Consider the following 994,397-nt stretch of genomic DNA (forward strand, 5'->3'; position numbering starts at 1 on the left):
CCTCCTAAAAGTCTTGGGAGGCAGGTCCAAGTATTACTGCCTTCATTTACAGATGAGGAAACTGAGATGTAGAGAAGTTGACTCACCTGGCTAGTCAGTAGCAGCCTGTAATGCCCCAACTTACCAAACTGCCCCTCTCTCTTTATAATATAGTATATCTTTATTTAAAAGCTTTTCAAGAAAAGTACTATATCTTTTCTGTTTTCCTTTTGCCAATACCTCATGTCCTTCTTTATGTACTTCAAGCAATCAAGAAGAGATATGATAAATATTTTAATCAATAGTAATCATGTCTCAGATAAATGAAAGACTGAAGTTGTGCTTTGAGCACAGTAAAAGTTCAATAAATATTTGTTGGCTCTTTCTAATAAAGTATATGGAGACTATGCCAATATTTCCTAAAAATAGTAAGTATTATTACTTCCTCATTCTTTAGTCTGATAAAATTCAATTAAAACTAAGCAATGCACTTCCCAAATAAAATTACTTAACTGCCACTTCAAGTACATGAGTACCAAAAATATATTCTGAGCCACATTTTTTTTTTTTTTTTTTTTTTGTGCGGTACGCGGGCCTCTCACTGTTGTGGCCTCTCCCGTTGCGGAGCACAGGCTCCGGATGCGCAGGCCCAGCAGCCATGGCTCACGGGCCCAGTCGCTCCGCGGCATGTGGGATCCTCCCGGACCGGGGCACGAACCCGTGTCCCCTGAATCGGCAGGCAGACTCTCAACCACTGCGCCACCAGGGAAGCCCAAGGGTCAGAATCTTTGAAATTTAATGCAAATTTTTAAAAATTGTTTTATTTTTTTATTTTACTCACAGCTAAAGGCAAACAAGGCGAGCAGGCTTTAGGCAAATCGATCTGCTCCCTCCTTCCTCCTTCTGCAGCCTCAAGGCAGCCAGCATTCTCTGGCTGTTCACCTAGCAGCATCCCAACCGCAAATCACCAGGATTCAGTGACACGCATTTAGTTACCTGAGATTTTGGAGGTGGATAACCTACTTCAACCAGACAGAACCCTGTACTAAACCACTCATTCCTCATTGAGGACTTGAAGCCTTCAAGTCCTCCTGTTCAGTTAAGAACATTTCAAATCTTAGTACGCTAGTTAGCAAAAAAAAAAAAAAAAAAAAAAAAAAAAAAAAAAAGAAGAAGAAGAAGAAGAAAACAAGGAGGAAAAGGAAAAAGAACAAGTGAGGATTACCTGGTATATAGTTCATTGAAGTTACAGCAACCTTGTGAGATGTTGGACCAGAAAGACTCTGAGAGACCCGGAGAAGGTTTCCAGTGCCTTCAGACACAGATGTCCCTGACCCGGGCTGTCCTGTGGTGTAACCAACCGGCAGAATGCAAAAGTCAAATGTGTACGTTCATGTCAAACTCAAGCGCATTTTCAAAGTGAGAAGCCAAGATTTCATTTTGCAGTCTCCTCGTGCGTGGCCCCAGGCGTAATTTGAAAATTATCGTTTTCAGGTTCAACACTGACGTTTCTTCCCTTTCTAAATGTACGCTATAGCTAATTGTCCTCCCAATTCAGTTTCATTCTTATTAAGCATGGTTTGTGCTCTTTAGCCCCCTTAGTAATTTTGTCTCACTTCAAAGAACCTATTGCTCCTGCTTTTGGAGGATGTCGTGGGGAGGATGTGATCTCTGTTTGACCCGGAAGCTGGACCCGGAAGTCGGCGGCTCCTCACCCGCTCCCAGTCCTTGCAAAGTACCTTCTGCCCGGCTTTCCCACACGAGGAGCTGTTTTCCAGGACGCAGCTTTGAGAAAGCAATGTGGTGTTGAGACCATCCGGACCGAAAACGTGACTGAACCCAGTTAAAGCCTCTGTATAAACTTTTAAGATTCTGGCCGTCGGGTGCGGAGATTGCTCATTTTGCGGCCGCCAGAGACAAGCCTCCAGTGTAAGTTTCCTTGCTCTTAAATTAAAGCTGCCACCTACCGATCTGGAGTGGCAGTCTTTCCCCACTCTCTGTGTACAGGGGCCAGTTTCAGATTTCACCCCGGGGTGGGGTGGGGGGATTCTCAGAATTGTGAACCAACACATGCTTTTCTCTCAGGATTAGCAATCTTTTTGATAGTTTTTGCAATCTAAACGCCAGTTTGGAGATTTAAATGTATTGACCTACGGCTAACTTAGCCGCGAAATTTGCATCAGGGTCACTGTTTTCCTCCAGGACTTGGAGAAGTTTCTGGTCTTGGCCTAAACAGACATTAGGCTGAACAGCACATGCTAGTGAATTAGATCTTCTGCCCAAGGTGTGAATTAAGAGCAGGACTGGCTGCCGGTGAGACAACCGCCATCTACCCACCCCCCAGCCCTTGCCCAAAATTACAGAAGTGAGAGCCTGAACGAAGTAGCCGTGTTGCCTGCCTTGTGACTTATTTCTTAGTATTCACTTGTATTTTGCATGATTTATATTTCTATACATATAGCATATTTTCCCATGTCTATAAAGCTTTAGGAAGTGCCCTGGTGAATATGTGAATAAACTCTCTTAGTCGGTTAGGTCCCCAGATGCCCTGGGACGCCTTGGGGGTGAGTGAATGGTGAGGAATTCAACCAGAACTGTTTGTGTGGCCATGCCCTTCCACTGAGACTGTTTGCACGCCTTTTTCTTTAGCTGGGATAATCGTCTCATTTTCCGTTATGTACTGTTGGTTTTCCATAAGGCAAATTCATAGAAGTGAAATATTCCTGGTTATTTTAATGTAAGGATGTGGATGGTACAGATCAACTTAGATCACTGCTCAGTTCTCTTTGGCCAGAACAACTGCTTAATTTATTCTTCTTCCTCCAAGCAGAGTGCCAACCAGAGTGTCTCAAATCATTGGAGATTAAAGAATTCATGCTGGTTTTTAGGCCTTTGGATATTTCACATATTGAAAGCTCTGATAAGACTTTCATCATTCATCATTCAAAGGAAAAAGATGATAAATTCAGGTTTAGCCTTCTGGCCTCCAAACTCAGAAATAGTTCAGGGTGTCCACGTCCTGTCTCTTTTTCAGTGAGTCTTAAATGTAGAGGGAGAGAAACTTAGGAGTTGAGTTTGTCAGATGAGGATTCAGTGATCGCAACCACAGCATGAAGTTTTCTGTTATTATTCCCATTTTGTGAGTGAGCAAATGGAGGCACACAAAGATCAAGAAATTTGTCTATCTTCAGAAAGCTAGAGAATGGTGCAGCCAGTGGTCAAATTCTTATCTGTCTCCTTGCCTGGTGGCAGGAAGAAGCATAGGCACCTGGTTATATTCTCCCAGAGTGTTTTAATTGTGATTTTCTCACCATTAGTGCATCATGATAGCAAGATACTGAGTCATGATCAACACTGCCATGAAATAAAATAAAGTAAGAGAGGCATGAGTTGTTTCTTGAAACTTTTGTTTCATTTATGTAATATAAACACACATATTCATGCACACTGTTTTGTGATATAAACTGTCTCTATTTCTTCCTGTGATCCTACTCAGAAATGAAACTAATTAAACTGCCAAACTACTCTCTTTTGGGGATTCTTTGTTATTCTATAAAGACCCCAGTTTATGGGTTTGAGAAACATTGTTTTGAGGCAAAGCAATTGCATTATGAGTTTTTTTCTCCAAGTGCAGAGATTAATAGAACTATTAACTCATGTAATTCCCCACTATAATATTCTGAAATTCCCCAGTGTGAATCTGCAAAAGACATCTCTACCTCACTATTACAGTATTTATAATTTACTTTAAAATACTTCCACATGGACAATGTGGTGAGTTTATATATGCGGACATGTGCATATGTACGGTGAGGGGAGGTTTGTTAACTTAAGAAGTTAACACTGGTGGTACACTAACTGAATGCTCATCTCAGAGGTGGTGGATCCGCCCTTGAAAGAATCTAAGCCAGTGACTTCCAACCCTGGCTGTACATTAGGCACTGAGACTTTTATAAAGAATTTAATAGGTATAATATTTTATTTTTAAAATTATCATACAATAAGATCGACCTTTTCCTTTGTTGTTGTTGTATAGTTCTATGAGTGTTAATACATGTACAGATTTGTATAAAACTCTCACAATCAGAAAATTGAAGAGTTTCTTCACCCAAAAAACTCCCTTGTGTATATTAAGACCCCTTCAGGGTCCAGTGCCAATCTTGATTTGTTGAGAGGTTTTAAAAAAATACCAATGCCTAGGCTCTGCCCTCAGAGTTTCTGATTAAATTAGAGTGGGGTTGGTATTGGGGTCTTTATTTAAAAGTTTCTTCGGTGGCTCTAATGTGCTTCCAGGGCTGAGAAGCTGGTGCCCTCATCAGTCCACACTCCCGAGGCTGCTATCACAAGATCTTCTATTTACTTCAGCTCAAATCTGCAGTATGTGTTTAGTTGGGATCATGGATATTAAAGACTTCTTTTTTTCATTGTAGAAATGAATGGTGCTATAAATATGTGAGTGACCTGGAAGAAGTCTTGCCCAGGCACCTCCCCCCACCCCCCGCAGAGAGGACTGGGCACCTGGTGAGCCCATCACCCGTTGCAGGAGGCCATGGGCCTCGTCAAGGAAGATTGTCAGGCGCAGGATCTGACCAGACGTTTAGCTGAATTCTGTCCCTAGAGTATTATAGGATGTGCATGAGCAAATCCTTTATGCCTCTTGGCTGTCTAGAGTGCCTAAAAGGATAGGTATCTGTGACTTCACTGAGACTTCAGAGAAGTTTGACGTCTGTCTCTTCTTACCTCTAAATGTTTGCTTTGCAAATTTGGTCTGAGACTTGATTTCTTTGTAATTTACCATCCGATAGAGAGATGTTGGGGGAAAACATTACGCTTTCCAACTTCTAACTTTTAAAGCAGTAGTTCTCAGTCTTAGCTGTACATTAGAGATGCCTGGGGAAATTTTAAATCCTGATACCCAGACTACAGCCTACTACAATTAATTCAGAGTCTCTGGGAGTGGGATCCAGGTATCACTATTGATACTTTTGAAATTCCTCAGATATGTAGCTAAGGCTGAGAACCACTGTATTAGAGGCCACTAATATCTAACAAAAATAATCTAATAATTTTGAACAAATAAATTGGCTTAAATTTATTCAACTCATTAATTTGAACTCCGTCTTCCCTCACCTGCACATATGGGCCTGGCTTCCAGCTGAGCAACTGGCTGGATGCTTATTTATACCACGCAGCTGCACATTGCCTTCACCAGTGGCCTCTCCGCTTGGAGCCGTAAACACCCTTAGAAGATGTATTAGTTGTCTACTACTGTGTAACCATTTACTCCAAAACCTAAAATGATAAACATTTATTATCTTGTAGTTTGTGTGAGCCAGGCATCTAGGAATGATTTATCTGGGTAGTTCTGGCTCAGGGTTTCTAATGAGGTTACAATCAAGTTGTAATCTGAAGGCTTGACAGGAACTGGAGGGTCCACTCTAAACTCACTCATGTGGCTGTTGCCAAGAGGCCTCAATTTCTTGCAACATGGGTGTAGGTCTCAACATAAGGCCGTCTGAATACCCTCATGACATGGTAGCTGGCTTCTAAGAGACGGCACAGAGGAAGCTGCGTTGTCTTTTTTGACCAAATTTCTGAGTCACACACCATCAACCCCCTTTAATTTTATTTGCTAGAAGCCAGTAACTACGTCTAGCCCACGCTCAAGGGAAGGGGAACTAGACTCCACCTTTTGAAGGAAAACTGTCAGATCTTGTGGACAAATCTTAAAACCACCACAGAAGATAATTGGATAGGGCTAAGGGAATATAAAATGTGTTTACATTGCCTTTATGAAAAAAAAAGTCTAATTCCACTAGGATGCATCAACTTAACAGTAATCAGACACCTACAGAATGCAAAAAACTCTCGGAGTTGAGATCACAAATTTCATGATTGTTAATGTATTAATGCGCAGCCATGGCAATCGGTTCCCATACCTTAAGTCTTAAGAAGGAGAAAGAACACACCAGACCAAAAGAAGTCATCTCATCTTGCTCAAACCCCTGTTTTACAGTGAATCAGTTCTTTAAGAGACATGTACTTTATGGGGAATGCTATGCATGTTGTTAACAGATAAACAGAAATGACGTTTAATTTCAAGCTTCATTAGTGAGAACAAGGGAATAGTGAGAATGGTGAGAACAAGGTCAGCCAAGATGGTAAAGGACAAAAGTACTTCATTTCCAATCACTTAAAATAGTGTACAAATGCAGCAGCTAGGATAATGTTGAGTGCTTGCCAACTTAAAATAGAAGGGATTATAGGAAAGAACTAGAAAGCCTTGATACCAGAAGATCTCAAAGTGCTCTATTTTCTATTGAAATAATTGTTTTTACAGCAAGCATTTGGATCATCTAGACTAGATATCTACAGTCTATAGGCTGAATCTGGCCTGCTGTTTACGTAAATAGAGTTTTACTGGAACACAGCCATGCTCATTCCTTTACACATTTACCCTGGTTGTTTTCACAGTACAGCAGCAAAGCTGAGTAGTTGCAAAAGAGGTTCTATGGCCCACAACACCAAAAGATTTACTATTTGGCCCTTTACAGAAAAAGTTTGCCAATCTTATAGACTCAAGATGGGGATACATGAGCATTATTAACTTCATTACAATAATCCCAAAGCTTTTATGATAGATTCTCTGGGCTTAAAGACAGATCTAAGAGAAAAAATGATGATCAAGAGACTGGCAAAAAGCATGCCATTATTTATTAAAACTTGCTACATTTAGGGCAATATGACTAAAAGTTAATGAGCATATTTCCTCTCATCCCATAAGTAAAAATGTAATCTGGAAGTAAGTCAGTACTCTTTAGTATGTAATTGATAGAAAAGAACCTTAAACTAGTTTCATGAAAAAGAAGAAGAGACATTTATTGGCAAATAAAATTAAAGGGAGTCAGAACCTGGGAATTTGAACACCATTCTTCTCTTTCTTTATGATTCTGTCTCTCTCCCTTTCCCACCTTTCCTGCGCTCCCCCCTACACCCCAATCCTGTTCCTCTTTCTCTGTTGGCTTCAGTTTTTCTGCTGCAACTGAGTTTTCTCCATGTCACAAGGAGTGTGACTCCTGGGAGCTCCAAATATATGATTCCTGTCATCACTAGAGTAGCCAAGAGAGCATTTCTCTTATCTAACCTCAGTATAGAAATCCCAGAAGATGAGGTACAATGATTGGTTTGGGGCCCACTCCATTGGTTACAGGGTTAAGCCTTTCTACAGATGAAGAACAGAAGAGGAAATGATGTGAAGACAAAACGACAAGCAATGAATGGATGGACACAGCCTACTCCATAGTACCAACTGGCCCTGCCATAATAGTTAGTGACAAGACCCAAGGAAATTCTAAGAGGATATTCCATCTCTTCATTGGCTTAGGCATGGCTTTTGTAAATCGTAATTATTTAATATATTCTGATTTGAAAACCTCTCTAGGTTTCACAACTCCATTCACTTGTTTCTCAAGAAATTCTTTATTCTTCATGCTATACTTTATGCTTCATAGAAGATAGACATACAATGCTACATTTTCCTTTGACCATATCTTTCTCAGGGCAAATAATTCTAATTTCTTGGTTCTTCCTCAAGACCCTATGGCTGAGAGTTCACTCGTTTTTGTTTGTTTGTTTGTTTGTTTGTTTTACTTCTGTAACATTTGTTTTTGCCAAATTTAAAACACACCTTCTTAATATATGAAACTCAGAATGTGACAATGGGTAATAATCCATAGAACCCTGGCTATATTTAGAATTAACATTGGAATCAGATTCGCCTGGGAAGAAATCCTAGCTCTGTGACTTACGTGTTGTATGATCTTTAAATAATACTCTCATTTCATAGATGAGGATTATAAGATTTCATTTAGTAAGTATTTACTGAAGTGCTTGGGATATCAACAATTAATAAGAGAAGTAAGTTCTCCACCCTCACAGAACATGTATGTCAAGGAGAGTATAGACATATTGATAGGCTATTTCCGTGTACTGTGGGAGGTACCGTGATATGAAACACAGGATGCTATAAGGGGACATAGAAAAGATATTCAGCCTAGACAGGGGTGGGGGTGAGAAGTAGACACTTCCCAGAATTGGTATTAAGGTGAGACCTAAAGCAATGAGCCAGGGGAAGGAGAGGAGAGTGAATAGTGATTGAACAGTGTTTGGGGGTAGCAAATTTATCATAATACAGGAGAGCATGGTGATTTAAAGGAACTGAACTTTAGTCAAGTATTCGTCAGGAATCTTCAGGTGGTGAGTGGCAGAAATGCATTTCCAACTGGCTCAACTGAAAAAGTAGAATTTACTGGCTCATTAATCAACCTGTGGGTCTACTTGGCTGGCATCAGGGATGGCAAGATATAAAGACTAAAAAAAGTCACAGTTCTCTTCATCTCTGCCCCTGCCTTTTGCTTGTCTTTGCAGGTGAGGTTTATTCTCTACTTCTGTAGATTATTTTCTCCACACAACTGAGAAAATAGATACCAAGTGATGTGAATTTACAAACGGTAGCTTTGCTATTGAAAAGGAAGGAGAGGCGCTGTTTTCCATTTGCTCCAGACTTCAAAAATGTCAGTAATTGTGCAGGGTCTGAGGTTTACCTTACAAGCTAACAAGTTAGCCTGCCACAGTTACATGGATGCTGGTAGAAGACTCTAGACTGCTGGCTCAAAGACATGTAATTCTCATGGCACAGCGGGGCAACGTGTGAGCTTACTGTTCACATCAGTTCCCCCTTGGTCCCCTAGCATCATGGGGATGATGTGGAGCATCCCAAGTAGATGTTGCACCCACAGTGGGCTTGTGTCACCCCTAAGAATCTCTGATCTTAAGAAACTTTCAATCTTAGAGAGGGACTGCTAGCAAACCTGCTCAAATTTCACCCTGTGGGGAGACATTATCTTTATTATTCTAGCCAGGGAACAAAAATGTCCTCTGACCCAGAGGGAGTTACTATCTCTAACGTCTGGCTGTTTGATAGGCAAATATCCTTGAAAAGATAGTCCAGGATAAAAGTTGTCGCAGGATGTGTAGAAACACCATGGAGAATTGCCCTCCAACCAAAATCCCAGGGAAGGAATTGAATTTGTGTGTCTTGGGTCACGTGCCCATCTTGGATCAAGCACTTTGTCCCAGGATATGGGGTAATATTATTGGCTCTGGTCAAAATCAACTTCCCACCCAAAGACAGGAGTCAAGGCCGGTTACTAAGACATTGGTGCTTGACAAAGATGAGTCATATTTATTATGATTCAGAATTAGAGTACAAATTATAAGGCTGAAGAAGTAAGATGGGTTATGAAGAACTATGTAGTCATATTAAGGAGTTTGGAACTTTTCCTATGTGCAATAGGGATTTATTAAATAATTTTATAATGGGATAGTGTTAGTGTTATCTTTAGAGATATCACACTAGCACAGATTTTAGGGATAGGAGAGGGTAAATGAGGAGACAAGTTAGGGGACTATTACAATAGTCCAGGTAATAGATAACAAGAACCTGAGCCAGGACAGTAGGGATGAAAAAAATGGGCAAATGTAAAGATATTTTGGTAGAATCGATAGGGAGAGAAGACAGAATCAAGGACAAACTTTGCTTCTGTTTTGGGAAACTTAAGTGAATTGAGATTCAGAACCTAGAAAGAGAAGTAAGTTTTAGGAAGGAAAGAAGGCAAATTCAACTTTGAAAATTATAAATTTAAGGTAGGACGGGTCATAGAGAGCTAGGTTGAGGAGATGGATTGGGAGACATGTCCAAGACATGAGAGAGAAGTAGGCTAGATAGAGAAAAGACTCCAGGACAAAAGCTGAAAAACACTGATATTTTAGGGGCAGGCAGAAGAAGAGATACCTGAAAAAAATAAAAAAGTCAGGATGGTTAGAAGAAAACTAAGAATAGATAATAGAAGGGAAGCCAAAAGAAGATAATTCAAGAGTAGAAATTGACCTTTTTTTTTTAAAATGCTGTGCAACATGCCATATGACAATGTACCACAAGGTAATGAGAATTAAAAACAAAACAAAGAACTCAAAGCTTCAGGAAATCAAAATTCTTTGGTTGTAAGATAAGAAAGGAATTCCATCAAACTTAAAGGAGCACTGAGGGGATAAAGTGGGTCCTTTTTTCACATTTCTCACACTATAAAGGCATTCAATAAGTGTCCATCATTTTCCTTTATAACAGTGAGTCACTGTGACCTCCACATGGCTCAGATTATACTCTTACTCCTAGGTCTTACTCAATCACTCATAAATATCCAGTCATTACATCTGTACTAATATAGCATTTTTGTGCTCCACTGTACTTGGCCTTAAAAAAATTATTTTTTTCCCTTCTGATTATATATCACTGGTACCAAATCCTTTGACATACGGGTTGCACCAAAAGTCATAGATTAATTGGCAAGGTAAATACAAGTGACATTTTATTTCTCCTCATCTCATTAATGTAGATCAGTTCTGGGTGATTAGTTCTCTTCCACACATTAGGTTAAACAGCCCTATAACTTGGTGCCATACAGAGTAGAATGGTTTGCGATTGTTCTGTTTGCTTTCCCAGGGAGGATTCAATAGTTTGTTTATTTTGTGTGTTTGCACATGACACTCTCTTACATTTCTCTTTTTTCTTCCTCCAGAACTAGCTCAAATAAAATAAAAATTCTTAGCTCTTCCTTTAGAAAAGGGGGGGAAAAACTCATGTGCCAATCCAAGTCGAGAAAGATTGGGAAAGGCATTTTATTTATTTTTATTTATTTTTTTTTGCGGTATGCGGGCCTCTCACTGTTGTGGCCTCTCCCGTTGCGGAGCACAGGCTCCGGACGCGCAGGCTCAGTGGCCATGGCTCACGGGCCTAGCCTCTCCGCGGCATGTGGGATCTCCCCGGATCGGGGCACGAACCCGTGTCCCCTGCATCGGCAGGTGGACTGTCAACCACTGCGCCACCAGGGAAGCCCGAAAGGCATTTTATAATTCATTAATATACATTGGTTCCCCTTAAAATTTTTCCTTTTATGAAAAAGAACTGAATAATGTTACAGGATCAGAAATGAATAAAAAATCACATACTTTCAAAGATTTATCACTTGCTTTTTATAGCTTTATTGACTATTACCAAGTTTCAAATAATTAAATACTGCAATTGGGACATTAAAAATACAAACTAATTTACCAAAATAATTGTATTCTGAATATTATGTACAATATTATACATTTTACATTACATAAAGGGTTTTTATACATAAAAGTAAGATTTGATTCATGATTATCGAAAACCCAAAATACATTTGAACAAAACATTCCTATGCATACATACATAATCACTCAACTGGGATAATCAAAACCATACATGAGTGTGGTTATTAAAAAGTAAAATTACATTCATATGATAATGGTAGAAACTGAAATCTGTTTTTATTGATTTGAAAGTACTATTATAAAACCACACACATAAGAATGATATAACCTAATTCTATTTAGTTAAAAATCTTTATACTGGAGACTGCAATATGTCTCTATCCCATGGGAAATTTTTGATTTTTAATATTTTTATTTTAAGGGACTTGTATAATTCATAATCATTAAAAGTCTATCCATGGGCATAAAGCAGACCCATTCTCAGAACAGAGAAAAGTCATGAGGGTCAACCATACCACCATGTGTATTTCACCATATAGTTTTTGAAAAATACCCTATTCAGTTGTACAATTTGATATGTCTTCATATTCATGCTTGTCATCAGTGATTACATACAGAGGCACAGAGCTCACAGGGGAAATATATATTACTGTAGAGAATTAGATACTAAAACAAAGCTATCACTGGGTGACTACAGAAAAAAAAGGGGTGCTCATGTGGAAAACGCCACCCATACACACTAAATTAGTTATTAAACAAGGTGTCAGTCCTTCAAAAAGGTTAATATGCTGATGTGTCATACCTTGTTTGAATCCTGAAATATCTAAGTCCAGAATACTGTCAAGTGAGTTTTAGTTCTATCTCGCATTTAAATTTAATTCCTCTCAAGAGGAAGAGCTGTGATTTTAAGTAAAGCCAAACATTTTTTCTAACTGATCTGAAAAGCCTGAAAAAAATGTCTTTATAACAAAAACGTCTTTCTAACTGTATGTCACTCTGTCCATGAATCTTATCCTAGAGATACACAGACTGGTGAAAATTCTATCAGAACTATGCATAAGAACCTTGGAAAGGCAGCAATTAGTAAACTGGCCATTCTCCTTAATGTCTGTACAGCATTTTTCAGTATTCTCTATCCTGCATTTCATCAAAGGCAAACAACAGAATGCTTGGAACGTAGAGGACAGAGAAGGAACAAGTTGAAACATACAAAATCCATGTCTTCTCCAACATCACATAATCTATGAAAAATGAGATTCAGAGCCTAAGGTCTGCTTTATTGTTTTTATTCTCGTTCATGTTTTGCTTGAATATAAAAAGAAGCTCTAACCTAGGTTAACAAAATATATTCATATAAATGTATGAGCATTTCTAATACAAAAGTTAAAAAGTCTAAATTCTTAATTTTTGTAGTTAAATATCCTAGAGTTCAGTAGGCAGATTTATTTTTGAGCAGCTTGAAAAGAATCCGTTGGCTGAGCTCTGTCTGTGAAATCGGACACAGCTACATTTCAGCTCTTTGCCGAGATTTCTCAGCAGCAGCGGCTCCGTCCTCCTCCTCCTCTTCTTCTTCCTCGTAGTGCTCCTCTCGGCCTTTGGGGTGGTTGTCATCTCGAACTTCTTGCTCTTCTCCATCATTGTTTTTCTCATCGGCCTTGAAGTTAAAAAGAAAAAAAAGGAAAACTAAGAGAGAGGGCACAGAGTTAGTGGTATAAAAAATTCCCTCTAAAAATACACCCCAAAAAACCAGTATGAAGTTATTCATTTTTGGAGAAAGAAAACAAGTGAAGAAAAATGTTCCAACAGGCGAGAGTGCTACAGTCTTTTCTAATCTTCAGGTTGTCACAAATTTTCCTAGTTCTAGGTTGGCCTGTTAAACTCTGCGGCACCTTAGATGTACCCACTGGTATCTTTCCAACTATACATACGTATCTCCCATACTTGCGCGCACAGGCACACAAGCACAATAGAAATAGGTAGATCCTATGCGTACATTTTCATCATTTTCACCATAGGTCTCTTCAGCATTATGCTCCAATTCCCTTTTTTTCTCCTCAGTCAAATCTTCCTGAACCTAAAACAAACCAGAGACATTAGGTGACACCTTGATCATTTCAACACTTGCAACATGTTTTGATTTCCCAAAAGTTCATTCAAAGCAGCAGAGACAAAATCAAACTAAAAATAAATGTGAAAAGAAAGTCAGAGATTTGACTAGTCTATTAGCCATAAGAAATGTATAATACACCTACTACAAAAAAATCAACGTGATTCAGAATCTAGGACCTTTGTGTTTTGAGTTTCTGATATAACACTCCAAGTATATACACCTGAAGAAATTCACCTTATCAAATTGAATGGGAGAACTGTTGGAAGTCTGAAGGCTCTGACAGAATGTAAGTTCTTGTGAAGAGAGGAACCATCTGTCTTACTCAACTAACTGCCTTCAATGCCTAGATGCATACTTGGCACACTGCAATTGCTTAATAAATACTGTTGAATGAAATGAGTCAATGAATGAATCAATGAATCAATGCAAAAAATAGCTGCTCTGTAAAGGCACAGAAATCAGGCACCACTACCTATATATAATGTAGTAGAAAACTGAGGAAAACCTGTGTATATACGTTTCTATAATTAAGAATAAACTTCTCTGGCTAAAATATCTAGAACACAGAATACAATCATTTCAATTTCTTCATAAAATAGTTATTAAGCTACCTCAAATCCCTACATCTCTTTAGTGTTCTAACACATTTCTGTTTTAAGTAGTTTTCTTCATGTATGCTACTACTGTTATGTGTCATTGATTCTGATTGTTTTTTATCAAAATGCAAATCAAAGAAAGCATCCAAATATTTTTGCTAAATAATCTCTATTTAATGATCACATTCCACACAAATAGAGGGTAAAATATTTTCTAACTTAACGATTCTGAAAACTATACATATGCCAAAAGGTTTAAGTCATTTGAATACATTTCAAAAAATCGCTGACTACCAATTAAGCATAATGCAGTGTCCTGGTACCAGAAAGAACCCTGATCTCTCTGAGGAGAGTGGCATAAAAGTAAGTCTTCTTGAATAACACACAAAATTACCTAATTTTGGGGGGGTGGGGTGTATGTGTGATAAATATCCCAGATATGGGCAAGGGGAGGAAAGTAGGCAGGTGTTATAATTAAGGAACGACTAATTAAGGGCTGCCTCAAGGTGTCCAGTCCAGGTTCAGCAGGATGAACTGCAACCCACCAGCCTCACTTTGGAGGGACCCTGGACTATTAGGAGCTTACAAAGATGACCCTTCAAAGATGCCCTAGCAGAGCCCAGCCTTCATGAACCTCTTCTAAGCAGTCAATTGTTGGCTGGACTCTCAGCCCCTACACCACGCTGGCACCAAATAAATACATGTGGGGACAGGTGTAGAGTATACTTTGTATTCATGTGTCTTGGTAGAGCGAGCTATAAACAAGACACCTCTATCTTACCTGCAGTTTCTATCAGCGGCCAATGACATCTCTTCTGCCCTTAGTCATGGAACCTCATCACAGCATTTCCCAGGACATTGTAACGAAAACAGTGAAGCACTTATTTCAGACTATATTAAGGTCTCACTAATTGAAAATTGCTGAAGTGTCCCCAGTCAATTTCCGTGAACAGACATGTCTTCTACAGCCTTAATAATGAAAATATACTAGTGAACACTAAACATGCTTTAGTTGGGGTTGGGAGGGAACTGCCTATAAATATGTCTATTTATAGTTGGTTTGTTCCAATCATGATCCAAACAAAGGCCACATCTAACACCAGTTCCACTCCCCTCTTTTTCCCTTAATGCTATCTTGAATTGTTGTCCAGTAAAATGACCCACATTCTGGATTTATTTGCTTCTTTAAGGTATCACTTAACTCATTTTTTTAGCCTCCACATTTTTTATAAAAGGAAGTTAGCTTAAAGGCTTGAATGAATTCAGATTCAATTTGCAAAGCAAGGACTTTTCAGAGGTGATGCTGTAGATTTCGTATTTTCATCACATCAGGAGGCATACAATGCTTGTCCCACTTTTAGTGAAGCTAAGGTTGGCCAGTGTGCTCAGATAGCTACAGCCTGATCCCTCCATGGTAAAATCCCCTGACCTCCATCCATCTGATGATATCATCCATTGATGACTGCTCTTAAATCAACTGTTTTAATTAGGGTTACAAAACTGGTGACTTTCTAATTCCATCATTCCTTCTGTATTGACTAACTTCTATAAAGAAAAACTTGCCCATATCAGCTATTTAGTTACTGTGCTTAGTATATTTAATCATGGTAGCTTTTAAAAGCAGACCTGGGTAGGGTCTAATCATGGTTCTAACAATAACAAGCTGTGTGACCTCTGAAAACTTACCTAACCTCTCTGAAGCTCAAATGTCTTATCTGTCAAAGAAAGGGTTAGATAAAAAGCAGTGATTTTTAATTTTCTGTGTGTGTGTGTGTGTGTGTGTGTGTGTGTGTGTGTGTGTGTGTATGTGTGTATGTGTGGGATGGGTAGGGTGAGTCATGGACCCTTTTTTTTTTTTTTTTTTTTCTGCGGTACGCGGGCCTCCCACTGCCGTGGCCTCCCCCGCTGCGGAGCACAGGCTCCGGACGCGCAGGCTCCGGACGCGCAGGCTCAGCGGCCATGGCTCACGGGCCCAGCCGCTCCGCGGCACATGGGATCCTCCCAGACCGGGGCACGAACCCGCATCCCCTGCATCGGCAGGCGGACTCCCAACCACTTGCGCCACCAGGGAGGCCCCCATGGACCCTTTTAACACTTTGGTTAGGAAGTCTTTAGTAAATGGGCATAGGTATACATAATTTTGCATGGAAGTTACAGGAGGTTCAGACTTCCCAAAGTCTAGCTACAGACCTGACCTGTCATAGGCCTGCTTCTCTAAAGCGTGCCCCTGAAACATCAGCATCAGCTGGGGGGCTTGTGAAAAACTCCAACTCCTACACCCCACACAGATAGTATCAAAATCTCCAAGGGTAAGGTCTGATGCAGGAATCTGTATTTTTTACACACTTTCCAAGGTGATTCTTAGCCACAGCAAAGCCTGAGAGCCATTCGCTTGAGTGACAATGAATGTCTCTGGCTAGAGAGATAAACACCTGTTTATGAGCTCTGTCTTCTCTTCCCTTGGGATCTACTGTAGGAAATGTAGGCTGTTGACCAGTTGTCAATATAATCTGAGGTGGGAACCACTGATTTAAATTACTTTTTAATTTAGGGATTGCACAAATGAAAATTTTGTAGATTTTCAAATTTATGAATGTACCTTTTCTATTCTAGTAATATATTCTTCATGTTTGGGGCAAAAGTAATTCAAATCCATCTTAAAGGCACTGCTGAAATGGGACAAAGTGATATGGAGTTTCTAATTTTAAAATATGCTGACACTAATAACCAGAAGCCAAATGTGACTCTTTTACAATGTAGACACGCCAATTATGTCTTCCACACTTGACCCTCTTTACTATCCTGCTAAAGCCGACGCAAACATTTTGTTAAATATCTCCCTACACTGCTCCTCATTACTCATTACTGAAATCTAATGTTTTAGGCATTTTAGAAATGGTCCCTATGTGGCATGGGTTAATAAATAGTGAAAACTAAACAAGATAAAACAGATCTTCCGAATCTGAAATGGGCTTTGGCTAGCTACCCAGTCCCCATACGTATTCGCGCCTTTCTCTGATGCATCAAAGATGTTACGGGATGAGCCAGGAACCAGAAGGCTGCACCTTAAGTAGTCAAGAATCATGGAATCCAAAGAAGTGGATGGGATGTGACAATGGAAGGGCCTTCCAACAATGTCCACTATGGTGGTGAACACCCCTGCTTGCCGGCGAATGTTTAATAGGAGAGTTTCTGCTATCTGGACAGCTTCTTGATGTGGTGATTCATAGGCTGACATACCACTAAAGGGAGCCAGGTAACCCTGTACCTGCTCTTATGTGAGTGTTCAGATCAACCTGTTTTCAGTTAGATGGGAGAAACTGAGCACTCGGGTTTTTCAAAGTGGTCATTTAGTCTCCATATATTTTTAAACATTTAAATAATTTTAAAGCACACATAGTACTTTTCAGCAATGTCACAGTTTGTCTCATTTGCTCGCAAGGATATAAAAAAATCTGTAAAGTAAGCAACATGAGGATGGGCTCACCATATGAATGTCTTTCATTCTTAAGGATCCCCAACAGTAAACAATGAATGCGTGTGAATAGCCGTCCGTCTTTATGTCTCAGAAGGATAACACTGTTGCACTCAGATTAGAGAAGGCAGGGAGAATGCACACTTGTTTGGGGTCCTCTACTCTCAGGGTTCAATCAGTCTGATGGGCTGTACCTCTGAACAGGTATAACCCTGGCAAGATGCAACACCTCCCTAGGAGCAAATGTGACAGAAGTCAGGCTGACTGTGGGCTGGAAGGGAGGGGACCCGATGGCAGCAATGGGCCTTACATTCCCAGGGGTCAGCTGGGGCAGTGGAAGGCTCTGAGGCTTAAGGAAGATAAGAATGATGGAAATCACACAGCGTTTTACGGTTTTCAGTGCTCACACACACAGCACTTGTAAACAACACGCTATGTGTTCTCACGTATTGCATCCCTCTTTGTTTTTCTTCTTTTGCTGCAGTCTGCTGAGAACTTCGTCTCTGTTACTAGTCCTTGCCTGGTATATGGAAGTGCTTCTTCCTCCTCAAGGGAAGAGCTGAGAACAATGGAAAGAGGTGGGAAAATCCAATAACTAATCACCACAGGAACTACCAGAAAAATATAACACAGCCTGAGCAAGGGGCGCTTAGGGGGCAGAGGGGAAAGGTCCCCGGGGAAGAAGAGAGGCACGCTGGGCTTCCGCTGAGAGCTCACGTGGCAATCACCCTAAGTGAGAGGGCGTGGCGACCTGGAGCCTCTGTCCGAGGGTTAGTTAGTGGGGATGGGGTGCCACAGCTAGGAGCTCTGGGCAGGAAACTAGGGGTCAGGCGCAGGGAGGGGGAAGGGCTCCAGTCAGTCAGCCCCCCTGAGGGAGGAGGGACAGTGGCCTGGGGAGCAGCTGCCCGGCGTCGGGCACCAGGCTCTGCCTCGTCACCATCCTCCTTCCCTCCCGCCTCTCTGCCTTTGATTTCTTTCTATCTTTGATCCCTCTTGGATCCCAGGATTTCTCTCTCCACCTTAACTGATAGAATATAGAAGTTAAAAAAAAAAATCAGTAAATACTGATTAACATTTTATGTGCACCCTTCTGAATTTTTAAAAAGGAGCCAAGGTGAATCTCTTCTCTTTTAATCTCCCAAAGATTCCTGGCTTCTGACATAATGAAACAAAGTAATATTCGTCTAGACATCCTGTTACAAGAGAGGTCCAGATGAATATCTTTCTCTTGCCAAACGTCTTAATATTCAAGGCTGCTAGGTTCTCTAATGCTCTCCTCTGATAACACAGCTCAGGGGCTTCATTAGGATGAACAGCAGGATGAGAAAAAGGAGAGAGAAGAAGAAGATCAAGCCAGGTAGACTGCATGTGACTAGAGGTGTATGTTGCCAATGACTGCAAAGAATGATGTTCTTTTCTGTTTTCCCGGTATAAACACACATTTCAGCATCAGCTCTGAAAAGCTGATAAATGCAATCTAAACGAGGCGGCAGACCTAGTCAAGGGAACCATGCCCGTGAGCGTAGCAGCTCGTGCCTTCTGAGCAGGCTCTCAGGGGTTGGGGGGGTTTGTTCAGGCTGCCATTTGTCCGTCCTCTCCTGCCATTCCCCTTAGGGTCAGAGCCACGCATCTGCAAGAGGCCTGGCTGAGGGGTGCCTCTGAACCAGGGCTTTAATCTGCTGGTCCATTTGCTGATCCAGAGAGACTGAACATGGGGCCTTGGCCTCATCCGTATCATATTCCCGAGAACTGAGCTTCAGCGGTCCATACAGTACCCCGCCGTGACTAACCAGCTACAACCAACAGCATTCATCAGTCAGTTACATGATTGTGTCACCAAGGTAGATGCTCTGTAAACCTGATTAACAATGATATGCCAAAGGTTTACAATAAGAAGCAAACTAAAATGAAATGTTAAGAAATTCCACCCAAGTGCATTTTACTCAACAGAGCTCCTTACATATTTTTCCTTTTCTTCTTTGTTAAACTTGATTAAGATACTAAATTCTTAGAAAGGCAGAGGCTATAAAATTTTTTAAGTGTCAGGCACTGTGGCCATGTCTACAGGGAAAGTCTCTGGGGTTAGTCCAGACCCTCAGTGTGCAGAGCTTTGCTCTTGTTTCTTGTGAGGGAAAGAGACAGGAGAAAGTATTCTTACAAAGATCACATAAACCTAAGTCCACCATTTCTGGAAGGCCAAGTGTCTTCTCAATTCCAAATTTCTAGGGAACACCAGAGAGGAGGATTTTATCACCCCCTTTTTGTTATCTTCTAACCAAATGTCTACACGGCCTTGGTCCGTTTCCCCTCGAAACCACCCTTCCTTACCCAGCCTACGGCTCTCTGAACCTTTCCACAGAAGCCCTCGCGGCCGAGGTCTGTTCCAGGTGAGCGTGAGGCCCCAACCAGTCTGGCCTCCTGCCCTCCCCCTTCCTACCTCCTCTTCCCCCTCTTCCTGGTACTGGTCATCCACATTGTCCTCCTGCTGGTCTGGATTTCCTGCCATCTGTTGAAACAAAAGGGGAGGCAGTGTTCAGGTTACAGAACACTGGAAATGGGCTGTCCAGTCCTCTGGGACAAAGAACAGGCCATGAACAGTACACTTTCAATGCATCAGTGGCCAGGAAATGATGACTAACCATTCTCAACACAAAGCCCAGGATGCTCATCACCCACTCTCTCTGAGGGTGGGCATTTCACATGATGACCCCCCAAAAAGCCCAAAGAGGTGAACCTCCTGTCCATGAGGTTATGGCTACCCTTTGGCATAAAAGCAGGCATTTGTTAAAATACCCGAGTTAAAACCACCCTCCATCGTGGCATCCGCTTACCACCAAATGCTCCTCCACTTCTGCGTTCCCTTGCTTTTGGTGACTTTGTTTCTGCTCTTCATTTTCATCTGGCAAGTTTTCTTCCCTCACTTGCCCGGCTTCCTCAAATTCATCCTCCCCTTGATTATTAGGGTCGTCTGCTGGGTTTATATCCTCTACAGCTGCCCTCTGTAAAATTTGAATGAAAAGCAACCACCACTTCAAATTCCAGGATCAAGTTTAATGTCATTTGAAAGGCCAGACACTGGCAGAAAATGAAATTGTCCTTCACCAGATTGTTCAGATCTATCCTTGCCAAGACTCACAAGTATTCATCCCACTGTCTAAAGATAAAGCCTCTGCTTTATTTGTCAGAGGCTGATGCATCAGAATTAAGTTCAAATAGCATTTCTTTCCTGCAAGCGATTCCAAAATAGTTCTCAAAACTCTAATATCACAAGTAATATGAACATAACTAGATGACAAGACAAACAGTTAATGAAAGCCAAAGGACCAAGTAGGAGAAATAATTCAAATGAGAGATTTAGACAGGCAAATGGTAACTTCTTTCACTGGTATGTTGATTTTTTGACAGATGAGTTATCCTTTGCAAAACCAGCTGTTACATGTAAATGAGTAAAAAGCAGCTGAGGAGAGAGGAAGCCCACACCAGAAAGGACCCAAGAAGAGGGCCCACGAGGAGACAAGAGGAGGCTAATTCACGAGTAGATGATCACGTTCTAGTGTGGCTCACATTTCTTTATAATGAACGCTACCGTGAAGCGGAGAGAGGCTGCACTGGCAAGAGACAGGAGAAAAGGGACTGGGCTAACCCAGCCTCCGGCAATATATTTTGAAAAATCCCTCCCCCTCCCCGCCCCACCTCTCAAGTAGTAGTTCTGTTATTGTGTTCAGTGAATGCCCTTCACATGATCAACTTTAGAATTATCTGGATGTCCCACTTATGCTCCCAAAGCACCTTTCAAAATAATACGTGCCCGGGCTTCCGTGATGGTGCAGTGGTTAAGAGTCCGCCTGCCGATGCAGGGGACACGGGTTCATGCCCCGGTCCGGGAAGATCCCACATGCCATGGAGCGGCTGGGCCCGTGAGCCATGGCCGCTGAGCCTGCGCGTCCGGAGCCTGTGCTCCGCAATGGGAGAGGCCACAACCGTGAGAGGCCCGCGTACCGCAAAAAAAAAAAAAAAAATACATGCCCTCATAAAGATTCAGATTTTAGAGCCTGAGCCGGACAGAAATGGCGATGCTTGTAAGAGCTTCCCTGATCACACCGGGGTCATCAATAGGGCACTTCACTGAAGCAGCAAATGCTTCCCAGAGACGGTGAAGCCTCAGAGTGAGATTTAGTCTCCAGACCACAAAATTCTACTTCAATTCACCTCAGAGCCTTGACCATGTACAAGAGCTCGCTGCAGTCTCAGCTGAGGTATTATCTGCACATCCCTGGCTATGTACATTGTTCAAGAGCAAAATGACACTTTTCTTGGGAATATAGAGTGACAAATCATAATCTTCACATTAAACTCCAGTTACTCCACAATCTTGTTATATGGATCACTTTTTGTATGTTATCAATAAACCGTGTGGAAATATAGGAAAAATGTAACACATTTTCTTCAGAAAAAAAGTACAAGATGTCTTTTGCAAAAGTACGTGAAAATGTACACATTAGTTCTAACTCTAACCAAGTAGTAAAAAAAGGTTTAATAGGCACGGTTGTTACATTCAAAAAATAGTTAGATGATCAATTAAATCTCAGTAAAGCTGGACAAAAATGTTTTTACTTTAAAAATAAATGGATAAAGTATAAGACAAAGAGAGGGACAAGCAGGCTAATAATTTCTAATTAAGAGAAGGTATGGTAGAAAGGCCAGCGTTTCCCAGCGTGTTATCTAGAGCAAGTCAACTGATGAAAGGAGAGTAAAGGATTATGCAGTCAGGTAAGCAATCGAAACACACAGCGTTTCCCAAAGTCAGTGACTGGAATACCCACCCTTCCTCCGTCCCCTCCATTGCTCTCAGGACGCTCTCAGGCGTTTGCACACTTGCTTTCTTGCTCTCTCATGGACACTCTCTTGCTCTTTCACATCCTCTGTCTCTCACACTCTCCTGCTATCTATAGCTCTTGCTCTTTCCTGAAAATATTTCAGGGCTAGGGTTCCCTGGAGCATACTCTGAGAAATGCCAGTTCAGGGGCTGGTGGGTAAATGTGTTCTGCCACCTCTCAGTGTAAGTTACGTGCAAAAGCTGTTTCCATCAGGGCAGCTTCAAGCATCTATCAGGAAGACCTTCTCAATGTTTATCAAGGAAGAATATGTACAGGGCCCATAGGATAGCACAGACTGAATTTTATTAACATGGTGGTGGATTTCCTAGATGACAGGAGAGCTAGGATTTTACACTGTGAAAATCATCTACACAGAAGCATAAGGACACACTCATTTGCAGGCAAGGCCAAGGCCCCAGACCACCCAACTGAATTGGGAGTCTTGGTCCTTTCTGAGTAAACAAAAAGAACATTTCTGGTTACTGTATCTCTACCTGCTAATATTCTAATTTTTCTATAGCATCATGGTGTCTGGGAAATTTTTTTCTTTCATTTCTCAAGCCTCACATTCTTATCTGTGTATTTATTAAAATAGTCACTGGGCTGTTGGGAGATTACAGAGAGTCACATGACACACATTCACACCCTAGTAGACTGCTCAACATGCTCCATAGTGGTTAATCTCCTTTCTCTGGTTCTCTCTCCAACTCCCACACTTGCTTTTTTTTTTTTTTTTTTTTTTCATCTTTCAGAACTACTACATATTTCAATGCCTCTTTTTTGCTTGTCTATTTTAATTTGACTAATCTAAAAGTCCCCAGAGGGAAATTCCTTGGATGTTTTCCCAGAGCAACCTTTAACCCATTCTCATCACACACACACCCCATGGTTTACAGTTAACAACATCGCTCATATCATATAGTTGTGTAAGCCACCTTCCTTCTGTGCTGATGAAATAACAGACATATCTGGAGCCACAGTCACAGTGTCAGGTAAACCTTCACGTTTCCTTTCTGCCTTGTGAGTTCCCAAGTGTCACGACCGGAAGAGAGGACACTTACATCTGCCTCGGATTCTGGGTCAGCTTCGTGGGGCCCTTGTTCTTGAAGCTCATGTCCATTTTCTGGGTCTTCTTCTGCCTCGTCTTGGTGCTGGTTGTCTCTCTCATAGGCTAGCAAATCAAAGGAAATGATATCAGCCCAAACAAACCAGACAGGATTCTCCCTTTCAAAGCAAAGCAACGTCACCAGCGGGCTTTCCTGCAGACCACTTCACCCACTCTCTCCTCCTGCTAGGTTAGCTCAACATAAGGTATATGTTTTAGCTTTTCTGGAAAAGTTATGCCCTTTCCCCAGGCCTTGTGTCTACAGAGATAGTGTGGAAAGGCCTTGTGTCTACAGAGACAGTGTGGGTTAAGTGACACCAGTCTAACTCTCCAAAAACAAATGTTTACAACAAAAGTGGCAATTTTCCCTCATTACGCCAAAAACAATGATCAAAACTTTCTTGATAAAATAAAGCCCAGTCAATTTGGACATCGCTAAAATTATCAACTAATTTTTGGTAATGTCAGAGAAAATGGCAAGGCACTGAAAGAAGAAACTGATGCTATTTCAGGAAAGGAAGGAAATAACAACCTCATTTGTGGAGCTAAAAAAACAAATTCAGCCCGTCGTCCTGTGTTCTCTGAGGTGGCGGTAATGATGATGCCACAAGCATTGCATGTTTATACTCACACACACATTTACTTGCTACGTTTTGAAAGAAATCATTTCAATTAAGAGAATTTATTGATAAGAGCACACAAAGAGAGGAACAAATAACTTCTTTCGGTAAGATGCAAGAGGAAAGTTTAAGTATAGGGAGAGTATTCAGCCTGCAGAAAATAAAGACGCAGGTGACTTTCCAACAGGTTTCAAGTGCACCAAGGGATCCATTAAATAAAAGAGAGAACAAATGGTTCTCTAGTCTTACTGATAATGGAACAAAAAAGCTTAAAGTGCTGCATGGGGGGACATAAGGAAAACAATTTCTTGACTATAAGGGCTATAAAATATCAGAACAGGCTGTAGAGGGAGTTTGGGTAATCACTTTCCTTTAGATTCTTTAGGAAAGGATACAAAGCTAAGTGTTAGTGTTGCCAGGGAAACGGTTACTGTCTAGTCCTATTATCACAGTAAGCGGTATTTGATAAATGACACATAGATGTGCCCTGCAAATGAAAGCTACTATTGACTTAATTTGAAAAACTTTCAAGGCAATAATCTAAATACCTCCAAGGTAAGAAGAAAATGTAGAAGTTTCCCAAAGTATAATAGTCCTATGACAATGTGTTAGAAATAAGTATTTAGCATACAAAAAGCTTAAACTACCATTTCCTCTCTAAAATGTCAGAGAACAAACATTATGTTGCGTGATTTAGGCTACCAATGTGAACTGTTTGGGAGGATTAAGAAAAGCATACCAACAATAACAAAAGACAGATGGTAGTACGTACAGGTATCCTCCACTTTTTGAAAGTTCGTTTTACATCACTTCACTTTTACTAAAGACCTACATTAGTACCTGTTTTGGGTAACGGAAAGAATTCGGAAGAGGATTTCCAATTTTATGGGAAAAGGTGAAAAGCAAAAATAGCGACTAGTGTTGGTTCTGCAGCGAGAGAGAGAGTCTCTGCTCTGCGCCCAGAGCAGGGCAGTGAGAGTGGCATCGTCCATCCAGCTCCTTCCCCAGGACCTACACTCAGCGGCTCAGCATCAGCCCCCAGAGCTCTGAACTGTGCCTGTGAGCATCTGTGCTTTACCTCGATTTGCTCTGTGTATCCCTTAGCAAGATGTGTCCTATGGTAATTGCTTCTTTGCTTTACACCACTTCAGTTTACAAAAGGTTTCACAGGAACGCTCTGCTTTCAGAGAGCGGGAGAAACATGTATGCAGATACACATTTAACTCTGAGTTGATATTATATATTACCAAGCAGTTTTATTACAACATCCATCATCTAAGAAGCTCACCACCTCCTTCCTCTTCCTGGATGCCCTGGTCCTCTGCTCCCTGAACAATATCATTATCTACAGCATCATAACGAGCTTGCTGCCTGCAAGGGAAACAAACAATCATCACCTCAGGGACACAAATTAAGTAGCACAGTTTGACATAAGCCATTTATCTTTAAAGAGAGCTATCAATGAATTTTTCGACACTTTTTGAAAAGCCATAAAAATATTTCTTAAACTTATCCAATTAGGTTTAATAAAGATTCTAGATACACTTTCAAAACATGCCTTATAAAAGATAAAATACCTTTCAAATGATAAAATAAAATGAAGTTAGCACAAAACCTGATAGGTTATTTTGAGACATACACTGTCATTTTTAAGCAGGGGGAAAAAATGTTGATTATTCTGAAAATTCAATGTTTGGAATGTAGTTTTCAGGTAGTGGTTCTGCCTCAGCTACATGAGCAACAGGAGCCCCTCAAGTTCACGGGTAACAAATATAGGAAGCCATCTCTATCCTGCTTGTGAACGCCAGAGGCGGGCTGCCTAGGCCCATCAGGAGGCTACCGTGTCTGCTCCAGGCGCTGCGGCCGGCCCTCGGCGAGCCCAGCCTGCCTCTGCTGGGCCGTCTCCCTGGCAAGGAGCTGCGGCTGGTGCTGGTGCAGCAAGGGCCCCTGCAGCCTCTGCTGGGGCGGGGCCTCATGGCGCTCCTTCAGCCGCTGGACCTCCTCCACCCGCCGCGCTGCCAGCCTCTGCTGCTCCTCATACGGCAACTGGAATTTGGCGACCGGCTTGCCCGAAGGATACACCTGCGGAACAGAGAGTCGCTGCAGAGCAAGAGCTCTCGGGTCCCCTGGGTCCTCCCTTCGTCCCTTTCGCACAACACGCGTAGAAGGCGGGGCTGGTTTGTGAACACCTGTCAGGTCAACTGTCATAATGGTCCAAAGCCACCCGTGGCTGGACTCCACTCCTGTCTCCCAACCTCTGAATCACCCTTGGCTTCTTTCAGCAACTGGTCTTCTCCACTTGTTGGCATTAAGGCAGATTTTTAATGTGCTCCCTCTCAAATGGAGGAGGACGCAACAGAAGAAATGTTTCAACCCTAAATAAATTTATGCTCAGAAGGCTCTGGTATATGTGGGCATGTAATAACCTCAGACTAAATGGGGCGATTTGTGAGCTGAGGCTGAGGCCAAGGCTTTTCCATGAAGCGCTGAAGACCTAGGAAAGCTAATTAACTCTCGCAACGCATATACTAATCTCCGGCTAAGCGGAGCCAAAAGAAGTCAAATTTCAGATTAGGGTGGAAAAGCAGAGAACCGTTTTTCTTCAAAGAAACCAAAAATGGATGAGAAGAGAGAACTTTCTGATTAAAGGAAAACCTGATACAGGAATTCTTAAACTCTGCTTCCATTAAGCTGTCTACCACTCCCTCCTCCACGCCCCCTCCGCCAACTAATACAAGTCCACACAGTTCTCACCAAAGGAAAGAGGGTGCATGGTTGAGGGAAATTAAATCTAGTGGGGAATTACCTTTGAGGAAAGCTATGAAGGACCCAAGACTGGGAGAGAGGCTTCTTCATGCCACCTTTGCAACAATTTAAGAGTGCACCCGCAAGGGCCTTCACACCTGCCCAGCCAAAGCCTCTAGCGGCTTGAAGTCTTGGAAAGTTTGAGGCCAAACAAAGCTTCAGAGCTATAAATAAAAGGTGATCAGCATCCATGTAAGGGCCAGGTAGCCTACCGTCAGGTATCACCTTTGAGGTTGCGTAAGGAAGGTACACCTGGCTGCATTCAGGGTTGCTTTCAGTTCTTTTAAAAGTATCATTTATAACAATAATGGATGTTTTTATGAGTCTTACTTATGTGAGAGGGGAGTGCTCAGTGGTGGAGCCTGAGCAGAGACTGGTTAAACACACTCACTCACCTAGTGGCACGTCCTTAAGTCAGCTTTCTGATGACTTGCTAACCACCCTGAAGGTGAGCGTGCAAAAGCCAACATAGGATTTGACAGTAAGTGAACAGGGAGAAAAGTACCCTTGATCACAGAAAATGAGTCACTTCTCGGCCTCAAGATCCCACGGGGCTCGAGCACAGACTGGAAGGTGCGGGATGAGGTGCCCATCTACTCTCCTACTCTGTTAAAGGGGTGTGGCTGAGTCTCTCTCACTGCGCACTCTTGACAAAGACAATACATACACACACGCACAGCACCTTCTCTTTTCCCCAACCATCTTTCTGGGATAAGGTAGCTAGGCTACTAACATCACAATAGAACATTTAAATAGGTACATGTAACATTTAGCAAGATCACCCCAATTTTATTTTATAGACTGTTATACATGAGGGCTTTTTCCCTAACACAGCTGACCCTTGAACAGCGTGGGAGGCTGGGGCGCTGACCCTCCGTGCAGTGGAGAATCTTCTTACAACTTTCAGTCGGCCCCCTGTATACAGGGTTCCTCCATAGCCTCCCTCCCTATAGGGGCTCCTCTGGGCAGTTCCCCACATGCAGGTTCTACTAACCACGGATCTTGTCGTGTTTACTACTGAAAAAATCCCGGTATGAGTGGACCCGTGAGGTTCAAACCTGCCCTGCTCAAGGGTCAACTGCACGTAGACACAAAGGCGCACCCCTTATCCCAGGCAACTGGCTGGACGACCTCATACCCCAGCGTGAGCCTGCGCTTCCAGAAGCCTGGCTTCCTTCCGCTCACGCCGCTCCGGCCACTCCCGACGCCGCTGCTCCTCCGGCGATGGGTCGTGCTCCTCCGCGAGGTGCTCAGCCTGCCCGACCTGCTCCATCGCCTCCTCCTCCAGGGCCCTCCTGTGCTCCTCCTCCGCCGGCCGCCCCTCGGGCTCCCTGCGGCCCGCTTCTCGCCGGGTCAGTTCTGCGGGCGCCTGGAATCCTGCCTCCTTCTGGGTGGGAGGGTAAGGTTCTGTTTCCTCCGTTCTTCCAGGGACTGCTTCATGGTTCTGCCACACTTCGCTATCTCGGGACACCTAGGCCAAGCACATCACTGGAAATGACACTCTTCTATTTCGAAAGCAGTGATAGAATCTCTTTATTACCATGTCTACGGGGTTACAACATAAGCAAAATCCTGGAGTCTAGAAATATAGAGTCCTGACTGAAAAGTATGGCTGTAGTGGAGTCACTTAACTCTTCTCACTGTGTGATCTCACCTACAAAATAGAGACAACGTAAGCAAAACTTCATCGTGGAAAGAGTACCGTAAATAACCTACAAGTAAAGCTTATAAGTGACCACATCTTAGTAGACCCTACCCTCAAAAGCAGTCTAACTCCTGTTCTCCCTTAGAATAAAAAGGGAAAAACCCTCATACTTCAAGTGATCAAATACTTACATAATTTTCTTCAAGGTAAATTTTGTTTTCAATAATTATTTGAAAAGAAAAGGATAAGATCAAATAGAGGATGAGCTAGCTTTGCTTTCTGTTAGCAAATATAAAAAAAAGAATGCCATTACTAATGGACACCCATGTTGGCTATAATAGTGCCCATTAAATCAGGTACAATTAAACATTTTTGACATATTAAAGTGGTATTTCTTTGTAAACCGGAGGAAGTCTTTTGTGAGTATTTTATATTATTAATAGAAAACTGAAGAAAAAAAAAAAAGATGTGTCTTTTCACAGAGAACTCCTCTTCTAAAACTGGTTGATTTAAATCAGTTTTCTCTGCAAGTTTCAGAGATTTCTATATGGTCTTCATTACTTAGAAAAGAGGGGCAAAAGAGAGATGGTATAATATCAATAGGAAAATGTGTCACTGTCCTTCCTCCCACCAACCTTCTTTAGCAGAAAGAATACTTTCTTTGGTCAGGTTGCTGTCCCATAATTGAAATAAATGTGAAGCCATGTTCTTAAATTAGCAGAAACATAACTTAGAAACTGAATTGTATGCATAAACAAATAAGCCAAGGAAAAAAGTCCTTTCTCAGACATCTGAGGATGGCTTTTGGAGGTGTACATTTTACCAAGTCCTTGCATACCTGGCAAGTTTGAATTGATACTGCCCTGGCTTTACAGGAAATATTTCTCTGAAGGGCCCTAAGTGCTTTCCAACACCTGTCACTTACCTCCACAACATCCCCGTGAGAAAGGTTAGAGCAGATGACTATTATCTCCACCTCCAGATGGAAGAACTAAAAAGTCTGAGTCTTTAAAAGATTAATCCAGTAAACTGGTAGTTAAACTTAGAGAATAGAACCAATTTCCACACCAGGGCTCTGGTTGTGTTTTCTTAAGTTAGGAGCAACATAAGACCCAGACAAAGAACAAGCATCCAGGAGGATACAGAATCTGTCTGTGAAGGAATGCTTTGCTCAGACTGAAGATTCAAACAAAGTCCACTCACTTCAACTTACTTATTCCCATAAGGTGATAAGAAGGTGAGTTGGGGAAAGTCTTCTCGAACATTCACTGTTTAAAACGACTTTGTTGGGGGAAAGATAATCATACTTGCCATTTTTATTACAGGTGTGATTGCATAAATAACTCTGTAAGAATTAATCATATGGGCAACACCACTTTTGATGTTTCACTTGGGAGATATTCTTAAGCAACAAGGCTTAATTTTATGAAGAACAGGAATACAAAATATGGATTCTGTGACTGGCACTTATACTCTTGTAGTTTTATGCAGGCTATATAATACAAACTTTGACATATTTTGTATGGACCAAGTGCAGCACCAAGTTCAAATATATTATCAGCTTTAATACTTAAGTGGGCTGATTGTCATATAATATCCTCATGGTCATTTAACCTTCTCACTCTACCCCCAACACCCCCCCCGCAAAAAGAACCCCTAAAATATTCAGACATGACAGCTCCTTTCAAACAAATATACCCACATGAAGAAAGACAAAACTAGTTCAGTCTTTTCCAGGAAACAGAACAGCAGTTCCCAAAGTGTGCGTCCCCAGACCAGCCAAATCACCTAGAAATGCAAATCCTCAGGCCTCACCCCAAATTAACTGAACTGTAAACTGTGGGCTGGGGCCCAGTTATTCCTGTTTTAACAGCCCTGCTAGGGACTCTGATATATGCTAAAATGTGAGAACCGGTGTTCTGCAGTTAGAGCTGGCAATATTTAGAGCAGTTCACCTGAGGACAGCTTGACAGGGAAAGCGACCTGACCACAGATGACCAGTTCATGCCTCTTACCTCCCGAGGCTCTCCGGGTAACCTGTCCCTTGTTGCGCTGTCACCTTGTGGAGAATGTGCCACCTGGGTAACATTTTGCTGCTCTGTTTGTTCTGGTTTTCGAAAGCTTGGAATCCTATTCAGAGTATCTTTCAGTTGTTTATATTCTGCAACTTGAGTCTGCATACAAATTGCACAATTGGATGCAAATTGCACAATTTGAGGAGGGAAAAGGATATCATTCATAGACGGTTCACTGGAAGACTAGACAAAAATATTATACCTAAATGCAAGAAAGGAAAAATATGCAGAGTGTTTCCATGCATTAGCTATACTTACTTGGACATGCTCAACCGTTTTTAAGCACATGCAAATTAGAGTTAAAGGGAACAGAGAAAAAGTATCTAAGACAGATGTTAGTTTCCCATGCTACATTAAACTAAGTCAGGATTTTTATATATAAATTTCTAGTCTAAATATCATTATTAAAAGTAAGACAGCTATGCAATCAGTTTTATGACATTAAACTCTATTTTAAAATTGCACAATTATATAAATATAAGTGCAGATTATCTTTTACCAATATGGTCTGAGTAACACTTTTCAGCAGAAAAGAACCATAGACTTCAAATAAGTAACTGAATATATATGTAAAATCACTCAGGCCACCCTCTTCTTCTAGTCAATACGTGCTCACACAGGGTCCCTTCCTCTCTAGAACGCTTCCTGTATTGTGCTCTGCAGTTTTGGAAAGCAATAGCATAGGCATGAAATGAGGCTGGATTTTTATTCTTCAATTCTGAATATCCTTTTCTTCTAGAGCAACAAAGGCACTAATGAAGGCATAGGTCTAGAATATACTCATATACTCATATGTGTGTACCTGTGTGTATATGTGATAGGGTGTGTGTGTGTGTGTGTGTGTGTGTGTGTATGATATTTTTAATACAAGAAGCTAGAAAGATGGAAAAAATCGAACACTTTAAGTAGGAAAACCAAGAGACTATACTTAGCTCATCATATGCACCAACACTGTAACCCTAAAACAGAAATACTGTGTGTGTAAACACACACTTACATGAACACAAAGAACCCAGAAATCTCTTCTGAAAGAAAGGGCCTGCTGGCCAGGGCCGCAGCCCTCAGTGTGCACAGCAGACGGGGAGTCGAGGCTGGTGAGTCGTGCTCCTGCGGCCACAGCTGTGCACCTGCACAGTGCTCTCCCACGCCCTTTCTGCCTTTTTCTAATTCACACAGAGGTGAAGAAGTCTGCTTGCTAAATCTGTCTCAGGGGAGTGCTTCTTTATCATTTGAACAAAGGCATGCCAAAGGGCTAACACTGGCCCTTAGCCCAGAAATCTACCAAAACATTTGCAAACCAACTTTGGAGGTCAAAGAAAAAAAGATGACATCCACACAATGATACTTTTAATAAGATAAATATTCTAGTCTTTTTTCTTTCTCCTCCTCCTAGATACATAACCTTTGAAGGCAGTAATGCTGTGGTTCTCAAATACTAGCATGCATTAAGAATCATGTTAAATTATGGAAGGATCATGTTAAAAATGCAGGCTCCTGGACCCCCCACCCTAGAAATGATGATTCAGTAGGTCTGGAGCAAGGTCCAGGTAACTGTGATACAGGGAGTCTCCACAAATTCCAGCTGAAGAGTTAAGTGTGACTTTGATGTCCAGATGACCTAAGCTTCCAGCTTGGTCAATGATTGGCAATGATTTGGGGCCAGCTACAGAACTCCTTTAACCTTACTTTATTTAGATATAAAAAGGATACACTTTTATATAACTCAGTAGGTTGTAAATAGTAAATAAAATTCTGTACATAAAGTTATTATGATGATCCCTGATAAACTGTAAACTCTCAAATTCTACTCTGTTCCTGCTTTCTCCCACCCTTAATTATTACATTTAAAAATCAGGTTGTCGGGCTTCCCTGGTGGCTCAGTGGTTGAGAGTCCACCTGCCGATGCAGGGGACACGGGTTCGTGCCCAGGTCTGGGAAGATCCCACATGCCGCTGAGTGGCTGGGCCCGTGAGCCATGGCCGCTGAGCCTGCGCGTCCGGGGCCTGTGCTCCACAATGGGAGAGGCCACAACAGTGAGAGGCCCGTATCGAAAAAAAAAAAAAAAAAAAAAAAAAAAATCATGTTGTCAAGACAGAATCTCATAAGATGATTTACACGAGAGACGTAGATGCCTGAAATAGCAGTTGTTTTCTGAGCAGATCTGGGGAAAGTTTTAATACGGGGGTAAAAGAGCAGGAGAAACTTGGAGGCCCCACCCAAAAGAACCAAAAAGCTATTGAAAAAAATAGAAAATTATATGTAAGTTAAATTTAAAATTTTTTTCTGTTGCAAAACCTTGTCGGCAGTACTCCCAGGATGCCTATGACAGAATCTGGTTTTGGTCATTAAATGAACTATTTTACTTATATTTTCCTGAATTTTCAAATTGTTGCTTAGTCTAATATTTATGGCTATTATAGTACATAGAGTATTCAAATTGGTTTGTCACATTTTTCAGTATGAAAAGCAGCCTCACAGAAAATAATAATACTTGGTAAAAATTTTATAAAGAAGGTTTTGAATGTAATAATATCCTCTACAGTCAATTTGATTTATACCCATGGAAAAAATTACCATACAGCTACAGTTTTGTAGGGAGATAATCAATGACCACCTTGAAAAAGGGTCCCAGAGACACAGATGCTACAGCCTCTGAGATGAATCAGGGCCCAGCATATGATTCTATTAATAATTTTATAAAGACAAAAGATAATACATGGTCTCCTGGTAAGCACAGATAGTTGGTTCTCCTTTGCCCTTTTCTTTTAATTCTTCCAAGAGAAGAAAAGTGAAGACCGGTGATTAAGAAGACATAGCAACTAAACTAGCCATTCTTATTTCTTTGCTTCGACTAGAAAGCTGTAAAACACTCAATGTGATATTACTTTAATAAGCTCTCCAACACTTGTATTTGTTCATTTGTTCATTCAGTAAGTGTCTACTGAGGGCCTGCCTTGTGCTGAGGACTGTTCTAGGCTTTGAACAAATGAAGCTTACGACTCTCATTTTCCTTCTCTATTGACTTGAGAGCTCTTATTTCCTGCAATTTGACCAAACAACACATAAGCCTAGTCCCAAAAGCAGTGTGTGCAGGCTGTAAAGCTGGGAGCAAGGGAGGGAGGAATAAAATATAGAGCTTGACAATTTATTTACGTAGCTAGCATCATAAAATCCTACAGATCATATAGCAAGCGTCAATACAGGTCATACGGTGGCAAAAGACCACATATGTGGGATAATTTCTGTGACTGAAACAAGTATTAGACTACTGCATGCAGGGGCTGGAGGAAGGTAGAAAAAGTAATATGCACCACACTGCCAGTGCAAAAAAAAAAAAATCAAAGTTTTATTTAATATTCTCTTGATCGAGTTTTGAAAGCATGCATGATCTTCAGGATCAGGAAAGCTCTGTCCTAAGGAACTCAGTGAAGCCTGGCCTTTAAGAGACTACACGCACAGAGGAATTCAGAAATGTTAAGCAGACTTAAAAAGAACCCAGAGAGGCCGCTACCCTTCTAACCTGTGCAGCAGCTAGTGCACTCTTGTGGTCTTCCAAAGTCACTACAAGTTGTTCATGCTCGGAGAGTAAATTCTTATGCTGTTGCTACACAGAAAAGAATTTTACAGGTTGAGTTTTAACATTCTAGGACAAACTCCTCTTGGGCAGACAGTGGCGTGAGCACCCAGATGCTGCTTGCTTGCTGGTTTGTTTGTTTTTGCAGTATTTGTTAAGTTCCAAAATCTTTGTAGAGTGAAGACTATGATTAATGTAGTATTCCACAATCTAAAATGCTACCCAAATATCACAATCACTTGCAGTGAAATCAACACACAAAGAAAAATACCTCTCATTATTAATAAACCTTTGTAAATAAAAAGCTTATTAATCTAACAAACCTGCAACATTACAGCCATACTGGAAATAAGTGAAAAATATTATTAATAATATTTGAATTAACATTTTTATTATTAAAATGTTATAACAATAGTGCAGAATATTTGAAAAATAGATGGGGAAATATATAATCCCACTATCCTTAAATAAGTTACAAACGATTTTATATGTTTCCTTTCGGTCTTCTCTACATAATTGTATATAGCTATCATAACAGCCTGCATTCTACTTCATGTACTTATTTTTCACTTAAGATATTAAAGGTATTTCTATATTGCCAAAAAAAAAAAGCTTATTAAGATTGAACCACGTAGCAAAAGAATCATTTCAGTACTAATGGAAATGTTGGGATTTCCAGATCATCGTTTAGCTTATGATACAGAAGTGGTAAAAGTATTGGGCCTGGTCCGGTTTATGCAAAGCCCAAAATAACAGTGTGCATTGTAAAGCATGTCAAATAGGGAACGACTTTTAAGGTCACTCTACAAAGTAAAGCAGGCAAACACTAAACAGTCAAATGCTGGGTTTTTTTTTTACCTTGACATCTTGCAGCTGTGTGTGCATGTCCTGATGCGCTCTCCTCAGCTGTCTGTTCTCTTCTCTCAAATTGTACACGGATTCTATTTTAGAAAAAGGGAAATCATGTGTAAAGCCCTGGGTCTTTTGGGCTCTTGATTCTATTATTTTCACATCTAAAGCCTCACATAACTTTTTCTAGGATTGTTTTGAACTTTGACAGTACAATATTCCAAATCAACAAAACCTATACCATTTTGGGATGTGGCATGGATTCAGCTGGACAACCCAGAACAATCTGGTTCAGTGGTTTAAATACATTTAAACAAGCTACACGTAGTAGAAGTTAAGGATTTTTAATTACTCCCATGCTAAAAATGAAATGTTTCTGTTAATAAGCAAACCCTTAGGAATGAAATGTAATGGGTAGGGGTCATCTAAGATTTTGATCTCTTCACAAATTAAAAACAGGGCTATCAAAAAGCAAAACCACATTTCTCATAGCATGAATAATTTCCACAGTCCCCAAAAGGTATTTCAGTTACAAAAACAACTCAAGAAATAAATAAGAGACAGAGAGACAAGACACCCCATCTGCTCAAAAATTCTAAATGTATTTTCTTTCTCCCACCATTGAGTTCTTGACTGATCCAAATCTCCCTCCAATAGCTATAGGACAGTTCTTTCCAGGGCTACCATGTGAGACTGTAGCAATCAGAGTGAAGTCTTAAAACCTCCTGAACCACAAGCTCCACTGTTCGGGGAACAGCCTCTTGCTAATTTTCCCACATTTTCAGTATCTGGATGTTGTGAACTGGCAGCGTTTGGGCCAAATCCAACACACAAACATTTTTTTCGGCCCCTGCAGTGTTGGCCTACACATAGTGTCTTCCACATGTGAAGAGCTGTCACCATTTAAAAATCAAGAATCTGGGTCTAATAAGAATCTGGCAACATCAGGCCAGTTCTCATGTGACAGCACTCAGCAGAAGTTAAATGGTGGCTGCGTGACCATAATGACTCATTTCCAATGGGAGATACTGTTGAGAGTGAAAGGGGTGCTGTTAAGAATTATCCTGGGACAGCAGCAGGTGTGGACCTGCACTATGCTGGGCAAACCGTCCCCAAAGTGGCAGCCACTCGCTGCAGGCAGAACTTTATGTCTCCAGGGTGGCCCTCAGCACATAAGGAAAGTTCCAGTCACCATCCCGCCTCACACTTTCTGTCCACTTTCACTCCACTAGAGTCCCTGCTTGATCCCTGGGCACTGGCTTCATGATTGGGTTTGGGGAGAGATCAAGAACAAGGTGGGAAATGTGGCCAGTGGTTGGGTTGTCCACCTACATGTCATACCGGATTTTCTCAAAGGTCAAAACAGGACACCGTGGGGGCTTCCCTGGTGGTGCAGTGGTTGAGAGTCCGCCTGCCGATGCAGGGGACACAGATTCGTGCCCCGGTCCGGGAAGATCCCACATGCCGCGGAGCGGCTGGGCCCGTGAGCCATGGCCGCTGAGCCTGCGCGTCCAGAGCCTGTGCTCCGCAACGGGAGAGGCCACAATAGTGAGAGACTCGCGTACCGCAAAAAAAAAAAAAAAAAAAAAACAGGACACTGGGGCAATTGAAGAGGACCACAAGTGTGTCATCGGCTGGATGGGCCCTCAGTCTACACACAGGCACACATGCACTTGAAATACCTGAACTTGGCTGATTTTAAAGGGATTCAGTTTATAACCTTAATGACGGTGTCTCCTGTGCCTTTGCTGTGTGACCCTGAGCAAGTTACCTAACTTTAGCAGGCCTCAATTTCTTCACTTGTTAAACTGACTAAATATAATGCCTACCTTGCAGGTTGTTATGAGACTTAAATAAGATACCTGTACAAAGAATTTCCCCCAGTACTGGCACCTGGAAAACATTTGTTAAGTGTCAGCTATTATGATAACGATAATGGGAAGAATCATCATCTAAGTTTATATGCTATCAGCTCATAGCTATCCATATTCTAAATTCTAAACTCCCTCCTCGTGTCACAGTAATCTGCCAAAGACTACTCGGACTACACACATCATAGGTTTGCCGCTACAAACCCGCGTCTATCACAATGCGTCTATCTTTAATTTACTATCAGGGACCATAATCAAACAAAAGTGCGGATGAGAAAATCATTTATCAAAGTGTCATCAAAGGCACTGTCACATTAAGTTGTTTGAAGTCTCTCTGAGAAACCTCTTCCAAAAATTAATTGATATCAAAAATACCGTTCTCTCTCTCTCTCTCGCCCTCTGTCTCCATCTCTGTCTCTCTCTATTGCTCCCTCACCCACCAAGGTATTGGTAGATTCTCTCTTCTGATGACAAGAGCCCTATCACTTACTGTATTTCTCCTTTTGTTCTGGGTTCCAGCAAGCTCAGACCAGGCCATCAGGCTTGAATTATCTGAGTATGCAGAACTCACAGACAAGTATCCTCCTATTTTCCATGGTTCTGATTTCTTGTTAAAATTTTACTATACATGGACTTGGTTTCAAAGAAAGGAGTAACTATAGAGTAGACACAAGATAATATGCCTTTTAGGGCTATTACTAAAATTGAATGAACTAAATTATGTAAAGCATGCCAAGGTCAGACATCTAGAAAATTTTACTTCTCTTTAATGGATCTCCTTCATATCAATATAATTAAATGTATTTCCTCAGCTTGGCTCAGGTCTGAAAATGCTAAACAGTGGATCCTAAAGGTCAAATGTCCTCCTTCACCACACAAAGGTGTAGCATCCCCAGGGTGGCAAGTACTGTCTGCGCACTGGAGTCTTCTGGTTCTCTCTTCCTTTTACCACCTTTGTAAGGGCTTTCAGTGTTTAGTCTCTTCCTTTCTCTATTTTGTTATCTTACTGACTCCTCACCACCTGGCTCACCACCAACAAGCCACGGCCCCTACATGTCTACATCTCTTGGGTATCATCCGCTGACATCTGGCTCCATCAAGACCACCTCAACCCTTTGTAAACTGCCTCAGTGGCTATTTAACTCCCAGGTGCCTTTTTGGAATACTTACAGACAAAGTATTCCCATTGTTTTGGAATACTGTTATTAGCCTATTATTTTGGAACACTTTGAGACAAAGCATTGCAAAAATAAAGTATAGAAAAGTCCAAAGGACCCTTCACACGGTTTCTTTCTATGATGACATTTTATATAAAACCAGGAAATTGTTCTTCACCCATGTTTTTGCAAAGCACCAGGATTTCACCCGTGTTTTTGCAAGAACCAGGATTTCACCCATGTTTTTGCAAGCACCACGATTTCACCCGTGTTTTTGCAAGCACCAGGATTTCACGCGTGTTTTTGCAAAGCACCAGGATTTGACCCGTGTTTCTGCAAGCACCATGTACGTTTTTAAACCAAATCTCACACTTCAGACTTATTTAGTACCTGGATAGGTGATTGTAGAATATGCTATTGCCCTTTTCCAGAACTCCCATGTACTTAGAAGTGATATATTTTGTTCCATATTACTATGAAATCAGGTATTACTACCTGATGCTGATGCTGATGGTGGTTAATACAGATTGAAGGTCTACCATGTACCAGTAACTGTTCTAGATGTTCTGCATAATGTAATCCTCATACCAACTCTACAAGGTTGATTTTTTTTATGAATATCCTGCTTTTACAGATGAGGACAGTTTACACTACACAACTTGCCTGTGGTCATATATAAACTAGTCATTGAAGAGGCCAAGATTCACCAGGGCAGTCTGACTCCAGAGCCTGAGCTTTTTGAAGCTACTATTAGCGATCAACAGGGAGTCTTTTTAAATTTATTTATTTATTTTTTGCGGTACGCGGGCCTCTCACTGATGTGGCCTCTCCCGTTGTGGAGCACAGGCTCCAGACGCTCAGGCTCAGCGGCCATGGCTTACGGGCCCAGCCGCTCCGTGGCATGTGGGATCTTCCCGGACTGGGGCACGAACCCGTGTTCCCTGCATCGGCAGGCGGACTCTCAACCACTGTGCCACCAGGGAAACCCAACAGGGAGTCTTTATGCCCCTGTGGAAATCTGGAAATGCATCACTGTAACTGGGGAGCACTGACGGCATTTTGTGGGTGGGGTCAGAGATGCTAAATGTCTCACAACACACTTAAAAAGAGAACTGTCTTGCCCAACATGGCCAATGTGCCCCGTTGAGAAACACTAAGTATTCTATTCTGTTTCCCTAAACAAACCCAAAGAGATAAGTGTGAAACTTCATAAAGAAGTAAGAAGTAACTGGTAAAGGACCACAGGTAAGGTAAATCAATCACCAAGCAACAAACAAAATAAAACAAAAGTCTATTGTTCTATTCAAACGTTAATATGAGTATTCATTTCCATGCACACTGACTAATTAGGTTCCCCAATACCTTTTAGCTTAGAAAGCTCTTGTTCTTTCTCTTGCTGCAGCTGCAGGTATCGCTGCTTGTGGTCATTAAATGTCCTACTGAAGTCTTCTCCTTGCCTGCGGTGTTCCTCTTCCAAGTCGCTGTGCTGTTTCTTTAGCTCCTCATGTTGACTCTGCAAAGATGAAAACTTTAGCAGGGATGTACATTCTCTAAATTATATCAGAATCTGTCTCTCGATAGTGTAGCCTTTCTCTTGCCAGAAAGTAAGCACAAATGAAGAAGTAGGCTTCGTTTTCCTCAGACTGCTTTGAATTTGTGCGGCTCCCTTCCATTTCCCTTCCATTCCAAATGAATAGTTTGGGATCATGGCCAAAAATAATTTTCTCCTGAATTTTTAACATTAACGGGAACAGCAAGAAGTTGGAAGTGTGAATGAGAGATGGAAAAGGAAGGGATTTGGGGAAATTCCCAGGGACTCAAGTTACTGTGGAAACAGGGTAAAGCTAACGAAAAAATTACCCCTCCGTGGATACTCTAGACTGCCTCTTTCAATCTGATGTTTTCCCAGCAACATTTTTTATTTCCTTTCTTTGATTTTCAGCCTGCCTGGTAACCCAGTTTAAAGTAGGGGGGAAAAAAAGACTTTTTTCCATTTGGGGGAAGTAATAAATCGATTGTTTATAGAATGATTCTTACTTATATTACTCCTGATTATAATACTGTAATCACAATCTAGATAAATTCTACAGTCTCCAAAAGCTTAATGTGAAAGGGTGGTCTGCTTTAATTCATGTATTGCTTTCTTGATAATAGGAAAGATGCTGGTTTCAATAAAAAGCATACGCCCTACTGATATAGGAGAAAAGACAACACCAAACAAAAAGCTGGGGGGTAGGGGCTGGAGACAGTGGCGTGGTGTTTTTCCCTGCTGTGCAGGGTGGCATAATGTCTGTCGCTCACCTCTCTGGCCTGAACAGAAATAATGCATATCCCTCTCTCTCTCTTTTTCAATTTTCCTGACACAATAATGAGTTTTATCCAAGAACCAAGGAAGGAGAATCTTTAAACATAAATTGTGCTCCTGCGGTAGGCAGAACACTTATTAACACATTAGTAACAGGAAGGCAGCATTTTAATACTTCTACTGCCTCCAGGGCGACTAAGATAAAAGAAAATGTCCAAGAAAAACCACTCTGAGAAATTAGATTTAAAAAACAAACAAAAATCCTTAAAGGATAGAGAACAAAATTAAAAATTAGGTGACCAGAGAGCCTGATTTATAAAAAATGTGTAATGAGCTAAATATATGTTCTTTGTAATCAGGTGATAAACATGATGGAGCATTACAATTATGTATCACTTTTAGCCAGAAATGACTTTAATATACCATATCACAATACAAATCAACTTTCTGTAAACTTTCCTTGATCACTTAAGTTACTTGGTTAATCCTTTGATTCACTCACGAAGAACAACTTCAAATTACTCACCTTTAACATCTGATGTTGGACATTCAACGCGCTGTACCTGCTATTAGAATCTTGCTGTAAATTGAAAAGCAAACAGTTAACACAAAAATAACAAATTTGGCTCTTTTGCTCACCAGAGCTTAAAGGTCTTAATGGAAGGATTTCACTCATTTCACTTGTGTTAAGTGAAAATGAACTCTAAGCTCGAAACAGGACAATTCTGAGGCCATCTCTTTACTTAATAGCAGAAATGAAGTTTTCACATTCCTCTAAGTTTGCTAGACTTTAATAATGAGAAATCAGGACATGGAATTATGAAACAGCAGCTTGACAGGGCCCTTGGAGGTGATTTACTTCCACTCTCATATTGAGAAGAAAAACTGAGGCCAGAGGCACAGGGGAACTTGTCCTGAGATGCAGCACAGCATATGGCTGATATATTGTGCCCGGTGCTCCTAAAAGGAGATAAACCCGGCCTCACAAGCTTCGCATGGCTTCCGGGAAGGGCGAGAAAAGGCCCTTTCCTGCCTTGAGCTTCAGCGGGTAAGAAATTCTACATACGTGACTTTACCTCAGTTAGACTCCAACTCACAGAGTGAGAAACAGAAAGGCTAAGGAACAGGCCAGGGCAAACATTTCCTTTCGTAGCAGAGCCAGGACCCAAACTTGAGCCTACGCCTATGGCTGAAGCACGCGATCCAGGAGTGTGTCTCTTTGTGCTAGTGGAGCCTCCCCAGGCTGCTGTGTTGTGCTATCTTATGTGCCCCACTTCTTGCTTTACCCGTCACTGGTATAAGCACAGCCTCAATTCTTTCTTTCTTTCATATCCTTGCAACTTCTAAAATGAACGGCATTTTTGCTTTATCATTTTATTTTATCACTTTACCATCTTAATTTGTAATAAATTACATTACAAAACGCACAACAGAACACACACAATTCTGGCTAGGGCTTTTAAAAGCAGGTAAGAGTTGAAAGCCGACAGCCTCCTAGCTATGCAAGGAACAGACTCTTCTCAGTTTTAATACCCCAAAACGCCAATGCTTTATTCAACCAATGCTTACATATTTTTCTTAGAGTAAGAGAAAAATTTGTTTTTCTCCAGTTAATTTGGACTTAAAAACTTTTTAAACTGCCAATATCATTTATGCATTCATTCGTTCCACAAATGTTTTTGAACATGGGAACTCTAGGCCAGGTACCATGTCAGACATTACACAGCAATGTCTATGCAAGTGACAGTAACGTCGTGAAAAGGCAAATTAAAATAAATATCACATTCTATACAAAAGAGAGACTACAAATGGATAAATAAGTGAATAAAAATAATCTCTTCATGGTTGAACATTAAGGCTATTTCCAATTTATCACTGTCACAGTTATGTGATAAACAAAGGAAGGTAGGTTTTAAAAGAACAGTTTTTAAGTCTTCCTCTGAGAATCTCTTGGAAAGGAGAGAGGAAGGGAGGGAGGGAAATGTATTTCAGCCCTTCAATCCTAATGATCAACAGAGTAAAAGGTTTTGCGACTATATTTCCCCCTCTTGCAAGTTTAGTGAAATAAAAAATTAAGGGAGAAAAAAAAACTCACCCTTCCCTTATTTAGTGTTTCTTGTGCTTCTAATTTATAAACCAGAAAATCTAGAAAATACAAAATGGAGAAAATAGAGTATAAGTGAATTCACTGTGGCATTTTTAGACATCTAAAAGAACATAGGCGTACTTTACTCAGACCTAAAAAATGTTTCAGGTTTAAGACAATCTACTTGGTGACTTATATACTTTGTCTTTTAATGCTTTAGAAAGAGTTGAAAAAATGTTACATAATTTTCCTCTTTACCTTTAAGTTGTGAATCTTGTATCAACAAAATACACACTATAACCAACTGATTAAAAGTGCATTTAGAATATGTACTCGGTGATGAACTGTCCTTGAAATTAAGGAGAAAAAAAACATGAAGTGCACCTAAGGACAGAGATGATTTATTGCCAGCCACTAGATGGCACACGAAAATCATTCAGGACCTGAAAAGGAAATCAAGCCGTGGAAACCATCTTTAATGCTCTTAAAGCTTTATTATCCACTAGATGGCTCTATAAAATCACTCTGCTTTTGAAGACAAGGGAAATCCAAATCCGATCAAAGCATTTTAATGATCTGAAACATCTCAGTAAAACATCCTAGCCCACACTGCCCTCCTCTGTTCTCCCTCTTTCTACCTCACACCAAGGCAATCAGACGGAACACCTCACTTCAATCTCAAGATTTACCAAAAAGATGAATAAATAAAAATAGAATGCAGGTAATTTCAAACCACAACCTGTATAAGCTCCATGCTTTATAGAAAAACTCTGATAAAAATCAACAGCATTGCCTAATACCTGTGCTAAATGTTCGTTTTTCAAACCTAACCAATCAGTTGTGCCAATAAAGCCTTTACCACAAGATGAAAACAGGTGTATGACCTAAAAGACATTGTACAATAAGATCAATTCATTACATTCTAAATGTACATGTATACGTATATGTTTATATAACGTTTGTCATATTCTGGACAATGCATGCTGTTACTTTCCTGGATGCCTGTGGACGGAAGTTTCAGGTGTTAGTAACGTATGCATTGATAATATTCAAAGAAAAACTGTGTGTTATTTCCGAAGCAATACATATAACCAATATATGAATGACCTCAAAGTGGCACCAACTGAATGAAAGATTCTAAACCTAGTCTTGAGCGGGAATTATTTTGTCGCACAATGTATAGCATATTGCTTGGTATCTCCTTCTCCATCCACTAAATATAACTGACTTTGGGTGATCTGAAAAATTTCTTAGCAAAAAAATAGTAAAACAAGTATGTGATGCTTCAAAGAAGAGTATGATAAAAACAGAACACAAATTACATTATTTATTTACCTTCCTTCGCTTTCTTATGTTCAAGTCTTTCCTTTTGCAAGGATTTCTCTAATCTTGATCTGTGTTCATACACAACTGGAAAAAAAAAGTTAAAACTTATCTTCAAAGACTTAGAAATTCTAAGGTAAAATTAACATCAATTTTCAAAACAGGAAGACAGTTTAGAGTCCTTTCACAATTAAAATTAAAACGTATGCATTTTAAGTTCCACATTCTTGGTAAAAGATGGAAACAATAACAGGCATAATTCTGGGCTGACTCCTATGCAGTCTGCCCCTCTGTAAAACCAACACTCTGGAAGAGGCTTCCACCTTCTTGTCCTCATGCTTCTGGAACATGAGTCTGTGTGAGGTTCCAGGTCTCTTCCCGGACAAGCGTGTCCACGCTCATGACTTCAGCCAACATCTACACAGCATTTACCCTCACATCTGTGTGTCCAGCTCCCACCTCTCTCTCAGGTGCTAGGAGAGGATTTCCACCCAGATATCCCATAAGTACTGCCAAGTCAACATGAGCTGAGTGAGTCTCAGTGAAAGATGCCTGGGTGGGTGAGGAAACCTCAGCAGCATACTAAGGTTTGCTGAAAGAAGAGGTGGATTCCGCCATGTCAGGAAAAACTTAGGTAAGATAGCTACAGAGGTGAAGGAGGGAGAGACTCTTCCCACTAAAGAACCTATACAAGTGCCCACAAAGGAACAAGTCAGGTTTACATCTGCCATGGCAGGAAACCCAAGGCAAACTGAGGTCCTGCTGTAGAACCTTCCTGTACTTTACCAACCCCACCTCCCCCATCTACTCTGAAGTAGTTTGAGTTGCCTGCTGAGTGCAGGAGAGAGAGCAGATGTGTTAGGCGGAAAATAGGCAGAAGCCAATCAGGACTCTCTCCCCCACTACAGGCTTCCCATCTACAGGAAACGGGAGCTGCAAGAGTGGGAAAAGCTTTACCTTTAAATGAAAAAAAACTTGTATTACTACACTGGACTAGACCAGACATGATCCTTACTAAACCAAGACTGTGTTTATGGATAAAAGTTACTGAAAGATTTTTTTCTTTTTTTGATCTGAGAGAAGCTGTAAAGTAGTGAAGTCTTAGATTTCATGCAGGGACAGAAAACCCAGCTCCGCAGAGTGGCTGGAATAGGGGAGGGGAGGAGAGAACAAAGTTACGTTTCTGACGCGCCCTTTAATCCTGTTTGTTCAGCATTACGGTCACAAATGATCTCATTCCCTGCAAGCTCAGCCAAGCCTGTCACTTGGTTCTTTTACCAACCCTAGCTCCCCATGACTACCTAAGATACAATTCAATCACCAGTCACTGACTTTCCGTCCAGTGCATACAACTGCCCGACACTGCTGGCCGCCTAAAGTTGCCATGGTCGCAGCAACTCCCCTCCCTGACATCGGCTTGTTGCTGCTGGACCCCCTGCCCCGTCCCTCCCACCGCCCCTTCCCCACTGCCACCCCTGCCAGTTACCAGCTATCTCTGTCCTCCTTCCAACACGCCCATCATCTCCAGGGTCCTTCCCCTTCTCCCAACACTGCATCCCTCATCTTGGTGTCCCATAGAAACCTGCCATTCTCAGGGCTCCATCTACGACTCCCGCAGCCCCCAGCTCTCCTCACACCTCTGCTAACATCTCAGTCCAGAACTCCTAGAAGGCCTGCCACCAGCCAAACTGGTATGGTGTCGTCCCCTGATGGTATGCCTGCTCCAAACTCATCTTTCCCCTCAATTCAGCCTCCCACTAGTCATCGAAATAATGACCTGCTCCATTCCCTTTCTCCACTTGGGTTCCTACTCTATTCACCAGATGATCCCTCCCCCTCCCCCAGTGCTATTATTACAAAGGGATCTAATCTAACTCCACAATTATTGAGCTGCTGTGATGTACCTGGCACCATATTATGAGTAGAAATGCAAAATGAATAGACATGGGCCTTGGCCTCAAGAAGCTCTAGTCCGACACAGGAGATAGATTAGGTAATTTTAAATAATTAGAGCTAAATGCATTTGGCATAATAAAAGCCCAGTGAAAGAGAGGGGTGAGCTCTGGATGGGAGAGGAGTGAGGGGAGATTCTCAGAGGCGACAATCTCTTGGCTGGCTTTGGGAGTGAAGAACAGTTTGGTAGATGGGAGCACCAAAGGAGAAAGGCACTGCTGGAAGACATCATAGGGACAAAGACACAGAGGTGTTGAAATTGTACTAAAGGCAGCTGTGCTCCAAAAAGCTTGGTTCCAAGTCCATTGTTGAGAAATTAGACTTTTTTCAACCATATAGGTGTACAGTATATAAGTCTATCGGCCAATTCCTGAAAGCCTATTAAAACCAAGAGGTTCCTTGGTACTAACACTACCATCTTGAATGACATTTGGAACGAGGGAGGGAAAACAAAGACTAGAGCTGGGGAACCTCACCAAGCCAGACCAGGAACTGCCTGCCCATAGTCTGAGAATTTCCGTCAGGTAGTGGAGGCTCGCAGGGGAATAGATAAATGACGGTGTTATCATGATATACACAGGCAAGAACAGGATGCCATGGGAACACCTAAGCTCCCCAGCTGGAAGGAAAAACACTCCCTCATCTCCAATCCACTGGCCACAGTTCCCACGGTCTGGGAAGAAGGCCACAGGAACATAAACATGCCGGGTAACAGGGAATCTGGGTGCACTCACTGGACATATTACAGACAATTTCGGCAAGCATGTACATCACTTTCAAAGAAGGGTCAACAGGCAAAGTCGTCAAGGTCTTGCTCTAATGGAGTCAAAAGTGGCAGCAGGGGTCCTGAGTCTAGGGGGCTCCTGAAGGGAGGTCAGGACCATTACGGGGAGACAATCCAGCCTAGCAACACCCAAGATAACAACAACAAAACCCAGCAGCAGCACAGCCAAGAAAACATATGTGGGGGACCACTCCCCACCATCCCCCACCACCTCAGACTCTAGAGGTTAACTCCTATCATGGAAGTGTAAGGATGGTGGCAAATGCTGTAGTTACAACTTATAATCCTGTGAAATTCTTCCTGACTTAATAAAATATGGCAGCAGTCACTCAACGTCACATGGCACTTGGTGACGGCGGAACGCTTACCTTTGGTTTAGGCAGCAGAAAACTCATTTGCAGGATTTCATCTTCGATAAGGGTGGAGGGTCCACTAGATTCCACCTAGCAGAGAGGGGGTGTGGGGACTGGGGTGAGGAGCGCTCTATGTGGGGGGCAGGGGAGACGGTGCTCCGTGCTTTACTCTCTTCCCTGCGATTCAGCCAGGAGGTTAATGTGCCACCGGCTGGTCCAAAGTCCCCACCGACCAAACCGTCTTTGAGAGTTGTATGTATAATGGGGATTTACACATTCGACATCTTAAGAGCAGCGTGTCTCAAGAGCTAGAAGATCCTAGGATACACAGTTAGGAACTTTCCTAAATCACCTAAAGAGATGCTATACAATGTCCACAAAGAGGAGAGCATGTTTATGGATTACAGTCCACATCCAAAGGTCTTGGGAAATCTGAGACTATTCACAAATCCATAAGATGGCATCACTCATAGCATGACCTAAGGCATGAATAATGTGCTTTTGCAAATGCAGCAGAAAAAAGATGTGGTAAACAGGAATAGAGCCTATATGTGAGGAACTGTGAGGTAACTGTACTATTAATGTTATCTTACTCAGAACTGGTCATTACGACAGCCACCAGCTTCTAGTCCTGATATATAACCTAAGAATTCAGAAATGGTTTGAGGGTTGAGAACATCACCGAGGAGGAAGATGAGAGAATGGAGCAGCAGTGGCTGATGGAAAGCTGGAGAAGTGCTCAGAAAAAGGAAAAAAAAAAAAAAAAAAAAAACCAAACCGAAAAGGAACCTTGAACTATAGGCTGAGGAAACCATGTTAGGTAAAGGAAAGTGAGAGTAAAAATTAACCCTTAGAATTGGAAACTCTAGAAGGAATGGGAGAAGGAAAGAGGCAGGCGGTACGTAAAGGTCGAGAGCACAGACTCTGGTGTCTGGGTCAAGTCCCAGATCCATTCCTTATGGGGAGAGTTGCTGAATTCTTTGTGCTTCAGTTTCCTTATATGGTACATGGGAATAAAAACAGTGCCCATCCCTTTGGGTGGATGTCAGGGCTAAATGAGTTAATTGACGTGAAGTGCTTCAAACACGGCAGGGCACAGAGTAAATGCCAGAAAAATACTAAAATATTTTTTCAGCTATCTGTGATGGCTTCCAAGTGCCAGAGGATGAATCAGGTGATTCCCTGAGCTCTTTCAACCCTACAATTAAAGTCTAATAATAACAAAGTAATACACATATATATTGAGAGAGAGACTTGAAACAACAATGAAATACTGATCTCAGTTTCCTGTTACTTAAAAAATTCCCTTAAAAGGGGGGGAGGGTTGTGAATAATCATTCTAATAGCTTATTAAAAATTATAAGCCTATTTTCTAATAAAAATTGAAGAACAGCAAAATGGACCAGATAGAATCTGTGTGTTCTTGTGGCTCTTGTAGAAAATTTCCCTATCAATTAAACACACACACACACACACACACACACACACACACACACACACACACACACACACACACACACACACACACACACTACCCTTAATTCTTTAGCATGCATTCTCCAGGCTTTGGGGCTGGTGATTTATCTAGATAGATTTACTGTTTTGCTTAGAAGGAGGATTGCTAATCAATCCCTGTCACCTATCTCTTTTTCTATTTATACTCTGAAGTCAAGGGCATCAGTCAAGGTGAAACCAAACTGCTAGAAGCTTTGCAACAAAAAAGATATATAATTAATATTCTCAAAGCACCCATCAGGTTCAAGAAAAAATAAGTATAAAAATAATGGTTCAATCTCGGCATTCAAGATCGTTAATGCAGACCAACACTACAACAGGGACAGGATGTGAATCATAAGAACTCGTGAGAGAAAGATGAAAACCCACAATACTCCTCATCTCCCCTGCTTACTGACAAGGAGTTTAATATTTTCCATGCAGTCAAGGGTGGAAAGAGTTTTTATTCCCCCTTAACTCACTCAAGAGTTTAAAAATATGCCAGCTTCCGACAGCAGTTTTCCACTTTAACTCTGACTTCCATCCGAAAGGCACAGAGAAATTAGGTGCATGAATCCACTAAGGGGTAAAATATATATCTATGACATTTCATCTATGACAAACTGCTCCAATTCAGAATTAGAAAACAACAGTTTAAAATGAGACAGAAAACACTGTTAAGTGTTTTAACACCTTAAGCCAAGAGAGGGCAAGGTTTCTTTGGCAGAAGCAACGGCCTGTGAAATTTTGCTTTCAGTCCCGACGACAACACAGGGTTTTATCTTTAGTTAAAAAAAACACACAACCGAGTCTTGGTATGAAAGGCACACAATTCAACTTGTGAAAACACTGATTTGCGAGTACTTTTATCATTTTACAGGTGATAAAAATTAAAATGAACAAATTTGTGTTTTGATAATTGTGGCTGAAGATACTTAAGTAGGAGAGCAAGAGCGATGACAAAAAAGTAAAATAAATTGAAATCACTGTAGTTCTCAGAAGATAATACTCTTGAGGTTTTGCTTTATTTTGGTTTTTTAGGCCTAAAATCGTAGATATTTATTATGTCTTTACGAACAGTTCTCAACTGTGGTTCGAACTGGCCAGAAGTGGGCTGGAGGCCAGCCACTTGCCCACCCACCTCCTCCGCTGCACATGAGCTGGTAATTAACATGAAGACAACATCATAGATACAGTTTTCCAATTATCTTTCCTTCCTTCTTTCATCATTTCACCTCATAAGAAGTCTGAGAAAGAAGACCAAAGATCTTCTTAGAAAACAACCCATATAAAACGAGTAAAAAGACAAAAGAAGGGGGACACCTATTGCCATTTTGAGGATCACACCGGATCCCCCCGCAGCCCCCGTGAGTGGGCAAAGGCGCCCCTAAGGCTCTTCTTTGGTGTCTCCACCCTGCTCTTTACACAAAGTCTGCCCCATCCTCCTGACTCATGGAGCGTTTTTCTCACAGGTGACTCCTAAACCATTAAGTCCAGCTTTGGCTTCTCACCCCATTCTGGTTTTACAACTTCCAGTACAATTCAACCTTTCCAGTCTGCTCGACCATTGATGGCTGAATTGAATTATGGTTAGTTCCCTTGGTCACACTGCAGGCCTGTGGGCAAAACCTCCCAATGGCTTCCCGTCACGCCTTGAGCAAAACCCACAGCCCTCACGAGGCTTCACCCCGTCGTCCATCCTGCGCCAGCCACAGCGGCCTCCTCAGTATTCCCCGAACATGCGAGGTGAGCTCTCACGTCAGCACCTCACACTGCCTCTTCCTGGCAGCCCCGCTGCTCCTCCTCCAGGCATCTGTGCGACTAGCTCCCTCACTTTCCTCAGATCTTGACTAGAAAGACACCTTCTCATCAGATCCTTTCCTGGACAACCTAAGACTGCCACCTGCTTCCCACCCTCAACACTTCCAGGCTCCCTCCCCACTTCATTTTTCTCCTTAGTCCTTAACTCTTTCTACTAAATGTTTTACTTTTGGGGGCCTTATTTATTGCCTTTCTATCTCACTAGAATATAAGCTCAGTCAGGGCAAGAATTTCTGGTTTGATTTATTTCAGTGTTGTATCCCTGGTACAGTGGGTTACAGGCATTCAACAGATAATGAATGCATGAATGGATGAATGAATGAACTATGTGTACCATGAAGGCTGGGATGGGCTAGCTCCTCTTTCCTTCTCTTCTATATTCCCAGCCCTCACCACCACTTCAGTTCCAATCCCCCAGCTCCTCATATCTAGTGGTATTCAATAATACTTGAGAAATAAATGAATGCATTTAGAAGATATTTCATTCTCTTCCTCATTTGCCAGCGTTTTTAACTGAATTTCCATATTTGTTGGCTCATTAGTACTCACATATCCCAGAGAATAGACAGATAACAGAATAGAGATTAAATATAAATTTATCTGTTGATGTATAGGCTCATAAGATTAGCATTAGTTAAATCACAGCCCTGAAATATAGAAGTTTTCAGAATGCTGAGAGAAAAAAAGGACAGTCTGATTAGCTATTTTTCTACTTCATGGCAATTGCTGTATTTTTTTTTTTTTTTTTTTTTTTTTTTTTTGCGGTACGCGGGCCTCTCACTGCTGTGGCCTCTCCCGTTGTGGAGCACAGGCTCCGGACGCGCAGGCTCAGCGGCCATGGCTCACGGGCCCAGCCGCTCCGCGGCATGTGGGATCTTCCCAGACTGGAGCATGAACCCGTGTCCCCTGCATCGGCAGGCAGACTCCCAACCACTGTGCCACCAGGGAAGCCCCTGCTGTATTTTTTTTTTTTTTTTTTTTTTACTGCACAATAAAGTTCCTATAATAGTTCACAAAGTGTCTATTTTTAAGTTTGCTAATGCATACAGTTTATGAAGTCATTTAAATGGATTTTACCCATGATTTGAATTGGTGCCTAACTGCCTTTCTTATTTTGGATAAAACTATACGAAGGCTTTCCCTCATGACACTGTCTAATTGAGATTTGGCTTTTTCAAGCATGTATTATATTAGCTGACTTAAGATACATGTCTTCACACAAGTCTTCTTCTTGGCATTCTTTCAAGTGGTGAGCTACTAATAATCCTTCTTGTCATTAGAGGAAATCTATTCACTCCTCATGAAATAATTCTACTCTTAGCTGCTCAGAGCTATCATAGCACCAGCAGTATTCCAGGCCCCTTGGGAGACACTCAGGTACAGGCATTACTCTTATAAAAAGCTTCTAATCAACAAATTTGGGTTGTGAGAGGAGGCTAAGACAGTTAAAACAGTAAGAAGACAATTAGAGATCACCAAAGGTTAGGTAAGCCAGGATGACAGAATGGCCTGCTGAGCCAGCAGATTTTTACATATAATCTCTTGGTAAGCTAAGAGAAAAATTATCCTCCTGTCCCATGAAAATACGGGACTCAACAAAGTAAAAGTTACATACTCAAAGGCATTAATAAGTACATATGCGTATATATAAGAAACTTACGAATTCACAATAATAGAAGTAAAAGTTATTCTAAAATCAGATGCATATAAGTAGACCCTCTAGAGTAATATGCTTATCTAGCAATCAGATTTCAGCTGGACTGCATCACAGCATTTCAAGAAATAATGCATGAGAGAGAGGATTAGGTTTCTGTTCACCCAAACCTGATGCAAGGGTATATAAGAATGCTCTTCAGATGGGCTAAAATAGGCAAAAGCACATTGGTTCTATAGTGGGACTAAGAATTTATGCATAAACTTTTCAAAATCGATGTGCTTGAACCAAACATAAACAGACATTTAATTTTCTTAAGTTATCTGATTTCTTCATGGAAACCTGCCTCTATGGACACTTCAAGTAATGCCAGCATCTTTGCTGGCATTTTTTAGAGAAAAACCTAAAATCCAGGACTCAAGTATCAACGCTGTTGTATAAACCTGTATCGCAGAGAATACACACAACTCAGGGAGCATGAGCTGGGCTGCAACTGGCTTCTCCTTCAAACCAATGAAGCAGTACACAAGCAACCCCATTTTCATCCAAACTGCCAGTGTCAAGTTTTCACTTCAAAATGTGAAGGTATGCAACATATCTTGGAAAAGGCTTCATAAAAAACCTGGCTTATAAAGAGATACTATGTAAGGCCTCTTCTCTATTGCATCCTGAATATTACATTCTACAAATCAAACAAATATTCACTGAGCATTTATTATATGCCAGGCATTGTTCTGATATTTGAGAATATGTTGTGAGCACAACAGTAGAAAATATTGCCTTTGGGGAACTCATATTCTGCAGTAAGATGTAAATGATAAACATAATTAAGAGTACACTAGAAGTTAGTGAATGCCATGGGGAGAAAAGAACGGAGTATAAGAGATTGGAGTTGTGGGAAGGATGGATCAGGTTTCACTTTTAAATAGGGTGGTCAAGACAGGATTCACTGAGAAGGAGACGTTTGAGCCAACACTTGAAAAACGTGGTGAAGGAGTTAGTACTACAGATGCCTCAGGGCAAGTGTTCCAGATAGAAAGAACAGAAAGTGCAAAAGCCCTACAGTGCAACCATACCTGGGATGTTCTAAGAAAAGCAGCGAGGCCAGAATAACTGAGGCAGAGTGAGCCTAGAAGGTCAAAGGGTGAAGGTGGGGAAGGGGGCAGATGGCGATGGGTCTTGTAGGACCTCATGAAGACTTGGCTTTTACTCTGAGAGAAATGGGGAGCCACTGGAGCGTTTTGAGCAGGAACATGTGATGTTAATTTAGATTTTAAAATAATGGTCACTCTGACCACATGGGTGCAAGATGCAAGCTGGAAAGCTAGCTAGTAGCAGGCATCTGCAGTCACGCAGGCCCGAGTGTAACGGGAGAATAGGACCGTGTGCAAGCTGCAGCTGATTCTGAATTTAAACTGAAGGTAAAATCAGTGCATGTAATCAGCTGCGATGGGGAAGGCCACCGTGGACTAGGTTTATGAGGAAGATCGGGAGTAAGACTTCATTGACTACAGAGTGATTTACTCAGCCTGCAGGAGGCAATCTGGATTCCATTTGTGTGGATTTTTCCTTCCAATGGAGAATAACCCAGACAGTGGACAGAGAACATGTAAGAGCACTGAGGCAAAAACAAAATCAACCTGTTTGTAGTATTCCTCAAACTTCCCTGAAAATAAGAGTAACCTGGAGTGCTTGTTCATCACACAGATTCCTGGGGCCCCACTGGAAGCTACTGAATCAGAATTTCCAGGGAAGAGCCTTGATAATCTGAATATTTAGCAAGTGTGCCTCGAACTCGCCCAACTCCTCCTCCCCATGACCTTTCAAAAGGGGGGTTCTGGAAACACTCTGTTTAGCACAGAGTCGACAGAAAGGTAGGTAATCAGGGAGGGGAGAGAATGAATGGGATAGGGCTACAAGTGACTTGATCAGATCTGCGTATAGAAAATAACTTTATGGGTAGTACGGAAGACAGAGTAGAGCATCTGAGAGACAGCAGAGGGCGATGGATCAGTTAAGAGGTCACCTCAGTGACTTCCATATTGCCCCAATATAAGATGATCTCCAGTTTTGCCAATAAGATAATCCAGTTTAAAAAAAGTTGATTTCTTTTCCAACAGGAATATACAAAATTTTAGAGAAGTGAAAATGAGTGCAGAGTGAAAAAGAATATGAACAGACACTTAAGGATATCCTAATGGTGGTTAACTATTTGAAAAAGTGGTCAGCTGGGTGGTCATCAGGGAAATCAAGTTAAAATCATAACGTAATACCACTATTCTCCCATCAAAATGACTAAAATAAAAAAGACAGAAAGTACCGAGCTGGCAAGAATATGGAGAAAGGCGCCCTCCTACCTTCTTGATGGGTGTGGAGCTTGGTACAACCACTTCAGAAACCTGTTTGCCAGCACCCGTTGGAGCTGATGAGGGGTATCCTGTGTGGTCTATAATCCCACTCCCACATAGGTACCCAAGCAAATGCTGGCATGCAGTCACCAGAAGTCACAGAGGAGACTCGGAAGAACGAGACTCTTCACAACCCTCCCCAACTGGAAACAACAGAAACATCTATCACCGGAGAATGGATAAGGTGTGGCTGTTCATAAAATGAAATACCACTCAGCAGTGTGGAGAAACCGAATGAAGCAACACGTGAGTTTCACAAACATAATGTTGAGACAAGAAGCCAGACAGCAAAGTGGCGTTTACTGAATGAGTCTACTTACAGAAATTTCAAAAATAAGCGAAACTAGTCCATGGCGAGAGGAGGAAGGACCTGTTCACACCGTGCCTATTGGCAGTGGGAGGTGGACAGGCAGTTCCTGGAAGAGCGCAGGAGGGCACGTTTTTGGGTGCTGGTAACTGTCTGATTCCTGGTCTGATTCCACACTGTCTGCTTTGTCAGAATTCACTGAGCTCCATACTTAAGGTTCATGTACTCTTCTGAATGTACAAGTGTTTACATAAGATCATGGTCCTTGTTATTTTCAGTTACGTAAGTGAAATTAATAGTGAAATATAAAACATTTAGATAGGTCACTTCTGCCCCTCCATCCGCGTCTCCCCAATTTGATTCAAACTCTTCACAGCCATGTCTGACATATGCGTCTGCATCACCTCAGGTCAGCATTTTAGTCCTCTGACAGTTTTCTGAAGCATACCCATCTTCACAGGAATACAGCAATAGTGGGATCTCTGTCTGATGCGGTCACTGGAAATGTCCTAAGTCACATATATTTGGTAAAAATTAGGAGAGCTGACATCTCCATTTGTCTTGGAGGTGCAGATTCATGCTTTCGGTAGCCCTAACTCCTGAATGTATTGGAGGTGTTTTTGTTTTGTTTGTTTTTGCTGGGGGGGTGGGTAGTGAAAAGGCTTATTTATAAAGATATTTTGCATTTACCATTGTGAGATCACATTCCTGGGAATAAATACCCACACTATCTTAAATGCTGTCACATCCTTTAAAACCAAAAAAGAAGATTTTTGTCAGGTGCCCTTCATAAATATCTAGTCGCATTAAACGAGGCCATTTTGGGCCAATGTGTCTCCCTCACACAGTGCTCTGTGGTTTAAAATGAAGCAATTGGGAGAGCTCCCAGAAATAGCAGAGGCTTTATGCTCACTCCAGTACAACGAGACCCCCTCTTTTCTGAGGAGTACTTTTGCAGGGGGAAGGGAATCTAGCTTTATAATATTCAAGTATATGCCGTAATCATTGATGGAGGGAGGGGAATGCACAGAAGCAAAATGTATTTAAGCAATAAATGCAAAATGCCTCAGTGACTGACTCAAAGTACATTACAGAAGTGGATCCGAGGATGGTGCAAAGATTTCCGGCTTATGAAAGGAGGGTCCAGGACCAAGGAGGACAGTGGGAGCTCTGTGGGCGGGGGCGGGGCATCACATACCCTGCATCCCACGTTGGACACATTTAATGCTTGAGAGGGATACCAAGATAGTGCAGGGAAGTAGCAAGAGTAATCTAAGAAACACTCAAGTTGCTAGTAGCTAGAAGGTCACTGCTGGGAAGGTCTATTTCATTATCACTTACAAGTCTAAGAAGACCCAACACAAGGACCCCTTTGAGGTAAACCCCAGCCTACCCTCCACAGCCACCTCGTGCGCTTCCTGACATTTTTTTTTTGTCCCACAACTAAACTGCTTAACTACTTACATACCAGTTACCACTGAGGGAACTTAAGAAGATAAGATACTGTGGGGACAAAGTCAACACCAAAGGTCTAAAACCTGCTTCACCAGTTTGATTAGAATTCTTAGTGATATCCTGCATTCTCTTTCTATTTTTGGACATTTTAAGCTCTCCTTTGAGATAGGAGTATAATTAGGTATGATTTCTTTTCTTTCCTTATATTTGCTACATAACAATGAATATTTTCAGTATGCTAAGATCATATGTGACTCTAAATAAGAATATCTCCTGCACTGAAATCCTGGGCACTGCCTGATTCGAGGCAAGGGTCATATTTTAATCTCCACTCACTGCATAGCCCGTCAAAGCCCTTAAGAGTAGAAGGCTGTCGGGCTTCCCTGGTGGCACAGTGGTTGGGAGTCCGCCTGCTGATGCAGGGGACATGGGTTCGTGCCCCGGTCCGGGAGGATCCCACATGCCGCGGAGAGGCTGGGCCCGTGAGCCATGGCCGCTGAGCCTGCGCGTCCGGGGCCTGTGCTCCGCAGTGGTAGAGGCCGCAACAGTGAGAGGCTCATGTACCGCAAAAAAAAAAAAAAAAAAAAAAAAAAGTAGAAGGCTGAGCTCACTGATTGAGACCCTCCAAGGTCAAATAAAAACATTATCTTTTCTTCATCCTTTAAGAAAGGGTGTATTACGTATCAGGACGTGTGGATTTTAGGGTGACAGCAGGAGACTTCTGATGATGATGTGACATGAGGAGGGCACAGAGGGTTTTGTGAAGCTCTGGTGAGTAGCCCTTGAGGTACTGCAATTGTATCGGCCTCCATCACGTAAACAGTCACCCACGATATGAAACCCGACATGTGAGATCAGTGTCCACCTTCACTGTGGTCTCCAGAGGCTTCTCCAGGCAGTAAGGATGCCCCACGTCTATTCTTCCATGGGGGCCTAAGCAAATCTCTATCCGTAGTCTTATTATAATACTTTACATACAGATTTGTCACTCCTATGACTTTGTGGAATCACTTATGAGAGAGTGAAATCTGTGCAAATTGTCACCTAGACTTGGGTCTGGTACAAAGTGGATACCTCTGCTGATGGTTTATTAAATGACTGAACCAAGATATCAGCACGTGACGTTAACGATGTACTCTTCATACCAATTATTTCACAAAATTTACATATAAAACTTGTAATTGGTTACATATCAAGATGGATTCCTAAGAGTCCAGCTTTAAGAAACTTTAAATTTGATACAGCTGACTTATACCAATATAAGCATAGGAATTCACTGGCAACCTCTAAAGGTTATGTATGAAAGGTAGAGACAATATATTTAATATCTATATTGTTTAAATTGACAAAGCACATGGGGATCTTTGAAAGCACAGTCAAATCAACAGACAGTCCAGATCTGTAGAAAGGTGCATACATAACTGGACGCTAAAAGAAAGAAAAAAATCTTTGATGATACCAGCATTCTAATTAGAGTTAAACTTACAGTTTTTCTTTTCAACCCATTCCATAGTTAGTATTCACACTAAATCCACTGAAAATGACTTATGAAGAACTGAGATGGATTAGCCTGGAAGAAGAAAAAAAGAGAGAGAAGGAAAAAAGAGACAGACTGACAGAGAAATAGACAGAAACAGATGGAGCCAAGAGACAATTTAATGAGAATTTTTCAAGTAATTTAGGGGAAATAACACTGGCCTGAGCCAAGATTCCTGAGCTCCATGCCACCAGACACTAACCAGTTCTGTGCTCACATTTAAGAAACTTCACCTTTCCAATTCTGTTTCCTCAGCAATAAAATGAGGTAGTTGGACATTTGAGTCATCAAGATCCTTCCAATGCTAAAATTCTGAATATGCATATTTAAAGCAAAGGAGAAGAGTAGGTGGCATCAGCAATACATTAATCATTTCAAAGTGGATTTGTATATTCTCAGTAAAATAAACTTGGGGACTTCCCTGGCCGTCCAGTGGTTATGACTTCACCTTCCAATGCAGGGGGCGTGGATTTGATCCCTGGTCGGGGAGCTAAGATCCCACATGTCTCATGGCCAAAAAACCAAAACATAAAACAGAATCAATATTGTAACAAAATTCAATAAAGACTTTAAAAATGGTCCATATCAAAAAAAATCTTTAAAAAATATAAATAAATTTGAATAAGAAAGATTCAATTTAGCAGAATGCTGGGAAAGGCTCTGATTTTTAGGAAAAAGTTTTTGACAAAAGAATACTATTTCAGATTTATCTGTCACCTATGATTTTCAATAAGTTGAAAACTATTATGTATAAACTAAGACCCTGTGTCATACTTAAGGTGTTCTATGGTGGGGCTCTCCTTTTCTACAGGTACAACTCTAAAAGGTATAGACACATTATCCTTCTTTGATACTGAATGAACTTTGATACTGAATGATTAATAAAAGCAGTAAAGTGCATACAATTACAATTGCTACTCCCATTGCAAACAGGTCTAAGGAGCATGCTTGCTCTTTTCCCTGCCCGATTCATGTTTCAATTTGCTCTTTCCCATACTAGGGCATAACCAAGCATATCTGGTGAACAGCCTGGACACAGAGGTGAGAGAATGCAAATATCAGGTATTCTTCAGAATAGGTAGATTTCTGCATGTGTCTACTTGCACATATCTGCAGGCAACATTTCCTGGTGGAACAGGCCAAAGGCTAGAAGTCCAGAGATTTGGGTTTAATTTTTAATCTGAAAGGTATTTATTTAATGTCATACGTTTCATCACTGGTAAAATAAAGGGGCTTAGCTACTGATTTCTGAGGCTTCCTCCAGCTCTAAGATTCTCTGATTCTCTGATGTGGTTTAACAAGCAAGGACACAGAATCAGAACTGTGGAATGACCTGGATAAATGTTTAAGATCTTACAGCATAATAGCAATGCTCAGAAAGAATGCTGGCCTGACTAGACTAGGGGGACCCAGCGGGGTTATAAAAGAAGACCACAAGAGGAGGGGCAACATCTTTTTTGGCTGAAGGGCTTAAGTCCCTTTTCTTCTGCAAAGTATCTGAAAATGATTAAAATTATTTTGACAGCTGCAAGTAACTGGGAGGTGGGTGAAAACAGGAAGTGCAGGCACAGAATAACCTCACTGGTTCCAGATTCCGACAATTCAATATTTATAGTAATTTAGACAAGAGTAGCTGACATTTATTATTATACTACATTTTGATTTTCAAGTAATATAAACATTATCTAAAAAACTAATAAAACTAATTATAACCATAACTTAAAACAAGATTCATTAGCATACTAGACACTTCACCTCTGATGCTATGCTATTTCCCCATTGACAAAGTGTAACTCAGAATTTCTCTGGAAGAGCAAACAGTTATTCCACTAAAGATCTCGGTTCTATTCTTTATCACCTTGTAGGTAAACCTGTCACTAAGAGGTTAAATACATTTTCAGATGAGTGTTCATATATTCAGGGGAAAAAAGTGTCCTTTAAAAACCACTTTTGGTAGCAAAACTATGCTTTTATAGTCCTTTACAGTTTATATACAAAGAGCTTTTTTACACCCAATTCACGTGTAATTTGTCGGGGAACAAGGTGCTAATTAGAAATTACTCCTATCTATTCATTAGACGATCCAGTGACCTTTCTTTAGCCATTAGCTCAGTACTGAAAAGGCATTTACTTAAGAAGCATTAAACTTTTTAGTGATTTAGTGTACTCCTGTTCCATTATTCTGAATTTCTGGGGAGATACTTCATAAGAAAAGGAATCCATTTATTACGGTAATTTTGTGACTGTCATTCAAGAGATTGTGAGAAAGAAATTATCTTTAAATTCACCTTTAAATCATTGATACAACATGCCCACCACCCCACCATAAAGCTGTATGAATTTAAGTATATAGATAAAAGAAAGGGTTTTTTTTCTGTAATTACTGCTAAATATGAATTATCATAGGAGAATTGGGACAGTTTTTAGTTAATATTCATACTTGGTTCTTTCATCTTTGCTTTAGAATCTTGGGAACTCACTAGGTAAATTTTTTAACATTTTAAAGAACGCACTTTTGAGTTCTACTTTTAATGAAGATAATTTTGTGCTACTTTGTTACTTACTCAATGACGAAATAAAAACTACAGTACTTACAAGTAGTCTATCTTACAAGTAGTCTATCCCTTCAACACCACAAATTCATGAATTAGGAATTGTAGCTCTTGATGCAAAACAATAAACCTAGAACTACACATCAGGCATAAATACATTTAGCAGTATATGTAGGCAAACAAAAAAATAGCACTAAACAGTTATTAAAGTTTTTCTTCTGAGGCTATCAAACACACACACACACACACACACACACACACACACACACAAGCACATGATATAAAAAACCAAAAACCAAAAAAACCCCAAAAAACAAAAAACCCCTCTGATCTAAACATTGTTGCCAATGTACTGTCAAAACTCAGTAAATCATCCCCATACTAAAAGCATGAGAGGAAACAACACATTTGAGGGGGGAAAAAACCACCCTTACCGATTCCTCTAAGGCAGAAAGGACAATTCTACATTATCAACATGCAAAATATACATGATATTTATCTGAGGTGCAAAAAGGGAGTATTTCCATCATTTTGTCTTTCAGAGTTCATGAATTTGAAAAGAACATAGATAAAAATCTAACAAGAGCACATTAATATTTTCTGGCCTGGTTTTTCACTAGGAATATATAAAAATAACTTTTTAATTCCTTAATTTCATAACTAAGAAATAAAAGATGTTATGAGCTTAATTTCTCACTCTGAATTTAAATGAGTTTATAAAGTACCACTATATATGATGAAAATATGTATCTGATAATACTATATTATAGAATTGAAAGAATTTTCACAAGATTTTCCTTACAAAGTCAATTATCAGAAATTAACCCATGTAAGATAAAGAAAATATTGATAATTCATGGCTGCATTTTTCTGTTAGGCTTACATTCCTTATTGTGATGGAAAAACCTGAAAGCAAGCCAACAAAAAATTACTGTGATTAAAACTTTTCTTTCAATAGTCCAAGTCAGAAAATAAGAGGAAAAAAACCTCTTAAAATTTGGCTTCTGAATGGTTCTATTTTTCAGAGAAACTTTTTTCTGGAATTCTGAAAGCAGGTACCTGATTTACTGTTTTACATATCAACTTCTTGCAGAATAAAAACCGTTTAAAAATAATCTGGTTTTTTTTTTTTCTGTTTCCCCAATGCAATATTGATTAAGGACAGATTTTTTAAGCCACAAAGGGAAGTTTCATTTCTGTTCTTTTCATCCATTTGTAAATTTCTCTAAAACTTAAAGTGGAAATATGACTAGATAAAGCAAAACATAAAGCTAAACAGATTTTTTTTTTTTTTTTTTTTTGGCGGTACGCGGGCCTCTCACTGTTATGGCCTCTCCCGTTGCGGAGCACAGGCTCCGGACACGCAGGCTCAGCAGCCATGGCTCACAGGCCCAGCCGCTCCACGGCATGTCGGATCTTCCTGGATGGGGGCACGAACCCGTGTCCCCTGCATCGGCAGGCGGACTCTCAACCACAGCACCACCAGGGAAGCCCAAGCTATACAGATTTTAAAAAGCGTTTAACTAGTCAAAGAAAACTGCACATCCATTTGCCTTTGATTCTATAAATAAAGACTAAACACTAAAACTTTAGAGATTGCGCTGGTTGTTAAGAATTATGAGTGACTTTTTGTCTCAAAATTTTTCTGCATTTTTCAAATTTCTACACAAACATAAACTACTCTTAAGTTTATATCATAATAATTAATTATGTTAATGCTCATTTTACCATAACTTAAGTGGAATTTTTTTTATTGTATTCATGTTCTAAAAGAAAGGGGAAGATCAAAATCTACTGATAAGTTCATTGCCATGTCCAAGGGACAATATACATTTAGTTGAATCTTCTTCATATCTGATCTACATTTTCATCCCTAGAGGAGAACTGTTGTTTTTAATGATGGCCATTCTTAACAATGAAGTAAAGCAACTGATACAGTTTGAAATGCTTTTCAATAATATAACATGAAACAAAAAGTATCTTCTTTAATTGATTTCTCTTTTACCAGAAAAAAAACTTGGTACAGAGCTTTCAATACAACCTCAAATTCAATGGAATGATTTAAATACAGACACCAGAAAACACATGGGTGGAGAAGGTAATATGTTTTTTATTTAACACTGACAACTGAATTCACCAGAATATTCTATTTCCTGACTATTCCACTTAATTGAATTTTATTGCTTTGATGTTCACAGTCTCTGAGTAAAATGAATTAACGATTGAAGCAGCAGCCTTTCAAAGATCGTTCCAAAATATGCTTCATGAGAGAAATAAAAATGCCTGTTAAAAGCATCATGTCTTTTAATACGCTAAAATTACTTTCCCTAATGGAGATCTTAAAAGGGTGTCATTAGAAAATAAAAATAGGACATAAAGCTCTAAGTTGGTGTTATATGAAAACTTTGATGTAATGTAGCTAGTTTTCAACTATGAAGCCTTTGTATAGAAAGATGAAGTTAGTAACTCACCAACAGTAAGGCGAGTATTTTAATTTGTTTTTCTAAAAGTCGTCATTTATCAACTAATTAAAGTGGGGTGGAGTTGACTACCTTTTTCAAAACGTCTACCGTGCGTGTACCAGGCACAGAATAGATGTTTTCATTAGACTCATAACTTCAGAGAGCAAGTATAATCTTTGTTCAAATAGGCAATGAAACAGGCTGAGTGGCTGGGTAACCTGTCAAAGATCATCCAAGTATTTAATTATGGAGTCCAGATTGGAACCCGGGTCCACACTCATTCCAGATTTTGGGAAAGTGCATAGTTTCTTCATCTTCTTGAGTTGGGTGTTCACACTGTAGCTTCATTAAAGTCTCTGATGTAATCGTCTGCCTCATCAAATACAGATTCAAAGGACCTCTAAAAACACATTATAAAACTCAAGATGAATTATTTTTAGTATTCTCTTCCAATGATAAAATTAATCAATAATGGCCTAATTTTCAACTCATGGAAACCACCTTCATTTTCATTAGGGTTATTAAAGAAGTAATTTTAAAAAAGGAAAACAGTTTCTGCGGCCTGCCTAGACAGAGGCACATGGCTTTATAACCTGAAAGGGAAAGCTTATTTATTCAATGTAACACCTTTCTGATTAAGGACGAAAACCATACTCTGAAAAAATTGAGGTCAGGGAGCTCCCCCGACTTCTTTACATTTAATAAGTTCGCTCCTCTTAGTGAGTGGAGGTTTTTCCACCCTAAATTGTTAAATCTACTTTTAAGACCAGTTCTTAAAAAAAAAAAAAAAAAAAAAAAAAAAATCAACACTGAAAACAGCAGCTTTCTCTTCATCCTACAGGCCAGGAGCTGGCATTACAGACTCAAGGTGGACCCAGAGAATGGTGCCCAGGGCACATCTGCCACACATGCTTACCGCAGCCTCCTGTGTCAGCAGAGGGATGATGGCCAGTGGCACAGACTTAAGCATGACCTAATGAAGCCTTCCAGCTCACATCATCAGAGTTTCTCAATGCCCTCGCACACCTAGAGAAAACAGGAGTTGTGCTAAATTGGAAAGAAAACTGAATTTAGAGTGGGCAGAATTTCATTCAAATTCCTTCTCTCAGATACGACCTTCGTCATTCTGAACACAAAACCTTTCTGAGCCTCACTCTTCTGTTCCATAATGTAAGTATTAGGGCCAATTTCTATGTATGGTACAAAATAGGTACTCAGTGAATTTCAGCTGAATTTAAAGCAAGGAAAGGGCAGAATCTTGGCAGGACTCTCAAGGCATGAATGATGAATAAATGCAAGAGATGCAACATTCAGAAGGGAGCAACCTGGAGTGAAGAAAACGGTCATGGTGAGAAGTTCCTGACGGTCAGGAAACCCCCCAAGAGGAAACAAGGAAATAGGACAGCAGGAAGAGGCCTAAACTGAAATGAGATTCTCTGGGGCACACCAGACAGTCCAGCAGGCCAGGGAGATGACCCATTTTGCTTGATGACTAGAAGAGAATGCTGAGTTCACTGATTTTGCTACTGAATGAGTCACAAGGGTGGATAAACTGAGAAAATATGGGAGGGAGTGGAAAAATGTAAGTAATTACATGGATGCTGTAGAACTTAATTAAAAAATTCCTTGCTCTGAATGTTTTGTTAACTCTGAGTATGTACAGGGACTGATACATCCCCCCATGAAAGCCCCACGGCCTTATACTTCTCAAGGGCTGAGCTGCCTCTGAATTCCACTGTTGTAAACCCCACGCAGGGAGTGAAATAACCATGTAGCAGCTGATACCTGCTTCAGGGTATCAAATCTCTAAAGGATACCTAGAGAGTGAGTTGAATTTTACAGTCAATCTTGTACTGTGAATTTTCCATAGGGCCAAGGTACTGGTACCAGTCTGCCATGAAACTCAATCTTGGATTGCTCCCCAAGTTGTGATGACAATCTTAGGAAAGAAAGCTGTCTGCAGGACTGGTCCTCTGGGTCTAGCTCTACACCACTGGGTATAAGCTAGGACATCCTTGTCAAAGTGGATGCATATGGATGCTGCTTACCAAGGCATTTGTTGCCAGGCACAGGTGGTAGAGTGTGAAGCCCATTCAACCTGGTGGGGATGACTGGGGAAGGAAGAGAGGACGGAAGAAAATCCATGCCAGTAACGTTCTAGGCCTTTAACATATGTACTCTTTACATCGACACTGTAAGATACAACTTTTAAAAAATCAGGCTCAGAAAGATACAACAATTTGTTTAAGGACGTAAAACTAAAATTTGGCAGACTTATGAGTCAGTCTGACTTCAAAGCCAACTGTGATATATATTGAACAGAGACAAAAAGTTCAACAGCAAACCTAAGTAAAACAGCATATTGTCTATTAAGAGAAGTTGTGAAAACACAGATGAGTACCAGAAAGATGAAAAAATGAGCCACAAAGAGCTAAACTAAAAAGCAAACCTCCCTTAAAACTTAATTACTTGAAAACTCTTTCATAGTCTCGTTTATTCTTATTATACATAATTCGATCAAGCGTGGTTACTGGGCTTTCAAGTCCACAGCAAAATTAGATGAAGCAACTTTTAAGGCGAGGGAGACAGAATGACTACCATAAGAAGCTGATAACAGTGAAGAATACTATCAATACAAGAATACAATTGTTACTCGGAGAACGAATTGCAAAGATACACTGATTGAAGGCCATTTAAAGTATGGGCAACTGCTCTATGTATGATGACAACCACACATTATGAAACATGATTTCCTTTATTTTTAGTCATTTCAGCAAGGTGATCTTTAAAAATACATAACTAAACAATTTACCATATCCATAATACTCTTGCCAGGCTTCCTGACTTTTTAGTTGTTCAGGAAATATGGTTTCTTTCCTTCTTACATTCTGAGAATGCTAAAAGAAACATAATATTACAGGACAAAATAACATACTGACCCTAAGACATCAAGAGGACCTTCTATTGGGAAGCCTCCTCCAATTCTCACCCTGCCTCTCGCACTGCAATTTTTTCCCTCTTCTTTATTTTACTCATTCTTTACTTTACTTGTTATTTAACTTGTTCTCATATGGCACATACCCTTCCTTACTTAAAGGACTCCTTGGGGGTAAAGACCATATGGGGGTAAGATTATTTCGTTTGTAACTTCAGAGTATCTAGCACAGTGCCTTCTACATAAGATAAACTCAGCAAATATTACTTAAACTAATGAAATTTATGTTCAGTACACTCAATTTTAGAATACAGGGATTCCTGTAGAAACAACTTCCATATGAAATGGTTGACAAGGTAACCTATGTGTTCATTCATCACAAAATGATCTACTACATTTCAGGCATTGTTCTAAGCCCAAGGATTAAAATAGTGGACATGAAATACCCATTTTCTGAAGTCAACGTCTCATACTCTCATAGAGGAAGACAAACAAGATACAATTACAAGGAGATACAATATGGGATTTCAGATAGTCAACAGTGCAAATAAGATAATAATGTAGGATAATGGGATAGAGAGTACTTAGGTGAATGAACTATCATCATTTCTCAGCTAATTCCCTTATATCAAGGAAGAGATACAGCTATGACTTCTAAAGATTGTTCAGAGGTAAAAAACATGAAAGATGCAGGCTTCTCAAAAGTAACCGGTGAAATTCCCATGGGCTGCTGTAGTAGCCAGCCTTCCAGATGGTTCCCTATGACCCCCACACCGCCTGGTACTTATACTCTTGTGCACTCCCCTCCTACACTGTACCAGGGTTGGTCTGCGTGATTGATAGCATCCAGCGCAGGTGGATTCAATTATAAAAGCCTGGCTTCTGTGTTGGGCTCTTCCTCTGTTAGATCCCTCACTCTGTGGGGAGTGCCACGTCATGAGGACACTCAGGCAATCTACGGAGGGGCGTTCTGTACCGGAAAACAGAGGTACCTGACCAACAGTGAGAAACTGAAGCTCGCCAGCAACCACGTGAACGAGTTTGGAAGTAGATCCTCCCCCAGCCCATCCTGAGTTGACTGTAGCCCAGCCAACAGCTTGAGTACAGCCTCATGAGAGACCCTGAGCCAGAACTGTCCAGCTAAGCTGCTCTTAATGACCCTCAGGAAACTATGTGAAACAGTTAATGGTTACATATGTTTGTTACTTGAAAGTGCTAAGTTCGGGGGTAATTTGTTACGCAGCAATAGACAGCTAACACTGCTGCCTTTGTAGGAGTTGGCATCTGAGCTGAGGCCTGAATAAAAGGGAGTCAGTCAATGATGAAGAGATCGTAGGGAAGAAGATTCCAGGTAGAGAGAATAGCAGGTTTAAAGACTCTGACAAGGCTGTGAGCTTGGGGTGTCACTGCAACAGCTAAAAGGCCCATGTGGTTGGAAACTTGTTGGTGAAGCACAACCAACTGGTAAGAGAAAAGTGAAATTTTCCTTAAAGAGAGATAGGAAATAACATTACCTACCCTATATTTTACAATGAATAATCTTTATAAACTACTGAGCTACTATGTGGGAGGTAAGGGTGGAAGCAAGAAAACCAGGTAGAAGCTTACTGCAACTAGCCCAGTCAAGAGATGACAGGTAATCAGACTAGGATGTTAGAAATAGAATATCACAGATTGGTAAGATTCAGGAAATGTATTTTCAAAGTGGAGGCAACACAACTATATAAAGAGCATCCACATAGTCTACACCATGCCAATAGGTTTTTGAGTCACCTGGATAACACCAGAACAGACCTAGAAAGAGAGGAAATTAGATATGATTGAATGAGACACAACTCAAAATTCAAGACATAATTATTGGTGTGATGGTTAAAAATTGTAATTTCTTGCAGTTAAAATGCTGTGGGGCCTGGTAAGACTCTTCCCTTTACAAAATAATTAAGCTGTCAGTAGAAATGTTCTCTTTGGCATCTGGTCCAATTGGTGCCAACCAGAGTGTTTTAAAAAAAAAAGTATTTAGGGCTTCCCTGGTGGCGCAGTGGTTGAGAGTCCACCTGCCGATGCAGGGGACACGGGTTCATGCCCCGGTCTGGGAAAATCACCCATGCTGCGGAGCAGCTGGGCCTGTGAGCCATGGCCGCTGGGCCTGCGTGTCCGGAGCCTTTGCTCTGCAACGGGAGAGGCCACAACAGTGAGAGGCCCGTGTACCGCAAAAAAACAAAACAAACAAAAACAAACAAACAAAAAAGTATTTAAGCAATCAACTAGCAGAGTTTTAAAAAAATTAATAAAACAGAGATAAGGAAAACCAAAAATAAAGTCAGATTTTCTTTCCACATCAACATATTACTAAAGGGACAAAGTTAAAAACAGGAAGTATTTCTTTAAGTTAAAGAACAAATACATGGTAACTGGCCAATTATTCACTGGTTTCATAGAGTATTAGAGTTTTACTTACTGGAGCTTAACAAGAATCTACATGTTCCTACTCTGAAAATTTTCTGAGAAGGCATTGTTCACAAAAAGTACAGAAGTGAATTTGTTGAAAAAACCTGCCTTTCTTACTGCTTCTTCCATTGTATGCACAAAAAGCATGTCAGGACGACTCACAGAAAATACTTATTTCCAAATGAAGGCCATTATTTTTGTACCTGGGGACCAGGCTTCGGCTCTCCTTTTTTGGTAAAAAAAAAAAAAGTTCTGATATTCTCAAGCTGAGACATGAAGAATCAAGCTTTAAAAAGTAAAAATATAAACAAATTGTTATTAGGATTATCTTACTATAGAAGACCAATATAATTCTTAACTTACTAGTCATACACACGCATATATACTATATATATATACATATATATACATCTCACATTAAATGGAAGGAATTAATAAATATGCAACTTGAAAAATAAGGGTGTTTTAAAGAAATGCTTAAAATTAGATAAATCTTTAAAAAGACAGAAAGACTGACAAAAAGACAGGGCACCCATCTCTCTAAATTTTCCATATTTTTTTCCCAAGACCTTGGGTATAAAAATATATAGCTGCTTTAGTAGGCGCTAGAACCTTGAAGTAAATACTAATGGCATAATTTTTAAAATTTATTTATTTTTGGCTGCCTTGGGTCTTCGTTGCTGCACGCGGGCTTTCTCTAGTTGTGGCGAGCAGGGGGCTACTCTTCATTGCGCTGGCTTCTCTTGTTGTGGAGCCCAGGCTCTAGGCACACGGGCTTCAGTAGTTGCAGCGCATGGGCTCAGTAGTTGTGGCTCGCAGGCTCTAGAGTGCAGGCCCAGCAGTTGTGGAGCACGGGCTTAGTTGCTCCATGGCATGTGGGATCTTCCTGAACCAGGGCTCGAACCCGTGTCCCCTGCATTGGAAGGTGGATTCTTAACCACTGCGCCACCAGGGAAGCCCTGGCATAATTTTTTCATTTAATTTTTTTAAAGAAAAGAATCCCAGTGAATATATAATGAATATTTTTATTTTTATTTTATTTTGGGGGGGCGGTTTGGTGGTACGCGGGCCTCTCACTGCTGTGGCCTCTCCCGCTGCAGAGCACAGGCTCCGGACACGCAGGCCCGGCGGCCATGGCCCACAGGCCCAGCCGCTCCGTGGCACGTGGGATCCTCCCGGACTGGGGCACGAACCCGCGTCCCCTGCATCGGCAGGCGCACTCCCAACCACTGCGCCACCAGGGAAGCCCCTAATTAATATTTTTAAAAAGCCAAGCATCAGTTGCATATCCATGAGAAGTCTACAAAAAAATTTAAATGTCCAAGCCTATCCATGGGTCCATGTTCTATATTGTTCTAGTTTTTAATTAACCCACATAAATCAGTGTATTAAATTAAATCCTGTATTTGATCACATCTGCTTTTGCTGCTAAAATCAGCATATTAAATGTTGAAATACTTCAGTGGAGAAGTTCTACTTATTCTATGTCACTGAAAGAGCAGTCATAAAAATCCGACAGAAAAGCCTTCAGCTTTAAAGGATACTTCATTTACGTTCTATCTCTTAATGGCAGCACCTGTAAAATTATTATAGTCCCCAAGAGAGCCTGTGAACAGCAGGTGCTTCAGAAAAAGTTTGTTGATTAAAAGAACATATATTACTCATTGCCTTTTGTTTATAATTTATGCTACGTGCCTTTTCATTATGAACTCATTCCTTTTGCCAAGAAAACTCACATATGACTAAAATTATGTTAACCTTTTAAAAAGTCTATGTCAAATCACTGTAAAATAATTCTTCAAATGAAGGAAGCTTTCTTCTTTTATCTCACACTGTACCAATTTTGAAATTGACTATAGTACATGGGGTCATCACTCCTAATTTTTCACCCCTCACTACTGTAATTATATACTCACACCCTGCCACCCAGGCAGTAGTGCCTAGCTGTGCACAGAGTGTTCTTCCACACCCCAATCCATCAATGTTGACATTGACCACGTGTCTTACCTGGTCAATGGGTTAACAGAAATGACAGTGAGCCAGTTCCAAGCTTGTCTAGGCCTAGATCCAGACAAATCAGTCTCAGGCAAGCCCAGTCCACAATGGTCAAATCACAAACAAACTACAGACCTGTGACCATGAATATGCTTGTTCTTTTAAGGAACTGAGATTTTGAAATTGTTACAAAACAAAAATATATCAATGCTCAGTGTGGCTACTCATGTAACATTAGTTGCATCAAACCACACCTCCTTGGATTACCTATCCTAAATTAATAATAGTAATTTTCTTTGACTATCTTCTATTCCAGAAAACAGAATCAGTAACCTTTTTAATAAAGGAATTTTTAAAGAAAAAGTTGTCATGGAAAGACATTCTATGAAGTCTAATTTTCAGAAATAAACTACGATATGCCAAATAAGCTATATTTTAACAAACTCAAGTTATAATTTTGTAACCTCAGATGTGTCTACAATTTACCAAGCAGTTCTCTAAGTGAACTGAAAGTAACCCATCTCCCTAACTATCTGAAATACTCCAGAACCGCTCATCTGGTTTTTTGAGCAGTTCCTGAATAGCTTCCCTTCAAAACCTCACAGGTGTGAACTAAGTAGTGTTAGGAGGGGGAACCAGTATAAATTAGTAAAAATCTTGGATTAAAGAAGAGTTTAGTAAGTACAGTTTTGTTAATTTTGAATACTAATACTTTTAGGGTCTGTCTGAATCACAAGATGGGAATCATCTGTTAATTCTGTGGCTAGGAGGATGTCTTTCCTTTTTATGCTAAGTGATTTAGAAATCTATTCTTTTAAAAAGTAGGGTAGATTTTTGTTTACACAAATATTTTATTAATTTTTTTCTGTCATAATTTGTATGAAGACAAACTGTAGCCTAACACAATTCAATTAAGACAAGTTATAAAAGTAATGAGATTTTCATGAATCAATTCCAAGAACATCATTGCCTTTTTAGCCATTTATATATAATAAAGCAAAACTAATATACAGTGTGAAACCTGTATATTAATAATTTGCTGATCATGAGTCACTACAAATAATTCTTATTTTCATTATTGTTCACTAAAGCTAGCATCACAGAGTATAAAAACAATATTTTAGCTTAGAAAGATTCTTAAGGCTAGTTCAACCACCCACCAGATATTTGAGTTAACTCTATAACATTGCTCCCAGATGCTCAGTTATCCTCTGGACCCTTCCAGTGAGAGGCAGTATTCCCAAATCAGGGGGACTGTGAACCTGTTTCAGTAAGTTAGCAAAAGGCGGTAATCAGGCCTATTGTAATTTCCACTTTTTAAATAAAATAATTACTTTAAAAATGACCCTTTTACACAACACAAATGGGAAAAGAATGTATCAAAAGAGCACAAATGATGGTGAATAGAGAACAGACAAGTCAGCTCACATCTGGACGGACTCTTGGGCAGCTTATCCTTATCCTTGGCTGAGCAATGACACCAATACTTGCATTTTGAATGTTAGGTTTTAGTTGTTTTTATTTTTGCTCATATTTTTAAATTTGCACTGATAATAGTCCAGTGCATACAGACAGGATGCATAAGGATATTAAATTAGCACTAGTAGAAGGGAAATAATAAAATAACAATTTTGCAAATGCACTCAGAATAGTCCTGAAGTTGCATTATCTTACTTAAAACAGTCATCAAGCACATCAAGAAGTCGCTAGCCCTTAAAAAAAAGAAGTCAAAAGGAACTAGAACATTCATAGCAGCAGATCTATGACTCAAATGCTTATCAATAGTAGAATGGATAAATTGTGATAGACATATAAGATGTCACACCAAAAGAAGTGAACAATCTATAACAACATGTAATAGCTTGGATGAATCTCACAAACAATGTTAAGAAAAAGAAGTCAGGGGACTTCCCTGGTGGCGCAGTGGTTAAGACTGCACGCTCCCAATGCAGGGGGCCCAGGTTCGATCCTTGGTCAGGGAACTAGATCCCACGTGCATGCTGCAACTAAGAGTTTGCATGCCACAACTAAGGAGCCCACATGCTGCAACTAAGGAGCCTGCGAGCCACAACTAAGGAGCCCGCCCACCTGCCGCAACTAAGACCCAGCACAACCAAATAAATAAATTAAATAAATAAATATTTTAAAAAATAGAAGTCAGAAACAAGATTATATATTGTTTGATTTCATTTATGTAAAGTAAAAAAACAGGCAAAATTCACAGCAATTATCCTTAGGGGGTGGAGGACAGTTAGTGACTGAAAGGAGCTCAAGGAAACTTCCGGGGTGCTGGTATTGTTATGTGTTTTGATCAGGTTGCTGATTATACAAAGGTGTTTGTGAAAATTCAGCAAACTGCCTTGCTTACAATTTGTACACTTTTATGTATGTATGTCACAATTCATAATAACTAAAACCTAAAAAAAGAAAGTAAACGTTAGACTTGATTGGGCTATTCACGTGCCCAGTGTTTTATTTGTGAAGTGTTTGATTTCTTTCTTCTCATGTCAAATATAGGAACTCAATATATTAAGTCTAAAAGTAATTTTGTCTAGTTTTAGAGCTACAATGTAACTAATTTTAGACATTTTAATATGCATCTGTGTCGAAAATCAAACACAATGTTATTTTGAATGTGTTGAAAATTATTTTCTTAGACAAATAATTCAGAGACAACTAAATGGTCAGTGTCACTTAAAATGAGAAAAATAATTTTAGTCTTTATATATCATGAATATTAATTATATTATCTTTAAAATTACCTTTATTATATGATCATTGATAATACACAAAGTTAAATTTTCATTTACATAAAATCATTTCTGTATCATGTGCCATGCAAAAATGAGGAAAAATAAACTCCTATAGGGGTTTATGAGATTGTCTGGTATAATGAAAAGGTTTTGAGAACTAGAAGGAAAGTTGGGCAAGAGTGTAGTAATAGAGAAAAAGAATGGTTAGAACCGTGGATATCAGCTGACAAATTCCAGACTTTCCACCAACAACCTGTGTGAGCTCTGTCAGGTCAACACTGTCCAACAGAAATACGCCATGAACCACATTTGTAATTGTTAGATTTCTAGCAGCCACATTTTAAAAGTAGGAAGTATATGTGCACTGCAATACACCAATAAGATCTAATGCGACCCAAGACTTCATCGAAATGTAGTGCCGCCAAGGCAATCAAGTTGTGTTTAACAGAAAAATATTTCACAATGCTTTGGCTAAAATATTTAAGTTTAAATTAGTTAAAATATGAAATTCCATTCCTCAGTCACACACTAACTGCACTTTAAGTGCTTCTGCCACACAGGACCAGTGGCTACCACACTGGACAGCATAGCTGTCAAGTCATTCGATCTCTCTGAGGTTCACTTTCTTCATTGATAAACCAAAGGAGGTATTCGAGAGGAAGAATTCCCAGCGGAAATGTCTGCCAACCGAAGCCCACATGCCCCACTCAAAACAAAAGCCACACAGGAATGCAGCGCAGTGTCGAGGGATCCTATGACTTTTCAGACAAAGTTGGAAATCCGGATGCTCACATAAAATATCTTTCTTTTTCCATGTAGACAACTACCGTGAAATTTTTCCGAGCACTGTGTGGGCCAAATGAAAACATATCCATATGCTGCTCTTTGCAACCTGGGTTCTACAAAGCTTCTTTCCTGTTTTTCCAATCTGTGATTTATTTAGGAGTGATTTGGCTTCTACATCTGGAAACTAAAAAACACAGCTGGAGAATCAGTTGAGTGGTGAGCTTCAAAGCACCCCTGTGAAGTCAAGGTGAAGCTACAGAGCCTGTGGTGAAAGTTAGCAGGATCTCGGTGTGGGCCTGTGCCATGTCTACACCCCAGGTTGCGTAGGAGTCTGAGAAAGAATCATCTGAAGGTTAGGGACAGCCCAAGCCCCTAATTTTGGATCAAGGACAACGTGCCGGAGAGAGATGGAAAGGGCGGTGAAGCCAAGTTCACCACACTGACTATCACTCTTATTACCCTGGGACCCAATCCTGTGGAGCCTGCCTCCATCCTTCAGGGCATGAGATGCAGAGAGGGACACGGTGAACATGCTGGTGACAGTAGAAAGCTGCAGAGGTGAAGCAGCAAGTGGTAGTGTGAGCAGTCAGCAGCACCTTCTGAGGACACAGAGATGGGAAGTGGTGGGGGATGGCAGTGGACCCCAAGGAGGCCAGTTCTCAAGTCTAGCTGAGTCACCATCTGGGAATATTCTTTTTTTTTTTTTTTTTTTTTTTTTTTGCGGTATGCGGGCCTCTCACTGTTGTGGCCTCCCCCGTTGCGGAGCACAGGCTCCGGACGCGCAGGCTCAGCGGCCATGGCTCACGGGCCCAGCCGCTCCGCGGCATATGGGATCCTCCCAGACCGGGGCACGAACCCGTATCCCCTGCATCGGCAGGCGGACTCTCAACCACTTGCGCCACTAGGGAGGCCCCTCTGGGAATATTCTTAACTCTGAGAAGGCAAAGTAAAAAACTCTGTTTTGAAATAGGTGCTGTCAAAACCTCCTTTTAGTTCCAGGGTGAGGGAGCCTTGGAAACTGAAGATTAGTAAGAGTCCTGAGTTAGGATTCAAGCAATTTGAACATTAATCCCAAGTGTGTCACTGTCTTGCTGTGTGACTTCTGTTTCCCCAAATTCAAAATGGTAATAATATTGCATATTGCTTTACTCAACATCACAGGTTTTCAGGACCAAATGATGTCATGAATACAAAGCAATTTGAAAAGCATAAATGTCTCATGTGATAGCAAGGAATTTTTATTTATTATTTACTAAGCAATTACTAGTGGATTCTAGGAATGCAATTTATTAGATGTCATTTAAATCTCTAATCAGGATTCTTACATTTGAGGGAGGTGGGGTGGGTTTGGGCTTTAGAGGAATAGCAGTCAGCACTGATGACTCCATTACAAACCTGGCCACTTTCTAGAGGGTTCATGGCGTGGAACCAGGGGAGGTCAAATTCCAAGATGTACTTAAAAAAACCTCAGAAGGGGGAATTTGCCCGAAAGCAGGGGTTCTTAACCTTCTTCAGGTCACTGATGCTTTGAGGATCTGACAAAAGCTATAGCGTCTGTCTTGGAAAAAGGCACTTATACAAAATTGACATAAATTTTCAGAAAATTCATAGACCCCACAGATCCTAAATTGAAAATGCCACCCTCAGGGAAGAGAGGGTCACAGACAAGACACACGACGTGGTCTCAGACTGAGCTGTTGCCAGGTAGGAGGCAGTTTTGAGAACAGCTGGAGGCCTGAAATAAAAACAAAGCAGTCTTTCTTTAAAGGCTCGGTCTCTGCTCAAAGTATTGCTACCGTGGGACCCTCAGATGAACACTTCTCGGGGGCTAAAAAAGGGGTCTCACATGTATTCACAAATACCATCATTCTAGCTAACTGGGTTAGAAGCTACTGCTTCCTTGGGCAGTTTCAACAGAAAAGAGCATCTGCTAGCTTAATCCATATGGACCCTGACCAACCCAGGGAGCAAAACGTAAATGAGAAAAAGACAATATGCAGCCTGTTAAGTGTCCCTAAGAACCACACTGCACATGTTAGAACTATACTGTAGAACACATAGGGAATTTTCCCATTTTGGTTTTTGGGACAGAGAACAGAGACCACATGTCCCAAGGGACTTACAATCACTGAGAGTATCACCAAGAGAAGTCCCCAGCAACCTAGCCTAACAGAGAGGATCACGGCAGCAATCTGGCACCCACATAGATAGCAGGAGAGCAGGAAGAGAATCACTGATTTCCTAGAAATTCAACAGCAACTTCTCACTGACAAGAACAGAACTCTCCCTGATTTGTGAATCAAGTATGGCCTCAAACATTTTGACAAAATATTCTCTATCCACTTCCTGATCTAATCTCTTACAGAAATATGTTTAGGAAAGTACAATGGAAGTCAAATGGAAAACAGAAATATTCATCTCATGTATCTCTAATTATTAAAGTATGTTTGGAAGAGTGAGGCCATACTGTGAATTTGAAATTACAATTGTTCATAAAACATTTAATGATTTTTTCATAATATGCTCATATGCTCTATTTTTTATTTTATCAACATCACAAAAGAATACCTCATGTATTGCAATATTTAAAACCTGACTTTCAAAATAGGGATGAATGAACAAGTTGAAATTAATAATGCTCTTTCTTTAAATCAAAGATATTTATCTTTCTAAGACCAGTTGAACTCCATTAAAAAATATATCTTCTGATTATCAAATAATGAGGTCTTCACCAAGGACTGCCGGCTATATGAAGTCAGAAGAAACATTCAGAAGCAAATGAAAATACTATATGAACAAACACACTGCACTGCATTCCTATCTACTTGCCAAAGAAATACAGTCATTTGTAAGAGTAGGAAATTTTCACAAATTGTCAATGGATTTTGAAACTCCCCAAGGACAGGATGGCTTCCACTTTGGAACTTCCCCTAACAGCCTCCTAGTTAGGTTTATACTTCAGAGAGATACCTGGAAATCTCTTTTAATTTTAATTCTTCCAGGTCAGATGGTTTAAACAGCAGATAATTTCCCTCTGTAGTTCCATGACTTCAAATGCCACTTCTTACTAATATATGTCAAATTAAATGGTAAATCACATTTTAATATATAGTAGAACATTTTTACAAAAGTATTATGTTGGATATTCCAAGAATATAATTTAGAACAGTGCCTGGCTCGGTCTCTGCTCAAAGTATTGCTACCGTGGGACCCTTTGAGCAAGTGCTCGAAGAATGCCAACAATGACCATGTCCTTCTCCCCTTGTGGGAGGCAGCTACTAAGATGGCCCCAGGTGATCCTTACTTTCTGTTATTCTTGCCCTTGAGCACAGGCTGGACTTGGTGATTAGATTCTAATGAACAGAATATGGCAGAAAGTGATGAGTTATCACCTTCAAGATTAGGTTATTAAAATACTTTCACTTTCATCTTGGATTCATACACACTCCCTCTCTCTAGCTTTCTCTTGGATCTCTTACCCTGAGGGAAGCCAGCTATTATGTTGTAAGTTCCAGGTTGGAGTCATGGGCCTTCAGAAAGGCCTGGATGAGTGAGATTGGAATTGGATCTTCTGAGGCCTGCCAACAACCACATCAGTGAATTCTGAAGCAGATCCTTCAGTTCCGGTCAAATTTTGAGATGACTACAACCCTGATCAGCAGTTTGACTGCAACATAGTGAGACAGAGATGTTCAGATAATCACCCAGCTAAGTCGATTCCTTTCCAGCAAAAACTGTGAGATAATATTTGTCATTCTAAGCCGATTCAGTTTGGGGGTAATTTGCTATGCAGCAGGATAACTAATCCAGATTTTAGAAGTGGGGTGCTGCCATGACAAAAACTTAAAAGGTCGTAGAGGCTTTGGAACCATGTAGTGGGCCTAAGAAGAGTGCCAGTGACAGTGTAAAGTGCCTTGGACACATTGTTCACAGAATTTTGAACTTTGAAGAGATTTCTATTAAGGACATGAATGAAGGTGAGGAAAATCTTATTGGAAACTAGAAATTACATAGTGGCAAAAGGTTTATGTGTTAGTAGTACACATAAACTACTTGTGTGTACTTACGTGACCTGCAGACCCATGCATTTATATGAGACGTTTAAAAAGTGCCAAATGAACTGGGTGATTTAGTTAAGGAGCTTTCCCAGCAAAGTACTGAAGATGCTACCTGGTTCCTTCTTGCTGTTTATAGCAAACTATGAGAATATAAATCGGGGGAGGGACTACCATACAAAAAAAGGAGGCAGGACCTGAAGGTTTTGAAAATCCTCAGTCTCTCTAGACAGCAAACAATGCTAAAGTTAAGAAACAGTTTCCAAGCAAAGATCATTTCTAGGGAACTGTCTGAGAAAACATGGTCTAAAATTAGATCAACGGTGTAGCTTCTGAAATCCTTTTGGTAAGCCCTGGGAAACGTGGCATCTCAGAGTACTATTCAATCAGACCACAGGATCTCCTACAACTTTAAGGGTGTGACTCACAGATACTCTCAACAGGCCTTTGGTAAGTTAAAGGGCATTGTCTCTCCCTTGCCTCTGCAGAAACTCAAGGTAGAGAAGGAATCATCTCCAAGATGGGTGTGGTTTTTTGTCTAACAGAGTAAACCTCAACAAGTTTCACAGGAGACCCACAAAAATTTTGAGAGGATTTTACCAGCAGATACACTGCCAGTTTGGACTGGAAGGAATGGAGATGGTCCTAAATGAAAAAAGGCCATAGATCCCCAAAATTCTACAGGCAGGAAGCAGACTGAGAAAACTCAGCTGCCAACACACGCTACCTTTCATGAAAAAAGGAAGGATGACTCAGTAGTCCATAGGGTAGAATCAAGAACCATGGAGAATTATTCCCAGGCCTGGACCTAGTTGAGGAACATTTGCCTAACTGGATTTCAGAATTTTCATGGACCGGCAACTCCTACACACCTTGCACTTTCTGCTATTTTGAATAGGAATATGTAGGTATCATATGCCTGCCCCACTGTTGTATGTTGCTTATGTTGAGGTTTAGTTTCACAGATCTACCGATGAAGAGGAACTAAACTTGAGAAGTTGTACCTGAGGAACTACATCCAAGGAGCCATACCCACACCCAGATAAAACTTAGATGATTTCTGGATTTTGAGCCGATACTCACCTATCTAGTAAAGAGGATATATTTTTCATCTTCTAATAAAAGTGATGTTTGACATCAGTACTAGTTAACATGTTTTACAGAATCAAACCTTTAAAAAGGATATAATGTCTTTTTAAAAATTACCTCTAAATGTTTGTTAATAGGTTGAGAGATTATTGCAGTAGGAAGCATAGATTTACAATATTAAATCTCACTAACGTAAAATTTGATAAACTTCTACACTAACCAATCAAGCAATTTATCAGCTGCCCAATATTAATCTACACTTAGAATACTTATTTTATAGTATCATAGCTATTGTCTAGAGCATACAAGCAATGTCAAAGTTCTCTTACATACCTTGATTTGTAGAATTTTTTTTTTACAAAAATTCCACTTAAAGAAGGGCTTTAAATGAGAGGTGAAATGGGAAATAGAATGTTTGACTCTCCTAAAATGATTATATATTTTTCTTAAGTTCACTTACTCTCAAAGGAAAGGACATGGTGTCATTCAAATGTTCTAAAATGCCTCATCCTTCAGAATGACAGCACATCTTTCACTTTTCTATTCACTACGTATCATATTGTGACATTTTATATGTGAAAAATAGCTAAAGCAATATTTTTTTAAATGTCATACTATTATAACGAGCAATTTATTTCATGCCCATGTCCCTCCAGGCTATGAGCCTATTTAGTGAGCCGTATTAGTGTAGGGCAATGGCTGGCATGTCCTCTGGAAAAGCACCCACAGGCCAATAAAAATAAAGAACACAAGTGTGCCATTCAGAAATACATAGCATTGTTTAAAAATAGCAACACCCATGCTGCTCAGACCAAGAGGAGGGTGCTGCCGGTCTGCAGACGCAGCCGAGCACAGTGAGGAGTGCTTCGCTGTTCTGGAAATCAGCGTATGTAGGCTCTGGGCTTAACTTGAGACATATGCTAAGTGATTCATCCTCTTCAGGATTGTTTTCTTAACTGTAAAATTCAGTGTCTGTATCACCAAGTGATGCGTTCCTGAACGTCAGACATGCAGGTACTCATAACACGAGTTCTTATTTTATACATGCAAAACCTGTATAGGTACAATGGGTGGCCAAATGCTCACTTTTTACCCTAACATAAACTTCTAAAAAGGAAACTACACTACTACTTTGTAAATGAAAAATCTGACTTAACTTGCCATTAATGGGTAGTAACCGTAAAATTTAAATACAATAAAACAACAAAACAATTATTAAAGTCTAGCTGTCAGGCTGTTGGCTGCCTGAAGTCTGCTCTCTGAAAACAAACGAGCAACTATATCTAGGAGAGAGGCTCTAGTATCAAACTGAGAGTTTCTCCTTGACTTGTCAAGGAAACACTGAAAGGGAATTCAAAAGGGCGTGTGATTTGATGTTATTTTATGCAGCATCTGCAGATCACCTAAAATCAACTCCAGTATCAACTAAAATCACCTTTTTCAACAGCACCAAATGTCCTACACTCTGGAAATGCTGCATCAAATAATCACACCTGTTACTTCTGATTCTAAATTTTATCTTGAATCCTCACATGACCCACCTAACCCACTTTCTCAAAACCTTTAATACTGTCACAGAGACACTAAAATAATTTTGAGGGCAATGGAGTACTGTGGAAAGGACACAGGCTAGGAAATCACATTGGGGTTCCAAGTGCAGATTCATTCACTAGATTCAACCTTGACACTGGCAACTTAATTTACCCCTCCGAGCCGCAGACTACTCCTTCACACCAAAGTGCTCAGTCAGGGTTAAGTGAGAAAATGCATGTAAGTGCTTAAGCCCAGCACCTGAATGTGGCAGACACTCAATAAATGGTATGTATTTGACATAATTTAATTCTTTCAAGGAAATTTTCAAATTTCTATCAAAATAAATTCGTTTCAAATAAGAGTGGCTCGAAAGAAAAAATACAGTTGGCCATTTTTATTTTACAGTAAAGTTATACGTACCTTTCACTTCCAAACAAAGCTACAAAACCCATAAACCACTGACTGGCAAAAGTAGCAAAAACATTTTGTCCTCAGTGATAAAATAAGAACACTTATTTGTCAAAATGAAACACAGCAACTCTTAGCTGCTACCGTGCAAGGCGTTCTCAAGTCCTTTCCTACCAAAAAAGGGTCAATATGGTAGAAAAGACAGAGTGAGAGTGTCTTTAATCAAGTAAAAGTTTCAGCCAAGGTGGGCATATGGCTCTGAAAAGAGCCACATTTAGACCACAGATAATGACTCTATTACCTACTAGATGTAATACACATTGGGCAAAATAAAAAGTAGCCCAATATTAATCCTGCAACAGCATTCCTGGTTACCTAGTAAACGTCATAGTGATGCGCTCTGGGATTTGTGCCAGTCACATTAGATGTATTATTTCTAGTGCATGCAAGTGTGCAAAATAGACATTGCTATCCCCGGCGAACTAGGAAGAAAGCGAAGTTCAGAGGGGTTACCTGCCTGCTCAAGGTCACTCCATTGGTAAACACCAGAGTTGCATTCAAACAGTATCTGATGCCAAACCCACTCCCCCTTCACTAGTCCCTGTTTCTTTCTTTTTAGGACATGCAGATGCAGGGAAGAATCATCCCCAATGCTTTGAAATGCCATAAACTGATGTTAGTCCCCTTCTCTCTCTCTCACGTCTTCTAGTTTCTCTCAAATCATTTGCATTTTGGTCCTCTCAGCTTCAGTCGTCATTCTCAAACTCCAATTCACTCATTCCTTAAGTCTCTAAAACCTGGTCTTGTGTCCCAGCTCTTGGTAAGGCAGGAGGGCATTTTAAAAGGTCAAGGTAAGTTTTCCAATCTACTTGGATGTAGTGAACTGTATAACATGCCTGGGTCTTCTACCTCAGACTTAAACAAAAGGCTCAGATACTGAGCAGTTCTCTTCCCTGGTGAACCAATATTGGCGAGTTCCAATTTACAGGGACGACTAAGGCAGGTACAATGTGTGGAATCACACATATTCGTGCATGTCACATATATTTAACAGAATGTTTAACTGAGTCATATTTTCAAAAGTTATCTAGAAGCTTTTATCTTTTATTCAGGAAATAAATCTTAAGGCAGGGTTTTACATAAAGAGTTTTTATGTCTGTTCCATTTTTAAAATAGAACAGAATTAAACAAAAACAGTTGATAAATTTCACCTTTTAACTGCACGATGTATGTACTTCAGTGAAAATGTCCATTTAATAGACAACATCTAATTGATGTTTGTATGTCCTAACTTTGCACTTGAAAACGAGTATACCTACTACGCATTGCCTATACCCGTGGGGCTAAATTCCTGAGGTCTGTGAACCACTCTGTTGTACATGAAGTTCCCCAGTACTCCAAAATGCAAGTATCACCCTTCTAAGTACTGTACACCCACTAACACTATTGATCCTATGACAAACTATTATAAACACCATTATCCTGATTATTACATATGATGAAAGCAAATCACAGAGATGTTAAGTAACCCAAGATCACCCAGCTGGTAAAATATATATATATATATATATACAGCAAGACATCAAATCCAAGAGCTCTGACTCCTCAGCCCACATCCACTACATTTCACTGCTCACCATATATAAGCACATTCATTGGCAGAGAGCCAATGAATATATAGGTATAGACCTATATATTTATTGATCACCTACTACAGTATATGCCAAGCACTTAGCACTGGAGATGAAAGAATTTTTTAAAAGCCTGGTCCTGAGCTGAAGGAGAACTTTTTTTTTTTTTTTTTTTAAAGCAAATTCAGGGTAGGTTGAAAACAAAGAAGAAAACAGATACAATATGTTTTCATGCTCAGGCAAATGGGCCATTCTATGTCTCAGGGGAACATAATGCAAAGGACAACTAACTTGAATAAACATGTCACCCTAGAAGCACCAAACGTGTTTGTTTTAAATAACTGTAATACACTTATCTGGAATAGGAGCATAGAAGACATCATATGAACCCTTTCTTGATGGTTTCTGGTCATCACTGGGAAGACCAAGAGCACTGCAATAATGCAATACAATGTTTTAAGAATGAGGGACTGTTTGCCTCCCCCCCCAAATTTAAATAGTTACATCCCTCTCCCAGATCTTATTGCACAAGGTTACTGCCTACCTCTGGCAATCACACCCTCTCCTAATCTGACATGATATAAAGAGAGTTAATTAGTAACCAGACTTGAATTCTAAATTTAAATTGTCAGGGAGGTCCCTTCTCCAGAGTAAAGTACTTGGATTTATTCCAGTCTGCCTATTTTCTTTGATGTTCATTTAGGTACAACTAAAAAGGAGCTAATTATAAAAACCAATTCTGCCAATTTCAAAATTTTACCCATGGCAACCCTGGAAGAGAAAATGATCAAATATCTCAAACAGGGACTGCTATGATAACAACAGCTAATGTTGAATGATTGGTGCCTACTATGTGCTAGGTATGTGCTAGGAGCTTCATAGGTATTAATTATTTTATCCTCACAGTATTTTATAAAATAGGTCACTCTAATCTCCATTATATAAATAAGAAAAATGAGGCCCAAGATCACACAAAAAGTTGCAGGGCTAGAATTTGAATCACATGCTTGGGGTAAAAGAAAAGGCCTCAAATGTCTTTGCAGCCAAGCCAGCGAAGTAAATGTGTGAATCAGCTCAGTCTTAAGATTACAGAGCTGTGGTTCTCGACCTCCGCTGCACATTGCAATCACCTGGGGAGATTGCCAGGTGGGTTCCACCCCACAGATTGAGACTTAATTGGACTGGGAGCTGCCCCCAGGTGATTCTAATGGGCAGTCAAAGCTGAGAACCACTGTTTATAGACACAGAAAATGGAGCATGGCCCCAAAAGCATTTTTGCTTTTTTGTTTGTTTGTTTGTTTGTTTGGCTGCTTGGCAAGGAACATGGGATCTTAGTTTCCTGACCAGGGATCTAACCCACGCCCCCTGCAGTGGAAGCTCCAAGACTTAACCACTGGATCTCCAGGGAAGTCCCAAAAGCAGTTTTTTTTAAAAAAAATTTTAAGTTAACTAAACACTGAGCTGGTCAAAGGTTGTTACTACTGCCTTTGCCACCAGAGGTAACCTCTGCCCCACTCCACAATAAAATTAAGGAACACTATGGATAGAAGATAGAGAGGCTGGAAGACACAGACATTTGTTTTTAGTGGACGGAGCATTGCCAAAGTCTGGAACTTTCCCCATGTAACCCCTGCCATTTCCTATTTATGGAACTGTTCTACTCCAAAATACACTTGGAGTTAGACATAACCTACTTTCAGAATAATGTCTGGTGACAACCCATTATTAAACTGAAGATGACCTAAATATGTTCATTTAACAAATGTATCCTTTCAGATTACATGGCCAAATTACTTAACATTTTTCAAGAGGCAGTTTTTAAAAAAGGAAGGCCACTCATAATTAACTCTGATTTTAATCCAAGGTCAAGAGATCTCACATAACGAAATAAGTCTTAAGAATGGAGAGTTTAATGTCCTAAAAACAAATCTATATGTGTACATAGCACCGCTGAGTAAAATGTCATTTGTCATTGGAAAAGGGAAGCAAAAGCTGCGTACCATCAGAAAATCTTCATTAAATGGCCTGCAGATGTGAAATCTAAAATAAATGCTACAGAACAGAATTGTGAAAAAAGAAGAATTGTAAAAAAAAAAAAAAAAAAAAGGAAGAAGAAGAAACCGTAGCCTGCTTGGGAAATAATTCTTCACACATAATCATACTGCAACTGTGCAGCACCACAATTCAAGAGGAAATGGCAAAAGACTAAATTAAGAAATGGACTGTAAGGCCACTCGTTCAAACTAGTTACAACATTTTTTTTCATCTCCTGCAGCAAAGCAAATGTTGTGTATTTTAATGGTCTTGTATTACCACTTACCACCCCTCTCCCCCATTACCACCACCAAAAGAAGGCAAATAAAAGGGCAAAAAAAAAACTGAGATGGATTTTCTAAATGGAATACTGCAAATAAAGGCCATGACTCAGAAATCAGGGCCTCCTCAGTCAGTGAGTTCCAACACTGGGAGTTTAGGCAAATGTGCTACTTGGGCAAAATATTTCAGTTATTACTTGGTTTTTTTTCAAAAAGCAGACAAGGAAGTGAAGTCTGAGAAAGCAGACAAAAGTGCTTGGGACTAGTTTTCTCACCACAGTTAAAATTTGTTTGTTGACTGAATAAATATATACATTGAACCCCTCCTGAGTGTCAGGCACTGTGCAGTGCTGAGGATGTATTGTTGAATGTGACAGCACCTGCTCTCATGAGTCTCCTGAACTAAGAGAACAAGGCACCAACCTTGCATAATCCACCATATACACCCTTCCAGTCACGTGTGTGAAAATCCAGTCCTGCCACTGTACTACTGGATGGCAAGTTTTTCCCTTGGTCTAACTGCCTCTGGTATCTTCTAAGTAAACAAGTAAATAAATAAATATCCATATTTTGCATACCAACAATGACTCATGGGTAAATTTCAACGTTTTAAAGAAAAAATTTTTTAAAGTAAGACTGAATCAAAAAACAGATTTTCCTTTTGAACAAAGCCCAGCTCACGTATTTTCATTGCCTGTGGCTATACAGCTTCAGTAAGCTAAAAATACTTCCTTTGTTTCTAAGTTGGGAAAAGCAAATAAGACCAAGAATCAGCTGTGTATCCTTTTCTCTCATCTTATTTTTTTTTACTAGAAAACATTCAAAATAGCTAAAGCAACGAAAAGGTATCTGTTTTATATTTGTATAAATATACAATGACAGAAACTATCCATGCAGCTTGTATCTTCCTAGTAATATGAAATAAGCTATATTTGCATGATCAGCAAGGACTGTCAACATTTCACTACTCAGAGCCCTTTACTATTTTTTTTTTTTTTTTGGTGGGGAGAGGACTGCATAAGTGTTGAAAACTAACCACAAGTACAAGAAAAAGCTTTCAAAAAATAAGTAAAAGATGACTCTGCTCTTAACAAGGCCACATGGTGCTTACTTTGCAGTCATGCATCATTTATGTTCCTGAAATTTACTTTAAATGGGATTCTAAAATAGAAGGATAGGAGCTTTCCGTCTTTCTGCAGGTGTTGCTCACGTTGTGTTTGCTGCGTGTCTGGCAAAGTGAAAAACCTGGTTTCTCCTCTTGCACCTCTCCGGGACAAACTGAAAGTTACTCAGTTTAATAAAACTTTTTTTTTCTTTTTCCAAAAACATACCTGCAGGATGGTGAACAGTAGCGTGGACTTTTCCAACACATCCAACATCTCTAAAGTCACACTACTGAGTTAACAGAGATCTGCAACTAGCAGGTCTGGGCTCCATTCGACTGGGCCATTAGTTTGGACCACAGGGTCATGGCTTAATTTCCCTTGAAGAAACAGCAGTTTGAGAAATCTCAGCCAAACTCCCCATTTCTTAGGCTACTGACAACGTCAACTGGAAAGCAAATGCCTAGAAACCAGGAAACCATGCCCCTCCGGATGGGCTGGCAGGAGCGGAGGCAGGGATCCTGGTTTGCCTGCCCGGACTGCAGCTGGGCCTTTGACAAGGGCTGGGGTAAAAGACTCAGTGTGTACCCGCCCTTCCATCGCCCAGTGGGACCTGGGCTGGCGCTGCCAATTTCAAATGTAACCACCGGAGGAAGCGGGAGGATGCGGATGTGTCATCTCTGACACTCCGGGGTCCGGCGGGGCTTGCCTCTGATGTCCCTGAAGGTCAGAGGTGGTGCCCGCGGTGCCAACAGCTCATCAGAACCACTTTTCCAGCCGGGGTGGGAGGCGCGGGGCAAAGTTGGCCACCGGCCGCGCGCGTCCCGTTAACCGTACCTTGTAACTGGGCGGAAAGGGACTCCTGGTGCTGCTGGTACTTGAGTGCCACCGCTTCGGCTTTCCGCAGCTGTGTCTGCAGCTCGTAGTAGAGCATCGCGCCATAGAGAAAGCCGAACACCACGGTCAGCAGCAGCAGCGTCTGGAAGATCCGCTTCTGCTTTCGGGAGCACATCCCGTTTCCCATAGTCCCGTCGGGACCCCGCGCCGCGGCCGTCCTCGCCGCCGCCGTCCCTTCCTCCCCTCGGCCCGAGCGGGCACCTCAGCAGCGGCCGCCGCAGGAGGTGGCCGGACGCAGCATGAGGAGGAGACGCGAGACACAAAAGCTGGGCCGGAGGGGAAGTGGCGCCCGCTCAGCCTCCGCGCGCCGCGGGGCGTGCAGCCATCGACGCCGCCGGGGCAGCCGCCGCCGCCAAACTTTGGCGAGGCTGGCTCTCCGCGAGTGCCTGGGCCCGGGAGGGGGCCCTCCGCATACTTCTGAGCGGGCTGTCCTCGCGCCGGTCCGCAGATGCCGCCTGCCTTGTTCCCTCCTCCCCACTTTTTGGCCCGGCTGCCCCCGGCGGCGCTCGGAGTCCCGCCTCTGCCGCTCCCCGCCCCCTCGCGGCGGCTCCCACTGCGCGACTTTGTTGCCACCAAAAGGAGGGGGTGCGCGCCCGACAAAGGGAGCCGGGCACCAGGCGGCGCCTCGGCGCGCGGCCCGCGGGGGTGAGTAGCTGGGTGGGGGCCGGCTGCCCCGGCCGGGTTTGGGGGACGGCGGGCCGGTGTCACTGACGGGGCTGCGGAGCCTCGGCCGCCGCCGCCTCCCACCTAACTTACGTGTCACCCACGGCCCCGCTATTCTGGCCAACGGGATTCCGGGAGGAAGTCCCACTCGGGCTCCCCGCTCATTGGGCCCGTCAGAGCCGCCGCTCCCTCCCTTCGGGGAGGCAGTGCCGGGCTCGATTGGACGCCCGCTTTGTCCGTCCGACCCCGGGGCCGCGCCTTCCCTCGAGCGCGGGGGCCGGCGAGGGGCTCCGTGGGCCGCGCGGTCGGCTGGCGCCGGGGTATGCCCACGTGGAGTGCTGGTGGCGGGGAGAGGCCGCGGAGCCAGCGGCTTGGAGGTCGGAGTGAGCGGGAGACGCGTCCCGGGTGACGGCTGGGAGAGATACGGGTGTGTGTGTGTGTGTGTGTGTGTGTGTGTAATCCTGCCCTTGGAACGCACGTGGGGAGAGGAGTACAGTGTATAAAGTGGGAGAGAGTGGATAGGAACAGATGTGTACACTCCACCAAGCACCCTTTCTTTCCCTGTCCAGTGGGCAGAAGCGGCAGGCACACGGGATAGCTACATGGTCAGCACAATTTTCTTGTGAACCGGAGATGCCTTGCATATCCAGTGTACTATCACGGATGCGTGTGTCCCCATAGATGGCAAGACACAGGTCCGGAGACTCGAGCGCGCTAGCATGCTAGACTTACTGCTCAACTGTACACGTGGGTTGGGGAAATCAGCTTCTCTTTGGCAGAGGGGAAAGAAATGATCTCATATGTTACCCCTGGCTGCAAATAAAATAATTTTAAAACAAATCTTACAGGCTGAAATGAGTATGCATTTATTTTGTCATATGTATTTGTTTTACTGTTGGCAAAAATACATCAGTTACACTGCTAAGTTACATTTTAAAGGCCAACAAAGGTTCCCTATGTAAAAACAAGTAAAACAAACATAATAACTACAAACCTCTTCAAAGAAAATCCATAGTACGTTTGTTCTTTCTATGTACTTGAGGGAAAAAAATTGAGGTTATGCATAAATTATAATTTTGCTTCTCTTGACCTAAATTCTAAAAAAGTAAATTATTTCTCAAATGCCTCAGTCATGTCATGGAATTTACCACATACTGCATACTTTTTAAGATACTTCAACCAGATTTTAGTTATCACTATCAATAATGGCCAGTGAGTACTCAAAATGAGGGTAGATCTGTTTAGCCACAAATACAACTTAAAGACAGCCCCTGGTGCAGAAATTTTTTCGTGTTAAAAGCCATAAAACTAACAAAATTTACAACCTAGCTAGCCTGTGACGTTTATTCTACCATAAAAACTAAGTGTGCCTGGCATGTGCTTTTCCCTAATAAATAACTTACGTTATATTTTTTAAATGCTTTCGTTTACTATTCATCACAGCCAGGTTAAGTATTTGGCCCACATATTGGTAAATAAAGAAAGCAAAGCTTATCAAAGTACTGTGATAGCTCTAGGACCTTCTAGAAAGCTAGGAGCGCAACAGGATTATAACCCAGATCAGAATCCTCTTTCGATCTCTTTCTCCTATAGAAGCCAGGTTCTCATGCTTTTTAAGCAAGTTACATAAACAAATTATATCTGGTCCATTAGCGTGAGAACCTAATTTAAAGAGAAAAAGGTCTGAAGTTTTAGTTTTTGTCCTGTCATGTAAATATTACGTAACGTTACTTGTTATTGAATTTACCACTGTTTAAATTTCACTCTTTCAATGTAACTAAAGACTGGAAACTGAGACTGGATAATTCCTGTGACCTTGTCAGAATTCCTCGTAACTAAAAATTCCTCACCGTTGTCAGTGTACAATTTGCTAAACAAACTCTTCCTCCAAAAAAAACTACCAAAACTGCTCTGGAAGAAATTAAGTTTTATAGCAACAATCCTTGCCCATACATGAATAGATAATTATCCTAGCCACAGAAGAAAAAGAAGTTGTCTAGAGGATTGGGAAATTATTGCTCATATATTACACAGTATGCAGTATTTGGTTGTTTTTCAAAATCTTTGGAAAATTCCTATGCTTCCAGAATGCATGGTTACTCATTTTAAATCTCTGATTTCTTCCCAAAGTCTGATTTCAGACTCCGAAGGTATTCTTTGCCTAAAGCTGCTGGCTGACTCTACAGAATATAATAAATGTAGGTCATAAAACACAACTCAATACTGAAGTCATAAAATTTGAAAGAGAACAAAAATTATTACCTGAACTTATCCATTATTTCAAATTCAAGAAGGGTATGTAGAAGTACATAAAATCACTAATGGCAGCGTCTTCATAGTATTACTTTTTCAGGTTGGAGTGTGCTGCTAGTTTCTTGAAAATATCAGTGTAGAGCTTTTCAAAGGCCAAGCTATTTAACGTCTATAAATTGAATTTACATAACATTGCCTTTGGGCAGAACTTGTAATAGATGAGCTATTCATTCTGGTCTTGCTAGCTCTGTTGTAAGTTCTATCTTATTTTTGTTTCTAGCATTTAAAAAATAGTATTATATAATTATATTTCTATATGCCATATATTTAACAATATAGTATGTAAAATTTAAAAATTGTAAATCTTGAGGAATTTCTCCAGTTTAATGTTTTATTCCTAAGACAGACAGGAAGAAATTAAAGAGATTCAAAATTTTACATTTGAGAAGGGCTAAGGCAACATTTGGGAACCTTAGTAGTCTCTCCAGTTTTAGTAAATTTGTCATTCTAACAAAATTTGTTCATTTTCCAAATAGGGGAAGGCAAGAAAATTATAGTCAAGAGATACAGCTAATTTATAAAATAAATGACTTTAAATTAATAATGTTCAGGATCCTAGAGCAAATTTTTCATTTAAATCTCTTTACAAATTGAATTCAATATTTTTTTAATTTGCAAGAGAAATCAACACTTAAGATGATGAATTTTAAATAATATTTTAAAAATATATAACTAGGTGTGGTGATGGATGTTAACTAGACATTGTAGTGCTCATTTCAAATAAATGCATATATAAAATCATTATATTGTACCTCTGAAACTAATATGATGCTGTATGTCAATTATACTCAATTAAAAATAAGTAAATAAAATTTTAAATGGCGTTTCGGTATTAATAAACGAGTTTTAACCTTTTCATGTGAAAATTGCTGAAATCAACTATCTTTTTTTCTCTATAGGAAACTTCACTCTTTATCTCTGCCTTTTGGCTATCACCTAATTAGCACACAGGCTTCCTGCATGCCATCTATACCTGCCTGTTTCCGAGGGGTAAAGGAAGCTACATTCAAGGTATTCTGTCTTTTTGAGGATTCTGTGAGAGATGTTTTTATAACTCCTTTTTACAAGATTTTGCTAATGACCTGGTGGTAATTGTTAGCAGATTAACAAGGTAACCCTGTCGCTAAACGCTTAACAAAGCAATTGAAACCCCACTCAATGTGTCTTGGTGCCTTGCTTTGGTCTGTCTCTAAGCTGCCACGTGGGTAACTTTGAACTATTTAAGGAGTTAGAGGAGAGTAAAGGGGAAAGTAGATGATTAGATGAAAAGTAAAATGCTTTTCAATAACAGAAACCACACCATCAGCACCACTGGTAAATACTTTCTGAACACACTCTGATAATGGAGGAAATGATTTAGAAGGTTCTACTTGCCACCGGATGTGTAGCTAAAGACACAGAAATTATCATTTCAAACTTCTTTAACCTTCTAAAGCAGGACCATCCAGGATACCCTAAAGTCTTCCAAATTCTAAGATGGCACAAGAAATTATTTTGAATTTGTTGCTTAATGTTTATTATAGCTAACATATTAATTTTAGAAAATAGTTTTGTTCCATAGAATGTTAGAATGAATGGAAAGGGACCGTAAGTGAGACTCAGAAGTGAAGCGAACTTCCCAAATCTTCTGCTCCCTGGTTCAGGCAGCTTTTCACTAGCTCACTGCCTTCAGTAACTCAGACACTTCAGATAAGCAGATGGACCACAGAAAAGATCAGTGGCCAATGAAACATACATCTTTAAATGTTCCCCTCTAAACGTATAGTTTGTTGGAGTCCTTTGTATTAAAGAGGTGTTTGGTTTATCCATGACCATTTTATAGAATTGGTATTTTAATTTTATATGTTATCTGTAGGTATTTATAGTAATTTCTTTCTTTCTTTTTTTTTTTTTTTTTTTTTTTGCGTTACGCGGGCCTCTCACTGTTGTGGCCTCTCCCGCTGCGGAGCACAGGCTCTGGACACACAGGCTCAACGGCCATGGCTAACGGGCCCAGCCGCTCTGTGGCATGTGGGATCTTCCCGGACCAGGGCACGAACCCGTGTCCCCTGCATCGGCAGACGGACTCTCAACCACTGTGCCACCAGGGAAGCCCTATAGTAATTTCTTAATCGTCATGAGACATGGCTGGTCATATTTATGATGTATCTAATGCTGAATCCTGGGTCAGATATTCTATATTCAGTTTCAGAACTGTTCCTAAAGGAAATCATAACCTGCCTCATAAACATTCTTTATGCTCTAGTTTCCAGGAACATTTTGAGTCAAAACAAAGGGACTATCAATGTTTTTACCTAGAAATAAAGTAGAGCAAATTTTCAAATAAATAAGAAGAATCAAGTTACCTCAGGATTAAGTTCAGCTCAAATTAAAATTGTGAAATAGAAATATTTGTCTCGTGTTATTCTGCTCCTTCTCATTCTATTCTCTAGTTCAACTCCAACTCCTGGCATCCAACATCCTAATGATTGCCTTTAGTTTCCCAGAATCCTTGCCTTTGACTGTGCTCTCCACTCTTCACCACCCACCCATGTACATATAATACATTGGACTTTCCTTCTTGAAGACAAGTATACTAATCTAAAATAATCCTTCCACAGTCTTGAGAGAAAGTTCAAGATGGCTGTGTAGAAGATCCTGAATTCACTTCCTCCCATGGACACACATATGGAACAAGTCCCTCTGAAAAAGACCTGAAAACTAGCTGAACAGCTCCTCCACAACGAAGGATAAAAGAGCCACATCGAGACAGGTAGGAGAGGGAGAGATACATTCTCACCAGAAACCCCACTCCCTGCACAGAGAGCCCCAATCTGTAGGGATCTCACAAATACAGAGCTTTTCCCTGAGAAATGAAGTGCTCATGCACCACATCAGGCACCCTAATCCCTGGGACCTGCACCAGAGAGAAGAGCCCCCCAAACGTCTGGCTGTGAAAACCAATGGGGCTTACATCCAGGAGACCCAAAGGGCTTTAGGGAACTGAGATTCTGCTCTTAAAGGGCTTGTGTGCAAACTAATGTTCCCAGGGACCCAATGCAAAAGCAGCAGCTTGAAAAGCTTGTAGGCTGAATGTGAAGGAGGTTCATTTGCTAATCTTAAAGCATTAGGGTCAGGGGCCTGACCCCCAGCTCTCTCTTTTTGCACTCTCCCTCTACCTTGCTAGCACCACAGGCATGTGCAATCACATCCCTCTCCAGCTTCCCCACTAAAGCCTGAGGGTGTGCCCCATGCCTGTGCTCTCCCACTCCCTTGCAAAAAACAGTGGATGCTCCCCAACCCTGTGCTCTCTCACTGCCTCGATAAAGCTGGTGGGCATGCCTTGACCCTGCACTCCCCTGCTGCCTCGCTAAAGCTGTAGGCAAACGTGATTCACACAGGAAACGATCCTTGATTGCCTGGCTCTGGTAGCTGGAGCTTGCATTTCTGAGCCCCACAGGACTGAAACAATTGGAGAGACAGTTCTTGGCAGGCCACGGGCACTGCACAGACATCAGACTGAAACACACCCCAAGTCTGCCTGTGAAAAAGGCCTGTTTACTTGTCCCAGAGCGTCAGCTTGTGGGTCAGGCTTCATGTTTGCCACACATCTGGAGGCTACAGAGGAGCTCTCAGGAATGAGTCTGGAGGAGCCATCTTTGCGTTCTCCCTTGGCCTCACTACAGCTCACTAGTACGTCCCAGAAAGGAACTTATACACTCATCTAGAGCCCCAGTTTTTGCAACTGTAACCCATGGGACACTTCCAGATCACCTGGTCTGGAGGCCAGCAGGGCTTACAAATGAGGTACCATTCATAAGACTGTATATGTTGGCATACTTTAAAAAATACTGCCTGAGTGTCTGGCTTCCAACAGGCTAACTGAGACTTCTCCTTTTCACACATGCTCAACAAATGGGACCTATCAAGAATAAATTAGGCTGCTCAGACAATCAAAATGTTTGAGAGAAAGCCAAGAGCTAGGACAAGGTTGAGCTAGAAAGGTTCATCTCCTATACAAGGCCAATCCTTAAGACTGGGAAAGGTAGTTGTTGCACCTAATACATAAAAACCAACACAGGGTCAAGCAAAATGAGGAAACAGAGGAATATGTTCCAAAAGAAAGAATAAGATAAAACCTCAGCAAAAGGACTGAAATGGAGATAAGTAATCTACCTGATAAAGAGTTCAAAGTACTGGTCATAAAAATGCTCACCAAACTGGGGGTTAGAATGGATGAACACAGTGAGAACTCAACAAGGAGACAGAAAATGTAAGGAAGTACCAAACAGAAGTCACAAAACTGAAGAAAACAACAACCAAACTGAAAAAATACACTAGAGGGCTTCAACAGCTGACTAGATGAAGCAAAGAACAGAACAGCAACCTGGAAGACAGGGCAGTGGAACTCACTTAAACAGAGCAGCACCCTCCCCCAAAAAGAAAGAAATTTAAAAATTGAAGATAGCCTAATGGACCTATGGGACAGCATCAAGTGGAATAACATTTGCATTATAGGGGTCGGAGAAGGAGAAGAGAGAGAGAGAAAAGGGGCAGAAAACTTATTTGAAAAAAATAATGGTTGAAAACTTCCTTAACCTGGGGAAGGAAAGAGGTATGCTGGTCTAGAAATCACAGAGAGTTCCAAATAAGATGAAACCAAAGAAATCCACACCAAGACACATTATAATTAAGATACCATAAGTTAATGATAAAGATAAAAATACTTACTATATCCAAGGAAACCCCCATAAGACTATCAGCAGATTTTTCAGCAGAAACTTTGCAGGCCAGAAGAGAGTAGCATGATATATTCAAAGTGCTGAAATAAAAAATCTTCCAAGCAGATACCTTACCCAGCAAATTTATCATCCAGAATTGAAGGAGAGACAAGAGTTTTTCAGACAAGCAAAGCTAAAGGAGTTAATCATCACTAAACTGACCTTATAAGAAATTTTAAAGGGGATTCTTTAAGCTGAAAAGAAAGGGCACTAATTCATAACAAGAAAACATGTGAAAGTAAAATTCTCACTGGTAAAGGTAAATATATAGTAAAGGCAGTAGATTAATCATATAAAGCTAGTATGAAGTTTAAAAGAGAAAAGTTGTAACAATAACAATAACTACAATAATTAGTTAAGGGATATACAGTGAAATGTGACATCAAAAACAAAATATGTTGGAAGAGAGGAAAAATGTGGAGTTTTAGAATATGTTCAAACTCGCTATCAACTTATGAAAGACTGATATATATATATATATATATATATATATATATATATATATAAGTATACACACACACACACACATACACACAAGCACAGGCTGTCATATGTGAGCCTCAAAGAAAAAAACCTGTACACAAAAAAGCAATTAGAAAGGAATCTTAGCATAACACTAAAGAAAGTCATCCAACTACAAAGGAACAGAGCAAAAGAAGAAGAGCAAAACAGAGAGGAGCTTCAAAATAGAAAACAGTTAACAAAATGGCAATAAGTACATAACTATCAATAATTACTTTAAATATAAATGGACCACATGCTCCAATCAAAGCACAAAGTGTCTGAATGATTAAAAAACAAAAAAAGATCCATCTAAATGCTGCCTACAAGAGACTCATTTCAGATATAAGGACACACAGACTCAAAGTGAACAGATGGAAAAAGATGTTTTATGCAAATGGAAACTAAAAGAAAGCTGGGGTAGCTATAATTACATCAGACAAAATAGAGTTTAAAAGAAAGGCTGTACTGAAAGACAAAGATGGGCAATTCATAATGATAAAGGGGTCAATTGAATAAGAAGATATAACATATGTAAATATTTATACACATAAAATCAGAGCACCTAAATATTCAAAGTAAATATTAACAAACCTAAAGGGCAAAATAGACAGCAATACAATAAGAATAGAGGACTTTAATACCCCCTTATATTGATGGATAGATCATCCAGGCTGAAAATCTATAAGGAAACATTTGCCTTAAATGACACATTAGACCAGATGAATTTAATAGATGTATAGAGAACATTTCATCCAAAAGCAGCAAAGTGCATATTCTTCTCAAATGTACATGGAATACTCTTTAGGATAGATTATATTTTAGGCCACAAAACAAGTCTCAATAGATTTAAGAAGATCATTTCAAGCATTTTTCCAACCATAATAATATGAAAGCAGAAACCAATTACAAGGAGAAAACTGCAAAAAATCATAAATATGTGGAGACTAAACAACATGCTACTGAACAACCAATAGGTCAATGAAGAAATCAAAGGAGAAATTTTAAAAAAATACCTTAAGACAAATGAATATGGAAATACAACATACTAAAATCTATGTAATGCAGCAAAAGCAGTTCTAAGAGGGAAGTTCATAGTGATACAGACCTACCTCAGCTAACAAAAATCTCAAATAAACGAACAACTTTATACCTAAAGGAACTAGAAAAAGAAAAACAAGTGAAGCCCAAAGTTAGTAGAAGGAAGGACATAATAAAGATTAGAGCAGAAATAAATTGAACAGAAACTAAAAAGACAATTTTAAAAAAATCAGTAAAACGAAAAGCTGGTTCTTCAAAAAGATAAACAAAATTGACAAACCTTTAGCTAGACTCACTAAGAAAAAAAATAGGACCAAAATAAATAAAATCAGAAATGAAAGAGGAGAAATTACAAATGATACCACAATAAACAAAGGATCATAAGAAACTACTACAAGCAACTATATGCCATTAAAATGGACAACCTAGAAGAAATGGATAAATTCCTAGAAACATACAATCTTCCAAGACTGAATCATGAAGAAATAGAAGATCTGAATAGATTGATTACTAGTATGGAGAATGAAAGAGTAATAAAAAACCTTTCAAAAAACAAAGTCCAGGACTAGGCAGTTTCACTGATGAATTCTACCAAACATTCAAAAAAGATTTAATACCTATCCTTCTCAAATTCTTTGAAAAAATTGAATAGGAGGAAATGTTTCCAAACTCATTTTACAAGGCCAGCATTACTCTGATACCTAAAATGGACAGGGACACCACAAAGAAGGAAAATTATAGGCCAATATGCCTGATGAACATAGATGTAAACATCTTCAACAAAATACTAGCAAACTGAATTCAACAATACATAAAAAGGATCATACATCATGATCAAGTGGGATTTATTCCAGGGATGCAAGGATGATTCAACATCTGCAAATCAATCAACATGATACAAAATGAAGGATAAAAATCATATGATCATCTCAATAGATGCAGAAAAAGCATTTGACAAAATTCAAAACCCATTTATGGTTAAAAAAATCACTCTCAATAAAGTAGGTATAGAGGGAACGTTCCTAAACATATACATGACAAGCCCACAGCTAACATCATACTGAAAGGTGAAAAGCTTTCAGCTCTAAAATCCAGAACAAGAGAAGTGTGCCCACTCTTTCCACTTTTACTCAACATAATATTGGAAGTCCTAGTCACAGCAATTAGGTTAGAAAAGGAAATAAAAGGCATCCATACTGGAAAGGAAGAGGTAAAACTGTCACTATTTTTGGATGACATGATTTTATATGTAGAAAACCCTGAAGACTCTACAAAAAAAAACTGTTAGAACTAATAAACAAATCCAGCTAAGTTATAGGGAACAAAATCAGTATACAAATATTGGTTGCATTTCTATACTCTAAAATGAGTTATCAGAAAGAGAAATTAAGAAAATAGTACCATTTACAGTTGCACTGAATTCCTACAAATAAATTTAACCAAAAAGATAAAAAGATAAAAGTAGATAAAAAATAAAGATAAAAGATAAAAATGTTAACGATGTTAACATTTAACATTGTTAAAATGTCCGTATTACCCAAAGCTATCTACAGATTCATTGCAGTCCCTATCAAAATTCCATGGCACTTTTTACAGAAATAGAGCAATTGTAAAATTTGTATAAACTACAAAAGATCCAAGATAGCCAAAGCAATCTTGAGAAACAAGAACAAAGCTGGAGGCACCATGATCCCTGATTTCAAACTATATTGCAAAGCTATAGTAATCAAAGCAGTATGGTATTGGCATATAAACAGATACATAGATCAATGGAACAGAATAGAGACCTCAGACATAAACCCATGCATATATGATCAATTAATTTGTGACAAAGGACTAAGGATACACAATGGGGAAAAACAGTTTCTTAAGTAATGGTGTTGGGAAAATTGGACAGCAACACACAAAAGTATGAAACTAGATCACTATCTTACACCATATACAGGAATTAGGTCAAAATGGATTAAAGATTCGCATGTAAGACCTGAAACCATAAACCTTCTAGAAGAAAACATAAGTGACATTGGTCTTGGCAGTGATTTTTTGGGTATGACTCCAAAAGCAAAGGCAACATAAGCAAAAATAAACAAGTGGAACTACATCAAACTAAAAAGTTTCTTCCCAGTAAAGGAGACCATCAACAAAAGAAAAAGGCAACCTATGAAATGGGAAAAAGTATTTGCCAATCACATATATGATAAGAGGTTAATATTGAAAATATATAAGGAACTCATACAAATCAAGAGCAGAAGAAAATCCAGTTAAAAAATGGGCAGAGGACCAGAACAGACACTTTTCCAAAGAAGACATACAGATGGGCAACAAGCACATGAAAAGATGCTGAACATCACTAATCATCAGGGAAGTGCACATCAAAATCACAATAAGATACCATCTTACACCTGTTAGAATGGCTTTATCAAAAAGACAACAAAGGAGGATGTGGAGAAAAGGGACACTTGTGTACTGTTGGTGGAATGTAAATTGGTGCAGCCACTATGGAAAACAGTTTGGAGGTTCCTCAAAAAGTTAAAAATAGAACTACCATATGATCCAGCAATTCTACTCATGGATATTTGTCCAAAGGAAATAAAAACATTAACTCAAAATATCTCTGCAACCCCACTATAATTGCAGTATTATTTATAATAGCCGAGATATGAAAATAATCTAAGTGTTCATTGATAGACGAATGGATAAAGAAGATGTGGTATAATATACAATGGAATACTAATAAGCCCTAACAAAGAATGAAATCTTGCCATTTGTGACAACATTGATGGACATTGAGGGTATTAGGCTAAGTGAAATAAACCAGACAGAGAAAGACAAATACCACGTGATTTCACTTACACGTGGACTCTAAGAAATAAAACAAATGAACAAACAAAACAGAAAAAACACCCAAACTCATGATATAGAGAACAGATTGGTAGCTGCCAGAGCAGAAGTGGGTGGCAGGTGGGGCAAATGAGTAAAGAGGATGAAGAGGTACAAACTTGCAGTTATAAAATAAATAAGTCATGGGGATATAATGTACAGTGTGATGACTGTAGTCAATATTGTTTTATTTATTTGAAAATCACAAAGGAAATAAATCTTAAACGTTCTCATCAAATGAAGAAAAAAAGTTTGTAACTTTGTATGGTGATGGATGATAATTAGACTTATTGCAGTGATCATTTCACAGTATATATAAATATAAAATCATGTTGTACACTTGAACCTAATATAATATTATATGTCAATTAAACCTCAATTATTTACATGAAATTAACATTGTTTATTAATTTAAAATATCAATAAAACTAAAAGTCAAGCAAACAGAAAACAAAGCGACAATAATAATTTCTGAAAAAAATTTTCACTAACAACTCCTTCATTTAGCACAGCAACTATTTCCACTTTTGCGTATTACCATCTATTTTTGATCGGCATAGTTATATTTTATTTAATTAAAATTATAAAACAGCATATTGTTTTATATAATGCTTTTTAATTACCACTACATTTATAATATTTTGGTTTCCTATATAGTCTTAATCATTATACTTTTAAATGTCTACCTATCTATCCTATTCAATGATGTAACGTACTTAGCTGGTCTCCTATATTTGGACATTTGGATAGCTTTTTTAAAAAATAATTAACAGTGAATATTTTATAAATGCTGTATTTGGTTTTTTGTTTGTTTTTACATCTGCTAATTATATTTTTTAAGGATAAATTCCCAGGAATGCTATTTCTGAGACAAAGTGTATAAACAACTTTGTAGTCTGAATAGTTATACTAATTTTTATGTGCGTTAGCAGAATTTTTCATTCAACATCACATAATTTCAGAAAATATGCTAATTAAGTTTTGGCTTGTGTGATGTATTTGTTATTCTAGCACAAGTGATAAGTAAATTTAGGCTTATGAGATGGGGAAGAGTTGGATTAAAGGAATGCCAGAAAAAAGGCGATGTGTGACTAGGAATTGTATTATGATGATGAGAGTTCCCTGTTGAAAGCATGAGAAAAACATTCATGGACTAGGGACAGAATGATAGTCACAAACAGGTATAGGCAAAATGTAAATGGCAAGAAAAAAATGAAACAAAAAACAGTTTCAATTAACATTAGGTTTCTTTTTAGTAAGCACATTGTGGATCTTAGATGGAGAATGATGCCTGGAAGCCAAAGATGGCTCCATCTTCAACAGAAGATCAGGATGAGGGTTTGAAAAGAAATGGGACAAGAAACCTCAAGTTTTAAAAATGAAAAAAAAAAGAAACAAATTCTTTCTCAAAATGCCCATTACTTTCCTTTCCTTTTCCTCAGGTAATTACTTAATCAAAGGAAAGCAAATTGGATATATTAATTAATAGAAAGATGTTAAAGAATGAATTATTAACTTATTATTCCTCCCAAGAATTTTGTGGGAAAATGTGTTAAAGGACTGAACTCTAAAGGCATAATCCTAGACAACCTGATAAAAAGAGGAGTGATAATTGTGGTTAGAAAAGTTTGGCTTTTCACTATTTAGTTCCTGATTTTCCTGCCCAATTATGAAGGAGCTTAGGAAAAATTAAAAGGTGACTCAAGATACCTAACGCCTGGATACAAATCCCATTTAAGTCACAAACTATCTATAAGGTCAAGGGTAAGTCAGGAACCATTAATTCTCTCATTTGTCAAATGGAAGAGATAATCATATCTGTCCTATCTAGCTTAGAGGAAATTGCTTCAGAGAGAATAAACCCACAGGATTCAAGAGATTAGCAAAACTTTAGCCTTCATTTAGATAAAATTGAAAGCTGTAGTGGTACTTGTCATTGTCCACCTAAATTTGTTTGTACATTTCTGGAAAACTATAGTTGATTTTTAAAATTAGCTTCAGCTACCCAGTTAAAACTGATAGTTTTCTGATTATAATTAGCGATTGAATTTCTTTCCTTTAACTGTTGAGAGGGGGTAAATTATGACTTCAAAACAGAGGAGTTTTCTTGTAATACACCAATTTCAACCAGATTTCTAATTCTTGGTTTGTAACTTATGGACTAACATTTTCATTATGCTTTAAATCTCAATAATTTTTGAAGTAGTTACTGTGTGCAAGGCACAATGCAGTGAGGGCAGCAGAAGGTGAAGATTTGATGATGAATGAATCTTGGACCCTTCTGTGAAGAGCTTGCAGATGTGGTGGTTATTTTTTTAAAGGCTAAACTGAAGCTCTGGTTGGAAATTAAATTTCTCAAGGAGACAGCAAAGCAAGGAAAGAAGAGGCCTCATGATGTAATCAAGATATTTCTAATGAATGCCTCTTAGACAAGGCAACTGGGACAGGTTAATCAGTAGAGTCAGTTACAGCTGGGAAAAATAGGTGATGCATAAACATCTTAAAACACATAAATCTACTTTCCTTTAATTCTCTCTTGATGCAGGGTCAAGGTTTTTGCTTTGTGTGTGGATCTGTTGTTGGTTGGAGCTCACCTTTGTCTGTTAAGCCATAGCGCATCATTCAGATTCCAGTTTTAGCTTTGTTGAGTGGTGCAAGAACTTAAAGACACGTGCATGGTAAGGTCACTCAATGTAAAATATGTCTAGATTTGAAAAATATTTTTCTTGGCCTTGTTTTTCACCTAATTTGACTGCAATTTTTCTTTAAGCTACCAACCATTATGAAGCTTTTCCAAACCACTCATTAATTTTCATAGAAACAACTCTTTTTTTACTCTCATATCTCATTAGTTTATATAACATTTGATTAAATTTCATAATAAAAACAGCAAGTGTAATTGCATAAACAATTTTTAGAATAAACTATTTGTCTCTACTGACTGAGCATATCGGTCAGTAAGTATACACAGATGGATTGGAGGTTCAATTTTTTGTGCCAGGAGCCTTCAGCCCTGAAGTGTGGTGGGGAAGGAACCCATTTACAGAGAGGAGAAGAGCCTCCTCTAATCCTGTGAATTAGTTACCTGGAGTTAAGGACTTCTACTGTACATTCAAAGGCTAGTGAGATAAAAGGAGGAATAGGTGATTAAGAACAAGGTATGTGAGAGAAGTAACAGTGAAAGCAAAGGTGTTGGGAAGAGGGTACTTTGAAGAGAGAGGGGAGTCTTTCTGATTGAGTTACAGAGAGGTCAAGTAAAGTTAACTGATTAGGGGTGGGGTGGAAGATTGCAGTACTTGGGGCATAAATGGGTGATAGATAATTAAGAGGAGAGAAGTAGTAAGAGTGGACTCTGCTTTTGTTATGTTTGGCTGAGAAGGAAGATAGATTGGGTGGAGTTTGAGGAAGAAACTAGGTTGAGAAGAAGTTTGGTTTTGGAGTTTGGGCTTTTGTTTTTGGATTAGCATACACTTAAAAGTTTTAGAAAGGAGCTAGTAGAGAGGAGTAGGTTAAGAATGTAAAGGGCTACATTTAAATATATTAGAATATATGGAACATGATTTCTTAAGGCAGTGCCCTATTATAGATCATTTTGCATTTTAGAGGCTCAATGAATTATGGAATGAATGGTCTTCAGAGTTACCAAAAAGAAGAAAATTGAAAACACTGCCTGGCTAATAGAAAAAGAAATTTGCTTGAGGACGTCAGGTAGTGTGTGCTTATATTAATTCACTTGGATTAAATGTGTACACCTGAAAAAGTGGGCATGGTTGTCTGATAATATCTCAAGTAGAGAATCTATAAAAATGTCTATTTATTTAAGAAAAGAGACTAACTCTGCTTTGAAAAGAGTAATTGGTCCATTGAAACCTGTTAGGTATCACTATCAGATATTATGTTTACTAAGAAGCTTATGGCATATGCAAATATTTTATAATGTTAAATGGAAAAGGTAGAATATAAAATTGTACAAACAATATGATTATAACCATGTTAAAATACTTATAGAAAAGGTAATTTGTTTTATCTTACTACTTTTAAGTGATTAAATGAAGCAGTGGGGTGGGAGGGGAGCAGATATTTTTACTTACTCCTGAAAACCTATTTATTCTTTTCAGGATAATTATGCTTTTGACTCATTTGCAGTTTTTAACATTATTGAGCATATCCCCGATCATAAGATCTGTTTCTCTACAAGGAGTGAGTTGATAGCACAACATGCAAAAAGAGGGCAAAATCCCTAGCACTAGGCTATGGGGCCACACATTTCCCCTCCCTCTTCTCTCTCCCAATGGCAATCAGTTAAGTGCACTCTCCCACTGAGTGACTTCAAATGTGACTTCAGTATCCCTCTCAACATTTGCCTCTAACAATGATGCCTAACACTGTGCCTGGTACATAGTAAACATTGAATATATTTTTATTGAGTGAGTGAATAAACTTGGCACACAAGATGGAATCTATTTTCGATCTCTGCCATGTGTCAAAGTAAATAACAGAGGGATTCACAAGATAAATGTTAAAGAGTGACATAGGAAAGAGAGAAAAAATTCGAGAAAAAAATGTAAGATAAAATTTATCTGATTTTAATTGCAGAACAATTTTCTGAGTAGGGAAGCATTAGAAGAAATCACAAAGGAAAACAAATAAATAGATTGGATTACTCAAAAATCAAAACTGTTGTATTTTAAACAATTTTTAAAAACTTAAAAGCAAACAGAATATTTGCATAGATTCAATAGATTGCGTAAATGACAGATTTAACAACTTTAAGTTATATAATTATATGTATATTGTTAAAAAACACTAGGATAATTTAAAATTGCAAAGTTTATAAATAGGAGGTAAACAACCAGTAGATATGTAAGAAAATATTTAATCTCAGTGATCAAAGAAATAAAAACAATGCTAATAATCTCATAACTAATCAAATAAGTTTTAAAAAATGTTTACATTAAGATTGGCTTATTGTGGTAAGAATATTTTTGAAAGCAATACAGATAGATCAAGCACTGTAGAATATGCCTTCATGCCTTTTGATTTAGTAATTTCCCTTCTAGGAATATATCCGTGGAAAGCAATCTAGAACACATGAGAACATTTCTGCATACAAAGATAATCATTACAAAGCTAGTTATTGTAGAGAAAAATAGAAACAATTTAAACACTGAACTATTTGTAATCATTACAAAGCTAGTTATTGTAGAGAAAAATGGAAACAATCTAAACACTGAACTATTGGGAAATAGTTAAATTCTGATATAAATGGTATATAAAAATATTAACCAGCCATTAAAACTTGTTCTAACTTGGAATCCTCAGAAAGGGACCTTGAAAAAAGGATTTGTGTGCAAGAGTGTTATTAGGAAGAATTCTATTGAAAAATCAATATAATTTCAGGAAGGATGGCAAACATGCAGCCCCATAGAAAGTAATTTTGCTCAATCTGCTTTATTCAGACTACCAATTTAAATTTTAACGTCATCCAGAAACACCCTCACAGGCACACCCAGAAATAATATTTAATCAAAATCTGTGCACCAATATCTGGTCCAATTGTGTTAACATATAAAATTAACCATCACATGGAAGATGAAGAAGAAAGGAATCAAAGACAGTTCTCTGTGTTCTACCTTAGATCCTTGTGTGAACAGTGGGTCCATAATTTCTGAAGAGAGTATGGAAAGAAGGACAGACTTGAGGTACCAGTGAGAAGTTTAGTGCTGGACATGTTTCGTGGAGCGTATATGGGGCATCCAATTGTAAATATACTGCTTTGGATTTGGATTGGAGATACAGAATTGACAGTGGTCAGTATATAAGCTTTAGAAGGAGAGGATGAAATTCCCCAGAGGAAGTGTGTATAAAAAGAAAGGGTAGAGGGTGAAGGATGGAACCCTGGAGGATTATAAATATGAAAGGACAGGAGAAAGTCAAAGTCACAGAGGCAAGATAACAGAATGAGACCAGGAACCCAAGGCAGGAGTTTCAAGAATGAAGAAGAGGAAAACTATCATCCACTGCCAAGAGGTCAAATATGGTAAATACTGAAAAAAGTCCAACAAAAATAACAAATAGGAGGTTTGTGTTATCTCTAGGGAGAAAACCTTACAGAGGTGGGATGGATTGAGAAGTGCCAATGCATGCAGAGGAGGTAGAGACATGAAACATACACTTACGCTGTCAGCAGCTTAGACTGATGGAAAGTGAAGAGATGACTCAGGATGGAAATAGGTTAAAGAATATTTTTCTAAAATGCTGAAGGGAAGATCAGGGATGGGAAGAGGAAAGACAGGGAACAAGGTCCCTGAAGAAGAATGAGATCAGAAAGAAATAAGATCCAGAGTACATGGAAAGTTTGGTTTCAGACATGCTGGTATTACTGCCCATTCTTTTCCGGTCCAAATAAACACATGGAAGTTTGTCATTACAATATTAAATTGCATTCTATCATAGATGATGAATAAAAATTTCTGTAGTTTAGATTTTACCTTTATATATAAGCTTAGGACTGTGCTTAGTTTCATGATTTCAAAAAATATCTTTATCCAAATGGAATAATGTATTTGAAATTACTGTGTAAACTCTAAAGAACTATATAACTGCCAGCAGTAAAGTCACTGGGAGTGATCTGAAAGAAATGTAATTTCTGTTCTTTATTCTCTACCTAAATAATAATAATATGTCCCAGGACATATGTTTCTTTTGTAAGAGGTTCACAAAATTCCACTTTCTTGCCTTTCTTTCTTTTAACCTTTTTTTTCTTTTTAAAATACCTCCCAAAGATCTCCTTTGCTTTCTATCTTATGGTCCAGTTTTTTCCTGCACTGCTCTAATGATCTTTTCATAGTTCTCTATTTTGCTAATTTCTGCCCCCTTGAATCAATCCTGGACCTGTAGCCTAAATTTAATTTTCCTCAAACACTGATTGCTACTTCACTATTCTAGTCAGAATCCTTCAATAGCTCCCCAATTTCCCTGCATTAAACGCAGAATAAAGTCTGTATTTCTTAGCCTGGAATTCAAGGCACTCCATAATCTGGTCTCCACTTTTCTCTTCAACCTTCTCTCTAACTTCTACCTAGTACCTACCTATCTTCCACCCCCTTCAAATTGATATGTTTTGTTTCTTGAAGTCATCTAGATGGACCATATATTTTTATAAGGGTTGTGTATTTCCCAACTTACAGAAGCACCGTTCACACTGCAACGTGGTTGGTGCCCACTAGCGTTGTACAGCTTACAACCTGCGTAAATGGAAGTGACGGCCCCTGTCTCAGAGAAGAAGTACTATTCCAGACTCTGAACTCCAATTATATCATGACCTGCAGCTGGATTTCCCTCTCTATTCTTCTGCAAACCTACATATAGAGAAATTATAACTAGTTCAAATTCAAACCCAGTATTCAAAATCTTCCATCAGCTAACTTCTCTGTAACCATCTTACCTTATCCTCAACATGAATTCTCCATTATGAATGGGCTGTTGTCTACCATCAGGTCTCTACATATAGAATGCCCACCTCTGAGACATTTCATTCTTTTTCCTTCAACCCTCACTCTTTCCCACCCTCTTCCAACAATTCAAAGACAATCCATCTTTCATGAAATAAAATAGTTTTCACCATCTCTGTAAACCTTCAATGATTGTTCTACTCCACAATCATCCTTGCTTTCCTGAATTAGTATTAAGGTTATAATATGTGCTGTAATATTTAGCACTTGGTTAAAATCACATCTTCCATTCATTCATTTGTCATGCATCAAATTTTGTCAACCACCAACTAGACTATGATTCTTCAGTGGTTGAAACTTTGGCTTTTATAACATTTATATCTCTTGAGCATAATATACAGTCATATAATATTTGCTTGTTGATTTGATATTTTCACTAAAATTTAAAAATGATAAAGCTAACCCTTATGTTAGTCTGTAAGATTCTTAAAAAGTTAATTTGTAATTTGCAGTGTAATTTCGTAGGTTTTTTTTTTTTTTTTTTTTTACTGTCCAGCATGCTTCTTTTGTCTTTGAGTTCCATTAGGAAATTATGCTTTTATTTCTGTATCTGGTATGACTTTATGAAACCCAAGAAGAGCCAATGGTTTTCTTTCCTGGAGTTTGTGACCTGAGGCTGCTGGTACCTTCCTTGACTGCCAAGGGGAAAATATCTCCTTAAATAATGAAGACAAAGAAATACAGAAAGAGTAGAGAGATGGAGAGAGAGAACTGTAATGAAATTCTTTGAGCCCGTAAATCCTTTTATATTTGAGGTCTGCTGCATCCCTGGATTGGCCGTTTATATGAGTCAATAAATTCCCTGTTTAGAAACTAAGCCACTTTGAATTGGGAGGGTTTCTGTTATTTTGCAACTGAGAGACCTGACTCTTACATTTGTAATATATAAACTTAAGAATGCTAAAATATGGGCTTCATTAGGAAAATGGGAGTCATGCCAGAATATTGAAGAGGATCAAAGTATTGTAAAATACACCTACTATTAAAAAAAATTGAAGCTAGTGTATAATGAAGAATCTTGGGGAAGGAAGTGTATGAATTATACTTGAACTATAACATTTATACATCTCTTTTTGGTCATAATGTTTTCTTAAGTATCTCTATCAACATCTGTCAACAAAACTTATTTCTAGCAAACTATATCCAAGTAGGTGAAGGGGTTTGAATTAGTATCTTTCTTATAGATATTTTAACCATTGGTATTTGTACCAAGAATACCAATTTGGCTATTGGTATTCTTCAGAGATTAACCCTTTGCCCAAAACATAGAAAAATCATTGCTATGACTGAGTTTGAATTATTTTACAACATGTTTATAACCTTTTATTATCCATTTAATTCAAGGGTAGTGATGATTACATTTATTTGAACAAGCCATAGGCTTGAAGGTAGAGTGCATTCTTTGGGTTGTATTACGCAAGGTATTTTTAGAGAATAGATGATCTTATTCCTTTGTCCTTTATCCAGTTATACTTGGCACTCAGAAGCCTAGCTTTTGCATTGCATGTACATGCTTAAAGAGGAGCTTAGAGAAGTTCTCTTTTCACCAAACTGTGGGCAGAAAATGACATACTGTGTAGCACGTGCCAAGTAAAGAAGCAAATTTCCCACAGAATAACGAGACAGCCCCATCTGTAACTCTGGGGTGGCTGTGGTCTCATGCCAAGTCTTTGCTCTGGAGGAGTTAAATAGGACTCTTTCCCAGAACTTCTGAGAATAGTCATGTCACTTGAAGGTTCCACTGGCCTAGACTCATAGGAGTCCTTTCTACCTAGCAGCTGCCTGGCTTGCTGCAGTTCACTTAGGAGAGGCCATGTTGCTCTTTGACAAAGCAGTTTCTTAATCTGGAAGACTAGGACCCACTTGGATAATCCTGAGATTAGTAACAATTTAAATTACGTTGTTTTTACCCTATTGGTAGAGTTGTGAAAACTTCTGATGCATTTTAGAAAGATTTCCACTTAAAATGTGTTGAAATAGAAAATTTTGTGTGGAAATTATAGTTGTCCGATATCTGAGAAAAAAATAGCTGGGCTAATTTTCTCTCCTTGGTGATTGATGAGATACAAATCACCAGATAGGCATTTCTATATTGAATTTGTATTGCAAGCTGAAAAACTAAACCAGTTTTAAATTTGATAATCTTCAGGGAGCAATTATGTCATTTTGTGGTGAGGCAGGAAATAACCTATTTTACATACTTCTAATTCTAGTCTTCTGTTGTGACTGACCAGAGACTGGCTAGTCCACCTAGGAATAAACTGGGGCACTGAGAAAAAGCAGTAGAATGTGTGAAATTTTAGAGACAAGGGCCTGAGAGAAAATGCTGTTTCTTAGGGTGGCCCTTGAGGGAATAGTGCTTTTATTGTTGCAAGCATGCCTAAAGGGCTTCTTCCTTTTGTTTATTTCTTTTAGCGCCTATGTACTCATCTGTGTTAGTATTAATAAATTACTCTTTGCTTAAGCACTTCATGTAAGAGCCTATTTTCCCCATAGCCTGGAACAATGCCACCACTATCACAAGCTGAAACAAGCATGAAAGATTGAGGAGTGCCTTGGTGAAGCAACATTCTGCTTTATTTTCTTTGCTCTTCAGATAATGACTCTGGGGAAGGAAGAGAAACTCCAGAACTACTTTGTTCTCTTCAAAGACTGAGCCTCAGGAGAAAAAGTAAGAAGACAAGACACCTTTCAGGCTGAAGGGCCACAAAACACGCCAGCCCTGTGCCTTTTTTTATTATATTGATGATACTGAGTTCAAAAATTACTTACTTTAAAAAAAAAACAGCTATGGGTAGTCGATAGAAGAAAACTAATGGTAGTGCTTAAATCAAACTTTAGTTTGTTCATATACATTCTCAGTTACGTTTCCCCTTGAAGAGTGCACAATTTTAATGCACAGGAGGAAAAAATAGCAAATGAAAAACCTCTAGACTCTCATCACGCAATCAAATAAATAAAAGAGCATGTCTTCATAATTGTTGGACATACACAGATGAGTAAAGAATTGCTGAGATTTACTGTTAGTTGATGTGCTAGTTTCCACTAAAAAAAAAAAAAACAAATATGAACCCTTGCACTGTCAGTAAGTACAATGTGGAGTGAAACTAAGTGGCTGGTGATGTAGTTTTAGAGGAGCACCTAGACCATGGAAGGGAGAAAAGGAAAGAGAAAGGGAGGATTTTCTTCAGGAGCATAATCTTTCCAGGTCAGTCCCTCTTCTCCAAGCTCAGTGAGGTCTAGGCTCCTGTCCTAACCATGGGCTATTCAGGTTTTGGCTTGCCCACCTCCAACCAACTGCATACTCTGTGACCTTGAACAAGCAATTTCACCTTTCCTGCTCTTGGTTACACACCCGTTGTTATGGACTGAATGTGTGTATCCCCTCAAATTCATAAGTTGCGCCCATAACCCCCCTCGTGACTGTATTTGGAGATAGGGACTATGAGGAGGCTCATTAAGGTCATCAGGTTGAGGTCCTAATCTGATAGTGTTGGTGCCCTTATAAGAAGAGGAAGAGACAACAGAGTCATCTCTCTCTGCCCTGCAAGGACATAGTGAGAAGGCAGCCTTTTGGAAATGAGACGTGGGCTCTCAACAGAACTGGATCTGTAGGTGCCTTGATCTTGGACTTCCCAGTCTCCAGGACTATGAGAAATGTTTGTTGTTTAAGCGACCAGTTTATGGTAGTTTGTTATAGCAGCCTGAAATGACTAAGACGACTGTAAAACGAGAAAAATGAGGTATATAGATCACCTCTTATACATTTTCAACCCTAACATTTTATAACTAAAGTTAGAGGTTTGAAACAGTAATTAGATATCATATTTTGCCTCTTAGCTGAATGTATATGTGTGTGTATGTGTATATACATATGTCTCTAGATCCTTCTAGATCCTGTTGTGATTCCTTGTGATTTCTCTAAATGTCCATATTCTCTTACACACACTTGCCATCTCTGCGTAGAATGTTCAGGCTCTCAAATTGTCTCTTGTTGTTCAATCATATCTTTCCCATATTCAAACCACATTTGCCCACTTCAGTTTCAGCTGGACCAGTCAACCCTATGAGAAGTGCCATGGAAGTGTTAAAGAAAAGGATCTAGAGGCCAGAATATATGATAGCAGAAAAGCTTCAGAAGTATGGATGATCTTAGGGTAAGTAATAAATATAATTGAGATATTTTAAGGTAGATATAATTATAACTAAAATGCTATTCATGCTGCTGTATTTTCCTCACAGTTTTTTGATGCCCGTTAGGCGTATGAGCCTCATTAACTAGAATTCCCTCAGAGTCCATGAAACAAATCTCTTCTTGCTGATTAGGTAGTTTATTTTGAATTATTGCTGGCAAGGCTTGGAGCTATGGTTACTCTTCTTTGAATCTTGAAGGGACGAAAGAAATCCAATATGAGTTTTTTTTGTTTGTTTGTTTGTTTGTTTGTTTTTTTGCGGTATGCGGGCCTCTCACTGTTGTGGCCTCCCCCGTTGCGGAGCACAGGCTCCGGACGCGCAGGCTCAGCGGCCATGGCTTACGGGCCCAGCCGCTCCGTGGCATATGGGATCCTCCCAGACCGGGGCACGAACCCGTATCCCCTGCATCGGCAGGCGGACTCTCAACCACTTGCGCCACCAGGGAGGCCCCAATATGAGTTTTTTAAAATGAAATTTATACCATGAATTAACATGAAAAAATGTTAGTTGTAATATTAAAGCTTTTATATGTGATATTAAAAACTTAATATTCTTAATAAAACCTATAATATATTATAGGACTTAATATAAGTCCTGTAATAGCAGAATTAAGTATTTTATTATCAAAAGTATTAAAAAAAACAGCTACAAAGCCTTTTTTGAAATAGGTAGGAATATAAACTTTTGTGTATTTATTTACACCAACACATATTATCATTGTTTTAGTATTTGTTCTTGTGTTCTTTTTTTAACTTTGGGGGGAAAAAGTGAAAGATACGTTATTGACCCTAGAGCTGGAAAGTCCGAGAGTTGGGCCAGTAGATTGAGGTGGTCAGTGTATGTATCCAGAGCCCCAGCTCTGTGACTCTTTCTGTACTCTGGTATCATCTTTATTTAGAGGATGAACCTTTGTGTTGGGAATTTTCATTTAGAGTAGCTACATGACTGGTTTCTGAAAGATGACTGTATGTCACTTCATAAAGTTTTAATAGGACAGTACTTGTGCTTGCATGGAAAACTCTTGGCTACTTACTTTATGAGAGTGGGAGAGTCATGTGTTCTGGATGCCAAGGGAGAAGTCTTTCCAGTGGCTGGCTGATTCCAAAAGAAATCAGATGACGATCCTTGACATATTTACTGAGGAGATTTTTGCACCATCATCATGCAGGTACCAGTGGTTTGAACTTTCAAATATTTAGCTGCCTAACTTCAGAGATGTTTGATATAAGACAGTTTATTCTGTTCTGTTCTATTACTCATTTTCCCAATGTAACACCAATAGCTACTTTACCTTCCTGTTATTGATATACTGATATTATTTCCTATATGTATACCACTTGATGAGTCAACATGAACATCCATTTTATCTCCTTTTGGAAGAAAAAAGGATCAATTATCAACCATCTCACTTAATTGCAATCCATGATTGGTGGGCTTTGGCTAAACTCCATGAGGAGCATGACCAGGTCTGTTTTGTTGAATGAGTGATGAATAAATTCACAAATCTCTCATATACTTTGATTCCCTCTTAGATCTCCAACAGTTTCTCCTACCAGTCCTCTGAAATCCCACCAACAAATTTTTTTTATTTAATATTTACCAGTTTGACCAGAGGGAACAGAGACAACACCCATTCTCTTTAATCCATCTGATCCTACTTATATTATTATATACTTATAATAATACCTTTGTTTATATTTAAAGTACAGATTATAAAGCACATTCACATACTTCTCATTGAATCCTCATAACCACCTCAAGGTTAGCTTATGTGGTCAAATTGTGCCCTCCCTTAGCATCTGATTTACCTTTGCAGAATTTAGTAATTGCCTATTTAATATCTATCTGTGTGCCTTGCACAGTGCTTGGCAGACAGTATCTGTTGAATCAGTACTTGCCAAAGGAATGGATGACTTGATGAATGAATGAAAGTTTCTATCCCTATTTCATAGTTGAGGAAACTGAGAATCGGAACATCTGAGTAACTTGCCTAAATTCAGAGTTCAAAATAGGTTGAGTCAGGGCTCAAACTCTTTTGGACTTCAAGCCCTTTCTTTTTCCCAATCCAGCCGCTAGACTGCAGAGAAAATACAAAGACAAATTTATCAAACAAACAGAGTTGATAGAAGCCAAATAGGAAGTATGATTGTATGTTAGTTTCCTGGAGCTGAGGAAACAAAGTACCACAGACTAGGTGGCTTAAAACAATAGAAATTTATTTACTCACAGTTCTGGGGGCCATAAGTACGAATCAAGGTGTCAGACGGCTTGGGTCTTTCTTGGGAGCTCAGAGGGAGGATCTGTTCTAGGGCTCTCCTCGCTTCTGGTGGTTGACAGCAGTCCTTGGCGTTCCTTGGTTTGCAGCTGTATCTCTCCAATTTCTGCCTTTGTCTTTACACAGCTTTCTATTCTATGCGTCTGGTATCCTTTGTTCTTCTTATAAGGACACCAGTGGTTGGATTTAGAGCCCACTCTAATCCAGTATCACCTCATCTTAACTTGTATCTTAATTACATCTCCAAAGACCCTATTTCCAAGTTAGATCACATACACAGGTACCAGGGGCTAGGACGTCAGCATGTCTTTCGGGAGAACAAAATTCAAACCACAACAGATGATTTTTTTAAAAAGGACCAATATGTGAATAATTTAAATATGGTTGAATTATTTCCACAAGTAACACTTGCTATAGGACTAAGGTTATAACTTTATTAAATCACTTAATACAACATTTCCTCAAGTGTGTTTTTTAAACTAGTCTGTGGGATAATAGGAGGTACTGCTTAGGGGGGGAAAAGGGTCTTATCATTAAATAGTTTTAAGAAACGGTAGGTCAAAGAAAGTTAAATGGCCTTACAGGCTATTTACAGTACTCCTCGGAGCCTTTAATATGCCAGAGTACATTGGGAAGATGTAGTACATTTCCCAAACTGATATAATGACAGACCATTTTTTAACTTGAGTGCTGTCCTAGGGAACACCCTTTATGAGACCCTGACTTCACAGGTAACATTATTTTGTAACTATCTGTTTACAAATTTGTCTCAGTAGGTTGTAAGCTGAAAGGCAGAATCCATATTTCACTAATTTTTGAATCCTCAGAACATGCTTAGCATCTGACAGCTATAGGACCATGTGGTTGTACAGGACAGCAGTCCCCAACGTTTTTGGTACCAGGGACTGGTTTCGTGGAAGACAATTTTTCCACGGACCTGGGGGTGAGGGGGATGGTTTCTGGATGATTCAAGCACATTACATTCATTGTGCACTTTATTTCTATTATTATTACATTGTAATATATAATGAAATAACTATACAACTCACCATAATGCAGAGTCAGTGGGAGCCCTGAACTTGTTTTCACTTGTCACTCACTGATAGGGTTTTTTTTTTTTTTTTTTTTTTTTTTTTGCTGTATGTGAGCCTCTCATTGTTGTGGTCTCTCCCGTTGCGAAGCACAGGCTCCGGACGCGCAGGCTCAGCAGCCATGGCTCACGGGCCCAGCCGCTCCGCGGCATGTGGGATCTTCCCGGACTGGGGCACGAACCCGTGTCCCCTGCATCGGCAGGCGGACTCTCAACCACTGCGCCACCAGGGAAGCCCACTGATAGGGTTTTGATATGAGTCTGCAAGCAATTGATTTATTATGGTCTCTGTGCAGTCAAACCTCTCTGCTAATGATAATCTGTATTTGCAGCCGCTCCCCAGCACTAGCATCACCGCCTCAGCTCTACCTCAGATCATCAGGCATTAGATTCTCATAAGGAGCGCGCAACCTAGATCCCTCGCATGCTCAGTTCACAGTAGGGTTCGCGCTCCTGTGAGAATGTGATGCTGCACTGATCTGACAGGAGGCTGAGCTCAGGCGGTAATGCGAGCGATGGGGAGCGACTGTAAATACAGGTGAAGCTTCGCTCACTCACCCGCCGCTCACCTCCTGCTGTGCGGCCTGGTTCCTAACAGGACCGGCACCGGTCTGTGGCCTGGGGCTTGGGGACCCCTGGTGTAGGATACAAATAGATGATGCTTACTGGACTTGTGTAACCCAACCACACTGGACACATAGAGTGGTATTTTACCAGTGAGGATTTCTTTTAGCTATGTCACAAATCCTGGCCACTCTTCCCTGACCATAAAGGGGTTACTTTTTCTCAGATAATAAGAAATTTGGGAGGAGGCAGTCCAGAAGTGATGTACAGCTGCTCAAAAGGAATCATCAAAGACACAGATCATCTTGTTTCAGTCTTCTGTAATAGGAGGTTTCCTTTCAGTGTTGCAGGATGGCTGCTTCATAGCCAGCCTCCACTTCTGGGCGCCAGGCAGGAAGGAAAAGTCTGTTTTCCTTCTCTCTCTCCTTCCCTCCCTCCTTCCTCCCTCCCTCCCTCCCTTCCTTCCTTCTTTCCTTCCTCCCTCCCTCCCTCCCTTCCTTCCTTCCTTCTTTCCTTCCTCCCTCCCTCCCTTCCTTCCTTCCTTCTTTCTTGCTCTTCCTCCATCTCCCTCCTTCCTCCCCCACCCCTCTCTTTCCCTTTTTGTTCTTTTAACATTTAAGAAAACAGTAGCTTTCCTAGAAACTGCACCAAGAATTTCAACCTATATTTTACTGTCCAGCCTATATTTTATTGTCCAGCATCTGGTCACACAGTCTCCCCCAGGTGCAAGGGAGTTTTAACTAGGTGTCCTTTTAGGCTCATTGGCCAGCCCCCCAAAATGGGATCCCATTGGCAAAGAAGAATGAGAGAAGGGCTTTTCAGTAGCAAGGTCTTGAATCCCGTGCAATATAGATTTGTTTGTCACTGTTGTTATTGTTAACAGTACTGGAGTTGTGACTGGTGCTGACCTATTTATAGAAAAGAAAAAGTTTTTTGAATTTAAATATTTTTATATTTTAAATTCCATAAAGAAGAAATTTGTTTCAATAATCACTTAAGCTGTTAGGTTATGTAACTGCTAGTAATAAACTATTTTGATGGGAGAGAAAAATGTGTTGGAGAGTGTCCCAGGAATTCTGGATGCAGAATAGTAGGCTAATTGAGTGCTTATGCAGTCATTGGATAAACTCACAATTGAACTGAACAAGAAATTAAATATATAACCTCAAAATATTTCATGATTCATTGCATTGGGAAACCAGTATTAACTTGTTGCATCCTATTGATTCAGCATGATAAATAGAGCATTTTAATGGGGACTTTGATTCCATAATGATTCAGTTTCCAACATCTGTAGAAATTTTATATCAGCCAGCAGAACAGCTAACAATCTTGAGCCATGCTGGTATGATGTTTGCTTTTCAAAGTTGGTGCCCTTTCCCTCTTAGATACAGCCATACTCAATTAAAATCATGCAACGTTGGCTAAGTAACAGGGCAGCAACCAAGATTGAAATTGTGGAGAAAAATTCCAAAGCATGTCTGAATAATAGGAAGCAGGAACTCAAAAATAGAAACTGCTTTCTGCTGTAATCACACCAGTGCAGCCGTTAGAGATTTTTCCATTGATTTTGGGAGTGTAGGAGACACAAATTAAAAATAAATAACTGTAGCAGCATTGCCATGACTTTTTCTGTCACATTTAATTAATTGGAAGTTTGGACAGCTTAGGACTTTGATATAGCTGCTTTATTTGTCTTTCATTCTATTCTTAGGCTTCCTGTTCCTATTTAGAAGGTAGCTCTCCTTCAGTTTGTTTTAATCTTAATATCAAGACAGTTAATCAAGGAATTGCTCATCAATGATTGCATCATTAAACATGATGTTCTAACACCTCTGACTTCTCAAACATGAAGCAAGTGGGACTGACCTCACTCTCCCTCAGATGTCCGCTCATAAAACCCTGTTTTTAGGGAAAGAATGCAGAAGATTTTAGCTCTGTCACATCTCCCAAAGATTATGGGATTGAAGAGAGTATAACCCCCCACCGCCACCGAAACTCATTAAGACCAGACCCAGAGGTTTAGTCAAACCTCAGCCTCAGACTCTGTGGCCAAATTCCCTGATAGGCACACGGTACGTTTTCACTGCGTTTCACTTCTTTAGGTTCTAAATGAAGCCCTGTGTATTGTGCTAGGCCTTAGGCTCCTAAGTAGCTTCTCAGGGCCCTTTCTTCCTGCCTGAGGGCCTTTGCACAGGCTGTTTTTTTTGCCTAGAACATTCCTCTCTCCCCTATTTCCTTTTGTCCTACATTCCCTTCAGGTCTTGTTTTAAATTTCACTGGCATACTAGGTGAGTTTTTCTCAGTTATGAACTCCCAAATACACTTCTACTTTACTTAGCATATTTATAATTATTAATAATTTCTCAATTATTTGGGTAGTATCTTACCTTCTTCCTTGGGTGCAATGTAATAGAAGCAGGTCTGAGATATATGAAAGGAATAGAGCACTGTGGAGCTGACCCAGCATTGGGCTTGCATTTCTATTTTAACCCTAATAACAATGTATTATAATAACCTCTGTACATGATGCTTTTTTCTATCAAACTGTTTGTGCCCCAGTACTGAATACTTGTTCTCCTATGCAAGTATTCCCATAACATAGGAGCTGACAATCTAGAGTCTAGTCATCTACTCATGAAAAGTAATTAACTTTTCAAGCCATCATACGCCAAATACCAAACAAATCAGCAAATGTGGTAGAGCTGTACTATCCATTCTGTTGGCCTCTAGCCACAAATGAGATGGAGAAGCAATTTATTTTGATAGTCATTTTAGTTCCTAGAGATGGCATAAAGTCTGTAAATATAAATTTAAATGCTACACAGTTTATAAAGCATGTCATAATGAAATTCTGCATATTGGCTAAAGCAGTGCCTCAAAATACTGAAGATACAGATGCAGAATTAAAACTAGAGGGCTGAAATATTATAACAGGATGTGGAAGAAAAGCAAGACATGATATTAGTGGAAGTTGACTATTTTTAGGACTTGCTTGGGGCATAGTCATGTCTCTCAACAATATATAGAAGTTTGTAAAATATTATTAACTTCTAAATCTTATACTATGTGAATGAATTGCTTATTCAAAAATAAAACTAAGAATGGGGGAAAATTGTAATATTAATATGCTTTATTTTTAACTTTTGGTTAACTAATAACTTTTTTTAACTAATAACTTTATTTTTAACTTTTGGTTAACACCTTTTTAAGTTGGTTATATAAACATTATTATATTCTTAGAAGATGATGTTTGAAATTATAAACATACTTTTAAATATATATATTTTGAAGATTGGCTTCAGGAAGCTAAGATAGAAATAAGTGGTGTAGATGACAATGGGGATGATGGAACCATAACCAGTACACATTTGTATAAATTGTGAAGACCTTGCTGAGAGCAGAGTTTTAGAACTACTTTCCAGAAAACTGGTTTCATGAAGTTCTTCCATGATTATGTAGCAATTCTGATTTTTGTTATCATTGTTCCATAATTCAGAGGCTGTGGTTTTCCAAGAGTTTTTCCCTTTGATCCATTTGATGTGCAGAATGTTTTTATTATTCTCCACCCTCAAAACAGCTTCCCACCCAATTATTTTTTATTACAAAGGCATTTAACATTTTAGAAATCTCCCTATGACTGAAATGTTAAGACTATGTCTGCTTTTATTGTGAAAATAATGGATGAGCATGTTCCAGTCAATATTTCTGTTTTAAAGTTTGGTGGATGTTTAATGCATTCAATGAATGCTACCGATTGCATTAATGCAGTCCATTTACAAAATAGCTGCACTTTATAGTCAATATATCAATATTAGTTACCAGATAAATCCTCCAAATCCTCCAAATGAGAAAGTTGAGGTTCCTTTTGTAATATTGCAAAAGCACATTTCTCTCAGGAGTCATAATGACTTAAAATAATTTAAAAAGTATACCTGTTTGTTTCCAGTTTCTATAGAAAAATTGGTTGATTCCTTACAAATTATAAGTTGAATGGGAAGTTTCCTCTTCTTAGGTTGAGAATTGATATATGAGAAATTGTTGAATCTCTTAGATTTGCATTTGTGTATTTGAAACGTGGCTCTTAACTGGTTTGGCTCTTCATGTCACATGGGTTTTATTAAGGAATAAGGAATATATTTGTCATGCCAAATCCTCCCGCTACCCCGCCGTTTTTATTTTGGCTGCACTACACGGCATGTGGGATCTTAGATCTCTGACCAGGGATCGAACCATGCCCCCTGAAGTGGAAGCATGGAATCTTAAACACTGTACCGCCAGGAAAGTCCCCAAATCCCCCTTTTGTAATGACAACATGCAGGGGGCAAGAAATCATATGCAATTGCATTTGATTAGTTCTAAAGTGTGGAGGTTCATGACCACTAAAATAGTTATTTCTTAATAATACAGTTTAAATGAAAATACAAAGAGTGGACACATCTTCCAAAATATTGTATGTTACAGTACAACATGGTTTATTGGCCACTATTAACCTGGCATTTCTCTTAATAATGACATTTGTGTTTTGGCAGTAATAGGTTAGAATGTGATCATTGGTATTTATTATTGTGACCCCAAAAATGTGTAAGATTTTTAAATACCCTCTGACTTATCAAAGAGAGATTAAATTATTTATATTTTCCAAGGCACTTCAGTGTCTAGCAAATTGTAATTCTTTGACAATATTTACTCTCTATATAATATAGACAATACTCCTCTATATATTAGAATACCTTATTCCTAGGATATGTTAAAAAAAGAAACCCTGCGGCTTCCCTGGTGGTGCAGTGGTTGAGAGTCTGCCTGTCGATGCAGGGGATGCGGGTTCATGCCCCAGTCCGGGGTGATCCTGCGTGCCGCGGAGTGGCTGGGCTCGTGAACCGTGGCCGCTGGGCCTGCGCGTCTGCAGGCTGTGCTCTATGACGGGAGAGGCCACAGCGGTGAGAGGCCCACGTACCGCAAAGAAAAGAATAAAAAAAAAAAAAAAAAAAAAAAAGAAACCCTGGAATTTGCAGTCATTTTCCATTTCAAGTACTTCTTTACAGCCTGTTGAAATTCCTGACATACTAATTATTATAGAATATGACTAACTTATTTTCCTTTTATTCATATATTCTGTGGGAAACAAAGTGAAAGTGAAAAGATTTGAATAGTTTTCTATTTAGGAGAACCCCAAAAGATGAAATATTGTTCAAGTTATTAGATCCCCTTAACAGTATCACTATTAGTGACTTTCTTCTAATCCAGGAGCTTATAATTGAATAAGAAATAATTGGACTTTTCTAAGCATGAAAAGTAGACTCTTTGAAAGTCTTAACTAGGGCTAAGTTTTTTTTTTTTCAATGTAGTGAAAACCAAAAGGAACATGTTAGGTTCAGCATTAAAAGCAGGTAATATAATCAGTGAATGTATATAAATCAGGATATAAAAAGGATCTTAACTCATAGTAAGATAGAGATCAAACCAATAGGGCAGGCTCTCTATTCTGTTTTGCTTAGAAATAAGTAAATAGGCTGAACTTTAGGTTAACTAAACTCTAGGTGTAAATCAGCCACCTTTCAAGCCCCTGAATTCATTTTCCCCACTGGGTTAACCTCTTCACTTAACAAGGGCTCAGAGGCCCCATGGAATTTACACTAATCAAAGCAGTGCCGGCAACCAAACAGCCTCTGTTTCAATACAAGAAGAAGCCAGGGGTAGAATACAAGTTACTGGTGAGTCTTGCACTTTGGACCACTCAGCAGGGCAGACATTCTTCTCCAAATATACCTTAAAGCAAAAGAAGGGACAGTGCATACCATTCTGCACCTGGCTGGAACCCAGGGGAAATGTAAACCAAGCTGACCCGACTGGTAACAAGTCTGACTAACTTGTTTGGGTCCCAGGACTTACTCTTGGTGAAAGCTATTAAAAGGTGGAATGTATCTTTGGCATAATTTCAGCTGTTTTATGTATTCATTCCTACTTCATTTTGTCCTAGCTTGTGATTTATTATGTGACCTTAAACTTGATTTAAACTTGAGAAAGCCCAGATCTGGAGATTCTTTCAAAGTTTGTTTCAGGAGATGGGACTCACTAGAGTCATAGAGTATCCACTAGCAGCAGTTTCAAATCTCAGCTCTGCCAAATCTAGGTCTGGCAGGTGTAACCCTCCTACACCAAGTCCCTCATCTCTAAAATGAGGTTCCTAACTAACATCTTCCACGGAGAGTGTTACTGGTTTTTTAAAACTCATATACTGAAGCACTTGGCACATAGTAAGGACTCAATAATGATTCTTCTGAACCTCTTTCTTCCTTTTCTCTTTCTCCCTTTTAAGGTGACAGAGGGCTACTAATAATGTCAGATTTTCTGTTTTTGTTGTTCTTTACTTTTCTCTCTCTGATTCTTCTTTCCTCCATCTCTGAAACTGAGCCCTATGCTTGCTATTAAATTATATCTTAGTGTCAGGAAACGAGCCTTGCCTCTTGCTATTAAAAGTGTCTTTGTGGGCTTCCCTGGTGGCACAGTGGTTGAGAGTCCACCTGCCGATGCAGGGGACACGGGTTCGTGCCCCGGTCCGGGAAGATCCCACATGCCGCGGAGCGGCTGGGCCCGTGAGCCATGGCCGCTGAGCCTGCGCGTCCGGAGCCTGCACTCCGCAATGGGAGAGGCCACAACAGTGAGAGGCCCGCGTACCGCAAAAAAAAGTGTGTGTGTGTGTGTGCGTGTGCTGATATTTATGCTGTACTGACTGTCAGTTCATATATCTGGCCAAAATTTCTTTTTATCATGGATCTTAATCCCTGCATTTTATCTTTTCTGAAATGGTAAAATGCCACAAGGTTTTCAATGCTGCAACCGGGCAGCGATGGAGTAAAAAGGCAGAGAATGATGTTACTGGAGAATGACAAGTTAAATTTTCTTCTCTCTTCTGATCCTTTCTGGGTGTGTGGATGTATTTACTTTCTCAATGTAAGGAAGGGAAAATATTTTCTCTCTACTGTTTTCAAGATTAAAAAATATCAGGGCTCCTGAGCCTATAGAACTGATCACTGCTGAAACAAGCAGACTGAAAAGGAGTGAAAATGTAGAGTTCACATGTGTTGTGTTTACTATGCATGAAGCACCATTATAAGGATTGCATGAATCATCTCATTATTTTCACAAAAACTCTATCATTGTCCCTGTGTTACAGATGAGGAAGTTGAGGTGCAAATATGCTAAGATGACTCCTTGTCTCACAGAAGTGTCAGGGCCAGGATCTGAACCCAGGGAATCTGGTGCTGAGGAGAACCTTATCTGCCTTCTAATGTATGATGTGAACACACCAGTAAGGGCTACGATCAGTCTCTATCTCCTAAAATTGTGCTACTCACCAGATGCCCCGACATCACCTGGGAGCTTATGAAAAATACAGCTTCTCAACCTCACCCCAGACCTACCAAATTTTAATTTGCATTTTAAGAAGATCCCCAGGTAAGTAGCATACATTTAAAATTTGGGAAACAGAAGCCTCAAGCATTATTTCTGGGATCATATATATACTTTTTGTGTGATATAGGGAGGAAAACAATCAGGATTTTTAGATCTCAAAGGGATTAAGATTTAGAGACAATGCAGTTCAATCTCTTTCTTTTATAATTGTTGAAAATGAGTTACATGGCGGTTAAATATGTATTTAAGAATAAATAAATTCTTAAGAATTCAATAAACATTTTTTGAGGGTCTGTCATGTGCCAGACTATATGCCAAATGGGCTGGGGATACAAAGACACATAAATCATATCCTCTGGGAGCCAAATGGAAGAGACAAATAAAGTGCATGAGATTTATAAGTGCTATGATACAACCATATATATATACTGTGTATAATAGAGCACAGAGGAACAAAGAGGTTGTGATGGGGATCAGGAAAGACATTATTACAGACATAGTATTGGAGCTGAGTCTTGAAAGATTAATAGGTATTAACCAAAGGCACTAGAATTTGAGCCTTTTCATTTGCAACCAGGCCAATGAACATCATGATTCAGGGCCACAAGTTATTCAGAGACAGGAGATATTTAGAGGAGTGAATCTCAAACTTGGCTTCACATAGAATTACCTGGAGAACTTTCAGAATGCCTATTCATGGCTCCACCTCCAGAGTTACTGAGTTAGTTAGTCTGGAAGGAGATCTGGACATTTGTTTCTTTGTTTGTTTATGTTCTGCAGATGACTCTAGTGTCCACACAAGGCTATTATAGTTCTTTTGTGCTTGGTTTCCCTCTTTACTCTCTGGATCTTCTGACCATTTCATCTGGTTCCTGACCCAGCTTTCGGCCCTGGACTTCAGACCCACTCTTGTCATGAATCACAACTTGTTACCTCTTGGATCTTAAACTAAGTCTGATGGTACATGCTGTATTCATGTGACCCGCCATGAGCATGGAGTGCTTTTTCTGTAAATCACCACGTGTTGGGGCCAGAGCCAGCCCACTCTCAGAGAAGTTAGCATTAGAGCTGCCTGAGAACAGACCCACTCAATCTCTATAACTAGTGTGCAGCCCCACCCACAGTATAAGATGTCATAATTTTCTCCCCCAAATAAATAGAAAATCAAAAGATTTTCTTTTACAGTTTTTTAAATTGAGGTAACATTGGTTTAAACGTTATATGTTTCATATGTACAATATGATATTTAGACTTCTGTATACACTAAAGTGTGCTCACCACCAAAAGCTTTGTTTCCATCTATCACAATATAGTTGACCCCCTTTACCCATTTCACCCTCCCCCACCATTCCCCTTCCCCTCTAGTAACCACTATATTCTCTCTGTATCTATGTATTTGGTTTTATTTTGTTTGTTCATTTATGTATTTATTTTTATATTCCTCATATAAATGAAATCATACCGCATTTGTCTTTCTCCATCTGACTTTAGCATAGTACCCTCAAGGTCCATCCCTGTTGCTGCAAAAGGCAAGATTTTATCTTTATTATGGCTAAGTAGCATTGTGTGTGTGTGTATATGTATATATAACACCTATCTATCTATATCCATTCAACTGTTGATGGGCACTTAGGTTGTTTCCATATCTTGGCTATTGTAAACAATGTTTCAATGAACATAGGGGTGCATATATCTTTTCAAGTTAGTGTTTTCATATTCTTTGAATAAATACCCAAAAGTGAACTAGCTGGGTCATATGGTAGTTGTATTATTAATTTTTGAGGAATCTCCATACTGTTTTCCATAGTGGCTGAACCAATTTACATTCCCATCAACAGTGTATGAGGGCACCCTTCTCTCCACATCCTTGCCAACACTTGTTATTTCTTGACTTTTTGATAATAGCCATTCTAACGTGTGTGAAGAAATATCTCATGGTGGTTTTGATGATCATTTCCCTAATAATTAGCGATGATTAACATCTTTTCATGTGCCTCTTGGCCATCTGTATGTCTTCTTTGGAAAAATGTCTAATCAGATCCTCTGCACATTTTTTAGTTGGGTTGTTTGAGTTCTTTATATATTTTGGATATCAACACCTTATCAGATATATGATTTGCAAAAATCTTCCATTCAGCAAGTTGTCTTTTTGTTTTGTTGATGGCTTCCTTTTTCCTGCAGAAGCTTTTTATTTTAATGTAGTCCCATTTGTTTATTTTTGCTTTTGTTTTCCTTGCCTGAGGAGACATATCTAGAAAGACATTGCTAAGACCAATGTCAGAGTATACTGCCTATGCTTTCCTCTAGGAGTTTTGTGGTTTCAGGTCTTACATTGAAGTCTTTAATCCATGTTGAGTTAATTTTTGTGTATTGTATAAGATTGTGGTCTAGTTTTGTTCTTGTGCATGTGGCTGTGTAGTTTTCCCAACACCATTTATGGAAGAGACTGTCCTTTCTCCTTGTATGTTCTTTGCTCCTTTGTCATAAATTAATTATCCATATATGTGTGGTTCATTTCTGGGCTTTCAGTTCTGTTCCACTGATCTGTGTGTCTGTTTTTCTTCCAATACCATGCTGTTTTTATTACTATAGCTTCATAGTATAATTTGAAAACAGGAAGTGTACTTTCAGCTTTGTTCTTTATTTTAAAGATTGCTTTGGCTATTCGGGGTCTTTTATCATTCCATACAAATTTTAGGATTTTTTGTTCTACTTCTGTGAAAAATGTTGTTGGGATTTTAATAGGGATTGCATTGAATCTGTAGATTGCTTCAGGTAATATGGACATTTTAACAGTGTTAATTATTCCAATCCATGAGCACAGAAAATCTTTCCATTTATTTGTGTCTTCTTCAGTTCCTTTCAACAGTGTGTTATAATTTTTGGTGTACAGTTTTTTCACCTCCTTGGCTAAATTTATTCTTGGTATTTTATTATTTTTGCTGTGACTGTAAATGGGATTGTTTTCTTTATTTATCTTTCAGCTAGTTCATTGTTATTGTATAGAAATGCAACAGATTTTTGCAGATTGACTTTGTACCCTGCAACTTTACTGTATTAGTTTATTATTTTTAATAGTTTATTGGTGGGGTCTTTAGGTTTTTTTCTATATGTAAAATCATGTCATCTGCTGATAGTGAGTTTTGCTTCTTCCTTTCCAATTTAGATGCATTTTATTTCTTTTTCTTGATTAATTTCTGTGGCTAGGACTTCCAATACTATGTTGAGTAAAAGTGGTGAGAGTGGGCATCCTTATCTTGTTTCTGATCTTGGAGAAATAGCTTTCAGTTTTTCATTTGAGTGTGATGTTAGCTGTGGGTTTGTCATATATGGCCTTTATTAGGTTGAGATATATTTCTTCTGTACCCACTTTATTGAGAGTTTTTATCATAAATGCATCAGTGCCTCTATTGAGATGATCATAAGATTTTTATTCTTTGTTTTGTTAATGTGGTGTATCACATTAACTGATTTGTGGATATTGAACCCTGGAATAAATCCCACTTGATCATGGTGTATGATCCTTTTAATATATTGTTGTATTTAGTTTTCTAATATTTTGTTGAGGTTTTTGCATCTATATTCATCAGAGATATTGGCCTGAATTTTCTTTTTTCATGTTCTCTTCGTTTGATTTTGTTATAAATCATAAAATGAGTTAGGAAGTGTTCTCTCCTCTTCAATTTTTTTGGAAGAGTTTGAAAAGAATAAGGTATTAAATCTTCTTTGAATGTTTGGTAGAATTCACCTGTGAAGGCATCTGGTTCTGAACTTCTGTTTTTTGGTAAGGTTTGGATTACTGTTTCAATCTCCTAATGATTGATCTATTCAGATTTTCTATTTCTTCATGAATCAGTCATCAAAGGTTGGTTGATTATAAGAATTCATCCATTCTTCTAGGTTGTCCAATTTGTGGGCATATAGCTGTTCATAGTATTCTCTTATAATCTTTTGTATTTCTGTGATATCCTTTGTAATTTCTCCTCTTTTTTTGATTTTATTATCTGGGTCCCTTCTTTTCTTAGTAAGTCTAGCTTAAGCTATGACAATTTTTTAATTTTTTTTAAAGAACCAGCTGTGAGTTTCATTGATGTTTTCTGTTGTCTTTTTAGTCTCTATTTCATCTATTTCCATTGTGATTTTTTTTCCCTTCCTTCTACTGACATTGGGCTTCATTTGTTCTTCTTTTTGTAGTTCCTCTAGTTTAAGGTTAGGTTGTTTATTTGAGATTTTTCTTATTTCTTGAGGTTGGCCTGTTGTTATAAACTTCCCTCTAAGTACTGCTTGCTGTATCCCATAGATTTTTGGTATATCATGTTTTCATTTTTATTTGTCTTCAGGTATTTTTTTTAATATCTCTTTTGGTTTCTTCATTGACCCAGTAGTTGTTCAATAGCATGTTGTTTAGTCTCCATGTACTTGTGTAATGTCCAGCTTTCTTCTTGTAGTTGATTTGTAGTTTCATATTATTGTGATCAGAAATGGTGCCTGATATGATATCAATCTTATTAAATTTGAGACTTGTTTTGTGTCCCAACATATAGTCTATTCTTGAGAAAGTTCCATGTGTGCTTGAGAAGTCTGTGTGTTTTGCTCCATTTGGATGGAGTGTTCTATATAAATCTATTAAGTTCATCTGGTATAATGTTTAATTTAAGGCTGCTACTTCCTTGTTGACTTTCTGTCTGGATGATCTATTCATTGATGTAAGTGGGGTGTTAAAGTCCTCTATTATTATTGTGTTGCTGTCAATTTCTCCCTTTAGGTCTATTAATAATTGCTTTATGTGTTTTGGTGCTCTCATGTTAGGTGCATATGTATTAATAAATGTTATGCCTTCTTGATGGGTTGTCCCCTTTATCATTGTGTAATGTCCATTTTTGTCTCATGTTACCTGTTTTGGCTTGACATGTATTTTGTCTGAGTATGGATATACTTGTTTTCTTTTGGCTGCTATTTGCTTGGCGTATCATCTTCTATCTCTTTACTTTGACCCTATGTTTGTCTTTAGAGCTGAGATGAGTCTCCTAGAAGCAGCATATAGGTAGGTGGGCCTTGTTTTTAATCCATACAGCCATTCTATGTCTTTTGATTGGTGACTTCAAGCCATTTACATTTAGGGTGATTACTGATAAATGAGGACTTAGTACTGTCATTTTATCTTTTGTCTTCTGGTTGCTCCCTATATCCATTGTTTCTTTTTCCTTGTGTTTCTGTCCACCTTTTTACTTTAGTGGTTCTCATGATGTTTTTCTCAGTTTCCTCTTTTTATGTTTTGTGTCTGTGCTCTAAATGCCTATTTTGTGGTTACCATGAGGTTTGTATAAAATATCTCATAGATAAAATAGTCCCTTTTCTGCAGATAGTATCATATTTTCATTTGGCAAATGGGCTCTGTCTTTTAACTCTTCCCCCTCTAAGTTTTTGTTTTCTCAAATTATCCCTTTTTATATTGTGTATTTGTTACCAAATTAAAGTATTTTTACTGCCTCTTTCCCTTTATCTTTTATGCTATAATTATGTGTTTAACAATCTATTCTGATATAGAATTGCAGCTTCCTGATTCTGTCTATTTATCAACTTACTAATAGTTTTGTGTACTTTTACCTTTTCATTTCCCATAGAAAATCTCCTTTCAACATTTCTTGTAAGACAGGTCTAGTGGGGATGAACTCAGCCTTTGTCTGTCTGAGAAAGCCTTTATTTCTCCTTCATATCTGAAGGATAACTGCTGGAGAGAGTATTCTTGTCTGATAGTTTTCATCTTTCAATATTTGGATATGTCATTCCACTCTCTCCTGGCATGTAGAGTCTCTGCTGAGAAATCTGCTAATGGCCTAATGGGGTTCCTTTGTAGGTTACTGCCTTCCCCCACCCAAAACTGAAAAGTCTTTATCAATAACTTTTAACCACTTTAATATAATATGTCTTGGAGAAGGTTATTTTTTGCATTTAGAAAATTAGATGATCTCTTAGCTTCATGGACTTGTAAACCTAGTTAATTCACGAGGTTTGGGAAGTTTTTAACTGTCATTTCTTTAAACTCTCTCCCTTCTCCCTTTCTTCTCCTTCAGGGATTCCCATTATCCTTCTGTTGCCTTTCGTTATGGAGTTGGATAGTTCTTGTAGAATTTCTTCACTTTTAAAAATCATAGTTCTCTCTCCTCTTTTACCTGAATCATTTCTATATTTCTATCTTTGAGCTCACTAATTCTCTCCCATATGGTCTCTATTTCCAATGCTTTTTATTTTGTTTTTTTATAACATCTTTATTGGAGTATAATTGCTTAACAGTGGTGTGTTAGTTTCTGCTATATCACAAAGTGAATCAGCTATACGTATACATATATCCCCATATGCCTTCCCTCTGGAACCTCCCTCCCACCCTCCCTATCCCACCCCTCTAGGTGGTCACAAAGCACCGAGCTGATTTCCCTGTGCTATGCAGCTGCTTCCCACTAGCTATTTATTTTACATTTGTTAGTGTATATATGTCCATGCCACTCTCTCACTTCGTCCCAGCTTACACTTCCCCTTGCCCGTGTCCTCAAGTCCATTCTCTATGTCTGCATCTTTATTCCTGTCCTGCCCCTAGGTTCTTCAAAACCTTTTTTTTTACATTCCATATATATGTGTTAGCATGTGGTATTTGTTTTTCTCTTTCTGACTTACTTCACTGAGTACGAAAGACTCTAGGTCCATCCAACTCACTACAAATAACTCAATTTCGTTTCTTTTTATGGCTGAGTAATATTCCATTGTATATATGTGCCACATCTTCTTTATCCATTCATCTGTCAATGGACACTTAGGTTGTTTCCATGTCCTGGCTATTGTAAATAGAGCTGCAATGAACATTGTGGTACATGACTCTTTGAATTATGGTTTTCTCAGGGTATATGCCCAGTGGTGAGATTGCTGGATCATATGGTAGTTGTATTTTTACTTTTTAAGGAACCTCCATACTGTTCTCCATAGTGGCTGTATCAATTTACATTCCCACCAACAGTGCAAGAGGGCTCCCTTTTCTCTATACCCTCGCCAGCATTTATGCTTTGTAGATTTTTTGATGATGGCCATTCTGACTGGTGTGAGGTGATACCTCATTGTAGTTTTGATTTGCATTTCTCTGATGATTAGTGATGTTGAGCATCCTTTCATGTATTTGTCGGCAATCTGTATATCTTCTGTGGAGAAATGTCTATTTAGGTCTTCTGCCCATTTTTGGATTGGGTTGTTCTTTTCTTGATATTGAGCCACATGAGTTCCTTGTATATTTTGAAGATTAATCCTTTGTCAGTTGCTTCGTTTGCAAATATTTTCTCCCATTCTGAGGGCTTTTTGTCTTGTTTATGGTTTCCTTTGCTGTGCAAAATCTTGTAAGTTTCATGCGGTCCCATTTGCTTATTTTTGTTTTTATTTCCATTTCTCTAGGAGGTGGGTATAAAAGGATCTTGCTGTGATTTATGTCATAGAGTGTTTGGCCTATGTTTTCCTCTAAGAGTTTTATAGTGTCTGGCCTAACATTTAGGTCTTTAATCCATTTTGAGTTTATTTTTCTGTATGGTGTTAGGAAGTGTTCTAATTTCATTCTTTTACATGTAGCTGTCCCGTTTTCCCAGCACCACTTATTGAAGAGGCTGTCTTTTCTCCATTGTACAGTCTTGCCTCCTTTATCAAAGATAAAGTGACCATATGTGTGTGGGTTTATCTCTGGGCTTTCTATCCTGTTCCACTGAGCTATAATTCTGTTTTTATGCCAGTACCATACTGTCTTGATTACTGTAGCTTTCTAGTTTAGTCTGGAGTCAGGGAGCCTGATTTCTCCAGCTCTGTTTTTCTTTCTCAAGATTGCTTTGGCTATTCAGGGTCTTTTGTGTATCCATACAAATTGTGAAATTTTTGTTCTGGTTCTGTGAAAAATTCCATTGGTAGTTTGATAGGAATTGCACTGAATCTGTAGATTGCTTTGGGTAGTACAGTCATTTTCACAATGTGGATTCTTCCAATCCAAGAACATGGTATATCTCTCCATCTATTTGTATCATCTTTAATTTCTTTCATCAGTGTCTTATAGTTTTGTGCATACAGGTCTTTTGTCTCCTTAGGTATGTTTATTCCTAGATATTTTATTCTTTTTGTTGCAATGGTAAATGTGAGTGTTTCCTTAATTTCTCTTTCAGATTCTTCATCATTAGTGTATAGGGATGCAAGAGATTTCTGTGCATTAATTTTGTATGCTGCAACTTTACCAAATTCATTGATTAGCTCTAGTAGTATTCTGGTAGCATCTTTAGGATTCTCTATGTATAGTATCATGTCATCTGCAAACAGTGACAGTTTTACTTCTTTTCCAATTTGGATTCCTTTTATTTCCTTTTCTTCTCTGATTTCTGTGGCTAAAACTTCCAAAACTATGTTGAATAATAGTGGTGAGAGTGGGCAACCTTGTCTTGTTCCTGATCTTCATGGAAATGGTTTCAGTTTTTCATCATTGAGGATGATGTTGGCTGTGGGTTTGTTATATACGGCCTTTATAATTTTGAGGTAAGATCCCTCTGTGCCTACTTTCTGGATGGTTTTTATCATAAATGGGTGTTGAATTTTGTTGAAAGCTTTTTCTGCATCTGTTGAGATGATCATATGGTTTTCATTCTTCAATTTGTTAATATGGTGTATCACATTGATTGATTTGAGTATTTTGAAGAATCCTTGCATTCCCAGAATAAAACCCACTTGATCATGGTGTATGATCCTTTTAATGTGCTGTTGGATTCTGTTTGCTAGTATTTTGTTCAGGATTTTTGCTTCTATGTTCATCAGTGATATCGGCCTGTAGTTTTCTTCTTTTGTGACATCTTTGTCTGGTTTTGGTATCAAGGTGATGGTGGCCTCTTAGAATGAGTTTGGGAGTGTTCCTCCTTCTGCTATATTTTGGAAGAGTTTGAGAAGGATAGGTGTTAACTATTCTCTAAATGTTTGATAGAATTCACCTGTGAAGCCATCTGGTCCTCGGTTTTTGTCTGTTGGAAGATTTTTAATCACAGTTTCAACTTCAGTGCTTGTGCTTGGTCTGTTATATTTTCTATTTCTTCCTGGTTCAGTCTCAGAAGGTTGTGCTTTTCTAAGAATTTGTCCATTTCTTCCAGGTTGTCCATTTTATTGTCATAGAGTTGCTTGTAGTAGTCTTTTATGATGCTTTGTATTTCTGTGGTGTCAGTTGTTACTTCTCCTTTTTCATTTCTAATTCTATTGATTTGAGTCTTTTCCCTTTTTTTCTTGATGAGTCTGGCTAATGGTTCATTGATTTTGTTTATCTTCTCAAAGAACCAGCTTTCAGTTTTATAGATCTTTGCTTTTTTTTGTTCTTCTTTCTCTAAGTGCTTTAGATGTAATATTAGGTTGTTTATTTGAGATGTTTCTCATTTCTTGAGGGAGGATTGTATTGCTATAATCTTCCCTCTTAGAACTGCTTTTGCTGCATCCCATAGGTTTGGGTCGTCGTGCTTTCATTGTCATTTGTTTCTAGGTATTCTTTGATTCCCTCTTTGTTTTCTTCTGTGATCTCTTGGTTATTTAGTAGTGTATTGTTTAGCCTCCATGTGTTTGTATTTTTTACATTTTTTCCCTGTAATTGATATCTTGTTTTATAACGTCATGGTCAGAAAAGGTACTTGATAAGGTTTCAATTTTCTTAAATTTACCAAGGCTTGATTTTTGACCCAAGATATGATCTATCCTGAACAATGTTCCATGAGCACGTGAGAAGAAAGTGTATTCTGTTGTGTTTGGATGGAATGTCCTATAAATATCAATTAAGTCCATCTTGTTTAATGTGTCATTTAAAGCTGGTTTTCCTTATTTATTTTTCATTTTAGATGATCTGTCCATTGGTGAAAGTGGGGTGTTCATGCTCCCTACTATTATTGTGTTACTGTCAGTTTCCCCTTTAATGGCTGTTAGCATTTGCCTTATGTACTGAGGTGCTCCTATGTTGCATGCATAAATATTTATAATTGTTATATCTTCTTGGATTGATCCCTTGATCATTATGTGGTGTCCTTCTTTTTCTCTTGTAATAGTCTTTATTTTAAAGTCTACTTTGTGTGATATGAGAATTGCTACTCCAGCTTTCTTTTGGTTTCCATATGCATGGAACATCTTTTTCCTCCCCTCACTTTCAGTCTGTATATGTCCCTAGGTCTGAAGTGGCTGTCTTGTAGACAGCATGTATATGGGTCTTGTTTTTGTATCCATTCAGCTAGTCTATGTCTTTTGGTTGGACCATTTAATCCATTTACATTTAAGGTAATTATCAATATGTATGTTCCTATTATGTGCTTCCTGGGCTTGATTGACTATTTCCTTTCCCATATTAGGGAAATTTTCAAATATAATTTCCTCCAATATTTTCTCAGTCCCTTTCTTTTTCTCTTCTTTTTCTGGGATCCCTATAGTTCAAATGTTGGTGCATTTAATGTTGTCCCAGAAGTCTCTGAGACTGTCCTCAGTTCTTTTCATTCTTTTTTCTTTATTCTGCTCTGCGGTCGTTATTTCCACTATTTTATCTTCCAGGTCACTTATCCGTTCTTCTGCCTCAGCTATTCTGCTATTGATTCCTTGTAGAGAATTTTTAATTTCATTTATTGTGTTGTTCATCATTGTTTGTCTGCTCTTTAGTTCTTCTAGGTCCTTGTTAAATGTTTCTTGTATTTTCTCCATTCTTTTTCCAAAATTTTGTATCATCTTTACTGTCATTACTCTGAATTCTTTTTCACGTAGTCTGCCTATTTCCTCTTCATCTGTTTGGTCTGTTGGATTTTTACCTTGCTCCTTCATCTGCTGTGTATTTCTCTGTCTTCTCATTTTCGTTAACTTACTGTGTTTGGGGTCTCCTTTTCAGAGGCTGCAAGTTCATAGTTCCGTTGTTTTTGCTGTCTGCCCCCATTGGGTAAGGTTGGTTCAGTGGCTTGTGTAGGCTTCCTGGTGGAGGGGACTCTTGCCTCTGTTCTTTTTTTTTTTTTAAATATCTTTATTAGAGTATAGTTGCTTTACAATGGTGTGTTAGTTTCTGCTTTATAACAAAGTTAATCAGCTATATGTATACATATATCCCCATATTTCCTCCATCTTGCTTCCCCCTCCCACCCTCCCTTGCCTGTGTTCTGATGGATGAGGCTGGTTCTTGTCTTACTGGTGGGCAGGACCGCATCTGGTGGTGGGTTTTGGGGTGTCTATGATCTTATTATGATTTTAGGCAGCCTCTCTGCTAATGGGTGGGGTTGTGTTCCTGTCTTGCTGGTTGTTTGGCATGGGGTGTCCAGCACTGGAGCTTGCTGGATGTTGAGTGGAGCTGGGTCTTAGCGTTGAGACAGAGATCTCTGGTAGGGCTCTCACCAACTGATATTACAAGGGGCTGGGAGGTCTCTGGTGGACCAATGTCCTGAACTTGGCTCTCCCTCCTCAGAGGCTCAGGCCTGACACCTGGCCAGAGCACCAAGACCCTGTCAGCCACACGGACCAGTACCTGGGGAATTTCTTGCCTTTTGGGAAATCTGAGGTCTTCTGCCAGCGTCCAGTAGGTATCCTGTAGGAGCTGTTCCACATGTAGATGTATTTTTGATGTATTTGTGGGGAGGAAGGTGATCTCCATGTCTTACTCCTCCACCATCTTTTTTTTTTTTTTTTTTTTTTTAATGTTACTCGGGCCTCTCACTGTTGTGGCCTCTCCCGTTGAGGAGCACAGGCTCCGGACGCGCAGGCTCAGCGGCCATGGCTCACGGGCCTAGCCGCTCCGCGGCATGTGGGATCTTCCCAGACCGGGGCACGAACCCGTGTCCCCTGCATTGGCAGGCAGACTCTCAACCACTGCGCCACCAGGGAAGCCCTCCTCCACCATCTTGAAGGTCCTCTCTCCAATGCTTTCTAATGCATTCTTCATCTCATTTATTGGGTTCTTCTGCTCCAGAAATTCTGGTGTTTTTTTTTTTAAGAGTTCATTCCGGTAAAGTGTTCCTTCTGTGCATTAATTTTACTCCTGGGCTCACTGAACTGCCTTTCTTAGTTTTCTTGTAGCTCACTGAGTTTCTTCATGACAGCTATTTTGAATTTTCTTTCAGTCAGATTGAAGTATTCTGTGACTTTAAGTTTGATTTCTGGAGAATTGTCATTTTCTTTCTGTGATAACTGTGTTACCATGGTTTTTCATGGTGCTTGATGAGTTGTTCCTCAATTGGTACATTTGAAACAGCAAACACCTCTCTTATTTAGATAAAGCTTTTAAAATTTTGATTCTAACAACTCAACTGGTTGGTAATTAAAATGTTTCTTTTGATTTTCAGCAGGTGGCATTATAGCACAAGGTTTTGATTTCTCTTACCTGAACTGCCTCTGGCCATATTAGAGAACTGACACTTTCCACTTTCCACTGCCTCTGCCAGAGGTGTCACTGGTATCATCATTATCATTGCCTGTACCTCTGGGTCACTGGAGCCTTGCAGCTGCTAGTGTCACTACTGTTGCTGGCTTTGCAGCTGGGGACACTGGGATGGCGGGAGCTTCCACTGCACCCAGGGTCACCTAGATTGAGGGCATTGATGTCATGGCAAGAGGAGGGGAAGGGTGGGGGAAGAGTCAGGGTCACCAGTACCTCTACCGCATCTGGGGTTGTTGGGTTTGTGGGTGCTGCCAGCAGTGGTGGTGGTGGGGTACTGGAGTTGAGAGTTGTACCCCAGCTGGAGGAACCAGGGTCATGGGCCCTGCTGCTTGCACTGCCCAGCTCACTGTGCTCACAGGTTCTGATGTAGCCAGGAGGCTGGAGTAGCATGTGCCTTCCTCTCCTGCTACTGGATTCTCTGGGGCTGCAGCTCAGCCACTGCAGTCAGGAGGCTGGGCTTCTGGGCACTGCCTGCAGTGCTTCCCCAGTCTGCCTCGTCCGTGCATTTCAGTCCACCCACCTTCAGGTGTACAGATGTGTGGATCTCTCTGGTGTCCTGGTGGGCTGGGCAGAGGAATCTCTGTTGAATTCTGGATCCTTCACATGTTGTAGATTGAAGAGGAGAGGGATAAAAGGAGCTTTTCATGCCACCATGGTGCTGACTGACATCAGTCTCTTTATGGTTTTGATGAGCCTGATTTCCAAACTAATGACACCTGGATTCAGTGAGGGAGGAGTCAAAAATCTTTGTAGATGAAGCAAAAGTTGGACCCCTTTTACTGATACACTATGAACCAAGTACAAAACAGAGAGTGCATGTTTCCCAAAGCATGGTCTATGGGCCACCCACATCAGAAGTACCTGGGGAAACTAAATACAATTCAGTTTCTGGCTCCTTCTCTAATCCTTTTGGATAAGAATCTCTAGAGACAGGCCCCAGAGTTTAACACTCACCAGATGTAATTCTGACAGGCATCAGGTGGGAGAGTAACTGAATAAGTGTGTTATTTTATATGAAATCATTTTAGTAATCTGGCAAGTTTCTGTTTTTCATTATTCTTCACTGATTCTTATTTCAATTATATCCAAAAGAAAATGTGTCATAAGCAGTCAACAGAACACTGTAAATAACCACAGAACAGGACGTGCATTTCAAATATTTGAACAGGCAAATATGTTGCTTATTTTTGTATTGGGACAATTAAAAAAGGCATGGTGTGGCAAGGCTCCTGAAGAGTTAAGGAGTATTCATCTTTTTAATGTCTGGAGCACGTATTTGTTGAAGTGATTTCATTTTAAAGAAGTGATTGTGCTGACCAAGTGTACCCAACCGAACTGGCAACAAGGAGAGAAAGTGGCACAGTGCCCAGGAATCATTAATGTTAAAAGGTTTGAAAGATGCTGCTAATGGGCAGTGCTGGTGAGAAGTTCTGCTTTAGATGCAGAGATTTGTAGAGAGTAGAAAAGATGTGCTCCCCTGCATGCTTGTAATGTTGGGGAGCAGCTAATGAAATTAGACAACTTGGTTGGAGTCAGGTGAAGTAGGGGAAAAGGTCTCCTACTACCATTACTATTTCTCTTACTTAATTTCCCCCTTTCTCTCATTCAGATTTTCACCACCACTCTTCATTTTTGCTGCTTAAATTTGGACTCTATTATACCTACTCTGGATTATTGCCCAAACCTCCTAACTGATCTCCTGGTCTTCATTCTCTTTCTTCTACTTGCTGCCAGAATCCCCTTCCTAAAATCAGATCTCTTTCACTTTTGAGCTTAAAATCTCGGCAATGAGTAGTTTCTCACTGCCTACAGAGTCAAGTCCAAAGTCATCTCCATCCCAGTGAAGACACCCTGGCTCCTGCCAACCATTCCCCTCCTTGACTTGAGTCATTCGCTTTATGCCATTTGCAGCCATGTTTTGTCACATTGATTGTAGTTCACTGAGCCATTTGTGAGAGTTCAGCTCTATTTCTTCCTCATAAACAAGAGATAAGCAATGAACAAATCAAACCTCTTGAAAGTATACATTTCTGGCCAAGGCCTTTAGAGGTCAAAAATGTAATATTTTTCCTCCCAACGTCAGCTTATGAGCTCCCAAATTACATGAGTGCTCTTGGGAGAGAGAACACATTATCTTGATCCCAAGGATTTTCACCTTAGTCCATGGAATTTCTCCTGGGAAGTTCCTCTTATCTTTATATGAGCTGGTGACACCTAATGACAGGGCTTTTAGCAATGGGGGATTTTCCCGGGACACTTTGGCGCTCAAATCCCTTCCCCATTATCCAGGATGCCCTATGCCCCACATATCAGCTGGAGGAAAGGTGAAGCTCCTGAGACAAAAGGAAAGGGCTCTTACATGGTGTGAGTTATAGATAAGGAACCAGGAAGAAGGGAATCTAACCTTATTTAATCTTGCAGGAGTTCTTACTCCAGGCTCCTCATTCTGCCTAGATTGGGAGTCTAGGGTACTTAGAATAGTCAATTAGAAGACAGGGGGAACTTTAATATTCTCTCTCCTGTTTGCTAAAGATATACCTGGTTTAAATATTAATGAGACACAAAGCTAATAATGCTGCTCAATTCCTTTTCTCCTTTTCTTCAAAAAATCCCCTGCTGTCTGCAAATGCTTAGATGCTTACTTTCCAAAAAGATTCTGAGATGCTTAAGGCAAAGTATTCTTTCTGTCTCTCAAACAGAAATTCTTTTATAAGGTTGCGTGACTTAAAAAATTATATGGTAAGCTTTAGGGGCTTCGTGTGTTTGTAAAACAGACAGAGTCAGGCCAAGACCAGAATATGATTTGAAAGTAAAATAGTGCCCTTATTTAAGGACAGCCTGTCTTTCCTTCCTCCCTCCCTCCCTACCTTCTTTCCTTCCTTCCTTCCTTCCTTCTTTCGTTCCCATCCTTCCTTCTTTCCTCCCTTTTCCCCTTCCTCCCTTCCTTTCTTCTCTTTTTCACTTCCTTTTTCTCTTTTTTATTTCTTCTGCACTTCCACCTTTTCTATTTCTCTCTCTCATTTTTTCCCCTTTTCTCTCTCTTTTGTTTTTGCTTCCATCCACTTATTGAACAGTACAACAGGCCAGGCTATGCATGAGAGAGAGAAATATGAAAAAAAAAAAAAAAAACCCACTACTGCCTTTAGTGACCACACAATCTAGTGTTGGGAGAAACATACAGGTATGCAATTAACAAGGATGTTTGGGGTTAAGCTGATGTTTTTTAAGGCAAAGAAGGCCTTTTCTCCAATTCAATGACTTATTTATTCATTCATGGTACTAGATTATTCTCATGGTACTGAGAACTGTAGCTTCTTTTTTTTTTTTTTTGTTTTGTTTTGTTTTGTTTTTTTGTTTTTTGTTTTTTTATTTATTTATTTTTTTATTTTACAAATTTAATCAGTTATACATATACATACGTTCCCATATCCCCTCCCTTTTGCGTCTCCCTCCCACCCTCCCTATCCCACCCCTCCAGGCGGTCACAAAGAACCGAGCTGATCTCCCTGTGCTATGCGGCTGCTTCCCACTAGCTATCTACCTTACATTTGGTAGTGTATATATGTCCATGCCGCTCTTTCACTTTGTCACAGCTTACCCTTCCCCCTCCCCATATCCTCAAGTCCATGCTCTAGTAGGTCTGTGTCTTTATTCCTGTCTTACCCCTATGTTCTTGATGACATTTTTTTCTTAAATTCCATATATATGTGTCAGCATACAGTATTTGTCTTTCTCTTTCTGACTTACTTCACTCTGTATGACAGACTCTAGGTCCATCCACCTCATTACAAATAGCTCAATTTCATTTCTTTTTATGGCTGAGTAATATTCCATTGTATATATGTGCCACATCTTCTTTATCCATTCATCCGATGATGGACACTTAGGTTGTTTCCATCTCCGGGCTATTGTAAATAGGGCTGCTATGAACATTTTGGTACATGTCTCTTTTTGAATTATGGTTTTCTCAGGGTATATGCCCAGTAGTGGGATTGCTGGGTCATATGGTAGTTCTATTTGTAGTTTTTTAAGGAACCTCCATACCGTTCTCCATAGTGGCTGTACCAATTCACATTCCCACCAGCAGTGCAAGAGTGTTCCCTTTTTTCCACACCCTCGCCAGCATTTATTGTTTCTAGATTTTTTGATGATGGCCATTCTGACTGGTGTGAGATGATATCTCATTGTAGTTTTTTTTTTTTTTTTTTTTTTTTTTTTTTTTTTTTTGCGGTATGCGGGCCTCCCACTGTTGTGGCCTCCCCCGTTGCGGAGCACAGGCTCCGGACGCGCAGGCTCCGGACGCGCAGGCTCAGCGGCCATGGCTCACGGGCCCAGCCGCTCCGCGGCACATGGGATCCTCCCAGACCGGGGCACGAACCCGTATCCCCTGCATCGGCAGGCGGACTCTCAACCACTTGCGCCACCAGGGAGGCCCTCTCATTGTAGTTTTGATTTGCATTTCTCTAATGAGTAAAGATGTTGAGCATCCTTTCATGTGTTTGTTGGCTGTCTGTATATCTTCTGTGGAGAAATGTCTATTTAGGTCTCCTGCCCATTTTTGGATAGGGTTGTTTGTTTTTTTGCTATTGAGCTGCATGAGCTGTTTATAAATTTTGGAGATTAATCCTTTGTCAGTTGCTTCATTTGCAAATATTTTCTCCCATTCTGAGGGTTGTCTTTTGGTCTTGTTTATGGTTTCCTTTGCTGTGCAAAAGCTTTGAAGTTTCATTAGGTCCCATGTGTTTATTTTTGTCTTTATTTCCATTTCTCTAGGAGGTGGGTCAAAAAGGATCTTGCTGTGATTTATGTCATAGAGTGTTCTGCCTATGTTTTCCTCTAGGAGTTTGATAGTGTCTGGCCTTACATTTAGGTCTTTAATCCATTTTGAGCTAATTTTTGTGTATGGTGTTAGGGAGTGATCTAATCTCATACTTTTACATGTCCCTGTCCAGTTTTCCCAGCACCACTTATTGAAGAGACTGTCCTTTCTCCACTGTACATTCCTGCCTCCTTTATCAAAGATAAGGTGACCATATGTCCGTGGGTTTATCTCTGGGCTTTCTATCCTGTTCCATTGATCTATCTTTCTGTTTTTGTGCCAGTACCATACTGTCTTGATTACTGTAGCTTTGTAGTATAGTCTGAAGTCAGGGAGCCTGATTCCTCCAGCTCCATTTTTCGTTCTCAAGATTGCTTTGGCTATTCGGGGTCTTTTGTGTTTCCATACAAATTGTGAAATTTTTTGTTCTAGTTCTGTGAAAAATGCCATTGGTAGTTTGATAGGTATTGCATTGAATCTGTAGATTGCTTTGGGTAGTAGAGTCATTTTCACAATGTTGATTCTTCCAATCCAAGAACATGGTACATCTCTCCATCTATTTGTATCATCTTTAATTTCTTTCATCAGTGTCTTATAATTTTCTGCATACAGGTCTTTTGTCTCCTTAGGTAGGTTTATTCCTAGATATTTTATTCTTTTTGTTGCAACGGTAAATGGGAGTGTTTCCTTGATTTCACTTTCAGATTTTTCATCATTAGTATATAGGAATGCCAGAGATTTCTGTGCATTAATTTTGTATCCTGCAACTTTACCAAATTCATTGATTAGCTCTAGTAGTTTTCTGGTAGCATCTTTAGGATTCTCTATGTATAGTATCATGTCATCTGCAAACAGTGACAGCTTTACTTCTTCTTTTCCCATTTGGATTCCTTTTATTTCCTTTTCTTCTCTGATTGCTGTGGCTAAAACTTCCAAAACTATGTTGAATAAGAGTGGTGAGAGTGGGCAACCTTGTCTTGTTCCTGATCTTAGTGGAAATGGTTTCAGTTTTTCACCATTGAGGACGATGCTGGCTGTGGGTTTGTCATATATGGCCTTTATTATGTTGAGGAAAGTTCCCTCTATGCCTACTTTCTGCAGGGTTTTTATCATAAATGGGTGTTGAATTTTGTCAAAAGCTTTCTCTGCATCTATTGAGATGATCATATGGTTTTTCTCCTTCAGTTTGTTAATATGGTGTATCACATTGATTGATTTGCGTATATTGAAGAATCCTTGCATTCCTGGAATAAACCCCACTTGATCATGGTGTATGATCCTTTTAATGTGCTGTTGGATTCTGTTTGCTAGTATTTTGTTGAGGATTTTTGCATCTATGTTCATCAGTGATATTGGCCTGTAGTTTTCTTTCTTTGTGACATCCTTGTCTGGTTTTGGTATCAAGGTGATGGTGGCCTCATAGAATGAGTTTGGGAGTGTTCCTCCCTCTGCTATATTTTGGAAGAGTTTGAGAAGGATAGGTGTTAGCTCTTCTCTAAATGCTTGAAGGAATTCGCCTGTGAAGCCATCTGGTCCTGGGCTTTTGTTTGTTGGAAGATTTTTAATCACAGTTTCAATTTCAGTGCTTGTGATTGGTCTGTTCATATTTTCTATTTCTTCCTGATTCAGTCTTGGCAGGTTGTGCATTTCTAAGAATTTGTCCATTTCTTCCAGGTTGTCCATTTTATTGGCATAGAGTTGCTTATAGTAATCTCTCATGATCTTTTGTATTTCTGCAGTGTCAGTTGTTACCTCTCCTTTTTCATTTCTAATTCTATTGATTTGAGTCTTCTCCCTTTTTTTCTTGATGAGTCTGGCTAATGGTTTATCAATTTTGTTTATCTTCTCAAAGAACCAGCTTTTAGTTTTATTGATCTTTGCTATCGTTTCCTTCATTTCTTTTTCATTTATTTCTGATCTGATTTTTATGATTTCTTTCCTTCTGCTAACTTTGGGATGTTTTTGTTCTTCTTTCTCTAATTGCTTTAGGTGCAAGGTTAGGTTGTTTATTCGAGATATTTCCTGTTTCTTAAGGTGGGATTGTATTGCCATAAACTTCCCTCTTAGAACTGCTTTTGCTGCATCCCATAGGTTTTGGGTCGTCGTGTCTCCATTGTCATTTGTTTCTAGGTATTTTTTAATTTCCTCTTTGATTTCTTCAGTGATCACTTCGTTATTAAGTAGTGTATTGTTTAGCCTCCATGTGTTTGTATGTTTTACAGCTCTTTTCCTGTAATTGATATCTAGTCTCATAGCATTGTGGTCAGAAAAGATACTTGATACAATTTCAATTTTCTTAAATTTACCAAGGCTTGATTTGTGACCCAAGATATGATCTATCCTGGAGAATGTTCCATGAGCACTTGAGAAAAATGTGTATTCTGTTGTTTTTGGATGGAATGTCCTATAAATATCAATTAAGTCCATCTTGTTTAATGTATCATTTAAAGCTTGTGTTTCCTTATTTATTTTCATTTTGGATGACCTGTCCATTGGTGAAAGTGGGGTGTTAAAGTCCCCTACTATGATTGTGTTACTGTCGATTTCTCCCTTTATGGCTGTTAATATTTCCCTTATGTATTGAGGTGCTCCTATGTTTGGTGCATAAATATTTACAATTGTTATATCTTCTTCTTGGATTGATCCCTTGATCATTATGTAGTGTCCTTCTTTGTCTCTTCTAGTAGTCTTTATTTTAATGTCTATTTTGTCTGATATGAGAATTGCTACTCCAGCTTTCTTTTGGTTTCCATTTGCATGGAATATCTTTTTCCATCCCCTTACTTTCAGTCTGTATGTGTCTCTAGGTCTGAAGTGGGTCTCTTGTAGACAGCATATATATGGGTCTTGTTTTTGTATCCATTCAGCCAGTCTGTGTCTTTTGGTGGGAGCATTTAGGCCATTTACATTTAAGGTAATTATTGATATGTATGTTCCTATTCCCATTTTCTTAATTGTTTTGGGTTCGTTATTGTAGGTCTTTTCCTTCTGTTGTGTTTCTTGCCTAGAGAAGTTCCTTTAGCATTTGTTGTAAAGCTGGTTTGGTGGTGCTGAACTCTCTCAGCTTTTGCTTGTCTGTAAACGTTTTAATTTCTCCATCAAATCTGAATGAGATCCTTGCTGGGTAGAGTAATCTTGGTTGCAGGTTTTTCTCCTTCATCACTTTAAGTATGTCCTGCCACTCCCTTCTGGCTTGTAGAGTTTCTGCTGAGAGATCAGCTGTTATCCTGATGGGGATTCCCTTGTGTGTTATTTGTTGTTTTTGCCTTGCTGCTTTTAATATGATTTCTTTGTGTTTAATTTTTGACAGTTTGATTAATATGTGTCTTGGTGTATTTCTCCTTGGATTTATTCTGTATGGGACTCTCTGTGCCTCCTGGACTTGATTAACTATTTCCTTTCCCATATTAGGGAAGTTTTCAACTATAATCTCTTCAAATATTTTCTCAGTCCCTTTCTTTTTCTCTTCTTCTTCTGGAACCCCTATAATTCGAATGTTGGTGCGTTTAATGTTGTCCCAGAGGTCTCTGAGACTGTCCTCTGTTCTTTTCATTCTTTTTTCTTTATTTTGCTGTGCAGCAGTTATTTCCACTATTTTATCTTCCACCTCACTTATCCGTTCTTCTGCCTCAGTTATTCTGCTATTGATCCCATCTAGAGTATTTTTTATTTCATGTATTGTGTTTTTAATCGATGCTTGATTCGTCTTTAGTTCTTCTAGGTCCTTGTTAACTGTTTCTTGCATTTTGTCTATTCTATTTCCAAGATTTTGGATCATCTTTACCATCATTATTCTGAATTCTTTTTCAGATAGACTGCCTATTACCTCTTCATTTGTTAGGTCTGGTGGGTTTTTATCTTGCTCCTTCTCCTGCTGTGTGTTTTTCTGTCTTCTCATTTTGCTTATGTTACTGTGTTTGGGGTCTCCTTTTTGCAGGCTGCAGGTTCGTAGTTCCCGTTGTTTTTGGTGTCTGTCCCCAGTGGCTAAGGTTGGTTTAGTGGGTTGTGTAGGCTTCTTGGTGGAGGGGAGTACTGCCTGTGTTCTGGTGGATGAGGCTGGATCTTGTCTTTCTGGTGGGCAGGTCCACGTCTGGTGGTGTGTTTTGGGGTGTTTGCGGACTTTTTATGATTTGAGGAAGCCTCTCTGCTAATGGGTGGCGTTGTGTTCCTGTCTTGCTAGTTGTTTGGCATAGGGTGTCCAGCACTGTAGCTTGCTGGTCGTTGAGTGAAGCTGGGTGCTGGTGTTGAGATGGAGATCTCTGGAAGATTTTCGCCGTTTGATATTATGTGGAGCTGGGAGGTCTCTTGTGGACCAGTGTCCTGAAGTTCGCTCTCCCACCTCAGAGGCACAGCACTGACTCCTGGCTCCTCAATTTGGGATGATTTGTTGTCTATTCATGTATTCCACAGATGCAGGGTACATGAAGTTGATTGTGGAGCTTTAATCCGCTGCTTCTGAGGCTGCTGGGAGAGGTTTCCCTTTCTCTTCTTTGTTCTCACAGCTCCTGGGTCTCAGCTTTGGATTTGGCCCCGCCTCTGCGTGTAGGTCACCGGAGGGCGTCTGTTCTTCGCTCAGACAGGACAGGGTTAAAGGAGCAGCCTCTTCGGGGACTCTGGCTCACTCAAGCCGGGCGGGAGGGAGGGGCACGGAGTGCGGGGCGAGCCTGCAGCGGCAGAGGTCGGCGTGACGTTGCACCAGCCCGAGGCGCGCCGTGCGTTCTCCCAGGGAAGCCGCCCCTGGATCCCGGGACCCCGGCAGTGGCAGGCTGCACAGGCTCCCGGAAGGGCGGCGTGGACAGTGACCTGCGCTCGCACACAGTCTTCTTGGCGGCGGCAGCAGCAGCCCCAGCGTCCCACGCCCGTCCCTGGGCTCCGCGCTTTCAGCCGCGACTCGCGCCCGTCTCTGGAGCTCCTTTACGCGGCGCTCTTAATCCCCTCTCCTCGCGCACCAGGAAACCAAGAGGGAAGAAAAAGTCTCCTGCCTCTTCGGCAGCTCCAGAGTTTTCCCGGACTCCCTCCCGGCCAGCCGCGGCACACCAGCCCCCTTCAGGCTGAGTTCTCGCCGCCAGTCCCAGTCCTCTCCCTGCGCTCTGACCGAAGCCCGAGCCTCAGCTCCAGCGCCTCCCGCCCCGGCGGGGGAGCAGACAAGCCTCTCGGGCTGGTGAGTGCCGCTCGGCACCGCTCCTCTCTGCGGGAATCTCTCTGCTTTGCCCTACCCAGGTATGTGGGGAGTTTCTTGCCTTTGGGGAGGTCTGGGGTCTTCTGCCAGCGTTCAGTAGGTGTTCTGTAGGAGTTGTTGCACGTGTAGCTGTATTTCTGGTGTATCTGTGGGGAGGAAGGTGATCTCCGCGTCTTACTCTTCCGCCATCTTACCCGGAAGTCTCTGTAGCTTCTTTTTGCTATAGCATGAGGACCGAGTTGGAGAGTGCTGATAAATAAATAGGCTGGAAAGGGAAGCAAGAGCAGTTGATAATAGCCTTACAGTTCATGATAAAGGATTTGGCATTTGTCTTGAAGTCTGTGAGAAGCCACTACTAAAGGACTTGAAGCAAGGGAATGAGATGATCATATCATTAGAAAAAATGTTATCTGGTAATAGTGAGAATAGCCAGGTAGTGGGGAGAGGGTAGGGCATTAGATAGAGGTAAGGAGACACTTTAGGAGTATGTCACCATCATCTAGACAGTGATAAAGGCATTAAACTCAGTCAGTGGAACTTGAACCTTTAGAGAAGACATGAGGTTTTAACCCACAGAAGAAATGTGGGTGAGTGGCAGAAACAGAGGAGTTCCAGAAGACACCCAGGTCTTGAGCACAATATCATTAACACAGGTTAAGATCACAGGAGGAGAAGGCCTAGGGCTGGGGTGGAGGGAGCATGATTTGGGGTTCAATTTGAAGCCTCTAACATATATTTAGGGGGGAAATGGCTTAGTAGCTCAGATGAGAGATTGATAAAAGATGTAGCTTTGGAAGTTGGTGGTCAGTAGGTGGTGGTTGAGACCATGGGGTTAGGTACAATCACTCAAGGATCGGGGGTAAGAGAGTAGGATAGAGGGAAAAGACCAGAGTCTCTGGAAACACTAATACGGAAATAAGAGATGGCAACTCAGGAGTCTGAGATTAAATGACCTGGGAGGTAGAAAGAGGGACTAAAGCAAGTGATTTCATGGGAGCCAAGGAAGAAAAGTTTCAAGATAAATAAAGCCAGCATTGAATATTGTAGAGAATTCAAGAATAAAGGCCCCAGACAACATTAACTGAATTAGGCAACAAGGTGGTCATCAGGGACCTCAGTGAGAAAGGTTTCCATAGATTGGGGCGGCGGTGGAACACAAAATTGGTTGAGGAGATAAGGGATGGGGGGCACTGGAAAACTGGGCACAAGCTAATGGGGGCTACAACATAGTGACACTGGAAAAACTAAGCTGATGGCAGAGAGGCTGTGAATCAGGGTCCTTGCTGGGGTGAGGGTGGCCTTCTGTGGAGGCCCAGGAGCAGGAACTAAAGGGAACAAAGATGTGTCAGTGCTGAGCCACCACAGGAACAGACAGAAGGGGCTGGCCAAGCTGGGATCGCTCAGCGCCCACCTGCCTGGGGGCACTCAGGCTCCGGAGACTGAGCTCACGTTCTCTTCTTCTGTGACCCAACTCCAGCATTGAAGAAGGAGGAGAAGCAGGAAAACGTACCCTGGGCCTCTCTCTCTGTTCACTTCACTGTACTCCTCACATCGAGCCCTCTGTCCTTCCCCCAACACCCCCTCCATCGAAAGACTGTCCCTACTTAGCCAATCCCACTAGCAATACTCAAAGAAGAAAGAAAGATGTGAGCTCATTTATGGAGGAGGATTCATATTAGATTCTACTCCAGGACACATTTTTATTTGTGCTACTGAGTCAAGAGATTTTTTTTTAATTTCTTGTTTTATTATTTCTGGAGGGGTTGGAAAGACTTGAGGATGTCTAGATACACAAAAAGAAAAAGTCCAGAGAGAGAAGATGAAGATTCTGGAGAGAAACAAGCTCTGAAGAGGTGAGAGGTGTCGCACACAGAGCAATGGTGAAGCCAGGGAGAGCCCTATCTGCTGAGGTGGGAGGCTCCAAGGTGCAGTCAGGAACTTGACTTCCTGTTCACTGGCCTCTAGTTGTCCAGGGCAGGAGATTCATCTTGGGCCTGGGTTGTGTTCATGGCTGGGTTGAGGCACGCCTAGGAACAATGGGTAAATTCGGGAACAGACTCTGGAGCAGTCAGTTATATGAGTCAGTTTCCAGAAGAGTTTTTTATTTGGTGAAATGATGAAGAAGAAGTTTTATTTGCCCCTGGTGGGTGTGAGGGAGGGGAGAGTGAAGGTGGGAATGGGAAAAGAGAAAAGGCATTCACTTCCAGCTCCTCTGTTTTTTAGCAGCAAGCTGAAGGAGCTCTTTTTCTTGAGATGTGGGGAGGCCAGCTGGCACCAGCTGACAGTGTTAGTTGGACACAGCCTTACTTGGCACCTAGAGGACCCCTGCCGGCACTTTGGTTCCTGGCCCTGCAATGGCAGAAGCCTTGGGACCAAAGGGGTTCGTGGAAGATGCCGGTTTGAGATGCTTATTGGCCTCTACAGGTCTCTGTATCTCTCAGTTTGGGGTGGACACTCCATGGGGTTGTCCAGGAAATCATGGGGCTGAAGTCCTGAGGGAGCCGATGAAAGCAAGGGCTATCTTAATGCAGGTTATGTTTTCATGAAGAGAGAGGCTAGGCCATCCCCGGGAGAGGTGAAGTGTGGATCTTGAGGAGAGGAGGGAAAATTAATGGGGAATAGGACACAGCTCTGTCTGGGGCTCATGAAAGATTGCTGAACAGTGCAGAGGGCCTGGCTGGGGATAGTGAGAAGAGTTCGTAGGGCTGTCATATATCTGATTTTCTTCAGCGTTTAGTAGCTTAAACATGAGAATGTAAAAAGCAGACAGCCAGATTAATCCAGGCTGTCCAAAAAGAAAGTAGAGGGACAAGTTTACAATAAGATTCTAAAATCTTCCCAGAAAGACTTGGTGGGGGGAGGGCATCTAGAATTCCCATGGGCCGAACAGGAGAACACAGGTGGTTGGAGAAGCAGAAAAGCCCTGTTCTATAAAAAGTTATTGGGGCTGGTGTGGCCTGAGGGAAATCTTTGTTACACTTCCAGTAAGGCAGGCTACAATCGAATTAGCATTTTTGGCAAACACATCACACCTTGGGCTTATATTGAGCTTACAGTCGACCAAAATCCCTAAATCTTTCACACGTGCTGCTCCTAAGTCATGTTTCTGCCATGTTGTACTTGTGAAATTAATTACCGTTTTGGGCTTAAAAGTAGGGCTTTACAATTATGGCTATTAAATTTAATCTTGTTAGATTTAGGCCATGGTATCAACTTTCAGAGAATATTTTACATACTGATTCAGGTTTTCACACATTTCCCCTATAACTTTCAATAAGACAGAACCCAGAGGAATTCCTTATGCACATTCAAAAGTGACAGATTTACCCTATGTGTTGTTTTTTAGTTCACATCTTCATTTTGTCTAAAAGGGACTTGGTCATATTTCTTCCTAACATCATAATTTGCCAAACTGCATCGGTTAGGATGTTTTTGCCTGCAAGGGTGAAACTCTGAATCAGCCTGGAATAAACAATAAGAACATTTATTAGTGCACAGAGGTAGGGAAGACTCCAGACACAGCACAACCAGGGCTGAGACTGTTCTGCTGTTTGTAGTTTACCTTCTCCCATGTGTTGTCCTCAGGCCAGTTTCCTTTGTGGATATACGCTGACTGCCAACAGCAGTGGGGAGAGTGTGCTTCCTTGTTTGTGTCCACAGGGAGGGTGGAAAGGGGAGAAAGTGTGAATAGAGGACTATTCTTTCAGTTTGACTAGGACAACCTCCTACATGACCTTTAGAGTGACCAGCAATCCTGATGTGCTTGGGAGTGAGGCTTTGGGCTTTTATTCTAGGGATAGAATAAAAAAAAGTCCCAGGATATGGGACTTTTGGTGCTAAAACCAGGAAGATCCTGGGCTAGCAGGGACAGCTGGTCACCCTAGCCCCTGCACGTAGACCGGTGACCATTACCAGGATAAAACCTGATTCTGATTGTCTTAACCCATTGGCAAAAGGATGGGCACTCATGGTTGGTTTGCGCACATGTTTCTGAAGTGTGGCTGTGGTCTATCAGATTCCACTGGGGGCAGATTTCTTGGCACCAAACCTACTGATTCAGAATCTCTAGGCATGGAAATGGGAAATTAATTTTTATCAAGCACTGCAGATGGTGGTCCTACACACCAGGGCTTAGAGAAACACTGGTTTAGACCTAATAGTGCTTATCCCTGAAGCTTCGGTCAACACCCAAAACGGCATGACTGCTATGCAGTGGGGCAGGGCTGAGGAGGATGCTGGGGAGTCATACCCCCACACACACCGACTCTAGTTCCCTGGTTTTCCTGTCAAGTAATCCTGTCTTCCAGAAGGGAAGGAAGTTGCTTTGGGATTACTTGTTCTTAGAGAAACCATCCTTCTTCCTGGTAATGCCCAAGGGCATTCGTAAGACTTCCCTCACGAAGTGTTCACAAACCATGCTTGAGAGTCACTCTTACTTTTTTCTTGGAATCAGTATAAAACTCTCAAGTGACTAGCTTGCATAATCCATGACTTTAAAAAATTTTTGACAGAATAGTATTTCCTGTGCTCAGTCCTTGGGGAAGAGGCCTACATTTGAGGTTAAGAGTTTGAGCTCTGGTCAGGAAACAAAGAATCTGAGCCCTTCCTTTGCATATATTGATTTTGCATATATTTTTTAACTTCCTAAAACTTATCATCAGCAAAATAGAATAATTATCGAACTTACCTCATCGGGCTGTAGAATTAAATGAGATAATGTTTATAAAGTTTGAGCACAGTGCTTGTCTCATTAAGCAGTCAGTAAATTATGATCATTAATATCCTGCCTCCTCATTCTTTCGTGGTTTGAGATATTCTGAGTAGGACCAGGCACAGTGCTTGTCACTAAAGGAGCAGTCCCTCCTATCAGGGAACTCACAGTATTGACATTATAATATAATGACACTGTAGTAGATTTATATGCCAGATACCATGATGGAACAGAGGAAGAAATGATCAATTGAGGGGATGTTGAAGAATGATCAGGAGTTTTCTAAATAAATATGGGAGAAGAAGGAAAGAGGACATTCTGGAGAAAGGATGTAACGTGAGCATTAATAAAAGCACAGGACATGAAAGAGTAGGACCCCTTTGTGAATGTAAGTTGTTTTGAAGGCTGGAATGCAAGGTTCAGGTCAGGAGAAGTGGTAGATGATATTATAGGGGGCAAGGGCTGACTCGGGGCTTTGGGCTTTTATTCTAGGGATAGAACAGGGTTTTAAGCAGAGGAGTTAGCTGCATGATCACACTTATGTTTTGGAAAGACCAATCTGGGGACAGTGGATGAGGAGTGGGAGGGTGGTGAGGCAGAGAAATGTAAGAGCTTGCAGCATTACTCCTAGTGAGAGTTGATGAATATTAAACCAAGAGAAAGATATTAGGAACAGAGTAGAAAGGATGCAAAGAAGAGATGTAGGGTAGATACAAATGACGGAACTGGCTGATTGACTAGGTACGAGGTGGGGAAAAGGAAGATTTGAGGGGAATTCCTAAGTTTCTGTCTTGCGTGGATGGTGATGCCATTGCCCAGACGGGACTACAGAGGGCGATGGTGGTGGAGTCAAGCTTTGAGCCTGTTGAATTTAGTTCCACGGGAGATATCCAGATGGAGATGTCCTAGGTTGTCTGTTTCTGGGGAGTAAGTTCTGGGATGGAGAGATGGCTCAAGTCAGCAGGGAATGACCTTCAGGCATTGGAATCTGTGGGTGACAAAAATCACCTGGGATGATGCCTCAGCAGAGTGTGTAGATTAGAATGAGGACAAGAATCCTCAGAAACTACAAGATTCCACAAAGCTCATTGACAATTAAGTGATATAACCTGTATGTTCTACCAGGGTCCAGGCCAGAAGAATTCAACATATTTAAGCTTTATTTTTTTCTCTCTACTCTTTCCAAGATTTTTCACTGATCTTTCTAGTCCTTCATTTATTCCCCTTCAAGTAACTGAGATTTTTCTCTCAGTTTTGTTTTCCAGAGGGTAAAAATATAATGTTCAAAAAATTTTAATTACATTTCAAGAAGCTTGTTTTCTAATTAGGATTGTCTAGTTTCTTTGGAATTTCTCATAACTGTTTTCTTATGTTCTTGTCCAAAGTTCAAACAGTTCTAAATAGAAAACTTAAAAAAAATTAAGTTAAAATAGAATATTACTTTTGATGAAGAAATAGGGATGAGGAGCTTAAAAGTGAGACAAACCTGATAAATACATGCAGAAGGGAGACTATACTACAAAATCTATGTACAAAGAACATTTTTTGAGAAAGTGAAATGGACGTGTTTACTGCATCTGCTCTGGTATTTAAACGAGCTGAAGCTAAATTCTTCAGTCTTTCCCCTCAGCAGTTAGAGAGGCAGCCTGGGAAAGATTAAAGGGAAAAAACCCACTAGTTTTGCAGAAGAAGAAAATGTACAAGTCTAGTGAAGTAAAAGACATTGGCCAACTGCAAACAAGAAACCGTGGGTTACTGGGGAGAAAGACCCCCATAGCAACCAGGAAAGAAAGAACTCCAGATAATGGACGCCACCTAGTGGGAAACTGGAGGATTCGGAGAAAATGAACCACAACAGGATTTCAGAACTTGGATGTGGCTTAACATAATTATTATGAGATTTATTCACTCTTTCAATAACATTCATTGAGGACCTGCTATGTACCAGGCACATTAATAAGTTCTAGGAATTACGTAGTAATGATTTTCAGTTAAGCCCACAAACTCAGATGTCCAAGAATTCCCACTTTATTTTTCTATAACTTAATCAATATCTACATTAAACCTCCATTTCATTTGGTGATGAGAACTTAACCTTCGTCACTTTAGTGCCCCTTTAGGTGGAATGTTCCCCCTTGCCCCTTTGCCCTGGTTGGGTCTGAGCTCTAGGGTTTAATTGCAGTGAGACCTCTGTATTTAGCGCTCTGCATTGCTGTCTTCTGCTGAGATGGTTTTGTTTGTCTGCTGTTTGGACATTGGCCCTCATAAGTCACTGCTGAAAAAAAAATCTGCTTGTTTCTGTACATAGGTTTCTTCGAGTCTGCCTCTTTCTCATCTACTTCCGTTACCTTCTCAGACATTCTGCTGCTCCTGTAGGGCTGTCTACTGCCCTATCTGCTTAGATACATGAACATACATTTTTATGCTGGCATCTTGAGGCCTCTTCCCTTGGTTTTATCTAGGAACTGGGTCACAGGTCCCTTTGACCTCAGATTCTCCAGATCTCCCCTGGGCTTCCTCTGCCCCATTTTCTTGAAGCACGGAAGAGCTCATTATGGTTAAATAGCCCTGTGTGACTAGGTCGTAGGCTGCATGTTGAACAGCAAAGGGAGATGAGGCCACTTTGCAAACTATTTTGTATGTTGTGCTAAATAATTTTGTATGTATGCATTGCAAATAGAAGGCTGTCTCAGTGGTCTGGGTAAGGGATGACATGATGCTGACTTGGAGCGTTAGAGAAGACTTGGTCAATTTAAGGGACACTGGGTGGTGGAGCTAACTTTATTTGGTAACCCCAATCTCCTCCAGCCCAAACAACACACGTGTGAAAATGAGACAAAGGCAGTTCCTACAGGAAGAGGCAACACCTGGGTACACAGCTTGAGGAATAGAGTGTAGTCTAGATTTCATCCCACCTCTTGGCTGAGTGCATTGGTGTAGGGAATAGTCTTGCCCAACCAAACATGTTGACCCTGAATGTGGAGGTGAAGAGTGGGAGGAATAACTAGGTTGGTGCCTTTAAGAAATATGTCTGGAAATAAACTTCTATTCACTTGTTTCTTGCCCTTAAGTATTTCAGAGAATGACTCTGTAGGGTGATAAGCTGCAGTCTGGTGTGCCATATGAGTTTCTTACCCCAGTTTTTACCCCATGAGAATATATTAATTGATCCAGCAATTCAACTCCTGGGTATGTATCCAAAATAAATCAGAAACACTAATTTGAAAAGATACATGCACTCTAATATTCATAGCAGCATTATTTACAATTGCCAAGGTATGGAAGCAACCTAAGTGTCCATCAACTGATGATTGGATAAATAAGATGTGGTTTATATATGCAATGGAATACTACTCAGCCATAAAAAAGAATGACATTTTGCCATTTGCAGCAACATGGATGGACTTGGAGCGCATTATGCTAAGTGAAATAAATCAGACAGAGACAAATACCTTATATTTACACATATAATATTTATATGTGTAAAGTGATATTTATATCACTTATATGTGGAATCTAAAAAATACAACAAACTAGTGAGTGTAACTAAAAAGAAGCAGACTCTCAGATACAGAGAACAAACTAGTCAAAAATCAGTTAAAAATATTTGTATGGGTCTATTTCTGGGCTCTCTGTTGTGCTCCACTGATCTATATGGCTACCTCTCCACCAATACCACATTGTCTTGATTATTGTAGCTATATGGTATACCTTAATATTGAATAGAGTGATTCCTTGTATTTTATTCTTCTTTGTCAAGATTGCTTTAGCAATTCTAGGCGTGTGCTTTTCCATATAAATTTTAGAATAATCTTGTCTAAGTCTACGGGAATATGTGCTAGGATCTTAGTAGGAATTGCATCAAATCTATAGGTCAATTTGAGTATAACTGACATCTATACTATACTGAATCTTCTAATTCATGAACACGGTATGTCGTTTGTTTAGGTCCTTGATTTCTTTCATCAGCATTTTGTAATTTTCAGCATATAGATTCTCTATATGTTTTAAGTATATACTTAAGTATTTCATTTTCTTTGGGGCAATTACAAATGGTATTGTGTTTTTAATTTTGTTTCTTGCATGTTCTTTTTTAGATGTGTAATTGATTTTTTTGTGTGTTTATCTTGTATCCTATGACCTTGCTAAACTCACTTATTAGCTCTAGACAATCATGTTATCTGCAAAAAGAGAGTTGGTTGCCAGAGGGGAGGGAGAGGGATGAGTGAAATAGGTGAGGGAAATTAAGAGGAGCAAACTTCCAGTTAAAAATAAATGAATCATGGGGCCAAAATGTACAGTATAGGGAATATAGTCAATAAGGTACAAACTTCCAATTATAAGATAAAGAAGTACTAGGGATGTAATGTACTATGTGATTAATATAATTAACACTGCTGTATGTCTATATAAAATTTGTTAAGAGAGTAAATCCTGAGTTCTCATCACAAGGGAAACATTTTTTTCTTTTTTTTTTAATGAACCCAGTGAAATATCTTTATTTTCCAGATGAATTACCTCAACATTTCACTTATTTATCAAGTATCCTTCATCTTTTTCTCACCCTCTTCTCTCTGACTGACATCATCAAAGCCATGAAAATTGACAACAACAACAATGAAAATATCTGTTGATCCAACATCCTGTCGAGTCCATGTCACAGGCCCCCAATAATCCATTTTTCCTTCATTTTTAAATTCTAACTCCCAGTTAGTCTCAGGACTATTTGTTTACTCTTCTAAGGAAGGTCTTGTTTTAATCTCACTTTGGAAGCCATAATGATTCTTACGGAGACATACTGACTCTGAATCTAACTCACGTATTGCCAACAAAACTTAGATAGGCGAACCTATCAATCCCAGCAAAATAAAAACATTTGGCATTTCTCAGCATCACACTGGATCTGAATAGATTGAATCTTTGAGATCTGGCAGGAAGTATGGTCAATATAAGACAAGTATCAATCAACATACAACAAATATTTTCATCATATATAGAATGCAGCTATTCTATTTTTTAGGGAAAGTGAAGAGTCACAGAAATTTTGTGGACAACTCTTTTTAATCCTGAAATGTTCACTGTCTTGATTAAATTAATAAATAGAATGTCTTTGGACTTATGTATAAGTTCAACTCGTTACTTATTTTTAGATTTTTTAATAGAATAAATTTTTCTAGTAGAAGAAATTTTGGTACCAGCAGAAGATTTTATTTCCAGCTCATTCTTAGTCCTACTGATTTCCTCAGCCATTTTAGCTTCCTGATATACAGCTTCTTCTTTTATGATCCGATCTTGAATGGATTTTGCAACAAGTTCCAAATAATTCCTGAATCCAACATTAGAGTGAAGAGCAATGTTCCAATATTCACAGTGCAGATGTTGCAAATTCATTGGATTATGAACGACCAACAGTAAAGAGTTATCTTGGGTGTGGTAATAAGAATCAATACACCTGTATTGCTGATTGGCTTCTTGAAGAACCTGAAGCAGAACTTCTGGCTTAAAATGTTCAGTAAAACTCCAGTCCATTAGATTGTGTTGCTGCATTTTCTTTATGTCCTGTAACTCTGCTTCCACAGTCATCTTCTTGGGTTTCTTTTCAAGAGGATCAGCATTTGTGACCGCTTTATCTTTGATCTCATTGTTCATGGTCTGCTTCAAAGGCTCAGGTTGGAGCTGCGACTTCAAGCTGTTCTCCTGCTCTGATGGTTCTCTGTAATCAGAGTCTAAGGATTTCCTATTATCCAGGTCAGAATACTTCATATTGTTAGTATCAGGCTGACTAGGATTAGAAGGTTCTTTGTTGATCTCATCATCTTGCATAGATGTTGACCAATTCTGATCCAGAAATAAAATTCTGTCTTTGATTCCACTATCTGTTTGCTGTCTGGTCTCTTGGGTATTCATTTTCATGATGTACTTTTGCCTTATCTGTTTAACAAATCTGGCAGGGTTGTCCCATGGTATGTTGAACATCTCAGAATCTGTCCCATACATCATTCTAGAATGCTTCGGTTTCCCTTCTTCATCAACCTCAGAGAGTTTCAGGCTCTCAAAAGTAAACACTTTGAAGGCTCGTTCTACTTCATTCCAGCTCACAACTTCACTTGTACAAAAGTGCATGAGCTCATGAATTGTAGCTAGACGTTTCGTGCTGTTCCATGGCGGCGGGCAGAGGGAATTCAAGGAATTCCCACAGTGGCAACTTAGACTGCATCTTCTGCTCAATTTGAACGAGGTCAAAATTCTTTGGGTCCTTTAGCACATATTTCTTGTGGGCGAGGACATCATGATAGTTCAGTAGGAGAGGGGCCCTGGGCACTGGTTTGCTTTCATTTTCCTCTTCAGATAAGAATATTTCATGGAGATTCTTTTTCTCCCTCTCTGTCAGAGAGAGGGCAGGATGGACATGATGTGAGCTGTGATTCTGTGGTCCAGCCCATCTGTTCTGGGAGGCGGCTCCGCCAGACTCGGTGGGACAAGGTCTTCTTCACTTGCCACAACCTGTTCCAGCATACAATGCAGTATCAAGGGCACAGAAATAAATTCTTCTGGAATTGGATTCAGCAAATCATTGTAATATCGCATGTCTACTTCATTTGTGATGATGGAAGCCACTGGTGGTAGTGGTGGAGCTGGAGCTTGCAGCTCTTCATACTGTTGTGTTTTCTTCTTTCCAGGGGTTACAGCAACAGTTTGTGGGGCCCTGCCTGGTAACATCTTCCTGACTCCCGTCTCTCCATCCTACTCGCACTTTTTTTTCTTTTATTTTGTATCTATATGAGAAAATGGACATTCACTAAATTTATTGTGGTGATCATTTCATAATGTGTGTAAGTAAAATCCTGCTGTTCACCTTAAAGTTATACAGCACTGTATGTCAACTGCATCTTAATAAAACTGGAAGAAAAAATAATATAAAAAGTAAAAGTTTTAAAAATTTTGATGAAGTTCAAATTATTGATTTTTTTTGGCTTTTGTGATTTATGCTTTTTGAGTCTTAAGTAGGAAATCTGTGCCTAAACCAGTGCCTCAAAGATTTTCTTTTATGTTTTCTTTTAGAAGTTTGATAGTTTTAGCTCTTATGTTTAGGTTATGATAAATTTTACTATAATTTTTGTATATGTTGTGAACTAACAACCAAGGTTGATTTTTGGCTTATGGCTATCTAGTTGTTCCAGCACCACTTGTTGAAAGTTTTATCCTTTACCTTTTGAGCTGCCTTCAAATATTTGTCAAAAATCAATTGTCCATATGTCTGTGGATCCATTTATGGACATTTTTTTCCTGTTCCATTGATCTATATTTCTATCTTTACATCAGTGAAAGTCCTACAACTTTGTTCTTCATTTTATTTTCACATTACTTATAAAATGAACTAGTCAATTTCAACAACAAAGAGCCTGCTACAATTTTGTTTAAGATTGTGCTAAATCTACAGATCAATTTAGGGGGAATTGACACCTTAACAAAATTGGTATCTCCCCAATTACTTAGGGATTCTTTTATTTCTACTAGCAATGTTTTGTAATTTTCAATGTATGTGTTTTGCACATTATAGTTAATATACCTCTAAGTATTTTATATTTATTTATTTATTTATTTATTTATTTATTTATTTATTTATTTTGGCGGTATGCGGGCCTCTCACTCTTGTGGCCTCTCCCTTTGCGGAGCACAGGCTCCAGATGCACAGGCTCAGCAGCCATGGCTCACGGGCCCAGCCGCTCCGTGGCATGTGGGATCTTTCCGGCTCGGGGCACGAACCCGTGTCCCCTGCATCGGCAGGTGGACTCTCAACCACTGCGCCACCAGGGAAGCCCTAAGTATTTTATATTTTTGATGCTACTGCAAAATTTTAAAATTTCTGTTTCCAATTGTTCTTTGTTAGTATATAGATTATAATTGATTTATTTACTGAGCTTGTGTCCTGCAACCTTGTCAAATTCATTTATTAGTTTTAGCAGTTTTTTTGTAGATGACTTAAGATTTCCTACATAGACAATCATGGTGCCTGTGAATAATGACAGTTTTACTTCTTCCTTTCCAGTTTATAGGCCATTTAGTTCTTTTTCTTGCCTTATAATACTACCAAGGACTCTGGGTATAATGCTGAATGTAAGGGTAGAGTGAATATGCTTGCCTTGTTCCCAATCTTTGAGAAAAAAATCTTCACTCTTTCACTATTGAATATTATGTTAGATTAAGAAATTTCCCTTTAGTTCTTAGTTTGGTGGGAATTTTAAATCAGAAATAGGCTTATATTTTATAAATGCTTTTTCTGTATCTATTAATATGATCATAAGATTTTCCATTTTTAGTTTGTTAATATTGTGCATTCCTGGGAAAGATGCCAGTTGTCAAGCTATATTATCTTTTTATATGTTGCTGAATTCCATTTGTTAATATTTTGTTGAAGATTTTTGCATCTATTTTCATGAAGGATATGGGTGCATAATTTTTTTATCATGCGTTCATTAAGTTTTAAGATTAGGGTAATGCAGACCTTATAAAATGAGTTGAGAAGTGTTTCCTCCTCTTTTATTTTCTGAGAGTTTGTGTAGAACTGGTATTATCTATTTCTTAAATATTAAGTAGAATTCATCTGTGAGGGATCTGAGACTGGAGGGTTTGTTTGCGGGGGGAGAGAAGATGGCGTGGGGAGAAGGATAGGGGAAGTAAGACAGACTCTTCTAAATTGTTACTTTAATATTTCTTATTATATATTCTATAGCAACTGTTGATGTTAATATCTTCAGGCCTATTAAATGCTTTCAAGTTGAGATCCTTAACAGTAGTACAGTAATTGCAGATTTTAAACAATTTACTTTGGTCAGCTCTTTTTTTTTTTTTTTTTGTAATGTCTCATATTTATAGTCTTCCAAATACTACCACACTCAGTTTTGTCTTCAAAGAGTCCAGTTTTCCGGTAGCTTACAAACCATTAAGATCCAAGAAGAAGTTACCCTCACCAGTTGACTTTTCTCTCCATGACAATAGAGGTAGCTAGGTTTCATCACTTTTCATTTTACCCAATGGTCAGTTGAAGTACAATATCTTATTGCAACAGCATGGTAAGAGCTTATGAGACTTTTATTATCTTACTCATAGACTCATCTATTCTGGAAAATGAATTTCTTGGTCAATTGAATGTTGCCCCTTTTCTTCTCACTCTTCCTTCACTTGCAATCTTGACCCCATCTTGCACCATTTTGCTTTTTTCTACCCTTTTCTTTTTTTTTTTTTTTTTTTTTTTTGCGATACGTGGGCCTCTCACTGTTGTGGCCTCTCCCGTTGCGGAGCACAGGCTCCAGACGTGCAGGCCCAGCGGCCATGGCTCACAGGCCCAGCCGCTCCATAGAATGTGGGATCTTCCTGGACCGGGGCACGAACCCGTGTCCCCTGCATCAGCAGGCGGACTCTCAACCACCGCGCCACCAGGGAAGCCCTACCCTTTTCTTTTTAAGTAAAAATTGGAGTAAAATTCTAGGCTGTTTCAAGATTTGGTCACCTTGGATAGGAAGCTCCTTAAAAAAATAAATGCCTTTGAGTCACAGAGACTTCTGTTCTCCACACTAATCTTGAGACTGGCTTTAGACAGTCTATCTTGAGACAAATAGAGCTGGAAACTATGGAACTAATGCCAGTGACAGAGAATCAAAGTAAAGCACGATCATTTGTTTAAAAGTGAAATTAAACACAGTGAAAAAAAATTTAAGACCTTAAGATTTTCTGGAAGTCTATATCAGAATCCTTACATAAAAATATCTGCCAAGTCATAATTCTTTAATTAAATATATCTTCCCCACCTACCAGCATTCAAGACACATAGAAAACAGTTTATTATTAAGATTTATTATTCTGGTTTTGTTTTATTACAAGTGTTGCAACAGCATTTCTTTCCTCCAGCTTGAATCATAAATCTGCAGTTTCTGCATTTTATGATGAACTAAATAAGTGCTGTAGGCTGACCTAGGAAATTAACCTCTAATGTAGCATTTTTTCCATGAGAAATTGCATTTGAAATAATAATCTCTCTTCATTCAAAACCAGATTTCTTAAGAATCTAGGCTACATTTATTACCACTAGTTATTCACTTTTCATTCCTCCCTCACTCACTGCAATCTAATTTCCACACCAATCCCTCCATAGAATCTACTCTTGCTGAAGCTACCAAAGACCTTGTATTTATCGAAGCTAATGACCTCTTTCCAATCCTTATTTTCCTTGACTCATCTTTACTCTTGATAGTATTGATTGCCTATTTCTCTTAAGAGTTTCTCTTTGTTTCTATGATTCTTTTTCTTCTAGTCCTCTTAATATTCTGACCATTTTCTATTTGTGTTTCTCACTACCTTTTTCCCTTTCTGTCTCTTTGGGGCAAGTTGTTGATTTTCTTATTCCTGAGTACATTCTTGCCCATCGTCTGTTTGGGTAGTCTCATTCACTCTCACAAATTCAACTCCCTAGACTTGCACACTTTACTTTTCTACTGAGTTCCAGTCTCACATTTCCAATGCTGAAGTGTAGTTTATCCTTTTCTTCCTTTCCCTCTCTGTTTCAGTTAGTGGAGTCGTTCAACATCAACCCAGTTTCTCTTCGTTACTCAAGTTAGCTAGGGCCATTCCAAGTTGGACTTAAAAGTGACTACAATCAGTCCTAGGGATGTTGAAGGTCTATGCAATGCCTTTTTGCAAATTAGGCAAAGTCACTCCCTTCTATGAGATATTGTACTTCTTAAAACAATATATAATAACTTCCATTGTGTAATGATTTATTTATAATGAAACATTTTATATAAATCTATAGTGACTAGGATGTAAATGATACTCCCTTAGATACTGTGCTGCTTCTGTCGAGCAGTGTACAACCTATACAACTGTACAGAGCAGAATAATATTTCATATCCTTATGGCTAAGAAAGAGAAGGTCAAGATGGTACTCATCATTCCTATGGGGCTCTACCAAAATTTAAAAGATGTTATTCCAGCTACTACTTTCCAATGGTTCATGGAAAAAATGATTAGTGATGTGAATTATTGGGAAGAACAAGCTTAAATAGATGATATAATTATCTTAGAAATATCTTGCAGGCAAATGAACAAATGTCTTGGTGATATAATCTCAACGCTGTTCCTTGACTGATGTCATGAAATACATGAGATGCTCAGTGTCCAAACAAGTGCTAAGCATAAATCCTGAGAAAATATAGGTCACAATCTTTGGCAAATATCTGAGAGTTCAAACGTTTTTGGGATTCAGTGATTTGCTAAGCCTTTCAATAGTTTGAACTGTAGGTTCCAGACAATCAGCAAACCATCATGAAAATAATACATGAAAACAGGCATCTAGAACATTTTGGGGAAGGTGAAACTTATTATACTTTGCGGCTGTTGGGAGTGTACAGCTTTTCTTTTTTTGAGCATTATTTAGTCATTTGTGAATAGTGTCTGATAAAAGGTAATTGTGGCAATTCCTGGCAGAAACTTCAGTTCTCAGTAGGGCAATCCCAAAGAAAACATTGTGAAGGAGTGCATAGTGGTAGTTAAAGTGAACATATTCATGTATACTTCCAGGTTACTCTCAGAAATACTCAGGGACAATTTTGTAGGGGACTAGGTAATACAAACTTGTGTGTATATATATATATGTATAAAATATATATTAGATCTACAAACTAATGAAGCATAGGAAAGTCTATTTATTTTTACACATACATATAATACCATTATTTATACATGTTAAATATACTTATAAAATTAGATTATACTATATGCATTTGCATCCTTATTTTTCATTTGTCTTATCATGAACATTTTGCCCATGTCCATATATATTTTTCAAAATCATTGTTTAAAAGTCTGTATAGAAGCTCATTTTGTGCTATAATGTAATTTATAATTCTATTTTTATGTTTGTTTTTTTAACCTTTATAAATAACACAGAACACAGAAATAGAAGAAATATAAAAGAATGGAAAATCCAGAAAAAGATTTATGCACATAATGTTGGATTATTTTCTTGGTATATATTCCTGAAGGGAGATTTTTAAGATGATTTTTGTGAGCCTTAGTATATACTTTTAAATTGGTTTCCAGAAAGGTTATACAACTTCTTTTTGGCAGATAATTTGATTGTTCTATCAAGGAAAAATAGCAGGTGTAATGTAACTGGATGTAAAGAAGGGTTTGGAAAAGAATTATTTCATCCTTATGGAAAAGTTTATGAAATGCAGAGTAAATAATATTTCAATAAATGGATTTAATGTACCCAGGGGTACTGATTAAAATAAAGACATCAGCTTTAGAAAGGGTTTCTAGAAGCTTGCCACTGGGCTCTATTCTATATAGTATTTTTTAATCAATGATATAAATGAATATATAGAAAATCTTCTTAGAAAACTTAACGATTAAGAAAAGTGACATCAAAAAAAAAAAAAAAAAGAAAAGTGACATCTAGGAAGCAATTGTTTGGCTAAACTTTGGAGGCACCAGAACATAGTAGTAGTTAGATGCATGGGATTTGGAGTCAGACTCGGTTTTAAAGATCAGCTTCACCACTTGCTGGCTCTGTAACTTTGGTCAAGTCACCTAACCTCTCTTAATCTCGTTACCTTTCTTTTTTTAATAAAAAGTACCTCATTCTTGGAGCATTTTTAGGGTCACAGCAAAACTGAGAGGAAAGTATAGTGATTTTTCGTATACTCCCTGTCCCCATACACACATAGCCACCCCCTTTATCTACATTACCCACCTGAGTCAAACATTTGTTACAACTGGTGAGCCTACACTGACACATCATAATCACCCGAAGTCTATAGTTTATCTTAGGGTTCACTCTTGGTGTTATACGCTCTACTAGTTTGGACAAATGTATAATGACATGTATCCATCATTATAGTATCATACAGAATATTTTCACTGCCCTAGAAGTCCTCTGTGGTCTGCCTATTCACCCTTCCCTCTCCCCAGTCCCTAGCAACTACTGATCTTTTTACTGTCTCCATAGTTTTACCTTTTTCAGAATGTCATGTAGTTGGAATCATACAGTATATATCCTTTTCATATTGGCTTCTTTCTCTTAGTAATATGACTAAAGTTCCCTCCATGTCTTTTCATGGTTTGATAGCTCTTTTCTTTTTAGCACTGAATAATATTCCATTGTCTGGATATATATATATACAGTTTATCCATTCACCGACTGAAGGGCATCTTGCTTGTTTCCATGTTTAGGTAATTATTAATCAAGCTGCTCTCAACATCTGTGTGCAGGTTTTTAAGTTTTCAGCTCCTTTGAGTAGATACCAAGGATCACAATTGTTGGATGATATGATAAAACTATATGTTTAGTTTTGTAAGAAAACACCAAACTATCTTCAAAGTGACCATACTATTTTGCATTCCAACCAGCAATGTGTGAGAGTTCCTGTTGCTCCGTATCCTTGTCAGCATTTGGTATTGTCAGTGCTCTGGATTTTTGCCATTCTAATAGGTGTGTAGTGGTATTCATACTTTTAATTTTCATTTCCTTGATGAGACATGATATGGATTTTTTCAAATGCTTATGTGTCATATGTAGATATTTGGTGAGGTGTCTGTTAAGGTTTTTGGTTCATTTTTTAATTAGGTTGTTTTCTCTATTGTTGAGTTCTTTGCATATTTTGGATAACAGCCCTTTATCAGATGTGTCTTTTGCAAATATTTTCTCCCAGTTTGTAGCTTGTCTAAGTTATCTTGACATTGTCTTTAGCAGCATAAAATTTTTAATTTTAATGAAGTCCAGCTTATCAGTTATTTCTTCTTCCTTTGGCATCTCATTATCTTTTTAGTTATGACCTTCCTACCTGTTCTTATCTATTTACATAGTATGGACATTTTTCATGAAGCTCATTTATTTATTTATTTATTTATTTATTTATTTATTTAATATACAGTTATTTATATAATTCCATTATGGTAAGATTGCTGTTCACCTCCACTCAGAAAATTAACTTCAATCAAAAGAGTTATGTTTTTCTTTCCAACGGTGAGGAGGTAGAGAGTGGTGGAAGCTGGGAACAAATAAACACATTTCTAGTAAGACTGTTGTGAAAAAATGCAATAATATAAAAGATATAAAATGCTTAACATGTTTTCTATCACACAGAAACTACATAATTAGTTATTACTAATCCAAAGTTGTCTTGGCAAACTGGAAAAATGAGTATATTAATAGGATCAAATATGCTAGGGATAAATACACATTTATATATTTGGATTTAAAAATAACAAAATTGAGTATCAGCTTTAATGATAAAAACATGTTTCATTTAGTTAAATGTAAGGTCAGTAGTATGATGTATCTATCAAAAAAAGTAAATATGACCTATGGCTGCATTAAGAAAAGTAAAGTGTTTAGATTAAGGGAGGTGATAGTCTTGTCCTACTCTTTGCTAATCACACAATGCCTGAAGCATTGTGTTCAGTTCTCCACACAAGATTTTAAAGAGGCTGGGGTCTGGATTTGGGATTAAAGTCATTTTTAAAAATTCATTTCTTTAGATGGTTGGGATTTTTCTCCCCCAGGAAAATAATTTTGAAGAAAAGATTAATTAAGTATGTTTTATGTGGAGAAGGGAAGTTTAGAGGGATATGATAAATATCCTTAAGTATTTGAAAATGTACCATCTGGGCAAGTTAAATAAAGTTCCTTTGGATACAAGTAATAGACATTAGGAAAGGATCAGGATCTAAGGAAGATCTGAACAACCAGGCTTTAGTGAGGCTGGCATCAGGGAAGTTTCAGTGTTTAAGCCTGAGGCTCCTTTTTCTGGATGCTGCCGCTGACGTGTCTCAGCGCCAGCATCCCAGTCTCTTCTCAATTATCTGGAGAGAGAATCTGACCATCCAGCCTATGTCAGGTCCACTCTTGGATCAGAAAAGTATGCTCAGGTAGTAAAGTGTGCTTCAAATTTAGTTTTCTAGAACTCAGAACTAAGAAGGGACACTTCACATATTCACAGTGAAGTCTTATTCACTTTACTTTCTCTTTCTGCCTTCTCTGAAGTCCAAGTAGATAGAAAGATTTTAAAAGAAGCTTTATTGACATTCTCATCCTTGTCTTCCAGTGTATTGCCCAAAATTCATCATATGACTGTTGATGTTGATCTGTCCTTAAGACTGAGCAGAAGGAAATGTCCTTCAATAAGCGATTTCCTTTCCTCTGAAATTAATGATTAATGTGATGCAGCTTAAAAGGTGGAAGACTGTATTTGAAAATCCTGTGTAAAGGATAACTGTTGGGTAACGGATTTGTTTTAGATCTGGGCCTGTGGAGGCAGTCCCTTTTAAGACTAATACTTTAAGAAGGTACTGAATATATACTATTTTATTTATACAAGAGATGAGCTTTGGGTAACTGAGATTTACAATGTAACAACTGCTAAGCCATTGGTATGGAAAAATAAACATAAATTTCATGGCAAAAATATCACATCAATTTTTTTAAACATTTTAATCAATATCAATGGCTTTTAATAATGAAAAACAGGTTTTTAAAAAATTCACTGAGCCAGGGAATTTTTAAAAAATGTCTTAGATACTGTAATATTGTAATTCAGGGGTTGGCAAACTTCTTCTTAAAGACCAGAGTTCAACTATTTTCATCTTTGCAGGCCGTACTGTCTCTGTTGCAGCTACTCAGTTCTGCCATTGTAACCCACGGAGAGCTATAGACAATACAGAAACAAATGAGCACAGCTGTGTTCCAGTGAAAGTTTATTTACAAAATCAGGTGGCAGATGGGATTTGGCCAAAGGGCCATAGTTTGCCACCCCTGCTGTAACTAATTATACAGTTGTATTTGTTTTGGCTGTTAGGAAGTTCAGACCCAACTTTGCAGTCCGCTTCCAGCATGGACCACACCGCATGCAAGCTGTACATCACCCCACTCATGTCATCTTTCCTTTATGCCAGTGTCCTCAGCCACCTTTTAAATATTCTGTTCTATTGTTTGTATCTCAAACCATCACATGAATTCATTTTTGAAATAAGATTAACATAATTGAATTAGATTAAACATAGTGTTTAATTGGGAATTGATTTTATATTACTGAAGATATAATTCTCAGTTCATAATGTGTAAATTTGTTAAGCAAATACCAATATATCAGTTTGGTAGATACAGATATCTATTTACCATGGTAGCTGTATCTACCATGTGCTATGGTAGCTGACTTCTATTATATCTCATTCTAGCTAATATTCAAAGGCATCAAGTTGTACTGATGTTTTCTGATACATCTTCATCCTGGATATTGGGAAAATGATACATTTTTCTGTTTATTATCTTTTGGGCTATATTCATAGGATATAAAAATTAAAATACACAAAGATAAAAATCACAATCAAGCTCCCCTCAAATCCAGTGGTTCTGACAGGTTTTTACCCCAGAATCTTGGAATGTCAGTTCACATGCCCAGTGCCTCTTAAGGTTAGACGTGCTTCAATTAAAAAAGATATCTGCTATTTAAGTTGAAATAAATGTCTCACAAACCAGTCATTCATATACAACCTTCATAATTTTTGTCATGTTTTATAAAACTTTTTTCACTTAACCTAGCAAATGTAAAACAAAATTATGTATCACCAATATAAACAGAAAATCAGCGTCATTTGTCATAGAGAGGTTAATTAAAATTATTAATGTACATGTATTATGTGATCTAATTTTATCTGTTTAATACCTGTAGTAAGTGCTATATTTTTAGAAATACTTGTTTAAATGATTTCTGTTTCCTGCTCCCCTGCTAATCCTAGCCTAATCAAGCAATCAATCAGTTAATCAATCAGAAACTAGGAATTTACTCCCTGCAGTTTTGCTCCTACCCCTGCCCAGTCAATAGCCATATAAATTTCTTGAGGTCGAAGATCTAACAGAAACTGGCTCACCTTAAGATCCCTACTTCTTAAAATTACTGGGTCCAAATCTGTCCTGTAGGTGCTACATCCGTCTTGTCAACATCCACCCAAGGACCACAGAAATCCCTAAAGAAAGGACTGCACATGACAAATCCATGGGTTTCCTTTTTTGAGAGAGAAATGACAGTTTCAGACCTGATTTTCTTTTCTTTGATATATTGATTTCTAGAAATCAGACGTTTTTCTCCTTAACTCACTATATGCAATTTCTGAAAAGGATGTTAGACTTTTATCATTAATGTACACAAAGCTAATCAGAAAATAGAATTTTAAGGAGTAAAAGATGGTCCTACCCTTCATTTCCACATTACACAGAGCACACTGCATTTTTCAAAAAAAAAAAAACATTACTTAAGATTATATAATAGTTGAGACTTGGTATCATGTCTTAAATCTCTTTCTTTATGATGCAAAATTGCTTTTAAATAGACCAAAATATTGTTTGTACTATGGACGTGTTGATTTAATTCTCTATTACCATTAAAATTTGAGATAATTGGGCTTCCCTGGTGGCGCAGTGGTTGAGAGTCTGCCTGCCGATGCAGGGGACATGGGTTCGTGCCCCAGTCCGGGAAGATCCCACATGCCGTGGAGCGGCTGGGCCCATGAGCCATGGCCGCTGAGCCTGCGCTCCACAACGGGAGAGGCCACAACAGTGAGAGGCCTGCATACCGCAAAAAAAAAAAAAAAAATTTGAGATAATTACTAAAGGAATTTGAAAAAGTTAAATCTAAATTTTGTCAAACCAACAAGTGCCCCTGCATCTTCACCTTCTGTTTGGCAGAGAGGACTTTATGGAAAAGGCACAAAAATTTGACCTACTTAGTCTGACACAAGAGTTGTCCTTCTAAATTTGAGATCTGTCCAGTTGGCAGTGTGACACTGACAGGCCTAATCCCTCCAACTAACTGCCATTTCCACAACTAAAAAGGATTACAGGAGGTCACACTGTCCATCTGTCATCCTTTCCAATGAGTAAAATTATTTTAGATTTAATTAAAAAACCCATGACCATTCCCCTGAACTAGTGGTAAAGTTGCTTCATATCCTTTTGTAAGATACATTTCTATCCTTATAATGAGGACCTACTAAACCCTTTGAGGAACTGCCTTACCTGTGTATGATGTTTCACCTGTGCACAGCAGGGAACAGAGAGGAAGTCCGAGAGCAAATGTCTATCCTAAAATTAGTGCTTTAAATTGTTCATCAATATCAGTCTCATTATTATAATAATTCATACCTACTGCCTTTCATTTTGTGCCATATATTGCATAGACAATATGTATCATTCTAACAGCAATCCAGCACAATGGGTAATTATGCTCATTTTTCTGTTGGAGAACCTGAGACTAAAATGTTAAGTATCAAAGCAAGGCTGTGCTTCACATTGAGTTCCAATTGGCATCATCCCTAACATTTCTATTTTACCCCATAATCTTCCCTTTTTATCCTGCATGCTTTTTAAGTCTGGAGTCTACATGATTGACAACCAGAGCTACTGATTGGCATGAGATGACCAGGTCGACAACCTTGAGATCATATAACGTGCTTAAAAACACCTGTTAAGGGCCTCCCTGGTGGCGCAAGTGGTTGAGAGTCCGCCTGCCAATGCAGGGGATACGGGTTCGTGCCCCGGTCTGGGAGGATCCCATATGCCGCGGAGCGGCTGGGCCCGTGGGCCATGGCCGCTGAGCCTGCGCGTCCGGAGCCTGTGCTCCGCAACGGGGGAGGCCACAACAGTGAGAGGCCCGCATACCGCAAAAAAAAAAAAAAAAAAAAAAAAAAAAAAAAAAAAAAACAACACCTGTTAAAAGCTTGTTTAACCTATGCATTCTGATTGAGGGGATTCACTGGCCTCAAACTTTGTCTCCCGCACCCCCCGACACACACACAAAGTTGTTGCAAATAAAGTTCCTGAATTCTCTACTTTCCAGGACTTTCTAGAACACTGGACTTGGCTTGGCTGTCTAAACCATGATTCTAACAGGCTCTCTCTACTGAATTCTGTGTCCTTGATTGTTCTTGACCGGATTTGTGAATTGTTGGTGACCTAGCTTAATAACTTGTCCCCCTAGAGAACATCTTTTCCAGGCTCCTTCTTCTTAATCAATGTCTAGCTATGGTCCCTTCTATCACTCTTTGCATCAGGGCAGAGGCTATTAACTAGCAGCAAGTGGGCCATACTCTCCCTCACACGTGTTTGGTTTATCTAACCCAGTGTTGTTGTTCATTGTTTTTTGGTATTGTGACCACATTTAAAATGGAGTAATTTTAGGAGCCAGACACAAAAGATCACATACTATATGATTCCATGTATATGAGATATCTGGCGTACATAAGTCTGTAGAAATAGAAAGCAGATTGGTGGTTTTTAGTGGCTGTAAGGAGGAGGAACAGGGAGTGATTGCTTAATGGGTATGGTGTTTTATTTTGGAGTGATGGAAATGTTTCAGAAATAGATAGAGGTAGTGGCTGCACAACATTGTGAAAGTACTAAAATCCACTGTTCACTTCAAAATGGTTAATTTTATGCTATGTGAATTTCACATAAATGAATGAATGGAGTGATTTCAGATTTTCTACCTTTCTTGGGAAAGTGCTCTCTGATTCTCACTATGTAACTGTCAGCTAGAGCTAAGCTTTAGATGAGAATATGTGCTTTAGGGACCACATTGCCAAACCCTGAATTGTTGACTTGAGTCTGAGAGTAAAAGTCAGGGCCAAGATTCTACATGCCCTAGCTTTTGACTCTGTTGTAGCAGAGAGCTATTTCTCTGCAAGCTCCATCAAAAGCAAGAAAATAAAATATTTGCTGAGAGAGCTAAACCATTCAAGAAGAAAGGAGGGGTTAGTGGAAAAGTGAGGAAACAAATTTCCTTTCTGGAAAAGAAGGATATTCTTTTGTGTTTAATATGTAAATGAAGTATATCAATGCTGAACCAATATCAAATGGGAGCTTCACTCCTTTACTCACCTCTGTGGGTATTTATACAGGTGATCGCTACCTCAGAGTGACTAATCGTAGTAATCAGAACTAACAGTAGTGGAAGTGGAGCAGGAGAGAAAGGGAATCAAATGAAACAGAGACCTATAATGACAAAGAGGAAAAGAATAAAACAAATAAATATGTTCTCCCCTACTATCCCTGATACTCTGTATGGTGGCAAGAAGACAGTTACTGGTTCTCTCCTTTAAGGGACATCATTAAATAACGTCTGAAATTAATTGAAAATAATCAGTTTGGATGCTTTGCTCCTCTAATTTTTTTATTTTTTCCACTAGGAAGCCTGTGTAGTAAAGAATTTAACCTTGCTCAAAAAGCATTCTGGCCTTTGACCTTGGCTTCTGGGAGGTGATCACTAAGCCCTTGGAATTACAGGCCTGAAAAAAGTGTCTTTATTTTCCTGGGCCTTGGTTCACCAGATAGTCTAGCACTATGCTACATAGTGAGCACTGGCTATGCCCAGATAGTCTTAGGGAGGAGCCAGCCACACTAGAAAACCCAGCAATGTTATTTAGAGTTATGCTGGGTCAGACAACCACATGGGCAGTGAACCCTTCAATCATATCTATGTATTGAAGCCCCAATAAAAACTCTGGACACTGTGGCCTGGCTGACTTTCCCTTTTTGGCAGCACTCCATGTGTTTTGTTGCATATTGATGCCCGGAAAGTAATGTGTCCTGACTCCATGGGGAGAGGACAGTGGGAGCCCCATGTTTGGTGTTCCCTGGACTCCGCCCTGTGTGCTTCCTCTGTTGACTGACTTTCATCTGTGTTCTTTCCCCGTAATAAACTGTAACTGTGAGTATAACATTTTCCAGTGAGTTCTGTGAGTCCATCTAGAAATTGTCAAAACTGAGGGTGGTTCTGGGGTCCCCACAAACTTGCAGTTGGTGTCAGAAATGAGGGTGGTTTGTGTATTCTGTGTGCCCTCTAATTTTACAGTTGGCTAAACTCTTCCCAGTCTCACTCTTGATTTTAATTTAATACACATACATATCATATCTTGATTACTTAATGGCAGTAGAATTCATGGGGACAGGGACAAATGTTACCTCCTACTTACCCACTTCCATACTGTTTTAAATTTTTATAAGTACCCATTACTTTATAATAAAAAACATTTTAAAAATTTAAGAGTCTCATCTTTTCAGCATTACCCCTTGATCAAGGAAAAATTATGCTGGAGAAGGAAGATGGTTTACAAAGATGATAAGAGAAATGTGAATCTGGAAACTAATCACAGGAATACATAATTAAGGTGAAATTATGCACCGTACATTATAATTTATTTTAATCCTTGGCAATATTTTAAAGAAGTATGTTGAATTGGGCATATAATGTGTCTAATTTTGAATAGCAATTAGGTCATTTAATCTATAATTAGAATTTTAAAATAAATCATCATAATTTCTCTAAATATGAACACTGAGTCATAATATTGCTTTATGGAAACCACATCAGAAAACTATTTAAATAAAGCTTGGAAACTTTCATGAGTTTATGTCTATGTATGCATTGGACAAAATAGAGTTTTTCAGTCTGAAAAAAAAAAATGAACTTCTCTCTAAATGCCAAAATTGGGACTAAAATAAAATAAATATTTGGAAATAGTATTGGGAGATAGTAGAGTTTAAGAAACACAGAGAATACTAAAATAAAATAAAATATAAAATAAAGTAAAATAAAAAAGCATCTTCTGATTTCTCTCTCCCCTCTTCCCTCTTCATCTTGGGAGGTGGGGTAAGATAGGACCCTGAACTTAGGCTCAAGGTGGAACTGTTTCATTATGTCAAAGACAAAACTGTGTCAGAGACAAAATGAGCAAAGGCTGTTGATTCATAAACTTGGCAAGGGAACCCATCTGTCATCGCTTTCATTTCAGCAGGAGTTCTAAGGTGGTAGAAAGGAGAATACGTTTACACAGGAAACACAATCTCTGACTGGAAACATTCTCTGGAGGTGGGATTTTTGCAAGTGAGGGGGACTTGCTGCTTGGACTCCAGGCACACTCATAATTCCTTGGTTGGCTTCAGGGGGCAAGTGAGCCACGCAGGGACATTTCTAAAGAGGAAGATGTGTTTAGTGTTAGGAGTAGGGGTGTTCTGGAGGTGGCTATTTCCTGGAACAAGTGGGGGACCATGGGATCCTCTTTTTGAGGTCCAACAATCATAATGGCACATAATGGGCAGGGATGGCTACCATGGTAGATAGTTTCTCATTGAAGACAGGGTTGGACAGCTATGCACTATTATTCTAGGGGGAATCATGTATTCTTCCTCCTTTTCTTCCTTTTCTTCTGCCACACCCTCCCTCATCCACTCTGCATCCATCACCATCATTTTGACCTTCCTCCTGATCCTTAGACACAAGACACCAATTTCTGTCCTGGAGCCTCTGGTCTCTCTCTCTCTTTTCTCTCCCTGGAATGTTCTCCTCTTCATCTGGCTCAATCTTCCTGCTATTCAGGCCATACCTAATTACCCCTTTTAAACCAAGCATTTAAAGGAAGGGAAGAAAAAGAAAGAATCTATATTCAGATATGTTTATGCATGCATAGTGATACTCTGGAAGTTACATGAGAATCCAACAACAGTGGTTCCGTCTGGGAAGGAGCAGTGAGAACACCTGAGAAAATGGAGGTAAGCATTGGGAGGGGAGATTTACCATATATCTTTTTATATATTCTGATTTTTTTAAAGCATGTGAATAAATCACCTATTCTAAATGTTTTTTTAAACTGAAAGTACATTAACATGAGCAGCAGCCACTTGGCCAGCCACCATCACTCTCCCTGTGCATGTGTTTGCCTGAAAATGACTTTCTTCCACCTTCACAGTTAGTTAATAATTTGTCTGAGTATAGAAGTTTAAGTTGAAAATAATTTTAACACAGAATTTTGAATATATTTTTTTCTTCATTATTTTCTAGTATCTGGTGTTCTGATGAGAAACTGAAGGTGCTTTTTTTTTTTTTTTTTTTTTCTGTAGGAGACCTGTCTTTTTTCCTCCTCCCCTTTTAGGACCATCTCTTTATCTCTAGTGTTTTTTTTTTCCCAATTAAAAAAATTGTGGTACAATACAAATAGCATAAAATTTACCATTTTAACTATTTTTAAATGTACAGTTCAGTGGTTTTAAGTACATTCATATTGTTGTACAGCCATCACCACCATCCATCTCCAGAACTCTTCATTTTGCAAAACTGAAACTCTCTATCCACTAAATATAAACTCCCCATTCCCACCTCCCCCCAGTCCCTGGCAACCACTATTCTCTTTCAGTCTCTCTGAATTTGACTATTCTAGATACCTCATGTAAGCGGAATCATACAGTATTTTATACCTTGTGTTTTTATAGCACTTTTCAGCCTTTTCTTATTTATTCATTTGTTTATTGTTTGTTGCCTCTATTGCATTTTAAGTTCCATGAAAACAGGGTCATTGCTTTTCTGATCATCCCTGTAGCCTCAGAATTCAGAGTAATGCCTGGAACAGAGTAGAAGGTGATTTGATGAATGTTAAATGGTTCCCATCATGGCAATTCTTCCTAGGGGAGGGATTCTCTACTCCACCTTCCCAGAAGAGATTTGAACCTGGCAGATATTTAACATGTCATCAGTTGCCTGGGATATGGGGCGGGCTTGGATTTGCTCTTTATTGCCTGAATTTCTGACTTGCTGTCTTTGTGATATTATGATGGAATAACCAAAGCAGGTCCCCATTTTGTATAATTAGGATCAAATTACCACTGTAAGAAAGACAGTTTGGGGAAAATTCTTATGATGCAAAATCAAGTGGAAGTTCTCAGTTGGCAAAGAACTGGTCCTCTTTTACCTTCTTTCTTGTCTTGAAGCAGATTATTCTACAGTCATCAGATAAATACCAGCTTATCCTCTACTTAGGAGAACCTTGGCTATGATCTTGTTAGAGTGCCAATCTTCCTTTCTTTCTGGGATAGATTTAGGCTAAACGGGGCGGGGGTGGGGGGGTGTCAGCAACATTTTCTTAAAGGGCCAGACACTAAATATTTTAGGCTTTGTGGCCATATGACTTCTGTCCCAACTACTCAACTCTGCTGTTGTAGCACAAAAGCACCCAAGACAATAGACAATATGTAAAGGAATAATAACACTTTTTTATGAATACTGAAATGGTAATTTTCATGTGTCATAAAACATTATTGTTTAGATTTTTTCCCCTACCCATTTAATAAAAATCATACTTAGTTTGTAGGCTATATAAAAATAGGCAGTGAGCTCGATTTGGTCCATGGTCAGGAGTTTACCCTCCTTGAAGGAACGATTACCTGTGAAATGTAACACGTAATTCTCAGAGAGTGCAGGGCACACAGAAGACAACGTATAAATGCTCACAGTTCTTTCAGTGTAGACGTTCTTGAAACCAACAGGAAGAAAGCAACTTTGTTAACTCACCTGCAGGAGCAAACACTGTGTATATAAACACCACTAAAACATGCTACCACATGGTAATGACTTTCACTTCTCTCCTAAAAGAAATTACTCTAGCTCTAATATTAGACACTAACTAAAAAAACCTACACTGAGCAAAGCTGAATAAGCTATTGCCTTCTTAGTGGAAAGGAAAAGTATCATGTCGAATTGGTTGCACAAAGAGTTCGTGCACGTGTATAAATTCTCACTGTTGCCCTTGGTGTTCTTTATCTTTAACCGCTCAGCTTAAGGATTAAGTCTATGACATGCTACAAGGGTTTGTGTATACATGCTACAAGAGTTTAAAGATGGGAGAGCCAAGGCACAGAGTGGTTCAGAAAGTCGCCTAAAGTCACACAGCTACTGCATGCAGAACCTGATTCAGACCCTGGCAGTGGGACCCTAGAATTTGCTCTTTTCACCACTGCTATTTTTAAATCATCACATCTTTTAATTTTCATGCTAATAATAGTCTTTCTCTCCAAGGAAAATTGTGCCCTCTATAAAACGAGAGTGAGAGTTTAAAAATATTTCACCTCCTTCAATAAATAAACTGTGATACAGAAACATTCAAGTTTTAAGTACAGTCTATAATATTCTCATCAGCCTGGCAAAGTGAATCCTAGTGAACACCTAGTCAGGGACCTAGCCCATCTGGGCTCTACACAGATACAAGATAGCCTTTTTAGAAGGAGGTTTAGTATTAGGTTTGTTTGTTTGTTTGTTTTAGGTAAAAACGTAAGATGAAAATGCATTCTTCTCTAGAACTGCTCACTTTGCCAGATTTCATTATATTGTAAAACATAATTAAATAAATAAAATGTCAAATTGGTGCTAGTAAAATACTCCTTTGACAGGAATTTTTTCATCAAAATATTAAAAGCTAAGCAAATGTCCATGTTATCTTTAAGTACTAATTGTAGAATGTAATTCAGGAGCTGTTGTCTCTTGGGGGAAGGATGTTGGTCAAAGGTCTATTCCAGAATGCTGATATAGGTGCTGGCAGGTGAGTGATTTTCTCTTCATCAAACATACCTGGGAAACTATATTATAAAGAAATGAGACCCTGTGGTGATAATTCTTCTTTCCCAGTGGTTAATATATTTTTAATATCATAATTTATCATTGCCATTGATAAGGTTTTTTTTTTTTAAAAAAGGTGATGTAGGTTAGCCTTGAGTTATTAATAAGGATAAACTTACACAGAAAATGCCACTTTTTGATGAGGCAGTTATTCAGTGTGCTTTGTTCTCATATTTAAAACCACGTCCTATATCTTCAGTCACTTCTATCCCAAATAATAAATAACTTATACTGTATCATGTAATTCATGAAGCATTTCTGCATATGTGAACTAAGTTTATCGATAAAACACTGATAGGTGTTCTTGCTTCTTTTTTTTTTTTTTGCGGTACACGGACCTCTCACAGTTGTGGCCTCTCCCGTTGTGGAGCACAGGCTCCAGACGTGCAGGCTCAGCGGCCATGGCTCACGGGCCCAGCCGCTCCGCGGCATGTGGGATCTTCCCGGACCGGGGCATGAACCCGTGTCCCCTGCATCGGCAGGCGGACTCTCAACCACTGCGCCATCAGGGAAGCCCGCTCCTTTTTATGGATAAGGAAATTGAGAAAGATTAAATGAGCTTGATAGGATAATTTTATTCCTATTGTCTTTGTTTTAAAAATAATTTTATTTATTATTTATTTTTGGCTGCATTGGGTCTTTGTTGTTGCGCAGCTTTCTCTAGTTGCGTCAAGCGGGGGCTACCCTTCATTGTGCAGCTCGGGCTCTAGGTGCACGGGCTTCAGTACTTGTGGCTCGTGGGCTCTAGAGCGCAGGCTCAGCAATTGTGGCCCACGGGCTTAGTTGCCGTGGCATGTGGGATCTTCCCGGACCAGGGCTCGAACCCATGTCCCCTGCATTGGCAGGTGGATTCTTAACTGCGCCACCAGGGAAGCCCTCATTGCTTTTTTGGAACAGATCATTTGATTACCCACGGTCTCATAGGAAGACATGTAGAGAAAGGAGACTATTATGAGTATTCTATAATTCTTCCTGGTAAGTGGGTAAAGATATTTAACTCTGGGAGGGATAAGAGAAGAAATATTGCTGTTTGTCCTTTGCTTATATCTCTTAGTAGTATTAGCCACCATCTATTGAGTTCTTACTTTAGTTCTTACTCTATTGATTTCTTACTAGTATAAATCTTACTCATAAGCTTTATAAAAAAACATTTAATTAGCACATTTGATCATCACAGTACCCTAAGTGGTGGGTATATAATACAGACGTGGAAACTGAAGCGTGGAGGTAGTAATTTACCCCAGAGTGTACATCTAGTAAATGGTTAAACAGGGTTCAATCCAGGCCATCTGACCCTAAAACTTGAGCTCTTCTATATTCTCCGCTAATTCTTTAGACTACTAGTACTATATCCTGTATTTTCCTTAGCTATATCCCTTTATGGCCCTTGTAGGGAACCACGTTTCCTGTATCTTATATAAAAACTAAATAATTTGAAAAAAGCTGAGGTTGGTTTTAGGCTGTGTATTTTTTAAACTTTTGTTTTGTTTTTGATAACATTATACGCTGTGGAGGTTAGAAAGATGAGGTTTTGAAAAGGCAAATATCAGAAGCTTCTACTTACTACTGTTCATTTTGGAATATAGGATGTGGCAACTGGCAGAGACACAGGAGAGATAAGATTAGGTAACTATGAGGGACAATCTTGAAAAAGTAGGTTGGGTTCTCATCAATAAAATCTTAGTGAAAGTTTCCATAAAAATGAGTCAGGCTTAAGATAAGGCTAGCCTACTCCCATGGCATCTTACATATTATGGGGCCATTTGCTCCCCTAAGACTGTTAAAAACAGGCCCAGACCTTAAAAAACATGACTCCCAAGTCATGTTTTCCAACATGTTCCAACATGTTCCAACAATAGGGACAGATTTGCCCTACTTTACCAACTTGCAATATGGCAGAGCTAGGTCTCAAGCCCAAGTCTTTTAAACATGTGTTTGAAAGTAGAACATTACTTTCACGCAAATAGGACCTAGGCAAATCACAGGAGGCACATTTACAGGTTCTCACCTCGTTTCCCTGGACCCCAAGCACTCAGGACCTGCAAACTTTCCTCAGGAGTAAGAGGGTTTTATTCTGCCACCCCTCCCTGAGCAAGGCAGTGCCCCCACGACCACACCTCCATCCTCTGCCCCTCAATGCACTTCCCTTTCATCTAGTTCAGCAAGAGGTGCAGGACCCGCTGATGACTCATGCACAGTAAGGTATGAAGGACTGACAGCTAGCATCCCTGGCCAATCAGTGTTGTTTTTTTTTTTTTTTCTTTTTTGTTTGTTTTGCGGTACGCGGGCCTCTCACTGTTGTGGACTCTCCTGTTGCGGAGCACAGGCTCCGGACGCACAGGCTCAGCGGCCATGGCTCACGGGCCCAACCGCTCCGTGGCATGTGGGATCCTCCCAGACCGGGACACAAACCCGTGTCCCCTGAATCGGCAGGCGAACTCTCAACCACTGTGCCACCAGGGAAGCCCCCAATCAGTGTTTTAATGGGAAGGAAGAATTCTGGTGTTTGATTAGCAATACCATTCCTCCCAGAAAGAATTCTGGATGGTGGAATTTCCACAGTGATATATGGCTCAGAGTGAGAAATGGGGTAGAGAGGAGGGAGAAATTATTTTTAGGAGGAAGTTCATCTTAAGGCTAGAGTCGGCAGAACTGGATTTGAGTACAAGCTGTACAGTTCCTTAGGCTGTGTGGGCATGTCCAAATTATTTAACTTGTCTAATTCCTAGCTTCTTTATCTGTCAAATGGGGCTAATGATGAAATCCACTTCCGAGGGTTGTGGAAATTATGTAATCTCATGTGTGTGAAGCATGAGATTTACATGAGAATGAGAATGAGAATTGCTCTATAGATACTGACCATTATTTTTGGCCTTAGCGCTAGGATTGGGGCTGGTTCAAATGCATAACCAAGCATAATCAAATATAAATGGATGGATAGAATGCAATGGTTAGTTAGCAAATGGTGTCTAATCAAAAATCGGCACGTCCAACTCTTCATATCTACGTGCACATGATTTTGTTCATGAGCTTTCCTTGTGTTCTCTTATGTTGCACACTGTTCCTTATGGGGGAGATTGTCATGTAATGATGACAGATAACTGTTCAGTGTTTTTCTGATATGTATATTTCAAAAATTGATTTTAACATGAGTTATCACCAACACTAATTTTTGCCATTTATCAATATATGGTTTGAGACAAGCCATTCTAGTCAATAAATCTTCTAAATATTCTCTATACCAGAGATTCTCAGAATTTACTGTGCATTAGAATCACTAGGGAGGTTCTGGTTAAGAATTTTGTTTCATGGGCCCCTCCCCCAGAGATCCGGATATAGAACATTGAAGATGGAGCTTAGGCAGCTGTATTTTTAATAAGCACTCCCAGGTGACCTGGTACAAGTGGTAAGAGATGCCTATTTCGAGAAATTCTTTTCTATTACTTTTTTTCAAGTCTGGGGAGAAACAACTGTTTATCTGGCCCAAAGTTTCCTGTTTTTCCCCAGCCTCATTCTCCTTTCAATCTCAGTTCAGGAAATCTGATGGCCCAACCTAGATTTGCATGTGAAAGAACAACCTACCTGCCATGTATCTCCAGAGACCACAGTCCAAACTTTGAAATACTTAAAGAACCTGCATTTGAATCTCAACCTAGACACTTTTCTCCCTATTCTGAGGCTTAAAGTATCCCTACACATACATAATTCTAAATCTCTTTTCTGAGTGAGACATTTTGTAACTGTTATTTTTAAAAATTTGGATCTCATTTTCTTTTCTTTTCTCTTCTCAGAAGACCTCAGTAATTCTTGTTTCTGAGTTAAGATAAAATGAAAGATGGTTCATGTATGCTAAAGTGTGTAATTAGGCGACACTAATTAAGTACTTTAAAATGATTAGACGAAAGCACCTAATGTGTACTTCCAGCCTCAGTCAAGGGCGTGGCTTCAGGCTAACATCGGGGGTAATTGGGTTGCCTTCCCTGACTCAAAGTGCTTTTTTGCCATGAATCCTACGGGTCTTGCATTTCAGATTTCATTTCTTCCTTCAAGCAAGTACAGGAACAAAGTATCTTCTTCCTATCCCTTAATCAAAAGCCAAAATGCCGGAACTCTTCTCTGTGCCTCCCTAGAGTGTTTTAAAGACTCCCATGGAGGCCTTGGGTTCAGGGATAACTATGTGAATTGGACCATGAGTTAAAAGCAGAGGAGATGCTTTTAACTCATAGTTCAATTACTGTGAGACTTGGAACAAGTCACTTTGCCTTTTTGAGCTTTGATCCCAGGAGTTGTTTTGAGACTTGATGAGATAATATTTAAAACACATGCAAAATATTTAGCACTTGATAGATAATCAATGAATGCCAGTTATTATTATTACCTACTACTGTATTTGCCAAACCCAGATGATAAGCCAGTACAACTACCATGGTAAAAACCTGGGCTTCCAAACAGCAAGTGAGATCTGAAAACATAATGGGTCTAGTATTTGTTCTTAAAGGCCACATATGATTTAATCCTTGAAGTATTTTTGTCCTGTGGAAAGAAGTAAAAAAGGAAGAAGGAAGGTGGTTTGGAGAGCTGGCAGTGTATTGCCCAGCTGAGCTAGACTCGTAGCAAAAGCCAGCATTAGGATTCTTGGAGAGGCAGCCTATAATCAACTATGAGGGCAATGGATCCTCTGAAACATCCTCATATTATAGAGCGCTCGTTGTTTTCGGCATTTCCTTGCTATCATTTTCTCTTTCTTGGGTCATATATGCATACATTGAATTATGTGGAAAATGTAACCAAAGACCAGAAGCCTTTCTTTTTTTTTTTCTTTTTTAGATCCCAAGAAAACAGGAGTTTACTGTGGTTTAGAAGTCAGAATGACGGTACATAATAATTAGGTTTAATTGACAACACTTTTTCTGAAATTTCTGAATTTTTGCTAAGTTTTATACATTATCACTAGCTTGAGTTTCCCCCCTCTCTCTAACTTTTATTACTCGAGTCACCAGAAGGAAAATTTAAAATATTTCAAAAATAGCTGTTTCTGGGCAAGTCACCCAGCACACACTCCTCATGTTTCCTCTGGTTTCAAACATGAAGGGAAAGCTAGCTCAGACAAGAACAATCCTTGCTGCACACCTGCCAGCTCACGCATCCCCCTTTTTATTCTGAGAGGCTTCAGCTCAAAACAAAAGTTACAAGGTTAAGCGCTACTCTGAGTTCCTGACACAGCTAACCCCTGCTTGGTCTTCAAAAAATAGAGGTCTGTAATTCCTTTTTTTTTTTTTGCGGTACGCGGGCCTCTTACTGTTGTGGCCTCTTCCATTGCAGAGCACAGGCTCCGGATGCGCAGGCTCAGTGGCCATGGCTCACGGGCCCAGCCGCTCCATGGCATGTGGGATCCTCCCGGACTGGGGCACGAACCCGTGTCCCCTGCATCGGCAGGCGGACTTTCAACCACTGTGCCACCAGGGAAGCCCTGTAATTCCTTTTTGAACATGGCTTCAAAGTGGAGGTCTTCAGCCACAAGCTCCTCTTTGACACCATCTAGTGCCCACTGGAGATCCGTCGGCTCCAAAGCTTCCCACTCTGTCTTAAAAGCTTTGTTGGTGTCTGCGGGCATGGCCATGGCTGCTCCAGTCATCTGTTCCTGCATCATCTGTGATTGCTCAGCAGCATTATCTTGGCCCCAAATCAGAGAGTAAATGCCCTGAAGCCCAAAGACATTGAGGAAATACCAGGATGCAGAACTCACCCAGGAGGCATCTAATGTGAGTAGTTTAATTCCTTGCTGAAGCATGGGCTTAAAAGGCAGGGTCAGTGGAAACGGGACCTTGGTTGGGACAAAGCCTGAAAACGTCATGTTGATCCATCCACCAATAAGAATCATAAGGAGGACACGTGTGACGTTGCCTTTCATCATGTCTGTGAGCATAGTGGGGTCAATCACAGGAGAAGGAGGCACATCCTCCCTTTTAGTTTTTTTTTGAAAAATCCATCCTCTGGGCTGTTGAAGTAATATGTTCGTGTCAGGAAAGACTGTTTGGGAATGTATTTTCCATTTCCCCTGAGGCCTCTGCTTCGAATTAGGACTTGACTGTTGGAGACTTGTTCCTGGGTGAGCTTCTTGTCGCTCTGCAGCAGGATGGACATGTAGTGGCGAATCATGCCCGCGAAGAAGGGGATGATAACAATGGGCAGGACCACCCAGAGGCGGATGTTGGAGTCGAGTAGCAGCTCGGGCCCTTCCATCTTCACAGAGAGCTGGCTCCCGGCTTGCTGTAGCCGGGTTGGTTTTCACTGGGGCACGGGCCTCCTCGTGGAGTTCGCCTCCAGGCCTTCTCACGCCCCTCAGCCAGGTGAGCCCGGGCCACCGGGCAGCCCGCAAGCCCTTATTTTATTGACAAGTCAGGAGCATCTTTATCCAGAGGAGATGCCAGGTTACTGAATTTACTCACAGAACCCTTCCGAATCCTTTGTTACTTTGTGTGGATTTGATCTGTATAGATGGCACATTAATAATGTTCTAGGGCCCAGAGAACTAATTATTTACCCACAGATCAAATCTGTCTTTCTCATTTGTATACCTTGCAACTGCAAGGGATGGGAGTTGGCAAACTTGTTAGCACTGTGTGAGTCTGGATACAGAGAACATTTATAGAACAAATTCTTGTCTGTGTTTAGGCATGGATGCTGATCTTAAATACTTTTGTACTAATCTACTGGGGCACTTGATTCAGTAAACATTTACTGAAGACCTACTTTGTATGCTGCCAAATGCTGAATATAGCCATTGAGTTTCACTGGGTGCAGGTGTGCATTTCATAAAGGAAACACAGCAGTACAAGAAGGAAAGTACATTTCCTTTACTAGGGAGAAGTAGCAGATAGATCAAATTTTGAGACTTTTTTCCCCTCTCTTGCCCTGAATCTTTTCTCCCTGTCATCCAGAAAGTGGGGTAGTTTATTCTGCTTCATCCCTTCCAAGGAGGATTATGACACTTTCCAAAGAAGTCACAGCAAACCTTCCTGGATTTTGTTTCCAAAAACCTAAGCCAAGATGAACAAATCCAAACACTTAGAAGGGTCTGGCAGATAAAGTGATGGGAGAAGTGAGCTGGATGGCTCTGTGGTGAGTGGAGGGCGTCTGGTTTGCATAAAGAAGGCAGCTGCTGCGCTGCCCCAGCTTTTGTTTCGTTTTGTGAGCCCAGAGAAGCCAGACATCCAAATTTTTAAAGGAAATCCAACTTTTGGTACAAAGAGCTACTGGCCCCAGCCTACTTGGGAGAAGAGAACTAGATGAAGAGATAGGTTCCCCGAGACTAAAAAGGGATTTTCCTGGGTTCAGAAAGGAAGATAATTTTGTGCGCTCTATAGAAATAGAGATCTTTACCCACAGCCTCATGGCAGCCTCTGGGTTGATTGAGAGGAGAGAGATGACTTCATGGTGCCCTAGGGAGGTGGGATCCCAGGCTCTGAGATTTCCAGGGAAGCCTCCAAAAATTTCAGTCAGCCAATAAGATGAACTTTGGTGTAGAATCCCGTTTTAAGGGAAGACAAGGAACTATGGATATAAAAAATAAACTTAAAATGCTTAATTCCTTGCATAAGATAGTATTTTATCGAGGAACCTATAGCAGAGTGGCTTAACATAACCTGGTTTCAATTACTGAGTTCAGACCATGAATTGCATATTTACTTGCTGTGAGTCTTGAGGAAACATGTAAACTCTCAATGCCTCAGTTTCTTCATGTTTAAAATGGGAATGGTACTTAATAATACTAAGCCTACTTCAGTATTATGAGAATTAAAGTAAATAATATGTGTATATCTGGTATGATGAACAAGCAAGACTCATGAGATACAATTAGAAATCATCCTTATTTTAACTTCCCACTATCCTTTTAAAATTTATTTAGAAGAGAAGTCCTTCTTCTGCTGCTGGCTGAAAACACAGGCTGATGGATGAATTTTCTACTTCATTTTAGATATTAAGACCTTTTTCAGATTTCAAGGTTGCAAACATAATCTTAATTCTGAAAATGGTCTGATCCCACATACCAGTAAAAACTCCAAATTTGATTTAAAGTTCAATCTTCCCCTCTCTTTCATCTGAAAGATGGGAAAGGAGGGAAGGAAAGCTCTCCCTTGTTTGCTACTGCTGTAAGATGGCATTGTACACACTGGGCCTGGCAGTTAAATATGGATGACTCCTTGGCCATTTTATATATCCTTCAGGGCCCCCATGAGAACTTACCAATACAAGCCGTGCCTTGTCTTCCAGTTGCCACTTTCTCCCTCACTCCCTCAGTCCCCGTTTTCTTTTCTTTTTCTTTCTTCTTCTGGAGGTCCACAGAGCAGACTCTATTTCCTTCTGTCCTATTACTTCCCCAGACAGTCCTCTGGGATAGGTTTTAAAACAGCTCCATGCTGGCACATGGTAAGTGTTTTTTAAAATGTCATTATTATCACTACAGTTGGAAATCACAGGTTTGAGAGGATTGTATGAAAAGACATATTTATCTAGTTCCAAATTAGGCACCTTATACTATAGATACATTTTAAGAATGTTTCTTTAAATGAAAATTTGACAATTTGATGCTTTTCCCACATACCTATTGTAAGTACCATACATGAGTTTACAAAGTATGAATGGGCCAACATAGGATTCATTAACTAAATATATGTGGATTTTTATGAAAGGGGCATTGAAGGCTTCCTGAAAGGAGGCAGCATTTGAATTAAGCCTTGGAATTTGAAGAGGGTTTTACCATGATAGGCCCAGATGGTGGGAAGGGGAAGGAGTGGGAAACCAGAGGCAAAAGAAATGTGTCTGGAGCTAATACTCATGAGTGACAGTGTGTTACAGCAGAGGTTGATTACAGGTAAAAGTTAAAGCTAGTATTGACTGAGGATTTCCTGAGTGCTTCATTTGGACTACTTCATTTATTCTTCTCAAGTTTGTGAGGTAGGTACTGTGAGTATCCCTCTGTTATGCATAAGGACAGTGAGCCTTAGAGAGGTGAGGGTAGTGGCCTGAGTTCTCCCAGCTGGAGAGGGCAGGATATGGGATTAGATCTGGCTGTCTGACCTGGGCAGGGCCATGCCTAGCTACTGCATTACACAGGGCCCTTAGTTGTTAGGGGTTGTAGGTGACATTCACAGTACACATTGGATCATAAAGAAGGTTCAGGATGGTCTGCATAAGAAAAAGTTTAATTTTATACATCAATCTTTGAAAAACTTACAGTTTTTCACTATATAATACTTTAAATAATTTCCTGCCATTCCTTTCTTCTTCTTCCCTTCCTCCCTCCCTTCTTTCTTTTTTTTTTTTTTTTTTTAGCAAGTTGTTATTAATCCAGGGACTGTGTTAGTCCCAGGATATATAATGGTGAACCAAAATATATGCAATCTCTGCCCTCATGGGAATTATATTCTCGGGGTGGGAGGGAGATAGATATTTAAATAATTTCTAAGATTAAACTTACAAGTGTGACTTTTACCTAAATGAATGGAAATTTGAGCTATTACAGCTTAAAGTGGGAGCTTTGATTTAAAAGGCCAGGGGAGAATTAGTGACTTTGAACCAAGTTCTGAAAGATAAATGAGAGTTACCTAGATGAAGCAGGAAGAGAGGAGTGCCCAGGCAATAGGAGCAGCATATGCAAAAGTCCTGTGGTAGGAAGAAGAATGGGCTGTAAAGGCCTGAGTGGCTAAATCTGAGCATACCGGAGTGGGACAGTGTACAGAGCAAGACTGGAAAGGTGTGGGGGCCTGGTCATGCAGAGTCTTGCTGTACATGTTAGAGCTTGATATATATCCTAAAGGCAAGGGGTTCTGACTTTTAAAATGAAGCATTTTAAGCAGGGGTGGCCCCATGCTCAGATTTCATTTTGAACATATAGCCCTAGCTGTCCTGCGGGGAGCAGACTGGAAGCTAGAGAAGTGGAAGGAGTTGGAAGAAGTAGATTATTCAGTCAACCAGGTGAGAGAGGCATTGCTTAAACCAGGGGGTGGCAGTGATGAAGGGAGATGGGGGGATTCAAGAGATGTTTAAGGGGTGAAATCAACAGGACTTTGGGATTGACTCCATATGAGGGGTGAGAAACAGGGGTGGCGTTAAGCAGACTCTATGTTTCTGACTTGGAAACTGGTTGGTTTGCAATCATTGAGAAAAGGAAGGCTAGCAATAGTTTTGTTTTGTTAAGGATTTGGTTGAGAGTAGCAGGGAAGACCATGAATTTTGAGTTAAAGCACCTTTCAGATCTCAAAGATTTTTGGTAATGGAGTTTTAGCTTTGACTTACAATTTATCCCACCAGTACCCTGCCTCTAATTTCCCCATTCCTGGCTCAGTTCTTATCCTGTGGGAAAACTGGGTCATCATAGACTGACAGTCAAGGGCTGCTGTCCAATCGTTCACTGGACATGCCCTATAGCCCCTCAGATTCAACCTCTCCCTCCTGCAGATCCCAGAGCCAGCCTGGCTGCCCAGAGGAGACCTCAGATAGCTCAGGTGCTCTAGGCTTGTTACCTCAACTCAGACTACAATGTGCGACCCCTCCTGATGCTGATAAGAGCTGTCCAGCTGCTCCTACCTCGCTTCACTCTTGCTGGTTTGGCTTTATCATCACTGGCTCCCCTCTGCCCATGTCTAGTCAGCCACCTCCTCTCCACCTCCTTCCCAGCAGTTCCCAGCATGTATTATGGAGGGCTCCACATTATATGACTGGCGGAGATTAATCATTCCTTCCTTCCTTCCTCTGGTCCTTCCCTCGGTCCTTCCTCAGAAACAATTCATCATTCTCAAGTGAAGCTGCTAATCTGAAAACTCTCCACCAGATGGCACCAAAGCATTATATTCCAAGTATTCGGTCCTCAGTACACCTTCAAGAAAGCCCAAAGGTTCCACTACTACGAGATGATAAAGCACAGCCCTAGGTGCCAGTTCAACAGAAATTAAAATTCCCACTCGAACCTCCCAGAATATTTGGTTTTGGATTTTGGAGAGAGAGAGAGAGAGAGAGAGAGAGAGAGAGAGAGAAAGGGAGAGGGAGAGGGAGGGAGAGAGAGAGAGAACCTTTCTCAGTAAATGATCTTTATTTTTTATTTTCTGCTCTTTAGAATCTGGATAAAAGACTATGATGGACATTACAAAATGAGGAACATGAATATTTTCAGGGACACTGTCATTTTCACTTGTGTTTGCTTCACTGTCCTTTTCTTAGTGCTAAAGCTTTGCTTGTTACAGAACAGCATGTCAGGAATAGAAATACAATAGCTCCCCCTTACCAAAGTAATAATTAAGATTAAGTGAAAACAAATGTATGCATCCAGCATCCTAGTTAAACAGAAGAGTAAAATTAACCATTTTCTCTAGTTTTAAAATGTAACTGTAATTTTTTTCCGTTTCAACATTTAGCTATCATTAATATAGCAAAAATAGTATGAGTGACCATTTAAATGATTAAAACAGTTAATGAAATTAACATATCTTCTTGGTATTATCTTCTAACTGTGGGATAGTTTTTTCTTCAATCAACATAATTAACAATTATGTTGTTGATGACAGTTTAAGAGACTTTGAGGGTTGTTTGTTGTTGTTAGTAATATTTCAGTGGCTTAAAAAATACCACACCCCTTATAAATTAACATTTTTAACTGGGTGATCAAATGTCTATCTGGCGAAATTTAGTCAAAACTTCATATGAGGGGCTTCCCTGGTGGCGCAGTGGTTGAGAGTCCGCCTGCCGATGCAGGGGACACGGGTTCGTGCCCCTATCCCGGAAGATCCCACATGCCGCGGAGCGGCTGGGCCCGCGAGCCATGGCCGCGGAGCCTGTGTGTCCGGAGCCTGTGCTCCGCAACGGGAGAGGCCACAGCAGTGAGAGGCCCGCGTACAGCAAAAAAAAACAAAACAAAACAAACCAAAACAAAAAAACCAAAAAACTTCATATGAGGAAATATCTTTAAGGATTTGTTCTTTCAAATTTGGAGATCTGGGTACTGAGTGATTAAAGACTTTGCCAGGGGATGGAAAATGGATAAAGAAACAATAGATGTTAAAATTTACTATTTTGATTCTTCTTTGGAGGCAAAAGAAATGATCTATGAATAAATGCACAGCATGAAGTGAATTTTAAAAATGAAGACATGTTAAGAAATAATTTGATGTTAACTCAGTCTTGTGTATATGTTTACAATATTTCGTATGTATATTCTTTTGTAAAATTCGGCTGGCCAGCAATTGTAACATGCACATACATATACGTAGAGTACATAAATATTCCTTGTTTTGCAAAGGTGTGTGTGCATGGGGGGTGGTGCTGTGTTTTTCCACTGCACAGAATAGAATGTGTCTTGCTCAAGAGCTTGGATGAATGTCTGGCTGCTTCCTTACCCTAGGGAGTCATCTAAACGTCCACAGTTCCCAAAGTGCTTTGGGATCACTTAGGCTAAAAGATGCTACTTATTGTGAAGCTATCTTGTTTTATTCCTAAAGGAATTTCGTCATTTTATATTTGTAAAAACTGTCAATGCATCTTTCTCAAAATGCAATTATCTGAAAGAAGCAAACCAACACAGAGTGGACCCCTTGTCTTCAAAGTCATTTTATTAAGAGTAAATTAGACTGAAAAAGTGATAGTCTGAAATGCATTTGCAATAGATTGCTGTCAGCCTTGCTACCTGTCAAACAGAGAGGCCTGAAGTTTCATAGTGACATATGGATTAGCCCAGTCTTCCCTGCAGCGTGAAAACAAAAGACAATTGGTGATGCATGGGGCAAACTCATCTTAAAACAGAGATATCAACAAAGGAATATGACAGCATGAAAAGACAGAGTGCAGCCTGCTGTCCACATTTACAAAGAGATTCTGTCTGAATCCATAACTTCAATACACTATGAGACAGAAAAAGAGAAAATACACATTAAGTGTAATTGTTCATCGGGTAGTTTGCTATAGCAAATGCTGAATTTCATTCTCAGAAGGGAGAAAGAAGTGGGAACAATGGATAAAATAGCTGCAGTTATAAAGAGTCATTAAGAAGAACCATATGGAATTAGAATTATTTGATTTTTTAAAATCATCCATCATAGGGACTTCAAATGAATGTTCAAAATTCTCGTCCATTAATCAATTGAAAAAATAAAGGCTGAAGTCACAAAAGAACCTCAAGAGGAAAAAACTCTTTTCCCAGTTAGAGCTTTAAACTAGACTGGCAAGGTCATTTAGTTCAGGGTTTGTGTGAAAAAGAAGTGCATATCAAAGTTAGAGAAAATCATACAGATCTGCTTAGGTCTGGGAAAATACAGTATGGATTTTTTTTTAACACCTCATGTGAACAATTACATAGGCCACTTGTATGACCAGTAACTTACAATTAAATAGAAATGAAAGTTCCTCTCATAGTCATTTTAATCCATACATCCTAAGGGACTCAGAAAACAAGTGTAATAACTAACACGATGCAAAAGTCAGTGAAGGAAAATGGTGCATTGAATTATAGAAAATGCTGATTTTATAAGCTTAGGATTAGATGCTAAAAGACCAAAGTAAGATAGTTTTGGAGTTATGCGGTGGCCACCAGAGACCCATGCAGAGCTCAGAAGGAAAAGTTCAGGAAAGGGCAACTTTGGGGTATCCTGAAGGAGTTTGCCTATGGGACAGGGGTCAGTGATGAATGCTATTTTGTCAAATCATCACCTGCGTGATGGCTTCCTTTGGCGACAGGGCTGGCTCTGCAGATAGGAATAGGCAGCTGCCTACAGAGGGTCACTTAAAATGGGAACTGGAAGCCTCGGTGGGGTGCCTTGAAACTCCTGTGATTAGTCATGTGTTAAGTGTTCATGGATATTTTACACAAGTGGAGGATGGGGGCATATTTTCTAATTAATGTATTAGGGAGCTTTAGGATATCCATGTCCTTCCTAGGAAAGTGCAGAGTCCTGAAGATAATAGTAAAATGGAACAAATGAGTTTTGGGTGTTTTCCTTGGCTGAGCCAGAGGACACACATATAAGATACTATTGATACATCAGAAGTCATGAGGTTTTGGAGGGGGTTGTGGTTATCAGAAATCGGTAGGGAAGTAGGAAATAAATTAAGGGCATCAGTGGAAGCATTTCCAAAATTCATAATTTTGCCTTTAAGCAGAGTTCTTCCCGGAGAATTTAGCTTATTGATATTTGCTTTAGTACTCTATGGCCTTAAACATGCATAGGAAAATTATGCAGGAATAAAATAGACATGTTTGTTGTACACTTTACATCATTTTTTAACACTTGTGTTTTCTTGTAATGTCCCTTTGTTTTCTCTATTCATTATATCTTCTGTCAATAAATGTTTCTTTTTGAGTAGCATCGACATATATACACTACCAAATGTAAAATAGATAGCTAGTGGGAAGCAGCCGCATAGCACAGGGAGATCAGCTCAGTGCTTTGTGACCACCTAGAGGTGTGGGATAGGGAGGGTGGGAGGGAGACGCAAGAGGGAAGAGATATGGGGATATATGTATACATATGGCTGATTCACTTTGGTGTACAACAGAAACTAACACAGTGTTGTGAAGCAATTATACTCCAATAAAGATCTATTAAATATAAATAAATAAATAAATAAATATCTCTTTTTCCCACATACCCTTAGGAATCAGCTTTGATTTCTCATTTTTGGAATCTAAACTCACACCCCCGAAACCACAGTGTGTACTCTTCTGACATAATTGCTGTTGATTTCGTTGCTATTAGATTTGTTCTTGTTGTTGTTGTACCAGTGTGGCTACACTATTATCTGAGCATTAACACACTGTGTCAGATAATTTTCAACTGCATAAAAGGGATCATAGTCGATTATCCAAATGAGGGTTTATTTTTCTCTCATAGAAAATAGACCAGGATCAGCCATCCAGGACTTTTACAGTGGCTCTTGTTGACATCAGAATCTAGATGCTTTCTCTCTTCCTGCTCCTCCATTTTTGGCTTATGACTTTTATCCACATGGTCACCTCATGAATCCCAGATGTTTGATCTCTAACCTTTCCTGAGCATTACAAGTGGAGGAGGAACAGAGCCACATGGAGAAAGGGTGGTGTCTTTATCAGGAAAGCAAAGCTCTTCCAGATATCTCCAGGCATCTGCTTACATTTTCTTCACCCAAACTGTGCCTGATGACCATCCCTATCTTGAGAATGCTTGGAAATACAGCTTTTAGCTGGTCACAAAACCAGTTCTCTATTTGTATGGAAGAAGGAAAGACTAGAGATATTGGTAGGTGACTGGCAGTCTCTACCTTACACTGACTTTTCTGCAGAGTATATGTAGAGTGGAATAGGAAAATGCATTTCTAAAAAGATCCCATATTTAACTGCTTAGGGTATAAAGAAAAGATCTTGGAGGGAAATGTAGAGCAATGGATGGATGGTTGAAAATTCTAGCCAGGAATGTTGAAGAGGTTGATGTTTGGCCCAAGTGCACCAAGAAAGCTATTTTTTTATTTTAAAAGGGTTAGACGTTGACTTGTTTGGAATAAAGGAAGAGGCACAGGAAAGAATACTAACATGAAGGAAAAGAAAAAGATAACCATGACTTGTTCCTTCATAATGTTTGAAAACCAAAGATAGGTAGGTGAATTTCACCTGTCTGCACCACACATGGGGCTGTAGTGATGAATAAAGGCAGACAGAACAGGCCACTTTTGGCTTCTTGACTCTTTGCTGCTTGGGTGACTCAGTTACTTAGCCTCTATCCCCATGTCTGTGAAATTGAGACATTGGCTATTCCTATCCCATTGCTTTGCAAGATTAAATGTTATAATGCCCAACCCATAACAATCCATCAAACCATGTTAAGTATCATCATCATTAATCTTATGACTGCAGGCCTGGAAATTATTTCACTGATTCTGGCTCTGTCTTCACACAGCTGTTCTGTGTGATCTTGGACAAGTCATTTAACTCTGGGCGCAGATTTTTTATTTCAGTAAAATGAATGTAGTAATATCAACCTCATGCATTAGTTGTAACAAACAAATAACAGGCTTATGTAAAAATGCTTTAAATGGAGAATCTTTATACCCAAGTGTGAGATATTATTAGTGTTACTATATTGCCTATACTTTTTTCCCCTTTCCTATTTGTTACTTTTTTTTTTCTCTACTCTCTGCTTACTTTCTCAAATGAAATTGGTACAGGGTAGAGTAGCTAATATTTGGAATCTTTCTAAAAATGAGAATTGACAAATATGGATGGTATTCCATCAATCTGTAGCCTCTAGTGCCCAAATATTTATCTGTGAGAAACTGAGCTGTGGTCTAAAATACTCCTTGTGAGTTTTAGCTCAGATGGAAAAATTGTGTTTTCAAGCTGTGTGTGCCAGAGACCAATGTACTCTTCTGACATGCTACACGTTCTAACTGCTTCCTTTCAGCTTTGAAAAGTATTAAAATTGTCTACCGTTATGATAAACAATTCCCATTTAAAACAATCTCAGCTTGGAGAGTCTGCAGAGGAGAACAGTGCAGATGATCTGCCTCTGCTGTTGGGAGTTGTCACTGATCTCCTCTGCCCCCTGCCTCAGCCCTGGGGCAATTCCACATGCATTCGGCCTTAACAGCCCCACAGTTCCCACAGATGTTGTCAGCTTTAGTCACTTTAAGTGGTCTCTGGTAGGCAGTAAAGAAATGGTTTCAGTAGGATATTCTTAATTTTTAGAGTTCAGGTAGATACTAACACATTCCTTTTATGCCTCCTACATAATTTTCTATTAGTGCAATATATTGAATTTCTATTCCAATTTTCCATAATTTTATTTAAGGGACATTTAGTACTTGATAACAGCTTTTTCCAGATTGATGCAACAGAACTTTTGTTTTTCACCATTAATTCTAAAACCTTAAAAATGAGGCTGAGTAATGGCTGGCATTTTTCTTTTTTATGTGTTAGGAAGAAGAGTTCTTTTTTTTTTTTTTTTTTTTTTTTTTTGCGGTATGCGGGCCTCTCACTGTTGTGGTCTCCCCCGTTGCGGAGCACAGGCTCCGGATGCGCAGGCTCCGGACGCGCAGGCTCAGCGGACATGGCCCACGGGCCCAGCCGCTCCGCGGCATATGGGATCCTCCCAGACCGGGGCACGAACCCGTATCCCCTGCATCGGCAGGCGGACTCTCAACCACTTGCGCCACCAGGGAGGCCCGGAAGAAGAGTTCTTTATATCTGGCTTCAGCTCTCCTTTAGTTTATCCCTCTTTTCTGCCCTTCTTTCTTACCCTACTTATAGACAAGATCAATGTTGTTCAAGATGTTAGCCAGCACTTAGGCAAAGCACATGGGTGCCATTGTCTTATATGATGCCTGTGGTTTGGATCTCATTCTCAAGGACACAGGACTAGGGGACTCAATTGACTGGATGCTGAGGACGTGGTTCACAATCCAGAGACCCACTAGGGATTTCTTTACAAATAAGAAGGCCAATATACTAATTTATAATAGAAGATATTTCTTATCACAAGAATATCTATGACTAACCATCCCAGGTATTAGCAGGCCCACCCCTAACTGTGTGGGGCTGAGACAAGGGTACTAATCGGGGCCCACATACCATGTAAATGTTTAGGAGTAATAAATTAATATATGATTGATCAAAATATGTTCTGTCTTCCTACCTTGACAAATGTACCTTCGTTATAATCTAGAAGGCCAGGTTAGGATTAGAATTCTTCACTTTCCTTGTGGGGAGGAGCCAGCTTCATGGCTCCCAGCCTCCACGCCTACGCTCGCCAGCCTCTGACCCATCTCTTTTCATCCCTGGATCTTTCCATGGCCTGCCAAGCATCTCACATGTAGGTTGTGAACACCTCAACTGACACAAGCACAAGTTAATCCATTCCACTAGCAAACAGCCACCCACTGGCCATTCCTCTGCCTGGCTTTGGGAGGTGAGACCCAGGGAAGAGACAGTACAGACTAGTGAGGCAAACTTGGAGCCATTTAGGTAGGAACTCTAGGGTCCTGGGCAATCAGAACATGATGCTAGAGCCAGCCCAGATGCCCAGAGTAGACTTAAGTTGTCTCAGGTGCTCTAGGCTGGTGACCTTGACTCAGACCACAATGGAGGGGCCCTCCTAACACTGATTAGTGCCGTTCAGCTCTTCTGTCCTTGCTTCAGCTCTTGCTAGTTTGGCTTCATCACCACTCACTTCTCCTCCACCCCCACCATCTGGACTACTGCTCTCCTCTGTCTCCTTACCAGTAATTCCCACCATCCCACACTCTCCCTGCCCCTCCACTCTGCCTAGAAAGCTATATGAACTCTCAGATCCTTGTTTCCAGAAAGGACAAACATCAATTACCTTTAATCAAATAAATTTTAAGTCTGCAATCTGGAAATTCCCCTGAGTCACCTTGCCTGGATTTGGGGTGGGTCCCTTAACTCCTCAGTTATCTGTTCTTAGGAATTTCCTGGGTTTACATACCTATTACTGATCTCATCTATTGCATGAGCTTCCTTAACTGTTATGAAAAATCATTAGAAGTATTTCACTGGTTATCAGGATGATCTTAATATAACTTTCACCCCCCATATTCTTTTTTAAAAAATTTTAATTGAAGTATAGTTGATTTACAATGTTGTGTTACTTTCTGGTGTACAACAAGGTGATTCAGTTATACATGTATATATATATATATATATATATATATATATATTCTTTTTCATATTCTTTTACATTGTGATTTATTACAGGATATTGAATATAGTTCCCTGTGCTATGCAGTAGGACCTTGCTGTTTACCTATTCTATATATAGTAGCTTGTATCTGCTAATCCCAAATTCTTAATGTATCCCCACCCCATATTCTTTTTTTTTTTTTTTTTTTTTTTTTTTTTTTTTGCTGTACACGGGCCTCTCACTGTTGTGGCCTCTCCCGTTGCGGAGCACAGGCTCCGGACACGCAGGCTCAGCGGCTGTAGCTCACAGGGCCAGCCGCTCCGCGGCATGTGGGATTCTCCCAGACTGGGGCATGAACCCATGTCCCCTGCATCGGCAGGCGGACTCCCAACCACTGCACCACCAGGGAAGCCCCACCCCATATTCTTAAGTAAAGACTTAGTATAAATTCCTCCTCACTATTATTAAATAACCACTTCAAGTTCCTCACAAGAATCAGTGGTTCTCAAACCCTAGGAAGTATCAGAGTCCTCTGGAGGGCTTGTGAACCCCAGATTACTGGCTGGGGAATATGTGTGTATGTGTGAGAATTTCCATTTGTAACAAGTTTCCAGGTGATAATGATGCTGCTGGTACAGGGGATGCACTTGGAGAACCACTGCTCTTCGTGTGCACTGTTCAGTCTCCTCTCATTCACTCTTCAGTACAGCACAATCTATCTTCCAACCTCGCCATCTACTGACATTGCTCTGACAAGAGTCACCAGTGCTCTCCTATGGCTAAATCCAGTGCTTAATGGCTAAGTCTAAAGGACACTTTTCATGTCCAATAGATTCTTAGGAATTTTCTGATGTGTTTGATGTGATTTACCCCTACTTCCATATTCCTTCTTTTGAGTTTTATTTCATACAACTTTCTGGTCCTTCTACTGGTCTGGATGCTATGCTTTTCTTGCTTCACTCTCCACCTGGAGGGCCTCTACCCACTCATCTTTCTAGACTGGGGCCCAGTGTCACTTCCTCAAAGAAGTGGTTCCTTTTCCTGTCCCAGAAACATGGATGACTCTTTCTTTTTCTTTCCCATTCTACTCTACTCATGCTTATATCATTCTCTCTGTAATGCCTATAATGGCATATATTTACTAGTCTCCTTACTCAGGGGAGTAAGGATTTTGATCAGATTTTCTTTTGTTCTTCCAAGTATTGCTAAACAGTAGGTGTAAAGGCTTCCTATGGTTCCTTATATCCCTGCTGGGTACCAGTGCCCACTCTCATTCTCTGGGATGTAGCAAAGGTATGTTTATGTGAAGCACATAGAAAGGGTAAAAGCTAAGTCTTTGGATTGGGACAGATGTCAACTGCTTTGTTTCCCCTTGACAAAGTGCTGGTTGCCCATGAAGTGAAATCCTCTACAGATGCAGTTTCCAGTGGCAGGAACTGTTAGCATTATCTTGAGAGTGTGGAATGTTTTGCAGACCTGGTAGTGTGAGGATGAAAATTCAGCTCCCATTCATCTCCCAGATGCCTGAACAATGCCATAGTTGCCCTTTGCTGAAAATATATTTCAGTTTGCATGGCTTTAGTGGATTTGGCCCTCTCTTCCCTTTCTCATTAAACTCTCTGCCCTCATCCTTTCCCCTTTCATCTCTCCTCCCTGAAAGAAAAGGAGAATCTTTATCTTTGAAGCAAATATTTTATCCATTATAGGAGCTCACTATGTCCTTTAGGCTTAAATCTTTGGAAGCAAAGTCAGAAAGAAGGAAGACTTTTTTTCTTCTTTGCTTTTTTCACCCAATTATGTCACTCTTCTGGGTAATATGCGCAGCACAGACTTGGTGCTTCTCTGTAGGATAATGTGAGGGTGAGAAGTACTCTGTCTGCAAAAAGAAAATATGCTGGTTATTATGCCAAAACATAGCCTATAATTCAATTCATCGTGCTGCCAGAAAACTTGACTATAACCTCTCTGTGGCCAGGAACTCTATGCTATTCATCTTTGTAGCTACCTTGCCTATTACACCTGTCATGCCTGTCATGTTTACTAGGGAATCAGGAGGTATCATCATTTCACAGAAAATGATAGCCTATTGCCACCATCTTTAGAAGAATTTCAAAGAATACACAGTTAACCCCTAATATTAATGCGCCCTTGGAGCTTTAGGTCAGTAGGTCTGAAAAGAGCCTCTTGAATAATCATCCTTTCTCTCCTCCAAAGCCCTGTTTCTCCATATAATCTGGGGTCAGTAACAGCAGTAAGAAAGCCAGCAGCAGTCACATATGTGTAAATCAAGATTCTCTCCATCTGCTTCCTCCTTAGGGAAAATCTAATGCTAAAATGACTTTCTAAGGGGAGGAAGCACAGCTGTTTTCACCACCATCTATGGCGTCACAGGATTAAAAAAAAAAACCCGCTTCCTTTCCCCTTAAGCTCTGGTTTCTTTTGGACACATTTTGGATGGCAGTGATAATTCATTTTGCTGCTGGGATGCTGGTTCCAACAGCACCTCCTTTGCTGCTCTGGCCTCCACCCCATTTATCTCTGGCCCTGGGAGCCAGGGAGACAGGGCTATTTCTACCATCTCAGGCATCTGTGTTTTTGATCAGCTCATGTGTTAGGCCAATCTAAGTGTGAGGAGGAACTGAAACTACTTCACACTTGTCTGAAGTACTGCCTTCATTTGGGTGAGGGGCAGAGGAGTGTGTGTTGATGCCGAGATGCCTGAGTCATAGGGCAGAGATTCTGGCAGGCACACCGTCACTGTCTTTGAGAGTCCTGGTGGAATCCAAGAAATGTAGAATGTGAGTTATAGAGGAAAACTTTGGACAAATCTGGCAAAGTCTTCATATTTCTTTCTCTAAGAATGAAACTATATCTAGATAGAATCACTTTTTATTTTTCCAGCCCCCAAAATAAGATTATAGCCTGGCCAAGTGACCTCAGGTTTTTTACTGTAGTTTGCTCACCTATGTGGAGGTCCTGATTTTCCAGAGGAGCTCTAACTTTAAAAATTAAAATTGTATATTAATAACTCTTAGATTCTTTTACTTCTTTCATGTAATATCATTCTTCTCAAGAAGGAACACTTAATTCTAGTTAGTTTGAAGGGCCTGACATCAGTATGATTTCCATGCTCCCCATATGATTGTTGTACAGCCAGGGCCGAGAACCACTGACTGAGAATCCATAAGAGCATCTCACTCTAAAGTGTAATTTGATGAGTCAAAGATTTACTAATAACTTACTGATATAATCTATCGAGTGGTTTCTTACTCCAGACTATAGCAGTATATAGTTGGCATCTTTAAATTTCATAATTTGTTTTCAGTACAGAAATATATTGGAATTGGGCTTCCCTGGTGGCACAGTGGTTGAGAGTCCGCCTGCCGATGCAGGAGACAAGGGTTCGTGCCCCGGTCTGGGAAGATCCCACATGCCGCGGAGCGGCTGGGCCCGTGAGCCATGGCCACTGAGCCTGCATGTCTGGAGCCTGTGCTCCACAACGGGAGAGGCCACAACAGTGAGAGGCCCGCGTACTGCAAAAAAAAAAAAAAAAAGAAATATATTGGAATTGGAATATAGGGCTAAGTGACTGTTTCCTTTGTGACTTAACAATGATACTATGACAGCTTACATTTTATGGTCCCTTACATTTTATCAACAGCATTTATACAACCTCATTTTATTTTGGAAACAATTCCACTTGGTCAGTATTTTGGCATTTGTAATGATATGAGGGAAATATTTTTAGAATGCTTCATGAGGAATATTATCAGAAAAGTAGCTTTTCTCTCTGCACACGGTCCACCCTGTGGTCCCAGCAAAGGTCAAAGTCGGGGATGTGAAATAGAAAAACACTTGACAAACCCAAAGATGTGTAAAGCCGGCCCCTTTCACCTCATGTAGGAAAGGGAAGGAGGAAAGGCTACAAAATGAGGGGAGGTGATTGGTCAGACATGGTTGCAATGCCTTTATTTCTCTGGGTTGAAAACCCCGGAGGACATCTGGGACAGTGGCAGCCATTTTGAGAGGAAATCTGAAAGCAGAGCTGTACTCTGGTCTCCCACTGAAAGATAGGAATAGAGTAAAAGTGAAAGCAGAACTTTTGTGTCCTGCTTGTAATAATTGTGTAAAGTTCCATGTGACTTGGAAAGGCTACATACGTTCTCTTGGCCCCTACAAGAAAGCAGAAGGTTGAGAGCCATTGGCTTACTCTGATGCTATGAAGTGGAGAATATAGACAGGACTCAGAGAACTCTGAATCAGTGAGAACCAAGGTTGGGTCAAGTCCTTAGGGGAGGGCAACTCCACAGCTATTTTAGTTCTCCCCTGAACTCATGGAAACTGCTCCAGACTCCTGGGTTATCTAACTGCTTCTTCCTTGTCAAAGTTACCTAACTATGTCTCTTCTGAATGCACACTGGTCTAGAGTAAGTGGCAGCTGAATGGTTTAATGTGGATGATTCACACTGAGAGGGGTGGACTAGAAAGACCATGTGGTCAGACAGACCTCATCCAGTTCCAACACTTTCTAGTTTGTTCTCCTTAAACAAGTCATTTAACATCTCTCAGCTGAGAATTCTTCTCTCAGCATCAGACACTTACATCTAGCCTTTAGAGCAATTTAAAAATTAACTACATAACTCTACTCATTAATTTTGGTCTCTTTGGGTCATTGCAGAACTGGGCCTGGTCTATAGTGAGTGCTTGTACTGGTCTATAAGCAATTGTTGAATGAATTGAATGAATGTCTCAGCCAAGAGGCTTTTAGCTACAAGTGGCAGACAACCCAACTCGGATGCTCTTCAAGATGAATAAAATTTTAATATATAGGATAACATAATTGAGAAAGTCCAGAAACTTGGCAATGATTAATTATGGTTGAATTGATAGCCCTGTTATTTTTTTTTCTTTTGTAATTCTCTAACTTTGACTTCCTGCCCATGCTGACTTCTTCATGGCTGTACTGATGGCTGCAAGAGTCCTAGACAAAGAAAATTCAGAGAAAAAGAGGACATTTTTGGTGATTCTATCTTCGGAGTGAGGAAATATCTTTCCCAGAACTCCCATCAAGTTTCTCTTCTTGTCTCATTTGACCAAATTGTAACACATGCTCATTTTTGAGTCAAACTCTCAATTAATGCAGTGCACTGACTGCTCAAGGCCTGGGTTCCTGTGCCCATCACTTCAGGGACAAAGGGACTATCCTTAGAATAATCAGTCTCTGAAGCTAGCAGAAGGGCCAGCTCTGCCTGAAGCACCTGGGTCATATGTGGGAGGGGTGGGTACTTGAACCCAAATTAAGGTACTTTTTGGAAGGAGAAAATGGTTGCTGGTGAGACAATCAACCACTAATATTTACCACAATATGTAAGCACCAGCCACTGTATTTGACATGTAGTGGGCTCTCAATTAATGCTGCCTTCGTTTCTCTTATAAGCAGGACTTGTATAAGAACTCAAAGAAAGTGAACAAGTTTTTTGGGGTGGACAGTAAGTAGATTAGTGGGATTGGAGGAGGATGGAGAGTATATCAGTCAGAATCCCAGGAGCAAACACATAATACACTCAGATGAGGCGACTGAGGAGAATTTTTATAAAAGGGCTAGTTACAAAAGCAAAGGGAACCAACCAGGGATAGAGAGGCACTGCAGTGTTGGCAATGAGGGGCGTGTTACTACCCCTAGGACTGAAGGGGCCATGGGAGGAAACTGTTAATAAACCTGGACAGAGTAGCTCTCAGTTGGTCTCAGTAGTAGGGGTCGGAGTGGGGGAAGGGAGGGGATTTTGCCTCTTGGGGTACATTTGGCAAAGTCTGGAAACATTTTAGATAGTCATGACTTATGAGATTCTATTGACGTCTAGTGGGTAAAGACCAGGGATGCTGTTACACAGATCCATACAATAAAGTATTATCCTGCCCAGAATGTCAATAGTGTCAAGGTTGAGAAACCCTATACCAGAGAAAGCACTGTGAAAACAGAGGGATGCTCAAAGTCTGGCCTTTGCATATAACTCCAAGCAGCCAGAGACGGAGAGAGCTCGAGCAAGAGATACCCTCCCTGCCTCCTGCTGGCCCATACCGCCGTGGCTCCCACTGAGTAGCAGGCTCATTTTTGTAGTTCAGCAATTGTTTAACTGGTTTTGGTGGCCTTCGAAAGCCTATCTATTGGATGGAGACCAAACCTATTATAGAAAGGTTCATCATATGACTATTACCTTCTTCAGTTTTGCATAGGGGTTAATAAGAAAATAGTCGTTTGAGCCTGTCCTATGTAAAGAAATGAAAGACTTAACTTACACTGATTTTTGCTACTCTGGCCTCTGACTGGCATGTTTGAGAATTAGACATATATACACTATTGATACACTATATGTACCCATATATACACTATTTATACTATATGTATAAAGTAGATAACTAACGAGAACCTACTGTATAGCACAGGGAACTCTACTCAGTGCTCTGTGGTGACCTAAATGGGAAGGAAATCCAAAAGAGAGGGGATATGTGTATATGCATAGCTGATTCACTTTCCTGTGCAGTAGAAACTAACACAACATTGTAAAGCAACTATACTCCAAGAAAAATTTTTAAAAAGAAAGAGAAGTAGATGTGGGTTTTTATTTTTTGCCTTATTATAGATTTTTTCCCCTTAAGTATGGAGCAAACTTTTGTGTAGTTTATTATCTGAACTTGTTATTTATCAATAATTAATTAGAAAAAGTATAAATGGCAAATATGGACGTTCACTCCTTTCTTACTTCATGCACTTTTGAAGGTGTTCACCCTGTTGTCTGAGACATTCCACTTCAGGGTGTTTCATTTGGAGGATAACCTGAAAGAAGACGCTCTGAAACTTAAACAAATTAAAGTAATTTAAGACCTTGCGCCCCTTGGCTAAGTAGTAGTAAAGTCATGCCAGATAGAATGATCACCAGGACTACAGCCATGTGAAGACATTCAAGGCTCTTTTCAGTGAGATTCAAGATAAAAGCAAACTTATGAGTGAAGTAAGAAGCCTAATTTTGTGCTACTGATAATTAGCTTCTTGTTTGCTTCTTTCTAGAATTTTTATTATTAGATTTATTTATTTACAGCTAAATGAATGAAGTCATCTAACATATTGTAAACAAATATGAGCATATTTATCAAATTGTATCTGTGGAATGTCTTGGAGATTTGTAATTATTTTATCTTAAAATTCAAACCCAAACAACTGCTTGGTTCATGCAGTTCTAATAAGTTGGTAGCGATGAACAGAAGGCACAGTCTGGGAGACTCTTATAACTCACTTGGGATGTGCCACCCCCCCCATACCTACAGTGATGGAAATGACACATGCAGCCCACGGGAGTAAAAAAATAAATGAGCTGACAGATGAATCCTGGACCTAGAAAAACCTGTGTAGAAATACAAATCTGGAATATTTGTAGTAAAAGTTTTTCGGTTACTCCACCTGAATTTCTGTGTGAAGCTATAGTAGTTTTGAGGGTTTTTTTTGTTTTTTTTTAAAGCAAGCTGAATAGCAAGCTATTAACTATAGACCACAAAAACTTCAAGGGAAGTATGTAGAGAAATTCATTTAGCCTGCTGCTTATTCCTCAGCTGAAAGAGCATGGTCTCTGTTTTGTTTTTGATAAGCCAATGAATTGAAATTAAGATTTGGATATCAAAAAGAAGTTAGAATTTCAGGAGATGAACCCAAACCACTAAAACCCTGAGAGATAAAAAGATGTTCTTTTTAAATTTCATTATTGCGTCTCCTTTTCCAGCCTCCCTGCTGTCCAACAAAATCCTTCAGAAAGTAGTTACGTGTAAAAATCAAACATAGTGAGCCACATTTTTTTTTCCTAAAGAGAATATACTCAGAATATTTTCAAAGCTTCTTTAAGAACGGAGGCAGATAGTGACAACCTCGAAAACCTTGAAGTGAGAGTCCAGGGAGGGGTTTAGCACAAAACCTCCTGCAGAAAGCTCACATGAGCCACCAGAGAGGTCTGGTGAGAGAACATTACTTTGTGGACATAGATGCCCAAACTTTACCTTCACTCCCCCAACCTTTGCAATGGAACCATTCCTTTGAACAACCAGGAAATAAACTCAATTTTAGCTTCAGTGTTTTCCAATGCAGCAGCGTACCAATTATACCTGAAGACACTCCCTCACTCCCCTGTCACTCCAGGCCAGCACCTCTTGTCACACTCTACATAACACTCCAATGCCTCCCATATGTGCCTATGTCTATGTACAAATCATCCATAATACACACTTTTTTTTTTGAGTGGAGACATTACTCTGTATTCCAAGTTGTCTAAGGCTATTCCGTATGATGAATGTATTGATAACTTTCCGCTATGATTCATCTATTTGGCCAATCACCTCTCAGCATGTCTTCTAGCTCCAATGGCACTCACAATCACAGCTTATCTCTCGGTCATACATTGTAGCTCAACACAATTTTATCTCTGAAACTACATACTGTAGTAGATGTATCTTCCATTATGCCTCTGCCCTTTTTACTCATCTTCCTGGACTGAGAATCCTAAAAGTGGCAATCTTGGAAAGCAAGGTAATGAATCACAGGTCCTACGACACGTCTGCTCTCCTTCCAGACCATATAAAAGTGCTTGCTATAAAAGTGATGGATTCCCTAAGCTTGTTGTTCATCTCCTGTGACACACTCCGCTCCATGTTCAGGTTCTATCTGACTCTCTGTATAGCCCTGTGGAATTTGGAGCTTAGGGAACCAGCACATACATACTGATATGTCTGCTATTGCTTTTGCTGTGAGTAATAAAGGCCTTTGTTTCTGATGGAGAGTCTGTGTCTAGCAACCACAGAACTGCAGAAGGCTACTTACTCACTTTGCATAGCTATTTCATTCAGTGTTCTACTGCTTCCAGCCTCCTTCCACTCTGTCAAACTCATTTAAGTAGGATAAAATCTCCACAGCTGTGAGCCCGTACATCTACCTAAATGCACGGGCATTCCCTTCTACCCTTCCTTCCCTCCTGACTTCCTACCAGTTTTATCTATCTATCTTCTATATCTATCTATCTATCTATCTATACATCCATCCATCTCCATCTACTTATCTGTCATCTACCATTTTTTTCATTTATTCAACAAATATTTACTGAGCATCTCCTTTCTTTCAGGCACTGTTCCAGAATATGAAAATTCAGCAGCAAGCACAACAAGCTAATATCTCTCATTGTTGTATCTTTATCTTCATCTTTATTTGAAAAATAAATATTAAAAACATTTCAAGGAATACATACAAATAGCACAATCCATACTAGATATAGGTAAAGAAGAGATGAAAAACAAAGAGAAAAAGGATAACAGTGCTTAGGGGTGAGATTAATACAAAAGATGAAACATACTTGTTTTTGCTGCAAATTTGGCTCTAAGGTTTATGCTGAAAATTTCTAAGTTCTCTGGGTATGGAAAAGCTTCCTAGAATGGGCACATCTTTCAAGAAGGCTCAATGGCCAGGCACGTAATTATCTTCCTTGTGAGATTCTTTCGAGTTGAAAGTGCTCTGCTATTCTGTAGGAGCATCTAATCATGGGGACCAGGATTAAACTGCAGAGTAAGAGCTCATCTAAGCCACGCCCACTTCCTGGGCTTAGGTTCTTCATTCATAAATTGGTCTATTGTACTCTATAGCTTGTGTGTCTTCACTACTGTGGTATTATCTGTGTTATAGTATACAAATGCAGAGACATATGAAGGTGAAGAGTGATTATGACTCTAATCTGAGAGAGAAAAAATGGCCCTTTGGATAGATTCCTGTATGTGTAGAAAATTCATATTAATTCCTTCACTTGTCCTTCATGGTACCCAAGTGCTAGCGTTTCAGCTCCTTAAGATGCTAACTTGTTCTTTAAGACATCCTTCTTATATTATACTCTTGCAATAAGGGTTGCTCAGCATGTTACTTGTTCATAAAGGACATCTGCATTTGTCTAAAGGCTTATTTAAAAAAGAAATTGGGATTTAGTGCTTGTCGGCACTAATGGAATCAATGGTACTTTAATATGTGTTAATGGTACTTCAGTTCACTTAACAGCAGAAAACAGTGTGGTTATTAACCAAACACACTGTTGTTCCAAATGAAAGAAAAAGTGTATGGAATCTAGAAAAGGCAAAGATGGCACATGATTGTGCTAGTGTGAGGTCATTTGAACCTAAACGAAATGTATGCATTTTTCTTCTTTGCTGTGTTTTAGTCCAAAGGGTAAACAAAATTGTAATGGCAGGTGTTGGTGAGGCTATCATGCATCTTATCAAAATTGAAGGTAAAAGAACTTGCTTAATGCTCTTCTGTGTGAAATTTCAGTGAGATGCTAACTGTCAGCTGCTAGCTCTAGGAAAGGGTTTTTCTTCCCCATTGATGTAAATATCTTTAAAAGACCAAGTGAATAAGAGGGCAATAAGAGGACATGTATTCTAGAAGAGCAGAGAAGGGCAGTGCATTTAGTTAGACCTTAGCTTATCATATTAAACTCAACAAAATAAGAAGGCAAATTAATGGTTGAGGCCTTGACTCATATACCTTGCTTTTGAACCTCCAAGACTCCCTTTACCTTGCACCTGTATAGAGTTTGTTCTTTTAGTGTTCATTTCTGGATGCATTCATTACATCTGGTGGCAGATTTTATAATTTAGACACTGCATGTTGTTAAGTCAAAGGCTAGAAATAATGTTATAAGAAAGTATGACATGATTACCTTCCAAAAGAAAGAACTACTTTTCCAATTGCTATCTATATCAAAATGATCCTAAATACTTCCTAATATGGCTGATCCTTAGCTTTTTTAAAGTCTGGTGAAAATTTTCTGCAGTTAAAAGGTTAGTCAAGCATTTTGAATTAGTAGAGAATGTGCTAAACTTTTGGAATATTTTGTGTAGTTATTGGAAAATATTTATTTTGTTCATCTTTCCTTAACATTTGTGTTACTCTTCTTTGGGATGGAATATAATAGACTTACATCCTTGGCTGAAAGAAAAAGTCACTTGAATTCTTACAATTGATTTTTAAACTTGTACTTACTGGTTTATGGACTCTAAAAGGATCGTCTCTGAAGTAAAACCTTTCTCAAGTCTTGTATAGCATGCATAATTTTTGGCATTGTTGGAAACTGAAAGGATGTCTAATGATTAAATGTTTGAAATACTAAATTAGAAATCAGAAAACTTAAGGTATTATCTCAGCTCAACATACCGTGGTCTCAAGTACTGTGCATTGCTGAGCTGTTACAAAACCCAATAAGGCAATTTTAAGAAAGTGCTTTGTACTTTTTGGAAGAAAGTTTTTATATCAATATAAAGCATCAATATGAGTCGCTTGAAGTGCCATTGCCTGAAATCTGGGAGTCAATACAGTATTCTCTATTGCTAGTGTCTAGTTACATAAAACACTCTAAGATTATACTGTCAATTTAATATCCATAGAGGGTTTTTGTTAATGCACACTCTAAAAGGGGATGCTAAACAATGAGATCAAAGAACTATTAGAAATCACTCTGTATGTGGGCAACATTTCTTCCTGTATCATCCCTCCTAGTTTCCTAAAGAAACATTTTCCTATCTTGAATTTCAACAGGTTATATTTACTTTCACATCACAGAGACAAACATAGTGTCTAATTTTTTTTCTCTTTTTAAGAACAATGGAAAACAAAAATCAGTGGTTTTGAATATTTCTCAAAGGGAACCAATAATTCCACTGTGAATACACCAGGCTGCTGGACATGAGTCAAACAGCAATGAATTAAATCAATAATGCCACAGCTTCCACCCAGAAAGATTAGGCTGCCTAGAAGGCGGGTAAATATGTAACACCATTTCTGCCATAAGACTGTAGCTATTTTCAAATTTTAAGAAAATGCATTTCAGGTAGCATTTTTAGCATTTTAACATGGGGCCATTTTCTTCAGTGTTCTCTTCAGGGTGAATATCTATCAGCCTACAAAATGAGAATTCAGGGCACATGTCAAACTTTCAAGGAGGGACACTGGGAGGTGATAATGCCCAAAAGATAAATTGGAAAGTTACCATAGGTATTAGCCTGTGTAAGTGCTGCTTTCAATTTGTGTAGCAGCCACTGTAGCACTTTCAGAACAAGATAATGAATTAAATGTAATTCGTGGCTGTCCCCTGAAGTCCTAATAAGGACCAAGCAGCTGAATCCAAACTGATTTGAAACCTATCCTGGAACCATGACATAGATGCCTCACTTTCATTCTATAATTGAGCCAAGACAAGCTTTAATATAGCTTAATTTCTATCCTTGAAGGCACTGACAAGAATGGCTCTTGAATTATAGCAAAATCTCGTGTTTTCTTGTTTTATGAAGGACTCAATGAATGCCAAGACTTGTCCTTGGTTCTCATTTCTTAAGTGGGATGGTGTTTATATTTTAGCCCAAAGAGGCATTGCTATTATCTTATGCTTCCTTTTTTTATCTGTTAACCAACATAATAATGACAGTATAAATCAGCTCATTTGTTAAATGGTTCTCTAGGCTGGCCTTAAGAAAATGTTAGTTTTAGCTAAAACACTTCAATCACTCAACATGACCTCACCTGCTACAGTCTGGTACTCTGAAAGATATAAATAAGATATTTCTCATCTTAAGGAGCTCACAATAAATTTAGATGGAGGAAGTGGACAGTAAAATTGAAACACTTGGATATTAATATGAAAAAAATCAACTCAGATTTTAGCATATGAAATTCATTTTTTTTTTTTTTTTTTTTTTTGCAGTACGGGGGCCTCTCACTGCTGTGGCCTCTCCCGTTGTGGAGCACAGGCTCCAGACGCGCAGGCTCAGCGGCCATGGCTCACGGGCCCAGCCACTCCGTGGCACGTGGGATCCTCCCGGGCCGGGGCACGAACCTGTGTCCCCTGCATCGGCAGGCTGACTCTCAACCACTGCGCCACCAGGGAAGCCTGCATGTGAAATTCATTTTAAGTGGACAGAAAATGTTGCAGATTTTGTTTGTTTGTTTGGCCTTCCAATATTAGCTATTGCTATGAGTGTATTGAGAAGGAGTTTGCAATGAGGAAAAATTGTGAGGTTGAGTTAAGAAGGGCTTATCTTCTTTGGAATATGCAAGTTGATATTTTCTAAATTCAATTTGTATTTTAATTCATGTTTTGCAGGGCTTTTCCAAAATTGGTTCAACCAACCAGTAAGTCAAAAAGGATTCATTAAAGCATTTCATTGCAAGGTACTGTTTATAAAAAAGTAAGAAGATAGCATCATTTAAGTTTGAATGATGTACAGAGAGCACCAGCTTATGGAGTCAAGATTTTCTAAAAGAAGAGGCAGAGTGACTCAGAGCTCCCTCGTCCACAACCAAGTCATCAGAGCAACTCCACTTCCATGAGGGCACCCAGGTTACTTCTTTACCTTTTTCGAAGCTCTTGCTGGCCCTGAGACCACAGTCTTATACTTCTCTATCTGATCTCTTGCCTCTAACTACTTTGCAATTTGCCCTCTTGAATGTCTCTGTAACCAGACTCCAAGTTCTACCCAACTCTGAGTGTCTCGTCATCCACTCTCCAGGGTCATTCCAGCCAGTGGCCCAGGCTCTTGTGGGATTTCCACTTTTTAAGTCTGTGTGGAAGTTTCCTTCCCATTATCCTCCAGATGTGTTGGGTTCAAACCCTCAGTGTATGATACTCTTCCTAGTACCATGTGGGCCTTTGAGACTTGCAGAATTCAGACCCAGGATGTGGCCTCTAGTTAGCAGGTGTATCTCCCTTTTGAGCACTGACACTGAGGGGGTGGCCCCAGTAAGTTGTGCTGGGCCTCCAGCGACCACAGCATAGAGGTCAGGGTCCCGTATCCTTCTGGAAGGAGAAGGAAAGCTGTGGCCTCTGCCTCATTTGCCAGGGGGCCTGGCATACCCTTGTTTATGTGACTTCTGTGGAATTAATATAAGTCAGAGAGCATTCTTTCTATTGAGGCTCTTACAACCAAATACTTAAGACAGTATAAAACCAGAGCTTTTCTGGATTTAAAGAAATAGAGTCATTTTAAGAAGAAAGAAAATTGTAGCTTCTGGAAAAACAAGGTAAAAAAGCAATGAGATCTGGGCTTCCCTGGTGGCGCAGTGGTTGAGAGTCTGCCTGCCGATGCAGGGGACATGGGTTCGTGCCCCAATCTGGGAAGATCCCACATGCCACGGAGCGGCTGGGCCCGTGAGCCATGGCCGCTGAGCCTGCGCGTCCGGAGCCTGTGCTCCGCAACGGGAGAGGCCACAACAGTGAGAGGCCCGCGTACCGCAAAAGCGATGAGATCTGAACAGTAGTAAATGTATTGTTTTATTCAATGAGAGAGAAGACAAAAAATTATTATATACTTAACGATTTCCTAAAAGCATAGCTTTATTTATTTATTTTTGTACTTAGTCTCTGCTTGTGGTTTGGGACATTCCATTAAAAAAATGTTGAATAAAATGTCCCCTATTTATAAAAAAACAAAAACAAAGCAAAATGTTTTTGTTAATGTTTTTCATTAACAAAAGGCATGATGTAGAAAATAACTTGGCAGAGATGGAGTCCAGACGACAGCAGAGTTGCTTGGGAGAACCTGGGGTCAAGCATCAGATTGGCATATAGTTTTGAGAGCAGGGCCACATCACACAGTAAACAGGAATTCACACAAGGAAGCACCGAGAGTCCCAGAGGGAGATTCAGGATACTAAAACCAGGGTCCTTCATTGATAATCAAATGGGAATTCATGTGTCATGAAAAAGAACAGGGCTATCAGGCAAGGTGGCTCTTAACAGATTTCTTCAGTATCAGCCAGCTTTCACTGGTCCAATCTAATTTGTAAACAGGTAAACCAGTGGTGTCTTCAGGGTAGCTGAGGCTTCTGACACAATCTCTGTGACAAAATTTCATTATGTGAGGATACGAAGAGAAATAGGCACAGAAAAACTAGTCAAATAAATCCATATATCTAAAAGACATTCTATGTTTCTTGTAATCTATTCATCACAGGTGTGAGAAAGAATCCCTTCAACAGGAAAAAAATTGTTTAAAATTGGATATTCATTCCAAAGTATGAAGATCCTATATCTTTTATGCTTCCCTCTTACATTATCCATCAAACAGCAAATAAAGTCATGTGCAGAGGTTTGGGGAGAGTCCCCAGTGAGGGCTACTGTGAAGACAAATGGTTAATGTCTGCTCTCCCAGCTGCTCAGTTAATTACTGTAATAGAAAACATCTTGAGGGAAAACACTGCATACAGTTATTAGCAATTAACCCACAACTCTAAAAATCACAATTCTTACTAATAATAGAACATTGCCCAGCCAGCCTCATTATAATCTCTACACAAGAGTCTTGTATTTTCAGAAAATGTGAAATCTTGTAGGTTACTACTATTTCAAATGCAAATAGGAACTTGGGATGATGAATATGACATTGAGAAATGCAAAATGGAGCAGAGTAGAGAAACAGAGAGGCTATGATTTATGTGGTAATAGACTAATTCCCAGACATGCAAACGATTCACATATATTAGTCAAAAGAACTTCCCTCTGGGGCCTCCCTGGTGGCGCAGTGTTGAGAGTCCGCCTGCCGATGCAGGGGACACGGGTTCGTGCCCCGATCCCGGAGGATCCCACATGCCGCGGAGCGGCTGGGCCCGCGAGCCATGGCCGCGGGGCCTGTGTGTCCGGAGCCTGTGCTCCGCAACGGGAGAGGCCACAGCAGTGAGAGGCCCGCGTACAGCAAAAAAAAAAAAAAAGAACTTCCCTCTGAGTGTTTACTACAATTACAGGGCCCGGTGGTGTTAATGGTTGATGGTACTAAAGTGGTAAAGAAGGTAGGATAGAAGAATGCAGGGCAGGAGAAATCCACGAGCTAAAATAAACAGATATGGTGTTGCTTTGTTTTTCTTTGAATCATGGAATCTTCTTAGACACAGCAGGTCATGAAGCGCCAATGCTTTTCCTCCCATTTGGATATGTTTCATCTACTGTTCCCCATATTGTTGACCTCATTCAATGCTTACCAGTCTTCTTGCCTTTCTAGAACACATTAAGTTTATTCTTGTCTCAAAATCTTAACGCTTGCTCTTACTTCTGTCTGTAATGTTGGTCCCTCAGGTTGGGTGTGACTGCGTCCTTCTAAGAATGCAGATATCTACATAGAAAAGGCCTAATCACACTACACAATAGCCTGCCTCTCCTATCTCTTTCTGTTCTATAACAGTCTCCTATTTTTCCATACATATACATCTATCTGATAGAGTAGCCTATTCTATTATTTCTTAATTTATCATATTAGGCAGTATTTATTGACTTCCTCCCTATTTTGGATCCATTATATCCCACTCCAAACCTTGCTTTCCACTATGCCTTCAGTAGTTGTTTCACAAATCTGTGTCAATATTTGCATTATTTTATAGATTGCATATTGTTTGCAACTACACCAAATAATGTCAGGATATTTACTTTCTCAATAAACTTTGTTTTTTCTTCAGTTAATAATTTTCATGTGTTTTTTTTTCTCATTGATCAGCAGTTTTCTCCCCAAGTGTTCTAATGCCTAGAAATAATTTCTGTAACTCCCAAACACATTAAATGACCCTCCTCCCCTTTTATCTTCCAGAAATTTTTCCTATATTCTCTACTTACTTGCTGGCTGTAGGATGCTTTTTTTTTTTTTTTTTTTTTTTTTCCCGGTATACGGGCCGCTCACTCTTGTGGCCTCTCCCGTTGCAGAGCACAGGCTCCGGACGCGCAGGCTCAGCGGCCATGACTCACGGGCCCAGCTGCTCCGCGGCATGTGGGATCTTCCCGGACCGGGGCATGAACCCGTGTCCCATGCATCGGCAGGCGGACTCTCAACCACTGCGCCACCAGGGGAGCCCTGTAGGATGCTTTTTAATTTTTGCTCACAGTTTGGGTTGTAAAACTTCCCTTTGTCACCTTCCTGAGAATACTCTTTTCCATATTTTCTGGTTTCCATATTTTCCTTTCTTAGCTCACTTCCTCATTTTGCTGGGATATATCCTCCACTAGCTTCCTATGAAAGTATATGTGAGTGGTCAGTTTTTTTGAGCTTTTGTATGTCTGAAATGTCTTTCTCTTAAACTTGATTGATAGTTCAGATTAGTATGGAATTCTAGGTTGAAAACCATTTCCCTCAAAATTTGAGGTTATTATTCCCCTATTTTATATCACTTGGTATTTGTTTTCAGAAGCCCAATGTTATTCTGAATGATGTCCTTCATATTGTACCATCTCTGTCCCTTTTAGAATTTTCTCTCTGTCTCTGCTGTTGTGGAATTTCAAGATGATGCATCACTGTGAGTTGTTGTCCCACAAACTCTGTGTACTCGGTCCATCTGGAGATTCACGTCTTCTGGTTCTTAAGCTTTTTTGTTTGATGATTTCTCACCTTTGTTTTCACTTCTCCTCTCTTTCTGCTTCTCCTGGATTAATCCACTCATTTTAGTTCCTTTTATTTCCTAGTTTCTCTCTCTTCCTCCCTGTCTCTGTCCGTCTGTCTCTCCTTTTACCTTCTGGGAGATTTCCTTGATTTTCTCTAACCTTTCTATGGAATGTTTTTTCACTGCAGTTACCCTATTTTTAATTTCAAAAAGATATTTCTCAGAGTGTTCCTTTTCCATAGCAAAACATTTTTTTGTGTATGTGAATGTAATATATCCTCTTTCTTAAGATAATACTTATAATTTGGGAGGCAGGGGATTTTTTTTCCTTTTCTTTCAGGTTTCTTTCATCTGTTATTTTCATGTGGTCTCTACATACCACATGGAAGCTTTCTTTATATCTGGTGATCCTTGGCTGATTATGTTTAAGAGTAAGCACTACAAAGATTATTAGAAAGAAGTTCTGCTTTTGTGGGTGGGTGTAGTCAAGTGGTAGACTTAACTGGAAGATTATCAATCACTGACCTTTTTATTGGAGTCTCAAGTAAACAGTCCTCCAACCTCTTGCATGGTGCAAGATATACAGTTGGATATAGGTTTTCTGGGACCACAAGTGAGAAGGGCCGTAAGAGGGCTTCAGTTTATCCTGTGGACTTTCCACCTAATGCTCTTGCGTTTAGCCCTCTGCCAACCTCTGTTTTCCACTGTGTCAAGGATAAACCCCTGTAATTCAATTTTTCCAGAGAATACATCACCTGTATCTTGAGGGGTATAAGGAGAGGGAACAGCAGGAAGTCAACTACCCTACATATTTTACAAAGCATACCCCTCATTTTAGGCATCACTCACTCCTTCCAGGTTTCTTCAAGCACCAGATTTCTCAGATGTTCTCTCTGGGGAACTAGCTCACTTCTCTTCTCCTAGGCATTGCCTTTTACAGGCACCTACCTTGTAACTTTTGTGACTTCTATCTACCAATGCAGTTAGTAATCCTGCATCAGGCTTCTATCTTCCAAACTCTTCTTGAAATAGTTGACTAGTTGTCTCCTCTCTCGTTCATATTGGAGGATAGTATCTAAAAACATTTCTTTACCCTTCATTTAGTAAAATTTGGGGAGGGAACAGATATAAAATATTATGATCAATTTGCTGTATTAAACTGAAACACTATTTTTGTTTCAGGACACAGCATCTATTTTTTAAACTAGTTGCTATGTTTATCTAAAACAGTGGTTTTCAAGCTTTAGTGTGCATCAGAATCATTTGAAGGGCTTGTTAAAACGAATTGCTATTGCTCACCTCCAGACTGGCTGATTCAGTAGTTCGGGGATGGGCCTGAGAACTATTTCCAGCAAGATCCCAAGCAATGCTGATGCTGCTGGCTCGGAAGCCACACTTTGACAAACACCAATTTATATGTATGGACTTTCGGTTTAATTGACTCTGGTTCTAGTCTTTTGTATTCAGAAGTATGTGCCTGCTGAGCTCCTAATCATCCTTTATCACCTACCCCATATACATCCTCTGGAAGGCTTTGCAGACCATCTAGAAAGCATATCCTCCCCCAAACTAACCCCTTTCTCCTCTATATTTTATTGCTACTTCTTATACTAATCAGATAGGACAAGTCACATGTCTGACTTCCATAGAAGAAAGTAAACTCGTCGTGCATGTAGCACCTGCCTTTTTTTTTTTTTTTTTTTTGTGGTACTCAGGCCTTTCACTGTTGTGGCCTCTCCCGTTATGGAGCACAGGCTCCGGACGCGCAGGCTCAGCGGCCATGGCTCATGGGCCCAGGCGCTCCACGGCATGTGGGATCTACCCGGACCGGGGCACGAACCCGTGTCCCCTGCATCGGCAGGCGGACTCTCAACCACTGCACCACCAGGGAAGCCCTGCCTTATTATTTATTTACATTCTTCTTCCTCCTCCTCCACCCTCCCTTCTCCCTCCAGTTTCCAACCTCCACTCTTTCCCCTGCTCCTCCTTCTTCAATTCTATTATGGGACTCATTGCCTCACATACAGAGGTATGATGAACGGAAGTTTTGTTACCACGTGTAATTGATACATAGGACACAGGTTTGGAACGGTTTCTCTCAGAAGTTGTGAATGTCTTCATTCATTCCTCAGTGTGTCATGTAACCGTTGGCAGGCACATTCTTGAAGTCAGGCATGCAGATTACAGCAGCTTTACTCAAAGTAGCTGATCTGTGAACTCTTCATTACCTGGTCCCAAGGATGATAAGGAGCTTACCTCAGAAGGAAATCAATGGACTGCTTACTTCACTGGGAAAGTCTTGCCATTAAAAAATATCAGCTGAACTAAATAGTGCACTTAGTGATGCAGTCTACTTTCATTCTGGCAAAAGCTTCTCATCTCGTCAGGGATGAGTATGAAACATGTTGCAGTTTGGCACTGGTCAGCACACAGCACTTAAAAATATATATAATTCACCTATCATAAAATTTACCCTTTGAATAAGTGTACAACTCAGTGCTTTTTCATATTTTCACAAAGTTATACAACCATCACCACTACCTAATTTCAGAGTGTTTTCATTACTCCAGAAAGAAACCCTGTACCCATGAACACTCTCCGTTTCCCACTGTCTCCCAGCTCCTGGTAACCACTAATTTACATTCTGTTTCTATGGATTTTTCTATTCTGTACTTTTCATATAAACGGAATCATAAATAAGTATGTGGCCTTTTGTATCTGGCTTCTTTCACTTATCATAAGGTTTTCAAGGTTCATCCATATTGTAGAATATATCAATACTCCATTCCTTTTTATGACTGAATAATATTATGATGTATGGATATGCCACATATTGTTTATCTGTTCATCAACTAATGGACATTTAGGTTCTTTCCATTTTTTGGCTTTTATAAGTAACACCGTTACAAATATCCTTGTACAAGTTTTTGTGTGGACATATGTTTTTCATCCTCGTACAGTGGAATTGCTGGGTCATATTGTAACTCTGTGTTTAATGTTTGGAGGAACTACCAAACTATTTCCAAAGTGGCTTCACGATTTTACATTCCCACCAGCAATGTGTGAGGGTTTAAATTTCTCCACATCATTGTCAATACTTGTTACTGTCTCTTTGATTATAACCATCCTAGTAGGAGTGAAGCTGTACCTCATTGTGGTTTTGAATTGCGTTTCCTTAGTGGCTAATGATATTGAGCATCTTTTCAATGTGCTTATTGGATATTTATGTATCTTCTTTGAGAAATGTCTATTCAAATCATTTCCCCATTTTTATTGTTGCGTGGTAAGCAATATTTATATATACTGGCTACCAGTTCCTTATCAGATATGTGATTTGCAAATATTTTGTCCCATTCTGTGGGTTGTCTTTTCACTTTCTTGATAGTGTGCTGACTGCACTTTGTATACCATAGTGCCATAGCTGAAGCTGTCTGTCTCATATGCTTCAGAAAACACACAGTCAAAACTACAGAAAATATTCCAGGAGCAAGTGTGTACTATGTTTGTATGAAAGTGGAGGATAATGAACTTTCAAATACACTAGCTTTGGGTTGGTGATTTAGAGCCTCAGCTATAACTTGGGCTTATCCTTCCAGAGAATAGCCGACAATGTTTCCTGTCTTCTTATGTGGGGTTTAAATGGATAGGCTCAAGACCATATTAGGTTTGATAATTTTTCCTTAGGTGGATATTTTTTCCTTATTTACACTGAGGTTCATTTGTCACTACTATGCTCAGTAATTCACTCTTGTGAAACCCTCCTCTGGTTTACCTATACTGAGTTGGAGAGGAATGGAAAATTCTATACTATCAATGATTGATTTTAACCTTTCCTGGATGTGAATGCTTAGTTTATAAAAGGTGAGCTAATGGCACAGTATGAGTAGCTTATTGCAGCCAGGGCCTAAATAACTGGACCCACTATGAAGCACGTATCAGGCTGTGTTGCTCCATCTGTGTGTTCTTTAGGATTAGATCTATTCAACATTAGCATGGTTAGTTGTAGAGTCATTGATAGTGGCTGTTAGGATTTGATCAGTTACCCAAGGCATTCAGACATTAAAAATTGGAATTCACAATAAAATCTTCCAGGGAAGGGATTTTTGTATTCCCTTTTTCTTCTTTGACAGAGAAAAAAAATGTTAGGAAAAGTGGGCTTTATGCAAATAATAGTAAAGAAGCTCTTTACATACAAAAATTAGCTTTAAGTCACCCCAGATAGTCAAAACAATCTTGAAAAAGAACAAAGTTGGAGTCCTCACATTTCCTGACTTCAAAATATACTACAAACCAACAGTAATGAAGCTGGTATGGTTCTGGCAAAAAGACAGATATATAGACCAATGGAATAGAATAGAAAACCCAGATATAAACCCTTGCATATATGGCCAAACAAGTTTGACAATGATGCCATAACTACACAACGGGGAAAGGGCAGTCTCTTCACCAAATGGTGCTAGGAAAACTGAATATCCACATGCAAGAGACTGAAGTTAAACCCTTATCTCACATCATATACAAAAATTCACTCAGAATCGATTAAAGACCTAAACATAAGACCTAAAACTATAAAAGTCCTAGAAGAAAACAAAGGGGAAAAACTTTAAGACATTGCGTTTGGCAATGATTTCTTGGGCATGATGCCAAAAGCACAGGCAACAAAAATAAAAATAGACAAAACGGGACTACATCAGGCTTAAGAATTTCTGTGCGTCATAGGAAACAATCAACAGAATGAAAGGCAACCTAAGGAATGGGAGGAAATCTTTGCAAGTCATATATCTGATAAGGGGTTAATATCTAAAATATATAAGGAACTTCTACAATTCAACAACAAAAACAAATTACTTGATAAAAAATGGGCAAAGGATTTAACAGACAGTTCTTTAAAGAAGATATACAAATGGCCAACAAACACATGAAAAAATGCTCAGCATCCCAAATTGTAAGAGAAATGCAATAAAAAGTACAATGAGATATCATCTCACACCCATTAGGATGGTGACTATCAAAAGAATAGAAGATAACAAGTGTTGGCGAGGATGTAGAGAAATTGGAACTCTTGTGCGCTGTTGGTGGAAGTATAAAAAGGTGCAACTTTTATGGATAACAGTATAGAGGTTTCCCCCAAAATCAAAAATAGAATTGCCATATGATCCAGCAATCCCACTTCTGAGTATATATCCGAAAGAATTTAAAGCAGTATCTTGCAGAGCTATTTGCACACCCACATTCATTGCAACATTATTCACAATAGCCAAGAGGTGGAAGTAACCCAAATGTCCATCAACAGATGAATGGATAAACAAAATGTGGCATATACATACAATGGAATATTATGCAACCTTAAAAAAGAAGGAAATCTGTCACATGTAACAACATGGATGAATCCTGAGGATATTATGCTAAGTGAAATAAGCCAGTCATAAAAGAACAAATAAGTATGATTCTACTCATGAAGTGTCTAAAGCAGTCAAAATCATAGAAACAAAGTAGAAAGTTGTTTGCCAAGGGCTGAGCAGAGAGGGGAAAGGGGAATTCCTGTTTAATGGGAATAGAGTTTAAGTTTTGCAAGGTGAAAAAGTTCTAGAAATCTATTGCACAACAATGTGAATATACTTAACACTGTTGAACTGTATATTTAAAAATGGTTAAGACAGTAAATTTAATGTTACATGTTTTTTTTTAACACACACACACACGAAATTAGCTGTGTAAAGTACAGTTTCCAAAAAAGTACAAGTCAAATGTTTATCTGGGCTGATCTTCTAATTATGTTCTAATAAATATACATAATTCTGGAGTTGGTAATTCTATTATAACTCACATCTGATTGGTCAAGTCTTTACAGCCAATGAGTAGCACAGTACTGAGAAATTATGTATTAATCACTAGACAGATATCATAGGAGTTTTATGCTAAATTTATCATTTTCCTTAAAAAGAGAGCTATTGGTTTGTAGGGACAAAATTTAGTGGCAGATGAAACCAAAGCAAGAATGATTATTCACATCTTGGTGTGACGATCCCAGTTGGTTCCTGGGTGAATTTCATTCTATTTTGCCTGACATCAAGATTTCAATGTACATGGCTCATTAGTGCTTGTAGGCATTTCTATAATGGCAATTTATTACACTTTCAGGTGACAGAATCTGTCCTTTGAAGAACTGCTTTCTGACCTCCTCCTCTTTCCACCCACAACACCTGCCAGATGAAGTGGCCTGTTCTCTTTTCCTGTCCCCATACAGACACTGGAAGTTTTTGTGTGCAGGAGAGCAGGGCTGAAAAGCTTTGGCAGGAAGGTTTTTGCAGCAGTCTGCCTGTCGAACTGCATGGATCAACAATTTCTCAATTAGAAGAAGATAGACGAGAAGATAAAGTACGCGGGGACTGTAAAGCTTCAAGCAGCAGCTGAGGAAGATTTTGGAACATCTGGTCAGAATCTATTTCTTTTTAGGTAAGCATTCCTTTTTACAATGAGCATACATAAAGCGTGAAATTGGCTTACCCCAGCTCCTCCTTACAAGGGAGAAGCTAGTTAGATTTATCACTCCTTTGATGCAGGTCTGAAGAGATTGGGGTAGCATGTGGCATTCCCACCAGAGGTCCCCCCAAATCCTTTGGGCTCTTCTCAGAGAGAACATTTGTCTGCTATATCAAACCCATTTTTAAAAACCTGTTCAGGTTGGCAGTGTAAAATACCATTCACAAAAATAAAACCCAATTCATGATGTGTCTGTTTTTTTCTCCATGAAATTTATGTCTGAGCAACGGATGCCATCAACACAAAACTTCTCTCTCTCTTAATTTAAAAAGTTGATTCTTTGTGTATGTGGCTCATTCCCTTGCTTTGTTAAATTTTAAAATTTCTTTCATGTTGGGCAATAAACGCTGAATGAATGGTTTTGTCTGTATCTGGCTTCATTTTGTGCGTTCATAGCATCCCCAAACCACCAAACTGCATTGCTTTTTTACTGTGTAAGTCTGTAACTAACAGGTTTCCTAATGCACTCTTTTTTAAGAGAATAGCATAACCAGCCAATAAAACCAAATTACCAATTGTTTTTAAATTGTATGAACAGACTGCAAAAGGAGAGCTGAGTTCAAATTACGGCTTCCCAGTTCATGGAAAATTTTAAATCCCTATGCTGGAAGAGTATATTTCATTTAATGGTAATTGCTTACATGGCATTGTGTTAAATTATTATCCATGCTAGAATAATTCGAAATCAACCTCACTTTATGAAATATACACTAATCACATTTAGCATCACATCTGAAGTGCTTTTAAATATTCATCTATAATAAACATGGTTTTAAACTAATGTACATAAAAGGAAATTTTTCTAATTTGGGATTTTCAATTTACTGATTCACTTCCCCTGTACCCAAACTAAGCATGCCCTTTATTAAACAACCATACAATCAGATAATTTACATACATTCCTGTATTTCCCCATTATTCTTTAGCTCTTAAAATAGTTCTGAGTTTCAGCTGTGGCTTACATAAAATTTAGCCTTGTAATAAATAAGGTCTGTTATTTATGCAAGGCTTTCTGTAATATAAAGGAAAAAAATGATTAGAAACTTTTTACACTCCAGGAGAGAATGAGATTAGTTGAAGATAGAGCCCTATGGAGTTAAAACTAGTCCAGAAGCAAAGAAAGGCTTAGCAAATCATATAAATTCCAGGGTATAGTTAAGCTATACTGTCATCTTTAGGTGTGCTATACATTTTCATTAAAACAATTAAGATCAAACTATATTGAAATAACCCGGAGTCTTTAGGTTTCATCCAAAGACAAACTAAAAGTTGAATCAATGGAAAGAGTTAATCTTTTCACCTCTACTTACATCCAGAAGGGAAGAAAAACAGCCTCACCTTATGTAGTTAGTACACACAGTTCAGGAATCACCATTACTGTGAATTACCAGTTTCCTTTTCTTCATTTCCACCCTCACCGTGCCCTGCCTGCCCTTGGTCATTTCACTGTTCATTAGCACCTCACTAGAAGAGGGAGAGGAAAAAGAAGAGGATGTGAAATTAAGCATTCAACTTTGTTACTTGGTGACAAAGAGGTTCAGGAGAAGTTAAAACTAAGAGTTAAAAATAGATGTTAAAATTATCAGTGTGTTTCAGCGACCCATGCTGGGCATGTCATTATCAGAACTAATTAAGAGTTAGCCAAGTGACAATGCATTTCTACAACAGATGTCAGCACTTTCCCGAAGTCCGCTCTGTGATTGGAGAAGGTTTGGTTCATGTATAACAAGTATTTAGAAGAAAAAGAATGAATCCCTGTTTTATAAAATAAGGGGTTCAAATAATGATTTATATTGTGCAAATTGCTTCAAAATTCTGTTTGTTTAAGATATCTGTCAAAAGATAGAGATATCATCTATTTGCATATTTATGATTTTTCACTTTAAGTTAACTTCAATTAAAAAAAGTAAAAAATAAATATGTCTAGGAGAAATAGAGAAGACTGCAGGGTGGTGTGAACTCCAGCTCCCCAAATCAAGGAGGGCAAAGTCACAGAATGCGAAATAATTCAGGAGTGGAGTGGTTCTAACGCACCCTCATCTTTTTCTTTCTTTTCATAGAAACCCCAAAAATTTGCTCCCCAGTCTCCCCTGTAAATGCCCAGTTGCTTCTTTAGTTGCAGAAAAAGCAGAAAGAAAGGAAGGGAGAACAAAGGCTCAGAAGACTGAAACTAAGAGCCAGATGGTTAATTCAGCTATGAAGGGCAAAGGGAAGCCCAAAAGACCATTTGGGGCAGATCCTTTTAGGGCTCCTAGGATTGAGGAAAGCAGGTGGTACCACTTTAAATGTCTGACTATGAGTGAGTCATTGGAGAGCCACTTTTGGTAAGTTTAGGAATCAGAGAAAAAAGTTGTCCCGCTGCAGATCGATCCGTTTCCTGCAGGGCTGAACAGATTATGGCTTCAGAGCCGGGCTGTCCTTGTTGGAGGGCACAATGCACCATAGATTTTTATTTTCACGAATCAGACTCCAGAGGTTTGTGGCCTTCCAGACAGCAGCTGGCGCCGGGCAGAGGCATCTCTTCGGGCCGGAGCTGCTGGCGACCGCGCGGCGCTTGGCTATGCGTCCCAGGCAGGCGGTCCAGCACCGCAGCCTAAGCCTCCCGTTCTGAGCAGACGCTGTTCCCTTCTGGAAGGGCTCTAGGGGCTCGCAACTGACTGCTCCTCAGCAAATTTGGGGGAAGAGGAGCTGGTTTGAAGGAAGGGAGCGAGTCGGTTTGGAAAAGGATTGGCTCCTTCTCATAACTCTGGTGCCTGAAGGGGGTGAGATAGACGGTGGCCAAATAAATTGAAGGGAGATGATCCCATTTGGAGTAACGAGGATTTCTGGATGAGCCGACGATGTGTCCTGCAACTGTCGATTTGGCAGGAGATTTGACTCAATCAACTGCTGTTTGGTTCCTACTTCAAACCGACCTCGCCCCCCACCCTGCGCCCCCACCCCCCGGCCTGTGCTCTGACCGACTCCCAAGACTCGGGTTGGGAGCGAGCGGAGCAAGAAAGAATCAAAAGTCAGCCTTCCTTTGGTCTCTGCTTGTGGCAGATGTACAGCTGGCTTGGTTCTGAGCAGGTTGGTGTGTGAGGGGAAGCCAGAGCCGCTTCGTCTCTTTGGCGAGGTTTGGGTGTGTGTCTTGGGTGGGTGGGTAGGAAGAGGTAGGGAGCAGGTTAGGCGGGAGGATTGAGTAGAGCCCCCTAAATCTCTTCTTAGCTGCCCCTCCAGCCCCCAGCGTCCAGCCCCCGCCGCGCCTCCTCCTGGCGGCGCGGGAGAGAGGAGGGGGTGAGGAGGGCGCGGGGGTGGGGGGCGCCCAGCAGCTAGTCGAGCCGCGGTGGCGGCGGGGCTGTCTCTTTAAGCGCTCCGGAGGGGCCGGGCCCGGAGGGCGGTGAGCGCGTTTCCATGGCACCGAGGCTGAGGAAGCTGCGGGGCTGCTGGGCTCGCAGGTTGCCAGTCGCTCCCGGCGGAGCAGGGGCGCGCATCTCGGCGGCCCCGGGCGCCTTGGGGACTCGCCAAGGCGCTCCGCCTGCGCTCTCCGCGTCGCGGGTGTTGCCTAGTGGGGCCGAGCTGCTTTCGCGCCCTCCGCAGGGAGACGCATCTCGTTGGACCCGCGAGCCCCGCACACCAACTTCTGCCCGCCCAGCGAGCTCAACTTCTGCGCGGGGCTCGGACTTGCGGAGCCGGAGTGGCGCGCAACGCGCAGCCGGCGTGGCGGCTGGAGCAGCTCCGCTCGGCGGAGATGACCTGGCGATTGTGGCTCTGGTGTGGCTCTGGTGTGGCTCTGGTGCGCTTGGGTGGCCGCCGGCTGGCCGCCAGGCAGAGCCCTTCAGCTCCGTCCGGGCATGTAAGTGGCGCCCGCGCGCTCCGGGACGCGGGGGGAGAGCCGGGCCCGTATGCCTCCGCCCACCCCAGACCTGCCGCAGTCCTGGCGGATGGAGGGCAGGAGTGGCAGGCGGGCACCGGGCGGGGTCGGCGAGCAGTCCCAGGCGGAGCGCGGCGGGAACGCTGTCCCCAGCGCGTCCTCGGGTCAGAGACGAAGACTCGGGAGGGCTGGGTGCTTTCCACCTGACATACTTTCTCAGAGCCTGACAGAATTTTCCCCCAAATTGTGTGTGTGTGTTAACTTCCTGTTTGGAAGAATAATTGGCTAATGATAAGTTCCACTTTCTGAAAGGGTTTTGAATGAAATCGTTACTTGACATGTCCTTTCTAGAGACCAAAGAGTTCATATATATATATATATAGTCTTTTTTTTTTTTTTTTTTTTGAGAAGTATCTCCGAGTCCGAAGGAGTGGATTATTCCACAGGTTTGACGAGAGGCGAACCCCGGCTCATTCGCTGAAGTGAGGAGCTGGGGAAGAGAGTGTGTCAAGGGCTGAATGCGCAGCCACTTAGATGCTAGCCCGGTTAGGAGAGAACTAAAGAGTAGGAAGATGACTGAAACGCATCCTCTGAGGGTGGAGCATGGTTTCATTTCCAGATTAGAAGTGAAGAAGGGAGGAGATACTCGTTCTTGGCCACTGTGTCAACTGTAGCGAGAAGCTCAGGGGAAGTGTGAATCTTTACCAATTGCCCGGTCTCCTTGACCGGCGGAAGAAGTTTGCATTAAATTCTGTAGCATCAGGGGATCATCATCGAACTGTCTGAGAGAGAAGCCAAATTTAACTGATTTTCCTTTCTGCTCCTGAGCGGTTATGAATAGACGCCAGGGTATTTTGAACCTTTAAACGTCTTTGCTACTTCTTTGATTTTCTGAAATGTGAATGCTTTGTAGTAGAAAAATGGTTTAGAGGAGTACACAAAGCCATCCATACCTTTCTGGGTCTTGACTTTTTCTTGTCAAAAAAATACTATTCTTGGATTCACTTTACATTTCCATATTTCATTCTTCTCATGTGAGATTCGATTTGCTACCTGGTTACTGCAAATGTCACTAACCATAAATCTTGAGACATAGCCACAGTGCGGTGGCATCGCAGAACAACTTGCCTACATAGTTTGTAAATACGTTTTTTGGCAGAAATGCAAGAAAGTTCTGGGTGGTGATTTATTTTACATTGATGTGTCTTGTTTATCTGAATAGGCGTTTCCTCTCCAGTTTATCTCAGGAAACACATCTTACTTTGGGTAGCTTGTACATGCATAAGCCTCCACTTTTTAGCAACTGCATTTTTAGCATGCTTGCTGGCTAGCCATGCTCTTACTTTTACAAGTGCTGTTATTGAAGTGGACCCTGGCTGGCCTATTAAGTAGCTACCCATGCACATGAAACAGAAAAATCCCTTTGGGGGAGGAACACTGAAAAACAACAGAAATACCACCTCACTTTTCATATTGCTTAGATATTTTATCTCATGTTTCAGTATTGATACTTTTGTTGAAAGGCTGGAAGGATGACATTGCATTTTTTTAAAGGACACTGCTCCTGCAGCTCATTCATTTATCAGGTGAGATGAGATTAGATATTAAAACCAATATAAATTCTTGGGTGTTTAATAGAGATGCTCTTTCTGGGAGTTATGGAGATCACTCTGATGACTCTTAGTACTTTCTGAAATCTGGGTGGGAAACCCTGGTATTAGAGTTAATGGTTTCTTCAGCAGGAACCATGTTGGGATTTAGTGCTAGGTTTCTGCAGATGCCTTTGCAATCGTTGTAGGCATGTGCAATACAACCATGTATAGCACTTGGCTTCCACACACCTCTCCATCTATTAAATTAAAGAGAATTCTTCCTGAGATTTTTATTGACCTCTGAGGTCCATTATCAGTGAGAGCGGGCTTCTAATGAGATGAGGACCACTAATGAGAACACATCATCCTACTGACTGGCACTTATAGGTCATTAACACAGGTAAAAATTTTGTGTAGCTGATCTTGTACTTGAGCAGATTTTGGAGCTGGGGTGACAGCTGAAAAGAGGAAATGACTGTGCAGCTAAATAACAGTAAGCCTAAACGTGTAATGCATTGTATTTACGGTACATTACTCCACAGGTAAGCTCATTTTCAAAGGAAATTTTACTAATGAAGCAAAAGATGTAATGTATGACATATAGGTCCTCCAACTCTAATCATAATTGATCTGATAACCTTGTCTTATCACTTTTAGGAAACCTTGTATAACTAAGGTTAGGCAGATTCATAAAGTCAGTATTTCACAAAGAGTGACTACGTACCTCCTATGTAATTCCACGTTGGAAATCACAGGTAATGAATACTTAATCTTTTTGAATTCTTAGTTAGATGCCAGGCAAATTTCTAACTACTTTACATGTATTATTTCATATTATCCTGGAAATAGCCCTACAAGGTAGGCATCATTATCATCTCCGTTTATGATGAAGAAAGAGACACAGTCAGGTTATGTTCACACTCCAAGAATTCATGAGATTTGGATCCAGGTAGTTCGAATTCCAGTGCTGGAGTTCTTAACAAATATCATCCCTTTCAGAACACCCAGGCCCAGCCAGTGTTTCTAAGAAGTTCTTTGTAATCACTGCCGGGGGTTCTCAGTGGGAGGGTGGCTAGTACCTTCTACCTAGTGCTATTGAGGAACCTGTGGGGCTTTTTTGACTGTTGTGAAAGCTATAGGGTTCTGTTGACGTTTGGTGCTGGGTATGGAGGCGGGTTGGGGTGCTGATTGTCCTGCAGTGGGTAAGATCGTTCCACACAAGGAAGATATGCTTTCTCTCCTCACTGAGACTCTTCATAAGAAATTTCCTGCTCTCTCATGGCTGTAGACACTTAAAACACTTAAAGCAATGGGCTTGGCTTAAACTGGGAATTGTGGAATAGGGAAAGCTATCCATGGCAAGTATATTATGAATTGGAGAGTTGTAACCGGTGATGGCATTTTAAAAATGATTAAGTTTTGGCTGCGTTGGGTCTTCGTTGCTGCGTGCGTTGGGTCTTAGTTGCAGCCAGCGGGGGCTACTCTTCGTTGTGGTGCACGGGCTTCTCATTGCGGTGGCTTCTCTTGTTGCGGAGCACCGGCTCTAGGCACGTGGGCTTCAGTAGTTGTGGCATGCAGGCTTAGTAGTTGTGGCGCATGGGCTTAGTTGCTCCGAGGCATGTGGGATTTTCCAGAACCAGGGATTGAACCTGTGTCCCCTGCATTGGCAGGTGGATTCTTAACTACTGCGCCACCAGGGAAGTCCTGGTGATGGCATTTTGATAAAGGGGTGTTGAAGAGTTTACTTATGTTAATGGTACTCTGCAAATGTTTTCTCAAGGATTAAATAGATGGAAATAAAATCTACTCCACATCTTTGAGACATCAAAGGAAAATGACTGGCTGTAATACACTCTATTAAAATTTATCCTTTGTAATGCTCTCTTGTAAACACTTGCATAATTATTGTATACAACATGATGGAAGTAGTAAACATGAGAGTGTTGCAGATAGATATCACACAGGCAGAAGTCTATAAAGGCAGATCCAGTAGCTGAAGCTCCTGGGACTTGAGATACTTGGCATTCTCTGACACTTGGGGGGAATTTTAAAAAGGTATGGTCACTTTGTGACTCAACAGTCTCCTAAACTGTTTAAGATGGCGCACATCCATTCCCTAATGTAGGTATCCAATACAGGTTGACATACAAATCCAAAATGTGCCTGATATGTTACAGTTTATCCACTCGACCCTCACATCCAACACATGCCTGTAGAACTGTTTAACCTCAGCCTTCTGTAGCTGATATAGAAACTTGTGGTCAGAGTGGCAGAGATTTAGATTTTCAAATAATGAATAAATTTAGAAGTAGAGAAAGGTAAAAAGGTATAATAATTCAGAATCACACCATGTTGGAATTTGTTTTATTTTGTTTTGGTTTTGTTTTTTACTTCTGAGAAAGCCTGAAATTGAGCCAATTAGAGACGTCTGGGGCTAATAACAGTCCACTTTTAAATTTACAAATAATTTAAGAATGGTCTGTGGTCTGTCATTTACTCAGTGTAAATTAGTTCAAAAATATTTTCCTTTTTCATGAAGTCAGCCACACTGAGTATAAAGTGAAGTAGAGAAGGCTGGGTGTTCTCTCCATGGGCAAGGCATTATTTCCAGTAGTTTGTATTTATTGATATCTTTAATCCTAACAACAATCCTCTGAGGTAGATAATACTGTCATCTCTAATTTTCAGATGGGGACACTGAGGCAGAGAAAGAGGTTAAGTAACTTGTCTGAAGTTTCATAGCTGAGAAGTGGCAGGATGGGCTTTGGACCCATTCTAACCCCAGAGACTTGTTCCTAATCACTGTTACCTGTGATGGTCCCTCTACCCTTGACCTCTCCTTTCTAGGCTTCCTAGGGTCTCAAATTACCAGCATCCCAGACCCTCCTGCTTATATTTAGCAGTAGTTTACTCTTTCTCCTATTGCTTCAAGTGGACCTAAGCCTCACCTCGGCCATGTAGTTTTAGCAGTCAACTTCAACCCATACTTTATTGATGAGATTGACATTATATTATTAATATATAATATTTTGTCAGGCTCCCTGTCCTCAGCTTCAGTGTTGTTTTCTGTATCTTTACTTCTTTCTTAGGTGTCTCATGGGAATAACTTTCTACTTTTTTCAAGGTAATCCCTTCTCTATATGTTCCACATCCCACCTTTAAAATTTTTCTATATTAGTCATCTCTTTTCTTTCTTTTATTGACAACTCTTTCCTTTCTACTATTTTTTCCTCTTCTCCCCAATGTGTCCAAGTCACCTTGTTGACATCTTTTTCTGTTCCATGTTTATATGTTTGTGTCTATATGTAGATCTGTCTTGACCTTGCTTCTCTCCTTCATCTTCAGTTTCTCAAGAACAGCTCTTTGATGCTTATCAGTGATCTTATCATTGATCATTTAAACCACTGCAGTCTGGCCTCCGCTGCTGAAATGCCTTCTCAGAGGCTGCCTTTTTTCCAGAACTCACCCTACTCTCATTTTCCCGTAGTATGTGATATTACTGCCTATTCCTATTTCCCACCTCTCCACTGCTGCACTTGTTCCTTTCCTTTGTACACTCCGTATCATCTGTAGTTCTCCTGCACTGGCCCCTGCTTTCTCTCACCTTCTATCCTCATTCCTCTTCCCTTTCTGTATACTTTACCTGGTTTATCGTTTCCTTTCCACTGGCTTCTATCATATGTTCTATTCTGGTGAAACCCAGATCTGTACATCTAGCCCCATTCTCTTCAGAGCTACAGACTTGCATTTTCAACGATAGCTTTATCATCACCATGGGGTTCAAACTCAAAGTGTCCTTAGATAATCTCTAGTTATCAATGTTCTGTCCCTCTGAGGTACTTCCCTCATCTTCCCCTCCCTTCGTATTTGAAGTCCTTTATCTGTCACTTTTCTCCCACTTTACCTTATGGTTATATTATGAGCTTTAGGTGAGATGATTATGAAAAGGCCTTTGTATATGACAATTGGATAACTAGAAATTAATTTTTATATTCCTATCGGGTACCAAAATTCTAGAAATACCAGCAATGAAATATCTCTTGAATTAGTTCTCTTCCCCATTGCCAGCACTAAAGCCCAGCCAAGCTATTTTTACTCCTAGACTGCTATAGTCACCTCTTGGTTAGTCTTCTGTTTCATATTCTCTGGATCCTCTTTATTTTTATTATATATATGGTTTAACTTTCATCAAAGTTGGTTTCTAAAGCAAAGACTTACTAGCATCATTTCCTTTCTTAAAAACTTTGATTGTCCATGGAGTAAAGTTCAAGCATCAGAATACTATTCTTAAATAACATTTATTAAATGCCAGGAACAATTTAGGTACTTTCCATATTTTAACTCATTTAATCCTCACAACAACCCTATCAGAGGGTAATATTGGTATCCACATTTTATAATGAGGAAATTGAGATCTAGAGAAGTTAAGGTTTTCTGGAGAAATTGCATATAAAGGTATAAAGCTCAGGAGAGTTTATATTGTTAATAATTTTAAAAGCTAGGCTATGAACCCAGACTGTTTGACTGTAGAATCTTTCTCTTAACTATTATACTCTATTTAAGATTTTATCTTTCTGGTAGTATTCAATTTCATAAATGTTTATCAAATAGTTAAAAAAATTTCCTTTAGTTCCCTTCTCCTTGTCAGGAACTCTGAAGTGTGTAAGATTTTACTCTACCTTCAAGGTAACAAGTTAGTCTGCCACAGTACGTGCTGCTGACAGAAGATATGAGGCTCCTGATCAGACAAAAGACTTTATTAATCAAGTCATAGCAGGTAGTGTGAGCTTCATGTTTGCATAGGCTTCCATCCCCGCCACCCCCAACTCCATGGGGCAATGAGGAGTGGCCCAAATGGATACCATGTACATAGTGGTTTTATGTCGCAGCTGAGGAACCTGGGCCTTAAAAAATCTCCAATCTTATAAGGGGGCTGTTAGCAACCTTGCCCAATTTTTGCCCTTAGAGGGAGACATCGTCTTTATTATCCTGCTCAGGAAACAACTCTGTCCTCAGCCCTGGCAGGACACATTCTCTAAATCTTCCAAAGCTGTTTGCTATATACAAACATCCTTCTAGAACAAAAGCCATCAAAGCGTCTTCACAAGGTATGAAGAAATGTAAGAGACCTTGAAGAATTGTCTCCCAATACCCCTAATGTTTTCCTTCCCAATTTAAACAGCATGAGCTTTGCTAAAGCTTAAATCTAGTTTTGTTCTCTTTTGCTAAATCCAGCACTTGTTTTTCCAATTCTTTTTCAATAGGTGGGAAACTCTGGAACTAGCTGAACACAGAGGTTTAATGAGCTGACTCAAGGGGCTATGTTCAAATCCCAAGTATCTGTCTTTTCTCCACTGAAGCTGAAATCAAATCACTAACCTAGTTGCTGAATGTGTAGCTGATTCTTTTTCTTGTTACTTCCATTTAACAAATAGTTGGTCAATGTCAACTACTTTGCTGGGCTTTGGGGATACAGAGAGGATAAGGTGACCCTCTGTCCTTGAGCAACTCATAGACCTGGGGGGAGATCAATGAACAGACTAGAACCTGTCAAAGGAAAAAAAAGTTGCAGAGATGGAACATATAACCTAGTTGGAGGGAAGAAAGAATCCAGGGCCTCAGGGTACGTTTTCAAGAGTGTATTTTTCTTAAGCTGATTCATTGAGTAGAGGTTAGATAGATGATAAAGGTGGTGCTGGTAGGTTCTAGTTGGTGAGAAGAGCACGTGCAGGAAGAAGGAGGTCTCCTCTCCTTTAGAAAAAACCATGAATCATTTTCTTAATGGTATGTCTGGAGGGAAGAATATAAAAGGAGCCACAGTAGAAAATGGGTTTAGGGCAGCTGAGAGGGGATAGAGCTCAGGAAGGATCTTACATATCAAATTGAGAGCTTTGGATTTAGCAGTGGACCAGGGAGGAGCCAGGAAGTGACCGACTGAAAGCAGGGGAGGCACCTAGTCAGATGTGTGTTTATTGAATGAAGAATGGCCTGGAGAGGGGAGAGGCCAGAGGTAGGGAGCCCAATTAGGAAGTTCCTTCAGTAGTAGAAGGAGAAGTGGTGTGAGTCTTATTAACAAAGGGAATAGTGGTGGTGATTAAAAGAAGGGACAGATTCCAAAGAAGAGTTGGTGAATGTGTGGTCGAAAGGGAGTGAGAGAGAAAGAAGACTTGAGGTGACCTCTGGGTAACAGAGAAAACCAGAAACACAGGAAAGGCGAGAAGAAGGTGAGTTCAGCAGTGACGCTGTGGGCACTTACGTGTCTGTGGGATCTCACATGGAGACATTCTGGGGAAGCTCCACAGAAGGCCTGAGACTAGGAGAATGGTCTGGGCTAGAGCTCTATTTGGGTGTTGAAGTGGCAGGAGACAAATATGTATAAAACGTGAGGAGAAAAGATTATTGAAGAAGGAACCTGGGGAATTGTAATATATGACAGGAGGACAGATGAAAAAGGACCCAAGGAGGAGATTAAGAAACTGCCTGAGAAGAAGGAAAGAGGGAGTGTAAATGCCATGGAAGGCCTCAAGAACGTTAAACAAAAGAGGAACATGGAAAGTGAGGCTGTCACTACTGAAAAGTAATTGACTTAGAGTTACCCAAACACACTTGATGGAAGAACCTTGTTGCTTACCTGTGGCAGCCGTCACTTGCGGTTATGGTGACCAGAAGTGGAGACTCCTGGAGAGTGGCTGCATGTGTCTGAGTTCGTGCTGGACTAGTGTCTGCCATCGTTCTCGGCCTCACTATTCCCATTGCCAGACATGACAGGACAAAGGACTTCCTGCTGTCCTATTCTAGCAGCATTAATTACAGATGGGGCACACTTTCAGATCAACTCACAATCACCAAGGCATTTTCCTTGGTTCTGTGGAGATTGTCAAGATGGGCAAGATAAAGTCCCCATCCCCAAGCAACTTCTAAGACTGTGTTCTTTGTTGTGGGATAGTTAAGTACCATAAAGGACTTAGACCAGAGTATGAGTGTAATTAAAAAGGAAGGAGAAACCAAACTCATGAGAGGAAATCATGGAAAGCTTCATGGAAGTGGTGGCATTTGAAGGCGAGGTAGGAATCAAAGCAGAAGAGCATCCATTACAGGAAGAGGGCAGAGCACGGCAAGGCCTCGGAGGCTGTTGGAAGGGCGAAGTATCTTCCAGGGGTGACAGATACTGTGGTTAAATGGTGTTGCCATCATTGCTCCCATGCCCTTGGAACTCTCCCCTCACCAGGGTACCCCCCAGAGACCCCCAGTGTTCTCCACACCTTCCTTTACTCTCAATGAGCTTCCCAGCACAGAAGTCATTTATTTCACAGATAACTTCCAGGTCCCTCAGATATGATTAGCTGACTCTCTGTCTGTCCCAGCAATCTGAGCTGTCATTCGTATTTGTCATAGGTATGTGAAGATCTCTAGTTTTCTTAAAGAAATCTATTTGATAACCATGTGATAATGACGAAGACATGTTTGGAATAAGTAAAGACTTTTCCAGCCAACTGTTTGTAAAGTCAGCTCCTGGTATATAAATTATGTGGCTTGTCAACTCATGATCTGGGAAATGTTTTCTGTCACTCTTCAGTGGACAGTTTTCAGTGGTGTTAAGTGTGCCTCCTCACTGTTATGGTTAATTAAGAATTGACAGTAACTCTGAGCTTTAGTGGCTTTTACTCTTGAGGGAAGAGGCAATCCCAGGAGACTTGAGGTTTGGCTTCTCCGAATTATTAAGAGCACTATTTTCATGGTTTAACATAGTGGATTCTGATCAGGATCAGGAGAAAGGCAACCTAATTTTGATTTTTTTTTCCCCTCTGGAGCTTAAAGCACTAATCTTATCTGCAGTACTTCCAGATTTTCATTATACTGTAAAGGGTTTGATTTATAGGCAAAGGTATGTGACAATAGAATAATAGTCAAATTGTCTTGCTTTTTTATTTATTGTGGAGTTTAAACAAATTTTGGCTATCCTAGCTTAAAAGTCCCAAAGATAAGAAAACTGTTCTCAGTGTGAATAAACTGGGAATGTATCTTGACATCAAAAATTTATTTTCTAATGCCTTTCACAGTTTATTCATGCTGAGAACCACTTCTTATCTTTTGAACTTTTGAACTCTCTCTGTATCAGGATGAGCAAAAATGAACATGGGTTTCCTTTCAATGGACTGAAATACCACATGTAAAATAAAACAAGTAGAAACTCAAGACACAGCAATACACACTGGCCTATTATGTGATAACAGAATAGTATTTGTACTGGGCTTTAGGCATGTTATATGCAATATGAAATGAATTTTGAAATAGGAAACACAATAGGCAGCAGCCATTAAAAGGTATGCCTTAAATCTCTTGTAAAGCACATCTTGCTTGAATTCAACTGACAGTAACAAGTTGGGACCAGGAAATGACTCAGTCAGCATTCTCCTTTCATGGTAGAAACACCATTAACCTTTTAATTGTTTCACAGCTAAAGTTGCTGTCAGTGCCACCTTTAAAAGGGCTCAGGTTCATTAAAATTTAAGGGACCAGTAAGTTCATAGTCTACTCTAATGACCTAGCGATGGTTGTGAAGGCCCTAAATATATTTTTGCCTCACTGAACAACTGAGGGATTCTTTGTAGTGGCCAGGTGTGCTCCCAGTAAGTTGTTGCATTGTCCCATTTCAATCCCACTAGAAAAGTCTCCCGCCTTCTCCCTCATCCGAATCCTAGGGTCTCCTAAAGTCCTGTTGAGTGTCTTCTGTCAGTTTTTATTTAGTTGGCCATGTTAATTCTGCAGCTAGATTTTAATTTCATTGAGGGCAAAGTGTGAGCCCAGTAATTGTTTGTTGGATTTAAACTGGTCACTGATAATCTGTTTCTGCAGCCCCTCTATTGCCCCCTCGTAGATAAAAAGGTACCCCAAACTTATTTATAAGCATTGGGAGTTCTTGTTCTGGCTGTGCTACTTATTAGCTGGGTGAGACTGTAACATCTCTGGTCTCTAGTTTCTCATTTATCTGTTAAAACAGATGTTCCAAGAGATATTGGGTTGGCCAAGAAGTTCATTCGTGCTTTTCCATACCATTTTACGGAAAAACATGAACGAACTTTTTGGTCAAGCCACTACATGTTCTTCAAGGATTAACCAGCCTTAAAATATGTCCCTAGGGCCTCCCTGGTGGCGCAGTGGTTAAGAGTCCGCCTGCCGATGCAGGGGATACGGGTTCGTGCCCCGGTCTGGGAGGATCCCATGTGCCGCGGAGCGGCTGGGCCCGTGAGCCATGGCCGCTGGGCCTGCGCGTCCGGAGCCTGTGCTCCGCAACGGGAGAGGCCACAACAGTGAGAGGCCCACATACCGCAAAAAGAAAAAAAAAAAAAAAAAAAATGTCCCTAATGTGATTTGTTATATATGATTATTTAACATTGGTCCCTTAAATGTAGGGAAATGTCTGCCCAAGACATAATTTTTTCTGTTTGGCTTTATTCTATGTTAAGCCTTCCCTGATAAGATGTAGTTAAAGGATCCTTTTTCTCTAAAGAATGTTTCTGGTTGATAATAATGAAACACTCTCATTTGCTTATAGAGATAAAATATTTGATTTTCTAAGAGAAAACTGAGATGGAAAGATATAAAGTCTAACATCAAGGGGATCCAGAAGCCTTACACCATCAAAGTGCATTAAACACCAGGAAGATCCAAGATCATTTCAGTGTAAATTGTTATTTGGGATGCTAAGGATCTATTCTTAATCCTGGGATTTGTCAGTAATATTAGGACGCAGATTATACAAAAACAGTAATAAGAGGGAGCATGTGTTCATTTATCCTTTTTACCATGTGATTTTTGTGTGTTTATAAACCTGAAGAGTGAGGTGAACTAGGTTTGTGTGATTGTCAGTTTCTGGAAGTGACTCCCATGGGCTTTGCCCACACTGTGTGTTCAGTTTCCAAGTACTCTTTTTCACCTTCAAAAAATGGCTTCACGAGGGCTTCCCTGGTGGCGCAGTGGTTGAGAGTCCACCTGCCGATGCAGGGGACGAGGGTTCGTGCCCCGGGCTGGGAAGATCCCACGTACCGCGGAGCGGCTGGGCCCGTGAGCCATGGCCACTGAGCCTGCGCGTCCGGAGCCTGTGTTCCGCAACGGGAGAGGCCACAACAGTGAGAGGCCCGCGTACCGCAAAAAAAAAAAAAAAAAAAAAAAATGTCTTTACAAGAAGTCTGCAGCCTGGAAAAGGGCCCTCACCAGACCGTGCTGCCACCCTGACCTTGGACTTCCAGCCTCCAGAACTGTAGGAAATAAATTTCGGTTGTTTATAAAACAAACAAACAAACAAAAAAACCGACTTCAGACTCATTGCCAGAAGATTTTGGTTAGTGGTGGTAAGTAATGACCAGAGTAGAGTTTAAGAAATCTTATGCCAAGGTGGTACTTTTACAGGCCAGATCTGCACTAGAGGCTCTTGAAATTCTTTTGCTTTAGGAGGTACTTGCTTCGGTTTCACCATTTCTTTTTTGTCTTGTAGTTTTCCTAAAAGTTATTTCTATTTCCAGTAGATTTTGTCTGTATGATATCAGCACACAAGCTGCCCTTTTTATGTCTTAAATTACTTACCCATCTTACATTTACACACTAGACTGGTTTACCTGACAGTGTATGTTGAAATAAAAAATAGTTTCATTATCTCTTATCCATAATTTTGAAATCCAAAAAGCTCTAAATATTGGCAGGTACTTTTTTGGTTGTTGCTGTTATTTGTCACAAACTAATTTGGTGGCAAAACCTACACCGAGCTGATGTGAGTCTAATTATAGACTTTATTTTATTCAATATGAGAATCCTCAAGTTTCTTTAAATAAATATTAATGGGTTTGTTTAGGGTGTGACTCTAGACACTTCTGGGCACATATGTACCATACTGCCTTTCTAAAATCTGAAAATTTCTGAACTCCAAAGCAATTTGGCCTCAAGAAATTCAGATACTTCTAACCTATATTTCTAAATATGATATTTGAAGAACATACTGATTTTCACAGAATAATTTAAATTTTTAGAAGTTTTTTTATTCATACCATTCTTTTATAAAATGAGGAATTGCTTTTAAGCAAAGAAGTACCCACCTATTTTTGTTTGTTTAAATTCTGGATGTTGGGCGATGTAAAGAAGGAAGGTTCAGCTTCTTCTGTTCCCCAGAGTAAAAAAGAACATTATCATAATGTTAATGGATGTTTTTTATCTGAAATTCCAACATTTTATAACATACCTTGTCAAAAGTGAAAAAAAAAAAAAAGTTAGCTGATTTTATCATTGAAAAATGTTCCCAGGGACTTCCTGGTGGTCCAGTGGTTAAGACTCCATGCTCCCAGTGTGGGGGACATGGGTTCAATCCCTGGTCAGGGAAATAGGATCCTGCATGCTGCATGGTGTGGCCAAAAATTAAAAGAAAGAAAGAAAGAAAGAAAGAAAGAAAGAAAGAAAGAAAGAAAGAAAGAAAGAAAAAAATTTTCCCATTTTAATAATCAGAAAATAGAGATTAGATAGTCCTTTAAGGGTAATGCATGAAAATGAGTTTTATTGTTATTCTCTTAAGCCCATTGCTTCTGTATGAAAGAAGCAGAATCAATGGAATCCATTGAGCAGGATCTCCACGCCAGGCAACATGACAAGGGTTTTGTATATTGTTTCATTTTATTTCATCTGAACAACAAACTCTGTGCAGTTGTACCATGCCTCTAATGTTGAAAAATCATTATTTAGGGACAGCGATAAGGCAAAACAAAACCCATTTCTACAATTTAGATATTTTATTCAGTCCAATTTTATTCTCTGTAAAGTAAGGATAAAACTTCTTTGGTCCTACTCTTGGTTACTTTTTATGATGTCTAATTCCAGAGGGTGAACTGGTCTTTTGAAAGGTAAGGCGGTCTGGTTAGGATCAGTCTGCTGGACTCCCTAGTACCAGATTAATATTAACAGAAGTGGACTTCGAAGTCTTTTGCTCTCCTCTGCCTCACAAACTTTCCTATTTCACTTTCTTCATAAATTTTATTTTGTTCTGTGAAGTCCTTATTTATTTATTTATTTATTTTTTTTGCGGTACGCGGGCCTCTCACCGTTACGGCCTCTCCCGTTGCGGAGCACAGGCTCCTGACGGGCAGGCTCAGCGGCCATGGCTCACGGGCCCAGCCGCTCTGCGGCATGTGGGATCTTCCCAGCCCGGGGCACGAACCCGTGTCCCCTGCATCGGCAGGCTGACTCTCAACCACTGCGCCACCAGGGAAGCCCTGTGAAGTCCTTATTTTGACTCCAACAAGCCGCTATATTTTTGAGATTGCATTTGTGATAGATCCATAGCTGTTTAGACACTGGTGAGCTCTTAGTTTCCAAGGAAAGTCAACCAAAATTCCTAACTCACTTTGCTGTAGTCCTTGCGTTTCAAATTAAATATGCTTGTGATATTCTCTTCTGTATGTAGAATCTGCATGACCACATGTTGCATTATTAATGGCCTCCCCAAGGCTTTGCTTCTTGCTGTGACTACTTCAATTATCTCAGAGTTTAAGCTCTTCATCTGGTAGCGTAGTGGGGCACTTATGTTTCTGGCATGACTTTCTAGCATAGCAGGAAAGAAGCCTGTTCTGAAGAAAGTAGGGGTCCTCTTAAGGTGGGGTAGAGTCCCTTGGTAGGGAGTTCTGGTCCCCATGGAGACAGACACTTCAGGAGAGCCTAAGGGCCTGGAAGAAAAGTTAATTCTAAAGGACCCCAGAAGCCCAAGGAAGACACTTTTACATCTGACAGACTGGCCAAGAATTGAACATGAAGAGGAGGTAAATAGTCTCACAGAGGAGGAGGGCTACACATGGGCAGGATTGCAGGTGAGGCTTCCTGCTTCTGTTCAGTGTGGCAACAAGAGATAGTAGGGCTTTTGACCTATAGACAAATTAAATGCCAGCTGTCAAAAATGTGAGCTTTATGGCTGAGTCTTTGCAGTTGTGTGAGATGGAAAACATATTTGTGAGAAAGCAGCTAGGAATGGAAAGTCTGAATTAAAATTAATTATTGCTTGAAGGAAAGATAAATGCCTATTCTGATTGAACCGGAGGCTAGCAGTGAATCTATTACACGAACATATCATCACTGTCTGTTTCATTGTGTACTTCATTTGCCTACGAAATGAAACTTGTTTTCTTTTGAAAACCATCTTTAAAATTTCTGTGTGTTAGCAAAAAAATTGGAAATGGCCTAAATGTCCAACAGCGAGGAAACAGTAAGGTAAATTATGGTATATCCATTACGATGGAACATTTATGCAGCTATTAAAAACAATGTTTGCAAAGAATTTTAACGTTCTATAAAATGCTTATATTATAATAAGTCAAAAAAGAAGCAGGATACAAATGTCTGTAACAACATAATTTTATACAGAAATGTATAAATATAAAGACAATAAGCACAAAGGAGGGAAATGCATCAAAATGTTTTAATAGTGTTTTATCTCTTGGTGGTGAATTATGGATAATTTTTATCCCCTCATCTACAGTTCTCAGTTTTTGCCAGTTTTTCTATAATGAACATCTATTACTTTTTTCTCAGGATAAATACTTAAAAAAATTCAGCTTGCTTCTGAAATAGTTTTCTGACCTGACATATATTACTGACCAGAGCCACTTGAAGACAACTTCGTAAGACTACTGTTGAGGCCACCAGTGCCACAAAATTATTTCTGATAAGAACCTTTATGGTTCATTTGTATTTCATTAAAAACATGTCATTGTGTGATCTATCTGGGTTGCTATGATTTATTCCATTGATGGTCCAAAAAAAAGATGCAGGCAGTGTCCACTGTTTAAGGTTCTGGAAGCATCCCAGAGCAAGGGGGAAGAGGTAGCTTCACCTCATGGGCTCCAATCTTGTAATCTGACTCACGATTAACTGACATAACCATATTCAGGAACAAGTAGGCCATAAACATGGCTTCTTCAGACCTATAGTTACTAACTCAGAGTTACAGTCTTAACATTTAATCTACTAGCTGTAAATTGCTAAATACTTTAACAAATTTATCGCATTTTTTCCTACTCCAAAGGATGAGATTAACCTGACTTGACTTTTAGGTGACTCTTACTTCTGTAACCAGTTGGTTACAGGTAGAACTATTTTGCTTACCTAGACCTCAATTTTCTGGCCGCCTATCTGCCTGGAAAATAATTGAGAATCAGGAAGTAAATAATAATAGTAACACGAATAACAATAGCTAACCCATATTGGGTACTTGTTATTGTTTTAAACTCTGTGGGGTACTTTACCTCATCATCTCATTTAGCTTTTACAAAAAACATATGCAATTGTATTGCTCTCTCTAGTTACAGATGAGAACACTGAGGCTCAGAAAAGTTGAGTAGCTTGTCCAAGGTCACATAGCTAGTTGCTCTGGAGCTAGAAACTGAACTGCCTTCCAAAGCCCAAACGTATGCTTAACTAGTACAGTAAATAAAAAGTGCAAACTGATGTCACAAAGTCTCTATTCAGAAAATGCTGGATTTTAAACTTCAAGTTCTCAAGTAAGAATCACTCTTTTTTTCAAATGACTTTAGCAGGTTTACAAATAACATATTTGAAAAGAGGAAGCGAGGACTTCTAGAAGCAGCAATTGATAGCAAAAAAGAAGATATGGCTGTAGACTGATAGTAAGAGGAGCTGAAGAAAACTAGAATATATTCTCAAGATCTCTGAAAGCATTATATTCTGGATTGGTTAGGTAAGGCATCCTGTTCACTTTATTAAGTATACCAATGAGTAAATATGGAACTTGATCATGGTAGATTTATCTTGTCAATAAAATGTTAAGTTCAATATAGTCCTAATTTTTTTGACAAGTCTCTAATTTTATTATAGAACGTATACATTTTATGGAGAAAAGATTAGAATCTACAGATGAGGTAACAAAATAAAAATCTTTCATAATCTCACAACCAGAGATATCCACTGTTAACATTTTGAAAAAGCTACACAATATAAATACAAATGTAAATATAAATATGTATGTTTATGTTTTAACAAAATGGGACCATGCTTTACTTTTTAATATTGTCCTTGCTATTGTGTGAGCATTTTTTAAAATGTTCTTTGATTATGAAAGTAGAGAGGTATATAATATATTTGAGAAGGATTTTCTTCCAGAAAGGATTTAAAAAGAACCTGAAACATTTATTTGATGCTTTAAGGAAAAATGCATATTAATCCAGAAAATTATTTCATGTGAATCAGTTCATTTCTTAATTATGCTATATCAGTGAAGCACTGATGTACTTGAGTTATCTTCATGCCACAGAGCTCTCATTGTTCTCCTCTATTTAGATTAAACCTTTTAAAGTAACCCTTTTTTTTTCAGTAAAGAAAAAAGGATCAATAATGAGAGTGATAATTTAAGAGTGTTTTGAAAGGAAGAGTATACATTCCCTGGCTGGAGCTGATGTAATTTAAAGCCATCTGCTTCTTTCACTTGAGCTGCAGTTAGTTTTGTACCCATCAGCCTACTTAATTCAGGGGGAGGGGCAGAACCAGCTTCCCAAAACTGTGTTTTCATTTGCTATTTCATTAGACAAAGATTTATCGAGCACCTACTTTGTGTGGGTCCTTATGTTAGATGCTTATTTAATGCAAAGAGGTATAGGATGTTTCCTCTGTACTCAGAAAAGTCCAGTCTAATGATGAAAACAAGCAAATAAGAAGGTAATTGCCATTCAGTATGATAGGTGCAAGGAGAGAAGTGAGCTTGGGGGCTATAGAAGCACATGGTCAAGCTTCTTTGGCCATAGAGATGCCTGCGTGAAGTGTCTTGAGAGTGACAAGGTAGGCGAGTGATGAGGGGAAGGAGAGTGATGAAGAATGTTTCAGGTAGAGGGACCGCATGTATAAAAGGTTTTGGGGACTACAGAACAAACATGCTGTGTTTAGGGTCATAGAGATTAGGATCTAAGGCGGAACAAAGCTTGAGAATTGGCCATGGCCTATCAAAGAGGCATTGTATGCCATGCTGAGGAGTTGGAATTTTACCCTAAAGGAATGAGAAGTCACTGAGTATATTGTCAGTGGAGCCTTGAGAAGAACAGCTGTGGTTTTGAGAAATCACTCTGGCAGCTGTATGAAGAGGCTCTCAGTTGTGATAAGAAATGATCAGGATCTGAACTAAGATGCTGGAGAGAAAGTAGTTGAACTGATTAACTTGCTGATTGTTGGATGTGGGAGGCAAGGGAGTGGGTGGGAGAGAGGGTGACATCATCATCTCCAGGGTAGGTGACTGGGTACACTGTGGTGTCTTCTACAAGTGAAGAATGCAGAGAATGAAGCAGATTGAGAGGGCAGGTCAAAGATGATGAGTTTGTTTTGAATGTACTCAGCAGGCAGCTGGATGTGTGGATCTTGAGCTGAGAGACAGCTGTGGACTAGAACAATAGATTTGGGGTTGTCTGGGAATACAAGTGTGAAACCAGGGAGTGGGGTAGGCTCACTCAGGAAGTGTCTGTGGATTCAGAGGGGTCCTAGAGGACCACCATCATTGGAAGGATCAGCATAGAATAAGGGTGTGGGCTCTGCCTCTGGGTTCAAATCCTAGTTCCACCAGTTACTAGGGCAAGTTACCTATTCTCTCTGTCCTTCAGTTTCCTCATCCATAATATGGAGATGACACATATTTCAGTCATAGGGTAGTTGTGAGTCAGAAAGAGTTAATATATTAAAGTATATGTAGTAGACTGGCTTGTAGTAAAAAAAAAATATTGATAGCTGTGGCTTTACTCTAACATTATAATGATTAAGGGAAATTTGGCCAAAAATAAAAAATAAAAAGAGTTAGTGAAGAATACAGAATAGGTATTGTCAGAAGGGTAGGGGAGGACATCTGTGAGGGGGGAGGGGGTCATAAAAATTAAGGTGGACCAGAGGAAGATGAGTTGTATTAATGTTACAGGAAAGACAAGCCACGTAAGAGCTAGAAAGTGTCCTTTGTTTTCTTGTTACAAGAGTTTGCTGGTGGCCTTGGTGTGTTGGGGTCCAGATCCTGATCCTGGCCTGAGGAATGAATGGAAGCTGCGAGTGGAGTGAGCAAGTGGAGACCACTTTTCTAAGGGGCTTGATTGAAGCCAAAGAATAAGGATGGTAGTCAGGGGGAGATAGAGAGTCGAGTGAATATTTATGGTTGTTTTAAAGTATGGGTGAGGGGACTTCCTTGGTTGAGCAGTGGTTAAGCATCCACCTGCCAATGCAGGGGACACTGGTTTGAGCCGTGGTCCGGGAAGATCCCACGTGCCTCGGAGCAACTAAGTCCGTGCGCCACAACTACTGAGCCTGCGCTCTAGAGCCCGTGCTCCACAACGAGAGAAGCCACCCCAATGAGAAGCCCGCGCACCTCAATGAAGAGTAGCCCCCACTCGCCGCAACTAGAGAAAGCCCACGCGCAACAACGAAGACCCAGCACAGCCCAAAATAAATAAATAAATTAAAATGTTTAAAAACAGAAGCAAAGTATGGGTGAATCTAAAACATTTTATATTAGTTAAGAAAGAACTAGGACAGGGGAGAGGACTGAGCACTGAATTAAAGGAACCCCTTATTTATTCATCAGATTTCCCTCAGTATTTTCTGTGTCTGGCACTGCGTCGTAAGCTGAGTATACTCTCAAGGAACTCTGGTCTTAGGCTGTGTATGAAGGTAGATGGCCAGAACTCTAACATCCTTGTGTTCCAGCTGACGATGAAGTAAGGCACTGCAGGGACTCTGCCTTCTCATGGCTAAGAACCTCTCCTGAGAGTACTGATCTATGTTAGGGGTAGTAAGACCCCTGGGTGTTGACCTGAAGTATATGAGATCATCTCAGGAGTTTCTTCAGCAGGTCAGACCACCATGCAGGGAGCCTCCTGAGTGAGGAAACACCCCCTGCAGTCATGCTGACCAAGCTTTTCCCTACATGACCACTGGTAACACCTTTCATTTGGCTACTTTCTCTTTCAAAGGCACAACAGTGTATTGGAAAGAACATGAAGCTAGATAACAGAAAGCTTACTTGTTTCATTCATTCATTCAAAACTATGCATTGAGCACCTACTGTGTGTCAGACAATATGCTATGGGCTGAGATGGCAATGGGGTCAGGAGAGGTGGAGTGCATGCCCCCAAAAGCTTGCATTCCTATGAGGGAGACCAGCACTGAAACAAATAGTCACGCTCCTGTAGGGAGAGTAGAGGCCCACAGTTCTGCACAGAGAGGTCAGGGCATCTCCCTGAGGAAGTGATGGCAAGATTGAGCTGGAAAATAGGTTGGGATTAGCCAGGTGCAGGGAGCTGGGGGAAGAGCTTTAAAGTAAAGGAACCAGCATGTGTGGAGTTATGAAAGAGTCTGGTACTTTCCAGAACCTGAGAGAAGTTTGGTTAAGCTAGAATATGGAGGGTGCTCTTCGTCCAACTAATTAAGTGATATCGGGCAACAGTGATGCTGATTTTCTGTCTCCTGCTCTCTAAGGGCAGAAGTGGGAGAAGGGTGCCCCCGGAGGCTGCTGTTCTCAGAATGCAGAGATAAAAGGGATTTGTGGGAAAGGACTCTGAGGACCATATGTAAGATGGATTCGGGCACAGAGAAGACAAGGGAGAAACTAGAATCAGGGTGGTCTGTTGGGAAGTTACCTGTTGATGAGACTACTGCACTGGAAATGTGAATGGAGAAAGGAGTGGACTGGAAGAAGAAATCAGTTTGTTAAAGAACAGGAGATGCTGGGATGAGCAATTCCTTGAAAATTCCTGCAAGGAGGCTCACTTGAGAAGGATCATCATGATGTAATGGAAATGAACTGAATTTTCAAAGGGATACATCTCAGAGGACAGCAGCTGGAAAGCTAATGAAGAGATGCAAAAGGTATATCCCTGAAGAGAACTCAATGAATTTGTGTCAAGGAATTTTAGAAGGGAGTGTTTGAAAAAATTAGATTGAACTCTAACTTTCCTTTGATGAATGCTCTTTTAAACCCAGTGAATTGGGTAAATTCTATGCTTAACAATAAAGAACTACAAGGTGCTGTTTGTGACTGGCCAAAGCAAACCGGGTAAGTCCTAGATGCTGTTCTAGCCATGTTAGCCCTGATATTGTCTATTTCATTTTTATTGCCAGTTGGTGAATACTAACAAATGTTTGAAGTTTCCAGTATTTTGTTTGGGGTAACATAGCAGGAGACACTCACATTGCCTTAGTAGAGTTAGTTGTTCCTGAGCAAATACGGAGAGACTCGAACCTTGCATGAAGGCTTTCTAGCAATTATTTGCAGTGGAGTGTGTGGAAATACAGCTCTGTTGATGTGTGTTTGAATTCTGAAAGAGATGAAGGGTGCTGTGAAAATGCATTGCACTGCATTTGTCAGGAAATGGGATTGCCCCGAGGAGCATGGCCAGTGCCTGGTACAAGCTCACCACTGACCACCCCATGAGGACAGGAGGCTGGCGCACAGTCGATAGGCAATCACAGTGCCTCCGGAGGCTCCCTGGCAGCTGGCCAGGCAGCACCGCTCTGCGCCTCCTTGGAATTCAAGATTTCCTGAGCATGCGGATGGACACCTGCCTGCTTTAGCATTAACAGTCAAAGAGAAGAAACTTGGGACCTTTAAAAAAAAATGGCATCTTGGTTTGTTATGATTTGTCTTTGTTTTCATTTTTCTCAGTGGTCAAAGAATGTTGTTTCCAGCCAGAATATCCTTCCTATGTGTCCCTCAAAAGACTGATTTATTGTTGCTATGGGAACCGGATTATCAGATTTTGAAAATTAGTGTATTTTAGGTCCCTAGACACTGCAACACTGTGTGTGTGCGTGCGTGTGTGTGTGGTTGCTTCTTCCATTTGGAGAAGGAAGGAATAGAATCTTTTTCATCTATTTTTATTAAATAAAGTGAAATATACACCTCTGTTAGGTGAATTGTGGTGTGTGTGGTGTAACATTTCATTCACATTCACTGTGTGTCTCCACTATCTCATTTCCATAGGGACAAATAAACTAAAATGCTGAGGAAGGGGGAGGTTACTTTATGTGATTATAGCTCTATTCAAAGTTTCCTTTTTCACCTCTTTTAATGAAAAATTAAGTGTCACTTTCTCAGTAAAGCTTCCAACTCCCCAAGATCTTGACCATTCCACATTTTTCATAGCACTTACAACTATCTCAGAAACTATATATTTTGTTTATCTTATTTATTCAATATTTATTGTCCATTTCCTGCATTAGGATGTAAGATTCATGAAGGCAAGGTATTTTGTCCGTTTTGTTTGCTGCTATATCCCCAGCATTTGAAAAAGTATCTAGCATGCAGTAGTTGCTAACAAGTACTTGCTGAACAAATAAAAAATTAATAATGTCATATTAATATTCATTTTATTGCTATATTGCTTGGCATATGCCCCACAGTAGTATCCATCGCTCTTGGAAATAGCTGTACTGTCCCTATTCAAGTGGTGATGACATGCTAATCCCCAAAGAGTGGGGCATCACCCCTAACACCAGCCACTAGAATACAAAGATGATTAGGAAGCGGGTGCTGTTCCACAGGGAGCTTACAGTAGAGGAAGGAGGAAGGTAGTCAGTGTAATGCTAGAGTCGACCTCTGGTGGCTTTGGCTGAAAGGTACACATGTTTAGCCAGAACCTGTGATATGCCAGGCACCTTGCTAGCCCCTCACCATTATTCTCCTGTTTTTCTGATGGCAAAACTCAACTTCAGTGAGGTTACATCAGTTTCCCAAAGTTGTACAACCTGAAGGTTAGATGTTAAGACTGGCTCTGTTTAGTCATTTTTTTCCCTCTAAAACCATCCTCTTTTACTGTTTTAAAACTCTACAAGCTATTTATGTGCTATGCCCCAGACAATAAGTTCTGACATCAGTCTGCTTGGAGAACATGATGGGGTGAGATGGAAGGAAACTGGCACTTTATAGCATCACAAAAGCATCTCAGTATGGAACTTATCTGTCTGGTCTGTTCATTTTTCTCATGATTTACAATTATAGAAAATTCAAAAGCAAAACTGAACTACAGTGTTTAGGGATGCATAACAAGCTGATGAAGCTATAAATATATACAAGGAAGTAATTACCATAAAGTCAGGATAACTATTGCTCTAGAGAGAGGGGAAGGTCTTATGAAAGGGTATTAGGGGTAGTTCTGGGGTGATGTCTGTGACCTGGGCGGTTGGTACACAGTTTTGTTAGGATGTGCATGTACTTTGCCCTCACTTTTCTCTCTGTGTGTAATTGTTTATCACAAAATAACACGTCACTTCATATTTCACCGTTTTGCCTTTGAGGAGAAATGAAATGAGGGAGGAATGTAGTTGTGAGGTTTGACTGTATTAGAAAAGGTGGCACTTGAAAATCCAAGGTCAAAATGTAAAACCTGTGAAGAGAGAGCGCAAAAAAGTGGCTCTGTCTAGTCTTAAAGCCCAGGCTACAGATATCACTTTGCCTCCTTTGGTGGAGGAATGTTTAACTCTGTACAAGTGCCTATTGCCTCTTTCCTGGTAGTCCTTGGTGTAGGTGGCAACATGTGCTTTTTAGGAGACTTAAGCTTAAAGACCTTTAGCCTTTATGAGGGTAGAGATTGTTTAAATTCACATAATTATTTCTAATCATGAAATATTCTGAAATAGTGTGACAAGGCCATTTTGAATGGGAACATTCGGGACTCATCCTTTAAGGCAGGGGTCCCCAACCCCCGGGCCAGGGACCAGTATGGGTCCGCGGCCTGTTAGGAGCCAGGCTGCACAGCAGCAGGTGAGTGGTGGGCGAGCGAGCAGAGCTTCCTCTCAACAGCCTCATTCATTCCCCCCATCCCCGCCAACGTCCGTGGAAAAATTGTCTTCCAGGAAACCGGTCCCTGGTGCCCAAAATGCTGGGGACTGCTGCTTTAAGGGTCTTCTTTGCAAAGCCTCTGAGACCTCTAGGTAAAGTTCAAACGCTTTGTTTTCTAGGCGCCCATAGTACTAGCTTGCATACTTATTCACGATCAAATTTTTGGGTAAATGTATTTTTATTTAGATATCTCCTTCATCAGATGGGGGAATGCCTTAAAGGTTGGAATTTTTATCTTAACTGTCTGTACCTAGTGATTTTGAAATGTTTGAGGAAAACAAATCCATAGAAAGAATTCACAATTCAACCTATAAATCCATAGAAAGCATCCACTGCATGGATAAAACTGGTGTTTGTTAATCTCCATCGAATAAAGCAGGAGTTGGGGGCAAAGGAAAATTGTGTTACGTTTGTGAACAATCCACGCAGAGCTGGACAGTGAGAAGATGTAGGAAACATTGATTTCTAAAGTGGAAATGCTACTGACATTTGGAGAAAGTGAAAGAAACAACGTTCATAATTAGCATTCATGAATTACTTTATAATTGAACAAATGCTTTCACAAATGTTATTAATTATCACAAAACAGTGAGATAAAGAGATATAATCCTGTTTTACAGACAAGTAATCTTCAAAGAGGTTAGGATAACTGTGAACTTGACAAAGTCACACAGATGAATTATGGAGTCCACATGGAAACTTTCAATTCCAAATCCTGGACATCTTCCACTATACAATGTTCTTTCCAGGATAGGAGACTTTTATCTCAGTAAGAGTATGTAGGACTCTGACTTATGTTCTCCATTCATGGTATCTGCAAAAATGAGTTATATATTGCTTGGTTCATTTTTTTTCCTATTCCAAAATGCTCTCATGTATGGCTTAATAAGACTCAAATGCATGTTAAATCACATTTTATATTTTATTTTTCTTTCACCTGTAAAATGGGATTATACCTCTTTATCTCACTGAGTAACTTGAAGTGCTTTAAAATAGATAATCTTGTGCAAAATCCAGATGGACACAAGTATTTCATAAACTTAGAAATTGGTTTTATATTCTTTTTTTTGATTTCTATCTTGCCTATCATGACCTTTCAAAGGTTTATGGTTAAACCCAGAGTAAAACTCTCCCAATGTTATTTGCCCAAGAAGCTATTAGTATGAGATTTATATATATGACAGGAGGTAGAAGTAATCTTTGCAGATAACTATTAGTAATATGAAGGAGCAGATATTAATATGGGAAGTGACGGCTTCCTTAAAAATACCAGGTGAACTTTCGACTTAAAGTTAATCCAGCAGGCCTGCAGGGACAGTAAAGAATAGACGGGGAGTCATGTGTCACACCTGCGTACTTAAAACATCCAAGTCTGATTTCCCTCCAGCATTACCAATTATATTGATTATAGTTCTTAGTTTTCTTTGCACTTCAACCAAGTTTCCAGACAATTCAAAGTAGTTAGATGATCGATCTGTGTACATATTCTTATTGATTGCACTTATCAAAAACCATAATGGAAAAGTTGTCATAAAGATCTTGATTAAATAATACGCAAGCTGCCATGGCAAGCATCTCATAGTTGCATTTTGGCTGAATACACTGAGCTGCAGTTTTTCACTTCATATTGATTGGATAGCCTCGCGCTGTGTATGTGCAAGTATGTTAATCTGTGAAGCTAGGGTGAGAATGCTGGGAACATTCATGAATTAACTATTGATCTAGAATCTGGAATTCACTCAAGATAGTTTTTGAAGATCATAGGAGCCTCTGCAAGGATGACAAAATGTCATCAGTTGAAACTGGTTACAGATCTTGATAATTAGGAATACTAGTGTAATCAGCCTCTCTAGATTAGTAAGGGCAGAACTCGATTTCTACTTCCTTTTCTTGTTGTTAAAGAATAGTGTTCATACCCTTTGTCGAATCAGTGCTCTTTTATAGAGAAGCTCTTCTCATCTAAAGGAATAACGTAAAATATGGGGAAACTACATCAGCATGAAGATGTTCATAACTACCTAGCTTATAGAAAGGAGAAGCTGAAAGAAGCCTATAGGACGTGATGCATCCACTTGACAGAATTTGGGAGGCATTGAAAGTTACGTTTATGAGGTCTTAGCAATGTGGAAACTGCTTTGATATGATGCTAGGTGAAAAATTATTTTACACAGGTAAAATTGTAGATAACTTACTATTATATTTTTCACAAATATGTATATGAAAATAGATTTATGGAACATAGTAGTCATTTAATTACTCTTATTATCAGCATTTTGCAGATCAGTGCTGTTAAGGTACTTGTCAAGGTCACACAGCTACTCAGTGAAAGGGTTTGGACCTGATCCCAGCATTGTCTACATCCCAAGACCATGCCTTAAGATTATCATAAACTTGTAATATTGCTTCTTTGATACTTAAAAAATATATATCTATTATAAGGAAAATTAATGAGAAATCCAAAATGGTGCCATAAAAAGTTTTTCTTTGACTTAATTTGTTCAACTTAAATTTTCTTTCCACTTTCATTTTTTCCTATACTCATTCATTCTTCTCTTTCCTTTCCTATTCTTTTCTCCTTCCCCATACTTCTGTAGAGGAGGAAAAAGTTTTCCTTGACTCTTAGGGTCCTTGGCTGGGTCTGAAAACAAGACCAACAATGATTAACAGGACTAAAGCATACACACTTACTTAATATCAGTTTTAGGTGATTCAGGAGCCTTCATAGGGAAATGAAGACCCAAAGAAATGGTAAACCTGAGTGTTTTTATGCTAAGTTTGAGGAAGAGCAGACATTTGTGGAAAGATATGGTAAGACAGAGTAGCAGATAAGTATAATAAAATGTGGAAACTTAATGAGGTTGTTTCCTTTAGATTCTTCTCAAAGTCTCCAACTTGGCATGTTGGCATCTTGGATGTTCATTTTTCCTCCAGGTATAGGGAGGGTGCCTGTCACAGGAGGGTCTTAAGACCTGCTTCAGGGGAGAAGGGAAGGTGGAGGGTTAAGGTCAGAGAACCTTCTTGCTTCTGCTCTTTTCTCAAACTTCTTCAGCTTAAAATATTCAATATGCCAAGATACTATATTTTGGGGCAATGTGTCCCGAACCTTATCACTTTCAGTTCTCAACCAGCAAGAGCCATATTTCTACTAAGACCGCGTTCCGGTAGATAACTGAATCACTGCCTCACCCAGCCTCCCCTCTGTTCCTGACTGGTCTTCTCCCATCCTTGGTCATTTCCTCTTGGATGCCTCCCACCTATCTTAGTTTATTTCTTCTCTTCCACTGGAAGTAACCAAGGGAATTTCCAGACCCTCTTTGTGGAGTGGGGGTGGGGGTGACACTCATTTAGTCTCGTATATTTTAAACCTGAGCAATTGAAATTTCTACTCCTGCTCTTTAGTTCTCATTTTAGGAGCTGCCTTTCTTGGCGGTAATGACCGTGGAGCAAATGTTAACTGTTTCTAGAGAATTCATACTAATTTGGCCCTTTAAAAGTTTTAAGCAGGAAGACTATTTTCCCTGGCCTCCCAGGGGTAGTGGGTAGAGGTGGAAGATGCTGGTGTTTATCTTATGTTTTTAATTAACATGTTTGTTTTTAGGGTGTCTTTTCTTCTCTGACATTTCTCCCTCTGGACTCAGCAAGTTTTTGAGTCAGTGGTTCTCCTGCCATGAGAACATCCTTTGAGAGAGGCCCTAGAGAAGTTAAGAGACCCTGGAGATCTCAAGAGATGTTAATTAGTATGAGTAAATAAATGGCTTGTTTATTTGTATGCGCATTTTAATGCTGTCCTTTCCTTTTTTAAATTAAGAAGTAGAAAATGTGCTTGTGCTTAAATGTAGTGTAAAGTTTCCCAGATTCCTTTGGGTGTTGGTCTATTTTCCCTGGTTGCAGTAAATATGTTCAAAAGAGTTTTATCTCTTGAGAATGGCCTTCCCCCATTTTATTGCCTTTTATTGCCACCCCTACCCTTGCACAGAAATATCATCTGAATGGTAATAATATTTTATCATCTGCTATAGTAACCATACTTGCTTATTTTCAAAAATTATACAGGACTAGAGTTGAAGAAACAGAGGCTTGGGGCTTCCCTGGTGGCGCAGCAGTTGAGAGTCCGCCTGCCGATGCAAGGGACACGGGTTCGTGCCCCGGTCTGGGAAGATCCCACATGCCGCGGAGCGGCTGGGCCCCTGAGCCGTGGCCGCTGAGCCTGCGCATCCGGAGCCTGTGCTCCGCAATGGGAGAGGCCACAACAGTGAGAGGCCCGTGTACCGCAAAAAAAAAAAAAAAAAAACAAAACAGAGGCTTGGGAATTGCCCATGATTTGCATAAAACGCTTTTCATCCAAAAGTATAAAAATTATAATGACTGAGTAAGAAGGAACCTTTAGAATGTCTTCCCCATTCTTATCTTCAGGCAGCCTCACACTTAAGACTGCTCAAGGAAATGAAGTGCTGGAAGCCATTAAAATTATTTTCAGAACTCTTCCTGGTATCCTCCTTCCAAAATGTAATAAGTCAAGCTATTGGAACTTTCTTATTAATATTTTACTTAGTCTCTTACAGCAGAATTCAAGCTTGTTATTTTACATCTTATTCAAGAGAAGCAGTATGGAATAGTGGTTAAGATCATGAATTCTGGAGTTAGTCCACCTGGGTTCAGATCGTGGCTTGGCCACTTACTACTGTGTGACACTGGGTAAGACAGTTTATTTCACTTGGCTGTAATGTTCTCCTCTCTAAAACCGGATAAAACTAGGTATGAGCATTTAGTGAGGTACTATATCTAAGATACTTAGAACAGTGCCTGGTACAGAGTAAGTACTAAATGATCTTTATGAGATTAGTCTTACCATTAAAACAGGAGAATGGTCTTCAAATTAGAAAGGGTAGAACGATAGTTGAAGGGGAATCGAATCTCAAGATGTCAGGAGATAGTAAGAAAGCCCCAGTTTGAGGTTTTTAATCCTAGACTAATTACATTCCAGATTCTTGAGATACTGTGTGTAGGTTATGATGGAACCATTTTTGGTAATCATCTTGGAAGCTTGGAGATATTTCTGAAGACAATTAAGAAATAAATGGTATTTTCAAAAGCCATCCAACAAAACCTAATGATAAGGTTGTGCACATGATGGACTTGATTATAATACCATTAGCTGGATTTGCAGATTTGTACTCATACAATTACAGTGTTAATTAATGGCTCATGAACATTTTTTGTTGCATCAGGAATTTGAAGAAGTTTACAATTAGAATACCAATAATGAAAGAAATAAAATGTAAATAAAAGTAGAAAGTTGGCACTATGGCACAGCAGAGCCCAAGCATGGGACCTAGGATCTAACATTATGTTACCACTGAGCTTTAGATTGAGCTCTGAGGTTCTTGGCAGCCAAGATGACAAAGGAGATATGATCCATTGTGTCACTGTCATTATCCCAGACTAGAAAGTAAGTAGGTTCCTCAGGGGAATTTTTCCTTAGTGCTGATTTTTTTTTTTTTTTTTTTTTTTTTTGCGGTACACGGGCCTCTCACTCTTGTGGCCTCTCCCGTTGCGGATCACAGGCTCCAGATGCGCAGGCTCAACGGCCATGGCTCATGGGCCCAGCTGCTCCGTGGCATGTGGGATCTTCCCTGACCAGGGCACGAACCCGTGTCCCCTGCATCGGCAGGTGGACTCTCAACCACTGCGCCACCAGGGAAGCCCCTTAGTGCTGATTTTTAAAAGAGATTTTTCACATGGGCCCACAAATAATGAGTATTGATTTAATAGGCAATTCCTTCAACAATACGTTTTGAAGCAAATGCTCTTTCTTAAAACAACCTTAGGAAAAAGTCTAAAAGTTATTATTAAATGTCTGTTCAGCAAAGGCACTATTATGAAAGGCTAAGCTAATTTGCTCTATGTATGTGAACTTCATGTAGTCTGACTTGATCGAAGATTTAGTTTAGAGATTGTATATCCTTCAGTAGTGTTTTTCAAGTCATTTCTCTGGTTGGGAATTTTAGCAAGACCAGTATGCTTTAAAAATCAGCTCGGAAGTTAGTTAAGTCAGCCCACTATGAGGAAAACCATAATTTATTTCTCCACCAAATCTTGAAGCTCGGAGTTCATGAGAGGTGCCAGGGCACTTGGTTGGGTGGCAGGGGGTGGTGAAGGAAGAGAAAGACTTGAGGGGTAAAATTAAGCAGTTTCAGCTTTAGTTATTTTTACACATGGAGTTTTTGGAAAAGACTATGCAACAAACAATAAAATAAATTATTTTGTTTAAAAATTTGGAAAACTACCATCATGTTGCATAGTCATCCTGGCAATAAAAAAATCCAAAAGAAACTCTCATGGATTGGTTTATTTTAATAAGAACTTTTTCTGAAGATCTAGCCAAATGATTAATTGCACAGATTACCTCCTGAAAGGGGTGCGGAAAAGGGGAAACAGACAAACAAATTCCAGTTGCCTTTTTTTTTTTTTTTTGCGGTATGCGGGCCTCTCACTGTTGTGGCCTCCCCCGTTGCGGAGCACAGGCTCCGGACGCGCAGGCTCCGGACGCGCAGGCTCAGCGGCCATGGCTCACGGGCCCAGCCGCTCCGCGGCATATGGGATCCTCCCAGACCGGGGCACGAACCCGCATCCCCTGCATCGGCAGGCGGACTCTCAACCACTTGCGCCACCAGGGAGGCCCTCCAGTTGCCTTTTGAAGAAAAATTTCTGCAGATACTGATTTTAGTTTTAGAGTAATTAATACTAATCTATAACCTATTAACTTTAACTTTGGCTAGAAAACAGACCAACCTAGGATTCTAGGTTCCTCGGCCAAACTAGAAGAATGAGAATAAAACCATGTATCAACATACAGGATAATAATTACTTTTCTAATTTCTGTGGAAATGGAGACTGCATGCAATTTATCTGATTATTTACAACAAACTTGAGACACTAAAACACAGCAGCCATGCTCCACACACCAGTAGAGATTATTTGTTCTGCTTTGAAAGCCCTCATTCTTCCAATGTTAAAAAAAAATGCAAGTTTTGCAGAAGCATCAATAACTGGGTGTCTATACTGCTATCATGTATCGTTAGCTTAGGTCACACCTAGTCCCTGTCCTTAGTGTTAAGGACAATTCAAGGGAGATAAGAAGCTATCTTTAATCTCTTAGGAAATGGAGAAATACAGATAAATAGAGATGAAGCCTTTCTCTCTCAATCCCTCCCTCTATACTTGGAATAGAGCTTTAGCATATCTTTAGACACAAGACTGGTTGTATATTAGAGTCTTTTACCCCTCCTCGAACCTTTTATATCCCTAATCCTAAAAACTCAGTTAGGATAGGGTCACCGTTAATTTATTATGTAAACCAGGACCTGTTTGAATATGGAAGTAGACAAGACAAGACAATAAGCAAAAATGGAAGGGACTGTCCTGGACAAACTCCATGTATAGTGTCCTAGAATCTAGGTATAAACAGTTGCAGGGATCCTAGAGTGTGAAGGGTTAAGGAAGTGGAGAAATGTGTGATTAAAATTAATAAAACACATTCACTATTTACCAGTTGAAGTATATAAAAATATAAATAAGAAATTATAAATCCCCTGTAAACCTGCTTCCTAGAGATAGCAATTGTTAATATTGGGGTGAGTGACTTTCCACCTAGAATCTTCATGCAGAGTAAAGAACATGTATCTTTTTTTTTTTTTTAATCAGTATCCCTTTTAACCATTGCTTTGTATCTGTTGCTTTTACTTAACTTTAATCATAAGCATTTCCCTGAGTCAAATATTATTTTAAAAAAATTTTTTAGGGCTGCAAACTATTTTATTTTGTAGTTATACTATAATATATTAATCTCTCCCTATCATTGGTATTTTGAGTTATTACAATTACAAAATATGATGAACATCTTTGTGACTCACCTTTTGAGTGGAAGTCTCATAATTTCTTGAGAGTAAATTCTGGGAAATGGAATTACTGAGTCAAATTTTCGGGGCTCTTGATACATATGTGTGTGTGTTTATGTGTGTGTGTACATGTATATATACATATAAATATATATATGTATATATAATTTAAATTGTTGTCCTTCTGCAAAAATACACCACCTTAAAATGCCACCAGCAATATATCAGGTTGCCCCAAATGGTTGACTTTTTCCTTATATAACATCTGTAAAACCAGTACCTAGAATGGAAAAAAAAATGTCGGTAACTAAATGGAAAAAAAAATGTGTGTATATGTGTCTGTATAGTTTCCTTAGACATCTCATAAATTGCTATGTGGCAAGTAAGTAGGAAATAATTACTTCATTGGAACATCCTTTGCTTTATTAACTTTGGAGAAATCATTAAATCTTTTATTTTTCTCTCAATGTTTTTATGAAATGACAAGCAGTATGTCTGGGGTTGGTTATGAAAATATAAAAATGTACAGAAGTTTTTTACATGTGTCATTGGATTGAAAAATGAAGGGGAATTAGGCTGCTAAGTAAGTGTTCAGCTAGTACTTTATTTTTATTGTTTTATTAAAAAAAATTTTTTTTGGCTGCGTTGGGTCTTTGTTGCGGTGCGTGGGCTTCTCATCGTGGTGGCTTCTCTTGTTGTGGAGCACAGGCTCTAGGCACGGGCTTCAGTAGGTGCAGCACGTGGGCTCAGTGTTTACGGACATGGGCCCTAGAGCAGTGCGTGGGCTTCAGTAGTTACGGCGCATGGGCTCAGTAGTTGTGGCGTGTGGGCTCAGTAGTTGTGGCTCGTGGGCTTAGTTGCTCTGCGGTATGTGGGATATTCCCGGACCAGGGCTCGAACCCATGTCCCCTGCATTGGCAGGAGGATTCTTAACCACTGTGCCACCAGGGAAGTCCCAGTTGGTACTTTAGACTTAAGTGCCAATCAGGTGGAGTAAGTGATGTGGTGGTGTCAGGGCTTCTAACTTGAATGGACATTCCCAACAAGGTGAGTGGGCAGTTTGGTGCATGAGAGTAACATTAAGCTGGGGAGTGACCTCTTTGCTTAGTTGCAGAAGATAAGTCAGGTTATTTTTCAGAAGCTGAAGTCTATCAGACTGGCCTTGTTATTTATTGGGATGATGGATAGATAACAACAGGGGCTCATCCTCGAGAGCTATTGTGATCAAGACACAGCAAGTGAATAGAACATGTAGTCCATTCTAGTGGATCTCAGGAGCTATAAGCAGATCTTTGACTGTCCATGAAGGGTTTTTATTGGTTTGTTTGCTTTTTAAATTTGTGGGTGTCATCAGCAAAGTCTCTTCTTACTCTATTCCAAATAATCTGTTGGGGAAAATTCCAGCTCTGGTTAACTTTTCCTTGTCCCTCAAATTGAGGGAAGAGAGTTGAATGATCCACTGTTCCAAAAGGATTCTTGTGTAGCCATGTCTTGTTGGAGGAAGTAAGGCAAGAAAGCTTCTAGACCTGATTATAGATCCTCCATGGTGCTCTTCAAGGAGTGCATCCTCTAATCTTCTCCCATCTAATGAGGACATTTCATGAAGCCAGTACAGTGTCCAGGGTTGTCTGGGACTGAACCTCTAGACTCAGGTGAGTGAACTCTTTAGTAGGGCTTGGTTGGTATATTATATGAGAACACAGTGTTAATTGTACACCTCAGTGTGCTGGTAATACATGTAAATCCTCTAAGCTAATAAGTTGTTTTGGATTTCTCCGTTTCCTCATTAAGATCACACATATCTTTAGGAGAGTTGGCCATACTACCATGCTGTGTGGAGGGTGGATTAGCAACCACAATTCACCAAGCTTTAAGGTGAATCTTTCGATCCTTCATAGACTTTTAATACAGGAACCATCAGCTTAGACAAGATAACTGTGCAGACAGGATAAAAGAAATAGGACGTCATTTGCAGAGACAAAAGTTAACGTAGTCTCTCTTTCTAACAGATAAATAATAGAAAAGGCAATATTGTCCAAGAGAAAACAAAAATAATATCAAAAGAGTTTCTTGGGACATACTTTGAACTCCCCCCTGCTAATTATGCAGAGGAAAATTACCGTGCTCCACATCCACCAAGGTTAGAAAAGGAGGAAAAAATGTCTTTAAACTGCAGACTACAGTGTGAGAGATTTAGATTGGTTATAAGGAATAATATTCTGGTAGAATAGTTAAACACTGGAAAGTGTTCCCCAAGAGACGTTGCAGGCCTAGAAGTGGGGTGGAGGAGTTGCAGGTACCTCTGACCCCTGAATGTATTACAGTAAGAGTCTTTAGAGAGCAGTGGGAAGAAGTTATGTGAAAGAAGTACACAAGCTACTGTTACAAAGAATTTTTGGGGCTTGATAGAAAGAGGCATAGCAAAGAATCACTCCTTGGCTAAAACAACATCATCTCAGGGATGGCGGAAGAGTCGGGGTGCTAATGCACATCAGAATATAAAAGAGGCACAGAATGAACTGTCTAGACAAGCAAAACACACTGTGAAAAAAGGATAGAGAAAAGAGAGAGGAATTAAAATGTTAGCTTGCTATGTTTATAGCAAACAGTTATGTGCTTGTAGAAATGTTTTGGTTTGGTGTCTGGAAAATATGTATAAAATGTAAATAGCTCTTTATTTAAAACATTTGAATTACTTTCTCTGAAGAATATTAAATAGTGATAGATTGTGAATTGGCTGAGATATTTATGGGCTTTCAATGAGAAGGGTAAAATCAATGGTCTCCTACAATCAATTCTTAAATTATGATTCCTTCATCATTATTGTGATTTTTGGTGCTGAGTGTGTGCTCTGAGGTTCCGAGTGCATGTGGGTGTCATTAGCCAAATGTTTACTAAGCAGACTACTAAGGGAAACGGCATGGGTTCCAATGATGTGATGCATTTTTCAAAAGGAGCTTGCAGGATCCTCAGGGAGATTTGACGGTAGCAGACACCATAAGGGCCCCCTGGGAGGTACAAGGCATTTCTACCAGAGCTGAGAGCTGGCAGCAATGAGTGTGGGCTCTGTGAGAACACACAAAGCTTTCCTGGAGGGATGGCATTTGGGCTGGGCCTTGGAGGGGAGATGGAGGCTTTGATGGATGGAGATATGTAAGCAGAGGGAGACAGGCATCCTAAGAGCAGAGAACAGTGGTTGGTAGTACAGAGAAGCTCTACACCTAATGTGTGGTGTTTTCCGAAAGCCAACAAAGGCTTCTGAGGAGGAAAGAGCACCATAACCTTGAAGGAGAGAGAAGACAGGAAGACCAGTTAGGCAGCAACTGAGTTAGTTTAGGCAAAGGAATGATGGCTTCTCCTAGGTAAGGAAGAGAAAATGACAAGAGTCATGAGGGAGAAACTGTGAGAAAGACCTGGGTAGGTGAAAAGGGGGAATGCAGAGAGAACCAAAGATGGGAGGATGCTTAGTAGAATGTTGAGGCCATTGATAAAAACTAGAGAGACGGAAAGGATATTGAAAAGCAAGTCCTTGGAATCAAAACCTGCTTCTCTTCTGCCTGCTTTTCTTTCTTCCCTTCCATCCTCCCTTCTATCCCTTGCGTGAAGCCTCTGCTTTGTGCCTGCTCTGCTCAACGTAAAGTAATGAAGGGAAATAAAAACATGCAAAAGACATCCCCTTGCCTTTTAATTGCTCACCATCTAGTTTGGGGAATAGGATCTATGCATACTTCGGAAATAATTAGCACACAGTTAAAGATAATATAACTACCGTGTGAGTGCAAAAGAGAAAAATGGTGGGTTAAGGTCTCTGTCCGGCAGAAGCTAAACTTAGAAGTGGATATGCAAAGTGTGCTCTATTTTAGTTATGCATCGGGTAATAAATGGGGTCAAGCTCATTGGTTCTGGTTCTAGTTTGAACCAGCTTTCTCTTTCAGGTACCCTTGAAGATGTTAGCATGTCTCCATGTGTTGTCACCCTTATATTCAGAGATCAGAGGAATATTTAAAAAATTTATGACAAGCTATTCCTGCCCTCTTGTTATTTATGGAGATTTCTTTTCCTTAGGAATTACATTGCAGATAATTCATTTTTGAAAGCTTCCCTGTATTTCAAAAATATTTGTTGAATGAACAAATAGAGTGACTTTTTAAATTAATTTAACCCCAACTTTCAAATAGCATTCCTAGATGAAGTGAAGCCTTCAAATGATTTCAGGGTCGGATTTATCGTGGTCATATCTTAGTGTAGGATTCCAGCTTTGGATTTCACATCCGTCAGTTGTGAAGTAGAAATTTTAAATACCACGCACCCCCTATCTTTAAAGGACCTGTGACTTCAGTAGAAGCTCTAAGAATTTATTGTATTCCAAAATGTTAAAAGAATCCAAAATGGGCTGGTTATTTTGCACTTCCCTCTTAATAGCACCCAGGGATAAATACTGGTATCTTTTGTTACCATCTGTTTTCTAGTTTCTCTGTCTATTTTTATGTCCTATTTCTATTCTGTTAAAAATTCTCTTCTATTTATAAAAAGTACATATAGTTGGCAATATGAGATTTTTTTGCGTCTTCGTGTATCTGATGAGACAAACTACTAGATCATTTTGGAAGACAGTGATTTGTGAAATTTGAATATGAAAAACCAGTAGCAAAGAGAAGAAAAGCAGTGGGGGTATTTGCCAGATGGGAGATGCCTTACTGCTCTTTTGCAGGCCCTGAGAGCCACTTGATAGGAAAAAGCTCACTGAATCTAATCTTTTGATATTCACTCAGGGCAACTGCTGACTTCAGAACAGGTACTGTCTCTAGAAGGAATAGAGTGATCCCTGTGGGGCACTAGAAGGCCTTTTTTTTCCTATTTCTCCTCTTTCGGGTCTCTGTTCTCTAATTAAAATAGGTGTTTTGGAAAAAGAGAACATGAATTCTGAATACAGTAATAAATTGTATCCTTGCCTCAGATGGAATTAAAATGACTGCAGACTTGAAATTTCCCTGCCTCTGAAAACTTAATTTGATATTTTCTGTTACACACCAAGTAGTGATTTGCAGAGGCACAGACTGCATCTAATCTTACATCTAATTATCTGATCATCTGAATCGCAAATACAGTAGTTAAAGGGTGTCTGCTTAAAGGGCAGCCGCAAAATGTAAATATTAAAAAGGAGAGCTCTCTAGTTTTCAGGAAGCAGACATGGAGATTTATAATAGCCATTATGTTATTCACGGTATTAGGTCAGCAGGTCACATAAAAATGTGGTTACGTTGTTCTGTCACTAAAATGTGAAGATAATTCTGAAGTCTGTGCTGAGCTTGTTTTGACAATTAACCTCCATTAGTATTCTAGGCCACATAAGAGCAAAACTCTTAAAAGGCTCTCTTTTTCATGAATGTACTGTCAAATTGACTTCATCATTTAAATAGGACTGTAGCCACAGTAAATGATGAGTTGATATTTATACAAAGCATAACCTTAATTAAAATATTAAACGCAGTGTTCACGGAATTATTGTACATTTATATGTAATAGAGTAGAAACATTGCATGGGACTGTTAAGCTTTTTGTATGAATCTAATTAACTTTGACAGGCTCTGGGCTTTTCTCCCCCTTGTTTTTAGAAGTGCTGTAGAATAAATGTTCTTGCATCTGGAAAACTTCAAACAGTTTTGATCAGCAGTTCAGATCTGATTTAAAATGTACGTACTGAGATGCTCTCTTAGACGTGCAGGGCTCAACTTCTTGTGGCAGGAAGGCAGATGCGGAAGGGAGAACAGCTGTAGCCTGGTGCTGCTGCCAGTGGGTATTGTTTTTGTCACAATTTACTGTCAAGCCGCTACCGCTGTGAGCAGGTCTTTGTATATTAGGCTCTGGTTAATGAAAAGGTGAACTCGCATGGCTGATTCCCTGGAGGGCGATTAGGAGGGAGATATTTCTCTTCACCCTTACACTTCTGTAGCCCTGAGGGAACAGAGGCACGAGGAACAGATCTAAATTCCCATGGAGCCCGATGACTTCCTGTGAGGGAAAGAAGTCCTCCTGCAAACAGGGAATTAGGACCTGGAGGATAGTGCAGTTTTTGTTCACCTGTTCATTCCCTAAAATCCCACTGAGGATCAGCACTGAAAGAAGCTAGGAATTTCTCAGTCTAATTGCTATGATTCAAAGGTAATAACAACAGCAACAACAATAGTTATATTTTATTCAGCACCAATTGTGTAGCAATTGATTTGCAAACATTACTTTTTTAAAATTTTTAAAAATTTTATTGAAGTATAGTTGGTTCACACTGTTGTGTTAATTTCTGCTGTGCGGCAGAGCGATTCGGTTATATGTATATATACATTCTTTTTCATATTTATTTCCATTATGGTTTATCATGGGATATTGAATATAGTTCCTTGTGCTATACAGTGGGACCTTGTTTATCCATCCTATGTATAATAGTTTGCATCAGCTAATCCCAAACTCCCAATCCTTCCCTCCCCCACCCCCTTCCCCTTGGCAACCACAAGTCTTGCAAACATTATTTTATTTAATCTTTACCCCATCTCTGAAGAAGATACTATTTCCAGTTTACTGATGTGGAAACTGAGGCCCAGAGCCTCTATCATCCTTCCAAAGGCACATAGCTACAAAGCATCAGTGCTATTAAAATGCGAGAAAAACTGTAAATTGGCGTTGAATATTGAAATAATAAAAATTAGGTGTAAAAATGTAACACAACAATATGTATTTAATATGGACCTATTTCTGTAAAAATGCAAAAAAAGAATGTGTGGCTATATATACACACAGACACATGTATATTGATACAGATAAAAAGAAAGAGAACTGAACATACTAGATGGCTGACAGTGGTTATTTGAGGTGGCTGAGCAGGGGAAGAGCAAGTAGAACAATTTTTTCAAGCTTTTTTCATTAATTTCTTAAATTGTTCCAATCTTTAATTCATGTAATTAAAGATTCATTACAAGGGTAATTAATTAAAGGGTAATTACAAACTTAAAGATCCAGAAAGGACTTTTGCTGCCAAAGTGAACATTTGAAAATGAGAATACTAAAAAAGGAAGTGGTGGCAGCTCTGATTTCAACCAGGGCTGTCTGACCCCAACGCTTGTGCTTCTTCTTTTTTTTTTTTTGGCGGTACACGGGCCTCTCACTGCTGTGGCCTCTCCCGTTGCGGAGCACAGGCTCCGAATGCGCAGGCTCAGCGGCCATGGCTCACGGGCCCAGCCGCTCCGCGGCATGTGGGATCTTCCCGGACCGGGGCACGAACCCGCGTTCCCTGCATCAGCAGGCGGACTCTCAACCACTGCACCACCAGGGAAGCCCTGTGCTTCTTCTACTAAACTATGAGGCTTTTTAAAATGTGTGATTAGTATTAAAAAAAAAATCCCACGAAAGGGGATGGTGAATCTCTGACCTCCCTTTGGTCCTTGAAAAATCCTGCTTATCCATTGCTGATTTGAGGATACATCAGAATTCCATCCTTAATCTATTTAAGCCAATCAATATATATCGAGTCCCTATGATGCACCAGTTGCACTGTGAAGCCCAGAGTAGGCTGCAGAAATGAATAAGGCACTGATTCTGCCCTTTTAAGGTGTTTAAAGCATCATGAACAGACAGACTTAATGCCCAAACAGCTGGCAGACAAAGCCTAGTGTCATACGTGTGTTGACAGTGGGAGAAACAGTGTGCCATGGGACATTTAGGAGGGGACATTTATAAGGCTAGGGCTCACGTGACAATTTGTTGGGTACCTAGGTAGATGTCTAGGAGCTGGACGTGATGGAAGATGCCAAGATGTGGCCTCTGTCCTCAATGACTGTGTAATGTTGTAGGAAAGAGAACATTAAAACACGAGAGAATAAAGAACAAGAGAAGCCAGGAATAGTATGTAATTGACTGCTTCGTAATATAAGTTAGGCCCTAAGTGAAGTAAGAATTCAGGAAAGGCAGTGATCACTGTGGGTAAGAATTGTAGAAGAGGATTTCATAAGGAAATAAATTATAGTACCAGTATTTTTTCTGCTTAGCAATTGCTCTGTGAAAGAGTAGTGTCCAGGGATCCTAGTTAGTCTGCACTTTAAAATTGGCCTTTGAGTGGAGTCTCTCTTCATTCTCTGACCGTTGTTTAAAAAAGGACTGAATAACAATTAAATCCATTCACAGCTGATGCATTTAGTTTATATGTATATACACACATACACATACATGCATTTATTTGCTATATTCATATAAATCAGGCATCACAGATGTCTCCCTTTCTCTCTCTCTTCCCTCCTTCCCTCACTTCTTTGCTCTCTCCATCCCTCCCCTCCCTCTCTTTCTCCCTCCCTTCTTTCCTTTTTCTCCTACTAATATTTCTCACACATTGGGCACAGAATCAGGCACACTTGGTTTAAAAAAGAGAGAGATTCTCCCTAAAGAGATTCTCCCTAAAGAATAGGAGACTAGAAGTGTAGAGGAGCTAGCTGTTTAGGGAGTTTCATCTGAACAGATATTAAATCTGTGTTCTAGATCCTTCTAGTAGTACTGTGATCATGTGTCTAAAGTAGCACAGTGCTAGTATATTGTAGATGCTTAGTAAGTGTTAGTTCTCTTCTCCATCCTCTTCTCCCCCCTTTCCACAAGGCTTTAGTGATCCAGTCTGGGGAGAAGAGAGAAAAACCCACATGGGAGGGACTGTAAAAAATAATCTACGACTGAGGGTTGCATATTTGGAAAAAATTTGGTGTTCAGTAATCAATTCCTGCCAATGTCTCAATATTAGAGTGATTAGGTCTATTATTGAGCAACCCTGGACTTCCTTAGAGTGAAGATAAAGAATGTAAGTATATTAAAAATGCATATGCATCTAGAGCAAACCACATACACTGTTAAGTATTTGGGATGGTTATTTTTGAAAAAGATATTTCTATCATATTGACTTTTTCCCTAGTTTTTTATTTTTAATCATTCTAAAACAGATAAAAATCTTTCACAGCCTGTCTGACTCATACCTCTTTAAAGACTGAACTTAAGACTCAGCCCTTGCATTTTTTAAAATGATAATTTTTTAAGTTATATATGTACTCTCACCATAGAGAATCTGTAAAATAAATAAAGGAAGTATAAAAACCAAACAAACAAAAAGACATAATCCTACAAACTGGAAAAAACTATTGTTAGCATTTGGTTTCAAGTTCTTCTAGTCTTTTTAATGCTTATTTATATTATGGGTATTGTATATATTTCATTGCGATTATACTTTTTGGATTTGACTGCACAGTTTTTTAGTGTGATACAGTTTAAGATCATTACTCACTTTCACAATAGTTCTGAGGGGGACATAGAGAAGAGGCATGTCATTGAATCTGATTGGGCTCCATGCCAAGGCTTCTCTCTCCTCTGATGTCATCCCCCAGAGTGTGGATGGCCAGGGGGTGACCTGGGAGGAACTTCTGCTCTGTGCCTGATGGGGCAGACTGTGAGGGCAGTTGCTTATGGCAGCTGGCTGGCACACAGGTTCTTGGACGGCTGACTGGACATGGTTAGAAACAGGAAACACAAGTTAATTGGCACATGTCTTGGGATCCAAGTTCAAGCAGAATAACAAGTTAGGACCTGATATGACCTGAATGTGGTGGACTTGTGGGATCGAAACAGAGATGGGAGAAGAGAAAACATTCCAAGAGCATCTTTAGTCAGACAGAAGACTTGTATATTCAACAGTCTTCTCTGTCCTCTCTAGGTTTTAAAGCCACTGAATGCATTTATGCCAGACTGTGGGGGCCCAGAACTCAGATGTATGAATGGTTAACGTGGCAGCACATTTGGAAAGGGAGACAAGGTGTTTATCCCAGAACTTTGGCTTATATGTATTTATTTGGGATAGTTTTGGGGAGTCTTGTGGACATTGTGGGGGAAAGGAATGTTAAAGTGTCCCTCCCCCAACAATGACTTGGTTCTCTTCCTGATTATTTCTTTGGAGCCCAAGAACTACCCTTAGTTCAGGAGAACTCTTGGAGCCTTGTTTGAGGGAAGGTCCTTCTCATCTGAACTGACTAGGGATTCCATGCAAGGTCCCTAGGCTCATGGTGGTCCAGAAAATCCATGTCCTTCTGTGTTGGATGACCGATCGCAAATACTTCTTGATTTAATATATATTTATTAAGCACCAACCATGTATCAGATACTGTGCAGAATACTATGGATATAAAGACTAATAGAAATGGTCCTTATACTGAGGAAACAATATACAGAGAGGTAGATTTGTAAGGAGATTAATATAAGCCTTGGAGTTAGAGGTGGGGTTATGCTTTTTGTCCAGCCATGGGAGTTCAGTAGTGAGTCCTAATGAATGATTGTTGAATGATTACATATTGCATTTACCTACTTACTATCACCTTTTATCAAAAGCAGAATTTTGCACATAACTTCTGTTTATGCAGAGCTTCTCACGCTATTACTTGTGTTTTGAAACCTGAGCAAATACATGACTGTCATTTTTTCCCTGCTGTTTCTACAGTGTGCTATTTTTTGAATAGTCCTCTTTACATGCTACTTTCTCCTCAATTCAACATTTTATCTCGTTTATAATCCAGTAAACCAGGAACTTGACTTGGCATGTTGCCCGTTTTATTATTCCTCCAATGATCTTTAGAGGCAGTTTCGGGATTATAGCAGCAGTTCCCGAGACTCTGAAATGGGATAGATTCACTGAGCAGTGATTCTCCACCTTTGGCATTTGTCAGATCCCAGAGATGATCAGCTCCTTGTCACAGCTGGAGAATCATTGGGGACGTGGAGCTACAACTGAGATTGTTGCTGGACATTGTGAATGAAATGTATATTTCATGACTGCAAATTGTACAACATTGTGAATCTGCCACTGTGGACAAAACTGGCTTTTGACCTTTTTAGACCTTTTAGAGTAAAATAAAATTCTTTAATTGCTGGAAGTTAGCTAGTTCTCTTATGACCATAGGGAAAGGGTATATGTGCTACTGATCTGGTTGATCTTCAGTAGGTCTCTAGGGTTGCGATTCTTAAACTGTAGCATGCAGGCAAATCACCTGGAGGGCTGGTTAAAACACAGATTGCAGGGCTCCACCTCGGGAATTTCTGATTCAGTGCATCAAGGTGGAGCCCAAGAATTTGCATTTCTATCAAGTCCCAGGTATTGCTGGTGTGGCTGGTGCAGAGACCACATTTTGAGAACCACTAATCTAGGAGCTTCCTTTATTGTGTAAAACTATGATTACTTTTTAAAAATGTAAATTGGAAGGAAAAAAACACCTATTGGAGGATGGATTCTCCTTTGGAATATTCATGATTCTGTGGAAGATCAGAAAATCTGTGTTTAAGTATTTTCAGGAAGGGAGACAATAGCTTTCCTCATAACTTATTCAAATAGTTTTTCAATTTAAAAAATCTATTATAAAACCTTTATCTGAAACTTACCTCATCTTTGTCTTAGACTTTTTGACCTTAGAAAGGTGGCATCATTGATAATTGAAGATCATTATCAATCGTCTCTATTTCCTCCCATCCCATATCCCCAGTCTAAGTAATATATTGCTTTAGTACCCTAATACTGACCTTAATTTAATTTTGATAAACAAAAGGATGGTGAATAGTAAGGCCAATTATCTTTGAAGAGAGAAGGCTGAACTCTTTTAACCTGTACAAGAAACATTTCACAGAAGACATCCAAGTTCCTGAAAGGAAGTTTATCTGACCCAGACATGACAGGCAGAAATGACTTTAATTTAGCTTGCCTCTTTCAAGTAAGGCTTTATATCAGAGATTTATTTGGATACACTTTGGTGCCCTTTGTGTTTTCCAGTTAGTAAATGAATAACCCATGTAACACCTAGCCTATGGAAAAGTTGTGTAAATCCCAGTGTAGCCTGAGACATAAAATCTGGGAGGCCCTCCTAATGAGTACAAATATATCTTATATTTGCAAATTTTACAAAAATTTATGCCAGTGTGAAAATATTAAACTTCTTCCAGGACTGGAAGCAGCCCAGGCTAGTGAGGGGCCCTGAAGGTTAAGTTTTATTAGCTTCAAGGACAGTTCACTTCTGACTGTATTACAGAGCCCTGACATAATTGGTAACACATTGTGGATGCTCAAGGAAATTTTGTGGAGTGAATTCATGAATTCTTCATCACAGTATCTTCAAAGCAGTGTGATTTCCATTATTTTTGAGCTATTGATGTCACTATCAGTAACTTGATGTTGAACATGTGTTTAGCACTAGTTTTTGTGTTTTGTTTTGTTTTTTAGTGAAAGAAAACACAGGATCTAAATCAACCAGTGTTTTTCTGTGTAGAATCAATAGCATATTCATAAGGGACCTCCCATCTTAAGCTAAAGAGATTAGCAGTGAAGACAAAACGGTGATGATGAATGGCTTAGGTCAGGGAGGAAGTCAGCCTGATAGACCTGACAAATAGAACTCAAGGCTGGTTAGCTTGGAATTCTGAAGATTCTATTGCTCTGTCTTCTAATTTTTAGAGGATATAGGGCTGGGAGGTTTTGAATGGTGGGGAATTTGCTCTAGTGAAGTCCTCAATTTCTGGATGATTTTTTTTTTTTTTTTTGTGGTACGCGAGCCTCTCACTGTTGTGGCTTCTCCCGTTGTGGAGCACAGGCTCCGGACGCGCAGGCTCAGCAGCCATGGCTCACGGGCCCAGCTGCTCCACGGCATGTGGGATCTTCCCGGACCGGGGCACGAACAGGCGGACTCTCAACCACTGCGCTACCAGGGAAGCCCCGATTTCTGGATGATTTTAGTGGAGCTTTGGCTACTGCACTGGGCTTGGGAAGCCAGGTTCAGGTGAGGATGGACTAACAGCAGGAGAACACATGATCCTGGAGTATGGTCAGAGCTGTTTGCCTCCTTTGCTCTCGAGTATGTATCATCAGGTAAAGATTCACAAGTGTTTCTGCTTTGAGATGGCAGTAAAAAATAAGCGAAGAATAAATAGCTGCAGCTTTCTCTTCATTAAGGTCAATGTGGTGGCTTAGGTCTTCACAGAGATTCTGAAAGAAAGTATAATAAAAGTAGAGGATTAAGGAGGTAGGCAAAATAATTTAAAGATAGTCACAAGCACTGAAAAGGTTTTCCTTAATGATTGGATTTAGAGTTGTGAGGGGGTCATTTAAAAGGGAGGAGGACTACACTATTAGTCCATTATATCCCTGATCAATAGAGACCACCCATTCCTTTAAAATAGTTTATGCGTAATAACTAATAGATTGACCAGGGAAAACAAAGTATCATTTATAATTGATATTTGAATATTTTATGTAAAAGTTAATCTTCTGAAGACTCAGAAATCATCGTAGATTAAAATAAGAAATAAAGATTTGCATTTATAAGAAGTTAATGATAGTTCTGAAATTGAAGAATCATTTAGTGCTGGGAGAAATAAATACAAATTGTAACATCTATCTGATGGAGTTTTGCTTAGATTGCTTCTGGTAATAAACCATCTATAATAATATAAATCAAGGGCTGGTGTTTGCCATAAATTTGCAATGTTTAGCATAATATTTGTTTGCATTTCATACTAAAGTGACACCAAGAAATATGAGATTAATAGTTATTAAGTGAAAATGACTTTCATGTCTGTAGTCATTTTTAGAAACAGTTATGTGTAATTCATTTAGGGAGCAGAGAAAATTAATTTGCAGCTGTGGTGGGATCTCGCACGTTAAAACAAAGAGGGAAGTGCCATATAGTAATAAACTCGTGGAACATAAGGGTGGGATTCATTTTTAACCCCTCCTTTTGATTTCTCTTTAACTTCTCAATACCTTATGGTACCCTTCAGGTCGCCACACTTTTGTTTGTTGACTCCAGAACATTATACTAATAGCTTAAGGAACAGGAAAATTGATACAAGTTCTCAAATTATATCATAACATTGGAGATCACAAGCTTAACCATACCTAGGGGGATAGAGGGTCAGGTGGCAGCAGCAGCAGTATGGTGCCTTATATTAATTTTAATTAGTGTTTTCATTAGGAAGTGTCATATTAGATTCTGATTTTTTTTAAAAATGACACACTATCTACTTTCATTTGTTTCACTGCACTACAAATCCACAGTGATGTTGAAGTTCAAGTCTATAAATTTTTTTGACAAATCTAGCCTCACACTTCATGAGCTTAAAAAAATACAGAGATTATATAAATAGATTATATAAATATAAATAGATGGTGGAGAACAGAAAATATGGAAAACATTTTCCATCCAGCAGACATAAAAGTGAGAGAGGAAAAGAGTAAATACAAAAACTAATAATACGAAAGAGTAAAGACACTATTTTAAATGCTTTATATGTGTTAACTCATTTGTGTTATCTTGGGTACTGGAGCCGTTTTTAGGCAGTGATGCATTTACTTGTTCAAGTACTACTTACTGAACACCGTGTCTGTGCTGGTCACGGAACTAGGTTGGAAGCATTAATGTTTTAGAGGAAGGTGGAGAACAGTGATCATATTTAAGAGTTTTTAAAAAATAAGTCCAACTTCTGGTCAGTATGGTGTTATAAGTTCATATTTTGAGGACACTCTGCCCAAAGTATCTACCAAAGCTAGATAAAATATTTTAAAAACATAATAATAAAACACAATGTAATGTGAAAATTTTAAATTAGATCTCTAGGTGGACCAGAGACTGGACAGAAATGCCAAGCAGTGGTGAGTTGAAGTCCAGTGTGGGCTTGCTAGGCTCTGGGTCTGGAAGCAGACAGAGGTAGCTTAGGCAGTGGAGGGGCTGGAGGAGAATTAAAGTACCCTGAAGGCAGAAACAACATGAAATTAGGAGCCATCCCTACCTGGCTGACCCCCTCCCCTCAACTGCTGCCTGGGACACTGATTTCCAGGAAGCTGTGTGTTTAGCATTTGGAGGACAGAATCAGCCCACGACCAGGACCTGAACCAAACCATCTGCTGCCTTGGTTTACATGTCTGTAGAAGGCCCAACCATATCATGGGGGCAGTAACTCTGAGCTAACAAGATAAGACACCTGGCTCTGGACTGAGTGCCCAGGAGGATAGGTGGAAGGAACTACAGATCAGCCAGGGATACTGATATGGAAGACATCTCAGTATGCTGGGGTATAACATGGGACTGTTTTTATTTTTATTTTTTTCTAATCACTACTTTCAGTTATGTTAAGTTGCTTCCCCTTTTCCCATCCTTACAAGTCATTAGCTGATTCCAAAGTTTTCCAGTCACTTTCATTTATTAACTTATTCCCGCTCAGTGTAAAACTTAAGTCTTCAAAATCTGGCTTCTCCTTTATGCCACGGCAAGCTAGAACTGTAGCCCTGATAGCTTGAAGTGATCAGCAAGGGCAAAGGCTGGTTGTGGTATGGCTCTGAGGCATCTTCTTTTTCTCCCATTTCCTCTAACAGCCCTATAGCTCCTCCTGGTTTGGGAAGGGTAAGGAGAAGGGGTCAAGGAGGCTGACTTCCTGCTAGTCATGGAGGTGGTGTCTGATGTTACTTGGATTTGGCAGGGTTCTGTCTGAAGTTGGTGCCCTCTGTTTTAGGTTCCCTATGTTCTTGGGAGAAGTAGTCATCTTCAACACAGTCCATCTTTGAGGATCATCGCAGAGAGGGGCTGCACAGTTTCCCTTTGGGTCCTAACAATGGTCCACATGCCCAACAGCTTCTTTGGTTGGGTGTGTGATCACTTGACCCAGTAGCCACATGGAGCCTGATGACTTCTTCCCCTCCCCTCATCTTGGTCTCCTTTGCACGAAACCAAAGTGACCTTCCAACTTCGTGGAGGACTGAGATGGAGTGGGATTACTGAAGCTCAGTACTGACAAGCCCTACTTTATAACCTTTTTTTGCAGGGTCTCCCTACTTTGGTTCTCACATCCATGGACCAGAATCAGGCACTCATTTACATAAGACTTCATGACACCAGGGGACTCATGCTAAGTACTTCCAAGAATGCACCTGCCAATGTAAAGGTAACCATTAAAATATTAGAAATATAATTTAAAACTAGGTCAAATAGATTGTAGAGAATAGAGAATATGGAAAACATTTTCTTTCCAACAGGCATAAGAGTGAGAGAGGAAAAGAGTAAATACAAATTGCTGGTATACAGAAGCCACAAAATGAGATGGTAAAAATAAGTACCCTTGTAATGAAAATATATTAACTATATTTACCTTACCTATTAAAAGACAGAAACTAACAAAATTTTTTTAAAGACAGCTAAAGTTGTAAAAGAATGCATAGCAAGATGTAAAGTATCAGAACAAGATATGCCTAAGAGAATGCAAACCAAATGAAATTTGGTATAAAAATCTTAACATCAAGCAAACAGATTTTAAGGTAAAACAAAACAATACAAACACATTATCATGAGTTAGAAGACACAATGCATAATGAAAAGGAACAATATACCAGGTATATACAATACAGTTGACCCCTGAACAACATGGGTTTGAACTGCACAAGTCCACTTATATGCAGCTTTTTTTCAAGAGTAAATACTATAGTGCTGCACGATGTGTGGTTAGTTGAATTCAGGGATGCAGAGGAACTGGTTATACCAAGGGCTCTTTGGATTTTTGATTGCATGTAGGGTTGGTGCCCCTAACATCCACATTGTTCAGGGTCAACTGTCATCATCAACTTGTAAACACTTAACAACATAGCCTCAAATACCTAAAGAACTAAACTGTCAAAACTGCAAGAGTAATGTCCGAGGTAACTAACGGAAGATTTCAATATGCATCTCTCATGATCCAAAACCAAGCAGAGAAAACATTTACAAAGTGTAGAGGCTTGATCAGTATAATGCACAAGATTGAGTGTGTGTTGTGTGTGTACATATGCACATATCCATGTTCTTATTAACAAAGAATACGTATTATTGAGTATACATGTACACAAAACTTTTAAACACAACTACACAAGAATGATAGATCTTTTTATATTCATAGATTTTGAAGAATCACTATCATCTGGAAGATAGTCTTTGACATCTGTATAATTTAATTAGAACTCAACAGTCAGTTCTTCCATCTGTCGGGCAAAAAAATTTGTCCTTTACCAACTTACGTTTGGTGGTCTGGGGACCTGCAAATTAATTGACAATAGACAGATTAACAGGAGAAGAGCTCATTATCCAGGCATGCAGGAGTCCTCTGTAGGGAGGAGCACACAGAACAGCTAGGGGTAAAGGTTTATATACCAGCTTAATAAGTGGGGAGGAGGGTGCTTAAGGCTTCAAAAGATGTAAGGTTCTGATGATGTTTGCTTACACAGATTTTTTTGGAATGTCCTGACTCCCAAGGTCAGTTAGTTGCATTCCTGACTGAGAACTCCGAAGTAGAGGGGGTGGGGTTTGTGGCAGATGACTCTAGTAAATCTTTGCTTTAGGCAGATAGGGAAAGTTTATGTAAGATTTCTTTTGGCATCTGTAGCTCAGATGTTTTCACTTTGAAGTAATCTTTATATCATTTTAGTGGGTTGTTGGTTGCTTCATTTCCCCCATGTAAAACGTCTTAGAAAGAAGCTGGGTTGATTGCTCTGGAGAGAAGGCTCAGATTAGAAGTTATGAGGTAAAGATCTGCAGAAGGAGAGAAAGGCATAGATTAGAATGAGAAAAAGTTAGAAAATAAAAGATTAATGTTTAGAGCAGACTATAAATTCAGTTTCTAAGTCTATAGTGCAGCTAGTCGATAAGAAAGATTTTAAGCATTAGGTTTGAAGTATTTTTAGGTGGTGGAGTGAGGACGTCAGTGGCAATTCGATGGATTTCCTGGTTTGAAGTTTGAATGTCTTTGGTGATGGCATAGATATCAATGTCACAGTCATGGTTATTTCCTGGAGCAGAGCGTGGAAGAATGAAGGTGTTCTGGTGAACTTCCTGAGCAGTCCATACAGTAGAGCACCAGCCACAAAAGCTGCCCATATATGATCTATTGTAGTGATGGGTCCTTTGAAGTTTATGTCAAGTCATTCAGCTTCAGCTTGCAGGGCTTCTTTAGATCTTGGGGGAAGAGGACAGCCCCAAGACAACCTAGAATTGCCTGGGTTAGTCAGGCTTTAGTTCTCAGTGATTTCCAATCAGGAGGGTGGGAGAAAAGTAGGAAATGTTAACTTAGAGGGTTGAAGCTAGATATTGAAGGGAACTAGAAGAATCTAGAATTTGGTAAGGATTGACAAAACATGTAAGGTAGCAGGATCTAGTCCAGTTTACAGATAGAGAGTAAAACCTCAAAGACAACGAACAGGACTAGAATCTGATAACCCACAGGAGTGGGTTATTGCTTTCCATTGAAACAAAATTTCTCTCTATGATCATCTCAATTTTAATCAGAAATAATCAAAATAAGATTAGTATTATTTACAAAATACATCTGATCTTATTACATTTGGCCAGATTATTTACATAAGTGCTGCCAGAATGGCAATTGACCACATAGGCCTTTTTAAAATTTGCTTTGCTGGAACTTTTATAAAGGAATCTCAGACTGGACTTTAAAAACCTCTCAAGGCTAGGAAACGAAGGCAAAAACTTGTCAGTAGACTTCACCTGCAGTATATATGTGAGTAAATTCCTCTGTTCTCAAGGTCCCCCAAATATCCTGATTCCAAGGCCTCTGAAAAAGTGACCTTCCTTATTTACCCATATGGCTGGGAACCCTCTAAGCCAGATGCCAGTCCAGTTTTTCCAACAGGGCTTTGTAAGCTTTGGCTCCATAAAGTCAAACTTAGTTCCTGCAAACTGTCTGATCATATGTGATTCTATGCATCATTTTAAAATATGGCATTCTAGTCAAAGCCTTGATTATATAACCATGTTTCCAGTTATGTTTTGTTACAAGGAGGACAGATTCTTATCAAATTTTTGCAAGTAACTATATTGCCATGAAACTAAGAATACCTAATGAGAGTTTCCAAAGTCTGGAGGGATCAGGCAGAGAGAAAAAGATAAATGTTTAAATGTTTCATTTTTGTTTACAAAAGTATAATTTACAAAATTGTAAGCTATAGATAGCTTAAGAGAAAAGAGAAGAGTGTTCTTTAAATCCAGCATCAATATTCCAAATAAAAGCCATAATCTTCCTTTATGAGTTCATTCAGTCCCATGTAATTCTTGTTCTGCTTGATCTTGGATTAGCAGTTTCATGAACCTATCAGCTTTTCCACTAGAGTTCTAGAAATCGTGACTTAGTTCAGTGGTATAATCTCAAAGTTATTTAAGCAATGCCATTAGAAGCTTGTACCCCAGAATACCTGGCATAGTCCTTTTTCATGGGTCTTTAAGAAAGATCCTTTTTGTTAAGATAAACCAGGGCCTCCCTGGTGGCGCAAGTGGTTGAGAGTCCGCCTGCCGATGTAGGGGATACGGGTTCGTGCCCCGGTCTGGGAGGATCCCATATGCCACGGAGCGGCTGGGCCCGTGAGCCATGGCCGCTGAGCCTGCGCGTCCGGAGCCTGCGCGTCCGGAGCCTGTGCTCCGCAACGGGGGAGGCCACAACAGTGAGAGGCCCGCATACCGCAAAAAAAAAAAAAAAAAAAAAAAAAAAAGATAAACACTCTAGCCTGTAGCTGATTGCCAGACCTTTCAGGAAAACATCAGAGTAAAACAACTATCTGTGGCTGAAAAAAGATTTAAAATAGCTTTGGTTAAAGATCTGATGAGAGTTCATTATAAAAGTAATGGAATTGGCAGAGAAATTTGGTTGTTTCCATGACATAAAATATTTTAAAATAAAAACTGGAGATATGACTGATAACATGTACTGTTGTTTTCTAATGTCAGGTAAAATAGTACCAGAACATATCATGGACAGTGAGGGTATTGATAAATCTCAAGAAACTTCATAGAATTTCTGAATACTTATATTAGTACTATTTACCCATACAAATATAACCTAGAGAAGGTTAAGCATCTCTCCTTATTTGACAATGCTTTTCATGCAGTTAACATACCTAATTAATTTTTAACATCTCTCTTTTTACAAGGTGAAAAAACAAATCCTTTGAGATTTTTTAGGTCCCTCTGGGATATTTCAAAGTCAGTTCAATGTCAAGATTTTATTTAGGATTGACTTTGAGAAGGCAAAATATCCAAGTTGAAAAATGTCAAAAGGTTTGAACACTTGATTAATAATAGGATCATAGGTCATTGTTTAACAATACTTAATCTGTTCAACAAAGTGACAATGAAAGATTGTAAAAGTAATGATAGGAAGTTACATGGTTATATGATAAAGCTTAGCTCTTTTGTTAGTTAGAAGACTTGGTTCTCTTAAACCATCAGGAATATAATGAAGACAATACAGGAAATTATTCTGAAAAGACACAATCTTTGTTTTCTAGGCAGATTACTTAAAGGGTCTAGAAAAACCTTCTACAATCCCTTCTTAAGAGCAGACCAATAGCCCAATGTAAAACTAGAGTTTGGTTTTAATAGAGAGAGGAAACCAAACTCTAGTTTTGTATTCAGGTATTGTTAATAATAAAGCTCATTTTAAAAAAAAGTATAAATAAACCCATTCAACTGTAGCCAGCTTTGACCATTCAACATAAAATTCCTTTTCTGCAAACCTTCTATGACTTTCTATACCATTCAGGTTTTGTCCTTTTCTTTCCTTACTTTAGGACAAATTTACTCTCCTTTTTCTTTTAACAATAATGCATCTTACATTCCTTGCATACTTTTCATACAAAGTTGTTTTCCTTCACTCTCTTATTTCTAGTATTTTTATTCACATTTTTATTATAATTTATTTTTATTATTAGTAACTGTTGTAAACTGAATTAATAACTGTTATGGACCTCCCCTCAAATTCATATGTTGAAGCTCTAACTCCCAATGTGAGTGTATTTGGAGATAGGGTCTTTAAAGAGGTTACTCAGGTTAAATGGGGTTATAAGGGTGGGGCCCTGATCTGATAGAACTAGTGTCCTTACAAGAAGAGGAGGAGACACCAAAGACTTTTCTCTCTGTGTGTGCACACAGAGGAGAGTCTGTGTGAGGACATTGGAAGAAGGCAGCTGTCTAAGCAAGGAAGAGAGTTCTTACCAGAAACTAACCTTGCTGGCACATTGATTTTGGATTTCTAGTCTCCAGAACTACAAGAAAATAAACGTCTGTTGTTTAAGCCACCCAGTCTGTGGAATCTCATTATGACAGCCTGAGCTGACTAATACAGAAGACTTTCTTTTACAAAGAAAGCTAGGAAGTAGGCAGTTGTGAATTGTCTGTCATATACCAGCATTTTGTAGCAGATTAGTAAAATTTATGAATATACCATTTCACCATTTTAAAGATATATACATCTTTATAGTACAGTTTCTCAATGTGGCAAAAGATCATGTTTATTTACAGATTTATATCTTTAACCTCTTTATACCATGTAAAAATAAAAAGGCAAAAGTATATACAATTTAACTTATGCTTAATAATGAATGTCAGCATTTGATCTTATTTAGAAATGATTGAGCTATTCAGTGAATATCTGTTATTTAACTTATCACTTTAAAGCTACAGGTTACCAAAAAGATTATAGAAATTGTTTTTAGGCAGACATAATATAAATCATTATTATTATTGAAATAAAATTTCAAAATAATTACTCAATTTGATTAAAATCAAATTCATTTTATTTATAATTTTAAATATCTAGTAGATACACTATTAGCTTACTTGACTAGCAAACCTAGTAAGATAAATTTATGCTTGTATTATACTTAATGCTGATAACTCAGAAGACAAACCTATTTTTATTAAACCAATAATAATATTACACCAGTCTTATTTACAAAGATTTATCCAAATCACATAAATTTGAAAAATATTTGGGATAGTTCCTATACTTCTGGGAGGTTTAGAAATATTTAATTTATAAAAGAGCTTATTTTTCTCTAAGCCAAATATAATAGAACTCTTTTAAGGGATTTTATAAATGGATAATACCATCCAGAGGTAGGATAGTATCTCATGTATACATAACATACGACAAACATAAATATACAAACAGTTGCAAATAGAGGTCTTATGCAGCTTTCATTCTGAAATTTTAGCTGTGAGTCAGGCATATTATAGTAATGCTAATTACACTAGTTTATACAAGAGTTGGTTCTAGTCTTTGCCCCACTTTATGTTTTATCCTAATTACATTGCTGGCAGATGGAACAAGTTGTTACCTGCTCAATATGAGAGCAAATATTTCCACCAATATTTACAGAGAAGGTTTTTAAGATTTTCTTTTTCCTTGATATATAGTCTTATGGAGGCTGTAGACTAGAATTTGGGCAAGAGATTGAGGAGACATCAAGTAGTTATCTGGGTATCTCCAAATTCTTCTAAGTGGATAAAATATCCAGTCTGTTTCCAATTGGCCCCCTTTTTTCCCTTTTCAGCTTCAGATAGTTGCTTTTGGGGGTCCTTGAGTCCTTTAAGCATCCCTGACAGGGTCAAGGGGCCTAAATTAGTTTGAGTGACTTCTGCGCTTGAATTTTGTTAAGGGAGTATTTTAGGCTAGCTTTGATATTTATGTTCTTTCCATTTGATCTCCTATAGGTACTAATAAGACATTTTCTTAGGATGAAAGCTCTCAAAAAATCCTTTAAATATAAAAGTTTTTCTGAAATAATCCATCATCTGGCCATTGACAATTAGGATCCACATAGATATACCCATTCCAAATGTGACTCAAACCAATAAGACTTTTTGTGGCTTAGTCATGAACACAATAGGTATCTCTGAAGAGGGCACAGAAGATGCAGCTTCCATAATTCAAAATAACTCCCAACTAGAGGTGAAATGAAGAAAACCAAGTTGCCATAGGTGCTAAGAATGCTTAGTTACAGTCTTCCCACAAAAGTGAGGCACCTCCAATCACAGGCCTGCAAATCTATGATAACAGATGGGTGATGCAGAGATCGGAAGTCTCAGCACTACGAAGGCATTGGGGAGGAGATGACAAGGTACCTTATGGGTTGAGACCCCTTAGGATTCAGTCTTAGACAACCTCCCTGAGAGCTGGCAATGGTTGGCAGGAAGTTTTGCTTGTGCATCTCATGTCTCAGTACTCTCTCTGGTTCCGAGCTAAGCCCTCAGGACACAAAATGGAGAGAGAAGGAAAAACTCATCTGGTTTTATTGGTGGCCCACAGCAAATTTGTCCAAGCAGATACTGATCCAGTGAGAACCGCAAACTCACCAGTCTGTGAGGGTGGCTTGAACAGGCTTATGGAACCTATACCTGTGTTCTTTGCTTTGACTGTCCTTCTTATGACAAGCAACACTTCTAGACATCACAACACAAAACAGCAGCTAAAAATAAAGTGACAAAAAGATAGCACAATGACTATTTATTGGAAGATCCAAACCAAGAGTCATACAACCAAAGAACAAGATGAGTTCTAACCAAAACATTTTCTCCTGTAAATCTAAATTTTGGAAACTTTCTTTCTGGGAAGATGAGAGGCTCTTATCACTTTTGCTCAACTGGACCCCAAGCAGAGATCTGAGAGTCTGATGGTAAGAAAGTTTAATTTTGCCAGCTTGGTCAGAGATCCTAAGAGCTCAGCTGCAGTCTCCAGAGTGAGCGAAGATTTCTGACCATTCAATTCTCGTTGCCAAAACTGTTGCGAGGAAAATCTTTTCCTCTATCAACTGAGGTTCGATTGTTAATCTCCTGAAAGATTAACAGGAGAAAGGTTTATTACTCGTGCATGCAGGAGTACTCTATAGGGAGTAACTCTCGGAACAGCTAGGGATTAGGATTTACATACTGGCTTAATAAGGGGGGTGGTTTACGGCTTCAACGGATGGGAGGTTCTGATGAGGTTTGTTTACACAAATTAGGTTTGAAATGTGCCACTGCCCAAGGTCAGCTGCCCCTCCCCCCCCCACTGGAGACTTCCCTGGAGTGGTGAGGAGAGGGGGCACTTGTAGCAGATGGCTCTTGTAAATGTCTGCTTTAGTCAATAGGAGAAGTTCAGAAAAGATTTCTTTCTGGACATGTAGCTCAGATATTTTCACTTTGATGTAATCTTTATGCCATTCTGGTGGGTCGTTTGTCCTTTCACATGGAACCCTGGAGAGGTTCCACGTTAAGCATTTAGAGTGGAGGCAAGCAATGCACAGGGGAGATGTGTGGGGCTGGAGGAAGAGAGTTGTCTGAAACAGTGAATGTAAAGTTAGTGTAATCCCTAGGTCCCTTTCTCCAAACTGTAGAGCTGGACAAATAGCCGTGATCTATTCCCGAGAGAGAGAGAGAGAGAGAGAGAGAGAGAGAGAAGAGGAGAGGAGAGGGAGAGAGGGAAGTTGGATTGGTTCTTTCCTCTGGAGAATGAGAACCAGAAAAGCTTCAGAAGGGGTGCAGACTGACACTGTCTAGGAGTGGATATGGACTAAAAACATAGCTCCCTTGCGCTATCTGGTCCCCAAGCACCAGCCACAAGCTGTCTGCTTCCACAGGCAAGAATTTGGAGCTACTTTTCTGAAAAAATGAATGGCCCTAAAAATCAAATTTCCATACACTGACATCCAGGAGCTTCTCAAAAATAAAGTTCACCCCTAGTCACCTAACAGTGAGTCCACCCATTGTAAGCCCTTTCTATCACACATAGCTCCCAGTCAGCTTCTAGTGCCTCATGCTTAAATATAGACAGGCACTGATAACCTGATACTTGAGAAAGCCTAAAACGAAGAGAGAGGCTAAAAACATCTTGAACTGAAAGGACTCAGAAGAAACAAATATTTCATAGGAAAATAATTTTAAAAATTAATCTGTAATTCAGCTGTTTACATAAGGAGGCTGACATCAGAGTTGTTTACAGTCACAAACCATTAGAAATAACTATATGTCTATCAATAGGATGTTGGCTAAATTAATTCTGCTATATTATTCTGATAAGTCCATACTCTGGAAAAAAAAGGGTTAAAGTAATTCTATAAATTTCAAAATGGAAAAATATTCATACCATGATATTTGATAAGTTAAAAATACTTTTTATACAATTAAAAAATAGTAGATTATGATCCCATTTATGCAAAAATATGTTTGTGTGCTCCCAAAAAGAATTGGATATGAATATATCAGATTACTAGCAGTGATTATACCTGGGAGCATCTTAGGGGCAAACTTGACTTTCTGTATTTATTCATTGTTCAAGCTTCTTTACTACTAGCATTTATGGCTTTCAGAGTTAAGAAAGGAGCTTAATATTTTTAATCGAAATATACCAGGACACCTGCAGAATAACTAAGTGACTGATTTTATTTAGCCACATCTGCTTAGGAGTCAAGGATGATACTGCTTTACCAAAACATTCCCTAGCATGAATTAACCTAAAATAAAAACTCATCTCATCGAAAACTATGTTGCTTGTTAGCTATGGTTCAGTAATATAATATGTGAAGTTCTGAAGTCACATTAACATCTCTTATGATGTTATAGTGAAATTATTTGGTGACAGTCTGGATCACATATAATTTTCTAGAAACTTTAGTCTAATACATTTTCCTTTTGGTGCATAAAATTTGTGCTGTGCCTTTTCTTGTTCATTGGTGCTGTTGGTTTTTGGTCTTCTGAAGGTACAGTGTTCCCTTGGGGACTTCTTTATTTGTAGTAATCAGGAAAACCCCAAGGAAGGCTTGGTGGATTCCTGAGACTTGGGGGCCCATTGCTGGATTGAGCTGGGTTGTTACTAGTGCACAGGAGCAGATATGACCTAAGTCATTATCAAGGAGGAGAGTTGGTATGAGAGAGGATCACAGGTTCATCTCCAGGTTCTGTAGGTAGGAAATGAGACCAGAATAAAAACTCTCTGTGGCTTCGAGTGCCCTGAGAATAAAATCAAAGCCCCTCAGCCTGAAAGGCCCTGTTTGCCCTACCAAGCATCTCCTCATTTGAGCCAATGTGGCCTTCTTTCAGATCTCTGGAGGCCAAGCATTTTCCCCTTTTAGAGCCTCTGCTCATTCTGTTTCTTTCCACCTCAGTGGCATCCCCTGGCTCTCCCGTGGCTGGCTTCTATTCACCCTTTCAGGTCACAGTGTCACCTCTTCAGTGAGGTCTTTCCTAATTGATGAATCTTAGCAAGCTCCTTCTGTCTCTGTTTCAGTCCCCTGATTGTTTCCATCTTAGCACTTCACATTTTGTACTTATTGAGGTGCTTTTACTTACTCTCCCTTCTACTTAGATTGTTGGTGCAAACTGAACATGGCCTTTCTTTCGTTTGTACCACCTGCAGCTGAAACTGTCAGCGCAGCACCCAAGTCCCTCTCCTTTATCACTGCTCACCTGCAGGCTTCCAACTGCTAGCATTTGCAGTTCTGTGCCTGAAGACTTAACTCTGGTTTCTGGAAGCTGACTCTGCCTACCTGTGCTTCTGCCTGAAATGCTGGAGAGGAAGTAGCCCTCAACCAGTCACTGATAGGAATTGGTGTATAAATGCCCAGGCTCCCTCCCTCATTTGGGGAGCTCGTCAGCTAAAGTTGGCTGGCTCAGAAATGCATCTTTTTTCTTGGCTAACTCCCCCTTCACTGTCTCATTTCACCACTTCCTTACTGGTGTTTTCTGCACTTTCCAAATAAACTACTTATATTTAAATCCTTGGTGGCGGGGGTGAGGAGTGGGAGTGGGCAATGCTTCTGGCACGTGTAGGTGACAGTATTTGCTGAATGAATGAATGGCTGGCTGGCTGGCTGGATGGGTGGATAAATGGAATAATAGATAAAAAGTAGGTTACAAAATAGAGTTCAAGGCTGCATGAGGTGTAACATTTCAGACTATTGACTGAAAAAACAAATGTTTGGTGAGTTCATTCTAACTGGGGCTAGTTGGCTCCCGCAAAACACATAAGCCCATATAAAGGTAGAAGTATAGGCAGGTTAGAGACAATCTAATATGGCATTTTTAAAAGCTAAGTTTTCTTTAGGTCCACTGCCCAATTCTTGATGATCGCATGGATGCCCAACTTAGGTGCAGTTTTTACATTTATTGTTTTATTACAGTATTTACCTAAAGCGTTAAAATGTGCTATGCAAACTCATAAATAACATTCAACCTGAATTTTATTCAGTTTAGGTGAAGTTAACAGTCCAAAAAAATTACCTTTCAGAAATATATCTGGAAGTGAGGATTGGACTGTAAGTGAAATCGGAGGGTGAGGTTTAGTCAGACCCTCAGAAAGAAGTGATCACAAAAACGGACTGCAGCTGTGGAGGGTGAGGTGACCGATTTTAGTGCAGGAATCGCTATTAGCTGTTTTTATCAGTGTTAACACTGGACAGGTTCACAGAGTTGTTTAGAGACAGACTAGAATCCTGAATCAGAAATCATTTCTATTTTCAGCAGATTATGAATATGGAGAGTTCAACTAGACTATGAGTTTCCTGATAGCGAAAAAATAATGTCAAAGTCTAACCCTAGGGAGGTCAATGTACGGCATGCAGGTGACTTTGAATGCATGAAAAGTGTGAGTGTTTGGGCCAAATGGCTTTTATAATTAGTGCTTTTTTCAAAAGCAAAGCAATTGATATGGACTAGTAAATCATTCATCACTAAGTAAAGCATTCCTCAGATTACAAAAGAATTTAATTCTGACACTCCAGGTGATGAGTGTTATCTAGCTCCACACATTTAAAAATTAAAGATAATATATCTAAAATCCTGTAAATTTGTATAAACTTTCTATAAGGAAATATTGATATAATGGTGCTGGTTGAAAAGTATTTGTGTTTAAATGAGCATTATGGGTGAACCTGAATTAACTAAACATGTCGATGGAGATATTGTTCAGGAATAATTTCCAGGAAAAATTTAACTCCTTTTGATGAATCAGCCTGCCTTTTTTCTTCATGGATATTGGGAATCCTGCAATTGTGTTTCTTCAGCTATTTTGGCTACCAAACAGATCAGAGCTTAATTTGCAGCTCAATTTTCTCAAGCACATGGAAACTTATGACTTTTATATGTGTCTTCTAAATTTTTCCTTGTTTTAAAAATCTACTCTGATTTTTCTTTTTCCTGGGCCTGCATTTTTTTTTTTTACATTGCTCGTATTTTTCTCTCCTACTTTATGTAAGTCACCACAAGCTTTTTGTGGAAAATGAAGGAGCAAATGATTCATGAATAAAACATAAAGAAGTAATCTATTTTTATTGCATTACTAGTCCTTTTTTTTTTTTTTTCCAAGGCCAAATGTTTGTGAAGAACAGCAGCTGACTGTGGTGGGACTACCACACCCATGTGTCCAAGCATTCACACACACCATCAAGATCTGGAAACGGCTGCAGTGGCCCACGGTGGTGTGTGAGTTATGAAAGAAGGTAAGGGTGCTCCTGCTATGTCCTTTTGATTCCTGAAAATCAAAGCCAAAGCCTCAACTGCATCTAAAGATTTCATCCAATAAATTTTAGAAAATAATTACATAATTAAGTAAACGAGTGTAACCTATGCCCACCAAGAACTTTCAAACTTATATATTTTCCTTCAGAAACAGGCTATATTATTACTTTAGTTCATGCCTTGTTTTATGTGTGAGCTATTTGGGGTTAGATGCCACTAATTTTACCTCTTGACATGATAAACTTTTGAAAGCTGTAGATCAGAAGCTTGAGAGAAACAAGGAATATTGTGTTGGTTTGCTAAATTTAGCATGACTTGAATCTGGGCATCTAGGACTATGAACCATCTCATCTGCCCTTGGTTCTCTTGTAACACTTTGAAACCTAGAGCTTCTTTAACTTTATTATGGCATTTGAATTAGGATTAACTTGGCTGGCTGGGAGAGGAGAGCAAAAGCAAGTGTGCACTATCTATGCATGAAGCCTTCATAGGGACTTTTAAAAGAAAGTTTTAAAATAATTTTATAAAATATCTAAGTACCTCTTAACACAAATAGCTGCATATGTGTTCAAGTTTTATACATTAAAACTTGTAAAATGAAATCAATTTGGTCTGAATTTAGGAAACAAAGTTAAAAAAAGTGTGGCTTTAGATTAATGAATTTATTATTCTTATTATTACAACTACTACAATTACTAAAAGAAAGTTGAAGGCATTTGTAAATAACTGGGTTTGACATTGTGTAGAAATGGCAGAACACTGATAATATAGGACTAAATAAAATAAGATTAAATCATTTATAATTATGGATATTTACATATACATTGTGTGTGTGTATTTTTAATCTTCAGATGAATAGTCTTTTTTTGGTCTATACTCAGGACCTTTAAATTAAATTTAAATCAGAAAAAGCTTCAGGCTTTTACTGGCTGTGTGGCACTGGTAGAAGTTCCTACATTTCTCTGTGCCTTAGTCTGTAAAGTTGGAAAAATAATACCACACATGGATACTATAAGGATTAACTGAAAACATATTTAACACCTGTGGCACAATGCTTGGTACATAGTAGGTATTAGAGTACCTGTTTTTGAAAATAGCTTTTCATTTAGATTTTTTGGTACTCATCCCATGAGGTTTAATCATTGTTGATATTACACTGAACCAAAGAAAGTCCACTAACATATAGATGTTCAGACTTGGGAAAGAAAACATGAATAAAAATAAACATGAATAAAACATGTTTTATTTATTTTCAAGAGCTTAATAATTTTATACATCTGTTTATTCAGCAAGTATTTATGAAACTGAGTTTAGAGTTGAGGCAGTGTTAAAAGATGTTTGACATTTTTGCCAAACTAATATCCCTTTTGTTTGTATGTAAGTTTGCAAACCTACATTTATATCCCTGTTGAAGAGATGCACCTCCAAAATATTAGGTGACACTTCAAGATGGTGAATAATTGTGTCATAAGAATTGACATTAAATCCTATTTTTGAGAGAAGAGAAAGAACAATATACACTGACATGATGGGGAAAGAGAAGTTGGAGGAAGTGAAACTTGAAAATGGCTTTGAATATGAAGGGGATTTGGGCTGGGGATATGAGGATAGGTATGTGAAAGGAAGAGAATATAATACTTCGGGGATAAAGAGTAAATATGACATCAATTTGATAGAAAGGAAGTAAGCCAGTTTAGAGATGTTTGGTATTATGGGTCTATTAAGAGGTCAGCACATAATAGTTATAGTGTAGTGTTTTCAATTTTTGTTCATTATTGCCCCCCTAAGGAACCTTTGTAAACTTTTTTTTAAATTTTAGTAATCGTCACCCTCCCCCATGAAGTTTTTTGTAATTTTTTTTTTTTTTTTTTTTTTTGGCGGTACACGGGCCTCTCACTGTTGCGGCCTCTACTGTTGTGGAGCACAGGCTCCGGACGCGCAGGCTCAGCGGCCATGGCTCACGGGCCCAGCCGCCCCACAGCATGTGGGATCCTCCCAGACTGGGGCACGAACCCGTGTCCCTTGCATCGGCAGGTGGACTCTCAACCACTGCGCCACCAGGGAAGCCCTTTGGGTTCCATTTTTGATAGCTTCAGTGACCCTTAGGTTAGTTTATGCTGCAGGATTGGAGGCCCCTCTTAATTTTCAATAACTATACCTATATTGAATCTTGGTTATGTATTTAGTGAGGTGTGTGTGTGTGTGTGTGTGCACATGTGAGTGCATGTATAATGTGTACAGATAATATATTTGTGTGTGTGTGTGTGTGTATAAATGGCAGGATTTGGATTGCAGGGAGAATTTTTTAGTGAGTTTAAGGTGACAGCTTTGGCCTGAAGAGGAAGCATTCCTGATCTAGATTCCTATTTCTTAGGACCTGGTACTACACCATCTACAGACAGGCATACAGCATGGAGCAGCAGACCGTCTACAGGTGCTGCCCTGGTTGGAGCTGGCAGGACAATGAACCTGGCTGTCTATGCTGTAAGTTATAATTCTTCCTGTCTAACTCTCTGTCACTAGAAGTAGTGGTTTCACTCTGTTTTGGGCTTCAATCATATCATGCCTGTCAAGTTTCAGGCATCTATAGAATCACCACAGATTCAGAGCATCTCTTTGGACTGAAAATGCACACATGACATGTGCAGAAATGCACAAAAAGCCTCTCTATTAAGCGCTGGTAATGATAGGTCAGAATTCAGGACTCATAGAACTGCTGCTTTATATTCTGTCTCTTTATGTAAAAGACAGTTTATTTAAAGCCAGACGGGTTACACCTTGTAAGCTTCCATCTCCCTTTTCTGTTCGCCCCTTTCCCATATCATCAAATTTGTAATCCACAGCTGATTCAAAAGTCCGGAGGGAAATCACTGTACTAAATCTAAATGGGGTTTCTTGACTTGTGCTTGTCATGATTAATTGCAGAACTCGGGAGGCAGTTTACTTTTTAAGATGAGGTAGGCAGCCCTTTTACAAACCTCTGGTTGAGGGTACTGCAGAACCTTTAGAGTATATTTAACAGCCCTCAAGCAGCAGAACTAGTGGCATTATATAGTTCATTCACGCCAGGAGAAATGGCTCTGTTTAGCGACTCCTTTACCTATGTGTTTATGGTTATTGTGAAGTCACTTAAAATGCTTCAGTGTGTTGGAGTCAGTGCAGACCACAGCACAGCAATTCATCTCTCCTGTTATCCTGCACCTGCGGGGACTTTGTTGGCAGCCTGCTCCCCTCCCCACCGTGCTTTCTGCTCTCGAACTGTCTCAGTGAAGTTGCCTCTGGCTTCCCATAGTAAGCAGGCTTAGCGTTGAGGGGGGTCACTGTATTTGCACGCAGTGCTAGGCCACTGCAGCTGGTTGGCTTAAACTCAGTGAATACATCTGCCCACGATGTCCTCTCAACTATATTATAGACTCCTGGAAATTAATGACTGTGAGATGAATTCTTTATATTGTATGGCACCTAGCACAGTCCTTTGCCTCTGGTAAGTATTCGTATTTCTTGCTTGTTTTTTAGATTGTTTGGGCTACACAGTCATCTTCTCCATGGAGTTCCTTTGTTATTAATTCCACTCCTTTTTTTTTCCTTTAATTTTTATTGGAGTGTAGTTGATTTACAATGTTGTGTTTGTTTCAGGTGTACAGCAAAGTGAATCAGTTATACATATACATATATCCACTCTTTTTTAGATTATTTTCCCTTATAGGCCATTACTACCCGAACTCGAATGTGAATAAGGATCAGCTTGTTAAGATGTGGATTCTTATTCACTAGGTCCAGAGTGGGGCATTTCTACAAGCTTCAAGGTGATGCAGATGTTACCACGTACAGAGTTCTACAAGACTTTAGACAGCAAGGCCTTAATGTGTAATGAAAACACTGTTTTCTATAGAGGCGCTATGGAAGAGCTGGTGGAAATTTCTAGATTGTATCTATATTAGCAACTTGGTGCTTACCTTGAGGATTTTCTTTCTTTCCCTCAACTCTGTTCTCCCTGGCCTTCTTGTGTACCTTCCTTTTAGCTGTCACTGCAGTGGGGACTTGTTTCCATGGGAAGAGATGCTCAGAGGGTGAAGTTCGGCAGTGCCAGTGTTCCGAGGGTTTTCAGGGACCCCGCTGTCAATACGGTGAGTCACCAACAAGACCATTTTATTATGATTTGGGGCTGTCTGCCTTGCTTTTAGGGGCCAGCCAACTTTGTCGATTCAGACTAATGGCAGGGTTATCCCTCTGGGGATTGGTGAGCATTTTAAACGAGCCACTAAGCAAAAACCCACAATCTACAGTGTACTCAGCATCGCAAATTATGCTTTGCAGTTTAGTTTTAATTATTCACTCTAAGAGTTCAAAGGGTAGCAGTAAGTACAAAATAGTCTATTTTATAAAGGAAATGGCAGCTTAATAAGAAAACCTCTTTCTGACCTCAGATGTTAAATCTTTAATGGAGCCATGGTTTGGAAGTGCTGGTACAGTATTCTTCTGTGAGATTTATGTGGTTTGTGAATGAACAAAGTGGAGATTAAGACGAATTCAGTGTGATGTGATATTTACTACTTTTGTGTTCGTTGTTTTAAAAAAAGCATGAAAAACCTGACAACTGCATTATTCTCAAAGTTTCAAAACTCGGTAACCTAGTTTTTAAGGTTGGAGCTTAATCAACTGTCAATTTAGGACATGTGCATTTAACATGTTTCTTGTGCAGGAAATTTTCAAAATGGCCAATGATTTATCTTTTACTGTATCTGCTATGAGATTGGGTGCTTTCAAAAGGATTTGTTTTGACTTCGTCATCTGATTCTAGTCTCCAGAGAATGTGAATGCATCTGCATTTATCTTTTCAGGGCAGAGGAAACAAAACAAAGCAAAACCTATTGTATAGAAGTTAAAGAAATAGGTGTACAAAGCGAACAAAAATATTGTCTTCATTATCTTCTGCTGATATGTTTGCCTTCTCTTATCCATTACTTGAATCTTTGTCAGTGAAATTGGAACATTGCTGAGGGCTCATCACTCATGTTCATTTGTCTCCTCTGCCCTTGGCGTAAGGTTCAGGCTCACGTTTTTCATGGGGCACCTCAAAGCTATCCTTCTTGTAAATTAATCTTGATATTCTTTTCTAGGTTGTTTGCTTCTTATTTTTATTTGTGAATTAAAATAAAGCTGTTTTTTAATCCCAATTTATTCTTTGACTATGGAAGACTAATTGTGAAACAGAGGTCTCAGCTCTGGAGTACATCTTCAATTGTTTCCATTATTTCTAAGACGCTAACAGCAACTGTACATTGTTCCATTAGACCAAATTATTTGCCGCTAATGAAATTGTTTCAACTACATGTGCAACACTGGTTTCCTCATCTTGATCAGTATCTGAGATGGGCAATTACATGTCAATGATTCATTAAAAATAAAAAACATCAATTATTACTTTATTAATGCATTTGTTTTGGTAGAGTAAATCTTGCAAAGCATCAAGTCCCTGAGGGGAAAGGTAATTAAGGAGACATATGGTAATGATCATAGCCTCGAAATTACACCTGGATTAATTTATTCTTTATTTTTCTACATCAGTACTTGACTATTTTGATTATTCCAATTTCATAACTTTTATTTATAAAAGTAATTAAAATGCTTTTTGAAATTCAAATAGTTAGATTTTGTATTTTTCAGTTTTGGGTTGGTGAAAATACTGGATTATTTTAAACATAGGCAGAATCAGTGTGTGTTTTCCACAAGTTTGTTTTTTTAACTAAATTTAATTAATTAATTAATTAATTAATTTTTGGCTGCGCTGGGTCTTCGTTCTGAGTACAGGGTTTCTCTAGTTGTGGTGAGCGGGGGCTACTCTTTGTTGTGGTGCACAGGCTTCTCATTGCAGTGGCTTCTTTTGTTGCGGAGCACGGGCTCTAGGCGCGCGGGCTTCAGTAGTTGTGGCACGCGGGCTCAGTAGTTGTGGCTCGCAGGCTCTAGAGCTCAGGCTAAGTAGTTGTGGCACATGGGCTTAGTTGCTCTGTGGTGTGGGATCTTCCCGGACCATGGCTCGAAACCATGTCCCCTGCAATAGCAGGTGAGTTCTTAACCACTGCACCACCAGGGAAGTCCCCACAAGTTTGTTTTTATATGAAGAAGTTCCAGAAGTCATGAGGGGAGGTGAACCACACAAAATACCATTCAGGAGTCTGCATTGCACTTTTAAGTACTGTTGTCCTAGTGTGTTTAACTTTAGATTTTGACAACATTTCTTCTCTCACTGTAGAACTCCTGTTGAATGTAAAAAGACAAATTGATGAACCCTGAGGGATATACAAAACCTGAAATAGAAGTTCAGGCATCTCCTATGTGATATCACATTTCATCCAGCAAAATGAGCTATCATAAAGTATAGAAATTTAGGAGGGTTTGATGGGGGAATTTTGAAGACTTTCTAGGAAATCAAATATTTGATGAGACAAATGGAGAACACAGTTAAGAAGGAATGGCATTAGCTGAGTCTTGAAAGTAGATCAAAAATGAAAATTAGAAAAGATTGTTTTTAAAAAGAATATAATTGGTAGGACATATATATAGTCTGTCAAGCAGGTGGATTATAGTCTGGAGGTACTGCCTATAGCCGATCTCTTATCCAGTGGTTGGATTTGAGTTCGGAACTATGAGTATATAAACCTTGGTCTGATTGACATTACTCTCTCTCCCTCTAGATATAGTATATATATTGAAATGAAAATTAATTTAATGTTTTTCAAATTATATAAACAATGATTCAAATGATAAAAATAATTCAAATTAAATATTTTTTGATTATTAAAAACTAACAGTATATACAGTATAAGAAAGTGAAAATGTATAATCCTATTGCCCTCAGAAAACCACGTGGTCATCCTTTTATGTATATTTAATCATATTCATACAACGTATGGAATTTTGCATAACTGAGATCACATCTTATATAACGGTTTTGTCATGAATGCCCCCTCTTTTTTTTTCTTACATTACTCTTCCTTCTCTCCTCTTCCCATCCAGTATTCTCTCTCCTCCCTAGTAACAATCTTCTGAATACTCTTTTGTATATCTCTCTGGGCTCATGTACAAACAGCTGTATAATATTCCATGGAATTGATATACCATAAATTTTTAACCACCCATTTATTGATGGACATTCATTTTGTTTGCAGCTTTTTGGCATAACATTAGTGCTGCAATAGTATGGTGGTTTTAATTCCATTATACAGATTCCCAGCAGTGGGATTGTTGGGTTCAATGAATATGTGTATTTTTAAGGATCAAAATATTCATTTAAATTATCTTTGAAATGTTTTGTGGGCCATGGTAATGACTTTACAAGCTTATCTGGTTGGGGTGGGTTAAAACCTAGATGAGTGCCAATTATTTACTTATTTTTTGACATATTAACGTAATGGAGAATCACTTGCATCTTCATCTAAAACCAGATATCTGAAAGATTAAAACATCTAGGATCAGAGTTATTGTAAACATGGATTGCTCTCAGTATAAGGTAAAGTTGATTTTATTTGAGATGTATGGGAAAAATAAGTCAATAAAATAAGCCAGATGGCCTTTTAAAAATGGAGAAAAGAATCCAGTTCTAGAGAGAGAAGGGACATGCTAATAACTGAGAGAAATGCTTGAAGTTGATAATGATTCTAAAATTGCTGATCTACTTAACTCATTTGAACAAATCTGCTTCTAATAAGGAAAAATGAAGAAAATGAATTTGGACAATTAGGAAGTAATGAAGAGCTTTCTAAAATAGCTATTGATTAAAGGAATCAAAGGGAATACTTTGAAGATTTGAACACATGCAAATCAAGCTAGATAGCTAGTGGTGAAATTTTCTCTTTTTTGATTCTGTGAATCCAGGCAAAACAACTTGGAGCTTCATTAACTGATTAATTTCACACACAAAGTCACTCCTTTTCTCCTCATTACTTATTCCATCTTCCCTTTTCCTTGTCAGAAGTCAGGTTAAATTGTAATGTGCCTGAGGGTTGGATGCTAAAACTCAGAGGTCTTCTTATTTCTTTCATTTATATATTCATTCATTCATTCTTCTAGTCAGTCTTCTAGTTAGTCTGTAGATACTAATACCTCGGTCTGTGTGCTAGGTGCTGCAGATTCCAAAACAAATGTGATATCCTTAGTGTGGTGGGAAATAGAGACCAAGAAATCAGTGATTCTAATATAGCTCACAAGTGCTATGATGGAGGATAGTTCTGTTCTAAAGAAAACAAGAGAGGGTTGCTCTGTGTGATGCTAGGACATAAAGGAAGTTTTATGAAAAGAGTTGAAAATATAAAATACAACTTATTCTTAAAGATGAATAGAACAATAATATGAAATTTGGCATAGAAAATAGAATATTTCCCAGAGACATTAAAAGCACAGCAAGTTCAAGGAATATAATAATAATAATAATAATACAAGTAGTTCTCTTGGCTTCAATAAGAGATGCACATGGGACATGGCAGAAAACGTGGCTTTGCTTTCCTTAACTTTTCTTCATCGAGCCAAACCAGCTCTTACAGAACCTTATGCAGAGATGGTTACTGATTCTTCAAGGACTTTGCCTTCCCTAAGTCCAGTCCCTAAGTCCATCAGGCAGTCCAGCAGTCGGGGTTTCATACAACCCTACTGGTTGGTGCTTTATTCCTATGCCAGGGTCCCCAAACATCTCCATTAATTCGAAGTGTGATGTTTACACACATTAAAAATGGAGTGTTGCTGGAATGTTGTCTGGTGACATGGAAAACCTCAGGGATTGAGGTTGGGTCTCACCAATGACGACTTGGAGATGTCATTTTATAGCTCTAAGCCTCAATGTCATCATTTGTAAAATAATAACAGCTCTAAATTTGCCTGAGCACTTTCTTTGTACCAGGCACTATTCTAAACAATTTATATGGATTAAATTAAATTAAATTAAATTAAATTAAATCCTTACAACAAGTCTATGAGGCGAACACTTGTATTTGTCCATATTTGTAGCCAACTGAAGCATAAAAACCTATTCAGAGTCAAACAGCTGGGAAGAAGGGCATCTGGGATCCATGTACAAGTGTTCTGGCTCAGAGTCTGCAAGCTTAACCTTCAAGCCATGGTCCCTTTATAATAATATTTGCCATAATTATGTCTGCCAGGTTGTTATTTGTGAGTCACTTGAGATAATGCATGTGATCCATAAGTTGGAAAGCATTATTCAAGCATTACTTCTTTTTGGTAGGTTCCCTGAGAATCTTTAGGGGAAGTGCACAAAGTGAAAGAAGAAAGGCTCCTGTGGTTGCTTTGCTTCCCATCCTGTGGGAAATCTGAGCAAACCTTGGGGGTTGGGTCACAGGTGTGATTTTAAGCCAACCAGTAGGTTCCAATCAAGGAGTCCAATGAATTCTCTGCATGATATATCTATTCTATGCAGATACAAGATTGGACCAAAGAATTTTCTTAAAATGGCAAGTCCCCAAGAGCATTTCAAATTTGAGAAGTGGTGCAGGTTAAATTGTGTTACCCCAAATTTGTATGTTGAAATCCTAATCCCCAGTAGCTCAGAGGTGACCTTATTTAAAAATATGATTGTTGCAGGTGTAATTAGTTGAGATGCAATTGTACTGAAGAAAGGTGAGCCCCTAATCCAGTATGACCAGTGTCCTTATTAAAAGGGGAAATTTGGACATAGAGGCATGCACACAGGGTGAATACCATGGGAAGATGAGGGCAGAGATCAGGGTGAGACATCTATAATCCAAAGGATACCAAGGATTGCCAGCAAACGACCAGAAGCTAGAAGAGAGACATGGAAAGTATTTTCCCTCACAACACTCAAAGGGAAGCAACCAGCTGACACTTTGATCTCAGACTTCCAGCCTCTAAATACAGATAATACATAATACATTTATAACAGATAATACATACATAATACATACATAATACATACATAACAGATAATACATTTCTGTTGTTTAAGCCACTCAGTTTGTGATACTTTGTTACAGCAGCCCTGGCAATCTAATCTAGAAAGTTTAGAAAACATTTTCTCTTTATTCACAGCTTCATTTCAGCAGTAGGCCTACTGAAACGATGAAAATGGGGAAAAAGTGGCAGGGGGTTTATAAAGAGCAAATCATGCTAAGAAAACTTGATGGCTTATTTTAATTGAATTATACAATTAGTGTGGGAAGAAGATTTAATTTGGAAAAATGCAAAATCATTAACTGAACATGCCTATTAATCTGCAGTCCTAAATGAGCATTACTAGGAGACAGTATGAGATGAAACACAGGTTATATTATGGAGATAAACTGATATGCCTTCTTAGCATGAGCTGACAGTATTATTTTGTTCATCACATAAAGATGCATTGCATTAGAGCCTTAAGCCCTCAGCAGGGTTCTAGCAAGTTTATATTAGGGCTACGGCATTCTGCTTTACATAACCTGACAGAAGGATATCGCAGTGTTGACAGGGATGAGACAAGTACAGTAAAGGGACAGCTAGACCGTTTATGAGGAAAGTAAAGCAATAACCATTTGACATCTTCCTGTGAGCCTAGTAAAGGGACATCTTATTTAGAATCCATGAAGAAGATTTACTACCCTGACACTGATTTAAAACTAGAAGCCTTGACAGTGCTTTAACTAACAAGCCCTTCTAGGTATGCTTTGCGTGGCCAGTGTTAGCAACTATAAGGTAGATGCAGTTTTAAAAAGACTGCTTGAGAATTGCCTGATATTGCAAGAATGACAACCTTAGAAGAGAATGACCTAGCACCATCCAGGGTTATTTGATTCTACAGGGTATAATTAGTGATGGGCTAGAAGAGATGGGCTAGAAGATGGATAATAATGACAATAATAGCTAACTCAGAAATCATGAGTTTCTACGTGGTAGGTGCTGTCCTAAATGCTTTTTGCATGTCAGCTCATTGACTACTCACAACAATCCTGTAAGATAAGTGTCATTAATAGTCCCCTTTTACAATAACACACCAGGAGTAAGGAGAAATTAAGTAACCTACATGAGATCATATGTGTAGTAAATGATAGAGCCAGGGTGTGGGCTCGGGCAGTCTGGCTCCCGAGTTCGTTCTTTGAACTGCTGTGTTATGCTGTTTCTTTAAAATGTAACAACTCTCCTGTTTGTGAGAAATATAGCTGATATCATTTCCCTGAAAGTGACATAAGGGATTTATAGTTTACTTTTAGTGTTTAAAACTGGTCAGTGTGCTGAGAAAACAATCTTCTTACAAAAAGTATGAGCTAAATGATTTTCTTCACTTAAAGTTTTGCTCATTATACATACACGTATTGAGGGATTTTTAGAACCTGTGTAAGAAATACGTAGCTCTGCTATTGAAAAGGCTACATTCTCATTACAGAGATAGGAAAACACATCATTATAATGTGATGAATGATGAATGGTGTTCTCAGAAATACACTAAAAGAGACGCAGGGACCAAGTCATAGTGGGGAGCAGGACTTGGGGAATTATGGCCAATAAGATGCATATTAACGCCATGCCACTCATTATTGCCAAATTGGATCTCAACTCCTGAGATACATAATGCCACTGAAGATTTTAACATGGACATTTTATGTGTAAAACTGTGTTTCAAAGATATAGCTATAATACAATAGAAAGAGGCTGAAAATCCAAAGGAAAAGAAAACTTTATGTCATTCAAATGGCCAAATCTTGCATGTAGTCATGTGTCATTTCTTCTTTTTCATTGCTTGCTGCCAAAAGGTTTTTGTTGCTGTTACCAGTTTTTTAAATATCACACTTCTCTTATTTTATCAGGTACATAGTAAAACTTAAAAATGCCCTTTTTAATTTTTTTTTACTATTTTTAAGTCTCATTTTCTCTTAAGAAATTTGATGAGCATAATTTGAAAGAAGAAATCCTGGATAAAACATTTAACATGCTTTATGGCAAAAATCAATACCATTCACTATTTTTTGGAATAGTGTAACTGAGTTTTTGCTTGCCATTTGAATTTGAAGTATATGGTGTATATGTGTGTGTGAAGGGTAAGATTTTACTCAAGGTTATTTATATCTGGGCAAAGTGAATTAGGCATACACCAACAGCATCACCATCAGTAATGGCCACTGGGATGCATCGTTTGCTTTGGGAGGTGCAACTTCATTTCTTAGTCATTTTTGAAACCATGCGTTCCTTAATTTACGGTAAAAGCCTACTAGTAATGGCTGTAGATAGAATGGAACATTCCACACTTCTCTATTAGAGTTTAGGCTGGTCGGTGTTAGAAACTACTAGTATGACAATCAATCATTAAAATTCCCTAGAGTGATTAGGGTGTTTTATGTTGGGTAAAGAAAAATGAAACTTCTCCATGAGATTCTCTGCTCTCAGGGCAGTCCAGTGAGACTGTGTTAGAGGGTAGGAGCAGGAGACAGGAGGAAGCACCTGATGGGTCTGCTACCTCAGTGATGTTCTCCAGACAGGAGGGTCCTGGGGACCTAGTTAACCTGGTCATGGGCTTTTCTGAGGGTTATTTAAAGGTATATTTCCTGAAACAGGCAAAGAAGAAGACTGGAGAAGATAAAGCCAAAAGTCAAATTCTAGGGTAGATAAAGGGTGGAGAGTAGTGATAATCAAGAGAATTGAGAGACTAGTTGATATTGGAAGCTACAAATTTAGCTGCATAGATTCAAATCTTTTCTAAACAAGAGCATCTGCACAGGGCTCCCTCTTCCTTACTGGTCAAGCTAGTATAAAGCTGGATGTGCAGGACATAATGCCTTATTATTATATTTTTTAAACATGAATAATATGTATTATATTTCTTAAAATTTATTCTCTGGATCAGTGTTTCCACTAGATTTTAAGAAGTGTTGTAGGAAATGAAGTTTCTGTGTTTAAATAAGCTTGGGAAATTCTATGTCAAACAGACTTACGTTGTGTTCATTCCTGTAGGATTTCCCAGAGCCTGGAATGTACTAATGTGTATCGTGACTCCCTCAGAGGACTATCTAGATTCCTGTGTTTCCCAAACACATGTGATCATATAGCTCTTTTATGGGGGTATCTTGAAGTATTATTATTATTTTTTAATACCTTTATTGGAGTATAAATGCTTTACAATGTGTTAGTTTCTGCTGTACAACGAAGTGAATCAGCTATATGTATACATATATCTCCATATCCCCTCCTTCTTGAGCCTCCCTCCCACCCTCCCTATCCCACCCCTCTAGGTTGTCACAAAGCATGGAGCTGATCGCCCTGTACTATGCAGCAGCTTCCCACTAGCCAACCACTTTACATTTGGTAGTGTATATATATATCAACACTACTCTCTCACTTCATCCCAGCTTCCCCTTCCCCGCTGTGTCCTCAAATCCGTTCTCTATGTCTGTGCCTTTATCCCGTCCTGCCACTACGTTCATCAGTACCATGTTTTTTTTTTAGATTCCATATATGTGCGTTAGCATATGGTATTTGTTTTTCTCTTTCTGACTTACTTCACCCTGTATGACAGACTCTAGGTCCATCTACCTCATTACAAATAACTCAATTTTGTTCCTTTTTATGGCTGAGTAATACCCCATTGTATATATGTGCCACATCTTCTTTATCCATTCATCTGTTGATGGATATTTAGGTTGCTTCCATGTCCTGACTACTGTAAATAGTGCTGCAGTGAACATTGTGGTACATGTATCTTTTTGAATTATGGTTTTTGCAGGGTATACGCCCAGTAGTGGGATTGCTGGGTCATATGGTAGTTTGGGAACTATTTTTAGCTTTTTAAGGAAGCTTAAATAGCTACTTTTAGCTTTTTAAGGAAGCTCCATACTGTTCTCCATAGTGGCTGTATCAATTTACATTCCCACCAAGAGTGCAGGAGGGTTCCCTTTTCTCCACACCCTCTGCAGCATTTATTGTTTGTAGATTTTTTGATGATGGCCATTCTGACCGGTGGGAGGTGACACCACATTGAGGTTTTGATTTGCATTTCTCTAATGATTAGTGATGTTGATCATCTTCTTATGTGTTGGTTGGCAATCTGTATGTTTTCTTTGGAGAAATGTCTATTTAGGTCTTCTGCCCAATTTTGGATTGGGTTGGTTTTTTTTCCGATATTGAGCTGCATGAGCTGCTTGTATATTTTGGAGATTAATCCTTTGTCAGTTTCTTCATTTGCAAGTATTTTTTCTCATTCTGAGAGTTGTCTTTTCGTCTTGTTTATGGTTTCCTTTGCTGTGAAAAAGCTTTTAAATTTCATTAGGTCCTATTTCTTTATTTTTGTTTTTATTTCCATTACTCTAGGAGGTGGGTCCAAAAAGTTCTTGCTGTGATTTATGTCATAGAGCGTTCTGCCTATGTTTTCCTCTAAGAGGTTTATAGTGTCTGGCCTTACATTTAGGTCTTTAATCCATTTTGAGTTTATTTTTGTGTATGGTGTTAGGGAGTGTTCTAATTTCATTCTTCTACATGTAGCTGTCCCGTTTTCCCGGCACCACTTATTGAAGAGGCTGTCTTTTCTCCATTGTACATTCTCGTCTCCTTTGTCAAAGGTAAGGTGACCATATGTGCGTGGGTTTATCTCTGGGCTTTCTATCCTGCTCCATTGATCTATATTTCTGTTTTTGTGCCAGTACCATACTTTCTTGATTATTGTAGCTATGTAGTATAGTCTGAAGTCAGGGAGCCTGATTTCTCCAGCTCATTTTTTTTTCTCAAGATTGCTTTAGCTATTTGGAGTTTTTTGTGTTTCCATACAAGTTGTGAAATTTTTTGTTCTCGTTCTGTGAAAAATGCCATTGGTAGTTTGATAGGGATTGCATTGACTCTGTAGATTGCTTTAGGTAGTATAGTCGTTTTCACAATGTTGATTCTTCCAATTCAAGAACATGGTATATCTCTCCATTTGTTTGTATCATCTTTGATTTCTTTCATCAGTGTCTTATAGTTTTCTACGTACAGGTCTTTTGCTTCCTTAAGTAGGTTCATTCCTAGGTATTTTCTTCTTATTATTGTTTTTTGATAGTATTCTTCAAGTATTATTATTTTGTGGGACCCAAATGCTCTGGAGGATTTGTATATGTATATGTATATATTTTACGTGTTAAAAACCATTCAGTTTTATTCATTAACTTATATTAATTTCACGAATAGTCTAAATAACGCCTTTCACAATGTACTGCATGATCCTAGATCAAAATACAGATTATAAGAATTTAGAAGCATTCTTGATCTTCTGATATAACCATCTGACAATTGTGAATTCTCTGGTTTACACAATAGAGGCTAATTATTTAGTAAATATGGACTTACATTACTTTTATAACCTTTTAGAAAAGAGTTACCTATATTTACCTTGAATATCTTTGAAGTATCTGTATTTCAACCATGTCACCTAATATTAATTTTTATTGCTTTTATGAATATACATCAAGATTTTAATGAACTGCCATCTTTTTATCCTGAAAAAAACAACTGAAGCAACTATTTAAAATTTAGAGCAATCCTTTTACTTTAATACAAAATTTATATATATATATAAATTCTCAAAATTGGAAATAAAAAACTGAAAGCTATTTTTTCCAATCTATTCAATTAATATTAACATATTTATATAATAGTTAAGAAACATACATTAACAGGGTGCTTTCCCATATGTTATCTTATTTAAGCCTCACAGCCACTTTTTTTTTTTTTTTTTGCTGTACGCGGGCCTCTCACTGTTGTGGCCTCCCCCATTGCGGAGCACAGGCTCCGGACGCACAGGCCCAGCGGCCATGGCTCACGGGCCCAGCCTCTCCGCGGCATGTGGGATCTTCCCAGACCGGGGCACGAACCCGTATCCCCTGCATCGGCAGGCGGACTCTCAACCACTGCGCCACCAGGGAAGACCCATCTCACAGCCGCTTTTTGAGGGAGTTCATATTGTTCCCAAATTAGAACTAAAGTGACAGAAACTCAGAAAGCTTAATTGATGTGCCCAAATCACAGCTTGTTAGTAGCTGAGCCAAGACTTTAACCTATATCTTTAACTCCAGTGTTTTATGGTATTGTCTGTCCCACAGTTTCCTGGGGATAAGCAAGGCTTACCATGGGCTCCAGGAGCATTTTTTTTTTTTGGACAGCACTATGAACTGTGCTGGGCTAAGCAATGAAGGGGGCAAAGTGGGGTTGGGAAATTGTTTCTCATCTTTCTCTATTCTAGCCCTCGTGCACTTTGCATAATTTATGTATTTCTTTTTTCTCCCCTTCATCCGTTAGAATTTAGTTCCATTGCTTCTCCTAGAAACAACTTCAAACTCAAGTATTCCTGGATACTACTGGTCTAACTACAGTCAGCTCTCAGTATCTGTGGGTTTTGCATCTGCGATACAGAGGGCCAACTGAACCAAGCCATTTTATTTAAGGAACTTGAGTTCCTGTGGATTTTGGTAACCTTGGCAAGGTCCTGGAACCAGTACCCAGTAGGGAGATGACTGGAGTAGCTTAACCTAAATGGCTAAGACAGAGTTCTGGAAGTCAGCAGGTAGGCTGATCTTGTTGGTTAGGGGAGCTTTGAGGAATCCCTCTACATGTATTGTGTAGGCTGCTGTTCATCCAGAGGTGCAGAACTAGCTGTGTTGGCCCCCTCCTAGGCAAATAATAGATCTTGGCGGCAATCCACTCCTTCAGTATTTCCATCAAGTAAAGAGCTCCTGCTATGTTTGTACCAAGCCCATAATGCCAACGTCTGTTTTTTTGTGTGTGTGTGGTAAACGGGCCTCTCACTGTTGTGGCCTCTCCCGTTGCGGAGCACAGGCTCCGGACACGCAGGCTCAGCGGCCATGGCTCACGGCCCCAGCTGCTCCGCAGCATGTGGGATCTTCCCGGACCAGGGCACGAACCCATGTTCCCTGCATCGGCAGGCAGACTCTCAACCACTGTGCCACCAGGGAAGCCCCAAGGTCTGGGTTTTTGACCAGGCATCATACTGCCTTTTACACCTACTGCCTTTTGTCTCCATATGTATTCTACTATAAACTAACTTTCTTAATCTCTGTTTTATTAAATACATCTCCCTTGACATTCAGAATGCCCAAGGGCATAGTTACAATCACAATGAGTATATTTACCATTGAGATAAATGCCCCAAATCAAAGGCTTATGAGAAAAGTAAAGTGTGTAGTAAAGAATTTAACCCTATGCAAAGAAGACTTTTGCCTTTTGACCTCAGCTTCTGGGAGGTCATCTCTAAACCCTTGGAATATCATTATCTGATAAGAGCATTTTATTTTCCTGGGGGCCTTGGGTCACTGGATAGTCTGACAATATAACAATAGCCCCCAATGTCACTGGATGAGGGCTGGACACATCTAGATAGTCTTAGGTTACCACACGAGAAAGACCAACAACCTGATTTAGGGTAGGGGCTTCGGGTTATTTCCAGAGGGGCTGGAGACTGGAGACTGAAATCTGCCAGGTGGGCAGTCAGTCAATCAATCATGCCTATGTGAGGAGTCTCAATAAGAACTCTGAACACAGGACTTGGCTGAGTTTCCTTGATTGGCAACATTCCATGTGTATTGTCACACACTGATGTCAGGATAAGTAACACATTCTGTATCCACAAGAAGAGGACAGTGGAAGGTCCACTTTTGATACTTCCTGACTCCACCCTACCCTATGCACTTCTCCCCTTGGCTGATTTTAATACAGTAGCCTTTAGTGATTTCTGTGAGTCCTTCTAACAAATTATTGAATATGAGTGTGGTTTTGTGAACCCTTTGAACTTGAAATTGGTGTCAGAAATGGCGTGGTTCTTGTGGGGACTGTTCCCTGTAAATTCTCAGCTGGACTAAACTCTCTCAGAAGGGGGGTCACTTCTTTCTTTTCTTCTCCTTCAGGAACAAAGTGCTTTTGGTCTTTGTTCTTCCTAGTGTGTGTGGGGCACAGGGAAAATTACCGTAGTACTCTGTGGCTGCTCAGTTGTGCAGGATGGTATTGGATGAGGGCTTTCCTCATCACTGGTGAAGAACAATAGTGTCTGGACTGCCTAAGTGGGTTGGAAATAATGGTCTAACCCATCCATTTATTAAATCAGATGGCAAACCACAGAAGGCAAGTGCAAAAATAACATTTTTATAATCTGTTAGTTCTGAACAATGTAGGAGACTGGGGGATGCAGGGGAGTAGAAGAATAAAGTACATGAGACCTGAAGTTTTTAAGAACCTGCCTGCATTTTTACTAAATATTTGTTGAAGTCATTGTAATGGTTTAAAATGGTTTTAAAGACTATCTGCTGGAGAATATTTAACAACTGGACATTTAGATATATAACTTAAATAAAGGCTTTTTTTTTCCATTCTGACAGAGGAGATGATATGTTTTGTTCTGTTGTGAGTTCTAGTGACCCCTGCTTAGCTTTCATTTATCACAAATAATCATCTCCAGGATACTGCGATTGCTGCATTGTTGAGTTGCTTATATTACATTTAACCTTGATGAAGGGTCAAAATAAATCTGTGAATTAAGCAAGAATGCATTACAGCTGGCTGAAGAGCATGTCAGGAATACCTGAAGAGAAAACAAAACTATTTTTCCCTACAGCCTGTGTACAAGTTGATGTGACCCCTTTTCCATCTACTTGGAGTTTAATAGAGAAATACTATTCTTCATTTGGCCCTAATTTGGGTAAATGTCCATCATGGACAGAGTACTCTCATGGAACAGAGAAAGGACATGGTTGCTGGCCTTAGCTTACTCACATATACAAAGGGGGAAATACTCAGATAAGGCATCAGCTGTGATCAACCCCACTTATCCAGAAACAAAAACACACAATGAGAAGCTCAAATGCCTTGACTATACAAATGTATAGTTGGCAGTGGGTTAGAGAAGGTGTGAACGTCAGGTAACCTCAATGGTAACTTCATTATTAACTTAGAGAATTATGGATAAATGCTGATGGCACCTGTAGAGGAAGCCATGTTGCAAAAGAATACCGGAAGAAGAGTGAGCAAGATAGAAATTAAAATTGAAAGGAAGCAAACCAAACAAAAGACTTATACTGGAGGAAATAGGAATTGACTAATATACTAATGTATATTAGTTAACATATATATAAGAGTTATATATGAGTTAACATATTAGACATATCTTAAAAAATGTGATTCAAAGTCTTTGTTCTTTTCAAGTTTTTTCCTCATTTAGATAGTCCTACTTTATGATGATGGTACAATTAAACAGGGAAAAATGTGTTTTCTATGAGTATCACTTGAAAAATGTTTTTTCATGACAAGCAGTGATTAAAATTTTATAAATACAGCAGGGCAAATACCATCCTTCAGAGGCTTTTTCATACCAACTAACAGATAAGAAAAGTTAGGTAATAAGAAAATTAAAGCTGAACAACTCTAACAGTTTAATAAACAGGAAATGATAGATGATGTTTTGCATGATTCAAAGTCATTTTTTACTGAAAAAGAGTGAAGTCTTCCATGAAGTCACTGACATGATAAAGGGTATTCTGCTACTGTGTTGGGAGATGTTACATATTCATTCATTCATTCAAAAAATCATTTTGCCAGATACTTAGCCAAATCTCTTTTGACCACAAGGGTTAAATACACTCAGGGTTAAGAACTTTTCTTGGTGGTTAAGCAAAATGGTTCAGTGCCTTCTGAAACTTTAAACATAAGCTAGTAGTAAATATTTTATTGTCTTCTTAAACATTTTGAAGTCCTTCTAAAATGTATGTGACCTTAAGGTAATCATATTTTTCAGAGAATAGGAACAGTCTTCCACTATTCTAGATCAACTGCATTTTACTATAATGAAATGGTAAAGATTACGTTCAAGAAAAAGAATAGCACAACAACAACAAAACAACCTTTCAAAAATCAGTAAAGGTGTTCCCCATCATACCCAAACATCCACTGTTACTATACTCAGAAATTTCCCCCTTTGTTTGAAAAGGTATTGTCTGACTTCCTTACTCTGTTGTGTAAGTATACAGTATATACTATCCTGGCCCTCAGTCCTGGAAGAAGTAATCAAGGTGGATAGAAAACAGACTTTCAGGAGATTTCTTTGTGACTTTAAACTATATTATGATCCTTCTGGCTTCAATTTATCTCTGTTGTGAAATGTTGCCTGTGGGAACCAGCTGGGGATCAGATCAATAGGTGAGACTCAGTATTGTGATTCTAAACAGCTTTTAATGTTAAAGACAGTTTTTTTGATATCTGATTATTAAAAGAGAATGTATGTGTACTATTTATTGAATGACACAAATATTTTTGCTAAGCAAAAAGAAAATGCATGAAATCCAATTTCAGAGGCTTAATTAAAGTGGCTACTTCAGTTTATTTAGTTATTTTTGGGCATGACATTGAGTCCTACTTAATTTTTTTAACACTTTATTTTTTTTAGCAAAAAAGGAAGATCTTTCTTCCCAGGGAGGTAGTACGTTTCCTCTCATTGAAGGTGTACACTCAGATTATGAATGACCATGTGGTAGGATTGGCATAAAGAAGATTGCAAAGTTAGAGAAAAAAATGACCTTTAAGTCCATTTCAAAGTCCAAGATTCTGTGATCTCTACATGGTGATTTTTGAGGCCAGAACTGAGTCTTAGCCATTTTATAACTGGACCCCAGCAAGGGGCCTGAAACAAATTGAGCTTGAAAAGTGCCTGTTGAATGAGTGAATTAATAAGATTAGTAAGAATTTTATTTAGCTTGTTGTGTAGATTTAAGTTTGAGGCTGCAAAGTGAGGCTTAGAAGGTGGTTTCTTTTTCTTTGAGTGACTATGTCAACCTTTGGGTCCTTGTCTCAGGATGAATAGTCTTGCAAGGCTGTGTCAGTCTGATCAGCCCTGCTGAGCTTTTCCTGGGGTAGTCTTAGCTTAGTCTCACATTATACCACATGGCCCAATCAATAAAGTTATCTTTTAGAAATAAACTTTTTATTCAAATAAAACATTCCTATCAACCAATCACTAACACTGGCATATATTTTTAAAGATGTAAAAACTCTGGAGCAAATTTGAAAGAAATATAAATATCTAGCTTTGAATTAAATGCTATTATTAAATTTCAGAAGCAACTAATCACTACCTAATCCCACTCCCGTATCCTCCCAGGGATTAAGTAACCAATTCATTCCACAAGTTTTTTGGAGTTAGCAATCTTCCCAGCTGCATTCATGGCTTCACAGTGCTTTGGGGCTACAGAGCAACTTGGGCATCAAAGCTTTTATTTCAGTCTTTGATCCTTCTCTTCAGGTTAGACCTTTTTCTGCCTGCTTGCAATTTCTCAAAGAGAAGGCATTAATAATTTGCCATTGGAAGACTTCCAATTTCATTCTCTTGTTTCTTCGTCTAACAACTTTTTTTTTTTTTCACAAGGAGAAAGTCTTTTGTGACACTATGTGCTTGGCTTCAGTAACTTGGAGGAGGATTACAGAAGCATTCCTATGGCTGTCTGTAGTATGACTCCCTGTGTTAGCATTCTCACTCCACTTGCCGTTTCTCTTGCCTAATTCCTAACCTTGTAGCCAGCCTTGTAGCTTGTAGCCTTGTAGCCAGTTGTGAAGTTACTATGCATTGAATTAAGATTCCATTTTAACAACTCTTGCAGGATTACTCCCATTGTAATGGACAGTTTTAAGCTCAAATCTTCAAAAAAACAAATCTGATCTCCCTCTTACCTGTAAACATTTAAGTAGAATAGCACTAAGTTTTAAAATGTAGATCTAGTGGATTGCTAAATGATAATTCTGGATGATTCCTTTCCCATTGTAGGAACTTAATATATATTTATTATTGAATGAATGAGAGTGAGAATCTCAGATGCTTGCCATATTTCTCTTTACTGATTTTAGAGTGAGACTGTTAGGTTAAAAGAAGAGAATATGCGTTTAAGGTTTATGCTTCTTTTGTATTTCTTTAGAGGTGATCTTGGTACTTAGATGAAATTGTAATGGACATGTGAAAAAGAAATCTTTTTCCATATTGGCTTATTTCAAACTGAAACTAGTTGGATGCAAATCTGCCTATCTAATCGTCTTAGTATAAATTTGCCTTTGATGTTGTGGTTTCATAGTCTAGATGTGCCTCTTTCTCATTATGTCTTCTGGCACAGTGGTATTTGGGGAGACATTTTCATTTCCTGTGCTGGCTTGATTGGGGTGGGCAGGGGAGGTGGGGGTGAAGGGATTGGTCTACCAGATGCCCCTGTTTGATGGTTGCTCATAAATGCCTACATTGAATGTGCATTGAATGTGCATGTCTATATCCGCAGGCATAAACATTTGGAAAGCATCTCTGCCCAGGCCACCCTAGTGGCATTCTTTATTGTCAGTTTTCTGCCTCTTTAGGGGGCCTTCTTCAAAGAGGCATAAGTACAAAACATTCGCTACTGTCAGCAATTTAAATTCATACCACATTTCTGTAATTAAAGTATTTTTAAAATTTCTACTTATTGTTTTATTTGCTGACAATTTTCAGGTTAAAATATGGATGCTGAAGACAGATTATAATTATTTAGATTCTACTAAGATACCAGTTTAAAATAGCAGAATTCTTCTAGCCTTGCTATATGCTTTATCATAGAATGTGACTTTTCCAATACTGCAAATATACCTTTATATTTGAGAACAAGAAGGAAACAGACATATTTTGAAGTTAAAACATGTGAAATGAAAAGGATGAAACTAAGAGAGATTTATTTGAAAAAGTCAAAGATATGAGGCGGGAAATTTGGCCAATTTTGTTTGTAGTTCTTCAAAGGTATTTTTCAGGCTGGTCGCAGTTGCGAGAGGATTGATTAATCACGCTGAGTGGCTTTATATTCCTGGATTGAAATGGATGGGTGCTAGGCATAAACACAAGATAGTATATAAAGGGCCAGTCCACTACTATAATTAATTTCTTTCTTTTTTTTTTTTTTGTGGTACGCGGGCCTCTCACTGTTGTGGCCTCTCCTGTTGCGGAGCACAGGCTCCGGACTAGCAGGCTCAGCAGCCGTGGCTCACGGCCCCAGCCGCTCCGCGGCATGTGGGATCTTCCCAGACTGGGGCACGAACCCATGTCCCCTGCATCGGCAGGTGGACTCTCAACCACTGTGCCACCAGGGAAGCCCTACTATAATTAATTTTAATTGAAACCTCTGGGTGACCTCCAATTTCACATGTAAAACTAAAATATGTTTGGTGTTTACTATGTGCCATACAATAGTATAAGGATATTAGAAGAGAGTAGTTTGTGTTTTTCTCCTAATCAAAATGGAAGAGACAGACTGAGATATTAGTGCATTTATTCCCCATGGCAGCTCTATGCAAGAAGCATTTTATTATCATTTCTGTTTCAGAGATGAGAAGATGGAGGCAAAGAGCAACTAAATAAATGGCTTGAGATCAGTGTATGTGTAGGTGATGGGACTCAAACGAAGAGCCCATGATCTGAATGTTATTCTGCCTCTTAGTCTTAGACTTCATGATCCTATGAATTCGTGTTTGTGGTTGACAGCACTGTTTCTGGTCCCATAAAGCTCTTGTCATCTGTCTTGTTAGAGAACCCATAGTTTAACTGGACAATGCAAATTCTCTTGCCTCTGGGTTTTAAAATGACTCCTGGCCAACAGGAATATCTTCTTAGATTTGAAAAGATGTTTTAGGTTTTTAACACATTATAAATCATAGTTAGTGCCATTTGTCAGAAATACCTTATTACTCAAAAGCGCACTTGCCACCGATTCACATGCTTTATAGAGCCTATTTAAAATTGAGGATCTTCTGTTGCTTTTAACTCTTTCTAAAAAGAAAACGGCAAAATGGTGATTGAAAAATCGTCAGCTGGCTAAGTTCCAATGGTGATATAGTCCATCTTGAGGAAGCACTCACAAGTTTCTGAAATTTCTGCAGCTGTTCATTCAAAGATTCAGGGAGATAGTGCACAAAATAGCAAACAAAGCCACTGCAGCCTGCAGGAGAACTGGGATTTCATTGTGTGTGTCAAAAGTAAATGAATTCAAGAATAACCACTTGAAAAGGAATTCTCCCTTAATGTCTTTGGTGCAAAAATGTGCTCAGATTGTACTGGCTCTGAAGAGTGACTCAAAGAGGTAAATTACTTTCTAGCTACTAGCTTTCAATTGCTACGGGCTCAAAGTGCTAGCTAACCTTGTAAAAGTGGAGCAGAGAAAAGAGTAGTTTGCATCCTAATCAAAATGGAAGAGACAGACCCAGTGAGATCCCATAGTGGCACCAAGATTTCTGATGGCAGAAGTTTATAAATAGGCATAAACAGACCATTGCAAGCCTCAACAAGAACCACTTAAATGTCCTGTATACATTTTTCAAGCAATTTTTCTTTGGAATAAGAGGTCTAGGAAATGGTTTTGATGTGTGAAAACTGATGTTTATAGAGAGTAAACTGTTTTCTTTGAAGGCTTTTCAAGTATGTATTCAGCAGCTGTGTAATTATGTAAATTTGCCTGGGATAGTTAGAGCAGTTAGAAACCAGTACTAATGAAATGATGAGTCACGGGTTCAACCATGGTCTGGGCCAGTGCGTTTTAGCCAGAGAGAAGACTTTAGCATAGCTCAGGAAGCATCTCTGAGGCTATCCTGCGATCTGTTGGACTCCTTTGGCCAAAAGAGGATTGAGGACATAAAAATCAAACCCCTTTCCCAGGGAACCTACACCCCAAACTGCATGGTGGTTGCATCCTTTGTATCTCAGTGGGTAGAACTGAATAAAATATACGATCTGGAAGAGAGCTGTGCTGTGAATCTGAACACAGTAGAATGCACATAGCATAAACAATGCAGGACATCTTTATAATGTGATTTCATTGAATAAGTTTAGGAAATCTGTGACTTCACTCACAAAATCACTCCAAAGGATTGCACACTTCTTGAATTGCCTCTTCCTTGTCCCCATCTGTAAAATGGAGCTACTAATACCAGTTTCAGGGTTGTTGAAGAATTAAATAAGGTAATGTGTGGGTAGCACCCACTTCAATGCCTGGCAGATACTAAGTATCCAATAAATGGTGCCTATTATTATTATTTTCAGGAATCCCCAACAAATACCAGTATTAACTAGATACCACAAACACTAGTTTGAAGCATTGATATGAATCAATTAAAACAATAATCACCATTTATATACAGAACATTAATACCTGGATTTTATGGATCTCAGGAATTTGATATACCTTACTGTAGAGTAGCAGATAACACAGCCTTTAGTGAAGAATTCTCTCACCATTACTGTAATCTGATTCATACCAGATGTTGAGGAGTCAAGAAGTAGGTGCATATAACGTGCAATGCTTGTATGAAAATGTGTTAGAAATTTAGGAAGCATTCAGAGATGAACGCCAGTAAATACAAAAATGCATTTCAGGAACCTACTAGAAGCTATTGGGCAGATTGACTGAAAGAGAGGGCAACAGCAATGCAGAGTAGATAGACCAGCAAGGTGATACATCTTGTGCACAATGTTGTTTCTTTGTTTGTTTGTTTTGTGGGGGAGGTGATGGGTGATTAAAGCAGTCCATTCAAAAGAGCATGTGCATAATAGTAGGGGACTTTAACACCCCACTTTCACCAATGGACAGACCATCCAAAATGAAAATAAATAAGGAAACGCTAGCTTTAGCAGACACATTAGACCAAGTAGACTTAATTGATATGTATAGGACATTGAATCTAAAAACAACAGAATACATTTTTTTTCTCATGTGCCCATGGAATATTCTCCAGGATAGATCATATCTTGGGTCACAAATCAAGCCTTGGTAAATTTAAGAAAACTGAAATCATATCAAGTATCTTTTCTGACCACAATGCTATGAGAGTAGATTTCAATTACAGGAAAAAAAAATTGTAAAAAATACAAACACATAGAGGCTAAACAATACACTACTAAATAACCAAGAGATCACTGAAGAAATCAAAGAGGAAATCAAGAAATACCTAGAAACAAATGACAATAAAAACACAACAACCCAAAACCTATGGGATGCAGCAAAAGCAGTTCTAAGAGGGAAGTTTATAGCAATACAACCCTACCTCAAGAAACAAGAAGAATCTCAGATAAAAACCTAACCTGACACCTACAACAATTAGAGAAAGAAAAACAAAAAAACCCCAAAGTTAGCAGAAGGAGAGAAGCCATAAATATCAGATCAGAAATAAATGAAAAAGAAATGAAGGAAACAGTAGCAAAGATCAATAAAACTAAAAGCTGGTTCTTTGAGAAGATAAACAAAACTGATAAAGCATTAGCCAGACTCATCAAGAAAAAAGAAGAGCAGACTCAAATCAACAGAATTAGAAATGGAAAGGGAGAAATAACAATTGACACTGCAGAAATACAAAGGAGCATGAGAGATTATTACAAGCAACTATATGCCAATAAAATGGACAACCTGGAAGAAATAGACAAATTCTTAGAAAAGCACAAACTTCCAAGACTGATCCAGGAAGAAATAGAAAGTATGAACAGACCAGTCACAAGCACTGAAATTGAAACTGTGATTTAAAATCTTCCAACAAACAAAAGCCCAGAACCAGATGGCTTCACAGGTGAATTCTATCAAACATTTAGAGAAGAGCTAACACCTATCCTTCTCAAACTCTTCCAAAATATAGCAGAGGGATGAATACTCTCAAACTCACTCTATGAGGCCACCATCACCCTGATAACAAAATCAGACAAAGGTGTCACAAAAAAATAAAACTACAGACCAGTATCTCTGATGAACATAGATGCAAAAATCCTGAACAAAATACTAGCAAACAGAATCCAACAGCACATTAAAAGGATCATACACCATGATCAAGTGGAGTTTATCCCAGGAATGCAAGGATTCTTCAATATATGCAAATCAATCAATGTGATAACTCCATCTTAAAAAACTGAAGGATAAAAACCATATGATAATCTCAAGAGATGCAGAAAAAGCTTTTGACAAAATTCAAAACCCATTTATGGTATAAACCCTCCAGGAAGTGGTTATAGAGGGAATCTACCTCAACATAATAAAGGCCATATATGACAAACCCACAGCCAACATCATTCTCAGTGGAGAAAACCTGAAACCATTTCCTCTAAGGTCAGGAACAAGACAAGGTTGTCCACTCTCACCACTCTTATTCAACCTAGTTTTGGAAGTTTTAGCCACAAAAATCAGAGAAGAAAAAGAAATAAAAGGAATCCAAGTCAGAAAAGATGAAGTAAAACTGTCACTGTTTGCAAATGACATGATACTGTACATAGAGAATCCTAAAGATGCTACCAGAAAACTACTAGAGCTGATCAATGAATTCGGTAAAGTAGCAGGATACAAAATTGATGCACAGAAATCTCTTGTGTTCCTATACTCTAACGAAGAAAAATCTGAAAGAGAAATTAAGGAAACAATCCCATTTACCATTGCAACAAAAATAATAAAATACCTAGGAATAAACTTTCCTAAGGAGACAAAAGACCTGTATGCAGAAAACTATAAGACACTGATGAGGGAAATTAAAGATGATACAAACAGATGGAGAGATATACTATGTTATTGGATTGGAAGAATCAACATTGTGAAAATGACTATATTACCCAAAGCAATCTACAGATTCAATGCAATCCCTATCAACATACCAATGCATTTTTCACAGAACTAGAAAATAAAATTTCACAATTTCTACGGAAACACAAAAGACCCTGAATAGCCAATGCAATCTTGAGAAAGAAAAATGGAGCTGGAGGAATCAGGCTCCTGGACTTCAGACTATACTACGAAGCTCCAGTAATCAAGGCAGTATGGTACTGGCACGAAAACAGAATTATAGATCAATGGAACAGGATAGAAAGCCCAAAGATAAACGCATGCACATATGTCCACCTTATCTTTGACAAAGGAGGCAAGAATGTACAATGGAGAAAAGACAGCGTCTTCAATAAGTGGTGCTGGGAAAACTGGCAGCTACATGTAAAAGAATGAAATTAGAACACTTCCTAACATCATTCACAAAAATAAACTCAAAATGGATTAAAGACCTAAGTGTAAGGGCAGATACTATAAAACTCTTAGAGGAAAACATAGGCAAAACACTCTATGACATAAATTACAGCAAGATCCTTTTTGACCCACCTCCTAGAGGAAAGGAAATAAAAACAAAAATAAACAAACGGGACCTCATGAAACTTAAAAGCTTTTACACAGCGAAGGAAACCATAAACAAGGTGAAAAGACAACCCTAAGAATGGGAGAAAATATTTGCAAATGAAACAACTGACAAAGGATTAATCTCTAAAATATCCAAGCAGCTCATGCAGCTCAATATCAAGAAAAAAAAAACATCCCAATCCAAAATTGAGCAGAAGACCTAAATAGACATTTCTCCAAAGAAGACATACAGATTGCCAGCAAACACATGAAAAGATGCTCAACATCACTAATCATTAGAGAAATGCAAATGAAAACCACAATGAGGTATCATCTCACACTGATCAGAATGGCCATCATCAAAAAATCTACATAAAATAAATGCTGGGGAGGGTGTGGAGAAAAGGGAACACTCTTGCACTGTTGGTGGGAATGTAAATTGATAACAGCCGCTATGGAGAACAATATGCAGGTTCCTTAAAAAACTAAAAATAGAACTAGTGTATGACCAAGCAATCCTACCACTGGGCATATACCCTGAGAAAACCATAATTCAAAAAGAGACATGTACCACAATGTTCACAGCAGCACTATTTATAATAGCCAGGATATGGAAGCAACCTATGTGTCCATCAACAGATGAATGGATAAAGAAGATGTGGCACATATATACAATGGAATATTACTCGGCCATAAAAAGAAACGAAATTGAGTTATTTGTAGTGAGGTGGATGGACCTAGAGTCTGTCATAGAGAGTGAAGTAAGTCAGAAAGAGAAAAAAAAATACTGTATGCTAACACATATATACGAAATCTAAAAAAAAAAAAAAAAAAGGTTCCAGTGAACCTAGGGGCAGGACAGGAATAAAGACAAAGAGGTAGAGAATGGACTTGAGGACACGGGGAGGGGGAAGGGTAATCTGGGTCAAAGTGAAAGAGTAGCATTGACATATATACACTACCAAATGTAAAATAGATAGCTAGTGGGAAGCAGCTGCATAGCACAGGGAGATCAGCTAGGTGCTTTGTGACCACCTAGAGGGGTGGGATAGGGAGGGTGGGAGGGAGATGCAAGAGGGAAGGGATATGGGGATATATGTATACATATAGCTGATTCATTTTGTTATACAGCACAAACTAACACAACATTGTAAAGCAATTATACTCCAATAAAGATGTTAAAAAAAAAAAAAAAGAAAGGGCATGTGTTTAGAAGTTCTAAGCCCCAGCTCTGTTTCTGCTATAAAATCTCTGTGTTTTCCCTGGGAAAGTGACTTGATTTCCCAGGCATGATCATCCTCCTTCATACAAGGAAGAAATTAAGCTTGATTTCTAAGTTTTCTTTCTGTTCTCACATTCTGTGGAGTCTATGGATCTGAGAGAGGCAGGCAGTAGTGCAGGCAATTTGCTGTGTCCAAATCAGCAACCTTCATGCTCCTCTCATCTTGTTGAGACCCCACCCTAAGTAAGCCTAACTCATTGATGCACTGGTGATCACAATGATAAACATTTGTGTTTTCAAATTGCAAAACCAGGGGTGAGGAAGTAGCTGCTTAACACTGCTGAGAACATCTGAAGCTTTGTGGTTGAATAGGATTTAGTATTTATTTGGTTCACTAAGGGGAAAAAAAAAAAGGTAGCTTTGTTGATTTGCTGTAAAGAACTGAGAATGACAGAAACCAAGGAAGGTGGAGGAAGAGAGGGAAGAAGGAAATCAGTAGATAGTGGCCCCAAAGGAGGAATAGGAGTAGGGAGCAGAAGTGTGGGAAGGAAGCAGAGCTGGTCAGGAAAGGGTAGAATTGGGTGCTCTTTCCTTCCTGCTTCCTCTCCCAGTAGCAGATGTTAATACCACTTATAGTGTTGTTTCCCTCTGAGTCCACATTTGGCTTCAGAATCCTTCTGAACACAGAATTCCACAAAGTTACTATCAACAGGATGAGCACATTAAAAAGAAATTGCATTTTGGGATTAGGGAATGAGTGCAAGTTTATAAGTTGTAAGCTTTTCAGGCCTTAGTCCCAATTTTTCTATGGAATTCACTCCAGTTTCATCAACTCACTATTATTTTTCTGCCCTCTCAAATCCTATAGCATTTCCTGTCTGTCAGTTATTTGGCACTTCCCCCCTTCTGTAGTCTGTAGTCTATTTGTGGTCTGAGTCTCGTGCTTCCAACTGGATGTAAACTCTTTAAGCCTGAGATCACGTCTTCCATGTCTTTGCTCTCCTCACAGTATGTACTTGACACTTTAAAGTTCATGGTTTATATGTGAGTGTATCTTCGCTGAAGAAAATGATGTAACTAATTTTAGTAAAGTTTTTATAAACAGTTGAAGTAAAAGTTTTAGCACCAAAATGAAATGATCTAGAATGTGTATTTCATTAACTATTCTGAACAATGGGCATGTCATTACAAAATGCTGAGAACAGACTAACCAACAGAGACACATGCTCATTTGTTGAATGTTAAGACATCTACAAGTTTCCGGAAGAGTCACATTTGAGTGCCGGCTATGATTCCAGTTAGTGACAGAGAAGACTTGATCTCAGCTTGCTGGAATCCCAGTAAAGGTGTACTCTGATTTCCTTCTGTGCTGCTGGAATTTTCCAGTTGCTGAATTTGATGGAGAAAACTATCCCCACAATATTATGGCATGAGCTTTTTAAATGACAGAGGGTCTTCTTCCTCATTAGTGCAGATGAGACACTAATAACTGATGAATTGAACTCTTAATATTTGCCAGGCATTGTTTAAAACACTTTCCATGTAAACTGCATATTCGATCTTTGCCGCGTCTCTGCGAAGTATCAATAAATACTCATTATTGCTTCTTCAACCTGAAGTGCAGAGTGGTTATGTAACTTGCCCAAAGTCACACAGCTAGTAAATAGGAAAGCCTGGATTAGAGGCAGCCTGGCCTCAGAGTCCGAGCTCTTCACTAATACACTCTGTCTCTTCAGGTGAGTTCAAGCCCCAGAGGACTTGTCTTTGATTGACTTCATTAGCTAATCGACATTAGCTAATATTCTCTGCTCCTCTCAGTGTGGTGAAGAGAAGGCAACAGTGAATAAGCAAGTTACTTTCTGGCAGATGAGCATCCATATAAAGACTGCTTCATCTTTTAATTTGGGGCAATAGAGTGACATGGTTAAAACAGTGTCCTGAAATTAGACTGTATGAGTTTTTAGTGAGTTCTGCAGATTTCCAGTTGGTGACTTGAGAAGAGTTATTTATACTCTTGACCTTAGTGTCTTCATCCATAACATGGAAAAAGAGAAACAGTTCTTACCTGACAGGATTACTGAATGAGTAGATGCGAGAACCTATATAAATTACTTGATACTGTTCCTGACATGTAGCAAGCGCCCAATAAATGCTGCCATCATCATCATCATCATCATCGTCATCATCATCATCATTGTCAGCTCATTGCCATCATCACTGATTTGGCAGAAGGGTAGCTGTGCTACAATGTCTGGCAGCCAGCCACATTCTTTGTTTGCCTTTTTGTGAAAGGGACAAGTCTGTCATAGAGTCACCTGATTGAGTGGCCTTTTTCTAGACCCGATTGTCTTCATAGGACAACCAACTGCATGTGCATCTATATCTACAAGTACATATTGCATAGAGTGAATTATTAATGACCCAATGATGATCCTGAGTAGTGAAGAAGGTATTACCTAATGTTCACTCTGTGTCTTATATGTAAGAAGCACAATTCATGGTATATTTTAGAAGTATTTCTATTAAAATTATATTTAAGGTATGAAAGTTTAGACTTACCTATTTAGAAATCTTTTTTTTAACCTAGAATGGTTCATTCTCAAAGAATTCCAAGTAACACCCATTTTACTTTCCATCTTAATGTACTACCATTTTACATTCAACTCTAGTATAGATTATCAGTTAGATCACAAAAAAATACCCAGGAAGGCAGGGGGGCGTGATTTAATCCCACAGCTACTTGTGACTGAGTAAGAAGTACTGTGACAATCCTTTGGTAGGGGTGGGGAGGCGGAGGATGGGTTGGCGGGTGGGATGGAGCCGTCAGCCCCAGATGTGCCCTGCTAGGGAGGGAGATTCAGTTTCGCCGAGTGCCTGTCTTCGTGCTTATCACCCGTGTAACCTTAGGGAGGTGACTTAACCTTTCTCAGCCTGTTTTGTCTCGTATAAAATGGGGACTGTAAAAAAAAAATGGGGACTGTAAATTCCCCCTTGTAAGATTAAAATGAGAATTATGCTGTATGAAAAACACCTGATACATGAGAGGTTGCATACTCAACAAATATTTCCAGAACACCAGCTCTATATCATGTGCTGCCATTCAAAAATGGGGCTATTCCTATGATTTAGAGTGAACGTGCTGTGCACCATGTTGTTGAAACACAACCCTCCCATTGCCAAGAAAGGAAATTTAAAAGACTGTCCATATTTTGAAGCGCGTGTGGTGGAAGAGAGGTGTGTCTCCTTAAAACGCCTATACTCGTATGTATCTAAGTTTTGGTACATAGGTATAGAAATAGCCAAAATTACTGAGATGCATGGACTTTAAAGCCTCAGCTTTGAAAAACTGTTAGTATGGAGGGAGAAGTTTCAGGACTGGTGATACAAATCACCCTGACATGAAGGAACCAATATGAACACAGGACTAGTTCCAATATGGGGATTCAGAAGAGCACCAGCAAGTGATAACTGACCAAATGTCCATAGGTGAATAGGGATCAGAGCAGATTCCGGGCTCAAGTGTTTTCCCTGCACTTGTCCTCCTTAACGAAGTAAGGCTGTCATTCCACAGTGAACTCTGGTAGTTTCTCTGGGAGGCCTTCCCTGGCCTTCCTATCTAAAATTTCACCTCCCACTCCTGTTCACTTCCTGTCTCCTGCTCAACTTCATTTTTCTCGTTAGCATTTAACACTGTCTAATATACTGTATGCATTGTTTTTTTTTTGTTTGTTTGTTTGTTTGTGGTACGTGGGCCTCTCACTGTTGTGGCCTCTCCCGTTGCAGAGCACAAGCTCCAGACGTGCAGGCTCAGCGGCCATGGCTCACGGGCTTAGCTGCTCCGCGGCATGTGGGATCCTCCCAGACTGGGGCACGAACCCGTGTCCCCTGCATCAGCAGGCAGACTCTCAACCACTGCGCCACCAGGGAAGCCCCCTATACCTTGTTTATTGACAGTTTAACCCACCAGATGGAAACTTCTTTAAGGATAGAATTTTTATCTGTTGTGTTCACTGTTCACACCCTAGTGCCTAGAATACTACCTTGCACATAGGAAGCACTCAGTGAATATTTGTTGATTGAGCCTCATTATGGTTTCTATTTGAATAATTTTTAATGATTGTGGGTGTATGTGCCACTTAAGTAGTGTTGATTGTCCATCACCTAGTATTGATTTGGTTATTTTCAGTCAGTCTGTTCTTACAAAGCTCTTTTGGGAATTACTAAGGAGAAATATGTTAACTGATGGATCAAAGCCTGATATTCATAGTTAAGGGCCCTGAGTCCAGAGTAGGCAGAACAGACAAAGGCCCCTCCCATGGAATGGCATCTAAAGAAAGCATCACTATCCACCTACCTTGATGATATATACACAGTAACAAACCATATACATTTCAGAGGGTGAAGACGTATGAAAATCAACTTGTAAAGTCATACAATATCCCCAAATAGGTAAGAGAATGATCATTAGATATAAAGTTTGTCATCGAGTATTTTAAGACTGGTGACATTCTGTTTATGCCACTAAATCATTAGGACTCACAATACTTACGATGGCAGAAGAATGTGAAGCAGACAGTCCTGTGGGACTGATGCAGATCAAACTGATGACCATGAATAGTTTCTCTCTGTCACTTTCTTATATGACATTAAATTATTTTCAATTGTGCTGAAAGTACTTTAAATAACATTGCTGACATTTCCTAGGAAAGATACTTCTTTCTTTCCTAATAAGTGGTTAAGAGCAAAAAGGTAAATATTTTTATATCAAGGGACATATGCCTTTGATTTTGAGAATTTTTTTAATGTAAAAATTCTGTAAACAGCCACTGTGGTAGGCACAGTAATGGCTTCTCAAAGATGGTTACTTCCTAACCTCTAGAACCTGGGAATATGTTACCTTAAGTGGTGAAGGGGACTGTGCAAACGTAATTAAGGTTAAGGATTTTGAGATGGGGAGATTATCCTGGACTATCTAGGTGAGTGTGATCTAATCACAAGAATCTTTACAAGTGGGGAACTTTTCCTGGCTGTGGTCAGAGGGAACAATATGAAGACGCTGCGCTGCTGGCTTTGAAAATGGAGGGAAGGGGCCACGAGCCAGGGAATCCAGGTGGTCTCTAGAAGCTGCAGAAAGCAAAGGAATAAACTTTCCTCTAGAGCCTCCAGAAGGAGCCCCACCCTGCAGACAACATCACTCTAGCCCAGTGAGACCCATGTAGGATTTCTGACCTACAGAACTATAAGATCATAAATTTGTACTCTTTTAAGCTACTGTTTGTGGTGATTTATTATAGCAGCAATAGCAAATTAATGCATTCACTGATTGTTGAATAAAACATGCTTATAACAAGGTTGTAGTCATATTTATTTGTCTTTATTTTTATTTTAAAGCTTTTAGTCATAAAAATAAAGCAACTGTCTTTGCACTTGTGCAAGTAAACATATTACTTAGTACAGAAAAATTTCACTTCCTCGCTAATAATACTTAGTATGTCAAATACTAATTAAAAGGATTATATTAAAGTGCTTTTGGGGTACTCTTGTACCATCACAATTTAAAAATCAGATGGTGGGCCTCCCTGGTGGCACAAGTGGTTGAGAGTCCGCCTGCCGATGCAGGGGATACGGGTTCGTGCCCCGGTCTGGGAGGATCCCATATGCCGCGGAGCGGCTGGGCCCGTGAGCCATGGCCGCTGAGCCTGCGCGTCCGGAGCCTGCGCGTCCGGAGCCTGTGCTCCGCAACGGGGGAGGCCACAACAGTGAGAGGCCCGCATACCGCAAAAAAAAAAAAAAAAAAAAAAATCAGATGGTTTTGAAATATTGAACTGTGACAGATTATTTTAAAGTCAATTAGAACATATTTCTTTTTCATTGTTAGTTCAGATGATGTGAAAGCACTTTGATATTGTTTTAGCATGTACATTTCAGTGTTTGACAAGATGACTTTTTTGCATTGTGAACTATGTCCTGTTTACATATTCCGGAGTTAATTTTTCATGAGTGGTAAATGGTCAGAGAACATGAGATTTTGCAAGTGAAATCTGAAACTACACCTACAGATAGAACATAATGTGTGTTAGATCAAATGGCTCTACACAAGTAAGCAAAGCATTAGCACCAATTCGGTACCCTCATGATCCAACTGCATTCCTTTGCATGAGAGTATTTATAGTAGTTTAATTCATAGTATTCTTTAGCTCTGAGTTTTGTTTAATCTAAGAAGGCTAGTGAAGTTAATTATGTTGTCTAGAACTGGGTAAAGAAACCCACCAACAACCACTAAGATTGCTGCTAATGTTGATATGATTGAATTCATACTAGAGGCAGCTGGATTTAATTATCAGCTTGCAGTGTTGTGGTTTTGGCAGCAATTGCTGAGGAACGGATAATGCAAGTAGCCTTCAAAGCCACTCACGTTAGAGATAAAAACCTTGTCATTCAGGCAGACAGCTGACTGAACAAGTATTAAAATGAACAAAGATTTCCCAAGGGAGGTTGCAGACTAAGGTTTGGTTTTGTCTCCTTGGCTTCGATTCAAATATGTCAGAGACACAGAATCTTATTCTTTCTAACTTAATAAAATGTTAGCCATTCTTAGCATGAGGGGTGAGTTGGGGGAGAGTTTGAGGGTGGAGGCATTGTGACAATTACAGAAATCCTTAGTTAGCTAATAACTCCATGAGCCTTATTCGGCTCATTTATGGGAGAAATGTAGAAAAGAATCCTTAGATTCTAATTATCTTAGTAGCAATGTCTAAGTCCTAGCGTAAATTCTGTCACAGCTATGACAGAGCTGGCTAAGAGCAGCAGTGGCTACTAGCAGCAGAAATCCAATATTTTCCCTCTAAATCAGGGCTTCTCAAGAGCAGCACTATTGACATTTTGGGGCCAGATGATTCTTTGTTGTGGGGGACTGTCCTCCTGTCCTGTGTCTTGTAGGATGTTTAGCAGCATCCCTGGTTCCTATGCACCAAATGCCAGTAGCACCCTCCCCAGGCTGTGAAGACCAAAAATGTCTCCAAATATTGCCAAAAGTGCCTTGGAGAGCAAAATTGTCCCGTTAAGAACCACTGCCATACGTCTATGAGAGGAATATAGGTCAGTTACTTTTGGAAGGTATTACAAGTTTTTACACACACACACACACACACACACACACACACACACACACACACCAGACCGCTGTACATTAGCTCTGTTTGCTTTTATAAGTAATATCCTTATGATTCTCTAGACAGAGCTTTCAGAAGCATAACGTCTCTCAACATAAATTCTATATGGTGCTGCTTCTCCACACAGCAGTATTTCATACTCTAGGAAGCAGCCCTTTAGCTACATAAGATATGAAACAGCGGGATGCAATAGGAACAAATGAATCTTTAATGAATAGTTTTTAATAGAGGTCGCATTGTTTTAATAATAGGGAAGATAACATGTTATTAGTGCTGGCAATTAATTACGGAATCCTTGCCAAGATAATTGATAATCATTTTCTTAATTTCTTTGTGTGATTCAATAAATACCTTTTGCTTTTTTTTTTTAAGTGTGATAACATTAGCTGACTGAATCACAGCTCCCTTTGCGTGTAGCTTAGTTACTAGATTGAGGTTCAAAAATGTTGAGGGAATTTGTCCTGCACTGTGTTGATGAATAAATCAAAAGAATAATTAAAATAAAAAGATTGCCTATTTTTTAAAAGCATGATTCAAAAGAAAGGCCCTCTTAAACCCCATGTGGATGATTTTATTTGTTTTTGGTTATATCTGTAATCCCTGTTCATCTCAAAGCCCATACCTAAACTCAGATCTGGGATAGTTTGCATGCAGGAGAGAGAACCCAGAAATCTGAGTTCTGTCCTTGGCTTTCTTACCTGTCTGACCTTGAGCAGCCTGAAATTTATTCTTCCTGTTTTCTTAGGTCTAAAGGAAGATAACCCCTCTCTCCTCAGCCAACCATCCATAAAGTGTTCTAGGGATTAATTAGAGAAGTCATTTGAAGTGTTTTGCAAGCCTAAAAGAAAAGCACTCTCTGTAACACCAGATATTACTCAAGGTTTCTCTTTCTCTTCCTCTCTGCCAGGCAGCTCTGCTTCCCCTGTCTACTCTCATCTATACATTTAGCAGTTGGGGGTTGATGAAACTGTTACTCACACTCTCTTTCCCAGCTTGCATCAAAGGAACAGTATTAGATTTCATTTTGCTGAGAGATTTAAACCCTACCTTGTCTGACAGAGTTTGAATTCACCTCTTAAATGCATTCCAAAGGCCCCAGTCACAGTATCAACAAAGTTGAAAACAGCAACTTTATTTCTTAGTCACCTCAAATAAAAATGATGCCATTTATTTTTAGCAAGTTTGGAATATTCTGATACAAACACTATCAGTTCTGATGTACTTCAGTAATAGGAATAGTATCTGTGCTATTTTTTTGTGTGTGGAAAACTTATTTCTAACAGTTTCCTTTTTTTGGTAAATCTAATTGCTTTTGGTTCACCAGGAATTCATGGGCAATTGCTTTTCTCACTATTACAAATCTATTGCAAGTGGAGCTTTTATATTCAGGGTTGCTGACCTGAATCTGTTTCCTTCACAGTAATCTTGTGCTATTTCCAAGTTTAGGAAAACTGATGGAGTTTGAAGAGACAATATTCATCCATCAGACTATGGGTGCTACTTTTGTATCCTTTACACATAATTGTCAAAAAATCCTATTAATACCCAACTACAGGCCAATGCATGAAAATATAATCAGAATGTTGCAGAGGTGATTCAGAGACAAACAGGAACCCTCATTTTTGACCCCAATTTAGTGCTATCCCACACAAATTAAGTGTTCTCAATTTCTGAAGAAATTATCTATATCAGACATGTAGACTCATGATCCAGAGGTTATAGGAAATGTCACTTTATATTAAAAAGGGGCCCACCTCATACCTGGCTTTGTGCTTTACTCCTTGCATTAATAGTGTTGTCTTTTCAGCCTTTAATTCTGCTTTTCAGTCCTGGGGGACACATATTTTAATTTTTTATTGGTTGTGGTACAGTTTCAGCAGAAGGCCTTCCCATATGCTTACTGATCCATTCAACCTGCAGCAAGATGTAAATGCTTCTGTGTGTGTGTGTGTCTGTGTGTGTGTGTGTGTGTGTCTGTGTGTGTGTGTTTGATGAGAAAGAAGGAAGTGGTAACAGTTGATTTCAACTGAAGGAATACATTTGTGTCCTTATTTAAAGTGGATATAAATCAGAATATTTTTATACACTTAGCCATTTTTTCCCTCTTATTAGGCCTTGGCCTTTGAAATTTGATGGCAAAATGGATTAGGCAGATGAAAATAATAAAGGAGAAGTCAGTCTGTCCATATGAATTAATCTATATGATAAAATCCACTGAAATTCAAAACTTTATAAGGTCAAGCTTTAATAAAAAATAATGGTTCCCTATATAGTCAACTGGTTTCCACCATTTAGATGACTGCCTGGACTGACAGCATTTAGTTGATAGGGCACTGTGCATGCATAGGCATGTGGTCTTAATTTTTACTCCCTAAAATCTTTATGTGTAACTATTTGTATTTTCATTTTTATTATTTTTTATGCACACTTAGGTTGTTTCTATATTTTAGTTATTGTAAATAATGCTGCAATGAACATGAGGCTGCTTATATCTTTTTGAATGTTTTTGTTTTCTTTGATTAAGTGCCCTATCTTTTTGAATGTTTTTGTTTTCTTTGATTAAGTGCCCAGAAATGGAATAGGTGGATCATACAATAGTTCTATTTTTAATTTTTTTTTGGAACCTCTATACTGTTTTCCATAGTGGCTGCACCAATTTACATTTCCACCAACAGTGCACAAAGATTCCCTTGTCAACACTTGTTATTTCTTATCTTTTTTGACAACAGCCATCCTAACAGGTGTGAGTTGATATCTCATTTTGGTTTTTATTTGCATTTCCCTGTTGATTAATGGTGTTGAGCTCTTTTATGTTCCTGCTGGCCATATTTATGTTTTCTTTAGAAAAATGTCTATTCAGATCTTCTACCCATTTTTTAATTGGGTTGTTTGGTTTTTTGATGTTGAATTGCATGAGTTCTTTGTTTATTTTATGTGTAACTATTTTTAAATTTAAATGCTTAAGAATAAAATATACCTAGAGTTTTGAAAAAACCTCTAAAAACTTAGAAGTTTGAGAAAAGCAGAAAATATATGTATGACAGCTTGCCCTTTGAGAAATGACTGTGGGCCTTTCAAATAAGTATTTGTAAGGCCTGGCTCTTTAGATGAGGACTGCTTTGTTGATCAACAGCCCAGTAGACTGAGCTTGTCCAAGGAGTCCATCTTGAAACCAGGTATAAATCACCTGGTGGGGCAGTAAACAAGCATAGATAATGTGGTACAAGTATTTATATCTGAATTCTAGCATTTATTCCTCACCTAGGCTACAGTGTATTCTGGAAAAAGGTGTCTATGCTCCCTTTGTTGCCCCAGGGCATCACACTACTTGAAGATATTATGTTAGAATTGTCCAAAAAGGTTTTTTTGAGCAGATTTGAATCACATTTTCTATTGGAATCTTAATGATTTTTTAAAAATCTGAAATGTTACTTTTCATGTCTGTAAGTGGAGGAAATAACTAAAAAGGTTTGTGTCATTAAATAAAAGTTAGTGGTATTTTCCCTTCCCAGACATCCCTAAAACTTATTTGTGCAATATGTTTTGATATCCAACGTAGTGCTTTATTTATTGAGCACTAGCTCTTAATTTATTCTTACATCATTTTAACTAAAGTTTGTTGCCTCTTAGTAGTGTGGGAATAATGGTACGCCCGTAGTAAGTTCTTTGAAGATAGGGAATGTATGGTATTCAGAATTTTCTTAGGCGCCAAAATTTTACAAACTGAAATAATCTTTAAGGCCCATTTCCCCTACGCCTGGTTTTTTAAAGAGGACTGGACATGACCCAAACTAAGCTCCCTACCTGCCTCCCGAACTTACTACTCTCGGGGGGCTTCCCCTTCTCCTTGATGGTGACAACTTTCAGTTGCTCAGGCCGAACATCTGGATGGCAGCCTTGACTTCACTGTTTCTTTTACATCTCGTGCCCAATCTTTGAAAAATATCCTTTTGATTCTATGTTCAAATTATGTCCAAACCCATCACTCTTCTCTACCTCCACTGCTACTACCCTCATCCAAACTACCGTCATCTTTTGCTTTGATTATTGTAGTGGCCTCCTAACCGGCTCCCTGCTTCCACCTTTGCTCTCCTTTCTCTTCTTACAAAGGAGCTGGAGGGAGCCTGGTGAAAGCATAGCCAGAGCCTACTACTCCTTTGATCAGACGCTGCAGTGGCTCCCCACTGCCCCACCGCATATGAGACTCTATGTGATCTGCCCCCACCACCCTTTTTCTCTCTCTGAACTCTCCTCTCCGCTGACTTTCTTTCCTCTCCCCTTTTGGACCACACTGGCCTCATTGCTGTTCTTCACATAAGCCAGGCATGTCCCTGCCTCAGGCTGAGCAGTGGCACTTGCATCTACCTCTGTTGCTCCTACACTCTTCTCTTAGATATTCGAATGATGGGCTCCCCCATCTAATGCCTCCTTCTCATCAGGGTGCCTTGACTATCTTAACAATCACAGCTGTTTCCCCAGCACTCTCCATCCTCCTTACTCTGCTTAATTTCTTTTTCTCTCTGGCACTTGCCACTGACTAGCAGACTCTACAGTTTACTTATTTTATATTTTCTGTTGTCACTTACCAGAATGCTACATGAAAGCAGGGAGGAGTTTTGTTGGTTTTGTTCAGTGTCATATTCCCAGTCTGAACAGTGCTTGGCACACAGCATATAATAATAATATGAATTGCATATAAAAATAATAATATAATAATATGCATAGCATATAAAAATAATCACTCTCATTTACTTACTGCTTACTGTGGATAAATTTTCACTTTCATTATTTAACTTGATTCTCCTCTGCACTTAGGACTGTTTGACATAAGAAGAGTTCGGTCTTGACTCTGAGTGGACTTTGAACAGTTAGTGAGAAACGAGAGGCATTCAGGCAGCAGAAAGAGAGTTTGCAAGACACTGAGAAGTGAGAGAGCAGAGTGTAAAGATTTGGGGATGAAGGGCTGTAAGAATGTAGGACAGGAAATGGGAGAACAACATTCGAAGGTTAACAGCAAACAGATTCTCAAGGCCCTTGTATATATCAGGCCAAGGTGCCCGGATTTATCACGTAGGCAGCGGTGAATCATTAAAAGATTACACAGCAGTTGACTTGCTCAGATTAGCATTTGGGGAAAGAATAATCACTGCAGTGTACATTCTTTAGAAAAATTCTGAATTCCTCAGACGTATAGATGAAAATAGAGAACAGTTTTTCTCACAACATAATTATCATGAAACAGTACCCTGGAAAGGTTTATAACTTAAATACATTTGGATCAAAGTTATAGACACGGCTACATTTGCACATCTGAGCATGAACAAGGGCTTGTGTGACCTATGTAAAATAAATGCCTTTGGACCCTACCACAGTTCTAGGAATTTTAAGAACTGATGTGATGTTCCTGGGTTACCATCACAGCAGGCTAGTTACTACTGCACTTCATTATCATTGAACGAGCTTTGATATTATTTGCAGCTAAAGGGCAAATGATAACTTTCCTTTTAATTAGCAGCATTTTCAATTACTTTTCATTCTACATTTGTAAAGAAAAACAGACTAAAAGTTTTCGGCATGAAATCCACTTGCTTTGTGAAAAGAAAGACTTTTCTTAGTGGCAGAAAAATAGCCCCTAGAGGAAGAAATTTTATTTTGGAGGAAGTGTTAGAGGATGGTATTTTAGAGATAGTATGTGGGTGGCCAGCAGGGATTGCATTTTTCCAGGTAAAGAGAGCTTCTAGCAGGTGGACAGTCTCTGCAAACAGGCACATGTTCAATTAAAATGTTTTAGCAAATTTAGTGAGAGTTGGGTAGTTTTTCATCTTTATCTCAACTTCCAGCACATCAAAAGAATTTAGCTTTAATTGCCTCTTATAGGAATTAATCTGTATGGAAGCCTATCTCTAAATAGCCAGAAAGGCCATGCCCAAATGTGAAGCCAATCTTCTCTCCACACTTGCAAGTGCCCCAAAGAGATTTGCTCACATGTAAACAGACCCCTATTGGGTTCCTATTAGTAGAGCTAACAGTAACTTATTTTGAGATTTTTAGAAATTCTAGTAAATTTTTGTCAGTTAGGATTCTTGGTTCCAAGCGACAGAAACTGGCTGGTTATTTTAAGCCCAGAAGGATTTCACTGGAAGGCTACTGGGGGAGGAGAAGGGCACACAAATTGATGGGGGGAGGTGCAGAGTCTGGGAGGGAAAATTTGCAGAAGCCAGGGAGCTCTGAGAGAAGCAGGAAGTGCAGTCAATAAGTAGAAGTCTGGTCTGTGCATGATTCAAGCTGCCAGAAGCAAGTGCCTGATAAGCTACCAGGGAATGTTCAATAGAAAAGTCTGTCTTCTTTTTAGAGACAGGGCACAGTACAAAAAAGGTCCTACTGCCAAGACTATGCCAAATGGACAGTTTCCCTTAAAGAAAGACCACAGTGTCCATAGGGGCTGGGGTGAGGAGGTCGGTTGCTATCAAAATGACCTGCATATGCTAGTTTGGGTTTTTTATTGTTTGTTGCTTTGCTTTATTTATTTATTTTTTTTGAAGTGACTGATATGGTGAGGGGTAAGGGTTCTTCCCTTTGTAAGTTGGTTTAAAATATCCATATATCTATATCTATCCATATAGTATATAGATTTTTTTCTTGTGGAAAAGGTGTTGTGCATTAGAATGGAAAATGAAGAAGATTTGATACAGATTAACTGTCTGCCTAGAGTAACTCAGGATTATCTGTAGTACTAGACCCAAACTTGTTTCAAATTATCTTGAACTGCTCTACTTTTTCTTTGCCCACTGCTCCAAATTACTAACAAAAAGGAAAGTAAGTACACAAAAAAGTCTATGTTTGTTTTTCTTAGTCAAATCACATTAGGATATTAGGGAACTATTGATTAAAATATAGGCAGGGCTTCCCTGGTGGCACAGTGGTTGAGAGTCCGCCTGCCGATGCAGGGGACACGGGTTCTTGCCCTGGTCCAGGAAGATCCCACATGCCGCGGAGCGGCTGGGCCCGTGAGCCATGGCTGCTGGGCCTGCGCATCCGGAGCCTGTGCTCCACAACGGGAGGGGCCACAGCAGTGAGAGGCCCGCATACCGCAAAATAATAATAATAATAAACTAAAATATAGGCAGATGTATGCATGTATGTACACACATATGTATGTATTTATATATTTTATTTAATATCCTTAACTGTTTAGATTCGGCTGCATGCCTGATGTCTTTAACACTTCAGCGGGTATTTCTTAAGAACAAACAAATTCTTTTACATAACCAAGGATAATTATTAAAATCAGGAAATTAACATGAATATATTATAATCTATAGGTCTCATTCATTTTTCACCAATTGGTCAGATGTCCATTATAGCAAACGGAAATCTCTGATCCTGTGTTCTATTCTGTTGTCATGTCTCTTTCATCTTTGTAATATGGAATACTCCTTCATTAATCTGGAAAGCGTTTCTTTGTATTTTAAGATACTGATATTTTTGAAAAATATGGGCTATTATATTGTAGAATATCCCTCATTTTGGGTTTGTCTGATAGATTTCCTTATGAATGGATTTAGGTTACTTGCTTTTGGCAGGAGGATTACTAAATGCTATATTCTCAGTGCATCATCTCAGAAAGCTCATGAGGTCAGTGCCCATTCCTGGTAATATTAACTTTGACTACTTGCTAAGGTGGTGTCTGCCAAGTTTCACCACTATAAATTTTCTCTGTTTTTCTTTTGTAATTAATAAGTATTTGGTTTGGAAGTATTTTCAGGCAATGGAAATAATCTGTTGCTTCTCAAACTTTAACCTACTGATTTTAGCTTCTATTGATAATTCTTGCCAAATACTGATTTTCCTAATTTAATTATTCCTTCTACATTTGTTAGTTGGACTTCTATTGTAAGGAGGAACTTTCTTTTTTTTTTTTGGTTTGTTTATTTGTATAAGTAGGGTGGACTAACTGATGCTTATTTAGTGTGTTATAATCCTTTACTCTCGCTTATTTGTTTTGATGCTCGGAGTCTCCCAGATTTGCCCAATGTTAGCTCTTTTAAAATGGCTCGGTGGGTGTCTATACTTCTCTGCCTCCCTCAAGTAGGAAGACGCTGTGTTTGTATTCCCTGTAGCATGGCACTTTGTATAACATAGATACTTAATAATAACTGTATTGAATTTGCCAATAATTCATGCATTGTTTCCTCTAAAATTCTCAGCCTTATCATTTTGTAAAATTACCCTCTTGTAAAATAGACTTCCTAAGAAACCAATTCAGGAAAATATACAAAACTGTGTTGTTTTTATTCTCACACTGAGAATACCATGGTTTGAATAACGTTTGTATTTTTCTACTTTTATCTATATTTTATTTGATTTTCTTCTTTTTAATAATTTATTTACATATATTCTTATTTTACATAATGTAAGATAATTTGCAAAATTTAGAGTAAGTATGCAAGTGGGTCCCTTGTCTGAAATAACATTCAGACAAAGCGATCTGTGTGTTAACTGTCCATTTGCCATCCTAAGAGATATTGAGAAATTTGGGGCTAAATAATGACAACAGAAATTTTCTTCCATGATTAACTTCTGTCCTGCCAGACGCCGCTTTGGAAATGGTTTAAAACGTAGTTCCCCCTATTCCTTCCATAGACTGATGTTTTCAAAATTAATCATCATTCACCTCTTATTTCCTATATAAAAAATAAGAAGCCATAAAAGAGATAAAATACCAAATACCACTCTTTTTTTTTTTTTGCAGTACGCAGGCCTCTCACTGTTGTGGCCTCTCCCGTTGCGGAGTACAGGTTCTGGACACACAGTCTCAGCGGCCATGGCTCACAGGCCCAGCCGCTCTGCGGCATGTGGGATCTTCCCAGACTGGGGCACGAACCTGCATCCCCTGCACCGGCAGGTGGACTCTCAACCACTGCTCCACCAGGGAAGCCCTACTCTTGTCTTGATGTAATATTTTCAAGGGAGGTTTCAACTTAACCCAGACCTAGTGAAATCTCTTGAGAGGCCAGTGTTAACTCATCCAGCATTAATAGAGTGCTTATTATATGGCAGGCATTGTGCCCAGACCTTAATAAGTTACTGTCCCTCTTCAAAAGGCTCACAGGATAGAGGTACATAAGAAAAATTCAAAAACGAGGCAATAAGGGCAGTGTCCAAGATGTTCTGAGATCCAGATAAAGATGCTCACTCTGCCCAGAGGGAGCTGGTTAGAGAGGTGCTTTTGAAAATAAGTGCAAATCAATGTGTCCGAGAAAGGAAAGATTTTTCACCATATCTTTTAGAATGATTGAAGTCAAATGATAATTTATCCTAAAAGAGACTATAATTTATTTGAACAAAAGTTCTGACCATTTAAAATCATAACAAAGAACGTTATATAACCAATGTTATGAGTTTGTGAACTTGTTCTATTTGAAATATTTGTTCTTGTATAATGAGGTGACATGACGGTCATGTCAGTGAACAGAAATAGTAAATGAAATCTATCTAGAAGGTTATAAAGACTTTTGATTATTTTTTATGTGACATAATTGGAAGATTAAGAATTCTTCATATTGAAGACTTGAAAAGTACTGAGCCTGGTGACTATGGCTCCCTGAGGATGGACAAGGATAAGCTTCATGAGTGTATGAAATCCTTTAAATTATAAGCCAATTTTTTTGTGAATTTACATTTATGTATATTTTTCTCTCATAGGGTCTATAGCTTTTATCAGATTCTTAGTGGGTTCCTTGAATTCCTCTAAATTAAGAGGTATTTGTGGACTGGTATGTTGAAAGTAGCACTTGACCACAGTTATAGCCCTTGATTAGTTATACTCAATGCAGTTGTAGAACAATAATTTAACTTTTCTAATCTTCAGTTTCTTCTTTTCTAAAATAAGCGTTTTAATTAAGGTCAAGGCTCCTCAATAGATGTATCTCAATCAACCAGGGTGTCTTAAAGAATTTTGCAATCTAGGTGGACACAGGTGAGGATTTTTAGCCATTACAGTGTTGGCCCTCATGGTGTATTAAGAAATTTGAATCTTGATTTTCAGGTTCCCTTGAAAAATTCAAAGACCTGTCTGCTCTGGGCCCATATTACAGCCCAGCAGTAGTTTGGAGAAGGTCAGTGCTGACATGTCTGGACAGATGCATGCATTCCGGTCCTCCACAGTATCCTCCATGCTCTACAGTCTAACACCAGCCTGCTCCATTCAATTATATGGATGTCCTGCCCTGGAAGCATTTGCTATGGTGTCCTCACAATACACTCTTGAGCTGGAGAAGGAAAACGGGTCATAGACAGGTGGCTAATGTCAGGCAGACATGTCTCAGTGTGCCTTTACTGAGAGAATTCTGAAGTCCTCTGTGTTCCAATGTGTGCCCCGATTATGGGGGAAGATTTAACACTTTTTACTGAAAAGTGTTCCCCTGCTTGGGGTAGATGCTGGAAACTGCTCACTAACTTGTATTGCTCATCTTATCTGACACTCTTAAGCATTTGCCATCCACCAGTATTTTAGGATGTTATGCTAGGTCAGGCTTAATAGATCACAAATTCAAATAGAGAGAGAGGGTCTGAAAAAGTTGGACAGTGTGTGACAAAACTTTTCAGGCCCTGTTTGTTCATACATAAGATGAAACCTGAAATAATTGTGCATTTTAAATAACTTCATTGACTACGTCAGGGGTCCACAAATATTTCCATAAAGGGCCAGAGAGTAAACATTTTTGGCTTTGTAGGCTATACAATCTCTGTTGTAAGCACATAAGCCACCTTAGATAATACATAAATACGTAAGTGGATGATCATATCTGTGTTCCAATAAAACTTTATTTACAAAAACAGGCAAATTTGGCCTAAGGGTTGTAGTTTGCCAACGCTGGGCTAAGCACTCATTAGAGTATGGAGTATGGTCTTAAGAGGGGCTTAAAAATCTTGAAGAGTAATCACAAAGATTAAAATAGGATGCTAATCCAGGAGGTATTAGAAAAGAAGACCCATAGGAAAAGCGATCTGGGATTGTTTAACTCTACCAAGAGGAGGCAGTTGGATGACATAATTTATGTTTGACATAAAAGATAATTTCCTGACAATGAGAGTGGTTACATTTTAGAATGAATTATTAAGGCAGTTTGCGGACTCTCCCTGAAAGGTTGTAAAAATAGTATAAATTTTCATCTTTCTGAGATGGCTTTCTATAGAAATATGAACAAGGATAATCTGTAGTCACTGGGAGATGAGCAGCTTGGAAAGTAGAACTCTCTTTGAAAATAAAATTGGAACAGGATTGGACAGAAGAAGACCAACAATTCAGAATTCTGATCTTTATATCAGTACTTGATGCATTTGCATTCTTAGGCAAGGAGTTTAAAACAAAAAAACCCTACTGTTCCAGGGAACATTGTTGATTAACATCTAATAAAGCTGTTAGTAGTGTGTTTAATGATTGTGAAATGCTACATAAGTTTTAAATATCAGATATAATATCTATGTAACAGATTTATCCTTAAGTTCTTTTGAAATCCCTAGAGTACATTTACCTATTCTATTAAGTTACCTGTGCAGAAACTTGTGATTTTTGTGAAGGGGGAAATCAAGATTATGCACCTGTATTTCATTTACTTAGTTAGTCACATTGTGTGTCACTAACTTAAGACAGTAATTGCAACAGTTTTAATTGGTTTCGGGTTACTATCTCACATCAAATAGATTCATAGGAAAATATTCTGACAGTGTAGGCAGGGGCTTTGAAGGATGTCTAGTTCAAACCTTTCATATTTAAAATAGAGAAACGATAAGCCTGTCTTGGGTTTCTCTGCATCTGATAAAGAACTAGAATTTCAAACATATTGCTTATTCCACAAAACTAACTTTTTCAACTTGGCATTCTTTTTGGCCAAAAAAAAATTTTTTTATATCATAAGAGAGTAAATTCAAGTTTCACAGATCTACTTAGCAAAAAAATTATCATTGTATATAAACTGTTCAAGTTTAAATGCCCAATTCTCTTCTAGGACTGTGCTATGGTCATTTTGGCAGTTGCTTTTTTATTTTCTTAATGGGTGTTTTGTATTATGAGAATCTGTGCTCTCCATCCCAATAATAGAATAAAATAAGGTATGATAGTAGAGGGTTAGATTCATTCTATCCTGTTACAGTCTTATTGGGGAGGAGTAACCCGGGGCAGATATGATCAATGTGTTATATACTGTGTTATATTAGACAGTAAATAAAATTTAATAGGGAGACAGGACCTCTTCCCTGTTAGTAGGGATTAAATTAAGCATAATTTTTTAACATCTTTATTGGAGTGTAATTGCTTTACTATGGTGTGTTAGTTTCTGCTGTATAACAAAGTGAATCAGCTATACATATATCCCCATATCTCCTCCCTCTTGTGTCTCCCTCCCACCCTCCCTATCCTACCCCTCTAGGTGGTCACAGAGCACCGAGCTGATCTCCCTGTGCTATGTGGCTGCTTCCCACTAGCTATCTATTTTACATTTGTTAGTGTATATATGTTAGTGCCACTCTCTCACTTTGTCCCAGCTTACCCTTATTTGAGAATATCTGTGTCTTTCAGATATTATATAATGTAAAAGAGATGTGAGGTATTTCTTTCTTGGTATCACAAAATATGTATAATTAACTTATCAGGGCAATTATACTCTATCATCCCTTCTGCATGAGATTCAAGTTGCTCTCTTAAAAGCAGTGAATTAGCGAGGCTTTGACACTTATTTCAAGGATTCCACATTTAACCCAAAAGTTTTTGGAATGCTTAAATTGAATTTACTATGCCAGTTGGTTAAGAGTAACTGTTTATGTCTATATTTGTGTTTTTGTGAGAGAAATCATCAGTTTGTGAGAAAAATCAGCCTCATTAACTTAATCAGTATTCCAGTGTGACAAACAAAAATGTTCTTTTCCAGCTTAATCACTTGTAGTGAACAGACTTGACCCTGAATGATGCTGGCTGTTTCTGAAAGTTAATTCCATTTTTATGAGATTCGCTGCCGTTGATGTCAAAGAAATGTGTTGTAGCCTCTGAATGCAATTCCAAAAGAGGAGTTCCAAAAACTCTGAGCTACAGTAACATCAGAGTAGGAGGACTAATCTTCTTAAGATGAATTATGTCTGGTACATATTTATTTTTTAAAATTTGAATTATAATTTTCAAACAGTAAAATGCACAGATAGTAAGTATGCAGTTGAAAGTTTTAAAAATTGCACACACCTGTGTAACCCACACCCCATCAAAATACAGAACAGTCCCCTCACCATAGGGTTTTTCCTGCTCCTTTCCTTCATTCTCTGAATCGAACCTCCACCACAACCCAGGCAACTATTGTTCTGATATCTTTGACCACAACCTCGTTTTGCCTGTCCCAGAACTTCATATAAATGGTATCATAAAGTATGCCCTCTGTTGTGCCTGGCTCTTTTCCTCATTTTTGAGGTTCATCCATGATGTTGCATATATTGGCAGTTTGTTCCTCTTGATTGCTGTGTAAGAATGCTTTTGTTATGACCTCTTGTTTTATGATGTAAGTTAAAACTATATGGGAAGACTGGACTATCTTCTTAGAAGCTAAAGAACAAGGTCACATTTAAGTATTTTCTTCTCCAGTAGACCAGTTCTTACTATAGCATATCTATTACACAAAGTATTTCTATATAAACAATTGAATAATGAATGAATAATTTAATAATGAATAAATAAAATTCAATCATGGTGACAACTAATAGTTCACATATTTTGCCATAAATATTTTAGAAAAAATTGTAGCAGAGCCTTAGTATTTTTAATATTTTTACCTATCTAATACCTATCTAATACTTATTAATTTCATTAAATGAATTCCTGTCAGGAGCACACTATGTGGCAAACATAATACTGTATGAATTTTCTCATGTGTTTTGAAATTATATGTAAAACCTCTAGAAGAAATGAAGCATGAGTAACTGATCTAAACGTGTATACCTGTTTAGAATTGATGATCACCAGTTTTAGTACAAATCTGTCACTTTACAGGTTGATGGAAATGAAAAAAAAATTGTTTGAGAAGATGCAAGATCTGTTAGAAAGGTATAGGTACTGAGAAAAGTGAGTACCTATACGCCATTTTTCAAAAATCATTTGTCCTGAAGGCTTTCTTTGTTGCTTGCTGTTGAAAAATGGACTCCATGGGGTTGAAGCATCATGGAGATTTTAATTAAGTTTTAATTAAATGTTTTCCATGGTTTTGCATAATAAGGAGATCATATCAAATCTAATTCCTGAAAAATCTAACATACATCAACACATGAGGAAACTCTAAGCATCCACATTTTTTAGTACTATTTATATTAAGTGTATTCCAGAAGGATGATCTTTACGATGCCTCTAAATGTGTTTATTAGAATCAGTGAAATCAGAACTCTTCAGGGGAGAAAATTTTTAAGTTTTTCTTCAAATTTCATCAGTTTACTACAATGGCAATTTAATGATTTAATGCCTCTGAAAATAGTGTGTTTTGGTGTTTGCTAATTAAAAAATCTTACATGAGCACTTTTTGTTTTGACTTTTGAAAGTTAAAGGGGGATAGAATCTAAAGTGTTGCATCACTTTCAAATGTGTGAACATGATAGAAGTTGCCTAAACTCTTTGTTGGTCTGTAGTTGGAGGTAATGATGTATCAAGAAAACAGGGTGGTTGTAAGGCTTGCATGAGATATTATCTCAGAGTATTTCATTGTCATTCACTGGTTAGAACCCATACTTTAGGCCTTATATCCAAATGAAGTTACTTAGGGTTAATTACTAAGATGAACTAACAGGACTGAACATGTAAAATACGTCACCATTTTGTTACTTTTTCATTTTTAATATACTGTAAGCTTTAAACAAATGAAAATACCCCGTGCCTCTCTTGGCCTTTGGGAAACTCTAGTTTAAAAAATCCATAACATGTGATGTAATCCAATTGACCAAATATATATTGAGTTTTCACTGGTTGCCAAGGGCTGTATGAAGTACTAGGAATACAAAGATGGGTGATTCAAGATTCCTCACTTCCTTTTCTCTATTCATCTTTTTTTTCCTTGTTCTTCTAGCTTTTCATTCAATCTGTACTTTTATCCCTAATTTCAAGACCTACATTTTAACTGTAAATGAATAGGTCAGACTAGATTGTTTCTAAAATCTCTCCCATTTCTTTAATTCTATGCCTTCCAAATCTACACTCTGAATACGAACATGGATCTACACAAATACTGAATCAGACTTTGTTGAGAAATGCAGACAGTTTGAAATTATTTTATATCCAAACTAAAGAAACTAGGCTTTGGAGTCAGGCCTAGGTACAAATCTTTACCACTTGGGTAAGCCACTAGATCCCCTTGAATTTATCTCTGTGGGGTAATCCATAAAATAGGGTCATAAATACTACTTACTTTATAAAGTGTTCTGAAGATAAAATGAGATAATGCATTAAGGCACTGAAACAGGTGTGTTCAGAATATAATAAGCTCAGAATAAATATTAGTCATTATTATTCAGGTAGTATAAATATAGGTAATTTGCCTATCCAGAAAAGTATTTGTAAATATTCCCAAGTTAGGTAAAATGTGTTTGTCTTCACTTTACAAGAACTTGGTGATGATGACAAACTAAATGTATTTTCAGTCTGTTGTAGTCAGGCTTCGAGATGCTTTGGTGTCAGAGGAATATGGCATGGTAGAAACATCTTATATTTCTACCTCAGTGAGCACCTCCTCAGTGCTCAGCACAATACTGAATACAACAGCTCTACTGCATGTTTTCTGAATGAAGGAATAAATGATTGGAGGAAAGAATGAAAAGGATCCCACAAGATCATCCGTCCTTTATACACTAGGGGAAAAAATGTCTTACTGGAGACATCATCAGTAAACAGTTGAGTAGGGACCATAATCCACATTTGCCCACCTGTTGGTATTTTTCCATAATTCTGTAAGCTTCTGTTTCTCACAATGACACAAATTAATGGACACGTTTCATTATGGTGACTTCATAAAACATGTGATAAAATCACGTTTTTGACTTATCTATAGCAAGAATCCTGGGTACTAAGTGGGGCAGTTAGCATTAGTTTTTCTATTTTATTTTCGGAAAATGTGGGACTAGGAGAAAAGAGATGACCTGGGATTTCAGACCAATTTTTAGTATCCAGAAAATGTAACTCTGTTCCAGAGGAGGTGCTTCTCACCCAAAGTTTTAATGTTATCTCATCTATTCAGAGTCAATGATGGCCTGATGACTTTGAGCTGGACTTTGCAACAGTGCCCTGTGGCTCTTTGGTATTCCCCTGGACCTCTTGTGATTATAGAACCACATTAAGAAGATTCCCTTTGAGATCTTGAGATGAAAGACCCTGAATGTGTATCATTAAGAGTGTAACACTGGGCCAAAGTCATGCTTCCTTTTATCTGTCTTTGATCTTAATGATCTGAGTTTGGGCCAGAATGGAGTTATGCTCTTAGAACAGCTGTTGGGGTATGAAAGAGCATTTTTGAGAGGGATAGAGATTGAGAAATATGAATTGAAATCAGGACTAGTGAAGTCAATTCAGCAGCTGGGTGTAAAGGAGCATTTTGAAATCTAGTATGGCAATGCACCAATACTCATCGGCCAGGTGTTTTTAGTCAAACATATCTTAAAGTATTAAAAATTTGAAATGCACGCACCCTTCAGACTTTTCCCTGAATATTTTGTGTGTGGAGTTAGATAGAAAGTAAGAATATAAAAAGGAACTAAAGAAACTGCCAGTAGGAAAATCAGTTGAAATAATCCAGATGCTTCTACCATTTTAAAAGATCAGATCTGGTTTGCTCATAAAACCCTGAGTAGTATGAGAGATGTTTAATAAATCTTGGAATTTGGTAGTAGAAGAAAAGAGGTGAATTTACCGACCTTAAGCTTGGTTGCTTGGATTGTCACATTATGCTAAGAGTGGAAAAGATTTCTTCCAGCTGCAAAATTGTGGGTTAAAAGAAATGTCACACCAAGTTTTTTTTTTTCTTATTTAAATGAATATCCATATGCTCTGAATGTTATCAGATTTTCAGGCTTTAGAAACTGAAGTCTTTTTATTCATAGGAGAGGCTTTGCAGGAGCTACTATAGTGCAAATTCATCCCCCAAACTCTCCTAACATACATATATTTCTCTTTGGAAATATCAGCCCTTGGGTAGCAAGAATAATTTCATTGTGGCCTTCTTAGTTTTTGCCTTTTGTCTGAAAGATCCAGAAAGTGCAGAGGTTATAGTGTATCTCTTCAGTGACAGGAACACTTGTCCCTTAGGATTGACATTTCAGGAGCTTCTTCATGTGTTACAAAGCCACCTGCGGAGAATGTTTGAAAGTCACTGGATAGCTGACTTCACCCACAGGGAAAGTGACAGGGACCTGGAGTAGATAGAGGTTTTTCAGTGGAATCCTTTAGGCATAATTAGATTATTCTAGCAGGTAGTGGATTTATGTCAATCTAGCCATCTCCAGAGGATGCTGGGGGCTACCAGCATCACGTGACAGCTTTGACTGGTTGCCACTGAACTGAGGACCTTTGAACTGCTTCCAGGGGGTTAGGGTTAGGAATGCAGCAAGCTCAAGAGACATTTTAAAGATTCATTCTTCATCTGAGTTGGCCTTAAGGATTCAGAGAGAACCTGGGATAGTGGAAGTAATTCTAGAGTCCTCTGAAATGTGAACTATCTATAAAGTACTGGTATAACATATAGTAAACTATTCATATAATACTGGTATATATTATTCATAAAAATCTTCATAAAATACTGGGCTGCCATATAGTAAACTATACATAAAATATTGGTGTTAAAACATGGCTGATACTATGTATGATGGTTAATTTCATGTGTCAGTTTGGGCTAATGTATGTCCAGATAGTTGGTAAAACATTACTTCTAGGTGTGTCCTTGAGATTGGTTTTGGAAGAGATTAACATTTGAATCAATCAACTGAATTAAGAATATCTCCCTCACCTGTGCAGGTAAGCATCATCCAATGCATTGAGGGCCTAAATAGACAAAGAAGGCTGAGGAAGGGTGAACTTTTTCTCTTTTCGCTTGAGCTGGGACATCCGTCTTCTCCTGCCCTCAGAGGACATCAACACTCCTGTTCTTGGGCCTTTAGACTCAGAATGGGCCTTATACCATCAGATCATCTGGTTCTCGGGCCTTTGGACTTGGACTGAATTATACCACCATCTTGTAGATGGCAGAGGGTGGGACTTCTGGGCCTCCATAATCGCATGCACCAATTTCTATAATAAATCTTTCTATCTATCTATCTATCTATCTATCTATCTATCTATCTATCTATCTATTAAATCTATCTATCTCCCGTTGGTTCTTTTTCTCTGGAGAACCTTGATTAATGCAGATTTAAGTACCAAGACTGGTTCTAGAGGAGCAGAATTTTAAGGATGAGTCTTATGAATTTATTCTGTTGTTTTCGGAATTGGCTCTCTAATCCGATTAGACTTAAAAGACACTAATGACTCTATTTCCAGTAGTGAAGAGAGCACAGATAGTTGGCAGTGTAAACTGTTTATAGGGATAGATAAAATATCTAATATCTAATCCTAATCCTAATCAACCATTTATAAAAAACAAGGAGCCATGTGATTTTATATATTATACTTTTGAACATTATTGGAGAACTTAGAAATATCATGACATTGGTTAGTTGCTTCTAATGTCTCTGTACAAAGTGGTGAAAGGAAAGGATGAGCTCAGGAATTTAAATTCCCAGCTCAAGCACTAGTTGCATAAATGACCTAAGAGCTTCTGTGTGTGTCTTGAAGGAGAACCTTATCTCTTGCTACTGTAGGGATGAACCTCATCCTGTGGTTGGCTGAATTATAACACAAGTTGAACTTTAAGCCTCAAGCGGTGTCACCATTAAAGTGAGGGCATTGATTGGAAAGATTGGGATTCTATAAGTTGAGATGAGGATGTGTGGGAAGACCCTGATTAAGCTGGGGTCATTGAGACCCTAAATTCTGATGAGTCTTTTTTGCTAGTGGAAGTTGCCTCCTCATCCACTATGGTAACTGCTTCCCCACTCCCAGGAGTAGAGATCTCTCTGCTGAGATCTGACAGAAGGGATTAGTCCTGCCTGGCCTAAAGAAACAGTAAAGGCCTCCCCTGAAGCAGTTGCCATACAAGACAATGCTGATTCTCCTCAGGATCCACCTGCACCATTTGTCTTTGCTTCTAGACCTATAATTAGACTCAATGTGAGGTGCAGAGTGTGACCTATGAGGAGATGTGGTACACTCTAAAAGAATGACTTGAGTTTTCTAATTTATTTCAATCAGAAGTGCAGGGAGTGAGTGTGAGAGTGGTTGCTAAGGGTGTGGGATAATGGAGGAAAGGCACATCAGGTTGGATCAGTCCAAATTTATTGATATGGGTTCTCTAAGCAAAGATTCTGCATTTAATGTTGCAGCTTCAGGAAAGGTTTAACAGTTTGTTTGGACCAAAAGATGGCCCACTGCAAACAAGTAAAAAATGTTCAAATTTGTGAGGGGTGCCCTAGCATCCTTGAAGAGCTCTGTGTCTGCTCTTCTCTGTAGGCCAGAACTTACAGTGAGAACTACAGCCACTCAATTGGAAAACAAAATGCAATGAGAGTAATTGGAGCCCAAGGTGGTGGAAGCCAAGTGGCAGTAAGGTAGACAGTGGTTACCATAATGGACAGCAGATACATTGATAAATACATAACAACTAGAGAACATATTTTAGGTATTGCACTTCAAGTGTCTATGCTGTTCTTTAAAGCTGATCCTATATTTGGAGTAATACTTGGCATAAAGACTAAGAATTGGTTAGTTAGACTAGAAGAATTGGTTTACAAATGGCAAATTTTATATCTAATAAGCCACCACTCTAAAAAAATTGTCTGGTGTACCAAAATGGTTTTTCACATTCAGATACATACTGGTTACTATTTCATTATTTCAGCAGAACCTACAATGTTACAAATACCAACAGTGAGGGAATCTGGTTCTTTCAAGTCTGTGTTTTTGGCTGAGGCTCCAGCGTTTCCCAGAGGTGACTGTTATAAAGCAATGTGCAGGACTTGGCAGCAGGTTAGAGATAACAAAACTTCCATCCCAAAGATTGTCCAAGCTGCATGCTAAATTTTCCCCATCTGTCACCAGTCTCCTCTGTCCCATGTCAGAGTCTGCTTTGGAACTGGTGACATCGGAGGTACTTGTTATGCCTGTCAGAACAAAACCCAGAGGTCTTATTGTTCATGACAGTTCAGATGTACTTGAACAGTAATTACCATGTATGTGGACCTCCTTGTGGTGTTCTCCTGTTTCATGAGCTTCCATCTCCCCTTACATGGGTCCCAGGGTACATGGTACTGAATGGTAGAACCAGCAAGAGATGGTACCACAGATGCTTTTTAGGATATTACTTTATGTGAAAGCCAAAGAATGCTAGTACTTCACATTTGATTGGACTTTATTTGTTGCTTGTTAACCAAATAGGTAAAGGTAAGTAACATAGGGCTATAAATATATTTCCAGAGAAACTATGGTTTGAAACATTCAACTTTTATGAGTATATAATTGCAAATGTCACGTTAAAACTTATCCACTTACACACAACAATATGGATGAATCTCAGAAACAATGTTGGATAAAAGAACCATACACAGGAGAGTAGGTACAGTATGATTCCATTTATATAAAGTTCAAATACAGGCAAAATTATTATATGATCTAAGAAATTAGGTTAGTGGTTACCTTTGGGGTAGTACTTGGAAGTGGGACAAAGTGGGGACTAAGGAGATGTCAGCAATGTTCTCTTTTCTTGATCCCGGTAATAGTTACATGATGTGTTAAAATTTATCAGGCTGTATATTGATAGTATTTTGTGTATATTGATAGTATTTGTGAATTTGAATGCTTCTCTGTTTAACTTCAGAGGAGGAGGAACTCTTGTACTAGGCCACACACTTCCACTCACCATCCCAGTTGCACGTTGAGAGAAATTGTTGATTTCAAGGCTCTGGACTTAATTTTCATTTTGGGGGCAGACAGTTTTCTTTCTGGATTTAACTTTCCTTTCCCATGATAATGAAAGGTCATTATTACTAACATATTTTGCTCTCAATCTGTATTCAGAATTTATAGAACTCAGGATCAATTATAAAGCAGCAATATTGCTTTAACCCTAAAGTTCAGAAAAGCCAAAGAGTTAGTACTGTCTCACAGACAAGCCAAACAAGTAAATTCAGGAATATTTTGATTGGCAGCCTCATATTTATTTTTTACTTTAGGAAACTGCTTCCTAGTTTTGGCTGTTGTGCTTCTAAAGCTTGTGGTTGAGAGAGAGGAAAAGAGATATTAAGATAAAAACTTTGAATTGTAGTTTTTAATTTATTAGGGCAATATTGGATGATTAGATTTTGAGAAACCGGGTCGTCTAAGGAATCACATTTATTTCTCATTAGAAAGTTGATTTTTCCCCCTGGGCTACACATAGTACATGCTGGTGTAGGGGAAAGGGATGGGGGAAAAGGGATATAAGGGAAGTTGATGCATGCCTTGAGGGAGACAGGCATTAACTTTCCTGCAAGTTAGAATTAAGAGGATGTCTTAATCCTTTTAAGATGCTGTAACAAAAATATTGACTAAACTAACATACATTTACTTTCCATTTCTATAGGCTGAGAAGTCTAAGATCTAGGTTCTGGCAGACAGGTAGAAGAAGTGAAACATTAATGTTGTATAGTTATAAAAGCACTGTCACATCTCATCTTACCCTCATGATTCTGTGAGATTGGTATCTCAATTTTATAGATTACCGAGGCTCAAATAGTCTTTAATGCAATATATATATTCAACTTTATACTTTTTCTACCAAAATCTAAATTTATTTAGTATTTCTATCTTCCTCCAGAATAAGACAAGGAACTCTGCCCCCTGATCTAGCCCCACAGTATTTTCCTACTATCTTTCTACTGTCTGAACTTTTATTCCCACTTATATTTTTAACCCCCTCCAAATTAACTTTTTTACACTGTGTTTAATCAGAATTTCCAATATATCTTATAATTACATTCAGCACTTTTTTTATACATTCCATTCCTTCCTTCTAGGCCTTTCTTCTTCCTGAAGTATGTGCATTACTAATTCCTGTAGGGAGTACCTTTTGGTGGAAAACTCTCCTTGTCTTTACATACTTGAAACACTCTTTGTTTCACTATCACTGTTATTAAAGTTTAGTTTAGCTGGGTTTGTAATTTTAGGTGGATAGTTATGTACTCTTTGTATTTTGAAATACTCTGGCTGCTATTTTAGCTGTTGAGATATATGCAGTCAGTCTAATTATCATTTATTAGATAGCTTATCTTTTGCCTTAGGAGGCTTTTAAAGTTTTTATCTTTAATGTGTTTTAGTTTCATTACTATGGATTTAAATGTGAATTTATTTTTAATGTATCCTGTTTTCTCCTCGTTTTTGCTTTCTGAGGATATATTTTTCTTCAATTCTTGAAAATTCTCAGTCATCTCATTACAATTGTTAAAATAATATTGCTTCTTTATCATTCTCCCGACTACTTCTGGAACATCTATTAGCAATGTGTGGAGCAGAGTGATTACTAGTACTCAAGAGTATCTGAATATTTATTCCCTCAAGGGCATATGGGTGACTATGGCTTTTTGCTCCTTGCAGTTGAAAACTATAAAGTGGAAGTGGAAGTGATGTGTGTTGTTTCCAGGCTGAGGTAGGGAAAAGGCCTTTGCAACTTTACTCTCTTTTCCTTCAGCAATTATGGAAGAGGGCCTTGAATGATTGATAAATGAACTTTTATTAAGCCACTGATATTTGGGGATGTTTGTTACTGCAGTGTTAGCCTATCCTATCCTGACTAAAATAGGGAGCTTCTCAATCTATGCTGCATGTCTCATAAAATTATCTTTCATAGTTTTCAGTCATTTATTTCTCTGGTACAATCTTTCACTTGAATAATTACTTCTTTAACTATGGTCAGCTTAGGATTAGTCCCTTGTTAGCTCTTATTCTAGAAACTGTAATTTACTTTGCAGATTTATAACTCTTTCTTCATCATAGCCATCTATTCTTGGTTTATAATGATTATTTATAATTTTTGTACTTGAATTACATATATTATTTCTTTTTATTTCCATGAGTATTTTGAACATACTTGTTTATAAATAATATTCAGATAATAGTTTTATGTTTTGCATTCCTCCAAAATGAATTCTTTCAAGTTGTCTAGAATGTCAGCTGCCTTTTGTGGCAGTTGCCTCACATGGTATGAAATTTTTGTTTGCTGACTCATTTTGAGTAGGGGTTTTATTGTTGTTGTTGCTGCTATTTTATTTTTAATGCCCTTTTCTCTGGGCTTATATACCTTGCCTACCAGTTTTTGCCATTACCTTTATCTAGCTCCCTGGAGCTCTCTATCCAGAACCAGGTCACATATTGGCATGTGGGGCCCCCAGTCCTGCAGAGGTATTGGTGTGTTACAAGTCTTGTTTCTGAGTCCAAGAATGCCTGGACCCAGGGTCAGAGTGGAAAGGAGTCTTGGCTCCCACTCACTTTCCTGATTGCAGCTTGACAGAGTCTCAGCCCTGGGCAGTGGTCACCATTTTGTTGAGACTCCTTTCGTAACTCAGGAAAACTAAACCCAACCTCTGGTTTCATAGCCTCAGTCTGGCCCTGGTCCCCTGAAACAAGGAGAGTGTTTTGAGCTCCTGTCATTCCCCTTCCTCACTTTGAAATGTCTTGTTTCTACCCAGGAACCTAGTAGTTTACTATTACTGTTTGTATTTCTGTTCCAAGATGTCTGTCTTGTCCCTGAGTCTAGTTTTGTGTTTTTAAATATTAAATATATAACATAAAATTGTAAATATATGTATGAGCGTTTCTTTAATTACTATGGGCCTGAAGCAGAGGAATTGAGTGTTTATACCTGAACTCACAATTTTGTCTTAATAAAAAGTCAAAGTCTTTAATTTAAATGAGATTAAACCTCTGACTCTTCATATGGTGATCCTTCTCTTATTACAAATTACAGAAATTTCATTTTGATTCACTTATCTCACAGTGGTTTTCATTTGATTTTTAAAAAGATTTTCTGAGAAAGAATAGGGTTTTTTGGTGTGCGTGGGGCAAGTTATTGAGTCCAAAAGGCCATCAGAGCAGCCTAGTCAGAATCATTAAATGCACGTACCACTCAACTTCCTCCTTTGTTAAAGGTGGCGAGTGTGGGTTAATTAAGCTTTTCAGTCTTCCCATATTTGTTTTTCTTTTTACCCTTCATTCAATTATATATATATATATATATATATATATATATATATATATATATATATATATATATATATATTAACATCTTTATTGGAGTATAATTGCTTTACAATGGTGTGTTAGTTTCTGCTTCATAACAAAGTGAATCAGCTATACATATAAATATATCCCCATATCTCTTCCCTCTTGTGTCTCCCTCCCATCCTCCCTAGCCCTAGATTGCTTTGGGTCATTTTCACATGCTGATTCTTCCAATCCAAGAGCATGGTATATCTCTCCATCTGGTTGTATTGTCTTTAATTTCTTTCATCAGTGTCTTATACTTTTCTGCATACAGGTCTTTTGCCTCCTTAGGTAGGTTTATTCCTAGGTATTTTATTCTTTTTGTTGCAGTGGTAAATGGAGGTGTTTCCTTAATTTCTCTTTCAGATTTTTCATCATTAGTGTATGGGAATGCAAGAGATTTCTGTGCCTTAATTTTGTATCCTGCTACTTTACCAAAACCATTGATTAGCTCTTGTAGTTTTCTGGTAGCATCTTCAGGATTCTCTATGTAGAGTATCATGTCATCTGCAAACAGTGACAGTTTTACTTCTTCTTTTCTGATTTGGATTCCTTTTATTTCTTTTTCTTCTCTGACTTCTGTGGCTAAAACTTCCAAAACTATGTTGAATAATAGCATGAGAGTGGACAACCTTGTCTTGTTCCTGATCTTAGAGGAAATGGTTTCAGGTTTTCACCACTGAGAGTGATGTTGGCTGTGGGTTTGTCATATATGGCTTTTATTATATTAGTAGGTAAGTTCCGTCTGTGCCTACCTTCTGGAGGGTTTTTATCATAAATGGGTTTTGAATTTTGTCAAAAGCTTTCTCTGCATCTATTGAGATGATCATATGGTTTTTCTCCTTCAATTTTTTAATATGGTGTATAACGTTGACTGATTTGCATATATTGAAGAATCCTTGCATTTCTGGAATAAACCCCACTTGTTCATGGTGTATGATCCTTTTAATGTGCTGTTGGATTCTGTTTGCTAGTATTTTGTTGAGGATTTTTGCATCTATGTTCATCAGAGATATTGGCCTGTAGTTTTCTTTTTTAGTGACATCTTTGTTTGGTTTTTGTATCAGGGTGATCATGGCATTGTAGAATGAGTTTGGGAGTGTTCCTCCCTCTGCCATATTTTGGAAGAGTTTGAGAAGGATAGGTGTTAACTCTTCTCTAAATATTTGATAGAATTCGCCTGTGAAACCATCTGGTTCTGGGCTTTTGTTTGTTGGAAGATTTATAATCACAGTTTCAATTTCAGTTCTTGTGATTGGTCTGTTCATATTTTCTGTTTCTTCCTGGATCAGTCTTGGAAGTTTGTGGTTTTCTAAGAATTTGTCCATTTCTTCCAGGTTGTCTATTTTACTGGCTTATAGTTGCTTGTGGTAATCTCTCATGATCCTTTGTATTTCTGCAGTGTTAGTTGTTACTTCTCTTTTTTCATTTCTAATTCTATTGATTTGAGTCTTCTCCCTTTTTTTCTTGAAGAGTCTGGCTAATGGTTTATCAATTTTCTTCATCTTCTCAAAGAACTGCCTTTTACTTTTATTGATCTTTGCTATTGTTTCCTTCATTTCTTTTTCATTTACTTCTGATCTGGTCTTTATGATTTCTTTCCTTCTGCTAACTATGGGGGGTTTTTTGTTCTTCTTTCTCTAATTGTTTTAGATGTCAGGTTAGGTTGTTTATCTGAGATTTTTCTTGTTGCTTGAGGTAGGGTTGTATTGCTATAAACTTCCCTCTTAGAACTGCTTTTGCTGCATTCCATAGGTTTTGGGTCATCGTGCTTTCATTGTCATTTGTTTCTAGGCATTTTTTTATTTCCTCTTTAATTTCTTCAGTGATCTCTTGGTTATTTAGTAGTGTATTGTTTAACCTCCATGTGTTTGTATTTTTTACAGATTTTTTCCTGTAACTGATATCTAGTCTCACAGCATTGTGGTTGGAAAAGATACTGGATGTGATTTCAATTTTCTTAAATTTACCAAGGCTTGATTTGTGACCCAAGATATGTTCTTTCCTGGGGAATGTTCCATGAGCACTTGAGAAGAAAGTGTATTCTGTTGTTTTTGGATGGAATTTCCTATAAATGTCAATTAAGTCCATCGTGTTTAATGTGTCATTTAAAACTTGTGTTTCCTTATTTATTTTCATTTTGGATGATCTCTCCATTGGTGAAAGTGAGGTGTTAAAGTCCCATTCTATGATTGTGTTACTGTCGATTTCCCGTTTTATGGCTGTTAGTATTTGCCTTATGTATTGAGGTGCTCCTATGTTGGGTGCATAAATATTTACAATTGTTATATCTTCTTCTTGTATTGATCCCTTTATCATTAGGTAGTGTCCTTCTTGGCCCCTTGTAATAGTCTTTATTTTAAAATCCATTTTGTCTGATGTGAGAATTGCTATTCCACCTTTCTTTTGATTTCCATTTGCATGGAATATCATTTTCCATCCCCTCACTTTCAGTCTGTAAGTGTCCGTAGGTCTGAAGTGGGTCTGTTGTAGACAGCATATATACAGGTCTTGTTTTTGTATCCATTCAGCCAGTCTGTGTCTTTTGGTTGGAGCATTTAATCCATTTACATTTAAGGTAATTATCAATATGTATGTTCCTATTACCATTTTCTTAGTTGTCTTGGGTTTGTTATTGTAGGTGTTTTCTTTCTCTTGAGTTTCCTGCCTAGAGAAGTTCCATTAGCATTTGTTGTACAGCTGGTTCTGAATTCTCTTAGCTTTTGCTTGTCTGTAAGGGTTTTAATTTCTCCGCCAAATCTGAATGAGATCCTTGCTGGGTAGAGTAATCTTGGTCTTTGCCTTTGTTTTTGCCCTTTTTGCCTAGGTTTTTGCCTTTCATCACTTTAGATATGTCCTGCCACTCCCTTCTGGCTTGCAGAGTTTCTGCTGAAAGATCAGCTGTTAACCTTATGAGGATTCCCTTGTGTGGTATTTGTTGCTTTTTCCTTGCTGCTTTTAGTATTTTTTCTTGGTATTTCATTTTTGATTGTTTGATCAATATGTGTCTTGGCATGTTTCTCCTTGGGTTTATCCTGTATGGGACTCTCTGTGCTTCCTGGACTTGATTGACTGTTTCCTTTCCCATATTAGGGAAATTTTCAACTATAATCGCCTCAAATATTTTTTCAGTCCCTTTCTTTTTCTCTTCATCTTCTGGGACCCCTATAATCTGAATGTTGGTACATTTAATGTTGTCCCAGAGGTCTCTGAGACTGTCACTGTCCTCAATTCTTTTCATTCTATTTTCTTTATTCTGCTCTGTGGTAGTTATTTCCACTATTTTATCTTCCAGGTCACTTATTCATTCTTCTGCCTCAGTTATTCTGCTATTGATTCCTTCTGGAGAATATTTAATTTCATTTATTGTGTTGTTCATCATTGTTTGTTTGCCCTTTGGTTCTTCTAGGTCCTTGTTAAATGTTTCTTGTATTTTCTTCATTCTATTTCCTAATTTTGGATCATCTTTAGTATCATTACCCTGAATTCTTTTTCAGGTAGATTGCCTATTTCCTCTTCATTTGTTCAGTTTGGTGGGTTTTTACCTTGCTCCTTCATCTGCTGTGTGTTCCTCTGTCTTCTCATTTTGCTTAACTTAGTGTGTTTGGGGTCTCCTTTTCTCAGGCTGCAGGTTCATAGTTCCTGTTGTTTTTGGTGTCTGCCCCCAGTCGCTAAGGTTGGTCAGTGTGTTGTGTAGGCTTTCTGTTGGAGGGGAGTAGTGGCTGTGTTCTGGTGGATGAGGCTGGATCTTGTCTTTCTGGTGGACAGAACCACATCCAGTGGTGTGTTTTGTGGTGTCTATGACCTTATTGTGATTTTAGGCAGCCTCTCTGCTAATGGATGGGGTTGTGTTCCTGTCTTGCTAGTTGTTTGGCATACAGTGTCCTGCACTGTAGCTTGCTGGTCTTTGAGTGGAGGTGGGTCTTAGGTTTGCCGTGGAGATCTCTGGGAGAGCTTTCGCCGTTTGATATTATGTGGAGCCAGGATGTCTCTGGTGGCCCAGTGTCCTGAACTCGGCTCTCCCAACTCAGAGGCACAGGCCTGACACCTGGCCAGAGCACAGCCACACGCCTATTCAGCATATTTCTGAAGCTGGGGAAATTCTGAGAGGCTGAGGTGGGCCCATTTTTCCTAGTTTTTCATAGTGGTGGTGAGGAGATCTCTTACATACCAAGTGGGAAATTCTTTATTCAGATGTTTGGCAGAATTTATGCATCAAAATTTCCACATGGCACGTTTCATTATAAAATACCTCAAGCTTTCAAAGTATGCACTCTGTCAACATGAGACCACTGTGGATATGGGTTTGTATTTTCAGTAAGGTATTAAAGCATGCAGTGTGATGCAGGTGAAGGCTGGGCACATCTCTGAAGCCAGAGCAACTGCTTTTCCGGAGAGGAACTGGGACTAGCCAGCTATCAGGATCCTTTCCAATTCATATGCTCCACACAGTCAGAAGTCCCTCTCACGGCTCCGCTTCCCCAGAGGAGTCTCATTCAGTAATAGAATTAATAATAACTTAAGGAAAGAATTAAGTGAAAAGATATGTGAACATCTGGAATAAAATCACTTAATAAAATGTCAGTGACAGCTAAGTGAAGAGGTTATGCTACATTCATTTTCTGTGTTACTCTGAGCGAGATAAAATCACACTCTGTTTCATTCTGCTTTGGTGAGCCTTTAGGTGCTAGATCTCTGAGGTCACATAGAATATAAAATGCAATATTTTTCCAAAGAGGCACCCATGTAGATGGAACAATGTTTTACTTTCAAGATTAGGTTTGCTTTCATCCTCTTTTGATAAGTGTTTGCTTTCACAAATGTGTTTCTTTTGAGAATATTTTTATAGGAAATCAAAACATTGAAAACAATTTCAGGGATAATTTTCCACATTATTATAGAAGCCTTTCCTTTATTAAAATACTTAAAAACAAGCTTCCCAAGTGCATTTGCTTGTTTTCAAATAATTTCTTCTTTAAACAAAAACTACGTTACTTTACAAAAAATAATCACTTTGTGAAACTAGTTCTAAAATGCATAACATAAATGTTACCTTTTGTACTGGGTTGAATACTGTTTCTCCAAAATTCATGTTCAGCCAGAACCTGTGAATGTAACTTTATTTGGAAATAGAATCTTTGTAGATGTGATTAAGTTAAGGTGATTTCATACTGGATTATGGTGTGCCACTATAATGGGCCAATGTGTTGTACTTTATATGAAGAGAGAAATCTGGACACAGACTCACAGAAAGCGGAATGACATGAGAAGACAGAGACATAGTTGGAGTGATGTATCTACAAGCCTAGGAATGCCAAGAATTGCCAGCAGTCACCAGAAGCTAGGAGAGAGGTATGGAATAGATTTTCCATCACAGCCTCCAGAAGGAATCAACCCTGCTGATACCTTGATTTTGGACTTCTGTCTTCAGAAATATAGGAGAATAAATTTCTGTTGTTTTAAGCGACCCTTTTGTGGCACTTGTGTCATAGAAACCCTAGGACATGAATACATATTTTCACATAGCATATTTTACTGAACATCTTGCAACTTTTATCTATGGTATAAACAATTTGAGTTTGTTCTAATGCTATGATGTTCTGAGGGGCCTTTGAAGTGTTCTGGACTTACCTTGGCCCTCAAAGAAAGTAAATAAGGCAACTTTGATATTCTTGCTGGCCTTTGTGTCTTATGGTCATCAGCTATTATATTTCTGTATATGTCTTTCCTTTTTTTCTTCCTCTCTGTATCTAAATAGCTGTCATACTCTAAGAAGGATTGAAGGTTTTCAGGAGAAAAAAAGGCCAACCAACTTAAGTTTGTTAAATCAGTTCTTGATTTTTACACACAATTCTAAGTTTATGGGCTCAGTTCTAAGATTTGCTAATTTCCCAAAGTGTATTTGGCCATAGATGATCTGGAAGATATGGTGGGGGATGACGGTGGTGGTAATTGTGATGTTTATGGTCAAAAGCAGTTTGGGGAATGGTGCCTACTGTATACCCCCTTTGGCAAAGTCATAGTCTCTTTATACATAACATAATATGTGTGTGTGTGTGTGTGTGTGTGTGTGTGTACACTTATTTTTTTAAAGAGTCCTAGAAGTTCAAAGGTAAAGAGTCTTGTTTAAACTAGTACTTGATACTAGACCCTTTCTTTCGTATTATCTATCAATATCTCAGGATTCTACAGAAATCACTTTGAGGAAGACTGTTTTAAAGAGGAAAATGTCTGTTCCCTAATAAACAGTTTCCTTTAAGCTTAGAGCTGAGGCTTTCTTTGTGGGCCTTCAGCTCTGTGACTTCGTTTTGAATATTTGAGGTTCCTGAAAACCAGAGTGTCAGAGACAAGAGGAGTTGTTCTAATTTGTTCTTAGCAATAATTAATCTTCTTAAAGTACCGTTTATTTACATAGGAGTTTGTTTTTTGTTTGTTTGGGTATTTTTTTGGCATTTATTTAACTGTCATAATCTCAGTGCTAAGAAAGATTAAGTAAATCTCTATTTGGAAAATGCTGTATAAAGTTGAAATTGAAGACAGGCAAACAAACAACGTTGTAGTTGGACTCGTTTTTTGTTTTTTTTTTTTTCCTACGTATATATCCAGTCCCTCACATCTTCCATGTTATTTTAACTTTGAGGCTGCTTTTGAGTTAGTGCCAGTGCTTAATTATGTGTCATCCTGTCTTATATCTAATTATTTAAATTCAGAAACTGAGCAGTGTTGTTGCCAGCCTTATGAGGAATTAGAACAATCCATTTACGTATTAAATCAGTCAGATGGAATATCTTCCATGTGCCAGTTGCTGTTCTAGGAGCCAGTGATACAGTATCCTAAAGGAGCACATACCTCAGTGTGGAGAGACCAACAATAAATGATAAACTGGTAATATTTCCAGTATGTTAGTTGGCAAGAAGTGTGATGGAGAAAAATTAAATAGGCCGGGGGGGGGTAGGAATATGGGTGATGGTAGGTGAAAGTTTGTAATTTGGATGATGGTGGTCAGCAAAGTTTTCACAGAGAAGGTGGAATTTGATAAAAATATTGCAAGAAGGTTAGGAGAGCATTCCCATTCCAGGAAAAAGGAACAACCAAAGCAAGTCCCAGAGCCAGGGGATGTCTAATGCCAGCAACAGCACAGGCTAGTATGTATAGGACAGAAGGACAGGACATGAATAGAGGGGTATAAGATCAGAGAGAAGTGATGGTAGGCATGGCATGGAGGTCTTTTAGGCCATTATAAAAATTTTAGCTTCTATGCTGAGTGGGATGGGAAATCACTGGAGAGATTTGAGAAATGACATGATCTAGCTTAGATTTTTTTTGGATTACATAAGAGTTTATTTTACTTTAAAAATATTTTGTATACAATTTTAAAGGTTATACTCCATTTACAGTTATTGCAAAATATGGACTATATTCCCCATGTTGTACAATACATTATTAAGCCTATCTTAAACCCAGTAGTTTGTACTTCCTGCTCACCCACCCCTATATTGCTTCTCCCCCCCACCCCCCACTGGCAGCAAATTGTTTGTTCTCTATATCTGTGAGTTTGCTTTTTTTTAGTTATATTCACTAGTTTGTTGTATTTTTGGATTCCACATATAAATGATATCATACAGTATTTGTCTTTGTCTGATTTATTTCACTTAGCATATTACCCTCCCAAGTCCATCCATGTTGCTGCAAGTGGCAAAATTGTGTTCTTTTTTATGGCTGAGTAATATCCCATTGTGTGTGTGTGTGTGTGTGTGTGTGTGTGTGTGTGTGTATACACCACATCTTCTTTATCCATTAATATGTGATGGACACTTAGATTGCTTCCATACCTTGGCAATTGTAAATAATACTTTTATAAACATTGAGGTGCACACCTGTCAGGATGGCTATCATCAAAAAAACACAAATAAGAAGCGTTGGCAAGGATGTACAGAAAAGAGAACCCTCCTACACTGTTGGTGGGAATGTAAACCAGGCAGCCACTGTGGAAAACAGTATGGGGGTTTCTCAAAAACCTAAAAATCAAATTTACATATAACCTAGCAGTTCTACTCGTGGGTATATATCCCAAAGAAACAAAAACATTAATTTGAAAAGATACATGCACCCCAGTCTAGCTTATATTTGACATCATGCTTTTAGGAGCATGGTGACTGTTGGCTGTTGGCACCCAGGCTCATATATCAGCTCTCATAAAAGCATTTTCAAATAGACTGAGGTAGTTTCTCATGGAGGGGAACTCATACTATGGAGGCAGATGTCATAGGAACTATGGGAATAAATTAAAATCTTTCATTTTCTTTTTAGAGAAAAATGATCTAGGGATATCAAAGGAGTCACAGTAGTGGGAAAAGGTTTTTAGAAAATCTGAGCTGAAGGTTTGTCTGTATTCTTTTCTTTACCTCTCTGGCAAGAAGGGCTGCTCAGGCTGATATGTGTTATTACCCGTTCTGAATTCACTCTGGCATTTAATGCCACTAGAATAAAATAATCTGTCATAAAAAGTCTTATGTTATAGAGATTCTAGGGGAAGTTAGAAGCCTAAGATATAAGCTTCTCTACTTTCAGTGTGTTTGAACATGCCATTGTTAGCATTTTGAAAGCTGGTTAGCATATATGTGTCTTTCTCTATCTGACTTACTTCACTTCCTATGATAGTCTCTAGGTCCATCAATGTTGCTGCAAGTGGCATTATTTCATTCTTTTTATGGCTGAGTAATATTCCATTGTATATATGTATGACACCTTCTTTATCCACTCCTCTGTCGATGGACATTTAGGTTGCTTCCATGTCTTGGTTATTGTAAATAGTGCTGCAACGAACATTGGGGAGCATGTATCTTTTTGAATTATGGTTTTGTCCAGATATATGCCCAGGAGTGGGATTGCTGGATCGTACGAGAGTTCTATATTTAGCTTTTTAAAGAACCTCCATACTGTTCCCCATAGTGGTTGTATCAGTTTACATTCATATGCTATCACTTATATGTGGAATCTAAAAAAAAAAAGGTACAAATGAACTTATTTACAAAACAAAAACAGACTCCCAGACATAGAAAGCAAACTTATGGTTACCAAAGGGGAAAGGTGTGGGAAAGGGATAAACTAGGAGTTTTGGATTAACAAATACACACTGCTATATATAAAACAGATAATCAACAAGGACCTACTGTATAGCACCAGGAACTCTACTCAGTATTCTGTAATAACCTATATGGGAAAAGAATCTGAAAAAGAATGGATATATGTATATGTATAACTGAATCGCTTTGCTGTACACCTGAAACTAACACAACATTGTAAATCAATGATACTCCAAAATAAAATGAAAATTAAATTAAATTAAATTTAAAAATAAAGGAATAGAACATAAAAAAGATAACTGGTTAGTAAAGGAATAGAATCAAGGATCAGTCCTGTTTTTCTTAAACAAATTAAACCTTAGGATAACCAAATGGTTAATGAGAAGAATGTTCTTGATGTAGAGCTATGTTACTTAATAAAGAACAAGAGTCATAATATGAAACATCCATTGATGAACCAACCACTCATAAAATGTACCTCCATTCAGATATCCCTTCCTGCAGATGTCTGTTCTTCTTCCATCCCATCCTGTTACCATCTTTTCTGGTCAATATATCTCATATTGTTAGATGTGGCTATACTGAGCAGTAAAATGTGAATCATTTCTAAGTGAAAATAGTAATCATTCAAAAAGGTATGGGATTTCATGAAGTCCACAAAAGCAGTGCTAGAGAACTCCTTCAACCACCCTCAATATTATTAAGAAACAAGGGTCTGGCAGAGTTATACTAGTTATCATTTGAAGGAAAAAAATGTCACCATGGGTGATCATAGTGCTCTTAAAGTCAAAGCTTTGAAATGTCAAAGATCAATAATAACAATAGTTATCAATTATTAATGTATACCGTGCAGCAAGTGCTATTCCAAGTGCTTTACATATAGTCTTAGTTGGTCTGTTAGTTTGGTTAAGTGTGTCACAGGGTCACAATAACCCTTTTGTAGATAAGCTAGGAGTTTATTTTTCTTAGACTGAACTGATATAGTGGCTCTGTTAAGCAAAATTCTGGAGGCCCAGTTCCTTTCATGCTGTTGTTCTGTTTCCCTAGAGTGTTTGCCTTATGGACATAATCCAAGAAATCTCACTCTCTGAGTATATATCTCCTAGTCACAGTTTTCTTCCCTTTTAGAGTCCACACTGGAAGTTCATGTATCACCTTTGCTTTTATACATTGTTGAGTACTTAGTCCCTTGGCCACATCTGGATGCAAGGATGGAGACAAAATGTAGTATTTATTTTTGCTGGCCAAATGCTCAGATGACCACTGGAAGGCTCTGCCCCTCTGGGGTTATTTTATTCCATCCCCATAATAATACTATGAAGTAGGTGCCATTACCACCACAGTATTATAGATGAGATATCTTAGGCATGGACAGGCTTGACAGTTTTTCAAAGTCAGGGAATTCCTTAAGTGCTTTTGAAAATGTTACAATCTTGCTTTAAACATCAAAAGAAATGTCAGTGTTTCTCAACAGACCACCTTTTCTTTCTTTTTTCTCAAATAATGTAGACTGATGCTTTTGTAAAATGCAATAAAAATATCATGCGATTGCTGTAAAAGTTTCTAAATGTCTATTCTCAATACTGTATATATCCTGTTGTAGACCAGGAAAAGTAGTCTGTGAGGAACTGGCATCAGTCCTCAATCTGAGTAGCCCTGAATTAGGTTGTGTAGTTTTAACCATCAATTTTATTGGAAAAAGTAACAGTACTCTCTCATCCCTGACACGTTTAATTTAGTCAATGTTTGCTTTAAGAACTGGTACACAGTTGCAATTACATATATATATATGTATTTGTATATATATTTGTGTATGTATATATATATATATATATATATATATATATGTAAACTCATTTTTATGGTTTTTACTGTAAAGAAGTATAAAGTTTTAGAATCTCATTTTATTTGTAGTTATCCTCAGGGACCTCTTCTTGTACATTACAAATGTACTCAGAACCTTTGTCAGTCAGGAGAGTTAAGGGGGCCCTTAACTTCCAAAAAGAATTTGATTATACTTATGATGAAAGACATATGTCAGTAAATCTATCAAATAAACACAGGAAAAATTTAAGAAATCATATGCAGGAGGGGTAGCAAATATAGTTATCATCTAGGCTGGTTGTAGCCATTTCACATCATGTGTAAAGTCTGCTCAGTTGGTCTACTATAGCTAGAATATAATACTGAGAAAGATTTTGAGTCCAAGTGGGTTCAGCTGGGAAAGACTGTCATGCTTGATTAATGATGTCTGGAAGAGGAGCAGGTGGGGTGGCATTCATGCCATGTATTTTCCTCCATTAACTATTATACTGGTTCTGAGCTTCCAGCAGCAAAGGGAAAGCATTCTACATAGTGGGTTATATTCATTATCTACTGAAAAAGATATGTTCGGATTTCTAAGAAAGAGCACTTTTTCCTTGTTCTGAATTCTAAAATGATTTTGTTTTTCTAGATGGAAGAGATATTGAAAAATATAATGAAAGGTATCCTCAACAATGGTTTTTCAGTAGGTGTACAGGTATATGCCTTTAAAAATATATCAACTCTTGATAATCCAAGAGCATATCAGAAAAAAGAAACAAGTCTTATTTTTTGCAAGAATATCCATAAATATTACATGTACTTATACAGAGTTACAAGGAAGGCTAGAATAAGTTTATGGAAGATCAAATGATCAATCTGTTGGACCCTGTCCTCTCCCTATATAAAGTTATAGGTTTATATCTTTCTTTTTTTTTTTTAAATCTTTTCACTTTTCCTCTGTGTCTAAACAAATGACATGACACTGTACTGAAGAGGAAGGGGTTCAGTAATGAGGAATGGATTGGACATGTCAGGGAGATTAGACAGCCCTTTTGCAAACTTCCAACTATAACTGATGTCCTAAGATTGGTTTTGACAACTTGTGGCAATGGCAGAAGCAGCATGGAGATTATTTTTAATAATGCACAGAGGCAGTAGATATAATTGTGCATCTTGAGTGCCCTTCTACTTTCTTCTCTAGGCACTTTTCCCACTTCCCACCTCTTCTTTCCTTCTTCCACTTACCCATTTCTCTTATTTCGTTCCAAGTCTAATGCTTTCTACCCCATTCTCCCATTCCCAGCCTTCACAGAAGTATTAAATTATTGAGTTTAATAAGAGACAGATTAAAGATCATCTCTAACCTAGTTATATTTTAAGTTGATAGGACTGACTTTAAGTTGTTATTTGCTTAAGGTATTACCACTTAGTAATAAAGCCTACTGTTGCTTATATCTCAGTTTAGAGTTTTCTCTAATACTGCAATACCTCAGGCTCAAAATAACACCTTCTTAATTGATTCTCTTTATTCAAAATTAAAAACCCATCATTGCTGTCCACACAGTAAAACTATATTATAAATAACTCTCCTAATGGGTAAATGAATTTTAAAATACTTAAAAATGTTAATTGGAGAGACTTCCACTTCTGGTCAAGATAGAGTAGCAGAAACAAAACATTCAAATGAGTTCTCTGACAACAGTGAAATTTAATGTAAAATCAGTGACAGAAAGATATTGGAGACATCTCCCAAAACATTTGAAAAACAATTATAACACATTTTAAAATAATCCAGAGGTCAAAGGAGAAATCAAAAAAGGAAATAAGTAGTTTGAATTGAATGCAAATGAGTACACATAATTAGAATTTGTGGATGTTGTTAAAGCAGTGCTTAGGGGGAAAGTTTTAGCACTCAGTGCCTGTATTGGAAATGAAAAAAAGGTCTCCAATCAATGACCTTAGCTTCCAACTGAAGAAACTAGAAAAAAATCACAAATTAAACCCCAAGTAAGTAGGAAAAAATAAATACTAAAGATCAGAGAGGAAATCAGTGAAAAGGAAAACAGAAAAACAGTGAAGAAAAATCAGTGAAACCAAAAACTGGTTCTTTGAGAAAATCAATAAAATTGATAAACTTCTAGCCAGATTGATAAGGAATAAGATGAAATGACTAGTATCAGAAATGAGGGCGGTAACAGCACTGCAAATGCTACATGTATTAAAAGGACAGTCAGGAAATATTCTGAATAAATTTATGCTAATATATTCAACAACTTAAATATATGGGCATATTACATTTGGTCCTCATTGAAAAACCAAAGTTCAATCAAGAAGAAATCAATAACCTGAACAGCTCTTTATATATAAAGAAATTGTATTTGTAGTTCAAAACTTCCAACAAAGAAAACTCCAGGCCCATAAAGTTTCATTGGTAAATTCTGCCAAAGATTTAAGGAGGAAATGACGCCAATTCTGCACAAACTCTTTCATAAATTTTGAAAGAATACTTCCCAGCTCATTCTTTGTGACCAGCGTTGCCCCGATATCAAAACCAGACAAAGACATTTCAAGAAAAAACAAACGTGAAAGAGTAATATCCTTCATGAACATTGATACAAAAATTCTAAATAAAAATTTTAGAAAATCTAATCCAACAGTAAATTAAAAAGATAATCCAAAATGGCAAATAGGATTGTAATATAATGTAGCTCACCATATTGACAATTTTTTAAAAAAAAATCATCATTTAAGTAGATACACAAAAAGCATTTGACAAATCCAGTATTCTTTTCAATAAAACTCTGAGCAAAGTAAGGATAGGGAAGAAACATTTTAGCTAGATAAATGGCATCTACAAAAAAACATCCTACAGCTAATGTCATAATTAATGGTAAAAAAATCACAAAACTGAATGTTTTCCTGGAAAGATGAGGAACAAGAGAAGAATGTTCACCCTCATCAGTTCTGTTCAGCACTGTATAATGATTCTAGCCAGTAAAATCAGGCAAGAAAAAGAAATAAAAGGTGTCTTGATTGGAAAAGAAATAAAACTGTCTTTATTTGCAGATGACTTTATTGTCTTAGTAGAACATTTGATAAAATCAATGAAAACAATAGTAGAATTTAAAAAATGAGATTCATAAGGTTGCAGAATATAAAATATTAAAAAGTTAAATATACTTTTATATGCTAGCAATAAACCATATGGTATTCAAACTAACAAAGCAAAACCATTTATAATAGACTGAAAAATGTGATACAGTTTGGGATAAATATAACAAAAGATGTGAAAGAAGTATACACTGAAACTTGCAAAACACTACTGACAGAAAGAAGACCTCAACAATTGGGGGAGATATGTCATGTCTGTGGGTCAGAAGATGCAAAACTGTTAAGAAGTCAGTTCTCCCCAAAGTGATCTATAGATTCAATGAAATCCCAGCAGGATTTTTTTTTTTGGTAGAAATTCACTAACTTATTCTGAAGTCATATGGAAATGTGAAGGACTTAGAATAGCCCAAGTAGCTTTGTGATGGAAGACAAGTTGAAGAACTAACATTACCTGATATCAAGACTTACTATAAATCTATAATAACCAAGACAGTATGGTATTGGCACAAAGATAGACTAATATATCAATAGAACAGAAGATAGAGCTCAGAAATAGACCTACGCAGAGACAGAGAGCTGATTTTCTACAAAGCTGCAAAGCCAATTCAGTGGATAAGGGATAAGTTTTTTCCCCCCAAAATGGTGCTGGAACTATTGGATATCCAGATGCAACCAAAAAAAGAACAGAAAAGAAAAAGAATTAATTCAAAATGGATTATAGACCACTATGTAAAATGAGAACAATAACATTTCTTGAAGGAAGCATAGGAGAAAATCTTTGTGATCTTAGGTTAGGCAAGATGTCCAGACATGACACCAAAAGCACAGTTCTTAAAAATTATTGATAAGTTAGACTTCACCAAAACTAAAAACTTTAGTTGTTGGAAAGACAGTGTTCAGAGAATGAAAAGATAAGTCACAAAATGGGAGATTATTTTTATGAAGCATACATCTAATAAAGGATATGTATCTTGAATACATAAAGGACTCTCAAACTTCAACAATAAGAAAACCTAATTTTAAAATTTGGCAAAGATTTAAATAGACACATCACGAAAGAAGACATACAGATGGCAAATAAGCACATGAAAAGGTGTTCAACATTTTAAGTCATTCAAGAAATTAAAATTAAAACCATAAGGAAATATCACTACACACCTACTAGAATGTCTACAACTAAAAAGACTGACAATGTTGGCAAGAATGTGGAGGAACTGGAACTTTCATATGTTGTTAACGGAAATGTAAAATCGTGCAACCAATATGTAGAGTTTGGCAGTTTCTTAAAAATTTAAGCACACACCTGTCATATCACCCAGCCATTCTCCTGGACATTTACCCAAAGAAATGAAAGCGTATGTTCATACAAAGATTTATACATTAATGTTCATAGCAGCTTTATTTATATTAGGCATAACTGGAAAAAAACCTTGAAATTTAACAATAGAAGAGTGGAGAAACCAATAAATTCATACAATGCAATATGATTCAGCAATACGAAGGAATGAACTATTGATACACATAGCATGGATGAATCGCAAATAATTATGCTGAATGAAAGAAGCCAGACAAAAAAGAGACATACTGCAAGATTTCAATATGTAGAATGCAAATTGATATTTAGTCACAGAAAGTAGATCAGTTTTTGCCCGGTGGACCTAGTGGGGTAGGGGAGAAAGCCTAAAATGAGCAATTACAAAGAAGCCACTAGGAAACTTTTGGGAGTGATGAATGTGTTCATTATGTAGATTTTGATAGCGATTTCAGGAGTATATACATTGTCAAAACTTATCAAATTGCATACTTTACATGCAGCTTGTTGCATATCAATTATACCTCAATAACGCTGTTAAAAATGCTAATTGTGAGGGCTTTCTGCTGCCTTTTGCTAGCTGTGAGGAATATCTTCCCAAATAGACAATTTTAGCTTTGAGTAAAATGAATAAAGATGCATAATCAGTGTTGCTTAGTACCAAGCAGATATATTCTCTGTTGAATTCTTTTTCATCTTTGGAAGTGACTCTGTAATACCAAAAAATTCTGCAAATTCAGTTTTTAGTCCCTAGCATACATGAGACCTTAATGCCCTCACCAACCACTTTGCCAGGTGCTCTGTCATTCCAGCTATGCTTGAACAGAAAATTCACTCCTTAACAGGAGTATGTACTGTTCTTGCTCTTAGAAAGTTCTTGGATATATTGATAAGTTTCTACTTATATTGTTATTGTTTGGGAGAAAAATACAGATTGTTACAGAAAATCTTTAATACTTGAAAGCACAAATCTGAGAATGAGATAATCCTTCTTAAAATTGGCAACACGATATGCTGCAGTGATTGCCCAATGGCGTCCCTCCTTAACTTACACCTCTTACCGGAGAGAGGTTCGGTATGGAGAGTGTCAAGGGAATGACCCAGCCAGTGGGGTGATGCTTCATTCGAAATAGAATTATTTTGATCTGTTTTAATATCTCGCTTTTGTGCAAGTTTTCTTTTGACAAGTGGGTTTTTTTTGGTTGTTTGTTTGTTTTAAATCACTGGAGGGGTGGAAAGAGCATCTTCTTTGAGCAGAGCAGAATGAATTTACATCTTTCTCACCTGTTTCCTAGATGTTTTACACATTAGTAATATTGGTAAGTGAGTTTAAGTGAATTAATTGGCTATTAGAATTGAGAGTTACTACATCAACATTGTTTCTGTATTAGTTAACTAGGGCTGCCATGACAAAACATCACAGACTGGGTGGCTTAAACAGCAGAAAATTATTGCCTCACAGTTCTAGAGGTGGGAAGTCCAAGATCAGGTGTCCATAGGTTTGGTTTCTTCTGAGGTTTCTCTCCTTGACTTGCAGATGGCCAGCCTTTCACTGTGTCCTCATGTGGTTACCCCATGGTTTGCATATTGTCTGTGCCCTAATTTCGTCTTCTTGAAATTGACACTGGTCATATTGGCTTAGGGCCCACCATATAGCCTCATTTTACCTTAATTACCCCTTTAAAGGTCCTATCTTCAAATACAGTCACATTTTAAGGCACTGGGGATTAGGACTTCAACATATGAATTTGGGTGAAGGAGGGACACAATTTAGCCCATAAAGTTTCTCTTTTTATAAAATGAGGACCTACTTTTCAAGATTCTTTTCAGCAATGATAAGATAATCTATATAAAGCCAGAGTAAAGCATGTGACACATTTTAGGTACTCAATAGATGATGATTATTGTAACTGTGAAATAAATGTATAAATCTGTGCTTATACAGATAAAATGATTTTTAGACCATTGATGTCCTGACTATAAAGTGTACTAAGATATAATAGGAATCTATAAAGACATCATAGAAAATGCTATTCTGGTTACAATGCATGTCTATTGTTATTTATTTTTTTATTTCTGGGGTACGCGGGCCTCTCACTGTTGTGGCCTCTCCTGTTGTGGAGCACAGGCTCCGGACGTGCAGGCTCAGCGGCCATGGCTCACGGGCCCAGCCGCTCCGCAGCATGTGGGATCCTCCCGGACCGGGGCACGAACCTGTGTCCCCTGCATCGGCAGGCGGACTCCCAACCACTGCGCCCCCAGGGAAGCCCTATTGTTATTTTTAACAAGTTGAATTCAATGGCAATGACAAGACACAACTTTTATTTACACAGCTCTTTGCTCAGCTGAAGAGAAACAATAGCTCTCGATGCTCTAGAGCAGGGGTCCCCAGCCCCTAGAGGAGGTACCGGTCTGCGGCTTGTTAGGAAGCTGGATGCACAGCAGGAGGTGTGCCCCTCCCCATGGCTCCCCATCGCTCACATTACTGCCTGAACCATCTCCCCCCACCCCTATCTGTGGAAAAATTGTCTTCCACGAAACCGGTCCTTGGTTCCAAAAAGGTTGGGGACCACTGCTGTAGAGCGCTTCAATTAAGAAGCCAGTGAGGAGCACAGGTATGCAGAATGTATAGGATGGCAGTGGTGGCAATTTGCACAGCCTCCAATTTCCCTCATGTTTACCTCCATTCCGGGGAGAAATGAGAATTTGCTCCACTGCTTTTTAAGCTGGGGTCATAGGAACAGTTATTTTTGTTTCTTTCCCTAGTGAGAAATTTAAGAAGTATGAAATTCAAATACATTTGTGAAATGCAAATAGTTTTATTTATTAATGGTCACTAATGGTCTGTAATCATCACAGATGATTATGTAAATAAATCATTTATGAGAAGAGTTTGCAGAGTTGAATTCACAAATTTTCCAATTGTTTTCCCTTCATATGGGTTTAGGCATATCTGATCTTGAATTGAGTTAAGGGACCAAGCTTCAAAAGAATCCAGTTTGAAAGAGCAGAGAAGTATCTTGTAATGATAAAACATGATGATACTCCTTAAAATTCTATATATTACTCATAATTTCTAAGCTCAATGATCTATGCTGTTATATTAATTAACTCTCAAAATTCTAATAGCTGAGCAGATCACTTGATTTCACTTGCCTACACTACTTTATGTTAATTAATGAAAACGATAAATTCAGAGCCCTTGCAAATTGTGCTGCTTCATTGCATTTAGTGCTCTTGTAATTCCTACTCTTAATTAAATAATGAGCCTCTACAGCACATTCCTAGTTGTGAGTTATACTATGTTGTGGATATAGCTGGGATTCCCACTAGCCAGTCTGGTCAGTCAATGTATGTCTTTTCTAACAAGTAGAAGAATTTATTATTCAGCCTTGGTGCCTGATGTGGTGAGAGACATGTTATGGGGAAACCCACCTTTGTTTTGATCAGGTTGCCAGAATTGGATTTCCATTTGCTCTTTCCTGTTGAGGTCACCTGAATTAGAAAGGGTGAATACTTTTCTTTCCTTGCTATTGGCACAAGCCACACTTTTCTAGAGACAGAGCAAGCAGGGTGTGGTGCACTCTTTTCCATCCTTGAAGACACCTCTTTTTGTAATTCATTTGGAAGTCAACAAATATGGATTGAGCATCTAAGTTGTACCCCAGGGGATACAGCAGTGAATAAGACTGTTCCTTTGAGAAAGCAGTTAAATCTCCATTTACATCAGTTCCAAATCCTGAACCATTTCAATGGAGAAAACCTGTACAGTATTTTGAGAGTCTCTTCATACAAAGGAATTTTAAAAAACAATATTTATAAGAAGTTGTCATAGTAAAAATGCATAGTAGAGGAATAATAATTTAAATTGAAAGATCTTACAACTAATGACAGTCTTGGGTTTTGCCTATGTTTATGGGATTACTCCACTTTCCCCCTCATTTCCTAAATACATTTCCTGACTGATTTATCATATTTTACTTTTTATATTCAGGATCTTTCATTATATATGGGGTTGTTTAGCACAGAGTGAGATAAGGCATATTTTGTTTTTTGTGGCATAAGTTACTCAGTTTTACCATTAGGAAGTAAACATCAGTTACAGTTTATTTTTAATGAGTGACTAAATCATTTTTCACACACAAGTTTTACTGCAGAACAAGAGCAAGTGATCCACCAGTGGCAAGATAACTCAAGGACCAAATTAACCCCAAATAGCAGGAGGTACTAAATGCCTACACTTGGCAGCAAGAAATATTTAATTTGATTGACACGGCTAATTCTTGATTGTTCAGGAACCATGTTTCAAATTGGTTGATTATCCAATATTCTTTCTCCTTCTTCTTGATCCCTGCCCACAGACATTTAATTTATTTGTGGCAAAGAAAGTGAAATAAGCCAATTTTACTACTTGTCCCAGTATAATAAAATATATTGATAATCGTGATTCAAAATGATATGTAATAAAATATTGATTAAAAGGGATTCAAAATTATATGCAATTAACCGTTAGTTATTACAAGATTTCATTGACTCTAACACAGTGATACTTAAAATGTGGTTCACAAACTGTTAAAACAAGCATTAAAAGAATTTGAGAGAAGCGTTTAGAAGTGTTAATAGCAATTTGCCTTTTCAAACACATGCATTTTTTTTAACATCTTTATTGGAGTATAATTGCTTTACAATGGTGTGTTAGTTTCTGCTTTATAACAAAGTGAATCAGCTGTACATATATATCTATCCCCATATCTCCTCCCTCTTGTATCTCCCTCCCACCCTCCCTATCCCACCCCTCTAGGTGGTCACAAAGCACCGCCCTAGCTGATCTCCCTGTCCTATGCGGCTGCTTCCCACTAGCTATCTATTTTACATTTGGTAGTGTATATATGTCCATGCCACTCTCTCGCTTCGTCCCAGCTTACCCTTCCCCCTCCCCGTTCCCTCAAGTCCATCCTCTACCTCTGTGTCTTTATTCCTGTCCTGCCCCTAGGTTCATCAGAACCATTTTCTTTTTTTCTTTTTTTTGCAGTACACGGGCCTCTCACTGTTGTGGCCTCTCCCGTTGCGGAGCACAGGCTCCAGACGTGCAGGCTCAGTGGCCATGGCTTACGGACCTAGCCTCTCCGCGGCATGTGGGATCTTCCTGGACCGGGACACGAACCCGTGTCCCCTGCATCGGCAGGCAGACTCTCAACCACTGCGCCACCAGGGAAGCCCCAGAACCATTTTGTTGTTGTTGTTGTTGTTGTTAGATTCCATATATATGTGTTAGCGTACGGTATTTGTTTTTCTCTTTCTGACTTACCTCACTCCCTATGACAGGCTCTAGATCCATCCACCTCACTACAAATAACTCAATTTCGTTTCTTTTTATGGCCGAGTAATATTCCATTGTATATATGTGCCACATCTTCTTTATCCATTCAGCTGTTGATGGACACTTAGGTTGCTTCCACGTCCTGGCTATTGTAAATAGTGATGCCATGAACATTGCGGTACATGACTCTTTTTGAATTATGGTTTTCTCAGGGTATATGCCCAGTAGTGGGATTGCTGGGTCGTATGGTAGTTCTAATTTTAGTTTGTTAAGGAACCTCCATATTGTACTCCATAGAGGCTGTATCAATTTACATTCTCACCAACAGTGCAAGAGGGTCCACTTTTCTCCCACCCTCTCCAGCATGTACTGTTTGTAGATTATTTGATGATGGCCATTCTGACTGGTGTGAGGTGAGACCTCATTGTAGTTTTGATTTGCATTTCTCTAATGATTAGTGATGTTGAGCATCCTTTCATGTGTTTGTTGGCAATCTGTATATCTTCTCTGGAGAAATGTCTATTTAGGTCTTCTGCCCATTTTTGGATTCAGTTGTTTGCTTTTTCAATATTGAGATGCATGAGCTGCTTGTAAATTTTGGAGATTAATCCTTTGTCAGTTGCCTCATTTGCAAATATGTTTTTCTATTCTGGGGGTTGTCTTTTCGTCTTGTTTATGGTTTGTTTGCTGTGCAAAAGCTTTTAAGTTTCATGAGGTCCCGTTTGTTTATTTTTGTTTTTATTTCCATTTCTCTAGGAGATGGGTCAAAAAGGATCTTGCTGTGATTTATATCACAGAGTGTTCTGCCTATGTTTCCCACTAAGAGTTTTATAGTGTTTGGCCTTACACTTAAGTCTTTAATCCATTTTGAGTTTATTTTTGTGTATGGTGTTAGGAAGTGTTCTAATTTCATTCTTTTTTTTTTTTTTTTTGCGGTACACGGGCCTCTCACTGCTGTGGCCTCTCCCATTGCGGAGCACAGGCTCCGGACGCACAGGCTCAGCGGCCATGGCTCACAGGCCCAGCCGCTCCGCGGCATGTGGGATCTTCCCGGACCGGGCACGAACCCGTGTCCCCTGCATCGGCAGGCGGACTCTCAACCACTGCACCACCAGGGAAGCCCCTAATTTCATTCTTTTACGTGTAGCTGTCCAGTTTTCCCAGCACCACTTCCTGAAGAGGATGTCTTTTCTCCATTGTACATTCTTGCCTCCTTTGTCAAAGATAAGGTGACAATGTGTGTGGGTTTATCTCTCGGCTTTCTATCCTGTTCCACTGATCTATATTTCTGTTTTCTGCCAGTAGCATACTGTCTTGATTACTGTAGCTTTCTAGTATAGTCTGAGGTCCAGGAGCCTGATTCCTCCAGCTCCATTTCTCTTTCTCAAGGTTGCTTTGGCTATTCAGGATCTTTTGTGTTTCCATACAGATTGTGCAATTTTTTGTTCTCCTTTTGTGAAAAACGCCATTGGTAGTTTCATAGGGATTGCAGTGGATCTGTAGATTGCTTTGGGTCATTTTCACATGCTGATTCTTCCAATCCAAGAACATGGTATACCTCTCCATCTGTTTGTATCATCTTTAATTTCTTTCATCAGTGTCTTATAGTTTTCTGCATACAGGTCTTATGTCTCTTTAGGTAGGTTTATTCCTAGGTATTTTATTGTTTTTGTTGCAGTGATAAATGGGAGTATTTCCTGAATTTCTCCCTCAGATTTTTCATCATTAGTATATAGGAATGCAAGAGATTTCTCTGCATTAATTTTGTATCCTGCTACTTTACCAAATTCATTGTTTAGCTGTAGTAGTTTTTGGTAGCATCTTTAGGATTCTCTATGTATAGTATCATGTCATCTGCAAACAGTGACAGTTTTACTTATGCTTTACTGATTTAGATTCCTTTTATTTCTTGTTCTTCTCTGATTGCTGTGGCTAAAACTTCCAAAAATATGTTGAATAATAGCGGTGAGAGTGGGCAACTTTGTCTTGTTCCTGAGCTTAGTGGAAATGGTTTCAATTTTTCACCAATGAGAATGATGTTGACTGCGGGTTTGTCATATGTGGCTTTATTATGTTGAGGTAAGTTCCCTCTATGCCCACTTTCTGGAAGGTTTTTATCATAAATGGGTATTGAATTTTGTTGAAAACTTTTTCTGCATCTGTTGAGATGATCATATGGTTTTTGTCCTTCAATTTGTTAATATGATGTATTACTTTGATTGATTTGAGTATATTGAAGAATCCTTGCATTCCTGGGATAAACCCCACTTGATCATGGTGTATGATCCTTATAATGTGCTGTTGGATTGTGTTTCCTAGTATTTTGTCGAGGATTTTTGCATCTATGTTGATCAGTGAGATTGACCTGTAGTGTTCTTTTTTTGTGACATCTTTATCTGGTTTTGGTATCAGGGTGATGGTAGACTTGTAGGATGAGTTTGGGAGTGTTCCTCCCTCTGCTATATTTTGGAAGAGTTGGAGAAAGATAGGTGTTAGCTCTTCTCTAAATGTTTGATAGAATTCACCTGTGAAGCCATCTGGTCCTGGGCTTTTGTTTGTTGGAAGATTTTTAATCACAGTTTCCATTTCTGTGCTTGTGACTGGTCTGTTTATATTTTCTGTTTCTTCCTGGTTCAGTCTTGGAAGGTTATGCTTTTCTAAGAATTTGTCTATTTTTTCCATTTTATTGACATATAGTTGCTTGTAGTAATCTCTCATAATCCTTTGTATTTCTGCAGTTTCAGTTGTTACTCCTCCTTTTTCATTTCTAATTCTATTGATTTGATTCTTCTCCCTTTTTTTCTTGATGAGTCTGGCTAACAGTTTATCAATTTTGTTTATCTTCTCAAAGAACCAACTTTTAGTTTTATTGACCTTTGCTATTGTTTCCTTCGTTTCTTTTTCATTTATGTCTGTTCTGAACTTTATGATTTCTTTCCTTCTGCTAACTTTGGGGTTTTTTTGTTTTTATTTCTCTAACTGCTTTAGGTGTAAGGTTAGGTTGTTTATTTGAGATGTTTCTTATTTCTTGAGGTTGGATTTTATTGCTATAAACTTCCCTCTTAGAACTGCTTTTGCTGCATCCCATAGGTTTTGGGTCATTGTGCTTTCATTGTCATTTGTTTCTAAGTATTTTTTGATTTCCTCTTTGATTTCTTCAATTATCTCTTGGTTATTTAATAGTGTATTGTTTAGTCTCCATGTGTTTGTATTTTTTTACAGATTTTTTCCTGTAATTGATATCTAGTCTCATAACACTGTGGTTGGAAAGATACTTGATATGATTTCAATTTTCTTAAATTTACCAAGGGTTGTTTTGTGAGCCATGATATGGTCTATCCTGGAGGTTGTTCCATGAGCACTTGAGAAGAACGTGTATTCTGTTGTGTTTGGATGGAATGTCCTATAAATATCAGTTATGTCCATCTTGTTTAATGTACCTTTTATTTTTATTTATTTATTTATTTTGTGGTACGCGGGCCTCTCACTGTTGTTGCCTCTCCCTTTGTGGAGCACAGGCTCCGGACACGCAGGCTCAGCGGCCATGGCTCACGGGGCCAGCCGCTCCGTGGCACGTGAGATCTTCCTGGACCGGGGCACGAACCCTTGTCCCCTGCATCGGTAGGCGGACTCTCAACCACTGCGCCACCAGGGAAGCCCTAATGTACCTTTTAAAACTTGTGTTTTCTTATTTATTTTCACTTTGGATGATCTCTCTATTGGTGAAAGTGGGTTGTTAATGTCCCCTACTATTACTGTGTTACTGTCAGTTTCCCCTTTCATGGCTGTTAGCATTTGCATTATGTATTGAGGTGCCCCTATGTTGGGTGCATAAATATTTACAATTGTTATATCTTTGTCTCGATTGATCCGTTGATCATTAGGTAGTGTCCTTCTTGGTCCCTTGTAATAGTCTTTATTATAAAGTCTATTTTGTGTGATATGAGAATTGCTCTTCCAGCTTTCTTTTGATTTCCATTTGCATGGAATATCTTTTTCCATCCCCTTACTTTCAGTCTGTAAGTGTCAGTAGGTCTGAAGTGGGTCCCTTGTAGACAGCATATATATGGGTCTTGGTTTTGTATCCATTCAGCCAGTCTACGTCTTTTGGTTGGAGCATTTAATCCATTTACATTTAAGGTAGTTATTGATATGTAGGTTCCTATTACCATTTTCTTAGTTTTCTTGGGTTTGTTATTGTAGGACTTTTCCTTCTCTTGTGTTTCCTGCCTAGACAAGTTCCTTTAGCATTTGTTGTACAGATGGTTTGTTGTGCTGAGTTCTCTAAGCATTTGCTTGTCTGTAAAGGTTTTAATTTCTCCGTCAAATCTAAATTCGATCCTTGCTGGGTAGAGTAATCTTGGTTGTAGGTTTTTCCCTTGCATCACTTTAAATATGTCCTGCCACTCCCTTCTGGCTTGCAGAGTTTCTGCTGAAAGATCAGCTGTTAACCTTATGGGGATTCCCTTGTGTGTTATTTGTTGCTTTTCCCTTGCTGCTTTTAATATTTTTTCCTTGTATTTAATTTTTGATAGTTTTATTAATATGTATCTTTGCTTGTTTCTCTTTGGATTTATCCTGTATGGACTCTCTGCACTTCCTGGACTTGATTGACTATTTCCTTTCCTATATTAGGGAATTTTTCAACTATAATCTCCTCAAATATTTTCTTCATCCCTTTCCTTTTCTCTTCTTCCTCTGAGACCCCTATAATTCTAATGTTGATGAATTCAGTGTTGTCCCAGAGGTCTGAGACTGTACTCAATTTTTTTCATTTTTTTTTCTTTATTCTGGTCTGCAGTAGTTATTTCCACTATTTTATCTCCCAGGTTACTTTTCCGTTCTTCTGCCCAGTTATTCTGGTATTGATTCCTTCTAGAGAATTTTTAATTTCATATATTGCGCTGTTCATCATTGTTTGTTTGCTCTTTAGTTTTTCTAGGTCCTAATTAAACGTTTCTTGTATTTTCTCCATTCTATTTCCAAGATTTTGGATCATCTTTACTATCATTACTTTGAATTATTTTTCAGGTGTACTGCCTATTTCCTTTTCATTTGTTTAGTCTGGTGGGTGTTTACCTTGCTTCTTCATTTGCTGTGTATTTCTCTGTCTTATCGTTTTGTTTAACTTACTATGTTTGTAGTCTCCTTTTCACAGGCTGCAGGTTTATAGTTCCCATTGTTTTTGGTGTCTTCCCCCAGTGGGTAAGGTTGTTTCAGTGGACTGTGTAGACTTTCTGGTGTAGGGGACTGGTTCCTGTGTTCTGGTGGATGAGTCTGGATCTTGTCTTTCTTGTGCAAACACATGCATGTTAGTGGACTCACATTGAACAAGATAGCACTGTATAAGAATCAGGGGTGAACAAACAAACATTTATCCTGCACTCCAGAAAGTTTTGGATGTACAGTTGCAAGATGTTCTTGATTGATAAATGCTTTATCAACTTTAAGATACATCTCCTGTTTAGAGATGCTTAATTGTGAGGAAACTGGTATTTCATGATTGTTGATATGATAGTTTTCCATTATTAATTTATTGCTTTATTTCTCCATAGGGAATTTCCTTTTGGGGTTATATCCTAACGGTGATTATTCCATATTTTTTGCAGTAATTTCAGTAATTATGTGATGTAGTAGAAAGTGAGTTGGCTTTTGACTGCACACAGACTGGCATTTACTGGGTTTATGACCTTGGACAAGGCTCACATTCCTTTCTGATGAAGAGGAATAAGAAATACATCTCAAGTTTATTCAAATTACTTTCTTATCTCAGCTTGACTAATGGAAGAGGGTATTTGAAACATGTTTCCTTTTATTTATAATTTTAAAAAATCAAATATGTGCGCACACACATAAATAATTTTGGTGCCTTATTAGTCTATAAATTAATAGTTTCATTATGTAGCTATGATATTTTAAATATTAATTCTGGAAAACTTAAACTCTAATTATATAAATATGTGATCATATTTTAAAAAATGAGGTCAAGAATTACCTCTCAGAGTTTTGACTCCTCTGACTCCCATTACAAGTAATGGTTCATTGAATAAATATTGTAAATAAAGTTTGAGTAGTCTCTTAATTTTAGCTAGTTTTAAATTTATTCATCTGATGAACCAAAATTTTTGATATACATCTTCTAGATAAATAATATTTTGTAACTCTCTATTATTTAAAAGAATCATATGGTCCCAATTTCTTACTAATATTTTAGTTAGTTTGAGTCCTATTTCAAAAATTTCAATACTAATGTTATATAATGAAGGTTTCTTTGAAGTGTATAGTGTTTTCTTTAAGAAAATACAGCTCTAACAGATTTTCTTTAAGAAAATAAAGCTAACTAAATAATATTGAATACCACACTTATATAAACAAATTCATGTTTAGGTAGCCTTTATTTTGAACTCTCTGATTTTATCACCAGAATTGTATGCTAGTATCTGAGTTCATTAAATGAACTAGACTTGTATTATATTTACCTTATGCTTGATAGTTATCTAGCCTATCTCAAATTGTAATATTAGTATAATTATTCTTTGATTCATCCTAGATTGTTAGGAAACTTGAATTTATATTTGGAAATGAAACAAACTGCAGAAAATAGACTTTCTTATTTACCTTAATATTTATTCAAGTAAGTAGCATATATTTTGGTAGCATATTATGGTGTACAAAGTATTTTGCACATATTTTAAAAACTTTTACAATTATAGAAATATGTATTTATTTTGGAAAAGTAAAAGAAAGAAAATTATTATTTTCTGTTGCATGCGACTTTTACTTATTTATTTTCCCAACTTTATTTAAAAATTAGTATGTTTTAACTCAGCTATTATCAATACTACCCACTGATAGCTATTGTTAACATTATGGTGTGCTTTCATTCAGGATTTTAAAAAATATATATATTTTTACTTAATTAGATAATATTTTATCCTTTAAAATAATATTATATATAACATTTATTCAGTGTAATTACCGTCTCTTAATAAACATCATCCATCACATGAATGTATTAACATTTAGAAAACCATTTACCTTTTGTTGAATATTTAGGTTGGTTTCAAGTTTTAAGCACCATAAATAAGGTTGTGCTCACATCTTTAGGTGTGCTTCACGTGGTCTCTTTTGATTACCACAGCAGCTCTGTGGGGTAGGCAAGAATTGGTTTATAATTTGTTTTTTCATTGCTACCAGGAAATTGAGAGGTCAAAATCCTGACCCAATGAATGCCTCAAAAGTAGGAAGTCTAGGTGCCAGTTGGTAAACTCAGATGTTTAATATTTAATTAATTGCTTATTCTCTTAAAACATCTTCATCATTAAAAGGGTTTAAAGTAGAGGTGGTACTCATAAAACATGTATGTATATGTATATGTACTCAGAACATATATCTTTTAGAAAAACCAAACATATTTCACCCCTTAGTTAGGCTAGCATTGTTATTTTCCCTAATACCCAGTAAAAGGTATAGTGGTACCATTTCCCCCTAATGGTATGGATTTAATCGTATATTCTCTTTTACTGGCTGCTCTTTAATTGAATCACGGAAGTTATTTGTGTTTCACACAAGGAAAGTTGGCACATGGCAGTGGACAAGCATATAGGGTGTAAAGAGTGTACACTTAACCCTGAGCAAAAAGGTAACTGGCTCATTGGGACCTTTCATTTCCCAAAATGCTGAGGGCAGCTGAGAATATAACCATGTAGAGAAGAGTGATTTACAGTATTTATAATTGGGAAGTGCTGGTGTGCTTTTGGGTCCTACCCTGACTGCCACATGAGAGAGCCACACCAGAATACTTCGCATAAGAATCTTCTTGTGCCCATCCTGGCTTGATCCCTGTGACCAGGTGAGCTCTCTTTGCTTTATTTTGCCTTCTGAAATAAGAATTCTGACATGATTTTTCATGTACCAAATTCTCATAACAATAATTCTCCAAACAAATACCTTCAAAGTTATTTCAAGGCAGATTTCACACAATGTTTGGCCAAGTCACGGATATAGTGATTTGAAGTAATATACATTTTTTGTTCTTTCGTGAGTTGCTAATACAATACATTTAAGTTTTTCTGAGCCTCAGTTTCCTTTCTGCAAAATGGGAAAACTAAATCTATCTAGAAGGGTTGTGGTGAAAAGTAATTATGATCATATGGATAAAGTACAGTGAAAACTCAGTGCTTGGCAGCTATTGTTATTTATAATAACAGAAAGAAAATAGGTTTTGGTATCAGATTCATTTGGAAGTTTTATTTTTGCCACTTATTAGCTGTATGACCTTGGGCAAATACTTAGTCACTAAGCTCAAACGTTATATTACTTGAGGTTTCTCTTGAGTTTTTTAGATAAAAGAGAAATTGGGCACACATATTTTGGAGAATGCTTACAGTATCAGAACTCTAATTAAATTATTTAGGAACAAACTGAGAAGAATTTTATAGTAGTTGATTTTTGGAAAGTACATGGTTGAACTTGGTTGTCAGTATTTTGATGATGAAGGTATGTATCATGAATGGTTGACATTCACCCTTGCAATAATAATTTAAGCTCATATAATGAATCAGTTCAAATCACTGAGCATATTTACCAAGCTGTACACATAATTAACATTTTAATTTCCCCGAATATCTTATCTTATTATCCACACTGCTTAGGAAATCATATTAAATAGACTCTGGCAACCAGCAAGCTTAAGCTCTATTAGACCATAAGAGAAGGACATCACATTTCTACTAGTGACCAAGTGGGTTTTTGTTAACTTCTGAAATGAGGTTAGAGAAAGTTGTACATGTTCTTATGATTACACTCACTAATCAGAGCTTTGAAATAGTGGGGGTCTGAATTTGGACTGAGTGGGTGAGATTTGGAAGTGGGCAGTTTTGTTTAGAAATGTTAATTTGTTCTAGTGCAAATTAAACATTTTTCAAGCCAACAAACTGGTAATTTCACCAGTGTCCTTCCCTCCTGTGCTCATCACATTCACACCCTCTCCTCCTTCCTCTTATTTTTCAATATTTGAACTGCCATCTAGATTCTGAGTTTTGATTTCCTTTGCTTGGTATTTCTTATTTGCTTTCTATATTACTTCTTTTTCTGAGGCTTATTTTCAAAAGAAAAAAGTGAATGTTCAGTAACAGGATCAATTGTCAAGTAAGAAGCGAATATTCACATTTTGAGGTGAAGTGACATGCTGTAAGCAGTCCCTGAATTACCATTAAAATTCCCATTAGGAAATAATGGGGAAAAAAGCCAATTCATAACAGTGAAAGCCAAGATTTATAGTCAATCTTTTGCCAGAATATGGGGACGACTTGTGATAATTACTGAAATGAAAAAACAGACAGATTAGCTTGGATAAGGCTCATTGTAATTCACAAAATTGTTGAGGAGATATGTTAATCTAGCTATTCACTAGTAAAAATTTTGGAAAGATAAATAGAAATAACTGCTTTGAAAAATGTAATCACTTTAAGGAACACTTCTGCCAATTGAGATGACCTAAAATTGAGATGTTAAAAATGAGGACATCTTTTTGTTTAAAAAAAGGACATAAATTTGAGTTAAGGTTCAATTAAACACTTAAATCTAAAAAATAATGATTTTTAGAAATTTGATAATAAAGTTCATTGGAAAAGTTAAACCATTTTTAAAGTGCTGTGGACAATGTAAATGTAATAATTTAATTGAAAATAGATTAAATCAAGAGATTAAATTAACTCAGACCTCAATGGAGAGAGCAGAGGATAAAGAGAGGTCTTTAATTCCTTGTCTTGTGTGGTGGAGTGTCAAAAGCTACACAGTGTCTTTTGATTATTGCAAATTTGGGATCTATAGTTTGAATATTTAAAGATAACCATTAGTGGAGTTAAAATATTTAGTCCACTTCACAGATTACTGGAGAATATAAAAAATATTAAAAGTTATAAATCAAAGTAAGCATTTAAAAATAGCATAGAACTATATAATGGAAGACTAAATAGAATAGTTCTGGCAATAAAAATAAATAAGTTAAACTCCTCAATTAGAATGAGACCCATACATTTGCTTAAAAACTAAAGTGTGACTCTTTCCTACTTGTCCAAGGACAGAGAATTTTAAAAAGAATCAATGGTTAGGGTAATATCTTAACACATACAAACAGAAAGAGAACAGAGGTGGCTAAATTAATTTCAGACAAATTTATTTTCCAAGAAGAATTTATTTTTCTTTGATTTAAAGAAAAATTACAATTTCAGTGAAGCTATATTCACTAGTTTGTTGTATTTTTTAGAGTCCACATATAAGTGATATGATACAGTATTTGTCTTCCTCCATCTGACTTATTTCACTTAGCATAATACCCTCCAAGTCCATCCATGTTGCCTCAAATGGCAGAATTTCGTTCTTTTTTATGGCTGAGTAGTATTCCATATATACATATATATATATATATATATATACACACATAAATATATATATATATGTACTCCATATATATATACTGTGTGTATGTATGTATGTGTAGTATATATATATATATGATGGAGTACTCCACCTTCTTTATCCATTTGTCTGTTGATGGGCACTTGGGTTGCTTCCATGACATGGCTATTATAAATAGTACTACTATGAACGTTGGGGTGTAAGTATCTTCTTAAATTAGTGTTTTCATTTTTTCCAGATAAATACCCAGGATTGGAATTGCTGGATCATATGGTAGTTCTATTTTTAGCTTTTTGAGGAACCTCCATACAGTTTTCCATAGTGGCTGCAGTAATTTACATTACCACCATCAGTGTACAAGGATTCCCTTTTCTCTACATCCTTGCCAACATTTGTTATTTGTGTTCTTTTTGATGATAGCCATTCTGATAGGTGTGAGGTGATATCTTATTGTGGTTTTGACTTGCATTTCCGTGATGATTAGCAATGTTGAGCATATTTTCATGTGCCTGTTGGCCATCCTCATGTCATCTTCGGAAAATATGTCTCTTCAGAGCTTCTGCCCATTTTTTAATTGGGTTTTTTGTTTGTTTTTGATGTTGAGTTGTATGAGCTGTTTATATATTTTGGATATTAACCCTTATTGGTCATATCATTTGCAAATATTTTCTTCCATTCAGTGGGTTGTCTTTTTGTTTTGTGAATGGTTTCCTTTGCTGTGCAAAAGTTTTTACGTTTAATTATGTCCTGTTTGTTTATTTTTGCTTTTATTTTCTTTGCTTTAGGGGACAGATGCAAAAAAAATATTGCTACGATTTAGGACAAAGAGTGTTTCACCTATGTTTTCTTCTAGGTGTTTTATGGTTTCAAGTTGGTGAAACTATAATAACAGAAAAATAAATGAGGTAATTACTATTAGATATACAAAAAAACTGAAAAAAATGTTTTAGAAGAATTTAATATTCAATTTAACCAATAAAAGATTAAGTAAAATAAAATAAACACAACTAGGATAAATTAACCAGGTTAAGATTATATACATAAGGGAATTCCCTGGCAGTCCAGTGGTTAGGACTCTGAGCTTCCACTGCAGGGGGCACGGGTTCCATCCCGTGTCCAGGAACTAAGATCCCGCAAGCTGTGTGGTGTGGCCAAAAAATAAAAAAAAATAAACTAGTATCTCTTAAAAAAAACATAATGAACATAAAATTGAACTTTGTACCTTTCAAAGACTGTACTCTTTTTTAAAGAATAAAGAAATAGTGATTTACTAATTTCTCAAACTTCATTGAAATTTGTACAGGGTACATTCATTGGTAACAAATATTTATCAAATGAATGTTGAGTATGACAAACAGACTAGAAATAATGACTTTTTTTAGAGAAAAAAACAATTCTTCAAAATTAAAAAGCTATACCCTAAGTAAGGAAAATGTTAACTAGAAGTATTTTAATTTAAGCTGTGTAGCCAAAACAAAATATAAGGGAAAAATCTTAGTTTTATGTCCTTTCAATGTTAAATAGGAATTAGTAATATAAATTAATTAAGGATTTAAATCGCAAATTTAGAAAGAGTAAAACAAAATAAACCTAAAGAAATTAGTAAAAATAATGAAACTCAAGGCAGAAATCAATGAATTATTAAAAATAAATACAAAACATTCAAGAACTTGTTCTTTAGAAAATAACAGTACATTCAGGAACTTGTTCAATTAAAAATCAATAAGAATAAAAGATAAAGCCAATGTTGAAAATTAGAGGGAGCATACAGATATTATAAATGAGATATTAAATTTTTTTCAGTAATATCATTTCAAACTCCAAGCTACAATATTTGAAAACATAAATGAAACAGTTCTGAAAACATACCAATTATCAAAGTTTACTCTAGCAGAAATCAAAGATTAGATAGACCAATAATCTTAACAGAGTAGTATAAAATAAAAGTCAGATTATTCCCTCCACAATAGTTTCTGGAATCAGGTGATTTAACCCAAGTTCTGAAGACATCCTTGTACATACCATTGCAGAACATGGAACATTTAGAATACTGAACATCCTATTTTAGGAAACCAGCATTAATTTTGATTACTGAAAATGATAAGTTCAGTACAAAAAGACTATGGACCTGACTTACAAATAAAAATTTAATAGATAGGGTGGCAGACATGTTATTAATTTTATCCTTGAACCATCTTCATTCCATCTCTTTCCTTGCTAATAGAATCTTTATTTTTTGTGTGCTGAGATCTTCCCAGCCCAAGATGATTAATCATGATGGGTTTAACTCTAAACTAAGGATGACAATTATGTTCCTCTTTGCCAGCAATTCATTTTCCCAGCCCTCCTTAGAGCATGAGTATGGCTGACTGACTCAGTTCTAGCTAATGGAACTTGAGAGGAGCTTTGCTAGAGAGCATCTGGGAAAAGCTAAACTGAAGTCCTAATATTAGGATCAGATGGAAGAAGAAGACTTGTTAGTATGGTCTGGATTGCAGCAGACATTTTGCATACATGAGGTGTCAAGTGTGAAAAACAAAAACCTTTGACTGTTAGAGATGGTGGAGGAGAGACAGATAAAAAGAGCTTAGGTCACTGATGACATAATTGACCTACTGAAGCAGGTTAGAGTCTCCTTTATGTTTTTCCTGTTAGCTGAGATAACATACACACACACAGGCACACACACATACTACATGCCACTGTCACTGTTACAGGTTTTTTTTCTTTTTGTTTTGTTTTTACAGCTGGAAGTGCTCATCTGAAATAAAGGCCAAAATCCAAAATAAAATACTGGCAAAGAGAAATAAAACAACAATTCATGCAAAGAATCATTCACCACACTTTAATAAAATGATTCAAAACTAAAAAGTTATTTAAAGAAGCAAAAATGGTCTAATATTAGGAACCCTATTAAGGTTATAGCATATCACTAAGTCTGATGATGCTACAAAAATTAACATCCATTATTAATTTTTTAAATGCAAGTAAATTTGGAATAAATGTATTAATTATCACAAATAAAATTTTAGTGACTTTTCCATTAAATGTAGTTGGGGCAAGTTGAGGGTGCTCGTTATCATTATTATAATTTAAATACTGTTCTGGAATTTCTAGTCAATGGAATATGTGCTGAAATAGAAATACAATTATAAGTTTGGAAAAGGAAATTAATATTGTTAATTGAAAAGAATGTGATTATATGCTTAGAATCGATAAGAATGCTCATTGAAGTGGCCCTAGGAGAAATAGATATTGTCTGATCTAAGGGAATTAACAGAGTACACACAGACCCCATAGAACATAGTGACAATAGCACTGACACATCTAAAATTGAGGAAGTTTATTAAGAGACAAAAACTGTGATGGGCGTCCATTTCTATCCAGGGGAGACAGACATTGGCTCTGAAACAAAATAATTTCAGTCACTATGAAGGTCTGTTGAGCTATGTTGTAAGGTTATTTTGTCATCTTTCATCAAGACTTAGATGAAATATCCTTAAGAACATTTATCAACTTTCATTCTGACTTCATTTCCACCTAGCAACGTTCTGGTGAATTATTTCGCTTCTCATATATCTTGGTCCTGGGAAGGTATGAACATGTGTGTCCTACGAATAAAGTCTTTGAGTATTTTCATTACTAATAAAAGTCTAATTCCATAAATACATTAAAAAAATTGGAATTCTAGGGGCTTCCCTGATGGCGCAGTGGTCGAGAGTCCGCCTGCCGATGCAGGGAACACGGGTTCGTGCCCCGGTCCGGGAAGTTCCCACATGCTGCAGAGAGGCTGGGCCCGTGAGCCATGGCCCCTGAGCCTGTGCGTCCAGAGCCTGTGCTCCGCAATGGGAGAGGCCACAGCAGTGAGAGGCCCGCGTACCGCAAAAAAAGAAAAAAAAAAAAAATTGGAACTCTAGTTTACCACAATAGAACAAGAAAGATATAAATTGTTCAATAAATGACATCATGAAAATCTGGTTATATGGAGGAAAGTCAAGTGACATATGTATATATATTTACATATATATATTTATATATTGTCAAGTGAATTTACATGGGTTAAACAGAAGTATTTAAAAGAAATAAAAAGAATTTTTTTAAAATATAGAAAGAACATAGTATACATGAATATTTAACTTATATCTTAAGTTTAGGAAGAATTTCCCAACTGGGAAATCATGTCAAGTGTATGAGATCTTGCCTAGATTAGTAGATAATATTCACCAAAAATCTATTTGAAATTTAAATGTCCCAAAGTAGACCAGTAGGCCCACTTATTTGGGGAGGAACGTCTCCTCTTATAAAGCTAAAAAAGAATGATAAAATTCCCAGTAAGGTTTCTGCACTCCCTGCCCCTCTTGGATCAGGGAAATCTAGAGGACTCTCAAGATCTTTTACAAGCTATGGGATTCTTTGGCTGCTGCCGTTAAGTCCCCTAGTCAATCTTGTTTTCCTCTAGGATTGATCAAGTAAAGACAAACATCTCCTCTTCCTGTCCATGGTTGTCCTCTCATTTCTTCACAGTCAGAGACCAGATAAACCTGTTTTTAAACCTCTGTTCCAGGACCTGCTAGGTGCCCGGAGCAGGGAGAGAGGGAAAGGTGGATTTTCTGTGTCTTAGGCTGAGGTGTATTCTGTGACTTTCTCCCTGACTCTTCCCCCAGCACTTTTCTGTACCCTGCAGTTGAAGCCTCCTGCCCTATTTTGCCCTTGCTGTAACCATTGCATGTGTCCTCTTGGTGTCGCCCCACAATGAAAATGAAGAAAAGAATGACATGAGGAGAAGTGTAAGGTAGTTGAGTCTCCTGGATATAATCAGTGGTCCTGCTTGAGTAAGCCAGCTGCTGGAAGACCCCAAATATCCAGAGGCTTTGTGGGACACCACTACCCCCTCATCTAAGCTTTGCCTGAGAGACAGGTCTGGATGAAATCCTATCCTTATATAATGTCCCAAAACCAAGTCTTCCCTGTCCTACTCTGGCACTCTAGGTACCTTGTCAGGTACCTAGAATTTTATCCCAATCTGTGGAATGGTTCAGAATCAGCCTTCATCACCTAATGTATAAAATGCAGGTACAGGTATAGGAAAGATATTTTAAGGTTATCAGCATATAATGTATAAACGTGCAGGGTGTCTGAAAATGGTCCATATCTTTATCAACTTCAGACTAAAAAGCAGCAAACATGATTGAAAGTATTATGTTATTTCAATCATGTTTGCTGCTTTTTAGACTTTAGAATCAATCTACAGGCAAAACACAAAATAAATATACTTATAGAGGATAATTTAAATATTATAAAACTTGATGATATAACAATAATAATGTAGCAAATTTTATAAAATGGAGGATGAGAGGGGAAGTAATGAAGACAAATCATTTTTTTAGATTGTGATAAATTATATATATATAATAAAATAAGAAACCTAAAAGAATTGAAAATAATGAGTTTACAAAATTAGCAGGAAGTTTAGGTGTTTTAAACCTCTCATTTAATAAATACTGTCTAAAATTAATAAACAAAGATATGAGGTCATTAAGATTTTAATAGTAGTCTCCAAAAAGCTGTAAAAACTGTAACAGTGATTATCTGTAGTGAATGGGACTGAAAGGATGAAGGATAGAGAAAAAAAATTATCTTTCATTTTTTTCCTTCTATACTGTTTGGATTTTTTTAACCATATGTAAGTGTGTGTGTGTGTGTGTGTGTGTGTATATATATATATATATATATATATATATATATATTTTTTTTTTTTTTTTTTAAGAAAAAGATGGATATTGTGCTTCTTCGATTTTTCATCTGTGGCTCTTACTACTCTTTTTATTCATTTCTCTGCTTTTCATTCTTTCACATGTTCTTACTTTTATCCTACAGATTACTCCCTTCAGTTAATTTGTTTTATTCTATTATTAAACCAACTGTTTTCAAACCCTGGATCACAACATATCAATAACTCATGAGTCATTTTTACAAAATAAATAGAATTGTCATAGAATAATGACCGTATGAGGAATTATTATTGAGTGAAGCTTTATGCATATAACATATACATACATGTACACTATGTGTCATAATGTTAAATGTATTTATTGGTCAAGAAAGCTTTAACACTACTGATTTAGTCTGTAATTAATTAGTTGTGTTAAAGAATTTCTAAATCTTACCTTTTTTGCCCTTGAATTACTTCCTAGTCATAAGAAGACTCTTCTTGATTTATAGATATAATATCCTCTTGGATCTCTCTGAGGACACTATATTTATGAAGAACTATTTTCCCCCCTGATCTGACTCAGTTTTATCCCAGGTTGTTAATTAATTTATTTATTTTGATTCCTTATTTTCATGCTTTTAATATTCCTCCAATATCTGATGAACCTTGTTTGACTGTTTAGATTTATGAATAAAGGACTTCTGTAATTAGTAGAGCTAGCTTGCTTGGCATTATGCAATTTTATTGGTCTGTGTTCCCAACAGCCCTTGAATGTGAGATTCTAAGTTCAAATTCTAAAAGCACAGTCTGGGGAATTCCCTGGCAGTCCAGGATTGGGACTCTGTGCTTTCACTGCCAGGGCCCCGGGTTTGATCCGTGGTTGGGGAACTAAGATCCTGCATGTGGCATGGCCAAAAATAAATAAATAAATAAATGCACAGTTTGCTGACAGTAAGCACTGCACAGCAGAGTTGTTGGGCAGCATATACTGTCCCGTGACGTTCTCCATTGCCAAGAGAAGGCTTTACTTTGGGAGTAGGAATCTTAGTGAATCTTATTTCTGAGTTAAACAATGTATTCTTTCTTGCCATATATTATAGAGCTTTGACATGACCTTAAGCCATGTTCTTCTCTCTCTCAAACTTCAACACCCACATGTGGAACTGTCCTCTGGGAGATGACCCATTTTCTTTGGAGAAAAGATCTCTGGGCATAATCCTGAGGGAACACTCACTAGCCTCTATATGCAAAGGAGGAGAAGGGGCTATCTGGTCCAGCTATTCTAAATACATGTAGTGCTTTAATTAATCTACTCATATGATGTATCGTAGCTCCTTTCTGTCATTGTACTCACTGACTTTGAACTTGACAGAGCTCCCTTGGGGAGAATCCAGCTAAGCAGTAGTGTTTGATGCTGTGGTTTTCTCTATTCTGTATTATTCCATAATCAGATTACATCTGATTTTTATGTTTCAGGAATTTCTCAAATCTATGTAGTAGGTTGACACCCTTTCTTCCATTTTCACAAGCAACCTATTGAACGCAAAAGCAGATATAAGAATCCGGCTGTCTTCTATTAAGTCAGAACACTCAAGATATTTACAAAATATAAAACATGATATTATTCTCACTATTTTTTGGCATATATATTTATTTTTCATTAAAATGTGTTATAAAATATAATGGGTTTATTATTATTATATTCAAATAATGACTAAATAGATTTTTTAATTCTCAGTTTAAATTTCTAATACAGTGAATACTGATAGATACACACATCAGCTGAAACTCTTTGGGTTCTTTAATAATCTTAAAAATGTAAAGAAGTATTCAGTATTTCCACAGTTTCTTTTAACTTGTAATATTGTACAACATTAAGTGACTTGCCCAAAGCAACATGCTACTAAAGGGCTGAAGCAGGACTTGAACTAATATCTGATTGCTCCAAAGTCCTTCTTCCTAAATATTTCTACATTCAGTCTTTGAAAGCTAATAGGTTTTTTTCAGATCTCTGTCAATGTCTCATCCTGAATAATTTCTTGCTTGATTGTCACTTTCATCCGTCTAGCATCCAGCAGGTTCTGAGTAGTGACGGGGTGTGTTTATGAGTAGAACTTTAGAGGAATCTTGTATACATTTCTGAAATATCCTTGACATCTCAGCAGCTATCAACCATTCTTCAGACAGAGCTGACTTTTAGTCATCACACCTGTGCCTATTCAGGCTTTCAGACACTCTATAAACTATTCTTTTCATTTCTTTGTCTCTTCCAGATTTGCATGCTCTTAATTCTTAGTGAGTATATTGTTATCACAATTGTTGTTAATGATTGCTATTGTAGGTTACAAGTAAAACAGGTATTGTTAAGTGGCTTCTATAATTTGCTACTAATCACTATTAAAATATATCTCATGCAATATTAACAATCAGTACTGAAATTTCAGTGTTCCTATATAGCACTCATTTGACAGTTCAGTCTCCAGTGGTTTGTAATAGCTCTCTCTTGCTCATAGTTTCAGTTTTCATACGAGAATATGCCAAATTATGGTACCCACCAATATGGCTTCCTTCCCAAGTCATGAATTATGCAGCTCTGCAGCTACTGCTGGCTCTTCTTGGAATTTGTTGCCTGTGGCCTATCCATCCCAGGTGGATCACCTGCCCTCTTCCTGCCAAACCCCTCTCTCTGCCTGGACTCTGGCTCAGTTTTCCCTTTGTGGCCCCCAGAGCTCTGCCAGCTTTTTTAGAGCATTTGTTAAAATTAGAAAATTGTGCCCCTTCCTCAGGGCACATGTGATCCTGAAACAGAGACCCATGAACCCCTTGTGCCCTCTTCCAAGCCATGATAGAGACCACACTCCTTGACTCTGAACAACCTCTGAGAGGTCATATTGGGAAATTGGTGGAAAAGTTTAGTGGCACTGATTTTTGAATACCACTGTTTCAAATGCCTTCTGGGTAGTCTCCCACTTTCTAGGTAAGAATGCAAACCATACTCTTTAATTTTCAAAAGAAAATGTCAGCTTCGCCACTGCATATCTGGTCTCTATAGAAAAATGTGTGTTACTTCAATACAGAATAACTGTATTTCAAGCGTTCACTCCCTGTGACTTTAGTCTCAAATTGTCTGCTCTCTAGATTTTTACAAAAAAAAGCCTAGATATCATTTTGCTATATATAATTGTCAGTCCAGAGAGATTCTACAGAGCTCAAATAAAATGAATATCCTCAGGGATTGATCATCATTTGTGTCCTCTCTCTGGACACAAATAGGAATCTATCCTATTTTCACATTGATGCATTTGCTTGCTTCTCAGTGTCAACCCTTGCTTGCCCAGACCCTTCCCAGTTGGTTATTTCTTGACCCTGACAGTTTCTTCTATTCTTCTGGCCTTCTGATATTGGATTTCTCCATCTGGCAAATTTCTGTGGAGATTTCTACTGGCAGCCGTATCCTTACTCAGGAGGTGTGGTGTCTTTCCATCATAGATAGCTCCTTGTAGGCAGCCTGCTACCAGGATTGTTTCTGGATGTGAACATAGAGGTGCCAAATCTCCATTCGTCTGAATTCTCAAGCCTGGGTAAAGTCAGACTCCCAAGTCATCATATAGTTGGACCTCATGCAAATGATTTTACTCTGTGCTTTAACATAATGCCTTTGACTTCACTGAGCGTTAGAGTAAGATATGTTCATATGAAGAAGGTTCATATAGCTTTTATTAATAGCATATGAGAAGACCTTGCACATTGTAATTATTATTATTTTTAGGTCATCTTTCTATAAACATCACATGATATCTTAAAATATTGTGCTGGGTAAGCTGTGTCTTCCCTAATGAAATGGTACTTGTAGATTATTACATAATTAATGGTGACTAGTCTGTCATACACCATGTTTTGCACCATCCACTAGGAAGCATAGAGCTGTATGTTGGGATCACTTTTCTGTAAGTATATTTAGCCTAGGTTTATTGATACTCACCTTTTTATTTTATGTTTATGAGATTCCTTAACTCAAGCTGATGACAAATTACTCTTATGATTTTATGCTTTGCCTCATTCCAAAAGTCACCTAAACCCATAAGTATAAAAATAATGATAACAGAACAAAAGCCATGCAATAAAAAGAGGATATAGTTATAGAGACCCTGCAGGGTTCAGAGAAATTAAAGGAAATTAGAGATAATAAAATAAGCTAATTTTATCTGGGCCAGTAAAACTCCAAATCATCTTTTCTGCAACACATGAAGTATTTCCACTAGCTTGACTTCTCCCTCAGTGGCACTACAGTCCTCTCATCTGGACTCCCAATAAGTGCACGCAGATGATGGCTTTTCCTTGAAGTCTTTTCTTTCTGGCCTATCCTGCTTGGTCATTAGAGGGAGTATCACAGAAGGAAGAAAGTGGCGCTAAGCAGTCCTATCCAAGTCACAGACCTAATGCAGATTGCTATGGCACTAAAGTGTATAAAGATGTATATACAGTCATCTACATCAGTATGAGAATATTTGCATACCTTAATTAAATCTCCTTCTAAAAAAACTCAAAAAAAGATGTATATGACTGATGATTAGTAGAGGGGTTTGGATCTTGTCAGTACTGTCTTATTGCATATGGAGTTTATACACTGCGATTGTTTTTTTCTCTACCATATTTTATTCGTCTTTATGGATCCCATATGATTGCTTTTCAGTTGTATAAGAAACTACTTCTTTTCCTCTTTTCCTCTTCGGCCATCTTCTTATAGGGCCCAGGAACTTTCTCTGAGGCCACGGCTCTTAGGTCATTAGTTCCTGTTATCTTTATGTCACAGCTTAGATGATTTTTTTAAAAGTTGATTGTTATTTTCTATAAAGTGAAATGGGGGAAATTTATTTTTAAAATATAAAACTAGACCACATAAGAGTTAAGTGTTTATCAAAGCTTCCTAGCAATGTGATCAGTGAGAAGTCACAGCTGTGAGTGATGAGTCTACTGCTTACCTCTGGGGACTTGTGGTACAGGTTTCTAGCCAGTTTCTTGACATTTCTGTGGACTTGTTTGTAACCTTGATAGTCACAGTGTGGGAGGGAGAAGGAGGAAGAGGCGAGCTAAGTAAATGACAGTCTAATGCATACTGTCTCTCTTCCTAGAGGACATTTTATCATCTTTAATATATTCCTACAAAAGGAAATAAAATTTTTAGAAGTTCAGAGAATCACCATGTGCCTTTAGAAATTCAGAGAATCACCATGTGCAACATTATCTTTTTTTTTTTTTTTTTTTTTTTTTGCAGTATGCGGGCCTCTCACTGTTGTGGCCTCTCCCGTTGCGGAGCACAGGCTCCGGACGCACAGGCTCAGCGGCCATGGCTCACGGGCCCAGCCGCTTCGTGGCACACGGGATACTCCCAGACGGGGGCACGAACCCGTGTCTCCTGCATCAGCAGGCGGACGCTCAACCACTGTGCCACCAGGGAAGCCCGCAACATTATCTTTTAAATCTTATATATATGTATGTATATGGAGAGATGTATGTTTTTCTTTTTCTCTATCTCCACATCCTTCCTGACAAAACTCAAATTGTATTTTAAGTGTTCTGTGCTTGGTTGTGGCTGCTACCATTTTCAGAAAATTTTTCATTAAATTTTTTTTTCAAAATTGGTTGCTTTGAAAGGCTCCCTAGGGTTATGTAGGGTGTAGGTCTGCACAATTATTATCTGCTGTCAGCAAAACTGAATAGCTGGGAGGGAATAATTATACACTCCCTGGTGCCATTCGCCACTTCTGAACATATTGCAATATACACTGGATTCCTTTTAAAGTGGTTGTAACTAAACAAATCACAACCTTTTGGGGATAGGGTAATAGATAGTATATTAAGACTGTGTGTAGTCTGTAAGAAGTCAGTATATTAAATTCTGTCAGAAAAGGTCATCGACTATGGGTTAATATCTGTAGTCAGTACCTTGAATAGTGCCAATATGTGTTGGCCCTTATCTTTCTCAGGGTTCAAGGCAGGAAATGAGATCTGAAAGTTTAGCTGAAGGGGTATGATCCAGATTGCTAACTTCTTAGTGGAGAGAAGTTTCTGTGTTTTTTTTGTGTGTGTTTTTTTTTAATGATTCTGGGTATTTTAGTGTTGAGGTATATATAGGATTTTATAGTCTCTGGACTTTTGGATTCAAGGAGAGAAAGGATATGCCCTTTTCCTCTCAACCTACCCCCAACCAATTACCTTTGGAGAAGTATCAGCTGTGTTTTGCTAATGAGCATTGCCAGAGGATGTTCTGGAAGCTCACTGAACACAGAGACTCATAAGCGGCATAGTGGAATCAGACAACCTGTCAGTCTGTTTATACGTGTGCTGGTGTTTTCTTTGCAAGGCATGCAAACCAATTAGAGTGAGGCTCTCTTAGAACATTTCTGAGGAGGTGGTTACTTCTTTTAATGTTTGGCATGGGCATCTGTTGTATTGTGGAGAGTGAGATCAAGAATTTTCTGATCAAGTTTGGGAGGAAAATTAGGATGAAGGTAAAAACCAAGTTTTGTTTAACAAGGATTTAGTAGAGAAAATGATCTGAGTCCCATATATCTGTACAGTTGGAAAGTTCAAAAGAGTGAGGACAAACATGTTTCATTGACCGTGCTTTTCATTAAGTGCCTATTGTTTTGATAATTAGTTCATTACAGAGGAGAGATGTGAATAGTGACCTCTGTCCAGTCTGGCTCATGAAAAACAAATGGACTGATTTCCTTTGGGCAATATGATCAATTACCAGTAATGAAGCTGAAATGAATGATCCTGATATGCCTTTGCGCATTTTATTTTGCAAGGAAATCAGTGTCTTATGCAGCTTGAGAGACAGCTAGGACTTAATATTAACAACATAATGTTCAGCCTTCCTACTCTCGCCTCACCAAATCAAGACTTACTGTCAGATAAATTCAACTGGTGCCTTAAGGAGGAATCAGGTGAATATGGGGCAGAGACAGCAGAGTTACATTTCGAAGGTTTCCTACTATGTGAATAAGCAGTCAGTTATAGAATAGGTAACCGTCAGCAGTTTTATTTTAATTCTTTGCTGTATGGAACCTCAGGGAGGAAATGTTCTTATAGGTAGTGAAGAGTTCTTTTTTTCTAAATTGTACAATGACTGAAAATTGTGGCTATCATTACCTGTATTTGCACTTATAATAAAGTGATGGCAATGCTACTTAGAAGTTGATACTGAGGATCTATAAACATTTATTGCAAAAGCTGGTACTTAGCATCCTCATTCCAGAATTACTGCCACCACATCCCATTGAAAAACTATCAAGGGTCTCTAACAATGGATGGTACCTGGGTATTGTCATCTCATTCTTTGTCTGTTTCCTTCTGGCTGGAAATGTTGAAGCTAATAACTGTAACCCTCTAATTAAAAATGTGGGACAAATGAGATAAATTGCAACCTCACTCTAGTTTTGTGTGTCCTGTCCATTTCCTGCTTGGACTAAAATCTACTTTTAAAAAATTATGTGCTTAGAGACTTCCGGGTAAGATGGCGGAAGAGTAAGACGCGGAGATCACCTTCCTCCCCACAGATACACCAGAAATACAGCTACACGTGCAACAACTCCTACAGAACACCTACTGAACGCTGGCAGAAGACCCCAGACCTCCCAAAAGGCAAGAAACTCCCCACATACCTGGGTAGGGCAAAGCAGAGAGATTCCCGCAGAGAGGAGCGGTGCCGAGCGGCACTCACCAGCCCGAGAGGCTTGTCTGCCCCCCCGCCAGGGCGGGCGGCGCTGGAGCTGAGGCTCGGGCTTCGGTCAGAGCGCAGGGAGAGGACTGGGACTGGCGGCGAGAACTCAGCCTGAAGGGGGCTAATGTGCCACAGCTAGCCGGGAGGGAGTCCGGGAAAACTCTGGAGCTGCCGAAGAGGCAGGAGACTTTTTCTTCCCTCTTGGTTTCCTGGTGCGCGAGGAGAGGGGATTAAGAGCGCCGCGTAAAGGAGCTCCAGAGACGGGCGTGAGTCGCGGCTGAAAGCGCGGAGCCCAGAGACGGGCGTGGGACGCTGGGGCTGCTGCTGCAGCCGCCAAGAAGCCTGTGTGCGAGCGCAGGACACTGTCCACACCGCCCTTCCGGGAGCCTGTGCAGCCTGCCACTGCCGGGGTCCCGGGATCCAGGGGCGGCTTCCCTGGGAGAACGCACGGCGCGCCACGGGCTGGTGCAACGTCACGCCGACCTCTGCCGCTGCAGGCTCGCCCCGCACTCCGTGCCCCTCCCTCCCGCCCGGCCTGAGTGAGCCAGAGTCCCCGAAGAGGCTGCTCCTTTAACCCTGTCCTGTCTGAGCGAAGAACAGACGCCCTCCAGCGACCTACACGCAGAGGCGGGGCCAAATCCAAAGCTGAGACCCAGGAGCTGTGAGAACAAAGAAGAGAAAGGGAAACCTCTCCCAGCAGCCTCAGAAGCAGTGGATTAAAGCTCCACAATCAACTTCATGTACCCTGCATCTGTGGAATACATGAATAGACAACAAATCATCCCAAATTGAGGAGCCAGGAGTCAGTGCTGTGCCTCTGAGGTGGGAGAGCGAACTTCAGGACACTGGTCCACAAGAGACCTCCCAGCTCCACATAATATCAAACGGCGAAAATCTTCCAGAGATCTCCATCTCAACACCAGCACCCAGCTTCACTCAACGACCAGCAAGCTACAGTGCTGGACACCCTATGCCAAACAACTACCAAGACAGGAACACAACACCACCCATTAGCAGAGAGGCTGCCTCAAATCATAAAAAGTCCGCAAACACCCCAAAACACACCACCAGAGGTGGACCTGCCCACCAGAAAGACAAAATCCAGCCTCATCCACCAGAACACAGGCAGTAGTCCCCTCCACCAAGAAGCCTACACAACCCACTAAACCAACCTTAGCCACTGGGGACAGACACCAAAAACAACGGGAACTACGAACCTGCAGCCTGCAAAGAGGAGACCCCAAACACAGTAACATAAGCAAAATGAGAAGACAGAAAAACACACAGCAGGAGAAGGAGCAAGATAAAAACCCACCAGACCTAACAAATGAAGAGGTAATAGGCAGTCTATCTGAAAAAGAATTCAGAATAATGATGGTAAAGATGATCCAAAATCTTGGAAATAGAATAGACAAAATGCAAGAAACAGTTAACAAGGACCTAGAAGAACTAAAGACGAATCAAGCATCGATTAAAAACACAATAACTGAAATAAAAAATACTCTAGATGGGATCAATAGCAGAATAACTGAGGCAGAAGAACGGATAAGTGAAGTGGAAGATAAAATAGTGGAAATAACTGCTGCACAGCAAAATAAAGAAAAAAGAATGAAAAGAACAGAGGACAGTCTCAGAGACCTCTGGGACAACATTAAACGCACCAACATTCAAATTATAGGGGTTCCAGAAGAAGAAGAGAAAAAGAAAGGGACTGAGAAAATATTTGAAGAGATTATAGTTGAAAACTTCCCTAATATGGGAAAGGAAATAGTTAATCAAGTCCAGGAGGCACAGAGAGTCCCATACAGAATAAATACAAGGAGAAATACACCAAGACACATATTAATCAAACTGTCAAAAATTAAACACAAAGAAATCATATTAAAAGCAGCAAGGCAAAAACAACAAATAACACACAAGGGAATCCCCATCAGGATAACAGCTGATCTCTCAGCAGAAACTCTACAAGCCAGAAGGGAGTGGCAGGACATACTTAAAGTGATGAAGGAGAAAAACCTGCAACCAAGATTACTCTACCCAGCAAGGATCTCATTCAGATTTGATGGAGAAATTAAAACCTTTACAGACAAGCAAAAGCTGAGAGAGTTCAGCACCACCAAACCAGCTTTACAACAAATGATAAAGGAACTTCTCTAGGCAAGAAACACAACAGAAGGAAAAGAACTACAATAACGAACCCAAAACAATTAAGAAAATGGGAATAGGAACATACATATCAATAATTACCTTAAATGTAAATGGACTAAATGCTCCCACCAAAAGACACAGACTGGCTGAATGGATACAAAAACAAGACCCATATATATGCTGTCTACAAGAGACCCACTTCAGACCTAGAGATACATACAGACTGAAAGTAAGGGGATGGAAAAAGATATTCCATGCAAATGGAAACCAAAAGAAAGCTGGAGTAGCAATTCTCATATCAGACAAAATAAACTTTAAAATAAAGACTACTAGAAGAGACAAAGAAGGACACTACATAATGATCAAGGGATCGATCCAAGAAGAAGATATAACAATTGTAAATATTTATGCACCAAACATAGGAGCACCTCAATACATAAGGGAAATATTAACAGCCATAAAAGGAGAAATTGACAGTAACACAATCATAGTAGGGGACTTTAACACCCCACTTTCACCAATGGACAGGTCATCCAAAATGAAAATAAATAAGGAAACACAAGCTTTAAATGATACATTAAACAAGATGGACTTAATTGATATTTATAGGACATTCCATCCAAAAACAACAGAATACACATTTTTCTCAAGTGCTCATGGAACATTCTCCAGGATAGATCATATCTTGGGTCACAAATCAAGCCTTGGTAAATTTAAGAAAATTGAAATTATATCAAGTATCTTTTCCGACCACAATGCTATGAGACTAGATATCAATTACAGGAAAAGAGCTGCAAAACATACAAACACATGGAGGCTAAACAATACACTACTTAATAACGAAGTGATCACTGAAGAAATCAAAGAGGAAATTAAAAAATACCTAGAAACAAATGACAATGGAGACACGACGACCCAAAACCTATGGGATGCAGCAAAAGCAGTTCTAAGAGGGAAGTTTATGGCAATACAATCCCACCTTAAGAAACAGGAAATATCTCGAATAAACAACCTAACCTTGCACCTAAAGCAATTAGAGAAAGAAGAACAAAAACATCCCAAAGTTAGCAGAAGGAAAGAAATCATAAAAATCAGATCAGAAATAAATGAAAAAGAAATGAAGGAAACGATAGCAAAGATCAATAAAACTAACAGCTGGTTCTTTGAGAAGATAAACAAAATTGATAAACCATTAGCCAGACTCATCAAGAAAAAAAGGGAGAAGACTCAAATCAATAGAATTAGAAATGAAAAAGGAGAAGTAACAACTGACACTGCAGAAATACAAAAGATCATGAGAGATTACTATAAGCAACTCTATGCCAATAAAATGGACAACCTGGAAGAAATGGACAAATTCTTAGAAATGCACAACCTGCCAAGACTGAATCAGGAAGAAATAGAAAATATGAACAGACCAATCACAAGCACTGAAATTGCAACTGTGATTAAAAATCTTCCAACAAACAAAAGCCCAGGACCAGATGGCTTCACAGGCGAATTCTATCAAGCATTTAGAGAAGAGCTAACACCTATCCTTCTCAAACTCTTCCAAAATATAGCAGAGGGAGGAACACTCCCAAACTCATTCTACGAGGCCACCATCACCTTGATACCAAAACCAGACAAGGATGTCACAAAGAAAGAAAACTACAGGCCAATATCACTGATGAACATAGATGCAAAAATCCTCAACAAAATACTAGCAAACAGAATCCAACAGCACATTAAAAGGATCATACACCATGATCAAGTGGGGTTTATTCCAGGAATGCAAGGATTCTTCAATATACGCAAATCAATCAATGTGATACACCATATTAACAAGTTGAAGGAGAAAAACCATATGATCATCTCAATAGATGCAGAGAAAGCTTTTGACAAAATTCAACACCCATTTATGATAAAAACCCTGCAGAAAGTAGGGATAGAGGGAACTTTCCTCAACATAATAAAGGCCATATATGACAAACCCACAGCCAGCATCGTCCTCAATGGTGAAAAACTGAAACCATTTCCACTAAGATCAGGAACAAGACAAGGTTGCCCACTCTCACCACTCTTATTCAACATAGTTTTGGAAGTTTTAGCCACAGCAATCAGAGAAGAAAAGGAAATAAAAGGAATCCAAATGGGAAAAGAAGAAGTAAAGCTGTCACTGTTTGCAGATGACATGATACTATACATAGAGAATCCTAAAGATGCTACCAGAAAACTACTAGAGCTAATCAATGCATTTGGTAAAGTTGCAGGATACAAAATTAATGCACAGAAATCTCTGGCATTCCTATATACTAATGATGAAAAATCTGAAAGTGAAATCAAGGAAACACTCCCATTTACCATTGCAACAAAAAGAATAAAATATCTAGGAATAAACCTACCTAAGGAGACAAAAGACCTGTATGCAGAAAATTATAAGACACTGATGAAAGAAATTAAAGATGATACAAATAGATGGAGAGATGTACCATGTTCTTGGATTGGAAAATCAACATTGTGAAAATGACTCTACTACCCAAAGCAATCTACAGATTCAATGCAATACCTATCAAACTACCAATGGCATTTTTCACAGAACTAGAACAAAAAATTTCACAATTTGTATGGAAACACAAAAGACCCCGAATAGCCAAAGCAATCTTGAGAATGAAAAATGGAGCTAGAGGAATCAGGCTCCCTGACTTCAGACTATACTACAAAGCTACAGTAATCAAGACAGTATGGTACTGGCACAAAAACAGAAAGCTAGATCAATGGAACAGGATAGAAAGCCCAGAGATAAACCCACGGACATATGGTCACCTTATCTTTGATAAAGGAGGCAGGAATGTACAGTGGAGAAAGGACAGTCTCTTCAATAAGTGGTGCTGGGAAAACTGGACAGGGACATGTAAAAGTATGAGATTAGATCACTCCCTAACACCATACACAAAAATTAGCTCAAAATGGATTAAAGATCTAAATGTAAGGCCAGACACTATCAAACTCCTGGAGGAAAACATAGGCAGAACACTCTATGACATAAATCACAGCAAGATCCTTTTTGACCCACCTCCTAGAGAAATGGAAATAAGGACAAAAATAAACACATGGGACCTAATGAAACTTCAAAGCTTTTGCACAGCAAAGGAAACCATAAACAAGACCAAAAGACAACCCTCAGAATGGGAGAAAATATTTGCAAATGAAGCAACTGACAAAGGATTAATCTCCAAAATTTATAAGCAGCTCATGCAGCTCAATAGCAAAAAAACAAACAACCCAATCCAAAAATGGGCAGAAGACCTAAATAGACATTTCTCCACAGAAGATATACAGACAGCCAACAAACACATGAAAGGATGCTCAACATCTTTACTCATTAGAGAAATGCAAATCAAAACTACAATGAGATATCATCTCACACCAGTCAGAATGGCCATCATCAAAAAATCTAGAAACAATAAATGCTGGAGAGGGTGTGGAAAAAAGGGAACACTCTTGCACTGCTGGTGGGAATGTGAATTGGTACAGCCACTATGGAGAACAGTATGGAGGTTCCTTAAAAAACTACAAATAGAACTACCATATGACCCAGCAATCCCACTACTGGGCATATACCCTGAGAAAACCATAATTCAAAAAGAGACATGTACCAAAATGTTCATAGCAGCCCTATTTACAATAGCCCGGAGATGGAAACAACCTAAGTGTCCATCATCGGATGAATGGATAAAGAAGATGTGGCACATATATACAATGGAATATTACTCAGCCATAAAAAGAAATGAAATTGAGCTATTTGTAATGAGGTGGATGGACCTAGAGTCTGTCATACAGAGTGAAGTAAGTCAGAAAGAGAAAGACAAATACTGTATGCTTTCACATATATATGGAATTTAAGAAAAAAATGTCATCAAGAACATAGGGGTAAGACAGGAATAAAGACACAGACCTACTAGAGAATGGACTTGAGGATATGGGGAGGGGGAAGGGTAAGCTGTGACAAAGTGAAAGAGCGGCATGGACATATATACACTACCAAATGTAAGGTAAATAGCTAGTGGGAAGCAGCCGCATAGCACAGGGAGATCAGCTCGGTTCTTTGTGACCACCTGGAGGGGTGGGATAGGGAGGGTGGGAGGGAGACGCAAAAGGGAGGGGATATGGGAACATATGTATATGTATAACTGATTAAATTTGTAAAATAAAAAAAAAAAGAAAATGTTATAACTGGAAAAAAAAAAGATATAAATTACAAAAAAAAAATGTTTATTCTAAGGGCAATTGCGCTAAGTTGATAGTTTCACAATTTGCAAGAATTAAAAGAAAGATTTTCAATGCACTCAGAATGCTTTCTTATTCCTATTTTTCTCCACTCTGGCCTCTTTTTCAGATAAAGTCTTTATTTCCTACCTCTTTCTCCTCGGTAGACTTCAGCTCCATCACGTACACTCAACCCTCAGCTCTCCTCAGCAGCCCCCACCCTCAGTGGTTCAGTTTTCCTTCCATCTTGACCCTCCCCACACTGTTGACATTACAACTCTCCTCGTTTATAAGGAACATGATTATTCCACAGCAAACTGTGAACCCAGCAGCAACCAAAAGTAAATCCTCAATATTGGGGTCTGGATGATAAGTCTGCTGAGCTGTCTTGGGTATGGGTACCTTAGGCTCATCTTCTTCTCAACCCTATGGGCCACGGATCTCAAAGACCTGGGTCTGAATTAACAGGTGTTACAGGTTTGTCTAAACTGATGACAATTAGTATACCCTGTTCATGCAAGGGGGTAGAAAAAAAAAAAATTATGTGCTTGCTTTGTTATAGCAGTGTTGTAAATATGAAAGGTCTGTAAAGACTTAAACTCATTATTTGCTTCTAATGGTTGGAGAAAGAAAATTTGGGGGTCTTTCAACTCCTGGTCCACATTACTGTAGGATGAGGGAGTAATACATGTATTGATTTAATACCCTTATTTATGAGAATAGCTTATTAAAATTGTGAATTTCAATATAGCAGTTCACAGTGTTTTAAAAGGGAAAGAACTGAATAACTGTCATCAGTAGACCCAGTCTGAGTCTTCATGGTTCTGTCATTTCCTGGCTATGTGATCATGAGAGAGTTGTTTAACTTTTGAATATAGTCTCCAGATGTGTTGCATAAGATTTTTGTGTTAAGCAAACTTTAATATCACTTCTAGCTCTAATATTCTATGCTTTAGTAATCATTAACTGTAGTCATTCATTATTATGCTCAGTAGACAATATTTTTAGTCACCTGGGTACCAGGACTTTACTAGTACCATCTATTAGTACTGATGAAGAAGGTTATAAATGAGTAGCAACAGACTCTGCCTTTCAGAAGCTTATAGCCTAGAGGAGAAGACAGAGAGGCAGTGTGTGGCAGATACTGGGTAAGACCCATCTGCTTTTCTACTTCTGAGATAGGTAGTTAAGGAGGTATCTCAGCCTGTGGACCTCACGCATCTTTTGGGAAGACAGATGAAAAGACTTAGGGTCTGACCCTCTGCCTCTAGGATTCGTCTTGATAGAAGTTTTCAGAAAAGGCCAGGAGCTCATCCTGGACTAAAATAGATGCCTGCCCTTTATCTTAAAAAGCAGGTCGATTTTTAGAATTGACAGATATTTTGGTGTGACTCTGGATGATACCCTTCAAAATGTCCTCCAACCTAGCTCTGAAGAGATAAGTTCAATTTTATCAAGAGAGTGAGAGAGAGAACTGAAAAAAAGACAGCATCAGCAATGGAAGAGCTACTACACTAGTAGAAACAGGTTTCCTTTTCTGTGAGGGCTGCATTAATGAATATGGAAATGGCATGATTGGATTAATAGCTATGGAGACAATACCCCACAAATGAGATCAAGGCCAGTGAAGTGGCAAGAAGTGGTGAGAGCTTCTGTGGGAGCCCTCGGGTACTATACCAGCAGGGATACAAGGAAAAATTTTAATTTCATGATCTTAAAAATTTTGTATGTGTGCCATAGCCCATTTAAGAGGGCCAAAACATCCTTGGCTCCTCCCTTCCCAAGGATTCAACTTGCCAGGCATAAAGTTTGCCACTATCCCCTATATTTTATCAGAAATAACATGCCATTAAATGTAGGACATGCCGTTATTTTAGGTATCATCAAAAAAGAAAAATATACCAAGTAAACTAAGGTTTCGTTATCACTTTATTTTCTATGTACTGAAAGAGCTCTTTAGAAGGCCTCTGAGTGCCAGGTAAGTGGTTTTTTTTTTTTTTTTTTTTTTTTTGCGGTACGCGGGCCTCTCACCGTTGCGGCCTCTCCTGTTGCGGAGCGCAGGCTCCGGACACGCAGGTGCAGCGGCCATGGCTCACGGACCCAGCCGCTCCACGGCATGTGGGTTCCTCCCGGACCGGGGCACGAACCTGCATCCTCTGCATCAGCAGGCGGACTCCCAACCTCTGCGCCACCAGGGAAGCCCCAGGTAAGTTTTCTGATTCTGCTTTACTCAACTTAAAACAAAGAAGAGTCTCTAATGGTTACACTACCTCAGCTGGCAGATATCAGAGCCCAGCAATGGTGCAAAGAAATCTACCTGGCCCTGCAGTGTGTTTGTTTGGCATACAACTCCCAAGTTTATAGTCCAGGGGTTCAGAAAGGGAAGGAGAGAGAAAAAAGGAACAGCTCTAATCTCACAGGGGAAGGATTAGGGAAGTAGTAAATTTTCAATTGCCCGAAAAGGCTACCGTGGTTTCAGAGATATTAAAATGTTGGGAAAACTGCATTTTTGAATAGAGAGAATAGGATGTGTGTGTGTGGTGCAGTAAGTTGGAGCTTTGTAATGTCACCAGGTATTGAGTGTTGAAAGGCAACTAGGCCACAGAAAAAAATGAAAATTGATAGAACTGCTCATTCTTCTCTGTGAATGAGAGAGGGGAGAGAAAAAGAGACCAGTGATAAAGACTGACTATCTTCTCCTTTGAGGACAAGCTTCCTGGGCTGATTTTCAAACATTTGTAGAGCCTAACAGTGGTCAAGGATCTGACTTTGAGAATCATTTGGTGGTTTAAAAGACCACTGTGGTGCCTAAGAGCCATCTGGGGCTATTGAGAAAAGAGACATAGGATCTGAGTGGTGTGGTAGATGAAGGACGTAAGTTAAAAGAATTATTATTTGTGCTTTTGTTGGAATTCATGTACTTCATAGATTTATCTCAGATTCTCTTGGGCTGTAGAATCATGGATGATATGAGAGAAAAGGATGATAATGTATATTCCTTTCATTCCCCCCATCTGCCTTTTAGTAAAGCTTTTGTGTGCATTTAAACTAGGTTGGCATTTTTAAAAAATAGGTATTAACACACATTTTCTTTGCATAGAAATATACTTCTTCCTAGAAATTTTTAGATTTCACATTGTGGAGGCAAGCTAAGTGCCTAGAAATACTTTTCATTACTCACTGCAGCCAGACACTGCTGGGCTGCCCAAATGCAAATATCATTCCAACATGCAGGGCTCCTTAGCTTTGAAGGCTACCAAGACACATTCAGTCTTTTCTGAAAAAATAACAGAAGATGCATTCATGTGTTAAATTATTTGCTTGGTAATACATTCAGAGAGAAGAAGAAAACATACAATGACATCCTTAATTGGGTGACAAACATCTGTGGTAATGAGCACATTGTGCAGAGTATCTAAGGTGGATGGTTGTGTGGTGTGGATGGAAGAATGTCAGCTGGCTTTTAGCCCATTGGTGAAAGGTATGGACCGTTTGTGTTTTTTATTTTTGTAAAAATTTTATGGTGGATTTAAGAGAATTTGTTTTCCTTCAGGAAGGAAATGGTGCGTGCAATATTCCATATGTAATTCTTTGAGTAAGAGATAATTGCACTGCAAATTAACCAACTATTTGCATTTAATTAGCAACGGTTTCTACTACTGTAATGTTTCTTTTAAGTAAATGTTTGGGAATGCATTTGCCTTATTTAGTAACTTTTTAAAGATGTTGCCACACCTCAGTGCTTCTTAATGTCCTACTCAATGAAAACATTTTTCAGTTACTCAACGTCTTAGGCTTCAGTTTCCTCATCTACCTGAGGGCTTGCACTAGGTGTTGTGTAATATACTTACCAGCACAGACATGCAATTGCAGTTATGTATATGGTGTTATAGAACATATTTTAGAATCGCAGTCAGTTACAATTAATATTGTGTTCCTTTTAGGAAGGATGTGTGGGAATAGATTCTAAAGCAAGACCTACCAAAGCCAGGGTCTTGGACTACCTGCCTCAGACTCACCTAGGATGCTGGCTGAAAATGCAGATTTCCATGGTGCTATGGACCAAATTGTGTTCCTGCCCCCCTCCCCCATTCATATATTGAAGCCCTAATCCTCAATGTGACTGTATTTGGCAATAGGGCTTTTAGAAGATAATTAATATTAAGTGAGGCCATAGGGTGGGCTCCTAATCTGATAGAATGGGTGGCCATATATGAAGAGAAAGAGAGAGATCTCTTGTTCCACATGCACCAAGGAAAGGCCATGTGAGGACACAGCTAGAAGGGGGCTATCTAGAAGCCAGGAAGTGAGCTCTCACCAGGAACCAAATCAGTGGGCAGCTTGATTTTGCACTTTCCACCTCCAGAACTGTAAGGAAATGAATTTCTGTTGTTTAAGCCATCCAGTCTATGGTATTTCATTATAACAGCCCAAGCTGACTACAACACTTGGTTCTACCCCAGTTTTACTGGATTCAAAACACCAGAAATGAGGTGGCTCAGGAATCTGTATTATAAAGAAGCCCCTACCCTGCACACCTGTAGGCAGCAAGTACACGGTGAGCATATAGGAGAGGATAAATGGTGTTACAGCAGCAGGATGGCAGGGGTTGGGGAGTGAGGTATGGTGGGAGTATTTGGTCTCAAGCTTTAAGTGTCTGAGTGTCCAAGACCCCAGGCATGGCTAGGGATCTGAAGGTTGGCTACGGTCTCTCAATAGACAGCCAATCAAATATTTAGATGGCGTATGGAAAACCCTGATGACCTCTGGGGGAAGCCAGCCACACCCTGAGCGAACCTTGCTTGCTATAGATACTGCAGCCACAGGCTCTGACAGATCTTTGGACATCGACTTTGCCTTCTCTTGTGCAAGGTTGTATATTCTGTGAGAGCCATCTGGGGTAAACTTGTTAGGGAGTAAGAGATTGGATTTGATACTGCAGCTGCCTCTGAAGGTGCTTTTATGTTCCCTTCATCCAGGTTCTTGGCATTTTTATACTGTCCCTGACTCAGTCTTCTCAGACAGTGTTCTGTGTTCCAGACCTTGTTTCCTTCTCTATCTGTAACATCCTCCTCTTCCACAGAACTCTGGGCTTGTGCCTGTGTGCACACACTCACGCTCTCAGCACCGTCACAATAGACTTGTCTGGCCACAGCCCTGAACCAGGGATTTGATAAACTAATCCTTGCAAATACATGAATGGATTTGCAGGTGGTGACTTTTCAGGTAACTTATTTACATTTTAATAGAGCCTCCAGGAGGCAAGGCCTCAAAACACCAAGGAGTTATTCTACTGACAAAAATTTCAGGCCCTTTCTCTCTCAGATTATTTTGTAGGCAGCTGTCTCATTGACTTAAGTCCAGAAACAACCTAACTCAAGTTATAAATAAAACAGAACCAAACTAGTTCTATTCAAGGTCATAAAAAGTACTGAAAGAGACCCACTATCCCCTGACCCAATCCACACGCACCTAGATACTGTCCCTTCCTTTTCATGTTTATTCAAGGATCATGCTTTACCAAAATTCAGTCCCTCTCTCTCTCTCTCTCTCTCTCTCTCTCTTTCCCTCTCTTTGTCGCCCTGACCCCCTTTCTTTGCCTATTTCCACTTAAACTTGTTCAAATCTCTTCCAGCTTAAGACCCAACACCTTTCTCTCCTCTCTGTGCTTTTGAGCAAAATGTTTAGAAAAATGAGTCTATAGGATCCTGTCCCTATGTTTTCTCTATTACTCATTCTTTACTCTGGCTTCTGCTTACAACTCTCACCCTTCACACAGCTCCAGCTAAGGTCATCGAGCACATCCGTTTCTTTAAACTTAATCAACACGTTCCAATCTTTAGACCTTGAGAGCCATAGCCCACTGCTAAATCTTCCCATGTTGTCTAGAACACCACCACCCGTACAAACACCCACAGCAGTTGTGTGTCCACCACATCCAAAAGATAAAAATTCCAAATGATCACTGTAACAACTCTAAGAATATGTTCTTGATCCCCAATCCCTTATTCCCCTGCACCCAAATATGAGGATCAGAAACTACTGGTAAGAGTGGTAAGGAAATGAAGCTAAGACAGAAGGAAGAATCTTAGCACCCCCCGCCCCCATTGCCTTTGCAGATTTCCAGGTCTAAAGTAAGCTCCAACTAGGAGGCAGCGGTTTTCTTAAGGCAGGGTTTCTCAACTTCAGCACTATTGAGATTTTAAGACACAGAATTCTTTGTTATGGGGCCTGTCCTGTGCATTGATCCCATAGCATCAGCCCTGGCATCTACTCAATAGCTGCTAGTAGCGTCCACTCTCCCCAGTTGTGACAGCGAACAATGTCTTCTGACACTGCCAAATATTCCCTGAGGGCAGAGTACCCCTCCTCTTTCATACCTCTTTTCTAGTTGAGAACCACTATTGATGGAAATGAAGTTTGTAGTTTTAATTACTGCACTGGACAAGATATTCAAATTACAGAAATGAACTTTTCTGGTGATGAAAGAAGATAGGAAAAGTTATGGGATCTGCCAAAACTTCACACAGTGATAGGGAAACAAAGTTTAAAAAGATCCATACAAGGGCTTCCCTGGTGGCGCAGTGGTTGAGAGTCCGCCTGCCGACGCAGGGGACACGGATTTGTGCCCTGGTCATGCCGTGGAGCGGCTGGGCCCATGAGCCATGGCCACTGAGCCTGCGCGTCCGGAGCCTGTGCTCCGCAACGGGAGAGGCCACAACAGTGAGAGGCCCGTGTGCCGCAAAAAAAAAAAAAAAAAAAAAAGAAGTGTAGTATATGGAGGGAGAGGGAGGGAGGGAGGGAGGGAGGGAGGAGGGCGGGGGGAACAAAGTTCGGGGGATGTGAAGAGCAAGGCCCTTTGGGGAGAAGCAAGGACACAGAGCCAACGATACTGCCTTATAGGAATAAGAAAGGAAAGAAGGCTTTTTTTTTTTTTTTTTGAGTGTCCACTCTGTTAAGTGTTCTATCATTTTCCTTACAGATATCTTGAGAACTAAATTTGTAAACTAGGCCTATTTGGAAATGCCTGTTTTTCTCCATTCCATGCAGCAACCCTTAGAGCAGTGAAAGAAATGGGGAGTCTTGGGGGGTGGCAGGGCTAAACAATTGATAGACTCCTAGTGTGGATTTTCTTCACATAAATTAGCATATACAAAAGTGCAAAGGGTGTTCTATCCTCTGAGATATTTTATATTTACATGTGAGATAACTTAAATTGTTTGAAAATGTTACTCAATTATTTATGTGCATTTCCAAGTCGCCTACCCTTTGAACTTTGCTTTCACCAAACAGGTGTGGAATCTTTATTAGACTGACTAGACTCCTTTGTTCCTTGACTCAAATACTATCCTATCTCTCATGTCTTCTAATGCCTATTGCAATGGATGGAAGATTACTTTTCTTTAAATAAATTCTGGAGAGATTTTAATAACTTTTAAGCCTTTGTACTTGCATTCGTCTTATCTATGCTTTCAGCTGTCCTTTCGTATTATCTTATAACATTCAATTCATTCATTTAAAGCATACGATTCAGTGACCTTTAGTATCATCATAGAATTGTGCAACCATTACCACAATCAATTTAAAACATTTTCATCATCTCAGAAAGAAACCCTGCACTTTTTAGCCATCATCCCCCCTCAGCCCTAGGCAACCAAGAAACTACTTTCTATAGATTTGCGTATTCTGGCCATTTCATGTAAGTGGAATTGTGTTAATAAGTGGCTGGCTTCTATCACTTGGTATAATGGTTTTAAGTTCATCCATGTTATAGCCTGTATCATTACTTCATTTCTTTAATATTTCATTATTTGGAAACACCACAATTTCCTTATCCTTTCATCAGTTCATAGACATATGGGTTGGTTCAACTTCTTGGTTGTTATGAATAATGCTGCTACAAACATTCATGTGCAGTTTTTTTGTGTGTGAGCCTATGCTTTTATTTCTCTTGAGTATATTTCTAGGAATGGAATGGCTGGATCATATGGTAACTAGATGATTAACCCCTTCATGCCCTTTTGAGCCGAGATAGCCTCATGACACAACCTATATCCAGGCATGCCAGACATAAGCACCGGCCCTCACATGCTCTTGTTTTGCTTGGCTCCATGGTAGGCTCTCTGTTCTTCTTGCATTTATATTCTTCTTTATGTCTTCTCATAAATCCACTGCTTAGAATACCACCCAAATGTTTGTCTCTAACCCAGACTGCTTCTCTGGACTCTGAATCTCTATATCCAAATGTTTGATACCAGCTCTTTTTGAATGCTCTATAGGGACTTCTAAATCAATCTTTTATTCTCCTCCCTTCCCACATGCTCCTTCTTCTGTATATTCTAAGTGGGGGAATGGCACATCCTAATAAGAAATCCAATAGCCGTACTAGCCTCATTCATTCCTTTAAACAGTCCATCACCAAACCCTATTGATTCAGTCTCCTGTGCCTCACGACTCTATCCCTCATTCTTACCCTCACTGTCATTGCTTTGGTTTAAGCTCTCAAGGCTTCTCCATGCAGTAGCCTCTTAACATATCACTCTGTGGTTCATCCCCTTCCTCCTCTCTCTGTTCTTCCTGAGGATGCCAGAAGAGTTGCTCTAAACACAAATCATATCACTCCTCTGCTAAAATCTCTCAGTGTTTCCCCATAGTCTACAGCAATGCAAACTACTGGGCTTGGTGCACCAAACCGTTCATAACCTGACCCTAATAATCTCTCGAGCTTCTTTGATTAGTGCCATCCTGTGTCCAGACACATCAAAATCTGTCAAGGACCCCACATGAGCTGCAGGTATTTTCACCTTCATGTCCTCACATCAGTTTCCTCTACCTAGATTGTCCTGGCCCTAAGCCTCTTTGTGGTCTGACAAAATTCCACTACAATTCTTTGTGGGGCAAACAAACACGTATCATAAAAAAAAATCTTTTTGCTCCTTGGGACATCTTGAGCCTTTAGCAAGAATTTTCCATAATCGCAGTTTGCATTAGTTTGGTTCCCAAAGCATCTTGTACCTTCTTTCATCGTAGGTATTATTGGGCTATATTTTAAATAAATCACTTTACTAGCCTGACTTCCTTATTTCACAGTTCTTTGAGGTATAAAGCCACATCTGTTTTGTCTTTGTCATCTCAACAGTCAGTACAATAGTAGATACTGAATAGTATGTTGAATGAATGCATGAATTCTACCTGCTCCAAATATTCTAAGAACCCTTAGATGACCTTTTCTTACACCTGCTTTCCTGCCATCTGCTCAGTTTGCTTTTCTTTATGGTTCTCATGGTTATTCTTAATGTTTTGCCTCAGTTTGGCAAGAATGGCTGCTTAGACTGATCTCCAAAGGCCATGAGACTGGAACTCACTCTGTGACTTGTGAGGGCTCTGTGTGTGCCTAGCCTTCATGCTGTGATCTTATTATTCTATGCAGCCCTGCAGGTGATTCTCTTTGCAAATGGACATAATGGGAAACCAAACATTTGCCTCTGTAATGGCTATTACTTAATGGCCAAAGAAAAGTGCAAGTAGTTTTATAAGCTTTCTATGAGTTTCTTCTGATTCTCCCTTTAAACAGTTGAATTTATTAGCTAGACTTTTAAAAAGGAAGGGGAGTGGAATGATACAGGAATTCAAGCCCTGCGTACCTCTTTCCCCACACATAGTTGTAGAATCGCTTCTTAAACGTTTGCTTCATTGTAAGAAAAATAGCTTTTTATATAGTATCTCGCATTGGACTTCCAATTCCTCTCATTAAAATGAATATATTTGCAGTTTGGAGGAAGAATTAGTAGGACCATCCTTTTGAATGTGGAATGGAAGAGTAAATGCATTTAAGGCAGAAGAGGCTCTTGCTGTATATATGTAAAATGTGAACTATTGTATAAAAATAGAGCTGACATCTAGTTTCAAAAAGGTATTACTAGGATCTTAATCAATCTAACAAAATATTTCAGTGTTTTGGTTTTTTTTTTTGTCAGTTGAGTTTTGATTGGTAGCTTTACAATTCCTTGTATTTGAATATTGATTAACATGAAGTACAGAATAAAACAAGAAAAATTTTAGCTTTTTTTATATTTCATACAGTGTTTGGAATGGACAAAATAAACAATTACATTGGTGATTGTGTAATTCAGTGTTTATCATCAAAAAGCTGTATTTCCATGCTTTTTATCTCTGGGAAGTTTGTGGCTTAAAGACATTTGTAAAGATTTCAGACAACAAATGGAAAATCTGTTTCATAAAGCAAAGAGAGATAACTATGGTATTGTGAGGATTGGAAGTAGTTAGTCCACAGAATTGTTTTCAGTTTTAAATACAGTATTTTGAAGAAAGATGAATAGGTTTTCAAGCCTACCATTTCTCCCAGACATTGCCAATAAGGTCAAGTCTGGAAGAAATGAAAGCGAAAGTTATAAAGCAGTAAGTTTCATAATGAGACTTTGTTTATTCCAGGAGATAAATGAGATTCACAAATGGATACAAAAGACATCTGCATTAAGTGTAATATGCTGAATGACTAGTTTGTAATTTGCTTCAGAGGTTTCTTTTCTGAACATCTGAAGTAATTCTCAACTCTGAAAATTCCTACAGGCTGTTTCAGAATTGTTTCCTTCATTACTTGTAAATATGTTTCTTAAGATTACCACCCAGATCATCTTAAACTTAGAAAAATCAAGCAGAATCAGTTTTCTAACTCTTTTGGAAAAAATCCAACATTCCTCTAAGTTCTTTTTGTATACCTCTCCATCCTGGAAAAAGGGATAACTAGGAGAAGCTGGGGTTCAGAAGCCCAGATTTACTGCATAGACCTGTGATCCACCCTTTACTGGTTATCACAGTGTGGAAACAACAGCAGCAGGTATTCCAAAAACCAACAGAGTTGAATAAGGGTGAGGGGCAAAGAAGCAGCTTCTTCTGTTACTTTCGTTAATGATTGTCAAATGAAAGTAAATACAACTCGGGGTGTGGAAAGGTCAACACAGAGGTGACTTTTATAGCATAACATATGAACACAGAACACACTGGGAAGGATGTTTTATGAGGAAGGAGTCTTTTGACGGAAGGCATCCCTTAAATTTTATGTTCACTGTATAAAAAGAGATAAAGTGAAAGATCAAGTCATTTTCTAAGTTAAGAGCAAAGCCTTATTGAAATGACACATTTTTTCTTTGCACTGGAGTTCACACAATGAGGCAGGACTTTTGGAGAGTTGGGTTAGTGCTTTTCAAGTATATTGACAATAGCGAGAAATGTTTTGTTTAGCTTTTGAGTAGATTTTCTTTCTTTTTTTACGTGTTAGTATTAAGTAGTATTTCCTATCTGTTGTATCAAAATGGAAATGGCTGTCAGTAACTCAGTTCTTAGCACCAGTGGTGTAAGTTTGATGTAGGAATATTGACTTAGATGAAACAACAGCAACTCTGACTCATTGTTGAAAATGATATTAGTTGCATATCAGGCATGTAAGTAGTATACCATGAAATTTGAAGGCTATTAAAAGTTACCTAACTAACTCCCTTCTTTCCCAGCCAATATTTCACAGCAATCTGAAGTCTAATATCCCCAACATGTATATACTTACTTGTTTGTTTGCTTATTTATTTAACAAACATTCATATGGCACTTATTGTATATCAGGCACTGTCCTAAGTACTTAAGAGAACCCGACGGGATAGATATTCTTATTATCCTTAATTTGCAGATGAGTAAATGGAGACAAAGTAGGGAACCATTATTCTTCCAAGACCATACACTGTTAAGTGTCCAAACTCATGTAGCCCGACTCCAGAATCTGTTCCTTCAGCTACTAAGCTATATACTTCAACTTCTCCAAGCTAAGAGTTTATACATACAGGTTATTTTTTAATGATGAAACTGCCATAGTGAAGAGGGACAAAGGTCTTGTAAAGAGCTGAATGGTTTTCCCAGAGGGGAACTGAGACCTAGATATTTACCAGAGGGAAGGAGGGGCAGAAAGGTTTAAAACCCAGGATGTAAGTGGAGCGAGAAGGCTTCAGAAAGGTTCTAGGTATATTTGGGAAAGGGAATTGTGAGAAGTAAGGTGGGCGCCCACATGGGCTTCTGAATAGACTTGACCGTTTTGTAACATCAACCAGGTCTGGCCATCCTAATCAACCTGTTGTTTTGTCCGCTTTGTTTCCTTCATGACTGTTTTTGTTGTTCTCCTCTCCCTCCTCCGCTCTCTCCCTCAACCCCTCCTTCCTCTCCTCCTCTGGTCTTTGTCATCCTTCTACACTAATTAATGCCAGGATCATACATTCTATGTAGCTATCTAAGATTTTTTGTTCATTGAACTCAAAGCTCTCATATGAAGCAGCTCAGTGTGATCTGTGGTCCATGGGTAAATTCTGGCCCACTTTGGTATGTGGATTTGTGTTCATTCACATTGTGCTGTATTTGTGTTTTTGATTGAGTTAGTGGCTATATCAGCCAGGATAAGCAATTTACAGCAAACACACGAGCACACACACATGCATACATACACAGCCTCAGCAGTTTAAAATAACACAGTTTTCTTTCTCACTCATGTGGCACATATATCATGACAATTGCACTGAATTGTCTTCACTCTGGACCTACTTTGATGAAGCAGCCACTATCTGGAATATTAATAGTTGCCAGAGCAGAGTGAAAAGAGCCTTGGAAGGTCATACATCCACAATTAAAATCTGGTTTACAGGTCACTGAGCAGAGCTACTCACATGGTCCCATCTAGTCAGGAGGAGGCTAGGAAGTCCAGTCCTACTGTGTGCCAAGAAGGCTGAAAACCCCATGACTCCTATAGTTGTAGACATTTAAATTCAGAGAATTCACATAATGATTGGAAATTTTAAGAAAAATCAGAATTTGACAACATTGCTCCCCAATCCCTGCTAGGAAGTAGTTGGTTAGAGCTAAAATAGCAAATGTCCCCTTGATGTAAGCTTTGTAGCAAGTCTCCCATTTACCAAATCCCCTAATTTCCCTTGATTAGGTGCCTGTAACAACATTTACTGTTCTTGCACTGCTCATTTTCTTATAGAGGGTTTATAAGAGAAGTATTTGTAGCCACATCTACCAAAAGTAAAAATAATAAAAGAGAAAAAACGAATCCAGGTTTCAAGAAGAATGGAATTGTTTCGTTGTTCTTGTTGTTTTTGTTTTGTTTTTTTTCCCCTTTGGAAGCTAAAAAAAATGTTTCTGGTTGCTTAATATTATTTGTTTTGAAAAAAAAGTTGGTCAAAATTTATTTGATTTTTCCCTTGAGGACTCCATTGGTCTAAATAAATCTAGGATGGGGTACATGTGGATTAATTTATTTTTTTCTTAAAATATCTTCTAAAGTTTCACTTTGGACTTAGGTTTAAAAATATTATTCAAGGGCTTCCCTGGTGGTGCAGTGGTTGAGAGTCCGCCTGCCGATGCAGAGAACGCGGGTTCGTGCCCCGGTCTGGGAGGATCCCATGTGCCGCGGAGCGGCTGGGCCCGTGAGCCATGGCCGCTGAACCTGCACGTCTGGAGCCTGTGCTCCGCAGCGGGAGAGGCCACAGCAGTGAGAGGGCCACGTACCACAAAATATATATATATATATATATATATATATATATATATATATATATATATATATATATAATTCAATATGTATGTTTTTTGCAAACATGAGGTGACAGTAGTTCAGATTTGAAAAGAACAATAGCCCAGGTGGAATCTAAAATAAACTATGTGTATGATGTCATGCTTTTTTCTTCCTGCTATTTTAGATGTTTTAGAATATCTTATTTTCTTCAAAAAAATTCTCCAGGAAAATTAATTTACCTTCATATACATTTTCATTTTGACAGCAATAGGGAAAGAGTTGAAGTTAGTTGATATTTACTTGCCAGGTAAAACAATTATTAATGTAAATAGACTGAATGTGAATTTTGTTAAAAAAAATTGGTCAACCTAATGTTTTTGAAGTTTAGATGAATCATTTTGGGGATATTTGAATGCATAGTTGAAAGAAAGATTAAGTCAAACCATAATCTTTGTTTACCATTTCATATCAGAAGATGATCAATTCTAAATGACCTGCATTTCAAGAATTGGCTCAAAGGGTCTAAAAACTGGTATTTCATTTACCACTATGGTGAGAAGACCTCTACGTATTGCAGAGAACAATTTTTTTTAACTTTTTACTGTTAAATTGGGATGAAGTATGCTATTTTACTCTTAATATGAAGTGTCACACTTTAAAGTATATTAAAATTTAGATGGTTCAATATGTATTGCCAAATCATATGAATGGCCACGGACAGCTGAGTGAATAATTTTGAGGAATGACAACTCAATGTGTTATTCCTTTCAAATGAAAGCTGTAAAAACTCACTCTGCCTAGTCTACTTTTAGAAGTCAACATAAGTTCAATCTCATTTCGTGTTTCAATTGTACCTGAATTTAAAATGCCAGGTTTCATCCATCTTATGGTAACTCTCAAGTCTAACCATTTCCCAAAATATTTTCTGAAGTGCATATAAAAGCCTGTTGGAAAAAAGAAACCTTATGGTATATTGGCTCTTGTGCAGGTTAATCAAAGTATGGATAGTTAAAAAGACTCTCCTTAAAACAAGGTTATTAACATTTTGAATGAAAATACATCTCATAGTGAAGTGTGATAAGCTCCATTTCTCTTCTTCTAAAAGAGTAGAGTTGAAGTCACAGCATATTCAGGGAAATATAAGTATCCGTTGTTTCTGGAGGGGAGGGAATTTTGGGATTTGTGTCCTAAGGCAAAAGAAACAAAAGCAAAAATAAACAAATGTGACCTAATTAAGCTTAAAACCTTTTGCACAGCAAAGGAAACCATCAACAAAATGAAAAGACAACCTGCAGAATGGGAGCAAATATTTGCAACTGATAAGATTGACAAGGGGCTAGTATCCACAATATATAAACAGCTCATACAACTCAATATCAAAACAAACAAACAAAAAAACCCACAACCCAATCAAAAAATGGGCAGAAGATCTGAATAGACCTTTTTCTAACAAAGACATACGATGGCTAACAGGTACATGAAAGGATGCCCAACATCACTAATTATTAGAGAAATGAAAATCAAAGCAACCATGAGATATCACATCATACCTGTCAGAATGGCTATTATCAAAAATTATACAAATAACAAATTTTGACGAGAATGTAAAGAAAAGGGAATCCTTGTACACTGTTGGTAGTAATGTAAATTAGTGCAGCCACTATGGAAAACAGTATGGAGGTTCCTCAAAAAGCTAAAAATAGAACTACCATATTATCCAGCAATTCCAATCCTGGGTATATATCTGGAAAAAATGAAAACACTACTTTGAGAAGATATATGCACCTCAGTGTTCATAGCAGCACAATTTACAGTAGCCAAGACATGGAAGCAACCCAAGTGCCCATCAACAGACAAATGGATAAAGAAGATGTGGTTATGTACATATATACAATGGAATATTACTCAGCGCATAAAAAGAATGAAATTCTGCCATTTGCAGCAAGGTGAATGGATCTAGAGAATATTATGCTTAGTGAAATAAATCAGACAGATGAAGACAAATACTGTATGTTATCGCTTACATGTGGAATCTAAGAAGTAAAACAAACTAATTTATATAACAAAACTGAAACAGACTCAGAGATAGAGAAAACAGACTAGTGGTTACCAGAGGGGAAAGGGAAGGGAGGAGGGCAAGATAGGGGTGTGGGATTAATAGATACAAACTACTATGTATAAAATAGAAAAGCAACAAGGTATTATATAGCACAGGGAGTTATAGCCATTATCTTGTAATAACTATTAATGGAGTACAATCTGTAAAAATACTGAGTCACCATGCTATACACCTGAAACTAATATACTATTGCAAATCAACTATACTTCAATTAAAAAAATAATGAAGTATAGCAGAAAGGCAAAAAGAAAGGTGGTTATTATGAATAAAAAAAGAGATATCTCTCACCCCTATCGTTCAGGAAATTACAAGGGATTTATGAACTCTGCCAGGAACTGGGGATGAAGACCGAATACATATTTTTTATTACATCACGATATCACAGTTACTTACCATCTTTGCATATTAAGGATAGTTTTATCAGAATATGGAGAAATCCCTAGGCAACTATTTGTTTCCTGTTGTTTTTCCCACATATTTATTATCATCCAAAATACCCTATGTGCTATTTTTTTTTGCTAGGTACTTGTCTTTTTCTTTACTGAATTTTAATTTCAGCATTTAAATCTCTGTTGAATTTCTTGTCATATATAGTCTTACTAGTTTTGTGAAGTGTGTATAATCTCTTGATAGGAACACACCCATCATTACCTGAAACATGGTCTGAAAAATGTTGAATCTTTCTTTTTACAGTTTTTTCTTACTTTTCCCCTGAGGTCTTTGAACTTTATTTTCCTGAATTTTGAAATTTTTATAAATTTCATGTTATACACAGCTATTTAATATCCTGTACAATGGTGTTAGCATTTTTCCCCAAATTCTCAATCTTTCCAGTTATTTGTAACTGAGAATGGGTGAGATACTCCTCCAAGTTGTTCTTTTTAGGGGTGTGTGTGCTGCCCTTCACAACATCCAACTGTATAGTTTATTTGAGCATTTTATCACTCCTCTTCCACAATTCAGTTTAAGAGATTCTACTGAATGTCCATTTTATGATCTCATGTCTCTGAATGTTATGTAGCTTTTGCAATCAGAACACAGTAGAATTACCATAGGAATTCACATATTTAAAAGATGCTTTCGGGCTTCCCTGGTGGCACAGTGGTTGAGAGTCTGCCTGCCGATGCAGGGGACACGGGTTCGTGCCCCGGTCTGGGAGGATCCCACACGCCGCGGAGCGGCTGGGCCCATGAGCCATGGCCACTGAGCCTGCGTGTCCGGAGCCTGTGCTCAGCGGCGGGAGAGGCCGCAACGGTGAGAGGCCTGCGTACCGCAAAAAAAAAGAAAAAAGAAAAAAAAATAGATGCTTTCCAGCATGTAAAAGTGTCAGTGTACTTTCATGGCACAGGTAGTTAAAACATGATGTGTGTTGTGGATTTGAGCAAAGACCTTTCACCTCAGACTCAGATTATCTGATTATTAAAACACCCTCACATCTCAAATCCCCAGTTCTCTTATAATGTCATGACCTTTAACTGGAAGAAGACATGCAAATACCACTTGTTCTCACAAATACTTAAGCCATTAGAGGAGCATTTTAGATTTCTCTAGGCTTTTCCACTTATTCTCAGAGGATTACCTGAATTGATGAGCATCTGATGGGTTTCATGCACTTGGACAGGCAGAGAACAAACCTCTCTATTAGCTGTCAAATCTATAATAATGTGTGGTGCCATCCCTGTATTTAGCAGCCATTCACTAAATCATCACCCACAATTCTCTTCATCTGCTGGCACCTTAAATTTGTGTGGTATATAGAATGCTGTGGCTTAATCAAAAAGGTCAGTGGCAACCTTCTTTGAAAAAGGCCAAAATCTTAGACCTGTAATGTAACTTCAGAACTCCAGGAATATAAAGTAGTGCCTTCAACCATGGCCATACATGGAGAGCTTTAAAAAAGTGCTGGTGCCTGGGATCTATTCCCAGATACTCTGGAGTGAAAATTTGGGAGCATCGAAAGTTTAAAAAGCTTCCCAGGTGATTTTAATGTACAGCCAACATTGAGAAACACTGAGGTAACTTAGTGCTTCTCAAACCTTAGCATGAGTACTAATCATCTGGGGATCTTGTTAAGATGCAGATTCCTACTCAGGAGGTCTTTAAGTGAGAGCATTACTTAAAGAGTCTGCATTCCTAACAAGCTGCCAGAGGAAGCTGATGCTGCTGATTCAGGACCACACTGTGAGTAACAGGCATGTAGAATTTCTCTCTCTTTAACCTTCTTTGTCATATTTTTCCATTCTCCAGAATTTTGGTGCCAGCTTTAACCCTATCCTGCTCTCCTAGAATCTTTTTCTTTCCTACTTTGTGGGTTGCTGCTCACAAGTTTTTCTAAGAATTTGTTCCTTTCTATTAAACCAGGGCATAGAGAGGCATTCCTCCACACTTGTGCCTTCTTTTCTAGCAGGGAGGCCAACTTGCATTTATAGTGCACATAATTGGTGAGTGCCTTAGGCCCGGAGATAAATATAACTCTGGTCACTGGAAGGTTTCCTTCAGTGGCCCTATCTCCCAGGTCTAGTGTTGAAAAACTGCCTTTTATAACTCCCCTGGGATTCTTTTTTTTGTTAACTTCTGGGAAAAAACTGCATCCAAGTGATCCAGACTACCTTCGTCCCCTGCAGCTAACCTCTGCGAAATTGCTCGTTGTTGATAATTAGCGCTAATTTACCCCAGCTGTCTTGAACTTAGAAAGCAGTATTCCAGTATTCAGTATTCTTTTTTAAAACTCATAGTCTTTTCTACCTCTTTTGCTCCATCTGACTCACCAAGATCTAACGCTCAGATCTCTGAATTATGTTGAATGGTGGTTCTCAATTTTTACTGTGGATGGGTATCACCTGGGCTGGCTGATTAATAACGATGATTCCTGGCTCCATTTGCAAAGATTCTAATTTGGTAAATCTGAAGTAGGCCCAGGTATTTACATCTTTAGTAATTGGCCACTAGGGTGACTTTTAGTTGGTGATCGAACCTTCGAGAAACACTATTTTTGACCTGGCTTCTTAAGCTTTAAAGTATATTCAAATCACCTAGGGTGTTTGTTACCACACAAAACAGATTCTGGTTTAGCAGTTTTGGGGTGGGATATTTCTAACAAGACTTTAGGTCCTAGAAGCCACAATATCTTGAAGAGTAAGGTTTCAGATCATATATTTCATATCATACTATTCATGCTTATAAGTATACACTACCTTTAATATAATGTACTGTATGTTTAAAATCTTAACTGTATGGTTAAAACATAAGCTTTTTAAGGGCAAAAATCTTAAATCATAGAATACCAAACTTAGAAGAGACCTTCTAGATAACTAATCCAGAGATATTTTGCCCAGTTTCAACACAAGGATCCAAACCTTTGGCTGTGTTTAAAGGAAACATTACATTTGAATGTCTTCATTTACTTTTTTATTCAAACAGAAAGTCACAAAAATTATAATCATCCTCATCAGTTCACTCAGTCCCATGTAATTAATTTTTTTTATCTTGATCTTTTGTTAGCACTTTTATGAATTCATCAGTTTTCCATTAGAGTTCTGAAAATGCTTATGCATTCAGTTCAGCAGTATAGTCAGTTACCAGAAACCTGTACTTGTCAGAGTCTTTTCCATGAATTCCTTGAAGATGAAACCCTTTTGTAGCAACATTTTTGCAAAAGCATCAGAGTACACCCAGAACTGTCTGTAAATGACACAAGACTTAAAAATGACCACGGTTAAAGATTTGATGAAAGTTCATAATAATGCAATTGACAAGGAAATTTAGTTATTTCTGAGATATACATTTTAAAGTAATAATTAGAATTATGACTTATAACATTACATCAGAACATATAAGAGTTTTAGAAATTTCATGTAATGTCTGAAACATTTATATTAACATATTTCCATACAAATAACCCAAAGAAAGTTTAGTATTAGTTGTTTTGTTTGTTTGTTTTTTTATACTGCAGATTCTTATTAGTCATCAATTTTATACACATCAGTGTATACATGTCAATCCCAATCGCCCAATTCAGCACACCACCATTCCCACCCCACCCCAGTTTGTCCCCCTTGGTGTCCATATGTTTGTTCTCTACATCTGTGTCTCAACTTCTGCCCTGCAAACCAGTTCATCTGTACCATTTTTCTAGGTTCCACATACATGTGTTAATATATGATATTTGTTTTTTTCTTTCTGACTTACTTCAATCTGTATGACAGTCCTTAGATCCATCCACGTCTCAACAAATGACTCAATTTCATTCCTTTTTATGGCTGAGTAATACTCCATTGTATATATGTACCACAACTGCTTTATCCATTTGTCTGTCGATGGGCATTTAGGTTGTTTCCATGACCTGGCTATTGTAAATACTGCTGCAATGAATATTGGGGTGCATGTGTCTTTTTGAATTATGGTTTTCTCTGGGTATATGCCCAGCAGTGGGATTGCTGGATCATATGATAATTCTATTTTTAGCTTTTTAAGGAACCTCCATACTGTTCTCCATAGTGGCTGTATCAATTTACATTCCCACCAAGAGTGCAAGAGGGTTCCCTTTTCTCCACACCCTCTCCAGCATTTGTTGTTTGTAGATTTTCTGATGATGCCCATTCTAACTAGTGTGAGGTGATACCTCATTGTAGTTTTGATTTTCATTTCTCTAATAATTAGTGATTTTGAGCAGCTTTCCATGTGCTTCTTGGCCATCTGTATGTCTTCTTTGGAGAAATGTCTATTTAGGTCTTCTGCCCATTTTTGGATTGGGTTGTTTGTTTCTTTAATATTGAGCTGCATGACCTGTTTATATATTTTGGGGATTAATCCTTTGTCCGTTGATTCGTTTGCAAATATTTTTTCCCATTCTGAGGGTTGTCTTTTCGTCTTGTTTATGGTTTCCTTGGCTGTACAAAAGCTTTGAAGTTTCATTAGGTCCCATTTGTTTATTTTTGTTTTTATTCCATTACTCTAGAACGTGGATCAAAAAAGATCTTGCTGTGATTTATGTCAAAGAGTGTTCTAACCTTTGTTTTCCTCTAAGAGTTTTATAGTGTCTGGTCTTACATTTAGGTCTCTCATCCATTTTGAGTTTATTTTTGTGTATGGTGTTAGGGAGTGTTCTAATTTCATTCTTTTACATGTAGCTGTCCAGTTTTCTCAGCACCACTTATTGAAGAGACTGGCTTTTCTCCATTGTATATCTTTGCCTCCTTTTTCATAGATTAGTTGACCATAGGTGCTTGGGTTTATCTCTGGGCTTTCTATCTTGTTCCATTGATCTATGTTTCTGTTTTTGTGCCAGTACCATATTGTCTTGATTACTGTAGCTTTGTAGTATAGTCTGAAGTCAGGGAGTCTGATTCTTCCAGCTCCATTTTTTTCCTTCAAGACTGCTTTGGCTATTCACATTCTTTTGTGTCTCCATACAAATTTTAAGTTGATTTGTTCTAGTTCCGTAAAAAATGCCATTGATAATTTGGTAGGGATTGCATTGAATCTGTAGACTGCTTTGGGTAATATAGTTATTTTCACAACATTGATTCTTCCAATCCAAGAACATAGTATATCTCTCCATCTGTTGGTATCATCTTTAATTTCTTTCATCAGTGTGTTATACTTTTCTGCATACAGGTCTTTTGTCTCCCCTAGGTAGGTTTATTCCTAGGTATTTTATTCTTTTTGTTGCACTGGTAAATGGGAGTGTTTCCTTAATTTCTCTTTCAGATTTTTCATCATTAGTGTATAGGAATGCCAGAGATTTCTGTGCATTAATTTTGTATCCTGCAACTTTACCAAATTAGTTGATTAGCTCTAGTAGTTTTCTGTTGGCATTTTTAGGATTCTCTGTAGTATCATGTCATCTGCAAACAGTGACAGTTTTACTACTTCTTTTCCAATTTGTATTCCTTTTATTTATTTATTTTTCTTCTCTGATTGCCATGGCTAGGACTTCCAAAACTATGTTGAATAATAGTGGTGAGAGTGGACACCCTTGTCTTGTTCCTGATCTTAGAGGAAATGCTTTTAGTTTTTCACCATTGAGAATGATGTTTGCTGTGGGTTTGTCATATATAGCCTTTATTATGTTGAGGTTGTTTCCCTCTATGCCCACTTTCTGGAGAGTTCTTATCATAAATTGGTGTTGCATTCTGTCAAAAGCTCTTTCTGCATCTAGTAAGATGATCATATGGTTTTAATTCTTGAATTTGTTAATACGGTGTATCACATTGATTGATTTGCATATATTAAAGAATCCTTGCATCCCTGGACGCATCCCTTGCATCCCTTGCAATCCCTTGCAATCCCTTGCATCCCTATCCCTTTAATGTGTTGTTGGATTCTGTTTGCTAGTATTTTGTTGAGGATTTTTGCATGTATATTCATCAGTGATATTTGTCTGTAATTTTCTTTTCTTGTAGTATCTTTTTCTGGTTTTGGTATCAGGGTGATGGTGGCCTCATAGAATGAGATTGGGAGTGTTCCTGCCTATGCAATTTTTTGGAAGAGTTTGAGAAGGATGCATGTTAGCTCTTCTCTAAATGTTTGATAGAATTCACCTGTAAAGCCATCTGGTCCTGGCCTATTCTTTGTTGGAAGATTTTTAATCACAGTTTCAATTTCATTACTTGTGATTGGTCTGTTCATATTTACTGCTTCTTCCTGGTTCAGTCTTGGAAGGTTATACCTTTCTAAGAATTTGTCCATTTCTTTCAGGTTGTCCATTTTATTGGCATAGAGCTGCTTGTAGTAGTCTCTTAGGATGCTTTGTATTTTTGCGGTGTCTGTTGTAACTTCTCCTTTTTCATTTCTAATTTTATTGATTTGAGTCCTCTCCCTCTTTATCTTGATGAGTATGACTAATGGTTTATCAATTTTGTTTATCTTCTCAAAGAACCAGCTTTTAGTTTTATTGAGCTTTGCTATTGTTTTCTTTGTTTCTATTTCAAATGTTTCTATTTCTTCCCTGATCTTTATGATTTCTTTCCTTCTGCTAACTTTGGGTTTTGTTTTGTTCTTCTTTCTCTAGTTCCTTTAGATGTAAGGTTAGATTGTTTAGTTGAGATTTTTCTTGTTTCTTGAGGTAGGCTTGTATTGATATAAACTTCTCTCTAAGAACTGCTTTTGCTGCATCCCGTAGTTTTTGGATTGTTGTGTTTTCATTGTCATTTGTCTCTAGGTATTTTTTGATTTCCTCTTTGATTTCTTCAGTGATCTCTTGGTTATTTAGTAATGTATTGTTTAGCCTCCATGTGTTTGTGTTTTTTACTTTTTTTCCCTGTAATTCATTTCTAATGTCATAGCGTTGTGGTCAGAAAAGATGCTTGATATGATTTCAATTTTCTTAAATTTACTGAGGCTTGATTTGTGACCCAAGATGTGATCTATCCTGGAGAATGTTCTGTGTGTGCTTGAGAAGAAAGTGTAATCTGCTGTTTTTGGATGGGATGTCCTATAAATATCAATTAAATGTATCTGGTCTATTGTGTCATTTAAAGCTTCCATTTCCTTATTTTCATTTTGGATGATCTGTCCATTGGTGTAAGTGAGGTGTTAAAGTCCCCCACTAATATTGTGTTACTGTCGATTTCCTCTTTTATAGGTGTTAGCAGTTGCCTTATGTATTGAGCTGCTCCTATGTTGGGTACATACACATTTATAATTGTTATATCTTCTTCTTGGATTGATCCCTTGATCATTATGTAGTGTCCTTCCTTGTCTCTTGTAACATTCTTTATTTTAAAGTCTATTTTATCTGATATGAGTATAGCTACTCCAGCTTTCTTTTGATTTCCATTTGCATGGAATATCTTTTTCCATCCCCTCACTTTCAGTCTGTATGTGTCCCTAGGTCTGAAGTGGGTCTCTTGTAGACAGCGTATATATGGGTGTTGTTTTTGTATCCATTCAGCAAGACTTTTTCTTTTGGTTGGAGCATTTATTCCATTCACGTTTAAGGTAATTATCGATATGTATGTTCCTGTGACCAGTTTCTTAATTGTTTTGGGTTTGTTTTTGTAGGTCATTTTCTTCTCTTGTGTTTCCCACTTAGAGAAGTTCCTTTAGCATTTGTTGTAGAGCTGGTTTGGTGGTGCTGAATTCTCTTAGCTTTTGATTGTCTGTAAAGCTTTTGATTTCTCCATTGAATCTGAATGAGATCCTTGCTGGGTAGAGTAATCTTGGTTGTAGTTTCTTCCCTTTCATCACTTTAAGTATATCATGCCACTCCCTTCTGGCTTGTAGAGTTTCTGCTGAGAAATCAGCTGTTAACCTTATGGGAGTTCCCTTGTATGTTATTTGTCATTTTTCCCTTGCTGCTTTCAATAATTTTCCTTTGTCTTTAATTTTTGCCAATTTGATTACTATTTGTCTCAGCGCATTTCTCTTTGGGTTTATCCTGTGTAGGACTTGCTGTGCTTCCTGGATTTGGGTGGCTATTTCCTTTCCCATGTTAGGGAAGTTTTTGACAATAATCTCTTCAAATATTTTTTCGGGTCCTTTCTCTCTCTCTTCTCCTTCTGGGTCCCCTACAATGCGAATGTTATTGCATTTAATGTTGTCCCAGAGGTCTCTTAGGCTGTTTTCATTTCTTTTCATTCTTTTTTCTTTATTCTGTTCCACAGCAGTGAATTCTGCCATTCTGTCTTCCAGGTCACTTATCCATTCTTCTCCCTCAGTTATTCTGCTATTCATTCCTTCTGGTGTAGTTTTCATTTCAGTTATTGTATTGTTCATCTCTGTTTGTTTGTTCTTTAATTTTTCTAGGTCTTTGTTAAACATTTCTTGCATCTTCTCGATCTTTGCCTCCATTCTTTTTCCGAGGTCCTGGATCATCTTCACTATTATTATTCTGAATTCTTTTTCTGGAAGGTTGCCTATCTCCACTTCATTTAGTTGTTTTTCTGGGGTTTTATCTTGTTCCTTCATCTTGTACATAGCCCTCTGCCTTTTCATCTTGTCTATCTTTCTGTGAATGTGGTTTTTGTTCCACAGGCTGCAAGATTGTAGTCCTTCTTGCTTCTGCTGTCTGCCATCTGGTGGATGAGGCTATCTAAGAGGCTTGATGGGAGGAAATGGTGGTGGGGAGAGCTGACTGTTGCTCTGGTGTGCAGAGCTCAGTAAAACTTTAATCCAGTTGACTGCTGATTGGTGGGGCTGGGTTCCCTCCCTGTTGGTTGTTTGGCCTGAGGCAACCCAACACTGGAGCCTACCTGAGCTCTTTGCTGGGGCTAATGGCAGACTCTGGGAGGGCTCACACCAAGGAGTATTCCCCAGAACTTCTGCTGCCAGTGTCGTTTTCCCCATGGTGAGCCACAACCACCCCCCACCTCTGCAGGGGACCCTTCAACACTAGCAGGTAGGTCTGGTTCAGTCTCCCCTGGGGTCACTGCTCCATCCCCTGGGTCCTGATGCTCACTCTACTTTGTGTGTGACCACCAGGAGTGGAGTCTGTTTCCTCCTGTCCTGTCGAAGTCCTGCAGTCAATTCCCACTAGGCTTCAAAGTCTGATTCTCTAGGAATTCCTCCTCCCATTGCCGGATGCCCAGGTTGCGAAGCCTGATGTGGGGCTCAGAACCTTCACTCCAGTGGGTGGACTTCTGTGGTATAAGTGTTCTGCAGTCTGTGAGTCACCCACCCACCAGTTATGGGATTTGATTTTACTGTGATTGCGCCCCTTTACCATCTCACTTTGGCTTCTCCTTTGTCTTTGGATGTGGGGTATCTTTATTGGTGAGTTCCAGTGTCTTCCTTTTGATGATTGTCCAGCGGCTAGTTGTGATTCTGGTGTTCTCCCAAGAGGGAGTGAGAGCACATCCTTCTACTCCACCATCTTGGTTCCTCTCTGAATGTTGTCTTTTAAAATATCTGATTTTCTAGTTTTTTCTCTGATTCCACATAGCCTCTGAAGACCTTTGTGTTTGGCAGTCTGTGAAAATCTATTTACTTCACCTGAGGTTCAAGAAGAGAAGGTTCTTGGTTAATATCACACTGTTAAGTGTTGAAGAACGGAAAATGGGCTTAAATGTGTCATAAGCCAGGGGACATACTGGCCACACAATGCTTGTTTGTTTATTGCTTACATAAAATCTACATCAGAGTGATGATTTTTAAGTTTTTTTGGGCTTATAGCTCTTATTTAAAGAAGATGGTCCTGGTTTTGCTTTAGTATTAAAACATCAAAAGTTATATTAAAAAACTGTCCTGGATTCATTGTTGATGGATATAAGGTTAGTCTTTGCCTTTTTCTTGCTGTAGTAGCTTTAGCATAAGATTGATCCACTTAAAGCATCAATAAAATGGCATTTCTCATGTTGAAAGGAAGCCTCAGCTTTTCAAAACATCCTTTACAAGTAAGATAAAATTCTTTTCCATCATCTACTGAGGAATTTATTAGAGTGAAGAAAAATAAAAGATTTTTGAGAGGAAAACTGAATCTAAAAGCGTGGTATGGACTGAGCAGACACTTTGGAGCTGGATAAGCCTGAATTTAATCAAGATCCTGCCACTTGGCTGTGTGACAGGCCCTAAACAACTTATTTGAGCACTTCTGAACTGATTTTCCCATCTATGAAATGGACATGATAATAACTACCTGCAGAGCTGTATATAATTAGAAAACATGATAAAAATATCTATAACATAATTCATAATAAAGAGTAATCTTTATTTTTCTTACTAGATTTGTTTTCTTACATATTATTCCTACTATAAATTCTCATTATTTTCACATATTTGCTCTGAGTCAAACATATAGTGTATTTAGTCTATTTAAGTCCTGGAAATTTTACACAGATGACTTTAAAGACATAAATATAGTTGGAGGACTGTGGTAAAAACATTCAAAGTTACATATTATTACAGAAAGTTTTAAATAAAAGCTGGTCAGATATTCAGAATACAGTTTATGAGAGAAGCAAGGCGATAACTTTGTACTGAATTATAAAATGGAAGATTGTTAGCTTTTAATAAAATGATAATTTACTAGGATAAATCATTTCTCTGTAGCATTTGCTATAAACTGAATACTGTTCTTCTTTTTGAGGACCTTTTTGAGAAGTGGAAAACCACTAGTTTATAGTGGAGAGTTTTCTTATTTTCTGTGTCCTTGGAAAAATGATTTAATTCCCTTATGTCCATTTTTTTTAAACCCAGAAATTCTCAACTAGGGAAAAATTTGCTCTCCTTACTCCCAGAGGGGACATTTGGCAATGTCTGGAGACATTTTTGGTTGCCATGACTGGAGGGCAATGCTACTGGCCTCTAGTGGGTGGAGGCCAGAGATGCTGTTCAACATCCTACCAGGCACAGGACAAACTCCCCATGGTAAATAATTATTGGCTCAAAAGGTCATTAGTGCTGAGATCGAAAAACCTGTTTTAATCTATAGATTGATTAAAGTAAATGGTACAGTATTAAAAATCTGTGGGTCCAAAATAGACCACGCTTTCTCAATGGGCGTATATGGTTTTTAAGGGAACAAACATTGGTTCTTGGTGGGCAAAAAACACTTTAGATACTACCGTGGATTATGGCCCTCTGAAACTCAATCCTACTCAACAACATAAAGATATATATATATATATATATATATATATATATATATATATATATATATATATATATATAGTATATCTGTGATGTTAAAGTTTCATAGGGGTGGGGATGGCCTAGTCAGAAAAAAATATCTAAATAGGCTCCTTAGAGGGTGATATTGAAAAAAAGGTTGAGCAATATTTCTCAAACAAATGACCCTGGACAGGTCATTTCAGCTCTTAGTGCCTTAGTTCTGCATGTTTACTTTAGCTCATAGGGTTATTTTGATGGTTAAAGTAATATTAAGTGCCATTTATTTATTGAGTACCCGCCATGTGTTAGTCTAGACACCCTCTTTATATTGGCAGTAACTGACACAACAACCCGGTAAGATAGGTATCACTATCTCCCTTTTCAAGATGAAGAAACTGAGGCTTGTGTAGAATACTTAAGGATCCAAAACAAGCAAATAGAGAGGACAACATGTAATTTTGTATCTGACTTCAAAACCTTGTCTCTTTCTCACTCTATAACAGGTGTTATGGCAACATTGCAAGTCATAAAATAAGCACCTGTGTAGGATTTTTCTCTGGGGAAGTAAACATTATGGTTAACACTTGTGGCTTTTTAAAATTACACCCAGCCTCAGGAAACATGTCCTTTCTTCCTTTCAAGGTTTACCTTCCATCTCACTTCTTGATGCCAACATTTCTGTCTCCTCTGGGACCTAGAACAACTGCCAACATTTTTTTCTCTCTCCTTTGCCTGCATTTTTCACTCTGTCACTTTGCTGGCTCAATATCTACTGCCTGTAACTTGCTCAAGTCTTTTGAATCTTATGAAACCCTTCCTCAAACCCATGACCCACTGAAGGTACCACCTTATTCCGCTCTTTCCCTTTCCAGGCATCCTCTTTATAAGACTCATTTACAATGTCTGCCTTTACTTCCTTAGCCTCTGTTTGCTCTTCAACATCCCCGAATTATGCTTCCACTCCTAATCATCAGATCTCATTAGACTTGACTTGTTTCTGGTGTTTATACTGTGGACCCTCTCTTTTACTTGAAACTCTGTACTCTCTTAGTTCCTGAGACATGTTTCTTTCCTGGTATTTCTCCTACTTTTCTGACCGTTACTTGTCAGCCTCTTATGCCCATACAGAAGGGAAGGTAGTCCACAGGGCTTTGCCTTGGCCCTCTTCTCTCCTCACTGCTCATTCTCCCACTGCTCTCCTTGTGGTCCAGTCTCATAAATCTGAATCTCCAGCCAGATAACACTGGTGAGTTTGCAACCCATGTAGTATTATCCTGTTACGTGCTGAATATCTGTTTCCACGGGGAGTCCCCAGGCTCCCCAGATTCATCTTCTCTGAAACTAGACTTTTCCTTCCCCTCCCCCTGCGCATTTGCTTCTCTACTGATAATTTTTATCTTGGTATTGACACCACACCACCACTGAAGCAGTCACCCGAGATAACACGTGTACCAGGTGTAGTCCAACACATGGCAGCCACTAAGTAAATTGTAGTTATTATGAATTTAATCTTCACACAATGCTATAAGTACACTTATTATTGCCATTTTATATATGAGAAATTGAGGCACAAAGTGGGCAGGTCACTCTTGCTTTCTGCATTTCTCTAACAACAGCCAATTAGTAAGCAAGTTCTTTTCATTCTGCAGCATTTTCCCATCTCCTACTGCCTGTGTTCAGGTTCATTTCTCAGTGACCTATGGTAATAACCTTCAAGGGATGTTTCTCCCTGTGATGCTGTCCCACTCCCATCAATCCATCTACACTCTGGTCTGGTCAGGTCAGAGTGAGTGATCTTTCTAAAAAAATTAACCTGTTCATGGTACTACTTTTCTTAAAACCCTTTGATGGCTTTTATTTCTTGCACTTAAATCCAAACATCATATCATATTATGTTGGGCCCTCCTGAGCTAGCCTGTCCTGGCTTCATCTCTCCCCATTCCCCTGCTTTAGAACTCATGCCCAGACCGCATGGAAAAATGAAGTAATTCTCAAATGCATTATGCTGTTTCACATTTCCAAGACTTTATTCACCCTGCTTCCTCTATTCAAGATGCCCTTTTCTTCTTTTTCTTCCTGAAGAACTCCTACTCATCCCTTATGGCGGACATAAAATGTCAAGTACTTTAGGAAGCATTTCTATCTGAAATCTCAAGGGCACCTGAGCACTATTTACTCCCAATGAACTGTGCATGTACATTTAGTCTCATGTTTTTAACAGTGAAGTTGTCCTAATGTGGGTAGCAGTGTGGTACAGAGGTTGGACTCTGGGTTTGAATCCTTAGTCCAACTCTTGATAGTTGCTAGGCAAATTTCTCTTCCCTTTCTCTACATCTACAAAATGGAAATCAAATAGGCCCACTTAGGGTTGTTTAGAGCATTAACTGAGATAATCACAGAAAGTTTTTGGCACCTTAGGTTATGTGCCTTTCCTATTCTCAACCTTCGTATGGGTTCCTGTAATATTTAGCATAGAATGTAAACTATTGTTATATTTTGCTATCTAAGTAGATTCAGTTCTGATTTGAGAGAGAGACAGAGTTTGGAAAGTGAGGGTTACCTGTACTTATGGTTGCCTTTACAGTCTTGCAGGACCCAGCCATTGGCTCCCTTTCCGACTAGATTTCTTACAGCTCTTTCTTTGCTCTCTCACTCCACCTGTTGCCAGATCTTGGCTCCCTGTCCACTGAATGCTGAATAGAAATACAGAGACAGAGTTTGGAGGAAATAGAAAAGAGTTGCTTTATTACTTTTGCCTGGCAAGAGGGGAACACAGTAGGCTAGCGCCTCAAGAACTGTGCCCCCCTTCCCTGGGGAATAGGGAAAGGTTATACAGGCCGGGGCTCCTGGTCTGGGGTAGGTGATAAGGCTCAAAGTAATTAAGGTCTTGCATCTCTTTTATTCTTCAAATTCATGGCCAAAGCTGACGTCAGGTGGCTCAGCAACTGGGTCTGGTGTCCCTGAAGTTTATCGGGCTGGCCATGACCTTCTTTCTGAAATGAAGAGTGCTACAAGGGAGTGTAGGGGGAGAAGAAATGCCAGGTACAAAGGGTAATTCATATGAAGTCAGAGAGTAATCAGCTTTGTGAAGGACAAGTCTAGCTATAAGTGTTTGTTAGTAGCAACAGCTAAAGAATAACCAAGATTGCTTAACTCTTTCAGGCCTGTTTATGTTGTTTCCCCAGCCTGTTCATTGTTTCCTTATTTTCCTTGTTTATCAGAAAAGTCTCGTTTCTATTTTTGCTGCAACACACCCTCATTGGCATCCTTGCTCTTTGAGGACTGTGGCATCTCAACTCCTGCCTCAGAGCCTTGTTCCTTGCTATTTCTTCTACCTGGGTTTTTGGTTGCTAATATCCAAATGATTCCATACAAAGGGTTGCTCAAAGGTTACTTAAACAATTTAAAGTACAACCCACTTCATTTCCCTTTGACCTTTTTAAATTTTCTTCATCACACTTATCATTGCTTGACATATTAATTATTCTTTTGCTTGTTTTTGGCCTCTCTCATTCACTGCAATGTAAGCGTCATGACTTTGTCAGGACTTCTTGTTTATTGCTGTATCTCCAGATTTAGAATAATGCTTGACTTATAGTAGGTATTTAAATACATCGGTTGAATGGACAAATGAGTAAATTAGTGGATGGTATTAATATTATTACTATTTATTGAAGGTTCCTAAATGGCAGAGATAAGATCCTTTTTGACTTTATACACCAAGTTCATTGGTTTGTAAACTGTGTTCCTTGACCACACTTAAGGGTTTCTACCAACATTCTTCTGGGATTTAGGTGTCCTGGCTTTAAAGTTAGAGTAGTTCCAATTTTATTTGTTGTATAATTTGATCTGTGGTAGTGGTTTCACTGCTAAAAGGCTTTGAAATCCACTGGTCTAGTGTAATTCTTAACACATTTCAAAAGTCAGTCAGTAAAAATTGGCTGGATGAATAAATAAGGTAGAATGAAACTGCCAGAAATACTATCTTCAACACAGAATAATACAGAGCTGACATATTCTGAAATATCCTATTCATAATAAAATATCCTCAGTAGCATTAACCTATATTTATTCATCCTTGCAAAGCTAATTTAGATTTAAAAATTAAAATATATACTTAAAAATGTTTTCCTAATACAGCCCAATGGCTTTTCTGCTTTTGTGGCATGACTTTTATTGTTTTCTTGATATTATTAAGTAGTCAGTGAATACCACTGCCTGATATGTTAATAACACTAGTTTAATTACCTGCTGTAAGATAATTGCTTTATTATTAACAAACTAAAAGGAGATGATTATTCAATATTCTCCACATCTTACTAAAATATTTCTTACTAAAAATACTCTGCATCTTCAAAATATCTGGTAATATTTGGATGGAGTTAATTTTTTATTTGTATTTGATGACACCTTTGAAAAAATTACACAGTTACACTTGACTGTTGTACATATCTAGTGCAATTAAACTCATTTGGTTTGACAGAATTAGTAGTCGTCATAATGAAGTAAAATTTTAAGTTTATTTTACCTATTTTATTTAGTTTAATATAATATTTAAGTGGTAACAATACAAATGTTATGGCCATAAAAAGATCAAAAGAAATTTCATATTTTAACACAGAGTGTATTTCTGGTATTTGTGACTGGAATAATTCCCATCCTTCAGGATGTTTCCACCACAGTAATTTCCAAGAAAGTGTTTTGATTCTCCCCAGGTCCTATCTTTTCCTTTTTCTGAGGAAGAAAGAAAAGGAAGTGGTGGTGATGCCAGTGGGGATTTGAGATAGAACTTGAGAATACACAGAAATCAGGAGAATGTAATATGAATGTATGTTATGTAAAATATTGGAATGCACAGAGTTATTAGTTCCTGAGCCTATCATAACAAATTATCATAAACTTGGTGACTTAAAACAAACAGAAATTTATTTTCTCATAGTTCTGGAGGTATGAGGTCTTTTATTAAGGTGTTAGTAGGGCCACACTCCCTCTAGAGTCTCTGGGGAGAATCTCTCCTTGCCTTTTCCAGTTCTGGTGGCTCTCCTTTTCTTTGTGGCTGCCTTGCTCCAATCTTCTGCCTGTGTTGTCTTCACATGGCTTTTCCCTCTTCTCTGTTCATGTCTTCTTCTCCTCTGTCTCTTGTAAGGACACTTGTCATTGGATTTAGGGCCCACTTTGGCACTCTAGAATGACCGCATCTCATCCTTTTTCCAAATTAGGTCACATTCAGAGATTCTGGGTGGACATGTCTTAGGGGAAGGATTAATTCACTACAACATGCAAATTCATGTTCAAGTATAAGTACCAATACAAACCGTGATATATAAACGAGAGTAGGTCTGAGGGCTTACTTACATTGCCATAATGTGAATAACGGAGAGTTGTCATGGAAATGAATAAACATAAAATGCTCAGTATTTTGCAATGCATATTATGTCTCCAGGACAGTGATTCTCAAAATGTTAATGTTCATATAAAATCACCTGGGGTCTCCTAGATATTTTAGGCTTCATTCCCAGAGATTTGGATTTAATAAATCTGGCATGAGACCCAGGAATCTGCATTTGGATAGACAGAGAGGGGAAAAATGTCTAAGTTTTGTAGGGCCAGGAAAAAAAAAAAAACTAGGACTTAATACAAATTTGTAAGGGCTCTTCTGAAAGAAAATAACACAAACTTATAAGTATAAAATTAGGTACAATGTCACAGTAAATATCCCAGAAGCTTAAGCTTGACTAGTAGCTTTTCGGTAAATCTGCCCCAGCAGGTACCCCTGAAATCTAGCATGTCATCTATGGACCACACTTTGTAGAATGCTGTTTAAGATGACTCCTTCCACCTCTCTTTTGTTGTTCTTGTTAAACATCATCTCTTGCCGGAATGCAGGGCTTTTATAAATGGAACTTCCCTTTACAGTCTTAACGATAATTATTTAGAGGAGGTCCTTAATGTTATTAGAATTATGACTATATTAGGGGATGAATTGATCCCTGGTATTAAATATAAGACTTGTGAACTTCAAAAATTCCTCTATCTTATTTCTACTATTAGTATTCTATATTTATAGTTTATTTCCTGGAAGCATCATTGGATACAAAAAGAGGCATGGGTTAAAATCCTGGGTATCCTTCAAGACTCCTCATGCATGAGATGAGTATCTCACCAGATTGATCCAAGGATTAAATGAAATAATATATGAGTGTCTGACACAGGGGCTGTACAGATTCTTGGTAACTATTTCTTTCCTCACTTTAGTTTTTTTCTATTCCCCCTCCTCTCCTCTCCCCAGATTCTGGAAAATAGTTTGCCCCTTGGTTACTAAGAACTCTTAAGAAGGAAACTATTAAGTTCACTAGGGAACTTTGCATTTTGGTTATTACCCATTTCACACATAAACAGACCATTGAAATTCTGTTACTCTTCCTATATGATAGAAAAATTTTGTTCATGATAATAATAGTAATAATAAAGATTTTTACTTAGAGCTATCTGTAAGCTAGACTCTGCAGTCAGTACTCCATACTTGTTACTGTATTCAGTTCCCACAGAAAACCTATAATGTAGACACAGTTATCTTCCATTTTTACAGTGAGAAAACTGAGGCTTACAAAACGTTATGTAGCCTTTCCAAGAAGTCATACAATGAGGAAGTGGCAAAACAAAGACAACTACACTGGCCTGACCTGGAGCTCACCTCTTGGCTGTAATTCTGAGATAATATTCCATAGACCTGAATCAACTTATTCATAATAACTGATTTCTCTTACTTAACAATAAACTTCTCTGTGTATTAGCAGCTAGTGGTAATAGAATGCTGTTTGCTTCATTTAAAATACTAGTACAGAGATATTGTAGTTGTGGGCACTTTAACCCAGGAAATTACTGAGAATACAATTCTCAGTGATTGGGTAAAAATGCTTTTAATTTCCATCTTCTTTTGGCAGTAATACTTTTTAAATAAAATTCTTTGCTGTACACTTCAGTTTTTACTAATGTGATTATGTGGTCTAACATCAAAAGGGTTCATTGCTTAATGACTAAGAACCAAGCATGTCAGGATGCAGGAGTTGGAAATGGTTTTAAATAAATCAATTTCAAGTGAATTAATCTTTGAAAACAGTGCTTGAGCATTTTCCATATGAAAGTTATTTCCATTATGACTTCATAGAGCCATTCAAAGTGTCTTTTTGATGTTTATTGTCTTTATGATACTGAGAGTAGCTACATTGTGTTAAAATAACATGGTTTATTTCTGCCTCTGAATTATCTATGGACAAGAGTGGATTTATATAGCTGTGTATATTTGCTCAGCGTCTCTTCAATATCCTTCCAGAATCACTCATACATTGCCTTTGGTTGTATACGTATCTTTGTGAAAACGACAGCAAGCACTGAATCAGAGTGATGCGCCATTAACTCTGTGGTGCTTTATGTATTGTCACTACATTGGCACGTTCACAGGCAGCTTGGTGTACTTAAGATTTACTAGTCGTTTGTCTGCTTCCAAGAAGTCATCAGTGATGACACTGTGTATTAAAGTTGCTAAACAAAATATATTTTATATTTTTTGTGCCTAAAATTTCAGTGATTCAAGCTATATCAGCATCTTCCTTTTTTTTCCTTCCTCTCTTCTTTTCTTCCTCTCTTCCTTCTTTCCTTCATTTCTTTCTTGCTTTTATTTTTCTTTCCAAAAAGCAATACATCTTTTGTAATTTGTTGGGTAACTTCACTGAGAACCTGAAATCATTTTTCTTAGAAATCTCCTTCCTTCCAGTTTTTGCCTTTGCATTTATATTGTCTCTGTGGCCCAACTTAATATTTGCCTCAAAGCAATTCACACTTTTCAAGCATTTTCTTTATTGGTATTATTAAACTTAGATTTTATCTTTCCCCATCCAGTCACTACATTGATAAGATCAAAAGCTCAGTTATAGATGTGAGATTTCTTTAAGAATAAATTTTCTAAATACGTAGTACATACAAAAAAAAAAAAAAAAAAGGAAGCCAGGGTCTGAAAAAAAATATTGCTAGAAAAACCTAATACTCTCGACAAACTAATAAAAAAATTAATTTCCATTTTAAAAGAACACATGGAATTCTTACAAATGTTTTAGGTAAACATTACAGTAGCCACTTATTAAAGTGATACTTTTTTTTTTTTTTTTTTGAGTAGTCTTAGGTGATTTTACTCAAGCTAGGTTCCTGGCATTAACCTGGGAAGTATCCATGTTGTAATGTTAAGTTGTGATATTTGTTTTTTTGTTTTTGTTTTTGTTTTTTTTGCATTTACTTAGATAGTTTCTTCTCTTTCTCCCCAAATGAGAAATCTATTGCTTATTGTTTAATTCAAAGTAAAATTGTGCCATGATGATAGTGCTTTATGTAGAACAATACAGTGAATGATAACTTGTGCCACAGGCAGACTTGTAGAAGCCTATATAATATTTGTAATTTGTGCTCATGACAAATGACTTCTAATTCCGATAATCCCAGGTAGGTAAATAGAATGTAATGAATATCCTTTTACATCTTCTTCTTTGTTTATTCCTGCTTCCTTCCTTATTCCCATCACAAATATAGTCTTGAGTTAGAAAAAATACATACAGATATAGAAAACAAATTTATGGTTACCAAAGGGGAGACGTGAGGGGAAGGATAAATCAGGGGTTTGGGATTAACATACACACACTACTATATACCAGGTAGATAACCAACAAGGACCTATGTATGGCACAGGAAACTCTACTCAATATTCTGTGATAACCTACATGAGAAAAGAATCTGAAAAAGAATGAGTATATGTATATGTATAACTGTATCACTTTACTCTGCACCTGAAACTAATACAACATTGTAAATCAATTATACTCCACTGAAATTAAAAAAATAATTAAAATTTAAAAAATAAAAAAATAAATGAAAATACAGAAGTGATTGAACACTCTAGAGTGTCTTTCAGATGTAGACTTCTGGTGCCTATGAAGAACTTTGTCACATAATTCAGTCTTTTTTTGAATTGTATAGGCTTTGAATCATCAAATTTGAAGGAATTTGGCCGTTACTCAGTCCTACATCTGCCTCCAATAAAAGCTGCTATTATTAAGTCATCCAAGTGAGATGGGAATCTATGCTTTCTTTTAGGCTTTGAGAGAAAATGATTCAATGATCTCTTTTATAACTTATTTCAGTGTTTAATAACTTGAACTGTCACAAAAGATTTTTTCATCATTAGCCTAAATTCTTTTTGTTGTCGTGTAAGATCAAGAATCAGATGAACAGCCTCGTAGAATTAGTCTACGAATGCAACATCAAAGGACACAATAATTACAATCCAAGCTATTTTTTCAGTCAAGCCATTCTAAATTCTAAAAGTCTAGAACTGGAACTCTTATTAATAGTGATTAAATTTTAGTATTTAATACTCCTAGTATTTATAAAGACAAAATATGCTGGATGTGCCTCCGAATATCTGTTAACTTGTTTAAAGCCCTATTAAGAATGCTATTTCTTAATGGTGTACATATTGTTACCCTTTCTGTTTGCTGTGGTTGAAATTATGAGTCCCCAGTCTAGATCTGTTTCCTCTGATCAGCTTCCTGAGCCCTTTGACTCAGGTTCTAATCCTTCTTGTCTGGCTCAATTCCATCCTAGTTCTGCAACTTCAAGCCTATTAGTTTTCCTTTCTCTCTGTACTCAGTTATGGGCCTTGGTCCCCCAAGTTCTGTCATTATTGTTGTCATACTGTTATCTGTCCCTGCTGCCAGTCCTGGAGAACCTGTAGCTAATGATCTCATTCCTTGGCTACTTTCATTGCTGCTGCTACACTTATGCCACCTGGTCAGTAGGTTCCAGAAGCATGAATAGTGCTGGGCCTGATCCTGGGACATGAAGCAGAACCAGAAATGAATACACTATCTAGATGTTTTGCTTGTATGTATTATCCAAAATAGATTCTATTATGTTTTAAAGAAAAAATAATACTTATTAGAATTTACCCAAGAAAAGAAGGCAAAAGCTTTATTTGTCTGATTTTAAAGTTCATCCAAGAGTATTACACATTGATTGGAGTGCTTGAGATTCCGTCAAGTGAGAGAAGCCCAATTTCAGAATAGCTCAGGCAGAAATGTAGATTGTATTAGCCTAAGTAATCAAGTGTTGGGAAGGAAAACACACATACAGCATCAGGAACATCAAGATTGGTGATACCGAATGACACCAGAATTCTCTCTGTCTGCTCTCTTTCTTTTTTTACTGAGAGATCTCTTTTCTCAAGACAAGTTTCCTACACAGGGCAGCTCTGGTGCTTCACAATTCATAGCTTTGCCATTCGTTGGGTCTTAGAATTCCTTCCTTAGCTACAGTGTAGAAAATTCTGATTTTAATGAGTGATTTTTGGTGATGTTGAGCAGGAGTGTGTCTTGATCTGTGTACATCAGAGAAGAATCATGTTGGCTGCTCTGTTTGATCGTGGAGGAAAGAGGGTGGGAAAAGAAGGAAGCCAGTTAGGAAGTTATTACTGTAGTTCTGGTGAGAAATAATGGTGGCTTGGGATAGGATGGCCAAAGTAGAGATGATGAAAATGGTTCAATTGGGGTGTATTTTGGAAGATAACTAACAGGTCAGAGTGATGGCTTGGTAGTAAGATATGAGGAATCAAAGAGAAACCAAGGGTAACTCCTGTGTTTTGGGCCTAAACAATTAGATGGATGGTGATATCACTGATGAGAAAGAAAACAGCATGAGGAGCAAGGATGGGGAACAGCACGTGAAGATTAGTATGCTTAATAAATATTCAAGTGGACATTCAAGTGGCCAGTTGGTTATCGAATTCTGGAGCTCAGATAAGAGGCAAGAATGGAGATACAATTATTGGAAAGGAGTTATATGATTATCATCATATGAAGATAATGTAATTCTTTACCCAGAAAATCTAACAGAATCACCATGAAACATCTTAGAAGTGGAATAAAGGAATTTAAGAAAATGGCAAAACAAAAATAATAATATTTTTCTATACGTTAGTAATAATCAATAACCATAAAAAGTGTTAATCTATTCTAAATTGCAGAAAAAAAATCCAGGAATTGCCCTAATATGCAATATGTAGTACACATCTTCCAGTAAAATATTTGCAGATTTCTTTTTCATAGATTCAAACAAATGGAGAAATACCATGTCTTTATATCCAAAGGCAGAATATTATAAACATTCTAATTTCAGTTGATACTCAATTTTGCCTTTTAACAGAACTGGAATGAGGCAGAACAACTGGTAGGAACAGCTTTATAAAATATAAGACCTTGGGCTTCCCTGGTGGCTCAGTGGATGAGAGTCCGCCTGCCGATGCAGGGGACACGGGTTCGTGCCCTGGTCCGGGAAGATCCCACATGTCGTGGAGTGACTGGGCCCATGAGCCATAGCCGCTGAGCCTGCGCGTCCAGAGCCTGTGTTCCGCAACGGGAGAGGCCACAACAGTGAGAGGCCCGTGTACCGGAAAAAATACATGTGTGTGTGTGTGTGTGTGTGTGTGTGTGTGTGTGTGTGTATGTGTATATATATATATATATATATATATATAAGACCTTACCCCTCTCTACCCATAAGTGATTAGACTGGTCATGAGCCCATATAAAACCAATACTCTGCTTAGTATACCAACTGAATATTTTAGCATTCGATTTTTACTAAGTAATATAGAAACTATTCCAGTTAGAGGGACAGAGAAGAAAGTTGGTCTTAATATGGGGCTTTGGTTCATGCAAGAAGGCTGCAATCACTGGAAAACTGAATTTGAGGGGAGGAGAATCAGAAGAAACCAAATAAATGACTCAGGAGAAACTCAGGACAATGCAGCAGCCTGGAAGTGTGGAACAAAAATAAGATATGCTCCATGCTATGAGAGAATAAGAAGTTGCCTCCATGCCCGAGTTTCCCTTTCAGATCCTGTTATGGACAGCCACATTTTTGTTTCCTTTCCTTGGGTATCAGTATTTCCTGTCCTAGATGTAGACTTGGAATACCCACCGCTCCCGTCACCTTAGGCAGAGTCAGGAATTCTGATACAGGTAAGAAAATTATCACAGTTGCAGAAAAATATCCATGTACAAAGATATGTATAACCAAAGTATTTAATAGGAAAAAAGTAACTTAAATCCTCAATAAATGGAAATGATTAATTTGTAGTATTCACACAGGAATATTATGCAACCAATGGAACTATATATTCAGTGACAATTTGGTGATATATACAGATGCTTATTATAGTACTGTGTTGAAAGCAAAAGCAGAATACCAAGCTGGAAGTAGATATAATGACACATTTACACATGCATTCCCATATGCCATCAGCCTCACCGCCTAAAATGTGACTATATGTTACTTCTATACACCAGCCAACTGGCCAGGAAGCAGGCCCTTAAGTTATCTCTGAGAGTTTCTCATGGGCAGGTCTATTCATGCTTTGTAACAGGCCCTTCTCTGGCCTTTGTTCGGGTTGTTGTGTCTTGACCTTGATGCTTGATGGACCTTGTGAGATCTGCACTTCACAGGGACTGGGTGCCCTCTAATGACCATTGTAGCCAACATTGCTGCTGCACTCTTGGGAGTGGGGATGCTTCTCTTCCTAATACCCTACAGCACAATCCCTCCAGACTTTGCCAAAGCCATAGGAGTAATAGAAGTAGAGCACAGATTTGCTCCTATCAGTGGCAACTCACAGAACGTATAATCTGAATGTAGTCTCATATATAGCCTTCTCAGAAGGTCTCCATGCATTCGCTTAACTTCCAGAAATGGGAATTTCCAGGCAAGGTCATAGCTTGAATCTGGGTTTTAATGCACTGCAGCCATGGAGAGCCATAGTAAGAGGAAGAAAGACTTTTCTGCCTAAAGTCAAATTCCTCCCTGAATGTTCTGATCCAGAATGGTTGATGATGGAAACGTTTACTTCCTACAGAGGAAATTTTTCTTATAAGGAGGATGCTGGATCCTCATGACCTCTATGATAACCACAGTAACCATAGCACATTTCCTGAAGTCTTAAATAGCATTGATGTGGGACAACAGTCCCATCCAGGTCATAAACCCCTAGAATATGAAGTGATGGGGGCTGATCAGGAAGACACATCCTTCCTGCCATGATTGAATCTCCCAGTTTCTTTGTGACCAGATGTTTTTATGAGAGTACACCATGCACTAAAGATAAACTTTATCATAGGGTAAACCAAATGCGTATTTAGGGGACAAGATACTTTCTAACTCTGCAAAGGTACAATCCTGCCAAAAGAACTAACTTTTAACACTGAAAAGAACCCCCAGTGCCTCAATCTGAAGCAAGTTTCCCAGTGACAATGGAAAGGTACCAACCAAATGCCTGATTAACTAAAAGGCTTGCAAAAGTGATCCCTTTCAAAAAGAAAATTCCTTACAGGAAAATTCTCTTTTCTACCCTAGAATTCATAAATTGCTTATAATCTCTAAAATTATGTTATCCAAATAAAATAATTTAAGTTACAGTCTTCTGTGGTTATTTGTGTACAGTGATTATCTCTGGGTAATGAGATTGTTATTTTTAACAATTCTGTTTTTAAAATTTCCTCTGTTGAACATGTATTATTAAAAAATAATTTTAAGAAGTCTGTTGGAGTGTACTTCCATTTGCTGTAAATAATTAATAGTTGCTTGCCTAGCTAGCTTATTAATGACTTGAACACCAATGATTTGATAGAGTTTTAATTTAAATGAAAATTTCTAATTCTGAAGAAAACCAGATGCTTCTATTAATAGAGTGATGATTACCTGTAAGAATTTTAGTCAGAATTTATAGCAGTTAAGAAAAGAGCTGAAAACTCGTAGAAAGTAGCAAACAAGATCTCATCTTCCCCTGCCCCAATTAAATTAGAACATGATTAACTCTGTTGTTTGAAACTTGAAAGGAAGTTCATTTTATTTTGTGTGTATTTCTGTTTTGGTGATGGAGAAGAGCTTTATCCAAATGAAGTTAATTATTGAACTGTCAAATGTGCTATTTTAAAGTACAAACCCATGGATAATTCTATGGCTTGGGCTCTGAGGTCATCAAAAGTTTCTAACATTAATGAGATTATTAATTATATCATGTTATTATTTGTGGTAGCATTTCACGTATTAAGTAACCATCTTAGCTCTAATTTTTGAGCCAATTAATCTACATGCCAGCAGAATTCAAGTTGAGTTTGTTTCAAACTCAATTCTTTTTGACTGTGGTGGAAGTAGGCAAGAAACTTTAATTCAATTTTAAGTGCTAAATACTTAAATGAATTGAGCTTATGAATAGAATCTTGTGATTGGAAATGCCAGGAAGTCAGTGAAGTAGTTTTATAGGATTTCTGTGAATTAAAACATATCTCCAAGTATTGTAATAAATATTCACTTTATAGGACGAAAAACATTGTTGAATTAATTGTCTTTCCTTTAAATTAGTCTGCAGTGGATAATTTCATTAGATTTTACAAAAACTTCTACACATTTTTGAAAGCACAATTTCTTAATATAGATTTGATGGGGAAGCCGTTATCATCCCTTTTTCTTGACCCAAATAAAACTCTTTGGAGATATTTTAATTTTCATTTCCTTTACTAATGTGATGTTTCTTTGCTTTATGTTGTGGAATGTATACAAATCATGTAGTTTTGGATACTGAGATTCAATTACAATGGGTACCCTTTACCTACAGTGAAACAGCTTTTTAATAAATTCTATAAAACGATGGTTAGAATCACACCAGAAACAGTGTGATCTTCTGATTCATTTGAGGTATTTTAAAACAACTTACATGCCCTGGGACCCTTCCTTCCTTCCATCAGTTGAAATGTCAACTTTTAAATCATTTCTTAATTTCACTTTCTCACTTTTTTTCTTCAGTATGTAACTTATTCATCCTTTTTTACTGACCTTGATAAATGGTTCTCTTTGTTATAAGAACAAAGTAACTGTGCCCTCTAACTTGATAATTATCAGGAAACTATGAGATCAAAGAAGGAATAACTAATTTTATGTCTTCTTCTTTCTCTAAATCTTCTGTGCTCTTCGATGTCACTCCTTATCGGCCAGAAGAGAAAGTCTACCTTAAATGCGGGGTTACATGTAAACACAGTGTCTGAACTCAGGCAAAGACTATCTTTTAAAATAAAAATAGAGTTTTCCTTTAATTATACTTAAAGACATTAATTACATTTTTTTCTATCAAACAGGTCAAATTGAAATTGTTTCCATTAAAATTCACATAATTTTTGCAGTTCAATATTGAATCTGCCTATATTAATTAGCCAAGGAGGGACTTCTCTGGTGATTCAGTGCTTAAGACTCTGCGCTTCCACTGCAGGGGGGCACGGGTTCGATCCCTGGTCTGGGAACCCACATGCCATGCAGCCAAAAAAAAAAAAAAAAAAAAAAAATTTAGCCAAGGACAACTCAGTTTTTTACAGAATAAATGTATTAGGCCAAAAGGTATATCTCTGTCTTCATTTTACAATCATCTCTGTATAGATAGTTAGCAAAAGGAATGAGTTTGTCGTCTTGGATTTTGTTTTTCATAGGTACATTCTTATGCATTAGGTAGCTATATGTTCTGCTGGATAATTTCTGTTAATTAAAGTTGATAATCCCAGAAAATGAAGTCTGGCACGTTCATCTCTTGAGTCATTACTGCCTCCTCTAAGTTTTGGCTAATGAGGTCAACTGCCTCTTTTTTGTGTGTGTGTGGTACACGGGCCTCTCATTGCTGTGGCCTCTCCCGTTGTGGAGCACAGGCTCCGGACATGCAGGCTCAGCGGCCATGGCTCACGGGCCCAGCCACTCTGCGGCATGTGGGATCTTCCCGGACTGGGGCACGAACCCGTGTTCCTTGCATCGGCAGGCGGACTCTCAACCACTGCGCCACCAGGGAAGCCCTCAACTGCCTCTTTGAAAGGCTTCATAACTTAGTGTTCCGAAAGTCTGTCCATCTAAAACAGATAGCATGAGGTAATGGGACTCCTTTCCCTCCTCCTGGTGAAAGAGAACATTCTCTTTTTCGCTTAGAAATGCTATGTGGAAATGAAATTATATATCTTATATTTTATGACTAGGCACTTCTCCTTCAGGGTTACTGTTTTTCATGTTTTTAGTCTAATGTATCTTGTTAAACAAGGAAGCAGGTAAACACTAGCATTGGGCTTTAATGACTGCCTTCCGAAAAGCATAATCATTCATCAAATTTATTTTTAAATTATGGTTCCCAAGGCCATTCACAAATATGCATTAAAACCATTTCTTATTGTAAAGATTAATCATGGTAATTTCATTGTCTAGGGATTAGATAAAGAGATCTTCAAAAACTCCTTTTGATGAAATAAGTAATAAAATATAGGAACAGTTCTGTGCTTCAGTATTTGTGTGTCTGCACTAAAGTCTTTACATAAATTTGAAAACTTTTAATAGATATTTTCAGAGTGAAAATATGCCAACACTTTAGGTACACTTATAAACCCCTCTTGTCTTCAGTCTCACTGGCTATGTCCAATAAAATTTGATATCTTCTGAAGGACCATTATGGTTTACTGGCTTAATGAGGCAAGTTGGAAAAAGTTTTGTGCAGTACCTCTTCTGTGCTCTGCGTGTTTTATAAAGTCACAGAGTATGTTCCAATTTTAAACAAATTCCCAATGATGGGTTTATTTCTAGCTTGGGCAAAACCAGACCCGAGGGAATAGTTACATGAGTGTCTTAAACACACACACCAGCTCCATCACCTGTCTTAGACCATGTTAACTGCTGCAAAGAGACAATCCTTCAAGCAGCGATGAGCAGAGTATTAATCTCCTCTTTTGGAAATTTGCCAGGATATCACGGTCAGCATAATTGTTTGGGGAATGGGTTGGGAGTCTGATGATTAACATTTTGTCATACAGGAGAAGATTTCTAAAAAATAGATTCATCCCCTATTTTGCAGATTTTCTCAATATACAGATTTTTACAGCCAGAGCATTGGTGTTGGATACTGAAAAATTCTGATTTTCCTCACTAAGATCAATTTCTAAAAGAAAAACTTAGAAATACATTTCTTAATTTAGAGAAAGGAAATAAGAAGAAAGTAATATACAAAGTCTGTTTAGTATTTAAATAGGAGAGCTGGAAAATGTTCTTCCAACAAGCATGGTTAGGAGTATAATCTTTTCCGCTTTTATTCGTGATTATGATTTTAAGACACTGATTTCTAGGCTCTCATTTGTAGCTTAAAGGATACATTTTAATGGATACTTTATTTCATTACTTACAAATTTGTTTTCTTAGTATATATTAAGTTATTACATTCTGGTACCATTAAGAGCCTTGTGTCAGAAAGTATGTTCACTGTTCTCTGAAAAAATGAACAAGTCTCTAAGATAACCTATTAAGTTTATGGAAACACTTGACTTGAATGATCTGGCTAGAAAAAACTGGAAGTGTATTGTTAAAGTATAATTTTTTAAAAAAGATAAAATCACAGTTCTTATACAAATATAAAATGAACATATGTCAGAGATTTTATTTGACTCATTAAGAGAAAACCAGTAAGATGCTACAACTAGTTCAAAGGAGAATTCACAGAAACATATATTTGAACAATAAGGAAAGTTGAAATGAATGTACAAGTAGATGCAAAACTACTCTGTTCACAAGGAAATAATGAATTGCATGTCACAGACTCAATTCATTTGCATCTCTATAGAGAGGAATAATTTGCAATATTTTCAGTTTTCTATAATTTACAGGGTTATCAATTAGCTCAAAGACAGTGAAAGGCAGAGGTAACCAAGAAGGGTGCGTCAAACAGGGCATTCAGCAGTCTTTTTGCCCTTTTAAAGCCTTTCCCAACTTTTCCTGAAAGTAATAAAGCTGTTTATATGTCATCTTCCCACGAGCTTGCTCATTAGGCAAAAGTCACGAGTTTTTTCTGTTAATTTTTATGAGAAAATATCTGGCAAAAAGTAGTTCAAATAGATTCGAACCAATAATTTTAGGGCAGCTATTAAGAACTATGATTCTTAAAATGAATAGAGTGTGCTTCCTGCCACCAGAGACCACTTAACCTACTGAGAGCAGCAAGGTCTGACATGTAAGCTTTGTATCTACTCACAAAAGAGGAAACTTTGAATGCATCCTGTGAGAGTTTAGTAAAGTTCAAGAATTACTTAATTTTCAGGATGCTACTGTAGTCATTGAGTTCATTAGGATATATGCATATTTGTCTTGCTTTACAGAGTTTTTGGCTGGCATATTGATATCAAAATTTATTACAGCAAACTTTACCCATGACCTTTTTTTGTAACATGATTCAAAAGCTTCCTATAGGCACTTTACTGAGCTCAAGGACTTAACAAGGTAACAGATAAAATCGATGAGTCCTGTCCTACTCATTAGTAGGGACAGACGTTTCCCCAGGACTACTGAGAGATGTTCTTAGTAATAATAATTACAATAAAAAAATCTCTGCTTTATTAAGATGTGCTTCTGAGGGAAAGTCTTTCATTTTAAAAGATAAAGAGCTTCTAACATGTCCTATTCACCAGAATCTATATCATGTAATACATGCTGGTAAAGTGTCCTAAATACAAATGCTTGGGATCTCTTTTCCTTGACTGGCATGCAATGCGTTACCAAAATGAATAAAATAAAGGTAGTTAAGAAATCAATTTTGGCTTCTGCTAAACTAGTGACAAACTTTAAAATAAAGAACTGTACATACTGATTAATTTACACTCTTGCTTTTTGTAAAATTCTGCTGTTATAGTCCATCAGCTGTTGGCTAAGTATTATGGAGTCATTTGGGTCCAGTATAGAGATTGGATTATTATTTCTCATACTGTCATTTCCTAACTTTGCAACTTTCTTCTTGACTGGAAAGGAGACAAGTTCTAAATAAAGGTGTTTATTTAAAAAAAAATAAACATTGTATTTTCCAGTATAGAAGAATAGAGCACAAGATTAAAGGGAAACATTTTTGCAAACAGATTTCTTGGAAATTTCAATATGTTTGAGCACTGTAGATATGGCTATAGAATTAATAGTTAAAAATTATCACCTGATAAAAAGAAATTTAATAAGAATCAATTAAAAATGTATGAGATTTACATCTGCAGAGGTATTGCAACCTAAAAAGAAAGGTTTACACGTGTGTTGCTAATGGACTTTTAGGACTTATAGGCATACAGGTATTTTCTAAATCTCAAGAAAAAAAGATAGTGGTATCTTCAGATATTAACTAAAATAGCACCAGTGTAAGATTCTTCTTCCCTCTTGAGGTAATGTTAAAATAAATGTTCTGGTTGGCTGGTAATAAAGGATATAGGAAACTGAATAATTTATCTTTAAGTGGAGTAGAGACCCCTCTCTAGCGGATATAAGTATTTGGCAAATAGAAAAGTGTACTCTGTAGTATAAAACTGCTTTGATTCTTGATCTGGAGTAGGGAGATGTGTTGGGTGCTATCTTGCTGCTTGTTAACCATCTATCCTCAGGAATATTGTTAAATTCTATCCTCTTTCTTCATCTTTGAAGTGAAGTTAGTGATACCACCATAGGATTGTTAGGAATAAATTAAATAAAATTACCTGACTTCATTTCTGGCATGTAAATAGTGTTCAGTAAGTATTTATTGGCATTCCCTCTTTCTAGAATTTGGTTGGAATGACCCATGAAAAAATTCAGTTCCTTTGCTCTGATACTGTGATAGGCATCTTGTCTGTGTCACCACAGCATAGAGGTATCACTTCCTGTCATATTATTAACAGAGGCATGTGCCTGCAGTTCCTGGATGACACTAGTATGTCTGGGTGAAATAGTGAAAACTACAAAGATGTATAATTTGAAAAAAGCCTATCAACTGATTCTCATATGATTCACTCTAATTGGAGCATTGGCATAGTATAATTACACTTTTTTTTTTTTTTTTTTGCATTGCACGAGCCTCTCACTGTTGTGGCCTCTCCCGTTTCAGAACACAGGCTTCGGACGCGCAGGCTCAGCGGCCGTGGCTCACGGGCCCAGCCGCTCCGTGGCATGTGGGATCTTCCCGGACCGGGGCACGAACCCGTGTCCCCTGCATCGGCAGGCGGATTCTCAACCACTGCGCCACCAGGGAAGCCCTATAATTACACATTTTTAACTGAAGTACCTTGATGACAAGAAGAGGGCCTGTGAATGAAATGCAAAATTTGTCTGGCGCTAGAAATATACACAGTGTAATTGTCACATTATTATTGTGGATTATAAATTAATCACTCATCATCTTCAGGTGAGCTCTTACGATTCAAACAGTAGACCTGAGGACTCAGAGCATCAAGGTGGTGTGGCCAGGGGACGGATTTTTCTCTCACACATTTTAATCTACTTTTCTGCCTGGAAATGGACTATACTTTTCCCTCAGAAATCCATGCTGCCCAATCAACCAGCCATCTCAAAGAAGAGATAGTCTTAGGCATAGTTTTAAAATAAGTGACGTCCCATCAGTGGAATGAAAAATCCTTTCTTGAAGGCTACTTACTGGTTTCAACAAAAGGGGAAAGAGTTTAATAATAGAGAATGGACTTGTAAGCATGCTGTTTTTCTTGGGCACATTGTATATGCTGAAAAGTTAATGCTGTTTTTAAAGTTAATTCATGATAATTGAATTGAAGTGCTGGGAAAGTGCTGTTAGAGAGTCTCTTTATGAACCCTGTGCCCTCTTTGTCAATTCTGTAAAAGCACTGCTCAGTAAAAGAAGAGTGAGCAGACGGCATGGTGTGCACTTAGCCGTACGTGCCTCCTTTTCCCCCAAAGTATCTGTTTTTCTAAGTGGTGTTTTTCTTTTAATCCGTCCACCTCATTGAGTCAGCAGGAATGCTAGACCCATTCTCACTCTACTTTGAAGACCGGGAAGGGTTGATAAAATGTGTTTTGGTGGTGATTCACTGCAAATCACTTTTGTCGCTCTGAGGTGTGTGTCGGAGTTGGCAGGATGGGTCAGGAGGAGGAGAATATGTGAGGACAAGTGAATTAAATAAATAAGCTACTGTTTTGAGGATCACATTGAAAAATATTTTAAATAAATACAATTCCCAGTCTTTGTTGGCATGTGGGATATTTTCTCACGACTGCTGCTGAGATTGAATCCTTTATAAGAAGCATTACACTTTTACCCTGCAATTCCATTTTATAATACCAAAAAGTTGGTAACTACTTTTATCTATCTTCAACAATAGCAGGTTGATTTACTTATGCTCTATTCAAACAGTGGGATAACTAAGTGAGCATTAAAATGATCATCTAAAATAATATTTAATTACATGGAAAACTATCCTTGATTAATTAAGTGAAAAAGGACTGTAAAAACCATATAATAGGGACTTCCCTGGTGGCGCAGTGGTTAAGAATCTACCGGCCAATGCAGGGGACATGGGTTCGAGCCCTGGTCCAGGAAGATCCCACATGCCATAGAGCAACTAAGCCCGCGAGCTGCAACTGCTGAGCCTGCGTGCCACAACTTCTGAAACCTGCGCACCTAGAGCCTGTGCTCTGCCAAAGAGAAGCCACCGCAACGAAGAGTAGCCCCCGCTCGCTGCAACTAGAGAAAGCCTGCACGCAGCAACGAAGACCCAATGCAGCCAAAACTAAAATAATTTTAAAAAATAAATAAATTCATTAAAAAAAGACTATATAATATTTTTTGTTTCTTTTAAGAAAAGTATTTATGTGAAAGAAAAGAGACAAGAAGAATATGCATATATATTCTAATAAAGATGTAAAAAAAAAGATCTACACTCTTAGCAACTTTCAAATTGAAAAACAGTATTGTTCGGTGCTTTGTGTCCACCTAGAGGGGTGGGATAGGGAGGGTGGGAGGGAGATGCAAGAGGGAGGAGGTGTGGGGATATATGTATATGTATAGCTGATTCACTTTGTTATATAGCAGAAACTAACACACCATTGTAAAGCAATTATAATCCAATAAAGATGTTTAAAAAAATATATGCATATAATATTAACAGTAAATTTTTGGTGATGGGATTTTAAATTTCCTTACTTTCCTTTAACTCTCCTTCCTTAATTTCCTGTTAATATTAACAGTAAATTTTTTGGTGATGGGATCTTAAATTTCCTTACTTTAGATTTTTGTTTTCCTTATTAGCCTTGATAAATATGAATTATAAGAAATTATAATAAATTTATGAGAAAATTATAAATAACTTAAAAAGAGTATGTACATGTCAAAGGAATCATGCTTGTAAACAAAAAAAAAATTAGAAAGCAGGAAAGGCTGATTCCAGTATATTTCTAATTAATTACCCGACTGTATTACACTGTTCCCAAGAATTGGGACTTCCAGAAGCCTCTTTGCCAATAAAACCATTTTAATGGAGAAACATATAATGACCAAGAACATGTAACTGAGAAAGAATATAGAAACCTCATCAATGTGTAAAGGCTTAAAAAATAATTGAATCCACAATTGCTTCTTATCCTGAAAATGAAATCAGATGGGAATTCTTTAGAGGTAATAAATGAGAGTGGATTATTGTGTGTGAAACTATGTTTTAAAATATTTGTAATACAAAATGTTTATAATAGAAACTATTTCATGAACCAACAGAAAATCATGCAAACAAAGACAACTTCAGCTTGTCGGGGGGAACTGGCTGAAGTCTTCACAGCACTGTCTCTATGGTATAAAAGTGGGTAGTCTGGGAGGTTGGGCTGGTGGTGAGGAAAGAACAAGGAGTCAGAGTGGCTTTCTATTCACCTCATTGGATTGTGTGACCTCTTTGACCTTGAGTTTCTAATCTGAAAATTGAAGAAAATAATAATAAATAACTATTAAAATTGTTAAATAAAAAGTATATTTAAGTCTCCTAGGGAAATGCTTGCCAAAAAGCAGTGATTCAATGAATATTAGCTCTGTACTTGAATTTGGAGTCTCCCTTGGTGATTCAAATTTAATTATTGAAAAGGCTAATGGCTTCAAAAGTAGCCATTTTAGAGAGTGAATTCACAGCAGGGAGGAAAATCTCAAGCAGTTATTCTTTCACAGAACTCCAAGAACAGGTCTTGGGCTAATTTATTCAATTTAGAACCAAACGGCCATGGAACAGTGAGTTTTCAAATTTTCTATCATTTGTTTGGGTTCAAATTTGACTTTGATAAGTTCACAAGTGTAGAGATTCTTTCAACTAGAGAACAAGTTGAGTTTTTATCCTAGAAACTTCATATCCAGTAGGTTGACTTGATTGGCAGCCATTCTAAGGGAGAGATCAGAAGCAGAATAACAAGTCGGTGGCAATTAAAGATTAAACTACTGAATAAGGAAATTAGGTTGGAATTTCATCTTCATGATATTTATTTGACTTCCGTAATCTTTATGTTGAGAAAAAAAAGTCATGGCTCACTTCTCAAAAGAATAATTTTTGTAGGGAAAAGGAAATACTAAAACAGCTTTATGAAATTACATCCTCTGAAGTGTTGTATAAAACAGTACTCTCTCTGACATGTAATTTGCCTTTAAACAATTTAGAAGAGTCTGAATGGTGATTGTTACTCGAGTCTTTATCTAAAACGTTCAGTGATAGGGCAGCATATGGACTTGGCAATGTCTCTGGTGGAACATCTATTCAACTAAGACGCAGAGGTGAGGGCTTTTTCTGGGGTCACAATGATCTGAAGGTTAAATTCAGCTTGTAAAAGCAGAGTCTTATTGGCTTTCTATCTTACTTCTTTGATTTCATTTTGTTTTAAGATCATTGCAGCCTAGATTTCTTTTACCTGTTTTCAAGTCACAATAATTCTGAAGTAATCATTTCACCAGTCACAACAAAAAATGTTCTCTAAGGCTTTTGTGCTACTCTATAAAACAAAGCAATTCTATGATCATAAAAAGCTTTAAACATCTGAATTTGGTCTGGGAAAAGAGCACTGTATAATAATATCTTTTCAGACTTGTAAAGCACATAGAAATGGATAGTATTCAACATATGGAGTTGTTCATTTTGCAGAACACTTACTATCAGATGTTCTTAAATAACGATGAAGAACACATGCTTAATTAACTGAATTGTCTGGATAACCATGGTGATGCTCAACTTTTCTTTCAGTTTCAAGTTTATGATGCCTTGGAAATTCTTTCTGAAATTTGCTATGGCATATAATGCTTGCACATTGTGCTTTAATAAAATTATCAACCATACTAAAATCCTGCTGTAGTCTATCAAAATATTTCTACTCAGCAATAATATTATCACATAAAACTACAGCCATACCTTAAACTTACAATTTTATGGGCTATATTTTGAAGACATAATATTCTACAAACTTTATTCAATTGTGAACATGTTTTCCTGTTACCTTTTATTTAAAAAAATTACAACCTTTTGCCTTTAATATTAGACCTAATAATGTTAATATCTCTTTTTGTCATCGTCATTGAATGGCTGTTTTAGGTGTCAGGAAGTCAAATGCTTATGATATCAACAGTAGGAAGAAGAGATAATTGTGGGGAACTGGAATTGTTGCAGAGTAGCAAAAGGGATCTAATGTGTGCATATGTATTAGTTTCCTATTGCTGCTGTAACAAATTGCTACAAACTTGGTGACTTAAAAGAATGCAAATTTATTATCTTATACTTCTAGAAATGAGAAGTCTGAAATGGGTCTCACTGAGCTAAAATCAAGGTGTCGGCAGGGGTATGTTCCTTCTGGAGCCTCTGGGGGAGAGTCTTTTTTCATGCCTTTTCCATCTTATGGAGGCTGCCTGCATTACTTGGCTCCTGGCCACCTTCCATCCTCAAAGTCAGCAACGGCCAGTCAAGCCTTTCTCACCCTGCACCACTCTGACACTTTCTCACCCTGACCCACTCAGATTCTTTTGCTTCCTTTTTCCACATTTTTTTTTTTTTTTCTTTTTGCGGTACGCGGGCCTCTCACTGTTGTGGCCTCTCCCGTTGCGGAGCACAGGCTCTGGACGCGCAGGCCCAGCGGCCATGGCCCACGGGCCCAGCCGCTCCGCGGCATATGGGATCCTCCCAGACCGGGGCACGAACCCGCATCCCCTGCATCGGCAGGCGGACTCTCAACCACTGCGCCACCAGGGAGGCCCCTTTTTCCACATTTAAAGGACCCTTATGATTATGTTGGGTACACCTGGATAATCCAAGATAATCTATTTTCACATCAGTTTATTAGCAACCTTAATTCCATCTGGAACCTTAATTCCCGCTTTCCATATAATATATTCACAGGTACTGGGGATTAGGGCATGGATATTTGTGGGGTGGCAGTTATTCTGCCCAGCGTGGAATATATTTCCATTTTTAAAAGAAGCTGTGAAGTCATGTTTCAGGTGAAATACCTGGATATTTAAATGTTTAAAACTAATTGTAAATTTTTTTAACTCTATAAGATACATAGCATCTTAGTAGGTCCATTTTGGCCCCCAGGCTGTCTATTTACAACCACTTGTCTATTGCATGTCTGACTCTATGCAAAGCATCTTGCCTTTTTTACTCATGTTTTTTCAATCTACTTGAGGAAGTAAACATTTACGAATGTCTGTAAAGTAACACGTGAACAACACAGTATAAGGAACACTATGTAGGGAGGTGCTTAGGGGATGGTCAGTATAGGGTAAAGCAAGATATTCTTGAAAAAAATTCAGGATCTGGATGGACAAAAGGAAATTTGAAAGATGTTATGATTAGGTAGGATTAGGCTATGAGCAGCAGCGTTAGGAAAGAACAGGGTGTGTATTGATTGACACACCTAGAAGCTGGTCTTGCTGGAGTAGGAGGGACCAGATCAGGATAGATGAAATGATGCAGTGACCCAGTTAATACACAGCTTCAAGGCTTTCTTTAGAGTTTGACTTTATTTTGAGATGCATTAAATTGTTCTTTTGGGTTCTTGGGCCAACGAAACAGGTAGATATAATACTGGCTAAGAAAGTTATTTTGAGAGTTATCATAACAGAAATGAAAGCATGAAGATCAAAAAGATGACTATTTGAGTTATCCAGGTGTGCAAAAATGAGAAATCTATACTAGGGTGCTCGATGTGGATTGAAAAAAATCTGAAAGTCATTGCAAAGAAAAGATCAGTGGGGCTAGTGAATGACTGGCTGTGAAGAGCTAATGAGATAAAGGTAACGATAAGATTTCAAGCCTGGGTACCAGGAGGACAATGGAATCGTGGAATCATGGAATCATAGAATCATGGGCTGAGGGATATTGATTTAGGTAATTAAAACCATTGGATTGGATGGCTTTCCCACCCCACCCCCACCAAGGGAGAAGAGCATGGGACCAAGGACCAGGCTTTAAGACATGCCTATATTAGAGTAGTGGGGAAAAGGTGAGGGAGTAGAAGGAGGGAAAGCAGAACCATCATAACAGTGCCTGGACACCCCAAGGAGGGGGTAGTTTTAGGATAAAGAAAAAAAGAAGAATTCCATGATAACAAATACAGGTTTTTTTGCAGTATGAGAATTGTTTGATTGATATAGAAGTTCAGAGAGCAAGATAAAGAAAACTTGTTCAAAAGAGTTTGCAGTGGAATTTGAGGCAGAAATGGAATGCTCATTAAGGGTGAGAAGATGAATTCCTAGGTTTGTTCGTTCGTCTTGAAGTGGTTATAAGATAGAAAAAGGCCAAGGAAGAGCAGGGAACAATGTTCCTGAAGAGGGAGATGTAGTAGACGCCTTTGAAGTGTCTGCCAGATGACAGCTTCTTCCATGAGGTATGCTCATCCTGCCTCTAAGGTGAGTCCAGGAAATCCCTTTCTATTTTGTGACCTCACCCTATTGGCTACAGTATATTTTCAGAGAGAGGGAATGGGCACCTGACTCAACCTAGGCCAATCAGGATCTCTTTTTCTAGAAATTTCTCAGTGAGCCTGAGAAATGTGTCATTTATTTCTGTGGGTGACAGGAAATGCAGACATGTAAACTCAGGTTCTGAATGTTCTATTTAACTATGTCCATGTACATAACAAGAGTGAGAATCAGTCAAGGGATGGGAGAGAGAGGAAGCAAGAGAGGCAGAAAGTGGCAGGGTGAGGGGGCGGGAAGAGAGTCAGGGAGGGGCAGAAAGGTGCGAGCACTAGGTTCCTGCTGGCTTTCTTTTCTCTTCTTTGAGCATCTTATGAAGTTTGCCCTCTTCCTCTGGATTTCTGTGATTAATCCATTATTTTTCCCACACGTTCCCTTCTTGGCTTAAACTAGGTTGAAGGGATTCTGATACTTTCAACCAAAAGAGCCATGAATAAGATACCAGGAAAGGTTAAATCTAGAACACTGGCTGTCATTTTGAGAACACTTCTTCCTCAGGTAATAGGGAAGTGGAGGTAATTGTACCAATAGGTAATTGGTACAATGAATGATCTGGGGAACCAGAAAACTGCAAGAGGTACTTTGGAAGCTCACATTCTTCACCCTACAATTAGTTCAAGCCTCACTTTAGAAATACTTCTGAGAAGCCTTCCTTAAGCCACTATTCTCAGTAAGGTGCCCCTTCCATATATTCTCCCCCACAAGAATGTGCCCATCACAGAATTTGTTATACTGTATTTAAGTTGTGGGTGCACTTGTCTGTAACAGCCTCTAGACTTTAATCTCCCTGGAGTCAGGGACCATGTACTTTTGTTGAAAGAATATTTCATATCATCCCAGTAGAGACCAATACTTTTTCATTTTGCACAATTGAAACAGCTCTTCCCTGAAATGTTTAGAATAGAAATTTAGAGTTGATCCATACATCATCATGAGAACATGCCCAAAGATGGTAAATATGTTAATTTGTTGTTACAGTTATGAAGCATTATACTGAAAATAAGTTACTTAGAGATTTGCTTTGGAAAGTTGTTGATTGCTTTTGAAAGTAATTAATAGTAATAAAGAAATCTCAAGGTGTTATTACATGATGATTTTTAGGAGTCTAGATCTTCTAAGTACAAATACGGAGGGAAAGGAAAAAGACAGAAAGTTCCTGATGATTTGTGATTTGTTTTAGCAGAAAATTTGTTAAGAACTATAATGTGCTGTTAGGGGGAGTGTGATAACAAAATCAAGGAAGGAAATACAGCTAGCTCATGAAATGATTTGGCCATTTGAATAGTCTATATTAGTAATATCTACAAGCTTTGGATCAAGCATCCCTTCCTTCCGAGCCAGGTCTTCAAGTCCATTGCTCATCCCTTGATTGATCTCAAAGTAAAGAAATTGGCATGTAGCTCTTCTTCACAGTAAGGCCAGAGACCTTTGATAGTAAGAAGAAGGTATAACAGTGGTATGACTATGGACATAGTTTGGGTCTAGCATAGATTATTTTGGACTTTTAAGCTGTGAAAGAGGTGGTAAGCTTAACCTTTATTTCCAAGGCTTGATTACTGTAGACTCATGCTATAGGTCTTAGGCAAATTTACCATTCCCTTAGAACTAATTTTAGCAGAGTTGACTCATGTGTTTGAAATCAGTTTTGAAAATGCAGAGTCCTTGGTTTTAAAAATAAGAACACATTTCTTCATTCGTCCCCACACCCTACTTTACCCTGAACTGGAAAGCAGCCGATGTATAAGGCAGAGACCTTCCTAGTCTCTCCCACATGTCAGGGTTGGCAGGTATCAGATTGTCAGTCCTCCTGGGTCTTCCTGCACACACTCGAGCTATCTGAATCAATTTTTTTCCCTCATTGAAACCCATTCCATCGTCTTCGGAACATACTGATCTTCAGTCATGCACATACTCTTCATACCCTTCATGGTGTTTCTGCCTGCAGGCCTCTCCTTCTCATTATTTCTATATTGGTCACTCTGTCCTTACAGCTGATGCCAAACACGCTTCTTACAAGTGTATTTCAAAGGCATTGAGCCTCTGGTGTTTCACTCACAGGAAAATGACACTGAATCTCTCTCCTTTGTACCTGTAGTATAGATTCACTTAGCCGATTTCATTTGAGTACTCATCAAAAATTTTAAGAACTTTTATAAAAGTACACGTGCTTTCAACCCCTCCCCACGTTCCCTTTTCACCCGATACGCAAGTGGAAAGAGAAGGGTTTCACGTAAGGAGCACAGAGAACAATTGTACCACATGAAAAAGAAAGGATCAATACTAATCATGACCTGCAGTCATACTACCTTTGGCTATGATCATCTCAGATCTCTTATCTGAGAGGGGCCCAGCTGGCTGCATCTTTTAAATAGAGGGCCCTGTGGAAGAGCCAAGAGGTGGTCAGAAGCACTTCTGGTGATTCTGTTTGTGACACTGCATTCTGGCAACTCTGCAACTCTACCTTTCTCAAGAAGATTATGTATGCTTGCTGGATTTCTAGTTGAAATTTTCACAGGATTTTTACTGGTCTCTTGTGGTCAGTGTGTATTGATTCTATCTTGCCTATTGGATAGTGTGTATTGATCCTACATTACCTTTAAATATTTTGGTCCAATCAGATTCAGTAAAAATAATAACAACAACAATAGTTGTTGTCTTCATCTCATTAAATTCTCAATAATGTAAGTTAGCTTTACCTGTAGCCACATATACTACAGGTGAGGAAGCTGTGAATTAGAAACATGAACAACATCATATTTCATCAATTTTGATATATACATTGTCTTAGTCCATTCAGGTCTCTATAACAAAATACCACAGACCAGATGGTTTGTAAGCAACAAAGATTTATTTCTCACAGTTCTGGAGGCTGGAAGTTCAAGGTCAGGGTCCAGCATGGTCAGGTTGTGGTGAAGGCCCTCCTCCCCCTTGCTGACTGCCGACTTCTCGCTGTGTCCTCACATGTTGGAAGGGGCTATGGGGATCCATCAGGCCCCTTTTATAAGGGCACTAATCCCATTTATGAGGGCAGAGCCTCCCAAAGGCTCCACCTCCTAATACCATCACTGTGGGCATTAAGTTTTCAAGTATAAATTTTGATGGGGACACAAACATTCAGACCATAGCATACATTTTTCACATCTCTCAAATCGGACTGTCTTATTATTAATATATTTTCTGAAGATAAGTGCATTTCTGTTTTGTTTTTCTGAGTGGCACATAAACTACCTGTATATCTTACATTCACTGGTGGTTTCAATTTCATGAAATATGGCACCTTGTCCAAAACCATCCAGTTAATATGTGGTAGAACAGACTGGAAACGCCATGCTATGTTCTCAAACATTACACTTCCAAGAAAGGAAGACTGGGAATGAGGGGGAGGCAGAAGTAGATTAGAAGTAGATTAGAAGTAGTATGTTCTTCATGAAATTGTGACATTCTTTCCACTGCAAGCGTTGGCATCGATAAAGGATTTGTGAAGACTTTTATTATTCTGGCCCCAGTTTTTAGGGAAAGCAATTAGGTTAAAGGAGGCTATCTTAGTGGCACTGGATGGAGACGATAACCTTGGAAACTCCTTTCAGTTTTCCGAATTCCGATTCTGATATGTGCTATGACGATTAAGGAGAAGACCTTTGAGTCCCTTTGTTTTTTGAATCTTATATTCTCTGAATTTTTCCATCCTCTCTTCTGCAGTCCTGAGCAGTCCTTCAATATACAGGTTATCCTCCCAGGATTCATAACCCAATTAATCAAAGACAAGGGCAACCATCTCTTTGCTTAGGGACTGACAGTTTCCTGTTACACATTAGGAAATGTGTCTCAGAAGGCATTTATCTTTCTTTACTTGCTGTTCACATTGAAGAGTGAGAGAGTGAGAAGAGCAATAAATGGTCTCTCCTCCTCTAAGTGTTTCAGCATTCTTTGTATGGCTTCTCATGTTCTCCTGCTTCCTGTTTTAATAGCACTTCAGAATGTCTGCCAGTCTGTTTTAGAGACAGCTTATTGGCTGTGATACTGAGAAACATGCAACTTATGTTTCTTAACTTTTTTCCTACCGTATTTTCCTTTCCAAATTAATACCACAAATGGCAACCATTTTAAAAGTGGGAACTTGTCAAGAGAATTGGAAAAAAAATCATCCAATCCCAGACGTCTGTGATATGATGTTGATGAAATATTTTGGTACGCTGAAACCTTAATTTAACACTGGCCTGGTAAGTGAAACTGTCTTGTAATGAGTATCTTCAAGTCACAAAACGTCTTGAAACATTTCCAAAGATAATCAGAGTTCTATAATAGAAAATTGTATCTTTTGCAATGTCATATGAAGACTTCCAAATATTTAACACCCTCTCTCATCAAAGATCAACCTCACTTTAGTTGTCATACCAAATTTCTTATTGATCTTTGGTAATGGTAAATGCCTATCTTGGGAATCTTTATGTAACCAGGTCATTTGTCACAAGATGGATATTCTTAAAACCAGAAATTAGATGCCAAATTCCAATACTCTAATAACAGCTTTTTAAATCACAAGATTCTTTTTTTATGACTTGTGAGTTATTTTAAACCTTTTAAAACCATTGCCCCAGCCTTTTCACTTATTCTTAGGCTGGGGATTATTTCTTTTTATCCAGCCTGAAAAAAGTTAAAGGTCAAATTTTCACCTGAAAATAGTTGGGGAGTTTCCAAACAGAAGTTGTTTCTCAATTTATCTTCCTCCCGCCTGCCTTTTACTTTCTCATCCCTTGTCTGCCATCCAATTAATGCACATCAGTTTTGTTTTGTCACCTCTGTTGAGAAATGTGATTGAGTGATTAGTCCAATTTTATGCTATTAGCTAACACATCACACATAAGTAATTGAAACAAAATGCTGCAGATAGACTTGCTTGGGTCTGTGCTTCAGTAATTTCTCACAAATAGTTGATGTAAGCACCCCTTCTTCAGAAACAAAGATAACTAGGGCCAGCTACATAATTTGTGGAGCTAAGTGCCAAAAAAAAGCACATGGCTGCACCTGGAGGTGAGGAGGTCAGTCTCCTTTTCCCACAGTCAAGTGGACAGGTGACTTCCGAAAAAATTGCATCCTCCAGCACTAGATGCCTGGACTGGCAGTGGACAAGAGGTGGACCAGGGGTGGGAAATAGGCTCCTGCCAGGTGGACTCCTGAGTACGTCATGGAGCTGGCAGCCTACCTGAGGGCTGGGGTCCCCCTGACCTGCCTCCCTGCACCCACACTCAGGCTCCCTACCAGGGGCCAACCCAGTCCCCCCACCCCAGACAGAGAGCAACAGCTGCCCACAGTGGGGCAGGGGCTGGTCTGGGAGAAAGAGGGTGAGAACACTTCCAGGGGATGTAGGACACTGTGTGAATTAAAGTTCCAAACTTGTGGTACCTGCTCCGTTGCTCCGTTGAACTTCACTTACAAAGCACAAACTCAAAGGTAGAGTGATTAAGTAATTTCAAGATGGTGACACAGAGCATTAAAGCCATTTGCAAAACTACTGGATGCATACCCTTGAAACCTTCCCTGAAAGATAACCGCTTCTTCTGCTGTGAACTACTTATTTCAATTACTGTGTTTTTTCTGCTTAACGTTACAAATATTTATTCACAAGCATTTCTCCCCGCTAGATCATCCACTGATGAGCAGTCTGGTGGAAGAAGTGGTATCATTATTGGAGTTCTTACTATTATATTTATAGCTGCAGTATTGCACATAATAGCTTCATTAATTGGACAAGCAAAACAAACAAACAGAAATACAAAGACTCAAGGAATGCTACTTAAACCCTATCTTCTAGATTATTTAATTCAGGAATGGGGTACTTATGTATACAATTTCCTAATATCTGCTTGAGGATTATATCACTTTTCAGGTTTGAAGGCCCAGAGGGAATATAAGGCGGTTGCCTATTTTCCTCTGAGGGTTGCACCATGCTGTTAGTCAGTGGCTTTCAACCCTGGCTGCAGATTGCAGTCACCTGGAAATCATTTTATAAACACTGACCACTTGGGCCCCTCACCCTAATATTGTTATTTAATTGACTTGGAAGTGAGAGCTGTTCATTATAGCTTTTCAAAAGCTCCTAGAGTGAAAGGGGAGTGTGGAGAGGGGTAATGCTGGTTGTGGCCTGGGGTTATCAACCAGAGCCTCTACACAAGCCCCTCAATAGGGCTTGGGCTTCTCAGAGCCTGGCATCTGGTTTCCAAGCGGGAATCTTCCAGGAGCAAATGTTAGGAGGCCCAGGTAGAAGCTTCAAAGTTTTCTCTGACCTAGTCTCAGAAATCCCAAAGCATCACTTCTGTCACATTCTACTTGTTAAGCAAGTCACTAAGGCCAACCAAGATATAAGAAGAGAGGAATTAGACTCCGCCTCTTGTTGGTGGAGTGTCAGGATCACATTTGAGGAGAGCATATGGGATGCAAATTATCATTGCAGTTATCTTTGGGCATATGATCTGCTGCAGAGGTCATGGACGCTTTAAAGTTATTTTAGGTAGGACTGAAATAGTAACAAAATCAAGGAAATAGCCCAGTGTGTGCTTTGTTCTCCATTTGTTTTTCAATTCACAAGCTAGGCTTTTATCAGCCAGTGATTCCTGACTTTGTAAAACTTCTATTCATTTTTTAAAATGTTTGTGATGGTAAAAGTACATTGTCGAATTTAAAAAATGAAAAAAATGATAAATTAAATGGCAAAATCCCTTTATACTACTACATTTTTCTTCCCAGCCCTACTTCGAAAAAGGCAGTGGATAAAATCTAGGATTTGGACAACCAATCTAAATCTCTAATTTTATATCAGTATATTCAAAACTGCAGAACACTGAAAAGCCAAAATTTTATCAAATCTTACCTTGGTGCTACCTCTTGGTACCTACCACTTTGATTAAGAGGCTCATTAATCCTTTGTCCAATTTTTTTTTTTTTTTTTTTTTTTTTGCTGTACGCAGGCCTCTCACTGTTGCGGCCTCTCCCGTTGCAGAGCACAGGCTGCAGACGCACAGGCTCAGTGGCCATGGCTCACTGGCCCAGCCGCTCTGCTGGGCTCTTCCCGGGATCTTCCCGGACCGGGGCACGAACCCGTGTCCCCTGCATCGGCAGGCGGACTCTCATCCACTGTGCCACCAGGGAAGCCCATGCCCAATATGATTCATCCCAGCCACCAGGCTTATATGGTAACAGCTGTTCATCCATACCTGCCTTTGCTCCAGGTCTTCCCTGGGCATGGTAATGTTCTGAAACTTCACAGAGGACGACATTAAGTTCAGTTTGCAGAAACACAGTGGTATTTTTTTGATGTTATGAATGTTCAACCAAAGTTAGAAAACAGTAACATAAAGTTTCCTCATTTGGCATATTTATAATATCTGTCGAGCAACCTAAACCCATTTAGGCAATCTAAACTGAGTGTACAGTACACACAATGTAGAGATATTTTATGTGGCTCTAAGGAGCATTCATCTCTGCTGAGAGCACACTCAGCACCACGAAATGCAGGCTACAGAAACATCTGTGCGTTTGTTTTTATCCTGGGTAAATTTATGCCTATGTCATATTTTCTTTCCAAGGACGATGAACTATAATTATTAGCAGGATCCTTGGATACATCACTAGGCCAGTCTTAAAGTACAAATTGGTAAATTCCTTTCACGGGCCAAGATTCAGCCATAGGAGAGAATCATGAAATTGCACTGCAGGCAGTCAGAGTTACTGATACTCTTCAAAGGTGTTAGGCTGTTGTCCTTTGGGGCATTATTTTTTTTTATGATTGAGGGTCTCCCTGTATACTTCCACATGGCTTTCTCTTGCCTTATTTTTTTGAATAAATAATTGGTCCTCTTCACCCTTCCTTCATCTTGATATCTCTTTGGCTATTTACCGTGCAAGAATGAACACATCTTCCTACTTTCCACTTTTCAGCGTCCCTAAGTGAAAGATCACCTCCTTTAATACCACTCAGAGTACTCAACAAAAAAGTGTAGGTTCTTGGACCTACTCCAGATCCACCATGGAATCAGTAAAATGCCCACAAATCTGCATTTTAACAGGTTTTCCAGTTGGCTCTTACTCACAAGAAATTTTGAAACTTACTGCCCTAGAGCCTTGCTATTTAAAGTACAATCCTAGTGCCAGCAGCCTGGGAATCCCTGGGAAGCTTGTTAGGAATGCAGAATCCCAAGCCCTACCCCCCACCTCCTGAACCAGAATCTGCATTTTAGCAATAAGCCCCAATAATTGATATGCACTTAAAGTCTGAAAAGCATGGATGTTGACAGTTGGGTCCAAATTCCTAAGCATGTCAAACAAGGCTCAACATAATAGTTGCTACCTATGTCTCCAGCTCCTTCTTCTGCCCTGTCCCCCACGTACACACTCCATTTGAGTCATTCTCAACTAGGAAGATAAGCCTTTTAAATTGTGGATATTCTATCATTTTTGAGCTACAAAATAACAAATTCTGTTCAGAGCATATTTAGGTTCAACCTAAGTACTTGCAGTTCCTTGTACAAGGGTTTATGCTTCAGAATTCCTTGCCTTTGGACATTGTGAATTTCTGCTGCAATATCCCTTTTCCCACTTGGTGAATCGTCATTCATTCTTTTTTTTTTTTTTTGCTGTACGCGGGCCTCTCACTGCTGTGGCCTCTCCCGTTGCAGAGCACAGGCTCCGGACACACAGGCTCCGCGGCCATGGCTCGCGGGCCCAGCCGCTCCACGGCATGTGGGATCTTCCGGGATCGGGGCACGAACCCGTGTCCCCTGCATCTGCAGGCGGACTCTCAACCACTGCGCCACCAGGGAAGCCCCGTCATTCATTCTTGAAGGCAATCCTTCTATAAAGCTGACTTACATCTGCACATCTGAGGTCCTTGCAGGCTTTTTTCTGCTTATTGTCCATTGCAATGCCTAAACTATATAGGATGTTCAATTAATATTTGTTAAATGAATGAGTGAATAAATGAATGAATATTTCACATGTTTTCAAACTATCTTCTCCAACACCATAGATTTACTACTAGTGATGGATTATAACTTCCTTTGTAGCAGCTAATATCAAAAGAAAACAGAGTAGGGCTTCCCTGGTGGTGCAGTGGTTGACAGTCCGCCTGCCGATACAGGGGACATGGGTTCGTGCCCCGGTCTGGGAAGATCCCACATGCCGCGGAGCAGCTGGGCCCGTGAGCCATGGCCACTGAGCCTGCGCGTCCAGAGCCTGTGCTCCGCAATGGGAGAGGCCACAACAGTGAGAGGCTTGCGTACCGCAAAAAAAAAAAAAAAAAAAAAAAAAAAAAAAAAAAAAAAAAAGAAAAAGAAAAAAGAAAAAAAAAGAAAACGGAGTAGAAATATATTTTCCAATTTTAAATATAAGTGATAGATAAGTGTGCTTGCATCATGCAAAATATCTGTCCCTAAAAAGTTGTAAACTAATTACAGTCTTAGTCAAACAAATTATACCTTTAAGGGAAATGCTCATCTTTCTAAGATTTGAACCCGACAGTATATTCTTTTTTTTTTTTTTTTTTTTTTGTGGAACCTTTTGAGAAACCACCAAGCTGTTTTCCACAGCATTTGGACCATTTTACATTCCTACCAGCAATAAACAAATGTTTCCATCTCTCTACCTCCTCACTTTTCCTTTTTGTCTTTTTTATTATAACTACCCTAATGGGTATAAAGTAGTATCTCGTGGTTTTCTGTTGTTTTTTCTTAACATCATTATTGGAGTATAATTGCTTTACAATGGTGTGACAGTTTCTTCTTTATAACAAAGTGAATCAGTTATACATATACATATGTTCCCATATCTCTTCCCTCTTGTGTCTCCCTCTCTCCCACCCTCCCTGTCCCACCCATCTAGGTGGTCAAAAACCACCTAGCTGATCTCCCTGTGCTATGCGGCTACTTCCCACTAGCTATATATTTTACGTTTGGTAGTGTATATATGTCCATGCCACTCTCTCACTTTGCCACAGCTTACCCTTCCCCCTCCCCATATCCTCAAGTCCATGCTCTAGTAGGTCTGTGTCTTTATTGCCTTCTTACCCCTAGGTTCTTCATGACCTTTTCTTTTTCTTAGATTCCATATATATGCGTTAGCATACGGTATTTGTTTTTCTCTTTCTGACTTACTTCACTCTGTATGACAGACTCTAGGTCTATCCACTTCATTACAAATAACTCAATTTCGTTTCTTTTCATGGCTGAGTAATATTCCACTGTATATATATGCTGCCACATCTTCTTTATCCATTCATCTGTTGATGGACACTTAGGTTGCTTCCATGTCCTGGCCATTGTAAATAGAGCTGCAATGAACATTTTGGTACATGACTCTTTTTCAATTATGGTTTTCTCAGGGTATATGCCCAGTAGTGGAATTGCTGGGTTGGATGGTAGTTCTATTTGTAGTTTTTTAAGGAACTCCCATACTGTTCTCCATAGTGGCTGTATCAATATACATTCCCACCAACAGTGCAAGAGGGTTCCCTTTTCTCCACACCCTCTCCAGCATTTATTGTTTCTAGATTTCTTGATGATGGCCATTCTGACTGGTGTGAGATGATATCTCATTGTAGTTTTGATTTGCATTTCTCTAATGATTAATGATGTTGAGCATTCTTTCATGTGTTTGTTGGCAATCTGTATATCTTCTTTGGAGAAATGTCTGTTTAGGTCTTCCGCCCATTTTTGGATTGTGTTGTTTGTTTTTTTTGTTATTGAGCTGCATGAACTGCTTGTAAATTTTGGAGATTAATCCTTTGTCAGTTGCTTCATTTGCAAATACTTTCTCTCATTCTGAGGGTTGTCTTTGGTCTTGTTTATGGTTTCCTTTGCTGTACAAAAGCTTTTAAGTTTCATTAGGTCCCATTTGTTTATTTTTGTTTTCATTTCCATTTCTCTAGGAGGTGGGTCAAAAAGGATCTTGCTGTGATTTATGTCATCAAGTGTACTGCCTATGTTTTCCTCTAAGAGTTTTACAGTGTCTGGCCTTACATTTAGGTCTTTAATCCATTTTGAGTTTATTTTTTATTTATTTATTTATTTTTTTGCAGTACACGGGCCTCTCACTGTTGTGGCCTCTCCCGTTGTGGAGCACAGGCTCTGGACGCGCAGGCTCAGCGGCCATGGCTCACAGGCCTAGCTGCTCCATGGCATGTGGGATTTTCCCAGACCGGGGAACGAACCGGTGTCCCCTGCATCGGCAGGCAGACTCTCAACCACTGCGCCACCAGGGAAGCCCTCTTGAGTTTATTTTTATGTATGGTGTTAGGGAGTGTTCTAATTTCATACTTTTACATGTACCTGTACAATTTTCCCAGCACCACTTATTGAAGAGGCTGTCTTTTATCCACTGTATATTTTTGCCTCCTTTATCAAAGATAAGGTGACCATATGTGCATGGGTTTATCTCTGGGCTCTCTATGCTGTTCCATGGACCTATGTTTCTGTTGTTGTGCCAGTACCATACTGTCTTGACTACTGTAGCTTTGTAGTATAGTCCGAAGAGAGGGAGCCTGATTCCTCCAGCTCTGTTTTTCATTCTCAAGATTGCTTTGTCTATTCAGGGTCTTTTGTGTTTCCATACAAATTGTGAAATTTTTTGTTCTAGTTCTGTGAAAAATGCCATTGGTAGTTTGATAGGGATTGCATTGAATCTGTAGAAAGCTTTGGGTAGTAGAGTCATTTTCACAATGTTGATTCTTCCAATCCAAGAATATGGTATACCTCTCCAACTATTTGTATCATCTTTAATTTCTTTCATCAGTGTCTTATAATTTTCTGCATACAGGTCTTTTGTCTGCTTAGGTAGGTTTATACCTAGATATTTTATTCTTTTTGTTGCAGTGGTAAATGGGAGTGTTTTCTTAATTTCACTTTCAGATTTTTCATCACTAGTATATAAGAATGCCAGAGATTTCTATGCATTAATTTTGTATCCTGCTACTTTACCAAATTCATTGATTAGTTCTAGGAGTTTTCTGGTAGCATCTTTAGGATTCTCTATGTATAGTATTATGTCATCTGCAAACAGTGACAGCTTTACTTCTTCCTTTCCGATTTGGATTCCTTTTATTTCTTTTTCTTCTCTGATTGCTGTGGCTAAAACTTCGAAAACTATGTTGAATAAGAGTGGTGAGAGTGGGCAACCTTGTCTTGTTCCTGATCTTAGTGGAAACGGTTTCAGTTTTTCACCATTGAGGATGATGTTGGCTGTGGGTTTGTCATATTTGGCCTTTATTATGTTGAGGAAAGTTCCCTCTATGCCTACTTTCTGCAGGGTTTTTATAATAAATGCATGTTGAATTTTGTCAAAAGCTTTCTCTGCATCTTTTGAGATGATCATATGGTTTTTCTCCTTCAATTTGTTAATATGGTGTGTCACGTTGATTGATTTGTGTATATTGAAGAATCCTTGCATTCCTGGAATAAACCCCACTTGATCATGGTGTATGATCCTTTTAATGTGCTGTTGGATTCTGTTTGCTAGTATTTTCTTGAGGGTTTTTGCATCTGTGTTCATCAGTGATACTGGCCTGTACTTTTCTTTCTTTGTGACATCTTTGTGTGCTTTTGGTATCAGGGTGATGGTGGCCTTGTAGAATGAGTTTGGGAGTGTTCCTCCCTCTGCTATATTTTGGAAGAGTTTGAGAAGGATAGGTGTTAGCTCTTCTGTAAATGTTTGATAGAATTCGCCTGTGAAGCCATCTGGTTCTGGGATTTTGTTTGTTGGAAGATTTTTAATCACAGTTTCAATTTCAGTGCTTGTGATTGGTCTGTTCATATTTTCTATTTCTTCCTGGTTCAGTCTCAGCAGGTTGTGCATTTCTAGGAATCTGTCCATTTCTTTCAGGTTGTCCATTTTATTGGCATAGAGTTGCTTGTAGAAATCTCATAATCCTTTGTACTTCTGCAGTGTCAGTTGTTACTTCTCCGTTTTCATTTCTAATTCTATTGATTTGTGTCTTCTCCCTTTTTTTCTTGACGAGTCTGGCTAATGGGTTATCAATTTTGTTTATCTTCTCAAAGAACCAGCTTTTAGTTTTATTGATCTTTGCTATCGTTTCCTTCATTTCTTTTTCACTTATTTCTGATCCGATCTTTATGATTTCTTTCCTTCTGCTAACTTCGGGGTTTTTTTTTTTTGTTCTTTTTTCTCTAATTGCTTTAGGTGCAAGGTTAGGTTGTTAATTTGAGGTGTTTCCTGTTTCTTAAGGTAGGATTGTATTGCTATAAAGTTCCCTCTTAGAAGGCTTTTGCTGCATCCCATAGGTTTTGGGTCGTCGTGTCTCCATTGTCATTTGTTCCTAGGTAGTTTTTGATTTCCTCTTTGATTTCTTCAGTGATCACTTCGTTATTAAGTAGTGTATTTTTTTAGCCTCCATGTGTTTGTATTTTTTACAGATGTTCTCCTGTAATTGATAGCTAGTCTCATAGCATTGTGTCAGAAAAGATACTTTATACGATTTCAATTTTCTTAAATTTACCAAGGCTGTATTTCTGACCCAAGATGTGATCTATCCTGGAGAATGTTCCATGAGCACTTGAGAAAAATGTGTATTCTATTGTTTTTGGATAGAATGTCCGATAAATATCAATTAAGTGCATCTTGTTTAATGTATCATTTAAAGCTTGTGTTTCCTTATTTATTTACATTTTGGATGATCTATCCATTGGTGAAATTGGGGTGTTAGTGTCCCCTACTATGACTGTGTTACTGTCAATTTCCCCTTTTATGGCGGTTAGTATTTGCCTTATGTATTGAGGTGCTCCTATGTTGGGTGTTTAAATATTTACAATTTTTATATCTTCTTCTTGGATTGATCCCTTGATCATTATGTAGTGTCCTTCTTTGTCTCTTCTCATAGTCTTTATTTTAAAGTCTATTTTGTCTGATAGGAGAATTGGTACTCCAGCTTTCTTCTGATTTCCATTTGCATGGAATATCTTTTTCCATTCCCTCACTTTCAGTCTGTATGTGTCCCTAGGTCTGAAGTGGGTCTCTTGTAGACAGCATATATACTGGTCTTGTTTTTGTATCCATTCAGCCAGTCTGTGTCTTTTGGTGACAGCATTTAATCCATTTACATTTAAGGTAATTACCAATATGTATGTTCATTTTACCAGTTTCTGAATTGTTTTCGGTTTGTTATTGTAGGTCTTTTCCTTCTCTTGTGTTTCTTGCCTAGAGATGTTCCTTTAGCATTTGTTGTAAATCTGGTTTGGTGGTGCTGAACTCTCTCAGCTTTTGCTTGTCTGTAAAGGTTTTAATTTCTCCATCAAATCTGTATGAGATCCTTGCTGGGTAGAGTAATCTTGGTTGTAGGTTTTTCTCCTTCATCACTTTAAATATGTCCTGCCACTTCCTTCTGGCTTGCAGAGTTTCTGCTGAAAGATCAGCTGTTAACCTTATGGGGATTCCCTTGTGTGTTATTTGTTGCTTTTCCCTTGCTGCTTTTAATATGATTACTTTGTGTTTAATTTTTGATAGTTTGATTAATATGTGTATTGGTGTGTTTCTCCTTGGATTTATCCTGTATGGGACTCTCTGTTCTTTCTGGACTTGATTAACTATTTCCTTTCCCATATTAAGGAAGTTTTCAAGTATAATCTCTTCAAATATTTTCTCAGTCCCGTTCTTTTTCTCTTCTTTTTCTGGGACCCCTATAATTCGAATGTTGGTGCATTTAATGTTGTTCCAGATGTCTCTGAGACTGTCCTCTGTTCTTTTCATTCTTTTTTCTTTATTCTGCTCTGCAGTAGTTATTTCCACTATTTTATCTTCCAGGTCACTTATCCGTTCTTCTGCCTCAGTTATTCTGCTATTGATCCGTTCTAGAGTATTTTTAATTTCACTTATTATGTTGTTCATCGTTGCTTGTTTCCTCTTTAGTTCTTCTCTGTCCTTATTAAATGTTTCTTGCATTTTCTCTATTCTATTTCCAAGATTTGGATCATCTTTACTATTATTTTTCTGAATTCTTTTTCAGGTAGACTGCCTATTTCCTCTTCATTTGTTAAGTCTGGTGGGTTTTTACCTTGCTCCTTCATCTGCTGTGTTTTTCTGTCTTTTCATTTTGCTTATCTTACTGTGTTTGGGGTCTCCTTTTCGCAGACTGCAGGTTTGTAGTTCCTGTTGTTTTTTGTGTCTGTCCCCAGTGGGTAAGGTTGGTTCAGTGGGTTGTGTAGTTTTCCTGGTGGAGGGGACTAGTGCCTGTGTTCTGGTGGATGAGGCTGTATCTTGTCCTTTCTGGTGGGCAGGTCCTTGTCTGGTGGTGTGTTTTGGGGTGTCTGTGGCCTTATTATGATTTTAGGCAGCCTCTCTTCTAATGGATGGGGCTGTGTTCCTGTCTTGCTAGTTGTTTGGCATAGGGTGTCCAGCACTGTAGCTTGCTGGTCGTTGAGTGAAGCTGGGTGTTGGTGTTGAGATGGAGATCTCTGGGAGATTTTTGCCGTTTGATATTACGTAGACCTGGGAGGTCTCTTGTGGACCAGTGTCCTGAAGTTGACTCTCCCTCCTCAGTGGCACAGCCCTGACACCTGGCTGGAGCACCAAGAGCCTGTCCTCCACATGGCTCAGAATAAAAGGGAGGGGGGCTTCCCTGGTGGCGCAGTGGTTGACAGTCCGCCTGCCGATGCAGGGGACATGGGTTCGTGCCCCAGTCTGGGAAGATCCCACATGCCGTGGAGCGGCTGGGCCCGTGAGCCATGGCCACTGAGCCTGCGTGTCTGGAGCCTGCCTGTGCTCTGCAATGGGAGAGGCCACAACAGTGAGAGGCCCGCGTACCGGGAAAAAAAAAAAAAAAAAAGAATAAAAGGGAGAAAAAAATAGAAAGAAAGAGGATAAATTAAATAAGATAAAATTAAATAAAGTTATTAAAATAAAAAATAAAAATAATTATTAAGGAAAAAATTTTAAAAAATAAAAACCAAAACCAAAACAAAAACGGACAGACAGAAACCTAGGACAAATGGTGAAAGCAAAGCTATACAGAAAAAATCTCACACAGATGCATACACATACACACAAAAAGAGGAAAAGGGGAAAAAATAATCTATCTTGCTCCCAAAGTCCACCTCCTCAATTTGGGATGATTCGTTGTCTTATTCAGGTATTTCACAGATGCAGGGTAAAGCAAGTTGATTGTGGAGATTTAATCCGCTGCTTCTGAGGCTGCTGGGAGAGATTTCCCCTTCTCTTCTTTGTTTGCACAGCTCCCGGTGTTCAGCTTTGGATTTGGCCCCACCTCTGCGTGTAGGTCGCCTGAGGGCGTCTGTTGTTCGCTCAGACAGGACAGGGTTAAAGGAGCAGCTGATTCGGGGGCTCTGGCTCACTCAGGCTGGGGGAGGGAGGGGTACGGAGACAGGGCGAGCCTGTGGCCGCAGAGGTGGGCATGACGTTGCACCAGCCTGAGGCACGCCAGGCGTTCTCCCGGGGAAGTTGCCCCTGGATCACGGGACCCTGGCAGTGGCGGGCTGCACAGGCTGCCGGGAGGGGAGGTGTGTATAGTGACCTGTGCTTGCACACAGGCTTCTTGGCGGCGGCAGCAGCAGCCCCAGCGTCCCACGCCCGTCTCTGGGGTCCGCGCTTTTAGCCGCGTCTTGCGCCTGTCTCTGGAGCTCCTTTAAGCAGCCCTCTTAATCCCCTCTCCTCATGCACCAGGAAACAAAGAGGCAAGAAAAAGTATCTTGCCTCTTCGGCAGCTCCAAACTTTTCCCCGGACTCCCTCCCGGCTAGCCGTGGCGCACTAACCCCCTTCAGGCTGTGTTCACGCTGCCAACCCCAGTCCTCACCCTGCGCTCCGACCGAAGCAGGAGCCTCAGCTCCCAGCCCCGCCCGCCCTGGCGGGTGAGCAGACAAGCCTCTCAGACTGGTGAGTGCCAGTCGGCAGCGATCCTCTGTGCGGGAATCTCTCCGCTTTGCCCTCTGCACTCCTGTTTCTGCACTCTCCTCTGCGGCCCCGAGGCTCCCCTACTCCGTCACCCACAGTCTCCTCCTGCGAAGGGGCTTCCTAGTGTGTGGAAACCTTTCCTCCTTCACAGCTTCCTCCCACTTGTGCAGGTCCCGTCCCTATGCTTTTGTCTGTATTTTCTTTTTTCTTTCGCCCTACCCAGGTACGTGGGGAGTTTCTTGCCTTTTGGGAGATCTGAGGTCTTCTGCCAGCGTTCAGTGGGTGTTCTGTAGGAGTTGTTCCACGTGTAGATGTATTTCTGATGTATCTGTGGGGAGGAAGGTGATCTCCGCGTCTTACTCTTCCACCATCTTCTCCTGTCTCCCAGTATATTCTTTTTATGTGTTGACTCTTAAGATGGTAATAGTCACCCGTAACTTTACCAATTTTGTAACTAGGTTTATTGATACTCTAGCTGATATGGGAGAGGGTTGGCAGGGCACGTCTGATTTTATTCCAGAATAAATAGGAAAACTAGAGAACATTTTTACATTTCAAGTTTTTTTGCTGTTTTTTTTTTTTTGTTGTTGTTGTTGTTCCATGATATGACTATGACAAAGAACACAGCTTGGATCAGTTTCAGCTTGGCTAGAGAATACACACTACACATATGCTCTTTGACTTTGGCAATGATATCTGTGATTTAAGGATTTTCCTTTTGGTTGGCAGATTTTTTTTCAAATGAATGTATCCTTGATGAAAATGAGATCTTAATGAAACCTTAATTCAGACACTGCAAAATCACACACATATTCTATGTATATAAAAATTTAAAAACTGAATAGAAATTTTCACTTTATACCAAATACTAACAGATACATTTTCCCAGATTGCTTGCTCAGTTCCAATTATCTATTTCAATAAAAAACACTTTTCTTTTTATATTTTCCTGCTTGCAAAAATGTTTGTTTATTATAAAAAATATAAATTCTTTGGAAATGTAGCAGAAAGTTCTAGTCTGTGGTAATAATCACTTCAAAATTTTAGTATATAATCTTCCAGATTTAGTTCTCTGTAGATATTACAATATTTATGTTATAATCCAAAGAAGCATGAACCACTGGATCTAAAATGTGCACTGCAAGGAACCTATGTGTTTCTGGCCCACAATCATGAAGCATTTTTGATCCAGTGGTTCATGCAAAAATGAGCCACACTCATTGAGGGCAAGGGATGTACTTTTTCTTTTTTGTGTTTTGCATGTATATAAACATTTATAGTTTATTAACATATACTTTCAGCAGTAAAATATTACAAATTAATAGAGTGTTAAATGAAATGATTACTTCAGAGTTTCATTTAACTTTGTGTTTATATCTTTTTCTGGAATGTTGTGAGGTTTTAACACTTATTCTTTTTCATAAGCAAATGATTAGCAGGATTTTGTGAAAACTAATTGTTAAATAATTCTTTTTCTTGCCAACTGGGGAACATTTCTAAATTGAGAGCACTAATTTGTCTAGGATTCTTTGAACTATATTGTTTCTAAAGGAAAAATGGAAAAACTAGTGGTCATTTACTAGTGAGTTTTCTTAAGCCAGAAATTGTTAGCCCTTTTTCATTCTCATATTTTGCACTTCACTCTTTTTATTTGATAATAGTTTATGTCAATTCTAATACTTTCTAATTTCTTGAGTTTGAGTTTACTTGTTTAAGTTATCATCATTATTTAGAAGTTACCGCAAGTGAAAATTCCCACTTTCCATTTTCTTTTCCAAGGTATGTGTGACTTACAAAAAATCTACTAAACCCATTTACACACACACACACACACACACACACACACAGACATACATTTATTCACTTACAGATACTGGAAGCATATTTCAAGTTCAGGGTCAAGGCCTAAGAGTTTCAATTGATTAAACTTAATGAAGATAAGGCAGTTGAGACACTTGAATAGAGAAATGATATTCATAGTTCCAGTGATTATATGATAATTATAAAAAGTGGACCCAATGACCTTTACTCTGTAAAATTCTCTAAAGAAGGAAAAAAAAATCAAGTTATTATCCTTATATGATATTGTTCTTTAAGATGACTCTTAAAATGGACTTTTCATAATAATTACCTTGGAAAACTTATGAAATGTGATTCATCAATAGCTGTGGGCTAGATTTAAGGCTTGGATGAAGGTCAGGAATAAAATCACTTTGCTCAGCAAGAATATTACCTTTGTAACTGAAATCGGAAAAAAACATACACTAAGTATTTTTACTTCATTTCTCTGGTGAGTGGGAGATTCTTTGTTTTTATTTCCTCCTATCTTTTTAAGAAAATGAAACGGAAATATAGTCCCTTCTCCCTAGGACTGTCTGGTCTAAATACAGAAAGGAAAGAGGCAAAATTGACCTGTGTCTTTGAGTATTGAAGAAACTGGATTTTGAAAAATGAAGTATGTTCCTTCTTTAGGGGGCACTGTCATATGTAACTGTAAGTCTTTAATTATCTTAAATATTTGCTGAATTTTTGAAAATATCTTTATTAAGCTGATTACCTTGCAACAGTGAAGTCCAACTTTGTTGTGTTCTACTTGGCTTTGAAATGTCACAGCTGTGATGACCCTCTGCTCAGTAGTGGCAGTGGTCCCTGGCATCCTTGAGGAATCTGGAGATCAGAGATGAGTACAATACAGAGTGTTTTATTGATGTCTACTATGAAAAAAATGTGTGGTTTTTAAACGCAATAACCACATATACCAAGCCCTGTAATAGAGATGTTTCTTGCCTCTATGGAACTTTCAGTCTGCAGAATTTCAAATTTGGGAATTAAGGTTTATGAGGGAAAAGAATCAGATGCTGTGAGGGAAAATAATGATATGTGTGGAGCTAGTGGGAGTTGGGGGTATTTTATGTTGGTTACAGGTGTTAGAGAAGAACTTTTGGAGCAGGTGTTAACCCTAAATTGGGGTCCTAGGAAACAAACTCTGAGATTTGAGGTCAGGAGGTTGATTGTGGAGTACTTTTGAGGATGACATGATGAGGGATGAGAGAAGCAGAATTGGGCAGAGGTTGAACTGTGGTGCAGTTTTGACAGAGGCTTAGCTATTCCTATGGAGAGCTCAAGAGCTGAGGTGGTCCCTCCGAGCTGTTCCTGCCTTGAAGCTAGGGGGGATGGCTTGGGCTTTCTACAATATCCACTGCCCCCATACACCTTCCCAGGCATTGGGATGGGCTGCCCCTCAAGAGAGATCATCTTGGGCAAGATTGCTCTTCTCAAATGAGGATAACACCTGGTTAGAAACTCAGTCCCCAACACTCCCAGCAACACGGGGCAAGCACCTCAGTCCTGAAGAGGAATCAAGGCAGCACAGCAGAGCATCCACTCTAACTATAACTAATACCTGAAGAATGAGAAAGCCATGGCCAAATAAAAATGGAGGAGAAGTGCTTTCTAGACAGATAAAGCATCATGGGTAAAGGCCCCAAGTTGGCAAAAAACCTCCAGCTATTGAAGTAACTAAGAGTGTCAGTGGGGCTACTGCTATTACTGAATAGAGAATGGGTTTGGTAGGAATATGAATGAAAGTCAGGACATTGCTATGGTTCAAGTAAAATAAAATGGTGGCTTAGATATGATGGTAACAATAAATAGGAAGGAGAGCATGTATTTTCAAATTATATTTGAAAGTAGAATCAATAGAACTTGATGATAGATTGGGTGGTGGTGGAGTGAGTGAGGAGGGGTCAAGAATATTTTCCACATTTCCAGCTTGAGCAGCTAAGTGAAAGGTGGTGCAATTTACTAAGATGGAGGATATTGGGGAAGGAACAGGTTTCAGAAGCCTATTATAAAAGAGTGATTTGACTGAGTTAATATAAATCAAAATACAAGTAAATCACACTTCCTTTGGAGCACTGTACAACCCTGTGGCTCTCCTTCCCATCACTGAAACATTTCCCAAAAAATAGTAGAGTCATTACTGGGAACTACAAGAGAAGCAACATTGCAGTGTAGAGTTTGTATCAATTCAGAAATGCCTGTCCTGGGCTTCCCTGGTGGTGCAGTGGTTGAGAGTCCGTCTGCCGATGCAGGGGACACCGGTTCGTGCCCCGGTCCGGGAAGATCCCACATACCACGGAGCGGCTGGGCCTGTGAGCCATGGCCGCTGAGCCTGTGCATCCGGAGCCTGTGCTCCACAACAGGAGAGGCCACAACAGTGAGAGGCCTGCGTACCGCAAAAAAAAAAAAAAGAAATGCCTGTCCTTTGAAGTTTCATTGTATTCTGTAGCACCTGTATTCTGTATTCTGTTGTTATATGATAACAACAACAGAGTTCCAGATGGTTCTGGATACTCTGTATGGATGTCTTGGCACAGAGCCTCTCACTTTAGATACCCATCATGCAAAACATCCCTATTCATTCAATCACTTATTCAACTGTTATATATATATATATATATATATATATAGTACTTACAGCATGCCAGAGACTATCCTAATGTGCTGGAAGACAGTTCTGAACATGGCAGAAAAGGTGCCTGAGCTTCTCAGGAAGCTTACAGTCTCAACAAGGGAAAAGGACAATAAACTTGTGAGTAACAAACTAAATAAAATCATTTCAGATGGTGATTAATAGATAAAAATAAAAAAGGCAGTGTAGGGCTTCCCTGGTGGCGCAGTGGTTGAGAGTCCGCCTGCCGATGCAGGGGACACGGGTTCGTGCCCCGATCCCGGAAGATCCCACATGCCGCGGAGCGGCTGGGCCCGCGAGCCATGGCCGCGGAGCCTGTGTGTCCGGAGCCTGTGCTCCGCAACGGGAGAGGCCACAGCAGTGAGAGGCCCGCGTACAGCAAAAAAAAAAAACAAAACAAAAAACAAAACAAAAAAAAAGGCAGTGTGGTGGTGAATTCTCAGTATGATGGGGGAGTGCAGTATTCGAGAGGGCAGATGCGGAAAGCTTCTTCCAGGAGGTGACAGGCAAGTTGAAAACTGAACAGTAAGAAGGAGCCATTATGTGAAGGTGTGGGCTATCTTTCATGGCAAAGGGAAGAGAAAGTTCAGTTACCCGATGTGGAAACAAGCTGGGCGTGTTCAAGAAGCAGAAGGAAGACCAGTTGTGCTGAAGCATAAATGACATGGTGACTAGCAAGACATGAAGTGAGAGAAGTAATTTGGGAAGTGTTTGGGAAGCCATGGAAAGGATGTTGTCATTCAAAGAGCACTGGAAATGCACTGAAAAGTTTAAGTAGCTCAGTGACCTGATCTGATTGCTACTTTCAAAAGATCACTTTGGCTGGTAAGGAGAATGGACTTTTTTTTTTTTTTGCACGGGCCTCTCACTGTTGTGGCCTCTCCCATTGCAGAGCACAGGCTCCGGACGCGCAGGCTCAGCGGCCATGGCTCACGGCCCCAGCCGCTCTGCGTCATGTGGGATCTTCCCGGACCGGGGCACGAACCCGTGTCCCCTGCATCGGCAGGCAGACCCTCAACCACTGCACCACCAGGGAAGCCCAGGAGAATGGATTTTAAAGGGGACATGGGTGGAGAGGGAAGAAGCTCTTTAGGAGGATGTGGCAGTTGGCAGAAACAACATGAGTGTGACTTGGACTAAGGTGATAGTATTGGAGCTGGAGAGAAGAATGGTTCTAAACACCTTTTGGAAGCAAATCGAATGGGTATTACTCCTAGGCAGCATCTGGAGGTGGGGGAAGTGTCAGTTTTTCACTTGAGCAGCAGGGGGAAGCTGGTAGAGTACAGCAAGAAATGGGAGTCTGTGGAAAGAACAGTTTTGCACAAAGAGACCAAATATTTTCATATAGAGAGGTCAGGGATGCTATTGGGCTTTGTCTGGAGATGAAGGAAAGAAGTTTGAGTCAAAACTGTGAGTCCAGGGGTCTTTGATGGATAGCTATTAATTAATACTGTGGCTGGCATCACCTCCAGAGAGAGAATAAAAAAAGAAAGAATAAGGCTCAGGGGGACCCTGTCTTGTAGAACTCTGGAAGAAAAGAGTCCAGAAAAGACCTATGCACACCCTTTGGTGTCGGTGTGTCACAGAATGACTTTTCATTACGTACTGAGCTCAATGGAAAACCAGAAGAGGGCACTGTCACAGAAACCTATAAGAAAAAAAAAAGTTTCAATCAAGAGAAGACAGTCAAAGGTATTGGTATAAGCTCCTACTGAACAATGAGGGCTGCCAATAAGAATGTCACTGGTGGGACTTCCCTGGTGGCGCAGTGGTTGAGAATCCGCCTGCCAATGCAGGGGACACAGGTTCGTGCCCCAGTCTGGGAAGATCCCACATGACGCGGAGTGGCTGGGCCCGTGAGCCATGGCCACTGAGCCTGCACGTCCGGAGCCTGTGCTCCGCAACGGGAGAGGCCACAACAGTGAGAGGCCCACATACCGCAAAAAACAAACAAACAAACAAACAAAAAACCAGAATGTTACTGGTAGGCTTGGTAAAAGCAGTTCAGTGGAGGGGAGGGGACTGAAGCCTGATTATGGAAGAGTGAATGGGAGACAATAAAATGCAAACGCCAGTGAACCACTCTTTTGATAAGTTTTACTGAGAAAGTGAGCAGAGAAGGGCAGTGGTCGAGAAGGAAGGAATGAGGAGACCAGAAATGGGTTTTCTAAGAAAAAGACCTTAGCGAAGTTTGTATGCTCGTGGAAATACTCCAGCTGAAAGAGAACAAATGAAGATGCAAGAGAGAAGGGGGTAATTGACGGAGTGATGTCCCCAAGAGGTGTATTGGGTGGAGAACCGGGGCTCAAGAGAAGAGAGCAGACTTCCATCTGAGTAGGGCCAGGATGTGTCTTCCAGACGAGGAATGCAAAGAATGTGCATACAGATGCAGAGAGACTGGCAGGTTTAGTGATAAGAAGATGAAAGTGTTTCTGCTCTGTTGCATCCGTGTTTTTCTCCCATGAACTGTGAGGCTCTGAGAACAGCAGGGTGATTGCAGAGGCAGGTGGGTTAGAAGTGTAGATCAGAGGAATACCCAAACAATAAATCTTGTGTACCTTTCGGAAGAAGGGTTATCACAAATTGACTGAATTTAATAGAAATGGAAGTATGGAATGAGAGAAACCTGCAAGAGTGCCTAATGCTGATCATAAAGAGTAAGCAATACTAACCACAGTAGTGAAGTTCCCTCAAGTATGATTGATACATTTCCATTGCTCTTAATAAGAAGTAACTCTTTCTAATTGCTGAAAATTATGGACACGTTCACTTAAGTTTAGTGTGAGTTTCCTTTAAGTTTGTAAATGTAGTGGGAATATTTTCACTATTAGTTTTGTTGTGACCTTATTGAAACCAAGAAACGATTTCTTTAGGGAAGAGGGTTTTCAATTTAATGTGCCTTTTCTTCTCCATAAATAAGGAATGAGCACCCCTTTCAGAGCCCGTGAAAGGTCACTTATAAAATATATATTTTAGGGCAATAAAACTCATATATTGATCTTGTACCTCTGCATCCTCAACTCATTTTCCTCTTTCAGCTTCATAGGAAGATCACAAGGGGGGGCACAACCTGCCTTTAGAAGTGCTTTTGAGAGCAGATTTTATCATGCTTGATATAATTCCTGTTCTAGGACCTAGTCTATCATCATGAGAACAGATCATTCTGATGTGGTATCTCGAGCATGGTTGTCACACCTTTCTGGATAACTCTGAGAAGTAGGAAGGAAGGTCAATTCTAGCTGAAAATAATCATCTGTTCTGTTTTTATTGATGTTGCTTGTTTATTTAATAGCTGATAAGCAGGAAACCAAACCTGGGTTTTGAGATAGAGGGAAAGAAATTACCTGCCCAAATTTCTACCACCCCTAAATATGTGTATTATGTATGCATGTGAGTATGTATGTATGTCTGCATGCATGTATTTCCCTTCCTCCTTGACATTGGTCTTCTAAGGATGACATTTTATTATGTAATATGATTGCTTTTCTCAAGTTGAAGAGCATGTAGTCGTTCTGTTTTTTTGAATTTTTAACATTCTTAAATTACAGAAAATATCTTGGGGAGTATGTCACTTTATCCAATGCAAAGAATAAAATGGGGAATGAATGGGGTATCATTGAAATTAGATATTGTGGAAGTACAGATTTGGAACAAGTTAGTGCTTTTTACTTAGGTTCTAAATTATTTTTGGGGAGCTGAGTTATGATTTACAAGGTGATAGTAATGAAAGTTTATCTTTAAATCTTTCTAATTTTCAAAACTCTGAAATCTGTAACCTTTGGAGAAAAACAGAGGCAAACACCTAAAAAGCTGAAATGGTACCTGGGTACATAGAGTAAAGCAAATATGACCAAAAATTTTAACGATCTGTAGACTGGAGCCAATTTGCAAAACATTTCTGAGTCTTCAGTGATCTTATTAAAATGCAGACTCACACACAGTGTGCTGTAATGATATGCATTTAAGCACCAACTTTGCTTTGCCTCCAAGTTTGTTATTCTCATCTGCAAAAGGATCTAAAATATAAAATTCTATTTTTTATTTAATAATTATTTTGTGCCTGGGTATTAGAATGTTTGTTATTGCTTAACACTTACGTATATACATGTTAAATGCATCGTATGTATATACACGTCATATGTATATACACATGTTAAATGCATATTCTTTGGAGATATGCTCAACTATAAGTCTAGGAAATAAATATGTACCTATCATTAATGTATAGCTTCCACTGTATACTTATGATACATGATATTTTTCTTTGTTCTTTTAGGATGATTGATTTTTGTCTCTCTTTAGATTTTATGGTTAGATTGAGTGATGATTTTCTCTCTCAGAGGTATCCGTGGAGACATTTCTAACTGCCCGAGGCAGTCATATGCCACAGCTGGCACCATATTTAAGCTACTTCCCCATGTAAGTGCATAATTTTGTTACCTGGTGGTAAACAGCAAAGAGCTACAAAAGGAAAATTTGCAAAAATAGTCCTATTTTCACTGAGCTAATGCTGCAGCTCTATCAATTAGGCCTTTCAAGGTAGATGAAAACATTTATTTGCAAATTAAATAACTTAGAAAATTTCATCAAGACTCAGCAAAACTCAGAATGCCATTTCCTATAAGATGCAGCCACATTCCTATTGGGTATAGGTGAACAGTTACTCTCTGTGACATTTAGTGGCTCCCCAGGTATTGAAAACCTTTTAAGTCAAGGAAAAACAACACTCTTAACTAAGGGATGGTCAAAGAAGATAACAAATGAAACAAAAATACTAAAAATATGAAATAATTTTTAAAAATATATACTGAGAAAAAAAGAAGGTGGGAGAGATGATTCATTGGAATTAGTAAATGTTTTCATTTTATTTTTCAAGGTTTAGCTCTGATTTCCTTATTGCTAAATGATAAAGCTTCCTAATGAAGTAACAGGAATATTTGCTGTCTGGATTAGTATGATGTCAGTAGTTTAAACCCAGGATGATGATTTAGTAAAAAACGAACAAAAAAAAAAACAACCAAAAAACAAAAACAGCCATCTGCTTAAAGTGACATTTTGGAAATTAGCTTAAAAAATCTATTCTTAAAGTTTTGTACTTTTGAAATTACTGCCTATTTCTTAACAATTCCCTCAAAATTCATTATGTCCCAAAGAGAAGAAATAGGAAAATATTTGCAGTCACACTGTGCCAAACCACTATATAATGTGATATGCTCCCTGGCTTTCCCAATGCTGTCTTCTCCAGGGCACCTGAGGCCAGCTTCTAAACCTTTCCTGACCTTTCCAATCCTTCTACCTTCCCAATTTGGGGTCCCATTCCTTAAATTCCCTACTTTCTACTTATTAATTTTTGTTTCTAATGTAAAATGATACCCTCATCCAATGGATATTTATCTCCTTGAAAAAAAACACAGTTCAAGGCATCAGTAGACATGTGTGTCCCTACGGGAGGCAATGATTTGCTGCTCCTTTTCCCCTCCATCCTTACCAAATTACACTGGGTTGAAATCTGCTACTTTAACTCGTGCAGCTTGACCCTACATCTCTCGACAGAGAATTGAACTGTCAGCCTTTGAAATAACAGAATATTTTAGGTCGTGAGGTTTTATTTTTTTCTTCTAGGAAGATCATACTGAAAAACATACCACTTTATATAGAGAGACAAACCCCAAATTCTGATAGAATAGTAAGAACAGTGCCTCTTTCAAAATCGCATTTATGAATAAAGTGAATAGTTCATGTAATTCATTTGAGGTAAAAGTTTCTTTCAAGAACACTAATGGACAACAAGATAATTAAGCTTTTGGGGAGTGGAAGATTGAGAGAAAAAGGGCTGTTTTGATTCTGGGTAGACAGTGAAAGAAAATTTCTTGTAAAAATTTTAAAATATGGTTATTTTTATTAGATAAGAAAATAAGAGACTGGACTGGAGGTCAATGAATAGCGTTACTTTTAGGAAATGTCAATTTTTACTCTGAGTTCTGGAAAAAGACCAGAAATAATAGTCAGCTTGCTACAAATATCTTCCAGATTTTCTCATATTTGTACGTATATAATGTACAAATATGGACTAGCCAGGTCATCTCTCAGCTGGTGGTTGACGTAGTTTGTCCAGCTGGGCCAGCTGTTTGACAGGCTAAAAATAGAAAGACTAGAAGAGTCAATTTTAAGGGACAAAGGACTTAATAATAGTTAATAGGAATTCAAGGTATTGCCAACTCTTCAGATATTCAGAGAAGGCCAACAAATAGTACAATCAATGCCAAGTTTGAACAGCAGATTCAGTCCAGGCACAAGCTAAGCATTTGTGGTTCTCTGCTGGTTGTTCATGTCAAGAAAAGTTGAACAAAGTTTTAGGGATTTGGCTTTCATGGAGCTCAAAACTAATCCAATGAAGGAAACCATATTTAATAAAAATAACACAAAATTATGAATACAAAATTAGACCCAGGGCCTTAGAAGGGGCTCATGGAAGTGAGGAAGCTTGAAACTTAAATTTCAGAAACTCATCTTAAATCCATCTGAGTACAGAATGTTGCCCTTGTCAGCTTTAAAGGCAGGTCATTCCAGAGGGAGTAAGAGCCGCTGTAGAAACGAGTCAAGGAATTGACTCATGGTGGATCAGTAGTTCTCAGCCAGAGCTGAATGTTAGAGTCACCGGGGGGACTTTAAAATAAAACATAGCTGGGCTCCAGATTTCCACCCAAGTAATCTGGGTTGGTGCCAAGTCATTGGTATTATTTAGACCCTCTCCTCCATGTAGTTGTAAAATGCAGCCAAGGCTGAAATCTACTGATAGTTCATAATAATGGTGGTGAAGATGATATTGTTGTTGTCACGTATGGAACGTCTAACTTGCGTGAGAAGATATAGTATCAAACACTTGACAGGCATTATCTTCTTAGCATTCATGACCCCCAGAGGTACATGTGTCATCAGCATTCTAACATGGAGGATTCTGAGACTCAAGGAAGTGGCTTGGGTCGTACAGCAAAAGTGAGATCCAAATGCAGGAGCCAGGATCTAAACTCTAGTCTGGCCAGTTTTCAGGCTCTTTTTATTGCTCCATATTTCTACTTCCTTAGACAATAACATCTCTGAGGGGGCCAGAGAGAGCTCAAGACCTCGTAGATTGAGCTAAGGAGTAACTGACTGCCAGTAGGGGATTTTGTACAGACTGCCTGCCTGCCTGCCAAAGAAGTTCTTGGAAACCCAGGAATATTCTCACAGGCCCATGGAGCAGAGGTGACTATTAACTACTTCTGGATCTCAAAGGTGTATGGAGGCTGAAGTTATCCTTTTTTTGGGTCCTTCTTCTTACCCTCCCAGCCCCAGCAATGAGGGTTAAATTCACCATCAGAAACAACGGCACAACAAGCCTTTCTCACCCCTTTTCTCCTCATTCACTGGGTCCGTTCTGTTGCGCACAGACGGTTCCTTGCTTCCTGGCTATATATTGCTACTCCTGTCTACAGATAACTTTTTTTTTTCTTGCGGTACCTGGGCCTCTCACTGTCGCGGCCTCTCCCGTTGCAGAGCACAGGCTCCGGACGTGCAGGCTCAACGGCCATGGCTCACGGTCCCAGCCGCTCCGCGGCATGTGGGATCTTCCCGGACCGGGGCACAAACCTGTGTCCCCTGCATCAGCAGGCGGACTCTCAACCACTACGCCGCCAGGGAAGCCCTACAGATAACTTATTAAAAATTTTCTACATTACTACCTCCTATGACCCTCCATTTCTCTCTCTGCTTCAACTGTAGGCTAATGAAGTGTGTTTATATATACCTTGTACATACATGGATACACACCTAACTTCCCTCCCAAAATTCCTGGCTTAAAGTCTTGAGCTTTGTTATTCAGCTACTCAGATGAAGGGCCTGAAGCTGCTCTCAATTTCTTAGAGCACTTAATTTTAAAATTACTTGATCCTGCTTTGGTAATTCTTTTTTCCCTGATAACTGGACAGTTCCATATCCTAGGAGCTGGATGAGTCTGTACCAGGCCAGGGGCAATTGAGAAGCATCATAACTGCATTTAAGATCACCTGCAGCTACTGTCCATTAATTTGTGTCCCTAGAGCAAGTTTTTGCACTGTATTTCCCCATCTAGCTGTTGATGGCTCCAAAATCAGCCAGGATCCCAACTGACCAATAAAATTCATGATGTCCATCCAAGCTTCCTAACTTGCCTGGCCATGGGAGATTTTCCATGCTGGAAGTTACTTGGTGACTTGCACTGGTTCTCTAAGAATAAATAGGCAGGAGAGATGCAGAGGAAGGGGTATGGGAGGTAGAGTCAGAGTCTTGGATTCAAATGTGCCTCTACTGCTTTCTAGTTATGGGGTCTTGGGCAAGTTAGTTGCTCTGTCAACTCCTATATAAAATGGAAATAGAATGCCTATCTGACAAAATTTTTAAATGTGGTAATGTAAAAAACTCCTTTGAATCATGATTGATACATGGGGATGTCTAATATATTTTCCAATCTTATTTTTAAAAAAAAGTTGCTTCCCTTTATCAAGAAAGATGTCTGCTGTTATAAATTTTTCACAGAAGTCCCCTTTCTTAGGATATCATTTTTAAAAAGTTTACTGACCCTGGTTATACTTCTCTTGTGATTCCAATAAGCTGTCAAAAAAAAAAAAAAAAAAAGCAGTGCCCATTTTTTGAGGGATGAAGTATAGATTTAGAGATTCCAGATATTACTAAATTTTGTCTCTTCTTGCCTGCTGATTTGAGGTCCAAATAATACGTAAATCAAGAGAAATCATTAGAAATATTTAAAATTCTCCTTTCTTGTTAGTGTAGCTGTGTAACATGCATTCAGTCAGTACTGATTTATGCATGGTACTGAATTTCTCCTTTTTGTACTGAAAATGTGCTTTTATCGCTTTCAGGTAATTGATTAGATTAAATGACAAAATCTTTTATGATGTATATGGAGCAGAAATTTAAAATATATGATACTTTGTATCATATATATATATATATTTTAGGAAAAGACAAAAGGGAAAGTAGTATACATATTACATATTCATTCATTCATTAGATCAGCAAACTGTTACTGATTTCCTACTCTGTGCCAGGAAATGTTCTAGGTGCTACAGATATAGCTATGAACAAATCAGGCAGAAATCCCTGCTCTCATCTAACATACCACAAACAATTAAAAGGATAAAACATGAAGATGGATTTTTTCCCTTATTTATATTGTATACTTACGATGACCAGTTAGCATGTATTTGTTCATGTTGTTTTATAACATGCTTTCACCTAATAATTTATCTAATTAAATAGTCTTAGTAAGTTAGTGAGGGCATGCTTGTACTTCATCTATTCTATATATGAGAAAAGGCCAGATTGGAGGTAGCCCGAGTTCTCATAACAAAACCAGTGTTAAGAGTTGACCATGGATTTCAGATCCTGTGACTAACAGTGACACACATTCTGCTGCTTCTACAATCCTTATTTTAATATTCTTGCTTCTCCTATGATTTAACAGTAAATACCATTGCCAGAAAGAAAGAATGATAGAGATCTATTTTCTTCTTGCTTTGCCATACTACAAGTGCAAAAAGTGCAATTATATCCATCCCAATTGATGGATATAGGAAAATCTAAGCATCTTAGAAGAGGAATAAAACAAAATTAGTTGTATTAATCAAACAGCCTTACACATCTGGCAGTAGCTTACATCTGATATGAATTAATTTTTAAATTTTGTTCTGGCTTTTTAGTGGTACAGAGACCACAAGAATGTTGTGTTAACTACACAGGCAGTTTTAGCTAAGTTTCAACCTTGGCTTTTATTTTTCTGTGCTTGTTAGCTTTACTCTTAGCATGATGTAGCCATTTGACTATTCCTCATATGTAGCCTCAGTGGTCTCCTTCATTGTTAGTTAACATTGAATGAGTATCTACAGGTAGATAGATGATCCCTCAAGAAGGTGACAGTGATGGTAGTAATTTAGAGTAACTTTGGACATGGCTTTGGGAACCAGAACCATCTGGTAAAAAATCTATATTAAAGCCTTTCTCTTCTGCCTGATAATCCTTTATGAACTATTTCATAGACGCATTATGGTGGAGAATTTGTGGATTGAGGGGAAAGCACATTTTTATCTGTAGGACAATAGTGTTCAGCTTCATCCTCAGGAGCAATTGCTGAGCAGCTAAAACAGATTCTTTGCATTACTGTGCATAACTAAGTGCTGATAGTATAATAGGGTGTTCTCATCATCATGCAACATTAAAGAAAATGGTCCATTTCTTCACTCTCTAAGAAATATCCTTTAAGAAGGAAAGGAGGGCTTCCCTGGTGGCGCAGTGGTTGAGAGTCCACCTGCCGATGCAGGGGACACGGGTTCGTGCCCCGGTCCGAGAAGATCCCACGTGCCGTGGAGCGGCTGGGCCCGTGAGCCATGACCGCTGAGCCTGCGTGTCCGGAGCCTGTGCTCCACAACGGGAGAGGCCACAACAGTGAGAGGCCCGCGTAACACACACACACACAAAAAAAAAAAAAAAAAAAAAAGTAAAAGAAGGAAAGGAAAAATGTCAATGTGAGGAAGCCAGGAACAAATATTCATAATCGACAACTGAGAAAAAAGACTCGAGTGTTACCGTATGCACACACATACTATATCACAACCTGGACTTCTTCAGGTTACCTCTTTAGTGCCCAAAGAGCAGTAGCCATTCTACAAAATGTATGGAATGGAGCAGAAAGGTCAAAGAGCCTCAGACCTTGATTCTTTCCCTTTCTGAGTATTGGCTTTCAGCATGGATGAAGGAACAAGTCAAGTCACAGTGAGGTGAATGCACTGCCAGGAAGGGACATTGTTCAGGTTTGTTTTATTTCTTTTTTAATTGTGCAGATGATATAAGAATATGATAATGAATTTTTAAAAAGAAATATTTAAGACATAATTCCACTGTATGAATTTTTTACACAATTTTTACCTATTGACCTCACTAGCAAAATTAATGTAGAGATACTGTTCATCTTTGGAACCTTCTTACCATGTTCCTTAAATTATTTGTGTAGTCCAGTGAACGTGACTTTTTAAAATTTCAGACTGTTTACAGCAGCACTAAAGTTGCATGATAATTGCCAGTTTGGCTCCTCTCAGTGTCTTCAGTGACTATCAAAATGCCTGGCACATAATAGGTGCTCATAAATGTTTGTTGAGTGACTGAGTGAAACCATAGCCTAGTGTTCAAACTACTTTCTTTTCCAAGATTCTCTTCCTGTCCCCACCCCAACCTTCCAAACTATGCTCTGTTTTTCTTTACTTAGATATAATTGACATACCATAAAATTCACCATTTTAAAGTGTGCAATTCAGTGCCTTTTCGTAAATTCGCACAGTTGTGTAACCATCATCACCATCTAATTCCAGAATATTTTTATTCCCCCCCAAAAGAAATTCCTACCCATTCATATCCACTCCCCATTCTCCCCTCCCTCTAGCTCCTGGCAACTATTAATCTACTTTCTGTCTCTATGAATTTGCCTAGTATGGACATTCATATAAATGGAATCATACAATATGTGACCATTTTTCCCCCCTGGCTTCTTTCAGTTAAGGTAAAGTTTTCAAGTTTTATCCATATTTTAGCTTTTATCAGTACTTCATGCCTTTTTAATGGCTGAATAATTCCATTGTAAGACTATACCACATTTTGTTTATTCATTTATTAGTTAATGGACATTTTATCCATTCATCAGTGATGGTCACTTGGGTTTTTCCACTTTTTGGCTATTGTGAATAATGCTGCTGCGAAAATATGTATATAAGGTTTCTTGAGAACATATGTTTTTATTTCTCTTGGGAAGATGCCTAGTTGTAGAATTGCTGGGTCATATGATAACTATATTTAACTTTTTAAGGAACTGATTTTCCATAGTAGTTGCATCATTTTTCATTCCCATCAGCAATGTATGAAATGCTTGAATCTCCACATTCATATCAAAAGTTATCTCCACTTTTTAAAAATATTATAGCCATCATAGTGGGTATGAGGTGATATCTCATTGTAGTTTTGATTTACCTTTCTTAATGACTGACTAATGATGTTGACCATCTTTTCATGTGTTTATTGGCCATTTGCATTTCTTTTTTAAACAATATTTATCTGTCTATCTATCTATCTATTTATTTATTTATTTTTGGCTGTCGGGTCTTAGTTGTGGCACACAGGATCTTTGCTGGGATCTTCATTGTGGCATGCAGGATCCTCTGCTGCAGTGCGTGGGCTTCTCTCTAGTTGTGGTGCATGGGCTCAGTAGTTGTGCCATGTGGTCTCTCTAGTTGTGGTGCATGGGCTTCAGAGTGCATGGGCTCTGTAGTTGTGGCATGTGGGCTCTCTGGTTATGGCTCGCATGCTCAGTATTTGCAGCACGCAGGCTTAGTTGCCCCATGGCATGTGAGATCTTAGTTCCCTGACCAGGGATGGAACCTGCATCCCCTGCATTGGAAGGCGGATTCTTAACCACTGGACCACCAGGCAAGTCCCCATTTGTGTTTCTTATTTGGAGAAATGTCTATTCAAATCCTTTGCCTATTTTAAAATTGGGTTATTTGTCTTTTTACTGTTGAGTTGTAAATGCTCTTTATATATTCCAGATATTACACCCTCATTAGATATATGATTTGCAAATAGTTTCTCCCATTCTGTAGGTTGTTTTTTCACTTTCTTCCTAAGTGTCCTTTGATGCACAAAAGTTTTTACCCATGATGAGTTCCAATTTGTTTATTTTTTCTTTGTTAGTATATGCTTTTGGTGTCAGGTCTGAAGAACCATTGCCTAGTCCAAGGTCATGAACATTTACACCTATGTTTTCCACCAAGAATTTTATAGTCTTATCTCTTACATTTAGGTCTTTAATCCATTTTGAATTAATTTTTGCATATGGTATGAGGTAGGGATCCAACTTCATTCTTCTGCCTGTCCACATCCAGTTGTTCCACTACTATTTGCTGAAACTATGCTTTTCTAATGCCTTCAAGGCTTTTCTCTCTGTGTCTGCTAAAATAAAATTTCTCCAAGTGTGGCTCTTCATTATTTAAGGCAGTAATGTGGATGAATAAGTTGTTTTAATTTTAATGGTTACACCTTTATTTTAGAATTCCCATTTATAGTAAAACCATAATTCTTTCAGTAAAAGTAATATTGATTTAAAGAAAAATATTAAGAACACCATAATATGGGTGGTACTTAGATTGACAAATACAATGACAGTAAGGTAGGGTTAAGAAAAGTATAGAAAATACTGTTTAATAAGTTGGAATTGACTAATCTTTAGATATTAGAAATTAATATAATTAATATATTGTTGGAGGGGAGTAAGCTGTTACATCTTTTCAATTGATAAGACCCACAAGGTTGGCACACAATGAATGCTCACAAACAGTGATAGGCACTTCCTCATACATTATTACTGCTTTTAATTTGTACTCAATTAACTCTCCTGAAGTCACATGGCAAGGAAAGAGCAAAACAAGACTGTGAATCTCTTACCTCTCAGCCTCTGTGGTCTCCTCTATACCAGGCTACCTTTCACGGCTTACATCAGATGACCCTACTCTTGAGGTAGTCAGGCCATGTGAGTGCGGTCTCCTCTATACCAGGCTACCTTTCATGGCTTACATCAGATGACCCTACTCTTGAGGTAGTCAGGCCATGTGAGCACTGGATGTCAGGCAAAGGAATAGCAGGTGGGGTCCTCAGTCACCTCTAAACACTGTTGAGACAGCTGTTTGACCCGCCTCTTCCCTTCCTCTTTAATCATTCTCTCCCTTCTCTCTCTCCTTTTCCTGTTTTCTCTTCTGAGCGATAACTAAGAATGAACATTTTATTACCTCGTGCATGTGTGTAGTTACTTCTCGTTTACCAAGATTCACGTTTGAAATAGAGCTACAGTGATTAAAAAGTACATTTTCATTGTTTTCATGAGTTATTACAAAAAGTACATAATCTCAGGTTCTGACACTTCACTTTAGTTTTGTAAAATTAAACTTGAATCCATTTATTCCTTTTCTTCTTGCCTTCTTCCTCCTTCCTTTCCTTCGTTCCTTCTTTCCTTCCTTCCATCCTTCCATCTAAAGCACTAAGAAATCTGGAATATTAATGTAAAGAAGAAGAACAACTTCTCTGTTATTTCTCCTTATCCTGAGAGACAATGAGAAGATACATTGGCTTTTGAGTTTAAATCCTGGGACACTCCACTAATTATTAAATTTCCTGAGTTTTTTTCCTCATAAAATGGAAGCCATAAAACCTACCTCATAGGATTATTCTGCAAATTAAATGAGATATATTTATAGTGTCTAGTCATATACTAGGTTACCCAAAAAATGCAACCATTATTAATATTTTGCATATTATATTATATTATCATAAATGTTATTAAACCAGAAATTATGGCAAAAATCAGAGTGCTTAAGAATCCATACATGATGAAAAACACTGGTGTTCTGTTGATTGTTAAGTGGCTCCTTCTACAGATAGTTAGAGACTCTTGGATGTAGCAGAAACACCTGGCTAGTATTCAAAGTGTATAGATACTGGAAGTGTGCTTATGGCTCTCAAAAGATGCTATTTTGTACTTTTATTGTCAAACATGATATTAATTAAGTCTGTTGGCAACACTTACTTATATTTTTAATAACCAGGGGTCTATTAGCTAGAATAAAAGTGAAGAGTCATGATTCTTGACTGTTTCCAAAAATACCCTGATGGATTGTACACATTGCCTTTATATTAAGTATTATACACTATGCAGGATTTGTAATTATGTTTCTATAGAAGAATTCTAAAGCACTTTGCAAACCATGATCCTCTGAGCATATAGAGAGAAGTTGTAAGTATTGTTTTGTCACCAGAACGTGCCTTGCTGTATGCTATTAGGTTGATGTAAAACGTACTAGTGAACTAGTGAAATTTTCAAACATTTTGGTCTGGTCTGGTACACAGTAAGTTAATACATTTTATATTGCTAGCTTGCACATATGCATTCTTAACAACAACAAAAAAGGTCCATCTTTGCCATGTGCAATGTTCTATATTTTTTGATCTGGTCTTTTCTATTTCATTAACTAATGTTACTAAATTGGTTTTACAACCCACTAAAATGTTGCAACCTGCAGTTTGATAAAACACTTCATTTCAAGAAGTAACCACTTAGCTTTTGAATTCCTTCCAGAATCAAACCAAGGAATTGTTTGAAACACCTAGAAAAATCTTATGAAGATTTATGAACTTTTTAAAGTATTTTCCATTTTCGTGCCAGATCATTCTTTTTGGTAATATACCCCTCCTCCTTTCACATTGGTTAAAGTTACTTTTTTAAAAAAAAATAAGAGTACAAAAGCACTCAAATGCATCATAGAATTGTATTGCATTCCCTTTAAGTACAGTAAAAGATAATTCTACTGAATCTATATTACACTCTTTTATTTTTGCCTTCATGGTTTCTATTAATTTTCCTGCATTTGATAATCTTAACGAATGATTTGTATTGAATGTCATGTTTTAAATGTAAAAAAGAGTATATTATCACAATGAAAAGGAAGCATGTTGAATAAAAGAGTAGATGGACAGAGCCTGACTGATGTTCGGAAGTTATTTTTGCTGTGAACTCCCGTCAGCCTAGAAATCATAAAATAGAAAGGAAGCTTGGTTCAGCCCACACGCCCTTAGGGGTTGTATGAAAAAGGATTTAAAATTCTGATAGAGTAACTTCAAAAATGTAGCAGCTGAAATAATTTATTTCACTACAGAGCAACCAACTGAACTTTTACATTGAAATTATTCTTTTTGAACTTGCACATTGTAGCAGGACAGCTCAGTGGTCTCTGCACCTCTGTGCTAAGGATGCTGGGGTGCACAGCTCTGCCTTCCTGACCCACACCAAAGAGCAGCGGCTGCTTTGGCCCCTCCTGCACTTTCTCACTGATCATTCCCTGAGTAATGGGCAAAAACAACCCAAAGTCCATGATTTCAAAAAAAAAAATGGGTGAAGAGGAGGAGGCTGAGGGTAATGGAGAAGTTTTTCTTTTCTTCCTTAGGAAAAGTTTCCAAAGGTTAGTTTTGGGCATTGTGTGAAAGCCATAGAAAAAATATTGGGCATTTTTATCCATAATGACTACCACATTCAGTTAGCTACAGTTGTGACATTTGATCTGGGTGGACCTTCAGATCATCTTAGAAGAAGAAATAGAAAAGTAATGAATCAGGCAAGGGCCACCTCTAGTTTTTGATACATGACATTCCTTTTCATTGTCTGTGCTCTTTATCAAGCTATGCCTGGACAGCTCCATGCATCTCTTTGTTCTGAGTGACATTGAGATGATGACCACCAAGAAAAAAGCAGCTCTGTCACCTCTGGACAGTGTTTTCGAACCTGACCCCATCTATGATGGTTGCATGCTTCATCTCATGTAACTAAGAATATACAGAAAAATGACAGTGATGAGGCCAATAAACTATAAATGAACGTCCACTGAATTAATCAAAAGCAACAGATACTTTTGATAAAGAGTGTATTTCTATGTATATATATGAGAGTGTATGACCTAATTCAATCTACACAAAAATTTACCCATAAGAATTCCCAAACTCTTTGTAATCACTCAGCGTATCTACAGTGGTCTGAAACTCACAAGTTGAAAACCATTGCTCTAAAATTTTAAAGATCACTATCAATCAGGTGAGGAAAATGCAGCCCAAAGGGGTCCCTGAATTAATCATTTAAATGGTCAGACACTGAACAATAAAAATAAAAGGAGGATGAATCAAAAATGTATTATCTAATTTGCCTTTATTGAAATCCATACCTGAGACAAATAGAGGAAGCCCAAAAGGATGGAAAATTACATTTGTTTTTAGATAAACATTTCCCTGGAATATACAGATTTTATTTTTTCAGATGAAATCTCGCTATTTTATTTTGACGTAAAGAAACATCAGAAGATATACTGCTGCTATGAATAATATTTGTAATTTTAATAATTTTCTATGCTAATTACCTACATATGTGATTTATTATTAAAAATTGCTAAGGTAGATAATTGGGACCAAAACAAACAAAAAAGACACAATGACAACAACAAAACCAAGTCTTCACATCCACTTCTGGCAAAAGTGAAAGAATTAGAATTATTTTTTAATAATTAGAATTATTTTCAAATTATGTTATTGAGTTTTTTGTTTGTTTTTATTTAAAGAGAAAATGTTTCCATTCTAAAAAAATGTATTATGGTCAGATACAGAACTTGAAACCTGGGAAAATTCTGCTTTGAGGCAGATGTTAATATTGAGTCACTTCCTGGTTCATAGTTAATGAGCTATCTAATGTTGAATAGAGATAGTCAACTGACAAGCAATCTCTAGTTAATAAGCTTTTACAATAGAGGCTAACTTTTTTTCCCCCACCGATGAATAGCTGGATTGCATTCTATGCTAATGAAACTGTTTTTCAGTGGAGCATACAGTGATTTTCATAATTCTAGTACTGGCTGAGATGTTGGGAAAACGGTACATAGCCAGAATAATTAAAATGGGATTTAAGGCCATATTTTGGAAGACTTCTGTTTTTCAAGATGGTTGTTTGTGAGTGCTGTTACTTCTGAAGTCTCAAAAATTTCAGACCTGAGAGTAAATTTGGTGTTGAGGGAAGTTGTGAGTTTTGATTCAGATTTCAACTTAGCTACTACTGGCTCTGTGATCTTGACCAGTTTGCTTAATAATGTGATATATACCTTGCAGGGTTGTTAAGGAAGTTCTATATCATATCTAAAGTTCTTGTCATGCTGTATTCAATAAATCATAGCTGCTATAATTACTATCACTAGTACTGCTACCAGTATAATTCACAGAGTGATTATTATTATTCCTGTATTATTTAGCAGTTGATCCTTTAAAATATACTGAAAGTAAACTCTTTTCTAATGAAGGTGTCAAGTTAAATATATCCAGTACAAAATAAACAAATGGAACTTTGAATTCATTGGTATGTTGAACGATTAATTATGAAATTTGGAAATGCTGAATATAGTCAGCTGCCTCAACAGAACAGATGAAATTCTAGAGGGACCCAGATCACCATATACATGAGTTGTTTGGTCACCTTTAGGACCTGCCCTTTTTTAAATGAATATTGCTCCTTAGGTAATCGTATACAAGGTTGTAAAATGTCTGTACATCCCTCTGAATGCCCCAGAATCCCAACCAGGACTTCTTTCTTAATATTGTCTGAACTGCAGTGTTGATTTTTCCAAGCATAATCCAACCCACAGTACCCTTTCCACTGGAAAAATAAAATGTTTATTTTATACTAAGAAAAGAGCAGGGTGGATGGAAGCTTTGTATGGAAAAAACAAAAGAAGGAAAAGCTTAGGACACAGATAACTTATATGTGGTAGCTGTAGGTCTCTCCACAAGATGGCACTCATTCTCCCTCCTTTATTATTTTTTTCAATAGACAAAAATAAATCTGTCACTTATTTTCCACAGTCATAGAACAAATGTATTGTTGGTTTATGAATCAAATGGAGCTGGTTTCGTGTAGTTTAAAAACATCCTATCATGTTTCTTATTCTTAGTAGGAATAAGTTTAATTTTACCTCCTCTAAGGCTCTATTTGTATGTGAATACTACTAATACTTAGGAGGACATACTTACCCCCACTCCCACTCCCAAATGTAACAAAACTCATATTAACCTTCTAAAATTTTTTTCTACTAAAATCTCTATGGAGTATAAACTAGTAAAAACACAATTGAGGGGCTTCCCTGGTGGCGCAGTGGTTGAGAGTCCACCTGCTGATGCAGCGGACACGGGTTCATGCCCCGGTCTGGGAAGATCCCACATGCCGCAGAACCTGTGCTCCGCAACGGGAGAGGCCATAACAGTGAGAGGCCCGTGTACCACACACACACACACAAAAAACACAGTTGAAAATTCAAAGGCACGAACTTCCAGTTATAAGATAAATAAGTACTAGGGATGTAATGTATGTGTTAAATATAATGAACACTGCTGAATGTTATATATGAAAGTTGTTGAGCGTAAATCCTAAGAGTTTTCATCTCAAAGAAATTTTTTTTTCTATTTCTTTCTTTTCTATTTCTTTAATTTTTACCTATATGAGATGATGGATGTTCACTAAACTATCACTAATCATAATCATTTCATGATGTATATAAATCAAATCATTATGCTGTTCACCTTAAACTTATACAGTGCTGTATGTCAATTATATCTCAATAAAACTGGAATAAAAAATAAAATATAACTGAAGACTAAAAATAATCAGAATCCCCTCTCTTTTTGTTCTTCTTATTATCATTTAAAAATTTAAGTGGATGTACCTTTCCATTTGAAAGAAAATCTCTGATACCTCCAACTGAACATGAGTCAGAAGCATATTTACCTCCAAAGAGCCTTGGGTCTCCTCACTCTTTTTAGTGATGGGAAATGTCACAAGTATATTCTTGTCACTTTAACTTCCACTGGAGTCTGTGCAATCATTCAGTTTTTCTTAAAACAGAAGAAAAACTGATTCATTAAATTTTTTTAAGATCAAATGCAAAGTAATACATGTTACTTCTTAAAACATTAAAGAAAAAATGTTATGCTGTCAGTTTCCTTAAAAATAGGCTTTGAATGATAAATCGTAAGTAAATAAATAAAAGGGAATTTAATGGGACAATTTCATGCTTCTATCTTTTAGTACTTGCATCAGATTTTCTTTCAAAAGGTTTAGAAGGTATGGAATGTATGTGGGCAAAATTATAGCTTACTTGATTTGTTAATGTGATGATAATGAGCCCCTACTGAGAAGCTCTTTTTCCTACATAGTTTTCATTGTCTAGATTTTTTTTTTTTTGGTAGACTTTAGAGCAGTTTATGGTGACTATAGGACAGATCGCTGAAGGTTAGAGTAAATTCTTTCCTGCTTTGATCATAACAACTATTATTATGGAGTCTTTGCCTCACTTTTTAGGGTGCCAAACCTGTTGGAAGCTGATACTGCAGAATGCTTTGCCACCACATAGCAAAAGTCAGACTTTGAAAGAAGAAGGCAGAAAAATCCTGAGAGGGTTCTAAGAAGAGAAAGATATTACAGAGAGGAAATTGAGACATATCAGAATGTTAAGGGAAAACAAAGCTAATGCTTGAATGATTTTAATACAGATAATAGATAGTGCTATACTTGTTGTACAGGCTAGACACTAAACTAAGCCCTTCCTATTTATTAGCACATTCACACTCCCAGCGTTCCTAATGTGACCAAAATCACTACCCACCCTGTTAATAGACAGGATGGCTGAGAACCAGAAAGGATAAATGGCTTGGGTTTCGAGGTAGGATTTAAATCCAGTTCTGACTTATTCCAAAGCCTATGACTTTAACCAATAGACATTCCTGACTCGCTGACTTTTAGGGGCATAGAATGTTAGAATTTGACTACTGGCTTTAAACATAAGTAATATTTTTATATAAGTGTAGATCAGTTGTTCCACCCTTTCAAATTTTAAGAGAAAGTACGCTTTCAAGGAACTCGAGAGCTTTTGATTTGATGCATGGAGGAAGTTCTTGATCCTCAGGGTGTTGAAACAGTGAATGAACTAAGAAAAGGGCTGTGTGGTCTGAATGAGAGATCTTCAAGAAGCAAGTGGTCATAACCATTTTCCTAGTCCTATGGGTCAATCTTCTAAAGAATGTAAGGAAAGGCACAGGTACCTCCTTTTAGAGATTTTTATTATGATTGTAAACACCTTTGTGTGAAATATATTTCATACGTATTGAGCTCAGTCAACATCATTCCTCATTTGTCTCACCTCTGTCAGCCAGAGACCCAGACCTTTAAGTAGTTGGCATGACCTGACATGATCACTTTTCTCACTAATCACTTTTTCACATTCTCATCAATCTAGGAACACCGTCTACTTTCATTTGTAATAACTACGTGGAAGTCTCTTCTGTGCTTTAGTTTATCTAGCTATTCATAAACTGTGGGACATGTAGATGTTTTTCCTGTCTTCTTGCTATTTTTGAGTGAACATGTGTTGTTGCTTTTGGCTGGAGTAGGAAGAAGGATGGGGGTTTAAGAGATACATGCAGGTTTCTTTGAAGTAAAGTTCCCAAAGTGCAATTATTATATCAAAAGATGTTAATAGATTTTTCACTCTTGTTAAATATTTCCAGATAGCTTTTTAGAGAGAACAAACACATTTGTAATGACTTCAGCCACCCTATAGATCCTAAATTCCAAACTCAAATTCTGAGTACGTGAGCTTTTCTCAGTTTTCCAAACTGGTAAAATAAGTGAGTGCAGCTGGCCAGGTGTTTGACCACAGAGGGTGTTGAGGACAGACAACCTGAAGGGCACAGCCGCCATCTAGAGGGGGCAGCATCCTCTACTCAACATTGCCTGGATGTTGCCTTGTGAGAAGATAATTCCGACATTGGTATAGAACTTCAAAAATATATGGAGACTCTAGAAATCCAGGTTTTAGAGGAGATCTCACAACTTTTAAGCACTGGCAAAACATTGGAAGTATTTTTGAAAACTGTGAGGAAAAAAATGTTTCTGGTCTGATGCAGCCCATTGACCGGACTCCAGTTGGTGACCTGAGGTACACATTCTAATTCCCTAAAGTCCCACATTGAGCTTTGTCATTTTTTTAATTTACCATGTCAGTAGGTATGCAAAGATACCTTAGTGTGATTTTAGTTATCATTTTTAATTGTTTGTAAGGCTGTGTTTTCCCCCCTTATGAGAGTCCTCTATCTCATTACTCATGTGAAATTTTGTGTATCTCCTTTATTTGTGAGGCGCTGTCTGGGTACTGATTTGTATAACAGGTCAGTCCTTTATACACACACAGATGTGTGTGTGTATGATAGTATGTTTTCATCAGATATATTTATTACATGGTCTCATTATGTTGCTTTCTTCTTTGTTTTTCTTTAACATCTTTGTTGGAGTATAATTGCTTTACAATGGTATGTTAGTTTCTGCTTTATAAGAAAGTGAATCAGCTATATGTATACATATATCCCCATATCCCCCCCCTCTTGCATCTCCCTCCCACCCTCCTTATCCCACCCCTCTAGGTGGTCACAAAGCACCGAGCTCATCTCCCTGTTCTTCCTACTAGCTATCTATTTTACATTTGGTAGTGTATATATGTCAATGCCACTCTCTCACTTCATCCCAGCTTACCCTTCCCCCTCCCCATGTCCTCAAGTCCATTCTCTATGTCTGCATCTTTATTCCTGTCCTGCCCCTAGGTTCTTTAGAACCTTTTTTTTTTTTTTTTTTTTTCTGTACGCGAGCCTTTCACTGCTGTGGCCTCTCCCGTTGCGGAGCACAGGGTCCGGACGCGCAGGCTCAGCGGCCATGGCTCACGGGCCCAGCCGCTCCGCGGCATGTGGGATCTTCCCAGACCGGGACAAGAACCCATGTCCCCTGCATTGGCAGGTGGACTCTCAACCACTGCGCCACCAGGGAAGCCCTAGAACCATTTTTTTTTTTTTAGATTCCATATATATGTGTTAGCATACTGTATTTTTTTTTTCTCTTTCTGACTTCACTCTAGGTCCATCCTAGAGTGGAGTCCATCAACCTCAGTGTGGACTCTAGATCCATCCACCTCAGTGTAAATAACTCAATTTCATTTCTTTTTATAGCTGAGTAATATTCCATTGTATATATGTACCACATCTTCTTTATCCATTCATCTGTCGATGGAAACTTAGGGTGTTTCCATGTCCTGGCTATTGTAAATAGAGCTGCAATGAACATTGTGGTACATGACTCTTTTTGAATTATGGTTTTCTCAGGGTATATGCCCAGTAGTGGGATTGCTGGGTTGTATGGTAGTTCCTTTTTTAGTTTTTTAAGGAACCTCCATACTGTTCTCCATAGTGGCTGTATCAATTTACATTCCCACCAACAGTGCAAGAGGGTTCCCTTTTCTCCACACCCTCTCCAGCATTTATTGTTTGTAGATTTTTTGAAGATGGCCATTCTGACTGGTGTGAGGTGATACCTCATTTTAGTTTTGATTTACATTTCTCTAATGATTAGTGATGTTGAACATCCTTTCATGTGTTTGTTGGCCATCTGTATATCTTCTTTTCTGAAATGTCTATTTAGGTCTTCTACCCATTTTTGGATTGGGTTGTTTGTTTTTTTGATATTGAGCTGCATGAGCTGCTTGTAAATTTTGGAGATTAATCCTTTGTCAGTTGCTTCATATGCAAATATTTTCTCCCATTCTGAGGGTTGTCTTTTGGTCTTGTTTATGGTTTCCTTTGCTGTGCAAAAGCTTTTAAGTTTCATTAGGCCCCATTTGTTTATTTTTATTTTTATTTCCATTACTCTAGGAGGTGGGTCAAAAAGGATCTTGCTGTGGTTTATGCCATAGAGTGTTCTGCCTATGTTTTCCTCTAAGAGTTTGATAGTGTCTGGCCTTACATTTAGGTCTTAAATCCATTTTGAGTTTATTTTTGTGTATGGTGTTAGGAAGTGTTCTAATTTCATTCTTTTACATGTAGCTGTCCAATTTTCCTAGCACCACTTATTGAAGAGACTATCTTTTCTCCATTGTATATTCTTGCCTCCTTTATCAAAAATAAGGTGACCATATGTGCATGGGTTTATAGTTTAGATGCTTTAGTTTTACATATCTGTGCTCATCCATCTTCCCTCTGACGAGATTCTAATAGATTCCATTTTTTCAGTATCAGGGGTTTATCTCTTCTCCATAGCTAGAGAGGAACTGTTTTTTTTTTCTCCTAGTTTTCAAAAAAATGTTAAACTCTGACTCACCTGCAACTAATACACTGTGTGATGTGAGAAATGACTCTAAGATAATTTTTTTCTATACCAATATCACAATGGCCCAATACTATTTATTAAATAGTAATTTCTCTATTGTTAGGGATTCTTATAATCATTTGAATTGATTTTATCAATCTCGGTTGTATTTCAGCCGTCTCTTTTTGGGGGGTTTTAAACTGTTTCTTAATATGTAATTATTGCTTTGTGATTTTAATCTCTGATATAATAAATCATGCAGAGATATATCAAATAATTTTATTCTTTGGACAAAATGATCTCTTCATGTTCTGTAATGTTTCCTTCTTCCAAAAAAAACAAAAAAGGTGTGTTAACTTCTAAAGCCACCTAATATGGTCAAGGAGAGTTAAATGTTATGAGTTGAGAATGAATGACAGATTATTTAGGGTAGCACATTATACCAAGTGAGTTTTATCAGCTGATGCAATGGTGTGATTGACAGTTTTCACTGAATCATTTTATGTATCTATGAAATTAGGAAATGAAATCGATGGTCTCTGAGTTTCCTTAGAATGCCAGAAATCCCATGACTTTTTTTTCCTAAAATAACTATAATCATTTCGACGAGTCCAGTGTCTGACAACATATAGGCTTCGTGATGGGAAGATGAGCTGAGACATTGTCTCCTCTGGGAAACCATCCCTAACTTCCACTACAAGTCCCATGCTCAAATCTCCTGCAGCCTCTCCTCCTCTGGACCCCCTTGGCACCCTGCACATGTTACTGCACAGACCCTGGAACAACACAGTGGAAGAAAAATAATTTCTTAAATTAATTCAGTCCAGGCAAGGCCTGTGGAGTGACCTTCACTGTTACAATATTTTCCCTTGTGGGTGGAAGCAAGAATAATTTTCCAAACCTGGAAAGTTGGAGGTTCTGGCATCACAGGAATCTGCCTGAGCTGCTTTCAGGAGGCAGCTTCATCCTGGCTGTGGCTCAGATGTTTGAGATGGGAGTGAAAGCTAAAATGAGAACTGAAGTACCTGATAACCACAGTGACAAGATGAACATATGTGGATGCTTTAATCTCTCTTCTTAGTCCAGGAGGAACAGCAGGACCTGTATAGACATACAGAATTAGAAACTTAGAAAATTTTGGGTCTCTATCCAAAAATCCATAAAGGATACCCTACATTTGAAAACTTAAAGCCATTGCATCTTTGCACTATAATTTATTGTTCACTGCCCGTGATAAAGTGGTTATTCCTGTTACAAGAGCATGCGGTGCTGAGACTCTGGAAACTGTATTTATCTAGACAATGATAATATATAACATAGCAAATAGAAATGAAGATTTCCCATCTAGCATGTTTTCTGATTACATCTTAAAGAAGATCATTTTGGTAAATATATCTAACATGAAGGTGGGGATATTTTACAGCTGTAAACCATCCTTGCATAGCAGGGATGTAGTCCATTAATTTCTCAGAGCTCCAGGCAAGGCTGACAATTCATAAGTGGTAAATCCGGAGAGTTATGAAGATATTAAATCTCACATCTGGTGAGAAAATGTGTTATTTCACAGGGTTGATTGATGGACACTTTCCCATTACAGTGCAATTTGGGAAATCGCACTGTTAATTGCTAGGGTTTTAGTAAAGCTCTGTAGTTCAGTTCCAATTACTTTAGTTTTGAAAAACAGAACAGCTGGATGGTAAAAGTGCCTGGAGCTGTCACCGAGGGAGGGCACAAGCCAGCAACCCTACCTCTGCCATTCCTGACTTGTATTTTCTACAGAACGGTTGGTTAGTGAAATCGCAGGCTCCTGGTATTAGATCTCCTTGCCACGTGCTTTCTTCTGACTCAGGAGCAAGTCTGTTTGCTTACCGCTCAGGTGATCACCACCCCATAATCTGGAGCCCCCCCATTATTACTTGTTTGCCTCCCTCTTCACAGGGGAGAGATGAGAAAAGTTAAATCCTATCACTTCCTGATCCATCACTGCAAGGTGATAGCTTCCTTGCTTTAGAGCCAAGTGAAGTTTGTTTGTTTGTTTGTTTGTTTGTTTTGCGGTACGCGGGCCTCTCACTGCTGTGGCCTCTTCCGTTGCGGAGCACAGGCTCCGGACGCACAGGCTCAGCGGCCATGGCTCACGGGCCCAGCCGCCCCGCGGCATGTGGGATCTTCCCGGACCGGGGCAGGAACCCGTGTCCCCTGCATAGGCAGGCGGACTCTCAACCACTGTGCCACCAGGGAAGCCCCCAAGTGAAGTTTTCAACCTCCTCCTCAGAGATTTATTTTGCTGTCATATTGACCTTTCAAGTCTCTGTCTATGGGGCAAATTACATGTCTGCACACATGACCTCATTGTCTCTGTCTAAATATAGAAAGAACAACTCCAGTTGTGGTTTGGAAATGACCTGGTGCCAGCAGCTAACTGTAATCAAATTGGACGATTCAGCGCTCACTCCCCACATCTACCAGGCTCAGTGACTGAGCCAGATGCGGATCAGATGCTTTTTTGGTTAATGTACTCTGGGCTCCAGGAGTCTCTTCCTTGCTTGGTTCAGCTGTGAATATATAAGGGGCTTTCTTCAGAAGTTTCAGGATTTACAGGCCATAATGAAATGAAGGCATGGCAACTCTGAAAATATCTCGAGGAGGACAAAAGTTGGGGAAGGGTTTCAAGGAGAAATATCTGTGAAGAGAAGGAAAGCTTTGCTGTGCAGATGGGAAATTTAGAAAAAACAGTGTCTTGCCTTTATAGAATCTCTTCTTACTTTTCAATATATATTTTTGATACTGTAAATTCAAACTAAATTTTTTTTAATACCCTGTTAAATTAATGCTCTTGAAATATGTGTTCAGTATATTTTGACAGGGCAAGCTGAAAGGCAGGGGCTGCAGAGAAGGAATCTTTCCTCTCTGGAAGCTGTCCTGAGCAGTGTACTCTGGCCCCAGGACTACATGATACTCAGCTAAACAAATACCTGCTCAAACTACTATTACTCTTTGGGGAATCCTTTTTGGGAACCTTACTCTCTGCTCTTTCCCTCAGAGGCTTGCAGTACGGTGACTATATATCTCTGTGGTCTGTGCCTTGTTCTAACACAATTATTAACACCCCCTATAACTCTCAAAAGAGTCTGGAATAGGATAATAGATTATATAGTCACCCTGCTCATCAATGTATATCTTTTGAACCACAAACAGTATTGAACCTGAAAGAAAATCTGTTAAGTAAAAATTTCTCAGTCTCCCTCGATTGTCCTGTCCTGTTCTTTACCTTTGTAGACAGATACCCCAGGGAGTGACCCATCCCTCAGTCAAGCCACTCATAAAACCCCAAGTCATGGAAATTTATGTCTAGTGGAACCCTAAAACAAATAAGTAAAAATCCTCACTGCAAATTAAAGGGGTTGACTACTTCCAAAAGCCAAGACAATAGTATGCATAAACATTCGTTGTTGTCATTTGTCATTATTTTTTTACTTTGTATTTTGCATCAGTGGCAAATCTGTCACTTCTGACATCTTGAAATACTACCTTTCTAAGCTGTTGAATTACCTCCTCTCTTTTCTTCCTTACGCTTAACAGGCCCATTACTTTTACTGTTCTCTTGTAGGTCCTCTTTTCTACCTTTTCACCCCTGGGTGTCTGTCCTGTTGCCTTTCCAGCTAGCATCTGGCTCATTTCTTTTCTGAAGACTGGACAGAGCTTTTGAACAAGGTGTGTCTGGTGGTGAGCAGAGGTAAGATTGTTTATGTGTACCTTTTTGAGAGAACCCAAACACTGCCAGCTGCATTCCTAATGTGCATTTTATCAGTGGAGACTTGACTCTTCATTATACTCCTCCAAAGCCATTTCTTGACAGTATGGATTTTACGATCTTGTTTAAGTGTATGCACTAGATATTTTTCTTCATTGAAATTAATTTACAGTCAGCCTTCTGTATCCAGTTTCTACATCTGTGGGTTCAACCAACCACAAATCAAAAATATATGGAAAAAAAAATTCCAGACATTTTGAAAAAGCAAAACTTGAATTTGCTGCACACTGGCAGCTATTTACAGAGCATTTACATTTGTATCAGGTTTTATAAGTAATCTAGATGATTTAAAGTAGACTGCAGGATGTACACAGATTATATGCAGATACTATGCCATTTTATATAAGAGACTTCAGCATCCACAGATTTTGGCATCTGTAGGGGAATTGGAACCAATCCCCTGTAAATACTGAGAGACGAGTGTACTTATACTCCTAATAATAAGGGCCATTTATTTAGATTCTAGTTTGTACTGTCAACCAAACTAATAATGCAGGAGGCTGCAAGTAAGAAAATGGTTTATTTGGGGTTTTAAGAATTGCAATTCGAGAGACCCACGTTCCGGTAACCTGAAAGAGTGTTTTGAGGAAGGGACAGAGTCGGAGGCTTATAAAGACAGAAACCCACTAGGCTGTTAAAAGTTGCCTGGTGAGAATTGTGATTAACTTTGATGCTAGTCAGAAAATATTTGCCCTTAAGGAATCATGAGTTATTTTAGGGTAAGGGCCTGATAAGTAGCTTGAATTTCTAGTGGATATTCTGGATGACTTCATCAGGTCAATAGGTTGGATTCCATTTAGGCTGAGATGGTGCGTAAGTCACACTTCCTTATTGGCCTCTTGGCTCCGTTGAAGAGAGCTCTCTTAGCACTACCAACTCCATTTTGATTTTCCTTTCACAGTACTCAATCTTGATCTTCCAGAAGGTGCCCAAGATTCAGTTATATTTCATTTCCTTCCTTTCCAAAACTGCTATTATGCAGAAAATTGTTTTTTTTAAATTTTAGTAATTTAGTTATTCATAGTTCTGTAATCATTTCCCATGTGTGATTTCTGTCTCTCTGGCTATATTTAAAGCATACTGGCTAGTAGAAACCATGTCTTCATGCACTTTTCAGATCTCTTACAGAACTGAGGTGAATATCAAGTAAATGAAAACTTTGCATTGGTCACCTTGACAGGTCCTTGACCAAAGATGTCAGTACCATTCTTGGATATAGGAACTGTTTCAGTCAGGGCTCTTTGAAAGCATCAGAAACCACTTCTAACTTACTTAAGTAAAAGTGAGAATGTTGCTGGGATCTATTGAAAGATTATGGGGGTTGCCCAGAAAACTGAAGGAACAACAGAAAACCTAGTCTTAGAAACAGTTGGACTTATAGGAGACCTAAGGTTCCAAATCGTTGTTATTACGAAGAAAATTCTTTGGTCTTCGTGTTTTTTGGTTCAAGATTCAAGTTATAGAACTGAAGTAAGGTCTTATATTCATTTTTTGAACAAGGGACGGTGAGCATCTGGATCACTGTTACCTTCATGACTGTGACCAATGAGTAGATAAAGACTTCAAAAAGCCCTACCTCTAAAGCCCTCCTCTTTCTGTATGCTACTTCAGACTCCACACATCTAAAGGTACAATGATAGCATTACCAGCCTATTGAGTGTCCTCTGATCCATCCCACTGTTGTTTCTTTTACATTTCTTACCCAAGCAAACATGCATGTAGCTCTACTACTCTATCATGCATTTATTTATAGATCATCCTATGACTTTCCTGCATTTAGAGGTTTTATTGTAAGCTTTTATATCTCTGTGGCATCTACTGGATTTCTATGTAGGTTAAGGGAATGAATGACAATGCAAAGTTGCTAGGTTTGATAGAATGCTATTAAGCAGGGAAATTTATGCATGATTTGAAAATTCTAAGTTATAACAATTTTATATTCCCTTTAGTCATATGCTCAAAGTAATGTGCCGTCCTATTATTCTTCCCAGCTAAATTTTTAAATTGAAATTTCTTGAAATGGGTGAAGTTGTTAAAAAAAATTGTTTTCACTGTGTTTTCTATATTACCTCTTCTCAGATAAGATCAACCTCCTCATTCCTAAAAATTAGAACAGAATGTTAGTAAATAGAGTATATATAGTCAAAGGTAGCCTCTTGGTGAACATTAAAGAGATGGGGTGATAGACTCTGAAATTATTATGTCCTATATAGTAACATTATTTTTTCTTTGCACCATCAAAATATTGTGCTAGATATAAAAATTCCTTTTATTAATTTGCATCATCATATTATGATGCATCATTAATATTTTAGTTATTAATTAATATTTAATATTTCATTGTAAAATTGTCAACTTATCATTAAAAATTAAAATAATTTCTGTATTTTAAATCATGATTGGGCTTCCCTGGTGGCGCAGTGGTTGAGAGTCCTCCTGCCAATGCAGGGGACACGGGTTCGTGCCCCGGTCCGGGAAGATCCCACATGCCGCAGAGCGGTTGGGCCCGTGAGCCATGGCCACTGAGCCTGTGCGTCCAGAGCCTGTGCTCCACCACAACGGGAGAGGCCACAACAGTGAGAGGCCCTGCCTCTTTTTTTTTTGGGGGGGGAGGGGAAGACTTGCCTGATTTTTTTAAAAGAAAGCCTTTAGGAAAAAAGCTAACACTAACTTTTGTTTGTAGGGTAATTACGATATTTTGAAGTACTTTTATATCTGTTACTTAATATTTTGGTCATAATTGTGATATGAGAATGACAGGTGATTAAGGATGGGGGTTTGAGTGTCATGGTACCAGTCAACATGGAGATGGAAAACAACCATGTGAATAACCAATTAATCATACTACATAATGGAGCCCCAATAAAATCTCTGAACACTGAGACTTGGGTGAGCTTCCTTTGTTGGCAACTCTATGTATATTGTCATGTATCACTGACAGGAGAGTAACATGGAGAGAAGACAGTGAGAGCCCCATGTTTGGTACTTCCCTGGACTCCACCCTATCTGCTTCCTCTCTTGGCTGGTGTTCATCTGTATCCTTCCCTGTAATAAACTGTAACTGTGAGTATAGCAGCTTTCAGGGAGTTCTGAGAGTCCTTCTAGAGAAATAATGAGACTGAGGGTGGTTTTGGAATACCCCGAACTTCCAGTTAGTGTCAGAAGTGAGGGCAGATTTGGAGACTGTGCCCTCTAATTTTGCAGTTGCCTGAACTCCCAAGAAACTGGCCTAAACTCTCACAATAAGGTATGGATCCATTGGATTTTGAATGAATATAATATTGAAATTCTGAAGTTATTAATTTTCTTATTCTATCCTATCATGTCAGTTATTTTATAAAAGAAACTAATTATGGGTGCAATTTGGCATATTTATGCCAAACTTCACTCCTAAATTAATTATTTTCCAAGTTTATTAGGACCATATCAGTTCAACTACTGGTTGGTTTTTTTGTTTGTTTCTTTGTTTTTTAAAAAATATTTATTTATTTGGTTGCACTGGGTCTTAGTTAGAGCAGGTGGGCTCCTTAGTTGCGGCAGTTGGGCTCCTTAGTTGCAGATTGCAGGCTCCTTAGTTGTGGCATGTGAACTCTTAGTTGCAGCATGCATGTGGGATCTAGTTCCCTTACCAGGGATCGAACCCAGGCCCACTGCATTGGGAGCATGGAGTCTTATCCACTGTGCCACCAGTGAAGCCCCCTGGTTGGTTGTTGAATGCTTACTATATGTGAGACACCACTTAATATTTTGCACCATATTTTGGAAAAATCCAAGTCTTAGGTAAGCCTCTTTACTGTGCTTTCCATTTTGATGTTAGATTTGATGCATGTGTGTGAGTGTGTGTGTGTGTGTGTGTGTGTGTGTGTGTTGCCAGACATCAGAAATGAAGTGTATGATCATCTCAACAAATACTGTCACAGTTTAGCTAAAGAAACTGAGCAAATTAAATGATAGCTAGTTTAAGGCAAAGCAGGAATCAGAGTATATAGATCTCTGGACTTCAGTGTACAGCATTATAATTGCATTTCCTTTCTTTCTACGTGTTATCGATTCAGAAAAATTCCAGACTCAAAATTTTCAAACTGGAGACATACAGGACGTCTTCACACAAATTACAGCTCCCTCTGTAATTTCTAATATAAGGTTATGTGTTTGAGAAACAAAGAGATCCACATCCCTCAATATTTAGATTACTGAGCAGCTTTCTTAGGAATTATGGAAACTTCTTTCCAGGTGGTTGCTAATTCATTTCCAACCTGCTCTAAGCAAGTTACTAGTTGACAGAATTGAATGCTTACCCTAAAACAGATGGGAAAGATTCATACCTGAACTTGTTTAAATGTGGATAACTAGGACTACAGTTTGCATTTACAGTGACAGTAAAACATGTGGTTTCTGCAGAAGATAGAGTGGGCAAACAAGTTTTTTAACACAGTGTGTTACTTTAGGCTTGTTCTCTTCCTCTTTACTTATAACTGATAAATCGAAACCTAAGAAGGCATATAACTTGTTTTCAATGCTGGACATGCCAATTCTCCCCAGGTTTCAGATTCCATTATTTCTGAAAAATTTCCATGGAAGTCATCTTCACAGCAGAGGGAAGTGGCTTCTGCTTGTAGGATAGAGCAGCCTTTCATGAGCAAAAGTGCTTTGAAGTAATAGCCTTTTGTTTGTTTTAATTTAAAAATTATGTTTTACATCTTTTGTTCTTTAGCAAAATAACAATTAAAATTGTCACACCAGAGGTGTGTACCATACTTATTTTGTAGTTTTGGATATTTATGTCATATGGTAGTCTACCTTTAACTCAGGTGAATGTGTATTCCAGTTTAAGAAGCACAGAGATAGAATATGTGAATTTTGGAGGCCGTAGGTTTCTGTTTATAGATGTTCTCAGAGTTTTTTGCATAGTAATATGGATTGAGAGTCAGAAAGAAGAGACATATTAAGCAGCATTTCTCAAATATATTTTACCATAAAAGCTTTTACACAGTGCTCACTTACTGGCATCTTATGGAATGAGTGTTCCAAGGAACACAGTTTGGGAAAGGTTTGTCTAATTCAGTGTTACTTCTCCATTTTATTACATAAATAATATTTTTCTTAAAACAGTTTTTATTAATTAAAAAGTTAAATACTATAAATATTAAGTCTATTATAACATCAAAAAATGATCTATTTTATTACTTCTTTTAAAGTTTATCATAAAACTTTGCTATTTAGATACAGATTTTTACAAGATTTTCTCAGTGTTTGAAAATAGTGCCATTAGGTCATTAGCCTAGAAATTAGAATAACTTGTTGCCTAGATTCTGACACCTATCTGCTCTGGGATTCTAACCTTTCTAGTCATATACAATCTCTCTTCACCTCAATTACTTGTTTAAAAATTTTAAAAATTAAAATTAAAAAAAGAGGTTACACCTGTCCTATCAATTTCACAGTACATTTTGTATTGAATTAGTTAAATTTACTGTATTAACTAGAAAGCATAACAATGTAAGACATATCAATGTTATTACCATTGTTATAGGACTAAGCACATTTCCATTTAACCTTTTATAAATGTTGGATACAGTTGGTGGACGCTTACAAACATTGCTGAAAACCATTTGAAGTAAAGTAATAATTGATTATTATCAAATGTGAGTTTCTTCTAGAAGTTTCTTCCATCATTTTTTACAAAGAACCCTCTCTATATGTTTATATAGGTTAGATAGCTTTAATTTGTTTCTTCTTATTTCCTCTCAGCTATCACAGCTTACCATTCCCATGGGAGGATTTCTTTTTCTTATCATTTATTTTTAAATGAGATGGCACAACTGTTTTAGTTTAATGCATTTTTTTCCCTAAAGTTCCCTGTAAGTGGCATTTATGAGCAATTTCAGATTTATTCCGTTATAATGGCATTTTAAAAAGATTATCCTTAGGCATTATGATGGTTTTAGAATAAATCTAGCTAAAATATTCATCTTTGTTGTGAAAAAGAAAGCTCCTAAATGTCATTAAACATAGTCCCTCTTTCAGAGATCTTCTGTTTGGAGACAAGTTTGTCTCCTGAGTCAATTGAACAACAGTAATTCATGGCATTTGTTCAGCATTGTGTATTTTCAAAACGATTTGCAGTCATCAGTTCATTTAACCACCCAGCAATCCCAGCACTGAGAAACAAATGTAGTCTGACCACCACCAGAGCTGGTATTAGCACCCCAAATTGCCTCCGTGCTCACATCGTCCAGGCTTGCTTTGATTAAAAATGACCCTTGGAACAAATGAAAAGCTACATGTAAGCTACTCCCGTCTACTTCTTTGTCCTTTATTTGCTCATAAGTGGAATAATGTATTGCCATTTCAGTGGGAGCTGTCTGTGTCCCCAGTACTCCTTAGAGATAGTGTGCTTGTGTAAATATGACAGAATGGTGTGGTAAATCCTTTTAGGGAACTTTTTGTACTCACCTTTTGAGGTCCAACTCAGATGTTATTTTATAACTGAAACGTTCCACATAACTTCTCCTTCTGTCTTCCCATGATTTAATTAATTTCTCCCAAGGGAACCCTCCTGCACTGTTGGTGGGAATGCAAATTGATACAGCCACTATGGAGAACAGTATGGAGGTTCCTTAAAAAACTAAAACTAGAACTACCATATGACCCAGCAATCCCACTACTGGGCGTATACCCTGAGAAAACCATAATTCAAAAAGAGTCATGTACCACAATGTTCATTGCAGCTCTATTTACAATAGCCAGGACATGGAAGCAACCTAAATGCCAATTGACAGATTAATGGATAAAGCAGATGTTGTACATATATACAATAGAATATTACTCAGCCATAAAAAGAAACGAAATTGAGCTATCTGTAGTGAGGTGGATGGACCTAGAATCTGTCATACAAAGTGAAGTAAGTCAGAAAGAGAAAATCAAATACTGTATGCTAACACATATATATGGAATTTTAAAAAGCAGTACTGATGAATCTAGTGGCAGGGCAGGAATAAAGATGCAGATGTAGAGAATGGACTTGAGGGCACCGGGGGAAAGGGGAAGCTGGGATGAAGTGAGAGAGTAGCACTGACATATATACACTATCAAATGTAAAATGGATGGCTAGTGGGAAACAGCCGCATAGCACAAGGAGATCAACTCGATGCTTGTGACCACCTAGAGGGATGGGATAGGGTGGGTGGGAGGGAGGCTCAAGAGGGAGGGGATATGGGGATATATGTATACATATAACTGCTTCACTTTGTTGTACAGCAGAAACCAGCACAACATTGTAAAGCATTTATACTCCAATAAAGATGTGAAAAAAAATTAATTTCTCCCTCCTGTGTTCTCACAGAATTTTATACATACTTCTTTTACAGCTCTTACCACAATTTTGGTGTAGCTTTAAGTCTAGACTGGGAACATTTCTATGGCCTGTAACTATGTCTTATTTATAAATCTACCCTCATCCCTTAGCACAGTGTCTGGAATATGTGGAAACCCAAGCATCTTCAAATCCCATTTTAGAACTCCTCCAGGTGGCTTTCACCAAGCTATCTACCCTTTGCTCTACTTGATGTGAGTAGTAGAAGCAGGGAGTCCAAATCAGATGGGTTTAGTGCAGTCTCCCTGGAGGCATTACTGTTTTGGCTAATTTCTCAAAATGAAATGTGAAGATTTTGGTGAAGCTGATAAGAGGAAGCAGACAGGGTCTGTGAAAGTTCCAGGGCCAGTAACAGCATAACAGACTGTGAATAGTCTTAATAACAGTGGCCAGCACATGTCAGCATCCTCTTCATCATCATCACTGCTATTGTCATCGTACAGTTACCCTTTATTAAACACTTTCTAGGTGCCTGATCCTGTCCTAGGTGTCTTACACGCTTCTTTATCTCATGTGATAATCACAATGGCTATGCAGTGTAGGAATTATCCTTGTACTTTCTCAGGTAAAAAAAAAAAAAAAAGAAATGTCAGAGTCAGATTCAGAGAGACTAAGAAACCCTCTCAAATTCTTGTAGCTGGTAAAGCGAGGTAGCCAGGATTGAACCTCATGGCATGAAGGTTGTATCTTTATTGCCTTGTGTCATTTGGGTACGGTCTTGGGCCTGCTTGCTTCTTGGAATAGCTGCCGATTATATTGCTTCTCTTTTCTCCTTTGTCCATGAACCTGCAAGTGGTGAGCAACCAAGAGACTACATTCAGTGATGCTTTTCAGTTCTATGATTCTGTTCAGAATCCACACAGAATCCACACTGTTCAGAAAGGCCTCCTGTAGAAGGAGTCGCCATTAACTGCAAATGGAGCTCTGATCACAGGAGGAATGAGGACAGGAGCTGAGACCGTTATTCTGTATTCTGAGATGTCAAAAGCGGACCATAACAGCTTTCATGTTTTCATTCCTTGCTTTGAGGCCTCCACCTTGAAGGCTACCTTTCTTCTCAGGTCTCCCAAATGGTTTTTATTCTCAAAATTATAAAAGGCAATGCTATTAGTACATGCTCTTGCTGGTTAAGGAAGCAAAAACTTTTCAAATCTTGAGTACAATTACTTAGGGGTTGTTTAATTTAAAACAAGGCAGGTTGAGCTCTGTTGCTTGAGCTTAAAGATGTGACATGTTCTTTATAGTGCTTTGGACCATGTAGTGGCTCACTGCAGAGTCAGCTAGAACCATTTGAGAGTTGCCTGACACAATACAGAATCACTTGCAATTTACATCAATCAAAGAAATCGATGAAATTTGCAAAGCTTTGTGGCTCTCTGAAGACTTAGGGGTTACTTACAATTCCAGCAAAGAGCGGCTTACTGTATTGAAGGGTACCATTCCATCTCCCATCCCTAACACACTATGTCATAAAATTAATTCAAGGAGAATTTAATTAATATGAAAAGGGTATAGAAGTTGTGATGTGGAGTAGGTGTGTATGTGTGTGTCTTTCTATTTCTTTTTTTTTGGTGGGGAACATGCATTTGGAGATTTAGAAAATAGGTGGTTGTTATCATTTCTTCCTTTTCCATTCCTTTTCTTTCATTTATATTTTCACTACCATAAGTGGCTTACATGTCCTTGAGTAAATCTTCGTCCTTCAGCAGATGAGCATATTTATTTCTAAACTAATTTTACCTGATCCATCTTATGCATAGTTTGTTAAAAATTTAGCATTAAAGGTTATGTGCTTTCTTCATCTTGCCCTATAAACATTTTTCTTAGATTGTAAAAATCTAGGTTAGAGGTCATGGATAATGGCAAGGTATGAAATTTTGGAAGCATTGAAATTTGTGAGCATCCAGAATAGGAGGAAAATAATATAGAGCATTGAATTTTTAGCCTTGTCACATTAATGGATAGAAAACTAGTAATTGGTATTAAAATGTGCTTTTAAGTACCATAAATTTGGTGGTGTTAACTTGAACATTGTCAATATGATTAGGTTAACAAAGACTACCCTGAATAAGACAAAAATACAGTGACTTTCAAAAATATATACAGGCTATATATGAAACTGCAGAAATATTAACAACACAAGTTATAAAAGTCCTGCTTGGTAAGAGTGAGACAGTTGAGTGTCTTTCAGGTAAAGTCAAGTGAGGGGTGAGAAATGGAAGTTTCTTAATTGGAGTGGGAAAATAAATTTTTTAATACATCAGGGAACATTTAATAGAATAGTTGGATTGCAGAAACAATTTAACAAAGGCCATAATGATAAATTACAAAAAACAGAAAATATGCGAGGTATATTTATCATAATGATTAGGTTTCTGAAAGCCTCTCAAGTAGCCAACTTAGAGTTGGAGTTATTTGAGATCTAATGAGAAAAAATAGGATTGGGGGATAGAGGTAAAGAGTAATCCACTGAATGCTTTTATATAAATATTTTATGAGAATTCAAATAAAGCAATTAAGGCAGCACACTAAATATACATAATATTGATGCAATTTGTAGGTCTTAAAATTAGTAAAGATTTTTTTACTATAAGGATTTCCATCTACCAATCCCTTTCCCTTAGTAAATATTTTATTTTATTATTTTTATATTTGGGTTATTTTCCATTTTTCATTATTATGAAATGTGATATTAAATATTCTTTAATCTTTCAGGTGACATAGTAAATATCTTAATGTCTTCTGTTTTAAGAAACTGCTTTTAAATATGCTGTGCTCCGTTTCAGTTATAAAGTTACAGCTCTTCCAGCCAGCCTCCCAGCATTTAATGGGTTCTGATCGAATCACTCAGAGTTGCTGAACCTTTGTCCCAGGCTCTATGGGTCTCCCCCCACCTCCTCTCTTCTCCTTCCTTCTCTCCCTCTTTCTCTGTCTCTCTGTCTCTCCATCTCTGTCTCTCTCTGGGAAATATACGTATTTTCAAGACTTCACGGGGGTGGAGAGTTAGGGAAGAAAACCTCTTACTTTACTTTTCCTTAGTTTTTTAAAATGAGTGTCCATAGCTCTCATCCTAGTTATCCCCACTTGTAAAGTCAGAAAATTTAGGCATATTTGAACTATTTTTCATAATTACTGACCAAATATTTAAGAGTATATTCACATATACAGTACTTGGATTTAGAATAAAGAACTGGTTGACAACAGAGTTGTTAGAGTCCTGATAAGGAACATGATGTTGCCTCCAAAAACTAACCAGGAGAATTCGGGAGGGGCCTAAAGAGGGAGGAGACAACCAACCTCCCAGAATCCTTCTCACTGGAATCCATCTTGGCTGAGAGATGTGCACGCCACGAGGAAGGACCCAGAGTCAGACCAGATATAGACCACACAAGATGATTGGCCAGAGACGACCTGGAAACTAACCCCATTACCATAAAACCTGAGACCGCAAGCCACGTGGCAGAGCAGTTCTCCTGGGTTTCCTTACCCTGCTTCTGTCTGCCGGAGCGCCCCTTCCCAATGAAGTCTTTTCTTTATCAGTACGTGTGTCTTCTCGGACTATTCATTTCCGAGTGGTAGACAAGAGCCCACTCTTGGGCCCTGGAAGGGGTCCCCCTTCCTGCAACAGACTTAGTATGTATTGTATACTAATAAAAATAAAAATAAAGAAACCTAATTTACTCTCTAGAGCTCTTAAAAATGATAGTCTTAGAAAAATTTTAATTGGGCTAGGCACAATACGCTATATATATATTTAACATTACAGAATAACCTTTATAGCAAGGAACCAGGGGTTTAAAAAATATTTTTAAAAATTTGCTGCTGATGTCAAAATGGAGGGATCCCCACCTGAAATTGCTCCCTTCTTTAGAGTTCCCTAATTCTGACTCTCTTGCTTCCCTTATTCCTACTGCCTTCTCTTTCCACACTTTCACTTGTTTTCATAAAGCAGATATGGAGCTTCATGGCCAGTGTGTGACCACCAGATGCTATGACTCCTCTGAGAAGACTTCCTAAAAGGGTCCCAGAATTGATGCACAGAGAACCCCTATCTTCAACTAAAACTGCAGTATCATGCGTTCCAGGGGGGTCTGGTTCAGTGCTTAGCTTTTTAGCTCACAGACCTACAGAGTTCAAGGATGGTAAAGGTCTTTTCAAGCTTTTGAAGAATTTATATGTGTAGGGGAGGCCAAACTTTACCTCTCCCCATCTTTCTTAGGTTTTCAGCCGTGACTCTTGAAAAAAAAGACACAGGTTAACAAAGGAAAACAGTTTAAGGCAAGCAGTACACATCACACAAGAGAAAAAACTTTATGAAGAGTAGATCAAAGTGGTAACTTAGAATTCTGGTTTTTATACCATCTTCAACAAAGAATAAATTTGTGGAGAAATGACAGGACAAAGGAACGAGGTTTTAGGCTCCCATGGTGGTAAACTGTGGGAAGGTGAATATAAGGCAGAGAACTAATGGAGTTTGGATTGTTTACGGATTCCTCTGCTGCCATCTCTAGGTTGATAAGAGTCTGTTTTGAATAAAAGGGAGAATTTATATCCTACCTTTAGGCAGAACAGGGGAGGTAGAGAGAGCTTTTCCTACATGCTGCCTCTTAATTGCCTTCAGCTCAAAATAATTTTTGTGTCAAAGAGGAATGTTTTGGCATGACATATTTTGGTTTCCTTCATGTGCATGAGTGGAATCCCTATTTCAATAAATTTTGGAATAATGCACATTTGATCTGTCTTAAATTACTAGGGATTAAGACTCCAGGAACAGGTGATTTCAGCAGTCATTGAAATTCAGAGAGAAAAGACGGCCCTTCCCTGAGTCTTTTCCACCCCTTTTTTCATAGCATTAATATCTGCATACTTAGTGTCCCAGCATCCCCTCTCTGCAGATTTTCTCTTTGTTCATATCCAAGATGAGCAATGACTGAGAGTCAGGCTTCTGGACTCTAGACCCAGTAGAATATTAATTAGCTTTGTGGTTTGTACAAAGGCACTTAAACTCTCCTGGCTTTACAGTTCCTACAAATGTAAAATGACTCCTTCTTCATGACCTTTAAGAGAATTTACAGTTTAAAGTGTCTTTGATTCCTTGCAATTCTGGTCCAGGTGTATATTAAAATCTCCATTAGGCCATGGTTCTATATCTGACATATCTAGAACCATGCTGCTTATAATTTAGGCATTCAAAATGTTGAATTCATTCAAAGGAAATGAAGTATTAAGGAATACATTCCTGCCATAACTTAAGGACCGTCTATCATATTTCCTTGTTCTCAGTGATGTATGCATTGTTGGTGTATGGAATAGGGTTAACTCTGAAACTGCTTTTAGTGAGTCCAGCCTTCTTCAGACTCAAGTTGACAGGTTGTAGTAACTTGATGTTTTGAGCTCATGGGCTGTATGTCTATACAAAGTAGAGAGAGAGTAGTGGGATCGTAATGAATTTGTACTATCATTTCCTATTAGGCAGCAGAGAAAATTTAAACCCCTACTCCCATACACCCCCAAAAAGGCCCTCCTAAAAATAACAAATTCACTTATAACTCAAATAATCTATGGAGGATGATCCATTGCTCACCTGAGAACTATAACACTTTGTCTCACTCAATTGGGGATGATGTAAATGAAGAATCATTTTCTGGTGAAAATGGCAAATGAAACTGGATTTCTGGTTAAGGGATTTTCATTGATAGCAGTTTTTCTTTCTTTTCTTTTTTTTAACCAAGAGTTCCTGAACTTTGTTAGTTGGAACCACACCTCCCACAGTTGTAGTTAGGCATATAGGAATATTATTAAAAATACATTTTTAGTAGAGGAAGTCTCTAGAAAGTGTGACTGCTAATCTTCTGAGCCATTAGTGGTATTCATATGATAAAATGTTAATGTTTCTCTTCTAATTTAAGTGCATTTCTGAACATACCTCAAAGCCAGGCCATGCTGGGTTGAAATGAGGAATGTGATTGGATTTGATTTTAATAGAACATAACATTGATGGAATTGAGATTGACCTCATTATGATTCTCAATTCCATACTAGATCTTTGCTTTAGGCATTAAAGAGCATATGGTAATAACTTTTTTTTTAAGCTTTGCTGTTAAAGATTTAGTAGAAAGATTATCTGGAATACTTTTTTATCAAATATCTTATTTAAATAAGAGGAATTCTTTAAAGCATTAGCATTAAAAATTCACGGAACGCACAAAATTAAAGATAGAAAAATCTATTAGGTTATCTTCTCTCTCCCAGGAAAGGATTACTTCAGATGAAAAAAGCTATGAAAATGAAAAATAATAACTGAAACCATTATAATATCAACATTATAGATGAGAGAGGAAAGGATGTATTGGATTGGTTAGGGAAATCAACTAAAATAAATATTTTATTCTTTAAGAAGTCTTTTTCCCCATTTTTATAAATTAAGTTTACATGTCTGAAACATTTACAATTAAATCATCAGTTCTTTTTGTTGTTTTTAAACCTAAGTGTTTTTGAGGCATTTTGTTACAAATAAGCAACTGAAATTAAAATTTGATTGAAAATTCTTAATGCAAATGATCTGCTTGCAATACCTTGTTAATATGCTCTGCCTTTTTTGTTTTTGGATTCTCAGCAGAGAATTCTGTTTAAACACCACATGATATTTTCATTTTGTTATATAATATACACACAGACTGAAATGACTTGAAGTCTTATGTATGTATTAGAAAGAAATTATTAGCAGATTTATAAATAGAATTGTTTCTGTTTTTTTATAAAATCAATCAATAAATTTATTTTTTTAAAAAAAGATCATATAATAATAAAATACTAGGCAAGCAAAGAAATATCATCCATGGTGAGGAGAAAAATTATTCAAGAAGAAATAGATAAACTGAAGTGTCCTATATCTATTTATTTTTTTAATTTATTTTTTAACATCTTTATTGGAGTATAATTGCTTTACAATGGTGTGTTAGTTTCTGCTTTATAACAAAGTGAGTCAGCCATACATATACATATATCCCCATATCTCCTCCCTCTTACGTTTCAAGAACTAATGAGTTCTCAGCCTACTAAACATAAGGTAGATGGGTGCAGGGGAGGAAAAACTTGACTTTTTTCCTTCATTCATCTTAGATTCATTGGCTGGGACACTGAAAATTAGACTGACAAAAGACAGATTAACAAAGGAAACACAGAGTTTATATACATATGCATCATGCATAGACAGAGATCTCGGTGGTGAGTAACTCAGAAGGGCAGTTAGAACTTGGGCTTATATAGCATCTTGATAAAAGAATAGCATATCTGTAGAGGAGTGGCAAGACAACAGAAAAGCTCTTTGAGTTTCTAGGGGTGGCAAATTGTGTAAAGGAAAATATATAGGGAAAGTAATTGCAGATAAAGGCCAGTTAACAAGGTTTATTTGTGTAGACTCTTTCTTGATGCCATCTTGTCTGCAGTAATCAGGTGGTTTTCTGTGGTAGGGGATGGGGGAACACCTTCACTCGGGGAATTTATATATTTATGTTCTGCTTTCAGGCAGATGGAGGGGTGGGCAGAGACCTCATCTTGTATCTGCTTTTTCTAAATTGCTTTCTGCCTTCTGCTCAAAATAATCCTTATGCCAGATCAGTGTATTTTGGGGTTGTATACTCTGAACTCCTTCATGGCTAGGAAACAAACTTTACATTTGCCCACTTAGAGCATCACTGATGCTCTCAATTTTAATAATCTCTTTTGGATGACTGGGTACCTTTTAGGAAAATGTTTAAACTTTTAGATACCCCCTTCCCTGACCTTGCTTCTCTCCCACTGGGCATGTGTAGCTTTGTTGTTTGTGGTGAGGGTATATCTATCTAGCAACAGTGTGGCTAGTCTGGTTTGCTCATGAGGCATGCACTTATGGGATATGACTTGTCCCATCTGGACATTTGAGTGGAATACTGATACCCATGGTTGGAATCTGTAGCCCAGTAAAGTGTCACTCACCATGATGTTCTGTGTTCTGTAACCTTTTCACATTTCTTATTTGATTTCAAGATTGATCCTACAGATTTAGGTAGAATTGATGCTAAGAGTCAAGTAGTCTTAGCTCTAGAGAGAGAAAATATGATTGAGCTAAATAAAACAGATGGTATTAGACTCATTGTGTGCCAGTAAACTTACAGGTCCTTGTAAATTATGACCAAGTGAGAAATGGGTCCTATAGGATTTGCCCTGTCTGTCTCCCCAGACTTGTCTTCTTCACTCTACAGTCTGCCAGCCACTGTGGACTCCTTGCAATTAGTTCATTTTATCAAACTCCTTCTAAGACACTGGTCTCTCACCCTAGAAGGCTCTTTCCTGGATGGTTCCTTTTTATCCTTCATTATCTCAGCACAAATGTCGCCTCCTCGGTGGTCTATATCTTTTATTCATTGCTGTGTCCTTAGTGTCTAGAACATTGTCTGGCATATGTCATAATCCATATTAGATGAATGAAAGTTGAATGGATAAAGTGATATTATTTAGCCTTTGTAATAACTTGATGAAGTATACATTGTTATTCCCAGTTCACAATGGGAAAACTGAGGCTTAGGAATGTTAGAATTTACCATGCTAGTGTGAGGCAGAAATGGAATTCTAATTCAGGCCTATATGGATGTAAAGCCCATCTTTGGACACTAAGCTATATTGAATGCTTCCATAGTGCAAATTTTGTCACTTATTTCTAGTAGCTTCGTCCATATGCTAATAGACTAATGAATTATTTTTTTCTCTAAAAAGGAAATATACCCAGAATAAGCATATTATGCATATAATTTGAAGTAGATTTTTCTCCTTACGCTTTTTGTGAGAGCAGAACTGTATCTGCATATTCATTTTTCTTAAAGTTTCATAAAAGGGGTGGTTGAATTGTGCTCTTAACAGAAAAGCTGAAAATGTCATATCTTCCCAGGTAAGGAAATAATTTTCGTAAATAATTCAAAGAGATGGAAACATTTTTAGGCAGTAGCAACTTTCAAAAATGTGAAATTTCTTATGATATTTGGATTTTATGCTCAACTCCAGCTGGAAAATATTATCATAAGGTAATATTTCATTTCATTGGATGAAAAGCAAAGGTTGAAGAATATGGAGTTACTAAGGAATAACCAAAGACTTTCCTGATAAATTAACATGAGTTTATTTGGTTTTGGACAGACCTCCAAGTCCTCTTCGTGACCATGATTGTACACACTGCTTCTTGCTCTCTAGGCCACTGACACAACAGGTGATGGATAATTCCATCAAAAAGATTTTTATCACTCTCCTTTAATGAAAGCTATTTCTGTGTCTCTACTTGATACAGGTACTTTGGAGTACTTCTGGGTGAATACCTCTTTTCTTTTATGGATGAGAGAAGGAAAAATAAAAAGATTTTTTTTCTATCAAATTTCCAACCTATACATGTTTTGCTTCAACGACTTGTGCAATGGCAGGTAGAAAAGCTGAGCAGTTGCTAGGTAGCATATTTCTGTAGATCAATCCACAAAGGACAGAATAGAGAGCATTCTGAGGGCTAGGGACTGGAAAATGAAGCCAAATCAGCAGAACAAAGCAAAACAAACAGGCTGAAGCAAATTAATCATGACAAAACCTATATAAAATCTGGAAAACAAATTGCTGTACTTTGAACCTTCAATGAACAAATTCATTTTGAATTTTACTAGGATGGAAGATTCAAATGAAAACTGATTCTAGATGTAAAGCAAAGTCTCTCAAATATAAGGAGAGATTCATTTTGAGAGAAACTGCTAGTAATAATTGAATACTTTGTTAAGTATTTTATAGTTTAAAGAAAACATTTACTAAAACATTATTATTGTAAATGTCAGAAAAGTGATTTTTTTCTTTCTTAGAAAACAACTTTTTTGTCCCTTATTTAAGTGAATATGATTCCACTAAAATGAATTGCTCATGTTTGTTAATATTATAATATTTTGGACCATTATTTAATAATTTTGGATTATTATATAATAATTTAATTTTTGACATAGAAACTTTGACAGTTTTTAATTGTTATGTTGATGAAGAAGATAAATTTTAACTATTGAAAACAAACTAATGGGAGACCTTCAAGATGGCGGAAGAGTAAGATGCAGAGATCACATTCCTCCCCACAAATACATCAGAAATATGTCTACATTGGAACAACTCCTACAGAACACCTCCTGAACACTGGCAGAAGACCTAAGACTTCGCAAAATGCAAGAAACTCCCCACGTACCTGGGTAGGGCAAAAGAAAAAAGAAAAAACAGAGCCACCCACTGGGGTGGGTGGGGGCTGGGAGCTGAGGCTCTGGCTTTGGAGGTCAGATCCCAGGGAGAGGACTGGGGTTGGCAGCATGAACACAGCATGAAGGGGACTAGTGCACCACAGCTAGCCAGGAGGGAGTCCAGAAAAAAGTCTGGAACTGCCTAAGAGGCAAGAGACCATTGTTCCAGGGTGTGCGAGGAGAGGGAATTCAGAGCACCACCTAAACGAGCTCCAGAGATGGGCACGAGCCATGGCTATCAGCGTGGACACCAGACATGGGCATGAAATGCTAAGGCTGCTGCTGCAAGAAGCAAGAAACCTGTGTGCAAGCACAGGTCATTATCCACACCTCCCCTCCTGGGAACCTGTGCAGCCTGCCACTGCCAAGGTCCCGTGACCCAGGGACACCTTCCCCAGGAGAACACATGACGTGACTCAGGATGTTGCAATGTCACGCCAGCCCCTGCCATCGCAGGCTCGCCCCACATTCCGTACCCCTCCCTCCCGCCGGCCTGAGTGAACCAGAGCCCCCTAAAAAGCTGCTACTTTAACCCCATCCTGTCAGAGCAAAGAACAGACACCCTCAGGTGACCTACACGCAGAGGCAGGGTCAAATCGAAAGCTGAAACCCAGGAGATGTGCGAACAAAGAGAGAAAGGGAAATTTCTCCCAGCAGCCTCAGGAGCAGAGGATTCAATGTCCACAATCAACTTGATGTACCCTGCATCATTGGAATACCTGAACAGACAACTAATCATCCCAAAATTGAGGCGGTGCACTTTGGGAGCAACTGTAGACTTGGGGTTTACTTTCTGCATCTAATTTGTTTCTGGTTTTATGCTTATCTTAGTTTAGTATTTAGAGTTTATTATCATTGGTAGATTTGTTTATTGATTGGTTGTTCTCTTCCTTTTTTAATATATATATATATATATATATATTTTTTACTTTTTCTCTTTTTGTGAGTGCGTATGTATATGCTTCTTTGTGTGGTTTTGTCTGTATAGCTTTGATTTTACCATTTGCCCTAGGGTTCTGTCGGTCTGTTTTTTTCTTTGTTTTTCGGAGTTTTTTTTAGTATAGTTTTAGTGCTTGTATCATTGGTGGATTTCATTTTTGGTTTGGTTGCTCTCTTCTTTCTTCTTTTTTTTCTTTTTTTATGACTTTTATTTTTAATAATTTTTTAAAAATTTAATAACTATTTTATTCTTTCTTCCTTTCCTACCTTCCTTCCTTCCTTCCTTCTTTCTTTCTCTTTTTCTCCCTTTTCTTCTGAGCCATGTGGCTGACAGGGTCTTGGTGCTCTGGCCGGGTGTCAGCCCTGTACCTCTAAGGTGGGAGAGCCGAGTTCAGGAAATTGGTCCACAAGAGACCTCCTGGCTACAGGTAATAGCAAATGGCAAAACCTCTCCCAGAGATCTCCATCTCAATGCTAAGACCCAGCTCCACTTAACAACAAGCAAGCTACAGTGCTGCACACCCTATACCAAACAATGAGCAAGACAGGAGCACAACCCCACCCATTAGCAGAGAGGCTGCCTAAAATCATAAGAAGGTTACAGACACCCCAAAACACAGCACCAGATGTGGTCCTGCCCACCAGAAAGACAAGATCCAGCCTCATCCACCAGAAAACAGGCACCAGTCCTCTCCAAAAGGAAGCCTACACAACCCACTGAACCAGCCTTAGACACTGGGGACAGACACCAAAAACAACGGGAACTACAAACCTGCAGCCTGTGAAAAGGAGACCCAAAACACAGTAAGTTAAGCAAAATGAGAAGACAGAGGAACACACAGCAGATGAAGGAGCAAGGTAAAAACCCATCAGACCAAACAAATGAAGAGGAAATAGGCAGTCTACCTGAAAGAGAATTCAGAGTAATGATAGTAAAGATGATCCAAAATCTTGGAAATAGAATGGAGAAAATACAAGAAATGTTTAACAAGGACCTAGAAGAACTAAAGAGCAAACAAACAATGATGAACAACACAATAAATGAAATTAAAAATTCTCTAGAAGGAATCAATAGCAGAATAACTGAGGCAGAAGAACGGATAAGTGACCTGGAAGATAAAATAGTGGAAATAACGACTGCAGAGCAGAATAAAGAAAATAGAATGAAAAGAATTGAGGACAGTCTCACAGACCTCTGGGACAACATTAAATGCACCAACATTCAAATTAGGGGTCCCAGAAGAAGAGAAAAAGAAAGGGACTGAGAAATTATTTGAAGAGATTACACTTGAAAACCTCCCTAATATGGGAAAGGAAATAGTCAATCAAATCCAGGAAGCGCAGAGAGTCCCATACAGAATAAATCCAAGGAGACACATGCCAAGACACATATTAATCAAATTATCAAAAATTAAATACAAAGAAAATATATTAAAAGCAGCAAGGGAAAAGCAACAAATAACACACAAGGGAATCCCCATAAGGTTAACAGATGATCTTTCAGCAGAAACTCTGCAAGCCAGAAGGGAGTGGCAGGACATATTTAAAGTGATGAAAGGGAAAAACCTACAACCAAGATTACTCTACCCAGCAAGGATCTCATTCAGATTTGATGGAGAAATTAAAACCTTTACAGACAAGCAAATCTAAGAGAATTCAGCACCACAATACCAGCTTTACAACAAATGCTAAAGGAACTTCTCTAGGCAGGAAACTGAAGAGAAGGAGAAGACCTACAATAACAAACTGAAAACAATTCAGAAACTGGTAATAGGAACATACATATCGATAATTACCTTAAATGTAAATGGATTAAATGCTCCAACCAAAAGACAGACTGGCTGAATGGATACAAAAATAAGACCCATATATATACTGTCTACAAGACACTGACTTCAGATTTAGGGACACATTCAGACTGAAAGCTAGGGAATGGAAAAAGATATTCCATGCAAATGGAAATCAAAAGAACGCTGGAGTAGAAATTCTCATATCAGACAAAATAGACTTTAAGATAAAGATTGTTACAAGAGACAAAGAAGGACACTATATAATGATCAAGGGATCAATCCAAGAAGAAGATATAACAATTGTAAATATTTATGCACCAAACATAGGAGCACCTCAATACATAAGGCAAATGCTAGCAACCATAAAAGGGGAAATTGACAGTAACACAATCATAGTAGGGGACTTTAACACCCCACTTTCACCAATGGACAGATCATTGAAAATGAAAATAAGTAAGGAAACACAAGCTTTAAATGCTACATTAAACAAGATGGACTTAATTGATGTTTATACAACATTCCATCCAATATTAGCAGAATACACTTTCTTCTCAAGTGCTCCTGGAACATTCTTCAGGATAGATCATATCTTGGGTCACAAATCAAGCCTTGGTAAATTTCAGAAAATTGAAATTGCATCATGTATCTTTTCTGACCACAATGCTCTGAGATTAGATATCAATTACAGGAAAAAAAAATCTGTAAAAAATACAAACACATGGAAGCCAAACAACACACTACTAAATAACCAAGAGATCACTGAGGAAATCAAAGAGGAAATCAAAAAATTCCTAGGAACAAATGACAATGAAAAGATGATGACCCAAAACCTATGGGATGCAGCAAAAGCAGTTCTAAGAGGGGAGTTTATAGCAATAAAATCCCACCTCATGAAACCGGAAACATTTCAAATAAACAACCTAACCTTACACCTAAAGCAATTAGAGAAAGAAGAATAAAAAAACCCCAAAGTTAGCAGAAGGAAAGAAGTCATAAATATCAGATCAGAAATAAATGAAAAAGAAATGAAGGAAACAATAGCAAAGGTCAATAAAACTAAAAGCTGGTTCTTTGAGAAGATAAACAAAACTGATAAACCATTAGTCAGACTCATCAAGAAAACAAGGGAGAAGACTCAAATCAAGAGAATTAGCAATTAAAAAGGAGAAATAACAACTGACACTGCAGAAATACAAAGGATCATGAGAGATTACTACAAGCAACTGTATGCCAATAAAATGGACAACCTGGAAGAAATGGACAAATTCTTAGAAAAGAACAACCTTCTGAGACTGAACCAGGAAGAAATAGAAAATATAAACAGACCAATCACAAGCACTGAAATTGAGATGTGATTAAAAATCTTCCAATAGACAAAAGCCCAGGACCAGATGGCTTCACAGGCGAATTCTATCAAACATTTAGAGAAGAGTTAAATCTATCTTTCTCAAACTCTTCCAAAATATAGCAGAGTGAGGAACACTCCCAAACTCATTCTACGAGGCCACCACCACCCTGATTCCAAAACTAGACAGAGATGTCACAAAGAAAGAAAACTAGAGGCCAATATCACTGATGAACATAGATGCAAAAGTCTTCAACAAAATACTAGCAAACAGAATCCAACAGCACATTAGAAGGATTATACACCATGATCAAGTGGGGTTTATCCCAGGAATGCAAGGATTCTTCAATATACGCAAATCAATCAACGTGATACACCATATTAACAAATTGAAGGAGAAAAACCATATGATCATCTCAATAGATGCAGAAAAAGCTTTTGACAAAATTCATCAGCTATTTATGGTAAAAACCCTCCAGAAAGTAGGCATAGAAGGAATTTACATCAACATAATAAAGGCCATATATGACAAACCTACAGCCAACATCATTCTCAATGGTGAAAAACTGACACCATTTCTTCTAAGATTAAGAACAAGACAAGGTTGTCCACTCTCACCACTATTATTCAAGATAGATTTGGAAGTTTTAACCACAGTGTTCAGAGAAGAAAAAGAAATAAAAGGAATCCAAATCAGAAAAGAAGTAATGCTGTTACTGTTTGCAGATGACACGATACTATTCATAGAGAATCCTAAAGATGTTACCTAATCAATGAATTTGGCAAAATAGAGCTAATCAATGAATTTGGTAGTGTAGCAGGATACAAAATTAATGCATAGAAATCTCTTGCAATCCTATGCACTAATGATGAAAAATCTGAAAGAGAAATTAAGGATATACTCCCATTTACCATTGCAAGAAAAAGAATAAAATACCTATCAACAAGCCTACCTAAGGACACAAAAGACCTGTATGCAGAAAAGTATAAGACACTGATGAAAGAAATTAAAGATATACAAACAGATGGAGAGATATACCATATTCTTGGATTGGAAGAATCAACATTGTGAAAATGACTATACTACTCAAAGCAATCTACAGATTCAATGCAATCTCTATCAAACTACCAATGGCATTTTTCACAGAACTGGAACAAAAAATTTCACAATTTGTATGGAAACCCAAAAGACCCCGAATAGCCAAAGCAATCTTGAGAAAGAAAAACGGAGCTGGAGGAATCAGTCTCCCTGACTTCAAACTATACTACAGAGCTCCAGTAATCAAGACAGTATGGTACTGGCACAAAAACAGAAATATAGACTAATGGAACAGCATAGAAAGCCCAGAGATAAACCTACGCACATATGGTCACCTTATCTTTGATAAAGGAGGCAAAAATATACAGTGGAGAAAAGACAGCCTCTTCAATAAGTGGTGGTAGGAAAACTGGACAACTACATATAAAAGAATGAAATTAGAACACTCCCTAACACCATTCACAAAAATAAACTCAAAGTGGATTAAAGACCTAAATGTAAGGCCAGACATTATAAAACGCTTAGAGGAAAACATAGGCAGAACACTCCATGACATAAATCATGGCAACGTCCTTTTTGACCCACCTCCTAGAGAAATGGAAATAAAAACAAAAATAAACAAATGGGACCTAATGAAACTTAAAGCTTTTGCACAGTAAAGGAAAACCTAAAGAAGACATAAAGACAACACTCAGAATGGGAGAAAATATTTGCAAGCGAAGCAGTTGACAAAGGATTAATCTCCAAAATTTACAAGCAGTTCATGCAACTCAATAACAAAAAAGCAAACAACCCAATCCAAAAATGGGCAGAAGACCTAAATAGACATTTCTCCAAAGAAGATAAACAGATTGCCAATAAACACATGAAAGGATGTTCAATGTCACTAATCATTAGAGAAATGCAAATCAAAACTACAATGAGGTATCACCTCACACTGGTCAGAGTGGCCATCATCAAAAAATCTACAAACAATAAATGCTGGAGAGGGTGTAGAGAAAAGGGAACTCTCTTGCACTGTTGGTGGGAATGTAAATTGATACAGCCACTATGGAGAACAGTATGGAGTTTCCTTAAAAAACTAAAAATAGAACTACTGTACGACCTAGCAATCCCACCACTGGGCATATACCCTGAGAAAACCATAATTCAAAAAGAGTCATAGGGTTTCCCTGGTGGTGCAGTGGTTAGGAGTCCGCTTGCCGATGCAGGGGACATGGGCTCGTGCCCCAGTTCGGGAGGATCCCACATGCTGTGGAGTGGCTGGGCTGGTGAGCCATGGCTCTTGAGCCTGCGTGTCCGGAGCCTGTGCTCTGCAACAGGAGAGGCCACAACAGTGAGAGGCCTGCGTACTGGTAAAAAAAAAAAAAAGAGTCATATATCACAATGTTCATTGCAGCTTTATTTACAGTAGCCAGGACGTGGAAGCAACCTAAGTGTCCATCGACAGATGAATGGATAAAGAAGATGTGGCACATATATACAATGGAATATTACTCAGCCATAATAAGAAACAAAATTGAGTTTTTTTGTAGTGAGGTGGATGGGCCTAGAGTCTGTCATACAGAGTGAAGTAAGTCAGAAAGAGAAAAACAAATACTATGCTAACACATATACATGGAATCTAAGAAAAAAAAAAAAGGTTCAGAAGAACCTAGGGCCAGGACAGGAATAAAGACACTGATGTAGAGAATGGACTTGAGGACATGGGGGGTCTGAAGGGTAAGCTGGGATGAAGTGAGAGAGTGAGTTGGAGATGTATACACTACCAAATGTAAAATAGTGAGTGGGAAGCCGCTGCATTGCACAGGGAGATCAGCTTGGTGCTTTGTGACCACCTAGAGGAGTGGGATTGGGGTCGTATGAGGGAGTCACAGGAGGGTGGAGCTATGGGGATATATGTATATGTATAGCTGATTCACTTTGTTATAAAGCAGAAACTAACACACCATTGTAAAGCAATTATACTCCAATAAAGATGTTAAAAAAAAAGAAAATATAAAAAAAAACAAAAACAAAAAACCAGAAAAACTAATGGACTTTCCTGGTGGCGTGGTGGTTAAGAATCCACCTGCCAATGCAGGGGACACGGATTCAAGCCCTGGTCTGGGAAGATCCCACATGCCGTGGAGCAACTAAGCCCGTGCCCCACAACATCTAAGCCTGTGAGCCACAAGTACTGAACCTGCGTGTATAGATCCCATGCTTTGCAGCAAGAGAAGCCACCGCAGTGAGAAGCCCACGCACCGCAACAGAGAGTAGACCTTGCTCGCCGCAACTAGAGAAAGCCCATGCGCAGCAGCGAAGACCCAAAGCAGCCAATAAATAAATAAATAAATAAATAAATAAATAAATAAATAAATAAATAAATTTATTAGAAAAATAAAAACAAACTAATTCCAGGAATTCCCTGGTGGTCCAGTGGTTAAGACTTCGCCTTCTATTGCAGGGTGTGTGGGTTCAATCCCTGTCAGGAAGCTAAGATCCCACAGTGCCTTGGGGCCAAAAAACCAAAACAGAAAACAGAAGCGGTATTGTAACAAAGTCAATAAAGATTTTAAAAATGGTCCACATCAAAAAATCTTAAAAAGGAAAAACCAACAAACTAATTTTACTTTTTACTACCACCTATTTCAGTTCGTTAGAATGTTTTCTATTTAGTAGATACAGCTTTATTAGGTATCACTTACCCTGGTAACCATCTTCATTGCTCTTATGGTGAAAAGCATTAGATTTGGGTTTTTTTGTTTTGTTTTTTTGTTTTTGTTTTATTTTGCGGTGCGCGGGCCTCTCACTGTTGTGGCCTCTCCCACTGCGGAGCACAGGCTCTGGACGCACAGGCTCAGTGGCCATGGCTCACAGGCCCAGCCGCTCCATGGCACGTGGGATCTTCCTGGACCGGGGCACGAACCTGTGTCCCCTGCATCGGCAGGTGGACTCTCAACCACTGCGCCACTGGGGAAGCCCTAGATTTGTTTTTGTTTGCTTTTACATCTCTTGGTAAAAAAAAGAACTGCTAAGTTCTTAGTGACATGCTCCAGGACTCAAAAACTTGTCCTTATGACATCTTGTTTCTTCTTCTCAAAGCTAGTAACAGTAACAGCTTCCCCACTGGGGAAGCCCTAGATTTGTTTTTGTTTGCTTTTACATCTCTTGGTAAAAAAAGAACTGCTAAATTCTTAGTGACATGCTCCAGGACTCAAAAACTTGTCCTTATGACATCTTGTTTCTTCTTCTCAAAGCTAGTAACAGTAACAGCTTCCCCACTGGGGAAGCCCTAGATTTGTTTTTGTTTGCTTTTACATCTCTTGGTAAAAAAAGAACTGCTAAATTCTTAGTGACATGCTCCAGGACTCAAAAACTTGTCCTTATGACATCTTGTTTCTTCTTCTCAAAGCTAGTAACAGGTTGTAGTAATTGGAGATTCTCTTTTGAGTGAGAGACATAGATGCAACTGTACATAGAACAAAACTGGTTTATGATAATGACATGCATGACAAAATCAGTAACATTAGGAGATAGAATTTGCTGGAATGCATATTTAGGTAGTGGGGCTACTAGCACTTACAATAGTATATGAAAACTCTGAGAAAACATCTTTGCTCTTTCTAAAGATGTAGGCAGGAGACTGACTTGGGGAGCCTGGCTTGAGTTCTCATTGCTTCTTTTAGTAAAGGGCGGGGACAAAGGAAGAGAGAAGACAAGTTGGGAAATAAATGGTTGGCTTTGAATTTTTAAGCCTGGGCTTAAGACACATGTGGTCTGTGAATAGGGATCAAAAAAATGGCAGACAGATTTCTTCTCTCACAAGAACTCTGTAATAGTTTTCCTAACAATGGAATGGGGTTGCACCAGAAGGTAGAATTCCTTAGTTCTGGGCAATGCTGCAACCAATGAAGAACTTTTTAGTGAGAGAACTGTAAAGAGGGTTCAAGCATAAGTGATAGGACTAGACGATAATTAAATATTCTTATAATCTGTGATTTTATTATTTGGTTAATTTTTGTGTATTAAAACAATTTTTTTTACAAGGGAGTAATAAAACACCAGGCCAGTTAACCTAGGTCACAGGATATAAATATCAATTTCTATCTTTTGAAAAGAGTAATCCAATACTCTAATCCAATACCCAGAATTTAATCCAATATTCTAATCCAATACACAGAATTTAATATTTACAGAATTGAAAAGAAACCCGTGTTTTATATAACATCATCACAAACAAAAATTTTTAGAGAGTACTGTTTCATGTGACGCCACACTGGGGAATTGTGATATTTCAAGTTAGCTGTATTAGGAGGACAAAAACAAATAGCAAAATCTGGAACAATGGAGTAGGTTGGGAAGAGGGCTGGATCTCCCAGATGACAGGAATGGCAAATGAGGAGGGTGAATTTTCAGATGCTGATAAAACTATATGCAGAAAGTGAAGTAAACTATGTTAGGTCAAGATTCCAGCTCTCATGAGACCAAATATACTCTTATATGACAATTGTCATAACCCTTCAAGTTCAACCCATATTTTATCCAGTCTTTTAAGCCAGTGTAAATATTATGCATTTAACCATGTGGGACAATGCTTTTGATTTTATAATAAAAATTAATTGAAAATATGAATTATAACCAAGTTTTCTGAGATATATTCCATAAAATTGGAGGATCTTTATTTTCTGTTGCAGGATTCAATTGTGACATTCCTTAATTATAATTAATGAATTACCTGAGTCAACATATTCTAATTAATTAAACACAATTAAATAAAACTCAAAGAAAGTAAAATATAAGCTGTCTATCATAATATATCTTTAAATTTTCATTTTCAGATAATTTCAAGGAAAACCAAGTTGTCACGTGGAATGTACTATAGCTTGAAAACCTCTCCTCATGATCGCTGAAACCAAAGCCTTTCATAAGGTTTTGAGATGACACATTTTCCATTGCCATCAAAAAATAGTTCATACTGCCATGGGCCCTTAGAACTGTTCCCCTTTCCTCTTCAGCTTTGGGTGTATCTCTATTCGTAATGAATTCTATAGGTCATATGACATCTAAAGCCCTTTCCAAACTGATGTGTTAATATTCTATTTATTTTTCTTTTCTTGAGGATCTGCATCAATTTTTTTCTGTATTAGAATTTACTTTTTTTCTATGTTAATAGTTAGCTCAGTGGTTTAGAAAATAGTTGTCAGAAGGGTGAGATCTTATGTAAAATCTTTAGTATTGGACCAGTTGTTTTTGATTTTTGTTTTTTTGTTTTTTGTTTTTTCTAAGCATAGCCAGCCACCTTGGAAATGCACATTATCAATTAGTTTTGCTGAACACAGCTGGGGACATTAGGGGAAAGAATGTGATGAGAACAGCATATCTATCAGCATACACTCCAAGGGAATCCATTATAAACACATCCCCTAGGGGTCCAAGTGATTTCTGCAAACAGAGGAAGCTCATTTATTCAATAAGATTAGGACCAGTAGTTGGCCTGGGTACTGGACATGTTGTTTAGCATATGGAATCCAAAGTCAATGATATATATAACCTATAGCATTTATTTTAACTTAAGACATGTAAATATACTTTTAGTAATGAAGAATTAAGACTTTTCCTTGAATATGGGCTCTCTTTTGTTTTGTGTTATATTTTTAGTATAAACCACATCCATTTTGTATCCTCTCTATATCCAGTTTCATTTTCTTGAAAAAAAAGTAAAGATACTTGCAGTTATCTGTGAAAAATAATTCTAGGTTTTTATGATTTTTTTCATACCTAATTCAAGTGTTTTTTCAACTATTCACTTTTAGCAAGCCTTCTCAAAACTTTCAACTAGCTCTAATTTAACAATCAAATTTTATTGATTTTTACAATATTTAATCAAATTTATATAATTACAAATATGTTCTAAAAGAAGAACATAAATTCACCTTGTGAAGGTGTCCCCTCCCCATATTCCATACCAAGAAGGGGGTAACAGCCTTATCACTGGAGATAAGATGGCACCAAGAAAGTCTACACAAACAAACCTTACTAACTAGCCCTTATCTACCACTAGTTTCCCCATATATTTACTTTCCTACAATTGACCACCCTTAAAATCTAAGTCCCTTTTTCTTTTTTTTTGTCACTTCCCTACAAAAATTTTGCTCTTTGTTAAGATGCTATATAAGCCCAAGTTCTAACCACCTGAGTAACTCATTACTGAATTCTCGCATATGTATATGCAATGTACACATTAATAAATTCTGTTTTTCTCTTGTTAATCAGTCTTTTGTAAGTTTATTTTAAAGACCCAACTACTAAGCCTAAGAGGGTAGAGGAAATTTGTTCCTTTCCTACATAGGCAAAGAATTCAACTGGTGGGTGAAGAAGCTAATGGTGAAAGAGTAGTTGCTAGCTTGAGTTTACAATATGCCATGGACATCAGTCACGTTCAAGGAGAAAATGGCTAGTGAGAGTTAGTCTAAGGCACATAAATGGAGCTCAGTTAGGAGAGCTTTCAATGTTTTACTTTCCTAGATTACAGACTCCCCAAAAGAAGTGTCTGCATCTTATGCATCTTTCTATTTCCTGTTTATCCAACACAGTGCCTGGCACATAATAAACACACACATTTGTTTCTTCATTTGCATTCATATATTTTGACAACACACAGTCATCCCAATTAGAAACCATTCTCTTCAAGGGTATGAGTGATGGTTGTATTTTGCTTTGTTTTCTCTCATGCTCACTGAGCAATAAGGCAAAGTTAACATCCTGTTTGTGGTTTATTTTGATTGCCATTTGGTCAGCTTGAGCCTGAGAAAATTATGCGCAATTGTTTAAGAGGGTCAATTTATGCTGAAAGCTTTGGAATTATCTTAGAGCCATCTTGAAGCCGCTGCAGATTACAATTGCAGTCATAGAACTGCTAGAAAACAAAATGAATCTAGTGACATTTGGTGTGCAATGTCAAAACATGTTTGGATTACTCCCTTGAACACAAGCATTAAAGAGCTGGCCATTGATGGATTATAGGATTTTACTAGATGTTAACTTTCTATAAAATTGTGTTTGTATTTTGTGAAAGTTGTACATGTTCATCGTTTTAAAAGTCAAAGAGTAATAAAAGACCTATGTTTATTTTTTAAAACAAAACTCTCTACTGACCCACCACTCCCATTCCTCAGTCTCTATTCCTAGACTGGACCTAACTTCAACTCCTTCATAGCTATTTTTTCTCATATGTAATTCTATATTTCTAAATAATATGGCAATATTTCTATCTGCTGACATTTCTATTCCAATCGTTAGTCTCCCTACTATAGAAAATGAGAATTGAGCTTTCTTACTTCTTGTCTATCTCCACCCCTTGCTATATCCATTTTTTTCTCTCCTTCATTCTCTCAACCTTACCTCGTGTTTTATTCAACCAATATTCTGTATTTATATAACTATATAAATATTGATCGTAGATAAGCCATTTAGTGTAGTATTATGATTACAATTTTTTTTCTTTTCTGAGTTTTCTGTGGAGCCAGAAATTGCTTCATTTTTCTCATTTGTTTATTTGTCTCTGTAACTAACACTAATTCAATGCAAACTTTCTAAGAAAACTTATAGGCTCCCTTGAATAAGATCAGGCACAGAAAGGAATCTAACAGTCCTGTTTTTTTTTCTTTAAAGACAGATCTTTTAGTGTCATCCAGCCAGTTGCTTCAGTGGGGTTGGTTTCCCTTATGGTTGTAGCACAGTTGTTGCTTAAGACTTCTCTGTCATTGCTTTGGGAATTTCTTCTGCCTCTCCCTTGCATTGGGTCCCCTGTTTCCTGAATCTCCTTGGCTAACTATTTCTTATGGATGATACTTTCCAGTAGCTTCTTGAGAAAGACTGATTGAAGGGTAAATTCCTGGAAACTTTCAATGTCTCAAAAAGTCTTCTTATAACCCCACATGTAATTGATCATATGGCTAGTTATAGGATTCTAGGTTAAAAAAATTGCCCCTCAGAATTTTAAAGGCAATGCCCCATCCTATTCTTGTCTACCTTCCAGTTTGATAAGCATGATAGCCTCTGTTGTATCTGACTGGTTATTTTTAAAAGGTTTTCCAATGTTTTCTTTTTACCTGATGTTCTGAAATTTCACAGTACTGTATCTCAATGTAAGTCTTTTTTGTTCATTTGTGCTCTGCATTTGGCTGACTCCTTTAATCCAAAAATGCATGCCTTCAGTATGTGATAATTGTACTCTGTTTTGGGGGAGTCATTTCTGATCCTCTGTTTTCTCTTTCTGAAACCCTAATTAATCAGGTGCTGATCTCCTGGATTGATTCTCTACTGTATGTAAGTTTTTGGTCTCCTGTTTTCCATCGATTTGTTTTATTTTTACACTCTCTGAGAGATTTCTTCAACCTTTATACTGGATTTTTTTGACAATCATTTTAATTTCTAAGCATTCTTTCTTGTTTTCTAAATACTTCATTTATAGTTTCCTAATCAAATTATATATGTACAGTATCTGAAATATCTTTTCTTCTTTTATGTCTAAAGATACACATACACAAATACATTCACACTCACACATACACACTTATTTAGTTTCTTCTTGCACTGTTTTTTTTTTTTTTACAAGGTTTTATGTTGTTTCGGATCCTGACTTCAGTACCAAATGGTACAGAAAAGGCTGATGAGAAATGTGTCTGTGTGTCTGTGAAGGCAGCCATCTTTGAATAAATGGAAAAGGACTGGATTTTTTGTTGTTGTTGTTGAGGGCATCCAAATGTCAGTCAGAATCTAGAGGTCTTTTTGCTTGGGCCACTTAGTTTCCCCAGAAGAGAATTCTTCACTTTCATTCAGTATGGACAATATATTTAACCCTTGTTTTCAGTGTAGTACTTCACCCCCAGGCACAGCTGGAGTCCCTGAATCTTTCCAGGAAGTATACTTCCTGTCTTCTATGAGAGTGTGGAAAGAGTAATTAATTAGCAGTCTGAGTGGACCATGGGCTCTGAGACTCTGCATATGCTCTTATGGACTTAATAAAGCAATCCTCCTTATTTCCATCCTCCCCTGAACCCTGGACTTCCAAGGTCCCTGATAACTAATTCCTAAGCCTAGCAAGGATTGTGTATCTGAGTTTGGTTTCATCCTGCTGGTAAATCCATTTCCTCTTCTCAGGCAGTGAAGTCTGTTTGGCTAACTGGATAACCGCACCTCCACGCACTTTCTTTCTTCCAAAACTTGCTGCCATCTCTTGTCCGCTGACATCCTACATCCTGTTGTCTATGCACTTCTGTGTTTATACTTGATTCCTTTGTTTTCATTTTAGTGAGATTTAGGGAAGGAATGGGATAATGATTACGAGAGTTTCTTCTCTCACTAGTAAGAGGAAGCTGTTCAGTATTTGCTTTTAAAATGCTAAATGCATTATATAGTAACTACTATTAATTCATTTATCAGTTCCAACCTTCAGTTAACAGTATTTTGACTTTGGATATTAACTTTCCCAAATTATGTACTCCTAAAACCACTAGAACTATGTATCATTTATTTTTTATTTTATTTTTTAACATCTTTATTGGAGTATAATTGCTTTACAATGGTGTGTTAGTTTCTCCTTTATAACAAAGTGAATCAGTTATACATATACATATGTTCCCATATCTTTTCCCTCTTGCATCTCCCTCCCTCCCACCCTCCCTATCATTTATTTTTATAACTTGAAAAATAAGCAGTCTGAGAGCTACCATAAAATGAAAACAGTTAATTTGCACACTGTTGCTTTTGAATGTGGTTACTTTAGATTATGTTCTTAAATTTATCTTATCTTGGAAAGCGCGGAGCCCAGAGACGGGCGTGGGACGCTGGGGCTGCTGCCGCCGCCAAGAAGCCTGTGTGCGAGCACAGGTCACTGTCCACACCGCCCTTCCGGGAGCCTGTGCAGCCTGCCACGGCCGGAGTCCCGGGATCCAGGGGCGGCTTCCCTGGGAGAACGCACGGCGCGCCTCGGGCTGCTGCAACGTCACGCCGACCTCTGCCGCTGCAGGCTCGCCCCGCACTCCGTGCCCCTCCCTCCCGCCCGGCCTGAGCGAGCCAGAGTCCCCGAAGAGGCTGCTCCTTTAACCCTGTCCTGTCTGAGCGAAGAACAGATGCCCTCCGGCGACCTACACGCAGAGGCGGGGCCAAATCCAAAGCTGAGACCCAGGAGCTGTGAGAACAAAGAAGAGAAAGGGAAACCTCTCCCAGCAGCCTCAGAAGCAGCGGATTAAAGCTCCACAATCAACTCCATGTACCCTGCATCTGTGGAATACATGAATAGACAACAAATCATCCCAAATTGAGTAGCCAGGAGTCAGTGCTGTGCCTCTGAGGTGGGAGAGCGAACTTCAGGACACTGGTCCACAAGAGACCTCCCAGCTCCACATAATATCAAACGGCGAAAATCTTCCAGAGATCTCCATCTCAACAGCAGCACCCAGCTTCACTCAACGACCAGCAAGCTACAGTGCTGGACACCCTATGCCAAACAACTAGCAAGACAGGAACACAACGCCACCCATTAGCAGAGAGGCTGCCTCAATTCATAAAAAGTCCGCAAACACCCCAAAACACACCACCAGACGTGGACCTGCCCACCAGAAAGACAAGATCCAGCCTCATCCACCAGAACACAGGCAGTAGTCCCCTCCACCAAGAAGCCTACACAACCCACTAAACCAACCTTAGCCACTGGGGACAAACACCAAAAACAACAGGAACCACGAACCTGCAGCCTGCAAAAAGGAGACCCCAAACACAGTAACATAAGCAAAATGAGAAGACAGAAAAACACACAGCAGGAGAAGGAGCAAGATAAAAACCCACCAGACCTAACAAATGAAGAGGTAATAGGCAGTCTATCTGAAAAAGAATTCAGAATAATGATGGTAAAGATGATCCAAAATCTTGGAAATAGAATAGACAAAATGCAAGAAACAGTTAACAAGGACCTAGAAGAACTAAAGACGAATCAAGCATCAATTAAAAACACAATAAATGAAATAAAAAATACTCTAGATGGGATCAATAGCAGAATAACTGAGGCAGAAGAACGGATAAGTGAGGTGGAAGATAAAATAGTGGAAATAACTGCTGCAGAGCAAAATAAAGAAAAAAGAATGAAAAGAACAGAGGACAGTCTCAGAGACCTCTGGGACAACATTAAACGCACCAACATTCGAATTATAGGGGTTCCAGAAGAAGAAGAGAAAAAGAAAGGGACTGAGAAAATATTTGAAGAGATTATAGTTGAAAACTTCCCTAATATGGGAAAGGAAATAGTGAATCAAGTCCAGGAGGCACAGAGAGTCCCATACAGAATAAATCCAAGGAGAAATACACCAAGACACATATTAATCAAACTGTCAAAAATTAAACACAAAGAAATCATATTAAAAGCAGCAAGGCAAAAACAACAAATAACACACAACGGAATCCCCATCAGGATAACAGCTGATCTCTCAGCAGAAACTCTACAAGCCAGAAGGAAGTGGCAGGACATACTTAAAGTGATGAAGGAGAAAAACCTGCAACCAAGATTACTCTACCCAGCAAGGATCTCATTCAGATTTGATGGAGAAATTAAAACCTTTACAGACAAGCAAAAGCTGAGAGAGTTCAGCACCACCAAACCAGCTTTACAACAAATGCTAAAGGAACTTCTCTAGGCAAGAAACACAACAGAAGGAAAAGACCTACAATAACGAACCCAAAACAATTAAGAAAATGGGAATAGGAACATACATATCAATAATTACCTTAAATGTAAATGGACTAAATGCTCCCACCAAAAGACACAGACTGGCTGAATGGATACAAAAACAAGACCCATATATATGCTGTCTACAAGAGACCCACTTCAGACCTAGAGACACATACAGACTGAAAGTAAGGGGATGGAAAAAGATATTCCATGCAAATGGAAACCAAAAGAAAGCTGGAGTAGCAATTCTCATATCAGACAAAATAGACTTTAAAATAAAGACTACTAGAAGAGACAAAGAAGGACACTACATAATGATCAAGGGATCAATCCAAGAAGAAGATATAACAATTGTAAATATTTATGCACCAAACATAGGAGCACCTCAATACATAAAGGAAATATTAACAGCCATAAAAGGAGAAATCGACAGTAACACAATCATAGTAGGGGACTTTAACACCCCACTTTCACCAATGGACAGGTCATCCAAAATGAAAATAAATAAGGAAACACAAGCTTTAAATGATACATTAAACAAGATGGACTTAATTGATATTTATAGGACATTCCATCCAAAAACAACAGAATACACATTTTTCTCAAGTGCTCATGGAACATTCTCCAGGATAGATCATATCTTGGGTCACAAATCAAGCCTTGGTAAATTTAAGAAAATTGAAATTGTATCAAGTATCTTTTCCGACCACAATGCTATGAGACTAGATATCAATTACAGGAAAAGAGCTGTAAAACATACAAACACATGGAGGCTAAACAATACACTACTTAATAACGAAGTGATCACTGAAGAAATCAAAGAGGAAATTAAAAAATACCTAGAAACAAATGACAATGGAGACACGACGACCCAAAACCTATGGGATGCAGCAAAAGCAGTTCTAAGAGGGAAGTTTATGGCAATACAATCCCACCTTAAGAAACAGGAAATATCTCAAATAAACAACCTAACCTTGCACCTAAAGCAATTAGAGAAAGAAGAACAAAAACATCCCAAAGTTAGCAGAAGGAAAGAAATCATAAAAATCAGATCAGAAATAAATGAAAAAGAAATGAAGGAAATGATAGCAAAGATCAATAAAACTAAAAGCTGGTTCTTTGAGAAGATAAACAAAATTGATAAACCATTAGCCAGACTCATCAAGAAAAAAAAGGAGAAGACTCAAATCAATAGAATTAGAAATGAAAAAGGAGAAGTAACAACTGACACTGCAGAAATACAAAAGATCATGAGAGATTACTATAAGCAACTCTATGCCAATAAAATGGATAACCTGGAAGAAATGGACAAATTCTTAGAAATGCACAACCTGCCAAGACTGAATCAGGAAGAAATAGAAAATATGAACAGACCAATCACAAGCACTGAAATTGAAACTGTGATAAAAAATCTTCCAACAAACAAAAGCCCAGGACCAGATGGCTTCACAGGCGAATTCTATCAAGCATTTAGAGAAGAGCTAACACCTATCCTTCTGAAACTCTTCCAAAATATAGCAGAGGGAGGAACACTCCCAAACTCATTCTACGAGGCCACCATCACCTTGATACCAAAACCAGACAAGGATGTCACAAAGAAAGAAAACTACAGGCCAATATCACTGATGAACATAGATGCAAAAATCCTCAACAAAATATTAGCAAACAGAATCCAACAGCACATTAAAAGGATCATACACCATGATCAAGTGGGGTTTATTCCAGGAATGCAAGGATTCTTCAATATACGCAAATCAATCAATGTGATACACCATATTAACAAACTGAAGGATAAAAACCATATGATCATCTCAATAGATGCAGAGAAAGCTTTTGACAAAATTCAACACCCATTTATGATAAAAACCCTGCAGAAAGTAGGCATAGAGGGAACTTTCCTCAACATAATAAAGGCCATATATGACAAACCCACAGCCAGCATTGTCCTCAATGGTGAAAAACTGAAACCATTTCCACTAAGATCAGGAACAAGACAAGGTTGCCCACTCTCACCACTCTTATTCAACATAGTTTTGGAAGTTTTAGCCACAGCAATCAGAGAAGAAAAGGAAATAAAAGGAATCCAAATGGGAAAAGAAGAAGTAAAGCTGTCACTGTTTGCAGATGACATGATACTATACATAGAGAATCCTAAAGATGCTACCAGAAAACTACTAGAGCTAATCAATGAATTTGGTAAAGTTGCAGGATACAAAATTAATGCACAGAAATCTCTGGCATTCCTATATACTAATGATGAAAAATCTGAAAGTGAAATCAAGGAAACACTCCCATTTACCATTGCAACAAAAAGAATAAAATATCTAGGAATAAACCTACCTAAGGAGACAAAAGACCTGTATGCAGAAAATTATAAGACACTGATGAAAGAAATTAAAGATGATACAAATAGATGGAGAGATGTACCATGTTCTTGGATTGGAAGAATCAACATTGTGAAAATGACTCTACTACCCAAAGCAATCTACAGATTCAATGCAATCCCTATCAAACTACCACTGGCATTTTTCACAGAACTAGAACAAAAAATTTCACAATTTGTATGGAAACACAAAAGACCCCGAATAGCCAAAGCAATCTTGAGAACGAAAAACGGAGCTGGAGGTATCAGGCTCCCTGACTTCAGACTATACTACAAAGCTACAGTAATCAAGACAGTATGGTACTGGCACAAAAACAGAAAGATAGATCAATGGAACAGGATAGAAAGCCCAGAGATAAACCCACGGACATATGGTCACCTTATCTTTGATAAAGGAGGCAGGAATGTACAGTGGAGAAAGGACAGTCTCTTCAATAAGTGGTGCTGGGAAAACTGGACAGGGACATGTAAAAGTATGAGATTAGATCACTCCCTAACACCATACACAAAAATTAGCTCAAAATGGATTAAAGACCTAAATGTAAGGCCAGACACTATCAAACTCCTAGAGGAAAACATAGGCAGAACACTCTATGACATAAATCACAGCAAGATCCTTTTTGACCCACCTCCTAGAGAAATGGAAATAAAGACAAAAATAAACACATGGGACCTAATGAAACTTCAAAGCTTTTGCACAGCAAAGGAAACCATAAACAAGACGAAAAGACAACCCTCAGAATGGGAGAAAATATTTGCAAATGAAGCAACTGACAAAGGATTAATCTCCAAAATTTATAAGCAGCTCATGCAGCTCAATAGCAAAAAAACAAACAACCCAATCCAAAAATGGGCAGAAGACCTAAATAGACATTTCTCCACAGAAGATATACAGACAGCCAACAAACACATGAAAGGATGCTCAACATCTTTACTCATTAGAGAAATGCAAATCAAAACTACAATGAGATATCATCTCACACCAGTCAGAATGGCCATCATCAAAAAATCTAGAAACAATAAATGCTGGAGAGGGTGTGGAAAAAAGGGAACACTCTTGCACTGCTGGTGGGAATGTGAATTGGTACAGCCACTATGGAGAACGGTATGGAGGTTCCTTAAAAAACTACAAATAGAACTACCATATGACCCAGCAATCCCACTACTGGGCATATACCCTGAGAAAACCATAATTCAAAAAGAGACATGTACCAAAATGTTCATAGCAGCCCTATTTACAATAGCCCGGAGCTGGAAACAACCTAAGTGTCCATCATCGGATGAATGGATAAAGAAGATGTGGCACATATATACAATGGAATATTACTCAGCCATAAAAAGAAATGAAATTGAGCTATTTGTAATGAGGTGGATGGACCTAGAGTGTGTCATACAGAGTGAAGTAAGTCAGAAAGAGAAAGACAAATACTGTATGCTGACACATATATATGGAATTTAAGAAAAAAATGTCATCAAGAACATAGGGGTAAGACAGGAATAAAGACACAGACCTACTAGAGCATGGACTTGAGGATATGGGGAGGGGGAAGGGTAAGCTGTGACAAAGTGAAAGAGCGGCATGGACATATATACACTACCAAACGTAAGGTAGATAGCTAGTGGGAAGCAGCCGCATAGCACAGGGAGATCAGCTCGGTTCTTTGTGACCGCCTGGAGGGATGGGATAGGGAGGGTGGGAGGGAGACGCAAAAGGGAGGGGATATGGGAACTTATGTATATGTATAACTGATTAAATTTGTAAAAAAAAAAAAAAAAAAAAATTATCTTATCTTATTCTATAATAAGATGTTTTAATGCACATCCGATTCCCTATCATTCTCAAAAGTATTTGCATTCAGTGCTTTGTTTTCTTTATCTGATTTACCTTATGAAATATTCCCTTTGGCGGAGATTATTACTAATTTTCTGAGTCAATGAGATTTCATACATGTAAATATAATCTAGTTATATGGTCGAAACACTTTAGCATACATGCTTGAATCATTCTCTCTGCTAACATAATTTTCAATTGAAATATATTACTTTAGTTTGAAGATAAAATATATTAAGGGTCTCTTTTTAAATAATGTATGCATTATGAATCTGTGCTTATAAGTTTATGATGCCTTCAAGTAGGCCACATTGTCAGTAGAAAAATTATGGTGCGAGGTTGTTTTTATGCTGCTGATAAAATGAAAGTGTGTTAGGTTAGGTACTAATACATTAAAAATGATAGTTAAATGGGATGCCACTGAATTGCGTTTGTGTTCAAATTGAAACAAAAAGCGATATTTACCCAGCATTCCCTGAAGCAACCATTCCAGGTGAAGTTTTTATTGAACTTGGCAAACAAATGATGACAGTCATATTCTTAAGTAGAATAAATTGCTGGAAAAAAGAACAGCTCCATCTCAATGACCAGTTTTGCTGTTCTTTTTAACCAGTCAGATTTTGGCTTTAGCTAAGTTCAATTGATGATTTAATTGTTGCTTGCTTTAAGCGGGTGTTTATTCTGTACTGTGTAGGATGAGTAAACTAAGGGTTTTCTTTACTTTGCCTCAACTGAGCTAGTTCAACACAAAAGTTACTTGAAGAATCCTGACCTCAGGACCAAACAGTACAAAACCAGAGGCAGTGTGATAAACTATATAATGCTCCCTAAATCCACATCCTAATTCCCTGACCCTGTGAATATGTTACCTTATATGGCAGAAGGGACTTTGCAGATGTGATTAAATTAGAGGTCTGGAGATAGGAAAAGTATTCTGGATTATCCAGGTGAGCTCAGTGGTGTAATCACAAGTGTCCATACAAGAGGGAAGCAGAGGGAAATGTGAGACTACAGAGAGGAGAAGTGACGTGATGATGAAAGCAAAGAGAGATGTAAAGACACTTTGAAAATGGAGGAAGGGGCCATGAGCCAAGGAAAGCAAGGAGTGCTGCTCTACAGGCTGCAAAGGGCCAGGAAAGGATTCTCTCCTCGAGTCCAAAACCTTAACCTTAGCTCAGAGAAACAGATTTCAGATTTCTACCCTCTAGAACTGCAAGAGAATACATTTGTATTGTTTAAGTGTAATTTGTTATAGCAGTAGTAGGAAACTAATACAGCTAGTTACTCCCCAAATTACTACAAAGCAATAGAAAACCAAAAATAGAAAAAAAAAAAAAAAAGGCCACAAAGCCATATTTCCCTTCAGCCAGAACCTAGATCTCTACTGAAGGAAAATTCCGATGGAATATTTGCAAAATGTTCCAGCTACCACTATTTTTGTAGAAAGGCTTCTTACAGCTGTCCATTAGGTGGAATATTTAGTGAAATGGTTTGTAAAAGTTATCAGAGGTAACCAAGCTTGGAAATATCCTTAGGTTCAGCAACAGAAAAATTTTGTTTTAATCTCACCTGGAAATTATCTTTTTATACCTGTTCTCTAGGGAGAACTGAAGTGAATTAAGTAATTTAGTAATTATAGAGGAACTTCAGGCTAATTTGTTTCCTGACTTTTTTAGAGATGGCTATAGCAGGTTTTTTTTTTTTTCCTACAAGTAATCATGGAAGAAAATAAGAAGCAAATATATGATTTTTATGAAATGTAATGGAGAGAGATTGAACTGCAAAACACTTTACGAAGATGCAACTTCAAAAATGTGTTACTTATAAATTGCATACAGTATACACATATGAAAGCAAGCACAGCAATTGTCAATTCTTTTGAATATTAAATAAATTTCCTTATCAGTTATCACTTGTTACATAACACATCACCCCACAACTTACTAGCTTAAAACTATAACCATTTATTTGCTCATGATTCTGCAGTTTGAGCACAACTCAGTTGGTGGGTTCTTTTGCTGGTCCTGCCAAGGATCCTGCCTGGGCTCACCCTTGCAGCTGGAGAAATTTGACAACTCAGCTGAGGTCGAGGAGTCCAAAAGGATTTCATTCACAGGCCTGGCAGTTGATGCTGGCTATTGGCTGTGACACCCTGCTTCTCCTTTATGTTGTCTCATTATCTGATCGGCTAGACTAGGTTTCATCAATGGAAACATTCCAAGAGGGCAAAAACAGTAGCTGCTGTTCTCTTAAAGCTTAGCCTGAGCAGTCACACAGTGGTACTTCCATCACATTCTCTTGGTGAAAGCAAATTGCAAGGGGTGGAAAAATAGTGTCCACTTCTCAATGGACAGAGTGTAAAGTCACTCTGCAAAGGATGTGGATATAAGATAGTAAGGTTCATTAGGAAATACTACTGTAACCATTTACCACCCATCTCCAAAGCACACAATCTCCACTTCTTATCTTTACCCAGACAAGGTGGGTCTTTGTTTTTTTTCTTAATCAGTGATGACTAATGGTGAGAAATAGTAGGCATGGGAGGAAGGATTGTGGAAATTTAATTGAGAAAAGAAGATTACTTGAATACTTGAGGACATATGTAATGGGCATTTGTTTCTTCTTGCTATTTTTTTTTTTACCATGTTCTTTCAAATATGTTCTTTGAATATAGAAATACTCTTCTATTTGTATACAGAAAATGTGAGATTGTTCAAATTTCTTGACAGAAACGTACTGAAAATCAGAGGCCTTTGATCTCTGGTTCTATGTGTTTGTGAAGGGAAAGTGGTTAAATCTATAGTTTTGAGAAGTAGTCTGTGAAAATGGATGATAGGACTACCAGGAAATTGCTTTAGGGCAGTAGCTCTCAACCCAGCTGCACCTTAGATCATCTGGGGAGCTTATAAAAATATTGATGCTCAAGTCCTATCCCAGCCCAATTACATCAGAATTTCTAGGTATCCATATTTTGTAAAAGTTTCCCAGGAGAGTCTAATGTGCAGCCAGGATTTAGGACCACTCACTGCTTTAAGGGTTAGAGATTTGGAGGAATGGTTTAAAATAATGAGGTTTGGGGATATAGGATAGAAATGTTGGGCTTGGACAGGAGCCTCCAGCCAGAGCTGATAAATTGACAGTGCCTCAAGGTGGAAAAATTATTAACCTTCCTGTTAGATTGGATAGAAGAGAAAGTGTCCTAATTTTCTGATGGGGCTCCTAATTTTTTAATATATTAGTAGAGGGCAAAATAGCATCAATGAGAGTACACTATTTTGAGCTAAAGTAATTGAAACTCATAGTGGAATGGCTAGAGCTAAAATAATTTTCAAAGAATTTTCATATACCAAATGCATTTTTATGTCCTCTGTTTAAAAGAACAAAATTCATAACTAGAGCTTTGTAATTTGTACTCTGTGAAGATTATTCTTCACTCACTTATAGCTAGAGTTGAAAGTATATTGTTTAAAAAGGCTTTTCAAAGGAGTGAGGGACTATGCTAACTTCTTTTAATAATCCTTAAATAGATTACCCCCAGAAATGGAAAAAAATCTTATTTGCAAATAGTATGCAAACAATTTGTCCAGTTGGACTGTATTTATATAGGAGAGAACTGTTAGCCAGTTGGGGAATTTACAAGGCTGTAAAGTAATCTGGGATGGATAGAAACGTGCTTGTGTATTGATGCCACTGCAGTTTTGCTTGCTACTAGCAAAGCTCCTTTCTCACTAATATTTTCCATAGTGAACGGAGTGTTTGTTTCTGAGCTATTCACAAAGGACTGAAATAATCAGACTGTTCATTTGTTGACCTTCAAAAGTGGCTGATTAGAAACAGTGTCTTGATGGCTCAACCCTGTCATACCAAATCAAGACTTGATTGTGAAAGGGGGTTGTAATCTGATACTGTACCTGAAGTGAAAGATTAATGTCTCAGACTTGGTGAAACCATCAAGTAGGTAATATTTCTTCTTTTTTTTTTTCCCCTTAAAAAGTAATTACTGGTGGAGTAAAGAATACATTCAGGCATTCAAAGATTTAAGATGACATGAAGTCTTTGGAGGTAGAGTTATAAAAGTTGATTTATACCAGAGGATCCAGAAAAAATAGTTCAATGAAGCCATCTCTGTATATAGAGACTGTTTGCTTCAACCTAAGTCTTGAGGATAGAAAAATCAGCATTGAGATGAAAAATTCCATCTCAGGAAATCACTCCATGTTAAGGCTGAGGATTAAAAGTAAAATAAAATAAAATTACCCCTTTGATCCTGAAGCTAAATCTAAAGTAAACTGCAGCAAAAGGCCTTTTTTGTTTAAGGATTCCCAGTTCTTTGAGGTGAGGTGTGTGCTGTTTTTAATAAAGATTATGTGACTGATTACTCTTCACATACTGACAGCCCCCTGTGGTATCTTTTATGTGCGTCTTGGGGGGTTATATTAAAGCTCTGTTCTTCTGTGTAGTGGCCACCTGTGCTTAAAAAAGGTTGTATCAGACATTCTTGGAAATAATGTTGTGCTCCAAAGCACAGTGCAGCCTGGTGAGACTTGCCTGCATGTAAACTGTGCAGTAGAGTGAATAGTGATGAAATGGGGAGGATGGAGCCCCAGGCAAGGGAAGATGTCCGCTTGGTTGTTATATTTATCAGGAATTATACTGAAACCCAAGTCTGATTATGGACAGTGTGGTATCCTGAAGTAAAGATGATGAGTAAACAAGAACAAGGAAGAACCTTCTTTTTCTGTGACGTGTATGCATAAATGGGCTTTACAAATTTATTTTATTTCCCTAATTGATTTCGTGGAGGAGAGGAATCTTATTGAGTAAATATGGGAAAAGCAATTTTTACAGCAAGCCCTAGTGTAAAGTAAATGATTACTAGAGGTTCTCAAAGTAATTATATAACATGGAAATCAATATAAAATGATATTACAGCATTTATTTTACTTATGAACCCATGTGTATATGGTTGAGAATGATTGCAGTCTTGCTATAAACTAAGCTTTCAAAATAGCAAAAAAGTAAATATCTTCTATGACTATCAAATACAGTTAAAAGCAGATTTGATAAAATAATATAAAAAACTTTATATGTTTAAGTGTTAAAATATTTCTAGTATGATAATATGACTTCCTATGGCCTACCAAAAGTTGGCATGTTCTTTCTCTTGATTTTTTTCCCTTTAATTTCTCCTTAAATTGGAAGTACTTGTTTTTCTGTTCTCCAGTCATTACTCTGTTTCCACATGCTGTCCTTGGGTTGTTTTGACTATTCTTTTGGACTTAAAATCCAGGGTTGTCAAATCTATTATTTCAAATTTATCATATTTAAAATAAAGCTCATTATCTACCTTCTTTAAATCTCTTTATGTTTTCTTGTTTACTCTCAATAAATGGCATCACAATACACATATTCAGGTAGACTGGAATCCCAGGTGTCATCATATCTCTCCACCCCAATACCCAGTCTTCAAGCTCTATTGATGTTCAATGTTCTTTCCCCCTTCTCTACCACAAGTCTAAATTTAGGGCCTCCTCATTTTTCACCTGAACATTGCAACAGCTTTCTAAGTAGTCTCTAGTATCACACCACTTACTGGTAAAACAACCAGATTCTTTGGCATTGCATTCAGGGCCATTCACAGCATGGTCCTTGCAAGCCTAATCTTTCATCAGTTTTCTGCAATTCACCCAAGGCCTTTCTCTCTTGCTTGTTCTCTGGTGATAATAAACTTCTAGGAGATCCTGAGTCTTTCATATCTCACCTTTATACACCTTTCTCCCTCCTCTTGGAAGGCCCTTTTTTTTTTTTTTTTTTTTTTTTTTTTTTTTTTTTTTTTTGTGGTACGCGGGCCTCTCACTGTTGTGGCCTCTCCCATTGCAGAACACAGGCTTCGGACGCGCAGGCTCAGCGGCCATGGCTCACGGGCCCAGCTGCTCTGCGACATGTGGGATCTTCCCGGACCACGGCATGAACCCCTGTCCCCTGCATCGGCAAGCGGACTCTCAACCACTGCGCCACCAGGGAAGCCCGGCCCTTTCTATTTTAATTTTCCACTTGGTAAGTCTCTTTTCATCTTTTATAGCACCACTCTTCCACCCCACATCATGTATTAGTGATGGTCCCATGGAATTATTATGTGACCTGTGCCCTTTTTGCAAGTGCTACCTTGACTTAAAACTTTCTACAAAGAAGTTTATGTTGGTAAAATGCCACTTGTGAATTAAAGCATAGTACTTTGAGAAGTCCAATGACCTTGTAAAGAACTAGAAACTGTTAACAATGGTGCTCTTTCTCTCTCTGTCTCTCAAGGCTGGTATACTCGAGAGGCATAGTATCTATACCAGGATCCGAGCTCATGTGTGCATGTTGGGGGGTGCTGGGTGGTGATCATGGTGTTTATGGTAGAGAGGGGAGAGCCAGACAGAATGGATCTTTCTGTCTCAGGAAGCCAGAAAGTTAAAAGTCAAAGAGGCTAGTGTAAGACAGAGTCTTCAGAGAGCACTGAAGATCAAAGCAAAGATACAAAATGCAAACACCAAGTTTAAATGTTGGTGCAAGTGTTGACACAGTGAGATGAAGCTGAGCAGGGAGTCAGGTAAAAATGGAACTGAATAGGAGCAGGGAGGGAATAGAGCAAGTTGGTTTCTGGGCCACTGTCAGGATCAGGCATGAAATGTTCTTAGCCTGTCATTCTTCTTGGAGGGTACATGGAAGCATGGTGCTTGGGTACCTTGGACAGACACAGGCTACTGATTCAGCAACCTCTCCTGCCCCATTGCTAAACTCATATTATAATGAAGGCCAATAACTCCTGCTTTGTGGTTTCTAAATGACTGGGCTTGGAATTGGACTATAGATTTATTTCTCCAGTATTTTTCAGCTCTACTGTGAATAATAAAATAAATCTATGATTTATTTTTATTTGATTATCTTATTTGGACCATAATTGCATTTTGCTAATTTAGAGGTAAGTGCCATGTCAGCTTGGTTTTTCTCTGTTACTTAGTTTCTATTTTCCTTTTTAGATTGAAAGATTGTGATACACATTTGTAACATCCTAAATTAACAGAATTTCTTGAAATTATATAGTATGCTTTTTCTGACAGTTCTACATTTTCTGTATCAGATTTGTTAGATGAAGCTTTAGGTATTATGAAGAAATTCAGTGGATATATGTATTGGCAATATATCTTAAATCGTGTTTTTATATCTTTTTCTTTTGGTACCTCATACATATATACTCAACATTAGAAGAACTGTATGGAAGTGCGTACTTTGTAAACACAATTTGATGACTGAGAGAGTTAGACATTTAAGTCTACAATGATTGGTGTAAAGTACAATGGATGCAACTATGCAGTTGAATTTTCCAAATGATAGAAAATAGGCAGTAAAGAAATATATACAAAATAAATTTCAAGAGTTGTTGGATGTTTACCTGTCACTACAAATTATCTTGGAGACAGTACAGATAATCTGAATGCAAAATTACACCAGAAATATCTTCCTCTGAGCCATTTTTAGTGACTCTTTTGTAAAATGTTATTTATACAGTGATTTTACGGTATCTTCTCTTGCTTTATTCATCTACCTCCTTCTGCTGATTCTTCTGACATCAGACCTCTGTAAGATCTGCCAGAGATGCTCTCCTGGCCTAAGAAATCAAGCATGGGTGAGACCTGGTGCAGAACAGGAAGGCGACCCATACTTGGTTTCAGAGGCTGTGAGAATACCTACGGTCTAGAGAGAAAGCCATTTATGTTTATGCAGGCCTTTCAGAGAACAAAAACTTCAAGGTAACCTTGTTTTATTACAGACAGAAACAACTAAGAAACAGATATAATTCATAACTGTTTTACAGTTCTGGCCCAATAGGATTTTTCAGAACTTTCTAAAAGACAGGAACCAGGTTGACAGATAATGATTTGACACCTCTGCTAATGATTTTTAAAACATTGTGAAAATATGAAGCTTCTTCCTTCTTAAGGACATACCTCCTCTTCCTTGACCTGCCCAACTGTGGTTGTTAGTTGTCCATGGTTTTGGAATAGCTCCTTAAGGGCTAAGAGAGATGGTTGGAGAGGCAAGGACAGAGTATGGATTTAGCGGGGGCCTCATTTGTGCTTTGGCATCTACCCACCCTTTCTCTAACCACATATTTTTCACACACCCAGCCCCACTCACAGCTGCTTGCCTATAGGGCCAAAAATCTTTAGTTAGTGATCTGCCAGAATTCCACTTTTCTATGTAGGAGATTGGAGTTATTTCAAATAACCCATCTGGTGGGATGAAGAGCAGTAAAGAAACTGAGGTAGATAAAATATATATTGTTAAATACTTGGTTGCGTGCATTGTATCTTTGCTGATAATTTATTTGTTGAGCTTGTATTTGTTCATTTTTGTTTGTTTGTCTTCTACTCTTTAATTTTACTGGGAGGATGGATAGTGGACATGGTGGTGTTGATACGTATTGTCATCTCTTAGGCCAGAGGGACCAGTTCAAAATTGCTTTTTATTTTCTCAATTAGAATTCTGAAGACCTGGATCCTTGGCATAAAAATTTAAGCTAGAAAGGCAAGTTCTGCCAAGTATATATTACGTACCTCCTGGCCATGGATTTTGGTAGGCTTCCTTAGAGAAATATGAAAGTCGTTTCCAATAAAGACTTATTCTGTATTTCCTTAATTGAATTTCATATTTGTACAATTTTTATTTATAAACGGTATTACTTTGTTCCACTTAAGATAGTTCAATCTAAAATATGCAAAATTAATAAAGAACACGTCCCCATTTTGTTGAGTTCTGATACTTAAAGCAAATTCTTTGCTTAGACTTTTCATTTGTTGTCAAATGAATTGGAGAAACTCAGTTTCTTTTGAACTGTTTTCTCAGTTAAAGAACTTCTCTTGGATGGCCTAGAGAAGTGCTATCCAGTAGGTTTTTCTGCAGTGATGGAAGTTACCTACCATATTAGAGGTCTAATATGGTAACCAATAGCCAAAGGACACTGGGTATATGGCTAGCACGATTGAAGAACTAAATAATTTATAGAGCTTCATGTGGTTAGTGGATACTATATTGGACAGCACAGTTCTAGAGTACTTCAGTCATTTAGACAATTTCTTCTAGGTTAAAAATTCACCAAATGCATCATTTTTCAGTTCTCTTATGGATTTGATAGGTTTTGATTAGTAATTTAAGTTTATATACTTTCTTTGTCTTCTTTTTGGTTGCACCATGAGTGTGGGATCTTAGTTCCCTGACCAGGGATTGAACCTGGGCCCACGGCAATGAAAGCACTGAGTCCTAACCACTGAACCGCCAGTGAATTCCCAAGCTTATATATTTTAGAACAGTTTTAATTCATTACCATCTCCTTATACAATAAACTGTCCATAAAAGAGTGAGCTAAAACAATTTTCCAAGTTTTAAAATATTTCTGTGGATGCCACTTTATTTTTAATAAAAGCACTCATTAGATTTCTGCTGAAAGCTAACAGCTGGCCAATTACCAAGCAGTGACCACACACTTAGTGTTAGTCTTTGGCCAGTATTGCATAAAATACTCCATAAGTTACAAAAAAAGATTTGATGTGATCCCTCTTCTCAATAATATTACAGTATTGCTAGAAAGACAATACTAGCACACAAGAAATAATTAAAAATCAATCAGTGCTAAACTTTGTTATGCAAAATAGGAATGAAGAAAACTTTAAAGTCTAAAGGAGCCTTAGAAATCATGTATTCTGAATTTCAGACATGATAAAATTGTATTTCAGTGGGCTTACCCATTCAAGATTTCACAACCAGCTAAAGACACGCCCAGAACATGAATGAAGGTTCTCCTGACCCTCAATCTATTGGTCTTTCCACATTGCCTTTAAGACTTGCCTCCTAGAGGAGACTGGCTTTTTTACCATTCAAAAGAAAAAGAAAGCTTGAGGTCAAGCAATTATAAAGCAAATTCCATTTCAAATATCAGTTTCCTCTAGCAGAGTGTTTTCCAAACTTAATTGTTTACTTAACACATTCATAAGTTTTGCCATATCCTTTTACCACCTGTATTATTATTTATAAATACTTCTTTTATTTTTGATTTAAAATTTATTACAAGGAAAATGGAAAAACAATATCATTTATCATAAATAAATGGTAACTGGGCAATAAATACAGGAAAAATAAAAGCTAAAGTGTGCTATAAATTCCTAGGCAGGCACTTCACCTTAGCCGGAGGACTGTTCTTATTAAGCATATTAGTAAGTGTTGGAAAGCCTTAGATACAGTTGTCCCACATTACCATAAAGAGCAATCCTTTTCTTCACTTCGAGTTTTAAAACTGTGGGATTTACAAAGTCTCATTGTTGAATCTAATAACTTCTCATTGGCCCCCTCCTGGCTATTTAAGACTATCTTAGGATGGAATTTACCTTAGTTCGGTACCACACACATACATGTCTACATGAATTTGTGTGTCTGTGTTGGTCGGTGGTAGGGGGTTAATGGTGGTTACGCTTTCAAATTATATAATTGTGTAAATTTCCTGATTATTTTCCTAATTGAAACAAAGGTTGATCTACTGGATGATGTTTTGTGTTGTTATTTTTAATAGGGAAAGTAACTGCATAATTAATCTTTTCAGGATATTAATTAAATAGAATTTAGCTAGATTATCTCTCCATCTAAAAACATACAATTCTATCATTAATTAAATGAAAACAACTTTTATGGTTGATTGTGGAGCACTCAGGTGTCCAAAGGTAACTGGGATTTCTGGAAATGGTTTATTAGGGGGAAAGATGACATACATTATTTCTTTAAAAAGTGGAAAGAGCTGTCAAAGTGTAGTTTTAAAAACCTGAAAAACATGACTCTCATTCAAATATCAAGTAAGGATACATCATAGTTTATTTAACCCATCAATGAGAGACCCCTCAGGATGGTAGAGTTGGTTTAAAGAGCCTTTGAAGAACTGAGATTATATAGTTAGTTGGGAAAGGTGTGAAGAAATAAGTTTGCTAAATTAGAGAAAATACCAAAAGACAATAAAAGCATAACCTTTGAGTACATCTTTTCCACCAGAGAGAAACCGTTTGTGTCTCTAACAGCCCAGAAACTACAAGTTAAAAGTAATTTGACTGACTCTGGACACTATAGTAAATAGTAAATCAAACAAGGGTACATTTCCCAAGAGCAGTACTTATTGGGAATCCAGGTGATTTTGTCCCCCCTGGGGATTTTTGGCAAAGTCTGGAGGCATTTTTGGTCTTGGCAACCTGGAGGGTGCTATTGGCATCAAGTGGGTAGACTCCAGGGATGCTGCTAAACATCCTACAATACACAGGAAGCCCTCCCTGCCTCCTCTCACACTCCCAATGAAGGATCACCCAGCCCAGAGTCTCAGTGGTTTTCCAGTTGAGAAACTCTGCCCTGGAAAATTAAATAACCTTTGTTAGCCTTGTTAGTGCTCCAGTATGACATTGAAAGAACCCACAGTCATCCTCTTGCCTTATTTCCAAGTTTTGGATAATTTTTCTCAACAATGCAAAGAGACTTTCCATGCAATACAAGTGTCTTTAATGGACACTTGAATTATAATTTCTGAACATACCTAGAGGAAGCAGACATTGTGAGCAAGGCTAGAGCTCTGCTTTGTTTTTATATTTCTTGTCCTTCTCTTTCATTCCATGGTTGCTTTCTTACATTTGAATTTTCTTAATCTAAAAATAAATGGTGAAGAAACATTAAAACATGCATTATCTGTCACTGTGAACATTTTAATGAAGGCTTCATTCTATTTTCTACAGGACATTTTTCTCAGCTGATTGTATCTTTTTCTGATTGACACTTATGATTCTTGAAAAAGAAATAGAGGCTGATGCACAATAATAGGAAAGAAGAGATATTAGTAAAGCATAGATTTCCCACACTTCTTCTGACTAAATTTCCTCTACAGTTGGGAAGTTAAGGAAAGCTGACATATTCCCATAAGGAAATACAGAGTTGGGGGTATCATACCCTAGTCTTTTTAATACTTCAGAGGATTGAACTGAGAGTCAGAAAGCAAGTGCAGTCTTCTCTTATACTTCTAATATAGTGAAAAATCTAAAAGCAGAAGGAACATATATTCATAATCTACTATGATAACCCAGCAGCAGCCACTATAATTTTTGTGTGTTAATTCAGGCTTTTACTAGGTACAGCCTCATGGATTTTCTTCTTTTTAACCTAATGTGATTTAATTCCACATATGCTTTTTGGACTGGGCCCAGTCACACCGAGATGAGGGAGAAGACTTGCTTCTGCACCAAAGAAACTCTGAGACTAGTACCTAGAGTTGTAATTATAGACAAGATGCAATTTTATAAACTAGTTTTTCACTTAATATTAGACTTTCAGCATTTTTTTCGTGTTGCCATATTGTCTTCCTGATTATCATTTTGATAATATGATTTAGATGGGTTTAAAAACAGTACAAGTTTCCCATAGAAACTATGGTATAATTTATGGTTACATTTCTATATAAGTCTTAGCAATAGGATCAAGACTCATATACAGGAGTAAGATTATCCTCCAAGTCATCTAGCAAAGTACCTGCTACTTTGTAGGTGCTCAGAAAATGTTTGTTACTTTACTTCTGTCCAAATCCTAGAATTTTTGTGCTAGAAAGAACCTTGGGTGTAGACACATTTCTTTCTTTCTTTCTTTCTTTCTTTTTTAATCGGAAAGAAACGGAGACCTAGTTAATTTAACTGAGGCAATGTGTTGAGCTCTGAACTTGAACTTAAAAGATTGGATTCAATCCTTATCACTGCTCCTTATTGACTATGTGATGTTAGATAAGTCACTTTACTTCTTGGGGAATTTTTCTGTATATTAGGGAGAACAGTTGCACTAGATGATATAAAATGTTTATTTAATATTTAACATGTTTTGCTTCTATCCAAGATCTCATGTTAAAAACCTTGAGATAAAAATCCATGGTATACTAAAGAAAAAAAAGTCTACCAAAGTTAATCTATCAAATAGGCACACTATATAAGGAGCCCCAGAGTACTATAAAATAATACACAGAAACAGAAAAACTAACATTTTAAGAGCACACTATGTATTAAGGATATCTTTAGATATTTTGTGTGTGTTTTCACTATTAATCTTCAATTAATCTTCAATTATGCTGTCAGGTAGGTGGCATGCTTTTCAGTTTATCTGAGGAAACTGAAACTCAGGAAAGTTACCATATTGCCCCAAACAGCCCATCTAGTATACTTTCCAGGGTATCATGCCAGTGTCAAGAATATGGATGTGTTCATTGAAAAGTAAGTAGCAGTATTTTTCCTTCCTTAAAATTCTAGAAGGACCTTATGAGAATGGTTTTATGGACCACAGCTATTGAGAAAGCTCTTCAGGGAAGTAGGAAACAACTTTGTAATCTCACGTGTTTTGTTCCTGTAACAAGGAGAGCATCAAACTCATTGTTCTCATTCTTCAGAGAAATGTCAAACTTTGAGGACAGATAGCTCCTTGAACTGGGAGCCCAGTGCTGCAGTGGAAGGTGCTCCAGAACTGAGATCAGTGTTCTACACTCTTGTTCTTGCTAATGACTTGGGGTGTGAGTTAACTCAGTTCCAGGAGGCCATCTCTAAACATGAGGGAGATATACCCAATGATCTCCAAGATCTTCCACCCTGTCTTCTACCTCTCCTTGTGCATCCATTTTCTTTTGCTCTTTGCTGTTCTGTCTGAGGTGGGAGCAGGGGGTTTACTGTTCTGTTGGCGAGCTTTCCATGAATCCTCTATTTAGTAGCCTCAATCAGCCACTCTTCTCTGATTCTACAAGTCCCAAATCTTCTTAAGTTTTTGTCTGGCAACTTGCTCCTTTCTGTGACCACTTTTGGCTTCCACTCCTCCTTTTTCTCTATCTGCTCAAAAGATTTTCCAGAACTGTAATGAGAGCTCTCATCCAGAGATGGCTCTGACCTCCTTCTCTTTTTCTTGCAGTAAGTTTTATTATCATTATGCCTTTCCAGTGATTTCAGTGTCATTTCTGGACAGAAAGCAGATAAATATATGTAGGGATACACTGTTGTAGCCTTGAGAAAGTAAGTGGGGAGTGGAGATTATTGATAAACTGAAGTGAAAAGCAAATAATGTCGTTGGAATGTTCCAAAGGAAATGTGCCTCCAGAGGGACCCATAGATGGCTAGAAAGGCATCAAGAGGAGAAGGGGGAGTTGAATTGAACCACAAGAGAATTGTAGACTTTTTATTTTGCACTGTGAAGAGCAGGATGAGATACTAAAGTCATTTATTAACTCAACAGATATTTACCAATGGCCTATTATGTGTAAACTCTACCCTGGGTACCAATTCCGAGAGGACCAGTAGGTACAGTTTCTGTCTTCTATTTGCTTGTGAAATTGAGGTAGAGCCAGAGGCTTAAATAAACAGAATAGAAATGCAATGCAGTTAGTGTTAATGAGAAGATATCATAATTTAGAAGTAACTAATTGCTCAAACTGAAAGGGAAAATTCTATAACACATATTCCAGTTAATATATATATATATATATATATATATATATATATATATATATATATTTTTTTTTTTTTTTTTTTGTGGTACACGGGCCTCTCACTGTTGTGGCCTCTCCCGTTGCGGAGCATAGGCTCGGGACGCACAGGCCCAGTGGCCATGGCTCACAGGCCCAGTCGCTCCGCGGCATGTGGGATCTTCCCGGACCGGGGCATGAACCCGTGTCCCCTGCATCGGTAGGTGGACTCTCAACCACTGCGCCACCAGGGAAGCCCCTGGTTAATATTTTATAAGATGGATGCTAATTACTTTTAAACTAATCAGGGGTTTGAACAACATTCACCAAAGAGTGGTTCCTATGATATGTATATAAACTAATCAGGGGTTTGAAAAATATTTATTAGAGATTGGTTTTTGTGATACATCCAATCTATGATTAAAATGTGGCACAGAATTCCAAGAATCATGTTTTGAGTATTAATCATAAGGCATGCGAAATGTAGAACTTTAGAAGGAAGAGTTAATTATGGTTGGGATTCATTCTTATTTTGGAAAATATAGTAAACAAAAGGTAATGAAGCGTTGTTATGCACCAGCCATAGCAGTTCAAGGCATGGACAGTGCTCTACAAGGAGACGCAGTTTAATGCAAAGATAAAGCCTTGCAGGGGTGCAGGGGGTGAGCTCAGGTGTCCCTCGGTTTAGAGGGGAACATAGGTTCTCCAAAGTGGGTAGACTCTCCTGGAGTATTCCCAAAGATCATAACCATTTCTATCCAGGCTTTGAGATAATGAGGACTGTAGAATGTAGATTGGATCTCCTGGGAGGAAGAGATAACCAAATAAAGCAACCTATGCTCCTAACCTTGGTATTTCTCTACAGTTTACCAATCCATTATCTACTCCTACAATTCCCCTTATCTTGTAACAGGGGAGGGGCCACAGAGGGCCAAATCCACGTCTCCTATTCTCTTCAAATCCCTTCCAAAGATCAGGAGAATAAAGCCATGAAATAGGAGACATTTACTCCCAGGCACTGCCTTTATTAATTTTTAATAAGAAATTGTTACCAGCACAAGTCATGCTGTTATTAATTTCAAATTAAAACTCAGACTATGTATGACCTCTGTAAATCAGCTATTTTCCAATTCATTTATTTTGGCTGTAATTATGACTGATTGCTCAATTCTTACTGGAATAGCTAAGGTGCAGTTTAATTTTAGTTGAGGCCTTTACAATAATAACCAGGGAATCTTTTCCACATAACTGTATAAGACACCTACTTTTACCATACAGAATTAAGGTAACAGTCCTGGACACCTGATATATTATTTCTCCTTACTGCATTGTGGAAAATAATTTGTCTATTTTGTGGCTATGTCTAAGGAGCTCCAACAATTTGAACTTTGTTCCATTAAAAGGAAAAAAGGAATGAAATGTATCAGCCATATGTTTCTTTTTTTTTTTGCTGTACGGGGGCCTCTCACTGTTGTGGCCTCTCCCGTTGCGGAGCACAGGCTCTGGACGCGCAGGCTCAGTGGCCATGGCTCACGGGCCCAGCCGCTGTGCGGCATGTGGGATCTTCCCGGACCGGGGCACGAACCCGTGTCCCCTGAATCGGCAGCTGGACTCTCAACCACTGCGCCACCAGGGAAGCCCAGCCATATGTTTCTTAATGTCAGTGCTTAATTTAATATTGTATGTGTGTGTGCACATATACACATATACATACACACAGTCCCATATATAAACATGTCCAGAGGTTGGAAGCAAAATATTTCTTGGTAAGAAAATTTCTTAAAAAGTACTATATCAAGGTCTGGGTTATATCCCGAGTCTGAAAAATAAGCGGCCCCCCCTTTATTTCATATTAAAACTAGAAAAGAAACTTCATTGATTGTTTTTATTATGTTAAAAGCTTCAGCGTTTCTGTTTGACACTGTGTTCTATTTAAGCTCATCCTTTATCATGGGACAGAAATCCATTTTAAATATTGTTTTGGAAGCCAGGTTTCTGATGCTCTCCACTGCTACTAGACCTTATTTTTGTGTGTGTGATGTACTGCACAAAATTGTCTATTGATATGAAGCAGGCTGCAGAACGATTTTTCAGCTTTGATCACTAGAATGAATCGATTTTTAACAAGCCCTCGGTATGGCAGCAGAGGCTGATGTTGTGTGTCTAACAGCTTCATTGAAGGGCTGCGTTTGATTTGCTGTTGCTAAGTGCTCTCTTTTAGTGAGCTTGTCTGTGAAGACTTCCTCAACCAACTGAAGCTCTATTATTGGGTTAGAAACTGCTGTTACATGTTATCTACTGATTAAAAAATAATTACAGGCAGTCTACATTACACAGACTCATCAATTTGCCATTAGTGCTACTTGGTGTAAGCTTTGAAAATGGGGATGAAACTCAAAACTAGCTTTCCCTCTGAACATACTGATTAAAATGAAAAGGTATTTATTTGTTCCTTTTGAATATACAAGGTTAGTGGCAGAATCTACTGTGATGTGGCTTTCCCTTAGTGCTTATTATACTTTGTGTTCAGCTAGGAAGTTCATTGTTGTCTTCACAGGAGAATCATGCAATTAGAAGTCTCTTCGGAAATGTCAGCATGCTAACGTAATTGGAAATATGAAATCATAAACCACTGGTTATTTATGTTCCAGTTGTGAGCTATACCATGGACCAGTATGCTAGGTTGGACAATTAAAATTATCACTGGCATCCTGAAAATAGCAATATAGTTTTTCAAATCTGCACTAGGGTTGTCAGTTCCTTTTCCTTTAGTCTTTATTTGATTTCTATGGCCAGTTAACAAATCAAACTGCGTAAAATGTCAGTAAAGACAAAGTCTTTATTTTTTAAAAGAATTCTCATTAATGTTGCTGCAAGTTTTATTCATCAAAGTATATTACCCTACTTTTTCTTTTAATCTCTGTTAAGGAGTTAGTGCATCAGAGGATTTATGTGTTTGAGTGTGTATGTGTAGTATGAGCTCTTTGGAGTGTAGAAAGTGTTTATTTGTCTAAGAAAGTTTTTAGTCTAGTTGTCAGGCATCTTGGCATTGTCCTTTTCTTGTTGGATTCCATTAAGAATATAATGTCCTTTAAATATATTGACAACACGACCCAGAACATTCATCATTTCCTCTTTCCATTTAAAAATATAGTTTAGCTCTTTTCATTAATCTTGAGATTTTTTAATCTTGACCAAAGATTGACAATTTTAAGAGTATTTTTGACAGCTGTGACTGTCAGGAATAGAACAGAATAAACGACTAAATTGGGTAAGTCCAGGAAAACCAACCTGACATAGCAAAGAGAAAAATTATATTTCTGATTTTAGAAATAAATATGTCAAACTAAAATAATTGCATTTGTCCTTAGCCCACTTTCCTGAGAAGTTGTCAGCCACTTTCCTGAGAAGTTGTTAGCCACTTTAAGGCCATGAAAGAATTCAGATCAGAGAGGGAGCAAACATTCTGCAGTTTCACAGCATAATCATGTCATTGATCAGTACAAAAATTCTCTCTCCTATTAAAGTAGTTTAAGTTACAGCAGGAATGAAAAGAAACCAGGATCACAATAAAACTGAGTTTTGTTTTACAGGCAAACAAAATATGAATAGGAACCAGATAATGGCAAAATTGCTTATAAATTCATACTTAGCATTTTCCTTCTTGTCTTTGCCTTTGTTTTTGTGTGTGTATGTGTGTTAGATGGACCAGAATGGGCCCCAAATTCTCTTTTTTTTTTCTGTTAAATATATGATAAAGTACTAAGGGTGTTAGGTACACGAGACACCATTTGTCAATATTTTTCTTGTCAGCTCTCATTTTGCTCACTGTTAATAAGATTGATCAAAAGAAACAATTCATTGAGTTTCTGTGTTTATTCTGTTTGCTTTGGTGGTCTCTGAGTTTCTGTATTCTTTTAGGAACACATTCACATTTCATTCTTGAACCTGTAAATATAGAGCAAAATTTAGGGGCTGGTCAAGAGACATGGAGTGGACTGTTTGTTTTTATGTGTCTGTTTATTCTTCAAGTTACCCAGGCATAAACAGCTCTCAACAGTCTGGCTCAAGCCTGCCTTTTGTGAATGAAACTTTGCTCAGACCCAGAACCATAAATTTATGATAAATTACCCGTGCAGTTGTTACTAACAAGACCCCTTGGTCCTCTCTTATTTATTCACCAAATCACAGATACTTAATGATTTACCGCTTACCATTTTTATCACACCTCAGAGTAAAATTAGGCACTCCCTTTAAGTCTTTTCATTTCCCTTCATTCTTCTTTGGAAGAGGAAAAATACTTTGTCCCAATGGCCACATGTTTGAAGACCATCTTTTCTTGAATAATTTTCTCAGAAAATATGCAAAATTTCCATCACTTTTCAAAAATGGCAATTCTATCTTCCTCTCTGAAAACATGTTAGAATAAAAGATGTCTGACAGCTGATTAGGAAAATGACATATATTTTACTTCCTTTCAGATGAAGCCTTCTAAAAACATATTTACTTACTAGGGTCAGTGACAGCCTGTCCGGCAAAAATAATTGATATCCTTTCTGGTTATTGTAGAAAGGGAACAATGAAACAAGAAAGACCTTTCTCATACCTTCCGAGATGAAGAAGCTGGAAGAAATTGATTGTCATTAAATTAAGGTTTTCTTTTGGGCACTCTGGCCACTGACACATTCTTGAAAAATTGTAGGAACTCTTTGCCTCACTGGTGTTAATAATTAGGCTTGGTTTGCTGTTTTCAAATATTTCTTCCAGGGAAACATGCATATTCTGTCTTTGAGGTAGGGTAAAAATATTTGAAAATTAGCAGGTTTATACATCACTATGTATCCCTGAAATATCATCCCAGCTAAATATAGCACATCTTCAGTAATTCAGATTAATTTATTCAAAAGTCTTTTCTAAACGAAAGCTCATTTGCTTTTGAATGAAATTGAACTGTAATGATGGTTCCAGTAGTTATAAGCTAAGTGATCGTAAGGAAGACCATCACACTTTTTGGAATTTTTACTTTTGAGGTATATAAAACGGGTTGTAGTACTCACTTCATAGAGTTGTTTGTTGTGAGGTTTATCTGCATTTGTGTAAATATTATTAATTATTATGAGATACCTTTAAAGAAATGTAGTTTTGGCACTTATCTGTACAAAGAGCAAGAATGAATATATATCTATTCATATATATATGTATATTCTGAGAGAGGGTCTGTCCTGCATTAAGAAATAAAATCTGATTTTTCTTCAAGGAGCCATAGTCAAGTCAAAATTTTTCTTTTAAGCACCACAAACATTTTCAAAGGAATATTTACAACATAATTTCTTAAAGATTTTGTCATAAATCCCTTTTTCTTCTTAACACTTCAACCTAGTCTAGAACAAACCATCATCTGTAGAGGTAGTATATATGTTTTCTTGTTTTTTGAAATGCAATAACAGATCAGTGTTGCTTGTTTTAAAGCTTGGTGGAGTGTGTTTATTCACTGCTCTAGAAACCCTGACAAATCTATGGCAAACCTAGGGAGCAGGCACTGAGCTACTCTGCCACATTCCATATTTTCTAGGCACTGTGGAATATCTTTGTTTCTATATTAAAGCATCCTGTCATACATACATCCTTCTGTGGCAGATGCCATCTGGTCAGAGTGTAGTTGTAGGGCGGCTGTAGAAGTCATGCTTTGTTGACCTAATGGAAGCTCTGTCTTCAGAGAAGTAGAAAATTGGTTGTTTCTGTGGGTTATAAAGTTCCAAGCCATTGCTTGCCACCTGAGAGCATTAATCCCATTATATTGGTTGTTTCCATAGTTAAGGAGTGGCTTGTCAGAGTGCTAACTGTCCCTGTCTCTTCTCCAAGCCATTAGGTAATAAATTGGATATAATGTGTAATTTCTCAGGGTTTTTTTTATATAATGAAAGATATTATGTTAAATTCTGTGCACTCAAATGTTCTTCAGCCATCTCATATAATCTCACGTTTTTCTGACCTGTGAAAATGGCAAAAACTCACAGTTTTCAGGAGAGACTCCATTTTGTCACTAGGTTTATTTGTTTTCTCCCTTTAAGAATGTTTGACTTTGGGGAATCACATGTAGGGTTTTTGACTTGATTAGATGTACATTTTATTAAATCTGCCCTTGACCTGTAACTCCTAAATAGCTGTTCAATTTTTAATGAATCCTGAGAATAGGAATTTTGCTTCAACTTTGTACTGTCAAGCTAATTTTTTTTTTTTTTTTTTTTTTTTGCGGTACGCGGGCCTATCACCGTTGTGGCCTCTCCCGCTGCGGAGCACAGGCTCTGGACGCGCAGGCTCAGCGGCCATGGCTCACGGGCCCAGGCGTTCCATGGCATGTGGGATCTTCCCGGACCGGGGCACAAACCCGTGTCCCCTGCATCGGCAGGTGGACTCTCAACCAGTGTGCCACCAGGGAAGCCCCAAGCTAATAATTTTTTGATGGACATCCCTTACAATCTTGAAGTTTAACATTATAAGTCATAAACACATTAATTGAAACATTGAATATGCACATAAAATGTTTCTTAAGATACGTGTTACAACGTTTCATATTTTCCAGCATATTATAACCTGTAAACACATTCAGTTATATTATTTCACTTATTTTTTATTATTGTTTGTCTCAGTATGGAAATTGAACTGTTTGTTTCATTTGTGAATTGAGGAGATTGAAATGAGAAGGTTGACTTGATCAATGAAAGGTCATATGACAGTTATTGGTTAAAAAAACCCCAAAAACCTAGAGTACAGATGTACTTAAATATCATCTCTGCTGTAATACACTGAAAGTAATACATAGTTCCTGTTATCAGAGAGGTATTTTTATGTAATATATCAAGCTTGCTTTCTCAATAATTGTGGCTATTTACTGCTTACTGATAACAAGAATGAATCATGGTGTTGAAGAATTTTACAAATATTATCTGTCCAGTTTACCCACTGCCAAAATTTCAGGTTTAGAATCTGTCCGGTTGCAAGTATAGGCATTCTGCGTTACTGCAAGAAAAAAAAATGTGAATAGGGACTTTTTCTTGAACCACAGCAGCAATGACAAATTTCAACTGAAATGTTAGATGACTGTACACAAAACAATGATATTTTATAACATATCAGAGCAAATTCTAAAGCATCCACCGTATTACAAGTTGCAATTCACTGCAGTATTTTTTTTCTCCCCTAGGAGAACAATGTAATTTCTATCATTGTAGATACTCAAAGAGAATTATAACTAAAAAAGTTACAGAGTTTTCAATCAAAATTTCACCAAACTTTTGCATCCCCCTTGTTTTGGTTGAGAATCAAAGAAGAGAAACTGTGTTCCCAGTGGAAAAGCCACAAGGAAGTCTTTCTGTAGAAGCCAAAGTTAACATGATGCCAACAGGCAGATGGAACCCAAGTCTGAATGAGAAAATCCTGAGCCAGGCCTCTTACTGTGGCTTTAATACAGCCCTGTTGTGCCCTGATTTCCTGTTTTTATTACTAGGATTCTAGTTATTTATGAATTGAATTCCCATGTAGTAATCTTGCTGTTACTGTAAAATGCCACATGATATTTTGTGCTAAGTCAATAAATGACTCATGCCACCACTTTATTTACTTTGGGTTTGTAATCTCTGTGATTTTACCCTTTTTCTGACATTTTCCAAGTCTCTCCCTGCACATCAGCTGGCCGAGAAGCAGTGCTTGCTTTGAGCAATTGACAGTCAGCTACTGCTGCAGGCCTCACCACCAATTCACACTGCAGGGCACTGTCCACCCCAGGAAGAGATTTTGCTATCAGTCGTCTGACACTTTAGTGACTTTAAAAATTACTCCCAGGATTTGGACTTCTTGCAGGTAATTCTTAGAGAAACATGAAAAAATATTGGTTGTTTGAAACTTAAATTTAAAAATAAGGAGAAAAATAAAGCAGGATCATTTGAATTGGAGAAATAGAGGTGATTTCAAGAGGTCATGGAATAAAATACTAATTCAGAGGCTTTCAAACTCGTTTGACGAAGATTCACAATAAGAAGTACAATTTACAGTGTGACTGCTTATATTCATCTATATACTACAATTGAAACCGAAGTTTTATAAAACAATATTTATCCTTATTTGACGATAGGATTGTCAAAGTATTATATTTTTAAAGGTATGATTTTCATACCAAAATAAAATGAACACATGTAAAAGATTTCATTCAGCTTATTAATTAATGAGGGAACCAATGCGATGTTGAGATTAGCTAAACGATTATTTGAGGAGCTGAGTATTTATAAGCAATTTAATAAAAGGCGTTAAGATGGCTGTTAGCTACAAAACTGGCTAATGTGCGTACAATCAATCATAACTTTTAGGGTTATCTTTTCTACTGGACAGGAATCATTTATGTAGCTATTATACAAACAACTACAAGTTAATGTGTACTTTCACTGGATCTGGGACCCTTCATCAGTAGTAGAGTGAAACAAAGTTTATTTCTCTAATTCTTGGCCAGACCTCTTAAATAATACCCTCATATGATGTTGAAAAGCACAGTGCCCAAATGTTTTACTCATTTCTTCCAAATTTGGCTAATTTTTCTTAATAAGATATACTCTGATATTTTTTATTGTGTTCTGTTTCTTTTTTTTTTTTTTTTTTTTTTTTTTTTTTTGCGGTACGCGGGCCTCTCACTGTTGTGGCCTCTCCCATTGTGGAGCACAGGCTCCGGACGCGCAGGCTCAGCGGCCATGGCTCACGGGCCTAGCCGCTCTGCGGCATGTGGGATCCTCCCGGACTGGGGCACGAACCCGTGTCCCCTGCATCGGCAGGCGGACTCTCAACCACTGCGCCACCAGGGAAGCCCTCTGTTTCATTTTTTGAAAGCTGATATATCTTCCTAAATTGTTCTCATATGACGTAAGTAGTTCACGACTTGGTTTAAATACTGCTACACCAATGTACAAATAGGACACCCCCAAACACTGCCAGATGGAGGCAAGTTTTTTTCTCTGTCTTATGAACAAAAAGCTAAGGGGAGAAGGTAGAGGAGAAGAAAAAGCCTCAGCCAGCTGTCTTCAGGGACCTCAACCTTCTATAAAGCGACATGACTGTTTATAAAAGTCATAATTCTTTTCTCCCACAGAGCACACATTTTGCTTACGTTGCAACTTAGGCTCTTTTCCTCCTGATTAGAGTAGAATTTAGACAACTTTGCAGAGTTTTTACAGCTATGGGAGAAGGTGAATTAGTTACCTGGAACCACTGCCTCATTTCACAGAGGAGGAAACTGATTCAGAAAGCTGAGATGACTGGCTCCACCACCCAGCAGTTCCATGGGGAAGCCCAACAGGTAGCCATGGCATAAAGAGGATGGACACTGGACTCAGAAGGGTGTGGGTGACAGTCACCAGATAGAGGACCTCAGGTAAAGCTCTTGTCTTCCTGGTCTGAGCTGCCTTATCTCTAAAATAGAGAGAGAGCTGTAATGAGAATTAAAGGATGGATGACATGTAAATGTCTTTGTAAAACAAGCACTCTGAAAATGTAAATTCTAGTCACTTTATCCAGTGTACATTTTTCCATCCTTGGATACCATCTAACATATAAGATCTAAATGTTGACTTATTTGCACATATTTACCAATAGTTGAGATCATGGGTACACTCTTCTACACACAGTTCTATGTTAAATATTTAAAGATGTGCTAGTTATTATTGCTAATAGATCATCACTGTAAAATGCTCTAAAATTTGCAAATTAAAGAGCACCGTTCTGATAAAATGTACTGTTATTATATAAGACTTTCCATCTGTGGAGGCTTCTAATTATGCTTCCCATGCATAAAAAAATGCAACTAGAAAAACTGATAAATGGCCAACAGTTACTTCTCTGCTGATTATACAAAATTTCATTATAGTAGAACATTTAACAGTTTAATTCTGAGCTCTCAGGAATAGTCTGTAAAATGTTTTGCTTAGGTCTCTTTTTAAGCACTGAATTCTCAGCTAAAATAAAAGGTACATCAAGCCTTTGCCATAAGCAAAGTTAAGTCATTAAATCACAAGAGGCGAGCTTGAAGATGACAGGTAAAGACAGAAGAAATAAACACAATTAAAATATGTCTGAATGTTTTCTTCTCTTTTTCTCATTCTTAGACAATAATTGTTGAGATGGAAATGAGACAGCTTTACTGCAAAGGCTACTTTCTTGATTCCTAAGAGATATGTTTTAAAATACCCTATAAATATTAGAAAAAATATTCTAGGTGTATTTATGCCTTTTACAAAGTGCTTCAGACAGCTGAAGTAATGGGTCTCTTGAGTTGTCTCTTTTTCAGTGCTTTCTTCCCCCTCCACCTCCTTTGCCGATTCTTCTGATTACATGAGAGAAAAGAAAAGGCTTCATTTAGGCACTAATATGTCTATTGTACTTGCTGCTTCAACACTGGGCAGGTGCTATCCTCCTGTTTTATACCTAGAAAAGCAGGCCCCAGACTGATCATCTTAGGACCTCTGCAGACAGCAGAGTGGTGCCAGGACATGTGGAGAAAGAGTCTGCATCTGAGAACCAGCAACACTGGAGCCTAGGATGGAAAACTAGGGACCATTTATTCACAACTTTGCAGCTTGAACTCAGAAGGTTTATATGCCATTATAATCCCACGAATCTTCCTTTGGTTTCTCCATCATGTGACTAAATCACCACTTTGCACACTATTTCCTGTTGCTAACTTTTAGGATATAATTTCCTTCCCTTCTAAGGATGCTGGGGGAAGATTAGTTACTTCATTTACAACTGGAAACACTTCTTTCTTTAATTCCTACTAAGATATTCTGACCCTCTGCTATTGACCCTTCTTGGACATACTCGTGTTCTCCTCTTTACCCCATGCTTCAGCCACAGTACATACCACATTCCTTCCCTGCAAAGGGAAGGCATTTGGTGTAGAGTAGGTCATGGTCTTGGAATCAGTTCAACCTGTGCTTGATTCTGGGCACTTACCAGCTGCATGACCTTGTACAGGGGGGAAAATACTTTCTCTTCTACCCTCATGTTCAGTATCCGGGGAACTGCAAGTTAAATTGTCAAAAGACAGACAAGCAGGATAAATGGTTTATTACATAATATACATGTGGAGGCCTTCATAGAAAAACAGTGACAGCCCAAAAGAAGTGGCTGGAATCTGGGGATTATATATCATTTTAACAAAGAACAATAAATTTTTAGAAAAGTGACAAGACAAAGGAAAAGAGGTTTAGGTTTTTAGGGATGGCAAACTGTGAGAAGGTAAATATACAGGGAAACTAATGGGAGAGAAGAGTTGTCTGTAAAGTTTGTTATGATACCCCTTAGTGCCATCTCTGGATACTAAGGGCATAAAAGTCTAGTGTAGGCAAATAAGGGAAAGGCAGAGTAGAGAGCTTTGTTTGGAGTCTGCAGTTTCTCAATTGCTTTCAGTGCAAAATAATCCCTCTGCCAAAGTGGTGTATTTTAACGTGGTGTATTCTGACCCCCTTCAGTCTTAACAAGGTTACTCACTTCTTGGAGTCTCAGCATCGTACTCTGTAAAAGAAAGTAAAACCTCAGGTGATTGTGGTGGGAATAAATGCCTCTTTCCCACTGCCTTCGCAGGGTTCTGCTCCCTTTTCAAAGCTTCTGAGAAAAGTGTTTCCCTCCTTCTAATGTTCCTGGATTTTTACTCTTCATTTTCCTTCATCTTTTCTCTCTCTCTCTCTCTCTCTCTCTTTTTTTTTTTTTTTTTTTTTTTTTGCAGTACACGGGCCTCTCAGTGTTGTGGCCTCTCCCGTTGCTGAGCACAGGGTCCGGACACGCAGGCTCAGTGGCCATGGCTCACAGGCCCAGCCACTCCGCGGCATGTGGGATCTTCCCAGACCGGGTCACAAACCCTTGTCCCCTGCATTGGCAGGCGGACTCTCAACCACTGCACCACCAGGGAAACCCTCTCTCTCTCTCTCTCTTTTTTTTTTCCTATTAAGTTAACTTAATATCTTCTAGTTGGGCAATCCTACTTAGAGGTTGGGAGGGGTTGGAAGAAGCTGAAGGGGGATAAAGACAAGTGTTAGGAGATGAGAAAATTTCAACATTTACAGTTTTTGTCCTGCCCCATAAACCCATAGAAGCCATGTAGTAACCTTGCCTATAATACCTCCTTTAATCCTCCATTTCTTCCATCCACAAACAGTGTGTTTCTCTAAGTTTCTGAAGACCCTACCCAGATTTTCTCTTTGTTGAATGTATTTAAGCACCACGGTTGGAAGTAAGTTTTCTCACTCCAAACTTTAATAGAGGTTTCTTTTTAGATGTTATATATTTTTATTGTCTTGATTACTTTCCATACTTTAGGATGGGTGCATGTCTTAAGTTTCTTGTTTAACTGACCTGTAGAATGACCTCTCTCGCAGTGTTTTACAACATGAGAATTAGATAAATGATTGCACTTGAGTGGTTGAATTCAGTTCTAGAAGTAGAAATATTAGATTTAACTAAGCCTTATGAGTGGGCAGCATCCTGATACTATTACTGTCCTCCCATCTCTAAGTGTTATAGAAAGAAAAAAAAAGTCTGAAAGATTAATTCATTCCTCAGGCCCATGTTGGCTCTCTCCTTGCCACATAGGTTGCCCATTGTGCCAACAATTCAGCAGTGTGAGAGATGATTATTTTCCTTAGGTGTTTTTATTGATTCACTGCTTGGTAGCAATTCTGATCACTGCTGATTTAGCCAGAATTCAAATCAGGAACCTTACAGTGAAAGCTGCTGTACCGTCACTAAATGTGTGAGGCCCTTCATCTTCCAGTTTGGAAGTTTCAAATGAAGCTCTTTTTTTCCCCTCACATTTCACATATACCGTGTTTAAAGCTAAAGCAGACCCCTCAGATCTAACCTTTTCTTGAATTTTAGAAATTGAATAAGAGGAAGTCAGTAACTGATTTCATTTCAGCTGAATTTCCCATAGGAGGGCCAAGGAGAGTTGTGGATCACGTTTTATGTCATTCGATGAGAATGAACCCATGATAATCTATGGTTTAAAGCAAGATACATTTCCCCATTATGGCAACTGGGTCTTGTGTTAAAATATGACACTTTATTGCAGGTCACTGCTTTATTTCTTCAAGACTTTTGGTGAATTGCCTTTTTCAAAACACCAAGAACACATCTGTATATTTTACTTCTTTAATGACCAAAAAGGACAATGTGCCCTATATTCAAGGAGAAGAGAGTTATTCTTGGTGAGAAAATTAATATATATATTTGAAATTAAACTATGATTCAGTTATCTAGAGGATTAGCCAATAAATTCCTCTGTGTTCTGATAATTGATTCCATTTGCAAATTGAAATTTTGCAAACAAAAACTCACTTGCTACTTTCTTGACACCACTGACTTTGTACAGTTAAATTCATGTATGTGCCTCAAGGGAAAAAGAAGAAAAACTTGTCTTTCTTTTACCATCTATCTCTGTCTTACCATAAATTTATATTCATTGTGATTTTTCTTTTACGGGAAGGTAAAGCATGAATGATTTTCCTTGTAACATAAAAAATTCTGATTTAATTGTTTTTAATAGTTGATTCTGTTTTCTGACTTCAATTGTGTTCTTCTTGACAAGCACCTATTTCCCGATCTCCCAGCCACCCCCGCTTTCCATCCTGCAGCTTGACAGGAAGACATTATAAAAGACTGATGAAAAACTGCCTTATGCCTCTAGCACTCTGCATTTTACCTTAACAGTTATTCAATAATTATTTGTTAAGTGAGAGCTTAATTTTCACTTTTATGTAAGACTTTGGTGTTTGGCAGATGGCAAGAGATTGAAGGTGGTAGCTTATGCAGACAACGTAGGGTTGGTGAAACAGTACACCAAACACCAGTGAACAGCAAGGCACGGGGAATAGAGGGATGGATGCATTTGTGCCCCTGACCTGGAAACCTTAAGAACATCATCTATCCAGGATCAGTGAATTTGTGTGATCCATGAGGTTAGAGACTAACCTTTCCTTTGTTCTTTTTTTTTTTTTTTTTTTTTTTTTTTTTTGCGGTACGCAGGCCTCTCACTGTTGTGGCCTCTCCCGTTGCGGAGCACAGGCTCCGGACGCGCAGGCTCAGCGGCCATGGCTCACGGGCCCAGCCTCTCCGCGGCATGTGGGATCTTCCCGGACTGGGGCACGAACCCGTGTCCCCTGCATCAGCAGGTGGACTCTCAACCACTGCGCCACCAGGGAAGCCCCCTTCCTTTGTTTTTGTCCTCATATAGCTCATGCATCTGACACAATACCCAGCATGGGGGCATAAAAAATGTTATTAATAAACTTACTATTAATACAAACAGAAATAACATTGTCTAGATGCAAAATGGAATTAAATGAGTCTCCTTTTAATCTCTGAGATACTGTAAGTTATTCCAGAGTGTTTTTTTGAAAGATGATTTTCTTTTGATAGAAGAAATGTTCATAGGGAAAAAAAAGACATTAAGGCTATCTGGATAATTACCATAGAATCAAATAGCAAAGTTACCAGTTTATTTATTTTTAATCTTGAGTGGCATGGCAGCAGCACACACTGTGCAATAAAATATTTGGCGACACAGACACAGAAGGACTTTTAAAATTTCTATTTTGGGAGCAAAAGTAGGATATCTAATCAGTGCAGCACCCTTTAAAATCATTCAATTGATGCCTGTGTGTTTAGGGAGAAAAGAAATGAGGAACATGAATAGATTTCCTGAGAGAGTTAGAGTGAACAGTGATTAAGCTTAGAACATAAAATTACCATTTATGATTAGTTCAGTTCAATTAATTCCATCTGTCTATCCATCCCTTAATTCATTTATTCAATCAACCAGCATTTATTGAAAAACCTATTTTGTGTCAGGCTCTGTGTAAAGCCCTGGGGATCCAGGAATCAAAGACTTCATCCATGAATTAATAGTCTTGCAGTGAAGTCAAAGATGTAATTGCAGTACCTGAGGGTAGCAGGAGTTTTCTGCTAGGGAATACCAGGGGGGTCGGGGAGCACCTAGGGCAGGCAGTGGTGCAGGCTGTTAAGTCACAGATTATGCAAGAACCACGTGGTAGGCAGGATGACCATGTGCCTAATGGTGACCAAAACATAGTCCCCACCAAGAAAGAAAATATTCCCTGCCCTCGGGGAGCTTACAATTTTTATTTCTCTTGATTTTTTTTTTTTTTTTTCCGGCACGCGGGCCTCTCACTGCTGTGGCCTCTCCCGCTGAAGAGCACAGGCTCCGGAATCGCAGGCTCAGTGGCCATGGCTCACGGGCCCAGCCGCTCCGTGGCATGTGGCATGTGGGATCCTCCTGGATGGGGGCACGAACCCATCTCCCCTGCATCGGCAAGCGAACTACCAACCACTGCGCCACCAGGGAAGCCCCTTATTTCTCTTAATTTTAATGCATATGTTTATTGGCAATCATCTTTGAAGATATTTTTATCTCTGAGTAGTTTCTCGCAATAAACACTGGGTATGTAACCCTGGTTTTCCACGTGCTTGTTTGTTCCAAGATTCCTGGGTTTGCACACCACCATTCCCCTCCACCAAAGACTTCCATAACTATTATGATTTTTGCTCAATTCTGTATTCAAAAGTCACACAGAAGTATAGCAAGAAAATCCACCCAACTAATGTTAAGTTGGATGAGTGCAACATATTCATAAATTTTTGAAATGCTGTAATCCTGTTTGTCCCAAGAAAACTCTTGCATTCCTGTCTTAATTAAATCTCTCAAAAGCAAGCAGTTTTCTGCAGGATATAATCCATTCATTCAGGTGTGAAAGGACAGAACCTATTTACATATTCACAACCCTGATAGCTATGTCTGGGATAAAATACATTTATTTCTGAGTTGTCTGGGTTCTGCAGATATTGCAATTACTATTGTATAGTCAAGCTTTCTCCTAAAAGACTCATTTAGGGCAGTTCTGAAAAATACCAGAAATTCGAAAATAGATTGTAAGCTCTTGGGACAAAGACCATGTTTTGATTTCAGTTCTCTTTACTGCTCTGAAAGTGCTGTGTATGCCTAAAGCTGCTTATAAATATGTAAATAAAATAAAATGATTAGCTGAACTGGGATAAAGAAAAGAGACTCGTATAAAAGAACGTTTCTGAAAGTAACCAGATTTTAGAAAATACAGCCACTGGGAGAGAATGTTTTGGATTATATAGCTCTAGTTGTATTTTCTTAGACTCATCGCAATGGGAATACTATTTGTTTGAAGTTACACCAATGACTTTCAGTGAAAGAGGCTCCAAGCACACCAGTAATTCAATACATGGCAAGTCGAGTAATTACAGTTCTGAGTGAGCTGTTCAGTCACTTGTAGGGGGGCAATGGCAGAACACGAAGGAAGGGGAAACTAAGGAAGGATCACAATTCAGAGAGGGGTAAAACAGACACAAAGCTGAGCTTAGCGTATTTGAGGAGACTATCCCAGGGACACTGACCCTCAGAGGAAAAGTGGTGCACAACAGTTCTGGGAATTTCTTTAAAAGTAAAAAAATATGACAGTATTAAAGGCAAAGCATAGAGATAACCATGCTGATGCAAAGAAAGATAAGAAAACCAGAGCATGGGGCTGTTTTTAAGATCTGAAATGCAAAAAGCAATTATCTGCTGAATAGAACAAGGGCAGATCAGCAAGGACAGAGGAAGGAAACAGCCAAAGCCTGCAGGGCGGTCAGAGGGGCCGGGACACAAAATGAGTTCCAATTAGAGCAGGTCAGCAAGGAGAGGGAACCAGCCTTTCATAACACATTTGAAACAAGAGCAAGACCGAAGGAAGTCCAGGCTCCCCAGTTAATAAGGAGAGGAAACAACATGACACGGAGAAGGCTTAGGTTTTATATGTATTTATTTTTAGATTATGAGCAAGAAAATAAACATCTACACTAAGAGACTACAACCCACAGATAGAGGCTCACAGGTAGACATTACAGGAAAGATCAAGCAATGAAAACTTTCCTCATTTTAGCTAAATGCAGTAGATTATCTATAATAATCAGTGAGGTGGACGAGATTATTCTTTCTGAAGAGTATATTTTTACTGAGTCATTTAAGCTTAGACAAAATTCTGCAAATCAGAGGTTTGAGAGAACTTTTGGGAGAAGTAGCCCATTATTATCAAAGAGCTAGAGATGAAATCATTGTAACTGATTTTAAATGTAAGAGATGCTGGGAATATGTACCTTTTAACCAAATTTCTTCCCATTCTTAGAAAGAAACTGGACCATTTCTTCCTAAGTATTCAGGTGTCAATTAGTAATAAATATAAGGTTCTCATTAGAAAATTAGATGAACTATCTTTTTTTTTTTTTTTTTTTTTTTTTTTTTTGCTGTACGCGGGCCTCTCACTGCTGTGGCCTCTCCCGTTGCGGAGCACAGGCTCCGGACACACAGGCCCCGCAGCCATGGATCGCGGGCCCAGCCGCTCCGCGGCATGTGGGATCCTCCGGGATCGGGGCACGAACCCGTGTCCCCTGCATCGGCAGGCGGACTCTCAACCACTGCGCCACCAGGGAGGCCCATGAACTATCTTTTTTTAAATATTTTTATTGGAGTATAATTGCTTTACAATGGTGTGTTAGTTTTTGCTGTATAACAAAGTGAATCAGCTATATGTACACAGATATCCCCATATCTCCTCCCTCTTGCATCTCCCTCCCACCATCCCTATCCCACCCCTCTAGGTGGACACAGAGCACTGAGCTGATCTCCCTGTGCTATGTGGCTGCTTCCCTCTAACCATCCATTTTACATTTGGTAGTTTATATATATGTCAATGAACTAAATATCTTTTAAGAAAATTACTGAGCTTTAAATAGGCAATGTGTCTGTATTTAACTTTATATTATTTTCAATTAATACAGTACAAAGGATAAAGTGAGTGATAATGTTTTATTTTTAGAAATACAAGAATATCTGAAAATGGTATGAGTAGATGGTCCCTAACCCCTTCATAATTAACAAATTTTATTAAATATTTATTAAGCCTCTCCTATAAACATGTAACCAGTTTATTGAACAGCTGAACTCAGTAGGAGAGTAATATGGAATGGTTTTTTTTTCCAATCTTCTTCAAGCACGTGTTTGTGTCTCCTTTTGTAACCTCTTAATTTGGAGAGGTAGAAGACTGTGGTGATTAATAGAGAGGACCTGAACTGCCTGGGTCCAACATATGCTAGTTGCGTGACTACAGGGAAGTTACTTAACTTTTAATGCATCCGTTTCCACATCTGTAAAATGGGAGTGATGATACTGCTGGAGAAGGAAAATATTTTCCTCTACCCTTCTATGTTCTTCTGGCTGGTCTAAGAATTAAATTGACATGAGACAGATTAACAGGAGAAAATCAGTATTTTAATTACGTACATACAGGGGGCCCATAAGAAAAATGAGACCCAAGGAGAAGTTAGGCAGTTGAGGCTTATATGTTACCTGAAAGGAGAAGGGATAGGGGTTTGGTACTTCAAAGGGGAAGAAAACAATTTACAGGAAGATGGGAACAACAAATGTTTGGTCAACACATGTTTGTTATGATGCGGAGACAATGGGACACAGAGGGGACTTGGTCAAACAGGCCTTGCTGAGTTCTGCCCCATCCACAACACCATGCTCTGATTCCTTATGGTTGGCTCTGGTGATGGCTCCCTTCCTGGGATAGGTTCCCTATCTGAATCCTTTAATGCTGTTAAGGGGGAGGAGGTAAATGCTCTTCCTGAACTTTTGTTTCTTAAAAGCAACCAGCCTAAAATAATCCTCAGGCCAGAGACACATTTTGGGGTGGCAAATTTAGCTCTCTTACAATTACAATAGTTATTTAAAAGATTGTTGTGAGGATTCATTGGATTACTCCGTTTAAATCACAGTGCCTAATACGTTCAGTGTTGGAGAAATGTTAGCTATAGTATTGTCTCAGTGAAATTCTATATTTTCTAGTCATGTTCAGTTATTGGAAACTCAACTAATATATATATATATATATATATATATATATTTTTTTTTTTTTTTTTTTTTTTTTTTGCGGTACACGGGCCTCTCACTGTTGTGGCCTCTCCCGTTGCGGAGCACAGGCTCCGGACGCACAGGCTCAGCGGCCATGGCTCACGGGCCCAGCCACTCCGTGGCATGTGGGATCCTCCCGGACCGGGGCACAAACCTGTGTCCCCTGCCTTGGCAGGCGGACTCTCAACCACTGCGCCACCAGGGAAGCCCTCAACTAATATTTAAAAAAATTCTAATCCCATCTCTTCTCTTCTAGGTTTGACTCTAGATTTCAGGGAGCTGCTTTAAAAAAGAAGGCAAGATCTCTTTCAATCTTCTTTTGGGTTTTAACTCTTCTGGCATTGAGACAAGCATTTGAGTTTTGGGGGAGAAGGCAAGAATTCCCATGAGAAAGCCAGACTTGGGGTTCCTGCCACACTCAGGGGATTGACACGGTAGGTAGTGGTGGGAAAAGTAGGAACTGTATGCAAGACCCCCTTGCCTGGCTTTCTCAGGGGGCACACGTGTGTGTTCTTGGGGAAGGTTGCTATGGGAATTCCCCAAAGCCTGGTTGCTTGATGGAGATTCTGGGTCCTGCTTGACATCTTTGACTCTCTGTAACACTTGCTTGTCCTACTTCCTCTTAACTGGTGAACCCCGTAGCTGGGGTTTCCTCAACAGGCAGGCCACCGTCTTGGGAAGGCATTGGTCATACAGCCAGGATGTATTTTTCTCGAGGTTTCTCAGCAATCATAAGCCTTCTGCTTATAAAGCTTGGGGGCCACTGGGTAGCAAAGCTAATGTGAGAACCTCTTAAGAAGACCTAATTGTTGGCAGTTCATTCCAGAACACAGGATGCTCAATAGCTGTTTGGTCTTAGTTTGGGGGCTAGTCACCAATTCCAGGGCAACAGGAAAAGTCCCCTGTCAACTTGTCACAAACATACAGATTCAATAGTTTGAGGCCGATTTACTGATTGTAGTCTTTTAACCTTAGAGATTCTCTTTGTTTCATTCCCCTCTGCTGTTGCCCAAGTAGACCATTCCTTCTTTGGGTACTGCATTATCTGATTTATCACTCTCCACCTTTGAGTCTCATTTATGAAACTCATGTTTAATGACATCTTGGAAATTCCCATTAAGAACAAGTGATGCAGAATGACTTATGTGGGTAATTTCAAGATTACAGCCTATTACAGTTTTCCCAGCCCACACATATGGTTTAACTCCATTAAATATACTTGAATAGCAGGTGTTTTTAAAAGATGTTTAGTTATTGGATTTATGGGCAAAAAAGGATAAGATTGAGAAGGTTCCATTCATTGGTTCCCTATTCCTGCACTCCTGGCCCCATGTCTCCTCTCACATATCTGAGTATGATGGATGAATGTGCTTGATTATGATGCATACGGCTCCTCTTATATCACTGCTTGGCTCTTTTCATCCATTTTTTGCATCTCTAAGAGAGAGATGGAACAAACAGTAGGTAGAGGCCCGTCATTATATTACTGGCAGAAATGTATCATCAACTGCAACTTCTCTGGAAAGGACACAGACTCTTTATAATGCTCATCCCAGAACTTTGTTGGTTCTGGGTAAAGCCAGCTTTTCATTGGTCCCTCTCCCTTATTACTATGACCCTTGAAAAAGGTTGTTTTATCCTTAGTTTACTTTCTTTATCCCAAAATTCATGTGGAGGAAAGGAGATCTGATACTGTATCTTATTTGAAAAATTATGTTTAATGATTCAGATCTTTAAAAATATGGCCTTGGCTCCTAACTTCCTTTATTTTTTGTAAACAAGATGGGAAATACCCATGAGGAAAAGTTTCTAATATAGACTGAAATCTGCTTCAGATTTTGTATTTTAACTGTCAAGTTTCGATAATAAAATAGAAAAATTTAAGAAGTCTTTTCAACAAGGCACTACCGTTTCTCTGGGTACTTCCTGTATTAATTCATTATACCAACTTTTCCTTTGATATTGAGTGGTAGTCCCTTCTCAATTTAAGTCTGGTGTAAGAAAATTGGGAAATAACCCTTTAATCCTGGAGGACTGATTTCATTAAAGATCTTATTACACATTGGTGATCCAGCCTTGCCCTCTTAAGTACGGCTCAGAGATGACATTGAGAAACTGTTCCTGTCATTAGAAGTCAGGTCTATGGGGCCTCCCTGGTGGCGCAAGTGGTTGAGAGTCCGCCTGCCGATGCAGGGGATACGGGTTCGTGCCCCGGTCTGGGAGGATCCCATATGCCGCGGAGCGGCTGGGCCCGTGAGCCATGGCCGCTGAGCCTGCGCGTCCGGAGCCTGCGCATCCGGAGCCTGTGCTCCGCAACAGGGGAGGCCACAACAGTGAGAGGCCCGCATACCGCAAAAAAAAAAAAAAAGAAGTCAGGTCTAACACAGTTGCAACTCCCAGAGGCACAGAAGTGCAGAGTCATGCTAGAAGACTCAAAATTAGAAATTAAAATTCTTGGTTTCTACCAGTTTAGAAAACCACTCAGTCTCTCTGGACCTCAGCCCCAAATGGAGTTCAGTAGCTCTTTTCATTGCTACTACTTTAGTTGGGGTCTCAACTCAAAATTAGTTCTATATTTTGTCATTTGTATTCTCAAATAATTGTTACAGTGCTGTAATAATAGTTAATATTTACTGAGTATTTACTACGTGCCAGGCACTGTGTTAAGTACTTCCAATGCATGGTCTCAGTTAATCCTCACAACCTTTGAGGTAAGTAATATTTTATATATAAAGAAAATGTTAGAGAAAATAAGTGTCTCCCTCAAATCCTAAAAGTTTATGAGTAGTGAGAATCCAGGTCTTTTTGGCTTCAAAGTCCACATTTTTAAACAGATTACAAATATTCCTATTAAAATTATATGGACTGTGTTCCTTATTTCTTTATCAATTAGATCATTTATTAGGATGGGACAAGATAAGGCTGAAAATTTTTCTGACAGGTTTTCAGATCTACATTGCAAAATAATATTTTTTGACTGTGTCTCTCTGATAGTCCAGTAAGTCTTCATTTTATATTTGAATCCTGTTTCACATATCAGAGATTCAGGTTCTCTCATAGAACAAGTTATCCACCTCATGGATGATGTAATTTGTTTAATTTATTCAGTTTACATTGTTTTATTCAGTTCTTCTGTTTTTTGCTCAGTTTTGTTGCTTCAGCTCTGTTTCTGTTGACATTTTCTCTTTTCTGCCCTTAATGTCCTAGGGCTTGATCTATTTATGTTTGTCCCTGTGGTTCAGTCAGTTGCCAAACTTTTATTAAGTATCGGAGGCAGTGTTGTTAACAAGCGATTTTAAATTACTACCTGAAAATGGTACTTATCTGTTGTTAATGGGGCAATAGCAAATGAAAAGAAAATTCTTAGAAAATGCCAATTTATTTTTTAGGGAAATTGTTTAGTCTTTTTATTAACCAGGAACAAGTATAGATGCTATTGTTAATGACAAGTGGTACCATTCACAGTGGTCCTGCCATGTGCCAAGTGGCTCACGTGGAATATTCTATTAAAGTTGCTGTTACCCTAGGGCTTCTCTTTTTCCTATAGTTATGCTCTTATTCTTGACACAGCAGCAACTTCCTTGCAATAGAAGAATCATATAAATCGGGAGTAGTTTCAATAAACCAGAGGAAAAAGAAAGAACAGGAAACAAAGAATTCCTTTTGTGAGCGCATACTCTGCTGACTAGAGAAAACTTCTTTTTCTAGCCATCCCCAAATACCTAAAGGAACCTGAGATCTTGAGGTCACACAGACTAAGTCTGGGCAAATCCAGATCTACTAATGTCTAGGTTTTTTAAAGCTGCTTTCGGTTAGTCCTGCCATCACTTTGCGGGAGGAATTTTCTAAAATAGATTCAGATTTGGGGGGGATTCTTGTGTGTCTATTAGACAACGGTATACAATGTGTGCATCATCTTTTCTTTTTAAAAAATTTAATTTTTTTTAATTTTTTTATACAGCAGGTTCTTATTAGTCATCAATTTTATACACATCACTGTATACATGTCAATCCCAATCACCCAATTCATCACACCACCACCACCACCCCCCTGCAGCTTTCCCCACTTGGTGTCCATACATTTGTTCTCTACATCTTTGTCTCAACTTCTGCCCTGCAAACCGGTTCATCTGTACCATTTTTCTAGGTTCCACATATATGCATTAATATACGATATTTGTTTTTCTCTTTCTGACTTACTTCACTGTGTATGACAGTCTCTAGATCCATCCACGTCTTAACAAATGACCCAATTTCGTTCCTTTTTATGGCTGAGTAATACTCCATTGTATATATGTACCACAGCTGCTTTATCCATTAGGCTGTCGATGGACATTTAGGTTGCTTCCATGACCCGGCTATTGTAAATAGTGCTGCAATGAACACTGGGGTGCATATGTCTTTTTGAATTATGGTTTTCTCTGGGTACATGCCCAGTAGTGGGATTGCTGGATCATATGGTAATTCTAATTTTAGTTTCTTTTTTTTTTTTTTTCGATATGTGGGCCTCTCACTGTCATGGCCTCTCCCGTTGCGGAGCACAGGCTCCGGACGCGCAGGCTCAGCTGCCATGGCTCACGGGCCCAGCCGCTCCACGGCATGCGGGATCATCCCGGACCGGGGCACGAACCTGTGTCCCCTGCATTGGCAGGCGGACTCTCAACCACCACGCCACCAGGGAAGCCCCTAATTTTAGTTTCTTAAGGAACCTCCATACTGTTCTCCATAGTGGCAGTATGAATTTAAATTCCCACCAACAGTGCAAGAGGGTTCTCTTTTTTCCACACCCTCTCCAGCATTTGTTATTTGTAGATTTTTCTGATGATGCCCATTCTAACTGGTGTGAGGTGATACCTCATTGTAATTTTGATTTGCATTTCTCTAATAATTAGTGATGTTGAGCAGCTTTTCATGTGCTTCTTGGCCATCTGTATGTCTTCTTTGGAGAAATGTCTATTTAGGTCTTCTGCCCATTTTTGGATTGGGTTGTTTGTTTCTTTAATATTGAGCTGCATGACCTGTTCATATATTTTGGAGATTAATCCTTTGTCCATTGATTTGTTTGCAAATATTTACTACCATTCTGAGGGTTGTCTTTTCATCTTGTTTATGGTTTCCTTTGCTGTGCAAAAGCTTTTAAGTTTCATTAGGTCCCATTTGTTTGTTTTTGTTTTTATTTCCATTTCTCTAGGAGGTGGATCAAAAAAGATCTTTCTGTGATTTATGTCAAAGAGTGTTCTTCCTATGTTTTCCTCTAAGAGTTTTTTAGTGTCCGTTCTTACATTCAGGCCTCGAATCCATTTTGAGTTTATTCTTGTGTATGGTGTTAGGGAGTGTTCTAATTTCATTCTTTTACATGTAGCTGTCCAGTTTTCCCAGCACCACTTATTGAAGAGACTGTCTTTTCTCCATTATGTATCCTTGCCTCCTTTGTCATAGATTAGTTGACCATAGGTGCGTGGGTTTATCTCTGGACTTTCTATCTTGTTCCATTGATCTATGTTTCTGTTTTTGTGCCAGTACCATATTGTCTTGATTACTGCAGCTTTGTAGTATAGTCTGAAGTCAGGGAGTCTGATTCCTCCCACTCCATTTATTCCCCTCGAGACTGCTTTGACTATTCAGGGTCTTTTGTGTCTCCATAAAAATTTTAAGATTTTTTGTTCTATTCCATATAAAATGCCATTGGTAATTTGATAGGGATTGCATTGAATCTGTAGATGGCTTTGGGTAGTATACTCATTTTCACAATGTTGATTATTCCAATCCAAGAACATGGTATATCTCTCCATCTGTTGGTATCATATTTAATTTCTTTCATCAGTGTCTTATAGTTTTCTGCATACAGGTCTTTTGTCTCCCTAGGTAGGTTTATTCCTAGGTATTTTATTCTTTTTGTTACAATGGTAAATGGGAGTGTTTCCTTAATTTCTCTTTCAGATTTTTCATCATTAGTGTATAGCAATGCAAGAGATTTCTGTGCATTAATTTTGTATCCTACAACTTTATCAAATTCATTGATTAGCTCTAGTAGTTTTCTGGTGACATTTTTAAGATTCTCTATGTATAGTATCATGTCATCTGCAAACAGTGACAGTTTTACTTCTTCTTTTCCAATTTGTATTCCTTTTATTTCTTTTTCTTCTCTGATTGCTGTGGCTAGGACTTCCAAAACTATGTTGAATAATAGTGGTGAGAGTGGACATCCTTGTCTTGTTCCTGATCTTAGAGGAAATGCTTTCAGTTTTTCACCATTGAGAATGATGTTGGCTGTGGGTTTGTCATATATGGCCTTTATGATGTTGAGGTTGGTTCCATCTATGCCCACTTTCTGGAGAGTTTTTATCATAAATGGGTGTTGAATTTTGTCAAAAGCTTTTTCTGCATCTATTGAGATGATCATATGGTTTTTCTTCTTCAATTTGTTAATATGGTGTATCACATTGATTGATGTGCGTATATTGAAGAATCCTTGCATCCCTGGGATAAATCCCACTTGATCATGGTGTATGATCCTTTTAATATGTTGTTGGATTCTGTTTGCTAGTATCTTGTTGAGGATTTTTGCATCTATATTCATCAATGATATTGGTCTGTAATTTTCTTTTTTTTGTAGTATCTTTGTCTGGTTTCGGTATCAGGGTGATTGTGGCCTCATAGAATGAGTTTGGGAGTGTTCTTTGCAATTTTTTGGAATAGTTTGAGAAGGATGGGTGTTAGCTCTTCTCTAAATGTTTGATAGAATTCACCTGTAAAGCCATCTGGTCCTGGCCTTTTCTTTGTTGGAAGATTTTTAATCAGAGTTTCAATTTCATTACTTGTGGTTGGTCTGTTCATATTTTCTATTTCTTCCTGGTTCAGTCTTGGAAGGTTATACCTTTCCAAGAATTTGTCCATTTCTTCCAGGTTGTCCATTTTATTGGCATAGAGCTGCTTGTAGTAGTCTCTTAGGATGCTTTGTATTTCTGTGGTGTCTGTTGTAGCTTCTCCTCTTTCTTTCTAATTTTATTGATTTGAGTCCTCTCCCTCTTTTTCTTGATGAGTCTGGCTAATGGGTTATCAATTTTGTTTATCTTCTCAAAGAACCAGCTTTTAGTTTTATTGATCTTTGCTATTGTTTTCTTTGTTTCTATTTCATTTATTTCTGCCCTGATCTTTATGATTTCTTTCCTTATGCTAACTTTGGGTTTTGTTGGTTCTTCTTTCTCTAGTTCCTTTAGGTGTAAGGTTAGATTGTTTATTTGAGATTTTTTCTTGTTTCTTGTGGAAGGCTTGTATGGCTATAAACTTCCCTCTTAGAACTGCTTTTGCTGCATCCCATAGGTTTTGGATCGTCATGTTTTCATTGTCATTTGTCTCTAGGTATTTTTTGATTTCCTCTTTGATTTCCTCAGTGATCTCTTGGTTACTTAGTAACGTATTGTTTAGCCTCCATATGTTTGTGTTTTTACATTTTTTCCCTGTAATTGATTTCTATTCTCATAGCATTTTGGTCGGAAAAGATGCTTGATATGATTTCAATTTTTTTAAATGTACTGAGGCTTGATTTGTGACCCAAGATGTGATCTATCCTGGAGAATGTTCCATGCGCACTTGAGAAAAAAGTGTAATCTGCTGTTTTTGGATGGAATGTCCTATAAATATCAATTAAATCTATCTGGTCTATTGTGTCATTTAAAGCTTCTGTTTCTTTATTTATTTTCATTTTGGATGATCTGTCCATTGGTGTAAGTGAGGTGTTAAAGTCCCCTACTATTATTGTGTTACTGTCAAGTTCCTCTTTTATAGCTGTTAGCAATTGCCTTATGTGTTGAGGTGCTCCTATGTTGGGTGCATATATATTTATAGTTTTTATGTCTTCTTCTTGGATTGATCTCTTGATCATTATATAGTGTCCTTTCTTGTCTCTTGTAACATTCTTTATTTTAAAGTCTATTTTGTAAGATATGAGAATTGCTGCTCCAGCTTTCTTTTGATTTCCATTTGCATGGAATATCTTCTTCCATCCCCTCACTTTCAGTCTGTATGTGTCCCTACGTCTGAAGTGGGTCTCCTCTAGACAGCATCTATATGGGTCTTATTTTTGTATCCATTCAGCAAGCCTTTGTCTTTTGGTTGGAGCATTTAATCCATTCATGTTTAAGGTAGTTATCGATATGTATGTTCCTGTGACCAGTTTCTTAATTGTTTTGGGTTTGTTTTTGTAGGTCCTTTTCTTCTGTTGTGTTTCCCACTTAGAGAAGTTCCTTTAGCATTTGTTGTGGAGCTGGTTTGGTGGTGCTGAATTCTCTTAACTTTTGCTTGTCTGTAAAACTTTTGATTTCTCCATGGAATCTGAATGAGATCCTTGCTGGGTAGAGTAATCTTGGTTGTAGGTTCTTCCCTTTCAACACTTTAAGTATATCATGCCACTCCTTTCCGGCTTGTAGAGTTTCTGCTGAGAAATCAGCTGTTAACCCTATGAGAGTTCCCTTGTATGTTATTTGTCATTTTTCCCTTGCTGCTTTCAATATTTTTTCTTTGTCTTTAATTTTTGCCAATTTGATTACTATGTGTCTCGGCACATTTCTCCTTGGTTTTATCCTGTATGGGACTCGCTGTGCTTCCTGGACTTGGGTGGCTATTTCTTTTCCATGTTAGGTAATTTTTAACTATAATCTCTTCAAATATTTTCTCGGGTCCTTTCCCTCTCTCTTCTCCTTCTGGGACCCCTACAATGCAAATGTTGTTGCATTTAATGTTGTCCCAGACGTCTCTTAGGCCGTCTTCATTTCTTTTCATTCTTTTTTCTTTATTCTGTTCCACAGCAGTGAATTCTGCCATTCTGTCTTCCAGGTCACTTTTCTGTTCTTCTGCCCCAGTTATTCTGCTATTGATTCCTTCTCGTGTAGTTTTCATTTCAATTATTGTATTGTTCATCTCTGTTTGTTTGTTTTTTAATTCTTCTAAGTCTTTGTTAAACATTTCTTGCATCTTCTTGATCTTTGCGTCCATTCTTTTTCCAAGGTCCTGAATCATCTTCACTATCATTATTCTGAATTCTTTTTCTGGAAGGTTGCCTATCTCCACTTCATTTAGTTGTTTTTCTGGGGTTTTATCTTGTTCCTTCATCTGGTTCATAGCCCTCTGCCTTTTCATCTTGTCTGTCTTTCTGTGAATGTGGTTTTTGATCCGCAGGCTGCAGGATTGTAGTTCTTCTTTCTCCTGCTGTCTGCCCTCTGGTGGGTGAGGCTATCTAAGAGGCTTGTGTAGGTTTCGCATCATCTTTTCTTAAGGTGCGTTTGGTAGAGCATGTTTGTAAATCAGAATGAGGGCAGGTGCTATAAAAAGGTGGGGGCCCTCAGTGGGAGGTGTGTTTGAGAAACAAAGTTAAACAGTTGTCTTTCTGACAGGATATCACAGAAAGTTGAATATACTATTGTGTAAAGCAAATCTCTAAGAGGTTAGTGAAAATATACTTTCCTTATATTTGACCCCCCAACCTTCTTTAGGAAGCGGCAATGGAGATGAGTGTTTCTAGGAATGCTCTATGGAAAAGAAATGCTATTGTAGAAAAAGATATCTAAATGGCTCCCACCGGCTTGTGTACAAAATGTCATATTTCCTTTGCCAGCAGAAGTTCTTAATAAATATTTTCCACATGTTTCTGTTGGAACATCATTGTTACAACCATTTTAGAAACAATTTGACAGTACATGTAAAGAACCACTAAAATGTTCCTATCCTTGACCTTGTAATAACACTTTGGAAAATATATCCAAAATTAAAAGTCTACAATAGAGAACGTGATATATGACTTTTATTTTTTAGTTTACCATTTTTTAAAAACACGTTATGGTACTGGAAACAAATACTCAAGATAAATAAGAAAATTATACTGGATTAGATGTGAATTATAGTCATTAAAACGATAATTATAAAACTACAATATGGAAATCCTTAGAAGAAGTCAATAAAAAGTGAGATACAAAATTATATGTACAGAATGATTTTGTAAATGGCAAAAGAATCAAAGGAAAATTTTCTCAAGGAAAATACAAAAAATGCTAATAGCAATTATGTTTTTTGAGGCTGGTAGGTTTATCAATGATTTTCTTTCCTCTATTTTCTAATTTTTAAAAACAATGTGGTTATTTTATATTTATAATGTTACTTTAAAGATAATTTTGTTAAATGACAGACAAATTGCACCAATTACCCTCTTTTTGTATTCAGACACTGACTTCTGAATGAGTACGATTTGTTAATATTATTTATGATAAACAAAGCCAATCTTTTTTCCCAATGCAGGAAGCCTACCTTTGAGGGGTGAGGAAATTCCTCCAACCAGACAAGGATGCTCCTGCTCAGGTTTTCATTGCTAAAATGGGGAGGTTTTATTATAAAGTTTCAAATATTTGTGCAGTCTAAATACATGGACCTCAGTATTCTGCTTTTTATGCTCTCTGTTGAGTGATCAGGTAGTAAAATGAAAAATGCAGAGAAGCTGATGCAAACATTTCTGTTTTATTTCATTTACATGAACTCTTTTTTTTTTAATTCCCCAAATGAGCTCTTCAGTGTCTAAAAGCATTTCACAAAAAGTGTTAACATTATTGAAATGAAAGGGGAAATATCAGTGATAAACATTCTGGTTATTAAATCCATTGTGAAACTCTGCAACTTGCTTAAATTCCTCATGCTCTTGACTTCTGAACAAGTGCTTCAAGTTTTCTAACACTCTTTCACAACTTTTTTCCCCATAGTATATGGCTTATTTAAGATGCAGCAGAAATCTTCAAAATTTTTCCACAATTTGGCATCTGAAAATTGTCTTTATTAGTTTGAGTTTTGAAACAGTACAAGCACAGGAATGAATAATTTTGTAGTAATAATAGGCTCTCTTGGCTTATTTTCCTGGAAATATTTGCTTATAGAGACACTTCTTGTCCTTCAAATGAAAATTAAGGTATGATTTACTAATGTACATTGGATATACATTTTCACTCTGCTCATGTGAAACTCTTCTCATCAATTTTTCAATGACCTTGACTGTATTTTATAATTCCAAAATCTCCTTGGGGAATATTTCAAGGATAAAACAAATTCAGTGGAATTTACCTCTAGAGAAATCATGCAGAACGTACTCAGGTATGGTGTAAAATATGTTCAAGTTTAAAGATCTAAGAATTGCTTACACAATTAGTAGTTTGTCTCCCATTGCAAGTTGTCTAAGGAAAGGCACACAAGACTGGTACAGTGACTCAAGAATGCCTCCAAGTACCCAGGCTCTTTTAACTTTCCCACTTCAGCATCTGTAGAATGTTCACTTTTCTTTCATACTTTTCATCCATGGTTTCAAGATGGCTTCTGCACCTCCAGGCATCTCATCTACATTTCCATTCTCAAAGATGATGCATAAAGCAGGATGGGTCAGTGCTTATATTAGAAAGTATCCCCAGAAATCCTATGCAGACTTCTGTTTACATCGCATAAACTGCCACTCTGTCACCTGGCCACCACCAGCTGCATGAAAGCTTTCGGGCATCTATAGAAGACAAAAACAACATGGGGGGAATAGGTGTTGAATCATCTTGTCTCCAGTAATTAAATTGGCCATTTGTCTCTCCGGAACACACCTTGGAACCATAAAGTCATCACAAACATTTTTTTTCCAAGCCAAATTAGACGTTACAAAGGTCAGACACTAAAAGTTATGAACTTTGCTTCCATCCATCAGATATGTTGCCCAGTTCTTATCGGGATTGCTGCTGTGTGAGCAGGCAGCCAGAGAAAATGAACTGCTGCCAGCTCTGACAGGGAGCACTCATAGGTAGGAAACCAGAAGTAAAGGGTAAAGAAATATTAGAAGAAAAATTCTATAGATGTATTCAAGTCATGGGATGGCCTGGGTTCATTTAAGATAGACTTAAGAAGCTCCTTCTTGTTACAGTAGAGAACAATAAATAATGAGCATAGTGATGACCTCTGAGTTCTCAAAAAGAGGGAAATTATATTGAGTATTTTTTTCTAGTAAGGAGGAGATGGCAGAGAGATTTATCTTCCATGTGTTCATAGTTGAAAATCTGACATTCAGTAAAGAAGCAAACTCTGATAGACCATCTAAAATACTTTGTTAACTAGACAAGGCCTTTTAGATTTTGCAAGTCTCCACTTTTTTTTTTTAATGAGGAAATTAACATAGTGAAGGTACTAGGGGAAAAAAATCTATTTAAATTATAACCATCATTTCGTATAGAAGATCATTATAGTACCTAAAAAAGTAATGACACAATCTGAGAATTAAAAACCTCTTCAAATTGAGGGAAAGTTAAACTTTATTTTTAAAAAATCAACTTTTCCTTTTTCTTTTTCATTTTGGTGCAAATGAGCACAAAACTTGGTTAGCAGTAAGCACTAGTCCAGGGTTGGGTGTTTAGGGACCACTGACCCATTGTGAAGGATTTTAAGTATTTGGGACTTGGTTGTTTTTACATCGTCTACATGCATATATGCAATTCATATTTGTTTGGTGGCTGTTGTGTGTTACTGGCCCACTGTCAGTCACATGCATGGTGTGAATTGTGTGTGGCAAATTATTTCCCTACCATTGTGTAAAGTAGCTGTCTTGCTTTTAGGATAAGTCTGGAGTGGTGAACACTATACGTGTGCCGTCACTGACCTTACCCTATGCCAATGGCAAACTTACTATTCATGGTAATTTTTACAGCTGAGACTAGAAATGATATCAGATCCTGTCTCACCACAATGTGTAGGAAGCCACAATCAATCCATTGGAGCTGACACATAAAATCCCTTTGTCCTTGAGTTAGGTATTATCCCAGAAGACCTTTGTTAAAACATGCTGGTTATGTGAAAAGGGAGACACTGACACATCAGTTCATATTAACCAGCTGTTACATGGCAGAAAGAAGAGTACCAAGGGAGTACAGACACAAATCAATTGTGTTTTAAAGGCAGTGGGAGGAAATCTCAGAGAGGTGGTGAGGACACTGTCCAATGTGTCGGTTTGAGGTCATACAGTTCCCCCACTCAAATGATCCCAATGGGTTCTCATATGCTTATTAAATTCAATCTGCATTTCCACCAAATAGCCTGCACAAATTATAAATGCTGGAAAATCTGTCAATAATCCCAGAACATTGATCTGTTTGCTTCTCTGGGCTTTGATGTGGCTGCTCTTAAGACTACATGCTTAAGTATTCCAGGTAATTATATATAAGTAAAGCTAATGCAAAAATGATATAAATTGTGGAAATTTGGAAATGCTAGCCATCTCTCAAACATTACCTCTTCCAAGAGTTCTTTCCAGAAATCCTTTTTTTTTCCTCTATCTTCCAAATAAGATATGAGATTCATTTACTGAAGAAGTAGAAAAAATATGTTTTTCAGCAACTTTTTCTGTGCTTCTACAAGGAGCATTCTCAGGATTAGAACAAACCACACTGTTAAATAGAACAACTTGGAAGTGTTTAAGCTGTTATAGGACAAAGTCTAAAATATATGTTTGTTGAATTATAATTTTGCTTTTATAATTAAAAATAAAAAGTAATAGAGGGACATGAAAAATAAACACCCATGATACCACCATACTAATACAAATGCTTTGGCATTTTGGTACATTTCTTTCCAGACTTTTCTTTTTATTAAAGCACCATAGAACAATTATTAAAACGTTATAAAATAGTCATACCTGGAAAATATTCATGTAATATTATTATATTTAGCATTACTAAAATATATTTGTATTTCACTCATTTAACAAATATTTATTGCATGAATTCTCATGCCAGGTACACTGTGCTAGCCAACTATGGAAACAGTTATTTGTTTTCACTTAATGTGATTTTATCCTTGTGTACTTCCATATATATAGCTTCATCATTTTTGACACTTCATTCAACATGAATGTATTCAAATTTACACAATATTATTGGCTATTTATGTTATTATTTTTTCAGTAAATGAAGGCATATGCATTTCCTATAACATCTGATTAATATTAACATATTTTTTTACAAAAGTTTATATAACCGTGTGTACTAATATATGGAAGAGCAAATACCCCTTTATTGTATCTTATCTTCTTTCTTAAGTTGTCATGTTTTATAGGTTAAAACATGATGTATCATTATTGTATTAGCTTGCTTTGTTTGATTTCTGGTGATGGTGTTTTCTAAAATGTTGGGAATTGCCAACTTTTGTGAATTGCCTCTATAGAATTTACTTTTTTTAATCTATTTAATGATTTTCTTATAAACAATTATGTTCTTATTAGTGAAGATGGTATTCTGTTATTTTATCCTATATTCAAACACTATTTTATTTGACCTATGTTTTTATAACATGCAAAAGTTTAAAAAACAATTTCCTGAGTATAAATTCATTGATGATTTTCTTTGTGATTTTTCTAACTGCTGATTTTAGAAAATCTCCCTCTCTTCAGAGATTCAATGAATATCCAATTCCAGTTTTTTAATAGTTTGTTTTAAAACATATTTAATTCTAATCCACCGAAATCTGTTTTGGTAAATGGTGTGAGGTGAGGCTCTAAATGGATTTTCCCCAAGATTTCTTATCATTTATTCAAACAAACATTATTGAATAATTTACCATTCCCTGGTGATTTGTGATGCTCTATCTATGATTCAAATTTTACAGAGGACACAACTGTCTCTGGTCTAAAGAATTATTTTAAATTTAAATTTTAAAAGAGAAGACACTGTTTTTGAAATGCAAAATATTGTGATATTCATTTCTAATGCAAGGTACACATGGCAGACACTTTGAAATAAATCTCTGAGGAGAGAACACTGAAGTCATTATTATAGTATTAAGTGCAGAGTATGCTTGCAGTATTTCCTTTGCAGACATAACTTTCAGACCAGCATACAAATGACAAGTTAACCTCAGTTGTGTCTGATTGTTCTCAGCAGCATTAAGGAGTCCTATCATAAGCATGGATAGGCACAAATGTTTAGCTAGAAGGATGTTAATAGGAGTATTATAAATAGTGAAAAAATAGAAATAGACTAAACTCCATTAATAGGAAGCTTTCTCTATAAACCATGGTACTTCTTTATTATTAAAACATTATAGAATGGTCATAACCTGGAAAGTATTCATGGGGAATGTTATTATATTAATAAAATTAAGTAGTTCATAAAAGAGAATGTGCAATGTAATCCCATGTTGGTAAAACAACATGCATGCAGTATTATAGCCATATATTATTTTCTTTGCTCTAGAGAGCGGAAATAGTAGAAAGATATCCAACATGATATTAGTGAAGGTTACCTAGTTATCTCCATGTGGAGATATTATATATCTATATAAACACACCAGGATTAAGCAGCTGTCTGCATGTCCTTTCCTTGATTCTCTCTGATTTCTACTATAAATAGACAGTTGGTTTTAGAAGAAGTTATTTTGAGGAGGTTGGCTCCACAGCATAAAAATAAAAATGGTACATTTCACCTTCTTAGGGTACTGGCTTTTTGTTCAGATAGGAAAATGAAACTCTGGAAACAAATGCTACTGTCTTGTCTTTCTTTGGCCATACCATTATCAAAGTTCAGTAATAAATTATCAGGAAGCACTCAGCCTCCTTTCAAACACACCCCAAAACATCGTGCAATTAATTTCTAAACTCTGCAGAAGAATATGGAAAGGTTCATCCCAATAAATAAAACTCCAGGGTAAATTGAAGTATCCATGCAAAATTCTTTTGTTGCCACTTTTGCCTTCTTACATACCTTTCTGGCCACTGTCTGAGGAGTTATATGAGTGACTGGTGGTGACAAGACCAAACCACTTAGCATAATTTGTTTGTCATCCTTTGAAAATTCTATTTCCATAAAAATTGTGTACTGAGTATGGTTTTACTATTTTGGTCCTTAATTGGTTTGCTGACCATTAGGGACATTGATAGTATTTTATTATGCCAGGTAAAATTAAAAGAATAGATTTACAGTGCAAAAAAGACTAATTAGTCTCTGGAGTTCTCTATAAGCACTAAATTTTCCTATGTAAAGACCCCTGTGAACGTGAGGAGAAGAATGCATATTTTATTTGTGCCGTGTAAGAAATCTTCGTGCTCAGAAGGCTAGTTTTACCTATTGACTAATACAAGGCATGACTGAGAAGTAATCAGGGAAATCCCACAAGCCACATGGGAAAATCAGTTTCATCACTTTATAGTCACATCTTGTATTTCCTTTATTTCATGCTGTGCCACTCTCAGAAAGGGCCGCTGGAACTGGAAACAATAATTGAAGCTTTGAATTCAGTAACAAATAGTGATATTAATATTCCCTTTTGTTAACATTATAGATACAGGTGATAGGTTGGGGGAGCTTACTTTTTTGTGAAGTGTATGGAAGACTAGTATGAAAGGAAGGGTGGTTGCAGTGAAGAGGGAATGGGAAAACCGATACAATTCATTTTAAGTGTTGGATTTATGTAAAGGTAAAATTAAAATTTATTTAGTAAACTGTGTGACACAGGAAATTTACAAATTCAGAGCAGATGCCAGAGCCACCAGGGTCCTCAAGGGCCCCTGCTTTAATAATTTATTAGCTGGGCTGGGAGAAGTCTGCTAGGTCCTAGGGACTGGGGAGGCCGTCCAGAGGGTAGGGACACTCAGTGGTCTCAGGACAGAGACGACTTTCCAGCTAGCCTGAAAATATTCAATACATCAATATTTTAACAGCCAGTATGCATATCAGCAACTAAATTCTTACAGAATATATATTTGGGGAGTTTGTCCAGTATTTCAGATTCTGAAGTATTATTCTGAACTTAAAAGTCTAACATTTTCAATTCTAAGAGATTTCTTCTAAGCATTTTCTGCTATCCCTTCCCTTTGAGTCACAGGGTCCTGTGCTTTTTTTTGTTTTTGTTTTTTGGCTGACCTTGGTTGGTCATGCTTCCCAGCTCAAGCCCTAAGAGGGACAATTATTACTGGCCTGGTGAACCCATCAGCAAGATCATTTCCTGTGTGGCTTCTGATGGAAATAACTATCAAGACACTGACCCTGTCCTAGGACTGGAGGAGATCTCTTTCCCTGAGCCTCTCCTCTGAGACTGATCCCCTGCACCTGTGGTCAACTATCAGTGCTTCTCTTTCACTCACTCAGAATCCCTGAGAGCCACATTGATCCCCAACATCTAGCCTGACTTGGAGGAAACCTGCCTCATCACAGGCACCTTTCTCAATTATCAATTGGAGGTGTCAAAATACCCATTTGTCCAGGAGACAGAAAACCCCACTTGCCCAAGGAAGACACACTTGTCATTCCTAAAACTCGTTAATGGTTTTACTTTACATCTGTAATTTAACATGTCTCCTCTTATCCAGTATTTGGATTGTCATCTCAATTCTTTGTCACTTTTGGGAGCAGAGAAAGTTTGTTTCTGAGAATCATTTGTTTCCCATGGACCTATGTCTGATTTAACCTTAAATAACGTGCTCTAGAAAATAAGTTTTCTCTTTGCCAGGTTTAACTCTTAAGTCACCCTGAATTCATTTTAATGACTTTTTTTGGTCAATAAAAATTGTTTATAACTAACTAAATTGAAAGATTCTTTCATTTTTAAATCTTTTTTTAGCATGTTAATCTTTTTTTTTTGTTCTTATATAAAGTCCCAATAATTTTTCAGGGGGAAGAAGTAAGAAAAATAATCCCTGGGTGAGATAATTTATGAACGGATCATTTCATGAAAAGAAAAAGAGAGGCAACACAAATACAAAAGTGGAGACAATGATAAATTCTGCTGAAATTAGTGTAGGGAAATTCAAATTATCATGAGAAAAATCATAGCAGAAATGCTTCTGATGGGTCTCTTTTAAATTCAGTTTTTAGTCCTCCTACAGCTACCTTCCGGAGATTTAAAATTTTAAAAATAAGCAAAGAATAGGAATCATTTTCCAAAACCTTTCATAAATGTGACATTGATGTATTGATATACAGCCCATTAGGCTAGAGTTTCATCTCTTCATCTATCATTTCGCTTATCTCCTGATTTCCCCAGGGCTTTTGATAAATGGGAGACCATTTACATTTGGTGCATTAATGACCTTGGTAAATTTTGAAAATGCCCCTCCTACTATATGTATATGTATATTTTTCAAAATGACCTACTAGTTCTTTGTGTATGCCAAAGGATAGAGTGGCATAGTGCAACTCCATCACTTGGAGATAATTTTAAAATAGAAATCCGAAAATATGAGAGTTTATGTTGGTACATCCATAACAATAAGTAATTGTGTAGGGGTTAAAAGTTACCTAGAAGCAAAAGAGGCAGAAGAGCATTGTTCAGAATAAATAGGACCCTTTTGGGGTTTTCTTCCTCTTTAGAGTCCATTCTCCAAAACCTTCCACATCAGACATGGTTACAGAGCATATTTTTATTTGTTTGTTTCAGTGTTGATATTATTTTGTTATTGTCATTTTCTTACTACGATGAGTTGAAAGAGAAATTTTTTTCTAAAATCTTTTGTCGGCTTATCCCAAAATGTACAACAACCCAAGGCAACACACTATACATATATCCCTTGTATATGAGATATCCATCTATCTGTATCTATATTAATATCTATATATTTATTTCCCTATTTTTACCTTATTTGTAGTTGTTTCTTCATTGGAGGAGGGGCCAGTGGAGTGATAGAGGAACACACCAGTGTGCCTGCTCTACTATTACTCTACCCTGGAATGCACTTGAAAAGGTAAAAAAATCATTGCTTTGTAGCCTTCAGTGGTTAAGTTTTTAGAGGACAAGGATATATTTTGTTTATGTATCTTCTGGTACCTAGTACAGTGCTTAGCACAAATGAGGCATTTAGTACTTTTTGACAAATGAATGAATGAATGAATGAATGAGTGAATGAATGAACACTTTATTTTACCTAGAGGTTACCAGAGCTATTTTCAAATCACATGGCAATTACCCAGCACATATACAGTAAAGAAAAGGAGCTTCTGTCATTGAGCCACAGAACAGGCTAAAGGTCAAAGAGAAAATTAAAAATCTTGACTTTTATATGGCAAGTTTCATCTCTGTGCCAGTGACTCAAATCTACTTCTCTGGCCCCGCTCTTTTTTTTTTTTTTTTTTTTTTTTTTTGCGGTACGTGGGCCTCTCACTGCTGTGGCCTCTCCCATTGCGGAGCACAGGCTCTGGACGCACAGGCTCAGCGGCCATGGCTCACGGGCCCAGCCGCTCCACGGCACGTGGGATCTTCCCAGACTGGGGCATGAACCCGTGTCCCCTGCATCGGCAGGTGGACTTTCAACCACTGTGCCGCCAGGGAAGCCCTCTGGCCCCTTTCTTTTTGGGTAGTTCACCTAAGTACCCACCAAATGATTAAGTTGAGACTTGGGCTTTCCCTCGTATAGGTCTAGACCAGAGCAAGCATTTCCTACCGGAAGTATCAGCTGAAATCTCAATCTGAGGGGCCAGTCTTGCAGAAAAGAAAAGCTGAGATTCAGATACCAGAAGGGAAACATAATTGCCAGATATCAAAGGGCCAGAAAAGAAAAGCCAGGTCAAGAACTCAGAACCAAAATTTTTAAGCCTGTTAGACACAGGGGTGGCAGCGAGGTAGGTTACTGACAAGCAAGGAAGAGGGAAAGGGCAGAGTCCTGGGTAGTTGCTTCTAATTCCAGCCTATGACTGAGTGTCAATTTGATGAGCTCGCTGATGAGGTATGTGTAAAGATCAAGCAGAGTTGACAAAGGTATTCAAAGCAGTTCCCCTACTGATGTGCAGCCTCAGCCCTTCAAATTGCACATTGGACTTTCTCCCCTGTTTCTTTGGCACTACATATTTAGTATACCTAAAATGAAAAATAGCTTCTCCTGTACTTATTTCCAGAAAAAATACCACAAGACTTGGGAATGGGCAAAGGAGAGTACAGGTATCTGTACTCTCATTGGAGTACTGGGCATACCTAGGGGACCCTCCGGGGATTATCTGATGCTATAGGAATGTGTATGTTTTATTGTCTTTCTGTTGACTGTTACAACTCTGAAAGTGTAGAAGTTGTAGAAAACTGCTAGTCATGCAAATGATTTTTCTCCACAGCAAGGGTATTTTGTCCCATAAATACACATTTGATTATTGCACTATTGAAAAGATGACCCAAATAATTTTATTGCCCTTTATAATATATTAACCAGTTTGTCATTTATTAACAAATTATTATCAGCATTCATGATTGCCCATGTTTGCGGTATGTATATATCACTGTTTTTTTCATTAATGAAAAAGTTGAATAAAATATTTACCATATTTATTCTGTATGTACAGGAGAGTCATGTTTTTAACTTATTAAAATTATTCTAACATCCTTATTATTAATATCTCTACCATGCTAAACACTTGGTACCATTGAGCTTTCTCATTCCCTGGCTCTCCTTTAGAAAATCAGTTGCTGAGTTAAATACACTTTACTTCAATTCCCATTCCCACTTTCAGTGAGCCAGTTAAAGTCCCAATTATTTTGTTCTTGAGCTGATCCAATGACCCAATACTCTCCAAACTGATCTTCCTAATTTGTCTCCCCCATTGTCACACCAAACACAAAAAAAGCCAAACCTTTTCATCTAACCTCAGGTCTTTGGGACCATCTCAGCTCACAAAACTTGTGTGACTTTCTATTGGCTAAAAAATCAAGTCCTCAAACTTCATCTCCTTAACGATAGAGATCCGAGGTATCATCTTAGTCCTATATTCACTGACACCTTATGTTAGTTTTCTAAGGCTGCCATAACAGAGCAACAAAGATTGGATGCCTTAAATAACAGAAATTTAATTCCTCACAGTTCTGAAGGGTAGAAGTCCAAGATCAAGCCGTTGGCAGAGCTGGTTTCTCATGAGGGCCTCTCTCCTGGCTTGTAAATGGCCATCTTCTCCCTGTGTCTTCACACGGTCTTTCCCCTCTGTGTGTCTGTGTCCTAATCTCTTCGTATAAGGGCACCTGTCATATTGAATTAGGACCCATCTATATGAACTCATCTTACCTTAATTACCTCTTTAAATACCCTATCTCCAAACACAGTCACATTCTGAGGCATTGTGGGTTAAGACTTCAACACATGAATTTGGGAGGAACACAATTCAGCCAATGACACCCCATAGGAGGGAAGAAAATAAATGTTTGTTGAATGCCTACCATGAGTCAAGCACTGTGTTTTATGCTTTCACATAAGTTAAAAAATGTTTGACTTCGTGTTTTTCTGAACCTATCCCAACCCAATTTCTACTTGTAATATATCACCTCATCTAAAATTCCTCCCTCTGTAAGAATCCTGGTATCCTCCTATCAAATGTAATATCTCTTTATTTTGAAACCTCCATGGCACTTAATTTTTCCCTTTTATAGTACTTTCAAATTCTACCTGGTTTTATGATCATTTTGTACCTGTGTTTTCTAATGATAAATTATTAATTTGTTAAAGGCAAGGGTATTATTGACTGTTTTAGGACTCCCTTGAGATATGTGACCTGCTGTCTAGAATATAGATATTTATTAAATTAAGAATTCAAAGGAAGAAGAAAAACATTTGTGAAAGAAAGAAAAGGCAAGTTGGTCAGATTTTTTTTTTCGAGGGGGAGATGGTTGGTGAAGGATGAGGGAAGAGAAGAGAAAGAAGCACAAGAAAGATGTCAGATAATAGCCACAATTATAAAGCTTTTAAGTAAGAGGTCAATAATATAAGACTTTTTGGAACATAGAGGTCCTAATACTTTATCTTTTAATTGATGATATTCTTAGTAAATCATATTCCATTTAAGTAGTTTCCTGCCTTTAAGCAATGGAGACCATTATGATTTGTGGATCAAAATGATTTTAATATTGATCTCCATTCCTATTGTATCACATTGGCTTGAAGATCTGATATCAGCTAATTTGTCCCTCACAATCAGCTAGGGTGTGACTTGAGGCGACAAGTTATTGTGTGGCAGCAAATATATTCTGCAGTTCAGCCAACGTGGTGTGGTTTTTGAAGCAAGATTTGAAGGTCTCAGCTAATGTGCATTACACATGTCACATTCCCCAAACTAGGCCTAAGACTTGTGAGGGTGTGATCCATAACTCCATCTACTGCCACCAGACTGTGATATTTATTGCTGTGAAAATTCCCATGACAAATTTATTTCTGTGGCACATTTACCATTATAAATTGACATGGAGCCATAGATGTGATGGCTTCAGATGTAGCAGCCCCAGTACTTTATTGTTTTTCAAGTCTTAGGCTGCTGTGAAATTTTTAGAAGTTCCTGTTTCCTTGGGTTATTTTTAAAATAACCAACAAATCATTCTTTTAATAGAGCATATTATTATTCAAACCTTTTCTGAAATAAAGTTTCATCTGATTTCTAAATTTAACAGTATACTCTTATCTCAAAGTTTTTGTCACCATCCACTTAGCATGTATTTTTCTCATTATTGAAATATTCCAGATGCTTTCTTTCAAAAGAAATTAGGACTAAACGTAACATTCTATACAGGGACTTCTGTGGGGTAGGGATAAAAATAGGATCTCCCATTAAAGTAAGATCTTCTAAATTGAGAATTGTAGAGTTGGATTCGTGGCTTCAGTATGTCTGAGGCCTTGTGCTGTGTCTGAGAGACTCAGAGATGCATGAGAGATTGGGCTGGCTCTCAAGAAGTTTACAGTCACCCGAGGAAAGACACAAATAACCATATCGAAGTTAACCACCGATTTTCAGCTGGGGGTGATTTTACCCTTCAAGGACATATTGCCAATTGAGATGGAGATCTCTCTCAGAAAGTTAGATGTATACATATAAAGATTTAGTAGAGCACTGGGCTGAAGATCTAGATGTGAGAGTCATAACACGATAGTTGTTGAAAACAAAAGACTGGTAAGATTACTCAGCAACAGTGTGTGGATGATCAGGGCACTGATTAAGGGACACCTGCATTTTAAAGGAGACATAGAAGGAGGACTCCTAAAGGCAAATGAGAAAAATATTAATATAATAACATTAGCAAACATTTTTAAAGAGCCCATGCTATGTGCAAAAAGTAGTCCTCGGGCTTCCCTGGTGGCGCAGTGGTTGAGAGTCCGCCTGCCGATGCAGGGGACGCAGGTTCGTGCCCCGGTCCGGGAAGATCCCACATGCCATGGAACGGCTGGGCCCGTGAGCCATGGCTGCTGAACCTGCGCATCCGGAGCCTGTGCTCCGCAATGGGAGAGGCCACAACAGTGAGAGGCCCACGTACCGCCCCCCACCCCAAAAAATGTGGTCCTCATAACTAGCCTATTATTGTCAGCTCTTTTGAGTGATTGAAGAAGGGATCAACAATATCAAAACCTTCAATACAATAAGGGCTAAAGGCATCCATAGATTTGGCAATTGGGAAGTCACTGGCAGTCTTAGTGAGAGCCGCTTCTGTAGAGGGATGGAGCTGGAAGCTAGAGTCCAGTGATTAGAGGAGCCACAGGTTGTTGTGGAAGTAGAGATAAAGGAGTTTGCATTAAGAGGATAGATAAGAAAATGACAGTGTTTTAATGGAAACAGACTAAAGGGAGGGCATTTTGTTTTAGGATGGAAGAAGGTTAAGAGTTGCAGATATCCTTTATAGACCTTGAGTAGAGAGATGAAGATTCCTTACAGACACTAAGAGGACTGGCAAATTCTACAAGAAAAGACAGTGTAGGGGACCTGAGAGGCAGTGCCTAGGGCCAAGCTGAAACAGGATACCACTTTCCCCAATCCACCAGTCCACTGGAACCCCTTTTTGGAATTTCTTCCCTCTTATCTAGTTTGGATTTATCTGAATTATTCTTTCAGGAGGACCTCTGAGTGTTTCATCTTCACTTATCAGGACACCATGCTACAAAACTGTATCACAGGAGTAATATGCTATAGTCTTTCATCTCTGTTTCTGCAAAGTTAGGAGTTCAGTGCCAGGAGGAAAAGCACTCACTGTGGGACTACTGCCTGTACTAAGAGATGAGGACTCCCCAGATGAGTGTTGAATAATTTGCTTATTCTTTGTGGCCATCTTACTCTAGCATGTTAATGTATTTTGGGCATTTCTTTTCATTAATGCGATGCTAATATGGAATAATTTTTCCTTCCCCCAATATTTTCCTATTTCTGTATCTTAGTCTGACCAAAATGTGTTTTCTGTACTATTTCTAGTCTCTACCATTTATTTAACCTCAAATTTTGAATATCTGCAATGTAGTAGGTCCTAGCTTGTAGGGTACATACAATATAGCTATGGTACTTGAAGAGCTCACAGTCTACAAGAAAAACAGATAGGTAAATAACCATCTAGAATAGAAAGGAGTAAGTCTTTTAATAGATGTAATATATCCAATGATTATGCAAGCCAATGCAGTAAGTAACTATACCTCCTCCTTCATAAAAGAAGTCTTCTACTCAAATACTGAATTAGTTATATTTTTTTTAATGGGCTGTCAAGAATAGAAACACCCCCTCTCTTTGCTTGATGGATTTTTTCTCCTCTTTCTTTCCCCCTTTTCTCTCCTTGGCTCTTACTCTGCCAGTTCTCTGCACTGGCTCCTTTTATATTCTGAAAACCCACTTAAGGGACTTTCTCACTGATTATAATGACATAGGTCTGTTTTCACAGCTGCAATCTTAAAGTTTCTTAATAATGCCATGTTTTAAACATTATTTTGAAATGCTAGAAGGTTTGAAGGGGCTCAAAAAGTAAACAGTCGGCCCATATGAAAGGAAGAGAACAGTTGTAATATAAAACTTTCAACAATTTGTATAAAATCATTGGCACTTCATTGAAAATCTCAAGCTCTTGAGACAACAGAATTTTCCGCCAAAGGGAACTAATTCACTAGACATGTGTGTACATTAGAACCAGATGAAGGTGATGCAGTGAAATTGGAAAGACAATTCCTGGGCTTATAAGAAGCTGGAGACCAAGCGTTTGTATTTCTGCTGGATTCTTTGGGCTTGCTAAGAATCATTTTCCCAGCAGAGCAGATTTTGGGAATTAGCATTTATGCTCATGATCACCTTTGACATCTGAGACTCTGAGGACTTGACATCACATACTATTATTATTATAAACAGAGCTCCCAAGCTGTTCAGCTCAAATTGCTACTTTAGTGTTAACAAGAATGGTGCCACGTGGTGAGCATATGCTGTTTGTGAAAGTAAATGATGCTTTAAGAATGTTTGACTCTCGAAAGTCTACTAGCAGATATCTTGTATTGAAACTGTGTATGTTCTCATTTGACCATCATAAACAAGGTTTAAAGAGTCAAGGTTGTTACTTGAGAATAAATCAGGGAGCTCTTGAACATTTGGGTGGATATGTTCATTGTAGAGCATGACAGACCTTTTCCCTATGTTTTTCCTTTTAAAAATGTATGTATTTCACTTCAGGGCTTGAATAGATCTTTCAGATGGTATCTTAATAGAGCTTCCTCAGCACATAAGTGATTTATTTCTTTCAATGAAGGATTTACTTAACTCTATTATTTAGGCATTTAGCATTATTATAACTGGACGTAGGATTCCTTTACCCTGGACAGACTTAAAAAACCCCCAAGACTAATTAGGCAATTTAAATGGTGAGCAATGCTATTTCCCTATGCATTTTCTGTGTGAGCTAAAATGATGAAGATTCAATCTTCTTTTTCACAGTTTCTTTTGTTTGCAAAACTAAAGATCTACTTTTATAAAAGATTTTCCTTTGTTTTGTTTTAGAAAGGGATTTGACACCTGCATGGTAGTGGTAATGAAATTTTCTGTGGGTTAGGCTTCAAGAAAGAAATATTAACATGAAACTAATGAAGTATTAACAAATAAATTGAGTTCATAATGGTAACGATTTCCCTATGTTATATGTGATAACTGTAGACTTATGTGTGAGTAGTTTGGAGCTTTGCATCTGATCACACATAGCCATCAATGCATTTCTAAAAATAAGGTGATTGAGGAAAACTATAATAAATAATTTTTATCAGAATGAGATTATGAACCCTTCAGCTATCACAAGACATTTTTTCCCTTCAAGCAATTTATTTTCTTTTATAAGGACTAAAGTTCTAATGTATTGTAACCTGAAATTTGACATTAAATATAAATACAACTGAAATCAAATAAGGAATATTACTTTCCTTCTTGCATCCTATATATTCTCATTCTTCACAGGGAATGGCTGCAGCATACAAGGTGCCAGGTTAATCTTGCTTAAATTTGGCTCTCAACAAATAACTTCTGTCCACAAACTGATCGAGGACCATGTGAGGCAACAAAGGAGTTTAGGTCTGATGCAGTAATAGAGGGTGAGTTATTGATAGTATCAGAGCAAGAGAATGAGAATATGCAAATGCCTTTTAAGGGCAATTAGTCTGGAAACCAAGAATAAAATGGAAATGACAGATTGAAAAGATGGAGACAAAGAGACAGTATTTGTATCACAGGGAGAACCTGGCATCAACTCAGAAACTTCCTTTTTTACTTGGTATGGCTCAAGGCAAATTACAGTGGAGAAAAGGCCATTGGGCTCACAGTAAGAAGGCTCATGGTGACTTAAGAATGTACGTTTTTTTAGAAAATTATGGAAACAGCAGTCAGCTTAAAGAGAATTTGACGAGGAAGTTTCTGGAGATGTAAAGACATCTAATGCATATAGAGAATGAGGGCTGAAGGAGGAAGTGGAAAAAAAAATGAAAAAGTAGCCAGAGGAAGAAGCAATATTATTTCTAATTTTCTAAAGCCATGAGCAATTTGTTACAATACAAGAATAATGCACAGTGAACAGGAGTGTGTGTCAATAATGAAATTGGTGACTTTGGGGAGGAATTCCAGAGTAGGGATCCTAAAAAACCAATCCCTCAACCAAGTAGTCCCCAAGCCTGGGGAGTTCACGATTATATGTTTAGGCATATCTTACAGTTGGGGGATTCAGCAAATGTTTTGATTTCCTGATGATAAATTTTGTGAATGAGTCCACGTTCCCAAGTGGCAGATGTTTCAGGAGGGCCCATAAAAGGTGAACTGGGAAATCCCTTGGTTTCTCTTTCTAAAGGCAGGAGACAGCCAGTTCTTTGTTGTATCAACAAACTGAAAGCATGAAGGGAAAATAGAAAGTTCATTAATATTTTCATGAGTCAAGTTTTATGGCTATCACTGTCCCCAGCAGGAGGGAATTCATAGAATCAGGAGAGGGCAGGTGGAGGAGATTGAAGGGAAGGATACTAAGAGTGTGTCTGAGAAAGTGAACTAATTTACCTGCCTACCAGGAGCTGATTTTTATACCAAGAGTTTCTCTGCAATTAAAATGCTTTAGATGCTTAGTTTCAAAGACGTACAGGTTGACCAGCAGTTGAAAGAATTGTAAGTTGCTGGATAATGATCTCAGTCTAGCTCCCTCCCTTCACCCAAACAGAACTCTTCAACCACCAGCAGTAATTACTTGGATTTTAGCTTTCAGGCACCAGACAGTGGATCATGATCAATAACAGCTCTGTCATTTGGGAGATGAGGCTGCAGGGGAAAGGTGAGAGGTACTTCTCACTTCCCAAGCTTCAGAAAAGCAAGTCTATTCTCCCATCCTTGATCTGCTACGCTATTGGTGTGTGTGCCTGTGTGTGTGTATGTAAGTGTTTAGTCTAGGTCGTTTGTTCCTTTTTATAAAAATAATTTAAATTTGGATCTATGATATGCCAAATTCTAGTTGATTCTGCTTTTGAGAGACTCTGGTCCTTATAGAAAATGAACTAAGTGTCTATTTTTTCCTTTTATCTCAGATTTTTAGTCTTATTGAAATTCTACTCTATTTTAAAAGTCAAAATAGAATTTAGTTCATAAACAGCTTAGAGAGTTTATTTTCCTGATTGTTTCTAGTTATGGAAAATGTAATATTTGAAAGATAAATATCTATCACAAATCAAAATTGATGCTTAAACACAAAAGATACATTTGCCAAATCGCTGCTTCTCTTTGGTGCTCCTTTAGGGACATATGAGTACGGTAAATGGAAATTAATTCTTATTATATGCATGCTTTTCTTCCTTTCTCTGAAATTCATTGTTTTCTTTCAAATTTGAACATTCCAGATTTTTTTTCTGGTCTTCAGCACTAGGCTCTAACCTCTTATCCCCCCACTCAGCCACCCTGACTTTTCTGCAGTCCTGTTGCTGTGGCAGTTTAACATTTTCTCTCACTCATTTTGAGAATTTGTTTTCATTGTTGTGGTCCCTATTGTCTTTGCCTCTGCCCTGTACTTTTGGGCAAACAAATGAGAAAAATCTCTTAACAGTTCACTATAACCTTGGCCTGAAGTAACAGGATCAGAGTAGGATGTTGCATTTGGTGCCTTAGACTGAGTGGGGGACAATTAACCAAGGAGCACAGGGTCAGAGAAATCAGACAGATGTTGATAAAGATAAAAAACATAACAAACAGTTGGGGTAACATTGAAAGAATATATACTTACAAAGCACAAAAATCTGAGTGCATTTAAAATGTCATTACACTAAGTGTCTGAAAACCTACTGAGTTTTTATCCTAACTTCTCTTCAGCTAGGTGACCATGGGCACATAACTTCACTGAGTTTCATTTTCCCTCTTGGAATATCTGGATCATAACAGCCTGCCAGGATTACGATAACAAAAGTGTGAATCCTTATGCAAACAGTACTTTGAATACCATTTATTCTTAAAACCATATTATGCTGGAAATGTGGAAGAGAACTAAAGCTAGCTAGATGAGAGCCATGGGGAATCTGATATTTTTTCTTTCTTCCTTTACAGTTCAGGCTTGGCAGTGGTAACACTAGAATTAAGGCCAAAGCCTTAATTTGGCTTGAAATCTAGGTGCTATTTTTTAAGCAGAGTGACAGTTTCTACTTACTGCTTTTATTAGCTTGACCTTGCTTCCCAATCCAAGTATTCACTTCTCCTTCACTCTCTAAATAGCAGATTCTTTCAGAAAACAGAGACTCATTTTCTCTTACCTTGGCGATGGCCATGGTGTTATTTTTGCCCTTGCTTGTCTTCTAAGTAGAGTACAGGAACTCTGCCCAATCCATCCTCCTGGTGACCTCTCGTTCAGCCTGCTTGGGAGCATTCCTTCCCATCAAGCGGTCCTCTTCAGCCCTCTCAGACTGTCAAGGCACTGAAACTGTGGTTCAAGAAAACCTCTCAAGTTATTGAAAGGCTGTTCTTCACATTTAATGGGTTGGTTCTAAAGGTGGCATAGAAAGTTTTATGCCATTTCTCTTTCATCTATGCCATATTCCTATAGCTCAAGGTGAGAATGCTGAAAGACATTATGATAAAACTGAAGGTTTTCATTTTCATCCTCATATTTAAATATCCAGAGGATACCAGTAAAGTGGGTAATTGCAGATTATTAGGGAAGACTCTTACACATTTCAGTTGCCATGTTACTGCACAGCAATTTATGTCAGCTCTTAAATTATAAAGCTTGTTTGTCCCTGTGTTAATTTATCAGCCAACAAAATACGCATTTGCTGTGACAGTTAAATTATTCACAGAGGTTTTAGTTCCATTAGGCCCTTTTTCTGGGGCCCATCCTGGTACCTGTGATTTTAAGAAGCCAAAACAGGTGGCTTGAAGATCTTCACTTTGGCTTAGTGTTGTCAGAGTTCACTCTTTTTTTTTTTCTTTTTTGAACTATAGTTGATGTACACAGAGTTCCTTCATTCTTAATGCTATTTCTGGACCTTTATTGTTTACTCCCCTGTGAATAATACTTGATAATCTGGTTGTCTTTGGTGAACCAGTTTTCTTTGGGCCCCTGAGCTGACCAGTGTCTTCTATAACCACCAGCTTTCCTCAGCATCATCTTCTGGATAATTTTCTTCTCACCCCAATCTCTCTTTACCTTTTGCCCATCCAGTGATCTCTGAGTTATTGATTTGGCTCATTTAGTTTCAAGTGCCCCACACCCCAGCCAGGTTTTCCCATGAGGCTGTTGGGAGTAGGTTCTATTCTGCCTGGTTCAGCTCTGTCATCAAAGAGAAACTTTTCCACAGTTAAAGTTGCAGGATAATGGACTTCTGAATATCTTAAGCAAGATTATCACATAGGTGAATAAATTTGCATAGTATCAGGTTGAGTCCAGAAAAGTGATAATATATAGATGTTAAAGAAACTACACAAAATACGAACGTATAAGATGTGTGTGTGTGTGTATGTGTCTGTGTAACCTTCTAATGATTCATGCTACTTCTCTATTTTATTATACTTAAGTGGAATATCCAGGGCAAACACAGATACTCTGTCATAATGATAAATTATATAGTTTAATCCCACTTCACCAGTGATAACTCAGATACCTTTTACAAATGTAGTGCAAGAATAGCTTTTTCATGTTTGCGCCTAATTCCAGCAGAAACACCTAATTATAGAACAACATTAGCCAAAAAAAAAAAAAAAGAAAGAAAAGAAAAAAAAGCGTTTGCTTGGGGAAAAGGCTTTACGAGTAATCAGTGCAAAGCAGGAATCTCTTGCTGGGAATAATGTGGACCAGCCAAGGCTTCTGTGAGGTTTTTCTTTTTGGTTCTGTACTGCCTGGGTGACTTCTTCTCATCCATCACTTAATCAGGAAATCAAAAGACAGCAAGCTGCAAGACAGACTCTTGTTCCAGATAAACCCTGTGACCTCCTAACAGGTTACTGAATCTTCTGTGGGAGTTCAGCTGACCAAGTGACTTCTTATGTTTGGGGATTTATTCATGAGCCAGCAAAGCTGTGACTGATGTCACATAACCTGAGAGTGCTAGTTCTGTTCCTGGCTTCGTCGTCAGGCACAGCTGCTATATTCTGTTTTCTTTAGAAACTCAAATGAGGTGCCATATCTTTAAATTCAAATATATCAGATAAAACAGAGCCTATTTTTCCCTATGAGCATATGTATATCCTCTATTAAGCCTAATGAGCTAGGGACATGCTGAAAAGAACACCCACATAAGGTGATGGTACTGAGTATTAGCTGAAAAAGAAATAGGTTTTCGATGGGGACTGGGGAGGAGGTAGAAAAAGAACAAGAAGAAAAAGACCTTCATGTATTAAATGGTTTAAAGATACAGCATATAAAATAGGAATGCTTTTATTCCTTTTGTATTTTCCGAGGACAGTTCTGCCCATGAATCCACAAAATGGTACAGATACAAATGCATCACATTTGCCTGCTGTGATTAAATTTCTCTAATTACACAACCACACTTGATATGCGGGCCTGATGTATCACCTCTTTTTTTTTCTTTTGTAATCATTGTTATATCCGTGCTCTATAATCAACGTTCATCACAGCTAATTAGACTTTCTTCGTCTGTTGTTTCTGAGGTCTGACATTCCTAGGGTTCAACTGCAAGATTCATTTTTGAACATTTCTGGAGGAAAAAAAACAAATGAAAATTCTAGGGCTGTATTATTCACAAATGGCTTTTTGAAATTTTAATGTACTATGTGTTTCTTATTTTATTGAATTTAAATGATTACTCTTGGTGCAGGAGACCAAGTCCTGCATGATTTTGCACGACTATTCTATGATTTACAAGTACATTCTTGTTGGTAAAGGAGCTGGCAGTCTTCCTTATTGCTCAAGATCTTGTAGATTTCTGTGTGATTCCTGAGGACAGACATTTTTGTTGTATTAGTTTGACATTAATGTTGATTTCTCTTCTAAAAGGAATAGAATGCTGCAGATTTATATCATTTACAGCTTCAAAGCTTATGTTCATTCTCAAATGCAGTTTTCTTTCAGCAAATGTTTTTAATTATGGACACTTTAAATGTGAAATTACAGTGATAAGAAAGCTAGTTAAATTTTAGCTAGTCTATTACAACAAATTTAATCTACTTTCTAGATGTTAATTTGAGGCCAAAGCTTTCAGCTCACTGCTTTGTTTTCTCATCTGGAAATCGCCCATCTCCTGCAGCCCCTTATTAAGGCAATTGTAATCCTTGAAGCTTTGATAGAAGGGTAAACCTAAGTGGAAGTCAGACATTCATTACCCATGTATATCCCACCTTCTTTATTTTGTGTTATCCTACCTTGTTTTCACCATCTTTTTTAATCTACATTTTCATTGTGGCTGTTTGAGCCTGTAATTTGGACTGAGTCATTCCCTGATAAACAACCCTGTGTTTCTGAGCAACCATTTTGTTTCCTGCTCTTGCGAAGTTCACAGTACACTAGAGGATCTCAGCCCATGAACACAGAATTACCACACAATCTGAAAAAGTAGATTAGAAAAGAGGTAACTTTGAAGCTTGAAGAGAGAATGAAAAATCAGTGTGAATAGTAGAAAGGCTCCACAGGAGAGGTGATACTTGTGCTGAGACATGAAGATATTAATGATAATAAAATTTCAATTTTAAATTAAATTAAAAATAAAATTTATGAAATGACATTTTCTGTGCTAGGTACTGTTCTAAACACTTAAACTGAATTAACTCCTTTAAACCTCAAGAACACTATGAAGTGCCATATATTATACCTATTTTATAGATAAGGAAACTGAGGCACAGAAAAGTTAGTTAACTTTACCAAGCTCACCAAACTTTACCAAGCTCATCTATGGAAAATAAAATCTGCCGCAGCAATATCTCCTTTTCCACATGTTCTTCTCAAACTTTGCCATTCCCACATAAAAAGAGGCAGTCTAATTCCTCTGCGTGAATCTGGATGGGTTTGGGACTCTGATGAAACCAGTAGAATTGTGGCAGAAGTGACGCTAAGTGACTTCCAAGGCTAGGTCAGGAAAGAAGATCCAACATCCACCCTGATCACTGGAACACTTGTGATGGAGCCCTGAGCTGCCAGGCTGCCAGTCCAGTTGTCCGAGGCCATCATGCTTTGAGTAAGTCCAAAGTAGCCCAAATGAGAGGCCACCTGGGGAATCTTGAGATTACAAGGAGAGAGAGACGTGTGCCTGGCTAGTCCCAGCAGCTCCAGTTCCCCTCTGCCCTTCTAGTTCCAGCCACTCTCTGGCTATAGCTGCATGAGTGGAGCCAGAACTGCCTCGCCAAGCCTGTCCCAAACTCGTGACCCACTGAAACCAGGACAACAAAATCATTGCTGTTTTTAAGCTACAAAATTTTGGCGGTTTTTGTTACACAGTAACACTATTGGTAACAGTCATACAGCGAATAAGTATTAGAGCCAGAATCTGGACCCACTGTGACTCCAGAGCCACTCTTGCTCCTTAGCCAGAAAATAAAGTTTGAGAAGATTTATGCACATTCCTTCAGATTTAAATAAAACCTTCATGTTATATGAACGTGTTGCAATAACCTCTCCTTCAAATCAATATTCTGAGAGAACAGAAAATGTTTTTGCTAGTGAACTTTTTCTTTTATGATTGAAAATTAAATGAGGGATGAATAAGAGAACGTTTAATGGGAACATAAACATATCAACTGTCATAACTGTAAAAGCTGACTGTCCAGCGATTGGGTAGATATATGTTGAACATCTGAGTAATGATTTCTAGCTATATTACAATGATATGGCAGTTTAGATAGAGGGGGAAACAGTGAAAAAAATTTTTTTTGAGGCAATGATTTCTGAATAGGCAGCTTGGAGTGGAAAAGACTGAAACTGCTTTAGAGCCAGAAAGCTTGGATTTTAGTGAGCTTAAATTTCAATCTTGCCTTTAGTTTATTTACAGCAACTTGTTGAATTGCATCTCCCACACTAGCCAGTAAGCTTACTTAGTATGGGAATGAAGCTTATCTTTTAAAAAAATATTGGGTTTGATCCTCCAGGCCCAGCCTAAAGAAGACATCCAGTAAATACTTACTAAGTGAGGGAATGACTATACAACACAGTATTGTTAACTATCATCACCATGCCATACATTAGATCTCCAAAAACCATTCATCTCATATAACTGAAACTTTGTACTATTTGACCAATATCGCCTCATTTCCCACTCCCCCCCCTTCCCCTGGCAACCACCACTCTACTCTGCTTCCATGGGTTTCATTATTTTAGATTCCACATAAAAGTGAGATTACGCAGTGTTTGTCTTTTTGTGCCTATTTTGCCTTTTTGTGCTTATTTCATTTAGCATGATGTCTTCCAGGTTCATCCATGTGTTGCAAATGATAGGATTCCCTTATTTTTTTTAAGGCTGAATAGTATTCCATTGTGTATATATGCCATATTTTCTTTATCTATTAGACCATTGATGAACATTTAGGTGGATTTCCTGTCTTGGCTATTGTGAATAATGCTGCAATGAACCTAGAAGTGCAGATATCTCAAGATTCATTTCCTTCAGATATACACCCAGAAGTAGGATTGCTGGATCCTCTGATAGTTCTATTTTTTTAATGTTTTGAGGAACCTCAGTACTGTTTTCTATAATGGCTGCACCAATTTACATCCCTCCCAGTAGTGCTCAAGAGTAGCCTTTTCTCCACATCCTCACCAACACTTGTTACTTGTTTTGTTTTTGATATTTGCTATTCTAATAAGTGTGAGGTGACATGTCATTGTGGTTTTTGTTTGCATGTCCCTGATGATTATTGATGTTGGGTACCTTTTCAATACCTGTTGGTTATTTCTATGTCTTCTTTTGAGAAATGTCTATTTAGCTCCTTTGCCCATTTTTTAATTGATATATATATATATATATATATATATATATATATATATATATATATGCCACTGAGTTGTATAAGTTCCTTATATATTACCTCTTCTTCACAGACACACACACACACACACACACACACATGCAATGGCAATTATATAGAAGTGATGGATAAGTTATTTACCTTGACTGTAGTGATCTTTGCACAATGTATACATACATCAAAACATCAAATTGTATACATTAAATATACACAATTTGTATACGCCAAAGATATCTCAATACAATTATTAGGAAAAAGAATAATTATAACTCTTAGAGCATTAGTTGCCTTATACCTAAAATATAAATCAATAGCTGAGTGTGCAATGCAGAAATTATCAGCACTTGTCATACCTTGGACTGGGAAATTTTCTAGGTCATAGGGAGACCTGTACTTCATAAATAAATGAATAGCTACTTTTAAAATTTGTCTTCTTGACATGTTAGAAGATAGATCAACATTATGGGTAAAACAAACACTATTAGCACTAACGTGACATCTGTTCCTCCCATTGTCCTGTAATGATGCATGAATGAAAGAAGACTTGAGAATCCAGCTAAAAGATAGATTGAGAATATCTCATTTTACTTTAGGTGACAGAGGCTCATATGATTTCTTAATACTCTTCTGGGATAGAAGTTTCTTTCTCAACCATGGCTACCTTAATTTAGAAAGTTGTATTGTACTGTCATTAATAATAAGGCCTACTCTACTTCTCTGGTTTGTGAAGTTTAAATGCAACTCAGAATATGAGAACATGATGCAAATATACAAATGTGAATTATGTGAAGCGATATATAATTGGTAATTATAATTATTAACTATGACTAATTTGTGTTGCTGATAGCTTAAGGAAAATATAGACCAAAAGAGCAAATCGGTTTTAGTTCCTCATCTAATCTTTGTTAGCTGTGTTATAGACTTGTCATGACTTTTTGACTTCATGGACAAGAGCTAACAATTCAGTAAGACTGTGTTTTCTACAAACTTGCAGCCTTCCAGCATATCACACAGTGGAGGTATTTTTTTGCAGCTACTTGGTGAGAGTTATATACAAGTTGCATAGAGAATTTGAATTAAAGGCAATTGCACTTGGAAGGTACATTACTATGAATTGGAAAAAAGAAAAAAAGAGAACAAATTTCATTTGTAACTAACATATGAGAAATAATGATAATAATAATAATAGGTTACCCTTACTGTGTGACTAAATGGTTCCATTCATTTTACAGGTAATAATTCATTTAATTTTCACAGTAAACCAGTGGGGCAGGTACTATTGCTATTAATATTACCCTCATTGTACAGATGAGGAAACTGAAGAATAGAGAGGATAAGTGAATTCCCCAAGTAAGCAAAGGATCTGATATTCAGATTCAGTCCAAACAACATAGTCTTCACCATATCACTATAGTTAGTATGTGATTATTAGTTTCAGTTGAAAATTTCAGTTAAAAATTGCTTTATAAATATCCCAAAATATTTCAAACACATCTAATTATTAACAGGTAAGAACTATAGTAAGAAGGTACTGATTTTAGAATTGTTATTCAATGTTGCTGATTTATTGCAAATTTAGTGAGCTTAAAGTCAGCATAACATTAGTTTTAATATTTTTGTCACCTTTTGAAAAATTCTTAAAAAATAAATATATATCTAGAAATGCAAGCTGCATTGACTGAATGTGCTGTAATATAATGTTTTTTTTCAATGCCTCTGGTTTCATTTATTTAAAGTAGCCATTGTTTAATGTAAGTTTTTCCTATCAAAATCTAATTGGCCATTCGCAGCAACATAGATGGACCTAGAGAATATTATGAAATTAGTGAAATAAGTCAGGCAGAGAAAGACAGATACTATATGATATCACTTATATGTGGAATCTAAAAAAGTAATACAAATGAATTTATATACAAAACAGAAATAGACTCACAGACATAGGAAACAAACTTATGGTTACCAAAGGGGAAACGGGTGGGGTGGGACAAATTAGGAGTATGGGATTAACAGATACAAACTACTATGCATAAACCAGATAAGCAACAAGGATTTACTGTATAGCACAGGGAATTATACCCAATATCTTATAATAACCTATAATGAAATATAATTTGCAAAAAAAAGAATCACTACATTGTACACCTGAAACCAACCCAATATTGTAGATCAATTATACTTCAATAAAAAAAATGTTTTTTCCACAATTCCTCTTGTTAGATGAAATTATGATTAATCTTTTTTTTTTCTTTTTTTTTTGCGGTACGTGGGCCTCTCACTGTGGTGGCCTCTCCCGTTGCGGAGCACAGGCTCCGGACACGCAGGCTCAGCGGCCATGGCTCACGGGCCCAGCCGCTCTGCGGTATGTGGGATCTTCCCAGACCGGGGCACGAACCCATGTCCCCTGCATCGGCAGGCGGACTCTCAACCACTGCGCCACCAGGGAAGCCCTATGATTAATCTTTTTAAGAAGTCTTTTAGTGGAAATATAAAAGAAAAATAAAGCATTTGTATATAGTATGTGAGAGTGCATTTATGTTGGGTTTCAAAATTTGCAAAGCATTTTTATAGGTTTTATAATAGTTATACTTCTCAACATTTTTATGAATTGTCATCATATTCTTTTTCAAATGAATAAGACGCAGCTCACAAATGTGAAGTGAATTGCACAGTTTCTCACATAAGGGTTAGAACTCAGATTCAAACTTTGATCCTCAGAGGATGAAGTTCAGTATTATACTGCATTATAGCTGTGATTGTTTCTTCCTTCCTGTACAGTGGTGGTGTAAGGAATGAGGGCACTGGATTGTAAGAATGGATCTCCTCTCCTCTTCTCTGGTAATCTAACACATTTCCACATTCCTCCTTTCTTTCTCTCTACCACCAATAATGAATAGTAGAAGAAGGAACTCGGTTGGGCCTCAGGAGACTCATAAAGGTTAAGATTTTTGTTTTGAGGGTCTCAGTTTGTTCTTTAGTGACTAAGAGTAGAACAAGGTGCTAAAATCTTGATGTGAAACCACAGATGCACTATTTTAAGGAAAATCCTAGAATTAAAACGATGCATGCAAGTGTATGCTATTGGCATTATAAAAATTCTTCAGAATAAATATATGGTTAACATACTTCATTTATAATTCTATACTCCCAAAATGAGATCGTAAAGACCCAGAACATTGTTTAAATACATTTCCCAATTATATTTTAGGCATGTATGAATTTTCCAGAGATGTTGATTATTGCCATATCTTAACCTGTAGAGAATTATATTAAGCTTGGGACCTAAAGAGAAATCAACTGATTTGCTGGAAAAGCTAATTGCAATAAGGAGCTTAGGTCATCACTCCAGCAAGTCTATTGATTTGAAAATGACTATGATACATAAAATGTGTATGCACTTTGGGGGTAATTTTCACAAAACAAACACACAATCCTTTAAAAACAAAAATGTGCATGCTAAATTGGGCCAAATATATTTGATTTAGAGAAAGTTGTGAGTAAAAATTGAAACACTTCTGATTTTGCTTCTTTACTCTGCCCTGTGACCAACTCTGTTTAGTATTTGCTAAGTTTCTGAAAGCAGTATAAGCAATCACTAAAACCCAATAACTACAAACTAAATGGATCATGTGACTTTAGAAGTGAAACATGTTTTAGGAAAATGATCAAATATACAGAGCCCAAATTCACAAATTTGTTTAAAGATAGAAATTAATAGCTTATTTTTGTAGCTAACTTAACAGATCTTTTATGCATTTGCAGTTCTGTTATATTATTTTGTCCTACAACTAGAAATGCAACACTGCCCTTGCAAACATCATATTTAATTCTTGAAGAGACTGCAGTATGTCATTACAGATGGATTGATAGCCTTAATGATGTCATTGAACTTTTGTCATGCCTAACCTGGAAGACTTGCTATATGTCAGAGAATTTTTGTCGTTCATCTTGCTTTTGAGAGGCCAAATTTATTTGCAACCTTGAATGACATTGGGCACATGAAACAGCCTGAAATCTATCATGCAGTGAGTATTTTATAAAACTGCAGTTTTAAATCCTAAGTGTTGACTTGGCTTTCAGAACCATCTTCAAAGCCAATGACTTTCAAATTTTTTACTTATGAACACTGATTTTCAGTTGATAAAAATAACATTATATTTTCATATATACTTTTCTGAGTACTTGAGGTCACCAAATGTTCACCATGCTTTCTTATTTACTTTTTAAAGTAGAAAAAAAATACAATTGGTAATGCATGTTTATATTTTTTTAATTTATTAATGTCAATATGTAGCAGACCAGTGAGCAAGCACTAGCAATGAAGTCTATCTTTTGGTTGGATTATTCAGCCAATTTTTTGAAAAATCTCAGATTGTACATAAATACAACAGGGTTGTATAAAAATAGTGTTATAAGAGGAAAAGCAAAATTGTTTTTGAGCTTTCTGTGTGTAGAGCAAGAAATATGGCATATGTTACGATAAATTTATAATTCCATCCATATAAGATGGAATTCATGTTCAATACAAATTAAACATGAGAGCAATTGATTGCTTTATACGAACCAGGCTTGAATTCTCAAGTATAAATAAATAATAATAGATAATGTTTAGTTAATAATAACAGTAAGAGCTTACTTTAAGCTAGAAACTGTTATATTAAATGTATTATATAACTTGATCCTCACAATAGTCTTGTAAAATAATTACTTTTTTCCCCTTACTATACAGATAACAAAATTAAGAACTGTGAAGCTAGCATCAAATATTTTATAAAGAAGTTTACTCTTGTGCTCATTTGTGCCCTGGCAGACCAAGACTTAAGCTTGATAATAAGAGCCATTGCGTTTGGAATTGTTGCCCAGGAAACTCACTTGCCTGTTACATTTAGTTGTCCTTAAAGGGTTTCTACTTTAGCCCTGGCAGGAAGTTCTTGGTATAGATAGTGTGCCATCCTCTCCTTTCATCAAATCTTCAGTACATAAGCATGGGTCTAGTTTTCAGGAGAATAGTGGTCTCTTGCATACCTTCCACAGAGAGTATTCTAGAATGCTATCCTTATCACTTGAATATGAAGATTCCTCCAGAGATCAGAAGCATTCACATGCATTGCTGCTTTCTCAAGTATGGAGCATCCAACTCATTGAATGATACAGCCTTGGCCACAGGAAATGGACTGAAGAGAATGCCAACATTCTATATCATTGAGCAGCTTTAATCTCTTTACAAAGCAGCTTAACAAGCAAAATCTTAAAGATCATTCATCTTTTTATAAAAGCATGCCACGTATTCTAAAATTCAAGTGAATACACTAGAAGTCATATACTTGTGCACCATGGCAAGAGTATATAAAAAAAAGAAAGGGAAGGTAGTAGGAAACTTTTAGCCTTAACTTAAAATATATACTTTTTACATTTATTGTGCTCTTTTCCTGAAAGTATGCTCATTACAGAGAAGTTTAGGAAACAGGCAAGTGCAGAGCAACAAAACAAAACCAACTGTAATAAATCATTCAAAGGTAAGAAGGCTTCCCTGATGGCGCAGTGGTTGAGAGTCCCCCTGCCGATGCAGGGGACACGGGTTCGTGCCCCGGTCTGGGAGGATCCTACATGCCGCGGAGTGGCTGGGCCCGTGAGCATGGCTGCTGAGCCTGCGTGTCCGGAGCCTGTGCTCCGCGATGGGAGAGGCCACAGCAGTGAGAGGCCCGCGTACCGCAAAAAAAAAAAGATAAGGACTTTTAGCATATTTGAGTATGTACTTGCATTTAAAAAAACACATGTATTAACACGTTAAGTAGATATATGAGGTGATCATTATATATGTATATGTAAGTATACACACCCTTAGTGTGTCATATTTGCAGAGGTATATAAATATTCTCCTGGCCTGTGATGGTTAATTATCATATAGTGGTCCTTGATTCATATGTATTATAATTTACTTACTGCAGTTTGATATTTAGTTTCTATTTTTTTCCCCTCTGGTATTAAAAAATACATAAATCATTATAGACACTTGTGATTATCTCTTTATGATATATTCTTTTTCTTTGAAAGTAGAATTGCTGGGTGGAAAAGTGTATGCATATCCTGATTTTTGTAGACTCTCAGAAACTATTTCTCAGCTTGTGCTCTTACTAGCAAAGTATGGTACATTGCTTTTGTCACACCCTTACAACACTTACACATTAGTATTGATTTTAATCTTTGTAAATCTGATAAAGAAGCAATAGTATAACTTTATTTTTATTTTAATTTCTTTGATTATCAGGTTCAAAAATATTTGACATTTATTGGACATTTGTATTTCTGATTTTTTTTAATTTATCACATTTCATTAGATCAAATTTCTGTTAGGGAGAGTTCACCTTTTCCTATTGATTTATATTAACCTTTTATATATTAATGATTTCTGCCCTTTTTTTTTTGATTTCTGCCCTTTTTGCCTTCTATGTGTCAATGTTGTTTTCTTCATTTCTTATTTGTCTTTTAATTTTGGTCTCTTGGAATGGTAGATTTTAAAGTTTATGTGGAGCAATCTATCAGCTTCTTTCATTTATGTTTTTCACTACTGGTGTTAATCTACTTCCCAAAACATGAAACACATTTGTAAAATATCTTTAACAGTTTTTTGTGATACTAAAATTCTTACTGAGCAGAAGAGATTTTAAGTCCTTTTAATGTTATTTTTATATACTAATCATTTTGACCAACAAAACCTTTAATTATCTTTTATTTCTTAAACTCCTGCTACATTAGCCCCATCTTATCTACTTGATTATGAGTTTTCTGAAGGGCCAAATTCAGTTTGACACTTGTTAATATTGTTCATGATTGTTACAGTTTAAAGTAAACAGACATATGTGGAAAGGGATCCTTACACATGTTATTTATTATTTTAATATTTCAGAATCAAAACTGGGTCTCTTTATTGACAGTTTTCTCTCATATTACCTCCCAGAGATATATTTATTCACATTCTTTAGGAGTAAAAGACCTTGTCTTCAACTCTCCTGTAATCAGATATAATAGTCTAGGGAAAGGATTCAAATATTTTTAGTAACAAAAACAACCATTTTATTCAAATAGATTTTAAGTTGAGAGCTATCCAATATAAAAGTAATAAAAGCAATTTTTCACTTATTGAATTAGAGGAGTTATGCTAGGGTGCTCCTTCTCCTCATCCTCCTCTCCATCCCTATCCAGGCCTTCCCTGAGAGACACCTGTGAATCTTTAAGGATTTGAAGCCAAGTCTTTCAGACCAGGAAGTGTAAAGTCATATGCTTTCAGAGCCAGTCAAATAAAGAAATGAGTGAGACTGCTCAGTGAGAAGGGATATGTTGTGGGAAAGACTGTGGTGAACTGGAAAACACATAGAAAGTATGAGTGTGGTCCAAAAGCATAAAATATTTTCCAAAACCCTGTTCAGGACTATGCAAACCAGCATTACTTTCCTTTTAAAATTCTAGATTTATTTCAGGTAAAACCAGGCAGAGGCAATTTGGGCCATATTGTTTCAGCTTTCAGTTGAACTAATTTAGCCATAATATGCTATTACATTAGGCCTCACCTCTTAGTACAGGTCAATATTAGTCAAAAATTGATGTAAAAAATGTTGGCATTTTTGGAAAAACCTCTGTTGAAGATTCATCATTGTTTTATCCAGTAATCCTTATGTTCAAACAGATTTCCATAAGAATTTAATAAGAGTAAAAATCCATCCCTCCTAAAAACCAAATTATTTCCCTTTGAACAGTCTCCAAGAATTGTATAATCCATTGTTTTATTCTTTTTTATTGCCCGTCAGACATCTCAGACCAATTTTTTAAAGTAATGATGATACAAGTAATATTACAACCCAAACTAAAACTTTAAAAGACATAACTCTACTATTGTTATGTCAAATTATTTAATTTTTTAATCTTTCCAAGCTTTCTCCATAAGAATATATGGCTTTTATAGCTGCAACTAAAACACAGAAACAATTTGTTATCCATTTCAACATAACAGTTCTCCATGTTGCTTTATAGCCATCACAATTACAACTTGTAATGACTGCTTTGAAGTGATACATTTAATTTACTTAGTTATTTCCATATTGATGAACATTTCAGTTGTAATAAATGTTTTATTTAACATATATATGACTTTCAGTTTTCTTTTTAATGGCCATAGCTTTTTTGAATAAGCATAATTTTTATGATTTCATCAGTTCATTGTGAGGCTTGCATGGTATTAAGCACAGAAAGGTGTCTAACACAGTTGAATTCCACTGGAATATATTTTTGGATGAATTCTTAAAAGTGGAATCACAGGACTCTTGATATCTGACCTATCCTAACATATCTCCTTTTTTTTTTTTTTCAGCAAACTAAGCTTAGAGAATAATATGTGAACTTGTACCCAAATATTCCTTAGGAAGTCAGCCTTCACTGATCTTTCTCTGTATTATATTTTGCAACACAAAGCTCAGGACCTAGTTATAGAGTCTTGTATTCTTTGTTAATCATTTCATGAATTCCTGGTTTATTGGCTGAGTCAAGTTTTAAGAAAAATAAACAAGCATGTAATGCCTCAGTTAATGGAGTTTTCTTTGGACTAGTGTAGTGTAAGGAAAAGTAAGGAAGATCAAGAAAAGTGTGAATAGGCATTCTTTTACTGGCTAAAATGGTCTACATGGTAGCAAACCTATTCTCGTTCTGAGAACAACTAGAAAAGTTGCATGTAATATAAAAAAATCACTCATCTGAAGATATCAGAGAATATCATGGCAGCCAGGAATGTCAGTGAGATAAGTTTTCCCTTTGAGGGATTGATTCATATGTGACATAGTGGGAAATGCCAAAAGATGAGGAGAAAATTGCTGCTAATAGGAAGAAAAGGTAGACAGGGCAGTCATCAGTCTCACTGGACTGGGAAGATGTAAATTGGCATTCAGAACTATCATGAAAGCCAAAGTTTGAGGGATCAAGATACTGGAGAGAGGGTATACCAGAAACCGCAGCAAGGATGTGATAAGGAAAAAAAACTACTATAAAAATATTAATTAGAAACTAGATATACAGTACTAAGAAAGGTTAAGAGAATGTTAAAGAACATAGGAATAGCAGATGTAGGGAACAGCCACTATTTCCAGGACTGAAGAAGAGTGCCCAAGAAAGGAACAAATTTAGAAACAGTCTCCTAATCTCCCCGCCAGGTTGAAATTCAGATCCAATTGGAGAGGTTGTGGCTGTAGGTCACTGGGTGGCGTAAAAGTTTGCTGAGGTGCTGCTGGCCAGAAATGGTGGATGGCAGTGAAATTCACTGGGAAGCTGCCTGTTGGAGTACTGGTGAGACTTGCTGAAGGGTACATACCACTGGTAGTGTAGCTGCTTGCTGATAGATAAGCTTCCAACTGACAGGGAAGCTGCCTACTGGTAGCCACAGTGTACATGCCTGTGAAACAGAAAGTACTAGAATCAAACTGATAAGTCCCTTCCTCTTACAGAGTTCATACAGTGCCCTCTACTAAGAAGGCTTACCATTGTACCACCTGGCAAGGGAGAAGTGTTTACAGGGTCCAGCTTCAATATTATAAAGCAAGTCAAAAAAGAGTGGATTGGTAAAAGTGAGAAAATTGATGATGTAATGTAAAATTTCACCTAAGAAGTAAAATTTATAAAAAGAATCAGCTATATATAATAGAAATGAAAAAGACTATAACTTTAATGCAGAATGCAGTAGATGGAATTAATGGTATATTATGAACAGTTGTTTATAGAATTAATAACCTAGAAGACAGGTCAGTAGAATATATCTATACTGAAGCAAATAAAGGAAAAAGATAATAAAACAAAAACAGAAAATAGCATAAGAAAAATGATGTATAGATCGAAGATCTCACAAACATGTGTTATGCAGTACGAGAAAGAGGAGAGAGAAAATGGGCAAAAACAGTATTTGAACTTATAATGGTGAGAACAATTTCTCTAAAACTGAAAGACATCAAACCACAGAAATGTGATGTACCATAAACTCCAAGGAGGAAAGCTACCAAAAAAACAAAACCAAAAAACAAAAAACCCACGTTAAAGTATACCATAGTAAAACATATCAGAAGCAAGACAAAAAGAAAATCTTAAAAGCAGACAGGGAAAAACAGTCACATTACAGTCAAAAGGAAATTTAAATGATAATGAAATGTCACTTTTGAAATGCTTAAAGAAAACAGTTGTCAACCTACAATTCTATTCCATTGAAAATATTTTTCAAAAATTAAAGTGTGATAAATGGGGGGAATAGGCAAATCTGTGCAGAAGAGTTCCAAATAATTTATATATATACCTTACCTTTAAGGAGGGGGAAGCATAACTCCACTCCTTAAATGTCGGCTGTGCATAATGACTTCATTCCAATGAATACTGGTATGGAAAACGGGAAGAATGAGAGTAAACTTACAGTGGGAAAACCTGACAAACACTGTCAGCCTGGGGATCAAGGTTGACATCAACAGCACTAAGTGATGTGTCGATAGTATGTACCCTTGATATGATCATGAAAATGGCACTTCACCTCCGGGGTCTTCCTCCTCAAAGCACATAATCCCAGTCTAATAATAAGGTAAACATGATAAAAATCCAAATTTTGAAACATTCTGTAAAATACCTGACCAGTACTCCTCAAAACTGTCAAGGTCATCAAAAGCAAAGAAAGTCTGAGAAACTGTCTCAGCCAACAGGGACCTAAGGGGACATGACAACTAATGTAATATGATACCCTGCAAAGGATCCTGGGACTTTAAAAGGACATTAGGTAAAAACTAAGAAAGTCTGAATAAAGTATGGACTTTAGTTCATAATAATGTATCAATATTGGCTCATTAATTATAATAAATGTACCACACTAATGTAAGATACTTATAATAGTGGAATATGGAATAAATGGGGTTTATGGAAACCCTCTACTATCTTTGCAGTTCTTCTGTAAATCTGAAAATGTTCTAAAAATTTTTTAAGTTTATTTAAAAACTAAGTTGAAAAATGTCATTTCCTGACAAATAAAATCTGAAAAAAAAAAATGTTGCCAGCAGATCCATATGAAAAGAAACACTAAAAGGAGTTTTCAGGCAGAGGGAACATTATTCCAAATAGAAGCACAGAAATCCAAGAAGCAATAATGAATACCAGAAAAGGCAAATATGTGGATAAAGCTAAATTACTATTGACTATATAAAACAATAACAATAAAGTCTTATGGGTTCTAAATATCTGAAGTTAAAATGCATGATAACAATAATATAAAAAACAGGAAAAGCATAAAGGGAATTAAAGTATAAGTTTCTAACATTGTCAGGGAAATGGTTAAAGTACTAATTTATATTAGACTTTAATAATAGATGTTGTAATATCTAGAGTAACCACCAAAAGAATAATAAAGGAATATATTACTGACAACCTAATAAAGAGTACATGTAGAACACTAAAAATTATAAATTTAAAAGGATCTAAGAGTTCAGAGTAAAAGTAATGTAAAATATATAGAAATTTAGAAAAATAGTAAAATGATAAATTTAATCCAAATATGTTAGTAATTACATTGAAAGTCAGTGATATAATACCATGGTGTAAAGATGTTAGAATGTTTAAAATAACACATACAGATAAAGATACATGGATATAGTTTCTCAAATATGTGAATACAAAAAGCCTAAAGTTTAGAAAATGAAATGTCATGCAAACACAGACCAAAAGAAAACTTATATAGCTACTAATAATCACAAAACCTCAACTTCTTGCAGGACATTTGGTCCTGTCTAAAATGTCCATGAGCATATTTGGTCCATGCCAAACAGTTTTGGACAAGACTGAATATCTGGGACCTTTTGGCATGGACCAGATGTCTAATGGAGGTTTTGGGCAGGACCAAATATCAAGGATTTTTTGGCATGGACAAAATGTCTTAGGCATGTTTTAGACAGGACCATATTTGCTAACACCTCAACTTTAATGAAAGAAAAGTAGCTGGATCTAAAGAGGAACATTTTATAATAACAAAGTGTTAATCTTTTGGAAGATGTGGCAATTCTGAACTTGTATGCCACTTAAAATAGGGCTTCAAAGTATATAAAACAAAAACTGCAGTCATAAAAGGAAAAACGTAAAATTAGGGAGAATTTACTCTGCCTCTCTCACTAACTGATATATAACAAATATATAAAAAATTCCTAAGGATATAAAGATATGAGAAACATGATTAATGGACTTGAACTAATTAAATATACATTTGTACATATTTGAAATATATACATATAAATAATTTATATGTGCATATATACATACAGAAAACATAGCACTTGACAATTGTATATCACACTTTATTTTCTAGTAGATATAGATTTTTTAAAAAATCAAAATTGACTCTGTGCTGGAATATAAAGCAAGACTTAACAGATTTTGAAGAACTGAAGTCATGAAGATCATATTCTCTGTCCACAGTGGAACCAATCTAGCATTTCATAATAACAAGATGATGGGAAGTTCCTAAAATGTTTGGACAACCCCCAGGATATACCTCAAAATAACCCAAACAAAAATATTAATTTAGAATAGGAGACATTTTGAATCAGATGATAATTAAATCATAACATAGCAAAACCTGTGGGATGTGGCTAATACTTTATTTTTAGGAAAATGTATAGCCTTAAATGAACATATTAGTGTGACACACTCTCTCCAAGAAGGTTGCCATCAATTTCTTTCTTCGAGACCATCAGGCAGTGAGAAAGTCAAAGTTAGGCACGTGGAGATAAAGGGAGATGCCCGACAAGCCTCTCAGATATTCCAACCATCTCAGCCCAAATCCCAACATGCGAGTGAAAAAGCCTGCATGCAAGTCTAACTCAAGCTGCCACCTGACTGCTCCCATATGTGAAAACCCAAATAAGGACCACCCAGCTGAGCCCTTCAATCCCCAGAAATGTGAAAGATAACAGTAAATTGCCTCTTTAAGCCACTTATTTGGGGGGTGGTTTGTTATACATTTATAGATAACCAGAAATATCTTTAAAGAATAAAGTCCAAAAATTAATTAACTAAATTTCAATCTCAGGAACTTAGAAGCAGAGCAATGAAAGAAATCTATACAGCCAAAAGTTTGTTCTTGGAAAAGATGAAGGTGAGAGATAGATAGATGATAGATAGGTAGATAGATAGTAAGTAGATAGATACCAAATCTGATCAAGAGAAAAAGAGAAGGCACACATTATTTATTTCAGGAATAGGAAAAGGAACCTTGCTACACATTGAACAGACATTAAAAATATAGGATGAGAACATTGTGAACAACTTAACAGAAATACATTTGAACATTCATATGAAAAGGACAAATTCCTCCAAACATATAATTTATCTAACATGTTTAAATGAAAATCTGAATATTCTTATTTATTAAAGAAGTGGAATCTGTAATTAAAAGTCTACACACACATACACAGGCACCCACACATACAGTATCCCAGGCCTAGATGGTATCATAAATGAATTCTTTCAAAAATCTAAGTAAGAAAGACAAAAGTCCCAGATTCTTCAGATAATAGAAAAAGAGGGAAAACATCCTCATTTGTTTAATCCACCCAGTATGACCTGGATGCCAAAACCTAACAAGAATATTACAGGAAAGAAAAAGTGCAGGAAAATCTCTTTCATGAATATAGTCACAAAAATCCTAACAAAATATTAGCTAACTGAATCCAGGAATATATAAAAGGGTAGTGTATCATTACCAGGTTCATTTCAGGGAGGCAAAAAAATCAATGTTGTTCATCATATTAACAGAATTAACTAGGAAAACCATATAATTGTCCTTCTAGATTCAGAAAAAGCAGTAAATAAAACTTAACACCTGTTTATGATACAAATACTTAAGAAACTAGAAGTAAAAAAGAACTTTTTTAATCTGATAAAACTAATCTATTTTTTAAAAAATCCCTACAGTACATATCATACCTACAGTGAAATGTTAAAAACTATCCTTTTGAATTCAGAAGCGAGACAAGGATAATCATTGCCACCATTTCTATTTAACATTCTACTTGACCCACTAGTAAAAGAATCAGTATTTTAAGAATTGGACAAATGGACAAAATATTTGAACAAGCATGTCAACAAGATGTTATCCAAATGGCCAATAACATGAAAAAGGTGTTTAACCTAATTAATCATCAGGAAAATGCAAATTAAAGTCACTATGTGATACTCTTATACACTCCCCAGAAGAACTAAAATGAAAAACAAAACAAAACAGAATATCCCAAACATTGGCAAGGATGAGTAGCATCTGGCCTCTAATATACCACTGGTGAGAGCGTAAATTGGAATAACCTCTTTAGAAGACTATTTGGCTGTAGCTACTAAAGCAGAACATATCATACCTTTTGATCCAGCAATTTCAGTCCTAGATATATTACCCCCCAAAATGTATATGTACATTCATTGAAGGCATGTATAAGAATGTTCGTAGCAACACTCTTTACAATAACCAAAAATAAGAAAATAGGTAAATTCCCATCAGCTGTGAAATGGATAAATAAAAAGTGTGGTGTATTCATAGATTTGAATAATATACAGGAATAGGAATGAGCGAAGTCCAAGTACAGTCTCATAATCTCATAAGCAGAATGCTGGACAAAAGAAGACAGACACGAAAAACACAGTATGATTCTACTTCTATATAGTTCCAAAAGACAAAACTAACCTATAGTGTTAAAGATCAGAATGGTTGTTACCTTCAGCTAGGCAGGGTGCACCTTGGGTGCTAGCCATGGTCTATTTCTTGGGGTTGCATTGCTATAGTTTATTTCTTAAGACTCATCAAACTGTCTCCTAAAGATCTGTATACTTTGTGTATGTCACATGTCAATGAAAAGTTAACTAAAAACAAATGGAAGCAGTCTCAACAGCTGCACAGCCAGGCCTCAGACAAATTCAGTTCTATCCAGTTGAGGTGCACCTTACCCCACTCTGCTTGGTACCTCATCATTTCTTCAGTATCGGTTCTCTGCACTCTTGGTTCCAAAGTTATGGGAACTCAGTTCCTCTTTGGCAGTGCTTTTACTTTGTCAGCTTCTTTGGCTGGTCTCAACTAACTCACTCTTCCTCTCCCCCTCTGTCTCTCTCTTCTTCACTCTGCCATCCTTACCTGCCCCTCCCCATTTCTTCTCTGCTCTCCACCCTCTCTGACTTCCGGCCACACTCATTTCCGGAAACAAATACCATTGTCAGCAAGTCAACATGCAGAAGTGACGACTTAGAGCAGAACAGGCCACTCACTAACAAACCTGCAGATGGGTTGGAATATTTATCAGCTGGCAGCTGGATGGGGGTGTACATAAAATTGAGCCCTATCTGTGAAGATGCTTTCTGGCCACAGGTTAAGAAGTAGGCTGTGGACAGACCCAGCACATGGACACACCCAAATCACACTTCTGTTTAGTCCTCAACCCCAGCTGGATTTGAATCATTGGAAGCCATGAAACTACCCTTTGACCTCCCCACACTGTTTAGCACAATGCCAGATATATAGTGGTGGGTGCTCAGTAATTATTTATCTGAGTAGCCCGCAACAAAACATTTAATGGATAAAAATAGGTGACCTGGTATTCTGACTTGCTAGTTCCTCACTCTCTTCTTAATCTCATCCCGAAATGATGACTTGGATGTGAAATATCTGGATCTGTACCATAAGCCTCCAAATTCCATAAGATTAGACAACCCCTTAGGGACACTGTTCTTTACATCAAAATTAGAGTGCGTTAGCTCTAATTAAAATAAGATACTATAGTTTTATCTCATTTCATCTGAGGTCAAAGAATAATGTCACTCTGTGATGGTACATTTTTAGGAGAGCCACTGAAGTCTTTATGTGTGTCTAGTTACAGGATGCTAATTCTGTTTACATAGTCAATTGCAGATATAAATGAATGTACCATGGTGTCTGTCAGGACCAATGCTGTAATACGATTGGCAGTTATTACTGCAAGTGTCAAGCTGGCCAGAAGCTGGTGGAAGATGGCAGAGGATGTGAAGGTAATGGTTAGGACTGTCTGCTTCCTGATAAGGAAAGAGAGGACATTTATGTAATGCAAAAGAGGGGCTTGTCTTTGATCCAGAGCCAGTTGAAGTGCCTGTGCTGAATGTTATCAAGAGCACAGATCTTCCTCTCGTGTCTAGATTACAAAATTGTAACCCTAAGAACACTTCAAGTAGCTTATTAGGAGAAACATATGATTATATGCTGGTTTGGCTGTGTCATGTTCTGATTGTGGAATTTCAATCGTTCATTTAAATCCCTGGGTAAAATACATATTTGTGAAAGCATTTTGTTTAATTCTAAAGTGAAAATGGTGCTTATCATAAAATACTCATATGTTGTTACAATAGAAAGAGAGGGACACAAAACTAACCACAGAGACAGCATTCTTAGTGTACAATTTACTTTTTTTTTTCACGAACTTCCATTTTCTGACTCCTTTTAAAATTCCTTCCTTCCTTCCTTTATTTATTAATTCATCATTTTGTTCACTTGATAATCATTGGGTTGCTGCTCTGTATCAGGCATTATTCCATGCTCTGGGGATATAAAAATTAATGAGAAATAAATTCTGCCCTGAAGGAGCTCACTGATTAGAGGCAAAGATTGAAACATAAGCCAAAACTTTACAGATTAGTGTTTTAAGGCATTGTAGAATGAGGTTAAGTGCACTGGATTCAAAGAGACCTGGATTTGAGTCTTAGCTCTGTCACTTACAATTTATATAACCTTGGGCATGTTATTTAATCTTGCTAAGACTCTTTCCTCAACTGTAAAATTTAGGATAATGGTAGCTCCTAAAACCACAAAAGTTGCTGCGGGAATTAAATAAGATAATGCATCTAAAGCACTTAGCATAGTGGATGGCATATAGTAGGTATTCAAATGATAACTATGAATTGCACTCTCATTTATGACCATGCTGTTTCCCACTTGGGGAATATAATTGGGACCACAGACCACTTCCTTGTCTTCTTCTCTAAAAGAGGAAACACCCAAAGTAAAATGATCCCTTGTGCCATGCCTTATAACTGTCCTTTCTGATTTTTCCCCCTATCTATCCTTACCATTTAAATGCTTGAGCATTTTATGTATTCAACCTTTTTTTTTTTTTAGATCACATAGAAGTGCATTTATTCTAACTATGTTTTAAGCACCATAAGCATCTCTGGTTAGCACCTCTGGTTCCCATTGACCTTACAAAATCACACTTATTTTTTCCCCTGACAATGTCAATTCCTAATGGGACATATCTGAATAAGTTGTTGGGATAAAACAAAACAAACAAAAGACATCTAACTGAAGGTGTCTGGTGCTGGGGCTGTGGGTTTGCTTGGGACTGCCAAGACTAGACAAGTTGTAGATGTGAGTAGGTTGGAGAATTTCTCAGATTCTCAGGAAGCAGTGTAGCATCTTACCTTCTGGAAATGTTCTGGCAGGCAGCAACAGGAAGGGCTCCAAACGGACAACCAGATGTTCAAGGGTGACTGCATCTGGGCCTTTCTGAGACAGGCTTCATTCCAGGCAGGGTCCTCTGCCTATAAGGATATAAATTTATAAAGGCAAGCCCTAAATTCACCCAGGTCCTTTTTCACTCAAGTGAGATCATCTTTGTTTCTGATGAGATTGTTTGGCAATGGTGTTTCCAGGATGGACTCAATATCAGAGAACCAGAGGAGTAAAGCACCCCATGGTGTCCAAATGAAAGGTAGAAAAATGGCCACTGAAGTTAGCATGATCTGCATGATGATGCACAACCCCTTCCTTGCCTGATAGGCAGTTTTGTTTCTTTTTGGCTGAGTATTACTTTTATCAACATGATTATTATCATAGATACATTTGAAGTGCCCAGCACAGCAATTAGCCAATTGTTGTTATTTTTATAACAACTATTAGGCTGATAAGACAGGGTAAACTTTATATCCACTAATTCATTTGTATGCAATTATCTCATATTTTAATTGAAATTAGTCCCTCTTCATATAAATGTCAACATTTTAGAGAACTGATTTCCATGCTTTCATTTAACTGATGATCATTCGTGCAGATGAAGTGTAACATCAGTATTTGTGAGAATAAGGGGTTTGACACTGAATTAACATTGACTTCCTACTTACCAAGATGCAGAACTTGGGATGGTGGTTTGGGGTGGAGCAACTTGCCAATAAAGAACCACCTCTCTCCGTCTCATACTTCTCAGCATCTTTTCTTTGTCATTTCTTTAAATGACCATTTGGTAGACATAGTGATGCTAGAGATTCATCTTGTTTGACTGTTGAACATGCAATGATCTCAGATTTGTTTATATGCATAATTAAATAAAAATAATAGAGGTTGTTTTGAAATTAAATACATTCTAAAGCCACTACAAATGAACACTTCAATTTATGTGAGGGCACTGATGAGTCATTCATATTTATTTACTGGATACTAACAATAAAGGTCAGTTGTTTTCAAAGACCATTGTGTTAAATACTGCAGACATAGAGTTAAACAATCATTTGAAAATACTTTTTCTTTGCATTAATATAAATTGGATTTAACTTATTTGAATTGCTTTTTAAAATACAGATCAAAATTTTAGTAGACATTTATTGCAGCATTAAAATACATCTAGAGTCTACCCTTCAGTGGAATTGAAACATTTATAAATGGCTTTGTGAGTTAATCTTATTCTTTAACCTTTTCTTTAAAGAGCCATAAAACTTGTGGAGAAGGCTTCTGATTAGCTCAGGTACATGAGTGTCCCCTTCCTTCAAGCATAGCACTGAGCATAAAGCATAGTTTCTAACTCACTCTGCAAATAGTTTATTATAATGTGTAAATTATAAGAGGAAATACCTGCATACCACTGGACACTGTGAGAATATATATATATATATTTTGAAAGGATATAAAACTTTTCTTCTTTAATTTGTTAATGTGGGTTTAAATATTTATAGTTTTTCAAATATACAAACATCTTTGCATTTAGGGAAAAGTCTAACTGGATTTTGTAATTTTATTTGTTATTAAATCCAATTTGCTATAATTTTGTTTATGATATTTGCATCCATAACCATGAGTGACATAGGTCAATAATTTGTGTTTCTCATATGTGTTTTATGGCAGTGGTTCTCAGTTGGAGGAATTTTGTCCCCCAGAGACATTTGGTAATGTCTGAAGACACTGATTTTCACAACTGAGGGGAGGGAGTATGGTTGGCATCTTTTAGGTTGAGGCCAGGATACTGATAAATGTCTGCTTCTGTTATACTGATTTTACATATGTTGGACCTTCTCATTGTCTCACATGCTGCTTTCATGTGGTGTATTTTCTTTTCTCTCTTTACTGCATGTGTTCAAATAGTCTTATTGAGTTTCAAATATCAACAATTTAACTTTACATTTTTAGAAGTCTCATTTTTCTCAAATCAGTTAGTTCCTTTCTATTGTATGCTCATTATTATAATTATATCCTTTTCTTTTGATATTTCGCACACAGCTATTCTGTATTCTGTGTCTGATTCCAACATCTATGGTCCTTATGGGAGAGTCTAAATCTATTGTTTCTTATTTCTAGGCTGTAAGTTAGACTCTTTCCTTTCATGTTATATATGCTTCTAATATAAAACTTCTCACAGAGCACTGTATTTATTTACACATTCATACTGTCTCTAGGAGATTAGGAGTATCTCCTAGGTAAGGGCCATGTCTTTTCACTTTTTTATACCTATATCACAGGTGTTAGTACCTAGCAGGATTCCATAAATGCTTATTGAATGAATGAATGGATGAATGAATACATACCCATCCAAACATAAATGCACACAGACATACAGTCAGTACACATTTTATTCATTTCCTTATGTACAAATTTTAATCATGCTGGGTTTGTCATTTAAATTCTGACTGGTTAAACCATTTGGTTATCAGTAGGACTGTGTAAATATTTGCTGATAACAGGTCTGTTTCATTTGAAAGGGCAAATCACATTTTTACTTCTAGAGAGCAAATCAAAGTCTTAGCTTAGTTTGAACTTTCTGAAGTTTCTCCATGTGGCTTGTCTAAATTATTGGTGCAGCAACATAATTAGTGTCACTATTTGAGCATGGTAGCACCATGGAGTCAAGGAATTTTTCTAAATGAGATGGTAATTAACATTAATGTACATTTTAATAAGTGAACTGACAAACATAATGAACATTGATTGGACATTTGGGATAGTCTTCCATTTGGAAGAAATAAATGGACATAAAGGTATATTGTTTAATGAATTGACTGTTAAAATATTTTACAGTAGTTTGATAATATTTTTAGCCAATTTTTTCCTGAAACACATTAGAAATGATAATGTGGATAAACAATGTAATTCAGCAAACTGTTGTTGTTATATATGGGATTTATCATATCTGACACATAAATGTATACAAAGATCTCTTTCTTTTTATCCATCCATCCATCCATCCATCCACCAAACTATGTGTCTGTCCCATACACTGTGGACCATGTTGAACAAAGAGCACACACTTTGGGTTTGAATATTGAGTCTAACATTCTCTAAACTCTGAGGCTTAGGGCAAATTACTTAATATCTATGGGCTGTCCCTTCCTCCATCTGTAAAACCAGAATAACAATATCTAACCTAATATAGATTGAGCGATTAAATGAGATGTTGTAGGAAAACAACTTCGTGATGAGAAAACTCCTTTCCCCTACTTCATGACCACATAAAGAGGGATATTATCAATCCTGACATCTCTCTGCCCCCTCACTCACTCTCTTCTTCCCAAGGGAGGAGTTAATTACTTCACTGTGGAGTTTGGGGAAAGAAATTGTTTGTTTGGAGAAAGAAATTGTGGAGTTTGACCCACCTCCCTATTTCCTCTTTAGGATCTACAAATGCCTACAGGAAATGCCCATGCTGATCTGCTCTGCTCAGATGCATGTTTCACCAGGTCAGTACCCCACATGGGGAAGACTGAGGTTTCCCAGCTACACCTGTGACTAGGTGGGAGCGTTTGCCTAATTCTGCATACATCTTTAGTAAACCCCTAAATCCTTTTCTCCAGTTTCAACTTTAACAAAAATTAAGCTGATATTTTGTCTACATCTGCCTGTTTTGGATTAAATCTCAGTTACTTCAAAAGTCAGGCAAGGAATACAAATTTGTTATTGTATCCTTTCATACTAACACCTTGCATTTGCCTAATACATAATACATGCTCAAAATTTTTTCCTTTTTCCCTCATTTTAAAATTTCCTCCTATGCTATATGTTGCTGAAGATAAAAATGTGTGTTAGGTTATCTTTCTCTCTCCAAGGAGCTTCCAGTTCAATAAAGAAGATAAGGTGGATATACAAACAACTATAGTTTAAGTTAGCAGGAGTATATATACGGCAGGCACAAGCAAAGTGCTATGAGAATTAACCAGAGAAAGAGATAACCCACTGCTGAATCAAAATGGGCTGTGAGGAACAGGGGCAGGCACTAATCATTCAGTCCTGGTACTAAACAACCCTCCTTCCACTTCTTTAATTTCCTTTACAAAATTCCTAATTTTCTTCATACTCCCTGTCCTGCTGTCATTCTCCCTTCTTCCTTGACATTAGAAGACATCTGAGATTTGAACAGCAAAGCTGCCGCTGTCACACCACGGTCATTCTTTGTAGAAATTCCGAATGTATTCTTAAGTATCTGTGTCTTTTCGTCTAGAGAGAAAACATATAATTCAAATCCAAGACTCTGCTATGAAAGTGGAAATCCACTTTATCTCTTTTGAAGTTAATCTTTTAACTAAAGCCCATCATTTCTCCCCTAGTAATTCAGAGTAATCATTTCAACACCTCAGTTTTCAGCTAATACTTATTATAGTCAAAAGTGTATTTGGAAGTGAGGCAACCTGGAAGAAACCATCATCGATATAGATTCCCCAAGATGAACTGGCTCACTTTCCAAATTTAATTAGAGATGTACAGATTTATGGCCTAGCTCCTATAGGTGGTGCCAAAGGAGGGAGATTGGAAAAAAGAGGTCTCCAAAGTATGAGGCTGAAAAGCAAGTCATCGCTCACAGAGGCCTCTTGTTGGTAATACGCCAAGACAGAAATCCTAAGGCAAACCTACTGCCTCAGTAGCTCCTGCCACTTGCAAAAGTGATAGAACAGAACAGCCAATCAGGGCAAATGGCTCTATGAGACTGTCTGGGAATGGTGGGCAGCAAGGGACCTTCTTTCCAAAGTTTGGCTCATGGTCCTTGAATTTTGCCATATATCAGGAAGCATAATATAAATTTATTATTCTTAAGAATAAAACCTTTTAGTTTCATTCACAGTTATTTGAATTTTTCTATTTAGTCCTCTTAAAAATGAGCTCATCTTTTTGAAAGAGTTAAAAAAAAATCCCCCAACTGAGGCACCCTGACTGAATTCCTCAGATTTGTATTTTCCCTCTAGATATTTTTTTAGATTATGGAATCATACCCACCAAAGGATAAGTATGATTCTGTATTCTAAAGAGTGATCTTTTTAGACTTCTGAAATGTGGAGGGTTGGTTCCTACCTTTGCAAGACCCATATTATTTTCTGTTACTGTCATAAAAATAGTAATGGGTAAGAGATTTTTAAATTTTCTTGCTATAAGAAATTCTTCATCAATTTCTAAATAATGGAAACATTTTTTCTTTCAGTAAGGACTCATTAAGGGAAACTCTGAATATATGTATGTGTAATTTTTAATCAGGAGATAAGCCAGTTAAAATTGACTTGTTATTTTGCTGTTGACTTTCATGTGTCTGTATTTTTAGTGACCGGAAGACCAGAACTTCCTCAGTATAGGATCTCATAGAAAGAATTGAAACTACTCATTTCTGAAAAAAAAAACTGTGTACCTTAGTTCACAAGTTCAAATTAAGTTTCAGTTGTTATTATTTGTTCTAGTTCTTCATCTATTTCCAGACCAAGTCTGCACTTCCTTGAATACAACTAATATCAATATAAGAAGACATCACTCATTTTATTTATTGTGGCTACACTTGATGGATATATTCCACATGTGTAGCCAGTAAAACCAAGCACATGAAGGATGTATATTTATTTGTATTTTTACTTTATATCTTCTATACAAGTGTCTCACTGGTAACAGTATATTCCTAAGAATAGTAAATACTGTAAATATGTAGAGTGCTTCATGCTATTACAAACACAAATGTTCATGTATTTTATCATTCCCCATGGGTAGTAAAGATATATTTAAAAGAATCATATCTGAGAATTTTTCTGAACAGTGTTGTTCTCTTTCTACCAAGGGGCATGGCGGGCCTCTGGCATTGTATAAAAGTATGGTCCTGTGACTGTTTATCAAAATACTCAGGGTAATTGATCACAAGTTAATTGTTATTTGCAGTCTCTTGAAGACTGAGAAAAGCAGTTGGATTTTTCTAAAACCCTTTGATAACTGTCCAATAATAGACCACCTGACAATGCTGAGTGGTGCTGCTCGTCATAGGAGACCTTCATTTCCCAAGCACACACCTGCAATGGGGAAAGGAATTAGCCCTGTTTGGTATGAGTTTGTCACTGGGTCCGACTGACCCCCATTTCTGGGTTGAGATGGAGAGCAGCAGAATCAAGATGCCTCAGGCTTCCCTATCTGTGTGGGCATGAAAGGTCAGGGACAGGAAGGAGAAGAAACGAGAATAATCCTTGAAAGGAATGCATTTTATATGTATATTTATGCTGTAATTAAGTACATGTTTCTCAGTTATAAATTTATCTAATTTCTGACAAGCTTATAGATATGAGGCACTTCAAATCTTACAATATTCCCAGCAATACCACAAACCATCCAGCAGAGTTCTGAAACAAAGTCTTTTCTCTGCTTCATGTATATTTAATATTTTTTGAGCATGACCAAAATAACCCTTGCTAATTCATCAAAAATGTTGACAATACTAAGGGAAAAAAATGGTGGTTATAAATTGCTTTCACTGATGAGAAAATAAGCTGGTTTAAAACAAGTTGTTATGAATCTTTGAACAAGGTAACTATAAGCTTTTGAATTTAAATCATTGATTATAAAAGATGGCCTGTCTGTAAAATTCAAGGGACTAAAAGACCTGAACAAGTTATCTATTTATTTTCATATGATTTCTTCTATTTTAAATAATCATCACATTTTGGAGGCTTGACTGAGCACTGGAAACATATTAAAACCGCAGCTGAGAAAATTAGGTTAATTGTAATTCATTAGATGCTGTCCTTACTAAAAGTGAACTGATTTAATCCCTCTTAAAAGCCCTAAGGCACAAGAAAGCAAAATAGCTATGTAAAAGCTTAGTGTTCTCAACAATGAGAAGATACTACAGTTCAGTGCTTTTCAAACTTCAATGCACATATGAATCACCTTAGATCTTGCTAAAATGCACATTCTGTTTCAGCAGGTGTGGGATCATACTGAGAATCTGCATTTCTAACAGGCTGCCAGGGCATGAGATGCTGTCATCCATAGACCACCCTGAGTAGAAAGGCTTTTGTTAGCCTTTCCTTTCAGTTCATTTGTCAGATAATTGCTAAGCCCTTGCTAATTAAAATATGGCCATAGGAAGGGGTTACCAAATGGTGTGATACCTGCTATTCTTGACATTTTAAAAACTTTTCTTTTTTGTTTATTATTGCTAATAATTATGACATTTGTTTTATATAGAATAAAAGATGATAATGATATCTTATATTTATGTAGCATTTTTCATATATAGTATAAAAAACTTTTCTTAATAACCAGTTTTATTAAGATGTAATTCACATACCCTACAATTAACCCTTTGGAAATGTACCATTCAGTGGTTTTTAATACATTCAAAAATATATACAATTATTACCACAATTGATATTAGAACATTTTTATCACCTCAAAAAGAAAACCTATACAATTTAGTATCACCTCCCTTTCTCCCCCTATTCCCCTCTAAACCTAAGCAACCACAAATCTACTCTTTGTCTCCATAGATTTCTCTATTCTGAACTTTTATATGAATGGAATCATACAATATGTGGCTTTTTGTGAATGACTTCTTTCATGTAGCATAATATTTTTAAGGTTTATCCATATTATAATGTGTAATATAATTTATGGAATCTCCTTCTTTTTTAAGGCTGAATAATATTCCATTTTATGGATATACCACATTTTTATCCATTTGTCAATTTATGGATGTTTGGGTTGTCTTCACCTTTGGGCCATTATGAATCATACTGCTATCAATATTCACATGCAAGTTTTTGTGTGTACATATTTTCACTTTTCTTGGGTATATACTTAGGAACAGGACTGCTGGATTATATTGTAACTCTGTGTTTATTTTTTCTGAAGCTTTTAATTTCAATAAATAAATAAGATTTAGAAATACAGATATTTATATGGGTATGCATATGGATAGATATACATCAAACAGTTGGCTTCATGAAAAGAGTTCCATGGTCAAATAATTTTGAGGAACGGTGCATACCAAAGCTCTCTTAAGGAAAACCAGGCAAAAGAGGGGTCATTTAACTTTGTTTAACCCAGGCTTCCCAAACATGTTGGGAAAACATGTTGGGAAATCTTTGAAAGTAAAATATTTATATTTCAGTGATGTGGTGTTTTGTAGAATGCATTTTGAGAAGTTGTTTAATTCCATGTTCTGGATATAGAAGAATTATTGGGTGGGGCAGAGAGTATTTTCAGGGAACTCAAGAAGGTTTTGTTTTGGCTACACAGCAGATGGCTTCAACTCAAGAGGTACATTCTATAAGTACATGGGAAGGAGTATGGTTTTCAATGGGAGATATTTGAGTAGAGCAATAATAGGGTGAAACAGTGATTTCTGAAAGTTATTCTGGCCATGATATGTAGGATGATATGGAAAGACAAGAAGATATGGAAATGGCAGGGATACCATTGAAATGGTCCATATATTGATGTTCATAGATGTATAAGGAGATGAGAACCAGCAACTTCTGATGAATTACTAGACCCAAGGGAGAGGAGAATACCAAAGTCTTTGTAAATAAGATGATGAATAATATGGAATAAATTATTGATAGCAGAAATGCCATGTGCAACATGATAGAAAAAGTACTGAACAGAGATATGACATGTAAATCAGATTTATTAGCATATCCATATAAAAATTTCTGTCATTAGAAGAAAATCCCAGTCCTTTTCTTCCTCATTTCTCATTTGAAAATCAGTGCTTGACTACTGTGTGTGACCTGCCATGGGTTTTGATAGTGCCATCTGGAAGAGCTTGTTTATTGTCTTCATTATAGACCTGGGTTTTCTTTATGCTGATTCCTATTTTTCTTCATTAACTCCTAAGTTAAGTCAATTTCAAATTAATAAGAAGTCAGATTAAAGATGAAAACTTGCCCTGAATGTTATTATGAGTTATGTTGTGGGGTGCATTATTTAGCACTGCTCAAATCTGCTTGTAAATAAGTTCTTTCTTTGAAGAGGTGACCTGCTTTTGCTTTTGTTCTTGTTACTTTACTTACTGTTTTCCTTTGTCATTGGAAGTGGAATTGCCAGATGGTTTGCAAAAAGTGAGCAATAACATTTTTTTAAAAGACTCTTTACATACAAACAAGCTAGAAAACAAACAAAAAAAGAACACTAGCTTAAATTTAAAAAAAAAAACAAGAAAAAACTTTTGCTTAAAACATAAAAACACAGGCAGAACCTCAGAGTGTTAATTATATAATCTTATTTATAACAGGAGAAGTATGACAAGTATGGGTGATAGTTCTTAAATTAGCTAGAAAAATGGATCTCCAGGAGCCACGGATTGTCAGTGTAATACACACATCATGCAGACAGCCCTCCGGCCAGCATTATTCTTCAGCTCTAGCTGAAGAAAATATTCATTCATTTTCACAAGTGTTGCTCTCCAATACCAGTAAAGATTTTCCCTTGTTAGCCACATAAGTGTTTGAAGATCACTAATGTGGACATTATGAAACCCCTTCAGTGATCACTTCACATCCCCCCCCACCCCAGGAACTCAGAATATATCCCTTCCCTTCTCTATGTTTCAATTTCTTCATCTATAACATAAGAAAGCTTCTTCCAGGTTATAAATTCCATAACTCAGGGAGCATAAACCTACAACTTTCAAGGTAATCCAAAAGCTGGAATTCTGTGAAATAGGCCCAGAAGAGATTTCTAGAGGTTGATAACAGTATAAAGACTTCTTCCCTGAACCCCACAGCTTTTCTTCATTAGCCCTGGGGCTACACAGAGAACCTAAGTTATCAAGTAAGATGTGAGAACATATCAAATTAGAGGATGGAAAGAGTAAGCCATAAGCAGCAATTAAACTTTAGCAGATGTTATAGAAGCCATGGATTCCTCCTGCCTTTTAGGCATGGCTTTAAAATAACCTTGTTTTCCATATAGATCTTGTTTCTGTGGCTCTCAAAAAAAAAAAGTTTGATCTTGGATTTCAGTGTCATTCGCCTCACTTCTGCACATGGCCCACCTACCTGAGCTGAGGTGTTGGTGGCAGCCATTCCACAATAGGAACTCCAGTCAGAAGAGCCAGGTCCGAGGCCTCTGCATGTGGCCCCCTGTGAGCAAGTGAAACCCAACTAAACACAAAGGAAAAAAAAAGCCATCTCAGAGCTGTGACTGTTTTCAAGGCTACGGTTTTTCTCTGTGGAACACTGCCTTTGGGGCAAAACTAGGAAGAAGAAGGTGATTCTAATGTGCAGTGCAGAAGGAGAGCCACTGCAGGCCAGCTTCTCCAACTCTGAAGGCACTCCAGCCGTGTGGCTGATAGGGTCCTGGTGCATGGGCCGGGTGTCAGGCCTGAGCCTCTGAGGTGGGAGAGCCAAGTTGAGGACATTGGACCATGAGAGACTTCCTGGCTCCATGTAATATCAATCAGTGAGAGCTCTCCCAGAGATCTCCATCTCAACGCTAAGACTCAGCTCCACTTAATGACCAGCAAGCTCCAGTGCTGCACTCCCCATGCCAAACAACTAGCAAGACAGGAACACAAGCCCACCCATTAGCAGAGAGGCTGCCTAAAATCATACTAAGTTCACAGACACCCCAAAACACACCACCAGACACAGTCCTGCCCACCAGAAAGACAAGATCCAGCCTCATCCACCAGAAAACAGGCACCAGTCCCCTCCAACAGGAAGCCTACACAACCCACTGAATCACCCTCACCCACAGGTGGCAGACACCAAAAAGAATGGGAAATACGAACCTGAAACCAGAAAAAAGGAGACCCCAAACACAGTAAGTTAAGCAAAAGGATAAGACAGAGAAATATGTAACAGATGAAGAAGCAAGGTGAAAACCCACCAGACCAAACAAATGAAGAGGAAATAGGCAGTCTACCTGAAAAAGAATTCAGAGTAATGATAGTAAAGATAATCCAGAATCTTGGAGATAGAAAGTAGAAAATACAAGAAACGTTTAACAAAGACCTAGAAGAACTAAAGAGCAAACACACAATGATGAAAAACACAATAAATGAAATTTTAAATTCTCTAGGAGGAATCAATAGCAAAATAACAGAGGCAGAAGAATGGATAAGTGACCTGGAAGATAAAAGAGTGGAAATAACTACCACAGAGCAGAATAAAGAAAAAAAATGAAAAGAATTGAGGACAGTCTCAGAGACCTCTGGGGCAACATTAAACACACCAACATTTGAATTCTAGGGGTCCCAGAAGAACAAGAGAAAAAGAAAGGGACTGAGAAAATATTTTAATAATATAAGAGATTATACTTGAAACCTTCCCTAATATGGGAAAGGAAATAGTCAATCAAGTCCAGGAAGCACAGACAGTCCCATAAATACAAGGAGAAACACTCCAAGACACATATTTAAAAAACTATCAAAAATTAAATGCAAAGAAAAAATATTAAAAGCAGCAAGGGAAAAGCAACAAATAACATACAAGGGAATCCCCATAAAGTTAACAGCTGATCTTTCAGCAGAAACTTTGCAAGCCAGAAGGGAGTAGCAGGACATATTTAAAGTGATGAAATGGACAAAGCTACAACCAAGATTACTCTACCCAGCAAGGATCTCATTCCAATTCGATGGAGAAATTAAAACATTTACAGACAAGCAAAAGCTAAGAGAATTCAGCACCACCAAACCAGCTGTACAACAAATGCTAAAGGAACTTCTCTAGGCAGGAAACTCAAGAGAAGGAAAACACCTACAATAACAAACCCAAAACAATTAAGAAAATGGTAATAGGAACATACATATCAATAATTATCTTAAATGTAAATGGTTTAAATGCTCCAACAAAAAGTCATAGACTGGCTGAATGGTTACAAAATCAAGACCCATATATATGCTGTCTACAAGCGACCCATTTCAGACCTAGGGACACATACAGACTGAAAGTGAGGGGATGGAAAAAGATATTCCATGCAAACGGACATCAAAAGAAAGCTGGAGTAACAATTCTCATATCAGACAAAATAGATTTTAAAATAAAGACTATTACAAGAGACAAAGGAAGACACTACCTAATGATAAAGGGATCAGTCCAAGAAGAAGATATAACAATTGTAAATATTTATGCACCCAACATAGGAGCACCTCAATACAAAGGCAAATACTAACCTCCATAAAAGGGGAAATTTTTAGTAACACAGTCATAGTAGGGGACTTTAACACCTCACTTTCGCCAATAGACAGATCAACCAAAGTGAAAATAAATAAGGAAACACAAGCTTTAAATGATACATTAAACAATATAGACTTAATGATATTTATAGGACATTCCATCCAAAAACAACAGAATACACTTTCTTCTCAAGTGCACATGGAACATTCTCCAGGATAGATCATATCTTGGGTCACAAATCAAGCCTTGGTAAATTTAGGAAAATTGAAATCGTATCAAGTATCTTTTCTGGCCACAACACTATGAGACTAGATATCAATTACAGGACAAAAAATTGTAAAAAATACAAACACTTGGAGGCTAAACAATATGCTACTAAGTAACCAAGAGATCACTGAAGAAATCAAGATGAAATTTAAAAAATACCTAGAAACAAATAACAATGAAAACAAAATGGCCCAAAACCTATGGGGTGCAGGAAAAGCTGTTCTAAGAGGAAAGTTTATAGCAATACAATCCTACCTCAAGAAACAAGAAAAATCTCAAATAAACAACCTAACCTTGCACCTAAAGCAATTAGAAGAAAAAGAACAGAATAACCCAAAGTTAGCAGAAGGAAAGAAATCATGAAGATCAGATCAGAACTCAGTGAAAAAGAAATGAAGGAAACAATAGCAAAGGTCAATAAAACTAAAAGCTGGTTCTTTGAGAAGCTAATCAAAATTGATAAAACATTACCCAGACTCATCAAGAAAAAAAGGAAGAAGACTCAAATCAATAGAATTAGAAATGAAAAAGGAGAAGTAACAACTGACAGTGCAGAAATACAAAGGATCATGAAAGATTACTACAAGTGACTATATGCCAATAAATTGGACAACCTGGAAGAAATGGACAATTTCTTTGAAAAGCACAAGCTTCTGAGACTGAACCAGGAAGAAATAAAACATATGAACAAACCAATCACAGGCACTGAAATTGAAACTGTGATTAAAAACCTTCCAACAAACAAAAGCCCTGGACCAGATGGCTTCACAGGCGAATTCTATCAAACATTTAGCGAAGGGCTAACACCTATCCTTCTCAAACTCTTCCAAAATATAGCAGAGGGGTGGACACTCCCAAACTCATTCTACAAGGCCACCACCACCCTGAAACCAAAACCTTACAAAGATGTCACAAAAAAAAGAAAACTACGGGCCACTATCACTGATGAACATAGATGCAAAAAGCCTCAACAAAATACCAGCAAACAGAATCCAACAGCACATTAAAAGGATCATACACCATGATCAAGTGGGGTTTATCCCAGGAATGCAAGGATTCTTCAATAAATGCAAATCAATTAATGTGACACACCATATTAACAAGTTGAAGGATAAAAACCACATGATAATCTCAATAGATGCAGAAAAAGCTTTTGACAAAACTAAACACCTATTTATGATAAAAACTTTCCAGAAACTAGACATAGAGGGAACTTACCTCAACATAATAAAGGCCATATATGACAGACCCACAGCCAACATCATTATCAATGGTGAAAAACTGAAACCCTTTCCGCTAAGATCAGGAACAAGACAAGGTTGCCCACTCTCACCATTATTATTCAACATAGTTTTGGAAGTTTTAGCCGCAGAAATCAGAGAAGAAAAATAAAAGGAATCCAAATTGGAAAAGAAGCAGTAAAACTGTCACTGTTTGCAGATGACATGATACTATACATAGAGAATCCTAAAGACGCTACCAGAAAACTACTAGAGCTAATCAATGAATTTGGTAAAGTAGCAACATACAAAATTAATGCAGAAAAATCTCTTGCATTCCTATACACTAATGATGAAAAATCTGAAAAAGAAATTAAGGAAACCCTCTCATTTACCATTACAACAAAAAGAATAAAATACCTAGGAATAAATCTACCTAAGGAGAAAAAAGACCTGTATGCAGAAAACAATAAGACGCTGATGAAAGAAATTAAAGATGATACAAACAGATGGAGGGATATACCATATTCCTGGATTGGAAGAATCAACATTGTCAAAAATGACTATACTGCCCAAAGCAATCTACAGATTCAATGCAATCCCTATCAAACTACCAATGGCATTTTTCACAGAACTAGAACAAAAAATTTCACAATTTGTATGGAAACACAGAAGGCCCTGAACAGCCAAAGCAATCTTGAGAAAGGAAAACGGAGCTGGAGGAATCAGTCTCCATGACTTCAGATTATACTACAAAGCTACAGTAGTCAAGACAATATGGTACTGGCACAAAAAGAGAAATATGGATCAATGGAACAAGATAGACAGCCCAGAGATAAACCCACGCACATATAGCCACCTTATCTTTGATAAAGGAGGCAAGAATATACAGTGGAGAAAAGACAGCCTTTTCAATAAGTGGTGCTGGGACAACTGGACAACTACATGTAAGAGAATGAAATTAGAACACTCCCTAACACCATACACAAAAATAAAGTCAAAATGGATTAAATACCTAAATATAAGGCCAGACACTATAAACCTTTTAGAGGAAAACATAGGCATAACACTCTATGACATAAATCACAGCAAGATCCTTTTATACGCACCTCCTAGAGAAACAGAAATAAAAACAAAAATAAACAAATGGGATCTAATGAAACTTAAAAGCTTTTGCTCAGCAAAGGAAACCATAAACAAGAGGAAAAGACAACCCCCAGAATGGGAGAAAATATTTGCAAACGAAGCAACTGACAAAGGATCAATCTCCAAAATATACAAGAAGCTCATGCAGCTCAATATCAAAAAAACAAACAACCCAATCCAAAAATGGGCAGAAGACCTAAATAGACATTTCTCCGAAGAAGATATACAGATTGCCAACAAACACATGAAAGGATGCTCAACATCACTAATCATTAGAGAAATGCAAATCAAAACTACAATGAGGTATCACCTCACACCCATCAGAATGATCATCATCAAAAAACCTGCAAACCATAAATGCTGGAGAGGGTGTGGAGAAAAGGGAACACTCATACACTGTTGGTGGGAATGTAAACTGATACAGCCACTATGGAGAACAGTATGGAGGTTCCTTAAAAAAATAAAAATAGAACTACCATACGACCCAGCAATCCCACTACTGGGCATATACCCTGAGAAAACTGTAATTCAAAAAGAGTCATGTACCACAGTGTTCATTGCAGCTGTATTTACAATAGCCAGGACACGGAAGCAACCTGAGTGTCCATTGACAGATGAATGGATAAAGAAGATGTGGCACATATATACAATGCAATATTACTCAGCCATATAAAGAAAGAAAATTGAGTTTTCTGTAGTGAGGTGGATGGACCTAGAGTCTGTCATACAGAGTGAAGTAAGTCAGAAAGAGAAAAACAAATACCGTATGCTAACACATATATATGGAATATAAAAAAAAGAAAAGAAAAGAAAAGAAAATGGTCAGAAGAACCTAGGTGCAAGACGGGAATAAAGACACAGACCTACTAGAGAATGGACTTGAGGACATGGGGAGGGGGAAGGGTAAGGTGGGACAAAGTGAGAGAGTGGCATGGACATATATACACTACCAAACGTAAAATAGATAGCTAGTGGGAAGCAGCCGCATAGCACAGGGAGATCAGCTTGGTGCTTTGTGACCACCTAGAGGGGTGGGATAGGGAGGGTAGGAGGGAGACACAAGAGGGAGTGGATATGGGGATATATGTATATATATAGCTGGTTCACTTTGTTATATAGCAGAAACTAACACAACAATGTAAAGCAATCATACTCCAGTAAAGATTTTTTTAAAAAGTTGTCACTTAAAAAAAATAGTTCTCTTTGATTCCCACAGCTCCAGCTCAGTGTTAGACACCTACCTTATATCCAGTACATATTCAATATATTCATGTTGAACTTATTGTCATCAATTATTTACATCAGTAGTCAGTCTAGAGGAAATATTAGATAAGAAAATAAAACACTATTTCCTCAAATAATTTTTGAATTGCTCACATAACCCAGAAAGACCTACTGTATAGTACTGAGAACTCTACTCAGTGTTCTGTGATAACCTATATGAGAAAAGAATCTGAAAAAGAATGAATGTATGTCTATGTATAACTGAATCACTTTGCTATACACCTGAAATGAAAACAACATTGTGACTCAACTATACTCCAATAAAATTTTAAAATAAATTTTAAAAAATTACTCACTTTTAAATTGAGAGAAATAGCTGCATTCTCAGTAAATATTTCTGTAAATCATATACATATATTAATAAAAATTATAAGTTCTTTTTTGTCCAGTAAAATGGTTTATGGTTTTTGTGCTGATTTTCAGGGAATTTTAAACTATAAAGGGATATATGATCCTTATTTTAGCAGAAGAATTAATCAAAAATTTTATCCTTGAGTTTTCTGGGTATACTTGAAACATGCATAATTCAGTTAATAGTTATCATAGGTTAACAAATGCATAAGAAATGAAATGTAGCCATTGTACTTTTAAGGGGATGGTGTCTTTTAAAACGTCATTTTTTGTGGGTCATTTCTAATTGGCATAAGTGAAGGATCCAGTGAGGCCAAGCTTAAGAATTTGGAGACAAAGAAAACTGGATATCTTCTGAAAGTCAACACAAAATCAATTAGAGTAAAAATAAACAGAGTTAACTCTGTTCTCAGAGAAATTGAAAATGGCAGCCACAACCTTAAGTTGCTCACAGAGCTTTAAAAAAAGTGTTTGTCAGTTAAGGGTTGGTTAGACATAAAGATGTAGAAAGAGGATAGCCCATCCAGGCATGCCCAGGAGAAATGGAGCCTTAAACCAACAAACTTAGTAAATTCCAGTCTTGTGTGCCAGTGAATAGGCTAATTTATCCCATTAAATAAGAACAAGTATCATCTAATTCCATTTGTTAGATTTCTGGGATAGATTATAATATGGTTCTTGTATCAGCCTGCGTCCAATTATGAGAGGTGGAAACCACACAGTAATTTGAAGATGGAAAGCTTAATACAAAGAATTAGTAACCATAACAGGAGGTTAAAGAGGACTTGGCCAGTAAGAAAGGGTCCAATTAGGAGAGACCATCACCACACAGTAATTTAAACATGGGAAGGTTAATACAAAGAAATATTAACCATAACAGGAGGTTGGAGTAAAGAGAAATTGGCCAGTAAGAAATAATAGAGGGGCTTCCCTGGTGGCGCAGTGGTTGAGAGTCCGCCTGCCGATGCAGGGGACACGGGTTCGTGCCCCGGTCCGGGAAGATCCCACATGCCGCGGAGCGGCTGGGCCCGTGAGCCATGGCCGCTGAGCCTGCGCGTCCGGAGCCTGTGCTCCGCAATGGGAGAGGCCACAACAGTGAGAGGCCCGCATACCGCAAAAAAAAAAAAAAAAAAAGAAATAATAGAGAACTTTAAAGGATACAGGATTACAACTACTACCCCAAGGGCTAAAAGCTGGAACACCTGAGGAAGAGACTCCCCAGGACTGTGATCCTGGGGATCTCAGACATTGTTGGAGAGAGTGTGGTCCTGGCTCACTGGATGGCAGAGAGGCTACTCCTGCAGAACTTGCTGGAAATGTGACCTCTGGAACTTGCCTGAAGTCTCCTCTCTGGGGTGCTGGAGAAAACTGTTCATGGAGTCATGTCTCTTCACTACAACATTGCTGAGAGTGTGTGTCAGGGGAAGCTGCTGGTTGTTGGGTACTTCTGACCACCGGTCACTGCAGGAGCCAGGAGCTGAAGAAGCTGCCCGCACTGGAGAAGCTGTGCACAAATGCAGCTTCCTAGTGCTAGAGAAGCCGCCCATGCTGCAGAAGTTTGATGCTGGACAAACCAGCCTGCATTACAAAGCTGGGTAGTAGGAAAGTCTGCACCCTGCAAAAGCCAGATGCCGGTGAAGACTTCTTTGCTAAAGGAACCAGGCACTGGAGAAGCTGCGTCAGGAGCCTGCCTAGAGAACAGGCTGCAGCCAGGAAGGAAAACTCCTCCTTTCTGGTGTCTCTCCAGTGCCCTCTACTGGCAAGGCTTAACATCATGTTGGCTGATAAAGGAAAATTGTTTAAAGGGCCCAGATCCATTTTCACAGAGAGGGCAAAAAGTACATTTGGAGCTGGGGAGTAATAAATCAACAATCAGCACAATTCCCAACTATGCTCATCCCACCCTATACGGGGATTATAAATACATGTCCTTTGCCGTGTACATATGGGTACTCCCCGGAAGGGAAAGTTACTTCCCCTGCCCATTGCCAACTTGGTCATGTGACTTGCTCGGGTCAATAGTGCTTGAGTGGAAGTGATACAGCACCAGTTCTGAGCAGGGTTTTAAATTGAATGTGTAGTTCATCATGTCCTCTTGCATCACTGCCCTCTGCTGTGAAGAAAACAAGTCCCAGACAGAGGCTACTCTTTTATCTGGGTCGCAGAATGAGGTGCACAGTTGAATGGAGCCACAGCCAACCTGCAGACTACTAAGAGAAGAAAAGGCATCAATGGTTATACATGCCTGAGGTTTTTGGTTGTTTTTGATTACAAAAAAGGTGACTAATGCCATCTCCATGCTTGACAAACAACTCTGACTTTGGTGTGGCTAATTATGATTATGCTGCATAAACTGTAGTGTAAACCACTATGTTATTTTCTGATTTTACATATTTACCCGCCCTAAGAAAATAGAATGAAGAGACAAGACCTGTCCTTGGATTGAGGGAAATTCATCCCAGCAGTGTCAACCTGAGAGAAGTCTCAAGAGGCAGCTAGCTGGTATTTTCCAGATGACATTTCCACCTTGCTCGGGTATACCTCCCTGGTGGAAGGTTAGAGATGGAAAGGTTATAGTCAACTGTTTCATTAATGCAAAAGGTCCCTCTACACTGCTATCACTCTTCTCTCTTTGCCAGTTTTGACGATTAGCTGTCAGGTTACCATTTATTTCATTTTACCTTATCTTAATCAAATGTCCCCATATCAGTTGGGATCCTGGGTTGTGGTTTATCTTTAGATAACTTGCTGTTCTTAAATAGACTTGATAGACTTCTATACAACTTTTTGTGGAGGAAATGGTTTTTTGACAAACAGAGTTGTATAAATTCTTCTTTGGCTATCACTATACTCTGACAACTTCATATTCATGTAGACTTTCTCTTTTTTCATTGATCTATTAGGAAAAAAATTTATTCTAACTCACTGTTCTACTAGCCAATATAACTATAATTGATCTCTTACTACATTTCTATTATTATTATGTTTGATAATCTCAAAGCACCTCCAACCACACAGACAGAAGCGCACGTGCACACATGTACACATACACACACACACACCAGCAGCCATCTAAGAGTAGATATTTCAGCCTTCATTCAGCTGAAAAATCATGCTGCTACTCAACCATTTTTAAAATTAAAATCAGAAATAAGCATTCATGGGCTATGATTTTAATAATTGAATATTTAAAATATGGGTCAAATACTAGCATGTATGTAAAATATATATATATAACTAAAGAAAAATTTAATAGTTCTAATACTTTTCTTTGAATGTGAGGGATATTACTTCCTATGGATATTAAAAAAATATTGGTTAGGGTTTTCAGACCCTGATTCTGCACTAATGATCAGTCCTAGAATTAATTTAATTGGACAAGTGAATGAAAGGCATCATGAGAAGGTAGAAAAAAGCCACAAAGTCTAGTGCAGTCTCTGCCACCGTACTTGCAGAATCTCAGTGATCTCATCTCTAAAATCAGGATAATAATATCTGCCCTACCAAACTCATGGGATTTTTTTTAAGAATCAAATGAAAATGTGTCAGTGAAAAAGATATGTAAATTATAAAGGTGTTTGCAAATATGAAATTTTTGATGCTATGAAATGATTAATGGTGGATTGGTATCTTCCTAAATCCCATTCAACTTGGAGCCTAGACAAGGAGATAAGACTCAATCAGAAGAGTAATCTCCAAAATATATCCTACCACAGAAAGAAACACAAGATATTGGGATAGGCTTTAAAGGTAAGTGTAGGTAGAAATGTAATTTCTCCTTTTTCTGAAGTCATTAATAACCTAATTATAACTTTGACTACCAGGAAGTATCATATTCCCCAAAGTCCCATCTTTTAATAGGGGGTCAAGCAGTGGAGAAATTTACTGCCAATAAGCTCCCTAATAATGATATAATGTTATCACTAAAATGGGAAGAGAGAGAATCATGGGAAAGAGGCTCAATGGCAGATTGGAGGTGGAGGAGGGTAGGGATGTAGGGAATACATTCAGCCCATGGTCACCTTCTCTCTGAACTTTCCTGGACTCTATTTTCCCAAGAATCTAGTGAACAATTAATCTCTTTGTTTCTTGCAATCCCCTAGCCCTTCAGGCATACCCCCTATTAGAACGTCTTATGGTATACTGTATGTTTGTTAAATTGTCTGTCTCTCGCATCAGACCATAAATGCCTTGAAGTTAAGAATCCTGTCTTCATTATCTAGTAGTTGTGATGGATACCTTGCACAGGGCCTAGCATATAATAGATATTCAATGAATGTTAGGTAAAGGGATGAATAGGTAGAAAATAGAGTAAAGTAATTGGAAGAGAGAGGCTTTAGAAAGTTTTTAACAAAGCATTGCACTTCTTAAATATTAAAACTTTTTTTGAGACACAGCACAATACATATTTTATATTAAACTTTAATAGAAAAATTAGTCCATCAACTTGCAAATATTTTGGGGGGAGACTCCTGGAAAACATGATTAATATCTAATATCTGAGTTCCTATGTTTATGCTAATGTATTTCTTAAAAATAGACTTAAAACAACTATGCTATCCCATTCAAAAGATTATAATACATATATATATTTTTTTTTTTGTAAAAGAAATGTATTTTTAGGCTAGAATAGAATGGAGGAGGAGGTGTTATAAAAGTCAGAGAGGTATGTCCACTATGTAAACCTAAAAACTTAGGGATCTTTGTCATCATATACAGAATAGTGTACTTATTTTATAAAAAGAGTAAGTTTTAAAATTATTTGGCTTGAACATATTCTAAATTATGATAGGGCATTAACTTTCATTTTTCTCAGATGTTTTAAAGATAACCTGAAACTCTCAAACATTTTCTAGTATTTTTGAGCAAGCTTAACTATTAACAATCTGTAAATGGGTCATCGCATTCCTAACCTTAAGCACGACAAAAGAGTATGTATAATCCATGAATGTGCTTACAAGAAATGTTAGGAAAAATATCATATCTGCCAGGCTGGAGAGATTTGACTTTCAATGGAAAGTTCATTAAGGTAAATCTTACTTTGTCCATTACCTTGCCTGCTATGTGATATAAATTCTTTGCCTACTAATCACAAATCTCAAGATCTGGGAAGTGGCGTCCCCTAGAACAGAGTATATATTTTTTATTGCCATCTCGAATCAAACTGATGTCGTTTATCATGAGAGGTCTAATAAAAGTCACATTCTGTATTGAAACATCCCTGTATTTTATGGACCCATCTGATAGACCCTTAATAAAGTTTTAAGACAATCCATGATAGATTTTGCAAGAAGCTCAGATGTGCCAGCTCTCTCATGAACAGCCCAGTTTGAAGCACTAATATAGGCATGATTATCTGCAAAATGTTACTGGGGTTGTTTAATATTAAAAGACTAGCTGAAGGGACAGGAAGCTCAATTATTAAAAAATCCAGTTAAATTGCTATGTAGAGTAATTTAACAAACACAACTGAATTTTGTTCTTATTTTCAAAGTACAGAAGTGTATTCATTTCCTCAAATATGTGGTTCATTGAAAATGCCAACTAGGTGATTCTGCATGAGAAGAAATAGTTGATTAAAAGAAAAAGACCCCCGGGGCTTCCCTTGTAGCAGAGTGGTTAAGAATCTGCCTGCCAATTCAGGGGACACAGGTTCAATCCCTGGTCCGGGAAGATCCCACTTGCCGCGGAACAACAAAGTCTGTGCTCTAGAGCCTGCAAGTCACAACTACTGAGCCTACGTGCCACAACTACTGAAGCCCGCATGCCTAGAGCCCGTGCTCCACAACAAGAGAAGCCACCGTGATGAGAAGCCTGCGCACTGCAACAAAGAGTAGTCCCCGCTCGCCATAACTAGAGAAAGCCCACACGCATGGCAACAAAGACCCAGTGCAGCCAAAAATAAAGAAAATAAATAAATTAAGAAAAAAAAGAAAAAGACCCCTTAGCTTGTTAAAACTAACATGACACTATGCTCACACAATATTTGCCCAGTTAACTATATAAAACAAAAAGGCCAGAGTCTTTGCCCCACCTACTGTTCACAGAAAGGACCAACAATGAGCAAATTCAACACATGCACTTGTCTTTTACATATAATTGTCTTTTTATTGACTCCTCTATCTGGGGAGGATATCCTTTGGGCCTCAGACCTGTTTACAAAAGTATTCACTTGCCTGCCTTAATGAAAGGTGTTAGCAGATTAAAACATAACATAATCATCAAAACGAATGAGACAGTTACCTTTGTTGCAATGAAAAGTTCTCCACCTTGTATTTATCCTTGTGTGTATGTGTGCGTCAGACCTGGTATTGAAAATATCTGGATGAATTTATAGCAAATTATTGAGAATATGGTTTCAGGGTCTGGGAGAATAAGAGAGGGCAGTCGAAAAGGGAGAAGTTTTATTTTCAATTGTTTCTCCTTTGTACCGTTGGGTTTGTTTTTTACCTTGAGCATGTAGGTTTTTTTTTTTTTTTTTTTTCAGTACGTGGGCCTCTCACTGTTGTGGCCTCTCCCGTTGCGGAACACAGGCTCTGGACGCGGAGGCTCAGCAGCCATGGCTCACGGGCCCAGTCACTCCATGGCATGTGGGATCTTCCCGGACCAGGGCATGAACCCATGTCCTCTGCATCGGCAGGCGGACTCTCAACCACTGCGCCACCAGGGAGGTCCCCACATGTAGTATTTTTTTAATGAAAACAAAACATTTTCAAAATGGCACTATTCAGTTTCCTTAAACTTTACTGTATTTTATATCCAGTAAAAATATTCAAACAAAAATTGACAAAATAGGGCTTCCCTGGTGGCGCAGTGGTTGAGAGTCCGCCTGCCGATGCAGGGGACACGGGTTCGTGCCCCGATCCCGGAAGATCCCACATGCCGCGGAGCGGCTGGGCCCGCGAGCCATGGCCGCGGAGCCTGTGTGTCCGGAGCCTGTGCTCCGCAACGGGAGAGGCCACAGCAGTGAGAGGCCCGCGTACAGCAAAAAAAAAAAAAAAAAAAATTGACAAAATATACACTAAATTCAAAACATGCAAACAATTTTTTTATTGTTATTAACTACAATGAAAGGAAATCCAAACCATAGTTATTAGATGGCTAGGACTCGTAGTGGATTTAACAACAACACAAATACAGAAAGCGACTTAATACGCTTGCTACCAGTTATCCTTCTCTGCTGCACATGTTGTGGAACTTTAGCCAGTATTCATTCTTTATTGTACAACTTAGACATTAGACACCATTTTTGTATACTTTTGGCATTAAGTTCGGCAACATATTCGGTTCTTAGTATGTCAGTTGAGCCATCAAAGTCATTTTGGATCAGTTATTAAGATTTGGAATTACAGAATTAGAATGAACAATAATAATATACTCTTGTTTATTTCTTAGTTTTTAAATCACAAATGTCTAACATTTGAATCTATTTATTTTAGAGTTCTACTCGTTTATCCAAAATTATTTTAAATTCCCAAAGATTATTAGACCAGATATAGGGCAAAGTTACAAACATATAATATTTGAAATCATTTCTCCTCCAGTTTTCATTGGCTGTCCTCATTGTTTCATCCCTAATGATTACCTAATCCTGGATGAGACAAGGAGGACAAAATGAGATAAATTAACATCCTGGGCTCCTGGGTACAATTCAGTCAAAGGCAGTTTTACCTGCCCTGCAGAGACAATCTAGTTTCCTTGGAAGAATTACTTCTTTTACTCATAGAAAGCCGTGTGCTCCCCTGCCTCGCCATGAAAGGTAATAATTACAAAAGCTGTTTTTCACTTTGATGTATCTGTTTGCTTTTTTGGATAGTGCTTCTGCTATTATTGTAACTGTTGCATTTCAAACACTTGCTTATACAATATCTCTATATGCCAAGCAGCACCTGGACTTTTCAAATTATACAACACTTTGTGTATGACTCACTCCCACTTATGTCCATGGTATTCTCTATGACCAAATCTGCAATATCTTTTTTTAAATTTTGTTGCTCAATTAATGCTAATTTTAGTTCACTATTTTCAATGTTAAGAGAGTCAGAAACACTCTCTTTCAGGTTAATGACACCGTTTCAGGATGATTTGGGGATTTATTTTCATATCTAGGTTGTTATTCTTTTTCTAAAGCTAGAGAAAAATAATTTAGGATCATTTTGGAAGATCCATCAAATGATTTATAATTTGGAACTACTTACTCCAGGCATTATTTTTGTTTACATAAATGAAAACATTACCCAAATTTTCTATGTATATCCTGATTTAATGACTGTATTCTTTTTAATGAAGGCAATTTATTAAGGGCATTACTAAATATATTTTTATTTTATAACATTTATTATTTAAATAAATTTATACATAAAAAATATTTTTGATTAATGTGTACCAAAACTTGGTTCAGGAAATATAATCTATATTTTCTTCCTCTCTGGCAGGTAGGCAATATGAAATATGATTATAATAGAATAATTTTGGAGATTAATGGCATAAAAGACTTCCTTTTTACAGTGAGTTTAATGAGATGGTGGGTTAAGCCTCCCCAGGTAGCCACTGGGAGTTTCTTGGCCTGGTTGAGGGTCAAAATCTGTCCTCGTCCTGGCTGAGGTTTGGTGCACTGGTTGGCAATTGTGTACTCCATTTGAATATCAATAGAAAAAATTCTGGGTTCCATAGCTGGGTGGTACTTCAAGGGTAGTTGCAGTGATTCTAGGAGTGCCCCTGTAGGTGGCTGCCAGGGACACTGGGCCAGGTGAGTGTTGGGATTACAGTAAGATAATCATTACATTTAATGCCCAAACTAGGACACTTTGGAGAATAAAGGGTGGAGGGGTATTTAAATAATTAAAATGTTATAAGTATTGAAACATAAAAAAGCATTACATGCCATAAAATAAATATGTGTGATTTATAACATATAATAAATGAAAGCACCAGAGTAGCAAGGGCATTCATAATACTCTCTCTAAGCCCAGCGGCAGGACTTTTCATCCTCCCACAAATGAGCCTATAATTTCCCAGGTTTTCCACTGACCCTGTCAACTGAGGGCTTGCTATATAGCAAAAGGACTATTGGAGCCAATCTTCTGTAGGATTTTAGAGAACAAGGTGACCATAGCTGATATGTGGGCTCCACCTCTATCTCCTGAAATTGTTGAAAGAATTAAATTGATTGGGATAATGTGTGGAAAATGCCTACGGTCCTGCCGATCTGAGTGCCCCCAAAATGTCAGCTTCCTTTTCCTTCTTTTCTCACCACTCGCCGCAAGCTCACACAAGATTCACACAGACTCACTTCACCTTATCTTTATTATAGTTAGTGGTTCACACGTTTGTCTTTCTAGACTCAAAGCTCCTTGAGTACAGGTCCTTTTTCATACATCTTTTTATCTACCCAGGACTCAGCACACTGTTGGACCACAGAAAATAAACGTTGGCTAATTGATGTTTCTGATGCTCCCCAAGGAAGGGCCTTCTTTTCTACCCATCCTGCTTAAAAAAGGAGAAATAATGTATAGTAGAGGATGGCAATCCACTGGGGTTTTGAGCTTGAGGGCACTAAGTGTTAAAGGCATGTGACTTTCTTTGTTCAGATGGACACTGCCAGCTTCTCATCTATAATTTGGTTTCCTGAGTAGATCTACTCCCCAGGCACCCAGTTCACTGTGAAGAACAGTCCAGGTTTTTTAGCTACTAATAGATCCATAAATAGGAATTCATTTGAACCTATATATCCTTGCTCTCCCAGGCCCTCGATGTGAACCAACACATTCAAACCTCTGAGTGAACCATGCTGAGAGTCAGAACATGAAGCAGAAAGATCAGGGCCAGGCTCTCTGAGCCCAATCTACTCATCCAAGTCTCCAGGATATTCTGACTCGGCACTCTTATACCCTTTCACAGGTTGAAATAAGAGTGCCACCACGTGCTTTTTTACTCTTCAAGGGCATCATTAGTCCGTGCCATATTTCATTTTTGTCTCTGGGTTTTCAGTTATTTGTTTTTTTTTTTTTTTTTTTTTGCCTAAATTTCTATAATAGTGTAAATAAACACATTGTTGAATAACACTTTGTAATTCATATAATCTGCTATCTAGGTAGAAGGTATTATTATTGATATTTCCAGTTGTGAGGAAAATGGGGCTTAGAAAGATTAAAAGATTTGCTTGTGATCGGTAAATGGTAGAACCAGCCTTTTTATTTTTTTTTCTCCAAAGCTAACGCTCTTTCTACAATGTCACCTGCCTCCATATACATAATGTGCAAAGACATTTCTAATCCCTCTAATGAAAAATTTAAGTTGAAAGTGTGTTAGTTAATATCCTAGAAATGCTTCCTTTAATAAATATAATAAAAATTAGATAAGAATTTAGTGAGAGGATATTCCATTGCTTTATGTAATTATTGTCTATTTTTTATGAGTATGACTTAGATCCTAGGTTTATTGGACATTTTTAAATGCACGTTCCAAACTAAGTTCAAGTCTATTTAAAATTTTCTAGGCTGCTTTGATTTGTTTCTGGGTCATGATTGCTGTATGCAGACATTCTGAATCTGGAATCATTGAGAGGTTTTATTAATGAATCCTTCTCAAGCTGTTCATCAGTGAAAATAACACAAATGCATATGGATGTTAGTCTCTGGGTAGCAAAGTATGTCATCATGCCCAGAGCCCTAGAAGACCTGAGAAGTTTGGCAACACCTATACCCCTTTCTTAGGGGACCTGATTTAATGTTGTGTATTTTTTTCTCCAAGCAGACATAAGGGTGAAAGCTTGCCAGTGAAAGGAAGTCAGGGAACCATTGGACCTAGAACAGTGGATTAGAAAAATTTTAATATTTGTCAAAGCCAAACAGAAATAACAATAGATTTTGATTATTGTTTTTTTTTTTTTTTTTTTTTTACCTTACTTGCTCCTTTGACTCTGTGTGGAGAGGAATCTTGACTTATGCTCTGGAGAGGAATAGTACCTTCTTTTCTTTATTTTTTCAATTTCCCTCTCTTTGCTTTCCTTCCTAATTTTTTCCTTTCCTTTGTAAAATATTCTTAAAACCATGGATCAAGATATATTTTGCTGTATCTCTTTTTTCTTAAACTATTCTTCCCTATTATAAAAAGGATATATGTTTCTTACAGAATATTTAGAAAATAGAGATTTTCAGAAAAGGTTATATGGTGAGTTTTCATATTACACTCATCCTCTCCAGAGATTTTGTAGTGGTAAATAGATTATATTTTTTAAATTAAGTAAGAATAGCCAAACTTAAAAAAAAAAAAGAAAAGAAAAGACAAACTTTTCCATATTAAAGAAAAAAAAGACACAGAATCACAGAGTTGTTAATGGCTGTGGATGGAGTTGGCTAAAGTCAGACACTGGGGGCTCCAAGTCTGGAAACCGGCAAGACACCAAGAATTGGACTTAGAGACTGAAATAAGCAAATGGTGAGTGTATTAGTTTGTTAGGGCTGCCATAACAAATTACTGCCAACTGGGAGGTTTAAACAACAGAAATTTTTTGTGTCACAGCTCTGATGGCTAGCAGTCTGAGATTTAAAGTGTCAGCAGGGCCATGCTGAAGGCATTAGGGAAGGATCTGTTCCAAGCCTCTCTCCTAATTATCATACTTTGTTGGCAATATATGGTGTTCGTTGGCCTGTAGAAGCATCATGCTAATCTCTGCCTTCATCATCACATGACACTCTGTGTACATGTCTTTCTTTTCACAAGGCATTCTTTTTGTAAAGATTTTAAATACTGGATTAGAGGCCAATCCTACTCCAGTATGATCTCACCTTAACTAATTACATCTGCAACAACCCTATTTCCAAATAAGATCACATTCTGGGGTACTGGGCGTTAGGGAGAAACACAATTCAACCTATAACAGGAGAGTACCAAGGTCAGTCTCCTGGCAGGAAACCAGAAGCCAGGAAAGTATTTCCCTACCTTTGAAAGGAGACTGACTAGAGCTGCTTGTTCAGAAACTGTGTCTGTGGTAGCCCCATTCCAGGAATGTACGTGCCCTAATGCAACACCAGTTCTGGAGGGTCCAGGTGTAGGTGACCCCAAAACTGATAGATGGAGAGGAATGAGCTCAGAGAGACAGCAAAGGAAGTAAAATACTTTCATAAGAATTGAAGTTGCCAACCAAAGTTCTAAAGCCCATGGGAAAAAAAAATCAATGTTAAGGAAAACAGCTAAAAAACTCAACAGTTAGTAGATGAATTTAGTTTCATCAACAAAAAGTAATGTACCAGCCATAAATGGCTTTTAAATAAGTATGTTCAAGATCATCAAAAAGAAAAAGAAAGGAAAACTTAGTGAAACAAAAATTGGCAGATGTGAATCTGAAAAAGGGGTCATGAAATAAAACTCATAGAAACTGTGCATGTGTGTGTGTATCTTAAGAATTAAAAGTTCTGAAAGTTTCACTTAACACATAGTCAAGTGGTATGGAGAGATGAAAAATTTGAAAACAGAGTTAAGATATATAGATGTTATATTGAGGTTTAAATATCTGTATATTAGGAGTCCTAGAAATAAGGGAGAAAGGGCAGAGAAGTAATATTTGAAGAGATAATGGCTGAAAAGTGTTTTTCCAGAATTAGAGAAATGTATGTATTTTCAGATTGGAAATGAACACTAACTATTGTAGAAGTAATTTAAATTCATACCTCTCTACGTTATAGTGAAACTTCAGAACCTCATGAATAAAGAGAAATTTCTAAAAGCAACAAGATAGAAAAGACAAATAGCTTAAAATGAGAGATGATTTGTCATAGTAGAATCTAGAAAAAAAATGTAGCAAGATCTTCAAAATGGTGAAGAATATGCAGTCAATCTTCATTATTTGTGAATTCACCAACTCACTAAACTTTATTTGTAACCCCCAAATCAATACTCCCTGTGCTTTCCCAGTCATTTGAGGACATGCACAGAACAACTAAAAATTTGAGTCACCCAATGCATATGTTCCCACCTGAGGTCAAACAAAACAACACTCTGCCTTCTTGTTTAGCTTGCAGCTGTAAACTTGTAAAAAAAGTGTTCTTTTTGCAGTCTATTTAATGCCACATTTTTCATAAATTTGTGCTTTTAGTTGCTGATTTTGCTGTTCAAAATGGTCCCAAAATACATATCAAATATGGTGTCTTTAGGCAAAAACACACATAAAACAATGTTATGTATTGATTGGTTGGTGAAAATGTTGTAAACAGAGGCTTGCAGAAAGCTAACCTAATATTCCCCCTTGGAACAATGATTAAATCTCCCCTAGGAATTAAAATCCAAAGAATCAAGTATATTCTTCTTATACTTGAACAAGGCATTACATTCTTAGCAAGAAACCAAAAAAGAGTAACTTACCACATGGACACTCCATAAGCTTGATTGTATCACCTAATGTTTAAATAATTTTGGATTTATATTTATTTCCTACATTGTCATATATGTAACGAAGAGCCCATCTGTAAGAAATATCTCATTTTTTCATTGACCTAGGGCGGGCACCGCCTTTCTTGGGCATTAATTGTTGTTTAGAGATTTTCTTATACTTCAAATTTAAAAGAAATAACCTTAATAAAAAGCACTGACTGTATTCCTTTTGGACTGTGTATGCCTTCGTTGGCATTTTTCTACTTCCAAACAGTATTAAGAATTCTGCAAAACCCAGAGAGAGGGCACTTGTTTAGCTGCTAACAAGAAGCAGCTGTTTTCCTTGGGAGATCAATCATTATTTTCTGTATTTCTTATTTAATAACCTGGTTTTCAACATGTGTCATGTCCTGCTGAGAGGAGGTTCAGAGGGCCTGTCATGTAACAGAACTGCACACAGCTTGAGTTTTGAAACTGCAGACCTTAAAATGAAAAAAGGAGTCCAACATTTTCTTCTTTAATGATTTTGCTATTATAATAATAAAGGGTTTTACAGAGACAAATAGAATGTAGATGGAACTTTATTGGATAGAAATTTTGTATATGTGGGGATAGGGCAGACCTCAGGAAAATTCCTAAGTTCTCTGTGTTACTTCAAGCTTATTTGTTGTTGTTACTTCTATGTTTTCCTCAGGATAATACTTTCATCTTTATCAACACGTGCCAGAGCTCCAGTGGTCTCCACCTTATCAAAAGCAGAATAGGGAAGGATATGCTATCACTGATTTAAATCCTAGTATTACTAGAGGTAAACTCTCCCAGAGAATTCTATTTAATTTTTATCAGCTTGTCTTTGGTTAAAGGGATTTCAGACATTCTGAAGTAGGAGAGAATTTGGATGAATCCTCCTGAAACCCCCTTAATAATAAGGAAAATAATAAAAATAATAATAGAAGCGAACATTTGTTGACTTTTCACTAGGTACCAGGCAGTATGCTATTGACTACTTTTATCCTTAAGACATACCCATGGGTTAAGCCCTATTACAAAGCTGCATTTTTACAGATGATACAATCTCAGTGGCCTTAAGTTACCAGTAGCCTCAGCATCACCTGGGAAGTTGTTAGAAATGCATATTCTCAGCCCCCCACCCCCAGACCTAAAGAACCAGAAACTGAGGAGTTAAAACAGCAATCCACTTTAGCAAATTCTCCGGGTAAGTTGGATGTCCTAAAGCTTGAGAACCACTGGCCTAAACATGTGCCTTTCCAATGGAACTTCTCACAGGCGTCTTTTTTTGCTTTGTGCTGAATAGCAGGGGGCTGTGCCATGTTCCGATCTGTGTCCTAGTGCCAACAAATGTGCCTGCATCATGAGAGGTATTCAGTCAATACACACTTTATTGTTGTGGGTCAATCTGTAATGATTCATCCTAGGTAGCTCTGAGGGTGACAAGATGATTTGATAATTCACAAGCCCACTTTATCTAGATGTGTTTTCTCTTCTTACAGGTAGAAAGATCTGTAATTCCTTTCAAGCAAACATCAGGCTACTGAGACACCAGAGTCAGTGTGTAATGATGGGGTTTTCACTTGTAAATTGGAGCATTCTTCTTAAGACCTCGAGGCCTGAGCAGTGCACTTGATTCATTGTGTTTGTATTTTGACAGAGTGGGGGTCAGGAGTGTAGGGGAGAGGGCTTCTATATTCTATGTATTTAGGGAGTCACAAACAAGCAGAAAAGTTGTGAATACACAAAGCAGGTAAGCATTAAAGCTTAAAATACGAATTTAAAGCAATAAGAGAATCCAAATTATAAAGCAGATCATAATTAATAAAAAAATGTATGCAGGTAGTCATTAAAGTTGTAGACTCTGGTGTTGTGTCCAGAGCACTAGAATAAGTAGCCTCATTTTGTCTGTAAAATGCCCTACCTACCTCATCATTTTATTAAGAGGATCAAAAAGCATAACACACAGACTATTTTGCTGTAACATGTGTTCCTAAAAACATTCACAGCCCTAAAAATAATGCAACTTTAAAAATAAGAAAGGCACAGTACTAAAAACAAATGCAACTTTATAACCTGAGCTCTATCTAAAACAACCAAAATTTAAAAAATACTACTGTGGTTTAAAAGACCACTTAAATTCTTAAAAAGGAAATCCTGCAATAAATATAGGATGTTACCTTAGAGAGAGAGAGAGAGAGAGAGAGAGAGAGAGAGAGAGAGAGAGAGAGAGAGAAGATAGATAAAAGGGGAGTACAAAAGTGCCAAAGCTTTTAATTTATGAGGACAGATCAAAATATACCATGTGCATGGGTAAGTGCTTCCAAGAGCAAGCAAGTGGCCAACCAAAGTTAAGAGGAAGAATATAGAATAAATGGGTATTGCTTATAGCACCCTAGTCCACCACCACCCTTTCTCTGTTTCAGTTGTGTAGTGTGTATTTCACTCCTGGTACTTGCTGGGACAAAACAGTAAGATGCTGTAAAAAATTCAAATCTGAACCAATGCATTAAATTGATCTAATTCCATTATATACCTATATCTTATCAGCGAATTCTTCTGAGAACACTTGTAACTAAACATGCTGTATTTGAAAGTATTGTAAAGCACAGTATACAAGTAGCTAGTTTCATTGGCATTATTTTGTTTAGAAAGAAAGACCCAACATAACCAAAATCTTCTGTGCAATCAAGGCATCTATGAATTTTTCATTAAATCTTTTACAACATGCAAATGGTAGGGTGCTGAATGACTTAAGGAATATTAGCCAAATGAACTATTTGTAGTCTTTGAATTCTATTCTGAGTGATTGGGATGCATCTGTGGATAAAACAATCAGTTAATATACCACTGCTTATAAAAATTCTATAGTGATACCAAGATAATCTTGATATCTCTAGGAATTAGGCATTTTGAATAACCAAGCTTTCTAGAGGTATTTTTATGTTTATTCACAAAATCTTTTTAATTTGATGGAAAGTTTTCTAAATTAAAATTAAAGGACGTGAAAATAATACATTGCAACAGTAATGACAGGAATGCCTTTTCTTGTTGCATGGCCTCAGAAGTCAAGAAGGTAAGAAAGGGCTTCTCCACCCATTCCTTCATCTTGTCTGCTTTCCCCCACCTTCAGGTCTTACTTTTAGACAACAAAGCTCATTAAAAATATAAATAATACATTGGAATATTAAGGAGTAATTTTGAAAATATACTTACAACATGAGAAAATGATTCTGATACACTATTCAGTGAAAAAAATCAGAGTACAGATTTGTACAGCATGATTGAAATCTATATTGGAAAAAAAATATAGCAGATATAACTAGAGCCTCAAAAAGCTAGTGTTGGGGTTTTGCCAAGTTGAAGACCAGATGATTGGCATGAGATGGGAGAACTTTGCCTAGCAGAAAAAAAAAGAGGAGGGGGTGGCAGAAAGAGCATTTCCTGCAAGGATGCCTTGAAGAAAGATCCAAGGAAATGGAAGGATAACTTGGGGTTCACCCTAAGGGTCACTACCTGATAGATAGATGTATGTTCAGAGAGATTGAAAAATAAATAAAGCAGAAATTAGACATGGATGTAGCTAGAGATATAGGAACTGAGAAAGAAATTCATAAAGATAGAAATACAGATAAGATATGTGAGACTAGAAATAAACACACTAAAATGTTAACATACTCTCTCCCAGTAGTGGTTTTATGAGATATTTAATTTCCTTTTTAAAAATTCTTTTTTGTAATACCTACCTTGTTGATGATGGTAATATGTTACTTTTGGAATCATAAAAATATTTTTTAAAGTTTATGCATGAGATAAGTGTGGGGGAGGAAAAAAGTCTTTCTCTACTCTTTTAGTTCCTTCTGGCTGGTCTAAAGATTAAACTGCCATGAGAAAAATTAACAGGAAAAAATCAAATTTAATTACGTACGTACGGGGGGTTCCTTGAGAATATGAGGCCCAAGGACAAGTTAGGCAATTGAGGCATGTATGCCATCTGAGAGAAGGAGAAGGAGGTAAGTGTTGGAGACTTCAAAGGGGAGGAAGGCAATTGACATGGAGATAGGAAAGCAAATGTTTGCTAAAAACTGTTTTCTGGGCCGTGCAGAGACGATGGGACACAGGTCTCCAGGCCCTGCAGGCTTCCCCCTACCACACCTAGCCCATATTTTTTTGTAGATATCTCTATTGTAACAGTGCTTTTTCTGTACCAGGCACTTTACCTAAGTTATTTTAGACAGTTAAGAAGGAGGTAAAAATAAAGACTTCCTGAGCCTTTTGTTACCTAAAAAAGATCATCCGCAAATAATTCTCAAGCCAAAGAGACACGTTTTAAGGTGGCAAGTTTTGTTCCCCTACATAAGCTTGAGTAAGCACAGAGTAAGGCCCCATTTCCTTAGATGAAGAAGACAGTGTAAGCTCTAGGTTTTAAAATTCTAATTGCTACTTTTCTTGATGAAGAGAAAGTTCTACTATGTCACACTCTACAGGAATATTAGTGTTGGCTGATACACAATGACATATGTGTTAAACAAATTTTAGGCTATAAAACTTTTAGGTGTACCAGGCTGTTTATATTTTGCCTTTTATTATAAAAAATGCACATATGTATAGAGGCTGCTTAAGTGTAAAAGATAGTAAATAACCTCTGGACAATAATTTCTCATGAGTCATTTCTTTAGATTTTATCCTGGAATCCAACCATTAATCTTGGTCTCCTTCACTTCTTTATTGTCTCATTGAGCTCATTGACATAGTTCAAAAAAGTAAATTTCAGAACGAGTAGTACCAACAACATCAGAAAGAGAATCTTAGTAAGCTAGAAACCATCCAAGAATTTATCAACTGGAGTTGTCTGTGTCTTTCATTTTATGGGAGAGATAGGAATAGAGGAGAAGGAAAGTGAATTAACCCTTTCTGCTGTTCCTTAACATTTCAGAAAATGAGTATATAAAAAGACTCAATATCTCCATCCCTTAGGGGTGTTGTCAGGGTTTTTAGTAAAGTATTCTAAGAGGATAGATAAGATCATCTTCTCTTATCTTGGATGAGATGCTGATGAGCATGCTAAACTATATTCACTGTATTGCAAACTAATTTCCTTCTCCCTTTCTGTGTTTAGAAATGTTTTTAAGACCAGTTGCTACCTTACTCCTTTTATTCCCCATATTAATTAAAACTAATTATGTTAAGGTCTTGAACATTGTGAGTTTGGTATGAAGGAGTAAACAGTAGCTTTTTAATATTCAAGTTGCTCCTAATAGAAAGAAAAAGCTGGGCTTCCCTGGTGGCACAGTGGATGAGAGTCCGCCTGCCGATGCAGGGGACACGGGTTCGTGCCCCAGCCTGGGAAGATCCCACATGCTGCAGAGTGGCTGGGCCCGTGAGCCATGGCCGCTGAGCCTGTGCATCCAGAGCCTGTGCTCCGCAACGGGAGAGGCCACAACAGTGAGAGGCCCGCGTACCACAAAAAAAAAAAAAAAAAAAAAAAAAAAAGTAAAAGCTTTCAAAAATTGATAATAGAAAGATTCAGCATATTCCTTTTGAGCTGACATTTTGATAATGTATGATTTAAGTTGGAAGGATGTGCATTAAATTTCTGTGAAAATATTCATGAGAATATTAGACATACATTGTGATGTAAGAATATTTAAAAGTAATATAAACTATTTTTCTGGGCTCAAAATGTGTTTCTGAATAATTAAATTTGTCAAGCCCTGTTATTAGATTTTTAATAAGGGAAAGAAAATGGCACCAAATATTAAAAGTTACTTTCGTATAATATATTTAAAATAAATCTTTAATATTCTAACTATATAATTTTTGTACTTGTACCAAATGTTCTTACTTTTATTTTAAGAATTTTTTGAGAGAACCTTGAATGTATTGTGTTCAGAGTTGATTACAATTATAGTTCAACTTTTATAATTGGAGATTTACATAAAACACTTATCAGACATTTGCAGTAAGTCAAAATACTGTAATGGCAATTCCAATAAGGAAAACAACATAGTCCTTTTCTCCTTGGAACATAAATAAATAACTAGAAATTGAGAAAACGTATCTTTCCCTTATATGGCTTTCCAATCAGTTTAAACAATTACATCTTTAGTTAAAAGTGCATTCACAGCTCATAATTTTTTTGGATTTCCTCTTCAAGAAAAGCCTTTTCTTAGGGAAGTTTTGACAACTTACATTTTAAGTTTCTGGATGTTGAGGGCTGAGTATTAATATTTTGTGTCTTCCACATAACCTCACACAGTGTGATTACTAGTAATTATCTCTTTCTTGATTCATTTAACCAGAAATTTATCTGCCATTATTATTTCCAAAAATGAATTTTAAAATAAAGTCTACAGTTTGGAGTGTTTCTTAACTATGTCTATTAAAAATAATTTTTTCTAGATGTTGTTTTGTGTATCACTTGGTTAAGAATTTGTCCCTCTTTTGCCGTGTTTTATCTTCTTCAGTTATAACACCTGTGGTTATCTAGGTTTCTAAATGCAGGCTTCCACCACTGATGACCTCGGCATGCACTTTCAAGTATCAGTAATTTTACTTACATTTAATAGTGTTAAACATCTAGTCCTTATTACACTTTTATCTCTCTTTATTATAAACATTCTTTGCTTTCACCTAATGACAGCAAATTCAATAATTTCCCCCCAAAGATTCCTTCTCAAAAATTAATAACATATTTCACAGAAGTACATTACAAGTTCAGAAATATGTTAAATATTCACAAAAATATGAAGATAAAAATTATTTCCAACATTCACATTTCACCACATTTTTGAAACGTTTTTTTCTGGTGAATTATTTTGTTTCAAATTTGATTTCTTGTCTGATTTTTTTTTTTTTTTTTTTGCAGTACGCGGGCCTCTCACTGTTGTGGCCTCTCCTGTTGTGGAGCACAGGCTCTGGACACGCAGGCCCAGTGGCCATGGCTCACGGGCCCAGCTGCTCCGCGGCATGTGGGACCCTCCCGGACCAGGACACAAACCTGCATCCCCTGCATTGGCAGGCAGACTCTCAACCACTGCGCCACCGGGGAAGCCCTTCTTGCCTGATTTTTAAGTAAACTGTCACAAGGTAGGTTCCCAGGAATCAGACACTCAGATGGAGATTAATGTGCATGAATTTTATTAGAAGGTACCCTAAGGATCAAAAAGTGTGGAAAGCAAGGAAGGGAAACAGGATTTGACAGAAAGAAGAAAGTGGTATGTGATGCAGTCACACAAAAAATTCAGTGGAACTCATGGGAAGTTCTGAAACTAGGATGGCCCTTCAGAATTGTGCTGACTGAGGGCCAAGGCCTGGGTTTTATACTCTGCAAATTCAATAATTTCCCCAGTCTTTGGATTTGGGCTGCCCCCAAAAGGGGACATATCCTTGGATAAAGAGGCTGTCTTCAGTAGAGGTAGTTCCTGAAGAGGGATGGCAGCTGAAGACTGTGTTCTGGCAGCATTCCTGGCACCTAGTGTGTAAATCCTTCATTCCTAAAGGGGGCTCTGGGTGGCATATTGTAGCATCCAATACACTAGTCTACCACAAGCAGAGCTGGACATGTTCACTGCATCTACATCAAGCTGTTTTTAACTGAGCCGCTCTCACAGCCCTGGCACACGAAATCATTGAGCAGATGCTGCTTTCTTTTCCTACCTCTTCACTTCCCTGACATTTTACCTTTCTTTGCATATTTAGAAGACCAACCAGTGATGTGCTTTGTTTTCTCAGCTTTTGTGTATTAAAAATCAACACGAAGACTGCAGATAGATTTAACTGACAAGAAGTCTGTTATATTGTTCTCTATGTGTAGTTCCTCTAAAAGTGTTCAGTAGATCTTAATATAGTGTCTCTTTTGACCTTGTTTAATTTGAATGGACACTTTTAATTAAAGCCTGCAAAATTTCTAAATGTGCCATATGGTTTGCATAAAAGATTAATAATAGAAAGAAGGGTAATTATTGTCTGTGGAATAACTAAAAGAATATTCAACTATCAAATGTGATTCAGATGTAAAAGACAAACTGAAGGAACAGTGATCGGTTTTGAATTACATAGGATAATTCTTTTCTGGCCTTTATATTTTCCATAGAATTTGTGGGTAAGACCTTAATACAAGTAGTGAATAGACACCCTCTAAAAACTTATGTGTTTTATAGTGATCAAATGTAACTTACTTCTATCATGCATTTGTAGCTGTTACTTATGAACATTAAACCTTGAAAGGCGCATTTGCTCTCAGATTATATCAAAATTCTGAAAAATGTTAAATATGGATTAAATATTGATGTTCTTTCCTTAAGTTCAGATTTTGAAATGTGGGAAATAGGCCTTGCCTGTGAACCATCTTAAGTTACTGAGGAAGTTCAAAGAAACCCTACACAAGGTTTAGTTGTAGCTATGATATTAGATATAGAATATGTAATATATTCACTCTCTGATAAATAGAAATTGGCAGCCAGGTGCCACTGGTGATTTCAGTTACCAGTTTTGGAGACATAATGCATGTAATTTTTAAAATATAGAAGTGATTCATTCTGATTATAATATGTATAAATAGAAAAGAGAAAGTGCAATTCTCTCTTTAGTAACTCTTTCTACCCTTTGTGCTTTCCTTTCTCTTTAGGTAGACTTAATCACTGGTGTCAGTTCTGTGTGCATCCTTAGTGGTCTTCTTCTGAGCATTATATGCATCTGCATGAATATATCTGTGTATATATTCATAAATCCTAAATATTTGCATAAATGCATATGCATATGTATACATGTACACATATATATGTATACATTCATATAATGCCATATATATTGTTCAGGAACTTTCTCTCTCTCCCACTCCTCTCTCTTATTTAGCATTATGACATTGATGTATTTTCACGCCAGCCCATTTAAATAGAACTTTTTATTTTAAAATTGTTGCATAGTATTCTATAGGGTTCATTTACCAGTTTTACTTAACCAGTTTAAAGCATGTAGATAAGTGTTCTTTGAAGCTATCTTTATTTGATTTATTACAGTTAATTTATTTTATTAAATAGATGGATAATTTTTATTTTCTTCTAAGATCAAAGTAATATATTTTTCTCCATTTTTGATGCTTAAATTTTGCAAAACATAAAATATTACATTGTTATTTATATATTTCTTAAGACTAGGATATTAATTATAAAATAAACTTATTATGTTTTAAAAAATACTTTTAAATCCTTCTTTTTCATATTTTTCATTTCTCTGAAGCAGCCTCTTCTGTGCTTTTCCTTTTTTCTGAGAGTGTAAGTTCCTCTATGACATTGTATATTATGTAATAACAAATGCCAGGTTCTTCAAAAATAGGCACAATCCTATAAATTAAAGTCTACCTCCAAATAAAGTTTGTATTTGGGGTTAAACTTCCCATTTTTGAGACATGCATTATAAAAACCTGACCTACTGGAGCACATTCTTCCAATTTCTAATCAATGTCCATTCAACCAGAGCAACAACTGCTTCATAAGCTAAATTAGAGTGCCTTCTTACAGCTGATAATTCTTGGTACAGCCTCTTGAGCATCAAGTGCGAATTTCAAGGGAATCCGTCCTTAGACAAATTCAGCCTTATCAGCCTGAATCCAGACAGCTTTTGCTTCCCTTTGAATGCAACTCGCCTGTACTTTTCCATCTCTTTCATTTGTGCTGCCTTTGTGAATCCACAAAATCATGTTCAGAACACTAGTGGAAGAAAGAGCATAGGGGCCAGGACGCATGCTTTCTTTACTAAAGCACTTCAGCCCCAACATGTTTGTCTTCCTTGTTCAATTCTCAGTGAGAACCTCATCTATGTCCTGTTTGCCTGCAGTCAGAGACTCTTAAATGATAAACCTGGAAATGTATTTTCCTTACACTGTCATGTCAGGTGCTAATAGAGTTCTCCCTTTTAAAATCATATCCACTCTCTAAAATGAGTGACTTAAACCTAAGTCCATACTGTGACATTTGTTGGAATATTTCTAACATTGTCAACTGTATCCTTGGCATCTGTGACTCTTTTGGATTGAAGATATGTTGCTTGATAAATAAGTTGTCCTATTAGATCTTTTATGTTAAGCAAGGTATCTTTTTTCAGTATGAATACTTTTGTTTATATTCATGTATAGTATCATTAACTTATTAATAAATCTCTCTTAGGCTATCTACTATGCCCAAGATATTACACTAAGTGCTAGGGGTCAATTACTTATTTATTTATTTTTGCAATACGCGGGCCTCTCACCACTGTGGCCTCTCCCGTTGCAGAGCACAGGCTCTGGATGCGCAGGCTCAGTGGCCATGGCTCACGGGCCCAGCTGCTCCACGGCATGTGGGATCTTCCTGGACTGTGGTACAAACCCGTGTCCCCTGCATCGGCAGACTGACTCTCAACCACTGCGCCACCAGGGAAGCCCTAGGGGTCATTTATTTTAGACCATATAAAAATAGTTATAGGCAGCATGGTATGAAGGAGAAAGAGCACTAGATGCAGCATCAGAGACTATGGGTTTGCATCCTCACTTTGACATTTAAATGCTGTCAGATTTGGGCCAAAGTGCTTAACCTGTAATTTTTGGATGTGATAGCAGAAGTACAGTTCTGCCAATGCATCTAATTTACATGACTAAACTGAACATTTCATGTCTCAGTCAAAAGTATCTGCATTTGAATTACCTCATTGATTTTGAGATTCCTGAAGGACTTCTTAAATAAAAGAGTACGGCACTGAAGAAATCTCTTGTAGGAAAAAGACAACATTAATCCCAATGGGGAATTCCAGTCTCTACTCTGAAAAGCATGCATTACTTATAGGCCCAGAAAATGAAATATTCCAACTTCTGGCATGTTCAGATCTTTACTGGGCATTCTGTTAAACTTCCATTTGGTGAGTGATAGGATGGAGAGGAGAAAATACCCAGGACTGGGAAGAAGTACTCAAGAAAGGGAGAGAGAATCACTGCAGTGCCAGGACAGCAAATCTAAGGTAGGAGAGAGAACCGAGCAGGGAGCTGGTCAGTGCTATCCACATCTACAGAAAGGTCCAAAGTACTAGGTCCACGACTACTAGGCAATCTCAGGTAACCTTTGATCAGGCGGTTTTAGCAGTATGATGAGTGAGATGGCCTCACTGCCAGAGGAGGTCAACGAAGCAGGGACAGTAACAGTTGGGCCACTGGCTTTTGGAGTTGGAGGAGTAGCAAAATGGTAAAGAGAGGGGTTGGAAAATGGAAGACACAGGGGAAAATAACCAATGACAAGGGAGAGAGGAAGGGTTAAGCTCAAGGATATAACTGATGTTATGAAGCCTGAAGGATGGCAATGGGATCAGATTGAGGGCATCGTGTAGAAAAACTGACTTTAGAAGCCATAAACAGAAGAGGAAGAGAAGTAGAAATAGGAGGCATTTTGTCATAGAAAGAAGGAAGTCAAAGGGGTTCTCATCAACTAGCTCAGGGTGCACAGTAAGATCAAAGGGGAGCAGCTCTTGGAACCTGAGAAATGTGTGCAGGGTGACCTACATAAGTCCCAGCATCCACTGCAAAAATGAAAATGTGTAGTTGTTGTTCAAAAAGTAAGGAAAAATTGTTACTGTAGGTACTAAAATATAAGGCTTTTATTTTTTAAAAATAATCTCTCATCCTATCAAGGTGTTTATTACTACCATGCTCCTCGGCATGGGGATACTTGGTGAAGTGCAGATACTCACACAGGCCCCATTGTCCTGCCTTGCAGCTAAGCATGTGTGTGCCTGAGAACCCACACAGTGCCCTGGTTGGGGGCCAGAAAGCCAATCTCTCCTGCCTACCTGCTTACAGCCTTACCCAATGTGGATGGGCAAAACCCAAGGGTTCTCTGTGCTTGGACATGCTCAGTACTGGATCAGGGCTGAGTGGGAGGCTCAACCCTGCAAAGTCATCCTCCAGGTGTGCTCTGTGGCTGCCAGCCTGGAGTGTGGCCAGCTGCTGCTAAATCTTGCCAAGGTGTCATGGAGAATGTTCACCCAACCCTAACCCTCTCCTAACCCATGGTCAGGCCCTCACTGAGGGGTGTGGGCAACAGAGAGTAACAATGGTCACTGGGTACAGGTGGGGAAGGGCAGCCTGGAGGAACCATTCCAGAGAGAAGGGGAGTTGGTAAGAGATGAAAAGATGCGTGAGTTGAGGTTCCAAGTCCTTGGAACATGCCCTATTGTCCCACCCGACTTCACCTTCAAAACACAAAGGCCAAGTTAAAGTATTAGATATTTCAAAATGGTGAACGTGGAACATTAAACTCTAAACACTGGGCCCTTCTGAACCCAATGCCCTTTGCCACTGTAAGTGTCACACACCCTTGAAGCTGCCTCTGAGTATGTGTGTATGCATGTGTGAATGTGTGTGTGTCATATAAAAAGCTTAGAATATCCACTGTAGAATTCAATAGGGCATCAGCATGAGCAGAATTGTTTGTGAGAGTTCCTCAGTAATGCTAACTTTGGTTGCTGTCTTTGGTGGAAAAGTAGAGTAAGTAATATGGTAGAGCCATATTAGGATTTTCATGGACCCCAAGGCATTTTTGCCTTCACGGACCCTTTCAGTCACAAAAATTTTTTAATGTATATTTTATGATTGCAATGATATAAAAATTCTATCTTAAAAATTTTTTTTTCAACCTAAAAGGTTATAGTATTAAAATATTTATGTGGGCCTCTAAAAGTATTATGGGTCCCAGGCACTGTGCCTAACAGATAAGTTGACCCCTAGTGGATGGTGATTGTCATTCAGAACTGGCACACGCATATGGAATGGGATTAGGCAAAGGATTCCGGAGAGCCAGTGAGGACAGCTTGAGATCCTGGCTGGCTGGAGAGACATACAAGAAGTCCCTAGGGAATGAGGAATTTTTAGATGAGGGTCCGGAGCCACAGCAAAAGGAGAGGGAAGTAGTCAAGAGGAATGGATTAATAAACAAATGAAAGTCTGGAGTCAGAGTGGGAAATAGTCTAGGTCCTATGGTGTTGAAATTTTCAAAAAATGAAAAGGTTCAGATCTTTGATCTAGATAAAGGCCAGTCATGGGCCACGTAAGTGTTTATTTTTATGTTTAATTTTACTCATTGTACACATACAAAATGAGTTTTCTCAGGGGAAAAAACCTGTGTAGAGGACTCTTAAATTTTAAAAAGGAAAATACCAAAATTTTACTCTCCCAGTTCCAGTTTATTTGGCTGTGATTAAAGAAAGAAATGAGAAAAGGCAATATTGTTTTGTTCCAGTTGGGGCTTTTAAATATAATCAGTGCACCAGTTATTGTGAACAGGAACTTCAGGCTTTAAATTCAGCACATTTCTACTTAATTTACAAGTGCTAATGTTTCTGAGATAATTTTAAGAAATATAATATCAGATTAGAGATGAGCTATTTTATAATAATGGAAGTCTCATTTAACTACAGGTTAAGTGACTACATTAAAAGGGAATACAATTATTTTAATGGATTTCTAATTAAATGCTTAAATCCTGGATTAACTAGATGTGCCCTTTAATTTAAATTGATCTTTCTTGGAAATTTGGTTGAGCTGTTGGCAAAGAGAAAAAAAACTAAAAAAAAAAAAAAAAAAAAGATTTCACCTTTAGTGTGTAATACTTTATGATAAATTGTACCTGTTTTGGTAAACATCAGACAAGGAAAGCTACAAAGAAAGTACAGGAGAATGTAACTTAATAATGGGTGAAAAACATAAACATATTTTTCCAAAAAGGAAGTATAATTTATAAACAAACATAAAATGTTTATTCTCAAGAGCAAATTAAAGAAAGGTACCAATGTTACTAAATAAGTAAAGTAGCAAAATGTTGCATTGTTTTATTTGTACGATTGTGTTTCTAATATTTTTTTATGTTTTAAAATAACTTTATCTGATGGAAAAAATACATAATTCATTTTTTTCCTTCCAAATGTTTTGTATGTGGTAATGTTACATAAATACAAAAGGACAAGGGGGAGGAGAAGAAATAGGAGGAGGAAGAAGTCATAAAAAAGATAAAACAGTGAGCTCTCTGCAGATGTATAATCAGAGTATGAATAGCCATTTGTTAAAAATGTTGAAGGGACTCCTACCGTGTGTAGGAGTTGGGAATAGTTTATCTTTTAAAGCCCTTTCGAATCCTACAATTGGATAAATAAGTTATTCCTAGCATTTTAATAAAAAAAGTTTACTAGAAAAGAAATAAAGGTGACCCTAGAAGTGGCACACAACTTAACTACCTTCACAAAAGTATAAAGCAAACTCAAGCTTTTGTAATGTAAAGAGCAACTCAAGCATCATATAGAAAAAGCAGCGCTTCTTTCCTAATATGAACAAAAGTCCGTGGTGAGATTATGTTTCATCTGGGTCACATGCCCTGCCTTGATCTAACCATGTGGTTAGGGAGACGGAATTCTCAGGGTGTCCCAGCTGGGGTCCTGGGCCCACCCTGTAGTTTGATGGTGGTCATGGGACAGACGGGTGCCAACAGCCCTCACTCTGCGCCAGCCCATGAGAAAGGAGCTCTGTAATCACGGGAAAGGGAAGAGAACAAAGTTTTGTTCAGATAAAATCCTTACTAGAACCCCCTAAAGTCATAATATCAGTTTGCCACATACATTTTTTATCAGACTCCCATTCATGGTATGAATTGTGAGGTTTCTGGATGTATAAAATGGCCAGTTCCCTTTAGCTAGTTTGATAGTTGAGGTTGAGGTGTAGAGAGGAAGTCAACTAAAAGGGGTGGAGTTAATTAGAGGTAATAGAAAAGAGAGAGGCTGGTTTCTGAGCTCTGTTTCTGAGTCTTAATTCCTAGCTTCTGAATCCTCTTCTCACTCCATCAGCTGCCCCATGACCTAGAGCTGTCCAAGGCCCCAAAGAAGCCACTCTCCTAGTTTCTCTGCTGGCTGTCCCAGCTTGTGTGTCTCTCCTTCTCACTACCATTAAGGGATCTTACTCTTTCCTTGAATCTGATATGTGGGGACAAGGCTAATCAAAATCCACCCTGAGAGGAGAACGCCACCCTCACATTCACTTTCCCAAGAAAGTTTTCCCATTCACTCGTACAATCACTGGGCAAGAAAAGGCTCCCCATCTATCATCTATCTATCTATCTATCTATCTATCTATCTATCTATCTATCTATAATCTGTCTCACTATCTATCTTACTATCTATCTATCTATCTACCTATCTATCTATCTATGTACCCATCTATCATCTATCAACAGAACCCCAGTGTGTATTCTGTCCTGTGTCCCAACACCTGGGAAAACATGCACCTTTCAAGCAGTGACCTCTACAGTATCCAGAGCTCCAGGTGCCTCTCCCCACTATTCAAGACCCTTAGAGTTAGGTGTTCAAAGGTCTTTGAATAATTTCTAGATGAACCCAGTTATCTCAATCAAGCAGGCAGTCAGCTAACCGTTATTCATTACCTGCCTCTGATTTCCAACCCCTGCTTTTGTCCTCCCCTTTCCCATGGCCCCTCTTCTCCCTCTCTAGCTGTGTCTCCATTCACCATTCATTTAGGAAACACTTACTAAGCACCATCTAAATGCTAGAGTTATGTTAGACCCCAAGGAAAAGAGGAGAAGCAGAACCAGTCCCTGTCCAGAAGATTAAAATCTCTCAGAGGATCATACCTTTCATGCTCCTAGGGGGTGAACCTTGAGTTTGGCTAAACGTTTCTGTTTCTCTAACCGAATGCCTAGGGTGAATGCCTTATCCATTCCTGGAAATAATATCCTTAGCTCTCAGCCTACAGAAAGTTTGGCTCTTTCTTGAAAACTGGAAGAGAATGAATGTATTTGGGCTGTGAGTTGAACTGGATGTAGAGAAAAGTATCTAAGCAAAATAAACTAGATGAATTTTTGTTCAGCTCAGTTTTACTGGCTCACTCACCTTCCTTTGCCATTTGTGTGTGATGTGATGAAGCACAAAGATGGTGTTGCATATGATTAAGTGTATGTCAAGTTGATGTTTGCAGTAGGCTCTGTGTACAAGCTTTGTTTTCATTGCTTGCAGCTCCCTCACATAAAGAGACTGTGGTGACAATATCATATCACAATATACCAGAGCCTCATCACAGTGTGATCCTCAGGGATGATATTGGATCATGTTATAGATGAAGCAGCAATATAATAGATCCAAGAAAGCATGACCTTGGAAGCTCTGTTTTCAATAAGAAGAAAGAATAGGTTATTCTGGGCTTGGAAAAAATTTAAAAAATAGTCATCCCCAAAGGCTAACTTGCTGTCCACATTCTTCACTGTGGCAGAAAGACTTTATAATTTCCAAATCGACCAGATTTTTTTCAGTCCTCATTTTATTTGATTTTCAACAGAATTGATTTTGTTGTTCATTCCCTTTTAAAAAGTCTCTCCTCCTTGGGTACCAGGATTCCACACTGTCTGCGTCTTTCCACCTTCTCCCACTCCTCTTTCTCAGTCTTTTTTACTGAGCCTTCTTCCTCTAAATTAATCTATCCATTACTCATCTATTCATTTTTTTCACTTTTTTTTTTTTTTTTTTTTTTTTGGCCACGCCAGGCAGCATGTGGGATCTTAGTTCCCTGACCAGGGATCAAACCTACACCCAACCACAGTGAAGCATGGAGTCTTAACCACTGGACCTGCAGGGAAGTCCCTTTTATTTTTCACTTTTTCAATAAATATTTGTTATGCATACTATGGGCCAGGAACTGACTTAAGTACTGGAAATACAGCGATAAGCAAAATACACACCATCTCTGCCCTCAAGGAGCTAACATATAGTAAAATTGTTGGTTCCCTGGATTGGGTATTTTCGATGCTCTTTAAAATCCCATTGCAGGCACAGAAGTATGACATCTTTTCCTTCCTCCTTCCTGAGCTAACACAAAGGATCAGCTTGTCAAATCAGGCCCAGGAAGATAAGAGATCTATCCAGTATTATGCTTTGCTAATAATTTCAAGGCTACAAGCAATCAACAGGCGTAAGTGGAACAAGGAGAAAACAGGAACATCTCTGCGACTGCTCAGGTCTTTCCACTCTGCAATGGACACGATTCGCTAACCCAGAGTAACAGATGCTCATGTGTGTGATTTCTCTTCTGTATATAACAAGGACTGTGCAGGGTCTCAGATTCTACCCTACTTTTACATTAACCAGTTAGCCTGTAACTGTTTCATAGATGCTGACAGAAGACATGAGACTCCTGGGTTAGAAACAAAGGACTTTATTACTCCTGGCAAAAGCAGTAACCAGAGCTTCATTTGTTTGTGTCAATTCCCCATGTCCCCCCCAAATCCCATAGCAGTGACACAAAGGGCTCATTATAGATGCCTACACATCAATTGGTTGCATTAAACAAGGGGAACACTGAGCTTGGGGAATCCACCACTTTTAGAGTTCGGGGAAACAAGCCTGTTTGTTTTCTCAGTGGAGACGTTAGCTCATCTCTCTGTGCAAACCCAGGCCTGAAAAATGGCTTGGGTAAAGAGTGATCAGACATAAAATATGTAAGGATGTTCAGGGTCCAGTGTGGATCGCTACTCCCAGCATATACTTTCTCTTGGAATGCACTAATATGGTTTGAGATTCTCAATAATTCGAGAATTCCATCTCTTATATCTTTTTTTTCTGCTTTATAACAAATTTAATCAGTTATACATATACATATGTTCCCATATCCCCTCTCTTTTGCGTCTCCCTCCCACCCTCCCTATCCCACCCCTCCAGGAGGTCACAAAGCACCGAGCTGATCTCCCTGTGCTATGCAGCTGCTTCCCACTAGCTATCTACCTTACGTTTGGTAGTGTATATATGTCCATGCCGCTCTTTCGCTTTGTCCCAGGTTACCCTTCCCCCTCCCCATATCCTCAAGTCCATTCTCTAGTAGGTCTGTGTCTTTATTCCTGTCTTACCCCTATGTTCTTCATGACAGTTTTTTTCTTAAATTTCATTTATATGTGTCAGCATACAGTATTTGTCTTTCTCTTTCTGACTTACTTCACTCTGTATAACAGACTCTAGGTCTATCCACCTCATTACAAATAGCTCAATTTCATTTCTTTTTATGGCTGAGTAATATTCCATTGTATATATGTGCCACATCTTCTTTATCCATTCATCCGATGATGGACACTTAGGTTGTTTCCATCTCCGGGCTATTGTAAATAGGGCTGCTATGAACATTTTGGTACATGTCTCTTTTTGAATTATGGTTTTCTCAGGGTATATGCCCAGTAGTGGGATTGCTGGGTCATCTGGTAGTTCTATTTGTAGTTTTTTAAGGAACCTCCATACCGTTCTCCATAGTGGCTGTATCAATTCACATTCCCACCAGCAGTGCAAGAGTGTTCCCTTTTCTCCACACCCTCTCCAGCATTTATTGTTTCTAGATTTTTTGATGATGGCCATTCTGACTGGTGTGAGATGATATCTCATTGCAGTTTTGATTTGCATTTCTCTAATGATTAATGATGTTGAGCATTCTTTCATGTGTTTGTTGGCAATCTGTATATCTTCTGTGGAGAAATGTCTATTTAGGTCTTCTGCCCATTTTTGGATTCGGTTGTTTGTTTTTTTGTTATTGAACTGCATGAGCTGCTTATAAATGTTGGAGATTAATCCTTTGTCAGTTGCTTCATTGGCAAATATTTTCTCCCATTCTGAGGGTTGTCTTTTGGTCTTGTTTATGGTTTCCTTTGCTGTGCAAAAGCTTTTAAGTTTCATTAGGTCCCATGTGTTTATTTTTGTCTTTATTTCCATTTCTCTAGGAGGTGGGTCCAAAAGGATCTTGCTGTGATTTATGTCATAGAGTGTTCTGCCTATGTTTTCCTCTAAGAGTTTGATAGTGTCTGGCCTTACATTTAGGTCTTTAATCCATTTTGAGCTTATTTTTGTGTATGGTGTTAGGGAGTGATCTAATCTCATACTTTTACATGTCCCTATCCAGTTTTCCCAGCACCACTTATTGAAGAGACTGTCCTTTCTCCACTGTACATTCCTGCCTCCTTTATCAAAGATAAGGTGACCATATGTCCGTGGGTTTATCTCTGGGCTTTCTATCCTGTTCCATTGATCTATGTTTCTGTTTTTGTGCCAGTACCATACTGTCTTGATTACTGTAGCTTTGTAGTATAGTCAGAAGTCAGGGAGCCTGATTCCTCCAGCTCCATTTTTCACTCTCAAGATTGCTTTGGCTATTCGGGGTCTTTTGTGTTTCCATACAAATTGTGAAATTTTTTGTTCTAGTTCTGTGAAAAATGCCAGTGGTAGTTTGATAGGGATTGCATTGAATCTGTAGATTGCTTTGGGTAGTAGAGTCATTTTCACAATGTTGATTCTTCCAATCCAAGAACATGGTACATCTCTCCATCTATTTGTATCATCTTTAATTTCTTCAATCAGTGTCTTATAATTTTCTGCATACAGGTCTTTTGTCTCCTTAGGTAGGTTTATTCCTAGATATTTTATTCTTTTTGTTGCAATGGTAAATGGGAGTGTTTCCTTGATTTCACTTTCAGATTTTTCATCATTAGTATATAGGAATGCCAGAGATTTCTGTGCATTAATTTTGTATCCTGCTACTTTACCAAATTCATTGATTAGCTCTAGTAGTTTTCTGGTAGCATCTTTAGGATTCTCTATGTATAGTATCATGTCATCTGCAAACAGTGACAACTTTACTTCTTCCTTTCCACTTTGGATTCTTTTTATTTCCTTTTCTTCTCTGATTGCTGTGGCTAAAACTTCCAAAACTATGTTGAATAAGAGTGGTGAGAGTGGGCAACCTTGTCTTGTTCCTGATCTTAGTGGAAACGGTTTCATTTTTTCACCATTGAGGATGATGTTGGCTGTGGGTTTGTCATATATGGCCTTTATTATGTTGAGGAAAGTTCCCTCTATGCCTACTTTCTGCAGGGTTTTTATCATAAATGGGTGTTGAATTTTGTCGAAAGCTTTCTCTGCATCTATTGAGATGATCATATGGTTTTTCTCCTTCAATTTGTTAATATGGTGTATCACGTTGATTGATTTGCATATATTGAAGAATCCTTGCATTCCTGGAATAAACCCCACTTGATCATGGTGTATGATCCTTTTAATGTGCTGTTGGATTCTGTTTGCTAGTATTTTGTTGAGGATTTTTGCATCTATGTTCATCAGTGATATTGGCCTGTAGTTTTCTTTCTTTGTGACATCCTTGTCTGGTTTTGGTATCAAGGTGATGGTGGCCTCGTAGAATGAGTTTGGGAGTGTTCCTCCCTCTGCTATATTTTGGAAGAGTTTGAGAAGGATAGGTGTTAGCTCTTCTCTAAATGCTTGATAGAATTCGCCTGTGAAGCCATCTGGTCCTGGGCTTTTGTTTGTTGGAAGATTTTTTGTCACAGTTTCAATTTCAGTGCTTGTGATTGGTCTGTTCATATTTTCTATTTCTTCCTGATTCAGTCTTGGCAGGTTGTGCATTTCTAAGAATTTGTCCATTTCTTCCAGGTTGTCCATTTTATTGGCATAGAGTTGCTTGTAGTAATCCCTCATGATCTTTTGTATTTCTGCAGTGTCAGTTGTTACTTCTCCTTTTTCATTTCTAATTCTATTGATTTGAGTCTTCTCCCTTTTTTTCTTGATGAGTCTGGCTAATGGTTTTTCAATTTTGTTTATCTTCTCAGAGAATCAGCTTTTAGATTTATTGATCTTTGCTATCGTTTCCTTCATTTCTTTTTCATTTATTTCTGATCTGATTTTTATGATTTCTTTCCTTCTGCTTACTTTGGGATTTTATTTTCTTCTTTCTCTAATTGCTTTAGGTGCAAGGTTAGGTTGTTTATTCGAGATGTTTCCTGTTTCTTAAGGTAGGATTGTATTGCTATAAACTTCCCTCTTAGAACTGCTTTTGCTGCATCCCATAGGTTTTGGGTCGTCCTGTCTCCATTGTCATTTGTTTCTAGGTATTTTTTAATTTCCTTTTTGATTTCTTCAGTGATCACTTCGTTATTAATTAGTGTATTGTTTCGCGTCCATGTGTTTGTATTTTTTACAGCTCTTTTCCTGTAATTGATATCTAGTCTCATAGCATTGTAGTCGGAAAAGATACTTGATAGAATTTCAATTTCCTTAAATTTACCAAGGCTTGATTTGTGACCCAAGATATGATCTATTCTGGAGAATGTTCCATGAGCACTTGAGGAAAATGTGTATTCTGTTGTTTTTGGATGGAATGTCCTATAAATATCAATTAAGTCCATCTTGTTTAATGTATCATTTAAAGCTTGTGTTTCCTTATTTATTTTCATTTTGGATGATCTGTCCATTGGTGAAAGTGAGGTGTAAAAGTCCCCTGCTATGATTGTGTTACTGTCAATTTTTCCTTTTATGGCTGTTAGTATTTGCCTTATGTATTGAGGTGCTCCTATGTTGGGTGCATAAATATTTATAATTGTTATATCTTCTTCTTGGATCGATCCCTTGATCATTATGTAGTGTCCTTCTTTGTCTCTTCTAGTAGTCTTTATTTTAAAGTTGATTTTGTCTGATATGAGAATTGCTACTCCAGCTTTCTTTTGGTTTCCATTTGCATGGAATATCTTTTTCCATTCCCTCACTTTCAGTCTGTATGTGTCTCTAGGTCTGAAGTGGGTCTCCTGTAGACAGCATATATATGGGTCTTGTTTTTGTATCCATTCAGCCAATCTGTGTCTTTTGGTGGGAGCATTTAGTCCATTTACATTTAAGGTAATTATCGATATGTATGTTCCTATTCCCATTTTCTTAATTGTTTTGGGTTCGTTATTGTAGGTCTTTTCCTTATGTTGCGTTTCTTGAGTAGAGAAGTTCCTTTAGCATTTGTTGTAAAGCTGGTTTGGTGGTGCTGAACTCTCTCAGCTTTTGCTTGTCTGTAAACGTTTTAATTTCTCCATCAAATCTGAATGAGATCCTTGCTGGGTAGAGTAATCTTGGTTGCAGGTTTTTCTCCTTCATCACTTTAATTATGTCCTGCCACTCCCTTCTGGCTTGTAGAGTTTCTGCTGAGAGATCAGCTGTTATCCTGATGGGGATTCCCTTGTGTGTTATTTGTTGTTTTTGCCTTGCTGCTTTTAATATGATTTCTTTGTGTTTAATTTTTGACAGTTTGATTAATATGTGTCTTGGCCTATTTCTCCTTGTATTTATTCTGTATGGGACTCTCTGTGCCTCCTGCACTTGATTAACTATTTTCTTTCCCATATTAGGGAAGTTTTCAACTATAATCTCTTCAAATATTTTCTCAGTCCCTTTCTTTTTCTCTTCTTCTTCTGGAACCCCTATAATTCGAATGTTGGTGTGTTTAATGTTGTCCCAGAGGTCTCTGAGACTGTCCTCTGTTCTTTTCATTCTTTTTTCTTTATTTAGCTCTGCATCAGTTATTTCCACTATTTTATCTTCCACGTCACTTATCCATTCTTCTGCCTCAGTTATTCTGCTATTGATCCCATCTAGAGTATTTTTCATTCCATTTATTGTGTTTTTAATCGATGCTTGATTCATCTTTAGTTCTTCTAGGTCCTTGTTAACTGTTTCTTGCATTTTGTCTATTCTATTTCCAAGATTTTGGATCTTGGAAATAGAATCTTGTGTCATCTTTACTATCATTATTCTGAATTATTTTTCAGGTAGACTGCCTATTACCTCTTCATTTGTTAGGTCCGGTGGGTTTTCATCTTGCTCCTTCTCCTGCTGTGTGTTTTTCTGTCTTCTCATTTTGCTTATGTTACTGTGTTTGGTGTCTTCTTTTTGCAGGCTGCAGGTTCGTAGTTCCTGTTGTTTTTGGTGTCTGTCCCCAGTGGCTAAGGTTGGTCTAGTGGGTTGTGTAGCCTTCCTGGTGGAGGGGACTAGTGCCTGTGTCTGGTGGGTGAGGCTGGATCTTGTCTTTCTGGTGGGCAGGTCCTCATCTGGTGGTGTGTTTTGGGGTGTCTGCAGACTTTTTATGATTTTAGGCAGCCTCTCTGCTAATGGGTGGTGTTGTGTTCCTATCTTGCTAGTTGTTTGGCATAGGGTGTCCAGCACTGTAGCTCACTGATCATTGATGAAGCTGGGTACTGGTGTTGAGATGGAAATCTCTGGAAGATTTTCGCCATTTGATATTATGTGGAGCTGGGAGGTCTCTTGTGGACCAGTATGTCCTGAAGTTGGCTCTCCCACCTCAGAGGCACAGCACTGACTCCTGGCTCCTCAATTTGGGATGATTTGTTGTCTATTCATGTATTCCACAGATGCAGGGTACATCAAGTTGATTGTGGAGCTTTAATCCGCTGCTTCTGAGGCTGCTGGGAGAGATTTCCCTTTCTCTTCTGTGTTCTCACAGCTCCCAGGTCTCAGCTTTGGATTTGGCCCCGCCTGTGCATGTAGGTCGCCAGAGGGCATCTGTTCTTCACTCAGACAGGACACGGTTAAAGGAGCAGCCGCTTCGGGGACTCTGGCTCACTCAGGCCGGGGGGGGGGGAGGGAGGGGCACGGAGTGCGGGGCGAGCCTGCAGCGGCAGTGGCCGGCATGACTTTGCACCAGCCCGAGGCACGCTGTGCGTTCTCCCAGGGAAGCCGTCCCTGGATCCCGGCACCCCGGCAGTGATGGGCTGCACTGGCTCCTCAGAAAGGGGGCGTGGACAGTGACCTGCACTTGCACACAGGCCTCTTGGTGGTGGCATCAGCAGCCCCAGTGTCCCACGCCCGTCTCTGGGCTCTGCGCTTTCAGCTGCAGCTCGCGCCCGTCTGTGGACCTCCTTTAAGCAGTGCTCTTAATCCCCTCTCTTTGCGCACCAGGAAACCAAGAGGGAAGCTCCAGAGTTTTCCCGGACTCCCTCCCGGCTAGCTGTGGCACATTAGCCCCCTTCAGGCTGAGTTTTCGCCACCAGTCCTAGTCCTCTCCCTGTGCTCTGACCAAAGCCCGAGCCTCAGCTTCCAGTGCCGCCCGCCCCGGCGGGTGAGCAGACAAGCCTCTCAGGCTGGTGAGTGCTCGTCGGCACCGATCCTCTGTGCGGGAATCTCTCCGCTTTGCCCTACCCAGGTATGTGGGGAGTTTCTTGCCTTTTGGGAGGTCTGAGGTCTTCTGCCAGCGTTCAGTAGGTGTTCTGTAGGAGTTGTTCCACGTGTAGCTGTATTTCTGGTGTATCTGTGGGGAGGAAGGTGATCTCCACGTCTTACTCTTCCGCCATCTTCCCCGGAAGTCTCTCAACTCAAGACCTCTCAAATTAATGCCATCTGGTTATCCATGGCAACACAAACGGCCCTCCCAAGGAACACCAGGCACTGGGATGAGGACAAGTCATCTAATTCTCCCTGACACTTCCATCTCCATTTTAATATGGAAAATCTCGATGAAATGGATTCTGCTAGTGTTGGAGGGTCTCCTGCAGAGGTGTGGGGGGGGGCTCCCTCTCTTATATCTTTAAGTCAACCTTCTCTATTGGTCCTTTCCTATCAATATTGAAACTAATGCAAATCTGGTTCACCTTAAAAACTCTCCCCCTCTACCACACTCTCCTGTCCATTTACAACTTCCTTTTCTTAATAGTCAAACTTATTACAATATGTGTCCTAACTTTCTGTCTCCCTTTCTTTGTCTCCAGCTTCTTCTTCAACCCCCCACACTGCATCTGGGATCAATTTGATACTCTACTGAAACAGCCTTCTAAGTCTCAGCTTCCTCCTCTGTAGGTAGAAGTAATAGAAATATTCACTAAATAGGTCTGTTTTGCGTATGAGATGTGTTAATAAATGTGTCGAGTTGAGAGCAGTGCCTGACACATTGTTCGTGCTCAGTAACTGTTAGGTAGATTGTTATTATTAGCAACCTTTTTTTTTTTTTTTTTTGTGGTACGCGGGCCTCTCACTGCTGTGGCCTCTCCCATTGTGGAGCACAGGCTCCGGACGTGCAGGCTCAGCGGCCATGGCTCACGGGCCCAGCCGCTCCACGGCACATGGGATCCTCCCAGACTGGGGCACGAACCCGTGCCCCCTGCATTGGCAGGCGGACTCCCAACCACTGTGCCACCTGGGAAGCCCCTCATTTACTTTTTTAACAGATATTTTTAGGACATCTTCTATGTGCCAAACACTGGGATAGCTATTGTGAGTAAAACCGACAGGATTCCTGCTCTCATGTGACTTAGTCTTTAATAGGGAAAGCAGATATAAAACAAATAATCACACATACGACTCTACACCTATAGATGAGTTAATGGCTCCAAAATAAAGGAAGATAGTCCTAAGAAAGTATAACACATCAGTCTGACCTAGGGTAAAGGAGAAATGCAGGGCTCCTTGAGGCAGTGGTGGTTGGGTAGACATCAACAGGATGCAAATGTACTCACTAGGTAAAGAGGTGAGGAGGAAATAAAAGAGAGTACAAAGTGTACAAGGAACTTAAAGAAGATCAGTTTTGCTAAAACATCGTAAGGGGAAAAGAAGAGCAAGATAGAATTAGATTCTCGCGCTATGATGGCCAGTGCAGAGCCACAGGGGCAGCCCCCAGGAGTCAGGGTAGGAGTCATGGTGACCAGCTGCAGGCATCCTCACTGCATCCTCCTGGGGAGGAAGACAGAAAGGGTCATTTGGAGCCGGCAATTTCCAACTTCCCAGTGGCCCATTGGAGTTCGGTGAAAGCTGGAAAGAATGTGCTCAAAGGGAAACCTGGGAAGAAGCAGCTCTTCACCTGAAAAATGCTCGTTTGGCCTCGGTTGTGAATTCTTTTGTTGAGGAAGAGAATTACCATTGTCACTATTTTAATGAAAGGAGAGGTGGATGTGACTCATGGTTCAGAACCAAAGAATTTAGAGCCTAAGAAAAATGAAAGTTGGGAGTGGATTCCTTGGGAAGAATTTCCTCCCCTGGACCAGCTTTTCTGGGCACTACATTGTTTAAAGGAACAAGGCTATGATCCATTTAAAGAAGATTTGGATCACCTGGTAGGATATAAAGGAAATCACCTACAGGTGAACAAGGAGACTCCCTGACTTTTTTTTTTTTTAATGAGTTAGCCAAAAAGTTCATTCGGTTTTCCTGTAAGATGGCTCTAGTAGTGCTTAGTTGTCTTTAACTTCGTTCGAAACAATTTTGTTAGATTGTATTGTGACACCTGTCACAATGCAACTGAAATGCAAAAAAAGATTTGTGCAGTGTATGGAGAAGGTGCTGTGACTGAGCGAATGTGTCAAAAGTGGTTTGCGAAGTTTTGTGCTGGAGATTTCTGGCTGGATGATGCTCCACGGTCAGGTAGACCAGTTGAAGTTGATAGCAATCAAATCGAGACATTGATTGAGAGCAATCGACATTATACCACTTGGGAGATAGCCGACATACTCAAAATACCCAAATCAACTGTTGAAAATCATTTGCACCAGCTTGGTTATATGAATCGCTTTGATGTTTGGGTTCCACATAAGTGAAAAAAAACCTTCTTGACTGTATTTCTGCATGCGATTCTCTACCAAAATGTAATGAAAACGTTCCATTTTTAAAACAAATTGTGAAGGGCAATGAAAAGTGGATACTGTACAATAATGTGGAATGGAAGAGATCGTGGGGCAAGTGAAGTGAACCACCACCAAGCACACCAAAGACCGGTCTTCATCCAAAGAAGTTGGTATTGTATATATGGTGGGATTGGAAGGGAGTCCTCTATTATGAGCTCCTTCTGGAAAACCAAACAATTAATTCCAATAAGTACTGCTCCCAGTTAGACCAACTGAAAGCAGCATTCGATGAAAAGCATCCGGAATTAGTCAACAGAAAATGCATAATCTTCCATCAGGATAATGCAAGACCGCATGTTTCTTTGATAACCAGGCAAAATCTGTTACAGCTTAGCTGGGAAGTTCTGATTCATCCGCAGTATTCACCAGACGTTGCATCTTCGGATTTCCATTTATTTTGGTCTTTCTTTACAAAATTCTCTTAATGGAAAAAAATTCAATTCCCTGGAAGACTGTAAAAGGCAGCTGGAACGGTTCTTTGCTCAAAAAGATAAAAAGTTTTGGGAAGATGGAATTATGAAGTTGACTGAAAAATGGCAGAAGGTAGTGGAACAGAAGGGTGAATATGTTGTTCAATGAAGTTCTTGGTGAAAATGAAAAATGTGTCTTTTATTTTTACCCAAAAAACCAAAGGAACTTTTTGGCCAACCCATACATAAAAGGCAAAACAAGGTCCTGTTAAAGAATGAAAAATATCTACATTTCAGAACAACTCCATTTTATCTGAAAAGTCCCACGTGATTGCCAGTAATTTATTTGGAGTCTCTTAATATACCCAACACCCTTTCAGCCAGTACTTGTGAAAATTTTTTAGGGATTGTGTTATGAATTATATTTCAGACTTAGAAAATGTGATAAATGGTGATGTTGTGGTAATTCTGCTTTCCCTATTTCTCTGTGGTATTGACTGCTGTTTGTCATTACCAGTGTGCATGGAGGAGAGTGCAGAATTTGTCTTAGTGTTTCAGTTCTAATAGAGAACCTAATTCAGGTGCAGGACATTCTGCAACAGTATTCCCATTGCAGAATTTAACACATTTGTTGATTTTCTTCTTTTATTTAAATCAAAAAAATTTTTGGTAATATATTGTGATAGTCCCTGCAACTAGAGCAAACAAGACAGGTCTTTAGGGTGTATTTCCCAGGTTTCCAATTGAGAACCTAAAGCAAGGGAAGTGAGACAAACCATCCAGGATCTGTATCCCATCTTTAACAAGCCCTGTCATTTTGGATCTCTCAATTGATCTGAGATTCAGCTTCCTTATATGTAAAATGTTATTAGACTAGGGCAGTGGATCTCAAAGTGTGACCCAGGGAAGTCCTCAAGACCCTTTCAAGGGTCGTCAGGGTTAAAGCTGTTTTTGTCATATGAAGACTTCATTTGCTTTTTTCATTCTCATTCTTTCCTGAGTGTACAGAGGAGTTTGCATGTTGTGTGATACTGTAGCAGACTGAACACAAAGCAGATATGAGAGTCTAGCTCTCTTCTATTAAGCTAGACATGAAAGAAATTGACAAAAATGTAAGACGGTGCCACTCTTCTCACTGGTTCTTTTGTTTCTTCTTTAAAGAAAGATACCTATATTTTTTATAAAAATTATGTTAACATATAACGGTTTTTGTTTTTTATAAATAAATTAATAAAAGAATTCTTTAAAAAAGAGAGAGAGAGAGAGAATTAGAGAAGGAAGCAGAGACCAGACCACACAAGGGCCCCCAGACCACATTGGTGTTCAGTTTAATCCTAAGAGCAACGGGAAGGAATTGAAGGGTATAAAACTGAGACAGGAGTGAGGGAACGGGTGACATGATCAAATTTTTGTTTTTGAAACATCACTGTGGTGCAGCAGATATTAGAGGACCCAATGGTGGATGGCGGGGGGCAGGGGGGGGTTAGTTTGGATTTGAGTGGTGTCAGTGGACATGAGAAATGGACAGATTTGAGATGTTTTAGGAGATAATTTTGATATAGTAAAATTTGGTATTAAATCAAATGTGGGTGAAGGAAGGGAAAATATCAAGGATGACTCCTAAGTTTAGACTTGTGCAGGTAGATAGATGGTAGCTGAAAAATCCCCCCATATTTTTCTCCTGATTTTAGTCCACATACTCAGTTGCCTACTGTATATATCCCTAACTTCCAATCTCACTTGCCCATCAAATCATGATGTCCAAAACTGAACTATTCTTCTAGTATCAAATGTTCCTCCTTCTGTGCTATTGCAGTGAATGTGGTGAATGCCACAGCCAGCCATCCAATTGTTCAAGTCAGTTGACCTTGACTCTTTCTTCTCCATCACATCCAGCTAATAACCAAATCATTTTGATTTTCTCTTCTTAAGCTCTTTTATATCTGCCCACATTTCTCTATTTCCACTGCTACTAGCTTAGGTCAAGTCCTCATCATCTTTTATCTGGATTTTGGCAATTGCTGTTACTTGGCTTCCCTGCCTTCAGTCTCCGGCTTCTCTAATCTCTCCTTCACCCTGCTGGTGCCCATGGTCTATAAAGTAAAGCCATGTTTCCTTAATATGGCAGAAAAGACTCTCCATAATCAGGCCCTAGCCACATCTTTAGCGTAATAATTTTTTGCTTTAATCCTTACTCTACACAGACCAAATGAAGGAACCCTCACAGAGCAACTGTGAGGAAACCATTCAAGAAGGCATCTTCAACCCCTCTAGCACTATCAGATATGCTACAACTTTGCACAGGCAGTTTGATAAACCCATATATTTGTAATAAAAATGAACCAAAATTGTGACAAATCCTCAAATTCATTAGAATCTTGACAGAATATAATTGCTCCAATAATATTACAAGTCTTGGTGAATATAGATTAAAACATTTTACTGATTGGAAGACAATAAATCTTTTTGGAAAGTGTGTACTAAGTTTGAGCTGCACTGGGTAACTTCCTCCTGCACACCCACTTTACAGTATTCATGCCTCAGTTACGATGATTTCTTTTACAATCAATAGAATCATGTGACTTAAAATGCTTAAACCACAAAAGGGAGGGTATTGAATCACTTAACTGAGGAGGCCAGAGGTAGGAGGGCTTCAGGCATAGTTCATTCAGGGCTCCAATTCCTGTTTTCTGTTAGTCCTTCAGCTCTGTCCTCTTTGTTGGCTGTATCTTTAGTGTAGCTTCATTCATGGGAATAAAACGGCTACTGAATGATGGCTCATACACACATTACAATTTCCAGACCAACAGGGCCTCTATGTCCCAGGGTTCCCAACCTATATGTTGAGCTTCCTGCTGATTGGATCACATCTGAACTAATTCATTCATTCCTGAGACGGTCATATGCTAATAAAGACATTACCTGGTCCAATCACTGTGGCAGATGGAGGTAGGTTTATGCCAAGAAAAGTCCACCTCAGATTTGAGAGAGGAGTGGTGTTCATCAGTCCCATATAATCTACATGGTTTCTCTAAAATGACTGGGATAAAATGCCCCAAAGGAAACCTGATAGTTATTGAGTATTAGTGAACAAGAAAAATGGATGAATCCCAAACAGCCAACCTGTGAGTATTCACTATAGACACAATTTAAATTTGTTCATGAGCAAACAAAAATTACTGTATGCCCTGGAGGTTTTAAAGCAACGTGTGAAGGGTCAAAAACAAATATCGGTAGTTTATTGCAAGGGTGAAGAGAGGGAAAGTGGAACAGAGTCCATTTCTAAGAAATCCCATTGATGAATATGGGTGGATAGAAAACTGAATTATGTGGATGGCTGTCAAACCACACACTCATTCATTCATTCATAGAACATTTATGGAGTATCAACTCTATTCCAGAAAATGCTTAATATAACAGGATCCTTGACCTTAAGGAGTTCATCCGATCAGGAACTACAGAATTAAGATACAAGTGAAAAGTCAGCAGTATTGCATATCAGAGTGAAAGTATAATAGAACAGAGTGAAAATAAAGCCACATCTAGAAAATCTAGTGGAGTCTTCAACACACCCTTTAATATTTCCTTCAAATCTAACACTTCTATGTTGCGGTCTTTAACATAAAGCAATGCTTATTTCCAATCAACAGGTTTCCGAGAACAGAAACCTATATTGCCTATATTAAAAGGCAAATGGAAGAATAATTTATCTTACTCTGGCTGCACACTCTAAAAAAATAATATAAAACAACCTTGATTGTTTGGAAACAAAAGTGGATCATTGTTGTCTCAGGGAGCTTTTTTTTTTTTTTTTTTTTTGCCTTTTTTAAATTTTTTGCTTTATAACAAATTTAATCAGTTATACATATACATATGTTCCCATATCCTCTCCCTTTTGCATCTCCCTCCCACCCTCCCTATCCCACCCCTCCAGGCGGTCACAAAGCACCGAGCTGATCTCCCTGTGCTATGCGGCTGCTTCCCACTAGCTATCTACCTTACGTTTGGTAGTGTATATATGTCCATGCCGCTCTTTCACTTTGTCAGAGCTTACCCTTCCCCCTCCCCATATCCTCAAGTCCATTCTCTAGTAGGTCTGTGTCTTTATTCCTGTCTTACCCCTATGTTCTTCATGACATTTTTTTTCCTTAAATTCCATATATATGTGTCAGCATACAGTATTTGTCTTTCTCTTTCTGACTTACTTCACTCTGTATGACAGACTCTAGGTCCATCCACCTCATTACAAATAGCTCAATTTCATTTCTTTTTATGGCTGAGTAATATTCCATTGTATATATGTGCCACATCTTCTTTATCCATTCATCCGATGATGGACACTTAGGTTGTTTCCATCTCCGGGCTATTGTAAATAGGGCTGCTATGAACATTTTGGTACATGTCTCTTTTTGAATTATGGTTTTCTCAGGGTATATGCCCAGTAGTGGGATTGCTGGGTCATATGGTAGCTCTATTTGTAGTTTTTTAAGGAACCTCCATACCGTTCTCCATAGTGGCTGTATCAATTCACATTCCCACCAGCAGTGCAAGAGTGTTCCTTTTTTTCCACACCCTCTCCAGCATTTATTGTTTCTAGATTTTTTGATGATGGCCATTCTGACTGGTGTGAGATGATATCTCATTGTAGTTTTGATTTGCATTTCTCTAATGAGCAAAGATGTTGAGCATCCTTTCATGTGTTTGTTGGCAGTCTGTATATCTTCAGTGGAGAAATGTCTATTTAGGTCTTCTGCCCATTTTTGGATTGGGTTGTTTGTTTTTTTGTTATTGAGCTGCATGAGCTGCTTATAAATTTTGGAGATTAATCCTTTGTCAGTTGCTTCATTTACAAATATTTTCTCCCATTCTGAGGGTTGTCTTTTGGTCTTGTTTATGGTTTCCTTTGCTGTGCAAAAGCTTTTAAGTTTCATTAGGTCCCATGTGTTTATTTTTGTCTTTATTTCCATTTCTCTAGGAGGTGGGTCCAAAAGGATCTTGCTGTGATTTATGTCATAGAGTGTTCTGCCTATGTTTTCCTCTAAGAGTTTGATAGTGTCTGGCCTTACATTTAGGTCTTTAATCCATTTTGAGCTTATTTTTGTGTATGGTGTTAGGGAGTGATCTAATCTCATACTTTTACATGTCCCTATCCAGTTTTCCCAGCACCACTTATTGAAGAGACTGTCCTTTCTCCACTGTACATTCCTGCCTCCTTTATCAAAGATAAGGTGACCATATGTCCGTGGGTTTATCTCTGGGCTTTCTATCCTGTTCCATTGATCTATGTTTCTGTTTTTGTGCCAGTACCATACTGTCTTGATTACTGTAGCTTTGTAGTATAGTCAGAAGTCAGGGAGCCTGATTCCTCCAGCTCCATTTTTCACTCTCAAGATTGCTTTGGCTATTCGGGGTCTTTTGTGTTTCCATACAAATTGTGAAATTTTTTGTTCTAGTTCTGTGAAAAATGCCAGTGGTAGTTTGATAGGGATTGCATTGAATCTGTAGATTGCTTTGGGTAGTAGAGTCATTTTCACAATGTTGATTCTTCCAATCCAAGAACATGGTACATCTCTCCATCTATTTGTATCATCTTTAATTTCTTTTATCAGTGTCTTATAATGTTCTGCATACAGGTCTTTTGTCTCCTTAGGTAGGTTTATTCCTAGATATTTTATTCTTTTTGTTGCAATGGTAAATGGGAGTGTTTCCTTGATTTCACTTTCAGATTTTTCATCATTAGTATATAGGAATGCCAGAGATTTCTGTGCATTAATTTTGTATCCTGCTACTTTACCAAATTCATTGATTAGCTCTAGTAGTTTTCTGGTAGCATCTTTAGGATTCTCTATGTATAGTATCATGTCATCTGCAAGCAGTGACAGCTTTACTTCTTCTTTTCCCATTTGGATTCCTTTTATTTCCTTTTCTTCTCTGATTGCTGTGGCTAAAACTTCCAAAACTATGTTGAATAAGAGTGGTGAGAGTGGGCAACCTTGTCTTGTTCCTGATCTTAGTGGAAATGGTTTCAGTTTTTCACCATTGAGGACGATGCTGGCTGTGGGTTTGTCATATATGGCCTTTATTATGTTGAGGAAAGTTCCCTCTATGCCTACTTTCTGCAGGGTTTTTATCATAAATGGGTGTTGAATTTTGTCGAAAGCTTTCTCTGCATCTATTGAGATGATCATATGTTTTTTCTCCTTCAATTTGTTAATATGGTGTATCACGTTGATTGATTTGCGTATATTGAAGAATCCTTGCATTCCTGGAATAAACCCCACTTGATCATGGTGTATGATCCTTTTAATGTGCTGTTGGATTCTGTTTGCTAGTATTTTGTTGAGGATTTTTGCATCTATGTTCATCAGTGATATTGGCCTGTAGTTTTCTTTCTTTGTGACATCCTTGTCTGGTTTTGGTATCAAGGTGATGGTGGCCTTGTAGAATGAGTTTGGGAGTGTTCCTCCCTCTGCTATATTTTGGAAGAGTTTGAGAAGGATAGATGTTAGCTCTTCTCTAAATGCTTGATAGAATTCGCCTGTGAAGCCATCTGGTCCTGGGCTTTTGTTTGTTGGAAGATTTTTTGTCACAGTTTCAATTTCAGTGCTTGTGATTGGTCTGTTCATATTTTCTATTTCTTCCTGATTCAGTCTTGGCAGGTTGTGCATTTCTAAGAATTTGTCCATTTCTTCCAGGTTGTCCATTTTATTGGCATAGAGTTGCTTGTAGTAATCTCTCATGATCTTTTGTATTTCTGCAGTGTCAGTTGTTACTTCTCCTTTTTCATTTCTAATTCTATTGATTTGAGTCTTCTCCCTTCTTTTCTTGATGAGTCTGGCTAATGGTTTATCAATTTTGTTTATCTTTTCAAAGAACCAGCTTTTAGTTTTATTGATCTTTGTTATCGTTTCCTTCATTTCTTTTTCATTTATTTCTGATCTGATTTTTATGATTTCTTTCCTTCTGCTAACTTTGGGATGTTTTTGTTCTTCTTTCTCTAATTGCTTTAGGTGCAAGGTTAGGTTGTTTATTCGAGATGTTTCCTGTTTCTTAAGGTGGGATTGTATTGCTATAAACCCCTCTTAGAACTGCTTTTGCTGCATCCCATAGGTTTTGGGTCGTCGTGTCTCCATTGTCATTTATTTCTAGGTATTTTTTAATTTCCCCTTTGATTTCTTCAGTGATCACTTTGTTATTAAGTAGTGTATTGTTTAGCCTCCATGTGTTTGTATTTTTTACAGCTCTTTTCCTGTAATTGATATCTAGTCTCATAGCATTTTGGTCGGAAAAGATACTTGATACAATTTCAATTTTCTTAACTTTACGAAGGCTTGATTTGTGACCCAAGATATGATCTATTCTGGAGAATGTTCCATGAGCACTTGAGGAAAATGTGTATTCTGTTGTTTTTGGATGGAATGTCCTATAAATATCAATTAAGTCCATCTTGTTTAATTTATCATTTAAAGCTTGTGTTTCCTTATTTATTTTCATTTTGGATGATCTGTCCATTGGTGAAAGTGGGTTGTTAAAGTCCCCTGCTATGATTGTGTTACTGTCGATTTCTCCTTTTATGGCTGTTAGTATTTGCCTTATGTATTGAGGTGCTCCTATGTTGGGTGCATAAATATTTACAATTGTTATATCTTCTTCTTGGATCGATCCCTTGATCATTATGTAGTGTCCTTCTTTCTCTCTTCTAGTAGTCTTTATTTTAAAGTCTATTTTGTCTGATATGAGAATTGCTACTCCAGCTTTCTTTTGGTTTCCATTTGCATGGAATATCTTTTTCCATCCCCTTACTTTCAGTCTGTATGTGTCTCTAGGTCTGAAGTGGGTCTCTTGTAGACAGCATATATATGGGTCTTGTTTTTGTATCCATTCAGCCAATCTGTGTCTTTTGGTGGGAGCATTTAGTCCATTTACATTTAAGGTAATTATCGATATGTATGTTCCTATTCCCATTTTCTTAATTGTTTTGGGTTCGTTATTGTAGGTCTTTTCCTTATGTTGCGTTTCTTGAGTAGAGAAGTTCCTTTAGCATTTGTTGTAAAGCTGGTTTGGTGGTGCTGAACTCTCTCAGCTTTTGCTTGTCTGTAAAGGTTTTAATTTCTCCATCAAATCTGAATGAGATCCTTGCTGGGTAGAGTAATCTTGGTTGCAGGTTTTTCTCCTTCATCACTTTAATTATGTCCTGCCACTCCCTTCTGGCTTGTAGAGTTTCTGCTGAGAGATCAGCTGTTATCCTGATGGGGATTCCCTTGTGTGTTGTTTGTTGTTTTTGCCTTGTTGCTTTTAATATGATTTCTTTGTTTAATTTTTGACAGTTTGATTAATATGTGTCTTGGCCTATTTCTCCTTGGATTTATCCTGTATGGGACTCTCTGTGTTTCCTGGACTTGATTAACTATTTCCTTTCCCATATTAGGGAAGTTTTCAACTATAATCTCTTCAAATATTTTCTCAGTCCCTTTCTTTTTCTCTTCTTCTTCTGGAACCCCTATAATTCGAATGTTGGTGCGTTTAATGTTGTCCCAGAGGTCTCTGAGACTGTCCTCTGTTCTTTTCATTCTTTTTTCTTTATTTTGCTGTGCAGCAGTTATTTCCACTATTTTATCTTCCACCTCACTTATCCGTTCTTCTGCCTCAGTTATTCTGCTATTGATCCCATCTAGAGTATTTTTTATTTCATTTATTGTGTTTTTAATTGATGCTTGATTCATCTTTAGTTCTTCTAGGTCCTTGTTAACTGTTTCTTGCATTTTGTCTATTCTATTTCCAAGATTTTGGATCTTGGAAATAGAATCTTGGATCATCTTTACCATCATTATTCTGAATTATTTTTCAGGTAGACTGCCTATTACCTCTTCATTTGTTAGGTCTGGTGGGTTTTTATCTTGCTCCTTCTCCTGCTGTGTGTTTTTCTGTCTTCTCATTTTGCTTATGTTACTGTGTTTGGGGTCTCCTTTTTGCAGGCTGCAGGTTCGTAGTTCCCGTTGTTTTTGGTGTCTGACCCCTGGCTAAGGTTGGTTTAGTGGGTTGTGTAGCCTTCCTGGTGGAGGGGACTAGTGCCTGTGTTCTGGTGGGTGAGGCTGGATCTTGTCTTTCTGGTGGGCAGGTCCACATCTGGTGGTGTGTTTTGGGGTGTCTGTGGACTTTTTATGATTTTAGGCAGCCTCTCTGCTAATGGGTGGTGTTGTGTTCCTGTCTTGCTAGTTGTTTGGCATAGGGTGTCCAGCACTGTAGCTTGCTGGTCGTTGAGTGAAGCTGGGTGCTGGTGTTGAGATGGAGATCTCTGGAAGATTTTCGCCATTTGATATTATGTGGAGCTGGGAGGTCTCTTTTGGACCAGTGTCCTGAAGTTGGCTCTCCCACCTCAGAGGCACAGCACTGACTCCTGGCTCCTCAATTTGGGATGATTTGTTGTCCATTCATGTATTCCACAGATGCAGGGTACATCAAGTTGATTGTGGAGCTTTAATCTGCTGCTTCTGAGGCTGCTGGGAGAGGTTTCCCTTTCTCTTCTTTGTTCTCACAGCTCCTGGGTCTCAGCTTTGGATTTGGCCCCGCCTCTGCGTGTAGGTCGCTGGAGGGCGTCTGTTCTTCGCTCAGACAGAACAGGGTTAAAGGAGCAGCCTCTTCGGGGACTCTGGCTCACTCAGGCCGGGCGGGAGGGAGGGGCACGGAGTGCGGGGCGAGCCTGCAGCGGCAGAAGTCAGCGTGACGTTGCACCAGCCTGAGGCGCGCCGTGCGTTCTCCCAGGGAAGCCGCCCCTGGATCTCGGGACCCCGGCAGTGGCGGGCTGCACAGGCTCCCGGAAGGGCGGTGTGGACAGTGACCTGCCCTCGCACACAGGCTTCTTGGCGGCGGCAGCAGCAGCCCTAGCGTCCCACGCCCGTCACTGGGCTCCGCGCTTTCAGTCGTGACTCGCGCCCATCTGTGGAGCCCCTTTAAGCAGTGCTCTTAATCCCCTCTCCTCGCGCACCAGGAAACCAAGAGGGAAGAAAAAGTCTCTTGCCTCTTTGGCAGCTCCAGAGTTTTCCCGGACTCCCTCCCGGCTAGCTGTGGCTCATTAGCCCCCTTCTGGCTGAGTTCTCGCCGCCAGCCCCAATCCTCTCCCTGCGCTCTGACCGAAGCCTGAGCTTCAGCTTCCAGCGCCGCCGGGGCGAGCAGACAAGCCTCTCGGGCTGGTGAGTGCCGCTCGGCACCGATCCTCTGTGCGGGAATCTCTCCGCTTTGCCCTACCCAGGTATGTGGGGAGTTTCTTGCCTTTTGGGAGGTCTGGGGTCTTCTGCCAGCGTTCAGTAGGTCTTCTGTAGGAGTTGTTCCACGTGTAGCTGTATTTCTTGTGTATCCTCAGGGAGCTTTTATGTGCAAAATACATTTGATAATAGTGTGAATTCTTTTAAGCCATTATATTCTGTGACATCTGAGGAAGTAGTTTGGGGGATAAATACAGCAGAAATATTTAGAGAAAGGACATTAAAAAGGAAGAATAGCAGACATAGTTGATTCTTTTTTGACATTCTTTAACAGTATAAAAATCATCAAATCCTTGGTCCATATCACAGGGATAATGCTGAAAAAATTCTAATCACTTTATCATTATTCCCAGCAGTGTCCTGGAGCTCCAATTCTGAGGGCAGGGCTTTCTGTAAGCATCTAACATTAAGATATAACTGAGAGAAAAATTGGAGAAATGGTTTCTCCACATGAAGTATACTTCATAATAACATTTTAATGTAATATTGACATTTCTGGTTTTTAACTCTGTTGGGCAGAATCTTGATGGAAAAGAAAATCACTTATGACAGCTTCAGCATGAGTGTCTAATATCATGGCATTTTAACCCGGTTTTATCCTATATCAGAGGTATTTCATCAGAAAATAACTAAAATGTCCTTCATGTTTGAAGAAAGTCATTTCTCATAACAGATAATGCTAACATTGTCTTAAAAATATTAACTATTTTTGAGTGAATAGTGTGGGAAATATGGATGGTTTATTTTCAGAGGTTTTGGTAAATAATTTAATGTATGTATATATGTATGTATGTATGTATATACACACACTATTTTGGTCAGAGTATTGATTTATCTATTTGAACTGAATTGATCTGCTTTGGTCAAACAGCTGAGAAGTTGAGCCAAATCATGACATTTGTGATCCGTGTGACATATACAGTTGAACAGAGGACTCAGGCTCACTACTCAGAGTATGGTCCACAGACCACAGCTTCAGAATTGCCTTGGATCTATTAGAAATGCAAAATCCAGCCCCTCAGCCCCAGATCTACTGAATCCGCATCTGCATTATAACAAGATCTCTAGGAGATTAAAGCATTAACTACATAAGGGGATCTCAACTCTGGCTCCCCATTAGAATCACTAAAGGTGATTTTCAAATATTTGATTTCCAAGTCTTACCCCGACCAATTAAATCAGACATTTTTAAGGACAGGACCAAGGCTTGGGTATTTCTAAATGCCCACCAAGTGATTCTAATGCACTGCCAGATTTGAGAACGGTAGGTTACACAATGCCCAAACAATCAGTAAATCTAGTGTATTCTGAAAGGACAAAAAAGAAGAAGAAAGTCAAACCAATTACTTTGTATTTGGTACCACTTTATAAATGATTGATTTTTTTAACTATTAGTAAATTTGCTTAGCTACTGTGTGAACACAGCCTGTTATGTCTCAATCTGCCCAGAAGTGTATTGTATTTTAAATCAAGAAGAGGAAGACTTTGCTATCTAAATTAATTAAAAGAAGATTTTAGGTTTGTTTTTCAACTTTACTTCTTTTGCTTTACTTTCTTTCGCCAACCTTATTCACCAACCTGACAGGTCTAAATACTGAATCTCAGACACTGCACGTTTAAACCTCTGCACCTTTGGATTACCCATCCTTTTCTCCATGCACTCAATTCTCAGTTTTTACCTCAAACATTCCCTTATCACTGTAGCTCAAATGCATTTCCCCTTCCCTGAATTCCCACATTTCTCAGTACTTCTATCATTGCCTGTTTGGTTTCTACATATAATCTCAAACATTAGCAGTCTATTCCAATCGCTTATGCATGAATAGGAAAGGAAAACATAAATCAGAGCATAGTACATGTGGCAGGCATTATTATCCCATCTTACAGATGAGGAAACTGAGTCTCAGAGAGGCAAAGTGACAGGTTAATAAGCTTCAACACTAAGATATTTTTCCCAAGACTGTCTGACTCAGAGTACAGAGGAAGTTTGGTTTGCTTTTGTTTGTTAGTGTGTATGTGTTTTTAATAGATTATAGTACTTTAATTATAGTTCTGGGGCAGATTAAGAATATGAACACACTAAAACATACTGAAAGAATACTCATCCTTAAAATCAATGTCCACTCTAATCTTTGGAATGAACCCAATGGTTTTTCTCTTTTACACTAACTTGGTTTCTTTTGCTGGAAAATTATTGGAGCTTGAAGGGGAAGGGGAGGTATTCTTATTATGCTTCTTTCTTTAAAATTACTTTTTAATACACAAGTAGTAACTGAATAACTTTCTTGTGAAAAATTAGAACATTATAGATGTGGATAACATTCCTTGTCCAACACACACATCCTGCACTCTACTCAGTCAGACACCTTCCTTCCCTCCTCAGAAGTAATCATTTTACCTGTGCACACTCTTTAAGACATTTTTAATGTATTTAAATACATATATATGGTATACTCTAAAAAATTTTGATCATGGCAAATACTGATATATTGATTGTTTTGTTGATAAAAACATATAACTCTTGGGAATTAAGAGTTTTATTTGTATGTCTAAAGTAAAAGACCTGGGAAGGATATATAATTCAGGGATTGACAGAATTAAGATTCAAAATTATATCTCAACCCTGTGAATAATACCCTAAAACTAGAAAGAGAAAAATTTAGGTAGCATAAATATTAAAGCCCTGCACAAAGTACAAGTTACAAATGGAGAATTCTGATTTGATATTAGTTTATATGGAAAAAAATAGTGGTTTGTTTATCACAGATTCAAAATTTAATAAAAATTCTAACACTTTGAAAAGTCAGTAGTTCTTATCTCTAAAATAAGATTCCTTTTAAAATATCAGAATTACTCCAGAATATCTAATTTTAGAAGGAAAATACTAGACTGTGTAAAATGTGTTTAATATGGTAAACTAGTAATTTTAAAATGTGGGACTTATTTTGTGATTTATATTCTTCATATTTTTTCTTCTTCATAAAAAAAAAAAAAAAAGCCAAGTAAAAGAAAACTCTTGTGCTTCTCTCAGGTCAAATGTCCTAATGTTTACTACAGTACAAAACATTCATTAGGATTTCAGTGTGAAAAGGGTCTATGATGAAACACTGCAATAGTATTCCTTCCCAATATCGATGTCTTCTCGAGTAAGGATCTTGCCCTGTGGAATTAAATCTCACTCAATGTAGAGCTAATTATCTATTATGATAACATATTTTAGTGAAGAATATTCATACTCAGCAGTCTTTGCCAGAATGTCTGGAACTGGGGACAGGGGAGTCAGGGACATTCTCTGCATGAGACACGTGCAGACTAAATCTTGACCTTTCTGTCTGATTTTTACTTTGGAACATGTCACAAAACAAATTCTCTGAACAGGAAAATTTAGAAGCTCTGATTATCTGAAAAATCACTGATTATCTGAAAAGTTTTCCCTGTGTTTGTGGATATTTTCTTGTTGTGATTTTAGATATATCAGAACTGATTGTATAGGGTACAAGGAAGTATAAGTTCTAAGAGATAACTTGGTTTTCCTTTCCAAAGGAAGACAAATATTATTCATTTTTCATAACCTTGACTGATCGTAAGACATAGGTGACCATGAGTCTTGACCTCTTTTCATTTATTCTAAATTAATGTAACTTCACACATAAACATGCTAAGTATTTCAGAAAGTGGAGCCCTGAAAGATAAGGAAGAATCTGAGTTAATGGAGCAAATGTATCCATGTGTTTTTAAGAACTCCAAACTATGGCTTTATTTGAATTTATTTGTCTCTGCCCCGATGTCCACCATAGCCCATGAGAAGGAGAGTCAAGGTGTTAAATCTATTACTGACTTTATTCAGCAGCGTCAGACCAGTAAAGGTGTTTATCTACTCGTATGTGCTGCTCCAGATAGAGTAGCTCATTGTAATTCTCCCCTCCAGGTTCCCTTCCCTAAGGAAATAATCTATATCTCAGATCTGTCTAATTAATCAGGATGTGAAGAATAGAAAATTGTGAGACAATCCCTATGCTCATCATTGTTGGGCTTTATAAAGTTTTTTTCTACATTTTTTTTTGTTTATACTGTGGAGTAAAATGGATCAAACAGGCAAAGAACTGTGGCAACAGAGATGGTGTCTTTGTGCAATAAAACACATACTGTGTATCAAAGAAATATTGTGCCACTTCTCTGAAGCTGACATTGGAATGACATTGTAATCCTGGCCATCTGTCTTCTTCCTCTAGATGTTGATGAATGTACGGTAGTGAGTGGAGGCTTCCAACAGCGCTGTATTAACACTCTGGGCACCTTCCATTGTGCATGTGATACGGGGTACAGTCTCCATGCTGATGAACACACCTGCATAAGTGAGTAAACATTAGAACCAGCTTGAAGTCGTTTTCAGTGAAAATCGACCTGCCCACGTAGGGGCAGGAAGAAAAGGTTTTTCTATTGTAAAAACATCTATAGAAGCTGACAATTTTCAAGTACAATTCTCTCTCTTAGAATTTAAAAAAGATATTTTGCTATTAAAAGACTAAAAGACAAAAAAGATGGGGAAGGAAATATAGAAATTAACATTCACAAGCAAAACTTGGATCCCCTCAAATGTGTGACTGTTCCTTAGGGTATCATTTCTGCCACATGCAATAAAGTATAAATTTGTTAATTACTGCTTATATACAACAAGTTCAGCACAGACACAATAAAGAAAGGAGGCTGGGCTGTTACAATCACTAGCTACAATGTTCACTCATTTCAAACCAGACTCAGAAGTGGACTCATGATTATAACAGCAAAAATTATAACAGATTATATATTAAGGAGTTTAGGGTTTCTCAAGAATAGTTAAAACTACACACATTAAATCTGAGGTTACTATACACTTATTGTGTATCAAAATGTTCTTAGATATCAGTTTTGGGAGGTAGGATTATTATTGTTAAGTCTTTGTATGTTTATGAATTTTATAAATTTCCTAAAATGGGTATGTATGCAGGGAAAAAAACAGAAAAACTTTAAAAATACTGTGTTTCCTGTATGATTTATAAATGTTCTTTTTTTTTTTTTTTTTTTTTTTTGCTGTATGCGGGCCTCTCACTGTTGTGGCCTCTCCCGTTGCGGAGCACAGGCTCCGGATGCGCAGGCCCAGCGGCCATGGCTCACGGGCCCAGCCGCTCCGCGGCATATGGGATCCTCCCAGACCGGGGCACGAACCCGTATCCCCTGCATCGGCAGGCGGACTCTTAACCACTGCGCCACCAGGGAGGCCCAATGTTCTTTTTTTTAATTTATTTTTTTAATTTATTTTTTTTAACATCTTTATTGGAGTATAATTGCTTTACAGTGTTGTGTTAGCTTCTGCTGTATAACAAATTGAATCAGCTATATGCATACGTATATCCCCATATCCCCTCCCTCTTGCGTCTCCCTCCCACCCTCCTTATCCCACCCCTCTAGGTGGTCGCAAAGCACTGAGCTGATCTCCTTGAAATGTTCTTTTTTAACTGAAGTAATTTACATAAAAGTGTTTTTTTTATTGAATGATGATCCTCAGATGGCATCAAGCACGTTCTGATTTCACCTCCAGGTCCCTTTGAAAAATATCTTATACTGAAAGAATAGCACCTTATACAACACAATTTAATTGCTGGTTTAATTTATACAGGATTTGTTAACTTGTCCATCTACTCAAAATTATTAGCATTTTATGAGTATTCTATAATTATGAAATTTGGGATAGAAATCAGCCAGTTTTGCTTAACTTCATAACATATACTCTCTCTTTTTCCTAACATAAGAAATGAGAGAAAGCCAGGTGAAACAGGTAAAGATGTCGTAGTCATAGATCTGATTTTGATAGAAGAAAATGGAGGTTTTGAGAACAAAGAAAGGACTTTTCCAAAGTTGAGTGAAGATGCAAATAGAAGCCATATCATAGTATCAGGGAACTCAGTATCTACAGCAGGCACCAGTGGTGGGACAGCAGCACATTTACATTTTTGTAATCCCCCAAATATCCCCTTCTTTTTGCAAAATTACTGCTTGTTGCAACAGGAATCCCTTTCCCATCCCCATCTCCATCCCCAACCTGTAAAAACTTCAGCTGGTAATATCCTTAAACTACCACTCTAACTTCTCTCAGTCACAAAATATTTAGGGGCAGGATTACCTATACATGCAGATATGGTATTTATTGGTAAAGGTTGAGTTGGTGAATTTTTGTGTCTGATATAAAAATATTTTGCAAAGTAATGAATTTTATATATCTATGGTATCTGGTCTTTGCCATAAGGCAAAATAAACACTCTAGTGACCAACTGAAATTATATCTTCAGGTATAATTAATTTTCTAAACTCTGGCAGTTATTAACTATTTCTTAGTAAAATCATTAAGCTCTTTCCTTGTTCCTCACCACCATTGCTCTGGAATTTTCCAACTTTTGTTTCAGTGACCTCAGGTCAAAGGTGGACTTGGATAAGAATATTATGGTTTATCATTTCTATTTTGATTCCTTAAAATCCATCCTGTACAGATACATGGACACTATGGCAATAGCATATTTGCAGCTGCATAGGTTGATCCTCTCCTTGTACAGAATTTCAACATAGTGTACAAATTAAAAATTAAGCTAAAGAGAAATATGGATTTCATGATTGCAGTCATTTTAAAGCCTTTAACCCCTTGGATGTCATTCCACAGAAGTACTGGACTCAAGAGTCCAGCAATTGACCTTTGTGGAAATTTTCATGCCTCTCTCACATGAATATACTGGTTCTGGTTTCAAAGAATGGTCCTAAGAACCTCAGTTGACACAATTACAGCAGTCTTGTTAAAATGAACTCAAGAAGAATTTAAGCATTTTGTATTTAAATACTAATAATGATGTGAGCTTGAGGATAAGAACTGTTCGTTTGCTTTGAAAGAAAGGGTGTACTGTAGAGAACTAAGTCTCACATTGGTTTGTATTTTGAGTAATATAGTAGCAAGGGTCAGATATTTTTAAAAACAGGACAATTAAATTAGCCCACTTTCCCTTTGGTATTTGTTACCTGGCAGGAAACTGAGAATGGTGGTTGATCTTACCAGGAAACTGTAGTAGACAGAAATCCTTCATGACCAGTCACAGAAGAGAAGATGCAGTTATGGAATTTTATGATTCCACTACTTTAGAGTCCTTGAAATTAATTGCCTCCATTTCTTCCTTCTTCTCGACCTTTTTCCCTTCCTTTGCCCCATTCTGCCCATCAGTCATAGGCCTAAGCTAGTGTGACTTTTTGAGTTAGAGCCGCTGGTACTTTTTGCACTTTCTCTTAATCACAGCAGCAGTAAACTTCTTGTACCCCAAATCCTTACAGAGTTTAAGATGACTTCATTTCAAGAAAGGATCTGCTTTCTAAGAGCTGTGCACTTGTGGTGACATATGGCCAGCAGTTACTAGTCAGCCTCCACCAGAATGATAAAGTTACACAAAGTGGTGTTAAGAGAGGGGGTCCATAATATCCAGCTATAGTGTACAGGCCACTTGGTTCCCCATAAAGTACTGCCTGGACGGCTGATAAAATGTGATCCCAGTAAAACTGGGGATCTTGGCCTCAGTGACTCTCAGTTTGAGCCCCTGAATTTGTTTGCAAATTTTTGGAATGCATGTCACTTTACTGGTGGCAAGGGTCTATTACTTTCTTGAGATTTTTAAAGGCGTCTATGACACTTCAAAATATCCCCCATACAATTTTGTCCTTATGATGGTGCTTCTTTAAAAGGTGTATATGTGGGAGGATTTCATGATACTGTTATATCATGATACAGTCTCACGACACTGTCATATAGTCCGAGGTTAAGCTGGTCAATGACTGCTTCTCCCTACACCTTCCTTTATAATGGGGTTCTGGGCCAGAGGTCTGGGTCCTTGTCCTTGAGCAGCACAGTTACACCTGGTTGGTGAAGGGTCCAGACATAGCATGGGAAAGCAGTCAAAAATGAAATTTTGACCAGATTTGCCTTGCTATCAATGGTCTCCATTAACACAGGTATTACCAAGTAATACATATACTTTTATTTATTATTATTATTTTTTATTTTATTTTTTTGCAGTACACGGGCCTCTCACTGTTGTGTCCTCTCCCATTGTGGAGTACAGGCTCCGGACGCGCAGGCTCAGCGGCCATGGCTCACGGGCCCAGCCGCTCCACGGCATGTGGGATCTTCCCGAACCGGGGCACGAACCCATGTCCCCTGCATCGGCAGGCGGACTCTCAACCACTGCACCACCAGGGAAGCCCTACATATACTTTTAAATTTCCCTTTACTTGGAAAGCAACGGCTTTAAAAAAAATGGCTAGAGTTTAGCCATCATCAGAAAGACAGAAATATTCATACTAGTCCACCACTGACTCTCATCCATGGACCAGGAACAGTGGCACAGTGGAATCCAAGTTGGTGCGTGGCCTTCAGCAAATCACTTAATCTCTCTACAGTCTCTACAGTCTGGTTTCCTCATGTGAAACTGGACAAAATGACCTTAAAGTTACTGCATCTCTAAAGTGTTATAATATTATGGAGTTCCCCAAATTACTAATTTGTTACATATCATCTGCTAACCTGTATTTTTTAAAACTCCATTGGATTCTGTGGAATAATTATTTTGTAGAGCTCAGATTTTATTTGAAAAGTATATAAAGAGCTTAGACTTTAGAAAGTCTCACATAAAAACAGTGAGTGAGAATTTTATATCCAGTTTAATAAAAATGAGTTCATGACTTCAATGTTTTTAATGAAAACAATAACGACACTTTGGTGCTTTTTTGAAAATACTGTTTTCTATATCATAGAATCATATTTTGTAGGAATCCAGGGACTAATTCAGCCTAATCTACTTTAGAGATAAGAAGTCTGAGATCCAAAGAAATCAAGTAACTTTCACTCTGAACAAAAGAAGTTTTCAGGAAAATCTGGCTAATTTCACTTCTAACCAAATGCTTTAAAATAATTTCTGATAAGTATTTTAAAAGACTAAGAAAAATCATAAAGGTACTGTGAAATGAAATTCTTACATTCTATTTTAGTAAATAGAATGGAGGGTTAAAATAATGTATTTTCATAATAGCTATTAATGAAAGAAATCCACCTTATATTATCACCCTGTAAGTGCAAATTTATCACTTCTCTCTTACATTTCTATCATATTCTCCAACAAACCTGGCTACTCTCAATTCTCCAGGTCAGCTATGCCCTTTTCCACTTCCACACCTTACCTTACTCAACCTAGACTTCTCTCTCACCAAGACTCCACCTGTCAAAAGTCTACTTACCATGTTCCATGTTCAATGTCCATTGGCCTGTTAAACCTTCTCTGGTGACCCCAGCCAAAAGCATTCCTTCTTTTTCTTCTAATACCATATGATTTAGTGTTGCCTTAATGACACATTGTAACATATAGTTTTATATGTGTACAATTGGGCTTCAGACCAAATGAAAGACACTGATGACCTTCTAATTATCAGCCTTCAGAGAAGTCTTTTCCATGCCTTTCTCAATGGCCTCTGACACTATTAACCACTCATTTTTCTAAATCTTCCTCTTGACTTCCTGACAGCACAATTTTCACCTTTGACTGCTGCCTCTCTGTACTTACATTCTTGTTACCCGGTTCTGACTTTCAATCATCTTCCTCTCTCCTTGCTATGGACTGAATTGTGTCCCCCAAATGTGCACGTTGAAGCCCCAAGTTCCAATGTGATGGTATTTGGAGGTGGAGTCTTTGGGAGATAATTAGGTTTAGATGAGCTCATGAGGGTGGAAGACCCTCATGATGGGTTTAGTGCCTGTATATGAAGAGAGAGCAGAGAGCTTGCTGTCTCCACCATACCAGGATCTAGCTGAAAGGTGGCCATCTGAAGCCAGGAAGAGAGCTCTCACCAGAAACCAAACCCTACTAGAACCTTGACCTTGGACTTTCCAGCCTCCAGAACTGTGAGAAAATAAATTGATAAGGCCACCCAGACCAGGGTATTTTGTTACAGCAGCCCAAGCGGACTAATGCACTCATCTCTTCTCCTTTATTCCCCCTTCTCTAGTCTATCTCCATTTTACTCTTCTACTTTTAGACAGAAGTCAATACCTATAAAATATCTAGCAAGTATTAGTTAAATGTTAGCTATTATTATAACAGAATGATGAAAGATGTAAGGACTTTACCCAGATGGATTTGCTTGTTGGGGAAAAACTCAAACTTGCAGTATTTCTAGCTTTTGGACTTTGGACAAAATACATTATCTTCTGATAGCTTTGAATTGAAGATTTTCTCATTGTTGAGAGGCAGACTTTAGTAGATATGACTAAATATAAGTAATGATAATGTAGACTAAACTTCTTTTGCCAGTGGCTATTTTTTAACAGCCAGGGGCTAGATACCAAAATAATTATATTACCCAAATTTTCTGTATTTAGCTGTGTAATTTGCATTTTAAGTAACTTGTAAGGTTTTAGCTATAATTTGGTATACCTCACAAAATCTGTCTTTCCATTTTTTTCTTTTTTATAACAACCTTGTGAAACATGCTCAGCTCAAATCTCCATTCATAATCATGTCCTTCCTCTGCTATATTTGTTGAAATTAGCCTTCCCAGAGGGAAGAAATAATTAAATGATTGAAAGTTTTAATGCTTGCATAGTTCTCTTACCTCTCTTTCATGCCTTCAGCACATAGGTTTATTAACATCTGTACTCACAAATAAACAAATGGAATCACTGGTGTCTGCACAGAGAAACCTCAGATAAACAACATTTTAATTATTTTCATCTTTAACACAAGGATTCTTTATTTCCACTTGCTGGAAGTGGTCAGGAACTGTTTTTGTTCAATGGTTCCTTTTTATTCTCACTAAATGAGGTTGGGGGAAAGGAAGAAGAAAGGTTACCTGGAAGCTGTAAACCAAAGATTTTTCTGTGTGATAAAGTGTGCAACATAATAGAATCAGAGGTCATTTTTTAATTCTAAATAAACAGAAGTTAGGTGGCAAGAATAGGGTAGATGTACAACCTGGAAGCTTGATTAAATAGATATTCTTAGTAAAATTTTGAGCTTGAATAAATGTTCTTATATCAGATTTTTATGTTTCACATTTTAAAATAATGCTAAACTTGGAAAAAAAGGATTGAGAAAACTATTAGATGTGGTGGTCTTCACACAATGGATTCTTTTGTTTTTGATCTCAGTGTTCTGATCAGTGATGTCTAAGTTTTATTTGATAAAAGGAGTGGAAGATTCTTTCTAGGGAATGCAAAGAGATTGCCCTCAAATTGGAGACGAAAGAAGTTAAAGACTTTCATTGTAACTACCTTTCAATTAATTGCATTATTTATGAAGACAAATTAGAAGCAGAATTCATTTCAGATGACAGCTGATGTCTTGAATAGGGCTATGTCAGGTTAAAAAAAATTGTTTAGTTTGTCAGGTTGATGGCATCTCTCAGTCATTATCAAATTCATCGCCCTCGCAATATTAATCACTTTTGTGTGGTAGGTGATATATTTAATTCCTCAAAGTTGAATTTAAGGAATACTTTTCCTCTGCCGTCCTCATTCCCTCTATTTTGCCTTGAAAAAAAATCATGAACTTCCCAAGTTTTTATCCATTTGGTTGATAATTAACCCAATTCAAAACCTATTTCCAAATCCAATGGATTTTAGGAATGCATTCAGAAACCTTTTTTTTTTTTTTCTACAGTTTTTCTATAGTCTTCAGACCCGGGAAGGTAAGACTGACACTTTTAGATAGAGTCAAACTAAGGTCTGAATTCTACTGCATCGTATAAGAGTTGTGTGATCTTGGCCCAGTTTCTTAATCTCTGATCTTCAGAATTCATATCACATTTATCTCTTTCTCTGTCTCTCTAACTGTATCTATACCTAATATAACCAGGATAATAATTCACAAAAATCAATATTATACATTGTACAAGGACACAAACCTTATGAAGAGGGATGTATTTAACACACTAGAATGGGGAATGGGGGAGACTGAGAGTGTATTCTGGGCTAAAAGTGAGCAAATGAAACAAGAGTGGTCCTTCCAAGGACTGGGGAGTGATAAGAATTTTTCCTGAACTGAGCAGTGTGATAAACTTTACCTTCTGTTTCCAACGTTAAAACAAAACAAAGCGATGAAATGTTAGCCCAGTGGTCTTCATCCTTACCAGTTGCTTTTTCTTTTCTTCTTTCTCTCTATGTGGAAAGTAAATTCACAGGTCTTCCTTCAGAATAATCTCTAGGAAATTTTTCTAGCTATATTTGTAAAATATTTTTAAATGTAAGATTTTCATAACATATATCAAATAAATAATAAAACCCTACTTTTAAGCACTAAATAATTTTGCTGTCTTATGTTTCCCAAATAATTTCATAGTGCGTTACAGAATACCCCCTGCATGGGATGAACAAAAATATGAAGAGATTAAAATAATACCTGGCACATAATCGAAGTTCAGTAAATGGTGGCTTGAATCAGTAATTTATAATTATTATGTATCTACCTTTATTATTTTCCCACAATCAGAGTACCTATTCAATGCACAAAGATACTAAGAATAAGGGATTCTGAATTGTGTGCAACTAAAAATACAGGAACTTCTCTTTAAATTCTTTGTTTATGAAAATAGAGAATGGGATTTAGGATTGTGAGAAAAATATTGATAATCTGAAAACAGCATGTCTTGGGAAAAAAGTGCCAAATTTTCAGGGTAACAATATTAACTTTACCACATAGCTACCCTGTATAAAAGGTGTGTGACTTTTAGCTTTCACTTAGCTGTTCAAAACTCCATTTCTCCATATGTAGTGTGTAGTAAGGAAAAGTTACAGTGAAATCCTTAGTGCAGTGCCTGACACAGAGCAAGCAATCAATAAAAATTAGCTCATTATATTAATATTAGTTCTATACTTGCAGTTGGCTGTAGGCATAGGACTAAATAAAATTACGGAGGGTCAGACACTATAGTTATAAACGTACTTTGGTGATCAGATGGCTTCCATTGGGCAGCTTTGTTACTAGCTTTTTAGCAAACATACATTCATTGATGCTTTTAACAACTCCCTGTTGCACTTTCTTTTTCTTTGCATTTTTAATGCTTTTGGAGCTTTAAAGCAATATTCACAACAATATTTTCACTGAATGGTAAAATATTCTCATTCTCATTTATCACTAGATTGAAGATTTATATCTCCCTGTTTCCAAAAGCACTGGAGGCAGCAAGCTTTAGGCAGCTTATGCATTTTCACAGGGTCCGAAGTGCAAAAAGACGTGAAACATAAAATAGTACCACCTCCATTTAGAAGCAGCAGAAGGATTAAGTGTTTTCAAATACCAGATATGAGCATAAAACTTAAATCCAAATCTAGTATCCCAGTATAGTTTTCTAGCAGCTGACAAGAGCCACATGGTTTAAACCACGTTTGCATTTTCTAACAACAATAATCATAGAGACTTTTTTTTTTGCGGTACACGGGCCTCTCACTGTTGTGGCCTCTCCTGCCACGGAGCACAGGCTCTGGATGCTCAGGCTCAGCGGCCATGGCTCACAGGCCCAGCCACTCCGCGGCATGTGGGATCCTCCCGGACCGGGGCACGAACCCGTGTCCCCTGCATCGGCAGGCAGACTCTCAACCACTGTGCCACCAGGGAAGCCCAAGACATTTTTTAAATTCAGTGATTTCAGAACCTACTACTGAATGCATGTCTTTCATTTTGCAGAGAAAACAGAAATTTTCAGCGAAGAGACCTCCCAACTTTTACTCCCATCTAGAACATTTGGTACTAACTCTTAGCTCTGTCTGCTTTGCTCTTCACTGAGAAGAAAAGTGCTCTGCTGTTATTTCAGGCTAATCCCATCCCAACTTCCCCTTAGAATGTCAAAATTTTGGAGGTGGATGGAAGGAAAAGACTATATAAAGAGGTTATGGAGTCATCACAGAAATGGAAGGGAACCCGGAGAAAGTTGTGTCCTACAACCCACAGAGGAGAGAATGTCAGGAAGGGGAGAGGTCATTACGTTCAAGATTTAAGTCAAAGGACTGAAAAGTGTTCCATGAAACTATCCGTGGCTAATGTATGGATAACCCTGGTTAAACTAGTTTTAGGGAGGAGTTTTATTTTAAGATAGAGAGAAAGAAGTTGAAGATAGAGGAGAAAAAAGGACGTGTTAGGAGCAAGGTTCTCTATCTTTCAAGGAGTACTTTTCAGTCATTCTGTTTAACATCTTGAAAGTAAACACCTCTCCTTCCTTCCTTTCTCTTGTCCTTGGATTGTAGGACACAACTTTCTCTTGGCTCCCTTCCTTCTTTGTGATGACTCCCTAACCTTTTTCATAGAGTCTTTCCCCTCTGCCAACCTCCAAAATTTTTTTGATCTTCAGAGTTCTTGTTTTGGCCCTTTCTCCACTCCCTCCTGAGTGATTGTTTCCACTTGCCAAGCTTTACCTACTACAGTTAGCTAGAAATGAATGATGTTCAAATCAACATTACTAAATCAGATGGCTCTTTTTGTTTTATGGACCCAGAGATCCAGCCACTACCTGAGGCCCTCTTTGAGGACATCCTCCAGCCTTGGAAACTTACTGTATCTAAAATTAAATATATCTTCCTTCCTGCCCTCCACCCCCCAAATTTCTTCTTCTCCTCTGAGTAGTAAGGACAGGTCAGGCCACCCATTTTCCAGGTCAGTCTAGTATATCTGGGGTCACTCATGACTCCTTCTCTCTCTGATTCCACATATCAAGCTCCCCAGCAAGACCAATGGGCAAGTTCTCCACAATATCCCCCAAAGAGCTGGCTCCACTGTGACTACTTTCATTCTGACCCTCATAATTTCTTACAGAAATGTTTACTGTAATTGCCTCTTAACTGATATCATCCTTCATACTTTCTCCCTTCAATCAATTATCTAAACTACTGCCAGAGACACCTTTTGAAAATGTAACTTAAAAAAATTATTTTACCATCCTTAAAACCTTTTATTGTCTCTATATAGCTTTTAGAATTAACTCAAAATTCTTACTAGGGCTTACAAGATGCTTCATGGTCTGACTCTTGGTTACTTCTGCTTGCTTGCTGTGTTTCTACTCTGTACTTCATGCTCCAGGCTCAGACACACTGAAAAGTTGCAGTTCCTCACATGTACCAGAAGTTTCCACACTCCTACACCTTTGTCTTAGTGTTCCATCTGTCAGACACTCCCTGCTTCTGCACGTGCTTGTTCCTGGATTTGAGTGCAAGTCAACACTTTCCCCTCTCTCCTCCTATGCTTTCCTCCCCACCTCTCCTCACCTGACTTCTCCTGTCTTTCAAAGCAAAGGTTAGAATCACCTCCTCTGAGAAGACTTTCCAGATCTACTCCCATACTTATAATCCAAATTTGTCACCTGTTTTATAAGAATTATAGATCGTTTATAGATATAGAGATTCTTTCAATGGTGGGACACAACATAAAGACACTCAGATAGATGAAAGGAAGAACCTTTGTTACTTACAGCTCCAAGTGAGAGAAGGGTACCACTCAGGGCTGCACATTGGGTTACACCCAGGACAGGGTAACAAGCAAGCTGATAGGAGGTGGCTTATATATGGCAAGTGGGGTGGGGTTAGGCTAAACTCACAGTCTTCCTGGGGATTAGGTACTTTGAATAATTCCACAACCCCAAGGGAGAAGGGGGTATCCCTGGATGTTAGGTACCTGGGGACCTCTGGCAGTTGTGTCTGTGTGTATCTTAACTCTGGAATGTCTGATAAGGGAAGTATTCAATAGTTGGTGTGGGAGCTTATTCTGTGTAGGGGAACTGAGGGTTTTGAGCCATGGCTTCAAAACCGAGTCAGAACAGCACTTGTGGAATATTACATCACACACCACATAGAGCCAAGGGCACGTCTCTAATAGAGCCTCTCACAATGGATTATAAAGTTTCTCTTCTTGTCTATCTCCCCCACTAGGCTTTAATCTCTTTTGTATCCTCAGGACCTAGCATGTGACTGAAATAAAGTGTTTACTTTTATTAAATGACCCTGTATTTGTTCAAGGTTTAAAATATAAAGATCCTTGTAATAAAGTATGCTTTGTTTAAAAGTAAGGGCATTTTCCCTTTCTTATGATCTGTTTCTCTTTATTAGACGAGAAGAATTATACAATGCATGGCTTTGGCTCTTAGGAACCCAGCACTACGTTGAAGGCTTAATTGCATAGACTCTATTTTTTTATTTTATTTTATTTTTTTTGCAGTACGCGGGTCTCTCACTGATGTGGCCCCTCCTGTTGTGGAGCACAGGCTCCGGACGTGCAGGCTCAGCGGCCATGGCTCACGGGCCCCGCCACTCCACGGCATGTGGGATCCTCCCGGACCGGGGCACGAACCCGTGGCCCCTGCATGGGCAGGCGGACTCTCAACCACTGCGCCACCAGGGAAGCCCACATAGACTCTTTTTAACCTATATTCCTAATTTAGCTTTCTCCACCCCACTTCATAACATGGTTCTTGTTTTGCTGCAGTGGTTATTTTTTGTACCTTTCCCCCTCTTTTTAAACCATAGCTTTAGTGGTTCTATTATAGATATGTTTTAGATCGTACACAGCCTCAAATCATCTTTGGAAGTAGATGGATATAAATGAAATAAAACTAACCAAATTCAATCCTAGATTTATCACCTGGCTTCTTTTAAAGCATCATAGACAGTGTTTTAAACCCCAGATTTAGAAAAGATATGAACCTGTCATTCAGTGGAACTGTTTGCCTATTTGTTCTCAGAAATCCCGGGTATCGTTGTCAATGCCAGAGCATGTCAGGAGAACAAAGACTGGTCTCCATACCACAAGGGTGGGAAGACTACCTAGGGCTTTGTAGAGCCTAGAGCCTGATACTGAGCAACCAGTTCATAAAGACAGGATATATGTATGATTATTAATGGGAGTCAAGGGCAAAGCTGTGGTAAGAATGCAGGCTGTCATTTCCAATCATTTTCTTGTCACAGGACAAGGAGTAAGACACAAAACCTAAGGGAAAGGTCTGGGGTCACTATTCGGAAGTCAGGCTGCATACTGAGTCCTCGGTAGATAAATACATATTCTGAGGATATGAGTTCTGAAGGCGGGTGGAGGTGCTATCTATAAGCACAGGCCCAAAGCAGGGTTAAAGTTTGAGCCAAAGAAGGAGATAGGTGGGAAAGGGGTTTGAACTCTGACACTGAAAGCTTTTCAGAGACCATCTCTTCAGTAGTCATAAGACAAGAATATAACCATCAACCTAACAATCAAGACCACGTGACTCCTGCCCCTGCGCACTTGCTGGTTTGGGTGGATTAAGGCTACTGGGATATATGGAGCATCCCCAGGGAAAGGCAAGTCTCCTCAAGGCTCAGTCCTCTGGGTTGACATGTCATCCAGAAGCTCAGCAAGCATAGTCCATGTACTCTCCCTTCAGACACATTAATTCATCCAGAGATCAAATTCTAGAATCTAAGTAATTACAATTTGGAAGTCATTTTGGCTATGTCCATTAGTAATAATAATGACAATGATTTTAAAAATCTTATCTCTAATCTTCACAACAACCTTGAGAGGGAGATATTATTACTCTCATTTTAAAGATAATGAAACCAGGGTTCACAGAGGTTAATAGGACAGCTTTGGAATCACAGGCTTCGGTTTACAGCCCTGTAGATGACTAGCCTGAAATCAATAAGCACCATGGGGAAGTATGCTGAAATGTGCTTTATACTTTTTGAAGGGGAGAAAGGAGTTGAGTACATCTGCATGTAACCTTTGCAAAGCTTCTCTCTTCCAGGCTATATGATATGGTAATTTAGTCTTATTTCATCCCATGCTTGGGAATTTAAGTAGATTCCCTGTGTTCCCCCTTGGAAATAAAAGTTGGCTCCTTCTGTAGACTCCCGCACTGGTTGGTCTGGGCTGCGGTGGGCTGGCCTTCTGTCTGGGCAAGAATACCAGTCAGACTCTTAAGCTTTCACAACAGAATGTCAACCTTGTCTCCCCAGTGTCTGGTGTCTAAATCTTATGGCTCTCACTTCAATCGACAATGTGGAGATTCTGCACTACAGGCTTGTGTTAGAGGATTTGACTGTGAACTGAATGGGAGCCAGCATTCATCCAAATTTCCCTTAAGACATCTGATATACAGAGTGCATAGCAGAAAGATCACAAACCTTGGCGCCAAAAAGCTTTAAGTTAGAATCCCAGCTTTGCACCCACTAGCTGTGTGAATGTGGGCCTGTTGTTAAATGATAACAATGGCTAATATTTATGGAGTGTGTGCTATCTATTGGGGCACAGTGTTAATCTTATAGTCGCTGTTTCATTTACACTTCATAAAACCCTGAGAGGTGGGTGCTCTTGTTATCACTCTTTTAGCAATGTGAAGAATGAGACTTAGAAAGTTTAAGCAATTTGAGGAAGAACACTCAGCATGTAAGTGGTAGATATGGAATATGCCTTTTGGGCATAGCTGATCACTTGAATCCAGTTACGTTAAAACAAACAAGCACATCTGTTCAAAAAAGGTGTTTGGATGTTTGGACTCTATTGTTAAAGCATTTTAAGGAAGGAAAAGACACCAGTTAAAACTTAAAGGGCTCACAGTGCAGTGCAGTGTGGAAAATGGGTTAGCCATATGTAAATCAAGGAGAACCAGTAGGGATTATTGCCTTCTGGTTAGACTGGTGAGAGATCCTAGCACTTTGGACTGTCAGAGTTAAGACACCAGGAAGCTGCAGGGTTTTTTCCCTATGTATATTCAACCATATGAATTTTTAAAAAAATCTATCAAGACAAAAAACAAATTATTCTGGTGACTCTTTTTTAAGATTCTTTTTAATTTTTATTTTGTATTGAAGTATAGTTGATTTACAATGTTGTGTTAGTTTCAGGTGTACAGCAAAGGGATTTAGTTATACATATACATATATCTATTCTTTTTCAGATTCTTTTCCCTAATAATGTAGGTTATTACAGAGTATTAGCCATATGAATTTTATTTTACAAAAAAAGTATCATATAGACCATATACAATTTTGTAGTTTGATTTTTCACAGTTTTAAAATTAGTTTTATCAAAATCAGTGTAATCATTTGTATTATATACATTCTAAGAACATAGGGTGTGCTTCAGACTCTAAAATTTTGCTGTATTATTCAGTAACAACCTAATGGTTTGTAACAAAGTAAAAAGAAAGGTGTTCCAAGACTTATTCTTGTCTGACATTGTTTAAATTTTGATTTGAAGGTTTTATATTGTATGGTTTCATATTTACTAGAAGCCTTCATCATCCTACCACCATCCCTACCAAATGAGATTCATAGATTATAAACCAATAGCAAGAAGAGTGCCTTTGCCTGTTCTACTTTGCCATAATCTCAGTGCCCACATTCATTTATTTTAGAAGTGAATATAGTATATGGCTCAAACTTTTAGTAATTGCAGTAGAATGGTTGGATTGATTTTCTGCGTCTAACATTTTCTCTTTCATATGTTGGTAAAAATTTTATGATTTCAACATTTCTTCTGAATTCAAGGGAAAAGAATGCAAATTTATTATTATATCAAACCAATTAATTAGTATTCTTTTGTCTAGGGAGAATGCTCTGATTCCTACAACTCACATTTAAAAAAATTTTTAAGTTTGAAAACAGTCTAATTTCAGCCTGGCCTTATTTCCCAAAGAAAATGATTTAACAATCTTCTGTATTTCTCATTATAACTTTTATGCGACCCTGTGGTATAAGAACTATACTGTTTCATCTCTTAGTATTTACACGAGACTAGTGATGGTTTCGCTAAGTGCTATATCACATACATATCAGAACAATGGATTAAAACCAGAAAGAAAAAATTGTGTGTTAGTCTCTGCAGCCCCACTCTGAATGTTGAAACAGACTGTCCTGCTTTGTCACACAGTTGATTAAACCCATGGTACAAGGAATTTAAACTTGTATAGAATCATCGAAATAGAAAATGTAAGATGTGGAAGAATAGCCTTCCTTCATTCCAATGACTGACATATTTGCTAACCCTTCTCCTTGTAGAATGCATAAATTAATAAGTGCAGAATCTCAAATTCAGTAGCATACATCCTACATTGGAAGCAAAAATTATGAGATCAAGAATAATTGATATTCCATGTGACCCATTAAAACAGGTCTCATTTAATGCAATACGGCTTAAAATTGTATCTCTTTCAAGTAGGCTAACCTGAATATAGGCACCCTTTTTTGCACTTTACAGCAAAACTGAGCAATTCCCTCAACCATCCCGATCAGAGGACCTTGAACTGAGAGCACATGTTTAATGATGCCTGGAATAGCTATTGATTAAACACTGACAATGTTCAGAGGAATTGAGAATCAAAAAGCCTCCCCATGGCCAGCTCTGCCAGGCTCACTTCTTAATAGATGGCAAAGGAGGATTCTAAATGAGATCTGCTGCCCTGCTCATCCTCAGAACTCCACAGGCAGTGGGATTAATTTCTGCTTCGCAGTCCTTTGGAACTACCATGTCTGAAATGTCCAAAATGAATACAGATGTCCCTCCTTTTTTATTTCCTTGTTCCTCCTTTTTGAGGAAAAAAAAGTTCTCATATGAATTGAATGCATAGAATGATATTGCTTTAAATGTGGAATGAATGCAAATTCACCATTAATTAATACATAAAGAATAGGACAAATCCTGGGATGATAATTCAGGCTGAATAATTCCCAAAATCAAGCAAGCAAACAACAACAAAAAGGTTAAAAGAAAATAAAGAATAAGAGTAAATAAAAAGGAAAAAAAGGATTTGAAGGCAGAACTAATATTCACACTGCCATTGCTCTGTTGAGTTGGTTAGTATCCAGAGGCTTAGATATTTTTAGGATATTCTTTTGTCTGGGTGGGAGATTGTGACCCAGAACTGTGAAGTAAGGCTGTTTCTATACTTTAAAAAACATGATTTTCAATGGTGGAACCACCCAACTGTTTTACCTTCAACAAACATTGATGGAACACCTAGGGGGTGTCAGGCACATTGCTTGATGCTTTCCCTTTTAAAGTTATTTAATCCCCCCTACAATGCTGTGAAATACTCATTATAATCATTTTAAAGATGTGAAAACTGAAGCTTGGAGGAATTAAATAAATCTCCTATTATCAAACAATCAGTAAATAGGCACGACTAAACTCACACTGCTAGAAATGGTCAGAGCAAGGATTAAAATCCGGATATTTTGAATAATATTCTATTGAGCTAAATACCATATTATACTATCCTTAGTTTAATAATGCACATTTAATGATAGGTTCTGTGGGAAGCTCAGATTTCTTTTTTTTATTGTAGTTTGTTCTTTTGCTCCTTTTTTTCCTGATTTCCTAAGGATTACATCCTTAGGGTAAAACATTTTTGGAAGTACAAACAAGTATAAATAGGGAGAGAATAAAGGAATCACAACCCCACCACTCGAAAACAGCTGTTGTTATTTGGACTTCTTTCATTTCACTTTTTTCTCTTCATAATTTAGACCATGTTACCTTTTGTTATCTATTCATATAATGGCATACATATTACACACACTCCCCCCCCCACACACATACACACCTTCAGTAGACAGTAAGATAAAACTATTTGTAAAGCTGACTTATTGTGGCAAATACCTTTTGATATTTATATAAACACACATATTATGGGATCTTTTTTATCTTCCTAAGAATGCTGACATTAATATTTATTTGCATATATCATCTAGATATTTTTATTGTTTTCTAGGCAATATTTCAAGCAGGAGGATTAAAGAAGTGAAAAGAAAGCATATTTAAAAAAATTTTTAAAACCCGTTGTCAAAATGTTTTCAAATTTTCATATGATTTATTGATCCATTACCATTATATGATAGTTCCTGTCTTATTTTTACTGGCATCAAATTTTATTCTCCCTTTCAGTGTTTACTAATTTGATAAGTAAAACCACTCACATCCTTTTACTTCTTTCTTTAAGTTCAGATTCTAAAAGTATATGTGTCATTTGTATTTCCTTTTATGAGTTTGTTGCTGAGGTACTTTTTCTAAATTTTAATTGTGAATTTTGTACTTAAGAAATATAGATATAGATGTAGATATAGATATATGTACACACACATATATATTGCTTTATAAAGCAAGTATAATCATTGTCTGTCATACTTGTTACAAATATGTTATCATAACTTTTCTGAGCATAAAAGCAGTATGTGTGTATCACAATTTAGAATATATATATATAAAATGGAAAAGAGGAAAAAAATCAATACCATCACTCAGAATTAATCATTGTCAATATTTTTGTTAAACTGGTGGAAATTTGGGTACTGAGGCCTGGAAAGATAATTGGGGCACAATTAAAGACAAATCTAAAAGAGGTTCCTTGTATTTCCAGCACTTTTGCTGTCTGTCTGTCTATGTATCTATCTATATATCTATCTATCGTCTATATCTATCATCTGTCTAGTTATCTATTATCAATCATCTAAGTGGTTTTAAGAGCTTTTGAACTAGGACGGTCTGTCCTCCTTTCTCAGAAGATGAGATTGTGTCTTAATTCTTTGAATTGTAACATAATGAAAGTCAGGACTCCAAGGGAAGGACTCATGAAAGGGTTCCAGCTCTCTGTATTCCCTTATTCTAACAATACCACCCTTCATCGGCCCTAACATAGCTGCTACATGACAGTGGGATTCTTCTCAGGGCCCTGGAGCTAGTGCAGAAGAAATTCTTTGCAGAGGGGCTGCTAAACACTGAGATTTTCTAGCAGGGACAACCAAGCAACTCTTCAGAGAAAAACTTCTGACCTTTAACATGGTTTTATTCAAGACAACAAATGAAGGGCTTGTGGCCACATTAATTTAATATATATTTAAAGTTTGGGACATTAGTGGATATTCACTTCCATGATATTATGTAAAAATGCATAATTTTAACAGCCTAAAAGCATTGATCTTAAAGAGGAAATTTTGAAGAGAACAATTAGACAAGCGTGATTATTAGTCTTCAAAAGGGACCATTAAGATGATGCAGAATTCCCTATCTTTAACTGTACATTTGGAAAGCAGTTTCTTAAGAGAGGTAAGTAAGCCTTGAGGAGACAGTGTCCTCAGTCTGCTAATTTCAGCTTTTTCCCACAAGGCAGAAAAATGATACAGTGGAAGAGTGTTGAATGGGAGTTAACATACACTTCTTTTTCTTTCCCAGCAGAAATGAAATCATTCTTTATATAACTTTCAGCAACTCTTTTTAAAATGTAATATATACCCTCTTCCATGCTATTATATATTTGACAAACTCATTTACTGACTGCCATTCCTTTTTTATGCCAAAGAATTTCTTTAATGATTTACCTGTTTGTGGACTTTTTTGTGTTCTCTCTCTCTGCTGCTGTAGTGAACAGTCACTGATGAGCACATTTATAGCCAAATCTTTGACTATCTCCAGAATTGTTTCCTTAGAATGAATCAAGCTACATAGAATGACTACCTCAGAAATGATGTTTATTGTCAACTCGTCCTCCAGAAAATAACAATTTAAATTTCTATCAGCAGTATTTTAGGAAAACCTGCCCTTTTTTATTATGCCCCAATAAGACATATACAATATCTTTTATTTTATCACATTTCCCAGCAGGATAGGTGTCATTGACTGTGTTCCCTAAAAAATAGACTTCAAGATTTTTGTGCAAAAGATTTACTGGGAACAATACAAGTGAGGGGTTAGGGAAGCAGGATAAGGCAGAGAGTGAAATTGAAGTGCAATGCAATTTCAACAAGGGTTCTGCCGGCCTTTACAGAGAATTTGAGAGCTGGGGTGTCCCTTCAAAATTGTGCAGGCTTGAGGCAAGGGGATTGGGACTTGATACCCTTGTAACATGCTCCCTGGGAGGAGCATGGCCTTGAATGAGGAGTTTCTCTTCAGCTGAGGGCAACTTTCTGGAGAAGGACTTGGCTGTGAGCTACGTGCTGCCAACATGTCCAGCAGTTGAGGAATGAGTGTGGTTCAGCTGGGTGGTGTTGCCAGAGCTGCTACTGTAGACCATGCCTTGTGCCACTCAGATCTACTTGCTTTTGTAATTGCTTGCTTGCCAATTAGGGGGAACAACTCCTCCAGTTTGCTTTCTTTTCCAGGGAAATTTGCAACAGTAAGGTTAGTGAAATGAGCTACAATCCCTGCCACTGCAGCTGGTCTTGAAGCTGAAACTGATGCTCAACATCCTTTTTCTCATTACAGTTCTAGATTTTTCTCACCCTCCTTCCATTACCAAGTATTGTAGGTAGAGCTCTCTGGGAAACAGACTCTGAGATGTGCACACAGGACAATTATTGAAGAGAGCTCTTGGGGCAACACATGTGAGAGGAGAGGGAAGCGGAACTGAATTAGGTGGATGAATGAATTGAGATGCAGTGCAACCAGCCTCAGGCAATTCTGTAGAAATATCAGAGCTAGAATAGCTTTTCAGATTGGCCCCATCTTGGTACAAGGCGGCAGGACTTTGTACTCTAGAATTGGGCCAGTCATTACATGAAGGCTGCTAGAGTACAGCATGTGACCTTGGGCAAGGTGTCTCTCTTCAGCTAGTGACACTTCTGGAGAGGGACTCAGCTGAAATCTGTCAGTTGCCAACACCCCTAGCAGCTGAAGTAATGAGCATTTCAGTCCCAAAATGGAATCTGGGCAACACACTATGGTATCCGTTATAGTAGTTTAAAATGACATCTCATTATTAATGTAATTAGTATTATTTGATATGTATTAACACATGCATTTTTTTTGAATTGCTTGCTTATTCCATTTTTCTATGTAGGTAATATATCATTGATTTGGGTTTTTCGGTCACATATGTTACAAATATTTTGTTTTTCAATTTTTCAATTATTGTTTTTCAGTATATTCATGTTTAAATTTTATTTAGCACAATATATTTGTATGTTTTCCTTTTGTGTTTCTTTCTTCCATTTGAGTTTTAAGAGCCTTTTATCCAGCTTATAAATAAATACAGATAATTTTATCTAGTAATTTCATAGTTTTATTTTGTTAGATTTAAATGTTTAATCCATTTAGAATTTATTGTGGTATATGGTGTAAGGCAAGGACTTAAATTATGTGTGTTTTCCAGATAGTTCAACAATTATTCCAGCACCATTTATGAGTGATCCTGCTCATGTTCAATGATTTTCGGCTTTCTTGGTAATATATTAAGTATATTAAGTTCCTTCATAAACCAAGTTTTGTCTATCAGATATTATTTTGCATCATGTCAATCAACCTGTTTATACTAATGTCAGAAACATATTGCCTAAATTATTATAGTTTTATACTATGGCTAATTACTCAGTTGAGCTAACCCACCAGAGGGAACAAGTTATTGACACAAGAGTAGATGATTATTGTCATCTTAGATACTAAAATTTTTACATTTTTTTGCTTATATGGACACATCTATATTTCCTCACTTCCGACCATTGGTCTATGCGTTTTTCCATTTGACAAATATTTAAATGCATTTTGAAAATGTCACACTCTTGTCTTCTCTTTTTTCCCCTCTTCTTTTCCCTTACAGTCAATTTTCGAAAACTATTAGTTAGTTGCATGTTTCTTTTTAAATTTCCTGCATTTTCTGTTTCAGGCCTGAGCATATGATACAAAATAAATATTTATCAAGTGTTAAATGAATAAGATCATCATTCACTTTCTGCGTCAGCTTGGCACTTGATTTCTCTATACTACAAATCATGTGTAGAATACTTTAGCAATGTGGGAGGAAAATATTTAAAAAATGTGATGTTGAAATACACTGAAATAACATATAGATATATACTTTTCTGTCTTTTGTTTTCTAAAAAGATGTCATTCATGAAGCTTTGAATATTTAAGCTAGGTTTACTTTCAGGGAAGTTATAGAGACTAAATTTGAAGGCCTCCAAACATGATTGAAAACTTTGGAATTCATAAGATGGAAAAGCTAGATGGTGATTGTTTTTGTTCATTTGTTTTTATTCATTCCACACATGTACTGAGTGAAGGACTGGCTACATAATATGCAGGGATGAGTACAAAACTAAAAAGGTGGGGTACCTTGTTCAAAAAGTATTAAGAATTTCAAGATGGTGATGGCAAAGCATTCAGGCAAGGGTGAAGTATGGGGCCCTTTTGAAGCAACATAGGCTTAACACCCACAAAGATGGCCCATGGCTGAATATAAACCACATATTGTTCTAAGCAGTGGGATTATAGTGGGGAGGAAACTGACACAGTTGCTGCCTTTGTGGAACTCAGATTCAGTGTAGATGAAAGCAGAAGAGTGTTAATTTATTTCTTTGAGTAGTTCTCTAGTATCTTCTCTAATTCAGAATTGCTTTTAGAAAGTTGACTACTTTACACTCATTCCCAATCCCCAACATAGTTTTTCAACTGCCAGGTCCTTGGATATAATTTTGCAGAATTTGTTAAATGACCACTGTGTGCAAGAGACCCTACTATGAGCTAGGTGAAGATAAAATAAAATTAGAAACTTATTTTTATCATTAACAATTTCACTCCCAATAAAGCAGTATAAAGGCCCTTTGCAGAGGGTTTTTTCATATCTACAGTGGGTATATATGTACTATGAATTGTATCAGCAGCTGGAAATTTTCTTCTCATTACTCTGACTCCCTGAAAGGATATTGTCCTCCAAATGTGAGAAGTTCTGTCACTAAGGAAGAAATACATCTTATTAAAATGAGAATGTTGTAGATAATGATTGTGTGGTTTCTCTTGAGTTCGGGACTAATATATATATGATGGTTTTCTTCAGAGGAGGGGGGTCATATCAAAATATATTAGCCAAAGAACCTCAGGAGTAGGTAGGAAATAGAAACAGATTTTCTTCAGCAATTGATTCCTCAGCATGCTATTTATGCCCAAACAAGCACAGGATTTTTTGACATCTGTTTTACTTTGTTTCTTGCCTCTTCCAGCATTCAAGCTGTCAGCTCTTGCTCTGTTAACAATGGGGCTATGAGCCATAGTGTATTCAGATCACTGATGAACACTACCGGCCTTGGAGCCTTTCACACCACCAGCTAAAATGAGACGGCAGACACTGTGAGAGGAAGTCACAGTGAACACATATTACCTACTGCAAAGGAACAGCGTGTTGAGAGCAATAAAACTTCTTCCAGCCTTCTGTGCCATCCTGCAAGGCTGTGTGTTTGAAACAATCATTTTTTCCCCTGCAATCGACTTCACATGTTGCTTTCCATAAACAGCTGTTGCCTTAATTCTTTCTGGAACCATTTGTGGCCTTAGGTTCACATTCACTGAGTTTTAAGGCAGGGCAGCCAGCTATAGCAATATGATTCACAATGAGGAAATGTGACGATTCAAGAATTTAAGGTAATATTAAGTATCCCATTGAGTTTATAAGAATCGCAAACAAAGATTTCTGGAAAACGTGGAAATGCACAGATTAAGCAGGATGGGTGAGGGTTTTTACTTTCCACTGTGTATTTTGTTACTAGTACATCAAGAAGAAATGGTCTGCAGACCCAAAAGAGAAAGCTATGTATATTCACAGTAATGTTTTTGATAAAAAGCAAGCCTTCTCTCTTTTATTTTTATTTAATTAATTAAAATTCTCTGAAAAGTCTCCACATGTTAACTTCAACTCATTCAGTAGGGGTGTTAAGGGGAGGCTTTAGCCTTCCTCCCATAATTTTTATCCATTTCCCAGTTGTACCCCAAAATGATAAGTACTTTTTAATCTGGGCAATATATTTTTCTCAGTCCTACGTAAGATGTAAATAAGCCATCTTTTAATTTTTTGATATTTTTGTCAATCTCTAGCATAAAATCTAAATATAAACGGTGTGCTTGCTTTTACGAAAATGCAGGTTCAAGACTGCATTCTATTCCAAACAGGGCGTTGTTTTCCCCAAGATCTTTTGGTATCGAAATTCTGGAATCATTGCTTATTCCCTAGATGGTTCCAACTTTTTTTTTTCCAAATTAGGTCTTTGGGGGTTTTTCTTTTCCTAACTATCCCAATGTTTTCTCCCCTTCTAGTCTTCTAGTCAACATTATCTCCAACCTGGCAACCAAACTCTCCTCACTAACCTCCCTTGGGATTTAGTGCTGTATCACTGCTCCTCTGTCCCTAAGCCTTTTCACTGTCAGAGATATGAGCTCCCTTCAGTCTACACATCCTAGGGGTTCCTTAATTAGAGATCTTTCTCAGACCACTTGAAGTTATGCAAAAGAATGACAGCTTTTCATGAACCCTAGAATTTACTTTCCTAAGCAAAAGACTAGAGGGCAATTGGGATCAAGTTTACAATACTGCACAGCGGGTAGGGTAAGGCAGAGACCCCCATTATACACTGAAAGAAAACATACCCTACCTATTTTAACACCACTGACAAAAAGTGATCTTTGTAATTGAAATTATGCATATTTTATCTGAGCAACTATATACATTTTGAGTTGTGAATTATTCTGCTGCAGTCATTCTGTGTAACCAAAGGAAAGCAACAGAGGCCATTTTGCTGGGCATCAACAGAGGTGGGTGTGAATTTACAAGTGCAAGTTCATAGTCTTATCGTGGCTAATGTTCCAACACCTATAAAATCAACAGTTTGCCAGCAATAAATAAATAACAACTGGCAATTTTGGATAGAAGTGGGAAGAAGAAAATGAACATATTAAGGTTTCTTGCTTTTAGAATTATGTGGGTGAACTAAAACTTGATATATTATATAGTGTAGACAAACTTCCCAAGACCGTGGTTTTGTTATACTTGGGATAAAATCAGGATACAGAGGCATTTTCTTCTAGTATCCTGGTACACTTAGGAGGAAATTCCAGTTGTCCCCCAAAAATCTGCCTTCCAGCAACTACTGACATTAGCAAATACTCTGCATAATTACGTTCTTTGTTGACATAAGCAGATTCTCTGCCTACAGTCATCTAACCCTAATCCAACAAAAGATGGGAAGACTTTATTTATTTGTTCAACAAACATTTATGGATCACTTCCTTTTTGTTTGGCAGTTAGCATGAGAGTGATTTTTCTGCCCCTAGGAAGGTGATTATAAATTTGATTGAAAGGCTAGTTCAGCTGTAAACTGAAGTTTGGTAGTAGCACCTCTTTTCCTCGAGGTAGCTCATGGAATACTGAATAACAGGACAGGGAAGTGGGACCCTTTTCCAACCACTGACTTAGACTGTCTCAGCATAGTTTAATTATTTTATTTCAAGTTAATGTTTGGGACTTTGCTGTCACACATATTTTTTTCTATCAAAAGCTATTGGGATTATTTAAATCATATTCACTTATGTTTCCAGTTATGAAGTCACGTGGTTGGAATTTCATTGATTTAATCACATTGATTTGTACCATTTTTAATAAAACCTCGAAATCATGCAACTGTGCCAAAGGAGTTGACTTTAGAAAATGTAAAGACCTGTGGGATGATTCATGGTTCACCTCTATTTTTATCCAGAACCCACAAATAATCATGTGGCAGTCGGAAGGACATTTGCAGTGCTCACAAACACAGGGCTGTGATTTTGCTGACAACGTGTCACTGTCCAAGGCAGTAAAGAGAAAGCAACAGGAATGTGACATGTATATACGTATATATATGTATATATATATATGTGTGTGTATATATATGTGTGTGCATATATATATATATATATATATATACATATATATGTATATATGTTATGACATCTTAGATACCAGCAGTGATTTTTACCAAACAATTTGGCATCATAAAAGGAGTATCAAAAAAAATCAAGGTTAAAAGTACATAAGGGAAACCAACACTAAAGGTGTATAGCCGCCATTTGGAATGATTGAAGATCCTTCCACCCTTGTATCCCACTGCCGTTTACCATGGGGGATGGATTTGCTCAGACCTTGAAATGACACCTAAAACTGAACTGAAAATAAAAATAATCCCAAAGAAAGCATAAAGAGGGCTTGAATTTAATCAGGGCCTTACATATTTAACCCAAGGTAAAATCACTCTATTTCCAGATCATTAGAAACAATCACTTTCTACTTCAGTGGTAGTGATCTTGATGTTGAAATTGCACCTTTTGTGTTTTCAGCAGACATTGACTTTTTGGTCCTACTGTCATCAACCTCAAATTCTATTACTTTATATTGAATATACTGAGTCCCCCTCCACACCTCTCCTCTCCCTGTGGTCTTTTTGGTGTCATTAGCATCTCTTGCCTCAGGAACTACTGACATACTAAACCCAGCAACTTCTACTGAGGTCCTCTTAATATTGGAGGACCTATATCTACTGAGGTCCTCATATATTGATATCTACTGAGGTCCTCATATATTGATCCTTTGTCATGGATCAATATATGCCATGCAATTTATTTTATTTTTATTGCTTTACACTTTCTGTTATAAAAGCAATACAAGTTCATTGAAGGAAATCTAAAAAAAAAAATGGTTAATAAAATAACACAAAAGAAAAATAGTAGAAACTGCCCATTCCATGATAGAGAAGTAACAATTTTTATGTATTGATGTATATATTCTCAAGTATTTTATTTGTATAAGTAAATGACATAAGATTATACTGTACCTTCCATTATACAATTTGCCTTATTAAAATATTTTAAAACCTTATTTAGTGTAATAAATTTAATTACAAAAATTTAACTAAAATTTAATTTTTCCATATGATGTTTAATGACTGCACTATAATAATAGCTTATATTTACTTAGAATTACCTTTGGGTCAGACACCACTGAAAAGTACATTTATATGCATTGTCTCATTTAAATTCACAGCAACTGTATGAAGTAGGCACTGTTACCATCCCCACTGTACAAAAGAGGAAATAAAGCACAGTAGAAGTTGGGTAATTGGCCCAAGATTTCATAGCGTGAAAGTGACAGAAACAGGATTTGAACCCAGGAACTGGAACTCTGGAACCCAAGATTTTTCCAGCTGACTGTACTATGCATAGCATACCATTGTTTTTATAACTGCAGTCCAATATCCTCATGTAGGATAATTAGATTTGCACATTTTAAGTATTTTAAAGAAAATTGCAGTAAATATTCTTACAGATAAATCTTTGCACCCAATATGATAATTTCCTTAAGATAAATTCCAGTGGTTAAAATTGTTAGGGTTCAGAGGTTATTTGCACAATTCATGACATCAAATTTTTATGCGAACTTAAATCTTAGGGCACCTCAGCCTTACACACATAGACTGAAAACTGGAAACAACAGAACACTAAATTCAAATCCTGTTTTGATTTCTAGAAAATCACATCACCACTGTGTATCTTGCAGGAAACAAGCTTAATAATTCTGTTCTGACCTTATGAAGTATTTTGGAAGTCTAAAAGATGATTCATATAAATTCATATTTGACAAAATCTTTAAGACTCAGGTGCCTTGCATATATAATAGGCTTTCAGTAAGGGTTGATGACTGATAAGTCCAGATCTGCAAAGTGTCCTGTGTTTCCTATTTTAGTGGTATTTGACCTAAGGAAATGTTTGCCTGAATCCTTTGAATTACAGAGATCATCTAGAAGCTGAATAAATGATTATTGGAGCATTGAGGTTAAACGGTTTTTGTTGACCTATTGTACCTTTTGCAAATACATCAAGGAATTATATCTACCATTGCTTTCATAGAAGTTCCAAGTGTGTCTGTTTTCAATATTGGTATGTCTAGAAATGCCTTTATACATGGAAATTATTGATGACAGTTATTAAGCTATAGTAACACTTTGGAAATGATTTGAAATTTTTATATTTTAACATTTTCTGAACCAAAAATTAAAATGAAAGGTCTGATATCTGTAACTATACTTGAACATTTGACTTTCCTTGAAAAATGTAGTATCCCAATTTGTAAATCAGTATTCCAACATTCCTCCTGCATTATTAAGAGGAAAGCTCTTGTGAAATAACTTCCAGCTTTAGGAAAAGCTAAGCAATGAAGATCCATTTTCACTGTTCTTATCACTTTTGAAATGATCCTATGTTATTGAATTCTCTTCAATCACTCCTGCACATGTCTTACCTCAATCACCCACCCAACAAGTGCCCCCATTAAAAAAAATTGCTCACAACTCTGGGGGTGTTTTCCCTAGCCAGCACTCCAACTCGGTCCTTGGGGTTGGTGCTACACACATACTCAGTTTCAAATAACTGATCCCCAATTGCCACTGCTGCCATTGCTCTCAACTTCCTGCATTCCTATACTTATGCATTGTGGATTAGATTCAAGTTTCTCAAGCCTATTTTTTTCTCATTGGTAACATCTGGTTATTAAAGAAGCAGTATGACCTAGTGGTATAAAGGACTATGGGATCAGATAGATCTGGGTTGGAATCCCAGCTCCCTCATTCACTGTGAAGATGTGCTGTTAATTTAAACTCATTAGTATTTCCTCATCTGTGATTTGGGCATAATAATCATACATATGTCATAAGATTGTGAATGAAGGTTAAATAAGTAATGCATGTAAAGAGCTTAGTAAGTTTCCTTACAAAAATTATTGTTAGAACCCTAAAGCAGAGAGGAGTACATTTTCAGCTACAGGGTTACATAGCTGTTTCTTGATAGAGTCAGGACTGGAATTCAGTTATTGATGACACCAAATCTTGTTCTCATACCACATATACTTTATCCAGTGCAAGCTTCCAGGAGCCTCACTTTGCTGGTCCCAATACTTGATTACTGAGTTTTAGGAATCAATTTCTGTACACTCTCAAATTTTTCTTTAATGCCATTTCTCCCATCTCCCAGGATCAAAAGCCCCATTCCCCCACTGGCTGTTCTGTCTTCTGTATTTATCATTGTTGTCCAACTTTAATTCTGTCTTTTCATCACTTATCTTCTGGGTACACCACCCTTTATAACCTATCTTTGTAAGCATCCCATCTCTATAGCTATCACGAGAGAGCCCAGACCTCTTCTCCTCTAGTATAGTGTAGAAGTTAAACAAGTTTCTGAATCCAGCCTCCTGAGTATGAAACCCTTTTTTTCCCACAAATCCCAGTTCTGTCACTCTTTAGCTTTGGGATCTTGAATACAGTTTCTGCCTCAGTTTCTTTATCTATAAAATGGATATTTAAATTGTACCTACTTCATTGAGTTCTTATGAAGATTAAATGAATGAATGCACTTAAAGCACTTATAAGAGTTCCTGGAACATATTAAGCATATATTATCCATAATTTTAATAATTATTAGTCCATAATTATAATACGTATTATTATTTGTTAAAGATTTCCAAATGTAGCTCAGAGCTATTATCTCTTCAGTTCATCTCCTTGTTCCCTACTACCATTCAATAAATACTTTTCCTTATCTTACTTGAATGATGTATTGAACAAATATGTGAGAGGTGCCTGAAACTGTACGTAGCACCAGGAAAGCACTCATAACATGCTAGCCCTTTCTTTTGACTCTCAGCCCTCAGCAGTTTTGACCCAGCTTGCACTTGACTTCCTTCTTGAAAGTCTCTTCCCTTAGATTTTGAGACCCTGTTCTTACCTGGTCTGGTTCTTTTTCTAATACTTGATCTTCTCTTTCTACATCTTTTCCCATTTGTACATACTTGTTCATCTCCCCACATAGTGTCAGTTCTTATTTATCTTTCTCTCCTAGGATCTTACACTTAGTAAGAATTCAGTACATCTTTGCTGATTTTAGTATCTGTCTTGATTCTTTTAACTCCCTACATAAGGATTTTTTATTTCCTCAACTTCAGTCAGGTTTAGCTATTCACAAACCTGAATACACTCTGGATTTCATATCACTCACAGGTGTTTTACTTTAAATGTATTAAATTCCCAAACTCTCTTTCTGATGTTAGCTTAATAGTCTTTTGTCCATTTCAATTCCTCTCTTTTTTATTTACACTTATAATGCCTAACATTTGAACAATATTCCAGATACTGTATTAGTTGATTTACATAATTTCACTTAATGTTTACAACAGTACCATGAAGTAGTTGTTATTATGCTTGTTTTACAGTTAAGGGGCTAAAAGCTCCTAGAAGTCAAAAGACTGTCCCAAGGTCACAGAGCTAGTGACCTTGGCAGTCAGGCTACAAATTCATGTCTTTTTTATCTTTTCTCTATGCCATTTTGAAAGTCTAACCTGTTAAATGTCAATGTGAATATTCTAGACAATAATTATTATAACAATTCTGAGGAAGAATAGAATTATTATTGGTTTTTTTTTTGCGGTACGCGGGCCTCTCACTGTTGTGGCCTCTCCCGTTGCAGAGCACAGGCTCTGGATGCACAGGCTCAACGGCCATGGCTCATGAGCCCCACTGCTCCACGGCATGTGGGATCTTCCTGGACCGGGGCACGGACCCGTGTCCCCTTCATCGGCAGGCGGACTCTCAACCACTGCGCCACCAGGGAAGCCCTAGAATTTTTAATAATATAAAATACTTAACTTTAAAAAGTGTTTGTTTTCTGTCCATTGGTTTTCTCATTGCATCTATCAATGCTGTATAAAGCAGATAGTCTCCAGAGTGCCTCAGAGAAGGTGGCATTTGACTACAAGACCTCTTGTTGGAGCTGGCTGCAATTGTGTTAGAAACTGGCTCTTCAGCTGGGCTGGACTGCAGTTAGGAAACATGATCATCGATGGTGAACTGACACTGCTGGGATGTGAAGCAGACATGAATGTTAAGCAATAGTGTCCACAATTTGCAACCCAGGAACTGCCAAACTGACAGCTAGACTAAACTATAGCAGCACAGGAAGATGTGGCTAGTTTCTCCATTCAGTCAATACAAAGTCTTATACTGTACTTTGATGAATACAACCTCCCTGTCCTATAAACCAGGATGCTGTCTATTATGAATCTCAGTTAGATTCTTAGCCAGCATTTCATGTCTGAGCACCCTTGTAAGCCTCATAATGGCCCTAAATCTAGTTGGATGGGATTAGCCTTTCAAGTGAACATGCAGTTCATTAAGCAATGTAGAAGCTCCAAAGGCGGCCGCACTTCTCTCCATGAACTAAATAGATTTCTTGCATTTTATCTAGGACTAGATGAAAGGGATCCATAATGCTGTGCTAGAAATAAATCTTGACTCTCTGAGGGACTTTAACAGATCTAGTGAGTGTAGGAAATGAATAATATTAGTAATGAGCAAAACTTAAAAAGAAAATCTAAAGGTTTGGGGGTTTTCTGCCTCTTTTTCAAGAGCATGGAATGAATGATTGTTTTATCTAATTTTTGCTTTGAGGATTTCTGTCTTTCAGGCTTGGGATAGTCATTTGGTATTTCACCAGATAGAAAATCTGCTTATCTTCTTCACCATTCTCTCACATGTTGCTTTGTCATTCATTTCCTTCCTGCAAGGGACATTTCCAACTTCCTATTATATACCAGGCACTGGAGTTGGAAGTGAAGAGTTCTCTTTGATACAAAAATCAAAGGTCCCTGCCCTCAAGAAGCTCATGGTCTGGTGGGGGAGACAAATGCATGAAGAGTACACAGTAGTAAAGTTGTACATAATATATTACAGGAATCCCAGTACATAGCATGTAAACCAGCCTAAAGGGCTTCAGAAAAAGCTTTTAAGAGATGATATCTAAGTTAAGCTTTGAAAAAAGAGTAAGAATTGATCCAGAGAACAATGCCAAGGTCACAGAAGTCCTCTACCCAGAATTGCTGCACATATAGAGACCCCATATATTTAAAATATTAACAATTAAGGAAGCTGTTGGGATTTTAGAGGGGATATTTTATTGCCATATATCCAAGTAGTTTTCATTAGGAATATATTCCTTGGACCAGAACATATTCCCTGGTAAAATGCCGATAAACCCTCATATATGAAGAGGTGCATTGTTTAGCCACATGGGTATTTTGTTAAACGTGGATATCTTAACCTTACAAATAGAATCACTGGCTTTCAGGCTTCTTTGAAACTCAAGAAGTGAGACTCTAGAGAGAGGAAATCAAGGGACTCTGACTAGTGAATACCTTTAGCAAATGCTCTGGGGCCTATGGGGGTATACATGGAGGTTACCAACATGTGCTTTTGAGAAAGTCATTTTGAGAAAGTGTTACCTGAGAGTCTTGGGAGGTCTTAATACTAAGAGCAGAAGTAGCCAGATCTTTTCCATGGCATCTTTAATTCTTCCGTCTTTAACTGTCAGAAGACTGGTGGCTGGAAAACTTGAAGTGTAATAGAACATCTTTAAGGGAGAAAAAATTCTGGTGTTGAGCTTGAAATTTGTGTCACTGATTATAATTAAATAACATTTAGCTGCCTCAGTGTACATTTGTACAGATTCTATAAGAAGTTTTTCTTTAAAATTCAGAGGTGTAAATTGGCTCAGTTTGCAAAATGGCTGTATGTGTTTAATTTTACAAATAAGTCAAGAATATCTCTCTGGCTGTTTATCCAATACATTCTTTGGAAAGTAGAAGTATATGACAAACACTCATTTGAAATAAATATTATAATCATAACCAATTTTTAAATCATATTTTTATCTCATATTTGTTAAGAACCTAAATAAGGTTTTAAGTTGTACTGGGAATATATAAAATAAAATAATTATTTTTTTACTTAAACATTTTCGATAATTGTGACTAATAATCAAGCCCTTAAAATGATTTTCAGCCAGAGTTTGAGCTGTTCAAGATAAATTGCAAAGTATTATTTTAAACTGCTCTTAAGCTAACATATTTAGTGAAATCCACGCAAACTCATACATCCAAATTACCTTTTTATTTGTGTTCTTCAAGTTACACAGAAGTAAAAAAGAAACAGCAATTTCTTTTGAATTTGAAATGCCTTAACTGTGCATAAGAATGCAAGATACAGAGAGATTCTTAAGATTGCAAAGTCAGTGAACGATTTTATCCTATGTGGCTTCAGGGCTACCATTTTGTAATGAAGCATTTTCTTAAAAAATACACATATTTTAACCATCTTTAATAAAAATAAAGAATTATTGAACCAAGATTTGGGAGACATGGGAATTTTACTTCTGACCTTACCTCTTCTCCATTTAAAATCTTCAATGGCTTACTACCGAACTTAAATTAATTCCAAAATCTTTACTGTGGACCATAGTGTCTTACATGTGCATCCAGAGGTTTCCTTTTGTTCTTGAGTATGCTATGCCTTTTCTACCTCAATGTCTTAAGACCTCTACCCCAAATTCTCTTTTCCTGTCAGGCTCTCCTCTTCAGCTACTGTCTCTCGCATCATCCTGTTTATTTCCTTCACAGCACTCAGAATAATCTGTGATGATTTTTCTTATTGATTTACTCATATACTGTCTACCTCACCCAGCAGAATGAATAGTTCAGGAGGGCAAGGACATGGTCCTATTCCCTCATATGCATCTAGAGTCTACCACTGTGTATCTATTGTGTCATTCAATTTTCCAGCTTCTAACAGATCAATACCTGAAAGCAAATTTCTGATAGCTGCGTCCTCTTTCCAGCAAACCACAGTTTATAAAGCACCTTCTATATAGATTCTAGACATATGGGGATATCAAGTTATATGAGTCAGGTCCCTCCCTGCCTTCAAAGAATTGTATGTAATCTATTCAAGTATATAAAATGTGTCCTGTAAATGAGTAATTGCAGATGTTTTGTCTTTTTAATTTCACTGTCCATATGTTCATTAATAGTATGTATAAATGCAATTTCTTTTTATATGTTTATCTTGTATCCTGCTGACTTGCTGAACTCACATTTTAATTCTAGGAGTTTGTAGATTCCTTAGCATTTTCAGACAATCATGTCATATGCAAATAAGAATAGTTTTATTTCTTCCTATCTGATCAATGATCCTTTTATTTCCTCTTCTTGCCTGATTGCACCAGCTAGAATTTTTAGCACTATGTTGCATAGAGCAATGAGAATGAACATTCTTATGCTGTTCCTAATCCTAGGGGGAAATCATTTGGTCTTTTACCGTTAAGTAGAATGTTAGTTATAGGTTTCTTGTATATTCTCTTTATCAAGTTGAGGAAGTTCTCAGTGCTCCCATTTTCTTTTTATCGTGAATACATTGTATTATGTCAAATGTTTTTTGACATTGATTGATACTATCATGTGAATTTTCTTCTTTGTTCTGTAAATATGAAGAGTACATTGATTGATTTTGAACATTGAACCAGCTTTGCATGCTGAACTAAACCTACTTGGTCATGTTGCATAATTTGTGTATATATTGCTGGATTCTATTTGCTGAAATTTTGTGAAAGATTTTTGCATTTTTATTGATGAGTGATACTGGTCTATAGTATTCTCTTTCTTCTTTTTTTTTTCTTTTTTAGGTACTGTCTTCACTGGGCTTTGGTATTAGAATAATACAAGCTTCATAAAATAAATAAATTGTAAAGTTTTTCTATTTTCTGGAAGAAATTGTAGAATTGATGTTAATTCTTCTTTAAACATTTGGTATAATTATTCAGTGAAACTATCTGGGCCTGGATATTTCTCTTTGGGGAGTGTTTAAATGATGAATTAATTTTTTCAGAGTTATAGGTCTATACACATTCTCTATTTCATATGAATGAGTTGTGGTTGTTTGTATTTCTTTTAAAGAATTAGCCCATTTCATCCAAGTTGCCTAATTTGGCAGAGTTGTTTGCAGTAGTGCCTTATTATACTTTTGATGTCATCAGGGTCTATAGTGATATCCTGTTTCATGCCTGATATTGGTAATTTGTATCTTTTCTTTTATTTTCTTTGTCAGTCACTATTGCCAATTTTATTGATTTAAGAACCAGCTCTTAGACATAGAGAATGGACTTGAGGACACGGGGAGGGGGAAGGGTAAACTGGGACGAAGTGAGAGAGTGGCATGGACATATATACACTACTAAATGTAAAATAGATAGCTAGTGGGAAGCAGCCACATAGCACAGGGAGATCAGCTCGGTGCTTTGTGACCACCTAGAGGGGTGGGATAGGGAGGGTGCGAGGGAGAAGCAAGAGGGAGGAGATATGGGGATGTATGTATATGTATAGCTGATTCACTTTGTTATAAAGCAGAAACTAACACACCATTGTAAAGCAATTATACTCCAATAAAGATGTAAAAAAAAAAAAAAGAACCAGCTCTTTGCTTCAATAATATTATCTATTTTTTCTGTTTTTAATTTTATTGCTTTCTGCTTTCATTTTTACTATTTCTTCACTCTACTTGATTTGGGTTTCTTTTGCTCTTCTTATTTTAAGTTCTTACGGTGGGAGCTTAGATTATTGATTTGAGGCCTTTTCAATGTATTTAGTACTGCAAATCTCTCTCCCTCTCCCTCTCCCTCTCACTCTCAGCACTGCATTAACTGTGTCCTCAAATTTTTGATGTTGAATTTTTATTTTTATGCAGCTTGATGATTTTGATTTTCTCTAGAGATTTTCTCTTTGGCTTAGGGATTACATAGAAGATGTGTTCTGTTTAGTGTTCTGTGGGCACTTGACAAGAATGTATGTTCTGCTGTTGTTGAGTAGAGTATTTTATAAGTGTCAACTGGATCTTATGGATTGATGGTGGTTTTGAGTTCTATGTTCTTGATGATGGTTTTCTGTCTAGTTGTTCTGTTATTAATGGGTGAAAGAGTGGTGTTGAAGTCTACAACCAAAATTGTGAATTTGTCTATTTCTCCATTTCTATCAGCTTTTGCTTTGCATATTTTGCAGTTCTTTTGTTTTGGTGCATATACATTTCGGATTGTTACATCTTCTTGGTGCATTGACCCTTTTGTTATTATATAATGTCTCTTTCTGTCTCTAGTAATTTTCTTTGCACTGAGATCTACTTTACCTTATATTAATATAACTATTCCTGCTTTCTTTTGATTAATGTTTGCACGATATGTATTTTTTCCATCCTTTTACTTTTGACCTGCCTATATCATATTAGGAGTGAGTTTCATGTAGACAGTATATAGTTGAGTCATGTTTTCTAAGTTACTCTTCAAATATGGGCCTTTTAATTGGCATAGTAAGCCATTTACATGGATGTTATTATTGATATGTCACAGCTTGTCTGCCATTTCTTTTTTCTGCTTATTGTTTGTTTTTTTAATTTTTCTGTATCTTTTTCTTATCTTTCTATGCATTATTATAACATTTTTTAGAATTCCATTTCATTTTATTCATAACAGTTTTTTTTTGTGGTACACGGGCCCCTCACTATTGTGGCCTCTCCCATTGCAGAGCACAGGCTCTGGATGCACAGGCTCAGTGGCCATGGCTCATGGGCCTAGCCACTCTGAGGCATGTGGGATCTTCCCAGACCGGGGCATGAACCCGTGCCCCCTGCAGCGGCAGGCAGACTCTCAACCACTGCGCCACCAGGGAAGCCCCATAACAGTTTTGAGTGTATCTCTTTACCTAGCTTTTTACTGGTTGTTTCAGGTATTATATTGTGTATAACTGACTTATCTACTGGTAGAATCATTTTACCAATTCAAGTGAAGTGTAGAAGCCTTAACTACTCTCTCTTTACTCTTCTCCATTCATATGTAATTATTTAACTATTTCCTCTATGTACATTTATAACCACATCAGACAATTTTATAGATTTTGCTCAGTTATTAAGTATAATTTAGAAGATTCAAGAGGGGAAGAAAAGTTTTTTGTATTTATATATAAATAATATATATATAAATATTAATAAGAATAATAAAATTAAGAAAAGGAATTATAAATGAGAATATTTCTTATTCTTGCTCTTTTTTTTCTTTCTGATGCTCTTGTTCTTTCTTTCTTCCTGATGTTCCACTATTCCCTTTTTTTAAAAAATAATTTCCCTTCTATTTAGAAAAATTACATTATTTCAGAGTAGTGTGCTGGAGATAAATTCTCTTAGCTTTCCATCATGTGGGAAGGTCTTGGTTTCTCCTTCGTTCCTGCAGTGTAATTTTGCTGGATATAGGATCCTGGGTTGTGTTTTTTTTCATCAGTTGAAAAATGTTGTCACTTCCTTCGATTTCCATGATTCCTGATGAGAAATCTTTTGTTATTTCACATTTTTCTCTGATAGATAAGGTATCATTTCTTTCTTGTTGCTTTAAGGATTTTTCCTTTGACTTTAATTGTTGGAAGTTTGACTATGGTGTACCTTAGGGTCGGTTTTGGGGGGGTTAATTTGCTTGGGCTTCACTCAAGTTTTTGGATCTGTAGATTTATGTCCTATCAAATTTGATTTATGTCCTATCAAATTTGATACATTTTTTGACTCATTTCTTTGAACATATTTTCAGCCCCACTTTCGCTCTTCTATCCCCTAAGACTTAATTGACACAATGCTATATAGCTTTGTCATAGTTCCATAGGTATCTGAGGCTCCACTTTTTTTCTTTTCTTTTTCAGTCTGTTTTCTCTCTGTTGTTCAGTTAGGTTATTTCTATTGTTCTATCTTCCATCTGCCGATTCTTCCCTCTGTCCCCTCCATTCTGCTTTTTAGCACATCCATTGATATTTTATTTCAGTTATTGTGCTCTTCAGTTCTGAAATTTCCATTTGGTTCTTCATATCTTCTATTTCTTTGCTGAGACTCTCTTTCATTTGTTTTAAGCATGTTTGTCATTGCTCATTGAAGCATTTTTATAATAGTGGCTTTAAAATCTTTGTCAGATAATTCTAACATTTCTAACATTTTGATATTGGCATTTATTGGTTGACTTTTTAAATCATTTTGAGATTTTCCTGATTCTTGATATTATTAGTGATTTTCTATTGAAACCTGGACATTTTGTGTATTATGTTATGAGACTTTATATCTCATTTAAATCTTCTATCTTAGTTGGTTTTCTTTGACACAACTCTAGGAAAGATAAGAGGAGAATGCCACCTGTTATTGCCTGATTGAGGTAGAAGTCCAAGTTTCCTATCTGGCTTCTGTGAACTCCTGAGGAGAGTATGACTCATTACTTCTGTGCAGGGATGGGAATTCTAGCTCTGCACTGGGCTGCCACTGATGCCACTTGGCTAGGAAGTGTAGATGTGCCTATTTACTGTTCCCATATGGCTTTAATGGATACCATGGTGGAGTGGGCTCATTATCAGAGTGGTGGTGAAAACCAAAACCTTCCTCTGATACCACCCCAAGGGAGGGGGAGAAACACCTCATTACAGCCTGGTGAGGGGGATAGTCTGGCCTTGCCACTCAACCTCTGGTGTCATGTTTGGCTACAGCAGAGTGGTTATTTTGTAGAAATTTGCTGTCTTGTTAGGCTGCCTCTTTCCTGGTACTTTGACTAGAGAATCTCCTTCTAAAATTCAAATTACTTGATATTGTCTGCTTAATATTGTCCTACTGGTCACTCATACTTTCTTATTTAAATTGTGTAGGCCGTTCTTTTTCTTTTCTTTCCTTGCTTCATTTTGGATAATTTGTAATTCTAAGTTTTTTCAAGTTCCATAATTTTCTAATTATCTAATCTGCTGTTAATCCCATTTAGTGAAATTTTTATTTCAGATCTGGTATTCTTCTTCTCCAAAAGTTCCCTTTTGTAGTTTTTTAATATCTTCTATTTTCCTCCTTATTAAATGCATTTTTTCTTTAATTCTTTAGGCATATTTGGTTTATTTATAGTGCTACTTTAATGTCCTTATCTGCTGATTTAATCATCACTAATATTTCTAAGTCTGTTTTTACTGTGTGAGTATTTTCTTGATTATGGGTCACATTTTCTTACTCTTTACGGATGTTTATTAATTTTTCATGTGGTATGGGACATTATGAATTTTACATGGTTGAGTGCTAGCTTTTGTTGTACTCCTTTAAAAAATATCATACATTTTTTTCTGGATGCCAAGTTAACTCATGTACAGACTAGTTTAATCCTGTCAAGCACTGTTTTTAAGATTTGTTAGGGCGAACCTAGAGTAAACTTTACTCTGGGATTCAATTAGCCATACTACTTAGCCATGGCCCTTCTGGAATCTCTACTGAATGCCCTGTGTAGTCAACAACATTTCTCCACTTTGGCTGCTGAGGACTGATTCCTGGCTCTGTGTGTGGTCTGGGAATTGTTTGGCTAACAGTTACCCTCATTCTTCTTTCCAGTGTGTTGTTCTTTGTCTGACTTCATGGAGATTTACCCTATGTATACATTGAATTATATTTAGTCAAAGGTTCAAGAGGATCATTATATAGATTTTGGAGGGTTTTTTTTTTTCTCCACATAACACTCTCCCACCCCCTTTCCAGCACTCCACAAATTCTACTTGCCTTAAGAATCATGATGTGGGATCTGTCTCTCCAGTTTAGGAAGATCATTGAGCTCTCCTTTGGTTTCTGTTTCATGTGCTGTAATCCAGAATTTGCCTCCAGCAGAACTCAGCAATAATTGAGCTTTTTGTTTCTCTTTGCTCTGTGTTCCACATCCTGTGCTGTCTGTTGACCAATATCCGTTGTTTATTGTAGAAGGTAAGCCCAGTTACGGTTACTCTTGGAGGATCACAATGCCCATTTAAGTGCTACTACGTAAAGGGCACTGTCCTTTATCTCTAAACACAAGATAAACATTCTAATGTCTTTTCAGTCCTTCTTGACTGAAAATAATACTTGTGGCCCACATTCTACTTTCAAATGCCCTCCTATGTTCTGCAGCTGAGAATAAAAGTTGCAAATTTACAATCAAATGCTTCATTGTAGGAGATTTATTTTATGGTTTTTCTAGAGTCCAATCCATATGTTTTTTTCTAGAGCCCAATCCTTAAGTTTACAGTTAAAATCAGTCTCAAAAACAGAAGGGAGTTTTGACAGTACAATGGCTTGCTGTAGGGAGGTTATATGCAGCCATTTTCTGGACCGGTAACCCTCATAGTTGGAGACCTTGGGCATCAAGAAGGCATTAAGGGCAATAAGAGATTAAAGTAAATTTAGAGAAGCTCCCAGAGGTAGTCATCAATGAGAAGAACATATCAAAGACAACTGCAGTCTGCTTTATAATCTTGCCTCTGGTGGAATTGACTTCTCACTTTTCAGAGTTAAGAAAAGTTACCTCTCCCATTGTCTTAAGCAGGGGTCCCCAACCCCCAGGCTGCAGACCGGTACTGGTCTGCAGCCCGTTAGGAACCGGGCCACACAGCAGGAGGTGAGTGGCAGGCGAGCGAGTGAAATTTCATCTGCTGCCTCCCATCACTCCCCATCACTTGCCTACCACCTGAACCATCTCCCCCAACTTCCATGGAAAAATTTTCTTCCACAATACCAGTCCCTGGTGCCAAAAAGGTTGGGGACCACTGGTCTTAAAAGCTGGTGGTAGAGGTTATGGTGTAAAGAAAGTAAGTTTCTGGTATAAACATGTCTGTGTAGGTCAACATCTTTTTCTTAACCTGTGACAAAGTATACAGAAAAAAATGAAGAAAACAAGCAAAACCAAAAAGGTCCAGCAAATTTTACTTTTGTGAAATTGTGGGGCAGATTGAATCTGCAGACTCTAATGTAAGAGTTTTTAGAGAGTTGATACTGGGCAGGAGCAACACAAGGAGAAAAAGGATGAGAAAAGGTAAGAAAAGAAGGAAGGCAGTAATAAAGATTTGTATAGAAATTGATGAAATAGAGAATAGAAAAACAGGAGAGAAAATTAATTAAAACTAAAAGTTGGTTCTTTGAAAGTGTCAATAAAATCAACAAACATTTAGCTAGTGACAAAGGAAAAAAGAAAGATGACTCAAATAACTAAAATCATTAATGAAAGAGGGACATCACTACTGACCCTAAGGAAATTTAAAAAGAAAATAGGATATACTATGAACAACTGTGTCACAACAGATTAGATAACTTAGATGAAATGAACACATTCCTAGAATGACAACAACTACTGAAACTGACTTCTACAGAAATAGAAAATCTGGTTAGACATTTAATAAGTAAAGCTAAACTTATCATGGTGACCATTTCATAATGTATTTAAATGTCAAATCACTATGGTATACACCTGAAACTGACATAATACTGTTCCTTAACTATATTTAAATTGTAAAAAAAAAGGTAAAAAAATAAGTAAATAAAATAGTGTAGTATTTTAGTGTGACATACACACATGCTACTGGGGGAAAAAAAAGAGAGAGAGAGAGAGAGGGATAGAATTAGTAATTTTAAAACTTCCCAGGGCTTCCCTGGTGGCACAGTGGTTGAGAGTCTGCCGGCCGATGCAGGGGACACGAGTTCGTGCCCCGGTCCGGGAAGATCCCACATGCCGCGGAGCGGCTGGGCAGGTGAGCCATGGCCGCTGAGCCTGTGCTCCGCAACGGGAGAGGCCACAACAGTGAGAGGCCTGCGTACCGCAAAAAAACCCAAAAACAAACAAACAAACAAACAAAAAAAACTTCCCAAAAGAAAAGTTTAAACTGAGATGGTTTCAGTGGTAAATCATACCAAACATTTAAAGAAAAATTAATACAGATTCTTCACAAATTATCCCAAAATATAGAAGAGGAGAGAACAATTCCCAGATCATTCCATGGGGCCAGTATTACCCTGATACCAAAATCAGATAAGGATTTCACAAAAAAGAAAACTACAGACCAATATCTCTTATGCATGTAGATGTAAAAATCCTCAGCAAAATATTAGTAAACCAAATCCAACAATTTATAAAACTGATTATACACTATGATCAATTAGGATTTATCTCAGGAAATCAAGGTAGGTTCAACATCTGAAAATCAATTAATGTAATATACCATATCAAACCCCACCTGATCATTTCAATAGATGCAAGAAAAAAAACTTGACAAAATCCAACTCCCTTCCATGATAAAAGAACTCAACAAACTAGAAATAGAAGAGAACTTCCTCAACCTAATAAATGGAACCTATGAGAAACACACAGTAACTTTACATTAAATAGTGAAGTGCTAAAAGCTTTCCCCGTATAATCAGGAATGAGGCAAGGATATCTATTCATGCCACTTCCATTCAACATTGTACTGCAAGTTCTAGCCAGAGTAAAAAGGCAAGAAAATAGAAGATATCCAGACTAGAAAGGAAGAAGTAAGATATCTCTGTTCACAGATGACAGGATCTTGTAACAGAAAATTTTAAGGAATCCACCTAAAAAAACTATTAGAATTAACAAGGAAATCCAACTAAGCTGTAGGATTAAAGATCAAACTATAAAAATCAATTGGATTTCTATACACTAGCAATGAAAAATCTGGAAGTAAAGTTAAGAAACGATTCTAGTTATTATAGCATCGAATAAAATACATAGGAACAAATTTAACAAAAGAAGTGCCAAAATTATATAATGAAAACTGTAAAACATTGTTGAAATAAGTTAGATACTAAAATAAATGGAAAGACATCTCGCGTTCATAGATCAGATAACTTAATATTGTTCAAATGGCAATACTCCCCCAAATTGATCCACAAATTCAATTCAATCTCTCCCTACATAAAAGCAAGAAGTAGAACAATGTATATTGTATCTGTGATAGATAGATAGATAGATAGATAGATAGGTAGATAGATAGATAGATAGATATTTGTATCACTTATATTTTCATAAAGTCTGGAAGGATTTACAGGAAATTAACAAAAGCATGCAAGCATTAATGTACTGCCAGCTTACATTTTGTGGTAGTTGTTACATTGAAACTGGGTGAATGTGGGAGCAAGGTAGCTTTATTCATTTTTCTGCTTTTTATATTCTGTGCATTATTTTAAAAAGGGAAATGGGGAACATACAGGAGTAGGAATTCCCACCCCAGCAGCTTGTAATGTAGCCAAGGCTGATTTACAGAGTCAGACCAGGATCACTTAGCTCATCAATTCAACAAATAAGCTCTGTGGGGAGGTACTCCTTATAAGACGTGTGGCTTCACATTACCTTGGACATCCAGAGAATATGACTAAGACTAAGAAGAGAGCAAGTGAGGGGAAAAGGAGATCAGAAGGAGGTTACTCACTAATTCCAGTGGGATCTGAACTTCTTTATTTCAGCTCCATGGCAGCTGTAGCTAAGACTCTCCCGTGTTGCTCCAATTGGCCTTTTCTTGGCACCGTGGTTGCTTATCCAAAGGCAGAGGAGATCTAGAGGAGGTGAAAGGTTTATCTGAGGATAATTGCTGCTCAAAGGAGTAGAAAAGGTGGGGAGAGAAGGAGAAAAAATGCGAAGGTGTGTGGAGGAGTTCCTGCTGATTCTGTTTAACTTTGGGTACAAGAGGGCAGCAGATGGACTTTTGAGAAGAGTAAAATTAGCCAGTTCTTTGACCTTGATCCATGTTTGGATTTGTTCAGATTTTGGAGTTCAGATCACAAAGTGGGAAATGTTTTGTTGGATTAGCGTCATCTGAAAGTGGGAAAGACTTTCCAGAGGCCTTACCATCTTTATGTAAGAAATCCTCCTGTCCCAGTCCTCTTTTACCTTTCTCTACACTTCTGCTTTGTACATCTTTCTAAAGTTAATGAATTGAAAACTATCACTGCTTAATTGCTTTTAGCGATGGACCCCTGCATGGGTGGAAATGGATGTGCTCACATCTGTCAGAGTGAGCATGGCATGGCCAGGAGTGCCTGTCACCCAGGGTACCAGCTGTCTGAATACAAAAAGGCCTGTGCATGTTGGAAGTTGAAACTGATGGATTAATTGGGTAATTGTTTGAAATTCTGTGGTAATTCAGTTTTGAATAGTCAGAACAGCTAGGAGAAAGGTATTTTCATTTATACTTAAAAAAGAACATTTATATTCTTATTTGATCATTCTGAAAGGTATTTTTATGAAACTGTAAAAACTCAGTGAAATTTTTAGTTACAAAAAATGATCTGGTGTAGTTTCAGAATTAATTCTTTTTGTTTTCTGTTTTTCATTCTGAAGTGAATTCCAGAATTAATATTTCAAAACCTTCCATAACCTCACAGGGAGTTTTTTATTATAGGCTACAGAAGGTGGGGATAACCTTTGAAAAGCAACTATGTGCAAATGAGTGCTCTCAGAAGTTAGGAATAATTAAAACCAAAAAGGAAGAAACTCTGTAACTACAAGGTTACATATTTCTGTTTCCTAGAAATAGCAAAACAGACACACTTCAATTCAAAGATGAAAGTGATAAATTACTTCGTGACCAGAACTGATAAATGAAGTCATTCCTGTGGGACTGTCTTTGTTTTAATAACTTCTGAGAAATCACAGAATCCTTCATTTTTATCACAGCATTTCCATGAAATGAGAAACACTTTATTTGCATTAATTAAGAAAATACAAAATGTTTCCTGACTTATGGGACTGATAAACACTTTAAGAAATTGAAAAAGAATTAGACATAAAAATTAGTGTGAAGTTAATTTTTTTTTTCTTTAAGCCAAAGCCAAGATAAAGTTTTCTGTGGATTATGTTAACGTACTTTTCTGACAGAGAACATTTCTGCTTTGGTCCTCTGTTTGCATAGCACCTACCTTACTGAGTTTCTGACACAGAATAGGATCTTATTAAAATTTGTGGAAAATTGACAAATGTATACATATATAGATATATCCATACTTATCTATATAATATCTTTTTCAAATTTTTATTTTAATAATATCTGGTACATTATTCCTAAAAGGTCTGTCCCCAAAGTTACTGCCTATGTAGGGTTTTATAAATACCTTAGAAAAATGAGTATTTCTCTTAAGAGTCCTGGTGGGGGGTGGCATGCAGGACCATACAAGGAGGAGGTTCTATTTGGGAAAATAATGGTGAGACCTATCCATTTAAAGAGGGGGGGGCCTGCAGAAACTACATGGGCCACAAAATGATGTTATACTGAATAGACTTGGCCATCAGTGTCAGGAGAGAGAGAGGGCACCAGTGTTTAAATGGCATTGCCCTGTAACAATCATATGTACAATATACACCATGGATTGCTACATATGAAGACTCCAAATCTGCCTTGTGTATGGCCACTTGTGCTGTCTTAAATCAGAGAGATACCATTTTTGGTTAAGAATTTGATATATATTCATGAAGACAAATTACAGTGATTTCTGCCTGTATTATTAGAGGATAGAAAAGGTCTATTTTTTGTTTGTTTTCTCTTTCTTCAAATTAGTAGATACTAGTAGGTTCTAATAGGTAGAAAGAAGTGTTTGAGAACATAAGACCTACAGTAGAGTTCATGTCATTCGCAGTTGGTTTATTTGCAAATATGGAGCCTATGTGGTATTTTACTGTTACGTTTGATGTTGGGGGTTGAGAGGCAGGGGATGTTTTAGTGCATTTTTATAGTTTACAAACAAACCTTAATTCCAGCTCTGAAGACACAGCTCCTGTGTATCTCTTTCTGCAGAGGTAAACGAGTGTGCTGAAGGGCTTGCTTCCTGCAGCCATCGCTGTGTGAACACCATGGAATCTTTCATTTGTGCCTGCCACCCTGGTTTTGAGCTGGGAGCTGATGGAAAACAGTGTTCCAGTAAGTGGCAATAATCGCAGCCCAGGAAATGTGTGGCATTTTACAAGTATTAAACAAGAGTAACAAACAAAAGAACTACACTGAATGTCTTGCTAAAGTGGAAGCTCCTGAGAATGTTTTCCACTGGAGTAGGCTGGGTGTGGGAGCTTCGAAGGCCAGCCCCCTCATTTTAATTTGACAAAACAGGGGCCCAGAGTCAACAGAAAATGGTCGGCATCATGATCCACAGTGTAGACCACAAGGACTAAGTCTCAGGTCTTCTGACTCGGGGCTCTCTTGAACCCATGGCTGTCCTTTGTGAAGAGTCTGTCTTCCTTCACCACCTCTGCTGTGCAATATTTATTGAACACTAATAATTCCAGTGTAAAACTCAGGAAAAAGGAACTAGCAGGACTGAAGGAACCAGCAGCACAAGGGGCAGCTCTAGATTGTAATACCACGTCTGATTTCCCATCTCAGTTCCAAAGATGCCCTTTCCAGTTCTCCACATCTTAGTAAACCATCCATTCCGGGCAGAAGTCAAAAATTCAATTATGCAAATGAGTAAGTGACAGAACCGGGACTTGAACTAGGGTCTTTAGGCTCCAAATATACTATCCTTTTAACTTTGTTATGTGTTTCTAGACATCATATGTCTCTTGATCCGTTTTAATTAAGGAAGTAGAATAAGGTTAATGATAAACAGAATAAATTATGTAGTGTTTTTACCTAAGTTCTCTCATGAAGAGACATTCTTAAGGTCACTAAGTTTTTCATTCACTTCCACTGCATAAAACTCTAATTCTTTAATGCCTGGGTTGTCAGTGTAGCCTTAAGGTCTGTTGGTATATTTCTACTGCTTAAAGACAGGGCAGTTTTGCTGCAGTGATATTTGTCTTTTAAAAAGCAAACTAAATAACATGGGAGAGAAGAATTAACTACTAATTAGGATATAACTTCTTTTGAAGTGAATCTTTCTCTCAATGCCCTGAGGAGTCCTTTCAGGCAGAGAAAAATGTGGATGGGTTTTCCTTTCTTATTAATATTTTGGCTTTTTAATGTGGCCAGAGGTTTAGGAGATGAGTACATTTTACAGATGCCTGAAATAAAATCCCTTGCAATCTGACTGGTGAGTTTTCAGTTATCATGAAAGAGGGGGTCATTATTGCTAATGAGTCATGAGGTATAGGCTTTCTGTGAAAGTCACTTGGGAAAGCAATTTGCCCTAGAGTTGAATACATTTGGTAGAAGTGTATTTTTACATTTATTTCCCTCATGTGAATATTTGGCTAAGTTCTTTGTATAGCTCTCACCAGACCTCAATATTTACTAACTGCCATACAAAACTTTCTTGGTGAAAACTGGTATTTTGAGTGCTTTAAAATTTGTAGGTGGGGTAAATGTTTTCAGAACATGGTAATGTTTAACAATGAGGGACTTCCCTGGTGGCACAGTGGTTAAGAATCCGCCTGCCAATGCAGGGGACATGGGTTCGAGCCCTGGTCTAGGAAGATCCCACATGCTGCAGAGAAACTGAGCCAGTGTGCTACAACTGCTAAGCCTGCACTCTAGAGTCCACAAGCCACAAATAGTGAGCCTGTGTGCCACAACTAGTGAGCCCGCGTGCCACAACTACTGAAGCCCACGTGCTTGGAGCCCATGCTCTGCAACGAGAAGTCACCTCAATGAGAAGGCCCTTGCACCACAACAAAGAGCAGCCCCAGCTCGCTGCAACTAGAGAAAGCCCGTGTGCAGCAAAGAAGACCCAACACAGCCAAAAATAAATGAATTTTTAAAAAGAAAAAAACAATGAATTACGTGTTCTTCATGTAACAGTATATTTTAGGCAAATATTGTTTTAACTTTTTCCTAGGACAACAATATTTTGTATTTATATCATTTCTTCTCAGAGGCTCTCAAAATACTGTATAGCATAAACATCAAATCCTCAAAGTGTGCTATGAATGAACTATCACTATCTTGTGATTAGAAATTAGAAAATTCCAGATCTAGCATGGTTAAATAAAACTGTCCCCAAACTACCAAGCAGTATATAGTGAACCTAAGTTCCGTATGTATTTAATGAATATTTAATATATTGAGTAAATAATGATTATTTGCTATCTATGAGAAACCACGGGGATCAGGTTTTAAAGTTTTTTAAAGCATATTTTTAGGTATGATAGTTAAACAGTAGCATCTGTATCAAGAATGCAGACTCTCAGCTTACTTCTAGTGGCCAGTTCTAGATGAGTATGTGCATGTCTGAGTCCCTTATAGTTTAGCCCTTTATGAGGTTACAGTAAAGTCATTTATATGTAAAGTACCTCTGGCAGTCTTACAGCTGCATTGATCACAGGGAAACAAGAAGAGGAGTCAAAATTTGAAATATGTATCCCTACAGAGTATATGCTAACATACTGTGAAAAATATCAGTTCCCTTAATTATTTCAGCCTTTCCTTTAGCTCTCTTATTTTGCTGTGTCCTAAACTAGCTGTTTCTAAACCCAAAGCCATTCTTATTTTCAACAATAAATTGATTAGCATAATCTTTTTTTGTTTATTCAATCATTCAAAGCCTATTTTTTTAAATTAATTTTAGCACTCTTTTTTTTAACATCTTTATTGGAGTATAATTGCTTTACAATGGTGTGTTAGTTTCTGCTGTATAACAAAGTGAATCGGCTATACATATACATATATCCCCATATCCCCTCCTTCTTGCGTCCCCCTCCCACCCTCCCTATCCCACCCCTCTAGGTGGTCACAAAGCACCAAGCTGATCTCCCTGTGCTATGTGGCTGCTTCCCACTAGCTATCTATTTTACATTTGGTAGTGTATATATGTCAATACTACTCTCTCACTTCGTCCCAGTTTACCCTTCCGCCTCCCCGTGTCCTCAAGTCCATTCTCTACTCTCAAAACCAATTTTTGAACATCTGTTACGAGCTGGGTAATACAAGATGATGAAAGCACAGAGGAATGAGCACAATGACAGGGATGTGCCCTGGGTGCCCTGGGACACATGGCTGCTGCCTAGCGTAGACTGGAAGCTGGAACCAGGGAGCATGATTTCTGTACATGTAACTATACAGGAACATAGCAGATACCTTGGCAGTTTGAATGGTGATATAGGCTCTCAAGGAATACCACAATCCTAAGTGCCCTTGTCCTGTTCTTTCCCATCTTTCTTCTTTCAAAGGATTCAGGAGTTAAGAATGGAAGGAAATGAACCAATGTAGTCGCTCTCATTTAGAGGTATGTCCAAGCAACACAAACGAAGAACAGTAGAGGCCAATGGTGAAAATAGCAGAGTATCTAATTCCATATTTTTAACAATGATGCAAAACATTCTTTTATTTTTCATTTTCTCACTTAGAAAATGATTGATTATAATACCTGTGGGCTCAGGAAAATTGGCATCTATATACTGAGCTGGATGCCCCCCAAAGTGCCCCAAAGTAATGGCATGTACCACGATCAGCAAATCAGTGCTCAAAGTAAGAGAATGTTTATGTAATAAGTGATTCTTGTATACATCAAAGCTGATTAGCATATGAACATGATACCAGTTACATATAATCAGCTAATTCATTGGTTTTTTGTTCATAGTTTTGTTCCAAAGCCATTTTTAACAGTATTTTCATGTACTCACAGCCTAAAAGAAGGGCAGATATTAACATACCATTAGTTTGAGAACAGATATATCAGCTATATTTGCTTTCTGATCATTGATTCAATACACATATTTTTTACATTCTGAAAATACTGAAAATTCCCAGACATAAGTGTCCTTTAAGATACGTTTAATAACCACTGGTGGACTCATTACCTTTCTGCCACACTCTGTCAATTTGACATTATTTATAGGTTTATTAGCGTTTTGATATGGTATAGATATTTACAATGCTTAATAGTCCTCAGACTTTTACTTTTATATGCTTAGAGTGTTGACAGATTTCCAATAAAGTTAGTCATCTCCCAACAGAGAGAGTGTACCCATTGTTGCCATATATTCAGATTTCTCTGTTATTATGCTAATTATTCTCTTTTGCTTGTTTTGGAAAGGGATTGAATTGGAAATTGTCAATAGCTGTGAAAAGGATAATGGTGGTTGTTCCTGTCACTGTGAACATGCAGTTGGTGGGCCCTGTTGCTCCTGTAACCATGGACACCGGCTTGATTCAGATGAGAAAACATGCATAGGTAATGTATGGTAAATGCCATCTTCCTTCAGAGCTTGCCCTGGATTCATTTAGCCCTTTCTTCTCTAATACTTAGTGCTCTAATGTAGCCACATCTGTCAAACTGCAAGAAGTAAAATGAACAGTGTCTTTGGCTACTGGATAAATGTAAAAGAAATACTAATTGACAGAAGACATCATTGTGTTTAGATATTTACTTTGAAGTTAAAGGAGATTTAAAACTTATTAGCAAAATATATGGACTTAACAGTTTTACTTCTGGGAAATATTCTAAGGCCTATCTAACCATTTAATGTAATTTGTAATTCATACAAAAATGCCACCATGCATGCTAATTCTCTCCACCACAAGCAGAAGCAATCATGTTCATTGGTTTTCAACTTGGTGATAATTTGGATGCATGTTCACCTTTGACATGGCAGGTAGCTACGTTCCAAAAGAAAACTTTAAAAGATGTTATTCTTTGGAAATCCAAGCTCAAAACTATTTTTAATGGATAACTTTTTCAACATATTATCAGAACTTATATCATTTGAGACAATGAGAAGAATAAATTCCACTCCAGCCTTGCTTCATTATGAAATGTTTAATTTAGAACTTCTGAGAAAAAGGAATATCTACTAAAAATAGGGAGAGTGAGCATCAAACTAAATTACTCTGTGCTCTGGGTCTGAGAGCACCTACAAGCCCCTAAAACAATTTGCCATCATTCGAGAATTATGACACCATATTTGCTTGTTTTCTTTTGTGATACTTTATATCACCTTTCTTAAAAATTATGATGTGAGTACTAAAAAAAATCTTTAACCATTTCATGCTACAGTATGATTTGAGGCAAACTGAAGTACCAAAAGAGAAGAGGTGAATTTCAAAAGCCTAAGTCATTGGGATTTTTTAGTTTGGCACTAATGTGACAGAGTGAACTTCAAGGGATTTTGAAGTATTCTGGTTTCATAAATTATTTAACCAAAACAATGTCATTACTTGTTATTTCTTGATCGAACATCACCTTCTGCATTTTTCTCAGTGTCTATGGTGATTAACTTAATGAAACCAGCTGATTGCCTTGCTTCTTTTTTGTAATGAAAATTATGCTTATAATTTTCTACCTTGCTAACATTTGTATCTCTGGAAAAAATAAAGGGCTTCCTTTCTTCTTTGCTCCCTCGCTCCCTCCCTCCCTTCCTTTCCTTCCTACCTTCTTTTTTTGACCGTTGGGTAAGGGAAACTGAAATTTTGCTAAACCTTTTGTTTGCAACTTATAATTTGGTATCTTTCCTTATTCTTTGAAAAGTACAGTTCAGTAAAGTTCTTATTTACAGCCAGAAAAAATAGCATCTGCCAGGGTCAAAATGTAGAAAATTGCATATTTATGACATTTCAGCAGTCAACATGACAACATTGTTTTGTTTACGGCTCAAGTTTATTTCATTTTCCAACAATAAATAACACTCATTCCTAAAGACCAAATATTCACTAGAGTAAAGGCAATGATTTGTTTGGAGTGTGCATATACATACTCGGCTTATTTGCCTGAGAACAGATTAAGGCCATGGATACTTTGTAAAACATTCATGCATGAGGGAAATTAAACAATTTTCTTTTTAGTGTATTTTAGGATCAACCTTCCTTTACATAACTTTCCTTTTACACAACTTTCCTTTTACAAATAAATGTGTTCTAGTCTGCGAATGGTCAGTCTTGCCCAAATGCAAAAATTTATTAGGGTTAAAACCTAGAGATGTGTTAACACAATTTGAAAAACAACTATAAAAAATACAAATGTCTGACCAGCAGTAAGTTCACTAAATTTAACAATTGGTAGTTATCAGAAAAAAAAATTTATTCTAATCTTTGGAGCTTTATTCAGTGACTCTGTGTGTGGGGGAGATACAGAAGGTCAAGTTTTTTCAAGGTTTACATTTGATGCTTTTCTGAAGTCATAGTTGAAATGTTTAATTGTTTCACCTGACTGCAATTAATGCTGTAGTTTTGATTAGGGCTAAATTTTTAAGTACAGGTGAATTTCTCTGTGATGCTGCAATATTTGGTGTATTGGCCAATGTAAATAGGAAAAATATGATCATCAGAGAGGAAGAAAAACTAAAAATAAAAAATAAGCAAGTGGGCTTCCCTGGTGGCGCAGTGGTTGAGAGTCCGCCTGCCGATGCAGGGGACACAGGTTCATGTCCCGGTCCGGGAAGATCCCACATGCCGTGGAGCGGCTGGGACCGTGAGCCATGGCTGACGAGCCTGCACGTCCGGAGCCTGTGCTCTGCAACGGGAAAGGCCACAACAGTGAGAGTCCCGCGTACCGCAAAAATAAAAAAATAAAAAAAAAAAATAAGCAAGCAAAGATCTTACCAAATAAGATCTGGAAAGGAATCAAGAAATTTAGGAAAACAGGTGATATAAGGGTTGAAGGGACAGGGCATTTTAAGAAAGGAAGAATGGGGTTTCAGATGAGTTCTGTACATGAGACAGGAAATAACCCCAGAGGAATGATAATAGAAGAAGAATCCAAAATGGGTCATAAAATGATAGATCGAGGAATTCATTTTTCCAGTTATGTGATGCAATTGTGCTCCTTACTGGTTGAGAACAGGGAATCATGAGACGTATATGTTTAGAGGCTCTGGTGATATCTGAGAAAACTTTTTAAAAAATCTTGAAATAAGAAAATCCAAAAAACATAAAAGATAATGTTTTAGATAAAATGAAACTGAAGTTTTTAAAGTTTTTTTTGTCCTCTATATTCATGCTACGTAATACAAAGGATAAATGAAGTTTTAATATAAGAAAGGAAAAAGATATCATCTAGAGTTTTGTGAGTAGCACTGCTTGTGACATTTTGCAGGAGAAAGAATGTTTTGTGTCCAAATGACCTTCATTTGGATATTTTATGGTGACCCCTAACCTTAGCTGATTGATTGCATTTTCTTTCCTTCCATTCTCTTGTCTGCATTTTCTTACATTGGTACCCTTTCCAAGGTTAATTGAGACACTGACCTTTTATATCTGGGGCCGCTCATGTAGTTATGGAACAGTGGGATTTTGTAAACTCAGCACTGACAGGCCACCCAACTTAACAGTTCAACAAAGGGGGTAGAATTGAACTAAGGACCTATAGTCAAAAACCCTGACCACACAATTCCCAGGTGTCTAGCCTGGTGAAAGCAGTGGGTAAAGAGTCTGTTGCTACCCTTTAGCCAATTATATTATAAATGATCCCCTCAAAACTCAGGATAAATCGATTAGCCTTTGGCTGAAAGGTTTCAATTTGACATCTTCTGGTGCATTTTCACTTTCCGTGGGGCAAATAAAGGAAGACACATGCCAGATTGTAGAATTCTAGAATAACAGTGCTGAAGGAAACTTAAAGATCATCATTTAGAAAGCTGTTTATCTGATAGGACATTCCAGGGTAATAGTGTCACCAATTAAATAAAAACTCATCCCAGTCAAAGCATCATTGAAAAGTTCAAGCAAATGCCCTGAAATATTCTGTAATTTAACACATAATATTTAAAATGATCATCTGCCTTCTCTCTAAATTGCCTTTATCCACTTCTCTTCCCAGTCACGTGACTTCTTTTTGCTTGGGAACGTTCTTTCATCTGAAGTTCCAGAAGAACAGACACATGGGGGCCTAAGACTGCCTCCTCTTTGCAACTATTAAATGTCCACTAAATGGAATTTTTGGGCTCGTCTTCTCAAGCTGTTTTTTTTGTTGTTGTTGTCGTTCTTCAAGTTCTCTGTTTGTTCAGTTAGATTGCTGTTTAAACTGGAAAAATAGCAGAGATCTCTTACCCTGTGCTTATAAATGCATTTGGAGATTACTTACATCCTTTTCAAATAAATACCAGGCATAGAAGCATGTCAGAAACATAAATCCAAATGCGGCCTCATTTGTTTTGTGTTATAGTCTCTTCAATGTCTGTACTCAGTAACCTGAGAAATAGAAAATGATTAGTAAATCAGTTTTAATTTTGAAGTGAGGCTTATCAGCACCTTCATAGGTCAGTTAAATTCCTGCCCTTAAGTAACAGAAATGTCCTTTCCCGCTTTAGACCTTGATGAATGTGAGAGTGGAGAAGCCTGCTGGACCCAGCTCTGCATCAACTATTTAGGAGGCTATGAATGCAGTTGTCAGGAAGGCTTTCGGATCAGTTCTGTTACTTGTGGATGTGATGGTGAATTGCTGAGCTCTAATGTGAAATCCCTGATGTGATGGGGCAATCAACGGAGGGGGAATATCTGAGGCAGAGGGTTAGGGTGGGAAGGGAAGACTTTGACACTAGAGAGACTTGGATCTCTCTGTGGCTCATCCATGTTCTATGATATGAACTTGGGTGACACTCAGTGCTCTGAGCCTCAAATCCTCATCAGTAAAGTGAAGACAATAGTGGGATTACTGGGGAAATTAAGAAAAGTAATAAATGTAAAGTGCCTGCTACTGTGATTGACATCAAGAAATCACTCAACTAAAAGTAGCTATTATTATTATTATAATAGTCATCGGCCCATAATCCCTTTTACCTAATTTAATATATATAGGCAAGTGAGAGATTCCAGCAAGCCATAGCACACTGACACAGGAATTACTCATGGCAAGCTTGACTGGAATCAGAGGTGATTACTGAGTGTCCTTCTACTTTAAGGGCAATAGCAAAAGGATTGCCGGTTCATGAGCCACAGTCCAAATCTGTATCAGAATCCTTTATATATCTGATGTTAATCTAGATAATGCAAGTTTTAAGGTGAGTCATTTTATAATATTCTAACTTATTTGTTGAAATTGATTCACTTACCTTTTAGATGACTTCTAGCTGATAGGTATATTTTTATATGATAGGAGAGTTTGAATTCAGTGAGTAGAGTTAATTCACTTTTTTATACCCTTAAGAAGGGCTCAGGTAAGTCATTGCTGTAAATTACTTTAACAAGTTTACCTTAAATATATAACCTTTAAATTTTCGTTTGTGATTACCATTACCATTATTTTGAACCTTACTTTTCTTGAAATCAAAGATTCGAAGATTGTTATCTATTTCCATAATAGTCAAATTACATAAGAAGACTTTAAGGCCTCAGAGAAAATAGTGTTTCTTGCATTAAAGAAATAAATTCTTGTATTCTGTTGAGGATGATAGTTGTGTTTCTTCATATAGATGCCAAGCTCCCCAGCCTTGCAGTATAGATAACAGCAAAGAACGTACAACTATGATATCTATATATTCTAAACACAGTAGAGCATATCACCACTTACACCTCCCATCCAATTAACAGGGCCAAAAAAAATTGAATTTCATGTACCATCTGTTCTTAAGCAGAGTGAGCCAAGAGATGACTGTGAATATACATACTTGGGTACACACATCCAAATGGAAAAGGTATCCACAATCTGAGGCCACGCCTGCAAACTCAGCTTCATAAATGAACTTTTAGTATACTGCACACATTGATCAAAGTCTGGGCTCAGGGCTTCCCTGGTGGCGCAGTGGTTGAGGGTCTGCCTGCGAATGCAGGGGACGCGGGTTCGTGCCCCAGTCCGGGATGATCCCACATGCTGCAGAGCGGCTGGTCCCGTGAGCCATGGCTGCTGGGCCTGCGTGTCCGGAGCCTGTGCTCCGCAATGGGAGAGGCCACAGCAGTGAGAGGCCCAAGTACCAAAAAAAAAAAAAAGTCTGGACTCAGACGTGGACATAACACCAGTAAGTCATATGAGATTAAGGCCTAGGATTCATCCATCTCTAAAATTCTCCACAAACTGTGCACAGAATTATGCATAGAATAAAGGCTTCACCCTAGATATTGAATAATTCAAGAGTGAATGAACATTCTGCAAAATGGTACACAGCCTAAGACCCTGTAAGTTTTAAATTCTTCCTCAAATCTCATGAACAAGCTCTCAGAAAAACCTTGTCTATGTAGGTAAACTATGGTAAACTTGGATATGAGTGAAGAAAAAGTAATTGGCAGGATATATTTGAGGAAGAATTGGAGCTATGCTTTCTACATAGCAATACATTGTTATTGGTTAATAAAGGTGAAAGCTATGCCCATGAGTTCATAACGTCTATTTTATCTCTCAACGCCTAAGAGCAGACAGTTTAAATTTTCCCAGATGTGGATGAATGTCTGGATGTCAGTATCGTCTGTGACCAACCATATATCAACTCTGTGGGAACCTATGAGTATACTTGTGAGGAAGGCTGCAGAATTGGAAGTGATGGGAAAACTTGCATCTCTAAGTTGCTGTGGAGAGTTTTATCAAATCTCTTCTAACTGACTTCAACCCTTGTCTTGTTCTTTGGGAGCATGGAGACCATATATTCTTTAACTCAACCTGTCCTCCCCTTTCTCTCTTCACAGACTGAGATCTTTCTTTTCCTTTTGTTCTCTCTGCGGCAGTTTCAACTCTGTGCTTTCTGCTTCTCACCTTCATTTACAATAGGCGGTTTGAAATGGCTTTCTCTAAGAGTTTTACCTTTCAGCTGCCCCCTGCCTTGACTGTCTAGTTCAGACTCTCTCATTTTTCCCATCAACCCTTGCTCAGTTTTTCCTTCTTTTAACCAGCATGTGGAATCCAGGTCTTTCCCTGTGTGGTCTGAGCTTTAGATGATGATGAGCTAAAGGAAGAAGAAGAGGAATTAGACATTGTGAAGTTTCCACGTCTTCTATTCAAGAGCCCACCTCAACTGCTTCATTATGTGGCTGCCTCTCACCCACGAAGGTGAAGAAGATGAGGAGGAAGAGGGGAAAGATATTCGAGGAGAACTGACTGCTTTGCACAGAGTTGATGCATAAAAGCATGTATCTCATTAAAGTCACCTCTTTTCTCTATTTTTAGATAGTTCACATAAATCTTTCATAGACAATTTCATTATCAATGTTTAATGCCGTCAAGTGTTTTAACATGATATTAGCAAGAAAAATGGGACCAAAATTACTTCTTCAAAGCTCCCTATGAAATTCATCATCTTTTGTCTTTCTTTCCTTTAGCACGAAAAAAAGATTGCTATGTAGGTATGTGTGGACGAGGGGGTGCAGGGGGGGTGGGAGCTATTGAAAATGTGATACAGTGAAATGGAGCTGAAAAATAGCTTTGAATTAGCATAATGGAGAGAAGGATTGGGACCTTTTAGTTCTAACAGTTTAAACTCTACTAGAAGTCATTTTGGTATAGTTAAAATTTACCTTAAATAGCCTTAAAATCTAGACCCTTTCTAAATTTTAAAATGCAGAGAACCAACGGTTCAATATGCTCAAGTGGACCAAGAAAAAATATCTTTATAAATGTGAGCAGTTTTTCTTATATATCCATGCAATGGAACTCAAGCATCAAATCACTTCTGATCAGAATAAATTAGCATAACCTCTTTCAAAAGTAACAGTTTGCAGCCAGTCTGCTGCTTCTTTTTCTTTTCTTTGTAAGACAGAGCTGCTCTTTTCAGAGCCCTCTATTCCTTGTATTTTAAGAGCATCAAAGCTTAATGATTTTTTTAGAAGACATTCAGTAAAATAGCAGATTTGTTTATACGCTATGGTCAATGATAATAATATCAATAAATGCATCTGCATAATGATAGAAATGTTTTAATGTTACTGAATTAGACTCCTGATACTTTGGCTACTCAAAGTCAGAATAGAAATAGATAAGGACTACCAAGACAGTCAGAACTTGAGTGGCCAAGATCTAGAGAGAAGAGAAGCTCAGACAAGTGAGATGGACAATCTGTGCTACTTTTCTCCTTGAGCCATTTGCTAATGTATGGGCTATGCAGACAGAGAAGCCAGGAAGTCTACCGACAGCTGCAAAGAGAGTAAGGAGCTAAGCACAGTTATCAGCAGTATCATGCATGGTGCTAGAGAGGTAGAAGTTGGAGTTGAGAATCTGCCAAGGTGGAGAAGCCGTGCTAAACATGACAGGCTTTCAACGGGGACATCTGAAAGACCCCATCTAGAAACGGGGGCAAATCTTAAAATGGAATGAGCCTTAAAAAAACAACTGAGATAAAGTCTATCCATCCTTATTCATATTAAGGTAATTTCCCTCAAGAATAGAACAGATAAACACATTATGGTACATTTATACAATAGAATACTATATAGCCATAAAAAATAAACTAGTGAACACACAATATGGGTTAGTCTCATAAACATTATATAGAATGAAAGAAGCTTGATACCAAAGAGTACACACTTTACAATTCCATTTATATAAAGTTCAAAAATAAGGGAAAATAATCCATGGTGATATAAATCAGAATAGAGCTTAATTTGTAAGGCTAATGATTAAGAATCATCAAGTCACCTTTCAGTTTTTGAGGTGTTGGTAATAATCTATATCTTCATCTGGGAGGCATTTACATGGTGTTGTTTACACTGTGGGAGAAAAAAGTATGAAGTGTACACTTGAGTTCTGTGCACTTCTCTGCATGTATATTAAATCTTAGTAAAAAGGCTTACTTGGGAAAAAAAAAAAAAAAACTTTGCATAAAACAGCCTGGAAGGAAAAACACTGAAGTGCCAGGACCATTGATTATTTTTGTGTTCAGAAATTAATGGTAATTTCTTTTCATTTTTTACTTTCTTAAATATCCTAAATATTCTTTAGGGACTACTTCCAAGCTCTATTTTAAAAGGTATCTCTTTGCTATTGTCTTTTACTGGGACTCTTTAGGAAATGTGCTCAAGGATCATGTTTATTTGTTTTTTGGTACATGAAGGGTTTCATCTTTATTTTCAGTGATGTAGACAGTATGGGTCCACTGAGATGGTATTGCATTCCGGTCTGTTTAGGTCATACCTTCGGACATGATTGCACGTTGAGCTGTGATGAATGGAGGCTGGTGCCAGGAAGGAAAGAGTGGATGCTCCTTCCCAGCTGGCTGGGGAGACATTCTTTGTAATGAATGTAAGTGATTACTTGGAGCATTGGTAAGAGAGTGATGAATTTTCCTTTACTGCTGGTAAACTGTTGGTCATGAGCTCTTTACACATGTTCTCCCCAAAATGTTTTAACAAGGTTAACAATTGATATGGATGAGAAACCAATTTATTTGTTGTGCACAAAGAATGTCTGTGAAGCACTAAGGTTTCAAACTGAACATGTGATTAAAATGGGAGATTTTGTGTTCCCTGGGAAACTTGATGTGCTGTCTCTTGTTTATCTATGGAACATAAAAGTTTATAAAGGATCCTAATATTCTAGGCCTATAAAAATCCCTCCATTTAAATAAATCATTAGGCCCTGGCAAGCTACTCCCAATGAAGAAAATAAAAATGAAAGGATTTGCATTACGAAGTGCAGTTAATGGAACTGCTTGACTGTTTGCTGCCTCTTTTTTGTTTGTGTTTTCTTTTTCTTTTAAACAATATGTAAGTACAGCCAATGACACTTGTAAGTTTCTTATATGTCTCTCATGAGAAAGTGTCAATGATTTGAAAAATAATACCTCTAATAAAGTTTTTCCTTTATATGTTAAATGGAGGTATATTTGCAGATACTAAAACTGCCAAGTAATAAAAACAGAATATATTGACTATTTTTATTTCCTTTTTCTCTTTTTAAATTTCCCTTATAAATTTTTTTCTTTTTTTTTTTTTTTTGCAGTAAGTGGGCCTCTCACTGTTGTGGCCTCTCCCGTTGCAGAGCACAGGCTCCAGACGCGCAGGCTTAGTGGCCATGGCTCACGGGCCCAGCTGCTCTGCGGCATGTGGGATCTTCCCGGACCGGGGCACCAACCCGCATCCCCTGCATCGGCAGGCGGACTCTCAACCACTGCGCCACCAGGGAAGCCCTAAATTTTTTAATAAAAGAGTTTTCTTGGTCTTTGTGAATGGCTTGGAAGATGATATGAGCAGATTTTCTTTTGAAGCCCCTGCGTGTGGGAAGAAAGAGCACAAATATTGTTTCTGTTATGAGATGGATGCAAAACTTGAATTATAACATAGTGAAGTGGTTCCCCCAGAATTATTAGTTAGAGTGTGGAGGCTCTTCCTGAAGCATCACTCTGATCATGTCTCCCTGCTGCTCAGAAAGCTTCAGGAGTGTCCCATTTCCTGATACATAAAGCTTTATTCTTCTAATCTAGTTACTGGCAACCATCTAATATCAGGCCCTCATAAATCCTTTTCTCTTTTTATCCACAACTCTTTGACCAGCTTATCATTTCCAGCAAGCTAAACCACTCACTACTTAATGCTTTGCACTTTTCAGCTTTGTGCCTTTTACTAAACTGCCATCTTTGTCTATTGCCATTTATTGCCTAAAGCTTTATTTGATGGCCCCAGTCTAATCACAGCTATTTATATTTTCTGTGGATTTAAAGCCTCTCTCTCTACTTCTCTCTCTCTCTCTCTCTGTCTTTCTCTCTCTCTCTCTCTCTCTTTCTCTCTCTCTCTCTCTTTCTCTCCCTCTCTCCATTGAATTAGAGTTAGCTATGCTCCTGTTCCATTTCCTTACTAGTCTGGAAGCTTATTGGCCAGGTCCTATTCACATTTCCTCAAATTGGAGGCACCTGTGCATGAATGGATAAAACTTTGTATTGAGACTCCCAGCTATATGGACCTGCTGCTTGACATAGTCAACTGTATAAAACCGGGATCAAATAAATCTTATTGCATGACTATTAGGAAGTAAATATTTTCCCTATATTGTAAATATTTTTGGTAAATATGCATCTTCCAAACCCTTGATCCCTAACATGTCAGCATGAGAGATGAAACTAAAAATCTATTGCAAATGCATCAGAATAAAACGTCTGACACAAAATTAATATAGAAATGTTGAAAATGAACTTCCTGATAAAATGAAGATAACATGACTCCTTCCTTGGCTTTGGAAAACCTTGAGATTCTCTACGTGTTCACATGGTCCAGAAAAGGGCAGTCTGTCCCTGAAAACAGAACCTTATGTCTTCTTTGCATTTCCTGTCTTTCTTTCATTTTTCTTCTACAAAAATTAAAACAGAACAATCCAAATTGGAAAAAAAAAAGTGCTCAGTAATTCTTTAACAAAAAGGGAGAGCAAGAACACTTTCTTAAAAATCCCTATAGGGACTTCCCTGGTGGCGCAGTGGTTAAGAATCTGACTGCCAATGCAGGGCACATAGGTTCGAGCCCTGGTCCATGAAGATCCCACATGCCACAGAGCAACAAAGCCCGTGCGCCACAACTACTCAGGCCTGGCACCACAACTACTGAAGCCCGTGCACCTAGAGCCCGTGCTCCGCAACAAGAGAAGCCACTGCAATGACAAGCCCGCGCACTGCAACGAACAATAGCCCCAGCTGGCCGCAACTAGAGAAAGCCTGCTCACAGCAACAAAGACCCAAAGCAGCCAAAAATAAATAAGTAAATAATTTTATTAAAAAGAATCCCTATAAACTGTAATAAATGGAAGAGATCAATCATTCATCACTAGTATTTCTAAGAGTACCAGCTCTTCAAATGCATCAAGAGACATTTAAAAAAAATAATTCTTCAGGGATCTGGAAAGTTGGTTTTCCCATGGAGTAGATCTTCTAGCCCAATATCCTTATTGGTCTATAATGAAAACATCTACTTGGATGTTTTAGGAATTTCTCCAAGTAGTTACCATGAAACAATTTACAAATACCACATATTAATTTTAACAGCACATTTTAGAACTTCATTTCTTTTGAAGAGATTTCATATTGACTGTCTCATTTGTTATTGTGAGACTCTATCCAGTAGAAAGAGAAGATAGGAGTATTTTCATATGACAAATGAATGGACTATATATATTATATGGAAGGGAAGATTCATGACTTCTTCCAAATTATCCAGCTATGGTTTAGCGCATGTTTGTTTTAAAATTTTCTTTTCCAGGATAATTGCTCTGTTTGATGTTAATGAAGTATTTAGAAAATCCCTGTGTGCTGTGATATCATATTCTTTTAGTGGGGGACTACCAGATGATAGTGTTGGTATGCCAATATGGATGCCTTGCTATAACCCAGATACTGTGCAAGCTATTTAAACTTGCCTAGCTTCATTTTCTAGGTATATATATATATTTTTAAATGTGCCATGTATAGTTGCTGTAAGAATTCAAAGACTTACTACATGTAAATTAACAATGCAGGTCTCAACCAGTATTTGTTACCAGTTTCTTTCTCTCTTACTCCTTTTGTTTTCCTCTTTCCTTTTTATGATAACCTCAAGCTTGAAAGCAAAAAAAAAAAAAAAGCAAATAAGAAGGCAAGTTTCCATATTAGCAGCATCTGGAAAGGTGTGGGTGGGTAGATGGTGGAGGTGATATAAATGTAGTTTTACAATATTTAGCCAATTATGATAAAATGTCAATTTAAATGTTTACTGAACTTATCTCAACAGCTCTATTTACTCAAGTTAAGCTTAAAGTCATAGACATTTCCCCCACTTTATTTATTTTTAATGGAATAGTAAGCACTTCCCCCCAAAACAACAAACCAAAGAAAACAGTTCTTTGCTTGACTTTGTCAGTCTTTGTGCAGAGTACCTTGGAACCCTCAAGATAGTCTTAGTTGCCTTCATTTTCGGTTAAAAATCCATGGCTTTTTTTTCTACATTTTCTTCCCATTTTTCAAAATAGAAGATGCAGTTTGTTTCTCACTAAGGTTAGTAACATATATAGAGCAAAAATGTTTAAGTAGTTCTGTGAAGTGTGAAGTGTGAAGAAATGTGAAGGTTAGAGTTTAAGGAACAAGGTAAATTTTGCATGTAAAACTTGTTAGCAGTTCTTCAGTCAGCATCATTTTAACTAGCTGTATCAGTAATTCCCCCAACAATGATGACACCATTCAAACGAGGAACAGGCCAGAGACTCTTCCTGAGTCTGCAAGTTACAGAGATTTTAATTACTGAGAATACATTCTAATAGAAAGACAAGCTTTTATTCTCTAACCATGTGTATCACAATGAGTATATTACACTGTGTATCCACCTTCTCCATTTTCTTCATAGCTCGTTCCCCAGAGACCAGTGGGAAAGAGTATGACAGCATCTGGGATTGTCAGAACGGAGGCACCTGTGATTCTCTGAGCTGGCAGTGCGAGTGCCCCTCAGGGCTTCATGGGAACACCTGTGAAGAAGGTAGGAATGGCTGGTCATATGAGACAGTTGTTTAAGTTCTTGATGTTTCTAATAGGAAATAAACAAAATGAAAGCTGCATCTCTACTTTTCAAGGTGGTCTTTTCTTTTTTTTGTATGGTTTTTATTCTTCAATTTGTTAATATGGTGTATCACATTGATTGATTTGCGTATATTGAAGAATCCTTGCATCCCTGGGATAAAGCCCACTTGATCATTGTGTATGATCCTTTTAATGTGTTGTTGGATTCAGTCTGCTAGTATTTTGTTGAGGATTTTTGCATCTATATTCATCAGTGATATTGGTCTATAATTTTCTTTTTTTGTAGTATCTTTGTCTGGTTTTGGTATCAGGGTGATGGTGGCCTCATAGAATGAGTTTGGGAGTGTTCCTTCCTCTGCAATTTTTTGGAAGAGCTTGAGAAGGATGCATGTTAGCTCTTCTCTAAATGTTTAATAGAATTCAGCTGTAAAGCTATCTGGTCCTGAACTTTTGTTTGTTGAGAGATTTTTAATCACAGCTTCAATTTCATTACTTGTGATTGGTCTGTTCATATTTTCTATTTCCTTCTGGTTCAGTCTTGGAAGGTTATACCTTTCTAAAAATTTGTCCATTTCTTCCAGGTTGTCCATTTTATTGGCATAGAGTTGTTTGTAGTAGTCTCTTAGGATGCTTTGTATCTCTGCAGTGTCTGTTGTCACTTCTCCTTTTTCATCTCTAATTTTATTGATTTGAGTCCTCTCCCTCTTTTTCTTGATAAGTCTGGCTAATGGATTATCAATTTTGTTTATCTTCTCAAAGAACCAGCTTTTAGTTTTATTGATCTTTGCTATTGTTTTCTTTGTTTCTATTTCATTTATTTCTGCTCTGATCTTTATGATTACTTTCCTTCTGCTAATTTTGGGTTTTGTTTGTTCTTCTTTCTATAGTTCCTTTAGGTGTAAGTTTAGATTGTTTGTTTGAGATTTTTCTTGTTTATTGAGGTAGGCTTGTATTGCTATAAACTTCCCTCTTAGAACTGCTTTTGCTGCATCCTATAGGTTTTTGGTCATCGTGTTTTCATTGTCATTTGTTTCTAGGTATTTTTTTATTTCCTCTTTGATTTCTTCAGTGATCTGTTGGTTATTTAGTAACGTATTGTTTAGCCTCCATGTGTTTGTGTTTTTTATGTTTTTTTCCCTGTAATTGATTTTTAATTTCATAGCGTTGTGGTTGGAAAAGATACTTGATACGATTTCAATTTTCTTAAATGTACTGAGGCTTGATTTGTGACCCAAGATGTGATCTATCCTGGAGAATGTTCTGTGTGTGCTTGAGAAGAAAGTGTAATCTGCTGTTTTTGGATGGAATGTCCTATAAATACCAATTAAATCTACCTGGTCTATTGTGTCATTTAAAGCCTGTGTTTCCTTATTAATTTTCTGTTTGGATGATCTGTCCATTGGTGTAAGTGAGGTTTTAAAGTCCCCCACTATTATTGTGTTACTGTCGATTTACTCTTTTATAGCTGTTAGCAGTTGCCTTATATATTGAGGTGCTCCTATGTTGGGTGCATATATATTTATAATTGTTATATCTTCTTGGAATGATCCCCTGGTCATTATGTAGTGTCCTTCCTTGTCTCTTGTAACATTCTTTATTTTAAAGTCTATTTTATCTGATATGAGTATTGCTACTCCAGCTTTCTATTGATTTCCATTTGCATGGAATATCTTTTTCCATCCCCTCACTTTCAGTCTGTATGTGTCCCTAGGTCTGAAGTGGGTCTCCTGTAGACAGCATCTATATGGGTCTTGTTTTTGTATCCATTCAGCAAGCCTGTGTCTTTTGGTTGGAGCATTTAATCCATTCACATTTAAGGTAATTATCGATATATATGTTCCTTTGACCATTTTCTTAATTTTCAGGGGTTTGTTTTTGTAGGTCCTTTTCTTCTGTTGTGTTTCCCACTTAGAGAAGTTCCTTTAGCATTTGTTGTGGAGCTGGTTTGGTGGTGCTGAATTCTCTTAGCTTTTGCTTGTCTGTAAAGCTTTTGATTTCTCCATTGACTCTGAATGAGGTCCTTGCTGGATAGAGTAATCTTGGTTGTAGGTTCTTCTCTTTCATCACCTTAAGCATATCATGCCACTCCCTTCTGGCCTGTAGCATTTCTGCTGAGACATCAGCTGTTAACCTTATGGGAATTCCCTTGAATGTTATTTGTCATTTTTCCTTTGCTGCTTTCAATGATTTTTCTTTGTCTTTAATTTTTGCCAGTTTGATTATTATGTGTCTCGGCGTGTTTCTCCTTGGGTTTATCCTGTATGAGACTCTCTGCACTTCCTAGCCTTGGGAGGCTATTTCCTTTCCCATGTTAGGGAAGTTTTTGACTATAAGTTCTTCAAATATTTTCTCGGGTACTTTCTCTCTCTCTTCTCCTTCTGGAACCCCTATAATGTGAATGTTTTTGTGTTTAATGTTGTCCCAAAGGTCTCTTAGGCTGTCTTCATTTCTTTTTGTTCTCTTCTCTTTATTCTGTTCCTCAGCTGTGAATTCCAACATTCTGTCTTCCAGGTCACTTATCCATTCTTCTGCCTCAGTTATTCTGCTATTGATTCCTTCTAGTGTATTTTTCATTTCAGTTATTGTATTGTTCATCTCTGTTTGTTTGTTCTTTAATTCATCTAGGTGTTTGTTCTTTAATTCCTCTAGGTCTTTGTTAAACATTTCTTGCATTTTCTCGATCTTTGCCTCCATTCTTTTTCCAAGGTCCTGGATCATCTTCACTATCATTATTCTGAATTCCTTTTCTAGAAGGTTGCCTATCTCTACTTCATTTAGTTGTTTTTCTGGGGTTTTATCTTGTTCCTTCATCTGGTACATAGCCCTCTGTCTTTTCATCTTGTCTGTCTTTCTGTGAATGTAGTTTTTGTTCCACAGGCTGCAGGATTGTAGTTCTTCTTCAAGGTGGTTTTTCTAAATAAGTAAAGGGCTGTGTCTGTATATACAAGAGCACAATTGCTTTGACTGATGAATGTGGAATAGAAAAAAATAAATGATACTTAAATCACCAACTGTGATCTAAGCAGGATGAATCCAGATACAGAGAAAGCCTTTCTCATTTGCTGAGCAAAATGTTGAGTTTGTGTGCAGAGGTTTACACATAGGGCCTGAGTGAACTGATTTGCTCTGCATAATAAAAGAATGAAGAAAATGAAGCTCTTTGGGCAAATCAGGGAGGAAGTGAGATAAAAATCAGAGATGAAAAGGAGAGGAGAGAAAGAGGAAAAGAGAGGAGAAATGATTGTTGAAAAACTCACAAAATACCAATCCAATGAGTGCTGCATGTGGATGTTTCATGGAAACCAGTCAAGAGACCACATTTTCTACATGGGTTGATAAAACACAAAAAAGAAACTGCTTGTACAGTCCCAGGAGTTGAAGGCAGAGAGTCAATGAAGATATAAGTCTTCAGGGATTGCCAGAAATCATGGGGAGTTTATTAGGTTCTCACAGGTCGTGAAACTGGGGAGATGGAAACCAAGTTTAGTGTGCTGTCAGAGAGGTGCAGGAAGGCACCTCTAGTTGTTTATCCCCCAAACGATATTCATTCATTTATTCAAAAAATATATATTAAGTGCTTGCAAGGCACTGTGCCAGGTTTTATGATATGGTAACAAAACAAAAATCAAAAAGTTCCTGGTCCTTCTTCATGGAACTTACAGTCTTGTTCAAAGCAGACATCGGTTACAAATGTTGGTAGGTATTTCAAATTAAATATTAATGTGTGCTTGGAGGTCAGACCATGAGAACCATACAGACTGTGTGAGCCAGGGAACAACTTCTAGAGAAGTGACCCTTAAGCAGAAGCCTGCAAAAGGAGGAGACATGAGACAGGGGAAGAGGGAGTGAGTCACATGTTGCCCAGCTCTGAAGTGGGAAAGAGTGAGGTACATTAGATGCACCTAAGGAAGGTCAGCTGGTGGAGGAAAAGTCAGTGAAGTATTAGTGCAACATGAGGTCAGCCAGTGCAGGGGCTCATCAGTCTTGTTACGTTTGGAGTTTTTAACCCGACAGCAATAGCAAGTCATTGCAGAATTTTTGGCAGAGAATATAAAATCACAGGGTTGGTTTTTTAAAGAGCTCTCTAACCTTGGTCCAATCAGATTGGAAATGTCTTACCTTTTGCAATCTCCTTATCTTATGTAACAACCGCTCTAGTGAGGTTTGCATGTGGGTTAATATTCAGTTCCTTTGTCTTTCTACCCTTTAGGATGCCCAAAAGGATTCTTTGGGAAGAGTTGCAAAAGGAAATGTAACTGTGCCAATAATGGCCATTGCCACAGGGTGTATGGTGCCTGTATGTGTGAGCCAGGGCGCTATGGGAGGTTTTGTCATCTGAGTAAGTCACAGGCACGAAATTTTCTCTCTGTGTGTAAACAAGGAAGCTCAGAAAAATACTGAAAATACTTTAGTGTCAACTAAAAGGAAGACACCCAACATAAGAGCTGTGAGCTTAAGTTTTATTCAGGTTCTTGCTGAAGACTAGAGCCTAGGAGACAGCGCCTCAGTTTGCTTTGAGGAAACTGCTCCAAAGAGGTAGGGGAGAAGCCAGTTTATTTATATATATTTTTATCCTCCCATACACATCTCATTTAATTTTAAAGTTGACTTAACTGGCACCACACCTGCTGCATGATATTATACATTATCCTTTACTTATGTAAAATAAAATGCCTTATATATTATTAAAGAGGAAGTGCAGTAATATGAAATAGCCCATACATTTTAAAAATGTTATTGCCAAGTGATGTAAATCTGCATCTCTGTAAATGACATTTTAAGGTAATTAAAAAAAAATAAACACTTTCTACTAAAATAAAACACTCTTTCTACTAAAACTATATATATATATATATATATATATATATATATATATATATATATATACACACACACACACACACACACACACACACACACACACACACACATACATGTTGGTAAAAGAATCTGGATTCATTGAAATTTTTCCTGAGATATGCACCTAGCCATCTAAGAGCCTGTTTATCCAAAGCACAAAGTGCCTCATCCTGTTTTTCATCCTGGATTCCCCACAGGGTACACTATTCGTGCAGTGGGTTAGGACTTAACCCTTGTAGAACTGGGTGTTAAGCAGCACATCTCTGTTCTTCTTTGCTCGTATTAGACAAAAGAAGAGAGTAAAAAGTATAACATATTTTTATGGTCATATTGTATATATATATATATATATATATATATATATATATGATGATTTATGTTCTAATCTTTATTTAGCCTCCTTACATTATAGAATCTATATTTTGATGAATGAAAGAAAAATATTTCTGGAGTCTTTCCATTTTTGTCCTAGTTAGGTTTACCTTGATTATTGAAAAAGGGTTGTTAATATTGGACGTTTCACACTTTGTGAAAGTTGAATATCGAAGGCCCAGTACAAGTATCTTTTATTTCTGGGTTCTAGTGCAAAACAATATCATTCCCTAAAATGTCTAAAATGTATTATTCATTTTGCATTTTAGCCAGCAATCACATTCTGCAAAAGATGTGAGAAAACACAATCACCAATAAATGATTCAGCTCATTGGTAACTTTTAAGCTGTCCCCCAGTGGGACAGCTCTGAACACCTACCGACCATCCCATCTTGAAGCTGTGTGCAAGTACCTGTGAGCCTGAAACAGTCTGTACCTCGCTCCCCCACCTATTCCATATGCCTGCCTCTGAAAATCCTTCCTGAGTGAACCTCAGTAATACCATGACCCTTTTTTAATAACAGAGACCTTCTAGAGTCTTATATTGTATTTTTAGTTGAATGTCCATGGACCTTATCTACTTAAGAAAAGGCATGCTCCTTAAAAACAGAGAGTAAATTGTGAATTCCCCAATAACAGAGCCAGTGAAGGCATCGCAGAAAACTGAGCCTGAGTCATGAGGAAAGGGAAGCAAAGGGAAGAGAAGGGGAGAAGACATGGGTAAATGAGAAAATGGAGATGCCAATGGTATGTTCCAGAGCATCAGATACTTCCTGGAACATGCCAAGGGAAGAAAACTCACCTAGAAACAAAGATAGCATGACTTCTGTTATTGTTCCTCTAGGGTAACAAGACACTCCCCATTTTTTAGTAATAACTTTTGAATATTTTATAAGCTAATGCCAGACGTTTTGGCAAAAACAGTTAAGTCATAATTTATCTGCTCAAAAATTTAAAAAGCAGATGGTGGTGGTGGCAATGGTGGTTAGCATTTGGAATGTGACCCTCTTTAGAAAATCATACATACTCCAGTTCTTCAGGACTCTTATTGCTCAAACTTGAGGATTCATTTATTAACGCCAGTTGCCTGGCCCTAAGAAGCTTGAATTTGCAACCCTATATTAGTTTTCTAGAGCTGTCGCAATAAAGTACCACAAATTGAGTGCCTTAAACAACAGAAATGCATTGCCTCACAGTTCTGGAGGCTGGTAGTCTGCGATCAAGGTGTTGGCAGATCATGCTCCCTCTGCAGGTACTAGGGAAGGATCTGTTCCAGTCTCTTCCCTAGCTTCCTATAGTTCTTTGGCTTGTGACAGCAGAACTCCAACATTCTCATGGCATTCTCCCTGTGTGAGGGCCTCTGTGTCTGAATTGCTCCTATTTATAAGGATACCAGTCATATTGGATTATAAGCCCATCCCACTTCAGTATGACCACATCTTAAATAATTACATCAGCAAAGACACGATTTCCAAATGAGGTCACATTCTTAGGTACTGGAGGTAAGTACTTCAACATACGCATTTTGGAGGATACATTTCAATGCATAGCAAATCCTGAGAAGACACTAGATTGCTAAAAAAAGTTACTTCTTCCACTTTTTCTTTTTTTGTAAGTATATTTCTCCAGTTCTATGTTCTTAATGTACCCAACTGTCACATTTAAGTATTCCATGGTGTCTGAGTTGTCCCCTGAACCACTGTTCTACAAGCTGAACCAGAAAGAGTAAGTAGGGCATGGAAGCCAATCTAAGGAGGTGAGTGCTCTAGAATGATCACGAGGTCCACATCAAGGAAGACAATAGCTCTGAGAGAACCTGGGGGCTTGGTGGGTCTGGGAAAGGACTCAACACTAAGAAGATGTAGGAAGGATGACGGAGGTATCTTATAATTTATCATCCAAATAGAATACTATTAACAGTGAAAAGGAGCCCTGTTAATAATTATGTTCTGCTTTAAGGGGTAACTCTGTCCCTGGCAACCGAGACAAAGACCACCCTCCATGGTGGCATTGTAACCACTACTTCATATTAGCTCTGCTAATAATAGCAAATATTAGCAGATGCTAATAATTTCCATCCATCAGAGAGTCAAATGGTTTATTTTTATTCTCTCCAAGCAGCTGTTCACAGCAAAGCCTATATAGGTATATAATATAATTCTTTTGATCCTAGAGGGCACTTGAAGGATCTTTTATTTGAGTCCTGTAGACACTTGTAACGGGGGAGAAAAAATTGTCAAGAGTTATATTTTGGAAAGGGAATTGAATTACTATAACTACTCTAAGAGAGAACTAAGATATGGTATGTTTTCCTGAATGCAAAGGTCGGACTTCCTCAAATTAGAATTCCTGTGCTGACTAGCATCCCTAAAACTCAAAGTCATGGGGAAAATAGTGAAGGAAAAGCGAGCACCATTTGCCAAAGATGTGGCCAAGAAAATGCTGCTGTCAGGATGAAAGTTTTGTGTCATCTACACGATGTAAAATTATTTTGGATTACCGTATAATGAAAGGGAATGAAAACAATGGCAAGCTTTCCCATCAATGCTTGTCCATCATCGCCATGCTGCGGCAGAATGAATACGGGGCCTGGCAGGCCTTAGCAGTCCTTGGAGAATATTAAATACAGGCACCAGTGGAGCGCATTGAGAAGCAATTTCTCTCCCGGAAGCCCTAAAGCCTTTTAAGTAGTTCAGGCTTCACTGTTCACATCCAGTTGCCAAAAAGCAAATAAATTGCCTGATTTGAAAGACATTTGTTTCCCTAATTTTTTGGCAGTCAGGATGATCCCCTTGTTTTACCCATAATCAGTCCTCACAGAACTACATGCCTGTGCACTAACAATGTGAAAGAAACAAAGCATGGTTTTCAGGTGACCGGGTTGCCTCAATCTGCTTGCAGACTGTCCCAAGGGAGCCTATGGAGCTGGCTGCTCTTCAGAATGTCAGTGTGTGGAGGAGAACACCCTGGAATGCAGTGCCAAAAATGGCAGTTGCACCTGCAAATCTGGTTACCAAGACAACAGATGACAGAAAGGTATTATCTGACTATAAATTTTCTTTCTTCTCTAATAACAATGCTCAGCTTTTGTTTAGCACCATACGATCATTAATTAGTTAATCCACCAGAGTCCTCAGGAGAGCAGTAAACTTTATTAATCCCCTATTTGAAGGTGAGGAAACTGAGACATGGGGCAATAAAGTCATTTAACCTTGTTTTCTTAGCCTCTGATGTTAGCTGTCCCCTTGCTGGCTTGAGCAAGGGAAGAAAGATCACATTGCAGAGAATCTTATCCTAAGGAGATGAGAGCTGGCCAATCATTCTTTGAGCTTAGCTAATCAAGTAAGGGCTGCTAGCTTCCAGAGTTAAAGAATCATTTTCTTTATATCTAAAGATAGACTATTCAAATAAATACAAGAGAAACCATAGAAAATTTTTGGAAAATTTAAATATGGCTATCAGTTTGGTCCTTCCTCAAATTTCTAAACAATTTCTTTATAAATCTATAAAGGTTTATGTGCAGCATAATTCCAATGATAAGTAACATGTATAGATATATATGTGTGTGTAGGTGCATATAAACTTTGGAAAAAAGTATTCCAAGATGTTAGTAATGGCTGTCTCTGGTTCATGGACTCATGGAATGCTTCTCCCAATGCATCTACATGGCTCTCTCATTTTCTCAAAAACTTGTATTTTACCTTTTCACTGAATCTTGTCAGTACCAACCTACTTAAAATTGCAACTTGCCAAGTCTCCTTGAACTTTTGCATTTTTCCAAAGTGCTTACCATATACTCTAGTTATTATTATTATGCCTAATATTTATTGCCTGTCCTTCCTGCTAGAAGCTAAGCTCCAACAAGGGGAGGATAGCTATTCATTTTTTTCACCAAAGTATCCCCAAACTCCTAGAACAATCAGGACATATAGAAGTTACTCAATAAGTATTTTATTAAATGAATATATAAATGTGAATCATCAATTTTTGTTCTTTATTCATTTTTCTCATATTATACATTCTGAATTGAGCACGTGTTACTGTATTATTTAGGGGAAATTATCACAGCATTTTTTTTCTCTTCAATACACAGCAGAACTGAACATATAACAAATACAATTATCGTAACTAATGACAAGTGAACTTTCTGCCTTTGAAGTGATCCAAAGCAATCTTGTTTAAAATCAGGAGAGAGGGACTTCCCTGGCAGTACAGTGGTTAGGACTCCACGCTTCCACTGCAGGGGGTGCAGGTTCAATCCCAAGTTGGGGAACTAAGATCCCACATGCCATGTGGAACAGTCAATGAATAAATAAATAGATAAATAAAATCAGGGGGGAGATAATAGGTTTTTAAGGAAGCTGTCATACTGTTGGGTCCACTTACAAAGGCAGGGACTGGGGTGGGAGGTTGTTCTTGGCTCTCGTGTATTACATGTTCCTCCTTGCAGTGTCATCTTCAAAGGATCTGAAGGGCTTGTTCAAGCTGACTGAAAGGGAGTAACGGTCTTCTAGGTTGCCTGTGGCTGTGGAACTGGCTATGGAACTAGAGTATATGAAGAGCAATGTTCATCAAGATTTTGTAGAGATTAGGGCTATATATGTAGCTGGATTGTGACTTTCTAGGCAATGGGGAAGAGAAGTTGGGGAAACAGAAGGCTGACATTACACGAATGCATTTAATATGGTATGAGCGTGGGTCCCATTCCAATATCTAAGCCTCCTGTGTCAACTGATTTTTAAACCTAGAGTCAGCCCCTTATTCATTCGCCCCCTAGAGAAGTCATGCCCTAGAAGTCAACACATAGGAGACAATACCATATACACACACCTGGGTAAATTTAATTTACTCTGATAACATTTTCTCAAAGCAACTGCTGAATATACTATATTGGAAAATGCTTCTGAGATTCCCACTGTGAAGGAAAATGAGTTGAAAGTATATGTAAATCAGCAAAATAGAGGTCACCATCATCTCAGGAAAACATATTATTTTTCAGTCAGATAACTTTGTCCAATTCTGATATTTTTGTCTAACCACAAAATGAAATTATGACTCAGACTGGAGCGGGTGAACGGAATTGCCATGATTGGCAGCTGAAATCAAGGCAAAAAAAGCTTTCTAAGTGTCATTGCATGATGAAAATCAGACCTGTTGTTCTTCTTTCTCTTTTTAAAAGAGTGAACTAGCCCAAGTGCTCCTAGAGGCAGACACATCTTTAAAAATCTTGACTCCAGACCTGTGTCTAGATTGCAGATGAATAGTTAATTAAAGACTGCAAATTGTTTCAATGGCACTAATGAACAGTACTCTCCACAATCAGCACCAGGCCTTATTTAGCCCATCAGTGATGACTTTTAAGAGCAGAAGAGCTGGTTTCTGTACTAATCTGTGAAATAGCAAAAAAGAGAGAAAGAGAGAAAAAAAACAAAACAAAAAAATGGTGTCTTTGCCTTGTTTTGATTAGTTTGTTGCCTGGGGTATTTTGGACCCCAACTGCAGGCAGACCTGAATGTAGAGGACTCTGGCCCAGCAAGCCTCCTGAGTCCATCTAAGGAGGCCTGTTCAACCTTTGTGTCACCATAAAAAGGACAGATTTTTGTTACAGTAGTTCCACACTGATGGCCTTGAAATTTTGAACACCGGTGGGTCTCTAAGAGCAGGTTAATTGACTTGAAAAGTGCTGAGTACTTAGTATTGTAACATAAGTTGGGGGTAGTGGCTGAGAGCAACAGTTTCACAAGTCAGATCTGGATTCAAATACTGACTTTGCTACTTATTAGCTGTGTGACCCAGAATAAGTCACTTAGCTCCTCCAAGCCTCAGTTTCTTATATAAATGGAGATAAAGTTGCTTATGTCATATAGTGATTTTTTATGGAAATGTGAGTTAATTTATGTAAAGTGCTTGGCACAGAGGAAGTGATCAACAGATAGTAGCCAGGAATTGTATGAATATCCCAGAAAATTTAATAATTCTGTTATTCAGAGATTCTGCTTAGGACAAGAAGATACTTAACAGCCCAATTTGGTTTGATGTAACTTTCTGTAATTGTCACATGTGTAGGAAAGTTTCACTGTTTTTCCTGTGTTGAAAACATGCTTTCCTCCAGGTTTCTAATTCCAGTGGTTTCAACGGAGGCTGAAACCTCAGTGGTCCCTGTAGCATCAGCCATCCTTTTCTAGTTCAAAGGGCATCCAACGAAGCAGCACAATTCCTCCTTCTCCACCTTATACATTGCCCGCTCTTATAAAACACACAAATTACAAACCTCCTGGGTGATTATTCTGGCTTACGAAATAAGCAAAGACTGGGAGAACAGGATTCAGGTAAGCATTGGGGGACAGCTTCCCAAGCACTACACCTCCCAAGCTTCCTTTACAAATTACATCTCATTTCAGATTTTGTGTGTACAACTGCCTCCAAAGATATGTATCAAAATTGCTTCCATTGTTACATCTGTAAAACCACATTTTTAGCAAAAAGCCAACCTCTGTATCTGTGTTTCCAAAGTGACAAGATATGGCATCATGTTGATTTCTTCAGGGAATATTTTTGGAAGTGCTATAAATCCTTAGAGGCTACTCTGTTTCTTTCTTTGCAGCTCATACACACTCACCTGCACACACACACACACACACACGCACACACTTCCAACTCACTTAGGCAACAGCAGAAATCTGGGGCCACCTTGAGATTTATTACAAGTCTTAGCTCCTTTCTTTCTCTCTCATTTTATAAGCCTGCCCTAACAGGCTCTGGGGACCAGATCGTCCATTCTCCTGTGGACCCTGTGAGAATGGAGGTCAGTGCAACAAAAAAAACTGGAAACTGTGAGTGTCTTCCTGGTTACATGGGAAAAACCTGTACCATACGAAAGTCATTAACTTAGGATGACCAACAAAGTTATTAAAATTGTTAGCTTTATAAATGCTTTTTAAAAACTGCTCTATGAGCTATGATAGAAGAGAATATGTTTAAATTACCTATTGTATAACAAACATCCCAGTACTTGGTAACAAATCCTGCAATAGCAATTTATTATTTTTTTGATTCTGTGGATTGATAAGATAGTTCTCCTTCTGGTCTCACCTGGAAACACTAGTGGCTGCTCCTAGCAGGTAGATTAGCTGGGAACTGGGCTTGACAAGGCTTCTTAATCAGGGGAATCTGGCCTTTCCTATACATAGCACTTCCACAAGTTTAGCTTGGGCTTCCTCATTGCATGGCAGTCTCAAGACAGCAATCCAAGAAAGAGCATCCCAAAAGTGGGAAAGCAGAAGGTACAATGCATCAAAAAGCATACCTTCAGAAGCCACACATAGTTATTTCTGCCACATTCTATTGGTTAAGTCATAAGGACATACAGATTCAAAGGAAGGAGAAAGAGATTCTACCTCCTGATGAGAGGAGTAGCAAAATCTCGTGGCAAAAGACCTGCAAGCTGGGAGATATTGTTGCAGCCATCTTTGGAACCAATCTATCATAACATACTATTTAAAGTTATACTGAAAGGCACTTTAAGAATCTGCTAGACTGTATTTATCATTCTTGTCAGAGAGAGAACAGATTATAGACTGATAAAAAGTGATTAGTTAAACTCAATCTGCTTCAAAGAGCCAGTAGAACTACTTCCTTGTTACCTCTTTTTCTGCTTGTGATTCTTACATAACCTCTGTTAACTCTGACTGTATTGCATTCTCTACTCCATCCACGTTGAAACAGAGTAACCTGAGAACAGCTGTGGGCTGGATGGTAATGATGGTATTTTTACATTACTATTTCAAATGTGTCTGATAAAGGTTAGTGAAAGTCTGTTGTTTGGATTGTCTATGATGTTATGAGGTGCAAACAGTGATCTGAATTAGCTTCCAGTGCTTAGAACTTTCTATAAACCAACAAGCAAATAAACCCAGAAACTTAAACATAAATATAAAAAGTAACACCAGGACAGTATTTAGCACTTAGCCAATCATCTGATCATTTGGGAAAATGCATTACTGCTCCTAAGGATAACCCTCAAGCAAGAGTGATAGGACAAGGTCGTTGCCTGATGATTTTTCTGGATATAACTAGATCAGTTTAGGACTGTCATTCTGGCACTGTTGACAGGTCTTTCAACAGTATAAAAGTTTGCTGGTGCAGCAATTGGCTATCCCTAACCTACTTGTTTGCTTTAAAAAAAAAAGCTTAAAGGTAAGAATTTACATATTCAAACGGTAGTTACTTGCTATTTCCACAGTGAAGTGACATTTTCTCTTGTCTAACTCAATTTTAATGGAACAATTATTAAGCAGATAGTGATATATCTGTTCCAATTGTCAGGTGATATAAATACACTATTTAGAAACAAGTGGAGCGATAAACTGCTCATTCTTTAAAATATTAATTTTAATAGTTATGTTACAACTCTTCCAGTCTAAGATTTCAAAACCCAGGAGAATATATCATGATAATCCTGAGTGATTTTGGGTGACAATTCTAATTGTATTGTCAATCTGATACATGAGATAATGTATTGAATTGGATAGGCAAAAATATTCCCCAACTTCTAGTACCGTTCAACTTTAGTGTTACATGCTATCATCTGATTTCACAAACAAAGGTACAAACACAAATTATATAATCATCATAATAGAATATTTAGGAAAATAAATGGAACAAAAGGATAGGACTCATTAAAAATGCTTCATGTATACTCCACAAGGAATGTGTGTGCCATTTAAAAAGGGGCTTATGTTTGAAGAAAAGTATACAACATTTTTCTAAATACCCTGTAAATGGTGCTTACAGAATTTTAAAACAGTTATTCTGCATAATGAACTTAAAAATACTTATAGGCTATACAAAGTAATATGTTTTAGAGGCAGGAGAGACGAAAAAGCTATTTCTAAAGATATTGGCTTTATATAAATTCCAACTTTTGGAAGTTATAAATACAAATACCTGAGCAAAATAATTCTTTTTTAAAAAGGGTTTTATTTCACTGTGTGAAAACTCTCCGGATTATGGTAGATTGTATTTTTTTTCTCTCTGCTTCCTAGACAGTATCGGGGTTGAGGGCCGCTGTGGCTGCATGGACACTCATACCCTTGATGAGAATGTTATCGTCTCTGAGAAAGTTTAGCCTCATATATCAGGCCTTTTACCAAATAATCTCAGAAGTGATCCCAACTTTTTCTTTATCCTGGAATTATTTATAATAGTCAAAGTACAAAATAAAAATAACCTAAATATCCACCAGAAGGAGAAAAAGTAAACAAATCATATAACACATCAGTGGACTATTCTGAGGCCATTAAGATTCATGTTTTGGAAGAATGTGTAATGTCAGGAGAATTGACATTAAATTGACATTAAAAGTTGTGTATAGAGAATGCTTGAAATTTGTAAAAACCTGTATGCATGTATGTATGTGGAAAATTGTAGTAGAAAGGACAGCAGTTGTTAACAGTGGCCATATCTAGACAGCGGGACTATTTGTGAATATTTTTCTCCTTTTTACATTTCTGTCGTTCCCTTATGTACTACTTTACTATTTTTCCCCTTTACAAGGGAGAAAATACATCATCTTCAAACCAATCAGTTACTCAATATCTAAGTAAGATAGTTGTCTGTTCTTAAAGTATTGTCTGGTGTTCTTAACTGTTCCCATACAGTGAAGATGTTTTTTCTTCAGTCTGATTGATCTTGTTGCTCTTTTAATTTAAGACTGTTTTCTCCTGTTTCAGATGAGGTGGATATTAAGCATAGCTTGGCAGCACTACTAAAATGCTTTTAAAAAAATGTGATAAATGAAAGAACATAGTAATGTTTCCTCTGGACACTTCATTTCCCTTTTTCCAGAAATCTTATTTTCTATCCCTCAGTCATTGTTATTACTTCTCTGAATTCTGCCATGTTTTTATGGGTGTTTACAAAATAGGCCCCTTCACTATTGAAGGAGAGAAAATTAGAGAGAATAGGGGAGAAGACGTTGGAAGGGAGATACCAATGCCAAATACAACTTTGCTTTAAACATTATATGATCAAACATCATGAAGTGATGAATCATCATGAGGTGATGATGGTCAAACATCATCAAACATCATGAAAACCCTAATGAACACAAGTGTGAACCTTCTGTAGATAAAAGCTGGTAAATGTTTAACAACTTATTCTCTGAAATAAAAACCCCGGTTTGTATAATTTGACGATTTCCCCTGCAATACTCTCACAGGGGAAATTTCAAGCAACCAATGTGGTGTCAACTGGCTCACAAAATTCCTGAAAATTTAACAGGTTGCAGTTTAACCATTGGCTTTCCAAGCTGGTAGTAACAGCTCCAGTGTACCACTGGCTGGCAAATAATTGTATTCTGAACACTCTTAGGAATCTGAATGATTTCTTAACACTTACTTTCTCTTTTGATATTAAGAGTTGATAACTTTGCAGGTGTTGATTTTACTTTCCTGTTTCTAAACAGGTGACTAATTTGACCTTTTGGGTTGAATTAAATTAACCAACAAATCAACAAACAAAAATTTCTGTCTCAGACTAGTCTATTTTATTTTTGAAAGAAAAATCAAATTGATTTTTCTTTCAGCTTAATCAATTTCAGCTTAATTGATTCAAGAGTCAAAAAATAGGGACTTCCCTGGTGGTCCAGTGGTTAGGAATCAGTCTTGCAATACAGGGGACGCCGGTTCGACCCTTGGTGGTGGAGCTGGGATCCCACATGCCACGGGGCAACGAAGCCCGGCACTGCAACTGGAGAGCCAGCGTGCCCCAGCTGTGGAGCCCGTGGACTCTGGAGCCCTTGTGCCACAACTAGAGAAGCCCATGCACTACAACGAGGAGCCTGCATGCCGCAATGAAAGATCCCATGTGCCACAATAAGACCTCATGCAGCCAATCAATCAATAAAAAATTTATAAATAAATAAACACAAAAAAGTTGCATTGCTATGTGTGTAGACACATACCCCCTTTCTCTAAGGTTCATGTAGCTGGAGTATTGACTCAGATCTCAAGGGACCCAACGAGCCCTCAAACAACTACTAGGCTGTTTTCCAACTTCCTGTAACACACCTACCCTGAACCATGGCTAGAATTTCCTTTATGACATACTGTTATAAAAAGAGAAAAAGGCAATTATCTAAGGCAGAAAAGAAAAAAGAGTACTTGTAATGTAAAATAAGATAAAACAAACAAAAAACTATTAGTAGAACAATTTTGAGTGTTAAGCATCACCGAGCACAAAGAGGTGAGGTGCAATAATATGCTTCGAACCTCTCTGAAGCAATCCTCAATTTGATTTTTAAAGTTGCTGTAAAATAAATTGATTTAAATAATACATCTCCCATGCTTCCCAGCAGTGAGATGCATATCCTTTACCAATCTGGTTCTCAGCAGGCGGTCCAGCCTGATGAAGCATCAGCAAAATGTCAGCTCCCACAGAGAAGTGCGACAAGAGGCGACACTAAAGCAGTGAAAGGCCTTTCAAAAAGCTATTGTGCAAATTCAGTTTTAAAATAGGGATGTGGTTGAGGACTGATGGTTATGTCATTACCAATTCATTCATCTCCCCATCTTCTGCAGGAATGGAATGGAGTCACGGCTTTACATTGAGGAGTGGTGGGTCTAGGAGCTGTTCTTTCCCCTATTCTTATCAACTTCCATATTGTCCCAGTTAGATCTTTTTTTTAAAAAAGTTAATCCTGTTATTACTTTATAACGCTCAACAAATTACTGATGCTTTACAAAATTCCATAATTTAAGCTCATCATAATTTTGACTACTCTCACCTGTACCCCACATACCTTCATCATTCTCACAAGCACCCATGTGCTTTTGAAACATGGTGCTAATATTCATTCCTCTTCCCTTAAATCAATTTTTTCTTCCTTCATTTTTGTTGCCTGTTAAACTTCTTCAGGGATTTTTATTTTTCAGTATATGTAAACAAACAAACAAAAACACTAAACCCCTTCCTTCTGTAGTATTGCCCGTCGTAGTGTATTATAATTGTCTGTTTACTCATGATTAAAACTATCATTCATTTTTGTATTCCCCAGCTCTTGATTTACAGGGAATGCTCATTAAAAATTTGCTAGATTCAATTAAAGAACATTCTTGACAACTTAGTAGAGCAGTTTGGGATTAAAGTTTCATAGAAATAATCCACCAAGTCAAAAAAAGACATGAGAAACAGAGTTTATGGTACTGAAAAATATTCAGTAGTCTACACTAAATCAGGTTAAATTGCTAGGACTTTTAAGATGACAGCAGTGGTACAAGGAGAAGAAGGGAGGTTTTTGCTATAGCCCAGCACCACAGCTTTGTTGATGCTCAGTTTCTGAAAGCACTTTTCAGAAGGAGCTTTTTCAAAGGTTTTGATGACTAACATCAAACACCAATGAAGTTTTTTATGGTTCTTTAGCTTCTCAAGAGTCTGGATCTATTTTTTCTGTACTCACCTCCAATATATTCAATCCTTTCTTCTGAATATAACAGAGCCACATTAGAATAGTGAATAAATGTCTCTGGCTTTTAGTTTTTATAAAAAATAAAAGGAAAGGATTTAACTAGATAATATGTAATATGTAATATCTATGTAATAATATATAATCCAATGTGTAGTAACACAAGATGATAATTATAGGTATATGCTGTATAATGATAATAAATTACTCAAAGCTCGTGTTAATTGAGTGCCCATTCTGTGTTCACTGTGCTATGTGTTTTTCATCAATTCACTCACCTAACCCTCAGAACAACTAATTGTGTTTGGTACTCTTACTATTCCCATTTTATGAATGAGGAAGCTGACTCTAGGCAGAACTAAGTAACTTGTCAGGGCTCATATAATTAGTAACTGAGGACTAGATAATCAGTGAAGTTCATACAAACACTAGATATCTATAAAGTGAGACTGTAGTTATCAATATTAAGTAGTATAGCTGCCTGCTTGTAAAAATTTAAAGAAAATAGAGAAAAATTAGATTCCATAGAAAAACCTAAGTAGTCAGGAAGTTTCATTAAGGTTGTTCTTTTTTTGACCTTGCATTTGTAGGTTGCAAAAAGAGTGACTGACATAGCCAAGAGCATTGTTGAAATGTGAAGAGCTGTAACAGCCTATACTCAGTTTAATGATGGAGGGAGGATGTTTTTTGTTTGTCTGTATGCAGCTTGTCCAACCTATTTCCACAGCTTAAGCTGCCTGCTGCCCCACATTAGTAATGATAGTTCTCAATGGGACCATGATACCAGCCAGTGTACCTGCCTGTCCAGCTGGACTGAGCCTGCTGACAGATGCTGTAAATCAGAAGCTGATTATAAGTCCTGTTCATCATCTAACATAAATAATGGCCCAAAGAATTTTTCTTTACATTATGCATTTGCTGAGTGGTCTCAGTGCTTTTCGTTTTTATAGGGCTGCCCAAACTTAACCATGTTTAACATTCTCTTTGTGTGTTGGTAAATATAGCTGGCTAGCTGCCTACCATAATCCATGATTGCTCTTGCTGCTTTCTTCCAGAGGCCTAAATTGAATATCTGGCAGAGCACAAAATAAATTCTTATTTCTACACAGTGAGTCATCCAGAAGTTCTGCATTCCAGTACACATGCCTTTCATATATATATACACAGACCCTTCGTGCATTATTAGTTTGTTTCATGATCCACTGTGTTTTGGAATTTTTATCTACAGTGGCTGAATATTTAGTTTTACTTGTTGGACATGTATTCATTCTAGTACTGTAATTCCTTAGTACTTAAATATAAGGGTCAGTATGACATGCAGAATACTTTATGTTCTAATTTGTTTTTTGATATGACTGTGTCCAGTCATCACTGTTTCCTTCACAAGCAAAGATCTTGTAAGTCCTGTCCTTCTATCTTTCTCCACTTGCAATAGGTATGTACTTATTTTGCCTTAGTTTCCTCATCTGTCAAATGTGACTAACAAAGGACCCAGCTTACTAGATTCTTATGAGGATTAAATAGGTTAATACATATTATACCTTTGGAAGGACATTTAGCACATATTTACACCGGTAAATTATAAGCAAAAACCCTCTCTCTGTAAAGAAAATCTCTACCAATCTTTGAAAATTAGTCTGTAGCACTTGTTATATACCCTCAAAGTGACCGAACATGTACAAATCACAAAACTAGATTAGCACTTCCTCAGGAAGACCTGAATAAATTGTCTAGCACACAGTGACTTGAGGTTTCTTCTGCAAATCTGAGACAACAACAACAAAAACATTCCATTTTGTATCCTGCTATCTAGTCAATATATTTTTAATCCTCATGATAACCTTGTGGGATAGGGACTATTATTATCATTTTTTTCCAGGTAGGGAGAGTGAGGCACAGAGAAGCAAAGTAATTTGCCTAAGGCCACATGGTTAGTAAGTGAGGATGTTAGGATTGGAACTCAAGTCACAGGTTTTAGTGAATAGGTATGGAAAATGAAAGATGACTGAAGTTTAAAAATTATTTGATGTATATAGTTTGAGACATGCTGAGCAGAATGTACGTGAACAATACTTTGTTGGAAAGTCACATCCTAAGAACTCAAAGGAAAGATCAGAGCTAGTAGTGTAGAGGTGAGAACCATCAACAGAGATGGATTGGATGAGGTAACGGAGGAGAAGATGCTAAAGGGGAAAGCCAAGAAAACTGTGAGCAGAAACTCGCTAAATTCCTTACATTTAGGGGGACCTAGAGAAAGAGAAACCAGTGAACAAGATTTACTTAGAGCAGATGTTACAAACTGGCAGCTTTAGAGCTGAATTTGACTTGCAGATGTATTCTGAATGGCAGGCAAATTCCTTTTAAAATATGTGATTCAATATTTTAAAAATCAGAAGATGTAGGAACTGTGGACCCATCTTCCTGTGTGGGAACAAATGGCTCAGTTTAATTAGCTCATACCTATTTATGGGGGGCGGAGTGCAGGCACTCTCCCATTGGTCCTAATCCCACCACCCCATGGGGATTAACCTGCAGGGACTCCACCTGCTTTCTCCTGGGGGTTGCCTTTCTGGCTCTCGGGGACCTGCGTTTGTGACTCCTGCTTTTAAAAGATGGAAAAAAGGTGGAAAGTAAATAGGAGAACTCAGAGATATAATTCCAGAGAAAGATGACTCTCAAGAAGAAAAAGATAATCACTGTCTCATATTCTGTTTAAAAAGGAAAAGAAAAAAATAGGGGACAAGCACAGGATTTGTGATTTAGGAATTGGTAGTTTTGGGGAAAAAAAAACGTGAAATACAATTTGGATTAAAAATGAATGGTAGGGCTTCCCTGGTGGCGCAGTGGTTGAGAGTCCGCCTGCCGATGCAGGGGACACGGGTTCGTGCCCCGATCCCGGAAGATCCCGCATGCCGCGGAGCGGCTGGGCCCGCGAGCCATGGCCGCGGAGCCTGTGTGTCCAGAGCCTGTGCTCCGCAGCGGGAGAGGCCACAGCAGTGAGAGGCCCGCGTACAGAAAAAAAAAAAAAAAAAAAAAAAAAAAAAAAAAGAATGGTAAATGAGGAAATTAAAATAACACCTGAGCACCTTCCCAGAAAGCTCAACAATGAAGGAAATAAATATTTAGTCCATTTTGTTCTCTGTCAACAGAATGTTTAAAATTTTCTTGCCTCTTCAAGATGTATAATCCCGCCCAGTCATCAACATACATCATTTTCCTGTTGATGATTCTTATTCATTCTCGATCCCTCTCACTCTTGAAGGTCAGGTCCAATGTAGTCATGATAGAAAAGATTCAGAATCCCTGAGAGTTATTAATGTTGAAATGAAATCAAATACCTGGAAATTTGCTCTCATGTGAAACTTGCAAAGAATATATTTAAATATCTGTGCTGATGGGTACTTGGAGAAATATGTAACTTTTTAAACTCATTGAATTTTTCTATTGTCAAGTTTTAACTTCTTCTCCCTCTTTCTCCCCCTCTTTCACATACACAATATTTATATCATGTATCCTGAGACACAATTTTTTGACACTTTAACATCTCTAAAATTAAGGAGTGTCTTACAAACTGATAGCACAGCAATATATAATTATATTGTAACTTTCTAACATAGTCTATTTTCTAGGAACACATTGAAGTCAAGTGTCTGTTACTACATTATGAATAATTTCCATCTCCTGGGCCCAAAAGGAGACAGAATATGGAGGGAAAAATCAAATGTAATATGTGTATTAATTTTCAAGCAGTTTGAAGTGCCTCAATTTTAAATGCCTGCTGGATCATAATAGTTATTTCCAAGTTGGAATAAATAACTGCCTTTTGGCTTCAGAGACAATAGTAAAGCTCAGGCTGAGATATCTGAGTTTGCTTTTATTCTATAATAAAAATGACAGGCCCAAGAAACTAGAAAAAATTCCTTCTGCTATTTTAAGATACTGTCGATCTCACTAACTGTGTTCTTGTGCCATCATTAATCAATTGTCTGAATGTAGAGAAGAAAGGGAAGGAAGCCTGCAGACCACTTAATGTGTCTCACTTTAGCATAGTAGCAAAGAGCTCAGCTTCCTGGGTGCCTACCTTTGTGAGAGTCTCCACATAATTCATCTGTTTTGCAAGCTCAGTCTGAAACTTTGCAAATCTTGAGGAAGAAATTCTGTAATATCACTGAAATTGCCTATGTATTCCCACAAGGACAATGTGTGTTAGCTATTACTAGGGAACTATATTTCATTATATTATAGAATCTGAAATACTGCCATTGTATATTTCAACTGTATGTTGCTAAATTTTCATTTAAATTTAAGAAAACACAAAACGATAGTGCCAGCCATACCCATATATAGTATACATAGAAGTGTGCATTTCTGCAGAGAATGTCTATAACTTAAACTATGTGATCCAGAAGTCTGATGTACTTTAATAATCCTATCATGATAAAAATTGTTTAATTTTATGCTATACAAAGCATTTTTCACCTCTATTATCTTGTTCAAAATTGGAAATTTATCAAGAGGAAACAATGGTGTCTACCTTAATATTACAGTACTGTTGAAATGGTAAAGATGTCAATTCCAGTTATATTTAGTGTCTTAAATTATTATTGCTATCAATCTTGAATTATATGTTCTTTATGGTATCTAATATGAAGTCTTAATAGTGCACTGTCTTGGATCTTATATTCTTTTTTCTCTTCTGTTTTAGTTTTTTGAAAATGAAAAGTAAGACAACTCTGGTTGAAAATATATGAAAAGATAGATGACAAATAGTTTTAAGAGTGCCGTGCAAATGTTTGCAAAAGCCAGCCTGTGTAAAGTGGCAAATGCCACACACTTAGTATTCAAGTACATTATCCACCTGACAAGATAGTAAAATATCCCACTCATCTGTTCAGGGCTAATTTTTCAAATTTTAATAATTTTATTAGTCCCTAGCAAGGCCTTTTAAAACTTTGCAAAGAATATTAATAACTCATTAAAGATTAATTACATGTCAGCTTTGAGGTCAAAAGTTTGAGTGGTTTTTAGTTATCTGAAATAAAATGCATCTGCTCTGAAAAGGACACAGTATAAACTCTCTGCCTTCTTCACCAACCTAAAGTTCTTATTTATTAAAACACATACACATAGACTTTAACTCAAGCATGTTTGACAACAATTAAATGAGAAAATTATGGCCATATGCATACTAGTCAAGAAATTTGGTACAGAGGAATGTCCTCTAAGGAAGACAGGTTACCTCTGGAACCTTTTGTAACTAAGTTTGCTAACTGGAGGACCAGTCAGAGATATGACAGTTATGATGAAGTCTTCCTCATGGTCTAAAATCTACGTCTTGTTTTCATGGAGTGTAACCATAGAATTTAGTGGAGCAAGAGTTTGGGAATATAAGTGACCAATGAAAAATAGATATCTAAATGGAGAATAGAGGAATTCTGAGATATAAGGTAATCAAAAAGGGAGATGGGGAAGAGAAGAAAGGTCATAGAGGAGTCTGAATTGTTCCGACTTTGCTGTTTTCATAGAGCCAGCAAAAAATGACAAATGTGAAAGGCAGCAAAAAAAAAAAAGCATTAAAATTGTTCTAATCAAAACTATTTATTTAAATCATTAATGTATTTAGAAGGTGACTTCTGGTGAATTTTATATCATTTTCCCCATTTTTAAAATTGGAATAATAATAATACCTTTGGTGAGGGATGCTGTGAGGACCAGCGTTATTATAAAAAATCAGCTACACCGTCCTCACATGTGGATCCTCAATAATTAGTAACTCTTATTATGATAGTTAAATTTTTAAGTATCCAGATATTGTTTTCCAAGAACTGTAACTTAAAAAAAAAAAATCTGGTGAACTGTGTTGTTATTTAGCACGATTATGCAAATTTCTATACTCAGTTTCACTACCAATTTGGGGAAAATTATAGTTTCTCTGACTTTCAAAGGGTGTATTTCTCTCATTGTAGGTGCTTGTTAAGTCCATCCTCAAACCTTCCTGGTTTCCTTTCTTTATAAAATATGCTTTGGGGAAATTATATTCCTTCTTGGACTTCTGTAACTTAAACGAAAGACTCTGCCAGTCAGCACCACCAGTTTTCCCTTGGTCCTGGCATGCAGAACACGAATTGGTTTCCAAGGCAAAGCATTCAATAATCTGTATGCAAAGTAGTATTTTTACACAGCTCTGAATGTCATATCCAAATGTAAAGCTGCCTGTTGCCTCAAGTGTGAAATTCACTCTCATTTAAATGTTGTGTCTCTTTGCAACTAGTGATGCTGGTATTTGCAGACTGGGCCATGAAACACATGTGATAGTGGTTAAAAGTAGTAATAAGTGTGACCTCTCCCACTGTTGCTTCTGTCTTCATGAAGAGGGTTTCATGTGGCAGCTACCCATGGGCCAAAGCAGGAAATCTGCAAGAGGCAAGGAAATAGAAATGTTTATTTATTTTTTTTGTCTTGATGATACTTTACAGTCCCTTCCAAGTTGTAGATTTTTCAATATGTTGTGATCACCAGTGTTTTTAGAGAGCCCATGTTTAAAATTATACGGTTTCTTTTATCATTTGAATTCAAACATGTAGTAGATTGGATGCTGGGTTATTTTCAGATGTCTTTGCCTGGGAACAGTCTGCTCAGCAATTAGAGTTTGGTTTTTAGGAAGAAGAATAGTAGGATGTTTGTCTTTGCTCAATCATAGAGGAGCACCCCGGGACCAATGTCCCAGTTGGTACCTGTCCATGATGATTTAAAGATACTAGTCATTTTCTGAGTACATTTCATCTTGAGCTTTTGAGGTTGATTTCAGTTCAAAGTGCCAATTGAGGATGAAAAGGTTACTAGAGAGTTTGCCTATTCATGATGCGACTCACTTTTCATCTGGGTCCCCAGTCACCCCATGCCTAGATCACTTTTAATCTTCCCACTGGCTGCCGCTCCTTTGAACTACCTTTTCTAATGCAGAGGGTCAATGACAAGAGACTAGTGTCTCCGTGGTTAGAAGCAGACCTCCCATTTAGGTAAAGCACTTTATCAGAAATCTGGATTTTTAAAGCCATTAATTGTAGTAATTGTGTGAGGTGCTTTGAACTGTACCTCACATGAGATAGCAAAAATGATAATAGTGGCTATAATCGAGAGTCAGAAAAGGAATGTAAAAAACTTCTTTAGAGAGGGAATTTCTTCACTGTAATGTCGGGCATGATTATGTAGCTACTGCTGTATAACACATCGCCTTAAATTTAATGTCACAAAGCAATATTTATTATTTCTCAAGAGCCCGTGGATAGATTGGGCAGTCGTGCTGTCTAGGCCAGACTCAGCTGGACTCTCTCACGTGTCTGTGGGCAGCTGGCAGGTCAGCCATGTCTGGCCGGTCCAAGGTGGCTTCTTAGGTCTAATCTCGGAACTGGTGCACCATCACTTCTGCTGCAGTCAGGTGGCCAAAGCAAGTCACAAGGCCAGCCAAGGTCCAAGGGATGGGGAAGTCAGCTCCACCACTGGAAGGGAGGAGCTGAAAGTCACATTGCAAAGGGCAGGGGTTCAGGGCTGGGAGGGAGAACTGGGGACGTTTTTACAATCGGTCGACCACAATTGCTTTCTCAGATTATGAGGGGGCAGTATTGAGAGCCCCTCCTATACCGCATCTCACCAACTCTTTTACTCATGATAATCTCCATAGGTCAAAATTGAGGTGTGAGGTTTTGAATTATCTCTAGCCCTCAATGAAGTTAGCATTTGAGAAAAATAACTAGATAGCTCTATATTGTTGTTTTGTGCTGGTTAATACAGTTCTACAACATTTGGTTTAGCACAGATATAATTTCTCTATTTAATGGAGTTTTGATTTTGTTTGTTCTGAAAGTGTTTCTTCTTTTTTCTTTCATATATCTGGGCATATATATGTGTATGTGTGTATATATGTGTATGTACATATATGTTCTTTTATATACACATATACATACACACACACACGTTTCCTATTCCACTTCTGCCAGCATGCCAGTGTCCTTGTTATTCTTTTGCCCTTTGAGGCACCACCTTGACTTCGGATTACCCTAAAGTTCACTGCCCAGCTGGGGAGATGTTACCTGCTTCACTGGGGCCAAATAGTTACTCTATACAGAGTGAAGATGTTAATAAGCATGTTTATACATTCCTTCACGTGATAGTTCTAATAAAAAAATCCATAGGGCTCAGCAATAGGGGGCTTAAAATCTGGCCCATAATTTTGCACCTAGGATAGCTGCATTTATAATCTTCTTTCAGCTGTAGTGTCATCATCTCCATTAAGAATTTAATGAGCACTAACAGGCCTAGCTAATGTACAGAACACAGAGGCAGGCACATCGCCCCACCCAGCAAGCTGTTGCTTGATTACAGAGTTGCTGGTGTGCATGAGGACCTGGGACCTCCCCATTTTCACTTATTTCATAAATCTAGACACACACCTCACTTTGGGGCTCATATTATTAAGAGGAGACTACAGAGGAAAACTAAATCCCATTTGGTAAAATAAGTGATATGCCTGCTTCTGTAGCCACCTGTGGTTTATTACTGCTATAAGCTATTTCCAGCAGTACTTATAACAGTGATCATAAGGGACCTTTAAAGACTTGCTGATGCCTCTTGGGCAGTTTCTGAATAATACAGTTTATAAATAATTCTGCCTACATGTCTTATAACTTCAGGATTCCTTTTGCCTTGCTTTGTTTGTTATGAGTGTATTTGCATGAAAACAGGTTATTTGGATATTTGTCCTCTGAGAGCTTTGGCTTATTCTTCCCTCCAAGTCAGAATCACATGTTCTCCATGCTGCAGTCACATCCCCAGCCAGGTGCAGATTTATGAACTGTAGTGAGGGACACGAGTAGGAGGAGATAAACTTCTAAGAAAACACTGTGATCTTACTGAAAATCGTTTTGTTTTTTTAACTTTTTTTGTGGTGGGTTTTATCTGAGGATTCAAAGTTGGACTGAGATTTAAGAATGTGTGTGTGGGGCTTCCCTGGTGGCGCAGTGGTTGAGGGTCCGCCTGCCGATGCAGGGGACACGGGTTCGTGCCCCGGTCCCGGAAGATCCCACATGCCGCGGAGCGGCTGGGCCCGCGAGCCATGGCCGCGGAGCCTGTGTGTCCGGAGCCTGTGCTCCGCAGCGGGAGAGGCCACAGCAGTGAGAGGCCCGCGTACAGCAAAAAAGAGAAAAAAAAAAAAAAAAAAAAAAGAATGTGTGTGTGTGTGTGTGTGTGTGTAAGGGGTTGTGTGAGAATGACATCTTATTGTACATCTGGTGCATATATTTTATAGATGCCACCTTTCTGTGTGTAACAGAATCAGTAAAGTATATGTGATTCTTTTTAGTTCATATCATTTTTATTCTCCAAAGACATTTAAAATACAAGCTTCTATATTCAAGCTTTATTTTTTGTCTACCCTCATTTTGAGGGAAGTTAGAAAAAAGTATCAAAAACCATGTGTGTGCAGTTAAAACTATGGTTTCTATTTAGAATTCAGAAATGTGAGTATGTACCAAGGTGTGCAAAAAACACCTGTACAATTTTATTTCGCATTTTACAAAGTGTTCCTCTGGAATATCTGTTAAAAATACAGATTAATGGCTCTTTGTCAGTCCTGCTGAATCAGACTCTCTGGGAATAGAGATGGTGTATCTCCATTTTTAAGTCAATGCCCTAGATATTTCTTTTTTTTTTAACATCTTTATTAGAGTATAATTGCCTTACAATGGTGTGTCAGTTTCTGCTTTATAACAAAGTGAATCAGTTATACACATACATATGTCCCAATATCTCTTCCCCCTTGCATCTCCCTCCCTCCCAACCTCCCTATCCCACCCCTCTAGGTGGTCACAAAGCACCGAGCTGATCTCCCTGTGCTATGCAGCTGCTTCCCACTAGCTATCTATTTTACGTTTGGTAGTGTATATATGTCCATGCCACTCTTTCACTTTGTCCCAGCTTACCCTTCCCCCTTCCCATATCCTCAAGTCCATTCTCTAGTAGGTCTGTGTCTTTATTTCCGTCTTGCCCCTAGGTTCTTCTGACCATTTTTTTTAAAATTTAGATTCCATATATATGTGTTAGCATACGGTATTTGTTTTTCTCTTTCTGGATTACTTCACTCTGTAGACAGTCTCTAGGTCCATCCACCTCACTACAAATAACTCAGTTTCGTTCCTTTTTATGGCTGAGTAATATTCCATTGTATATATGTGCCACATCTTCTTTATCCATTCATCTGTTGATGGACACTTAGGTTGCTTCCATGTCCTGGGTAAATAGAGCTGCAATGAACATTGTGGTACATGACTCTTTTTGAATTATGGTTTTCTCAGGGCATATGCTCAATAGTGGGATTGCTGGGTCGTATGGTAGTTCTATTTTTAGTTTTTTTTTTTTTTTTTTCCAGTACGCGGGCCTCTCACTGTTGTGGCCTCTCCCGTTGCAGAGTTCAGGCTCTGGAAGCGCAGGCTCAACGGCCATGGCTCACGGGCCCAGCCGCTCCGCAGCATGTGGGATCTTCCCGGACCGGGGCACGAACCTGTGTCCCCTGCATTGGCAGGCGGACTCTCAACCACTGCGCCACCAGGGAAGCCCTATTTTTAGTTTTTTAAGGAACCTCCATACTGTTCTCCATAGTGGCTGTATCAATTTACATTCCCACCAACAGTGCAAGAGGGTTCCCTTTTCTCCACACCCTCTCCAGCATTTATTGTTTTTAGATTTTTTGATGATGGCCATTCTGGCCGGTGTGAGATGATATCTCATTGTAGTTTTGATTTGCATTTCTCTAATCATTAATGATGTTGAGCATTCTTTCATGTGTTTGTTGGCAACCTGTATCTCTTTTTTGGAGAAATGTCTACTTAGGTCTTCTGCCCATTTTTGGATTGGGTTGTTTGTGTTTTTGATATTGAGCTGCATGAGCTGCTTGTAAATTTTGGAGATTAATCCTTTGTCAGTTGCTTCATTAGCAAATATTTTCTCCTATTCTGAGGTTTGTCTTTTCAGCTTGTTTATGGTTTCCTTTGCTGTGCAAAAGCTTTTAAGTTTCATGAGGTCCCATTTGTTTATTTTTATTTCCCTTTCTCTAGGAGGTGGGTCAAAAAAGATCTTGCTGTGATTTATGTCATAGAGTGTTCTGCCTATGTTTTCCTCTAAGAGTTTGATGGTGTCTGGCCTTACATTTAGGTCTTTAATCCATTTTGAGTTTATTTTTATGCATGGTGTTAAGGAGTGTTATAATTTCATTCTTTTACATGTAGCTGTCCAGTTTTCCCAGCACCACTTATTGAAGAGGCTGTCTTTTCTCCACTGTATATTCTTGCCTCCTTTATCAAAAATAAGGTGACCATATGTGCGTGGGTTTATCTCTGGGCTTTCTATCCTGTTCCATTGATCTATCTTTCTGTTTTTGTGCCAGTACCATACTGTCTTGATTACTGTAGCTTTGTAGTATAGTCTGAAGTCAGGGAGCCTGATTCCTCCAGCTCCGTTTTTCGTTCTCAAGATTGCTTTGGCTATTCGGGGTCTTTTGTGTTTCCATACAAATTGTGAAATTTTTTGTTCTAGTTCTGTGAAAAATGCCATTGGTAGTTTGATAGGGATTGCATTGAATCTGTAGATTGCTTTGGGTAGTAGAGTCATTTTCACAATGTTGATTCTTCCAATCCAAGAACATGGTATATGTCTCCATCTATTTGTATCATCTTTAATTTCTTTCATCAATGTCTTATAATTTTCTGCATACAGGTCTTTTGTCTCCTTAGGTAGGTTTATTCCTAGATATTTTATTCTTTTTGTTGCAATGGTAAATGGGAATGTTTTCTTAATTTCACTTTCAGATTTTTCTTCATTAGTGTATAGGAATGCCAGAGATTTCTGTGCATTAATTTTGTATCCTGCTATTTCATCAAATTCATTGATTAACTCTTATAGTTTTCTGGTAGCATCTTAAGATTGCCTATGTACAGTATCATGTCATCTGAAAACAGTGACAGCTTAACTTCTTCTTTTCTGATTTGGATTCCTTTTATTTCTTTTTCTTCTCTGATTGCTGTGGCTAAAACTTCCAAAACTATGTTGAATAATAGTGGTGACAGTGATTGCCGTAGATATTTCTTATGCATATTAAAGTTTGAGAAACACTACTAAGCTTATCCCAGAATTAAATTTAATTACTAGAAAACTATATACTCGGACTTAATAATTTAATTCCCTAGACAATTTTCATGGTACAATGATTCACTCTTTAGTGCTTGACTTTTACTGAGAATCAGTATAAGAAATGACAGCACATAAAGTGATTCTGTACTTTTAAGAAACTATCATGAAACAATAGTTCTTTATGTTGTTCAAAGATCCTCATCCAGAAATTCACATGACACATCCTCCCTCCTCTAACCTAAGTAAACCGTGTAATTATAACATACATATAGAAAAGTGAATGAATCATAAGCTTTCAGGGTGATAGATTTTTCAAAATGAACACATCCATGTCACCAATACTCAGATTAGGGGATAAAACATTGTCAATATTCCTAGAAGCCCTATTATGCCTCATGAAAGAGTAACTATCCTGACTTCTATCACTATAGATTCATTTTACCAGCTGGCTTTTGATCTATATGCAAATGAAATCATGATATATGTACTCTTGAGTATCTGGTTTCTTTTACTAAACATATTTGTGAGATTCATCTATAATGTTGGATAGTTGTAGTTTGCTCATTCTTATTGCTGTTTAGTATTTCATTTTATGAGTATTCCATGATTTTCAGTTTTATTCTGATGACGGATGTATTAGTTATCTATTTCTGCACACAGATTACCCATAATTTGCAGCCGACTTGCCCCTTAAAAGAACAAAGATTATCTTACACTGTTTCTGAGGATCATGAACCTGGGAGTGATGCTGCTGGGGGACTCTGACTCAGAGTCTCTTAGGAGATTGTGTTTAAGCCGGCAGCCAGGTTCAGTCTTTGAAGAATTGACCAAGGCAAACTGCTTCCAAGTTCACTTATGTGTCCATTGGCAAAAGGCCTCAGTTTCTCATCATATAAGTCTCTTCATACAGTTTCTCCTGATATGGTGGCTGGCTTCCCCAAGGGAGTGGTGAGAGTGAGAGAGAGAGAGAGGGAGAGAAAAAAGAAAGAAAGGAGAAGGGGGGGGAGGGGAGGGGAAAGTCCAGGAGAGAATCTGTAGTCTTTGATAACTGAATCTCAGAAGTGACAAGTCATCACTTCTGCCATACTCTATTGGTCACACAGACTAACTGTTTCAGTGTGAGAGGGGACTACAAAAGAATGTGAATACCAGGAGAAGGTAGGGACATTACAGACCATCTTAGAGGCTGGCTACCACCATGGTTATTGGAGTAGTTTTCCACTTTTGGCTAAATAGTACTATTCTGAACATTCTTTTACATATATTTTGTCAGTATATTATGCATTTCTCTTAGGTATATACCTAGTAGTGGAATTCCTGCATCAGACAGATACCAACCAAGCGTTTTCCAAAGTGCTTATAAAGTATTATACTTTTATAAGCAGTACTCTAGTTGCTTCATCCTTCATAACACTTGATATTGTGTGTATTTTTCACTTTAGCCATTCTAAGGGTGTGTTTAATGGTATCTCATTGTGATTTTAATTCGCACTCCCCTGATAATTAATGATATGTATTCTTTTTTCATATGTTTATTGTGATTGGGGTTTTCTCTTTTGTGAAACCCTATTCTCTATTATGGCTGATTTTTAACTGGGTTGCCTGCATTTTAGTATTGGTCTGTAGAAGTTCTTTCTATACCCTCTATAGACCCTCGTAATCTATATGTATTACAAATACCTTCTCCCACATTGTGGTGGCATACAGTTGCACTCTGTTAATACTAATATCCTTTGATGAGCAGAGGTTCTTAATTTTAATATGGTTGAATTTTTCATCACTTTTTCTTTTTTCTTTGTGTTTAACTTTTTGAGACTTGTTTACTAATTCTTTGGCTACTCAAGCTTATGTATATATTTGCTTGTTTTTTCCTAAAAGCTCTGTTGTCTTATCTTTCAAATTTACATCTACAATCTATCTAGCAATATATAAAGAATAATACACCTTGCCTAAGGCGGTTTGTAACAGGTATTCAAAGGTAGTTTTACAGTTGAAAATCAATCTGTGCAGTGCACCATAGTATTAGGGAAAAAATAGGACACAATTATATATGTTAATAGATGCAGAAAAGTATGTGAAAAATTCAACACTCATTATAATGAAACACATACCCATACACATAGATATATTCACACACATATTCTTAGCAAATGAGAAAAAGAACTTCCTGAGTTTTTTTTAATCCATAAAAATAAATACAACAAACATACTTTATGGTAAAATACTAAAACTATCCTCTTAAAGATTAGAAATACAAGATAAGAATGCTACTGTCACCACTTTTTAAAAATATTGCACTTGAGGTCTCATTCAGTGTAATAAGTCTAGAAAAAGACTTACTGGAAAGAAAAACTTAAAACTGCCATTATTCCTGGATGACATGATTATGTGTCTAAGAAACCTCAAAGAAAACTGCATACTGTTAGAACCAATAAGTAACTTTAGCAAGACCACCTGGATACTATATCAATGAACAGACTAATTGTATTTCTGTATCCAAGGAACAAACAGATAAAAAATGAATATTTTAAAGGATTCAATTTATAATTTCATTAGAAAATATCAAATATAAAAAATAAATTATATGCAGGCTATATAATACCTCTAACTTAAAACTACAAAATATTATTGAGAGAAATTTTAAAGGAGCTTAGTAATGGAGGCATATACCATGGCCATGGATTGGAAGATTCAACCCAAAGTGATTGATAGTGTTAACTCAATCAGAATCAAAATTCCTTCAGTTATTTTTGGAATTGGGAAGCTGGTTCTAAAATGTATTTGGAAAAGTAAAGATCTAAGAAGAACCAAGACAATCTTGAAGAATAAGAACAGAGCTAGAGAACTTGCATTACTAGGTAAAGCTATAGTAATTAAGATAATGTAGTACTGCTTCAGATATAGATGAATAGATCAATGGAACACAATAAAAGTTCAGAAAAATGACCCTCTCATACAGAATCAATTGATTTATGACAAAAATCACCCTACAGTACAGTGGGCATATACTGGCCTTTTCAATAAATAACATTGGGTCCCTTCAGTATTCATACAGGAATTAAAAAAAAAAAAAAAAAAAGAATCTTCACTCCTACCTCACACCACACAGCCAAGTCAAAACATTTTAAGTTTAATATTACAAAGATATGTGTCTTTTCTTTAAAAAAAATAGTATTTTTTAATCAGAGAACTATATTTTTATTTGTTCATTTGTTATTGCTTTAGTTAGCTAGAAACTCCTAGATAAAGTATGTCTGATTACAGTAATTTTCTTTAATCTAAGGTTTTTGTCCCTTTTATTGCATGGTTCTTGTTCTTTCATCCTTGCTTTAATGATTCTATTTTATGGGTCCTTCCTTTTTGTGAAAGTTACTTTAAGTCCATTTTTTTGAAATAGGGTATAAATAATGAATAAGACAATCAATGAGGCAAGTTAAACTTCTTTTGAAATTTTGAGGCCTGATTGAATTGTCAAAAAGAATGATAGCGCATACAGTACTCCTTGTAATTGTGCTTTGATAAAATTATAACTGTCCGATATTGTATTGCCAATACATATTATGCATATAAATATTACATGGAATGTTCTTTAAAAGTTAACATATGTGTCAGTATTAAAAATAAGTAGCATTTACATGGAGAAAGAATCTGGTTTTTATAAACTGCCTAGAATATATGCTTGAACCAAATAATAGATCACTTTTTCCTCTTTAGTCATCATAATGGAAGAGTAAGGAGGGGAGAAGGAATAACTGTTTGAAAGTAGGAAGTGTAATGACTGATGTCTTTCTACCCCTGTTAATGATTAAGAACACAGGCTTTACAGCTATCAAACCAACCTGTGTAGGAATCCCAGCACTGCCTCTTAGTGACTGTGTAATCCATGGATGAGTTACTTTTCTTAAGCCTCAGTTTCTTTATATCCAGAGTGCAGGTAATAATATCTACCTCATACAAGCTTGGCTCTGTATATGGCTGAATGTATGCATGAGACCAATTGTTTTGCAGAGTGTAATTTTCTGAATCTTAATATCCATCCTAATTTAAGTGGATGATCTTGATCTTGAGATTCTGGAAGAGAATAAAAATTGGAAACCTATATGAAACAAGCTAGCTGAATATGGAGTAGCTCAACTAGGAGAGCAGGTTAAAAACCCAGGTGATGTGGGGCAAATAAAAAATTCAGAACACTGTGTGCAGCCCATCAGTTGCAATGAGGCCTCAGGGAGTTGTAACGTCTGAAACTAGATGCTGTTGCTGTACTGTGAAGCACTACAGCACTGGTGAGCTCTCTGAATTCCCATTCCGCCCAGTACACGTGGCAATAAAGTGCAGCACATGGTACCCACATCAGAGCAATAGCTACATCTTCAAAGTAATATTTTAATGACTTCTGTAGTCTGCATTTGGGAAGATGATTTTAGACCTTGTGTTTTGTCTTTTTCTAGATTAATACACCTTCCCCTTCAGCTCCCTGCATTTTGGGGGAAATCTCTTTCACAGTGTATTTCCCGGCGAGTATTTTATCTATTTCAGAATGCCCTGAGGGAACCTTTAATCCAAAATGCAAGGGCAGCAGCCAAAACCAGAATCAGGGTGTCTGTGGCGGTGGGAGAAGTTTGCACGTGTTCAGGAGGATGGATAAGGACAGTTTGTGGAAAAGGTAATGTTTCCTTCTTTCCCACGTCAGTCTGGTTGCTGATTTTTTTTTTAGGTTCCATCATCTTTGGCAAAGACGGACCTTTGTCACAAAACTGGAAATGAACCCTGTGTTGCTTGGGAAGTTTGTAGGGTCTTTGTTCCCTTCTGTTGACACCCATATCTATTGACATTTGCAATGATGTTATTTACATTTTTTCATTGCTCAGGTGACCAGAGCACCATATCAAGATGCAAATAAGGGAGCATTTTTTATATTTAATATTAAGTCAGCCTTTCCTCCTCCCCCTACCATTTCTACTGACAGTACAGAATATTTTGTTATAGGACAGGGAGTGAAAGAGCGGATTATGTCTTTCACTTCAACAGGACCCTGTTCTAAGAATTCTGTACACCTTATATTGGGTTATATAGATTATAAAGTACAGATTAATAGCCAACCAGCCAAATTACAATGCACCAAAGACTTAATGCCATCTTAAAACCTCACCATGGAAAGCAAAACTCTGAGTAGACACTTTAGTAAAAAAATCTAGAAAAAGTTCAATTTTACTTGCTTGTAAGAAATTATGAGCATGCAAATATCTAAAATTAAACAATGCTAGAGAAAAAAATAAGTTCACTTTTCAAAAATGATTAAATTCTAAAGTGAATTTACTATCACACAGTAGTTTGCTAAACTGAAGCAGGAGTTATTTTGGATTGAGTTTGTTACATAGCTCATGCATGAAATGATCTGTTGCTTGTTCTTGTGAAGCTGTTTTCACACTCCGAAACAGGAGTGTGGGGAGGGGGGCGGGAGGTATTCTGTCTGAGGCATTGTAAAAATATTGAAAGCTCTGACTGAGGTATTTTGTAGAGGTATCCGACTACAACGTCACTGATACTTTACGGGCCAATAATCATTAAGCCAAAATCACAGATGTTTAGCTTTCAGAATTATTTCTTACTGTAGACTTGGGTTCAAAAACCCAATTCAGGCACCTTGAGACCATCACTCATGTGATTATACTGCCATCGTGTGGTGTCAGAGATCCCTTTCAATTTTGAAAAAACATCAAAAGAAATGGTCTCTTACAAAAGGGACATTATCCAAGTATTGTCTCTGTTTTACTTGTTTGTTTGTCCTCTGTCACAATACCACATATAGTCCATGGGTGACCAAAGGTGGTAGGACAGGGGGATGACAACATAGAGGTGGAAGTATAGGTAAGAGTCTAATAATCCTGCAAAATTTGCCAGGGATCAGCTTCTGCCCAGTGAATGCATCAAGATGTTTGTAAAGATACGCCGCCTTTATTGACCTTTTCTGCATAAATGTGGCATTTACTATGTCCAGAAAAAATCTGAAAAATTCCCTACAGTTATCTATAGGCAAGTGGATCTCAAACTGAGGTCCTCAAAACAGCAGCATCAGCTTTCCTGGAGAACTGGGTGGAAATTCAAATTCTTCGGCTCCCTCCTGTACTGAATCAGAAACTACAGAGGTGGGGCTCAGAAATCTGTTTTTAACAAGCTTTCTAGGTGATTCTGATGCTTGCTAAAGTTTGAGAACCACTGCTATAGACAATTGTACCTGTCTTGTGGTGGATTAACACATATTTCCCTAGATAGAGCTAAATTTAGCAGCACCTGCTCCTGACCCCCCAAAAATCCGAAGGAAGATGGGAGAGAAGGGCCCTAGGACTTCCCATGAATATATTCACCCAGCACCCTAACGCCACCCTGGGAAGGAAGATACAGAGCATCTCTGTGAGGTCTTCATTCTCCTCAGCTGGTATGTCAACTTCTTTTTAACTGAAGAAGATGCTAGAGTCACTCAGGAACAAATCTTTCAGCCTTTGGGGATTATTGGAGATACTGGAGCATTTGTCTGAGTGGATATTGTATATAAGTCCACTTTTTCAGATATTAAAAATACAGTTTTAAGAAGGGAAGCTAAAAATGTGAAAGGACCCCAGTCTCTAAGAAATGCTAAGGAATATTGGGATGACATGTGGACTTCCTGCCCTGTCATAGAGGCTTCCCAACTCCACTGGCTGTGGCCATGCAGGAAGGTTGGCTCTGGGCTGCTAAGACTTTTGACCGTTTCAAGAAAAACCAAAAATAAGAATTTTTATGTGAAATATTCTAATTTTAAGTGTGAGTTCCATTTTAAGTGCATGTCTATTTTAAAAAAGTGAAAACATATTTACCTTTATGATTCAGTCTACTGACCTCCCAGGTTATGATCTCTGGGATGCACAGGTAAGGAAAACTGTAGATGTCAACCTCAACACAGGTTTATGACCACATTCATATCTTATACTTAAGTGATATGTGTCCGTGTGTTTTCTTCTCTGTATGTGTGAATACATATATGTAAAGCATGAAAAGCCAGTGTCTCAACATGTGAGAGAAATACTCTATTCAGCAATGAAGTAGCTTCAAACTGAATAAAGGTCAATAATATGAAATAGCCCTGAATTCAAAAAATACATGCTTTGAGAGGAAAATAAATGATAATTCTACTAATGCAAAGTATGCTTTGACAACATTTTAAAATTTTATAAATTTCACAGCATACCTAGAATAAAGGTAATGAGGATATTCAAATTACTTGTAGTGTGACTTATTTTTAGGACATATAAAGTACTTCAAAAATATAAAGCTCATGAATAAATTTAGGCACTCATCTGGAGACAAAAATCATGTTTTAATTATATATGTATATATACACACATATGTTATCCCTGGCTCTGAAAGGAGTACTTAATAAATGGCTCCTGAACAAATAGAAGTTTAAGTATTAGTTCAGGTATTATCAAGTGAATTTTCTTTACCAGGCATACTCTCTCCTGGTCTGACCCTCACTGTGGTCACTGCATCCAAGGTTCAGAGAATGCTGCCTTACTTATTTCACCACAACTTGTAGACTTTCTGAAAGACTTTAAGGTAAAACCAACTTTAGATAGACTCTGCTTTTCTTTTTTGTTTCTTTCCAAATCTAGTAAAATTCCAGTGGCTCCACTTCTGACAGTATCTTTTAGATTGTCTGATAGGAGAACTAGTTCTAGGGTAGGTTATAATATTCACTCTGAGCTGAAGATCATTCTGGTCACTGGGGGCCGACGCCTGATATACTCCTACCCTTTTGTATAACAACAGGCTCTCTTGGGGAGCTAGTTCTTTAGATGTATTGCCAGATCTAATGAAGATTCCCTCACTGAGGTCTCTTGCCTTGTAGTGGTCCATTGTGCCTACGATTCGGGCCATGGGAATCATTTACTTCTTCTCATGGATTTTTGGGTTTCAAGGGTATCTCCTAAAATGTACATATTCTTGGAGGGATTAAAACATGATGTTTTCCTCATCCACTCAGCGAATATTATTGGGAATTTGTCATTGGAACTGGAGGGAGCCATGTGGATATGTTAGAGACTTCTACATGGTTCCTGACCAGGAGAAGCACAGAAACCAAGAAGAAAAGCAAATAATTGCACAACGGTATACTTAAGGTGTAAAAAATGCTTGTAATTCACTGAGAAAACAAATAAACAAACAAAAAAATCTGCCCCAAAGGATCTATAATGGTTGCACACGTAGTTAATATTTGAAATGGGTTTCACAAGATTAATAGGCACTTACCTGGTGAAGGAGGAGGAGGTACAATGTGAAGAAATGCTGGTCATTTCTTGTGACTAGAGTGTTTGACAACCATTGGATCTTTGAAGCATAGCACAGGGTCCCTATAATGAATCCAATACTTATTCTTTGCATGCAGGAGTAAATGAGTGGAAGAATGATTCGTATTGGGTTGGCCCAAAAGTTCATTCTGGTTTGAGATGGTAGGAAAAAACCCGAACGAACTTTTTGGCAAACCCAATATGTTTGTAGGGCATTGTGAGTAGTGGAAGAAATAAGGTAAAACTAGAAAAATTGGTTAGGCACAGAGACCATGAAGACAACACTAAAGAATCTAAATTTTATTCTGTAGTTTAGTTTCATTTCTTTGTCAAGATCCACTTGCATCATGATCTGTTGAGCTACTTTTTAATTATGCAAATTCCTGGCTCTTATCACAGATCGAGTGAATCAGAAACTCTTGAAGACTGAGCAAAGAAATCTCTTGAACTCTGTGAAAACTACTGCTAGAAGCAATGTCCAATTCTTAAAACATTATTTTTAAACTATTTTGATTGTTCAACATCTTAAGAGAATCTGTCAAAAGCTATGGAAATTCTCCCCAGAAAAATATATAGGCACATTCATTTTTACTAACAATTCCAGAGAGATTATGAAACCCCTGAGATTAACTCATGGGCTCAAGTTAATAACTCCTGAAACCAAGCGGGCTAACAACTAACTGCGAGAAAGTCAGATGAGAATCATCGTTACCAGAAGTTACAGTGATGGAGGGCTTTTAGATGCAGTTGAAGAATACAGACAAATCCTTGCTTCTTAACAATTTTGTCTAAGACCAACCTAATTTCCTTCTGTCCGTATTTACTATAAAAGAGACATGTTCACATTTAAAAGGAGAAGAATTATGCTGGGAGCCAGGAAGCTTCTTGATCATTTCCATCTGAAGTAAAGTATTTAATGAAAAATTGGAATGTTTCGAAAGGAAAAACAGAAGTATTTATTGAGCAATTAGAAACTGATATGTTGTTTTTCCCTGTTTCAAATAACAAACAAATTTGTTGGCATTCTAGAAAGTGTATGAGCTAACCGTTTATATACGTAAAGCTTCACATATTTAGATCATATCTAAAAATCTTGGTCTCTTTCTGATAATCTAACATTTGGGAACCACAGTACAGTTCTGTTTCCTTCAAAATTGAGAGCTATATCTGCAAATAACAACTAAAATGATCTATTGCTGGAGATATGTCACACAGAACAAGATAAAGTCTATGAAAACAGCCTTTTAGAAAAGTCATGGCTGAACTCTAATGACCTAGATTATTTAATGCAAACATCGTGTGCAATTTTGGAGATTTAGGGCAGCCCTCCCTGTAGTCAACTAAAACAAGCCGGTTTATGTAAAACCAATATGTAAAACCAACATGGAAACAGTTCAGAGGCACAACTTGCTATTCTGTGTACCTGGAGCAGAACCACTGAACTTTATCCAAACTTGGAGCAGAGTCAGAAAAACGGGTGAGGGAGAGAGTGTGGTGGGATGTATGGAAAGGGTTTAGAAAGTGGGGAGTCTTATACGGAGTTAAGGAGTTAATAATATATTGTTAACAACATATAATATTATTCTGTAAGCTTTTAATTCTTTGGTTAACAAAGAACGTCATACTTTGCTTCTCAACCTGCCATTTGTTTTTTCACTTAACATTCTTTTGGAAGTTAGTTTGTATTGATGTATGTTGACTGGGTCCCTTTCTTCTGAGTGCTTAAAAGGCTACTGTTATTTGAACATGCCACAACTTTGTTCTCCATTCTCCTAAAGGAGACATATAGGTTGTCTTGGATTCTTTGCCATTACCAAGTGTTTCAAGAATGCCTCTGTGGGTGTCTCCTTGTGTGCACACGTGGAGGGTGTTCTTTAGGGTTTGTACGAAGTGTGGGTTTGCCGGGTCACAGGATATTCTATCTGCAACTTTGTTTAATAATGCCAAATTGATCTCCAGGGCAGGGCTACCAGTTATGTGAGAGGTGCAATTGTGTTATTTTGTTGTCTAACTTGCGTCAGACTTTTAAAGGAAATATTTTTATTTGCATTTCTCTAATTACTGGTGAGGGTTGGCATCTTTTGATACATTGTCTCTTCAAGGGTACTTTTCTGTGAATTGTTGCTTAATGTCCTATGTCCACGTTTCTATGGGCCAAGCACTGATCTAGGCTCCTGGGATATACCCGTGAACAAAACAAAAAGCACTGCCCTCTTAGAGCTTACATCCTAGCAAGGAGAAAACAGATAATAAACAATAAAAGTAAAAACAAGTGCATTTTGTTGCAGGATAAGATGATAAGTGCTCCTGGAAAAAGTCAAAGTAAAACAGGTAAAGTAAAAGGGCTTCGGAATGCAGGGTAGGCAAAACAGTTTAGAGTAGTAAAGAGTGATCAAGGGAGACCTCGGGGAGAAGACAAGGCTTGAGTCCATTGAGAAAGTTAAGGAACAGTTAAGAAGCCAGTGTGTCAGGAACGGAGAGACAAATGGAAAAGCACTGTAGAGATGAAATCAGAAAAGTAGAGGGAAAGGATTGTTATATAGGGCCTTGTGGGTCATTGTAAGACATTGGCTTTTAGTTGAATAAAATGGGGGATCCGTTGAAAGGCTTTGCACAGAGGAATGACATGACCTGCCTTGTTATAAAAGGAGCTCTCACATTAAACTTTCAAATCCTTACATACTATAGTTTCTACATAATGAGGAACTTGGCTAAATCTTTTCTTCCTATGGGAACAATTTGATTAAAGATCAACTAAGACTGGGAAAGGTTGAAATGGATTACTCCTTGCGCTTGGATGAACAACTAAGGTTTAGGACTTGGATAAGCAGCGGCTGAGTTCTAACTGTGACTTTACACTTTTCGTTCTGGCAGCTCTGGCCTGTTGCCTTTGACCTAGGTTCCTTATAGCTTACCCATTTGTCACTCAGGGGTAAATTTACTATTGTTGCCAACCCTGTGCCAGGCCCTGGACCAGCCGTTGTTAAGCATTATCTCTAATATCTGGCAGGACAGTGTATTGTCATATTCACTGTCACCTTTGCAGAGCTAGACTAGAAGCCAGATCTGGCCAACCCCAAGTCCCTTATTGTCTTATTACACTATGATGTCTGCTGTGTGTGGCAGGGCAGTTATAGGATTTCTCTTAACTAGATGGCAATGGGTATTAAAACAAGGTGGCACTGAATAATGCATAAGGCTACATTAAGACTTTTTTTAAAAAAAATGATTTTAATGTATATAATTTCTGAAGTATTCGTCTTCTTTGAAGCTGGTATATAACAAGAGCTAGTTGTCTCTTTTCTGTTTGTTTTGATATTCACAATGAAACAAATTTGGGGAATGAATTTTAGATCTCCAAAAAGATTTATCCTAGTTCTTGGGAAAGTAGAAGTTTCAATCTAATGTGCTAATCTGATATGTTAAGGTATTATCAAAACCCAGCCTAAGTGACTATTTCAAAGTATCTTAACGGATTTAAATTTTTGAAAGAAAAATAGTTTCTGCCCCAGTGGATTGTGAACAACAAACAATGTCTTATTTTCTTCTACCTGAGTGAGAATACTCCATAGGCTGACAGGTCTATTCTCCTCAAATATATTTGTGAATTTTTGTGCTTTGCATGACAGAACACAGATAGTCCCAGCCCCAAATGGGTTGTATCCATTTGCAAATGAAGGCAGCCACTTATGTCTCCAATTCAGGATTGTTCAAAGGCAGTCTTAGCCAAGGATGCTTATGTTATTTTTTCCATAACCATGCAAAGGCCAAATAAGGGTTGTTGGGTTTTTTCTGAGCCTAGAAGTCTATGGTAATACATATTGTCTTTAGGTGCATTTTATTTTTAAACAAATTTCAGAAGAGACAGGTCAGAGTAAATAATTTCAATGTTAGATTGTAGTAAATTGCTAGGCATATCATCATTTACTGCAAATAAAGGTTCATGACTGAAATAGAGAACGTTGGATGGATATGAAGTCAACTACCCAGTCACTAAATAGTGACATGAAGCAGTACTGCTCACTGCCAGGTTTACCTTCCATCTTTGTCTGGAAGAGTTCTTTCAAGTTCACCTCGGTTGGGTGGACTTGGAATCTGGAGATTAAGATGGGATGCATGTGTGTGACTGTGTCCAGTTGGAATAACATTTTCTTCTTGCAGATCATTCTTTATAACAAGAAAAAGCAAAACAAAGCACACAAAACAAAGTTTGTTTAAAATTATATCAGATTATCTATGTTGGAAAATCTATCCCTATAAATTCATATATTAAAACACAAAATCAGAAGATCAAGATGATCTCCCAATACATTTTCCCTCAGGATAGCCACAGCTTGAGAAATAAAAACAATTAGCAACCTTTATTACTTGTCTAGAAAAAAAATTGCCTCTTCAGGAATGTTACCTCTATTTGCTAGTCTGTTCTAACCAGATTTCCCTTTCTCGCATGGGAAATTTAACTGGAAATATTAGTGGCCTGTTCTTGCTTGATAACATTTCTGCATAAGCACTTAAAAGGCAAGGTTCCTATGCGAAGTAGTCTGATAAAGACTTTCTTTGCAATGGCAAAAACACCAATTTACTTGTTCAAAATGATAAAGAGTTAAGGCCAGAGTTCATAACCTGAACTTATCCTGTGACACTCCCTCCCCCTTTCACTTGATGAAAACATGCTCATGTGAAGTGAATTCTGAAACTGAATCCACTGAACACACTCAGCATTTGGTAACCGATTTGTACTGTGACATTCAAACATCTGCCATGGCCGTTGCAATGTAAATAGGAAATTCTAAATGTGATTTGAATTGCCCTTTGGGGATTTTTACACTGAGAGACGGTACATTTCCAAGGTAGCCAATACTTAATATGGAGCAAGCCCAGTGGTCGGGTTGGAGACTGTTCTGCTTCAGAGCACAAGTTGACAGGAAACTCTGCACGCCTTCAACTGGACCGAGGGAATTTGGCGGTTGACGTAGCCATACATATTTTTGAAATAGTTTCTCTTGTTAGAAATGTTTTACATTAGCCCGTGAAAATAAGCACCTTCATTATTCACATACAGTGATTCAGTTTTGAGGTGACAGCTGCCTACATAGATCCTAGTTTACAGACTGGCATAAGCAACGACTGTTTTTTAATTAGCAATAAGCTTTTTGTAATTATTAGAAGTCAGCCTTTCCTGTGATTGAAGTATCTATGCTAGCATATATGCTCTCATAGTAAACAGAAGGGCTCAGTCCTTTCCCATGAAATGCAACTGAGTACGTAGGTACTGCTGTGTGGCCCATTGAAAATGCATCATCAATTCAGATTTTATTAGGATGTTGCCAAGACTTCTTAAGCAAGAATTAAATTCAAGGGCATTGAATTTTGTATATTTTTGGTATTACCTGATATAAAATTCTAGTTGTGTCTACCCATAAATAAATTCAGCTGTTGAGGTTTCTTTACAAGGTGGGATTAAGTGAAGAGAAGTGCATTGCTAAAATTCTCCACTAGAGGGCCACAGCTCCCTCCTTCCTTGTGCGTCTGGGTCAGGGCTCAAAAAAAAAATAAAAAAGGTAAATATTATTATGTTATTTTTCCCCCTCAAGTTCGTTGTTTTATATATAAAATAATAACATAAAAACATATATAAATATACGATAGGTAAAAATATTTTTAAAAAATAATGGTGCAGAATTGTGTAGAGTAAAAAGCTTCCCTGCCAGTTTACAATTTTCCCCTCCAAGCCCCACCAGTTTTTTTTCTTAACGTGCATGTGATTGCACTAAACATTCATTTTATGTCTTGCTTATCTGTTTTATTTACTAAACTATGTATTGTAGGCATCTTTTCCTGTCAGTTCACACAGATCTACCTTTTCTTCCATATGGTTCCAGAATATTCTATTGTAGGCCCTTAAAAAGATTTGTTTAATAAGTCCCCTATAGATGGACATTTAGATTGTTTTCAGTATTTTGGTATTAAAAAAATTCTGTGGTAAACATTCTTTCATTTATTTCTTTGCATGGATGTGAGAGTTTCTCTGTGAGTTAAATTTCCTAGCTACATAATAGCAAGGCTTATTTATTTAAAACTTTAATAAATATTGCAAAGAGTGTCTATCTCCAGAAAAAAAAAAACCTGTGGTTTTGTGATTTAAACTCACACTATGTGTGAAAGGGCCTTTTAGCCCTGACCCTGGCAAACACTGCATATGCCAAACCTTATAATCTTTGCCAATCTATTAAAGGAAAAATAATATCTTTGTCTAGGTCCATGATAACTAACTTCAATGAATAAATTAAATTGAAAATTGAAAAAAAGTTGTGAAAATTTGCTTTACATGTTTTATCAGAAGATGGACATAGGATGACCGGTTGTTAATGGTTCCAGAAAAAAATATCATTGGGCAAACTGACCTGACTTCCATAAACTAGTGGTAATAAAACCAGTCCTAGGTCCAAATATTTAAAATTTTCCACAAGACTTTTATATCATTTGACAAAAATTATTATAAAAAATCTGTAAAGGAAGGTGGGTGGGTATTATTATTTTTAACATCCAGGTGAGAATGAATCTTTTTAATCATCACTATTATGATCTCCAGCATAAGAACTTCAGTAATGAATCTTGAATCTAAAAGTGAATCTTACTTCATCTTCTAAGCCTGTTTCTCCCTTTCTCCTTAGAGACTATCACAAGTTGCCCATTCTTTTCTCTCCATTCTAAACTACAGCACCCACCCTTTCCTCTTTGTTTTTAGCAAAGAACAAAATGCCCAGAATTTAAATGTCAAGTATTTTTTTCCTAACAAATATTTTTGTTACTAGGTTGAACATACACCCAAGTAGCAGGTTAAAAATAATTACAGCACAACCTGGCTAGTTTGTTGTACCATTTTTGTTCATTTTCCTCTGACAGAAACCCAACACCTTTCATGATAGCCATATATATCCTACCTGACCCAAAAATATCCCATCAAGGGACAAGCCCACCTTGGAAAATTGCAAAGCAGTCAAGGCTTGTCCCTTTCCCTCCTCACTCCCCATCCCCGCCATATCCCACATTTCACCCCTTTCCTCCTTCCACCCTCCACCTAGCTGTGTTTAGCTTTATCCCAGTAATCTATACCAGAAGGGAGATATCTGAACTTCAATGTTAGTTGACTATGTCTTCCAGGGTGTGGAGAGTACATATAAATGAAGAACATTCAGAGACTCAAAGGAGAGCTTTCCTTAAGGGGATAATTAGGAATAGAGAGCAGGAGATGTATTTTCAAGCACAGAATATGTCCTAGGAGGTTTCTGTGCCTATTTATATGGAGCATCTCTGAGTCTATGTAAATGCAAAATTCCAGTTGTAGAAAAATAGAATGGTAAAGAACCACTAGATGTACTGGGGTATCATTATTTCTTTCAATCTAATAGTTTGCTCTAGTATGTATGTGTGTGTGTTGGGGGTGTGTGTATGTTTGGTTTGGCTTTGATCACCCATACTTCAAGCTTTATAATAGAAGGTTTTAAACCACATGCCAGCCTCCCTGGGTATGGGAATTTTGTTGGACTCTGGCTGATGCTAATTGAGGAAATAGCCCCCTCCTTCCTGCCCCCTTCAACCAGATAAGAATCAGTGTGACTTAAGTTATCTCACTAATTTCTTATTTTGAGGTCTCTAAATTTTTAGGTTGTTCTATATGTTCCATTTTTAGTAATTAATGAATATATTTGAAATAAAGGAGATAAATTGAGGCAGAAGTGTAATTATTGGCTGCCAATTTATGAACTTGAGAAATACGGCTGTGCTACAAAAAGGAAAATACATAAGAATAAGGAAAAATGAGTTACATACATGGATATGGTTTTTGTGAGAAATGAGTTATGTATATGGGGTAAATTCCTGAGTGTGAATGTTATTGTAAAAAATAATAATTTAATAAAAATTCATTTATACAAACCAGAAAGAGATTTGTGTAGATAAACTTGAATTTATTTCTGCCTTGTACTGTAATTTTCTGTGTTGAAAATGTGATTTTAGATTATAAAGCTCCAGCTACGCAGTAATTTCTTATCAGCTGTGTAAAATAACCTTTGGACTGAATATTTTTAAATTGTTGTATATTCTGTATAACCGATACTATGCATAAAATTCTCCATGCTCTGTGTTAGAGAGGTAATGAATAGAATAATTTGACAGAGGGTCAAATGTTTTTCAATATGATTGGGAAAACTATTTTAAAAATATTAAAAAGTTTTCCAGTGGTTGAAAAGTTTATGTCCAGAAGCCTAGAAACAGAGTTGGTTCATTTGACAGGCACTGGAGTAGTACACAGAAACAGGAACTATATTTTAGAAAGGAAGGGAGAGGAGAAGAGGGTAGGTGAGGGTAGAGGAGGGGAGAGGAGGGGAGGGAAAGGAAGGGAAAGAAGAAAGGAGGGAGGGAGGAAGGAAGGAAGGAAGGGAGAAAAAAGTTGATTTATTTTCCATATTCAGCTGTCCAGGTGGACTTTTAGAGGTTGAATTGTCACCAGGTGTGTCACACTGTGCAGTCCATCTCCGGGATATCCTTCCCTCTCCCTGGCTGGTTTGGAGCCAGAGGTGACAATGGAGGTGGACTGAGCAGTTCTACCCCATGCCCTGTACACACATGCACCTTTTTTTTGTCCAATAGATTCCTATAGTTTAAAATGAATAAAATTCTGGTTAATGAACATACATCTAAATATGGTGTGTTTCATATACTCTATTCTAGTGTTGACTTGCAACTACTTTAAAAACATGATCCTTAAATTGCAATTTTGGGAAAGATGCTGTATATTTCCAACCCTTGAAGATGATATAAGCTTAACTCCATAATATGAACACAGCTCATCAGCTCAATTAATTCAAAAGGAAAAAACCCCAGACCAGTTAGTGTAGGCAAATAACTGGGTGAATAATTGAACTTTTCATGTTTCAACCAGCACTTTTGACAGCAGGTTGATGAGGTCACACAGTAAGAGATACATGAATGCATTAGTGTCCTTAGGTGTGCATGTGTCTCGCTGGTATCCTTAGGTGCATGCACACACCGTTAGCATCCTCAGGTGCACGTGGATGTCACTTTCTATTAACTTGCATTCTCCAGAGACCCAAAGAAATGCTCATGTGTTTCTAAGTAACTAGCTTGTGCCAGTTTTTAAAACCTTCAGATGTCATAAGAGCTTACACGTTGGCAAACTATTAAAAGGAGAAATGTCTCTAGTGTTTCTGAGATAGATCACCTTTTGTTGGAAATGCTGAATTACAGAGCATTTTGGGACGAACCTCTGAAGTGCTTATTTGCTGTTTGTGTGGAAAAGTGAATTTTTCTAGATTAATTTTCAAAAAGATTTTGTTTGGAAAAATCAGTACTTTTATGGAGATATCAAGACTAATAATATTGAATTGTCATACATTTCTGGACTGGTAGAGAGAGTTCTCTCTCCTCCCAGATCTGAAGCAGAAAGTAAATAAGAACTATAACCTTCTAAAATATTAAGATCAACATTATATCATCAATATTAGACATTTTCCAAAATTTAATCTTCATTTATCTTGGTTTTAAGCTAAACTTGAAGACTGGATTTTATAAGTATTTTTAAAAATCATATACACATTTTAGTTTTTACCTAGTTAAAACTCACTGGAAAAAGAAGAGCTGGTGTCATATACCAAAAACAATAATGATCTGTTATTATTTAAACTTCCAAGTCTTTCTTTTCCTCAATTGTGGATCCACACTACCTCAATTCAGTTCAACCAATGTTTCATAAAATTGCAGTTTAACTCATGACATGATGAGATTTAACACGCTCGTAAAATTCTCACTTGATGGTCATGTTTGGCCTGGCCTTAGCTCTCCTGTAACCTCACTACACTTCCTTCACTTACCAAAAATTGTCTCCTCTGGAACAAATATTTTCCCTTGTCTCCCCATAGCAGCCTTTTCATTCCCACTCCTCTACCCTTATCTTGCTCTAAATCCTGCAAGTAAGCCAATTAAAACAATATAATCTAATCTGATTTGGTTGTCCCAAGGAAATTATGACAACATTATCCATGTCTCTGGATAGTTCCTCTCTTGTCTCACTCATGCTCTTAGAAAAACTTCAGTCCCAAGAACTGTGCAGTTAGCAAGCTCTCAGAATGACTCTACTTATTCATCAAACTGTTTGAAATCATGGCAAAGTTTGTTCCTCCATATTTTATTAAACTCAATTAAGTAATGGAATCTTTTGTCATCAGTCTCAACTTCACCTTCCATGGAAAACCCACTGCACTTTACAGTTCATGAGATGCCAACCATTCATTTCTTTGTTGAAGGTAATTTGATCTATGTCTTGCTCTAGTTAAGATGCCCATGTCTTCCAGCATTTTTGACTTGGAGTTAGAGGCTAAGGTCAAGTTAACAATGGTAATCTGTCTCTCTGCAAGCAAACAATGAATCATCATTTGGATTGTAAGACTATGGTAAGCTTTGACTTGGCAGCTTGGTTCAAAAGTTGTCAGCAAAATGCATGAAAGTGGCCTGCATCTGGAACCTCTGCTCACAGATGTCAAGGATTCCCTAACAAGGCCACCAGTGTAGTCATGAATAATTGGTAAGAAGGAGGGGTGGTTAAAGAAGTATTAGTCCCATGCCCTATTTAGACTGGATTGATTTGATCTAGACTTAATAATATTAAAAGCTCTTCTAGTCATTCCCAGGGCACAAATAAAAATGCTTTCAAATTATTAAGGAAGACTGTGACCTATTCAGGACAATATGTAAGGAAAGAGTGATAACATGAAGTAGTTCATTTCAGTCCCTGACCTTGGATCAAGTAAACTGCCATTTGAAAGGGAAAGAGCTTCATGGAGAGTTGCAATATTTTATTACTAATTGAATTGGAGTTTGTTTTGGAGAGTTGGCAGGTAAAGTAGCTGAAGCCGAGATGAACAGTTCATAAAAGTTAGGGGCCAATTTCTTTCAATTATCTTGTTGTTCTTATTCTTAAGGAATTCACACAAACTGGTGACTTTGAAATAAAGAAAACTTTGAGATCTAGTTGATTTTGAGTTTTTCCTAAACAAATGCAGTGCCTGCTACATAGTAAGCATTGAATTAATATTTGCTAATTGAATGAATGAAGCCTTAGTGGTTGTTTATGAGTGAATATTTATATCTGTCTTTAAAATACTGGCATGCAGAAAAGGCATTTGTTTTCACAAGCCATGGCCTAAAAGCAATGATTTTTATGATTTGAACTGATGAGAATCTACTTACTCTATTAGAGTTATTTGATTTTATTGCATTATGCAAAATAACATTAACTGCTTCTCTTGTGTTTCTGTTCCTGATGCTTTATTTTTCTATAGTGATAAAGGGGGAATAATATTCAGGAAAGACATCTGTTTGCCAGGTGAGGGTTTGAGCTGATCACTAATATAGAAGTTTCATTAGTATATGTGACTATCATTTGTTCACTTTCATTGACCTTAATACTGACATGAAGAAAATTTTCATTAAGGATTCATTTTACATGGATACCACAAATTAACACTCTAGGATAATAGTCAAAGAGCAGTTGCCTCTCTTCTGGTAGCAAATCTGAAAAAAGAAAAGAATTACTATTAATTATACTGTTCCTGGATTCTATAAACTTATCTTGGGTATGTACTGAAGGGAGTATTAACACACTTGAGCAGAAGCAGAAACACTTGGGGATTTGGGATTCCAGGGTTTCTTGCCTAGTATATAAGCACCTCCTATACCTCGTCTGCCCTCTTTGTCTAATCACCATATTGCTCATCATCCAATCAGTGAGTTCTAAGCAGATAATACTGAAAGTTTCCCTTAGCATTTCAAAGTAGAATTCTTTTTTTTTTTTTTTTTCTCACTGTTGTGGCCTCTCCCATTGCGGAGCACAGGCTCCAGACACGCAGGCTCAGCGGCCATGGCCCACGGGCCCAGATGCTCCACAGCATGTGGGATCTTCCCCGGACCGGGGCACGAACCCGTGTCCCCTGCATCGGCAGGCGGACTCTCAACCACTGCGCCACCAGGGAAGCCCTCAAAGTAGAATTATTGCCTCTGGTATGATTGGTGCTATCCTCTAACTCAGTGGATTAGACATGGGTGTCCTTCTTTCTAGGTACTACCCCTATCCTTTAAATTCTATGGATCTTGTGGAAAGCAGTGATTGGTGACATAGCATCTCAAACTTAATATCTAATTGTTTCATAGAGAAGCAGAAAATTATGGGATCTAATCTTACTTATCAGTTTCTATGGTTTTGAATATAGCATAGCCAACTTATTGTAAACTCATACTAAATTAGAATGTACCAGATTTCCATCATTGTAGGTGTTTTACTGATCATTTTCATAATAAAAAATATTTGAAATGTAAAACTAAATAGAGCTATGGAAATAACAGAAACCAATATGGCCCTCAGAGAGGTGACTTTCCCAGAGTAACATGAGTAAGAATTAATAACTCCCAATGCCCAGTCCAGGTCTCCTCTCTCTGTACTATCCTGGTTCTGTGAAATGAGGTGAGAACATAGATCTCAGGTCCTTTCTTAAGGGCCCATAAACCAGTAGGGTAAGTTCTTATCTCCCAGTTAGTGTAGTTACTCCTGGGAAGAAGTATAAAGTCATGTTTAAGAAAATGATACTGAATCACGAATGCTGACTCAGGCTGTGCAAGCTCTGAGCAAACGACTTCACATTAGTTTCCTTAGTTTCTTCTGTTAAATGAAAATAATAACAGACATTCCCTTACAGGGTTGTTTTGGTTATCAAATGAGATAATACAAGGATAGGGCTTAGAACAGATCTGGCACACAGTAGGTACTCAGAAAATGTCAGCTCCCTAATCATGAGCCTTTCCTCAGTTCTCCAAGTCATTCATTTCCCATAAGTTGCTCTCTGGTCATTCTTACCTTCTCTTATTTCTGCAAACTTTTGTCCTCTCTCTGCTTGAATTCTTAAATTCTGAACATCTGCTGGAGGTCAAAAGTCTCCTAACCACAGTTTTAACCATGCTACTTATTTTCACCTTTTAGTAGCTGAATAAAACATAAAAGAAGGGCTTCCCTGGTGGCACAGTGGTTGAAAGGCTGCCTGCCGATGCAGGGGACGCGGGTTTGTACCCCAGTCCGGGAAGATCCCACATGCCGCGGAGTGGCTGGGCCCATGAGCCATGGCCGCTGAGCCTGCGTGTCTGGAGCCTGTGCTCCGCAACGGGAGAGGCCACAACAGTGAGAGGCCCGGGTACCGCAAAAATAAATAAATAAATAAATAAATAAATAAATAAATAAAAGAAGATTGAAAATTAGGCATGAATAAATTAACCCTTGGTTTTCAGAATGGATATATTTCTTCTGGGGCTATTAATATAATCCATCAGTTTTAAACTGAAATGTTAAAGTTCTAGAATTGTTACATATTGTTTGGCTTTTATCTGGAACACTGATGAAGAGGAAATATTGTTACTAGATAGTTATTAGTACTGTCCACACATCTGGAGACTGGCAACCACCAGGTTCCACAAAAGCGGCAGCAGCCATCATGAATGCCCTAGTGAGATACCATGCTGACCCTGGCACATAAGGTATCCATTGCAAAAAGGAACATTGCCACTTGACTTCAACACTGAAACACTCCGAACATTTCCTTAAGGATTGTGCTGTATGTGAGCATATATTCAGAAAACAAGCCTAAAAGAAATGAGCCAGGAGGAACTTGCTTTCGGGACTTATCCCAGCCCCATTGTCTTAGGCTCATTTCCCTTTTCTGATCCACATACTGTTTTCCAATCCTGAGCTGCTGGATTATCCACACTCTGTAGCTCTTACAGAGCCCCTGCCCTGTCTGCCTGCCCTCTCCAACCAGTGCTTTAATTGCCAAGGTAAACTGAAAAGGCCTGTTATCAAAAACATAAGAATGGCTGCATACTGATTCAGATTTGCTTAGTTGCTGTGGCCTTCTGCAGTCAATATCTTAATATTTTCTAGCCCATTTGCAACTGGAATGTGAGCATATTAGGCCATTTTGGAAGAGAGATGCCATATGGCAAAAACAAGCAAACAAACAACAACAAACAATGAAAGAAATATTTAGGGACCAAGAGAGTATTCCCTCTGATCTCTTATACAATCTGTCGTCTGGTCCTATCCACTCCACCTCAAGGAAAATCTCTTGGTACAACCTTTTATCTCCATCCTTTTCCAGATCTCCAGTTCAGGTTCTTTTCTCTCACTAAGATGCCTGCAATTGCCCCCAACTGGGCTCCCAACCTCCAGTCCAATATGCACACTGTCGTCAGTCTGACCATGATGTTTTTATGGCAACCTGCAAGCACCAGATTAAAGCTTCAGTGTGATATTAAAAATGGTTCACTTTTAAGGACCAGCACAACTCTTCAACATCATTCTTGTTCCTATAAACCCTGTCCTTTAGCCATAAAGAAAATGTGTCTCTCACTTTCAATGAAAGACTTTACTCATTCGTTCTCTTCCTTCTGACTGATGAATTTCTACTCTTCTAGACCCAGTTCTAATGCTACCTTTCTGAAGACACCCTGATTCCCTCCTGAAAGGGTTAACTATTCTTTTCTTTTAGATTCCTTAGCCTTTTTTTTTTTTTTTTTTTTTTTTTTTGCGGTACGCGGGCCTCTCACTGTTGTGGCCTCTCCCGTTGCGGAGCACAGGCTCCAGACACACAGGCTCAGCGGCCATGGCTCACGGGCCCAGCCGCTCTGCGGCATGTGGGATCTTCCCGGACCGGGGCACGAACCCGTGTCCCCTGCATCAGCAGGCGACCTCTCAACCACTGTGCCACCAGGGAAGCCCCTCCTTAGCCTTTTTTATGTGTCTCTATTCGCAGCACTTGTCAGAATGTTCTGTATCAATTTTTCACATCTTCCTGAATCAGTCTCTTGGATTCTCAAAAACAATACTAGCCTTATTTATTTTATATCATCAGTGCCAAGCACAGGACCTTGTGAATAATGTAAATGTTGAATAAATGTTTAATAAGCAAATGAATGTATAATAAGCATGCCATGCAGGGAGCCAGTGTTCTGTTTTTGTATAGGATCAGCCTTGCACACAGTTATGCGTTTTGGAGTAGAGAAGCATTCCTTCCTTCTTGTTTTCTTTTCTTCACCAAATATTTATTGAGCAACTTCTGTGTTCCAGGTTCTATGTATGGGAGGTGTCAGGCATATTAAAAATAATAAAATATTGCCTCTTCCCTACAGGTGCTCTCAATTTTAATATGAAGGAAAAACAGCAAAGTAATAATATGAGTTGAGTACCAGTTGCTTTACAGGAGCCCCTTTCATATTTATAACTGGACTGTGGAGATGTCTTCTACTCTCTGAGGGCCAGCATTTGAGATGAGTCTTGAGTGCACGTGGTCACCTCCATATTGCACCCGGCACCTAAGCATGTGCAGAAGGTCTTGGGAGAACCTCTTCAAAGTATATCAGTAGCTCCTAGAGAATGGTGTCTGATGTGGAGAATGAAAAGGTCATTGATCAAAGGGTCAGGACCCCTTCGTTCTAGTTTTAGCTCTGCTACTAATTAGTTATGACCTTGGGCAAGTGATCCAATCTATTGGATATCTTGTCTGTAAATTGAGGGTGTTGGTCTATACTCTAGGTCAGTGGCTCTCAACCAGGAGTTTATCATAGGATTTTAAAAATATATGTATTCAGTCCCTACCAAAGAGTCACTTAAATCTCCGAAGCTAAGGCCAGGCCATGTGTATTTAGCAAAATAACTTGCTGGTGATTCTGACAGGCTTTGACTGAGCTATATCTGCTCTCGATGATATCTTGATATCTGAGGTCTCTGGGCCTCTGTCTGGCAGGTCCCCACCCTGACTGAGACACGGAGACTCTAGGCCCGCTCCAGTCTTTCTCCTTAATAGGCTGTGAGAACCAGGAACATTGTTTCAAAAAACAATCAGATCAGTAGCTGACATCATAGGTCTTCCTGAAAGAGAGGAAAGAGATGCAGAACAGAGATAAGACAAAAAAAGTCCCCAAATGCTTGTGGGATGCTGGTAATCACAGCCGGCACCAAGCCGGCTCTCTGCAGCTTCTTGAACTTTAAGATGGACCCAGTCATTCTGATGCCCTCACTCCCATATATTTATTCTCTGACTGAGGCACAAAGATCCGAGTGAGCTAATGCATCAACCCATGAAAAATGAACAATTAAAACAATGAAGTTGTCAGTTCTTTTACCAGATTGCAAATAAATAACCTGCCTGTCAGGCTGGCTGCTCTGCTGGACCATTAGTTTAATACAAAGACATTCTGAGAAACGGGTGGATGACAGCTGATCTATTACCGGGCCTTTGATAAAGACTTGAGCAAAATATGCTGTCACAAAACACCTAAGGTCAATCCCAATTTGTGAGAAGCAAAGTATTAGATGAAATTTGAATACACCTCTCTGCCCATCATGAAAGCTACAGGCTTTAAAAAAAGAAACAACTGGTGAGATGGTGGGTACTTGTTCTGACAGTCTAAAACACTTTTCTGCTTATGCTTAGTTAGCTGTCAGGGACTCTGTGCTGATGTAGAAGGCCTTGGAGTTTCTAACCATCACAGTGATCTTGGGACTGCACAATGTATCTTCTTACTAGGCCGGACAGGTTCTTCCCATGAGAAGTTACTCTAAGCCGTGTCAAATGCTAACACAGTCATGAATTTCTAAACAAAAAGTCAATTCATTGCATTTTCTTATGTGTAGTGTATGGTTTGAATTCTGTGTGCCATCTCAGAAAATGTTTTCCAGCCAGATATATCGCTCAGGTAAAATAATTACATAAGACAGTAGACAAGACAATTAAACAAAGACAAATTCATTACATTCTCTAGTTGAGATCTCATCTATCTTTAAATTTTAGTGGGAAAAGTAAAGATATGAATGACCTCTCACAAGTCACTTTGAAGAAGATAATTGTTATTTCTTAGAAGCAAAAAGTACTATTAGAAAATTTACCCTATAGTAAAACTAGGTGAGAGGCACTGTTTATGACATTTTCAGAGTTAACCAACTTGTCTCTCTAACTGATTTGTCTCATCTTGAATTTAGCAAAGCTGACTCTTCAGTTTTTAATAAAAATCATTCAAATGCCCAAGAAGCAAACAAATCAAAAATACAATATTTTCCCTTCCAAAATCTTTTGGGTATTTATCTCTATTCAAGTCATATCTTCATGGTCAAAGTGATGTAAGTTCTACCTAAATCAAAAAATAGGAACTGTCAGTTCAGTCTTATTTTGGAGTACATTCACTGGTTAATTCAAAGGGTGAAATCTAGCTTTAATATGGAGAAACAACTTAAATCTACAGAGAAGCCACCCTCAGAGGCTTTGTGGTCCTTTGGTTGCCCAAAATGATTTCAACTAGAAAGAGGCATCAACTATATTACTTCAGACTGGTTTGACCGGTTCTTCCAGGGAACTGGGTGGCTAACTAGTAAACAAGGTGAACAAGAAAATGTCAATATAAAACTCTCCAGGCTGATTTTTCTACCTACTAAGTCAAACCACAACTTGGCCTCTTGTCCAACTTTGTAATCTTTTCAATGTTATATAAAATTAGCACCCTCTCACCTCCTAAGAATCCCCGAGAGACTGGAAAAAAGCTCAGAGCTCATCCTAAGGCTATCTTGGTTTTGTTCCTGTTTTTTTCCTTAGTAGCCTTGCCATTTGGGCAAGTGGCTTAATGTTTGCTTATCTTGCTATGTGCACAGTAACATCTGCTTAAAGGAGACCTTATACATAAAAACAAACACTGTTCTATAGTCAGGGGGAGCCCTTTAAGTTGTTTTCTTAAAACAGAAAAAATAATGTTATTACATTGAGCATTAAGAAGAACAAGCAATTCATGATATAGAAACTTCCACTGCAATCTGCATTTAGTCTTCTGTCAGTTTTAGCCCTTGAGAAGTCTCTTCCTCCTGAGTCTTACTGTAGGTGTATCTGGGCACTCAAGTTGCTTCCCAGGTTCTTGCTGGGTTCTGACCTTCCCTCAAGAGTCCCAGGTCATTCTCAAAGTGACATTTATTAAAACTTGTCCTTTGGTTCCGCTAAGGAAAAAAAAAATTAATAAGTGATGATAGTTTTTCCATATATTTTTTTACTTTTTAAGGTTATTTTATGACATAGGTTTGTTTATTTATTTATTTATGACTGCGTTGAGTCTTTGTTGCTGCACGTGAGCTTCCTCTAGTTGCGTTGAGCGGGGGCTACTCTTCGTTGCGGTGCGCAGGCTTCTCACTGTGGTGGCTTCTTTTGTTGGGAAGCATGGACTCTAGGTGCACGGGCTTCAGTAGTTGTGGCACGTGGGCTCCGTAGTTGTGGCTAGCAGGCTCTAGAGCACAGGCTCAGCAGTTGTGGTGCACGGGCTTTGTTGCTCCACGGCATGTGGGATCTTCCCGGATCAGGGCTCGAACCAGTGGGCCCTGCATTGGCAGATGGATTCTTAGCCTCTGTGCCACCAGGGAAGTGCCCATATATATATATATATATATTTTTTTGATGTTAATTTGTTTTTTTTAACATTTTTATTGGAGTATAATTGCTTTACAATGGTGTCTTAGTTTCTGCTGTATAACAAAGTGAATCAGCTATATGCATACGTATATCCCCATATCTCTTCCCTCTTGCGTCTCCCTCCCACCCTCCCTATCCCACCCCGCTAGGTGGTCACAAAGCACCGAGCTGATCTCCCTGCTCTATGAGGCTGATTCAATGCAATCCCTATCAAACTACCAATGGCATTTTTCACAGAACTAGAACAAAAAATTTCACAGTTTGTATGGAAACACAAAGGACCCCGAATAGCCAAAGCAATCTTGAGAAAGAAAAATGAAGCTGGAGGAATCAGGATCCCGGACTTCAGACTATACTACACAGCTACAGTAATCAAGACAGTATGGTACTGGTACAAAAACAGAAATATAGATTAATGGAACAAAACAGAAAGCCCAGAGATAAACCCACGCACATATGGTCACCTTATCTTTGATAAAGGAGGCCAGAATATACAGTGGAGAAAAGACAGCCTCTTCAATAAGTGGTGCTGGGAAAACTGGACAGCCCATGTATTTTTTATATTACATGGTTTTAAAAATATTTATATTTGTATTTATTTCTATAAAGACTTGTGCATCAAGCTATTGTTAATAACATAGCTCTATTTAATAACATGGTCTCTAAGGTAAGTCAGAAGCTACTTAAAATATTTAGAAATACAGAGATTGTGATAAGTTGAATAATAGACCCTCAAAGATGTTCTAATTTCTGCAGTCTGTTAATAGGTAATCTTACATGGCAAATGGAACTTCGCAGAAGTTAATGATTTTGAGGTGGAGAGATTTTTTTGGATTACCTGGTAAGCCTAATGTAATCAAAAATTTCTTATAAGAGGGAAACAGTCAGAGCAGAAACAAGCAGCTAAACTGCTGGCTTAGGAGATTGAGAAAGTGGCCAAAAGCTAAGGAATATAGGTGGGTCCTAGGAGCTAGAAGAGACAAAGAAATGGATCCTCTCCTCAAGTGTCCTGAAAGAACACAGCCCTGTCAACACCTGATTTTAGACTTCTAACCTGCAGAACTGCGAGGTAATAAATTTATGTATTTTAAAGCCACTGAATTTGTGACAGTTCGTTACAGCTTAGGAAACTAATACAGAAACATTTATAATAATGCAAGCCTTACCTTGTCTAACATACATACATAAATGCCATTGCCAGCACACTGTTTGGGAACTGTATTGATAACTCATATGTATCTGGGTCTTTCCCTCTGGAAATTTTTTGTCTTCCCTACTCTTTTTTCCTTCCCCTTCCCTTTCCCACTCATTACACTCTCTCTAGTGTTTCAGATCTGTTAAATGGTGATCTCCTCAAAGAGAACATTTGGAACTAAACACACCCCATCACCTGCCTGCCAATCTAAATTAGGGTCCCTGATGTTATTCTCTCTCATACATACTAACCCCTTATAACACTTTTAAATTAGGCACTTATTTGAATGATAATTTTGTTGTGTTCATCTTTCTACTATTGCAAGCTTGATGGGTACACGCACTATGCTTGATTTTGCTTGATTTTGTTGTGAACCTAGCACATAGCAGGTATCCAGGAAATATTTTTTGGCTGAATGAGAACATTCTAGAATTCTGCAAATTTTGTAAGATAGATTGAAAGCATGCCCCATAATGCAGTCCATCTGGGATCATGAGGCAACAAACCAACATACCACCTCCTCTTTCAGAGGACATGAAGCAGGCTTTGCATTAACTTTGATTTCCTCTGAAGTCTTAGTCAAAGTCATGATTATTTAGCCAGATGACAATTGATGGATGTTTTTCATGATGCATATATAATCTAAGAAATGCTACAGTATTTCTCAAGAATTCTCTTTAATAACATCCAGAATGCTTTGACTTGCTTTTATTTCCATTTGCACTTTATTGCTTTTCAATATAAATTGTAAATTCCTTCAAAGACACTTAAACATCCATTGAAGAACAGACTTTGAGAACTTCAAGAGGTCAGTCTTCCTGAGTAATTATTTATGTCTTCTGCAATTTTGATTCCACTGGAGTTCCAGAATCAAAGCTAAGGATTTGTCTGAGCTCTTCTTGGGATGGAGAAGAGACTAACATTTGCGAACATTTTTGTGAAGCCTCAAAACACTGAACGATTAATGAGAAAGTGGTTAAATTTTATTTATGTGTGTTTCAGAAACATCAAGCCAGGTGATTTCAATGTTTTTTTAGAAAAGCATTGGTCTTTACATATTATGTATTTTTCCCATATTATTCTGAATGTGTCTATGGTTTTTGCCCAGGTATAGCATCTTTGTTGAATAGTTGATCCTGATTTTAAATGCAAGGGTTTCAATGGAAAGGAAACACATTTTACTGAAGTATTATGAGATTCCTTTATGTTACTATGTCTACTAGGTTACTCCTGATAACAATCTGTGAGATAGATTTTATGAATCCCATTTTACAGAAGAGGAAATTGAAGGTCTTAGAGCTTAAATAACTGTTTAAAGCCAGAGATAAGGTCCATAGCCGTGCTGAGCCCCCCGACCCAAAGTTCCCACCATTTCCTCTAGACCACACAACCTTCAGTGGATCTCGCAGACCAGCACGGTGTTCAGGATGGCTCCCTCTCTCTCAAAGCAGACCAGTCAGAATACCGCTTCCCTCAAAGCCCTATGCCAGTGGGCCCCATAACTCAAGATGGGAAATGGCTAAATATCAATAGATGGGGATACTGGAACTTATTATACAAACCCTATTGTGTTCAGCACGGCCACTTTGACTCCTCTAATGTTATTATTCTCCTCAGAGCGCAGGGTTTTGTGGCCATGTTTGCTGTGGCCATATCAAGATTTATACTCAGGTAACCCCATGGCAAAAACAGGTCTTCCCCATGATGGGAAGAATTTGTAATAACCACAGCTCTTGGTTTCTAAAGTTATCAGAAGGCTTTAATGAAACATTTTGATTTTTCTGATTGCTTGTGAGCCTTCCATTAGGGATCACCTTTCATCACGTCACAGTGAAATGTAGGTGATGCTGTTATGTGTTTACTGACCACGATGTGAAGGAAGTAAGAATATCACAAACATCCACTCCCAGTCACCTCTGAAATGCCATACGCAGTTCTTATTGCTTAGTCACTTATTAACAAACAAAGTTAATAAACATTTCAGGCAGTAAACCCAGATGTGCTTTCTGGCATACCTGGCAAGTTCAGGATAAGTGCTTTACTGATATATTTGAACAATCAGTGATTCTTAGATAAAAGAATGTCTAGACCAACAGCAGACTACATAAACAGCTGTTCAGATGCTGAGTCAGATTCTACTTAATACTCTCTTATTTGTACATATCTCACTCAAGAAAGGGAGAAAAACAATGCATTTTTTGATTAATCACCCCGTATTATATTAGTCTTTGTTTTTTTTTGTTTGTTTGTTTGTTTGTTTTTTTTGCGGTATGCGGGCCTCTCACTGTTGTGGCCTCTCCCGTTGCGGAGCACAGGCTCCGGACGCGCAGGCTCGGCGGCCATGGCTCACGGGCCCAGCTGCTCCGCGGCATGTGGGATCTTCCCGGACCGGGGCACGAACCCATGTCCCCTGCATCGGCAGGCGGACTCTCAACCACTGCGCCACCAGGGAAGCCCTAGTCTTTGTTTTTAATACTAAGCAAGCAACCAATGGCCCTTAAAGGTAGCATTTCTATTACTGCTGTCATTTCTACTTAAAGCAAACTGAAAGATGAAATGTTTTTAAGGATAGTGGATGCTAAAAAACAAGTAACAGCACAGGCACACAGGGCAGCCAACAAAACACAGGGATGCAGTGAACAAGACAGTTAATAACTTCTCCAGTGTGAGGGCTTTTTAAACGGTTTGTTCTTTCACGGTGACAAACCCCCAAGGTGATAAGTTAAAAGGTTGACCCAGAAATTATTATTCAAATTTAGGTCTACAACAACCTAAATTGTCTGATTTTTTTTTTTTTTTTTACTGAATTTGTTTGAATGTTTATCAAATACAATCATGAAACTCAAAATGTCTACTTGACTCTGTTTTGTAAGCTGAAAAATACCCAGAAAGCCTTTCTCTTTTCCTAGCAAAATGGCATGATATTATTTAGAAGTTGAAGAGAAAGCTTTCACTGCTTGGCCTGTAAAAAGAAAACAGCACAACCAGCAGAGTAGCTGACAAGTGACACAAATAACAGTACATACTAATGCAGACAGAGAAACAACCTTGAGAATTTAAACCGGCTGCACCAAAAAAAAAAAAAAAAAAAAAAATCTTTATCCAGATGTGGTCCCTCATGAATTATACTATTATTTTAGTTGATTTTACCTGACATCACCCTATGATTTTCTTCAGTGACAAGAAAATTGCAGCCAGCCCTTGACAGTCGGTCACAAATTGACTGAACAAAACAAAATCAAAGAGTGAAGTAATCCCCAAGTAAATTTAATGAAACCTAAATCCCAAAGGACAGCACACTTCTGTAGGCAATGGTCTTATTTAATAAATTTTTCCCTGCTTTCACTTTTAGAGCTATATTTACACAGACAAATTTAATTCATTGGGTTTACATTTCCTCTTTCCCTTCGTTTGTCCACCAGGAACAAACGGGAAGGACTGTAAACAGGTGTGTCAGTGTTCAGCTGAGAATGAGGAGTGTCACTCCATCATGGGGAGATGTACCTGTCTGCCTGGCTACCATGGAAACCGCTATCATCTCCGTAAGTGTGTTCTGTGCTTTAGCTGTAATTGATTGAAGAGACACCGATGTGGGGGGGTCATCACTCAGAATGCTAAAGGGCAAACGTTAATTCAAGCTTCTAATTCATTGCAAATCCCCTGGGAATTTTTATTGGAATGGTTGAAAACATACTTTCCTGTGTAACTCGTTCTCCTATTTGCCTTTTCTCTTCAAAATATCCCCAAGAAAAAGATAAGAAATAAAGAAGAAAATACGAACCAATGATTATAAATCAATATACAGCAAATGGCAACATATTTAAGGTGATTCATAAAAATAAGTTAGTTCCAGGATCTGCTTAGGAACAATCAAATTAAACAAATTGTTATTCTGGAATGAAAACAATGACTTGCTTAAATGACAAAATGCCAGTTGGCTCCCTGTTGTGTAATAAAAAAGAATAGTCCGTAGACCAGACACCTTATATTGATTTGTTAGGACATTTTAACATCGAAATGGTTATAGGAGAACACATGATAAAAAGTCCCAAAGAGCATGTTAAAATGTTCAGTCAGCTACTTAATTTTTAAGCTCGTAATTATTTATAATGTACTTTTTATAGGCTTTTTTTTTTTTTTTTTTTTTTTTTTTTTTTTGCGGTACATGGGCCTCTCACTGTTGTGGCCTCTCCCGTTGTGGAGCACAGGCTCCGGACTCGCATACTCAGCGGTCATGGCTCACGGGCCCAGCTGCTCCGCGGCATGTGGGATCTTCCCGTACCGGGGCACGAACCCGTGTCCTCTGCATCGGCAGGCGGACCCTCAATCACTGTGCCACCAGGTAAGCCCCTTTTTATAGGTTTAAGGATAAAATGATTTGGCCTTAGTTTCATTTTCTCCCCCAACTTGGCTCTTGCCACTCTTTCTCCCTAGTCGTTCCTATAAGAAATTTTTTTCTACATTCCTTTCCTAATTCTGCAAGTATATGGATGAGCTGGGGATATTTCCTAAAAAACGCCATCCATAAAACATAGACTCATGGTCAAGCGATTGGTTTTCATTTTCTACAAGACATAGAATATATATTTTGAATCTCACTTCTCACATTTGTCCTAATTTTAGATGTTACCAGCTAAAAACACAATTAAGCATGTATGAAAATGGTTTCATACACCCATAGGACCCATAATGATTGCATTATTCAAACTTAAAATGAAGAACCAAAATATACAATTAGTAAAATTTCAATTATTTTTTTCGGTCATGGCAAATTTCAAGCACTTTTGCAGTGGAAGAAAAGAGTTATTTCCTCACATTTCTCAGGAAGAATTTCTTCTTGATATCAAGGGTATTTCATCTGAATAAAATAAAATTAAGTTACATAAAGCTGAGAGTCCTTCCATTTCAGAGGACCAGCTACCTTGGGTTGAAGGAGGGGAGCTTCACCTTGTAAAAGCCAGTCTGAGGCAGGGAGCCACTCCCTGACTAGTCAGATGGGCTTAGTTCCAGGCAACACGTGGTTGAAAGTTGCTGCAAAGGTTCCTTGGCAACATCCACTGTAATTACAGAAAGATGAAAAAGGGTTCAAGAAAATATCCATGAAAGGTGTAGCTGGCTCAAAAGCAAAAGTTCCAGCAGCCAAAAACAACTGGGCTTTCATGTTCTCAGGTTCGGAGTGGAGAATCAACAGTTTCTCTCAGCAGAGGCCAGAGGAAGCAGAAAAACTTGCAGTAGGAATCTCACCACTTGTTCATAATTTACACTGGGCAGGTCAGTCCCAGTCTGTGGATAGCATGAGGGGAAAAACAAACTGCTCGGTAGATGCAAACTCATCATGCTATCTATGTATTTTATGACCAATGAGAAATTGTATAAAGTCACTACAGGCCCTGGAAATCTTTTGTTTCTCCAACCTGCAATACTATTTATTAGAAGTCTCTTTGAGAGAAATGAAGGCATTGGAGTCCTCTAAAACCGTGGGCATTTCTGTTGACAGTATTCGTAAGAACACCCTTACATTCGTTGAGGATGCTTTGAGAAACATGGGCCACAGGAAGCTCACCTGTGCCAGGAGGAAGATGTCAAGGCATTAGTGGAAGCTTGGCTTTAATGTTCTTGCTCATAGCAATAAAAATTCAAACAGACCACATCTTAGTGTCTGTTTTTAAGAGTAAAATAAAACTGTGCAACAATGGCTGGTGTGTGTGTGAGTAACCTGGTCAAATACTACTAGGAAAACAGACTGAAAAAACAGATTCATGCTTTTCATTTGCTTTGGAGCTAAGTGTCTCAAGATACAGTCACAACCTTGCCTGTTCTAAGTTTCTAATTAAGCTACCAAATGTCACTCACATCATCAGAAGCCTTCAACATTTAAACAAATCAGAACTGTGAATTCATTTCCAAGCTTCTTCCTAGTTAATCTCTTTCATGTAGAGGGGATGGTACAAGGATGGGGAAAAATAGTCATCTTCTAATGGAAAATAACCAAATATCCCTTGACAGAGAAACAAAATTTCCTAGGAGAGCTAATTGTAATGAATAGAGCAAAGGCCAAGTAATGATCAAAATGGAACTTTAGGAAATGAGGGAGGGGAGACCAAACACACAAACAAGCCAAATGAAATCATTATGTCCTGGGTGTATGTTTCCTTGTTAAATTTAGTGAACTCCTGAGCAAGAAATGTATGCATGATTCCAGAAGTCAAACTTTCACATAACTACAGAATTATATGAGGAAGTGGAACTGTCAGTAAAATAAATTATTCTTGGGGAAAAAAGTTATGGGCACTTTTGTAAACACATATCATACTCTTAGTATAACTTTAATGAGTTGCGGGACTAAGAGGTTAGCGCATCTACTGTCTTTCAACAGATGTTATGCTCATTAGTAGGTTAATTTCATCAAGTTCAGTGTTCCGATTTCAAAAGGATAATTAAGTTGAAGGCTTATTTTTTTTTCTATATACGATAAAGGAATAGCAAGGGATGATTTTTTTCAAATGCAAAACCACCATTCAGATAGTTTGAAAATGAGTATATGTCAGAGAGAAATTGTTTTCCAAGTAACGTCAACTCAAATGAAAGTGATCTCAAAATATAAATCTTTACACATCAGTTATATAAATTCATCAAATAATGGCATATAAATTCTTTTTTCCTTTTAACTGAAATGCTGATTCTTTTATATGCATTATTATAGCCACAATTTAACATTTCCCTTATTAATAAATATGTAAATTTCACTTTATCGGGTGTTTCCCTTTTCCCTGTTTGCACAAAAATCCATGTCACTCTTCACTTCCTAGTCATGTGACTACAGAATTTTCTATGCCAATCCATTCTTATTAATTTAACCTCCTTTTTGGAAGCAACATGCCAGCAGTGCACCCAAGACTTCATTGTTTCCAACTGCATACTTTTAGCTTGCTTTGTGTTTTTTTTCTCTAATATCAAGCAACCAAACATTCTTTTTAAGCATCACACATAGTAATAATAAAAACTATTTAAAAAATTACATTCTGAAAGATTGACCCGGATAGACATGAAAGCATTTTATATCTTGGTGAATAAGAGAAGAAGAGGAGGGACTTCCCCCATGGTGCAGTGGTTAAGAATCCACCTGCCAATGCAGGGGACACGGGTTTGATCCCTGGTCTGGGAAGATCCCACATGCCACAGAGCAGCTAAGCCTGTGCACCACAACTACTGAAGCCCACGTGCCTAGAGCCCGTTCTCCGCAATAAGCAGCCACTGCAGTGAAAAGCCCGTGCACCGCAATGAAGAATAGCCCCCAGAGAAAGCCCGTGCACAGTAATGAAGACCCAACACAGCCAAAAATAAATACATTTTTTTAAAAAAAGAGAAGAGGAGATAGAGACTCTTTTTAAACCACTAGTTCTGTTTTTAGGTATACTCTATTGAATTTTTGTGAGGGAGAAAAATAACTTCTCTAGGAGGACTAAAGAATGCTGTTTACCAAAGAAGCATCCATTAGCTATGAGAACTGACATCCCTTGGAAGGAGGGAACAACAGAAGAGAATGTGAAGTGCATCCATCATTTTTCATAGAGAGGAATAAAGAAATACGGCAGCTGCAACAGAGAAGTAACCTTTGGTAGGAATGATTTTAGGTGTTTTGCTTTCCATCCCCATCAAGAAGGGTTTTATTTTAAAACTGAAAGAGAAGGGAGAGAAGAAGAAGCCATTCTTTGAGACTCAAGCTGAGACCATGGGTTTTAGGACAGGTTGTAGATAAGGATTATAAACGATCTGAATCTCAATAAAAAACATTCTTTGGCTTCTACCTCTAAAACCTGTTACTTGTGCAATACGCCAAAGTGTTCTTTACCATCTGATTCTTATATAGAAATACAGGATAAAAGGGAAGGAAGCAAGTGTCATCCAGTCTCTAGTTTAGTCATTTTTAGAGTTGAGCTTCCAAGTGAAAAGATTTTGCAAGAGGAAGGACCTAAAGCAAATATGAAGCCTTTGGACTCGGTCAAGCAGGTAGGGAAAGTGTTTTGCCATGTGCCCACCAATGATACTGCCACCATGAATGAAAATAATGGCTACCCTGGACTTGGGAGCTATCTGAATTTGGCAATATGCTAGATGCTCTACTTGTTCACACAATAAGCCTGTGATTCTGTTATCATCCCCTTTGGGAATGAAGAACCAGGAACTCAAAGGAAGGAGTGACTTAACAACACTAGCAAGTGGAAGATATAGGGTTCAAATTATAGTCCATTCAAAATTTCCTACAGCTTTATATTTTAAATATATGACGGGAAAAAAGAATTTTTTCTTTAACAGATGACAGAATTTTGTGCAGTAAAAATTTCAAGTAACTATACTCTAGGCCTCAACTTCCTCAACTTAAAATAAGAGTTGAATCAGATGGACTTGAGGTCTCTTGAAATTCAAATGTCTATGATTTTTAAGACTTTAAAGTACCAGACATTTCATAGAGCAGGAGAATATCATATTTGGAAGTGCTTCAAAGTTAATCAAGTGCTTGAACCCGTGCTGCATTTTCTCTGCTAGTTACTTATCCTATTTCTGCTGGAACTCCTACAAAGATGGGTGACTCATTACCTCCTGGAAAAAGCTTATTCTAGTCCTGGACAGCTCTTTCAGAAAGTATTTCCTTATTGACATAAAGTCTGCCTTCCTCCTTTTCTATAAGACTTCCTTTTCATGTGTGAAGACAGTTCTATCTTCTTAGGTCTACTTTCTCCTGGCTAAACACCCCCAACCTTTCAAGCATTGTACAGATAATGTGGTCTTCAGGTCACTCTTTGTCCTGTTCAATCTCCTTTAATCTTGAAGTATGGCCATTTATCTATCTCTTACATAGGTATCAGAATGGTTGGCCATGCATCCATGGATATGAGCGTAGAAAATTGAGAAACTAACAGAAAATGAAGATGCTTCCTCCATGCTTGGTGCCATTTTGAATTCTTATTTGTATTAAACCCAGATCATTCCAGATAAGACAAATTATAATACTTAAACATTAATTGAAATAATGATTATTTCTAGGCTGGAATGAAATAACCTTGTTCGGTGAATTGTCTTTTATTCTGAGCATTCTCTAAAAGTGGGTAAATTTTCAAGGAAGCTCAAAGTTAAGTTTCTTATATCTTATTAATGAACAGCATCAGGAATTTTATGTCCCCTTCCATATTTCTAAGGCATGTATCTATATCAACTCATATCCTCAGATATGTCCATGACTTGAATCAGTAGCTTGAAGGTGATTAAAAGTACCAAAGTAATTGGAATGTTGAGTTAACCACGTGACTATGGGCATGAAGCTAAACACTGATAGCTTCAAGTTACAGTACCACATATAGTTTTGTTCTCCTTCAACAGGTTGCCCAAAAGGCACTTATGGTCCTTTTTGCCAAAGGAAGTGTAAGTGACTGAACGGTGGCAGCTGCGACACCATGATTGCCACCTGTGACTGCCCTCCTGGCTTCATCGGGGCTGACTGAAGTCAAAGTAAGTCACTCTACGTACTATGAAGCAGATATGCTGAAGCAGAGTTTTAAAGAACTGCACTTAGAGAGTAAATGTGGTCGCATTTATTTTACATACTGATTTATTGCAGTAACAGCAATCAACAACTGAACTGTATTCTAGGTTGAGGAGTACTTACAGCAGGCATTTGACTGAGAGCTGAAGTCAGTGAAGGCAGCCAAAGAGAGACCTTTGGTCACATCCTCTCCTGCCCCCAGAAGTGCTGGACTCAAGTCAGGATAAGAAAATCTGTTTGGCAACATCAGAGCCGACTGGAGATTCCTGTGTACAGAATGTCAAACTCATTGTTCAAAGTTCCACAATTTCATTTATCCTCAGCAATTTCCCAGTTCAAAATTAAGTACTTCCGGGGCTTCCCTGGTGGCGCAGTGGTTGAGAGTCTGCCTGCTGATGCAGGGGACACGGGTTCGTGCCCCGGTCCGGGAAGATCCCACATGCCGTGGAGCAGCTGGGCCCATGAGCCATGGCCGCTGAGTCTGCACATCCGGAGCCTGTGCTCCGCAACGGGAGAGACCACAACAGTGAGAGGCCCGCGTACCACAAAAAAAAAAAAAAAAAAAAAAAAGTAGTTCCTCTAGTTACCAAAAAGTAACCATTTCCTGAAACTCTGAAGACCTTAACAACCGATCATACAAACAACTATTGACATCAAGGGACCAGATGTAAATTAAAGATTCCTTACAAATGCACTGGCTTAGACATTATGGGGATATCCTTAGCAAATACATTTTGCTTTCATCAGATCTGCCATTTTCTAACTATTTAGACAGTTTGTAAGATGATGAGGAGGCAATGAGTAGGAGAGGGCGTGGTGGGGAGGTGGTTCTGACAGTGCTGTGTTCTTTGACCTTGTGCTGTTGATGAGGATGTTTGCTTCATGATCCTTCACTGATCTGTGCATTAATTAGTTTTTTTTTTTTTTTTTTTTTTTTTTTTTTGTGGTACGTGGGCTTCTCACTGTTGTGACCTCTCCCGTTGCGGAGCACAGGCTCCGGACGCTCAGGCTCAGCGACCATGGCTCACGGGCCCAGCCACTCTGCGGCATGTGGGATCCTCCCGGACTGGGGCACGAACCCGTGTCCCCTGCATCGGCAGGCGGACTCTCAACCACTGTGCCACCAGGGAAGCCCCTGTGCATTAATGTTTTTTTGCACTATTCTGTATCTTGTACTTCACATAAGAGTGAAGATCTTAAAGATAGAAGGGCTGTGATTGTAAACTCGAGATTCCTTTATTTGGAAGAATGATAATGAAGTTGTGATCAGGCAGAACACTAAATTGTTATGTGCTAAAGATATCCAGAATGCTTATCTTCCTTAGGCAGGTAGTTACTCTGTCTTCTTTGTAGGAGGGTAATTTTAATTACTCTGCTTCAGTACCCTGCTGTTCTGAGGATAAAAGATGAATAAGATAAAGTCCTGGCTCCAAGTAGCAGAAAATTGAAACCTAACGGATACTGCCTCTGAGGCCCCAAGGGCCAAGTTATCTTTGAGTGAAAGCCAACCCATAAGCATCTCCCAAAGAAGGTTCTAACTGGCTCCTTTGTGTTTGTTCTTCAGAGAAAATCGTTGGAGAAATTTCTTAATTTCCTTAGGCCAGAGCATCTTCAAAAGTTACGGTTTCCCTGAATATTGGGAGTAGTTTTGTCTTCAGAAAGCCGTGATTTCCCTTCTTTGCTTTGACGGCTAGGGAAGTCAGAGCCATATTTGCAGTCCACCTCTTGCAAGTTCAGAGAATTATGATATTCGTTTATGTATACACTGCTACTATATTTTCCCTTCACTTGATTCTCACAGACATTTATTTTATCTCTGTTGTATCTGTATTTTGATAAGCATCTCAGTGAAATTGTGGAGTGAGATTGCAGCAAAACAAGCAAGCAAATTAATAAATGTGTTAATTTATGAATAAATTAATTTTTAATTTATATTCATAATATGAATTAGATATAATATATTAAAAGTAATTTAACAGATTTGTTGATTTTTAATAAATGCACAATAAATTTATAAATACATAAATAAATATTTGGAGATATGAGCATAATGTATCCTATATCAATGCATAGAAGTGTAAGCTAAAATTTTAGAGTGGACTTTAAGAGGAAACATACTCAACATTATCACATACACACATACACAGGCAAAGACAACCATGAGGTAAAGCAAGACTGAGTCTGTGTCATTTATGTCATATACATATATAAATGTCTGACACTATATATTTGGATGGAATTCCTGATATCAACTAAAATTGCGCTAAGTAAGCAAGAATTTGAACAGGTCCTTTTTTACTTTGGGTTTTTTTTTTTTTTTTTTTTTTGCGGTACGCGGGCCTCTCACTGTTGTGGCCTCTCCCGTTGTGGAGCACAGGCTCCGGACGCGCAGGCTCAGCGGCCATGGCTCACGGGCCCAGCCGCTCCGCGGCATGTGGGATCTTCCTGGACCGGGGCACGAACTCATGTCCCCTGCATCGGCAGGCAGACTCTCAACCACTGCCCCACCAGGGAAGCCCTACTTTGGTTTTTTGAAGTAAACTTTTAAACTGAAAACTGAAGGCAAATCAGGGAAACCTATTTGACTAAGAAAAGGTCATGTATTTACACGTTTTTAAAAATCTTGACTGGTGAAACGTTTTAATAAGGAAAATCTGGTTTCCTTTTTCTCTGCTTTGTTTTGCTCCTTCCTGCAGCTTGTCCTGAAGATGACTACGGGCAGGACTGTGTCCAGCAGCATTCCTGTGGCTCAGGACAGTGTGTCCCAGTGACTGGAGGGTGCCAGTGTCCACCTGGCCAAATGGGAGCCAGGTGTCAGCAAGGTAACAATGCCTTCAGGGTCACCTTGTTCATCCAGGCACTAATTAAGCTAAACTTTGAAGGCAGGTGCCAGGGCATATAATTAAGTGGGCATTGTTTATAACACTTTCTTCTTAAATGTGGCTTTAATAACATGAAAGTACACACTCCCGTAGAGTTATAAAAGAAATAGTCTACTGGGAGTAAACAAAAACAAAGAATAATTTACACATAGTCTTTGACTAGGAGCAAATTTTTAAGTAACTGGCTAACTTTTGTAAAACTACCTCGAATTGTGTGTTGGAGGTATCTAATTATATCAACTGAAGAGTTTCATGTCCTCATCAATTTTCAGCCCATTGAAAGCTGTAAGAAAAATGAGAGACAGAAGAAAAGAAAACATGATCTTGGTTTAAAACTGCAAAACTTTCTTGAACTAAATAGTATTATTTATTATTATCATAATAACAATTATGATAACTGAAGAACTGTCAAGTTCAATGAAAAGACATGCATAGAGGATGTTGGGCCCCTACAGGTCTTAAGTGGGGTCAGCAGAGTAGCTGTTTCTCCATGGCATACACAGAGGAGCAAACCTAATGACCCTCTGCTGAAATACAAGAGTTGGGTGTGTGGGCAGGCTGCAGGAGCTTTCTTGAACCCCACCTGACATCACAAAGTGGCAGGAAAATGGGATAAAACCAAGAAGTGCACAGATGTATTATCTTTTCAAGTCTTCTCTCGAATAGAGGGGAATCTATGGACTATAAGCGGCCTTGCAAGCTAAGGGGCGGCTGAGCCTACCCACACATATACACATATCCCATGACTTGTGTCATATGGAGTCTTACTCTGGGCCAAGGAGGCAGCCTAATAGCTAAAATCATTTTTCTAGCCCCTAATTGATACTACCCCCCTAAAAATTACAGGTGCACAAGAAACCAATCTGATACATTAAAACAAACTGGTGCATATAAAAACCTTCCCTCATCTTGGAAACAAAATATGAAACCATTCAAAGCTTTTTTAGTACAAATTCTGTAAGAAGGAGAAAGGAGGAAGAGAATAAGGAAACAAAAGCAGACGAACACAGAGCAGAAGAGTTTTGTTACGGAGCCCATGAAAGTATTAACCAGAATTTCTTCCAAGCATTCGAAGGACATAATGAAAAAATGTTCCCTATAAATTGTGAGTGCAATGAAGAGATACAAGGGTTCATGGAATAGATGAAAAGACAACAAAGGGAAATGAAAAAGTAAACTGGCAGAGCTCAGAAAGAGGTGGAGATGAAAATTAAACCTCACATCATATAAATGTAGACCACACTGAACGCAGATATTGGGAGAATGGAATCTGCTGATGCGACAACCATGTACATGGAGAATATACTTGAGGAAAGTGAAAACAGTGAAATGGAAAAAATAGACAAATATAAAAATGGAAAGGAAAATATTCATGTCTAATCAATATGTTTTTCCTCTGAAATGAAAGATCTGCTGCTACAGATTGAATGAATACATTCTATCCCTAGAAATACTAGTTAGGATTGATCTTAAGCGAGGGGAAACTCTATTGACGATATAAGAAAAAACATGAGATCTCATATGAAGAGATGGGGAAAATCAGTCTGGCTTGATACTTCACAGCAATATTTATTGCTAGCATATGGCTATCAAAGCCTATGAAGTTCTAGGGAAAAAATATGACTCAAGTATTTTATACATAGTTAAACTGTTATTCAAGAATAACATATGATGGAAAATAAACAACAATTTTTTTTTTTTTTTTTTTTTTTTTTTTGCCGTACGCAGGCCTCTCACTGTTGTGGCCTCCCCCACTGTGGAGCACAGGCTCCGGATGCGCAGGCTCAGCGGCCATGGCTCACAGGCCCAGCCGCTTCACGGCATGTGGGATCTTTCTGGACCGGGGCATGAACCCGTGTCCCCTGCATCGGCAGGTGGACTCTCAACCACTGCGCCACCAGGGAAGTCCTAAACCACAATTTTTAATAATCAAAAGTTGCTGGGAATATAGTAGCCGTAAAATATTTTGAAGAAACTTCTAAAAGATAAATTTGAGTAACCAAGTAATACGTGGAAAATCTCTGGTAAAAAAGAAGTTTAGTGGGTGTTAAGTCTATTTTAATTATGGCTAAGTTTAAAACAAATGTGGGAATTATGGTGACACGGTATATTATAAATATATAGATATTTTACATGATAAAAATGTTGAGATTTTAGCATAATGAGCATAAGCTGAAAGGGAAACAGGCTGGAGGAGTATAAGTATCTTGATCTTATTTCTTCATTAAAGTTTTTGGGATGGGAGGGACAAATCTGTGTCAAAACATTGTTCAAATATGACATCTCAAGAAATATGTTTAAGTGTATAAAGATAAATGCTGGAGTTTAGAATGCTGTAATTGAGAATTTAAGACTAAAAATACAGCCAAGTAAAATCAGGTGAAAAGAGGAATGAGAAAAATTCGGAGAAAGCAGAATCATATCAATTCCATCACCACTCATACTGGTGAGTCAATATATACCAAATGAAGAAATTCATTATATTTTATATTATATGCACTGTCTAAAGAAGATCCTCTAGATTATATAAAATTATGTTTATATGGTTTTCACTTAGAAAAACTGGAGTACACACACTTTTTCCTATTCCTCCCTCTAACCCCAGTAAAAATTCTATACACTATGTAGAAAACATAAGACTCTCTGAGGTGTGGAGAGCAGACGGCAGGCTTGCTAGAACTATGGGGACCTAGGGTCAACATGATGATAAGTTCCCAGGGTTTTCTTTTTTGTCTCATGTACCCCGGACTGGGAGCTGGGGAGCCTGCAACCCAGGAGGGCCAATGGGTGCAGACAAAGAAACGTCCAAGATAAGCTTGCCTTCTCTAGTCAAAAGATTAGGAAAGGACAGCCAAGCAAGACAGAAAACTCTTAGACAATAACGAGTGTATTCCCATCAAACAGAATAAAACCATTTCCTCAACCACAGCCCCATTAGCAAAGGCCAAGTGAGGAGTCTACCCTTCAAACTTCACTGGGGTATACGAGGCACCCCTCACCCTGCACCAGGATGTGGTGAGAGAAGTACTAGTGGGGCTGGGACTTTCATCCCTGCCAGATAGGAATGGACCCGCCATCCTGGCAGTGACAGTGGAAACCATGTGGAAAGAATGAATGTCCACTCCCACCAGATGGTGAGGAGGCCACACCCCTCTGTGCTAGGGTGGAATCAGAGGAGGTCTAGTGGATAGTCAACACTTTGATAAGCAGCAACGAGGCCACCCCACACAGTGTCAGTGGAGGTTGAGTAGGGAGCCATAAGGAGGCATTTCTACCACTCTGTCAGGTAGGTGTCAGCCTAGTGGGGAGCCTGAACTCTTGCCCTGGCCCAACAGGAATGAGGCACATTTATCCTTGCTCCCCCTGGAGGCTGTATGAGGAACTTGGACTTCAACCTCTAACTGATGAACCTGTTTCCTTGCCAGTACAGTCTCATAGGGGACTTGCTAAAACAGAATATTTAAATGAAATCCAGAGTCTCATAATATTCAAAATGTCCAGGTTCATTCAAAAATTATTCATTATACCAACAACCAGGAAAATTTCAACTTGAATAAAAAAAAAATCAACAGACACCAAGACTCAGATGACGCTGACATCAAAATTATTTGATAAGAATTTTAAAGAAGCCATCATAAAAATGATTCAGTGAGCAACTATGGACATGCCCAAGACAAATTCTTTTTAAAAAATTAGAAAGTTTCAACAAAGAATAAGAGACATAAAGAAGGACCAAATGGAAATTTTAGAACTGGAAAGTACAAAAACCAAAATTTTTAAAATCTCAGTGTTTGGAGAGGAGGGGACCGAGGAAAACATTAGTGAACTCAAAGATAAAACAATATAAATTACCCAGGTTAAACAGTAGAGAGGGAAATGAAAACAACTTATTAATAATAATAACAACAACAATAACAGCAACAACCGAGCTTTGGGGATCTGTGGAACTAAAAAAAAGCTCAAACATTTATGTCATCAGAGTCAGAGGAGAGGAGAAAGAGGGCAGGACTGAAAAAGGAGTCAAAGGAATAATGGCTAAAGATGACCTAAACATGACAAAAAATGTAAACCTACAGCATGAAAAATCCGTGTGAAGGCCAAACAGGATAAACTGAAAGAAATCCACAAAAGACATATCAATGTCAAACTTCTGAAAACTGAAAAAGAAAAAATCTTGAAAACTCCAAGAGAAAAACAATACCCACCTTAGCTTGAAAAACAAGACTCTAGAACAAAATGAAGGTAAATAAATGGGTACAGATGCACCAAGCACATGTGAACAAAAATAAAGCAGTAGACATGACATCAATATCAATGTTAACTTTTATAATTAATAAGTGAATTGTTAACAGGGAGTAAAAGCTATGGTAAGAGAAAAAAAAGAGCATGATGTAGTAGGGCTTGAGAGTACTAGGTGGGCTGAAATTTTAAATCAAGTGGTCAGGGTAAGTCTCTTTGAAAGAAGTGAGACCTATGATACAGAAAAAAGCTGGTAAGAATGATGTTGTTTATCAGGGAGACTGGAAGACTAGAGCACAGGGATGGAATACTTTTTTCTGTAATATATATACCTTTTCCCGTAATATACCGTTGAAATATTTATCATGTAATTACAATAACTTTTAGAAAGCAATAAAGTTATTTGCACAATTCTGTGTGAATATTGTTCTAGGACTCAGACCTGTGGAAAGAAAGATTTCTAAGTACTCTTCACTCTTCCAATTACGTTTTTTATCCAAAGTCTTATCTTGGAGTCCTATATTTTCACAGATTCACCAGTTTCATCAGTACATTTCAACATTCAGGTTGGAAGATGAATGGGTCTCCTGGTTGATGAGGTTGTTCTGGAAGGGTGAAAGGGACACAGATGAAAGTTTATTTTTATAGTATAAGACTTGGTATCATTGATTTTGCTTAACTGTCTTAAAGGCAAAACCCAAAAACACATATGATGACAATTCAACCATTAATTGCACAACTATACCTGTTTTTTTAAATAAACAAAATTGAAATGCTTCTTTCAGTTGAGACTAAAGTTAAGCACACCTATTCAGTTAAATAAAGGCAAGGAAGAAAGTGTCATACAAATTGAATTCATGTATGTGCTCTGTTGTGTATTAACCAAAGGCTTTAGGGCAAATTAATTTTTTTTTCTCTACCGTTTCTCCCACCATCTAAAATAGAAAAGAAGCCAGAAGTTCTAGGTTTGAATCTTGGTTCTTATCTTTACTGGCTGCTTAAGCCTGAGCAAGAGTTAAGTTTCTCAGCTTCAGTTTTCTCAAGTATAAAATAAGAATCTTGTTACCCACATCAGAGAAATATGTGTAAGCATTAAATGAGATAATTCATGTGGAAAATATCATTATGTAAAACTACTATAAACTAGAGGGTATAAATGGCAGGATTTGGGCCAAATCTAGCCACAAATGTGTTTGAATTGGCTGACATAGTTTTGGCTTCCACAATGCTATAAAACAATTTTAATTAGTTGCCAACTTTCAAATATTGGATGATTTCATATAAAGTATGGATTTTTAGCTTTCCTGAAAAAAATCATATTAGCTGGCTCTATTGGGCTCATATTCTTCTTGGCAAAACCAAATAAATGTGAGTAATGGTTACTCTCCCACTGGTGGCACTTCCCGTCATTCAGTTGTTTTCCCCCTGACAATGAAGGCTCAATTTCCCTTATGTCTGGTCAGCTTCATTCATGTGTAGCTTAACTCCTCTTGCCAGTGCACTTTTGTTTGTGTCACCCACCACTTTGTGCTGAAGTGCTTTTCAGATTTCAGCAGAGACATTAAGGAACAAATGACTGGTCCGTCTTCTTTATCAATTATGAGATTAAATACATCAAATCTCCCATCACTACTCTAAGGTTGATCTCTGTCCATGGGGCATCTCCGATTCCTGAAGTATACCAGGCACATAGTTATGAGCTCAATAAATATTTATGGAGTGAATGAAAACATGAATGAATGACAGTGATGTGCTTACTACCCTAAGGATACATCTGAGTAGTTGTTTGTTTTAATTTGAGCATTTAAAAAAATGGTTTTGCTATATAGATTTCTTCCTGAAGATTACTTACTGAAGCAGAGAAAAATGTTGGTTGTGTGACATTTTTATTGTTTGATTTTTTTTAAATTTTTACTACAGGATGTCCCCCAACAAGGTATGTCCCAAATTGTGAGCTAAAATGTACCTGCAAAAATGGTGGCCTTTGCAATCCTGTGGATGGAAGCTGTACCTGTGCCCTTGGCTGGACAGGAAATTATTGTGAAAAAGGCAAGTTGATTACTACCTTCTTTCATTCAATAAAAATCTACAGCATACTGCCATTGGTTGATAAAGTATAGTAGAGACCTGTGAAGGGGCTCTTTTCCCATAAGTTTATACAAGTTGTTTATAATTATGATTGCATTTCCAATAAAAATAATGTTATGTTAATACTGATTGATTTTGTTACCTTGTTACTGGAATACCACATGAAAACTTAAAACTCTTAAGTAATTGAAATAGTATTAATGTGAAAGAGCTCCTTTGAGACCTAAATCCCACTCCCCCTCCAGCCAGTTCTTGAGGCAGGCGGGATGGAGGATACAGGGCCCTGGGCAGAGCCAGTTCACATCAGGAGTGGACCCAGCTGCAAGGAGTGAAGTGGAGGATTCTGGGAGCAGAGGTCTCCAAACTGCACCTCATCGGGAGAAATTTAATCATGCACCACCATAAATGTACTTTTATTTAGAAGTGACATTCATGTGCTTCTCCACTAATATGTACATTATAAAGGTTTAAATTGATAATGAATGGATAAAGATAAAGAACAATAGTTGTTCTAATGTTTTCTTTTGGAACCACAGTTGATAATTTTGTACAACACTGAAAAGCATGCACCATAGTTAGAGCACACTATTGTAGGAGGTAGTGTTGTGTTTTTGCAGAATATTGAGAAAGAGCAGTGCGGCAGAGCATGGGTGAGAACACTGTGCTTGGGGCCTAAACTTGGGGCGCCCTGAGTAAAACATAATCCACAGTGAACTGTTACCTAGATGGTTCCAACTTTGGGGGCTATGGCTCTTTAGACCTGCGGCCCTAACATACTCTCACAGTGAGTGTGAGTACGCACCATCCTTCGCGGCTAATTTGACCGTCATGAAACTCGGCAGCATGGCACCGGCGAAAGCACCTTGCACTGGGGGTGGATAACCCATACGCTAATCTCTGCTCTGCTGACCATGCTCTGTGCCTTGGAGAGGTTCACAACCTCTCCCTGAGTTTCCCATCTGAAAGTGAGTATGATGACACTTTGAAATGACAGCCCTTCTAAATCCAACATTAAAGACTATTTTTCACAGAAGTTTTAAAAACATGGATATCCTCCCTAATTCACTGGAAACAGCTCCTATCAATTTTGTGATATTTGGGACTCCTAAATCAGAGGAATAGCAGTGTTTTTAGAATAGATGTGTTCATGTTGTTTTTGTTTCTAATTCAGAGTTGGATAATTCTAGCATTTTGGGTTGTGGGATATTTTAACTTTTGATTCTATCATTTAAACTCTTTATTATGGAACATTTCAAACACATACAAGAGTTACTGAATCACGGGGTAAGTACCAATGTAGTTTTGAAACTGACAGATTTTCTTTCATGTGGGATTGTACCATATTGCATCCTCATAAACAACATATAGAATGCCTGTTTCCTCACAAGGGAATCAAAAGAGTATATTATCAAAATTTTGGTGAGAAATGTTGTATTAGTGGAGTTTTAATTTTCATTATTATGAATAAAGTTTAGCATCCTCTTTAAAGGGTAAGGATCTTTTTCTATAAATTGTCTATTTGTACTGTAAATAGTTGTAATTTTTGTGTGCCCATGGGAGGAGGTGAGTTCGGGGTCTTTTTTATTCCACCGTCTTGACCACTACCATCCCTTCATGGCTTTTTTTTTTTTTTCCAACAGGATAATTGGGTTTCTAACATGAGAGCTGACCTTTTTTTTTTTTTTTTTTTTTTTGGCTGTGTTGGGTTTTCGTTGCTGTGTGCAGGCTTTCTCTAGTTGCAGCGAGCGGGGGCTACTCTTCCTTGCACTGCACAGGCTTCTCATTGCAGTGGCTTCTATTGTTGCAGAGCACGGGCTCTAGGCATGCGGGCTTCAGTAGTTGTGGCACGTGGGCTCAGTAGTTGTGGCTCACGAGCTCTAGAGAGCAGGCTCAGTAGTTGTGGCGCACGGGCTTAGTTGCTCTGCAGCACGTGGAATCTTCCCGGACCAGGGCTTGAACCCATGTCCCCTGCATTGGCAGGAGGATTCTTAACCACTGTGCCACCAGGGAAGCCCAACAGCTGACTTCTTAAAGCAAAAGTTGTCAGGTCTTCCTAAGGCTTGGAAATGATATAACATCAGTTCCACCGCATACTCTTGGATACAGCCAGTTATGGGTTTAGCCCAGATTTAGCCCAAGGGAATTGATGATGCAAGGGTGTGAATCCTAGGAGATGTGCTTCATTAGGAGCATCTTTGGATTATAGATTCTGCATGATTCAAAATACTTTTTTTTGTTTTTATAAACTATGTCTTTCCTCTGTTTTTTAAAATTTTGAGTCATAATTAGGCATGGAGTCCCCATTCTCAGGTTTTAGAGGAATTCAACCAGGTTTTCTTTTAATACTTCTAGGATACAGTTTTTGACATTCAATTCTTTGATCAATTTAAAATATTTTTCCTGGTGTATGGTGGGAGGAATAGATCCATTTCCCCTTTATGTGGCTTTTCAGTTGTCATAATGCAGGTTTTACAAGTCTATCTTCCCCATTGATTAAAGATGCAGGCTTCATCAAATAGTAAACATTTATATGCAGTTAGGTATAGTTCTGGATGCTCTGTTCTATTGATCTGTCTATTTATGTGAAAATGCAATAATATTTTTATTATGAAGTCTTTATTATATGTATTTGGTACTGGCAGGGCTAGCTGCCTTCATTACTCTTCTTTTTCGGGGATTTCCTGGTGCTATTCTTGTTTGTTCTTCCAAATGAAATTTATAGTCAAATCGTCTAGATGCAAAAAAAAAAAAAAAAAAAAAAAAAATCAGGTTTCTTCCCACTGTTTTGCTGTCCTCTGTGTCTACTCTTTTTTTGTGTGTGTGTGTGTCTACTCTTTTAAGGAGAATTAGCATATTTCTGATATGAACTCATCTCATTCAAGAATAAACATTGTTTATCCTTCCATTTGTTCAAGCTGTGTGTTCCTCAATAAGTAAAACATTTGATTTTCATATTCATATTATGATATAACTATTAAGTTTTAACTTATTCAGTATTTTTACTAATTTTTAATTATTGTTCAAATGTTTCTTCTGCATTTATGAGATTAATAATATGATTTTTCTCTTTAGGTTGATAAATATGATGGATTTATCAATGAAATTTTTATCATATTATGTGACCTTTCATTCTTGGAATAAATACTATTTAGTTGTGATATATTACTTTATAATATGTTGTTGGCTCCTGTGTACTTTTTTAATAAATTTGGCATTGATATTCATAAGTAAAATTGAGCTGTAGTTTTTTTATGCATTTTTTTCAGGTTTTGGAATTGATGTTATACTAACATTAAAAAAAGTATTTGAAATTTTCCTTCCTTTTCAATGCCCTGGAATAGTATAAGTAATAAGATGATGATCTGAATTGTAAAAGGTTGTAGGATTTACCCATGAAGCCTAGGATGGGTGGAATTTTTTTTAATTGGAGCTATTTTACTATTTTCTCTATTGTTTTTCTATTATAGTTAGCCTGTCTAGGTTTTCTGCCTCAAATTAGGCCAATTTGGTAAGTTGTCTTCTATAACTTTTCCATTTCATTTAGGTTTTTATATTTATTCATATACTTTCCAGACTTACTCCTTTTGATGATCATTTGACATTTTTTAAAAATTGTGTGTACTTGTGCTTTTTCTCTTTTTTCTTGATTACACTGGCTAATGATTTGTCTGCCTTTATTTTTTTATTAATTCTACTGTTTCTTTCTGTCTTCGAACTCATTACAAATGCAATTGTCTTAACTAGAATTATTGCTTGAGTGTTGTTTTTCAGAATGTTTTCCTGGTTATTATGATCTGGGCTGCCATTTTAATTGCAAGTGTCAGAACAGTGGAATTTGCAGCAGGTTTTCTGGAAGCTATGAGTGCCTCCCAGGTTATTATGGAAGAGACTGCGAACATGGTAAACCAAGAAAATGAGTGGGCATATTATGGTGTTGATATATTTTAAGCTTTAAAAACTATTTTTTAAATCATAAAAGTAATACGTTCACATTATATCAAATTAGATAAACAATAGTGTAATGTATATTCTTGCAATGTATTTTATAGCTCTAATTTAAGTTGTGGGTGTTGACAACTGGCATGATGAAGTAATTGGACTTCTTTATTCTTTTTGGAATAGTTGTTCAAAAAAATTTCTATGGTTCTATGATTATCTAGAGTAGATATGGGCAGACACACTCAGTGGAGTCAGCTGTTGGTCTTTTTGAATGAAATCATTCTCCTTCCCCTGGCTGCCTTTAGACAGAATATAGACAAAGAAGCTGCTTATTTATTTCATGTTAACCTAGGCTTAACTCTAAAAGATCTGCCTTCAAGTTTCCTTTGAATATGTTTATTTATATCCCTTCTTCATTTGGACTCAATGTTTTCAACTAAATTGGGAAAAGGAAGAATTATGCAATAATTTGTCTTTGACATCAGAGAGCCCTGATGGACAACACACAGAAATTAAGATATGAGAGTTTAATCTCCAGAATTAGTTGTATACGGCCTGGCTCTGCCATATAAATATGTATAAACAAAACTTCTGTAAGTTTCAGTTTCCTCATCTATAGAATGGGGATAATAATAACACCTGCCTTAAAAGGTTATCATGAGGAATAAATAAGAAGATACATGTAAGCATTTAGCACTGAGGCATGTCGTAAAAACGTGATGAACATTAATTATTTAGAAGTAAAGAATTTATAAAGCGTCTGTAGTGATATTAACAATATTTTAAATTGTTTCCACTTGTTTCAACCTGTCTTTAGGCTCTAGAAAACATATTTCACAGAAACAAATCCTACTAATCCTTTCCAGGTTTAGAATTCTTGCCAACCACTCTGATGTTTCTTGGGTTAGGGAGTATGGAAGCAAACATCTTGTAGTTTTTGTTCATTTTGTTTTCAAAATTGGAATTAGAGGTACAAAAGATGGAAATATATCTATTCAAGCCCCATAAATTTCATCTTACATGCAGTAGGGTAGCAAGTAAAATTTTGAGCAAAGGACATCACTTTGGTGAAAGAAATCTGTAAAGTGGATACATTATTAACTGTTAGGAAAAGGAACCATTTGTTGTGTCCATGTAGGAAGCTGTAGTGATAGTCTAGGATTTCAAAAATCTATTCTGGGATCAAAATGTAAATGAATGAACAGAAAAATATCTTGGAAGAACAATTTACTGTATTTGGCAATCGATTTGGACATGTAAATGAGGAAGATGTAGGAATCCAAGATAACTCTAAAGTTCTAAGCCAGGGGACCTGGAAGAATGATAGTATTATTTAGAGAAAAGGAAAATCTGAGCAAGCCAAACTTTATGAGCTCATTTTTATATATAATTAAAATAGGGGAGATAAAGGAGATTTGATTTTTTTATGTATTGTCAACGACGATTATATAAGAACGAACAGAAGAAACCCTGCACTGAATCTTCCTTTATTATTCATTTTGTTGAGTTAAAATGAGATTAGAAAATGGAAGATGTATATTATATAAAATAATATATATCAAATTAGATATTTGATATATATTCCTCATCCTCATCTCTTTTGGTTTTACCTCATTTTTCTGCTCTCTGAATGTTTTTCCTAATGTTAAATCTGTCCTGAGTAGCTCCATTCATGCTGAAGAAGTGTCACACACATGAAGCCTAGGCAAATCCAACTCTAGATGCCTGGGCAGGGGGATCAGGAGATACAGAGAGAGAAAGAAAGAGGAGAGAGCAGGAGTGAGAGGGAGAGCAAGAGAGAGAAAGAGAGAGTGGATAATTGAAGGGTGAGGAAATTGCATGCCCCATCTGTTCCCAATGGTGAGTGGTGACCACAGGCCTAGCAAAAACTCAAGGTAGGGAATGGGAATCCTTTGTCTGCAGTCAAACTTAGCTCTCACATACGTCCCTCAGGGTGAGCATCTCCCTGGGCAGAGGACAATTTTAGCATTCCAAGAAATGCATTTGCTTGGATGACATAGGCTCTAAATCTAAACCAATTACTTCTGATGTTCAGACACAAAAGTACTGATCTTCTCCAACCATGGAGGAAAAACACGTTATATTGGACTTACTAAGAAACAGTTCTATATCATACTCTATAGGCTATCTAAGGAAATTTTTCAAAGATTAAATTTCACTGACTTTAAAACATAACTTCTTCATAAGATGTTAACCTACTACATATGCATCATATTCTCTGTCTTCTTTTTCCTTTTTCTCTCCTTTTCCTTGCCTGTCTCCCTCACACCCACTTCTGTCATCCATTCCAGGACTTTAAATATCAAGAGCTGCATGAATCACCTTCCACAGATACTCTCTTATTTATTTTAAGAATTTTAAATTCGCACTAAATTTAGCCTGGATCTGAAGTTAGAAAGCATTGCTATTTTAGGTGTTTAGGTTATTAGAGGGTTTTGATGAAGTCTTTGTCAGATTATAACACATTCTAGCAAATAAATTTTATCTACTTGAAGATATTTTAAATTTTCTTATGGACTTTTCTAGACTAGTTGTAGAGAATGGCACTGATATATTCGCATATCTGCATGACAAATGTATTGTCAATATGCTTCTCCATGTAATTTTGTCTTGCTTTTCAATTCTGTGCTCTTCTCTCCTCCTTTGGTCCTGATAAAGAGGTGACCTAGAGCATATCCTTTAATTTTCTCCTTATTTATTCTTAAATCCAAAATAACATTTTGACATTTTCATTTTCTAGCATGCCTTCCTGGATTTTATGGTTTGAATTGTGCTCACATCTGTGACTGCAAAAACAGAGCCAACTGTGATGCAGCTGGTGGACAATGCATTTGCCAAGCAGGTTTCCACGGTAGCCAATGTGAAAAAGGTATAACCAGGGTGTTTTTAAGCGTTGAATGTGGGAATTCTGTGTGACTGTGAGGTCTGTCCATCTGAGGGCAAGTGTGTAAACCCGAATCTGAACCATGGAATAATCACCTGAGCTTCTGATTTGGACATTTAAGTGACAGGAATTCACTCTACAGACAGTATAATGAGTCCTGATTTTGTTGCTGATTGGCCAAAATTTTTATATTGCCCTAAATGAAACTATTTAATATGTCAAAACACTACGAAAGTAGTTAGTCTTCAATGGACAAAAATTCTACTCTAAATGAGAAATATTTCATTAAATGCCTTTTAAAGAATGACATGCATTGGGTTCAGTGGTACTGAAACAGATTCAAGGGCTTTATGAAAAATATTTAAAGATGTGAATTGAATTAGGCATTTATCAGTAGAAGTAACGGCAGCCATAAATGTGGATGAAGATATAGAGGTGAGAATTTGGGCTACTCAGTTTGAAATAAAATATTATTAAGCCCTGGTCCATTCAAAACAATGCCAAACCACATCGTTCTGAGTAAAGAACTCCAAGTCCCATTTTAGTCTATATTATGTTTGCTCTTGTGTATATATGGTTACAACCCCCAAAACAATAATGATAATATAATGATAGTGGTAATTTGACTTTGAATTAAAGTTCTTACCTTAAAAAGGAGCTATAAATTAGTCCCATACAGTGTCCTCATATGTCACTAGAACTTTACATGTAGTGACTCTTGTCCATCCTTTATTCACTTATTCATTTGTTATTTAGTGATTTGATATAATGTGCATCTATTATGTGCCTGTCCTGTGTTAAATTCTGGGAACATAGTGAAGCTTACCATCTTCTGGAGAAATAGACAGTAAATAAATAACATTTTAAGGAAAACTATTTAAAGCAATACACTTGGCTGGGCCACTCAGTCTCATTCCTTAAATTCCTGTCTTCAAAAAGCTTACATGCATTCTTAACTGGTACAAACCGATGTTGAAGTGACTCAACTTTAAGGCCCTCGTGTGAAACCGTGTATAAAATGAAGCTTCTTTCTGAGAATTCTGAAAATTTCCTCTCTTCTTCTGACCAATCAGTCTCATTTTATCATCCTACTTTGCTCTTGTGGAAATTGTATTGGAGCACAGGCTCCAGACGCACAGGCTCAGCGGCCATGGCTCATGGGCCCAGCTGCTCCACGACATGTGGGATCTTCCCAGACCGGGGCATGAACCCATGTCCCCTGCATCAGCAGGCGGACTCTCAACCACTGCACCACCAGGGAAGCCCCCGGAAATTGTATCTTTAATCTCAATTTAGGTGCATCACTGACAGCTCAAGGAGTTAATTTTTCACCATTTCTCTTTCCTGGGTAGTGTTCGCCTAGAATATTTGGAGACAATTGCCATCAACTTTGTGATTGTGAAAGAGAAAGCTCCTGCCACCCAGTAACTGGGACAATACTGTATCTATGTATGTATGTAAATATCTGTATCTAGTCCAGAATAAGGAACCTCCAGAGGCTCATTAAGAGTCTTGTATTCCTTCCTACCCCTCCTTCTTCCCTTTTGTGTAGACTTACAGGATAAGGCCAAGGGGTTATGAGTAGTGACTCGGAATCCTTTAGGATCTTCCAACTCAGGAGCTTATTGATATTGACATTTCTTTTCTACAAAGCTGCTTCATTAAAGTCTCTAATTCTTGTGTTTCACTGCACTACAAGTTTCCTGAGAGTCACATCCATGTTTACTTGTCTTTTATCAAAAACGTTTAGAACCAAGTCTAGCACATGATAGCCTTCAGCACATTTTTGTTGAGGGAATTTTTGCTTTCCTTCTCCACGTTCTTCATGGAGTCACGGTAGACAGAAGTATCTGAACTTTGTGAAATCTAAACTAAATCTGTCAGAATAAACATCCACATGACATCTTGGTGAAGCCACGGTAAAATGTCACCAATGAAACACTCACTAAAGGCAGTGCTTATAGCATTGGTGCTTGCATCTAAATCCTAAAGAAAACCACTAATGTGTATTGAATGCATATTATATGCCAGGCATTTTCATTTATACTAGGTGCCTTTACTATTATCACCATACCCATTTTATAGAGGAGGAAGCTGGGAGCTGAAGCACAAAAAAGGTTAAGTAACTTGCCCAAGGTTACACAGCTAGTAAGTGGGAGCTTGGAGATTTGAAACAAGCAATCCGGGCCCAGAGCTAGACTTTTTAACATACCCACTGTACTGCCTCTCAAGGAAAAGAAAGGAATAGGACTTTTCGGTTGTCAATCTGCATTGTCCATTAACCACACGTGCTACTTAATTTAAATTTAGTTTAATTTAAAATTCACCTCCTTAGTCTCCCATGACATTTCAAGTGCTCAGTGGCCACACACAGCTAGTGGCTACAGTATTGGACAGCTCAGTACAGAACATTTTCGTCATTGCAGAAGGTTCTATTGGACAACAGTTAGCAATGACTTAAAACTAGCCACTAAACCAGGAGAGCTTATAGACAGGCCAAAAATTAAAGCCTCACTCTATGGAATTTCTGTGGACTAAATTCGCTCTCACATAGTCTCTTTCATCCACAAGTAAATTGCCATGTGACAGTGGATGCTATATATTAACTTGTCCATTCTAGGTGGGCGCCTCAAGGCCTCTCTTGTCGTGAGCTCTTTGGGGTACCCATGGCCTACACAGACATACTGCAGGCTCTTTTATTTGCATTTTTATTTTCAATTAAGCACAGTTCATCTGCGATATTAACTGTGAACAGCTGTGTCTATGCAGGCACTATAAAGATAAAAGACCTCATTTTAATTTGAACTCTGGTAAAGAACCTATTAAACCGCCATAATATTAATTCATAAAAGAATGTAGCAGCTTTTTATTGGATTACTTCCCCACCCCCTTGGTAAATTAACATTTGCAGACATTCAAACAGATGTCTTAAATACACATCGTTATTAACATGAAAATGTGGTAATTTTGTAAATTAAAATCAGATTCTGAACTGCTCAGTAGAGATCCTGACTCATAACTCTTTTTCAAACAAGAAAACTAGGTCTTACCACCGAACTAAGTAATTCTCCCACACACTGGGCACAGGTGGTTATGTTAGGTTAAATTTGAAATGACACATAGGTTTTTTTTGTACTTTCATAAAGTTTGATAATTTAAAGGGAAGATTCATTTCAGAGCAGTATTTGCGTCACCTCCAAAGTTCCTTTTACCTACCTGTAGTTCCTTGATTTAGGAAGGGATTGAATTACTGTTTGCTCACACTGAAACTCTGTAAAAAAAATTAATTGCAAAATTGATATATTTTCCATTTATTTCACATTTAAAATATAACTAGTTAATTAAGATTAGAGCTAGACCACACTGTAACCTACCTTCATTATCTGAGAAAGAAAAATAAAATCAAGTAAACATCCACTGCTCGTGGAATATTCAGGGTGACTCTCCAATCCAGCAAAGAGAATTTTGAGGCAATAAAGAAATGTTTAACAAAATTTGCTCAGACTCAGAATTTGCTCTAGTACCTGTATCTTTATATTTATATCAATATCTCTAAATTTTCCACTTTCCACTTCCTGATTTGGGCTTTCTTCTACATATGCTTGATATCTTGTGTCTTTCCACATCATAGTGCAAAATGAGGAATGAGCACTAGATGAGTATTTAGAAATCCAGCTCTGTCATTTACCAGAGATCTAACGTTTGAGAAGGTCCCTTAAGACATACCAAACCTCAGTTCGTCTCTTTCTAGAATGAGAGAGCTTACCTCACTGCCTCTCCTACCTCAAAGGTGTTTATTAGAACCAATTAAGATAATGTATTAGGCACCCATTTTGAAAAATGGCGTAGGGCTAGCTGACTGTTATTATTGCAAAGTTAAGTTTCTCTGGTCCTTAAACATTGGTAAATTGAGTTATTTCCCAGTCTTGCCTGACTGCCTTGGAAATGTGAAACCATTTTCTGTTTCCATGGGCTGGGCTTGGCTTTGTTCCCAACCTCACAATCCTTCAGAAACAGAACCTGTTAATTCTCTGCTAATTCTCTGCTGGATATCAGACTAAGACCAAATGCACAGGCAGGGGTGTGATGTTTGAGGGGGCCCCTTTTAGTCCACATTTCATTGTTTTGATAAAGCTAACACTTTTTAATTCCTTTTCTTCATTTCTCTACTGGTTGCAATCACAATGCAATTCAACTTAAAGATAGTTATAACCCTTTAGTACATATAGTAGTATTTTACACAGGGGATCTATGGCCCTTTTGACATATTTTAAGAGATGAAAGAGTTGAATTTAAAGTCATTTCCTTTTCAGCAACATAAGCACAAATAATTGTGTTTTCAACCTAAAGACAAACTTCATATATTGTGTATTCAGGGTGAGTTTTGCCTTTTTCTGGTCTCAAGACAACTAATCCATTTTCTGTGTGTCCTTCACGATGCACTGCTATTGAATAATCTAATTCTGAGAAGGCACTTTAAAAATATAAGTTGCTGCCTGTGCTCCGCAACGGGAGAGGCCACAACAGTGAGAGGCCCGAGTAAGGTAAAAAATAAATAAATAAATAAATAAATAAATAAAAATATAAGTTGCTGTCCTGTCTTCTCTTTTTTTTTTTTTTTTTTTTTTTTTTTTTTTGCGGTACGTGGGCCTCTCACTGTTGTGGCCTCTCCCGTTGCGGAGCACAGGCTCCGGACGCGCAGGCTTAGCGGCCGTGGCTCACGGGCCCAACCACTCCGCGGCATGTGGGATCTTCGCGGACCGGGGCACGAATCTGTGTCCCCTTCATCGGCAGGCGGACTCTCAACCACTGCGCCACCAGGGAAGCCCCTCATCTTTTCGATTTTGCCACTAACTTCCTTGCCTCCCCAGCCTCCTCTTGTTTTCCATTAAAGTACTTACTTTTCTTATGTAACATTCTACCATGGGAAAAAAAAAATGGTTAACCAGAATTCTTTACAAGCCTATCATTATCTTATTACATTCCAAGACATAGTAGTAAAAAGACTGTATGATAGAAAAGCATATTTGAATTGGCTTTATTTTTATTTTTCCCTCACAGAATACAGGTCAGGCCAGTATGGACCCAACTGCTCTCTGAAGTGCCAGTGTGTCCACACAGCTCACTGTGACCCTCTCAATGGGAGCTTCACTTGCCACCCCACCCCTACCCCCAAGAGAATGGGTCCAACCTGAGAGGAATATGGTTTGGACAATCCTCAATAGCCAAACACTAACAGCTTCTCAGTGGATGAATAGAATTTTGCTGAGTTTCACCCATGGTTCATCATCTTAACTTTGGCAGAGAAATGTACTTACTCAACCATCTTCAGCCCAGCCTCGCCTGTTGTGAGGTGAAAAACAGGACGTCTCAACTTTATGGCCTCCAAGCATAAGTTCCATTCTCTAGCCTACCCTTCCCAACTTCCTTTTGCTGCAGAACATGCCCAAGAAAATGAGAATGTTTTTTCAAGATCCCAAATCGTAGTAACATTTTGGACTAATAAATGAAATTTTTTATATGCACAGGAGGTATTTAAATTTGGAAGTAAGAACTGCTTTTCAGTTCAGGTTGGACTGCACTGAAATATTCACACCTATTTACTGAAGACCTCAGTGGCCATTAAGTAGCTGGATCCTCTTTAGAAATGTCTAGAATTTCATCTATGTGTCCTCGGTATCCTGCTTCACAGCTAAGTCAGCTTCAGATTGTTAATGCGTTGTATTTCAAACATGACTTTTGGTGTGGGAGGCTATTAAGACTTTAGCCACATAAATATCAGGGTAAAAGTATGACGTGCAGACCTATAATGAATCATCAAAATGTTTAGTGGTGTTCTCCCCATCACTGGTCAGCAGACAGGAAGAAAAAGTGAGTAGAAGTGATCGAGGCAAGTGCTTAGCCTGCTCTGAGGGACACAAACTTCCCACGGAGTAGGGCCTGACTGGAAGGAGGATTTTAATCTACACTGTAATCTTGACCCAAATTTTTCATCGTTTAGGTCAACTCTACAGCATTTGTAAGCATAAGCCCTGCGATGAGCCCCAGAAAGCCACAGCAATAAATATGATTGTATTTTTGCTCTCAACTGGTTTATATGTGTTTAAAATTTCAGATGACTGGTTAATTCACTTTAGAGAACAAAAATTTTCTTGATTGGAAATGTTGCTCATGTTATCCATGCTTTATTGGGATAAACATAGAGAATACTGAAATTTTATGACTAGATATTTGACTTACATACTGTCTAGAGTAGTTTTTAAATCAAAATCTATTTAAGATGGTCTTGACTAAAGGATTTATGAAAAATGCTTGGTGTTATCAATTCAGTAGAGTTTCTGAGCTTTACTTAACATTTATCCTCCTATATCACAGCACATTTAACACAGATATAGCATACCTATAATAGGCAGCCATGTCAAATTTAATGTTATTAAATAATATGAAGGACTTGATTAGATAACTTCCTAAGATGTTACTTATAAATTTGCTTTGGTCTTTAAAAAGCTGCAATCAGCTTATCCTTTTCTATTCTCTATCTACAGTATTTGAAATTAAAGTTTTTTGTTTATATTTAAATTCATTTTAACTATTTTTATCCAGTCAATGGAAAACTATGCTTTATTCTCAATATTTACTCATTTTCCTTACCTTTTATTTTTCAAGCTTCTCTCAGCTATCCTCATCTGACCTGCAAAGAGGATAAGATATATAAAAGCATCATTCTTTCTTGGACTGCCATCCACCACTGGACTCCCTTCATTTCAAGACTTAAAAAAAACAATGACTGCAAACAGGGAAGAAAAGCAAGACACCAGGTTTCTCTTCCTTACTAGAGATGTTGTTATCACCTAGTAAGACAGACAAGAATTTGGCAGGAAAAAAAAGTAAGAGATTTCTTTAGGTTGAATCTTTTTCTTATACACTGCTTAACTCTTTATAAATGAGAAGCCATATGTAAACTGTTAAACATGATTCTTGGCAAATGGCAGATGTTCCATATATTATCTCCCTTCATCCTCTTTTCCACCCCAAGCTCTAAAACTAACTATGAGAGTGGGAAAGCAAAGTCATAGCATAAACCTGTATTTGCACATTCACGTGACCCTTTAGACAAAGTGAATTTCACTTTCATTGTTATACCAGTCAACAGGAACCAATGCAAGTTACTGTAGCCCCTTTTCTTTACAAAATTGGTATAGGTTTCCCTTTCATATCAAAAAAGAAAACAGAAAAATATTTAAAATCCAGAACGTTTCTATTTTACTTTTAGTCACCTTGAAGAATCTTAAGTATGACTCTACAAAAGTTAATAGTCATGTGGTAAGTCATCTGTTCTAAAAATATTCCAGTTCTTCTCTTTGAGGACACTAGTAGATGTCTAAAAATCATTGTAGGCAATGGCATTTCATTCATGGACCAGCATATAATAAATGTTAATCTTAAATAATTTAACAGATGGAAAAGTATAAAATAGAATTTCCTCGCAAAATCATATAACATAATTTTAAAATTCATTTTTTAAATAACTGGCATGTTAAAATGCTTTAAATTAAGAAAATAGTATACAATGACCCACATTTCTGAATAAATAAATATAGCATATGTTTTACTACTATAAGGATTTACCTGAGCTTTCTACATGTCAACAGCTCTTCAGGTACAGTAAAGTGTAATTTGGCTACCAAGATATAATTTGCACAAAATCTTTAAAAATTCAACTGTTGTTTAAAATGAAGCATGATTTAATAGGCATGTCCTCTTTATTTTTTAAAAATCTTTACTGGAGTATAATTGCTTTACAATGTTGTGTTAGTTTCTGCTGTATAACAAAGTGAATCAGTTATATGTATACATATATCCCCATATCCCCTCCTTCTTGTGTCTCCCTCCCACACTCCCTATCCCAGGCCTCTAAGTGGTCACAAAGCACCGAGCTGATCTCCCTGTGTTATGGTGGCTGCTTCCCACTAGCTATCTATTTTACATTTGGTAGTGTATATATGTCAATGCTACTCTCTCACTTTGTCCCAATTTACCATTCCCCCTCCCCATGACCTCAAGTCTATTCATATCCTCTTTAAAGTCCAATGTCAAATGAGAATCACTGTCATTGGGTAGAAATACTTTATATTATTCCTTCTACTTTCCCTCCCTATATAATCTGCCCCTTAAATGTAGACATGCTGACCCCAAAAGAAATTCATCCATCCATAATACCCCTTTTCAAAGGTGCCTATGCTGTGATGTTGCAGTCTCTCTCATTTGAAATACAACTTCAGAGTGGGGATTACTATGCTTTTCTGTGATAATATAGCTCAAGTTTAAAGAAAAGTGAGCAGATGTATAGAAGTGTGCTGGCTAATTTGGAGTTTCCATCTAAAAAGCCTGGGATATACCATTTCAGTTTAACACCTAACTTTCCCCTTACTCTTTCTAACTTCTACATTCATTTATTTAGTTTTCCAGATGAGACAGCTATTTGACACAGGTTAAATTATTTTTAGAGAACTTGGAAATAATTCGAAGAGTTAGTGGCAAGAATGGCATTTCTTTTGTTAGAAATAGCAAACAGGGTTTTGCTTCTCCTGGGCCTCTTTCACCTTGGTTTCTCCAGGACCTGGTAATACAAATGTAGCAATAATTTAAAAAAGCATTTTGATGAAGTGAACAAATAACAACAACTGTCTACACTCTAGGAGTTATGTATGCAATTCAGTTGAAATAACTTTTCATGGTTCTATAACAGAAAAAAAAATCAAAGTAGCTGAGCTTTTAAAGTAGATTTCAAAGCGATTCCAAAGTTTTGACTCTTTTTGCTAATCACGTGGAAACTGTGTTCTACTTTTTCTGCTTATATTTTAGTTTTTCTAAATCAAAAAACACAAAAACCAATAATTAAGGCCTAGGAAATATATTTAAAAGCAGTAGATATCTCTTTTCTATATTCTTAAAAATACTGACATGCTCTTTCATCTCTAAATCTTTTGTCAGGATTATAGGAAACACCATTTAATCACTCCTCATTTTAATGTTTATGTGCAAATAGCATAAATTTTGAAGAATATTAATTGAAATGACAAATATTAACATTTTAATTAATATTCTTCCACTGGATATCTTAAAAAATATATAGAAAATTTCAAAATGCCTCTCCTTGGAAAGAATGTAAGAATATCTATGAAATATAATTTTATTGCTCAGACTTCATGAGAAAAATTCAACAGTGGTCCATCAGACAAAAAGATTCATGTGAAGAATTGGATATTAAGTGCTTAAGTGTTTACAATATTAGTCTCTTGAAATGTAGAGATTGGTTTGTGAATAAAATTCCATATGTAAGATTTGGATGAATTTGGTAGCTAGTGTTTAGCATGTATTTGATGAATAATGGAACTGGTAACTGATTAGATATATAAATAGTTCACTGGTAATATTTCAAATCATTAATTGATTGAAAAATGGCCTTTGCTAGTGTCACTTTTTAACTATTACCTAAAAAGCAATTTTCTGTATTTTTTAACTCTCTTCTGAATTTACTAATTCACTCAGAAATATTTATTGTCTACAACACTAGATACTATTGGAGACATGAAAAAATAGTGGTGAGCAAGATGGATGTGTTCACTGCCCTCATAAACTTACAGTCTAGTATACGATATTAGCCAAGGAGAACAATGGGGTTTTTTTGTTGGGGGGGGCCTCTCACTGTTGTGGCCTCTCCCGTTGTGGAGCACAGGCTCCGGACGCGCAGGCTCAGTGGCCATGGCTCACGGACCCAGCCGCTCTGCAGCATGTGGGATCTTCCCAGACCGGGGCATGAACCCGTGTCCCCTGCATCGGCAGGCGGACTCTCAACCACTGAGCCACCAGGGAAGTCAGAGAACAATGTTTTTAAACATTCTTAGCTTTGCACTGAGTTTTATAGTTCATCAATCCTTTCCTAAGTCTATTTCTCACAAATGTGTTAATTCTCCTATATTAATACACACTTTGATAAACCAAATGTATTCTACCTAACCTTAAAAAATCCACACACCAGGTTTTACTCTTAATGCCACTACAGGAAATAAAATATTTTTTAAAAACTCGTGAAATACCATTTTACATTTATAGAAAACTATATTATTTTTTGTAATGTAAAAAGGAAGTCCACTTTCAAATTTGTTATTGTAGCTCTAACGGCTTGGAGATTTAGGTAGTGGAAGTAGAGAAAAAAAGGAAATATTTCTCTTATTCTGAAAAATGTCATGTTCTTTCAGCATCCACTACTGCATTCTCTGTTGGTCAAGGTAAGTGTTTCCCAGTGAGAGAGGAAAGTTTTTAGACATTTTTAAGAATCTGGTTTCATAACAAGGCAAGTAGTTCTCTCAAACCTTAAAAAATACTTGCTATTTTAATGATGTTGGAAACCAAGATTAGATAACTTCTTTTTTTTAAAAATTGGTAAAATACGCATAATGTAAAATTTACCATCTTAACGATTTTAAGTGTCGAATTCAGTGGTATTAAGAGCATTCACATTGTTGTTCCACAATCACCAAGCATTATTTCTTTTTTTACAGGAAGAACTTCTTGATGCCAGTTGCGTGGTATGTAGAGTCCTCAGCACAAACTGTTGGTCTACTTGAATAACTTAATTGTATACTGCCTTCACTTGTGAATTTTTTCATATTTTGTGAATATTTTGATTATTTGAAATTATGCTTTCTATAAGTTTCTTCTTATTTGCTAGGCATTTCTGAAACAAAGACATTTTTCACCTTTAAACAGTTACACTTTTCTGAAAGATCGTGCAATTAGAAAAGCAGTCATTGTTTGCTAAACGTATCACAGTTGTAGCGCATCCATTTTTTCATGTTTCTAAACATACTGAAAGAACATCAATCAGCAAACTCATTGTGCTCTATGAAATATTAATTGAATTTGTAATTCTGTTTTGAACAACCCTCATGAATTTCGCAAATTTGTACCCTTTTCCTAAATATCTGCTCCCTTGAGGCCGCTCTGGCCTTGAGGCAATCACAGTATCAAGGAAATGGTACAGAGGCTCTCAAGGCCTTGAGGCCTCAAGCAATGAGTGTTCCATGGAACTAAAAAGTAATCATATTTAATAAGGAGAAAAGGGGGGAAGGGGAGGAGAATTGCGTGAGTCTTATAGTCAAAACAACACCAACGACTAGAAAACTCTGGGTTAAACATAGATTAAATAGTATACTTCACTGAAATACTTGTTTGGAGCTCTAATATGGATTTGTGAATTTCAAATAGGAAGACACAGTATGCAAAGAATTCCAATTTTTTTAACTAGGTAATTCCTTTTTTTTTTTTTTTTCTTTTAGGTAGTTCCTTTTTTTAGGAGCGTTTTGAAAAACAAGTGTCCAAAGAAGCACCATTTGTGAAAAATGAGAATAAATGTATACTTGAGTGAGTCCTCAAAATCATGCTTGGTCTGGATATCCTGATCACACAATTTTATGGTGTTTCTAGTAACTGCTTGAGAGGATTCTAAGCAAGGCTTATATTAGTTTATAGTTTCCCACAGATCTGCTATGAGCCAGTAAGTATTTCTCAAAATGGAGCTTTGAAATGTGAAGTAAGATGTTGATGAAATTCTTTTAAAGGTTCTGCCTTTCTTGTTTGTCTAATTAATATGAGAAATTGAGTAAATGCTTTTTTTTAACATGAAGGACAATTAGGAAGATGTGAAATAAATTGTATTCTTTTAAAATGAAATATTATAAAAGTTATACAGAAATATATATTAGAAAATAAAAGGCTAAGGTTTTGCTAACATCTGGGCATTTTATAGTAGTTTTATATACCATATTTTGAACAACCCATGGGGATTATTATAAATGTGTTAAAAATTCCAAAGCAAGAATGTTTAATAGCACTCTGGAATGAACATAATTTCTTTTTGAGAATTGCCAAATGGTTACATAAGTTGTTGTCATATCATAATTGAAGTATGTGGACTCTAGTGATACTAGAGTTATTATGATCTATTATTCTTCACTAATGGTCATCATATCATTTATTAAAATTTTAACATAAATTAACCCCAATTCTATACACACACACACACACACACACACACACAGACCTATTTATGCTGATGATGGTGAAAAGTTGTGGAGAATTTCCATCTGGATTATATATTTTAGACACTTTCTGTTAAAACTCCACTAAAAATTCCAAATTATTATAAATAAATGTATAGGCTGTAGTATTCAGAAAAATCATCTTCCTCACTTGTAAACACCTCCAGTTCTATGTGACTTTATGTATATACATATTTAAATTTAAAAATTAATAAATTGCAATCCCATATGAATCACAATTCATATCGGTTCAGGCTAAAATAGATCTTCCATTCGTAATATGAGATACCATAACCTAGCTATATGATGTGTTAGATAACCAAGCAAAACAAGGGCGCAACACTTCTGGAATACAGAATTTTGTATACTTGGAATCATAGAAGCTCAGAATTGGAAAAGACCTTAAAGCTCCCCTAGTCTTTTTTTTTTTTAGGCAAGGAAACCGAGAATCACGGGACCAAAACTTTTTCACCTCTTATCTCCCGTCTTATGTCTTTCATCTTTTGCCTTTTGATTCTGCCTTTTCCAAGACATATGAAAAATTCTTCTGGCTTAGGAGAGTCAGAGAACTTTGCTTTACAGAAATTCCTTTGAATTCTAGCTTTGGTGTCATAGAACTTCCCAACTTTCAGTGTCACCATTTATTAGATATTGATGCTATATCTGGGAGCAGTAGTTTCATACAGATATGAGGAATTGAAGCCAAGGAGAGGTTCATAGTCCTGTAATGATTTCACTGCCCTGTGAATTTGAAACATTTTTATATTGTCTTTGGCATATATTATTCAAACCTTATATTTTATATGTTTAAAAGACAGTTTAGCCTACATATAACAATATCTTAATTAACCACAGCTATCAATTTCTATAATGAATGATAAGCACAATTCCTAGATTCAATCCACACAAACATTTAAGTTTAAATATGTAATTCTTAGCAATCATACTCCAATAAAGATGTTAAATAAATAAAGAAATACCTACATAAATACAAAAATAAAAATAAATATGTAATTCTTTAAGTTTATTATGTAAGTGCCAAAGAAACCTCTGAGAAACATTATTAGTAATGCCTCCACCTGTAGCCATAAGGAAAAGTTGCATTAACTTTTTCTTTTTCCATTAGTGTGAGAGCACTTGAAATGGAAACCATAGTGGTAACAATGAATCTATTCCACATAATTTTAACTAACCGAGTGTACTACCTTATATTTTACTTACTCAACAAAGATATATTCAAGGAAATTTAGAATAATTAAATAAAAATGACTAATCTGGGCTTCTCTGGTGGCGCAGTGGTTGAGAATCCGCCTGCCGATGCAGGGGACACGGGTTCGTGCCCCGGTCCGGGAAGATCCCATATGCCGCGGGGCGGCTGGGCCCGTGAGCCATGGCCGCTGAGCCTGCGCGTCTGGAGCCTGTGCTCCGCAACGGGAGAGGCCACAACAGTGAGAGGCCCACGTACCGCAAAAAAAAAAAAAAAAAAAAAAAAGAGTAATCTGAATATGTCTATACTTCTAAAGCAATGGTTACCAAATTTGATCAGGAAGCATTTGAATTTCATGGTGATCAAGGTAGAATATGAATTATTAGGATATTTGATCATATTAATGAGTTGGAATCAGTGCTTCTTAGAGAAACTATAACTCTATTATAGGTACATGGTGCAAAAATCTTAGACATGAATATATATGACCACATTTATTAACTGTCCATTTAGGCACAGTCACCTTTCTATATGTATTCATAAAATACATATTTTATGATACTTGGACATTCACTTTGTCAGACTCAACAATTATCAGGCATCAGTTTTTTAAAAGAAAACTTATTGGTCAAACTGTTAAAAAATCTAATCAAATGTGAACTGGAAGAAAGATTGGCCATATTCAACTAAGCAATGGAACCATTTTCCAAGTTTTCAGCCCACCATTGTATAGTTTGAGAACTATTGCTCCAAAGTCTATATTATGTTTTGTTGGTTAATAATTTAAATAGTAGGTAGAGATGGTGACTACATTTCAATCTGTGAATATATAATTTTGAAAAATAGAGAACATAAAAATTTACTCAATAATGTACTTTTTAAAATGCATATTATTATTAAATGCATATTATAAAAATGGTACTTATTTTGAACAAATGTTTTGATGATACATTTGCTCTACAATAATGTATGTGTTAAGAATCATAAACATAACTGAAATATTAATTTTGGAACGAACTCCAATAAAAATGTTAAATAAAAAAATACCTACATAAATACAAAAATAAAAATAAATAAAAATTAAATATGTAAATCAATAGCTAGCAATTACAAAATGTTAAATAAGTCTGACATTTGTTAGATCCCCATGAGTCGATTTGACAATGTCAATTAACTGGCTGACAGGGTGCTTTTTCCACTCTGGTTATTTGAAAGGGTTGTTGTGACACATTAATCTCTTTAAGATGTTTTCCTCTCCCCTTAATCTCCTTGTTCTATTCTGGCTTTTATAGATTTTTTTCCTCTTGTATGTTATATCCTGATTTCTTTTTTTTCTTCTTTGTAAACAGTAAGAATATTTTATCTTTTCTAACTCACAGAGTTGGTGCCAAATTATTTGTCCATGAGGGAATATCCTTAAACACTGAAGTATTATATGTATGTTATTATTATCCTTTTCATTATTATTTAATCAAGCAAAATGCGGTGAATCAGCTGGCTTGGTGTACAGATAAAGTGGTTTCTACAGATGTTTCTTCTCAAGCTGATTATCTGTGTTTATCTTTGGGTAATAATAATAATTATATAATTGGCTAATGACATTTATCAAGTTCTTAATATACACCAGACACCACCATAAGCATTTTTCAAACATTTACTTAATCTTCACAATAATTATTTGGTAGATACGAGTTTGCATCTGATTTTTCTTTTTAACAGTTGAGAAAGTTAAGACCTAAAGGAATCTAATCACTTGCTGTGGTCATAGGGCTCATAAGTAGACAGAGCTCAGGTTTGCTTGATTCTGGAGACCAAGTTCTCGTCTATATTATGCGTGCAGTTCTAAAGCACAACCGTATAGGATGAAGATCTGTAGCTGAGAATTTGAGAAAGTAATCAAATTTTGGCAAAGCTAAACGAGAGTGGGCTCATACTCCAGATTCTGATCAACACATGTAGATTTAGTCACATTTTCATCCACTACCATTTTTGGCACATAAAAAGGTGTGTGTGTGATTTTTTTTTTGATATGTGTATAAGTCATGATTAAGCAAATGGTATCTCTGAGTGACCTTAACTTTTGACAAAGAAATTCACACTAATTCTATCTGTACCTTGTTCTCTCCCAATTCCAAACCAGATTCTTTTTTTTTTTTACAACTTTATTGGAGTATAATTGCTTCACAATGGTGTATTAGTTTTTGCTTTATAACAAAGTGAATCAGTTATACATATACATCTGTTTCCATATCCCTTCCCTCTTGCGTCTCCCTCCCTCCCACCCTCCCTATCCCACCCCTCCAGGCGGTCACAAAGCACCGAGCTGATCTCCCTGTGCTATGTGGCTGCTTCCCACTAGCTATCTACCTTTCGTTTGGTAGTGTATATATGTCCACGCCTCTCTCTCGCTTTGCCACAGCTTACCCTTCCCCCTCCCCATATCCTCAAGTCCATTCTCAAGTAGGTCTGTGTCTTTATTCCTGTTTTACCCCTAGGTTCTTCATGACATTTTTTTTTCTTAAATTCCATATATATGTGTTAACATACAGTATTTGTCTTTCTCTTTCTGACTTACTTCACTCTGTATGACAGACTCTAGGTCTATCCACCTCATTACAAATAGCTCAATTTCATTTCTTTTTATGGCTGAGTAATATTCCCTTGTATATATGTGCCACATCTTTATCCATTCATCCGATGATGTACACTTAGGTTGTTTCCATCTCTGGGCTATTGTAAATAGAGCTGCAGTGAACATTTTGGTACATGTCTCTTTTTGAATTATTGTTTTCTCAGGGTATATGCCCAGTAGCGGGATTGCTGGGTCATATGCAAAACAGATTCTTAAAAATCAGAATGAAAAAAAAATCCCTAGGGTCATTTAACTTAGGTATTACATATTTTGTTTTTTAACTGACAACAATATTTCCAAATATCTCTTGCTCCTATTTATCTGTCCACTTAACTTCAGACCTTACAGACATTCTTTACTGGAAAGAGGAATCAGGTTTTCTCTTCATATTTGTGGGAATGTAATACTCCATTTCTCAGGATTCATAGAGATGGAACTTAACGTTCTTTATTTTAAAACTTTTGATGATGGCTCTTTGAGTGTACCAACAAATCCAACATCTCTACCATCCCCTCTGACTTATGTTTCTACATCCTTGCTCTACCCTTGAACCCATCACACCTTCATGCCATTCTCTCTGCTTGAAATACTCTTTATTCTCTGCATGGTGAAGTTATTTATCCTTAAAAGCTCATTCAAAGAGTCTAACCTCATCCTAACCCCCCCCCACCCAAAAGTATAAAGAAGTTTTCTTTTCAGGCTTCTGCAGCACAGAAGCTGGCAGATAATGGGAGGGAAACAATGATTTATGGAATTGTCAACTTCATTAAAAATGAATTAGAGACTGATCTACCTGTCAGGAGGCCTCCTCTCTTAGAAAATTTAGAGCTCCTTGTTTAAATTTCAAACACTCATTCCCCTTGTGGCTATAATTGGCTTGGACAAGCAATAGCCAAATGAACATATGTGGACAGTAGATGCCAAATAATGCAATTTTATTGAAATATTCATGTGGCTTTTTTGTTGGCGGGAGAGTATACTGTTATCTCACCATATACACTTAGTTCGAAAAATGCAGCATAAGGAAAAAACCAGATCCCATCTGCCAGACAAAATAGCTATAAAGTGGTGAAATAAGGTTTTTAATGAATCTATTGAGAGTAACTTGAGTTATTTTTTAATGTAAGAGCAAATAAACTCTTGAGCAGAGCTGCATAGCCATGTAGTATTCTTTTAATTTATAGCTAGGCCAAATCCAAATCCTGGTTTTAGCTAAATTAGAATGTTCCCAGAAGAGAGAATGATTAGACAATACAAATGAGCTCTAAAATCTGGCTCATTGTCTAAGGGGACTAGAATTCCATCCTCAATTCAAGACAAGTAAACATTTCTCCATATATTCATGAAACTCACTGCACAACTTGGCTGGATTTTTCTGTTTTCTTTAGCACATGTCCACAAAAACAAGAGGTCTTCCATATTCCACTCTGAAGGAGTGTGGGATAAGATCAAACACCTGTTCTTTCTTCTTTCTTGGCCAACGTTGTCTGTCTCCATTTTCAGACTTCTATTTTAATGAGTGCTTTTTTTCTACTAATAGACTCATTTGAAATATAACTCATTCAGTTGATTTTAATGATTAACAAAGAAAGATTCTTTAACAACAAGGTCCCACTATATAGCACAGGGAACTATCTTCAGTATCCTCTGATAAACCATAATGGAAAAGAATATGAAAAAGGAGATATATATATATATATATATATATATATATATATATATATATATATATATCTGAATCACTTTGCTGTACAGTAGAAATTAACACAACATTGTAAATCCACTATACTTTAATAAAATAAATTTTAAAAAGAAAGATTCTCTATATTGATAAAAATTAATTACAATGTACATTGTGTAAAGCAAGACATTGTAAGCAATCAGAGGTATTTGGGGCTTGTCACTATTGAGATGCATTGTTTTCCTTAATACTTCACAGCATGGAGAAGAACTCTGCAGAAACATGACTTTGAATCCTTCATTTGTCCTGTCCCAATTGGGTATCTTGGACTGTAGTTTAACATGCCTGTCTCAAGAAGGGAATAACTCAACTCAGGTCCCATCTGTTTTACAGGCTGATGTGGGCGTGTTCATGTTATCATCATGAAGCACTACAGGTTGTTTGCATAATTACATATGAAGACATTTACAAAATTCTGTGCCCCTTAGAGTCAGGAAACCTTAGGTTGTTTCCCAGCTCAACCTCTGGGCAGCTGGGTGATCAAAGCAAAATACTATCTGTTAAAATACATTTTACTCACCTGGACAGAGAGGGACAAATTTCTTCACTTAAAGTTAATGAGATGTCTAAATGAAAATAGCACAGTGCCTGGAACACATAGATACTCAATAAATACAAGTGGAATTTGGACTAAGTAGTATAAGAAAATCATCTGAATCATCTCTCTAGGACTTAAGTCTTTGAGTAGAATAAGTATAAATATCAAAATTGCCCAGAATTTAATTTAATTTATTTATTTATTTATTTATTTATTTATTTATTTATTTATTTATTTATTGCTGTACGTGGGCCTCTCACTGTTGTGGCCTCTCCCGTTGAGGAGCACAGGCTCCGGACGCACAGGCTCAGAGGCCATGGCTCACGGGCCCAGCCGCTCCACGACATGTGGGATCTTCCCGGGCCGGGGTACGAACCCATGTCCCCTGAATCGGCAGGCGGACTCTCAACCACTGTGCCACCAGGGAAACCCTGCCCAGAATTTTAAATATATATATTCTATTATTTTTACTGGAAGATGAATGGTTATTGGTATTTGTAACAATGTTTCTAATACTATTTGGCTGGTTCCTAAAAGAATGGTGTTACAAGAATATTTGCTTCCTATCTGGGGCTGATAAGAGGTGGGGATGTCACACTCACTGGGGATCACACAACGGGCCTCCTCAGCTAGGGGACTGGGATGTCTGGGAAGGTGAATCAGAGAATGTCTTGTGCCATTTTTGAGTAAGATGGTGTGGAAACTGATGGCATAGCAAAAGGGATGGATAGCATGCGTCATGTCTAAATGTGTGATCAGATGAGTGATAGAAATCTGAGCTCATCTTATTCTTCCTGATTTGTCTTAAGCCCTTACAAACCCCAAGCCAAGTGAACCCCGCCTTGCCATTATAATACAAAACACATTATGGTAAATTAGACAAGTCACTATATTCTGTCACTTCTATTCTTTAAGTTGGAGGCTTTATCATGAGGAATTTACTGCTCTTTTAACATTGTTCTCAAGGGCGATTTGCCCCTGTGACTCCCAGCACAAGTCAGCATCTCCTGTCAATGTGGGAGGGAAGTGGGAGCAGGGTGGGGGAAAGAAAAGTGAGGAAAAGAAAAACCAAGACTTCTGACCTCTAGAGTGTTGGGCAAATATATTAGCAGTGTTTAAAATAATAGAATCCAAGGGTTGTAAAGACCTTAAAAACCCCTTAGTCTTAGTTCTCACTCAGTGAAGCAATCATTTTTATAACCATATGTCTGATATCCATCCAACCTCTTCTTGAATGCCTTCAGTAATTCTTGAATATCAATCTGTTCCCTTGTTACTAGAAATGTCTTTTTAAAATTAAGACAGGTGCTAAACTCCATAGAACTTCTAGTCTTTGGAAAATAAGTCTTGTTATTCCTCTACTTGACAGTCTTTCGAAGGGTTGAAGCTAGCTTTTATGTTTCATTACTCTTTTTTTCTCCAGGTGAAAAAGCATCAGTGCTTTAACCACTCCTGATATCCTTTGCTAACATCCTCTGAAAGTGCCCCAGATAAACAGTGAGTCCTTTTCATAGTTACCGAAGCTATAGCTGTTGTTTAAAATAAATTATTATATAAAACAGTTTTTTCTGAACACTTAAGTAATAATATTCATTGTGTCAAATCACCCATAATGTCACCCCAAGATAACCACTGTTTACATTTTCATGTGCTTCTTTTCATCTTTACATACTTTATATCATTTTTATAGAATGGATTATATACACAATTTCGAACCTTGCTTTTTTTCTAATATTGTGTTTGAACAATTTCCTATCTCCTTAACACTCTTTGAGAAGATGTCTGCAGTAATTCATCCTAAATCTAGCATTCTAAATTCTATCTTGATAATATCTTCTTCTTGACCCCTTGACCCTAAGTATCTGCAGAAATTCTTTTTGAAGCACTTTGTCAACATCAAGACTATGGCTATAAAGACTTGAAGCACTTGGCAGGTAATCATTGATAACAAAACACTTCAGGTACAATAGAAAGCCAGTGTTTTTTTGTTTAGAAAGTTGGTTGAAACTGAGAACACATCTCTCTCCTTTGTTGACCAAGTCTTCCTTATTGAAAAGACACTTCTGAAGCAGATAAAGAAATTTACACTCTCTATTCATAAGGTATTTAATCTTTGTATTCTCATGATGACACTGAGGGCCATTAGCCAAGGAGACTCTCTCCTGATGACAGAGGTGGATCCCCAGTGAAAGGAATCAAGTGAAGGTAAAGCAGCACAAGGCTTTGTAACCATAGTTACTTTAAGTCTAAGATTATAAACGTATTGTTTCCATTATGAAAGATGCATTAACATTCCTGTTTGTCCAGTCTTAGAAACCTTGTTATCATGGCTAGCCTGTTTACTTACTTATCTCTTAAGGGATGGCTAGGCTTAATTAACACTTAAACATTAACCTTGAAGATATGTCCTGGGAGTGCCAGAGAGGGGGGATAGAATTCTTTGAAAATGGGATGGAGTAATCTCAAAGAAATGCTGAAATTCTGAGAGAAACAAAAACTTTATCTTATGAGCCTCTTCAAGAATTTGCTCCTACCAACTAGGAAGATTCTAGAAATGACCACCTATGTCATTATACATGCACCTGAATGAAGTGAAGGGTGAAAGGGGCGGACTTTGGAAAATAATCCTTAAAAAACAAAATTGCTATATACTTTGCAGCTAATCATTCATCTAGTTGTAGCAGATGTTTTCTTGTAAATGGTAAAAAAAAATATTCCCAGTAACCACTGGAATGATTCACATATTCATAACAATGAAGTAGAATGTTCTTTAATGACTAGGCTGTCACCACATTTAGGGAAATTGCTTCCTCAGTTATTTTTTTCTCCCTTTGTAGCAAACATCCTGAAAACCGTACTGTACTATCATTTGCATGAGAAGTTGGCTATCGTAAACCACTATATCAATTATGGAAGTATTGTAGTGTTGTTATTTCCATGGGGATTTTCAAAGAAAGGATACCAGTATGAGTTGTCTCTAACTATTTATAATAAATTTCCAGGGTTAGGAGTTTCCAACTGGCTTTTCAAAAATATTATAAACTCTAGTGTTAGACTTTTGAGATTTGAGGTCTTCTCTAAAGTTTCTTTCTGCCTTGTAAAGCAAGGAGAAACTTAATTTTCACTCAAAACAGGACCATATTAATCAATATGATAACCCTCCCCAACATGACTCCTATGCATCCTGCAGAATTTAGCTTTAACATAACTTTCTCAAAGAAACCTTCTCTTTTGCTGTGCTAAATTAACCAACCCATGACCCCATTACCTGATCACATTTTACACCCTCAGTACCCTAAAGTTTTTCATGTAACTTAGCACACTATTAATGTTCACTCAGTACCTGTCTTCTCCACCAAGTTTAAAATGATATCAAAACAGGGACCTTATCTATGCTTTCTCAGTGGTGTTTCCTCAGAACCAAACATAGTGATTTGCACATAGCTGGCCCTCCATAAATGTTTGTTGAAAGAATAAAATCGAGGCATTACATATACCTAGAGTTTTTGAAGCATGAACTTTTCTATAATACCACATTACTAGTTTTATATGCAGAGTATATCATACTTTGGAAGGCAGAATCTAGTACATCTGAATTGAGGCATGCCCATGGTTAGTGACACAGTTTGCCATCTTGGGGGGAACTCAAAGTTATTTCCCTCTCACTCTATTCTCTATTCTACCTCAGAAAGAAGATAAACATGAAGAAAGGGCAGTATTGGGTCATGCCCAAAGGTACAAAACCCTCCATGTGACAATAAAAGGGGTTAAAACATCTTGTGTTCTGCTGGTAAATTTTCTTTGTAATTAGGAACCAATTTTCACACTCTTAGTAACTGAGAATACATGCTCTAGTAGAGAGAAATTGAGACTCTATGATCAAAGGAAGCCTTTAAAAAGTATATATTATTATTTCTAATTATCTGGACCAGAATATTTGCTTTTGTACATCAAATACTAGTACTGTTTTGTTTTAAATAGAAATTATATTATATAGTAAAAATTTTTAATTATCCTCTTTGTAGAGTCTCTCTATTTTCAGAGTATTGAAATAGTTACTCCAGTCTGAAGAAAAGAGGCAAATCTCCTGTGCAGAAGAATTTCAAAAAATGTCCATAGATACTCTACCCCAAAGGAGGTGGAGCATAACTTCCCATTACTTAAGTATGGGCTGTGCATAGTGACTTCTTTCTAAAGAATATAGTATGAAAGGCAGGGGCCAGGAATAACTTAACAGCAGAGAAATCTGACAAACACTTCCTCATGTAGGTGAACATCAACAGGGATGTCATGTTGGTAGTCTGTACCTTTGATATGATGTGATGAAAACGATACCTTACTTCTGTGGTCTTCCCCCTAAAATGCAACATCACAGCCTAATCATGAGAGAAACATCAGTCAAATTCCACAAAATAGCTGACCAGTGCTCCTCAAAGTGATCAAGGTTATCAAAAACAAGGAAAGTCAGAAATTGTCACAACCAAGAGGAGCATAAGGAGATATGACAATGTAGCATGGTATCTTGGATGGGATAGGACACTAGGTTAAAAGCTAGGAAATCTGAGTAAAGTGTGTGCTTTAGTTAATAATAATGTATCAGTATCAGTTCATTAGTGGTAACAAGAGTACCCTACTAATGTAAATGTCAATAGAGGAAACTGTATGGAGGAATTCTCTGTAGTACTTTGTAATTTTTCCTTAAATCTAAAATTGTTCTACATTAGAAAGTTAATTTTTTTAATGACTCTTCAAACCTTGGAAATTTTACTAGATTAAAATTCTTATGGTCATAATTTGAATTCTATTTACTGTAGTTGTTCTAAAAAGAATATGGACTGTATTAGCTTCCGAGGGTTGCTATAACAAAGTACCACACACAAACAACAAAATTGTCTTATAGTTCTGGTATATAGAAATCTGAGATCAAAATGTTCAGCAGGGCTGGTTCTTTCTGAAGGCTATGAAGAAACATCTGTTCCATACCTCTTGCCTGGCTTCTGATGATTTGCTGGCCATCTTTGGCATTCCTTAGCTTGTAGATGTCTCAACTTGATAATCTCCGCATGGCATTATCCCTGTGTGCATGTCTGCTTCTGTCCAAATTTTTGTTTTATAAGGACACTAGTCATATTGGATTAGGGTCTTCCCTAATGACCTCATCTTAACTTAATCATCTCCAAAGACCCTATTCTCAAATAAAGTCACATTCACAAGTACTAGAGGTTATGATTTCAGTATCTCTTGGAGGAATACGTTTAAACCCATAACGAACACAGTCTTTGAATTCTAAGTGTTTGTTCATCTAAGAAGTCACCTCACTCATTGGATGACCATATGAGAGGGGTAGGGTAAGGATGGTACTAAAATTTTCTTCTAAGGCTGTCTCTGCTACTTCCTGAAAGTGATCCTGGAATTAACTAACTACTGACCCTTTTATAGGGCCAATCAGATTCAGTCTTTACTACATTTGAGTTGATACAATCATAGCTAAATCTAGAACTGTAACTTTTAGCTACTTCTTTTTTTGTTTGTTTCTTTGTTTTTGTGGTATGCAGGCCTCTCACTGCTGCAGCCTCTCCCGTTGCAGAGCACAGGTTCCAGATGCGCAGGCTCGGTGGCCATGGCTCACGGGCCCAGCTGCTCCGCGGCATGTGGGATCTTCCCGGACCGGGGCACGAACCTGTGTCCCCTGCATCGGCAGGTGGACTCTCAACCACTGCACCACCAGGGAAGCCCTTAGCTATTTCTTAAATTGATAAGAATTTTTAAGCTCAAATGAATATAAGTACATCGGACTTGGATGTGCATACTTCTCTCTTCTTGTCCCCACTCCACCTCTCCATCTTCCCAGCTTCCAACCATGTTCCATAGTCAAAGTGTTCAAATATGATTATAAAGCACAGAAACTGATCAATCTTAAAGAATTTTTCAAGACATAGTTCCAAGAAGCCTGCTCAGCCCAGCCAAACCTTTTGAAGTTGATCTGTTGGTAGTCAGGAGTAAATTATAGACTCCTCAATCGACCAGACTTATAAACCCACTTATGTGGTTATTTATCCTGTCTCCCTTCAGACCTGTTACAGTGGATACACTGCTATTACTTCTTTTAAGACTAATGTATCAATTTGAGCTTCAAGTCACATCACTTCAAAAAGCCACAAAATAAACAATATAAATAAGTAAAATATGTACTTTAGACAGTGTGTTAGATAGTAATAATTGTTAAGGAGAAAAAGCATGGAAAGGCAATATGAAATGTTAGACTTGGAAATTCTAGATAAGGTGTACAGGAATTGTCTCATTGAGAAGGTAGCCATAGAGTAAAGAACTAAAGAAATGGAAATTTAGACATGTGGATATCTGCAGGGAGACAACCAATAACATCCCAGGCAGAGGGAATAGCTAATGTGAAAGCACTAAGGAAGGGGCATGCCTGGCATGTTCGAGGACAAGGTAGATGAAACAGAGAGAATGAAGGGAAGAATATTGAGATGACATCAAAGAGCTCTCAGGGAACCAGATCATTTAGGAGGTTGTTCAACATACTATTTTGGTTTATACTCTGATGTGGAAATCCATTGAACTGATTTTGAAAAGAGGAATGATAAGAAAATAATTATGTTTTCTGGGTAGAGAATAAATTATGGAGAACTAGGGGCAGAAAAAGGGAGACTAGTTAGGAGCTATTGCATTAATCCAAGCAAGAGAAGATGGTGTTCAGGATGTCAAGTAGAGTGGGAAGAAGTTTTTAATGTTTGATGTAATTTCATGCAGAACAAAGAGAATTTGCTGATGCAATGGATGTGGAGACTGAGAAAGAGAAGAGAAAAAACCCCAGCATGATTTATGAAAGGATTATATTACTCTTTGAGATAGGAAGGACTACAGAAAGAGCTAGAACTTTATTGGGGAAAGACAGACATCAGGTCAGTTAAGTTTGAGATACCTATTAGATTTTCAAGTGAGAATGTCAAGTAAACTCTTGGAGAGTTGACTCCAAGATTTAGGGGAAAAGTCCAGGTGGGAGACATAGAATTTTGAGCCATTAGCATATAGATGGTATTTCAAACCTTGAGACTGGGTGAGGTGACCTAGGCAATGAGTGTAGGAAGGAAAGAGAAGTGGTCCAAGGACTGAGCCCTGGATGTTTCAGCATCTCTTAATTTTCATTCTTCCTCTGATATTCCTCTTGTGTATTTTCTGCAGAGTGATCTGCTTTATAAATAACCATTAATGGTTGGCATTGCTCTACTGTTATGTCAAACTTAAAAAGCTACAGTAATTAAAAGAGCATGGTATTGGCTTATAAAGATATAATGAATAGAATCAAGATTCCCATCAACAGACAGATGCGTATATGGACATGTGATTTACAACTACAGTGGTACCGTAATAGTGGGGAAATATGGTCTTTTCAATAAAAGATACTGGGAAACTTGACTACGAATAGAAAAATTAAAATAAATTTGACCTTATTTCGTATCATACAAAAACATCAATTCCATATGTATTGTAGACTTAAATATGGAAGGTAAACAATAAAACATCTAGAAGACAATTTGGAGAATATATTCATAATCTTATTATAAGTGAAAACTTCTTAAATGGGAAACAAAGCACTAACCATAAGGAAATATTGAGGATATATACTAAAATTGAATATTTCTGTTCATTAAAATATACCATTAAGACAGTTAAAAACAAATCACCAAGAGGAGAAACATGCTTTCAACACGTATTGCCGATAAAGAGCTTTTTCCCAGATTATGTAAGGAACTCTCACCTAGGAGTAAGAAAGAAGCAGACAACCCAATAGAAAAAAAGGACAAGAGAACTGAAAAGGCACTACACACTCAAATAGTGTGGCAGCAAATATCCAGTAAAAATACGGAATATATGAAAATATATTCAAACTCACTAGTAATCAGAAAAATGCAAATTACGATCACCTAAAGAATGACTAAATTTAAAAATACTGATGATAATAAATGTAATGCCAACCGAAATTCTCACACACTAGTACTGGGTGATATAGTACTACAACTACTTTGGAAAAATGTATCTACTAAAGCTGCCCATATTTTATGACCCCCTAATTTTACTCTTTAATATGCACCCAAGATAACGCAAAACGTGCATACCAGGAGACATGCACAAAAATGTTCATAGCAGCATCATCGACCATAGTCAAAATTGGAAAAATGTCCTTTAAAAGTACGGTTAAATAACTTGTGGCATCGTCATGAATGGATGGATGTAATTGTGAGTGAAAGGGGCCAGGAATAAACAAACAAACAAACAAACAAACAAACAAATAAATAAATAAATTTATATACAGTATGTATGTATGACTCAAAGTTAAAAACAGAAAAACTGGAGTGTTTAACAGTACGTGCTTTGATGGTATTAAGAAAAGCAAGGAAATCATTAGCCTAACATTCAAAGTACTGGTAATTTTGAGGGGGGGGGCGATAGAGAGGAGGCACAAAGGGGCCTGCTGGGCACTGACAATATTTTATTTCATGGTCATGATGATAGTTACATGGGTATTTGCTTTGTGATAAATAATAATTGCCCTTTCAGAAAAGAAAAAATAATTGAATTAGGAAACTAAAAGCTCAACTACACATTTTTGTTTCATTTCCAAAATTATTTTTCTGTTACAATTCCAAAAAAAACCCATATTTGTTATAATTATTAACAGGCTTGTTAAAAAAGCCTGCCTACTGCAATGATGTATTGAATGTTTCTTTTGATTTTTATGCTTGGGTCATCTCTAGAAATTGGTAGAGCACCATAAAAGAAAACAAAAGAGGGACACAGAGCAGCGTGATCATATCAGACCAAGAAGAAAAGCCTGTGATCAGGGAGAGCAAAAGTTTTCTCACTTGACAGTCTGATTGATAGGTACTCTGATTGATCTTGAACCCACTAATGAGCCAAAAAAGAAAGTATTTTGTAATTGATTATTAATATCTACTCTCTTAGTCCATACAGGGTGCTATAACAAAACACTACAGACTGGGTGATGGATAACAACAGAAATTTATTTTTCACTGTTTTGGAGACCTGAAGTCCAAGATCAAGGAACCAGCTTGATAGCCTTCTGATGAGGACCCTCTTCCTTGTTCATAACCAGTGCCTTTTCTCTGTGTCCTCACATGGTGGAAGGGGCTACAGAGCTTTGTGGGGCCTCTTTTATAAGGCACTACTCCCATTCAGGGAGGCTCCACCCTCAAGACCTAGTTACCTACCAAAGTCCCACCTTTTAATACTAGGCATTTGGATTTTAATATATGAATTGGTGGGGAACAGATTTTCAGACCATACCATCTACTTTTAGTAGATATTTGCTATATTTTTCCTAAATTATACAATTCCCAAGAAACAAATTAGCTCTAAATACTACTAAACGATAAATTTGGGGAGGTAATAGTTCAGTTAAACCTGAGCTTAAATAGAAATCCCAAATACTGTGATATAAATTTGGCTTGCATTTTACCTTCTGAATAAAAAGACAGTGTATGTATTTTCAGTGTGTGTGTGTGTGTGTGTGTGTGTGTGTTTAAGGAATGGAGTTGGGTGGGATGTGAGGTAGAGAATGACTTCTCACTAACAGGAAAATCATTAAATACATTCTCAGCAGAGAAGAGAGTTTATGCAAAATTGACTTGGAGCACAAAGACTTCTCTTAGCATAATCCTTTATATTTGTATTTAGAAGGTGCTTAGACTTAGGATAAATATTGGAATATACTTGGGAAAAATATTGGAAATAGTACCAATTTAAAATCAGAGCCTTGGTTTCTAATTTCAGTTATGTCACTAGTTAGGTATGTGAACTTGTGCAAATTACTTTTCTTCTCTGGACCCCTGCTTCTTTACCTGTCAAGCGAGCAATTAGGACTACATGGTCTCTGCATTTCCTTCCACTTCTAATAGTCTGTAATTCTGTGATGGAGACCGTTTGATTAGATGGAAAAACCATGAGCATTGGTGTCAGGCCTTTGTGACACACAGTGTCTTACTTAGCCTGTCAGAACCTCATTTTCTCATCTGTAAAATGGGGGTGAGTATATCTACATCATTTGATTGTGAAAGTTAAAAAGAGATGAAATTGTTAGTCAACCTGATGCTTAGATGTTAATGAGCTTCCAAAAATGGTAAATTGTAATAAAACTATCTCACCTACTTCAGACTCCAGGAGTTCCCCTTTCTTCTGATCTCAGAACAATTAGTGTTTGGGTCAACCATTTGCTAACCCATCCATCATGTGACATCTCTTCCATTTATGTCTTAAATATTAACTAAATATTATATTACATTATTAGTAATGATAATAGTGGCCATTTACCTATCACTGACTATGTGCCAGGCACTGTGCTTAGTACTTGCATATAATCCTCACAGCAGCAGTGTGAAGTAGGTACTTCCTTGCTTGAGGGTTAGGGCCAGGTCATATTTCATTAAATACCCACACACTGCCGAGCACAGCACCTTGAACTTGGTAGATGCTCATTACACATATTTTTGATTGCCTGAAATATGGCAGTGGGTCCCCTGCATCTCCCTCTAATGTATGTAGTTATTTGATTTATAAGAAATTTCTGTCCCTGACTGTGGTCAGCTATTGAATTTATGTTTGACAAGAAAACCATAGAGTTTGGCAACTCTGCAGTGATAGGTGATGTGTGATTCATTTGGGGAAGAATAGACATTTTCTATTCAGACTCTGAATTCCTTATGGTTCTTATGGTTAGTTAATCATGTCTATAGGAATGCATGACTGAGCAGACAGATTCAAAGGTAGGAGACTTTAATCAATTACTCCATTGTATGTTTCCAGATATCATCTTGTCACCCACTGGTAATATTTTCTATACCCACTGCTCAAATGTATGAGATGAATACAGTCTGGTGTTTGTTCATCTTAAGAGAAATTCCGTAACACAGGAAGCAGGGTCCAAGTTGGAAGCACTGGGTACCTAAGATCCAGAACACTGTGACCCTTCAAAGCAACCAGGAAATTCCCCCAATAAGTCACATCTTTCTGTATCCCAAGGAAGCTGCCTGGCTTGGCACACAATGGGAGATGCATGGGAACACGCCCTTCTCCAAAGAAGCTCCAAGGAAGGAATCAGAAATGGTTCTGGAAGCTTCTCAGCCACAGAGGTAGCAGGGTGAGAGCTGGCAGAAGTCACAGAGAGCCATCATTCCAGCTGCTGCTCTCAACCCTTGCTGCCAGGAGGCTGGCACAGCAGTTCCTCCTCAAGTAATTACTCTTGGCCTCCTTAAAATACCCCCAGGTTCCCAGTGGATGTTTTTCTTCACTCTCCCCATGAAATCACTGGAATCTGGGCAGTGGTGAGGGCAGGGGACTAGTATGGTAGGTACTGAACAATCCCAGTTTCACCAGTGGGAGGAATGGCCCTGTAAATCCTTTCCAAGAGGGCCCACCAAGTCCTTCAGAAAGAAGAGGCAGCCAGTGACATGAATATGATTATTGTAATGGAGCAAAATGTGTGACTCCTGGGGATTCTGTTAAATCCAGCAAAAGTGAATGCTACAGTTAAGCCATGTCCCTGGGGAGCACTAACCCTGACGCAGACATTAATTAGGGCTTCTCAGGGGCACAGCAAAGGCAGGAGTGGGGAGAACTTTTTTCGTTACAGAGACAGAGCTCCATTCTAGTCTGCTTCTTTCTATGGGGGCAACTCTTGTATCTTTTGTTTGTTTGTTTGTTTTAAACCAAACAGTTTGAGCTGCTTGCTTACCAGATCCCTGTCATGCCAAAGAACATTTTCAATTCAAAACGAGAGCAGAAAAAACTTTTTAAAAATGAATCAGTAGGTGGAGCTCTTTCTTTTTATTTATTTTTCAATCCAAGGTCCCATTTTTAGTGAGGGACACAGAACTTTTAAATAAAAAAATAGGCATTTTAAAAATGAAAACACATATACGATGTGCTTTCCTAATTGAAAGGGTATATTGTGAAATCATTACTGTCACAGAACATTTGCGTTGCATGCGAATGCTTAAGCAAAGAAAATATATAAACCTAAAATGACTTTAGCAATTTGAAAGTGATAGTGGACATCTGTGTTCAATAACTTTTTGCTGGTAACTGGTGTTTAATATTTCATGTCAAATCAAGAAGAGTGATAGAAGGTTTGCGAACACAGAGATGGCTGGCATTTTTGCAACACAGCCTGCCCTTTGTCATATTCACCATAAAGAAACCTGCTGTAGTGAGGGTTGAAACTGCACCAGAGTGACTCCTTTTTTGGAACTTATATAAACTTCCAAAATACATGGGGCTCTATTTTCCTTTAGAATGATGTCTATAAGAAAAAAAGGTTAAAGGACTTCCAAAGCTTATTATTTATTTAAGAGAAAAAGGGGTGTGTGTGTGTTGGGGGTAGGGGGGTTCTTGAAAGAAATTACAGAAGAATAAATCATCTAGAACAAATCTTACCTTTGTGTTTTCGTCAATCCTGATTCTTTCCTACTTGGTGTGCAGTGATGTTTAGGAGTTTGGTTGCCAATAGAAACATACCTTCCCAAGGCTTACAATGAAGTATGTCTAGATAGTATTTTAATCTTTATTTAGTTGGGCAGGATGGGGGTGGGGAGTGGAGAGTAGGGAGCAAGAGCTTTTAACTTTATAATTTTATAATTTCTTTTTCCACATCATCTTAGGCCTGCAATCTTGATTCTAAATGCACGTTTGTCTTAGCAACAAATGTGATAAAAGGAAGGACCTAGGGGACAGCATTATTCTTTGAGCTGACCACAGGATTAGCACTTAGCACTGAAAATGGTCCAGTTGACCTTGTAGTCATGTTAAGCCATGCTGACCTCAACATCTTCTTCTATTCAATTCTCAGGAGGCTGGACCCTGGGAACTGCTTTGAGTGGTACATAATAAAAAGTCAAGTAAGAAGACTCATAGAGTTTGAGATACTGTAGACATCTAAGCACAGTTTTTATTCATGTTGATAAGCAAGGACATATTCCCCTTCCCTCCCCTAAAAGTAATGTGGTTTTATTGGGTTGGCCAAAAAGTTCTTTCGGTTTTAAGTAAAAAGACACGTTTTTCATTTTCACCAAGAATTTTATTGAACAACGTATTCATTAACCAAATGAACTTTTTGGCCAACCCAATAGAATGACCCGATCCTTATGTAGATATACGCTCTTTTCCATTCTAAAGAAACTAATTCTAGTCACATAAAAGTAAGATTGGAAAGAATCCAGAAAACTGGAGTAATTTGCCTGTATGATTAAATTCATCTAACTCGGGTTCAAGAAGAGAAATAGGATTATGCAAGTTAATTAATTTTTAATAGAAAAATAACCACCAAAATCTGTTAGAACTAATAAATAAATTCAGTAATGTTGCAAGATACAAAATCAATATATAAAAAAATAAGTTGTGACTCTATACCTTAAAAATGAACTATCAGAAATAGAAATTAAGAAAACAATCCATTTACAATTGCATCAAAGAGTATAAAATACCTAGGAATAAATTTAACTAAGGAGGTAAGAAGATATGTACACTGAAAACTACAAGACATTGATAAAAGAAATTAAAGAAGACACAAATAAATGGAAATATGTTCTGTGCTCGTGTATTGGAAGAACTAATATTGTTAAAATGTCCATACACCCAAAATAATTGAACACAGGTTCAATTCAATCCCTACTAAAATTCCAGTGGTACTTTTCACGGAAATAGAACAAACAATTCTAAAATGTGTATGGAACCACAAAAGAGCCAAAGCAATCTTGAGAAAGAAAAACAAAGCTGGAGGCACCACACTTACTGATTTCAAACATATTACAAAACTATAGTAATCAAACAGTATGTTATTGGCATAAAAATAGACATACAGACCAATAGGACAGAATCGAGAGCCTAGAAGAAAACCTGCGTATCCATGGTCAATGAATTTACAACAAAGGAGCCAAGACCATACAAAAAGGAAAGAACAATTTCTTCAATAAATGGTATTGGGAAAACTGGTTAGCCACATGCAAAAGAATGACACTGGACCCCTATCCTACCCTATAAACAAAAATCAACTCAAAGTGGATTAAAGACTAGAATGAAAGACCTGAAACCATAAAAAAATTTCTAGAAGAAAAAGATTTTTTTTGTATTTGGCACTAAAAGCAAAGTCAAAAAAAGCAAAAATAAAGATGTTGGACTACATCAAACTAAAAAACTCTTGCATGGCAAAATAAACCATCAACAAGATGAAAAGGGAACCTATGGAATGGAAGAAAATATTTGAAAATAATTTATCTGATAAGGGGTTAATATCCAAAATATATTAGGAACTCATACAACTCTGTGGCAAAAAAACAAAAAAGAAAAAAATTCAATTAAAAAGTGGGTAGAGAAACTGAATAGATATTTTTCCAAAGAAAACATACAAATGGCCAAAAGGTGCATAAAACAGGCTCAAAAACACTGATCATCTGGAAAATGCAAATCAAAACCAAAATAAGATATCACCTCACATTTATTAGAATGGCTATCATCAAAAAGATAAGAGATAAGTGTCAGAAAGAATGGAGAGAAAAGGTAACACTTATGCACTGTTGGTGGGAATATAAATTGGTGCAGCCACTATGGAAAATAGTATGAAGGTTCCTCAAAAACTTAAATAACACTACCATATGATTCAGCTATTCTACTTCTAAATATATGTGAAGGAAACAAAAGCACTATCTTGAAGAGATATCTGCACCCTCATGTTCATCATGGCATTATTTATAATAGCCAAGACATGGAAACCACCTAAGTGTCCACTGATGGATCAATGGATAAAAAAATGGAAACAATAATTCCAAACACACAATGGAATGTTATTCAGCCATGAAAAGGAAATACTGGCATTTTTCAACAATGTGGATGGACTTGGATGGTATTATGCTAAGGGAAATAAGTCAGACAGAGAAAAACAAATACAGTATGATCACACCTAAATATGTAATCTTAAATAAAAACCAAACTCATAGAAACAGAACAGATTGGTAGTTGCCAGAGGCAGTGGTAATAGGTGGGGGAAATGGATGTAGGTCTTCAAAAGGTACAAATTTCTAACTGTAACATTAATAAGTCCTAAGGATATAATGTACAGCATGATGACTAGTTAACAACACTATATTGTATATTTGAAAGTTGTTAAGACAGTAGATCTTAAAATTTCTCATCATAAGAAAAAATAAATTTCTAACTATGTGAGGTGATGGATGTTAACTAGACATTATGTTAATCATTTCACAATATATACAAATATCAAATCATTATGTTGTACACCTAAAACTAATACAATGTTATAAGTCAGTTATATCTTTTTAAAATTTTTATTGGAATATAGTTGATTTACAATGTTGTGTTAGTTTCAAGTATACAGCAAAGTGAATCAGTTATACATATACATATATCCACTTTTTTTTTAAGATTATTTTCCCCTATAGGCCATTACAGAGTATCGAGTATAGTTCCCTGTGCACTACAGTAGGTTCTTATAATTATATCTTAATAAAGAAGAGAATGAAGCAGGTCTACATGTACTAATTAATCTCAGAAAATCTCAGTAACACAGGAGAAAACAAGTAGATAAAAAGAGTAGGAACATGCTCAGTGATATGATAGAGTCTAATGGCAAACCAGGCTAATTTTGCACCCAGAAATGTATATCTGCAGGCAAAAAATAGGTAACTGGACATAATAAATCACATGGAGAAGGTATAATAAACATTTTACTTTGTTTCAAATTGGCATTAGCCAATAATATGATAGTTTACATTTTGCTTTATGTTTTGCAAAATTACAATCATCCTGTCACTTGATTGTGATTAATCTAATGAGGATCAAGGAAGTACAAGCATCTTCCTTGTTGGAGACACAGGGAAAAAGATGGCTGAACAATGAATTTTGCCTAAGATTACAAGGAACCTTTGTGAATACATTTGTCCAAAAAGCTAAGCAGCACGGATAGGGCTGGTGGCTGGGGCCTCAAAGGCCACAGCCTAATATAGCCTGTCTCTTTTGTCTCTTAAGGCAAGAAGCCATAATTCTCCACCAAACTTGGGCATTCAATGTGCAGCATGCAGGGGACCATGCTGATCTCACTGGCAGATGTTAAAATGATAGAAAAAAAAGCAGATAACATACATGGGAAAGTATAGCCTTCTCTTTCTACAGCTGCCAGGGTGATCTGTCTTGGGGGCTTAGTCTGTTTCCCATATATTCTTTAAGTAAAATCCCAGCAATTGTGGCTAGTCAAAAGTGTGAAAGAAAAAAGATGTCATCACTCAAATGTTTCCCATGTAGGGTATGTTTATTAGTCATCAGTCTTATATATCACCATTCAATGGAAAGGTCCACATTTACAGTAACCATGTGCCCCTTCATTTTCTCCAGGCTGCAGCTAAGCCTGGACAATTTAAATGCCTCTATAAGCATCCATTTGTAAGCCATTGTAGCTTCTTGCCAAGTTATTGTGGCATTGAAGTCAGGGGAATGAACAGAGCTTTACAGTACAGCTAGAGAAAATGATCTTTCCAGCAACATATCAAAATGCCCCATTTTCCTCTTCATCATCAAAGAAGATCCAACACTCAGTCACAGAATACCATCATTCAGAAACCTGATTCTCATTTTTTTAGGAGGCTGCTTTAGCTACCTAATTGCAAATTAGCATCAACTACTGCATGTAACAGAGCTCTGCTTCTCAATTGTTAGTTCCTATTACCTATTTTATTAATAATCACTTGTGTCCTTTTCAGTTTTAGACATTAACTGTCTTTTAAATAAAAATGAAATGTGTACTTGGTGACTTCAGACTCAGGCATTTGGTTCCCCATAAATCCTGGAAATGACACAATATGCACTTTGCCTCTGGTGCACCTCTTCAAAAACCAGAGTTATGCAAGGAGAGACACTTGAGAACCAGGGATCCCTATCCCACAAAACCTCCCCAAGTTCTGGGAAGCAGTGACATGTTGAAAATGACAGAAACGAAGCTGCTTAATCACATGGAATCAAGTGTGTGTGTGTGTGTGTGTGTGTGTGTGTGTGTGTATTCAAGTAGGCCAAAAAAAGAACCAAGCTGAGTTTCACTTCTAAGCAGTCTTAAGCAATAATTTCCTGGAATCCAATATTCTCCTCGTTTGTTTACACTTTCATGATAATCCATGATTTCCAATTCTGATTTTATTAGAAGCATGTTTCTCATGTTCTTGATCCCACCCAACTTTTCAACTAATTATGTAATTATAAATTTCTCTTCTCCAAAATGGTCTTTTACCCAATTAAAAAACAAGGTTATTTTAAAATTTCCCTTTTTCCTGACTCTCACTTTTTGTCCTACCATAAACACAAAGTAATTGGGCACATATTTGATCAGCCCATTGCAATCGTTAGAGTTCCTTAACATTGGATCCTTTTAACTATCTCATCAAATAGATAGGAAGGGAACTATTCCCCAATTTAGAAAGAAGGAAATAAGCATGAATGTTAAGAATTGTCCATTGCTGGAGTGATCCATGCCTTAGAGGTCAATAGTCCTCATTCCTAATCAACCCATAATGATAATCAAAGCTACTGTATATTGAACAGAGAACCAGTGCTTTACATTCTTTATCTCTTTGAATCCTCATGAAATACTGTAAGGAAGATGTTAGAACCCTCATTTGAAATATGAAGGAGCAGACTTCAGAAGATCAGAATGCTAACCTAAGTCTGCCTAATTCACAAACTACTGGCATAGTCACTGTGCCCTGGAGTCCCCCCATACTTCCAGTCTGCAGGCTAACACATGGACTGTAACATCAGAAGTAACATTGCTGAATTTCTCTTGATGAATATGCATTTTCTTTTTCCCAAGATTCTTATAAATATGACTATGGGAGAAATAAGAGCAGATAGTGCATTCTACTAACCAAGACAAGAGTCTGGCAATGCCACTCACATATTGAGAGGCCAAAAACAAGGCCACAAGAACCAGTTTGGAGGATGAGTCAATTGGCATATGATTCCTGGGTAAGTGGAGATTTTTGTTCTGTATTATGCTCCCCACTCAAAAGAATGCAGTGCAAGTGCATATAATCATAATATAAGAACAGACAGAAGACTGATATGTTGTAAATGCTACTTCTCACATTGATTTTATCTACCATCTTCCCTTCACATGTCAACAGACTTACGTGAGAGGGAAGACAGATCCCAAGCTGGGTAAAGACTAGTACTTTCGGTCACTATGAATCTTTTCAAAACAACTGTCTATAGTTGTTATTTTAATCTAACCTGTTTACTTTTAATTTAATCCATTTAAATGAGACATTCTTTTTCCTTCCTGGATTTGATTCCAGATCCACAAGCAATTGTTTACTGGTTTGCTTCATCAAGCCCACCTCTGCCTCTATTCTGGTGGAAGAAGAATATCATCTCGTCTTCTCACAACCGATGCAAAGAGCATAGCTTCAAAGAAGGCAGGACATCCTCCATAAAGTGCTTTTGCCATTCATTCCCTTTATTCCTTTACTTTAATATGAAATGATTATTTTTTAATGTGGTTAATTCAGGTGTGAAAATTTAGATCAGAAGCCAAGGCATCTTTAGTAAGTAAAGACGACTGTGTCATTAACAGGGCAGTAAGTCTGAGAAAGTGGTGAAAAAAAATTTGTGTGTGTGTGTGTATGTGTGTGTATGTTTAAGCACTTTATTGAGGTATAATTGACATGTAAAAATTTGAATATATTTAATGCATATAACTTGATGAATTTAGGAATGAGTATAAACCATCACCATGGGACTTCCCTGGTGGCACAGTGGTTAAGAATCTGCCTGCCAATGCAGGGGACATGGGTTCGATCCCTGGTCCGGGAAGATCCCATATTCCACGGAACAACTAAGCCCATGCGCCACAACTACTGAGCCCGCGTGCTGCAACTACCGAAGCCTGCCCACCTAGAGCCCACACTCTGCAACAAGAGAAGCCATGGCAATGAGAAGCCCGTGCACTGCAACGAAGAGCAGCCCCTGCTCACCACAACTAGAGAAAGCCCACGTGCAGCAAAGACCCAATGCAGCCAATAAATAAATAAAATTAAAAATAATAATCTCTTAAAAAAACAAAAAAAAATCACCACCATCAAGGACAAAGACATATTCATCACTCCTGAAGTTTCTTCTTGCCCCTGTGTTATTATCATTATTTTGTATGGTGTGCTAAGAACACAACATAAAATCCATCTTCTTAGACAATTTAAGTATTGCTATGGTCTTAATGTTTATGTCTCCCCAAAGTTCATGTTAAAATCCTAATGCCCAATGGGATAGTATTAGGAGGTGGGGCCTTTGGGAGGTGCTTAGGTCATGAGAGTGTAGCCCCCGTTAATGGGATTAGTGCTCTTATAAAAGAAGCCCCACTGAGCTCCTTAGCCACTCAGACTATCTGAGGACCCAGCAAAAAGGCACTGGTTATGAACCAGGAAGAGGCCCTTCAAAAGAATGCAACCATGCTGACGACTTGATCTTGGACTTCCCAAAACATCCAGAAGTGAGAGAAATAAATTTTTATTGCTATAAGTTACTCAGTCTGTGGTATTTTGTTATAGCAGCATGAACAGATTGAGACAAGTATACAACACAGTAGCTTTGGGCAATATATAATCAATCTCCAGAACTTACCTATCTTATATAACTGAACTTTGTACCCTTTGACAATCGCCCCACCCCCCGACAACACCACCGCCCCTGGCAACCACAATTCTACTCCCTGCTGCTATGAGTTTGACTATTTTACATTCTATACAAAAATGAAATTATACAGTATTTGTCGTTCTGTGTTTGGCTTACTTCACTTAGCATAATGTCCTCCAGGTTCATCCATGTTGTTGCAAATGGCAGAATTTCCTCCTTTTTAAAGACTGAATAATATTCCATTCGACATATATTACACATTTTTTATCCATTCATCCATCAATCGACATTTAGGTTGTTTTCATAACTTGGCTATTGTGAATAATGCTGCAATGAACATGGGAGTAAAGGTATGTTTTCTAGATAATGATTTCAATTCCTTGGATAAATACTCAGATGGATTGCCAAATCACATGGTCATTCTGTTTTTAATTTCTTCTCAAAACTCTTTTCCATAATGGGTGTACCAATTTAAATTCCCACCAACAGTGTACCAGGGTTCTCTTTTCTCCAGATATTGTCCAGTCCTTGTCTTTTGTTTTTTAATAATAGCCATCCTAACAGGTCATATTTCATTGTGGTTTTGATTTGTATTTTCCTGATGGTTAGTGATGTTGAACATCTTTTATGTACCTGTTGGCCATTTGTACATCTTCTTTGGAAAAATATTTATTCAGTTCCTCTGTCCATTTTTGAATTAAATCGTTTGGCTTTTTTTTTTTGGCCACAGAGTTGTATGAGTTCCTTATATATTTTGGAAGTTAACCCCTTATCAGATGTATTGTTTGCAATTTTTTTGGCCATTTCATAGGTTGCCATTTTATTTTGTTGTTTCATTTTCTATGCACAAGTTTTTTAGTTTGCTTAGTCCCACTTGTGTATTTTTGCTTTTGTTGCCCTTGATTTTGGTATCATGTTCCAAAAAATTCATTGCCAAGATTCATGTGAAAGAGTTGTTTCCCCACTGTTTTCTTCTAGGAGAGTTATGGTATCAGGTCTTAAATTTACATCTATAATCCATTTTGAGTTCACTTTTATATATGGTGTATGACATGGGTTCAATTTCATTCTTTTGCATGTGGATATTGAGTTTTCCCAACACCATTCATTAAAGAGACTATCCCCACTTTGTATCCCTGGTATCCTTGTTGAAGATTAATTGATGTATATGCATGAGTTTATTACTGGGTTTTCTATTCTGTTCCATTTGTCTATGTATCTGTTTATATGTGGATACCATTTTTTTTATTACTTTAGCTTTGTTATATAATTTAAAATCATGAAGTGTGATGCCACTAGCTTTATTCTTTTTGGTAAAAATTGCTTTGGCTATTCAGGGTCTGTTGTAGTTTCATACAAATTTTAGGATTATTTTTTCTATTTCTGTGAAAAGTGCCATTGAAATTTTGGTAGAGATTACATTGGTAGGTGGCTTTAGGTAGTATGCACATTTTAGCAATAATAATTCTTCCAATCCATGAACACAGGGTATCTTTCTATTTATTTGTGTATTCTCTAATTTCTTTCATCCATGTCTTATCATTTTAAGAGAACAGATATTTTACCATCTTGCTTAAATTTATCCATAATTATTTTATTCTTTTAATCCTATTGTAAATGGCGTTGTCTTCCCTTCTTTTTCAGATGGCTTGTTGTTAGTGTATAGAGACACAACTGACTTTTATGTAGATTTTGTATCCTATAACTTTACTGAATTTGTTTATTAGTTCTATCAGATGTTTGGTGGAGTCTTTAAGATTTTCTCTATATAAGATTATGACATCTACAAACAGAGAATTTTAATTCCTCCCTTCCACTTTGGATGACTTTTATTGCTTTTTCTTGTCCAATTGCTCAGGCTAGGACTTTCAGTACTATGTTGAATAGAGTAGCAAGAGTAAGCATCCTTGTCTTGTTCCTGATCTTAAAGGAGCACCTTTCAGCTTTTCACCAATGACAGTGATGTTAGCTGTGGGGCTGGCATATATGGCCTTTACTATAGTGAGGTACATTCCTTCTCTACCTCATTTGTTGAGAGTTTTTATCATGAAAGGATTTTGAATTTTCTCAAATGTTTTTTTCTGCATCTATTAGGGTGATCTTGTAATTTTTGTCCTTAATTCTGTTAATGTGATATACCATTTAATTGATTTGCACATGTTAAGCCATCCTTGAATCCCAGGGATAAATACAATTTGATCATAGTGTGTTATCCTTTTAATGTGCTGTCAAATTTGGTTTGCTATTATTTTGTTGAGGATTTTTGCTTCTATGTTTATCAGGGATATTGGACTGTAATTTTCTTTTCTTGTCTGGCTTTGGTAGCAGAGTAATGTTGGCCTCTAAAATGAGTTTGGAAGTGTTCTTTACTCTTTAATTTGTTGAAAGAGTCTAAGAAGGATTAGGAGTAATTCTTCCTTAAATGTTTGGTAGAATTCAGCAGTAAAGCCATTAGGTCTTGCACTTTTGTTTGTTGGAAATTTTTTGATTACATATTCAATCTCCTTACTCGTTACTGGTCTTTTCTGATTTTCTATTTCCTCATGAGAGTAAATTTCTAGGAATTTATCCATTTATTCTAGGTTATTCAATTTATTGCCGGAAAATGGTACACCGTATTCTCCTATGATTCTTTCTTTCTGTAGTATCAGTTGAAATGTCTCCTTTTTCATTGATAATTTTATTTACATGTCTTCTCTCTCTCTCTTTTTTTTTTTTTTTTTTTTTTTGTGGTACTTGGGCCTCTCAGTGTTGTGGCCTCTCCCATTGTGGAGCACAGGCTCCAGACACACAGGCTCAGCGGCCATGGCTCACGGGCCCAGCTCCGCAGCATGTGGGATCCTCCCAGACCGGGGCATGAACCCATGTCCCCTGCATCGGCAGGCAGGCTCTCAACCACTGCGCCACCAGGGAAGCCCTCTCTTTTTTAATTAATTAGCTAAGAGTTTGTCAATTTGTTTATATTATCAACTAAGTAATTTCAAATGATCTGTCTTTGAGCTCACTTATTCTCTGCTTGATTGATTCTGCTGTTGAAACTCTCTATTGACTTTTTTTTATTTCAGTCATTGTGTTCTTCAGCTCCAGAATTTGTTTCATTATTTTTTAGTTCCTATATTTTTCTCAAACTTCTCATTTTGTTCAAGTATTGCTTCTGGATTTCATTTAGTTGGTGATAGGTGTAGATTTTTCTTAGATGCCCTTTATCAGTTTGAGAAAGTTCCTATCTATTCCTAATTTGGGTGTTTTTAAATCATGAGTGGCTATGGAATTTTGTCAAATGCTTTTTTCTGCATCTATTTTGAAGATCATATGGTTTTTCTGTTTTATTCTGTTGATATAGTGAATTGCATTGATTGCTTTTCAAGTGGTAAACCAAACTTGCTTTACTGGAATAAACCCTAACATGACATGTTAACCATTTTTTAATTATTAAATTTGATTTGCTAAAATGTTGTTAAACATTTTTGTGTTAATGTTTATGAGGGTTACTGGTCTGCAGTTCTCTTGAAAAGTCTTATCTTGGGCATAAATTTACTAGTGAATAAATAAATTTACTATCTGAGTCTGTAATTTGGGGGTATTTTTAATTACATATATGATTTCTTTCATAGATATAGAACTATTCTGATTTTTCATTTCTTTTTGAGTCAGTTTTGGTAATATGTGGCTTAAAAGGATTTGTCCATTTCATTGAAGTTGTCAAATTTATTACCCCAAAGGTGTTCATAATATTCCCTTACTATCCTTTTAGTATCTGTAATGATGTCACCTGTTTTGGTCCTTATGTTAGTAATTTGGTATTCTTTTCTTTTTTTTTTTTTTAATTGAGGTGTAGTTGTTTTACAGTGTTGTGTTAGTTTCTACTGTACAGTGAAATGGAGTGAATTGTGCTATACAGCAGGTTCTCATTAGTTATCTATTTTATACATATTGGTGTATATTTGTTAATCCCAATCTCCCAATTCATGCCACCCCACCTTTTCCTCCTTGGTGTCCATACATTTGTTCTCTACAACTGTGTCTTTATTTATGCCTTGCAAGCCAGTTCATCTGTACCATTTTTCTAGATTCCACCTATATGCATTAATATATGATATTTGTTTTTCTCTTTCTGACTTACTTCACTCTGTATGACAGTCTCTAAGTCCCTCCACGTCTCTAAAAGTGAACCAATTTCTTTCCTTTTTATGGCTGAATAATATTCCATTGTGTATATATACCACATCATCTTTATCCATTCATCTGTTGATGGGCATTTAGGTTGCTTCCATGACCTGGCTATTGTAAATAGTGCTGCAATGAACATTGGTGTGCTTGTGTCTTTTTTTTTTTTTTTTTAAGGGCTTCGAATGCTTGGCTTATTTATTTATTTATTACTTATTTATTTTTGGCTGTGTTGGGTCTTCATTTCTGTGTGAGGGCTTTCTCTAGTTGTGGCAAGCAGGGGCCATTCTTCATCGTAGTGCATGGACCTCTCACTATCACAGCCTCTCTTGTTGTGGAGCACAGGCTCCAGAAGTGCAGGCTCAGTAGTTGTGGCTCACGGGTCTAGTTGCTCTGCAGCATGTGGGATCTTCCCAGACCAGGGCTCAAACCCATGTCCCCTGCATTAGCAGGCAGATTCTCAACGACTGTGCCACCAGGGAAGCCCGCATGTGTCATTTTGAATTATGGTTTTCTCTGGGTATATGCCCAGTAGTGGATTGGCTGGGTCATTTGGTAATTCTATTTTTAGTTTTTATTCTTTGATCATTCTAGTTAAAGATTTATCAATTCTTTAAAGCATTTATCAAGATTTTTAAAACCCAAATTTTTATCTAATTGCTATTATATATTGTTTGTTTTCTATTTAATTTTTCTTGCTCTTATCTTATTTTCTTTCTTCTATTTACTATTTTTTTCTTCTTCTATTTACTTTGAATTTAATTTTCTCCTTTTTATTATATTTTCAAAGTAGATGCTCAGATAATTGATTTTGAAACTTTTTCTTCCCTTTATAGTAGCTTTTAAACTATAGTTTTTCCTCTAATAACAGCTTAAGCTGCATCCCACAAATTTTAATGTATTTTATTTACATTTTTACTCGGTTCAAAATACTTTCTACTTTCAACTATGGTTTGTTTTGACTCATGAGATGTGTAGAAGTGGTTGTTTATTTTACAAATATTTGGAGTTTATTCATATATTTTTCTGTTATTCATTTCTAGTTTAATTTCATTGTGGACACAGAACCATTAGTCTAAATAAATCTATAAGTGTGTTAACTAGATTGTGGCTAATTAGTAAAAATATTTTAAAGTAAAGCTAGATACCTGAGACAACATAAAGACTTCTTCAAAAGCATTCATGAGTATTAGTTTCTGCACTAGACAGAGTTCTTAGAGAAACAGAACCAATAGGATATATAGATAAAGAAATATTAAAAATTTTACTTTAGGGCTTCCCTGGTGGCGCAGTGGTTGAAAGTCCGCCTGCCGATGCAGGGGACGTGGGTTCGTGCCCCGGTCCGGGGGGATCCCACATGCCGCAGAGTGGCTGGGCCCGTGGGCCATGGCCACTGAGCCTGCGCATCCGGGAGAGGCCGCAGCGGCGAGAGGTCCACGTACCACAAAAAAAAAAAAAATTTACTTTAAGAAATTGGCTTATATCCTTATGGAGGATAGCAAGAACAAAATCTGCATGGCAGGGCCAGCAGGTTGGAGATGCAGAAAAGAGCCAATACTACAGATGAAGGCCAAAGTCCTTCAGGCTGGAAACCTAGAAAGGAGTCAACGTTGTAATTAAGTTCTGGGACCATCTGCTGCAAGCCAGGTTTTTTTGTTCTATTCAGGTCTTCAAATGAATATACCCTATCCACATTATGGAGGGCAATCTGCTTTACTCAGTTTCCATTGATTAAAATTTTTTAAGTTAATTAATTAATTTATTTTAATTTTAATTTTTTTGGCTGCATTGGGTCTTCATTGCTGTGCACAGGCTTTCTCTAGTTGAGGCGAGTGGGGGTCACTCTTCTTTGCGGTGAGAGGGTTTCTCATTTGTGGTGTCTTCTCCTTCTGTGGAGGATGGGCTCTGGAGCACAGGCTCAGTAGTTGTGGTGCATGGACTTAGTTGCTCAGCAGCATGTGATAGACCAGACCAGGGATAAAACCCATGTCCCCTGTATTGGCAGGTAGATTCTTAACCACTGCACCACCAGGGAAGTCCCTTCACTGGTTTAAATTTTAATCTCATCGAAAAACACCCTCACAGAAACATCAAAAATAATATTTGACCACGTAACTGGGCACCATATCCTATCCAAGTTGACACATAAAATTAACCATCACAGTCTCAGTCACAAAATATATATTATAGGTATGAAAATTAAGCAACAAATCCAAATGTATAATAAGTTAAATAACTTATTCCCTTACACCAGGTGAAATGGTAATTTACCAACAGGATTTTGAGCAGTTCTTCTATCCCTAGAGTGATGTCAACATTGCTAAGATGTTGGTTGGGAAGTGTGGTCATAGAGACAGTAATTCACAGATTGTAGCTAAGAAGTTCACAGTCCCCACCTATATGGCCCCTTCAGATTTTGTGAGTCTAAGTAGCCTCAGTGCCTTTGTGTTTAGATTTAGAGTTTCCTCAGTAAGCTTAAATGTCTATTGAGTAATGTAATCCAGAGCCTTGAATGAGGAGGGGAAAAAGGTGAATAATGCATAGATAAAAGATATAAATTAATATCCCAAAGATTGTAACCAGCCTTAAAAACTTCAGTTGAGTAGATTATGAACTAATTTAGTATTTAAGATGTCATGCATTCACTTATTTATGCATATGTACATTCACTCATTTATTTTTTCAACATCCTAAACATCTATTGCATCTGCCTTACTAGATTGGGTACTAAAAAGTTGACCAAAACAAATTATTCTTGTCTTGAAGCTCACTGGAAGCAGGAGAAGTATACGCAATACAGAAAAAATAACCACCAGTGGCTCAAGTCTGAATCCTGGCATCAGCCTTGTCTACTCCTTCTCCTTTAATGTTCACATTCAATCATCCCTATTGATTTCACCCCCTAAATGTATCTTGACTTTTCACACTTCTCTGTCTTCCTGGCTACCACCCTGGTACAAACCGCCATCATCTCTTGCCTGGACTTCAGATGTAACCTCCAAACAGATCTTCCTGAACCCACTCTTCCCCCTCAAATGCATTCTCCATGGTGCACAAGGGACCTTTTAAAAGCACAACAGTTCACACAACTCCCCTCCTTAAAATTCTTCAATGATCTCCCATTTCTCTTAGGATAAAACTCAAAATTCTTGAAATGGCCCACAATGCTCTGTGTGATCCACCTCCTTTCTATCTTCATGTCTTGTCCTTTCCTTCCTAATTCACTCTATACTACTTTTGGCCTTCTCTGTCCCTTGGGTATAGCATGTTCCTTCCCATCTCAGAGTTTTTGCATATTTGTACATATGCTGACTCCTCTATTTGGATGTTTTCCATCTCCTTTCTTCACTCACCTAGAGTCTTCTCTCTTTCTCTCCCCTCCTACCTAACTGACTATCCTTTCAGAGTGAAATTTTGCTTTATCCAGAGGTTTACTCTTTCCATCCCATGTGACTCATCTACTTCCAGTATAGTGCTCAGATCACTTTATGCTAAATTACGCACCTACAATTATGTATTTATATACCTATCTTATTATATGTGTCATGTCTTTCTCCATGACCAGACTGCAAGCTCCATGAAGGTAGAGACTGTGTCTGTTTTTTCATTTTTATATCTAAGGTCCTTACACAATACCTGACTGAGAGCAGAAAGTGAAAAATACAACAAGGGAGGTACAAAAGATTTTGAGTAACTAAGTGGCAGAATCCACTTTGTTAGAAATGATGGCATTGGGACTTCCCTGGTGGTCCAGTGGTAAAGAATCCAATGCAGGGGACGTAAGTTCAATCCCTGGTTGGGGAACTAAGATCCCACATGCCGCGGGGCAACTAATCCTGCACACCACAACTACTGAGCTTGCATGCCCAAATGAGAGAGCCCATGTGCCACAAAATACAGAGCCCACGTGCTCTGGAGCCTGCACGTCACAACTAGAGAGAAGCCCACGCACCACAACAAAGAGCCCACGCCACAATGAAAGATCCAGCATGCCTCAACTAAGACCCAATGCAACCAAAAAAATAAAGAAAAGAAAAAGCCTCTTAAAAAAATAAAAAGTAGCTATAAAAAAAAAAGAAATGATGGCATCACCTGAAGTCCATCTTGCACTATTCACAGAACCAAAGATTACAAGAGAGATCATATGTTTTCCATTATCTTTGACATCATGCCCCTAAACAGAATAAGTGAAGTTTGTGTTTGCTATTACCTGGCTTTTCCTACTGTTTTCCTGCTTCTTTAGCATTCTTCTTTTCTCTCATGTTACTCCCATTTCTCATGTTATGTAGGAAAATGGCCTCATGAAAGTACATTTCCTCTCCTGGAATATTTGCATTTTTAAAAAGAATCCTAGAGGAATTTCCACTCTAGTAATGGAATTTTGACATTATTAACAAGGGCAGGTACACATTTTGATACCCCTCCAGCTCATGTTTCATGTGCCCACAAATAATGCAGATTCTAGGATGTTGATGGTAACCTCTCTACTTCTCCTCATTCTTGGAATCTTTCTGAATTAGCCATGGTAGGCTAACTGAGAACTCCAAATTTTAATGACTTAATATATGATAAAAGTTTATTCTCAGGCATGCAATAGTCTAATGTAGAGTTCTGGGTCGAGTGGCTCTTCCTGCTAGTTTTCTTCCAAGGAGAAATTCCTAGTCCTTTGTGACTCTGCCCTTCTCTGAGTGCTTAGGGCCTTTCAGATTCAGCCTACAGATAGGGAGAGATGATGCAGAGAGAGAATAGTGGCTCCTTTGTCAGATTTAATAAGCCATTTCTGAAAATGGCTTACATGAGTTCTATGTGCATTACATTGCCAGGGTGGCTGGGAAATGTAGTCTATCTCTGCCCAAGAAGAAAGATAAACAGTTTGATGAACAAATAACAAGTCTCTGCACATCTTTCACTCTAAGGTAAAAGATTATTCCAAATATTAATTCATCCACTAAAAATCCCATAAGTTCAGATCTATATTCTTATATTCCCCTCACCCCAGCCTCAGGAATCTGTAATCTTTGCACATCTTCCTGTACAGCTATGCACATTTTAATTAAAAGTTATTTTGTTGTTATTATTGTTGTTTTGGTATGATAAAGAGTGTGCCTAGCATTACAAGAAAATTATTTGGAGCACCATTTGAGCTATATTTCATCACCCCGTTTTATCTAGACTCTGACTATACTGGAGCTTTCAAATAACATTTGAGGAAAAGTGAATAAAAGATATTCTATTTGTAGACTTTTTCCTGATGTATCTTACTTTGGTAAGAAGTAAAAGTATTATATTTACATAGCCACTAATTCCATCTATAATAAGTATTTCACCTAGAGAAAAAATAAAACTTCTATAAAAGGTTTAGCTCTCCATGACTCTATAAAATCCCCCATTTTTAGTGAAAAATAGAATAAACAAGATGAAAGTATAGGCAGATTTAATGAAGACAGAAATTAAAAGGTGAAAATATTTTATAGTCATTGTATCATCGATCCTACCATTTCTTCCCAGTTTAAAAACTTTTTGCTCCAATTATGTCAATCTTTTCTGATTTCACAAAGAACCACTGTTTATATATGAAACACCCAAAGGAAATCCAGTGTACCAAAAACTGCTGTCACATATGCAGAGCAGAAAACTCAAGAAATAATTATGAGCTGACAAATGTCAACCATTTGGGGTTAGCCTATTCAATCTTCTCAGTAATTACTTGTACTATTGGACTCATCCAATTACTATTTGATCAGCCAATCATTGTCATTTAAAGGATGAATTGGATAAATGCTGAATGTCAAATATTCTAGTGAATTTTAATTCCTGAAAAATAAAGCCATGGCTGAACTAGGTTTAGTGCCTAATACTTTAAAGTTCTAATTTTTATTTGCTTTCCACAGAGAATTCTTTCCCTTTGTCTACACAATTGCTGATTTACTGCTTTCTTTAAAAATAGGTGAACTGAAACCATAGATAAGTTTAAGATTACATTTGTTGAGTTGGATATAAATACTGAATGTACCAAGAAATATCAATTTCCAAAATATCCTTTGTTTCTCTCCTCAGATTATAAGCATAATGATTATTTCTCAAATCTTTTGCAAAAACAGGTTTCTTTGACATGGTTTCAATAGTTTCATCTTGATATTTTTTTAAGAGACCATTTTAGAGTAACTGGTTTTTAGAACAGACAAAAACAGTTGGAATAAAGAGTGTGGAATCTGATAAGATTTGCTTCTCCTGCTCTAAGAATCATTTTAGAATCCTTATAATAAAGTATTCTAAACATCATACTCTATTATATTCACCTTCCAAATATCACACTGGATTATACCCATCCATAATTCCCAATTAACTGTCAACAGTTTCAGAGCAGGGAGAGAACCTTAATTGTTGCATTCCCAGAACCTTGGGCAATGCCTAACACACAGTAGACACTTGATAATTGTGTGGTGAATAAATGAATTAATCGATTTCTATTCTATTTTTATAAAAATATCAAAATGTCATGACATGACTCTTCATATAATACACATGTGGTCCATAGTAAATGCTAAATAATGTCCATTTACTGAATGAGGGAATGAGGAAATTATGCTCAATTTAAAAAAAGCATAATAAATTATGAAAATTTGTGAATAGAGTTTAGATATTGAACTGCTCTTTTGGAAGAGGCAGGATGATTGTCATATAAATGGAATTCTACATAGTTGATGAAAATTATAAAAAGATATTGGTAAAAGTATATTTAACCAATTTTTTGATGCATTGAGTTCTACTTTTGAAAATCACATAGATGATTATTCAAATTTCATCTTTTTTGATATCATTAAGAAAAATGTAATGCCTATAACACATAACTGAGTATTTCATTATATAACATACTGTTCACTTATTGTTTATTTATGATAAATAGTCATTCTAAGGTTATGGAAAATTATTATTCATAATAATACTACCATCATTTATTGAGTGCTTACTATATTTCATACATTTCATACACAACCTTAAAAGAGCCTCTTAATGCATATCAATTTCTTTCTTCTGAGAATTTGTCTCAGTTATTTGTATGATTTTTTAAGAAAATTCTGTATCCAAGACTGTAAATTTTATGAGGGCAGGAATTAAAGACATTCTGTTTATCACTACACATCTGGCATTTGGTACAAAAGAGTCACATATATTAGTTCAAACATAGATTTTTCAATAAATAAATGAGTAAATAAATAAATTAATGCTTCATGGTAGATATTACTGTACCCATCTTACTTACAGAAATAACTTAGGCCTAGAGGCTGTAAAAAACTTGCCCAAGGTCAAATAAGTGTGGAGCCAGAACTTGAGCCCATATTTTTAAAAATCCAAATTCATGCTATTATATGCTATGGTCTCCAGCTCACAATGTTTTTTCTTCTTGGCTTAGTCTGTTCAGGATGCTTAATAAACTACCATAGACTGGGTGGTTTAAGCAATAAACATTTATTTTGCAGAGTGGAGAGTGAGAAGTCCAAGATCAGTGTGCCGGCAGATTTGGTACCTGATGAGGGCCCACTTCCTGATTCATAGATGTCCATCTTCTTGCTTCTTGCTATGTCCTCACATAGCAGAAGAGGGCAAGAGAGCTCTCTAAGGTCCTTTAAAAAGGCCCTTTAGTCCCATTCATGAGGGCCCCATTTTCACTACCTAATTACTGATACTTGCCAAAAGCCCCACTTCCTACTGCCATCACACTCGGGCTTAGGATTTCAGCATATGAATTGGGGGAGAGGGGAGACACAAACATTTGATCCATAACACTCCTCATTTATTCTCCAAAAAAAATTATATAATGTGTGTTATTGGTTTATATTAGAGACTTAGACAAAGGTCTCTAATGAAACAATATGGACTACTAGAAACATTTTTTGAGACATTTCTGGTTGAAAAGTAGGGATTAATTCATTGTTCAGCTTTAGATTTTGTTAAGTTAAATATGATAAAATAAGGGTTACAAAGGCCAATACAGTTCAGAAAAAAAACATAATAAAGGAAAATAAAAGCAATAACAAAAATCTCAACCTCAATCAATTTTTTAAAAGACTTTAAGAAAGGAGAAAAATAATATATAATCTGGATATAAAAATAAATATATATGTCAACCAATAAATGTTAATAATCATAATTTTGATTTCTAAGGTAAAAGATTTTTCAGAATGAATTAAGGAAATAAAGCTATACGTACCAATAGATTATAAGAGAAACACCTAATGCGCAAAGATAGAAAAGGCTGATAGTAAAAGGTTTGAAATGACATACCAGGCAAACACTAGCTAAAAGAATTCTGGCAAGTAATATAATATCAGTAAAAATAGACTTTAAGACAAAATGTTATATTAGGTTACATGCTACAAGATGGATGAACCTTAAAAACATTACACTAAATGAAATAAGCCAGACAAAAAGAGCAAATATTGTATGATTCTACTTGTATGAAGAACAGGTAAAATCACAGAGTAGACACACTCATAGAAACAGAGTAGAATAGAGGTTATCAGGGGCTGGGCATATGAGGGAATCGGGAGTTATTATCTGATGGGTACACAGTTTCTGTTTGGATTGATGAAAAAATTCTGGAAATGGGTGGTTGTGATGGTAACAAAATATTGTGAATGTACTAATCCTACTAAATTATACACTTAAAAATGATTTAAATGGTTTTTCAAAGTAAATGCATTCAAAGTTTTTTTTATAGCTCTACTAGGTATAGAGAGGATCATTACCTAATACTAAACATTCAATTCATATAGAAAGATACCACTTGGATGAACCTAATAAAATTACCTCAAAATATATAAAGAAAAAAATAAATAGGCATCCAGGTAAAACTGATAAATCCATTTTCATAATGGGAATTTCAACATACTTTTAATCATTGCTAGGTCAAAGCAGAAAAAAATTAATATAGACATAGAAAAGTTTTAGTAAGCTTAATGTAGTAGAAATATACATTATACTATATCCTAAATTATAGCATATACATTCTTCTCAAGCACATTTATAGTATTTACAATATTGATTGCATTTATATTAGGCTATAAAGGCAAGCCTCAACCATCCTAGTTGGTACTCAGGAAGAAAATAAAAAGAAGTTAAAGACATCAAAAAGGAATTAATAACACCAAAAGAATCTGAGCTGTTGAGGATAATATGAGAATATAGAGCAAGTTAGCAGAATATTAAATTAAAATACAATAATCACTTGCATCGTTATGGAATAGAAACAGAGAATAGAAAATGTGTATTTTTATAAAAGTCATTTGTAATAACAATAAAACATATAATTTATCGGAGGAAATCGAGCAAAAGACGTGCAGGACTTAATAATATTTTAAAACTTTATCCAAATAATTTAACCAAGACCTAAATCAATGAAGAGATGTTTTCTATGTAGATATTGTCACTGTTGTAGAGATATCATATGTCCCCAAATTGATCTATAACTTTAATACTATTCTAATTAAAATTCTAACAAGAGTTTTATGTAGGATTTTAAAATCAGATTCTAATATTTACATAGAGGAGAAAAGAGCCAAGATTGGTTAAGACATTTATGAGGGTGAATAATAAAGAGGGGTGATTTGTCCTACCAGATATTAAGATTTAAGATTAAAGCTATAGTAAATAAGTAATTGTGGTATTGGCACATGGATAAACAGACTGACCCATAGGACAGAATATAGGTTCAGGCATAGAAGAAACCTTGATTATTACAGGGGCAGCACCTCATATCACTGGGGAAATGAAAGACTATTCAGTAAAAGTAGCTTAAAAAAGTAAATTCATATTTAAAAATTAAATTGTTTCCTTCCTCTCACCATGTTAAAAATAGTTGCTAATGGTTTAAAGATATCTCTATGAACATAAAACTAAAAGTTTTTTGAAGAAAATGTAAGAGAGATCCCTCTGAAATTAGGATAAAGAAGTCTTTCTTAAAAAAGCATTAACCACAAAAGATTGATGACTATGATTACAGGAAGTTAGCAACTTCTGTGTCTTAAAAGAAAATGAAAATAAAGTCACAAGCTCTGGGAAGATATTTGCAGTATATATAACCACCAAAAGATGATTGTCTCAAATATATTTTTTAAAACTCGTAGGTCAATAATACAATTACTCTATAGAGAATTGGGCAAAAGACACGAACAAGAGTTTCACAAAAGAAGAAACATTTCGCCAAGCAAAATTATGGAAAGAAGTTCAATCTCATTCGTAATAAGGGAAATAAAAATTAAGATGCAATGAGATAGCTATCACTTTACCCACTCAGTTGGCAGAAACCAAGAATTTGACGACACAATAATTGGAGAAGATATGGAAACTCAGTCATTGCTGGTGCAGTATTAATTCTTTTATTTATTTATTTGTTTGTTTGTTGCATTGGGTCTTTGCTGCTGCATGCAGGCTTTCTCTGGTTGCAGTGAGCGGGGGCTACTCTTCGCTGTGGTGCACGGGCTTCTCATTGCGGTGCCTTCTCTTGTTGCAGAGCACAGGCTTCTAGGCGAGTGGGCTTCAGTAGTTGCAGCACATGGGCTCAGTAGTTGTGGCTTGCAGGCTCTAGAACACAGGTGCGTTAGTTGTAGCGCACGGGCCTAGTTGCTCTGCGGCATGTGGGATCTTCCCAGACCAGGGATCGAACCCATGTCCCCTGCATTGGCAGGCAGATTCTTAACCACTGTGCCACCAGGGAAGTCCCCAGTATTAATTCTTTTCAGTTAGACCCTTGTGTCTCATATGTTTCCTAGCAGGACTGTGTAATATACACATTCTTGCTTATGTCCTAGTTCTTAGGCTCATGGTTGTTGGGTATGTGTGTTCTTATGATTTATAACACGTTTGTTATTACATTGTACATCATTTTGTAATACATATATTACACATATTCTTTTACATGTATTAAAAGGAAATTTAAAAATAATTTATTATCAATATAACAAGTCAATTAAGAAACCTATAAATTGTATTTGGGTTTATACTTCTAGTTCAAAGACATCTAATTAAACAGAGGTTTTTATTTATACTAATCCCACTTGTAAATGAAATTTCTGAAGCACTTGAATTCCTGCATTTGTATGAAATAGTCTTCTGAAATTTCCCTATTCCCGAAACTTAGCTGTGGTTTTAGTTCTACCAGAGAGTGACTATAATCAAGAAGAACACATTTTATAAATTTCAAAATTATTTATTGTGCTTTGCAGTTCAAAAAAGTGTTTTAAAATATTTTTGACTCTCACAGTAAGCTTGGGTGGCAGGTGGATAAGGCAGTTATTAGAGGGACTATTTAAATAAACAGAAACTAAGTTTTTAAGAAGGTAGATGCCCTACACAGGGCCACACACTGGCTAGTTGCATAGATTATACTTGACTTTTCACTTTTTTCTACTCTCTCCCTTACACCATTTTACCTCAAAAGATAATAATAAGCTTGTAAGTCTGTGAAATGTTTCACCACTTTCAAAATACCTTCTGAGTCACGTCGTGTGTTTTGATTCTTGCATCCACCCTTGAGTTTCCTTAGCATATTTCTTCGTTTTCATAACATACATAAAGCATAATTTAAACCAAACAGAGTATTAGCCATGAAAATATAAGATCTTTCTGTTAAAAAATTTACTAGATCATCAAATCAAATCAAAGTAACAGTAATCTTGTTTTTGTTTCATAAACCCCACGGTTATATCCACTGATTTGTCTGAGAAGTAACTAAACTTAATTATTTTGGAATTTCTTATTTGTTTGTTTTTTTAAAGTAAATGCATGAATGAATGGTCATATCATCCAAACAGCTTCTGCTTTTCTGGGCTTTGTAAAGAGAGAAAGAAATGTTCTCCTCCCTCTAGAAATCTACTTATTTTAGATTTAACGAAGTACAAAGAAAGTCTTTCTGGAAATATTTCTTTAAATATTAATTTAAATATAGTGATTGTTATTCAAATGAATAATGCAGTGTTATTAAACAGGATGATTTATCTTCAGTCTTATTTGTAAACATCCTGCTTAAATTTTCTCTCTCTCTCCCTAATGCCCATGTGGTCCTGCCTGCGAATGGTAGTCTGGTTATAGGCAAACTACATTTCACATCCCATCAACCCCACCTGCTCACACTTGGCAGGGTTTGGCCTGAGTTGCTGCTCATTAGAGGCTCTGGCAGAGAGAAAGAGTGGGTGGAAGAAGCAATGAAACTAGTGCCTGAAAAGTGAAACTGAGGTTTAGGTTTTATATGGGGTTTTATTTGGTGAGTGGTTACACTGCTTTTCATTATACCAGATAACAGGTTGCTGGCAGCATATTTAAGAGATATGGAACTTTTAATGGGCTGAACATGAAATTAAAGCTTGATGAAATGAATTCTAATCGGTGCCCCATAGTCATATGTGTGCCAGGAAACGTACACGCTGGTGCTTTCATTGTAATCAGCCGTTCCCTTAAAAGCAGCAACAATCTCCACTTTGCTGCACATGGAGAATCTAGGAAACAATGCCATTAAGGGGTTATATGCCAATTTATGTTCCAGTTTCTTTGTAACATTACATCAGTTCTACAGGCATTTTCTGCCCCATTTACCAGACTGGCTCTAGTCAATGAAATTTTGCATTATAAGCCCCCAGGGAAAAAAATAATGCAAGAGTTTTACTGTCCATGTTAATGTCATTTAAAACATTACTCAGACACATACTTAAGACCAACAGTTCTTATTACACAACTTTGGTTTAAAGTGGCTTCCAAACGGACTTCTTAACTGGCAACTTCTCAACACCTCATGTCTTCCCAAACTCCTCTTTTGAGGACAGGAGGGTCGAGGGAGTACAGTTTGAGATGCTGCAAACTGGGTTCTTTTCAATGTTATATCTTCATTGTCTAAAAAGGAAGAGAAAAAGGATGTCCAGCCTGTTTGTTTTGTTTTGTTTTTCAAAAATTTGTATGTTTAAATGTTGCTTCAACTGGAACTAATCCTGACCTACCTCTTCGGAGGCTAATGCCTCTGAAAAATGGTTTAACATTCTAAAAATGATGTGAGTCCAAAAGTTAAAGTTTGAAGTAGGAGTGAATAGTGAGGTAGAACAGCATTCTGTCTCTTTTTTGGAGGATTTGGATTTCACTCCACTCTTTTTGAGTAGGAGAAAACAGATCTGTCTTTTCTCTGTTTGGATAAGGAAGGGAGAGGGCTTAAAGAAGAGAAACATTTTCAATACCAGCTGTTCCCTAACTCAAGCCCTGAATAAATTTATTCTTTCTTGAGCTGGAGATACTAGAACAAAACCCTAAAGAGAATGGAAAATGGAGAGTGAATCAATGAAGCCAATTTTATTATTCTAAGTACAAATTTTTTAGAAAACACAAAGGGTAAGGGATAGGTTAACCACAGTTTAATCCAGAACCTGTGATAAGAGCATAGGTTTCTAACAAAAGCTCTGGACTATAGTGGGAGAGCTTTCAAGACTTCTCTGAGTGATAAACTCCAGTTGCTAATTCTTTTCATAAGGGTCTCCATCATATTTAAGCAATTATTACCAGATAGGTGAATCAAATAATGCCATCTCAAGACTGAGCAACTCTTATTTTTGGATAATTGTGGCTTTAACATCTAGTCTAAATATAGTCTTAATAGCAGTGTCTTCACATCAGTACACTATCTAGACTTAATATTTAGATTCTTGGCCAAGTTTAAGATCTCATGAGAAAGATTTAACTCATAAACGTATTGCTAACTAAATTTACAGGGCAGGTTTGGGATGTGTGTGCTTAAGCTCAGCAAGAATTTAACTATTTCAGTAAAGATTTGAGTAGAATACAAATGAATAAGCATGTCAAATGGGAATTTTAAAGGAATGCTTCAGTGTGGCTGCATATTTTATTCATTTTGGCCACTGACAATATGTCCGCTTAAAGCTAACATATGGGACCTCCAGGCAAGTTAGAATTCTATCTTTCCTTGACCCACCCATTCTTTTATGAGAAAATATTTACTACACAATCTTTTCTCCCCCTGTCTTATCCAGATGCTCTCTTCACAGAAATTTTCCATTTCTTTTGAGGTACCAATTTTTTTCTTTCTTTCTTTTTTTTTTTTTCAGTACGCGGGCCTCTTACTGTCGTGGCCTCTCCCGTTGCGGAGCACAGGCTCTGGACGTGCAGGCTCAGCGGCCATGGCTCACGGGCCCAGCCGCTCCGTGGCATGTGGGATCTTCCCGGACTGGGGCACGAACCCGTGTCCCCTGCATCGTCAGGCAGACTCTCAACCACTGCGCCACCAGGGAAGCCCTTGAGGCACCAATTTTTTGGATTTGCTCAAACAAAACTTGTCATTTTCCCTACACTCTAGTATAGGTTCTATACTGTTGCCTGGATTTTTCATCCTTCCAAACCACTCTCAGCTCTGCTGTATGAAAAGTCATGGATCTTGGCACTCAGCAGACATGGGTCCAAGCACCATTTCTATCACTTGTTAGTACATGTTCTTTTAAACGTAATATAGTGAGCACCAGTTTCCTTGTCTAGACAATGAAACAGTTTTGCAGCATGGTATAAGAATTAGAGGCACAGTGCAAAGATAATGTTGAACTTATTGGAAGCTCTTTTTAAAATTTTTTATTGGAATATAGTTGATTTACAATGTTGTATTAGTTTCAGGGATACAGCAAAGTGAATCAGTTATACGTATACATATATCCAGTCTTTTTAAGATTCTTTTCCCACATAGGCTATTACAGAGTGCTGAGTGGAATTAATAAGGAGCTAAGGGAAGCTAGAATGAAGATGAATGAAAAGCCATTCCTGTCCCTTCCAAATAGAGTCGGTGTGTGCTAAGCCCAGGACTGTGGGAGCAGCCGTGGTCCGTGAGAGCAGTGAGTCTTCTCTGAGAAAGGAGTTCTTGGCCGGGGCTTCGCTTCCCCAGTGACTAACTCATCTGGGCAAGGGAAGCGAAGCCTGAAATGTTCGGATTGCTGTGAGGGGAAGTCAGACCGACAGGCTGAGTTGCCTTTCTTGTCCTTGGCATTGTAACAGTGCACGGTCTTCTGTTGTTGCTGGAACCACTCAAGCATATAATGAATGGAGTACCAGTGATTGGAAACGGTCGGCCCTCGATGATATTTCCGCAAGTTGTTTTCCTTCTACAACTTGGTAATGGATTTTTCTAACTTTAACAGGATGGTTGAAGTGTCTCATGATTTTATATGCTGTTGCCCCCTCTGGACCCAATTCTATCCAGTTATCATGTCATCTTTTTCAACACTGAAAATCAACCTCTCTCCAAAACCTTAAACGCTTTCCTTGGATGGTTACATGATCCTAAGCAAACAAACAAAGTGAAGAGCCATTCTGGTTCTTCTGGAGACATTCGAACTCTTTTTTCTTTTTTTAATGAGTTAAGTTTTTGGATCTGTAGATTAGGTTCACTGAATTCCACAGAGGTCAGGGCAGAGTAGGAATGTTTGACAGCCTTTGTGCAGGAGGGAAATGGAGCTCTCTGAGGCTGACCCATTGCTGTGTGCGGAGGCCTGGCAGGCTATTTCATTGAATGGTAATGCAGAGGGCTGAGTTGTGAGTCTCGAGTAATGAAACACTATGAAGACAGACTAGCAAGACATACCTGGGTTACAATCCCAGCCTTCAGCTAACTAGGTGGATGAACTTAGACAAAGTTCTTAAAATCCATGAGCTTTAATTTTTACATCCTTTGTAGCATTGTGATGATTACACATGTATTGCGTACTTCTTATATGCTGGCCACTATTCTAAGCACTTTGCTTCTTATATTATTCTATTTAATTTTCACAATAATCCTATGAGGTATAAAGCAAATATTACTCTTTGGATTGTAAAAGTAAGAAAACTAAGATAAAGAACACCTAGCTAAAGGTAACAAAGTTAGTAATGACAAAGTTAGAATTTTAACCTAGGCAGTTGGACTCCAAAGCCTATATTTTTAACCACTGTGGTATAATTAAGTCACTTGACATATAGCCTGGCATATAATTAGTATTTAATAAATGGGAGACTGCAATATATACTTATATATTATTTTTATATTTCAATATATGTCATCTGTATTCAAGATTTGTTTTGGGAACTTTAAACAAGAATCAGTAAACTATGCTTAAAGTTTTTTTTAGTAAGCTCTGAGAATTTGCTGTTGGAGCTTTAGAGTTGGCAGCTACACTGGTAACTGATTTAGGAAGTTCTAGTACCCCCTTATCACTGAGTGTAAACTCAGAGGTGACAGAGATGCTCTAGAATTGGTTTCTGCATTGGATAGGGATGTCTTTCTCTTCTGTTTCTGAGGACATGATTTTTTTCCCATGGAAAGGGAAAATTAAATGAGTCGATTTTTCATTTTTACTCTGTCAACTTTAGCTTTCTGTTAATTGATATGATCTTATGATTATTTTCCCTAATTTTGGGGGGTCATATTTTTTCAGTCAATCCACTAATTACCCTTTCACCAGTTGAGTTTCTGTGCTCTAGTCGCCATGAAGACACCATTCTACAGTGGCTACACACTAGGAGGCAGAGTCCCTTCTTCCTTTACTGTTGACACAAATCAACACTATGCCTTAATGCTTTATGGAAAGGCCCTGCTCTAGGCCATCTTGAATAGAAAACCACAGAATTAACCACAAGGCCCTCTACATGCCTTCCAGAAGCCCCATCCAGCTTATTCTTCATACCCCCAAACATGAAAAAAAAAACCTAATTAAATCTTTAAATTTGTAGAATTTAAAGTATTGAATCAACCAGCCTTATTTTCAGATTTCCATTCAAGTCAATATATTTTTTTCTTTGGAGCACCTTAAAATGTTCCTCAATTTTCCACATTATCTCCTAACATGAACATTTTTCTCCAGCCCCACTGATGTCCTTCCTTCCAGTTCTTACCTTATTTACCAGCCATCGGGACTCTGCTTCTACAGCCACACATCCTGTATGTGTCCTCCCCACTGATGGTACCTCATGAATCTACCTTCAAATTTATGTTATCTAAAAATACTTTTGCTGACAAACTTCACCCTATGATAATTCTTTGTATCCTAAGTATGAAATAAGTTTTCAGTAAATTATTGATTATATACAGATATAATCTGTATTATATTGTGAATTCTTTGCTAAGCATATATTTAGATACATAACACATGAGATAATGACAGCACATGAGCATTGTGTGGTGTCACGTCCTGTCATTGTTACTCAGTTTGTATCAGAACTTGATTTTTAACTTTTCCCACTTAATTCTGTCATCTGGCCTCCTGTAAAGTCCCTACTCAAATGGTTTCTGAGATCATAAAAACACGTCAATAGTTCTTTATTCTTCATGTCAATTAAGTCAAATTTCCTATCCCTAATTGCTTAAATTTTTAAAAATTCTGATTTACTTTTGCTCTTTCTTCTACATTTAATCCTTAACTAATGTCTGTGTATATGCCCTATTTCAGGATCTTATTTTTTAATGACTGTGCTTCATTCTAATATTTTAATAAACCAACCAACCAACAAATAAGTAAATAAAGATAAATAGACCAGATCACTGAATTAAAAAGGGCCTTCGGGTAGGGGAAACCCAATACCATTTTGATGTTCTTGAATGAATTCACATGAGAAATCTAAATCCATGGTACATAAACTGAGCTTAGCAACCAAGTCTGACATACTGACCATTTCACTAGACTTGTAAAAGCTGTTATTTTTGAATGAAGAAATGAAATTTGCATTGATTACCTAAATAGACTGACATTCATTTGCAAGAACATGATCAATCTACAGCAAGCACACTAGCCGACTACCACGTTCATTGGAAAATAGCTTCAGCTTAGTGTAAAATTAATATGTTCTTTTCCTTTCTTCAGCATGGGCAGTAGGAACTTTTTGGTTTTGCTTAAGTATTATCTATTCCAGCTTATTCTTTGTTTACTTTTCTTAATGTAATAATAACACCATGGCACAAATGCATTCTTTCCATATGAGATAATTATATAAATTAAGTTAGTCCAACACTGACACCTAGCTTGAGTTCAAAACAGTTTTTTTTTAATGTTTTGATTATAAGCAAGTAAATGAGCATATGTCCAATTACATTTTGGGTGCAATAGCTTTAGCCACCACATTTTGGCATTTTATTTTATTAGCTAAATGTTCACATATGGTTTCCATGTCTCCAGGCTGTCTTTAAGGATACAAGAGTTGTATAACCTAACATTGTTTTCTTTCCTTCTCGCTCCCAGCCCCCTCCTTATTTCTCACATATGCTCCCTCATAGAGGTGCCTCTCGTAATTTTAAAGATTATATGTGCAAATTGTGAAAACCTGAAAGTTTGCTGGTGCTTTGAAGAAACGATGAAAGAAATGCTTCCAACCCTAAAATTTTTACCTAAAAAAAAATCTAAAATAAATGTCAAAATGTTTATTCTAGAAACAGCAGTGTTAGTATGCAAATATAGAAGGCTTTCAATGATTTTTAGCTGCTTCCTCCTTATGGCCTGGTGCCACAGAGTTCTTGTTGCCCCTTCCCTCTTCAGAACCCTCCCCAGCAGCTTTGGAATGAAGGAAGGGGGAAGCTCAGTGAACATCTTAAAGACTGAAATGTATGAGACACAGTCGTGCTGGTGAAGGACACAGGATAAGGGAGCACAAAGAAACATATTCAGCTCCTTTTGGTTTCAACATTCTGCCCTGTATATCTGTGTTACTGATACAGTTAATGGTTTGGAAAACTGCAAGACTTGCATATTTTGGCCAAGAGTTAAAGACAACCTTTCTAAACAACTAAAACTTGGTTACTTTTTAAGGTTGTTTCTCTAGAATTTCAAGAGCCTTGGGGTAAATCAAATCTATTTTTTACCTTGCCTGTATATTGAAAATGTTATATCCAATTTCAAAAAAAGTGGGAATTTTGAATATATTGTTGATTTACAAAGATTTCTGAAACTTCATATACACATAGTATTAAATCAATATTCGACACTCTTCAAGTTCAATATATATTTAATTAAAAAAGGAAAACAGTAAGACCTTGAAATAGTCAACTGTGTTAAATGTTGCACTAGTTATGCTATAGCAGTAGATGAGACCTCTGCTTTCAAAGATTAACTTAAAAAGCTATTTGTAGGCAGTCCTTGAGAACCAGAACATGGAATATTTTGTCTCTTTCTCCTGAGGAACAAATCTGATGGGTAGCTGATATGATGAAAAGTGTTTGAGCTTCACAGACCAGACAGAATCTACTTATCCAGATGATTTTCTTCTTTCACCCCTACAGGCAAAAATGTCTTTTCAGGTGATAGAAGAATCTTTGTTTCTTTGTGGGAAGGAGATCACAAAAGAAAGCCAACTGCTTACCAAATGGCTTTAATCTATAAAATCATTAACAATCCAAAGGAGACATTTAGGGTTTTTTTTCAGTTATAATATATTGCATTTGAACTGTGGGACGTATACCAATAGTGCTATTTAGAATTTGGGCATACCATGAATATCGAAGTGCAAGTATGTTGTCCTGACTTAGGTTCACTTTTCAAATATGTCTCTCACTTATATTAACTACCACCTTTCTATATTTTGACTCATTTTGACTTTTTGAGAAGTCAGTTTTTGCAACTAATTGCCAACGAATTAGTTAGAGGGTTACAAACTTATAGTTGAGTCAGAAGTTTCAATTGCCTTTAAATTTGGCAGAAATGTATTCAAGACTGTTCACTTGCAGTGTCCAGACCTAACATTAATAGTATTTAACCTAGAGAATACGTATCTGTTTTACAGAACTGAGGCTAGTGGCTTAACTGCTCATATCACATGATATGAAGCTTGTAGAAACTAGGATGCTCTCAGACTGTGGTTAAGACATAATATACTCTATTGTTCCTTATTACAGATCTCCTGTTACTGTATTATTTCTAAATGGGCCAATCTTTATATTATTATCCCACTTAGAGAGAATGCACAAAGTCCCATATGAATGTTCTCAGGAAAAGTAATTATTTTAATGGTAATAGAAATAGTAGGTACCACTTATGAAACATCTACTCTGTGCCTGGTACTATGTTAAATGCATTACATACATTATCTAGTTTAATGCTCCAACAATAACCTTATCCCCATGTTGTACACCAGAAAAGGAAGCTTAACGAAATTGCAAGTAACTTGCTCTAAGCCATACTACCCATAAGTGACAAAACTGAAGTTTGGCCCACAAACTTCTCCGGGAAAGGGTTAATGAATTTTTTAAATGGTGAAAATTGTATGGTAGAAATTACCCTTTTAATATTAGAGCATTTGATTAAGAAAATTATGTGAATTCGAAATTTTGAAGAATTTCATTACAAAGCATTTTAAAAGGAGGTATAATTTTTAATTAATATTTTTGTAATAAATAATGTATGCACTAGGTATAAAATTCAAGTTAGAAAAGATTATACAGTAAAAAGGATATCTTTACTCTTACTTGTAATCCTCAGTTTATACAATATTTGCTAAAATACAATATTTCTAAGATACTTTGCCATTTGAACAGCTATTCAATACAGTTCTGGCCAATGAGAGGAAAACAGAAATTGATAGTTGGGGCTTTGGGGGATGTTCTTTGGAAGGCCACAGAATGTACAGTGTCACTTCTCTCTGCCTGAAATATCAGTAAGAAGATGTTGGAAAGGGAACAACCGTCTTGTAATAAGTAGATGGTAAGCCACATAGTGAGAATTAGTGAGAGAAAGAAAGAAGTAGCCTGGATCTTTGCTGGTATAATGGTGTCACTGTGGTAACACCAGACAGCTTTTCTTTATTAGAAAAATAAAATTCCTAATTTATGCTTCACCTTTTTAACAACAGTGTAATATTCTACTTTGTGGATGTAGTATAATTTATTTCTCATCTTCCATTAAATTCCATTTAGATTGTTTTAATGCTCCTGTTAAAGACAATTCTGCAATAAATATCTAGGTTCATGTCATTCTGTGCATGAGCATGCATATTTGTGCAATAAATTCCTAGAAGCAGAATTGCTTGGTCAAAGGGCACACACATTTAGAAACTTTAGGTGCCGCCAAATTGCTTGTCATAGAAATCGTTGCAGTTTATTGACATCAATTTACGAAAAAACAGGTTTCTCCACATTCTTATTAATAAAACATAAAATTTTAGATTTTGTGTTCCAAACTGAAAAGCAAAAGGCAGATCCATATGTAGTTTTAATTTAAATTTCTGTCATTATAAATAAGGATGAAAATATTTTTTATTTGTTATATGGCCATTTATTTCCCTTTTTCCACGGACTTTGACATTCCTCGTTCAAATTTCCTTGTGTTCAATTTTACCTAACTATTCAAAGGAAGTTTTCAAATATTAGGAAAATGATTGCTTTATTCTTATATAATTTATAAACTTCTAGCTTTTAATTTGTATTTACTGTTTTATGTTTTTTAATCCATGAAGATTCTTTTACATTTAGTTGAATTTATTCATGCAGTTGAATTCAATTTATGCAATCAAAAAGGCCTTCTCCACTCATTATAAAAGCATTCTCCTGTGGATTTGAATATTCAATCCTTTTTGGAATTCATTTTGATGTAGCATGTGAGGTAGGGATTCAATATCAGTTTCTTCCAGATGTTTACTCAGTTGTTCCAGCATAGTTATTGAATAAACCCTTTCCCCTTACTAATTTGTAATGCCACTTTTATCATATACTAGATGCCTATCCATATCTGAGTCTATTTATGACGATTTTGATCTATTCCATTAATCAATCTGTCTGGTCCTGTGCCAGCATCACACTGTTTTAATTATTGTAGCATTATAAAATGGTTCTATATTGGGCTTGGTCCCTCATTATTTTCATTTTTCAACATTGTTCTTGCTCTTCTTGCTTGTTTAGTTTTCCACATGAACTTTAAAAACAGTATGTCTGCTTCTGAAAAAGGTTCTTATAAATTGAAGATTAAATATATAGATTAATTAAGGAAAAATCTCTGAGATGTTGTGTCTTCATATCCAAAAACATTATTTATTTATTTTCACATTTTCATTTATTTTAATTTTATTTTATTTCCTCAGTAGCATCTTATGATTTTCTTCTTACAGATCTTATGCATTTTCTGTTAATTTATTCTTCTATTTTTCACTTTTTGTTGCTATTTTTAAAGTAAAAGCAGTGTCCATTTTATCTCTTAACTTGCCATTGTTTTATACATGATTTCAGAATTTTAACATTTCCCAACAAACTTATCAAATGCATTTCTTGCTTGTGAAGCTTTTTAATTGATTTTCTTGAATTTTCTAGGTAAATAATGTATCATTAGCAAATAGTGGTAATTTTCTTCCTTTCCAGTTTTTAGGCTTATTATTGCTTCCTTTTCTCCAATTACAAAGGCTAGAGTAGAAGCTCAAATTCAAATTAGAGCTCTATTTTAACTACAAAAATATTAATAAGCTCTCCCAACTTGGCTCCCTACCCCATCCCCAATGCTATTAAATTTACCCTGTTACAGCCTTCTCTTGGAAGAGCTTAACAATCCATAGAAAAGGTATGTTAGTTACAACTATTTTTTGGTGGAAAACAAGGTAGTGGAGAAAGGTAAAAGTGGTGATATACTTAAAAACTATATTGAGAGCCAATGGAATTTCTAAATAATGGAAATATTTATAAGCCTTAGGTAACAATTCCACCTTCTTAAATAGTATTTGCAGCAATAAAATTCAATATAAAGAACATTTCCCTGGAGTTTAGTTTAAAGATATCTATTTGGAAAATTCTTCACCTTAATCAAAGTAGATGTTCACATATATGATAGAGCTTTATAAATATGTTCAGTATTTTTTACTGGAATCAAATTTCAGTTATTTAATATGGAATGCTTTACATCTAAGTAAGTGAAAACTTTAAGATGACTAGATAACTTTTTTAAATTAGTGAACTTTGGATCAAATTATCAAATATTTAAGCCCTCTTCATTATTTGTTATATCTCACATTTGATTTTCATGAGAAACAAAAAGGTGGCTAAGAGGAACCATCATGTAAGAAAAATGAAATATGTAAAATAATGAATTAAATAAGATCAAAGATGATAAAGTGAGTTTACTAAGATGAATAGTTTACCTGTTGCAAATGTTGATCTCAAAACTAATTTCACAGCAAATTCTTTCCTTAAAAAAAAAAAAAAGAAAGAAACATGTCATGGCCAATAACTGCTGAAAAACTGTGGAGACTGGCACTTCCAAATGCTTGGCAGATTATTAAGCCAATTTTTATTGAGTCCATTCTAGCTGTTGGAGGGTCTGCGATTCCCAACTGTTTCACATCAGAGAATGAAAACAAGTAGGGCCCAGCCAAGACCACATTGGTGACTGCCAGCCCCTTTGTATGCCAAACATGAAAGCAACAAGTCCAGATGCTTTGATCCTTGCATTTTTGGATTTAGCCCAAAGTTATAGAAAAAAAGCACAACTCATGTTAGGACAACATACATTATAACTAGAAATCAATCAATAGCACTGTGACCTTCAAACTCAGTAAATGTTTGGAGTTAGTTTCAGAGCATGTAATCTAAATTGGGGACTGGAAGTTGGAACTGGTCCTAAACTAACAGAAAAAAAGGTATATTTTTAAAATACAGAGATTAAAGGAAGCAACAGATGAAGTTTTAATTTATATGTGTGTGTGTGCATGTGTATATATACGTATATATTCATGAAGAATGTATTCTAATTTAAGAGACTCGGAATGGTAAGAAAAGAAAGCCACGACCACAATGAAAACCTCTTTCCCTGCATATAATTAAAAGAGAAACCAAACTGTGGCAGGAAGATATATTGGAAGGAAATTATGAGCTTTCTCCCAGTTTAGGGTAAGAGAATAATGAGATAATTTAAGAGGTGAGTCACTTGGTTGCTAGGACACCATCCTGACCTGCAGCAGCACTCTGGCCTGCCAACTTAGGAAACAATGGCTCTGGTCTGGGCAGGACTGTGACCCTGAATTCCCCAACACAGGTATATTGAAGAACTGGAAATGCAGAGCTGAGCTGAAGAATTGATGGCCAATCTGGACTTGGGCACAAGTAAAACGGCAGCCTCAACCCTAGTATTTTAATCACTGCCTGTGGCCAGGATAGTTACTTGAAAAAAATCTTCTGGGACAGAAGAAATAACAGTTAAAAGCAGCTTAGTTTAGGGGGGCAGGATCTGGAACCAAGAAGTAATTAAAAGTAATCTTGCATCCTTTATTTTATTTTGTTTTTTAACTTCACAGTAATGATTTGACTGTTTTCTCACACGATTTCTGTCTAGACTACATTGTGTTAAAAAACCACACCGTTTTGTATTATAAAGCTTTCGAATCATTCCTGGCACCAAACAGGCTGTTCTAGCACAAAAGCTAATATATTGTAACGCTGATAACGTTCAAGAACCTATCATTACGATTTCTCTCTCTTTTCTCTTTTTTTTTAAGTACACTTTTTTTCTCAGTCAGAAAAGTAAATTAGTGGTGGTGATAATACTTTGCAATCTCTACTGACATGTCAGAAAGGCAATGTACAGATAGTCTAACATTTTCAAAACCTTCCAGGAACTGGAGAAACCAGCTCCTGGAAGATATCTGGTCTCAGCCTGCAAAAACAACTTTTTTTTTTCCCTGCAATATGAACTTACTCAAAATGCCTCACAGCATCTCCAAGAGAGCTGGGTCAGGAAAGATGATGATGCTATCAGTTTGACTGTGTTATCCACATATTTTCTGGATGTCTACACATATGCCCATGCACAAGGCAGGGCCTATTAGTGGAAGGTATAAGATAAAAGTAAATTAAGGCACAAGATCAGAAGGCGGCTTGTTTGTAAATGAACCCGTTTACCCAAGTCTGGGAACAGCCTGATCCATAACTTACAAATAATTCATCTTTTGCATTTAATGCTCATATCTTTATACATGTATTCTATTCTCTTAGTGGAATTCTTCTTTTACTTGAAACAAATATTATGTCTAAATAGATATATAAATAGTGAGTTGAAAAAAGTATTTATCTATTCATTTATCTCTTCATTCTTTGTTGAGCCTTTATAACTTATGAAAGACTTTGTTGGAGGCTGAAAGGAATTTTTAACAGTGGAAAACAGTATGCTACAGTAGAAGGGTTACAGATTTGGAATAACAATGTTTAATTCAATCCTGGATTCTTCATTTAGCAAGGATAGAGCCTTGAAGAAATCACTTATTCTCTCTGCATTTCAGTTTCACCATTTCAAAAACTGAAATAAGGTCACTACCTGGCTCTACTCTGGTCTTTGAGGATTAAGGAAGGAAATATTAAATAGATGACAATCTTTGGAAACTATAAATGTGGGGTCAGCATAGGTATTATGGAAAGGACTTTTTCCTGTTCCAAAGGAGCTTTCCATCCATTTCTGGAGGCAAAGTATCTTTACATCAGATGGTCTTGGTACCCATAAAGTCCTTGATTAATCACGAGTGGAAAAAAAAGTAACTGCTTTAATTATTAAATCTACAAAAGACATCAAGAGGACTAGGTTGGTGAGTGGAGGCTTCAAGATTTGAGAGGACCCCAAAAGATGGGTACAATTGCACTCAGCCAAGAAAAAGAGAAAACACATGTAGTTGGGGAATTCTGTGAACCACAATATGAAAGTACAAATATACAACAGATATCCACTTAGTTGATCATTTATCCACTCAAAAGTATTTGTTTATGTGAAGAGGACAATTTGGCTGAAATTCTTTTGGAGAAGATGGGAGACAAAATGTAAAGCTTTCACTTCTTTCTGATATGCTATAAATAATTGTAAAACCTGGGGCAACTGTGTCATATTAGAGATAGAACAAGTAAAAGATGTATATCCCAAAGGAGAAAATATGAGAGAGGCTAACAAGAAATCTCTGTTCCAGTTTCTCTAGCCCTAGCATGCCAAGTGGGGAAGTGACACTCATGCCAAAATATAGTGATGTATTTTTGGAACAACTGTTGGCTTAGTTCAGGGTTTGGAATAATGATGGAGGGGTATTTTGGATGGTGCATCTGGTCTACTTTCTGTTGGCACCTCTGATGTTATTCCGAAGCTAGGTGAGCCACTCTGTCTTGTCAGAATGCAGGCAACTCTGGATGTCAGGCAGATGGCCAGGAACACCAAGAAAGGCCTGAAAGAGGGTCAGAGGTGGAGGAGGGAAAAAAAGGAGAGCTCAGTCAGTCCCATTCCCAGCTGGAGTACATACAAGAAGTGCTGGCAGTGTATGCCTTAGATCTGCAGTCCAACAAAGGGTCTGAATAAAGGACAGTGGGTTACATCCAGTGACTGGGTTGGCCATGAACTTCCCAGACCAGTTAATTGAGGTGACAAGAAGCGACAGACATGAGAAAGATACATGACATAAAAAAATCAGAAAAATAGAAATGCAGCCACAGGATGAAACCTATCACGAGATCCATAATGATCTGTTTTTCCACCTCTGCTTTGGTATCACCTCTTTTTTTTCCTTTTTCTCTTTCTCTGCCTCCAATTTCTCTGGCAAAACTCTCTGTCTTCTCCCTCACCCCTATACTTTTCTTTCCTGATTTCTGTTTTTAGCAACTAATTCTATGAACACATTTTCAAGTTCAAGATTACACATCAGGATTTTTTGCAAACTATTTTTAGAGAATTTTTTTCAACAAACAAACAGTGAGTATTTAAGAGTTAATATCAGGCATTTTCATCTTCTGGTAATGGTGAACTAGCTTATTGCAGCTGAACTCTCCCACCAAAAACAAGAAAAAATGGACAACACACAGACACACATATACACATAATTATATCTCTTTATCTCTCTTTCTCTCTGAATAGATAGACAATTTTTATCCTTAGGAATTGGGAGATTTTAAGGCAGTGAGGATAACAAAAGTCAAAATTTCCAAGATAAAAGAAATATAGAGAGGTAGAAAGCTGAGCCCAATGTCCTGAACAATTTTTTCCCCACTATATACTGATGCACAAGCAGAAACTAAGAGGCTGAGAGGGTGAACAGATCTTCTGGAAGAGCTGAGTAGCAAAAATTGAAGTTTAGGTCTCACCAACAAGGAGTCCTCCAAAAGACCCCAGGCTTTCAGCTGGGACACCCCAAAGGGCCACACTTTTGGTGTAGGGGTAAATTGGAGTTAGACTGGACTTAGCAAAAACTAAAGTTCATTTGATAGTTTAAAATTATCTGTCCCTACCTTAACTGCCTATAAAATTAACAACCTAAACCAAATAAAAGACAGGAAAGAGGAAAAAACTCCAGAGAAATCCAGATCCAGTAGTTATCAGGCACAGACTCATAAAATAACCATAATTAATACATTTAAGAAGATAAATAATAAGAGGATTTCAGCATAGAATTGAAATTAAAATAAAATATAAATTATAGAAATGAAAAGTGTAATATTTGAAATTAGAAACACAATAGATGAGGTTAGTATCAACCTAGACATAGCTGAGGAGGGGATTATTGAACTGGAAGACAGATCAGAAAAAAAAAAATTTATATCTAGACCGAAGCATGGAGAGAAAAAAAGGATGGAAAAAAAAAAAAAAAGCCCAAAACCAAAAAATAACATATAAAATATGGGGCCAGGGGTGGGGGGCTGGGGAAGTTCTAGAAAGAAAGAAAAGAGAATTTTCTAAATCTGAACAAAAATGTCATTAGACAGAGTTAAAAGTATTGTGAACTCCAGATGGAATAATACAGAGAAAACACCACTTAGGCCATTCCCAGTGAAACTTCAAACCAAAATAAAGAGAATCTCTTTTTTTTTTAACATCTTTATTGGAGTATAATTGTAAATAGTATGTTAGTTTCTGCTTTATAACAAAGTGAATCAGCTATATGTACACATATATCCCCATATCCCCTCCCTCTTGCGTCTCCCTCACACCCTCCCTGTACCACCCCTCTAGGTGGTCACAAAGCACCGAGCTGATCTCCCTGTAAGAGAATATCTTAATAGTCTAAAGAAAATAGACATATTTCCTACAAACTAGCAATAAGACTGACAGCCAATGATGAAGGTCAGAAACCAAAGTAATGACCTTTTAAAAGTGCTAAAAATAATAACTGACAACTGAGAATTCTATAACTTGTAAAAACAGGGTCAAAGATGCAAAATAATGGCATTTTATGAAAACCAAAACCTAAGATAATGTATCATCAGCAGATACACACCGATGGAAATATTAGAGGGAGTTCCTTTGGCAGAGGGAAAATGATCCCAGAGGAAAGCATGGAAATGTGGGAAGGAATAATGAATGTGCCACGGAAAGAGTAAGTATGAGGATAAATCTAAATAAATGTTGACTGATTAAAACAATAAAGATAATGCCTTATTGAATTGAAAACATATGTAGAATTAAAATATGTGGCAACACTAAGAATACATAAAAGGCTTGAGGGTGATAAATGAAGTAAAAGTATTCTAAGGGGACTTCCCTGGTGGTGCAGTGGTTGAGAGTTCGCCTGCTGATGCAGGGGACACGGGGTCGTGCCCCGGTCCGGGAAGATCCCACACTCCACGGAGCGGCTGGGCCCGTGAGCCATGGCCGCTGAGCCTGCATGTCCGGAGCCTGTGCTCCGCAACAGGAGAGGCCACAACAGCGAGAGGCCCACGTATGGCAAAAAAAAAAAAAAGAAAGAAAAAAAAGTTTTCTAAGGTCCTTGCATTGTTTAGGAAATGTGAAAACTAATATTAAATTATAAAAATCAAGAATAATTTTTAATATCTAGGGTAACCAACAAAAGAATAGAAAAGAATAGAAAATCCATAATTAACAAGCTAATAAAAGAGAAATTAAGGCAAGGAAAAATGGAAAAGGAATGTAGAAATGTTGAAACAAATAGAAAACAATACTTAGATGGTAGATTTAAAACCTAATATATAAGAAATAACTTTAAAGTTCAGTGGAGTAAATGCTCTAATAAAATACAATATTATCAAGTTGTATTTCTAAGAAAAGCAACAACAAAGTAATATGATATTTACTCTTTAAATATAAAAATGTTTAAAAGTTAAATGATGGGAAAATTATATCTTACAAACAATAAACCAAGGAAATCTGGTATAGCTATAATAATATCAAACAAAGTAGACTTTAAAATAGGAATCACTACTAGATCTAAAATAAGAAGTTCTTAATGTTCCAAATTCTAAATTTCTCTCTACTTAGTTAAAGCAAAATTGATAGAACTAGAAGGAAATATTTAAAAATATACTATCACTTTCATATACTTCACTCAGAAACTGATAAAAACAAATAAATATCAGTAAGGATACCAAAAATTGACATGATTAACAAATTTAGCTTAAATGACATCTATAAAACTACACACTCAACACCAGCAGAATGTATATTCTTTACAAATGCCCTTGAAGCATTGACCAAAATTGGACATATCCTGAACCATAAAACAAATATTAGCCAATTTGAAAGACTGAAATTATTTAAAATATATTATCTGACCACAGAAGAATGAAGCTACACATCAATCATTAAAAACATTTTCAAGTCCCCAAATATTTGAAAATTAGTAACACACTTCTACATAAACTGTGGTCAAAGAAATCATAATGAAATTAGAAAAAAAATTAACTGAATGTTAATAAACATATAACTATCAATACTTGTGAAATAAAGTTATGCTTAGAAAGAAATATATACCCTCAAATATGTATATTAGAAAAAAGAAATGTTGAAAAATTAACTCTCTAAAGTAGAAAAGAAATCATAATGTGACAGCAGGAATTAATGAAATAGAAAACAAACATGCAATGGAGAAATTCAATAAAAGCAAATTTTAATTATTTTTTAAATACTAATAGGATTAACAATAAAGCAGCACTGAGATGGAGAGAGGGAGAGAGAGAGACAGAGGGAGGCATTAATTACCAATATCAGAAATTCAAATGGTAAAAGCCTACAATTTACAATTTAAAAAAAATAAAAAGATATTATGAACAATTTTATGCTAATAAATGGGCACATGTCTAGAAAAGACTTTGCATGATCGTGTGCTAAAGTAATTATTAGCTTGATATTAAACTATCCTAAAGAATAGGTTTTAGATTAATACTCTGTATGGGTCTAAAATAATCTCTCTTAGGACTATTCAGAACACCATTTTAGTCATTTTCTGCCCCTCATCTTGACAACTACAGGGCATTAGGAAATCCTTTAAGAGCTGTAGTACAGAATTAGCCCTTGTGGTTTTAGTTACAAAATTACATATGGAGATGTTTTAGACAGTGACAACACAGAGGTTCGATGACATGGTGAAGGAGAGAATAAAAGCAGGGAGGTGGGAGTACTACATTATCCCAACCCTTCAAAGAGTTGCTTGGGGCTTCCCTAGTGGCGCAGTGGTTGGGAGTCCACCTGCCGATGCAGGGGACACGGGTTCGTGCCCCGGTCCAGGAAGATCCCACATGCCACGGAGCAGCTGGGCCTGTGAGCCATGGCCGCTGGGCCTGCGCGTCCGGAGCCTGTGCTCCGCAATGGGAGAGGTCACAACAGTGAGAGGCCCACGTACCAAAAAAATAAAAAATAAATAAAATAGTTACTTGGTATACATGCCAGGTCTTTGCTGAGGTCCAACAGGCCAAAGTGCCACAAATTCACTGGTGATGTGTCTGAATGTGTTTTCAAAGAAAAATGAACATTTGATGCAAAAGGTATTCTTCCCATCTCCCTGCAGTCTTTTTCTGAATCTTTCTCGGTTTCTCTATTTCTTCCCTCTCTGTGTATGAAAGACTTTCCCAAGTTCCATCTTCAGCCTGGTCTTCTTACATTAAACACAGTCCCAATTGACCATTCTTTATGGATCACTCCCCAAAACCTCTAAGTGTGGCTTCTCCAATGAACTCAAGACACACATCAAATCATGACACCCCTCACTGTTGAAAGTCCTCGACCCATGATTCAAACAATTCTGCCACTCAACTCCAAATGACCATCTCAGCTTTTACTGTTATTACACCCTCTTACCCCATCTAGCAACCAAAGAGCCCCTCTTTCCTGTCACAACGGCATCTGCACAGGTCTACAAACTTTCTTTGCCCGCTTCTATTCACTCTCATACTCACTCCTCTCCCAGAAATGCCCTTTCCTCCTGGATCCACCTCTCACATTCTTCCTCATCTTTCAGGGGGTAGTTCAAATTCCATTTTATCTGAGAAGACTTTTTATATCAATTGCCCTGTTCTCTCCCTTCTCTGGAGCCCCACAATAATATTCACCTTTGCTAGATGAGTGCTCACTCATCCCGTTTATATTTTTAATAAATGAGTTATTTAAAATTTTTTTTCTACTAGATGACTACAGTGGGGACCACCTTTTATTCATCATTACTTTTTCTCAGCGCTTTGTCCATGTTTATACAATGTAATTAATAAAATCCTTTGAGTTTTGAATTTTTTCTCTGAATGTTCATTTTGCTCATGCAGATCCCTATGCCTAAACTGTTCCTCTTCCCCTGGAAAAATCCTACTTATTCTTTAACATCCAGCACTTGTGTTGTTTCCTTAATGAATTCTCCCCCCATTACCACATAGAGCCATGTTCATAATTTTTATATGTAAAATATACTTTTATTAGAATGTCTAGAAAGTATTTCTCACAAAGACGTGATTTATTTGGCACTAAATTTGTGATGTGAAAGTTGAATTTTACGTACATATGCTTATTATCATCCTGAAACATATTTTATTGTGTGTTAGGAGATATTTATTGTGGTAATGTGAATAATTGCAAATCTACATACTGTTGAAGCATATTTTAAAGCACCTTTGATTACCTGCAGTTTTTTTGTATATTTAATTAATTTTAACTAAATGTTACAACCAGATTGTGTGAGAAAAAAATATATTCCGACTAATATGCGTCTTCTAGAACAAAGCATTTGAGGGCAAAGGCAGTTGCCGCAAAATTGCAAAGTCAAAGGGAAAGTGTACAAGAATAGTGCCAGGAACCTCAATTAATGGTTCAGCGAGATTGCTTTGACTAAAGGTAAGTGTCTTGGGAAGAACTCAAATTTGATCCATGTGGTGATGCTCTGGGAGCAGCACTCCACCAAAAATTGAGGGCATACACGTAAAGTTCTCAGGAGTTGGAACCCGACATTCAACCAAACGCAATATTATTCAATGACCGAAAAATCGTAACTCACTGAACATTTTTGATCCAGACCCACATCCAACAGTTGGATGTGTATGAACAGCTAAACAGTGTATGTTCTGTAGCAGGCACTCCTAGTACAATCTAGAATGTGTGCCATTATACCATACTTTAATCTTATCCTGGGTCATATTTCTAGATAGGTAATGGTTTGAGATATTTGACTAAGTTGGTAGTTAAAAAAAAAAGCAGTGTCACTTTCATTAGAGATACATTTTAAAAGATGAATTGAGTTGCTATATCTCATCCTCTACTGGTTTTCTTCAAAAACTCATAAACCTTGTTCAAAACACTGGGACGGAGTGAATGGAAAGACAAAGAAAAATGACAGCTTTTGCTGTAGAAGTCACAGTTGAAATGGGAAGACAGAAAATATGCATGAAACTATAAATAACGATAGGAAATACCAAAAACAAAATATATAGCTTGTGAAAGTTTCTCTCACATGAGAAGAGATTTAGCAGATTGCTAGGATGGGAAGGAAGAGGTAATCATTTTCTGGGGGAATGGCACACATTCTTAGTCAAGAGGCAGCAACAATCAATGTCAGACCAAGTATAAGTCAGAGAAAGAATGCAATGTTCTTCATTTAATTTTCTTAGATAATAGACTCATGAAACTTACCAGTTCCAGTGTCAGCTTACACACTATATGTTCGTGGTGCATGTATGTAATTTGGGTTCTCATCTTTTCTGACAGTTCTCCCATAAGTTATTCTTTTAACTGGCTGAGTTTAATCCTGCCAAAGTGATTCCATAGGCAGATATCAATGACAGATTTTGTATAAATTACCCAGCAGTTTTAGATTCTGAATTTTAATATGGTGATAATTCTGCATTGATAAATGAGGTTGAATTTCAATGGGGAAACATGAAATACATTTCTTCATATTTGTGAAAATAATTCTGGTCAAAAAGCGTATGACCCAATCTTAGTAGGTAATGAGGTATGACTCATTTCAACAGAAGTTTGAGAAAGTTGCTCTAAAACTGAAATGACTAAGGTTTATTTTTTCTTTCCTATTTTCCTACAATAGATCTTCAAAGCTAGATACATACCACAATACTTATCCAACATGAGTGTTTTTGATTGAAGAAATATCTTTAACAGAAATAGGGTATACCAGGAATTTTTTGGTTGTGTCTTTCTTAAATTGATGGTTAGCTTTTTTCCATAGCTAACAATTTGGTATAAATCTGAAATATTCATTTAACAGTTTTAAACCCACTTTCTGTGGACAGTTTCATTCATTCGTAACCCAATAAATCATCTGGTGTTTATTGAATGCCTGCTTTGTGCTCAGCTCAAGCCTCTGTTTATGTGAGATTTGAATAAAAAACTGCATCCTTGGCCATGAAGAGACTGTAGTCCAATTGGGAAGAAAATCAGCACACAGAAATGATAGCAAACTTAACCAGACCAAATAGAATCAAACTTCTGAGAGTGTGAAAAAGGCTTCAGGTGTGGTTTAAAAAAAAATGAGAAAAAAATTTCATTCTGAGGGAATCCCAGAAACTGAACAAGCAGAATTCAGGAGGTGAAGAGTGTTCCAAAGCCAAGGAGCAGAACTGACCTCCCCCCATCATGTCCCAGAGCAGAGGTGTTCCAGCAACGCCAGGCACACTGGTCTCCATGGCGTCCCTGCACTGCACACAGTTCCACAGGCCATGTCTTTACAATGTGCTCTCAGCCCCTTCTCTCATTTCCACATGCCCAAAAAGTATTCCTTCAAGGTCTACTTCAGATGCTGCCTCTTCCATCATGATTCCTAACTGACCCAACTGTTTTCTTTCATGAACTCTTAGTCTGCACCTTTCTTATTGAAGGACTATTTTTTACTTTGTATCATAGATCTTGGCATCTGAGCCTTAGGTTCTCACTTTTTTCCAAAAGCATCTTGACCCAAAGTGATTCTTCTTTAAACAGAGCCTAATAAGGGCTACACAGTTAGGATAACTTATTGAATGAATGGCTATGATAGAAACTAATCAACATATGTGGAATTACATATTTGCCTTTATACCCACTTAAGTGATATTCGATAAACCAGGTGAAGTAGCACTTCAGGTCTTTGAGCAGAAAAAAAGATCTGCATGCAGATTACATACAAGAAAGGATACAACCGAGTCTAGGGTGTTAGTGAAAAGGATTTGGTCCCAACTGTGAGGTCACAAGGGCAGGACCAGGCTATTGGTGGTGGTGTTAGGGGACAGAATGAAACCACATGATTTGGTAGATATAGGGCATAAAGTAGGTAGATAATGAGTTTGGTGTATTTCTAATTTTTAAGTTCCATAAAAGTTTGGACAATGTTTTGTGTGTCATGTTAGACGTCAAAATATTAAGCAGTGATTTGCAAGTGAAAGAGGATCACCAGAAAGAGGACTGCTAAACTCTAATCCCAATCTGGGCTCCTAGCTGTGAGATGTTGAACAAGTTACTTGACATCTCTGATCCTCAATTTACTCAACCATACACTGGGGATAGTAATGTTAAGCTCTTTTGACTGCTCTGAAGAAGAAGCAAGAAAAAATACACAAAAGTGCCTACTGCAGTGTCTGGCACATATTAGTCAGCTGGTTAAAGGTAATTATCAATGAATGTTTGCTGAATTTATAAACAAATACATTAGGATGGAGGTGGAAGGGAAGGAGCAAAGAAAAGACACAGAAGGAGTGAAGAGGCCATTGGAAGAGAGCGAGAATAGTTCAAGGTCAAGAGAATCTATGGGAGATTTCGATGTCCTCTAATTGCTTTAAATGGTGGCAGAAGACCATGCCAAAGAGGTGAACCTCTGTGAAAAAGGAGTTAGAACCAACAGAGTTCATTGCTGTGATCATATAAAGCATACCACAAAATGAAATCAGCGCATCTTTAATATGAATAATTCTTGTTGGTTCATTAGGTGTGAATAGTTTGGTATTAGGTATAAATAGTTTGCAGTTAAGATAATTGACTATTACCATTTATGGCTGCATGGCTTAACTGAGCACTTGGTAGAATTAGTTAAGGAAAAAATAATGAACCAGGCAGAGGCCTTAGACTATACAGCCATCTGAATAACAAGAACATGGGGGTAAAGAATAGCCAATGACATGACACATCATTCACTTAAAGAACATGTCTCTCTTAGAGAACAGACTTGTGGTTGCCAAGGGGGAGGGACGGTAAAGGAGTGGTGGATTGGGAGCTTGGGGTTAGCAGATGTAAACTATTATATGTGGAACGGATAAACAACAAGGTCCTACTGTATAGCACAGGGAACTATATTCAATATCCTGTGACAAACCATAATGGAAAAGAATATAAAAAGAATGTGTATATATAACTGAATCACTTTGCTATACAGCAGAAATTAACACAACATTGTAAATCAACTATACTTGAATACAATGAATTTTTTTTAAAAAAAAGAACATGTCTCTTGCTTCTGCACACCCCATTTTTTCTAAAACTCGTAAATCTTAAAAGAATGAAGGGCAAGGAGCTTGTGGCATGAAACCTTTTAGATTTCCTCAGGATATAGAAGATTATTTGGGTCAAAGAAAATGCCGGTTAAATACATCTGCACCATATGATTATACCCCAGAATACCTATTGACTGAGTATCTGTATTGTATGCTATCTTCTTCATACCTAAACGGTGTAGACTGAGAAGAACTAATGCGTGGCATTCAAGCCAGCCTCTACCCTTATATGTGTCTGAGTTCTTATTCCTGAGCCTGAGCAAATTAGGCCATACTTTACCCATCAGACTCAGTACTCCTTCCTTGGACTTGCACTCAGAATCCACCTCAACGCATTGCTCTAGCCAGTCAACTACAAATGGATTGGAATCAGCCTCTAAGTTAAAACCTATTTGTGATCCTTGGTTCAGATATTTATCTGCCTTAAGGCAGGCGTCTGGAACACATGCTCTCTAAAATTCATGTCTAGTTCTATGAGCCTTAAAACTCTCAGTTCCAACCATCCAATTAGCAGAACAAGGTCATGATTATATATAAGAAGAAAACTCTTGAGTCTTGAAGCCTTAAGGTAAATCAAGTTCCTTAATTTATGTCTAGGGTTGCATGGATAACTATAACTTTATTTGGATATCTTTAGGTCCTTCTAATTGTGCATGTGTGTGTATGTGTTTATAGAATTACTTCCTATTTAATTTTACCCATGTTCATAATTTTATCCCACATTTACTTTCATAATCACTTTTTTATATTTTTTATTCTAACCATCGAGTGTTTCTGAACTGACCAGTAATTCAGTCTGAAGTCTTCTAATTATTCCTCTTGGCATTACTAATCAGTCTGGAATATGGTGATAGTAACACACTTTTTGACTCCCTGGCACTGTGAATGATGATGCTCATATCACCTTTAAGGAGAGCACACCTGGCTGTTCTCTCTTCAACACACTGGGCAACAATCTGAGAAGTGTTTAAACATCAAGTATTCCAGAATTCAAAGCTAGTTTATGATCTTTCATAAACTTTATACATTTTGAAAGGTTTTTTCTTCTTTTTTATAATTTCCTTCCTTTCCTCAGTGTCATCCCTCAAATATTCCTGATTCTCCCTTCCACACAAAAGACCTCAAAGTTGTAGGTGTGCCTCTGTATTTATAGTCCTTTCTGTTACTCTTTATTTTTTCTCCCCCAAAAGCCATCATGGATTATTCTCATTATATTTCTTTCCAATTTTGTGCAATATTTTCCTCAAAGTTACCTTTAAGCAAAGAAGCTATACTATGTGCCTATTTACCATTTCTCCCATGGCACCAAAATAGAGTAGAAGGTCTAACTTCTTTTGGTTCTGTAGAATACACATGCATGGCTCCAAGATTTTAGCACTTTCTATATTGAAGGGCTGTTAGTAATTAACTAAATTCACCTAAAACATAGAGCAAAATTAAATGGTATTTCAAATAATTTTACTCTTTTTGTCATTTTTTCATTGCATACATTTATTGAATGGTATTAAAGAATGGTCTGAACAAATATTCAATGATTAGAATGAACACATAACATTTTGGGGGTTAATGGGAAGATTAGCCCAGCTGAAACAGAGTGCTTAAAGCATTTTAAGGAGGAGTAATTTAGGTATAAAGTCTAAAATCAACCAATCACCATAGGGCATTACAGCTTCGAAAAATGGGCACCCCTAACTGTTATTTGGGTGTCTTTACAACATTTTAATTTTCATGGGTCAGCGGGTGGGGTTCTTGCTGAGGTTGCTACAATTCATCCTAAAATTAAACACTCTGGAGACCATTCTTTAACAACTCCTTTAGGTCATTCCAAAACACCTCTGTTATGGAGATTAATACTCTGGTTCTGAGCCAAAAGCATGGTTTTCAGATGTTACAATTACCTGTTCAGCTTCTCAGGGGCAATTACTTGAAAGGAGTAAATGCTCTGGCTACAATTGCCTCTGTGAGAGTCACAGTAATTGCCATTCATCAGGGCAGCAACCTGCTGAGGGCATCCATTCATAAACTCTGAGCCATCAATAAACTGGAACCTCAGGCCCCTGGTGCCAACATGCTTTACACAATGAAATATTATTACTGGCAATTAGGTAAACAATGAACCAACCCGGAAATGGAAGAGAGATTGCCAATGACTACCTTAGCGCGTCATCCACAGATGTCTTAAATCTTTTCCTTCAAGAGAAATACCTTGGGATAACTCTTTCTACACCACCAGCATCCAACCTATCACAAAATCTTTCACAGATTAAAGTACAAAGAAAGAGGGAAATGTTAACAAGTGAGTTTTTGTTTTAATCAGGACATGTGGTGTGGGGCAGTAGACAACAGCTTTCATATCATAGCTAACCATAGATATCAGATACCAGCTACCTTTGCAGGGGCTGGTGTAAGGTAGGATCGGGGAGGAAGGGAGCCATGTAACTGGACTCAAGGCAGCTAACTCCACAGCCACAGTCCTGAGACAAACTGCTTAACAGTGTTCAGGGAATCTATATTAATGAAAGCTGGTAATCTGTGAAGTGCTTAAGAGTTTAAAAAGATTTTGCCATCCATGATGAAATTTGATCACCATACTATATCAGTGAGTTACATGGGGTGGGCATCATCTTTTCTGTGTTATTACTGTTGTTTTTAATGAGAGGAGAGAATTGAGGGTCAGAGACACTAAGTAACTGCTCAGATTACTGAGGTCACTTTCAGACCAGTGCTGTTTTCTGCTTTGGTCAGGTTCCCCCGATTAAGGTGCTCAGACCAGTTTAGAAGCACGTTTCCAGCTCATCCCAAACCTACCACTTAGTCCTTGTGCCCCAGCTCCTCTCCCTCAGGGCCATTCCTCTCCCAGGGCTCTGACTTGAGGGCACAGGGCAACATGGCAGTCAGGGAGAGCGGGAGGAACTTGCAGTGAAGCCCTGCTTCTCATGCTGAAGCTTGAAGACCAAGGGGTGAAACCCAAGGCACCACCAGAAGCTTCAGACAAACAGAGACAGGGCTGTAAAAGTTATTCAAACTGACAAACACAATGGTCAGGTTGAAATGCAGTCAGGAAGTTGACATGTGGTGAATGTTGGGGATGTTTTATGAAGTGAAAAAGAAAGTAACTCCAGAACCAGATAATTCTAGTCATTTTTCTGTCTGAGTTGTAATTGATGAGTCCCTCATCGATACTCCTGTTGTTTTTACCCAAATAAATAATGCCACTGAAAGCAGTTTGATGGGATATGAGAGTACTGGTAAAACAGGGAAAATCTGTGACAGCAGAAGTGGTGGGAGGTCAGGAATTTTTAAAAGGCACCGCTAGAGAAACCATGTGGTTTGGGGTATGTTCCTAAGGTAAGGCAGTGGCCCTTACCCAGGAAATTCTTTTGACTGATAAATCATATTTTATTTTTATACGACTCAAGTTTATTAAACTCATTTTATATATCAAATAAGTTTAGGATCGATAAAATGTATTTCTGAAACTAAGCAGGAAGTGGCAGTCTAGCGATTAGAGCACAGGATGGAGACCCAGGAGTTCTTTATTTTATTTTCATCTCCTCCACCACAAGCTCACGACTTAATGTGATCTGGGCAGAAGAGCAAATGATTTTTCTTCTCTTTCTCTCATCGGAAAAACAAAGTAAAACAGAAACAAAAACACAGACTTTTTCACCCTTTTCGAAGCACTTATCCTATTCATGCTTGCTTGCTCCTCTTATTTTCCTTTTTCTCCTTTCCTTTGATTTGTAAGCAAACTCAAACGTCTAGGGGGACCGTGGCAGGGTATAAGATAGATAGATATTCTTTGTAGGTTTTTTAAGACCACTTCACATTTAAAAGAAAATGTCAAAGACAGGGCAAACCCTGATGAAAAGTTCAAACTATAATTTGACCTTCACTTAGAATAGAAACAGGGTTAAGTGAACAGGATCTTGAGAGCCAAGTATATGTAAAGTATTCAAAAGAATTTCCTCTGAAATCTCAATAGAAAACTTTCTAAGATTGCCCTCACTCCTAGGTGTGGGATTTTTAGACTCAAGAGAGGAAATAAATATTAGAAAATAACTATCAAATAAAATACTCCCCAGGCTCAAGAATATCCTGGTGTAGTCCATGTCTAAAATTAGGCAAGTAAAACAAGTCATTGAAGAATTACATTAGATTTTTAAAACCATATTGGAATTAGGAAACATTTTCACAAGAAGATGTGATTTACTTTTTCACTACTTTTCTGTGAGTTTAAATGCCTCATTATTTTCTCTCTCATTAGGTTATAAACTTTTGAGAGCTAGGACTATAAGGTTTTATTTATTATTGATTTCCCATAGCTTCTGACAGTGTAGATTGACAGGCTGAAATGTTTGACTCTCTAAGCTAAAGGATTTTTCCCTGATGGGAGTATGAAAATTTCCTATTTTTCTTAAAAAGAAAATGACATCACAGACATAAATTGATATAGTATCAAAATTATCAGGAATCTAGAACATCAAATATTTTATTTTATATTTATATTTTATAATATTTATTTTATAAAATTCACAATCTTGTTACACAATGAGGGTCTTTAGAATGAGTTGACAGAATCTCTCTGACTTTTTAGATTTTAATCTAACCTTTGCTATTTTATATTAACTCCGGTTAAACATGCAATTTTCAAAGTTCTTTTGTTTGTGAATCTAAGTGCCAAATACACATGACTAGTTATTTGCATTTAGGGTCTTTATCGAAAATCCTGGACTGGAGGGAGTTTCAGAGACATGGAGACCCTAGATTGCACTGAGCCTACTTGTTTATTGGATTGTACCCTGTAACACTTAAATCTCCAGCACAGAATTTGGGATTAACTACTCACAGTTTTACATCATTATCTATTGCTCATGGGTGGATATTGTTTTCTGAAATAGATGATAAGGTCCCTGAATGTAGCTCTTACAGGATCAGTAGCATGTAACACAACTCTGAAAGGTGAAAGCCATCTCATTTATCCAAGATTTCACAAACCAGAGTACAGCAGCTTGATAAAACATAACAATTTTTTACCTTGTACTAATAAAATTGCGTGGAGTCTGCGTGTGTGAGTAACTAATGATACGTGAGAAGCGACATGCTGAAGACTTCTAGGTACAGAAAAATAAGATTTTGCATTGTGTTTTTAAATGAATCTATTAGTCATTTATTTTAATTGTTAGTCGTGCATTCCCTCACATGAAGAGAAATGCTTTCAAAACATGTTCCTGACTCAATAAGAAAATGTTCAACTCTTACCTTCTGATTTGTCATTAGGAACAGTGTGACCATCACTTATGCGTCACAAGATTGGTAAGCAAAATTAACCTCGAAGAACAAAGTGTTTATGATGCTGAGAGAACAAACACAATTCTCAACAACAAATTGAATGACATTCTAATTAATGTCTCAATGATTCAAGTCACTCGTTGTTGGAAGATAACTATTAAAGTAAACTTTTAGTACCATAAGAAAACTCTTCACTTTTTCACTCAAAATAGGCTGAGATTCTTTTATGATGACTATAAAAGGATTAACTATAGATATAACTTAAATTTTATGGCAACAGGCATGTAATTTTTTTCTCTAACATTATCTCTTTTCCCCCCAAAAAAGCTCATACTTAATCCAGTGCTTCAGATTTTCTAAAATCTTGTGTCAGCAGCTTTTTCATTAAAGGTTTTAATTAGGTAGCTTTGCAATTTATGGTTCATGAATTTATACTGTGATTGTAGTCATTATTGGATCAAAGACTTTGTGGCCCTTAGTAAATTATTTCCATGTAATATGTTCTTTCCATTTCTCAAGATATTGTCACAGGTAGCCAGACTCTTTCACCCATTTTCCATGAATAAAGATGGCATTTGCTCCTGGCAACCATTCTGTGACCAAGAGGAGAATCAGATTGAGAAGCTGACACAATGGCATCAGAGCAAAGAGATGAATGCCCTACCTCTAAACTTCCTTTAACACAAGTAAAATGGTTTTATTATTATTTCAGCTTAAGTCTGACTTACAGACAAGAGTAAACTAAGATAATACTCAAAGAAAAAGAGAGTAAAGGGGTAGCACAGAGAAACTACTCAAATTACAATTTTTCCTGAAGTCTTCCATGATTATTGACTAGATTTAACCCAACTTATTCAAAGACAGGAGTTAAGATAAAAGCAATAATCACAGATCAAAGAGACAAACAATAGTAACTCCAGAAGTAGTTGCAAGCAAGAGTCATAGGTTGCTCTACTGGTGGTCCTGTACTTACCAGCTACTGCTGCTATTGTTAAAACCTTGGATTTCCTCTACAATAGATGAGGCTTATTAAGCTTTATTGTATGAATCAAGTAATTTGTTATCTACTGCATTCAGAATGTGGTTCCTTTGCATCACCAAGAGTTGAAGCAACCTGTTACTTAATTTTGTTTATTTCTACATGGCTACCTAAGAAGAAAGAAAGAATGATTTCTCAGTCTTCATACAATACTAACAACCACTCAGGTGATCGCCTTAGCTCACTGCTGAAGATTTTCCTTACATCATCATTCGACTCATCCAATTAATGGATAACACCCTTATGCTTTGACAGTTCCTAAGCTAAGTATATGCTTTCTGTTTCCTTCATAGATGGCCAATGGCTGTTGAATATTAACATGTACACCATTCATTTTTCTTTTTTGTCTTCTATTTTTTAGTAAAGTATTTCAATAACTGTTTTTTTCTTTTTTTCTTAAGGCAGCAGATCGAGCAGTCTGGAATCAGGTTGACTGGGTTTGAGACCTAGTTTTTACTTACAAACCCTTGGACAAGTGAAAATGTTTCTGTGCATTAATTTCCTCAATTGTAAAATAAGGAATAAGTAGAATCTATCTCATAGGGTTGCTGGGAGGATATCATGAATAAATATATGTAAAGCAGTTAGACTAATACCTCACACACCATAAATAATTAGCTATTCATTCATTCATTCAACAAATAACTCATTGAGATACTAATGTGGATAAAGTGTTGTCCTGGGACTTGTGAGAATGCAAAGGTAAAAAAGTCTTTCTCTGCCTTCAAGTAGTTAACTGTCTAGTATGGGAGATAGGGCACAAACAAAAATAACAACAATGTCGGATAGTATTAAAAAATCACGTAAGTCTATTATATATGAAGAGGCGAGAAGACATAGGTGGGTCAATGCTAGTACTGTTTTTCCCTTGTATTCATGTAATTTACATAGTGTTGCGATTTAGCATTTTTTTGTTGCTATGTAGATTCTTTGGTCAAAGCTTGCTTGCTTGTTTCCTGTTGCCTGTTGTCCTATTTATCCACGTAGCAAAGTGGCACAGGGTATTACAAAAGCAAACAAGGATGCTAAAGAAAGTACCAAAACATAGAAAACATATTGTGGCCTTCTCCCTGTTCACTAATTGAGTAGAATTGACCATACCCTTATTTGTGTCTCATTGTACCCTGCAAATACTAAATTTGAAAGATCAAAGATCACATTCTGTTGAGTTTTGAATCCTAAGTATCTAATGAAATGTCCATGATTTCAGAGACCTGGTCAATTAGAATATCACTTTCTCCTGGTCACAGTGATTGGTTCAGAAAAGGGGAAAATCACCCAAATAAGACTCAGAAATTTTCTGCTAGAACAATTATTGAAAGATTCATTCTGTCTACTCATTTTGCCAAGCTGTTGGAATATGAGATGGAGTTGCCAACAACCATCTTGCTGCCACCTGGAGAAAGTCTGAGAAGGAAGCTGAGGAGAGGCAAGAGAGAGGGAGAAAACTGACAACACTGAAACGCTGGATTTGGCTGAGCTTGACCCACTACTTGGCCTTCTCAGTTAAACAGTAAATATACTCTCTCTTTGTTTAAAACCAGTTTGGATAAGGATGCTGTTTGCTCACTACAAGACGCAGAGTATGTGTTATTATTATTATTCACAGGATTTTTTGTCAGTAAGTATTTCTAAAACATAGTCTTAGTCTTTGAATAGTTATGCAAATGAAACAATCATCAACATTTCCATCACCCCATCCCAACCACAGTTCTCAACTTTGTTATTTGCATAGAGCTTTGCACTTTACAAAGAATTTCTTCTCTCACACTGGATCCTAATTACAATCCAATCATCAAGTAGGGAAGCATTAATACTTTATGTGCAAAAAAATTAAGACTTTGATCAGTTTAGTAACTTGCCTAGCTTAATTCATTTAATAGATGAATACCTGTTTTCAAACGCTTAATTTTCCATCATAAAAATAAATGTATATTGACTTAGTCTTATAAGTCTTATATGAAGCAACAGACCCAGATTTACCCTCTCATGTTAAACAACTGGAAAACCTGGGTGTGGGGGGAATATACACAGTTGACAACCCGGGGGTTAGTGGTCTCAACTCCCTGCCCAGTCGAAAATCCACATGTAACTTTACAGTCAGCCCTTTGTATCCATGATTTCATATGTATCTGCAGATTCAACCATCCACGGGCTGTGCAGTACTGTAGTATTTATTGAAAATAATCCATGTATAAGTGGACTCCCGTAGTTGAAACCCATGTTGTTCAAGTGTCAACTGAATAGAGAGATAGACAGATAGATAGATATAGAAAGTTTCAACAATTTTCAGGCAGCACAACCAGAGAGCTATAATCTCTGAGAGAAGAGAAACAAATAAGGTGAAGCATACAGTCATTCAAGCCTAATGCCTGGAGGCTCTTTCCAGGCTGTGAATCAGGGAAGAAAAATACAAAAGTGCCTTACAGGCTTTCTGAGTTGAGAAAACAGTTCAGGGAGGCCAGAAAGGAGGGTATTTCAGCGAAAGGCTACTCCCTGCACAGAGACAAAGCTCCAAAGATCTGCAGAGGAAACCTTCTGTTTCTGGCTGAGTACTAATCAGTGCCAGTTGAGAGAAAATGATCCAAGTTCAGAGAAAAACCACCAGAAAGCAGTGGGTAGAACAATTCCTGATGCTCACATCAATCTGAGAGTAGTCTGAGTTCCCACCAGCCAGTGTGGGAAGACATTAGATTACAATAATAGGGTAGAATCCTCGATAGGGTTCTGCACTGGTGGTGGACTGAATTAGCCCTAGACCAAAGGATCCTCTGCTTCCATTCTAGAAAAATTTAAAAGCAAGTCTCAACATGATCTAATCGATTTTAAGTAACCTAACTGCACACCAAAACAAAATTCAACCTTATTTAAAGGAATACAATATGGTCCAACTACGAACAATAGAGAATTTACATTGTCCAGCATCCATTAAAAAAAAAATTACCAGACATGCAAATGAGCAGGAAAATATCATTTCTAACCAGTAGAAAATCAGTAATAAAAAAAAAACAGTCCTAGAAATGACAGAGATAAGGGAATTACCAGAAAAGCACATTGAAATAGTTATACATATATGTTCCATATGTTTATGGAGGTAGACAAAAACATGAGCATGATGAAAAGAAAAGTTAAAGATACGAAAAAGACCACTTCTAAAGATGAAAAAGAAAAATTAAATGGAAAATAATTTAGGTGAAATTGGCATTATATTAGTCACTGCAGAAAAAATACAATAATAGACTCTTGAAAAAAATTATTGAAGTAGTAGAAACTATTAAGACATGTTAAATGAAACTACCCAAAATGCAACACAGAAAAAAAGATCAGTGACCTATAAGACAAAAACAAGCAGTCTAATACATGTGTCATTAGATTTCAAGAGAGGTGAGAGAAAGGAATAAAAAAAAATTTGAAGAAATAATGCTATTTTTAAAAATGTGATCTAAATAATCTGCCTACCAATATAAGAAGTATAAAGAATCTCAAGGAAAATAAATGTATGTAGTATACACACACACACACACACACACACACACACTGGAAAATTACTCAGCCATAAAAAAGAATGAAATCTTGCCATTTGCTACAACATGAATGGACCTAGAGGGTATTATTCTGAGTGAAATAAGTCAGACAGAGAAAGACAAATACTGTATGATTTCACTTATATGTGGACCTAAAAAACAAAACCAATGAACCAACATAACAAAACAGAAACAGAGTTATAGATACAGAGAACAAACAGGTGCTTGCCAGAGGGGAGGGGGCTGGGAGGAGCGAGATTAATAGGTACAAACTTGCAGTTCCAAAATGAATGAGTCATGGGTATGAAATGTACAGTGTGGGGAATATAGTCAATAACTATATACCATCTTTGTATGATAACATATAGTAACTAGACTTTTGTGGTGATCATTTTGAAATGTATAGAAATATCTGATCACTATGTTGTGTAACAGAAACCAACACAGTGCTGTAGGTCAATTATACTTCAAAAACAAACAGATGAACTCACAGAAAAAGAGATCAGATTTATGGTTAGCAGAGGCAGAGGCTGGGTGGAAGCGAACTGGACGGAGGCTGTCAAAAGGTACAAGCTTCCAGTTCTAAGGTAAATAAGCAGTAGGGATGTAATGTACCACATGATAAATATAATGAACACTGCTGTGTGTTACATATGAAAGTTGTTCAGAGAGGAAACCCTAAGAGTTCTCTCATCACAAGGAAAAAAAATTTCCCGTTTAGTTTTCTGTCAATATGAGATGATCACTAAATTAATTGTGATAATCACTTCATGATGTATGTAAATCAAACAATTATGCTGTACACCTTAAACTTATGCAGTGCTGTATGTCAATTATATCTCAGTAAAACTGGGGAAAAAATGAACACTAATTTATGTAAAAAGATTGTTGTGTTTAAGGCAAAAGCCCAAAGATTGGGAATACATCTTCTTCCTGATAAAATGTATTGTCATTGTTGGAAATGTTTGTATTCTCTACCTTTGCTAGAAGGTTTTTCTAATCACCAAGGCTCATGATTTATCTGATTATAATGCAAGACATCTTCTCTAATATCATTAGATGGTATCAGTCCATTATATGGTTTCCCTATATTATTATATGGTTTGTCATAGTTACTACCTTTAATGTTTAGACCTATGGGTATAAGAGAAAGATTACTCTCTTCTGTCTGGATCAACACTCATTAAAATAGCCTTTACCTCTGATCACAATAATAATACATATCTAATATTTTAAAAGTCCATAGAGATACTCACACAGGAATAATAGTTTCTTCTGGAGAAATGAATGGAATAGCTGAGACTATAGGGTAATTTCATTTCATTGTTATACTTTGTTTCTTTTTTTGTGTAAGAATGTATTTATGTATCATTTTATAATTAAAAATGTAAAATAAAAAGGAAATTTAAAATTTGAAAAATATGGTAGAGCAGAAAAATAAATTCTACATATTGCTGTTAAAATTTTGTGTATTTTCTTCTAGTAACTCTTCTATTTTTATAAATGTGTAATTACATATATTTATAAAACTTTGGTTATACTCTTTCAATTCACTTTCTCATGGTTATATTGAATTCATTCACTGATCTTAATTTATTTAACCATACTTCTATTGCTGAATATTTTTATGGCAGCGTAAACAATGTTACAAAGAACAAAATGAGCATAAATCTTTTTTAATATACCAAATTGTTTTCTTAGAGTACCTTCCTACAAGTGAACTTGCTGGTTCAAATGTATAAGTATTTTTAAGGCTTTTGTTATATCAGACCCATATTGCTCTCTAAAAAGCTATCTTACATTCCTAAAATTAATTTATAATTGTCCTCGTTTCCCACCACCCTTGCCAAAACTGAATATGATCATTTTTTTCACCTTTGCCAGTGTTACATGTGAAAAATCAGTTCTTCGATTTTTTTTTTTTTTTGTGATGTAGACACTTTCTTGTATTGTTCATATCTTGTATGGTGAGTAGTCAGTTATTTTCTTTTATCAATTTTCCTCTTATTAGTGTACCTTATTAATTTATAACTTTCTTCATAAATAAGAACAGTTCTCTATTTTTACTTCATTTTAAAATTTTTACTAGTTTACCATTACTTTATTTATGATATTTTATGAAAACAGTTTTTCATTTTTATGTACTTGAATATATTAACATTTAAATTTTTTATTATTTACTTGGGTATCTACCAAGAATCAGATTTAGCTTCATCTATACATTATTATTTTATGAATTTAAAACTATATCCTCTTTAACATCTTAATCCATCTGCAGTTTTAAAAAATATTATGAGGTAAAAATTTCTAATTAATTCAACAAATTATGCCATCCTTCTTCCCATTAATTAAGCCATTCTTTCTCACTAATGAGAATGGAGTCTTTATTATATTAGAAAACACATTTTTTTCTGGTTATCTAGGGCTATTTATTCATCACTCTTACTTGACTTATATATGCAAAGTAATAAATTTGTGTTCAAATATGGCATGAATTTCAAATTTTTGTCACAAGATATTCTCAAAGTAGCAACAATTTGGTTGAGTAAAGTGATGAATGTGTCCTGGGTCACTTTATCAGTTTCTATTCCCTTCCATTAATTCATCTGTCCTTACACTAGTACCACACCAGAGTCATTATTATACTTTTGATAACATGATATATAATTTTGAGAGCTCTCCTCATTATTTATTCTTTCATTGCTTTTTGTGTTTGCTTATTTTCACTTATTTATTCTTCCATAGAGGCTTTAGAATCCATTTTATTGTAATTGCTTTAAATTTGTACATTTATTTGGGGAAACTTACACCTTTATAATATTTGCATTCAGGAACATGACATACATCTCTATACAATCAAACCTAATTATATGTTTCTCAATAAAATTTTATACATATAGATACTCTCAATTTAATTGAGTTTATTCTTAGGTGTAATTTTATGTCTTTTTTAAAATGTATTTTCTTTTGTCATTTTATTATTCTAAATTGACTATTATTGGTAATTACCCCAGTGAGACTATCTTTGAAACCTCAAAATAGGTCAGAATTATTTTCATATAAGGGGGTCACTAATCCATTCTTATCAGGAAGAGATGGCTACCACAAAGGGAATAGATAGCAGAAAATACAATGTGATGAACTTGGAGGTGTTGTTCAGGGAATGGACACTCATGAGCTTCAACAACTGTTGTTACTGAGGACTCTGCTTGGGCTCCTGATTTCACAAGAGAAAATAGAAATCTGGTTTTATGTAAAATAACTTCAGAGTTTCTGAGGACACATGAAAAATGATAGGAGCACTCAAGGAAAGTTAAACATAAGAAAGTATTAAGAGCCTAGTAAAAAAAAAGAAGTCTTGTAATACATTAATTTACTTACTCCAAAAATGTTTATAGATCACTTATTATGTGTCATATTTTGTGGAGAAAAAATGATAAATGTGTTAGTCAGCTTGAGCTGATATAACAGATGGTATACACTAGATGGTTATACACTGGATAAACATTTATTTATCACAGTTCTGGAGTCTGGAAAATCCAAGAACAAGACACCAGCAGCTCTGGCATCTAATGAGCTTCCCTGGTTGGCAATACTCCATGTGTTATCATTCCATGTGAACTGTCAGACATCAATGCCAGGAAAGTAACACATCTATGTCTCCACAAGAAGAAGACAATGGGAGCTCCACATTTGATACTTTTCCTGGACTCTGACTTATGCCCTTCTTCCCTTGGTTGGTTTTAAATCTGTATCCTTTCCATGTAATAAATTGTAAGCATGAAGATAATCACTTTCAGTGAGTTCTGAGACCCTTCTTGCAAATAATTAAACTTGAGGGTGCTCTCTTATGTTTCCCTTAAACTTTTTCAGCTGGCTTAAACTCTCATACTGGTCATTTGGGTTAAAGTTCTAAATAACTTGACCATTACCCCCTTAACACACACACACACACACACACACACACACACACACAGAAAAGGTATCAAATAGAGTTTTTCAGTTTTCAGTGATATAGAGAGAAAAGCCATCAAGAAAATATTGGATCTCTACTTGAAACAATTTTTGTTAATGACATGGAGAAAGTAATTCTCTGAAGGTAAAATTTTTCCAGACTGAAATATATAGAACAAGAATTGAATTGATTAGAGTTAGATCAAAATGACAATCATGATTATAAGAATACCTAGTATTCTACATGTTCTAAATAAGGCCAGCTCAATGTACTAAAATCACTTACAACTGAGATGACAGAACCACGTGGTAATCTTGGAAAATCACAGAAAAATGCAAAATCTAGTTTCAAAAATGGGTAAGGGAAAGAATTTTATAATTGTGCATAGATATATATCTGTGGTAAAGTAAAAAGAGATCAGATTTAGCTTTGATTGATAGTGAACGAGTTTTCCTAACTGATTCTTGGGAAGGACACTAGGCTGTACTTTAGGTTCACAAATGATAATCTAATTCAGTATACAAACATCTCTCTGTTTGAAATCTGGGGCTGCTCTGAGAGAAATCTGATTCTAATCCAAATGACTCAGATAACACCTCTACACAATAGTTCAAAATGATAAACTGGGTAATATTGAGAAGATGATTAAAGAAGATGAAGTAAAATGGGTAGCCATTTTTAACATGGATGAAACAAGTTTTGGGGACAAGACAGTATCCTTCAAATATCTGAACAGTCATTAATCAGAAACATGCATACTTCCACCTACATGGCAATGATGGGTGGAACCAATTCCAGGGTGCAATGAGCTCAGTGTAACTAGAACTTTCTAATAACCATAGCCGACCAAGGGTGGAATGAACAAACAGGAATCCTTCAGGGGAGGGTGGGGAAGCATTTGTATAAGCATATGATGGGGACTTTGTATAGGACACTTAATATGGTCAAGTGGTTTTTAATTAAGTAAGCTTTTAAATAAATGATCTTTAAAGTGGTTTTTTAAATGAGTCACCTCTAATCACCATCAGAACTTCAGATTTCATATCTTCAGATTTGTTTTCCTAACCCAGGACAATTTAGGAGTAGTAAACTGGGGGGAACGTAGTTACCAGGAATGATGTAACTTTTATTGAACTCCTAATATGCTTTTTACATGTGTTATTTAATTTATTCTTTCTTAATAGCAGAAAAAGTCTACTATTAAGCCAACTTTGTAATAAAAGAGATAAGGTCAGGCATTGAAATAACCTACCCAAGATCAAACAGCTAGTAAGCAAGAGTACACATTCTGACCAAACCAGATTTCTCTACTTCTAATGGTCACGTTATTTCTCAAACTACTTCTTTCTAGTGGCAGGATATGAGAGCCAACAACAAGCCAGTGAAGGAATGAGAGATTTCTTATAAATCAGACCCATTATCTTACAAACCACAGCTGTCTGGGGCCATTTAGTGTGGGTACCAAGAGCCTCTCCTATTTCAAAAAGCTCTTGAATGTGTTACTGAATTATGAGTGCAACAATTAATTTATTTTCATATACATGCTCCACATTATCAAGAAAATATAAGGATGTGTTCAGTATGCTATGTCTAGGAAGATCAATGACATTGCCATTTTTAAGAAAAAATTTTCTGTAAAATGTTCCATTGCTTCATAAAATTACACTGACTGAGGTTTGCATAAAAATCGCCTAATCTCAGCTTCCCTGGTGGCACAGTGGTTGAGAGTCCGCCTGACGATGCAGGGGACACGGGTTCGTGCCCCAGACCAGGAAGATCCCACATGCCGTGGAGCGGCTGGGCCCATGAGCCATGGCTGCTGAGCCTGCGCATCTGGAGCCTGTGCACTGCAACGGGAGAGGCCACAACAGTGAGAGGCCCACGCACCGCACAAAAAAAAAAAAAAAAATCACCTAATCTGTTTTGTAATGGAGTTCAGAAGTTTGCCTGAATCAGCTGTAGATAAAACAAACATTTGATGATGTTATCAAGATCGTTTGGTTTCAAGTGCCAGAAATTTGAAGGGAACCAGCTTACATGATGAGGGAAACTTATGAGAAGACTACTTTTCTAACTTCAGGAAGGTACAACTAAGCTTCAGAGATAAGTGAACAAAGCAATCAATCTTCCCCAGGAGCCCCTCTTTCATCTTTTGTCTTTCTATTCACCTTGGCCTCTCCCGTTGTCATCTTCTTCCACTGCAGACTGGATTCCTCCATGTTGTGGATGACGGCCACCAGGAGTACCTTACCATTACCTCTTGGAGCTCCCATCATGTAAATTCCAGGGAATATAGCTTAGTTTTATTTGAAAATCATGGATAGAGACCCTATTACTTCGTTTAGGTCAGGTATCTAACAATGAGTCAATCAGCTTTGTCCATGAGAAAGAGTTCACATAAATCAAAAAGGTCCCTGAGGGACCAACCTCAATATTAGGGCCGTTGGTCCTATAGGCAAGCAAATTATAAGCCAGGGAGACACCACAATTAGCAGCTATTAAATCTGGCCCTCAGGTGAATTAAAAATTTTTAGGGAAAATTCTACCAAACTATGAACAAATTTTAAACATAAAACGTTGGGTACTTAATGGAATAAGGTTCAGTTATCTAGAAAATATATTTATTTGGGGCATTTCATTGTTTAATTATATGGGACAAAACAAATAATCAAAGCCTTTTGCCAATGGTGTCTTAGCAATAACAGAGCATTAAGTTGCTTAACCAATCAGGTGGCCTAGAAAACAAAGCCCTTTAAGATGTGATTGAAGTCCTAGAGGAAAATGGAGTCCTTGATCGAATGACATTTTTGTAAAATATTCCAAGAACCTTTTCCTCTTCTAGCTCAACTGCTCTGAAGCATTCGTTTATAAGTTGAAGTGAACATGGATAATATTATTCTCCTATCCTGAGGTCAAAGGCAAAACTCGGTGAGAGCAATACAAGGAAATGTACATTAATCATTAGAGGAAGCTTAAAAGTGTATGCTCCAATGATATGGCTATACAGATACAGTTCTCAACTGGAAAACTACTTATGTGAAAATTCAAGGAGCTGCCACTAAGAGAGAGTTTATGCCGAAGGCAAATTGTCAAATCTGAAATGTAAGGCCTAAAACCTGGTCTTGGACAGATTAAAAAAAAAACACACACACAGCAAATAGACTGCATTGTTGTAGGCTGAAGCTCATGTTCAGAAATACATTGCTCGGCACTAAAGTGGACAGTCTAATCAGTTCCTCTGCAGAAACAGCAAGATTTTTACAAATGAACGAAAATCTACAGAGATGAAGCTGTGACTGGAAAATTTGATCCACATGGCTATATTTTTAGATCTGTCAAAGACTGACCACCGTTTGCAGTTTTTCTAGCAATAGTTTAATGTAAAATTAGCCTATAAGTAGCATTTCTACATTTCATGGAGTTATGCTATATATTATACCTTATCTATTATTTGTAGAAAGGTCAAATATGCCCTTTATTCATTGCAAATACTCCTTCTTTTTAAGCAATGCAAATGGTAATTAGCCTACTCGGCATACATTTTGTGTAGGATTCTGGTTAGTTAACTTAAAATCCTCACCTGTGATAAGAAAGTTTGGTGGAAATTTACTGAGGATAGAATGTACTATTTTGTTACCTTCAGAAATATCTAAAGGGTAAAGAGATGGTGAACATATGGGGAAATTCTCACCACTGGAATCCAAACAGGAAGATTTCTTATTTATTCAACAGTATGTGGGAAAATCTTGAGTGTGGAAAAATAGTGACTTCTCCGTATTTAAAACTGACACAACCTGCTTGTTTTCACAGGCGTATCATTATTATTTCACAGATAAGTGAGTATATAAGTGTGTCAACACCTATATACATGTGTGTGGGTAAGTAACATGGTGAGCAGGGGGGAAAAGCTCTAGAGTAAAACCATTACCCTATTTTAAACTAGGCTTTTACTAAACCTATTATTGGCAATTTAGTTGACAATCATATTGCTGTGTGATATTCAAATGTCAAATGCATATCTTATTTTCAACTAAGACCGTTAACATCATTCCTTGTCAAATGCACTGAAATATGGCTAGGTCTAGCTCTGATTAGATAAGGGACCTCATGCTGCTGTTAGCAAATCCAACCCCAGGGATTGATTCCCAAGCTGAGGGAAACGGCAAAGTTATTATTGCTGATGGTGCCAAAGCTAACAGGTTTCACATGTCCTTCATGAACATATGGCTACAGCCCCAAGAGTGACACCGTGAAAAGTCATTTGTTCAAGTGTCCTAGAATCCTTGCTGAAAGCAAAGGTGAAAAATCCATAAATTTTAAATACCCACCCAACATGGCAGTGTGTTCAACTCATTGTAGGTTGCCTGGTTCACTGCACTTACTAGAATCATATGAAAAATAATCCTTCATGCATGTGCAGGAGTTTGTCTCATTAGAGAGACCATATAACATGTACATTAGAATCCAAGTCAGGGGTTTGAGTCTGGGCTCTGGGCAATTCTAGCTATTGGAGTTTAGCAACGTTCTCAATTTCTCTGAACATCGATTCTTCTACACAGTTGCAATTATTGTGAAAATTAAATGAAATAGTGTATGACCAGTAAATGGTAGCTCCTCCTGTCATGTTATTTTACCTTTCTCAACTTCATGAAATGTGTAGGGTACACATCACAGTCTTGTTCTAGGTCAAGAAACAGACACCCCCGAAGGAGAGTGGCTTGTCCAACATCACATGGCTAAGAAGAGTGAAAGAGAATCAAGCTCAGGTCTCCTGATTTGAAATCCAGTATTTTTAAAGTGTCTGTGGAGGAACAGAAACCCTGGAAATTAGACTGTAGTTAAGGTACTGCTATACTTACAGAGGCAAAGTGAAATAGTGGATTGGTCCAATTACTTCCATAATTCAAGCCCAAAAGTACCAAAACACTTTTATGTAGTATGTCTGAATATTTCAGGCCAAATATCTGAATAATTGTCCAATTATTCATATCATTTTGAATATATGTATAAATCTGGTCTTTTTTGTGGAGGAGGGGACAAGGGTAGGCTCTGAATCATGTCTCCAATCTTTCCAATGTAAATAGAGTATTACTTTTCATTTTCCCCTTCTAATTTGTTTCAAAATCCAGTGGCTTTTTTCTTTTTTATTAAATTGGAGTTTGTGGATAAATGGGAAAATCTTTACTGAAATATGGTACTTCCAACTGTAATTTTGGTTTGAAATAGGCTGCTTACAAGCACAACTTCATACAAGAGTGACAAGTCATGGCCTTCGTGGGTGTTTATTGGGGGTGGGGCAGAGTTCAGAATCCTTTCAGCTTTTATTCTAAGCATGGAATCAAATTCTGACCCTGGAGAAAATGTTTCAACTCAGTTAAAAGGGCTTATAGCCAAATTAGTCCAAGACAATTCTACTATCAGAAGTGGACCAAAATTACAGTTATCTGAAACTAAAAGAAATCCACCCCCTCTTCTTTTTTCTGACATTTACTAACAATATACCTGTTTCAAGATAGAATTAAATTCTCTGATCATATTTCCTTAGCTACAGCCCTGAAGCAGACATAATAACAGCATTAAAATAGAAATTAGTATAGTTTAGAAAAAACGAATGGAAATTTCTTTAGCTATAGAAATACACATTAATTAAAATAGAGTGGGCATAGTAAAATCTAGTGTCTGTACTAAAAAGGAAAAAAAAACTGTCAGCCTATCATCTTTTATGTTTTGTAATAAATATAGTGCTTAGCAGAATGTGGGAATAACGTTAACATGGATTGACAAGTCTATTATACTTTGAACAGGTACCATGAGAAAGCAAGTGTCTTTGTTCACCATGAAGTCTGCTTGTAGAATGACCCCTAGAGATGAGGAAGGAAGAGGTTCAGACGTAATTAGGGCTTATTTGAAAGGCTACCGCTCAGTATAATGGTGTGGGTGTAAGTTCCTCTGCGGTAGCATGCCCACCCTCACTTATGGTTGCTAATAAGATCTCTGCCCCTCTGGTCAACATCCAGGTCTTTGCTCTAAAACCCGTCCAAACTGAAAGGCAACGAAAAGTCTCCTCAAGCTAGACAAAAGGAGTGTGCCCAAAGAAGGTAAGATTGCCACTCTCTTCTCTTTGATAAGTCCTATCTTTGGAATTTTCAACCTACTTTTAGTAGTCACTGCACTCTGCTACTCCATGTATACATTCCCTTGGGTGTGAAATGGAGGAGGAGGGGCAGTGCCTTTAGAGAAGAGATTGATGAGAGATGAACCCCACACATAGAACCTCAATAGACTTTTATTGACCGGACATGAAAGAAAGCCTAAAAGGCAGCAAAGAGAAAATGATAGAATAGGGTGAGGTTACAGGTTATCTTTTTAAAGGGGGAAAATATACCCACTTTTAACCTTCCCTTGCATGAGGAACAATCTGAGACCACTTTTTTTCTCACCTTAATCTAGAAAGGCCACATTATGAATCAAATAAGATAGAAGAAAAAGAAACCAAACAAAACAAAACCCTTTGCCAAATTGTGATTGCAAAGATGCTGATAAAAAGGATTTTATTTAAATAGCTATCCTTTCCATACACTTTGGCCCCCAAATTCTACTTCTAAGATTTTTTCCTAAGGAAATAATCATAAATGTGCACAGAAAAGAATTTCAACAAAAATAAAAATAAGACACTGGTTAGAAATATCACAATGCATGCATATATACAATGTAAAAAATGCCACCATTAAAACAGTGTCTGAAGATTTTAACTTAGTCTGTATATACTTGTTTAGTTCTTACTGTTAGACAGATCCTGGCCGGGCACTAGCATCCAGTGGTGTCTGCTTTCAAAGACCTCACACTCTAGCAGTAAAACAAAAATGGAAATAATTATTTATTTATACTTGAGATAGTGTAGTTATTCTATATTAATTCAATTAACATACATTGTCTGAAAAAACAGGCTAAAGGACATTATGCTTTTGATTTTATTAAATATATATGTATATATACATATATTCACATATATGTATATACTCATACACAGATATATATATGCACATTGCATCTGTTAGCTATTGCTGCATAACAAATCACCCAAACCACAATTGTTTATTATCACTCATGCATTTGTGCATCACTATTGGTATGTGGATTGGCTGAAACAGCTCTGCTCCACATGTTTCTCATCCCCCTCAGAACAGTGTGATAGTCTGAGCATACTGTTTTTGTCATAGTGACAGAGGTACAAGGGAGAAAACAGAAATAAAGGAAGCCTCTTTTGGTCCAGGCTTAAGAATATACAATGAAAAATGTAGAAAAATCACAAGACACCTAGGTACCCACATTTGTTACCTGAATGAAAGGATTATGTGATTTTTAATTTCTTCTGCTTATTTTTTCTAAAGTTTCAACAACAAAAAAAATGTACTTTTCATAATCAAATCCCCAAAAAAACTTATTTTAAATATTTTACCAAACTGAATTTTCACAGGTTTCCTATTTCTTATAGTCCTTTTTATAATTACTCATATAGAAGGGAGGACAATTGGAGAAAGAAATCTTAATATTTTATGATGTCTATCCATATGCCAAGAGATCATAATTACCTAATGTATTGCCTGGCCTCCCTATCAATATAAACTCTGTAACAACAGACAAAGTGATAGAGAATTGTGAAGATAATATCATCCATGTTTATTTACTTTATTTAAGAAAAACCAAACATTTAAAGAATTTCAGTTGGTTTCCAAAGGTAATTATCTCCTTGAATTTACTTTTATGTGCATGGGCACAACTAGGTACTTTTTAATGGTAGGAAGCTAGATAACACCTTGAGATGCTGTTATTGCTTTTCAAAGGATGCATGATCCTTCATCTCAAAGCATTCCTTTTAGTGGCACATAAAAGCAATGCTTTATGCCCCATCCCTGTTTTATGCTTTCTTTTCTTGGGTAAGGGGCTTTTTTTTTTTTTCTTGTCCAATTGACTGGTATAGGAAGCCTTTTTTCCCTCCTTTTTTGGTACCATGATTAGGTTGAATGGTTGATCTTTCTAGTGAATCATTCCACCAATTAGGCCAAAATATTAAAAGACAAGTAACTTGAGAAGGAAACTCACATTTCTATAGCACTTTGCAGCAGATGTATCCTATTTACTGCTTTATTTTATTGCTTAATGACTGGATCTGAAGTAATTGCACCATTTGACAGATATTTATTTGTAAAATGTGATTCATTCAGTCAGACACTTTTACAGTGATTTTCATGCCAAGTGTTAAAATTGTGTAGTCTTGAGTAGCTCTTTCAAAAGATGCAAACATGCATGTAAATTCCACGCATCAAGCACATCTACTTTCGGCTCTTTTTTTATTATAGAAATATTCCAGTTGACAAAGAGTGCTAGTGAATAGACGGCAGGGACTTCTGGACTTTAATCAACCTCAATCACTGGCAGGTTCAGAATTAATTTCCTAACCATGAATCACCTGCAGACAATGAATCACGTTCTAGAGAATTTTGCCAAGCAAAACAAGCCATCATGCCCTGTACAACTTTTGAGGACGGGGCCATGGAAACTCATTTGACTAGCATAGTTGAAGTAATGAAAAGAAAAGAATACTGGAGAATAGTGGAACAAGCTATCAGTGTCTGGTGACTTTCAGCTTTACAAAGACAAAGGAATCAAGAGTTCAGCATGAAAACACTCTTTCTGAAATGGTCTACTCACGGAGGGATTCTGTTCCTTAAATTTTAGCTAATTAGAGTCAAGGTAAAGGATCCTTTGTTAATATTTTTTGGGCTGTGACAGGTTCTACACATTACAGCACAGACATCAGAACATTTTCACCCATTCTTTAACCAAAGTGTTAGAAACTTCTTTGGTTTCTGATTCAGACACTGTCTCACTATGGAAAGAGAGGAGTGAGGAGAATTAAACAAATATCCAGGTAACACAGATGAAGAAACACTTTTGAAAGAAATAGCCAACTCATTTATATACTTAAATTATTGATATGATTGCCTCAGTTTTCCATTTTCTCTTCCAGGTGTACAAACGAAGGAACCTATGACCTTTATTTGTTTCTAGACATCATAAAAAAGCTGAGATAAATTTCAGTTGCAAGACATTCAACAAAATAATTAGAACTATACACAATATCATCACAATAAAAACTGGTCATTTAAAAAGGAAATATTTGTATTGACAAATTTGGATAATGTTCATTTCAAATTCCATCAGCAAGTAAACAACATTCAACAATAAAAAAGTGAAAGACTTCGGCCTACTAAAGATATCTGACATATACAGCTCCAAATTATGCATACCATTGCAAAGAAAATAAAAAATAAATAGAAAATTATCATCTAGAAAGAATAGTAATAAGAATTTGCAAACACATTATTAGACAAGTATCAGAAACTCAAAGACTAAACAATATACATTTTCAGAAACTGGCTTGAATTTTTTTGATTGATTGATCATTACTGTCAAATAAATTTGCCTTTATAGATTCATCCAATTTTGGCATATGGAAAAAAAGAAGGAAGATTAATGTCATATGGCACAGAATGGAATAATTTTCCAGACAGGCAATCAATATTTCATTTTAGACCATGAAAACAGGTAAATCGGGCTATAAAGTATCCATTGTCAGCCACTTTAGTCAGGTGAATGGAACACATTAAGCATTATTATTATTGAGTGATGCTAGCTGGAATTTTTGTCTTTGACTTTTATACCATCCTCTGTCCTTCAGTGTGTTGTCTTCAGATCCAATCATACCCTTTCACATACTGATTGCCTTGGCACCGGGGTTTATAATTCTCCTCCCTTCCACAGGTTCTGTTATAATTCTGAGCACCTGGAAAAATGTGTGTTCAAGTCAAACAAGCCCTTAGCTCTCAGAATGTTGACCTCATCTCCAGTGACTTACTTTCCTGCACAGTGCCCTTCAGGCACCCACCACCAAGTTGTAAATCTGGGACCTTAATCTTTACCTGAAACTGGTCTAGCTCCTAAATTGCAAATTCATACTCTATAGGGATTTGACCCAAAACTCTTATTCTTTGACTCTTGCTTAATTATTCCCAATACTTTAGTCTTTCATCTCAATTTTATGCCACTTAACAAATAGTACTGAGAGTCCACTTGGTACCTTATATTGTTCTAGACACTGGATATCTTGGAGTGAATCAGGAAGTCAAAGATGCCTGCTCTCATGGACCTATTTGCAAAATCATTGACCTTGCTTCAGTCTCTTGATCAACTCTACCATATCTTCCTTTTCTACACAGCTTAAGTCTCACAGTCCATCATTTCAACATCTCTGTTTTTAATATCCTTACCACTTTGCTCATTATTCTTCCATCACCTAGTGGCAGAAGTCCAAGACTAGAGAACTCTGACCACCTCCCTCTCATCATATTCATCTCAGTGGCTGAATACAACTTGGAGGAAATCATGTAACTGTGCAGATAAATACCACAATAAATTCATAGTCACCACAACAGCAATGGGGCCCTCACCCCTCCCCAGAAATCCTTTCTTCTATGTTTTCCTAGCTGTATTTCTAGATCCCCAGGTACTTATTTCAAATAAACAGCAAGGTTATTAATGTTAGCATACAGGGCAAGCATTTCCAAACGGACCCACAAATCAAATCTATAATTCATGTTGTGACTAACAGATGATGGTGATTATTATCAGTGCAGAACATCTGGACGCATCCTTCCCTAACTAATCAGGGCTCAGAGACTGAGGCAAATAGAAAAGGTTCTGGGCCTTGCTGGGGGTGGAGCAACTGATTTGCTTTGCCTTGATGCTAAACATTTTGTTGGGTCTCACTTTAACTTTCAGCTTATATTCAGCAAAAATAGTTAAAGAAGGAAGCTTCCAGTATGCTTCCATATAGCATATTCCATGCTATATGTTATGCATATAGAAAGAACAAGCATACATAACTTCCCTAAGCTGTCTGACCAGCTACTATAGCACAAGCTGATTAAGGATGCCCCCAAAACTTAGTTATTTGACATCTCTGTGCCTTGGTTTTCCGTAAAATGTACATAGTAGAACCAACTTAATGGGGCTGTTGTAAGGATTAAATGGGAAAACATACTTAAAGTGTTTGAAATATGACCTGGCCCCTCATAAGCATTCAGAAAATGTTAGCTATTAGTTGCTGATCCTATTCCCATCCATAATTCTGGCTCCATCTCTCTCCTTTCTGTCACACCAAATTTCTTTAAAATGCTGTTTGTGTAAACTCCATTTTCTTACCTCTCTGGATCTCTTCACACCACCACTCCCAACCTGTTCTTATGGAGGTCACCAATGGCCTCCTTGACCCTTCCCCTAGTTCTTTTTTTTTTTTTTTTTTTTTTTTGTTGATCTGTTAGCATCATTTGACACTAGTGACCACTCTCTTCTTCCTGAAACAATCTTCCCTAAGCTTACATAAAGAGACACACCCCTTGATTTCCTCCCATATTTCAGGTTACACCTTTCACCTCCTTTTTCAGGATTCTTGTCCGCCTACTTTTTCAATGTTTTTTTCAAGGTCCTATGATAGGGTTTTTCTTTTCTCACTTTACATACTTTTCCCTGGTGTATCTAATATATTCCTATAGGATTACCATTTCTGTTCTTTAGGGTGGAGACTAAGCTACAATGAAAAGAGGAGTGGTCTAAATAATGAGGTTTATCTCTTTCTCACCTAAAAGCCAAGTTGCACATGGTCCAGGCTTGCTCTACGCTGTCACTCAGCAACCCAGCTTCTTTTGTCTTTTTGCTCTGCATCCCTGAATCATCTGCATCACCACTGTCTGCTGTTTGAAGCTGGCTTTCTGTTAAGTTCAGGGACCTGAGGGAGGCAAGAAGAAAAGAGGAAGTTCAGGGGTAGGGACTACTCTTTAAACCAACGACATGGGAGTTACATACATCACATCTATTCATATTGCACTGGTGAGAATGTGGACAAATGACCACATGTCTCCACAGTGAGAGCTGGAAAATGTGGATTTGGGTTGAGCACATCCTTAGAGAGAAGCGGCAGATAGATTTTAGTGGACAAGTAGCAGTCTCTGCTACACCAATAAGCCAATAGCTAGAAATTCTGTATCTTCACCCCCCATCCCTTTCCTTACTTTTAGACCCAAACATCTAATTGCTTACTGGACAGTTTCACTTCTCTCCCACTGACACCTTAAATTCAGTGTGTCCCAAATAGGATCTATATTTTTTTGTATCCCGTGATCCCCATACTCCCTTCACCAAAAATGAGTCCTCTTCCTTTGTTTCCTATCATAGCAGTAGAAACACCATAGACTTCTCCCAAACAGATAATTTCACATCATTCTTCACTCTCTGCCTTCATCATGCTTGAACTCCCCTCTATATAGAATCTATCACAATGGCCTATTGATGCTCTATTCTAAATACCTCTCAAATCCTCAGGCCACTGCCAATTCACTACCTTGATTAGGCTCTACCCTCCATTATTATCCCACTTAAATTTACAAATGTTCTTCATTTTCTGAATCTATTTGATTCCTCAGTTTGCACAGCAGGAATTCAGATAGAGAAAGACATTAAGTTCTCAATCTATTTGGCATAGTGATTAGCAAAGGTATGGAGAGTGGGAGATTTATATAAAAATGTATCTGGGTCTCCTTACCCCTGAATTGAGACAATATAAGCTGCACTAATGATAATGTGGGTAACAAGGGACTCCTGTATCCTCTACAGTAATATCCAAGTGATCTTCCTAAAATATAAATCTTACCTTACCACATATGTAACTTTTCAATGGCTTCCTATTGCCCTTACAATAAAGTCCAAATTCTTTTTTTTTTTTTTTGCGGTACGCGGGCCTCTCACTGCTGTGGCCTCTCCCGTTGTGGAGCACAGGCTCCAGACGCGCAGGCTCAGCGGCCATGGCTCACGGGTCCAGCCACTCCGTGGCATGTAGGATCCTCCAAGACCGGGGCATGAACCCGTGCCCCCTGCATTGGCAGGTGGACTCTCAACCACTGTGCCACCAGGGAAGCCCATGTCCAAATCCTTAACATGGCTTAGAGGTCTTACATTTTCTGATTTCTACTTAATCTTGCCCCTTCTCATCCTGAACTTTTGACTCCAGACATAGGTAACGTCTTGTGGTTCCTTGCATGCACCATCTTTCCCTTGTCTTGAGGCCTTTGCACATGGCATTCCATTTGACTGGAACTCACTTCCTTAACACTGATCCTTTAGCCTGACTAACGCCTAGTCATCCCTCAGACAACAGCTGAGTTATCATGTCTTCCAGGAAGTCAGGGGACTCTTACTTGCAGATGGGATTAGGTGCCTTTTATTATTTGCCCCAACAGTACCAAGTGCTCACCCTCTATAACACTTATAAAACTGTGTTATAATTGCTTTTAATTATCTATTTCCCCATTAAGAATGTAAACTCTGCGATGACAGAAATTATTCTGTTTATTGTTGCATCTGCAGAGATTGCACAGAGTTTAGAATGTAGTAAATGCTCAATAAATATTTATTAAATATTCATTTAATACTTGGATATATGAGTAGTTTGAAATGAGAATAAAAGTACTACAAAAGTATTTAATGGAAATTAAGAGTTCTTGTCACAATTATAATGAAGAGATTAATGTTGTTTACTGAAGTACACTTTTATTTAGAAAAATAATCTAATAACACTTAGAGAGTAATGAGCTAGAATGAATGCTGTCAGGACAGCCATGGAAATGTCAGAGTCTGCCTGACTTTGGTCTCCTTCCCTTGCCTGAAGCTTCTCATACAGTCCACATGCACAGAGCTCTTGCCTTAGCCTCTCAGTCCAGGTCTTGCCTTAGCCCCTCAGTCCAGGTCTTTGAGGCTTACAAGGTGAGAGTTATAAGGAGGTGGTAGGCACAGAGACATTAACCCATTAGCTGGTCTGACTCTTCATTCTGAGTCAAACCTCTCTTTGGGGCACTTGTCCTAGGAAACAGTACTCAGCTATGGTGGCAACCAACTGTGAAGTGTGTTACTGGTGATTACTAATACCAAAATACCAAGGCTTATATTTGTCTTCTTTTTACATTAAAGAGGATTCACTGTCATCTCTGTTATAACATCATTCTTACCATTTTTCATTCTGATATTTTCTGGAGTGGGAAAGAAATGTTACCAACTATGCCGAAAATGACCATGATAGCTGGATATGCACGTGATAAATCACCTACTTGTCTGGCTTTAAAAATGGAAGTGCAGTTTTCTCTTTCATATAAGTTAATGCAAATTTTATACAGAAAATACGGAACTGTCAGGTATGAGTCAAACAAGAGCAAGCTAAAGTTAACACTGCCACATTAGAAGAGGGCAAAAGGAAAACTCTGTAGGCTAAGGAGAAGTCTTAGGGCTGAACAAGGCAGGGTGTTGCAGCTAAAAGAGGACGATGGAGTCATCTTCTGAAAGCCTGTGTGTCTGAAGCATCTGCGTTTAACTCCCCCAACTAGGGAGGAGCAGCAATTTCACCAGTGGGTTCCAACAGATGTATAAAGTCCTGGTAAGTGTCTGTTACCTACAAGAAGGAATGTGGATGCTGTCATCATGCAGGTAACCGGGTATAATCATGAATTTTTTTTTTTTTTTTTTTTTTTTTTGCGGTACGCGGGCCTCTCACTGTTGTGGCCTCTCCTGTTGCAGAGCACAGGCTCCGGACGCGCAGGCTCAGCAGCCATGGCTCACGGGCCCAGCCACTCCGTGGCATGTGAGATCTTCCCGGACTGGGGCACGAACCCGTGTCCCCTACATCGGCAGGTGGACTCTCAACCACTGCGCCACCAGGGAAGCCCATCATGGATTTTTTTGCAAGCGTATTTAGGGGCCTGACTGCCCACACACTAATAACATACTAGTCTTTTAAAATGTTATTGCTAAAACTAATCATACTGTTATATTTCAAATATAACATTTAGTCCTACATTCAACTAGTGCTATATTGCAGCATCCAGCTTTTAATTTCAGAACTCCAGGCTTAATTATTTTTTCTTTTTCTTATTTTTTTTTTACATCTTTATTGGAGCATAATTGCTTTACAATGTTGCATTAGTTTCTGTTGTATAACAAAGTGAATCAGCTATATGAATACATATATCCCCATAACCCCTCCCTATCCCACCCCTCTGGATGGTCACAAAGCACAGGCTGATCTCCCTGTGCTATGCAGCTGCTTCCCACTTGCTATCTGTTTTACATTTGGTAGTGTATGTATGTCAGTGCTACTCTCTCACTTCGTCCCAGCTTACTCTTGCCCCTCCCCGTGTCCTCAAGCCCATTCTCTACATCTGCGTGTTTATTCCTGTGCTGCCCCTAGGTTCATCAGAACCTTTTTTCTTTTAGATTCCATATATATGTGTTAGCATACGGTATTTGTTTTTCTCTTTCTGACTTACTTCACTCTGTATGACAGACTTCAAGTCCAACCACCTCACTACAAATAACTCTATTTCATTGATTTTATGGCTGAGTAATATTCCATTGTGTATATGTGCCACATCTTCTTTATCCAGTCCTCTGTCGATGGACACTTAGGTTGCTTCCACGTCCTGGCTATTGTAAATAGACCCTCAATTAACATTGTGGTACATGTCTCTTTTTGAATTATGATTTTCTCAGGGTATATGCCCAGGAGTGGGATTGCTAGGTCATATGATAGTTCTATTTTGAGATTTTTAAGGAACCTCCATACTGTTCTCCATAATGGCTGTATCAATTTACATTCCCACCAACAGTGCAAGAGTGTTCCCTTTTCTCCCACCCTCTCCAGCATTTATTGTTTGTAGATTTTTTGAAGATGGCCATTCTGACTGGTGTGAGGTGATACCTCATTGTAGTTTTGATTTGCATTTCTCTAATTATTAGTGATGTTGAGCATTCTTTCATGTGTTTGTTGACAATCTGTATATCTTCCTTGGAGAAATGTCTATTAAGGTCTTCTGCCTATTTTTGGATTGGGTTGTTTTTTTGATATTGAGCTGCATGAGCTGCTTGTATATTTTGGAGATTAATCCTTTATCAGTTGCTTCGTTTGCAAATATTTTCTCCCATTCTGAGGGTTGTCCTTTCGTCTTGTTCATGGTTTCCTTTGCTGTGCAAAAGGTTTTAACTTCCATTACATCCCATTTGTTTATTTATGTTTTTATTTCCATTTCTCTAGGAGGTGGGTCACAAAGAATCTTGCTGTGATTTATGTCATAGAGTGTTCTGCCTATGTTATCCTCTAAGAATTTTATAGTGTCTGGCCTTACATTTAGGTCCTTAATCCATTTTTACTTTGTTTTTCTGTATGGTATTAGGAATTTTTCTAATTTCATTCTTTTACATGTAGCTCTCCAGTTTTCCCAGCACCACTTATTGAAGAGACTGTCTTTTCTCCATTGTATATCCTTGCCTCCTTTATCAAAGATAAGGTGACCATATGTGCATGGGTTTACTCTGGGCTTACTATCCTGTTTCATTGATCTGTATTTCTGTTTTTGTGCCAGTACCATACTGTCTTGAGTACCGTAACTTTGTAGTATAGTCTGAAGTCTGGGAGTCTGATTCCTCCAGCTCCATTTCTTTCTTTCTCAAGATTGCTTTGGCTATTCAGGGCCTTTTGTGTTTCCATACCAATTGTAAAATTTTTTGATCTAGTTCTGTGAAAAATGTCCTTGGTAGTTTGATAGGGATTGCATTGAATCTGTAGATTGCTTTGGGTAGTAGAGTCATTTTCACAAAGTTGATTCTTCCAATCCAAGAGCATGGTATATCTCTCCATCTGTTTGTATCATGTTTGATTTCTTTCATCAGTGTCTTATAGTTTTCTACCTACAGGTCTTTTGTCTCCTTAGGTAGGTTTATTCCTAGGTATTTTTTTCTTTTTGTTGCAATGGTAAATGGGAGTGTTTCCTTAATTTCTCTTTCAGATTTTTCATTGTTAGTGTATAGGAATGAAAGAGATTTCATTGCATTAATTGTGTACCCTGCTACTTTACCAAATTCATTGATTAGCTCCAGTAGTTTTCTGGTAGCATCTTTAGGATTTTCTATGTATAGTATCATGTCATCTGCAAACAGTGACTGTTTTACTTCTTCTTTTCCAATTTGGGTTCCTTTCATTTCTTTTTCTTCTCTGATTGACATGGCTAAAACTTCCAATACTTTGTTGAATAATAGTGGTGAGATTGGGCACCCTTGTCATGTTCCTGATCTAGAGGAAATGCTTTCAGCTTTTCACCATTGAGAATGATGTTGGCAGTGGCTTTGACCTATATGGCCTTTATTGTGTTGAGGTAGGTTCCTTATGCCTACTTTCTGGAGAGTTTTTATCATAAATGGGTGTTGAATTTTGTCAAAAGCTTTTTCTACATCTATTGAGATTATCATCTGGTTTTTACCTTTCAATTTGTTAATATGGTGTATCATTCTGTATTTATAGTGTCATGTCATCTGCAAACAGTGACAGCTTTACTTCTTTGTTTCCAATTTGGATTCCTTTTATTTCTTTTTCTTCTCTGGTTGCTGTGGCTAAAACTTCGAAAACAATGTTGAATAATAGTGGTGAGAATGGACAACCTTGTCTTGTTGCTGATCTTAGAGGAAATGATTTCAGTTTTTCACCATTGAGAACAATGTTGGCTGTGGGTTTGTCATGTATGGCAGTTATTATGTTGAGGTAAGTTAAGTTCCCTCTTTGCCTACTTTCTGGAAGATTTTTATCATAAATGGGTGTTGAAGTTTGTTGAAGGCTTTCTCTGTATCTATTGAGATGATCATATGGTTTTTATTCTTCAATTTTTTAATGTGGTTTATCACACTGATTGATTTGCATATATTGAAGAATCCTTGCATTCCTGGGATAAACCCCACTTGATCATGGTGTATGATCCTTTTAATGTGCTGTTGAGTTCTGCTTGCTAGTATTGTGTTGAGGATTTTTGCATCTTGTTCTTCAGCGGTATTGGCCTGTAGTTGTCTTTTTTTGTGACATCTTTGTCTGGTTTTGGTATCATGGTGATGGTGGCCTCATAGAATGAGTTGGGGAGTGTTCTTCCCTCTGCTATGTTTTGGAAGAGTTTGAGGAGGATAGGTGTTAGCTCTTCTCTAAATGTTTGATAGAATTCACCTGTGAAGCAATCTGGTCCTGGGCTTTTGTTTGTTGGAAGATTTTTTTTTAACATCTTTATTGGAGTATAATTGTTTTACTATGGTGTGTTAGTTTCTGCTTTATAACAAAGTGAATCAGCTATTTTTGGAAGATTTTTAATCACAGTTTCAATTTCAGTGCTTGTGATTGGTCTGTTCATATTTTCTATTTCTTCCTGGTTCTTAGAAGCTTGTACCTTTCTAAGAATCTCTCCATTTCTTACAGGTTGTCCATTTTATTGGAATATAGTTGCTTGTAGTAGTCTCTCATGACCCTTTGTATTTCTGCAGTGTTAGTTGTTAATTCTCCTCTTTCATTTCTAATTCTGTTGATCTGAGTCTACTCCCTTTTGATGAGTCTGGCTAATGGTTTAACAATTTTGTTTACCTTCTCAAAGAACCAGCTTTTAGTTTTCTTGATCTTCGCTACTGTTTCCTTAATTTCTTTTTCATTTATTTCTGATCTGATCTTCATGATTTCTTTCCTTCTGCTAACTTTGGGGTGTTTTTGTTCTTCTTTATCTACGTGCTTTAGGTGTAAGCTTAGTTTGTTTATCTGAGATTTTTCTTGTTTCTTGAGGTAGGGTTGTATTGCTATTAACTTCCCTCTTAGAACTGTTTTTGCTGCATCCCATAGGTTTTGGGCCATCGTGTTTTCATTGTCATTTATTTCTAGGTATTTTTTGATTTCCTGTTTGATTTCTTCAGTGGTCTCTTGGTTATTTAGTAGCATATTGTTTAGCCTCCATGTGTTTGTATTTTTTACAGTTTTTTCCTTTAACTGAAATCTACTCTCATAGCATTGTGGTCGGAAAAGATACTTGATACAATTTCAATTTTCTTAAATTTACCAAGGCTTGGTTTGTGACCCAAGATATGATCTATCCTGGAGAATGTTCCATGTGCACTTGAGAAGAAAGTGTATTCTGTTGTTGATGCATGGAATGTCCTATAAATATCAATTAAGTCCATCTGGTCTAATGTGTCATTTAAAGCTTGTGTTTCCTTATTTATTTTCATTTTGTATGATCAGTCCATTGGTGAAAGTGGGGTGTTAAAGTCCCCTACTATGAATGTGTTACTGTCAATTTCCCCCTTTTATGGCTGTTAGCATTTGCATTATGTATGGAGGTGTCCCTATGTTGGATGCATAAATATTTAGAATTGTTATATCTTCTTCTTGGATTGATCCCTTGAACATTATGTAGTGTCCTTCTTTGTCTTTTGTAATAGTTTTTATTTTGAAATCTATTTTGTCTGATATGAGAATTGCTACTCCAGCTTTCTTTTGATTTCCATTTGCATGGAAAATCTTTTTCCATCCCCTCACTTTCAGTCAGTATGTGTCCCTAGGTCTGAAGTTGGTCTCTTGTAGACAGCATATATACAGGTCTTGTTTTTGTATCCATTCATCCAGTCTGTGTCTTTTGGTTGGCGCATTTAATCCACTTACCTTTAAGGTAATTATTGATATGTATGTTCCTATTGTCATTTTCTTAATTGTTTTGGTTTTGTTTTTGTAGGTCTTTTCCTTCTCTTCTGTTTTTTTCCTAGAGAAGTTCCTTTAGCATTTGTTTTAAAGCTGGTTTGGTGGTATGAATTCTCTTAACTTTTGCCTCTCTGTAAAGGTTTTAATTTCTCCATTGAATCTGAATGAGATCCTTGCTGGGTAAAGTAATCTTGGTTTTAAGTTTTTCCCTTTCATCACTTTAAATATGTCCTGAAGAGTTTATGTGGATTCCCTTTTATGTTATTTGCTGTTTTTCATATTTTTTCTTTGTATTTAATTTTTGATAGTTTGATTAATATGTGTCTTGTGTTTCTCCTTGTGTTTGTCCTGTATGGGACTCTCTATGCTTCCTAGACTTGATTGACTATTTCCTTTCCCATGTTAGGGATGTTTTTGACTATAATCTCTTCAAATATTTTCTCAGACCCTTTATTTTTCTCTTCTTCTTCTGAGAACCCTATAATTCGAATGTTGGTGTATTTAATGTTGTCCCAGAGGTCTCTGAGACTGTCCTCAATTCTTTACATTCTTTTTTCTTTATTCTGCTCTGCATCATTTATTTCCACTATTCTATCTACCAGGTCACTTATCTGTTCTTCTGCCACTAGTTATTCTGCTAGTGATTCTTTCTAGAGTATTTTTAATTTCATTTATTTTGTTGTTCATCATTATTTCTTTGCTGTTTAGTTCTTCTAGGTCCTTGTTAAACATTTCTTGTACTTTCTCCATTCTATTTCTGAGACTTTGGATCATCTTTACTATCATTACTCTGAATTCTTTTTCAGGTAGACTGCCTATTTCCTCTTCATTTGTTTGGTCTGGTGGGTTTTTACCTTGCTCCTTCATCTCCTGCATATTTCTCTGTCTTCTCATTTTGTTTGACTTACTGTGTTGGGGTCTCCCTTTCACAGGCTGCAGGTTCGTAGTTCATCTTATTTCTGGCATCTGCCTCTAGTGAGTGAGGTTGGTTCAGTGGCTTGTGTATGCTTCCCAGTGAGGGGGGATTGGTGCCTGTGTCCCAGTGGGTGGAGCTGGATCTTGTCCCTCTGGTGAGCAGGGCTGCATCCACTGGTGGGTTTTGGGGTGTCTGTGAACTTAGTATGACTTTAGGCAGCCTCTCTGCTAATGGGTGGGTTTGTGTTTCTATCTTGTTAGTTGGTTAGAATGGGACGTCCAGCACTGGAACTTGCTGGCCATTGGGTGGAGCTGGGTCTTAGTGTTGAGACAGAGATCTCTGGGAGAGCTCTTGCTGATTAATATTACATGGGGCCAGGAGGTCTCTGGTGGTCCAATGTCCTGAACTCGGCTCTCCCATCTCAGAGGCTCAGTCCCAACAACCAGCCGGAACACCAAGACCCTGCCAGCTGCAAGGCTCAGAAGAAAAGGAAGAAAAACAAAACAAAACAAAAGAAAAAATTGAGCAGACAGAACCCCCAAGACAAATGGTAAAAGCAAAACTAAACAGACAAAATCATACAAAGAAACATACACACGCACCCTCACAAAAAGAGGAAAAAAAAAAATGGAAGAGAGCAACCAAACCAATAAACAAACCCACAAATGAAAACAATCACTAAAAACTAAACTAAGATAAACATAAAACCAAAATGAAATCAAACTCAGAAAGCAAACCCTAAGTCCACAGTTGCCCCCAAAGTCCACTGCCACAATTTTGGGAACACTCATTGTCTATTCAGGTATTCCACAGATGCAGGGTTTACCAAGCCAATTGTGGGGATTTAGTCCTCTGCTCCTGAGGCTGCATGGAGGAATTTCCCTTTCTCTTTTTTGTTCACACAGATCCTGGTGTTCAGCTTTGGTTTTGGCCCCAGCTCTGTGTGTAGGCTGCTCTCAGGCATCTGTTCCCTGCCCAGACAGGAGGGGGTTAAAGCAGTGACTGATTAGGGCTCTCTTGCTCACTCAGGCTGGGGAGAGGGAGGGGTATGGTAGTCACAATTGGAATGCAGGGTGTGACATTGCAACACCCTGAGGCATGCTGTGTGTTCTCCTGGGGAAGTTGGCCCTGGATCACAGGAACATGGCAGTGGCAAGCTGCACAGGCTCCAAGGAGGGTATGGGTAATGACCTGCACTTGCACACAGGATCCTTGGTGCCAGCAGTGACAGTGGTAGTGGTCCGTGCACGCCTCTGTGTCAGAGATAATAGCCATAGCTTGCACCTGTCTCTGGAGCTCACTTAGACGGTGCTCTGTCATCTGTGGGTACATGGAACAGGAAGCCCCTCTCCTCATACACCCTGAGACAATGGTCTCTTGCCTCTCTGGCAGGTCCAGAGTTTTTCCTGGACTCCCTCCTGGCTAGCTGTAGTGCACTAACCCCCTTCAGACTGTCTTCACGCAGCCAACCCCAGTCCTCTCCCTTGGATCTGAACTCCGAAGCCCAAGCCTCAGCTCCCAGCACTCACCACCCCGGCAGGTGAGCAGACAAGCCTCTCAGACTGGTGAGTGCTGGTCGGCACTGATCCTTTGTGCAGGAATCTCTCTGCTTTGCCTTCTGCACCCCTGTTGCTGCTCTCTCCTCTGTGGCTCCGAAGCTTCCCCCCACCCACCCCCTGTCCCTGCCAGTGAAGGAGCTTCTTAGTGTGTGGAACTTCTCCTCCTTCACAGCTCCCTCCCAGAGGCATAGGTCCCATCCCTATTCTTTTGTCTCTGTTTTTTCTTTTGCCTACCCAGGTATATGGGGAGTTTCTTGCCTTTTTGGGAGTCTGTGGTCTTCTGCCAGTGTTCAGCTGGTGTTCTGTAGGAGTTGTTCCACATGTAGATGTATTTCTGATGTATTTGTGAGAAGGAAGGTAATCTCCATGTCTTACTCCTATGCCTACTTGAAGGTCTCCCCACTCCATGCTTAAATTAATTTAGTGGACAATTTATGTCCAAATAGTCTCATTGTAAATTGGAATTTGCATGGAGTAAGACTCCAGGCTCCAAAAAGCAACTATCTCAAGGGCCCCTTACCACACAGCATATGCACATCTAAGAGAAAGTAAAAAGAAACAACCTTTCTCTGGGCTAGTCTTATCAGCAACCACATAGAAAATCTACATTTCACCTTGACCTGTTCTAGTGTCTGATCTTACTAGGCACCCCTGTGGTTTTGCACTTGGAGACATCTGGAATATGGTCAGCGAAAGCTGAGTATGTTCTAAGATGAAGGGTCCATGGAATCTCCTCCAGAGGTGTGATGAAGAAAATTCCTGTTTGCTTTTCATGTTTCACATTAACTCTCTCAGGTCCTGCAGACCCAAATATAGACAGGTACTCATTCTTAATTTCATTATTCTTCTCTTTTGTTCATTTGCTTTGTTCATTGTTTTTGTTGCTCTTGTGTGTTTGTTTTGTTCATTTGAAAAGTCATACCTTAAAAAAGTGATATTTTTAAAAACCTGAAGAAAAAATTTCAGAGGACATTGTGTAACATCTGAAAGAGCTAGGAGTCTCTCTCTTTCTAAAAATTTAAACATTCTCAGACTTGCTCTGGAGGAAGAATCTATAGTCCATGCAGACATCAATCAGCTGTCCTTCATCTTCCGCCACCTCTCTTTGCTCAAATTATGGGTGAAACTATAGCATTGTAGAACTGGCTACTCCCCAGTGAATCCGAAGCTGTCCTAAAGATCATTTTCTACCACGCTGAAGGTTTAACTACAACTATATTTAATTGGCACTGGTGGGCAATTCATTAGGGACATTGCAGTGTGACTATTCAGGAAATGTCTGCCTGCCCAAGTGCTAGCAAGCCTGTTCCTTGCAAATCTCCCAAGATCACTTGTCGAAATGTTTTGTGCTGCAGTGTTGATGATATGCCCAGTTCAATCAATCAACCAACAAATATTTATGTGAGATGCCTGTTCTATCACTACTGCTGACATGAAACTCCTCCTCTGTTGGCCAATGTGCTCATGTGAATGGTGCTCAGGCTAAGGTCAGGGTGATCTTTGTCTGACCCCACTGGATGCATGCTGTTGTTTCTAGCCCTTCCCAAATGGAAAAAAAATCAATTAATCCACCAAAAATAGTTATTGAACACCTACTATGTGCCCACATTTTTAATAGATTTATATTTCTTTTCATCTAATGAAACTCTCAGACCAGGGTCATTCACTCCTTCTCTCCTTCTTTCCCTCTTCCAATAAGTTTACTATATTAGCACCCAATGTTTGTATAGAATTGTGTAGCTAACAAAATATTTTGATTCTTAACCCTACCAGCAATACTGGGAAGGGGCTGTTTTTTCCTCTTTTACAACTGAAGAACCAGGAGATTTGGATTTGTCTAAAGTCACAGCCCATAGAGAGCAGGGTAAGCACTCAAGTCCTCTAACCCCACAGTGACTTTCCCCAGAACCCCATCGCTCCCTGCTAAATATAACGCACGGGAATAAGGGTTTGAGTTTGAGAATAGGAGTGATAATCAGATGAATAAAATAGTTTTTAACCTCAGGAATTTAATATCAGAGGTAACCCAATGATTTTTGTCTGACTTTAAAACAGAACTAAGAGCCTGATGCGTTTCAGAACTCCTCCCTCATATACAGCTAGAGATGATATGAATCTTTGGAATATTCCATAGTTGCCTGGCCTCAAAAAGTCCTATTTGCATGACTCTATCTTGGGACTGCTTCAAACTATATTTCTCGATCTCGAAATCAAACTTACAGTTACCAAAGGGGAAACGTAGGGGGAAGTGATAAATTAGGAGATTGGGATTAGCATATACATACTACTGTATATAAAATAGATAACTAACAAGGATCTACTGTATTGCACAGGGAACTCTACTCAATATTCTGTAATAAACTATGTGGAAAAAGAATGGATATACATATATATATACATATATATTTTTATGTATATATTATACCCATATATATATATATATATATATATATATATATATATATACACACATATATTCACTTTGCTGTACAGCTGAAACTAACACAACATTGTAAATCAACTATACTCAAAAAAATTTTTTTAATATAAAATAAAGTAAAAAATAAGAACAAATTAAAAAATAAAGAAATGAAATACACACACACACACACACACACACACACACACACATGAAACTACATTTCTCAGAGCCATGATTCTGGACAGCTGCTCTTCTAGCTGTGTCTAAATGCAACGTCCACTTCTTCCCCTCCCGCTCTCCTCTCAACTCTGCAATTCACCTCAGTGTGGTTGTTAGCCTGGCCCTGTCCTTCCATTCAAACAGTCTGTGGCATAGACCTTCATGTCACTGAAGTCAAACACAGTTTTTTCTCTATCTTTGACTTGTCAAGAGGCAGAACTACGTAGTGGTAAACAAAACACAGGACTCTGCAGTCAGACTGCCTTGTTTTGAATCCTAACTCCTCTGTTTACTGGGTTTTTTACATGTTGGGGGTAGGAGTTTAGTAATTTATTTATTTATTTTTGCTGTGTTGGGTCTTCGTTTCTGTGTGAGGGCTTTCTCTAGTTGTGGCAAGCGGGGGCCACTCTTCATCGTGGTGTGCAGGCCTCTCACTATCACTGCCTCTCTTGTTGCGGAGCACAGGCTCCAGACGGGCAGGCTCAGTAGTTGTGGCTCACGGGCCTAGTTGCTCCGTGGCATGTGGGATCCTCCCAGACCAGGGCTCGACCCCGTGTCCCCTGCATTAGCAGGCAGATTCTTTACCACTGCGCCACCAGGGAAGCCCTGTTTACTAGTTTTGTGATCTCAAAAAAGGTACTTAACCTCTCCATGTTCCACTTTCTTCACCCAGAGAATGGGGTGATGACAGTATCTGTATCATAGTACAGGTGGAAGAATTCAAGTAATTAATATAGGTAAAACCCTGAAAAATATCTGACACATAGTAGTAAATGCTCCAGGTGTTGGCTGTTACTATTTATTATTTTCTAAGCTGCTCAGCACAGCAAAAATTTTTTTCTTCTGTAATCACAGTCTTCCACTGATCTCTTTGGCACCACGTTCTCATGAATCTACTCTATCCGCTCCAATAATTTTTCTCACTCTTCTTCGCAGACACTCTTTCTCTCTTTTTTTTTTTGTTTAAGTTCTTCCTGTTTTATTTACAAGGTAGATTATTTGTATCATTTTTCTATCCCTCAGCAATTCATAAAAGTCACACATTAGAATACCAGGTTCATGCAAATATATATTTTCATGACAGGCCCTTCCCCTGAATTCTTGGTGGACATAGCCACCTTCCTTTTCAATATCTCTACTTGTGTATCTCACATACAACTTAAACGCAATCTTTCTCTCCCAAACTTGTCACCTTCTGGCATTTCTCTTAGTAAATACAACCAGCAGTCACTGTGTTATTGAAGCTAGAAACCAAGGAATCATCCAGAACACTTCTGTCACCCTCACCTGCAGCATCCAAACCATCACTAAGCCTTGAAGTTTATACCTCCCATATTTAGATATTCCTCACACCCCATCAATGCTACAGTTATCTTTCACCTGGAATAGTGCAATAGCTCTCAAAGTGTCATCTTCTCATCACTCTGACCCCACACATCAAGCAGAATGGTCTTTTCAAACACAAGGAGATACTGTCATTATCTGCTTAGAGCATCTTGATGTGTTTCTTATACTTTTATAATAAAGACTGACCCCTTGACTGAGCCTCAAAACCATATCTCAACAGCTTTAAATCTTCTCACGCTTCCTCTTGCTTTCCTACTACCAAGTCACCGACCCTTCTTTTATTTCATTAAAAGTTCCTTGCTCCCTCTCACTGCAGGGCCTTTGCACACCCTGGTCCTTCTGCTTTCTCTCTATGACTCCTCAGTTCCTATTCATCTTGACATCTTGGCTGTATCATTACATCATCAGGAAAGCCTCATCTAACCTTCCTGGTCAGATAGATTGCTCACATTTCTTTTCTTCCTAGTATTTATCATGGTTGTATTTCCACATTCCTTCACAGTTTCATTCCTTCACAGTTTATGTCTGTCTCATAAATTAGACTGTAAACTCTATGAGGCTGTGCCTTGGCGGAGGGTGGTTACTATTGTATCCCCAGGACTGCTTAGAAATGTTGCTCCAGAACAGATTTACAGTAACTTAACCCTGGACAATCTGAGCTCAGTTCTATATCTATAGCTTAATGCCTGGAGTGCATGGACCTCATTTTACAGAAGAATTAGCCCCATGAATAAAATATATATACATATGCTAATTATAGCAGAGTAGCTACTAATTGTACTTAAAACCTGCCGTGTTTGAATAGATGTGGTCGTAGGAATTGAAGTCAAATGAATTAAAGGTTTGTTAGACAGCATCATAATTTGCATGACTGACAATCAGACTTGGGAGAGTGAAGCATTTCAGTTTATTCTGACTTCTTAAGACTGCTGAGACTGCAATTCCTGGGTCCTGTCTACTCATGGGCAGTATTACATGGCCAAAATGTAACAGAATGATTTTATTTCTCAGCTTTATCTTATGTGTGCTATAATACATAGCCAGTCTTTGAATTTTTTTTTCCATAAAAAGAAACTTTTATATTATGATGACTAAACTTAGACCCTACTGATATTCCCAAAACCCCAATAAAGGAACAAGCTGGGAATTGCATTATTTTACCTTCAGAATGGTCAGAACTATTTCAAACTTCAGCCTTTTGATGACTTCATAGATGAATAACAAAGTGGTTGGTTTTACTAAAAAATCAATGAGAAACAAGACTTTCCTCTTCTTCAACACCACTGCAGTAAGTATTTCATTAAAAAAATAAGGAATTATTTTGTGGTCTTGATGTTCAAATGTCAGAGACACTAAATGTACTACACACAAAAAATTTGATGACTCTGCTTGAAAAAAATTTTCCTATTAATAAGATCTGTTAAAAAAAAAAAGTATCTGGACAGTTCATTTGAATGGCCACAAGAGAGCAGTAAGAAATTAAAACTTAGGAAGATGACTCATAGTCACACTTTATATGTATGTATTCTGCTATTAGGAAGAATTGAAAGACAGACCTATTTCTATTTGTCCTTAAGTTTAGAAATATAGTTTAGAATTTCTTAATTTTTTAAAGCCCGTTAGGAAGGACAATATAGATAGCATTAGCTGAAATTTACTGAAAAGAATCTTGAGCTAAGACTTTTAAAAACCTCAAGTTCAAGTGTGAAAATAGAAGAAAATAATTACTCTGGGCAAAGAGACCTCTTGAGCAGTCATCTGACCCATCCCTTTGGATTATTCAAGCCTGACAGAAAGGTAATGCAACTCATTTACAAAGTCCCTCAGAAGAAGATCCCATCATCCTGTTCTAGAACATAACCAACACTTTAAAATGTTAACTATGAGGAAATATATTTTTATGCATAATCCTATTCCCTCATGTTGTAATTTAGCTACTATTTTAAATAATATCAAGGGAGACCTCGGATCTTTCCCCAAGGCCCGTCCCTTTTTCTATATGTGCCCTGCACTTTGCTGCCCATACAAACTTTGTCACTTTTTACTTGGAATTTTGGATGCCATGAATTCTAAATTTAAAAATTATAAATCTGAAAAATGACCAGCAATAGCTCCAATATACGAGACATTGTTAAGAATCAGTCTCAGAAAAAGATTAATGGCCAGTAGAAGACTAGACAAAGGTCAGGAATAAGCTATTCACAAATGTAGACTCTCAGCTAGTCAGTAAACATAGGGAAAAATTATTCATGCTTAACAGTAAACAGAGGAATGCAAATTAAAATGGGGTACTTTTATATTACTATATAAGCACAGATTTAAAAGAATTATAAAGTCCAATGTTAACAAGAGAGAACCGCCACCCATAAGCACCGAGGCCTTTGGTGGAACAACTTTCCTGAGGGCAGTTTGGAAATATATATAAAAAATTTAAACGTGTGAATTTTCTTTCACCTAGCAATTTTGCTGTTAGGAATTAATCCTATAGAAACAATCAGACAAATACAAGCACAGGTTTTAATAGTAAAAATAATTGGGAAAGTAAAAACTTAAATTGTCTCAAAAGGAGAATTGGTTAAATAAATTAAGACATAGCCATACAAATGGACCATTATGCAAATCATTAAAAATACTACAAATAGACATTTATTGGTACTGAAAGCCATTGGTATATTTTAAGTTATAATGAGATTGAAAAGAGCACAGTGTGATTTCACATAGGAAGAAATTGTGACTAACTACATAGAAAAATGTCTGGATGATATATACCAAATAACAATTATCTGTAGGTAATGGACTCAGATGATTTTTTTTTCTTCTACAGAACTTCTTGTATAGTCTGCATTTGTGTTCGTTTGTTTGTTTTTAATCAATTATACAAGTTACTTATAAAATTCACAAACACACAAAAAGCTTCTTCTACACTTGAAAACATCCTTAGAAAAACTTACAAGTTGGCTTGGCGAATTTATAAGAAGTTTGAAGTTTAATCTTTATCTAGGAAGTTTTCTATGAAAACACAGATTAATAAATATGATCTGTGGTTATCTATATTTTTAGTACAGTTATATGAAAGAAAACTACATAGCAACAAGTTACCAGGTTATATGCAGCTTGTGTCTATATGCTGCTAATATAACTAGATGAAAATTAAAAACAAATATTCACATGGTTGATTTACTTCATAAGGTAAATAACATTGCTTTTTAAGAGGAAAAAAAATCTTCCTCACCCTTTTTACCTAGGAACAATCCAGTGACCTGATATCCAACCGATTTCATTTTTTTCCAGATGTTCTAAACGGTCATATTCTCATTGATTTTCAGGCCCATGTTCAACCTACAAATAAAATAATGAAATATCTTTTGAAAGGGCTTTTACTGAATTCGGCTTCTGTGTGGCTGAAGATCTCCTATATAAGGATAACTTTCAATTGCTGCAGATTTGGAAAGGAATCTGAGGTTTTCCTATTATAAACTACTAGCAATCCTTCACTTTTAACACAGTTCAAATTATCTTATGATTTCTGAAACTATCAACTACTGACTATCTCCTGTGAATCTAGTACCAGTTTAGACCTCAAGACAAGCTGCAAGGCAAGTATTAGCCTCAATTTGGGAAGGTGAACTGGCTGAATGGTACAGTGGAAGGATTGGGGTAACCTCTACACTCTTTCGGCCCCCATAGATTTGCATTTTTCTTTTGTTTAACATGGAAGAGGCCTTTTTTCCCCCAGCTGCACACTTTTTTCCTCATAGCATTTCCTCCGCCATTTGAGGCCCATTTTCCTCCGACCCTGAACCCTTCCAGATGCCCCCCAAAAAGGTCTATGCGATGTCTTTTGTGAACAGCGTCTCAATGTTTTGTAATTGTCTTCCTGCCTATGCTCGTGGAAATTTAGAGTTGGGCTGTAAGGGTGGGTGCAAGGCAAAGCAGCCCAGTGGGCCCGTCGGGAGCCCCCTTCCCCGCACGCTACCGATGGCCTGAATCACCCTGAGGCAATCGCCCACTTGTTGCACTCCATGGTTCCCCATCTACAAAATCAGAACAGGTGCTGTTGCCACACTCGTGGGTCAGTTACAACTCCACCCCTCTTAAAAATGGATTTTATCCTCCTTAGAAAAATTGAAAGAATGTGTCATGGAGATGCGAAATCAGAAAATAAGTGCCTCTGTTTCCTCCATCACATCTGAAAATGTCTTTAGCTGCCAATCAAATTGTGTTTAATAGCCAGCGCTTTTTAATATCCTCAACTCTGTGGCTCACAGTATGGCTTTGAAGCAGGACGTTAAAGTCTGGGCTGCACAATGCAGAGAGCATTGCCATCAGTGATGAGTAAATGCACTAGTCATTTCCAGTCTCCCTTCTGGCTACCTTTGAAAAGGAATTACTTCACCATACCCTGACCTTTGTCCTCTTTGGTAAAGAGGTTTCTTGAACTTCAGAGGATCTCTTGATTCTTACCAGTCTCTTCCCACTCCCAGGTCTTTTGTTCCTGTATGCTTTTAAACAATATGCTGAAAACAAGAAAATAAGTTTGAACTTTAAAAAAATCTAAAGGGAACCAAACAGAGCAAAGACATTCAAACAGCAAATGGGCAGGAAGGCAGAGATGTAGGAGATGAAGGGAAGGGCTGTGCGTGGGGCAGGAGATTAGAAACACGGTACTTCCTTTCCTACCAGCTCACCAGACTTGGGTGAGTCACCTGACAGTAATCTTGTCTGGCAAAGGGGATGTAAGAATACTTCCTTGAAGGAATTCGATGTGAGCAGATACAGTAACATATAAAACCTCTTTGAAAAATGTTCCCATAAAAACTTCAACTATTCTCTTTATCTCTCAGCTTGCTTAGCCTTTACATTTTGGAAATCATGGCAAGGTACCTTGCTGACATTAAAACGGGGGAGTGTGATCACTAATTTTTTGGAAACTTGGCTTTTTTAGTAGAGCTAATAGGTTATATGGCAAGTATGAGGTTGCTCAACTTAATTAAAATAAAATGTCAGATTCCAATTCCACTAACATTCATGAGGTACCTAGCTTGTCCTGGGTTCTCTCTTTAGGCACTAATAGAAGCTAAATGAATGTAGGGCTCTGGCAAGAATTAAGGTAACTATAGGAACTAGGGGATGAAATTTAATAGACCCTGAGTTAGTTGTAGTAGATTAAGTAAGACCGGTCCTGGGCTTTTTCTGGCCAGTGGGCTTAAATAAATTCAATGATTTGGTCATTCATCCATCCATCCAACAAAAAATGTATTGAGTGGCTCTACCAGGCCAGGCAACGGCCCACCAAAAGTAAGATAAAGTCCCCTTCCTCAGGAAGTACACATTCCTGTATAGGGAGACAAAAAATAAGTAAGCCAGTGAAGTAACTAGTTAATGCTAGAGAGTAATGAGTGCTGTGAAGGAAATAAAATAAGGTAGTTGAAGGAGAAACCCTCAGAGGATTCTTTAGATAAGGTGGTCCTGGAAAGAACTGTTAGCATTGGTGACATGATGAGTCAGCTGAGACCTAAACGATGGCTGAGAAGTCAGAACTGTGATGAGTGAGAAAAAGTCTTTCAAAAAGAAGGAACAACCAGTAAATAGTCTTCAAGGCAGAGCCAGGGAGAAAGTCATTGTGCATAAAATACAGAGTGCAAAGAGGAAGTGATAGGAACTGAGGTCAGGGAAATAGTATGGCCTAGATTCTAGCAGGTTTTGGATGTCACAAAAAGGAGTTTGGATGTTGATCAGCGTGCAATGAAAAGTCATTGGAGGAAGGATTCTAGCAGGAGAAAGAAAAGATCTTATTTTCATTCATTTTTTAAAGAAAATTCAGGCTCCTCTGTGAGGAATGGATTGTAAGAGAGTAAGAATGAAAGGAAGGAGACAAGTTAGGAAGCTTTATCAGTGAGCTTGCAGGTCTATTTAAGCTTATGAAGAAGCTTATATTAATTTATATAAGAAGCTGTGTAATTCAGGTGAGCAAAGATGGTGCCATGGACCAGATTCACCATGTTAATATTGGGTAGGACTGGGGCTTTTTATAGTACATCTAGAAGTCTTTGGCAATGTTCCTTTGAAAGATAATGACAATTGTCTCACCAAATGAACTTGGTGGTGACAGAATTAAAGTACAAAAACGATGCACTACTGCTCTGCACTAGACAATCACTTTCTCTTTGAGTTCGATTCATTATGATTCTCTTCTCCAACTTAAAAGCATTTTTACCAGAACTGATAATGTAGATAATACTTACTCTGTGTTCACCTCCTTCACTACGACCCCTTGGATTCTCAATCTCCCCAACCGTTGCAGGCAAAGAAGAGGAAGGTAAGGTCAGTAAGTTGCTGGTGTTAACATGGAAAATGAGAAATAGAACTGCTAGCAGAACATAGGTACTATGTCTGGACTTCAGTAAGGCTGTAATCAGAACCACATTGCTTTGTAACAGGAAATCTGGGCTTCTAAGAACTGCAAAGTGGAGATTTACCAACTGACCTAATCATGCAAAGAAAATGTCAAACTGCAATAACAGATTTTTGTACTTCTGTCTGCCTGAAGAGCAGAGGTTGGGGCCCCTGCCCAGCATAGATCAAAAAGCACACAATCATCCAGGCTCCATGTTTCAGTAAAGAGTTTTGCTTAAATGTGCCAGATATTGTTAAAAATACAAAGAACCCTGTTCATAAACACCAGGCTTTCTACAGATCCAAAAGCACATGTTTATTTGTGTGGTCAGTGGCCTGCATATTTTAAGAATCATGTAAATAATAAAGTCAAACTACTTTAGTTGATAAGAGTGAAATTGATGGCCCAATAATCAGACACATTTGTGGGCTATTGTATCTGTACATATGTTATTTGTGAGAAATAGTGACCGTATACTTGTGAGAGACTTAATAAAAACATATTTCAATATTTACATCTTCCTTAATGGGAAAGGAGGGCTTTTCTCTTCTTTGCTTCATGAACACAACTAGAAAATAGAAATAATAATTTAAAAAACCTGTAATAACTATTCATTAGCTATGCCTCCAAGGAAAAAGCAATACAACAGTTTAAGACCAATCAGATCTGAAATGGAAAGCTTTCTAAGCGTTAAATATGATCAGAATATTTGAATTATTTCTTACCCTGGGAGAGAAAAGTAGGTAAGTCTACTTCTCAGACTGAGACAACTGATGGTTACTCCATTTGAACCCTAACCAGAATGAAAATGAAAATTAAAAAAGTCTTCAATCTCACAGAATAAAGTACCTAATCATAATTTTAGAATATTTTGATGTTTCCTTGAAATGCTTTCACATTTGTGTTAGACCACTAGATGATTCTTTTTGAAGCCAAATGTTTGACTGAGTAGCCTTTTTTTTTTTTTTTTGCCTTTTGGAAGGTCTGAGGTCTTCTACCAGCATTCAGTGGGTGTTCTATAGGAGCAGTTCCACGTGTAGGTGTATTTCTGATGTATCTGTGGGGAGGAAGGTGATATCCGCATCTTACTCTTCCGCCATCTTCCTCCAATCCCATTTTTTTTTTGGTATCCCACCTCACCCTCACTCTTCTGTCTATAGAGTCCTCCAAATGCAGAACATGCTCCCGGCAGAACTGAGTCCAAGCTAAAGGCATCACCTGTCGTCAATGAACTTTTTAAAAAGTGCTAATAGAAAAATCAACATTCATTTTTAAAATTTATACATGTATTTTTACATTGCCTATTTTTACGTATTTCTTTTTCTCAGACCAAGCCAGAGACAAGTGAAGTTAGCATATGAATAACTGAAAATCTTTTTCTGATTTTTGGCAATGCATGGCTGGTCATTTGTGATCTTTGCACATATATCTGGATGGCAGACTTTTCACTTTTGCAACTAAGAGTTGACATCTCCACTTTGATCATGGCATACTTTCTCTCTGAGCCTGCCTGAGATCTCACCACAGAGCTGCTGCAGAGACATGAAAGCTACTTAAGGAGATGAAACCTCCTTGCTCTTCCTGAGCTGTGTGCAAATGGAAGTGAGTTTTCTCATATAGAGTAAACATACGGGAAACACCTTCTTAATAAACCGCCAAAGAAAGAACTGAGGGAAAATTTCCAGGACTTCAGACAACCTGGGCATGGTTTTTTTTTAAAAAAAAAAAAAAAAAAAGAGAGAGAGAGAGCGAGAGAGATGTAAAGGTAGAACATTTGTTTCATGTTTTATTATCCAAATAGGCTGATGGATGCAGAGTAAGTCAATAACAAGATGGTCAAAATGGAAATGCAGAGCGTCAGTGAAGTCAGCATCAAATTCCATATCCCCCCAACTCACCATGTTTCTACTGCCAAGTTATGTGGTATATTACGGCTTTAATGTGAACTACAACTTGCAGGGGACAATGGGGGCTGGCGTTGTTTTAAATTGTAATTTTATGGGACAGCTGATTAAGGGAAGTCACAGACCAGAAGAAATGTTTGGCTTTGATTTGAACCCACTGCACAGAGGTTCCTTTTGGTTATCAGAACTAATAACACGTAAAAGCAGGAAACAGCACCTTTAATAATTAAAAGGAAAAGAAAGAAAATTGCAACTACAGGTGTGCATTTAAAGAGTCACTTCAGACTCAGACACTGCTTGACCATAGATCCAGGATAAAGTAAAGCCAATATTTGAGTGTTAATTAATGATGTGAATTAAGAAATCTAAACCTTGGTTAGAGATAATTAATACTTAAAATATAATCATTTCAGTTAGCATTCAACAATATAAATTATTTTAGTCTCTTCAGTATCTTTAAAAACACTCAAAATATACTGTTTAAAGCCTCATGGCTTAATAAGGTCAAACATACACTCTGGTAGGAAGAGAGATTGACTTACAAATTTGGAAATTTTCATTGAGTTATATGAAATAAGAAGCTAGTTCTCTCCTGAATGTTAAAGATGAACAATATGTTTTTTTCCCAATTAATTACTGGGTCAACATCACCAACACTCAAGGAAAATATTTAGTATAAATAACTTTAAAATATTAATATAAAAGTTAATTTCCAGACTGTATTCTTGTAATATTACTGAGTTATTTCTTAAAGCATGAATAATATGGTTCATTATTTTATTTGAGACTTTAGGGTAATTTAGACTCATCTAATACCCAAATCCAATAAATATATTGATAAGTATTATCTTTATGTCAGTCCAGGGAGCTAGAACAACAGTTCTTACCATGAAAAGGGTGCTGAAGTAAAAGCCAATTTAAATGAATTGATGAGGAATGGTCCCACTTAAATAATTATCAGTTATCTCTTTTCCAAATGAGATCTTGAAGAATATCCTATTTTACCTGAATAGTTATCTTCAAACAGTTTTGATTACTTTCCTTTTTCAATTACTACATTCACACGTCTAATCCAGAGATTACGAAAAATAAATAATTTGCTTCTATGCCATTGTTCAATTTTAGAATTGTGAATGACCTACCTGAATAATGAGTGGTTATTCATTTGTTAAGGATCTCCCGTAGAATTTACCCTAAATCTATGTAAGTAGTAAGGGACATTTGTGAAATAAACAAAGGAAAAAACAGAAAACTATAACTTGTCTTATTTTTTGTACTTATTTTATGGATGGGGGACTCTCTGGCTTCAGACTCAGGGTTTGGATTTACTTTTAAAAGTATAGAATCATGTTTTAGTGTAGATTCCGCAAGCAGAACGGTGTTTCTTACTACTGAGTCATACTGTCTGCGAGAACCAGAAAGGATTCTTTATATTTGCTGTTTGTGTGTTTTAAGTCTTCTAAATTTTCTTTCCCAAACCAATGGAAGCATACAAACGTTGCATTGTAAATGCACACAATGGTGTGAGCTAACCTGACATAATATGACTGTTGTTGACTGTGACTCAAAAAAAACATTTTTCCTCCAGCAGCTGCTTCTGACTCCAGTTTTAAAACGTTATTTCCATGCACATCCATAAAATATTTAGAATTTCTTAGTTTGTAACTCTCCTGACGATTTTAACACTGGTTTTGAACTGTTGCCCTTAGAAAGATAAAGCACATATAAGACTGAATTCCACACGAGCCCCCTATTTATGTAAAAAGAGTTCTCCATAACTGCTTTTACATTCCGGATTGACTTTGTTGTTCAGCAAAGTGAATACATCGTTCATTAGAGTTTTAATATAAACCAAGGTAAAATGAGAGTTTAGGTAGGCACAGAATCTGCCAATATAATGGAAAACAGTAAACAGTAATTTTGCATTATGAGAATTGTATCTGGAAACAGAAAAGTCTCCAGCTTTTATCAAATTATGAGCCATCAAGGACGACTGAGCTCTAAAAAGTTTTCCTGCCCATATTTTTCAAGTTAATAAAAGTTTTATTCTAGTATCCTTTTAAAAATATCCAAACACCTAGCTCAGAAAAGTATTCTTTATTGATATGTGGCAGTCTTAATTTCTTCAGCAAAGAAAAAGTCATAAACACTTGCTATCTAAAGGAAAAATTAAAAAATTGCTCAACTAACTGTCAGGTACTTGCGACAGGGTGATCACATACAGGGTACGTTGCAGACAAGCCATCATTGTAGTTGGGGGGAAGGCAACATCACTTGGGTGGAACGGCACTAAAGTCTATAGTGGAATCTGTCTCTCCAAATCAAACCTAGCTTTCTTTGCTTTCTCTTTTTACTCTTGCCTTTTCCCTTTTCCCCTCTCTTTTCTTTATGTTCCATTGAAGTTTTGGCCTTCTCACTGCTCAACTCAAGTGGAGCATCTAGGACCAAGCAGGTTTTTCTATTTGACCTGAATTTTCATCCAAATGATTTGCATCCTATAGACACAACATCCTTTTTCAAAATAAGATCTGGCAACATTCGACTGTGGTATTCAACTGCAGAGGCCAAAAATGCAAGGTGCTATGATGGTGTTTTATAGTGTCTAGTGGAAAAACTCGTAAGTGGAATTCTTTCTCCATCAATTTTCTTACATTAAAAGGATCAATTTTTAGAAATAAACTCAGGTTTACGGAAGAATCATCAAACACAAAGGCTTGGTTCCTTAGGGCAAAACTGCTCACTTAAGACACGTTTTTACAATTTGCTTCTATTCCAAACGTTTGATCATTTTACTATGTTTGAGGGAGTGAAAACTTTCTCTTCTGGTGCTTCTTGCATTCTCCAGTAAATGTTGTTTATAAAAACTGTAAACAAATCTGACTGAATACACAAAATTACCATCTAAGAATATAGCCTAAAGTAATCATTTTCAAAAGAATTTTAAGGTGATAATATTGCAGATCCTTAGTAGAAAACATGTTTTGGAAATTTGTCTTGATAGTCAAGCTATGAAAAAGATATTCTAGATACATATTTTAATAATACACCAGATTCTTCGACAATAGAAATTAATACAATGTAATAATATAAAATATTTTGGGACATTATCAAAAATAATATATGTAGATTTCATTTAAAAATTACCATTGAATTTTAATTTGCATTACATTTTTAAGTCAACTAATTTTAAGAAGTTCCATAAGACACTTTGAAAATGAGTGTTGATATAAATATGAATTTTTTTAAAGGACACAGACTTTTCCAATAGTTTTGAAAATCGTCTTAAGAATAGTTTTAACTTTAGTGTTCTGTATTGTCAATAGTATTAAAATAATTTAAATTGAAATTTGTTAAACTAAAAAATTAACAATTATATATTTTAATAAGTTATTAAGTCAAAAATATTTATTTGCAGGGCTTCCCTGGTGGCGCAGTGGTTGAGAGTCCGCCTGCCGATGCAGGGGACACGGGTTCGTGCCCCAGTCCGGGAAGATCCCACATGCCATGGAGCGGCTGGGCCCGTGAGCCATGGCTGCTGAGCCTGTGCGTCCGGAGCCTGTGCTTCGCAATGGGAGAGACCACAACAGTGAGAGGCCCACATATCGAAAAAAAAAAAAAAAAAAATTTATTTGCAAAAAAATATTTATTTCTTAGTTCTTTCCATTACAGAATGAAATAATATAATATTCTTAGGGAAATAATATTGACCTTTTTCTCTCAATAATGTGGACTGGTATGTGCTCTCTCCTCATTCCATGGTGTGAGCACAAACGGGAAGCACAAAATATATTTTTCTAAACTAGTTTGAAATCTTTTTTTTTTTAAGAACTGGAGTTTACTTTGCATGTACGGCTCTCAGCTGTTTGTTTGTTTTTTAGACAGGATATAGCAGTAACTTCCTACAATTTTAACCCATTTGAAAAATATACTTATTCAAAAAGTCTTAATGACAAAAGATAAAACCAAGAATCACTGACACGTTTATAGCAGGAAATTTGAAAACTTATATTCTTGTGGGGTTTTTTGCAAGGAAAAATTTTTCCCCATATGCCTTTTCAAATAACATAGAGCTCATGATAAACAAGATGTATCTTGCAAAAAAGATCACATATTAAGTAGGTAGTTAACCCAAAGTGCAATATTCCCCACCTTTCCTAATTATTTGGAAATACTTTCCAGTGTCAAGGAATAGTTCATTTATTTATATTTATATAATGTTTAAGAAACGATAATGTAATTTTAGTCAAGAAATTACTTAAGTGAAATTATATGACTTGTGACTAACACTGTGTGCTTTTGTTTTTAAAAGAAAAAATAGAGTTAAGTACATTGTTGGGATGTATTTATAGCGCATTTTTATTGTTAGGTTATGCTTTTAGAGCTTTAGGAACATTTGAGAACAATAATCAGTGGTGTGTAATGGTATTGTTAGTGGAGTCCTTTCTATTGAATTTTCAAGATGTTGTAAAATGAGATTATGTGAGTAGCACCTCTGGACACTTTTTCCCATCATTGTGTTGGTATCAATCGCTGACTTCCACCATTTCTCCGGGTATTAAATAGAAACACTGTTTCCCACTGCCTTGATTGGAGGGTTTATAATACATGACAGAACTGATAACCCTACTGAGATTAAGCATTGTAACCTTATGAAAGCTAAATGAAACCTTCAGCTACAGAGTGTCTCCAAGACAGACATGAGAAGGTATAAGAAGTCTTACTTTCATCTCTTATTTTGACAAAGCACTTCTCTCCCTAAGCATACCCAGAAGGATAGTGAGAAACCCTATGTCTTCTTTCACTTCAGCCACAGTCTAGCAGCCCTTCTACCCACACAGGCAACCTTGTCAGACACGGATGATAGTGCCTCGTTGCAGAAAGTGTAGTTCATGCTCACTTTGTGAGCATGGACAAATCGCCAGCACACACCAGCTCAGTTTCCAATTGGCAGGGCTCAGCATGGCTGGAAATTGAAATATGTATGAAAAACAAGTGTCTATTCCTGGCTCTGCCCCTGGAGTCATCTGTAACTGTGGAAAACGTCTTCTCACACTTGCCTGTTTCCCACACACACACAAAGAAAATGAAATTTAACAATTGATCACTGACCTTCCTCTATAAGGATCTGTGAGGTCAGGTATTAACGTATCACCTAGTCTAATACATTGAAGGTGGTATACCAGTTTGTGAGGCCTGGCTGTAAAGACTAATAGATCTACATCCAGTCACTGGCATTGTAAAGATTTTTGTTATGTTTTTATCATTCTCATTGGTTATGGGCAATCTCTTATGACCACAAGTACAGAAATTGCATACACTTTACTCTCCTCTCCCCAGGCTCTTAGGAAGGCAGCCATCTCAAAGTAATCTTGGAGAGTGGCTTGTTAGCAGAGAACTGCTACCTAGAAATGAATTGTTTTTAATTCTTTCCATCTCTCATTTATTGCCCTTACTTATGTTGATCCCTCTTTCAAATGTACGCAATCCACCTAGTGTTCTCATTGACTTAGAAGTTTAGTCCCCACCCAACTTCCATGAAGGGCTGCCTGGATTCTGGCTCAGGACTCCCCTTTCCTCTCTCAAAATGTATGTTTTACAATTCATTTTGAGAGAGAAATATCAGCTGACCCATTAGAAAGAATGTAAGCTGAGGTTGGAGTAGCTGGTGACAACTTAATGCTGTAAAAGAGCATTTTCATGTTGTCAGTTGACAGTGTCTTAATCCAAAGGAATCGTTTTTTTCAGGGTACATTTTATAGAAACTTATTTATGTTAAAAAATATCTCAAACACAGAAATTTTCTGAAAAGAAATTTTAGTTAACTGCAAAGTTACAGTGGATAGTGATAGCCTTATGCTTCTCTGAGTTTGTCAAATCGTATGTGATGTATTTCATTTAATTCTGGGCTCCTTATTCTAAAAGGATTGACAAATCATAAGGTATTTAGATAAGTATGACAGAAAAGGGGAGAGGTCTGAAAATCGAATCATGTAAAGAAAAATTAAAGTAACTATAGATGTGTTGTGTAGAGAAGGGAAGGTTTGGAGACATGATGGGCCCATGATCTTTAGTGGACAGTGATATAGCAGAGGAGTTAAACTTCTTCAGCATGGTTCCTGAGAACCCCACAAGCTAAAGGAAGAAAAATGCAGCTCAATGTATAGCAGAAAACTGTACCCAATAGATCTGGTAAAAATGAGAATCTTTATGAAAATATCCAAGATAGGTATTAAATGGCTGCAATTAACAAGATTTTACTGTAGAATAATTTTTAAGTAGATTATTGAGAGAAAAAAGAGTAAGGAGACACTTATAGGCCTCAACTGCAGACAGTATAGGCAGGCTTCCTAAAAACCAAGAGCATCAGGTCTCCTCTCCCCATTTCTTCCTCTTGGGAACCACACGGACTCATCTTTCTCTTTCTCTCTTTAAATCTACTACATTCTTCTCTCTGCAGGACGAATTGATCTTCAGAAATTTCTGGTTTCTGTGCCTCCATAATTTCAACAGGCATGTGGTTCTGATTGGCCATAGCAACAACTCTGTTACCCAACAGCATTCTAGGACCCAAGAGCATCTCTCTGCCATTTCTGGGTTTTATGATTCAAATTTTTCCAACAGGATTTTGTTGGTTCCTCTTGAGTCCAGTTTCCCACACCTGATTCAATTTGTTGTGCTAAGTGGGTTTGTTCCAGTTACCAAGACCTTTGGCCAAGTACTGGGACAATGGGCAGATTCTTTTAGAAGAGAGTATAAGACAGACAGTCACTAGCATCTCTAGAACATGAGAGTGAGTGTCCTCCTGCTGCAAGTGGAGCAGACACTGAATAATCATCCCTTGGCATTAATGTCACCTTAGTCCACTATTATGTCACCTTAGTCCAAGTCACCATTGTCTCTCACTGAAATATTTCAAATGTCTCCTAAGTTTCATTCCAAGGTAATTCTAACCCCATTTTTCACATTGCAGCTAGAGCAATTTTTCCAACCAGTTCTGATCATGTCACCATGTTTAAAACAAGACTTATCAGGCTCTAAGTTCAAATTCAACTCTCCTTCAAGAATCCACACAGTCTGGGTCTTGGCAACCTCTCCGGCCTCATCATATACCACTTTGCTCCTTGCTCTCAGTGCTCCACCCATAGAGTTTACCTTCAAAAATGGAAATTTACCAAGTTTTCTATCCCCTCAGGACTTATGTACTTGCTACTTCCTGTACCAGGAACACTTTTGTTCTACCACCCTTAGGCTAGATGACTTCAACTTAGCCTTTACATTTCAAATTAAGTATTAAGTTTTCAGGGAGATCACCCCCGTGAATGTGTGCTCCCATGGCACGTAGTTATCACTCTTGCAACTTTCAACTCAGTTGAATTCATTAGTTCAATGTCTGTCTTTCCTACCAGAGTATAACATCAATGAGGACACCTGCTAATGTCAAATGAGGACAGTGCTTGACATAAAATATAACTCAATATATATTGTGGAGAAAATGAATTATTGGAAAGATTTAGATCTAATACCAGGCATTCTGAAGATGTGAAATTCTAATTTCCTTACATTTTCAGAGATGATGAAAACTTCATATGTCTTAAAAACCCAAAACGTAATTAGAGAAAGGAAAACCCTTTATGAAAACTTCAAAAATCAAAAGTATACTTTAAAAAGTGTTAGGTTATTTCTCCAAGGATGAAAAGCAATAAAAATTTTATGTAGGTTATGTTCGGGATAACTAAACATTGGTATAAAGACATGTCAGACAAGCAGGAAAAATAACAGACCTTAATTCTTTCAGGAAATTTGCATATCAAGTACCTAATATATGCCAGGAACTATTCTAGATATTTTAGATGCAGGGTGAAAAAAATAGAAAATAATTCTTGCCCTCAGGGAGTTTATATTCTGGTAGAATAGCATTGTTAATCAAATATACAAAAATAGGGAAAAAATGGGGCTTCCCTGGTGGCACAGTGGTTGAGAGTCTGCCTGCCGATGTAGGGGACACAGGTTCGTGCCCCGGTCCAGGAGGATCCCACATGCCGCGGAGCGGCTGGGCCCGTGAGCCATGGCCGCTGAGCCTGCGCGTCCAAAGCCTGTGCTCCGCAGCGGGAGAGGCCACAACAGTGAGAGGCCCGCGTACCACAAAAAAAAAAAAAAAAAAAAAAGGAAAACAATGAGGTGTTCACCCAGACTTGATCAAAATTTTAAAACTTAAATATTTCTAAAGTTGACCTATGAAACATTAATGTTTTCTCTCCTATCCATTAATCTCCTAGGGAATCTTCTAGATATTGCATAGAGACACAAGGAAAAGACTTTAAATAAATGTTGAAGCACAGGTGGATGTAACTTCTTTGTAGATTTGCCAATTCAGAGATTTATGTCTAAACAAATTATGTAAATATTATTTGAATATGGATAACAAACATCTCAAAGCAACAAAAATGCTAAGATCCTCATGCATCACACACTAAGTAATTCTATCCAAAATGTTTACAAAGAATAAGTTAATTTTAGTGACTCTGCCCCTCTTCATTTCCTCTAACACCCAGCTGGGTAGCAGAGAGATTACGGAGAGAACAAGATGCTTAACATTCTCCAGATCAGATTGGTCATGGCGATACGTGAGAATCTAGATGCCAAGAGTTGAAAAGAAACCTTGGAAAAAGAGTTGATACGATATGTCTTTTAATCCTTTTTGTTCTAATTCCAAGGGATTCTATGTTGGTTGAAAGGCAAACAATAGACTCTGTAAGAGCAGAGTTCACAGTACAATAGGTGCTCCAAAATGGATGTCAATGAAAAAGGAAATTGGGGCACTTAGAAAACAGAATGTTGCCTTTCGTCTTAAAATCCAAGCCAAATTTAACTCAGAGAAGACAATTCTGAATTTAATAAAGGTCTGTGGCTTCTGTCATTGGTTTACTCAGAACCCACAAATATGTCCAACAGAGATCGTCAGTGCAATATCTGATAACACTAAGAAGTCAATAATTCTTTCATTTGACAAATATGTATTTTTAAAATTTATTTATTTATTTATTTATTTATTTATTTATTTATTTATAGCTGCATTGGGTCTTTGTTGCTGTGCGAGGGTTTTCTCTAGTTGTGGCAAGCAGGGGCTACTCTTTGTTGCGGTGTGCGGGCTTCTCATTGCAGTGGTTTCTCTTGTTGCAAAGCATGGGCTTTAGGCATGTGGGCTTTGGTAGCTGTGGTACGTGGACTCAGTAGTTGTGGCTCACGGGCTCCAGAGCACAAGGTCAGTAGTTTTGGCGCACAGGCTTAGTTGCTCTGTGACATGTGGGATCTTCCCAGACCGGGGCTCAAACCCCTGTCCCCTGCATTGGCAGGCAGATTCTTAACCACTGCACCACCAGGGAAGTCTGACAAATATGTATTGGTGCCTACTGTATATCAGGTACAGTTTTAGACACTAAGGATAAAGAATGGAATAAAACAAATTCTGCCCTTACAGAGTACAATCTAGTGTGGAAGATAAACATAGAGCAAATAAATACATGTCTAGTATAGTGACAGTGCTATGAAAGAAAATGTAACAATGTAAGGAGATAGAGAATACTGGGAAGTGGTCTTTAGGATAAGATGGGCAGATATGACTTGTCTGTTAAGGTGACATTTATGCTAGAGAGGAGTGAGCCAGGAGAAGCCTGTCCAGAGAGGAATGTGGAGAGGGAGCTGGGGTCCAGATAATGAGGGCACTATGGACCATGACAGGATATAGTGGTGGCTTGGAGAAGAGTAATAGGAGGTGGTGAAAGTAGTCAAATTCCAGAGAAAGAGAGAGAGGGAGAGGAGAGGGAGAGGGAGAGGTGACACTATCCATCATCTATCTATCTATCTATCTATCTATCTATCTATCTATCTATCTATATCATCTACCTGCCTATCTATCATCTACTCAGGTTCACAAATAGAATCTTGGTGCTAGATCACCAGTCAGCATTGAAAACCCCATCAAGGATGATAAAGAGAGCACCAGTGATACTTGACTTATAGTCCTCGTGCAATTGTTAAAATGTTCACTGGTAGTGACCTTGGAACTGTGCTTCCTGATAACAGTGTCAGTGATAGAAACCAAAATAATAACAGAAGCAAGTTGGGAACAATTATTATAATGAGCACCAAGGTTGGTGAGACAGGTGAGAGGGCATCTAATAGTTATCAAAATGCTTTCTTTTGACCTTTTGCAAGTGAATGCTGGAAGCTCAGGTCTAGAAACTGGGCAAAGCATGGATCCTGGAGGATGATGATGGACAATTAAAAACTCAACCAAGGGCTTCTCTGGTGGCGCAGTGGTTGAGAGTCTGCCTGCCGATGCAGGGGACACGGGTTTGTGCCCTGGTCCAGGAAGATCCCACATGCCGCAGAGCGGCTGGGCCTGTGAGCCATTGGCCGCTGGGCCTGCACGTCCAGAGCCTGTGCTCCGCAACAGGAGAGGCCACAACAGTGAGAGGCCCGCGTACCGAAAAAAAATAAAATAAAATCAACCAAGTAGTAGCCTTACTTGTAGCTGCTATGCCTGATATGGTATCTTTGCTAGAGCAGATTAATAAGGCCTCAGGTACATTGAATATGGCCACTGATCTGAGGAAGTGCATTCTTTTCTAATTGTATCAGAATGGAAGATCAGGAACAGTTCATATTCACTTGAGACAGACAACAGTGTATATGTGTTATTTTGTCCTTGGGGTTAACCCTTACCCCCTGTCAGAGGATCATCCAAAAACCTTCACCATATAGATATTCTGCAGAAAATCACATTGGTACAGCATATTGATGATGTCATGTTAATTAGACAGAATGATCAAGAAGTGGCAAGTGTATTGGAGATCTTGATAAGAAACACACATTCCAGGTTAGAAATTAACCCAACAAAAATTAGGAGATTGGCCAGTCAGTGAAGATCTTTGAGATGCAGTGATCTGGGACGCATCAGAACTTCCCATCAGGTGGATTCATGGATGTGTTACCTCAGACTGTTTATGCAAACCAAAACTAAATGACAACTGTTCGACTGCCTCATTAATAGGTAGTACTGAAAAGGAGTGGTGACAGGAAATTCTCTTAATGAGAAATGGGCATAAACTCAGTTATCCTGTTCACCAGGTCACCCGCTTTGTATAAAAAAATAAGTAGTTCAGGTTAGAACGTATACAGCCTTGTAACTAATTTGACTGGTTATTCTGGACCCTGATGGAGAAAGATTGGCAGGTGAGGGACAGGGAAGTTTAGGAAAAGGAATATGGATAGATTAATGTGAGTGATCATGAAGTATGAAGATCTTTGTATCACATAATGTCTCTCACAAGACAGCAGCTGCCGGAGAAGAGGCCTTAAACAACAAAATAGAAAAAATGACTCAGTTATTTGACATCACCCTTCCTGTCACTGGCAGCCTCCATTCTTGCACGGTACATGCAAGAATGGGAGGAATGGAGATTCTGCACAGGACCAAAAGCACAAGCTCTCCCTCACTGAAGCTGATCTAGCTACACCTGCTGCCAAATGTCCAAACAGTCATCACCGGAGAATAATATTGAGTCCTCTATATCAGGGATCCCCAACCCCCAGGCCACAGACACTTACTGGTCCACGGCCTGTTAGGAACCAGGCCGCACAGCAGGAGGTGAGTGATGGGTGAGTGAGCAAAGCTTCATCTGCCGCTCACTTTGGGCTTATCATGTCAAGAGACCAGCAGCAAGGAAAGAGATGACTATGCTAGAAGGGATAATTAATCCTGATCAGCAGGGGAGGGAGAGATGCCATCACACAAAGGAGGCAGGGAAGAATATGTTTGGTACTCATGTGATCTACCTGAGTGTCTCTTGATACTTCTTCACCAATTTTGATGGTAAATGGAGGAGTGAAGTAGCACAGTAGATTTAGAGAAGTTAAATACCTCAGCCAATATCACACCACCTATAACTGGTGGAGTCAGAGTCTGAACCAGGTCAGCAAACTTCTCAAGCCTGTGCAAAGTACTATGAATGGCTGATTATTGTTGTCAGAGACAATTGCATGAACAAAGATATAGATGGGTAGATGATGAAATAGATAGATAAATAGATAGATAGATAGGCAGATAGATATAGATGAACTGTACAGAGTATTTCATTAAAGGTAGTAGTGAATGGTGGCTGGTAGTTGGGGACATGAGGAGAGATATGAGGAAATAAATCCAAAAAAGAAGAGTTCAAGTTGGGATAAGCCAAGAATTCCACAGCAGACATGGGCTTACTCAAAAATTGAAACAATTCTGTAAAATTCTCAAATGATACTCTCATCTCCCCAAAGAAAAAGCTATATGGCTTCTTGAAAAGGCGAAAGCTAATGGAAAATTTATGTTTGCCCCCTTAATTCTGTTATATCTTTGCCCAGTATGAGAAAAGACAGGGGAGGAGGGAGAAGTGGATGGCAACAGCATAAAAAGAAATCCCAGACGCCCCTCTCCAGGGCTTCTGGGGCGAAAGTGCCAGTCGTGGAATGCTGCACTCCCACCCTCCTGTGTTTATTCAGCCCTGGGGCTGAGGTTTGCCTTGGAGTTGTAACCTTTATAAGGGGTTTGCTTAATGACAGAATTGTTCAGCTGCATACCTCACCCCAATTAGAAAAAGGCTGTTTGGATTCTAATTGACCTTGACACAAGTCTGCTTAAAGAGATTCCCCAAAAATTATAGAGCTACTTTCAGAGTTTGACTTGGCCAGGAGTATGAAATGTAACACGGTTTTTTGAATTTTCTGCACTTACCATGAAACGACCAAGCCACAGGTATCAAACATGCTTTGTTTTTGTGTTATAATCACATTACAAATTGAACATTTCCACATGTGCAAGTTGGAAAATCTAAAATGAATGATTATGAAGATTGTAATTACATGTATCAGGTATATATGGCCTACATATTTTCACTCACACAAAAGTGTATTTTCTCGAGTCCCTAGACATCCATGTATAGTGTGTTTATAGGATGGAAAACCATCATCCTATATATATAAACCAAAAATGTATATTTTTAAACAGTTATTGCCAGGTCAGGTGATAAGTTGACATAATATTTGGAAGGTGCAAATACCAGGAAGGGATAGAGATTCCTAAGTTAACCATGAGGAAATGACTAACAATAATAGGTTGAAATCAAGAAGAATATAATTTGGACTAAATATCAAGAGGAGAAAAAAATCAGCTTCCTGGCTACAATAACTGTTAGGCTATGAAACAATTCCTAAGGGAAGTGGAGACCTCTTCCTTATGCTGGACTTTGGAAACGAGTCCCTTATAGTAAGCCGTTTTGCTTTGGGGAGAGGAAGGAGATCCTTTCCGTTTCCATTTTCTGTGACCTGATATTAAGGAAAAATCTCAGAAATAATCATATAATAACCCATTAAATGTTCACCAAGCCACCTCTGAGCAAGGTCCTGCATTTACCTTGTAGTGAACATTATGTCTCCTGTTCCTTTAGAGCCAAGAAAAATCCGAATCCTATAGTCATGCAGTTTGTAGCAACCTGGAATTTTTTTTTTTCCAAACTTGGCTTGGTCTTGATGGCCACTTGGTGGTCTTTCACTCCTCTCTGAGCACCTCTCCCTGCTACTGCAATGGATATTTTTCTAAGAAAAACAACCGTGTTCATCAGGGTTTCTCTCTTCAGAGCCCTCTCAACCTCAACTACCTTTTCTCCACAGAGACGGGTTCCCAGTTCGCAGAGAAAATGAAAGCATAAAGCATGAGCATTCTCAAACTACCCCTCCATCTACAAATTACCCTGGATCCATAATTTCTCTCTCTTCCTGTGGAGGCCAAGGCCCTCCTTTGGTCCCTGCTCTGTACTACATCCTGACCCCTATTATCTCCTACAGGAACTTGCTTTGTCAGTCACTCAGTCTCTTCAAGCTCTCAACTATTCCCCCAAGGTTAGTTTCTTCCCCCCAAGCATGTAAATATGTTTTTGCTCACCCATTATTTTGGTGAGTGCTTCTCCAGTCAGCTCTCTAGAAGGCAGACCACCCCTGTTGCTAGGCACACCCCAAGGACCAACGGGTAGCCATAAGGGGGATGGTGGCAGGGAAAGAGGTATGGATGGAATTTGGACTTACAGGCTGGGGCTCTTGCAGGCTGAGGTTGACCTCTCCAAGCTACCACAATCCAGAGCAGAACTCTGAGGAATCAAAGAGCTCAAAAGTCAAGCCTGGGGCTTCCCTGGTGGCGCAGTGGTTGAGAGTCCGCCTGCCGTTGCAGGGGACGCGGGTTCGTGTCCCAGTCCGGGAAGATCCCACATGCCACGGGGCAGCTGGGCCCGTGAGCCATGGCCGCTGAGCCTGCGTGTCCGGAGCCTGTGCTCCGCAATGGGAGAGGCCACAGCAGTGAGAGGCCTGAATACCGCAAAAAAAAAAAAAAGTCAAGCCTGGTCTTCCAGATGGCTATACAGGTATATTTGTCAAGTTAGAACAGTAGAACATCTTTAACAGTTTTGTTCTATTGGTTCACAGATAGATATTAGACATACAGTATGTTTGCCTCCATTGATACTCTTGCCTGGACCCTGTTAATATAAAGGGTGTCCTGCCTCAAGCTACTGTAAGCTGGCTTCCAGTATTTACCATTCTCTAGAAACACTTATTGTTAAAGTCATCAATGATCCTTTTCCAGTTCTTTCCATTTGACACTATTGGCCAATCGTTCCTCCAGACTGTCCTCCCTTAAAATACCACAGTTGTATCCCAGTTCTCCCAGTTCTCCTCCTTCCTCTCTGCCCTTCCTTATTGGTCTTTCATGGGTGCTTAGTCCATCATCAATCGTCTAAATAGTAATATTTCCCAGAATTCTGTCCTTATTTCCTTCTCATTCTACATTCTCTCCTATCGTTTATAGATTTTTACTACCAAATCTATAATTTACCTCAACTGATCTCAGCCAAGACCCATTTTCCTATATCCAGACAATTCTTTTCATTGGGCAATACCATCTTACTGTCCACATGCACTGCAGGCTCAAAATGGCCAAAATTAAACTGGTTATTCACTCTGCACCACCACCCCCTTCACACACGTTCCTCCTATTACATTCTTCACTTCTACAAATGGCCCTACCTTCTCCCTAGTTCCCCAAACAAAAATCTGGAACTTCCTCTTGAGTATGATTTTCCTTCTATCTCATATCTAGTCCTTCACCAGCTGCTATTGACACTACTTCTTAAATCCCAACTGACTTCCAGTCCCTCCCCTTCATTCTTCCAGACAGTTCTTAAGACATGTTTAGTTTTTCATACACATCCACAATTTCTCCCATAGATTATTATAACACCCCCCAAATTCGGTCTTTATCATGTTATAGGATGAGATCCATTAGTGGTTATGAAACCTTTGCAATGGATCATGACCAGCACTTTTTAAAAAATGGAATAAATAGAAGAGAAGAAAAGAAAAAATATCAGAGTGAAGTGCATGAGTTAAAGGCAAGGGCTGTTTATTGAAACTTTTGATTCATTTATATTTATGCATATACACATTCATAAGTATAGATATATGTATCATATGTATTACCTAGTATGGATTCTGACAGCAATTCCAGGGTGTGTGTTTGGGGGTGGGGGGAGATTTTCCTACACATCCAAGCAACCAATACCAATCCAACACCAGCTGGGTGTCCTAAAGTTCAACCTAATTCTGACCCAGAGTTAGCATCAGCTTCCACAGGTTAAAAGTTCAGTCCAAAAGGAGTGCTCCTACCCCCACTTCAGGTTGTTTCCTGTGCTTCTGACCAACTGACTACACATCAGAGATTCTAACCACCCCTCCTCAAGTTCCATTAATTTGCTAGAGCTTCTCACAGAACTCAGAGGAACATTTTATTTACTAGATCACTGTTTTATTACAAAAGGATAGAACTCAGAAACAGCCAGATAGAAGAGATGCATAAGGTAAAGGATGGTGAAAGGGCACAGGGCTCCCATGTCCTCTTCAAGCTAGCCACTATTCTCAAATCCCCACATGCTGTGTTCACCAGCTCGGAAGCTTTCCAAACCCTGTCCTTTGGGGGTTTTAAGGGAGGCTTCTTTCCTTAGGCATGATTGATTAAATAATTGGCCACTGCTGATTGCTTCAAACTCCAGCCCTTCTCCCATCCTCAGAAGACAGGGGTGGGGGGCTTCCCGGGTGGGGGGGCTTCCCTGGTGGCGCAGTAGTTGAGAGTCCGTCTGCCAATGCAGGGGACATGGGTTCGTGCCCCGGTCCGGGAAGATCCCACATACCGCAGAGCGGCTGGGCCTGTGAACCATGGCTGCTGAGCCTGCGCGTACAGAGCCTGTGCTCCGCAACAGGAGAGGCCACAACAGTGAGAGGCCCACGTACCGCGAAAAAAAAAAAAAAAAGGAGACGGGTGAGACTAAAATTTCCAACCCTTTAATCACATGGCTGGCTCCACTAACAACCAGCCTCCATCCTCAGGTGCGGTCCAAACATAGTCACCTCATGAACATAACAACATACATTTATTGGCTTTCATCACTTAGGAAATTCCAAGAGTTTTTAAAGCTCTGTGCCAGAATTGGAGATGAAGACCAAATATATATTTCTTATTATAAATTGCAATACCACACTTAGATTGCAAATTAAAAATTATGATTTTACTATGGATAACAGTTTCAAAAATTTGAGAACAATTGAATCAATTATTCTCTCAGTTTCCAGTCTTGCCCATGGCAGTCTTTTCTCCTAAGGTGAGCTTTCTATGTTCTAAATTTGATCACATTCTGGCTAAACTTCTCAGTGGCTGCTCATGGTCACCTGTAGTGTAAATCCAAAGTTATCATGTAGCTTTAGGGATGTTTAGTCATCTGGATTCTCCAGCTTCATCTGCTACTCCCTCCCCATATGCATCCCTATCCAAACAGTCCTCTGCAATTCCTTGAACCCAGCATTCTTTCTTGTGGCTCTGGGCTCTTATACTGCTGCTTCTTTTATCCAGAATGTGGTTCCCTCCATTGTCTGCCTCACTAAACTACAATACTTACCATGTATGCTTCATGCTACTGGTATCCCTGAAGCATCCCGAGACTTCCTTGGGAAGAATTCTGCATGTATACCCACAGATGGCTTCATGGTAGTCAGCAAAATTTCCAAATTTTTTCCTCAGTGCAGGGCAGGGAGACTCAAGAATCCTTCCATGCCCCACATACAAATTAACATTATGATGTATTTTCTTCCAATGTATATGCTAACTTTTACAAAATTTTAATTACATCATACACAGTTCTGTTTTTGTCATTTTACTTTTTCATGGTATCATAAGAATTTTTCCGTGTTATCTGTTTTTTTTTTTTTAGCACAGCATTGTAAATATCTTTAAAATATATTATCAGGCTAGTGATTTGAAAAATAAAGTTGCTGATGGTATGAAGGGCTGATGGGTGTATGAACAGACTAGAACCAGGGAAATGAGTCAGAAGTCTACTTGATCAGCCAGGCAAGAGACAAGAGATGAAGAGGGCTAAACTAATGCAGAGCCAATGAGAAAAAAAGGAGAAAGAAGGCATGGAACAGATACAAGAGAACTTAGTGAAGAGGAACTGATGGGCTTTGGTGAAAGATCCCATGTGGCAGATCAGGTGGAGGCAGGTGTTTCTATTAGGTGATGCTCTGATCCAGAACAGAGAGGAAACATCCTGGAGGGAAGTTTTGCAGAGGACAGTGATGAGTTGGCACAAATAGAATCATTTGATGAGTCTTCAACATACAGACAATAGTTGAAGCATTCAGAGTTTAATAAATTATGGAAAATAAATTAGAGGAAATGTATAGAGTGAATATATTAAATTAGAAGTTTCAATGGCAAGAACTATCAGATTTCAAAAGTTTAGATATAATTTAGAGATTTTAGGGCAAGTCTTACTTCCAGGAAAATGAGTTAATACAAAATAAAATGTCATGCATGGGTCAGCTATGAGTAATATTTATATAATCAATATAAAATATATTCATTATCATAATTTTTAAACACAATTTTTTTAGCTATTTAGTAATTGTTATATAACCATGGTGGGGAGATGGGAGAAAGGAGTATGGAGGAGTTATGTGAGACAGCTAAATTCTTATTTTCTATAGCAGGAATCTGAGGATAGTATCTAAAACTGAAACCAATGGATAACTATAATTTATCACATATAAATATAATAAATATATAAATATAAGCACATTATATATTAGCATAGAATATAATAAATTCTTATTGCAATATAAGAATGTTATTTATAGATGAGTATTTAAATACCTAAAAGGCTTGAAATTATGTGCATGTGAAAGCAGGAAAGGGAATCAGACAGGAGGCCAAAGGATTTTAAAAAATATTTATTATAAGGTATGTAATAATTTGATTTTTCAACTTGATAATAAGTAAATAATAAGCTGATTAAGGTAAAGCCTATATCTATATGTATACATAGGTATACATATATATTTTAATGCACAATTATAAAAGGGGACAAATCATAAGTCCTACCTCAATGAATTATCATAAAGTGAACACTTCCATGTAACCATCACACAGGTTAAGAAACAGAACATATTAGTACCCCAAAGTTCCTTTTTACACTCACCACATCATTCACCCTTTCCTACTATAGTGATTCACTATCCTGACTACTTAATTCATAGAATAGTACTACCTAGTTTTTTTTAACTTTATATAAATTAAATAACACAGTATGTATTCTTTTGCCTCTTGAAGTAAAAGAAGCTTCTTTTGCTTAAAATTATGTTTAGTGAAATTCATCCATGTTGTTTCATGTAGCTGAACTCTTTCATTTTTAATGCTATGTAGTAGTTTCCTGTATACAAATAACAGAGTCATTTGTATATTTATCTATTCTACTTCTGATCGATACTTGAATAATTTACAGTTTGGGGTTACTACGAATGATGCTTCTGTGAACACATTGGTACATGAATCATGGTGCAGATGTGTACATATTTCTGTTGAGTAGCTGGATCTTATGGCATAGCATATATTCACTTTTCATAGGTGACGTTTAAATAATTTTCCAAAGTAGTTGTACCAATTTATGCTCCAGCTAACAATGCGTGAAAGTTACCATTGCTCTATGTCTTACCAACAGTTGGTATTGTCAGTCTTTTTAAGTTTAGTAAGTCTAAAGTGTGGGAAAGGGTATCTCATTAAGGCTTCCTTTAATTGGTACTCCTTGCTTATTGATGAAGTTGAATATTTAGATACCATCTTTTGTGAAGTATCTAAGTCTCTTCCCTATTTTTCTATTGAGATTATCTATCTTTTTCTCATTGATTAGGAGGAGTTCATTGTGTATTGATTAGTATGAATTCATCATATATTTGGAAGACAAAATGTTCTAACCAATTATACTTTTGTTTAGAATTTTTGCATCCCATTTAAGAAAGATGTTTTACATTAAATTCATGAAGATAGCCTTACTGTATGTCATGTCTAATTTTTGTTGTTTAACTTTTACTTTTAGACATACAATTCTGCTGGAAATAATTTTATTTTTTGGTATGGTGTGAGGTAAGTGTCAATTCTCCCTGAATCAATTTGTGAACTGAATGAGTCCCAGTTGCAAAACAACAAGTCAATAGGACTTTTTAAAACTAATAAGTTAATTCTAAAATTCCTTAAAAAAAAAAAAAACAGTAATGGTTAGCAAATTCTGAAAAAGTTAAACGATTGCATGGGATTGACCCATTAGCTGTGTAGGCTGTGCACTGAACAATTCTGGCATGGGGTAGGGTGGTGGGCATCATTAACCCTATAATTTATGTAAAAAATGGTCCTGAAAAGGAGTTATGTGCAGCCTACATGGGTGTACAGAACAGCCTTGACCCTACCATAAAACCTTCTAAAAAGCTATATTGATTAAAACAGTGTTGTTGGCCACTCAATAGGTAGACTGATCTCCCAAAATAAAGCAAAATTCATATAGAAATCTAGTATACGAAAAGGTGACATTTCAAATCAGCTGTAAAAAGATCAATTATTATTAAATGATGTTTAGGAAACTAAATATAATCTCTACCTTATATCATACAACAAAACAAACTTGAGGTGAAACAAAATATAATTTAAAAATAATCAGAGTGGGAAACTTCTCTCTACATAAAAGCAAACCATAAAAGAAAGAAAAGATTGATGAATTCCACTGCAAAAATAATCTTTGCAAAAGATAAGTTAAAATTATAATTAATATCACAAATGAAAGGCTGTTTACTTAAATAAAGAGCTCCTTGGAATACAAAACCAATAAATTTAGAGAAATACAGGCAAAGGATAGGAAGAGATAACTAAACAGATAACTTACATAAAATATAAAAAAAGTAATGGTCTTTAAACATATGGAAAGATTCACACAACCTCACTCACAGTAAGGAAATACACTATGTTTTATCACTTTAGATTGACAAAGCTATCAGATTATTTGTTACTTTGATATACAGAAACACTCTCACACAATGATGATGACAACTCTTTAGAGATTAATTTAATGCCCACACTTTTTGACCTTGCATTTCTATGACTCCTTACCAGGATATTCATTAAAATGTTGTTTCCAGTAGTAAAATATTGGAAACACCGCTAAATGGTCATTGGTAGGTGATTAGGTAGTCAAATTATGGTACAGTGGAATATTATGTACTTGAAAAAGGAGAAGAGAAGGCAGGAGGGGAGAGTGAGAAAAAGAAGAAGATAACTTTATTTGAATTTAGAGGCAATGATTTTTAAGAAAAATTAAGTTAAAAAAATCCATATAGTGTTCTACCATCTATGAAATAAAGGGACTGATAAGTATGTCTTCTGGAAAGATATACAAGAATTGTACAACAGGATTTGCATTTGTGAAGTGGAACCAGATTGCTGGGGTATAAGGGAAGAAAGAAAATTTATTTTTTACTTTGCTCCCTTTTTATAATTTTTAAATTTTTACCAAGAGCAGATATTGCCTATGCAAAAAGATGAATAAAATAACAATAAAAATTAAAAAGAAAAAAACAGAAAGGATTATAATAGCACACGAATTATGCACCAAAAGCTTCATGTGTAACAATATTTGCAACCTTCTTCCCCCCTATGTGTTAGTTATTACTATTCCCCCATGGTCCTGCATTAATAACAAAACTGTAATCCTTATCCCAGTGTGTCTGGTTCCAACCATGAACGTTTTCCACTGTGCTTTCTCTGGCTATGACATATTTTACTGGGATTCTTTTTAAAGCCAACTTGATGGTGCCATATCCCACTAGTCAACTTCTAATCCATCCATCTTTTCACTTGCCCCTCTGAATTCCCTCTCTGCCCCCTCATGCTCACACAAACTCAACTCGTATACATACAGAAATGACTTCATTTGGAAAGCAACCACCTACTGTGAAGTGACCCAGAACCTTACACTGTTCCACGGATAATTGTAGGAAACCAATAAATAGTTTTCATGCTCAAGACATATGTGAATAATTGCTCAAAGCTAAGTGGCATCCATCCTACTCTGCATAGCTGGACTGTTCATGCAACCCTCAACCCTTGCATTCCTCTGCAAACTGTTCTGTTTACACAGGCAAAATTCTAAGCACATGGATATATCTTAGGTTGTCTTCATGATCAGATTCCAAATATTCAAAAGAAAAGGAGAAGGATAAAGTGCTTGTAAAAAAATGTAATTGTTGGTTAATCAATGGGAAGGTAAAATAGCATCCCTTGCTACCAGGATAAAAGAGTGATTGAGTTCATAGCCTTTGGAGACAGATACAGCTGGGTGCGTTCACAGCTCTTTTATAAACCTGGTGTGCAATCTTGGGTAAGCTTCTTAACTGCTTTAGCTTCAGTTTTCCAGATGATAAAATGGGAATGATAATATTAACTCATTGGTAGGATCGTTGTAACAAAAGAAATAAAAACATTATCTTCAGTGCTAAATACATACTAAGGATTCAATAAATAATAATTACTGTTTAGGTACTATTTGAATATCCTACAAGCCAAACCATCAGTAAGTCCTTATTGGCTCTCCCTCTACAACCTGACCCAAATGAGACACTTTTTCACCTCCTCTGCCACTGGTTCCTGGTTATCTGATTTCCCCTATTCCATTCTTTCACCACATATCTCAGGGTGTCTGAGGATATTAACACACTTCTCCCTCTCTCTTCTATACAGTTCACCCAGACTATTCATGGAGGACCTCTTTCCAACATGAGGTCTCTATGGGGATGTTACCCTACCAAGATAGGCTTGCCTCAACCAAGTACCACTTTGTTTTGTATATTGTTAAAGGAATATTTGCCCTTCAAAATACCCTTGTGCTACACTGCATAATATCATACAGCTTTAAAATAAGACCCACTAAAATATTTTGATTGTATGTTGAGCAATTGCCATCTTCACATGTTTTTGTCTCATCATCATAGAGCCAAGTATTTTCTATCATTTTTTTTGAGAAAGGAAAAAAGGATCAAAGAATTTTCATATTTTTCCAGTATATTTTAAGAAATTGTTCTTTTAATGATTCTTAACTTTTTCATCATAATCAAGAAGAAAGTCTCAAATTAGAGCTAAGATTTCTCTAACATCATTCTAACACTTCCTAATATCTCCCTTTTCCAATAAAGCACAAGTAGACAAAGAGACCACAGTCTTAAGTGGGCAAGAGTGTTGTACTGATCAGTATAGGTCAGGTTTTGCTGTGGGTGAAAACACACTCAAAGTCTCAGTGCCTGAACTGAACAAAAGTATATTTCTTATTCACCATTCATATCTCAATGGGTTGGTGTTCAGGGTGGAAGCAAGTCTGTGCCGTCACCACTCAGAGGACAGGGCTGAGGCTACCATCTTATAGCTGTATCATCTGGGATTTGCAGCTTTCTTCCTTGTCACATCAGAGGAAGGGAATGAAGAGAACTGTGTAGTGTCAATTAAATTATTTGGCCCAAGAGTGCTACGTGTCACTTCCCCTTACAGTCTTTTAGACAGAACCAGTCACATAGACCTCCCTAACCGGAACATGTGCTTTTCAATACACCCAGAGAGTAGTAATGTTGACTACAAGCATCCCCCTAGAATCTAGTAATATTGCTGTCGTTTTTCATTGTATTTATTTTTATTACTAAGTGATATTTATGAAAAGTAGGTTTCTATGTATATGTTCTTTTAAGATAAAATTATCAATGTATAAAAAATAAATCAAGAAAAAGAAAGTTGGGCTTCCCTGGTGGCACAGTGGTTGAGAGTCCGCCTGCCAATGCAGGGGACACGGGTTCGTGCCCCGGTCTGGGAAGATCCCACATGCCGTGGAGTGGCTGGGCCTGTGAGCCATGGCCGCTGAGCCTGCGCGTCTGGAGCGTGTGCTCCGCAACGTACTGCAAAAAAAAAAAGAAAAAGAAAGTTAAACTAAGCAATGACTCAAGTGATATACAGATATAGCAAAAATTGTGGTGATACTTAAATTGTTAAAATTAGGAATAGCTGTTCTTGCATAAGGTCACACAGCTAGTTTGTGACAAAAATGATAGAATTCCAGGTCTCTGACTCCACTCCATACCCTCCCCATATTGCTGTTGCTTTTCCGAGAACTGTGTCAGACAATCAAGCCTACGTGATAATCCTAAATCTCTTCCAAATGTGAACATACTGAAGCGAGAAATTCTACTTTCTCTAATTATTCTTTATATATATATATATATATATATATATATATATATATATATATATATATATATATATATATATCTCTTTCGATGGCATTTTAAGAAAAAAAATGAAGGGCAAACTGCTTTTTAGTCAATTTAAAATGTTTTTGGACTTATTGGAAGAATATGGAGAGGAAATTATTGATTTTAAGTAATGAAAGAACAGTAAAAAATGTCACCCATTTACTAGTTTAAATAACAGTAGACACTAAATTAGTAAAGGCCATATTAGAGAAATTCAGAGCTAAACAATTTAAACTTATCTTTTAGCCCCTATATTTTGCTCAAGAGGTTTACAAAGCCACAGAGCTAAATGAATCTCCCAATTTATATTGTCACATAGATTTGCTTATCAAAAATTCTTCACTGATATTTCCAATTTATCCTTCTGTTATTTTTTAAATCTGTCAGTTGAAAACCTTAATCCTTACTTTTGTCTTTAGCAAATGAATTTTGATGAAAGAATTGGTCCTTGACAAAAACAAAGCAAAGCAAAGCAGAACAAAAAAATCTGCATTCATTTCTCCTTGTTACAACACATTTTCCCATCCCAGGTCAACGGAGCAAGATCTAGATTGCAGCTACCATCTTCTGCTTCATAAGCCCCAGTCTTGCCCATTCAGAGAGTACTTCAAATCTTTCTCCTTACTGTCCATCTTCACCCTACTCTGACCTCTTCAAAAAATATGGCCTCCCCTTGCTAACACAGAGAAAAGGCCGATCAGATTCACTAATTCAAAATAATGCTGACTGAAATCACTTAATATGTCACCCCTCCTAGAATAATCCATTATTATTTTAAGTGAGGAGAATGTGACTGTCACAGACCAGGATGACTTCAATGCTGGTGGTGAGGAGATCTTTTTTGACAAGGTCATGACACTAACTGGCCTCCTGCTATCTTTGTTAACTCTGCTTCTTTGGGGGATTCTCTGATTCTTTGTTCTCCTGATTTATTTATCCTGTTTTAGAGATGCTGCTGCCTAAAAGAGATGATTGGAAAAAGCCAAAATTTTATCTTGCAGAGAAATAATGCAGAGGAAGTATTAAAAGTCAGCTTTGTCTTCTGAGATGTCAAATTGGGGCAGGGTTTTTAAACAAGATGCCTTTGACCACTTCTTTCTTGATTATATGGCTCAATACCATTCAGCTAGTTAGTCAAATGAGCCCCATTTCTGACGAGCAGTCAGAACTCGAAACTGAAATGAAACTGACACGAATCTACATGCGAGAAGTGGCTACCATAACTCTATTCTTATAATATGTACAATAAGTGTGTTGCATTAAAGACATGTTTCCTTTTCTTTATGTTGAACATAAAAACATGGTCTAGCACTTACGTCGTTGGTGTTGATTTAGGCACATTCAGAGGTACTCTAACCCCTGAACTCACTATAGAAACCCTTGACCACAGCTCTCTCACAGAACACCAGAATTGCAGCCCACTCCACTCATACCCCACTCCTCACCCTGAGAATGGTTCACAGGGAAGTGGTCCAGAAAGCAGAAACTTGAGTTTGGACTCCATATCAGCTCTGTAACCTTGGACCTTGGACAAAACCATCACTGTTCTTTCTAGATCTCACTGTTGTCACTTACAGAGTAAGAAGTTTGGCCCCATCCAACAGTCATAGTTGATGATCTGAAGTGTATATACATCACTTCCTCAGACAAAACCTCCTTTTTGTTCTCTTTTGTCCTGTTTAATAATTTAGAAGAAGCTTTTTGTTTGTTTTTATAATGTTTTTCTTATTTAAATATTAATGTACGTTTATTTTTAGATAAAGTAAAAATGTAGATAAGCAAAAAGAAGAAAGCAAGTGAAATTCACACAAAATCCTACTAACCAGTAAAATGTTACAGTATATAACTTCCAGTCATTTGTAACATGATTGTTCGGTTAATAATACGTTGAGATTATCTGTCCATGTCCTTAACCGTGGTCATGCAGACATAGCACAGTTTATTTCACCAAGTCTCTTTCGTTTGCCTTCTATGCTGATAACATTTTTTATTGCTATTAATGTTTAATGAACATCCATGGATACAAATATTAGTGTGTAATGCTAATTAATATCTTAGGATGAATTCTTGGAATTGAGAGTCTCATGTTCATGAGGTATGCTCATAAAAAGAAATACATGCTTTTTTTTTAACACAAGAGTAATTCATTCTCGTTGAAAGCATTAAAATAAAAGTGTACACTGTAAAAAGTTACTCTCTCCACTCCACTCCTGGAGGTAACCACTGAGAATGGTTAGGAGTCCATCCATTGATTTAATGAAATTTACAGAATAATCACAGTGTGCCATACTCTGTACTAGTCACTGGGGACAAAACGTTGATCAAAGTACACATAGTTAGTGCACTCATGGAGCTTAACAATTTAGGAGTAGAGATCTTAAATCACCTACAAATATATATACAATGACAAATGGTAATGGGTGCACTGAACACGTAGTAAATGCTTTGATGAGAGACTACAACAGGACTACTTAATTTACATTAATAGGTGGAGAAGAGTGAGGACTTATCAGGGAAAGTTTCTCTGAAGAAGTAAGAGATAAGTTAAAATCTGAAGAGTAAGTTAATTTAGCCAACCAAGAACGTGGCAACAGGGAGAAGCTGGGGGAGAGGGGTTCTGAACTGAGAAGGAGACAAGGGGAATCATTCCAAGTTCACAGCGTACGATGCACAAAGTTCTCGGGAGTGGAGTTGAACTTGGTGACTGAAAGTAAAGAACACATGTGAGACAAGCAAGTGGGAACGGACTAGAGAGGTAGGCAAAAACTGGGTCATGGAGGGCCCTGCAGGCCATGATGTGTTGATATCCGTTCTAAAAACAGTGGGAAGTTATAGGAGGATTTTCCTATTAAATTAGTATGTATATCTAGTTTCGGTGGTCCCATGCCAGATATGGTCTGTTGTCACTCAGCACCTTGCCTAGCATTCATCTTTATCACAGGAGTCTGGATGCTTGAAAACCTCACTCCTCAGACTCCCTTGCCAGCTGGTTTCCAGTGACGCGCAATGGAAGGCACTGGTGGGAGGCTGGAAGGCACTGGTGGGAGGCTAGAAGGCAGCAGGAAGGGAGATTCCAGCAGCAGCAGCCCTGGCTCCACAACTCCGTGGTGAGGGTCACAGGCCACTTCCTAGTCTGATTTACATCCTTTTCTTCCTTTTGCTCTTTCAGCCCTTCCAAAGCTTTCAATGTTGTGTTAGTTTCTTCTGTACAGCAAAGTGAATCAGCCATACATATACATAGATCCCCTCTTTTTTGGATTGCCTTCCCATTTAGGTCACCACAGAGCATTAAGTAGAGTTCCCTGTGCTATACAGTAGATTCTCATTAGTTATGTATTTTATACATAGTAGTGTATGTATGTCAAAGCCCTTCTAATGCTTTTGTATGCAACCCTTTGTATTCAATCCCCCTCTGCTTAAAATATTTAGAGTGGCTTCTGGTTTCCTTTCTAGACACTGGCTAACTGAATGTTTTTTATTGAGACAAATGCTTTAGTTTCTTACTCACCATGATTACTGCATGTGCCCAAAGAAGTTTGCAAAATATTTTTATGAATCAATTCGCTTTCATTCTCAGTAACACGTGGCTACTTGGCTACAGTTTTATGGCCAGTCTTGGTACGGTCATTAGTAGGAGTCATAGTTGAAGCACTTTAAAAAAATATAACAACAATCCTAACTTCAAGAATTCATTGAAGCAATTATTCCTTTGAGGATGGTTAAGTCCTATGTTTTCTGGAACAGTTCTAGTTTTGCATGTGCTATCATGTTATGCCTCTGTTTACCCTTGACATTACCAAACCCTGTGTCCTGCCATGAAAATATTGGCCCTCACATATTTGTTTGTTTTCCTATCAATCAGATGGTGTGGATATTTGTTGTTTTTGACATCCATAATTTATTCCCACTTATTTGAGAGGATTCTCTCACTTTGGCTATATGGAGACTGGCCTTTCCTGCCCTGTACCTTTAGATGAGTTTAATGGTTCTCTTGATCAAGTAGGATTTTAAGTAGAGCCATTTTCATGCTCTATCTCTAGAATTTTAATCTAGACCCAGACTGACAAAAAAAAAAAGCTGAACATAATGGTAGTTGATTCATCTTGATGATAACAGCCTAAGAGGTGGGTTCCAGCTTTGCCTACCCACTGGTTCTGTGTTATGCTGTAGGCCTGGGTCCCCGGCTTTCCCTTCAATTGTTATGAGCTCTCTTATACGCACCAGTTAAGAGCTCTCTTAATTTCCTTCTGTTTGAGTTGAATAGAATTATGTTCTTTCACCTTAAAGAAACATAGAGGGCTTCCCTGGTGGCGCAGTGGTTGACAGTCTGCCTGCTGATGCAGGGGACATGGGTTCATGCCCCGGTCCGGGAGGATCCCATGTGCCACCGAGTGGCTGGGCCCGTGAGCCATGGCCACTGAGCCTGCGCGTCCAGAGCCTGTGCTCCGCAACGGGAGAGGCCACAACAGTGAGGGGTCCGCATACAGCAAAAAAAAAAAAAAAAAAAAAAAAGAATCATAGAGAGAGAGATTGTATTATTTCTTTTCCTTTAATTGGAATAAAAATATATGTAACATAAAATTTATCATCTTAACCATATTAAGTGTACAATTCAGTAGCGGTAAGTGCATTCTTGAGCAACCAATCTCCAGAACTCTTTTCATCTTGCAAAACTGAAATTCTATACCCATTAAACAACAGCTCCCTATTCCTTCCTGCCCCCAGACACTGGCAACCACCATTCTACTTTTAGCTCTATGAATCTGACTACTCCAGGGGCGTCAAATGAGTGGAATCACAGTATTTGTCTTTTTGTGACTAGTTTATTTCATTTAGCATAATGCCCTCAAAGTTTATCGATGTTGTAGCATGTGTCAGAATTTTCTTCCTTTTTAAGACTGAATAATACTCCATTGTTTGTATATTACACATTTTGTTTATCTAATTCATTCATCGATGGATACTTGAGTTGCTTTTACTTCTTGGCTATTGTGAATAATGTTGCTATGAACATGAGTGTACAAAATCTCTTTGAGATCCTGCTTTCAATTCCTCTTGGATGTATACCCAGAAGTGGAATTGCTAGATCATATGATAATTCTACTTTTAATATTTTCAGGAACTGCCATACTATTTTCCATAGTGGCTGCACCATTTTACTTTCCCACCAACAGTGCACAAAAGTTCCAATTTCTTTACACTCTTGTCAGCACTTGTTAGTTTCTGGATTTTTTTTTTATAGTTGCCACCCTACATCTTTCTTCTAAATATTTTAAACACTTTCTAAATGTTGCACCAAGGACAGTCTCTTGTATTCAGAAATGAGTTATGCAGCATATAATGAACAATTAAATTCTAACCTAAGTCTCTTGGGGGAAGAGCTGGCTGGCTCTCTAAACTCTCTTTGGGGTTCCTGGACCCAGTCTATTAGTTTTTTCATTTTACTCTTCCCACTTCTCTCTACAATCCTTCCATTAAGAATTCTTGGAACCTGGCGGAAATGAAATGAGTACACATTTTAACTATACCTGCTTTCACATTTGATTTCTCTCATGATGAGGCTGCTAACCATCTAAAAAGGGCTTAACTCATGCCATGTTACTAATTTCAAAAGTTTTTTTCAAAAAGGATTAGGAGGAAACTCAAGATACCTGCTAAAAATTTGCAAACAAGATGACTCAGGCCCTTCTCTTATTAAGGAAGCATTTAGGATCTTTTAAAAGCACTAGTGTCATTGGTTCTGACTTGAGATAACCTGAATAGAAAAAGCCCGGGAACCAGTGCTTGGCGCTCACCTTTCAAACTCTTCACAGCCAAGACTCAGACACCTAAATGTCTCCGGGGCACATTTGTATGTCCAACAGCCTTACTCTCTGTGGGCACATAGCCTTGGTTTGGAACAGTCCTTTTTGGAGTTCTTTAGCTGCTTGCCTAAGTGTGGGCTAAGGAGGCAGGCTCTCCTGGATTCTCAGCCAGCCAGTTCCTAGCAGGGTGACTTTGAAGTAGGTTCTTAAACTCTCTGAGCTTCAGCTTTCTCATCTGTGAAACAGGAAAAATACTTCCTGCATACAGGCTTACTGTGATAATTAATGAAGCTAATGGATATACACATGCCCAGCATGACATTGGTGTAACAGGCAGTTTAAAAAATGAATAACTCATTTTATTTATTCTGTGCAGAAAAAAAAGACTGGTTGATGGTCATTATCTGAAAATAAAAGTGTGAGTGTGCTTATTCTTTGAATGTGTTTTCTTAACTGTCATTGAATTTTTGGAGAGCTCTCAACAATCAGACTTGATGGCTCATGTTTTCAAAGGGCTGAGTTTTCTTTATTTTTCAAAGCTACATATTTGTTCAAGAAACATGATTAGGAGTTTGGGGTTAACAGATACACACTGCTATATATAAAGTAGATAACAAACAAGGACCTAGTACAGCACAGAGAACTATACTCAATATTTTGTAATAACCTATAAGGGAAAAGAATCTGAAAAAGAATATATATATATATACACATCTATATATATATACATATATATATACACGCACACACACACAGACACACACACACACATATGTATAACTGAATCTCTTTGCTGAACACCTGAAATTAACACAGTGTAAATCAACTATACTTCAATTAAAAAAATTTATAAAGAAACATCTCTAACATCTTTTCCAAAAAAAGGTCCATATCCACTTTTATACACTCTGGAACAGATTTCTGTTATATTCTAAAAGTTTCTTCTTAGCACAGTGTTTGTGTATGTGTGTATACACACACACACATTCTATTCTCTTAACTACCACCATAAAAATTATGAAGTGCCTGCATGTGTAGAACTTTTGCCAAATATTTCTAAAAATGTACTTCGATTTTCAACATCCACAGAAACCCAGTGCAGTAGCAGGAGAAGCAGGTATTATTACCCTTGTTTCACAGATGAGATTTTGAAAGGTATGTGACTTGCCCGAGACCTCAAAGCCGCTAAAGTAATGGAGCCACAATTCAAACCCAGGCCTTCAGCTTCCAAATCCAATATTGTCTCTACCACATCTCACGGCCTCCCCACAGGGCCGTGCGGTGGACTGCTGGAGAGATGAATGTAAAAGAAAGCAGAAATGTAAGGCTTGAAAGCCTCTTTGGAATTTGGAGGCACTAAGCATTTGCAAACTACTGAAATGTCATGCTCAGAGAGTCTAACAAGAATTCAGTAGCGATGGGAGTATTAGAATGGCTTCAGAATTTATATGTATTTTCTTTAAAACAAAGGAAAACGCACAACACTTTCCCAGTCTCCACTTTCTCGAATGTGTTTTTCTTATGTCTCAAACACTAGATTCTTCTTCTCCTTCTGTATACACCAGATTTATAGCTTTAGTATATTTTTTCAGTACTTCCTGTGCACACTTTCTATTTAAAAAATCAGTATTTATACCCCACATATTTAATTCTTATACTATTGACATTTAGAAAGGATGTGAGGAGGTTTCCCTGTATCTGGCATTTTGGCTAAGAATGAATAAATAAACAAACGGAGAAATTAGTCTGGATCTACTTCCACGTGTCATACTTATTTAATATGCAGACCTTGTTCAAACCTCTATAG

The 994,397-nt window shown here is 37.9% G+C and overlaps 3 protein-coding genes, 1 long non-coding RNA gene and 2 pseudogenes across 5 annotated transcripts; 3 read left to right on the plus strand and 3 right to left on the minus strand.

Moving 5' to 3' along the window:
• Positions 1 to 12,366: 12,366 nt before the first annotated feature.
• Positions 12,367 to 86,806, minus strand: GOLIM4 (golgi integral membrane protein 4). 2 transcript variants are annotated; one of them, XM_060099096.1, is made up of 16 exons: positions 86,257 to 86,806; positions 43,601 to 43,675; positions 42,275 to 42,324; positions 40,706 to 40,759; positions 39,237 to 39,387; positions 34,856 to 34,938; positions 33,944 to 34,027; positions 30,364 to 30,522; positions 27,842 to 28,174; positions 25,739 to 25,980; positions 25,190 to 25,269; positions 23,235 to 23,344; positions 20,128 to 20,295; positions 19,734 to 19,802; positions 13,109 to 13,189; positions 12,367 to 12,769 (listed from the first exon to the last, which is right to left on the minus strand). In XM_060099096.1, the coding sequence occupies exons 1-16, from the start codon at positions 86,441 to 86,443 to the stop codon at positions 12,620 to 12,622; spliced, it is 2,076 nt and encodes a 691-aa protein (XP_059955079.1). In that variant the 5' UTR covers positions 86,444 to 86,806; the 3' UTR covers positions 12,367 to 12,619. The 2 variants fall into 2 exon arrangements, with proteins under 2 accessions (XP_059955079.1, XP_059955078.1); XM_060099095.1 differs by having other exon boundaries at positions 25,187 to 25,269; positions 86,257 to 86,804.
• A 447-nt stretch (positions 86,807 to 87,253) lies between these two features.
• Positions 87,254 to 111,302, plus strand: LOC132490679 (uncharacterized). Its single transcript, XR_009532591.1, has 6 exons — positions 87,254 to 87,406; positions 90,192 to 90,303; positions 91,893 to 92,044; positions 108,585 to 108,659; positions 110,032 to 110,145; positions 111,166 to 111,302. It is a non-coding gene; the product is annotated as an uncharacterized LOC132490679 (long non-coding RNA).
• Positions 111,303 to 153,808: 42,506 nt separating this feature from the next.
• On the minus strand, positions 153,809 to 155,392 carry LOC132490487 (sperm-associated antigen 17-like). The gene is given in 3 exon segments (XM_060098830.1): positions 153,809 to 154,843; positions 154,845 to 155,065; positions 155,068 to 155,392. Coding segments are annotated over 3 exon segments (1,581 nt in total).
• Positions 155,393 to 155,552: 160 nt separating this feature from the next.
• On the minus strand, positions 155,553 to 180,411 carry LOC132490489 (ER membrane protein complex subunit 3-like; annotated as a pseudogene).
• A 63,553-nt stretch (positions 180,412 to 243,964) lies between these two features.
• LOC132490490 (EGF-like and EMI domain-containing protein 1) lies at positions 243,965 to 749,257 on the plus strand. The gene is given in 16 exon segments (XM_060098831.1): positions 243,965 to 244,176; positions 280,177 to 280,266; positions 280,268 to 280,309; positions 282,703 to 282,812; positions 284,351 to 284,455; positions 618,148 to 618,159; positions 618,162 to 618,263; positions 690,946 to 691,068; positions 734,198 to 734,317; positions 736,022 to 736,144; positions 740,193 to 740,330; positions 744,400 to 744,522; positions 746,945 to 747,044; positions 747,046 to 747,129; positions 749,124 to 749,168; positions 749,170 to 749,257. Coding segments are annotated over 16 exon segments (1,617 nt in total).
• Positions 675,005 to 675,522, plus strand: LOC132491169 (nucleotide triphosphate diphosphatase NUDT15-like; annotated as a pseudogene).
• Positions 749,258 to 994,397: the final 245,140 nt, after the last annotated feature.

This window comes from Mesoplodon densirostris, chromosome 5 (assembly GCF_025265405.1).
Source record: "Mesoplodon densirostris isolate mMesDen1 chromosome 5, mMesDen1 primary haplotype, whole genome shotgun sequence".
NCBI classification, from domain to species: domain Eukaryota; kingdom Metazoa; phylum Chordata; class Mammalia; order Artiodactyla; family Ziphiidae; genus Mesoplodon; species Mesoplodon densirostris.

Bases quoted from the DNA above. Each gene is read 5' to 3' on its own strand.
- GOLIM4 (XM_060099095.1), bottom strand. From the start codon at position 86,443: ATGGGAAACGGGATGTGCTCCCGAAAGCAGAAGCGGATCTTCCAGACG. The intron at 28,175-30,363 runs GTAAGAGGCATG...TGCTTGGCCTAG, and splicing joins TACCCGGAGAGCCTCGGGAG to GTGTCCCGAGATAGCGAAGT. The intron at 25,270-25,738 runs GTAGCCTCCTGA...TTTCCCTTGCAG, and splicing joins CAGCGCCTGGAGCAGACACG to GCAGCAAGCTCGTTATGATG.